Source organism: Vidua macroura, chromosome 5 (assembly GCF_024509145.1).
Source record: "Vidua macroura isolate BioBank_ID:100142 chromosome 5, ASM2450914v1, whole genome shotgun sequence".
Taxonomy (NCBI): Eukaryota; Metazoa; Chordata; class Aves; order Passeriformes; family Viduidae; genus Vidua; species Vidua macroura.
The window spans coordinates 9,712,910-10,751,696 of record NC_071575.1 but is presented as its reverse complement, the minus strand read 5'-3'; the positions used below and the strand labels follow the sequence as shown (position 1 = coordinate 10,751,696).

Genomic DNA, 1,038,787 nt, shown 5'->3' with positions numbered 1-1,038,787 from the left:
CGTGGTTGTTTAGTGAATTGTGTTTGTGCAGGCAAGGGGGGGTTCTGTTGTGTTTCATTTTCTTTTCCCTGTCTTGTAATCCTGAAACAATTACCCAATGTAGTATTAAAAGTAGCTATGTAGCCTAAAGGTCTAATGACTGGGGTTTTTTGGGTTTTTTTTTTCTTTATTATGCAGTTAAAATTGGAATTTTCTAATGTAAGTTTTAAGTTTAAAAAATCCTCATATACCAACCCTTTTGAAAGTTGCTCTGAAGTTTATTTGTATAAAACAAGGGGTTTTTTCATTGCAACTGTATAAATAGCCACAATCTACTGTTATCAATATTTAATTTGTTTCCTTCTAAAACAGGCACAAAATGATACAGAAAAACAATAAAACCTGTTATTTTGCAGTTAATAACATCTGAAAAATCAGTGTGTTTATTTTATAAATGGCTGTATTTGCTTGATGGCATGTGCATTGCAGTTTAGAGACAGGAGTAAATATTATTTGTTGGCTCTACCTCAAGAGATAAACCATTTTAGATAACCCAATTTTAACTGCTCCTAAAGCTTTGTTGTGTGTTACAATGACTAGAGAATAACACTACAGCAGCTTAGCCAACTCGTCCTGTTTGCTGTGCTAGGGCACTAGGCTGTGCTGTGGGAACCAAGTGCTGTCTAAAGCAGACAGTGTTCGTCATTTACCTTAGAAATCAGCTACCTGAAGGTTTTTGTTCTTCTGTCTTGAAAAATAATGTGATGGAAAAGGTGGACTGCACCACATGACTGCGGATCTCTGGCTGCAGCAACTTGCTTGGTAAGCTGAAGTACCTTCATCAATGAGAAAGCTGATGATGTCTTTTGAAGCTGTTAATGTGTTGCTGTGGATGATCTTTTGCCTCTCTGGGGATCTGGGGTGTAGGCAGGTCATCTCATTTATATTTAATTCATTGTTTTAAATCAAAAATCATTTTTTTTCACATGTGAACTGTTGTGTAAAGCATCTGAGGGAACAGAATTGTATGTTGAATTTAGCATAGTCTATCCCTCAAGGTAACGTTTTTGAGACGGTTTTGCCCAGATAAATGTGGGTGGCAGCAAAGGTCAAAACAACTTAGCCTTAAAGTGTTTCTGTCCTTGTAAAAATATCTATAACAGAAACATGCTTGGAATGTTTCCCCTTTTAAATGTAATTTATAATTGCTGCTTTAAAACTCATATGGATGGATCTTATTCTGAGCAAATGAATACTGTAAATATCCTTGTCATACCTTGAATAAATGGGAACCTTTTTCTATAATTTGTCTTTGTGTCTTCATGTGCACATTTTAAGAAAGTCTGTTGACAAGTTTACCTTTCCAGAGGGTCAGGAGCTGTTACTGCTTGGCTGTCTTACACTGTTGTGACTTTTACAGTAAATAGGGGCTTGGGTTAATCTTGAAAGGTTTCCTCCCTTTTTTACACCAAACCTTTTACGTAAGCATCCCCTAATTTTTCAAGTTCCAGTTTCAGACACAGCACAACAAAATACAAAATTTCAGTTATGTGGGAAACTACCTCCTTTTTTTCCTGAGGAAATAACTGTGAAACTTCAGGAGAAAAAGAGCATGTGTCTAGATCATGGAGCAGGTTTTTATTCTAGTTCAAGGATATGACCATGAGTTCTGTGTATCCTAGAAGGTGGCCTGATAAGCAGGTTTACCATTCCGTGGTGCTCTGCAAGCCTGTGGCTCGTTGTTGAGGATTTTCACAGGAGAGCCAGGAGAGCAGGAAAACAAAGCTTTTAACTGGTTGTTGAGGTGTTTTGTTGGTACTATGCACCTGTTAGTGCCCTAAAAACCTAATTTGACCGAAGTTGCTTGTATAGTAAGGATTCCAAAGAACTGGCACTTCCTAATTTGAAAGGAAAAAAAAAAAAACAAAACCAAAAACAATGTCTGGTTACACAGCAATGTCTGGTTACATCCGTTTAACTAGGAGAGGTATAATTTTAATCTGTAAATTAAACTGGCTCATGACCAGTTACTTTCAGTGACTAGTTGCCATTCATTAACCAGGAACACTTTGGCTTTGTTACTCACAATGTGGTACCATACGCAGTTTAGAGACTGTCAAAAGCAGTGCAAAGAAAGGAATCTTGTCCCTGTGGCAGGTGTCAAATTGAAGGTTTTATGGGATTACTTTAAATTGTTTACTTACCAGATTTCAAGGCACACACTCATCTACTTGTTGCCTTTCTGGATGACTGATTACAGTCAGGCTGGAGAGTAGAGTCCTTATCCCTAAACCAAATGTCCATCTCTCAGCTGGCTCTTCAGAGGTCACTGCTAGCCCTTGGACTCCCATCTCTGCTCCTCTGGCTGCCACTCCTTTGGCTGTTCTACCCTTCAGACTGCCAGTGCCAACTGTGACATCACTGGCTTGTCATTACCAGACTGATTTACCAGCAGAACTTGGCCCTTGTGGCCCATTTGTTCTAAGTTCTGCCCCTCTAGTATTGATCTTGGCACATTAAATCATCTCTTAGATGACCTGGATTTCATGCTCGGCCCAACAAAGAGATTCTGCAGCTGTTGTAATCCCTTGCCAAGCCTAATTCACCACAATTATATGCTAAAGCATCCTCCTCAAACGTACAACAATTTACAGAAAAATGACACGGCTACTGGCTACTGACATGGGGTAATTTGGTGTGGAATCCATTATTCATTATAGAATAAGTATTATGACTGATAACCTGGGTTATGGAGCAATATCTATTTACAGGAATGTATTTATGTGTTGGTTACCAGTCATTAAGGGTAGTTTAATAGTTCACCTGCTGAGGAAGTGCATGCCCAGAAATGTGCTTGCCAAAAAGCATCTGTGCTGTGGCATGCTTTCTAGCACACACCATTTTCCACCGAGTACTGCTTTTCCAGAGAATGTGGTGGATCTCCTATAGAAATATACAAGTTTGGGGTATCCTATTGCTCACAGAAGCTCTGGATTCATAGCTGAGCACCACAGGCCATGCTGGTCCTTCAGTCAGGGGTCTCCCTGTGGCCACCAGGAGGAACCACGAGAAAGCGAAATTCCTGGGGTCAGGGATGGCAGGAGGGGCCTGGGGGCTTGGGGGGTCACCAGCTCCTTGGGAGCACCAGCATGGAGCCCATGTCCCTGCAAAGCCAGGAGGTCAGGTGGGGATGTCTCGTGCTCAAGGACAAACATACCTTTTATTGTCTTCTCTTCAGTCAACCCCAGCGCACGCTAACGGCTCCGAGTCTTGTTGCTGCTAAGTGGGACCTGGAAAACAGCTGGAAATTTCCTGCCTGATTTTTTTTGTGCACTTCTTTCTGAAGCTTTTTTAGGCTTGATTTAATTTAGACTGGGGAACTGCAGTGTAGCTTTAGAGCACAAAGAGGATGTTGAGCTTTTTATAGAGCGTCGTTGGAGCCGAAAAGCTGAACGTCAGCCCTCTCTGGGCTGACAGGGTTTGGAGCAGCCAGGTTGTACTTGGGAATTTGGAAAAGCAGGCTTTCCACATGGGCACAGCCCAGCTGCCTCGCTGCCTCCTTTTCTCCAGGCACTCCAAAGCTATTCCACTAACATCAGAGAAATCAAGATTTCACATCGATTCCAACAATTTAATTCTACTACTTGGAAAGTAAAGGCTTTTTTGGACCCAAATGTTTTACACCACAAAGCCAAGACACCCATTAGGTCAGTCTTTAAATATTGATTTTCTTTTTATAATGAAACCAAGCAGTTCTGCATTGAATCTTCCAAATGCTCCAGCTGAGTGGCTTTTATCATTACGTGTCAAACTCTGCGATCCAAAGAAGGATAACAAAGCTGGAGAAGGGTCTGGAGCACAAGTCCTGTGAGGAGCAGCTGAGGGATGTGGGGGTCTTAAGCCTGGAGAAAAGGAGGCTCAGGGGAGACCTCATCACTCTCTACAAGTCCCTGACAGGAGGGTCAGATGGGGTCAGGCTCTGCTCCCAGACAACCAGCAACAGGACAAGAGGAAATGGCCTCAAGCCACGCCAGAGCAGGGTTAGGTTCAACATTAGGCAGAATTTCTTCACAGAAAGATCCATTAGACATTGGAATGGGCTACCAAGGAAGGTGGTGGAGTCACCATCCCTGAAGCTATTTAAAACAAGTGTGGATGTGGCACTCAGGGACATGGCTTAGCGGTGGGCTTGGAAGTGTTGGGTAATGGTTGGATTCAATGATCTTGAAGGTCTTTTCCTACCTAAAAAGTTCTGTCATTCTATGAACTTGAGAGGAGATTTATCCTCCACTTGCTTCTTCCCCGCTCAACTGCACAAAACACTGAGTGTTTCCTCACTCTCACTTTTCCACTTTTTTAAAGAGGGCTGAGTAGGGGACAAAGAAGCAACTTTGGGAGCAGCACTGGATGGGAAAAATGGGCTTGCAAGGAAGCCTGATGCTCCCTTTAGAAGGTGAATGAGGGCGTTGATTTTGGTGAAAGGTCAGGGTTCACAAGAACCACGTGCTGAATGCTCAAACAGAGCCAGCTGCGGTGGGTTAGGTCCTGCTGCCCACCCTGTGGCTCCTCCACTCGCAGCTCGGAGCACCTAAAGCCCTTTAAAAGCCTTTGGAAGGCTGTGCTCTGATGGAGATGTCACTTGAAGGAAGCCTGTTCCATTCTAACAGGGCTGGGGGCTGGCAGCACTGGGGTGAGGCAGGTGCAGCCACCCAGAACCTTCCGGAAGAGCCGCGGAGGAGGCAGAGGTGAGGTGAGTAGCTGGAAAACAAAAGGCTGAAAGAAATGTTGACAACAAACTCTGTTCTTGGCTAATTCCCGGAGCGCGATGTTTTTCTTGCCTCTCCGGGCAGGAGTAAGTGACACATTCACAAAACGCTTGTTTAGGAGGAATGCGTAAAATGTTGGGTTTAGAGGGTGGGAACGAAAGGGGGAGAGATGTGTTTATTTGGTTCCAATTACCCTCACGCATGCAGACTTTTCCCTTGCAGCCTTTTTTCCCAGCATTTCTGCGGTTGTCAGATGTTGTGTGGCTGCTTTCCCTTTCATCTCCCCTCCCTTTCTTGGTTTGTGATGTTTCTTTCTGCGAGGTTAATTGTGCAGCCCGTGTTCTTTGTGCGGGCGCCAGCTGAGGCTTTCCGCCCTTCAGCATCCCCGGCAGTCGCATCCTACCTACTCCCGGCCTTTTTATCTGGCATTTCGCAGCCAGATCACTGTGCTAATGGGTTTCACAGCAGAGCTCGCACACAGCGGGGCTGGCACGGCCGAGGAGGTGGAAAACAGCGAGAAGATGGAAGTGAGGAAAGGAGCACCGGGCGAAGGTGCTGCCGCAAAAAGATCCTGCTGATCTGAAAAGAGCATCCCCTGAGACTCTTCATCCCATTCCACAAGGAGACAGACCGCGGTGCTTTCCTCTTTCTGTTTCTGCTCACAGTCCTTCCTCCTCCTTTTCCAAAGGAAGAGCAGCAATTGCAACCATCAGCTTCTCCTACCATTGTTGTAGTCCCGAATGAACAGTCTCTAAAGGACCCGACCAGTCTTTAAAGGATCTCTCCTTCCCCAAAATAAAAACAATTTAAAAAATCATTCCCCCTAACATTTTGTACATATCTGAACACGTATATGTGTATAATCACATAATACTTTATATGTGCATATAATAATTACATCATAATTACTCTTTCCTGTTAGGAAATTTCTACAGCACCAACCTGATCCTTAACCAAAGGTTTGTCTTTCCCTCACGTAAAAAGCTTTCCACAACTATGTTTACACATCTGCAAGGCAGCTATATGGAAACCTTGTACTCAAATTACCTTCCAGTTTTAGTTTTGTGGCTGAATTCAGTCACAGGTTTTCCCTGGAGAATATTACAGATGAAAGCTGATGTTTCCTTATTTTAAATATTTGTGCCAATGCACTTACACACAGTCATAGAGACTATGCAAGATTGAGGTTTTAGTAAAAAAAGCTAATGTAGAAGTAAAGTATTTCACAAAGATTAAAACATGGCATTCTGGTATTTTTGGAAGAGATTTTTTTTTTTTTTTTAATAAGCTTTGGAACACATTTCAAAAGGGCATATATTACAAAGAGCTTTGAAAGTTTTAAAAGATCAGGATCAAACTGAAGCACAGACTTTGTCTAAATGATACCATTTAATTGAATCAAATTTGGTTTCTCCATGTTTTTCTACAGGAAATTTTCATGCCATTTCAGATGAAAAAAAGAAAATCACAGAATCCTAGCTTTCTCTTACATGGAAAACCTGGTTTCTACTCACCTTCTCCCTAGCCTCTTCAGTGGATACAACCAGGATTGTAGAGGAAACTTTGCAAAGTGTATCAAGAAAGGTTTGTGCTCTTTATTCTTACAGGATTATAGATCTACAAGCTTCCTCTTTCAACACTTCCCATTTGGCTTTATATCATACTGCCTTTTCATTTCCACAACAGTAGTTCCTTATATTTCAGTGGCTTAAAGGAGAATTTATTCAGGTCTGGTTTGGAAAATATGTGTGACCCAAATTCTTCCCCTCGTGAATCCCTACATTTTGTGCACTTGTGGACACTTTGGACTTGGAGCATATAAATTACTTTATTCTCTCCTACGTGTGAAAAATTTACTCATTAAAACTTCTAAAGTTTAACAGTGCTGTCAAGCATTCACAGAATCCTTGGTGTTAATGGAAAAACTAGTGTTGAAATGAATAATGTTTTATGGAAATGAAATACTCAGAGTGTAGAAAATGTAATTTCTTACTGATGGATCAATGCAACTGAGTGAATCACCGGAGTTAAAGATCTAATGTCCTTTGCCTTGTAACTTCTGGAGTGTTACATAAAGAACCGTAACTAGACTGAGGTAATGCAAGCTATCCCTGCAAAAATACATCTGTATGGCCCATTTACCAATGGCAACTTCAGGTTTGGGGATGTTGCAGCAAGATGCAATTTTCAAGTAAGTTCTGCAGCTTCTCTGAGTTTTGGTCTTCTTTTTTCTGACTTTTACATGCAAGCTCAGGGTCAGCTTGGCCCAGAATAAAAGCAAAAGATCAATACAAAGATCTCTCTTTTTTTTTTTTTTTTTTTTTTTTTTTTTTTTTTTTTTTTTAATATATATCCTAGATATGTAGTAAGCAGTGGTTTGGCTTTGCACAAATCCTCTGTAGTTCAGATAATATTTCTTCTTTCCCTTTTCTTCTCCTATTTCTTAGTTTTGCCCAGGCCATGGATTCTGCTCTGTACCTCAGTGGTTGGCAGCAGTTTAAGGATAGTTTGAAATGCATCTCTATGGTGAGCATGTTGCAGAGAACTTTGGTAAAAGGCTGACTGTTCAGACTGGTAAACTGAGCTCTGGAAACAGTCAAATTGCACTCAAACAGTTTGTTGGTGAAGTGAGTCTGGAGAAAATGTACAGCTTGCAACAAGAAATGCAAAAAAGATATATGGATAAATATGCCATTGAGAAGCAGACTCAGCATAACTTTTCTGAAAGGAAATCCTGACCTATCTATAAACTCCTCCAAAGGAAGGAAAGGTCCAAGAGATATAATCTAACTGGATTTCCAAAGCATTTGACAAAGTGCCTTAGCAAAGGCTCATAGAAAAGAAAGGTGCTTTTGTGGTTGCTATCTTTAATTGGATAAGAGATAAGAAACAGAGATAGTCTGTAATTGAGAGAAGGGAAATTGAGGCAGAGAAAAGACAAGGTTTGCTGATGAGATTTAAATCCTTCAGGGTAAGGGTGTTAAAACAATTCAGCCAAACTAGGGCTATCTGCAGCAGGACCTTATGAAATTGAATATACAGTTGTTAAAACAACATATAATAGTGTCTGTGAGTACAAAATTAAAACATAACAAAAAAAAAAAAGGAGCTAAATGTATATAAATGGGTGGGTTATGAATGAAGTGTTGCCTTTCAGCAGAGAAATCTTAGAATTAAGTAGTTCAGAAATAGATCAGTTCAATTTAGTGCTCATGAACAGTCCAAATAGGAAACAGAACTATAATGAAAAGAAATAGAGGAAGGAAAAAAGGCAAATTAAAAGTAAATATGATGACCTGCTTTTTGGGAGTGTTTTGTAACTCATATCCCCATCCTAAATCAAGGATGATCAAGGTTATTGAGCTGTTTTATAGTAAACAAAAAAAAAATTAGAACTCCTCATCTAATTTTTTAGATGAGAAAGGAGAAAGGAGAGATGGCTGACACAGGATTTGACAATTGCCTGTAAAATCACAAATTACATACAGGGGGTAAAGTGCTCTTCATTTGTGTTTCTCAGTATTAGAAAAATGGAGAATGATGTGAGGTTTTCAAGTGGCAAATTCAATATAAAGCAAAATTATGAGTTTTTCAACAGAACAGAGCTAAACTTTGGCACTGATGAGCACAAGATCTGAAAGATATCAAATTTTATGTAGGTTCAAGGAACAAATTAATAGAACAAAAAGCCATGAGGAGCCGTTAAGCCTCAAGAATTCATCTTTCAGGAAGTTGATGTGGTACAAATCCTTCGAGGATAAGAGTGGATAGTGGAAAGAGTATATGAAGCAGAGTGCCTCTGTGTGCTTATTCTCTTCTTGGAACTGTTCTGCAGGCATTATTACAGTGTACTGGCAGGGACAGGATATTGAGTTAAAGGGCCTGAGCCAGCCTGGCTGTTCCTATGTCGTGGTTGTAACCTGAAGATAACTCCTTGTGAATGGAGAGAATTGCTCTCATGAGCACTGCCCTGATGATGAGTTGAACCTGCCTGAAGCTCCTTTGCTGCTTTTCTCTTGCCTCCTGTTTTTTTGCTCCATCTTTCTACTCTCCTAAATAGCTACTGAAATATCACTGTTCATGTGAACTTGTGTTTTGGGTAGTGCTGCTAACCTGTTTTCTTTTGGAATCCAAAATGCTTGTAAATCCACTAAACAGCACTTTTTTTTTTTTTTTTTAACCTGGCTGAATAGCAGCAGGAACAAAAATTACTTATGTAACCCATCTCTGGTGCTGTACAACAGAGAATAATTCATGTACATCGTGCAAAGCAGAACTTGGCACTTCTGACAGTCACACTGAGATGAAAGGAGATCAGAAGGGGAAAACCTTTATGAAAACATTAGTAAAGGAAGAAAGGACTTAAACGTAAAGTCAGTTATGATGAAAGTAAGCACTTTGTGAACATCACAGCAGCATTTTTTCTGAAAAAGTCATGTAGGTTTTTTTTTTTTTTTTTTTTTTTATTATCTTCACAGGAACGGGTAGAAGCAACAAAGTGGACAGGGTGCTCTATTTATTCTTTTATCTTCGGGCGCTGGCCAGCTGCCTGCCCGGCCCCAGACCTGGGAGGTGAGGCAGTGGTGGTGGCTCTGAGGTCCGCAGGTACATCCCAGACCTTCTGCACGGCCCGGGGCACGGCTGAGCAGGGAAAAACATGTCAGTCCCGCTAGTCCCAGACACAATGGGTGCTGTGCCCCTGAGCTGGGTGGCAGTGCTGGGGCACTCGGCACCAGCCGTGCCGGCAGCCCAGGCGAGGGGAAGCAGCGAGGAGCTGTGCTGGGAGGGATAACTGCGAGGTGTCGGTGTGTCAGCCGAGTCGGACACAGCGAGACAGAGGAAATGACTCAGAAAACGATGAGTTGCTGAGTGCCGGCTGAGGAGAACGTGTCTCGCTGTGAATTACAGCACAAGCCCCGCACTGTCTCCGCTCGACCGGCGCCGCGCACGATGCGGGGCCATTTTAGGGCGGGGGTGACCCAGCCGCAGCGGAGGTGCGGGCGGGGGCTCGGCCTGGCCGCTGCTTCCCGGGGCTCCGGCGGCCGGGGGGAGGTGTGGGTGCCGGGGGGAGGTGTGGGTGCCGCGGGAGCGGCGGGGCGGGGCGGCCCCGGTTGCTGGCCGGGCTCCCCGAGCGTCCGCCGAGCGCGCCGCCCTCGCCCGCTGATGCAATCCGAGCCCGGCAGCGGCGGGAGCAGCTCCGAGCAGCAGCAGCCCCGGCCGGCCCCGGTCCCGCGCAGCGCCGCTCTATCCGCCCCCGGGGCTCAGCGATCTTCCCGCTTGGAGCCCGGCAGGAACATCTCCCCCTCCTGCCAGCATGATCAAGGTAAGCGGAGCGGGTTTCCTGCCCAAATCCACCCGTCCATCCTTCCGGCGGTGCGGAGCAGCAGAGGGGCTTCTCCTCGGCAAAGCGGCAGCTCGGCGATTTGCGTTGGCAGATTTTAGCGCCCCGATTTGTTTGTGCTTTGCGAAGGAGATTTCCGTCCCTGGCGGGTTTGTTGTTTGAGATTCAGAGGCAGACGGTGTGTGGTTTTACCTCTTTCATTGCAGACAGCATGTGCGGAAAAGAAATAATGAAGGGGAAGGGAAGGTGTATGATTTCCTTTGGGGTGAATTTCTTGTGTGTGGGACTCTCAATGATTAAAAAAACCCCAAACAAAACTAACAAAAAACCAACAAAGCAAAAGCCTGCAAAGGTTACGGTCTTCTGGCAGACATCAAGCCTTTTTGTGCCTGTGAGTTTGTTAAAGCTATTATGGTCTGCCCTTGTACTAAAATAGACTATGGGTAAAATCCTATAACATGTGCTGAGAGGTTCTGAGTAATTTCTGAAATAACTTTGAATCATGGAAGAGGAGTTTTTGGTAGCAAACATTAACGTGGCAGATGAGCATCTGTGGGCGCTGTCCTTTTATAAATGTCATGTTTGTGTTCTTCAGCTTAGTGACCTGATCTGGGGATTAAAAACAAGTCTTCCCCGTCAAGGCAGAGGGCATGGAGTTAGCACGGGTGCTTTTCAGGCCAGACCAAGGGAGCATCACAGCCGTATCCACGCAGTGGAGCAGCTCCTGTAATGCTCGGGTTGGAGGCAGGTCTGTGCTGGGCTGACTGGGAGCTGCACAGCTGCGGTCTGTGCCGAAGCTAACAGCTTCGGAAACCTGCCGCCGAGTTATTTGTTATCCTGGGGTCACCTTAGCAGATGGGGTATGGGCACAACAGGTGACTGGGAGGTGTCTCCCCAGCTCCTCTCTGCTGCTGGTGACAAGTGTTGCTCACAGCCAGCGGTGCTGTCCCTGCGTGTCTCTGGCAGTGCTGCAGTTGCCACTCCTGGTGGCAGGGCTAGGATGGAGGAGTTTTGGGATGCTGTCCTAGCCCTGTTTGCTCTCCCTGCAACTGGAGGAGGGCAGACCAGCCATGGCAGGAGACTGGACTAAAACTACTCAGGGAAAATACCCAAGAGCTGCCCCAGCCACAGTGCTCGGAGACAGAATGAAGCATCTCAAGGAAAGGGCAGACTCGTGCTTTATATCAATTCTGATGTACCTGTTGTGTGCCAAGGAAAGAGAGCAGGGCTCTGCTTTCCAGAGTGTCCTCCAGCACCTGTCAGGAATGCTCTGGCATGGCCTTACAAAAAAACAGGTAACAGGGAAACCACAGACCTACCAGCCTGTCTGCTCAAAGCAGCACTGACATCTCATTGGGTTCTTCTCACCCAACCTTCGCTTTGTCTTTTTCCTTGTCTTTGCTATAGCAATAGCTACAGCAGTTAAAGGACACTCTGGCCACTTGGAAGTGATGTAGCCTTGGGTGTGTCAGTGCTGTCTGAGCCCTTTACCCTTTATTTGCCTCATCTGTTCAGACTGTCTGCTCTCCAGGGTTCTGGCTGTCACTGTGTGTTTGTAGAGCATTTATCAAAGGAACAGAAAATTACAGTTTGATTATCACCATACTTATGTAAAACCTGATACATTTATAAATAACCCGGTCAACAGCATTATTCCACCTCCTTGTCCCTTCATCTTTCCCTTCATGATTTTTTGTGTTTAGTCACAGCCCTCCATTTTTCCTTGAACTATTTCCAGCTCAACCACAACCCTCCCTTTCTATCCTGTTTAAAGTAATGTATAAGAAATGAAACACGCCTCCAGTTTCTGCAGTCTCTGCCTTGTCCACCTAATGCACTGATTGTTACTGACAGGCCTAGCACTTGTGTGTGATCCAGTGGATATGCTGATTTTTTTCCCCGTGGAAATTGAGCATTGAAATACACAGCCATAGGTAAAAGAGAAGATTGCAAAGTCATGAGATAGCTTTAACACGACTGAAATCTTGTTAAAATAGTCCATAGGCCATATCCTTTGTTTAATTAGATAGATGAAAACAATTCAGATGGATTTCATTAGTCATTAATTTATCCCTGGGAGGATAATGTTAGGAAAGAAGGTAAATCAGTTAATTAACTGTGTAAACACTCAGGTGTTCTGCATTTATTCAGGCATTTTAAAACAAATTAGGAGACGGGGGCATGGTAAAGAATTGGAACAGACATTTTTGTTGCTTCCCTGTGTTATGCCATTTTCTTAAATGAATAATCATAGCTGAATGTATAATGCTGAAAATTACCAGTAGATTTGAGGGCAGGACCTTCAGTGTCAGAATGAAGGAGCCAAGCTGTAAATTCTCTCTGTAAAATTTGCACAATCAACCTTCTCAGGACACAGATGTGGGGACTGGCACGTTCTTGTTGTCACAGTGACACATCATGTTCTTGGTGCTGCTGGGTAAGCACATCTCAGAAAGGCAGCTCTGTGAGCTCAAGGCACTCAGCGCTGATTGTAGCTTTTGATAATCAATTGTGGCTACCCACATGCAAGGATAGCTGCAGTGGAGAGATTAAATGCCCAAACTTCATCTTAAAAGCCTGGATTTAGGTGGTAATTGAGCATAAATCCAAGTAGTATGTGACTCTAACATGTCATGTTTGTAGTCACTTCTGTGTTTGCACCTTGATGCTTCCCATTCTAACACAGGATGAAGTCAATGTGTGGCCCCATTTACCTTGGAAACAACCTCATTATTTTATGGCTTTACACATTAAAGGTCCAGGTAAAATTACATCATAAAATAGAGCACCTGTTGCAGAAGGGCAATTTAGTAAGTATTACCATATGCTGTTGCAAAGGAAAATCCAGCGTTATGCTTATGGAAAGCACCCTTTGGTGTGTACATCAGAGGACCCAAAACTTAACATGAGAATAGTTGAAACTATCTTTAAAAATGATCAATAAGTTTTACTCATCTGGGGTTTTTTTTGTGCACCTTGGCCCATAGTTTATTACTAGTTTTGCAAACTAATGTCATAATACCATTCCAACAGAGTTACTCATTTACTTCTTCCCTTGAAGTCTGCAGTGTGTTTTGAGTTTTATTTTAGAATATACCTGAAGCATTAATGAAGGGCAGCATATAACTTCTCAGCAGGTACACAGCTACTGCTAATTCAGTGTGCCTATTAGAGCATATCACAAACCATATTGGTAAAAACATTTTTAGTAAGCACAGAAAATTGTTTTTCCTGGTATACAAATAGGGTTTAATTCCATGAGGTTCTGATTGGAATAATTTCCACTAGGATTCAGAGACGTCACTGCCACACAAATCATATCCACTTGTTTAATTTCATTTAGACTGTTGTGTTAAGAGTCCTCACGTCTGTAATAAATGTTTGAATTTGCATTATTCTTACTGAGAATGAAGGTTTTTAAACCTTTCAAGCTGAGAGTTTGAAAGAACAGAGTGTGCTCAGTCTGGAGAAGGCTCTGGAGTGGTGCAGTAGCAGCCTTCCATAATCTAGAGGAAGATGATGGAGATGGGGCCAGGCTCAGCAGTGCTGTATGGCAGGAGGACAAGAGACGATGGCATTAACTGAAACAAAAAAAGTTCACATGGGGTATAAGGAAAAAATTGTCTCCACGAGCACAGTTGGGAAGTGGGTTACCAAGAGAGACTGCAGTTTCCATCTTTGGGAGCTCTCAAGACTCAGCTGGATCAAGCCTTAAAAACCTGGTCTGAGCTCACAGCCTATTCTGCTTTGAGCAGGAGATTGAATTAAAGACATCCTGAGGTTCCTTCCAGCCTGGGTTTCCCTGTGGTCCTGAGAAAAAGCTTAGAAACTAATTTTTTTTTTAATCCAGTCTTAGTTTTTGACATACCCAGTGGTGTGGACCAGCACATATTTATCCAGAGCCCTGAATGCTTGGCTTTTAGCAGCACAGAGAAGTCTGTGTAAAGGTGGTATTTAAAGTCACCACTGTAGGCAGATTTCTTTGCAGAAGGAATATTCTTCATGTGTCAGTATAGCAGTGTTATTTTCTTTATTACCTTGAGGAAGTCCATGTGCTTAACAGAAGAAGTTAAGCTGGGAAGCTATAAAGCACTGAATAAAAGGAGATATTTTTGATCTTTTCAGAATGTGAACTTGAAATTGCTGCATCTGAAATACAGTCTATAAGGTTACCACACAAAATTGCATATTCTACTCTTATAAAATTATACAATTGCTTATCATCATGCAATTGATTAAAAATTATAGGTAGTCCACCTAAAATCAGCAGTAACAATGCAATTTCTTTTGATGTACAGTTTCTCAACCTCCATTAAAATAAAGGAAATTCTTGATCAAATGAGTATGGAAAAGATACTTCAAGTGTTAACATTTACTATGAAGTTATTGTCAACATAGCTGGCAGGTCAGTTGCTATGTAAATTTCTTACCAGATGATACAGGTTTCACTTCTCTGATTCTAAAGTTTGAAGAAACTAGTAGAGAGGGTTTTTGATCGTGGATTAAGAAAAGTGTAAGTATATTTTTAATACGATCCATAGTTAATAGTTTGTTTTTTATAAACTGTCTTTATAAATTTATAGTTCAGAGTACCATAATTATTTTTTGAGAACAGAACATGAAGATTTATTATCAAATTATCAACATCAGAGTCCTGAATTCTGTCCTGCGGCAATGCCTGCTTAAAATTTGACAAACCCCTTCCTAGTTGCTAGGAAGTCTTGCTGAAATATATAGGGTAAAGGCTAGAAAAAATGAATAAGCGTGAAGTAATAGTCTTTAGCACAGGGTGCTATAACATGTAGTGGCTACACAGGCACAGTTTTGCCACAGCTCTACAGCTGCATGTGTACATACAAAAAAAACCCCATAAATCTATTCACATGCTCATGTATTTGAGGCATTACCCATCTTGAGTATGTAATCTGTGTTTTTAATATTATTCTTTATCTTTCAACAGTTTTTCAGAGACCATTTTTGGCATTTGCAGTTTGATTCTCTCCTTGACACCTGAAGATAGAAGTTCAGTAACAGCATTGCTTTCTGATTGTTCACTAAGCTGAAAATTAGCATTTACAATTGTTTTCTTTTGGATTTTCTATTAAGGGGTTGTGCTGTAGCCAGCAATGTTTTCATCATGTTAATTGGGCAAAATATTTCTTAGAGCATACATAGAAAATGAATGTTCTGTCCTGCCATTTCCAGGTGAGCTGGATTTCAGCAGTGGACAAATCAGATGCAATTCTAAACTTTTAAGGGACTCAAGATTAGCTTCATACATTCTGAAATGTGAAAAACATTGATGTTCACATGCATTGAAGCCTCACAGACCCTTTGCTTATGTTATAAATGAGTCATTTGTCAGTTTAGATTTGTGGAGCTGTGCAGGGCTGTTTAGTCATTGACACAGATGTTGAATTGTAGGAGGACAAGCCTACAGTACTTGTCATAGGCCAGTTTATTATCTTTGTTTCCAGTGCCATTTCTTACCATTTCAAATCTGTCATTTTTCTAACAGAGACTGCATCACTCCTGATTTATGTTTGTTACAGCTTTAACCATGCTATGATTTGGGCAAAAGTCCTCTCTTCATGTGTGCTTAATGCTGACACCTCTACAAATACTTCATCTGTGACCACACTTTTCTTCCAAGGCCACTTTTCATGTGCTGAGTGATATTTTGCTCTCAAATTCCCTGGGCAGCCTCCAGTTTGCTCTGGGCACTGTCAACAAATGATAGGGCATTTCAGATGAAGGACTTGCTCACCTTGTTTAGAAAGGACGCATAGGATAAAGTGAATCCAGCTCCAGAATTTTGGAGCCTTATAATCCATTATTTTTCCCTGTCCTAGAGTTGTTACACAGTTGAATATATATTAAGTAGGTGGGATATCTAGTTCTGTCACCAGTTTGAAATATTTTAGCTCTTTTGAGCAGATGATAGGAAGAAAAACAGCTTCTTTGGGGTGTTATCTTGTTGTTGTACTACATTGAAGAGAGCAGTGTGTGACACTGCAGTGATGCTGTAGTTGTGCCCAGCTTTCCCTGGCTTGTTAGTAAGCTTCCATGGGATTATTTACATTTGTTTGGTGTGGTGGATAATGCATTTTACCTTCTGTGACAGCTTCTGCAACTCAAAGAGTGTAAAGCAATTAAGTTCCTAGAATATTCTGAGCTGAACATCTATCATGCAAAAATGCTCCCTCTCTGTTGTTATTAGAGAAAGAACATTATTGTAGATGCTGTCCTCAAACAGGTCCCAAGGATTTTCCCTTTGGCTTAGCTCTGTTCCTAGTGCCCTTCAAATCAAGAGGAAAGTGTCAATTTTCTTTCTGCTTTGTTGAACTGTGTCCACTTGAAACAAATCAGGGCAGTGTTTGAGCACACAGCAAAACACACATCACAGGGCTATAAGGCAGGCTTTGGAGAGGTCTCCCATTGCTTCAAACCAATTATGGCTGGATTAAAACCCACTGGGGCTGGTATGGGCAGGTGTTCTGCAGCCACCACCTGAGTGCTGTTAGGCAAGAAACTGGAATAGGTTATAGCTGTGAGCAGCCAAACCTGTTGTAAATCAGTCATTTACACCTGTTCTTCCTTGAGAAGAGCTGTAATGCATTTGAGGCTTTAGTTCCTGGGGAGCTGTGCAGACCCTATTCCTGGTACCCCAGTGAATTCCCTGAAGCAGCTGCCAAGCAGGGTGAAGTGTGCCAGTGGGAGAATCCGTGCCTCATTTTCCTGTTTGTAGAAGAGATGGATATTTCTGCCTTCTTTCACCTGGGTGTTGTGACTGTAGAGCCAGGCTTCCAGGCCTTACAGTGAGAAGAGTCCTTGAAAGCCTATAAATAATGAAGGTCTTCATTCTTTATCTGGAACAAGCAGTTCCAGCCCTCCATCAGAATCCAAGGGAACATAGTAGTTGCAATATTTCTGGAAAGCTTGCTGTCCTTCTGGTATAACAGTGCAGTTAAAAATGCATCCTGCCTAATTTTACTATAAGACCTTAAAATGCTGATTTAGTACCTGGCTTTTAGAATACATGAGGAAAGGGAAGTGTTAGAGAAAACATAATGAGCACAAGCTTATTGTTAGAAAGCAAAGCCCTTCTACTCTGTTAGGGGAAAGCAAGTTATAGCATTTATGCGCTTTCTTGTTGCCAGCTTGATGCAAAAGATCTCATATCAAAGAACTGGGCCCAAATGCATTAAAACTGTGGTGTCTTTCAGAATTTAATTTATTTTCTTTGAGCAGTCACTATATCATATAGCCATGAAACACTGTCTAGTTAGAAAACAGGCAGGTGTATTTTTAGGTCAACTAGATCCAGCTGGTTGCTTTACCATGTTTTCCTTCATGCCATTCTAGCAAACAATGCTTTGTTAAAAACCTAATTTTTCCCAAAATTGCCCTAAACAGGACAATGACCTGTTTAAAGAGACACAGGATAACTTTAATGCACTTCATAACAAGACCTACTATGTCACTGTGAGCCCTGAAACTCGAGTCAGGGTCCTGCTGCAGCATCGTCCAGGCAGAGCCCGCATCTGGGTGTGCACGATTCTGCCTGCAAGCAGAGAAATGGGCTTTGCTCAGACATTGGAGAGGAACAGCAGCAGTGAAACACGTTTATAGGAGCCCTCTCTGACTGGTGCAGCAGAGTGTACCTGAAGGTTTGAGCCCATTCAGATCCCCAGCTCAGATAGCTGCTGCCATGACTTATCAGCCTCATCTGTTGGACACTTCAGGGACACAGCAGCCTCTTGGGAAGAAGGGACAGGGAATGACAGCCCCAGCAGCCAGCACACTGCACAAAGTCATGCTTCTTGTGCTTCTCAGCAGTGGCATTTGATAATGGGTTGTGATTAAATAGGCCATGCAGGGTCACCAGGGCTAGATGTGGTGTCAACCCTTTACACACCAGCAGCCACACATGTGCACTTGCATTGAGCCAGCTGTGTAAATCACAGTTCTGTGATCTCTAGTGGCACTTACACAGCACTCATGGTGAAAAAGTAACTCTTCCTTCCTCCAAAAGCTCTTCTGTTCTTTTCCTCCACAGAGCCTTTGTTTTCAGTGTGTCATTCATCTTTCCTCAGTGTCTTATGTAAACCTTTATTCCAGTGCAAAATGGACTTAAATGGGACACGGTCTGAGCACTCTGAGAATAGCTACAAATGACCCCTTATACAGGCCAGTGATTCAGGGCTGGCCTCGTGCTTCTCCTGGTGCTGCTGGAGTTATGGGGGAGCTTGCAAGCAGGACTGTGTCCTTGAAAACAGGATTTTGTCAGCTAGCTTTCTTCTTTGGGCATGTCAGTTCTCATTTTGAAATCCATCACTGTCTCTGCTGTGGTTTGGTTGGGTTTTTCTTCCTCGCCAGGAGTTTACAGTGATTTATTTGCAAACTGCAGAAGCTTTGGTCTCCCACACTAAATTGTTTGCTTCCAGTTCTAAGCCCTCAGTAACTCAGACAATTATTTGATTTGTTTCTGCTCTCTATGCCTTCATGTAATTTATATTTTCATTTGGTAATTGTATGGATGTGCAGGTGATGTATTAAGAGCAAACTGACTATTGAATAATCTCTGCACCATGCAGAGATTACAGCTGCTTTATGTCCTGTGTTGGATGGGGCTGCTGGGAGGCTTTCAGTATTTTTCAGTTGGGAAGGATCACACTTCAGACTCCATGGTGTATGGTTGTAATTCACAGCTCATGCTGTAAATTTTTCTGAAATATGTGACAAAATAGATTCAGCCTGAAGCTGAATAGATCCCTGGTCAGGTTCTCCTTAGGGTTAGTTTCAGCAAATTAATTTGTTTTATGCTTCTTCCGGTCTCTTTGTTCCTTTGGAGTTCTTGATAATTCAGCTTTTCAAGCCCATGTTCCTTTTGGACTTCAGGAGTAATCCCCTTCACCTTGCCTAGCCTTGCTGTCTCTCAAGTGAACTGAGACAAGCTTTCTTCTGCATCAATTCAGGCAGTACTGAACTTACTCAAATACTAATTTAAACACTGAGTCAAAAAATTTGCATTAGTTCTATAAGAGGTTTTTCACCAGAGTGCTGCTTGTAATGGCTTTACTTTGCAAACGTTGTTATGCATTTATTTGTTCCCGTGGAACCAAGTTTGTCTTTTACAGATGTGATTCAGCTATAAATGTTAATAAACATGAGTCTTGGGTGGACTAGCTGAATATTTCTGCTTCTTGATGGTCTCTCTTCTAAGTTTTTTCTAACCAGCAAGTTGTGCTCATATAATCTGAATTGTCTTTTATTTAAGCGTAATAAAAACAGTGATGCTTGTGTTAAGAGGAACATATTTCAGTTTTAGTCAAACCAATTAAACTGGTATAAATTAAAGCCAACGAACTGCTCAAGTCAGGGATAAGCGCCTGCGCAGTTTTTTGGACTAATTTAATTAAAATCTGTTTCAATTCAACCTTATTTCATACCATGCAGCTTTCTTGGATATAAAACCTCTTGTATTCTCTAAGCCCCAATGCCCTCACTGTGAGGCAAGTTTATTATTAAATAGTGTGGAAGCTCTCTTTTTCTGCTACACTAGTTGCCTTGTGTTTTTCTTTGTTGTATGCTGTCATTGCCCAGCCTCTATTTAACTAACATTAGTGCCAGCCCAAGGTTGAACAAACAGCTACAGTAAGGTGATAATGCCAAGCTGACAAGGCATCAGAGAAGGTCTGTGTAAGGAGGAGCAGTTTAAAAAATGTATTGGAAGTGCAGAAATTAGCACTGTAAATTGTGTAAATGGGCCTGCCCAACAAATGGACCTGGTGACATTTTCATGGTGGCACAGACATGTGTTGTGTATGCTCATGTTCACATCCCTGCAGTATAGAGACAGGATTAAAATGCTTTAATGTCATTCATCTACTCCCATGAGAACTGAGGTAAACATGCCTGGCTCCTGGCTTCCATAAATGACCTTCTTAAACTATGGAAATCTTTCACGAGTGTCATTGAATAAAAAAAAAAAATTAGTTGATATTAAAAGTAATATTATATCACTTTGCCCTTCAGCAGCTTCTCTCTGTCTGACAGTGTGGGGTTTTTTTATTTTAGTTTTTTTGGTTTTTTTGTTTTGTTTTGTTTTGGTGATTTTTTTTTGTGTTTTTTTTTTTTGTTTTTGTTTTTTTTTTTTGTTTTGTTTTTTTTTTTTTTTTTTTTGTTTGTTAAACTGTGAACATTATTAGTGGGACTTTTTTCATCTTTTATGTGATGTGGCTGCCAAATTGTCTTAACGTTTCCTAGGGACAGATAAAAGCCTTTTGAAGTCATGGCAGTGTTCTTGCCTGACTGTAGCAATACACAGGATATGTGGCATTTGTGCACATTGGATTCTGTTTTATACCTGGAGCAGGAGGGCAGCTCTGGTACCTGTCATCACACACCTCATTTGGCTTGCCTGTGCCAGAGTGTGAGTCACATGTTGGAATTATTGATCTGCTGTATTCCTGCAATCTGGCAAGTGCCCTAATTTCATTATCCTTCCAGTGCAAATTAGAGCCTGAAATATTTCTTAGACACTTTGTAGCCAGAAGCAGGCATGGGGAAAAAGCAGTAAGACACTTTGTAGCTTGGAGAAATGTCTCAGAAAGGACTTTCTTAGTTGAGACTTGTCTTTCATACAACTTCTGACTGAGAGGAAATTTCTGATCCATCTTTTCTGGGGCCTGATGACTGCTACAAGATAGGATGGTGTTTATAGCAGGAGATGGGTTTGCTGTGGTAGGAGAAGCTCTGTGCACTCATTGCTGTGTATCTGTGGTTTATTTGGTTTCTTTAGGTTCTTGACGTCCATGAATAGCCAATGCTTGCCCAAAAATGCACTGTCTGCAATTCTTTCATGGGCTTGAAATTAGGTTTTCAGGTGTTCCCTGTCACTGGCAGTACTCCACCAGAGCACTGGTGCTGCTGGTGAAAATTTCCCTCAGAGTGGAGACATTGGAGATGTCTGTGGGGGACTTCACACAGGTGACTGGTGAAACCAAAAAAGATGACTAAGGGTTTTGTGAAGCTGCAGAACTTGAGTCGTTTTGAAAAGCATCCAGTGTGATTTCCTAGCTGAAAGTGTGAGCTCTGTAGACAACATTTTCAGTTTGTTTCCTTACTCCTGCCTTCTGCTAGGGGGTTTTCTGTTTCCTGGTGGTCAGAAGAGTTCTCAAATAACAGGGAAAATTAAGGGAACAGAGAACTGAATACAGGATTAGTTTACTTTGAGAAAGAATGACAAAGTACATGGCATATAGAGGTAACTGGAAAGTTTGTTGGAGAACTGGTGACTTTTTTTAAAATAAATTATCTCATATACAATAGATTAAAGAAATGCAGTTTACAGCTTAAGTTCTCAGTGAGGAAGCTTCTAGTACTCTTCAGTTCCTGTTTCATAACTGAAGATGAGCTAGGGAGATGGAGTAGCTAAACCCCAGGCATAGCAGTTTGACAAAGCACCTGGTGGAATTGCAGTTCATAGAACAGACAGTCCCAAAATGGAACAAAGATGCTGATGCTTCTGTTGAGTGTCTCAAAACCCCCCAGTTGTGAGGCACAGGAACAGCTAAGGCTGCAATCTGGGGAGTTTAGGGAGGAGATGGGCCTGCTTTTGTAGCAGAAGGCTGAGTGATCTGACTGCATAGGAGAAGTAGAGGAGGTGTGCCAAAGCCAGCAGGGAGGCATGGACTGCAGCATCATGATGGTAGGAGATGTAGGACATATGTGTGTCTAAGGCAACCTGAGGACCAAGTGCAGGAGCTGGATGTCCAGGTTTGGGAAAGCTCTAGCCGAAGTGCAGGTGACAACTGTTAAAGCTAAGATTTGCCAAAAGTGCCAGTAAGTGTTACATGCACAAATACCCACCTCAGGCTTTACCTCTGCCTTGTGTAAGAACTACGTGCTGATGTGAGGGAGCACTGTTATCCAGCTGAATGTGTTGGGATTATTTCTGTCAGTGCTAAGGGATTTGTAATGGTCATTAGAGCATTGAGATCTTCAGTAAAAGTAATAACAGAACTACTGCTCAGCAGGTCTTTATTTCAGTAGTAGCTCACAGTGATAAAATGACATATAAACCCCATTTTTTATCCAAGTTTAATCTATTGTAAGATTTTACACCTCATTCTCATACAGGCTTTACATAATGCTAAAATCAGTGTGTGTTTTCAGTATTTTAGAAGGAAAACTTTGAAATACTCTTCTGTTTCTTATTTAGAAAAAGCAGTTACAAGTACCATAGAGAAAAAACTGGTATCTCTACAGCACCACATAGGAAATAATGTCATGCTTGTGTAATTGTACAGCTGCCTGAGACAGTCTTGAGTGACTTTTGAGAAGCTGTTGACCCAGTGGCTCAAGTGTATCTTTAGGATAACATCAATGTTTTAATGGGGGCAGTTTTAAATCTACCACACTATTAAACACAAAGGGCAAATTTATGCTTGGAATATCTCCCTTGGCAGTATTGGCACTAAACCAGGGAGCAATTTTCCATATTGCACTTAGCAACATGTTTCAGATTTGTAGACCACAGATCCATTAAAATATGACTCCATTAATTAGAAAGTAATTGTGGTATTTCTTTCTAGTGCTGAGGGATTAACTCAATTTAATCTCGGTGTGGTTAACAAAGGCAGTTAGTTACTTGCTTTAAAGATGAGTTAAATATGTAAAAAATAATGACTTCATGGAGAACAGGACTGGCCCCATGGCATGTGCCCAGAAATGGGGCTGTTGACTTCACTGAGTTCAGTGGTAATCTTGAACTGAAGGGCAACATGATGGAGCCCCCAGGGGCTGTTCTTCTAGGTGGTCTGTACTTCAAATTCACCTGCAATCTTGGTATCTTTAAAAAAGATAATGAAAGAGAATATTAAGCTGTATCCAGCTTCAGTCCTCTGTGTTGATGCCTGCTCTTGCTTTAGGGCAACTTCATGAAGCAGCAACAGGAAGAAACTGAAGCATAATGGTTGAGTACTTGTCAGTATTTGCTGTCACCAGTAATTATTGTTAGCAAATCCAGCTTGGCATAGTGGATATTAGACAAAAGCCAGCAGTGGAGCTGGAGCTCTCTGAGATACTTTTCTTCCAGAGCTGGCAATTCTCATCCTGTTAGCTGGTAACCAGCACGCTCTCCATCCTAATTCATTGCAGTGCAGAGAAAAATCAGCTGCCTCCATTCATCTGTGGAATGCTTCACTGCTGTCAACTGATGGTGTCATGAAGGCTTTCTAGGATTTTACCAGTGGGTTTGAAAGTGTTTGAAAAATTACAGGTAAAGCAAGGAGCTGTTATTATACAGTGTCCTTGGCTTTGGGTAACACTTCAGTCCTGCTTGGGTCTGCCACTGCATGCCAGTGCACATTCTGCCAAAGTCTTGTCTTTCTGGCAAATAAAGCTTTAAGGCAAATAAAAAATATTTTTAATGAAGGATATTGTAAAGAGATTTATGATCTCTCTTGGCACATTCTCTTGCAGTGCATAGGGAGGGTCCTGTAGCCACAATTGCCTGCCTTGCTGTGGAGAGCTACAAAAAAAAGAGGAACAGAAGGGTTAGAGCTGAGAAGAGGCAGCAGGAGGGATGTGGGGGGCTCCCAGGGGGGAAGGGGAGAGGAAGTGAGATCTGCTGTGGCTCAGAGTTTGCCTTTTATTTTTTTGTTGGTAGCAAGGCTGTGATCTGTGGAAGGTCCACTGAAAATACTGCTTTACTGATTTTTTTTTTTTTTTGCTATGTTTACTATATTCCCAAGATCTGAAAAAACCAGAAAAAATCATGTTATTTGCCTTATGTGTAAGCCTGTGATCTGTGTGGTCCCAGCCTTGGCCCCACATTTTGGTGGCTGCTGCAGGACAGGTGGCTGCTGTGTCCCTGACACTGCTAACCCCCTGCACCAGCCAGGGCTGCCCCCTGGGATCTCATAGGCTGACCATGAAAGGTTTTCTCTGCACCTTTTCATCAGGGCATTGTACCTTTGATCTGGGGCTTTCCCATCTGGACTGGGAGCTCCCACCTGAGATGCAGCAAGGCTGAGAGACAGCCACCAAGTCCTCTCCATCCTTCCAGCTGTGCTCCCTAATGCCACCACCCCAGCCATCCTCTTTCATGGCCCATCACCCCAAGCTCTTGCTGCTGATTCCTTCTTCCCTCTCCAAGCCTCTGCACCCTCTTCACCTTTTCAGCTCCTTCTTAAGGGCTGCTGGGAAACCAGGAGCCCTATTAGGGCTGTCTTTGTTCCTTTGTTCTATGCTGTTGGGTGTAACTGGCAGGGATGGCACAGGTACTGCAGGAGGGCCCACAGAGATGCTGATGTGATGCTGTGGGAACTGGGAATCTTGTTTTTAGGTAGATAGCTTCCCCCTGTCTGTTAGCCCTCTGTTGTTGAACAGAAGGATGCCTGGAACTAGCATCCTTTTTTTTTTTTTCTTCTTTGCCTTCCCAGTTCCTTTGCAGAAGCTTGAAGTTCAACATTGTAGATAATGCAAAATATTCTCATTATTCATTCATATAGGTGAGCATTCCTTATTACTGTCTTTGTTTAATGAAGGATTTAACAAAACCCGTTCTTTCTTTTTTCCTTCCATTCTGCCTGAGCTTTCTCTTAAAAAAGGCAAAAGCAAACTTGTTAGGGACTTTAGTAGAGAAACTTGGCTCTGATGGAATTGAGTAAAAACCCAATTTATTTATTCAGCTCTGATTGAAAAACTTGTGATGTTGTCCATAACCTTCTACACTACAGAGTGATAATCTAATCTAGGATATTATGTGTGTATATATATGTTACATATATGAAGGCCTGAAATGCAGCTGCACAAAATAAAATGGAAAGTTGTGCTAAGAACTCACCACAAAGTCCTTGCCAATATATTTGCTGATGGCAAGCTCTGATGATTCAATACAATCTGTCCCTGAAATGAATGAACTGAATGTGTATCAGCTTTCCTGCAATGTGCACTGAATTTGATTTGCTCTGGTTTTGTTTTTTTCTAGGGCTGCCAGAATGAATGCACGGGAGGAGGATGTTCGGGAGAATCAGGAAAGCAAATGACTGAATCTTTCAAGGTATGTGTGAATGCCCTTCAGAAAAAGGTTTTTTTTTTCCATTGGGTCCCAGAGTTGCAGAGCTGAGGATCACAGAAGGGCTCCAAAGCACTGCAGCTCTGGAACCATTATCAGCACTCCACAGCAAACAGGGCTGTGGTAGTCAGGAATGCTGAGCAGCTGCCAGGAGCTGACATGAAATTGCATCCCTCTCTTTTTATTTTAATCTTATGCTTAGAAGTGAGCTCAGTTAAGATACCACTCTTTCCTCTGCCTCTTTCCTGAATGCAGTGCTGGTAACTAAGAGCTCATTTAAAAACTGCATGGATACAGATGTCAGCTTCCAGTTTTCTGTTGAAAGTGCAGAGCCTGTCAGCATGTGCTCCTTTGAATTCTACATCTGTCCTGATTTCCTTTTTTCCCTGCCTTTTATACATCTTTTGCCTTTATTCTTTGTGTCACACATCTGTAATTCTTTTTCTCTCTCATTCCCCGATTTACAGTCTTTAAAAAAGCCTTATCTATATTTTGCAGAAATATGAAAGTAGTACTCAGAAAAACTCATGTTTTTTCAGCAGTTCCGTTCCTGTTATTTCTGACTATTGTCAGCACTACATGAGGTGAAATTAGAATTATATGCTTTGTAAGTGTTGTGTTCTTCCTGACTTTTTTGGGTAGTGCCACAGCTGTGCAGTCTTCTGAATGATGCTTAAATAATTATTTCCCCTTCAGTTGTCAGGTTTTAAACAGATACAAAAATTTAATGCTGCAGTAAATATATTGGACTCTTTGATAAGGTTTATTCTGATGTTGGTCTCATTGAAAACAGCAAGGAATTCTTGAGAGTCCATGACTACAGAATTTCACTGTGTAGCAACATGCCATTTAATTTCTATTTCCTCATTCTCAGCCCTTCCCAGTTCTTCTCTTCCTCATTTCTTCTGGCAGTTCTGCCCAAGGAGGAAAATTCAGGATGACTTTTCTGCCAGAAGATCTGATTTGAAAAATGCTGACAAAACCAGGCATGCAGCCAGTTTTGAAACCACAAGAAATCACAAGTCTGGAGTGCAAGAGTTGTTTTGTGGATTCACCTTCAATAAGCAGTTGGGTGATCTCAGTAGATTCATTCAGCAGAGTGTGCTGGGGTATTTGCAAACAAGAATTGCTGTACAAGAGGAGACCCTTGTGTAGCCAAACTGAACTGTGTCTTTCACTCATTGAGGCAGTCCAGAAGGAAGGCAGAGTGACAACAAACTCTTGTGTTTGGGTCACAGGTGAACTTGGCATAAACTAAAACAGGCTTAAGGCAGATTTAATTATACCAGTAGTCAAGCAGGTGCCTTACCAAAGCTCCAAATACCGAGTGGCACAAACCTGGATTTAGTCCAGGTTCCTGTCAGGTTCCCTTCCATTGATATTTGTGTGTCAGCCAGAATGGCAAATCATTGTAGTGGAGAGGCTGGGTGAAGGGGAAAATACATTAGCAGGTGGGACAGATGGTCATAAAGGGAATAATGCTAGCAGAAAGCAGCTGGCTCAGGCTGAAGTCTAATTTGTAAGACTTCATTCCTGCCTTATGGCTCAATTTCTGAAGGTGAGCTGAGATTTTCTAGAAATCTAGAGACTTCTAGAAAATACTGTACTGTGGAAAGTGTGTGTATGAAAGTTAAGGTAAGAATATAGGTCCTGGTTCTAGTATCATGCATTATAATAATTCTTTTTCAGCCTCTTTAACTTCACAGTAAAATTAAGAAGGAAAAGCTTCATAAATGAAGACAAAACCAGCAACAGAAAATGAAAATAAAAAAGCCTGGATTCATTCTAGGGAGCTTCTCAAACATTTTTGTGGAAGACAGTTATGGGGTTACAATTTCAGAAACTATAGCTAATAATATTTCAAAGGAATCAAGTTGACCCATGGGGCTGACTGTGCCGAGGAAAGCTGCAATTTTGTGTCAGTGACCTAAGCAATCCAAGATTGTGGGAGTGCATAAAACAGGGTATGGTTTTGGTTAAAGCTTACATAAAACATATTATTTACAGTGGGTCCTGCCCAACATTTGAATGCCAGATTAGCCCTCTGAAGGCATTTCTGTTTAGAATGCAGTGCTGTGCTTTTTAGGGGGGGTGAGCTGCTCCGAGTTTTGCTGCAGTTTCTGCCTGGCTTTGAAAGGTGGAGTGAGAAAGTCCCTGTACATTGGGAGGGAAGGCATGAATGTTACTACAATTTCTGGCAGGCAGTGAGCCCCTCTAACTGCTAGCTGTTCTCTGTTCTCATGGACTTCTTTAAAAGCAACAGGTCAGAATTGGCATTTCCTTCATCCTGACTGCCACTGAGCTACCTTAATTTGACTCAATTCTGCAGTTAAAAATCTCATCCTGGCAGGTCTGTGGCTTGCAAGGCATTTAATGTATGACATTTAGAGTTGCCTTGTGAGCAGTGATCTTGGAACAGCTAAGAAACATTGAAGGAAATAGTGATTATGCTGCAGTTTCCTGTATTGTAGAAAGTGCCAGATCTCCAGGATTTATCTACCAAGCTCTTTCCATGTGACTGAAATCTTCTTCCCTCCCTCAACTGTTGGATGCACTTATAAATATATTTATTTAAATAGCAGATGGTGATTTGTGACCACACCAAAGTTGTAGTTTTTGTCTGTAGCCAGCACTGGATCTCTGTGAGGGGGATATTACACCAGCAGTGGAGAGTACAGTCATCCTTTGTGCCAGTGAATTTTTTTTGGGAAGTTGGATCAAGAAATGCACGGGTCTGGTTTTGTTCTTATACTTACATCCAATAATACCATGAAACAGCACACAATTATGTCTAAGGCACTTATTTTTTATGACTAAAAATCTGGCAGTTCCTTTAATGCATTCATTCTGCTTATCGTGCTGTCACAAGACAGAATGAATATTGTTTGGAGAATGTAGCAGTCTGTTTCCATATGTAACTCTGATTTGCTTTCTTTTAATGTGTGAATTCTGACTTGGAATTCCTAGCACTTGATGTTAAGAAACTAAAGGCATCTGTGATGCCTTTTATTTCTCTCATATCCCAAAAGATGATTTAATGTAGCCTTTTGTCTTGGAATTTGTCTTTGTTTTCCCTTTGAGATGATACATGGAGCACTTCAAAAAGGTATGACCTACTCCTCTGAGTTTCAGTGATCTCAAGCTCTGGAAAAATTGGCATAGTAATGGTGCAAAGTTCAGTTCTTTTGTTCTACTTTTTAACAGCCAGAGTGGTGCAGACTTTCTAGGGAATTTCTAGGGAATACTGGCTGGTTTGCTGCACAGAAGCAGAATGGAGTAGCTGTAGCTTACAAGTGGACCTGGATTGCATTGCTCATGTGAAGAATGAGAAATGTTTAACTGGGGCTTTTGTGCTGGTGCTGCTCTGAATATCTGTGGGTGCTCCCAGGGAGTTTTCTGCAGGCAGACCTGACCTTCCAGGCAATGAGCCAGTGGGATGTGAGTCCCTGGCAGCTGCATGGGCAGGCTGGTGCAGGGCTGTGCTGCAGCTGGTGATCCCTGTGGGGATCTTGGGCTTGCTAGACACAGTGCAGCGTTCTGCTGATATGCCTGCGTGGCTTCCAGTTCCAGGCTATCTCACCTCTAGCCAGGTGAGGTGCTGGATATACTGAATTTTCCATAGTGATGTATGGCTTGTTATTTGTTTCTTGCATTGCTGTAATGTTTTTAAGCCCAGGCTGTGAATTAGGTGACACTGTGCTAAGAATTGTACAAATCTGAACATAAAGATTATTTCCACTCTACGTATATAAACCCCACCCCCCCACAAAAGCCCCAACCAAAATATCTGACAATTTTTCCAAAGCTGTAGTGTATTTTACACGAGAAGAAACTGAAATTCTTTTTCCAGTGCAGGCTCAAATATCCATTCGTGGTTCAAATGGAGAGATTGCCAGTGAAAGTTTTACATTACTGAGAGCCATAACCATTTTTATACTAAGTGGGCCTGTGATTTGTCGTAAATACAGTGGGATATAGGATTCCTTACTCTGGGAATTGGGAGAGAAAACAATCCATTTTGAGAAAATAGATGGTTTCAAGCTTTATTTTAGAAAACTATATGGTATGTGAAAAGTTTGCTGACAGTTCTGTCAGCAAACAGTTCTGTGATCCTGTGTTTTTTTTTTATGAAAGAAGAATTTTTTTTTTTTACCTAACTTTCTTGTTTCCCTTCAATTGCAAAGACCAAAGTATATAAAATACTGAATAGTCTAATTTTTGAAACGTCATCTTAAAGTCTAAACTAATTGACTTTATCACATTAGCACATTAGTGTGACAGGGTTAAAGCTCCACTTCTGGAAGAGTTTAGGAAGTACCGAGCAGTTTTCCTCTATTTTCATTTTATAGGAGCAGTAGGTAGAGTTACTGACATGCTCAGAGCATATGGATCAAGGGAACACTCAAGTATTTTTGGAAGGAGGAAATACATGCAGTTATAGTAACCATATTACCTACAAGGCTAATAAATATAAAGCAATTTACATGATTTGTATATTTTCAAATATGTTATTTCCTCCCCACCTTGTCCTCAATTTGTCATTTTCTATTGACATCAGTAAATTATTTACCTGCCAAAGCATATGTGCACTCAGTGAAGCTTTTTATCATATTGCAGCTGTTGATTCTTCAGGGTTTTTGAGTGTTAGGTGGGGATATTAGAAGAATACTCTGCATTGCCATTTAAAATTCTATATTATACTCCATTTTAAATTTTGCTTGATGAGATAGAACATTTCCTTTAAATTAAATTGTACGGGGAAAGATTTATTATAGAAATTTAATGACATCTTGATGCTGGCTGTGATGAGCAGTAGTTCCCCAGAATGTGTGTAGAGAAAATCTGCTCTTATAGAAACTGTCTTGAAGCAGTAAAAGAGAAACAACCCAGTGGATATGAGTGTAACAGGACACAGTAAGGATAGCCAAATGCTTTGGAAGTGGGGCTCTCATCAGCCCTGGAGCAGGCCCTGTGTGGCTCTGCTGAATGCAGTGCTGGGCTGCTCTCCTAAAGAATTCCTGTTTTCCTGGTGTCCAGTCTGATCCTCTTCAGCTAAAGCCCTGTCAGTTACCATTTGGTAGCTCATCTCTGTATCACCTCTGTGGAAGTACATAGCTATGGCCACTGTTAGATCAGGAATGCCAAGCTAGAGCCCAGTTCTGTTACTTTCATAACAATATTTAGCATGTGTGGGCTGGGCACTGCCTTAGAAAAGGTTATTCTGATTTTATTTTTATTTCAGCAGAATCTGTTTCCTTTATGTTATTGTCAGTGTTAACAAAACTATTTGTTTTTTGTGTTGAATTTAGAAAGATTGGTGAGTAATAATGCTGTTAAATCACTGTACTTTCATATCACCTGGTTATGCATCCTAGCAGGTATGTATAGGCTGCAGAATTATTTCAGGTGATTTACAATCAAATCCATTCCCTCATCTTTACCAGCTCCAGGATAAAGAGTGCTGAGTGGTTTCTGTGATATTTGCATCCACTTGGGCATGGCACAAACCCTCCTGAGTATTACTATTAATAGGTGCACCAGACTGACACATATCTGCTGCTCTCATTCCACTTATTAGGAAAGAATCTGGGGTCCGTGGCAGCTCCTTTCAGTTTCAGATTGATGGCAAATGGTTCTGTGTTTCTCTTCAAGTTGGTAATGTTCTTCAAATAATTGCAGGCTTTTAGCAAATAGGTTTTCTAAGCTGTACTAGAGGAACTGATTGTGCCCTTATCTGGAGCTGAAGGATTTGCAAATAAAGCTAATTGTCTTCGGCAAGTAACAGGAGCTTTTAGCCAAGATAAAAGGAAACTGCTAAAAAAACCAGCCATGGGTAGTTTGGCTGAGTTGATTTATAGCACAAGAAAGTGATACTTTATCACTTTTTTCAATAGGATGTGTCTGTAAAAGCACAGAAATTGTACTGGAATTTTGGAGATTGCATTTAGCTTTTATAATTTTCTGGATTTTTTTCCCAAGGTAAAGAATTGCTTTTAAAATGCAAGGCTTAGCACCAGTCAATGATCAAAGTAAACTTTTAAACTGACTCCAAAACTTAAAAAATTCATAGTGTTCATACCTATTTCCAAGATTTCTTAAATTTAATGTCATTGTGATGTCATTTCCCCAGTTTTGATAGTAAATGTTTTCTTTGCTGAACACACTTGAATAGAAGCTACAATTTAGGAAAAGAATTAAGTTGGATTGTTTTTTTTCCATAGGATTCTCTTGGCCTTCCTGCTTGCTTTTGAAAGGATAGCCTAACTTTCCATGAATTAACAGCTAAGAGAGTTGGAAGAGGTTTCTGTTAATCCCATATTTAGTCCCTGTTTCTAAGAAAGTACTGTGTGGAATGAAATGGCAAACTGTGGCAATTTCACTGGCAGATCAGACGCTGAATTTCATGGCAATATTTAAGTTTACCTTCTGTCTGCCAGTGTGAAAGGGAGATGGAATCTGAGAAAGAGTCAGGCGTGGTTAACTGAATGTTTTAAATGGTTCCCATAACCTCTGTACAATATAGAGACTGTACCGTGAAAGCATTTCATATTTCCAAAAGGTTTTGAATGCCTGCATTCCATGAATCCACTTCCCTGCATGTCTGCAAGCTTATTAAAATCAGGGTAAGAAGATTTAATTGCAGCTGCTCAGACTTGGACATACGAGATTATGATTCTATTCTTGGCTATTCCACACAACATATTTGTGACTGGCCAGGCTACTTAGGCAAAATACTTCCAACTTGTTTGTCTGAAATTTAGGTTTGCAGTTTATTTCTTCATTCAGCATGGCTACTTGTTTCAGAGAAGGTTAGATGCAAAAAATCTCTTTTTTTTTTTTTTTTTTTCAATTGCTTCGTGTGAAACACAAATGATATTTTCTAAACCAGGGGACAGTAGTGTGTTGAATCGCTGTGCAAAGATGTGTTATTGGTGAAATATCAGAGACCTCGCTATTTCAGTCTTGTGTCACAGGCCAATGTGAGCCCTCAGCTTGTGTTAGACTCAAACCTTCTCCCAGGCAAACTCTTTCTAAAAATGGAACATTGTGTTTATGCTACTACGCAGAAATACAGTGGTTGTGAGGCAAGGAGCAGCACAGCATCAGGAATTGCATTAACCAAGCTGTCAGATCTTTGAGAAGAAGCAGTTTGTGTTAATACTGAACCACATGAATTAGGTAACTAGCTGGTGTCTGCCATTACTGAAGAATGGTCCTAGTTCTGTTTGTTCTGGGTTTTTCTGTTTTTTTTTCTGTTTTCTGTTTTAATGTTTGCTTACAAACATATGAGAGGACTTTTCTGCTATTATGGAATTGCAGTCTGTGCTTTCCTAAATGGAACTGCTTCTTTCTAATCTGAATCCCAGGTGTGTGTACATTGCAGACCTGCCGTTGCATGGCCAAAGAGGGTTTTTAGAGTTGACTTGTCCAAAAGTAATAGCTTACAGCAGTGTGTTTTTCACACCAGTGCAATGGCTGCATTTAAGCTTGCTCACACTTCCTGATGACCCCACTTAGGTGATTGGAACAGCTGTTACCAAACAAAATACAAAATACAGCAAGTGTGTCTGGTTTTATTGCAATATTTAATAGTCTCATCAATGTCTTTGTGGTTTGAATTACATAGAGAGAATCATACTTGAAATGAATAGAGAATTTTTGATTGGAGAGATACTAAGTGACTGGTTTTTTTGGATCTGAAAATATAAATAGCTGGAGTAGAAGAGGTAGAACCCTCTAAAATAAAGTAGATTTGTTTCTTAAGGTTTCCTTAGGATCTGTAGGAACCCCATTCCAGCATCTTTCTTACCCTTAAACACATGTCTTTTGAAATTTGTCAGTGGAGAAGAGCCTAATGAATAATGGAGAAAAAAAGCCCCAAACCTAACAATTATAAAGCCATGTAATTTTCCTGAAGCAGAAGAAAGGGATGAGACTGTAAAGATTCAAGTAGTTTTGCTTGCCTTACAATCCAGATTCCTACAAAGCTGGAAGAAAGGGTCTTGATTAACTTAAATGGTCTCTGGATCAAATCAGTGGCAAGTTATGCAGGCAGCATTTCAGCAACATGGAAAAACTCTTTAAAATTTAGCTAGTGCTGTTGAAATGAATGATATGTTTTTAGGGCAAAAGAAGTTTCTTTTATGCTTTCTCTGTCATCTAGCCTGACTGTAGCTTTACAACATCTTTATTTCCCTTCTGTTGTATTTTGAGAGCTTTAGAATATATTTTCAGCTGTGCTGCTGTCCTGGGTGCCCTTTTCATTCCTTTAGGCAAGAAATTTATGTCAATTCCAACCACTTTTCTCTTTTCTTGTCAGAACAGGTTTACTTCCCTACCTACTGCTGCAGATCAAACATTCCTGCATCAGAGTTGGAGCCTCTGTCAGATCAGGGGAAAGGTTAAAGGAGCCAGCATGGCTCCTTTAGGTCGTGCTGCCCTCCTTTTCTTGCAGAGCATAGCAGAATTTCATTCTTTGGTGAGACAAATATTTGAGAAGTATCTGTTATGAATAGTTTGGGTTAGAGGCCTTGCAGAGGATGGACTGGACACAGTCCTTCCAGCCATATTTTCTGCTGTTTCCATGACTGTCTCACAGCTGATTCAGAGCCTTGACTCTCTTTTGCTTTGTAATTTGTTTTGTGGGTTATTACCCAACGTACAGCCAGCCTGATGCAATGATTCCAGGACTCAGTCCAATTACATGTGCTAGCATATTCTCAGATGAAATATCAAGGAAACTTTATGTTGAAAGATATCTGTTATTTTTGGTATTTACCCTGGGATTGCAGAAGATTGAATTTTTTTTTTTTTTTTTTTTTTTTTTTTTTTTTTTTTTTTTGGTGATAGTAGTAGTAGTAAAAATAAGGTTCTTTTCCCTCCTCAAATCTTATTATAACATCTTGGCACACTTTCCATTCTCAAGCCTCAGGCTCTGTTGTAAATTTAAAATACTATTGATGGTAATGGGATTATAGGCTAGCTTACATAAATGTTGCTTTATACTTACAAGCTGCTAATAGATTTCTAAGAATGTATTTGACTCTCTTACTCTCGTTTGGAGTTGATGGAATTCTGTGTTTGTATTATTTCTACTGCAGACTTTATTACTGTGATCAGAGCCATACAGGGCTTGGCTCTGTACAGAAAGTGACGGTCTGTGCCCCAGGAACTGGCAGTCTTTTCCAAAGAAGATGGTGAAAAAGAAGCTGGGAAATGAATGTGGGATCTCCCAGTGCTGATGAGCAGAATGGCTTTGTGGTGGGTCGGGGTGCTGGCACTGCCTGGTCCTGTGGTGCATTTTGGCTGCCCGTGGGGCTTTCTCAGCCACCATTGTTCTGAATTGGCCCAGGATGGCAGTGCTCCTCCTCTTGACTGCCGTGGAGCTGTGGGAGAGCCACGCTGGGCTGTGTGGTGTCTGTGAGTGCTGTTCATGTCCTGAGCAAGGCTGGATCCTGTGTGGCTCGGGCTGGGGAGAGGCTGCTGAGTCATGGGACAGCCCCGGCGCTGGTAGGGCAGGGGCTGCTGCCCCTGGCAGTGTGAGCTGGCACACATCTGGGGCACATGTGGCGGTTTTGGTGTGAGTTTTGTGCACACTGTTGCCTTTCTGTCCCAGGGTGACAGGAAAGGTTGCTGCCTTTGGGCACTGTGGGACAGCCTGGGTGTTGCTGCTGGAGTTAGATGCAAAAAAATATTTTTTTTTTTTTTCAATTGCTTCATGTGAAACACAAATGATATTTTCCAAACCAGGGGACAGTAGTGTGTTGAATCGCTGTGCAAAGATGTGTTATTGGTGAAATGTCAGAGACCTCTCTGGACCCCAGCTGCTGGAGGTGCTGGGGCTGACAAGCTCTGAATTGTCAGTGGAGTCTGCAAGAAGAGGCACAGCAGCAGTTCCCAGATGGGGCGGCAGATGAGTTGCTGCTTGTGAGGACAAAGTGACAAAGGACAACGAGTGATGGCCTGGCAGTTGTTAGTCCTTCCTCCACAAGCCCCCATGCAGAGCACTGGATTGCTGCTTTGTCACTCACTCCTCCTCCTCCTCCTCCCTGTGCTCCCTGCCCTCTGGGCAGAGGCACATGGCAGCATGGCAGCAGATCTGCATCTCCTCAAACTGCCTGGCTGCTTGGTGACTCCCATGGTGGGGGCTGCCAGGGAGGGAGGGTGAGAGCTGATCCCCAGCTGCCCCAGCATCAGGCAGGTCCAGGCAGGCTGTGCTCTTGTGTCTGCCCTGTTCCAGCTTCCCGTGAAGCTGAGGGCAGGTTATGGGACAGAATGTGACCAGGCCTGCTGGGGTATCCCTAGGCTGGTGCTGTGCTTGTGCCTGGTGTCTCCTGAGGGCACCAGCACACAGAGCATGTGGGTTGGTTTGGGAAGGGATCAATGTGGCAACCCGGACCTGGATGGTATGGCCGGGTGTCACCTCAGGACTATTCAGAGAAAGTCCATGTGGCAGGTAAATAAAGAGATGGGCATGATTTAGTGACCTAAAAATAAAATATAGTTTTAATAGCGAAGGCAACAAACAGCAGAGACAGTGAATATGGGGCACACTAAAAGGGCAAGAGTCAGGGTAGGATCAGTGAGATATATATATATGTATATAGGATGGGTTAGGGGTGTAGTCTGAGGACAGGGTACCAATCGGGAACTGGGGTTAGGAATATTAAAATCAATGTGGCAAATATAAACCAGTAACAACAGGAGGAACAAAGAACTTTCTAGTAGTCATTAACAAATGAACTCCCAGGGGGCAGTGGGGGGTGAGTGTTTGCTCACCATAACTAAGGGGATTCCTCCCACAGCCTTAGAGCAAAACCTTCATTTCTCTCAACCCCAGCAATCAAGTTAACTTTGTGTGGTGCCCTGTATTGAATTTGTGACCAGAATGGTGTTTTAGCCACAGCTGGGCTGTGAGTGCACAGTGCCAAGGCCTTTTCTGCTCCTCACCCTAGCACCAGTGAGCAGGCTGGGGGATGCAGGATGCTGGGAAGGGGACACAGCCAGGACAGCTGGCCCTGCTGGGGATAGCCCACTCCTAATGTCTGCTCAGCAGCACAGCTGCAAGCTCCTGCTCCTCCTGCACTGCTCAGGCATCAGGTGGCTGGTAGTGAGCCATTGTGGTATTTTGCATCACTTGTTTGGTTTTGTTTTGTTTTCCTTTATTCATGGAATCATCAAGGTTGGAAGAGACTTGAAGATCATCAAATCCATCTGTCAATCCAACACTATCACTGCAACCCCTAAACCATATCACCCAGATATTAAACTGTCTTAGCCCATGAGGTTTGGTCCTGTCACCTCCTGAGCATGTTGAAAACCAAGATCCATTCAATGTCCCATGAGCATCCCTGATACCAGGGACATGAACAGCTGCACAAGCTGGGTTCCCACCCCTGCCCTGTCAGGCTCTGACCCACAGCTCACAACGACCCCAGGCAGTGCCCCAAGTGTGGGGAAGAGTGGCTGGAAAGCTGAGTGCTGGAAAAGGTGAGGGTGCCACAGCCATAAGGACTGAAGGGCAGGAAATTCTCATCCCTGGAGCCTGATCAGAACCATTCTGTAAAGACCCAAACTCATTCTCTCCAGTTCTCCTCAGCTATGCTTTGTTACCTTTCCCCATCATAGTAATTCCTTATGCTTTTTGTCATCTGTCTCCTTCTCAGGATTTGTTCCGCTGCTGTTCACAAGTGCAAGGGCAAAACAAGTTACTTGATTTTGCCTGTGCTTCTGTGTTTGTTATTGCATGAGAAGGCCTTGATCTTTCCTAGGATATACTTACAAATTCAGCATAAGATAAAAAATTATTGCAGTTGCTTGTGGTCTTGAATTAATCACCTAGACTGGAGGTCAGGGAGGTTATTTATTTCATCAGAGGAGATTACAGTCAGTCTCACTTGGGTGCATGTTAATGTTTTTGGGATCTCTGCTGAAACTTGCCACTGTTTTTAGGTGACCTGTGGGTTATTTTACAGCTGGGGCAGCCAGGTTTGTTTTTACTCAATTAAGTGGCCTAGCACAGTGCTTAGAAAAGTTTGGGAGTGTCAAATGAGTTAGACCTGGTGCAGCTTATGGTCTAGGATTTTCAGTGCGGTGCAAACAACTGCAGGCAAGGATCATTTGGGAAGGCATTGACAAGACTCGCTAGAAAGCGTAGGACAAAATCTGCACTTGCCATCTGCACCGGAGACGGCTGTCTAGGGTAAGAAAGGTGGGAATGCAGCAAGGAGAGGAACAGCTCTGGCCAGGGGCTGCTGTCAGCTCCAAATCCACTTAAAGCTATTGCAAAGGCGGGGTGGAACAAGCATTAAGGTGACATCTCGGCCAAGCACCAGGATGGCTTGTCACAGCCTTGATTAGAATTGACATGGACCAGCATGTCACCTTTAATTTGACCCAGCTCATAACTGAGATGATCTGCTTTGATCAAATGATGAATTTTAGCTTCATGAGGTCACAATAAGTCTTCTTTACTTGGGCTGGGTAAAGCTTTGCCCTGGAAGAAACTGCATTGGAATTGACAGGTACTTTTCAGCTGAGGGGGTTCCCAAAAGGGGTCTCTTTGGCCCAGCTACCCTTTTTAGGTTTAATGTTGCCAGATAAGCCCTGAAAATCAACAGTATGCAACTGTTTCCAGTATCAACTGTTTCCAAAATCAACAGTATGCAACAGTATGCAGCTGGTTTCCCTTTGCCTACCACAGGCAGGGCACTCTGATATTTTCTGTTCCTTACAAGTGTCCTGGGCTGGGATGTTGGAGGGACATCTACATCCCTTTCTGCTGTGACATGGAGACTTTGCAGGCTTGGGACTGTGTCATTTTTCTTTAGAGAGCAGGTGCCAAATAGCTGCACTCAGACCATGTGCCACATCCACTTCTTTTTTTAAATCTCCCTTATCCTTTTTGTTCAGCATTTACCAGTTTTCCTGCCAGTTTAATGGTTTTATTAGGCAACAGCATCAGGAGATGCTTGAGAGCATGTTGGATAAACAAAGCAAACAAAACACAAGCCTAGCTGAAAATTCCCCTTTGTGTTGGCAGTACAAACAGTGGAGATATGGGTGCTAATGCCAATCCCTAATGCATCCTTAACATGCTGCTTTTGGGGCTTGGGGAATGTTGGCAAAGGAAGAAAGTAAATTGCTGTTTGTAAAGGTCATAGGTGATAGCAGGGTAGCACTGTGATAATCTTTTAAAGAGTGATATTAACATAATAGGCATTGATACTTAATAAGACCCTGGCATTTGTTACCTGGCCTTTTGTGGGTTCTTCTGAGTGTTTGATTTCCCTCCTGGTTGATTTCCCTGCTGTTTGAACAAGTGAAACCCAAAGGGTTTGTGAGCCAGGTGAAATGTTGTGTAGGGTGTCCTACTTCTCAGGGACCCAGAAGAGGCTGAGCCCACACTGTGGGAGAGAGTACTCCAGGGATGATCCTCCAAAACCTCCTCCCAATGTGTTATCCTCCATGGCAGAAAAAAAGCCAAATGAATTGCAGCTTTTGATGTTGTCTTGACATAAAAAGCATTTAGATTCTGAAAGATTTGGGCGTTGTGGCACGCTGCTAATTTGCACTGCTTGGTAAAAAAACGGAGAATAAGACATCATGGGTAAAGGAATAGAGTCCTAAGAAAGGATATTAAGAAAGTAATGGGCAAAAAAGTGGATCTCCAAAGAGCTTAACAGGATTGTAAGAGTGAGAAAAAATTGCCTTTTTGCCTGTTGAACGATTGTTGCCCTACTGGTCTGTGCAGTTTAGCCTGTCTCTAAGGGCTTAGCCAGGCTGTTCCTACTGTTGTTTGAAGGAATTGTTATGGGTCAAGTGCTGTACCTGGCACTGTTGACTCAGGTGTTGGCACAGTGTCTGAAGGAAAGCTGGTTTGCCCAAATTCTGAGGGAGGTGAGAAAGAGCAAATGGGATCCCTGGTCAGATTGTGCAGTTCCAGGAAGCTCTGTGGTCTGGGAATTGTCTGCTTCTTTTCTGGATAAGCATCAGTGTTTCCTACCTGTGCTGGCTTTCTGCCTTCAAGGGACTCAAACTGAAATGCAGCGGGTGTGTTTCTTCACTTGTTCAGCTTGCTGCTCCCTCTACACTGCTTGTGGATTTATGAGAAAAAGTTAAAACTCTTTCCCATCTTTCAATAAAAGCCATTTGCTAACCCCAGCAAACTTAACAAACTGTTTTGAAGTGATGCCCTTCAAGTAGTTGTGCTACCATTACTGGGGAGGCAGCAAAGGGAGTCATAAAAGCAGAAATCAGCACACTGATGGGAGTTTTAAGAAGAGGCTTCATATGATAATGTGGTTTTTATTCTGATCCACGTCCTCTATGATACCTTTTTTTCCTAAAGCTTGATAAGAGTGCTTAGAGGTTGCCAGGTAAAATTAGTTTCAGGACATCATTAAGTGGTGCTTATCCCGTTGGAGCATTCACTGTCAGAAGAACAAAGGGAAGAGTTAAGAAGAGTAATTGTTGTTTCATCAGATTATGTATTAATTCAACCAGACTAATGCACTGTAATATCTAGACAAGCCTTATAATTGGAGATAGTTGAAACAAGCTTTTAGCTATTCATGTGGTCCTGCTCTAAGTTAATTTCACATCTAAGCCATTAAGCAAAAAAATAAAACACAACCAAACCTAAACCAAAACAACTAATCAATAAGAAACATTAAAGACATCTTGACAACAAAAAGACATCTTGAAAATTAGGTTATTTTCCTAACAGAGATGGGGTACGCTTTTTCAAAAGCTTGGGACTGATTTTGTCTCACTTTGCAAAATGCATGCAGGGTGTGAGAAGTCCAAGACACTGAGATCTCTTGCAGAAATACCTTTTTAGATCAAATAATAATTTTGGAAATAATTTGATCAGTATTCTGGACTACCTCTGTTCCAGTCTATTCCATATGCACCCAATGCAGAAGAGCAGGATTTCACCTGAGGGCCTGCAATAAGGACAGTGCTTTCTGAGTTATGTTAGGAAGGAAAATGGAGCTTTGAATATGATTCTTTGAACTCTCCCTTGCCTCTGAGCAGCACAGTTTAAATGCTCAGAAGGAAGCATAGGAAGAGAAAGCTCTGCCTGCTTTGTAGCCCTCTCTGGTTGTTCAGCCCCTACCTGTGAATAAAAGGGGAGTGATGTGCCAGAGATCTGCATTCCTTATTTCCCTGCTGTTCTTTAGGATGATTCACACCACAGGAGCTATCATGAAGAAAATTAACTCTATCCCAGCCAAAACCAGTACAAAACCCTGTGGCACATGTCTGCAGCTAATCGTGGCCTATAAGAGAGTCTCTACAGTCCCTGGTGCAGGGAAGCATTTAGCCTTCTTTGCTAATGGGATCTTTCTAGGATAATAAGTATTTGAATGAGCAAGTTATTGTGGCATAAGTAACTTGCTGACTGCTGGCTCTGATCTCTCACATTGGATTTATGTATTAAAGGAAAATAAGTGTGACATCTACTTAGTTGTGATGGTGATTAATTTCTGATGATCAGCTGATATTCTGAGATAGAGCAACTGGGTGTTTCTGGAACTTATACAGGGGTGTTAACCTAAGTGTCCAAGAGATTTCATGTGCTAATTTTCTGGTTTTGTACCTTGTACTGCTTCTTTAACTTAATTCTTAAACAGAATTTCAAAATATGCTACTTCTTGTATAACAGCACTGTGCATATGTTTGTGTGCACTTTATGAATATTTTGCCAGCTACTTAGAGGTTAGTTGCCTTTAACCACCATGTCATTAAATATCCCTACAGAGAAAATATTAAGGCTTATCCTTGTTCACTGATGCAGAATAATTTTAAATCAGTCTGACTTCATTATTTTGATACACTTCATTTTTGTCTCCGTGTTCCTTCAGGCTTCCGACTTGATTATCACCCCAGCTACAACGTTCAAGGAAAAACCAGACCCCACTGGTTTGGTGTTTGGAACTGTGTTCACTGATAATATGCTGACAATTGAATGGTCTTTGGCTTCAGGATGGGAGAAACCCTATATTAAGCCACTAGAGAACCTCTCATTACATCCAGCCTCCTCGGCCCTGCATTATGCTATTGAAGTGAGTAGTAAATTGATTTGGAAACCACCATTTTGTTTTATTTGCTCTGGAAGCCACAGCTTTGTAGTACAAGGAGTATTACTGCCTTCAGTTCATTAGTATTGAGTTACATTTTGTTTTGTTAACTGGTGTTCTTCCAGAATAATTGCATTATTTACAACGGGGTTATGTGTAACACAGAAGCAGCTGTGGCCTGGGGATGCCACTTAAAGTCCTAGCCTAGGGAAGGTGAGCTCTTTCTTGAGTGATGATAAACTTATTTTAAAAACCATTCTTGTTCACTGACAATGGGTTACTGTCCAGTTACTGTCTCTGATGTGTGTAAGACCATGAGCTTCTCAGAGTAGCTTTAATTTGGGGGCTGAACACGCACTTTGTAAAAGTTACTTGAAGCTGGTTTTAAGGTTGGTAGCTTGCATTGCAGGACAGACTAGGCAGGTGCTTGTTTGAAACTCTGAACCAGTCCCTCGAGCTCAGAGCTAGATCTGATGCACTCAGTGTATACAAGTGTGTTTAAGGAGAGAACAGAGAGTGAGGAACCTTGGGACATAGAATGTTAAGTCGGAAACCAGCGTGGTTAAAGTTTCCGTGCTTAGCTGATTGCTGCCTACAGCTGCCTTTGGTGCCTGCAGAGCAGCTTGGGCTGTACTCACACCTGTGTGGGGACCCCAGCAGGGCACAGAACCTGAAATGGAAGCCCACTTCTCCCACTTCTTGGTAGGTGGGAGTGTCTCCACTGAACTGTGTGGAGTTGCTTGTGCTGCTTTTATTATTTCTTGTATTTTTCCTTTTTTCCTTTTTTTTTTTTTTTTTTTTTTTTTATTTTAACCACTGGTACAAGGGAAGCTTTCCCTGCTGGTTGTCCCTGAGCTCTTGCCTTCACCATTTTTATTTTGACTGATTCTTTCCTCATCTAGTCACCAAGCCTCCAGAGGTCCTGTGTAAATTACAGAGGCCCCTGTGGCTGAGGCTGCAGCTCTTGATCTGCCCAGGAAGTAAGAAACCACGCTGGAGTCCCATATCTGTATTTCACTCTTAGTAGCATATTGCTTTAATGCTCGGCCTCTGGCCTGGTCTGAAATCATTGCTAATATGAATATGCTCTTATTTTTTTTCTTTTTTTTTTTTTTTTATTCTTTTGCCCTTATTGCATCACATTTCCTCTAGCCAAGAGGACAGACAGAGGAGAATCTGGTGTCATTGCTGTGGCTCAATGAATACACAGTGGGTATAATGAAAGTGATGAGTTTGGCATTCCCTCCCCTTTCTCCTTGCCCTTCATGATGCAGTGTGGTAATCTGGATCTGCTGAACCCCAGATCCAGCTCCTGTGATGTACAGATGTCGGATAATACTGTTCTCACACCACTATAGCAACCAACCATCAAGCAACCACAGCAGTTGCTTTCATTAAAGCTGAACATTTCTGGAACACATCACTGTCTCCCTTTTTTAATGAGTGAAAGGTTTTACTGAGCTCTGGAAGATTAAAAGCGTTTCTTTTTGGAGAAAAATATTTAACATCTTGAGAAGGCTTTGTGTTTCAGTAATGATGTGATTCTTACTTCTGTCAAACCATTGATCAACTCTTAGTAGTGACGTTCCTCCCTTTTCCCTCTCATTAAAAATTCTGTGAATGTGTTTGGGAGAAGGGTGGTGGGGGGGAAGTGTGTTCTGTGATAAGAAAGCAACATTCCAGTCATGTGCTACCAGTTAGTGACTGGCCCTGTAAAAATCATACCAAAATATCAGCCAGGTGACCAGCTATGCTATCCTTTATTAAAGACTTCTTTTTTTTCCCTCATGGTTCCCATGTCTACTCTAAGAATAACTTTTTTTTTCAAAATTGTGCCAAGCTTTTAATAAGGTTGGCATTGCCATAGGACTAAGACAAGTTTTGAAGGCAAAAAGTCCTGGATTCTAATTCTGGTTCTGCTACATAATTGGCACAAAGCCTGAGGAAAATTGTTGGGATTTTGCAACCCAGTTACAACCCAATTAAAATTTGTCATGTGGAAGGACCTAGGTCTGCCATGGAACTGCACACAAGTTTTCTAAATATTGTGTTTCTCTGATCCTTATGGAAAAGTATCATAGAATTTGAAACCTGAGATACTCTGTTAAAATTACTTGTGCACAAATACAGGATTATTTTTTCCCAATAAAAAAGCTGCATATCTAGACTTCCAACCACATAGGATGCAGCCACTTTTTGTGGAACAGTCAGAGGAGGAGAAGCCTGAGGAGGCTGACAGCAGTGATGCAGTTAAATTCATAGAACATAGACTGAAATTTAATGAACAACGAAATGCTTTGGAAGATAAAATTCTAAGAATCTGACCTGTTGTCTGTAAGCATAAGTGAGCCATTAATACTTAATCTAAATAAGAGTTGTGTATACATATATATTAACATGAGCTTATATAATATGTGTTTTCTGTCTATAAGTATAACCAAAATCACCAGTCTGTAACTGAAAATAACTGGATATTTGGTGGGTTTGTTTTTTGATGTGATTAGGAGATGCTGGGAGGGCATTGATAGGATAAGGGTTTCTGATTGTCAGCAACAGTTGTCTGGGATAACTATGTTTAAATTTCCTATAAAGTATATAGAGAAAATATTTTCATGCATTTTATCTTAAGAGTAAGGCTGTGTCTCTCATGCAGGCTAAATCCCATTCCACAGCATAGGGGTATAAGGGGGAAATACCTGACCAGCTCCTGCTACAACTACAGCAAGAACTTTACAAGAATTCTCTCAATTGCCATATTCTATACTTCCTAACAAAAGCGTGTTTTGGACAGAGCTCTAAAAATAATTAACATATATATAATATAATTCTATAGATTCCTTATGGAAGTGAAAATGCTCTTTCGACTCAGGTATTAGTCAGGATGTGAGGGAATCATTAAGCCAAACACATGATACAAATTTTAATTGCTGTAACCAAATTATGAAAAAAAAAAAAAAAAAAAGATGACAATGAGGAATTCTGAAGTTGGTATTACAAAGATGACCTGCCTGTACTTCAGATAAATCTATCCCACTGGAGTGTATTGCCAGGATTCACTAGTTAGCGTTTTTGTGTTTGAGTGCTGCGAGCAGGAAGGTGAAGCTTTTCTTTCCAAAATTTGCACGGATCATTGCGGTGTGACGTGTCTCAATTACTACTTGGTCTCTCTCCCTCCTTCTCTGGCTTGGCAGCTGTTTGAAGGGATGAAGGCGTACCGAGGAGTGGATGGCAAAATCCGTCTCTTCCGCCCGGCCCTCAACATGGACAGGATGGCTCGATCGGCGCGGAGAACAACTCTGCCAGTACGTACCCAGGGCACCTCCTGCTCCTTGAAACAGGCTCCTCAGAGCAGGATTTCATTGTCAGAGTCCAAATCTCTACAGCTTTTCAGTAGCAGCATTTATCAAACACTTGAGTCTTTGGTCGTGTGGTAAAACTTTAACAGATCTTACTCATTGAAGGAAACCCTTTAAGAGCTCGTTTTAAAATCAGAACGGTGAGTGTTTTGCTTTCATTGTTGTCTCTCTGCTGCCTCAGAGTGTTTCTGAGGGATGGGTGCTATTCTGCAGACAGCTGTCTGATTTGCTCTGGTGCTGATGTTCTCCCTTTTCTTCTTTGCACTTCAGTTAAGTTGTTCAGCCTCTTGAGTACCTTTGGTTTTGGTCATGCCAGTAACTTAACACCGCTTTTAGCAATTGTATCTTGGCCGGTGAACTTCCTCCTAGGCTTGTTAGCTTAGTTGCTGTAGAACTTGGGAACTTTGGGAGACTTGCTGGCCCCTTGGAGTTGTAAATCAGAGCACTCTTCTGTAGAAGAGGTGATGCATGCCCGGCTGAGTTGGCTGCACAGGGAGTTCTCCACATCCTTTGGAGGCAAGAGGGGTCAGTGGCTCCTTTTTACCATCTCAGGAGGATACTTTGGAGCAAAGGAGGTCACTCCGGATACTGCACAGTAGCTAAGACCATTAAATGCTGTAAGGAATGAACCCAAGGAAGATGTGAACCTCTACAGCGTGTCATTGTTGCATATCCTGAGGAAGTGTTCCCTGGAGCATGTGGATCTGTAAAGACCACAAAGCCTTCCAGCTTTATTTCTCCATGCGTTTTTTTTCCTTTTCTGTTCCTTGCCAGTCTTTTGACCAGAACGAGCTGTTGGAGTGCATCCGTAAGCTTGTGGAAGTGGAGCAGGAGTGGGTCCCATACTCAACCTCTGCCAGCCTCTATATCCGTCCTACCCTCGTTGGAACTGAGGTGTGCAATTTTTTTTTTTTTTTTTTTTTTTTTTTTTTTTTTTTTTTTTGTTTTGTTTTGTTTATTTAGGTACGAGGCAAAGTTCTTCATCCACACAGGGAAATATTCAGCAGTCAGTAGGTGACAGGATGAAGTTTGGGGGCAGATTGGTTTTATGGTTTTATTTCAGAGTCCACAGCACGAATTTAAGGTTGACCACACTGCCACTCAGTGGGCACACTGGTTCAGTGCACGGAAAATAAACGGAGTTTCCTCCCACTACTCACAGTGGGAATGGAGCAATATTTGTTAATTGGGGTTGTGCTGAAGGGATAGTTGTACCTGACATGGTAATATTAAAATCCTAATAATTCGGAGAGAGCATGATGGAGCACAATTTCCTGTGTACGTTTCGTAATTTCAAGTCATGCCTGAACTTAGTGAGGAGTTTTTGGAAGATTTTATCCTTCAAATTAAGATGTCTCTGAAGAGACACACACTTTCAGCAGAGCTAAGGATTAGTCCCTCTGTCAATTATTCTTGAAAACTGACCTTCTAAGAGGCTCCTTATCAAATAGGTACTAATGTGTCCTCTCGGAGTTTCATGTGTGAGTCAATTCTATAGTGTTGATAAAGGGAATTAGAAACTGAGAGTTTATTTTATTAAATCCTTCAGGGTTCTTCTTTTCAGCAGTAGCAAGAGAAACATACAATGGTAGAGCATAGGACAAGGAAGCTAAAGAATGTAGGTTCCAAACTAGGTAAGCTAAACTCCTGCAGTATTCCTAAGTAGTTACCGTATGTGAACACTTTACATTTCACATAGGTTCTACGACTCCATTAATTTAATACTTTTAAACTAGTTGCAGATTTTCAGATTAAAGAATCTCCACTCAGTGACTTTAAGGTACTGATATTAAAATTGGGGTGTTTACCCCTGTTTTTATTTTCGGAAGTTCTTTTGCTCTGAGCTTTGTTTCAGGATAGCCAACACTTGTGGCCTTTCCACTAACACATGCTGTTTCCAGGTTGCAGGTCCTAGTAGTTTTTTATGAATCACCCCAATCAGAAATCACCCCAATCTTTTGAATGGTCACATCAGCAAAAATATCAAGATCTCAGTTAATCCTGTTAGAAGTCTTTCTGAAGCAGTAGGGTAGACAGAAATCAAAGGAACCCTTTCAGCACCTGGAGAACTCTGGCCAACACCAGACTTCTTACCTCCACCTTCAAGTATTGATGGTGATTTGGAGTGTGAGAAGCCATCTCTCAGAGAAGAGGGGGAGAAAAAACTCTTACATTGTTGGTTATTTCCTGTGCTGTTGTGTGAGCCATTTTTAGCAGGCAAATAGTTTTAGCTGTCACACAGGCATTCAGAGAGCCAGCACTCAACTCTAACAATGCCAGTTCTAAGTGGCGCTGGACAGTTCTTCTCACTTAATGCAGCTGAAAATGGTTTCTCCACTGTTGTTACTGCTAGGAGTGTCTTGCCACTCCCTCCCCCAGAAGGCTTTGTGGGCTTCTGGTATGATGAATTAATATTATTATATTCATGTATTATATTATATTTTATTATATTGTATTGCATTATATTCTACTATGTTGTATTTTATTATATTCTATTATATTGTATTATATTATGTTGTATTATATTGTAATCTATTTATATAATTGTATAGCACTTTGTTAAGCTAATCTTTGAATTCTCAAGAATTTGAAACTGTTGGAGAGTACTAGAATAACATATAGATAAATGGAATGGCTGTAAGTGAATGATAAGACTATCTAAAATTAGGGTTGTTGTGTTGCTTAGATGGGGGAAAATTATATTTTTTATTCATTGCAGCACTTTCCACTGTCCTGGTAAAAGTACTTATGCTGTAGTTCCACTGAGAGCAGTGTTTCAAAAGCTGATGGTGCAGCCCCTCTTGTTTGAAGGACATCAGTAACTTTTGATTTGTTTACATTTCTTCATTTTCAGCCTTCCCTTGGAGTGAAGAAGCCAACCAAAGCCCTGCTGTATGTCATTCTGAGCCCTGTGGGCCCTTACTTTGCAAGTGGAAGCTTTAATCCAATATCCTTATGGGCAGATCCAAAATACGTAAGAGCGTGGAAAGGGGGAACAGGAGACTGCAAAGTGGGAGGGTAAGAAAACATCATCCTGTATTTTCTACACAGTTCACAAAGCAGATTTGGTTTTTAGTAAAGTATCAAATCCAGCAGAAATAGAGACATTAAATGCAGTATTTAAATAAACAACGTACTACAATGAAGAGTTCAAAATTGTACTTTGCTAATATTATTTATGCAACTCAGTTGCGTATTTTTGTTTGAATATTACAGCCAATTGATTTTTTTGCAGTATGTCAAGCTGAAGAACTGCATCTGGAAGGTGTCCATGTAATACTTTGGCTCTTGCCCTTGCAGCAGTTGACACTGAAGTTACCACTTAGTGCTGCATCATCAGTGCAGCAGCCTGCTGCCAGCTGAGCAGGGAGCAGCTCTGGCTGCTGACCTCCTTCCTTGGATTGTCCTAGCCAGGAGTTTCTTTGCTAGACAGGAGTCAGTGGCTGTCAAGTGCTGCTCAGCTGAGCTGGCAGAGTAAGCAGAGGGCAGGAAAATAACTTTCCTTCGTTCAAGCCGATCTTCAGAACCTTTGCTCTTTGTTTATGAGATTTTGCTTGCTTCTAGAAATAGATTGTTTCCTGTGGATCCTTCATACATGAGCTGTGAAAAAGAGTAGTCTGGAGTCATTACCAATTTGATTTGTGCCCAGAGGTGAGAACTTGGCTTCAGTGTGGTCAGCATTTTGGAGCTGCTGACTTTGTGTCTGGACGGCTGTTGAAGATCAGAAGCAAAAAGGGGTTTTTTTGCCCCTCAAAGCAGCAGGCATTATTCAGTCAGGTTCACTCTGTAGGCAGCATTTTAGAAAAATTTGCTCCTAAAGGATATGGAATTAATCTAGACACAATTGCATTTCCTGAAGATGCTAGTTCTCTTAATATCTTTTATTAAGAAAAAAAAAAACAAACCTTCACCTCTGGTGTTATTTGTGTTCCAAGAGTTTCATCTAACATAAATCACCCATCTGACATGAGGTAGATGAATTTAATAAAAAACAACCAAAAAAACCCCAAGAAAAACACCAAAACCTGGAGGGGAATTGTTGCTCTCTATCCAGGATGCCAACTGCTAAATAAAGGTGAATGCTTTCTGAGGGTTTTTTGTGGCAATAATTAGAATGTCCAGAATATGGAACAAGAGGTATGTTTGATACAATTTGGATGGATATGTGTGAGTTTTTGGTGCTGTTCAGCCCTTCAACGTTTTTGGGTTGTAGGTACAAACAATCTAGTAAAATACTGGTGGAGTACTTCTAGTGAAAATATCCCAGGGCCAAGCAGTGACTGTTGCAGAGCACTTGCTCATGAGGTAGATGTGCACAAAATCTTGTTTAAATTGGGAAGATGCCCAACCAGGTACTCATAATTCTTTGGTTTTTTTTTTTTTTTTTTTTTCCCTGAAGGAATTACGGTTCTGCTCTTTATGCCCAGCAAGAAGCCCTGGAGTTTGGCTGCCAGCAGGTTTTGTGGCTCTATGGAGAAGATCACCAAATAACTGAAGTTGGAACAATGAATCTTTTTCTCTACTGGATAAATGAAGATGGAGGTATGGTAACATAAAGTGTGAAAACTTTAACAGAGCAGATGATTGGGACTGTAATTCACAAAATGATTGGTAGAATGCAGATCATAATCTTTTTAATTAAGATGGCTTAAAAGGAATTGCCTGTTCTGAAAATTCTGGGTCACTGTTAGTTGTGAGAGAGGAGATTCTGGAGCAGCTGTGAGTGCTGCCTGCTGATGACAGACTAAACTGCTGGGCTGGTCCACATGCTCAGAAGGGCAGAGTTCAACCATGCACAAGGTCACATGTCAGCTTTGTGTCAGCAGGATGTTTGGGCTCCAAGGAGGTGTTGGCTCAGAAGCAATGCAGATGTGCTAAAAGGCAGCTTAGAGCTGTGTAACTCTTCAGACTTTGTAGCTTTGGGTATGAGTGGCTCCCATCATCACTTGCTGGCCAGTCAAATATCTATAACCATATCCAGAAGTATTTCAGCATCCAATCCAAAACTGTTTTCTTTGAAGAACTTGAAGTTCTATCCAGTGGTGGCAGCAAGAGAAACATGTCAGTAAGTGTCAGGTATCACTAATGCTCAAAAGATGCTTTCAAGATTTATCATCATTCTTGAACCTGTTTTTACCTCTTTCAACCCACAATCATCTCTGAGCAAGGTACATGCTGAGTAAACTATTAAAACTAACTATTAAAAACAGCCAACATCTCAAAACCACCCATTGGGTATGCAATTATTCAACGCCTGTGATAAATGCACCTGATAACTGCTTTGGAAGATTACAGGCAAGGGAATAAAAGACTTTTCTTCCCTTTTTTTCCCAAGAAGAAAGAAGACTTCCTTCTTGAATAAAATTAATTTTTTTCTCTCCAAGAAAATGAAGTGTTACTGAATTTTTGCATGGCAGCAGATGCAGGGGTCAGACTGATTTCATTCTAGTGCCACGGGTACCTTTGAAAACTGTCAGCTTTCTGCAGGAAACAGGCAACATTTTGTGGGGATAGCAGTGTGCCTTGGATAATGTAGTGTGATTGGGATCCAGCTACCTGACTCCCATCTCCAGTTCCGTTGCTTGTTCTTCTGCAAAATCTTTACCACATTTGTAAGAAGAGGGATAATGCTCCCTCAGTGCTGAATGAGTCTGTGAAGCTTTATGAATGAAGTGATAAATATTAGACGTTTATTTGTCAATGTAGATATTTATGTGGAACTTAGCTGGAAAAACATGAAAATAGATTTTGGCTCGTTCTGCCCAGGGAAGGACACTGAAGCAGGGACATAATTAGAATTCAATGTTCTCGTTGTACTTAAACCAGGAATATGCAGGAATGACGCAGCTGCAGCCCCATGCTGTTCCAAAGACCTGCCAATAACTGTGCCCCCAGTGCAGTGCTCAATGGTGCTATTGTGAGGTGCCTGTAGCAAACAACTTGTAATTCCTGCCACCCAAGAGGGCTGTCTGCTGGCAAACCTGTCATGTCATTTCACAGGATGTGGGCATTATCCTCATGGAGCACTTTGCTGTCTCCCAGGGTGCTGAGTAACTCTTAATTTGTGGGGTTTTTGGCTGAGAACCACCCGTGCTGCCAACGTGTGTCATCACATACCTGTCTGTGGCTTTGGTGCTTGTCATTGTGTTCTGTCCCTTCAAAAAGGACACTCACTCGGGCTGTGGTTTGGTTTTGTTATGCAAATGCTGCAGCTGAGAGGGATCAAAAAAAGTGAGGCAGAAATTGCAGATCATCATCAAAAGAAAATGCCCATCTTTGTGTGCTCTGAGGTCGCTGCTGGGAGATGAACTGCTCTCCTTGGTTTGTAACCAGAGGCTTATCCCAGTAAAGCCTGGACTGGGGGACAGCCATGCTCCCAATGGGAGTAGGCTTTCTCTGCAGCCTTTGTGTCTGGAGGTGGCATGTAGTCCTGGATGGCAGGAGGAGCCTGAAAAAATATTTTGTTTGTAACATTAAGGAGGGAGTAGGGGGGAAAAAACTGCTAAATTTTTGGTAAAACAGCATGACTTGCTCCATACTGTTCTTGTATTCCCACTGCTGCTCTGAGGCTTTTAGTATGGCCAAAACTGGATCCCTCTATTGCATAAATACTTAATTCATCAAATCCTATTTATGTTCACTAAGTGAAAAATTTAGTCACCCTACAGCCCCTTCCACATGCCTCTTCAGAGCATGTAACTATCCCAGGAAACTCTTGACATTGAAACTCGCTTCCTGTCACAATGTCTGCTGTTCTGCCTAGAATATAGGCTTGGCTTTGTGGAAAACCTTGAAATTTAAACATCTGTCCAACCTGATTGCTAGCTATGAAATCTGCGTGCAGTTTTGAAAAATTCCATTTCTTCAAAATGATTTGCAACCGTTTGGGCTCTACTTCTGTCTTTAATGTTAAGGCATTGTGAATAGTATTCAGGAATTATTTAGTATTTGTGTGCTGCTATTGAAATGGTGATTAATAGTCCCCACTTCAAAATTTAATAAATTAAAAAGTAAATCTGTTAAAAGAGTCTCTGGAACAATCAGGTGAAATTTAAGGCAAGTTTGCTAAATATTCTGTAGTTGGAATATTAGTTGTGCCACAGAAATGTCTTGTACAATTACAGTACTAACGAAATCAGGATTGTAGCTTCTGTTCTAGTAGAAAGCCCCAGTAATAGAGTGGAGGGGAGAGCAGCAAATGAATGAGGTGGCAGACAAAGCAAAGGATGAAAAAGTAATCGAGGAAATCAAATTAACAGACAGACAAATGCAGTGATTGCACGAGGGAAGAGTTAAAGAAAAGCCTGAGGGAAGTAAGGACAAAGACCCAGGACAAACTGGTAGAAGCTGTTAATATCAGTGAAAACGGGGTTTTCTGGGTTCTCCTTGATCCTGAAGTTCACTTGGAATGTATCACTTTGCTAAAATATATATTTGGGTGAATTTCTCATCATTGTTACAGCGTGACTAGTCCTGAAGGCATCCCAGGAGTGCAATCTTACCTGCTCTGTGTTCATAAGCACAGGTGTTTAAAAGCTGAAGTTGTGTAACATGGAAGACCTCGCTTGAAAAACCCCTTTAAACACTCTGATGGAATTCTGTTGTTAGAGCAAGCCTATAGCAGGTTTAACAGGACACTGGGCAGGCAGTACTGCTAGTAGAGCTATAATAGGAATCAGCTGAAGAGAAACACTCTCATTTTCCCTCAAATGCTCTGCTCCTGCTTTTTGCAGCTATATATTTTAAGCCCATCAAAATAATTCAGAAGGCAAGTGGAGTCTGTGAGCTCACAGTCTGTTTTTTGGGAGATGGACACACTGATGTCATATGGAGCCTGGTTTGGCATCAGTTCACAGAGAGGATGAGCTTTTGGAATGCCATGTTGGATGGATAGTGTTATCATCTCTGCCGGATACCAGGGGAGCAGATGTTCCCTGGGTGGCCCCAGGCTGGTAGGCATCATATGTACACTTGACAAAATCCTACAGAGCAGCCTGCTTGGAACATTTTGAGACTTTCATGTCCTGTCTGCTCAGTGCTGTTTGACAGCTGGTTTGGCCTGGCACCTTTTCAAACCATCTCAAATCAATTAGTATATGTTATTGAGCTTAAAAAGGTCCTGGGCAAGATCTGTGGCAACATCAACAGACAGAGAAGTGTAATCACAATCTTTGGTGTCAAAGTCCACGGTATCTGAAGTTTTCTGTTAGCGAAAGGAGTGTATTAAATTGTGACTGCATCACAAATGCAGAATATCAGGTTTTCAGTGTTTAGAATCAGGTGAGCCCTGTGGCTCATGGAAAGTTTTAAAGTCTTCTCCTTGTGATAGTTGTGCCAGAATTAGGACCAGACATGCATCACAAATAGCAGTGATGCTAGACAGACTCCAAAAAGGGAATGCTGTTATTCCTGACTGTATGAGAAAGAAGAGAGGGCTTGCGGCATCGCACTCTTTCTCCCAGGTCCAGAGCAGCTCCGGCGCCCTTCGGCGCCGCCTCCCCCCGGACGCCCGGGTCCGCCGCTTCTCTCCCGTGTGCCGCTGGCACCAGCACGCAGGTCAGGGTCTGCCGGGTTCTGTTGCCAGCGCGAGGGTCCAAGGCAAAGAGGGAAGGAATGTCCAAATCACCCACAAGGAAAGCAGGAAGGCTTTATTGTCGTGGAGAGCTGCGGTGGGGGGGGTAGCGACCCGCGCTTCCCACTCCACGTGGGGGAAATGGCGCCGGGACCCGGGAGGGAGGGGGATGATATAGGGGATGTGATAGGGAGGGCAGATGCTGCCCCCCAATCTGTGCAGGTGCCTCAATGATGACGTAGGACAGCGACCAACCAGGGAACCACAGGGGCGGACACCGAGCCTCAGGCTGAGTGGGATCGTGGGGATGGGGCGGCGGACACGGAGGGGTTCCTGGGGCCAGATGGGGGAGTGGTCACAGGAGTGGCAGGGGGGAAAGCCCAACGGCAGGCAGCTTGGGGCCAGAAAACACAGAGGGAGGAATACACAGGGGAAGCGCGGTGGTACACAGGACTCGGCTAGCTAACACAAATAAGAACCCCTAAAACCCAATCCCAGGATGCAACAAGGGCTGATGGAATTAGAAGTCTGGGATAGGTTGAGGAATGACACTGTGGGCTAGTCAAACCAGAGCAGAACATACAGCCTGTTCTAGGGCAACATTTCTATACATTTTGGTATGGCAGTTTACACCTATTACTGATATGTGTATAGATCCTCGCAAGAGGAATATGGAAGCACTGGTAGGAGAGTCCAAATTAATAAATCGAGGGCTGGCTGCTTTAGAAAGTAACAGATTCTTTCCTGAGAGAGTGGACAGTGAGTAGCACATTCAATGAATTTATCCTTCACGTCCCCTATCCCGTCCCAACTCCCAGTGCCCCCTCTTGCAGAGTGGGGGAGCCCAGGATATTCTCAGTCCAGAGCTGGCAGGCAGTGTTTGTGCACAGAAATATCTTCTTGAGTGCTGAAAACAGTACTGAGCAGCTGAGGTCAACCTGCTCCCACACACCAAGGACAAACATCATGTTTCTCTCTTCTACCCAGCTGCAAGTATTCACAGGATTTGTAGAAATATTCTAATGAGAAGTTCTCCTTTGAGAAAGGTTCAGTCAGGCCTAGATTCAGTGATCCTTTTGCAGCCAGGGAGAAAGGGGACATAATGTATATATATCCAGGTTTTTATTGGGTTTTTTACGTCACCTAGGTAAAAAATAAACAAAACTCTTAATGGTTTGTGGATTTATTGAGCAGGGATAGTATCATTATAAGGTAAAGAAAGAAAAAGGATTATAAGTAGAGAAATAAAATGGTTAGGAAAAAATATGAAGAGTACTACTGAAAGACTCTGGATGTCTTGACTTCTCGTGCAAATTTGAGACTGTCTTAAAAGCATCTGTCTGAAAAGAGTAAAAGGTCAATCTTCTCTGATAATAGAAACCAGTGAGTACAGTATGGCTTAAAATGAAAAAGATTAACTCTGACTGCTGCAGAGATGACATGGAAGAACAAATGATATATAATGATAAATGATGGCTTAAAATGAAAAAGATTAACTCTGACTGCTGCAGAGATGACATGGAAGAACAAAGTCTATATACAAACCTGTGTTTTAAGTATTTACCGAGCATGGATTCTTTAACCAAGTGTTTATTGTTTACCATTTATCTGCCATTTCATTAGTTTTGTTAGATGAACGTTTATCTACTGCTCTTTTTCAAAAGCAAACAAGAAACACTAGCTAACAAACCAAACCAGCTGAACAACTTGAATAATTGTTGTTGGATTTTTCTTAGGATTGCTCTAATATTGTAAGTAGAAAATGAGCACAGCAAAAGGGTGTCTGGACTACAACAAAGGATCATTAAGAAGTCTCCTCCCAAGGAGGGTTGGCAAAATTTCCACTGCTTTGCTGGTTCATTAAATGAACTTCAAAATTTTTGGTAAATGTTGCATATAGCTCCTGTGAAATGGATATGCTAAATCCTCTTTTCCTGAATTAAGTAAAACATTTCAGGGAGAGTTGTGATGTGCCCTGGGATTTTTAGGCATGACTTTCCCTCTGCCTTTCTTTTGTGATTCTGGAGACTGAACCATTTCATGGTTTGCAGTGGAAACACAGTGCAGTTACACAGTTATGCATAGAATGTACTGAGGAATAAAACCACCTACAAGGCATTAGGCATGTGTATATTCATGTATTAAATATGTTTCTTCCCTGCCCAAAAGGTGGGGAAGAAACATATTTAATACATTAATATCTAAAGGTTATAATAAAAGGTTAATATAAAAACGCTCAACAACAACTTACTTGAATTGAGTATCTGTTTGTGTTCTTGGAGAACTCTGATAAATGTTGCATCTTACAGGGTGGAGATTGTTTTTGATGCCACAGAATCATGGAATATCCTGAGTTGTAAGGGACCCATGTGTTTGGTGTAGCATAAGTCAACTTTTGTTTGTTTGTTTCTTTCTTTGTTTTTCAACCAATGCTTTTTTGTTTGGCAGAAAATGAACTGGCAACGCCACCTTTAGATGGCATCATCCTTCCAGGAGTGACAAGGCAAAGCATTTTGGATCTGGCACGCGACTGGGTGAGTGTTTTGGCAGTAATGGTTTCAACTGTCATGTTATAACTTCAGCAGAAGTAAACATTTCTGGTGCTCAGTATCCTAAAGTTCAACTGATTTGGTTAAATCATATGATCATAGACCAGTCTGGCTTCCTAGCATCATACAAAGGCCTGGGTTGGAGGGGACCTTAAAGTTCATCTCATTCCAGCCCCCTGCCATGGGCAGAGCCACCTTCCACTGTCCCATGCTGCTCAGAGCCCATCCAGCCTGGCCTTGGAAAGGACCTTTAAAGGCCATCTATTCCAGCCTTCCTGCAGTGAGTAGGGGCATCTTCCATTAGATGTGATTGCCCAGAGCTGTGTCCAGCCTGTCAGAAACCCTGCTTTCAAGGTGCCCTGGATGTCACCTCTGCCTTTCAGCCTGTCACCCCACCACACAGCTTGGTGGCGCTGACAAAACTTGCTGAGTGTGCACTCAGTCCCTTTAAGCTAATGGGAGCTCAGGGTGTGCTAATGCAGGGATTCTCAGGAACATCACCAGAATACCCACACCTGTCACACAGAACAATACCAAGCTTGTTAAAGTAGCTCCATGCAGTATTTAACATGAAAATTCTCATTAAATCCACTGGTACCAGCAACTTAGAGCAAGGAAACAAAGAATTACTGTGCATGACCACAGCTACCCTTCAGTCATCAGCTCATTATTTCTGCATTTAGTTCTCATGCTTCCAACCTTGTTTCTGCTAATAAGCATGCAGCCTGCCCAGCCACAGTCTTGAAGTCATCTGTCTGGTTCCTGTTCCTGTTCTGTAGTGCAGCAATCCAAGAGCTTATTTGCACACTTGAGACTAGATCATACCTTGAGATGCAGCAAACTCTGCTTTGCTGTATTCAAAGGTTTGATTGCAGTCTGGGTAAGGATGCTACACAGCCAAAGGCTCATCAAGCCCAGTATCCTGTCTCCTGGATTTGGCTGGGATTATGCTTAGAGTGGGTTAACAGGAATAACACGTACTTGAAATAAAAATTTCAAAGTCTGATGTTTATTTTTTTCTTGAAACACATCCCTTCAGTTAATTCCTGTGCATTCTTCAACTCTTGTAGAAGGTAAAACACTTCCAGTATTAAGACTGCAGTGCAAATGGCTTTACTCATACCTGCAGTACACTTAATTTTTGTATGTGACAGCTGTGTGCAGGCTACAGTGGAATGTTTCACTAGGGATTAAAAAAATAGATCACATAAATTGGCCTGGCAGGTGAAATTAATCAACAGAATGTATCTTGCTTATGAATCGTCTGAGAGTGGGATGCAGAGGCTCTCTTGATATAATTGTGTAATTTTTGGACAAACACTAACATGCTACAGACCATGAGTACAGAGATCCAGTGTCCCATAACAATTGAACATTTCTTCTTTGTTATTCCCTAATGTGATACTGATACTCTGCACCAAAACAGAGGGAAGTGCCACTTAATCATCAGCATTGCATCTGGCAAACCACTGGCATCTTTGTAGAGCATTCTTCTGATGAAAATCTATCTTGTGTGATACTGGCACGTTTGAAAAGATCACAAGATCAGAGTCAAAACGTGACTTACTGTCACTAGGCTAAAAGTCCTATTGGAAATGTTTCTGTGTAGAAAACAAAACCAGTAATGTTTTTAAACTTTTTACAATTTTTATGGTTGCTGCTTCTTGTGCAGGGAGAATTCAAAGTGTCTGAGCGATATATCACCATGAGTGACCTGACAGCTGCCTTGGAAAAGAGCAGAGTAAAGGAGATGTTTGGTGCTGGAACAGCTTGCATTGTATGTCCCATCTCTAAAATTTTATATAAGGGCAAGGTAAGGAAATGTCTCTTTCTTTTTACCCCTTTCCTTCTTTCTTCTGAATTTTATCACAGTTAATTGCAACTGAAGCCAAGGGAGGTAGAAAAGGTGCACTGCCTGGAAAGATGAACAGTGTCAGTGTGTTGCTTTCCAAGTGAGTTACTGGTTGTCAGAAGGGAACTTCTGTCATCTGGGGTTTTTCCCAATAGCTGAAAATATAAAATCTCAAGTTCTGAGAAGGTGAATGAAAAAAACAGTTCCCAGCCTGTTTGCAAATGTAGAAGAATAATTCTTCCACATTTCTTTTATTCAGTATTTTTTGCTAAGATGCCTGGGAAGGGTGAGGAGAGAAAAGACTTTTACAGGGAACCAAATTTCTGAACCACTGCTGTCCTTCCTTCTCAAGTTCCTCTCTTGTTCCCTCCTCATTGCAGGGATCTCAGCTCTGGTGGAAGAGCTGTTTCAAGACAGTGCACAGCTGCTTTCACCCACTGTTCACCATATGAGAGATTTCTCCTGCACAGGTGGAATTCCCCAGGCATTCAGACTGTTAAAGCTGATTTGATGCTATTTAGTCAGCACAAAGTTAGTTCAGAGGACTAGGGGGTAGTGCAGCTGCATAAAGGGTTGTGCTTTGTCCACTAAACATGATAAGTACAATAAATGTCTGTTAGGTGATACTTCCTGAATGAATAAAATAAAATAAAATAAAATAAAATAAAATAAAATAAATGTATTGATATTGCCTGATGCTAAGATAATATGAGACTTTGAGGTGCTGAGTGAGAAGTACTGTAAATATAAGTGTTGTGTTTCTACACAATATACTTTGAAATGAAATATTGTATATAATGTTACTACTCTTGCTTGCACAGTATTCCCTCCATTTCGGACAGATCTCTTGAAAGGCTTAGATTAGCCTTTATTGAACTGGAGCATAACAGTTTAACTCTCTAAGTTTTCACTGGCTTAGCAACACCCTCCTGTTTAAAAAAACCAACTGACCAACCAAAAACCCAATAAAAACCCCAAAACTAACCACCCTTTCCTTCTCATAAGGAAGGCTAGCCAGCATGATAAATATTTATTAAAAATTTTGGCAACCATAACGTATTCATATATATGTAAAGCTATTATTACATGTTATTCTCTTTCTCTCCCCTTCTCCCTCTCCTTTATTCCATGACAGCACTTGCACATCCCAACTATGGAGAATGGGCCTGAGTTAACAACCCGTTTCCTGAATAAGCTAAGTGATATCCAGGTAAGGTGTTTTCTATAACCAGGTAAAATAATAAAAGGTGAACATTTGAAAGGAGTGGAAAACAATATTTTTGTAGTGATGGTATAGATGGCATTATATAGTAATGTAGACCCTTTTGTCTAGTGTGATTATTCTGCCAATTTTCTTTCCTTGAGAAAGTATGGTAGAGATGAAGTATAGTATAATTTTCCCTTACTCATCTTGGAAGGTGGATAAGAGTAGCAAGATACTACTATAATCAGTGAAATCTAATAGTGTTGTTAGAGGTTGCTTTTTAAGGGAAAAAGACAGGATTATGAAGCATCTTAACCACAATCACAAATGAGTACAGGTTAATCAATAAGGCAATTAAACACTCACTGGGCACAGCCAGCTGATCACCATTTCCATTTCTCATTATCTTTCCAATCACACGGTCACTTCTCATTCTTAAAGGAGTTCCCTCCTCTGTCATGTGCTAATATCAAAGTCTGTTTGGAATCTGTGCTTTATCTCCATGTCTGGGCATAGGAACCATTTCAGGTAAAGTCAATGAGCAGCAGGTGCTGGCCCTTCTTATTAAAGTTGCCTGGGTTTTTTCCCTTTTTTAGTGTAGTTTATGGTGTGGGGGGTTTGGGGGTAGGAGAAGGGCCTTTGCAAAGCCCCCTTTATTTAAGATCTGATAGCAGTTGCTTGGCAGTATTGCCAGGATTTCTTCAAATGGATGGTTTCCGTTCTACATTTTTGGCGCCAAGTGTTCTTAGATTTGCCACTAAAATTTTTATGTTCCTGCCAGTAATCCTGTGATCTGTGTCTTTCTCCCTTGAGACAGTGAGCAGTGTAAGACAAAGATATCCAGCTTTTCCCCTGAGGGGTCCTTCCATGCCCTCCCTGATCACAGAGTGTCAGAAGGGTCAGGCTGGAAGGGCCCATAGTGGTCATCTGGTCCCAGCTCAAGCAGGGTCATCCCAGAGCACATGGCCCAGCAGTGTGTCCAGACAGTTTTGGAATATCTCCAGTGAGGGAGACTGCACACCCTCTCTGGACAACCTGTCCAGTGCTCAGTCACTGCACGATAAAGAAGTTCTACCTCATGTTCAGGTGGAACTTCCTGGGCATCAGTTCCTGCCTACTGCTTCTTGCCTTATCACCCTGGTGTTCCACCACCAGCCAAGGCTCAGGAGGAGGCTGAAAAAGTGTGTGGATTGTTACTAAACATTACTTTTCTGGGACCTTTTCACTTTACTTGCCTATTGATGTGGACCTTTTCACCTTTCAGCTGTGTACGTAGTCTGTGTTCATCTGTTACATGCCAGGAGTAATTTTGTTACTCCTGGAAAATGCTGGACTGTTAAGTATATGCTTGATTCCGGATTCTCTTCCTTCTTTAAAAAATCAGGAGAGTTAGAAGACATAATAATTGAAAACCATTTTTAAAATCATTGATTTTAAAGAGATTGGTAGTTGCTTCCCCATTAAGAGTCAATCAGTGGTTGCTGGTTGTGCTTCTACACCTTTCTATCTGTGGAGAGATGGGCTCATATCCAGAAGGACCCCACGATGTTGCACAGAAAACAATGCTGCAACACAAAAAGTGGACTACATAATAACCTTAAAATGTCAAAGGAGAATCTTTGATCAAGATCTTCTATATTCTCTACCAGGAGAAAAAAATAACAGATCTCTGTATTATCACTGGATTATTGTCATATCATTTGGACAATCTGAGGCTGTAATTCCAAAGAATCTTTCAGTTTTGAGGAATAAAGTGCAATAGAAATAGCAGTCAAACACAGCTTTGGCCTCTGTGCTGTTCTGCTGCCTGAACTGGGGCAGTGTATCTATTTCATGTTGAACCATGGGAATTTGTAAAAACGTAGAAATTCTCAGCACCACCATGTTCTGCATGTGAACCTGTGACCAGAAGGTGCAGGCTTCGTATCCACTGTCATTATACCATTTCCCTCGTGTACAGAGTGCTGCTTTTATTATTTTCATATTCTCTTCATTGTTGTGTTTCCAAGTCTGTTTTCATGCTGCTCTCTTGCAAGTCTGCCATGTTCAGTGGGAAGTCTTTAGATGTGAGCAGCTGTTCAGTGGAACCAGAGCTGCAGTGACAAATTAGAACCTCATGGGCAGAACTGATTCAATTTCTCATGCCAGTTTAAAGAGACAGTGGTGGCACTGCAATACACATTTCCCTTCCTATCACTGATTAGATATCATGATTACTAAAGGCTGATAAAGACTTCAAATTAAAGAACATACATTATATAAATTAATAGTGTGCTTATGAATGACTCAGTGATAGTACACTCTTCCATAGCTGCTGGAGTTGGAAGATTTAGGCATGAGGTTCTTTTCTCTGGGAATACCACTCATGTTTCTGTGGGTTTGCATCCATGCTTTGAGAATAAACAAGCTTTTGCTGTGCCCTTTTAGACATGGATTGAGCTGCAGCTTGGAAGCAATGGATAGAAAATAAGATACACTCTTATACTACATGTTATTAAATGCATTTAAACACTGCAGGCAAGACAGCAGAGAAGAGACATTTAATCAAACTCCTTTTCTTTCTCTGGGCAGTGAAAAACAACCAGGAAAGGACCAGTATGTGTTAATTTTTACTAAGAATGACCTGGCTGTGATGGACAGTGAAAGAGGGACCAGATTGACTAGCCTGAGATCACGAAGCCCTTGACAGAATTAAAAATGGAAGCTAAATCTGCTTTTATTTGCAGAAGGAAATTATTTTCATTGTGGTATTGCAGCTACCTTCCTCTTTTAATTCTGGAAGCAGGTGCAAACTCTAGTCAAATGGCAACTCAGACTGGTCTTGCAACAATATTTGTATCAGAGCATCAGATGATACTACTGCCTAAAGATAACAAAATTTACAAATAACTGCAACTGCAGAACAGGAGCAGCAGAATTAATAATGAAAAGAAGAAGTAGATGTGATAATTACGAAGGTCAGTTAGAGGCCTTGCCTGATGGAGTAAAGAGTAAAACACAAACCCACTAAACACCAATCCTTTGTGGATCTAGAAGTGTGTTTCTTCTGGCTCATCCTGATTTGGAGCTGCTGTCTTTTCCCTGCTTTAGTGACCTGTTATCTCTTTTCCTGCTGATGCAGAACCTGTATTGAAGGAACTTTCTCCACTCTGGAGAAATTAAGTGAACTTTTCAGCCTGCATAAAGCCTCTAAAATCAGTTTTCATTTCTTGGTCGAAGGTGTTTTCAAGCTCCCTGAGTATAACACTGTAAGGGAAAGGACTCCCATCTGCTGCTGTCTCTCCACCTCTGAATTATTTACCTACTTGAGCCCTGTGTGTGTTTTGGGGTCTCTCTGGAGCATTGTTTACAGGGCTTCTGACAGAGCTTTAGAACATGGAACCAGTCTAGCTATCCAAAGTGCTGCCTTGGGGCTGAATCCTCCCCTGGAAGTGGATATGGCTGTATGCCATAGGTTGCCTTCATTTCTGCTTGGTGATCCCATTCGTTTGTGTACGGAAAGACAACTTGTTTTATTTTGGATTACAATTCTCCCTAATTGTATTCTGTGGTATTTGTGATGGTTTTATTTCACATTCAATCAGAATGTTGTAATAAAAAGCCACCTTGACAATAAAAAGAAATAAAATGAAATGTGTTTGTTTATTGGAGCTTGAGCAGGGGCATACTTATGAGTGAATTAGTGAGCAGGCCTCGGGGAGTAACTGCATTAAACTGATGGAAGTGAAGCAGGACTGTTCTGTGTCATCTGTAATGAGGATCAGCACTGCTTCTTCCTAAAGCAGCTATTGTAATATGGGTAAAGCAAGCTATCTTTAGTCTGTGCCCAAATCAAAGGCGAGTAAAGGTATAAAAAATAGTGTAAACTACTATCAGAGCAGTGAAAATGAACATTTCTGAGGATAGAAACCTAAGAAGTTATCAAAAACGTACACTGATTCTTTTAACTTTTATTCTTAAACTTAATTTTTTTTTTTTTGCTTTGTTTCAGTATGGAAGAGAAGACAGCGACTGGGCAGTGCTGGTGTCATGAAGATGGCAGAGTTCACATCCTCCAGACAGACCTGACATCTGAACAATGACAAATTCTCTAACTGCCAGTGCATAGCATAGTCCCAGTATCAATTTGCTCCCCAGGATGATTGTTTCCACAATCTGGCAAACGTGAACACAATCATTTTGATTTCTACTGTAATCCTCTTGGTAGAAGCCTGTCTTCTTGGTAGAGGTGCTAAATGTTAGCAGTAGAACCTTCCCAATGGTTTTCTTAGTGCCTCCTTATATACACTCTGAAAACTTGTAAATGCTTTTCAGCTGCTCTTCAGTTTGGTTTGTTTACTGCCACCACCAACAGAACATGTGTCACGTGAGGATGTTGCCTGTTAGCTGCCCACGGGGTTCTGTTGACATTATTCTGCCTTTTGCTCTGTGTTTGGAAAACAAACTTAGCCATACACTCTGTTCCTTCATGCTCTACTTGTATGGGAGATTCCTGAGTTTGCATAGCCTAGTAGATGCCCTCATACTCTGTCCAATAACTCTGGCCTTTAGCCCAAAATTCTCTGAGTCAGTCTAGCCTGCAAGATGGTCCCTGCTGGCCTATTGCCCTCCCCTCTGTGGAGATTTGCAGTGGCTGCTTGGGCAGTGTATTCCTCTCTAAGAGTTGAGTACATCCTTCTAGACATGATTTAAGAGGCTGTGGCAGGCCCTGCTGAGATGAGAATTCCCCTTTAGCCTAGCAGAGCTGGGCTCTGCAGAGCCAAAATGGACAACACACACTGTTGCCTTGCAGGTGAGTGTCTAGAAAGTGAAATTAGACAACTTTGGCTGTGAAAATTGAACCATTCTTCACAGCAACCAAAGCTTTGGATTGAGGAGTTTCTTCCATCATCCACTCACATAATTTAGATGAGAAAAAATGTTTTCCTTGTCTCTTTCACATACTTGCTGTATCCAGCCTCCATTGACACGTGTTCTGTAGAAGGGCCTTCCTGTTAAGGAACAAGCAGTGTTGTCAACAGAAAATGTCTAGAAGGAAAGAGGTTTGCATTCAAACCCTGATTGCATTCTGGTTAAGCAGATAATTCATGGAATGCTGCTTTCTCACATGCAGTCTTGATTCTTTGGAAGCAATACAGAGCATGTAGCCCATAGCTGGGGTAGTAACTTCTGCAAATGTTCACCAACGACCATCCTGCAATATTTATTAGCTTTCTCCTTCTGCACACAGCTTTGTTGAACAGCTTTAAGATACCTCTTGCCAAAAAGGATAACTGTATTCTGTATCAATGTTCCAAAGTGCTACTTCAGTATAAAACTGGTGGAACTTTATTGACATTTTATTGGAGTCCTATAAGAAGTAAAAGTGAAACATTTCTTGTTCTAGTTTGCAGTAGAGATGCACCAGTATTAAGGGAAACATTTAGCACTTTAATTTTTGTGAGACCAACAGTATCTCTCCCATGCTTAATAAGACCTTTGTAGTTACTGGCATTTGTTAATATAGTTTAAAAAGGCAAAATATAATTTCTAGTGGACCATCCATGCCTTATGCAGATGATGAAGAGCAGCCTTATGGCTTCCTGTTCATTTTTGGTCACATTTTGAAGACCCCTCCTTAGCCATCATTTTCTTCTGCTCCCTCAGATCATGATTTTTCCTGTCTTTGACTGCAGTCTAGTCTGATCTTTTAATGGAGAACAGTTGAAGGTTCTCTCTGACAATGTAACTATCGTTAAAAATCGATGGATAATTTTTTCTTTAGTCTACAACTGCAAGCACAAAATGTTTCACTCACAGTAGCCACAGTGTTGTGACCATTTGAATCTGTATCTTGTGTTGGTCTTTGTTCAGTATCCTACTATGTGTTATAAGCTGCTGGTAGTCTTTCCTTTTATTTAATTAGTAGTCTTTCCTTTTATTTAATTAGATGGCTGGAAAAATAAACATGGGGAATATGTCAAGGTGTAACATGGGGTAGAGAATTTTATCCAACGAGGCCAGTATCAAAATTAAAGAGTGCCTTTAACCCGAGTGTGGCGTGGAGCTCTCTAAAGATGATGTAATGAGCAACCATGTGTGGCTTACTGGTACTGAACAATCTATTCTTTCCCTTAAGTTCATCTTTGTTTTAGCAGCAAATGGAAAAGAGAAAATATCTAACTTCAGATGCATGGCAAAGTGGTTGTGCAATACCTGATCATTTCAGCTTTGACAGAGTTGATAAATGATACCATATATCAAAAAATCCCCACGAAGGCCTCAGTATACCAGCAGCAATATATTTACTAGGCAGAATGAACAAGGACCAGTTAGAAGAATTATTTTACTGAACAGTTAACCTGAAAGTTGTGTAAAACCTTTCTTAAATTGGTTGCAAGTAATTTAATATGAAGGAACCAGGTGCTTTCATTTGTTGTTGTTGTGTTTTGCACTGTTTCCTGCACTGACCAGAGAGAAACCTCTCTTTTTTCTGATGATGGAGGCTTCAAAATGAGGAGAGTTGATAGTGCAGTGACACACAGAAATGAGTGGTCTTTTCTCCCAGGGAAGAATGAAAACGTGGAACGTGTGTATGTTCATTGTTGTCTTTAACTTCTTTCTTAATTGCCTTGCTCTGTCTGTGTCAACTCAAGGCCATGCTTGTTTCCAAGTGGAATCCAGGGGAATAGGTTTTAGATTTTAAACTTTGAAACCTAAATAAGAGAGCTGACAGGTCAGTATAGTACAGGAAATTCTTCTGATGTTGTATGCTGTCCTACTCTGAATTCTGGCAGTGCATTTTATCCCATTAACCAAAGGAAAGGAATAGCATGTGTAATTAACAATCAGTACTTGATATTGCATTCTCCTTGTTTTCACTTGTAAAATTTAGGAGGGAACTGTGGTATTCCCTGAGCTAGTAACAGATTGTAAAAGAACATCTGCACATCTTTTCTCCATGTGCCCTATTTGTTTAATTGCAACAGATTTACATAGAAAGAGTATGGTACATCATAACTAGGCAATTATCCATTCTTCATCACTTAGTTATGGTTCTGGTAATTGATCATTTAAGACATAAGATAGTCTAACATTAGGAAAATTTGAAACTGTTCAAAAAAGATCAACAAATTAATATTGTTGTGTGATATTTGCATAATTGGCTGCAATTATTTAATGTTTAATTGGGTTGATCAAATGAGATTCAGCCTTTCACATGCTTATGTTTTACAAACACTGGTACTTTAAAATTATAATAATGAAATCTAATTTTCATATGTTCTTTCTTCTCCATCCTTTTGATTATTATTTTCAGTATTGAGCATGTCCTTAATTTTCAGTTTAGTTAGCGTGATTCATGACTAGGAAAAAAGTCCTTCAAATAAGAGAATTTTCATGAAACTAGCATTTCATACAAGCTGTTCTGGTGCCAAGAATTATGATAAGCTTCAGCAACTGGCATTACTTAACCAGATTGTTAACAGCAGTGAGGGCAAATTCATTGAGAATTGGCAGGGACAGACCCAGGTGAGGATGTTGATGAAGGTTCCTAGGGTAGATAACTTGTTCAGTCCATAGCAGGGCAAAACACACATGATTTTTCTGGGGTATAGAGGGGAAGACTGATAGGACAAAAGCAAGGTAGTGAGATCTCTCTGCCCAGCCATTGTTTACACCTGTTCAACTATCTCAAGCCAAAAAGCAGTTATCAGCCACTCCTCCTCTTTGTACATAACCTCTTGTTTGGGTTTGCCTAATTCAACATAGAGATATCATAGGTCCTTTCCTGTATACTTATTTTTATTATTTATCCTCAGGTGTGAAGAATGGTAATTTGGAAAAATATGATACTTGAAAGTCTTGATTTGGAGTGCAAATTATTTGAAATGTCTGTCTTCCAAGAGGTAGACAGAAAAACAGCTGGGAGTGATCTCAGTGCTGCTTAATTAGAGGAGAAACCCTCTTGAATTCAATGACCTCTCCAAAACAATCTGCATAATCCCAGCAGGTTCCTGAGTGTGAACTGTCTGGTCACTGTGCCTTGCTCTGGAATAGAACACAGAGGTGCCCAGAGTTGGTGGCACAGCCTGGCAGACTGTGGTACACTGCCTTTCCCTCCATGGGATGAACCCTACTGAGGGTAAGTTTTAATGTTCTGGTGGCAGGCTGATGTCCTGAGAGGTGGCAGCTGTAAATGATGCCCTGAGATAGTTGTTGCCCTGTTCCTTGCTGTCTTTCTCTCCCTTGCACCTTTTCTTCCCCAGCCTTCTAATGTTGTCTCATATCTAAAAGTGACTGTTTAAGCAAATTTGCATTCTTCTTGCTTTTAGCAGTAGTGACAGTTAAAAAAAAAAAACAACAACAAATAAGGAAGTTTTTTATATTCCAGCTGTTGAGGGATCAGAATTGTGCTTTACCACCAGAACATGTAGTCCCTGAACAGACTGCCACTGACTTTGTGACCGTGGACAAGTTACTTAAACTCTTTCTGAGTGCAGAGTAGTAGTACTGCCACTTATACCATTTCTAACTCTAATCCAAATTTTTGCTTAAAAACTTCTTTCATTACAGATCAAATTAAGCTTTCCAGAAAAAGCTTTTTAAGCAACAAGAAATATGCCATGTAAAGTCCAGTATTTCAAGGATTACATTAGAATAGACTAACTTGGTTATGCAGGGAAAAACGTTATTTAAATGAGAAATACATTCAAAGTTTGCTGCATAAACCCATAAATGTGGAACAAATGTAGAATATAAAAATTAACATACAGAATGATCTTGACAAGAGAACTTCATCTCAGACTGGGCCATCCTATTAGAAAAGTGATGCTTGAAGGAATCATGACACCTCTCAATGTAAAGTCATGAGCATGGGACTATCTTAGAGGTGCACTTGGTCATGTAGCAGAGACAGATCTCTTTAACCATCTTGACCAAAAATTTGCTGAACTGCAATGCTTACCAATTTGGAGGTGTGAAAGACCTGTGTTTTACTGTATTTTGTCTCTAACCTCAAGATTTGGAAAAATAATTGATCGGTCCTAAATCATTTAAGCTCAAAAACTTCTTAATAAGTTATTTGTATTTTTTTAGCCATAAGAGCAGATGAGAATACTGGCATTGCATTGGTGAAAAATACTGTTGTAGCAGTCCTCCTGTCCATGCCTTGCTTTGAGCATGATTCTTATTAATAGGAATTCCAGAATATTTTCTTTGACTGTGCAAAATCTGAGTGCCATCTATAGTACACTTGCAGATATATCCCCAGCTCCATAAAAAACTAACAGAACTAACTTAGCCATTACCTTGAGCTAGAACAGTCATGTCAGGTACATTAGGACATTGGGACTTAGCAGATATGGAGCAATACTAAATTACAACAGCAAGTAGATTTGAAATAAGATTAGTCAATAGATTTGGAATTAAGTTTAGGAATTAGTAACTCAGATAAACAGAAATCTCATTAATCACACTAGCAAGGGTGACCACACATAAATATACTAAAAAAAGTAATGGTAATTATATTCACCAGTAGTAACAGCATGGTTCCCTCTGAACATGAATTTATACTCTTTGCTTATCTTAAAATTTTAATTTATCATGTCTGATTTTTACCACAATCCTGCATTTTCATGCCACGCTTTAAAAAAAAAAGTCTCTTAAATTTCATTCATGAGAAGATCTTAGGGAAGATTTAAGACCTTGATTTAAAATTTTAAAGCCTTTAAAATACCTGCTGGGTAAAGTTAAGGTAGAAACAGGGAAGACAGCTTTGTGCAACATCTGACTAGTGTTCCAAATTTTGGTTTACCAGCACTGGCCATTTTTGGTTTTTACCAAAGAGGTATGCAGGGAATAGTTCATAAAATAAGCTTATTGCTTGTTTTCCTAAGTAAGAGTTAGGGAAGTTTCTAAGAGCTGGTTCTCTTAACACTAACTCTGTATAGTTCTTGATTCTGTCAGGCTTAGAGCAGTCATTTCAAGGGGAGGTAGAGGAGCTCAGAAGCTTTTCTCCGGCAGTAGTGTCCTGCAGAAAAAGATTTTCTGTCCTTTTATGATCAAAGTGATCGAGGTATGAACATGGAATCTTTTAAACTTTGCACCTTTTTATAAAAATTTTGTTTTTCATTTTAGAGTTCTGATACAGTGCTGCTGAACTATTGTCTTACACTAACATATTGCAGTGGCTTATAGGAAGAAAGCAAACATCCTTATTTGTTATGTAATCACCTCCTTCCTGTATACCAAATCCTTTGGTCACTAGGATTTGATCACCACTAGAATCGTGATCACTTTGGGTGAAATAACTGTACCCTGCTTGTACTAAACAAAGCACTTAGTGCTGGCAGCAAAGGCCAGAGCAGTGAGTGAAAAGTCTGCTGTGTCAGGAAGAGGCATGCCAGGAGCAAGAGTGAAAATACCCATCAGGTCAGCGAGGCAGGAGGTCAGCAGCACATCATAGCCACTCTTGTTCAGTCCAACATCCTGGCACCACCCAGGCACCACCCTGGCACACCAGAAATCCAGCAGGATCAGAGGCTGATGTTGGTATTTAAAAATGCTCTCATTCATTTGCTTAAACACCTACATCTGTGCCTATGTTTTCAGCCTGGGCCCCTGTATCTTCACTGAAAGCTGCAACATACTTTTATGTGTTATCAAACAGTGGAATATTTGGTCAAACAGCTAATGCTCCATACCATCTAAAAGGTCACTGATGTGTTCTCTTCCCATAATTTGTGTTAAGCCCTGTGGTTGGCTAGAGCTGCAAGTAGGAGACAAAGACATCATTAACACTATTTCATAGTCCAGGATGTTCACAAAGAGTGGATCTATTCCCTTTATCTCCCGGGGAGATGGCTTGGACTCACATTGGCCACTGAGAGACAAAATGTAGAAGGTTCTTTGCCATGATGGAGACAAGTTAGAGTTTCATCTGAAGCTATTTACAAACAATATCTGTTGGAAAGCCAGAAGTCCCCACCTGCTTGACCTTTGAGGCATTTAGAAGGGTGCAGTAGTGGTTACTGAAATAGTAGCACATAAGCAGTGGGAAATTAGCAACTTAGGGAGGGAGAAGTAAACACCTCTGAAGGGTCTCTATTTTCTCAAATGTTGAAAGTGAACTGGGTATTTTACAAGAATCTGAAGCATATAAAAGCAGTAAAGGACAGATGTGTGAAAAAGTACTGGATAAACTAAAGGAAACTCTACCTCATTCTTCTCTAAAGGTTTTGTAGAAGCACAATTTAGAGCTCCTAATGGCATTGTTATGTAGCGACCATCTGGCATGAAAGAAGCACTATATTTGTATGTCTGTAAAACCTGTAAGAACTGTATTTTGCTGGCAGTAGAAACAGTCTATACTATTTGCAGTTTTCCTCCTCAAATCTGTAATTATTCAATGTTTCTGTCTCCAATAAAGGAATTTAATTGGCACCTGTTTGTGGCACGTTATGAAATTGGTGTTGAGTACAGCTAACTAAGTGTAATTATCCCATAGATGGGAGCTGCTTTGAAATAAATTCTTGAAGGCTGGATTAAAAGAAAAAAAAATCTCCCGGATGAAGTGTAGCATGTAAGAGCAGCAAAGCAAGGCTGAAGTGGCAGACATGCACCTACCCTGCCAAGCCTGGAGGCTGAGCCAGTTATCTCACTCACAGTAAAATGCTGGACAAATTAAGCAGCAAAAGTACCTACCTGCTAACCATGTAGTCATGAAACAGTTTTTAATATGCCAGGACTGTGTGGCAGTGATTGAATACAGCTCCCATTCTAAGGGTTTGGGGTGATGAAGTCAAGGGAAAGAATGCCAGAAAATAGCTTTATACTTTGAGCACTTACTTCACAGGGCATTTTTGAACAGTCATCACTCCCAAATATTTTAACCAGTGGGAAGCCTTTTGAAGATGGAAAGTACTGGAAGTGAGTGTCATTAAAATCTTGACATTTGCCATGTCTGGTGGCTATATTTACAAAAAAAAACTTTATGTATTCCCCCTTTCCAGGGAAGGAAATACTGTGATTAAAAGTAGTATTCATCCATGCTGTGGTAAAGTAAACATCAGGGTACATTTTCCACCTGGTTTGGTTCTTGGTGACTTCAGAGAAAGCTGGCATGGACACAGGACACTTTAAAGAAGCTGCAGATAGATTAGTACTGAGAGTTACTAATTACTGCTAGGAGAATGAACCTAACATGTCAGAATCTGACTTCTTTCCTGTGTCTTGGCCTCTCCCCCTTTCATCCTAAGGGAACCTTTCTTAACTGTAACTCCAGCTTGAGCCCCAGCTGTCAAACCTCACCTCTCCCAAGCAGTAATAAGTTGTGGACTGATCATGCAAGGTGCTGAGTGGGCTTCAGAGACTGACCTGTGCCTTTTAGCAAGATTTTAAAAGACTTTTTGTTTTTCCTCCCGTTTGAAACATCTCAGTAGCAGGCGAGAGCTCTGTCCAGTAAAGCACTTGCAGTATCACCACCAGCACTGTGTTGTTGGGGCTGGAGAGTACCAATTCTGAGGACTTTGATCCAGGATACAAACTCTTGTAAAGTTGATGTGACCAGAAAAACCAAACCCAGAGTTCTAAAACAATACAGTGAGAGGGCAAAGCAGAAAGCAAATAACCAGTGTTCATATAAAGAGGGCATGAGAAAAAATTTGGGGATTCCAGTATAGGCAGTCAGAAATGCCAATTTTAAGAATGTATCAACGAAAGTGTTGAATTGAAGCTTTCCTTCTCCCTTTAATTTTGCTCAGTGTTTTCATATTGTGTCATCACAGTGGTGATTTTGAACAGCTGCTAATGAATTACCCCATTGGCCAAGAAGAGCAGAATTTTCTGTAGTAGTACTTTTGTTCTGGATGCTTCTCCAAGGACAAACTTGTAAAAGGAGACACAGGAAGGTGTGTCTGCTGCTCTCTCTCCCAGGGGAATGGTTGTCAGTGCCCGGTAAGAGAATGTTTGCCATGCAGGTGGTACTATATTGTATCTGTTCAAAATAGGGATTTTAAATTCTGAGCTTTCAAGGAAACTGTTCTTCTGAAATTATTTCAGAATAACCTCTGTTTATTAACAGTTCTCATTTTGCACATGACATAATTCTTTCAGAAGATTCAACTGGTTTATTCAAGCTCTTAGTGGTATTTAGACAATTATCCTGAACTTTGATGGTGGTGTAAGTTAACTCCTTTTTTTTTTTTTTTCAGAATGGTGTAAAGAAAACTTATACACAAAGAAAGGATCCTAACCAAACTGAGTATTTGTGAGATAAATAATTACCTAACCCTAAAGGAGGAACACACAACAAAATATGCTAAATGGGTGAGCTCTAACCACAGACTGTAAAGTGCACCCACACTTTAAATTTTGATACTACATCAGTAATGTAATATTTTAAGTTGTCTTTTTATCGAGTTAACAGTTAGTTGTGTGTAAGGCATGGGTGCATATTGACAGCCTAGAAGACATGGCCTTTCAAAGACAAAGCTGATGAGGCCAATACTGATTTGCTGTGTGGGATCTATGGAGTGGCACTCTGAATGCTCAGGACAGATCAGCCATCCTCAGGACACAGCTTCATTCAGGGAGCTTCAGGGTCTGCCCAAAGGCAGATGTAGGCAAAGCCCTGATCTAGATGTGCAGGTGAAGCTGTGGCACGATCTGGAATTGTTTGCTCTGCAGGATTGTTATGTGTGAGGGAATTGATTTTGTATCTGCCCTTTACAGATGTGCACATTAAATACGTGCTGAGAGGCTGCCACTACCAGAAACACCATCCCCTGTAAAACAGCCAGGGCAGTTCTGACACTCATTTTGACAGGGGTGAAATTCATCTACTGTACCACACCAGTCTTAAAACAGACTGTAACTTAGCTGCCCTTGTGGTGACATTTACACAGCTCATCACCAAGCAGAGCCAGTGGGAACACCAGTTTCAGCAGAGACTACAACTGGTGTTGGCTCAGAACCTAAGTTGTTTTCTGTGCTCTGAGGGTGATGAAGATAATGGCTGCACTCCTTCCCAGCTGCCCTAACCCTGACCTCCCCTCTGTGGCACTGCTGGCACTGTGCCAGCTGCAGGGTGCCCAGGTCCCTGCTTGGCCACGGGAAGGCAAAAGCACATGCCCAGATGCCAAACACAGGAGGAGCAGGGCTGCTCTCTTAGCCACAGCAGCATTTATCTGAAGGATCTGAAGCCAGTTCAGAAATTAGCCCCTCTGAAACATCAGGATTTAAGTATATCCCAGGTGCTAGACACTTTTATTATGGCTCTTAAAATTTAATGCACCAGACCTTGCTTAAGTCATTGCTGAATTCTGGGTTAATTTTTTTTTTAATCTTCCTTTAGCTCATACAAACCTTGTGCCTCAGAGAAGTCTGTAATATTTGCTTTATTATGAGGTCCCAGGTTGGATAAGAAAGGACCTTTTGAAGATTCTGTGTCATGAGGGCATGTCTGAAAACTTACTAGAGCAGACAGTGAAAAATATGCCCATCTATTTAGGAAACCTTAGTACTTTAAAATTTGCAGAAAAATGTCACCAATCAGCCTACTGTCCTAGGATTTCTTACCTCTAGGGATGGGGTTCTGACCATCCTCTTGTTCTGCATCCTCCCAGCTTTTAAATGCTTAAAAACTTCATACCATTCCCACCCTCCACTGCAGAATCTATCCTTGTATCATGCAAAGAACAGAAAATCTGAGAAGTTTGTCAGGTGTTTATATTCCTGTCTTAAAAGAGCACTCCCACAAATACCAGCCTGTAAGCATAACTCACAGCACAGGTACCCTTTGCTACTCCCTCCTTTTGCAGGTAGAATACTTTTATGGCTCTTGAGGAAAAAGCCAGTAGAGTCTGATTTAAATTCAAGGTTAGAAATCATCTCCAATCCCTTTTCCATGGAGGGCTCTCCCTTGGGAGGAGTGGGTCAGTCACCTAGCAGTGAGGACAGATCCCACCTGTGCTCAGTTTGTTGTAATCAAAATGTTTACTTTGCTGTCAGCAATCACCACCCAGTTCGATTTACAAAGTCATCATTTGGCTGGTGAAGCTGTGGGCAGGGTTGATTGGAGGGACATGCTGAGAGAAGTGGCATTTCCCTTGGCTCTCTTTTGGTGTCTCCATCATCATTGCCTGCCTGAGGCTGGGAGGTGCTGATAGCTGTGGTCAGGTGAGTCACTAATCCAAAGCTCTCCAGAATTCTCCAGTTCTTCTCAGACTGCTGAGTTTGTAGCCTCTGTGTGTGCTGAGGTGGGAAGCAAAGAGAGTTGGTGTTGTTGTGTGTGTTTTCCTGAAGGACCAAAGGAACACAGCTTTGGGGATGTGGGCTTTGCTTGTGTTGCACGCTGGAAGAATTCTGTCTGAGGAACCTGTTGGTCCCATCACATTCCTTAAATAGGCTTCTTTTTAAAAAATAAGTTGAAGACATAGTATTACCTAACTTGACTGCCTGTATTTTTGATGTCATGGAAGGAATCCAGTGAGACCCCAAATGCTGCATTTTTTTCTTCCCTTGTGCAGTCTGACTTCCTAAAGAGGCAAAGCACAATTTATATATTTATTTATTTTGACTTCAGGGAATCCAGATTGCAATCTGCCAGCCTGGGCAGAGGCTTATTTAACAATATGTGCATGGAAGCCTTGTAACTGAGACTGGTATTGTGCATATGGGCCATAACCAATCAGCACATTTTTAGGTCACATTGCTGCCTGGTTCTGAGAGGTAAATGTTGTTGGGTTCCCACCCTGCCATTTCTTACATCTACTAGGGTGAATCTTAGCTCTTTGGCTCTCAGAGTCCCTTGGGAGGATTCCCTTATGCTGCTATATCTGAGTGGCAGTCAGACTCCTTATTCCACATTTCCTTCACATTTCAACAGCAACAAAAATATCAACATCTGTGTTATTTACCCATTTTTGCATTCGTGTAACATTGACTACTTTTTTAGTAGTAAGATAACACAACCCAGAAGTTAAAGAGAGATGTCAATAAGGGAAAATTTCGGCTTGAAAAAGAGTAAATTCCCCCAGTTTTACAGGATAAGGTCATATTAAAACCCCAACCTTATTTTCTGAACACGTGTATATCCCTGCCAAGCCTCACAGCCTCTTTATGGCAACTTTTTCCTGGAAAGAGAAAGTAGCATGAGGCTTTATTATCTGTTACTGCAATTTTAGCAGCATGAAGGAGAGCCAGTGTTTGACTCAATGAAACTCTCATCAAATTAGATATGGACTTCAGGGCAAAATTAATCTGCTGTCGAGTTGTTTAACCTGTTTTTTTTCTCTGAGAAAACAGATATCATCAGGAACAATAATTTTGTGTTTGTGTAGAGCTGGTAGCCAGAAAGTGTTATGGTTTTCATTTTAAAAAATAAAAGTAATTTTTCAGGGAAAAAAAAAATATGACCCACAGATAATCAGTAATCAACCAAGAATATTTTAACAGTTACTACTTCATTCAGTCATTAGATGATAAGTTTGAGATCTTTCACAGGAAAACTGAAAATCAAACTGCAATTACAGTAAATTGCAAAACCCAGGATGGCTTGTAATGATTTATTTTTAAAAGACACTGCTTCTCTTGGTGTGCATAATACACACTTCTCTGCAGCCCATAAGTTTGTCAGATAAGTGATTTTCTTTAGGGAAAAATTACAAGCAATCTGGAAAGGAAGAGGAAATTAGCAGTTATCCCTGATCAGTTCCTTTCTGTGCCTTGGAGCAAGACAGGTAACCCTCCTAGCTGCTATTTCCAGCTGTAAAATGGGGGTAACAGCTCCCTGGAGACAGAGGGTGAATGCATGGCAGGCTGTATGATCCATGAGCACTGGAGGACCATATGGACCTGAAGGCAGATTCCACCATGGCTGCCTTCTCCACATTAATTTGTAATAGCAGGCTTATTCTTTCAATTAAGCCCTACGATCACATTTCTGCCAAGTTCAGTGCTGCCTCCAGTTTCAGTAAAACTTCACAAGCTGGAACACTGCCTACAGCTGACAGTGACATTTAAATGTGAGAAAAATCAAGCTTATGCATGGCCAAACCTTCTATAATTCCAGGCCTTGTCAGCCTGCAGTATGGATTCTGGTTTAAACAAATAAACACCCAGCTCATTTTCACCTGACCCTAGGAGAGTTTGCATTGCTTAAATGTTCTGCTTCGAGTCCCAGGTGGTACCTTCTGGGATACTGAGTGCTCAGAAGCAAATTAATTATACCAGCAGCAGGCATCTGGGCACAGTTCTATGTTTATGCAGAAGAGTGTCTGTCCATTTCAAGCCCTTCTCCTTTGTGCATAGGGACCAAACACAGCTTGAACCTCAGGGGAGGAAGGCAAGTTGCAAGGAGGACTTTGGAGTCTATCCCAGAAATTCAGGTTTCTGTGTATGTCTACTGTCCATGATTTTTGCATAAGCACTTTTCCTAATTGAGGACCAGCTGTTTTGCAAATACAAAGTTCTTTTATGTCACTAACCAGCATAAAAGAATCCACACAGGTGAGACTTGAAGCATTTACTGTGTTCAGCTTTGTGATATTGACCCAAGCCCACACAACAGGGAAGCCTTGCAGCCATCTGTGGAAAAAACAGCACTTCAGTTATTGCTTCAGAGAGAAAGGATGGGCTTGAGCTGCAGTTCAGTGACTTACCCAAAATCTTTCAGCTCCAAAACTGCCTGGCAGCATGTGCAGCTCAAAACTGCAAGAGCCTGCACAAGGAGGTCATTCCACAGCTGCCTTCTTGCTCCTTTATGTGTCACCACAAGTGTTCAACTGACCAGGTAATCGTTGGGTGTACGAGATGTGGGAAAGTGGCTGAGGCACACAGTGAGACCTGTGTTTGGCCTCTTCCTTCCTGCTCACGAGTGAACTACTTTTGTTGCTTAAATGCACGATGTAATGCTGGTTTGAAAGAAAAAGGGAAAAAAAAAAAAGGATCAAAAGGGTTTTTCTGTGACCTCCACTGCAGAAGTAAGAGCTGGCATCTGCCCTGGAGCCACTGCAGTCAGTATCTATTACGTTCATGTCTGTATCTTGTTCCTGCTTTTGCTTTTCCAGGTTAATGCGATTTTCAAATGCCTGAACTGCAGGAGCATTTGTTCCCTGATAAAAGACTGAACTCCCAACTTTTCTTTGTTCAGCTTGCACCTAAAACCTGCCTTGTCTCCAGCGATCATGTTGTGACCTCTCTGATTTTTTTTTATAACAATTCTAATTTTCTAAGCAAAATATTCTTTTAACTTGAGATGTTTGCTTGGCTTTTCTACCTGAAGAAAGATATCCATGGAGGACTGTGTGCAGTTCTCCCTTCCCCTAGAAATTGTAGAGAATGAAAGAAGTTGTTTTCCATGCACAAAAGAGAAACAAAATAGCCTTGCATATTTTAAGTTCAAAACAGCTTCCTCTGAGTAAACACAGCACAGCAAAGAGAACAGCAAAGCCTCTGTGAGGAAGCAATGGATTTTTAGACCTGCTGTACATAATCAGCCTTCAGCCCTGCTTACAACCCAAGAGTGACATTATGCCTGTGCTTAGGGCCATTTCATCAGTGCACACAGACAGCTGCAGATCTGCCAGTGGAGCTGCATTTGGTGTTTGTACAGTAAAACCATACCTGGCCACAGCCCTGCACAGGAAAAGTTGTACAAGGAAAAGCACTTTTTTTTTTTTTAGTTTTTCTTTGCAAGAACAACGGAGTCATTTGGGGCTTCGGCTGGCACAGCTATGCTGGGGAAATCACAATTCAGCATGCTCCTAGCTGGCATTGCTGTTAGCAGAAGTTTGGAACGGAGTCCTAGTCTCACAGGACTCTCATAGCTCAGGAAGAACAGATTGCCTTTAAACTTACTGATCCCAGGCGACTCGGGCCTTTGGTGTTTTCTTGACAGCCCTGGGAGCTTGTGTGAGCTAGAACAGGCTTTGCAGAGCTTTTGTAATGCACCGTGATTTGCTTTAAACTAGAATATCCTTCCTTCATCCCTAACTGCTTCCACCACATTACTTTTTGGAGCAGACCGGAGTACCTCTCCAGAAGGTAATTTGAAACCATTTTTGCTTTAATCTGTAAGCACTTATTTATCTGACAGCAGAAGTTTGCTATAGGTTGGGAAATTGTTGTTCTGGTTACCTTCCCGGCTTTAAATGTGGTGTTGGGAAAAAAAATAGGCCAACCCTCCAAACAAAAAAATATTCTCTTTCCCCTGCCATCCAGCACCCTGTTTTCTTAAAAAAAAAAAAAAAAAAAAAAAAAAAAAAGGCAAAACCAAGACAGAGAACAGAGGTAGTGTATTTCAACATGAAACCTTCTATATTAGTCCTGCCAAGAAACACAACAGTATTAATTAATTTTGTACTTATTTAAAAGCTTTAGTACTATGTTCCTTCCAAACCAAACAAAAACCAATATAAAATTCCTCTTATATTGAAATAATGTACAAAGGGGAGCATTTGGGACAGTCTACCTAAAAGTGGACCACAACCACCATCATCTTAATCCCCAGAGTGCTACCTTGTAAATTTATTTTCTTACACCACACTCTCTCTTTTTGCATTACTATTCCCCAGATTATTACCAGCAGTATTCAGAGTCATAACAAAGTAATTTTTAATTCTTTGCTGTTTGGATTCCAGCCAAATTCAGCCTTTCTGATGGTCTGCTCAGTGACATTTTCCTGGTGGGAGGCTGCCCTTGGCACACATAGGGTGGTGTTGCTGCTCCTGAGCCCTCTGTGCTTGTCTGCCAGGGAGGAGATGGATTGGCCAAGCATCTTTGTGAGGTTTTACCTGCTGTGTGTCAGAGCTCAGTCAGTGTGTAGGTGTCCTGCCAGGAACACATCCCTCCCCTTCAGTGTCCCTTCATCCCACTGGGGGTCCTGTCTAAGGACCACCACTCTTTCCTGGAGTAGAAGGAGCAGCCACAAACAGACTGGGACAAATTTCCCCCTGCAGATCTGCCAGTGCAGCTGCATTTGGTGTTTATACAAATGTACCAAATGCAGGTGGATGTTTACACCTGCCTTGTCCTTTATATTGCTCTCAATTCCACCTGGCCAGTGGGTGGGTAAGATCTGCCCCCTGATGCAGCTGTGCTCAGACCTTCTCTTCTCCTGGCAATGCTGACAGGACAATCTGATTGCTGCCACTGCTGCAAGGCTCTGGGAAGAGGGAAGGAGGTGGGGATAGGACAGAGTCAAAGCTGTTAGAAAGGCTCAGCCTCAGGCAAATGTGAACCAGGCCATGTTCTCCTAACACATTTTGGGAGATGAAAGTGCTCTCCTACGTTCTAGGCAACAGTGAATGATTATCTGGGCTACAGGATATTAAACTGAGGGAATCCCAGAGTCTCAAGGAGAACACATCTGAATTTGAATTATTTAATTCTTTTATTGATTTCTTCCTCCCCTTTCTGTTGTTTATGAGGAAAACCAGTTTTATTCATTTACAAAAAGCAAGGAGTCATTAGCGTGCTGATTATACAGTTTAAGTTGACTTTTGAATCAGTAAGAAAGCCTAACCCAAAATCATGAGCCAGCTTTTAGAGCCCTTCAGAACAACCTTAAAAATCCCAAGGATATTTTGCAAAATAAAACAAACATCTCTCTTCCTTGGATTTTCTGGTTTTAAACTGCCTGATAAAAATATTTCACCTTTCATCTCCATCATATGTGCTAAAAAATAATGTTTAAAAATAATTTTTTCCCTTCTAAGGCATATAGAGCTCTAGAAAAAAATGTAGCAGGTATTATGGAGCTTGCAACAAACACAGCTGTTAGCACTGTATCAGGGATATTTTTTTTCCTAAGAATTTGAAGACATCCCAACTTTATGGCTGCAGACACTTCAAAGTGGTGTTGCTCATCTCTTTTTTGTCATCTTTACCCTCTTCTTTTCTCAGGAATCCTTGCAGCCAGATCTATTGGAAACATCACAGATTTAGACAACATGCTCCTGGTCTTTGCCGCTTGTGTAGAGCAGCACTTTGGTTTAGTTTTTTCAGATCTCCACCCATCAGTTCTCCTAACTTTGTCCTCACTACAAACCTTTGCATTTTTGTGGAAAAGATTGCAATAACTGCTTAAAGCGAGAAGCAGAAATTAACAGCATCATCATCCAGTGCTGAAAATTAGCACCCCTTCAGATATACTCAAAAGTTGTGTGTGGGACTCAGAAAAGATACAGCTTTTGCTTCTGTCATGGAAATCTACTCACCCTAGACTCTTGATAGTATTTCCAGAGTTTTTGTCTTATTAGGGATGGTTTGTAAATTATTTTAGATCGTGCAGGGAAGTCCCAAGACATTTGACAAGGAAATGACCTTCAGCTTCACATTGATGCCTTGCTACAAAATGAGTCCTCCTCCCAGCAGTGGCAGTGCAGACCACTGCTCTCTTCCTCAGCTTTTTGGAGTGCTCCTTGGCTGGAAGGAGCCAAGGAAGCTGGAAGGAGCTTCCTTGGGGGAAGATGCTTGCTTTAGAGATTACTCCTTTCTTCCACATCAGTTGCTCACAGTTGCAAAGAGGGTACAGCCAGTGCTGGGACTGCAAACTGTGTAAAGACCAGCTTTATAGTTGGCCTGTGTCAGATATAAACACCAGAGAGAGATTAATGCCATAACATTTCAGAGCAAAATTAATTACATATTTATACAAATATTACAGGAAAGCTGGTTCTCACAATATTTCCAGGTTGAAGAAATTAGCTAGGGACCCGTCCCGAACTTATGGATGTATTTTCTGGAGAACAGGAAGGCTTTAAGCATCAGTTCAAGGTGGAATTGTTTCTGGCGGCCGTGGAGATGCTGCTGCTGGACTGCAGGAATCCCGCAGCCGAGGCTCCCTTTGGAAAAGCGCTGTTGTCGCATCAGTACCAAAGCAGCCTTTTATCAGTCAGCAATAGATGGCGCTCAGTTTCCACCTGTCCGACGCCGTCAGGCAGAAAATGTATTTGAAGTAATTAGGGCTGCGAGATAACACTTAAAAGGGTTACTGCTGAAGTTGATGAAAGTGTGTGGGCATGGAGAGGCAGGAGCGCCAAGATGCTTCACCAGCTGGAGAAGTCTTAGGTGAGATAGTCTGGCTGCCAGAACAGGCTGCCAAGATAGTCAGAGGGAAGGAGCCAGGAACTGGAGAAGGATTTGCAAATTCTTGAGAACAGCTATCGTGATCCCCGAGCTGGCTGGGTCAGGTAATGCCTGTCATTATCAACGATTGAGGATCCCAGGCCAGACATGTTAAAATTCCGCTTGGAATTCTCAGTCTAGTTGTTGGTTTGTCACAAACTCCCTCGTCCTGGTGATACCTCGGGTTTCAGCTTTATTTTTTTTTTCTTTTCTGATTCTGTGCTGCTTTGGTGTGTGGGTCTGGGTTTCACAATAGAGGATGGTGAGCTCTCTTCACAGGGTAAGGAGACAAAACAATTCCTTCTCTAGCTGGGGACTAAGGACAACTGACTCAAATTTCAGGCCCAAGAACATCAACAACGTGGTCTGAAGAGAAAAAAACAAGAAAGATGGGACTTCACGGGCTGGAGGTGGAATTGGACAATTAACTCTGATATGCAAATTGACCAGAACTTATAGAAGTGTGAGGTCTTGTGACCAAGCCCTGTTTTGCTTCCATCTTGGAGCCATCCGGGCAGAGCCAGGGCTGTGGCTCCATTCCTGCCAGGGTGTGGCCTTTGAAGTTTCTTCAATAAATCTCCTCTTTATTCCCCTTAACTCTGTCTAGCCTCTGTTCCAGCTGCTTAAGGCATCACTGGGATTAACCCATTCCCCAGCTTGGGGGGATATGCTGGGGCTGTGTCAGCTGGGTGGGACTGGGCTGGCAGAACCGGAGAGAAGGGATGGTGACAAAAGGGTTTTGTCACTAAGAGCAGCTCTGTTGCAGTCCTGCTGGCTCATCACCCCCTGGCTCTGGGCATTTACAGGTGTGGCAGGCACACACAGCCGTTTTCCATGTGAAGCAGAAGGGGCAGGGAAGAGGCTTCCCTAGAGAATTTTGTGCTCCTTTTTGGTGGCAGCAAGGGAGCACCTTCACAGAGTAGGGCTCAGAGCTCGCAGTTTTCGTTGTGCTGTCTTTTTCTTTTGTGCCATGGCTCAGCAGTCCGAAGGTGATGGGTACAGGTGAGAAAAAGGAGAGGAACAGCTTATTGCAATAGCAAATCACTCTTCTTCATGCTGTGGAAATGATATTCATGAGAGGAGAGGCTGTCCTGCTGGGAGCCAGAGCACAGCTGGTGCCATATGGCCTTCCCTCTGCTGCTCAGATAGCTATTCTCACCTGGCCACTCTGAGCAGCTGCCTGCAGCCCCCTCATGGATTCCTTAATGCTGTGCAGTCTGCCCTCATGCAGGATCATGCCCCAGATCCCTGCTTTTTGAGGCTCACGCATGGAGTTACTTAGAAAGACGTGGAGTGTGTTTGCCATGGTTAGCTGGGGGGAGTACCACATGCTGTGGGTACCACTAGCCCTCAAACACTTTGCAAAAATCAGATATATTGTGAAAACCTTTGACAAACTAGTTTTCTTAAACAGTTTCCCTCCCCTGACACACCTAAACATACCTTGCAGGGCTCTTTTTTTTTCCATCATGGAAAAATCTGTTTCTGCATTTCCCAGAAGGCTTCTCCTCAGAGCTGTATTGCATAATGGAGTGAGCTAAGTCAGAGTGTTTTGTGGATGATGGCTGCACTGTGCACGCTTTGCAGTACACTGGCTTCTTTATTAGGTGGGCAGGAGCTGGCAATGCAGGAGTCAACACAAGGAAAAGTGTGCAAAAAGAAAAGGAATAGCTCAAAAACCTAAATCCTGACCAAGGATGTGAATGAGGCATGGGAGATACAGAAACACAGTGTCAAAGCAAGGAACGCAGCAAATTTTGCACAGAGACACACCATTTGAAAATTAAAAGCAAAATGGAAATCTTGTATTAACTTTGCAGAATCAGCAAAACTTGTCAGATCTGACCCTGGGTTGCTCATCAGGACCAGATCAGACCAGAACCAGACTGTGACTTGCCTTGTCTGAGGAAAGGCATCCAGGTTTATCATCTGGACTGTCAGTCCTGCATCCTCCAAACCCACTGAATATTGCAGCAGTTAATAATCCTTCTTCTGAATGACACCCAATGTTTTGGAATAAGACCGTTCACTAGTTAGGTACCATTAAAACAACTTTTGTGCTTGAAATGTTGTCAAAGTTTAAATGTGGAAGCTCTTTTGTCCCTCACCTTATCTCTTGTCCTTTGATAGTGCCTTTCCCCAAGGAATTCAGTTCTCCCTCCCTGTTTCTCTAGCAGAACTCATCTTTACAGCAATGGTGTGAAAACGACTGCACCTCTGTTCAAAGCTCTAATGAGAGCAGGTATGGTTATTATTATTCCTGCTGTTACTACCACTGCTGCTGCTGTAATGGTATCTGTCTGCAGTACTCTGCAAAAGGAAATATTGCCATAGAGTGAAGTTGAAGACAGTTAAAGGAGTCCTCCTGCCACCCACCCTCTGTTTCCTACTTGTGCTTGCAAAGCTGTCTTCTAGCAACACTCAGAAAGGACCGCCTGTCTTTTTTGGCAAAAACTGAAAAGCCCCAATGCCAAAGGCAGCTAAAGGCTCTTCAGGGGCAGAGTTTTGTTTTTAAAGACACCAGGAAGACTGTGGTGCTTATCTAAGATTGTAAGATGTTAAATGTAGGCCATTGCACATCATTTGCTGGGCTGTGGTTTCGGGAGCTCTGCTGCAGGGTTTGGGAATGCTCCTCTTGGTGCTGGCAGCTTGTGCTGTTCTGAGGGGATAAGAGGTGGCTGCTGTTTTTTCTGCTTTTTTGTATCACCAGACAAAAGGTGGACAGAGCAGAGACTCAGACCCATAAATCTGGTGCAATTAAAACCCTGAATATTAATTGTTAAAAGTACTCTGAATGAAAATGCTCTGAAAGAGATATTAAAAAAAAAAACAAACAAAACAACATGGAGTTTTCAATTACTGCTAAATGAAGCAATAAATGCACATACAGCCACCGATGTATTTTAATTATTATTCTGAGCGTCTGCCTTATTAGTAATGTACACTGTCTGGTGAGTGCAACAAGCTGCAAGGATCAGAAAGGATTCTCCAGTGTCTCCCTTCTTCCAGAAGGTGTTGCTATTATACAGCTCTGCTACAGACCCACAGAGTCATGTAGAAAGCACAGTGGAATAAAATGTGGTGAGGCTGGATAAAAAATGTAAACCAGACTAAGTATATAGAATTCAGTCACAAGGATTTCTATTATGCAGGGAAAAGAGAGCCTTTAGTGTAGTGTGAGAGAGCCTTTAGTGTAGTGTGTGTCCACAGTATAAATAGTTCAGCAAAATGTAAACACCAAATATTTCCACCAGAGCTCTTTGCAACCTCACATACAGTAGCTCTACTTTTCTTTTTCATTAAGGACTTCTTTTAATAAAGAGGCTTTTGTGGACTGAATTGGGAAAAATAGCAGCCACCTGTAACTTTTTTTAAAACCTAACAGTACGTACAGTACATCTATCAAAAGAAGAGGAATTTGAAACCTGCAGACTTTTTAGAGAAGCAAGTTCCACACATGATATAAAACAAATGCCATGTGTGCACCAAGCCAAGCAAATTAACAAAAGGGCAGGGGCACTTCCAATATTGCTTAAATAACTCAGGCTTAATAATGGGGTCTTTTCACACAAGCTCACAAAGGCTAAAATGTGTTTAAGAAGAAAAACATGCATTTTTATTGTATTGTGTGACAAGAAACCTGATTTTTTAAATTATTGTTATTTTTTATTAAAAGCTATTAGCCTAAGCACATGAATTCTCTCTGGGGTTCTTGGGGCTGAATGTAGCACCTTGGCGTAGAGTTTTTCTCTGTGGATAAAGGGGAGAGATTGGTTTTCCCGGACCACTGTGTGTTGCTGGTCTGTCAGAAGTACTCCAGGCATCACAGAAGTCGACTGAGTGCTGCTTTGTTTGCTATCAGCACCCAGGGAGAAGCCAAGTGTACGTGGGTGCAGAGAGTGATGCAGTGAGAGCCTGCTTTGTGGAGAAGCAGAACTTGTTCCGCTACTGTGAGAGCCAGGTTGGTGTCTTTGGATGCTCAGCAGTTCTGTGTCAAACTGTGAAACATTCCCAAAGGTAGCACCTTTGGGTCAGGGCAAGTGTATGCAGTTAAGTTGTTCTTCAGAGTTAGCAAGTCCCTTATTTTTCACAGCCCCAGATAACTCACAAAACCCTTGGCACGACCTTTCAGCTCCAGCTCTTGGTGGCTGGCGTGCTCGTGGTGGTGCTATATAGAGATCTGGTGTCACTAGGGTTCCCTCACAAAGGAAAAAGAGTATTTTTAACATGATCATGCTGATGTTTTTCAGCTCAGTGGAGAGTGACAAAGACACAGGACAAAAAGATACCCAAAAATGACTAAGTCGGGAATTTTAAAACTAGGTGTTGGTCAATATAAATAGTTCTTTGTATGGAGCTGTTGGACCCCTTCTTTGTTGGCTTTGAATAAGCAACACACCATGTCACATTTTGCTTTTCCTGTTGTCCTCCATTTAAACTTCTCCATTTCCTGTGGCCACACCAACATTCAAAGGTCTTGTGCATAAAATATTTGTGATCCTTCCAACATAAAAAACAGAGGCTGTCTACCACAGATCCACTAGAGATGATCTTCTGTCCCCGTGATACAGAACTCTGTGTGAATACAGCATTTAAAAAACCTTTTGAGTCCAGCCCTGCCTGATAGTTTCTCCAGCCAGAGATTAAATGCTGGGATATGGCTGTGCCAGTGCTTTGCTTGCCAGGTGTCTGGAGCTGCTGGTGGCTTGCTCTGTGTCTCAGGTGTTACTGAAGCTTCTGCACCAACTGCTCAAATGCAATTGGCATTCAAGACATTCCAGAAATGCTCCAGAAACTCTCCAGGTGACATTTTGCCAAAGCCAAGGGCCAAAAGTGTGAACAAGAGCCACCTGCACCCACCAGAGACTGTCACTTTAGGGTAACCTTGAGCAAACAGCTGGGCTTTATTGTGGTCCCTTTGTGCTTCCTGAGTGTTAGCTGAGGTTTTCCTTCTAGTTAAAACTGCTTTGCAATCATTAACAAATAACTGCAAGATTCAAGATTTTTGCTCACCTTTGGAAAACAGAGATATGTCAGGGAAACTGAGATGACCAAGTCATACCAAGGATGTGAATAGAAATTATTTCCAAGTTCCCCTTTTTCCAGCCATGGGGCTTTGTTCTAATTTATTTTTAGTGATCTCCTATTGTCTTGCCATGAAATTAGAGCTTTTTGAGACACAGGACATCACTTTTCTTTTTGCCTGTTAGGCCTCACTAATTGCTCCCTGTAGGGACATAATGAGTGCCATGAGCATTGCTGTTGGGTTGGACTTTGAGCTGCTTGGCTGTGTGATTTCAGTGCACTTCAGCCAGAGCCTGAACCTCGATTCAGCTTTGAATGCAACAGTTCAGGTGTACAGCCAGGTCACCCTGGACCCAGCAGCTGAGTCATGCAGGGATGTGCTGAGGCCTGATGCTGCTGCAATTCCTCAGTTTTGCTGGTCATTTTGGCCTTTCCAGCTTACCTGAGGTGCAGCTGTAATGGCTGCTCTCTGCTATCATACTAAACAGAGACTTCTCTTTATTAAATATTTTTGATGTTCAAATTGCATCATGATACACCTGATGTATATCTCGCAATCTAATTAATTTAGTGTACTATGTGTGTTTGCACATCAGCCAGTGTAGCTAAGCTGGTGGCTCTGCAGCTGGTTGGAATTTGGTTGTTTTCCCCACGTGTACTTGTTTTTATTTTTTATCACTTTTTAAAACAAACAAACAAAATTTAGTTTTAACTGAGAAATAAGTCTCCCTTGGCCTCTCACCACATTCTTCAATAAAAAAAGGAAAAAGAGAGATCCAACAGCTTAAAAAATTGCTTTAAACTGAAGACTCTTTAAAGAGCTGAACAGTTATTTGCAAAATGCTCTGATTTTTAAAGAAAAAAAAAAAAGTTTTTTTTTTTTTAAATAAGAAGACAGCTTTCAGGATAAAGCATTGCAACCAGCTTTCCTCCACTGCTACCTGCACTGCTGCTGTTTTCCCTGACCTGGCTTTACATCACCTGCCTGCCTGGGGAGGCAAGGGGCAGCCTCAGGTCCAATAGGGGTTACTGGCACTTTGTGACAGTCATTTCCAAAAACAGGCTGTGTATTTCAAAGTGCAGTTCTGGGCAACTGAGTCACTGGATCAGTCAGATTTCATAACAACTCCTGATCTACCTGTAGCAATAAAAATGAGCCCTCTTGCACAGCCCAGGAATGGAGCAATCCCTGATCTCCAGCTTGACCAGCACAGGTCACTGTTGTCTGTCTGCCTGGTGAGGGAGCTTGTTATGCCACCAGCTGTAGGAGCCAAAGGAAAACAACTGCATCACACAGGGATTTATTTTTTTGTCTCCTGTGTAAGGAAGGGCAGGCCATGCAGCAGTCATCAAGCTGCAATCCCTAAGGTTTGCTTTTGTTTTGCTCAGTGCTGAGCAATCTGGTCAGCCACTGAAGCGGGTGAGTCCTAGTGCCAGCTGCTTGTGGCTTCAGTGCTGGTCAGTCACTCTGGGGTTTTAGGCTGTCTGGATTTTAACAAGGCTCCTCTGGGGCTCTTCCCCTGACGGTTTCAAACATAACCCTCACAGACAGAAGGTGAGACCCATGTTGCTCTCCCTCCCTTAGCCTTTGTGGCACCTGCAGCAGGGCACAGGCAAGAGAGCTCCTGCTGCTGCCCTCCCTGCCCCATCCTGGCTGTGGGAACTTCTCTTGTGGCAGGGAGGGAGGAAGGCAAGCCAGGAGGAAATTCAGCTATGATTTTCAATAGGTAGACAAATCTTGCTGGGGAAATGGCCCATCCATGGTTGGCTGGCTGGACTCAGCAGCAGGAGAGCCTGCAGTTCATCAGCTCTGCCTTTGCCACTAGACTTCACAGCAGCTGGAGCCACATCCCAGAGGAGGCACAGATGATTCAGCTGCTGGACAAACAAGGAATTAACACAATAATATTAAGGAAGAAATATCACCGTGAGCTCCTACTTCTTTGCCCTCTTCCCTTATGCAAAGCTGTGTTAAAAACAGATCTGGGCTGGAGGTTTAGGGAGGAACATTTGCCACAGGGAGCTGGATGGCTGGGAGTAGTGTCAGGGCTTCCTTTGGCCAGGGCATAGCTGGGAAGGAGGCAGCAGGGTCCACTCTGCTCTGCTGGGTGCTCATGCATGTCCAGAAGCCCTTTCCACCTCCAGCTTTTTGGCATGCTAGGCTGGAGAGAGCTCATGGCAGTGCTTCCCACAGCATCACTTCATCCCAGTGGGGAGAAAGCCTTCCTGAGCCTGGGGGAGAGCCCTGAGGGAAGTGGCTCCTTCCCTTCACTGTCCCAGCCCTTGCCCCTTCCTAAGCAATGGCTGAAGCCTGCTCAAGGCTAAAACAGTGTGAGTGGGAAGCTGAAAAACATAGGAATGTATGGTTCCTTCACTGGCTTGCAGGATCTCAGGGATCCAGACTGCTCTTTGACCCTGGAAAACTTCTTTGGCTGGTATATAAGGAGTATCCCAAGATATCTGCTTAGGAAAAAGGCAAAAGAGAGACATCTGGCATTCCTGCACTTTCCTGCTCAGTCCTGACATGTAAACAGCTGATGAAGTACCTGAACATTGTCTGCCCTTATGTGATCCAAGGTGGTTAAAAGGGAAGAGGGTTGCAGTTGTCATCCAATTAAAAGTGCCCAGGCAGCACTCAGATGAAATCCTCTACAGGATATGATCTGTATTTTCACAGATCAGCCCACCATGGCAGCCAAGAGGGAGATGTTGACATTTGAAGGGCATGCGTTATCCCCCACAGCTGGAAGGAAATTATTTGGGATTGTGGTTGTCCTTCACTGTTCCTTAGTATTATTTAATACTCCCTTTTCAGCAGTGCCCTGAGGCTTTGATTAAGAACTGGCAATGAACTGGAGCGTAGTCAACAACCTGCTCTTGCTCTTGCTCTTACTGCAGTGGTACCCTGTTACTGGAGAAATCACCTTCTCCTCCAGGTCTCCTCTGCTTTCCCTAGCCAGCACGTTGTCAGCTTGCCCTCTGCTTACTAGATATTTATGCATTGCCTCTCAGACATCAGCCACAGTATTGATTTTCGATTTGTATGTGCTTCTGGAGATGCAAAATGCTGAGCATGTGCTGACTGGAATGGGTGGCAGAAGCTAGATGGGGAAAATAATATTGTTCTTTATCTAGAACTTCACAGATTTTAAAAACTGCTACACGTTCTTTAACTTCTAGTCTTGTTCTTTAATGCCATTAGTAATAAATATATATATTGGAACTCACTCCATCACTTCAGTTTACTCTCCTTGTCCTATCCACTAGGTTTATTATGTTTTATAGTTGTCACAGGCATTTGTTTTGCCCAGCCACTGATCTTGAGGTGACATGTCCCAAACCTGGATCCTTTACCCAGTCAGTGACCTGGTACAATGTGGATAGCAATAATCCAAGTGACCTCATGCAATTTCCATAAGGCAAAACTTTGCTTAATCCAGTCAGGGAAAAAAAAAAAAAAAACCAACAAAAAAAACCAAAAAAAACCACATAGACATAGAAATAATCAGAAATTATTTTAAAAGAAGAAAAATACACCAATACCAGTGTCATATCACCTAGTGAACGTTATTCTAGTGCAACTCTCTAGTCTTCCCACTTAAATATTCAAAAAGATTGCTCTTTCTACCACTAAAGATAAACATAGGTTATTCAGTGTCCCTAGGAATATGTGGGTCCTCTGTAGCAAGTAGAATTAAAAAATCTGAAAAAAAGAAAATTCTATAAAAATATCTAGATTAAGGAAAGTGGGAATTTTGGATGTACAGGATAAAGAGCTTGAACCAGAAAACAACAAAGGAAATTGGGAGTATCAATTGTAAAGTCTTAATTTATTCTAAGAGATAAATAACTGGGGCTTTTATAATTGTTCACCCACTCCTAACAAAAATAACTCTTGTGCAGAAGCATGCTGGATTTGTAAAAATGGTTTGTTTAATTTACAAAGCATTTGTGAAGCATATGATCACTGTGGAATTACAATGCTTACAAACACCACCTGTTGAGGAAACTAAGTGTTAATATTTCCTAATTTCACGGAGAGAAATGGAGAATGAGGAGATTAGTCTCAGACTAGATTCTGAAAACTAAGCATTTCTGCTTCCTGTGCCATTGTCTGCAGGCATTAGTCCATGGAATGGAGATGTCCTTTCCACCACAGGAAATACAGGATGCAAAAAGACTTCCAGAGAAGTCACTGATGACAGCTTAAAGAAAAGATCTACAGATGCTGTAAGCAGTAAGTAATTACACATCCAGTATTTGCCATATTTTGCTTTGCTCATATGTATCAATCCAATCTCATAAATTCATGAATTTTTTCAATTACCATCAGCATATTGACTATTTCTGGTTTCTTAATTCACCAGAAAAGTGTGAGATCTTGACAACCCAGGTGCTTGACAAGCCAGGAACTCTTTCTCCTTGGGTTTTTTTTTTTTTTTTTTTCCCTCCCAGGTAATATATTAAGGCAAACAAAATTGTTGAAAACCGTTTTTCAACTCAAGAAGTCAAACAGTTAATTAAATTATGTAGTCAAGGGTCTTCTTCTTCCTTCCCTTGCATCTTATTTAGCAACTTACAATGATGTGAGTATGAGAACAGCTCTGATCCTGTAATATTTAGTTGCTTACTTTGTTCTAAGGGCTTATTCTGTGTGCAGTGTGATGAAAAATCTGATTTCAAGTCTTCTCTGAGCTAGGATAGGTGCTGGATGGTCCTTCCCTCCCCTGGTAATAATTCAGTGTCATATTTAGAGGGACCAGTTTAGCTGAGGACATTTTCATCAAAGTTAGCATGAAAATAACTATCTGTTAAGTTAGATGTCCATGATTTTTTTTTTTTATGGTTAATGTTGGAACAAATAGTATCCCATATTGGTTCTGTAATTAAGATATGCATATGGTGGCACCAAAGGTCCCTAATTACATCTGCTTTGGGGATGCTGTTAGAGACAAGATAATTCTGTACAGTTGCTGCAAAGACAGTAGAGGAGTTTAATCTGAAGTATAGGCAAAGTTTCGAATAGTAGCTTTGGACTTTTATTTATCTTGTGAGTTCTCATCCACAGAAATTACTGCAAGTGTGCATTATCCTACATGTTCTATTTAAAAAAATGACAGATATTTATATTTTGGATGTAGCTTTTCTACTCTGGGCTTCCTCTTCTTGATTACATCAATGACAGTATTCCCATAGATTTTAGTGACATGGTCTCAAGACCCAAATAATCCATATTGTTCTTGATGAAAATGGCTTTCATTATGTGGTTTCTGTCATCCAAAGACTCCTGAAGCATCCCAGACTACATGAGCCAAGCTCAGCACCATGAGGGATTCTTAAGACCAAGCATAAAACTTTGTCAAAAAAGACGTGTGGGTGTGTCAGTAAAAACCTCCCCCAGAAGATTTTTGTGGATGGGATGTCTGCTGATGCCCTTTGTGTCGGTGGGATGTCAGAACACAGGGACCAAGGAGCACATGGCACGGGGATGGGAAGACAGGATTCCATGGAGCTTCCAGCCCCAATGCACCAGAGGCTGGTGGCAGACTGCAGAAAAAGAGCAGTGGTGAGCTGGGTTAGACACACAAGGCAAAATGGCTACAGCCTGCCAATGACTTCAGGAGTGATTTTAAAATTATCCCTGGATGGATGCTGCCTGGAGTTGTGGGCAGGATTTGAAGGGATGCTTCCCGTCTGTGTGCTGGCACTCGTGCAAACAGCAAGAGTTAAAAATTAACAGGCTAAGGACAAGTCAAAATACACTCCCTGTCTGTAAATCAAAAAGTACTGCTTCAAGCTCAGCCAAATCTGGCTGCTCCCTTATCCCCCACAACCACCATCATAATTACAGCAGCTGATTTTCCTCACACCCACCTCAGAGATTTCTGGGGGTTTTGGCCAGGTTTGCATCCCCATATGATTCAGCCTACTTTTACTTATGTTTAGCTCATTGTGTAATAAGTGAAACTTACATAAGTTAGGGACTGTGGCTCCAGCTCCATAAACCTTCATCAAAAATAGGAGTTTGGAAGCAGAAAAACAACTCGTGTAATTTTTTCCTTTAGCGCCGATACAGAATCAACCGTCTTTGGACTAAATGCTCAGCTCTTTCAAAGCTGTGCAGAATCATTAATTCCTGCTCAACTAAGCTAATTTACACCTTGCTGAAGGCTTGGCTCTCATCAATAAGTGTCCCAGTGTTGAGATCTTGACAGTAACGAGTCAAAAAGAACAGGGATGGAATTTTGACGCCTTAAATTCACGGGGAATTTTCTCATTACCACCAGATAAACCCTCACCTTACCCCCGAACAACCAGCTATTCAAAGCAAAAGACAGACCCTGCTGTGTATCTCTGTTCCTGTCCTGAAACTGTTCCCACCAGAACAGCCAGCAGTTCCTGCTCCAACTCATTTTATCTGGAAAAGGTAAATAGAAGCCGCCAGCTCCTCACAAGAAGAGGTTTGAGCGCCTTGCTGAACTGATACACACTGCAATCAGTGAGCTACACATGCATGGAACATTTCCACGCTGTCCAGACCATAATAAGATTAACTGTGTTTCACTAGCACCTTACCAGCCAAGGATGTGTTTCCTTATAGAAGGAAAACATAATATATGCTCTAAAATACAGAGTAAGAAAGCTTATGAAGAAGTCAATGCTATCTACAGGATACCTGCTGGCCTGAATGATGTTTTCTAAGGATTAAAATAATTCCAATGGTATCTTTTGGGGTGATATTGCTTCTAAAATTATATATATATATATATATTTTCAGTGGTTGAGTGAGACTGTGATCACTGTTAGGTTGATGTAGACACAGGACTGTGCTGCTGAAGTCAACAGTTATTGCAAAGTTATGCTGCAGTGGAGACCAGGCTCTGGTCTTGTATTTTAAAACACATGTGTTCTTGTTAATCCAGTGGGTTTTATTTTTATGAAAAGAAATTGATGAAAGCATGGCTAGTAATGAAGGAGTTAAAAAGCACAGTCCCAAAAGTGCTGAGCTACAACCCAGGCAGTTTCTGTATTTAAGGATTTATTTTTTCAGTGTCTCTGCACCTTCAAGTTTTTGTTGTTTATTTTGAGGTTTTTTTTTTCTTTTGCTTTTACAATTTAATCTTCTCCATAATGGGACAAACACAAAGCCTTGGTTGGAAATCTCCCCCTAGCCTGTTGCAATATTTATAAAGCTGTGCTTTTTAAACATGCTGTGAGATGGGCTTAGTAAAACAAAAGGCATTTTAATTTATTGTTCCAAGATTATTGATTCAATAAATTAACAATAATTTCCGTGGAGGGTAGGAGCCCTGGCACTATAAAAACTTATTTTATCTGCACTTTAACTAGCATTGATTAGAGTATTCAAATTGTCCCAGTGCTATATAATTGCTCTTTATAGGTGGAATGTCCTCTGCTGTGCAGGAGACAGTAAAATAAACATTCAGCTAGAAGTGACAATGGCTCTTTTAAAAGCCAGGTTCTTTTTTTCTTTTTTCTTTTCTCTCTCTCTTTTTTTTTTTTTTTTTTTTTTTTTTTTTTTTTTTTTTTGTAAAAGGACAGAAAGAGTTTGTGTAATGTTTCACAAATGCAGCCAGCTTTGGCCAAGCTACCTTGCAACATTGCAAGGACAGACAAGCAAAAAATTCCTAAAGGTTGCTATTGTCCTGAGAGGCACCAGGCATAACCACAGCAGTTATATCTTTACATTTGACTATATCCACATGAAGAAGCCTTTTTCTGCTGCTGTTTTAAAGAGCCATTCTGTGTTGCACTGAAGTGCAAGGTGGAATTTTTTGTTGCACGTTTTTCCCTTTCTCCCTTTTGTTTCTAAAGTGCCCGCTGAACCTGTTCAAGGTAACTCGGAAGCTATTGTAGATATGTTAATAATTCAATCAAAACAAGCCACACTTCCTGATTCACATTCACCAGGCAGGCTTGCTCAGAAAGGAACATTTTGCCACCATGGAGAACAATAGCTGGTTTAGTTCACAAGCAATTGTGTTTTTCTTATGTAAAATACTTAAGACAGTTACATTTTTCAGACATGGAGCTCTGACAGGTCTATCTTCTGATACTTATGATAACCCTGCTTTTATTTTACATCTCTGTTGATGGAAAAGATTAACAGCACTTTTTTCCTCTTTTGGCTTTAATAAAACATCCAACTGCTAGAAATGTCACTTAGAACCACGAGCTTGCAATAATGAAAACAAATTATGCATCTTAGTAACCCAAGGTGGATGATTAATGCAGGCTTTAAATGATTGTTTGTGTTAAATTGTTTCTCCAAACGCAATTCAGGAATTTGAAGTTGTCAGATTAACTGCTGTATTTACTGGTCTGTTTGATTAGGTGAGCATAGTTTTATATTCCCTCTTGGAGACCTAAATAGCAACCATTTCCTACAAAAACAGCACACAAAACAAAGGCCCCATTCAGAGGGCTCTTCAGAGTGGGCAATGCTCTATAGCCCTTTGTATCCTAAAACAACATGGGTACTGAAGTGCCTCTAAAAGGTGCAACAGATTTTAAAAAGAAAATAATAATGGCCATTATAATAATAATAGTTGGAATATTGTGTTTTTTCTAGAAGTAAATATATTTCATCATTGATTAATGGACTAATTTCATTAATGAGCTTAAAGACATCTCTCAGAGTCCTTTATGATTAATACTGTAAAATTTGGTTTAATGAAAGCTTCTAAAAGGATGGCTAATATTCATTTGAAACTGTAATCCACACCGCCAGAGTTTGTCCACTCTGGATGCTTTTCATGAACATCCATGGAGTTGAATTTTAATAAGTATTCATACGAAATGGATTCTAGGCTTGGACATTCCAATTTTTAACCAAAGTGAATTTTAATTTCTTCTTCTTTGGGACTTTTGCACCAGAGACTCATTCATCAGAGACAATCAGTGTTCAGGAATAATGTCACATGTGTTCTTTCTCTTTTCACATTCAACAAGTGCATAATAAGTATGGCTTGAACTTTGATCATCGCAGTTCAAGCATCAAAACAAATGAAGTGTTTACAGTAGAATTTGATTAAAATTGCGTAGTGTCTTTCTATGTCCAGATTAGATACTAAGAATTTTTCTCCTAGTTTGATGATAAGTGGCTTATGCACCTTTCAAGAGCAGCTGGCTACCAGCTTTGCTGGGACAGTGGAAAAACACTGAGGAATAATAAATATTATTAATAACTTCTTGGTATTTCTGGGCAAAGCCAACCTGATTGCCACATCATTCCTGAGAAGGGAGGGAAATCAGAGGACACAACATCCTTCACCTTCTCTTGATGCAATTTCTTTTATTCCTTTTCTTTGAGACAGGGTAGGGCCCCAGATATCTGACCCACTGCAGGGTTTTTGCTCGTATTTCTTTGGGGTTTTCCTTTCTAGACAAATGGGGTCCCTTCCTCATTCCTATGGACATAGCTAGAGCAATGTAATGTGTGCAACATGAGATTTAGAGAGGCCAGAAAATATCTGCCTTCACAATTACTGGTTTGAGGGAATCAAACATCACAGGGGATGAATTCAGGTGAGATTCAGAGGGATTTTTATGCTTTTCCAGCTCAGGAAGCTATAAAGTGTTTAGCAGCACTGAATCCAAAGCACCCTTGGTAAGAAGACAGCTATTGCATTCTATTCATCCTCATGGACAGGTCCATGATGTTCTGTCTGATCAGCCAGAAGGTACAAAAAGTTGTGCCTCTAGGAAGTTTTTGTGTCATGTCACCAGAGGACACAAGGAAAAATGATGCATCACAGCTTTGGTCACGATGAAGAGACTAATTTATTTCCTCTGACTCCAATCATTTATAGTTCTCAAAAGGTGCCAGTGGATTGGAGGGTGAACGTGCCACCTCTCCAACGACACTGGACAAACTACCTGTACATCAAATTTCTCCGCCTCTGTGAAGGAATGCAAAACAATAGGTTGTTTACAGAAAGTTGTGTGAGAAAGTTTTCTACAAGAATGTAAACTCAGAAGGCCTTAGAAAATCTTAAAAAAAATCAGGGCGACATCGTCTCTGTGCCCTGGATTGCTAAAGCCATATTAAAGCAGCAGAAAACTGGAAAAATCTAATGGATGAGTTCCTGGCTATGAGGACACAGGCTCCTTCTCCACAGATCTTTGAGTTATAGAGTTGGAGATGTTCAGAGGATGCCCCTGCATTCTCCTTTCTAGGATCTCAAGTGAATTCTGTTGGATGGCTGCCAAAAATGGGTATACCACTTCCCAGCCTGCTCCCCAGCCCCTGGCAGCAAGGAGACACAGCTGGGAGGCTGGCTGCATCATGGCATCAGGAGTGTCACAAGGATGGGACAACCAGAGCTGTAGGAGCTGGAAAACTGCTACTTGGAGAGCATCCACAGGGCTCTCAGAGATGTCACATCCAGTGTAGGAAATGAGACACTCAAGGAGAATCTCTTACCCTGAAACTGGTGATGGGGTTGGATGTGGTGCTGCTGTGAGCATCTCAAGTGCTGGATGCTTGATTGCAAAGGTGTGAGCAAAGGGAGGAGCTGCCTTCATCCAGTAGGAATGTCAGAGCCTTGGGGAAAAAACAGGAAATCTATTCATTACATTTCTTGTACTTCAGTTAGGAATTAACAGCTCATATTCCTAGCAAAGAGATAAGCATATTTCAGAAAGTGGCGAACTATTTATCCTCCTTTTCTGCAGATACTTGTACCAGCCACATAGAGAAAAGCGGCCTGGGAAGCTGGGCTGTGAATTTAGTTTGAGGGAAATGTGGGTCATAGGAAACTCTTCTGGTGTTGCCTTCTGCTATTTACATTTGATGTAAAAGTATTTCAGCTCAGTTGTGTTGCTAGAAGTCCTCCAAGATGAGCAGCTGGATATCTACTTTCATAAAAACCTGCCTTGGTCCCTAGAGTTCTCTCCTCTGGGGGTTGGATCCTTGCCATGCACCCATCCACTCTCTGCTTGAGCTTGCAAAGTCTGCCTGAGTTTGTCTTTAAAGATGACCTTCATCCACTTTCTTTTATGTAGCAGTTTGCTAATTAGAATGTTTGTTTCCTCTTCCTGGATTGATTATTACATGTAAAACTTGGTCCTGGGAGGGGGACCAGATCCTAACTCTCCTCTTTGTTAAAGAACTGCCTGGCTGCAAAACTTCAGCTGTTGAAAATGCCTTTTTCTGGCAAAGCAAAACAAATCCCATCACACTGAAGACACTCAGTTTCTGAAGGCTGTTCCACTAGAGCAGCCAGCTCTGAACAGAGCACTCAAATGATGTTCAAAGGTGGGTGGAGCAACTCTGCAAACATGAAGCAAAAGTTGCACAGCTGTGTAAGTATACCCAACATCTACAACACACAGCCAGCGTGAATTACACTATTTTGATTGTACTACCTGAGTTTTATTTTGCATTGGATATTGTATTGTGTCCTGGCAAGGTTTAGGTAGCAGGGGGCTACACAAGTGGCTTCTATGAGAAGCTGCTGAAGCTTTACCCTTGTCTGATGCAGGCCAAGATCCTCAGGAATGGTGGTAGCACCTCTGGGATAACATTATTGAGAAAGGGGGAAAAAACTGCATAATAGCAAGCACACAGAGGAGTGCCAATGTGTGAGAGCAGCAGTTCTGCAATCACCGTGAGGAAGGGCAGGCAGGAGATGCTCCAGGCCCTGGAACTGGGATTCTCCTGCAGCCCCTGGTGAGGCAGCTGTGCCCCTGCAGCCCAGGGAGGTCTTTGGGAGAGCAGAGATCCACCTGCAGCCCAGGGAGGTCCCCACACCAGCGTAGGGGGTGCCCAAAGGAGGCTGTGGCCATGTGGGAAATGCATTGGAGCAGCTCCTGGCAGGAGCTGTGGAGAGAGAAGCACCCCATGCTGGAACAGATTTGCTGGTGGACTTGTGACCCTGTGGGGTCCGTGCTGGAGCAGCCCAATCCTGAAGGAACTTCCTCACCATGGAAAGTTCCTGAAGAACTGCAGCTTGTGGGAAGAACTCGGGTTGGACATGTTCATGGAGGACTGTCTCCTGTATGAAGGACCCCATGCTGGAGCAGGGGAAGGGGTGAGAAATTCCCCCCCTGAAGCAGAAGGAGCAGCAGAGAGAATGTGCAATAAACTACTGACACCCATTCCCAGAATCCCTGCACCACTGTCAGGGAGGAGACAGAGAAAAAAGGAGTGGAGTTAAGCCCTAGAGAAAGGGAGAGGTGGAGAGAAAGTGTTTATAAAATTTGGTTTTATTTCCTATTACCCTACTCTGATTTGATTGGCAATAGATTAAGCTGATTTCCTTAAGTCAAGTCTGTTTTTCCAGGGACAGTAATTGGTGAGTGATCTTGCCCTGTCTTTATTGTAGTTTTTCTCCCCTGTCCTGCTGAGTAGTGGCTTTGGTGGACACCTGGATCCAGCCAGGGTGAACCCATCATGTATATGGAAGCATTCAAAGGTGACACAAGGAGCGAGGATTTAAAGCCCCCAAAGACACGTGTTATATACTGCAGTTTTTCAGTTCATTTCTTCCTCTCTATCAGCTATCTCTGACAGGACTAAGTGCCACAAAAGATGTCAGTCTCTAGGTCACAGGTGAAACACATCTTCAATATCAGAGCTGGAGCCTGTGCTCAGTGAGACCCACTGAAGTTCAGCGCTCAGCTTCTGCTGAGTGTCACCATATTTTGGAAGATAATTTCCTTTGAAAATCGCAGCACGAAGGAACATCAAAGAGCAATGACTGAACATCATATTGTTGTGAAATGAAAGAAGTAGGGAATGTACAGTGAAGGTTTTTTTTTGTTTTATTTTTCCTGCAAGGCTCCATTAGCAGTAGAAAACATAGGGAAAAGTGAAGTCTATCTAGTATAGGTAACCTCAAAATATTTGTGGCTAAAATACTCAAAGTCTTTTTGTTTTAACAAAGTTCAGATTATTTTTAAGGAAATACCATGTTGGCTAGCAAAAAAAAGTCAGTCTTCTAACACAGAAATAGCAACCAAGGTCTTTTGGCTAGCTAAGGATGTACAATGAGGCAGGGCCAGGGGACTGAGCTGCTCCTAGCACTAAAATAGAAGGGATGACACCTTTCTCTGAAGATGTGAGTTGCACTGGCAGCTGGAAGAGAAGATCCTACAACTGGATATTGTGCCCCTTGCAGAAGGTCATAAGTTAAGGCAATTTGTGTTGGTGACAGGGCCTTGAGGCTCCCTGCCCAGAGTCCTTCCCCTCTGCCCATGGCCCAGTGGTGCCGCAGCAGTTCTGGTCTCCAGCTCCCCACAGCCCTGCCCTGCCCAGCTGTGGGTCCATCCCACACTGAAAATGCTGTCTGTGGTAGCCACACACGGCACAGAAATAACTCAGCTACCAGTATACAGGCTGTGCTTAGATTTTTTAAACAAATCTATTATTGAGAATTTTTTTATTAAAAGAAATATTTCAATTGTTTTCACTCTGAAGTGAGATTTTTTCCCCTCCACTCAGTTTTCACAGGATCAAAGGCAGGTCAAGACTGAGCATTTTGACATCTTGTCCAGTATTGTTGTAAGCTGAAAGCACTTGATAGAGAAATCACTGAGGTCTATTTCCACTGAAGTAGGAACAAGTGTATTGCCCCTAACATGAATCCTGCTGACACAAAAAATTCCTCAACTATTAATATGAGTTGTCTGGCTTGTTGTGGAAAGGAGGGGGAATTTGCTGTGGTTCACACACCTCAGCTGTTGCTAACCCTGCAGCAACTCAAGTACTATTTTTCAGCATGGCTTTTCTCACTTAAGCCTCCCTAGCTGTAGAAGTGGGTAGGCAAATGGAGCTAATTCTGTAGCAAATGTATAGCAAGAGATGGTTAATTTTACTGAATTATTTTACACCACAGCATGCTGAATTATGGCTCATGTGGCATGAGACCAGGTTTATACATTTTTTTCCTTAAAAATTTTAGAGTAAAAAACCCCAACCCTTTGTACAGAGTTACATTAGAGTTTGCAAAGAGAATTACCCTGAAGAAAGAAATGATGTCTGTAACTGGTGACCTCATGCTAAAAGGAGCAGACTTTGCATGGCTACTGGAATTTTTGTAGACAACTTTAAGCAATGACTGTTGACTGGATTAACATCCTGCCTTGCCTTCTGCTGATCTGTTTCTGATGACCAAAAATGGTTTGCAGTTGTGGAGTGCTTGCACTATGCACAGTCCTGGAGCTTGGAAACAGTGGATTCACTGGTAGCCATCGAACCAGTTAGTTAATGAGGCTGGGAGACCTGGCATTGGCATCCCTGAGCTCACAGCAGTCAGGAATATGTAGACTCTGTGTGTATACATGCTGAAGCTTAATTTGCAATCCTATTTAGAGTGGAAAAAAATTCCGCACTTAAAAAAAAAAAAAGTGCAAACAGAGTTCTTTTCACAGTGGGCAGAGAATACTGTTAAACAGAGGAAGCACAATATCCCTTTTCATAGCAAGAGATCAAATGTCTGCAGAAGAGTTTAATTTATACTTCTTCATGTGCCAGAGCTGTGTCTGAGACATTGCAGCATTTCAGTACTTTCAATCAGGTCATAGTTTCCAGCACAGATGACTTCATCCCTTTTAAAATAGAACAAATAGAATAAATGGAATTCCACATAATCATGGTAGGACCTGGGATTATAGGAAATGAAACCACATATTTAAAAGCAGAGGTCTGTGTGGTAAATAACCATTGGAAAGCAGAGCTTGGTCCCTTCTCAGCAGTTAGCAGGTGACAAAGGTCCTTGGCTCTGCAGCTCTCTGTGGCGTGAGGGTGTGGGTGTATCCTGGAGGAGGATGAGGAGGGTGATGGTGGATAATGCACAGCATCACAGGCAGTGGAGCTGCTGCCTTTCCAGCAGAATTATTAAAGTGACACCACCTGACTCCAAGGAGGCCTTGCTGTGGTTTGGAGTCCATGCAGCTCTGACTGCCTTCCCCACTCAGGCCCTCTGTTCCCTCACTCTTACAGAATATTTCACATCTCCCAGCCACAGCTCTGCGTTGGCAGTCAGAGAAAAGGTGTTGATGAATTCTGTCTCAAATTTCTGCGTGTCTGAAGAAAACCCTTATAAAATAGCAGCATAGATTATACTGATATCCCCCAAACAGACAAGTAGCTCACTGCAACCTGGAATGCTTTGAACTAGTGCTGTGAGACAAGTGTTTGCAGTATTTATTACAACAGGAGAAAATGAAACTAGAAACATGTTGTTCCTTAATTATAGAATTTGCTCAACACTGCCCTCATTGTGATCCATTTTTGGCATTAAAAAAAAAAAAGAACTATCAATAACTTACTTGTGGTATGACTAAATTCTAAGTCATGTCAGAGGCTATTTCATTAGGCAATAGATTGTGCATGATTATGCAGTGAAGAACAGCCTTTGCCCCCAAAGGACAGTTTTGTCTCCATGAATGCATGGAGACTAAGATACTACATGAATCACATGTCCAAGACATGGAAGAATTCAGGGGCAAGGCTGGGAACTGAATTCTTCTGGAGTCCCAGTCCTTTGTCATTAAAGATAAGCTCCCTCAGGTTGTGTGTGGTTTATGTATGTCTGTATGCATGAGTACAATCACATCAGGCTGGACTGTGGGTCTGTAACTTGCATATTTTGTATCCTTTTTTTTACATCGTGTCTAACTATGGTCAAGATTACACTGACAGGCTCATTCCATTTGCAGAGGTTTCTGTTTTAAAAGCAAGTGAAACTCTGGAAGAGAAGGCAAATTCATCACTGGTGAGTTGGCTGAATCCAGTCACATGCTGTATAATATAACTTATCCTTAGGAATTCATGCCTCCACTGGGTCTGCCTACCAGATAAGCTACACTGAGATGAAAGTGAGTTGCATCAGATTCTGGTGCCCAGAGCCACAGAGTTCAGGCTCTGTTTCTCTTTTGTTCAGCTGGATGCTGTGTAACAAACAGCATTCCCTCTCTCAGAAAAAGAAGTTAATCAAGGGGGAGGAGATCTACAGGTAAAAGTTTTATGCATGGCACTCTAAATAATATCTCTGAACATTTCAAAGTGTATGTGAATTACTTGTGTTGACTCGGCTTCTTTAAAAGTTTAACCTGGATTGTTTCAGTTGCAGAAAACAGAACTCTCTTGCTTGATTCTGGTAAATGCAGTCTCCTAGTGACATCAAAGATTATAGCAACTGCAAGGCACTAGTTTGCCTTTGCTGCTCCAAGTTGCTCAAAAAACTTTTAATATATTCTTGTAGGTGTAACCATGTGTCATAAATACACCCGCCAACAAGAGATAAACCCTAGCTTGAAAACAACTGTTAATCGATTACTGCAGAAAAACTGACAAACTCGAAGTGAATAATGCTAAAAGGTGTTAATTTGTGGATTTCTGTAGGCTTTGAAAAGCAAAATTAAGTCTATATGGGATTTTGGATGTGTGACATAAATTGTGGGCCATGTGCCTGTTTTGCATAAATCAGCATCATTGCACCGTGAGCCAGGAGAGCTCAGCTGTGCTCAGCTGGGAAAGGGGTCCCTGACTCTGGACACACAGACATCAGCATCAGTTTTGGTCCAGTTTCATTTATTTGGGGAGGGAGGAAAGAGGATCTAATGGGGATTTGCTAAACTACTACTCAAGTCTGTAATAATTTTTTCCTTTTCTGCAGTAACTGCTCCAGCCTGCTGCAAACTGAGTATGAACAATGTTTTATGCTTGACTGAGCTCTAGACCCCCGAGCCTTGGGGACCCTGGCAATGATGCTGGGAGATTATATGATCCACAGCAAAATGATTCCAGGCAGGCAGCAGACAGCAGCCAACACTGGTAATCAAGAGGGGCAGTGCTGGCAGCTCTGTCATTGTCCTAGCCTGCTAAACAGCTCCTCTCTTTTCATGCAAAAATGCAGGCACACACAAAACCACTCAACTTCAGAGCTAGGCAGAATTTTTGCAGTGAAACTTCTTACCAACTCTGCATATTTAGCTCCAGAAGAAATATATTCACAAATCTGTCAAAAAATTGAAATTTTTAATTTCAGAAAAAAATGTTTTGACTTCTTTTATTTGAAGTGCTTTGCTTTTTTATCTTAAATTTAATTTAAAATTATAATTTAAAAAATAATTATGTCAATAAAATGAAGGGCACATTCAGGTAGAATGGGATTTGAGGAAAAATGGAATATAAAACTAGGAGAAAAAACTGAGTTGTGTTGTTTAGCAAAGTGAAGGATCACCTTAGTCATGAACTGTTTTCCTTTGCTACATCTCTTTCTGCATGATTTTGTGACGTGTACAGGAACATTTAATGAGGAACAAGCTCAGATGGAAGACCATTAGAATATTTGTTGAGATGGATACCAGATGATAGCTACTCCAATGTCCTAAAAAGCCAGGTGAACTGCACCTTTGCCTTCCTAGTAGGATTGATGTGGGGAAAGGCAAAGGAGAGAGCAAACAAGAATGAAGTTGTATGTATGTACACATGTATTTTTTTTATTAATTCAAGCTAGAATTGGAAAATCTCCTTCAGCCTGCTTTTGGTTTGTATTTCCAATACCAACTATGCTGCTTTAGCCTGCTCAGTGTAGATTGGGCATAGCACAAAACACCTCCATGCCAAAGCACTTGTGCCTTCTCTGTGGGTTTTGGTCACTTCTGGACTGGGAGACAACTACTTATTTTGCAGCTGAAATTACTCCCCAGTGGCACAAATTACTGAGGTAGCTATCCTAGCAAGCAGGCAATGCCTAATCATCTGCCTTCTCAGTACAACAACAAAGCAACTCAGCCCCACTCATCCTGCACTTTTCATTCTAATAGTATTTGTCTGGCTATGACCCCAATGGTTCTGGGAATTTTTCTTTCCAGTGGGGAAAAAGTCTCATACTGTAACTGTTAGCTGATCTAACACTCAAAATGTGCACTGAAAATCAAACCTTCGTACTCTGGTGTTTGTTTGCACCCATTGTACTGACTCTCTCATTGTCTTGCCATCAGTGAGATCTTTTTCACCATCCTGCATGACTGGGGCTCAGCAAACAGTAAATTTACTTTTCACAAACTGATGCAAAAGATGAGGTATGTGCAAAGTGGCTGAGTTAATGGTGCAGGAGAAACGTGGGGCCAGGAGCACGGCGATTATCGATTGAACTGAAGCCAGAGGCTCAGCCCCTTCACTTTTCCAGTCTCTGACTTCCTGATGTTGCCTCTCCCTCTGTGGCACTGCATCAGCTCCCAGAGTGGCTGGAACCTTCCACAGTCACTCACAAAAAAGGACCTGTGTGGGAAGGTGAAGGAGGATGGTGGGGGTGATAGGCAATTCATGGGGAGGAAAAGAAAAGAGCTGGAAAAACCAAGAAATAGAAGGAACATAAGGGGAATTGCATCTTTCCCTAATTTGAGTGGGATACTCTTTGGCATTTCTGCCACTATGAATTGCTGTGTGAAAGTTATATATTAGCTCACCTTTTATTCAAATAATTTAAGATGGCATTTCAGAGCAGTCAAGTTTCTCATTACTCTCTCCCTAAATATGTATTTCTCCATCAAAAAATGGTGGTGAAGTAAGTCCATTTAACACCCTTAGAATGTTGTCTGAAATCTTTTGGAATGTGGATGACATAGTTTTTTGTAATTGGTGTCTGCAAATGTGGTCCTTCAGAAACTCCTTGGCCAATTTGCCTCAGACTTTGTTTAATCAAAAGGGGCTAAAAAACTGAAGGAAAATGCAATTGAAGCATCTAACTTTGGCCCTTTTTAAAAAGGTGTTTGAAATCTGCAGCAAAAGTGTTTTCCATCCTACTCTCGTAGCATAAAATGTCTAAGCAGACTTTCCTTTCTCAAACTTTCTGTGCTACCTACCATTGAGACCACACATGGAAAATTTCAGGGCAGAATTTATTTCCTAAAACACACAATAACAACAGATTAGAGTGGAATTCCAGGGTATTTAACTAAAGTGTCTGCCCTTCTCCAAAGTTTTATGTCCCTCTGACACATACGTGTGCGCACGCACACACAGAACTACTACAAAAATGTAAAAATCGCCATCTGCCAGCAGACATGGCAAGTAATTGTATTTATTTCCTGTTCAAAGCAATTGAGAGGAGCCAGTGGTCTGTCAGGCTCTGGTGTGTGATAAATAGTGAACAGCTATCAGTTTCATAAAATGCTAAACTGCTAGCTGATAGCTATGAGCTATCAGTTTTATAAAATGATGAGTGTATGTGCACATACTCACAGAGGTGGTGGGCAGTTGCATCTGCTGTGTGATTTTGGAAGCTGTTGGTGTGCATAGTTTACTCCTAGAGACAGCCAGGAAGGAAGGTCATTCCCAGAGTGTGTGTTGGGGGGAATTGCTTCCAGAGAACCACTGTGACATCCACTGTGGGCTTGAATGGTAGGTGGCCAGCAAGAATGGAAGTGTAGCAAGGACAGAGATTCTCCAGATTTCTCTTTATTATCTGATCACCACACAGTAAAAGGTTTGCCTTAGCATGAGTTCTTCCTCTGTAAAAGGGTTGGTTTTCTTCCTTACCTAGAACCTCTGGGTTTTAATTGATGCCTGTAAAACACTGCGTGCTGGGATGGGATGTGCTGCAGAAATGCAAAAATTTAATTAACACTGCTGTCCAGTGGTAGAGCTTGATCCAAAGCCCACTGACTTTCCTCTGTCTTGGCTCAGGTCAAATGATTTGTAAGTGTAGGCACAGGGTTTGTGGTGACTGGGAGTGGGGCTGTGGCCCAGCCTCATCCCTGACTGGCTCCAGCTGTGCAGGACAGGTGAGCAGCACTGAAGGGAAGAGCCATGGAGTGCCCAGGTGCACTGACCAACCCCAGAGGGAACAGAGGGCACACAGGTGCAGTGCAGCAACACCAGGGGTATAAAAGGCTGGGCTGAAGGACAAGAAGGGCAGGTGCTGCAGCCTTCTGAAGTGGAATGGTGTTATTCTGTGTGGGCAGCTTCCAGAAGCCTTCTGGAGAGGTAGGGTGTTATTGTGTTTGGGGTGAAACCTTCTGGAGAGATAAGGTGTTACTGTGTTTGGGGTGAAGCTTTCTGAAATTGTGTGGTGACACTCTGTGTATCGTGGCTGTCTCAACTGTGACACGTAAGTCTTACAGTTGTGCTGTAACACTGCCCTGACTCTCTGGTGGTTTGAGCCTCTGTTAAGGCAGAGAGGAGAAGAAATGCTTCAGGTTCACTGCTGAGCATCTCATAGGAAAAATTGTTATCTGTATGAGGCTGCTACTGCCTGAGCAAGCAGTGCTCAGCGGAGCACAGGCCCTACAGTTCCTTTTAATGTTTCCTATCATGTTCTCTGCTTAACCCAGGCACTAATGCTCTGTGACAGCACCTGGGAGCAGCCACCAGCCATCCTGCTGAGCTGCTCCAGGCAGGAGAGCCAAGGCAGCCCTGGCTCTTGCCAAGCACAGGCATGTGTGGCTGGAGCCAGGGGCACCCTCTTTGAAGTGTGGCCACTCTCCCCAGCCCCAAACCCTCTCCTCTGCTAGGTGTTAACACAAACATCGCCCTGGCCAAAAGACTTCCATTATTTATTGGGGGCTGCTTTCCTGCCAGCTGCGTCCCAGCCTCCAGGAGCTTTGAAGGAGCCAAACAACTGGGTATATGTCTCCAAAGATATCATAAAAACCTGGGTGGAATGGCCATTGAAGGTGCACACGGGGCACCTTGTGAAAGCAGTCCCTTGTGTCAGAGTGCCAAGAGAAACAGAGGGCAAGCCCTCTCTGCAAAGAGGTGCTGATGGTGACAGCTATTAATGCTCAGATTACAATGGAAACGTTTGTATATAAATTGCAAGCCACTCAGACTTACTCTCCTCCCTGGTTTGCCTTTTAAAAAAAATTTTTAGAGGAAAAAAGGTGGAGGAGGGAGGTTTTCATTATTGCTGATCAGGGAGTATTACTTGCATCTCTCCCATGGCATATGTTCGTACGCCTGTGGGCTCGCACACGGAGCGCTCTCATTTCAAAGCTGAACAGTTCTCTTAGCTATTTTCCTTTTCACTTCTTCAGGACTTCAAGGAGTGAGTAGGATGTAATCTCAGAGTGAGGAGGCTTGGTTCTGTGCCAGGCACTACTGAATTGCCATGTTGTCCCTGAGTAAGTCACCTCACCTCTCTTCTCCTTCATCTTGCCACCTGTAAAAAAGAGAGTGTGATATTCTCCTTCCTTTGTTTAATTAACTGGCAGTGCTTTAAAAATTCATAGACTGAAAGCCTTCACATCACTCTTGTTTTTTTCTTTTTAATTAAAACCTAATTTACTTCAGGGCATTGTAGAAACCTCCAGGAACATGTGATCTGAGTCTTATCTTACATGATTACTGTAACCTGTCTGCTTTAAATAACTTCCATCACTGTGAGTGCCAGTCTACCTGTTGCAGCTGTAATAAGAAGGCAGTCCTGACCCAGCAAGGCTCATCACTGGCACAACACTTACATGGGCCTTTGCTGAGCTCTTCTGGGAAAGTCCAGCTTCACTGAGGGGTGTGAGAAGGAGATTTTACCTCAGGTCACAAGAAATGGATAGCAGGGATAGAATTTGTACCATATTGTAAAAGAATCCAAGTCACGGGGAGTAGGTGAGGAGAAAACCACACTGCTGCCACCAGGCCCTGCTTTCTGGTTGTTACCTGTCTTATGCTTTCATTTGTCTGGCTGTATACAATGGAAACTTAAAAATTAGAGATGTAGAGATGGAAAAGGATGCCTGGGTCTTTTACCTTGCTTTTTTTTTTTGCTGCAATGTTGCCTCCTACATCATATCTCCTGTTTTTTGTATTGGCACAAGGGGCAGAAAGGAGCAGAGAGGTGACCAAAATAAGGGCATCTGCCCACCCTAGAGATCTCCATTCAGACTTTTTCTGTAAGCCCTTCTTTCAGGTAGCAGCTGGGATCTGATTCTGTGATTCCTGCTAATTTGAATATAAGCCATTTTTGTATGCAAAGGATTGCTGACACCAGCAAGTTTCACTGTAATGATTACTATGGAAACGTTTATCTATAAATATAAAATTCTTTAAAGCTTAGCCTTTTATCTTTATAGAAAAAGGCCTGTTTATGTCACTTCTAAGCTCCCAGCTTTAATGTAGACATGAGCTGTTCTTATGCCAAACAAGATAACCTTAGTGTTAGAGCTGTGTGAGCTTTGAAACATGGGAATTTGAGCTAAAACTATTATTTTTTTAATACAATATTAATAGCTGAATGGAAAAATATTTTAAAATGCCTTTCTAAGCCCCAAAGCTCTAGTTCACTTGCAGTCTTCTTTTCTATGTTTTATTGTAATGTTTCTTGTGTGGAGTAGCTGCTTTCAAGTGCCAGTCAGTCCTTAAACTCCGTGTGAGTGTGTGCGCATACGTGTGTGTGTCACGGTGAGGATTGGGAGAGAAGAGTAAAAATGGAGAAGCTCCTTACTCATTAGCCTTTTCCCTTTGTGTTTTTAGATTTTGGTCTTCAAAGCCTTCAAATATGGATTATAAGTTTAGGTCCCCAAAATATGTTTTGGGTTTTTTTGCTGAATGACCCAAAAAAAAAAAAAGTAATGATTTTAAGTCAATAAGATTAAGGGGTTTGTTATTTAAAACCTAGAGTGAAAAGGGTGTATTAGAAAGATGAAGACTAGTATTTTTTCTTTGTATTTCTATCTAAGAATTTTTTAAAACTATTTTTCCTTGACTTTAACAATTACACTTGGGAAATATCTATATTAACATAGGGGTTTTTTTTCAAACATACACACTAATACCACAAACACCCACATTTGCAGATACTCTAAAGCTATTCCATTAAAAGTATTCTCAAATGAGATGGAATCATGAGGTTAAGTAATACAGATTTAGGGTCAAAACTTAAATGTTCCAAAATGTTTGCCGAATCAGGTCCCCAAAGACTTTGGAAACAGAATTCATGACATCCACAGAGTGAAATCATAGCTGATGATGATCAGAAGGTTAATTTGTTATTCATTGCCAAGAAGCAATTGACAGCAGCAACCTTGTCTACAAGGGCACAATTCATATATATATATTAAAGTTTCTCTTTGTGTAGGTTTTGATTATTAATACTGATGACTTTTTTTGTTCCACTTTTGGATGGAATGAGAAAATGGTCAGTTAAATATTTCATTTAAAATTCAGCACTAGCCTGATGACTTAGAACTAAGAAGTCAAGTTCAAGGATAGAGGAGGCTTTAAGCTACCTTTTGTTCTTCCAGTTTTATGGGAGAGCTGGGGAGATCCTTGGCATAATTTTGATGCTGAATAATCTTTTACATTAAAATGTCTTTCCTGGGTTGTCCTGGGGACTACAGTGCCATCCATAGTTCCTCCTGTGCAGGAATTTATGAGGGCATTCTGTGTTACATGACTGAAGAAGCTTCTGGCAGTGAGACATGGACTGATCCTCCTCTTTGAGCCTCCCTTTGTTCATTCCCTCTCCTTGTTTTTACTCCCCAGTGCACTGTTAATAAAGCCCTCTGAAATTTTAGCTGGAAGTTAAGTACAGACAAGCCATCCCAGACCTCTGCCTGCCCTCACTGTACTCTTCCAAGTTCACTCCCAGTGTCATGCTCTGGGAAGAGCAGCAGTCAGAGGAGTCAATTGGACGCTGTCAGTAACTGCACAGATTGCCTGGAAATAAAAGATCTAAGAGCCAGCATTAAACTCTTAAATAGGACATGCAGTAAAAGCACAACAATACACTGTTGCTCCCATAGGGCTGAGGAAAAATCAAATGGTAAATATCTCATATTGGATTCAGAGAAATACTCCCAAATTTAGAAGCTCATTTGAAGCCTATCCCAATAATTCAAACTTGTTGGATCTGTGAAATTAGCCTGTAAATCTCACAGGAAAGGCTGTGGGGTATTTCAGCACTTTCATTTGTGCTCCTGGCAGGAGCATGAGTATTAGTATAAAAACATGAAAATGACCATGAAAGTAACTTTTAAAGCAGTAGCAGCTTTTTATTCTCTTTCAAATCCTACAGAAAGGATTAGAGTTGTGGGAAAAGATTTCACTTACTTTCTATTCAGCCCTAATTGGCTTGCCCAGCCTTGATATATTAAACCATACATTGTTAATGCCTTTATCACGTCTTTATTTCCCATCCTGTTTCAAGGTTCAGATCACGGTCATCAATCCTCACCAGGAAAGATTCTCCTTTCCTGGAGGGTTGCCTTGTAAATGCAGCAGTGGTTTAAACTGGGAGGACTGAGGGTAGGGCCTCACCATGGTCACTGGTACCTGGCAGGAGAGGTCTGGATGAAGTTCTCCAAGTCAGGACAGGAATGTCTGGAAAGACAATTTCTCTGTTCTCCTTCTCACAAGCTCTACCCACTGTGGTGCTCCAGCAGCACCATAATCAGGAGCAATGTGGTGGAATCTTTGGGAGGTCAGGTGTTCCCTACTGGAAACCTCTGCAACCTCTCAGAGTCCAGCAGGCTGTGGGGAAATCAAAAATCATTGGCTGGAAGAGACTTTGCAGATCATTTAGTTCCAACTTCCCTGCCTGAGGGCTGGCTAGCATTTGGGGAGAATAAGTGATAGTAACCCCTGCTACCACCAGACACACTGATACTAGTGGGATGCCTTGTCCTTCCTTTAGGAGATGAAGACTGTGTGACAGTAAAGAAAAATCCAACAAATCTTGCCTTCTCTGACAGAAATATGTAATACTGCCAGGCAGACTCTACCAAGAAGGGGTAAAAATGCAAGGCAGGTCTGCCCTGTCTGGTGACACTGGAATATTCTGAGAAGGTTCGTGTGCCTTTGGGCATCCTGGAGATGTCTACACCATCGTCCTGGCGCAACTGTGTCATGCAGAGCAAGGTGTGCATCTACCACAGGTGTGTCTACACCTCCATGAACATCTGGCCTGAGGCTTAGGGGGACAAATAGATCACAGCTTAGTCATCCCCTTCTCTGCTGCCACGTGGTAACAAACATCAACCTTCCTGATGTCCATGGAGCTCAAGGATTCTAACCTTCTTCATCAAGTGAGAGTAGAAGTGATGAATTATCTGAGGAACTAACCCATAGGGCTGACAGTTTTACAAGCCAAGAGCTAGAAGGTGCTCTTTCTAAATTAAACACGTTGTTGTGTTTCTTTGGATTCTGTTTCCACGTAGTTTGTGATGGAAGTACCTGTTTCCATTTACAAATGGATAAACGCAAGAATACATTTGCTCTTCCAGCTCTCTGCAAAAATGTTGGCCAGCATGGTTGGCTGACAAGGAGGGGGCCCAATGTACCTGGAATAATATGAAACACCTTTTTTGTATGTATTAGTTTACATACTGTGTTCAGGAAACAGGGTACAGAAACTTCCTTAAGCCTCCAGGAACAATGGCCATTGTTGATTGTTGATGTGGCATGAGCTCATATCCAGGATACAGTGAGAAAGGAACTCCTGGCTACAATGAATAATATACTTCTTAACTCCCAGTGTGAAAGAATGTATTTATTGTTTTTCCAATGAGAGATGGAGAAATAGGGCTTTAAAAAGAGGGCTTTGCTTGGCAGGATAAAATCTCTGATTTTTTTTTTTTTCCTTGTAAAGCTCAATTAAGGAATTTCTTATGGAGGAAAAAAATGTTATAGTCAGGTTCCCAACAGTCTGTGTTGAAATCTATTTTGAATTTGACTGTACAATATGAAAATGATAAGATTAGTGGGACAGGTCCATAAAGCTCTTTCTGGTTTTTTTCTTGCCTTCATCTGCAGTGGGGGTGGAAAGCTCTACACCACACAGAGCTTGAAGCTCTTGGTCAAAGTTATCCAGGAATACATTTCCCTGGATTTTTACAAAGTTGATTAGGGTGAAGGAGCTTCTTTAGTGCTACACTCTGTCAGTCCTTTAGGATCACAGCCTTAGTTGTTTGAAAAAGAAATTTGCAGAACCCTGGCTGCTCTATCTCAAACTGACACTTACACTAGATTTAGTGGATACTCATGGCTAAATTGTGCACTACAAAAGGAAAGGCCTTGAAGGGAGTCTAATCTTTAAATGGAATGTGCCAGTTAAAACACAGCAGCGGGAGTTTGGGGGCTCTGCAGCATTTCTGATACTGTGGCACCAGCCATGTCCCTTTGCAGAGGAAAAGGGAAAAGGCTCCTACGTGTCCTGTGGATCCTCCACCTCCAAGGAGCATTACCTCTTTTCATCCCTTTAATGCTTCCCTGGAGAGCCATCTGGAGTGCTTTGGGCAAGTAAAACTTTGTCACATACATCATTTTATTGAAATGTTATCCTCTGCAAAGCTTTGCTGCCGTGGGTGTCGGGGTCAGAGGGAGGGCTTGCAGGGCTTGCTGGAGGTCTGGACTGTGTAACACTGAAGCCAAATCCCCACTCCCTGCTTGGTCACTTGGGGTGGGCGCTCACCCCTCTGCATTCCCAGTCTTGCCAAAAGCACCCAGTTAATGCCTCTGAGGTAGACTCCCCTGGAAAATTGAGTTACCTCTCCTTGTTCCTAAGATAAAAGGAAGTGGGCATCCAGAATTATTCTTGTTTTTTAAAACTGTCTCCTGCCCTGAAGTCTGATTTTTAACTACCCAGATGGCTATTTCAGTTGTTCTGTGCATTAATGTTGCTGTACAGGTGACACCTGCTGTACAAGTGTCTTGTAAGGGCTGCTATTAAACCTTGCTGTGACACTTCTTAAATGAAATAGTAAATTTAAAACCCTAATAAATTCTAATCACCAATGTCTAGGAAAAGGATTTTTAAAATAATGATATATGTGGTCTGAGGAACCAGTTTCCTGTAGAATTATGCATTATTGGCTACTGCACTGTCTAGGTGTCCCAGAAATAAAAATGCAGTATCACATGCTCCAATCCAGAGCTGAAAAATGGAGAATGACCTTTGAGGGGTTATTTATTTTTGATTTCTCGGAGTCACTTGTCCCTGCTAAACTGAACCACTCTTGGAATATCAAAATCTTTTGCTAATTTTTTTCATAAATAATTCTTGGTTAGAGATAACTCAGGTTTTTCTTTTTTAAATACGTGCTCTTTGCATGTGCCTTGAAGAGAACATGGCATTCTTTTGGTTCTTTGGTTGCAGGGCTTTAAAAATAAACCCAGTGCAATGTTGCAAATGAGATAAGATACATACTTTGACATTCTTTTTTTTTTTTCCCCTCCAAATTTTAATGAGAAATTTAAATAACTTACTACCAAACGTGCCTAGGAAGTTTGTGCAGCAGGTGGCTTCAAGGGAAAAGGGATCCAGTTCAAGTTGGTCTCTCCAAGCTGGCCAGGATTTGCTCAGGCTGGAGCTGCTGGCACGCTTAGGCCTAGCTCTTTTCCAGGTGAAAAGCAAGAAACTTTGGATGACACTTGTTCTGGTGGTCTTTTTGACTTTCTCATTTTAAGGGCACACAGGAAAAGGTTGAGAATCAAACCTAAATACCTGCAGGGGGAAGTTGTGGAGCTTCTCTGTAGCTCAGGGCTGCCAAGGCTGTGACCTTGCAGGGACATCTGGGCAGATGCTGTGCATTGGTTCAAAGCCCTCAGCACACCCAGGACTGACCTCCACCCTGTCAGCAGCAAGGGCAAATCACTCTTACAAACCACACTCAGACTTGCAATGAGCCCCAGCCATGGCTCCCCCAGTAAAAATGAACCCATTAAGGGTTAAAACCACTTGCCAAAGGGACAGTGCTCCTTGCCAAACCTCCCACAGCAGAGATGTGTCAAACCCATCTATCAGAAATGGGGCTGTGTTCTGCTATCTGAAAGACAGGCACTTTTAAAATTAGCTTGGGTTTAAAGTGAATGATAGAGCAAGCATAGTCTCCTTCTATTGGTTCATCAACAGCCAATTCCCTGTGGGGTTTTCTTGTAGGAAATTAGGACCAGTTTGTCTATTGGTGGTTAGAAATCACACCACTTAGTGCTGAAATCATGAAGACTCTCGAGCCTTATAGCATTCTCCAACACTATTGCTTGTAATACAATGTTTGTAATTCATGTACGATGGTGAGAAAAATTGTCTCGTTTGAAAAAAGAAAAACCCATCACTCTTGACAGACAGAATTAAATGAAATAATCTTTAAGAATGCAGAAACTTTGCTTATTTCAGAACTCTTCTTTGAATGTTCGTATTCCATGACAGCCAGCTCATGTAGTATGAACCTGAGCAAGGAGAGAAGCAGGTTTAGAGCAAATTTTGTAGGATTATTTTTGTTTCCTTGGGAAACCACAGAGATGTTGGTTTAGCAAGTTGCAGCTTTGACTCGAAGGTTATATACTCTGCACTTTCCACTGTATAATCCAGCTACAAAAGCTGCTGTAAAGGCGGCCTCTTAGATGTCCAAGGGCAACCTTGCCAAATTAGAATGACAAAACATTCCTTCCTAATGGGATAAGCCTCGCTCTCAAATCTTCTGATGTGTTTGTATCTCCTCTGATTATTTTACAACAAAAAAATAGGAGTTGCTGCACCAAAAGTACTGAAAATGCTTAATCCTCCCATGCCAGGTTTTTCCTGTTGATCTTGTTGCCAGGTCTTTACCAATGTTTGTAGACATTCTTCTTCTGCCCCCTCTCCTGCTTAGATTCCCATGAAGGAAACAGAGTGTAGCTCTACAAGTACCCAAACCTGGCTGTTGTGGGATGGCACTGAGACAGTTTACAGAACCCATTTTTATTTTTTTAGTAAATAGATCAAGCACTTCTATTAATAAAAATAGGATCTGTATCAGTACATGGGACTTGAAAGAGAAGGACTCCAGTCAGTATGATTCTCGGCAGGGACACTTGACATCTGGGGCTGTCTCTTCAGTATCAGGGTGAAGGACTGTGGAGTGCATCATGAAAAGCTTTTTCTTTCTTCTAATGTACCACACAGTAACTTTTGTTACAAGCACGAGGCTGGTGACAAATGGTACTTGCCCCTTATGTGTTTGCAAGCCTTAAAATAATTGTTACCCTCAAGATCCAGCAACTCGCACATCAGAAAGGAAAAGAATTTTCCTTACCTTCATACTCACCCTTTATTTATTTTTGCAAGTTTAAATGAGGAGGTTGAAAATTATTTCATACTGCAATCTAGACTGTGGTTGAGTTTTGTAAAATTCAGAGGAAAAAGAAAGATAGCTTTTTACATATTTCTTTCCTAAGTAACATTTTGTCATCTGGGTTCTGGTCCAAAGACACAGCTTAAGGAACTCTCCCAAAAGAAATTAAAGCAGTGTTGATGGGTGCTGGGATATTAAAAAGATACTTGTACAGGTTGTCCAGAGTTCCCAGTCCCCTTCACCATGATATCTACAGCAGTACCTGCAGAAAAATGGCCACATTTGTTCTAGTCTGTCTTGTATGATTACAGGTCACATACCACAGTTTCCATGTGAAGAAGCCAGAATGAGTGCCTCTGATTTTTGTTAAAATAGCTGCCTTTTTTGGCATGTTTTTAGATGTGTGTTAGATAAACATATTTAGATAAATATATTTTCTGAGAAGTTTCTGGGTTTTCTGAGAAATATTCTTAAGTGTACCAGAGGAGTTAAAACATCCCTCTCTATGCACAAGGGGTCAGACTCTTTTTTATTTACTTTCTACCTTGTTGGCTTCATTCTTGTGACTACCAAAATTCTTTTAATACACCCTTGGTTTCTGCTTGGATCTTGCAAATTTTTTTTATGCAAGCATACTTCAGCTTTTCAGACTACCTGAAGGCACACTTATCTGTGGTATAATGCAAAATTTAGAGCAGACATTGTTTTGCCTTTCTTTACTTTTTCCAAAAACTACAATAGTTCCCACCCAAAAGAATCCCTTTGGTCAACCTGGTGTACTCCAGAATAATCCAGTTGCTGTAGTTATGAGCCTCAGCCTAGATAAAGACAGAGGTGTAGTGAGATAAGCATCAACATGAGATATCTCTAGTTTGCAGTTTCCAGGAGCATTTCCAGGAGCACCATTACGATGGCACAATCAGGATGGAATTGCAGGACAGTGCAGAAAGTATTTGGATAGCAGATAATAAGACAACATATAACCCCAAACTTCTCTGCCACAGTCCATATAGATAAGTGAATGGAAAACTGATAGTAGAGAGGAGGCCTCTTGCAGCTTGTTCTGGTTCTTTTAAGTGTCAGACATTCAGAGTCATCACCAACAGTAATTTGATGACTTCAGTTTCATCAAAGCATTGCAATTCCTCTGCAAAGCTGATGCAGACAATTCAGGTGGATCCACAGAGCTCCTGGGAGGGCACTGAAACCAGATCCACTTCTCAAAACCATCCCACAAAAAAAAGGCATGATTTTTCTAGGACTGACCTATCCAGTTTCCTCTAGTACTTTTAGCTTTCAGCTTTAGCATTGCAAGTGACTTGGAAAAAATTTGTATTTGTGACATAGCTTTATATTGCTATGCCATATGTTTTTTGGTTTGTTCGTTGTGGGTTTTTTTTTTGTTTTGTTTTGTTTGTTTTTTGGTTTTTTGTAAATGGCAAGCATTTGGAAGCTCTCTGGTATTTGCACTCTGCATCCCTCTCTACTGCTGCTATTTGGAGTTGTTGCACTTCAATCCATTAAATTATAACCCCTTTTTCAGGGAGCAAGTGACTCTATTTCAGCAATTAGGTACCTTTCAGATGTGTGAGAGCGAGTATCCAGTGCTATGAATGAGTTTAATTATGAGGAAAAATACAAGAATTTCAAAAGGAAAAGCAAGTGTCCCTTTCCTCAGCTTTTCTCCCACTTGTAGTTCTGCATCCATACCTTTAGTTCTTTATCAACACACCACCACAGACAAGATCACAGCCTGTTAGGAGGTAGCTTTTTTAACTACTCCTCTAGAATGGGAGCAATCCATATTAGAATTCCAGAATTATACAGAGGAAGAATAAATATCCAGAACACTCAATCCCAGCTGACCATTCAAATTCAGAAGGTTCTGGCTGTTTTGTACAGCCAAGATTATTTCTACTGTTGAGAAGGAAATTGAGATTTGGAATTAGTTGAAAACTTTCAAGTTTGTGTTGATAAAGAGGAGGATGCTGCATTCTTTGTGACTTTCTTGTGGGGTTTAGTAAAGAGCCTGCTTCAGGCTGCTTTGTGAGCTGATAATGCCCAGCATAAGTTTCCATTTTATATGGTTGACATCCCTTACAAACAAGGGACTAGACAAGAACAGGATGGGTAAGAAATTAGTGAGTTGAGAGGGAGCTCCCTAATTTCTGGAGGTAGTTTCTGGTGTTCTAGATGGAGGAGGGCAGCTGCTCTGCATAACTGTGGGTCATGGCTTAGCTTTATTTTTGGGTGCTCAGCAGGAAGCTGTGACCAGGGCTTTTTTTTCATTAGTGTTTCTCAAGGCCCTCCTTTTCCCAACTTTCCCAAATGGAAGCAAAGGAGTTCAGCAGAGACATAAAGCTATGAAACTAAGCCAAAATATTTCCTCTGCAGTGCTTTGCACTAGCAGTGTGTGAGAACACTGGTTTCAAGTTGAGTGAATGCTCATGTCCTTGTGAGTGGCTCTGTGTGGGGAAAAGGCAGCTGTTTCAGAGACAGAAAAGTCTTTAAAGAGAATGCACAATAAAGACCTAATTGGCAATAATTTGGCTTTTTTTCTAGCTGGTAATTCTATCCTTAAGTAAAACGTGTTTCAGGTGGGGCTGCTCAGGTGAACAGCTGAGTGTGGGAGATGTTTCCAGCCTGCAGTGGTCAGGTGGAAGTAAGGTGAGCGTGAGGAGCAGGAATGTGAGACTGATGCTCAAAAGGCAGAGAGCAGTGTGTAAGCCCCACAGTCAGATCTCTAGAAATGGGAATGAGTGGCTCCGAAGCACCAGAGAGGACTTTTCTTATCTGTGCAGTTTGCTGCAAAGCAGAGCCATTAATTTCTCGGGATACATGCTTGGAAGCAATGACCTACTTGCAGGAATGTAGCTAAGGGGAAGACTGGGGTGTAAACCTTTTTTATTTCTGTTCTGCGTTGCCTACTCTCTTTTGAGTTTTCTCCACTTAGAGCCAGCTAATTAGTTTATAATCTAATTAAATTTGGATTTTTATTTCAGTTTGGTCATCTTTAGGGAGCTGGCTCTAAGGAGAAACTCTGGGAAGATGTAATTCAAAGCTGTAACTGATGAGGAAACCCATTGGATTCTGTCCCCTGCCTTGTGCAGGGAGACCCAGCCTGCACAGCTTGCTGCCACTTAATATTTGGGCAGTGGTAGAGCCCCATCCCACCACAATTCTGAGAAAGGAGCTGGTGGAGGCCAGCAGTTCCAAGGCTGCTGAGCCAAGCCGTGCTCCTGTTTTTAATCAGACTATGAATGACAGCCCGTGCATTAAGGTCGGCAACTTGCTCTGGTTGTTCTGGGTGGAACATTTGTGTTACAAAACCCCTGAATCCCAGACTTGCTGTTTCTGATGTTACTGTTGCATAAAAGGCCATTATGGAGCTACCTATGACCTTCAGATAGGTTGGTAACGATGAAAAAATAACCAAACCATCTGCAATACAGCTGGGCATAGGAATGCCTGGCTGACATCTTAGAAAATGAAAAGGGGATTTTGGAGAAACACTTCCTATTAATTCATGCTGCCAGTTGGTCCTAGAATTCCTGTGGCTCTTACTGGGAGTCAGTCATCTAATTATGAAGGGCCTTCAGTGACCCATTGGATTCTCTTAGACAGTGATACTTAGGATCACAAGTTTCAGGAGCTTTATTTGTCAGTTCTGCTCCCTATGAATTTACTGCTGTCCATCCACCTCTTAGAAGGGACTATTTTATATTAAAGATATTCATGCAGAGTTATTGTTGGGCTTGCTGTTAGTTATTTGTTTCTAAAGTAAACTCAAGGTTAGAACTGACTGCAGACGCTACAGTGGTGATTTCTTACCATAAGTTGTATCCAAGCAAAAATCTCATTTTCATCTGGTTTTGAAAAATCTTGGCCTTCAGATTTTATTGTAAAGTTCTTAGTAGGTCATCCAATTAATAGATTGACCTATATTTATTTCATTTCTCTTGCTACAGGTTAATTTTGACCTCTGCAACTCAGAGAAAATAAAGCACAAAATAATGCATCAGATAAAAGAAACTATTGCAATGTAAGCTGAGAAGCCAAAGCTTCTCAGGGCAAAGGTGGCAGGGAAGAAGGCACAGTACATAATTTCTGGTGGTGATATTCATGGCTTCTCACAGTAAGTGCATCCAAATACATTTCTAGCAACTTACAGTTGCTTCTTATGGATGAAGGGGATTAGCAGTAACAGGAGGTAGGACTTTAAAGTGAAAATGTATTAAAATAGCCTGCTTACAAAGGAGCATGGCTCCTACAGTCTTTCCAAGGCTTGCATCTTCTCTGCTCTGTACTGTGTTTGCATCTATACAGAAGTTTGTATTTGCAGCCTGTAGGAGTTAACTTAGCACCTGCTGCCGCCTTATTTAGAGGATTGTACGTTTTGTCACTGTTTGGTTGTTTTGTGTTTTTTTTTTTTTTAAGTAGGTGCAGTTCTTCAGCGTATTTCCTGTCTCCAGAGATAAATAAATATGTTATAGGCTAATTCCAGACTGAAGGAATCACCTGCCTTTGCTTAGTCCACAGGCAGAACTATTAGGATGCGGGCTGGCCTGCGCTGGAGCTGGTTTGGGCACTGCAGGATTTAGAGCTGTAGCCATTCAGAGGGCATTAGCATTTTGAAAGGTTTAACCAACAAAAGCACACTTGTGGCTTGGGGAATACAGATGCTGAGAAAATGTTTAAATGCATGTAATGATTTGAATCTTCAGGACTGCTTGATTCACCCTTGCAACCTTGTCTGCAGACAGTGCCACAGGCTTAACTCACCTGCCAAGAAGTGTGAGCATTCCTTCGAGTCTGTTAAATGCATCTGTGTGCAACTTTGATAGCTTTTACAAGGCATAAAATTACTGTTCAGAGCAACTCCCTTCAGCTACTTTTAAGTCAAGTGAAGTAAGAGTAAATATTTCTCAGCAGGTTGGAATTCCAAGTGCCACTTCTCTTTCTGTCTTTGGAGTCTCTTTCTATTTTTGTATGCATTTATTTCGTCCAGGTTCAAGCTGAGACGTTTAGGGGTCAAGGGAAAAGAAGTCTGGAAAAATCACAAAACATTCTTGATAAATATTCACCAGTATGGTAAATTCCATAAAAGTATGGGTTGGTTTTTTGTTAAAAGAAATATGTATACATGAAGGGCTAAATCCATACGGAGAACTTTTTGTGTGATGATAAAATAAGAAAAATTTACATTTACCTTGAGATTTTGTTGGTACTTCTAGTATGTAAAATTTCAATTAAATATTGGAAAGTAGTAATGGGTATGTTGATGAATATGGGTTTTTCTGAGAAGGAAATTAAATGCTGAGGAGATGGGCATTGCTCTGTGGTGAAATAAGCCTAGTAGGGAGCTGTATCTGTGGAGCAGAACTCCTGTGTCGCTGCTCAGTAGCAAGGTTTGGCTCTGGAAGCGAGCCAGTGGCTGTGGAGAGGGGTCCCATTGTCTGTGGCTCCCAAAGGGAACCCCTCTAGAGTTCTGTGAGAACCAGTTCTTGCCCTGACCAGGCGTAGATGCAGCCTTGATCTAACTGGGGCACGGATCTTGCCCCAGAAGTGTGGGACCGTGCTGGAGCATCAGTTCCTCTGTGATTCTTACTTTTTCAGTCCTAACCTACTTTCCAGTAAGGCATGTGAGACATTCTGCCCCAACTCCATTAGTCAGACCATGAAACTGGGGGTCTGTTTTCCCATTTTCAGTCTCAGAACTGAATCCTTCTTCCAAGGGGCAGGGTGAAAGTGAGACTGCCAGGTAACTGCAGCTGACTTAGGATTTCTCCTTGTCCTCAGCAAACACCTTCTCCTTTGGAATCAACATAATGAAGGTCATGAAAGATGAATTTTGCTGTTCCTTGTTCAGAAAGTGTGCTAGGCTTGCCTCTGTACCTCTGCCTTAAAAGGAACCTTCATTATCTCATAATACATGCTCTATTCTTGTTCATATTTCAGATAATGCTTACCTTCTTAAAAATCTTCAGGTTTTGTTTTCATTTCTTCTGAAGTCATGTTACCACCTTGTGTTAACTGATTAACACAGAAAAGGGCTGGATGAATAATTCATTGTGTATGATTAAATCAAAGAATTTGCGTTTCTTTTTGTTTCATAAAATGTCTGCAAATATATCAAAGCTTTCTTTCAGCTATTTGTTTTTGCAAAGTTATTTTGCCAAATAATTGCAATAAATATTCCTTTGTGCTGAAAGTGAAGCATTATTTGTGTGAGAATTTGACATGGGTGTCTAATACCTTTACAATGCTTGTAGAGACAAAGGGGAAGGTTGTTTTGGGTTGAGTTGTTTGGGTGTTTTGAGCTCCACTGCTGTTTTGAGCTCCACTTTGGGCACACCTCACTTGAAGAACCAGTGGAGGACATGACTGCTCTCGAAGTAGGAAGGGAGCCAGATTTAGGCAGCTCATCATGTACTACTTACCCTTCATTTTCTATTTTGGAGCTAAAAGGACTAGAAATAGGATGTTGTACACTTAGATATTTGCCTTCCTAAATCCAGATGTTTATCTGAGAGTTGTGTTGTTAGGCATGTACCTTGTAATGTGTTTGGAGCTGCCTAGGCTGGCTTCTTCCCAAGAGTGGAGTCCTCTTGTCTGTCCTGTCAGGGATCTCTTGCGTTCTGTCTAACAAAGTTGGAAAAGGAAATAGCATTTTTTTATTTGCAGTGTTTCAGTCACTCTCTGAAATCCACAGACAAGTACTTCAGCTGGTAGAAGTAGATTTTAAATAGCAGGAGCTTATTTGGTGGAGGAAAGATTTACTAGCTGTACAGAAAAGGCCTGGAATCTGGGGGCAGTGGGTGGGCTCTGAGCACTTCTTTCTCTGTAAATGCAAACTGATAAGAAAATATTGGTATTTGGTCGTTCCTGTCAGCTGGAGACCAAAGCATCTTTGTTGAGAATTTTCTACTGCAGATTTCTGGTCTTACAGGTGCTTAAAAATTATAAATAAGTATATATAAAATTATTAATTTTTTAATGCTGCACACAGTGCGTGCCTGCGTGTGTGTTTTATTTTCATAGCCATTCCTAAGGAGACAGAGGGAAGATTTGCCCTCTTAAAATAATGGCAAAAATAGCAAATCAGATGGTAGTGGGGGGGAGGAACAGCCTTGAGGAGACTGTTTATGAAGGCTTTCATTCCATCATGTACCTTGGACATAGCTCAAGTGAGGGAGAATCTGCTATGCCAAATCTAAACTTGGCCCTGGAAGAAGCAGATAAGGACCTGTGCCTAGTGCAAGCCATGGGAAGAATCATCTCTGGAGACAGGCACAGCTGATGGAATCAAAGATAGTGATAACCTGTGGATCAGACTGTGCATCTTTTTGACAAGCATCAGCTGTTCCTTCCCAGCCTCTGGGTGACTCCTTCATACCAGATGCAGTATTTCAAAAAACAATAGCTAGTGATGTGGATTAGGAGGGGGGAAAAAAATGTAAATTGGAAGCGACCCAAGTTCTAACTGAGCATGGGTGTCCCATGGGTCAGATGAGAGAGTCTGTTTCCCAGGAATCACAGGCCAGATGACATTTGCAGAAAATGTGGAGGGAAAGGCTATTAGAAATGGGATTGTCTGAATAGGAGGAGGCCACATAAGCAGAATTAAAATTTGCTAATGAAGCAGGGTCACCATTAGCTCCAGTGTGGGCAGCTAGCCCTAAAGTGATGCTATTATGTTTCTGGAAACATCATGAGATAACAGATGACAGTGGACAGAGAATCCAAATTTGGTGATCCCTGGAAAATGACCAATGTAGAGAACAAGCACCCTTCTTACCACAGGAGTTAAATAGGTGGCCACTGCTCCCATCCAGCAGGAGCAATCCAGCTGTTTATCTGATCAAGGCTGCTGCACAGCTACACACTGTGTCAAGCTGGACCAAAAAGCAAATAGGATTACTGAGCAGCCAGGGGAAAAATCGGGCGTCTAGCAAGGAGATTCAAAGTAATTCACAAGGGAAGGAAGACATCCACAGCTTTGGGCAGGACTTGCCAGAAGCTTCTGCTGATGACAGCTGACAAGCAGTTGCTTTTACAATTTTTTCCAGGAACAAGTCTTTGTAAGATTGTGCTGAAATAAGGGACTGTTCAGGCAGGCAGATTTCATGTCTTGTTTTTCAGGAACAGGTACCTGATGTCTACCAGGTGCCTACCCTGATTGTCAGGGGAGTTTTTCAGCCACACATGTGGTTTGTGCTGCTGCATCCATTCTGCTGGCAACATCTGGTCACTCAGTTCAGGGAAAGCCTAAGTATATTCCTGTGCTCCACAAAAAGTATTTACCGAAGTCCAGAAAGATTTGCTCATTTTCCCACTCTTTCCCTCCTACTTAAATTCACCTACCTGTGACTTTTCCTCCAAGGTGACTACTGAGAAGTGTAAAATCTGTGCAGGGGTCGTGGCAAGAGGCTTCTACAGTCAGCAAAAAGACCTATGGCAGAGCTGAGCAGGGCACTTATCCTGGTGGGAGTCTGTTGTAGACCACCCAACCAGGATGAAAAAGCAGATGAATTATTTTGTGAATGCCTGGCTGCTGTTTTAGGATTGCCAGCTCTTGTTCTTGTGTGAAGCTTGATCTTGGTGGATGTCTGCTGGAAATTCAACACAGCAGAGAGGAAGCAGCCTGGGAAGCTCCTGGAATGTGTGGAAGAGAACTTCCCAACATGAGTGGTCAGTGAGCCCTCCAGGGGTGGGGCCCTGCTGGACCTGCTGTTCATCAACAGAGAAAGGCTGGTGGGAGCTCTGGTGGTTTTATAAGTGCATCAACAACAAAAGGAGGGCCAAGGAAAAAAAAATCCATCCCTTCTGGAGACCTTGATGTGAATCAAGCCCCACTTCCAATGACAGCTAAGCACAACTCCTACAGTAATGGCAGAGGCATAAGGCAATTGGGCTGCCAGACCACTCAAAAGTCACAAGTCCCTTCCCTCGGTGTTTGGTCTGGAAGGACAATAAGCAAGTTTCAAGATGACAAAGATTCAAAATGATATGGGAAGATTAACAGATGACTCTCCTCTGTAATATTCTCAGCAAATCTACCACAACTTTTAAAGTATGCTAAAAAGGAGAAGAGGAAAGGCTGGTTTTAACATAATACAGTCAACTGATGGCAGTCACTGCTGTGGGATAACTATGAGCCCTGAATTTTAATGGATTTGAAGAAGAGAAGCGGGCATATTTAAAGGGATGGGAAGATTAAAAGATTTAAAACAGAACCACAGAGAGTTGCACTCAGCATCGTGAAGATGAAATCTAAGCACAAATTGACAGGAACTGGCAGATGTTTCTTTTTTGCGTGAGTCTTTCTATAATTGTCCACAAGGGTTTCTTTGCCCTTTCCTCTGAAGCTTTAAGGCACGATTCCTGTCAAAGACAGCAGAAGCAGCATTGCTGTAAAAAAGGGTTTAATGCTTGAAAGTAACACTTTGTAGTGAGTGTTGGAAAACAGAAGATCCCAGCTATGGTGGGTAACTGGTGGTAGATGTTTAAAGCACAACTTTTACCCTTTATCCAAAGAATCTACTTAAGCCTTCCATCCAGAAGGATTAGGCCTTTTCTTCTCCATCTGTGTTTGTTCTCCAGCAGCACAGGACCAGAGCTGTCCATTTGAGTCAGCTGAGTCCACTGTGATGTGGGAGATGAGGGCTTGTGGTTTGGAGGAAGAGTTTTCAAGTTCCAGCACCTTGACCCAGACTATTTCAGGATGATAAGGGCACTAATTCTGTAAGAGGAGGGATTAGGTAAAGACACTTCCCAGAGAGTCAAGTGGTTCATGTCAGAATTACGACAAGGCAAATGAATAGTTATAAACTTTCCTCATGTGAGGTTAAGTGTTTATATATATACATTTATATGTATGTAGACATAAATGTACATGTGACCTGAGCTGTAGTTCTGAAGAGGCCAGGCCAAAGAGCTTCATGAATTGTCAGGTGCAAAGCCAAACAACACAGATTCTTTCCTTTCATTTGGTTTTAGCATGGGAGTAGCTGGTTTGAAACCCACAAGCAGTTTTGTGTCCAGAAGAGTATTAAGTGAGAAGTTTTGATATGAAATCATTATCTTCCCTCTTCTAAATCCAAATACTAATTGCAACCTTGCTGTGAGCCTACAATATTAAGGCTATCATAGCCATGGCAACGGATAGCAACATTAAATGGAATACATATCCACTGCACAAGATGGGTTTTTTTTTGTTTTGGTTTTTTTCTCATTTGAGCAGTAGGCACACATTTCAGCAGCCATGATGTACAAATCAAAAGAGCTTCCAGTTCTTCAAACTGCTGAGTTATTTTGCCACATATACTCTCCTATCAGTTAATATTTTGTGTATCTGTATAATTAATTTCACTGCAGGATGGTTTGTTAATCCACAGACGCAAATGAAAACACAAATAAACATTTCAGGATGGATTTTACAATGGCCCATTTGCATTTCAGGATTAAACTCATAATAAAAACTTTTGTGTAGTTATAATTGAGCTGATTTTTCTTAAAATGAGGAGATAAACATCTATGTAAATAGCCTCAAAAAGATACTGTCTTGAGGAAAAGAGTACTTCAAATGAGATGCTTAAAGTCACCTTCTATGCTTTGCATGATAATTGTAATGCAAAATAATAAACAGCACAGGGCACCAAGCACAGCACTTCAAGGATGGAGGATGATATTGTGCAATTTATATCAAGATAATTGGGCATTTAAAAGCAACCAATATCACTTTAAAACCTCCCAATTAAAATAAATAAATTAAAAAAGAGAGAGACCGCGAGAGTGAAGGGTGCTTGCAAGGTAAGATGATTGAAATAAGTTTCTATTTGCTTTATTTTCCTGAGGGTATGTGTCTATAATGATCTGCCTGACACCAAAGCATCTGAGTACACTGAGATTAATTGCTAGGGACACTGCAGTGCCCCACAACTCTGTAGGCCATGGGTGACGTTTCAGGCCTGGACATACTTTACCTTTTTTTTGTATATGTGAAGGTTAGTTTTAACTGGGAAAGATGCTGCCATGCCCAGACTGCCACGTGGCATTGAGGAAAATTTATGTTAGCCAAAGACCTTATTGCTTAGATTGCTTATTCTTGTTTTCATAGAGGAAATATGTAAGAGAAAACTGTATCAAAACAAGAGTCTTTATGCAGGTATAATTGTATCCCTCCTAATGAGACCTCTCTACCAGAAAAAGCTCTAAAACATTGCACCTTAATTTCACACTACTCTGTCAGCAAAAATTTGTATTCTGTAATGTAATATTTATGTGTGTTTATAAATGGTTAAGAAAGGGCTAACATAGTCAGACATCATTAGCACAGGCAGAAGCTACTGGGAGGTGTTAGAGATTGGCTCCTTATGCCTGTGATTTACAGCAATTGTCCTGCTGGAACCAGTAATTATCCAGCAATTGATTATTAAAACACCCTTTAGCGAATTATTTATGAAGATGCTTTCCATGTAAATTGTGCCAGAAGTTGTTCGGAGGAGATTTTCACATTGATAAATAAATATTTCACTGCAGACAGTTGAGAGTTTTCAGCAGGTGAAAGCCTTGCTTTTAAGGGTAGAAATGTGTTTGGGTAGGCCATGTGTGTAACCTGAAAACGATGAGTGTTTCATCTGAAGGAACGAGCCTCTCGTATCCCACGGCTGTAATTGCAGAGGGCAGCAATGGAGGAGGTGAGATAATCCAAACCAGGAATCTTTGCAGTGCTCAGTATATCCTTAACCATTGGCAAAGAGCTGAGATGGAATTGGAAATGCATCTCTGAGCCTTGCAGGGGCTCTTGAGTCTATGATCCTTTGTGAGGAAGGGAATATTCACCTTTTCAGCTCTGTGTGGCCATTTCCTTGTGCAAAAATTTGGAAAAAAACAGATCTTGTGGTGAGTGCCACCTGTGATGTGCTCCTAGCTGAACAAAATAGTGGCACTGGTTGTTCAGAAAAGGCATCTCACTCTGTAAACTGTGCTTTTGGAGTGCTTTTGGACTATCATGGCTACAACTAGTTTGCAGTTAATACCATTTAAATTACTCTAAAGGGGCAACTGGAGTGTCCAGCTAAGTTACTACAGGTAACTTAACTAACTAACTTAACTAACAAACAAAACTACAGTTTTGTTTGCCCTGGGCATGCTCAGAACCTCAATAAGAGTTTTCTATGCCTATTCCTTGCTATTTTCATGATGATTCAGTCATTTCTTCCTGTGGTAACAATGTGACCCCTGACTTTGTGTTATAGTTGTAGGAGGGAGAGTAAAGGTAACCTCCATAAATTCAAATATGCTTAAACAGTTTTGACACAACTTGTAAAAATTAAAAGCTGATTGTACTTTTAATAGCAACCTTGTCAGTAATATTCAAAGCAGTAAGTCTCTCATATTCTAAAAGCACAGATTACCTGATGTGACTGAAAGAGGCTTCAAAGAATCTATAATTAAAATCAGTAATATGTAACGTACGTTTTAAAATCCTGAACTCTATTTGAGAGATTTTCTTTATCTTAAGAGCACATTCAGATATATTGATACCACTATTGTTTTATTTAATGGCCATTCCTGCTGCAGACAGGCCCATGTTTGGCTGAGTCCTGCCTGTGGGACCACAGACCATTGTGCTGTCCCAGGAGCAAGGCTGACAAAGAAACATGTCTCAGACACAATGCTGTCCCATTCTGCTCTTCCAGGCCAGAAAAAACCATTAAAAAGGTGCAGTTTACTTCCCCTTGCCTGTCTATGGCTCCCCTGGCAAGCATGGCCTGAGCAAATTCCTCTTAGTCTCCATTCATGTGCAAAGGCACAAAAGGAGAGAACAATATCTGCATTTTCCACTGCAAACCCATACAATATCTGGGTAGGCAGTGTGGCTAGACAGGGATTTGGGGAATTGTTCTCATGCTTGGGTCTGAATGACAAACTGCTCTTGCAAGAGCAGATTCTGCTGGTGCTGTCACACTGAGCTGTGGCTGACACACCTGGAGGGGTCTGTGGCTGAAATGCACTTTATACTCAAAATCTGTGCCTTTCAGAAGGATTTATGAACCATTGGTACAACAGTGTAAATCTAACAGTGCTGTTCAAAAGCTTTTGGTGATTTCACTGGGAGTTCTGCATGCAGAAGAACAGATTCAGCTCTCCTTAAAGGTTTTGAGGTTTAGAAAATGGGAAGAGGGAAGGGGCTGGCCTTTATCAGTCACCTGGGATCCTTTCCTTCCTTCCCATCCTCCACACTCTTTCTAGGGTAGAAACTGCCACAGCAGAATCTTTAGGTGTATTACAACACACTTCACCTGGGGACTTGGCTTAAATACCTGTAATTTACTTATTCTTTTAACTTTCTCCCTCCTACTCTGACATTTACCCTTATTCTATTATTGATGTTAATTTTATGGACATGTCCTGACTAATATTTTGTGTGAAGATGACAGCAAAAAAAGGCATTGGACCATGTCTTCCTTCTGTCACCCACTTTTTATTGTTAAATAAACAATATTTTATTGTTTATTTATTAAACAATGGAATTAGAATTTTCTTTGCCTTCCCCTTCTATTGTTGCAAGTAGTAGCAGTAATGAGAAAGATATGACTTCTTTCTTGGCAAGCTGCCTTATTAAAAGTTGAATGATACTTTTCATTGTGAAGGCAGGTTTTTGATTTTAATTTAATTTTTTTAAAAAAATCATTTGAATAAAACTAATTTTCAGGCCTCCTCATCATCTGTTCTCAGCAAGCTTTTAGAAGTCCCCCCCCTTTGACTTTGAATGTGAAAGGTCTGAAAGCAAAAGGAATTCTCTCTTAAACTGTTACCACCGTGTTGTTTGAGATATAGTTTAGGCCAGAGAAAAAGTAGTTTTGTTGGCCTGATAGAGAATCAATTCTCCTTTCGCCTTAGTATTAAAGTCCAGAGCTAGAACCAGCAGGTCTGTTAGAAATAAGGAGTAAAGGTGAATTCTCTCCTTTTTTTTTCTCCTTTCATTGTGAGCAATGGGGAGATAATTCCTTATTGCTAGATTTGCTAGCTGGAGGTAGAAGGGAAGGCTGTGTAAAGAGAGTGGTGAGAAAGAAGATTTAGATTTAAATATTCATGTTTTGGGGGCTATTCAATGATATTAGGAATAAATTACCAGCTAAGGACACACTTGATTGATTCTGTCTGAATTTGTTTTATAATAATTTCACATAATTTCATTTATTCTTTCCTTTAACATCTACTAGAGGAAAAAATATACAGCGTATGAAAAGAACACAGGGAAGTTTTTAATATAATATTAATAATAGTTGATATTTAATTGAGATCGTATCTTTAATCTTTTCTTCTTTTCCCCTGCCAGTGTTTCATCTCTATACTTATTATCTTGTTTTCAGTACAGAATTATCACCCACTGGTTTTCAATTACAGCGATGCCCATATTGATTCTCCCCTTGATTTTAACTTGAAGCTGAAAAATTACTCACTTAAGCCAATAAAAGTAGATGATGTGCTTAGTTTTGGGTTCCTTTTTTTAAAATAATAAATGAATAAAAAAGAAGAATGAGAAGCTTATAATGATTTTGAGTTACAGCAAATTCGTATGGAAATGCATTTTAAATCATTAGAACTCGGAACAGTGTTACAAATTTATATTTATCTCTTCATGTTGAAGCGGTCTCTGAGGACATAAAACCTATGTCTGTAATTCTAAGTTGCATCTGTCTGTTAGTTTTTGGGCACTGAGACCCCCTGGCAGATAATGGATTCTGTCTGCACTTCTATTGGCTTCCAAAAGTAAGGTTTCTGTATGCAGAATGCCCGTTGGGAATGGTCCATGTCCGTGCTAGCTCACAGAGCGTGGCCAGGAATTGTCTGGGGGAGTGCCAGCTGGCATGGCCCAAAATCACCACTCTTTTGGGTTAACAGCAGAGATGATCACATTCCCAGGCTTCGGGAAGTTCCCAGGCACTGCTAAATTTGCTGACGGAGAAGTAGCCAGGGCGCATTGTCCCATCAAGGAGAAGCTACATCACTCCTCCAAACTCTTCTGTGCATACCTGCTCAGCACACAAATAGTGCCACAGTGCAATGATACCAAATTGCAAGTTCAAACAGTGCAGGGTTTGACTTTCCAGAGAAGCAAAGGTCAAGACTTGTCATGGCACCGTTGTGCTGGCTACGTGCAGTTGTGAATCAGTCCTTGTTAATGCTGAGAAAGTGTGAATTCGGGAGCAGCTGAACATCACCTTTCCTGCATGGTACACAGAAGGATTTAGTTCTGCTGTCAAGGGAAAACTCTTTTACTTTCTGCTGGAGCAGACTGAGAGCTAGCTATAGGGGAAAAAAAAAAATCACACAGAGCCATCAGTTTTACATACACAACCCAAAAAAGAAATAGCAAAGGGTCAAAGTTACCAAACTGCAAAAATTAAGATCTCTCAGAACCTCTATCCTAAATATTACAAGTAAATTTTCTTAAATACTTCTGTCAGAACAATTGATTTGTAAGGGAATCTACACAGGTGCACACATTACAGTGTTGGTAGGTAGGTATGTATGTAGGTGGGCTTTCTCCAGAGGAGGAGGAAGGCAGTTTCTCAACTTCAGGAAGATGCTGAATATCTATAGAAGAGAATTGCTTTAACTACTATTAACCCCAGTTTGATCTGGGATGATATTCCCAGCTGCACTCCACTGCCTATGTAGATACAGTATAAAAACAGTTCTTTTCAGTCTGACTGAAACACCAAAAAGACAAATCACACAGGCAAATATGCTGTTGGTTAGTTTGCCACAAGTAATCTCTCTTTTTCTTTGACTGTGTTCAATATTCTTGGCCATGATTTAGTGTAACTCTGACTTTTAAATTTAGGACTGCTAATTTGTAATGATACAAGATTTTCAGGCATGTTCTTGTAGTCCTGAAAACTCCTTTGCCCAAAAGGCCTATTTTGAAGATAATTTTGATAATTTTGACAAGCAGAGCCATCATGAAACTTTTGGTTCCATCCAGGTCCTAGGCCTCTGTCCTGCCTTAATCTCTGTTGTCCCCTCTTTCTCAGGAGCCCAACTGTTTCTGCCCCATTTCAACACCCATCTCTCCTGCTTAGAATCACACACTTACTTTAACAAAGTCTTCCCTGTGCTTGTCACTGCACAGACTTCTTTTTACGTGTCTAATTTGTCCACTTTTTATGCTTTGTGGCAGCATTGCCCCTCTTTGGAAATTTTCCAGGAAGCACCTCTACTTACTAATTTGTAAAAGGCCTGTATGGTATATTGTAATTTGCTAGTCCATTTCTCCCCCAAGAGTAAATTAATTGAGTTGATAGTAGCAGAATTTATAGTTTTGTATAGGCTATATTTGCATGCTAGGGAAATATTTTAGCATTAGGATGGGGTGAATGAGTCATAATGGATTACGGAGGAATTCCTGTCTAGGCAGCAATAAGAAGCCAAGGCTTTTCTTTCCTTTTTTCCTGGGATGCCTGCCCTGCTTAAGCAGTAGCCTATCTTACCTTTTTTTCTTTTGCACTTAGTATCACACAGGGCTGGAACCTCTAAAGGATTTGTGAAACTGCAGAAGACAAAAAATTTTCTGCAGTGGCTCGTCATCACTGATGATCTTATTTTACTGCCTTTATTGTATTTCTAATTTTTATTTCTCATCTACCAATTATTTACTTCTTTTTTTTTGTTGGTGTGGTTTTTTTTTGGTTTTGTTTTTTTTGTTGTTGTTGGGTTTTTTTGGTTTTTTTTTTTATTTTTTTTTTTTATTTTTTTTATTTTAGGGTTGAACTAGCAGATCTGTGGCTCTTTCCAAACCTGCATAGGGGCTCTACCACCACAGCCACTCCCCTCTACCCCTATAATGCTAAAACGTTTCTTCAGACTGTAGTACCCTCTATATCATCAAAAAGTTGTTGTTGTTTCCTGTGAAATACCTCAGGTGCCAAACACAACCTCAGTGCCTGTGGAAATGGAGTCTCCCAAAGGGGATGCTGACTGTGCATAAATGTGGGCTCTGTTTTCCAAGGCACCTGCCAGAACCTTGCTGACATTTTCAGCATAGGAAAATATTTGGCACTGGACAGCTGTCCAAAAACTTTCACCCTTGTAGGTGAAAAATGTTCCCCTTTTTAAAACATATTTATATAATTTTTGGGCCTACATACATGTGAAAGGCTTCATTTTTCCCCCCACTGTGAACTTCAGGGAATTTAGCTCCTTGGTTCTTCCTATTTCCTCTATCATTCCACACTGTGAACACATCTAGCTCTTCTTTTTAGTCTGTCTTTCCCAGCAACCCGAGTTGCAGGATGGTTCATTGCTTTTACTCTTTCTTCCAGGAATTAGAAGTCTGAGTCCACCATTTATTTATTATTTTTAGGTTCCTCTAAGAAGTGCACCTTGTTGAATGATTAACATGTTTGGATTGAACACCTCCTCCCTTAGCAGCATTGCAAGTTATTCCTCTTCCACCTTCCTCTCCCATAAAAATGATGAGGACAGGATTGTACCTGCAAGCTTGGAGGTGTGCCACTTTCTACCTTTCTGACAGCTGGCTTCTCCATCTCATGATGTGGCTTATGTTTCAGTGTGAAATTACTGAACAGCCAGTTTGCTTGTAAGTTGAAATTTTAGCAAAGGGGAGGTTGGTGTTTTAACTATTGCTCATTGGAAGAGTTTATAAGAGTGACTGGATCTGTGTGTCACCTTTGTGTCCTGCACAGGGTGCTGGCTTTGGCAAAGGTGGGGGATGCATCATTCTTTCATGACAGCAAACAACAATCCCTTGCAGTTGCAAATGCCAGGCAGAATCTTAACTTGTGGCAGTAGCTCTGAAGTGTTCAGCTGCATGTGGCTTTGCCCTTCCCCAGTCATCACCTTGGTTCCATTTTTCTTTTAAATCCCACTGATGCCTTAAGTTTGAGCTTTCATATTTTCCAGATTCTGTTCTGCATTAGTACATAACTCTGAACTTCATGTAAAGTGTTGGCAAGTTCTCCTCACAGTTCAGTCACACAGAACAATCCTTTTCCAGCCAAGAAACCAAGAACACTGCTGCAACTTCAGCCCAAAAAGTGCAAATAACAGGGAACAGAGTAGAGCAAACTGGGAGGATGGGACTGCATCACCCGGAGCTGGAATTGGACAATGAACCCCAATATGGAAATGGACCAAAACCTATAAAAATGTTAAAACTGGTGACTAGCCATCCATCTAGGGTCCATCTTGAGTGTAGCCCTGGCCAGGCTCTTGTACTGCCCAAGGTGCATCCTTTGAAGGCCTTTTGATGAATCCCTACTGTATTCATCTAACTCTGCCCGGCCTCTGTTCCAGGCAGCCTCTTTAGGCATCAGCAGGTAAAGAGCTTTGTAATGTCTTTCTATCCAGGTCTCTTCCTTCAGTACTTTGGATTTTCCATAAAGGCTACTGAATAGATCATATGACTGTTACCTGGAGAATATATTGGTGGTGGCCAGGCCTTCTATAAACCCTGGATTATTGATAGACACGTCTGTTGCTTCTCCTGTTTTGTACCTTGCTCTAATACACAGAACCACAGAAAGGTTTGGTTTGGAAAGGACCTTAAAGACCATCTTGTTCCAGCCCCCTGCCATGGGCAGGGACACCTTCCACCAGACCAAAGCTCCATCCAGCCTGGCCTTGGACACTTCCAGGAATGGGGCATCCACAACTTCTCTGGGCAACCTGTGCCAGGGCCTCACCACCCTCACACAAAAGAATTTTTTCCTATTATCAAATCTAAACATTGTCCTGCCACTACACTTGTAAGTAGAAGTAAAATGCAGTATTCAAATTCCCCTAATACACTGTTTTTCACAGGTAGATATTAACAGATTAAAAGTAATCTTGGAAGGGATTTGTTTTGTTTTGTTCTTTAATGTACTTGCTTGGTGATTGCAATAGATAGTGTACAGGAAGAAAATCTGATAAAAGACCTTATTGTCCTTTATTTTCTGGACAGTTTCAACAAAAGAGAGCTTTTAATTTTGTTATTTAGCAGTTGATCAGAACCCTTGACTGATGAATTCCCACTGCCTATCATTACGGAACCCAAATCTTCGTCCAGCACAAAGTGCAGCCTATTTTAACAAATTCATTGAGTTATAAATGGGAAGGAGATACTAGCAAAATCTTGAACTGTGCTGGCAGGATATGCTCCTTCACTTTATTTTATTAAAAAAAAAAATACAGATAGGATTTAACTAGCTGCTTCTGAGGGAAAATATAGGCTGTATTCCAGAGAGAAATAAATGTGAAGTGTTAGACCATGGGTAAGCTAATATGCAATTACTTCAGTCCATCATAATTGGAGACTAGTCAGTCACCTTGAGGACATATCTGGGTATTTCCCAAAATATGTCTCCAAAATAATTTAGGATACTGTGCTCTTGAATATGTGCATGGAAACAGCATTGAAAAAATATAAGATAAATTTAAGAACCATGCCCTCCCAAAACTTGAAAAATTTTGTTGTCTATTCTCAAGCTCTCTGGAGTGAAAGAACAGCAAAACAGTAAGGTTCAGTTATAATGTAAAATTAAGCAGCACCATTTCCTTAATATTCATCAAAATATGATCCAAAACATTTGCAAGTGGTGAGCAGTGTAACCCACACCACCAGCAGCACCAGTCTCAACATGCCATCCCTAGGAAGGAACAAATAATGAGAGCATGGTAGTTTTTTAAAGGGTCTGAGCATTGGTATAGAATACACAGATTGGAAGCCAAATCTGAAGTGAAACTGATGCAATCATTGGACAAAATGAAATTTTCGAAATGAAATTTTCTTTCAAAGAGGGAGCTGGAGAATGGATGTGCAAAGGGGCTATTTATAGAAGAAATCCCACTCATTAGACTTGATTAGGGATAGGCTGTGGCCTTTTTTTTTTTTTTTTTTTTTTTTTTTTTTTTTTTTTTTTTGGTTGAAAACAAAATCAATTCCTTCAAAATGGTGCAGGGAAAAGTGTGTGGGAGCAAGATTTACAGAATAAAGGCTTCCTTTAATTTATTCACTAAAGATTCCTGGCAGGTAAAACTCATTTAAAGGAAACACTTTATTTTTTTCCCCATGATCTTCTAAATTCCCATCTGTACTCAGACATTTCTATTTACAGTGTTACATTCTTCAGGAGCAAAACTTCTCTGATGTAAAATGCTGAAGGAGTTGTTCACGAACGTTGCTGAAAAAATGTCTCTGTGCAGAAAGTTTCCTGAAAATGACTGTGGTGCTCCCACAACAGCCTCATGTAATCAGACTCCCAGGGTACCACACAGGCTGACCAAGGAAGCTGCTGCAGCCCTAGCTAAGGAGGCAGGGCTCTGCTCATGAAGTTGTAACAGGTCTTAGAAGGTCCTCACCTTGTTCCCTGATCTCCCAAGCTCGTGGTAGCCAATATACTTGTACTAAAGATATTTTATCTCTGGGATAAATATACCACAAATGAAGCAAGGAAGGAGGAGAGCTCATGGCAAGAGACATGCCCAATAAATGCAGTCAATAGAAGTTATTTGAAGTTGCTTAAGTGGCTTTAAAATAATCCCTACATCAAACCCTACCTTGTACCCTTCAATTTGATCGTGTTTTTAATACTTCAAAAGCCTCACAGATGTCTTGTCCAGTTCTTGAGAGTGTTCAAACAATTCTGGATTTGCCAGGTTTAAACTTGTATTTACTCTTCGTTCATCTTGGACCTAACAAACTTTTTTGGTCCATGTTCTCTGCCATGACCTGAATTTGCAGAGTTTTTATGTGATCACTTCAGTGCTGCAGTGGAGTTTCTTCCAGGTCTCCAATTGCCTTCACAGCCCAGCAAATCTAAGTGGTAGTTGGTGTCCAAAGTCCACAGGATGAAACTGTTTCCAAATGTCCATAAAAGAGTGGTAAATTTTTGTCATGATGCTAACAACAGAAGAATTACAATAGGGTAATACATTTACAGCAGTTGATTTTGTGATATTTTCTGCAAGACACTAAAATTGTTCTGGAATAGGAAACCTATATAACTTCCAGACAATGATTTTGACTGCTTGGATAGTAGCAAATGCAGGTTGCCAAGATTTTAAACTCTGTGTATTGTCAGTGTTCTTCTGTTGCAGTTTCTGAAGTTTCTTACCCCAAAAGTAAGTTTCTTACCCCAAAGGTAAGAAGCTGTCATTGTTTTTAGAACCTGCCGGGTCTAAGACAATGAATTTTCCAGCCCTTGCTGGGAATTGTCAGAAGATGCTGAGATGTGTTCTTCTAGGATCCTTAGTAGATTAACAAACGATTAAACAAATTTTCCTTATGGAAGATTTATACCACTGTGGGGAATCCCTGGACTTTAAGCATATAAAATAGGGTGTCTGTGAATGAAAAAAGGGCTAGAATAGGTGCATGAAAATCTGGCAGTGAAGAGTGGCAGCACAATGGTGTTTTGTAGGAAGCACCAAAGTACTTGAAGACATTAATCCTGATGCATTCCAAGGCAAATGCAGAAATCACACTGGTGATGGGTGTTTGTGCAAAACTCTCTGTGCAGACATACAGCAGTGATGGAGCATTAGGGTTCACAGCCACAAGCCTAGGGAATTTCTGCAATAAATGCCAAGCCAGACAACAAAGAGGAACCATGATAACTTGACTGCCTTGCTGTCCTTGAGTTGAGGTGGGTATTTGCTTGTTTACAAGCACTGAAGAAACCTCGTGGTGTGTGACTCCCATGGGTGACTGGGAAGCAGATCCCTCACATGCTAAAGCAGCAGGTCTTCCTTGAGAGATCATTTTTTTTTTGCCTGGCATGGAATTCCAGAGACTCTAATTGCAGATAATGTAACTCAATTTTCCTGTCAGGGATCTGCTGTTTGTAGTACCAGCAGAACTAGAGTGTGTCACATCCCTGCCACACTCCAGCCAAAGCAGGAGCAGCTGTTAGGGTTGCCAAGCATCCCGGGGTAAAAGAGAAGGTATTTTTGTACATTACTTGGTGATCAGCAAGCCAGCAGGATCGTTCTGTGTCATGCCATGCATGTATACTGGGGTGCACAAATGCTGCAACTCAGTTGAGGTCGAAAAGCACTCCATCTGCTGTGGCCTAATTTTTAACAGAGAACTGTAAAACCCAAAGTAAACATCCCTCCTCCAGTGAAATGTCTGCTGTGCTCAATATGGTATGTCCAATACAGCAGCAGCAGTGGAGAACTTACTTGAATAAAAGTGGACATAATTTATAATCAGTCAGGCTCTCAAAATTAAAACTATACACAAACTCAAATCCAAGGCTTTTACATTTAAGGATGTTGTGCTTGTTCTAATTTGTGCATTCAGCAAATTATGCCTTTGGCTTTTTTCCTCCATTTGCAGTAAAATATTGCCTTCTTCCAATGAGGGCCTAGGAGAAAAGGCAAAGTGTGAAATTCTGGGGAGGTACTGAACTTCCAATGTCCAGGACTAAGTAAAACATAATCATTAAAGCAAGCAGAAATGGCAATAAGATTTCTGTTTTAAAAGCTAGCATCAAGACACCTGCTGTTACTGAATAACATGTATCAAAGATTTTTTGACCAAATAAAGGTCATCCTTTCTCTTCAATTGACTCTTTGTATTTGTAAAAGCAAAATTGGCTTGACTCAATCAAGACTGGCTTTTCTCCCCTCTATGCATTAAGGAATTTAACATATATGCAGAGATGAATGGCATTCCTCAATTTGCAGAAATCCAATGGCCATTTGTGACCCCCTTTTAGTCTGATTCAGGTTAGAGTGATGAGTTGTTGAATCTATCTTTGAGTACCCCTGGTGCTTATCCATCACAGAGTTATTTAAGGCAGAGACATCTTCACCTGCAGCCACCTGGGAAGAGAATCTCCAGTTTCCTATTCCTGTTTTCTGTCATACCCAGCAATTTTATTCTGAATGAAGATTAAAATCAACTTAGAGGAACCTGGGAATTATGTTTCAATGCATGCAGGTGCAATGGCTCTGAAATAGAACTAATAATGCTGTGACAAGTGCCTTGTAATTTCTAGAGATGGCACAGTTAATTTGATACCATTCATATGCCATGTAACACAGAAAGAAGCAGTGCCCAGGATGCAGAAGTTGTTACATGCTGAGGGGAGGGAAAATTGGAACAGATTAATCAGAGAATCTGAACAATTTGGGTCATAAAGACTTGTAAAGGTTATTTAATCTGACCTCTTGCTCAATGTAAGGCCATCTTGATCAGTATTTCAGGGCTGTATTTAAGTTTTGAAAATCTCCTGCAGCTCCTCTGCACTTTTTCCAGTTCTGCACCAGCCTTGGGAGGTTTTTTTTTTTTTTTTTTCCCTCATTTGGTCCAGTTAGAATTTCCTTGCAAGCAATTTGTTTTTCGTTGCTTCTAGGCCTTTTTCTGTGCACCTCTGGGACCAATCTGGCTCACTTTTCTTTCTAAGCTCCCTGCAGAACCCCCAAAACCATCTTTTCTGGGGGCTGAACTTCAGCATTTCCTCGCAGGGCAGGTGCTGCAGCCCGTGGCTGTCACAGTGGCTCTCTGCTGATACTTTTCCTGCCTGCTGGTGTCCAAAACTACTCTTACAAATACCAAGCTGAGGAGAATGACCACCTCCTTTGACCTGCTGTCTGCAGCCTTGCTGCTCATGATGTGGTTGCCCTGTGCTGGCAGCTGGTTCATTCCTGCTGGGCTGTGAAGCCTGGCAGGGCAATATGGATAAATACCAGGTTTATGGAGGCAAGCAGGTGAAAAGGATTGTTCTTGTGGGAAATTATGAGCAGCACATCTCATCCAGGAAATTGACCATTGTGCAAGATGTGGAGGATAAAAATGGAGGTGGCATACAGAGAAAGAAGTGAGTGAGGACCAGCAAGATCTCTTATGGCTTAGAGATGTTTTTTACCCCAAATATCTCCAGGCAGGGATCTGAATACTTCTGGACGTGTTTAAGAGCTGTGTGCGTTGGGTTTGCAAAAAATATGTGTGGATTTTGCTTGGATTTGTTTTGGGTTTTTAAACATTTATTTTATTATTTCCTGCCTCACACCCACATGTGACTTGTCCATAACAAGGGGTTTATATTCCTGATCAATGAGTACAAACATGTCATTTTCACAAAACATGCATCAAGTGTACAGTAGGTCAATCATGTTTTGACCACTGCCCATGCACATTGATTATCTGGGATAGCTATTGCCCAGCAGTCCCAGCAGCTGAGAGTCTGGAAAACTGCTACACCTCTGCTCAAAGCCGTAGATTCCTCCTTGAATCAGGAGAAAAGGGACTGCAGCTTTTACTAGCAAGGTAGATTAAAGTTAATCCTCGAGCTAAGAGAAAACTCCTATATGTATGTGTATATATATATATATATATATATATCTGAGAGTATATATTTTTATATCTAGATTTATACATATATATATATTTCTAGATGATGGTGTTTACCTCCTTCAAAATAGCTTTATGTTCTCCGAGAAGATTCCTTAAGTAGAGATATATAGAAAGGTTATACAAAAGGGCAAGCTTATTCATAGTGACATCATACTATGAAATTGAATATCACTGTATTATTTTTATTTTTCCTCTTTAGAAATATCTGTGTCTATTTTGAAGTATTTATGCTGTGGAATTAATGACATAAGTAAAATAATTGTGTAGGAGATTACTAGACATACTTCGTGCTTCAGTTCATGAATATAGAAACCAGTAGGGCTTGTTAAGAAAATGTTCGTATTTTTAGGTTTGTGTCCCTTGGAAGAAAGCAAAGAAAACACTGGCATTGAGAATATATAGCAGCATTGAGTCAAATGTGAGGACTTTCTGATGGAACAAAGTAGGAAAAATTGTGCAATCCTTAGTCACGCCTGTTAATGTTGAAGAATCAAAAGTGCAAGTGCATTGCATTACAATGTATTTATTTTTAAGGACAGCCTTCCTGGAGTAGCTTACTTAGTAGTGTGATGTTACTTGGATCCTTTGCCAGAGATAAATACTTACTCCTCAAGATTTGTGCAAATGCAATTGGAAGGTGGCACTTTGCTCAGCACACCAGCTCTGAATTTACTAGCAGCTGTGCCTGGATGCATCTGCACGACCTGACACTAGAAACCAGAAAGTGAGTGATCCTAACTCTGCCTTTGAGATTGGGTGTGTGAAACAGCAAAACTTGTCCTCTAACACAGTGCAGGCTGGTGTAAATCCTGGTGCTGTGCAGTGGAGCGAGGGCTCACCCCCACCCCATAGGGAGGGGACTCTGTCTGTCTGCCCCACTCTGGTGAGACCCCACCCGCAGAGCTGTCCCAGCACAGGAGGAGCTGGAGCTGCTGGAGCCAGTGCAGAGGAGGCACCAGGATGAGCAGAGGGATGGAGCAGCTCTGCTGGGAGGAAAGGCTGGGAGAACTGGGATTGTGCTACCTGGAGAAGAAAAGCTTTGGGGTAACCTCATTGTGGCCTTCAAGTACCTGAAGGGAGTCTACGAGAAAGATGAAGAGAGACCCTTTACAGGAGTCCCTCTGGAGTGACAGGACAAGGGGGAATGGCTTCAGACTTAGAGAGTGGTTTAAAATTTCAGTTTAAATTAGATATTAGGGAGAAATTCTTTGCTGTGAGGAAGGTGATGGCCTGGCACAGGTTGCCCAGAGAAGCTGTGGTTGCCCCTGGATCCTTGGAAGTGTCCAATGCCAGGTTGGATGGGGCTCTGAGCAAACTGGGATAGTGGAAGGTATCCCTGCCCATGGCAGGGGGTTGGAACGAGATGGTTTTTATAGTCTCTTTGAACCCAGGCCATTGTGTGACACACAGGAGGGGAGGTTGGTGCCACACCAGCCTCTTCCCCTGGCTCTGTGTGCCCACCTGGGAATCTGCGTACCATGGTCACTGGTCTTATGTAGATGTGCTCAGCGTGTTTCAGAAGACAACTGCACAACTTTTTAAAGCAGGGGTATCATTGCATGGGAAACAAACTCTTTGCATCTAAGATTACAGCCTGAATTAGAAAGGGAAGACATGAAAAGTGGGAAGGATAGTTCTCTGTGGTTTTTTTCACAATTTCTATTTACCTGAAGAAAATGTTCACGTTCTTTATGTCCTCGGAGCCACTGCCCCAGTTCCAGCATTTGCTGTCTCTCTCCTCAGGGATCCCTTAAAGCCATGTGGTTCACCTGCTCTTCCCACATTTCCATGTGCCTAAGGAGTTGGTAGTAGTAGTGGTCCCTACTCTTTCTGCTACTTCACTCCTTGTCTCTTTTGCTTTTTATGCTTTTTCCAAATGAAAAAGTGACTGTTGCACTGTCCAGCTTCACTTTTGCTCAACATTAGAAGCATTCTACCAACACGTGTTCCTTTTCCCATATTAGAGCAACCAAACAGATACATCTTTGCTTTGTAGTGACAGTATTGGAAAAATCCAGCTTCCTAATCCTTCTGTATTGATCTTCTCTTGAGCAAGTTGATGGACTGGATTTTGATTCCTTTATATTCCTACATATTTCTCCAGACCTTTTTATCTGGGAATCTAACTCCATGGAGAGAGAAATCTGTTCCCAAAATCAAAGAGGCTGGTTGCTATAGGAGTGTGCATGTGTGTGTGTGTTCAGCATGACAGAGCTGGCAAATAATTTCTGAAGAGACTATTACAGGAAAGGCCTTTTGATGGTGTGTAGTGCAAGTAGATATATAGTATTTTATATATCATTAGTATTTTGTGTATTTTATATATCATAGTATTTTTTATCTTTTATACATGTAATATGTGCTGAATATGGTGTAAGTGAAAGAGACTACACTTTGATATATGAAAATCCCATATGAGTGTGTTTACCATGTAGGGATCCCCACTGGGTATGCAAGGGATGTGTTAGCCTCAAGTGACAAAGATTTAAAGGGTGAATAACAGCCAGCTAAATTTTAGCCTGTTGTCCAAGGGTGCTGGGGCTTCTGTTTAGACACAATGAATGAAGAAAATCCACTTGCATGTCTGTGGACTGCTGGTATGCTTATGTTGTAATAAATGAGATTTGGTACTAAGGTTGCATGACATTTAGACTCCAAAGGCATAGTCAGTGGCAAAATAACATGAAATGCAGTATCAGCAACAATTTTCCACAGCTCCACGTTAAAGAATTACATAGAAATGCCACAGCAGTAAGTACTGTGGGATGCCAAGGTCAGTACTGCCTGCTAGAACTGTGGTTCTGTCCTTCAGGATGCAATGGCTTCTTTTCAAGGCACATCATGTTCAGCAGAAGAACAGGAATTCATGGGATGATTGCAGGACAGAATACTGACCAAAGTGTGTGTCAATAGCTCTTGAAAAAAAGAGCTGGCAGAGGATTCCTGAGAGTCTCCTTCAGCCTGAGCCAGTGAACCAATTCAGGGTTGTTCCAAACAGTTCTGGCCATGACAAGAGCTTCAAAGAACAGTCTGAGGACTAACAATTACACTGAACCTGAAGAATTTAGCACTTAGAGACATTACAAAGATTAAACTGATTTGTGTATCCAGAGATTTGACTGTGTATCTCTCAAGGGGAAGGTATTGGTCACAGTGCAGTGTCTTTGCAGTCAAGAACAAAATAGTAATTCAAACTGAAAAAGAAAAAACAAAACAAAAGCTTACATTCGTCTTCAATAATGCATTATTTTGGACATTTAAATCTGAAATCTGCTTTTCTATGAATTTATTTTTCTCCAACTTCAGACTTGTGCTTTAAAATTTTACTGTTCATTAACAGTAAAACAGTTTAACATTTAACTTTTTTTTTTCCAATTTAATTTTACTGAAGTTGTTTGGGGAAAGAAGATGCAGAGGTAAACAGAGATTCTGCAGACCCAAACAAAGTTGTGCATCTGCTCTTGAATCCCTTGCCTAGGAGATGTAATGGATACTAAGGCACCGTATCCAGTATTTTAAGGAGTTGGTCACATTATACAGCACATCTGAAAAATGGCTGTGTCACTATTTACATTGTACAGAACAAAGGAGTATTCAGAAAATGTCATGGATGATTAAAGCAGGAAAAAATGAAATCCATTCCCCATACTGACACTTATTTTCCTTGTGTCCTCACACAAGTTTCATCTTGCAGGCTGTTTAAGCACGTTTTCTGGGTGACTCACCTCACCCCAGTGGAAGGCTCCAAGACATACCAGGAGTACATATCCAATGCACACAAGTGTTTCCAGAAACAAAGGCCTTCCATTTTATGTGCTTCATTTCCCATAGCCTCAACATCAGGAGGATATAGTTATTAATTCTGTGGGTCTGAGAGGACACATGATTGTTTGAGATGTTACAGAGACAGCAAAATGCCAGTACACAAGGTACAAGTGCAGCTGAAAATTTGAGTTTTGAGCTCTGAAACAAAAATAACACTTTTGGGTTTTATAAGTAAATAAATAAGGCTGTCTGCTAGAAGAAAAAGAACATCGGAAGAAAAAATATTTATACAACAGGCTTTTAAGATATTTCAATCAGCATTTACTTAAAATGTAGCCCATCCTTAAACTCAGCTATAGGTAAAATTAATTACTTAGTGTGACACTTCATTGTGTGTCACACAGAATTCCTGGTTGATTTGATTCTCAAATTGATTTGCTTGTTAGGTGTAGGACAGCTGCACTGGTCTTATTTGGTTTTTGGTTACAGTGGATACACAAGTTTGAAGGTTGTAGCTAACTCTGACAGAAATGTTCTTTGTCACATAAAGTAGGTGCAAGCTGAATGAAGCAAAATACAGGTTCACTCCACCTTGTTCCATAAAAAAAATAATTAGTCTCTGAGTGTTACAGTGTTTGGGAGTTTTTTTGTTTATTTGCTTCTTTTTCAATGGTTTATAATTTCTGTGATGTGACAGCTTTGCAATCCATATAGTTGTAGATTTACCACAAAAAGGAAACCAAAATTTTCAGGCAGTGGAGATAAATCTTACCTATATACCAAAATATCTCTCTGTCCAAAATGGAAAAAGAGGATTTATTTTCTTTGTAGAAGTATTTTCCCAGACCCTGGTGCTAGTCCATGGCAGGAAAACAAAGGCTTGAGCAACTTCCTTTCTCTCTTTCCTCAGGCACTGGAACTTCTCCTTGAAAGTGTGGTTCTCTTCCACTGGGTCCCTTTCATTTTTTAATGAAGTAGAATGGAAGTGAAGATTATTTATCCATGGTAAATTTCAATTTATCATAGTATGGTTTGGGTTGGAAGGGCACTTAAAGATCTTCTATTTCCAACCCCCTGCCATGGGCAGGGATGCAACACAGTGGATCAGGTTACTCAGAGGCCTGGCCTTGAACACTTCCACATTCTAACTAATATATTGTGGCAGGATTATTCCCTGTGAATGCACTCTCTGAAGGTCTTTGAGTGCTGCATTAGGATGAACTCCATCCTCTACTTGACACTTTGGGAAGTTCCTTCCTTCCTGGTCCCTCATGACTGTTTTCAAAACAATGGGGTTTGTGTAACCTTTAGCTAGACCATTAAAATGCACCCAAAAATCTTGGACCTTTTGCAAAAAAAAGTCACTTTATTTCTGATTGATTTTTCTTTGCCTTATCAGCCCCAAATGGCCACCTCATACATGCTTATTGCTCCTAGGCATGCATAAAATCTACAAGAACAAATGGACAAATGCAGAATCCCTACCATTTTTATGTATACTGGCTTGGGCTCTGGCAGGTGCTCATTTGCACAGTTACCTGTCTGAGGCCAGGCAGGTTTCTGGGAGAGATAAAATGAATAACCTGGCAGTTGTGCTCCTCTGTCACACAGTAGCTCCAAATTCTGCTGGTTGGGCCTCCTTATGAATAGGCTAATCCTGACAGTACAGCTAGTGGTTAAAGGGTAAGTGGGTCAGTTTTGTGGAGGTGGGATCTGTTTTGGGGAAAAGGAGAAGGAGAATTAGTCAGGGATACCTCTTCTTCACCTCACAGCTCACAGAGATTAAATGTTCTGTGTCACAGCTGTAGATAGGCTGGGATTTGAGGCATGGCACAGCACAGAGCCAGGAGCAGCTGCTGTCATTTTTAGTGGCAATTCCAGAGCAAACTAAATTAATAACCTGTAATGGTAAGGGCTTCTTTATGAAATTCATCCTTTTGAAATTTATGGGCTGCATAGATAAGGCAGTGGGTGTAGTATAATGTATATATGAAATACATGAGCTGGATAAAGCACATCTTATAGATGCAACGTAGGTAAATAGTTTAATATAGATTATATAATTATATATATAAGGGAACATATGAACAAAAAATTAAGCTTGGCTTAAAGCATGTGGGAAATGGGTGGTAGAGCTGGAAATTGGACCACTTGTGTTAGTCAGGAGATCATTCAGCAAAACCTGAAGGAAGGTTTATTTCTGTATTAGCTTTCATTTTTTTCAGGCAGCATTGCCCTTCTAAATATATCCCTTCAAAAGATGGACCTTTTAAGAATGTCTGCAGATCTGGACTCCCTCTGATTAACTAAGGGCACACATTTCAAAGGGAAGTGGTGTTCATGGGAATTCTCTGCCAGCCACCCAGATCTCAGCTGCAGAAGTAAAGGATAAGTAGTAAAGGAGTTTAAATTTCCTCGAGCTGCCTTCTGTTGTGCTTCAGCTTTGATCTGCCAGGATTACCTTGAGAGGTGAGCAAAGTAGTTAATTTTCCACTTTCCACTTCACCTTTCTCTAGGGCTGCTGAGTTAGTGCCCACTGCCTGCCCAGGTGAGCTGAATGCAGCACCAGAACTGGCACTTTGTGGGTGCTGCCTGACCTCACAGACTGTCAGATGAGGGATCCAAGGACTTTCCTTGGCTTCAGTGTAGCTGCCATACAACTACCACCAGAGGGGGTGGGCTTTCTACTCTGGTCAGCCCACGATGCCACCACCTTTGCTTTGTCTTTTCCCTGTGGTCCCATAGGAGCTCTCTTGAGCTCCCAGGGAACATTCTTTACATAGTTTTACAAGTTAACTTTCTCCAGCTCTAGATTAAAACCATTCTTTGTGGTCATGGCTGCAAAAAGGTTTAACTCTGCTTAGGTGACTTCTGCTTTGTTTATAAAGCTAAATATGTTGCCTCCTTGTGTTATTCTACTCCTTCATCTTTTGTCTTTGGAGTTATATTTAGGCTTTTGTTTTATTATTAATTAGATGCCATCCTTTTGTTCTGCTCTTATCACACCTCAAACAATAGATTCTCAGCCACAGCCAAGGCATCTGTCTTCTTCAGTCACACAAATATTTGGCAACAGAGCACAATGTGTGTTTGTTTTTAAACAGCCATCACATGGAAGCTCTCATGTCCTTGCACTGTTGTCAGCTGTTGCAAAGGACAGAACAGCAGATGGCAAAATGGGCTACGAAAAATGACTAAGCATGACTTGAGCTGCACTAGGAGGAACAGGGATCAGAAATAATGATGCCCTCCACTCCAGGATCCAGCTTTTTGCAGACTTTTGGCACTGTTATTCTGGTTGTGTCTTGGCACTGGATGAGGCTGGTGCTTGTGCTGTGGCTTTCCTGGAAGGAGGGAAGCAGAGCTAGGGCATGGTGGCCAGAGTGCATGAGCCCTGGCACCTCACTCTCAGAGCTGCCTTGCTCTGGTCAAACCCTCAGCTGCAGTGTACTGTGACAGGGACCATGTGCTAGTCTTTTACACCACTTATCTGCAGCTCATCAAACAGCTCAGAGGTACCCTGCAGACCCACGTGTCGAGAACAAGAAAACCTGAGCTACAGTGTTTGTTTCCCCTGTGGCAGGAAGCAGAAGCCTCTGTGACCAGAAGCAGAAACACGGATCTGAACTGTTTAGCTGGTCACAACTGTCCTTGAACTGATCAAAGTACTGGTGGTAACCTCCAGGACTCACAGCATGCTTTATCTCATGACAATCTGTGTTCAGTCCAGGGACAATTGTACATCAGGCATGCAAAAAGCCAAGTACAGCTGCTTCCCTGGGCCCAGCCAGACCTGCCACCATGCTCTGTGCATGAGGTGAGCTGCTTCTGTCCACTCTGCTCCCAAGACACCAAGGGCAGATAAAACAGCATCATGGCAATTTCTAGGAAATGCAATGAGTCAGTTCCTGTTAATGATGAGACCCCTGTGAGTCAGATCATTAGCACTGATTTCCATTTCCATTGCTCTTGCTGTTGTTGGGCTTTTTTTTTTAATTTATTTTTTTTTTTTAGAAAGGGGATATTTTCATTTTACAACTGTTTTTGCTCTACAACCACTTTCATAAGAAAATAGGTCTTACCTGGTAATAGATCTCTGTTTGCCTATCCTTCCCCAGAAACTTTTGTGCTCATCATCAAGAAAGGCAGTGTTTTCAAAGTTGCTAAGTCCCTGCAATGTTCATGAAAACTGCTGGCTGGATACAAGAAAAAGCCCCTGTTAGTGCTGTGGTGAGAGATGTGCCACAGAGGCAACTGACTCTGTGAGTCACCAGAGAATCCACACCTCTAGATGGCAGGAAAAGCTTCGGAGTTTGCATGTTATATTAGACCTCAAACAGAGACACATCTATTAGAAACTAAAAATAATCCTCGCTGTCGCTCCCAAGAAAACTGATTTTTAGTTGTATAAAATCCATCCTGTAAAAGAAGCATTTGTATTTGGCTCTGTAGATTCGTATGCTCCCCTCTCTTCACAGGCATTAAGATTTAAGGTATTCATCAGTGGGAAATATGTATAACCTCCCACAGGACTGCAGTCTCTCCTTCAGTACCAACATTTTAAAACTAGACTTCTGAAGCATTCATATTAATTAGTCTGTAAGGAACCATTATCAAAATATGGGGTGAATACATAATTATGAGGTGTGTTTTCTGGCAGGAAAATGAGGGTCTGATCCTGCCTCCTCCCAAGTAAATGACAGCTTCACCGCTTGTTTTTGTACAAGCAATAGTGAGCCCTGAGGCAGCAGAAAGGGGAGACAATTTTCCCCTTCCTTCCTCCCTGGAAGCACTGTCTCACCCTTGCTGAGAAAGCACTTCACCCCTCCTGGGAGGGGAGATAGAAAGCACAGTGTTTGGCAGCTATTATCAATATTCATGCCCAGCTGCAATTCACAGGCCTTATTCCCTGCTGAAATGTGCCATTAGCTGCAGCAGGGCACGGCCCAGAGCGGGACAGACCCCTGGCAGTGCCAGGCAGGAATTCCTGGCTGTATTCTAGGTGCATCTACTGTCCTGCCACAGGAGAGGACAGCCTGGTTCTTCTTGTGTCAGGGCTGTTTATCTCCCGGTCCTGGTCCTGGGAGAAGGGCGAGCAAACTGTCCTGCATGTGATAAGTCTTCAGGCAATTGCAGGAGTTCAAATTCTGCCATTTCACTGAGTTTATAGCAAAACCTTTGTTTGCCCCTGATAAATGCAGTGCCAGAGCCTGACAGGAAATGGCAATCTATGTGTAATATTAAAATATCAGTCCCACAGATCATCTCTGATGAGGATCTCATTTGATTGAGGTTTTTTGTTTGGTCTATTTTGTCCTAAGCAGAAAATAGTATGGTCTAGAAAATACAGAATGGGACTAGAAAACTGGAATGAAATCCCAGATCTTGTTTTTCTGCCACAGATTTGTTTGGCAGCCCTGGGAGAATATGAGGATATTATTTCCCCATCCCCAATTAATGTCTTGTTTGTAATCTGGTAGAAGTGCTTTCCCTGCTGTTCCCCATCCCAAAGTTTCTCTTCTTGGCTCAGCCACATGCAAAAGCAGTGGTTTATTTGCTAGCACTAGAACACATCCCCTCCGGATCCAGGAATTTTTTTCTCTCCTGCAGTTCTCATCTCTCCCATTGGCTGCAGCAAAGTTGCACTGCGTTGGGAATGATGCCTCAGGTTTCAGCTTTTATATTTTTCAGATTCTGTGCTGCTTTAATGTGCAGTTCTGAACTTCACATTAGGGGATGGTGAGCTCTCTTCACAGAGCAGGGAGACAAAACAATTCCTTCTCTAGCTGGGGACCAAGGGCAAATGATCCAAATCTCAGGCCCAAGAGTACAAACAACGTGGGCTGAAGAGAGAAGAACAAGAAGGATGGGACTTCATGGGCTAAAGCTGGAATTGGACAATGAACTCCAATATGCAAATGGAGCAGAACTGATCAAAGTGAGAGACCCCGTGACCGGTCGTGCATTTTGGAACCATTCTGGTTCATCTTGGATGTAGCTCTGGCTGGGCTCTTGTGCTGCCCAAGGTGGATCCATTGAGGAGATCCTTTTAATAAATCCCTGCTTTATTCTGTAACTCTGTCCAGCCTCTGTTCTAGGTCAGCCTTCCCAAGGCATTAGCAAGACATCTGCAAAGGATTTCCATTTCACACTCCGTGCTGGTATAACTGGTCAGGTGTGCTAAAAACACCATCATGAGGCTTTTCAGTCATGAGGTTTAACAACTTTCATTGAGGACAGGCAGGCTCAGAGGTGGAAATCTCTCAGAGATGCACATAACCTGGACAGTGGCAGTATGGGCCTTCCCTTGTTGCCTTGCTGTAACCCCAAACAACATCAACGACCCTGGTGCTGGTTGGACACTAAAGGCTGGACTGAAATTCCTACTTTATTTTTACCAAACCGCTGTTGCATATCAGTAACGTTGAGGGTCAGTTATTGTTTAGAGAAAACTGGACCTATAACAGGGCAGGCATTCAAGGAGATTTCAGAAATTCCTTCTAGGTGCATTGTTATTCTCTTTTTTTGCATCTAATTACTTCTAAAAATCTGGCCTTCAGTCACTGACCACTTGAACTGAATTATTGCTTGTGAACAAGTGGAGAGGAAGGGAGAACCTTATCAAGTTAGCAGCCTTTTAACACTCAAACATCACCTTTTTTTATTAGAATTTCCCCCACTTAAATGTTCTGTTGGCTTTTAGGAGAACAAGAAGTTGAAATACATCAGGAGCTGAGGGAAAAGGCTATTCTCACCTCCCTCTAAATATTGTATGTCCTTGGGATTTCAGAAGTGTCCTGAGACGAACAGTGCCAAAAGCTTTAGTTTGGTTGAGATATACTTAGCCAGAAACAAATTCCCAAGCCTTGGATATTTTACCAACTTCTGCCTCTTTGTAAGCAATATCCTTTCTGTGAAAGTAACCAGCTAACAATCCCTGCAGAGTGAACATTCTCTAATTGGATTTAGTGAAGTCAGGACTGCGTATTGATGATGTGCTCAATAAACTGTTTTAACCGGGGACCTTTAGCAGACAATTTGATTATGACAGTGATTGTTTAACTAGAAATGCCATCCAAAATGCAAGTAAAGCATGTGGCTATAGTGACTGTACCTAGCCACTAGAGAGAGACATTATCCCATGTAGTAAAGTGAAATGTTTCACTTGCTGTTGTGGTTTAACCCCAGATGACAACTAAGTTCTACACAGCCCCTCACTCACTGTCCTCCGAGGGATGAGGAAGAAAATGGGAAGGGTCAAAGTGAGAAAACTCCCAAGTTTGGATAGAAACAATATAATGGGTAAAGCAAAAGCTGTGCACACAAGCAAAGCAAAACAAGGAATTAATTCCCTGCTTTCCATGGACAGGCAGGTGTTCAGCCATCTCCAGGACAGCAGGGCTCATCACACGTGACAGTGAATTGGGAAGACAAACACCGTCACTGCAAACATCCCCCTCTTCTTCTTCCCCAGCTTTATATGCTAAGCATGATCCATATGGTCTGGGACATCCCTCTGGTCAGTTGAGGTCAGCTGTCCTGGCTGTGTCCCCTCCCAACTCTTTGTGCACCCCCAGCCTCCTCGCTGGTGGGGGAGGGGCAGGAAAGGCCTTGGCTCTGTAAAACATCCCTGTGTTACCAATGCTGCTTCCAGCACAATTCCAAACCACAGTCCCACACCAGCCACTATGAAGAAAATGAACACTCCTACAGAGTTAAGTTAACTCAAACCCAGCAAACTTCCACATGTCCGGGGATCTCACCTCAGAGCAAAGTGTCCTGTCCCTTGGGAGCAGTGACAGAATCAAACCTTGGAGAGCTGTGGCCCATGATGCCATCACAGGCTGCATGTCCAAGGAGGCCATTCCAAAACACTGCAGTAATGGTGTGGGGAAAGTGTTACATTTACATTTCTGTATTTGCAATCAAATCTGTGCATGTGCAGCTAGGGAAGTAGTGGGTTAACTCTTCTCGGATGGAGCAGGGCAATGCTGATCAAGCCCATGCAGGTAACTTGCAGTGTGACACTTAGGCAAACAGATTTCTGGGGCTTTGCAGAAAGATCGAGAGCCAGATTGTACAGAATTAGTGCAAAACCTTCAGCTCCAGAGAGCCTTGCTTAGACCAGGTGTGTTTTAATCACAGACACGAGAGTGCTGGTGCACTGTGCTGCCAGCAGCCACCCCGGAGGCTGCACCAGAGCCTGAGTGGTTAATGTGGGCTGCTCAGCCCCGAGATTAACAGGTGCTCGTGTGCTCGGAAAGGAGAACCGGGCAGACTGGAAACTGTCGAGGGCTGATAGCGGAAACGTCCATAAAAGCCGCGCTACACCCGGGCTGATAAATGTGCGCCGCGCACTCGGATAATGCCCGCAGGTCAGAAGCTGCGCTCCTATTTTGTAAAGCCTGCCAAGGCGTTCGAGCTCCGAAGCACAGGAAGATCTAGTTAAAGTAACAGTGCTGGGAAACGTGGGAAGTCTGGCCGTGCTACAGACGCATCTAGGTACAAACCCGGCTTGTGCTGTGGATAAGCGCGGTAGCGGCTGACGCGTAAGGGCGCCGGGTATTTAACCCCGGTGATTTTCTGCAGGCAGGGGCCAGCCCTGAGCCCCAGAGGAATTCCTGGGGAGGGGACTAAGCACCGCCCTGCTGTTGTGATCTTTCACAGAGTGCCGAGCAAGGATCTGCTATTAGGATCAAGTGGTCATTTCCTATGTGATTAGTTCTCTTTTAATGCAGGCGAGGAATAGCATTGTACTCGTGCGCGCTGTTTAAGTTGTTCGGGGAGTCCTGCCGTTCTCCTTTTTGCTAACACGAAAACACTAGATAACACGTATTTGATTTATGACTTCTAATTATTTTATATCGGCTCTTAAACGTTGAGTTAGAACTAACATTAGTATCTTTGTTTGCACCTGCACTTACTCTCGATTTCTCAAAATAGAGTAGAAGTTCGCTTTGAAAATCCCGTTAAATTTCAAAGGCTGATTTGAAAATCTCGGTAGTAGCACTTTAAAATCCTCTGAAGGTGCGGGTTCAGCTGTATGCAAACATGCGAGGAGAAGTCTCGGTCTGGGTTTCCACTAGGACTTAACTAGGTGCACGTTGAAAGTGAGCTTTCAGTTTTTGTCTTGCAAATTAGCCAGCACTCAAGTGAGGGGAGTCCTCAATCATTATGCAAATAATAAACGGGTAAATTCCCCTTTTCTTTTTATATAGCAGCACACCCTTTAGCGCATCCTCGGAATTAATCAGTTTTAAGGATTGATTACTGTAAGGCACTACAATCTGCTGGCATTAAAATATTAAAATGAAACCCCTTAAAAACCCCTTTTTAAAAAGCTAACCAAGCCTGGATTGCAGGCAGGGGTATTTCCTGACCAGCTGTGTTGGTTCTGAGAAGCTTTTCTAGAATCTGGCATGACACTTTCTAGCATTTTACGAGTGTTCAACACTTACTCTTTTACCACATTTTCTGCATACTGGAAAATTACCTGTAGACATTAACATTTAAATGAAAAAAAAAAGAAAAGTATGTGATTAATATTTTTGTATCACAAAACGGTGATACATGTGCAAGCAGCACTTGAAAAGTCTGTAAATCAATAGCGAGTTTTGAGGCTATACACTGAGTGAAAAAATATGTAATTATATACATTCAACTACCATCTTAATGGTTGATATTAATCCTCTAAAATGAGAAACATGAGAAAAAGTTTTCACGGGAAGAAAGGGGGCAAAATAGGGTCCACAACAGATTCACAGAAATGATTGTTTTCTGCTTCTCCTCAATTTTGCAAAAGTGAACAAGGAGAGGTGTCCCTGCTCCTCCTGTCAGCAGCCATCCCACTCTAGGGCAACACAGCATATTGCTATTTGCATCTGCAATAGGGATCCATCATCCCACTCTAAAATTCAGCAACTCCAGACTGCCGTGCAAAGGGAGTAGGAAGAGCTTAAAAGAACTGTATGGAGACTTGAGCTTGGCTGTGAGGGGACTTCAGTTTTGCCCTGAAGGACAGTTATTTAAGAAGGAAAGTTATTGTCCTGTTGTGACAAATTTGTGGCATTGCCTGTCCACCACCTAATTCTAACTTCATTTGGGTTGTGCACAGGCACAACATGATTAACCTTACTTTAAAGAGGAGACTTTATTAAAACTTTTCTTTCACAGTTATCATTTTGCTTAATGAACAAAAAGTATTTTCTGCTCTCACCCCAACACAGACAACCTCAGGTCAGTGACCTTTTAGTAGTATGTCTAAAGAGTTATTGACTCTTTTCATTTTGATATGGAGACAATGTAGTGACGAAAGAGTGGCTGTCTTTGCAATACAAGAATTCCTGATGAGGACAAGGAGCACACAATGATGTGCTTGGTGTGTCTAGGGCGATTTTGGTCTCTGTGTGAGGATGGGGATTTTGGGAAGCCAGGTGCTGTGTGCTTACACACTTGTGCTGTGTATATAGACTTAATAACTTTCCTTTGCTGCTGAGTATACATTTCAGCTTTGAGGAACTCAGGGTTAAGTATTTTCACTAGTTTGAAAGTGGGGAAGCTGAGATGGAGAAAGCCAATGGCTGGAATGAGGCCAGAGGTCCTGGCTAGCTCAGGACTGTGAGGCTCAGAGTTCTGTGTTCAGACCATGCAACCACAACCCTGTGCAACAATAACAAGTAGCAGTCCATTCCCATTTGTGAAGGAAAATGAGACCATTCAAATAACTCAACAGTCCCTTTCTCTGCAGTGGGAATGCATCCCATCCAAAGGTGTGTCAGAGGAAATGAAGGTACCCTAAGTTTACACCCTAAGTTATGCATCCTTTTTTTGTCTGTTGATTGCGCTGTTGCAGCACCCATATTCTAAAGGACTTTGAAACTGACGAGGCTGTTTATTGAAAGGAAACTTCTCAGGGTGGCTCAGTTTAATTGTGTTCTTACTGGAGTGAAACAGGATGCTTGGCCCAAACCTTATTTCCTTCATTTCACCCCATTCTATTCCCAGCACTTTTCCTGCATCCTGAAGTAAAACATCAGTGACGCTGCATTTTTCTGAGCACAGGGCATTTGAAGGGATGCACAATCAAGGAAATTTTCATTTATTGATCTTGGAGGAATTGGGGATGCCCGTGTCTTACCATGGGCAATTCTTTGGAGCCACTTTTCCACTTTTCCCAGTTTCCACTAGAGGGGTTACACGTTCTAGTTCAGAGTGCTGCAACAGCCCAGGATAAGATGGAGCTGCTTCTTGTCCACCTATATTTTTAACTGCTACAGTTAATTCACAAATACAATAATGAGCTGACAGTACTAGGGCTGGAGGCCTTAATAATCATTACAAAAATCATTAATTACCAGGAAATTAGAGAGGTGTCTGTTAAGTGGTTAAATTTGCAACCTTCTGTCCACAAACAAGAAATCCAAACGCTTGCCTGAATCATAGCTAGCTTCCCACACATTGCTTATAAGCTATATCTTGTTTATTTCTGCATATATTACTCTCAGTAAATGATTAGATTTGTCACCCATGACCCGGTATGCTGTTTGCAATTATTTCTTTTATTAAATTAATCACCACATATTTACTTTGAGAAATTATGTATGATATCTATCGACGCACGCATGTGTATGAGTGTATGTGAGCACATGAACTTCACTGATTGCCTTTCCTCTTGTACAGCAAATTAAAAATAACAGGCATTAAAGCTGGCAGAGTTACACTGACAGGGAAACCAGCTCAGAGGGAGGGGGGAAATTGCTATATAAAGTTTTTTTCTTTTGTATTTTAAGTATTTCTACTTATGTATTGAATTTTAATGATCTGGACAGTCTAATCTTCACTAGCAGATGTATAAACACTTGTGGCTCCAAGATTTAAGGGTGCTGGTGTGGACTGCACTCAGCTTTGCTTTTTCCACCTCCCACGTCTTGTGGATGTGCCTGTGCTGGGGGGATCTGCAGACATATGGGCCCTCACCATATCCCTGGCACTTTGTGCAGCACTAATACTACCCAGATAACTGCTTTGCAGAATCAGATCCTTTGTGAATTACTTAACTGGGAGAAAGGAATTCACATGGCTTGCCACTTTTTGCTGGGGAATATAAAGCCTCTCCTTTCTGCAATGACAATTGAAGTAGCTAGTTTTCCAGGAAAACTAAAGTTTATGGTATTTATAGAAATAGGGCTTCCATCAGTTTGGGCCGCTGTGAAGTTGGGGTTTTCTCTTTTTTTTTGGGTTTTTTTTTTGTTTGTTTGTTTGTTTTTTTTTTTTGTTGTTGTTGTTCATTCACTTTTCTTTTAATAAAAGCATTCCTATTTCTGTTTAGTTTCCATGCAATCTTTTAGATATTTCATCCTATCAGATTTCTGTTCTGTCCTGAGCTTTATTTTTCATTGTAATGCTTTCTCTGTCTTCTCTGAACATAATTTCTTCTGAGCAGAATTCAGCCCAAACAGCTTCTGAGCTGAATTTACAGATCCATTGTATTTGAGTGGGTTCAAAATGAGACAGAAATACTCACTTTTAATCTGTTATATTTCTGAGGTGTTAATTAGTTTGTCACCTCTTGTTTGCCACCCAGTTCAAACTGGCAACCCGAATGCTATGAGAAATTCTTTTAATAATCTTCTAAGAAAATGATATGGAGTAATTTACTTCTGCAACAAGTAACTTGCTTCAGGAAGGGGATCACTGACACCAAGACACTTGTGATAACGTGGATTTCAAACCACAAACACTTCAGCTCGTAAAGAAACCAGAATGAAAAGAAAAAGTTTAAACACCCTTGTAGATTTCATTACTTTTGTCTGTAAATACCTAGTGTTCTTTATCCACACGCAAAGGGTGGGTTGGAGCCTCTGGTAGGTACACACACAAATTCCTTTCTTGACTTTTCGACTCTGCCCCTTTCTTAAGGAACAATGAGCTCAGGGACACGCTATTTTACATCACCTCAGCAGAGGATCTGCTCCGTTCCACCTTGCTGCAAAGCAACAAGGCAGAGGTGGGAGGGAAGGATCTCTGGAAGGAGGAGTATGTGCTGAGCCCGCCCTGACACACCGGTGAACCTGGGGTTTGAAGTTCTGCATTGTTTTGTCTTCTGCGCTGCCTGGACTCCTTCCAAGCCCAGCTAACAAAGGCTCGAAGAAAGGATTCAAAACACCACGAGGGAGGGAAATATCTTTGCTAAAGACTCAAATGGGTTTTTGGTGTGTTGCCAGGTGCGCAGGGGAGGCTGCCCAGGGCTGATGCAGCTGCAGCGAGCCCCGGGCAGGTACCCAGCTGTGCCCACAGATGCCACCACTTCCCGAGCTCCTGGGCACAGCCTGGGGAGGGTATTGGCAGAGCAACAGGTTTGGAGAGAGCACAGGGGACATCCCATCTGGAAAAACGCTTCTGTGGGCACGAGTTGAGGCTTTCTCTAAAGCTTTTTTCTTGGTTGCCTCCCTCCCCTCTGCTCCCGACCAAAAAAGCGTTCGCCACAAATGAAAGGACTGTTGGTGCAAACTCTATGGGTTACAGACAGACAGAGAGATGATCTGAGGAGAGATTATTTTCTCTCTTTATACAAGCAAAAGAACCTCTGGGGGTGAGCTGTCTTGTCTTTAGAAATAAAATCAGCAGGAGAACTCTGCAACCCATAGAGCATATTCAGGTTTGATATTCAATTCAAATATTCACCTGAAATTCTGTAAATGTTGCTTCCTCTTTTGGATTTAGTGGAGGCTGCTATGACAGTTTTGGTAATGGGTTTCCTTGTAAAATCCCAAACCAAAACACTTCATTTTGGCCCCAAGTCTGCTACACAAGGATTAGGCACATGGATTCAGCTTATAGTTGGAATAATTTACCCATGTTCTCTGTCAGAGGAAGACACTGTCCATCCTATCTAGAAGCCTCCCAGTTGCACAAAGGCTATGGGTTGAGTTCTTAGAAGCACATAGGAACTCCAGCTGTCACCCTGCCAGGCAGTGCTAACACCAGCTGTGGAATTGCAACTCTTAAAATGCCCATGGCATGTTCCTGCAGAGGGATGTCAGGGAAACACCTCTCCTTTTAGCATTAAAAACACCAGTAGCCAGGAACACACCTGAGGAAGGCCAGTTAGCACCTTTAGGTGTTTGTTTGTGCAGTCCCACATCCCACCAAACACAGCTGCCAAGATGATAATCACTTCCAGCCAGTGACATTTTTCGTGAATGTCACACTTCAAGCAGGGCATATTTTATGATCTGCTCGCCTTCCCTCCTCTGTCTGTCAGAAGTTGGTTATGATCAATTTGCTCTGGCACAACTCATCTTCTAAACAGCCAAGGATCTTTCAAATAGCTTCACCTACTTCAGTTCTAGTTTTTAAGAGCAGGGATTTGAAGGCCAGAGGAGTTGTTGTGCCTCACTCCAGTTCACACAGACATCAATGACAGAGATGCAGCTGGAGCTGAGCAGGAACCCTGTTGGTTAATTTCTTAGGCTGGGTTTTCCTCTGTATTTATCTTAAGCATTTTTCCTCCTCCCTTTTCTGTCTGACATCCTCTACTAGAACTTTGCTAATCTCAGGATTATGCAAGGGAGCATATTTTCAGTCACAGGATGCTCACATGCTTCATGGACCAGGGTGAACTCGAGCTCCATTGCACACTTGTTGCCTGACACACACACACAGGCACACACAAGCACTTGGCTGAGCACTGATCATCAGGGAATTGATTACACCAAGAGGGGTGAAGATGAGCTTGTGAATCACAGTAACAAGCAAGGCTGCATTTACCACCTCTGTGGAATAAATGTATCAAAAAAATATACAAAAATTTCAAAAATGACATATCAAAAAAAATTTCCTTCAAAAATGAGATTCATCTCTGTGCATTGTTCTCTGATGGGCTGTGGCACCATGGAAATGGGAATCCTGCCACTTGTCAACAAGCTGCTTTTTAGGAAAACAGTGGGCGAGGAGGGTAAACAGGTGGTAGGGGAAGGTAACATGAGAGTAGGAGGGTGATTAGTTTTCAATGCCATTCCAACTATTCAGCCACTAAATAGATTGTAACTGTGAACAAAGAGAGCTGAAATAGGTAAAGATAGCTTTTCCAGCTCTGTGGTGCTTCAGGAGATGCTAGATCTTCCTGAGTAAAAATGTCCTTCCCTGCTAAAAAACAAAGACTAATATTTAATTATTCTGAAAGCCTTGAAAAGTCCCAAAAGTCTGGGAGCAGCCTACATACTGTAAGCAGTGTTAAAACTCCCTACCTGATGACTGATGCTCTTCAGGACTCCTTTGTGTCTTCCTTGGTGCCTCTTCTGCTTGTCCCATGACTAATATTGACCCTCCTCCCTCCTTCCCCCTTGTCCCTCAGTGTTTGCTTCTCTATGGATATTAGTTATCTCACAGTCACTTTTCTTTTTGAAAACCTCCTTACTCAAAAAGGAAACTTATTAATCAACTGCATGAAGGCCTTCACTGTGAAAGTATCAGTTTGAATCTATGAAAGAGAAAAGGTAATTCCAGATATAAACAGCTGGTGTCTGGATGAGAAGGACTTCAAGAATATTATAGTTGGAGAGTCCTTGCTGTGAATTCCTGGATTTGCTCTTTGTCTACAGGCCTGGCTTCTAATCCCTGCCCTGGATTTACAAATACCAGCCCTGCTCCTGGCTTGGAGGATGAATACAAGAGGGTTTTAGTGTAGATTTCATTCTGAACAAAAGTCCATACTAGAGACCTTTGTTTTTTCCAAACCTTTTGGTTTGTTTTGAATTCAGTTAAAAGACAAAAATGAAAACACCCTCCACCACTCACACACTAATTCAGAGACTTGTAATTGGTCTGACAGGTTCTTAGTAATGTTTTTTTGTTGTTGTGTTTTTTTTTTTTTTTTTTTTTTTATTTATTATTATTTGTCTTATAGATAATTTTCTGCAGATCCCAGAGTGCCACTTGACTTCTTGCTTCTATTTTGATTTCATCCTCGTGGCCTGCCATCTTCTCTCCTGGCCTTCTTTCCTGCTTTGGCTCTTCTGCACAGGGCCCTGAATCTGGTGCCTGCAGGAGGCTGAACCTCAGGTTTCCCTGCCCAGGAGCTCTCCCTGTATTCCAGCACATCCTGGGGCTGTCTGGTGCTCAGCCATAGCCTGTGGGCTCCTCACCTGCAGCAGGTCACAACAGGTGTTTCAGTTACCTGGCCAGAAAGGAAAATCAGCCCACTTAAACCAATCCCACTGAAAAGCTCTTTTTTAATAGTGAAATTTCAACTTTATCAATAGCAGCTCATCACATAAACATTTGCAGAAATACATAATTGGTTTACTCAGCTCTTACTTTATTTTGTCTGAAGACAAGCAGTTCTATCAAAATAGAAAAAAGAAAAAAGAAGGATTAAAAAACATTTTCCTGAATGACCTTAATTTTTTGGCAAAAGACTTGCAGCCATGTCTTATGTTTCAAAATGACTAAGAGTGAATGGATGGTGGAACACCTGTTCTTGAAAGCTTTCATGTTCTACTGTGTGAACTGGGGAAGCTGGATCACCAGTCACATGGCATATGTTTAAAAATATTATTGAAATGAAACTCTTTTAAAAAATAGCATGTAAGCCTGCAGCATAAGTGTTTGGGTTTTGGCTGGGTAGTTTGTTTGGTTTTGGGTTGTTTTTAATTTTTTTTTTTTTTTTTTTTTTTTTTTGGTGAGTGTAGGCACATACATTTTCTTTGTGGGTTTTTTTTGGGGTTTTTTAGTGGCTGAAACTGAGCTCCAGAGAAGCAATTTAGGGGCATCTATAAGTGCTATTGACTTTCAGTCAGATAGCACGTATGTAATTGCTTTTTGAATAGTTTTGAATATGTGACAACTAGGATCAATGTATCCAGCATGTGTGCTAAGTTTCGTTTGTCTGCTTTGGATTTTTTGGATGCTGAAATCAGCACGCTGAAGTGTTTTAGGAATATTTGTGCCTATGACTGGATGTGCTGAGATTTGATTCTCGATGGGTTCAGCATATGAAACTTCTGAAAGGTTTGCACAGCTTTGGGTGCTGATACATTTGTGCTGCTTCGTGTTACTGATATCTGGAAATTCCTAATACTGTATATAATTATTGTTCATGTAATATTAAGTCACATTTCTGATTTAAATGATTCAATTACATGAAGCTACAAAGTTACACAAATTAGCTCTGCAGTGTAAAATCCCCTGATATAAATCATGGAGTACTGATTTTGTGTTTCTTATACTGCAGACTATTTTCTTATACCAGATAAGCACATGAAAACAGTGAGAAAGTAATGTTTGTTGTGTTGTTTTCTCTCATGCTATTATTTATAATTTCTAATGCCATGTCTTACATCCCGTTTCACAACAAGAGTCAGATACTCTTGTTTAACTGTTGAGGAAGTCTGAACAGTTTGATCCCAAATAAGTACAGCTCTGACTAGATGCACTAAGAAAATAAAAGGCAAAGCCCACTCTCCTCTCCTGGATGCAACCTGACTGCCAGAGCAGTTCCCACAGTACTACACAGATAGCTAGGTTCATTTTGGAGCATCCAGCTGTGAGGTGACACACTTAATGCACCAGTGATCTGATCCAGTATAGAAAATCTTTGGGGCCTGATTCTCCGTGCCTCTCACCTTGTGCAGTCATTTGTAGTGAGCAGCCTGAATGCCCACACACTGGAAAAGCAGAATAGAAAATATTTTGCACTGCTTATCCTTCACTGCAGACCTGTAGCCACGTGAGCAGGTGCGTCAGGTAAAACGCACCTTTTGAGTTCTTATGAAAATTTTATTTATATGCCATTTTTTTTAAAGTAAAATATAAAGCTATTTAAGCCTTCCAGACAGTGATTTTTATGAGCATTCCTATAGGACACATCCAGAGCAACAGAATATGCACACATAGAAATATGTGTAGGTTTAACAGTCAGCACAGACCAGGAGAAGTGCTAAACCCGAGTCCTTCCTTAGAAATTCAGATGTTGCTAGTTTAAAGGGTTGTTTTCCTAACCCAGCAATCATTTCACAAAAGGAGCTCCAATGCCAATTTTAAATCAATGATTGCCCTGTTACGAACACAAACAACATCTCATTGCAGTGCAACCTCCTCTCCTTTTTGTTTTTATGATAGTAATTTAAGGACATTAGGAGCTGAGTTACTCCACAAAAGATGGTAGTGCAAGAAAACAGCTTTGCATGAGAAATTCTGTAGCAAAAATTGTATATGCTCTCTGATTTTTTCAAACAAAGATCACAAATTCAGAAAACAAACTTTGTACTAAAAAATAATATTTTTTGTTGGAAATTTGGCCATTTTTTACTTAACTTTGTTTGGTTTTGCTATGTTTGTTTGCTTTTTTTGAGGGTGCTATTTATTGCATACATGCTGGAGAATAATACTACAGCAATGTGCTAAATTTTAAACAAGGTCACACCATTTTTTTCTGCATTTATTTTAATATTATTACTGCACCTAAATATCTATTTAAAAAAAAAATCTATCTTGTGGCACAAAGCTTGATTATATTGAAAATTAGAGGCTTTTGGCAATGATGGGAAAGTGAGTAATTTTTTCTGTCATTTACGGCAATTTTTTTTCCTTTTGTTTTCTTTTAAGGAGCACTGTAGAGATCATAATCTTAATAAAACATTATATACAAATCCCTGTTCCTGTGCTACTGATAAGACACTAACTGTTCAGTCCTGCTAAAACTTACCCACAGGAACTGGCCTCTACTTTCAGAAGTCACAGATTATTTTGATTATCTCCCTTTTTCAGTCAAATACCAGTTTTAGAAAACATGGCTAGATGTAAAAACTGAAAGACACCTGCTTTTGGAAAGGTCTATGCCACAATTTTTTGTCACCTTGTAGAGTGCCCAAAACTCTTGGAAATCACTCTGAAAATTTTGTTGCAGCCTTGGTTTGAGTTTGAAGGGCACACTGTGCACAACCTGGATTACTTGATGGTCTGGAAGTTCCACATCAACACTGCCCCTGATGCCTTGGGAAGGCTGATCTAGAACAGAGATTAGACAGAGCTAAAGAATAAAGTAGGGATTTTTTAAAAGGATTTCCTCAATGGATCCACCTTGGGCAGCACAAGAGCCCAGCCAGGGCCACACCCAAGATGAATCAAAATGGTCCCAAAATGCACAAACGCTCGTGGGGTCTCTCACTTTGATCAGTTCTGCTCCATTTGCATATTGGAGTTCATTGTCCAATTCCAGCTTTAGCCCATGAAATCCCATCCTTCTTGTTCTTCTCTCTTCAGCCCACATTGTTTGTGCTCTTGGGCCTGAGATTTGGATCATTTGTCCTTGGTCCCCAGCTAGAGAAGGAATTGTTTTGCCTCCCTGCTCTGTGAAGAGAGCTCACCATCCCCTAATATGAAGCTCAGAAGTGCACACTAAAGCAGCACAGAATCTGAAAATAGAAAAGCTAAAACCTGAGGCATCATCCTAATCGTGTGCCCTCATTAATTAGTCCTGAGTGACCCTCACTGAGCCACGCAAGACACATTCCTGCTGGTGCCCACACCTAGGCAAGCATCACCACATGGTTTCTCATCCTGCAAGGGCTTCCTCCCATGGAGGCTCCATGGAAAACACTATAAATTAACCCAGTGGTGGGGTAAACAGCCAGGAAGGAAAGGGGACAGCCAGAATATATGTATGAGACCTCCACCTGTGATCCTGGGTGGGTTCTCTCACTTCTGGCAGGCACTAAAATGAAGTTAAGTTTTGGGTCTTAATCCTCTCCTGTATTGCAATGGATAATCTGTGATTTCGGGATGCTGCCTCTTGGTGGGGAATTCTGGTATCAATTTTGGTGTCATGTTCTTCTGTCAGGGCAAAGTTGGAGGGGCTTAAATGTTTTGATGGCCTTTGTAGCACCACAGAGTCAGGGGTGGGCTAAGAAGCTGGATTTGGAAATGGAATATATGAGAATATACATATTTATTCATCTCTTGGAATGATGGAAAGCTTTTGATCATGTTCAGTGTGGACTAAGGCTGAAATTAAAAAATACATCTGGAACTTTGCCACTGGATTTGTGCCTAGGAAAGAAGCAAACCTAAATGAAGTGTTGTGGGGTTTATGTCCTCCTCCTTTTTCCTGGGGAAGGGTTGAGGGGTGGGCTTCAGATGTGAGCTCATAGTAAAAGAGAGATTAGGGAAGATCTGCCCTAAATTGTAGCTTTGTAATCCCTGAGCTGGGCCCACTTAACTGCTTGACATGTGAAAATATTGTATTAATGAAGTTCCAGCCTGCTTCTTAAATCCACCCTTGTGACTGTCTTTATTCATCTGCATGTCCTGACAGATTATGATTATTTTTATATATACGAGTAATCTCATTGAAATCTATGGGTTACCACTGGTAGCATGATAGATGATTGTGGCTCACGCCTTTAATCCATTATTGAAGCTGAAAGCTGTTTACAGATTCTTGTAATACTTAATTTTTGCTCAGCATGGACAACTCAAAGCAAGTATCTTAACTTTTTCAGCTGGCTTCCTTTTCTCTTTATCATTCAATGTGCCTGCAGTAGTTTAAATTATAGAACGCCACACTGACATTTAATTTAATCAACATTTCCTGTTTCTTTTAGATTTTGTATGCACCTTCTACTAAAAATAAATACATTCCTTATTTAGTTAATAGGACCTAAATGTGGGACCCAAACTGCCAGTTGCTCTCCTGAAACATGATTCTATCATTTAATTTCAGGAATCAGCTAACAAGAAACTGGAGAGAGTGCCCTATTCAGGGGCGCGATGGCAGCATGTTTTAATGTTCCCTAGGAAGTTATTTTAATGTCTTTTTGAAATATTATAGATGGGATTCTCTATTGCCTCTGGGAGAACAGAGACAAGAGCTTCATAGAACCACATTGCTTTAATTTAAGCAACAGAGGCTTTTCCTACTGGCAGAAATCAGTGCAAGCATCACCCTGATTTTATTACGGAGGAGCAGATAAGGCATGCTGAATGTAAAAGATGAGAGTGGTGCTTGGACTGATTGGGACCACATAAGGGTGTTCTTGTGCTGATGCTCTTTGGTAGGAAAACAGATGTTTGTAAGTTCCTAAGGGGTTTCTTCATTTTGATATGGCTTTAAGGTTATCTCAGTACCTCAATAATTGGATTACTCTGGCACAAAGATAATGTTGTTTTATAGGACTCAGGCTTTGCTGTTCAATGCTGTCATTTATACTTCTGAGAGGTAGTAACAAACCATTTCCATGTGAGAAAGGTGGCATTTTACAGCAGCTCTTGTGAAAATGAGTGTGCCAAGACTCAATGGAGTAGAAAACTGGAGCTATGAATTTTCTAGGAGGATGAGGCAAGAAACAGCTTGTGAATAGTGGCAGTGAAGGGAAAAGGCCAGGGAAAGCTAAAGACAGATTAGCTCTGTGTGAGCAGAGAGATCTCTCTGTAAATTTTTTTTTTCATTAGAATCACACATAAAACTTTAACTTGCAGGTTCAGGCGTGAGTGGGGGAAACTAACGTAGAGCTGTGCATAAAACACCTTCAGAAACTGATTTGTAGGTGCACATTGCTCAGTGTAAAGATGTGTGATACCTTTCATTTCAACACAACCGTGTTCCACAAACACTAGAACAGCACCAGGCTCAGGCCATGCTTCCCTGGTGCTGGGAAACTGAGAGTTAGCCAGAGCTTTGCAAATTGTAAATTTAAAATAGCTAGCAATTTTTACCCAGTAGCCTACCTTTCACTGGGTAAGTTGCACTGAAAATTTTCTTTTGTGCTTTCTTTAGTTATTCAGGGTGGAAAAGTGGCTTGAAGCTGTGCTCCCAGCTGTGTCCAGCCCGTGTGTGCTAACATTCAACATCCTGTGCACTCAAATATGCAGGGCTAAATAAGGAGATGTCTTTAGGTTCTGCTAAAAAGCATTTGGTTGACTGAAAATGTTGAAATGAGTCAATGCAGAAATGGCAACATCCTTCCTTTAAATAAATAAATAAATAACCCCCCCAGAATTAATTATTTGCAATAAATAGTAAAAAATAAATGATTATTGGTGTTCACAATTGTTTAAAAAGTATTTGGAAATAGGATGCTAGAGTCTTTGAGGAATTAAATATACTCATTATTCTAGACAAACTCAAATGCAGCTGCTAGCAGTCCAATGGGGCTTTTTTCCTTCCTTTTTCTTTCTTTCTTTCTTTCTTTCTTTCTTTTTTTTTTGTAATTCTCTTTTCCACTGAACACCTTAATCCTATTGTAGAACTAGAAAAATACAGCTCCTGTGGAGAGCATAATACAATCTCACACCATTGTGCTTTTGATCTTAAATAAAATGCACCCGCATTTGGCTTTTTCTCTTTGCACCAGATTTTTTTTGGACCCAGCCACCCTTATTCCTTTCTTGTGCTGAACTGCAAGGAACTTTATCGTGATTGTAAGGAGGAGCTGGCATAAAGCAAGTAGTAGAAGGGGGAGGGGGGGGGGCAGTGCTTATGCAAAGAAAAAAAGGTGTGGGCAGGATATGAATAGAAAAGAGTTCTGAAGGATGTGGGGACGCACAAAGCCTGTCAGCCTGACCCGTGGAAGTCTGGCTGTAGGTCCCCAGGTCTGAGGTGACCTGAGACAGAGCAAAGCTTCATGCCTGAGCTATTCCATTGCCTACTGAGGGTCAGCAGCCATCAGAAGCAGGATTTGCATGAGCAGGAGGGGGCTGAAAACGTGTGACTCTGAGGGCCAGAACCAGAACTTGCACAGCTTGGTGACTGGGATGGTGCAGGGTGAAACATCATCACCTAGCAAGTGGACACCTTTCTCAAAAGCCTGAATTTAATTCAGAAGAGGCAAGTTTGAGGTTGGCTTAGTGTTTGGGTTTTTTGGATACAGTCGGGCCATGGCCCACTCCCTGTCTGTCCTGCTTGGCTCACTGCAGGCCCTGAGAGCCATGCTGCCTCCCTGGCACCCCAACTCAGCAGAAATGCTGCTGCAGAGCTCAGAAGCCCCACTCCTCTGCCAGCCTGGCTTTTTCTCTGGTATGATGAGTTATGGGACTGGCTGGGAGAGCTGATGCTTGCACCTATACAGAGCTGGCCAAGCTCCTATCTGCCCTGCTCCCATCCCACCCACAGGACTCCTATGGGAGTTCCTGCCACAGAGGTAGGGAGGAAGCCAAGAAAGGAACATTCCTCCAGCTCTTTGCTTTTTTTCTCCTTTTCCCGTCAGAGTTACCACCCTCTCTCACCACTCCTACGGAGAGGTCTGAAGTCTCACTGAATCAGCAGTTGTGAATATTATCTGTGCTGTTAATGGTTTGCATCTTTTTGCATGAAAGGGTAAAATCACTTAGGGACACACACACACACACACACAGAGAAAAGATCATATACAGTAACATATCCAAGTACAGGGGAAAAAAAAAAAAAAGGTTGTAATGTTCATGAATTCCAGATGATGACTTTTTAAATCCCCAAGAAGGCAGTGAAATTGTTTGATTGTTCTTGTTAATTATTGGACTTGTCCCAGTATCAAATATTTGTAGAAGATAAGACTTCCCTCGTGGAGATGAATAATAACCGAACTTGCTCTTCTTTGAGCAATTTGGCTCAGGGTGCAGATTTCTGCGTTTCCCACTCTCAGGCTCGAACCCCGTCCAGCCGGCTTCGGCGCTTCGGAAGAGCACGTGTACAAACTGCTCCATTAAAAATAAAAGACCCCGTAAGTAAACAAGAGAGCGAGCGAGCGAGAGGCAGACCCGGTTCTAGGAGAGCGTGACTTTATTAGCGGCGGGGTACCGCCACCCTTCCAGCCCCGGGCTGCGCCCGCCGTCCCCCCGCGCCCCGGGGCGCGTCGCACCCGCAGCAGCGGGACGGGCTCCGAGCGGCTGCGCTGGGCACGGGCAGGAGCAGCGGGAGGAACGCACCGCTCCCCCACACCCACTGCCGCGTACCCCCACCCACGCGCGGAGCCCCGGCAGCGGCCGGCCGGGTCCCCGCGGGCCGGCGGGGCCAGCCCGGGACACGGCAGCGCTGCCCCGAGCAGCGGCGGGGCCGCTGGAGCAGAGCCGAGGAGAAGGAGGTAACCGCGGGCTCCGGGGCACAGGTGGGCCGCGGGGACAAGCGGTCGCTCCCCGCCTGCCTGCGGGAGCGGGGACACGGCGGGGGCTGCCCGGCCCCTCCGCCGCGGGCACGGGCTGCGGCAGCGCGGAGAGCCGCGGTCCTGCCGGGCCCCCGGGCCGCCGAGGTAACGCGCGGGGCTGCGGGTGACACCGGTGGGCTTCGAGCGCGGCGCCTCCTCTTCGGCCCCTGCGAGAGAGCGCGGAGGGGAAGGGCGCGGCGGGACCCCAAACTTCTTCTCTCTCTCGGGCTGCTGCGCCCGGCTGGGGGTGCCGGGGATGAAGCGGGAGCTGAGCAGAGGGGATGCGGCGGGCGGCTGGGCACGTGCGCCACCGCACCGCTGTGCCGGGGGTGTCGGTGCGGGAGGTGCCAGCGGACACGCACACGCCCACGGACACGCAACTCTCGGCGTGTTTACTCTCAGCGAAAGGGCGGGAGGGGGGAACCGCTCCTCGGGAAGGGACTCGGGAGCGGTGTGCCCGGGACCCGCGACAGCCCCGCTCGGTGAAGAAGTTCCCGGGCGGAGCAGGGGGGCAGGCGGGAAGGGCTCGGTGCCGCCGCCGCCGCTTTGAACCGCTGGCAGTACCGGCGGACAGCCCCGCCCCCGCTCCCTCCGCGGACAGCGAGGATGAGGATGGTGCTGGCGGCGATGGCCGTTCGCGGGGGCGGCGGGCGCGTCACTTACCGGCGGCCGCCACGCAGGGCCGCCCCGGTGCGCGGCGGGGCGGGCGGCGGGGAGGAGGTCGGGGATGGTCTGAGGCGGCCCCGCCGCGCCGGGGGTACTCCCCGCGCAGCCCCCTCCCCGCTGTCACCATATCGCCTTCCTCCTTCGCCTCCTCCTCCTCCTTCTGCCTGCTGGGGTGCCGGCGGCAGCCAGGCGCGGCGCGGCGAGCCTCTCCTCCCCCATTGTTCTTCCCGGTCTCCCTCTCCCTTTTTTTTTTTTTTTTTTTTTTTTTTTTTTTTTTTTTTTCCCTTTTGTTATTTGCACTCGCATAGTGTTGTTTGTCTCTGAAGCCGCCTCATGACCAGCCAAGGGATTTCACCTCGTCCTTGAGAGACAGAGAGCGAGAAGGGGGAAGGGGTGGGAAGAAGGGGGGAGAGAAAGGAAGAGCTCACCAAACACCCATCTCCCGGTCCCTCCCCGCACCTCTGGCTCTCCCCACCCCGCCAGTATCTCACTTAGCACCCCGCGCCCGGAGGAGACATGACAGACAGCGGGTAGGTGCGCGACTGCCGCCGTTTTAACTTTGTTCCTCGCCGCGGCCGCTCCCCGGGGGCGTTCGGCGCTCGGCGCCCCGCGGGGCTCCGGGGGCGGGCGGGGTGGGCTCCGCCGGCGGGGCGGGGGAGGCGGCGGGAGGCGGCTGTCAGCCCAGCTCGGCCGGCTTCCTCCCGGGCGCTCGCACACCTCCCGAAGTTTGGCACAACTTGTCACGCCCCCCCTTTCCTCCTCCTCCTCCTCCTCCTCCCCCCGTCCCTGCTCCTGCTCTGCTGCCGCCGGGGCTGGGGGCGGGCGGGGGCGGTCCGGCCGCGGTGCCCGCGCGTGTGTGGCGGGGCAGCGGCTGCTCCGCGCCTTGCCCGGGCATGGCTCAGCCCTCGGGATCCCGGCGGAGCCGGCGGACAGGAAGCTTTAAATTATTGTAATTGCCTCTCCGTGCGTGAGTGCCGAGCGGCGGCGGCCGCCGCGCCGCTGCCGGGGAGCGCGCAGGGGCGAGCGGGGGGTACGGCGGGCACCGCACCGGCACCGGGGTGGGGGGCACCGGCGTGAGCATCTTTACGTATTTCTGCGAGGCGCCTTCCTCGCTTCTGCCCGAGCAGGAGGGTGGCTCGTTGGAAGGGTGCCGAAGGCTCTCGGTTCGCTCGTTTCGGCTCTTTTGCCCTCGAAAAGAAAGCGGGTCAGGGGGGAAAAGCGACTTCCCCGTCAGGGTGCGGAGCGCGGCCACGCTCGGCCCCGCGGGTCCCTAGGCACTGGCGTTGGGAGCGAGCGCTGCCTTCTCTGAAAAGTTAGGGGACTTTATTCCAGCCCGACTGCGATCCTAGAATAACCGGAGCCGCTCGCCGGGAGGAACGTGATCGGCTTTTCCCAGGGGATGGCATGCTGCCTCAGCCCTGTACTTTGGTCAAGGGTAGAACCAATAGCGAGCTGTGGGATTTTGGGTAATAAGTGTGGGAATCTGCAAGAGGAGTAGGTCTAAGAGTGATTTGTTTTCTTACTGCTCATGAATAATGGCCTCGAGCTTTTTTTTTTTTTTTTTTTTTTTTTTTTTTTTTTTTTTTAACAAAACAGGCCAACGAAATAGGCACGTGGGAGATTTGTAGGCGTTCAACATCGCAATCATCATCATCAACAGCAGTACAGTAGGGACGTCCAGGAGGACGGTGTCTGATGAGAACCATTTTCTCAGAGAGGCTGGTATCACATGCTGGCACAGGTAGCTGTCGCTATCATTGCTAAAACATTGACCTCTTCTAAAAGGAAAGCCAGCGACATCCTAAAATTAGAGAGAAAATGTTTTTTGGTTGTTTTTTTATTTTTAGTAGAGGTGCATTTCACTCCATCTCTGTCAAAGAATGAAATACAAAGTCTAGTTCAGATTAGGAAAGGTTTGATTACAGCTGTAGAACTGTAGGATAATGTGTCCTGGCTTTCATCCTTTTAGTTTAAATCCAGCTAGCTGTGCACAGCCTTGCTGAAGTGAGCCACTCAGATTAAAACATGACTTCTTATGAGGAGCTAGTACAAAGTTTTTCTTAGGAAGAGCTAGTACAAAGATTTTCATCAAAGTATTTTGTCATCTGAAACTTACCTGAAAACAGCTATTTGTATCTGCTGCTCTTAATCCTTCCCAGACCTGGAAGATACATAATTGCCTCAGAAATTATTTATTTGTCCTGCAAGCTATACCATTTACAGCTATCAAACTGGATTTGCAGAGGGAGATATTTTAAATTTAGCTATAATATCTGTCCAGGTTAGAGCCAGCTTTGTTTTACAAGGCTTCTGCAGCTGAAGAAGGAGAGGCTGGCACAATGTGTTGCATCTTGCAAATGGATAGCATGTCTATTCTGACATGATTTGAACATGAAAACCCAATAAACACATGGTCATTATGCATGGAAATCTCACAGCAGAGCTTTCTGCTTGCACTTAGACTGTTTTGGTTGAGAGTTACACTATGAGGAGCACAAGACTTGAAAGCTGCAAGTGACTTGTGTAAACAGATGGACATTTGAGATGTATCGATGGTTTCAAGTTAATTCAGTTAACATGTGGGTGCACATGTATTTAATTTAGCCTAGTGTAAGTTTTTGTAAGCAATGGAAGCTCATATGTGCTTTTTAGAAAGAAAGTAGGAGCCTGTAGATTTTGTCTGTAGGTCTCGGAGCTACAACTGTAGAGGCTCTTAGGGATTGTGACCATCGTGTTGTCATGATCTTGTAGGCCCAGGTGAAACCTAACAGTTTTTCACTGAAGGTAGCTTGCAGCTGAATTTTGAAATGGTAAGGTACGCTGTGCTGAGAAAACATAAAAGTGCTTAAACACGTCTTCCTGCACCCTTATCGTACACGCTGCTTGCTGGCACCAGTTAGGTTGAGCAATACCATTAAACTGTCAGCCCTACTGTTTACAATGGGACAGTTCCTCAACGCTCAGGGTGAAGAAACCCAGCAGTTTTCTGTTGGTGATGGTGAAAAGGCAGCACCGCATTCCAGGGAGGTTTGTAAGTGGCAGAGCTCTCGCTGCATAAAGCACGGGAGGAAACTGGGATTTGGCATCCCCAGCAGTGCTGCTGCACAGCAGCCTGTGTGCAGGAGCTTTGTTTTTGCCTGCAGTTCCTACTTACCCTGAGATAAAACACTCTGATGTTGGCATATGATACATCAAAAAAAAAAACAAAACCACCACAGATCGTTTGTTGAAAAATAAGAACTCTGCAGCATTTAGGAGAAAGTAAATGAACAGTCCTTCTAAAAATACAGCAGTATGCTAAAATATTGCCAAAGCACTGCTCTGACGCTGTTGTAAGCTGTCATGTTTTTTGACCATTATAAATAGATTAGTATTATTGCAAGGATTTTTTTCCTATTAGCAAGGAAGTTTTCTTTTTCCTGTTTTCAACATGAAGATCCTCACATGTTCCCTGAACAGGCAGAGCTGTTCTCATACAGAAGGCAGTGGGAATGCAGGTGAAGCTGGTGAGGAAGTGGGCATCTGGACCTCACTGGAATGGCCCTCGTAAAGCCTTTAGGTCTGCTGTGCTGTAAGTTCAGGGTTTTCTTTGCAATTTGTTTTGCTTAAATTCTCTGTATCTTCAAGATGTTAGATACAGTCCAGTTAATCACTTAGGATATATTATATAGTCAAGTACAGAGCCAAATTTGGTTTGAATTGAGGCTTGAAACAAGAGTGAGCTCCTTTCTAGCAGCACTGAAGTGCTGGGGCTTTGGAGAGTTTTCTTTCTTTTTCATGTTGTGACCAGAAGCAAAGTAAATTTCCTTTCAGTTTGGTGACCAAACAGAAGGACTAGGGAAATGGGCAGTCAGATCTGCTTCATTTTGGGAAATTGGTAACAGATAACAACATTCAGGTCAAGATCAGAGCATTAGGCTTGCATTCTGCTGCTGGTCGTGCTGCACTTCTACCTGCTCTGGGCACTGTGTGGAGGGCAAGGGCTGCATGTAAAGTGGATTTCCAATGATTTATGTACAGTGGAGTCCACACAGTGCTGGCTGCACTCTGGACATCCTGGATAAGTGTCTGAGGATCACTCTTGCAGGGCTTTCCCCAGCTCTCTGGCCTCTTCAGGCTCGTGGTGAATGCACAGGGACATGCACAGCACACTCTGTGTATGTAAAGTGCCTTGTCTGAACAAGTTTTTTATTGCTTACAGAGCACTCATCCTTTCTGGCTGCACAGGTTTCTGGGTGAGGAGACCATACACTTCATGACAGCCTGAGGAGGGTCTCCTGTAATATTTCTGACAGCTTTATTTTCTGTCTCCTCCAGCCTCTTTCTTTTCCTTTGAGCTGCCAGTGTAGATTGAAACGCAGGTAATACATAAGAGTATCCTTTAATATTGGCTATTTTCGGAGGCACAAAGGACAATTACTTTCTCTTCCTACTAACCTCCTGCTGGCTTTCTCTTCCTACTAACCTCCTAGCTGCTTGGGAGGCTAGTGATTTTAAGAATACCACTTTACCCAGTGCATCAAATACGGAGCAAATCTTTGCTCACCAAGATCCCAGTTCCCACATCCCGTGGTAACACCAAAAATTGAACTTGAGTGGCCCAGAGTGAAGGCCCCTACTGTGAAGACTCATACAACCATCAGCACTTTTGAGAGTTAAATTTGATCCATTGGCCCTGAGCTGTGCTGACAATTGCCAGCTAAAAGACCTTTCAGTGAATTGTCCTTTAATAGAACTCTTCCCCTCCCCCCATTCCCATTTCCTGTTGTTCTTTTAAATAAAAAGAAATCCTGGTGACAAAGCTAAAGTGTATTCTGTCATTATTGTATGAAGAATAAAGTATTTGTCTATATTCCAAGGAAATTAATTGCCCAAGAAGTGCAGGTCAGAGGTGTTTTACAAAGATAGTATTCTTCACTACTGCAAAATCTCAAGCAAAAATCCTCACACTATTTAAATGATATATTTTCATACTAGTATTTGATCCTTTGAATGATTACAGTTAAAACACATGGGAAAGTCAGTACTGTATTAATGCTGCACTGGTCTGAGAAAGGCCACTGAACACTTAGACCAGTCTATTTTGGTCTATTTGGTCCTGAGAGAAGCTGAGCAGGCTCAGTGGGCCAGTCCAATTTGATGACATTTTGTAGCTTCTACAAGGAGCAGAGTTTTACAGAAGGGGAGCCTCATCTCGTAGAGGAGTGATTTCCATTGTTGTGTCCTGGTGCCTAGAAAGGTAATCCAGGTTTTCCTTGGAATGAGTCTGAAAGGTTTTAGGAATGCTCATGTCTAACTCAGCAGGCTTAGATTTGCCCATGTACACAGAACTTGGCTTTACCAGTCCAAGCCTAGTGAGATGTGCAAGGTATAACTGGAGTATTACTAAAATTGTATTTAAGGACTTATTTACTACTGCTCTTAGTGGCAGTGATCTTAGCTGTTGTATTTAATTTAATTTAGTTTAATTTAATTTAAACCCAGATTCTCAGCACTGGCTTTTGGGTTAAGCAGTTTAGAAGGATGGCTGGTACAGCAAAGAGCTGATGGGATAGGGTGAAATTGCCAGCTCATAGCTGAGCTCCTCCTTCTTTAAGTTGCTTTGCCCATGTTTTGGTGGAGAGGGGACAAAATTCAGCTGAACTTGCTCTGCTCAGAAGCTTTGAAACAGATTTAAATATGGCTTGCATTATCTTCAATTTCTACAGGGAGTAAGTGAACAAAACAGGTTTAAATTAAACTTAGTGCCATATTGTGGTTTGTAGCAGTCAGTCTAAAGATACATTTAATTAAACTGGTTCAATTTCTAAACTAGGACTATGGAGTCTACCTTTTCCACGGCTATAAAATCTTTGTGTATGAGCAAGCTTTCAGTGTAATGAAAAAGGCTGGGGGACACATTTGTGATCCTCAGCTAACCAATTAAATATTTACTTAATATGGATCTAGAAGTTAATTTTGCAATCTGTTTTTTTTTTTTTAATGAAAGCAAAATACCTATTACATGGCTAAGTCAGTGCCTTTAGTCAGTGAATAGAAGAGTTGCTTTTCTTAGCTGAGAACACCATTTTAATGTCACAACCAACCTTCTAGCAGGAGATTAGTCCTAATAGACCAGGTTTATACTGAAAAAGATTCAGAAACTATTAAAGAAGAGAATTAGAAAATGATACAAAATGAATGGTTTTTGAGAGATTTCAGAGCAGATTGAATTAAAGCCAGATATTCACTTCTGTATTAAAGAATTTTTTTACTGAAATGGAGAAAGTACCTTTTCTGTAACAGTGATTATTCCACCAAATCACACACTGGTGGAGTCTCCTCCATTGACTCTGGAAGGAGCCTGGGGACATTGGGGCACCCAGGGAAAGGCATCTGTTGAGGCACTCTGTGTGCTGTCCCTACGTGGCATCCAGGAACATACAACTGTCTTTTCACACAACTTATGTTGTGGCATTAAAGATCATGCTACTCATGTTGATATATAGGCAAGTGCATAAATAATATCAAGAAATGCAGTGTATGTGTCAATTACACTTCTGTTTAATAACAAATTGAACACACCTGCCAGAAAGCTATGCAAAATATATAAAAAGTGTATTAAGTTACAGAAAAGGGAATGTGTTAATGCAATATTCTACTTTACAAACTCAAGTCTGGAAGAAGAGTGTGTTCAGTAGGAGATACTGTGCTCTTTTCAGTGCTTCAGATTGATTTTATATCTGTAATTGTATGCAGGCAGCTGCCAGGAGCAGGACAGGAGGATTGTGAGGAGACGAGCGATTTGTTACAATTTTTGGAACATGGGTTTGTTTAGTGGCACTGTGGTGCATTAAGCACGCTGTGGTTGAGGTTTACAAATGTAGAGCAATTAATTAGTTCAGGTTTGGGAGTCCCACACAGGTTACTCAGTCAGTGTGTGCACAGGTGGGGTGAGCAGTGAGTTCTTGATGGAACTTGTTGCTGAGATCCGTTTTGAGCCTCCTGTAGACAGAACAGACAGGGCTGGGGTAGAAACAGTGAAGTGCTTGTCACTTCTGCAAAACAGTTTCCAATTGAAACCTGAAATTATATATATAATGAGGCATTCCCATAAACGGGGTTGCCACAGGTAAGTAGCAGTTTGCACAGGATGATGGAAGTTCTGCCACTGTAGAGGAATAATATTAATTCTCATGAGAGGCTACAGATGAGTAAATGCTGATGAATATGTACCGATGTGTATGTGAGAGTTTAGTGCTTCGGAAAGGCAGCTGACAGTTCTGGAAGCTGAAGGCCTCTCTTTGCCAGCAAAGTGCCATGGAGGAGAGCAGCCCAGTAGAAGTGTGCAGTGATCCCCTGGGATGTGTTCTGTGGGCAGCCCCTGGAAGCAGGGGTGAGGATGGGGGTCAGCTCTGCAGCCACTTGAGGCATCTCAGTAAAACATGTGCAGGGGATTCTCCAAACGCGTGTCCAGCCAGCACCCAGCACATTTAAAACCTGTGCTTGGGTACTTCACGTGGCTGCTTGCCTCCCACCCCAGTCACAAGATGCCATTAGAGCAGTTTCTCACCCTGTGTAGGACAGAATGAGAATCTCTCTGAATGAGAGCAGTGCGTGTGTTTCCATGAGGAGCCCTGGAGGGGAGGGAAGCACCTTCTTGCACCTTCTACAGATGTCCCACTGTTCTTTTAATAACTCATGCACTGTGCTGGCACAGAAAGTGGCTCCTAGTGAGAGGTAACAAGCTGAAATGGGGTAGAAAATGGAGAAACCAACGGATTCTAATCCTTAAAGTAGATTGGAGGTAAAGGCGTGGGTCCCATGGTGTGAATAGCAGCAGTAGTTGCATACCCAAGCCCCTCTGCCATGCATGCAAACACAGCAGAAAGAAGTAGCTGTAAGAGGCAAGATGGAAGAAAAATGCTGTTGTGCAATAGTAGAAGGTTTTAAGAATACGAGATTTTTCTTCTCGCTTTGCTTAGTTTTGAATTCTGTAGTTTTACATGTAAGAAAAAGGAAAATATGTCCTTGTACAACAGTACAGTTTTCTGTAATTGTTTTTATCTCAACACCTGAGTATGAGTTGTAGAGGTGTGCTTTATGGCCCTGTTTAAGAACAATATTTAATATAGGCTTAGCTTTAAAAATTCATGTAAATTAAGCAAAATATGAGTTTACACAAACGTGGTGTTAGTTAGATAAATGAGGTTTCAATGCAGCTGTGCATTTTTAAGACTGTGCAGACAGTGCCCCACTGACCTTCAGGGTGATTTAGGTGCCTGAGTCGTTTTAACAAAGGGGAAAAGAAAAAAGTTCATTTCCTAAGTTACCTGTGTTGTTAAACACTGTTCTGAAAAGCTGCAGGGACTGCCACAAGTGAGTGTGAGAGGTGTCTTCCAGGACCTCCAGTGACTGCAGGATTTACATGGGTCCCAGTTTTAAGGAGTGATACTGAGGACATTGTACATTTTTAATAATAGTAGCAGAATTTGGTCCTCTAAATCCTTCTACAGTTTTGTTTTCTTTTGTATCACTGGGGATGTTGGCCAGGTGGGGCCATGGTGACCACCTGCATGGGCAAGGCCAGTGCCAGATTGGGACAGTCCTGGTTTTGTATAGTTGAGGCTTGAAAACCTTCAGGATGGATGTGAGTTTTTTTAGGGTTTGTTAGAGTTGTTTTGGTTTTTGTTGGAGTTGTTTTTATTTAGGGTTGTTTTAGGGTTTGTTAGGGTTGTTTTGGTAGGTCATATTTCCGTGATTATATTTCAGTTTGCCTTATGGTCTTGTTAAGAACATCTAAGCATAATGGGCCTGGTTTTGTACTTGCTGCTGTCAAGGCAGAATTTGCTATTTGTTTTAGTCTATTGATGCTAAAACCTTGAGGTAGTGAGCCTGTGGTTAGCCACTTGAGTGTGCATCCACGTGGGATTTCAAAAAGTGCAGAAACAAGTTCAGCAGTCGGTGTTCAGTGAGCTTGGAGCACAGCTGTTTCCAAATCCAGCTGCTTCAAGTAAAAAAGTAGCAAAAAACTTAAAAAAAAAATCTGACTGAACTGTTGAGTGTTTTGCTATTGGTCTCCTTTTTTTAGCAGGACAAGGTTTTGTCTCTCTTAGGGTGTTCAGAAAGCGTGGAGTCTTTTCAGTGTCCTAATAGGCTTTGGTTCAGCCCCCTGTACAGTTTCCCCTGTCGAGCTTTTGTTTGTTACAGCTCCAGCTCAGGAGAGCAATGAGTGGGGTGTTTCTGTGCAGGAGCTGTGGACTTCTTTGTATTGACTCAAACACACAGTGTAAAGAAAATGGGGATGTGTGTCGGGAGGCAAATGAAAGCGTATTGTTTTTTATAAAGTGTCACCTGCAATGTGCTTCTAAACAAACCTCTGTATGGCCATGGATGGGTTTTTTTTCACTTGAAAGACACTATCTCCTCCTTCTAAACATTTGCACAGCAAAGTAATGCATTATTGCATTTTCATAAATAATTGAAAAGCAACTTAAAAGAAAGTAGGCCAAGAGGAAAAAAAAAAAAGAGAAAGTGTCGGTTTCAAAATTGAAAGAAGAAAAATATGTTTCCTTCTTGATAGCAAGTCAGTTAAATGTTATTAAATCCCATCCCATTTTCCTACCCTGACATGACCAAAGACAAATCTGAAAATTGACAGTTCCATTTGAAAGAGAGAGAAATGGGGGAAAAGGTTTTGAAACGCTGAGATTGGTTTGGATTGTTTCTCTTTTTTTTTTTTTTTCCCTTTCTTTTCCTTTTTTTAAATCCTCCCCATAAGAAAGGAATTGTGACCCCTTATCAGTTTGCAAGGCACTGAGGAGCAAGTCTCTGGAGGTCTGCGTGTTGGCTTCTCGGTGCCATTTGCCGTGCTGGGCTGTAATAATGCAAGTTATTTTAGAACTGTGCATACGTTAGTGTTCTGGCGCAGCATGATACAATAATGTGTGAAAAAGCATAAGATCACACCTTGGTGAAACTTGCAGATTTCCTGCATAATCCGACAGTGAGCTCTTGTCAGGTTTTGACTATATGTAAAGTGAGAATAAAGTTTCCAGAAGCAAAGCACAAGCCTTGGATGCATTTGGAATGGCTGGGCGGGGATTTTGGCCCTGACGTGGTTCCGAATGTGCCTGGCTCTGAGCACTTCAGTCCCACTAAAGTGGCCAGCAGCTCTCCTTTGGTGCTTAAAGTCTGGCAAATGCTTCAAGCCCTTTGCTGAATGGGAGCTTTAATTTTACTGGTGCTGAGGAAGATCTTTGCGTAAATAATTCCTTAAAACCCATCGATGACATGATCAATTTTCTGTACCATGCAGTGGGATGGATCTGGTGACACAACCAGATGTTGGCTGTGAGAATGGTTTATGGCCATGGCTCTCTTCACTGGTCTGCGGGCACGTTGGTCCCAAACTGGTGTGGCTGAGGGAAGATGGACAGAAGGGAAGTGGGAATTTTCAGTTTCCAATGCTCTCCATGCAGGATGAGGACCAGCAGGGTCTGTGCCTAGGCCTTGGGTTTTGCTGTACCAGAGGTTAGAGGGAATTGCTGGGTGAGGTTCTTCCATCAGGCAGGAAGCCTGACCAGTGAGTCCCAGCAGTCCTTTTCTGGCATGGGGATCAACAGATCAGTGATTGCCTGTGTTAATGTGTTGTTTAATATGCTTTAAAGATTAGAGCTGTTCAAAGAGTCTACCCCAGTGAAGATAAGCTTCATGCAACTGATCTGTCCTCCAGAGCAAAAAATGTGCATTCTTCTCCTGCTTTCCTCCCAGCTTTACTCTGTCTCCTTTCATTTTTTATAAAAAGTGAGGCTGTGTTTCAAGTCCCTGCCCACCGTTTCCAAAATGTGTGATATATTTGTTAAGGATTTGGAATTTGGGATGCTTCGATATAACTTTGTGTAGGTTTTGTAGAAACACCTGACATGTGTGTTTAGTTCCTAAACACCTTCTGTGCTTGATTTATCCTCACAGGTTGTCAAGGTATTCAGATGACCTGAAACTGAGGAAGTGAGAGGGAGCTCAGCTGGCAAAAGTCTGACATTGAGTCTGACTGCGGCTCAAATTTGTTTTGCAGAGTTGAGCCCAGGCTGCGTAGGCGGTGAAGAAAGCCTTCTTCACTTCACCATTGTATCCAAAAAACTCTGAGCAGCTTGGTTTTTTTGCAGGTGATGATTAACCTAGTTAGCTCACATTGATTCCATCGGGTGACAGTTCTCCTTGGAGGAGGCATGGTGGGAATTTGTGAGCCTGGGTTTTTTGGTGGGGATGCTGTGGTGGGAGGTCCTCTTTGGGAGGACCTTTGGGAGGTTCTTTGGGAGGTCCTCTCAGGCAGAAAAATCATGACTTGGCCATCTGACCACCATGCACAAGTTACTTCTTTACATTTACCACTGCTGTTGGCCATGGCTCAGCAGCTTGGCTTCTAGCGGAGCAGGTTCAGAACTTTTACCCTCATTGGGTATATTTTTAAGGTCCTGTTATCACCAGTTATGATTATCAGGGGCAGGCAGATCTTGAGGCTAGATATGTGGAGGATTCTCCCAAACCAGAGTCCCTGTCTGTTGTCACAGAATTTCCCTTCCCTTTGGCTGTCCTGGCAGTGTCACCTGGGGTGAAAGGCCAGCCCTGTGTGTCCTGGGAAGTGTCTTGTCTAGGCTGAAGGAGGGCTTTCTGGGCAGAAGACAGTCATGCTGTTGATGCAGCGCAGTGTGCATCATTGTTTGTGTTATTACTGTTTTACATTTGTATTTGTAAGAGGAGCATATTGATGACTGCGTGTTAAAACTCTGTCTTTTAGTGCCTTGCTTTCTTTCCGAAAAAGGAAGAAAGCTACATTCTTACTTGGGAAAACACAGAATTACACTGGAGCTGTGTTCGTACATGATCAGATACAGGCAGATTAGGGCACGGTGTATAAATTGCCTTCGTGTTCGTTGGGTTAGCAGCTGTCAAATAAGTGATTACAGGCATTGGCATCGCTTTGCTTCCCATAATCGCTGTGAAACAGGGATGGAAATGTAACAGATGCCATTTAATATGGACCAGCACTCAGGTTCTGCCTCTGGGTCTGGCTCTTCTTGCCTCATGGCCAAAGTTTCTTAGCATCTTTTTTGCTTTAATTCCTCAGTGCTTATAAATGGAGATAATAGTGCTCGCTTGCTTTACAGGAGATTTCTGAGGCTGTTTGGTAAATCATTTGGGATCCTTTGATGAAAGATAGGAAGTATATGCTAGAGCATTAGTGGTGAGGTTGAATTGAAAAATTCTGTTGAGATTGAGGAAAATTACTGCTCCTAGATGAGCTTTGCTTTGCTGGGTGGTGTTAAACTTCTGCAGGAAGTAATTTTTTCAGAGACTGTGTTGGGGTGTCATTTCCTGGGATTTTTTAATTTGTTAACTGACAAGGCTTTTTGATACCAGGCACTACACTTGAAGTCCTGTTGAAGAGCAAATGAAGTGTTGTGATGCTATTTTTTGCAACATAGGAGTCTATGGTGACTCATTTAGTGTTTGTAATGCCTGTGACAGATTAAAAAAAAAAAAATGAAATCAGTTATTCCCAGTGAGATGGATACACTCAGCCAGACCCTATTTGAGAATTATTTGCTGCACTGTTAAGACCAAAGTACACATCTTCCCCCTCCCCCACCAAAAGAATCCAGCTTATCATGAAATGTTTATCAGAGCCATATAAACATTTCTCGACTGCCGAATATTGCAGGGAAATTCTTTTGGTCTAACATATGCAAGCAAAACTCTTCACAGATTTTTTTTAAAAAAATATAATTAGCTTGGTTGCAGCCCTACTTATTACCAAGCATGCCAGCATCTGGCAAGGGTACGGCGATCTGGGAATTCACTGCTTGAAGCCTTGGAACAAAGTGTTCTGATCCGACCCCAGGCAGTGAGTCCAGGACTTGAACTGGAATCTTCAGGAGCAGAGAAGTCTTAAGTGTCTGGAAAATTGGCCTGTTGAGTCACCACACAGGCACTAAAACAAAACTAATTTTAAGCAGGTCAGAGTTCAGTGATTCCCTCTGGAATCTAATTTTTTTTTCCCTAAAAAAAAAGAAGTCTCATGTTTTAAATGAAAAGGGTCAAAGTTGATGCACTGCTACAATTTTTGAATGCTTTCCCTTAAGAACAGCCACCCAGGCTAGGATTAGCATGAAGGGCTGCTAGGCTGGCACTTCAGTGTCTGGGTTAAAAATATTTTAAAGCAATAAATGCAGTCAGAACAGAGAGAGAGAGATCCCTGGGAGCCTTCCTATTCAAAAATGTGTAAGCTCAGGGCAGCAACTGCAATGTAATTTAGGGCAGTATATGCTTCATAGCTTTGGAGAATATTGCCTCTTGTTAATGTTGCATTGGAGGACAGTGGGATAGTAGTAATTTTAGAAAGGTGGTATTCCTGTTTGTTTTACATTGGAAACTTCAGAATAAATGAAAGGAAGCACCAACTGAGGAAGAAGCGTGACTGCCGAAAGCCAGCAGTGAATCCATCTCTGAGCAGGCTGTAGGAGCGGCAGGGGAAAGCGGGCACAGAAACATTTTCCTGGGAGTGCAGCTGCAAAAGGAGCGCAGCAGACAAAGGCAGAATCAGGTACGTACTTTAAAAGGCGTGTGGGCAAACTTCAGCCTGAGAGCCCAGTGAGGAGCCTGCTTCCGTTAAATGACAGAATGTTTGGGGGATCGAATGACAGGACATTGTATTGCTTTTCCATTGCTGAGGGAGTGGGACTGTCTGTGAGCAGGGGTGATTCAAATAGCTGTTCAGAAAAGTGTGGCTTGCGAGAGGGAGGGAGATTTTTCCTTCCCATTTCTTTATTAAGATCATTTCCTTCTTTTCCCCTTTGGGTCTTGCCAAGTTTGCTTTACATTTGCAAGTGAAAAGGATGGGTCTGGGCTACCCAAGGAAGCTTGGATCCAAGCTCTGTTTGTGTCAGGCATCGTGGGCTTGGTGATCTCTGTTTATCTCTGAGGAAATAGTCCTGCTTGCACAACAGGGCAAATGCAATGTGCAGATGTCAGAGCTGCTAGAGCAAAGAAGGCTGTCTAGGAAAAGCCATGCCAAACCTAATGGTGGAGTGGAAAAGGAGCAGCTAGGACTTCTGGCTTCCCCCTGTGCCTTTCCATGGCTGTAGGAAAATCTCCAGGCCAAACAGAAAGCTCGTTGTTCCTCGTAGTGAGCTGTAACTCATGCCAACTGTTCTGTTGATAGGAGGATATTTTAATGAATGTTTACCCATGTAGGGGTGCAAAGATTTGTGTGCTCTGGTCACCACTCCAGTAGTCAGAATAGTCTGTGAAATAACACTGCTTCCACAGGACTTTCCCTTCAGTGTGTAGGAATAGCTGAGAATGTGGCTTTTGGAGTGAAGGAGCTATAAAGCTTGAATTTATTAGGAGAACGGCAGCCTGCCTTGCTACTACATGAAGTTATTGGAATGCTTCTCCCATGTTATTCCTGCAGGTATAAATGGCACGGGGATTTAAATGGGAGGATGTGTGAGGCTCTGAGATCCAATTTGTCTTCCAGGTTACAACAAGGCTCCATTTTTCCCAGGCTTAACAAGTAGCAACCATAGTTTACTAAAATATTTATTTATATTTAGTGAAAACTTTCTGACACACAGTTGGTTGTGCATTTAAGATCACAGTTTATAGCCCTTTGAAGTCTGCATGTCTGAAGGAAAGAGGAATGCTTAGGAGAAGCTGAACTTGAATTAATTGTGGAGGCAGATACAGATTGAATTTCCTGTGTGGCTCATTTTGCTAAGGGAGTAAGTCAAGAAATGAGGAATGCTAGGCCAACTTGTATCACAACAGGAGGTGGTGCAGCTTTAGTGCAGAATAGCCTGGTTCACTGAATCCAAATTATTGATCAGTTCTCCAAACTTCAGGGATGATGGTGGTTCTGAAGAAAAACAGTTAGTTTATGATTTGTGTAGCTTTATGATTTGCAGTTGTGAAGGTGGGATAAATCACACAGGCTTCCAGCCCTGAAACTTTAATCTGCAGTGATTTGAAACTTGAAAATGACAAAATATTTAAAGGTTCGGATTTATATTTTCCTTTTTGAATAATGTGGTTCTTCTCACTAGATTGCGACCCAGTGGAAACTTTGCCATAAGGAAGAATTTTAGGGAGCCAAGAGGCAAAATATGTTTTGGGCAGCTCCCAAATACGGTGTTCTTTTGTTTGTTTGGACTCTGCATTTGTAATTCCACAGTTGTCCTTGCATCCAGCCCCTTTTAAATCTTCTCTTAGCACAGGAGAGTTGCAGCATGTGCATGCTGTGCTGATCCTTTTTGTTTAACTCACAATGCTTTGCTCTCAAACTGGCTATCAGAATATGATGGGTCAACAGGATCATTCTGTTTAGCATGAAGCACACCTGAAATATCTCCTTAGGTAGTGCTTGTGATTTCTCAGCAAATATTCAGCCCAGTGGGGAGCTGCAGGACTCACCTCCATCTCCCAAGGGTTAACAGTAACCTATAATAATAATCTTGTGGCACAAAAATGCTTCTTTTTATGCATTACCTATTTCCAGAGGCCTAATTTAGGTTTTGTATCAAAATGGATATCACAAACACTTGAGCTTCCTGCTGGGAATGAAAGTGCTACCGGGAGACTCCGCTCTCTGTTATTCCCACGGTGTCCAGGAGGGGTGAGGAGGCGAGGAAACAATTGCTGATATCTGTAGCAGTAAGTATAAATAGTAGCAGGATGGGTTGCAAAGGTAAAATGCTTTGACAGTGTTTGTGTCAAGGTCTGGCCCTTGCTTTTGGTTAGAATATATCTACGTGTGTGTGTAAATATATGTGTTTTCATACTGGGGCCAAATTTACATGTCGACAAGAAGAAAGTTGGGTATATTTTATAACTGCACAAAAATTCACCTGTCATCAAAAGAAAAGGGTATTGTTATGGTGTAAAATGGGATTTTGTACTCATGCTTAAATACACAGGCAGCTGTACTCAAAGGTCAGCACACGTGTGTCCCTGCTGTCTCCATGCATGTTTCATGCCATATTCTGCTGTAGATACAATGGAACTGTTTCCATCACTTACTTTCCTCAAGGATCTTTCTGTTGAATGCTTTCATGTAAAAAAATCGAGTTTGGATATTTTGTTGTTGTTGTAAGAAGTTGGAACAAGGAAAACAAAAGCGAGATTAAACTTTTTTCTTTTTTTTTTTTTTGTGGTCAAATATGCTTGCTGAACACCCAGACAGTTTCTCTGTCCTTGGTATTGATTTTCCATTGGAAGCACATGTGGAGGAGAATGAAGGTTTTAACAAAACCTATAAAACACTCATGTTCCTGAATTTCCTGGCAGTTGCTATTTTCCCTTCTCTTTTTTGCAAAACTTGGTTATGTCAAATTTGTCCCAAACCATGCCTTCTCCTCTCCCTGATCCCTTCTTTGGGCAGGAGGGTGATTCCTGTGGCAGGAGCCATTCTGCTGTCTCAGCCTCTGGAGGGAAGGAATTCGACAGCTGGCTGGACATGAGCCAGCAGTGTGCCCAGGTGGCCAAAAAGGCCAATGGCACCTGGCCTGGATCAGGAATGGTGTGGCCAGCAGGAGCAGGGAGGTCATTCTGCCCCTGTACCTGGCACTGGTGAGGGCACACCTCAAGTGCTGTGTCCAGGTTTGGCCTCTCAGTTTGGGAAGGATGTTGAGATGTTCGAGCACATCCAGAGGAGGCAATGAGGCTGGAGAGGGGCTGGGAACACAAATCCTCTGAGGAACAACCTGAGGGAGCTGGGGGTGTTCAGCCTGGAGAAAAGGAGACTCAGGGGTGACCACACTCTACAACTTCCTGAAAGGTGGTTGTGGTCAGGTGGGGTTGGTCTCTTTCTCCAGGCAGCAGCTGACAGAACCAGAGCACACAGTCTCAGGCTACACCAAGGGAAATATAGGTTGGATATTAGGAAAAGGTTTTTCACAGAAAGGGTGATAAAGTATTGGAATGGTCTGTAGGTACAGAGGTTGTGGTGCTTGGGAGTGGGGCTGTGGCCCAGCCTCATCCCTGATTGGCTCCAGCTGTGCAGGACAGGTGAGCAGCATTGAAGGGAAGAGCCATGGAGTGCCCAGGTGCACTGACCAACCCCAGAGGGAACAGAGGGCACACAGGTGCAGTGCAGCAACACCAGGGGTATAAAAGGCTGGGCTGAAGGACAAGAAGGGCAGCAGCTTGCAGCCTTCTGAAGTGGGGTGGTGTTACTCTGTGTGGGCGGCTTCCAGAAGCCTTCTGGAGAGGTAAGGTGATGCTCTGTTTGGAGTGAAGCCTTCTGAAGTTGTATGGGGACAGTCTGTGTATCATGGCTGTCTCAAGTGTGGCGTGTGCTGTGACAATGGCCTACCTGGGGAGGTGGTAGAGTCACCATCCCTGGATGTGTTTAACAAAGACTGGATGTGGCACTGGGTGCCATGGTGTAGCTGAGGTGCTGGGGTTGGGTTGGACCCGATGACCTTAGAGGTTTCTCCCAACCTGGTGACTCTGTGTGTGAGTTCCAGGGTTCTTGTTGCTCTAGTCCAGTGGGTTCAGGTGCTGAAATTTGGATGGGGTGAAAAGTGTTCCCCTGATCTGCATGCCCCTGTGGGTGTTGATACCTGGGCTCTAACTGGGTATGAGGGAGAGAACAAGAATTCTGCCCAGTCCCGGGTGCAGGTCTGCCTTGGCCAGTCCGCAGGCTGTCCAGGCTGGGTGTACAGTGAGCACCTGGAGGGTGCATGAGTGTGTGTGTGTGTGCTGCCTTCAGTGCCGTGGGGACAGGGAGGGCAGAGCCAGGCCAGGCTGGGTGGGATCTGTTCCCCTGGTTTGGACCCTGCACAGGTATTTTTGTGTTGGCCTTGCCCAAGCTGCCTGGCTGAGCACCCAAGTGGTCCTTAAGGAGAGCAGTGTTGGCCCACCTGGGTGCAGGGGTGAGTGTGGGGTAGGGCAGAGAGCACGAGCACAGTCCTACTCTGCCTCTGCCATGCTGGGGAACTCTCTTGACCTTTTGTTCCTTGGTTTTGTCATGCTTAAGGATGTACAGACTTAACCATCACTCAGGGATTTTGCAAGAATTAATTAATTACCATTTCAACCAATCTGAGGACTCATAACCCTAAATAAACAAGAACTTAATCAGTTATTTTTCTTTGTATTTATGCTATAGGAAAAATCCACTCATTTATTTCCAAGCACATGACACACAAAAGCTATCTTCACACTTCTGAGTGGAACTGGGGCTTGATGCCAAGGCTTTTTTTTTCCCCTAGAGAATATGGTATATTCATACACTCAGATCGAATGGTACAACCTTACGGTTTCGCTTGGGAGGTGGAGATTTTTTCTTGCTGTGGTTTTGTACTTGGAAACTGTAAATAGCTTCTCTTTGGTTAAGTTCTTTGTCCTCATGACTGCACCCATTGCCAATGTCCTTCAGCATGTGAACTTGATTTTTTTTTGGAGTAGCTCTAACTAGTAAATGGGATGTCTTTCTCCCCCATATTTCCTGCCATCTTCTTCTGTGTTAATTATTTGGCTTAAAGACTCTGGTTATTAGGGAAGGAGAATGGAGAAAAAAAATACAATAGGGGTGCTTATCAGCTTTTATCCTCTTTCTTTTGTGTGTGGAGAAGCCCTTGAGTGTATTAATTTGGGAATTAGGAGTAACTTCTGTCCCACGCCTGATGCAGCCCTACAGAAAGGCCATACAGTGCCCTGCTCTAATGTGGAACATGGAGGCACAACAGAGTGAAGGAAGTCAGAGTTTGTGACTCTGTATTTGCCATCATATGGGAGCTCAATCAGAGCTAAGGGCTTTTTTCTTTTGTGTTTTAATTTCCTTTGTTTTAAGAAAGTATTTTTTAAATGAAGTGGGGGAGGAGAGTAATGTGCCACTGACATGCTTTGGGATCTAAGGCTCCTGTGGACCCCATAGGATGTCAATGGACTCATTAAGATTTAGCTAAGTTTTATGCATTATTCATAATATACATTCACAGCATGCACCCTAAAGACTGTCTCCTGTGAATGCTTAGTCAGAATCATTTGCATTCTGTATTATGGATCCATAATATAAAATACATTTAGCTACGTTTTGTGTATTATCCTTTACACTTATTTCCAGCCTTTACTGTTCTGGCATATGCAGTGAATGTTTAAACAATAACATGCAGTTATGTTTTGTTGCTCTATATAAACTAATGCATAATAAGGACCCTGATGAAAATTAATTATTGCATAAGAGCAATGGACAGCTTTTTCCTCTTTGTAGCTTCAGTGACATTTTAAACTTACTTTTCTAACGTGTTTAAGAAGTGTTTTAAATTCTGGGCTGATATTTTGTAAATTTTGTATTTCAAATACACACAAAAATCATTTTTGATGTGCAAGGTTGGCAGGTGATAAAACATCAAATTGAAGCTGAGATGCTTAATAATCATAAGAGTCTTTTGCTGTGAGTTTACTCTAATCCTACGAACATTATTTCTGCTGTACATGACAAGACGAAAGAATCAACAAAACACCACATCAGAAAATTAATTCTCTTCCTGTCATCTAAAGCATTGAAGCTCCTCTATTTTCTTTTTCTCAGCTGCCAGTACGTCATGGTGATGGGTCTGATCTCAGCTTTGCACTGATCCACAGAGTGGCCCAGACATGTTCCTTATACACCTCTGCCTTAGTTTCCCCATGGGAAATGGTGCTCCCTAAATTCCTCTGTAGGAGCTGTCTGTCTGGATTTACTCCTTCAGCACCCTGCCACTGCTAGGAGAGAGTATTCCTGTTGGGAATGCTGCTCTTGTAAGAAAATGGGATTTCTTTTAAGGCCAAGTTACACTAGGGGAAGACAGAGGCATGAGGATTATCCTCCTTGTGCAGAATTGGTTAGGGGATTGCTTTTGTGATGTGTCTTCCTTTCTGGGGACCATGGTAATATTTCTAGTTGCTGGAGCTTGCACATGAAAACACCAAATGGGCAAAATCCAGGATCCTGTGGCATCCTTTGCAGATCCTTTTCACTTGGGGTACTGCCCCTCTGTGTGTTCAGGACATGGGTGGTGTCAGCCTTTCACCCATTTCATTTTTCAGGGAAGTTGTGCAGGTTGCAGAAGAGCTGTTGGGATGGTGATGCCCTTGTCTCAGGGGCCTGGCTCACACTGGGCAGAGAGGTGCCTTGAGACTAAATATACACTGTATACACAAGGGATAGAAGTGACTTGCTGCGTCAAGTTCTTTGCTGATGTTGTAATACTTGATTAAAAGCCAGTGCTTATCAAAACACTTCAAAAAGTCTCGATACCACATAAGATTGAAATGGGTTTTTTTCCCATCGTAGACTTTAAAGCAGGAGAATGTTTTGGCAAAGTACAGTAAGGAGGAAAACAGTTGGTATAAAATTAATTTAAAATCCTAAGGATTATTTATATTTACTTTTTTTTCCCCGCTGGGTCTTCAAAGCTACCTTTAGGCAGCATGCATACAGCATGCCCTGAGGATACAGTAGAGAGTTAGCAAGGATTTTGCTGGGGCCTAGGCAAAGTGGAAACATGCTAACCTTTGGTCCAGAACTGTCTCTTGAGCTCTCAGAGTAACACCTAAAATACAAACACTTTGCTGCCTTCCTGCTCAAAAGAGAGGACCAGTTTTTCATCAGAATTTTTTACTAAGTGAACTGAGAATTGTAAATTTGTATATACATGTATTTTGCAGTATGCCATTGCTGTTACTTGTTTCTTTTGCTTGCCTATTGAGAGTAACAGTTCATGATTTTTAAGTCAGCATAGAAAAATATATTTGTTTCTTTTAGGTAAGATGTGATGGAGTGGAGTATTCTTCTCTGTGTGTGTTGAGTGTAATAATGTGAAGTAAGAGTAATCATTGTAGAGGGAGTGTAATCTCTGAGAGCAAATATTACTGGATGCATTGCCAGGTCATTTTATGTCCTGTGGAGCAAAGCTACCTTTCCATCTTGGCTGATGCATACAGGGGACAGGAAGGAAAGACAGATGATCTGAGGCTGAGATCCAGGTTTGTGCTGGAAGTTTTTCTTATTATCTTCCTTGAATCTTGAGCTTTCCTTTCTAGCCCTCCCATATTCCCTTTCTTCCCCAGCTCTTGTTGCAGCTCTGGCACTTCTCTGCTGTACCCTTTGCTCCTTGCTCCACCCTAAAAACTCCAAAATAAACCCCAAATTAATCTGTGCATCAGAGATTGTTAGCTTGGGGTCTCTGCTACATGGATATGATGTGTTGTTGGTCCATCTCACTGGCTGGACATCAACATTTGGGACCAGTGAGAACATATTTTTGCCACTACAAATCAACAGAATAGGAATCTAAACAAAGCTCAAAAAATCAATACATCCAAACACCCCTTTCAGATTCATGAATATGCCATATATAAGCCTAACTTCTGAGATTTCCTTTTATTCTCATGAATATCCTTTACAGTTGAGCAAATGCAAATTCATTTCCACTCTGATGCTCTGGAAGCTGCTTCTGGAAAGTGAGTAGAATGTGCCCTTTAGTCCATCCCAGTTCAGGCCCCAGCACTGCATGTACAGCCCTGGGATTTTCAGAGCATTCAGCAGCTCTGCTCCATCTGTTTTTCTTTTCAGCAATCTAAATTCTTACTGTAAAATTTGCAGTAGTGCAAAGAACAGGGGGTTTGTTTGTGTTATTAGGCTTGTGATGTTGAAAATAAAGAACTTGCTTCCTATTGTTTAGCAAAATTTCTAGGAACTTCCTAGCAGTTTTATTTAATACTTAGAATAGGTGTCTTTATCTTTCTAAATTATTTTAAACAGCTTTTCTTCAATTAACAGCTGTATAAATAGGCACTAGGGTATGTAGAAAATGAGTGCTGTACATTAGCTGGACTCAAAAGAAATGGAGAGAGAACTAATTTCTGTACCTCCATGGTAGTATCTGCCCTAAAAGAGCACCTCTACACCAGGTTTCAATTCAAGGCTTCTCAGGTTGCCATTATTATTAATAATACTGTAGAAGCAGTGGTTTGAATGGGTAGATTTTTAAGCGTTTCACTGGGTTACCTCCTGTATTGTACACTTGGAAAGGTTGTAGGATTTTACTTCTGATTCAGTTCATCACAGGAAATCCAGGCTTTGCAGTTAGCTGAGGTTGTTGTGCACTCTGTTCTCTTGGTGTTCTTTCTGTCCTTTGTCCAAAATCATCTGCATAGTGTTTCTGTCCATCCCTAGTGTTACAAAGTCAGAATTGTTATGCATCATGGGGTTTTAAAAGTAATAGATTCTGATTTCCTCTTTATTAGCCCTAGCTCTCAGTCTTTATAGTTCAGGCTCTTTAACTCTCAACAGTAAAATTCAGCACTTTTAGAAAATAAACTAAGATTTTCATATGATCACAAGCATTGAGGCTTTAAGGTATTCCAAGACAATAGAAAAAGTTCATGGGTGTCTGCAACCCTGGAACTTCCTGGAACACACCATTAGAAGGGGCCACAAAGACTCTCAGGCTGTGTGTTCCTCCCACAAAGAAGACCTTTCACCTTGTGGTGCTTCATGGGGTGCATGATATCCAAAGGGAAAAAATTGACAGTGTCTCTCACATCCCTGTTCTCCATACAGTAGACTTGGGAACAGAGGGATACTGAGCATGATGAGCTGCATTTAATGAAGGTTGCACTTCTGTTCATTTTGCTTAGACAACTTTGTCTGAAGAATAATTTTCTTGGCATTTGATTTGAATTTCCCAAAATTTAATTGAAGAAGAGGTAGAAATTTGCTCATATCTGTACTGTGAATTGTTCAGACACTTTGACAGACTCTGAAGAGCTGTGCCTTTGAAAGGAATATTCCTCTCTAAATCTGCTCCTTCTGCTGGTCTTTGCCTGCATCATCAGGAGGGCAGGACAGAGAACCTTCTCTCCTGCTGCCCTGTTTCCTTTCTCACCAGAGCTGCAGAAATCAGCCATGCTCAGCCAGCAGGACTTGACAATGCCTGGTCCACTGGGAGGTGTCAATATTCTGGGTTTTATTGCTTCAGATCTTTGGGTCTCTGATGTGAGTGTATTCTGAAACAGTTTTTTCTGCTGTTTTTCTGTAACACTTTCTGTTTGCATACAAATCTCTCCTAGGAATTGCACCAAAATTCCTCCACCCCTTTTCTGGTGTTTGCTAGTGAAGCTGAAAGTCGTGTTGGGGCTTGCAGTCCTTGCCAGGCTGTTCCTTCACCTCTCTTGCATCTCCTTCTCAGACAATTAGCAAGATGTACACTAGCCTGCCTTACTGCCTGTTGTTCCTGAGTTTAAGAACCTAAACTTGCTGTTCACTATCTCCTCACTTTTGCCAGTTTTGCAGTAGTGGCACTGCTCTGATCTTACCGATTTGTTTCAGCTCTTAGGCCATTTTGTAATGATGGATGAAAAAGCAAAGATGAGTTTAAAGCTACATTCATTCATCTCTTTGTTATTTTAACACTAAATCCCAAGGATAAATATTATTATTTTACTGCTGATTAAAACGTGCAAGAGAAAAATCCTGTTTTGAATATCAGACTTCTTTACTGAGGAGAGGGGATGACAGCCCTGTTGAAAAGAGTAAAAGCTGAAGAGCCTGGTAGGTATGTCCATTTTAAATGTGTGCCATGTGTGCTGAGGGTGACTTGGTTCACACAGAATATTTGCAGCCAGTCAAAAATAGAACTCATAACTTGCATGCTTGTGCTTCCTCAGCCCAATCTCTTCAGAAACAAATCTCCATGCTACTGAAAAAGAGCAGAACTGAGACATGACTGTTGGAGTTTGCAGCAATTGCCAGTTGATGTGGGGTGAAAGGCAAGGGACAAAAACAGGGACAATATATAGGGAGGCTTTAAGCAGGTGTTATGAGTGCTGTACTTGCCCTGCCTTGTAGTAGTTTGGCCTTCACAGGTGTCAGTCCAGCATCTCCTTTAAGTACTGATTAATCCAAGTTTTTCAAAACTAGTGCCACTACAGCACAGTGTATTACTCTGGTCCACTTAGGACTGGGCATTGTATGTAGTAAATAAACTGCAGACAATGGCAGTCTTGGTTGCAGATGGCTTGTTTCTTAAATATTAATGCTAATACTACACTATAGAAGTACAACAATTTAAAAGAACTGATTGCAGAATCTGTACAGGTGTAAAAGTTAAGCATATGGCAGAGAGGAGATTGCCAATGAAAATGACAGATGATTAACATTCATTAAAACTTTCAATTAACACCTTGAAAAACCCCATAAAATAATATTGCATGTAAATAATGTGTGATTTCTCCAAGCATTCTTCTAAATGTTTTTAAGGGAAAGGAGGAGTGAGAAAGAGAAGGGAAGTCTATTCCAAAAGTGCTTACTACTAAGATTTTTTTCCAGCCCTTGGTTTGTTTTGGAGTTCAGTGGTGTAGTGAAGAGTAAAACAAGTTTGAGATGTCAGTATGGGAAGAGATTTGGTCTGGGTAGAAGTCAGTCTGGATTTTGTTGCCCATATTTTTATGGTGGGCATGGGAGAGAAGCCCTGACAAACTGCAGGGCAATGTGAAGGATGCTCTGATCAGTTGGCAAATTACAGAGATTGGAACATGGCAGCAGTGGCAGTCCTGCCTGTGTCACTTCGCACTACTGTCAGCCTCAGCAGGATCTCTCCATGTTATGGGGAGCTTGAAGTCTGTGCCTTTTCCTGTTGGTGCAGACACATGAACTAAGGAAGAAACCTTTGTATTGTCTGAGTGAGCTTTATAAAAGTAAATTAAAAAAATATCATCAAGAGATGACTTAGATGCTAGTTCTTAATGTCTGCTGTCAATTATACTCAAAAAGCTTCCAAAATCAGGCATACCCTTGGCTGCTTTTGTTCCTGGAGGGAGAGAAGCATCTTTGTCTTGCAAAAGCAGGTGTGTGGTTTAACCAATGCAAGTAAATTCATGTGAATATTACCCATGGATTCCCTGACCCCTGAGATTTGACTTCTTTATTTAAGAAGTTTGGTATGGCACATGCAATCTTTTTTCTTTCATTACTGTGCGCTTCTGTGGTCCTGGCTGGACTCAGGTGCTGCAGATGCTCAGGTGCTCTGGGGTTGTGGAGATCCAGACTTCAGGCTTAATTTCCTCTACTCCAATTCCTGTTTGAAGTTCTTGTGTTTGTTTCTTTGTCACTTATATTCATAATTGGATACAGTCAGGGTACAAGTGTGGCATTTTAAAATAAAACTTCCCTCTCACTCACCAATTCCTTCCTTTCTGAAATGCTGTTCCATAGGTTAGGAGTGTGTATGTCATTATATTTTCACACTGCTGGTGTCTTAGAGCTGCCATTTGTTTGATGTAGCTGATGACTAGTGAAGAGGATGTGATGGCTAATAAAAATACTATGAAATAGCTTCATTTGTGAAGCTCCCTGCCTTCCTGGCTTGGCCTAGGTCCATTATGCTTTGGGCCACATCTACATTGCAAAGCCTGGGTCTGTATTTCTCATGGTTCTTGTAGTATCCCTGTGATGGTTTTGTGACACATTTTGAATTTTGGCAATTCAAAATGTCTGAGCTACTGGGCAGAGAGCACAGCAGAGTGGCTGGGGGGTTGATTTTTCTACAAAATGCCTGAGTTGTGTGTTTCCTGTCCCGAGTTGTTGGTTTGTGGGTGTTAGGGGATGAGAGGTCTGCCAGAAAGGTTGAATGGGCCAAATTTGGTATTCTATGTAGAATGCCATATTCTTCAAGCAGTATGAATGCTGGGATAACTCTCCTGTCAAACTGCTCCTGCTTGGGGTGTCCTCACAGTTTGTTCTAGAAGGGAACAGGGAAAAGAAAACTAGGTGATTTTTTTAGCGTGGACAATCAGGGCACCTCAGTACAAGAGTAAAATATGAAATGAACTAAATAAACTGTGTGCACACATTCACTCTTCCATGAAAAAGCTGGGTTGGAGAGCCAGCATCAATTGTAGCAGACTTGCAAAGGGTCTTGACCTCTCCATTTGGTCCTGGGGACCCCCTCCCTGAAGCAGAATGTGGATGATGGGGTACAGCTAAATAAAGCTATAATTAGAAGCAACAGGAGGGAAACGAAAAATCCATCAGTCTGCTATCTTTTTGCATTTGACTGCTCTTGGATTGCTGCTTTCAAAAGTGATCTGCAGTGGCATCTCTTGGCTTCCTGGAAGGCAAAGGGAATTTTTGCAGCTGACGTCAATGGGAGCAGAGTGAGGCTGATGTTAAATGCTTTTTTTGTAACCCTGTCCCCAGTGAGTGGTCATTTTCATTGTTTTCCCTGATATCTTTGTGGGTGTTACATAGATCAAGAAGGAGAAAACAGTAATTAAGACAGACAAGTTGTGATTGCGAATCCCCAAAACTCTGGGGGGCAGCTGTGGGGCTCAGGAGTGCTGTTACATGTTGGAGTAGTTTTCAGTGTCACACTATTCCTTTGAGCACCTTTCATTTCCAGAGGACATCAGCAGTAGAGTCCACCCTGTCTCAAACAAGAAAATCCAGAGCAGTTCTAGAGGCGAGCTCATGATTTGCTCCAAGTGAGAAGAGTGCAGCCCTTTGGATTCCAGGTTGTGTTGCCCAGCTGAAGTCTGACAGCCCTCCTGTGTTCATGCCCTGGGCAGGGGATGTAGGAGGAATACATATTTTCCTGCAGCTGGCTGATCTGTGGTGAGACCTTTATGGTGATGTCTGCTCTCCCTTGATCCGTGTCTGACATCCACGAACGCAGATGGACAATATGTGTGTGCAGAGGGGCTGCTCTGGCCCCAGACTTGCTTCTCACAGCACTGGAGCTAATCTCTTCACTCTGCTAAGATCAGGGTTGAAAAATGACTCCAAAGAGCAAAGAAAAGAAAGACAGGTTTGAAAATGGATACAGGGAGGGAGAACAGACAAAATATGCTGATTTGTAATCTCTCCCTTCCTCTCTTGCCATCCCTTTTGCTTCCACTGTCACAGGTTATTCATTAAGTATTTATTGAGATACATGGTAAAAAGAATTTGTTTAACAGCTGAATTGCTGATTTTGGATTAGGCAGTTAGATGGTGGATTTGAATTTGGAGAATTCGTGTTCACCAAGTGTTTGGGGGTGAGGTCAGAAGTTCCTCCCTTACACCAATTCTCATTTGCTGCAATACTGTGCTGTTCTCGTGGTATGTGGGGAAAAAGAAAGGTGGCATGTGGGACAAAAAAGTGATCAGGCTGATCAGCCTTGGCTGCATCTCTAGGGGGATTGCTTTTTAGGGCAATCAGGAGAAATCTGTGTGGAATGCAATGGCATTTGTTAAGCAACCCAAGTTACCCTTGATCCTACTAACTACTCTTTTGGTATTTAACAAGAATGAAAATGAAAAGGAGTTAACCTGTGTTGCTTTTGCTTTTTTTTGCCTCTCTTTAAGGAATGAAGAATAGGTATTTGACTCTGGCAGGAGTGTGCCATGCTGTAGTTACCTTGCTGTTTTTAATTGAGTGGTTTAAAAATTGCATGAGGGACAAGTCTTAGTGTTGCTGAGTTAGAGGATGAAATAAACCTGTTTTTCAGTAGTCATGTACTATCATATATAACATAGTATTTTTTGAATTTATAAATGCTGTGTAGCATATAGGAAGAAGCCAAGTCTTGCACTGACAGCATTGATTTCTTGTGTCTGTGTTTTGTATATTTCTTTGTGTTTACTGTATTTTAACAATACTAGCCAAGAAAAGAACCCCTATGTCTCTGCCTCAGTGTTGTTTTTTAGTTTAAAGAAATAATGAGGTTTCTGTGTGTAGGTGTATCATCTTTATATCTACTCTGAAAACCTTACATGAAAAGAGCACTAAAATGATGATTAAGTGCTGTAGATTTGTAAAAGTGGACTCTTTAAGACAGCATTTAAGTGTGCAAGATGAGAACTTCCTGCTCCAGAGCTCAATTAAAATTATACCCATGAGCTCCTGACAGGAGAAAAGTGTCTGCTGTACTGCCAAGACAGCAGTCACCCAAGCCTCAGCAGCCCCTCAGGTGAGAGTTTGCCTGTGGGGAGTTTTTCTTCCAAGTGAGGTGTGTATGTTAGTGCCCAGTTGTGCAAGTTGTTTTGCAAGGGGAAAACCTTCAAGGATGCTTCTATAGTAGCATGGAAGCCGAGGAGGCTTTGCATGCAGCCCTCTGCTAGTCCTGAAGTCTGGCAGAATTTCACCCAACTCCTCTGGCTGGTGATCTGAGGAGAAAGTTCAACCCCCATTGTTTTTTTGGTTTTTTTTTTTTTCCCTGCTGTTGCATTTATAAAGCCTGAGATTGCCTTTGTTCAAAAAGAATTTTGGTATTTCTTGTGTTCAGAGCATACCATGTCCTAGCATCTTCCAACTTTAGCACAGCACTTGCTTTCAGTGTTGGAAAGCCAAAGCTCTTGTAAAGATTTTTAAATCTGATAATATTTAATCAGTTCATAGACTGTGCTTGAATGGTAAGCACTCCTGAAGAGCTTGCACCTTTAAAAAAAAAAGTGAAGTACACTGATAATATTGCAGTGTGTGGAGAGGTTTAAAATTATTGGAGCACTTAATTTTTTTTCTATAATTGCTTCAATTTGAAGGGAACTAGGCAAAATACCAAGCTGAAAATGAGTTGCATTAATCGAAAAATTCATCAGTCAGAAAGTAGGATTTAAACCAAAACGCCCAATGAAAACAGGGGGGAAAAAGAGACACTAAACATCTTGGCATTAAAGCCTTAAAGTGATGAGCCTCACATCCCTCTGTGCTGGCTGTTGACTTCAGGGATTGTTAGAAGAGTTTGACACATCCACGTCACTGGAGACAGCAGAGGACTCGGGAGCACCTGGCTTGGAAAGGAAAGCAGTGCTCAGTGGAAGCCTGGCCCCTTGTGATGCACCACAGTGGGCAGCAATCAAATGTGAGCATAGATCAGCTCAAGGTTAATGTCTCTTTAGAGTAAGCTGACAATAAGATGAAAAAATTCAACACCACTGCAGATACCTTGTGGCAGGTAAAGAGCCTTCTGGTACTATGTAATTAGAGTTCATAATGACTTAATGAGCCTTATTAAAACAAGGGAAAAGCTGTATCACTTGAAAGGTATCAGAAAAACCAAAGGAAAAATGAGGCACGTTGCTGCAGCTCAGGCTTTTTTGAAATTTTCAAGTAAGTTTGCCATTCAAAGTCAAGTTTGGCAAATAGTCTATTTTTCTGGTCTGACATATCTGGCATAAGCAGTGATTGTTACTAAACAAGGGAGAGCAAAAATGAATTTATTTTTGAAAGAGGAATGAAATACTAAGAGTGCATATTATATTTCACTGGAATTTAGTAGTTCCAAATGATTCTTGTCTCAGTACAGTGCAGGGTAGGTTTCCATATACCAGGTTTCACTGGATTTTTGACACTTACACCCAACTTTCAGTATGTACAAAGTCCTGGGACAGCTCATGGGGTTATGGACTTAAATATCTTTCTGAACCTTGTTCACCCTTTCTTTGCATCGTGCAAAATGTTTCATGGTACAGTGCTTTGGAAGGATGTGAGCAACTAAAATTATTTTTTAGTAAATGATGAGTGGAGAAAAGCAATGCCCTTCTTTTTTATTTGAAGTCTAACAATCTAATGCCTCCTTTCAAAGGCCCATACTCCTTTTGTTTATACAGGAAAATGCTGTGATTGGGCTGGATCCAAAATGGCCAAAAGGTTTGAGGGGTGGAAACCTGCCCCCAAGTCCCTTTGTAGGGGAGCAACAATCTGACCTGTGCTAAAAATACCTGTTACTTGGCTTGAATGAGAAGTAATGTCTGCCTCGGAATTAAATCTCAGGATGATTTGTAGCCTTGTGTCTCTGGGAGGTGCCAGGGGATGCCCAGTGGTGGCTGTGGTGGTCACAAAAGCAGAGGCTGGGCACAGACAGTGGTGTGGGAGCAGCAGGTGAAGGGGACATCTCTTGGTGGATAAATCCAAGGAGACTGCAGAAGTTGTAGCCTTCTCCTCAAAGCATCTTTGTCTCTCATTTCTGTGGTCCTGGGAGGACTTGAGCTATGTGCCTTGTACAGAGCTCTGTGGAGGTGGAATAAGGCCAGTAGGTTGGAGGTAGGCGTGATAATAAATTGGATAATTTAAATTATCTGTCATCACCTCTAAGTAAACAAGGCAAGATATTTAGAAAATGCTCCTGATCTCAGGCTGTTCTTGCAGCTACAAGTGCTTTCCTTTAATTTGCCTCATAAATTTGGCCCTTGGTCTGAGAGCCCATATTGAGCTCACCTGAACACAGTGGTATCCCCTGTAAAACAAGAGGTGGTTTTGGAAGAACAGAGGTGCAGTCTGTCTAAAAAACTCAGCACAGATAATTTAAATTGTATAGCATCTCTCCAAAGAAAGGAATGAAGGATCAGTTTTTTTAAGAAACTTGAGTGTTATTTCAGTCAGGGCTGGAAGAATTTCCCTGGACCACTGCTGTATGTACATTGTGTATGAATTTCTATCACACCTATTTCATCAACTTCCTCACCTCACCAGTCCACACCTCTCTTGTGGTGTCCCCTTTTTGTGCCTCATACACCTTAAGTTTTCCTCTTTCAGCTGCACTCTACCCTGCTAGTATGCAACCATTGGTCTGAGCTAATACTTTGAGAAATTATTTTTACTATTTTTGTGGGTTTCCCCCCCTTCAGAAATGTGAGAAATAAATATTAATAATTTCAAATTCTAGAGTACTTTATTTCCAATAGAGATGACCCAATTGCATGCCAGATTTTTACACCTGATAATCCACTTCCATTTGTTTCTTCCCCCTTCTTTTTCATCCTCCCTCTTGCTGGTGTACATCCTCAGGAGTACATTTACTCTGGAAGTTGCTATGCTGGAAACGAAGGCTTTAAATAGGGGTTTTGATTTTTTTTTCCTCTTTTCTTATTTGCACTTAATCCTATCTTTGGTGCTGAAGGAAAGAAGTGAGAGGAACACTAGTGATGGTTGGTTCCACTGCATTTGGATTAACCTTAGGCTCAATTTTCTTGGCTTTGTAATTCACTCATCAAGGTGGATACAAACTCACAGAAATGAAACCCAAAAATGTGCTTCTTGATGGAAATTTGCTCTTCTCTTTTTGTACTGGAAATGCATACTTAAATAATAAAAGTAATTGGAATTTACTTTTCAGTGGATGCCACTTGCTTTTAAGAGTTACAAAGCTGGCTCAGGTGATCTGTTACTGTCTCTCCTGTGTTCTATGTTTGTAAGAGATCTATGAATACCTGTGAACATTTCCTAAGATTGTTCCTCTTCTGGAGATAAGTATTTTGGTGAAAATACAGTGGTGAATCCCAAACATTTGGTCAATCCATTATCCTGCTTTAACATCCCTGTAAGGGATGCAAGGTCTCAAGTACCAGGGGCTTCCTGCACCTATTCTCACTCTCAGTGCTCTGTGGCTCTTCTGTGTTGTTTTTGTGGTGTCCACAGCTGAAATGGGTGGTCTAACTTACTCTCTTTTGAATGCAGATATGGGTTATTTTCATCCACACACTCATTAATCTCTCTGAGCCCTGCCAAGCTCTTTGAGCTACTTTCTCGATTTAATTACATGTTACAGACTTTCTGGGTCTTTTTTCTAGTTCTAGAAAAAGTGTTTTAATTTTAAATGCATTGTATGACATTTAACTGTGTGTCTGGTGTTAAGAGGAGGAGTAAATACGAGCAAATGATCTCTGCAATTTTGCATTAATGCCCTCTGTGAACTGCATTTTTTTTTCAGGATGTCATGTAAACTTACCCACGCTTCCAAGAATGGGAATGAGAGGAAAGAGTTTCTTTCCAATTTGTCCATTTTAAGATAGAATAATCATAGATAGAATAGAATAATTTGCACCACTGGCAAACAGTGTTTTTAAAACAGGGGGCTCAGTCCACACAGGATTTGATGGGAAGTCCTGCCAGTTTTTATTTCAACAAGGTACAATTATGGTACAGGAGTCCTTTTTCCAGCCTTTTAACAAATGGAGAATGATTGTGGCCTCCTTCAAAGAGCCTGTGAATAGCAGCTGGGAAAAGCAAAGGGTTCTGAACAGGCTTAAACTTACCCAGGGGGCTGAGATTTTCCTGGGACGTTTTTAAGATTTCTACAGAGTAAAGAAGGTCATAACATAATTTGCTAAGCACCAATCTGTTTTAGAACCCATGGCCTGAAAGATGCAAACTGCACCTGAGTAAGCACTTAAAGAGGTACCATGATGGGATGTCACAGTTCAGAGCAGTCACACTTCCTTCCTAGGGCCTGGCAGTTGTGTGAGGAGCCAGAACAAGGGGCTGCTCTGACTGCAAGCTCATGTTTGGTGAGGTTTTTAATGACATACCCTGTCATATAAGCATCAGCTGAGGTTGCTCAGAACCTGTTTTTCTGTGGCCCTACAGATGCAATTGCAGAACTGCAGCGTCTTATTTAAATACCTATCTCAGTTTGGGTTTTATGTTTGTTTTGTTTTTTTTTTTTTTTATTTGGTTGTGTTTTTGTTCCAACTGCAATGTCTTAAGTAGATGGAGGGGGGAATTTAGCAGTTAGGTGAATAAAAACCATGCATTCTGCTTGTAGAACTTCCTTCTCAGGGAAGAAAGCCATCCTGCATAATGAACTGACTTGAAGAAGGCTGCATCTCTGCCCTTGTTGCAGCCTGGTGCTATACAGGGAATACACCAAGTGCACAGCTCGTGGTGGTGCCTGGAGCTGCCCAGCAGGAGCTGTGAATGCCTGCTTTGCATTAATACCTGAGAAAAGACTTTGGGGGAGCCTCACTGTGGGGCTTTACTCTGTCTCAAATGTACAATGATAGCTGGATCCACTTTGGGGCCAAGAAGTGACTGGTATTTTTTATGCACTGTGCAACTTTGTCATGAGAGGTCATGGATGGGCTAAGGGATAACTGTTAGAAAGCAAATGGACAAGTGGATGGATGGAAAGTCCATCAGGGATGCTGAATACAAAGATGTGGGCAAAGCCTTGAGGCTCTGTCTTGGAGTACTCAGGAAATCTGTGAACTGGAGGTTGTAAGGAAGATAGACCCAGGGAAGAATCACTCTGAGTCCCTTCCATGGTCTTGCCCTGGTGAATGTTCCCAATTATTGCCAGCGAAGGGAATGCATAGGATTTTTTTCTGACTGTGTATGATTTTTTTTTTTTTGTCCAACCCCTTGAAGTTCTTCTGAAATCTGCTTTAAATGGTTGTGAGAATGGCGTGTAGCTGAACTGCTGAGACTCTTCATGGTGAGAATTTCCTACTTGAAATTGAAATAGCTTTGAACTACTTGATGCTGTGTGCTGCCATTAAAAAATAAAATAGAACCCAGTATACTAAATGCCATTGTTATCTTTTCTTATTAGACTTATGTTTGCAGAACCAGCTGTCATAAAGCAAACAGAACTTGACGGCTTGAGTCAGAGTCCATTAAAATGGGCTAAAGACTGAATGTCCTCCATCAGGCTGCTTGCTGTTGTACTCAAGTGTGCTCAGGTATGAGTGCTGTTCCTCTGAGACCTTAATAAAAGCAAGGTGAGACTTTTTAAGACTCTCCTGCTGTGTAAAACTGATCCACAAAACTGACTGTGCAGCAGGGAAATACTGATAAAAGATTAATGATTGTTGCAGTTAGTTGCCATTTGTAAACAACAGGACAAAAAAGCTAAACTAAATAATTTTTTTTAAAAAAATTACCTTTATGTTCTCCACTTAAATGAACTCTTACAGTATTTCCTAGGAGTTAAGGGTCTAGATTTTGCAGTTATGTCTCTGGTTATGCAGGGCTAAAATCAGCAGGGCTCCAGAGCAGCACAGGGGTTTGTCCCCTAGGATCCAGCTGCAGGCCTGGAAGCAGACTTTGTTTGTTAGTCTCAGTTGCTCTGGACTGCAGCCAGAGTTTTGCTCCTGCTTAAGGACAGAATTGTCCTGTCAGTACTTCTGGTGTGCAAAAAGCTGCTGGGCTGTGTGCTCTCCAAGCAAGTTTGAAACACATAGTGCAAATTAAGTTAGTGTCTCTAACTCTAGCATCAAAACTTCAACTTTTCCTCCTGCAGCCTGATCTTACTCATTTTTAGCTGGTGCTCAGGAGTTAGTGACAAAGCCCTTCTCATCTGTAAGCAGGGTTTAAGTGCTTCATTAGGATGGTGTGTGCTGCTTGATGGGCTGTGGGATTTGCACAGACCCGTTTGTTTCATCTTGTACACTAGTTATGGGCTTACATTCTTTTCTGATGTCTGGCTGGTTTGTTTTCTCAAAGTGATGTGCAGGCCTTTCCCAAGCAACCCTGATACTCTAACTGATCTGGTTTTGGAGCTCAAACTAAATTCAATAGATGTTCTGAGCATGTAACAATCACAGGATCAGGACAACGTCTAGTTAAGTCCAGTCAAGTCATCTAAAATCTTTTTCCCTCCTTACCAGCAGGAAATTGATTTCATGTTTTCAGTCCCCCAGTATATTAATTAAACTATTATTTATTCATTTAGTTACTTTATTTTTATAACAAAATTGGGCTTTGGTCTTTAGAAGGAAGAGTGGAAAACACTTGAATTTTTTTCCCCTCATAAAGTACATATATTCTTGCCTCTTTTTTAAGGTACAGTGCTGCTGTGCACCTTGGAACAAAAGTGACTAACAGCTCTCAACAACAGGAGTGGAAATAATGGCAGGGGTAGCAAAGACATGAAGAGTTTTGAAAAGCAATATTCCTCAGTGTTGGGAAAGTAATAAAAGGTCAGAACAAAGTGCAATAGAAAAGCCATTATGAAGGGAATGGGCAGAAATCTGGTTTTATGTTGATGTCAAGGCTTTGGATTTGTTTTCTTTCCATTCTGACAAGTTTTATTTAGTTTAATTCAGATTATTATTATTATTTGCCTTAATGCATGCAGCTTCACTAGGTGTGATTTTAATGCTGCACAACTGTAAATGGCTAGGTTTGAGAGACTTGCTTATCTTTCCTTTTTTATTTGGAACCTTCTGTGTAATGAATTCTTAACCAAGAATTATTGTTTAGCATTATTTACTCGGAGCCGGGCCATGCTACAGAAATACAGGCAGAGTAGCACCACACTTTGCTGCTTATGGAGGAGGGTGAGTGCTCTTAAAAGTATTTCATGTACCGTTTCAAACTCCTTGCCAGTACTTGACTTCCCTGAGTCTGCAGCAGTGTTGAAATCCCCACTGACCTCCATGCCAGCAAAGCTAAATCGGGTCTAACTGCTCTTGGTAAATCATCCTAGAATTTTTCTTACCCCTAATTAAGTAAAAGACATTCAGCCCTCATCAATTATGGCAAAAGTATGTTTTGAAAATAGGAACGATTTAAAAAATTATAGATTCATACTGGGTATCAATGCTGAAATCCATCCTCATTTCCTTTTGGTTTTGACCTAGGAATACAATTTTGTATGATGGGTTGCTGATGTAAAGCACAGTCCTCCTCTTCTCTTTTCCCTTCCCTATATGCAAAAGCAGCAAAGATGGCCAATACCATTTAAAATCAGCATCCTTCAGGTAAATCTTTTTGCCAGGATTATCATTGGTTGCTCAGCAGCTGCTCAGTCCATGTGTCCATGCAGCCAGTAATTTGGCCTATTTCAAATCTAAATAATACGTAGTGGCTGCATGTGGGGAGAGCCTGAGTAGCTCAACTTTATTTCCTTTCTATTGCGTTTCATTTTTTTGGTAATTTTCATTTCTCCCAGCCATGTCTGATAATAAGATCCCACTGTAGGTAGTGCTGGAAGTCTGGAAGGTCTGCAGGAATGTCCCCCCAGAGCTGTTAAAGACAGATTAGGCATCCATTTCAGCAAACAAATTGTCAGAACCCAGAAGCAGTCCCCTGTGTGGTTTTATCCAGACTTTTTTTTTTTCCCCCTGAAGTTTTTTAGGGCAGTTATCAGAGGCTGTTTCTGGCCTTGTTTTGTAGTAGCGGCTGGTGATCTTAAAGCACTCGTGCTTTCTCTCTGCTGCTATGGAATGAAATGCTAAAGCTCTCCTTTACCTCAGAGGCAGATGAGCTTTGCTGAGCGCCTAGAAATCCCCAGCCCAGAAGTCCAGTGATGAGCCCCACGTGCAGTCCACCTCTGCCATGGTAGAGGTGAGCCTCAAATATAAGCAGGGAGTACAACAGCTGCTCAAAAGATGCAGGTCCCCAAATAAACAACTTACTCCTTTACCATTTCCTGGTCCATTATGCACAGGGAGGAGTTTTCTGTTTTCTTTTATGTGTCTTCATTTGTTTTTGCAAAGTGCACTTAGCATATGAGAGAGTACCCTTTCGTTCCTTCACTGGTTATCAACGTTCTGAAAAATGGACCAAAAAAATGCATTTGGACCCCCTTTCAGATCCTGAGGTTGGAATTTCAAATCGTTGTAATTGAAAGTTTTGCTTACATTTGGAATTAAGTTTACCTTTTTCCTCTTGCCTTTTTTTTCATTTGAAACTGTTAGACAAACATGTTTCTTGAAAATTGTTTTGCCACTGGGGAAAGGAAATGTTTTCAATATTTATATCTAACTGAAGACTGGCTTATCCTTTTTCTTTCCTTTTTTAACCTCTCCAAACATGTACATTTCAGATTCCTTCTTAGCTGTCTCAATTTCCCCTATGCCCTTTCTGGTTGACTTTGTTAGCGTGGTACATTCCTTTTATGGAGCTGTACATTTTTCAGCTTTTTATCCTTCAGTGGATTATTCAGATGGGATTCTTGGCTGCCGACATCTGCTTCACTCTGGGTACCAGTGTGTGCTGTCATCTCTGTCATGGGAAACTGGGCTTGTGTCCTCCTTCCCTGGGGGATTCAGCATGGGGGATCAAGGTACGAAGTTGTCCCTTGCCCATAAGCGGGGCTCTGCTGCCAGAGGAGACTTTTTATGTCTTGTGGTACATGATAGTGCTGGGCATTTGTTGGAATTTCTCAGCTGAGGGGGTGTTGAGCTGTGTGCCTGGGATTCTACACCTGCTGTGCACGTCAGGCTTCCAAAAGTTTTGTATGCTCTGCTGCTTCTGTATGCATGCCATACATTTAAGGAGGGTGAAGGTATCTAAACCCAACACTTTAAACTCTGAATGAGCTTAACAGGAAGAACATCTCCTTTTACTCTAATAGAGCAATGGATAATGCTTCTGATTGGGAATCTGGAAACCAGGCTGCCAGAAAGAGGGTGAAAGAATAAAATAAACCTCTTTATTATTTGCTGCCTTCCAGTACCTGAAGGGAGCCCATAGGAATGATGGAGAGAGACTATTTACAAGGGCCTGGAGTGACAGGGAATGGCTTCACACTGACAGAGAGTGGGTTTGGATTGGATATTAGGAAGAAATTAGTCCCTGTGAGGGGGGTGAGGCACCAGAAAGAGGCTGCCCAGAGAAGCAGTGTGTGCCCCAACCCTGGAAGTGCCCAGGCCAGGCTGGATGGAGCTCTGGGGGAGTGGAAGATGTCTCTGCCTGTTGAGGAGGGCTTGGAGTGAGATGGTCTTTAGGGTGCCTTACAAGCCAGGGCTTACTATGTTTCTGTGATTTTGTGGTTGTGTTCACAGCATCCTCTTCTGTTGCAGCGTGCTGGGGAAGTTCAGGTTGGACACCAGGAAAAGGCTCTTCACTTAGAGGGTGGCCAGTCCATGGAACAGGTTCCCCAAAGAAGTGGCCATGGTACTAAATGTGGCAGAGTCCAGGGACTGTCTGTGTGATGCTTGCAGTCCATGGTTTAGTGTAAGGTGGCCTTGCACTGAGCAGGGAGCTGGACTCAGCAATCCTTATAGCTCTCTTCCAACTTGAGGTGTTCTGTGATCCTGTGAATAGTTCCCAAGCTGGTGTGAGGGATGACAGCTCACCTATACCACAGCCCTGAGAAAAATCTCTTGAAAATCATCTTTGCTGTGCCTCCAGGTCAGATGGGATCATGTCTCTCTGCTCTGTGGATCAGCTGCTGTTCCATGCAGACACAGAGTGGGATCTCTGCTTTTCCCATCCTGCAGGCTGCTGTGAGTTTATGGTCCCTCTGTGGTCTTTAACTGGCACGCTGATCCCAGCTGGAAGAGTTTACTTGCTGTTTACAGCGTGTTCCAGGAGAAGTATTCTTTGCACATACATGTTAGATATTCACAGGGATCATGTTATTTCCTAATAAGATACAAATCATAGGCTTAGTGCTCAGTGTTTTGCCCCTCTGCCTTTCTTCAAACCTCTCTCCACATGTCTTTTTTTTTTCTTTTCCTTGCTGTCATGTGTCAACTGCATTCTGTAGCCATTGCCATCCATAATGTATTGTTCCAAAGCAATAAACTTGTTATGGAGAGTAGGATGAAGAGAAATAAACCAATTCTAAGCATATGGCCACTTGCTTGGGAGGGTTTCAGTGCAGTCCTACCAATATCATGAAACGCAAAATAGCACAGCAGCAGAGTCTGCTTTCCCACAGGGAAGCCCTTGCAAGCAAAGCCACTCATTGTGAAATATTCTTGGTAGCTGTTTCTATCTTTTAGATTAAATAAATAGACCAGGGTTGGAAACTCAGTTCTGTGTTGCAAATATTCTTTATGGCAATGTCAATTGGGAGTCTTTTTTTCTTAATCCAGACATGAGCATTTCTCACCTTTTAATTCCCTACAAATGACATAGACACCAAAAACATAGTTGAAATTGTAGCCATCATTGAAGGCTAGAGTTACTGCTTTAATTTATGGTTTTATTTCCTACCCCTCCCTGAGATTGTTCTGTTTATTGTCTTTGTCTCTCTCTCGTACAGGTTTACTTTTATATTTCAGTAAATTGTTATTTTGCACTGCCTAATTTGAGTATTATAGGAAAACTTACTTTGGGTTTTTAATACATTGAAATGACTGATTCTTAATCTAATTGCAATTTGTTTAACTTTATGTCCAGTTTGGAGCTTTGAACTTGCTGTAAAATGCCATATAAAGTACTGGGTGTTCTTGTACTTCCTAATTCTGTCTGGCATTTACAACAATTCTTTCACTATCTCTGAGGGTACAGCTCCTAACTGTGCCAAGACAGACTCTGATCCACTCCACTGCTATGAATAGGAGTCTGTCCATGGCCTTCAGTGAGACTTGATTCAGACTCTTTATTGCTTCACCTTTACAAACTGAATTCCAGGCCATTCTCCATGGTAAAAATCTTGGCAGCATTGAAGTGAACAGGATATTTGCTGTGGTATTCAAAGGAGCCAGGATTTCAGCTAGAATATTTAATAACTCACAATTAAAAATAACCTATTTTCAGTCCTTGGATTTGACCTGGACATTTTGCTTTACTACAGACATGGGAGATTAAGATAAAACAGGATTTCCATATTGAAGCTTGATTAAGGTCAGAGTTACTATTGGATAATTGTGTACCCTATGGATGTGGAGGAGCGAATTTACTCAAGTTTGTGATTTGCCCTTTAAAGGAAATCCTGTGACATGTCTGAGTCAAGGGGATCCCATCCAAGTGAAAACTCTGAATCTTGATGTCTGTCAATACTTGCTTGTGACTAATAGAAGTGCATCTACTCGGTGCAAACAATACAGTTAAATCTAAATGTAGGTTTATTTATTTATATGTGTTTTATGGGGCAATATTTCATACTCTTGTGAGCCAGCCAATGAACCCTGAGAAGTCTGATGGTGACTGTTCTCGCAGAGCCCTTGCGGGGAGATTTTCCATCTGTGAGCTGAGCATTTCTCTTGTAACATTAATGGCCACAATCAAGTGCAAAATCAAAACAAGAATCTTGGCTACTTAAGAACCACATGCAGATATGATATGCTGCTTATATCTCCCATGCTTAAAATTGCACCTTAAGTATATATACATTTTAAGTGTATGTCTGGTATTAAATATACCTCCAATAAATATAATATTAAATATACTTTGAAGTAAATATACTTCAAAGGGAACCTGTTAGGTGGCTAGGTAAGTGGTACGGTCTTGAATCCTTAAGTTAATAAAAATAATTATTGGATTTGGTGGAAAGGATTGTTGAATTGTTCCTGTATTTTTCTGTACATTTATTTCCAACCAACTGAAAAAGAGGAAACTTGTTAATGCATCTAATCTAGAAATTCACTCATAGGATTTCTCTATAAAAGTATGTATTGGAGTGTATACCTGTGCATATTTTTATTTATTACATTAGTCTGCACATACAAAAGTGTCCACTTAGAATTTCAAAAGTCCAACACAGCTCTAGATTTCATAATGTCTGAATTTTAATTTTTTTTAAATCCTTTTCACAATAACCGAGTAACTAAACTCTTAAACTGTTTCTGTCTGCCCCAAGGGTTTTTTTTCTCTTCCTCTATGTGTTGAAGGGAAATCTGAGCCTAAGAACACTAAAGAGGAAAAACATGTCTCATCTACTTGTCACGGCATCTATACTTTGCCATTTTTTTGCCACCCAAATGTGACAGGGCAGCACATAAATGTGTGAAGTCTGTCACAAATGGCAGCCAGAGCTGGGAATTCAGGAAAATGAGCTTTGCCTTTTTGAGGCTTTTGCATTTAGATCCTGCAAAGTGCTGAGTGCCTTCTGAAAGGTTACGCTCAGCCTGCTGAGCGCTGGTTCACGGGAGGCGTTCACCTTGCGGGATCCAGCCTGGAAAAGAGCAGCTCCTAGATGGAGCCCCGGGGGACCTGCGTGGGGTAGGAGAACGTGCCGTGCTGCCTGTGCTCTCACGTGGCTCAGGGGTGTGATGGATCACACGTCAGGAGTCCCAGGTGTGGCTCAGCGGCGTGGGAATGACGGCTGTGGAGACAGAAAATCTCTCTTCACCCGCAGAGGGGAGCAGCAGGGGTGCAGCCCAGCCAGTGCACTTCTCCCTGGAAGTGAAAAGGTGTTTGCAGTTCCACGATGCCTTTTGCAGTAGCTCCTTCTTCTGAAGTGCTGCTTAGGGTCTCTTTTTGCCCCCACATCTGCAGGTGCTCAGGGTAGAGTTGAGGATAATGTGACCACATGGAGCAGGAGGACAAGCCACCACGTTGATCTTACACTAACACTTGAGGGAGAGCACCTGTGCAGTAGTAAAGATGGCCTGTTTTTTAATGAATCACATTTAAGAACACTCCAGGTGTTTTGCCAGCCTGCCAGCATTCAGAGCCTTTCTATTCAAATCTCTCTGTATGTGTGTCTGCTTTTCTGTGTGTATGTCCGACACACATGTATTTTATTATTTCACCATGAGCAACTCTGATCATTTACAGCCAGGCCCTTCTGAGACCACCAGCTAGAGGCTCTGTTTGGGCAGGAGGGCAGCATTGTTCTGGGGTTTTGCAAGTGTGACCATATTCTACCTTCCTGAGCACATGGCAGCGTGTTCTCCTTTTCTTCCAGCAGGCAGGGGCAGGTGTGCTCCCTTCTCCTCCCCTTTACCTGCCTTGCTTGGAGGGCAGGTTGGGAGCCAGGCACAGCAGCAAGCAGCTTGTCTTGGGTGTCTGGCAGGATGGGCAGAGCAAGGGATGAGCAGCACGAGGTGTGGAGTGGGCACGTTAACTCGGCAGCCTGTGCTGTCCTCTGGGGTGAGGGATCTCCTGCAAAGGCAGGGGGAGGTTAGATGGGGAAGGGAGGGGGAGAGAGTGAAATGCAAACATCACTGCTATCCTCTGTAAGAGATTTAGATCTCTGTGTTGGCATAAAAAGGTCATTTTGGGCCTGAGGGTTTTGACATTGTTCCTTTAAGTTAGACCCACAACATAAACTATTTTCAACACTTGCTATGAAGAACAAATGACCTTTAGTAACTTGCCCAGAAGACAAATGGTATGTTAACACAATAAATGTACTTTGCTAGTATCATGCTTCTTGCTTTAATTTTCAATTAGAAATGTTACTTTTTCCTTTCCCTTTTACACAAAGGACTGCACTTTCATACTTTGATTTTGTAACAGAGATGTCTTCATCCTCTGTGGGATTGGTAATATTCACTGATAATTACTGGCTATACAGTAAATTTCCTTCTGTTCAGGGACAGCATTTTGTGCTCATCTGCTCTGAATGGTCAGGATGGAGGGTATCTGTGAGGGAAGGAGGGGATAGTTAAAGCATCACCAGCCACGTCTGCTGCAAGGGCAGAGGAAAGGGAGTCAAAGGGACAAACAGTTCAGAGATGGTGCTGGTGAGTATATTTTTTGTTTGACAGAGCTTTTTTTAGCATGTGAAGACAGAAATGAGACTGAAAAGTAAAGATTAAATTATTTCAGTTTGCATCAGTGATGGCAGGAGGTGTGGATGTTGGCATGTTGGCTTCTGTTTGGGGAAATGAAGGGCTGTCCCTCTTCTCTGTGCTCATTTTTAGTTTTATTTCAGTGAAGGTTTCCAGGCTTTGTTATGTAGCTTGCTGCCAAGAGCTCTTTGGAGGACCTGAAAGTGCACCCCTGGTTGTGTGAGTGTGGAAACACCAGCATTTCTGCTGAGCATGCTCACATGGTGGCTTGGCCAGCTGCTGGTCTCGGACAATGTGGTGGAAAGAAGGGAATCTACACCTTTTTCAGCTGCTGTAGGTCACCTGGGGGAGGAGATGAGGAAAACAAGGAGTAGGGAAGCACCCGCTCTCCTCCATGCAGTGCTGTCTTTCCTTAAGAAAAAAAAAACAACAACAAAAACAAAACAAAACAAAAAAAAAAAAAAACCCAAAAAACCAGAGAAAGAAGGTGGACATTGAGATGCTTCCAGAGATCTGGGTAAACTTTTGTCAAGGGGATGACAGCAAAGATGTCACTGTCACACGAGCAATAAATGCCTAGAAGAAGGGAGAGGGTGTTGGTGGTGGAAAGATAGCAGATCAAGGGATGGCACAACAAGAAGAAAATACTTAGAAAAAGGAAAGTGATTTGTCATCCTTTGGAGTCACAGATAGACTTTCCTTAACATTAATAGTGTTTGGAAAACAGGAAGATCTAGTGCATAATGCAGAGGCTCGTTTGACATCCCATAAATGTTGGTTAATTATTTCTAGGGCTGATACAGTGCTCTTCATCCCAAAGGGATTCAGAGCACTTCACACAAAAGTAGATTTTTCAATTTGCTGATTGGTTTGAGGATTACAGTTGTTTCACATCAAACAAAAACATTTAGGAGGTATTTTTTATTCTTTGATGTGAGGACAATCTTTTGTTTCAGAATTGAGCAGAAATTATTTTACAGAACCAAAAATGAAAGCTGTCTTTTGAGTTTAGAATCATAGATACTTTGGAACCTCACCAACAGTGTGCTTATAAAGAATATTTAAGCAAAGCCTCTGGAAATGAAAATTTTAAATACTTTAAGTTTAAATAGCCCTTCTTCATCTCCAGGAGTGTTTGTTTCTTATTTTTCATCAAACTGACAACTGAGTCTGACCTTATTTTATACATAAATTCATCATCTGATTTCTTTCTAATCAGCTATAACAGCCTTTTTTTTTTTTTTCCAGCTATATGTTTATGCCCTTTTATGATCATTGAGGGAGGACTTAAATAAAGCTGGAGAAGTGTGCTGCTCCAAGGCAGCTTTACTAGGGAAAAGCTGAGCTGGGGAGAAAGGAGCTTGGAGTGGAAGGAAGCAAGGCAGGATGAACTGAAAATGAAGGGAAAACTGGAAAGGGATGGACAATGTGACTAATGGTGATAGTTACTCCCCAGAGCAAAAAATAGGAGCAAGGAAATAAGGATTAGGGATAGGAAAATGGAAAGGGGAGTTGAGAAGGAAAAAAAAAAGCTGACTAAAAAGCAAAAAATAGGACACTCCACCTTTAGTGAATGCTTTATTTCTCCATTTTCATGAGAAATGCCATATCTCTCTAAATTTGGAAAGGAGGATAGGATGGCTATTTTTAGGAATTACTGATGTTCCTGGCTGCTTATGATTTTGTAGTTACCCAGAGAAAAAAGGAAAATACAGCAATGCAAAAGTTAAAGGAACTTAAGAAAGTACTTTTGAAAAAGAGAAACTTAGTAATATCTAAACTTTCAGGTCATGTAAAAGCACAGCATAGCACTCATATTGCTTAAACTTTGTGTGAATGTTACGGGCATAATCCTGCAAACACTTAGGTGTCATTGGCAGGTGTTGTTTTTTTTTTTTTTCTTTTAATGGAAACTGATATTCCTGTGCAATCAGGTGGCTTCAGAAGCCAAGAACTTGAGAAAGACTCAGTCTTGCTAGACTTGATAAGAAATCACAAAGGTTGGGTGGCCTTTTTCCTGCTGGTCTTTAGTCCCAGGAGAGAATTCACCCTTAGAAGGTTTTTTGGGGTGTTTTTTTTTTTTTTCTTCAGCCGTTGCTGCTGTGTGTGCCTGATTCCCAGCTTAGGGAGTCTGGTTTGCATTTGTGTAGCAGAAAAGATTACTGAAAACTGAAAAATTCCTGCTGTCAATTCCTCCATATCACCTTTAAGAAAAATTTTACTTGAAACTAATTGGTTAAAATGACGTACTGCTCTTACTTGCCCCTCCCAGAACCCCTGAGGCAGGTTTTGCTGATCTCTTTCCATTATTCATCCTTTTATAGAACAACACTGGGAGCTTTGAGGGTATGTTTGACTAGCAGCCTCACCAAAGCATTCATGGTGTGAGAAGGGGGAAGGAGAGGGGGGAAAAAAAAAGCCCTGGCTCATCAGTACAAACAGGGAAGTGACACCAGCATGGTGGTGAGACTGAGGATTTCTGCTTTGCTGGGGATTTCTAACTTTCTTTTTAAAGGGGTTTTAGATGTGGATTTTGAGATGAGCTCTTTGAAGTAGACACAAGGCTATGTGACTTTTTTTTTTTTTAAACAAGAAAAACTACGAGGGAAAATCAAAATTATTCTTGCTCTCAATCCCCTCCACAGTCGTTCTCTCTTGGTGTATGCAGAGAAAGGTGTGGATATTGATCAATATTTCCATGGTCCAACTATACCTAACCTCACCTGGAGGGAAGCCACACTGTGCAGGGAACACCCTTACAGTGCTCTTACTAACATCACAGAAGGTTGGTGTGTTGTTTTTTAATGGCACATTGTGTCACAATCCTTATTCCACCTTGGTGATGTCAGGGGGCATTTTGTTACTTGGAGAACTTGGGCGTTCTGTCAGATATTTCACAGGTTCTTCTGTGGTTCTGCTCTTGCTTGGGCAGCACAAAGCACATAAATGGTGGTAAGCCTGTTTGTGCTCTCCATGTCATTCTTGTTCTTAGGAATTAGGTTTTTTATACTGTGTGTATTATTTATGCATTTGAATGTCTTAATTTCAGTTCAGCTTTCCATCTCTGGTATTTTACTTCAAAGTCTAAAATTCCTGCTTTTCTTATAGGTCATTACTGAGTTATTTTTAGACAGCAGTGTTAGATGGTAATTATGATAAGTGAAGTAAAAACAGTATCAATTTTGGTTTATGAAAAGTCTGTAAAAGTTAAGTGGTGTTTAAGTTTGCATATTAAGAATAATTTTCCTTCAGGAGTAAATTAAGAAACCTTTGGTGCAAGTATGATAGAAATATTTATAAATTTGATTCAGAGATAATAATTCAGAAAAAAAAAGAGGCATCTGCTTCGTCATGGGAAGATGCTGAAAGCTGGTGATACTTTTTTACTAGAAATACTGGAAATGTGTTCAAATTGTGTGGTTATGGAAAGGGCTGTCAATGACAGGAAAGAATATCCAGTGCAAATGCTCAGGAGAAGCTGAAGCTTTGTTCTCCAACGTGCAGTGACCTTCTGAGGAAAATGGGACAAAGGCAGTCCCCACAGACCCAGTTGGGCTGTGCAAGCAGAGAAGAATGAGGGTAGAAAATGGGGCTGCCACCTTGAAGGTGAGACTGCTCTTCTGAGAGGAAATCAAACAACATATTAATCAGCCTAATATATTTCTCAAATTCTGTATTTTACCTAACTTCAGGAAAAAAACTTGTTTGATTGTTTTTTTAATAAGTGGCAGAACTGTAAACAAGTAACATGACAGTAGTAAATACTTGGTAGTGACTCAAGTGTGGTTGTCTGCAGTGTAAGCCTGGTGTCAAACCAGGCAACGCTAACGTGGTAAGCAGTGAGGGCTCCAGCAAGACACAAGTGTATGGCAGGAACTGCACAGCCTTCCAAGTGACCTTTCAGTCAGTGTAGGAGAGTGTCATCACAGGGAGTGTGCATCACTTTAGAGACACAGTGGAAAATCCATACTGTCAAAATTAACTATTGCTCTGCCATGGAATCTTGTTACATTTTGGGTTTAAGCAGTCGTTGCCCAAACAGAATTAACATACTAGTTGAGGAAACATTTCAAATTCCTCTGAAATGGAAACAACTTCCTTTTTTCCCCAGATTTCTTTGCAAATTTATCCTCCCGTTCATTTGATTCTCTTTAGCATGTCAGTTAAGTTGTGCAGTCTCTTTTCATTGATGGCTTCTTTAAGCTTTTATTCTTTCCATTTGCTTGATTTTCTACACAGAGAAGTTGTCTGGTGTGGCTCTTCAGTGCTGTGAGGCAAAAAGCCATCACTGCCAATGTTGCAGGAAATACTAAATGTTTAAACACACACAGAAAAGGGGCTGCTCTCACCCAGGTAAAAAGGAGTCAAACATGAGCTGGTGCTGTGAGCTAACAGCTGCTTTGCATGGAAAAACATCTTCCCCCTCTCAAACTTTATTAACAGTTGTGCAGCTTCATCAGTGGAGTGATGGTAGGAGGAGGCCAAGTGTAAACAAGGCACAGGTGGCTGTGTGTGGGGGCTTTGTTGCAAGGGCATCTGGACCTGTTCTGAACAAAAGTTATACAGACAAAATCATCATATATAGGTGATATGATGATATGGGGTTGCATCTATCTATCTATGAGCAATCTCATCACTTCTACCACTGGGGGAACAGAACTCCTTTTAATAATAGTGGGAAATGATATGGAAAATGTGTTAGTGCTGTGTGAGGGAACAGTGACTTCCCAAACTCTCCATGTGTTTCTCTATGCCATACCTCAATTTCCCAGCTGATGGGATCAGAATATTCCTTACAGAGTAACAGGCTGGGGCTCACAGGTAGTTAATATTTTTGAACTTGAAATGTCTGAAAATGATAAAAGTAGTTAGGATTGTAACTATTTTCCCTATTTAGCATAAAGTTGAAATATTGAGAGGTTAAAGCTCACTCAACCAACCAGTCCCCAGCCTCAGTTTGACTGCAGAGGAAATCTATTACTCATTTCCTGCCTTTACTTAAAATAAAGAACACCCTCTGCCCAGGACCATGTCTAAGCAGACACATCATCACTGCTTTTTTTGGTGATAATAATAAAAGTGACAGAAGGGGATTCCCCTGAATGCTTGCTCCTTTTCTGCTGTGTGGCTCCAGCAGTCCCAGAATAGCTGTGCAGGGTCTGGGCTGAAATGCTGGGCTCACAAGTCCCTCTGGCTTCACCCTTACTGGAACTGTGGCTCCTTGTTTTGAGAAATGACTGGAGGGGCAGAGCAGGAGCAGACTGCTGCCTGAAATGCAGAAATAGATGTCATTGAGGAACAGAAGAGACACTGCCTCTTCTCAAACAAGAGCTAGAGGGGAAGGCACTGGAATAGCCCAGGTACAAATACAGGCCAGATAAAAGCCCTGGCCCCAATGTCAGCTTTTGCAGTTTCCTAAAGCTGGTTGTTGAGCTGCTAGAAGTTTTCAGTGGGGATTACACCTCAGAGAAATGCATTACTAATGCTGGAGATCAGGAACAGGACTTCTGATAGTTCTCCATTTAACATGGGACTCTTCTAAGAAGCTGCAGGCAGAAATAAATATGCTGGTTACTTGTGTAAGTGGAAAACTTTTAAAATGCATTCCAAACTCTCAGTATGCTTCAAAAGGGTGTTATTTCTATGTTGTCATGTTAATATTCAGACAACAGGCCGCCATGTAGTTCTAAGAAGCAGGGTGTATTAGTTGTCATCACACTGACAACTCCAACATAATTTTCTAATGATTGAAATAAAAAAAAAAGAGCCATAGCCAGCATAAATCATACTAATTCCAGAGATATGAGTGGAGCTCCAGAGCCATTCAGCAAGTGCACATCATATGTGCTATGGTTTGTTTGAAGAGGTGTGATGTGGTGATTCTAGACTTGACATCTACAAGCCACAGCAGTATTTAGTAGTACCTGCAAGAGAGAGGAAATTCAAGGGGAAGGTGCTGTGCTTAGATGGTTCACACTCAGAAAGGATCACAGGCAGTGCCATGCCTTATGTATGAACACATCTATATTTGCCCAGCAGATCTTGTTTGTCCTTGTGTGAATGATAAGAGGTTACCATCCAAATAAATAAATAAATAAATACAGGAGGAATAAATACAGAAATCGGGAAGATCTGTAGGTCTTAGTATTTTGAGTGGGAAAAAGAGATGGCTGCTCTTTTTGCAAAGCTTTTAATGTTGCCTGCAATGACTGCTGCAGGGTCTGAGGGAACTGTTGTCAGTAATTCCAGAGTTGAGGCTTTGGCTGCATGTGTAATCCAGCCTTTCCCACTCAGAAAAATACACCCATGCATGCACAGAGATGTGTTCATATATAAGACATGGTGCTGGATAGGATCCTTTCTGAGTGTGAGCCATCTAAGCACAGCACCTTCCCTTTGGATTTCCTCTCTCCTGCAGAAGCACCACTGAAATGACAAATGAGTGCCATACTTCTTGTTGGGGAGCCTCTTTCTGGGGAGGAACGCTTTCCTGGGTGGATTCAGGCCTCATTGCCTTTCCATGAGAGCTGACTCCATCTCTGGTATTGGTGCCATGGTTGAATTCTGCCCTCAGCTGTACAGACACAGCTGCCACTGATTTCAAGGGCAGAACATGGACCAGGATTTTTAGGTTCGTGTAAATGCTCTTGGAGGCTAAACAGAGGTCACGTAGAGCTGTTGGCATAGACCCATGTGTGGTAAAGTAGGCCAAGTTTTATTTTTCTGAGCATCCTTACTTTTAAAGGATTGTGTTTTTTTTTTTTTTAGATACGAGATTTTTTTTAATTACATCTCGTGTGTTAATTTCATGCTGTGAACTGTGCTGCAACAGCATTGTGTGCTGTTGATCAGCTCCTGGATTCCCCTCTAGAAGTGGCTGTGTTTTCAGGGATGAGATACTGTGAAGTTTGTGCTACCTGGAACATGAATATGGAAATTTAATCTATATTTTCATTTGGCTAAATCTTAAATCTTTTAAATCTAAGAACTATTAGATGAGATCAGGAGAAAGAGGAGTATGTAAAATCTCACTGTTTTGAGTGAGAAGTGTTTCTATATAACCAGAGCTTCATTAAAGAGACAATCCTTATGCCACAGTGTGTCACTAAAATATTTCCACTTTTTTCTTACACTGAAAGTATGGAAAGAAAGTTAAAATTCTCACTAATATTCAACTTTACATGCTGCAAAATGCTGCTCCTCTATCACATGCTCAGGTTGTTTTGTGAGAGTTTGAGATCTGTAGAAGAACCTTTCCTGAGACCTTTGAGGTGCTGCTGAAGTGCTTTAAGAATGACTTTGCAGTTTGCCTATTTAAGAGGCAACTGGATCACTGTGGATCACTGTGATTAAGCCATTTTAATAAATCTTTAAAATGCAAATCAGCTTCTGAATTTTGTGAGCATCTCATGGAAGAATGTGCAAGAAACCTGTGTGTATACAGTATATACATGTGAGTGCATATAAATATTTGTGTGTATATGTATACACAGAGTGATGGAGACATGTATTATTTTGGTATTTGTTGTATTTCTGGTGTTATTCAGTGAGAGGCAGAGATTCTGCAACTCTATTGAAGCGAATTTTGTTGCCTGAAGGTGTGGTCTAAGGCTATGAATCTTCTCACATGTTCGTGTTTAAGTTGTTTTAAACCATATGAAAAATATCTGAAGTGCCAAAATGTTTAGGCATTCTAATCCAAATGATATGAGTAAGAGGGATAAGCATTTTTTCATGTAAGGAAAGATTAAAGAAGAAAAAAACAACCCAGAATTAAATCTGTTATACTTCACAATAAATAGTTTTGCTTCCAAAGTATCTGCTGAAGCCACCTGTGATGCATGCCCAGCCACCTAGAAGACACTCCAAAGATGTATTCCTGACAAAAAGCATTTCCTTGATTATTTGTTCAATTGCTTGTTTTTGTCTTTTTTTTTTTTTTTTTCCTGCCTGTTTTCCTTCAGAAAAATATTGCTTACAGGAGAAATTCTGTTTTCAGATTATGTTTTTTTTTTACTTTGCTGAGTGATGAGAGCAAAAATTCCATACTGGATTGGACTTGCTGGGAGCTGTATCTCCAGAAGAGCAGGAGGCCAATTAGGGTATATGTTTGAGTAATTCAGACTGCTGGAGAGAGCTGTGAAGTGGAAAGGACACTGTGAGCAAAAGTGGCTGCAGTGCTGCATTTTACAGCAGTATCAGTAGAGGGGATCTAGTGGAGGGGAATCTGGCTGTTGTCGTGTTAGAGATTATGAATACTAAAGATACAGATGAATTGCTGGTGATCAAACTTATTTTAAGCTGTGGAGTTTGGGTTTTATTCAGCTCTACACTTTGTGAATCCAGCTGTCAGGAATGGCTTGTGTTTTGCCTTTCCTTTTTGAGCTTCTGTGAGGTTTTGATAGGACACTGCTCCCCAGTGTAAGAAAGCATCTTCATCTTCACAGACTTACTTTTGAAATATTCCTTCCAAAAAAGAAAACCAGACAAAACAAACCCCTGAACTGCTCACTAAGCCATAGTTTTGAGCTGAAATATAATGCCAGTAGACGATTTACAGTGAAATTCCTTTTTCCATGACTTGCTTATCTGACTGTCTTGGTTTGCAAATGAAACCTGCTGCTTCTGTTGCTGATCCTGCCACTGTTGTCATGAGAGAGTTTGGTATGTGCACTTGAAGCTCACTGCTGCTTTCCTTTTGTCCTATGCCAAAAACTCATGTTCTGTGAAAAATACAGCCTGAATGGTGGAACTGAAGGAAACATGTTTATGACAGCAAATATCACCAGTAGGATAATGTAAACTTCCCCCAATACAAGTGGCAATGCAGTGCTGCAGGATGTGTATTAGGGAGATAATAGGAGCTATGTAAAGGTCCCCTTTGGCTGGATGCATGTGTGGTAGAACTTTGTGGGATTACACATTCCAGCAGTGATGACTTGGCCTTTTTTAAAAACCTGTGCAGTTCTAAACTCCTCTGTAAAGCCCTAACTAGTGACAGGGCATGGCTTGGCTTGGTGCCATGGGTATTTTCTTGTTCTTACTGAGTTCAGAACACAGGATGTATGAGCTGCATAGGTGGGACATGTCCTTCCTTCACTTGTCTCTCCACACCAACAATTTACAGATTATTGATGGTCATGGCTCAGTAAGTACCCAGCTGAAGTGCTGAGATGAAAATAGGGTTTTCTCATGACAGAAATTGAGATGAAAATAGGGTTTTCTCATGACAGAAATAACTGTGCTAACTTGGTTTTATTCCACTTTCTGAAACTGTACCATGATTGGTGTGTCACCCAGATGGATTTATTCAAGCACAGTATGAAAATGGCCATTACAGAAAAAGGCACAGTCTCTCCAGTGTTGATGTAAAACGTGACAGAGATGACACTGTAGTGGATGTAACTTCATGAAATCGCATTTACTGTTCTGCATTCAATAAAATCCTCTTATTTATTTAGGTATTGGAATGAAAACATGATTTACTGCCTTTGGGGTTTGAATGAACACTAAACCCAAAGGTTTTTCCAATGGAAAACATTAAATATGAAAAATTCAGTGATACTCTATAGAACTTTCAAATTCCAGGATACAGAATTTCTGCAAAGTTCCAAACATATGTTATGTCTTTTCTTTTTTTTTAAGTAACTGTGGAGTGTTTCTCCTGCTATGGGAAGAATTCTTTGAAAAGCTTTTATCTACAAAAAAATCATGCTTTACAGTGTACATTATTGTTTATTGATTGCCTGTAGTTTGTTTTATTCTTATCCTGCTTGTGTTATATTCCCAATTATTGCCATACTTCTTGGTAAGGTAAATTATGCAATTGATTTTAACCCAAAGTCATAACACAGAATTACAGTAAAGTGTGCTACTTACTTGAGACCTCAATTCTAATTTCTTCAAATAAAGTTTTTATTTCAAATTTTTAATGCCCGGTTTTGCCATGCTTTTTTTCCCAGAACTTAATTTTTAGGAATTTGCTCGTTATGATGGACTATTTTTATGTTTTACTTCCAAGAAGTATGATAGTTAAGAAAGGCAGTCAGGTCTTTGGAGGTGAATTGTTTGTCTTTTGTTGTACTGCGTAAAATTGCTGCTGAAAGCCTTTTTACAAGTGCAGCTGATAGCAGTGGTTAGTTAGGGTTTAACATGTGACTTTAAAGCATAATTGTCCCTCAAAATATCTCCTAGAAGAGAGAAGAGTGGACACAGACACGCACATAGAGGAGAGAATGTAAAAGGTTGTGTGCTTATTCTGTATTTATTTTATGGACTTCAGTTCTGTTTGCTAAAATTGCCCTTTTAGGCAAGTAATTTTTTTTTTTTTATTACGTGACTTAGGCAGGGGGAACTGAAATCAAATTGAAAAGTTGGTAGGTTCTAGATTCAAAAGGCAAATAGATACTTTGGAAATGAAGAACTACAGAATACCCTAAGATGGAAGGGACTGACAAGGATCATCAAGGAGCTGCAGTCGTAATTTTAGCCAAATTATTTTTTCCTTTGGTACAAAAAACGGTGACAGATTTTCCCAAAAACGGTGCTGTAGTAGTTTCTGCCTTTAACATTTGGTGGATAACCTGCTGGTACACAGACGTGGTCTGTGTTTGGAAGTGTCACTTTGGCCACAGTGAGATGATAAACCAGCTGCACATGTGTGTCACTCTCCAGTATGATTTCTGACCTGGTGCTAGTGGTAGGTTAATGCCAAAATCCACCTTGTTTTCTAATTTACTTCCCTTTTAATTTTTTAAAGTTTTTTTCTTATTTACCACAATGTATTTTTTGAAGGGATATTTTGGCAGCCTTGGTTTGTGCTTGGAAAGCTACTGCATCTTTCTGCCTGCCCTTTCTTGGGCAACACCACCATTGGTCTTTTATGACTATGTGGGGTTTTAATGTTTGAAAAGCAATGACATGGCCTTGTCTAAATCAAATTAGCCCAGCTGTAGTCAGTTCTGGCTGCTGATCTGAAAGCTGAAGTCGTTTAGTCTGAGATCCCCAGCCAGCAGTACAATACATTGTGCTCTTTCAGTAGTAATGCAATTCCCCTACAGTATATCCTGATGCTTGTTTTTGATAGGGAATATGTCTGATGTTCAGAGTTATATTAACAAAATATTTGAAGGCCAAGGAGATTGCTCTTGTGATGAAATTCTTCTCTGATGTAGTTATCATTAAAGCTGGCTGGAAGTGTTTGGTTTAAAACTGGGCTTGGAAAGCTGTGCTCTGAGAAATGTATGTAGGGTAATTTTTACTTAGCAGTTTCAGCTGAAACCAGAACAATCTTTGTATTTGAATGGTGCCTTGTAGGAGCAGATCTGTGTGTCCAGTGATTTGGCTCTCCTGTGCATCCCAGAGTCACTTACTCCACTTAGTCCCAGCAAGAAGAGGGACTAACAATGTTTGAGGAGATGTAATCTGTGCTATCAGATTCTCACTGTTTATCTAAATTTCTTACAGCAGCGTGTTCATTAATGTGGCTAATGTGTGGCAGTCTTCTCTGTTTAATCTGTGTTACATGGAAATCCTCGAACGGGGCTTCATTTGTTGTTTTAGATGTTCAAGTGGTGGTGTGAGGCATTAGGAAAAGCAAGGAGAAGTTCATCCATCAGATGCAATGGGAAATTAAGGTTTTTCACAGACCCTTATTCCATCAAGAGCTGCTGCCATGTCTTTGACCAGGTCCTGCAAAAACTGTGTCCTGCTGTACCATTAGCACAATGGCACAAAAGCCTGTTGTGCCTAAGCAGAGCAATGTACTGTGATTTCAGAACTTGCAATGATAGTTTGAATAAGCTGAAAACATGCAATCTATGTGGTGTCCTCAAAATAAAGACCTTGCTCTTATCTCTGAAATACTGAGGAAGAGAGTCTGAATGTGCTGCTGAGGAAGGATGCTGCAACAGAGGGTTATTAACGTGAGTGTGGTTGTGTCACGCACTTAAAGTGCAGGGGGAGGCATTTTTGAACCGTGTTATTCTTTGCTTGCCTCCTAAAACCTACCAGAGTGGGGTTATTTTGGCCGGGGGAGTGTGAATTTTGTTAGTGGGGAGAAAGGTGAGGGGACTTCTTTACGTAAATAGTTTTTAATGTTTTTACTTCATTGCCTTACTAGGCATCCAGTGCCACATCCAATTGCAAAGGTTTAGTTGAGCTGTTAGGGCATGGGTTGGACTCGATCTTTAAAGTCTCTTCCAATCTAGTCATTCTGTGAATTCTTGAATGTTATAACACACTTAAAAAGCACCTTTGAATTTAGGTTTGAAAGGCAATGACTATAATTCATCTAGTAGAAGCAACCAACATTGAGGGAGAAAAGGAAAAACCAGAATCTTCACTGCAACTCCAGGCTGCAGTGCAGGCTCACTGAAGTTAGCTAGGACACTGAATTGTGTGTCAGCACTTGCCCTGCATGTTCCTTACCAGGACTTTCCAGGGACCTGGCTGGCCTTGTTGTGTGTCTGTGAGGCTGGCACACAGCAGTCCAGTGCTGTCTGGCCCCTCTTCTGGTGCCAGGGTTAGGTGCAGGTACAGAGGTTGGTGTGCCTTTTCCATCCTTCTTTCCTCCCTTTCCTACAATGTTTTCCTGTCCTGTCTGAGTCTGTACAGACATCCTAACCAGGATGATCATCTGGTGATTTGATGGGATCGGGTACCACTGATGCAGACCCAGCCCTGCCAATGAGGGAACACCTTGCTGGCAGGTGCTTAGGAGTCAGTGACACTAGAGAAAATAAGGAATGAGAGAAAAAGCATGGGAAAATAAGCACTTCCTTGTGGAAGGCACTGTGGCCATGCTTTTCCAGCTTTGGAAGCCATTCCTGCTCTTGCTCTGCTGTCTCCCTGCTGTCAATCCAGAGCGTCTCAAACTTCATTTGCGCTCATTTCACACAGAGTTTGCTTATCAGTCTGAAAGGCGACTGTCTGATCTTTCCTTTTGCGTGCTTTCACTTTTAAGATCTTCCCTTTCTTATGTAAAAAAGGCAATTAGAGTCGTATCTGTTTATTTTAAACAAAATGGCTGTTAATTAGCGTGATCAAAAACCCTGCCATTGTAGACTATGGGCTTCACTTTGTAGTTGCACTAAATTGCGTACAGTTTGGTGCCAGCTGACATGATAGCAGCACAAAGTCTGCCTTTTTTTAACTTAATGAACAAACAGATTTATGAGGCTTTGTTATCTCCTGGTTTAGATCTATAGGTTCGGAATGCATTATTTAGAGTTCTTGTTTCTTAATGACTAATGTCATGTTGTTACTTATTAAGAGTGCTTTAACTTGCTAGAGAAGTTTGCCTCGCTTTTGTATCCCCTTGTTTCCATTTTTCTTTTTTTTTTTTTTTGATGGCTTAATTAAACAGTACATCTGTGGTACACAAAACAAGTTGAGATGCACTTCTCTAGTTGCATTCAGATGATTCAGAACTAACTCCATAGTGCTCTGAGAACACTGGGTTTTCTGTCATCCCTTCAAAGCAGAATAAGGGCAGGTTCTCAGCTTGTACCTTGCCTCCATCACTGCCTGGTATTTATCATAATATCTGGGAAAAGATGCCCAGAACAATCCATCAGTGTAGCCCTGCTTTGGTTTGGAAAGAAAAAAGTTAAGAATATTGGTGATAAAGCTGTGATAGCATGATTCCCGTGTGTAGACTTGTCATCTTCACTGAATGGCAGTGTGTCCTTCTAAATGAAAAAACATGTTAAAAAACCAAAAGAGATTTCAACTAATAATAAGTTAGCATTCTGGGAGCTTTCTTTTTTATGAAAGTGACTATTACTTTTGCAGGGAAGGTGCTCATTTCAGAAAGTCAGAAAGGTCTGGTTTTAGTATTTGATTTGGCAACTTCTAATGGCTGTGGAAACAGCTACTGGAACTAGAATGCAGAAAACGTAGAGCTGGAATTAATCAGAAGATCCTCTGTTCTTGTCATCACTGGGGAGATTCAGTATAGTTTCCATAATTTATTTCCCAGCAATGCATGTATCCCCATCACTGAAGTTTCCCTGCATCCTTGGATAGCCATTTTTATGTGAAATTCTTTTGTATGCTGCTACAAGGCCTAATTGACGCAATATTTCTAGGAGTAGCTGATTATTCAGGTATGTCATTATTTCTCTGCTGTTTTATCTGTTGGTCATTATTGAAGGATTCAAGTGAAATCCTTATTTGCATAGAGAAAATCAGAACTGAAGTCAAGTCATAAGCAAAGTCAGTGAGCTGGCATAAATTTGATTAAAAGAAGGTGTGATGATGCCATTTAATGGGTTTTACCATTCTTTAAAACTTTGCACTGAGTGTAATTCTTGGCTGTAATTCTTCAAGTACGTGTTTAATTTAAAGACAAGACAATTAATACTTTTTCCTGTGGTTATAGTTCAGTGTTAAACCATACACAATTTCATTTTAAAATATTGAAGGAAATGTTACTTGCTATTATGGAAGATTAAGGTAGTAGTAATATTATATTACCTCCAAGAGGGAAAAAGAAACAAAACAGAAAAAATTAATATGAAAACAAATTGAAAGTACTGCAAGTTTTAGTGTTACTCTGATTGAATCACATTTTCTTAACAGTTGTACTTGTAATTTCCAAATTAAAGAGAAATGAAATATGTTTGGGTTTTCCAGTGGAGAATCATTTTTAAAAAGTTTTTCTGGATTCATCTGTCACAACATCGTACTGAAATAATATAAAGGCCTTTTCTATTTTAACACTATAAAATTAAAAAGAAACATCAGGTGAAAGTAATTTTCAGATGGTAATTTGTCTTTGTATATCAAATAGTGCTTTTTAAGGCTAATGTTTAAAATCTAAAACTTTCAACTTTATCAAGAGACCTTTTCTAGGTTTTTCACATTGAAACATCATAAAAATTGCTTTATTTGTTTAAAATGGTCCATATAAAAGAGCTAGTGGAAGTAATTATTTGCAAGTTTCTTTTAGTCACGATGGGTTTTTTATTAGTGAATGAAAGTATAAGAAAGGGTCTATACAGTTAAACAAAATAAATAATTCTGGAGAGAATGGGAGTTAAGCATTGTGGTCCATTTAATCCTTAATTCAAGAACAAGGAATTGTTCAATGAAAAAAAAAAAAGGAAGATATTTTTATAAAATAGGATTATTAGGCACTACCTGCAAATAACTTGTGGATCTTCCTAATACAACTACTCTGATTTAAAAAAAAATAACAAATCAAGCTCTTAGATTAATTACTGACGTTTGAAGGTAAATGAGATGTTCTTTCTCTGTCTTTATTTTCTCCTTTTTGCCTCAGAAAGTGAAGTAATTACTCAGGAGATGGTTTATGAGAAGTCTCTTATGGCAAGTTATTTTGTAGTTGTTCAGTTCCAGGAATTTGTCACTGTGATAAAATGGTTGATATTAGCAGTTATTTTTCATCTTGACTAACTGAAATATTCTATGATTACAGATTATATAGGGTTAAAAACATTTATGCAAGTGCTATTTTTCATGTGCTGGTTAATTTACATATATTTTACGTTTAATTAACATATATAATATTTTGTCTGTAGATGTAATAGAAATGGGGCTTTGATCCATCCGAGTCCTTCAGCAGATGCTTAACCTTAAGCACATAAATAATCCCATTGTTTTCAGTGTCTTTAATCTGTGCTTTTAAGTGCTTTGTTGGATTGTGGCCTAGTATAATTATATGTTTGCAATAACAGTTGCTTATTAAAAGCAGTTGTTAGATCTGAAAAATAATATAAAAGAAATAACATGAGAAAATATGTATCAAACAGTACTGAAAAAATACATAAAAACTATTCAAAATCTCTATTTGCTTTTCATTGTCTGTCACACTGCAGATTCTGCTTTTTGTGACACTCCTTTCTTTTAAGAGGGCATATTAGACCAAGGCATACTGGGGAAGATATCACAGAAATTTATGCAGAAATACAGGAATTTTTTAAAAAGTTATAATTTTAAAGTTACAATTTTTAAAAAGCTGTATTTGTTATTAACACTAAACTCTGTAATAAAGGTGAGCTTTTTAAAAATAATGTTCTTTCATGTAATTCTAAAGCTGTGAGTAGATCACTCCCTAGCTGTTAGTTAGTCCCACAGGCCTTTGCTGCTTTCTTAGTAAGAGCAAGTGGGTGCAAGGAATGTTGGTGAGACAGGAGTAGGGGTCTCTTCCCAGCATTTCATCTCTTTCTGTATTCAGAGTTTTTCACTTTTCCTTGCTCTTTTCCCCCTGGCTCTGTTCTGTAGTGTTCCATTCTGTGTCAGAGCCTCTCCATTTGCTTTAACCCAAAGCAAAGATTAAGGACCTAACACTGGATTTTACAGTGGTCATTGCACTCTGGTCAGATTTCTCCTGATAAACCATCTGCTGAGTAAGCACTTCATGTTCTGAGGCAAAAAGGAGAAAATAGACAGAAAGCATATCTCATTTATCTTCAAACTTCAGTAATTCATCTGAGAGCTTGATTTGTTAATTTATTTTTTTTTAATCAGAATAGTTGTATTAGGAAGATCCTCAAGTTATTTGCAGGTAGTGCCTAATAATCATATTTTTATCAAAATATCTTCCTTGTTTTTTTTATTGAACAATTCTTTTTTCTTGAATAAAGGATGAAATGGACCACAATGCTTAACTCCCATTCTCTCCAGAATTATTTATTTTGTTTAACTGTATATACCCTTTCTTAATCTTTTGTTCACTAATAAAAAAACTCACCTTGACTAACAAAAAACTTGCAAATAGTTATTTCCACTGTAAATTACTATGTCTTTTATATTGACCATTAACTCTGGTATTTTACTCTGGTAAAATGTTCTGATGGGACCTGAGTGATGGTGTTCACCTGACTGCCAGCCCAGCTGCATCTCACAGGCACCTGCTAGGAGAGTAAGTAGGTTTCTGGATTAAAAACCCTCTAAAATTTAGTGTTGGTGTTAACAATTTCTATTGACAAGTTTGAGAAACCACTCATGTGAGTAAAACACTGGTCTCAGCACCAAGTGTTTGTGCCTGCAGCTTTGCCCTTGTATCTCCCCTCTCCACACATTCATTTACTCCTTTCTTGATCTACCTGGTCCTCTGAACTATTTTTTCAGTTTATTTTTCTATGGAAGCTCAAGAAAAAACACAATCATGGTGATAGGCAATTTTCCTTGGTATTTTGTGCCTCTGAGTCAGAGCTTACGTAGATTTTACAGCAAATTGTCACTTCTACTCTTCCAGCATAACCATCTTGCCTGGTCTGCCAGCCAAATTTTTTGAGTGCGTTTACAACTCATGTGAGCACGAATAAATGACCACAAGCATCCAGCAGCACTCAAAGGGTAAAAGCAATGTGAAATGACCTGTAAATATCACTGTTATGTGTGATAAAAAGGAGGCCTTGGCTGATCTAAATTAGAATATCCAGCAATAGTGAGTGAATATAATATCAGGATTAATTTGGAGCAAATTTATTTCCTTATGTATAATATAAGCATGATGGGGCATGTGGATACTCTGTTGTTCCCTTGCAGAGGAGTGTGTGTGATTTCATGTACACGGCACGGGATGCATCACACAGACATCTTAAGTCCATGGTCTGGGCTGAAGATGGATGATTTAGCCTTATTCCAAGGAGCTGGAAGTCCGAGTGAGCTCTTTGTTGTTAGAAAGATTTGTCTGGTTGGATCCACTCACCCATTTCAGAACAAGATCCCTGTCTGAGAGCCAAGGCTGCTGTCTGGCCATGTGCTGTGGTGGTGTTAGGAGTGCTGGGGCTCCTTTCTGGAGAGCTGTGAGCTCAGGTGCTGCAAGGTAATACAGGATTTGTAGGCAGGTGAACAGCACTGCTTGTAGCACAGGTGAAGTAGCACTGTGTGTAAAAGCTGAAAAAAACAGCAGAGGATGGCAAGAAAACCAGAATCCTTTTGTGGCTGAGGTGTCAGGGAAGTCTCCTCCCCCACCCACTCAGGAAGTAACAATTTCCCCCCAGAAATGAGTTCATTAGTGTGTATTGCTATTCATGCAGGAAGGTGTGTGCTGTCCCGGGGCTGTCTGTGTGTGAGTAGGAGATGTCACCTTGGATCAGATGTGCCGCGCTCCCGGCCCTGCTGGCCCAGGGCACGGCGTCTCCGGAGCTCTCCCGTAATGTGCAGTGACTGCACCAGCACAGCGGAGTCAGAACCTCGCTGTCTGCAAGGAGATGATGATGGGTGCCTCCTTCTGCAGCTCAGATAAATGGCAAGTTTGGGGAAGGTCACAGCTCAGTGTGAAAAGTCCTCCACACCTTGTAAGGAAAAGAAAAATCCCTACCCTGCGTTGTGCCTTTCCCGCTCCTCATCTCTTTGCTTACACAGGTGGAAATGTTGAAATTAAATAGCAGAGGGAGCGTGTGGCTGTTGTGTTTTGATGTGGTTCCTAAATTGCCCTTCGTTGTCAGAAGCTGTTAGGCTGAGGAGTGAAATGTACTCCTTGAGTGGCAGCAGGAATTGGTAATTACCTTTAATTCTCCACAGGAGCATGGAGAGGTGTGGGGTTTGCCCATGTGTCAGTCAGAGCTGACGCAGAGAACAGGGCTGAGGGCTGCCCGTGATGCTGGAGTGTGGAGGGGGTGCCATGGGCTCGTGTCCCTTTTCCAGCAGCCTTTGTGCCCACAGAGTTCCGTGGGCAGCTCAGGGGCAGCTGCCCCGGCCCCTTGCCTTGGAGCTGGACTGAGAAAGAGCTGCAGGCAGAAAGATGGGAGCATCCCTGATGCTGCTTTTTTTCCCCAGCCCTTCAGCACCCCAAGGCCTCTGAGAAAGCAGAAGGGGGAGGGAGGTGCGTGCTGGAGCTGGCTGGGATGGGCGAAGCCGTGGGCACTCTGCAGTAGGAGCTGCTCCCAACCTCGATGAAATGCGTTTGCAATGACACAGGAAGGTTTTCAGTCATCAGCTCTCCACTGGAAGCAAGACTGAAAAATGTAACACACCATGCCCTAATCCACTTAATATGGTCTCTGTCCGTAGCTCCCCACTTGCTGTCTTGCAGTAAAGCTGCTGGGTTTCTCCATGTCCAAGCATAAGAAGATGATTAAGTGCACTGCTGCACCCTGTACTTGCTGGCAGAACTTCTTTTCTGCTACGTGGGCTCGAAGATGTGCTTTGTTTTATTGTGTCCCTTTCTTTTGAAAGGTACAAAGTACAGTGACAGAAACTATCATATTCAATTGGACATGCTTTCTACAGATTTGTTAAGGATTTACTCTACACATTTGTAGCATTTAGTTGCCATGGCAATGACCTCGGTGCAAGAGGGAACAGCCTTTAGGTTGGACCTCAGATTTTCCTTTCATTTCCATTTAATTTGATTTGACTGTGAAATGTCACTTCCATTGCATTGATTAAGCTTCATTGCGGCCACCAGCTCTGTTAGGAAGGTTAAAGGGCAGGCCAGTGGCTGTCATTTTTCTCCCCCCATCCTATTCTGATACCAGCATAGGTTTGTTTTGGTTTGTTTTTTGTCAGATGAAGACTAAGGTTTTACCCCATGGTGTTCCACAGTAAAAGCAAAACTAATGCAGCAACAGTTTGAAGTGGTGCTAACCTACAGCTTCCTCAGACAATTTTACAGCACTTTAAAAAATAGGAATTTATCTCTTCTTTTTTTTTTTTCCTGACATATGCTCAAACCCCCCCCCCCCCATAAATAAATTTGATTTATTCAATTATCCAACTCTAGCCACCATATTGAAAGGAGGACAGCCACCTCCTTTTTCAAAGTCTGTTGTCCCTAGGGTGTGTAAGTGCCTGCCAGCTTTCATGAGGTAGGGAGTCACTAGAGCTGTGTGTGGAGTACCCTTTTGCCCAGGCTCTTTCTAGTTAGTTTGGTATTTGCAGATTTTATGCAACAGGTGTAAAACAGAGAATGGCAGCATGCTGGGATGGGAGGCTCCAAAGGAGAACCAGGCAGAAGCAAGGATTGCTTAAAGCAGCTTTATTAATGGCAAACAAATTAAAATCACTACTGGGGTATTCTTCATTCCTAGTCAAAAGCATTCAACCTTTGTAAGCAATACAGCCCATCTGCAGAATGCAAAGGTGCAAAAAATTGTGCTGCATTTGTAAAGACTTGCCCCTCTCGCTGCCCTAAGACCTCTGCTTTGTTCTGTGTGGGCTGTCAAGGACTTGGATAAATTAGGTCTGCTCATTTAGGTTTTGCAGAACCTCTTTTGTCTGCATCTCTCTATTAGCAGGCACAGAAGCCTTCCTGGCAAGCTGGCTTTTTGCTGTGAGCCAGGTTTTCTGCCACATGCTTCAACTAAACATCAGCTAAAATATCATCTTGAAATTTGCATATTACATGATAACTGAAGTTACGATTTCTGCTGCATAGCTTGGTCAAAACTTAAGGTAAGTCTTACAGTTACGTGTTGTTTTGTTAGTTGTTAAATAGATCAGTTGCTCATTTTGAAAACTTTGTTTCTTCTTGCTAGTCCTGCAAATAACTGCTTTTTAAGTTTGTTTAGTTGCTTAGATTTTAAAAAGAAATGAATAAACCAGAAATATTAACACAGCTTGGTCTGAAGGGAGGGATGTAAGGAAGGCTCATTAAAACAGGCATGTGAGTACAAACTGGTGGGCTGGTGAGGAAGAGGCCTGGAAAAGTCAAGGGAGAAAAAATGTTTGACCAGGCACAGGGTAAACGATGCAAGGAGAAACCCAAAGTACTACATATGGCTTGAAAATCTTTGCAACTGAAGGACTGTTTTTCTTTCCTGACTGAATTGAGCTTCAAATTAAGCCTCTTTCTTTTTGGAAAGGAGGGTTGAACTGGGGTGAAAAAAAACTGCAGTTCTAGAGCCTGTATATTGGCTGCAGGATGGAGAAATAAATTGCACATGTATGAGAAAGAGGGGATGTATTGAACTTTTTTCTTCTAATTTCTGCTCCCATATCTGTGACACATCTCTGGTTATCAGAGACATCATCCCATGGTGCATGGTCAGGGCCAGGTGTGGAGGGGTGCAAATCTCTGGGATAGATCTTTGCTCCCACTGCGTGGCTCAGTGGAGAGGGCTTGAGCTGGGGAAAGGTCTTCAGAGGGAAAATCCTTCCTGCTGTGTCCCTGTGTGTCACACAGGAGGGGTGTGACTTCAGCTGTCAGCATTGGAGCTCCCTGGCAGTCCAGGTGAGAGCCTGTCTGGGAGCTGTGGCTCTGTTATCAGCTGCTGCTGGGATGATTGCCAGAGAGAGGACAAAATCTCCATGCTAGGTGCCCTTCCTGCAAGTATTGCCTCCTTTCCTGTTTGCTTCCAAAAGCTTACACAAATAACTGGTGGGAGAAAGAAGGAAATGAGAGAGAGAGAGAAGGATGTAACTTCCTACATAAGCAGTAAGATGAAAAGCCCCTCCTACAGCTGGAGTAACTCTGAGCAGCCCAGCTGGTGGCCTGTGGGATGCTGCTGTCTGACAGAGCTTTTCTGCTCTGGCCTTGCCTTGGGACTGGGGGGAAGTGGAAAAGCTGGATGTGAAATCCAGCAGCTGCTGAATGCTTTTGCTTATCCATGCAAATTGTCACCATGCCTGTGGAGGGGGAGGAGGAGCTTGGCAGTGCTTGAGCCTGGACACTGGCCCATGGAGGTGCCCCAAAAATTAGGATGCTGCTCATGGCTTTGGATGTAGTCTATTGTCTTAGCCTGTATTTGTAAAAGAAAATGTTAGTTCTGAGCTCTCTGTGTGTGTGTCTGTTTCTGACTAGGCATCACAACCACTTCTGCTGCTCTTCACTGCTTGGAAAGGACCCAACTTTAGAGCAAGGTGGTCAGTTCCCCTTTGGAACAGAATAATGGTAATATTCTCAGAATGTAAAGGCAGATGCTGTGAACTTCCACAGAAGATGAGTTCTTCTGCAGTAATGTTTCAAAAACTCCCAAATTCATAATTATTTACACTCTGAGTTAGTGTTTGGAGATGAAGAAACTGTGGGACCATGGAAAAAAACATTAGATTAGGAGAAAATATTTGACTTCCCTGTGCACTCTAGGTTTTTTTTTATATGGATCATGGTGCTTGGTTTCCTATGTAAAAACAATTTGAGGCCTTCAGAGTACATGATTGATGCCAGGATTGCTAATTTTTGTTGTAATTTATGAAGAGGTTCTTTTTAGAAAAATAGTGTCTTAGATTGAATGTGATGCTTGTTCTTCGTGGCAGTTGTGCCATGCAGTAGAAATCCCATTTTCCGAACTCCCAGCCACACCCTGTGATGGAGGCAGAAGAACAGCAAATAGCTTTGTTCACAGATATCTCCTGTGTCATCCTCTCAGTTAAAAATGCTGTATTCAAAACCTAAAGCAGGTGGAGAAAGTTAAAAGCTGAATTCTGAAAATTCCATTTGATACCGTATCACAAATCTTTGCTCAAAAATGAGTCAAAATGGATTTTTTTTGTTTGGTTTTTGTCCATACCCAGTTGCTCCTTCTATCATCAGCAGTGTGCCTGTAGCTCATGGTCTGAGCACTGGAGGTGTCCCACCACAGAGCAGCTGCTGCACCTCCTTGTTGGGCAGGTGTGGAGGGACACTCCACCCAGAGCAGGGCAATCCCCATCTCCCCTGGGGGCTGCTTAGGGCAGCCACAGAGTTCGATTGACACATCCCTTTCTGCCTCAAACACACATCATTTTACTCCACACCCTCTGTGGAAGACGTTCTCTCACCCAGGTAACCACATTTGTCCTATTTAGGCAGGGAAGGGAGATGCTGTTTAATTCCTCTGCACAAAGTGAGCAGGATTCAGCAGCTCCAGCTCCAGCACTTTTTTTTTTTTCCACTTCTCAGCAGGAGCTGAGTATTGGCATCTCTCCCACAGCATCATGCCTTGTTGTTTTCTCTCAAGCAAAAACAACAGAAAAGGAAGATTAAAAGGAAGAAGCAGACAGATCTGAAAGAAGATCATTAGCTCCAAGGTCTGATGGGACCTCCTTGCAAACATTTGCAACTTGGTGTCACCCATGCCAAAGTCATACTGCAGTTTTCAGAACCTTTTATAAAATCTCCAGCATATAGACCCTGTCTTTTCCTTCTTCTGTTTGCTGCTTAACAGGAGCAGTCCATAGTAGATTTTGGCTGTTTACCCCTGGTTTTAGAATGTAATAATCACATTGTGGCATTCATAGGTCATGTCGTGGTATGCTATTAATGCCTTTGTTGTTTATTAACCTTCTCAAAGCAATTGTATGGAGGCATAAAAGGAGAGGAGCCTTCCCTAGTTTTAAGCTGAATTACCAGTTTGAATGTCAGACCAGGTTCACAAAAATTTCCAAAATAGGTGAGAGTTATAAATAAAACTGAATGTGTTACTGTTTAGGGGGGAAAGCTGTGGAACTCAGTTTTTTTCTTCCAGCTCAGCCCCAGAATAGGCACAGGCTGTTTTTCACTTTGAGCTTTTAGATTCCAGCAGACCTCAAACTTAGCAAAAAGATCAGAAGAATTTTATGAACTGAAGAGAGGGTTTCATGCAGATATGAATCAGCTCTGATATCTTGGCTACTGTCATCATGTGAGTATGCTGTCATTGCAGCAGATATGATAAATTTGGGAATCTTAAACTGAACACACTTGTCCAGTATGCCTGTGAGGCAAAGAAGGGAAAAGAGAATTTTCAAATGCCAGCAATAGTGTTTTTAGAGAAATAATATTTTACTTGTGGTCTTAAATTTTGTCTATAAACTCCATTCAGATTTTGAGATGCAGGAGGATTTACTGGGTTTTTTTGGGGCACCAAGCCAATATACATATTAGAAATAAGAGGCAATCATAGAGCTGTTTTCTTATTGTTAATAGCATAATGCATCTTTTGTTGGATTTCCTCTCTGCTGGACTTCTCCTGCTGCAGTAGTGCCATTTACCCCTGTCTTCTTTTATGGTTTCAAAGGGCCTGTTCTGTTGAGCTGCTTACAAACTGTACTGAAGGCTGAACATTCTTGCAGAGAATCAGACAGTTTTGATTGACCAAGTAAACTTAATTCCCAGTGACAAGAGAAAAATTAATTCAAGCATTTGGAGAGATGAGGTTTGGGGGAGTTCATGGCGTTGGTCTACAACGTGAGTCTTTAATGTCTGAAGGCTTCGAGTCAGTGTTTATAAAGAACCCTCTTCACTTTGCCCCCATTTTGAAGCACTTATTTTCCTCTCTGCTTGCAAAGATCTTAAAAAGATCTCAAGTCTTTGTACTTGAGATTGCTTTTGTTCAGAGTTGTCCAGCGTTTTCTCCCCTTTCATGTTTTTTGCACTGTTTGCTTTGCTGTGTGCACATTGTGGGGTTTAATGTGAAATTCCAGTGGGTGAAATTGTGCATATCTCCTCCTGCTTTGCCCTTTCCTTTTCATATGTGAAGGAACCAGCAAAAAGGAAAACGCTGTTACTAAACATATAAATAAATCACAGACTTGTAGATTCATAATCAGTTTAGCAGATTTTTATTCTAGTTGATATATAATATTGCATGTTTGTATGTGAAAATGAAGAGAAAGTAAAAACAAAATTATATTTACCATCAATTTTGTTAATTACGAGAAACTAGCTCACAAATACACAGGAGTGCTATCTTCAGCTAATCCTTTGTCTTCTTGTTTGTTTAATAGATTAGATGGATGTACCAAACAGCATGCTGCTGGGGCAACATTAATTTTATTATAGAATAAAAAGTAGAACTATTAGTCTCTGTTCCCGGCATGTTTGTAAGCTATCTGACCTATTTTCTCCTCCTGCCCTTTTCTTGGTGCTGACCAAATTCCCCCTCTCCCTATGCCTGACTTAAAACTGGCTTACAATTAAACCAGCTGATAGCCAGCCCTGGAGATGTTACCCAGTATCCTGGAAATAGATATGTTGTTTTAAATATTTGAGCAAAAGGGAGAGATGACTTCACCCCTTTAAACAAGGGGTTAATCTGTTTACACCAGAGGAATAGGCTCACTTGGTTTTCTTTTCTTCAGTTGTGAAAATAATTTCAGGGGGCAATATTTGCCTCATGTTTACCAACAAAAATACCTGGGTGGTTTGTCTTAAATTTATTATATTTTAGGAGAAAAACTAAGCTAGGAGACTACACTTCCCAGAATCCTCGGGAAGTGTGTGATGTCTGTTATGGACTCCTAAAATTAAAGCATTGTGCTTTTGCAGCTGCTTATCTTGAAGAGTTGGAAGTACCTGTTTCTAAATGATGTTCCTTGCAAAAAAATCCCAAACCAACCTCTTGGTATTGTGTTGTCACTGAAGATGAAAACCAAGCCTTTAGGTTCCAAAAGTTATCATTAACAATATACTTATTCCACATCTCCAAAAATCATGACAGATGTAAAAAAAAAACCAAAAAACCAGTTTGGAGTCAAAAATTTTGGACATGTCAAAAATCAAGATCTTCTTTCCCCTGAACAACTCTTGTCCTGCTTTTTGTTCTGGGCAGCTGGTGATGACTTTTAGATTTTAGTATGCTGAAAGATAATACATTATTTAGGATTTTATGTGTGAAAATAAAAACAACCAATCAATATAGCACTTAATATAACACTACTTGAAATTTCTCTTTCGACCTTGACCGGTTGTTTTTCTGTGAGGGGCATATCTGCAGGGAAGGGCGTGCTCAGACTAGCCTGGAAGTAACAAACTAAATTACTGTGTCCCAGCACTGCAGGTGGACAGAGCATCCTGCTAATGTGGCCAGGATGGATTCCAGCCAGACAGGTCAGAGGGCAAATAAATGTCTCTGTGCCCACCCTGAACTTGCACGGGCATTTGGATAGTTGAGTTTGGCATGACCCACTACTTGGTCTGAGAGACTTGTCTCAGTAGCCCAGTTGGAAATGCAGCCCTGACTGGGATGACGCCCGGTTCAGTGCCTGTGCTGTTCCCTCATTTCAGACCCCATCAACCCCTATTTCTCTGTTTTGTCCAGAGTTCTGAGCTTTTTGTCACCCAATAGCAAGAATGGTGTGAAATACTTGGATACTGAGGAATGCAAGCTCTCAAGGGTGATTACTGGGCACAATTCTAACAATGCTTTTCCACGTCTCTGTGATTTTTTTTTTTTCCCATTGAAAGTAGATTGGAAACTTCATCTTATTAATAGTCAAATATGCATACATAGTGGATTTTTAATGGCAATGGTGGAACTGCCATTTGAGAAACCACACAATGTGTTGAAATTTAAAAATACAACATTGTCTTCTTCTCCACCATCCCTCTGGTTCATGCGTTCTTTCAGGATGTGCCAAAACAAGTCTTAATCTCTGTCTTCAAGATACTGTCTTGTAGTGTGTGTTTCAGCCTAGATAAGCTATCTGGGATGCATTTTTATTACACTGCAAGGTATTATTATTGTTCATGTAGAATAATAGTGAAAATAGTGATTTTTCGTTTGTATTTTTTGAGCTTTGTATATACCCCAGAGGTAGATAAAGAGTTTATGAAGAAAGGTTATATTTAAGAGAAATGGGTATCAGTGCTATGAGATTATACCCATGACAGATGGTTGTAACTAAAGCTTCATCTTGGTGCTGAAAAGCTGAATGAAACAGTATTCAGATTTTGAAGTAATATTGGCTTCATTTCAATGGGACTTTTGCCTGAGTAAGAACAGACTAAAAAACTCACTAATGATTCTAATTTTTTGTGTCAGCTTTGAGTAGATTTTCAAAAATTGAACTTTATTTTTGCCTATTTTGGATTGATAAAATTCCAACAGAAACATGGAGGGGGGGTTGTTTGTTTGTTTACAGAAATATGTGCAACATTATGCCTTTGTTCACTGGGATGACAAGATATAAAACAACATTGTTTTATTCACACTGTAAAGCAAAACATCTTACTGGGAATCATGCAGGAGTTGTTAAAAGTAATTTTTTTTGCTCTTAATTTCCAGAGCTGGTTGTGAACCTCAAAATTTTGTGAGGTTCAGCCAGAATAGTTACGTAAAAGTTCAGATGCTAACCTTAAGTAAATCCAAATAACTTGAGGCTGGAAATCTCTACAAGAACATATTTCCCCTTGACTTGTCTAATACAATGAGTTCAGCGAGGCTACACCCTGGGGAGTTTTGGCCCACCATGCAGTGTGTGTGCTTTAAGTGCTTACACTCAGCCATGAGGATATTTTTAATTTCATCTCGAGAAACTAAACTGAGGGACTTCACAAATGAATCCATCAGGAAGACAAGGTTAATTCTGGCCGCTGTTTGTGGGAGTATGGTGCCTTCAAATACCAACACATTTTTTTTTTCAGTGGTGGCATTTGGAAGAATAAATGAAGTGTGACTCCCGGCATCTCTTTAGTTGCCCTGAAAATGGAATGTCAAACAGCATATAATCATCTTCCTTGTTTAAAGAAAGAGGAGCAAGTGAGAGACCTAGTTTTCTATTTGTGTCAGTTTTTGGATGTCTTAATATTCTATCTTGTCTAATTTTCCAGAGAGTGATAATAGAGTTCCTGTCAAATTAGAGGTTACAGACTCTTTAACCTTTATGTCACAAAAAATCCCCTACATTCCTTATTATTACCATGAATATAATCCAAATAAAAATTTAGCTTTTAATGCTGTTACGCCGAATGCTGCATTCCAAGCATATAATTTTATTCATTATAAATATTAAAAATATTCAGCCTGACATTAGCCTGCTTGCTCCCCGATCTCTTCAGCAAGAGGCTGAACTGGATGTGCCACCCCTTGGTCCGGGGAGCAGCAGTTGGGGCTCAGCCCCTGCACTGTCAGGGCTGAGCAAGCACTGCTGCTGCCCTGCCAAGTGCAGTTCTCAGGTTCAACTGGTGGGGCAGAGAGGATGTTTTCAGATGGACCAGCCTGATGTGGCCATCTTCCAGGAGTGGGAATGAGGCAGGGGGATAAATGAAATTAATTGCACTTGCCCCGCACCGGGGATTTGCTGTCAGAAGAGCCTCATGTGGCAACACTGGAATTTCAGCTCACATCCTGCCTAAGGGGGCTCTTTCCTTTTGCAGAGACTGGTGCAAAGGCCTAAGTTCCTTTAAAATTAAAAAGCTGCAGCCCTCTTCAGTGTAAGGAGAGCTGTGGCAAGTATGACCTACTGTTTGGCCAAGTTTTGTTCTCATTTACATGAAATCAAACAAACTTAGACCTGCTGTAAAACGGCCTAACTTTCAAGCTTATAACAAATGAGTAGTGAATAAACTCATAATCTCATTCTTACATCGTTTTGGTTCAAAATCCAAAATGCCTGGGACCTCTGTACCCAAGTCTTAGTGCCCAGTGTTCTCAGAGATGCAAATCCAAGGCTGGGTTTTTTTGTTTTGTTTTAAATCAGGTGAGTGCCACACGCCTTGGTTTTGTAATGAGAGTTTTTGCACTGTCCTAATTAATACAGTGTGCCTGTCCTGGACCTTTGAAGTAAGTGGGAGTTCTGCCACCAATTTAAATACGAGAAGGATTTGAGCCAATTTGAACAGAAGTTTTCACTTATCTTAGTGCCTAATCTTCTTTTTAAAGGGATGTGGGAGTATCGGCACCTCCTACGTAACGCTCATCAGCGTGCAGAAGTAAACTAGTCTGGTCACTTATGGAGGCCCATTTAAAACCAGGAGGATTACTCAGGTGAGTGACAAGGCTTGGAGAACAGATTTTAGGGAAGTTAATTCAGAGTGCAAAATGACATTTAACCCATCTGTGTGAATATTACCAGTTGAAGCAGGCCACAAAATCATTTAGAAATTGTAAGATGAAAAAAAAAAATCCCCAATCCCCTTCTATGTTTTTCTTGCATTGAAGTTGTCAGGGTTCACACTTTCAAGGGTGGGTTTTTTTAAGCATCACAGCTTGTAGCTCCATTTCTTTGTTAAATTGGAGCTGATATTCTCCAATAAGCAGAGCAGAACTGTAAGAGAAGTGCCTGCTATGAATCTCATGGCAAAATCACAATATTTGACAACACTAGGTCTGTGTAAATATGTATGTTCTTTGCAGTGCTTTGTCCCTGGAGAAGCAGGGTTGTCTAGACCTCCTCTGCTGTCTCCCTGAATGGCAATGTATAGCTCCAGAGTGGCTGACCATGTATGGCTGATTTATCAGGAAACTGGCAGACTCTGACTCTTGTCTTAGGAGGGTGTTGCAAAAACTAAGGCAGATTTACCGTAAGGTTTCTGCACTTCACTGGAATACTTCGAGTAAACCTGTAAATTGAAGCAGGTAGAAAACTGATGTTGTCTTCATACTGTGTCTCCTTTTCCTCGCTGGGTGCAGAGGAGCCCATAAATATTGACTTCCTCTAGTCTGCCCTGTGGTCTTTCTAGGTTAACCCTGGTTTTTCCCAAGCTGCCAGTGAGGTGATGTATTGGAGCTGGTGGCATTGATATCCCTTCAGTGTCCCTACAATATTCACCTGACTGAAGCCTTGCAGGCAGCAGCACTAACAACTTGGTGTGTTGTATTGTATTGGAAAAGCTTTCTGTCCTCTGTTCCAGGTGATGTTGTATCACAGAACAGACTGAGTTTTAATCATTTTTAGTTTAAAGGGAGTCTCTTTCCCTTAGATATTTGTTTTTAGAGGTAATAAAGTAGCCATGACTCTTGGCACTGCTGTGTAAGGACAAAACAGAGAAAAATCCCATTTTCTCTGGTCCATCTGTGGTTTCCATGTTTGCATTTTCAAACATGACAATACAGTTTTATTTATGTGTTTTAAAGTAAAATTTAAAAGATTTATTTATACATTGTTTGAAGCAGGTCCAGGGGTACTTTTTTCCCTAAAGTTTTTGTTGTATTCTGCCTCATGGAGGCCAGCTGGTTTGCTAGCTTGAGTGACCTCACATTCCTTAAATGTACTCATAAATCAAGCCAAGGCCATGCATTAAAAGCTCAGCTCTGACATTAATTCAAAGGAGGGAAAGCTTGATACATTGTGGGAGAAGTACAAGGATGGACACTTAGGGCCAGATTTTTCAATCCTCACATTTACCAAACTAGTATTGTACTGAGTCTCTCAGAAGACTTGAAAGTCAGCTAGACCCTATGTTATCTATAGAAAAGAAAAAGTAATAGTAATAATTAAAAATAAATAGGAATAAATGTGTCTTGCAGATCCAATAACTATTTTAAGTAGTGCAAACAATCTGATTAGAGAGTGAGATGATTAGTTAATACTTAATTAATTGGAGGTTTTGTTCTTTTGAGTGTCTCTACTAAAGGAAGTTTGCCAACATGTTCAATGAGATTGCCACAATGGACCATTTTGGTGTGATTTAGTGAAAAGTAGGTAAAGCATCAGGTTTGCATTAATAGGTTAGCATGTCATTGTATTTTTGGAAAGTACTGATGTTTCTGGGTCACACAAGGATTTTGGTCTGCAGACATTTTGTTCTGAATTATGAGGAAAAACTGGTTTGATTTTAGAAGCAAGAAAGACAATAATGATTAGAAACATGAAAGTAAAATACTTTTTACAATTCTTCTGCTTTTTAAGGCTTCTGAGGTCCTGAGGGGATTAAAAGTGGTTAATTTAATACTTACTTTAAATATGTTAATTTATTCTTATTTACGAAAATAACTTGATCCAAAAACCAAAGCAAACTGAAAAGTAGTATTTCCAAGACTCAGAGGTGTAGTATTGCTGACTGCTGATCACTGAGTTTGCTGGGTGGTCCCTGTTAACACAGAGCCACTCATCTTTTGCACAGTGCTCCCACCAGAAGCATCTCCGAGATTTTACTCTTCCTTGTATCTATCTTTAAGCTTCAACATATTAAAACAATATTTGTCTAGGGCTTTAGAACATTTTTAAGGTATTAAGACACCATAAACATCCTATGTGAATCCACAGGGACTGACTACAAGGTAATAACAGCAAAGTATTTCTGAAATCTGGTTGTAATCAGGTCAATTCTGATTGCTGAAACAGTATCTATGAGGGCCTTAGGTGAGTATCAGTAGCAGGAGTCCACAAGAATATAGGTAAATTAAATCATATTATTCTGCAAATGGATACAAATTAATATCTCTCAAAGCTGAAATAGTTCTACTTTACAGAGTTATTGAAGCATTTTTAATGGCAAGGCCAAATGAAGTGTTAAAATTTGAGAATATTTCAGTGGGATTTGACTGACAAAATTGAAGCACTTGCCGTTCAAAATAAAACAATGTGTTTTAAACCCTCTGATTAAAGAGATGAAGTATATGGAAGTGCTGTTCACAAACAGGGGTTATTCCAAAAGACTAACTTAAGGCTGGCTTTCATCTCTTCCTCTCTGTGGGGAAGGATGTGGGTGGAAGGTGGTTCAGAGACAGTGTTTAGCTTAGGTGTTCTGAATTATTCTGTGAATAAGCTTTTATCTCTTTAGTAGTTATGAATAACCAAAGAAGATTAGCTTCCTGGTGCTTGAAGTAACCTTTTTGAATATGCTCCTCATTATTGTCGATTCCTGACTGATTTCTCCACAAGAATAGAAGTTGACACCTCTTGCAATTAAAAGCACAGTAGCAAAAAAAAGTAAGTTTTGCTACTTAAAATGTTGGTTGGCTTGTATCAAGGAGTTGTCCTTTTTCTGTGCTTACTAAATACTCTCTACCTTTTCATTGTCAGCTGTTTTTTACACAGTTACTCTCTAAGTAATTGTTTCATATACCAAATAGAACACAGCTAACAATACTCTTAACAGTTATATTTGTTATGGGAAAAACCCTGCAACAGGGTTTGTAAAATAGGTAAAATGTCCTTTCAGAAAGAAAATAACTTGGAAGATGAAACATACCAGCAAAAGAAGACAAATTATTAACACTAATATTTAAATGCTTTATTGTTTAGAGACTTATTTGGCTTATTACCCGTACTATAAAATTAATTCTTCAACACAGTATCTGACTGCATCCCAAAAGTTTACTGTCTTAAACCACAGTGCAGTGGGGAAGCTAGTTTATAAACACAGGTTTATTTTTGCCTTTGCACATCAATTATTTGCACTTCATCTTGTGCCATTGCAGCTGCTTGTGGGTCTTTATGAAAATTGCTCCTGGCTGCAGTTTACAGAGTGGCTTCACCACCAAAACACTATGTGGTGTAAAACCTTAATGTGTCCTGAACATTAATGAAGGAAACAACCAGGATATGAACAAGGAGATAGAGGGAATGCATACAGAAGAATTATAGTAGCCAATATTGGTTACTAGCATTTTGGTTTCAGCATTTTGGTTAGGACCACTCCTGTGGTTTTGAAGAAAATCTCCCTGGTCTTTTTTACTTAGCATATGTCAGCTTGCATTGAAGGATGGTTTTGGTTTGTGTTGAACTAGATTCCTCTGGAGGAAAACAAAGCAGAGCTTCCTGTGCTGAAACACTCTGAGCACTAAGAGAAATACACAGATCTAAACCAGTGGCTGGTCCCTCAAAACCAAAATGAGCTGTACACAGGATTCAGTACGGCACACAAGGCTGGATCTGGTCAAGAGCCAACCTGAGCCCAGGTAACAGAGATGGAGGTGCCCTGGTAACAGCTGCAGGGATCCTGTGCTCTGCCTCTGCTGCGCCAAACTGGTCTTTAATGGAGACACAGCTATAATGGGCTGGTCTCTTAACACACCAGCTGCCCAGCAGCCAAGATAGCCTTTGCAGACATCAAAGCAAGTAAGGAGCCCTGACAGAAGATTTGCAGGAGGACAGTGAGAGAGCCTTAGTTAATGTAAATCAGTTAATTCATTTTGATGGCGTGCTCGAGAGGAAGATGCTCTCGCCCCATTATTCAGGGGAGGAGCTGCTCTGAGGTGGTGCAGCTTAGACAGTTCAGTACAGGGAGCCTGGAATTAGAGCTAGGAGTTCTGAGTGCCTGTCTCTCCACTTATCCTTCCTTTTCTAGCTACTTTTGCTAAATGTTGGGCGTAGACATTCTCTATTTTTTTTGCAGCTGAGTTCTTAAATGGAATTTAAAGTTACTGTAAATAGATTAGCCATGACCATGTAAGACATCACTTCTCTTACTTCTTTTAGCTGCTTACTTCAGGTTTTGTTTCTGCCTCTGCCCCAATTTTTCACACCTTGTTTAGACTTGTGTTTACTGTAACTGTTTCAAGTTTCCTACCTCCTTAAGACCACAAAGCACTTCAAGAAAGGATTTCCATGTATTATATTTTGTTCTGAAAGCCTTATCTCATACAGACATATTTGCCATTTTCTTTTTTCCCATATATATAAAAAATATGTTTCAAACCCATTATATATGCAGCATTCTGCTTCCATAGCCTGGGTTAAGATCTCTTTCAGAAACTGCAGACAAAAAAGCATTTTCTATAAGAAAAGTTAACAATGTGATAAATACTGATGCAGTGTTTCCCCATACTTAATTGTTTTTTCATTGTTTATCGTAATTTTGTCAAGTTTCCATATCATTCCCCACCATTCTTTGTGCTAGATTTTCTTTGAAAATTCCTTTCCTCTGAACTTGCTGTGAACTTGTTTCTAAAACATGGCCATAAAATGCCACCAACAAAACAAAATCTGCTATTCACTAATAAAAAAACACCCTCTCTCCCTCTCATCCCTCACAAAAGAAACTACAGAGGAAAAGTAAAAGACATGACAGAATTTATGTAGAAAAATAGCTTTAAATTGCAAGTATGAAGAAGGATGTGAAGGCTCAGTAGAAAATGAGAGAGAAACCTTTGTGAGGCTGTGGTTTAAGCCATGTGCAGAGTTTGTGCTTCATTCCATTTGCTCTCCCTGTACTGATGGCTATTTAGCTGGGAATGTCAGAAGTGTTGGGATTAGACTTGGTGTGATTGAGGAGGAGGCGGAGGATTGTGTTTCTTGAGATGCTCTGTGGGAGGGGAAGGATTATGCATGTGCCTTATGTAATGAGGAAGAGTCTGGAGAACTTGCCTGTCTATGAGGAGGAGGTGGGAGGATTAGTTTTTGATGTAAAGTCAATGGAACAGCCCTGGTCCTGATCCCCTGAGAAGGAAATCAGAAATGCTTTATTTCCCTGTACATCCTGTTTTCTGTACAAGAGGTGGGAGTTTTTGTTTGGATTTGTTTTTTTCAGGTGGGAAACAGCTGGATTAGGGGGAGACAGAAGATGGGGAGGGGTGCTGAAGGGATGAGCAGTGGGGATTCAGGAAGGATGGGTCACAGGGGTGACCCCCTTTCCATGATCCCAGGATCCTGTCTGTGCCCTTCACCTTGTTTGAGCAAGGTGTGGTGGCACATTTTGGGCCCAGGCCAAACATCCTTTACCCCATAAGGGCCCAGAGGCAGTTCAGGTGTTCCTGCACACTGGCAATGTCTCCTTCAGGCAGTCTGTTCTGTGGATTTTGTCCATCCCCCTTGGGCTCCTGCTGGTTGGGGTGTCCCTTGAGCAAGCCTCAAATTCCCTGCGTGGTGGCACTGAATGTCCTTCCCTCTGTTGATGGCCACTTACTGTTCTTGTCCTGGGAAACCTGATCTCAAGGAAACATAAAAAGAGTGATGGGAATCACTGTGGGGAAATTGGATAGGTTTTTTTTGTTTCTAACTCAGCCCCTGCTTTACCAACCAACACCAAGTCTGTTGTTTGGCATTCCAAGTAAGGGCTGGAGCACATCCATCCCAGCAGACAAGTTATGAATTAAGGCTCCACCATCAGTGAGGATTCTGGCTTTGAAAACTTCATGCAGGAGCTAGTTTTTCAGTGAGTGAGTGATTACAGTTTAAAAGGTTTTCAGAGGCAGCTTCAGCAGGCTGAGAACATCCACGCAGCTCAGCTGACACGTGGTAACCCATTCCTCTGTGCTGTGTGTCACTGTCACGTCTGCAAGTGTTTCACAGGTGCATTTATCTGAGCATATTCACATTAACTCTGCAGTGTTGTGTTTGTGCTTTGTGCTGCTGGGTGAAGAAGGCAAAAGCAGTCCAAAGGAATACCCCCAGGAGCTAAGTTGCAATAAGTCACAGCATGGATGCTTTTATATTCTCTTTATTTTTGCCAAATGCCACCTAGACTATAATAGCAGTTAATAATGGAATTCAGCACCTTCATGGTACTTTTTACTCACCAAAAAGACTTTATCAAAGAGGCAAGTTACTGTTATTCCAGTTTTGTGGGTGGAGAAATTACAGCAGGAGTGGTTAAGATCACCCACCCAAATAAAGACCAAGTTGGAATAAGACATGTCTCTGGTTTTCCTCTGGATCCATTGTACTATCCACTGAATCCTGATAGTGCTTTCATAAGCATGAAATTTTGAAGAGTTCTGAGGAAAGGACTAAGTCCTAAGGATTTACTGGTTGTGTGTGGGATCAGAGCTGAGTACAAAGATCCCCTGAAGTCAAGGTGAACTTGCAGATTCCTGGAGCACGTGCAAAGTGTGATTGAGCACTCTTTCCCTTTGTCATGCTTTTAGCATGAGTAGAAGAAAAGGGAGTTCAGGTTTGGCTTCGGTTAGGGTCACTCCCTCTGCATCACTTTGTCTGGATTATTTAGAGAATCTCCACAAGACTCTGTGCTGGTGTTTGTGGAAGCCAAGCAAAGGCCTAAGAGACAGGTACCTTGTAAAAGGAAGGGTTTTCAGTGCTTTCAAGTCTCTGGTTTTTGTGTTTGGACCCAGGTTTGGAATGATTTTTATTATCTCTATAAACCCAGCAATACTTATGACTTAGGTTGAGAAGATGTGGAATTCACCTTTTTAGAGTCTGGGAGGGAGAATTTACCCCATCGATTCTGGGAAGCAGGGGTATTTCCATTAAACAAGTGAAATTGTTTATGGGTAGCTATCAAATATAAATTAGGATTTATTGCATCCTTTTAGTAGCTCAGAGAAGGTGTGATAAATAATTGGATGCAAGGTGAGGTCAGTGATGGAACAAAGAGATGACAAAACTAACCACACACCTTTTAATGATGTGGATTTACAGTAGCTTCTGTTTTCCTGTTCTGTTGGTTTGGTTTTTTTCATCACGATAATTTCTCTTTCTTCACCCACCATAGAAGAACATATAAAAAAATACAAAAGGTTTCAATATACAGTAGTTAATTACTATATTGCAGCTCTAATTAAATTCTTGGAGACTCTGCACAGTATGATGTCCATGCCAAGAGGGACATAACCCGCTCTTAAGTAAATACATGTTCTTGTCAAGTTAACTTATCTGCATTTTACTCACATGAAATATTCCTCATCCCTTGCTTCTTGACACACGTGACTGATAAATGTTTTAAAGGCACATTTTAACATCGTTATTTTTGTCGTAGGAAATGACAATGGCTTCAATAATTCCCAGATTTTATTTCATAGGAAGTGACACGTTGTGTGATACCAGACTCCCCAGATCGTGATGTAAGCCACGCACTAGTAAGAATATATCTATATTGTATCAAAACTTGTCCTCTGTGTGATTCAAACCTAAATGCTTCAGCCACATGTGAGTAGTTAAAGAGTGTTAATATTACAACATGCTGTACAAATACCGTGGATATTCAGAACAGTCAGAGCTCAGCTTTCTCTGTCAGCTCTTCAGTTTGCTTTGAGACATTTAATATTGAGGGATTTTGTCTTACTTTCTGTAATCAAATCATCTAAGGAGGGAGATACAAAAAGATAGATTTTTATCAAGTCACTTGCAGATTTAAATGAAGTGTCATGTAGGATTTTATTAATTCTTCTACATTTTTTATCACATATCTGTCAGGGTCATCGGTAAATTTTTTTTGTTCAGATCTTTAGATAAACATTTAAGTCCTTGTACGTGTGGACAAGTCTGTCTTAAGCAGTTTTAGTCTTGAGAGAACTTAAGTAGTCACAAAGCAGTAATGTTGTTTTCACATGGAAATAGATGGGAGCAGTCTGCTTGACCTTAGGGTTCCATCAGATCAGATGTCTCCAGAAGTTATATGTGTATGTATAGCTTAATGACAGGGAAATTCAGCTGAATGTGCTTTGTGCTGGTATCATTATTCCTTTGATATTAAGCTTTTACATCATACCATGTCAACACTTTGACTTTGGCCCTGATTCAGCAGAGTATTTAAACACTTGGCTAACTTTAAGGCCTTCAATAAGCATTGACTCAAATGTTTAAAACCCAAAACTTGTTGAATAGGGGCCTGTTCATGTCACAGCTAAATACTAGTGTGATATTTAACAAGTATGTGATGTTGGCAGCGAGCAGATGGGCTCATGTATGGTAGCTACATCTGTATTATCTATGCATTTTCATATGCAGAGCAGCTAAATACTGATGGTGGCCCTGATGAGTGACAAGAAACAGTTCCTGCAGTCAGAACAGTGTATCCCCAGCTTGCTTAAAAGTGCAGTTGATTTTGACTTTTTACCTGAATTTTAAGTAAGCCTTGCACTTAAATAGCTGTTCAAAGCTCCTCTGAAATCCCTTTTTCAGTTTGATGGTACTTATGAAAGCATCAATTAAAAAAAGTGTACAATGTTTTGAGGGTTTATTCATTCATTTTGTCTGTCTTTTCCCATGCTCTTAGCTGTGTGCATTTTGCTTTATTTCATATATTTCATTCCATATATTCATATATTTATTTCATGTACTTTGAGAGGCAATTTCTGTCTCTGAAGTTAACATTGATGAGGATGTCAGTGTATAAAAAGCATTGCTTCCAAGATGATGACACGAGGCCAAGTAGCCTTTCCTTACTGCTGCAAGTAAAGTAGTGGCAATTCTCTCATGAGCAAGTGAAGCAGAGTGTGTTTGCCTTTTCTATGCATGCAGTGAAATGTCCTTGAAGGTGGGGAAAAGCCATCACAGACATCTCTCAGGAGCCTGTGGGGGTTCAGCTAAGGACATGGGACCTGAGTCAATAGCTTTACGTGGACAAATGTTTTAAAGACTTGAACATGGGGGCTTTTGTCTTCTTATCTCAGCAGAATTTATAAAAATTAATTGCTCTCTTTTGCTGGTCAGCTTCACTTCTCGATTTTCATTGAGCACAAGCGTAAATAATTTCTGTTTCTTTTGGGTTAAGCTGAAAAATAGTTAAATCAAGGGGGTTATACGGATTGAAATGCTGCCGTGTTTATTTGTGAAAGTTGAAAGTGTTGGCCTGTTGTACTTTTCAATAACCTCTAAAAGTCCCCTCTGTTCTTGTCTTTTTCTGAATCAGAATGAAAAGAAAGCTTTCAGGAATCTTCACTTAAAAAAAAACCCCAAAAGGTCATCCTCCCAGAAGTCAAATCTAACCTTGAGAGAAAGACACCACTTTGGAGCAGTTCATACCCCAAGGGTTAATACTCTTCCACAAGACATGTGGAATTGTGGTCTCTCATCTGAAGCAGGGTTTGAACAGAGAGCTTGGGTGAGCATCCATCCTGGCCTGTGGCATCCTTTGGGTTTTTGGGTTTTTTTCTGGTTTGGTTTTTTGTGTGTTTTTTTTTTTTTTTTTTTTTTTTTTCCAACTCAGTTATTCTGGGCTTGATAACTTTGCTGTTGGAACTATCAAGGTCCCACTAATTTTTCTTTTTCAATTAAAATGCATTTAATTGAAAAATTCAGAGGAAGTAGTATTGCTACCTAAATTTTAGTTACTGTACCCAGTACACCACTGAGATGGGAGACAGAAGAGCTGCAGCAACAGAAGGAGTAAATTGTTTTAGCCTGTGAGCAGCAGACTCTCACCACCCCTTGGGAATCCCTTGAGCTCCAGAAGAAAGGGGAAGGGAGCTGCACTAGCAAACTGCCTTTTGGGGCTGGCATCTGCAAATTGAATTCTTGCTGTAGGGATGAATCAGCACTAGAAACATATGTAACTGGCGACCTTTGATTTTATTATTTCTTACTGTACTTCCATTGGTCTTTTTTGGACTCATTTGATGCAGAAGAAAGTACTTGCAATTCAAATGATGTGTAACTTCACTGAAAATGTGGTATTGTGGTATTGTTTCCTTGTCATGAATAGTTTTTTCCTTCCTTTCCATGGAAGTTATTTGCCCTGGTGGAATGAAATGCCACTTTCAGAAGTGGAGATCTGCAGTCTGCGTTTTGTTGTCCTGGAAGAGCATAAAAGAGGTCAATTCTCTTTGCTCAGAGTGTTCTGCACTGAAGAACTGTCCCACAGAGCAGGGTGAAGTGACTCTGAGAGTTCAGTTTTACTTTCTCAGGAGCAATCTGCTGCTTTGCTTTTTACATGCACCTTGAAAGAGGGGAATGATTTTCAGTGACTTCTGTACTCACTGTATCAAATGCTTTATCCTCAGCTGCTGTCCATAAGAGCTCATGGAAATCCTGACTTACAGCTAGATGTCTGTTGGGAATTGGCTGTGGGTAGTAAAGGTGTTTCTGTACTGTTTGTTTGTGCAGAATCTCACAGGCTGAGGCCTTGGGTTTGGTTGAGGACTCTTAAGAAGTAATAAAACACAAATGATGTCCAGGAGTAGCGATTTCCCCTCCTGTTATAATACCTGTGAAATTGCTGGACCAAACTGGGAGCTCTGGCATAGCTGCTTTAAGTTATGACAGACTAAATCAGAAGCTTTTCCTTCCCTCATTCATTTATCTTTTCCTTCTTGCTTTCCTCTTTCCCTTTGAATATTTTTGATGAAATAAATTGCCACACTCAACCATTTTTAGTGTTGGTTTTCGAAGCCATTGTTCCTTGTTTCAAGGGGAGCATTTCACATGAGGTCCCTATTCAAAGTGAATGTATATGATAAGACAAATTGTTTCAACACTTGCTTGCAAGGCCAATAAAAAGAAATGCTGTAGTGCAAATTACCCTTGCAAATGCTCTCTAAAAAGCTAATAACATTTTTCCCCCCAAAGGATAGTTCCCAGCCATAAGGAGAGTTTCTCTTTCATGTTCATTTGCCACACAGATTTATAAAATGATCCCAAATCCTTGCATAGGCTGTGAGGGATTGTGGCTTTGAACTGCTGAATTGGAAAAGCTATTAATGGAAGAGAAAAAGTTTTCAATTTCAGTCAGATTGGGTCAGGATGGTATAAACTCAGCCCTCCAAGTTTTGGTGTAAGATGGAAGGCTGTTTAGTCTGTTGATAATTTTCATAGTAAGATTGACAAGGTTTTCTGTTTAAAGGCATGAAATGAGATAAGAATGTAAGAGAAAATCATTAGCATATTCACTGCTTTATTTTATTTTCAAGTAAAGACAGTCATTTTAATTTGCTTTCTGTGGAATATGGTATAATTGGAAACTTTTCATAACCAGAACCATTAGGGAAGTGGTCAAAATCTTCAGAGCAGAAGCCCAGCTGTTCTGCCCTGGAGTTCATCCTCTGTGCAGGGCTGTGGGCAGTGCCAGGCGTGGTCCTGTCCCTGCTGACTTGGCACGTGGTGTTCTCCCTTCTGTGAGATCCAGGGCAGCACCAGGAGGTGGTTCTCAGCCGTGTGGAGCCCCACAGGGACTGGGGACAGGAGGTGGACTGCCCCCCTCACCTCCAAGAGCAGCAAGCTGTGTTGCCAGCACTGAAAATCCCTGGAGTTCTTCCACCCAGGGATGGCTTCCAGCAACGCGCGCTTTTCCTTTTTCATCGGACCCGCGGCGTCTCGGTGCTTGTAAAGGACTTTGGGAATCACAGCTTAACCAAATTACTTCTCCTTCATGCCATTTTGACAGAAGGCTTTCACAAAAATTAAACAGTAAATAACTCCTGTGAAATTGCATCTTGTATTTACTGCTTTTAGCGATGGTGGGATAAGCGATGGCGCGAGCGCCAAGCGAGCTGAATTTGTGTGTTTCCACAAAGAATGTCTCCCACCAACTTCTCCTGGAGAGCTGCTCTGGATGTATTGGGAGGGGAACTATCTATTCAAGAGGGGCTGTTTACAATCCTTTCCTTCCCAGCCCCTGTGAGTGACTGTGGAAGCCCACTAAGCACTGGGCTTGGAGCAGGGACTGAATTTCTACAGGCTTCTGACAGACACCCAGTGCCACCAAGCCTCAGTTGTTTCCAGCTTGTCTAGGGTTGGAAGAAGCAGTGTAGAAGATTTGCCTGTGAAAGGCTCCCCAGCCCTACCTTGAGCTAGATGGGGGATTGTCGAGGTGGTGGCTGCTGCTTCTCCTCTCCTAACTGCTCGTGACATGTTTTTGAAGCAGAACATGTGTGGGGCTGTGTCCTTCTGATGGAGCCAGCCCTATCTCCTTCCCCCATTTCCTTTCTGCTGTTAATCTGGTAACTGACCACTTATCCCATTTATTATCTCTGTAATTGGAGCTGAGGATGCCTGTAGCAGGTGAGCCCCATGCCTCTGATTCCTCCTCCCACAGCCCCAGACCCACAACCCTTCCTTCCCCCTCTCCCGGTAGCAGCAATCCCTGAACACAAATAGCTCTCAGAAGCCTGGTGCTGCTGTATATTTGATTTTGTTTGCAAGCTTGTCTTATGACCAGCTCTCAGCGTGGGAAGAAGCAGGGAGTGGGGAGATGGAGAGAGAGAGTTGTTGCAACATATTTTAACATATGTGCTTTAGGCCTCTTGGTGGACTCCCTCTTGGGAAGAGGGGAGGGAGCGTGCCCCTAAGCAGCTGGTTGGCTTTGCTTGTTTCTATAGCAGCCTGGAGGAGGAAAATCATGTTTTAACAATAATATATTCAACCAAAAAAACCCTAACAATTACAGAAGAGTCTTTTTTATTATTATTAAAGAAATTGCATTAAAGATGAATGAGCATATATTGGAATAATTATGTTTTAAGGTGTGTAACATTAAAAGGTACTGAATGGAATATCGACTGTTTTGTAGGAACGGTAATAATGAGATTTCTGTCACTTAATCTTAAAATAATTGGGTTATTACTATGCAAATTAAGGTATTACTTAAAAATAAAAAAAAGGAGGTAAGACAGATCCTTGAGGCAGCCATTTATCTGTCCTTAAAGCTATGCTGTCGATTCTCTTTAGGCTGAAGATCCTTTTTTAAACAATTTGGTGATGCTAATTTCATTATTTTTTCACCTGTGTTTCCTCCTAGGATGTTTTTTATTCTCCCCAGGTAGCAAATCATGGCTGGTGGTTTTTAAACATTTTCTAGACTCTTATGGATTCCTTTAGGAATAATTAGATCAAATAACTATGATTACTATCTTTTTGTTCCCTCTTTATTTTAAATAAAATAATGATTTGTGTATTTTGCCTGAGATTTTTACAACAGTATCACGGTATAATCATAAATTATTTTTATTTCTTCTTTCCCTTTAGCAAAGAATTATTGAGCAGCTCATTGCAGATTTCCTGATTTCCATTAGTTATTCAAGTTTACTTACTGGTCTTGAAGAGGAATCGAGGAGAGCTTAGAATTTGTGGTTGTTGTGGTTTTTTTTTGTTGTTTTTTTTTTTTTTTTTTTTTGCTGGAGACCTTGGTAGCTTTTGTGGGATCCACTAGAGGCCTGCTGGCATTTTGCTCTGTCTTTGATTTTTAGAGGGAATATTTAAGATTGGGCTGCCAATGGGAATTTCCTCATTTCAGGGTGAGTCCTTTGTAATACGGGTATTTGTAGAAATTTTGTTTGTGGGACAAAAGGTGCTCCTCCTTTGGTCTTTTTTTCCTAGTGATTCCCGAGTGACACTGACTTTCTTCCTTTTTGCTTCACTGCTCTCCCCCTCTGTAGTGAAGGCTGGCTCTGATTACACTTGGTTTTAACACTTTCAGATCTTTTTTGCCCCTTTTATTTTTTTTAAATACACTACTCTGAAGTGGAGAGCTATAGGGAGCCAGAGTGGGCACAGAATTTTCACTTGAGGTCTTATCCCATCACAGGCAGCAGCTTTCTCTGTGTTGCTTTCTGCAAGCAGCTTAATCTCTGCTCATTTTCTTTAGTGCAAGTGGGATGTAAGTATATCAAATTCACCAACCCTATGCATAGTTAAAGGAAAGGATATTCTCTCAATGTTTACCTCCTTATATAATGGGGTGAATAACAGCACACTGAGAACACATTTATTGGTTAAAAACCCATAAATTCATCAGGGCTTTTAAGGTGATTTGTTTCATGAATTACTAACAACTTTATTAACGATGCTGAGTAATTTTGCAAAATGTACTTTGACAATGCCCTGGATTTTTCAACACTGTCAATTATTTCATATTTCTTGTGGCAGCAGTTGGGAGATGCTGTCTGTGACAGGGGAGGGCATTTATTTATATTGTGTGCAAGTTATTCCCAATCCATTCCTCGTGCCCCTGTCGCCCCCTGGAAGTGGATGGTGCTGTGTCATTTGTTGAGGAAAAATCTTGATGAAAGCTGTGAACTTCCACCATGTCCTTGAACATAAAAAACAACAAACTACATGTTACCAGTGACGTGGGGTCACACTTTGTTTTGTGGCACCTGCTATCCATCCAAGAGAAAGCTGTTAACCTATTAGGGATCCACGAGGAGGTGAAGTCCTTTTATTGACTCTTAACTGACAATTTCCCCTATGCTTAGTGTGTTAATTCTTGCTTGATTAACAGCTCTGGAACAAACTGAGCTGTTGACCTTGTGGACCCCAGGTTGTTTGATTTAAAAATCAGGAAGAGTCTGTCTGTTCAGGTGGGTGTGCCTGAAAAAATGCCATGTAATCTTCATTCGGATCTGAACCACAACAGCATGGGGTCAAAGCAAAATCACCATAATAGAAATAAGATGGCCAGAAAAAAAGACCAGTGCAATTTCTTCCCAGGAGGGCCATGCAAAACACCATTGGTGACCCCTAAGCCTTTGCAGCCCTCCTGTTTCTGTGGTGAGCATTCTTCTTTCTGAATGGCTGAACTAGATGCAGGAAAATAAAATAATAAGCCATTTTCCAGAACTCACAGTTTAAAAAGAAAAAAAAAAAAAGTTTGAAGCTCAAAAAGATGATTTTGTTTAAGATTTCAGTTTAACACATATGCATCCTGCCCTGGTGATTGCTTGTGGTTGCCAGGAAGTTCTCCAAGAAATCTGCAAAATGTCTAGTCTGTGTAACAGACGGGAGAGCTGGAAAAATTGTGTGCAAGTCCAGAGTTTTAGATTTCTTTCTCTCTTTTTGGACTGCTTAGATAGGATGTGTGAAGCTTAAATTCTCTCTCTACACCCATTTGAACAAAACCTCTGAGCCTTTATTGAGTCTGTTCTTCCCTCACAGTTCCAGGTTGGGAACAGGGTGAACTCCTTAGCAAGCTGTGCATGGTAGAATTGATGAGAGAACAGCATAAGCATTCCTTAGGTAGGAACTGAAATTTGAGCAGCTACTTACCCTGTTCTGGTGGAAAACCTATGTGATTACTAGCTAGGCAAGAACATGTCCTGTCTCTGCCATGGCCATCCTTGGAGCATCAGCACACTTGATAGAATGATGGGGACCCTACAGTGGCATTAATTAATTGATGAAATATGAACAGCTACACCAAGGTTGCATTTCCTCTTTGAGTGACAAGGGCCATGATTTTCCATGTTGGAGGCAGATCAGAACAGTAGGAGAAATGAAACCCACCCATTTTGATTGCCAGGTTGCTCAAGCTTCACGTGCCTCAAGAGCTGGCTGTATCTTCACCTCTTTTAACCCCACCTCTTCCAAGGATGCTGTGCCAGAACACCACCCTCCTCTGTGTGGCTGCCTCTCCAGTCTGGGGCAAAGCAGAGCAGCAAGGACTGCAGCTACTGATTTAGCTAAAGGCCAGAGACTTAAAATCTGGCTCTGGCACGGGTGGGCTCTTTCCATGGGTGAGCACCGAGGCCATGGAGTGTGGATGGCAGCAGGAGCTGTGTAGATACTTAAATTTATTGCTGTTTCTCTGGATTTGTTTTACTGTTGGTCTCTTAAAGCTGTTACAGAGTCTTTGATAGCCATTGCTAGGTAGGAGGTGTAAATGTGGTCATGGTCTCTAATGGGCTGAACTTGCTGGTACATGGTTTTACCAGCCAGATGGAAGGAGTGGTGGTTCATTGATTTATCTGTTAAAACTCATAATGATGATTTTTTTAAAAAATCATTTATTGAGTAGTTTACATACTGAGCCTAGAAGCACTCTGACCTTTTCTAATGCTTTTGACTGTAACTGTAGATATCCATTAGATATTTTATAGTCTTTTTCTTTTTAAATGCAAATATAAAAATGGAAAAGTTCTGTCCCATCAGCAAGTCACTGCTGTTGAGTCTTCAGTAGCAGACAGAGAAAAATATTTTAACAGTTGTAAGTTGAAGCAAAACTGGCTGAAATATGTGTTTAGATAGAAGAAGATTGGTTGGGAGTGAGATGTGGGAGTCATCAGCACAGAGGTGGTGAATTGAAGCCATCATTCTTCAATGATGTGAAAATACAGAACTATAATGCATATAATTGCTCAGATACTGGAGGGACATTAAAAACACATGGTGTTTTATGTAACATAGCAATTTATAAAAATGCACTAGCAGTTAGTGTGAGGGTAATGGGAAACCCTATAATTATTTGGGATATGATGTTAATAGATCCAATAGCAAGCTCAGATGCTAGGCTCTAAATAATTAATTTTTGTTTTACTTTTTGCTGGCTTTCATCTTTCCTCTCCCTTTATATTTCTCATATGAAACTCTGTCATCTCTTTCCATTCTCACTTGCTGGTAGGCGATTTCACCCTCCTGTCTGATGGCAGGCAGATGGCTCTCTCTGCAAATAATATTTGATGCTGCTCTGTCATTTGGCCACTGAGCAGCATTGTAGCAGTAGGGTAGTTGAATCCTCTGTGTGATAAGTACTGATGTGTTTTGCCTTTCCTGGGAGCAGGTTTGTGATTCCAGGCTTGCTCATGAATGTGCTTTTTCCCAGGAGACTGTGCAAAACACTTGCTGAGGCACCAGGTCAGCTGTTAAAAGCTAATTCTCAAATGGGTTCAGCTCTCAGTCCATATGTGGATAACCTATAAGTGGGAGTAATTGAGACATTTAACCAGACAAAAATCCATGTTGCAAAGCAAATGAAGAGGTTATTATAGATTCATCATGCATTGTTTTCACTTGTAGTCAAGGATGATGATGCTGGGTATAGCTCAAAAGAAAGATGGATGTGAGGTATAAGTGTTTATAAGTTTAAACCTGAATGAATAAAATGCTGTTGTTTTAATCTTAACTTGACTGAAAATGGATGATATGGAGCCATGTTCTCCCAACTAAAAATCTGGAAATCTTAATGAATGCAAGTAATTTCTCTTGACCTTGAATTTCCCAGGTGGGTGTGAAGTATGAGGAATGACTTCTCAGAGATAACAATAGTGAAGACTGGAATTAGCTCTGTATGTATGGTGAATTTGATGCTTCAGGCCTGTTTGTTGGTTGGGGCTTTTGCCCTTTTTCTCACTTCATGAAATTGTTTTTCAGTGTTCATGCAAGCCTTGTTTCTGTTTCATGTTGCATGGTTTCATGTCCCTTTAGCTTCCCTTAGAGTTCAGGCTTTGAATAAACCCCAAACCCTGGAATGAAACTCAGCTGAAACCACCACTGCATTTTGCATAGTTTCCACCAAAACCCATAAATTGATTGGGCTCACTCTGTCCTAGGCCTAGTTACACCAAAAAGTTTCTGAAGCCTTACTAAATGTTCTGTAAATCTGGATTCCTTGGCCTTCCATATATCCTGATATACAGCTTTGGGCATGAAGTATAGTCACAAAATTCTGGAACTGCTCTTTAGTATCTTGGATGACTTTTGGGTGCTAAAGTTTTTTTTATTGATCTAGAAGATTGATGAAGATTGATGAACAGTCTCTCTGAAGTGCCTCTTTCTTTCTGGCATGGTTTGGTAGAAATACAGTTAGCAGAAAACAGCCCTCACCATGTGCCTGTGACAGGAAGGATGCTAAGTGCAGGTTCTTCTCAAATGTCCCAATGAATCATCTCAGATTTGAGCATAGGTATGTGAGATCTTTGGGTTTTTTTTTCTTCTTTCTTATCTTGCAGGGAACCTCTTGAAGGAGTTAATAGCATTAACATTAACGTAATCTTCTGGGAGTTCATTTTTACATTGAAAATACTATAGTCTTCTGGGAGTTAATGTTTATAATTTGATGAACAGTATTTGACTTTTGACATCATCTTCCTTACCCCATTTTCCACCAAAAAAAGTCAGTTGTAATCAGACTGCTGGTATTTTTAGATAACCATTCCATGAGAAATGTTGAACAAAGATGCACTCTCTGTCTCTGTGTATAACCAGTTACTGCCTCATTTCTCACAACCTATGTAAAACTCCCTGTATCCACCAAGAGCCAGACCTTTACCTTGGACCAGCTTCCAGAGTCTTCCCCTGTTGGCAGGCCCACGAGTCACATTTTGTTCTGTGAGCCCAACTTGTCTGATTTAATTTTGGTTAGGCTTATGACACCAGTTGTCAAGGCCTCCACCTCTGAGTTGGGAGGCACTGGCTCAGGCAGTTTCTGCTTTGGCAAATTGCCATTTGGGTAATTACATGCTCTTTACTTTTGGTACCTTCATTGACTTCAAATCTGGGAGCAAATCCACTTCATTTCTTTTCGTGAAGTGGTGCCATTGCTTGATGGTTACATCTATTTCAGAACAGGGCTGGGGAAGTGCTGTCTGTCCATGATCTGTAAATGATTGCTGGGTGCTTGGAATTGCAGGGAAGTTGGTGTCTGTGGGTATGTTCATATATTTTTGTTTACATATGGTTGTTGAACTTGGCCAGGCAACAGTCCCAATGAAGCTAATAACATCAGAGATAGGATCTTTGGCAAATTGGGAGGTTGAACTTACCCTTCTGCACCTCCATCCATGTCAGTGGAATGCTCCGTAGCGACACAAGATCTCTGGTTGGGTTGCAATGGGAAACTTCGTTTGTGGTGCGTTTTTCAGGTTGCTTTTATTTTTTTGTTTTCTTTCAGAAAAATGTTAGTTTAATTCATAGGATTGCAACATCTTCCTGGGCAATGGGGATACCATGCCTTTTTCTCTTTGCTTTGGGAAAATTGGCTTTACGAATGCTGCTGGGGGATTTCTTTGGCAGTAATCAGTAGGTGACAATATTAGAGTTCAAACTCAAATCTTTAATCCTAGACTGCACCAAATATAAGGAATTATTACCATTTTGGGTTGAACTTTTTCTTTGAAGAGTTTATTCCAAGTTTTTCTTCAAACCAGAGAAACAATTTGTAATTTCAAATGGATTTGTAGTATTAAAGAGGTGACTGCCATATTTATTCTTTTAAGACATCCATATCCAAACTTGAGCAATATTTGATGCTGGCTAGAAACAACAGCCTAAATCAGTGCTGAAATCTTCCTCCTGACCCATTTGCCACTATTATATTAATAACTGTCATTTATGTAACATCTTTCATCATGCTGAATATCCAAGCAATTTACAAACACGTGCCTTGATTCCTCAGAGAAATCCGAGTTAGTCGGGTTTAAATTTGTCTGGGGTCAGGGAGGTTAATAACTCGATTCCTTCAGAAGGTGCCGCGGTTCTAATGACCGCGGCGCTGGGAGCCCCTGAGACTCTCCTGCCAAAACAGCACCTCTGGCTGCAGGCTGCCACAGCCCTGTCCTGGAAATCTGGGATGCTGCTGGCTTGTGCAGGGGACAGATCTGACTCTGGAACCAGCAGTGCTTTCTGCAGGAACTCCGATGCTTTGCGTTTTATTTCCTCCCCTCTGCAGAGCCCGTCCATCTCTGTTCTTGCCACCCTGAGTTAGGGGCTTTTTGGAGGTGTAGGTGGGCAGGTGTCAGGGTAGCAGGGTATGTTTTTGTGTGTGGGTTTTGCTTGTGTATGGGTTTTTTGTTCAGGGTTTTTATTAAAATGTTGTGGTGGGGGGGGGGAATACAAAACCACAACACTGTCAAAGCTGAGTTTTGGTGGGTTTATCCTTTTGGGCTTTATCTTAACATTTCAAATGAATGATGCTTTTAAATTAGTGGAAAGCTGGGGGTGTTTGAGCCTTGGTGATTCTGAAAATAGATATTTATGCAGATGAGAGTGATGTGTGCATGCTACAATTCACCACTGTCTAACTCCAGATGTCAAGCACTTCACTGTTCCCAGTGCATAGGTCTAAAATATGTTCATGCATAACATAAACTTGGTTTTACAACCACTCATATTTAGACTGATTATGGGAGCTTAGCTACGTCTGTGTGCTTCTTGTATGACTTCTTGTTCAGGAAAGTATCAAAAGGGATTACTAAAAGGCGTTTTCATTCGTTGCTTGTGAGGTTTAAGAGGTTAGCCTTTGAAGAAAAAGGTCTCATTATAACATGTAGCACTTCTTTGTTTCACTATGACAGATGTATATTTTATTTGGCGGTATTAGGATACTTACGTATTTAAACAGCATTGAAGGATCTTCTTGAGTGGGACCCTAAATTTTAAGCAGATATAGGTAGAGTATTGGAATCGGGTAATATACTTTCCAATGTACCAAATGGAAAAAAAAAGGTGCTAGTAGTTAAGCTGTGTGTGCAATAATTACACCTAAGATATCATGTTCAATGTTTATGTTCTTCTCTTAACTTACTATTATCTGCATTCACAAGTTATTCATAGATAACTGCATATTTATCTAGATAACCAGTAAAGCAAACATGCAATTGATGAGATTTTGGCTCTGTAGAAATCATTACAGCAAAGCTGGAATGTTATACTATATATGCAAGTAGAGAGTATTAGTGTGAGTGCTCTTACAGGTTATTCTCATATGAACTACGCTGTGAAATGTCACAGTAAAATGTAGCTGCAAGGCTATTGGAAATTAGTAATTTAGGTAGTATAAGTATTATTTTATGAGGTTTATCCATTTATTAGTGGTACCCAATTCTGTTGTATCCTAGAGAAATGTCTTAGCAGCAGAGAGAGACAAGTATATACATATAGTTCAGTGTTTCAGGGGGGTGGGGAGTAATGATTTCAGCTGCTCCACAACAGAGTTACTTCTGTGGTTATCTGCTGTCAGTATGACTGTAGTTTGTATAACTACTGATATTTTTAATAGAGACACTTTTTTTTTTTGGCAATTTAGTGCAAAATACAGATGAAATGGAAAAATTGGGACAGTACTTGTCAGTGTGATTATAAGAAAATTTATCTCCTGTATTTGAGCTGTTGTCTTAAAATACCAAACCTCCCATTAAAAATAAAATGCTATTACCCTTGATATTGCAGTTTATGATGGCTTTACATTACAGTGTTTGAGGCTGTTATTAACACTTTTGCCAAGAATATTCTGTGTCTTGTTTCTAATTCTGTCCTGAGCTAAGGAGCCCAAGCCCTGTGCTGCGAGCAGGTACTGCTGAGCTCTCTGAAGCATCAGGCCCTTCAGCATAAGGCAGTAAGTGACAGAGCACAAGCAGAACTGGGTTTGAAGGTGCCTGTCATGAAACAGCATTAGGCCATTCCATAAACAGAATCTCTGCAACAAGTCAAGCCAAAGGGAGACCATTTAATAATTCTCTTTCTGGTTTTGTGACGTTGGGTGTTGCGTGTTGAAGCATTCACTGCTTTTCCTGCAGCAGCCATTGCACCCTGGCTAAGTCCTTAAGATTGTTCCCTGGGAGGAAGGGCTGTGCAGTGGTGATGCTGTGCATCAAGTGTTTCCCAACATTTTGGGATGGCTATAGGCAAGCAACCCCATGGCAGCAGTGCTGGAAGCCTTGGGCTGCTGTGCTGCAGACAGACAGACTGCACACATGGGCCACAGCTGAACACCCACAGCAGCCCTGGCCACGGCTTTCTCTTGCCTAGATCTTAGGTTTGTTTTGGCATGTTATTTGCTGTCAACAATTTCTGCAAAAAACAAACCCCAAGTGTCTAATTCTGCATTAGGAAGAGCTCATTAAGTGCTTGGGGTTAGCTCAAGCTTAGCAGGATGTTCACAGGTGTCAGGTGCCAAGCTGTGGTTAAGGGGAGCAGTGTTCCTGCTTGCCTTGAGCATGGAGAACATCCTTGACCACTGCTAAGTACTGTTTTATTTCTCCTCTCTACAAAGTGCTGGAGACTGGAGGGGTTAATATGCCTTTTTCTTAAAGTTCATTAATTGTGAGGAAAAAGCCCTGACAAATATCACCTTGCTGACCTTTGAAACCTGCCTGAGTGTTTGGATCTGGAGACAGAGTGAGCATTGTTGTGACAGCACCAGCAAGGGTTAATCAGCCCTGCCAGCCTGAACAATGGAGACGGGGGCAGCTTTAAACGAAATGAGCTGAATATTTCATTCGGCCACTCAGCTGCCTGCTCCAATTGCCTCCTTTGCTAAAATGAGAGCTTAATCTAAAGTGACAACAACATCAGTTTCTATGTGCTCCAGTCACACAGAACATGACTTCCTTAACATAAACACTATTTACATGGACCGTCTGGATAGAGCAGGGAATCAGGAGCGTGCCCAGCTGAGACAGGGGCTACAATGAAGGACGAGTAACAGGCAGCTGAGAATTAACATTGGCAAATGAAAGCCTGACCCTCAGAGGGCATGTCCCTGTTACGTTTTAAAGCTAGAAAGCCTTGCACCAGTAACCTTACTGCCAGTAAAGACTATATAATTTAAAAGAAAATAGCACCTTTTCAGTTTAAATACTTAACCAAACCCGCTGCATCTGACCCATTTTCCTGCTCTGTGTGATGTGAGATGACAGACCCCCAGCTGCAATTACCAATCACTCAAACAGCTGTAACTGATAGATGTCCCCTGTCCTTGTGCTCCCGTCTCAAAGCAGGTCCTTGGTTTTGGGATGCTGCTGGGCAGAGGCAGGGGCCCAGCCCAGCATCCCCGTGGCTCTGTGGAGGGGCTGTCACTGCAGCTCCCAGGTGCTGAGCTGCTGCTGCAAGAGCAGACGGTGCTCTGGCTGCTCCACGAGGCACAAACGGGAGTGCCCACAGCACCCTGGGCTCTGGGCACTGCCTCTCTGCAGGGATAAATGCCTGTGCTCCATGCTCCGTGGGGAAGCTGTGCCCAAAGTAGGGCTCTGTGGAGGGGGAGGTTGGGTTCTTCCTTCTCTCACTCTGCTCTAATCATAAGGTCACTTTGTTTCTTCCAGTGGTATCCCAGACCTGCAATCCTTTTTTCCCTCTTTTCTTTTTTTTTTTTTTCCCAGTGCCGTGGAGTTTAAGTATTTATTCTTCCCTCTGTGTTGTCAAACTTTTAAAAGGTCTCCTTATTGGGAAAACTCTTGATAAGTTATTGGGAGAGAAGGCAGAGTGAGACAGTTTGTGGTACTGTAAAGCAGGAGGGACTAAAACAGCTCCTTCCCTGGCTGGTGTGAGTGCTGTGCAGCCCTGACCCTGTCCCAGGGGTAACTGTGCTTTTTCCATATCCCTCGTGGTGGTGCTGGGGCTGTCCAGGTAGCAGGTGTGAGCACATTCAGGCAGCCCTGTGATTCCCCCTTTCCTCATTCCTTCCCTCCTTGCCACGGGCTTGCTGTTGGTGTGGGGTCACTTGTTCAGCTGAACAGGCTGAACTGTGCAGCAGCAGCGCAGGACTGACAGGACCAGGTATCCATTCCCTTCTGGGTACTCCTGGGAAATTCAATTTTCCTTGGCAGTTGTGTTGAGCAGGCAGTTGTTCAAGCAGATATGACTCACTAGTTACTTTATAGGACTTTCTTCCCTGTTTCTGCCACCCTCACATTAAAAGTTTATCTTAAAAACATTAAAGGAAGTGTGGAATAACTGGGGAATTGAGCTGGGCAGGAGAATAGGGTACCTATCAGACCATGCAGAAATAGGGAAGGCCTGAGAAATGGGGAAGGCTTGTCTTCTGAAGAAGCAAAGGTTTCTTTCCCATCATTGGTCTAACAGCAGAATTTACCAAAAAGCTACTGATCCTGAAAGGATTCTTGCTAATCTTGTTGGAGCATTTGCTATGCTGAAAATTCAGAACATGCTGTTTACTGTCTTTTATTACTGAATGTTACTCTTAAAATTTAGGACATTTATGAAGCATACAAAATGAATGTTTGCATCAGAATGAGTGGTCCAGTGACTATAACCCTGTAGCTGAAATCCAGAGCAGTTCCATCTTCATATTAAAGATTAATTACTTTTGCCAAGTTAAGTGGACTTTTGTGACATTTTAAAAAACATACTGAAGTTAACTTTGAGCTGCTGTAGCATCACTTCAAAGAAGGAACATAGATCACTTACAGTGTCAATACAAATCTAAAAATAGTAGCCAAAATCTGTGCTTTTTGATGCTGTCTGACTACTGTCTTCCTTTTTCTCCACTTTTGGTTCCAAAAGGGGGTGTAAGCAGTCACAGATTTACAGAATTACAGATGTATCCCCTACACCATAAGAAAACAAGGTCTACTATTGCTGAGCTGCAATGCTCTGGCTCTGGTTCAGGAACTAACACCTCTTCAAAGAGAGCACTCACTAAAATCAGCTCATCACTGAAGTGCAAGGGAAAAAAAGGCAAGACAAATTTGACTATAGCGGTGGATCAGGGTCATCTGAAACTCCATCCCACAAGCAACCTTTGTCAGGTAATGGTACTGACCATCAGCTGGGAGAAGGGATTTCCAGAGGTGCAGGATATCTGTTTATATTTTTACTGTTTCACAAGATAGCCCCTGACAGCTTCAGCTGAGGGGCTGCTGATCACCTCATCATGGAACCACACAAGGTTTTGGGCTGGGAGGGACCTTAAGATTATTTCCTAAAAGGGCTACTCAGCGGTTTTTATCCCATAGATCACTCCCCCATAGCTTCAGTCCCAGAAACAGGCCTTGTGCCCAACTACAGTTTGGTACCAGAAGAACAACAGGATATGCCTCACTGTCTTTTTTTTTCTTTCTTTTTTTTCTTTTTTTTTCCTTTTTTTTTCCTTTTTTCCCTTTTCTTTTTTTCCCCCATTTCCCCCCCCTTTTTCCTCTTTTATTAATCTTTTTTTCTCAGTTTTCCTCTTTTTCCTCTTCTTTTTCCTCTTTTTTCCCTTTTTTCTTTCTCTCTTTTTTCATTTTTTTTCTCTTTCCTTTTTCATTTTTTTCTTTCTCTTCCCTTTTTTCTCATTTTTTCAATTTTTTCAATTTTTTCCATTTTTTCCTTGTTTCTTTTTTCCTTTTTTCTTGTTTCATTTCTTTTTTCCTTTTTTCTCATTTCTTTACTTTTTTCTCCTCTTTTTCCTCTTTCTCCCTTGCTTGTCCTTGCTCTTTTTTCCTTGTTTTCCTTGCTTTTTTTTTTTTCCTTTTATTTCCTCTTTTTCTTTAAGAAGATAGCAAAACTAAAAGAAGTATGAGAAACAAAACGGCAAGAAATTAATCTCTTTAGAGCTGGATACACATTTAGCCTTATTCCAAGGAGCTGGAAGTCCTTGTGAGCTCTTTGTTGTTAGAGAGATTTATCTGGTTGGATCCACTCACCCATTTCAGAACAAGATCCCTGTCTGAGAGCCAAGGCTGCTGTCTGGCCATGTGCTGTGGTGGTGTTAGGAGTGCTGGGGCTCCTTTCTGGAGAGCTGTGAGCTCAGGTGCTGCAAGGTAATACAGGATTTGTAGGCAGGTGAACTTCACACTCCCCTGTCCTCATCCTGGGGCCCAAAAAGAAAGTGTGGATTAGGGAGCATTAACCCCTTCCTGGTCTGTGTTTGTATAAGCAGGAAAGATGCAGTGTAGTGGACTTCATGTTGCAGAGTAGCTCTTGAATGCTAATACAAGGGATTACTAAAAAAATCTCATTTCTGAGGATTGCTAATCTCTCTATTAGAAATATGCCTGTTACATAGTTATAAAACTAATGAATGTATTTTTTTAACATGCAATAATTATCTAATTAAATATAAGGCATTAGTTTAAGCAGACTAGCTCTCTTACTAAAATGCTGTCTATTACAAGTAGATTTATTGAGGATTAACAACTACATAATAGAACTGTATCTATTTCATGATTGTTAATCCTCAATGAATGTTTTTAATAATTAATTGGCACTTAACTAAAGGATTATGTTCATTGTGATGGAGTTTATGAAGCAATAGAACATTTTTTGTGTATGATGAAGTGCTAAATGGAATATGCCTATGATATGGTTAAATAATTGGGGGTGGGACATGATAATGACACGTGTGACAGAACATCAAAAAAAGGAAAAACAAACCACACAAAAAAAAAGGAGGGGGGATAATGAGAAAATCACATGTAGTAGCAAAATTTTTATTTCTATTGTTACTTGATACATTTTTGAAAGTACTGTTTCATTTCTTTTATATTATGTAGGAGAAGCAGTAACTGCCTACTTAGCAAGATATTTAATGTTGGAAAATAGGTAAATGGGAGGTTTTGGTTTAAAATGATGAAATATTTCAGTCTGGCTGGTGAAGATCTTCCAGTATTTAAGTTTTGTTCTCAAAGTCTCTACTAGGCACATGAATTAGTGAACTAGAACATAAATCCAGTATTAATTGTGACTCAAGGAGTTCCAGGAACGTGTGTCTGTGTGTTGGCTTTGCATGGCCTGGTTTTGATGATGGCTTATTTTTTACTTCTCACTATTCTTCTCTGATTTTGTTAGTAATAAGCCCACTTTGTATCTCTAAGTAGAGCCTGTTCTGCCCTTGGAGTGTTTTCTCCCAGTCCTTATCTCAGCTCATGAAGCCTTCATCAATTTTTTTCTCTCCTCTGCCCAGCTGTGGCTGGGGAGGGTGAGTGAGTGGCTTTTGGAGGTGCCTGGTGTTTGGCCAGGGTCAAACCATGACCCTGTGCCAAAGTGACAGGATACAGAATTGTATGTTACACTAGAACACAAAGAAATGCTGTGAATTTTTCAAGGAGTCACTTATGGAAGCAAACAGGAGAAAACACATATTTTGTTGGTTTAGCTGACCCCAAGAGAAGACACTGGTCCTGAAATAAGTGAAACTTTAGCTGTTAGCATCTAGGAAGGCTGAGTCAGTGCAATTAATCATCAGTCATTGCTGTGAACACCTTTAGATTTCTTGTGGATGAAAAAATTCTAATGCAACCATGAAGCTTTCTAGTGAATATTTGGTAAATTCCTGCAATTAAGGCATTAACACAGGTCCCTTAGGTCTCTGCTTTGGGACCTGGGCTCTTTAGTACCTTTATCAGTGACAGAGTGAGGTTGTGCACACCCTCAGCACGTTTGCAGATGATGTAAGAGGAGCAGAGCTGCTGACACAACAGCAGGAAGGGATGCCATCCAGACAGACCTTAGACAAACTCAAGAACTGGGCCCGTGGGAGCATCATGAAGTTCAACAAGTCCTGCACCTGGGCTGGGGCAATCCCAAACTGTAACAGAGGAAAACACATTGAGGGCAGCCCTGAGGAGGAGGGCTTGGGGGTTCTGCTGACTGAAGAGTTGCACCTGAGCCAGCAGTGTGTGCACTGGCAGCCCAGGTGGCCCATGGCATCCTGGGCTCAGGCAAAGCTCTGTGGGCAGAGGGCAGGGAGGGGATTGTGCCCCTCTGCCCTGCTGAGCCCCACCTGCAGTGCTGCATCCAGCCCTGGGGTGCCAGCACGGGAAGGACCATTAGGATGGGTCCAGAGGAGGCACCAGGATGATCAGAGGGATGGAGCAGCTCTCCTGTGAAGAAAGGCTGGGGGAACTGGGCTGTTCAGCCTGGAAACAGCAGCCTTCCAATACCTTCTAAAAGAGCGACTTTTTACGTGGACTGATAGTGATAGGACGAGGGGGAATGGCTTTAAAGTAGGAGAGATTTAAATCCCAGAGAAGTTGTAGATTCCTGGAAGCATTCAAGGAAGGTCAGGCTGGGCCTTGAGCTGCTCTAGAGGGTGGCATCCCTGTCCATGACAGGGTGGAGTTTTGTTGGAGCTAGATGATCTTTAGGCTCCCTTCCAACCCAAGCCATTCTCTGATGATTCTATGAGCTGTACACAGATCCAGTGGGTTGCTTCAGAAAGAAGTTGTTCCATATACTGCATATTTTCAAGGTGATAACTTGAAATAAATGGCAAATATTCAATAATGCAAGTTATCAATAAGTTTGTTAATATAACTGCTGACATAAAAAAATGTAGCTGGCTTTACTGTTTGAAGATCTTTAACCTCACAATATCCTTCTAGACCTATTGAGTTGCTTCCCCTTCTTCCAAAGGCTATAACCTCTCCCTTTTTGCCCCCAAATTCCAGCTAAAGTGAAATTTGAGTTAGAAAATTTGCTGTAGCTATTGGTGTGTGTGTTTGCTTGGATGCTTTGTAATCCAGACTTCTTACAACAAATCACTTTGCCCTGGTTTGTGCTGACCGTTTTCGAAATTTGATCTTTCCAGACTGGAATTTTTGAAATTTTGTTTGAATTACATTATTGTTCTGATGAGTTTTGGAAGTGAAGGTAATGATGCTGTCTTCTTTTTTTTTTTTTTTTTTGGCAATGTTGCAAGTGCCAGTACTACACAGGGCTCAGAAAATTTTGGGGATGGGGGTAATCAAGATGTATTGGACATCCAATTTTATTTTTGAAACTCATTGCTTGTGGTCCTTTTAAGACAGAAACTTTGGGAGTAATGAGCAAAAGGGAGTTTAGAGCCAGATCTCAGACTGAGAAGTCCTGTTGTCCTCAAGCTTAGGGTCTGTGAATGCAGACAATAATTGGCAAGACCCTGACAGCTGGGAGGGCCCTGAAGGTTCAAGTTCTGCAGACTCCTAGGATTTCAGAGTATGCCATGCAGGTGGCCATCATCTTAAACACAGCTCTGCAGGCTCTTTAAAAAATGTAAAGGTAGAAACAACAACAAAAAAAATCTCATTATCAGGTGAAATGCGCTTTTCAAAGAGTGGCAACCCTAAATGCCCACAGGATTTGGCAGACTAGGAGACAAAGCCAGTTCTTCCCCCTGAAGCTTAGCAGCAGTTGTGCTGCAGCAGCAGCTGCTGCAGAAGGTGGATGCAGTGACGATATTGATGAGATTACTAATTTGTTTAGTAGGCAGGGAAGGAGGATTTGTCTGTTGGCTGTCATCATCCATCAGCCGTATGTTGCCCCAGGCAGTGGGTATATGCTGTTAGCCTGTTACTAATTTTACTTTGTTTTTTCTCAGCTTAGTTCTTTTCTTTGGTTCATTTCATTCATTTGTTGTGACTGAAAACTAAACAAGAAGGAGGAAAAACAAGAGCCCGTTGCTCTGTCTCTTTGTTTGTCAGAGCAGGTACCCCCAGCTCCTGCCTGGAGCCTCATCCTCCTGATTTTGCTGAAAGCTCTTGCTGAGAGGTGCTGTGGCCTATAAGGAAAATCTCTTTCATGATCTAAAAAGTTTTCTTTAGAAACTGGGGTCACAGCTGTATTTACCCTTCAAAATCAGTAGGTGAGAGCTACACAGTCAATACACAGTATTGCACCAGCCTGGGAGTGAGTTGGTGATGCTTCAACATTGCCACACCTGTGTTGATAAAGTGTTGCATGTGCCATGAATTTTGAGGCTTTGGTTTCTTTTTTTTTTTTTTTTTCTTTGAGATTGTTGTTCAATTTCTTTTTGTTTATGCTTTTTGGCTGGGGTGGGGTTTTTTGCGTTGCTTTTTTTGTTGCTTTTTAAAATGTATGAGGCATTTTAGATTGTGCTAATCAAACCAACAGTTCTGCGAAGGGCAGGGAGTTCATGCAAAGGAACTGAGATCAGAAGTATTAACTGGAAGCTCAAAGAAGGTTTTATCTCATACTGATTGTAGTTTCCCATTAGGCCAGTTCTGAAGGGGGAGGTCTGATTTGGAGCTGCAGATTATTTGACCTGGATTAAGCTTTCAATGCTGAGAGTCCCTGTCAGAGATGATGTTTTAGTACCTAAGGGGTCAGTTCCCACTGTTGTCATTAAATCTGTACTACGATGTTGTCACACTCACTCAAAACATCTTTAGTACTGTGGTTGTGAGTATCTTCAGGATCATTTCCAGGTGGAGCTCAGAGAGCCTCAAAAGGCTGTAAGGAAGTCTGGATTTCCAGGCTTCATTGCAATGTCTTGTTTATTTTCATTCTAATACTTCAAGCACTGATTTTTAGTGGCACTGACCAGTGCTTTAGGTATTTGAGCTTTGCAGCAATCCTGGAAAACACCAAGGAACAATCCTCAGGGAAGTGAAGCTGGTGCTGGTATTGTTATGGAAGATGATATGTATGAATCTGAAAAAAATATAGTTAAAAACTCAACAGGAGGTAGATGCTGGTACGTAGTGAAAAAAAATTTGTGGCTTTTGTTTTTTAAACTCTTCTTAAATCTTTTCTCTTGTCTATTTTCTCACTCAGTAAAAGTAATTTATGGCCCTCCTCTTTCAGTCTTCACTCATCCAGAGGGAGCAAATTTTGCTGATGACTGTAGTGCCAGCATGGAGTGTACATCTGTTTATTTCCTGCCTGGATGGTGGTGGTGGGAAGCCTGTAGGAACCTCCTGTTGATGGCTTTGCTGGGCCCTACTGAGCTTCTGAGTCTGAGGCTGGTTTCTCCTGCTCCCTTTTCAGCTCAAGGGGTTTTCAGGGAACAGACAAGTAGCTCTTGGTGAGATAACACCTGTTTTCCTGTTTTCTTTTTGGTGGTTTTTTTTTTTTTAAGATGTTGTCTGTTTTCAAAACAAAGGAATTCTACTTATTTTCTTAAAAAAAAAAAAACAAAAAAAAAACAAAACAAAAAAAAAAAAAACCCACAAAATTAAAAAATATGCTGTTTTCTAACCAGAACTTTGTATGAGGCTGGTGGCTTAGTAATCCATGAACTGAATCAAGGGGATGACTTCGGGCAGGCTTGAGAATCCTGAGATCCCAGCTTTGAAAACTTGTTAGTTTAATCAGCTTCCTACATGTAAACAATTTCAGCAGGCTTTCTGAGTGGCTTTTAATTTATCTGTTTTTAAAAAAGTTTTTAAATACAATTGTTGATGAATATCTAACATAGTTTTATTTCGCTATTTTTAACAACTTTCTTTTGCTTGCATGAGCATTGCTTGATGATTTATCCCAGTCTATATGGAAACCCTAGACAGGGGGGAAAAAAAAAAGCTGCAGAAAATGTTTGAGGTAGCAGTGAAGTAGAAAATCCCCTCAAGAATCAGCAGGATGTAGAGGGGAGAGCAGAGGATGACCAGAAGAATTTGGTTGTGGCCCAAATTCTGGTGGTGACCATTGGGGATCCCTGGAATTTCCTTCACTGCTGGAGAAGGTGAGCAGCAAGTTGGTGAGATGAGACATGGTTCTCCCCAGCCAAAAAGCTTCCCTGTATGTCCTTTGGCCCTATATTTGGATGAGTTGGATGCAGTTCTCAAGCTCACTGGGACCATGGCAATGCCATGATGTGTTGGTTTTGGTTTTTGCCTTTTTTTTTAATGGGTGAAGGAAGAACAAAAGAAGAGCAGAACACATTTTATGTTAAATGTGCCTATGTTAATGATACTGAAATTTGAGATGGATAAGCACTTTCATAGAATCATCTAGGTTGAAAAAGGCCTTTCAAATCCAGTCCAACCATAAAACTTTCCAACAAGCCTCAAGGGTAAACAGCATTCTTGGAGGCTGTGTGGGAAATTGCTGGCTATTGGGTTTCCCTTATGTTTTTATAGTCATGAAAGTGACCATAAGCATTGTGATTTTCTTGTCTAAGGCTGCAAATGGCAGCATTTTTGTGGAATGTGTGGTGATGATTATGTTGAGAACTTCTGTGGTATCTCATAAATTACTGAGGTAAAATGGCTTTTTTTTTTTGTCTAGGAACTCATCATGATAGTTTGTTTTTAAATAGGTAGGAGTAAAGTTAGTATGTTTTCCTTCTTTCTTTTTGACTGACTCCTGTGAAGAGCAGAAAACCTATCAAGAATTGATGAGAAATGGGAGAGCTCTTTCTGTAAAGTACCACCGCTAAGAGATGGAAATATTTTGACTTGCTGGTTGCAAGTCTTTTATCAAAGTGCTGTTTCTGCAGGTTGCTTCTGTGCTCTGCACGTGTGTCTGTGCACTTAAAGAGGGCAAATTACAGCAAGGAGGGAAGAAAGGCATCCCTCAGTAGGCAGCAGCACAGCACTGGTCACGCTGGGGACCACAGGGTCACATCCTGGGCAAGGAGGCAAGGGGACAAACCAGTAGAAGGAGGAAAAGGAAAAAAAAAACAAAGGAAGGGAGGCAGTGAGAGGGGTGGAGGGGGTGTTTTTGCTTCTGTTAGCCATGCCTGGAGCAGCAGTGGTTGTACCCAGAGGATCCTCTGTGGGGCTGTGTGTCTTTAAAAGCGGTGGGGGGCTGGTGCTGGGGGAGTGCTCACAGCAGTATGTATAACACAGCTGTGCTCTGTTTATGCTTAGGCTACAATAAAAAAGCTATAAAATGTGAGATGTCATAGCTCCACTTTGCTTTATTTATACTGTTTCCTCTGAGCTCTGTCACACTGCACATTCATCTGCTAAGTTGCAGCAAGAATGGAGATTAAAATATCACAGCTCAAAATAGGAGTCAAGCGGAAGGAGATTCATCATAGCCCTATTAAAAAATATGTAAATATGGGAATGAAGTCATTTTAAAGCTGTATGGCTCTCCTTCTCAGTGGGCTGGGGAAAGCTGTGAGTGATGTGCTATGCGAGTGACAGATTTATGGGACTTGTTCTTCTTTCTATTTTTCACTCCATTCCACCAAAGTACTTTTAAGATTAAAAATATCAATTTGAATTGCAAATTTTCTCTATGCCATATATGTATTTTTTAAAAAAGGTTTTCTTCTTAACCATTACCTAAACTAATAATGGAAAGAAGTATTATTCCCAATTAAAAGGGGTCGGAAGCACGCTCAGATGTTGAACTTGCAGTAGAGAGGATTTGCCCTTCTGCACTTTTCATCCAGGGTCCTCAGAGCACTTGCAGGCTTTATGTCAAGCCTCTCATGCCCTGAGATAGGGGCCTGCCTTACCCTCTGTACACCAAAGTACATTGAGTACTTGCAGCTGCAGTTCTTGGAAATGTCCTGTGGCACTCAAACCATGGCATTTTTTAATGGAGGTTGTTCCTTTTCTCTCCTACAGCTATTTTGGAAATGGAGCTGGGGTAAGAATTCTGCAATCCAAATTTCTCATAGTTTTCCATAAATGCTGTGCAAAGAAAGCTGCCTCTGCTAGCAGGAGCAATGCTCTTTTGAACTTTGCAGTGAGCCTGTGGTCTTTGATGTGGTCAGACTTGGGCACGAGTTTTCCCCTGGAAGAACAAAGCACAGATGTTACAAGATATTTGAGAAATGAGGGATTTTAATTAATACCCTGAAGATACAAGGAAGCCACCAAAGTACTTCACCCATGTTCAGTTCTGAAGCCTATTTTTGAGTAAAGGAGGTGAAATGTGCTGCCACTAAATGGAGATGTGCTTTGTAGGTCAGTGTGGGTAGAGTGCAAGGAGAGGGGAGCCAAGGGAGAGAGCTGCTGTCCTTTCCTGCAGTTGCACTGGGAGCTGAGGGGCTGTAAAAGAAGCTGGAAATTTTTTGATGCAAAGTGATGGAGGCAGAGCAGTGATTGTGTCTGCATGAACTTTGTAGCTATTCAGTTGGCCTGCCCCTGAAGAAGAATTTCTTGTGTCTGTCCATCCAAGTAGGATCCCTGTTCAGCTTTTGATCAGCAACTGAACCGTACAGAGAAGTTTCATCCAAAGGAGGGATTAAAATATATCATTATATATTAAAGGTTGCTGGAAATAGTTTTTTCTGTCTTTTTTTTCTTAAATGATGGTGTGTAGATGCCAGAAGTCAACCAAAACTTAATTGACTGACATCCTTAGAAGTTCAGCTGAACAAGACCAGGTCATCTGTCTGTCCTATAACTGTGTCAAGTGCAACAATGAGAACTGAGGGAGTCAGGCCACAAGCTTCCAATCATCTTATTCCTGGGAACGCCAAAATGCTTTGTGGCTTGTGTGAACTGAAGTGCTCATGTGGTTGGAACATTCCCCACCAGGAATGGGGCTAAACCAACCTAGTTCTTGTGGCACTTGGTTTATTTCCTGGAGTGGTAGCTTTCCTGGTTGTGACTTTTGCCCAATCTCTTACTGAAGTGTGTTGGCAGGAGTAAGGAGTGTCCTTGGGTTTGCATGTCTGTTTTTTTTCTTTCATTTCTTCCTTTGTTGCTATGAAATACAGGAAATGTCAGTGATTTTTCCTACTCCAGTGTGTGATTCTGTAGTAGTCCTGGGATATATTGATGTATTCATTAAGCTGTTATTGTCAGCAGAAGACATATTTCCTTGACAAGCTATTCTTGTGCCATGTGTATTTGAGAACTGCTACTTCTGGATGAGGTTTGGGGTTTTTTGCAGGCTGTTTTGGCATGTCAGTATAAGCCTATTGACCCTATAACATTAATGTGTATACATGTTTTCCTAAGGCAGCTCTAGTCTTGTGAACTAACAAAGCCATAAAAATACACTTGAGCTTGAGCATTCACAACTCTGAATCACCTGTGAGTTGTAGTGTACTCACAAATAGTGATCCTCATTCTCCCAAGTCACTTGTCTATTTTGGGTTTTTTTTGCTTCTGTTTGGTTTTGCATCAATCAAATGATGAATTATTTGATGGAGGAACCAAGAGCATTTTTCAAGATGCAGTGTGATTTATAAGCCCAAATCCCATTTCAAAAATGACTTGGGAGTAATTTAGGAATGGCAGGTTTGTTGGAAAACAATGGATTTCGGCAAAAAAAAAAAGTGCTTTGTAATCTATTTTTCTTGTGAAATTTATTGCCTGAGGTACCAGTGTTCTCTGTGTGTGTGTTATTTCATTTAGCTAATGTTTTACTTGATCTATGTTGCATGAAAGGTTATTGATATGTCATGACAAGAAGGCTGTAATTTCAATGCTGTGATATCTGTTCAGCCATGATTCTTCTGCTGGGGACTCAGTAAGTCCTGCTGTATTTCAAGGTCCAAACAGATTTGGAAAACCAGTTGTCTATACATTAAGATGATGGTGGAAAGAAAGCTCATGAACTGAAATGGTGTTTCAGAGGGATACTCAGCACTCTCTGAAAATCAGATTCAACTCATGCTTCTTCAAGTTAATCAAGTTCTTGATTTGTTCCAAAATCTTATCCCTTGCATTTCTAAAGTGCCTGACTACATACACAACCTGGAGTATTGGGTGCTGTGAAGTGCAATGTTTAAAAACCATATTTTTTTTTGTAATCAATTTCTTTTTTATGCATGGCAAACTCGTAGGAAGAAAATACTGCTGTTATATTAACATAGCAAATAATAAATTTCATTGTGAAATTCTGTGAATGAAAGTCTAAAGATTAACAGGTTTAGATTATAAATACGCATTATAAATACCAGAAATATCAGTGAGTTCTGATTTAGATTTAAGTCATATACTTATATATACATATATAGGGCTTCACAAGGCGTATTGATTGATTGGATTTACATATGAAATCACCAAAGTATTATGCAGAGTTTAAGGAGTGCAGCTATGATACATTTGGTTAAAACTGGAAATGAACTTTGGAATTATTTCCTAAATTTGAACATCTTAGCCCAGGCAAGAATGTGATTTAATTATCTGGAAGTCTTTTAAAAAAGCCTTAGCACTGTGAATTCAGTTGATTATGAGAACCTAATTTGAGACTAAGCTATGTTGAGAGTTTTTGTGATATAAGTGAGTTCTTGGTTGCCCACAGTAATATGTCCAGTTGATATGACCTGCAGCTGTTTTCTCCTTTGTGTAAATCCAAGCAAGGAAATACTAGGGAAGAAGTCAGCGTTGCTACATGTCTCTTCCTTGCTAGCAATGTCAGTTTCAGCCAAATGCAGTACAGCTGGGCTGTGCTGAATAATAAAATACAGGTAATCCAGTGAATCCACTGAAGGACTAATATTTACAAAACATAAGGCTCTCCCAGGCATACTGTATCAGCTTGACTAAATATAGCAGACTATTAAAGCTTGACAATATAACAGGGCAAGTCATTTGCTATCAGTTACATTTTAACAAGAGTGTTTCCTAATGCCAGTTGGCTGACACTGATGCTTTGCAGCCTTTATAACATTTATTCAGTATATTTAGTTGCAGTCTTAATACTTGCTTGAATGAGTATCGAAATTGCTATTAATGCTGACCTGATTATTTTTTTTAAAGCAAACAAGAGTACTGCTGTTTTAAATAATTTTACTGTAAACTTAATTTTCCAAAGCATCACATTCATACAGTAATGTTGACCGTGAGGGTGTTTCTAAATGGACTCATCAAGATTGTTTGACTCATTTCAGTGTTTGCAGGTCAGAGGTTTTGCTTCCTTCCCAAAGTCTCTTGTGGCATCAAAGGTGGCCTCCTCTCCTCCAAGTCATTAGCTCTGTCTTCCACAGAAGTTTCTTGCATCCTTTTCTCTTTGGTTCACTTTTGGTTGTATTAATTAGTAGTTTACATCTGTCTTCATAGCTGCTTAGCTGCACTGGGATCTCTTCCCTCTTCTGTTCTGCCAGCCCACGTGGAAATGAGCAGCCCTTAGTGCACAACTTGTTTCCTCCCAGCCTTCTTTTCTGCTTCTTCTTTCTTCTTGGATGTGGAAAGATCAGATGAGGGACTGTAAGCCCTTCCCAAGCCACCAGACAGGATAAAACCCTGTGTGTTCTTGCATCTTGTGTTCAAATGCCATACTTCCATACTATGTATTTTAATGTGGGTCTCCACTGGCTACCCACAAAAATTTATTGAATAATGAGACCAAGCAAAGAAGTGGAACTGGAAGCTTAAGGTGGAGTTAGCATCTCCTTACCAATAAAAGGGTCAATTTTCTTTTTTTGAGGTATTTGCAACTCCTGTAAGCAGAAAAGAACATGCCTCCCTCATTAGCTGCAGAGGTCTCCTTGCTCCCTGTGACTGAGGAGAGCTGCAGGCAGTCGTGGAGCTGCTGCTAATAAAAATGGGTGGAATTAATTCAACCAGGGCCTGGAGCTGCCTGGCTGCTGTCCCACCACTGCCCAGGAGCACCCTCACTTGGATTATGAAATCCTCCAGTGGCTCCACATCATTTTGGGGACCACCCAGATGTGGGTGCCTTGGATGCAGCAAGTGATATTTCTGAGCAAACCAGAGGGGTTGCAGAGCAGGTCCAAACAATTTGGAGTTAGTGAGGATGGTTTTGGGGGAGGAGAATCTTTTAAAAATACAGTTCTACAAAATTCAGCAGGGGAAAAAAAGGAGTAAATCTCATTGCATGTCACTCACCTGCAACCCCTGCAGAGGCAATGAGTTTATACTTAAATTTACAGCTTAAAGAATAATGAGGAGCAGAACTACATGACTGTGCCCTGAAGAAAGAAAAGAAAGAAAACCTAAGATAATGTACTACCTACTAGATAGCCTAAATAATGGCAAGGAGACCATGTACTGTTAGTCCTACCATCTGCAACAGTTTATTATTTACTCTCAGTCGAGTCACAGTTAGATTTTCTCATTAACTAAAATGGGATGGATAAGAAGACAGATCCTTCCTTTGGATATGGTGGTGTTTGGTTTTTCTTCATTGTCCAGAAAACATCACAGTTATGTGTCAAGGAATAAAAGTGAAAGTAAATCTCCTCTGAATTTCCTTAGCTGGAGAAGTTTTCAATAGCAACGTGGGAACACGATGTCAGACTGCAAAAATAAGCAAATAAATAAAAATAAAGCTGCTATTCTAGCTCAGCAGTCTTGTTTTCAAAACAAAGAGAGAACTCTTTAGACTTTAAATATTTTATTGACTTCTTTGCTACTGCAATTTTTCTGATATAAAAATATGAATAGAAAAATATTATGTAAATAACTGGGACAACTTTCTAGCGTTGCAAAAGATTACTGACAGAATATTGTGATGCCAGACTAACATGTTACATTATTTCTAAGATTATGCTTGTTACTTGCCTTTAGTACCTTTATTCAAAGAATCTTTAATGCACTCTAATTGTATTATTACTAATAGGACTTGTAACAACAATGATAAAATATTTATTTGAATTGCAGTAATTACTTTAAGTCATTGTGTCTAATTAAAGTCCAAAGACTTTTAACATCAATGAGAATCTTTTCACCAACTTCAAAGATCTGGGCCCTGCCCTATGAGAATTTTCAGCTATGTTCTTAATGCTATTGGTTATGCTATAGTTCACTCTGATAATCATCAAAATTTATAGAATCATCACACTTGCCCATAATTAAACTTTATTTTCAGAAGTGTGATGATAATTGGATTTCTCAGTTAAGACAACTGGTGGTATCAGTGCAAGAAGAACAGCTCAGAGGGAGGATCCTTGGAGTCAGCACAGAATTTAGGAAGCAGCTCTAGGGTTTAATGGAAGCAGTGATATTTTAAGGATGGTATATGACAATCTTTCTTCCCCAGATTATGGGTTAAGGACCCAAAGGGCAACAGGCAAGCATATTGGGAAAATATCTTACAGTCACTTGAGAAGGGAATTCAGGATTTGGATGTTGTATTGTGCTTTTTCTGGTCCTGTTTCTTCCTTGTGAACCATCCAGATGGCTTGTGTGAGTGAACTGTGGTCAGAACTGTGGCCTTGATAGTGATTGCTGATGTTTTTCTGAGGAAACTGCTACCAAATCTTCTTTTTTTTTTTTCCCTCCTGGAACCATCAATATTAGCGGACATTAAACTGCATTTGCTCAGAACTGCAGGAAATGTTTTTCCTATCAGGGAGAGAAAAGCAGGGAAGAACTTAAAATATGTGAGTCAGAATTTTTCCTCCTTGGGTTCGCTGGGGTGAGACAGCTTTGTGCTCCTCAAAGACTAAGAATTAATTGTAAAGGCATTGCTAAAGGGGAGGTACTCCTTGCTTATCGGTCAGCTGGAAAAAGAGTAGAGTGACAGAATGATCTTACTTTGTATTGATTAAGGGAAGCATATTGAAATTAATGCTGTAATAACTGCTTGACAAATAATATTTAAAATAGAGATTTTATTACTAAGGCACCTTTTCTGTTCTATACAGATAAAAAAAATCAATGTGTCCTTTACCAGTTTTATCATTGACACAATGAGCACCTTGGGCTGTATTATATTTGATGTTGCCACATCAACCAAAGTACAGTTGAACATTTGACATGTTTCTTCTTTTATAATAATAAAGAAGACTCTTTTCCCTGCCCCCTTTGATATATGTATAGATACAAAGCACTAATAAAATTAGGTTTATGTTGATGAAGGGGTAGACTGCAATATACTTGATATCTTACACTTCTGAGCTCTTGGCTTCTCTCTGCTGTTAGGGTACTGAAGGCACTACTTGGTCTAGTGAGCAGAATACATCTTTATTTTTCTTTTAATTTCCTCAGTAACAATATTGTTTCATGAGCTGACATAGAAATCTTCATTAACATTATTTAGCAAAGATTCTCTGCTCTTTGCTCTGAGCTGTATTTGCACATGCTCAGTTTGAGGTCCCTGGTGCAGTCCCCTGTGTGCTGGCCAAGAGAGCAGCTGTCATACAACATGAGGCAATAACAATATGTCTTGCAGTGGAAACAGAGAGAGAATATTTAAAATCTCATGAGAAAGAGCTTGTCCTGATGAGCTCTCCTCTTTTAAGAAGATGTGATAGTTGAGTGAGCCATGGGAATGGATGGGCAGCTTTCTGCAGGAAGCCTTGGAACAGAAAGCATCTGTGTCCAGCAGTGAATTTGAATTTCCTCTGGTGCTCAGAAGAATGGGAGCAGGCCCTTAGGAAGTACTAAGATGGTGTATGAGAAAAGACCAGGAATCAGCTGTTGTGGAGATGGAGATCTCTGTAACTCCAGCCCCCAGCAGTGGTAGGTGTGCTGCTGTTGAGTGCCCAGGGCATTTCCTTCTGGCCACTATTCCCTCCAGACTTCTCTGGGAACAATCCCCCAGGAAGACCAGCTTTCCCAAGGGGTGCCTGGTCCTGATGGTTAGATCAGTTCCAATCACTTGTATTTTAGACATGTTTTACTCTAAAACTGGGATGACTTGATGGCTTCTGGACACCTTGCTGTGGAATGGAAGCAGAGGCAGCCAATGTGTGTGAAATTGGTGAGAGCAGGAGCTGGCTGTGCATAGCAGCATCCAGGTGTTCCAGGCAGCATCAGGACAAATCTGCATGTTTGCAGTCACCTGGCTTCCTGAGAGGTTTCTCCTCAAAATTGTTAATTCAGGGTGACAGATAAGGATGAGAACATATTTATCACTGACTTACCTATCCTGTCAGTAGGGCAGAAGGCAGGAAAGGAGTTGTATGCAATGGGATTCTCCCTAGAATGGGGTATTTCCCATATTGTTAGTTCTTCTGTAATTAATAAAGAAGCTTAATGTTAAAAATGGCAAAATTTTTGGGTAGGTGCCATGCTTCCGGATTAGTTTAATAATATATTTTCATTATGAGGAAAGATTAAATTTCTTATGGATTTGCTGTTGTCATCAGTCCCCAGCATGAGTAAACAGCTGAATTCAGAGGACCCTTCTCCTGTTACTGCCTTTTCTTTAAAAACACGCCAAGTGCAATGTGCAAAACATTGTGGGGAAGTTTGCTTTCATCTGCTGACACTGTTTAGGATCCAGGATTTATGATAGTTTTGTGTGTGTAGACAGAATAGGCATTTTATAAATTGGATTGTTTGCAGAGTACTACAGGACACAAATGATACTGTTGCTACCAGCTGCATTATACAGAATATATAAGCACTGATGAATTTGTAGCACAGGGGCCTGTCACCCTATTTCTTTTATGTGCTGTGGGTGAGGTACATCACTTCTGTAAGTTCATTTATTCCAACAGCTTACTTTTGTAAGCATTATTGCATACAGTAACTATGAAATGGGAGTACCTACATTTTGCAGTACCGAAAGCTGTAATGACAATTTCCCAGAAGCTTTGAGATCTACTTGTGATTTGCATAAAATATAGCATGTATACATGGTTTTTCATCTCAGATAAATGTATGCTAACAAGGTATGTATTAACTGGATGGAAGTATAGTAAATATTATTTGCTTCATTGATAATCATTCTGTGACTTGTGTTTTCTATCCATTGTGCCAGCATTTGTAACCATCACGTAATGCTTAATTCAGAATTATTTTTGGGAGGGGAGGGAGATGGTGGTGTTATGCTTGATTTTGGTTTTTTCCCTCAGGTATTTTTAAAAAAGTAGTAAATACTTATTTGACTGATGAATAAAACATTTGATCTGCAGGATTCCACTGTGCATGAGGAGCACATTAGTAAAAAGATGATGAGGATGTAGCTGACACCAGTATCTCTGAAGGAATTTCTTTCCTGTAGTACAAACCAGAAATGGCATTATCTGGCCTTTCTAAAGGGCATTTTAGCACTATCCCTGTGTTTCAAACCCTGTCTGTAGAGTAGATCAGCAAACAGTAATCAGCAGATGTGGATTCCAGGGGATGGACAAAGTGTCTAATGACTAAATGCAGTGATTAGTGAAGGTAGGATCAAGACAGAACCATAATCCCCAGAACAACCAAGATAATGTTTTTCTTTCCAAAGCTAGTTAATACCTTGCCCTTTTAATTATCCTAGCATCAGAGGGAAGTGCCATCTTCTACCTGGCTCTCATTACTCCATCAGTCATGTCAGTTTAAATACTTGTAAACATATAAAACAGCTTTCTGAGCAAGAGGCTATATTTTGTTCATACACATTTTTGCATCTCTGGGTTTTTTTTTTCTGATGCTCAGGATGTTCATCACTACCCCAGCGACACCAACCTGCAGAAGGAGACTCACTGCTGGTTGCTGTGACCTCCAGGGTCTCAGAGAGCTCAGTGCCTTCACCTGGGAAAAGGTTTTCTTCTTCCCTCCATGTAAAAGTTGCATTGTGTGAAGAGAGAAGGAAGAAGCTAACTGGTTCTACCTTATTTTTTCTAATCCTGACCAGAACAGCCTTGTGATAAAAAAAAAAAAAAGTGGAAGAAAAAGAGGAGGAGAGAAGCAGCAGGGGTAAGCCATGGAAAAAGGAAGTTAAAGCAGTGAGAGAAGTCCTAAGGAACTAGTGAAATAAATTTATAGGCTTCTTAAGTTCCTGCAGTTTCAGAGACTTTTTTTGTCTGAGACCCATCTTAACTCTGAGCACTGATTTTTGATTTTTTTTTTCCCCACCCCCCTCCAACTGTATGAATTTTGTCCTTCCAGTTCTTTTGGGAATAATGGTGGTTGCAATTAATACAGCAAATTGTTGATGTTTGCTATGAAAAGTGATATTGATTTCAACAGGGATTGTAAAGCCCTGTTTCATTTCACTTACCATTTTGACTCTCCCAACCCATTTGGCATTGATAATACAGCAGAGCATTTTTGCAGGAGGGAGAATACTGATGGTTTTTGGCATTACTGGCTGTGAGGAATGGTCCTTTCTGAATTTAATGTTTGTCAAAATGAATTGTCGCTGAAAAGTTTGTTCATAACTCTCCTAATCAAATCTTAAGCAGGCATTTGTCATGGTTTGAGTTACTTTTGAAGATTATATTTTGTTTGTTCTGATGTGAAAGTACAACTAGAAGGGAAAATGAAATGGACCTCGTCTAAGAACTGTGAGCAATGCAAACTTCAAGTTTTGATGCATCATGAAGGTGTGGTCTATATTAGGCATTTGGACCCTTAAAGGAAATGGAAAGCAAAAGGCACACAAGTGCCAGCTTTACTGAGGCACTATGGAAGTGTAATCAAGCTGAATTTTGTTTGGCTTTGCGCTACGTGGGGAATGGAATGGGCAATAATTTATGTTTCTGAGACATTTTTTTCTTTGTAAAGAACCCCTTATTTTCCAGCATCACCCACCCATGACACAGCCCTGAGCCATAGTCTGCCTTCCTGGTGGAAATATCAGGGGATTTTCATTGGTCTCATGTGGGTGGGATCTCCAAGGAGCAACCTGCTCTAGTGGAAGGTGTCCCATGTCCCTTCCAAGCCAGCCCATTCTGTGATCCTGTGGTACTTTTCTCTGGCAGTATGAAATTGTAAAGAGTTAACAGTAGGTTTGGTTGACAGACTCTTCTATATGTTCATGTGGAGGAAATAGCAAGAGGAAATACAAATTCATTACTTTGTTGATGTTTTTTTTCATTTTCATTCATGAAATTCAAACCCTCTCAGTAAGTAACAGCACCTAGCAGGCTGCTGCTTTTATTCATAGTCTTTGGAGGATGGCAAAAGGAATGGGTGTAACAGGTTGAAATACTGCTCTCCTGGACAGTCAGTATGGGAAAGCAGTAGCTAAGCCTTTACTGTCTCTAGGTCAACACATTTTTTACTTTTCCACTTAGGCTCTGCCTGCTCTTTAGGGTGATTGAATTTTAGTGTTTTCTGTTATTTAATAGCAACTCTTAGAAACAGAAAAAAAATGTTTTGAGAGAATGAAATCTCAACAGCATCACTTACACAGATTTTTCCTTATGGACATTGTTGTGTTGGTTTTTGGGTTTTTTTCATCCTACCTCCACTTCAATCCAAGTGTTGGTGAATCACACAGTTACTTCAAAGGCTGTGTCTGTGGGTCATTATTAGAGATCCCTGAAATCATGAGAAAGCAGGAGATAACAAAGAGTGTGAAGTTCTGCTGGGATTCATGCCATAGGAGTGTAAAAAGGGGCTTTTAAAAAATTTATTTCAGAGGTCCAAAATGTTCCAAACTACTTCTGCTACGTTCCTACGTGATTACTGAAACCTGAGCCAGCCTTCCCATTAATCAGGGAAAAAAGTGACAATGTGTTCTGGGCCATTGGTGTATTTGTGTTTGTAATGTGACATTCCCTCTTGTAAAGTTACGAGAGTATCTGGGATCCCAGTGCCCTGCTTGTCACAGCTCCTCAGTGAGGGGGAAGGGTGAGATGGAAAGCTGGGCTGCTCTGTGATGGATTTTGGCCCTCAGGCATCCCTAGAAGATGCAGTCACAGTGCTCTGCTGCTCCACGTAGACCTCAGGAGCTGCCAAAATTACAAAAATATGTTTTGCTCCATTGCAGCCTTACACTAGCACAGCAGATAACACACAAAATGCTTATGTTTATCTTAGTGGAAGATGGTAGTAAATGGCAAGGAAGTACAATTATTTAGTTTTTTTTACCAAGCTTTTCTTTCTTGGTTGTGTGGAACAGCCAGACTTCCCAGACATGGGACATGTTTATGAGTGTCTGTAATATTTTGGGTTTTTTCTCCCTGCATTTTTCCCATAGGCTTGTTCACAGCAACACCCACTGGAGGTAATGAGCAGTGACAGTATCACTGCAACTTTCCCCTGGGGAGCTGCCCAGCATTGGCTCCTGCAAGCTGACGCTGGGAGCAGTGGTTTTTATACCAAGAGTGGGATGCCTCTAGTCTCCAGCAGCATGTTTGCTGTCAGCCAGGAGAAAATGCTTAAATAAAAAAGTCTAATAAACCTGGTCAAAGCGAAGCTGGGTTTTGGTTTGCTCAGCTGCTGTAATGGGTAATGAGAATGACACAAAGTTTAATGCAATATAGTTTATTTTATTCCTGAAGTAGGTTCGTTGTAATCCAAGCAAGAAGTGGAGCTGTCACGCTAATGTGAGCGTTTTCAGCAGAAGAAGCACGAGATCATGTTCTTAACAGAAATTCAACCCTAGGCATATGAAGATGTGGTACTGAAGGGAATAAACATAAGAAGCTCCTGGTAAAGACATGGAAATGGCCTTTGTGTGGCCTTCTGATAGGAAGAGAGATCAAGTTGAATGTGCTGGACTGGAGAGTTTAGTTGCTGTGAGAGCTGGGCTGTAATTCAGTGAGCTGACAGGAGGAGTGAAGTATCTCCTCAATATCTGTGTTTGGCAGAGAAGATGAATGCATACATCGGGAAACAATGTTTAAGTGTTTTATTTCCTTATTTCAGCCTGTCAAACTGTCAGCGTGGTTAATGGCCACCAGGAGAGAGTGAGGGGAAGGGAGGGAGGGGAGGAGGAGGATAAATGGAAGGAAACAAAGGTGCTGTGGAGTCTGGAAGAAAGGAAAACTGGGAGAGATTAGCAAGGCGCTGAGGCATAATGGTGCCCTGGACACAAACATCCAAACTCCCTGCGTTGGCTCAAAGGTCTGCTTTGCTCCAGACTTCCAAGGAAAAGTGTGCAGATAATGAATGTCCCAACACACTGCAGGAGATAACTTTATTTTAATGTATTAATTTTGCTGTGGCAGCACTGAAAGGAACTTCAACAGGGCTTCGTGTCATGTTTCAGTTGTGTGCTTTGCCGAAGCAGCATCCAAACTGAACAAGATGGAATTGGCTTGCCCAGATTTTTGAGATCTTGGGGTTCAGGTGTTTTGTTGTTCTACAAACCATCTGTACCTGGACTTGTTCCTTTAAACAAACAAGGCTTGAATTGTTTCTGTGTTAAGTATACAGGGAAATGTAAGGGTTTGGGACTAAATTCTTCTTTCTGACACACCCACGCACCTTCCACAAAGTCAGTACAAATGGAATGTATTTCATAAAAGAAGTATTTTTAAGGCCAAGCCAATATTATGTATTATTTTCATTGCATGGAAACAGAGCAAGAGTAAAAATAATTTCTTTTTTGTTTAATGCCTGTTTGGCTCAGTAACCACAGGGGAGGATAATACAAAATACTCCTGTACTTTAGGCAAAAATGACACTTTGTTTTCACTGCCTTGCTACTCATGGGGATTGGCAGCAAGAGGACTTAAGCGTTCTGCCATGGGAGGTGGAGTTGGCTTTCCCACACCCCGATGGAACGCCTCTGAACTGCTTTTGGGAGGTGAGGAGCCCAGGCAGGACCTGTCCCAAAGGGATAAATGACAAAGCTGAAGCTTTCTGGGCTCTGTAGGGAGTGTGTGGCTCAGCTGTGGCTTAACCTGAGCAACAAAAAAATCCTCCCCTTGCGCATCAAGGCTGAGAGCAGAGCCCAGAACAGGGAATGGAGACAGGGATTAAACCTTAGGATGTGCAGTTTTGAGTTGGAGGAAATCTTTGGGCATTGCTTGTTCATGTCAGTGGAGTTGAGGCCACAACTTTGCAGGTGAAGCCACTCTCATTTCATGCAGCATCATAAGGTATGGATTTGAACTGGGCGTGGTAAAAATCAGTTTTCCTTTGACAGGTCATTGTTGTAGTAGTTGTGTATGTTCTATCAAAATGCACATTTCTAATTAATTACTTTGCAAGATTGAAGTAACTTTCAGTTGATTTTGCCTAATGCTTTTTAAAAAATTATCCAGGTCAAACAAATTACTAAAACAAGGAAAGAATGGTGCAATAGTATTCAGCATGATTTAGAGTTTTTATTATGTTAATAGTCCAAGCTGTAGGTTTTTCTGTAGCCATTTCAATGGGGAAGAATTTTAAAAGGAGTTTTGAAAGATAATATAGAAGGCTTTTGAAGCCTTATAGTATGTTTTTGGTTATGAGGAGAGCTCTGAAGAATACTTGGTGTTCATTTCTGAAAATAGTTATTAGGTGTTGGAGGGTGGTGCTGCCTTGAGAGACGAGTCAGCCTGGCTGTGCAGAATTGAAAAGAAAAAAGTAAAATGGCATTTGGTTGGGAGGAAATGAGGAGAACAGGGGATGAGAAGGATGACTTTTGCTGTAGTAAGAGTAGGGGAAGACTGCTTTTATGAGCTTTGAGGTAGTTGTATGCTTACATCATGTGTTTTATGGCTTCATGGTGGGACTGGAGCTGAAATCTTCATGGTATTGGAAGTGGTCTGCTTTAGCACCCTTAGGAAGAGGTGTTACTTATTCGTCCCTGTCATCATATGGTCAGCTGAAGTGATAAAGGATAAAAGCCTCAAGCTTCAGAAACATGATGTCAGTATAGTAACACTTTTTAAATGCACATTTAATCAAACCCGTGCACCCTACTTGGTGCATGTGCAATGATGAGCCCGGGCTCTGTGGTCTCAGGAGGTGCAGCAGGGAACAGTGTGCTCCAAACCTGACCTAGGCATTCCCAGTGACTCAGGGCAGGCAGAGCTGCTGGCTGAGGGATGTGTGAGCTGAATGGGGCAGCCACTGCTGGGGAGAGCTGAGCTGCCAGTGAGCTCTTTCTCCTTCCTTTGTTCGTGGTTCATTGGGAAGGAACATGCTGCATCTCAAACCTGGAGCAGCATTACTAATGTCCGGATACAGAGGGAATCCTGTGTCTCTGTATTTACATTTTCCATGCTGTTGTGATGCACACGTGAGTTCCCTTGCTTTGCTGAGCTGCTCTAGGAGCTCAATATCAAACAACTGTGTTCCAGCCCTTAATTTTGAAGCTCTTTGCTGAAGGGGCCAAATGAGCCCAATGTGCAGGCTCGTGCGGTTGGATGGGCTGAAGAAATGAAGCAGAACTCTAAAAAGAAGTGACTTTGTTACTCAGCCAGTTTTTCAAAAGGAGAGAGAGTTTATGTGAATCCCTGGAAACTGCTTCACATTGTTCTCGTTCAGGAATCTACATAGGAGACACTTTTTGCCAATAAAAGCATTAATTCATGGGTAATGTGGAGTCCTGGCCATTCCCATGTGAAAGCTCTGCCAGATTGGGTCAGATGACTCCACCTTCTAAAACTATGTATGTTTATGACATGCACTGCTTTAAGCCATAAATAAATCTGTGGCATTGTGCCTGTAATAATCTTTCTGCAGAGCTGTACAGCCTATTACCCATTAGCTGATGTATTTATCATGCTTACTGCTCTTTTCCATTATGGCTGTAGTACGAGTGTGATGGTATCTGGTAAAGTAATTTAAAAAGTATTGTTTAAGTACAAAAATACAGATCATGTGAAGTACCCTTGAAGGTAATGGAGCTCTGTGTGGGCACAGAGCTAATTATTGTGTATCATTTTGCTGCTCATACAACTGAAGTTCATCCATACACAGTGTGTGTGTGTACAAATATGCACAAATACATTTATTTGAGATATATTGAAACCCTCGTGCTTGTGTACACTCAACCATTATAAAGACAAAGTTAATACAAACACATGAGATTATAAGATTCCACATGTGGAGATGTTCATGGGGAGATACTGCTTTAATATGTAGAAGGAGGTGATGATATTGTGAAAGGTTTTGTTACAGTATAAAGATGTAATCTGTATATCTACACAGGAGCTAAGGAAATACCAACTGTGCAAGACTAATGTTACTTTGTTCTTAATTATTTGCTTTTTTTTAGGAGTAAAGGAATAATTCTGCAATAAAAACCTTTTGGAATAATTTAGCTTTAATATTATATCATATTGTTTAGCAGTTTCTTTATATATAGATACTTTAAAAAGAGGGGGTTCATAATTAAATGTGATTGTCATCACAAACTCCAAATTGTCACAAACTCTGGCTGTTTGCATATTTTCTTCTGGCATTTCTGCTGGTTCCTAGCATTTAAAAAAAGTCCTAAAAACTAACTCTTCCTTGAAATTCAAAACTACCTTGAAGCCTTATGATTTTAGAAAACCAATCAACTCTGTATCTAAGTGTTATGGAGTGTCCATGAAGAGTGTGACATTTTGGCATCTCCCTTCTGGCAGCAGCTGAATGCTATTGATTCCAAAGTAAAGAAAGGTTTCAGAGCTCTCCTGGGACTTCCCTGAAGAAGGAGCAATAAGGGAAATTCAGGGAATTTGCTGCTGTCAGTTGTCTCATGCTGCACTCCACCCTGGCAGCTCTTGCTTGTGGTGCTGTGCCCACATCCTAAAGCTGCTAATATAGAACGTTTACAAGTTTGCCAAGAAAATAACTCTGTTTTTTGGTAGATCTTCTTGTACATCTTGTAGATGTTCTTTGTTTTTTTTGTATATGTTCTTCCATGGATTTAAGAAAAAGGTGCTGTTGATGGAAACCTTTTAGAATTTCTGATATATTTGATACATCTCTGGATAATTTTGTGCAGTAGAAAACTATGAAGCTATTAGAAAAAAGAAGTCAGTGGTCCTTTCAGGTCCTTTTCTCCTGAAATACCAAGTAAGGGAACAACATACAGATTAGAGCTCAGTTTCAATCCTGGAATTTATTTCTTCATTCTCCTTCCAGGAGAGGAAGAAAGCAATATGAAGATTGAAGGCAATCTTTATATTCCTTATTAATTTTGTCAACTGCTGTAGTTGCTGGGGCATGAATTACCTCCAGGGCCTGCCTTTGCCAAATATGCCAAATACTTGGCCTAGAAATTGCATGTGCCAGGTTCTCTGGAAGAAGTGTGAGCTGACAGGACACAGCACTGAATGGGGATGTGTCCTTCTCCCCCTGGCATTTCTGAAACAACAACCAGGAGCTCAGCAGCAGCTTCCAGAGCTCTTTCAGTCAAGCAGAAGTCCAGGAGACCAGGTCCCATGCTTCTGCTCTACTGTCACCATGGGATTCGATTTACCAATCTGCAAAATTGATATTGGTGATACTAGTCTTGAAATCTGCTGGGAATTTACAGCTTGATCCATACTCTACCCAAGTCAGAGGGAGACTCCCATCTATCAGTTCTGGGTTTTGGTTTAAGGCTTTTGGCAACATAGCAATTAAAGGCTGCAATGATTTCAGTAGAGCTTTCCATCTGCAGAAACAGAGCTTTAGTTCACTGGCATTGGAGTCCTGTGAGGTCCTTAGATGAATCTAGGTATGGAACATGAAAATTTACTCCTTTTTGGACAGCATTAGGACAGTAAGATAAATGCAAATGAAATCTCCTTGACCCTGTTTGTGAACAGTCTACATTAGAATCATGGAATTGTTTGGGTTGGAAGGGACCTTAAAGATCATCTCATTCCAACCCCCTGCCATGGGCAGGGACCCCTTTCACCAGACCAGGTGGCTCAGAGCCCCATCCAAACTGGCCCTGAACATTTTCAGGGATGGGACAGCTCCAGTACTTTACCACCATTTGAGTCAAGAATTTCTTCCTAACTTCTACTCTAAACTTGCCCTCTTTCAGGCATTAGGCAAATTAGACATAACACAGCAATAAGTTGTTGGGGTTTTTTTTTGGTTTTTTAAAAGTGGGGCTGAGGAATCATAAAATAAATGCAATTGTGTCTTAAGTCTTCTAGAAGTGCAGCAGTAGGATGGCTCTCAGTTGCCACTTTGTTCTTAATTTTACAGCATTCTGTTCATTTCTGAGACAGAAAAAATGCCAGAGATCAAAAGATCCCTCCATTAGCTCTGTCTGCTGCTCAGGTTTGTTGGAATGACTGAGCACTGATGGGATCTGTGCTCCAGAGGCACTGTGACCCAGCCACAGGTATTTGTCCAGTAAAAATCCAGGAGCAGCACAGGAGTTCACTCACTAGCTTTGGATTTGGCCTCAAATACAACATTTAAATAAAAAAGGAAAGAAAAAAAGAAAAAAGAGCTGCCGGGAGGATCTTCCTTTTTGATCATTAAGACAGCAACAACAAATTATCCCTGTTTAGTGTAGGTTTTGAGATTGCTTTGGTGCCAGGAGTTTTGCCACCTGTTCCCAGCAGGATGAGGTGGGGATATGAAGAAAACTGGTAATCTTTGAGAAATAAAATATACATGTGCACTTACAAAGTGAACTTTGATAATCTTTGTAGTGAATGAGGTAAACCATCTCAGCATTACAAATCACTCTGAGGATGAGCTGCTTTAGTGTAGCCCAGACAGCTGGGGACTATTTGTTTTCATTTATTTAAAGGAACCTCAGCAGGCAGATTCAAACAGAAATCTTGCATTTTCTTGTTTTATTAAAAGCAAAACAAACAAACCCCCAAAACCAAAGCAAACAAACAAAACCTCTACCATGGTAAAAGGTCTGTATATGATCTTATTTTTTCTTTATTTATTTTTCATATTCTGCTTTTCCTACAGCTTGCAAATGAGATAGTAAAATCCATTCTAAACCAGAAGTGACGTTGCTTGGAAGAAGTCAGGCTAGAAGTCATGAGAAGTCATACAGGTTACATGCTCATGTAATTGACCACAATTCCAAGCACCTCAGTGTCCTGGAGGACCTGATCTGTTAGGTGGGGTGGGGGCAGAACCAAATATTTATAACCATGAATAAATTAGAAGGTGCCCTAAGCAAAAATACCTTTCCAGGCTGGAGCTGGGCTGGTGCCTCAGCAGGAAGGTCTACTTTCCCAAAGGCATTTTCCCATCCTTGCTTCCCCCAGCAGGTGTTCATAGACCCTCTCTCCAGCAAGAGAAGGCACAAGAGGAAGCAGGGAATTAACCCTTTGCTTAGAAGAGACTAGGCTCCTTCTCGTACTTGGCAAATAACAATCAGAAGGTACTACCTAAAAAGAAAAATTAAAAATAATCTGCATTGCTGTAGTTAGAGGGATCAGAGGTAACAGATAAAAACATCCTGCTGTTGAAAATGAGTACTGTTAAAATGGGTGGCAGTGAGGTCTTGGGTCCTGGTAGCAATGAAGGGGTTAAATAATTTCTGGCAGCCCATTGATCATGTAAAACCATAAAGCAGTTCCAGTAGAAGGAGACGTGTAGAGGTAGAAAATATCGGACCGAGTGCATGCTCTCTGTGGATAATAAAAATTACCCACTTTCTCACAGATGTCAAATCTGGCAGTTTTCCACTAAAAATTTGGACCGCATATCAACTATCCAAATTATTTTAGTGTCTGTTGAAGAGTGTGTTTGGCAGGGTTTCCAGCAGGAAAATAGGAAGTCGATTTGAAAACATTAATAGTATTTGAATACAACTGCTTAAGCTGATTGTTCCTTAGATGAACTCCAGTGGAAACACATTTTTCCCTGCAAGTCCCCAGAAAGTCTCCAGGTGGAGAAAGTGGGGATGTGAAATAAGTGCTTAAGAGGGCAGGGAGAGGTTTATCTCCATGGGTTTTACCTTCCTCTCCCTCCTGTTTTACTCCTTTGTATAGATCCTGATAAAATAAGTGGGGATATAATAACTGGGCAAGTGTTTGAGAGGAAGGGGAGCTGAGAAGGAGGGGTATGGACACTGAAGAGAGAAAATATGCAAATAATCTGTGTAGCTTTGAGGGTTCTGGATGAACCTCGGTGATGTGGGAGAGGGAGGGGATGTCACTGAGGCCTTGGTTATGATGTGTGTGCAATGGGCAGGTGCCATCAAAGCAGCAGCTGAGGGATTGGGTTAGGTGCCCCAAAAATGGGAAAAAAAGGACAGGAGAGAAAGCAGTCAGAGGTATGCTGTTATTTAAAATAGTGCATGTTTCACTAGTCAACTCCTAGAATAACACAGGATTTTTGGGGTTAAAACTCGACTTTGTGGACAAGCGCTGATGCTGAACATAGGGTTTCCTTCATCTTTCTCTGAAGCAGAGATGGCAGAATAAATCAGAGGAGTGGCAATACTGCTGTTAGGCTAGAACTGAGACACAGGGGAATGAGTCCAAGAGAGGAAAGCATCAGAAGAATAAACCAAAAATTTCCTGATTGGGAGTTTGGCTAGAAATGGGCTTATAACTCTAGATCATGGATATCATAAAATACTTGAAAACTAAGTAACAGGACAGCAATGCACTTCTGAAAGGAAATGGTGGAAGTCATGTTCTGGCAGGTACTTCCACTGGCTTTGACAGGCTGTTTTAATGCCAGCAGAAATAAGTTAGTATTTCTAACTGGGGATGTAATCACAGTAATGCTTTACTGAGCTTTTCACAGAACAAAAAGTAATAGGAAACAAATGCACTCTGGTCTCCTGGTGCTCTAGACACCTTCTGTCAGATCTTGAAAATGTCTTGTCCTGGCTTGGGCCAGGAGAGGTGCTGGAATAGAGTTGTTGTATTAATATGATTTTTTAAAAATTGGAATCAATTTCAAGCCAGTGCAGTGTTAATGGGGCTGCAGACGGAGTAGCACAATTATTTCTCTTCTTAAATCCTGCAACTCTTTTGTGCCCTTACGAGACTTAAAAGCGCATCAGCAGAAAAGCTCAGTCCTGCCCCTCTATTTACTGCTGCTCCTGCCCTGCCAGGGAGATTGGCTTGTTGCTATAGTAGGAACTGTGCATGTGAGAGAGGGAGTTGCTGCTCCAGAGAGCTCATGCTCTGCAGAGGTCAGAGTCAAGTCTCTGATCTGTCAGTGCACTGATACCCTTCTTAAAAGAGCTCTCGTGAAATTCTCAGGCTTTGCCACATCTAATCTTTTCTTCTGGTGCTTGGAGAATTATTGTCAATCCTTATGCAAAGGATAACAATAGAAATCAGGTGGTTTTCTGATTTGGTGAAATTCTTGATATAGCTGTAATTGTTAGAAATTTATTACTTGGATTTTGGGGAGGAAGCCAGAATTTTTTCTTTCAGAGGACTTTCAGGTCTCTTCCAAGAGGTTATCTCTGTGGTGTTCCCATTTGTCTCAGGCTGAGTTGGATTCCCAGAGGTTTATTTTGTCCAGCTCTTGTTTCCTGGGCAGGATTGCACTCTGTGGGAGAAAAGGTCTGGGAGGGAGAACACAGCAGGGTCCTTGCCCTGGAGTGGGGCAGAGGGTAAGTTGTGGAGAATAGTAAACACACTTGAACTATTAGTCTGGAGCAGTCAAGGGGAGAAAGGAAAAAAAAATAAAAAAGAGAGAGAGAGGTCTTTGAAATCCTTGGTCTTGTTTGAAGGGAAAAGTGTTCCTGTCAGGTCAGGATTAGTTAATATTTTTTATTGGTACTTCACCACTGAGTCAGGAAATGTCTTTCCAGATACTTAAATAACCTACTGGAAATGCTGAATTGATCTGTGTTGAGAGATTTTCTTCTATATCTGTGTTAGAGCACTGCCTATCTCCAGCCATTGTATTGGCACAGGAAGATTTTAAGATCCCTACCTGCCCAGTTCTGGCAAGTGTTGTGTTGTCCCTGTAGGGAATGCCACCAGCTGAAATGCTCAGTGCCATCTCAGGAGGTTTTCCTCTTCTTTTCAGGGCATGGCACAGGGAGAATAGGTGAGATAGTTAAATATGTGGATGTGAGGCATGTCAGCTTGCTGAAGCACTACCTTATCAGTTTTGGTTCTTTAATAAGACTAAGAGAAATTTAGGTCAAACCCAAAGCAAAGCTATGTCTGATCACCCAACCATCAAACGGGGAAAGATTTATTTTTATTATAAAGGGGTGCATCCAACAAAATTGCTTTTGGGTCTCCTAATCTGTGTTTGTGGTATCAAAATTTCAGCAAATCTCAGCTTTTCCTTTTATAATGAAGCTTGTTTCTTGTATAAATTCACTGTTTGCTATATATTCTGTGTTTGGCCATCATGAGAGAACGGGCAAGTAAATTAAAATCAAAAAGTCTCTTTACTCCTCCTTTAGTGTCAAAAATGGGATGTCAACAGGCCTTTTTGTCTAGATGATTTAGGTGGATCTGCCCATGTGACTGGATTCATCACTTAAAGGACCTTTTTGGAGGGTTTGGTTGATATTTTTTTTTTTTTTTTTTTTTTTTTTTTTTTTTTTTTTTTTTTTTTTACCTTAGGAGATAGCTCTCAATAATTCCCTTGTCTTTTAAGTTTTCAACTGGAAAGGAAACTTTGGCAACTGGAAAGGAACTCTCTGGGAAAGAGTCAAATCCTGACACTGTGGTGGAGTCTAGGTTTAAATCCAGTCCTTGTGGCTTCACTCTGGTCTGCTCCAAAGAGTTTAAGGGAAGGGCCTTTTGTCGTTTCTGTTACATGAAAACAGAAGTTCTAGGAGTTCCACAATTGTCCATTTTTGTAATATTTCAACCCCAGTTACAGGAACTGTAATTTACTAAACATTTGATCATTTACTTAGAATTATAATAAGGCTTTGATTATTATTCTTTTTTAATTCAGTCATTGAACAAAACTGAGTTAAATGTTTCACTCACACCTCCAACTATCCAGTGCTCAAACTTAGTCTTTTAACTTTTGGGCCTACTTTTATAGGTAAAACAGGTTGATTTGATGACAGAGGCTTCCCCAAAGCCAGAGGCACTTTCTCTTCCTGTTCTTTGGACACACATATTTCTTCTGATACCGTGGGCATAAATGTCCTTGATCTTCACAAACATATAGCTGGTGGGCATTATAACAAGTCTCAGCTTGCTGGGAGAAGTCTGTAAAACTGAGAATGCTTTCCAATGTAGATAATAAAATACTTTCCTGCTCTTTTATATGGCTTTAACACACACTGAGCATTGCAGTTCCTCTTAACCTGCCTTCCAGATTTCTTTGGAAGTAAAAGTTGAGAGAATGTGACTGATTTGGGTCCTGATTCTGCAGGTTCTAAGTGCTCAGAGCTGGTCAGGACCTGCAGCTGTTCACAGAGTTAAAGAATGTACAAGTCATTACTTGAGATACTTTTGCCAATAGAGCTTGGCTTCATCTCTCTAGGACTAGTAATAGAAATTTCATGAAGTCTCCCCTTTTGATCTCACTCTGTCAGATTCTGTGGCTCAGCAGGAGATCCAGTGGTCAGGATTTTCAGATTGTTTCATTCTTGTTTGTTTCAAGATGGGTTGGTGTACTTTTTTTAAAATTATCTTCCAGCTGAAAATTGCTGGCAGATTAAGTGTACATTGGTGACTCCTAGCATAAGAACATAACACTCCCTTAATGAAACAGTGACAAATGTACAAAGACATCATTTTCTGATAGTCCTCCTCTCACTCCCCATTCTGTGTCCAGCTTTAGGTGAGAGTGATAGTAACACATGGACTTCTGTGAAACTAAGGCTTTCTATGTTGTTACATCTTCCTGTAGTTATTGTTTCTGATTTTTCTGAGTTTGGATAGACTATAGTCTCAGCTCCAGTGTTTGTCTTGTGGCTGATATTTTAGCGGGAATTTCTACTTGCTTTTGTCACTTCAGCATTATTCCCCATTCCTGGAAGTGTTCAAGGCCAGGCTGGATGGGGCTCTGAGTAACACAATAAGGTTTCTCTGCCTGATAAGGAGGTTGTAATTAGATGATCTTTATAAGGTCCCTTCCAACTCAAACCATTCTAGAATTCAGAATTCATTTGTACGTCTGGGTTTTTTTTTGAGGATTTTCCAACTTTTTGTAGCTTGGAGGATTGTTCACCAGGAGTGACTTTGGCCACCTCTTCATTTGCAGCCTGCAGTTTTGAAAAGCTCCTATCTCCAGCCATCCTGTATTTGAAAAGTAATTAGCAATTGTACTGTTCATGAATCAATCCATTTCATACATCCTTAACACATGAAGGGGGATTTGCAGGAGCAGAAGGAATTTTATTTATGAAAAAAGATGTTTGTGATTGCTGAGTCTGAAGGCCAGGAGTCACAGGAGAGCATTGCTTGTTTGTCATAAGTGGAAAGTGTAACTAAATATTCCTTTATGATTTTTCCTTTTTTTAGAGGGTAACATTTAAATAAAGTTCTACAAACAAAAGGAGCTTTATTCTTTTAGCTCTTTCTTAGGCAGAGTGGTCCCTACTAGCTTTGGAACAAGATTGTCCAAGAAAACTTAGCAAAAGAAAATAAATAAAGCAGCACATTTAAAATAAACTGCATTCTAAAAGTAAACGTTTTTTTTTACCCAAACCACCCACATATATGTTAACATACAGAATTAGTCCTAACCTGCCAAAAGAAGAAAATGCACAACACCTTTCAAAGATGCAAATTGACAATTAACAAAACAATAGCGTTCTAGCCTTCCATTGCTGAGGTGCAAATTGATAATCAGATTGCAAGGAGAAACTGGTGGCTTCTATTTAAGTTTTGAGAGAAGGCTGCCTATGGAAGGAGGGGAGGGAAAGGGACTAAGAATGTGACCTGTTCTACAGAGGGAAAATCCCCCAAAGGAGTACAGGGATACACCAGCATGTATCAGCTGTATGGGCTGTGTGCTGTTAATTGTGACAACAGGAATGGGAAGGGAGTGGTAACATTTGGTTATGTTGTGGAATTGCAGACATTTTTTCTCATATATATCCAGTGCCCTACAGTGATGTTGATGGGAGAAAATGCAAACCCTGTATAATATTTTTTTTCCACTTACCTTTGGCAGTCTTGCCTTCAGTTTGCACATTAAATTCCATCTTCTGTATTTCTCCTAATGTTTCATACACCCATGAGCAGCTGCAGGTAACTGCCAGTTTATTTTACCCCAACTTGTCTCAGATATATTTTATCCTTTCCAAATATGAAATTTTACATAATGATTTCTACTTGAGTTTAAGAGGAAATAAATAAATGAGAACTGCCATCGGCTTTTCTAATAGGAAATTTTAGTGCTCAGTGCTTGGGCAAAACAGGTTGTTGTACTGCAGGAAATGTTCGTGTTGCAAATTAAAAAGGACATGAGGAACTGGAGGTTTGTTTGGACAGTTGTAATTTGGATGCAAATTTTGAAGAATTGATCATAAACTTTGTTTTGTGTTTTCTCACCATCCAAGTTGTGTTTGTTCTGTGCTTTTGGCTAACTGAAATAAAATTGGTGCCTTAGGTTGTGGCCTGTAGTATTTCTGCTACTATGTACCTGTGAAAGTTGATGGGTTTTAATGGGATTTTTGCTTAGTTTGATTTTAATTTACTGGTGCTGGTTCCCAATGCTGTTCAGTTTTTAACATGTGGTCTCTCCTGAAAGATCTGTATCGTAGCATGTGTAGCCCTTTTTAATTTTGTTCTTCTGAATTCTTTTCTCTTGAAGTTTTGTTACTATGGGATCTGCATTTCAAAAGTAGAAGAGTAATTTAAGGATAAGATCTTTTTAATAATCCGAATAATTTGTGGCATTTGACAAATATACAGATTTATAGTCTGGATTTTTTAAGACTCGTAGAAGTATTAGAGGCTTAGTTAATTTGAAACCAAGCCGTATGATTAAATGTCCTGGGTATCACGGAAAGTTTCAGCCATAATTATACAATTTTAATGAATTTGTTGCTCTTGAAAATGTTGAGTTGACAGCTGCTTAGGATGAAGTCCTGGCTGTTGCAGCACATGATAGGTGGGGGATTGCAGAGCTCTGAGCGCTCCGCGCGCTGCTCGGCTCCCTCTCAAAACCAAGTTGAAGATCGCTCAGTGAACGACCAGCTGAGCCCTCCCTTTCCATCAGCAGAGCAGCAGCATTTTATTTTGTGGACAGCTGGCTGGTAGAGAATACTTGACATCTTCCTCTGATTTGTGGTCAGCATGTGTCAGTGTATGTCAGTCCACCAGGATGGTTTTCATGGCCCTCATCATGTGAGGAGGAGTGGAGGAATTTTGGATGCTGATACCGGCAGTGACAGTACTCTTGAGCCTGGATTCAGGAAACAGATTAATTCCTCTTCCAGGTGCCAAGATTTAGCACCTTTTATGTATTTTGATTAGCTCTGAATAGGAGATTTTTATCCTTAGTGGTGTAATGGCTTGTTGCATTTAGACACCGCTTATTATGAACTAGATTCTGACATTCAATATTATCTGACTTCTCTGAAAGCCAGCCCCTCTTGAGTGAATGTGATGTTTGACAAGTAAATAATAGAGTATGATGCCCTATGAATGTGTTTTAACCCGTTCCACTGAAGTTTTTTTAGCATTGATGCATGTGTTTAAAGAGTGTAGTGTGCAAGGCATAGAAAGATGGAAAAGTTTGTTTATGCATTTAATAATTTCTTCTTGGGCAAGATTCATGTAGATATCATTCTACACAGCATTTTATTATCCTGCCTCTGGTACAAAGGGGTATGTAATCTGAAGGTTGGGGGTGGACTTATTCTTTTCAAATAAAAGCCACTAAGGCCAGTACTTTTGTCCCTTTTCATGTCTTCTGAAGTCTGTATGATTTCTAACCCTTTATTTCTTTTTTCCAGGCTATTCATGTTTGCTGTTGGGCAGGGCAAATCAATCTTTTCTAAGTACTCTTTAATCATAAATCCAGATGTATTAAGCTTGCTATTACCTAGCCAGTGGTAGTCAGAAAAAGGCAGGGGGGGAATGTCTAGTCAGTGTGGCTGAACTGTGATTGGAATCACAGGGCTACTTGCTCTGTGCACCTTCACTCTTGGACTGCAGTGATGCTTTTGGTCTCATTGGTGAGCTGACTTTTTAAAAATTTTGATTTTATTTTGATTTAATGGAGGCTGTGTTCTTATTCTGTCTAATTATTGTGTTTTGTGGTGCCTGTTTTGTGTGCACTGAATGTTCATTCCCCTTAGCTTACATTTTCCCTCTGGTTTTCAATAAATCTTGGTGGACCTTTGAATCCTGCCATCTTTTCTGCCCTTTTTCCCTAGAGTGCTAATTCCCCCCCTCCAAATATCTGTAAAATCAGCATTTTATTTTTTTTTCCCTCCTGAGCAGCTATTGCCATCAGCTGTTATAAAATAATGGCTTTAGATGTGTCCCTTATAATACATTGACCCCTCTGTCTGATTTATCATTAATTTCCAGAGATTTGTTCCAGGCTTGAACTAATACCTTCCCCCCAGGGTCTTGAGTTAAAAACCACACTGAAACCCACTTCCTTTTGCTTTTGTTCCTGGAATATTAATTGCATTGCCACCAGCATCCCTGGCACATGGAGACATCCCACCACAGTTAAAGGTATCTGAGTGGTTTCCACTGGCTTCTACAACAACATTCAAGCTTCTCACACTTATTTCTGAGCTTTTATTCTATCTTGCTGCTGTTTTCCTCTCCAGTACCCACACTCTTACCTATTGGAAAATTCATTTTTTTTCTCCCTGAAGTTCTTGCCAGTTGCTTCTTTCTATTTCTGCTTTGTGCCATTAAAAGCAGAAAAGGTACAACCATTTGCAGTGAAACTTGGTCTCTGCCTAACAGTGTTGCAGTATTTGTAAATTATAGTTTTACTAGGCTTGGAAGACTTTGTATGCATTAATTAATATTAATTAAAATACTGAAAGAGGATAAGATGACGAGTGCTGCAGCACAGTAAGCAGAAAGTATTGAAACTTGGGTTTTAAGTTTTTTTCATTTTAATGTACTGCTCTTAAAGTGGGGTGTGTTTGGATCTAGCAGGTTGAAGGCATGGTCCCTGGCAAGGCAGTGAAAAACTCTGCTTGGCTCTGCTGAGCACAGGACACACAGATATTGTGTGTTCCCTGCAGGACTGCTGGGACTGGAATTGAAGGACTGTTGAGAATTGTTACCCATCCCAGCTACGTCTCTAAGTCACCTTCCCTAGCCACAAGTTGTCTTTTAAACTTAAAATCAGAAATTTCAGCTTGTCCTTTGGAGATAATTCCCATGCTGGGGTGCTTTTATTAATGTCCTGTTTGTTCTTAGAATTACAGTCAGCTCTTCCTAAGCCTGGGACTGAAAAGGTTGCTGTGCAGGAGCCTGTTCCTTTGTAGCTAAGGCTCACTGATGAGCCTAGCTTAGGCCTTAGCCTAGCTTATTATTTTCCTGTTGCTGCAGTGCAGCCTGACAAGCACTTACAAACGCGTGCTTAGGACACGTTTGCAAACCTGGTGAACCCATAGATCTCCCTGCCAAGGCAATAGGAGCTGTCAGTCATTGCTACCTGTGAAAATTAACACCCCAGAAAAGCAAATCCACTCTGACCTGTTTTGAATTTTAGCCCTTTTGATATTAAAAAAAAAAAAAAAAAAGAAGTATTTTGACAATATGGAAATCTTAATTATTATTTGCTTGATTTGGAATTGTTTTGTATGGCTACTGAAATGGTTTAGTAGCCTTTGATCATATAAATAGAGTGTGTGAACATCTAGGTATATGAAGCAAGAATAATGGAATGCATATTCTGTGTCGCTTCTAGTCTGCAAGCCTACTGTTAACTATATTCAATTTTAACCTGTGAGGATCCACAGACATGTTAGTTGGTGGAGCTAATAGGTTAAAACAGTGCAGACAAATAAACATTTGGACAGTAAATCATCAAGTCCTTACTCATCACAGTGTTTATTGAATTAAAGGCTTCAAACACTGGGGCTGTAGGTAGGGTTCAGCCTGTTCCCACATCAGGAGGACACACTGCTTCTCATGCCTGGAGTGAAATTGCCCAAGACCAGAGCATGTCTGGAAAGTTTTGTTTCTTGCAGGCATTTATGCATAAAGGCTCCATTTGTAAGGCAGAAGTAGCTAAAAACAGTACATGGTAGTATGGGTAAGGAATGATGCTGTGAGAAGAGGAAAAGCAATAGTGCCACATTTTTGGGTTTGCCTGCCAGATTGGGGGCAGCTGTGGGGGTAAGACACTGCTAGTCATCCCTCTGTACTTATGCCTGGTATCCTTGGTTATTTATGCCTCAAGTTTCAAATACCTGGAGGTATTTTCTGTAATATAAGGTCAGATTTTAATTTTTTTTTTAATGCCTAGCCAAGAAATTCCAAGATTTGATTTAGAAACATTAGGATTAGAGCAAAAACATCATGATGTCTTTGTTTTACTTCAGGCCTTAAGTCAGTAGTGCTTCTGCCAGCTTTACCCAGAAGCAGGAGGGATGGAGACCTAAGAAAAATGCAATGAAAGCTGAATTCTTGGTGCATTCACAGATGTGTAGGAGATGGAGCTTTAAGAGAAGTGCACGTGCAGTGGCTCATGCTTAGGAACATCCCCATCACTTCTGTGGTGTGTGCAGCATTACCAGCCACTGGTGTGTGATAAAGCTGCCACAGTGGTGGCAGCCACTTAGCCATATCCTGTCAGCTCTTAAGTGTCACTAACAGTCTATTTGTCCCTACTTGGGCTCATTTGTTCATTTACCCTCACTCAGCTCCGTGTTGTGGAGCATCTTTTGGCTACAGGGGACATCGACCTGCTATGGTGTTTGTGTGGCTTTTTGGGGCTTTATTTTGTTAGGGATTTTTTTTTTTAAACATGTGTGGTGGGTTCACTTCTCTTCTCACCAAATCAATGAATGCACAACCAGCACAGTATGTTTTGCAGTTTTTATGCCACTTAGCACCGCATCCTCCTGCCTTCAGTGGCTGATGATAGCAAGCAAGTAGTGGTGGAGTAGGACAAACAGTATTTCTACCGCAAGAAAACATCCTAAGATCCTCTATCACTACAAATCTTTCATACATAAGGTTTATTTGATGCTCTGGAGAGCCAGATAACTGGGTTTTTCTCTTCATTTTCTCTGTGTTAACTATATTATCTGCTTCCCATTTGATCTGAGCTCATGGGGGCACCTGTGGTCGGGCATCGGAATTCCCGAGATCTTCCCTTCCTGGCGTGGTTGCTGTTTCCTCTCCTGGAAGCCTCACCCATTGCATTCCAGCTTTGGAATGCTTGTCTCCTGGGCAGACAAAGGAGTGTGGTGCTGCCAGCTGGCTTGTCGCTGTTGCAGACACCTCTCAGAGCGTGGGGAGAGGTGTGGGTGGCGTGATGCCGGGCTGGGGCGGCTCCAAGGCTGCGTGCCTGAAGGAAGGATCGGGCTGCCTCGGCCAGAATGGCTCAGGACAGGCTGCTGGGAGCAGCATTTCAGACCCCACAGATGCCCTGATACAATTCCAGCGTTGCTCGGGACCCTGTTTATGATCAGAGCCTTGCTGCAGGGTCTACGCTGCAAAGGGTGGGATTTACAGATAACTTCAGGAAGGGAGAGTCTGCTGGGAATCTGCAGCTTCTGCCTATTTTGGTTGACTGATTCAGCCTTTCGAGGTCATTTAGGGTGGATTGATATGTTCTCGTTCTCCGTATGTGCGGCAGCGCAAGGATCCTGCAGATTGCAATAAACGGGGAAAGGGAAGGAGCAGATTGTCCTACCGGAAAGTAAAAGACTCTTTCAGGATTGTGTAGGTTGTGCAATTTGAAGATCAACATTGCTTATGGTGAACAGATGGAGAAGATGATTAGAAGCTACAAGTGCCCTCCTGTGCTATAGGCCCAATGTCAGATAAACTACCTCTACAGAAAATTATCACTTTCTGAAATTCTAGGACAACTGTAGGTTGTATTCTATGAAATTGAGAGAGAAAACTGGTGTGAGGAGGAGGAAAGGATCTAGACTGTTAACTGTGTGAGACTGCAAACTGCCTCTCAGGAAGCTCAGATTCAAGGTGATTTTAGTGTCTGTGAGTGCTTAACGTTGTTTTTATGAAACTGTGCAAGAGGAAATTCCCATCATTTCAGTCCTGGAGTTCACTGTGGCTATCATTAGTGCAAACCAGGGTGATTTTTTCCTCAGTGAGGGCATACTCACCTGCCTCACGAGGTACAGTAACAGTGCAGTATTTGTACACCAGAGAACACATGCAAAAACCTGAACAAGCAGTGCATTTTGCCACATGTGGCTGTAGGAAAAGCTTGACATCAGCTTGAAGCTGGTATTGGAGCTGCTGTCAGGAATGCCTGGTTAAGAGCTGCAGACCAGTGTGTGTGGTATCAGTGAGTAGCAAAGCTGTGGAATGATGGGCAGTGATTGGGGAATAAATGGTGCACATAGACTAAGCTGGCACATCTTCTGTCTGGGAGCAAAGCATCTTCCTTGGGGGTTAGCTGGCAAAACTACCGGTGTGTTACAAGGATCCCAGCTAGAATCAATGCTCCAGGGACTGGGAGGGCACACAGTGGCAGGCTGGAAACTCCAGGAACTGGGTAAGTAAGCATTAGTGGCTGGCCAGAGCTTGGAGACAAAACAGGCAGTGCCAGGGCAAGAGAGCACAGCACAGTGCCTTAATGGAGCTCTTTCTGTGAGTTGTGAAAGGGCTGGAATGAAAGTTGTGCTCAGTAAGTAGAGAAAATACTGAAATTATAAGAGGGGAGAAAAAGTGCTTTTCCCTGAGGATAAGCCAAACTGAACCAGCACATGAGAATAAAGAATTTGGTTGTTCTTGTGGTTAAATCAATGGCAGTGAGCAATGGCATGAATTAGGAGGGAGGATGGTCAGTGGACATGGCTCTGTATTGTCCTGCTTTTGCAATGTGTGTGTGTTCATAAAAAGATATCTCCCAAAATCAGAATGAGCAGCAATGGGGAAGGTGTTCCTGACACGTGTATATAATGTATGGTATTACATACAGAAACTGTTGGATAAATGAACACTAAGATTGTGAAGTCAGGCTCTCAAAGCATAGGAAATGCCAGAATTAGATTTGCCTGCACAACCTTAATTCAGCCCCTTTGTGCATATGCATTATGATACAGTCTTTAATTACATGATCACATATCAGACCACTGAAATGACAGTGCTGAGAGAATGAGAAGATATTCCACATTTTTCTTAATCCTTTTTGTGTGTCCCTGTGGCAGGCATATTCTGTACACATTCAAACCCCAGCTTAAAAACAGAAATTCCGTAAATATTATTGGTGTAACCAACAATACGTGTGAAAATTAATAACTTCCTAAAGCCTCCTCTGTGATGTTTATCACTGTGTTATCTGTATGTTGTAAAGATGGTAACTGAGTCTCACAACATCTATCTTGGTGGTACTCTGTTTTACAGATGAGGGAAGGTTTTGAAGGGGAAGAAAACACCCCAGTTCAGTCAAATTCTACCTGCATAGCCAGTCATCCTAAATCCTGGCAGCAATCCAGTTCACTGAAGCCTGCTTAATTCTGAATATTTATCTGCCTTAGGGAGTTTCTGGATTACGTGAAAGTGTCTGAACTCTGCTACCCAGAGCTGAGCCCTTGCCACCTGTTTTAGGGGAACCCTGAGGAAAAAGGTATTTCCTACCCTTCTTTCAAAGTGATGCTGCTGTGCACCTGGCAGGCCAGAGCCGTGTGACAGTCCAGGCTCCAAACTGGCCAGGTGGCAGACTTGTAGAAGGATTGGGCTTTCAGTGGATTGGTTGATCCCAGGTGGATTCATGCCCTTAGCCTTTTCTGTGAGTTCCTCATGATGGTAACTGAAGAGGAGGAATCTTTCTTCAGCCTCTGTTCAGTCAGCAGAGAGAAGGAAACGCAGAGTTTACTTGGAATTAAATTCTCCGTGCAAGTCTCCAGAGGTACCCCCTGCCTCCATTTGATGTGTAGGGAAGGTAACTCCTGTGATTGGCTTCTAAATGCAGCTGGGGCAGATCTGACTTCTCAAGATATTGTTTTCCACTTTATTGTAGCTCTTCATATCTCTAAAATAAAGCATCAGTTGAGTGCAAAATATAGCAAAGTATATGTTCAGGTACACCAGGTCAGAAAGTGGGACACAGATGACAAAGGGCTTCGTGCAAGTTTTTGGATTCCTGCAAAACTGTCCTCCTTTTGGCTTGCAAATCTCTTCTGCCTTCAATTCTCGTGTTCCAATACCTAAAACAAATGAGTTCATGGTCCAGCAGACAACTTTGTAATATGTAACTCATGTTCCTTCCCAGAGCTGGTTCTTCTGGGGTGATATTCTCCTAGAAAAAACTGGAATTTGGTCATATAATTAGAGAGTATTGCAATCTGTATGTGCAAAGACTGAATCTTCGATTTGGCTTCCAACAGCTAAATAAGGAACGATTGTGAAAGCTTAAAGCACAGTGTTTTGTTGGATGCTCACTTTGGCTCAATATTTTTTCACCAGAGAATTTTATAGTATTAAACTGAAAATGTTGTAGATGTCTACCATCCTTTCCCTCTCACTTAGGTCACCAGAGGGCTGTTACTTACAGATACTTAGACGAAAGTCCTGCTGGTTTCTGCCAGCTGTGGACAGCAGCAGATGGGTTGAGTCAGTCAAAAGTCCAGCAGTTACTCCCAGTTGTGAGGGTAGTGGCCTCTGGCAGTCTTGGCATGTTCTAAATTAATTTTTGTCTTTCTCGTCTTCGCCCATACTTTTTTCTCTTCAGCTCCTGCCAGCCCATTACTCCATTTCTTTAAGCCGTGCTGCTTTGCTGTGCTTTAGGTCTTTACATGGAGTTAAGTTGCTTCAGCTGCCTTTACAATCTGGCAGCAAACACAAGGGTGTGATATTTTACTGCCTCTGCAGCACTTCCCAGTGCAAAACCTGGGAGCACTCTGGTGACTCACAGGGTGCTGCTGGAAGAGGCTTGTGAAGCAGGGTGGCACAATGAGGGTAGCATGCCCAAGGTACCAGGCCATCCAGTCTCTTGCACTGATTTTCAGCAAGTCTTTTCTGCATATGTGTAAATTGAGAGCTCCCTGCCCCTCAGTCTTGGGCAGTATTCCCATCGGTGGTTGCAAAGGGCAAGTGGCAAGAGATGATTTCCTCCAAGCACATTTCAAGGTCATCCAAGAATGATTTAAGCTGTGTCAGTGAGAGTGATTAAAAAAAAAAAAAAAAATGTGTGGCTCAGGTCATGAATGGCAATGTATGAAGCCAAGCAGTTCATTTCTTATACTGACTGTTTTTGTGTATTGGCTGCTGCATTTATTTTCTTATAAATACTATATATTAAGCCAACTACAACTAAGATTGTGATGTTTCCCATGGTGGTGGTAGAGGTTTGATCAGTGGTGGTGTGATTCCTGCTGATATGCAGGATATTTAGAGAGAAAAGCAGGGAACATAACAGGAGCCTTACAACATCGGTTATGTGGAATTCAGTCCTTTGAAAACCACTACTCCAGAGATTTAGGGAATTACTCAAAATTTACCTTTGCCTTCATTGTGCTGATTCGTTGCATGTACCACAGTTGCTAAAGTAAGAAGTACTGCTTTGCATTCAAGGAACCAGATTTTCATGCTTGCATCAGAAAAAGAAACAAACTGTCTTAGCTGAAAGAAGCAACATTATCAGCAATATAAATTTTCAAAAGTAATCTGTATTCTGCAATTCAGGTTTTGGGGTATGTAAGGTGCAGCCATATTTGGAGGTTCTGCTCTGCCTATTGTATTGGTGATTATGTACTGCGGGCAGGGATGAGGATTTGCTGCTTTGCCAGTTTAATAGAGGCGAGGTAACTAATTTGATTCGGGATACTCTCATCATGAGTTGCTTGAAGGTGTTCAAATTTGCTTATGAAATAGTCCCTTCTGAGCTAAGGAGATGGAAATGAGACACTAAAAAAGCTTTCTTGAAATGCTTCCATGTTTCTCAGCTCAGAACATCCCATTTGATATTAATATTAGGTACTGAGGCAAAGTCATCAGGTAGAAAAGGGAGGAAATGTAGAAATAGTAATTTTCTTGTGTGTTTCCTCAGGATGCTATTTTGAGGCTTTAAAAAAAAAATGCAATTCCTGCTTTGCTGCTGAGGCTGCTGTAAAGCGGGGAAGTGGCAGATGTAATTGAAGTCCCAGGGCCCTGCCCTAGAAGAGGTCCAATCCTGGCAGCATACATATTGCTTATATGAAAGCGAACAGATGGATACATTTGGTCAATTCTGCCGGGTTCATATGGAAACCTTCAGAATTTTTTCTTACTATTTTGAGTGGAATACTTAAATCTGTTATCTGCTGAGAGGCTGTGGTTGCCTGGGATGGGTGCTTTGGTAGTTCTGAGCAGGGAGTGTTGCCTTGATGTGGATGTCTCCCGATCAGATGTGTTTATCTCCCCATACTTCTTCCCCCCTCCCCTTCCTACAGGACCAATTCAGCTACTGGAGGAGTGAGCTGGATTTTTTTCAACTTCAGTGGCATGAGAACTGTCAGCTGAGTCTTAATCATGGAGCTATTACTGGTAGTGAATATGAAGGAAAGAGAGAAGAAATCCAGCTTACTTTTCAGATATAGATTGATTGCAGAAGCACATTTTGATTATTCTTGGGGTGGAGAGAGAAGAGGAAGAAGGAGATTTGGAGAACAAAAACATCACATTTTCTTTAATTTAAAAAACCCACTAATTTTCTGATCCTAATTCACGCTAAATTCTTGCTGACAGTTTTTGATGTTTCCCAATTCAAAACAACTGAAAGCAATGAATTGAAGGGAGAAGAATGAAGCATCAAAGAGGAGGGGTGTAGCTGCATTAGGAGGACACATCTTGAAGTGCTAATACTTAGTCTGGGAGGGGGAGGAGGTGGGATTAATCAATGCTTGAAATTCGTTGCTTTTGAGTATCCTCAGGTGTGTGTGTGCATGTGTGTAATGATCTAATAACATGGCATCAAGGGAAGAATTGGTATATGGCTAAATTCTAAAAGCCTAGCATGCAGATGTGTCAGCATCTGTATTGTCATCTAGTTATCTTTTTTCCAAGTGTATAATCATATAAAAATATACACAATAAGTATTTGGACACTATCAATGACAGCTCTGTGCAGTATCAAAGTTCTTAAAGAAACTCATTCTTGTCAGAAAGCTTTAACTCTAAAGATTTCCAGGAAAGCTGTAAAAAAAAGCAAAAAAAATTGCAATCTTTGATATTAAAAGCATGTTTCTATGAAGATTCTAGTTGTGAGTGCTCATTTCTGTCTTTTTTTTTTTAAAGAAAAACTTCTTTCAACCACTAGTGACAATAACTGTTGTTGAAAATGGGGGCTAGAAAACAAGAGTAGAAGCTGAAATCATTGGGAGAGAGAGCTAGAGAGCTTGAATTTGATAAAAATAGTTTCTTCTCTATTTCTCTCTCACTCTCTTGAGCTGCATCCTTCTCACAAAAACAACTCCACCCACTGTTGTAGAAAATGGCCATCTCTTGGTATGTTCTGTGGAGGTCTTGTTTTGATAGTGCTACTGCTAGTTTTGGGGTTTAACATGAATAACCCTATCAAATTTTGTTAAGACATGGAACCAATACAGAAGGACCCATGTATACTATTTAAAATACCCTTGTTAACAGAGATTTAACAGGCATTTCATTCTCCACTGTTCATCACATTCACACATGTGGGATGGGCATTAACAGATTGAGCTACATCTTTTCATTTCAATTCTGCAGCAGTCTTTCTTTGTAGGAATATTTTATGTAGTAATAATTTTCTTCCTATTACAGACTTTCTAACTATGTTAATGGCAGTAGACTGGCCACAGAGACATTCGTGAGAACTACCTTTGCAGTGACATTTAAACAATTTATTTGATCTTGCTTTAGCATACCTGCTTATGCCATTTTTTCACTCTGTTCATGACCTCAGGAGAACTTTGTGTATAACCATGGGCTTTTCAATCACATTCAGCTTAACAAAGTGGTATGCAAATTTCTGCAAGATGTTATTTCTGACGTCTTTGGGATTTGCAGTGAGCCTGCTAGCAGGTGGATGCCCCTGGACAGCATTGGCATGTTTAAGGAGCAGCTCCAAGGCCAGTTGGAGAAGGCAGAGTGTTTTAACTGAGGATGCTCCCTTTGATGAGTATGCAGTTGTTGGGTGAGCCTTGACTTACCCAAAGCAGGAGATGCTATTATCTTTTTTTTTTTTTTTTTTTTCTTGGTGCATGATAAGGGAAAAAGCAGAGCCAGGGAAAGTTGATGGCAAGGGGGAAAGAGGGCATTTCTATATATATCACATATGTACTATGTTGAATTGATCATTTTATCACCATGTAGAGAAATTGCAAGGTGTGTATTTCTGTCTGAAATGTGTTACTGGTGGGGGAGTGCTCTTGGCTAAAAGCCTAAATGAGGACTTTCTTTTTGGGAGGGCATATCTTGTCCTGTGCCTGGTGCAGCTTCTCCTATACTGGACCATGTGTAAGAGTGCTCTTAGAAAAAGTATAATTAAAAAAAAATACCACTGCCACTATAGCCTTTAACACATCTATCAGGTTCTATCAGGATCAAAAGTCCTACCATAAAGTGGTGTTACAAAATCATCCAAGCCAAAACCAGAGAAAGTGAAAGGCAAGAAATGAACTGAATTAACTGGCAAAAAAAAATTATATTTATCAGCCTGTTGATTTTTAGTATAATTCATGGAAATGAATTCTGTGAAATTGTCATTCCGTGACAGCTGATTGGGTGGGAAAAACGTAGGATTGCTGCTGAATGCTTACATTGACAGGAACATTGCCATTTGCTAAAAATAAAGCCCTTGGACACTAACATCATACAAATTTGTGTATGTGGGTTACCTGCTGAATGATGTCCCCTATATGGGAAACACTTGAAGTACATGATTAGTCTCTTCAGTTTCTGTTGAACTAAGTATATATATATTTTAGGTTTGATTTGTTGGAGCATTTGGGTTTTGAGTTTTTTTGTGTTTTTTTTTTTTTTTTTGATGTTTGGTTTTTTGATGTGTTTTTGTGGTTTTTTTGGTGGTTTTTTTTTGGGGAGGGTTTTGGTTTTTTTTTTTTTTGGCTTTTTTTTTTTTTTTGGTTTTTTTTTTTTTTTTTTTTTTTGGTTTTTTATAAGACAAGAAGGCAAGCCTTACATATTTTAAGTTTGGCTTCTTCGTAAACATTTGTAGATTGAGGTGCAGCTTACACTGCTGGCTACCCCTTATGCCTTTCCATTTCCCCATCAGAGTAATGAAAAAGAAAGTTTCTGCCTCAGAAGTTGTGTGGGAAGCAAGTAGGTTTCCTGGCTGGGTCATGGAGGTGGCCTTAGCATATGTTTGTGCACAATGTGTTGTTCCTGCATCAGTGAGCTGGGTTCTTTGCCCACGTCTAGTAGCCTGCCCACAAACAATCATAATCACTGTATGTGTCACACTCTGTCCTCTGCAGCACTAAAGCTCCTCTGCAGAAGGGGAAAATTCAAAAGAATCATCAGTTCTCCTCAAATTGTCAGCTTTGGTTTTCTGTGGTCATGCCAATTTAGTGTCTGGGTCTGATATTTTCCCTTTATCCTGCCTCTTCTGTACAACTTTGACTTGCTGTCGGAATTGAGTAGTCCAAGGATAAGACAAGGGAAAATCAAGCTTTCTGTCCCTGGGGTAAAGGAAATTATATGTAGTTCAACTTTCTCAAGTGACAACATTTATTAGGCAGTTACTACAGATGTCTGTATGTAGTTACAGATAGCTTGGTATTTTCTGAGCACTTCCCCAGTAATAAAATCCCAAATCAGTATTTACAGAAGATGTCGAAGCTTTTTTTCAGTGATTCCTTCAGCTGTAGCATTTCTTTAAAGATCTTTAATGGAAATTTGCAGCCATGAACAGCTAAGCCATGGATCCACTATGAATTTTTTGCAGACATCCTTCTTTTGCCTCCTTTGCCTGCCAGTGTGGGTCCAGCTTAAAACATACCCAGCCCATGTGTACATCTTAGGTGCTTCCATATGGGTTCCACTGTTGCAGTGCAGAGAGTACCTTAGCCATGTCTCTATCAAAAAGAAATAAAACAGAGTTGTAGATAGAGAGTGGGGAGAAAAGAGAGAGTCCTTTCCATTTATTTATGTATTTCTTTGCATGATTTTTGTTAGGCTTTTTTTTTTTTTTTTTTTTTTTTTTTTTTTTTTTTTTTAGTTTTATTTGTTTGGGCAAGTTTCCTGCCATTTACCTTTGCATTTGCATTTCCTATTGATTGGCAATTTTTAAACTGTTTATTGTGCTCTTTTGTTTGGCTGTTCAAGAGCTAAAACAAAAGCCACCGGGCCCTGTGAGGGACACATTTGCATGCGGCGAGCGTTGCCCGAGGAAAAAGTAATTGCTAATGCATATTTATGTGGCACAAATTTGCCATTTGTTTATGCATAAAATTATCAATAGTGCAGGGCGGCCCAGCCGTAGAAAATGGTGACCTTTTTAGCTTAATAAAGAGAAATCAGCTGTTATTGTGAAGAGATCAGCCATTTATTCTGTGTTGAGGGACACTGTCAGGAAAATGTAGATTGGTGCTGGCAATATCATTAAATGGAAGGCCAGTGACCCTTTCGGTATAGTCTATTATACTTTATCTAATAGGGGATAAATGACTCTGCTTGGCAAATAGATTTAAAAAAATAGAGAGAAAAAAAGAAAAAGGAAAAAAAAAAAAACCAACAAAAAAGCAATAAAACCTACTGACTTGTCTCTTACAGCCCAGCCACATGAACAGGTAGGTACTGAGGAGGTAGTCTTGCACAAGCCACCTGGTATTTTTCTAGCACAAAAATTATTTGAAAAACAACAACCAAAAAAACCCCAACCCTAAAACAACCCCCAAGCCCACTCTGTTTAGACTAGTTTGGACTGATTTGGAGTGGGAAAAACATCCAAAGCCAGCCTGTGATTCTTCCTAGGGCATGTCAAAACCAGCATTCTGAAGGGCCATAATGTGGATTGGATTTTTGGCTTGTGAAATGAGAACTCAGGTTTGAAATTTGGAGGTAAGGTCTCCTCTGAAGACAACAGGTTTTCAAAAATATTTATGCTTTTTTCTTTTATGCATTCCATTTTTTAAGAATGAGCAATTTGCTAGATTTGGAAGATCTCACCTGCAGGAGTTGCAGCAACACAGTTTTCTTTATAACACTTGACTCATTCAGCTCAACCTTTAATAGGCAGATTTAAGACTTGAAGAGTTAAAAATGAACAGCTGTAAGCCTCGAGGAGTTCTTGTGAAAATGAAAGTGTATGCACAAAACCTCATGTTTCCCTGTTTCTCTCGTTCTCTGTAATGCACAACTGAATGAGTTTTAACCACCAGGTGAAATGTGATGAGCTGAGTGTCATAATTGCTGTAAAATGTTGCATTTTCTGTGCAAAATGTGTGCTGGACTGGGGGTTTGATGTTTATTTTTTTTTTTTATCCATGAGAAATATCCAGCCAGATAATTGCTAGAATAATTTTGGGGCTTTGCTCTCTTTGCTTCCTAAAAATATACCCCAAGCTAATGTCCTCATCACAGAAAAGTCACCACAATGTTTGTCACTCTGTGTCATCTTCCTGGTGGCCTCAGTAAGAAACAGGACAGGAGCAATGAACTTGCAGATAGTGGAAGATTTTCAGGCAGGGCTGTGTGGATATGACTGTGGGGAGGTTGTGGTCAGAGGCAGGACTTTGGTCTACTCAAGGCTGTTGCTGTGATTTCACCCCTATTAAAATTTGGGCAACATTTAAATAAAAATACTTTAGTCAAATATAATACAACACATAAAACTGACTTGAGGAGATATTATATACTATATCATATATCACTTTCTCTAATGTTGTGAAAGTCTTTGTAAGGGTGTGTGCTATAGTTCAAGGTTTTTATACCTAAAATTTTCTCTTATTAGGATTTTTTTTTTGAAAGGGTTAGTTTAATTCCTGTACATGGAGCTGTTGCCTGCTTCTGGAATGGTGCACTTGCAGTCCTCCCAAATAATGATTCCCAACCATGTTGCTGTAGAAACAAAAATATTGTAGGACTAGTTATGGAAATAGAGAGAGAGTCAAAGAAATAATTTAAAAGTAGAATTTTTCTTAGGTCCATCCTATGGAAACTGCAGTAAATAGGAAAGTGAATTTAATTGCAGAGCAGGATCTAGGTTACTTCACATGGCACCAGGCCCTTTTTTTACTGGTTCTGTCTCTCTACTCAAGGCTGTAGCCAAGAACCATAATTTCAGCAGTCTCTGTTCATGTTTGGTGATTGCTTCATTGCATTATTAATAAACAGTTGAATTAGGTGGGTTTTTATCTTTAAAAACACATTTTTATTTTTACTTCAACTAATTAACCAAAGTTTGCTTAGTCCAAGTAAATCTGATTTTTTTTCATAGGGTCTTTTTCCATACAGATATTTCCAGCTCTGCTCCTGAAAAAAAATCATCTTATTCCCATCAAAGCTTGTAGGCAGTTTTGCTTTGTCTTTTCTAACAGTCATAAAACAACCCTTTTGAAGCTGCTTGACACCAGCTAGAAAGTTGTATGTAGATAAAATTACCAGGAAGAAATGCTTAAGTCTGTATGGGAATAAACTGGGGGTCACAGTGTTGTAAACTAACCCAAATAAAATTGAGATTAAAATTCAGGTGGTGGTGGTGGTTGTTGTTAATGCTACTGTTTTTTTTTTTTTTTTTTTTTTTTTTTTTTTTTTTTGGGTTTTTTTTTTTGTTTTTGTAAGTACAGAGAAATTAGAAAGAAAAGCCTCTTCAAAAACCTAGAAATATTTATGGTCATGGAAAATCATAAGTTTTGTAAAGAGTTTGTTAAGGGAGGAGGCAGGACAAGGACAAGCAAGTATCACTGGTCGAAGTTGGTGGCAGCAAATAAGAGAATGAGCAAAATGAGTGTTACTTTTTCCTTGTATTCTGCTCATATGAGGAGGCCAGGGATAACACTCAGTTCCAGGTTGCTGGGAAAGGCTAAAAACATAATGGGGAATATTCTCTAAGCAAATGTTACTGTGACCTGTTTTGTCCTGGGGTTTCATCCTAATTAGGAGTGAATTGAGTGGGGCTTGTTCTTTTCTCAGCTCATGGTCCATGTCTGCTGTATTGATAATGTGTGGGTCAGGGAAGGAAGATAAAGGACTGGTTTTATATGATGATATTTAGTCAATGAATGGCTAGTTTGATAACCAAGTAATAAGAGATAAGCAATTGGTATATTTCAGTTCTTTGTGATGCTGGTAAACAGGTAGTCTAATAGATCCTACAAAACTTGACCTATCTTTGTAGGAGAAAATTTTGATTCACTGAGGAATGACTTTCTCCCCTCTTTCTTCAGCACAGATTTTAGAGATAGTTATCTTTCTGAGAGCAGAAATTCATGACTGAGGAAATTTCTATACAAAATATACAGAGGAGACATTTCTGTTTGTTCATCTGATTGCTCAAAAATAATATAGGAAATTGAGGTTTGTCTTCACAAAGTTTGCCTGCATGCAGAGCTCAGTAGGAAACCAGGGATGGTTGTCTTTTGAACCTTCATGCACTAGCCTGATATTGGTGGTGTCTTATATGCTGCTGCTTTTCCTGAAGCTCTCCGAGTTGTAGGGCTGGAAAAGTAATTCTGTCAAGTTAAACCAGTAGGAAAAAGCTCCTGGGTTTATATATTAAGGATGTTGATTTCAGAATTTGGTTGTGTGTGTGTTTTGTAGTTGAAAAAGAAAAGAAATTCCTGTTTGTATTCATTATATATTTCATACTACAAATTGTTTTGGTTAGACTAGCTTGATAGTAATACACTGTAGTAAAACTTAGGGATGCCAAACCTGGCTAGAAGGACAACCACTCCACATCTGAGATGAGCTTTGGCCTGTGTGAGCACAAGGTATCAGGTCACAAGCTCAGACTTGCTTATGCTCATTGCTGTTATGCATCCTACACATGCACACCTTGTGCCACTTTCTGATGCATTTCCTCCTTCTCTGCTGAAGGTTTGGGGTAACCCAGCAGCAACCACAACTGCAGGAGGTGCCCAGAGAAATCTGAGTTGGCTCATGCTCCTGAGCTGCGGAGGTTCAGGTGGAGTTTGGGAAGTCACTGAGTGTGAGTCCCTGAAGCCCTGGGCTGTGTTGTGCCTGGGGAAATGCCACTCTGTCACCCGTGCAGGAAGATCAGGTGCAACTCAGGAACCTCAGGGCAGTGTCTAAGTCATGGAGTAAGTGTGTGAGTAACCCATCTACTCACAGAGTGGCAGCTGAAAGCAGAAGCAAGTGCAGAGGACTCCTTGCTCCCAGCAGTGCACTGGCACTGCTCACTGTGCAAGCATGTCAGGCTGGGGGTGCAGAAACACTCACTGTAATTGAGCTGCTTAAGCACTTCATAGAAACAGGAATATGGAGTCATATCTTTCTCCTAGTTCAATCTTTGTATTGATTTATCATGATAAGAGGTGCTTCTTTAGTTCTAAAAATGTCTTTTTTTTTTTTTTTTTTTGCTATTACATATTTCTGTGGCAGCTTTTCCACGTGATATATGTTGGGTCACACATTAATTTACACCAGCCTCTGTTCTGCAAAAAAGAGTTCATGAACTAAATAAAGAGGATTGGGGAGGGGGATGTCTAGCAGAGCCCAGGCTTTTGTTTCATGTTTTGGATGTATTTTCTTTTTAAAATAAAATTGTTGATATGCATTTGCTTTTATTTTTCTAGCCTTCCTCTTGCTGATGACCGGGTTCCTGTTTGATCCTGTTTACAAGCTTTCGAAGATCGAGAATAACCCCAACTCCTCTGCACTGGGTAGGAAAACAAAGCCATAGGAAGACACAGTGCAATTATTCTGGAGGGCTGGCAGTAAGGAAGAGTGTGGTACAAGGAAGAGCTTGTGGAGAAAAAGGAGAAGGTTACTAGGTTACCACAAAAGACATTAGTGTACTTAGTTTTTCTCACCCACTCTTGGACTAGGGAGGAGGGGGAAGAGTGGGTAGCCAGTAAATAAGCATTCTCCAGGGTGTGTATTCTCAGTGTAAATATTTTAAGTTTGTCTGTACTTTGTTGCTCATTCAAATTGCTTTGCAGTTGTGTTTCAACCTATTCAAAACATTCAATAAGATAACTATGGAAGAGTTTTGGGGTTGGATTGTTGTTTTGTTTGGTTTTGTTGGTTTTGTTTTTGTTGGGTTTTTTGTTTTTGTGGATATATGTGCAATATTTTAGTAATGTCGCTGTGTAAATGTCTATATCCCAAGTACTAAATTTTTACAGATATGGTGCTTTTTGTCATTAGGGAGACTGGATGGGGAAGAATCTGGTTAAATGCTGTTGGCCTGGCAGGAGATTCAGTTGCAGATAATCCCATTGGTTATTGTGTCTTGTTGATCCCGATGCCAAAATGATTTTTGCTTTCATATATTCTCCATATATATTTGTAGCTCTGTAGACTGTTGTTATACAGTTACATGGTTTCCTAACTTCAGCACTTCTACTGTTAGACAGACGAATTCCTGAGGGCCTGTTCTAATCCTGCTTTTTGTGGGAATCAAGGACAAGCCACCTTCCCAAGACCTTTCTCATGTAATACGGCATAACTAGCAAGCAGGGGGGCTTCAGAGGGGGTTGCACCAAGAGGGGGAATTACTTCATTGCCTTTCTAACTGAAGATTCTTGTCAATTATGCTTATTTGCTAAACTTACGAAATGTGCTTGCCCTATGTCACAAGCGCATTTTTGACACATTTTTGGAATGTATTTTGGGGTTGTTGAGCACCTGGAGGGACCCTTCATCAAAAATGGTAACTGCATTTTGTCACCTCACCCTGTTTGGCTCTTGATTTTGGGGGTTGAATAGGCAACAATCCTGAAGTAGTTTTTGTGCTTAGTCTGATTTCCATGAAGAGTAAATGCTTACAGAATTAGGGTTTCAAAGACAAGCACTTCCTTTAGGTAGCTTTGTTTTTACCCTTGTTACCGTGGACGTCAGGGAGTGGAGTTGAGGCTGGCATTCTGGAGTGTGATGGGTTTGCCATGACTTAGGTGTCGCCTGTCTTTGACCAGGTTGCTCTCTTATTTCTTGTACCATGAGTGGCAGTTACTAAAACATCAGGGTTAGAAACGCAGCTGTGGTGACAGGTGACACATCCAGTTTTCCTGGCTGGAAATGAGGAGAAGGTGTGGAAGAGCTGTGCAACTGAGATTTTAGGCCTGACTAAGCTAAAACCCAGAGACAGCCTGCTTGATTTCAGTATGATTTTGTCCACATGCAGAGGGCTATTCTACTGTTGTTTTCCAGAAGAAAAAAAAATTCTAATTAAATTTGAATGCAGTATTATGTGAATGATTGATAATATTATGGTGTAAATCGATGTTTTTCTGCTTGGTGATGAGGCCTTAGACAGGCATCTGAGATGACAGTCTAAGTCATGGTATTTTAACATGATTGATTCAGATATGGAGAAGTTGTACGATTCACTTATATCTTTCTAAATGCCAGAAGTCAGTTGTGACATTCTCATCTTTTCCTCTTCTAAATAAGCTTATCAAAGAAGAAATCACTAATTTGCCAGGCAGTGCTTAATAATCAAGGAAGTGAAACTTCTATTTTACAGAGAGGAAAAAAAAAAAAAAAAAAAGGAGAAATCTTTTGGTGAGTTGCTGAATGATTTTTAAATAATAAAAGCTTGCTATGTACTGAGCAACTAATTTTTTAAAATTATTTTTATTTTTTTAAGGCCTTAATTCTGAGAGGGGTCACTAGCCTTTGAGAATTGAGCCATTTTGTTGACAAATCTGTCCTCTAAATTGAACAGCATTAATTAGAACTTTATGCTGCAGATTCTTACTTTTTAATGTGGGCGGTGTTATCAACAAAAATGTCTAATGAATTTGAAGCTGATTTTAAAAGGTCTGCCACCTGTAGATAAAAATGTACATTACTGCACATGGTAGTCATCAAGATCAAAGGCTGTGATATGATCCATTGACCTTTTGAAATCAAAACACTTCCTATAAAGAAAGAAAGGCACTGATTTCTCCATCTGTGTTAATAGAGGACATGTCTGTATATTCAGCTGTATTGATACACTGTCAAATAGCTGCAGGAGAAAAGATACTTCCAATTATGATAGACCCAAATTTCCTATCATTTCCTCTGCAGACTTACAAAGCTCTTGCTATTTTTGTGTGTGTTGAAGAACTTTTTTTTTTAATCTAATGATACAGATTGCTAAAAATATTCAGGTGTCTGAGACAGCAGCAAAACATCTCTGAGCCACCCTACAAAAATAAACTAGTTTTGTGCATGCAGGATGAAGAAACAAGTATATAGGAGCAGACTTCAGCTCCAGGCTTTTTTTCAGGGGCATTTGCAATAGGGGAGGGGAGAAACAGCCCAGCAACTATCATTGTAAAAATTATGAAAAGCACTTTGATGGTCCTTTTTGAAGTCACTTCACTAAACAGGGGCCAAAGCAAAAGCCTGAAAGGCAACTTGTAGTTGGCTTTTAACAGCCTCAGCCCCTCGCTGCTGTTTGCAGTAGAGAGCAAGTGCCTGTGCACACAGAAATGCTGAGAAAGATTAAAGGGAAATAAAGGACATGAAGGAAGGAATTTCTGTTTTCATGTGAGTACTTGGAAGCCCAAGCAAGTGAAGAAGCAGCAATTTTAGCTAAGCTAATGTAATAGAAGGCCATTGCACCCAAACTGTCTCAGCAGAACTTCCTGCATAATTAGATTGTAAATCTTCTCAACTGAGGAAGTTTTGCCCAGGGTCAGATTGTCTAAGTAATAATCCATTCTACATAAATTAGAAGATTTGAACTGCTGGGATACATTATTACATTAGTTTGAGGTTTTTATTCTTAATATAACTAAGGAGAACAAATGCAACAATTCTTTTTCTTTTCTTTTATTTTAATTACCTTATGTCTCTTTAGCTTTTCTTTACCTCAGAAGGCCTTTCCTGTAGGTTTATCCTGAGCAATAATGATGAACTTGTTATATAGGCAAATTAATACATTTTTAACACACTTCAGAAAGTGATGCCACATAATCCTTTGGCCAAGTGATATCACTTCTTCAGTGAAGAATTTAGTCAGAGATGCTGCTGCTCTTTTTGTGCTGTTGAAGTTTTATCTTCCACTCTGACCCCCTTTTCCAGCAAAGAATAGAAATTAATCTTTGGGGTAAAATTAATGGATGAAAAATTACTAATAACTAGTTTTATGCAGGTAGGGGTTGAAGTTAATAGTTCAATTATTTTCTTTGAGTAAAGGAAGTTTATGGGTACTTCACATGCATATACAGCTATATGCAAAAGTGATGGGGTAAATCCTGATGTTTTTATTCAGGCACATATTGCCATGGAATTTTCAGTATTTGATCTGCTTGAAGAAAGCCACATTTGCAGTACAGCACAGATGAATCAATATGGTTTGGACTTGTCATTGTGTGTTTGGGGTTGCTGTTTTTTTTGGTGGTTTTCGGTGTTGGTACATTTGACTTTCATTATAAAATGGAAAAGTAGCCAACTGATCAGGAGAGCCTTTGGGAAATAAAACACCTTTGGGGCTGAATTCTCTTCTTACTGAAAAGTCATATGACACATAATGGTAATTTTTCTTTTTTCTAAGACAAGAAGGAAACTATCTGGGGTGAGAGGTATTGCACTGGAAACCAGAGGATAAACCCATATTTTTTACTTCTGCATAAAATTCAAACTTGCTCTCACTGCTGTTATTATAATCCTTATAAAATTAATTCTACATATTTAAAATTTCCATTATTATTGGAATGTGCAAGTGGCTGTTTCCTTTTTTTTTTTTTTTTGTCCTCAGAAGCATAGATATAAAGAAAATCAGAAATCAGACCTCAAGACTACTTTTGAGGCAGAAATAATCCAACCATTATTTCTAGTGTAAAAGGTTTGTGAATAGCATCATTTGCCTAGAAGCTGTTTTCCAACCTAATAACTCCTGGAATAATGACTTAAAACAGTTTCCAAGAGGATTAAGGCCCATATAACTATTAGGAAGTATAAGTTTCTGAAAAAGCTTCTTTCTGATTGGTGAAGAGGTGAGTTCTGATTTAGGTTAAAGCTGCTTGCTTAGGAGAATCAGTTTCAATCTCTCTGAAGTCAAAAGTGTTGAAGTAATCCTCTAGAGAAGGATTTTCTGAGGGTTTTTTCCCCTTTCTTTATATATGTAATAAATATGTGTATATAACAGATATTACTTATTGCCATAATAACCTGGAAGATGGTCATTTAAAGGGGTTTTTAATCCATTTGGGAGGGGCTTTTTCATCTTCTGCTCTAGTGTGCCTTGAGCAAAAGCTGTTCAAAATGGGCTGAGATTGCAGCTGAACACTTGGCTTGTTGGTTAATCATCACTTGAACACTCTTCATTGAGAGACTGTGGAACAGAATTTATTATCCATAATGATATTGTGGTTTTAGGGTTGTGCGCCTGTTGGATGTTCTGTGCTCTTGTTAATTGCTTTTTCAGCCAATGTGCCCTGTAAAGGGGAGGGAGGAGAAAACACGGGCTGGGATGATTTGGGAATACCCCATGTACAGGGGTCAGGCATTATGCATTAGGGGAATGCATGGATTTGCAGCTGAATCCGTTTGATAAAGAGCTGCTTGCTGAGTTGTACTTTTTAATTGGCAAAACTTCCCAACCGTGCCTCAAAATGCACTGGTGACAGAAGTTCACCACAGAAAGCACGTGAATTCACACTGGAATGGCTGTTAGCCACCTATTGTTTCCTTGAATCAACCAGGGCTACTGCCAGAGCTTCTGGCTGAATCACAGAAATGTCTCAGCAGATCACACTGAAAACCTGAAATCATCAGTGGGTTCAGCCAGCTTCATCCTAGGATGCCTTCCTTGCCAGCACTTGGGACTGGTTTACATCTGTCCCAAGAGCACACTTGTGTAAGAAGGTGAAATGAACATCTGGTATTAGCAAAGGAAAATAGAATTGCTTTATTTGCTTGAGGAATTAGTATCACTGGCCATTCAGAAATCTGTACTAATATGCGTGTGCTGTATTCATGTTGACCTTTAGAGAAATGTAGCCTTGTGAGCAATTTAAAGGTGATTTAGCAGAGTTTCTCACTCTAATAAGGTAACAATGAGATTTGGCTGTTGAATCTTGTTGTTATACACGGCAGAGCCAGTTTTGTGGGACACTGAAATCCATCTTTACAAAAATGCAGAAGGAATATAATCAGTGATGGTACTTAGCATGCAGCTGAACTGGGCCCTGTTTTGAAAAAATTGCTCTAATTTTTACAGTGGTTGACTGCAGCCACAATAGAGAAAAGTGAATAAGTGTTTTCTGATTAGGTCTGTGGCCAAATTCTTATTTCTGATGCAGGGTGCACAGTGCCAAAAATCTGATGCATATGCTTATGAAATATTTTTCTGCTTCTATATGTACTATAAATACATTCCACATGGCTTTATACAAAGCTCTCTGTTATTTCAGTAAGTCACAAGCTACTAAGCCAGATCCAAAGAAGCTGAAGCTCTGAATAAGGTTCTTTAACATTTTATGACTTTGAAATGCTGGTTTAGAGTATATTTGCTTCATTAATTTGTGGCTTTGATCTCAGTTGGGTAAGCATTGAAAAGATAGGCAAAATTTAATGGGGAAAAAAACCCTTTTCACAAAGGTCTCTTGTTGCCCTTAAGTTAACAGGCTGAAGAAAGTTCCTGTTCATTTTCAGTAGTCTAGGTTCTGATTTTGAACCAGGAATATGTATGTAGTCTTACTTAAAATATCTCATTCAAGGAATACTGCTGCTGAAGATCTTCTTTGGTGTGACCAGGTTTGGCAAAATTGCTTGCCAAAGGATGAATAGGAGTCTCTCCTGAAATTTTTAGAGGGGAATAAAATATCTGTGCTCCCTCTACTCCCAGCTGTGGGACTGGAGGAGCAGCTGTGTAGTGTTGTCTTCCCTAGCCCCAGAAAGGTCTGTCCAGTGGCCCAGGAGCTCCTTGGAGTGTTCCCAAGTGACAGGAAAATTAAGGATGCCTACTGCCTTGCTGGCTTCTCTTTTTTATATTAAAACTTGAATTCCAGCATTACAATGAAAAAGATGAGGAGAGAGAGTGGATGACCTGCAGAGAAAGAGTTTGGTAAACCTAAGCAGAAAATTCAGAGTTGAGCTGCAGAGATACTTGTTGCAGCAACAGGTTGCTCTAGTTCCTCCTTGTTTATTTGGGTTTTTTTCAAGATCCATTTATAGACAGGCACCAGAACAAATTCAGGTTAAATAAGGGAACACTGTTTTGCCTCCCTTCCCTTTTATTTCCTTACAGAAGCAGCTTGGTATTACGAATGGGAAGTGCAGCTTTGTTCCCAAGATTGGTGATACAAATACAGTATCAACCCATTTGTTTGCTTTGTTCTTTGCTCAGGAGCTTCCTAACTGGGCCTTCCTACTGTCCCTTTCCCACATCCCTGAGGTTTTATCCTCTGCAGCCCTGGGAGAGAGCAGAGCCCACACCCTGCCACGTACCTGTGGCCACCAAATCAATGGCAGGTGTAAGGAAGGCTGTGGACATCACTGACACCTGTCTGACAGCACAGAGACGACTAGCCTGGGAATTCAGGATTTTGGGAGTGCATCTGTGGGCATGGGAAGATTACTGTGGGGGCAGAGCTTGCAAAGCTGGGCTTGGAGATCTCAGCAGTGGCAGCCAGAACAAATGCTCTGGGTCCCTTCCCTCAGGTGAGGGGGGTAAGGAGCATCAAAGGGCACTGACGTCCCACAGCTGCTTTTTGGTCAGCCACCCTAAACTCTGGTAAAAGAGGTAAAGGTGACTGTTTATAAAGTCTGGTGCTCTGTGCCTTCCTCCAAGAGTCGAGCAGAAGTTCATGTTTTGGTAGAGCTGGGGGTGCTGAGCCCCTCAGAAAATTCGGCCTCCTTGCAGGCCCTCAGGTGGGGTGTGACACACCTGGAGCCTCCAGCTGCTCCTGTGCCATTGGATGGGAACCCTCATAAGGAAAAGGGAACGGGGGCATTCAGCAACTGGAGCTCCCAAGATGGGAGAGCCATCAGCTTCTGATTTCTACACCTTGGAAAGGGTTAATGCCGAGGTGCTCTATTGTATTAATGATGGTTGTGTCTCCACAGGCCCGTTGGGCTCTTTCAGGGGCCTCTCAAAACAATGAGTGCAGTGAGGCTGTTCTGTCTAATTACTCCAAGACAGGGATGCTAAAGAGGAATTAATGACAGTTGACAAGTGCAATTAATAATTATAGCAAAGCTGGGAGTCATGCAGCAGGCAGATGACAATAACAGGGTAACTGTACATGACAGCTTTCATCCGTTCCCCCCTGCCCCGCCTGCTTCTCCTTTCTTTTACCCTTTCATGTGAGCTGCTGCATGAGCTGGGCCAGGCCGCGTGCGGACAAGGAAGGAGAAGATCTACTTCCACAGATCTGTGCAATTCCTGAGCTGACTCTCCCCACCCCACTCTCTCCCTCCTAAGGAAAAGTAGAATTAAAAAAAAAAATTACAAAAATTATCAACAGCACCAACTTAGCAGCGCAGGCTTCTGTTGGCTTTCACGGTCAGGTGTTGACAAGACTACTTAAAATTCATGTTGTGAGATTGGAAGGAGAAGGGGACAGGGAAAGGCAGCAGCAAGCTGGAGTTGAAGTGGGATTTCCATATCAAAGGCCAGGCCTTTGGCTCTGAATGGTAATTAAAGTACCCAGATTTCATCTCCTTGGTCAGCTCATGAAAAGGAAAAAAAAATTAGAGAGAGGATTTTTTCACTCCCTTTAGACTACAGTACAGCAAGCAGTAAATTAAATGAAAGTTGAGCTAAAAGGTGCCTAACGCTTCAATCTTTTGCATCTAATAAAATCTATGATGTTTTTAAAGCATTTATTCAGTTCACATCTTCATCTTGCTGTGATTATAAAGAATATCATGTCTGCTTACATTTATTGGGCACACATCTTGGCCTTCCCAGGGTTGTAAAAGGATTTCACTTTTCATTATGCTGCTGTTGTGTTACGGCCTTTTGGCTTTAAAAAAAAAATAAAAAGGGGGGAGGAAAAGGAAGGGGAAAAAAAAAAAAGGCACATTTCTGTGTAATTTCTAGTTGGTCATTGTAGGAACCACTAACAGGGTGAACCAAATAAATGCAAATTTAATGAGGCATGGGGAACTAGTAATGAGATTCAACAGCCTCTCACCTTGAGGTGGTTGGTTCAAACTAGGGCTGTGACACTGCTGAAAGTGGCCACAAACCAGCAGTCACATGGCAGTAAATGTACAATGTTTTGTCACTTTGGTCCAGCTCCTGGTGGCCATACAGTGATGACATGGAAGCCCTGCTTGCATTTGCAGGAGTCCCTCTTAGGGACAAGGACTGTAGGACCATGTCCTCCCTGGATTGCCTGCCTGTGGCATGTTCAGGTCAGGGTTATGCTGTAAAAATGTAAAAACAAAGCTCATCTTTCCCTGAACTTCCCCTTGGCTGTCTTGATTCCAGGTCCTCTGTAGACATGCATTGATCTCCAGTCTTTTGGGGCTGTTGGGGTCTGGCCTCAATAGCAGTGGGTGAATCCCAAAAACCTGGGAGTTTGACCAGTAGTACTGGGGGCCTGTTGTGGCCTTGAGTTTCTCTTTATGTCTGTGCTGGCAAACTCAACACCTTGGGCTCCTGCCTCTGGGCTTACACCTCAGTAAATCCATGGCTGCACCCTCTTTGGCTGAATGGCCTAAGAAGAGAAGAAATTTAGTTCTTTTCAATTCTGCTTCCTAGCTAGGAAAGACTGAAACCTCAAGTCTTGGGGCCAAAATGGGTATAATTGAAGGTGATCAGACTGGGTCAGAACCTGAAAAATATCACTCCTGGATGGTTCCTTGAGCTGAAATGCCAAAGTGTCTCTGGTTTGGTTAATTTTCCTACAGTTCCATCTCTGCCGTAACAAATGTGTGCTTTCTGACATGAGCATTTTGGAATGAGTTACTTTAGATGTGGGCAGCACTGTATGGGTGTGGCTGTCCTGTGTGTATTAGTGCAGCAGTTCAGATGGAAGGGGTAAGAAGAGCTTCTTGGAGGCAAGCATGGAATAGTTAAAATTAAAATTTTAAAAGGCAGGAAAAAAAAGGGGGGGGGGGAGGGGGAAGGCAAAATATTGTTGCCTTAACAAAGAACAAGAACTTAGAAATAAGCCAAACAAAATACTTGTTGAACACTCACGCACCCCAAACTTGAGGCTTGCAAATGTAGACTTGTATTCTAAATTCTGAGGTTATTTTTCTTCCTCTATTTTTTACTCTCTCTTCCTTTCTTGCTCTTTTCCTTTTCTCTTCCTCTCTAAGGTATGCTTTCCTCCCCCTTGCCCCCAGCTCGAGTGCATCATTTTCTGCTATTGTGTTTAAAAAAAACTCTGCTGCAGGGCCTCTGAAATGAATAAAAATGTAATCCTCAATGTGCCCATTGTGCACTCTCATTTGTTTTTGCTGTATCGATTTATCAGCAGAGGGAAATTACTCGCTGGAAGAGAGGATGCCAGTCAGAATGACATTTATTTCATAGTACAAGGAGGCTCTCCAGCGTGTTTCCATGTAACCCAGATATTGGAGCTGTAAAAGGGCTTGTAACAAGGTTTAGTGCTATGATTAGATTGTGTGGAGCACCTTGCTTTCATAACAGCAGGCACTTGGCAGGAGCCAAGGCCTCAGGTTATGGTCAACTTTTTTATTTCCTTTTACCTTAACACAGAGTATTTGGCTTGCACCTTAAAATGTTCCTGTTAAAAACTCACACATGCCAGCTTGTGAAATCTTACTTGGTATTTATAAGGGTCTTGAGCATTCATGCCACTGAGTTAAAAAGAGAGAAAAAAAGATAAACTGTTTACTTGTTAACATTTCTAGCTTTGTCCTTCCTTGTGCTTCTAGTGAAACAATTTTTTTCCTCCACTGACTGTAAGCCATGGTTGCTCAGGGCAAAAATGGAGCATATTTTTTACACAAAACCTGTAATAGGTGTATATGAGTTGCAAATAGAGATGGGACTCAGGAGGCTGAATCGTGGTCCAGGCTTTGTGCTTGGCTGCTGTTGCTGGATAGTTTGTGCTGAGGGCTTTGCTGTGCTGAGCTGTCTGGGGTCTGTTCAGCTCAGCAACCCCTTTTCAACAGCATTGAAAGTCAGGAGGTTGAAAGCAAGACTCAAAAATCCCGGTGTGGGTCTTGTTTCCCGGCACTGCTCTTCAGCAGTGTTCTCCACAGCATTTCTGTACCTCTGGAGCTGATGCTGGTGGGGAGACCACCTCTCCTGACCATCACAGGGACGTAGGGAAATAGGCAGTAGGAGGCATGGGAAGTTATGTCTACGCTGAAGATTGCTTGATGCTTTCCATCCTAAAACTCTCAGTTCAGCTGTTCATATCTTTGCCAAACGATTTCAGCTTTGGCTGATATTTTCCATTTTGGGTGTTTGCCTCAGACATTTAAAAAAAAAAATTAAAATAATTTTTCAGCCAAAATGGCTCAGCTGTCCCTAAGCTGAGAGAAAAAAAGAAAAAAAAAAAGTTGTTTTGCTTTTATTAAAAATATTCTCGCTATCTCAATGGAAAGCTCAGCTCCCAAGTTACAAGCCTCTGAAATGCTAAATTGTGTATCCAGTAGCAACTTCATTGAGTGATAAAATTAAACAGGTTTACCTAGCCTGTGGAGCTTTTTGCTAGACTGTGAACCCACTGGCTTTCATATCTCTGCTGTCTTTTTCTTTGGTATGGTGGCTGGGAGGTCATGGTTAAGGTGTGCTTAGCTAGAACCACTTAGATCCATCTGCCTACATCTCTCTTTCTCTTTTAAACAGATGATAATGCTGTTGGTACAACTATATCCAGCTGAAGTAAAAGTACAGGCTGCATTTGAGCCACAGAATGAGCTGAGGGCTTTGCTGGCTAAGCTTGACCTAAACTGAACTGTTCCTTTCTAGTCTATATGAGATGTGTTATTTTCCTCCTAAAGTTCAGGTCAGAAATAGAGAGAGAGCAAAAGAGAGTAGTACTGAAGTGTGAAAGAGAAATAAAATCAAATAAGCGGCTGGCAGAGGACAACACTATTGCTGCTGGTAAAGCTGGGAGCACGCATTCAGATAGCTCTGATGGAACTTGTCATAGCAGCAGGAGTGTGGCTCTTCCCTGGGGCACCTGTTATTTGTGTGAGACATCCCCTCCTGTGGGCAACCCTTGAGCCTTTCAGGGGAGGACAAAGGGCAGATTTCTTTTCTCTGCCTTGCTGAAGCAGCAAATGGCCAGGGCAAGGAAAGAGGTGTGTGCTTTTGAGGAGGAGTTGGGGTCTGTGCATGTGTGCACCTGAGGAAAGGAGGTCTCAGCACACCAGTGGCTGGAGGTGTCAGGTGGGTTGAAGCACAGAAAACCATCTAAGCAGCTATGATGGCCTGCATCCTTAATGCCTCATGTGGTTTAGGAGTTATCTGCTTTGTCAATACATTGGATGACGAGGAGGTTGGTTGATTGATCTGTATTTTTTTTCTCCTGCATACCCAAGCAGCTATATTTGGAATGAAGTATGGATTCTGATAATGAGAAGATAAATGGGAAAAAATGTTGTTTAAATAGTGTTGTTATCTTAAAACGAATGCTTGAGTGGCATACAGGCTGAAACAATTTAAGCATATGGAAATATATGTGAAATCCATACACTACGATGTCACTTTTTGCGTCAGAATCAGCATGTGTCTGTGCTGACAAAATGCCATGCATTACCTTTCCCCATCTGTTCAAAGCACATTTAGGAGTGCCTTGAAAAGCTTTTGCAAGTCATGACATAAATACACAACTGGATGGTGCAGTGTAGATAGAGCAGCAATCTAGCAAAGCCTCCTTTAAAGGGAAATTATTTTAATCCTTTTCAGGCAAGAAATTAATTTTCAAGAAAAAAAATTATGCTGGTATAAAAGTATAGTAGCATTTACCAGTCATATCCACATTAAACACTTCTCCCCAGCACTGTATCAGAAAATAGCTTTCAACATGGAGAAAATCCAAAATCAATTAGTTCAGTTTAAGTGATTTCAAATTTCATTGTTAGTTTTTAAAAAACATCTTCCAGACTGTCTCTAAACTTTGCATGGAAATTAATTTAGTTAGAAGTTTTCTTCCCACTTGCACATTCCAGCTTAGAGAAACGGAAGATTCGCAGAGATCAGCAATAATAATAATAATGCCATTAATTCCCACACAGTAGTACCTGAGCAGCTCTTCAAATGTCACTTTCTTTGTAATTATTGACTTTTTACTGGTGTTTTAGCAGAGCTTCTCATGCTATGATATGTAATAAACCCACACTACTCTCACTTATGAGTGCAGGTAACTACACTCATCCTACAACATGAGTGTAATTGTCCATCCTCACGACTTTATTGATGATTTTGCATCATTTTCTTTTAAGAAGTGTCTTTTGCTCATAGATATGCAGAAGGTTGTGAGGTAGCTCACTGTCTGTGTGCGTCCCTAAAATAGAGGACTCAGCTCACACACCCCAGGTGATTGCCAATTCTAGGGCAGAGTAGCCTCAGTCTTTTAGGCAACTTTTAGGACCACACAAGTTTGAATTTCTTATCTTTGGCTTCCTTCTTATCTGTGTAACCTGATTATGGTTCCATCCATCAGCTCACAGTTTTGCTTTAGTAAAACTCCTGGTAAATCTTGATATACAGCAGCTGGTGGTGTGCTCTCTTCGTGTCCATCTCTGAGGGAACTACAGATAGCCAGAAGGGAGTGCCTGAAGTGAGAGCTGGTCAGAGAGTCCAAAACAAACATTCATTTTGGGTCTGGTTGTTTGATAGAGTGCAAGGCTGTGGAAGTTTTGTGGAGCAAAAACCTCAGGTACTAGATACTGCTTTTTCCTGTTTCTGTGGCAGCTGGTCAATTACTCGGAGAAAGAGATGGAAGTACAAAGGAAGAAATTATTGTTGGAAGGTTTCTCTTTAAATTTGCAATGTAGCTTGAGAACCTTCAAATATTAAGAGAGTTGGGACCAATAGGAATCATAGAAGTGCTGGTTCCTCCTTAGAACAGACCTTGCAAATTTTCTGCACCAAAATCAATGGCATGAAAATGTTTATAAAAGGGCAAATTGGTAGTAGCTATTATTGTGACTTTCTTCTTCTTATCCTTTGCTTATTATAATGCTATATTTGGAAAGTATTTCAAACAAGAGCCAAAAGCAACGGAAAGACCCTCCTTTTGAAGCAAAATTAGAAACATTAGTTGGAAAATCTCGCACTGTGGTGTTTGTTCATCTCTTCACCATTGGCGAATTTTGTTTTCGCTTGCAAGTGCGAAGCAGCAGATTAGACACTTCCAAGGGTTCATTCACTGTGAGGTTTTGCAGGTGATTTCAGTTTAATGCAACCAGATAATTGTAGCCCTGGGGCTTGGCTAGGTTATAAAGCTGCTAATCCAGATAATATTATCCAATCATATGTTGTGCTTATATGAGAGACCTCTGCCTTTAATAGTCTCTCCCTGCGCTTGTAAGCGGTGGTTTTGGTTTGTTTTTTGTAGCTTTTTTTTTTTTTTTTTTGTTTGGGTTGGTTGTTTTTCTCAGCAGCCCTATAAAAATGAGGCTCAGGAGAAGATTAAGAGAAGATTAAGTTCCTGAGCAAGTCACTGGAGGTATGCAGTGCTCTATAAATACTCCCCATATGTGAAGTGCACATACATCATGGGTAAGCTGGCTCATGATGCTGCAGTGTGTGTTCACCTCCGCATTTAAGAGAGGCTAAGGTGGTGGGCACTGACAACTCTGAAAACTAAAGTCTATATTTAGTTCTAGGCCCACATGTAGCTGCAGCAAATGTATGGCAATGTTTTATAAGCAGTACTGTCAAGTAGTCAAAAAACCACATATTTTTGTTTTAAAGAAGTTTGTGTATTTGTCAAAACAAACATTTTTCATGGCAATACCCTCGTTTGAAAAAAGATTTCTGGCGGAGAGAAAATAAGGTGAAATTGCATGTCAGCCTGAAATCTGGACCTTTCTCATTTGAGAATTATGTTTGCTCACCTCTAATGAAATTTGCATTATTTAGTTACAAGAGGGGCAGTTAATTCTTGCAAGTTTGCCATCCAGCCCTTTGACATATAAGAGGTTGATAGGGGTCATGTCAAGCTGTGGCTGCCCCTTTCCTGGGAGTGTCCAAGACCAGGTTGGATGGGGCTCTGAACAACCTGAAAGTGAAAGGTGCCCCTGCCCATGGCAGGGGGAGTAGAACCTGATGATCTTTGAGGTCCATTTGAACCTGAAGTCATTCCATGATTCTGTAGAATACCTTAGCTGAAAGCTCAGGCCCATCACTGCCTGTGCCATGGAAAAATGAAGCACAATGTCCTGTTGCTGCTACCTCTACAGCATTGCTTTGGCTCAAGACACAAAGGAGGAGGGGCCATCTTCCAAACCAGTCAGCAAAAGGTTTTGGTGAGCTACCCTGGCTGGAATATAACTTGGAAATGGGGAGTAGCACTGATAAGACTTGCATTGTAGTGATTTGTCATTTTGGAGATGGAAGAGACGTCTGTACTGCTGATTTTATAAAGTGGGATTGCTTCCACTTGCAGAGAAATGAAGAAATATGTTCATTTGAATATGTTCATCAGAATATGTTCATATGAAGGTGTGCAGAATACGTTGCCTGAACAAATGTGAGGCCTGGCTGTGCGGGTCCATGTGCTGATGAATGAGGCGGAGTCTTCAGCTCGTTGGAGGATGTCAGTAGGTTGAGGGTCATACCCTTAAAAATGGGAGTGCTGGGTTTTGTCTGGAAAAGCTGGGTGAACCATTGTTCTCTTCTGTGTTGCAGTACTGTTTACTTGTGCAGCTAATTTCAACTCTTTCTCAACAATTCTTTCTAAGAGGCAAACTAGTGGAATAAAACAAATCCATCAGGATTAAACCATTCACATTTGTCCTCCTTGATGTAAAAGAAAATAAAGTACCAGCCAGAGCTGTGCCTCTCACTTGAGCCTGCTCTGGTGTCTGTTTGACCATGCCCTGAGCTGAATTAACATGCTGAACTCCAGCCCCTGAACAAGCATCAAGCATGTTCTCCATTCTCTTGCTCCCAGAATAAACTGGAGCAGAGAGTGCCTGTTTCACAGTGCACTGTGTGAAGATGCTGTTCTTTTAAGAAATAGCAGTGGCAGCAGAGAGTTACTGGAGTGTAGAAATCAACCCACTTGGCTTTTCTGGACTTTCATCCTTAACTGACTTCAAGGAAGGAGGAGAATACATAAAACTAGAGAGATTGTGCAGTACTAACATTTGGATATCTGTTTCGATAATTTTTTTTTAAAGAAGAGAGACCCAACTATTTCTCCACAAAAATTTTGTCAAATCTATCTCTTGGAAAAGGAATTTCATTTCAGGCAGTTGTGGCAAAGTCTATATTTGCTGTGATAACCTGGCTCTGATTTTGGAAAGGCTTGGCAAGTTCACATGTTGGTTTATGCACATGAATTGTCTCTCTACCTTCAGCAAGACTATTGACGTGCAGAGTTACAGGCTTGAGAAGTCTCTGTAAGATGCAAGCCTCAGATTTTACACTGGGGAAGAATAATGTCAAATTTGTAATTAAAAATCTCCAGGACAGGCAAATTTCTGAGCATGTGCAGTATCCTTTTGGTGAACCTCAGGATCCCAGCTGGTTTTGGTGAAAAACACAGAAAGCAATTAGCTTGCATCTTAGAGGCTAATAATAACTGAACCTTTTGGCAGATTTTGTGATGGGATGATTCTCTCTGTGTTAGAAGCCAAATGAATTAATAAAACAGATTTTTAAAAATCACTTATTCTAACGCAGTCATTTTCCTGTCAGAGGTACATAAAAGCAAAGAATTTGCAACCTGGACTGTTACTTTTTGCTTTAGACCTTTTGGTAAGGATTGATCTCATGTATTTGTGCCATGTTAGAACAGTTTTCCCTTTGGAGCTACAATCTTGAGTATTCTGCTTGAGATCTGAACAAATTCCATCAAGTCAGTCCCCTTTATTCCCTCTTTTTATATCCAGGTGGTTTTCAGGATCCTCTTGGTAAACGTAATTACACACAGAAGTCACGATGGCAATGTCTTCCAAGTAATGGAAAACAGTTTTTGGGGGAAGAAGCAAGAACTGCTGGAAGAGTGGAGGAGCAGTGAGATTTCTCCAAGATATCGTAATTCTTTGAGATATTGTAGTTAGTTAGGGCTGAGTGATACGTAAGCAATGCATAAATTATGCTGGTTATGTGAAAATATCACTCTCTGACACAGGAATTAGATGCTTTTTGAAAAAATATGCATCACTTCCCCCTTTGAAAATATAGCTGGCTATATTTTATCATGCATCAAACCAGATATGAAATTATCCAACCTTCCCTTCACCTTGTGTTTCCCACCTGTGGAGTTAGCTGAAGCAGGACAGTGCTGAGACACTAGTTATGGTATCAAAGGACTTTTCCTCATTGTCCCCTGCCCTCATTCTCTGGTGAGTGGAGCCTCCCTGGACCAAATGCCAGGGAGGTTTTCTGGCTTTTTCTCCTACATGGCCAAACATGCCTGATGTGCAGTGGGCTTTTTAGCTGCTGTTTTGGTCTTGTTAACTGCAAACCTAGAAGGCCTTGTCTCTTTTGCTGAACTGTGAAGCACACACTGATTCTTCTGAGCAGGTTGTTCTGATAAGAGGCAAATGGTCATGCCTCTTATTTTTAAAATGTAATAGTATCATTTGCCCTTACCTGTGAAAAAGACTGAAACCTCCACCAATATTCTCCTAAGCAACCAGAAAATAGTCTAAATGCTTCATCCTCACCTGGGGCTCCCGTTCCTGATCTCATTCTTTATCAAAAGCAATCCTGTGCAGAACACAGACTGAAACCATTGCTGCCTAGGGCCGCTGTTTAGGCCAAGAATAAATCTGATCAGCTGCAGACTTTTATTTTTCAGTGGAGCCTTTGCTTCTCCTGCTCCTTTTTCAAGAGAGACAAAAGCCCAAGAGAAACATTCACAAAGACCCTGCAAGGAGGATTAGGCTGTTTCCTTCAGCTTCTCATGATGCATCCATTACCCCACTCTCTGAGGTCTGATGGTTTTGTAGAGGAAGCTGGAGAGCCTTAATGCAGGTTTTCCTTGTGCAACATGACTTCTTCTCCAGGCTTTCAGTGGAAATGCAGTGCTGCTTTGCATCCTGGGGTTCAGGCTTCATGAAAACAGCCATCTGACAAAGGGGTTTTTTTGGTTTGGTTTTGGGTTTGGGTTTATTTTTTGTTTTGTTTTGTTTTGGTTTTTTTGTGTGTGTTTTTTGGGTTTTTTGTTTGTCTGGGTTTTTTTTTGTTGTTGTTGTTTGTTTTGTTTGGGTGAGTTTTTTGGCTGTTTCTTTTTGTTGGTGGTGTTATTGTTTTTTTTTTTTTTGTTTTTTTTTAGATGCAAGGTAAGATGAAGGAAATCATCATTTGGTGCTCAAGTGAGCCACTCAAACATAGGCTTACAATGCCAGTTTGGGTGTTTTAGGATATCTAGTCTTGCACCCAGGTGCCTGTATGGTAAGGTTTCAGCTTGGTGCCAGGTCCTCATTGTCTGAGGGATAGGCATAGTTTAGCACAGCTGGAGTTTCAGTTCATTGAAGCATTTATCAGCATTTATCTGTGGAACTGCTGAAGAAGCTGGCTGCCAGTAGTGCTGTAGTGCTCCCAGTCCTTTGGAAGCCCAGGGATGTGAGGCTGGCTGTCTCCTCAGAGCACTGCTGGGCTGTGAGCCTCCACCCCCAAATCTCCCTTGATCTGGGGCACTGGAGGAAGCCCATTAAACCTGTCCCTTTGGCTCCATGGCACTTGCTGTCACCTCACCTGTGTGTCCCTGTCCTAGAGCCCTCCCTTTTCATTTCAGTGCCCAGTGCAAGTCCTGCCCACAGTGATCCTCCCTACCTGGAGCTTTTTTAAAGAGAGATAGCCTGCTTGGAAGCAGGTTCAGAGAAGTTAGAGAGCAGCAGAACCTTTTGCTCATCTCTGCCTGCCTCTTTCAAGCAGCTTTGAAGAGGGAAGATCTCCTTTCCTCCTTCCCCACTGCCCCTCTGCCCTAGCTCCTACTCCTTTCTGCCTGGGAGTAAACAGTAGATGGTACAAGCATTAACACTGAGCTCCAACACAATGCTCCTGGGTGTGCTCCGTGTGCAAGTCCCTGGCATCCGTAAATTAATTAAAAGTAGACAGAAACCCTAGGAAAAAAGCAAGTTCCCTTCCCCCTTCCCCCCCTGCCCCTCTTTTCCTTTCTCTCTCTGTGGGTAAATAGCTAATTCCTTTGTTCCTTGCTGCACTATTTCATTTCTGCCATCATTGTCCTCATTGTTCTCTGAAACAGGAGGGGTCTGGGCCAGGAGCAGCCAAGGTCTTGGCTAATGACGGGAAGTCTTTAAAGTTTGCGCTGCATTTCATCTTCTCTGTGGGAGTTTTAGGACGCATCCAGTGTTTGATCCCCACCGTGCAACTTTGCTTCTAGTTAATTAACAGATCCCCATTACACTCTCTCATCTGCAAGCACATGGGAGGCCTATCAGGAGGTAATTCAAGGCCAATCTGAGTGATGGCAGAAATTAGAGAAAACGGTTGTTTTAGGGTTCTAACATCCAGGAATAAAGCTCTCCCTTTGCAGAGGTGCCCTGTAAATTTGGGCTTGTTTTGTTGTATCATTTTAAGTTTTTAAGTGATGTCCCTTGCAATCAGATCTGTCAGGGAGTTTTGGGTTTTTTTCAGGGAGAGTAGATGGGAAAGCAGTTTATTTGTGTTTGCTGTGCTGGCAGCCTGCATGGTGTATGGTTTTGAGGGCCAGTTGAAACGAAACCGCAGTGTTATTAGCAAGATGTTTGCACCTTCCTTTCATTCCCAGCTTCCCCATTTCCACCAAGCCTATTATACAGGTTACAAGTATCTTATGGCAAGTTTTTTTAGTGTCGAGTAAAACCACCACAGGCCTCCCAGCTGCAGAGCTTTGTCAGGCTTTCAACTAAATACTGCCTCTCTCAGGAGTGCAACCTTCTGTCGACTTTGAATGTTTAGAGTTGTCTGATATTTCCCCCCTTCCTTCCTCTTCCCCACCCTATGAGCAATGACCCCCTTTAACTAACGAATTAGGGACTGCTCCTGCAGTTGCAATTCTCAGTTCAGCACTTGGCAGTGAGAACCAAACCACGGCTATTTAGTGCAGCGTTAAATGGCTCACCACATTAGCCCCCCGGCACGCAAAGCTATTAGGTTGTTTTACTGTTGTTAAAGTTACATTTGTTAGGTGGAGTTGCTGCTCCAACAGAAACTTGGTAATGTGGGAAGGCTCAGACAGTGTCATGTGGTTGTGCAGTGACAAGAGACCAAAGTTTTCTCTTTCCACGAGGCTTTGCAGAGGAGAGTTTCCAGCTTTGTTGCAATAGAGCGATCTTGACTGACCACGACGCTGTGGCAGGGAGTGATCAAATCATGACCAGTTCCTTACCTGTTCCTTGGTCAGCTTCCAGCAGGGCTGCAGCAAGGTGGAGTTACCCTAAGAGGGAGAGTCCAGCGCCTTGGGATCTCCAGTTGGTGCCACACTTGGCAGGCCGTGTCCTCAGTGTGACGGGCCACTGCTGGTGCCCTCGCCCAGTCTCCTTGCTCCTCGGTACTTCTCAAGGGAACAGCAGCATGTGGGGTTATCCTCAGGTGAAGTTGGGCTGAGGTGGGGACTACGAGCAACTGTGGCTGCACAGCGTTTCCCCAGAGTCTCCTCCAGCCTCCATGCTGCAGCTCCAGAAATCGGTCTTTGTCAGAAATGCTCCAGACCTCCCTCAAAAAGACTCTCACAGATGAAGGATTCACTGTTGTCTGCTATGAAGGGAAAAAGAAATATAGTTTTGATCTTGTCATCAGGGCTGTCTGAAAGATCTTGAGAACAGTTCTCATAGCTGCAGAGGTCGCTGATCACACTGGGAGGTGGGATTTGTGTCTGGCCATGAACTTAGTGTACACGTGTAGAAAACGATGTGGAATGTATGTGCACCTTTGGTTCAGTATAGCGTTCTAGACTGTCCATTTCCAGTCTTGGTCTTTGTCTAAAAACAGTATTAATTGTCTGCTTATTTAAGGAATCTATTCTCTTATATTCTGCATAAACGTTAACTAAAATATGTTTATATGTATGTGTGTGTGTGTATATATATATAATGCCATATATTAAAGAAACACGTTCTAATATAGAGAAAAACAATAGGGAAAATGTTGTAGGCACAGGGTTTGTGGTGTTTGGGAGTGGGGCTGTGGCCCAGCCTCATCCCTAATTGGCTCCAGCTGTGCAGGACAGGTGAGCAGCACTGAATGGAAGAGCCATGGAGTGCCCAGGTGCACTGACCAACCCCAGAGGGAACAGAGGGCACACAGGTGCAGTGCAGCAACACCAGGGGTATAAAAGGCTGGGCTGAAGGACAATGAAGAGCTGCAGATGCTTGAAGTGTTCTTTGGTGTCAGTTGTGCCTCCACTGTGGTCCCAACAGGAAAACACAAACAGGGAGGCCATCAAAGCAAATGATTTAGTATTTGAGCCTCAAATACTAGTTTGAATCCTAACAGGGTCAGCAAAGCCTTCAGTGTTCCTGATTTTTCTCCAGCCCACTGACGATTCCATGGATAAGAGGTAAAGGAGTGGCATCCTTTTACTCCGCGTAAGCCCCAGAGTTCTGTGGAGCCAGCTGTAGTTGCAGGAGTTTGCTCAGCCTGCCTGAGTGATGTCTTTTTTCCCTTTCTCCTTACTCACATTGCAGTGACTTGCATCCTGTGTTTTTGCAGCAGCAATACCTCTCCATTGCTGGACACAGAGATATTGCAAAGCACTGGCTGGTTCTCTGGGCTGGGTGGGGGAATGGATGCACTGAGGCGAGGTGAAGCTGTTCTGTTTGATTTAGGCGTAATGAAACGGGCAGCACGTTCACAGTCAAGGCACCCTGTTGCTGATGTGACTGGGACAGACAGGGTCCTCAGCTGCTAGGCAGGGATGCTTAGATGTGCCACAGGGTTTCAGGGAGAATCCCCCTGCAAAGGGAAGCGTGTGCCAGTATTGTAGGGCGCTTGTGCCAGCCAGCTTGCAGGGTTGATTTGGCATTTGGCGTATTGGTAGCGGCTGCCAGTGTGTGTGGTGGAAGAGAAGGGAATAGACGAGAAAAACACAGGGGTTTAAAATAAAAATGTAAAATTATTTGCTTTGTGCCATATGGACTTCAATATTTTGACAAAGCTAAGGCCAAAATTAATCATGCCAGGTTAGAGTTTTTGTTCAAAAGCATATGTATAACTGTCCCCCTGAGTGTGTGTTTGAGTTATGATTTTTGTCCAGGAAAACCTTAACCTTTTCAGTTTCTCATTCTCTGCTCCACTACCAATTGTTCCACTGGGATGAACTTTGCCTATTGTATCAAAGTTTAAAATAGTTTTGCTTTATTGAAAGTTTCTTAGTTAAATCTCTAAGGTTTTGTTGATTTCCTTTTAAAAATTTTCTTTGGAAGACTTTATTTTTCTTTTCACAAAAGTAAGTGGATTTTAACAAGGGCTATCTTGTGTCCAGACTGGACTGTTTGGTCAAAAAGCAGGGAGGAAGGGATGAGAGAGTGCAGGAGAAGGGGGAACCAGGTGCTAGTAATGGTCAGAGAGCCATTGTATGGAAAGTGGAAGTCCATTATGTCTTTCCTGCTTGTCCTGACTAATACGCTGTTTCCACTGCATGTGTAGCACAAGGATATAAGTTTAAAAATAGGGAATCTGGGCAGTTTGGGGATTTAAATTTATAAAGTAACCGTTCATAATATCTATAGGAATACAACCTTTTTGCACCTGTGAACCACTGAATTTTTCACTAAAATGTTTTCATTGAGCACCCAGCATCTTGCTGTAACTGAGGATATTATTCAGGCTTGCCATTAATGGACAAGCTTGGCTATGTAATTGAATATTTTTCTGCCCTGGTTCCTGTTGTGGCACTTTGCTTCACCACTAAAAATGCCACATGGAGTGTACCTTAATCCACTTCAGAAGCAAAACTCAGCTGTACAGAGGCACTTCTGAAAAGAAATAAGGATGAGTGTGAAGTGGAGCTGCTCAGTATTAGCTGTTTGGGGCTAGTTTGTTATGTACACAAGTCCACATGATAGGAAATCTTGAAAAATCCAGTTTTTATAGAGTTCAGGTGTGGTTGAATTGAGTGTTTTTGTTCATCCCACTATAGAGATATGAGATGGAGATGAAATTCAAATATAGATCTCTATCTTTTTAAAGTTTAGAAGTGTTCAAAGGCAGGATTTAGGCAATCTTTAATTCATGTATGTAAGCAATACTATGACTATGTGAGGACAGTAAATATATCTCTATCTGTGATTGATCTCAAGATCAGCCTATCTATTATCATAAAGCCCCTCCTTTGAGAGTGGGAAGTAGGTGGAAATTTGAAAGAACAAATTTAAGCAACTGGTTTCCTTTCACTTTTAAAACCAAATAGTGAGAGAGGCATAAAAGATGTCCAGTTTGGATGATAGCGAAACATTGCTTTGAAGTTTCAACTAAATTGCATTTCTTGTTCTCTGCTGTCGGCTGTAAGGCTCAAAAAAAAAAAAATTGGACAAGCAGTGATTAGTATATAATAATGTATGTTCAAATAGCTTATGGTATTATGAAAACAAAAATTCAAAAGGCCAATATACTGACAGTTAAAATCTGTCTAAGGGGCGATAGGGGGGAACCTTCACAAAAACAATATGCTGATTGCATGCAGCTACCCTGCCGAGTCAAATCTTAAATAAATTATACATACATAGCTGTACTGGAACTAGGAAATGAAGCAGTTTAAAATGTTCCTGGTTCTGTGCTTTAGGCAAAGCCTGTATCCACTCGGTGTCCTTAATGCATCAGACATTTGGTTTGCTGGTTTGGGTGCCCTGCCACAGGAGCTGGGCATTTTGGAGACCAGTGGAAAAATACAGCTTTGCACTGGGTGTGGTTGATAGATAAATAATCCCTCTTGATTCTTTGATAAGGAATCCCTTTCTCTCAACTGCAGCACGCACCCCCAGTCCCCTCCACCCACTCGTAAGAAATCTTGATGAAGTACTGAAATGTTGCATATTTGGTAAAGATTTTTCCCACAGAAACAAATTTATGCATCCAAAAATTCAGTTTCTAAGCAGCGGAAGTTTTTCAGGAATTTGGGTCAAATCTGATAAGTAGCTTCAGCCAAAATAAAGATGAAAATAAAATTCTGAACATCAAAATGATTCATTTCAATATACATGAAACAAAGTATTCTGACTTCTTGAGATTTCCAAGACGACTCATTAACTGTACAGTCTAGTGCTAAGGGCTGCTCACAGGTACTCATGTTCTTATCCTCTTCCTTCCTAAACTAAAGGAAGGTCTTGGGTGGAATTTTTCTTCACCTTGCATGCCATTCTTAGTCCATCTATAAGTACAGCCATGTGTACATGTTCATGGAAGTAGAAATAGAATAATTCTGTAGGTGTATGGGCAGGCTATTCCCTGTGAAAACTGGGGGTCCACTCCTAGTGCCAGGGAATGTGTAAGGGTTTATCCAGAACTCGGTCTGAAAAGATTGATGAGGAGATCCTGACGTACCACTGGTTAGGGCAGATACAAGAGTACGGTGCACACACAGGTCCTTGTTCTAAATCATATTTAATTTAAGTTCAGGTCCTGATCTCGGTGAATACTTGAATCCCTAAGGTACAATGGTGAGGAGGGTTTGAAGGTAGCATCTTGTTCACAGGATCTACTTTTAAACGGTTGACAGCATGTTCTTTTGCCCAGCAAAAGTTTCCATAATTAACTTTTAACAGTGGAAACTCAGGTCAGGACCCAAGGTAGCAAAAATAATTCTGAAACATTGTTAGTGTTAGCCGACTTTGTTCAGGTTTTTTGTGAGTTTCTTGGTGTTAAATTGCACTCCTAAACATCAACTAAAATCTATGCTAAATGAAAAAAAAAAGTTTTATCTCCTATTCAGGAGGTAATCCAGTTTAGGTCTTTGGCTAATAGAATCAATCACATTAGTAATTGTAAACCCAACACAAGGGGATGCAAGCCAAGAATGCTACTGCTCTTTGTGTACTGTCATGAAATTCTGGCTGTTCTACCAAAATCCCCTTTCAAAGATGCAGTTAAATTACAGTGAAAAAGCAGTTTGGCCCTTGCTTCTGGCATAGTATTGACTACTTGCTATCTTTTTATCAGTTTCATTTGCTAGAATATAGAATAGCTACTTTCTGAACTTATTTTTAAAAGTATATTTCAACATCACTTGGCCACAAACAGAGGCTAATGTGTCCAGCCTTCAGTCAGCTTATTGCCATTCAAACACTGGAGATAAATTATATTAAAAGAAAGAAAGAAGGGGGTGGGGAAAAAAAATATGTTTCAGTTTCTGACTCATTCTAAATGGAGACTTAGCTCTAAGTAATCAAAATTGCTTTGGTTGTGCATAGCAGCATTAAAAGCCTTGTCCACTAATTGAGTGAAGCGGCTCCAGTGAAGCAGCCTTGCCCCTCATTATGTGATCCTGCAAGTGCTGTTTGTCATCACCACTTGCTGGTCTCAATCCAGCTGTGCTGCTGGTGCAAATGAACGGTAATTCCTTGTGACGGGCTGTGTCCTTCCAGTGAAACCACAATATGGGTCTCGTGCCACCCTGCCCTGCTCCCCTTTCCTCCGCACAGCTCCCAAGGTCTGACTGCCCACCTCGGGATGCCACCCTGGCTTAGCCCTCCAGCAGCTGACTGCTGTGTCAGGGTGTGTGCTGGCTGGAGGGATGGGTGGCACCCCTCAGACACTGCAGGAAACACATGCCAAACAAAAGGCAGCGTTTCCTGGTGGCTCAGGACATGGGTGGCATCATCCACCACCCTGTGCAGCCAAAGGACTGCTGGCAGTGTGCTCCAGCAAGCAGGAGATGCCAGGGGGTATCAGTTTAAAATCAGAGTTTGCTAGTATTTATGTGTCATTGCTGTGCTTTTACACTACTGGGGTTTTATTAATTTATTAAATTTCTGCTTCCATCCTGACTCCAAGAAAAGGCCTTAAGAAAGGGAATTATTAGTTGGGAGCCTAGAACTCCCAGAAATCCGTGCCTTGCTTTTCTTCAGGTTTGTCCCTTTGCAACAGATGCTTATGCTCCCTTTTAATAATAATCTCTACTTCTCATCTTTTGGTTTTGCTGTCCTTTTAAATTACAAACCGTGCTGTGAGGGCTGTCTGTAGCTGTGTGTGTGTGGATCTGCCAGGGAGTCCTGGTTTCAGCTGGGGCTTCTGTCCCAGATTCTCAGCTGGTACAAGCTGGCAGAATGCCACTGAGGTCATTAAGTGTATGTGAAGGGTCTGTGGCATGTCATTGTTATTTGCATTGCTGGAGAGAGGGAATCTTCAGCCAGTGTGATCTTAGCCCAGGCCTTTAAGAATTAACACCCAGTTCTCAGGCATATGCAGTCTTTCCTCACTTCAGTTATTTTCATTTTTAATTAAAATGAACAATTTTTACATGTAAATTGAACACTTTTTAAAAAAAAGTATCTACGTCAGAGCAAAATATTTATACTTTCATTGGGAGAAATGTATGGGGTTGTTTTGAAATCAGTGCTTTTTAGTAAATTTTTCACTTAAAATCAACTCACCAACTTCTCACTTTTAAAAAAATGTTTTGGGAAGGAAGCAGGAAAAGAAGAGATATTTATACCAAACCTTAGATTTTTTTTTTTTTTTTTTTTTTTTTTTTTTTTGTCATTCAGAAGAATCCAGAACTGACTGAAATCAAGGTTACAGCTCCAGGCTCATCCTAACTGATGTTAATCACTTTTCTGAGGTCACTATATTTTGTCACCTGACCCTGCCTCTTTGGATCTAGAGTGTTTCAGCCCCCATTAGATTTTTACAACACTTAAGGCAGTCTGTCCATCTCTGCTGGAGGGATCCTGGGCTGACCGTGTTCTTAACCCAGTTGGGTAACTCATTACTTCTCAATAGATCGTTGACTCTGGAATTGATTTTTTCTTTTTTTTTTTTTGATGCTAATGGGTCCCCAAGATGAGCTGTTATATTGAAATGTAACATAGCCCCATCTAGTTTTCATCAATACCAAGGTTAATGCCGTTGTCCTCATTCCACAGAGGAGACACCCAAAGCAAGGCAAGTCAGCCAGGAAAGACACATTTCCACCCACATCCCATGCCCCTGGTCTCGTGGTATTCTTTAGGAGAGAGCAAAAATAAGGTTCTTCTCTTAACCTTAAATCCTAGAGTTATGTTGGACTTTCAGCTTCTTCCCCTGTAGATTTGAAGCCTGAATATGTGATTTCTAACAGTTCCAAGCCAAGCAAATAATCTTCTAAGAGAATTTTTGGATAAAATGTCACTGTACTTTATTGCTGATTGCAGGATTTGGGGATTTTGAGGTATGCCTGGCAACAGGACTTTCAGAATCTGCAGCATCCCAAAATATCTCATAAGGCTGCATGGACTATTTCATGCACAAGACTACAGGTGGATATTTTGGATGTGAGTCCCTGTGGATGTATCACAGGAGCAGGTCAGAACCTCTGACCACAGGGAGGAAAGGTTAGCTGCTTTTGTGTTCCACACTGTGCCCAATTGACAGGACAAACACCAAGGTTGCTGCTTGAGTGTAAGCTCAGAGATCCTTGTGTTGGGTTGAAATAATTTCTCAGATTTACAATGTGTATATATAGCTGGTGATACAGCCAAAAAAACTGTTCTAGACACTGCAGGATCAATACTAGAGGTGCAGGTGAATACTCTCTCAAATGACTGTGGGAAACAAAATAAATCTTAGTTTTGCTGCTTCAGAAAAACGAAATTGCCAAAGTATTTAAATCTCTGCCAAGAGTCTCCATTGAAAGCAACAGCAGAAGTGCTAACTGATCTCAGTACTGCAGGATCAAGCTCCAGATGCTTCAGGACACTTGCATATCCAATGTGAAAAACTTTGGGTTCTTTGAACTGGCAAAAAACCCCTTTAATTTAGATTATATATAATCATTTTTTATTAGAGCTTAAACTTGGTTAAGTATAATCAGGTAGCTATTGTGTAATTTAAATGGCCAGTGATTATTATTTTATAATAGCAACTTACATTTATATAGTGCTGTATATCCCAAAGGGATCCCAGATGATTTTAAAGTCTCAACAATAAAATGCACAACAAAGTGAAACATTAAATACAATTACAGCATTACTAGAAAATATGAGGATATTAAAAATCTGGCTGTCTGTGGCTTGCTTCTGTCTCACTTGAATTCATTAACCAAACTCACCCAGAGTGCAAATGGATTATTAGTGATTCTGCCATATCTGATTTTGGAAGTTTTCTGTACAAGCACATCCTCTGTACTGGGAGGATACTAAAGGATGTAAATACCCTTCTTTTATTTTTGGAGTCTGTTGAGGGGCTTGAGTTCTTTGCTCTCTTGTTTGGGTGGTTGTTGTACAACTTCAGGATGGTTTCTTGTTAGATGGGAGGAGGCTAAACAAATGCCACATGCCTGCAACATCAGAGTGGGAAGTCAGACAGTGCTTTGTACAAACAGTTCTTTTTTCATGTATACGTCTTGAAACAGTTTAAAATTCAACCCTGTTAACAGTCATTTTTGGGTGCTCCATGCTGACACTTCACTCAGGCGAACAGTGCAGTTTATGCCTCCTGAGCTGCTCTTCCAGGCTTTTGCATGTTGAAGTTTCCCCACCAAAAGGGTTGTCAAGCACTGGAACAGGGTGCCCAGGGAAATGTTTGGGTTGCCATCCACTGAGGTACTTACAGGATGTGTAGACATGGCACTCAAGGGATTTAGTGGTGAAGTTAGACCACTGAATCCAGTCCTTCACCTTCAGGGTCTTTCCCAGCCCAAATGATTCCATGATTCCAAGTGCCCAGCTTTGTACTTGCACTCCTGAAATCCACATTGCCAGTGCTGAAGGAGGTGAAAACCCGAGGGGTGTTAGTGTGTCCTACCACAGCACCTTAGGGAAGACTGCCCTGGAGCTGCAGGTGGGAGCTGGGGGAGCTCTGCTGCAGCTGGCACTCCCCAGACAAGAGGCATGGAAACCATCCCTGCCTTTTAGAGAGTGCTGTAAAGGACTTCCAAACCATCATAATGAGAATCACAGAGTTGTTTGGGAGGGGAGTCACTGAAGTGATGAGATTAATTTCATTGCTGACCACAAAAACAGAGCCAGGAAGGCAAATGCTGTTTTTGTGGATGGGTAATATAGGTCACTTGCTTTGTGTTTTTTTCTTTTCTAATGGCTAATAAATTGTAGTCTAATTCTGAAATATTTCCAGAAACCCTGAATTACTGTTGAATTATGAAGGCAAGTTGTTTGCACCTGAAGATAAAGACTTACTGCTATTAAACATAAATTTGGGACTATGCAAAATGATGTGTAAGCTACTTTTTTTCACTTGTTTGCCAGAGTCTACTGAGATGATTTTCAGTTTCTGAAAATACTAGTTTATGCCTGCCTTTTGGCCACAACATATGAAAACAGTCTACTTCAAATAATTTAGTCTTAAAACCATAGTTCTTTCTCAATATCCGAGCTTTTCTTTAGTTTCTGTTTTAACACTCATAATGATTGTGTGAAAGTTGTTTGCAGATACTGTCTTGTTTTTCAGATTTGTAATGAAGCATGAGGGATTTTTACATTTTGTGGCAAAAGTTTTGCATGGGTCTTACTGTGAAGCTTTCACAATGTCTTTAAGTTGTTTTATTTTTGGGAGCTGGAAGAAAGGGAAATAGTGACTTAGAGACAAGTTTTTCTGCTCCATTTCCTCTATGTAGCAGATGATAAATCTCAAGTACAAATGGTGCTGCAACCAAGGCACTGAGCTCTAATTTTTGATCCTACTTGCACTGGTGGCCTATTTACTAATCTGTAATCACCAATAAATTGGTTGCAATACAGTTAAGAGCCTGATCTTTGAGTGACATTGAGCAAACACTCTCAAATAACGGTGGACCTTCTGAAATTCCTTTCCACAGTGTTGTGGACCATGCCTTTCCTGACACCAGTACAACCAAGCTCTGGGAATCAAAACTGCATGTAACTCATAGGGAAAATGTGCTGGGAAAATGTTGTTTCTTTCTGAAACTGTATTTACAAGTAGGGTTAATAATGGTGACAATAATAATAGCACTTGTTATCATTAGACCTTGGGAGAGCATCCAAGTCTTTTCCAAGCTGGACAGTGTCCTGTGTGCCCTGCTCTGTTCAACACAAGCCTGTTGTAAATGTTCATATCTGAAAGACAAATTGACCTTCCATATGGGAAGCTGTAGCTTTTCACTTAAAGCTTCCCAGCTTTGTAGAGAAACTCCCTCCTGTTCTGGTTAAAGTTGTCGTATATTTTGAAGAGTCTGGATAGATCCTAGTGGACTAGAATCCAGCCAAGGACATCATCTTCTCTGGAAAGAAATCAGTATTCTTCCTTAAAGAGACTTGAAATTTTTTTTTTTTAAGACATTACTTAAAAGAAAAAAGTTTAAACATGTCTCTTTTTTTTTTAATGGTCTCATTATTAGTTGGAGTTTAAGGACTGAACTAGTAATTACTAATCAAAGTTTACCTGTGGGAGCAGAAACTAGATGGAACCTTGTTTCACTTATTTAAACATAAATCTCTACAATTCGAGATTAAATACATTTCCCCAGGTTACCAGTAGTACCCTTCTCTGTGCCTGTAGGTCATCTACTAAAAAGTGAAAAAATACATGTACATGTTGGTGACAGAGGTGTCACAAAAACGTGAGTGGCATTGTTCTAGGCGCTGTTACACAATGGTGGATTTTGTGGAGTCAGCATGGAAATGAATGGCAGACTGGATGGAATAATTTTTTTATTTGTAATAAAACGGATTATGTTCAAGTAGTTTGAAATCCCAGCGGTGAGGACTTGGGTACAATATCATCATTGCAGTGCTTTTAGAGGGAAACTAGGAGTAAATAAAAGAAAGATTGAATTGGAGCTTTAATTTTTATTAAGGTTTGTGGTTTTAGAACAGAGACAGAGAGTGACATGACATAAGGAATGGCAGTGCATTAGTGAAAGTAGGTGTCTGAAAGAAACTAGTCTGTGTTTGTGGGAGCATGAAACTGTTGAAAAGAAACTGCTACTTTCACACTGTCACATAAAACTCCCGACGAGCCTGGCAATGAAGCGTAGAGAAACTCTCCCTTGTTTGTCCAAGAAAAATAGTGCATGCAAGAAAAAATAGTATAAATGGCCCTGGGTTTAGTTTCTGTAGTGTTTGATACCAGTCTTTAGGATCTAAATGAGAGCAGGAAAGAAAGTCCTGGGATTTTGTAATGAAAATGTCTTTCAAAATAATTTTGCAAAAGACCTTTAAAATGTTGAAGAAATCTATTAGAACTAATCTCAGGAGTGGGAATAACTGTGAATTATTATTACTGCAAATTCTATAAAGTATCTCCTTTGTATGTTTATAGCATGCAGAAAATATAAATAATAGCTGATTAGTAGTCTAGAGTGAGAGCTCTCTGTTTTCTCCCCATATCAGATAAGTCTCCTACTGATGGATCAAACATTTAATCAATCTGGTAACATGGCCTTCAGCACTATAGTATCTGAGTGCCTCCCAGTGTTGGAACGCTCAATAATGCTTGGTTTTTCTCCAGTTACTCCGTACTCCTTAATTTGATTTTGTTCTTAGTTACACTGATGTAAATCTAAAACTGCTCCACTGATACTGATAGAGGAAGCCACCATTTATGAGCCTGAAGAGCAAAATGTCTTCCCCCCCCTTGCAATTCCTCAGCTATTCTTAAGTTGTGCTATTAATAATATTTATTCAACTTACTAATCTGCTCCCTCATTTATTTCCCCTGTTCCTGCTGCATCTTTTTTTTCTTCTGCCACTTCGAGTATGATCCAAAGTCCACTGAAATGGCTGTCAATCTAACCATTGATTTCAGCTGACTGGGGTTCAGTTTCCCACTTGTCCCTCCCTCCTTTTTTCCCCCCTCTGCATCTCCTGAAGGGTTCTGTGTGAGTTTGTGATCTTATTAATTAAAGTTACATGTATTCCTACAGTTTTGAGAATAAGCACCTTGCTGGAATCCTAATCCCTAAATTTTTCTTAATACCCATTGCTCCCCTCAGCTTAGTTTTCCTTTAATGAGAGCTCTCTTTCCTCCTTGTGCCACAGGTGTTGGTCTCAGGTCCAGCATCTCACATTTTAGGGGAAGCTTTGCTATGAGCCTGAGCTGAGTTCTGTAGAAAACTCAGTAGAGAAACCCCACTTCCCTGAGGTTTTTGCTCAGGACACTTGTAGTCAATATGAAAAGGGTTTTGAATGAGGTAGTTGTGACTCGTCCTTTGATTTTTTTTTTTTTTTTTCTCTTTTCTTTCCTCTTGCTGCCATCAGCAGTTGGAAGCAGAAGAAAATAAAGAGGAGTTGAGAACTGAAGCTGGGAGACTGGGCAGGTAAGAGGTGTGTTTTGTTCATTGCCGGGGAGGCGTTTCTGGAGGTGCTGATGTGAACTGGGCAGTGTGTTGGCTCCGCTCTGGAAGACGAGGCTGGGCCAGGGCTTGCACAGTCCAGCTGAGTTCCTTAATCCTTTAGTCTTTTTGTGTCAAAGGCTTTGCTTTGCTGTTTCTTCGCCTGCAACAGGGGCAGAAAGGGTTCCCTGTGGTAGGAAGGTAGCTCAAGGAGAAATGCAGGAAGGGCTGGGGAGTAACGAGCTGGTGTAAAGGTGGCAGAGCATGTGAGCTGCTTGGACAAAGTTGCCCGGTTTGAGGGTAACAGCTGTGCTGTGTGCACAGCTGGGCTGGTGTTTGCATTATTTCAAGAAATGTTTTGCTAAGGGACTTGTGCGCTATCTGTAGCTTCACTGCATTATCTCCTTCGAAGCCTCGTTTGATTACTTTACTCTCATTTCCTGTTCTACATGGTTTTAAATGGGGTGAAGGTGAAATACAGTAAAAGCAAGATACAACACTTGCTTTCATATAAAAACCACGCTGAAAGTACAATAACAACATTGGAAAGCCAAGCACTACTCACTGGACAACTGCAGTTTGCAAAGACAGTCTCCTAAGGGCTTACTTGAGGCACATCTAGGGACAAAAGGCTTTTCATGGGAACAAAAGCTACAGCCAGGCTGCCAGGTTTCAAACCTTCCTCTGAAGCTTGAAGCACCAAAGTGTTTTTCAGAGGAGGAGCTTGAAGAATTTTCAGTGTAATATTCCGTACCCCTGTTCTTGGAGAAGCTGTCCCATTTCCAAAGCACACAGCCTGAGGCAGTGATGCGCCAGAGAGAAATCAGCCGAAATGGCAAAATACGAGTGGGGTTTGAACAACTGCAGGTAGTTGTTTAATCTCTTGTGTCAAGTAATCTTAATAACAGGTATGGCTGCTGATCCAGTCAATTATATAAATTGTCCTGCTGCCTTTCCTGGGCTCTTAGGGAGGCAGAGCTATTGATACCTATGATGTGACCGTGTGCAACTGCAGCACTATGACTGTCTCAGCTCACCCAAACAGGAAGGGACTGATTTATTTCTGCTTCTCTGACTTTTCTCTGTGGCACACGGTAGTCAGAATCTTGGATTTTCTTCCCCCTCCTCTAAATCTGTGAGAATGCATTTAAATTTTAATATTCAGAGGCCCCAACGATGTCAATAGCACTAAGATAAGTGTTGCCCTGTTTGAAATTCCCTGCTGGGTGCACCTGTCATGCTTTGTCTGATGTTGGGATAATAAGCTCTGTGGGACAGTAAATGCCTCCCTTACTCATCCACACAGCCCTTTAGGCTGCTTTTTGGAGGAGGCTTTGAGCAACATGTCATGGGAAAAATACCAAACTCCCCTGACTACGAGTTTGCAGGCACATGGAGCAAGCTTGGCTCAAACTCACAGATCAAGAGAAGTTTGTGGCTGATAAGAGAATAACTAATTTTCTAATCTGAAACAATCTGATCCCTTGAATTTACGAGAAGACTCACCAGTATTATAAATATATATTTACTCACAAAATTTTTTGTCTGAGAATAAAGTATTTGTGTTTTTAGTGTGTGATACTAATTGACCTCTGACAAGCTCGACATGTTTAGCTTGGAAGAATTTATCTTCTCCATTTGAACATTTGGGTTGGTTTGGTTTTTTTTTTTTTTATTTGCCAGTGCTTTCTTGGTTTTTTGCAGCTTTCAAACCCATATATTGGCATCTGGTTTTTTGCTGTGAAGTGACGTGATCTCCAAGCAAACCAGTGGAATGCATCAGGCTGTCTCCCTGTCCTTACTGGGTCATGTGTTTACTATTAAAGCTCCGTTTCTGGCCTTTTTCATAACAGCTTAGTTGTCTGCAGGAACTGGTAGTTAAAGCATGGCAGACTGCAGATAATTCTTTAGGTTCAGCCTCTGTTTCCACTGCCTTTGATCACAGTACATTCGACTTTCAAATATTATTTATAAGTTATTTTTTCACATGCTGCTTTTGATTTTTGTAGATGTGCCTTCCCACACAATCGGGATAGTCAGTGATTTCTTATTATAGTTCCTTAGCATGTAAACATTATGTTACTCTAAATTCAGATCAAATTTGAACTGGCAGTGCAGGTAAGAATAGAAAGACATGGATCCCACTACAAAGATGTTGCAGTTAGAGTGGTAACAAATGACATGGAAAAGGTGGAGAAGACAACTGCGAAATACAGCCTGTTCATGTATATACAAATGTACGTAGAGAGAGAGAGAGAGATACCCCTGCAGTTTAATTTAACATCATAGTACAAAAAAATTACAATAGGAAGATCAATGTATAAAAAAATTTGAACCATGTGGCAGAACTTGTCTTCCTGATAAAAAGGAAAAGCAGCCAGAGATTGAAAGAGTGGGAATGTTGGTATTTTTTAATGCACAGCTTATCTTAAAGTCATTAAAAATAAATTATTCAACCTTCTTCTAAATAAAGTAGGAATTTTTTATGACTTATCCCTCTACATGATTTTGATGAGAAAGAGTTGAGTATCAGTAGAGCTGCAGAAACCTCCTCCACACAAATGTGGTAAAGCATCTTAGATCTCTGTGGTCTGCAATTTGTACACCCAGTGTGGGCTGGAGAGAGTAGCTCTATGAAATAAGGAGTTTGTCTGAGGTTGTATTCCTGCCTCAGATTTTACTTCCAGTTGGTAAATAATATAAGTCTCTTGGGCAAATTTTCATGATAATCCCATTTTCTGTTGCAGATACAGTTTTTGTCAACCTGAGAATTTAAGTCTGTTTGTGTGGTGACAATGGGAAGTGGGTTGGGAGGAATTGCTGTTACTGTATTACTTCCCCTCCAAAAAGGTCTCAAAATGAAACCAGTTGCTAAATTGGTAATCTACAAGCTTACAAGATTTGCATGCAGTTCTGAGCATGGGTGTGAGAGGGAGGAAGCTCCCGTTCTTGCACATAATTTATTTTCTGTGTCATCCTGAACTTTGAGATCTGAATCTCTTACTTGCATTGATGGCTCTGGTTTTGGGGCTTTTGGGGCTAGTTTTTGTAGAAATCCAAGAGTGAGGCTTCTTTACAAGAATGGCTTCTGGGTGGGTACCTCTGACTGATAGACCCACCAGGTCTGAAGAGTATCTTACTTTTGTTGAGGGAGCAGGCCCAAACCATAATGTGATGTTTTATTGGAGTTTTCATATGTGAGTTTGCTTACTGTTATGTCAACTGCAAGGACTCTCACCTAAGAAGGTATTAGGATGTTTTAATAGCACTGAAGAGGCTTGGGATAAGGTTCTTTTTTGTGCCTTCATTTTGTACCCAGCAGTTGCTTGGGTAACTGAGAATCTGTGGGTGAATATTCCTAGACAACACAGGTTAAAATCATGCACATTGTCCACATATCCATGAGAATGGGATGAAACAGGAAATGATAACTGAAGAAGCTGAGGGCACCAGAAACATGTGTGAAATGTCCTTTCTGCCTGTTTTGACAAACAAAAACTATGGGTTTGTTTCTCCCTTTACAAAAAAAATTCAATGCAACCAAGACTAGATTCTTTAATGTAATCTGCATGAGTTTGGGTATCATTAGCAAGGGTGGGTGACCATCTTCTTGCTGAAAAACCACAAGCAATGAAAATCAAGTAGCTCCAGAAACAGCCAACTGATCAAATGCTACCTCCTCCTAAAAGCAGTGAGAAAAGGCAGCTGAGTTAGGAATGAGAAGTGGCCCCAGTCTTGGAGAAATGCTGAAAACCTAGAAATGCCTTGGCTCAAACTGCTTGGGATCTGAAGTTATAGCCCAGTGGTTTACCTGCTTGTTTCTGCCTTCCTCTATGAACAAGTTCTCTGTGTGCATGGCTGGATTCTTTTTGCCTTTTTAGTTTAGGTCAGAATGCTCCTGGTCACTTTTCTGGTAATGTTTTAGCTTGCTTTTTAGAAAGGCTTTTCCAAACAAAAAAACATCTGCAATTAAAAAGCCAAGTTGTCCCTGATGATACGCAATTCCTCTGCCATTCTCCTATGAACAAGTTTGGGGTTTATTTATACGTGTGCCCTGCACATGGTACACTTTTTTTTTTAGGCACATCATTTCCTTTCTTTCTTTAGATAGTGGGAGTAAGTGAATCAGCAGTTAAAAACTCAAGTATTTAATTTGTGATTCCCTATGACAAGTGCCATTGCTGTTCCCAGTCCTGATCTGCAGGATCTGACTGTTCCTGGTGTGTCTGGACCAGCTGAAGGGCAGGGTTTCTGGAAATCTTTGTTTTTCTTTGCCTTTGAGGCTGTGTGTGGGTGTTCACTTCTTGTTCACTTTTTCTGAAATGGGAAATGCTCTTTATTTAAGAGAAAAAAAAAAAAAAAAAAAGGTAGTTGAGCTTATTTGTCTTCTCTGTTTTCTGTGCTTGTTCAATATTGTCACTTCCCACCGGGAGGTGTTCCAGCCTACCAGGAGATGGTGTGCATTTGGACTGTTTGTCTGAGGTGATGAGTTAGGGCTCCTTCTGAAGGTGTTGTGGACACCTCAGAACCTGTGAACATCAGCTAGTGAACATTTGTCATGGTTTTCTTTAAGCATCTCTTAAAAGTTAGTTGATATTCCAACAAATGTCAGTTCTGTTGAGCTGTTGAACTTCTCTAAAATTCAAGCTTGATGCAGTGGACAAATCCTGCTGTCTCTTCTTGGCCAATATCATGTTATAACTTTGAGAAGTTTTTTGCCTCCGTTTCTGCTTCTTGTCAGATATTTGCTCAACTAAGGAGAGAGACCACTTCATTTAGCAATTCCAGTTCTGAAGTATAAGTAAGCATTTTTGGTCTTTGCTCATGTGAAAAAATCATAATTTTAAATTTCTAGAATTTTGATCCCTTTAAAGACAAAGATGTTGAACAGATTAATGGGGCCATATGAGTAAATAAACATATATAAAAATAGAGTGAATTAATAAAGCAAATTGACTTGGTTGTTGTAAGGATGTGAGAAGATAGATGTGCCTGTTTTTCATGTAGAAGTCTTGGTGGTAGTGGAGAGACCAAACCAAGCTGAACCCCCTATTCAACCATACAGGGCAGGCCTGACCTGTGCCAGGGGCTCATTAAGTGTTTGTGTTTGCTCCACAGCTTCTCCAGAGGGACAATCCCAGGTGTTAGTGCCTGTGCTTTGTGGATCCAAAGTGCATTTTGACTGTGGCTTCTTCAGGGGGAAAACAAGATCTATCAGAATTATCTGGGTGATTTGTGCTGGTTACCTGCCACATAAACTCACCACGGAGCAGCTCAGAATAGTTATACAGCTATATTGCTGTAGTTAGTTACATAGTTATATTGCTGTTATATAATACGTATGTGTAATATCTATGTAATATGTAATACATATATAACATAAAATATGTAATAGTTATATAGTTCTATAGCTGTTAATAATATGTAATATAAAATACATATATATTACACATCTATGCATATATATACACTACATATATTTTAGATGTAATATATAATACATATATAACATATATAATACATATATAACATATAAATTATGTAATGGTGATATAGCTGTTGCATAATACATAATATATAATACATATATGTGTATATATGTTATATATATGTAATATATCATGCATATATAACATACATAATATATAATAGTTATATAGTTATATTGCTGGTTTGAGAAAGGGAACACCCATTGCTGAGCATGAAAGAGAACAGAAAAATGATGAGTAAGAGCAAACAAAATAATTTCACACTGGGAGACTTGAAATCAAGTGAAATATTTTTCTGAAATACAAAAACTGAAAACTGAAATATATTTCAGGTTTGGTGGCTGTTGCTGCTGCTGTCCTGAGCACAATTAGAGCTTCCCAGTTTGTCTGCCCCATTGCCCTGAAATGCTGCTGCCAGTTTTCAAGAGGAAGGCCGAGTGTTTCTGACATCTCCAAATGCACAGCAGAGCTCTGGCTCTTCAGAATCTGGACCAGCTCCCAGCGTTAGGAACAGGAGTCAAACGGGCATCCCTTCTCCTGTGCTAACACACACCCCACCATTAACAGTCTGAAGGCAATTTTCATAAAATACATAACCCTGCTGAGCTAGTCTCAGAAGATAAATAAGTGTTGTAGAAAAGAAGCTTTTGTTTAAAAGTAATTATTTAAACTATGCATTACAGGTAATTTTCCTTTACCAGTAAACCAAATGCTATCAGAATTTCAATAATAGCTTTGTGTTACTTATCTAGATAACATGATACTGTCATTTCCAGGAGCTTAAAATGCTGTTTTATTTTCATTTGTGTCAAATATAAGGGTAAATGAGACCTGAATATATATTAAAAAAAAAATCCAACAACATAGGTTTTGTATAATTTTCTGAGAGCAGCATTTTGTTTTCCAACCTTTTATAGTCAAATAACAATCTAATGATAGTTTTCTAAAATACGGACTTAAAACAGTAGGGTGAAGAGCATCATCTTATTTTCTGTTTTGGGTAAACATGCTGCATTTCAGAGTTGACAGCAAATACAATTCTTTTGAAGGGATTTGTCAATAAAACCATAACACTGTGGCAACTTTATAATGTGTATGCAGACATAGCCAAACCCTAAGTGCTTCAACCCATATATAGCTTAGGAAAAAAAGTGGTATGATTTTTTTACCCAAGAGATTTCTCATTTACAAAAATTACATGAAAAACTCAGCCTCTGTGTTTCCTTTCTCTCAGCATTATTTCTACAGTGTAAACCCCTCTAATGATCACAAAATTATTTATTATGAGGAAGATGAAATAAATGAGAGAGGAAAACAAGACTTTTTTTTTTTATTCTTGAAGGAGAAACATCTGTTTCAGATCTTTAACTGAAAGGATGGCCATTTTGTTTCAATAAAAAGTTTTATTATTCTTTCTATTTATGAGTGTTTTTGTTTTCTGTTTCAGTATGGACAAGGGAAGGGCTGCTGCTTTGAGAGCTCAGCAGCTGAGCCCCCTGTGGGGTTGCCCCTGTGAGCCTTGGCTGCAGCCTCACTTTCTGGCCAAGAGGCCCATGGCATGTTTTGGCTGCAAGGAGGTAAAGCAGGAAAGATACCCAAGTGCATTAAGGCAAAATTTCAACCCCATTTAGGCCTAGATTCCACCTAATCCCTGATTAGAGGGTTTTTACTGGATATGTCTATGCCTTCAGGAATGCCTAGCCAATTGAAAGTGAAGGGCCCAGGATTTTTAGATCATCTGCATCTGGCCATGGTCTGCACCATGGTCTCCAATTACCCAAAATGGTGAAAATAGCATTTCCTACTTCAGAGAAGATTTTGTGAAGATCAATGTGTTCAAGACTGTGGCAGTAGGATGTATCTATAATGTACATAGGTAATAGATCAATTTAAATACTTTTAATAGAAGCGGGCACAATAATTCCTGCTGTCACAGGAATATTGTGACACTTACTGTTTGTGATCTATGTGAAAGAGGTTAACATCTTTGGATTAAAAAGTGATACTGCTCTAACTGTGCGAATTATGAGCACTCCTGTTTGCATGCTGAATTCACTTCTGGACCTACCCAGGCTGGATTTTCAATCTCTGAGTAAAAACTGTTGTCCCCCCTTGGGAAAGTTTTGCCTGTTTCAAGCCATGCTCGGCTTCCTCCCGTTTGTGCTGTGCTGGGGGAAGGACGGTGATGGGGCACAGAGCAGAGGCAGCTGGTGGCAGGCAGGGCTTTTACCACCTAAGAGCCCAGCTGACAGCAAGGTACTGCCATGACTTGGAGCTGGCAGGCAGCAATCAAAATGCCACCCTTTGGCTGCGGAGAGAGCTAAAGATTTGTCTCCAGCAAGTGACAGGTGCCAAGGTACTGTCGCCCGTTTTCTAATTTTAGCAGGAAGGCTGGCAGGGATCTCACCTAGACAGACCAGCCTTGTTCCTGCCCAGCCCGACCTGCTGCCGTGGCTCCCGTTCCAAGCTGCTCGGCTGGGTGCCTCCCGGCTTCCAGGGGCTGGTGTGCTGGTGGGAGGGAGAGGGGAAACCCCTACCCTTGTCTCCAAAGGCTGGGGATACTTCTGAGCCTGCTGGAGACAGCAAAGCTCATCCCTTGTACCACCTGTGGGAAGAGAGATGCTCGTAGGAATGTTGCTGCTAATGCAGGGGTTGGGCTGGGTTGGGAAGCCTTTGGGAGTGCCTGTGACAGTACAAGGAGTCTCTCACACACATGAGAAGCTCCTGCCTGCCCTCCAGCCTGGTGCCTTGGGTGTGGCTCTGCTGCAGAAGCAGAAGAGGAAGAGGTGGTTACAGGACATCACCAAAGGGGAAAGAGAGCGGGTCTTCCCCCCTACAAAGTGACTGGAGCGTGTGCGATCGTTACACAGGATTTTCTGCCAAATTGCTCTGACTTTGGCTTTTGACATTGGAAATAAGTGTCTAGGGAAAGGTAGGAAGGAGTCTGAGATAATTTCATATCACCTTGATTTCCAAGACACCATCACAGCTTTGAGGCTGTGCACTGCCGTGCATCCACCTCTCTGCCTGTTGCAGAGGGGTGTGAGATTCACTCTCGGGAACAATGAAGCATTTTCTGCTGGTTTAGCTCACTCAGTTGGTTCATTGGCAGCTCAGACAAATGCCAACAAGGCACTGGCTTTGAGTCTGAGACAGCAAATGTGATCTGTCACATTTTGAAAATATCTGTAAGGATGCTGCAGCCAATAGTGCAGCTGTGCTTTTCCAATAGCCCATATTCAGATGGAATGTGAAATTGAAAAGAGCCTATTGGCATATATCATTACCATATTATTAACACTGAATTTTATTAATGTGTTTTTCATTCGTGTATTAATGACACAGGCAGCATTTAGCTATTCTGGGCTTTACACAAATAATTATTGGGAGTGTTCTTTTGTCAAATAGGTTTGGAGGTGGACAATGCAGAATTGATATTTATCACATCTTTCAATGATCATTTTTACCATCTCCACTAAAAGCTATACTTGCTCCAAGCACATCTTGCTTGATGGAGGATAAGTTCTGCCATTTTGAGAGGGGTAGTTTTTATTTATAATTGTGAATGTGTTTAGCCACATGAGGCTGTCAATCAGTGAGACGAAAGCCCAGTAGGATTATTTCTGTAAGTGGCCAATTTCCCCCACCCTTTCGCTCCAAATCAAGGACAGATGAAAGGTCATGATTAAAACAGTGATTTTTTCCTAAATTGTAAGTAACAGTTTGCAACTGTTTTTTTACCAAGATGTCAAAACTGTGTTTTATCTTGGGAAAAGGGGGAAGGAAGAAAATTATAAGTTCTTGAAAATGTTGGCAATTTTCCAAATGGTTGTGTTGAAATTTATTTTAATTATTGTACTTGTGTCAGTTCCTAGCAAGGGTAAAAGGGGGGGAAATAATTCAGTACAGTATTATGCAGCTATGGATTAAACAATTAATGGTGAACCTCTATATCCTATTAGTATATTTGAGTTCATTATTTCAACAAATTGTTTTATGAGCCAGTGACTAGTGGATTTAACCATTTATTTTATAGTCAAAACAGAGGAATAATTGGCTAGTTGGAGGGTCTTTGTGTGTATGAATCCATCCAAGGAATTAACCTGAGACTGCCAAATAATGCAGAATGTCATCAGGAGGTTATTTTGTCCCACGAGTTTGGTTTTCTTATGTGCACTCAAGGAACTTGCAGTCTGGGTGGGTTTTGGCAGCTGTCTGGTGACCATTGCAGCAGCCACTGTCACTAAAATTGAGGAGGACTTTGGTGTAATCAGTAATTCCTTGGGAAGTCTCTCCATTGGCACTGTGTGTGTGCTCTTCTCCTGGATATGTGCTAGCCACTCACAAGTCAGAAATAACACTTCACTGGTCACAGCATTTAGATAATCACCCAAGTAAATACTTCTCTGGGCTCAGTTTGGTGTGTAAGATCTAGTAACAATGGCCAGCTAAAAAGGCATTCTCAAGGAGTACACCAGGGCAAATCATCTGAACATGTGAGGATGTCACTGATTTTTCTCTTTGCAGTCCACCTTAGAAGTGTGCCAGGTCCCTCATGATACCGTCATGGAGTTTGGGCCAATTGTATCTTCATAAATATTACTTATGTTAAATATTTTCTTCTCGAATTAGGCATGGAACCAAGATGCCGTCTTTCTGTGTTGTTAGGTAGCACATCTGTCTTGATAAGGAGGGTTAAATGGGTAATAGTCTAATCTCAATAGCTTCTGGTTTTCCATTTCATACTTTTTCTGTGATGGTAGGATTCCCTTTTTTGCCTAAAAGAGCCCTGTGCCTTTGTAATGCCTGATAAAATTAGTCATCTTCCATCACAGCAAGGGATGTGTAAATGGGTAAATGTAAATTTTATCACGGATGATGTGAGTGGTAGAAGTAAGACTGGGTGATTTCAGCCATCTTTGCACTGCTATACAATTAATCCACAAATTTGATAATGCACAGGACCCATGCATCAGGTAGAGTTGACTGTTTAAAGGATGGACAGTGAAGTGAGTGATTTCTGGGCTAATTTCTAAAATCCTCTCAAAAAAATATCCTGCACTTAATATACATGCAGTTTTTATGACTGTGTTTTGCCATTTCCTTCCATTTGTCTGTGCTAAGCTATTGTGAGTTACAAATTTAAGTGAAGAGCTTCCCTTTTCTATTTTTTTTTTCATGTGAGCAGATGATGGGGGTGCCACCTTCCGTACAAAATTGTAGGTCAGCTAAGAAAATTGAATATTGGCTTTGATAGTAGTTTGGCTTTTTTTTTTTTTTTTTTTTTTTTTTTTTTTCTCTCCTTGTTTAGTTTTTTCAGAGTATGCAAATATTTCTTCTGTAGTCAGTTATAACGATGGGCAGGATGCTGAAGCAACCTCTGAAGTGTTTGTGGTGGTTGATGAACTGACAGTAAATTCTGCTATTCTCTTACTTTCTCCGTCTGGGTGAGTCACACAAATATCAAGTCACAAGCGCCTCGTGCCACGCTTGTAGACCTGAGAGTGTAGCATGGGATGACTGTTGTGAGGATCTCTCCTGAGAATAGATGCACAGATGTGTTTCTGTGAGCTGTTTGTCACTGCTGGGGAGAAGGGGCAGAAGCAGAGATGTTGTCCAGGCTGGTTTTGAAGCAGGGTGCTCTGCCATTTCTCCTCCTAGCCTGGGTTCACTGAAAGCAAAGCATTTCTTGGCTTAGCTCTCTAACCTTGATTTATTTGTTGACCTCTTTTCAAATGGCAGAATGAAATTAGAGTGATGTAGAAGAGTTGAAGGTTTGGGTGCCACCTGAGAAGAATGTATCTGGGGTCCTAATTGTCCTTTGTACAAAAATTAACTGCAGGCTAAAAGTCAGCAAGACAATTGATGTGAAGAAAACTGAGTGAGTGTGGTGTTGGGAACATTTGCAGAGTGTGCCTGTATAAAAAGATAGTCAGCAGGGCATTCAAAGTGATGAAAACAAATGGAAAAAGTAATTTTTTACATGCAAAACCCTTCCCTTCTGGTAAAGGAAAAAAAAAAAAAAGATTATTTGTTTCAGAACCTTTTCTGGAACTCTGAAAGGATTTATAGACAAGATATGCTGTGTGCAAGAGTTTTTACTGTCTGCCTTGCCAATGAATTAGGGCCCTATTCTACCAAAAAAATGATAATGTGAGCCCTTCCTTTGCAGCCATCCTGGGCTTCCGTGGTGTGTAAGTCAGATGTAAATTCTGGCTGAATTGGACCCTTATGGAGGCAGTGTTCAAATGGCCTGTGAGGAGAAGAGAAACCATTCAGGTCGTGGGCCTCTGCCTGCTTGAGATTCCTTCCATCATCGCTCTAATTCTCTGAAAGCAAACTAATAAAACTTCCCATTGACTTGCACTCGTGTGTGCTTTCAGCAGTTATTTACAGTCTACCAGCAGCAGATTAAAAATCAATTAAAATCCATAGAAACAGTGAAAGTTACATGCTCCTCTTTGCTGGTAATTTTTTTTTCCCCAAAGATTTTACATTAATACTTGCTGAATGGTATTATTGAAGATAATGAATCTGATTTAGACAAAGTCTGTGCATCTTTAACTCCACAGAGCTGTGCATCTTTACCTTTACAGAAGCCCTGCTAAGAACCTCTCATCCTCTGTGCCTCTTGGCCTCTGTAGAAACAGGAGAATGTATGCAATTCATTTAACTGAAATGGAGATGTTGAAAGCTCTCCAATGCTGTCATGATGGATACTATTGCAAATGTGTAGGGAAAACAATAATCCTAATGATAAAATGATAAATTTAATACCAGTATGTTAGAGTGGAAAGTGAATGTTAGTACTGCTTATACATTAAAATAGAGTTTGATTTGTATTCCTGACTTTCCACAGAAGCACTGCAGATTAGTTTGATTCTGTCTCACAATTCATGTTTAGGGGGTGCTGATCTGGGACTGCAGACACCCAGTTCTGCCAGTGACATACTCTGGGGATTTTGGAGTGTGCAGTGGTATTTTTCTTGAATTTCCTCTCCATCTGTTTGCCTCCCATTCTTTGCAAGTCTGATCTGTTTATACCATTAAACACTCAAACATAGGGCTGCTTTTTAATTTCTTTATAAGTGTGTGCTCCAAAGACTATTATACCATTGAATAGTCATGATACTTGTTCTAATGTAATTCATGTGTAGATTCGAAGGATGTAATCTACATTTCTAATTACTGTTTTTATTCGTCCTTTCTTTTTCTTATCTTAATGTAACTTTCATCTAAAATTTACAGTAGCTAGAAAAGCCATGACTTCAGTGCATTGCAGTGATACTCAGGGATGAACCACAAGAGTCAATGCTGATTGCATGGCTGAGACACAAAGCCCAAGCACTGAGAAACTGGGGGGAGGGAGCAGGGGGAAAATCATAATTTAATTAACTTGTCCAACCTTAATTTAGTCCTCTTAATTTAGTGCTTAAGCTTGTTTGTAGACTGCTTCATTTGATACAGGATAAAGATGATGCTGATGGGTGACTTCAGAAAAGCTAAAAAGGAGTTGCTTTATCAATATGGAGTCATACACAGAGTAAATAAGGCCAGGCTTTTCCAACAAATGCTGAAAATAAAATATTAAATGACTGTTTGTTAAGCAAGCAGGCTCTATCCTGAGGGTGATATTTTAGGTAAAAAAGACTGGTGTGATATATTTATATCCTGCCATGGTACATCTGCACAAGACAAGTGAGTTAAGATTGCACAGTCCACTTAAATACCACAGTTCTCTCTTTAGATTCTTTACTTTGCAGCCTGGATAGTGTTTATGTATGTCTGGTGGGGAAAAGAAGAGATGTGTCACCCTGTCCATCACCTTAACTCTGTGTCCTTGTGAGCCTCTTCCAGCTGCACTGATTCCTGCCCCTCTCTGCCCAGAGGTTGCTGCCCTCTCATCTTCCTGCAGAGGCGGAGAACTGTCAGAGTGCTGGGGAGGGAGGGCACTGTTCTTTGAGTGGTTTTCCTTGTTTGTCCATCTCCACCAGTCAAATCAGGGCTTGTCTGTACTGTTGAGGGTGGTCTTGCTTTAATGCCTTTTTTCCCACTCTGTTGCTTCTGATCGCCACTTCTCAGTGGATCCTGTCACTCTCTGCTTGTCTTACTCTTGCTCTTCCAAGCTATTGATTCCAGTTTCTATATTCTCACTCTGCCCTGTAGTAGCCCTCATGTACCTTCTCATATCATCCATTTCCCTGAACTCCAGATGCCAAAAATCCTGTTCTCCTGTACTGCAGTGTTCTCCTTTCCTCGTGGTGAAGGCAGCGTGTGCTGACTGCAAAGCCAAGCCACCTCCCTGGGGTGGATGCCCGGGGCTTGGGGATGTTTGGGGCACTGTGCCTGGTCAGCCTTGGCCATCAGGGATGGGGGGCTTCTGCCCACTGAAGGTGGCATCTTCACACTTAGATTTTTTCCTTCATCTGAGAATATTTTTAGAGTCTTGTCTGTACCTGCAAAAAAATCAGATGTTCTCTGATCTTTTTGCCGAACTCCCGTTCCAGTTTTGCGTTGTTAGTGCTAAAATATGAATTTGCTGAAGTTATTATATTAGGATACTGAATTTCTTTTGCTTTCCTTTTCGTTACTATGTGTACCTCCTAAAATCTGTCAAAAAATATGTCTTTTGAAGCTGTACAAAAACACCAGTGCTTTCAATAGTGCTACCATTTCATTCTTGGAACATCATATTGCTCTACTGCTTTCAGGATTGATTTGGCTGTTTTTTTTATGCTAAGCTCTGACTCATAAGAATTAGCATTACCTATGTGCTGAATTTATTTCTCAAACAGAGATTTTTTTTCTCAGAGGGATTGTACTTCCCAACTGAGACTGCTCATGTGCTGGAGTATTGGATAACAGAGGGTCAGACTCTGTCCTCTGACCTGATCCTGTTCAAAAAGAAACAAAACCAAACTGATGAGGTTTTCACTTTTATTTGAATCCCAGGAGCTGTATTTCCAGATAAAATTTAAGGTTCCTACATTTCTGAGTTATTGTAACATAAAATATTAACTGCTGTACTGGAGCTATACACTCTTTCAGTTCTTTCTCAGCATATAATTTCTCTTTTTAGATATCTGACCTTTCTGTAATTCTTCTAATTTATGGAATAGTGCAATTTATCTTTTCTTTATCATCTTACTTAGGGTGGCTGAGTGGAACGATGGAGGGGATGCATATATCTTCTTGTTTCTCTTTTCTGACTCAGTGTTTAGTCATTATTTTCAGTATCATTTAATCTGTGGAAAGTTTCCCCATATGTCAGGCGTATTTTAAACATTCAGCAGAGATCTGTGCTACAGTAAACCCTTTCAGATATGATGCTCAGCAAAGGGCAGAGTTCAATCTACACCATTTATGAAAGTGAAGCTTTTCCAAATGCTGTTCTCTAAACAAATACCAAACCTGTGTATTCTTGTTTTGTTGAACTTGTAAATCAGGTTTCCCTGTGTATATCATTTCCCTCAGAAGTCCACTTCTTTGTGCTGTCTGCAGAGAAACTCAGAGCTCTTAGCAGATCTGTACTGTGGTACCCTTTGTTACAAGATATTGTAAGCATTAAAAGTGCTTGCAAGAACTTTTAATTAAGTACTGCTAAGCACAGAGATGCAGCCTGTGACTGAGGAAAGCCCCATGTCAGACATCCCTCCTTCAAAAAATCTAGTCTTCCTCTAGATTTTAGTCCATATTGATTCTCAAATTTATCAACAATTGCTTTAAAGATCTGGCCTCAATGCCAAAGAGTTTATTAAAAAAAAGTACAGCAAGCAACTATAGGAATACTTGGTACTGCAGAAGCTTTGATTATGTTGGCTTCTTGCAGAAGTTTGTTATTAGTTTGCTGAGAATGTGGAACCTAAGAGTATTTAGTTTTCTTTAGCAAAAATGTTTTGGATGTTAATTGAATGTAATAGGGTTTGTATGCTAATGGAATGGAGATTATGAGGAAAACAGGTATTCCTTAACTTTCCTCTTTGCTGTAATTACTGAATAATGCTATTTATGCTAAGGTTGTGTACATGTGCATGTCTTGGGAAAAGGATATGGGATTACTTATTAACAAAGAAATGGAATTCCTTTTCACAGGGAATTAGAATTGTGACTCCAGACTTGCTAATTTAAATAACTTGCAGGCTAAACAGACTTTTATAAAGCATTAAATGCTATTATGTCTTGTGAACATTAAACACATTTTCTGAAAATATTAATTTCCCATTGGTTTTCTTGCCTCCTTCTTGTTGCTTTAATTTCAGACTGCCTGATAATCCATCCTCCTCACACCAGAGGTTAGGGATTTCTGAGACTGCTCTGGTACCTGGCTTTTCCAGCCCTGTTCCCCTCTCCCTGTGGCTTTTACCTCTGCTCTCATTAGCAGTAGATGTTCACTGTGAGCACGGATTCAGGATGAGGACACCAATGATGAATTTGCAGCAGCCCGATACCATCGGGGGTACTGGAAACCCTGAGTGGGGTACCCTGGCAGCTGCAGATCTTCCCAAATATAGATACAGGGAGATCTCTCCAAAGATCCCCAAAGGGAGATACAGAGACTCTTTGGTTTTTAGGGGAAATCAGTAGCAAATGTTCTAATTCCAGAGACTGATACACATCAGTCTGTTTGACTTGTATTTTAAAGACTGCCCAAAGGAGAGGTTTACCTTTTCCTTGAGAAGGGAAGGGAGTTAGAAGAAGTTGAAATTCCATATTTATAACTGCACCTTCAGCAGCTACAAGCCTGAAAAGTTTGATTCTGATCTTAAATGTTAGTGTGTGGGGCAGTTTTATGATTACCATTTTTTAGAGAATCACAAAACAGCGCAATTTGGAAGGGAGCTTGAAAAATCATCTCCTCCAGCCTTTCTCATTAGAGAGTTTTAAGATGAGATATTTTTGGGGCAGTCCACCATGGCAAGCAGTTTTCTGTATGAAGAAAAAGAAAATGCTTTAAAATTGAGCAGTACAGCTTACTCTTATCCTGAAGTCAAACAGTTCTGCAGGCTGTGCTCCATCCTGACAGGTTCATGAAAGTTTGAATGAAATATGGTTGTAATCTTGGACACTGGTTATATAGCTCCTATTAACTCCTATTGGCTACTGATTATGCAATTTCTGTGCTGGTCACTTCGATTAGCCTTGATCATTTGAAAAAAAAAAAAAATCAATTCACTCTCCTGGTTTTAATTTTGATAATTCAAATTCATGGTGTTCTTCATCTGCTTTGTTTGATGCTATACATAAATCAAGGTTATAGACGAAACCAATTCCTGAATGAAAAGTTTCAATTTTCTTTTCTTTTTGGCTACAACTATGCAAAGAAATCATCATTTGGGCAACTAATATGCCTAAGTATCCTTCAAAAGGAGCTGTGATATATTAGAGCTGTTCAAATGTCCTCACAAATCATGTTGCCTTGCAGCTTTGATCCTGAAATATGTGAAATGATGTCTGATTTATGCCACTGATCCTTCTTTTAGATAGTTAAGTGTTCTTGCTTAATGTTATTAAATAAGTTCAAAGCAGCAAATAGCCCATTCTGGGCTGAGGACATTTGAAAAATAGCCCTCTCAGCAGGCTGCATATACAGTATATGTTCTTTAGTTTTTTCCTTTGTGGTTTTTTTTTTTTTTTTGTGTGTGTACAGCAAGCTACTAGAACTTTCTTCTGTCCACACCTCTGGTTACAATGCTTTTGGTTTTGTGGTTGAGGTTTATTTTTCCCCCCACCCTCTTGATAGCTTTCTCCTAGGCTTTGTATTCATTGGGGTGTTTTAGGAGTGTGTGTGTGTGTTGTGTGGTACACAGAAAGAACTTTGGGACAATATGGGAGAGATCTCAGTCTCCCCTAGACTGATGCAAAATGCAAACAATGATATAAAACAATCTGCAAGACCCAGCTGAAGCAGTACAAGAAAAAAAACCCTCTGGGAGTGTAAATTATTGGGTCAAATTCACACTCAAAGGAGTAGAGGAAGTTTGACTACTTTTAATGAAAAATCTATCTATACATTGCCACTTCTGTTTTAACATGCAAAAAGAAGGAGAGAGATGAGAAAATTCTTGATTCTAAAATATTTATCAGTATAAATATTCTGAACTTGCATCAGAATACTGAAGTGCAAATCTCTCCAGGCATAAGGGTTGCATAGGAATCACACTAGCTCTAAATTTAGTAAATCTTTTAATGGAAATGTCACACAGTTCAGACACAAGATTCAGGGATTTTAGTATGTTATAGGAGCTTTATAACTAATATTATGCTTGGGAAATTTCAGTAGGAAATATTAAATCAGAATTTCCAGTGGGATGTGATCCTTGTTGAAGCAATGATCACCATCTCAGTCACCTCCTGCTGGAGAAGAGCTCTTTGATAGCGAAAACTTCCCAATGCTCTCCAGCAACACCAGTGCCTCAACATGAGGCTTTCAAATGTAAGATAGAAAACAAAGAAAAAAAATTTGAACATCACGTGCCAGCGTTGTACTCTCTAGTTACATTGATTTTGATTTCTACCATTGTAAGAATATGAATATTTAAATTTTGTAAGTATAAAATATTTTTTGTGAATAAATACATACGTTTGTACTCACTCTTTTAATTTTTTTTTTTTTTATGTGACATCCTGAGGAAATCCTGAAGAAAGAACAGGATAGCAGGTAGAGGCTCAGCAGTTGGTTGTTTTAGTGGCTTTTTATCTGCTCTTCATGCCAGCTATTTAACTTTCCTTTTGCCTTCTTGAAAGAGGTTATTACCCTGAGATTTAGGATGTCTGGATTGATGGTCATTCTCTGCCATGAGAAAGCATCATCATTAAATCATTTGATGTCTTCTTTACTCACAACTGCGTGTGCTAAATCACTTCAAACTTTTCTACTTGTACCCCTGTTAAAGGGTAGGAGGAGTTCAGGTACTTCTGTGGCTTTAAAGAGCAGTGGAAGATGGAGGTGCTCCAGAGGGATTCAAACAAGGGCTCCCATCTCTGACTGTGCCAAATACTCTGGTGTTCCCAGAGCATTCAGTTCAGATGTGTTCCCAAAGGGTACAATTTGCTAATTGTGTTTTCACAAGGTATTAGACCATTACATTCATGAAGAGATGGGTTGCATTGTTTTAGATGTTTGCTTTTTTATACCTCTTTAAAAAAAAAAAATTCTTAAATAATAAATGAAACCACAAAAGACAGCGAGAGTATTTTTGTGTGTGTTCTGGAGGTTGTTACTTTGGATATTGGGAAGCTGCTTTTCTGCCACCCAAAGGACCCTGAGCACTGGAGTTCTGCTGAGCCTGGACAGACAGATCCAGTCATTAGTGAACAGCAGAAAGCAGGAGAGATGGGGAGGGAGAGAGGGTGTGCTGGAACTCAGTTTAATTCTGCAGTGTCACATCAATCTGCCCAGTTAAGTGATTGAAGGGGAGAAACGCAGGCTGCAAAAGAAACTGGGCCCTGATTTGTTCAGGGTCACCAGCAGTGGTTTGAAACCATCTTGTTTGCAGATAGTTCTTTCATGTTATTAGGCTGTCAGCCGAGCGCCTGGGTGAGATTTATGGCTGGAGCGGGGCGCGTGCGCGGGGCACAGCGACGTTCCTGGGCACACAGCGATCCATGCCTGGCCCATCCCTGACTGACTGAGCTCTGCAGCCCTTGTCCAGCCCCACTGAACCTCCTGCTGCCTTTGTCCAGCCCCACTGAACCTCCTGCTGCCTTTTCCTATTGCTGCAATAGGGGCTCCAGCAGAAGGTGGAGCAGCGAGTGGCAAAAGGTTGCTCGTGACAGCGCAGAGACGCAGTGAACTTGGCTCACTGGCTGTGAAATGATGGAGTGAAAGGGTTTATTGGGCAGGGCTCAGGTTTAACTTGCTGGTGTCTTTCAAGCAGTTTTATTTACTGTAATGTTGTCAAAGCCGTTGGCTGAGTGTTCCCTTGTCACTGGTATCCTTGTAGGGAAACGCGTTCTTGAAGAGACAATTTAGAGATAGCAGGTTTGCCCTGAGAGTGAAAATGTTTTTGTTTTTAAAAACAAGCAACCCAAACAAAACCAAATATTAAAAACATAACAAAGGAGAGGGCATGACTTGATCAACCCAAGATAAAATTTAAATTAACTTTGGGTGTTTAGTAGGAATTGGGGTTTTTATTTTACATAAGTCTGAACATTTTGAAATACTGGATTTTTGAAATACTGGACTTCGATAAATTCCTTTCTTTTCTTGAAAGTTAGTTATAATTAAGAAAATAGTTTTATGGTCTTCTGTTTACACAGTTCATAGTTGTGCCAAGGTCAAGGCATGCATTTTTTTAAAAGATGAGTTAAGAAAATGTTCATTGTTATCGGACTGTCAGCTTTCAACTGTGGTGACTTTAAAGCCAACAAAATAAACTCCAGAGTAGAGGAGTTGGTGAATGTTTCTGAAACAGTGTCACAGGGTTCAGCCATTTAAGTTTTACAGCAGAAAGGTTTATTTGTGTTTAGTTGTCCGTAGGTTAAAGGAGTAAACAGAAATTGCTGATATGTTGTCATTCATTGAAAAATCAAACTTTATTACTGCTCTGGCATAATTTGTGTGTTGGCTTTGTTTCAGCCTAGTCAAGCTAATCAAGTTAGAGGAATAGACTTGTTCATAAATGGTTTTAATGATCTGCCAGCACCTTTGGTATCATGTTAGGTTTCATGTGCTTGACCATGACTGTGTTCTACCACAATGTGTATAATTTTCAGATTAATGTTTAGAAATTCTGAGATATCTTCTTAATTATTTTCTAAAAAACAAACCTTAAAATCCTTCCCTAGTTCTCTTTTTTTTATTAAATCACCAAGAAAGCACCTGTTCTTTTTATCCGAGATAATTGTGCACATTTTGACCCTATAGTAATCTGATACATTTCAGCATAGATGAGTCTTGGTTGTACAGACACAATGATGCCATTCTTTCTCTACTTATGTAAGGATATTGATGAGAATCTGAGGTTATTAAAGCTGAGTAAAATACTGCTTTTCAGTAGAACTTTCTCTAACAAAGTCCTATCAACAGCACGACTGGAAAAAGTGTAATACCATCTTTAAGTCTTGGCAGTCCATCAGCTTGCCCGTGGCTGGTGTGGCCACAGCCCTGCTGTGTAACCTTGCACCAGACCTGTGCTCCCATCTGCTCTCTGTGCTCCTGATGCAAAATCCATGATGGGCTGGTTAGAAAACACCTGAGATCCTTGGGTGGAGAACAATCTGTAGGAGAACTGCACCTGAATTGCACCACATAGTAGCTAATTTGATTGACAGAACATCTTGCAAATAATAGCTTATATATATGTTTGTACATATGTGTGTGTGTATAATATATATGTTATATGTATAAAATATATATTTTATATATTAAAGATTACATATCTATATTTATATTTTTATTATATCTGTATGTAGCCTCACTTTATTTTTGGTCAAAAGGTAGATGCGATTCTGGGTAGTTTTGTGCAAAAATATAAACAATTATCACAGAGAGAATTTCATTAAATCCTGAATTCTACCAAAAAGAGAGCTTCAGATACTTTTGAAAGAATAAGTCATTCTGATGAACTGTAGGTAAACACAGTTTTGGGATTTATAAAGGAGGAACTTAAGAGACTTTGCCTGGGCACACAGGGATGGTGTCAAGGCTGCCAGTTATTTGTTGTGCTGTCTAGCAAATAAGATTCCTGGTAAAAATAATATTCTGCCTGTTGATAAACATTAAATGTGGACACAATTGTTGGTAGAGAATGTTCAGTATGTTTCTTAAGCAGTGAAAACTATTCTAAAGGCAGAGTGCTTGGAAAAGAGAAAAGGAGCTATATACCCATGGGATTATTTGGGGCATTTGCTTGATTCAATCAGCTCTTGAAAGCTGTCCTGTCCTCTTTAAATCCATGGTGGCAGTTACTGTCTTGCTTCATTCCTGATTTTAAATGCTTTCTGCCCCTACTTTTCAGTTGCTCACACTTAGGTGAAATTAAGAAATCTATCTGTTGGGTATTATGTTTTAGACCTGCTGAAATAGCTCTTGCTACTTGCATCCTTATGGTCTCATTAAGACGATGCTCACAGCATGCCTGACTCTGGTGAATATTTGCAGACCTCATTTGCCTACATTAGAGACAAAAAGCTTTAAAAAAATCCTTCTTGAGCAATAAACGGCTGAGTTTGTCAGTATCAGTGATCACAGGGCTGGTGTCTCCCAAGGCAAGGGCTGAGTGCTGCCCTTGGAGTTCAATAACTACTGAAGCCCTGCATCCAAGCCCTTCCCACTGCTGGGATAACACTCTAGGTCCCTGGCTTTGAGCTGTGGGTTTGAAGTGTGAGGGCTGCTAAAATCAGTGAGAAGTCAAAGTGTGCAGCACTCTTCCAGCAAGTCTTGTACATCAAGGACTTTATCTTTCCTATTCCTGCATTTTTAAGACTAATTATAGTGTTTAGGAATTTTAATTTTTTTTAAAGAGCTTCATTTCATTGATTCAAAATATGATTGATCATCATAAAGCAAAATGTAAGGCCTTTGCAGCAAGCCCCAGATTCCAACAAGTGCAAGTCGTCTTCATGGCTTACCTTTGCCATTGTCACTGAGCTGGTTTATTTTCTCTGTGCTCAGACTTCCAGCCAGAGATTCCTGTTCTCCAGGGGATTTAAAAAATCCTTGACCCGTTATATAACACCAACATGCTTTAATGCCAAAAAAAATCTCCATTCTCTCTCCACTTCACTTGTGTGTTGTGTTGTGCTTTGCCTGCCCACCATGGGTGGCTCATTTCCTAGTTGAGCTGCTAAGAATATATAATGGATAATTTTTTAAAGCATGCTAACATCACTTTGCAATGGGAGATGTCATATAAATCCAAAGTGATACTGATGTTACGTTTTCATTCAGCAAAATGGAGCTAGAAATAATAGCAAAAATATTAATCAAAGGTGATGGAACTGTCATGTTAATGAGAAGTGCTTGAAGATTACTGAGCTCTACTATAAATAGATAGTGCTCTTATGGATTTACAACCCTTATTTCCTCTACGTAAATTTCATGGTCCCAAAGAACTGGGCCAGAAAACTTCAGATGAGAGCCTTTCCCTTGGAGCTATTGAATTTTCCTGACAAAACAGCTTTTAGAGAACAGTATCAGTTTACATATGTATAACATCTTTCCTTGTATTTGAAACATTTTGCTACTCCTGTGAAAATAGAGAAGAAATTTTTAAAATTAAAGTCCTTGTTTGAAGGGATAGTTTTCTTGTTGAAATATCAAAATAGAATTATCAAATTTTTAGAGAAAATTTGGATTAACTTTTTGATGGAATCACTAATGAATGTGAAGAAAGAGGTAAAAGGATTTTTTTATCTAGAGATGGGTAAAGTGCCTCTTTGTCTGTTTTATTTTTTTTAATTTTATTTCTTAAACTGTTCATAATGAAAAGCTCTGATTGGAAGTTTATACATTTGTGCAAAACTTTTTGCTCTCTACCTCAAATTTTTTGGTCTTTTTGTTTTCTTTTGAGAAGTTCATCCCAGACATCCTGGAGGAGTACAGAATAATTGCCAATTTGTCTGTGTTCAATTTTGAAAAGTTTTTGTTTCTTTGGATAATTGTCACTCTTACCTTTTGGAGCAGTAACCTGAAATGTAATAGTAGTGGCTCTTTGAATGGCCGTGAAACTTCTATGTCAGGAATGTTCCCTCTCCTACTCATATGAGTATATAATTTATTTTGACCCCCGCTTTTAAAATGTTCATCAGAGTTTCCCAGATGTTTGCAGACCAACCTCTTACAAATCTTGCTGAAGCCTCACATGAGGCCCAATAGTGATATTTTTACAAATCTCCTCAGTCTCCCAGGGCAAGGCTCATAAGCCTTTTCACCCTTAGAGTAGTTAACCAAACTTCAGCCATGTCATTCCCAGCAAGCAGCTACAATTACTCGAACTGTTTGCAGTTCCTGGACTGGATATGCCCCCTCCATGCAATAAAAACTGCACTTGCACAGAAAACAGTGTTTCCTAGTTTTTGAGATGTTGGCTTTGCAACTCTCCTCATTAACTTGCTGCTGCTATCTTCACTTCAGCCTTTAGTTTTTATGTGCAACATATGTCACTGAAGTAATTCTTTGCAGCCATCCAATCACTTTTGTTTATTTCCATTAGCTGGAAAACTTATTGAAAATAACTGGATGGTGATGGGCTTCTCCTGAATTCTCCTTTTAGTAGATACTGGAGTCTTATATGGTCTGTGTAACAATTCTGTCTCACTTTTAATCAGGGTGCCTTGTTCAAAGAATGCAGGGGTCTGGCACTGCCTGGCTTGTGAGGGGACCAAAGGACAGAACAGAGAACAAGATTTTTGTGTTTCCTTTTTGCTTGAATTACCAGAAATTCCCTGAGCATTGGCACCGTTCAGATTACTGTGGGAGCAGTGCACGTTTATGCTACACACAAAAGAAATTAGAGCACATTTAACCTAGAACATCTCTCTGATGATGTGTGGGGGCATTTCCCTATTTGATTAGGATAGAGGAGCTGCTATTAGATGCATCATTCTTGAAGACATCAGTGAATGGTGCAAAACAGTTTTTGTCTGTTTGTTTAGATCATCAAATTTGGGGCAGAAAGTTTCCTACCTGACCACTGCCACAAGATTCCCTCTTTGTGTGTGATCCCCTGACTCTTTTTCCCCCTCCTTTTATATGAACCAAGACATTTGACTAGAGAGTACTTCATCTTAGGTTTCCTGATTCTGGTCCACAATCATGAATTTTAATAATACTCTGGAATTTGCTATGTACACTCACTGAAAATTCCAATTCATCTCTTGTCCATCTTCATTTCAGCTCACTGTTAGGAAGCTATGAAAGCCTACTTGCACACTCCCTAAAAATGTTCACTTCCACTTTATTCTGTGCATCAATGCAGATATAATCGTTATCTACCACGAGTTAAGGTTAAAGTTTAGAGATGGTCAAAGGTTGGGTTTTTTTCAAATAAAACTTACTTTCCTCTGGAATTTTTCAAGTGAAACCATACGTTTCTGTTGGAATATGTCAAGTCCAATGAAACTTCTGTGGAGAAAAGTTTCTTATCTCCAGGTTCTATTTTCTCATCAAATCCAGATGAGAAAAATCTGTAAGTTATTCTAATTTTCTGAAAAGTCATTGTGGCTTTACTGATCTGGCTAAGTTCTTGTACTACCTGATTCAAACCTCAGAAGTGCCTTTTGTTTTCCTTCATACCAGACAAGAGCCTTTACCTCTCACTTGTTTGGCTGTCTGGCTGTAGTGGAAGGGACCAAGAGACCCAGCACATGCTCCCCATGTGTGAGACAGGTAAAGGCCTTTGTCTGAATCAATTTGGGTAGAAAGTTAAAAGTTCTGTTATGTTCAAAGTGAGTTCTCTAACTGCTGCTGCCAGGGCAGTTGATTAATCTAGTTGCTCGTGCATGTTGTACTTCCAATGCTGCTGGTGTTTTCCCATTTTGGAACTTGAATTTTGAAGAATGGGGAAGCTATTCCCTGCCCAGCTAAATGTGAGAATTTTGAGAAAAATTGTGTGCAGGTCTCTCATGTGCTGTAATAATGCATGGACCTATCGAACAAGGGAAAATTTCTTTTTCTTTTTAATTTGTGGCCAGCATCAACAGATGCTTTGTCCATAGAGGATTGTGATAAGAGAGGTGACTGCTGCTTTCAGGGCTTACAGTTTTATATGCAATCAGTAGTGGACTTCTTTTAGGATTTTTGGTAACAGTAGTAGCAGGCAAATCACCTAAAGGTCTCCAGTTGTGTTCCAAGCGTTGAGAGATCAGAAATTATATAAATCTTGAAGTATTTATTTTGGGGTGATGTTACTGGTTTTATAATAATATCAAGCCTTTCTATTGGGCAGCTTTCATTCTATAGTACTCCAGAGGATTGTATAGAATTGTTAGAGAGAAAAAGCTCCCCTTCATGTCCCTTCCTGCACACTGGTCACACACCACCCAAAAAAGTGGAACCCAAAGTCTATGGGCAGCAGTTGTCTCCTTCAGTGAATTTATTCTGGTTGCTTCAATTGCCCTCTGTCAGACTGCCTGGAAGGTTGTGAGGAGGATGAAGAAGAGCTCAAAGCTGTATGAAGGAAGCAGAATTACTGTAGGGAACAGTACTTGAATGTGCAGACAAATTTCCAGAAACTTTCCTATCCCATTGGCAAAAAGCTTTGTGGATTTGCAGGGACCATGAAGGTGAAAGCCAGCAGCATTCAGTCCAGCAAATATTCTTCTCAAAACCATCCATATATCTAAACTGGATTTAATGCTTGCATAAAGCAGGATCCACTCCTGTGATGTTGAAGGGCTTTTGGAAAAGGAATCATGTTAGAAATAGAGGGGCAGGGAGAGCTTTGGTGAGCTGCCAATTTCTAGGCACAGACTACTAAAGAAAGATTTCTGGTTTATAACCTACATGGCTGACACATGGATGAAAGCAAGCACAAGTAAATTAGTTTGAAGTACTGTGTTGGTTTTCAGGTTTATGTTACCCCATTTTCAATGGGGTATTCAGTGTACAGCACCAGTGTAAGGCACGGAGGATGTGAGTTAATCAGATGGACTAACACTTGTTAGAAATAGAAGTGAAAATATGCCAAGTAAATCACTCAGTGCTGGAACTATTACAGATTGCACAAAGGACCAAAAACAATTCAGTTAATGATGGAATATTTCTTTAAGTGGTGTTCACTTCAAGTGGTGGAAGATCAATCTGATTCACATTTATGCAGTTGTAGAATCACAGCATAGTGCAGGTTGGAATGGAACCCTGGAGCGACTTGTCTAATCTCCTGCAGCAGGATGTGGAGTTGCCTTTTTAATGTTTGCAAGGGTGGAGGCTCCACAACCTCCCAGCTCAGGTGCTAGCAGAGGTGACCATCCTCATGGTAAAAAATCTTACACTCACCTGACATTTCCATTGCCTCCTGTCCTATTGCTGTGTGTCTCTGAGAAAGTTCTGGCTTTGTCTCTTCTCTCTAAGGGACTTAGAGAAGCTCTTCTTGCAGCTTTCACTTACTTTTCTAGGTCCATCTCCAGCTGAATTCTTACATCTCTAACTCCCTGTGTGCTTAGACAACATCTCGATTTGTTCTTTGTACCTTTTCCCATTACCTATAGATTTTGTTGTGCATTTGAACTAGCAGAGGAGTTGTCTGTCAGCCATGTTGGCCCTCTGCCACCCTTCCCTGACCTTCTACACATAGGGTTAGATTGCATTTTCTTTAGAGGAGTTTGTGGTTTCAAAATCAAGCAGCTCTTCTTGAGCCCCTTTGCCTTCCAGGGCAGTCTCCCAGGGATCCTGACAAGTAAATCCCAGAACAATCTGAAATCAGCTCTCCTGGGGTCCAAGCAGTGCTTCTGATGTCTTCCTCACTCCTCTCAGAAGCTTAAAATCCTGAATGTTCATCCTGTCCTATTCACTGTGGCTGAGGCTCCCCTTGACTTTCACATCCCTCACCACTTCTTGATGCTTCTTGAGTAACAGGCTCAGCAGAACATCTTCCTTAGTTGGATTATCCATTTCCTAATTAGTTCTTTGGATATTTTGCAGAAAGTTTCAAAATATGTCCCTAATGGTAAATGCATTCCTGAGAGAATCAAGGACCTTATTCTGGTTTAAATTATTTAATATTTGTATTGTGTGGTTGTAAAGTGAATCCATAAAATAATGCACAACCTCCATGTGTGGTAGTGCTGAAATAACCTCTAGATTAATTTGGTTTAGCAAAACAGTGTGGAGGGTTTTGATTATTGGAAAAGGATGGAGAGTTTTGCTTGTTTTGTTTTTCTTGAAGGGGGGAGAAAGTGACCTTGGTAGGTCACTTTTTTGTCTTTCTTGGACAAGTGTTCTCACTTGAGCCTTCAGTACGAAATCTGAAAACTTAAACCTCTTGGTTTAAGCATATGGAAGTTAAATAATACCGAATATTTGTGATCTATACGTAGGTGTAAAAGCAAAAAGCATTCCTAGTCATGGGGGAGCTGGCACCTGCAAAAGCCACTGCACTAGAACCACGTGTTTACACACTCTAGTACTGATTCTAACCGTGTGTTTACACAGTCTAGTACTGATTGTGCTGTTGCAGATTATCTCCTCCAGAGCAGAGCTGCTCTCCACGGAATGGCTTTGATGCACCTGCACTGTGTTGGTCGCCCAGCTGATCTGTGTGGTGTGTGGGAGCCATAACAATGTGGCATGTGCCAAGGTTTCAGGTCCCTGCTATTGTGCTAATGTTTGCTTTGGGGTTTTTTTCCCTGCATAATCTTTCCTGCATCCACTGCTCGCTGATTTGATAACACCTGTGTGCTAATAGAATTACAGAGTTAGTGATTAGCAAAGGTGTCTTTCTTTTGCACTCCCTTTTTATGCTTTATTAGAGAGGATTTTAGTACAGATGTTGTACTAAAACATCTGCTTTTTTCCTCTGCTTCCTCCCACACCATAAGAGAATATCAGCCTGTGAAGTCTTGCTTTGTTATTGCATGAATACAGACAAGGGCATTTCTCTTCTAGACATTAAATGAAAAAACTAAACATGTAAGAAATCATCTTTCGCACAGAGTTTATAAGAGAGCATGCACTTTCAAGGAGACTAACTCAGTCTCTGCAAATAGTAAAGGTTCCAAATTCAGGTGTGGTTCAATGAAGCAATCAAGATATGTTTATCCAGCTCCTTAAAGTTTGAAGTGTGCTGATAGAGAATGTTGGCGTAAGATTTCTGTTGCAGGGAATTCCTTGTTCCAGTTTCTGAAAACTGAGACCTAAAAATCCTTTAGTGAAACATTTCAGGGTTTTAAAAATTGTACTGAATTAAAAAGTTATTAATTTATTTTGCTAATCCTAGGCGATTAATGCATTCTCACTGTCAGTATTCCTGTGCAGAAATAATACCTTAACTCAGTCCTAATGCAGCCAAAATTCCAAATTATGCAACCAAATGTTACTTGTTTCTCATATGCTGGGCAAATCTCATTCTAGTTATGCATTCTTAGGGATTTTGTCCCAGTGTGCTAATAAGGGGTTAAACTAGCAACAAATTTCCCATCATCTGGCTATCCCTGTTGTTAAAAGGATGCAAACTGTCCTGTGAAGTGAACCCACCTACAACTGGCACACGGCAGGAGAACAACACTGCTTGTAAGACAAAGTGTTGGTACACCACAAGATTTGAACAGGAACTCAGAAGAAATAGCAAAGTTTTAGCTATTTTAACATTTTGACCTTTTTCAGAAAATGAACATATTCTCCAAAGCACAGAATATGTTGAATCAGCAGCAGGCGATGTGAAACCAGATTGTGATGTAATCTTCAAGAAAACCATATTTGTAATAAGGTTAATTAAATTTGCTGCAAGCTTGTGACAAGCATGCTGTAAGTTTGCCAGTAAATCTGGTCTTGCTTTATCAAACTGAAGGGCAAGAATTAAAAAAAAAAAAAAAAAAAGAGAGAGAGAGAGATAAAGGGGGGGGGGGGTTGGGGGGGCGAGGGGAAAAAAAGCTTCCCTTTTCCAGAACAACTAGTGTGTAGCCAGAGGACATGCAGACTGGCAACAATAACTAATACGTTAGGAGAGGTTGAACAAGTTTAAATGGGATTTGTCTCTGAACTGAAAGGCATATTGTAAGAAATTTCTTTGTCTCCTTGTGATGCTGTTAAATTGAAAGCACGATGGGAGGCTTCAGTAGAGGCAACAAAGGTTGAAATGATAGCCTGCTGTTTGCAGCAAGCATCATGGCTCCACTGATGGTCCAGACATCTGGTAACAACAGCCACTCCTTGTCAGGTTTTGCCCCTCACTGGGCGCCTGAGCACTTTGCACTGTTTAACTCATCAGACTCTTCTAGCTCAGTATGCTCTGCATCAAGAATGTTTATGTAATAAAACAGAGCTAATTAAACATTTCAAAGGGAAACATTATTTTAACTCTAATTAGATATGATTACAGTTTCCTTATGCCTGTGCTGGATTGGTACTGCAGTTCTCTCGCTTCGACTCCTTACTGAATTCTGCAGCATTGTTGTTTCAAAATAATTTTTGCATCTGCTTAAATTGGCTTTGTGCTCCCCTCACCCAGGAATGAACTCCCAATCTTTGAGCCTAGGTCCCTGTATTTAAAGTCACAACATACCCAGAGACACATGAGGTGAGTTAATAGCTCGGGCAGTCAGGGAAATAGGAAGAGCCCTCTTGTTTGAAACATTGAAGGGTATTCCAGACAGCCACGAGTGCTGGCAGGTGGATGCATGCCATGTAGGAGGCTTTCAGCTATTTGTGCTGTGATTCCAATTTCTCCTAATTATTAAATCTAGCACGAGTGGAGGCAATCAGGTACCACCGAGCTGTTACTGCTCGCACAGATGGGTGCAGGTTCTGTGACCTTCCTGAAAGTCCACGGTTAGGCAAGGCAGTTGTCACAGGCAAACAAAAAGCATATCCTTCTGTATGTATTTAATCTAGAAAGATAGCATCTGACAAAGCTTTGGAGACACATCATGTCAGGATACTAAACATCCAAATAGCTGAGAAACAAATACATAGGGAAATCAAAAAGAACAGGCTAATGGCAGTAATAATCAGTGAATATTTTGTCAGTTAAGCAAATGCTGTATAACTTGTTTAGTGTTTTCTAGCTTTTATGACAGAGCCAGTCTGCAGATCATATGGGAGAAGCAGACTGAATATAAGAACCCATCCTTTCTTTGTCATCCCTAAATCCAAGTTTTTACGAGGAATTTCTTCAGCTAAAGGATGTTCAAATGCAAGTTTACTTCAGCATTTCTTTTGGTTTTCACCCTACCCAAGAATTTTTTAAACTCTACCTTGGGTTTCAAAAAGAAAAAAAAAGAGGGAAAAAAAAAAAGGCAGGCTTTCATTCAGACTGGTTCTCTGCAGCTCTAATTAAAATAGACTTCAATGAGAAGTTTTCTTTTCCTCTTCCAACTGAAGCTTAAGGGCATAGTTCTAGCTGGAGAGTATATTGTGTTCATTTTACTGTTTGAGTGGTTTGGTAGAGAAGCTGTCTTTCAAATGCAGTGACTACTATGATGCCTCAGGACTCAGCTGTCACATCAAGGCTGTTTTCCACATATATGTATTATATAATGTGCATATATCATCCCCGTCAGGTAGCTGGAGTTGCACATCTTAACATGGAAGCAACTCACTCTCACATTTAAGAAGTTCTCTCTACAGTGTCTTTAGAGGCAAACCTGTCTTATATTTTAAAGGGAATAATGACATGGGTTGTCCTTTAGAAAGAAAAGAATGATGCAAATCAAAAGACACACATATAAATCTGTCTCTCCATAAGCTGAGCTGCAGTTCTGGTGCAGTATTCTTTCCTTTGTTCTAGGGAAGCTGAAGGGGGGAATTATTTCCTTTAAATGTTACAGTCAACCTAAACGACTGCAAGTTACTAGACTGAGAGCAGCACTGGAAAAAGAAACCTCCCATTTAGCCACAGAGGAAATCTTCCATTTAGCCATTTAATTAAATAGGAAATGGCAGTGCATAGCCCAGTCATTGTCTCAGCCCTTGTGGAGAGGATCAGAAGAAGGTCAGGAGCTTGTTCATTTTCCATGCCCATGGCCTCAGTCCTGAGACCACCAGCCAGGATGGCCAATTAATACCAAGTGCTTCAGGGGGTTTTGGCTTGTGGGGTGAGTTTTTTTTCCTTTTTTGCCCACTAGGATCTAGGCTGAGGTTGCAAATTTATTTCAGAGAAGCTGCTACGCAGTAGGTGAGAAGGGTTTCAGTCTCTCCACCTCTGAGTAAGAATGAGATTTGTCAGTGAAAAGTGAAATCCTGGTGCCTCGTGGGTTTTTTGTAACTAGTGTTGCCACACCACCGAAAGATACTTTTTCAAAATCTGTCAAGTTTTGGTTTCAGAATTCAGTCTTGTGGCCAAGGCACTGAAAATACAATGTCAAAAATGCAACACTGAAAAACTCCACACTTCCTCAGCTTCAAAGAGCTGTATTCTAGTTTTATTGCCATACTCATTTTCTGAATTGCCTGTAACTCTGAGGAGTCTGTATAAAGCCATCTCTGCTTACTTGTAAACTTTTCTAAACCTTTCCAAAACAGCATTACTGCTGCTGGGCTCTCTTTAGCTCCATTCCATTATCTCCAATTATTAAAAGCTCAACTTGGGGCAGTGAAATTCTGGCAAATTTGAGCACTGGGAGCAGCTGCAAGGCAGGCAGCACACTGACAGTGTGAGCATCACCTGTAGCTTTCTGCCTGGGATGGTATTTATGGTGGTATCTCCTGGAAACTAGCCTGACAACCCCAATTTGAGTTGTGTGCTGTACATCACCCACCAGATTTCAAAGCACAGTAATTTCTTTTTTTTTTTTTTTGGTCGTAGTTGACCTCAGCTGATTCACTCTCCCTGAGGATTAAAAGTGAGTGATGTTATTGAGGAAAGATGCTTATGCTTTGCTGGCTGCTGCCCTCTTCTTGCCTGCTCCAGGTGCCAGTGCTGGTGCTCGTGGTGCATCCCTGCCCTGGCAGCCACATCTGGTGCTGCAGATCAAGGCTGGCATGCCCCTGGGAGAGATACACAAGCTTGAATATGCTGAGCTGGAGGTTTGGTGCCCAGTGAAGCCCTGGGCAAAGTGAGGGTTTAGGAACCTGTCCAGCTCCCACAACAGCTACTCTTCTGTTGACTTCAGTGAAAGATGAGTTTTCAGTGCTGTTCTTAAAGTGTTGTATGATTGCAGATGAAAAATGCTTGGCTATCTGTGGCTGTGCGTTTTGCTGCCTGTAAGGGACTAAAGAACTTACTTTGAACAAATGTGTGATTATAGAGATAATACTGACTTGTATGTGTATTGCCTATCCTGGTAGGAAAGAAAATGTTGTGAAGGCTTGTAATACACACAGGTTTTTGGAGGAGCTGACTTGCCTTTCACCCTGCAGTGTGAATCACTCGCTACTGTACACACACAAAATATATTCCCAGTTTCAGTGGTTTGGAGATAACTGAGATTTTTTTCTTAAAAATAATTAAGTTTTCAAATAGCCATCTGACTGTACATGTAAGAAAGGCAGAGACAGTGTGTGGTGGCCTAATTTAAGAAGAGCATAAGATTAGCTGTAATCTTTCATTGTCCACATTTAAAAACAAGTTTCAGGAGCCCATCTTTACAGCTAACCTTTATATCACATTAAATTCCCTGTTGGAAAAGTCAGCTTCACTTATAAATGTATCTAAATGACAAATCATTGGAAATTCAAAAGGTAGGAGCATGAGGGAGACACAAGTTCAGGCAAGCAGGGTAACTCCAGACTGGGCTGAAGGAGCCCATGTGTGGGTTGGGCTTGTGTGGATAAAGCCTGCACTGAAGTCTGGGATGTTGATATGGTTACACAGGGATTGTCTTGGTGAGGTGAAAAGGGATGGAGATCTGTAGATTGCTTCTTCACTTATTTTCAGGGCTGCTCTGCCCAGCATCCCAAAGGGTGTGGGATCAACTGCCATCTACCCTCTCCACGAGTTTTATTTCAAAATCCACTGGCATCAGCTGCAAGGCATTTGGGGCTGCATGGTTTGGTGCTAGGAAGGGGTGTGGCTGTACCCAGGCCCTTTGCAGCCTGGGACCCAGCCCTGCTGGCCAGCAGGAGCTGGGGAGATGATGCCAGGACGAGCCTTCCTCCTGTCAGCACGCTCACAGGATGGAAATGCAGCCTGACAAGTCTGAAGCTGCGTGCAGAAAGAGACAGATAAACTCTGTTAACCACAGAAGCAGGTTTTAAATACATTAAAATATTTTATCCCATTATTTGTTTTGACCAATTGACCACAATATTAAAAATTCAATCATGGAGCAGCTGACAAGTGCAGTTGCCTAATTTTATTTAAGGGTTCTCCCCCCGCCTTCCATTTTTCCATCCTGTTAACGCTGCTGCCTGTGCCCAGACAGTAATGGGCTTCTTGTATGCCCACGACTGTTATGATCATGTAAATTTATTGGTGCTTAGAAGAAGCGAGCTATTAAAACATTACAACAACCATTACAGCCAGGCTCGTGTTGGCTTTCGCTCCCAATGAACATATGCTTCCGAGTGAATGCCTAAACTCTTATTTATGGATTTAATTTAATATGCGGAAAGAATTCAAAATTAAATTTTGTGTCTGCCTCCAGAGAGTGTCAGTGTATAATAACATGGTAATTTTTACACATCTTTATGAGAAATGGGAAAATTAATTCTTTCTGACAAGTTGTAATTATTCGACTTGGAACAGTTGCAGCTGAGCAGTTTGCATGCCTGTTGTCTGTTATTGCACAGTGCAAGGGGAAAACGTGGGGATGGAGATATATTGTGTGTCTGAGAGTTTCTAATAGCTTCTGACATTTTAGCCCTGCATATTATCAGGGTGCTCTTTAAAGGAGTGGGGACTGTAATCTCCTGCCTAGCCAGGAACACATATGTAGCAGTGACTGGAGATGGGGCAGGAAGGATTTTATTCTGGCTGAGGCAGGAGCTCTGTCATTAATTTGCAAATGGTTAAAGCAGAAAGTGTGGTAACATTCTTTGTACTCTTTGACCTCACAATTTTTCCCCTTTAATGAAGGCACAGGTGGAAGAAAAGTGTTTGTTTCAGCTGCATAAGCAGAGCTCTCCTGTTTAAGTGTGTCCTTTTCTTTCCTGGGAGTTGAAGGCACTTAGCACCTCTCAACCTCAGGGGATTGGCTCCCCAAAAAGTAGTCTTTAACAGTAAGAATATTTAAAAATTAAACACTCTTCTTGTTGAAGCATGAGCTTTCCAGACAAATATTTTCATGAGGGTAACTTTGTTCTTGGCTAACTTCTGTTTCAGAGTTTCTGCTGAAAGGTAGGACACGTCCGCAAAGCACAAGCCTGAAGCATCACTGGATGTATTAGATAAAAAGGAAATTTATTCAAGTGAATGAAGTGTGTATTCATGGCTTTGAAGGCAAACCTGGCAGTAGTGGGTGCTGCATTTATTTTTGTCCTCCTGGAATGGTCCCTTTGGGATAAACACATACTAAAGGCAATACTTAGAAAACATTTTATCAGGCACACATTAAAGGAAATAGAAGTGCCACAAATGAAAAAAAAAAACTTGTGCATGCTTTCATTCCCAGTGATTTATTATGGTTGTGCTAGCTAGAAGGGTGCTAATGGTTTGGAAGGTGCTACTCCTTCCTGTAAGACACTGAAGAGGTTTTGTTCTTGTGAATGCTTGGCATAGGAAGATATCATGGTTTAGAAATACACATTTGTCCAAAATGTAGCATGCGAGCTTTGATTTATGGTTCCATCCAAACAAATGCCTTTAGGGCTTTTGGCCACTGTGTGTGAGTGAGTGTGTCCAGGGTGCCTTTGTAGAAGACCCTGTGCTTGTAAGAGAGATTGGTGTCAATCAAATTCATTGGGATTCACGCTGAGATCCCAAACTTGGGCAGCACTCGCTTCATTTAGACCTGCTGCATGGTGGGCTGAATTAACAGATCTTGAAGTTAGCAGTGGTGGTGGGGCAAGCACTGCCCAGCTGGCACAGCAAGAGCATGGGCTGCATCCCTGGGACCTGCTCATCTCCTGCTGGGGTCACCTGTGATGGTGGGACAGCTGCCTTGGCAGCACATGGTGGCCTCACTGACCTGGAATCAGGCACCTTTCCCTCAAACCCAGCAGGGAGCCTCCACTCTGGTTTGGCTATTGGGACTCCCCATTAATCAACAGGGAGAGCAGGCAGTTTAGAAGTTCATCCAGTCAGCCCTGGATCCTAAAGCAGCACAGGTGAATCATCCACAGCATGGCTTAATCTGCTGCCTTTTAACTCCCTGGGCAGTTGTAGTAATGTAGGAGTCAAATGGATCCTTATTGAGGAACCACAGATCACAGAAAAAGCTGAAGTTTCTCTGTAAAATTGTCACCTCTATTTTTCTTCATTTTTTCAAACTTGTGGAGGTTTTATTTTTCATTGCAGTGAGACAAGCATTGCACGAAGAGAGAGTTTCTCTTTTACATGCATAATAATTAACCTCCAAAAAAATCTATGTTGGTATGAGAATTACCCTTTGGCAAGAGCACATGCAGCTCTTGGGGTGTGCCTTCAGGTCTTCATTTTTCTTTCCTTCCAGGACAGGCTGCAGTTTATTCCTCCTCTGCAGAAACCTCTGCTAACTGCTGTCATCTGGCCCTCTTAAACCCTTTCAGACACTCCTTGCTGCTTTTAAGGAAATACTGCTCAAACCTCTATTTCTGAGAAGATGCTCTTCCTGTGCCACACTGAGCCACTGCATTCAAGAAGACAAGAGTACCAAGGGTTTGTCAGTTTTCTTCCAGTTCCTTTTAAACCACAACAGAAGACAAATTTCATGTTAAGGCAAAGCCTGGGCTTATTTAGCAATAACTTAATAACAGTCTTGTAATTGCAAATTGAAAACAGAAAATCATAAAAAAAACCCCAACCAAAGCCAAATAAATGCTGTAGTTCTATCTGAACAGCTGGATATAACGATATATGTGTACATTTCTGTAGCTGATTGACTTCTTACCTAACCTAGAATCACCTGGAGGGGTCCCAGGCTGCTGAGAACTCGAGTCTTGGCAGTGTCCTGTGACCTGGGATTATTCCCCTCAGTTTTCATTGCCCTTGTCTTTTATTACCTACTTCCTCCTCTTTGGAATTAAATATTGTTGTACAGTCTCATGTATGTAACAGTGACTTTTCTTGATTCCCACAGATTAGCCAAAGGTATCTGTGAGCTATGAGATTGCAAAACCACTTTAAATTTTTTTTTGCCCATATTTAACTTGGACCTGACCAACTGCTTTCCACCTACTTTCACCTATTTCCCTCTTAGGTGCAGAAATGCACCCAGCCCTTGTTTGCTGGGAGATCTTGGGAGCCCACAGAGCTCTGCTGTGCCATCCCTCTGGCTGTCATGCACAGGTGATGTTAGCCATGTCCTGGGTGTAGCAGAGTGGGAATGATTTTTGGGATGAACTGGTGAAAGATTCAAGAAAATCCATTTTGTGCTGGTTTTGGTTCTGCAGTGCACATGAGCTATGCATGGAGGTACTCTGGAGAGATCTACTCTTTGTTAAATGGCTTCACCTAACCAAAACTTGTTGACTGAATGTTTATGTCACCTTATTACCATTATTCTCATAAGATTTGTGCTAGATGTTTTGTTGCAATGCCCCTCCTTTCCAAAAACAACACAAAAGAAAGCGAAAAACCCAACCTTAAAATACCCCAAAATGTATTTCAACACTGAACTCCCATTATATGGCAACTTGAATGATTGTTGTAAGATTTTAGTAAGTGATTTTAGTAAGACAAATGCAGCTTCTGGAGAGGTCACTGCTCATTAAATAACTTTTTTTTTTTTTTTTTAATAAGGGGGCTTGCCCTTCCCATCTGAGCATAGGTGAAGAGGAGTACTTTGAGAGTTCTTCAGGCTGTTTTGGAACGCTCATTCAAGAAAATACTCCCACATTTCTGATCTCCAACCTGAGTATAAATGATAGAGAAGTAAGCAAAGAAAAGTCACCAAATAGGTTTAATTTTTTTTTTTATTCCCAACCATCACCAAGCCCATTTTGAAATGTGTTTTCATGCATGCTGCTCAATATACCCATTTTCTACTTATGAAGAAGAAAAAAAACCCTATTCTGTGTTATTTTGTAAGGAAAAGAAGGGAGAAGAGGGATTATTTTGGTTTTATTCCCATAGTTTCCCAAACTACCAGTCACACAGAGTGTCTGTGCTGTTGCTGATATTAACATGGTGCTGCTCCATGTGTTATGTGCAGAAAGTTATCAAGTATTATTTGTTGTGCTGGCCTGAATTCTACATCATAAGTTGGAGTTTTGCAAAAAGTCCTGATTATGCCATTTTTTGGTAATTTTAAAAAATTATTTGGGGAACAGACGGTGGTTTAGGACGAGACGTGGGGTTCTCATAACTGGTTCATGAAACATAAAAATTGCTATTTAAACATAAGTAAGCTTTATCTGTAATAATGCCTCCCTTCTGTGGGGCATTTTCCACAAACCCAGTTTCTTCACACCACTTCTCTTTTACAGATGGCAAAATGAGACTCAGCTTAATTGCTCTAGGATTCTAAGAAAGATAGCAGCAGATTAAAGACTAAATCATGTTTCTTAAATTGCAGTCCAGTGTTTGAAAATAGCAGCATCTTTCTTTACTGTGATAGATCAAGCTTAGCACTGAGTGAATGAAATCATCACCATTAAAATAAAGGGATCTGGTTCAAATATATGTTCATAAATTGGGATCTTTTAAAAATTTTAAATTATTTTTTGAAATGTTTTTGAAGTTGCTAGACTTACCTGAGATTCTTGCATCACCATATACATGCTTGTGCTCTTCTTGAGTAATCCTCTTTCAGAGATTTTCCTGTTCTAACTACATCCAATAAAATACTGTTCATATTACCAGATCTGGCCATCTTCTGGTGGGTTTTGCTGACTGAGCAGCAAAGTCACTGAAGAAGTGGAGAAGTCAAGGGCTGATCATTACTGATTGCTCTGTCACTTCTGGCTGCTGAATTAATCTCCCTATTGCTTTTCCTTCTGTAAGACAGAAATAACACCTACTTGGCTTTAATGAGTAGCATTGTGTTTGATGAGATACAGCACTGTAAAAGTTTTATCACACTGCATCTGCTTCCAGTTTCAACGTGATTCAGGCATGCTACTGAAGAGCTTCTCTGTGCAATAGCAGGCATGGGAAGGGATGGAGAAATTTTGGAGCGTGCTGGAATTCAGTCTGGGTTTGGAGGGGCAGGTCTGTACATCATGACTCCTTCCTAGTCTGTAGCTTTCTAGCTTGACCCAGATTCTTATCCAGTCACAAACCTGGAGGTCCAGGCCCAGTTGGGGAGTTCGGTGCCCCAAACGTGCCCCATGTTTTCCTGCCCATAGGTGGCATTTCCTCCAGCCTCCCACCGCTGCCTGGACCACGCTTCCCTTCTGCGTCTTTTCTGGTTCTGCATATCAGAACGTGATTAAAATCATTATACCCTTATCTATATCGTGCTGTCTGTTTTCCTTTTAATTAGGTTGTAAAACAATTAGTTACCACCATGTCTCTCTCTTCCCCCTCTCCTTCTCTTTTTCTGTGACTCCCCCTGTGCGCCCAGAGCTGTTTGTTCTCCCCGGGCAGGGAGGAGGGGGCCCTACCGTCTTGCTTTATTTACAGCAGGGTGAAGGTCAGATATAAACAGTTTTTGTTCTTGTGCTGTTGCTTTCTTTTGTGACCTATCCTGCATTGTTTGGCTTTTTTTCCTCCCCCGTGCTTTGAAGTGCCGCACACCAGGTGTTCCTGTTCTGAATTACACATGAAAGGACCACATCCCTGGACTAATTAACTAGTAAACTGCACCCGCCTCCCCTGGGTTTAATTGATGCTGCTCTTAAAAGGGGAAGCCAGTTTCTTATTCCTCCTGATTTCACACCGTAGTCATCTCCTCTTTATCTCCCTAAATACAGAAGATACTCTTGAATTTCTCACTCCCAGGCCACACGGTGCTTAATATGTCTTCTCGTTTCACAATTAATAAAACAATTATGCTGTACAAATTTTATGAAAGAAATCCTCCACTTTTTTTTCTTTTTTTTTTTGACTCCTAATTTCTTTGTGTCTGATGGTTGCAGCCTCTCTGGGGAGAGCAGCGTGCAGAACTGCACTGCTCCCTGAGAGATGGAAGATCCAGTATCTTGCTGCTAATTATTTTACTTGATAGTGTTGACCCACCAAAAGCATTGGTGTATACCAACATCTTTGGTGTACAGCCAATGAGCCATTCCATGGCTCACAGTTCCTTTCCTGGGGCAACATTTCTAGCAATGCAATGAGCAGGAGTCATTGGGATTTCTTTGTTCGGCCTGGTGGTTGCACCTCGCTTGTCTCTGTGGCAGGGTGGGCCCTGCTGAAGGCAGAAAACTGTGCGAAGTGGCAAGCCTAAATCAAAAGCAGCTCATTTCTGTGGGCCCTCTGAAAGTGCTCAGAGCAGGTTTTCTGTGAAGTGGATAAAGACCCATCTTTAGGGTCAACCGGAGCAGAACGCTGGAGAAAATGGAGCAGGTTGTCAAGTGGCACTCACAGTGCCATGTATCCAAATTGGGCTCTCTGTGTGTAAAGCTATGTATAGATATTACTTCTCATGTTCCAGCTGTGTCCTGCACCAGCTAAAGGACATTATGGGCACAGCTGGTGGCCCCCTGTTGTAGTTGGTTTGGTTCGCTAATTTGAGATATTGAGCTTCTATTTTTTTTGAGATTAGAGATTTTTTTTTTTTTTAATTCTTTTTGTCAGACACAGAGTAAACTGTTATCAACTTTTCTTAAAACATCACTTCTGTGATACAAAACCAGGACACCTGCATTCAGACTCAAGGTTCTTGCACTTTGTGGGGCTCTGTCAGTCTTGGGACATGGGGAGGTCCCAGATTGGTGCTGCTGGCAGGTGGGGTTGAGGAGCAGAGAACCACCAGTCATGAGCATTTGCATGAAAAAGGTTGATTCCTGTTAGGTGGTTTTGCCCTTGAATGTGCTATTTGTATCTTGCTGGTGTTTGACCTTTAGAGGTGCTGAGGATGATTTCATTCCCTGAAATTACCCAAATAGGTCATGTCTTGAAAGGTTGCTGGTTTAGGTTTATGGTTAGGGTATGTTTGTCTGTCTTAAGTATTTTCTCATCCTGAACATCCTGTATCATCTGTTAATTGAAGTCCTCATTAAGTCCAGTGAATTCTTTCCTCTGATTTCAGTCTGAGCTAGTCCCTATTAATTTGATTTGAGTTATTTTCAACTTGAATTGGAATTTCAAACTTAACAGTCCTTTGAAATAGAGGAAAAGGATGCAGGATGCCAGAAAGTGAGTGGGATGCAGCAATATTTTAACTTAAAAGACATTTCTCTAGGTAGATGCTGTAGTGTAGGAATGAGAGTATTACATACCTGCCTCTTTCTTGGGTACCTGGCAGATGGAAAACTGAAACACTTTGCTGTATGTGAATGTTTGGTTTCAGATGTGGGACCTGAATATTACTCAGATGTGTATTTTCTTCAGGGCAAAAGGTATTTCTTGAAGACAGTAACTGCCAGTAACAGTTTTGTGCCAAATTAAAGATGGCCCAGAGAAATGGGAGCTTTGCTGTTAATGCCACAGAGCTTTGGATTAGGAATTTGGTGGTGCTGATGTAAAATATAGCAAGGACACGCTGCTTTCCTTGGAAATCATGGCACTGTGTTCAGTGATGGTGTGAATTAGGACTGCAGCGGGGCTGCCATCAGGTTTTGTTGATCCCACAAGTTCCCCCACTCTTTCTTCCCACCATGCAGAAGCTGGATGGTTTTGGGGTTTTTTCTGACAATAACCAGTAAAGTAATCACTTTGTTCTCCCTGAGAAGGGTAAGTTTTACACTTTTGTAGGGTGCAAAGTGACTCCTGTGGATCGTGCAATTTCCCAGTGGGAGCTCAGGCTTTGGAGTATCCCAGCTAGCACTGGAGGACAGACCTTAGAGCAATTAACTGTATTGACTGAAGCTTATATGTCAAAGATAGTCTGAATTTTAATTAACACGCAGCTTAAGATAGGTATTTTTATATACTAAAGCAGCTACTTTAAAACACACACACACAGAAAAAAAAAAAAATCCAGGGAGTTCACCTAGTTTTAGCAGAAGGTAAATGTAGAACTTCTGCCTTCATAAGCTTCATAGCTCCTTGAAATCCATGTCTTGATTTAAAAGGCTGTCTTGATTTAAAGGGCTTGAAATCTGGAGCCTCTTTTGCATTGTATTTGATTGCTTAGATTTAGTATTTCCTGAATTCTTAATTTTATTTTAATCAATTTTTGCTAAAAATTGCAATAAGTTCCCTTTTAGAGAAATTTTGCTTTAAAAAAATACTTTCAACCTGGTTATTATTTTCTATCAAAGATGTTTTCAGCTTAGGGCAGATACAAATGAAAACTCAAAAAAAGACATTTTATTGCCAAAAAAGCACTGGTATAATTCAAAAGCACCTCTTGCTAAATCATTTGTGAGTGTCTCATCAAAAGCATAGGATATGGTTTTGTTAGCGCAGATCAGGGCTTTGAGAGTGGTTGTCATGCACCTTCTTAATCTTAGTCATTTTAACCCTTTTCCAATTTTTTCTACCTTTCCCTCCAAGCTCTGATGTTCTGTAACTTTTTGCTGCCTTCCCCTTCAAAGGCAAGTTTGCCAGTATTTTTATGATTAACTTTTATATGTCTGAGTTTTTCAAAACACAATGAGGTTATAACACAGTGTTTAAAAGCCCATACTCATCTTTTTTTATTAATCCTACATTTCTTTATCAAACCTGAAAGTCCTCTTTACATTTCAGCTTTTATTTTATTTCACCCTTCAGAAAAAAAAAAAAAAAAAAAAAAAAAGAGAGAGAGAGAAAGATACTGGTGTAGAATTTGAAATTTAAGAAAAAACTTGCAGTGGCTCCCATTGTTCTTGCAATCTGGCAGCTAACTGAGCTCCTTCACTTAGTTTCAAAGAAATAACAGTCACAGCAAATGTATTTTTCTAACTGTTTTATTTTTCCTTATCTCTCAATCATAATATCTAGAGATGTGACATAATGGCTCTATGAACTTAGAGGGAAAAAAAAGATATATGGATTTTGTTGTTGTTGTTGAAAGAAGAAGCAAGCAATGTTTCTGCTTATAAAACATTTTATTTTAAAGTGCCACAAGTTTACATGTTAGGCTTAAGGTTTAGCATTACCATTTGTGTGGTGGTTGGAGAATGGGAGAATGGTAACATAATGTGTAGAAAAGCAAGGTGTAGTTACTGTTGTGCTGCTAGATTTGAATGAATAAAAGTCAATATCTTTTATGTATTTGTATTTTGGCACTTTGCCCTTTCTAGCTGCCCCCTCTCCCTAAATGTCTCCTACCTCTTTCTCATCTTTGTTCCTTCCCAGAGCACGCCCTCTGCATCTCCAGACTGTGTGATATGAGGAGAATGTACTGAGCTCTCACTTGCTCTCAGATGAAAGACCTGATTTGTTAATTTGAGCTCTTTTTAAAACAAGACCTAAATTAACTATTATCTTAATCAGCAATAAAATACATTCTTTCAATTACTTGTTTCGCTGACTTATTAAGAGAACTCTAAATAGTTTCAGCGAGTATTGTTGTAATTGTTTCCTCCTTTGATTTTCATTTCCTCAGTTGTCATCATCTCCTGGCAGCGGCGGCAGCTGTAAAGCAGATCTTTCAACAGCCTTGTTAATTGTGTAGAAATTAATCTGATTTCGAGCCCCTTATTGATACAGAGATTCGTGTGCCTCAATGTGCCTGTGTCTGCTCACCTCTCACACTCAGCTTTTTCTTCCCATGCCAGCCTCATGTGCAGGTTGGGTCATTACCTTCCCTTGTTTATTGCTGTGTCCCTATCAAGTGGGCTGGCTTCCTCCATGGAAATATAGAAGCTTGTGTGAAACAGCTCGTGTGTCTGTAAGAAACATTGGTTTTCAGCCAATCTGTGTTCCTTTTATTTACTTCCATTCTGTGTATGCAAGAGGAGACTGTTTTATTTATGTGCAACTCCATCGAAGCTTGTCCAGCTATCTGCTGCCATAAATCAGGAGATATCCTTAGGAGGAGCTGGGGGTATCACACCCATACCCATAAAATACTGCCCAGATAGTGGCCAAATGATGGCACCAAAACAGTCCTGAGGTTTTACTCTTGAGAAGCTCTCAGGTGAGCTGAAGCTGCATAATGCCCAATGTTCATGTAGTGCTGGCTTTGTTTTCCTGAGAAGAAAGATAAAGCTCCTTTGTGGAGTAGAAAAATTGTTTAATATGTAATTTATTTTTACATTCTTTTGTAATAAAGAAAAAAAATATTATTATAGCTTGCCATAACTCTAAAAAGAATACTGAAAAAAAAATTTTCTGTAGCTATTGGCATATCCCACTAGCAAATTAGAGGGTTATTGTTACGTAATCTAAGTATTAATATAAGATGTGTACGACTGAACAGCAGATTATTTTTGTAATCCTATTTGTGATCTTTACAGCTTTTGTAGTACCAGAAATTAATTTTAGCATGGTATCTTAATTTCCACGCTGTCATCTGTATACCTTAATGGCTCTGCCTACAATAAAATGTTACCTCTTCCTGTTGTCTGCAGCAGCTCTCTGGTAAAGAGCAGCATCCTCTCCTCATCTTTGGGACATGATAACTTAAACACCATCATGTAAATACTTTGCATGTCTTTAGGATAAGCAGTGACAGAGAAGGATAACATTTTGTCACTTTAATGATGATAAAACAACAGGTTGTCTGTGACAATACAAGTGGCAGAGGCAGGCGTAGCTTTTCCAGCTGGAGTGAGATTTGGGTCAAGTTCTTAAAGGAAGTTCAAATGGAAGCTGTCCTTTCTGCATGTATATCTGTCAGTAAAATGTGCAGCAGTTCTGTTGTGGGGAGGAGCTTGAGGTGTGGAGCCCTGCACTCTCTGGATGATGACTGGAGTGAGATTAGTGTTCTTGTTCTTTAAAGCCTTTATTCAGTGGCTGTTAGATGAATGGGAGATGAGGGCTGCGTGTTTTCTCCCTCTCTTGCTGTCACGTGAAGTCAGGCATCTGGGGAAGAAACTTCACATGCAGTTCAGGCTTGTGAATACTTACAAAATAAAAGTTTTAACAATGGTTTTATTTGTAGAGTTATTCTTTATCTCATTATTTGAAATGCAAACAGCAACATTAGAAAAAAAAAAAAACCATCCAGCAGAAATGCTGTTTGGGATTCATAAATAAAGTCTCCATAAAAATCTCAGCCTCAAATCCCATCAGAACAGACTTAGCCTTTCAGCCCTATGAGACAGATAAATTGAGTATCATGCAGTTTAAAACTAACATTTCTTCTGAGTGAGAGTTATAAAATCAGTGTCCAATCGTTCATGCACTGGCATCAGACTGCTTGATGCTTTATTTTAACAATGATGATTTTTATTTGGGAGACTATCAGTTCTTCCTCACACTAGCTAGAAGTTTTATTTCAGTGCTTGTATATGTGTTATATATATTTGCAAAAGACTTCACATTTGTTCAGATAAGAAGATAGATCGTAGTCCTGAATGATAAAGATAAAAGATGAGACCAATTGAAAATTCATTCCTATTGTGAAATGCAGGCTTTTGCCAGTGACTACTGGTTTAAGCTCTGTGCATGTAACTTAAACCAAAGCACAGAACTGGAGAACAAACCCCTTGCTAAGGCACCTCTTCAGTCACTGTGCTGAAGTGGCATTTTCCTGCAAGCCTTGAATTTGTTATCTCAGTGCTGGTAGCAGTGTAGGTGTGCTTGCAGTCTTATGCATATGGAGACTTGCTCATAGAAAAATATTCTGAAATTATAGTATAAAGGGCAATCCTGGAGTATTAAACTTGCAGTTTAATGTGGGTGAGACCACATATGCACACCTGCATGCCTATGTGGAGGCTTAGATTCCTTTCAAAGAGTAGAGGGCTTGGGCTACATATATGTTTTCAGTGATGTGTTTGGGGTTGATGACAATACTCCAAGGCTTGCTGAGGATGATATTTCTCTTTGCCTCAGTTTCCAGGGACCTTGAATTCTTCCCTGCACAGACAGAAAACATTCCTGGTCTCATGTTTATGGTGTTGTACGGTGACAGAAATGAGGAGGCCTTCTGGCGTGATACTGAAATGTCATTTTTGTCACAAGTATCATATCTCTCGTTGGTCCAGTAAATCTCTTCCAGGTGCTTAAGCTAATAATTTATACTTGAATTCTCCTGAATACAGATATGTACATGAAGCAGTTTTCCCTGCCTTAGGTGTTGGTTTTCTTGGATGCTTTCTCTGCATTCATTGAAGGGGTAATTGACTGAAACTTGTCACTAACTTTCAGATTGTCACTTAGAACCAGGAAAGTCCTTCCAATTCTTCATCTCAAGTGTTTGTATTTTTCCTACCTTCTAGCTGCCACATATGTATTACAAGGCAAGGAGTCTAAAACAAGCCTTGAAATAGATTTTTTTTTTTTTTAAGATAGTCAGTTGTGTGTCTTATTTCAGCCACTTTTTCATTAAATGTATATAAAACCAGAGTTGGACAGCTACATCCAGCTTGTCCACTCAGCCACATCCCTGTGCAAAGGCAAGCTGCTACTTTGTGACTAACCCATGCTCTGCAGGGCTTGGGAAAGAGTAGAAGCCAAAATTCTCAGACACTTTGAACCTTCTTAAGCACATGAGGAGTTTGAAACTCTCTATAAGGCTGATTTATCCATGGTGGCCTATGCTAATGCATTGCCTCTTCCTTGCACACGCCTGCTTCTTGTCTCTGCGGAACACTCGGGAAATTTGAAATATCTTTGAAGGGATCATGAGGGCTGCCAGATGATATCAGATGAGTCAGAGGTCTGTTACTTAAAAGGAATCCTGCAGGACTCCTGTTTCACTGGTTTCCATTCTCCTCTGGTCTCCACTGGAGACTAATGGACTAATTGGGCTAAAATATTACTCAAATGAAGCTGCTGCCCTTTCCTAAACTAAAAGGGGTTACTGAGCCACTGTTGTAATTTAGTTATTCAACACAGAAGAAATGAAGAATAAATTAGTTATAAATATGCGTGGGATGGCTTTTTAATATACAGTCTGCTCAGTGTTATTTTGCAGTAGGTGCTCTGTTGAAAACAGACAAACTTTGTGAAATAGAGCTGGTGCAAAGTACTGAGCTGAGATCTGCATGACAAAACCTGCATGGTTTTAGGCTTTTCCCACCAGTGCTATCCTGCATGCAGCATTCTTGGCTTGTGCAAAAGTCAGGGGTAATTTTCACCTTGAATTTTATAACTAGGCTTAGATTTTGAGCACCCAAATTTAGTTTTTTCTGTATTGGGGAGGTCTTGTCTATTTATCTAAGTGTGTGGGATGCACCAGATAAGACTGTACAGGGTGATTCTGTGAACACAAATCTGCTTGTACTGCTGACAGAAAATACTCTGGATGTTGTCTGCCAGAACTCTACTGGGAAAATGAGGGGTGGGGGAACATGTCAAAGGAGCTGACTTAACTTCCAGTGTCAGTAGGAAAGGAGAGAATAAATCAACAAAATGTGGAGCATCAAATTGCCAGGACCAGGCAGTATTCATCCATGACTTGTAAAGGAATTCAGATGGGAAATAGACACCCTAACAGACCATTTGGAGGAAACAACAGCAAAGAATAGGGTTAGTAAACACAAAGATAAATATGTTATGTTGCAGAAGAGTTAATGTGGTTTCTGTAAACAGAAGTTGTGTTTCACAGATTGCTGCAGCTCTGCAGAGGAGTCAGGGGGAGATCCTGGTGTTATCTACTCTGATTTGAAAAGGCATTCAACAGGTCTCTGACCAAAGGCTTCTGGAAAAACTTACCTGTCATGAGATAAGGAGTAAGAATCTCTATGGATGAATAATTGGCTAAAGGGTAGGAAACAAAGGGCAGTAATAAACAGACAGTTTTGACAGTGTAAGGAACCAGTGGTGCAGTTTCACAGGATGCCTGTGCTGCTAGGGTATCTGTTGCTCAACAGATACCATAAATGATCTGAAAAAGGAAAATTTCTAAAAGGTTGCAGCTTCTAACAGGTTATTCGAGGAGTTGAAACCAAAACAGATTGCAGAGAAGGATCTCGCTGAAACCAAGACAGATTGCAGAGAAGGATCTCACACTAGTGAGTGACTGGTTGAAAAAATTAATGGCAGGTAAAAATCTGTGTGTATAAATTGTGAAGTAATGCATATGGGGAAAAATAATTCTAATTTTGCATAGAGAGTGGTGAGCTGTAAACTAGTTTTCCTCTCAAGAGTGTCAGTTCACTGTAAGGTACCAATGAATAAAACAAGTAGCATGCTAAGAGTTATTAGGAAAGGAACAGTGAAGAGTATTATGCCACTGTGTTTACATAATTATTATGTCCATTAGTGTTGTATCTGTGATCCAGCCACATATGGGAGGCTGTGTTCCTTTCTGGTTGCTCTCTCCCCTGCCCTATCTCCACAATAGAAAAGGTGTAAAAAAATTCCAAGGACACCAACGTAATCCACTGACGAATTGCTGGAGGACAGGAGGATACACTGAGGAAATGCTGTGCCCTAACTTTGTATTCTCTCTTGACCACCTTGTGGCACTGCAGAAGGCAGAAGACAGAGCTCCTGGTCTGGTACAGTCCCTGTTGTTCACAATTTCCTCTGAGGCAGTTTAGGTCAGTAGTTTAGGGTGCACATCAGTTTTCAAACTCTTTGCTCAACCCCTGCCAGTGGCTTACAATGATGAGACTGCTTAGCTGGGTGTTATTAATGTATGTTATATACCTCATGTGCAGCCAGAAAAGAACCAACAGCTTATAGCTAGTGCAATGCTTAAAAAAATACATTATATTATAATGTACCTTTATTTGTTTGGAAGATAAGAGTTTCAGATGTTATGACACATGCAAACGAAAAGTTAAATGAAATATTTTGGTAGTCCAATGTGTTATAATAATAGCCACAGCCAAGAATTGTGAACAAATCAAGGTTTAGATCCAAGAGTTTGTAGAGAATGAGAGAGAAATGACCAGAAGATCTAAAAGAGATCTAAGCTGAGAAATGCCGGGTATAAGTTAAAATAGCTCATTAAAAACATCTATGTTAATAGGACCTTTCATCACCTAACTGAAAATGTCTTTTATATTTTAGCTAGTCATTAACTCAATTGTTCATGATTCTGCTTCTGGTGTAATAGGGGCTTTTAACAGGTTCTTTTCTGAAGGGAATATAATTTTTGCTTTATTCACATAGTAATGCAGGATAATATATATTCCCATCATTTTGTTAATGTATTGTCATATTTGAAAGGCAAGATGTTGAAACTGTGCATGAAAATATAAGAATGGAAGGATCTTTGCCATGTTGGTATGCAATGAAACTTATTTTCCATTCCTCTGTTCCTAGACTCTAATTGGAGAGGGCTCCAGAGACTCTTGGATATATACATGCAGCATAGTTGGTTCTTGAGACAGGTCTCAAGCTGAGAGAAGAAATGATGTTCAGAAATAGTTTTCAAGGAGTAAAATACACAGATTATTTTAATTCTAAGGTAAGATATATGGTGGGGTCTCAACTGCAGGGCTGTAAGTTAATTTGCAAAATGTATTAGACCCTTTTTGCTCTAATTGCACTGATATTCTGTTATTTTGGTCTTGTTATAATTTTTGTGTTGTTATTTTAGAACTGCAGTTTGAAGAAGAGGAAAGCAATTGCAAAAGTAATTACTGAAACCAGAAGGAGCAACCCCCCCCCCCCCCAAATATCCTACCAAAAAAACCCCAAGACCAATATCTCTGTGGACAAAACTCTTGTCAGTGCTGATAATTCAAGAAATACTTGGAAGAGAAAGTGGAAAAAGCTGTGAGTGCAGCTGTGTGTAATTAATTGAAGGAATGTTATAATCACTATTATTAGGACAACTCAAACAATAGTTTTGGCAAATATTTTTGTAGCAACTTAAATCATCAATGAAGATGTTAAGGCACAGCATGAGTGATGATCAAAGACAGCAGTGGGCAGAGGGTGACAGGCACACACCCACAGCCTCATCCTCCCCTCTCCTGGCATGGCACTCCTGGTCTTTCACATAAAAAAAAGTCCACCAAGGACACCAACATAATCCACTGATGAATTGCTGGAGGGTAGGAGGATACACTGAGGAAATGCTGTGCCCTGACTTTGTATTCTCTCTTGACCACCTTGTGGCATGGCAGAAGACAGAGCTCCTGATCTGGTACAGTGCCTGTTGTGTCACAGTTTCCTCTGAGGGGTCAGTAGTTTGGGGTGCACGTCGGTTTTCAAAGTCTTTGCTCAACCCCTGCCAATGGCTTACAATGATGAGACTGCTTAGCTGGGTGTTATTAATGTATGTTATATACCTCATGTACAGCCAGAAAAGCACCAACACCTTACAGCTAGTGAAATGCTCACTGAGCTTCAGCAGGAGCAGTGCAGGCTGTGCAGTGGCCCCCATCCCAACAGCCCCAGCTGGGAAGGGCTCCAAGGTGTGGGACAGCTGCCAAGGGCCCTCCCTTGCCCTCCCTCATCCACACTTGATTGCTGCTCTGCTCGAGGCTGATCCTGCTCCTGGTGAGCGGGCAGCAGCTCCAGCTGTGTGGCATTTCAGTGTTACCATAGTGATGGGCAGTGGACACTGCCACCTTCCTCTCTTTAATTAAAGAGCAGATGCAGGGAAAGCTGATCTCTTGGTGACCCTCTTTAAGCTGACATCAAGACGCTAATTGTTTTCAGTTCTTGCCTTCCCTCAGCAGTTGCAGTTCTGTCCTTTGTTCCTATCAAGGTCTTGCCTCTGTTAGGTTAGAGGAGCAGGAACTTTTTCCAGACTCTCCCTGTGGGGACTGTTTCAAACAGTGGCTGCTCCAAAGCAAGTAAAATCTCTTCTGTCCTCTCCATTAGCAAGGTGGCTACAGAGGAATGAATGCTCGGAGACAGGAAACTTCTGGCTTCCCTCTGCTAAAAGCAGTCCTAGCAACAGTGCCAAGCAGGGATTTGCTCAGAGTGTCCTGAAGAGAGGATGATTATGGAATGGAGGCATGCATCCTTCCAACCTCACCCTGCACTGTTTCAGTACAACACAGCTCTTGCTAAACAAACAAGGCAGGTGGGGCCAGGGTGGATGTGACTTGGGAAGAAGACTCCTGCCTTCTAATCCCACTTCAGCCTTTGTCTCACCAAGCAGCCTCAGCTCTCTGCCTTAGTTTCCTCTTTTATGAAATAGCACTAGAATTGCTGCTTGTCTGCTACAGAAAATAATTGGGCTTTCTCCAGGTGTTTTAATGGATAAAATATTTTATAAAGAAAAACTGCTGCTAGAGCAGTCAGTCTTCATCAGCAATTGCTCTACACCAGTGTCAGAGATTGTTATGGCTTTTCTGTAGGGATTGAAATTGCACATGGTATTCATGTTAATGATAGGCAAAAAAAAATACATTATTTAATGGCTTCTGCTGTATTATTTGCCCTTTTTGTTTAGCTTCAGGCTAGAGTCAATAGGCAATTTAGCTCAAGAAAAATAGTCACCAAACAAGAAAAGGGATATTATTCATCCCATGCAGATGTAAGCAGAACAAAAATAGTGTCAGATACCAAATTCAGAAAGCACTCACATCACATAAGTTAACTGGTGATTGCCACTGGATGTCCTCATTGCTGAAGTGTAGAGTTCAGCTACAAGCTCCTAAAGATCATCAGTGACAAGAACCCTTGAAATGCAGGAGACTATTCAAGCTATTTATACAGGGAGGTGGAAGGGCTGATCTTCTTTGTTGTTGTTATTGTCTCGTTTATCTCTGGGTTTGCTTGAGTTGGAGCACGATCTCATTTTCATGATAACTTTACAAGGCAGGAGGTAATTTATACATATGAAATACATCCTTCTAACACATCCACAACACTCAAAAAAAAAGAAAAAAAAAAAAACTTCAGCTGTAGAGCCAAGCTATCTGATAAAACAAGATTTACATTTGGGCTCATGAATTGCTTTGTATATAGTGCACATGACTTCTTTCTGTAGCATTTTGTCTTTTGGAGTGTAAAACAGAAGCACAGAATTTCTCAGTTGGTCCGTGAAGCCCAGATCACTTTGTTGGTCATGTAAACACTCTTCCTCTGGCAGTTCTTGGTATTTGTTGTCTAAGAGGAGGATAAAACCATAGAAAAAGCTGCTAAACATTTCACTGCCCCTGGAAGTGAACTTCAGCTGAGAATTGAGGTTGAAGATTCAAACAGTGACTGGCTCTACCCCAACCCACTGTGCTGTTACCTACAGAGGGATGTGGTCTCTTTTAAAATACACCAGTGCTGTGGCCTCAATAAGTGTTTAAAACAAATGCATCTCTACTACACACATATTTCCTTCATGTGAAATAGGCAACAATTCCAGAGCACTGCTGAGCTGCACAGTGCCAGCCCTAGTGAGTCTCCCTGGAGTTTGCTGAGTTTCAGCATGTAGGACTGTACTTTACTGCATCGTGAGGATAAAATGAAGGTGTGAAGTTCATATCTGAATGTCAACATCCCACAAGTACTCTTTTAATGCATTATGCTCCCACTTTAATTTGTCTGTAGGCATTTGAATTTTCTTTATCAAGTCAGGGAAAACTGACAGGCGTAGCCAAAAAATGCATGTTGGCCTTCTATTCAAGTGAGACAGTGTGGGGTTGCCTTTCCCTGCAGAATTAGGAGTCTCGTTTATTTGACTGTAGCTTAAAAATGGCAGACTATTCATTTAAACCCAAATGCTAATAATAACACTGATGTAGAAAAGACCTTTAATAATCTTAAACAATGGTGATTTGTGACTTCATTTATGCCAAGAACAGGACTGCAGAGGGGAGTGCTATGTGCTGTAATAAATTGCAGCGTGTGAGATCCAGCTTAAGCTAAGACTAAATGCTCAGTAGGTATGTTCTGTCTTAATTTGAGCTCATCCATGCTAAGCCGTTTCTGCAGAAAATGTAGCCGAAAGGGCAAGGCTTCTCCCACCTCTTCTAGGGAGAGCATCTGCATGATTCTGAGCCTTTATTGCAAGTTATTTGATGCTAGTTGTTTGCCCTATTATGGCAGTGATTTAAACAATATTTTGGAATGAAAATTATTTGAGCAGTTTAGTAATTGGCCCACCCATTTCCTCAGCATCAGGAGGCCAATTTCCCTTAAAGAACTGTCAACTGCAAAGCCACAATGCTTGAAAATTTCTCCAAAGTTGCATGTTTGGTTGTATTTATTTCCTTTGCCTCTAAATGCTGGTTCAATATTGCCTTTGTTATTGACAAGCTGTTGACAACACACCAAAGAAATAAGATATACAGCCTATACAAGGACCCTAGGTTTTTTACTAGTTTTTTTTAAGGTCATTCCCATTAAGCATTTAATTTTTTAATGTGCAAAGGTCCTGAAGCCAGGTTCTTTAATATAATACACTCCCATAGCAGAAGACCACAAAGAATCTGGCTGGCCCCTTAGCAATGATGCAAAATCTGTCTTACAGCAGGTTTCAGAAGGTTGTTTGCCACTCTGTAGTTAATACAGGAATGACTGCTTATATAAGCCAGAAGTTCTTGTGAACTTTTTTCAAAAATAGACATTTTAAGCATTTGAAATCTAATTTGGTTTTATCTAACACTTTCCTCATATAATATGGATTTCTAATGAAAGCATATAGATCTTAAAGGGTGTCTGCAAAGCCGAACAGGAGGAACGCACTCGCCTTGTCTATCATAAAGCATTATCCTGTCCACACTCAACAGACTGGAAGCAGTTTTATTCAGGCCCTCTGCCAAAAAGAGGCATAGGTTGGCACGGTGGAGGGATAACTGCTGGAGTTTGCCTGTGCAGGGCTGATTTGATGTGGGATGGATGGAGGGATTTGCTGTCATCCAGTAGCTACTGGAAATAGGAATCCCAGTGAGGAAGCAGGCATTACACAAGTATGTGGTGAAAAGACAGAAGCTCGTAAAGCTGCGAGGGTTGTTTTGTAGAACGCCTGTGAGTAGCCAAATGGGACAATAGCAACACTGCTAATTCATTTAATTAATATGTAATTTACTTGGAGTTGTGTTCATTCTAGTCTGTCTTTCTTGAGAAAGATGTTTTCTGCTGTGGTGAAGCTGTGATTCATTTCCATTTCAGTACTTTCATTTTCATGGTCTTTTTGTTAATTGTCAGAGCCTGTTTGATGATTACAGTGGCTAGTAAATGCATTGCTAAATTATGGTCATGAACAACAATGGAAAAAAAGACCCATTCGTTTAGGGTTTTTTCCTTTCTTTTCCTTTTTCTTTTTTTTTTGTTTTTTTTTTTTTTTTTTTTTTTTTGTTTTGTTTTTTTTTTTGTTTTTTTTTTTTTTTTTCCCAAGCAATAGACTGTGTTCTGCTCCCTAGCAAAAACAAACAATGTAGTATTTCTCCTACCCTGCTGCTTTGCTGCTTTTTTGTTTTCTCTTTCATATGTTTTTTTCATGGGGTTATATATGTTTGCTGTATGACAATCTGGAATGGAAAAGAGGAAGCAGAGCAGAAGTTGGAGTGCATTGGATCTCTGAGGGTGCAAGGGGCATCCATGAATCCTGGTGCCCCTTGGAGGGAACTGCAAACCCCTGAAGCATCCCATTTCTCCTGGGGGTGATCCTCAGAGGAGGATCCCAGAGGGAGGGTGTCCAGCTAGGCCTGAAAGACATTAAATAACAGATAATTTTGAACTGCAGCAGAAAGGGAGGGTGTCACTCACTGGGCCAAATTTCAGGGAAATGGAAGCACTACCCCTCTGTGTTGTGGTTGTATTCAGTTAAGCTGTGCAGAAGGAAACAGAACTTGAGACTTTTTCCAGCTTGATGTCAAACTAGGCATTACCACAGGCCCTTCAGCAGAAACTCTCCACAGAGGATGATATTTGCACACAGGGCTTTACATTTTTCCTTGCTTTTGCTTTTGCTGTTTTGTTCTTGCTCCACAACAGCAACTATGAAAATTGCTTCCTTCAGTCTGTCTCTAATTTCAGTCCTCATCCTTTTTCTACAGAATTGTGGCATTTTCAGCTTGAAACCATTTTCCATTTAGAATATATGAAAACTTCTTGCACAGCCAAAGATGGAAGATTATTTTTGGCCTGCAGTCAAAAGATGGCTTGGTCCTGTCCAACCCATGAGGCTTGTTTGATCAGTTTAACTGTGACATAGTAGCTTTCCCAATGCCATGGCTTTTCCTTTTATAGACAGAGTCTGAATTGCTTTCAGTGTAATGGAATATTTATTTTGCCTGGTTTAGAAATGCTGTGATTTGAGAATATATGTCCTGGTAGCAGTGGTTACATTGCTTATTCTTCAAAGCAGTACAATATTGGATACATTTTAGATGTTCCAGTTAAGGAGTTGTGTTTGTAAATGAAATCTTTTGTGCTGTCCATTAAATGCAGTTCTGATTGACTCAGCTGAAGTGAGTACTGCCCAACGTGTGTTATCCAGACATTTGTCAGATATTTTAGTTCATTTCATTTCATACATCTTGAACTATGAAGGCAACCTTGTCATTGCAATTTTCACACCCTTTCTTTTTCTTTGTTCTATATGTCAGTGAAATCTTATCTCTGCAGTCTTCTGTCATAGGTTAATAGTCTGGAACAAACTTCATTTAAGACTCTTACATAGGAAAAATGGAGAGAGATTATAAAGAAAGTTGGTGGCCACAACCACTGTTAGAGAGATGGTATCTCACAGCTTCTGATAGATTTGAAATATCAGCCACAAGTGTGGGAGAGGAAGAGAAGAGCCAACCTCAAAGGATTGACTCGCTCAGTTCAGGTGCTGGCTGAACCCTGGGACCTCCCTTCACATCACAAAGTTCAATTTTTGTATGGGCTTGCATGGATTTGCTTTTAAGGATGGGAAAAAAACCCACAAAGGTCAGGCTTGGATTTGCATTGGTTCAGTGTTGTTGTTATTGTACACAGAAATCTACAGAAGTATGCATAGACTCCTGGAAAATCTGAGACAAAGTTTTCTTATTTCACAGTCTTGCAAAAAGACCTACACTTATTTTTTTCTTCAGTGCATCCTTTATTGACAGGTGCAGTTGCCTCTTTTATACAAGTCACTGTCTTGTTTACATGTTCCTCTATTTCCTCCATTTCCAACTGCAGTTGCTGTTTAAAATGTCTCAGAACAGCTTTTTAAAAGCAATTATTTTTGCAAGAAAAGGTAAACTGCAGGGAGACAAAAATGATAAAACAAAAAGGGAAGGTCTGGGGTAAACCCCAGCTGACCTAAAATCCCTGCTTTTTGCCTGAGAGAAGCAGAGAAGTCCAGAGTAACATTTTCCCGAGTCCCCTTCCAGCACCTGTTGACTGCCCTCTCTGTTAGGGCTGTGAACTTTGATTGTCCCTTTTGATCCTGTGTTCAGTCCTGGGAAGAATCAACTGTGCTAGCTTGGATTCAGACATTGAGGGGGCATTCTACAATTAATGCCTTTTCTACTGTTTCCTCTGGGACATTGCTATTAACAGATAATCTTAACTCTTGCTTCATTTCCTGTTTGTTCCCCATCCATTCCCTTTGGTTTAATTGTTTGTTGTTAGCCAGTAATTATGACACTGTGATTGGCATCAGGTTCAGAAAATGCAACATGGTTTGGGTTTTTTTTTTTGTAAGGCTCACCATGGATCCTAGACTCAAAACAGTGGAATCCCTGGAGACCTTCATTCAGACCCTGGCAGCAGAGCATTGCATTTTGCCTGCTTTAAAAGAGTTTAGCACAAGTGGCTCTTGAGGCTTTGCTTGGATAATACCTCACCAAACAGGAACTCCCAGCTGCTCACGTGGGCAGATGTTTACAGATGCAGTTTGGTAAGGAAATCAGTAGTGTTTTGCTGGTGACAGTATTGGCTTCCTGAAATGGGAAGGAAATTTCCTTCCAAAGGAAAAGAGCTTGGGAAATTTCCTTCCAAAGGAAAAGAGTTTGGGAACCTCTGGTAGACATCAACCCCAGATTTTTAAGCTGACCTTCACCTGCTGATACTGGGCCAGAGCAGTTCTTGGCTGGAGGGTCCAGCTGTGGTGTGAGAGAGGAAGAATTTCCACCACAGGTAGGGTGTCTGTATCCCGAGTGGCCAAAACCTTTAAAAGCAAAACTCCAAGACTTTATACCAGCTGGTCCCCTGAGTCAGGCCTGGGAAAAAAAGGAATAAATCTGCCCTTCCATGGGATGTTTTTTACCTTTTCTTTATAAGGATTTCCACGGTCTTCCTGCAGCAGTGAAAGGGGTGGTGGCAGACTTGCTTTTTTCTCAAGTCTGCTCCTTGCCCTGCTCAGCCTCTCCTTCTCTCTCTCCAGATTTTTGTAAGCTGTCTGCCATGTGAGGACCCAGGGCTGGTGCAGCAGACCAGAGTGGTGTCAAACCCTGCCGTGCTGCTGCCACAGTGCAGATCACACTCTATGTGAGTGGCTGCAGAGGAGCCAGCTTTTTTCTCTCTCCCACTCCTTTTTGCTCCATATCCACCCCCTCCTCTACCCACCCCACCCCCCTTTATATCTCTTATTTTATTTATTTTAAAGGAGGTTCAGTAGGTCATGGCAAATGTGAAAAAATAGGTTTCTTTGCTGGGCAGACCAGATTTAGTGAGAAATCACTCTGAGTTAACTGAGACCTTTAAGAACCCTCTAATAGCAGCAGTAGCTCAGGTTTGCAATTTTAGCACTTAGCCAGTGTTGCATGAGTCTGCATCTTCAACATAAGAATACGTAACACAAGACTCCAAACTGACCTCTGACAAACAGAGCTTTTTCTTTAAAAACAGGCTGATGTGAATTTTGTGGGAGTAGAATGATGAGGTGAAATTTTGTGAATCTTGGGGAGAGAGATTATAAGTTTGGATGAAAGTAACTTCTTACCAGTACGTTTTGCACAAGCAGAAAAAAATGACAGTCCGTGAGGATGGGTGATGTGCCAGAAGTGTTATTGTTTGTATTCTTTGAGCAACTTGTTTGTTTTCTCTGATTGTGTGTTATCTGATCTCAGGAATTAAGGCTTCTCCAGTGGGATTTTCAGAACGTAACCAAGATTTATTGGGTGCTACAGAAGAAAAATATTTTTGAAGTTGTCAAACACTTCCTGCTATAAGGCTGTAAAGTGTTGAATATCTGCCTTAGGCAGATTTATTGATTTATTTAAACTTACTGTTCCCTAGACATCTGCTTTGGTCACTCAATTATAGAGAAGATGCTGGGCAAGGTGAACCTTTGGTCTGACCTCACACTTTTATTCTTGTTTGTTTGCTTTTCTTACATTGAATGATATGAGAGAAAATAATTGGTTCATCCATTTGAAAAAAAAACAAAAAAAACCAAAAAACCCAAACAAACAAACAAAATAGCAGGCTTTTTTTTAAACAAATAGTCTTAATATTGCACAGCAGTGAGGCAAAGACAGAATTTCCCAAGTAATTGACTTTGTGCATTTGCCATGACTTTTGCAGCATGTGCCCATACCCATCTACTTCAAGTGCTTTTGAGATAAGCTGAGGAAGAGGTGTGGGAGTAAAGGGAAAGATTTGGTCTTGAACAGTGAAGATTGTGACTGGTAGATAGGAAGAGTGGGACTGAACTGGAAGAAAAGTGGAGAAAAAATAAAGTAGGAAGGAGTTAGGGGAAAGGGCAGAAAAAGTACTTTTTATCAGGGCCATGGGATGGACCCCCTTTTACTGGCATCAAATGTCTCTGAAACTGTGGTGGAAGGTTCACTCTGTAAGAATACACAGCTACAAGTTTAATTTTGCCCTTGGTTACTGTCATTAGCAGAAAAGCAAGGTGCTGGAGGTTCTGAGCCAGGTGACAAAGATGTTGACAGTGCCATAAATATGGTGAAGCTGCTGCTTTCTCCACCTTTTTGAAAAATGCAGGAAATGACATGCACAAAAGCTCTGCTAAAATAGCCTTGCTTGCAAAGTCAAGCACTCTAATTCCATTGCTGTGTAATTTCATTTCGGGATTCCCACATAGGATGGATGCAGTCTGCAATTAGATGATCAGTCTTTCTTCTACAGGGAACCTCATTGACCACACAGAATGAAGGTGGTCAGCAAATGGGCAGCTGTTCAATCTTCCCTTATCCTTCCTGATTATTCCTTAGGGTACAGCTGTAGCACTATCCATACAATTCAGTCACATATCACTTTTTCATAATCTTTTGTTTGGCTGTCTGGAAGAGAACTTCACAAACTTTCTCTTCACACAGTGGGTGTGTTGAGATCCTGAAAAAGGAGGGCATCCCAACTGGGGATTCCAATATGGGAAACTAAGAAGCAGGAATTTTGCTAAGATATTGAATCCAGGGTATTTGTCTAATATTTGGATATACTAGTGGGTTTATAGCTGAGTTCCTTGTCAATAGTAAATATTGTCTAGCACTTCTTCTGTTCAGAGCAATGCATGGAATGATTCACGTGGCACCTGTGAGTGACAACACAGAGCAGCAAGGCAGGTTTATGTCCCCCACACAGAGAGGAGGAAGACAGAGTGAGGGATACCTGGGAAAGTTCACTTACATAGGGGCCCTCACATCCTGTGGCAGGGAAGGAGATCCAGCCTGCCCAAGCAGGATCCACCTGTCTGGCTGCTAATGTCAGCTTCTGTTCCCTTCCTTTCATACCCCTTGCCTCGTTCACAACACACCTTCAGAATCTGCAAAAAAGGAGCCAAAGCCACATTCTCACTGACAGCCCCAACTCCTTACTCCAGAATATTTGTTCTGTGCAGTGGTACAGAGATCTCGGAAAAAATAACCTGTGCTTGCATTGCAATTACCTGCATGGTGGGGCTAAACAAAGCTTGTATAGGCAGTTGTATTCCTTGTGTCCTAACCTTTGAGTGCCAGATTTTGCAGCCTTTCTAGCATTTTGTGGGTGTATCCTGTTGTCTTCTCAGACTACACATGGTGGTTACAGCAAACTCTTCTTCCTTTCATCTCCCTCTTTCCTTCCTTGGCCTTGTCATGAATATCGGGTGATCTTTTTATTATTTTTTCGTTTTCTACTCTTTACAGCTCTAGTAGAGATATTTCAATGTCCTGTAATTTATTCTCTCTCTAAATGCCAATTTTCTTGCTGCTGCTGATTTGCTTTCAGATATAATGCCTAAAGCAGGCTGTCAGCCATTCTGAAAGTATATGATTTCTCTCTCTCAATATCACACAAGCCAAGTCTGGCTGGAAGAACAGGGGAAAACTAAATTGTTCTCATAAAAAAGAAAACATAGCACTAATACATCTTTATACTTATGTTCAGGTATCCCCTTTGTGTTATTAAGGGGACTCATGATCTTGTGTGTTTTCTCTACAGGGGATCACATTAAGTTATATTTTAAAGGTCTGCTGTAATAGATGCTTTCCAGAAACCTAAAAGTGAGTCCAAAGGTTCTTTGGATGCTATCAAACCAGAAATAAGCAGTGCACTGTGTTATCCAGTTGTGAAACAAGACCTCAGGATTCAAAGACTGAATTTGAAAGTTGTGTGTATGAATTAGATCCTGCCACCCTTGTGGGGCTGGGATGATATCAGTGCCAGGGAGCATTTTCATCAAGCATTGCTGAAAACCTGGCTCTCCCTGAGACAGAGAGGCACCAAGGTGTCAGGGATGTGGATATGTGTACTCAAATACTTGTGTACTCAAATATTCAAGTCCTCAGACACAAATGATTTGCTATAACTCCACAGGCTGAGCCAGTGTCCTGTGAAAGTTCTTGTTGGTCCCTGTGTGGTGTGGTTGCCCATCTCAACTGCTCTATAATGAAACTTGGTGAAATAAAAGCAGTTTAAACTAAGCTTTGTTACCTTCTAATTGTGGAGGGTTGAAATTCATGTTGTTCTAGCTTAGCTGGTGGGTTTCATGCCCAAAAGCATTTCTGAGTTTGCAGTTTGACACTCATAAATATCTTTCACGCTTCAGAAATTATGTTTTGGTTTTTTTTTTTAATTTAGAATTTAACTTTCTTCACCTATCACTGTGTATTATGCATGTGTGATTTTCAAGGTGTCTCAGTGTTCCATACTAACATTGTGAATGGAGACACTTTGAAAATATCTTTCAATTAATTTGTGCACCTATCTGTCTAGCTTGGTGGTACTTGATATCCTCTTGGATTTTGCTGACTGTGTTTTCAAGCAAAATGATGGGTTATAGAAAAAGCTTTCAAACTCTGCATCCAGGTTTTTCTTCAAGAAACAAAGACCCTTTTTTACATTTGTGTGTATATACAAATAAAGATATGTTAAAGAAAAAAGGAAAAGATAGCAGAATAATTACATTAAATGACATAGAAAATCTGGCTTATGATCAGCTTTCTTCTGACAAATGGGTTCCTGTGGTTTGGACTTGTCCCTTCAGTCTTTCTTTTAGCCTGTGACTCCTCCTTTTGTAGCAATTTGTCCACAGTCCAGTCTGGGACACAAGGAAATTCTTTTCACCACCTGAGGGTCTTGTCTGAGCATCATTTCCTTCCTGCTTTTCCCCAGGAGCTGCCCAGGCATCATCAGTTGAGGCTTTTCTCTCTCTCAGGAATGGAGGAACTCCTACTAGGAGGCAAAGCTGGACTTCTCACTTTTGCCTCCTCCCTCTTGTCAAGTGCTGTCAAATAATGGAAAGAGGTGTTGAAACAAGAAATTTAGAAACTGAGTTCTCAAAACAGTTGCAGTCTTGATAAGGGGCTCTATATTTTTAGTTCACTTGTAATTCATTTTAATTTGTTGCATCTACTTTTTTAAATGTTTGATTTGAATCTGAATGTGGTTCACATTAGTTTTTGATGATAAAAATCAATAATATCAGACTCAGTAGATTCAGCAGTTTCTTTGAAAATGGTGCTTCCTCAGCCCTGCCAACAGTGGCTTTTTCCAGGATGGAGCTGCAGCTTGGAGGCCATCACCTGGAGGATGGGAGGCTTCCTCAGCACTGACAATGCACAGCACCAGGATTTTAAGAAAATAGGCAACTCTTCTCTGGGGTGGCAACTTATAAGCATCTTTTCCCCTTGATAGACAGAGCTGTGGGCTAGGACTAAGTCAACAAGGATTGGTTGCATATTTTTAGCTAAATATTGTAAGGTCCCTTCAATATTTTCTACCAGAATCTGAAAAAAAAAAATAAAAACCCACCCTTATATAGGTTGCTTAGATTAGTGTTCCATGTATTCCTGCATTTTCCTCCCCTTGTCCTTCTGTTTTTTGATTGTTAGATGGAGCATTAGCCTCATAAGCTTTTGTAGGACCCAGATTAACCTACTGGAATTGAATACATCCTTTTCTGAAAACACGTTAGATTTAGTAAAAGTGTGGATCACAAAGGGCTAGATAATTAGGGTTTTGTCATGGGTTGTGGGGGTTCAGGACACATTTCAAAGTCAACTTATCCCTTAGGCAGTTAATAAAAGTCCTTATCATGTCTTAAAAGAAGGCCTAATATAAAACCTCCAGAAATTAAACTTCTAAATGTCCATCTTTGAAGATAATGAGATATCATCTTATTTTTTTTTTATTTTTAAAAGTGAGCAATTTCAAGTAAAGCACATTAGGAAAATATTTACCTAGCTGAGCAATTTTAAAGGCAGGTTCAAAACAGCATATCCCTATTAAATGCTGTATTATCATGTGTTGGCAAAGTAGATTTTGTGTCTTAAATTCTTTCATTGCAGAGTCTTTCTTTTTTAAATGCACCTCCTTAACATTTTATGTTGGTTTTTTTGTAGAACACAGAAAGAAATGCTATTGACCAGTAAACTCTCAGAAAATCCTTCTTCTGGCCTCTTAATTTGTTTTTTTCAGTTTGACATAGGCTCCCATTTGCAGGCAGAAACCCTTGGCTATCGGCCTGTAGATGATGCTCACATCTACAATCAGATATTTCAGTTTTACTCTATTAAATAAGAATGTGCTAGTGGTACTGACTCATTTCTGGGTCTGCATACAATCAGAATGTAGGGAGCAAATTTGGAAGTAACTTAATGGTATTTCTTTTCCACAAGTCTGGAGCCCATGAGTCAGTACTCCAACACACACATTTTGCTGTTTGACTGGAACATGCTATAGTTATTTTTTTATATTAACAATATGGTTTATTATTCTATAGAATTTTTTTCATCCAAAGATCTCATGTAGCTTTACCAGTTAAGTGAGTAACTCATTCTTGATGCATCTTGAGATTCTCCAATATCTGAACACACCATTGGTTTCAGCCTGAATTAGACATTTAGCCTTTGATTCAGATGAACATTCACACTGGGGGAGGTTCTTAAAATGAAGTCCACACTGACGGGATTTCCTAAAGTGGGTTGGGATTTATGTACTCGGTTGTTTTCTTTGTGTGCCAAAAAGCAGAATTTGATGCCTGGCATCACACTGGCTGCTGGAGATAACTGTTCCAGGGAGCCTCAGTGTCACAATTCAGTTTATGTTAGAGCCTCGTGGGGGGGAAAAAAGTCCCAAACCACCACCAAGCAGCCATCAGTTTGAAGCCCTTGTTCTGTAATTCTTTGCTGAATTTGATTTGTTGATTAAGTGAAGGTGTGGCTGGCTGTGCACACAGGACAGGTACAGCATCAGAGAATGCCTTGCCTTGGCTGTCCCCTTCCAGCACTGTGAGGGGCAGAGAGGGGGAAGCAGAGCACTTTGTGCAGGACAGCAGCCCCTGACAGCAGTGGGATTTGCTCATGAGGCTGGGGATCAGTTTTTTTGGGAAGGAGCCTGCAGCCGCGAAACGCCGTGAAAACAGCATGGCGCAAAACGGAACAAAATTGCCGAAAAGGTCAGAAATAGAAACGAAGAAAAAGCCCCATCCTAGGATGGAGCAGTCTGCAGTGATTCTCCAGCCATGAGTTTAATGGCATTTGAGTGTCTGCAGGTTGGGTTGCTGCGCTCCCTGTTGTCAGGCAGCGGGGTGGGGGCTTCGCCATCCCTGATTAACTAAAAAAAGATGTGTGTGTTTTGGAGGTGTGTGGGTGAGGCAGTGCAAATGTCAAGTTCAGTACTGGTTATAAACAGTCTTTTTAAACAGCAGCACATTTTCATTCAGATCTTTTTAGGTTGTGAAGAATACTGTATCTGTAGCGCATATTTAAAATTAAAAAAAAAAAAAAAAAAAAAAAGGAAAAAAAAATCTTCCTGGCAGCAAGCTCGCCGTATCTAGTGCAACATTCTCACTCTGTCTCTCTCTCATCCTCATCTGTTGAAAGAGTAAAACTTCTGAGGTAGGTCTTCAGAAATAGCAGCAGTAGCCAGCACAAATGTGCAGTAATTGGTTTGCTGCTGTTGTTGTTTGTGATTGGAGCAGTGAAACCTTCCCCAGCAAAACCAAGTGGTGCAGATGAGCTCCTGCACTGTTGCTCGAACAGTGATTTTTAACGTGGCTAAGGGCAAGTGATAGGATGAAAAATAGTTCTGCTTTATCCCTTGTTTCCACTGAAATGTATCCTCAGCCATGCATATGCAGGCTGTAATGTAGCATATTTAATCTTCCACTTCATCTCTGCAGCTTCTCTCTCAATACCAAAATAGCAAGGAGTGGAGCAGCTACCCTTTCAAACAGCACTTACTGTTCTTAGATGGGTTTTTTGTTGTTTTTAGAGTTTTCTGTTTTTAATCTGAGCTAAGTTTGAACAACTGTAATGGTGGGAAAATCTATCCAGGGTTCATTCTTTTTTACCAGGGAACTGGCAAACTAGGAAGAATAGACTTTGTCATGTGCAAATATAGTGACCATAAATGGTGCTGGAGGCTTTCTCCATTGTCCTGTGACTTTGCCACGAGAGAAAGCGCGCGCAGCAAAGAAAGACACGTTTGATAGAGTTGTGAAGAAGGCCTGAATGGCTGTTGGGTGTTGGGCATTGTCTGGCCCTGACCTCAATTCGGTACAGTAGAGACCCTTGAAAGCACTGTCTGAAGTCACAATACCACTATTCTCCTCCGCTCCCCAAAAGGGATTAGTTAAAAGGGTGACGTTCCGTGCAGAGAGTTCCAAGTATTCCCTGAAACAAAGGGGCCTGAAATGTTTTTGAAGTTATTTTTAATTGAGTTGAACTAATTTAATAAAGGTCCCAAGAAGGAGGGGGGAAGGAAAAAAAAAAAATATAAAGGAATGTGATTGTTTTATGATTCCTCGCAGATGGAATGGACATTTATAGCATACTTCTTCTTTAGTCTTCCAGAGAACAGTAGCCCCATTTACAGCTACTGTTAGCAATTTAAAACTGCTCCAAAATGAAGTCTTTCAAGAAGTTGACAGCTTATAAATAAATCTGTCTGATAAAATTGAACATAAACTGCATCTGTGGTTAGTTTGCCAAAATTAATTCTACATTTAATTAGAGATAGCAGTCAAACATATTTAATAAAAAACAGTCTTGGAGAGTAAATCAAATGAAGTCGGATTTTAGCAGATGCTTTGCTTTTCTTCCCCTTTTTTCCCCCTTTCCTTTTCTTTTCTTTTTTTCTTTCCTCCCAAGGAGTGATGAAGTGACCTCACCTCTATGATCCTCAGATATTTAGAAGAGCAAACTGAGGGGAGGCCTGGGCAGCTCATGAGATTATGAAGGAGAAGCCATGAATGAATGGCCTCAGACAAAGGGGGGTAATTATTGTGCTGCAATTTTTACTGATTTCTATAATTAAGATTTTCAGCAATGCCACCATGTTTACTGTAAACGCTGAAATGAATGAATATTCTAATTATTAACCAAGCATCAAAATTTGGATTTGGTCTGGACTTAAACCCTCTGCAGTTCTAAAGTTCAGGTGTTGGCATAGGCAAGCTGGAAGATAAACTGTGCTGTGATTATTAATTACTGGAATAGTGAATGAAGTTTTATTGTTACATCTCAAAATTGACAAGCCAGTTCCCCACATGCAAAATTCATATTCACTACTTCACATTCTTTTTCATGTGCAGCTCATTCATGTCTCTTCAAAAAATATGACTTGATGGACTCCTTTAGCTGGTGTAAATAGGTACAGCTCCCACTGGGAAGGGAGTCTGTCTCTTGGCAACAATTTTAAAAATATAAGAAAATAAAATAATTCTGTGCCCCAATTCGCCAAACAAAGTCAGTTGAGCGGCATCAAAAACATTTGATCCATTCCATTTTGAAATTAAGTGGAACATTTTTCTTTTCCAACCCTCTCTCTCAAAGCAGCTATCTGTCTGCCACTGAAAACAAACCAAACTTTATTTAAAGCCCAGATCTTGTATGGGAGATTTTAGCCCACGCTGTAAATACATTCAAAACTTGTTAAGGCTACTAGAGAAATCCTGTCTGCTTGGCTTTTTTTTTTTTTTTTTTTTGGTGCAGCAAATGACATGATTTCTAGACATAAGTTTGACTGCATGGGCTGCTAATAGATTATCTTTCTTTGAGGAGTTTAGGTTGTTTTTGTATATTAAAGTACATAAATATTGTGGGAACTCACTGTTTCCCACGTGGAAGGTATTGGTTAACTTTAACCATAGCATTTTTTAATTTTCCTTTTTTTTTTTTTTTCTTTTTTTTTTTTTTAATGTAGCCATTATTTTCAGAACAATTTTAAGTTTGTAGAAATACTAAAAATAAATTTAAAAATATACAGGAAACCTTGATAAGTAGAGTCAATTAGATATCCCTAGAGGTCACGGTTAAAACCTTACTTGGTTAACCTTGTTAAAGTTCTACTGTTACCAAAACCCCAAATGACCCAAGTTATACATAGGAGCCCCTAACACAGAAATGTGGACCATTTTTCAGAATACTTTCTTGTTAATGTGCTGCAGCACAGCAGCTTGCAGACTGAAATAAATATTTGTTTCTGCTTTGAAATGCAGCAGAAAGGGATCTCTTTGCTTTCCTTTTGACCCTTAAATTATGAATGGCAGTGTTCAGCAGGGACTGGTTTTTAATCCCATTTAGGAGGGTATCATGCAGGCATACACACGTACATCTCATTTTAAGAAGGCTACAACTTGCAGCCGAACAAATCTAACAAAGTCTAACAAATCACAGTGCACCCAGTGTCTTAAAATTAACCACAGCAGTGCTGACTTGAACCTTCTAGGAATTGTGGCTGAAATTTCCAGAGCTGCCTATGGAATTTGAAGTCCCTGGCCTTTTTTTAAACTGCTTTTAGATATAAAACTCCACAGGCAGCTCTGAAATGCTCCTCTCTTCCTGTTCAAGCAGTGAAGAACTCTTTTGTGACTCCCAAAGCACTTCATGTTAGCTAGGTCCTCAATCTATAGAGTAAGTTAAATCTTGCTGTGATTTAAATATTGGATTTGACCCTGCTGACATCTGTTTATGGCATATGTTTAGTTATTTTGGAGAGCTCTCCTCAAGTGAGACAGTTGACTTGAGCATGACTTCATCTGGTTAATTATGCTGAAACAAAAGTGCTTTGCTGAATCAGAGGCTCCAGCACTCCTGTTTTCTGAGGAGTCCTTAGAAGAGTTTTAGGAACGATGTGTGTGCCTGTGCTCATTACCTGCAACACACATTCCTACTGATACTGGTCTTTTTAAGAACAACTGATTCTCCAAGACCTAATATATTTCTTTGAATATGGCCTAGTGATGATATATATCATTCTTCTCTTTAGCCTTTGTAATTACTTATTCAAATATTTCCTACTTACCCACATTTTAAAGTTTTCAAAGGCTTATCTTTTTAATGTGATGTTCAAAAGTGCTGTGTGAAGGTCATTAAGACTAAAAATTGCCATTTTGAAGCCAAGCTAGAGATTTTACTCTTCACTTAACACAGAGTTACGATTTGAATTCAGAAGGAAAAAATTACTGCTTACATAAAGACATTTTTAAAAGTAGAGCACCTCCTTACAGAAATTAGCTCTTGCTTTTAATTGCATATCTGTGCTTGAATCTGGTGTGGATTTCAGAAGCAATAGGATGCTTTGATGTTTTATTAAATATTTTTAAAAGGTGGGACTTTCTGAGAATTAAGCATTCATGTTGTATTTAGTGTACCAAGAACATGATCATTTCTTTCCTGCTGCCAGTACTCAAGGCACCTAATATGGAACTGTTTTTCCAATTTTTAGAGTTTACTTTTAACACTCAATGAGTAACATCCCTTTTCCAAAGGGATTGGCTTAATGTAGGTAAAAGGTAAGGAGTTTCTTTATGTAAAAGAAAGCAAGGATACACTTTCATTTTTCCCCCCAAAATGAGCAAGTACATCCTTTGGTGAAGGACACTTTCTGTACCGGTTGCAGTTGTAGACAGAATGGAAAATCATGAACTTTGCCATACCTCTGCAAAGGAGTTGGCAGCAGAGTCCCTCAACATCCTCTGGTCCTCTGTCCTCTGAATATGATGGAAAATTTCCTCAGGGTTTGGTTTCTGTTTGGGTTTCTTTGTTTGTTTTTTAAATAATTTGGTACCTGTTAATCACATACGGTATAGGAATAATATAGATCACTTCTGCTTCCCAGTGTGAGGAGAGGGCTGAGGATCACTAACACCCACTTTCCCACGCTGTACTTGTAGCACCTTTGGAAGATTTGCTCAATTACTCTTTCTCCTTCTTCTGCTTCATTCTCTGTTTTTATGCAGTGGGAATAACTGTAGTGCATCTGGAATTAAAGGGGCATTTGCTGCTGTTCCCCTTTTATTTCAGTGGTTAAAACAAAACAAGAAGAGGTTCTTGATTATGCTGTTCGTGTTGGGCACAGCTTGGAGTGGCAATAAGAACCTGTCCAAAGACATGGTGGCAAACAAAACGTGAATGAAAGCAGGAGAGGTTATCACTCTGCCTAGAGCCTGGTTTGGATATTTTGACAATAGTCTGAATGGAGTCAGTGAAATCATTTTAGGGGCAGATGATCCTGAGCTGGAAAATAAGGACCTCTTCCCTGCCAAGATTTTCAGGAAGCCGCAATTCAAGAAAATGTGCCTGCAGGTGCAATAGAACTTGAACCTGATTGCTGTGTTATTATCTGCAGACAACTGGCTTAGAGTATTTCCTCATAGCTTTCCTTCCTGATTGGCATAATCTAAAAAAGTTGCCAAAAGGCTGAGAGAAGGTTTTGGTGAAGGAAAAGGAAAAAGGAAAACACGTTCTCATGCTGTTCTAACCACCCCACCAATCTTTATCTCACTGTAAGCACTTCTAACTTAAAAGAAAAAGGTTGAAGATGTTTAGGTGAAGAAGATGATGTTTGGGTAGAGATACGCAAGGAGCCATCTGTAATGGATTTTTGGTTTCTTTTTCTCTCTGACATCTCTGAGAGTACAAAAATGATTAAAAATCAGAAGGGGGGGGGGAAAGGTCTTGAAAGTTTTACAGCTTTTTGTACAAAATTTTTGGCTGCATTTAGAGTTGCTGGAACACTGCTGTTCCTGTGTGAGGGACTTGGAGAAAACAAGCAAGAGTGTTCCTCTGTAGCCCTGTTTGAGGGACCACGGTGTTTACCCTATCTGGTGAGTTTTTGCCTAGCTTGGATGAAAGGGGAGGCAAAAAAGCAGTGCCTGCAGAGCCCTCGATGCTCTGCCTTATCATTATTATAGACAGATCACTAGTGGCAAGTATTCATAGGATATTATTGCCTAATGTCTCTAAATCAAAGAAGACTATGTCACAGAAATTAAGTAAGAGGATGAGTTCAAATCTGTGTAAAGCTGGAGGTTTGATTTAGATAAGAGGCCACCACTGCTGCAATTGCAGAACTGGTTTGTAGCTTTAAAAAGCAGAATTTTTGACTTGGACTGATTTCTAGTTTTTAGGGCTAAGTATTATAATTAAATTCCTGCCCTTTCAGGAAGTGCTTTAATGCATTTTTATTTTTTTATCTGTAGCAGTATTGGAAAATGAACCTGTCCTGTCTCGGACATTGTCTGCATTTGGTAGGCTAATAAAGGGTTCATATTGGGGGATCTTAGTGTAAACCTCTGATTTGGAGTTTGGAACAAGATGATCTTTTGGTCCCTTCCAACCCAGATCATGTTGTGATTCATTGATATAATTTTCTGTAATTCTGTGGGCAGGGTAAGAGTTTTCAGCAGTTTCATTTGAAAAATGCACCTGTCTGCACAGGACGTGCAAAATGTCATTTGTACTACTGGGCTTGAGCTGTCTTATAAGTCATCAGAGATGCCTCTGGAAAACAAACAAACAAACAAAAACAAACAAACAAAAAAACCCCAGCCAGCAACCACTTCATCAAGCTGCTGGAGTGTTATTTTGTATTGCAGCTTCACTTCTCTTGTGTTTAGGTGAGGAAAGCCTGAGCCTAAGCAGCAGAGAAAGCACCAGTTCCAATGCAGAGGTCCACAACCAAAATGGTTATTTACTCAGCCCTTGAATCCCTTTTTTGGTTACGACCCCAAGGGAAAAACAAATACTTTAGCTTGTCATGGAGCACTTAACAGTGTTATTGCTGGTTTGCCCACAGTGAAAAAATGCCAAAAGTTTTTTTTGTTTATTTGTTTGTTTTTTTTTTGTTTTTGTTTTGTATTAAAAGAAAAAAAAAAAATACTCCATCCCCGAAGGAGCCTATTTTCAAGCAATCCCTGGGTCTAGATCTTTTTGCAGATTGAATAGATTTATACAGTTTGATTAAAGTTCACCTAAGAACCCACATTTTGAGCTGCCTTCTTTGAACTGACAAGAGCCTTTAGAGGATTGCTCATCACACCTGGAAACCAGACAAATTTCACTCCTCTGCACTGGAAACTCCTATACTTTTGGCTTCTCTCCCACTCTGCATTTAATTATTTTGAATTCCAGCACGCCAAGCCAAGTTTAGCTGCTACTTTCCTGCAAGTGCTCTTTATTCTCCAGCTCCTGTGCTGCCTGGCCTGCCATGGTATGCAAGTGAGCAGCAGCAGTGTGACAGGGAAAGAAGGTTTGTTAAATTAAGACCCTCTTAGTCCCAAAGGAAAAGGGTTACTCACTCTTCCACAGATGAAAAATGACCTCTTCCTCTCCCCTTGCCCCTGGGGGATATTTCCCTGATAACAACATGAAAACTTGGCAGGCTCCATGTGTTAGATGACACTGTGTGTTGGTGAGGAACATTTCTGTGATATCTCAGCAGGGGCAGACAAGATGGTATTTGGAGAGCAAGAAGAAAAGAAGAAAGGAGAAGAAAAGAAATTGGATGGGGGTAGAAGTACAAGGGTCATGCAGGCTGCTGGTTGTAACCTGCCAAGGCTCACATGCATGCTATGGGCCTTTAAAAATGTGTGACAAATACCTCAGATGAGGGACAGGACAACCAAGTGCAGGGCAGGCAAAAAGCACAGAATAAATGTGGAATTTGTGGCCTTAGTATATTATATGAGTTGTAACCTCAGCCTGAAAAATTTGTTGTTTCTGATGTACTTCAGCTTACAGGATTACAAAGTGAGAGTGCCAACACCAGGGGAAGGGAGGTAAATTTTTACTCTGGATGATTTATTTGTAAGGAAGTAGTGCCTGGCTACAATCAAGGATAAAATCCATTTGTGTGGAGCAACACACAGGCAGGAGGAGGGAAAAAAATGCAGCGGCCAACACAGCAGAGATACAATAATCAAAACTCAGCTAAGTAGAATTGGGTATAAAGTTAGGAGTATACTTCATGTGAGGGAGTAGAGAGCTGTGTGTCTCCTACTAGTAGAGAATAAAGCTACTGACAGCAAGTACTATTGAGATAATGGAATTTCTTTCTTCCCTTTTTGTGGAGGGATGAATGTGAGATTGAAAGAGATATTCACATTTTAAAATAGATATTTAACAGCTCAATTCACTCCTGGCATAGGTACATTTACATCAGATTTCACCCAGCAATTCTTTCCTTTTTTTCCCGTTTTCCCTTTTTCCCTAGGTTTGTATCTCTACAGATCTTTCTGTCACTCAGGGCCGATACACTGCACCAGTCAGATTGCTGGCAGTGGGTGATGATGTATGTGAGGAGAAAACATCAGTGTCTCAAGGTGTGAGGTGTAGATGGAAGCAACTCATCCAACTGTGACTTTGCTTTATGCATCCCTTCTGATTATTTCCCATTGTGTTTTTAAAGGACACCATCAAAGCACACGGCAGCAAAAGAAGCTGAAGGCTCTGCTTTCCAAGCACAATTCTGCTTTTTGCAATTTTACAACAAGTACAAATTCACGAATTTGCTGTGTGGGCTGGGCTGAGGAAGTGCTGCCCTCTGAGCCCTGGAGCCAGCACTGGGCACTGTTGGTTCCCTGGATGTGGCACAGTGGGGGAGGTAGGGTTGTATTAATGCTCATTTCATTTCCTAAAATTCCTGTCTCTGGTTTTTAAAAAGCAATAAGCACAAAACACTGCCAAGGCAGCTCTAGGCACCAGGACCCATTCCACCCATCATTGTGCAGGGGCACATCCCTGGCAGGAGCAGTTCAAGGTGGTGGATTGAGGAGTTTCATCTCAAAGTGAAGGAGGAAAAAATCACAAATACACTTCATGGGAATATCACAAGTCAGGGAAACCACTTGTTGCTAATAGTTGCTTTAACAGATGTTGATAAAGGATTTTGTCTTAGGAGGCCCCTTCTAACCTGGCTAAGCAATTGGAATTTGAGGCTTACACATTAGAATTTCCCCCAGATTCCTGACATTTATCGAGTGCTTTTGACATGATAATGGCAAATTGAGTTTTATTTTGAGTGTGATTGAAAGCCAGATGAACTCTTGCTATCCGACTACATCTGTTGTTTGCTTCTTCCAGAATAAATATGGCAGTTCCTGATGCTGAAACAGCTGGAAATCTTGCATTCATTCATGTTTCTTGAGATGAAGTGTATACCTGGTGATATTGCTTGTGTACTATTTATTTAAGATGTGTAGCTATGAAAAACAGTTACTCAGTGCAAGATTTCCAATGCTAGTACTTGCCAGCCTGGACTTCTAGAGTAATATACCTTAATAATTTTTACCTTAATGTTTCCAAGTGGATTCAATTTCTGGAAGTGGTGAATATTTCTAATACCAGGGGGTTTCCAAAGCAGGCAAATGAGAGCTCTCTAGCCAAACCAGCTCGTTCTGACTTGAAGTAGCATAATGGGAGTTTAATCTGGGCGCCTCTTTTGAATAAGTAACAGAAATAATTTACAGCTGAGGGAGAGTCAAATGTGTAGTGCATTTAATCTGGAGTCCCCACAAACACACACACATGAGTGTGCTGTTAGAACACTTGCAGAATTTGCAGTCATAAATAGTAAGTGTTCATTCCAGTTGTGCAGTGGGTGGGGACGTGGGACAAAGGTGCAGGGACGGAGCTGAAGTGGCACAAACATTTAAACAGTGCAGAGGGGTGCAAAAAGGCATCTTTTGTCTGCCTGCTTCCAGGAGAAGTTCTTGCTTGTGCTGCTGAAGATAGCCTGAGAAGATTAGAGGGGGCTCAGCTGGGGCAAGACAAAGGGAGGCTGTGTAAAGCAGGATCAAGCCTGTTTGCTTAGCAGGGCTCTCTGTCTCCTTGTTGACAGATGTGGCTGGTGCACTATCGGACTTTGCAGGCTCCTCCTCTGGATTGTCAAGTGACAATGGTTGCGGGAGTAAATGACAGTGTAAAGTACTCCATGAATCCTTTATTTGTTTGGTAGTTGTAGCCTGGGATGGGGATTTAATATTGAATGGACTCCAGATTGTCTAAATTGCAATCACAGTGTTTGTTTAAGCAGTCTGTGGGGACTGCTAAAGCATGTTAACTTCTGCTTTTCTCCTTTCTGTGTTGCAAAGCACTGAGGTAGGAAAAAAGGGTTAAGGGGTTTGGAAAGGAAAAGTTTGCACTGTAAAAACATGAGGATGCAATTCTCCTAGCTGCTGAGGAATCATCAAGAGTTTCAGGTCACTGAATTAGCACGTGATGTGAGGGACAAAAGCCTTCTGCATTCCTTAAAGAAGAGCTTTTCCTTTTGCTGGTGCACTAATCTGTCACAGCCACTATCTCAGCTCACTGAAGTTGCTTTCAGTGCCAGATCTCTCTTCTAATGTCAGCAAATAGCACATACAGTAATTTGTACTTTGATAGTGTTAAGGCCCAGAGAAACAAAAAAAACCCCAGACCAAGTCAACAAAGCAAAAATGGGGACTATCTGCTGAAGTAATTAAAAATTGCAAAAAATAATCAGCTTTCATTGATTCCCCTTTCAAACTATAAAGGAAAACTTGATCCCCTTTAGGAGACAGAAGCACCCTGAATGTAGCCTTGCAACTAAGTGAGCCAAAAAGGTTAGGGAAAAACCCAGCCAGATGTAATGAATCCTGACTATGGAAAAAAAAAGTGTTATTACAAATTCTGGGACAGAGGAGGGTTTTCTTTAGCAGAAAAGGCCCTTTATTTCATATCATGGCTCAGGACACACGATCACGTTGGAAGTGCTAACAAACACATTGGGTAACAGCTCGCCACTTGTTCACTCAATAAAGACCCTTTCTTGCTCCATGTTTTGCAGGATCCTAAGCCTCAGGTATCTTTGACAGAGCTGTAAACAATTCTGTGTGGCTGTGTGTTTGCACCAGCTGATAAAGAGGACTTTGATAGCCTTGCTGCCACATCTGGAGCACAATCCATCTTGGCTGCATCAGGATCCTCTGCAGCTCCTCTCTAACCTTCCTACCCAAGCCAGCAGCTTTTCCCCAGCCACACACTGCTCTGCAGCATTGTCTCCCAATAAACCTTTCCTCATAATGTGTGCTTGTTGAGGCTTCAGCCCTAGCAAAGAGGGCATGCATGCAGCTTGGCTGGAGATTGTTGTCTGAGTCCTCCCTGGTGAGCAGGGGGGTTTCAAGAGCATCCTCTGGCTTGCAGAAGTGCAGGAGTATGGCACTGGTCTGTATTCATCACCAGCTGGGAAAGAACGCTCTCCTTTTCCCAAGGAGCATGCCTTTCTCTGAGCACTCTGTTTTTCCATAATAGTAATCACCCTTTCCAAAGCTATTGGAGTTTTTCAGTAGGGAGAGAGGTCAGTAGTAATGACTTGATGTCTCAAGTGAGATAAGGACCTTAATGTTTTCCAAGGAAATCTTGGCTATATGAGTTTTGCTGATTCTATGCATTTTGTGGGTACAATACAAAAGCACTCCGATGATTTTGTGCAGAGATCTTGCTTTGGTTTAAAACCTAAGAACACTTAACCCATCGCTTCCAATTTTTTTTTTTTCATTTAATTATGCAAAAATTTGAAGTGTCTGTTACTGCACTTCTGTGTGTCTGTAAATATGTAATCAAAAAACTGGCCAGGTGACAGTTTTTTAGAACTTTATGATTCATATTCCACCAGTCACATCATACAGGCTTTTATTGGGAACCCAGTTTGCAGAAGGTTACAGGAAACGGACACCCCAGCTGAGAGAAACACCCATTTGTGTGAGTACACCTTTAAGCACATTCCTAGATACAGATACACTGAATGTGTCCTGAAGTGCCCTCTCCATTCAGGGACTAAGAGGAGGTAATCAGTCTTAGTAGGTGGAGGAAAAATCTTGAAACACAGCACTGACTCTGCTTGAGGTTTGGTGGCTGATGTTGCTGCGACAGCATCAAGACTGTTAATTCCCCAGTTGCCATCTTTAAAAACTCTGAAATAGCTCAGTGTAGTGACAGACCAGAGCTTTTATTTATAATCACATTGTACATGCTTTCAAAGTTATATGTCTGCAGTACTTAAGCAAGGATTAAGCCAACTTTAATGTCTGATTATTTGTTTTTATAATTACTCTTGCCATTGTATATAAGGAAAGCTGACAACCAGTATAAAGTATTTTTGAGGTCTGCACCGTCTCTGCTCTGACATCCAAATCAGCCCTTCATTCTTTTCTCTTTTTTTAAAATATATTTGTGGGTGTGGGGGTTGCCCCACAATGTCCTTTTTCTCAAATGAATGGGAAGAATAAATCCTCCTATACTCTAGTAGAAATCTTCTCTTCTTTATTCTCAGACAAGTGGTGTTTAAGGCTGCAAACAGTAAGCCCCTCCCCACCCATTCCTTCAATCCCATGGCAACACTTGTGAGCAGGAAAAAAAAATCTCCCAACCGGCCCCAGGAGAAATTTTTCATCCTCAAAAATTACTGATGTACATGTGTTTTAAACACATTTAACACGATGGGAAGAGGTTGCTGTGTGTGCAGTTGTCAGCAGCTCTGTGCAGTGTTTGTGGTTGGGTAGGGAATCTCTGCTTCCAGGTCCTCCCTGGCTGCTCTAGGGAGAGTGGGAGTGCTGGGAGTGTTGTCCAAACACTTCTTGTACTCTGTCAGGCTTGCTGCTGTGGCCACTTCCCTGGGGGAGCCTGTTCCAGTGCCCAAACACCCCCTGGGTGGAACGGTTTCTTCTGATATCCAACCTACACCTCCCCCAAATCAGCTTCACGGTATTTCTGGAGTCCTGTCACTGCTGGAGAGTGAAGAGGTCAGTGCCTGCCCCTTTGTCTCCCCTGGTAAGGAGGCTGCAGATCTGCTGTGGGGAGTCCCTTCAGTCTTCTCTTCTCCAGGCTGAACAAACCCAAGTGATCTCTCATGTTTGCACAAATGTGAGAAACAGCTGCTTTTGGGGGTGTGCAGAACAAATTACACAGGTTTCTCTCCGAAAAAGCTCTGTGCCATTGGAATATGTGAACTTTCTCATTGTGTGGGGATGAGATTACCCCGCTATTGCCGACAGTGGGATGTAAGATATGATATCAGTTTTAGATTAAGAATGTACCCAGTGTGTTCAGCAGCAGGGCAATTTTAGGTAACGCTCAGTGCTAAGATCCTGACTCAGCAAAAGACATAAGCCCTGTCTTCACTCATGCTGGAGTCAAGCTAAGAGTTTTTCTGTGCTTTGCTGGTCACGAGTAACTAAATTTCTCTGACTTTTTGTGCGGCTTTAGTATGCTCCTTTTATTCCTCCTTTTTAACTGATACTTCTTAAGTGTTGTGCCAAAGAGATAGTAGTGCCAGCCATGATTTTTTTCCTGTACAGATGATTGACTCAGCAGACCACAAGCAGCTCTTTGGAGCTGCTGCAGCCCAGTGCATGCAGGCTGCCCTGGCGGGGCTGGAGGGATGCTGCATTCCCACATTGCTGGGACAGTGGCTGCATTGTGCTGAGGGGCTCCTGCGCATGTGTATCGCACCCATCTGTCTGCTGAGGCTCCTCAGGAAACTTGTGATGGGAGCTGCTCGCTGGGCTCCTGCAGCACCCACATCTGAAATCCTCGTTTCAGAAAACCCCGGCGGGGCGAGAATCACGAGGCTGGGAAAAAAAAAAGCATCTCTAGTGCTCGAGTTAGCCCCAGCCTTCCTTATCCTATCCCTTCACACACACACACACAGATTATTTTATACTAATGCTAATGTCAATAGCAGTAGATCTCATCCACTTTAAAGTAGACAAACATTTTTAATAATTGTAATAGCGTTTAGAATATTGTTTGCTTCATCTGTTTGGGGTAATGGATTTGTCCTTGTTTTAGTCAGTGAATATGAGGAGCTGTAGAGATCAGTGCAGAGCCAGAAAGAGCCATCACCTGGGCTGTATATTCTCCCTGCCTGATCTGCTCTTTACAACAGGCCATAAAATTTCACATTATAATTTTATCATCAAACCTAGAACCGTTCTGTCAGCTCCAATATATATTTGAGGAGTCCATTATGTAGAAAAGAGTATGTTTTATAGCACTGTGAAAAGTATTGGCATAGTAGATCATGAATAGTATCTTGCATGTTATTTAGAGAGAAAATAATATGTTTTAAAACTGTGAATTCTCATATAGAGCTGACCTTTGGCAAAGCCTTTTGCCTGATTGGGAACTGCAATTTGAAGCTTTTTTTATGTAAACCCCTTGCAGTGTCAGCTTTGAAAATGTTCAATCAATCTAAATGTATCACAAGGGTTAAAAGGAATAAACAACCTAACAGTCTTTCAACAGATAGAGGCTTGGGTCATGACAGTTATGGAATTAGTGAATCAGAACCTCATCTGGTTGACTTCTGTTTAAAAAAAAAAAAAAAAAAAAACAACAAACCAAACACACAAGAACAAATTGTGATTTACACAGTGAGGTTTTCATCCTTCATATACCTAAATAAAAGGGAGAAAGAAGACCAGTAAAGAAAGACCAATAATTGTTATTAGTTGTGTTTTAAACAGAAACCAACCATAAAATTTGAGAGGCACTGTCATTTTAGGGGAGGTTCACAATGCCATAATGTCAAAATACATGACTTTGAAGGGGATTTATAGATAAAACTTTGCAGCACAAATAACAAGGTCATTTGGTTAAGGACTAATGATGTTTTCTACACCTTGTCATCTCCTCCCTTTCTCAAAGTGAGAGAGAAAGACCTAGGTGATACTTAGGTGATCACAGGATGACTCTGAAATATTAAATGCGAAAATATGAAAAAGGCAAATTGAGTACAGGATGTATCAGGTTTGGTATTCCCAGCAAAAGAGGGAAGGAAGGCATTGTACAATTCACAAAGAAGGCTTTGTACAGCTCCATTTATGGAGTGTTTAAAGGTATTAGATTATTTATTTGGTATTAATACACCAAGAAAGGGAAGAACATTTTAAGCTATGGGATAAGGAAAAAGATGTTCATAGACACAGATAATTAAATTTCAAGTGGAAATTAGAAACCATCTACAGGTAGTTCGCATCTCTTTTCTAAAGAAATGCCCCCAGTTTTTTCCCTCCAGAGACCTTTCCAGAATGAGAATTTTTTTTCATGTACCTTCATGAATGATCCTGGTCTGGGGCTAGGACTTTTCCACAATATCATCATGTTGTTGAATTGCAATTGACTGTAACACCCAGCTACTTTCCCAAGGAAGTGCTCCCTGCTTCCTGCATTTGTGCAGTTAACTGTTCTACCTAATTATAGTTTCATCTCCTTGTCCCCATTGCACCCTTTTAAGGCTGTTCCTCCAATTTTCAAGGTTATCTAGAATCCTGATTCTGCCTTCCTACCTGCTCTCTCCCAGCTTGATGCTGTCTGTGGATTTCATAGGAACACTCTTTATTCCATTGTCTAAGTTGTAAATAAAAATCCTGAGTAGCATCTGATTTAGGACAGATTCTTGTGGAAAGCTGCTCTGTGCATTCTTCCATTTAAGTAATGAGCCATTAATGATGCTTTCATTGTTTTCCTTGTAGTTGTGTATTGTTTTCAAATCTGTGTTGTGATAATTCCAGCAATATCCTTTCCCTTGAAGATCTTGTTGTTGGTTTGTGTGAAGGTAGTGTGAGAGAGTTTCAAAAAGTGAACCACAAACCAAGCACAGCAACTGCTACTCCTGCTGCTCTGCAAAGAATTATAAGTAGCAGAAAGAGATTCATTTAGCAAGGTATTTTCTTGACAAGTCAACTCTGATGTGTGCATTATTTTTCTCCTTGTTACCACTCATGTGCTTACAAAAAGTTTGCCTATTTTTTTCTCACTTTCTGGGAACTGAAAATGAACTGAAGTTTGTATTCCCGCAATTTTAATTTATTTAATTTCTTTGCTGTTTTTGACCCATATTTCCCCTGTGCTTGATAAGTTTTATTCTAACTGCTGCAAAATTACTTCAGTATTGCTTAAATATACTGAAATGACTTGCGTTGCATTGATCTTTTTCCAGAATGTTTAATTTACTTAGAGTATTTTGGCACAATCAGAATTGTAGAAAAGTTTGATTTAGTGAGGGCTATTTTTTCAATCAAAAAGAAAACCAGAGCAGACAGTTCCTGAACCTCCCAAACTAAGAAACATCCCAAATTAAGAAACATGGAGCCTGTGGTAATTTCAGCTTCTGAGCAATTTGTATTTGAGCTCTATAAAAAGTATTTCTGATATTAATAAAAGTATTTAACTCTGGTAGTAAAGCCTGTAGGAAATATATGCTAGAATATTGGATGATGTGCTGTTCACCATTGGGACCTCTTAATTTTATCTTCCCAATAGTGTTACTACAAATGTGGTCTGGTGAAACACATCCTAGGATTAAGTTCATTTCCCATATTTGAGTTAGGGTCAACTAGTGTTATTCAGAAAGGTGATTTTCAAAAGGTGAGTTCAGATCCTTGTGGATTTGTGTGATACTGACCAATTAATGTGGTCTGTTTTGGCCTTTGGTATATTCAAAAAGTTGACCAAAGGAATGAAAATCCTATAATCACTCCTCTTAGACACCCATCCTCAATCTTTTAGCATTGAAAATTAATTCAGAGTTGAGTTTTAAAATTAAGTAGGTAAAAGAACTACTTTCTTTAGAAAGGTTTTGTGGGCTTTTTATTGTTGCTACTGTTCTTACCTAACCATAAATTCCCAGTGAAGGAGACAGTAACTGGTCCTTGCAAGTTTAGAGATGAGATGATAGATGTTGTGGATTGAAGAGCTCAGGGAGGCTGGATACTGTCCTGTCTGGAGTTGTGAGGTGATAGTATTGATTTCTGTTCAAGGTACACATGGATGCCTCTAAATATGTTCTGCATCCATTAGGTCCCGAATTGGGAGCTTTTAATTCTCGGCAAGTAGCAGCACAGAGCAGGCAGGCCTTGCCCTGCCTTGTTTGTTTTAAGTAGAAGTAAGGCTGTGTGTGTGTCCATTTAAAATTAATTGACCTTTTGTTAGAGCACTGCTCTTCATGGAGTGACTCCATTTGTCCACGGGGAAAAAAAAGTGCAACACAAGGATTCTATCAGGCTGCTGCAAAACAGTCAGGTAGGTCAGGTTTAATGGAAACATCAGGCATTAACCCTTTTCCAGCTGCTGCCTGGGGAAGCCCTTGTGCGTGGAAGTTGCGTTGTGTTAGCTTAGGTAGCTCTGCTGAGCCAGGAGCACACGGTGGCTCTAATGCACCTACTCTGTCTAGCAGGGCTTACTTAGGAGCTCTGTGAGGAGACAAACACAGACTTTTTCTTTTGCTTTTCACTGAATATGAGTCAATTAAGGCTGCTAAGTCCCAGGCTTTTACCATTACTCATGATCCTGCTGCTTTTCCACTGCTGTGCCAAGACAGTGGGGATTAGGTACTGGGTGGGCAAAGGCACGGAACAGGAATCACAATGTTAAAGTGTGCCTTTTCTGAGTGTAAAAATGAACAGTTTCTTGAACTTGCAATTGTAACAGAAAAGGGACTAATTACTTTTCAGACTGTTGGGATTTCCATGCTTCCATGTGATTTGCCCACCCGCAGCAATAAATCTAGGTGGTTATGAGGACATGCATAAGATTAATTTTAAAAGAAAAACAATTGTTCATTTCAAAATTATAGTAGTTCTTAAAGACAGATAGCTGAAAATAAATAATGGCTAAAGTGAATGTTATTTTAAAAGACTGTCTGCATGATGATTTTTCCAAAGCATAGAATGAGGCATGATTTCTGTCTCAAAAAGCCTGCATATTTTGCATAATAGAATTAAAGATTCTTAGGCTTAGGTCAGAGCTGAGGGCTTGACCAAGGAACATTCTAAATGAGATATTGTCTTGAATAAGGTGCTAAAATTAGAAGCCTGAACTACATCCTTTGAGTGGGAAAGCATGTCCTATTCAGTCCCCAAATTTTGGTGCAAAGTTAGTTTCATGTGTCTTTGTTCTCCTGTGCTTGTCGTGTTAAGTGGCAACATTACAATACGTGGAAACTAAAAGCATTGATTGTAAGTTGTAGGAAAATAGAGGGTTTTTTGTAAGCACTCCCACCCATCTGGAACTTGCTGCTCCCTTATAATCAGTCACAGATTGTTAAATAAAGTCGACTTTACTTCACCCTGAACTCTCGCTTTATTCTCCTGTGAGTAGTCCAAAATAAGTATTGGATCCCTTCATTAGAACTGAATAATCAATTGGCTTGCATTACCTGCTGGCCTTCAGAGGTCAGCAGCCACTTTCCTGTTTCCTTCTCATCACACTGTATTTAATGAAGGAGTTTGCTGGCCAGCTGCCATGTAGGGTGCTTGCAGTCTTGGTGACTGCAGTGAGTGGTTTTGTACATCATTTGTGCAGTGCTGATTTAAACATTTTACTGCACAAAATGCAAATGGTCTCCTTTAGCTTCCCTTTGTGGACGAACCTGTTTGCTTGACTTTCTGTACGTGTGTCATCTTTCCAACTGACATGCAGCAGTGTGGGATCTCACATTTGGATACTTCTCACTTGGCGCCGTGCTCATCCTTCCACTTACATTCTGAAGAGTAATTTCGTATTTTCTTCTCTATCATTTTGTTTGCCAGCATGGATGAGAGCCATTCCTGGAAGGGGGTGTGCATCAGAGCTGGCACTGAGCAAACCACTGGCATAGGGAAGAGAAGCTGTTCCTGTGTCAAGAAGGCTTGGGCATGTCTAGGTTGTGCCGCCTATTCCACTCTCAGCTCAGTGCCAAAATTCTGTATGTACCCTTATGCCAAGGCCTAATGAGAGAGAGAGACTGTGTGTGTTTGAATTTATAGGTATTTAATTAATAATGGAGCAGATAATTTTCATAGTGATTGTCTTACCTATAGTGAGGAAAGAAAGGTAAGGAACATGTGCACATCCAGTGCTTTACCCTTGGCTATAACCACAGGTTCATTTCCAACTTGAGAGTGGCAGGTGAGGGATCTCTTTGTTTGTGCTCTGTTTTTTGTTCAGGGGGAAATTTGTGAGGAGTTGTTTGTTTTGCTTAATTGATGCCACACAGGGTTCTTCCAAACCAGCCCCCTCATCAGAAGCCTTGCTCTGAGAAGCCTACTGTAATAAGGACTTATTGCACTTAGCTCTGCTAATGTCACGTGTTGGTGAGAGTGTGCCACAGATACTCCTCTGCACTTGAGCTGAGCATGAATCTTTCAGTCCTAACTGGTGAGCCATGACTGTTTAGTTTGAGCTAAAGCAGCTTGTGTTTTTAGCTGTAATTCTTAGCTAGTCATTATGAATGTTAGTCATTACAGTGGCTAAAACTAGACTCTGGTTTTTGGCCCCACTGCAAGAAGGTGAGTCAGGGTAAGGCATTTGTTAAATAAATTTGCTGAACTTGCTGATTTCTTCTGAAATGCTGGCAGGAGCTGGCACTGGCTCCAGCCCCAGTGAATTGGGTAGGTGCTGCACACCCTCCTCCCTGCTGAGACTTGCAGCTGTGGCCCCTCCTAAAGGGACTGAGAAATGTGGGATCTGGTAGGGAAGCTTAGGAAGCAGCATGTGGCTGAGAGCTGAGCATGTTCCAGACAGAGCTGGCTTATTGTCTGGATCACTTGAGGAGCAGTCATCTACTGACTGCTTCATTCACTGTTTGCAGTTGTCCTCTCACAGTTCAGAACCTGATGGATTTTCTTGTTGGGACTTTTACGTAAACTTCAAAGTATCTATATAGCTTTGATGTTGTCATTATCATTTGGGTTACTTAGGCATTCACCAGCAGGAAGACACAGTCTCCATCTTATTACAGCAGTATTTACCATTTAAGCAGCCCTGAAGTTCAGGGAGATGAACAAAGGCTTTTCTCTCACCCTTGGTACAAAGCTGCCATAATTCTACTTCCCCTGCAAGACTCAGCTGCTGTGCTAGCACCATGTCAGCTGCCTGTAATTACTAGTGAGGCAGCATATGACTGTCCTTCCATCACCCCAGAGCTCACCAGTGCTACAAAAATGAGGAAGAGATGAAAATGTGGCAATTTTATTGGGCACTGTATGTGTGTTCAGACGTGTGCTTGCCTGTCAGACTGGGAACACTGGGCAAAGCCTGGGGAAGGACTTCCAAAAAGCTCATCCAGACCTCAAGGCCAAGGGAGCAAACAGCAGGTAAGAGGTGAACAGTGAGCAACCACCTTTTGCAGAACTTCAGCGTGATTTTGAACAGTTGTAGTCTAGTCACTGACTCATCCTCTCCTCCCCCTTTTCACTTTTCCTGCCACTCCATGAACAGCATGTGAAAGCACTGAAAGAAAATAAGAATCTTAAACTCATAAACATACCTGCCTCCTATCTGGCACTCATCCCAGCAGCCTGGTGATCTCCTTAGTTGTCCAGCAGATAGTTGAAAAACAAGAGTCCTGTGAAGATTAGCATGTCACCATATCCCTGCCAGATGGCGGTGAGTAAAACACGGGCAAATTGCATTGGCTCTGCTTCCATCATGACAATCACAACAGAAACACTACAGCGTTGCAACTTCGCTTTTTTTTAAGCTAAGAAAATGAAGGGACTGTAAAGTAGGGCAATCATGGAATGCTAAACACTAGTTAAACCTAATTGCAATGAAATAAGGAGACTCTGAAGGGTGCAAAGCACTAGGGAAGGTGGCCCACAAGTTTTAGCCACTCCCTTGAGAAGTATGGGAGTGAACTTCAGGAAGCTGGCACTGGGCATATTTGCCTCACCATCCTGCTGAAAAGCTCTTGCCAACTTAAATTCAATCTAAAACCAGTTTTTTACTAAATGGCCATTCTTAATTTGAGAAGCTTTTGAGTCTTCAGACCTCAGCAAAAAAAGGAGTAGAACTGGACCATAAAGCTTGACCGTGTGTTTTTAAGCTAGTACACTGAGACACTCCCAGTTTCATGAGGATAAGCAATTTCAGGTAATGGCGTAAAAGAGATAGAAACTTCAGCATGCAGATTACTGCTAGTGTCGTGCTGCACTAAAGCGATCCCTCTGCTGGAAACTTGCCCCCCAGATGGCAAAGGACAATCTCTGCTCTTGTCACTTGTCACGCAGCACTCAGCTGAGCCAGTGTAACAACCTCCTGTAGAAAAGGGAGGCCCTGCTCCTCCCTGTTTTGAGCCCACGCTCTTCATGTACCACATTTTTTAGACCCTTATCTAGCTTTGACCAAGTAAATGAGTTGTTTGAATCAGTGTGCACACATGCCTTGTGTTTCTGGAATAAAGAGCAAGACCCATCTCCTGAGACACCCCCTCCATCTGGTACAGAACACCCTTTTCCCTTCGGTGAGAAGAAGCTGGCTGACCACGCATGGGAATGTTGATGTGATACTTGGGGAGCAGAATTCTGGGATATTGCTGAAGATCTTACCTGTGCAGATCAAAACATCCCAGGACAGAGCACTGGCTTTCTGTACCACACAGAGCTGCCCAGTGCTTGATGCAGTGATGTGGTACTGATCCAGTAATGTGACTTAGTGTTTAAGGTAGCAAAAGGCTACCACGAGTGGGCCTGGACTGCTTTTTGACTTTCAGGTTGCCGGTTCAGGTTGTTTGAAAAGCCATTCTTCCCTTTTCCCAGGCTCCTGGCCCCATCCTGGACGATTTGTTTTGACGGGTGTCAGACAAAAGTCACAAAAGCGTCAGAACTTGCAGAGTTACCCAAGGACATTTGAACCTCTGGTTAGTAGTGATTTGTGGCTTCAGGCTTTCAGCAGGCATTTGAGTTCCTTGTGAACAGGTATAAATGCTGTGGGGATGACCTTGTCAAAAGTATCCTACAAAACAAAATTTGAGAGCAGCCTTAAGATGAAGAATTTAGTGTGAAAAAGGTACTTTAGTGTTAGGATGTGTTCTAAGCAAAATTGTCCATTACCCTTGTGCTTATCTGAAGTTGCGAACAACTTCCTTGAGTCCAATTTCAAGGATAACAGCAAGAGTGTGGGCAGGCTGGAGCTGCATTTCCCACTCAGAGTAAACGCATTGCAGGCTGGGATGCTGGCAAGGTATGTGTCTCTGCTGGCTGGAGAATCAGCTTTGTTTGTTGCTTTGGATTCATTTCAGATCAGGTAAATGGGAGAGATGGGGTTTCTTAGCCCTTTGGTGAGTCAAAAAGGAGTTTGGCAACTCTTGGCTGAGGTGCTCAAATGCTATTTTTGTCCATAATAAAATGGACTGTTTTATAACAAGGGTGTTCTGCTCTTGGTTTAGTGGCACAGGTTTCAGTGGCCCAGCAATGCCTGGCACAGCTCCTGCCCTCCTTTTACAAGTTCATTTACTATGTACTTAATGATACCAGGCAAAGACCTACAAATCCTTCTACAAGCACTAGGGGAACTCGAATATAATTCGTTTAAGAGCTGATGTTTGGTTTTCAGCATTTGTATGTTTATTTGCATTCAGCTTTGCTCTGAACCAGATTCATTCCATGTTCCTGAGCTGCTTGATCTGCCGAGAGACCAAAGACTCAAAATCTTCAGCAACATATGCAACATATGCAAAATTACTTGTATCAATTTTGGTAACTTTTCTTCTCCTTAAATTTGTGGTAAAAATTACCTGGCAATATCCTGCTTCATATGATCATGTTAGCATTAGTAGCTTGGCTTGAATCTATATTCAAGAGTTATTCTGTAGCAGCAGCTCAGCTTATTGCTTCCTGAAGGGGATCTCCTCCAAACTAAAAGTTTTCAAATCATGTCTTAATTTCTTACCTGTTTCTCCATCTGCCCTTTGTCTTTTAGTCTCTTTTCTTGCCCTGAAGCCTCATCCTCTCCTCTCACCATTGCTCCTAAATGCCTGTACCCCTCAGGCTCTGACCTTGTACAGGCAATAAGCACAAAGCCGTGTTATTTTGAGTGAAGTAACACCAGTAGTCAGGAAGGAACAATGTAGTTCAGGCCAGACAAAATAAATCTCGCATTTCCTGTCAAGAAACTGGGCCAAAAGCAATGATGAGAGACAGAGGGGGCAAACCACGCAGCTCAAAACTAGAGACATATGGGTTAGAAACAACCACAAGCCCTCACTTAGAGACAGAAAACAAAAAGTTGGATGAAAGAGAAGCAGCACCAGCTCCTCGGCAATAAAAACCTCATGACGTGGGGTCTAGCCAGCTTTCAAACTGAAAGGCCATGTGCCACAGAGCTGGGGCCTGAATTTCCTGCTACTGTACATTAATTGTTCCTTGATGAATTTATTTCATTGATAGCTTGTGTTGTGAATTAGAGAGAGATGATCTGTCTCTGGCTTGCTTCTTCACCAAGCTCTCTTCCAGGCCACAGGACACCCACTGATTAGAAGTTGTTGCTACTTCTGCTGTATTTTAGTAACTCTCTTGCTGGCTTGCAGAGCCATGAAAATCTCAAAATCGTGTGCTGCAACGCCCTTATCCCAACAGTCAGACATTCACCCAGCACAGCTGGTGAAGGGAATATTAATGAGCACATGGGTAAAGGGTTCATGATCAGTCCTCAAACCAGTGAGAGTGCTGAGCATGTGTTTATTTACAGCAAAAGGCCTGTAGTACGCAGGCAAACTACACAGTTAGGATTTGAAGGGCATTTTATTTTCTTTCTGGATATTGAGACATGTGTGGAGAGTGGTTTCATCCAAGGAGCACCCCAATGAGGCAGAAAGCAAGGGTGGTTCTTTGGGATGGTTCCTATGGGGGCTGGTGTTGGATCCTCATCTGTTTTGAAGACTGCACCAAAAGCAACGCACCAGGTGGTGTAAGAATGTTCAAACAGAGACAGCACTTTCTTCTTCAAAGTACTGCGCAAAGATTAACTAATTAGATTGTTTTTCCTCCTTCATAGGAAGGGTTTGTAAAATAGTGGTCAGGGAACAACTGAGGATATGATTTATTTAAGTGCTGAAATGCTTTGTATAAAGTTCTTCACAGGAGGCCATTAAGAAGATGCAGTTATTTTAGAATGTGCAAAAATAAAAAAAAAGTCCTTTGGGATGAAGAAGCAGAAAGCAAAGAGCAGGCAGTGTTATTATGGACAAAGATAATATTTGAGCACCTCAACTTTAAGTGCTGAGAGTTTGAAATGGGTCTTGAAAACGTACTGAAGAGACAACACTTTGTATCATGAAACAAATTTGGATGAATTCATTACTGAGGGGGGAGATTTGTGAGGCATTCCATGAGAATTTGTCCATTTTTAGGAGATATGTCACATAGGTGGAGAGGAGACTGGGAGGATACTTAGATATCGTCCTGAGGAGAGCATATTAAAAAAAAAAAAAAAAAAAATAATTAACTCCCCAGAAGGCAGCATGAAAAGATGCAAAAGGAAGGGGCAGTTTGCTGCAGGAGTGACTTAGAAATAAAGGCAAGCAGTGCATGTGAATAGTGGCTGAGTGCTCTCTGTGCAGGGTGTCCCACGGAGCACAGCGTGCTCCCAGCGCTTGCATGGAACTGTCCCCTCATCTGGGCAGCCTGGGGAGGGTGAAGGCAGCAGGGTTTGTGCTCCACAGCCCCACCACAGCCTGTCCTGTGGGCTGGCCTGCCCAGGACTTGATACTGGCTGAAATGAACGTCCTGCCAAGAAGCTTAACTGATCTGCCACGACTCCAGCCACAGAGCTGTCTAGCAGGATATCAATAGCAACATACTCAACCAGTGTTAGAACAGCATATCTTCAAAAACAGTGCTAGAAAAAGATAGCTTCAAAACCAACTGGGCACACCCTGCAGGTATCCTTGTTCCCAGGTATTTCTGAAAGCTCTCCTCTCTCTCTTAACCCTTCCAGGTGCTGTACCTCCAGCACTGATGGAGAGGTTGCACACAGGCATGCCCTCTGCCTGGCTGAATGTGATTAACTGTATCAAAAATAACATGGGCAGCAGGTCCAGGGGAGTGATTGTCCTTTTGTACAGAGCACTGGTGAGGCCAAACCCTGAGTTCTGGGGCCCTCAGGACAAGAAAGATACTGGGGGGCTGGAGCACAAGTCCGATGAGGAGCAGCTGAGGGAGCTGGGGGTGTTTAACCTGGGGAAAAGGAGGCTCAGAGGGACCCTGTGGCTCTGCACAGCTCCCTGGCAGGAGGGACAGCCAGCTGGGGTTGGGCTGTGCTCCAGGGAACAGGGACAGGACAACGGGAAACAGCCTCAAGCTGTGCCCAGGGAGGTTCAGGTTGGGCATCAGGATAAACTTCTTCACAAAAGGGTTGTTAAGCTTTGAAACAGTCTGCCCAGGGAGGTGGTGGAGTCTCCATCCCTGGAGGTGTTCAAGAAATGACTGGATGTGGCACTCAGTGCTCTGGTCTGATTGACAAGATGATCATCAGTCAAAAGTTGGAGCAGATGATCTCAGAGGTCTTTTCCAGCCTAAATGATTCTGTGATTCTAATTCTTCCATCGTGTAGGTAGGATTTTCTTTTCAGCTCTAACAGGACTTTATCATTTCCCACTGCTGTGTGTTATAAGCTGGAGAGGAAAAGGAAGGGAGGTAACACTTTAATGGGGAATGATATGCAAATTCTATCTGTACTTCTGTAAGTTCTCTGCTGCTTATGAAGAATAACATAAAAATGCTTCAGTAGTGATAACTGAAGGCTGGAAAAATGTATATAAAATTTACTGTAGAATTGGAATGAAATAAATAAAGAACCTTTTGGCAGGGTTTTTATTGCTTATAAAGCTATAAATAATCCAAATTTTCAGACAAAGCTATAGCTAGGTCAGAGAAACTTCCACCTGGAAGAAGATCTTTGATTCTTAGAGCTTGAGGGCATCTAGGTCTGCATGTGGGCTGATTTTGAGCAAAAACCTGAATTTAGCTCAGACCCCCCTCGTTTGGGGTTGAGTTAGCTTGTAGTGACTAGCATGTGTGGTACAGTAAGGTTTGAGGATAAAATTATAACAACCATGGAGCCTCATCTAAATTAGGTAACCAAATTAGGAGCTAAAGCCATCTGTGTAATCAATAGAGACAGGTAGGCTCATCCCAGGGGGGCTCAGAGCAGCCCTGCTGGGAGCTTGCCTTGGCTCCATGAGCAGTTGGATCCCTGGGGCAGGTGATGTGAACACCCACTGGGGTGCCTGGTGAGGGAGTCCTGTTCTTTGAGTTAGGTTTTCAGAGGACCAACAGTGCACAAGCAACTCCAGGCTTGCACCGGAACCAGGAATTGAAGAATCCGAAACACAAGATTTCCCATGATTTAACAAAGAACATCTTGGGTAATGTTACTGAATTTCAGAGTTCTTTCCAGCAGAGTTCAATGTGTATTCCTGATCAAATTCAGGATTAAATCCTCACTTTGAATGTGCACATCTGTTAATATTTTAACTCATCATATATCAGAATTCTCCAGATTTCCTGGCAAGTCATGCTCAGGATGAAGTCTTTCCAACTGTTTGTATTCAAGGATGTGTTTATATATATATGGGTATATACAAACACACATGCTCTAGACAGTGTGTAGGTGAGAATGTTGTTACAAGGAAAGATTATTGCAAATTATTTATTGCAGGAGACAGTAGAAGTCTGATGCCTCTAGATTGCTTCAGTTAATTTTAAATGATCCTGTTGGACCAAAAAACTTCAATGTTCGCTCTGCCTTGGGCTTGCTTTAAAATTTGCTATTGAAAAGAAGTCCAAGATTTAGGAGTAGAACTTTGTGATGCCGTGGAATTCCAGGTTTCAGCAGTAGAATTCTGTCATGCCCTGAGGCTCTGGTGGTGACACAAGCCTGTGGAAGTGTCTGTTTCATTTTGATGGTCATTTTCTCGGCAGTGACTCACAGTGTCAGAGCAGGGCTGTCAGGAGCTGAGCTCAGCTGGGACCAGACCAGCTCCACTCCTGGAGCACAGGAGCTCCTGAACTAGACATCATCCATGGACCTGCCAGAGCAGCTGGAGCAGGATGGGAAGCACCTCCTCTCCCAGCCTCCTCCCTGTGCATCAATTTCTCTTGCCTACCTCCCTGCGCTGGCACCAGCTGGAGTTTCCCAGCAGTGTAGCTGGGAAATAGTAAAAATTGGTGAGGTCTCCTGGCTGGAGACCAGACTGTACATTATTTTCTGCAGCCTCCAGCTCATACCCTGAAGCTCAAAGAGTAGACATTCATGCAGAGGCTAAACCTTGCCAGGGAGGTGTCTTTTGGGAAGCTTCAGCTGTTTTTTGTAATGTATTTAGCTTTTCTCTTTTTTTTTTTTTTTTACCCCGTTTAGAAAAGGGGGAAAGTTCATGCAAATTGCAAAGCCAAACATTGATAATTAAGACTGAATTCAGGTTGTCCCTCCAATCACACTCCTGCCCTCTTGTGTGAATGCCCTGTGATACACTTTTGAACTGGGCTGGTTTTCCTTCTTCAGTGCAGACAATGGACACACAACAGGACAGAATTAAGGGGCAAGTTGAAAACTGGTATTTTCTAACCTTAAAATGCTTGATTTTAACCTTTTTCTCCCAATGTTTTTTGAATTGTTTTTTCCCCCCAGTGTTTCTGTTGTCACTGATTTCAGAATAAACAGTTAACTAGATGTGAAAAGAGGTATTTCTGTCTCTTGCAGCTTCTCTGAAGTTACTGGTTTCATCAGGGATGAATTTGGCCCATTGCATCTAATGAATTGTATATTCCAAAATCAATATTAATAATGCCGAGTGCTCTTTTTAAATAGACTGTAGACATTCATATAGTCTGTGTAAAGTTCATATGAAATGATTCTTGCCTATTCTTAATTCATTCTTTTGTTTAATAAATAATCCTTCAACCTTTCAGTGGTTGGTTTCTGGGATTCTGTTGGACATCTGTATTTATCATTTAGGAAGTCATCATCAGTGAATCTTTCCCTCCTCAAGTTTTTGTCATAAGGCCCAGGGTTTTCAGGATTGTTGACTACTTCTCATTGAGTTTGTGGTGTGCTTTTGTGGTTTTTTAATATATTTGTCATTTATTCTGTTGATGAGTTGGCAGTTTATCAGTTGAGGAAAATGTACAGCACGGTTTAGGCACAAGGAAGGAAAATCAACCGTGCACTTGCTGAAACTCTGCATTTGCTGCAAGGCACCATTTCAAGTGGGAGATATAAGTGACTCACAGAGGATGGAGGGACTCTTAATTTCCATAGTAGAGCGCTGTTTGCTAGGATTTTCTGACTTTTGTATTTATCATTAGAGGCATCATTATACAATGTGGAAGAAAAAAAACTCTAGCCTTCATAGTGTGCTTTCCTGATTGTAAATGGGTCTGGATATCCTGTGCTAAAATGTCAGGTTAGATCCTTTGTATACTCTGAAGCCTGCTCTCAGAATAGAACACTTCTGGAGTGTATTAAATTGGTGTTAATTGAGAAACACATATGCCAATGACATTTTAAGCTACGCTAAATAAAACCAAACCTTTAGCAGGTCCCTATCACAGAGAGATCCTGAGATTTCACTGAACCTGCTGCTGCCGTCATCTTTTTTCCATCTATGCATATGTTGCTTGCAATGATATATGGTAACTCCTGATGCAAATACCACTCATGCTGTTACAGCTTAAAAGGCCCAGAAATAGAATGCAAACACAATGTCTGTTTTTTTTCTTCTCCATGTTATAAAAACCTATGACCAGCAGCCTAAAGTTTGATTCCTTTTCCCTGCAGTTTTCACACCAGCTGACTTCAAAACATACGTTCTGCGCTGCAAGTCATGAAAAATTCATCATTTTTTTCTTTTTTTAAAGGGGACTGATTCTGCAGGTGTCTCAGGGTTCTCTGGCTCCTGCCACAGGTCAACACTTCAGGAGGGGTCCCGTCCTCAGGTGACCCAGTGCATGCACTGACCCTGTTCCCCAACGTGGCTGGCCCTTGTATCAGGCCAGACCGTGTGCTTTATCTTAAGACAAACAAAGCCACTTGAAAACCACAAAGCCAAATGGGGGTTGAAGTCCCAGTTGTGTCAATGTACACAAGGGATGTGGCAATATTTTGTTGCACATTTGGTTTATTACAAAGAAAGGGCAGCCTGGGAGCTTCCTCGGGCTGGGTGTCGGCAGCACGGGACATTCAGCAGTGAAATCCTGCTCCGGTGCAGCAGCACAAACCCTGCCTGGCTTTGCAGGACTGCTCTTGTTGGAACAGCTGTCTTCTGCTGCAAGTCAGGGCAAGGAGTCAAGAGCCATTTATGAAGTGTGGTACCATTGAGCTGGCATGGTATAGCTGCAAGTGAAACTCTCACTGCTCTTGCAGACAGCTCCTGTGGCTTACTGGGGGGCAGATAATGGGAAAGATTCCTGTTCCTCTCTACTCAGAAGTCAGGCAGCTAAAAGTAACTCAGTGATTATGCATGATGCCAGTCTTCTTTGCAGCTCATCCTTACTCCTGGTGTTTCAGAAAAGGTCTTGGGTTGTGGAAGGTCTGTTGGAACTGCATCAGTGGGGACATGGCATCATGTGGGACACGGGCAACTGGTGCCTTTGCTCTGGGTCGCAGTGGGCTGGGTGTTGGCCTGTGGTGTCTGTCAGGAGCAAGAACTGGGGTTGATCATCTACCATGATCTAATAAAAGAAAATTTATGAAGCTACTTAGTTTTTTGAGTGGTATCTCCCTTCCAAGCCTTCTCTTGTGTGAGAAGTACTAGACTGTGTTTAGTAGTTCCTAATTCAGGACATGCATTTTTCAAGTCAGCCCCATTTTCCTGTTCTTTTTTGTTGTCCAGTACAGTGTATGTTTTCAAAATGGGTATGTGCCTACAGCACATAGGTCAGAGAGAGTTCAGGATCTTGGAGAAAAGGGTCAGTTTTTGTTGCATGTGTTGCTCCAGCTCACTGATGAGGCGTCTTGGCAGGCCATCCCAACTTACCGACAACCGCGTCCGCTCAGAGGACACGAGCGCCCTTCTTGTGAAACACGGCCAGGAGTTATTTGCCAGGGGTGACTTTTTTATGGCTTTCCTGATGATGATGTTGCCTCGCACATAACTCTGCGGGAAACCTGCAGATATCTCCAGCGATCCTGCTGTAATTGCCGCAGATAAGCGTGGTATGCACAGCGGGGCCAGAGATTTGGGACATCTGCACATTGGCACACGCCGTAAAAGAGGGAAGCAGAGTGTGTGCAATGGAGCTGGGGGAGTTGAGTGTCTTGGGATGGGAGTACGTGTGTGGTGGGGCCGCCCAAACAGCTTGGAGGTGTTTCACTCCGTGACGTTTTTGTGCCCAATACTCTTTTCCACTTTTAGGAAAGCTTTTGTAGGTGAGTTGGAGATTAATACACCCACACACACTGAGGATTCTGTGGCTGGTGTGTTGCTGGCATCTTGCTGCTTTGGAGCCATAAGTGGGAAGGGAGCAGCCACGTTTCCAGCAGCAGCCGTGGCTCACAGAGTGACTGTCAGGAAGAAGGAAGCCCCCAGCAGGGCTGTGGACCAGACAGTCTCTCCCAAGACAGGTCAAAGGGTGAGCTTGCTGTTTACAAAATCGGTAAATAGGCAATTATTCAGCCTGGCAGCAGGCAAAACACCACACAGGATGTAAATCCTTGCCAATTCAGCATTATCTGGCAGGGAATGGGTTGGAGATCCAAGGATCCCTTGCAGTAGCAAAAGGGAGCTCTCTGCAATTTAAAACCTTTTAGGGTCATTGTATGATGCCATGGAGCCATTAAGGAGTCCTCACGTGCCAGAAGCAGTTTAACAGGCCCAGTGTTGGGCACTTAATTGTGTCAATAATTATTCACGCATTAGCACCGGCTCCTCCTTAAAGTGTGTACTACAGTGACTCATTAAGTTATTACTGGTATTCATTACCAATAAAATTAGCCTTTTTTCAAAGTGTAAAACTTATGTTTTATAGAAAAATATTGCTAGAAGTGCCACAGCTTTGCTCTACTCCCTGCTTGGTGCAGAGAACAGCAAGTCTGCGTGGAGATGAAGAAATATTTTTTGTCCCAAAAGAGGCCCTCAAATTATAAAGAGTCTTGTGCATTTTTTTTTTTTTCTTTTCCCCACAGTGGGTTTTATGTACTTTAATTGGGGTAGGGGAGAAGCCTGGCTTTGGCTGTCAGTCCTCTGTGCATAAGTGCTATTTCCTGGTATCACAAGGGAGAAAGATAACCAGTGTCTTTTGATTAATCAAGTGTTAATGTATATGCAGCTGTCTTTATGTTAAATGCCTCACGGTGCACTTTGTTTCTTTTAATGCTGATCATTTACAGTGAGCCTGTACAGTATATGTGCCTGGAAGGAGAGCAATTGTTATACAACTCCTTAATCCGAACCATGATTAAAACCCCTTTTGTTCCCCCCTCCCTGCATTGCTCCAGCCTATCATCTTCTCTGAGAAATCATTTGGCAAGTAGAAACATGTGTATTTTAAGAGAATAACTCCTTTTTAAGCATCAGTTTTGCTTTTGTTCTGCTTTAAGAACTTAGGTTTTTTTTACATTTCAGCATACAGTGCCGTTCACAAGGCGTAGGAGGGTCATAGGCATTTTTTGAGTGAATAAGGTATAATTGAAATATGATGTATGCAGATATCATCACTTCCACAGCAATTATCCGGATTGTTTGTTTGTTTAGTGGGAACATACTTTCAAGCAGGGGTTGGTCAGTGGCAATCGAGTTGCGTGACACAGCTGAGAGAAATGACAAAGAGCATGTAAAGTCTCACACTGTGAAATTTCACATTGCACTGAGTGTCTATCAGGGGGAATCATTAGGAATTTTGGAGGTGAGGGCCATGGCAGTTTCAGAGAGAAATGTAAAGGAGGACAGGGGGGCTGGTGCTTAGATCTTGGGGAGAGGCCGGGGTTTGACAGTCTGTTTCATGTGGAGACCAGCAGTTATTGTGGTCTTGTTGAAACTTGAAACAGCTCTATTAGTAGCTTGATTGGGGAAAGGAGAGGAGACCAAAAGTAAACAAAAATGTGCGGTCTGGAGATGGGCTTAATTGTGCACAATACATCTTGCCTCTGTGTGGCTTATTCTAATCACTCCAAATGGCAGCACACACACTCACACACACAAATTTGATCTGCTCAAGCAGATAAAACTGCTATGTGTATAATACTGCCAGGCTAGGAGGAAAAAAAATGGACATCTGTTTAACAATTCTCTATTGTAGACAGGATCATAGAAACACTGTTGCCTGCCTGTCGTGTTCAATCAGAATGAATAAAATGCTGATTTAAAAAGAGAAAAGAAATCAGGCAGAAGACCACCTCAAAGTATTTGTTTACACTATTTTTTTTTTTTTTTTTTTGTTCTCATTTCAGCAGCAAATGAGGAAGGGGAGTCCCAGGGGCAAGAGGAGGTTTCAGGAACAGTGAAGGGAAGATATTTGTTTTGTTTTGGTATTTATCCTCAGTACAGCCGAGAGAGGCGTACAGCAGTCGGAACTAATTGTAGCTCACTCAGGAAAGTCTTCATTAGCACTTGCCACACATGGTTACCAGATGTGCTGAAGAAGGGGTGGGAGGAGGGAGGAAAGGCTATGTGGAGAATGGGCTACACACTTAAACCTAATAATCTGTCTTTTGTTTTCAGGTCTATTGTGCTGGGGAGGGGAAGAATGGGGAGAGGGAGAAATCCTGTCTGCTTTTTGATGCAGCCAGTTCCTACTAGCTGAATGACATTCCTTGTGTTGCAGCCTCCTCCAAGGGAGGAAGAAGCCCTCAATCACGGCCAAGTAAAGAGGGATTTATTTTATTTATTTATTTATTTATTTATTTGGAGGCTGTCAGTGACCTATTATTCCATTGAACTCATGTGAAAGCACTTGGATACCCAAACTAGTGAAGCACTGTCTTTCTGACCAGCCTGTGAATTTGAGTTGGGGTGGGGATTTTTGTGAGTTTATGGGCTCCCAGAGTGTCAGTGGGGCTGTTACACTTCACAGTTCAGCAACAGCAGCATCTCTGCTCACATGTGCTTTGCCACTGAGTGTGAGATGCAATCAGGAAAGCCAAGTCCAGCAGGAAGGTAAGAGCAGCTCTGTGGTCCTGGTAGTCACCCTGAGGTTGGTCAGATGTTTAACCTTCTGCCTGTTGCTAGTAAAACAAATTAAGCAGATCTTCCATGCATAGTGGCTCTTGCTGCTGCAGACCAAATCCTGGCCTTGCTGCTCACAGAGATGGTTTTCACAGGAACCACTGTTAATTTTACTGCACATGTTCACAGAAATTTTGCTGGTTGCTTCTTAGAGAAAAAGCACCCTCCTTCCTATTTTGAACTGGTTATCTGCAGGGGCACCCTGTGTTACCCTGCCATCTCCCCCTGTTTCAGCAGCACTGCACCTTCTTCCCCTCTCACAGTCCCTGCAATGTTCCCACAAGGTGAACATTTTTCATGCTGGCATAGCCTGTGCTTGGAGGTCTCCTTTCTTCCTGTACTCCCCTCTTCATTCCAATGGTAGGAGGACATCACTGTGTCTGGATGACAGGGCTGAGATGACTCTCCAAGGTCTGAATAATCAGGGCTGAAGGTTTAATTATGGCACTACACATGATAGCCCTAAGATTTGTCACTCTGGTCATGTGAAAGAACAGCACTAGATGAACTTCTACTAATTAAGCACTCTGTTACTCTTCCTTCTCAAAACTGGAAGGAGGTATAAATATGGGAAATCACTTATGTTAATGTGAAATAGAGACATTTTTGGAATCTTAAATAATCTGAGTTGAACCTAAATCTTTGTGGCTCTGGCCTTGTTTTATCCAGCTCAGTTTGCCAGTCTGTAATCTCATCCTGCTTTGGAGCCTGGAAATGTTCTTGCTCACAATCTCAAAGCAGAGCAGATGTTGCATAAATAGAAAATAGGTTGTGTGCACAACCTAATCTAAGCACAGGGCACAGAAGGAGGTTTGGATGAATGTAAGCTAATCAGGGCACAGATCTGCTATACTTTGGGACTTTGGACCAAATTTTTTTCCAGCTATATTCTACTTGGCAGATCCCAAATATGCCATTCATGTTTTCCCACTGCATGGCTTGTGGGTGTTTTTAATTTGTTGAGAATAAAGTAATGTCCATCAGTTCAAGCTCAGCAAACAAATGGTTGGTAAAAGTAGTTCTATTCCATCCTTTCTTCCATGTTTGACAGATTTCTGCATCCACTGATGTTATTCCAGGTCCACAATAATCAAAATTCAGAAATTCATCTTTTGGATTCCCTCAAATGAATTAATAAAGGCAAATTGTTTAGCTGACTTGGTTGTGTCTACCTCCCTGCTGTGGGATGTAGAGTCTCCCTCAGCCTGACTGTATGGCTTCAATAAAATATCTTTATTAACTATCAGAAAGGCCCAAGGAGAAATTTGGTAAAACCCCAGCCTATTTAACATCCCATTTTTGCAATAGTTGCTATTGCATCAGTTGTTTCCTTAATAAAATTGAGTGCCATATTTGCAATTTTTCTAATGCTATCCCAAATTATTTACACAAGAATGAACTGTGATTGTGCCAAAGTGTATTATGTAGGGACAATGTGTCTGCCTATGATGTTCCGTGTTTAGAAAACACAACACTGCAAACTTGATGCTTCTGTCAAGTTTTCTTTCTTCTGGAGATGCATATACATATATTTATTTTTTCAAGTGTTACTCACAGAATGAGTTTCACGTGTAAATGTTACTGCCTTCGTGGTGAAACCACAGCCATGCACAACAGGTATCATCACAGGGGATTTTCATAGTCAGGTATTGCACAAATTCAGTAATTAAGATTTGGAAAGGGTATTTTTGGCTCAGATGCCTGTGCTCACTACTCAACAGGTTTGCCATTACTTGGGGCTTCTGTAGAACTCAGAAGTGCTTCCAGAAATCTGACACGCTGAATGTAATTTTAAGACATTCTTTGTATTACTAACTTCATCTTTAATTATTTTAAGTAAATTATTTTAAAAATTGATCAGCTTGGAGTTGGAAAGCAGAAAGATCAGATTTATTTCCTGCTTTTTTGTGTGTTTCCGTGCTGAAGTCGAGGTTTCAGGCAATAAGGCAAATATTTTTATGCAGATGCAAAACTAATCAACCAAACATGAAAATACTCCCATGGGGCTTCCTGGAGGCCTTGCTGGGGATACTGCAATGCAAATAATATATAATGCAAATAATAAATAATACAGTATCAGTATTGTAAGACAGTAGGATTCAGCTAGGGATGGAACACACTGGGTGGTCTGTGTGAGCTGGTACCACCATCCTTTTTATGATGCTCAAAATCTCATGGTTTTGCTGCCTGGATCTACTATCAGGCTTTTTTTTTTACTCTCACAAAGTTCTTCTATACAGTGCTCCATTAAAATGCATGTTTCCTCACAGATGATGTCATTTAAGCAGAAGAGAATTGTAAATCCTTCTTTGGCCTCCTGTAGTTTTTTCCTGTGTAGCTGGCTGAGCTCCAACTACTTCTCTTTCCAATAGGATATATAAAAGTAATCAATATGATTATTTTTATCAGTAATTTGATCAGTATTCATCAGTAATATGATTATTTTTATCAACAGTACTCTGTGTAATTAGCGAGTACCCAGCACTAACTAACGCTACACAGTGAGTGCACATTGCACCCTTTTTCTCCCTGGGATTTGCCACTTTTTCAGTACAAAGCAAGTGGCCAACATGACAGGCAGGGAACTTCCATTGTAGTGTCAGGAAAATCAAGGAGAGCGAGTCTACTGGGGAGAGTACAAATAGCTTTTCTCTTCTCCCAGGTAATGACTTGAAGATAGATATGCAGTGCAGCAACATGAGGTCCATCTTTTTGTCACCTCCAAATCAGGTTCCCTTGGCAGGCTGGTGAGGGGGAAGCAGCAGGCTGCTTGTGGACAGGCACTGGCACAGAGGAGTGCAGCCTGCTCTGTTTGCAGAGGGGAAGCAGAGGAGCCCGTTGCTCCCAGCCTGCTCTGCATTCCAGTTAGATCCCAGTGCTCACAGTGGAAAGTTTCCAGAAAGGTTTTGGGACACTAATACCTTCTCTTGTTGGGTCTTGGCTGAGATCACAGCAAGGCAGGGTAGAAACTGAGGTTCAAAGAGGGGTGTTGGTAAAGTATAAAACACCTTGGCATATATACCACACCCCTCCTTTTCTTTTTCCTCCTCTATCCCTAAATCTGCTGAGAAAGATAAGGGATCAGGTTGATACATTTGAGTGATCTGTATATTTTAAATTTTTAATGATTGGGCGTTTACTCTTTCATCAGACACAGAAGAAGAAACATAACTATGAAGGAAGAAGCAATCCCAACTGAATAAGTTTGTTTTTATTTTATTTGACTTCATTCTGTTTCAGGGGCAAAATAGATTAGTTTCCCAACACAATGTCTGCAATTTTATCGTAAAGCTTACAATATGTAACAAGTCTTGCAAAGCCCTGTTATGAGATAACATGAATGTGAAAGAATCTCTACCTCCACTTACAAGTAAAAAATACATTTTTGCCACAAGGAATTGCAGTGGAAAGCTTGAAAATATTACATGGGGGCAGCCTAGAGAAGTAAGAGAAAGATAAAAGGATCTCAGATGCATTGGAAGGCAATGGTTTAGGGGGCTTGTTAGTTGCTATGTTTCCAAGCATTATTGTTTATGGTAAATCTTAGGACTTTAAGTCTGGTCTGATGACTTTTGGGTAGTTGGGAGGGGTAGCACCGAAAGTATCTTTCAGACCTTCTCCTCAAGTTGTTTAGTTTCTCCTCTGCCAGAGCAGTGTGCTTGGTCTTTCCCTGGACTCTTGGGTCCTGGCAGTGATCCCTTACTGTGACTATGGAGGTCTTGGCTTCTCTGTGATCCCAGTAAAACCAGTAAAAAAAGGTGTCTGTGAGAGCAAAGCACTTGTAGTCCTGCTTTTCCTCTCCCCAGCTCAGCCTCCATCATTTCCCTGGGTGTTGATTATCTTCATTTGGACTTGGGTCTGGGAGCAGTGAGTTGTCTGAAGAGTCAGCTGCCTTTAGCATTATACTTTTAGGAGAACAGAAGCCAAGTGGCACAGAGTATGAAATAAATATTTAAGCAAACATTTTAATCTCAGTTGGGGCAGTTTGACAAAATACGAAAAGATACCACGTGCAAATGTCTGTGCACCACCACTGTCATTCCCATTTACTTGAGCATCTCTGGAGATACTTAAAAGAAGGGTGGATGTGGCACTTTGGAACGTGGTACAGTGGTGGGCCTGGCAGTGTTAGGGTAGTGGTTGGACTCAATGACCTTCGGGGTCCTTTCCAATCTGTAAGATTCTGGGCTTCTCTGATTTTAGGTTGTGCTCATGGTCTGCACCAAGCCTCAGCTCATGGTAGCTGCATGTGTGACCAAAGCTTGTTGCTCTGCAGATCCCACTGGTTTTAGGAACAGCCTCTGCAGCTGAGCAGGGACCTGCTGTTACACAACATGAGCACCAAGTGCTCAAATGCTAATTCTTCAGTTGTACCTGAAGGCACGGCTTGCCAAATTTCAGCCTCTTTCTGATCCATGATGGAGCAATGAAAGCAGTGGTGCTTTCTAGAGGTGAGGCCAAGCTGTAATCCAAACCAGGAGAAGAAATCATGTCCTTGTCTAGCCTGTTTTTAATTGCAAATTCTATGCTAAAGTTTGAATAGATTTTTCTTTTCACCAGACAATGCAACTATGACCTTTTTTCATCAAAAGGAAAGAAGCAGCAGCAACAATGATTTACATCAGCGCATTGTCAATTCTTTGTACCACTGGTGAATTTGATACAACTTTAAAAATGAATAAAAAACCCAAACAAATCCAACCAAAAACTATTTGACTATAGGAATAGTAATTTCCAGATAATTTCTTAACTTCTGTGAGCAAAGTTCCTCCAGTTTAGAAAATTCAGAATAGTTTCCATTTTGATAAGAGTGGAACATCCATTCAACAGACAATAGAAGCTGTTTAAACCTGTTAAATATGTTGAAATAGATGTGTACAGCTAATTAAGGTATGTGTTGAATAGTAATTATGTCATCCTGAGGGATTTACAAATAGACTCTAGTTAAAATTTGATTCAATCTTTTATCATTCACAGAAGGTGCAAATTATTATTCATTTTACGTGCTCTGATTTCAGTTCTAAAGGTAATCCAGAAAAAAGAGAGAGGGATTTCTGTTTTATCAGCATTGTTTAAGAACTAAGATCCCTTAATTATCACACTGTACCAATAGTCTGCTACCCAACTCACTGAAGCAGTCATTCAGCTTTGAAACTAACAATTTACCCTCCAAGCAAAGGGAGATACAAGGAAAAGTGTTTAGTCAGCAGGCAACTACACCAAACTGTATGTTTTGGCTTTTGTTGATGTTCGTGTTTCAGAGCTGTGCAAATGTGAGTCATTTACACAATGCCTTTCAATCAAAGGCATCAAAGCAAAGGAGACAGATTTCACAAGAAAATTAGAAAAAAAAAAAAAGGCAAAGGTGAAATTATTTATGGGATCCAGCTCTTTTAAGCTTCTGGAACCTCTTTCCAGGCTTCTACAACATGAATAGACTCTTAGTCTCCTTTATGTAATATCTCATCATAGTAATGAAGAATTAGATAAGATTCCTGATAACTTTGTTAAAGTATATTATAAATTCTTCTACAAGGAAGTTACTGCAGTGTTTCTAGATTTATAACAATAATTGGCAATCCCCATAATTACCATTAAAGCTGGCCAAAAATGAAAAGGAAAAAAAAAAAAAGTGTTTCATGAAATATTTTTGTGTCTTGGATTGAAAGCTGTATCTTTCAAGGAAATTATGTCTTGCCCTGCTTAATGCCAAGTACTGAGGAGCAGCCACCTCTAAAAGGGAGAGCAGCAGCTACCCAGCAACACTTAGAAATGGTGTGCAGTCCTTTAAGTTGAGCTTAAACAAAGGTGCTGGACTTCTTTGGAAAAATTATCCAGGTGTAAAACCTAATTTGCTGTGCCGTGATTTTATCTTTCTAGTGGAAGTGGCATTTTGGTAAGGTGAATAGAAGAACCCACATTTTGTTTGGTTGGTTGGCTTGGTTTTCTTTGGGAGAGACAAATGGGCTTGACATAACTGGTTTTCTCTGCACATCCTATCGTATTTAATCTTTTGACACAGCTGCTTGCTTGCAGTACAGTTTGGAGTACTAGCCACTGAAAAACTGGTTGCTTGGAATCTATCAGAGAACTACCATATTTATGCATAATTTTTTTTCATGCAGACTCTTAGAGTGTTTAATAGGGGTGGCAAGCACTGTAATAGAAGTGGAAAGTGTTCCCAGTTCTTAGCAAGATAAGAAAATGTTGTTTCTTATCTGTGATTTGAAAAGAGATGAAGGGTCAGTGAGGTAAAGATATGTGAAAGCTCTTTCACACTTGGTAAGAGCTACAGAGGAGGAATGTTTCTCACTGGTGGCTTGTTTGAGTGGAAAGGAAGAGAAAGAGGCAGCTCCTACGTAAAGGGAAAGGATAAGAAAAATGTCAAGTAAAATCAGGGAAATTTGTTGGTGTATTTCCTTAAAGATACAGGTACACAGCTCTGAGATTATTGCCACAAAGAAAAGAGCAAGTCAAGCTGAGGGCAGCTCTCAGTGCTTGCCTGTTGTTGATGCTTTGGGATTTATAAAAATCCGTAAGGCTTTAGAGATAGCTGAGAGGAGCAAGGAGAGTGGGATGGGCTCCAAAGCACGCTCAGTTTTGGGGGATTGCATGGGAATTTAGGGCAGCCTGCTGCTCCCCAGGTGCAGCTTACCCAGGGCTTGCCTTGTCGTCCCACCTGACCCCGTGTTGCTGTGTCAGAGAGGGAGGTAGTTGTGCTCAGTGTGGCATGAGGAATGTTTTAGGCTATGTCTGTCCCATCCAGTGGAGCTCCTTGGAAGTTGTTTTTGGCCACAGTGTTTCCAGGAGCTGTGAAGACGGGCAAAGTTTGATTTCAAGACTCAGCACGCGTGTGCCAAACTTAGTAGTGGGGTTGGTTGGATCTGCAGCCACTTAAATACATTCTTTTCCTCCTCATCCTCAGCAGATTTGTAGGTTATCAATGTGATGCAGGCTGTAGGAACCTTTGCATACCCGGCCTGTGCTGGCATTTGGGCTGGGAGAGAGCAGATGCCCCTGACTGTCGTCTTCTGTAGAAAGCAGAAGAGAACTGTCCTAAGTGCCTTTATTTTTTTTTTTTTTTTTGATAGCATTACAATAGCAGTGGATGTATTTCATCTCTGTGGTGAGCTATTTTTTAGCACATCAGCTTTTGTCTTTTGTTTATTTGCACACAATTGGCCAGTAAGTGAGAGGTGCATGTCTATGTTGAGAGGAGTAATGTCATCTCATGGACCTGGGGACTAGCACTGTGGAGTGACAGCTTAAAGAATTCCTGAGTGTGTGCTATCTAGGGAGTAAGTCCTGTGAGGAGCTGCTGAAGGAGCTGGGGTTGTTTATCCTGGAGAAAAGGAGGCTCAGAGGGACTTTATCACTCTTTAAGCTCCCTGACAGGAAAGTACAGCCAGATGGGGGTCAGCCTCTTCTCCCAGGCAACAGTGACAGGACAAGAGGACGTGGCCTTAAGCTACACCAAGGGAGGTCCAGGTTGGACATCAGGAGGAATTTCTTGACAGAAAGGGTTGTTAAACATTGGAATGGACTGCCCAAGTGCCCAAGGAGGTGGTAGAGTCAACGTCCCTGGAGGCGTTCAAGAAATGACTGCATGTGGTACTTAATGCCATCGTCAAGTTGCCGAAGTGGTGATCAAAGGTTGGACTTGATGATCTCAGAGGTTTTTTCCAACCTAAATGGTTCTGTGATTCTTTCACTCTTGGAGAAGAAACTGATTTGCTCCTTAGTAATTAGAAATGTGTGAGAAATGTGTGACCAGTCTTTCTCCCGTTAGACTGAAGGCTGCAAGCTAAACTGGCTTTCAACATGAATGGGAAGGGAAATCTTGTCATCCTGCTGTTCTTACTAGGATATGTGCACAGGTTTCCTTCTTTGACAGATGAATACATGGGCTAAACTTTTGGAGCTGCATACTTAAAACTTTCATTTTACTTTCATGCTGAAGAGTGGAAGTAGCTAAAATAGCTGGTAGTGCATGTAAGTTAATTTGTTGCTGAGCTTCTAATAGTAACAGATTTCAAAAATTATTTTTGAATACATTTTGGAGCTGGTGGAATGCTTGAAAGATTCATTTCTAACAGAGTTTGCATTCCATGTAATTTGGATTTAATAACGTTCTGAGTATATGACTCTCTTTTTCCATGGCACAGTAGGTATTTCATCTTAATTTTTGGTTGCATGCTAAGAAATCAATATGTAAAGCAAGAGAGTACAGATACTTAAAAGGAAAGCATCGGAGAAGTTGAATAGTCATGCATTGGGTTAATATTTAAAACTGGAATATTTCTGAGAAGGAAAGGGCTTCAGAATTGGGCAATTCACAAACTGCTTCTTCCCTTCCAACAGCTAATTCAGAGGCAGCAATTGTGTGAGAAGCCCCTTGGCAAGAGGACCAAGTGTAGCTTGCAACAGAATTGAATGGAGATGATCCCAAGCTGAAAGCCAGAACAGGATCTTCTTTTGAGTTCACCGAGTGACCTGCAATTTTATTCCAGCACCTAGCACAGGTAAGAGATTTCCACAAAATCTGCATTCCCCAAGGTGTTTTAATATCCCAGTCATATCTCCTGTTCTTCAGTGCCTGAAGGTTTGGAAACTACTGATGCAGTGCCAGGTTTTGTGTGGTTTTGTTGGGCTTTAAGGTATCTCTTGGTAAAGTCAGGTCAGAGAGTCCTGGTGCATTTGTCAGCAATCCTACACCAAGGACTTCATACACAGATTATTATTTGAACCAGAATTTAAGATTAGAAGAGAACTGTTGGTTGAGTCTTTATCTCATTTCCATGTAAATCAGGAGAGATTTGTTGGGAGTTAAGCAAGAGGTCTACATCAAGGTGGGGAGTGCTGTTTGCTCTTGGCCTCTTGCTGGAGCCCATTCCTGGAGACAGTAAATTTGGTCCCAAACTGTGTTCTCGTTACAGAACATACAACAAAACTCTCAATGAATAAAACCCTGAGATATTCCAGCTTGCCTTTTGAAATGTGTACAAACAATAGGGGATCTAGCTGAGAGAGTACCTGCCCATCCAGGCTGGGCCAGCTGCTGGCAGCTGTTTGGCAAGCTGGTGTTACTGAGCTGATGGGCAGAGCCCTTCCAGAAGGCACTGAGGGTGGGAATGAACCCCCTGAAGCTTCTTTCTTGCTCTTTTTTAATTTCTATAGGCTTGCTCTTGGCATGAGGTGCCAGATTCCTAAGTAGATCCTTTTTTCTTTACACAGAATAACTGTGCAGTCCATATAAAATGCTCTGCCATGTGAGTTACTTGAGAAGTCATGTTCCGTGGGAGCAGGGGGACATGCCCTGTTCCTGCTCGCTGGAAGGACACTATATCCAGGATCATGCAAACTGAGGGCTGTTCTCCTCCATCAGCATTTCACTGGGGGTGTCAGCAGCAAGAAAATATGGGATTTTATTCTTTGTGGCTTAGTTTTGGTTGGAGATGGGGTTTCAGACTTGTGATAACCTTCTTCCTCAGCTAACATCCCCAAAAGGCCTCTGCATTAAGATGTAGGCAGCACACTGAGTGTGTCCCAAACATCATGTTTCACACCCCCAAGTCCGGGGGTAAGTGACTGTGTGGTGTGGAATGAAACACAGTGGCTTGTGGCTTCTGCTGCTGCCAGAGAAGACCCCCCCAAAATGAGAAGCTACCTCTGCAGCTGCATGGGGAGTAAGAGCCAGGATGCTGCCATGAGGCAGCAGCAGCCACAAAAGCCACTTTCCCACAGATACTATCCTGTCCTGGCTTCAGATTATTCCTTAATCATTAGCCATAATGAAGGGCTTTTGTCATAATGGGGGGGTGGTGGGGGGGGAAAGGAAAAGAAAAAAGGAAAAGAAAAGGAACAGACAAGAAGGAGAAAAGATGGGGAATAGCTGGGATTATCTCTGTGCTGTCTCTCAGGTCCAGTGACAACACGACTACAATGGGTAGCTTTCAGGGCTGCATATGGTCTTCCTTCCGAGGGAGTTGATTAAGCGACTCCGGATGAAATTGAAATCCTGTGATTTGACCTTTGTCTGGCCTGGGAGGACTGCAATTCGCATAACAATTTCCTTTTGTTCTTTGTTTGGAGTTATTAATCCAACATGAGCCTCGAATTAATCAGGGGTAGTGCGTTGTTACATTTCTAATTCACAGCTCCACTGCTTGTGTCTTTTTTAATTAAGGCCGAATGATAGCAGGCCTTAGCCCCTGATTGCAACACTTACTAACCACACATTGAGGGATGAAGAGGCTAAATAGGCAGAATGAGATTACTTCAAGGTTTCACTTAATTGTTTTTTCCTTTAAGTAAAGAGCACTGAATGAACATTGCTAATGCCAGGCTGTGAGCGTTTCTTTTCCATATGTGTTACGTGTGTGTGTGTGTGTGTGTGCGTGTGTGTGCGTGTGTGTGCAGGGGTGGGGGAGGCTGGGGCTGGTGCACCAAGGACTCAGAGCTGTAATGGCTCAAGGGTTTGTAAAACTGAAGCCTTTGGTTATTGATTTAAACCATGCCTCCCACCTCCCCTGGGGGGGCAGGGGCAAAAGAAGGAGGAATAGAGTTGGAGAGCATTAAACTTCAGTTAGATGCATGGATTTCCTTGTGTCCTGAGTGAACCCATTGTTTATGTAGTTTTTCTTGCCGTTTGCAACTGGTTCAAAGGTATAAAAGGCAGGAAGATTGAAGGCTATCAGAGATGCTAAAGAAATGTGCTGACACACACAAAGCTCCCCAAAGCCTGGGAGTGGTAATAATCATAATAAAATAAAGGCAAGGCAGTTGTGTCGCAGCAGATTTTGCTCATGTTTGAGTAATTTTCAAAAGCCATTTGTAAATTTGTATTGTGAGAGCCATTCAAGGCCACAAGGGCGCAGGTGCTATTCCAGGGGAGTGGTGTAGATGATCTCAGACAGATCCTGGGTAACACAGTCTGTGCTAGACACTTGGGATGCTAGAAAAGAAAACACACTGAGTGTCCAGCTTTGCAACGTTTATTTACACAAACAGTTCTGTTAACTTAAAAAAAAAAAAAAAAAAAGAAAGAAAGAAAAAGAAGGAAAAGAATAACAGGATTCATATTGTGGTTTATGCCCAGTGTTTTGACTTCCTATGGTGCAGTGCTTTGGATAGGATTGTTGTGGAGAAAAGGTTAATATTTAGGCTCCCAAACCTTCAGATGCTGAATGTACGGAAAACCAATTGAATTCCATTCAGATAGAGCTCTGTAATTGTGGGGAACTGACTCTCACTGAGTTGTTTCATCCATCCAAGGAGCTGGAAGAGCTAATGTTTTCTGTGTAAAATGGTGAGCTGGTGTTAGTCATACCAGGCTGCAGATACAGAGCTGCTGTTCTGACTCTGGCATGGGGTATACAGGGCAACAACACTGTTCCCACTTCTCTGAATTCTTGGTGTGTGCAGGCTGTTCCACACAGGATTATCTAAGCATGCAATGATAAAATCTGTAGATAGATTAAGCAAAACAATGGTGTAAGCTCCAAAGGAGAAGAATGTGCCAGGTAAAAAGCTTATTTCTGTGTTTAGAAATCTAAATTTTAAACTGGTTCTGCTTTTTCAGATGAGCCTGAAAGGATCAGGCTATATTTAGCCTTCCATAGAAACATATATAGTAGGTGGAAACAAAAAAAAACAAGCTAACACACAAATCTTTAGATCTAGCTTTCAGTTGGTGCAAAGAAGCACTAGTGACTTCTGTGATCAGTAATGTCAACATGGGATTTACACTGAACTGGGTTCACAGGTTCAAAGCCATTTTCTGCACTTTCCTGCTCTTTTCTTAGGTGCTGCCTGATCCTGTGTGTCAGCATACTTCTGGTAGATTGCCAGCTCCCGTGCTGGGAGAAGTCAATGGGATGAGAAGATGCTCAGCATTAGTTGGAGTAGGGCTGCCTGACAAGCAGTTCAAGTACCTTACACATTATTTTGTTTTTCAGAAGCAGTTTTGATGCTGTTACATTAAATGACACCTTATTCTGCAGCTGAATCACACTTTGCATGGAGAAAATAGGATTAACACACAAGGATCTGGCCATCTATTACTTACTGTTTATTTCTATTTAAAGACTGAATGCTTCACATTTGTCCACCTTGTTCTCTTTTTCCTAGAAATCCTTGCAGACCAGTTTGTGTTTGTTTACAGCAGACCCAATTCCAAAATTGAAATCTATTTTCAGTGCTGTTCTGTGTCTTAAACCTGCATCCTTATTTTTTTTCTTTATATTATTGTATATATTTTTCTTTATATTATTTTCTTTATATTATTGAATGTTCACTGCTGTTGATTTAAAGGTGTCACATTGCACTTCTAAAGGCTCTCAGGATCAATATGTTTCTTATGTGAGTGTTTTGAATAATATCTCAAACCCCAAAGCCTGGTCTGCCCTGTGTCCTGTTTAAACCTCATGGCAGTGGTCATTCAAAGTGGTATATTTGGGGTACTTCTAAAATCTTCTTTTCCTCATTCTTGCACAGCATAATATTCAGCATTGATGTATTCAGTGGCTCTCCTCAACAAACTTACAATACATTTAGCGCTTTGAGATCCTGAAAGATGAAAGAACTTGTATAAACAGATGGCAGTGGAATTAAAGTGGTTCTTGAAATGGTTAACCCTTGCTGCAAACTGTCTTGCAGGACCTTGCTAGAGCCACTGTATCCTGTCAGTAGTTTTCAGCTCTTGGCTTGCTCTGTGTAATATGACATTACTCAATCCTTTCAATTACTCTGTGAAGGAAATTAGGCTTCTTGCCATTCTCAGGAACCAAAAGACCAAGTCAGGGTACATGATAACGCTTTTCCATCTTTGTCCAAAGTGGCCATAGTTGCACTTCTTTGAGGGACAGTCCTCGAAGACCTGCAGGTCATCGGCATTTGCAGCCGCACCGATCAACACTGATGAGCCCACAGATCAAATAAGGAGTGACTTTTGATGCTGCTGCTCTTCCTGATAGTTTTAGGCAATCCGTTGCTATTTATGAAATCTTTCTGTTGAGATCAAAGCTGCCCTGAGTTTGGTGTACTCCCCACGTCTGCAGCGACCAGCCAGCCTTGTGCAGCCCCACGCCCTGTCCACGGGCCGTGCCCGTCCCGCGCCGCACGCGGAGGTGCTGACACTCCTCCCCTTGGAACTGGGGAATCAGGTCGGCCCCAGCCCGCTCTGCTTCCCCGCTCCCCTCTTTGGGACATAAGGTAGAGATTAGGATTTAATGGTCCTTTGAGCTGCCCAGCGCTCCTCCCTCGGCGCTGTCTCCCCGCGATCCCCCTGCCCGCGCCCTCCCTCTCTGCCATCAATGGGAGCCTTTGATGTCGCACAAGGGAAGACTGTTGGCTAACAGTCTGGAGCTGCCTCATTTGAGCCAACCACCACATGAAAACAAATGCGAGCCATCATATTTCATTAACTGGCTGCCCCCCGCTCAAGTGCCCTTTTTTGATGTCGGAGCGCATCCTGACAGAAATCAGGGAGATACGTGTGATTAAGGCCAGCAATAATAGTTAGTGCATTGTATTGTAAATTACCTTTCTGGGCCCTGCTACTTTACCAGCCCCACTGGCCTTGGCTTGGGTACATTTTTGACTACTCTGTATATACAGTGTATTAGCGCAATGGAGATCATTATGTGGCCTGTATTTGAGTCATTTTTATTTAAGATGCCAAACAATAAGCTGTTGATTGGGGGAACAAGAGGCGAACAATAATGTTCTGTGTCACATAATACACCACCATTTTCCAGCTTTGCTTTAGAAGGGCCCTCTTTATTGTTTTTGTATAAAAATGGTTCTTAGGAGGAGGAATATTTTGCTGAGGTATGTCATTATTTTGCAAATTTCTATTATCTCATCATGTTGTCTTCATTGTAAATTGCAGCTAATTAGGAACCTAGTTAGAGCCCCAGCTTTGAGGCTGGCTTTTTTGTGAAAAGAGCCCACCGATTACCGCACTACAAGAGAGGAAGGGAGAGAAAAAGGAGATTAATCTGGTTACCTAGGCGACACTCGCTTCCATCTGCGAGGAACAATACATTTTTGTTTCCTTGGCTCAGTTCAGATCTGTTTTGTTTAGGGGGGAAAAAAAGAGAGAGAGAGGGAGAGGCAGAGAGAAAGAGAAGGGGAAAGAGGGAGAGGGAGAGGAGGCAGCCCCACAACAATGCCGGACTCTGTCTGGCCCCGGCTTACCCGTTTCCATCCCTCCACAAGTTCGGGGTCTCGGGGGAGTGGGAAGATGAAAGAGATAAGCTCTAAAGTTGTCAAAGGTCATAACCTTGCCACACAAAGCCAGCAGTTTTACTTCTAAATCCCCTTCTCCGAAAAAGCACTTAATGAAATAATATACTGTGCTTCTCAACACCCTGTAGTCTTTATTAAGCAGCCAGGCCCCAGAGATGCTGAATTTAAAGAGTCGGTTTAAACTTCGGACTAAACAGTCGCTGCCTCGGAGCGTCTACTGTAGATGTGATGGGGATTTTCTTAGAGACACAGACAACTTTTCTTCCACTTTCTTTCATTATTGTGGCTTCCCTGACACATGTTTTAGAGCTGCCTTCACACAAAAGGCACAGGTCTGTGAAGGCAAAGCTTTTTTTTTTTTTTTTTTTTTTTTAAATCGTTATTTTAAATTTCTTTTTGGTTACCTTCGCAAGGTCGTGCCATAACATACAACAGTGACCTGTATCTTCCTCGCTGTGCATCAAACTATTAAACCCTTGTGTGGCTTTTGCATAGTGCAGAGAATGCAGCCACATTATTTGCTTCTTGTTTTGGAGCAGCTTGCCAGAAAAAGGACGGAGGTAATAACCAGAGCTGATAGAGCCTGGCTAAGAGCTCAGAAATGCTCACGAGGTCTTGAACTGAATTGGCTAAACCCACAGCCTTTTTGATAAGCACAATGCTTTCTCCAGGTGTTGTGTCATCATATATAATGTTTTACTATACAGTAGTGTTATGGATGATGACATAAAGTCACAAAAATATCAAAGTTACCAATTTTAGCTTGTCTGAGCTTTCCAAACCTGGACTGTGCTGATCAAATCAGAGCAAGTATCAGGTTAACAACCCTAAACCTCTTACTCTGCATTGCTCTGAAGTACTGTACTTATATTTTCTTCCTCTAAAGAAGATTCTACAAGCTGCTTCAGCAATGTGTTGCTTACTCTAACTGGAAATGATGGTCATCAAGTTACAAAATTACAAGTGTTCAGGAGGAGGGAATGAATGAAGGTACCAACTGATTTTTTGGGTGGGGAATGTGAGACAAATTGGAAGTGAGTCATAGTTGAATTTCCAGTTCTGCCACGTGCTTTCTGTTGGATCTTGGCCAATTAACTTGGCTTATTTCTGCCTTGGACCTTGACCTACATCAAGTAGGCAAAGCTATATTTCTCCACCATGGAGAATAACTTGAGTCTTAATTAATTAATTAGTGTTTTAGGAAGAGCTTGAGGTGCAGGGCTCTGGGTATATGCAGGACATTTAATCCTTACCTATTCTGTTTTAGTGCATGCCTTGTTGGGTACACCTGAACGAGTTCTTCTGAGAAGAACTCTCAAATGAGAATTAAATCAAACATACTAGACTTTGTTAATTGGAGCGACTTGCTGAGATGTTTTGCAGATGTGTGGATGGAGCAGTTGTCACCTCACAGACAATTAGCCCAGTTTTCCAAGCTCTGAGGAGAATGTCCACAGTAATTCTGCAACGCCACAGAATGAGGTGAGGGAGGAAAAATGTTATCTGTGTGCAAAAATGAGAAGGACACTACCCCCAGTACAAAACTGGCACTGTGTGAGGGAAAGATTTGTAGAGTGAGGTATCAATCAGAGACTCTTAGCAGTATAAAGAAAGGAAGAGGAATATTTTGCAAGTTTTTTAAATGGCAATTTTCTATTTTAGTAGCAGTGTTAATTCTGAAGAAACCAGAAATTTAGAATGCTCCAAAATTGTAAGGGACAGAGGGGTAGAAATCTTCACCCATTATTAGAAAGAACCAGAATTACTCCACATAACACATTAAAAATGTTACTTTGAACTACCTTATAATTTGAGGAGATTCTAGAGTTGGCCTTCCTGTTCTTAAAGATGGGTGGAGAGTGGGAATTTAGTAACTTTTATTGCTCTACGTTGTTCTTGCATTTTGTGGAAAAGTGATGGGGTGTGGACAAATAATAGGGCCCATCACTTGTTAAACACACATCATAACATAAATAAGTCATATTACTCCTCCTGGGGTGTGCTACGTATGCATTTGGTCACCAAAGAGCATTATCTCCAGCTAAGAATTATCAAGGAAAGAAAAAAAAGGAAAACATTTCCAGGGTGACCAAGAGCTTTACTGAATGCTGAAGCTACAGATGTGGAAGAATATTCACAGAGAATTGTTAAAGCTTCAGGAAAGGTCAATGTCTGCTTCAACCCCAGCATAAAGGGTGGAGCATTTATGGTCAATTCTGTCATTTATTGTTATTACAACAATGTCTTGGTATGCACTTCGAAGGACACATTTAGATCTGTTTTGTACTTTTGAGGAGGAAGAGATCTGCTATCCCAGGGAAGACTCCTCTGATGTCCTGGCACTGCTGCCATGACCTGCAATACTGTATAAATGCCTAGATCAACCTGATTTACAGCTAAGATTTCTTAATGCCTCAGCCAGCTGCTTTTTTTGAGATGGTGAAGGTGAGATGCTGTGCAGTGCAGCCTTGCAGCCTCACAAGCTGTGGCTCCAGTGGATGCTGCCCCCCTAACAGCAGCCTGGAGCACGGGATGGGGACAGGTTTCCAGAGAGGAAGCTCCAGGTCCTTTCTCCTGGAGACTCTAGTGCTTCCCTGGAAGGCCTTTCCATCTTCATTGCTAAGCGGGGGAAAGTCTGCTTGGCTCCATCAAATCTGACAAAATAAAAGCCAGAGGGGAATATTTCTTTAGCCTCACATCCCAACTTTTGTGTTGCATTTTGGAGCAATGCAGAATGTCATCTTGTTAGTCTGAAAGCTCCTCAAAGGGTTTCTGTTCAGCCAGTCCCTTATCAGAGCCAGTTAAAGAAATTTAGCTCTTAAATTCCGTTTCTTTTGAAACTCTTTTTTCTCCATTCTGTAATGGTTTCCCTGTGTTTCCAGACCATTACTGTCAGTTCTTTTTGGAATGTCAGATTGCATAAAAGTTGTTATAAACATTCAAGCAGAGCTTGAAGCAACCCCTGAATGAATTTTGTCTTTGCAAACCTGCTCCTGTACCAAAATAATTTCTGAATAATCATTGGAAGTATGAAGATCTGTGTTTATTCTAAGAATTGGTAATTATTTGTCATATAGGACTTTGAGGAGGTGTGAGGGAGGGACTTGGAGGGACAAGTTACAGTAGTTCATGTTTTATGGTTTGGCACTTTAAACAATTTTACCTTCTCTTTCACCTTAATGAGAAATTTCCCTGGGAGAATGGGATGCATGGCAAATGTTTGCCACATAAGGAACCCTCAACTAGCCACTAGCAGTGGGCAGTTTGGCCATTTAAACCACACTTAAGAGTCAGGATTTATGTTGGAATGAACCCTTTGAAAACTATCTGGTTCAACCATTCACTCAAAGGAGCTCCAGCTGGAAGTTAATTCAGGTTGTTCAGGATCTTGTTCCATTTCTAAGCACCCAGTCCAGTGCTGTATCACCCTCACTCCCACTATTTTTTTCTACATATTTATCATTCTTTCCTTTATTGTAATTGCACTGCTGAACAGCCTAGGCTGGATTTCAGTCACATCTCAGGATTGTGTCAAATGTATCTGTTTGATGGAGGGAATTTACCTGGTACAGGATTGAACATCAGTGCATTTTTTGGCAAACATGGGAGATGCACATTGTGGCTGGATCCCCTGAGATGACAAAATTATTGGTGCATGTTGGCTATCAGAGCACGTGGTGCTCGTGAGTGACCTCCTCTCACCAGTACAGCTCTCTGGCTTCTGGCCACGGAGGAGAAAGGAGGGAGGAAAAGAGAGAGAAAATCCTCCTGTTCCTTAGGCAGCACGTCCAGTCTAAGGCAGCACTGTTCAACATACGAATATACAAATGAGCTGTAGATCTCTCCTTTTTCTTTATCCCTTTCTGGGCCACACCACATCAATGGCTTGACTGGGGGCACTTGAAAGGACTTGAAAGCAAACAGTTTCTGACCACTTTTACTTCTTCCTTGCTTTATTTTATCCATGGTTACCCAGTCCCAAAATGAGAGGGCTTTTGTGTGTTGTTTATATTTTCTCTGTGAGCAGGGACCTATGTTTAGATCCTCATGACTGAATAAAGTTTTTACAGATAAGAGCTTTCCTTAAGAAAAGCCCTATCATGTGGGCATTCCATGAGACTGTTTCTCCATTCTACTTCATCCCCTTTCTGCTCCTTCAAAAGTCAAAAAGACCAGTAGAAACAGATTTTGAGGAAATATCCATGGTTTAAAGGCTTTCCCAGGTTAATATGGAACCAGTAGAAAAACTGTGCTTTCCTCTGCAAATGGAACTGTTCCCTATTAGCTCTTGAGAGAAGCTGACAGATACACCCTCTATTTCTTAAAAAAAACATATGCTGGAGATCTTTGAAGAGGACTTCAGTCCAGTGCACAGGGATTTTGCTGGTTGCTTTGTTAAATGCTTTGGTTCAACAGTCCAGAGAGTAAAATAGTAGTGTTGCCAGCAAGTAAAATTTGAAAATAATAAATTAAACCCCAAAATGCGAGCTTGGCATAATAGTCTTGGTGTTATAAAATAATGATTCCCGCATCTTTTTTTTTCTTTGACTTTTTGTTTCTGGACTCCTTCAGTGCATTCAGCTGGGCATTAACAGTAAATTTCAAATTTTAAAGGTGAATCCCAACATGATCTAATGTGATCACTTGATTGAAAGAGTTGGAGCTTTGAGAGAAGCACAGACTGGAAGATTTGTGAGTAATGAAGGCTAATAGAAGATTCAGAAAGTCAGTTCAGTTTGGATCAACCCCTGCAATCTTGGCTATGCGTAGGTCAATAGTTCAGGGGTCTGGAGTACAAGTTAATGTCATTATTGCTGAAAACACCCCTTCAGACAACAAAAGGGAAGTGCAAAATTAACAAGAAAATGATGTTAAACACAGGTGTTTAAAGTGTGTACAACATTTATCAGGAACTCAATTTGAAACAATTTATATATGCATTTATTTGTAATTGAGCCATTTAAAAATGCAAAGTTGATTGGCTGCGTTTCAGAAAGAAAGGTATTTTCTTTTCTAGTGCCCCTATGGACTTGCCTAGGGGGCACTAGTAAAGAAAATTTACACTTTCAACTAGTAAAGAGCACGTTGATTGCTCTTTCTTCCGGCTTTTGCTCTGAAACTTCTCATCACATTGATGAGTAGTAATTAAAAAAAATAAATAAATTGAGGGAAATTGAAGGACTGGTGGCTTTTCATGCTTTGAAAAATGTGGCATTTTAAGTCAGATTGCAACAGAAGAAGACAAGGAAATTAAGATTTCTCAAGAGGTTTTCCTTCTCAGCTGTGCTTGTACATGGTGTTACGGTGAAATTCCCTAAACTAGGCTGATTGCAGACATTGGATTGACTGAAGGCTTTTATAATTTAGTGTAAAAGTCAAGTACACTGTGCACTATTCTCCACACTTTGTCAACTCTTCCTGCCATCTCATGTATATTCTGGCCTTTAAGGCCATCCTTTCTATAGATAGTGCTTTGTCGTATGTAAATGTTTCAGCAGCTAGATGAAGTCTTTGGCCAGCAAGTCAATAAAACTTGCTGTGAATCTGCACATTTTCTATTGCATTCAACTTTTATGCTTCCAGAGTGAAGATTATTAACTTTTAAAAAGTTTGGAGAACTTGATTTTAAACATTGTTGACAGTTTCAGGAATCATTGGGCAGCCTGACATAATGTTATTCATGATGAGAGTGCTGTCAGCACAGATCAGGAGTGATACCAGAGAGAAACGTAAGGTAATATTTTCCTTATAGGTTGTGGGGATTTAACTGTGTGACTTCTATTAATAATGGGAGTTTTGCAGTTAATTCCTCAAGCATCATCCCCCCCACCCCACCCAAAAAAAAAAAAAAAAATGCTGAAAACATGCCCTGTAGTGTAGCTTGAATTAAATTTTATGTTGGTTGCTGTTTGGACATTGAAGATCATCACATCTGAGCAGTTACTCTGCTTCCAGTTTCCTCCAGGTGCTGCCGAGGAGCAAGTAAGGAATTAGTTGTGGTTTAACCCTAGCTGGCAGCTAATCACTGCACAGGCTCCCTTTCCCCTTCCAGTGGGGTTGGGAAGGGTAAAAGTGAGAAAACTCACGAGTTGAGATAAGGACAGTTTAATAATTGAATTAAAGTGAAAGAATCAATTGCCGTAATGAAAAGGAAAGTAACAGAAAGAGATAAAAATAAACCCCAAGAAAAACAAGAGATGCAAATGAAATTCAATTGCTCACTCCAGCCCAGTGATGCCTGTAATGTTCCTGAGCTATTGACCACCTTTCCTCCAGAGGTCCTGGCTGTGTCCTCTCCCAGCTCTTGTGCACCTCCAGCCCCCTTCCAGGCAGGGCAGTGCGAGGAACTGGCAAGTCCTTGACTTAAGGTAAACACTGCTTAGCAAGAACTAAAACTTCAGTGTGTTATCAATGCTGTTCTCACCCTAAATCCAAAACACAGCACTGTACTAACCACTGGGAAGAGAATTAACTCTATCCCAGCCAAAACCAGGAGAGAACTGCTGTGGTGGATGGAGGGAGGACTCTGTGATTTGTGATCTCTGTCACTTTCTGTGCATTTAAGGATCAGCAGATGCACCTGTCTTCCAACAAAAGTACCAACTTTGGGCAGATCTGACCTCTTGGTGTTCATACAGCAGGAGTGGTCCAGCAGATTCTGTCCCCCACGCTGCAGTTGCACAGCAGTGCCTCTAGTTCCATTTGACAGAATTTCTGAGCGAGTTTCTGTTTGGACCTTTCTTTTCCTGGGGTATGTTCTTGCTGAGTTTCCAGCATATTGAATTGTAGCTTGCTTCAGATGATGCAGATGATATTGATAACTGGCCTGGAAAAGTCAACATGAGGGAAATGATGAGATGATCTACTCTGCAATCATTTTCTTTCTCTTTTACTCTCCAGCTAACTGCTCTCCAAGATTCTGCAATGCTTGGGACATTAGGCAAAGGAGAGGACATTTTGTATGAGGAGTACCTCTGTGCTGTCATTCCTGGTTTTGTGTATGGGTCAGGGAGGGAGTGGAAGGCTGCTGGGAAGGATCAGCCTCAGTAATGAGGGCAATCCACAGTAAAATGTCTGAATTTTCTTTTAAATTATTTACTTCTACTCCTCTTTAGAGCCTATGGAAATGTAGGGACTTTGGAAACTTCTTTCTCCAGCGGCAGTATGGCAGAAACAAGTTTAAAAAATGAAACCAGTTTAAAAATATTTTATAACTGCCATGGCATACCGGAGTTAATGTATTTCCATGGCAGAAACAGCCATGCCATAAAACCATGGTTGTACCACTAGAGAGTTCACTTGTTTGGCTGCACATCTCAGTGGTGAGTAAAGCCACAGGTGTTGGCTACAAACCCAGCCCAGGAGGTCCAGGTCCTCATGCTAATTGTCTTTGAATGTAAATTTTTTTTTTTTTTTAGGACGAGATGGTATCTCTGTGTTTGTAAAGTGTGCATTATTTTTTGATTACTAATGTAATATAAATAGTAATAATGGCATCTTTGGATTTTTTATGGCCACTAAGTGTTTTCTGTCTTACTGCATCCATAATTATTTTTCCTTTCCCATACATTTTTTTTTCATTAAATTTTGATGTAATTTGGAGAGAAGAATAGAGGAAACAAATGTAGGAAACCATCAAAATCTGTGCTGAAAATGTTGTCATGCTTCTACTGAAAGGTCTTGCATCATATTTTTAACCTACAGCTTCAATCCACTCTTGTTTCTGTTTGCCTTTAAAATATTTCCAGTCATTGTATACTTATAAAATAATTAGCATACTTCAGAAACTACTATTTTTGTAAAGCCAAGGTTTCTATGGTATGAATTTTTCCCAGCTGTGCTAAAACACTCTTGAAATTAACATTAGCTTGATGAGATTTATACAGGACTTGGTAAATAGGAACAGCCTTTGTGCTGCTGTAGCTGAAGTTACCTCAGCACTTCCCAGTGCAACCTGAGTTTTCATGTGCTTGCTTTGGCTGTCCCCACATCTGTTGCAGTGATGTTTATTGTACATAATTTCAGGGGTTTGCTACCCTATCAGATTCAAATTTAAGATATTTGAATTATTTTCTCCTTGAAGGTTTGGTTCGGCAGGTTTGTTTTTTTTTTTCCTTAATACCATTATGCAGACTTCCTTTCTTTTAAAGCAATTTGTTAGACTCCCTGGCTATTCCTGATGTCAGTTACCTTTGTTTTTGTATGCACATCTCTTAAATATTTCATTGAGGCTTGATCTTGCAGTGCCCAGAGTACTTCCACGATTAAATATGAGTGAGTGCTTTGTTGGATCTTCCGTGGGAGTGCTGGGGCAGGAGCAGAGCCAGGGTGAGCCCTTGGCTGAGAACTGCCACTCAGTACTCCTGACAGTCAGAGACTCACCTCCTGCTGGGGCTTAACTTCACTTCACTGCAGAGTGGACATGGGAACATTTGTGTCCCTTCCTGCCATTTTCTTTGGTTAATCAACCAGTGCCTAAAAAATTTTGTGAATTCTTATAGAGAAGTGCATATTTGACCTTGTTTATGGGCGCTTATAAGCATGCAAAATATTTATTTATTCCAATTTGATGGAGTGATAGTCCCAGCTTGACTGCAGATGTACCACAAAATGACTGAAAAACCCCTTTTTAATGCATCAGACACTGAAATGTGCAATCCATGTCCCATCCTTTAAACTCTTACGATGCTAAAACTTGGAATCACTGCAGAATACCAGGTAAAACTCATCTTTTTATGTAAGAGTTTAAGACAGTTACACATCTTTATGTTGATTATGAACAGTTCTAGTATCTCTGTGGCAAATTTTTCAATTTATAAAACTTCTGAGACAAACTTGAAGTGTTTTAAAAAATGCAAATACAAAGGAACTTGGTGTTCTTCAAATGCTTCTCCCCAGAGAAAAAAAGAAGCGTGGCTTCCAAGCCTGAACTGTGTCACGGGATCAGCCACAGGACACACTATCACAAGGTCTGAAAGCAGCCTAAATCTGGCATTGCCAGGTGTCTTTGGGGTTCTAACACATGCTCAGCCCTATTCTGACACGGCACACAGCACTGGGGTTCCTGTGGAGCTTTGCCATCTCCTGTCTGTGAGCTCCTCCTCTCTGTGGCTCTCCATCTCTGATAAAAGTGATGAAAGTGCTGAGGATCCTGGCCAGAGGAGGATTTTTTTCACACAGCTCTTGAGGGCGAGGTCCCAGCCATCCCAGCAACAATGAGTGTCACAAGCAGAGGAACTGACTTTGAATTTCCCTTTAATGTTTCTGTGTTCAAGGAGAGCTGGGATTCTGACTCCTCGAAGCAGCACATGCCTTTCTTCTGAGTACTTTGTTGTGGCCTGGTCAGCTGATCTCTGTTTTCCTGGGTGTATGAGAAAATGGCATGATGTAGTCTGATTGCATGAAGGCCCAGGGCTATGATGTTTAGCTTGTTATATTGCTTCACATAATATGGTTTCACTCCTGTCTTGATGAACAAACTGCCAAAAGAGCCTTAAGTGTCAGGAGACATTCTCAAATTTCATGTACCTGGTTTTAATCCTATTAGTTAGCAGCAGACTAAAATTCCTGACTTTATTTTGGTTAGTGTCCAGGGGATAAAGAGAATGATTCTTCCACCTGCACCACACATGGCAAGGTTTGTGTTCTGTAGGGTTTTCTTCCCTCTAGCAGAACACTGGCGCTGTACATGAATTAATTCTTTAGCTTTGGATGGGTTTTTTTTGGGTCTGGGTGATGATGTGATCTTTGCAGGCAATTCTGGGTGATTAATCCACTTGCAATTACTGCACTCAAACTGGATGCAACTTCCCCAGAGACTGAAAGACAATCTGAAAAAAAATCTGCTTGTATGAATTCCAGGTGAACGTGAGGGTCTTTGCAATAAATACAAGCTACAATGCATTAGGCACTAAGGGTTTCCTGTTGCTGCCTATACCCTGTTCAGCACTTGTTTCCTTTCTGCTGCCATCCTAATTACCAAATATATGCAGATATTTACTGACATTTATCCAGGTATATGGAGCACTGAGGTGTGAAAGTTTGTATTACGGAGTGACTTGCTTAGTGGCTCTTGCTGAGGATTTGGTGACATAGATTCCTTATTCCATATATATTCATTTCATTTATGCTTTTAGCACAACTTGTATTGAGCTACTAATTCAATGGACATTAATGGTTTTAATCTGGCTATGAAAAGCACACACATGAGGCAAGTTTTATTCTTCAGTTCATTTTGGTGTACATGAAAGATAACCCCCACAGGGGTTCTGTCTACAAGCACTAGGGACTTCTCAGAGGAAAATGTACTGACAGATCTCAGGTCAATACCATAATCATCCCTCACAGAGACTGATTCCAGACATACCGTAGGTAATGGATATATTTTTGTTCTGTTTGGATTTATGTCACTTTGTGGTCCAATTGTGCTAGACATTTTGTCCATCAAAGTAGGAGCATCTACACAAAGCAATAAAATAACAGCTTGTCTCCTTGGATCTAACAAATAAAAAACCAAAAATACTTTCTGATCATTCAGGCTTTTCCAGATCTGAAGCACTGCAAAAAAAATTATTGTAGTGTTTATTGGCAAAAGTTGGCTGCTTGTGGCTTCCTAGATTCTCTAAATAAGCATTTGGCAAAAGGTGATGGTTTTACCTGGCTCCTTTCTGGTGTCTTCCCCTCCTTCCTCTGTACCACCTGTGGATGGCACATTGCTACAGAGCAGCTGCAGAAATCTAATAGTGTGACACAAAAAAAGAAAAAAAAGGCAAACTGCTGGCATGAAAAGAAACTGCTCAGAGTGTTAGGCCTGAAGCAAGAGATCTTGGGTGGCCTCTGTGCCTCTGGATGTAGTGTAGGGGATCTCTTTGGTGCAAGTCAGTCTTCTGTCTGGCAGGAGAATGGCAGAGCAATCTGTGTGTATTTATGAGGCTGGGTAAAACAAGAGACTGAAAATTTGATGGATTTGGGTATAAACTCAGTCACTCACAGCTCAAATTCCTGTCTTGTCCTTCCTTGCTACCAACACATCCCATGGTTTCCTTTATCCTCTTTCCTTCTGCATTTCTGTTTTGACTTCTTCCAGCATCCCCCTCTGCATGTCAAGTGTTTTTCCTCTTTCCCTGGTCCTTTCTGTCTCCCTTATTTTCTCTAAGGAATGTCCATTTTATTGCTATTCTTATCCAGCCAGCAGGAAGACCTGCTTCCAGCACTGGAAGTTCCTCTGGCTGGGGGGTCCCTGGCTCTGGCCCACGGAGGTATCCAGGAGAAGCCCTTGGCATGTTGACATACTAGGATGAAGTTGTCATGATGTCATGATGGCTGTTCAGCACTGGCTGATTTGACAGTGTTTGCTTTCCCTGCAGTTTTGGTTGAAAAGAAAACCAGTGTGTCTGGGGAGTAAAGCTGAAACTTGCTCCTAAAAAAACCATAATTTTATAAAAACATTGTGAAGTAGTTAGCTGCCACAGAAGATAACATGTTAAGTGATCTGTGATAATTTTCTGAGGCTCTTAAACTTCCAGGTGATTTGTAAAAAGTCTTCACTTGTTAAATCAGAACTTTTTGGTCAAGAACAATTTATTTTTGATTGTAAATATTCCCTGTTAGTAGCCAGATATCCAACTAAAATACACAAATGCAGTATATTGTAAATGGGGCAAGTACTACTTGTGAAATGGTCTTCCTCTGCTTCAAAGAAATAACATTAATGCTTGTACAGGCTATTGAATTGAGCTCCAGACACTGAAATTCTCTGTCCATATAATTTGCTGAATGTTTCACCCAAGCAACTGTCCTTATGAAGTCACTTCTCAGAATAGTGATGTATTGCTTTGGTACATTTCCCTGTCTAGGAGTATTCTTAGCCAAGCTTTCTCCCAGTCCTGTCACTTGTGCAAGATAGGTTCAAGAAAAGAGCAAGAGCTGCAGCTGAATGCTCTGTCACATCTTAATTTCTAGTATGAGCCATGTTCCTTTTTCTCAGTCCTGAAGAAAAATGTTTGAATCATTTGAGCAGGGGGAATATCTAATTAATGTAATATCAATGGATAATACAAATGCTTAAATGGTGCCAACTGCAAATTCCTACCTCTTTTGATGTGTTACTTAGGCATAATTTCATTTCTGTTGGGAAAAAAAGGAAGGGGTCAAATTTTGCCCTTACAGGCAAATCCAAAGGCAACATTTACATCTAAATATACAATTAGGTCATAACAAATCACTTGATCAGTCAGTGAGCTGCCTGATCTTTTCTGCCTGGCAATCAAAGGGCAGATTCTGATACCATTTTGGTAAGTAGCCAAATCAGTTCCATCTACATGAACAGATTCACAGGAACTTTAATGTGAAGGAACTTCTTAACTCACATTTCATACATGCATGAAAGCCTGTGGCTCCCTTCTAACTTGAATTCTCAGATCTGAGTATTGAAAAAGTGCTCGAGTCCTGGCAGCCCACAGAGCTTCACGTGGATATAAAAACTAGCTGAGACTGTAGCCCTCAGCAGTAACACCTTACATCATAACAAAAAAAAAAAGTAAAAGATTTATCCTCCAAATTCCCACAGTTATCTTGAACAGCTCCCAATTCCAGCTGCACTTCCAGAGGTTTTCCAGAATTCTGTTGATTCTTCTGTCAGTTGCTAACTCTCCAGCTGTTGGCAGTGACTTTCTCCTCTAGTACCCATTCAAACCAGAACCTAACAGTACATTTTAAATACTTTTTAATTGCTCTTTCATGCTACTCTGACACAGAATTCCAGTGAGGGCAATCAGAAAACCGGGGGCTTCTTATCCTCATAAACCTCCCGGAGTGCCAGCTACTACTCTGCTATGTATTGCTTTAAACTTTACAATGTTTTATAATCTGTTCAGCTGCGTGGTCTCCTGTGATCTACAAACATTAAATATTTACATTATAAATCTAATGCACATCACAGGAATAAGAGAGGCATGTTAAATCCTCGCGGAGCGAATTGCGTGAAGTGGTTGGGAAACCTCGGAGAGTGTAACAAGCACCAAGAGTCTCCTCCTGCCTTTTCTCTGGGACCAGGTGGATTGTCCAGGCTAGGGTGCTGTGCATGCAGAGCAAGTGCAAAATAATAGCTCTGCTGTGTGAATGAACTTGGCCTGGGCTGATAGGATGCACAGGAATTTAGCTGGAGATCAGGATGGGTTGCCTGCCCCACTGAGGTTACAGAGACTGCTTCTCCTGAGTAACGCTGCCACTTTTTTTTAATTGAAAGGGTCAACTTCTGAAGCATAACATTTATTAAAACAAGCAAATACTGCTACAAATTGAGCCCTCTAAAGAGGAGCAAAAATATATGCCATCCTCAATTTCCTACCTTTTCTTTCCCGATGCAATCCATTGCATGACATTGCACATTGGCTGGTATTTCCACCTTGTATCTCTCTGTCTGAGATCAACTTCATGTAATGCTTTTCAAACGTGGTGCTCTTGATCTGCTACATTTTATATCTATTGTGCATTGGCCACTGACCTGCCATCAATCAGCTCAAATGCTTCAGTGCCCTTTATATCCATTTTTGTTTTCTCTGTGTGTACTGAGAATGAGATTTAAAGCAATGTGCCAGTGATTAAACAATTACTCTGTCCTGTCTCTTTCATATCAACAATTTGAAAGAGAAAAAAGCCAGCTATTCTTTTGTGTGTTTGACTGTGGCCTCGAGCTTTGAATCTAGTCTATGACAAAGTGGTATCTGCTTAAATAATAATAATAATAATAATAATAATAATAATAATATTGTAACACATGTGGCCTTTTCAATTCTATTTGGGGACCTTTAACAATCCTAAAACAAAGAGAGCAATTTAATGCAGACTTTGATAATGTCATTTTTGGTCACCTGTTAATTAAAAACATGAAAATCCTGAGAAATTGGATAGATCTTCTGAGCTAATAATGGCAACAAACTCATTTTCAAAGACAATTTTAAGGGTATTTGAAGGTGAGCATTACTGTTTAGGAAAAGGGATTCGATGACCAGCTACCAGTCAACAGTCAGTTTTGGGCTAAGTCTGCAGGACGCTGCTATTGTACTGCTCTTCATGTTAGCAGCTGTTTTATGCTCTGTAAGGACTAAATGGCAGGAGAAGTTTGTAACTGAGCTGAAGGGAAGCACAGGGTAGCTGACTTCCCTACCAAGTGGGAAGGAGGATTGGCTGGCAGCCTGAGAAATGTCTGGTGCATGTCTTCTCTTTGTCTCCACAGACCTCACTGAAGGGTACTGCTTCTCCATCTGCTCAATGTGGAGGCAAAGGCATAGTCCCTGCTACTGGAGCTCATATCAGGATCTGCTCTGCCCTCTTGGATGCTGTTAAAGTAATCATTCCAAGTGGATGAGAGTCCACGGAGACTGCATGTTGTTTATAAGGCTCCAGGGCTTTTGTTTTGTTTCCGGTGTTTCTGGACTCCATAGCAGCTCTGCTTCTTGACAAGACCTTGACAAGTTCCCAGACTGCCCCTTTGCAGGAGCTCATAAAATAAGGGAGGGAGGACACAAGGAAGAGCAGGATGGCTGTGATACTGGAAATGACTTCCCATTGCTTTTCCATTTCTCTCTTAGGCAAACATGCAATTACACATGCAAAGTGTAACCTGCAGCCAGGGCTTAGGTCCTGGTATTTTGACAAATGTAAGTTTAGTCCAGGTTCCTGCTTTGAGCTAAAATACACAAAGGAGGAACTAAGAAAACTAGGAAAAAGTAGAAGTGCTGTTTCAGTTTACAAACTTCTGAATAAAGGGTGTTGAATAGCATTAATTGAAATATCAAGTGCTGATTATGATTATCAGGGTAGCTTGTCTTTTAACAAGGACAGTACTGGAATTGTGAGGCTTATTCTTTTCCTGTTACTGGTAATCAGTGTTTTGCCGTGTGGTAAAAAAGATGGCACTTTAAGTTGTGAATATCTTTCAAAACTTGGCAAAAAAAGTATTTTCAGCCAATTTTTAAATGCTTTGAAATTCTCTTCATTCCTATCACTGAATTCTTCAAATTATACAACAGAAAATCCATCAAAGTCCATCTAAGTGGACAAGTAGTAACCTAAAGTGTGATCTTTGTGTCACAATGCTCTCCTTTTGAACTGGAATGGGAAGAGCCAGTGCCTTTTGCTATCATGACCTGAAGAGGATCATTCCATCCACCATTAGGGAAGCAGATGAAGAGCTCCTGAACACACAACCAGCAAAATACCTGTTGCCAGTCTTTCATCTTTCCAAAATAGATAAGTTGAATTTGAATCCATCTGTTGATAGGTTGAATTTGAATCCATCTGTTGACCAAAGCTGTGAGGTTTGCACATGGGGAAGGTGCCTGCTTTGTGTCAAAGCTGATCACCTTCAGTGGGCTATCAGTGACTCACCAACTCTTCGTAAAATGTGGGATATGTGAGGCTTTGTTTGTAAAATAAGCAGGAATATTCTCTGGTGACTGTATTTGCTGGTTGGTTTCAAAGTAAAATACCTTTATAATTCATTATATTAGACTAATCATTAAGGAGATTTTAGATTACATCCATCTTTGGGGCCCCCAAAATAAGAAGGATGTAGCAAGTTCAGAGAAGAGCAGCTAAGCTGATCACAGGACTGAGAGCACCTCTCCCAGGGGACAGGCTGACAGAGTTGGGGGCTCTCAACCTGGCAAGGGAAGGCTCCAGGAAGACGTAAAGGGGCTACAAGAAACCTAGAGAGGGACTTTTGCAAGGGCCTGTAGTGAAAAGGGCAAAGGAGAATGGCTTCACACTGACAGAGAGTGGGTTTAGATTGGATATTGGGAAGAAATTATTTACCATGAGGGTGGTGAGGTCCTGGCAGAGGTTGCCCAGAAAAGCTGTGGCTGCCCCATTCCTGGAAGTGTTCAAGACCAGGCTGGATGGGGCTCTGAGCAACCCAGGGTAGTGCAAGGTGTCCCTGCCCAGGGCAAGGTGTTTGGAATTACATGATCTTCAAGGCCACCTCCAACCCAAACTGTTCTATGATTCCATTATTTAAATTCCTGAGTTCCACTAATTTTGGTGGAAGTTAGCACCTAACAGAGTATTAGCATGGGTTTCTAAGTGACTATGGTGTTGGTGCTTATAGTACAGGTTTCATTTGAAATGGGAGGTTGTCCTCTGCCTGGGAAGAATGAAAAATAACAGCTGAGGAACCTCAAAGGATGTGCTCCTACAAGTGCATCATCAGTTCCCACCAAAAAGAAGACGTCTTGTGTCCCACAGCCTTGAGTTGAAAGTGCTTCCCAGATACTCAGGAGTGCAATTTGGCTGAGCCACTGATGGAATATAGAAGTGAAGATACCATGGAACTGAATGGACAGGCACAATGAACTGAAGGGAAATGCCATGTCAACTGGAAGTGGCAGGAACAATTTAAACCCTAGATTTTTCCCAGCAGTTTATCTACCTGCATTCCCACTGGTGAATTGGCAAGAACACATCCCAGAGTAATCCATTTGCAAGCATCTTTTCTGAAGTGGAAAAAAAAGAGCAGTTAATGCATATGCAGAAAGGAAAATATTCTTATCTCATTAACAGACTTTCTTTAAGCTTGCTAAGATTAGAATACTTAGTTATTTCAAATTGGTAAAACATGCATTCATTATAAACATGATTATAATGATAACTTTGTAGATAATAATCAATTATTTAAATATGAATTATTTCCCTACATTAGAGTCATGTTTTCAGCTATAATCACCTCGGGTGCTCAATTCCTCCCTCCTTTACAGCACCTCTGGCTGCATGTGGAACATTAACTATTTGCTTCCAGACACAGGCTAGGAGACCACCAGATACAGAACCGAAATTTACTGTGTTGTCCTGACCAACAAGTTAAACACTTGCCTCCTTTAGACTTTCTTAGGTGGGGAAAAAACTCCATGCAGATGGCCACCTTAGCTCACCGTTTTTCCCCCCTTTTATTTTTATGAAAAAACTTGCAGAAATGCACCAGGAGCAATGCTCATAGGACTAATAAATAAAATACCTGATGTCCCAGCTGTTTGGAAGCACATGCAGTCATCCATTTTTAATAAGAATTCTGGGAAGATTAGCACCCTGCAACAAGAGCTTCAATTACAGTATTGCCAGGCTTAGTGGCACAATCAACTCTCCTGGCTGGAATATGCTCCTTAACTCCAGATGTGGACTTCACCAAGCTCTTCACTTCTCCTCGTGGTGTGGAGAAAATCCACCTTGAAATATTAGCTCTCTCGAGCATGTGTGACATGCTAAACATTTGTAAGGTAGACTATTCACAACATTTATGTGCAGCCAGTGGAATTTAATCTCTTTTATTTCTTGCTCCAAGTCTTGTCAGTTGTTTCCCCCCATTCTTTAGTAGTCTCTTTAATATGGTTTGCACATACTTAATATATTCCCTCTGAGGTTCTCAGCACACTTTCAAGAGCTACTTTTGCCCCGCTATGACTCTGCAGCCTATCTAGAATGTAATAGCACTATAATATACCTTTTTTATAGATATATAAACTGAAACATTGAGAACTTAAATGATTTGCTGGTGGTTATGTTCAGTCAATGATAGGAAGGAAAGAATTCATAGAACTGGACTATCAATATCCTGCTTTAACCTCCAGACACAGTGGTGCAATCCATCTCACCTGACTTCAGCTGCCTTTAAAGCAAATACTGTGGCAAAATAAGTTGCCTCTTCCTTCTTTTCTTTTGAGTTGCAGAGATCCAACTCACTAAATCCTTTAGTAGTTATTTAGGAAGTGTCAAATTAATTCTGTCCTGTGAGATTCCACTTCTCTCTGCTAACTATGAATGGAGTGTAGATCTGATATTAACAGCTATGCTGAAGATGTGTAATATTAGGTGAGACAGATCCCATCCGAGCTTCCCTTCCCATAAATTTTAATTCTGAGTGCTAAGTGGCTCTTTATCAAGGTTTCAAGAAGAATACTTTGGCAATAAGATTAATTAAATACTTGAAGGGAAAACTTGGCTGCTACCAGACTTAGCCCAGGAAGAAAGGGTTTATTGTCACAGAGCACTGAGATGTGTATGGGGAGAGGAGGAATTTTGGAGCAAAGTTTTTAGCACAATGGGTCAGGGCCTAAGTTACTCAGGCACAGGAAGCTTCATCTGGAAATTTAAAATGTGCTTAAGCACTACTTCTCTAAGCAGTTTTGAGTGCTACAGAGTGATTGTCTAGTTACATTTTTTAGAATCTGTCCCCAGGTACTTCAGAAAAAAAAATCTACAGATATCATAAGGCAGGTTGAAGAGAAATTCATATTTCAGAGGGGGAATAAAATATACTAGAGAAACTGTACTGTATTTGGGCACAGTGATTTATATGCTTGTAGGGATTAATAACTTCTTTACCTCATAACTGCTTCATAGCACAGCTGTGTCTCTCAGCCTGCACTCTCAGCTTTCAGAGCAGCAGTGACAGCCCTGGACAGAAGTCCATTGCTGCAGGAGGTGAAATGGTACAGTGCAGCCATTCCCAAGCAATAAACCAGAAAACAATGGTTGGCTGCAAAGCCTGACAAAGGGGTGTTTGAAGTTGTTGAAACTCTGTCTGGACTGATAGTTTGTCTTAATATCTAAAATAACTTGTTAGGTCTCTGTGAGACCACTGCATAATAATCTTGAGCAAATGTATTTCATTACTTCCATACTGCTGCAGTCTAGCTGCTGCCTCTTGTTTCATAACTTGCCAAATGCCTGGGGCAGGACCTATGATTTTTCATAGTAGCAGCTACCATCCACTGGTGGCTGAGGTTCCTAGGCACTACCATTATTACAACAGTTCTGTTCTGATAATTGCATAGGTAAAGAGGCAGATGCTCAAAATTTCATATATTCCTAGATGGCTCACTGAATTGCAGGAATACAGAGACAAAGAAAAGGGGGGGGGGTGGGAAGGAAGGAAGGAAGTGAAGGGTGTTATTGTATGATTTGTCATTTGTTTAACAATGTCAAACCCTAAAAATAGGCACTCATCTTTAGAAAGTACAGGATTCGAGCAGAGTAGGGAAGGATCCTATGCTGATGTCTGAAAATGTTTCTAATGGAATTTGGCTTGCTTCAACAGAATACAATGATAGGTGTGTTTTATGCTGGGCTGGGAAAAGAAGGTAAGAATTTAATTATGAATATCTTTGTAAATAGACCATTTATCATCATGATGGATATAAAGTCAAAAACATGGCATAGCTGGCAAGCGCATTCCTTAAGTGAATCTAACCTGAACTTAATAAAGAAATGCCAAACTAACTGCAAAACACTGTTCTGCCAAGATCCAGGCTCCAGTCAATCATCCTGCCAGGTGACACTGTGTTTAATGCTGGGACAATATATCACCAACAATCTCAGCTGCTACCAGCTCAGCAGAATTAGAGTATTTACTGAACAAAAGCCAGGGAAGTACTGCCAGTGGCACAGAAGCTGGAGCCGCCGCTATTCTTAGATGAGTGTGAGCTACAGCCTGCATGGAAAAGGAAGCAGGAAGAGGGGAGTAGACAGCCCTGCTCTCAAATAGCCTGAAGAGGACCGGGTGGCAGCTCCACCAGTTGCATTGCTGCTCGGTTTGGCTGGGAAGTGTAAAAGTGAGGGGAGCAAAGTTCCGTGCCTGTATCGCCTGGCTGGCTGGCAGCAGTGCTGCTGGTTGTGCACAGTTTGTGAGCCTTCAAAACATGACAGCTACTTACTGAAGATCTCAAAGAGGTGGGATGGCTCTTCTCCCCTTTTACAGTTTTTTGAATGAGAGAGTAGGGATGGTAGTTTTTATGTCTCAGTTAAGCTCAGAAAACTGCCTTGCCAAAAACCTCAGAAAATTACTGTTTGTTTTCTCGAGCATCTTTAACTTTAAAATGTGCAGTTGCTTTCCATTATCTGTTCTACCCTAACCATTGTGTTAAATTTATGTGTATTTACTCTCTGACTAATTGAAAATGTTTGTCTGCTCCTGAAAGAGGTATGTGAATTTGTGCAAGGGCATATGTGAGGGGCCCATAATACAAGCCAATAGCAAGGGCTATAGCAAGCCCGTGCCCATAGCAAGGGCTATGTATTTTAGGGCTATGTATTTAGGTTTAGATAACACCTAAAACACACTCTTTTCTCTAAATTGTGTGTTGAGCATTGGAGTTGCCCACATGCTTCTAGACAGAAATTCAAGAGTTAAAAATAAACTGGCACAACTGAGGAAGTTTGTATTTCCTATCACTTTGCAAGTTTCAGGGAATGTTAAATGCTATTTTCCTTTGGTCCTTTGCCTCCATGCTAGAATCAGTGCCCAAGATGGGACCTGGCTTTGAATTCTGGACAGATTTTTAGGGGTAGAAGCTACGAGCTGCCCGCTTACGGCATCAGTAGGTCAGATTATGGAATGGCACACAGGCAGGTCAGTGCAGGAGGCATCTCAGAGAAGCCTGGGCTCCTGCTGAGATCCTGATTCCCCAGGAGCCCCTGCCTCACACAGAGGCAAGGCAGTGCCAATCAGCTGATTGGCAGCATGTCGCCTCTCTGAGAGGCAGCGTCTGTTGGCTCCCGCAAAGTTCCTGCCAGCATTCTTAAACTCTAATTTGGGAAAGAAAATTACAATCTGGCATATCCCTGTTGGAAGGTTGCCGACCCCTGCTCCAGACTCAGAGAACAGTGGGATGAGGCTCCCTTTGTTCAGGGCATCAGGAGTGGGCATCTGAACGTGGCTCCTCTGAAGGCAGCCGGGGCAATGGAGCTGTCCACGTGTTGACAGTGAACAAATTGTCTCTGCCTATTGTTGCTGGATGAGCCACTAGGTAACCAGATTGATTTTATGATCCCTCACTGAGTGTTCAGGACTGCTGCTTGAAAAAGACATCTTTTATCTGTCAGCCAGTAAATCTCACATTGAGTTGCAAACATACTGGAGAGCTAGAATTCAGCAATACCATTTTTATGAATAGAAACATTTTCAGAATAGACACTCTCCTGAACACACAGTTGTTTTACAGGAATTAAAGAAGTCCTTATGGTGGATGGATAAGCCAACTCTGGATAAAATAAGAACCAGTCTATACTTTGATCTGCTGTTTGAACAGAACCATTTTGAAGAACTTAAAAAGTTCTGAGCTTTGTTAGTCTTTTTGCCTTCTTCCTTGCTTTTCTCTTTCCAGGTTTAACTGGAAGCAAATAGCAATACAACACAAGATAAGAGGATTGTTTGGCCTATTATTGACTTGAAATCTATCAGATTTGCAACAAATGATTTTTCTGGTTTATCAGCATCACTCAAGACCTTGGATATTTCACATGCATATAAAGCAAATGCCCTGTTGACCAAAATCCAAAAAACATGTCAGCTATAATGGCCACCACTGTGAGCCTCATCTTTTCAAAACAGCCATAAATCCCCAAGAAGGCAAACCAAGTATGAGCAAACCTTGATTTTTTTTTTTCCTCGAATGTTCATGACATTTCCAGATCATCCAATAAGTAGTATTCCATCCCTTGCACCATCTCTGCCATTTTAGTAACAGATGATTGATGAGAGGACATCAGAGGAAGGTGCAGAATGCAGCCCCACTGAAATCCACTCCAGTCTGAACTTTTGTCTTGTTTACTACATTCCTTGCTGAGTATTGGAGAAGTCAATAACATACTAACAGTGACTCAAATAAAATAGCCTCTCAATGAGAGAAATTGTGGCTGTTGAAACAACAGTTTCACCAAAGATCCATTGGTGAGTTTTTGTAGCAATTCTGTGCACTTTTGCACTAAAGTGCTGTAAAAAATTAACTAGTCTTGGAAGCCCCCTAAAATAACTACTGGCTTTTTTTGTTTTTTTTAGGATTGGGATGCTTAGTGCTGGGGTTGACACAACCTTAAAGATCAGAAAGGAGCTGAACCAAGAGTGGCCTTGTAAATTGGGGAATTCCTGCCCTAGAGTCACCTGATTGTATTTTTAGGCAGCTCATCTTTACCTCAGTGATGTTTCTGTGCCAAGAGATGACATGATGTATAGTTTTTGGTGATGTTGAAATCAAAGAGTGTTCGTTATGTAGTCACAATTGTTCAGAAATGACCAAGTGTCTTTGGAGTGTCTGAGAGAGAGCCCTGATAATCCCATAGTACTTAGCTCATGCACAGAGTGCTGCTGTCTGATGTTGTCTTGGCTGAATGTGGTGTTTAACTGTACTGCAAGGGCCCTGTGATGAGTCCTGCACATATCCTGGTGTGGTTTGACAGTAAAACTTAATAAAAATTAACTTTTGCCTCTCCTTGAACATTTGAGTGGCTTTGAGCAGATATTAAAGGTATAGCACACTTCTATATTTTTCAGAATCAAAGATACTAATTCTAAGAGATTGATTCAAACTCTGGAGTTTACATGTATTTCCAGCCTGTTTCTTGTCAGGGAGTTTTATTCCAACCACATCCATTTTCTTTACACAGGGAATATCTTGTTCCCTTGAACTGGAGCTGCACTTAGGCTCAGATCGCAAGTGTTTAACGTGAACAGTGACAGAGCCTAAGTGCCTAAATGAAATCTTGTGATCCCAAGAACCTCCTCTTAGCTTCTGCCTGCCCTGATTGTGCTGAAACTTCCCAGTTGTGAGAGATCCTTAACTTAAAATAAAGTGCACTCAGAAGTGCTGCTTTCCTGGTTGAAATGAGCAGCATAGCACTTATCTTCCTCAAAGATCTCCCTGGATCCACAGATGAAGTGCTGCTCTTTGGGGGGTTGGTCTCTCCTCTTGCCACAGGGGGGATAAGACTGTGTTTCCCACTTTTGAGGAGAGTGTCCTAACCACCAGAATGTAGGGGAGGCTGGGGCTGGCTGGGATCTGTAATGTTTTTAATGAAATTGTTGAAATTGGCCAGAAAGAATGAAAGAGTAATTTGGCTGCAGAAAGATATTTCTCTTCTAGCTTAATGAATTAGATAATGAAACTATTTTAATGGTTCATCTGTGGTCATTTCCATGTAAAATGAAGGAACAGGCCATGGAAGAGAGTGTGGAAACGGGAGGGCCATCTACTCAGTTGTGTGTTTTACTTACTGTGCTAGTACATTGTCATTGTGCTACTTAAATTTCCCACCAAAGCATTTTTTTGCATGGTTTCTAGACAGACTTTGGGTCAGTCGTAGGAATAAACCTTTGGGAACAGCAAGGCATGAGCCTCTAGCCTTCAAGCAGAGCAGGGCTGGCCCTGGCTTCTCCCTTCCCTGGGTGTCCTCCCTGCAGGTCACAGCCCTGGAGCTCTTTGGTGTGGGGGCACAGAGAGCCTTGGGCACTGCCCTCCCTCCTTCCTCCCCTGGCAGCATCCAGAGCAACAAGGTGATCCTTTTCCTTATCCTAAAAGCAGCAGCCTAATAAGGTCCAAAGGGACAGGACAGGCTTGAGTTGTGTGGTCCAAGGACAAGGAGCAGTCTCTTGGCAGCAGTGAATTCAAACACCAGTGGGGGCAGGATTTAAATTCTGTCCCCACGCTCTTTAATAAGCTTCCTTCCACAGAGCAGACTGCATAATGCCTCAGACACCTCACACAGTGTATAGACAGCTTATAGACAGGGTGGAAGTGGGAGTGTGTTCATGTATGAGGGCCGTGTTCCCACTCTCACCTCCCTAAGGAGGATGCTCGTTATGTTGATTTTTATTTGCTGTGGGTATTGGAGGCTGTTGGGTAGGTTTGTTATGGGTAGATGATGAAGTAGGGCTTATTGCCAGGGTGCCAGCAGGGCGTGGAGCTGTGGAGCTCCCCCCAGGCTGGCTGGGCAGGAGCAGGGCAGCTCCAGGGCCAGGATGTGGGGCCATGACTGGGCAGGTTTGGCAGGGCTGTGGGAGCTGGAGACTGGCCAAGCTGCAGCATCCCTGGGACAAGGGCTGATGGTCCCAGGGCTGAAATGGGGTTCTGAGTCATGGGTAGGATGGAAGGAGTCCTGGGGCTGGGCTCCAGGCCCTGGCACCTGTCTCCAGTCATGGAGTTAGACCTGCTGGGCAGCAGCTTCACCAGAGGAAAATGGTTCATTTCTTCCTGCTCTGCATTCTCTGAGCAGTCTAACCATGGGTTTGCTTTCACAATCCTTTGAGATTAGTCTTTATTTCAGACAATGCTTTCAACACTAAAAGGGTCATAAAAATAGGCATTTCCTGAGAGCTTAGAAAGAAAAACTGTTAGTCTCCCATCCTTCTCCCTCCCCCAAATTATTTGATAATGGAATGGGAAGCTTTCCCATAATCTTTTGCTTGATTTTTGCTAATATGAACCTGTCAAAGATCGTGGCATTTCCTTACTGTGTGATGTGGAGCCAGCTGGAACCAAATAATCCACCCACGTTTTTCATCATCTTTGTATTATGATAGGAGCTTCTGCTTAGCAGAAATGAGAAAATACCTGTTATTCCTTCCTTGCTGTCATGGTGGCCACGTTGAGGCTGTTTCCTCTTGGCTGATGTCTGACTAAACCTGAATAAATGTGACCAGACCAAAAATAAAGGGTTTTCTGCCTGGAACCAACACCTTACTCTTATGGCAGTTCAAGAGGAAAGTAAATTAAGAAATGACGCTTTCCTTTCTACTCACTGTCCCAGATAAATATTTTCTAGGATAAGTAAGGAACATTCCTCCTTTGGCTTGAAGGTTCAGAGGTTTGGGTCTGAAAAAACGCCTTCCTTTATCCTTAACCTTTTTTTCTTACAGAAAGGAGAACTTTCATATGAGCTCCTGGACCTGCTTACCAGAGAACATGAGTAATTTCTGCTGTTACATGAATTGCTCTCTTCTTAACAAAAGCCATCTAAAGGATGGGCTGCCAGTGCAAAATACAGCTCCTCAGCCCCTTGGTTTCCAGGCCTGATGCCTCTGCAGCTGCAGGAAAGAATCTCTCCCATTTCATTTTCCCATTTGCTCCTTCTCTCTTAGTCTATATTGCATCTGTTTTAATAATCACTGTTCTGTGTGTAACATCTCTCAAAGTCTAATCCACTCCTATGGACCCACCTAGTGACGGCTTTACAGATCCTTTATATTCATAAAAGCACTTTTAAAAATCTTCTCATTATTTTTGTTAGGCTTGGGTTGTTTGTTTTTTGGGTTTTTGGGGCATTTTTTGTGTTTGAAATGTATCTCAGTACCCAAAATGAACACTTTCTTTGAATACTTCCTTCACTGAGAAAGCAATGATACTTAGGTGGTTACACGTGAATAAAAGCCTAAGTGCAAGGAGTATGGTCTCACTTCTCAGAAAATGACCACAAATGCTATGTAAAATACATCACAACAAGTAAGATTTGTCTGTGGTCTAAGTGTGAGGAAGCTTCTATTCACTGGTATGGGAATGGAAGAGATCTGTCCAGTTTAGAGTGATGCTGAGAGGCCTGCCCAGGGCTCCTGCTCTGTGTTGGGATGTTCTCAGCCTGAAACTTCTCTAGACACACAGACTGTAAAGAATTAGCAACATGCTGTGGCTTTCAGAGGTAATCTACTGCCTTGTTGCTTTGCTCAGTGATATCTATGACATTTTTGGACAGATAGAAACAGTTCAGCAACACCTGGCTTCAGCAACTGATGCTGAATATCTGGAAATCCTGGACAGGTGCTCCTGGCTTGTGCAGAGTGGTTATGTGTGGTCAGGCTGATGAGGCAAAGGTGCACAGGACTGGCTGTTCATGTGATGTGGGTCCAGTTAAGTGTATGTCATGTGTCTGTTGTCTCACAGAGGTGGGGATGAGCCTCCCTCCTGCTACTCCTGCTGTTCAGGAACCTGAAAATCTGAGTAGTGCAACAAACTGCTGCTCAGAGGTTTGCTCACTGTAGTCCTCCCCATTTAGTAAACTCCCTGTGCTATATTAATAACAGAATAGTCACATATGAGCATTCATTGTGGTGCACAGATCTTGTGTGTAACAACCTTTAAAAGCACAGTTCTAGGAATTTTTCATTGACTATCCTGTGTTTTAGGGATAGGCTGCAGGTCCTATACGGACATTGGAGAGAGCGGCAGAGATTGTGAATATTTACCAATAATGAAACTGTGTTTGCAGGTAAAGTTTTATTGAAATGAGATATTTTTGTAAGGTTTTTAAGAAATATGTCTTTATTTCAATTTTAAGAAACCCCAACCTGTAAGGTTTTGATTAATAGTGAAATTCTTCCATCTTGCTTTTATATACTTTCTCTCATGCTTATAAAAACACTCAAGCCATGCACAGTAGCCACACAAAACTCTCAGATTTGTAAATACAAGTCATTGGATCATTTCTAAAAAAAAACCAAACCAGTATTTTTTCTTCTATGGACTAGTCCATGGTTGGATTAGTCCAACCATGTACCATGTAAGAGTTTTGATAGTCTCAATACTCTTACATGGTACAAAATGTACTTATTGTACAACCTCTGGTCCAATTCCCAGTTGCAGGAACCTGTAGTTCCCTCAGGTCTGGAGAGCTGATGCCATTTCATATCACTTTTCACATCAAGACAGGCTCTGATTTTCTAGATATCCTTGGTATCGAGGCATGGCTAAAGATCATTAACCCCTGGAGGCTGCCCAAGTCTGGAGTATGGACTTGGCTCCAGGATGCTGGAAAACTTGATTTGCACAGCTCAGTATTAGAAGCGTAGCATTCAAATAGGTGTGGCTTAAAACTGGAGGACAACAGGATTATTGCTAGCTAGAAATGTGGGAAAACCCCATCCAAAACAAGCATAATGTCTTGGAGGTATTTAAGTTACACAGAAGAAATTCAGGTGTTTTCTAAAAGGCTATCCATGTCACATTTGTAAATATTTTTTCCCTCTGTATTGTAATACAGAATAATAGTTAAGGTTTTCTTCCTTGCTGTTGTAACACAGATTAATAGGTAAAAAGGGTAACAGGTTTGCTGAAAAACCAAATTATTTCCTAGTCATATTCAATTGTATAAGGCTTAAGAGGGAAATCTAACCTGTTCTTTTGCAATGTTAAGGATTGGCTACTGTCAAAGAAAAAAGTGAAGGAAAAGCAGATGCTAAACTCATCAAATGAAGAGCAACAGAGCTGTGGGTAAAGTTGGACATATCAAAATGTGCAACTGGAAATTGATGATGAGCTGAAATAGGGCTGCTAAATTAATATGTATTCTTTCCTTTTAATATTGGCTTCTAACCTGTAAGGTTGGAGAAAGCCATTTTTCTGCTTCTCTTTAATTGAACAGTAGAATTGATGCTGAGAATTAGTCTAATGACTTTTCTTTCCTTACTTGATAAATTGGTTGAAATGGTAATAAAAAATAAAATTAGGAGACATATAGATGAGTGTTGTGATACAATAGCTATCCATCAGCATAGCTTTTGTAGAGAAAAAAATAGGTATAAAGATAATTGCTTGAGCTTGTCAACAAATAATAAAATCAATCATTAGATTTTTTCCCTTTAATGGCAGTTTTTGAAAAAGACCTTCACAAGGTGCTTGAATAGACTGACTTTTATATGAGGAAAAAGCTATGAGACTTTTTAGAGAAAAGATAAATAATAAAAATAGAAGTTTATTAAATAAAAGAAAGGGAGATCAGTTATTTTTTTATTTTTTCAGTTATAAGAACGAGTCAGTCAAATGCAAACACATAAAATAGGAAACAGTTTTTTATGTTACTTGTAATTTACTTTTGGCTCAGAAGTAACATGTATTTGGATTTATATACTTTTATGAAGTAATAAAACAGTTAAAGCATTCAGCAGGAGGTGAGGGACAGGAATAAGTTTCCCCCCTCATTACAGAACACTTGTCCAGTCTGGGCCCACCTTGTTTGAAATATTGAGGAGATAATATAAAGGAGACTTGACTCTTACTTTGATGCAGGCTGTACTTTGTGTCTGAGACAGAAACCTCACTTAAATTCAGGGGTGATTTTTCAAACTAACATAAGAAAAAATTACTTTTATTAAGTGATGTACAGTTTTTTCATGCAATGAAACACAAATCCTGGCAATGTCATTTTTTTGTGGCCCTGTGTGTCATGGCCCACAAATCACCCTAAAAGCTGTGATCTTTTTAGAGATTATAGGCACAAGGCTTGCTTTTGTGTCAACTGCCTGCCCTGGCTGCATACAGCAGGTTTTGACTTTAACTACAATATTGGGACCCTTCTGAAAAATTTATGGCAACTTGCAAAATAAATGAAAAAGTCAAAACCAGTTAAAAAAAACAAACCAATAAACAAAAAAATGAAGAGGAAGAAAAAAAGTAGATGTCTCCTTCTCTTTTTATTTTCCACCCAATTTGCACTTCTGGAAACACCTGCTGCCATTCTATTGCTAGCTCAGACTGCCTTAAGAGAACAAGTTTCACCTGTGACATTCTCACTTGTGAAATCCCTGCCCAGAGTTTGAACCACATTGCTCTCAAGAAAGGGCAGTAGCCACAAGTGCCAGGAGAAATGGTTGATGGGACTGATTGTGTGGGGGCAAATGTTAAAAAGGTAAGTACAAATGTGATTTCATTTCTTGAAAAAGTGTTAAAAGGCTGTCTTATATCTGATGTGGTGACATTACACTGTTTCTGCATTTTGATGTTTTTCTCTGTATGGCTCAGACTGTTAACATTCAGAAGTTGTCTAATTTATTTTATTTTATTTATTGGATGGGGTCAGGCACTTTGTAAATTATGGACTGCATTCTCTGTGAATCAAAATATTTAGGTTGCTTGTGTGGTTCAGTCTTTGGCATCGTGTCACTAATTACTTTAACACAACTCTGAAATAATGGCAAAAAGAAAACGCATCGAAAAGAAAGAGAAATTAAACTTTGTACAACAAAACAAAAGCCACATCGGAAATAGAAAATGTTATTGAAAGCAAAAAGTGGGTGACCAAATGTGCAGTCTGGAATCAGTACAATCTTACATGGCAAGAGAAGAGACACTCAGCTCTGGATCTTCTCCAGGCAGAGGAAAATTTATGACATAAGTTTTCTTTGATAAACATTCCTGAGAAACATCTTTGTATTTTTATCTTAATGAATGTTTCTCTCAGTCCAGGGGTCTTTTTTTTTTTTTTTTCCCTGTGTTTTTATATTATTTTATATCTCCTTTCTGGGTCTTTTATATTCTGAATATACCTCAATGGCAACTGTTGAAGATCTGTCTTACAAGCTAATTGGTACTAGAAAGTAGTCAGCCCTGTACCTGGCTTGCATTAGGGCTTTTGAAGAGGGTCCCCAGATATTCTGATTTGCCCATATTTATGCTTCAGAACCCTGTGGCAGTATTTTTTCCATTTTTCCCTGTACAAGGTACAGAAGCATTCCCAGGGGCCTTTAGCATTCTACCCTGGCAATGTTTCTGTCCCATGTAATGAGAGATGAGAAGCAAGAGTTAAGCCTCCATAGAAATAGCAATAACAAGCCATTGGTCTGCTTTATACCATACTTAGGTATTTATTTCTCTGTAATAGTGGCTGAATTGAAGTCTGTGTGCTGAAAGTAGGAGTTTAGATTTTTGCTCTTACTCAGAAGTGGAAAATCACTTAAGAAACTTCATCAGGGCACCGTTAAAATAAATTAAGGGTTACGTATGCTTTTGTAACTTTAAAAATGAGCTGCAGCTCTACATACTCACTGATTGCTGCTCACTGTTCAAGGTGTAGGATGTTTTATATTTCCTTCCCTTGCATTTAATGTCATTAGAATCACTGCTTAATTTAGAGTTTGATCTTCACAGTGACTCGTACAACAAGTTAAATATCAATAGACTACATTTAATAAACACTGATTTGTATTTATCTTATCATAGGCTGTACACATAATGTAGGGATCTCATGCATAGCATACTAGAAGGGAATATAGTTCCAAATTTGTTCTGAATTTGACATTTCAGTATTTCTATTTATGAAACACTTTTTAGATAGCAGTTACACGAGTCCTTATGATTATACAGACTAAAAGAGAATATAATAGATAAAGAGTTTACAGAATATAGGAATGTTACCTCTTTTTGTGTTCTCTAATTGCAATTGCAGTCAAAACTGTAAACTGGTTCAGATAGAGGATATTTCTTACAAAAAGCCTAATTCTTCCCTGTTCCTCCAGTAAAAAGTGAATACCTAATGGTAATATTATTTGAAAGAACTTTATATTGCTACTTTTTGTAATCCACTGAAGCATATAAAATGGAGGGCAACTATGAATTAAACACTGCTTGAGTCATGCACACCTGCAAAGAGTTCAATCTGGTTAGCTCAGGGTGGCTGCAGCTCTGTGCTAAAAGTGTCACAAATGACTGCAGTGGCACAACAACGAAACCACTTCTAGTGAGGGAAGCAGACAGTCGGTGTACGTGTGGGTGTGGAGAATTTGGGTGGCAAACACCAGAGCAAACCTCATGACCACAAGAGGAAGGCTGGAATGCCTTCACAAAACACACATTTCTGGGTGATGTGGACTCTTCCAAAAACGCCCTTGCACTTCTGGTTGCATGTTGCTTGATGATCAATGGAAGCAAAGCTGTTTGTTTTAAACCCAGTGTCCTTGTTGTACAAGTTAGAGCAGACTAGAGTGGAAAAAAGCAGTGGGATTAGAAAGACAGAGACAAAATGTGATGACTAACCTTGTTCAGTGGATCAGTCAAAAAGGAGACAGAATTGTTATTGTGGGAGTGATGAGGATGTGGTGGGATAAGAATTGTGAGAGCCATGAAGAAAGGCCCAATGGGTCGAGCAGGGAGATCTCAATTTCAGTGCACTTGGAGTCATCTTGACAATTATTACCTACCATTGCAAATGGACCAAAGCTGTGGTTTTAGGATACTCACGCTCAGAAGCTCCTGTTGCCTGTTAAGTCCTGATTTCTACCAACCCCTCCTCTGCACAAGCACTGGGGAAAAGGGGAGTAATTTCCCTTGGCTGGGAGTCAGTTCTCTGTTTTGGGGTGTGGTGGCAGGCATTTACACCTCCACAGCAGGCTTTGGGAATGGCACTGAGGGAGAATGTTCGTGCTGGCACCGTCATTGGAGAGGCTGAAGGTTGGACAGGGAACAGACCTGTCACTCCCAGGAGCCATCCCTGTGACCAGGAAGGAGGTGGAGCAGGGACACTAGCCCAAGGTGAGGCTGTGGGCTTCGGTTGGGATGGGATGTTCCATGCCAGATAGCTGCACTGAAAAAAGCACATTAAAAAAAAAAAAAAAAAAAGACTCAGAGCAATAGGTTCCTATTTTAGTAACATTTCATGTTCAGAACCTTAATGAGGAACTGTAAATTTGAAATCCAGTTATCTTAAATAATTTCAATCACAGTTCCTATCCATGGGTATGCTCTCTATTTTTATGACTATTTTTTTTGTAAATGGTCCTGGTTTTGTTTAATTTTTTTTTCCAAACTGCTTCTGTGCAGACCAAGCATACTAAGACAAACAAAGAGACCTTGTATACAGAAATAATAAAACTCCCTCCAAAACAGAGGGAGTTGGGAGAGTGAGAGACCAACTCACAACACAAAATCAGGATTGTGCCATCTCAATAATATTTCTCGGTTTTACAATTAAAAGTTACTTATTGCTAAAATAGATAAGTAATTTAATTTTAGATGTGTTTACATGTACTATTTTAATTTCTGAAAATCCCTACTTATATTATACTTTGAAAATATATTAGTGTTGAGATTCCTTTACCCTGGCTGATTCAGAGTGGAGAGGATAAAAGAGTGAGTTTCAACCTCCTTTAAAAAAATAAATAGGGACTTTATTGTAATATTCAGGGAAGTTTGAATTTAGATGAAGGTTCAGATTTCTTTTTAAGGGTAGCATCAGTCCTTTTTTACAGGGAGGGTTGCAGATGGTAGGGCCTTGCTAAAAGTGCAAGTGAATAACTGATAAATGAGGACTTCCCACTTACAAATGAGATGGTTTTACTTTTCCTTGAAGAAATGCAGTAAATTGAAAAACTCTAAATAGCACAGAAATTTCAGTCCTCCAGACCGCCTTCTCCTTCTCAGATTTTGCTATACTATATTCAGCATTCAGTTTTGCCAACATTGAACATGCCTGATGTGGCATTTACATTCTTTAAAAAAGGCATAGATTAGTTTTATTTCTAAGAGTTAACTTCTCCTCTTGACACATGTACTTAATTCCCATTAATGGAAATGGCAGCTAGGCATGCACACTGGAAGGAAAAATCTGTTCCTAAGCATAAGATCCAAACTGCATTGTAGCTAAACATTTCCATGCTCTGAAGTAAGCACTCATTATTTGCGAGATATTTTTCATAATAAATGCATCAACCATGCTCTATTCTCCATCCACTCTCCCATAGTGTGTTGCAAAACACCCTTTCTTAGAAGTCTTACAGATTCATTCTTAACGCTGCAGTTGTTTTGTGCGTGTGCCTAAAAAAGAAAATCTGTTTAGGATCTTCAGAGTTTTGCATATTTTCTGTGAGAATTTTCCAGTAAATCGTTCTGTGGAACATCTTACATTGCCTTGGACTTCATAGGTCTCTATTATTAAAACCTACAGTGGAAATAACAAAACCCAAAGAGCTCTTTTTTTCCCCCCCAGATCTTCCTTTGCTTAAGTATTGCAGTATCTGCCAAAGGCACTAGACTGAAGTGATATCATTTAAGGATTTAAAAAAAAAATAATGTTTCATTTAAGGTTTTTCTTCTTCCTATATGCTTGTCTAAAGACTTGAGGATTCTGCCTGTGCAATATTCCAGAGTTACAGTATTTTTAACTTGAGCTGGGTGCATAATTGATTTTTTTTGGTTCACTTCTTGAACTGGAGAACCACAATAGCAAAAAAAAAACCCAAAAAAACCCCAAAACCCACCAAAAAAAAAAAAAAAAACCAACAAAAAAACAAACCTCAGCTAACACAAAAATTCTTATAGGAGTTTATGATTTCAGTTATGTCCCCTCATCCAAATGGAAATCAGAGCTTTTTTGTTTAGTTCAACCCAAATTGTCCTCTTTTACTGGGAGTTTTTTTTTTTTTTGGGTACCCCTTAAAGGAAGCAAAGCAAGAGAAATGCAGATTCACTGCATTACTAGGGGAGTAGTAAGAGGGTTTCTATTTTTCTCCTCAGTTAAAGACATTTGAACTTGTGTCTGAATTCTCAGTTTGAGAAGAAAGAATTGTAAGCATTAAATGTGGATGCTGGAGGTTGCAAGTGGGTTTTGTAACCACGACCCACTCAGTAAAAAGGGGCACCAGAGCTTCCTATTACTAGTCAAAAGTTTCAGAACAAGATAAAATTTCTTATGTTAAAAACCGGACAGTTGCATGTTACGTACATTTTCTTCTTTCTCAGTGGTTATTTATCCAAATTTCTCAGTTTTTCCACTTTCTGATGTGCTAGCAGACTTTGTGACATGTCCTGCAATTTCTAAAAAGCAAGCTAAAAGTCAATATGAAATCATTTTTAGAAGGGTTTCAAGATTCCCTCAAATCACTTAACTTGCCTTTTCTACATCTTGCAATTGCAGTTGAACTTCTTATGAGAAAGTAATTTCATCAGACAGTCTATACTTAACTGTCTATACTCCAGTAATATATATATATTACCCATATAATCCAGTATGGGATAAGGATACCATAACACAAAATTACTACAACGGTAAGTTGTTTTTTTCTCCTCTTTGGACATCACTCTGTTTCCCCCCAGTTATCTGGGAGCAAGAGCTCAGAATTTGCAGGAAACATAAAATGAAGGTAATGGGGAAGGTACCTGAACGCAAAATGTACTGGGGTAAGAGTAACTGTAAACTAGGTTAAGTAAAAGAAGAGTTCATGTCACAACCATTCAGGGGAGAGATCTCAATTTCCTTTCTTACTTCCATTTCCTCTCCCCTTCTGAGCTCTCCCTTTTGCTCAGTTATCTTAGTTTTCTCTCCCACACTTTTATTTTTCTTTTTTTCCTCCTTTTAATACGGTTCTTTCTGCTTCTTCCTCATCTAGCCCATGTCTTCCTCTATAATTCCTGATGTTGATGGTGGTTGCTCTGGTTTATAATCATATTAGCTGAGAGCCAGCAAACCAGGAGCCCCAGTGTGCTAGGAATAATACCAGCTTGGGGGGGGTATGTGATCATTGTCCTGAAAAAGCTCAAATGGGAAGTGATATGTGAAAGGGGTAAATACACGTGAAGAGACAAAGGAAGGACGTGGTGGAAGAAGGGCAGTTGTGGAGTGGAGCTGAGCTGGTAAAAGGATATGAGGTTAGAGCTGAATGGAGCTAACATGCAGTCAAAGTATGGTATTCCTGTTCTACACAAATGTTCGAGATTTATACTTCTTTTAATAAAAGATGGTCTTAATTTTCTTCCAGATGTGGCTTCTGTGTAGCTTCACTCTGTAAACTTCTCCCAGGGCCAGGGTGTGAGGGGAAGCAATAGAAACAGGGGAAGCATAGCAAGAGCTGGGACAGAAGGAACAGCATTTATGGATGGGCAGTGGTGCATCAAGGGGAAAATGAAACACCAAGAAGAGGGGCCCTACAGAATGTGAATACAGAAATGAAGCATGTTTTAAACAAAACAGTAAAAGTAAAAAAAAATCGGTGGGGAAAAAAAGCTCAAATATGCACATATATATATATATATGTGTATGTTTCAGCAGCATAAGGGCTGTTGTTGACTGTGAGGCATGTGGGGTCTTTGTTTTTCATTCTTTTGCTGGAGTTGACTAACTGTGTCAACTTGGGCAAGCTCCTAAGCCTGCCTGCATCTCAGTTTCCTTATTTGAGGCCAAATTCTCTTACTAAGTAGCCTCCTACTCCACACAGAGATTTGCTGATTTGAATGGAGCCCCTGCAGAGTGAGATACTTTTCAATACAAATAAAGTTTTGGAATCGGCCCTAATTATATTTATTACCTGCAGAGGAGTAATGTGATACTTAACATGGTTTGAGACCCTCAGATGAAAGACAAAGTATTTGGAATTGTTCTTTTTAATCATCTGCTGCCTTTTCAAAGTCTACTTCATGGCTGTCCTAAAAGGGATCGCCACTAAAAAACAAATGAAAAATCCGTGTAGATATTAACAGGTTTGTGGAAAATATGATTTGCTGGGGGCTACCGAAGGGAGGCGGCTTGCCCTGCCCCGCGGTGAGGAGCCATTAGATCTCGCTCATGCCAGAAGTGGACAGACTGTGCTCGGCTGGGCGCGCCGTGGCGGTGGAGGAAGGCAGGCTCTGCACATCCTCCTTTGTGCCTTGGCAAAGTTGGCTGCGGCGTTCTGTGCCGCGGTCGGGCCGGGCGCTCCCGGCGCTGATGAGCACAAGTTGGGAGTGGGTTTGCTCCTGGTGATTAAAGCCAGCAGCCCCGACTCCCAGCTGATAATGCCTTTATACCAGCGCTGGATTGACTGGCCTCTGCACGAGCCTGCTGCTTTCTAACATATGCACCGGGAGCGAAAAGCAGCAAATTAAACAGCGTAGCTGTTGGATATTAAAAATAATAAGTTTTTCTATTTGGCATTTTTCTTAAGCCAGCGGGCATGAAAATGTTGAAAGTTTTATGGATGCTCCGTGCAAATATGTGTATATATTTCTAAAAGTAAACTTGCTATGTCCGTGCCACTGGGAGGCAGGGATGAGAGGGGTGGCAATGGACCTAATCAAACTGTTCTGGGGTCAAAACCACGTGGGTTTTAAAGGCCCTTAATGTTGTCCAGCTGCAGATTAAAGCGGGGGGAAGAGAGAAAAGAATTAGGGCAGGGGAGCTGGAAAGAATGGGGTATAGATATGTGGTCCTGTGTGGGTGTGTTTGCACGTGTGTGCGAAAGAACAGGGAGCCCGATTTTTTTCTCCTTTTTTTTTTCCTTTCCCCTCCCGCCCCTTACTGCGAGTTCAGTGCCAGGCCGGACCCGGGCCGCGCAGACTATTGAGGCTTTGTGCGCTCCGCTGGCAGAGTAGCCCCCGGCTAATCCCCGCGGCTCGGACGGGAATTTCCCCGCGGCGCTCTCCCGGCCGCTGCCCCCTATCCCCGCCGGGGCGGATCCGGGAGCGCCCAGCCCGCCGCACGGAGAGGGATGCGGCTGTGCCCGGGCAGGGATGCGGGGGCTGTCCCCGCGTGTCCGAGGCCCGTTACCTGCCTGCTTTCCTCGCCTGGCAGATTGTTATCTGGATAATTGGAAGTGCGGCGGAGGCTGCGCTCCGCCAGCCAGCCGAGGGGCTCTGCAGCCGCGCCTCGTCCACCTTGTTATCAGGGATTGTCTGGGCAGGGGAAATGAGAGGGAGCCACGACCGAGGGACTTCTACTGCTCGCTCGGGGGGGGGGAAGGGGGTGTGATTAAACAGAAAACGAGAAAAGCCCTAACAGATGAACGGAAAGTTTATTTTTGTTGTTGTTTGAACATCCGTGTGTGTGCGTTCGTGTGCGCGCCCGCTGTTTTGGCATGTGGCTACCTTTTCCGTTGCACACAACAGGGCTGTTTGATGGAGTTTGGAGCTGAGGAAACTTTGGGTTTGTTGCCAGGACGGTTCGCAGCACTTTGTGGAAAGCAAGAGCTAACAGTGAGACCGACAGAGTGAGTGACAAGTTGTTTACAGGTTTCCTTGAAGGGGCCTCTGCTATATTTCAATCTGTCAAAGTTGCTTTTCTTCCCTCAGAACAATGCCTGATTGTTGTGCGGGTGATTTTTTTTTTTTTTTCCCTACCCAAAGAGAGAGAGAAAGAGGGAGAGAGAAAGCGAGAGACCGGGAAGGGTGGGGGGGAAAGGAATGAAAATTCTTCGGAGCACAAATGCCTTTGGTAACATTTTTATGTGTTTAATCTCTTCTCCCCTATTTCAACTCCGAGAGTTGATAACTGTTTCAATTTAATCAGTCTGCTCTTGTTTTATCTTCTTTCTCCACTGATCTTCCTCAGCGTAGGGGATTTGCTCCTGGTTTGCCGGTTTAGGTGGATTGTCGGACTGCTTTTTGTTTTTTTTCCCCCCTCCTCCCCCCCGCCCCCCCCCCCCCCCTTATCCCCTCCACCCCTCCACGTTTTTTTAGGACATTGAAGGAGTTGACTTTTCCCGTTTGGCGGCGGCGGGCGAGCAGAATTAAAAGGAAAGGACAGGCCCCCGGAGGTCGCGCAGCGCGGCGGGGGGAGCTGCGCGCTCATCGTGCTGCGAGCGCGCTGCCCCTTTAAGAGACTGGTCAAGGAGTCCTCGCTCAGAGCGAGCGAGCCGGGAGGGAGGGAGGGAGAGGGAGGGAGGGAGAGAGCGAGCGAGAGAGAAAATCAATCGGTTTAGAAGGTTTGGACTCACTTGACAGGTTCAGTTGGAGGCGACCATAGGTGGCTGCTGTGACAAAGGGAAATTGTGCTTTTCCAGCATGCTAACTGACCCTGATTTACCTCAGGAGTTTGAAAGGTGAGTCGAGTTGTCGGGGCGGGGGTGTGTGTATATGTATGGGGGTGTCTCTTCCCTTTTTGTTTTTTTTTTTTTTTTTTTCCGTTCTGTTTCGTGCTTTGTTTGTTACTGCATTATTATTTCTATTTTTTTTTTTTTTTTAATTTATCCGAGCACGCCCGTTGGCGCGCGTGTGCGCGGATGGGCAGCGGGCACACGGACACGCGGGGACGGGCGCGCAACTCCGGCGCTCGGCGGCAGGAGGCCGGGCAGGGAGGCGCTCCCCCCGCGCCCGTCCGCGTCCCCCCCGCGCTCCCTCGGTCCCCCGGCGCCGTGTCACTGACCGGGGTGGCGGGCGCCGCCGAGCCCCCGGCCCCCGGGCGGAGCGCCCGCGGCGCGCAGCTTTGTTCCGGGGCCGCGGAGGCTGCCGTGCCCTCCTGCTGCACACGCTCCGCTACCCCAGCCGGGCCGCCGAGCCACCTTCCTGGGCGCAGCCTCCCCGCTCCTGCCCGGGGACTCCCCGCAGAGCGGTCGGAGGATGCCCGGTGGCGGCCAGGCTCCCGGGCATCTTCCAACTTCCAGCCTCAGGCTCCCGTCAAACTTGGGAAGGCGCTCTGCCGAGCACATGACCTTTTGTTGATCTAGCAGGAGCTATTATTTTTAGGCAAGTTAACATCCCAGCCCTCCGTCAGGAGAACATCTTTCTGCATGAGGGGCGGGGGGGGGGGGGGAACCCCAAAGAGAAAAGGAAAGGGAAAAAGTGAAACTCTTGCCTCCAAGTTTTGGCCGTCGCCTCTCTCGCGGAGTGTCAAGAGCCGGGTCTGGGTATGACGAGCGGGCTTCGGGTATGACGTAGATGTGCCTGTCTCCCCCTGCCCGAAACAGGAGCCTTCCCTGCTTGGAATCAAGTTTTTGCTGTCAGTGCTGGTGGCTTTGCTGGACCTCCGAGAGTTCAGTCCTTATTTCATATGATCTGCTTCTCCTGAGATGCTTGGAAGCGTTTTCTCAGGCTCTTGTACGTCCGTGCGTTGATGGTCCCGCATCCCTCCCCTCCGGCTTCTTCTTTAAAGGTTATTAATAGCCCCTTTTGCGGCTGCAGTAAACAATCCAAACTTTCATTTCTAAACAGTAAATGAAAGAATGCCAGGATGCGCGTTACTGAGGTTTTTCTCATCTTCGTGAAAGCTACCTCCTGTATAAACATTTGGTTGTATCTGACTATGCAATACAAGCTAGGTGCTAGACCAGCTGGTTAAAAATATGCTAAGTCAAGCTGTTCATCGTTCAAACCTACTGAATTTGATAGTAAAGGCATAGAAAAGAAGGCAAGATAAAAACATTTTAAGTGGGCTGAGGAACATGCATGCAAAGGAAGGACAGGAAAGAACACTTGAATTAAAAGATCGGAGAAAATTAAAATTTGGAAATGCAGAAAAGAACTATTTTAACACTTTCAATCCTTGTTCTGAAACTAGAACACTTCCTTACTAGAAAGTGAAATTGGCGAGGTTGCTCTACTCCAAGGTCGTCTTTAATGCAATTAATTTTCCAGACTTGGAATACTTGGCATTTTCCTTCGGTTTCTTAGCATTACAATAATATAACAAAATTGGTTTTGTTCACGTGCACTGTATTAACTTAGTTCAACTACCTGAGGAAACTGTTACTGTTTCTGATGTCAAATTTGATCTGGCATCATGCTCATGTATTTGTCGTTTCCATGCAATCGATAGATTCAAGTATTTCATGTGCCTCACTAAGTTTACACATAGAAATTTATAAGCGAACAATTTTGATTATTCTTTGAACTTTGTGATGAGCACAATGCTTGTAAACTCTCTGAAGCAGAAAGAAGTCCTTTCATTTTCCTGCTGGGGGGATTTTTTTTTTTTTAGCTGAAGTTTCTCTGCATTATAAATATAGTTACTTATATACATTTTATATATAAACAAGTCATTTGGGGCAACCATCATCCTTAGAATGAGCTTCTCTACTCCCTTCTTTTTTTTTTTTTTTTTTTTTTTTTTTGCCCCTAGGCATACGTTTCATTTTCAGAGATCCAGCTTTGCTCTTGTAAACATTCTAGTTAAATAATCAATACGCCGCTCTCCTTTTGCCATGCAGATAATAGCAAGCAGTAGAAATGGGAAGCAATAAAAATGAACCTCAGGATGTGCAATTTTTTTTGAAAATTTTTTTTTTTAACAATTTTCCCTCTGCAGTTGAAACTGGGGATAGAGACCAGTATCTTTGTTAATCATTACCATTTGTTTACATTGTGTGTGTTTGACTACAGTCACACACACATCCAGAGACCCAGGCAGTGTCCATGTAATGTGTGTGTGTTTGTCAGGGAACAGCCACGAGGACACACTTCCTCCTGCACAGGGATCCTCAGACCCACAAACGCCTGCAGAGTTGATGTGTGTGTGTGTGTGCGTGCACGATGCACAGATCATTGTTTTCTAGGTGTTGATGGTAGGTTCTTTTCTTGGATTCTCAGTCAGCACAGTTCTTGGAGCACATTTCTGCAGTCGCTTGGGGTCCAGCTTGTCGTATCAGCGTGTCCCACTTCAGTCCTGTTACTATTACCCGTCTCCCACTGTTCATTTTTAAACTTGAACAGCAAATGATAAGGAGGTAAAGATTGTCAGGCAAACTTGTTTGCAGCTCAGATCTCAGAGCATCCGAGTGTCTCTCAGGATGTTCCTCTTTGCCCGTTGTCCTTCCTGTGAGGTTTCGGTGTATCTCAGTAAACTGCAAACACTTCAGAAACTTTCAGTCACCCCAGGTGAAGAGAGCTGAATTCAGGGGGCTTCTCTTCTGTGTCTATGGCCATTAGCAGGGGGAATTTACGGTACACACTTAGAATGAAAATGATCCTCAGTATCTGGCAAATAAACATTCATTAATTCATTCAGCATAGCTGGTAAATTGCAGTAGGTTTTGTGAATTAACATGTATAATTAATTACCGTGTCAAAATTGTGAAGATTTTCATCCTTCTCTGAAAAGTTCCTTGCACGCCTTTATTTCTGTTTGTGGTTGTTCAGCTGCTTGATTGAGAGGAGCATCAGAATGCGTACAGTGAGGGGGATGATGTTTGCAGCAACATTGTGGGGAGATATTATAACTGGAATGCACTCCCCTGTGTGTTACACAGGGAAAGGGTAACTTCTGGGGTGTGCTGTGTGAACGCCTGTGGCACCCTGCATTGGCTCTAAAGGTCTTGAAAAGAATAAGTCTTTTGTTGTTTGATTTTTCTCTCTTTTTTTTTTCTTTTTTTCCTTTGTTTTTTTTAAGTTGGGTCATTATACTTAAATATAACAAGTCTGGCCACAATAAAAAGAAAGTTTGCTTCACTGAGGATAAGGTAGAGACAATGCAGCCAGAACCATCGCGGACAGCTGGGAAATTTACAGAATGATAAAAACTCAGAAATGCCCAACATAAAGTTTTAATGTCTTAATAAAATCTGATTAATGAAAAATAGATAAAGTGACTGCTTAACAGTATCCCTAGTGTACGGAATGTTCTTAAACCCAAATTAATTACTGCATATTTACATTTCTCTGTAGACTGAGAGAGAGGCTATGCTAGGCATCCAGGCAGAGTGACATCCTTTCTCTTCTTCATTATTTCCTTTACTTTTTTTCGTCTTTATTTTCAGCATGCCAGTGGAAGGTAAAGTGGTATGCAGTGCTTGTAGAAGAAGGACGGGTGGGTTAGTGCCTCTGTAGGAGAAAAAGGCAGAGCTGGAAAAGACAAAAGGCGTGGATGGGAGCAGTGGGGATGGGGACAGTGGAACAAGTTCAACGTTGGCAGTCACCGGTGGCGTGCTCTCGGAACGTTCCCCGTTCTAGTGAATAGCTTGTAGAAGGGAAAGGCTCAAGCATGTAAAGCAAGCCTCTGCTGGGAGGAAAAAAATATACTTAGCTGCTTTACTGCTGCACTGCACGAGTCATTTCAGACTCCCACTGAATTTATTTTGGGGTTGTACCAACACTGTCAAATGGAGAAGTCATTTTCTTAAAAGGAAACTTTGCGTATTCCTAAGTGCTTTTCTTAGCTAAAGTTACCCGAAAAGCTTTATTCTGCTGCATTTGCTGAGAATTTTGGAAAAAGAATAGCACCTTTCCGTTACTCAGCTTGCTCAGAATGCTGTCCCACTCTCCTAAAATCTACCTGTAGAAGTAGATTCTTGCATTTAAAAGATTACTATCGAGCTGAATATCCTTTAACTTCATTGAGACGTTTTGGGAAAAGGACTTGATTGCTTAAGTTTATGGTTCTAGGGATCTGGGATTTGAAGAATAAATAGAGTGCCAGTGTAAAGTTGCAGGTACTCGTTTTTTGCAGTGACAAAAATGAACAATTTTATTTCTCTGAGATAAGTCTGAAGGAATTAATGTGTTTGCAGACTATTCATTAATGCCCTGCATGCACTAATTTAATTTGTTGTGCTTATGCTTGGCTAGGAAGAAGTTGACTGTTACAGATTACAGATTTTAATGAACATCTCAATAATTTACCAGTTGCTGAAATTGTGAACTAGTCTTGGAAAGCAAAAACCCAAATGAGAGAGCTGATGAGTGACACACCAGCCTGCACAATTCGACTGTTGTATTCATTGCATTTGAATCAAATTGGGAGTTTGGCATTACTAATTCTGGGTGGCTGGCTCATCATATGCATTCAAGGAGTTAATTAAAACACACACACAAACACATACACAGTCTCCCACCAAGCATCTCGCAGTGTTTATGTGCATAGTGTGTTTGATTGGTACCTTTACATGGGCGAGGAATTGTTTTTCCTTCTCTTTCTGTCCAGAGATCTTAAATATATAACTAGTTTACAAAATATTTACTGCCTCTCGGGGAGCTGTAACGAGCATTTATGGCTTTATCATTTAGGAGGCACAGAGTATCTGGTTGAGTTACTTAAATGTGAAGCTGCCTGATAGGATAGGAATATGAGTCTGTGCAATGTGATGTATCTGTAGGTGTATAAAAATACACTTTTAAGCAATATTTATATGGGGGAAAAAAGAATGTCTCCTCCCAAGGTACAGTTACAGTTTCTTCACAAGCTTTTCATACTAGACTTGAAATATAGGGTAACTTTCTTTGTGTGAGATACCTGTGCCTTCACAACTGTTGCAGAAGTCAGTGTGACATCCTCTTGACTTCCCCTTTTATTTTATTTTGTTAATTTCTTGCTCAGGCCGGATTATAGCATAATTAACTCAGAAGTGGAAGGGGAAAAATGTTGTCGTGCTTTACCTGACTGGAAATACAGGCTGGAAATATTCAATGCCTGTGATTTCTGCTACTGTAGTCAAGAGAAAAGAAGTGCTCACAGCAATTAATCAATAACTGTAGTCTCTCTGATGATGGCAAGGAGTTTGTTGTTTAACAAGTAGCATCCTTAAAAGCAAAGAGTATTTCCCTCTTAAAGTTTCTATGGATTTTTATCAAATGTGGAAAACTTGTGAAGTCTCCTTCCTACAAAAGGTAAAATTATGTTGTATATGAGTATGTTAAAACCCACAAGGCTGCAAAGTAAGCAAATCCTCGTCGCATTATTGAATTACCCACACCAGAACTTCTGGAACTTTTGGAATGGGCTGTTTTTCTCTGGAGCCTTGGGTGACTCTGGCCAGCGGGTGAGGGCCAGCAGTCGCGGGGATTTACTGACGGCGTTTGTCCCGTTCCCATCTCCTCCCACAGCCGCGTTGTCAAAACACCACCACCATAGAGTCCTCACCCACGCCCTGTGCCGAGGGTGATGGTGTTGTCTCAGCTCTCCCACACCCTCCAGAGGGGCTGCCTTGCTGCAGGTGGCCTTGGCCGGGCTGGGCCCCGGGGGTGCCGCAGTGAGCCCAACGCGCCGTAGCCTCCGCTTGAGAGACGCCGCTCGTCACCCCCACACCGAGCCCTCATCACCCCTTCCATGCCAGCTGGGAAGGCAGGAGTCCCCAAAAGTTGTTCCTGAGCCTACGTGTCCTTGGGACAGCATGGAGTTCCATGCGCAGTAGTTCTTGGGAAACGGCAAATTTAGACGAGGTTCTGGAGGAATTTTACTGAGCCAGCGCTGCTTGCAGGGGCCATGGGACTTGAAAAGAATGTGAGAAGTGGATGGAAATTGTGAGGTGTACAGTAGTAATTTAGAGAAGCTCCTGTAATTTTTTAGGATAGGTGTGAAATTTATTTATCCAATTGTTTTAAACAGACTAAGAAGGAAATGTTGAATTCCGTTTGCCAGAATTATCAGATGTTAGTATGAATTTCAGGTGCTTCCCATGGTATTGGGGGAGCTGTTTGTTTTGAAAGAAATTGGCAAACATTTTCCAATGTCCTGGTTTTGATCTGGCTTTGCACTTCTTTTGAACTTGTCCTTTTGTCACCTCATTTAAAGAAAAAAAGTAATTCCAACATGATGATATTATTTTTGACTCGTGGGACTCAGAGGTAAAGTGAAAATGAGGAAAAGCTTGTGGCTCGCTTTGGCAGTTTGAAATGGTGTTCACCTTGTTTCCCTTAAAAGTACAGTGGGATTAATAAGGTAATATTTCTCAATTCTCAAATTGCATTTATATTTTGTTATTTTTTAAATTTATGTTTAGTATTTTAAATTTATGTTTAAAATTCCAGATTTCTTTTTCATACTTCTGTTTTTTAAAGACCAAGTATTGAAATTCATTTTGGCATATGCTTTTTGAGATAATTTTATTTTGTTTTGCCATGCAGTTATGGTTTTGTGTTTTCTCAAGTTCATATAGACTGTCTTAAGTTTTTTGGGTTGTGTTTTTTTTCCTAGGATGTGGGTGTCTGACTGCTGTTAGACCTAAACATACCATAAAATGTTGCCTTAGTGCTAATTTTCTTTGTGATTTTATTACAGTTTTATTACTGCTCATTTGTTTCTGTCATAACATAATTCTGTTACATTTGGAGGAAAAAATATAAGCAGAGTGAATTGATATTTAATTTTCTTGTGTGAATACTCAGAATTCTTTTTAGTGGTGAGGAACTTGTGGGAGAGGTATGTGCTATTTTTGTAGTTAAGAGCATTGTCTACATCTAGTGTTCTTCATGGACCTTTGTAGCTCTAGAGAAGAAAGCCCCAGGAATGTAGTTCATGTAAAGAGAAACCCATACAGTTTGTCATCCTCCTGGTTTCTTTGGTGCTGGAGTAAATTGTTTTAACAATGTGGGAATGAAAAAAACTGACCCAGGTTTCATTGATTCATCTCAGAAGTTGGACATGGCCAAAGTTGATGTATGTGACAGTGAGCTGGACTTACTCGCCATTGCCAGCTCAGTGGATTACAGAAGACCAAAACTAAAGAAAATATTAACAGTTCTAAACAATTTTTAATGTTTTTATTCCTGTTTTTCACCATAGTTACATGGAAATATTTCACCCAAATTTTTTTGCCATTTAAACCAGCGAGCCTCCCAGAGTGTCGGGAGCGTGCACGCCTGTCCGCACAGACCTGTTTGTGTTTGCCCTCTGTGGTTTGGAGTCTGTCTGCTGGGGGGCATGAAGAGACTACACCCCAGCAGAGTGTGATGAAGCTAAAACTCATCACTGTCTGAAAGGCCAAAGTGCATCTCTGCACGCCATTTTTATAAATTTGGAAGTATTCCTTGATTTAAGAGAGAGAATGCTTGATGAAGGGCAGGAAGCATGTGGTGTCCCCTGACCATTAGGGGTGGCCTGCCTGGGTTAGGACTAAAGCACTTGAGCAGAGCTTTGTGCTGGGAGGGAGCTGTAGTTCTGAATGCTGTATCAGACTGCAGAGAAGTCTTCTGCTTCCAGATAAATTCCCTTAGGGTCCTCATTACATTCACTTTGTAAAACAAGACTGAAAACATCTTCTCCCAAGAATTAGTCAGGTTTCTGTTCATAGGGTTTTATCCCTACATTTCGATACCATGGCCTCACTGGGGCAGAGGCTTTTTTGGATAGACATGAGATGTGTGGGAAGGTGATGGTTGGTAAGGGCGGAGGGAAGGATGTTGTTACCCGTTCTGCATGTCTATTAACAAACTGGGTCATTTTGCTGTGTTGTATTTACATGACTTGTTCCTGGGATGGTGTGAAATGTGAATCACCAAAACATGATGATTATTTAAAAAAAAAAATAGGCTAAATGAAACATAACTGAAATAGAACTGAAAGGCTAAATGAAATCAACTGAAAACAGAACATGCAACATTATTCTTTTGGTACAGTTTCCTTCTGCAGTTGCTGAGTAAAGCCAAATAGTTCTTTTTTTCCATGTCTGTTAAAAATATCTAGGCTTTTGAATTTGAATATAACAGGGACACGGAAAATACATTTCTCTCTTCAGGTTCAGGCATTGATTTGTTTTTTGCTCCTGGGTTTTGGACACTGAAGTAGAAATTTATGGTGTGTTTTAAAGAAGGCTACTGGTTCTCATCTTTGTCAAAACCCTATGAACATTGGACTGATTCTGGTTTTACAACTGAGATTAGAATTTGGCAGAATTTCTCAGTGGAAAGCTCTCCTCCTTTGCTTATGTTTTGTAAGTTCTGCTCACTTTTTCTGTTCTTGACTAAAGTCTGAAGTGAATTGTGTGACTTGGGAATGCACATTAGGCGTTTGCATGAAATGCCAGGCAAATTATAGGGAAAATGCTGTGCCACTCTCAAGTATGCCATGCATCTCCTTTATAATCTTCATGTGTATTAGTGTCATTGATTTAGTGTGTTTTTGTAGAGGGTAAGCATCCTGAATCAGGACCCCATTATGCTTGTCACTGTACAAACACAAAAAAAGAAGGTTTCTTTCCATTCCACAGAGCAGCCTTTGTGCTTAGAGCTTAGGGTAATATAAATGTGTCTTTGTATGGGGAAAATTCAGAAACAGGGACTAGGTAAGAGATCCGTAGCATGGTTCATGAATGAGATTTCAGTCCTGAAGCCATGCTTAACAATTTATAAATTGAGCAATATATGTGTATTCTCTTTCTGGGTTTTTTTTTTTTTTTTTTTTTTTTTTTTTCTCCAGATGCATGTATGGAGAAGTTGCTTTACTGTTAGAAGTACTGATATTATTAATAATAGATTCATACTTCCTGTAAAGTCTTTTGATTAGGAATTCAGAGCATTTGGTAAGCATTGATATACAAATCATGACGATTTCTGTGCTTTTTAGATTGAGTAGCGAGATTAGCCTCAATTTATAGATGAGTAAACTGAGGAACGCTGTCACACAATCTTTTGCATGTGTGAGTTTAAAAAGTAGCGATGCTGACTGGTAGCCCTGTTTTTTAACCTCGAGACACCCTCCTTTTCCCTTCTTGAGATCCTAAGAACTGCAAATTACAGACTTCTCTCTGTCCAATTATAATTTCTAAAGGTCTCATTCTAGCAAGATGAACTATAGTATTCAAATCGCTTAAGTATGTAAAATAGGGACTGTGGAGTATAATTAATAAAATAAATTAAAGAAATATTTGCAGCCACAGTTGTATCATTGAGGGCTGGGAGGGAATATTGTTTGTAGACCCTCCAGTTATCCGAGTTGCTTCTAAGCCAGCTCCTTACCTGGGGGCAAGTTTGGATAGCTGGAGTTGGGCAGCAGTACCCGCTTTGTTTAAGCAGTAGTTTGGGAAACTGTGTGTGCTATGAACAGGTAAACTTTGGTCCTGGGGAACAACTAACATCTTCAGCCATATGTACCAGAGCTGTCATATGTTTTATAACCTAAGGACCAGGCATGAGGTGAGTCCAGGAAAAAAATTGTTAATGTGGAGAGTATTGATGTGAGGAACAGACTCCTCTGGAAGTGGCAATGTAGGCAGCCACAGTGAGCAAACCAACCAACCAAGCTAAAAGCAAAAGAGCCTGCTGCAGAGCACAAAACACACTGTGATTCTTACCCAGACGTTTGACATCTGCTTTTTAAATGAGACCTGAAATAATACAGGGTTATTAAAAGGGAGGAATTATTTTCTTATTCACGTTAAAAGTTCTAATCTGTTTTAGTGGGTTTTTTTCCTTGTTTCCAACTGCACGCTCTGCAAGAGTAGAGCTGAAATGCTGAGGACTGCAGGTAGCTTTACATCTAGGCTGTGTTGCATCCTTTGCTACACACTGTTGAAAAAAATGGGTATAAACCGAGGTAGTCCTGGGTGGATTTGATCTCTGTTGCCTTTGAATATCATGACTAAGCTGTTAAGTTACTCTCTTTGATGAGCTTTTTAAGGGTGACATTACTTTCAAGATAATGGATTATGATCAGGCCAGTTCCATAGTGCTTCAGTCATAGTTTTTCAGCAGTGTGTTCACAAAGACCTGTTTTGTGATAGGGCCAGTCAAGGCATCCTTTAAAAAAGTGCCCATTCATTCTGAGTGTTCACAGTAGCACTGGAGTTCAGTGTCAGGCCCTAAAAACATAGGCCTAATTAATTAACTAACGTCCTAGTGAATTCCATGAGAAAGGCTGCTATTCCTCACCCCAGTCCTCCACGATGGCATGAAAATGTGACTGGTGAGGAGCAGAATCCTGACTTTCTTTAACCTGCAGCAAACGTCCATGGGTTGCAATGTCACCAGAGTTTCCAAAAGCATCAGGAGGGATTTCTGTAGGCTTCAGCAAATCTGGGGATTTCGGGAGTTCCGTGTTGCTGTGCTTTGATGACAGGTTAACTATCTTTTTCTCCTAAACAACAAGTATGCCTGGCAGATTAGAATGATCTGAATGCCCAGGATGAAAATTTACCTGGATTATGCCAGAGCTAACATCTGGCCCTTAGTGGACTTGGCACTGCACAGAAAATCAATCTTTGTTTTGAAACTGTGTGTTTCCTAAGGTACTAATTCCCAGTTGTGGCCACCAAGGCCTATAGAAAGACTGCTGCACAGAAATGCCTTCTTCCAAATATACATTTGTTTGATAACCCCAGTTTTCAAAAGTGTGACCTCTGTTAATTTGTCACCAGGCAAATTATTGTCACCTGTTCACTGATTCCATGAGAAGCCCAGGCAGACAGCAGAGCCCCATGCTGGTAAGCATTTCTGGTTTTGCTGTTTGTGGCAATAAGCAACCCACTTAAAAATTGACTGAGGTACCTGCAGCTGAGGTGACGTGCATGAGTTGTCCAGGGTAGCAGGAACAGGTTCATCTTGTCTGGAACTAATTCCTCTAGAGCAGCTGAGCCTATCTTGTATTTTCTTTTAAAATAAGCTAAATGGTTATCAGATAAGAAAGACAAAGTCTTTCTCTTAAAATTGCCTACAGAATTTCCTGCTAGATGTTTCTTAGAAAGATGAAAACAAGATGAATGGAGTTTCTGCTGTTGTATTTGGGTAGAATTTGATGTGGAAGCCTGTGTTTTTAAAAGCTGCTGTAAACACTTAGAGCGTAACAGAGCATTCTTTTTAAAAGGAGATAAATACAATAGCTTTTTTACATACATGTGCAGTCTATTGAAAGGCCATCCAAAGCACTGATACCAATTTAAGAAGGTGGTCTTTTGCCTTAGTTATACATCTGGGAGGTATTAGCTGAACATTTTGTGGAGAACTGTGAATACCTTAGTTGCCAGTTGTCTAAAGTGCAGCTAATGATTGCTTCAGTGCCAGTGTTTTGATGGCTAGAACCTAGGCCTGAATATGAATACAAAGAACTCCATCTAAAAAAAATGTGTGTGCTCACACGCTTCTTATACAAAACAGATTTCAACCATCTGCTTGGCACTTAGCTTTGCAGCTATAGGCTCTGATATGAAAGGGAGCACTGTCCAGATTATGAAGGGTATCACTTTCACTGGCAACTTAGAAAAATCCCAGTGTCTTAGAAAGCTTGTTTGTCCAGTGGTTTTCTTCGGTAGAATAACAAAAACATCACCCTTCGCCAAAATTTTGCGTCTGCTGTTGTTTCTCTGATGGCAGCATCTCCCTTACCCTTGCAAAAGATATTTTGTAGTGAGGAAAAGTTTCTGTTCTGCACCTCAGCATTTCCAAGTGTATCAGAGGAGCCTAGATGAGTGGCCCTTGGAACTGACACCCCAGATGGTTTATGACACAAAGCACTGTTTGCTTAGGAATACGCTGTATGGCAGAGTCTGTTGCCCAAGCACTGCAGAGCGTGTCAAATCAGCATGGAAGTTAATGGACCAAAAGCTCTTCTGAATTTAACACTTTCCCATTTGATCAGAATTTACAGCTTTAAATCAGAACCACGGTCTTCCTTTAGTGGTGCAGTGGTGGAAAGTAAAGTTGATGCCATAAATTACAGGAATATAATACAATCATTTTGATGCAGTTTATCTGTTTAAAGGTTGAGAATGAATGAGACTGACTAAAACCTTTGGTAAAACCCTATTTGTGAAATGTATAGCTATATAAAATAAATTTTGAAAGTTAGGAGATTTGGGGATGTGGGAATTTGGTACTCTGTCCAGTTCATGTTTTACTCTTAAGTTAAGCAGAGGAAAATCCACCATAAGAAAAAAAATAAATAATCTGTGGAGCTTTCACTCTTTGTTAGCAGTTGTCCATAAAATATGCAGGACAAAACAGTTTCTTCTTTCCTTTTCTTTCTTGAAAGCCCTTCTTTGAAAGTGCTTGATATTATTTTCCCTTAGGTGGATGTTTGGAAAAAGATGGCAAAAATGCAACCTCCTGCGTGTGACAAAGCCTCTGTGTTTGGCCATCCATTTAGTGCCGTGTCACATTAGTCCTGCATTGTTAACACCTCTGGACAGGGCTGAGGGTTCCTTGCTGCTGTGTCTGGAGAGCTGCTTACGTCAGTTCATAATGTTTCTGGATGCTTTCCTCAGTAATTTAGTGATTTATAAGTAGGGCTGGATTGTTTGCTTCCAAGATGTCAGGAGGGTGAATAAAAGGACTGATTGATATTTACGTTCTCATGTTAATAAAGATTTCATTTTCTGTATGTTACGGGGTCTCAAGAAAGTGCTGCTTTAAACTATTACATTACAAAAGCCTGAACCTGGCTTTTTGTGGAGAAGATCTGAGATGCTGAAAGACAGATAAAGTTGGATTTCTATGGATAAAATGATGATAATATTGGAAACTTGAAAGCTTCTGCATAGATTTAGTTGAATCATGATGTGTGGACAGCAAAAATCCGACTCTTAAAAAATGTGTGTGAAATAAGCCTCAACAGTATTAATGTTTTCAGTGCCAGCAAGAAGATAGACTTGCAGCCTTCTCTCTATATTATACTCATCCTTTTTCTTCCTCAGCTGCTTCCCTTTCACCTTCTCCCCACATGCAGTCACGCTTGCTTTCTACATTTATATGAGGAATCCTGTTATTCTCCCAGGTAGGGATTAAAACGATAAACCTGTTAAGTTTAAGGAAGTTCTGAGGCCCTTTCAGTGATGATCCAGACAGAAAGAAAGACAGTTCTCCCACCATGGTGTCACCATGCCTCCCTGTAGCAGCTCTACTGGATCTGCTTGACCATCTGATTAATGAAGCAGCTCTTCACGTTGCGTGCCATAAAATGGGTTTCTTCAGGAGTGGGAAATAGCAGCCTATCTGCCGTTGAGCACTAATGATTGGACAAGAATAGGCTCCTGTATTCAGGGATGGGGGAGAAGGAACTCTATAAAAAAACCAGTTTTGAGTGAATTCATAATGAGACCTTTGCTGCTTGGCCTTCATGTTCTTTGAAATTTTAGAGGGGAAAGTTTTCTTGACCAATGTCAACAGTTTGGTAATTTTCGTTGCTTCCCCTCCTCCCTTTAGGTAATATAGTCGTATTTATTGTCAGTTTATTTTCTGTAGATTCCTCCAGTCCTCTGTGGTTGGGAGGGATTTCTGGAGTGACTGCATGGCAAGGTAAATTAGAGATGGCAGTTGGTGGTGTGGGAGGAAGGGTTGGGAGAAGGAGGAGGCAGAAGCAGGAGAATGCAGCTACAGTTTTTAAACAGCCTTCCAATTGTCCCCCTTTTTATTAAAATGGCAGCTTTTAAAGCCAGACCCCTGAAATGTTTAATTTGATTTACACTGTTAAGGCTAAGTTTCCCCTGTGCTCTAAATACGAGATGAGCAAATATCTTGCCCTCTCCCTTCTTTTTTTTTTTCTTTTCCATTTCTTCTTTCACTTCCACCACTAAATTTCTAGTTGTCTCTTTCTGATCTCTTTGTGTTGGTTTTAAGGAAACTACTGCATTCCATCACCCTTCCCACTAAGTTTAGACCTCTGATCTGTGGAAAGCTGGAGATGGAGAGAGGATGGTTTTCAGAGGAGGATGCTCTTGTGATTTTCAGCGAGTTTGGTGTTACCATCGGGTTACAGCTGCATGTGCATTAAACCTGGGTGCGAATGACCAGGTTTAATGGTTGAACTTCAACTCTCCTTGTGGCCTGTCTTTTTATAATGCCAAATAAAAGTGGGGTTTGCAATATGCAGGTGCCAAATGGCAGTGGAATATCAGTGCTTGACTGTGTAGCTCCAGCGTCTGAGGGAAGGCGAGGTCAGGCACATGCCAGTGCAGGACTTTGGCAATCCCTTGGAGTACTACACGCTTCTTGTGCCTTCCAGGAAACCCTTTACAGATAAGAGATTTGAAAGTCTCCAGGAAAAAGTTGTCTTCTAGCTTTAAAAGGCTGCATAATGTAGCAATGGGGAACAAAGACGCACAGACCTCTTTCTTTGAAGACGATCATTTATTGCAACAAAGCAAGCCTTTTTATGTTCTAAACTTAACCCAAAACAAGCATGCATTGGCTGCCTGCCACTGCAGTGTCGCTGTTCACACATCCTTTTACCCAGTTAGCTCTTGGATCACCTGGTGGCCACAGGTGTCCCCAAACAATCGCTGCCCCATGCACGAGGTGACCACACGCCAGCCACGCAACCCCTTCTCTGGTTGTGTGACTTGTTTTGTACCTGCCAGCTGAACCTTTCCCAGAGTGCTTTCTGCTGCTCACCAGAAGTGAGCAGGAATTCTTATCTCCCACAACATAACATCTGCATTTTCAAAGATTCTGGTGTTATATTTAACGCTGAAAGCAGGAGGAAGGCATGAGCGTGTGTGTGGGAAGAGTACATGATTTTCATAAAGAAATAAAAAATTGTTTGGGAAAACATTGCATGGGAGCCAGCAAGTGCAAAGCACTTGGGAGTCCTTTTAGAATTATGGGGCACTTTTGAGTGTTTTTAATCATTTGGCCCATGCATCCAGGCTCTTTGGAAATATACCCCTTCCATGGGTATTTTAGGAAAAAATGAGAGCTCGTTTTTTTCCCCCTCTCTTTATTTTTATCTGTGTGAAACATCCAAGTGAGTGCCTGAAATGAATTGTTTGCTATTTTTAAACCCTGTATCAGGTAGAGTTCAGTAAAGCAAGACAAGTGCATTGTAACTGAGAACTATTGTGCAGATCACCTGTTTTTCTTTTGAGGTGAAAACAACCCGGGTGAATAGGAGGCTCTGTGTAGCACCAAGGGTGGGTCTCGTATTGTGTTTTTTAATTTTAGAAACACCTAGGGAGAGTAACAGGTAAATGTTTGATTTTACCAGCTGCCTGTGTTAGTCCAGTTTTCAGCTCTTATGGACAGCTTTAGAAAGGAGAACAAGGACTGAGTAAGTCCAGAGAGCAGTGTTTTCTTCCACCTCCAAAGCTTTTATTGCTGGCTCTTCAGCAGCTCTGGGTAGTGGGAACATCCCGGGAAGTTTGTTCTTCCTCTCCCTTTGCAGTATCGTGGTGTGAATAAACAGAGGCTGTGCTTGTCACTCGGCCTCCTTGCACAAACCTCACATTCATGTGCCACCGTGGGGCTCTGTCCAGCTCCCACTGAAAACAATTGTGAGGCTCTCATTGACTTCACTTGGGTGTTGGATTGGGCCCATTAGAGGGGAAGAAAATAAAGTGGAAGTGTTGTTAATGATGCCTATTGATGCTTTTCCTGGCACAAAGTACTGCAGATAATTGTTTCTAGATGAAATGCAGTTGCATCTAAGTATTACATTTATTAGCTTTTCAAAGGAAGGATAACCAAAGTGGACATATGGGGTATTTGAAGTGTGATTGTGTGAGACTAAGATAATTTCAGGAGAATAGCTTAAGTCGCAGGATATGTGTGATGCCCTTTGTATACAAGATGTGGGATTGTGGAATTTATTTTGCATGCACTGGTTCTCACTGAGAAGGAATCCAGAATACAAATATATAGTCATATTTAGAATATATGAGGAGTGCAGCCTCGCTGCTGTAGACTTCAAGACCTGTTAATCAGGCCTGATAGTGATGTGATCTCTGGAAATACTTCTGTTAAGTAGGTTTAATCCTTATTAACAGTAAGTTGCTTGAAACCATTTTGGGCAAAGTCTGGGAAGGAGTATAGTAGATTGAACACATAAATAAAGGCCAGCTCTGTTAGGCTTTGAGTGACTTTGATTCCTTTGAAGTTCTGTAGGTTTTGGACTTGCTAAAAACATCAGGCCACAAGCAAAAGAATTTTCACCTCATCTTCAATTTTTTCTGCTGTAATTTTCAGTGTCATTTTCACATTAAAACTGGGCACTGCTTACATTTCTGGTATAATTTAGGTGTTTCCCCAGCCCTCACCATGACTTGGTTAAGACATGTGAGACAGGAAGATTAAACAGTCTGCTTTTCTTAAACCTTATTCTGGAGTGCTCAGGTTTAATGATGTACGCAGTTTCTCCCGGTTTTGGAATGCTTCCTGTTGACTCCAGAGTGACTTAGCTGTGGGTGACTGTGATCCAGAGCCTCTAAATAACGCAGATGGGAGAGGGCAATGCTTGTTTCAGTGCTTTCTTCCCATCCACCGTGAGGGTGGAGGGAAAGAATGAATGGCAGGGCTTTTGTCGCTACTGTTTTTTGGAAATGTATTCAAAGAACTATTTTGGAAGATGATGGTGAGGTTGTTCCTACTATTTGCACTGCATTGCCAAAACATTGTGCTCTTGTATGAGGTAATAGATGTGGTTTGTGGCGATATTATGAAAACATTGCTTTGTTATGATGATTGCAGAAAAAATCCCAGCTACATGGTAACGTATTTGTAATATTTTATTGAAGTGAAACATGGAAAATACAGCAAAGCTTGGAGTCCCCTTGGAATGATTTCATGTTTCAGGAATGAAGAAGCAATTGTGAAACACTGAAATGGGTGTACATGACATCAGTTAAAGAACAGATTTTGGGCCATTTAAGTATAGTTTAGGTTTTTTTATTATTGTTTGTGGTTCTTTTGGTGTGGGGTTGTTCAGGTTGTTTTTGGTATCCCTATTACTTGTTAATTCAGTGGGTAGCAGGATGCACTTTCACGTGGCTAATAATCCAAATTAGAAGGCACATTTTTATTTTGTCCTGTGAAGTGTAGGCACTGTTACCTAAAAGATAAAGAAGGTAACTGCTGCTGTTGTAGAGTAAGGAGTGGGACATGGTTAACACCCAGCAAGTTACGCAGTGTAGTCACTGAGGGATGTCCAGGTAGACAGATAGAGACAAGAGGACCACAGACTCATTCCTCTCAACATCTAGTCTTGAGGTAAGGCACTCAGAAAAGTAAACAAGAGGAGATTCATGATGTCACCTCACACCGTCCAACTGGACAGGCTGAACTCCTGGGTTGCCCAGCTATGCTGACTGAGAGGTTTGAAATTATTTTTTATTTTTTGTTTGTTTGTTTTTGTTTCTTCTCTATTTACACAACCTTCTTTTTGTTTCTTGCTTGATTTTAGGCAGCGGACGTGGACGTTACTAAGTCTGAAAGCTTGGACCTTTTATGGATTTTTTTTTTTTTTTTTTTTTTTTTTTTTTTTTTTTTTTACTATATATATATATTTTTTTTTAGTTTACATTATAGCCAGAGCAATTGAACATCCTAGGTTTTTAAAATTACTTTAAAATTTCTACTTTGAAAATTTTATATGCCTACTAGGTGTATGAGTATTTCAGTTCTAAAACTCTGCTTCATCTGCATTTGGAGTCTTCCATGGTGTTCAGATAATCAAGTCAGAATCTGAGTGTTCAGTTAGGAGTGTTTGCATGAGGAATAGCTGCCAAAAGAGCTGCAGTATGTCATTGAACCAGCAAACCAGTACCATTCCTTGCTCCATCTTCCTTTTTTTGTGTGACTTTTTTCATCTTTTTTTGTTGTACATTGTGAAACACTAACATATTTATCATTCAGAGAGCTAAAACATCTGCAGTATTTTCTTACTGCCTCTTGGTAATGACATGTCTCCTATAAAGTGCAGAGCAGGATCTACAGCAGAGATGTAATGAATGACCAGTCAGTGACTATGATGTGCAGTTGATTTCTGTTTTTTGAAAATATACCCTTCATAATTAGTAATTTGGCTGAACTACCCTATTCTTCTTTATATGAGTTGTGTACAGAAAGAGGCATGATACATGTTATTACTCATATAGCTGTGTCAATAATGATACAAGCTATATAGATGTGAAAAACGGACTGGAACAAATAATGGCAGAGAACTGAACTAAAATATTTGCCTTTAGGTAAATAGTGGCACTTTTTGGTATGTTAAGAAACCACAATTAAAAAAATTACCAAAAAAAAAAGAACAATTCTATTAAAAAATATCTAAATATGTTATAATCAAGTCCCTGGGGTACTTTTTCAGGGTGCCTCCTTTACCACTTTATATAGTGATTTGACCCAAATGTGCAGCATTACATTTATTCTGTGAAGAGAGTGATATTTGGGTTCATGTCCTGTTTGTTGAGGAATGTCCTTTCATCATGTTGTAGGTAATACCAGACCAGCACAGCAGAACAGTTAGACTGACAAGGTGTGGGTCTCTAGAAAATCACTACAGATTAATCAAAAAGGAGGTATTAGTAATTTATGTTGTACAGCTCAAAATTAAATGCCCGGAGTTTCTGTTGGAATCGGTGGCAGCTGGAAGTGCTGAGATCTTTGCAGGGTTAGGCATCCTGCTAAAGTCAAAAGGAGCTTTTACCTCTTTGAGGTCATTTGGCCTCACAGAATCACAGAGTGGTTTGGGTTGGAAGGGACCTAAAAGTTCCTCTTGTTCCCACCCCACTTTGAAAGACAGGGTTGGCACCCACTAGTTCTGGTTGCTCAGGGCTACCTCCAGCCTGACCTTGAGCTATGGAATGCTTCTCCTTGGAGCATCCATGGTCTTGATAGGGAGGGAAGAAGGAATGGTGGAAGAAGGAATTGACACAGGAGGGAAGCGGGGATGAGGTGGGACTGCTTACATGGGTGAGCTTGTGTGAGAGATGCAGCTAGGTGCTTTCTGTCCCACTTCTGGAATTTTGAATGGAAGGTGACATGATACTGGCCCTTGGCTCTTGCTCTTGGATTATTTTTTATTATTTTGGGGTTTTTTAAGTGGTGGCTTCATTTTGTTCTGTGAGCAAGGTGAAGGGGAAGATTTGGTTGGCAATTTATAGGTTGGGGAGGGTGCTGCTGGAAGTATATAGGGGTAGCAAAAAAGAGAGAAAAGGGAGACAATGTTTTAGTCTTTTTAAGGTGTATGGCTGTACAGGTTTTGAGATTTATCACTAGGTGGAAAAAAGTGAGAGACCAAGGGAAATTATCCTGTTTATTTGACTAGGCCTTCCCTTGACTCTGTAAGCTATCATCATCTTGATGCTGGTTGTCTTTCAATGTATAATTAGCCTGGAAGTGAATGAATGTGGGTGGTATGGCAAAGTATGTTTGCAGAAAAAAAATAAATAAGGAAAAAATGGGCTGCTGAGGAAGAAAAGTCTTGTGTGGCTTTCCAATTTTTTGGTTTGGACAGTGCGTGCATGTAACTCTGGAAACCAAAAATGTCCTGAGTGGAGGTCCAGGGAGACTTCACTAGGAACAGTCTGGTTGGAACATGCCCCAGTTTATTTTGATGATGCTTTGTGCTTCTGTTGTGCCCCATGTGCTTTGGCCTCAAGGTGCTTTGCAAATATTAAGGGATTAACTTGCACAGTGCCGCTGAAAAATCAGTATTATTGCTGCTCCCCCTTTGCAGTCCTTTGGGAATTGAAGTCCCAAGGAGCACAAGCAGCTCAGCTGTGCTTTTGCCTGGAGAGAAGAACTCGCATTGAGTCACCCCAGTGCAGTGAGAGGCTTGAATAGGTCAGCAGGAAAAGTTGGTTTCTGCAGACTCCTGGGTGTTTGCAGCTCTTCACTGCGTTCACATTGGGCTTGGTAGACAAACTTGCAACCTTAGAGGGACAGGAGGCAAAATTGTAATTAATTCATCCCTAATTGGCATAGCAGTAAGTAATTCTGCTTAATCCATTCCTTGCTGTGAGGATGAAGTAAAGCTAAACAACTGAATTGTGGAGAGGACAAGGGGAAGAGGGGGAGTGGGCAGTGAAAGATGGGCGGAGGCAGACACTTCTTAGGCCACATGGGGAGAGAAATACCTATAAAAATAAGAGACCTTTCTTATTTTCTCTTCAGATTGCCTCTTGACTTAATTAGGTGAAATGCAAAGAAATAGACAATTAATTTTTGAAAAAATCACTAAATTTTCTCTTCCCCTTCTTGTCTTTCATTCAGTCCATGAGAGTCTCTGGAGTGTGAAATGTGAAGACACCAAATTGGAATTAATTTTGCTTTTTCATTTAACAGATTGTGTTACATTAACACCACACCATTGCCAAGCAGCAAACCTTTCCTTTCCTCAGATGTTAGCTGCTAATACAGACTAAGAACCGCTGAAAGAATGGTTATACTGAAATGCTTTATTTAAGTTTCTCCTCCCTTGTGGCTCGAGTGGGCCCTGATTCTGCTAAGATGTATTCACATGAGCAGGCTCACTGAGTTCTCTTTTATTGCTTCCTGGCAAGCAGGCTGGATTCTATTTCATATAACGTGGCCCAAGTTAGAATTTCAAAGCTCACTCAGTCCTCAGAGAGACCTTTGCAAGACTCTCTTCTCCCCTACCTAGACAGGCACTAAACACACTGAGGGCACAATTGAATTAATCAGGACTACTCATGTACAGAAAATCAACCAAGATTCTGTTTAAGAGATGACAACTTTGATATCCTAGTGTTCATTACCAGCCCAGGAATTGTTACTGCTGATGTAACTGGATTATTAAATTGTTTGCTGATGACAAATCTTGTTTCCAATATTAAAAATACATTGAGAGTCTTGGTGTAGTACTCCTGAAAGAATTACCGGTAAATCACATCGCAGGATTTATTTTCTCTCCCTAAACTGTGTTTTACTTGCACTTGTGAGTGTGGGTTTGTTTTTTTTTTGTTTTCAGTCCTGGTAGTTTAACCCAGGATATGACAGTCAGGCACTTCTCTGGCTCTCAGTGTATCCAGTGCTCGGGACTGTTCAGTGACGTGGTGCCATTTGACATTACCCCTGTCCAGAACAGAAGCACACCTTAAGAGTTTGGATGGATTCCTTTGTTTTCTTTACTCAAGATTAAAGTATTTATAACTCAAGCTCCTGTAAGAGCAGCAGCCCGTTTCTTGGAACCATCTCACTGATAAAAATACAAGTATATTCCCTTCTTTTTTACCAGATTTGTGTCTCATCTCTCTGTAAGTTTCTATTCTGTTTCAGGCTTCCTGCCCTTTGAACTAGAAATTTCATATATATTATTTAAAAGCTCCTGAGCTGCAACTGTAAACCTAAGTTATTTGAATTTGAGAGTATCTGAGCAAAACTATCTTTAAGGGATGGTTCTTCTTTCAGCTGTGGTACTGTTGTGCTTTTCCATCTTTATGACTGTAATCCCATTGCATTTGGAATTATCAGGACTCGGTGTGGAGTTGTTGCCAGTGGACAGAGGTCATGAACCCAGTGAGCAGTCAGTCTTTTAAATGTGAACAAAACTCTTTTACTCTGTCTGTGTGTGTGTTTTCAAGATGATGTGGTTGCCCAGCTATAGAACTAGCCTGCATTTCAGTTTTTACAAAACCAGAGAAATATGTCGCAGTGCTGCTGGAACTGCCATTCTCAGGTGTAAAAGGCTTCAGCTGCTGTTGTGTTACACCTGCAGTCCATGGTGGTGGCAGATCACCTCTTTTAGGGTATTTTTATCTGTAGACTGTCTTCAAGCTAAAGTAAACTGATGTGCTTTGTAACCATGCAGCCTTTTCTGAATGCTATTTCCAGATACTATATTCCTAAAAAATTTAATTACCTGCCTTTATCTTTCCTCTAATATTAATTCTTTGCTTCCTTTTCACTATGATACGACAATACACGATTAAATTGTTGTCAGACTCACAGTTTATTGTGGTCCTCTTTGGGATCCTGGTTGTTTTTTAAAGTATTGTAAAGGTGTGTTCGGTCCCACTAAAGGTGAGAGGTGTGTGGCATCCATGGCTGCTACAGGGAAGTTAGCTGTGACTGTCCATTAAAGGGGATTAAAGTAGGAGCTGTGGAATGTCAGGTGTACTCTGGTCACAGTATTTCCCAAAATTCTGAGGGCTGTGTTTAGTGTATACACTCAGCAATTCTGGGGAGCAGTTGTCAGAATATTTGCATCAAAGCTGAATTGGATTTTGACGTGCAAAGTCTTGCACAGAAAGGTCCTGTTCTGATTCTGTGTGATGTGGACCTGAGATGGTGAACACTTGGTCTGTTCCAGAGTTCATTTTCACAGACAAAGTCTGGAATGATCTTTTCAAATTTTTACTGTTAGATTGTAAGCATTGACTTGCAGTAGAAGAAAATCATAGAACTGCAGAGGGAAAGATGAAGTTTGTGTATGTCAGCTTGGGTTTGGCAGTACAAAACAGTATACTCTTTATTAAGCACAGTTGAATGGGTTTAAATTATTTGTGGCTGCTACTATACATGGGAAGGTAAAGAATGTAAAGTATAACATTAATAAGAAATGCTTTCCTTTTGGTGGATAACTAATTTTTAAGCTGCCTGGAAAATGCAATGGCTGGACAGAATTCCCTTAGCAAGGCAGCTGCCTGCCCTGGAACTTTGCTGGATTTAATAAGGGCTGATTGCACAGGTTGGCAGTGACAACAATGGTAGATTTTCTAAGAAATCTATTATTTTCACAGTGCTGCTGATGGAAGAAACGCTTAGTAGCAGCTGATAATTAATGATCAATTTGGAGATTATCACCAACAATTTACAAAGGTTGACTTTTCCTTTAGAAGTCCCTTTGGATAAACTGGATGGTAAATTACCTGCCTAAGGCTTTTACTTTACTTGTGCTAATAAGATGAAAATGAATATGTTTGAAGAGCTCTGAACTGAACTTTTCAGACTGCCTGATAATCCATACAACTCTTCTTTAAACATCTTAAGTGAGTGAGCAAATAGAAACTATAATAAAATTGAAAACTGTCACGTGAACACGTTACCACCCTGTCTAAGTAATGGGGCATGACAAATACGAGGCACTGCTGTAGAGTTCATATTTTCATTTTATGGCATGCATTAAATATTTGATCATCAGCCAGCAGAGAGGAACAATTGGGCTGAGAGTATCATTTGCAAATAGATGGGTGAGATTTAGATTGTCACAGTCAGAGCACGGGATGGAGAACTTCTGTATCTTAGTCCGTGCTTCAATTGTTCCTCTTAACTTTGTGTTAAAGTCCCCTTCTATATATCCTCAGACTGGAAAAAGGAGTGAGTAATCTGTATTTACTTCAGAGGGGATAATAATCCTTATTTACTTCGCAGTAGAAGGGATATGTGAAGCCTAATTAGTATTTGTAAGTGCTTTTAAGGATGATGAAAAGGGCAGTGCAAGTATAGAATGTTTGCTCATAAATTGGGTACAAGACAGAAGAGGAGTAAGATGAGGTTTATAGAGCTATGAAGGTGCTTGGAGACAGAGATGGGCTCCCAGTGAGATTTTCAGAAATCTATGGGTATCTTAATATTTGAAGCATATTTGAAATTCTCTTAGCAGCAAGGCAAACTATGGTCTTGGCACTTTAATATCTTTTAAAATCTGGCTTGAGCTTTATATTCACATCATGTGGGGTGGGAAGGAGGTAGAGTGAAGTCAGCAGCTTGGTAACAGCTGCACTTTCTGATCATCCCCTGTAAAGCAAGCATGGAGATGGAGGATGAGGGAAAAGAGAGGAGAAAAGTAAAAATCTTTGCACATCTGATGAGCTCTTTTACAAGGGAGGGGTTCAGACTGCTGAAAATGACAGCCAGTGAAATGGGACACGAGTGAAAAGGATGCAGTGGCATTCTCCTGCTAAATGCTGGGTTCTGGGGTTTTGTTTGTTTGGGGGGGGGTTTGGGGTTTTGTTTTGTTTTGTTTTTGTTTTTTTTTTGTTTTTTTTTGTTTTTTGGGGGGGGTTTGGTTGTTTTTTGGTGGGGTTTTTTTTTTTTTTTGGTTGGTTGGTTGGGGTTTTTTGGGTGGTGATTTTTTTGTTTGTTTGGAGTTTTTGTTTGGTTTTTTTGTTGGGTTGTTTTGTTTCAATTATCACTGCCCAGAAAAGAGGGTTGACTAGATTTTAATGTAAATATAGTCATTAGGTTAAAAAAACCCATTATTACAGCCTATTGGCAGGACTCCATGTAGAAACTTCCTTGAGGGTTGGACTCAATGAACCTTGTGGGTCCCTTCCCACTCAGAATATTCTGTGATTCTGTGAAACTTAGTTTTACAGTTTCAAAATGCAGTAGCTGATGAGAGAATTTTTGTCATCACTGAAGTGTCAGTGCACACAAACCCACTAGGTAAATCAATGATACAAGTAAATAATGCAAGCAGCAATAGAATATTTCCTTTTTGAAAGGGAAAATCTGAGCTTGCAGGGTATTTTATAAAGGCAGTTAAACATTCTTATCTCTTATGCAAAAATAGAAAAGCTGGGAGCCAGAAAGGTTCAATAAATCATGTGGAATCACAGGGACGTTGCTATCTTCTGAATTCTTAATGTTGAATCCTGGTTTCATGGTCCATCCTGAGGCAGAGAAGGCATTCAGGAGTAATCAATCTGGTAAGAGTTTCAGTGTTTGTGCTTCTTTGGCAGTCATCAATGCCAAAGGCCATTGCTATACTTCAGCAATAAATTTCTCTGATGTATTGCAGTCAGTCCTTTCTCCTAGGTTTCATTCAGCAGCTCTAGAACTTGCCAAGTGACCACTTACCCAAATCAAAACTATTTACTGCCTTTTTCAAATAAAAAACAGGATAGTGGACCTTTTCTGTTGTGTTTTGTAGCCAGTTGTGGCTGTTCACCTTGAAAGCATAACATACCACGAGCCTGTGACACCGAGGTGTTTGTTAATATATGGTGCTAATGAATCCATGATTTTCCTCCATGCCCTAGTTTATTGTGACTGCAATTATTCCTGGTCAATTGCTTTGGCTGCAGCAGTTATGCCATGGAGTGACTATAGGCATCTTCCAGAGAATAAGTTTTCTTTCTAGTGTTGCCTTCAGATAGACCAAAAGGCTTTCTGTTGCCCACGGTCTGCATTTTTACATACCTGAGTTCTCAGTGCCAAATCCACATAGCTCGTGTAGGAAAAACAAAAATTGATATATGTGTGGGGAGTGTAGAAGGGAAAAAAAAAAAAAAAAGTCAGAAGTAAGGAAGTTTGTTGTTCATTTTTGTTTAAGAAATAAATTATTTTTCTGAGATGCTCAGCACCTACAGCTCTTCTGCCTGAAGGAATCCAGAATCCTACTTCTCTTGAGGGCCAGTGGTGCCTTTGGAATGCCTCCTTTCCATGCAGTGGTCATTTTCCTGATCAGACTTCTGACATATGTTTTAGATCTGAACATCTGGATTCAGATTCACTTATTCTATAATTAAGTGTATCCCCAGCAGGGACAGGGTTTTTGATAGAAGAAGTCTTTCCAAGAAAGCTATTATACCCCTTGTTATGGCAGTAACAGCCAGGTTTACTTTACTGTAATGTGTGTTTATTCTTTTCAGGAGACTCTTGCTGTCATCTCAAGTTGGACTTCTGTGGCAACATGTGCCTTAGACTGCTAAATTGTTCTAATACATCTCAGTAAAAGCAGTTGTAGGCAAGAGCATTTTAATGGTGATTTTTAAGTCTCTTTGAAGGCAGTGTGTGGAGAGTGTGATGGAGGGGAAGAGTCAAATGTTTATTTGAAGATGTGTTTGAATGAATCTTCCTACATAAATTTGCCAGTGTTAAGAAAGAGGGGCTCTGCCCCTTTTAGATCACAAAGGCATCTCAGTGGGGGATGGTTTTGGTAATGGAAAAAACAAAAAAGGTTCCAGTATGTGGTGGAGGAGGTAAAATAAACAAACACAATGGATGATTACTCCTCTCCATCAAGGCTTTTTTATCCTTGCGAGCTCAGTCAGTGGTCAGCATGTTAGCCAGCTGTCCTGGTTTAGGGCAAATTTGAGAGAAAACCTCTGAAGGGGAACGGCATCCTCCGAGTTTCCTTGGAGGGAAGGATGTTCCTTTCAGGCTTTTTCTCCTCTCCACCCCACTCCACAACTTCCAGAGCTTTTTTAAGTAGACCACTTCTTGCAGTGGTGCTGCTGTGCCTGCCACTGCAGCCTTTCTGAAGGAATATTGGAGGCCCCTTATGATTCTTAAGGTTGTCTGTTTAGAATGGACTCCCATTTTCTTATTTTTGATTTGTTTTTACCTTGCCTGCCAATGTGCATTTGTTTGTGCAAGGATAAATGTGTGTTACATGACTCAGAGCTGTGTTTTTCTTACCTAGCAGCTCCAGCAGTGTCTAGAGTTAGTTTGTTAAGCTGGGTAATTATCAGCTGGTTATGATTGTTCTTTTCTCTTGCAAGTTTACAGGTATATCTTAGAATCAAACAGAGCAAAAAAATCAGCTTTCAGGAAGCTGAAGTCAATCCATTTACCTACATGAGGAAGTGTGTTAGCATGTGCAAGCAGGTTCTGGAAAGTGTCCAGTAGTGCTGGAAATGGAACATGGATGCTCAGAAATCAGAAAATTACAGCTGTGAAAGGGGCTTGTCCAGCACTGCTGTGAGTGAGCAGATGTGTGATTGCACCTCCCATGCTTTTAATGTAGATCTTTAATTCTTACATTTTTCTGAATAAAAACTGGGAAAAGAGTACAACAGCCATGAGGTAACTGAAGCAGACTTCACAGTACAGTGTGCACAGTTAGTGAGGCAGGAGCCCTCGCATCATACCATAAATTTTTCCTGTTCTATCCCTCATTTGTTGGGCCAGAGATGATCCATGGCTGTGGATCATCTGAGGTAGGAGATAGGAATGCAAAACCGCCTGAACACTTGAAAAAAGTTCATTTTCTCTCTTGGAATAGCAGAACGTCTGAGTAGAATTATTTTTATTTAAACAATTTTTGTTTTACTCTATTGGTATTTCAGAGTAATTTTCTGAGGCAGCAATTTTCACTAGTTTCTGAAAGGCAACATCTGGGCTTTGGAACAATCTCTTTTCAGCTTTGAAAATCCTACCTCAAATTGCTTGTACGTTATAAATGTTCAAAATTTTTTTTGTGGTGTTTTTTTAGCATAATGGAAAGGCAATGATGTATTTTTTCCCTGTGATTTTATCCTCAAGTTCAGTTTGATTTTTCTTTCTTGGGGTCTCCAGGATTATTTGTTCCTGGGCCAAGAACGCACCTGTCACGAACAAACCCTCCAAGAAGGGCGGAGCATGCACATGGATGTGAACAAAAAAGAAAAATAAAAATTCTGGGCAGCTGGAATTAACCTGTTGGAAAGAAAGGGTTTACATCCATTAGAGACATTGCTGTGCTTAAGGTTTTTTTGTTTGTTTTTTTTTTTTCATATCCCCCCTCACCACACACGCAGATGCAAAACCTGTTTCACTGTGTGTGTAGCTCTTGAAGGTACACTGAGGCTTCAGTTCTGCTTCCACTAAACTTAATTAAAGGCCCAATATTTCTGTGATTCAAGTTTGTGTTGTCAGTGGTTATCTACTTTACTGGCATGATCAGTTTTGCCAGGAAAAATACAGGCCACCTGTGGATGGATGTGTTCATGTGTGCTTGTGGGTTTTTGCCTTTTTTTTTTTTTTTTTTGCAAAGTGCTGACACAGTGCAAATGTGGATGCAAGTGATTGTTGGAGTAGGAGCTACATGATAAGGTAGAATGATAGTGCAAATTCAGATGTGTAAACACCAGTGAGTACCTTGAAAATCATTTCATAAGTGCATATTGTAGATTTACAGGAAGGAAACACATGCAATATAAAGTTATTATTCTGAACTTAACAGTTGGGAAACTGAGAGTGAAGTGGGGAAGAAAAATAAACTTCTAAAAATTTCTGTATTTCTGGTTTGTTTGTGATTACAGACAAACTCTGCAGAGGAAGTGTTGCTTAGAAAATAGTTAAAATACCATTTTTTGAGTTTAAAATTTAGATAAAGATGAAAGGAGAGGGGGGTTGAAGCTCAATGGCTGTTTCTTTGGCACTCACATCAGACAGTGACATGGTGGAAGAGTGGGAAAAGCTATGTCATATTCTACCAAGATCTCACTCAAAATAATGGCTGCTCACACTGAAATCTGGGTGTCTTTTGAAATTCTTATTATTAATGTTGATTCTGCTGAAAGTAATGAATCATTTAACAATGCTTGAAGAAAGATTTTTGTTGGCTTGATTAGACAAATACTGCGAATGACAAAGAATGAAGAAGTTTTAATATTTACTAACTTTTCAAAATGAGTCCATGCTTCCTCAGATTTCTTTGTAATAAGCTGGTCACAACTGCCATAATTTTCAAGCTGTTTCAAGTCCTTGCCTTCATTTGTCTCAGTGGGAATTAGGTGTGCACGTCTGTGTGTGATGTGTGGATGCCTTGTGCAGCACAGCTCTCCCACTCAGTGTCTGCAGCAAGACTGACGACTTCCCTGTCATTTTCAGGTATTAGTTTGTACAGTGAAATCTCAAGGCTTGAAATCTCTAATTATTTGACTAGATCCTCTTTGTAGTTCAGCAAGCAGAAGAGTGGTGATTACCTGATGTCACAGTGATTGAGATAGTGCTTTCAGCAGTGAGCAGTTCCTAAAACTTTACATGAAAATAAAAGCAAAACTCTGCTATTTTTGTGGTGGCATGATGACAAATTTTGCATAATAATAAAAAGTATAATAAATAAATAAATATTAAAAAAGCAAGATGTATGAGGAGCTGAAGAGTCAGGGGAGGTACATTTCCGAAAGGTTGGGGGCTGGAAGGAAAGGAAGCCAGAGTTAATTTGAGGATGCACTGGAAAATAAATGAGCTTGTGGATTTAATTCAAAATCATCCAAGCAGAGTCTTTTGCATGAAAGAAGCCAGTGATCAGGCTCAGTTTACTTGAAACATCAACAATGACTGCATCCTGCTGTTTCAGAGTTTGTGCTGATAGATGCTTATCGTCCTTGACACGGCAGCACCGCCGTTGTGTGTTCGGTGCCGTAACTGTGCCATCACTGTGTGCCTCTCCTGCTTTTGAGAAGTGCTCAAAACTCACAGGTTTTGAAGTTTGAGCTCTTAGAAACACGCTTTTCAGAAACTAAAATCTCATCATGTAGTTCCTGGTTCATAAACGTCTCACTGGATTTTTGGCTCTTTTAACTGATCTACAGATCAGTTCAGATCAGAAAAACAAAAGGGTGATGAAGTTGACAGGTACCAAACAAAAATCATGAGAACACAGGTTCTCCTGCTGAAGCTGATTTTGAATGTGTGTCCTGGGAAATTTACTGTAGCAAATGATGAGAATGTTCAACATGAACTTTTTTTGACAATGGATTTTTACTAGACTTGATTTTACAGTAGTTTTTTTGTGCATAAATTCCTTGCAAGTGCAAAAAAATGGAGATGATAAAATTCCAGTTGGTGGCATAGAATTTTTAGAAAGTGGTTTTTGGTTTTTTTTTTTTCAATTTTCTAATACAAAAGGGTTTTGTTAACATTTTCTTGAAGGACACTTATAACAACTTTATTATTTGAGAGTTTCTAATCTTGTCAAATTGAAACAATTTATTTACGATTGGAACTTGGAGCAGTAGCTTTTCTCAAAAAACAGTTTCCACAGCAGGTGGAATATCAGATTTATGAGCCGGGCTGCTGATACTACACTATACTTTAAAATGAATTGGGAATAAAATATTCCATTCCCATTTTATATTTGGAATCCTCTAAACTGGGGGACTGTCCAAAATTGTTCAAGCTACCCCATAAAGAGAGGAACTCTGGAAAGCCAAAGGGAGAAGGTGGGCCGGGTAAAATGGAAATTATGGGGTGCCCCTAAGCATAGGATTACTTGTGGCAGCTCTAATAATAGACAGCTGCACAGAAATGTTACTCAGATTATGCTGTAGTGATCTTGGTTTGTGTTAACAAAGTTGACTCGTTCACCAGAACCACCTTTGAATAGCACAAGTTATTCGTAGCATAGGTGTACTTTAAAAGATAACTGATTGATATGATCTTAGAAAGTAATAATTAACAGATTATTCCACCTCAGTGTGAGTGACAGATGAGAGCACGTTTCATGCACAATTTTTACTGATTAGCAGATTATAGACTTTTGCTTCTTTTTCCTTTTTCTTTTTTTTTTTTTTTTTTTTTTTTTTTTTTTTTTTTTTTGTCTTAATTGTAGAATTACTTCAGTGAAGAATTCCAAACCAGGCTGTAAATGACTCAAAGATATTGCCAAATGAAGTCTGTTTTTAGTGGTATGTGTAGAAACAAGTCAGGCTTGCAGTTCCCAGTGGGACAGTGTGTGGGAGTCTGCCACCCTTACTCATGTTGAGTAATACCTTATTACACAAGTAATCTTGTCAAAATGAATAGAGTTGGTTTTTTTTAAGGTACTAGTTATTCAGTGTACATAAATAATGAATTACTTCGGGGCCAAAGCAGAATGGAAACCGTTGTTAGTGTTAACTGGCACCTCTTGCCAGGGCTGTGTGTAAGGAGAGATCATTGTTTCAGTAAACCTGGGAAGAAGAACTGTTTTATCCACATTAAATGTGGTCAGGGACGAGGCAGATGCATTGCTGACATTTTGAATGAGCTTGTGTTTATGCATCTATACATATTTGTGTGTGTGTGTGTACGCTTATACGTTAGATATATGTGGCAGTGCTGCTGTCTGTAATCATAATTATTTCCTGTGGAAAGGCAGTCTGCAGCTTTCCAACAAGTACTGTAATTAGAGGTAAATATTCCTGCAGAGAGTCAGATTGAATCCCATTGAAGTTTTTGGACTGCTTTAGCACTGAGTATTTGATTTGGACTCAGGCCGTGTTCAGGAGCAAATTCCTGGTGCTGCTGGTACTGGGCTGGTGCTCCAGGCTGCTGCTGGTCTGCTCCTCTGCTCCCATCCCTGACACACAGGGCTGAGGGATCTAAACTCTGCCCAAGAGAAAGCCTGGGTTTATGGCTGCCAGAGGAGCTCAAGAGGTGAATATTTTCATGCCCATTCAGAAACTGGCTGAGCGACTCCAGTCAGGCGCTGTCACGCCTGGTTATGGTGAGAAAACAACAATGCCTCTCTTGATAAGGGGGGGAAAAGGAAAGTCTTGCACAGTCAGAGCTTTGACATACAATTTAAATCATCTTTCTACATCCTGTGGACTTGGAGCTGTCAGAGAGGCAAAGCCTGTGTTTGAATGGAAAAGCTTTTTATTTCTTTAAAAAGTGTACCAGCTATAATTATCCATAACTTTGCAGGCCTGTTTTAATGCTGTTTTATAATTACAGGTCTTAATGCTAGATTATAGAAAGTCATTTATAAATAGTCAGAACAGAGGGACTTGGGGAGTTTTTAACCTGTAGATTGCTGTGGGTTGTGTGATTGCTGTGACGGGATTTTGCCTTTGTATGTATGGGGTGAGCTGTGTAATGATTGATGAATCCCTTAATTAACTCCCAACATGTTAAGATTTATGGCCTCATATCTTTTTCTCCTGACACATCTGTGTTTGACACTTTGGAAGACATGGATAAACCCCTTCTCCAAAAGCTTTTGTAGGTATCTGAAATGTTTCTGAGGTATTTTGCTTAATGTAACAAGATTAGAATTTTATGACATAAAATTTATTAAATTTTATGGCACGAACGATCGAATTGGAAAGGATGCAGGTTGTGTGCTAGAGGGCACTATCTCCTTGAGTACTGAATACCACTTCAGATTTATTTTGGGAGTACAATCATGGATGAAATGAACCGAAACCAATGAACAAATGGAGATGTAGTGGGGGGACACTTAAGTGAGGTTCTGTTAAAAATAGTAATAATAAAAAAAATATATAGCTATGGAAGGATCACTTTTGTGAGACACTGAATTCAAGGGAAAAAGCAAACAAGAAAAATAGTCATATTTAGCAGCCTGAAATTATTTGGATGGAACCAATAAGTGTAGGAAACAATTCATGTGGATGTAGTGTAGCTCTTATTTGCTCCAGTGGGAAAATCCAGCCATGCTGTAGTCAGTGCAAAAACTCTGAGATCAATAGACACAGGTTATCAATTTAAGCCTACCAAGAGTCTGTTACAAATTAAAGGACATAAAGAAATATTTGGAGAAGCTGTTGTAATATGAATCACATAAAATATTTGTTGGATAAGAGTGAGTTAGAACAATGAAGTTTTTACTTCCCTGAAAAAACATTCTTGCTACCAGGAAAAGCATTTATTTAATGAAAATTTAACAAAAAAAAGCATGTTTGGGTGTTTTTAACTGCAGTTTCTGCATATTAAGAAGCCTCTCTGAAAACAGGTCTCTTCACAGGGAACAGTATCAAACTTGAATTCATCACCAGAACTAAATCTTCAGTTCTATCCAAACCACTGATAAAATAAAATATGGAGATGCATTTCCTCATTCTGGTGTGTCTGTGGAATGGCTTGGTACAGCCTTTGTCTGGTGCATCAGAACCTTGCAGATTTAGGTTCTCTAAAATATTACTACCTATCTGTTTTTATTCAGTAGAAATGATTAATGACATTTCAAAATGCAGTTGTTCTTTAAACAGTTAAGTTGCAACAGATTTCATCTGCCGTGACACTACCTTTGGAATCTGGTGCACTGTACTGCTACTTTTCTGAGTTACATCTTAGGGTTTTGGGTTTTTTTTAATCCTATCCATAAATTGATGCTTCCTGTTCCATTGTAAATCCTCTTTCAGAGTGATGTGATTGAAAACGGTTCAGAGTTTAAATTTGAGGAAAAGACCTTGAAGTCACGTGAGCTGTGAGCTGTTGTGTTTTATCACTGAGGGTAGATCCAGGATGTTTGCAGTCCTTTGTTAGGATGGGATAATTCCAGTACTTCATTAGGTCTAGATCTGTTTAAAAGAGCTCAGTTTCAGATAATGTTGCTACTCAGAATTTAGTTGTTTCCCTTCCCTTGTGATGGGAACTTCCCTTGCCTTGTGATGAGAACTCTGCTTTGCATCTTAGATATGGAATCTGTTAAGACCTGGTATTAGCTCAGTAGGATAAACAAGATTTATGAAAAGAAGAGGATTAGAGGATGCATGGTGTGGGGCATGTCCATTTTGGGAAATGTACCAATCAAGCTGTAGAAATAATAAAAGACATTTGTAGATTACTTTTTCTTGTTTCATGTTTTCTATTTGGGAACCTCTCAGGGATTTGATCCTTTGCTACTATAGACTTGGATAGTTACTCTCCTTTAGGAAGACATTTCCAAAAGTAGATGTGTCTCAATTAATTTATTTAAATATTCCATTTTCTTGTGGAATTTTCCTAGATGCTCATAAGGAGTAAGAAATTTCTGTGAAACTGATTTTTGCCTGACTCAGGCTGGCTACGGACAGAGCTGCCTGAAAACAAATTGCATTTGATGTCTGAGCTGTCCAGGTTTGTGTATCCATTTCTTTGGGTGTCCTTGGAAGACTAACACAGATTAAAGCCTCAACTTTTCTGCTTTAGCCATTTTAGTAATTTGTTGTTAGTCTTCTAGGATGGTGATGGGCATGTGGCTTGTAATTTTAACTGGATGTTTTAGAAACAAAAGGTAAAGTTTCTTCTACTCCTTTTGCTTTCACTTTAGTTTGGTCTACAATCCAGCTTGTAGGTTTTCATTTTAGATCAAAAGCAAAATAATCTCTGTTATTGCAAGTGCATGGAGGTGGACACCTCTATTATCCTCCTTGTCTGTTTATATAAATTCCCTGCAGAAAATTATTTCATCCCTGTTGGGAACAGTGACAAGCAGAAGATGATGATCTGAAACTCTATATTCGCATATAAAGTTAACAGAAGAGCTTTATTTCAGCATGATGTTCAAACTTCCCTTGTGAAGCAATGTGACAGAATCTGTGTTATTCTAGGTTAACAGCAGTAGGAGTTCTTGACACAGTCTGAGTGTATAATATATAATCCAAATCATCAATACAAAGCAAGGCATCTTCTCTCTCTGTAATTTATTGTCAGAGTGAATTGCAGTGGAGACTTTTGTGCATGGCTTACAATATTTTCAGTCATTTTATCAAATATAAATGTTCTAAAGTATAGAAAACTACTGTGGAAAATTGAGTAATGATCTTGTGTCCGTCCCTTTTTGTTTGCCAAAATTGAGACAACTGCTTAGTGCTGATTTTCAGAGAGATTTTGTAAATGCTCAGGCTTCTATTAAAGTAGTGTTAAAATGAGTAACCAAAAAACTTAAATTCAATAGCAAGTGTCGATCTTAGTGCAGTACAATGCAAAATATGAATAATTCACATTAACTTTAGAAGGGAGTTGTGTGGTTTCTGCAGAAGGGTTTGAGATCTGTCACATCAAACATAGCTGTAAAATGCTGGATTCAGTGGGCTAGTAGAAAACTGCCAGTAAGAGTCTATCTGGTGATCTCTGTCTTTGTACATATGCTTTGCTGCAGACATGTAGGTGGGAAAGCCTAGAAGACAGAATTCAGGTAGGATGTATGAAGTGTTAGTCTGTTGGACTAAGTCAAGCATTAATAGAAAATACAGATTGGTTCTCTAATAGGTGGTGTTCAGAACAGGCAATGTGCAGCTGCATATAGGTTCTGGTAGGGATTTTTTTGTCTTGGTTTTTGTTGTTGGTTTTTCTGTTTTTTTCCTTTTTTTTTTTCTTTTTTAATATAATCTAACTTGGCTCAGGAGGCAAGGCTCAAAATGAGATCATTGGAAGCAAAATAAGGCTTAACAAAGGGCTGTTTAAAGTCACTGTTTGTTTTCAGACCCAGTTGACTGCTGCTAAGAACCATTCCATGCTCAATATGCCAAATTGTATGGACATGCTCCACCTCACAGCAGCCCCACACATGGTTCAAGAGGCTGCTGGGCCTCTGAAATGCAGTCCTTTTAACTGTGGAGTGGGAAATAAAAAATGGGGTAATTCTCATTATAAATACAAGATTTTTGAGGAGGAGTAATATTACTTCAGCCCCTTCTTTTAACTTTTGCATACAAATAGTCTTCAGTTTCTTTGTTGATAACTTTATTTATTTGTTTTTCCTGTGAAACATTTCCCCATTTTTCATTTCTTCTTTTGGCTGTGCCTGGAGGGTTTCTTCTCATTCTGCTCCTTGCAGATTCCCCTGGTTATCACGGGGGCCATCCATGGATGTACCCTGATTTTCATGGACAAGGTTGCTGTAATTAATCCCAGAATTTGTCTGCATTTTAAGACTTCACTGTACCCCTCTCTATTTTGGAGACCAAGCTGGAAGTGTTCTGGGTTCTGTAAGATTTCCAGTAGTGCTTGTCTTGAATGATACTTTAATCTGCCCATGATTTAGGTTACTTTCAGTGTTTCTAAAAGTTGAAGATAAACATGTCCTATCAGACATTATCAAAAACTTCACAATGTAGGCCTGAATTTCAAGTCAATATTTCTGTGTGGTTTTTACAATGTGTGCTCTAGGTATCTTCCTTGTGTATCCTTTTTTTGTGTAGCTACAGATACAAATTACGTTTTCATGTTTTTTTGTTTTTTTTTTTTTCTGATCTAGCTAGAGATAGGAATAATTTGGTATATAGCTGGGAAGATTTGGTAGTAGATCTGCATTCAATCCTGATCTTTGTTCAAAGCCCCTGACTTTATGTTGTCAAAAAGCTTAGGTTATTAACGTCCAAATCTTTAATTACTTAACTATACCAGATCTGCAAACCTGGAAAGATCCTTGCAACATGACTGTAACACTCAGTTGCTCACATGGGTGAAATTTTGTAAACACAGACGTTTTGGCTTGCTAGCAAGTTCTTTTATTGTATTGTATTTTATTTTACTTCTTTTTTTTTTTTTTTTTTTATCAGTTGTGGTCGATAATGAGATGCAGATGATTATTCCTTAAAAGCTAAGTTGACAATAGCTTGTACCGGGAGACAGTCTATCTTCATAGAGTCCCTTGCAAATGCAAAACTAGATGGGTATTTTTTAAAAGGAATTGCATTTCATTATGTGCCTTAGGTGAATTTTCATGTTTAAGAAGCCAGAATACAAGAGAGTGCTATATTAGTGTATTATTCTCACAACAAACAAGGCACTGTTCTGTTGCTACCTGCTTGGCCATTGTTCCCAATTGTGTATGCTTTGCAGTGGTATTTGGATGCTTTCCTGCTCTCTGCCAGCACAAAAAAGGCATTTCTGTTACAATGGCCCCTAACCACACAATGACGGCATTAAGGATTTATTTGGAGGTTTCATTATTTTCTCCTCTTTTGTTCCTTCCAGGATGTCTTCCAAGCGACCAGCCTCTCCGTATGGGGAAGCAGATGGAGAGGTAGCCATGGTGACAAGCAGACAGAAAGTGGGAGAAGAGGAGAGTGACGGGCTCCCAGCCTTTCACCTTCCCTTGCATGTGAGTTTTCCCAACAAGCCTCACTCTGAGGAATTTCAGCCAGTTTCTCTGCTGACGCAAGAGAACTGTGGCCATAGGACTCCCACTTCCCAGCACAACACAATGGTAGGTTTGCTTATGCTCTATTGTGCTTACATCCATTCTCTGAGTTCTGCCTCTGCAGTGGTTTGGCATCCAGATCTGTACTTTATGGAGTGTACAATGCACAGCCACACGTACAGAACACGCCACAGTCGTGTGTCAGCTCTGACCTGGCTGGGCTGCCTCTGCCCTCCACCACAAATGCTAAATCACTCTCGGTGCAGACTTCTCCTCACCTTTGCCTGATGGCATTTAGGGTGCTAAAAATTGGTTAGCTGCACTGAAGTGAGTTGGAAATGTATGTGTTCAGCAAACGGGTTTGGAACACTCGAAGTGAGAGTCACGTTTGGCATGGAGTCTGAAACATCACCCTGATGCCAAGTTTGTGCAACAGTAAAGCATGAAAGACTGTATAAAGGGTAAAAAAAAAAAAAAAAAAAAAAAAAAAAAAAAAAAAAAAGAAACTGAATTTTGATGACTTTAAAACTTACATCTGATGTGTAATTCACGTCACAGATACCCACAGTAAAATTTACCGTGCTTATGAAATTAAATCATTGTACTGCTTTTTGGCTTGTGAATTTCCACTCTACAGCTGACGCTGAGCACTTAATTCATGGCATGCAGCAGGCCAGGGGAAGCCCAGAACTGGCTGTATCTTAAAGAACACAAAACAATGTTCTTGCTAGTACTGTAGTGTCACTGTTACGAGTTTGGGCCCTTCCCATGGAGTATTGGTACATTTTCAGAAAGGCTGAAGGGTGCAGGGGAAGGAGCCCCAGGACTGAGGCACTTGGACAAAGCTCTGTTGTGAACATGCTTGCACGGCCCTTGCCTATTTACAGACTAGCTGTAACTTTTCTGTTAGGCCCCCACTTTGACTAGGGCACTGGTAATTTCTCTAGAAGGGAAGATAATAAGTGGACCTGCATATTTGAAGGCTTTTAAAAAGGCATTGCAAAATAGGTGATAGTGTATTCTCATAAAAGCCTGCAAGAGCTCCACAGTGGTATTTAAGCCCTTACAGCTCATTATGCATATGTAACAAGCCCTAAGTAAAAAGCCTTAGGGATTATTATTTCTCATAGGACCAAGTCACTGGATATTCACTGAAGCTGCTCTCCTAGTCAGAATAACTCATTGATCCTGATCCATTTTCCTTCCTTTTTTGGGCTAATGCTTAAGCTCAGACAGTGGTTTGGAATACATAATTTTAGTTTGTGTTATTGCAACTTTACATGAAGAAAGAACATCACTGGAGAAATTACTCATGGCAGACAATGTCATTATCTTTTTTGAGCTTGTTTATTTCTCATCCTTTATCTTATGTATTATGGAGATGAAATTCATTAATGTAACAGTTCCAGCCAGTGGGATGTTAGGGTATGTAACTAATGTATGGGCTTTGCTATATTGTGGCCTATTTTAAGAGAGTGTTTTGAAGATAAAGAATTGTTTCTGACAGCATTTAAGTCAATAGATAAACTTACGATGGCACCAGTAGTGTAGAATTGGACACTAATGAAATAAAACCATACTGCTTTCTAAGGAGCCCAGCAGGAATATTTCAGCTACACCTCACTGGAACATTCAACTGCTCTTTAACTGATTTTAACTAACTTCTCTGCTTCTTTGTTCATTTATAGTTTTTTAAAAAAGAGGTTTAGCTGATCATCTAGTGTAACTTCCTGCTCTGAAGGCTCCATTTAATGTGATGTCAAAACAGCGTTTTCTGTCTTTTTACAGTACAAGATACTGAATCATGGGGTGTTTTAGATAGTTTTGCTGCAGTGACACACTGCAGGCTTACCTGAGGCAGTGTTTAGGGGGTTGTGAGGGTCTAGTTTTGTCTTCGTACATGTTTAAGAATATTGCCAGTCTGTATGAATGTAACATTTTAGTAGTATCTCTCTTTTAGTGAGCACTGTATTGTAAAAATCATCACTCAGGTAGTTCAGGAAGGATGTAGCCTATGTGTCTCCAGAAGGAAGGTCTAAATGAGTAAAATAGGCATAATCATTCCCTCTGCTGTTGTGGTATGTAGTTATCAGAAGGAAATCACTGGATAACATTTAGATTACTTCAGTTCGTGTGCTTAGCAGTGAAAAAAATCATTCCCAAAGGGCAATCACTTTCTAACATTGCAGAGGACATTTTTGTACTGTTTCAATTGACATTCTGTTGTTTTGTCATCTCTGGGAAGCAGATCCAGGTGTGTGCAGGTGTGCACACCACACCACAGATTGCAGCCTGATAGAGTTTTGTTGATAAAGCTCCAGGAGCTTCACACTTCCCAACTTACACTTTTGATAATTTACCCCATTTCACTTGACCAAGTTTTAATAACTTAGTGAGACAGCTCAAAATTCTAGGTAAATTTTTATAAGTGGAGGGCAAAATTCCTATAAAGACATCTTCAAACCTAATCAAAATTGGCAAAAATCTGCACAGCCCATCTTCCCACCAAAATGAACAGGATATTCAAGTTCAGCAAGAGAAAGGTTAGTGCAGTGGGCACAAACTGAAATGGAGGACCCCGTGAACTTCAGGAAATGCTTTGTTTGTGTGAGGGTGACTGAGCATATGAACAGGTTGCCTAGGGAGGCTGTGGAGTCTCCCTTCTTAGAGATGCTCAGAAGTCATCTGGATGTGGTCCTGGCTGGCTCTCAGTGGCCCTGCTCGAGCAGGGGGATTAGGCCAGGTCTCATCTGGAGATCTCTACCATCCTCAACCAAGGCAGGGGTGGCTCTATCTCAAACTGTCTTTCTCTTGATAGAAAAAACTAGATACTTATTTTAAGTAGGAAAACTCTTCTCCTGGTAAGAAAAGAAACAATAATTTATCAGACTTAAAGCAACTGCTCAGGAGAAAATAAAAGACAAATGATTTGACCTGGAATATATCTGAGAGTCCCCTTAGGATGTTCGTGGCAGGCCATGAGCTTTGCAAGGAAACACTTGAGGATTACAGTATCAGTCAATAGCTCTTTTGAAGAAACCTATTAAGGCTACAGTATTTGGATAGCACAGATAGTTGTTAGCTCATCTAAGTTACAAAGGTTTGTTTTACTTGTTTCTATTTGCCTGCCTTTATGTTCTATTTGTCTGCTTTTGCAACTCTCAAGACCACTGATCTCACCAATGGTGTCTGTGTTCTAAATTCTGAAAATGAGAAATGTCAAGGCTAAAAGTACTGATTAAATTGTACCACAGGCATGGTGTGTTTAAATCAGACCATCCTTTTTAACTATAGAATATCAGTGAAATGCGGGATGGGATTAAAAAAAAAAAAATAAAAGAAGTACTGAACAAAAGGTCAAACTGGAAAGCTATAATTTTGCCATTCCCTGGTTGTTCCAAACTGATGAGTGTGGCTGTGCTGGTAGCCCACATTTGTCCTGCAATTTCAGTGGGATTTAAATTCATTTTAAATGGATAGGAAATATTACTGTGCACTGTTCAGTAACTTTGTTGCTTCACGCTGAAAGAAGTTGTGTTTCTGTGGTGAATGAAGTTACTCCTGTGTAACTTGGGAATAATATTAGAGAATGGCAGTACTACTGGTCAAAGAGCTTACCAGCACATTGCTTTGTGCTTTTCCGCCACTTGCTCGAAATAAAAGGTTATTTAATGCTTCATTTGGATTCTCTTATCACATCTATCCTGGCCTGTGCTTCACCTGTTGGCCTGGAGTTGTCAGCATATGAATGGTGGTGGATCAGAACAACAAGCGGCTGGAGCACTCAGCTATTATTCAGACCTTCTGAGGAGAATGGAAATCTGAATGCATATAGCTTTTTAAAAAGTCAAATAGGACTCTAATTATACTGAGCTAAAGAATGCATATTAAAAAAAAAAAAAAAAACAACCTCACAGTGGTTTTAGAGAAATTTTAATTTCCAGTGTACCTTTGAGCATCAAGCTTAGGATAAGTTATTGTGATGATACAATGCACAGTGTTGTGAACACCAGTGCCTTTACTGTGCCAGCTCTCATAATGAGAATTTCATTGTTTGGGGAGAGCAGTCTCCTACACTCTAGACAAAAGTGTAATTACTTTTGAACGATGTGGAATGTGCTCAGTTTAATAGCATGGAGAATAGATTCACAAAGATTCAGATAAAGCTAGCTTGAAAGCCATATGTGCAGTGTGGCAGTATGAAATTGTTAGCAGGCACCATAATTACAACACACACACGCGCACACAATTTCACAGTTTAAACTATAAACTGTTGTTTTTGTAAGAGATAGGCCTAGCTGAACAGGACTAGTTCAATTAAAATCAACCGGAAACAGTGGTAAGTTTGCCTCCGTCTGATGTTCTTTCCTTCCTCTCTTAGTGGTAAATTGATATTTATAAGATGATGAAATTACATTGTTGCAAACGCTGCATTATAAATGTCATCACAAAAGTTGCACGTGGAAGCAGTTTCTGCCGATACAATTTTAGCCTTTTACCAGAGCTTGATCTTTACACGTGCACCATTTCAGGGAATCACAATGTGGGCTGTTAGGAAGGGGAACAAATGAAAAAGAAACAGTCAGGACCCATCAAAGAGCTGTAGAAATTGCTGCTGCATTGCTTAGTCCAGACACTGGAAAGCTCTCTGCAGTCATTGAGAATCAGCTGCAATGGAGCCAGAAACAGTTTTGATAACTCTCCTGTCTGCCTGACAAGCATCTTGCATTCAGGTTAGGCTGATCTGCTTGTCCTCCTTGTCCTGATCCATATTCTCCCAGAGCTTGCAGCTGGTCCCGACCATGGGTGTCGTGCTTACATTACCTGCTTGGAAGTGCAGGTCCTGTCTAGGGCACATGAAGAAACCAAAAAGGTGTCTGCATTCTTCAGGTGAGTCAGGGATCAAAGCCATGGTGCAAATCAGGAGCAGTGTGCTTTTATGGAAGTTTCCCTCTGTTTATTGAACCACCCTCTTAACGTAGTGACTTTGGCATTCTTGTAGCCATGGAAAAACAGGGTAGATACATTATTCCCAGCAGAAATCAATAGGCAGAAACACCTGCTGAAGTTTGAGATGACCCATTGGTGTTTTGATCAGACTTTGAAAGGTCCAAAGGGACATTAAATAAGTAATAAAGTAAGAGAACTTTTTTTTTTTTTTCCCATCCCCCAACCAGGAGGGTTAAAACTACATTTAAACCAATAACTTGACAAATCAAGACCAGACTTATAATATATGGAATACAAGGAGCAGAAGACTGTAGTTTTTAAAGGCCATGAAGAGAAGTGAAACAGCAGTTGTTTGTTTTTGCTGAAGACCATCTTACTGTGAAGCAGTCATGTTTTTAATGGATTCATTTGAATTCAGTTAAGCAGAAAATAATCAACAGAAAAGTAAACACCTTTGTTTTATGGAAGTGCTGGAAACTGTATGTGTCCATTGTTTGCAAGTGATTATGTGCCTAGGCATCAATTCATTGACTTCATACTGGAAAATATCTTCATTTAAACTTACTGCTAAATACCTGTAAAATCTAATTCAAGTGAGTAGCTGAAAAATTCTACAGAAAAAAAAAAAGAGATAGGTAGAACTGTGGATAAAGCCCACATTTGGTAGGAATATTTGAACCAGATGGTCTCTCTTATGAGGAAAAGAACTATTAAATGCCCTATCAAAAAACTGTATAAGCAAAAACTTGGTCGTCTTTCTAAGCAACAGAGATAACTTCAAAATTTTGTTTCAAATTTGCACTGTCAATTTGAGGAGCACTGCTGAGGTCTAGGATATGGAGAAAGCCCCACTAGGATTGCAAGACCAGTTTATAGTAGCAATCCAAGCAGACTACATTTAAATGTTCTGACTTCTTGATACATCTTTTGCTTCCAACAGTCACTCCCTGTATGTGACATAGCACAGGTAGGGTCTGTGGGATCTTCTCCATCCTATTGGAAGTCAAACAATAGCTGTGGAATTTGTGTAGTTTCTGCAGTCTGGGTCCATCCCCTGTGTCACTCTGCTCAAATTTATTCTGAAACTCTACCTTTTCTTTGGTGACAGTGAGTCTTTCTGGTGTTGTAGTGAGACACAAACTCTGCTACCAGTTAAAACACCCAATTCTGAATGGTTCTGAAAACAGAAGTCCAGAGAAATGTAGTTTTAAATTTTTGTGCTTTTCCTTTCCTTTCCTTTCAATGAGTGTATGTCCTTTGGCCAGGCTGCTGCATGTTGAAAAGCTTTTGCCCTTAGGCTCAGTGTAACTGTTATCAGAATAGAGAGCAGCATACCAGGCTTCCATACTCTTATCTGGCATATTCCCCAAGGCAAGGCATATGGGAATACCGAGTTGATTATGTTTTGCCCCCTACATAGCACAAACTCCTGCTTTTGTACATCACCTTGATTCATTTTTGCTTCAGTAGTTAATTCATTTTAGAATTTCCAGAACAGTTCCCCATGTGCTTTGTGTTTGCTCCACACACTTTTCATACCCATGGAACTTCTTCTGAGCAGCTGGTGTGGCTTTCTCCCTTTCTTTTCACTGCAGGTGTGAATTTCTCTCTGTTTCCAGCCTTACAAGAGCCACCTTTTCTCTATCAGTTCCTGTCTGCTTGCAGTTGTCCTCTGAAAACCTTTTTCCACTTTGCCCATTTTCTTCCTCTGCTTGTAGTCATATTTAGCTTAGTCATTTTTATTAATTAATCCATTCTAAAGCCTTTTAGTAAATAGCTTATATGAAGACGTTGCACAGTAGGAATGAGTGTTGTGCTATTTGCTTGGACAGAATGTCAATAAAGTAGGGGATGGATGGTTTGTGACATGCAGCTCTACTTAGTAGAGATGTACCAAACCTAAAAGGCATTGTGAAGTGTTGGTCATGGTTTCTTGAATTTCAGGGTTGCAAGGAATCCCTGTGGTTGTAAACTCCGGCTCTTAGCAGTGCCAGAACCTTCTGCTACACTCAGTGCTCACAGTCATATTTTAGAGGCTCTTCTCTCACTGTCAGATGTTTCTGTCCATGGAAGTTACCCACTGCAGTTAGGATTTGAAGTATTTCTTTATTTTCTGTCCTTTCAATGGACGAGTGACGTGCTCATGGTTTTTGCAGTGTCCCTTTATGTGTGATTTTTCAGGTCGTACAAAATTCAGTTGGATTAGGCTGTGCCAAGGCCAGCTCGCTTTCTCTAATTTTTCTTCCCACTGCTAATGCTTTTTCAGATTCACCAAAAGTAGTGGTGGTTGTAGTGGGAATGAAAATGGCATTTAAAGTGTTGTGTCATCCAGTCATGGTTTTTCCCTTTCATGGAGCTAACTGCATCCTCTTAAGTACATCCGTAAAATACCACCTCCTTCTCTGCTGTAAGAAAATGAGTTATTAATTTTCTCTAGAAATTCATGGCTGAAGAAGGACCTTTAGCAAATTAGACTGCAGGTTTCATTATGTGTTCACTTAAGAATGGGCATCTGCCATTGGTGGGTCAACTCCTAAGATGTGTTCAGAGACCTCCCTACAAGAGGAGATTGATGTGCTGCAACGTTTCTGAACCAACCAATGTTGCAAAGTGTTTAAAAGACAATGAAAAGGAGGAAAGAAACTTTCTCAAGTAAAAAGACTCCTTTATGCCTGGGGTAGCAAGCATGTCTGAATAGTTTGGCCAGCCTAATTTCCAAATTCTCTTTAACACCCTGAAGTTCTTTGTTTCTTTTTCCGGTTTAGTTGCAGTTGTGTGATCAGATAAGGCATTTTTGCTCTTTGCAAAGGAGAAGTAGACTTGGTGAATCCCATTAATTTAGCATCACTAGATAAACCAACAAAAGTCACTGAGTGGATTTGTGCCCAATTTAACTCAGGATAGCTTTTGCCAGGGCAGTGTAAACAAGACTGTAATTATACATGGGAATAGTCTGCTTCAGCATCCTTTTTTTATGCTTTTGAAACTGAATCCCCCCCCAAGGAAAAAATAAGAGCTCTAAGGATTAACTTTCTGTAGTTTGTACAGGCAGCAAGCAAATTACATAGATTGTCTAAAGCATAGACCAGTAAAATCTAATATCAGACTGTTATTATCTTTATTTATATTGTACCAAGAGCATGATTTATTTTTATAGAGACAGAAAAAAGAAACATTCCTGCCCCAGAATGCTTAGCTTATGACCCTATTCCTGCAAAATAATCTGGTTGATTGGAACCTAATGCTGATGGTAGCAAGAGGGAGGGAAGGAGAGGTCACTGACTATAACTCCTTCTGCACATAGCTTTCTGTGGGATTGGTTTTTGATGACAGAAAATAAGAAATATTATAGCAAAAGGTAAAGTCCTTCTGACATCTCAAGTCTGAATTACTGGGGTAGATTGTATGTGTATCTTTACACTAAGTCATGTCAGAAGTGGAAGCTTGCATTGCTTATTAATACTGCTAGGCCAGAAATAACACAAAACATCCATGCTTCAAACTCTCCTCAGTGCTGATTTTCAGATTGAATTTAAAGTGTGTATTCCATCTCTGTAACTGTAAGTGAAACCTTCCTCTTTCCCATTCCTTTCATTTTGAACTGCTACAGTTGAAATCAGGAGATCTGGTCAGCTTTGGATCCATCTGTGTTCAGAAGCAGCAGTATTTGCTGAGGATGTGCAGGTTTCCAGAAAACCACCAGATACAGAATGCAGAGCTTAGCAATGAGGATTTAGGGCTATGTTAGGAGTAAGTTAGTTTCTTGTACAGTTTTCAGTTAAATTTATGGAGTCTCAGTGATAAATTTCTGGTTATTATTGGAGCCTTGGTGCAGCATGAGGACATTTTGGCTTTCCTCATAGAGGAAAAAAGTTATTTCCTCTCATAGAATGGAGTTGGCCACTAACATATAATACAAAGCCATGTAAATCTTAATGTCACTTTTGGGGTGAAGATTCAAGGGTGAAGTCTCCTCAGACTATATGTTTAAAAAGTGTATGTTCAGAAGTGAGCTAGTGAATTTAACTTTATAGTTAATGGAAGTAAATAGGGAATAGTGGAGCATGATTCATTTTGTCCTAACAGATCTTGTAAGTAGGTCAGGGAACTCACACTCTGGAAGTGCCTATTTTTCTTCATAGGTTACAGCTGGAGCTTAGGGTGTTAAGCTCAGCTGTTGATCCCTATAGTTTATAAATCTGTAGTTAGATAACTTCAACCAAAAAAGCTTTGAGTGAGAGGTAATTGCCTGGCCAGAGCTTTTAATAATTCGTTGTTCGTAAGTAAAGGTTTGCTATATAGTGCTTAGCTCTGTTGGGAATAGGAAACATTCTGCATCTCAGAGTACAAACCACTCAACTCACTTGAGTTTGTGGCCTGCATCTGACTAATGACAGAGCGAGTACATGGTATATTCTTTACTTTTATAAATGTAAAATCTGCAAATACCCCTCCTCCCTTATTTTTTTTTTTCCAAATTCTTAAATTAATATTGGCTTGACAGAGACAGTAGCAGAGTGTGGGAGAGAGCAGATTGATCAGTCACAATAGTTACATGTATAATAAGGCTTGTTTAAATTCTCTTTAAACCTATTTGATAAATTCCTCTGGAAAAGAGTTTTCAGAATTTCATGTATCTACAAGCAGAGTTGCAAATAGTGTCATTCAGTCCTGCAAAGAATACATCTGTGGCAGATGATGTACTTTTCCTGTTTGCTTGTGGCCAGTGTAAACTTGGCTTTTGGGCAGTGACCATAGCTTCAGTTTTGAAGCTGTCAACATAAGCATTGAGTAATATATTGACACAGGACCACAGTGAATTCCTGAGCTTTCCTTGTGAATAAACTGATTTGACTGAAATACTTACTTTTATATTTAGGACCTGTATCTTTATATTGCTCAGTAAAATATCACGGAGTTGTTGGACTTGTAATTTGATAAATATTAACAAAGATGGCAAGTTTGTGGTTTACTGGGTGGAATTAGATGTTATTTCCAGGTTGTTGATTTATCATGGGCAATTCACTTCTGTCATCTATGGCTGTGCTAGTACAATGGAAATTATACTTGCCCTTCATCTGTGATGTCTATGATCTCTCAGAGTTTCCACACTCATGGAGATTACTGAATGCCATACAGTGAGATTGGGGTTCAGTTCACCAAAGTTTAGGCACATAAAAGTTAGGTGTTCTTCACAGCTTTTATAAAAAGATAACCACCCGCCTAGAACATTTCCAATCTTAAAATAAGCACCCAGGACAAGAAAGATTAATTACTCTCTGGAAGTGCTTGTCTATTGGCTGTGGAAGGAGCCTTGATGACTGGTTTAGACTGGGTGTCAAATTTGGGGCTAAAATTAGGTGAGAGTAATCCCATTCACAGTATGTGGTGTTAAAGAAGTAACACATGTTTCTGTGCAAATATTCTCTCATTTTTCCTGGAGAAGTAACCATGTTCTTCCTTTTGAAGTAATAGTTGAAGTAATAGTTCATCCTTTTTTGGGGGAGGGGCTGCGGGGTGTTGTGTGTGAACATTCTATCAGAATTCTTTTTTAACCAGTACTGATGGTGTTTAGTGGGATTTTAAGAATTGGATATTCCCTAAAAGCAAACCTTCTGTTGTATATCTATTAAGTAGTGTTAAGTTCAGATAATAAATAATGTGTTGGTTAGCAACATGTATTGGAGAATAAAGAAACGCAGGACACCTTAAAAAGGCTATTTTGGGAAGGTTCTCTTAGTATTGGAAAATGGCATTAATTCTAGTGGGTTTCCCCTTCAAAATTTAGGGAACTACCAAATGTTATTAGAAATTCAAGTGCTTAATAAAGCATTTTTCTGTCTTAGTATCAGCTTCAATGAACATCAGATTTTATTGTTTAATTGATTACAGAGAGCGTATGTAAACTCTTTTAAAGATTTGATTTAGCCTTGCTTGGTCATTTTTGCATATCCAAATGCTATGCATAGACATAGTATTTACACCTAGCAATATATTGGTTAAGAAACTGTAGTTAAATCCCAGCTTTACTCTGTAGAAACCTGTCTGCTGCGCATGTTTTAATTCTACTTATGTCCTTCTCTGTGTTTAATCCAGAAAATGGGTATATGTACATGTGCACAGCTTCACATTTTGGCACCGTGTTTGGTATATTGTGTGCTGTGACTTGTATCGTGCCTGCAGGCCATAGGAAAATGACACAAATTAAATGTGAAATAGAAGGAGACATAATTTAAAACTTGCATGTTCTAGAGATGCAGTATGGCATCTGAGAGTTGCAACATATTGCAAAAAATTCCCCCTATTTCCCCAACAAGAAGGCTGTGTTTTCAGCTGTGCAGGCTGCTGAAGACACGGGCAGCATCCTTGGCTTTGGCTGGGAAGAGCTGTGGCTGTGTTTCATTTGAGGCTCTAGCATGACCAGTGCCACACATGCTCTGTCTCCTTCTCATTCGTGTCTGACTGCACAGGTCATGTTCTGCTCTGCCCTCTTCCGTGGTTTTGTAATTATATTTACTTTACATAGACACGCGAGTTCCCTTTTCCCTTTTACATATGTTGTTTTCCTTCATGCTGAGAAAACTCCACAGCCTGACAGGGCGCTTTTTTTTCCTTCCCCTTTTTTTTTTTTTTTTTTTTTTTTTTTAAGCGCTCCAAATTCTATCCAGCTTTAAACTCTTATGTTTATAACCCTGAATATCTCTAAAATGTCTTTACCTAAAACACTTTATGGTTTTATTACCAGGTTTATGCCAGTAATAATATTCACATCAGCTTTCTTAGGGATAATCTTTAAGCAGAACCTAGCAAGAAAGGCTTTGAAAACTATCATTCCCAGGAACGCAAATCTCAGAACATGAAACATCGGTTTAATCGCCCTCTCTGACAACTTAACACGACAGATTGAAAAATACAAGCCGATATGGAAGTGGGATCAATGGATTATCAAAGTCCTAAACATCTTTTCTTGGACGGGGGGGAGGTGGGGAGCTTTGGGGTCCGTTGGCATGCGTAAAACACGAAGTTTGCATGGCTTACCACAGATCCGCTGCTGTCTGACTGGCAGGGAAGTTGAGAGGGAGAGAGAGAGATTTACATGAGGGAACTCAGGGGGCTTTGTCACGGCAATTGTATAAAGTGATATACAGTGCAAATCGACTCGAGCATGTCCCTGGATAGCAGGCGGTTTACAGCCTCTTCAAGCAGAGATTACTGCTTTATCTTGTCATACTAAATTAACGTGGCAGCACACTGTTAAACAGTGGTGACCTCTTCATCTGTGGAAATTGCTGCCTAGAGGAGAGATGGTATTTAAGACTCTCTTTCTCTCCCCCTCTCTCTCCTTTTCTCCCCTCCCCACTTTTCTCCATATCCTCTTCCCTTCCTCCCTGTCTCCCTCTCGGTATCTTGTCTTTTTTTTTTATTTTTGCTGTAGGGCCCTGAGGCATTTTTGGGTTAGGTTGTAACATTAAAGACAAAAAGAAAGAAAGAAGGGGGAAGGGAGAGGCTTTTAACATCAAGGTGACAACAGCTATGTGTTAATTGGGCCTTTGTTGTTTGATTAATAGCCACTTTGGTGTAGAATATTAAGACAGTTGTTTGGACAACTTTCTAAAAATGACATGTCCTTTCAGTAAACTGGGATTAAGCGATGTTCTCTGGTCTGCACATTTTAACTCCTTATTGTTACTGCGTTTAGTCCTAAGCTTGCTGCTCTTTTGGAGCGAGCATTCCATCCGACTCTCCTGGCACCATCCTCGGCTGGCATGGAATGCCACAGCTCTCTCCAGGGAGCTGCTCTGGGACTGGTGTTATTGAGGGTCAAGGTGATGAAAATACCTCTGCAGTTTGGTTGGGCTGTATTTTAGAATTGAATAATGCTTCAAGAAATGCAGTTGTGTGGGAAAAGGGAAAGAACCATTCCATGGGGCTGGCAGTGTGGTACAGAAGAACAGGAAAATTAAATCCCACATTCCCATCTTTTTCAGTAAACTGAGTCAGTTAAGGAGGGGATGACATTTCTTCTTTAGACCTGGTTTTCTTTTCTTGGTTTTTCTATTCACTATGCAGTGCTTCACTGTGGGTCCAATCCAAAGCTCTTTGAAGTCACTATAAAGACTGCTTTGTCTTTAATAGGCTTTGGATCAAGGCCCACATGACCTTAGGCAAATTATTGCAAATCAGTGTTATGAAGTGCTTGGAAATTTGCAAGCATACATGTCTGAAGTATTACTTTTTGATATACTGTAAGAAACAGTTGGGAGACCAGGTGAAATCAGATTGGCCAGGTTGGCCTTGGAGGTATCCATATGTGCTGAAAATGGAAATGTTTTGGGTGCATGTTTGGGCTAAGGAGGTTTTCCCTACCTCCTCTTGTGCTGACTGACGAGTGTTTAACAGGTTCTCTTCCTGTGCTGTTGGGGTTGCCAGTGGACAAGAGAAAATGCTTTCACTTCCAAAACTCAGCGCTGACTCTGGGATGCCACAGGACTTTGACCACTTCGGTCATATGAAGATGGCTGCAGAAATTTAATTATATGAGATGGAGAAAGATGATGATCTATCTTGGATTTTTCCCTGCTGGAGACAATTGTTCCTTACTGTGAATTTCTTGAGCTGCCACCTACACAAAGATTGATGCAAAATTCTGTGCGTTTTGTATGTAACATTTTCAGAGGCAAGTTTTTATTCACTTCCCTGGGATGCCAGCACAGCTTATTTTTGCAGCAGAATATTTGCCATTTCAGATGCAGTGTATCTGTGAACACTGATGTTATCATTGTTTCCTTTGGTTGAATTTTGAAGGCCATTGAGCTAGGCAGTTATACTAGAGATATGGAAAGGACTGACTTCCTGATTTATTATTTGGAGAAATCAATGCGTTTGATAATTTATGTACAGCTTACAGAGGCCACGTAAGTGGCTCATGAATCGATCAGCAGCCAGCAAAAATGAAAGCTAACGAGCTTGTTTCAATAGCAAGTTGCTCATTAGCAGGTAGGCTCACTGATCTTTCAGGGTTTCCAGTTCAAAGTCACATGCTTTTTCCATGTCCTTGGAAGAAGCAGTTTCCTTGCAAAGAACAGAAGCAGAAGAAGAAAGCATGGCAAGGTTTTGAACATCTTCTCGTTGCTTTGACATAAATGTTTACAGTAAACGCTGGGCTGGAGGGGCAGCCATGGCCTGTGACCATCACTGTAGTGACATCAACTTTCTGCCTCTGAAATTGAGTTTACTAGGGAATTAACAGTGTATATGGGAGGAAGAGGGTAGAGATCTTCCCTGTGTTTCTGCATAGAAACCTCTACATTACCAGCACAGCATTTCCAGTCCAGATTTCCTCCAGCTCAGAAGCCATGTGTGGAGTGCTAGCCAATAGGCAGGATGTCCTTTCCTCCATTCCCAGTCAACACTGTGACCCATCCTGGTTTAATAACACTAGGCTTGTGTCTTCCCCTCTCCTGGTAACATTTGATGCCTTGTTTGAAATGCTTTGGTTCTTCTGGGAGGTTTTTTTGTGGCTGTACACAAAAACTAGCTTGTTTAGCTCAGTTGTTACCCTTCTTGATAGAGATACCAAGCACTGAAAGAACATGGGAATGAACCTTCTTCTAGGAAGTACTCTAAGGGTCAGTACTGAGAAGTTTGGTAGATTTTATGTGCTAAGGCTCATAAGCATGCCTGAGAGCAGGGAACTGTTATTAGCTTTGTGCATTAGTAGAGTATACTGGTGTCCGGCACTACTGTTTGTTTTTTTCTTGTGGTAAAGAAGCAAATTTCACTTTTAGTCTTTTTGAAAAGTAAACCCACTGCTTTAATTACCAAACTTCTGATAAAATGGCAATCCTTATGTTGCTTGTATATATAAGTATATATGTAAAAATATTTAGGTGTATATGTACAAACACATGTATTTCAGCTATCTCCTTTAGACATGAGGAATATACCACTCTTAATCAGACTGAAAAATCCCAAAGAAACAGTTTCTTGACAGAGTTGCCTGAGGCTCTTGCAAAAGAGAGACTCTCAAAACATATTTTTAAAATATTTTAAAAAAAGACAGATTTTCCGAATCTCAGAAATAGATTTTCAACTGCCTGATTTGGCTTGAAATGAGTTGGCTGAATCAGTTTCTTTTTCTTTTAAGTAAGTCTATAAAGCTTTGATGAATCTGGCTCATTGTTTAGCACTTATCTCATGAGTAAAGCTTGAGAGGTTTGGCTTGAAACTTACCAAATCACATCTTTGGAAAATGGCCCAAGCCTATTGATTTATCTGAAAAAAAAAAAAAATCCAGAGCAAAACACAACTAAAAAACCCTGATCCAGCTTAGTGAGTAAGTCCCTTGCAGATCTATAGAGCTCCTACGGAATGAGCACATCCATTTCTCACCATTTTTCAGCCTTGCACTTGATGGAACTGTAAGACTGAGAGGGATTGGGAGAGGTCACCCAGTCCCAGCTTCAATCCAGGGATCAGCAGTACCAATGTAATTTCTGTCAGATAATAGTCTGACTTCTTGAAGTTACTCAAGACAGGAGACTCAGAACCTCCCAGTCTGTCTGGCCGTGGGTATTGCTGTCTCTGCCTTTAGAAAATAACTCCTGTGTTCCTGCACCAGTTTTCTCTCATTAATTCTTGTCCTAGCCACTGCAGCAAAATGAAGTAGCTCTTTTCTGCAGTAAATATTTTTGTATTTGAAAAGTAATAGCACATACCTTTGTCTCAGACTTTCCTTTCAGTATATGGGATTCTTGTTTCCACCATGTTTTTCTAAAAAAATTTTTACTGTTTTGTTGCTTTTCTGGAGCTACTTAGAGTAGAATCATTCACATTTTAACAGCTATGCCTCCTGCTTAAAAACAGATGCTTTTCCATTAAGGACAGTGGTGTCTGCAGCAGGTGCATCTGAGGTGCTACTGAAAAGCTCTAATCCCAAGTGAAAACATACTCTGGGTGGCTCAGACACCATTTCATAAATGATACTATGTAGATTTGTTCAATTAACTTGCAGTTAAATCCTCTCTCGTGCATTTGCTGGTAGAGGGAAGGCTTTGTGTGCTGCTCTCTTTTGCTCAGGTACCTGGCAGAGGACAAGTTCTGGGGCTGCTTAGCTTTGCTGAGCTCTGAGTGCAGAGCTCTCGAATAGCAAAATGGATTATAGTGCCTCCTGCACATCCAAAGAATTGCCAGTAAAGTCTGACTACAGAATCTTTTCTTAGTGGGAGGAGGAAAAAGAGATGTTGAGTTTCCAAGACAAGGAGTTGGAAAGGGGGAAGTATTTGCCATTTAAGGCATTTTATCTGGAAGTAAATGGGAAAAAAAATAAACATTAGACCTCAGGATATCAATTTTATGAGTCAGGTTTAAAAAGTACTCAGTCCCTTAAACATGATTATTTTAATATGTATAAGGTAAAGTGTGCAGAAGATTCAAAATCATAATCCATTTCCTTTTATTATCTTTAAGGAATAAACAGTTTGTACAAGCTGAAATAAGGTAACTAATATAATGAGGATTATGCTGTTCTGTATGTTATGAATGTAATAAATCCTCTGTTAAAAAGGCATTATCAAGTCAATCTTTCCCCTTTATTAGATGACATTTGGTAGAAATTGACCTTGATGTCAGTCAACACTTTCTGTTCCTTTTGCTGTGTTTTGGGCTACTTGATAAGAGAAAAGCCTCTTCCCCTTCAAATGATTTTTTTCTCCTTTGTCTAAATGAGTTTTTTTTCTCCCTTATCTCTTGGTTTTTGCATTTTGGGGTTCTTGCCTTGTGAGCACCAGAAAGAAGGTCTGAAGCCGCTGGGTGAACTGTTTGTGTTCATGAACTTGATGCATTTTCACAAAGTAGGGAAGTAATCCAAAGGGTAGAGCTAAGACAAGGAAGGTGGTTCGTTTTCTGCACACCACTGCTTTTTTGGAGCTCTGCTGTAATAACTGCAGTTCCAGTGGTGAACACGTGGTGATTTTTCCCACCTAAGAGAAAAATCTAAGAGAGGCTGGAGATCAGTCCAGGGTGTAGTGCAATAGCGGGGTGTGCTGTGCTGCCAAAGTAAAACCACTGTGCGAGACAAGATGGCAGTGATGGACAACATTTCCAGTAGTTCATGACAGAATCTTCCTGTGGTAGAGCTGCTCTCTTTTCACTCTTCCTCCTGACCCTTTCTGGTATATGATTTTGAACAAGCTTCCTGCTCTTTGGAAGTGCAAAGTGCTCCTGCAGTCAAAAAGTTGAAGTAGTTGATGGCAAATGACAGCTGCTGATAAGCATCTCAACCCCGTGCTTCAGTGCAGAATTTGGGTAGAATGTCACTACATAAAGATGTTACAGAAATTTTACAGAGTTAACAACCAGCACATGTCTTGTAATAAAAGAAATAAAGTTCACATGGTGGTTGGAAAATGATGGTCACCTCAGCAAACAGGAATATTGGGAACAGGTGTCATCCTTGGGTTGCAACTAAAAGTGCAAAAGAGAAGGTAATGTAGGCACAGAGGTTGTGGTGCTTGGGAGTGGGGCTGTGGCCCAGCCTCATCCCTGATTGGCTCCAGCTGTGCAGGACAGGTGAGCAGCATTGAAGGGAAGAGCCATGGAGTGCCCAGGTGCACTGACCAACCCCAGAGGGAACAGAGGGCACACAGGTGCAGTGCAGCAACACCAGGGGTATAAAAGGCTGGACTGAAGGACAAGAGGGGCAGATGCTTGCAGCCTTCTGAAGTGGAATGGTTTTAGTCTGTATGGGTTGAAGCCTTCTGAAATTGTATGGGGATGCTCTGCTCTCTTAACTGTGATGTGCTGTGACAGGTAGGGCCAACTCTGCAGAACTCTTTTGAATTTACTGCATGCATTTCTGAGAGAAGTCTTTGAAGACTCTTGTAAATGCAGGATATTAGCATGTATTATTTCTAAGAAAGAAAATGGAAATTAAAGAAACCAAACAACCACAAAAAAAAAAAAACCACACAAAAAAAGGAATGCTCTGACATTTTGTCAAAGCCAATGTGATTTAAGGTGCAGTCTTTTAAAATGGATGGCTGTGTTAAAACTGACTGGAGGACTTGCCACAGGAATTGTGGTAGGAAATAGCTCTTCATCACTGGCGAAAGATCAGTTTGTACTGTTATAGTTTCCTTTTTTGCTTCCAGATTTATCAGTTCTCTGTCAGGTAGTCTTTTGAACTGTTTTGATAAATAATTGTACTTGGGAAGGTTAATGGAGTGTCAGTCCCTTATTTACTCTCAAGTCAAATGTAGTGCATGCTAGTCAGAAGTGTAGGTCATGCTTCATGACCAGCTGACCTTAGTGCTTTAAAGTGTGGTTATAGTCAGATAAATGACTGTAAAAATGACATTAGAGGGTCCTATGTTTTCTGTCTTGCTGTGGCTTTTGAGGTCAAATTTAGTTGCATAAAAATATGATATTTCTATTAATTGCCTATAATGCTATGACTTAACCCAGGGTTTGAAAATATGCCGCGTCTCTTTTTGCTTCACATCATCCCTAGTAAAAAACACTTTGCAATCGGTACTTAACTGTTTTGTTGATGATATGTCTGCACAGCAGAGTCCAGTTCCTTCTTTTGTAGCTGTATTGACTCTTCAGTGCTGAGGGCAGTTAAAAAGAAATAGTCAATAAAGCAAGCAGATAGACGTGACTCAGAAAATACATGGGGAACAACTACATTGAAAATAGGTGACATTTTAAAGGCACTGTTCTGTTTATCCCCATACATAGTTGGACGTTCTCCTGTTTCAGAAGCAGAACACAGATGCTTTCATCTAGACTTCTTCTAATCTGTGTTAAATTAATTCAGCCCTGCAGTCAGGAGAATGACCAGCAATTTCCAAAGGTGTTTGTTGCTGTCTGTTTTCCAGTTTATTCTCCTTAGTGTCTTCACTGGATATTGTGTTTCTTTTCAGTAGTGCTTAAGCCCTAAAGTAAAATTTAAGATTAACTACTATAATTTGAGGCATTTGAACAGCTAATTCTAACTGTATTTTGTTTATCACTGTGCATAATCTGAGCTCTTAATTTACTCAGTTGCTTCCAAGGAAGAAAGTTTTACTTTGTATTGAAATGAATAATAGCTGACATGAAAATTAATAAACACAAGGGCTTGAAATCAAATGTGTTCAGGAAGTGAGATTTCCAGAACAGTTCAGTCTTCTGAAAATGTGATCCCATTGTTCACTGAAAATAACTTGTGCAGTTAAATGCAGTTTGCTCATGGGGATCTTCTGAAACTCTTGCTGAGTTTTTCAGTGTTCTGCCCAGCTCCTGTAGAAAACATATGTGCTGAAATCTGGAAAAGCATGTTGATAATCAAGATCTTAATGGAAAAAAGTTTACAAAAAGATTGGGTATTTTAGGCAGTCCTCAGTTCTCCATTCAGTCACTGGAAATATAATTTAGGTATTTTGATTTGATTGGTTTGATTCCATGGGCCTTCCTAATCCCAGACTTTCTTCTTTGAAGGAGATGTTTTGGCTGATTTGGGTAACTGTGGTTTATTTATCACCAGTCTGGATGAGCATGGGGCTGGGTCCAGACTGGTTCTGAACTGTTCAAACTGGATCAAACCGGTTCAGGCTGGTTCTGACTAGCTCAAACCTGCTTGGACCAGTCTCAGCTGGTTGAATCCAGTTTAGATCAGAAGTAGTGATGTAGTGTCATTGTGACATCTTTTAACCCTCTAGTGTTGGAAGTTTCTCTGAACCTAGAATTATGAGACACTGTAATGTTTGAACAACAAATCAAATAAATCAAAGTATATTGAGAGAAGAGCTTTATGTAAATGTGAGAGTGCAGCCTCCAGTACTGTCAGAGGGGCTGTGAGGAGGACTGGGTGCCTTTCAGATGGACCAGTCTTATGTGTCCCACTTTTACCCCCTTGTAACATACAAATAAGCTCTCAGCGTAGTTCCCCTTCATATGTCAGGTGCATTTTATTTCACTTAATTGAATCTGTCCAGGCAATTTATTTTTCAAATAACTCATTCCCACATAAATGTACATCTGAAGGTTAAAAAAACAACTGAAACAAAACAATTTTATGTAACTCTTTTGAGTATGCTTAAATATGTGTACTGTAAGGGTAGACACTCATAGACCAGAATAGAAGGGAAGAGGAAAATAAGAAAACCTTTCAAAATGCACTGTAATTTCTTGTAAAGTATATGAATATATATATATGTGTGTGTATATATATATATGTCTGTATGAGTATATATATATATATTAAAGAAGTGTGACTCAAAACCAAATACCCTTTGTGTTCAGCCCCTCTCTGAGCTCAAGGTCTCTAGATGCTCAATAGGAGCTTTTTAATTACTTTTCCCTGTTTGATGTTGCTGGGTATAATGAATGCATTGCAGAGAACTTTTTGTTAGAAACCTTCTGTACATCAGCTTAGTGCTGGTAGGCACAGTAGTACCTGGTTGGATCACATTGTGAGGCCCAATTTTAATAAATTTAAGAGCAAAAAGAGAGATTTTTTTTAAAACCATGCTCTGTTAGCCAAGTCATGCTTCCTCACCATAAAGCAGCCTTACATTCTTTCCAGTCAAAGTGGAGAAAATTGTGCCTTTCTTATTTGGGTTGAGTAATTCAGTGGGTTTTTCAGCATCACTTCATGATGACTGAAAACTACAGGGAATACTCAGAAATCAGTGATTCAAAAGGAATTTGGAGAAGAAGGGCTATTTCCAGCAAAAGTTATTCATTCTCTGCTGATGGTGGGTAGTTGGCTGTGGCTGTAGAAGAATTGATGTTCCTTGGGGTTTTTTGGTTTGTTTGTGAACATGACGTACATCAGTGCACAAAATTAATTGTTAAGGAAAATACGTTGTGCGCTTAGTCATCTACAGGAATTTGATTTCTTTAATGAAATGATATAAGAGAATGAGAATGAACTGCTTTAAAGCTAATAAAGTTCATTTGTATTACTCGGAATAATTTAGGTAAGTGATGAGAAAGGGGAGGGAAATTAGCATTTCTGTACAGTTTGCTTACTGTGTAATTCTTAATCAGGAATGTCACAACATCCCTTGATATCATCTTATCACAAAGGTCTCTTCATAGTAGGCAATGTATGCTGCTGACTGCAGTTTACAGAAACAGAAGAAAGAATAACTCATCTGCAGAGTGAGAACAACTGTGAATCTGTCATAAATTAGAATTTATTAGGGTGTTTTGCATCACTCAACCACAGTCTGAACTGGTGAGGTCTGTGTACATTTTAAATCTTGTTTAAGCTGTGCTTGGGTGAGCTTTAGAATGGAACTTAAATGATAAAATGACATCATGCTACTCCCTGGAGTAGGACATAATGTCACCATTTGAGGTGTAGTACACTCAGAAGAGTGCACAGGGAATTGGTTCTTGATAACCCTTGGGTGCTGAATGTGCTCTGCCTTTCCTCTAATAACCTATACTATGTTTATGTGTCAGTGTTACATTGATTGATTCCTGTCATACTAATTTTTAATAATTATCCTGATCTATTTGGCATTTTTGATCAAATGCTGTCCTTTGAAGTGTGCAGTATCCAAATAAGTTTTATTCCTACTCTGTAAGCATGTTATGTGGAACTGTCTTTCTGTGAAAGGATTTATTCTGTTTATAAGCACAGAATATGTATATTCCTTTTCTTTTTATATCCTGTGCAATTCTTCCTCCAAAGGTGAGAAAACTACTTTGGTTTACACCAGAATTCTAAATTCTGTTTCATTAAAATTGCATAATAGTTGTAAGTAGGAAGAAAATCAAATTATAAAAGAGCAGAATAGGTGACATAAATTTTGGACAGAAAGTAAGTCTGTTAATAACTGTTAAAGAATATTAAACCAATTACTGCTTGGAAAAGTCCTGTAACATTACTTAAAAAATGTAAGAAAGTTAGTAGTAGACAAAGTAATTGAAGTTTGTGAAAAGCAGGTAGCAGAATAGAGAACTTAGGTAAAAGCAGATCAGTGAGTCCCTTGGGCTGGATGATATTCATTACAAAAATTAATAAGACAAGCATTCTGAACCAAAAGAGTTTCTTTTTTTTTTAGTTCCTGTTCTTATGCTGTAGTAAAGTCTGGTGGACACAGTGAGGCTATTTCTCAAGTAGCTATTCCATTTTAATGAAGTTATGTTTTCTGGCTCTTCTTGAAAATGAAAACTTCCAGAAGATTGCTTTCAGAAGAAAGAAATAGTGTGATGCTAATCTCTGTGGAGGCAAAGACTATTTTGATGGTTATCATCTTGTGAGTCTCGTTATAATCTTCTGAAAAGCAAAAGAACAAATAAAAGGTAAAAGTAGATAAATAGATGTGAATTGAGAAGGCTCATGAAAAATACACCACGTGTATAAAGCAGAACATGATTATTTAAGAAGTGTAGTGGATTTAGCTACATACCTACATTTCACAGAATTGATGCCCTGAGAAGGCTGCCCTAGAACAGAGGCTGGACAGAGTTACAGAATAAAGCAGGGATTTTTTAAAAGGATTTCCTCAATGGATCCACCTTGGGCAGCACAAGAGCCCAGCCAGGGCCACCCCCAAGATGAATCAAAATGGTCCCAAAATGCACGACCGGTCACGGGGTCTCTCACTTTGATCAGTTCTGCTCCATTTGCATATTGGAGTTCATTGTCCAATTCCAGCTTTAGCCCATGAAGTCCCATCCTTCTTGTTTTTCTCTCTTCAGCCCACGTTGTTTGTGCTCTTGGGCCTGAGATTTGGATCATTTGTCCTTGGTCCCAGCTAGAGAAGGAATTGTTTTGTCTCCCTGCTCTGTGAAGAGAGCTCACCATCCCCTAACATGAAGCTCAGGGCTACACACTAAAGCAGCACAGAATCTGAAAAATGTAAAAGCTGAAACCTGAGGCATCATAACTATTTCATGTGTGACTTTTCTTTACTTTCCTCTCAGCCACCCAGCCAAAGGAATGAAGTGAAATGATCTGCCTGGTACAAGTTTTTGTAGGCTACCAGAGAACAGATGAAGTAATCTGACATCCCTTTCCATGTGAAAACTGCAGTGAACTGAAGTGTGAATGCTGGGAGCAGTCCAGGAGGCACTGCTCGCCTATGGCATTCCTTTTATCCTGAGTTCTGTTCAGATAGTCCTCTCCCCTTCTTCCGAGGAATTAGCACAGACAATGGGTTTGTTTCATAGTAACAAAGCTGGTGATCAAACTGGCTTTGACACTCAACATAGGTTTTATTACACTCACAAGCCAGAGTTGTTGTGTCTGGTTAGTAAGCTTGTATTTTTACAAAGATAATCGTTTTATACTGCACGATTTCCAAACTATTAGTAGGATTTAATGTATGCTGAAGCCTCTACCAAGCTGTTTTGATAAGCAGTCTTATTTTTTGTTTAGCAAGGTCTTATGAGCGATCTTTAGTCCCTCAGGGAAGAGCTCATAAAAGTCTTAAAAGTGCTTTTGCAGAGCTTTATTTATTATTTTTAAGCATGAAGATTACTAGCACAAAGATAACAAGGCTCTTGTAGTACAACATGTTCTTTGTTTTTGCAGGTTATAGCTAACATATTAGGAGTTCTCAGAATGCCAGTTTTGTTTGTTAAGTGTTTTGAGAGCAAATAGATGTAATCCTATATTGCGTTATTTTCTTGAAATGAGCTTAGCCAGAGAAAGAAGCAGTAGGGGAGATCTGGTCTGAGTATGGGTGTCAGGAATCATGTCACTAACTACATTTGCCAGTTACAGAGTAGTTGCTGCCATTTTACTATATTTAATATCTAAGGATTTGCAAATTCCTTTTATATATGGGGAACACTTCATTGCAAGAAATGGGACAAAGAGGTGAGCTAAAAATAAAACCAAAATATAGACCACAGAAGAAAATTTAAGAGCCCATGCTTGGCATTCAATATAAAAAAGTACTAAAATTTCGCTCACAACATTTTCTAATATATTTTTACTACAAACAGATCCACAGTTTGCATATAGTTCTTTGATTTTTAATAAATCAAGTAGAAACGATGGGATAATCAGTAAGAAATACTAAACTTGTGCTGTATGTTTGGGGATGGGCTGGAATGCAGAACAGCCAGAGGAGAAATGTTTGTTTTAAAGCATCAGTTATCAGATTGTGCTCTGTGCTAGAGATAGGCTGATAATGGTCTGGTGAAGAGGCACACAGAGTCACCCAGTCACACCGTGCTGCTTCCACCTCTTTATTTTCAGACTCTTAAAATGAAGTCAGTGAGAATTGAATATGTATATTATTGTGCATTTTCAGAAATCCCACTAGGCACCTCCTTCTATCTGTAGATACTTAAATCCTTGAAAAATCTGTTCCTATGCTCTCTAAATCTCAGAGGATAAAGTTAGAAATCAGTGCAAAACGGATTATAAGTTACTCCTTTTGTGTGAATTCGACCAAACAGTTTCTTGCAGCTCATCTCTAAACCTTGAAAGTGTTTGAAATTTTCTCTCGCTCGTGCAGTTGTGGCAGCAGTCTGAGTATTGTGATGTTTGGAAAGAATCAAGGTACATTTCAGTGTTCCTGTCAGATATTGTGGGGTGGCACTTGATATATGAGAGAATTCCCAATTTCCGGTTTCAGGTGGTTGGGCTGTGGTGCCCCACGGAGTAATGTAAGAGTAATATAAAGGCTGAGTATTTATTGCATCAATAAAAATGAAAACACAACCACTGTGGGGCTTTTAGCCAATAATCTCTAGGCTTGTTATATCAATTATATAAAATGCCTCAAGCTGCAGGAAATATTCATTAATATCTCTGTTTACATATGGAGGAAAAAGGTAAAAGAAAGGAAAGAGTCTGATGTAGCAGAGTGCCTGTGGCAGATGGTTGTCTTTTTGAGCTTTGAACCATTTCCAGCCAGGTTCATGGATACCAAGCACTGGAAATACCTGTTAGCCTTCCCATTGAAACCTCTGCCAGTGTACCTTCTGCTTCATCAGGAAGAGGTCAGTAATTAGATACAGCACTTCATGTCAAATAAATACAAACTGAAGGACAAGAGCTAGTAATGATTGCTTAAAATAAATAAAATTCCATTGCAAAGTGAAATTTTAACATTTTAGAGGGAGAACAAGATGTCATCAGGATTATATAAATCTTGGTAGTACCTCCAAGATACGGAGTTCCAAATATGTTGTGTCAGTAAAGCCAAATCAGTATTTGACTTGAATCTATTTCTCTTGATGGTAGTAGTACGGTCACAGTAAAAGAAAACAAAAAAGTGCATCTCTGTTCACTGTGTTTCGTTCACCTAATTCAGGTAAAAGTTCTCTGCCACAATGGCCTCTTCAGCTGGCTCTTCTGATCCATTACTTACTTCCTCACTCTCTATTGTGTTTGATTTCCTTGTCATCATTAAAACCAGAGTCCTAGGAAAAGAAATAATCAGTATAAAGGACACTGGTTGCTTCGCATGGATCTGATTGCAGACCCATAATGTTTGGATCTTTATATGATGCCCTTAATCACTTTTATCCCTCTTTGGGTTATGTATAATTTCTTACTTCCTAACAATGTATTTATCATCTTCCACCTGTTCTTCCCTTCTATGACCTTCTGTAGTCTCCTGTTTGCTTACGGTGTCCTCCACTGTTTCCTTTTCAATCTCCTTGGGATCATTCCTCTCCACCACTGATGAGCAACTTTACTATGTGGAGGAGGCTTACAGACCAAAGACCTATTAAATATAAGATACAAGGAAGGAAATTCTATCATATGAAAAGCACAGTGCCCACTGGGAAGCCTTATGGAATATGGGTTTCACTTTCCTGAGGGTGTCAGGTTGACAGCCAGCAGAAGCCAGGCAGGTTTGTGGTAATCCCCACTCTGCAGCCCCTGTGACACAGCATGTAGATGGAGACAGTTTTCCAGACCACTTAAGTGATTTGAAAATATGATTCCCATTAAAAGGTGATGGCACTTAAGCTCCTAAAGTAACTTAAAGTACATTAATTGAGGCAAAGATTGTAAATGGAAGGTTAAGCAAAAAATTGAAGCTCATTCTTGCTTTGTGAATATTGTGCGTCTGTTTTGTTTCTTTTAAACGTTAACAAATACTGGAAATGTCAAATTGAGTTTTCTTGTAATTGCTGGTGGGCCTCCTGTGAGCAATGGAAGTATTTCTACAGCTTCCAGATTTTCACTTGAAGTAGCTATGCTTTTGAATCTTACACACAGATACTCATTTCTTGCAATATTGTTGGGGAAAATAAATTTTAAAAAATAGGAAACAGTACTAAATTGCTGGAGAATCATTTGTCTTCTGAAGAGTGAAGTATTCTGTTTTTTTATTATCTCTTACGTCATACTGTTATCAGCTTGCTGGTCACTATGGAGACCATAAAATAGTCTACATGTTAGCCTACATGTCTAATGTAGAAAACAGAGAAAAAAACCCTGCCTTTGGTCTTCTTTACACATCCTAAAAGAGTGAAGCATGGGCAAAATTCCAGCTTTGAAAAAAAGAACCTTTTTGCTTGCTTTTAGGATCACAGGCTTCTTAAAATCAGACAATATCTGTGCTTGTTTTAAAGTCAGAAGTATTTTATTCCAGGTGTTTTTGGCTGCAAAACCAGCAGCTTGATTCTTATGATATATATATATATTTTTTTTTTCCCTGCAGATGCAGACTTCATGCATACCATATGGTGGTAATTAACAGTTTCAGACTTAGTTCTCAGTTTTCTTCTGCTTCGATTCTTGGTTGGTTTGGGACAAAATTTTAATGTCACAGAAGGAGAGTGTCTGAGTTTAATTGCAGACAGGAATAATGTGCATCTCTAGATGAGGAAGGAGAAGATGTGATCTATTTAGATCACCAAGAGATATTTTGGAAATCTCACCGAGTACAACCTGTTTCTTTTCATTAAGCCTGTAAGTGTTCCTCTATAGAACTGAAATATGCCTCCCTTGGACCCTGGAAACAGAGGGAGACAATTTGAAAGATACAGCTGGAATGAAGAGTTTCTTTTAACAGGACAATGTTTGCACTTTTTATGAGAGCAAGGGTAACATTGTGTAATCTTTTTTAAAGATACTGCTCAGTGAGGACAAGTCCATTGTCCAGTGACATGACTTTTCCTGTCAATCACAAAGGTGACAAGGGGGCTAGATTAAGTAAAGCTTGCCCAAGATTAACAAAGGAAGATTATTGACCTCATCCTGAAAGGGCAGAAGCCTGTTTTATCATTAAACCTTGGAAGAGGTATTTCCTCCATAGGTGGGAAGCTGTTTGGCAATATCGAGGCAACTTTCTTGTAAAGGAACAGGTCTTCCTGTGGATTCTAGCTTGGAACAGAAGCAGAAGACACGAGACGTGGGCTGGTCCCTTTTGTGTTGCTGTTGCTTGGGAGGGAAAGAAGGGGCTGGAGTGTTTGCTTCAGCAAGGTCTGTGCAGGTCCTTGTCTGCCTTTCCAGAGGGGAAATCAAGAAGCAGCAGCCTCAGCTGTTTGGTGAGTACCATCCCAGCTCGGAGCTGGAGGAGGTGTTGGGCCAGCACACATCAGCAGAGCAATTGGCAGTGCAGGTGAACAGCAGAGCCCCATCCACTGAGCAGCTGCTGCCTGCATAAAACTGTTACCAGGATTAGCAGTGCCAGAGGCTGGAATGTAATCAAACTTGAACAGGTGAAATGGTTATGCAGCTGGGAGAAGCTGTTCTCCAGGAAAAGTGTTTGTCCACTGCCCTGCTGGCTGAGAGATGGGTTTTGTGTGTGGCTTGATGGACTTAATTGTACAATGTTGGTAGTAGATATTGGTGTTTCTTAATACCACTTTACAGTGTTATTGCTTTTCTCTCAGTTGAACTGGAGAAAGTCATGTCAATTTGTCCCTTTAAAAAAAGAACCTGCTAAATCTCGCTTGTTGGGAAGGAACTTCTTCTCAGGGGATTGATTTTTAACTGTTGCTGACCTATCTTTCTTGCCATTAAGGATTTCTCTGAGTTTCTCAGGGGGACAGTTAAACTTCTGTGTGCAATATCAGAGGATTTTCTTTACTTGAAGTTTTTAGGCTTTATTCAGCCACTGACACAAGCAGGTTTTATGTGGGGGAAATATCCTTTCTTTTTACATGCTAGAAGTAAAAATCCAGACCCATTGAGAGCTTTTTCATGTCTCCAAATGATGGCATAAGACAGAACAAAATAAAAGAGAGGGGCACGGAGTGAAAGCGGAGGTAACTGTTGCATGTTTTGTGTTGTTGTTGTGAATAGCAGAATAAAAGGATGCTGGGCTTGTGGGAGAGCAGGTTCTGGAGCTGGTTTGCTAGAGGATTCATGCTGAAGTGTCCTCAGCAGCAGAAGCTGGGGTGAGCTCTCCTCCACCAGCACAGAGAGGAGAGGATTCCTCTTGGATTGCAAATCACGCAATGGATGTGTGATTGCTACAGATCTTTCTGAATGAATAATTCACTGGTGTACTGTAATTTAACCCACTGAGATGTGATTGCAGCTGTTCCCCTACTGTATATGTGTTTTGATTGAGGCTTAAATCCCACAAGTGTATAAATAGCCATGTATGTGATATGCAAACACTGCATATGTGCACACCTAACCAAGAGATCTAAAGAAACTTTTTGCAGGGGGATGGTTTCTTGATTGTATATTTTAGTATCTAATTTACCTTTAAAAAAAAATCTGTGTAGAACGCTTCCCTTTCCTTTCTTAGCCAGCTATGAAGTCTTTCTAACTGTGGTATTATAAATGCTTTTAGCCAGCATTGCAGGAGGGAGGGTATCTCTGTTATTAATGAATTTATCATTCCAAGATCTTTATAAGAGATTACTTGTGGCTGTTTTACAGGTAGGAAGATGAAATGGGGGGGAAAAAGGTTATATTTTCTATGTTTTCACAGTGCATATGAAAGAACAAGGAATTGAGTATTCAGAGTCCCTTCATGATGCTTTGTTCACAGACTACTGCATTGTCCCCCTCACAGTTCCTTTTCCCCAGAAAGCAAGGCAGAGTTTCAAAAATACTTGTGAGTTTCGTTTGAAAGCCAAGCAATTTGTGATTCTGAAAACCATCTTATATTACTTTACATAATCATTCAATCCTCGTGTTCTTCTGCTTCTTCTCTTATAACAAACTGGTTTTATACTCAGAATATATTTGTACATATAAAACCCCACTTGCATGTACCCCAAATGGGCATGGAAGCAGCAGCTGTGATATCTGAGGTTTTGGCAAGTTTTACAAATACTTTGTGTCTGTGACACAGAGAAACAGGAGCGAAACAGGTCTTTTGGGACCTGCTTTGGATTAAAAGAAGAAACTAGTTCCTGGTGAAATGAAGAAACCCACTGTTCCTATACACGACTGGTGGCATAGGTAGATTTAAGAACTGTAACTAAGGATGATGATATTTGGCTTATCTGTCTCAAAGTGTGAATAAGAAAGCAGCTTTCAAGATACTGTGTGTAGAAAAAAAAATTGCCACTTGGTGATAATGGTTTTGAATTTTAGATAAAATCTGAAATGATGCTGAAGTTAACCATTTTGCTTGTTTAGATTGGTGTTAAAAAATCAGTTTACTCAAGTCTATATGTGAAAGAAATTGCATTTGGCTTCAACTAAGTTTTGAAGTCCCATGTTAACAACTAGGAATTTTTCAAGCACAGAACAAAAATGGAGGGAGTTGGAAGGAAAAAAAAAAAGGAGCATTTCTGTTGATTGGAGTTGGAAAATTTTTTAGGGCTTGGTCAAAAGCTCATTGACGTCAGTAGAAAGACTCTCATTAACATCACTGGGTTTGGTTTTTGGGGCATATGATGGCCCAGATCGTAATCTCAGTTAAATCCGATTCTGTTAGGGCATTTATTCACTAGTATAACACATTCAAGCTGCTCGCAACTGTTTGCATTAAAAGTTTTCTTAACCATAGGTAATCTTTTTGCCACAACAAAGTAGCCTGTGAAAACAAATATATTTTCTTTATTGCAGGTTTTCCATGTAGCTTTACTCAGATTTTATTAAAATAATTGGTAGCAACTTACATTCTTTTATAAAAGTTTTTTTTCTGAAATACTGTGATTTATTAGTACAGAGACATCAAAATTACTCAAAAAAATTATAAAATTATAACAAAAATCACTGAACACTGTATGTGCATATTTATAGACATATGTAGCACATTCATACCCTCTGAAATGAAGTGCAAAAATAAAAACAATTAAAAAATTAAGACTTTTTCAACCAAGTCTCTAACTCATATAACAAGATGATCCAGTGGCTTATTTAAAAAACAATATTCATTAAACAGCTAGAGTACAAAAAAAAGGATAGTGAAAAAAAAAAACTGGGAGATCACATCAAAATAAAAACTACTTATGTTTACAGCATTATATTTTATGCAGTGTATTACTCTGCTGCAATCTTTGTTTGGAGACGCTGACCTAAGTTTTTCAGGTACAGATGGCATATATTAGCAGAGGGAAAAACGGGTTCGGGAGATGTGTACAGAAGAGTAGGGTACAACAGACATGAAAGGAGGAGGAATATGTGCAGAGAACGTTGCTTTAAGGTGGAGGAGATGTGGAGAAGAAGGCTCTTACGTTAATGAAGGCGGGTTTGAAGATGCTGGAACCAGTTTTGCTTTCCATTAAAATTAATGAGTAGACCTCTATGGGCTCTCACGTGAAGAGGGTTGTGTGCATGTTCCAGGAAGTCACAGAGTTTTGCCATTGTGCTGCCAGGGAAAGTCATTAGGACCACCTTTGTGAAAAATACTATTTCTACAAGAAATGAAGGTTTAAGACAGAAGAGAATAGAATTAGAAAACAGAAAGCAATTGCTTCATCCTTTATAGATGGGAGAAGTGCTTGAACTGTGAGTAAAAATATGTCATATGGCAAAGGACATTTAATGTTTAGTTGCTATTTTCTTTCTTAAAACAACTAGCCAATCAAGGCATTAAGTACTTTATAAAGTCAGAAAATTAATGGTCCTTGTAAAAATTGAAGGTTTTTTTAGAAAGAGAGCTGTAAAAGAACAAACAATTACAGGTAATCAATACCATTGTTATTAGGAAACCGATGAGAACAACACTTCTTCTCAATTAGGGAAAAACTGTATTTTATATTTCTCTCTTGCAAGCTGATCTTTGTTCACTCCAGCCTGTAATCTTGGTTTATGCTTTATGGATAGGCTTTGTTCTGGGTGTTTTTGAAGCATTGCATGCCTTTTTTTAAAGGTTTCAACAGAAGAACAAATAGCAATGAACTCAAAGAACAAAGGACTGTTCTTCCTTTCTTTCCGTCAATTTATTTTCCCCCCTTCTTCAAGAAAAGAAAGGAACGTTTCATCTTGTTTTTCTCCCCTTTCAGGAAGTTGATGGCAATAAAGTGATGTCTTCATTTGCCCCGCACAACTCATCTACCTCACCCCTGAAGGCAGAAGAAGGTGGGCGCCAGAGTGGAGAGTCCTTGTCCAGCACAGCCCTGGGAACCCCGGAGCGGCGCAAGGGGAGCCTGGCAGATGTCGTGGACACCCTGAAGCAAAGGAAAATGGAAGAGCTCATCAAAAACGAGCCAGAAGGTAAGGCCTGGGAAGCTGGCCAAAATTTTCTGTGTTCTTTTCTTTTCTCCAGATCCTTTGGATACATACACTTTCTAATTGTGCCGTTTTCTGCTCTGCTTGCTTTTCTTTGCCAGCAGATCTTACAGTTCTTTTCTACATTAGAGGTAAATTTTATCAGTGTCCCATAATGTTTTTAGCTTTTCCCAAAAAAGAGAGTCTATTGGTCTTTTTGTTACAGTGGCAATCTCCTCAATATGCCTGCAGTAAGCTAATTTTAATCACGTGGGGGCTTTTACACCACTACTCCCTTCTTCCCATTTCTAGACCTAAAAGAAGTATTATTTATCATCAATGTCAGTGTTTTTGTGAAATGATCTAGTGGGCAGGTCATTGTTTGAAAGGTAAGAAGGTAAACTGGGAGTTTGTGAGGGGTTTTGTGTGGGACAGATCATGGTCCGTTCATGTGTAGTGCAGGTGCTGTACAGACAGGGAATGCAGGTGTTTTCTGCATTCTGTGTGGCCAGCAAGTCTCAGCTTTGGCTCCTAGGTGTCCCTTTCTGGAGAACAAGTGTCTTTTGAGACCCTCTCTCCAGCTGGTGGTGATAGGACTTGTGCTCTGTGGGCTGGGACTAAGACCAAAGATGAGGATTTTTAATTTTTGCCTGTTTGGGGCAGAGTCCAAGTCCTGACTGGAAGATGAAGTTCTTGTTATGCTCTCTGTAGGTATCTGCATGCTTATTTACAGCTTCCTTTTCGGAGCACTGCAAGCCAATTGTGTGAGCATACTGAGCCTTGTTTCCTAGGGTAGGGCACGGCAATGAGACTCCATCCTCATTCACACTCACCTATCCTGTTACAGAAATCTGTTCCAAATGCTTAAAAGCAGGGCTCTCAGGGCCCACCTCAGTGCTAAAGCATGAAGTGACAGCACCTACAAGAAAATTTCAGGACAACCTGCATACTGGAATGGAAGTATGGGTACAAACACGCTGGCACATATGGGAGCATGACAGGATTGTAAATTAGGCTTTTCTTGACTGGAGTACGCAGTAAGGGTCTGCTGGGAAACAAATTCTTTGAGCATTTTTTTTTTTTTTTTTAATATTACTTACAACATTTCTGTTGCATTTAAGTAGATGTAAGGGTCAGTGCCATAGCATACCTTGTGCCTTTGGATGGAAGAGATTGCAGGGGGAATGGGTGGGAAGGAGATCAGGCTTTTATCTGAGAGAGGGGAGAACAAGGAGTTCTGGGCAGTGTATAAATACTCTGAGTATGAGTTTGTACAAGCTGCACAGACTCCATTAAGGAAAGGCCACAGATAGACATGAGAATGGTTACAGAGCTTGTGCATTATCTCAGCTCTATTAAAATGAAAATATACAGTACAAACAAAAGATCTACAGCTTTGTGAGGAGATTGGGAGAGAGAGGAGGGGGAGCAACTGAATGTTGGGCTTTGCAAATGCGTGCAACAAAAAAATCTTTTCTTCCCTCTAGCTATTGTTCTATTGTCTTTCAAAGGCCATTAAATTGAACAGCAGGTTGTGATGAAAATTTCATTAAGCCCTAGTTAAATCATTATGAGGGTGCCATATTCATGTCTCTGCTTACTCCCCATCCAGGAAAAAATGAATAGGAAAGAGTTGAGCTTTTTTTCCTTTTCTCCTTAAAAGCGAACTAACAAAAGTTCAGAAGTTAGAAGAGAATGGGAAATGGGACATGAAACAAAAGGAGGCCAGAGAGGTGAGGTGGCTAGGAAGAAAATTAGACTTGCATAAGAGCATTGAAAGGTGGTGAGGGACAAATACATCATTTTGACAAGCCTCCCTCCCCCTTCCCTTCAGCCAACATGGTTGTTTTTAGAGTGGCTAATTAAAAAAAAAATATATATTTCTGGGTGCAGATGGCTAGACTGTTCTTAGAGATCTTCTACAAATATGAGTCTTTTTCCCTAAATGAGATATATACCAATACAACACAGTGTCTTCTCTGTTTGAACTCCAGCAGAAAATTATTGTCATGTCTTCTTCATGTAGTGCTAAAGTAAAATTGTCAGTCATCACTGGTTGCTAGTCAGGTAATTAGCATATTAATGAATTTCCCTGTGAATGAGGTGTTACAAGTGGGAATCTTTGATAGTACATGTAGGTAAAAATGCAGCAATTTGTGATAAATGCATATTTCAGTAATGATTTTTAGTCTTGCCAGTTTGTAAAGCTTTGTGGGATGAAGATCAAGAATCTTGGTTAAGCTTTGCTGCATTATGTCAACAAGAATAATATAATACTTTATTTCCCTTTGGGAAGAAAGGGAAACATTTGCACCAGTAGTTGAGGTTTAATTAAATCAATTTCCTGTGAATCTTTCAAAGACCAGATATGAGCCACATTCCCATTTCTCTATGTACTCAAAAGTTTATATATTATTTAACTTGTACAATGGGCTATGTTTGCTCTCTTTTTATTGTTTGAAATAGTCCTCTGAATTGCTGTGGGAAATGTGCTTTTCAGGCATTCTCTCAAATGGCCTGTTTCTTCCAAATCAGAAAAAAGGGAAGGGCTGCATACACAACTTTAGGTCTCAATTCAAACCCCATATCAGTCAGGGAAAGGGCTTCTCTTTTCTGAAATGGGCTTTAAGACAAGTGAGATATTCCAAAACATTGATAACAGGTTTGACTCTTTCTAAGAAACTTCACTGATACAAGGGAAATGGTTTTCTACAATTATGCTTGTTAGAAAATAAAATTAAAAATTAGTAAGTTTTGTCGGTAAAGGACAAGAATTTTTACATTTTAAACATACTGCTCAGAATGCAGCAATGTACATATGTAAACACTTCCCTGTACTCACACAGGAGCTGATAAGGGAAGCATCACTCTTCACATAAATGGTTTTCAGGTAGATTTGTTGTATATATACTCTTGGTTAATGTGCCCTGTAGGAACCCACACTGCCTGCTCTTCCAAAAGCTCAGCACTGCCTTTTCCTCCTTGGATATGACTTGGGGGGGTGTTTTCATACTTAGCTCCAAAGCTCCTTGCTCTTTTTCTTTTCCCCCTAATTTTGCCATTTTCCTGCTGCTGGATGGAAGTATGTGATTGACAATGAGTCATGCTGACACAGAGACATAAGTATTTCAGTGGGTCTAAAACTCGTGGAGTTTTACTCATTACTAATACAGTGCTCATCTTTCTTCCCTCAAATTCTGTGGAAAATCCTTATATGCAGCTTTAGTCTTAGGCCCCCAAAGGCATAAACCTATTACTGAAGTCACACAATGTTATTTCACATGAAACATTCTGTCCTTTCTAACTTGAGCTTCAGAAGAGGAGTCAGTCCCCTTTTATTCCTGGTACACAATAATGAAGATAATGGAGTGGGTTTGGAGAAGCCTTACACACTGTGACAGACCTCAAGCCCTTGCCCTGAGGGTCGTCTGCCGACCATGGGATTCCTTTTGCAGCTAAAATCATTAGGAGAATGAGATACAGGCATGTTTTTCCTCTGTTTTCTTCAGGCCTCAGAGGATGGCAGAGACTCTCTGTCTGTCTGTTCTCCTCATTTGTAGAAATGAAATGGAAATCTCTTTGAAGTCACTGAGCTTGACACAAGTTTGTGAAAGAAAAGACCAAAGCAACCACTTAGCTTTTCCTTGCTTTTTCACTATTAATGTGATTGGATTGCTGTATTTTAATTTATGGCCTGTGCTTGTGGAAAATTAAATCTCTGAAATCTCTGTAGCCTTTCCCCTAAACGTATGGCTTGGCTTCTGGAAATGAAAGAGGCAAACAAGTAAATTCCTTCCTATTTTTAGAATAAGCTGGAGTATTCTTTGGCTCTTTACATCTCCTGACTTTTCATTAAGAATCAATCCTCTTTTTCCATTTTGGCAGTTTTAACAAGTTATGTATCTGTTCATCTTTAAAACCTTCATAGTGGGTCTTCTGAGGCCAGATCCGTTTTGTTGTACAGAATTTCTAGGAATTCTGTATAAAGAAGGATCATATGGACATCTACCTGATGAGCTTATGTGGATGCAGTCATTCATCTGCATGGCTCTTTCCTCCTTGGTGAGGACCTCTGAAACTCAATTCATTTGGGCTGTTTAAGTGAATACTTTGAATTTTCCATAAAGACACATACACAGATATACACACGTACATACATGCACACACACAATATTTTTAATGTATCATATGTGTTTAGACGTAAGTATATATGAATACACACACACAAATTATTCATTTATTGTGTTTTGTATTTTTCCTGCTCCAAAATTTTGATCTTAGAGTCCTTAGGTCTTCAGAGGGGGAGCAATTCATCTCAGCTGTTTGGTAAGAAGGGAATACGTGTGTTTGCAGAGCTTTAACAGGCAGTGAGGGTACTAGAGCCTCATGTATTATAGTAGGCAGCAGGACTGTAATTGCTTGTCGTGAAAAAAGGGATGAGAAGAGCCTCTTGGGCATGATTTTTGTCTTCTGAACATTCCCCAAAGGCTATTTGTATTTGATGTTTAAGTTTACATTCTATATCACAACACCTGTTAATGTGGTAATTTAAATGACTGTTGTTTAATCAGTTCTGTAATTTATAAAAGTGAGCCATACTGAATTCAGACTCTCTAGTTGAAGTATCTCCTAACATTATCAAACTTTTCATCAGCAAATCTTGTAAAAAGATCAACATGTCTCCCTCTTTTTAAGCCACAGATTCCAAAGCAGGCCATTCATGGGCACAAGAAGGGTGGCCTTTGAAATGCAGACTCTTGTTTTTAAATCACATCTGATGAGATGGGAGGAAATAAAGTGCACAGATTCGGGAAAGGCCTAAGGATACTGTAATTGGTTGAGGTTTAAAGTTCTTTTATTTGGTTCCTCACTGCCCCTTTGACAGAGTGCGTGTTGAAGAGGCTTTGTAATGCTTTTCCACTGAAGGACAAACAAGGGTACTTTGCAGTTGAGTACTTTCAAGTTTTGCTCGTGCACTCGTGCTGCTGTGGAAGGATGCTTCAGGTGCCTTGTGGTTCCATGCTCATCTCTGCAGTCTGTCACCAGAAAATGTGTCTCTTCTTGTCGAGCAGGCCAGCATAAAACTTCCATTGCTTCTTTCAAAGACCCTGCCATATGGAAATGTGCTTTCACATACTGCTGATACAAATAAAAAATAATTAAAACATTTGAAAGTTTATTTGTGAAATAGGCCTATGTGACGAGAAGGCCCTGTTAAATACTGTAGCTTAAATTTTTATTAACAAGTGCTTTAACTCTAGAACAGAGGTAGCCTAGTTTGAAGCCTTGCCAGCTCTGACTTGCTCAAAGTGAAGTTTATTCATTTGTTGCCTTCAGTTTTTAAGTGTTTTCCTTCCCAACAGTTTAGCCTGATAGTCACGGCTTATTTCAATGGATGTTTTCAAAATTTGCTCAGATTCCCTTCCAACTCCCTCTTCTTACATCCTCAAAGGTTTTTAGCCTTTGGATTTTTCTTCTTCCTTTTGATAAAGGCATCTGAGGTGCTGATACAGCATCTCAAATATAGAAGAAAGCATTATGGTCAAGTGAGATACAGGAAACTAGTGCTTTTGGAGAGAAGATGCAGTCCCTTGCTCCCCCTCCCTGGTTCAGAATGAAAGTCTCTCTGATGGATCTCTACAATTAAAACTTCTTTCTGGGTTATGTTCACTCCATAATATTGAACAAGCAGGAGCCAAAGCAGAATGCCTTCTCTTTTCACTTCTCATCTTTAACAGCACAACATATAAGTGGTTCAGCAAGGCAAAAATAATTATTTGGGCTCCTGTCTGCCCTTTTTTCCCCAAGTAGCCAGACTCCTCACCAGCTGTGATTCATTTCAGTAGGGGTTTTCAAAATTTTCTGTCACTTTTGACCCCACATCATTTTGCTGCGAGTTTCCCCTGTTGTATTCCACCCAGATCAGCTTGCAGTTAGCCTTTGGTTTTTTGTGTGCTCTTTTTAATTTTTTAATTATTATTACTGTTTTATTTTCATTTGCCCCTCCCCTGGAAAAGCCATTAGCTTTGTGACCTTCGTTTTGGTCCTTGGATGAGTGCTGGAGGAGCCTCTGCCCCAGTCTGCAGTACCCAGATGTACGTGGGGGAGTGTGCCAGCTCCTTGTGCGTGCTCGTGTGCCGCAGCTTTCGGGGGATGTCATTTATTCAAGAGTGAAGAGCAAGCCACCTGTTTCTCAGGCCTCTCAGTCCCTCACATTAAAGGTTCAAGCCCTCGCTGAATAGTAACATCTTAATCTGGGCAACATACACACCATTTAGCTGGAACCTATTTGTCGAGCTAGCAGGATTTGTGGGATTTTTTTTCCCCTTTCTCTTACCCCTGAGGCGCTTGTCACGACCATGCATTTTAAAATTAATCAGACCTCCCAGGCTTGTGTGACTGTGCGGTTTAACATGAAGAAGTGGATATCAAGTATTTGCCCTAATTAAATAGGCCTGCTTGGTTTTGTTCTAGTGGATGCTTGGTCTTTTTTTTTAATAAGAGCTGCTTATGGAGGAGGCACGGCCGGCTCTAGAGTTAGTGGAGAGCTCACTTCAAAGTTTTCCTCACCACCTGCGCCCTGGATGCTGAGACCTGAAGGACTCCCTGCGTTCTTTCTTAACAGCACCATTTGTGGGAAGTGAGCAGAGGGGGAAGGGGGAGATTCAGCCAAATGAGAGAGAGAGCGATGCGGGAAGGGGAGGTGAGGAGCTGGGATGAGCATGTGCATTGGCTTTTGGAGCTGATTAAGATGACCTGTCATCCTGTCTGATTAGCTTTAGCTCTCAGTCTGTGCCATGAGCTATTCACAAGGCTGTCTTGTGTCTTCTGTTTACCAGAAGCAAGGGAAAGCCTCTAGTAAGGCAAGGAGTAACATTTGCAGCAACTCCCACTTGCTTGTTTAGCTAATGAAGTAGCCTAGTAAAAACACTCCTAAGTTTGGAGCTGTGGCTGAGTTTTATTAGATACATGTCTGTTTAGCATTGATATTTTTAAGGTAGCTTGAGAGTTGCCAGCTCTGTGCATCTGTATGCATCTCCTGCCTTGTACACAGGCTGCACTGGGAAGGCAGAATTCCTTTCAGCACCTTCCCTTCTCATACAGTTTAATTGTACTGTGGTTTCTGTATTGCCTCAGGAGAAAGTGCGCTGTATGATTTCTATGATGCATGAATTCAAAAAGTGCTCAAAAACCAAATCAAGGAGAGCTGGGGGGAACTCTCTCTGCCCTAAGCACCCTAAAACCTGTTACACAGTAATTAAGGACTGATAGCATTTAGCAACTCAACAAGTTAATTTTAGCCAAAAACTAGTAGAAAATTTGGAACAGTCAACATTTTTAAACAAAATGTTTCTTTGGAAATGATATTTTTTGTTTTTAAATGTTTAAGATGATTAATCTGAAAGAGAAATGAAAACATTTCAATTAGGATTAAATAAAACACTTTGGGTCAGGTGGAAACAGCTTTTCCCCTGACTTGGTTTGGCAGCTGAAATGAAAAAATGCAAACTAGTCAAACAAAAATGAGTTGCAAAACCTGGTGAGGTTTTGGGGGTGTTTTTGTGTCTAATGACCTGAGAAGGACAAATGAACAGTTGTTTTACAGACACTTAAATATATCTGAATGTTACACACTGTGGTTTTGAGGGCAGTCTGTAATATTAGTCAGAAAAGCTTTCAAAATTCGATCTTCTCCAAACGTGCAAATTTCTGTGCCTTCTGAAACCTCAAGTCAGCAAAATTTTGCAGCATCTAGGGCATTTTATTTTGGAGCAGATTTTGAAACATACAACATCAGATGTGCTTGGCCCGTCTTTGCAGCTGAAACCTTGGAGTCTGTTGTAGAGGACCTTGGGAATCTCCAGGATTTTACTTTGCTTTCTATAAAAATTCTTGCAGCCAGTACACAATAAAAAGAAAAGCTGTATTTATTTATTTATTTCCATAACAGTTCAGATTGCTGAAGTAAAACCCAGCAGGTAGGTAGGATGATACTCCACTGATTTAAAAGTTTATTGTACATCCATGCACTAACTCACTGCCATCTTTCTCTTCCTCTCCCAGTATTATTAGTCCTATTTTATTTTTAATTTCAAACCTTGGCAGAACCCAAATGTAAAGAACATATTGACACTGCCAAGCATCTGTCTGGTGCTTGACAGCATCATAGAAACCCTTCCAGTGTTTCCTCTGGGTTGCTATTGGTTATTTAACAACACAATGCAAACGGTGCAGTGTGGGTGTATGTGAAAAGGAAAGAAAGGTTGAGGTGGGGGGAAGGAGCCCTGCACGAGTAAATATGTCTTTCATCATATCTTTTGTTTGGTCTGTTTGCTGTGTGCTATTCAGCAGTCAATAGAAGTTGTTTGACGGTTCTGCAAAGGGGTAGGAAACCTTTTCTTAAACTTTTATTCTCCTGCTTTTGTCTCAGTCCACAAAGTTCTCTGCTTTTGTTTTTCTTGCCCCATTTTGTTGTCACCTGTCTGTTGTTGAAGGGGTTTTGTTGCTGCTGTTTGGTTGATGTGAGGTAAGCTGATACTCAAGTCATGCTCCTGGTTGGGAGCATTCTTGTACAGGTGAAGTAGGCTTGAGGGAGCTTAGGAAAGATTTGCTGTACTGGTCTTTGAGGCAATAGAGCTCTTTCAAGCTTTCATTTTAATATATATATTTATCCAGAGGAGGAAAGTGAGGAGTAAATGAAGAAAAAAATCAAGCTCTGCTTTCTGCTGGAGAATGCCCTGTTAGCACTTGTGTGACTGGGTAAGGCTTTCTGGGATGTTTAGCCTTGATTTAATTCGTATTTAAGATTTCTCCTCCCAGCACATTAATATAATGTCAATGTAGAATGCATTGCATGGTGTAATTACTGGAGAGAGCAGTAGTTGGGAAAACAGACGGTAATTGAACACATGGCTGTTTATTACAACAGGACAGTGCTCCTACGCTGGTATTTAGGGCATTAATAGGGAAGAATTGATTTGTTGTTTTAAGATGAATTCAATCACTGTTGCTTAGGCCTTTGTTTGTTCAGGCCAAGTTATGCTTTGTTTGTGTTATGTGCCCAAGAGGTTTACACACCACAGCGTGGCATTAGTCATGCAGAGGGCTTGGGAGCAGAGAGCCATTTACATGAACAAAGGACATTTTTCTTTTTGGCTCTGTTTATCTTCCTCTCCAGTTTTGCTGCCCTCTAATCTATCTCCATCTCTCTCTCCCTCCTTTTTCCCCCTCTCCTTCCCACTCCAAACATGTCTAATCAATGCAGAAGTCCTCCCACGTTCTTCCTTCCTCCTCCTCCTGATTCACCCTCCTGGAGACAAATGGAGCAGTGACTGACAGCTGGCAACACAGCTGGGGTTGTGGCATGGGGTAAAAGGTGGAAATAGGAGTGGTATACCTTCGAGGTTTTCCAAGAAACTGCTGGGCTTGGGGAGAACAAGGATTGCTTCCAGAGTGAGCCGAGGAGAACGAGCTGTGCCCTGCACATCTCCACTGTCGGTGATGCCATGAGAGGGCTGCCCTAGAACAGAGGCTGGACAGAGTTAAAGAATAAAGCAGGGATTTATTAAAAGGATCTCCTCAATGGATCCACCTTGGGCAGCACAAGAGCCCAGCCAGGGCTACACCCAAGATGAACCAGAATGGTCCAAAAATGCACGACCGGTCACGGGGTCTCTCACTTTGATCAGTTCTGCTCCATTTGCATATTGGAGTTCATTGTCCAATTCCAGCTTTAGCCTATGAAGTCCCATCCTTGTTTTTCTCTCTTCAGCCCACGTTGTTTGTGCTCTTGGGCCTGAGATTTGGATCATTTGTCCTTGGTCCCCAGCTAGAGAAGGAATTGTTTTGTCTCCCTGCTCTGTGAAGGGAGCTCACCATCCCCTAATGTGAAGCTCAGAAGTGCACACTAAAGCAGCACAGAATCTGAAAATAGAAAAGCTAAAACCTGAGGCATCACAGTGGTTTGGTGTGAGGGAGCATGTGCACCTTTGGAGGGTCCTGCTGGCTTGTGCTCTGGAGGAACCCTGAGCAGGGCACATCCTGGGACTGAAGGAGCATCCTGCCCTCTTCTCACTGGTGCAGGTTGGAGGGAGGAGGAGAAAGCTATCTGACTGAAGTTGAATTCCTGGTCTCCCTGTTGTCAGGAGCATGGTTTTTATTTTACGCTCATTGTGCTTGAGAGGAATCTCATCTTCATTTATTTCTGTGTAGAAGATGTTAATGGACACTTCAGGGTGATGTGGGCCAAATTCTGCTCTCAGATGCAAGTTCATCACTCCCACTGAATATGCAAGAGCTTTAGGAGAGCCACATTTTACCCACCACAGGATTGGTAAAGAACTCAACGTGACTTGTTTTTTTCTACCCCTCTACAGACAGGGATTAGGCCTGTTCCTAGAAGGAGCAGGATTAAAAGAACTGAAAGGTAACAACAGCCAAGTCCATGGGGTCACTAATTGGTGGAAAATTTTTATTGCCTAGCTGTTAAGATATTTGTATCTAAGTACAGTGCAGGAGGAATTGCCTTTTGGGGTACAGAAGGCACAAGGAAGGAGAAGCACAGATATGTGACACAGAGAGCCAGATTCTTCCTGTCAGGGAGAAAAAGCAATTTCCTACACTGCAATGTGCAAGGAACCTCCATTGTTCATCTGAGCCTTTTAGCTGTAATTTATTAAATTATTGGATCTGCAAATAAATAATAGACACACAGGAGATGAGGTCTGTGGATGTGAAGTCCAGCAGGGACTGTTGGTTGTGTATGGGACATGCTACTTGGCTACTAATTAGAATTGTTTTCCTAAATATCTAGGAATTGCAGTTGCAAAGGCCAGCCCATATGCCCAAAGGAAAATATGATTTCCATCTCAAAAAAAACCAAAACAAAACAAAAAAAAAAAACAACAATAACAAAAAATTATTGTACTGCACTGCCAACAAACAAGAATGATAAAACCAAATATACAAAAGCCTCAAAGTTAGAAATGGTGTCCAAGTGCTTTATCAGAAAGGAAAGTGGCTCTCCTGCCTTGGAAGTGGTTATCCTCGTGTCCTGTTTTTGCAGTACAGTTTGGAATGTTGCATTAGTCTTGTACTGTAGATTAGCCCACACAATCTTAAGGTAAATAGTCTAGAGACAAAGATCGCATGGAAGAAGAAAGCCTCTTGGTTTTATTATGCACCCTGATGTTTTCATGCTAAACTGCTTTTTCTTTTTGGTTTTGCCCACAACACATATCCCATTTCAGTAATTGAGCATCTTATCTCCCACAAAGTCAGGCATCAGGGAGAAAAAAAAGAAAAAGCAAAAAAGTCAACAACTAACCAGAAAAATTGTTTCAACTGTAGTGATTACTGTGTATTCATTTGATCCTGTAGGTTTGCTGGCTTGTTGCAAAGCGTAAAGCATGTTAATGCATTTTTGCTAAGATATCTATATACAGGACCTAAATAAAGCCATGTATTTCCAAATAGTTATATTTCTATGTATATGAAATTAATATAAGAAGATGAAACTAGAGGACAGCAGGCTCTTGCTAATGATTGTCAGCTGCAAAAATTCTGGATTCCACACTGATCTCATGTACAGCTTTAATCAGCAATGGTGTTTAACTAAATATTGAGACGTTTCACTGAAGATTATTTTATTTTAAGGCTTTTTTTTTTTTTTTTTTTTTTTTTTTTTTTTTTTTTTTTTGTGGTGCGTTTCCTCTTGCTGTGTCATCTAATTGATTCATGGCTCCTGTAAAGCTTCTGGGTATGGGATGTCTGGGATGCCTATCCAAGCAAAATGCATTCTTCTCTTACTGGTTTGGCCAAGTCAGTCCTGTCTGAGTTCAGATGAATTAGGGAGTTTTCACTGGTAGTCATTCTATAACTAAGCATAGAATTATTAAATGAATAGTATACATAATATAGCAGTTTAGGACCTTGTTCTTTCTGCTGAAAAAAAGATGCAGTCTTTTTGAGACAATAATGGGGTTTTTTGTTATTGTTATTTTATTGTTAGGTTACTGGATGGGAGAACACAGTACCCAGTGGGTGCTGCACAGTATACATGACCCAATATTTTAAAGTAATGGGGCTCACAAAGACAAAACAATGAGAGGTGCTGTCTTACATTGCCAGACTGCAAAATGTTCCTAATAGTTCTCTGTAAACTCATTTTGTTAGCTGCTGCTTTTGTTCTGGCCTTATGCCATAAATATAACATGGAGCAAACTACCATTGAAATGCTGGAGAGAGTTCAGCTGCCAGTTCCATTTCATCCTTGGTTTCTCACAAGTTGGTGCTAACCATTGATCTGCTTGTACTGGACACTGTAAATGTTCACCAGAAATGAGGCTGTAGGTACCACTCACTGCACTCCTGAGTGTTCTCAGGGGCACACAAGATGCAATATGCCTGTTTTTAACTCAGCTGCCTCAGCTGGGCTCGCAGACGAAGTCCCTGTAGACATATAGGCAGGTGAAAAGGCATCAAGAAGAGAAGAATGGAGATGCCTGCTGTATTTGCATAATCAGGCAACATTGTGGGAAAATGGAACAGGGAGACAATTTTTCCAAGCTTTTCAGTATAAGGAGGTTAAAAGTTGTGCTTTAACATTCTTCAGACCTTCCTTCTCCCTTAGAATGCACTCCCTTAGAATACACTTTTGCAATCTGATTAATCTTGGGATAGGCAAAATACTAGTGGAAATTCGATTTTTTTTTTTTCTTCTTGTGGAAAATCTTGTTCCTACTTGGAGAGGGCAGTGGGATTGTTTAAGCAATGCTAGGTAGCTTTCCTCCCAGGCTGAATGCAGTCTATAAAGCTGTCAGTTCTATAGCTTAATACTGGGTCTTAATGTATTAATTCAAGGCTTTCAGTGATCTAGGACACAACATGTGCCAGGAGTGGGAACTAAAATTAGAGGCAGACTTCTGGCTGTGAGAGCTGCTTGAGGCTACTTGGGGTGAAAGAAGAGGGAAGAGATCTGATGTCAGTCACAGTCCAGGGACTGTGAGGTGTCCAAAGTATTCCCCAAAAGCAGGTACAGGTTTTTTTCTGCAGGACACACTGGTAAACGGCCCTTCCTTTTTCTGTCTTATCCCTCTCACTGATACAGCACTCAGTGGTTCATTTCACACTCCAAATCCATGTTGAAAGCTGTCTTAGTTCACTTCTTATAACCAAGAGCTGGACTTTGCTGAACTGGGATTGTAATTCCCACACCCTCCATCTTCCCACCTCCACCCCTTAAATAGTAGCCAATCTTCTATAAAATGCGCTTTAAAAAAGTGAAAACATTGTGAAATGTAAAACAAAGTGAAATTCTTGTGAAGGGTTCTAAGTTTTCATTCATGGAAAGCAGCTCCTGTTGATGAAAAAGAAAAAAGAGGCCAGATAGGGCTGAGCAACAGAAAAATAGTTTCTTCCTCCTCCACTTCATTGGATGTATTTTATTATGTAGAACTTTATGCTCTTGGCTGTATGTGAGAATCATTTCCCTGTTTTTTTTTTTTTTTAATATATCATAATTCCGTTTAGGACTATGAATGAAGACTAATTAGGCATTATTGTTTGGTTATGTGGATTCTCTTGTGATTCTTTCTTGTTTACTTCATTTAAACTGTCGATACTGTTCTGGTCCTGTAGAAATAATGACTGTGTTACTTCATGAATTTGAGATTACAGGGGCCTTGTTTTACATTGCTGTGCCAGTCATCCCTCCTCTGTGATTATTTCAGGCTATCTGAAACATATTCTTTTTGAATAGAGAAATACTCAGAAGCACAAGTTCATAGACATTTCATCTTTACTAAAACATCTTCAGTCTTTACCTTATACTGGCTTGTCTCTTTCTAATCAAATGAAGGCTGCACTTTGACACTTCAGTGTGATTCACAGAAACATAAGGGGGGGGGCTGATTCAAATGAGATACACAGAGATAATTCTGCAATATGAAAATCTTGCCTTAAATTCAAACAAAGAAAGATTTGTAAGTTTTTAATGTTGGGGGAAAAACACTTCTCTGAAATCTGTACTGTGAATCTAAACTCTGATATTTTGCTCCTATTCATGTACAGCACTTTCTTTGATGACTGCTGGAGTTCTGATCTCACAGAGAGCAGAGAAATATTGGAGTTGAGATTTCCTGAACGGAGCTTAGGGGATAATATTGTGTTTAGTTTGTTTCACTAGATGCAAGCTAATCAGAGAATAATTAACAGTCAAAATGCCAAGGTCCTCGTTCATGTGAAGGATCTGGTATTGAAGTCCTCAATAAAGTAACACTCACATTGAATTCAGTGAGACTTTAAACTGAACAAATGCTTCAGGATTTGTCCCTAGCTTTTTTGTCCCTGTCAGTTTTTAATGAGCATCCCATAAAAGTGTTTAACAATTGTACTGACTTTGATTTTTCAAGGTTTGGGAGCAAATTGCTTTCTCAGGTTGAGAAAAAAATGTTGAAACAAAAAAAGCACATTTTCTCATCATGTTGTCTAACATAGTGTAAGCAGATTCAAAGACTATCTCACATCTTGCTTTCTGATAGTTAGGGATGTTGCAAAGAGTATTGTAGAGAAAATGCAGGGAGGAAGGATTACAGCTGATAGATGGAGATATTTTAGACCTGATCCTGAATTCTTGGGGTTGTGGTAAAATTTAGCCAGCAAGGCAGCTACTGGTGCAAGTTGTTTGTTTGTTTTATAAACAGAGAAGGAGAGGGGGGGAACTGCCACTTCTAAGATCACCATATAGAGAGAATGGTGTTTGAATGCCATGGTTTTGTGTCAGAGGGAGCAGCTTAGTGTGTCTGGATTCATCCTTTGCCTTGCTTCCCTCGGTTGTCACTGAGAGCTCCCAGGCTGAGACAGATGGCTGCTGGTTTAGTTGTGTGCGTGGGAGACAGGAACTTCCACATGTGATTTTTTTACCATTTGGTAGTAATTAGTTTGTTGTATAAATTAACATTAACTGAACCATTCTTCAGGCATTGTTTGTAATTATTCTTTGAGCCTCTGAGTTGGGTAAAGAAATAGAAAGTGGGGAAGAAACTGCTTCTTATTTTGTGCAGGGAAAGGACTCTGTCATTAAGCAGAACAGAGCAGCAATTATCATCGCTTGCCCAGTAGACTGAAAACTTTGAAAAAACCCTTGAAAAAACTAGATTTTTTTTTCCCCTCTGAAAATATTAATGGAAATTACTGATTTAGATGCACAGATAGGCTTTATAAAATTTGTCAGAATAAAGTGTGGATGTAAGCATGGGTAATCAGACCTTCCTGACATCATCATTATTACTGCTGGTACGACTACCACTGCTGCTGCTTTGATGTGTATTTATAGGGAGTAGAGGGTTTATTTTTTAAATGCATGTTCTCTCAATATTACTCCATTTCCCCCCCCCCCATATTTGTAACATTTCCTGATTTATTTGTGGTAGGCAGTAGGGATCTTGTGCTGCATATCAGGAGATGAGCTATCGCTGGTTTTCTCTGGGGATTTCTGTCGTTTCCAGCAACCAGCCAAATCGGAATTGTCAGGAGAACAGCCTCTCGCATGTTCCTTGGCACTTCTGCTTCCAGACTTGGGCAGAATCCAGACATGCAGAGGTTCATGGACATGAAAAATAACAGGGAAAGTGCCCTCTGGTATTAGCCCAATATTTTAGGAACATATTGGGAATCCCTGGGTTCATTTGCTGGAAAAGTTCAATGCTTCAGCAAGTAAGGAAGTTTTATATCTCATTATACTGAAGTTTTCCCCTTTCTTACCCAGGAGTACTGGTGTTGGTATCTGCCTTTCAATAGAGCTTTCTTGCCCTGGGTACAAAGCTGGTAAGATGGGCAGTGTGGCCCTGTGCATTAAATCCTCTCACACACAGACTGGGTTGCAGAAGTAACACTCAGGTACAGCCCATCACATGGCACTCCCCAGCTTCATTAAAATTAATTTAGTGGCCAAAGTATACCCTCCAGAGAAAGGTTCATGTGACTTGAGTTTAAAAGTGTCCTGGTACTTTCTAGTGAAACAGAATGAAGGCAGTTTTACACCCAGACTTGTAATTTGTCTATGTAAATTGATGTTTACTGTGGTTTTACTTCAGCTTGTTGCATGCAGGGCTCACACACAAGAGGTGAGTTTGGGTCTTATTTCTTCTCTCAGAATTGCTATTAATATGTACATTTGTCCAGGTAAGTAGTTTTGCCTGGACAACAAATGCTAAAAAAGGTCTTGAAATTCTGAAATAAGTAGATAAATGCAGCTTAGTTAAGAGTTGTTCTGTTTTTCTTGGCATGGTGATTTAGCCTATATGAAGCTTTGTGCTGTTTGGGGAAGAGGAAGTGGGAGGGAGTGTGTGGGAGCTTTGGTGGCTGGAAATGTAAAGAGAATCCAAGCTGAGTATGCTGAAACCTGCAGCTAAGGGACAGCTACCACGGATGGTTTTCTTTTTGTCGTGCTTTCTGGCAGTGGCTCATGCTGTAACCAAAGTTACCTGTGATTCTCCAACTTTTGATATCAATGAATCAAACATTTTCTGAACCGTTCTATTGAACCCTTTTTTTCTTTTTCCTTCCACTGCAAAGACAGAAGGTGCCGGCCGTGCTTGGGTACTGGTGTGACAGCGAGGTGGTTGGGTTTGCAGTCAGCTCAGTGAGCACTGCTCAGTTCACTTTCGCCCTGCTGAGTGGCTGTGGGCCACGAAGGAAGAGCTGAAGGCTTTGTTGTAACAAGTGTGCAGCTACAGCAGCATTATACCAGTTGTAGGGCTGGGGTTCTTTCATCCCTGGAGGAATATGGGCAGAAAAGATCACTCCCATGGTGAAAAGCACAGGGCAGGCTCAGGAAAAATAATTTCTTCAGGGCTTTTTTTCTGTGTGGTGTTTTTTCACAGACTGCCATATGAACTTCATTCTCTGTGTCCAGTTTCTGTGGTTTTCAAGTGTGGTTGACAGTGATAGTAGCTGTGTGCCTCTTCACAGTGAAGTTTAATTCCTGCTTGGGAGGCGCAGCCTGACAGAGGTCCTGCTTTACAAGAAGGCACTAGACATAGATCTGAGGAAGCAAGCTCCCTGGAAATGCTTGTCTTTTACAACTCAGCCCCATTTGCATAGCCAGAAATGAGATTGCAGGTTGAGTTTGGGAGCCAGGTTCAGTAGCAGAGCTCACTTTTGCCTCAGTGGAAATGCTGCAAGTGGAGCAGCTGCAGAGTCAGGCCCATAGCGTTCTTGTGCCTGGAACAAGTTGGCACAGTGGCCTTGTGTGGTGGTTGCAGAGAAAAGATGTGGTTTCCATAGGTTATCCGAGATTCTCCTTTCTTGGAGCAGACTGTTCTCCTTTCTGGGTCTATTGGAGCTCGTAGCCAGAGCAAGGGCTGTGCTGAGACATCCAGCTGTGGTCCTGCAGCCCTCCTGACAGGACACTGCACAGGATGATAGCCTGAGAAGCAGAGACTAAATCAGCCCCTCCTTGCCTGCCGCATAAAACACTTCTCACTGTCTCACATGCTTCTCCTCACACGCCTTGCAGAATTAATTTATTTATTTTGTGGACATGTGAGCTATGAGCTGTGGCATGGCAGGAAGGTGAGGAATTCTTTGTTTTGTTTTTAGTTTGGGGAAGAAGCGGGTGGGAGGGAGCATGTGGGAGCTCCAGTGACTGGGAGCTCAAAGAGAATGCATTAATTAACCCAGGGGGATCGCTGGGATGCAGGAGTGAGGAGCTGCAGCTTTAAACCCAGTGATCTTTATCCATTGCTGGGTTTGGGTCACAGACCTTGGATAAGAGAAGGGGGAAGAGGGGTGAGCAGGAGGGTGGGCACAATGGGAACCAGATGTTTCAAGCTGGCGGGGGTTTGGCCTCTCTGTTATTGTGTGACAAGGCACGGATCTCCCCTGCACTCAGAAGTATGTCATTCTCCTCTGGAGTCCTTCTGCCCTCTGCTCAGGGAGGGGAGAGGCTCACACATGCAGACATGCACACATACATGCTGCACACACGCACACGTGCCCGCACAGACAGCCCTGGCTCTGCTTCTTTCCTTTGGCCTACCTTTCTGAATGGCCCTGGAAGACTAAACAGGTGTTATCTACTTTTGATTTCAGTGCATTTAAATTAATCCTGTCAGCTCAGCTGTTAAAACAACTGTCATCTCCAGCTGTTAGTAATTTTCGACTGGGCACTTTTACAGGTTGCCAAGTTCTGAGCCTGCATTGTGAATCTCTCGCTCCCTTTCTCTCCAAGCGCTATAGTAACAATTTGTATTTTTTTTAAAGGGGACTTGCATTGCACTGTTTTTACAGCGAACCCTGTTTATTATATATTGAAATAATATCATCACAAAACCCAACATCATCATGCCAGACTTTGGAATAAAGAGCTAAACCATGTGTGGAGTGCGGTGCATATCAATCTTCTGTGGGTTTGTTGCAGCCTCTCTGTGCATTTTAAATTTGAATGAGAGATGAATCAACCTGAGAGTTTGGGAGGGAGGAAGAGAAGGGGCTCTAAATTTTTATTGCCAAAAGTAGAGCTTTCATTTTAGAAGCATTGGTCTCTCTTTCCCCTTTTGTCTTAATGTGCTTTTAATTTTCAATGACTAAATTTCCAGGAGGTACCTTGAACTGAGGACATTTTTAAATACCTTTCAGTTATTAGATTGATGGCATACACATGGTAGGCATAAAAATTGTAGGAGAAAAGAAATCATTGGATACATGTTATTGATTTCAGCAGGCACTCTCTAATGTGACTTATTCCACTGTGGTCAGGATCTATAGTTCATTACCAGTGCTTCAGAGTCAGGGAGCACTTGTGGCTTACCCTGACCTGAGTCCTGGCAGGGAAGGCTCTCTGTGCCTTTAAGGTTTCCACTCATTGCAGTTGTCTGCCCACATTTTCAGCTGGTATAGAACTGAGGCTGCTCCCTGGAGTTATGTTGCAAGCTGTCCTTAAAACACTGGAAAGGATTATTCAGGCGGTTTTTTTGCCCATTCCTAAGAAAAGGATGTACTTAAGAAGTGGCTATAGGTAATCTTTCTCTCAGCAGACCAAGTAGCCAAATAAATGTGAATCTTTAAAAAAAACCCCATGTTTTATATAGTCTACTGCATAAATAAGGGCAGTGTTTCTATATCTTTTAGTAAAATAAAGACCTTCTGTTTAAGACCTCCTTTCTTAAGATTTTCATTGTCTTTTACTTTTGAATTTATTCATGAAAATTCTGTTAAAATAGGAACACTCCCCAAATATTACTAGAATAATTATTTTCCTTTCACTTTTTATTCTTGTGCTGAGACAAAAAAAAAATTATTTAAGGAAAAAAGAAAAGAAACAAAAAACTTTACCAATAATGTGAAAAATAAAAAGAAAAATATTCTGAAGTACCATCTAATTCAGCAGGGCAGGTGCTGATGTAATTCCCACCTTAAAATGTATCTGTGCTTTTAGTCATGTTTTGTGATACAGAATTGCAGCTATCTGAGCAACATCTCAAATTCCAGCACAGTTCTGGGTGTTTCTGAAGACACACCCCCCCCATTAATACCTTCCTTGCAAAATTTTATTCTTTATGAAATAGCTGCATTCACATGCACCAGTCTTTGGGTGTGCCATCATTATCCTTCTTCTCGTGCAGTGGTACCATTTCAGTAGAACATGAAGCAACTTCCTCAAATTTCCCATTTCTTAGTGGACAACCGTAAATTTTTTCAGTGAAATGTTTAGTATCCCTCTTAGTACTGAAATCTGGAATGCCAGGTTAGGAGTGCACAGTGTGGATAGGTAAGACCAAATTACAGACAGACATAATCATACAATTGCTGTTGCTATAACTGTTAGCAAGAGCTGGGGTTGCTTGTCTTGAATTCTGCTTCTATTCCATGGCTAAATACTGGCGTTACAGTGGTACACCAGGCCTTTTTCTGTATAGTTTAACATTTCCTTAACTAAAGAATTTGATCAATAATATATTAATCCAAAATTCTGGTTTCACAGAAGCTGCTACTGGTAGATCAAAGCAAGTGCTTTCTGTAAAAAATACTGCTTTTATTGAAAAACAAGCTGAAATAGCTGAAAATTCAAATAAGGGAAAGATAGACTATGATAGACTTCTCCCCAGAATTACAGGCATTTTATTTTAGGGAAACTAAAGAGTTCAGGCCCTGATGCAGTTTCATTTATAGTGTGTAACACTTTGTTTAAACCTTCATCAAGCCCTTCCAGAAGATGCATTGCCAAATGTTCCTGCTTACAAGGATTTATCAATGTAGGTTTAATTTCTGCTTTGCAAGAATCACACCCAGCTGTGTGAAATGCAGCTGAATTTTGAAGCCAGACATACTCATGGTCTCTGAGGTGAGCTGCTGCTCCCTTGCTGCTTTCACCTCCACATCTCAGCCCCACCACCAGCCTCAGGTATGCTGGACTCATGGCTTCTGCAACAAGCTGTTGCCATCTCCTCAGTGCCAAATACTGTTAAAGGTACAGCATTTTTTAGGATTAGGTGGTGGTTAACTTAGTGCTGCAAAGTCTAATATGCACATATTTTCCTTGTCATCTTTTCTGCACCTTTCTTTCCTTGCAGACACATAGCTTCCATCTCCTTTGGCATGGCACCATTGTAAAAGTCAGGTAATTCCAGTGACATCAGTGAAATTACCTGTGTGTAAAATTAAAGTGAGAGAGACTGAACCAGATCCCAGTATCTTCAGCATCCAAAATGTGTGTCTGCTTTGCTTGCTCAAATTAAATGGTACTTCCAAACATTTGAGGGCTTTGTGCAATGTGAAAGATTCCATTAATCTTATCTGTATGCAGTAAAACCTTGTCAATTCACACTAATGATTGTGGGAGTTAACAGGTAAGCACATTTTTCAGCTGGCTTTCCCGTGGGTGAGGGACTGAGCCTAAACTCTTGACCCGACACATCTAAATTTAGGGGTATTCAAAATCTGAATTTTGCAACTCAAGTCAATATTTAAATTTCTGTGACTTTGCATGACACAGTTTTGGCCAACTGATTTGTGTTTGACAATCCAAAGGTGTAGGAGATATCTACATAAGCCATAATCTCTTAGAAGATAGGCAGAGCACACATCCAAAGGGTGGAGGCTCTGGAATGCTCTGGCCTGGCTGAGGAGGAGTCTGCAGGCACACAGATATTGGTGCTGCTGAATTCAGAAAACCTGTTCCCATCCCTGGGGACCAGGGAAGCCCTTCCATGGGCCAGAACCCCGGGGACCTGGGATACAGGAATATTTTTTCATCCCTTTGTTTCTTTCCTGCGCAGTTGGACTAAGTAGGGGAGGATTTAGCTGAAGTCTGGCATTTGAGAGGAGAGGGAAGATTGCTCCATTGCTTTTCACCATTGACCGAAAAAATACATAACACGAGGAAAACCAGACTCTATTTATTTATTCCTCTTCTGTTTGTCTTCCTCTTTCAGTTCCATATCTTATTTTTCCTTTCTTCCTACTAACTTTTCCAGTCTTTCCACTTGTATTCTTGAAGGAGTTCATTAGCATCTCTTGACTAGATTTGACGAGCATGAACAAGCAAGGAAAGCAACAGAAATAGCAGAAATGATAGTGAAGATTTGATATCAACACGACATGACTATGTGAAGTGCGCTGTAATGTCAATGTGGTGTAGAATATTGATAGGCTTTTAATTAAGCAGTGATTTCTGTTAGATGAGATATTAAATGCAGTTCTTGACTGTTCTTAGAGATCTCTATCCCCAGTATACAATAAGCTGTGCTTCTCAAGTTCCTGTGTTCATAAAGCCAGGAGAGCAAATTTAAAATAATCAGTATTTTGCCATGACCCACTGTGTGGTTGTTCTTATTTTGGAGAAACAGTGACATTTTCAATTCAACTTGTTGTCTAGGAGTGACTCTAAGTTAAACTGAAAAAATCGTCATTTGCATTCAAGGCTATAATGGTAAATGTATTGCTCAAGTTGATCAAACTTTCCCAAGTAAACAAGCAGGAAATTCTCTGTCCTGCTAACTATTGCCAAAAGTTTTGACAGATATACCTCAAAGTAGCTGCATGTTTTCGCTTGTACCAACTTCTTGATTAGATTTGCTTCCAGCATGAGGAAAGAGGAGGTTTTTCACTATCCATGATAAAGCAGATTTGGTGCCTTAGAACAAAACTTCCTTTATGTGCTGCTGTTGAGTGTTCCTGACAATGCAGTTTAGTATTTTTGTCCTCTCCAGGGGGACTGCTTGTCTGTGGTCATGTGTGTGGGTTTTTCTGATTCCATCTCTGTCAGGGAAGATGACATTTTGCAGCACTTTGGGGAAAACACAGGAGATAAGCACGTTTATGTGGCACTGGTGGGCTGTCCCAAACAAAGTCAATAGAGTTAAGATTAGGACTCTGTATTTTTCTGTGTGCCTACACGTGTGTGTGTGTTTGTGTTCCTCGGAGAGGCTGATGTAAACAGATGCCTCTTTCTGCTTTTCTGTGGAGGACAGGAAAGACAAAGCCCCACATTTACATTATTTTTTTAAAACAATTTGTTATGTTACACACTCATTGAGGCAGAGGTGATGCTTACTTTGTGTTTTCTTTACCAGTAACTATAATGTTAGTTTAAAAAATAGCTTACCTCACATACTGTGCCCCAGTAAAGGTAACGTTTCACTATGATTTCCTTCAAAATGTTGCTTTAAAATTTTCAAAATCGTAACATTTTCTGAAGAGTTGATGTGACAAAGAACTGCTGGAATTTTTCCTTGAATATTGTCTTTTTAAGTGGATTTTATTTTCAAATTGTGAAGAAGCCATAAAAAACATAATTCTAAGTGACTTTTCTCCCAGTCCATTTCTGTCTACATTTTTCCACAGCCAAAACTTTGGACTTATCCATAAAATATTTTTCAATAAGAGAAATGCTTATAAATATTTCACCTCAAGACAGAGCAGACAGTTTTATGCTGAGATAGGGGAGTAAGTGCAGCTTTTTCCCTGGTGAGAAAAATCCCTTTAAAACAAGTTCAGTGTATTATTGCATTTTTTTTTTTCATTTTCAGAGTATAGTTATGAGGAAGTAAGCGTGAGATAAAGTAAATATAAAAATTAGCAGCTTGTCAGCTATCTCTGATTCTTCCCTGCGTGGTTTGCCTGGACCTGTTGTAGGCTGCTGTAGTGTTGTCTCCTCTCAGGGATCACAGGGTGGGCTCTGGGTGAGAGGGGGGTACAGTCACTGGTGAGGGTTGTGTTCTGCAAGGTCATATTGCAACCTGTCTTCTGAGGAGAAGTTCAGATGTTTTTCATTTGGACAACATCCATGGCTGCTTCAGGGGTATTTCCATCTGAGGTTGCTGTGAGATATTAAGTCAAGCTGTTTTCCTAGCAAGTCAACCATATGAACCTTTCAGAATTAATGCTGCTCTTCTTTAATACACTCTTTTCAGTTCATTTTTTTTTTCCTGCTAGAGAACCAGTTGTTTAGTTTAGTCCTGTTGTATAAAATATTTCCTTTCATTGGTGCGTTTTACAATTGTCACGTCTTTGGTTTTAAGGGACCAAAAGGTATGTTGAATGTTCTGAGAGCATTTTGATATTCTTACAGCTGTAGGGAGTGTGGCTAGAGCACAGTTTTTGGAGGCTTAGGTTGCCCTGATAAGAGATCTCCAGCAGTGCTCTTGAGTGTCAGTGGAAGGAAAGCTCATACAAACAAGAAGGTTGATGTGAAACTGTGAAACACAGGAAATACAAATAGTAAAATGTAGGAATTTTGCTTTGATCCTTTTCCCATAACTGCATAACAGTTTGCAAACTGTCTAGTCAGAACCTTCTCACTGATTTTTTGGACTTAGCTGAAAGAAATTGAATGGTAAATAAAAAAGTCAATGACAAGCCCCTTTCTTATTCCTAAGCTCCTTCCTGTAGAACTGCCCCTGCTCTGTTCTTCTCTTTTTCTCCCTGCTTCCACTGCGTTGACCCAAAGTATTGGAAATGGTTTCTGTGTTTAGGAGAAGCCATTTAACCCTTTCCATTAAGCATAAAAATCTGTACGGTCAGATGAAGATACTCCATGGAAAAAAATGTGACATTTTGTTCCATATTTCTCTCCCATATTTTGAGAAGGAAATTTATTCTTCTAGGTGGGCTAATGTCTAGCTTAGGTGGGCTAGTTCAAATTCTGACAACACCTGCCCTGCTTGATGAAGTCCATGTGAAGTTTAGCCCTTAAACACCCAGGCTGAAATTCCTTGGTACCAGCTGAGGTGCACAAAGGAGTCTGCAGTAAACAGCCTGAACACATTTCCCCCATTCAGCCAAGCATTATGAATAGTAACTATAATTCTAAACCTTAAATTTTCCCTACATGCTGGTGATCACATCTCCAGCTAGCAGAGGCAGTGCTGCCAGCTTGGATTCCTTCTTTCTGGGCTTTCTTCTATCCCAACTCTACCTCTCCACAGAGATGGTGATGGGAAGTTCATATTTGAGGGACATACTGAGATTGTGTGATAGAAAAATACTGCTTCAGAATCCAGAGATTTTCTTTGATTTCAGTGTTTGAACATGAACTTTATTGTCATTTATCTTCTGTAATAGGTGATTTCTGACTATGCATAGCATTAAAAGAACTACAAATGATTAACTCCATGAGTTACCAGAGGGCACCGAAGTTGGTTGTATTGACATTCTGTGGCTCCTCTAATTTTTTTAGAACAGTGAATAACTTAGGAAGGATTTTTGTGTTTTGTTTTGGTGGATTTTTTTATTTTTCATGCTGTATTTGGTGACAAAGAAACAGAGAAACCACAGACTAACTGTATTGCATGGAATGACAGCATAATGCTGCCTCGTGGCACTAAGTAAATAAATAAAACCTTGACAATCCAGCCTGTTTGGCACACTTGTTGGCAAACTCAGTGAAAAAAGGGAAGAAAATGGGCTAGAGCTGCTGTGGTGTGTCCTCCCCTTAGTTGCTCTACTTCAAAGATACTTGCTGCCCAACATTACACTGGGGTTAGGTTGGTTTTTCTGCATGAACAAAATGAAGAGTTGAATTCTTTTAACACTTTCAAGAATCCAGCAAACCCAAAATTTGTACCAGTGATCGTATTCAGTAATTGTCTAAGCCTAACAAAGCCAATGGATGTCAATGAACTTCAGATCAGAGGCTCTTCTGCTGGAATTCTCTTGTGTTGCATGCAGGGCTCCAGTATCATGGAATCTGTGAAGCTTTTGGAAGTGCTCTTTGAAAGTGTTTTCTCTGTTTTCCCTGTGGCAGGGATGGAGCCTTCAGCCAGTGCATGACTCATGGAATGATTGTATTATACCTGTGTAAAGCCTGCTGTGGAAAAGCTCTTGTGAGGTGACATGGACAGACTTGAGGGGTGCTCCTAAGACATAATACTCTGTCTTAAACATCATTCTATGCATAAATCTTCAAATCTGATCCAGTGGAGTTCTGAGGAAATTTCTGGACAACTTCAAATGCAAATCATGTGGGAGGCAAGACCTTGAGTCTTGCTTTGAATGGAAATGGCAGTGTGTAATTTCAGTTGAAAACAACACGGGCTAATTTTGCCTTGACGGAATTCAGGCGAAATAAGTTGTAGCTTAAAGGATTTGGTGTGCCGTTTGGAACTGATAGCTAACAGTTTGAAGGTTTACAAGGTTTCCTTTAATGTGGTTATGCTCAGACTGTATATCAGACAGCTTCAGGCTATTAAATTACACTCTCCTTGCTAGCACTCACTTCTCAGCTTTTAGAATATTTTCCTTTCTGTTTGTGTATTAGTTAAACACCATCTCAGCAATTCCGAAGCCAACATGAACCTTTTTCCAGAACGATTTGGGGAGAAGGAGAATTCAATCTGGTGATAGATTGGTGTTTCATTTTGTTTTTTTCCTGAGCATTTTTGCTCTGTTTGGTCTCTGCCTACACATGTAGTGCAGAAGTCCCACTAGTGTGGATGCTGAATCTCACATGCAGATCTGATCCACTTCATTCTGCAAGCAGTGACCCCCAGGTTGAATGGCTTCCTTTTCCAGTCCTGGGGAAGAAAACTGGTCAGCACTGGTTTCCTGTAGGGCTGTTCTCTCCAGATCACTAGGACAGCTTCCAGAGCCGCACCTCCTCCTGGCACTGCTGTGCAGACCTGTGCACATGGTGGGACTGTGCTGACACAGTGCTCCTGCGTGCAGGCACAGAAAGGCTCGCCATCAGTTTGCAGCAGAGTCACGTTTCCACCTGAAAGCACAAAGGGTGTAATGCAAATTACTTGTTTTCAGCCTCAGAGAAAAAAAACTAAAGGAAGAAACTACCTAGAACCTCAAAGGTAAGAAAAAATGTGTAAGGTGATGTTTGTTAGGTTTTATGAAAGGAGGTAATGATTCAAAGTCTGTGTCCGGTTTTCAGATGAGGCTAATGGGCGTATTGAAGCATTTTCAACTTTGAGTGCAACTCAGGACCAGGAGTTTTTACTTTACCTTAAAACTGGAATTGGTTTCCCACATAATTTAAAATATTCTAAAGTTACATTCTAATAGTTCTTCAGTATTTCTTTCAAGCAAAGTGCAACTTCATATTTAGCTTACATTAGGAAAAGAAGCAAAACTAATATTGTTAAATATCTATTAAAAAAAAAAAAAACCCTGTTTTAAATCAGCACCATTCTAGAAACGTCACTTCATTGTTTAGCCAGTAATAGGATATTACAATAACCATGTGGGTTGCAAGCTCAGCCTGGAAACCCATGTGCCAGGTCTTGTACTGACCAACTGTAAAGGCATTTCTTGCCTCAGACCAAAAGAAGTCTGGTGTGGGTGAGAGCTGGGAGACAGGACAGTGTGGGGACCTGCTTTGGATCACATCAAGCTCTCTCCTGTGTTTTGGCAGCACAGGGCATTTCCAGGTAGGGATTTGAGCCTGGCAACTTGGGCTCACCCCTAATTAAGTGTGAGTGTGGCAGAGTGAGTTGGTGTGAGGGTGTGCCCCAGGGGCACTGCTCCCTGCCACGCTCATTAACCAGGTTCTGCCAGAGGTGGCACAAAACAACTCTGGTATTTTTGTCCCTGGTGCACTTGGAATTTCAGTGAGAAGAGTAAGGTGGTAACATACATTGAAAAATTTAATACTTGACTTGCTTGTAGTTCTGAGTCACATTTGTCTTAAAAAATCCTTTTGTCTGTGGTGTTTGGTTGATGAAACAAATTGAACTGTGGGTAGAAATAGCACAGATCAGTTCTGCTCTTCTTTACTCTGTTAGTCCCAGTTGGAGTCAACAGAAAGAAGTATTTTACAGAAAAAGAGCATAATTTACTTAATTTCTAATATGATGGACTGGAAAACCTGCCCATATAATTTCTGTCTCTTTTTAATTCTATTTCTGTAAACTAAAATTCAGTTTTTTTAAAGACAGTTTACTTAAATCCCCCAAATCCTTCTTCACAAATATGCAACAGTTTTAGGGAGAGGTGGTTCTTAAAATACTAGAATGGTGCTTTTCACGGCACCTTTGTAACAACCAGATTAAATCAGTGGTTTTGGTTAAAAAAAAAATTATGACAATACTAGTGTAGTATAAAATTCACTTAAACTGGACTCAGACCATGCTTTGCAAAGGTGGATTTAGGGCCATATGTTAAATTTAGCACATCCTAAATAACTTTATGAATTTGGACCATGAAATACTCAGCAGTCAGAAGAGTGGTGGCAGCTGTTTTCTCATGGTTGTAGAGAATGCTAAAGAATTAAAAACTGAACTGTCCTGCTGAAATATGCAGTATACATATTTCAGTGGCTACACTAAAAGAAGGACTTTGTTGGATTTATTTTAATTTTGAAGACAACAGATTTGACATATCCAAGTTGGTTATCTTTTACCTGCTGGCTTTTGCCTCTGGTAATAGCTGATAACTGGAGATGAGCAGAGAGATCTATCAAAGAAGAAAAGTGTAGGGGAAAAGGAGATAAATACTTAATGGATCTACGTAGACATAGGTGCACTGGTTTGTGTTAGTGGGAGGAAATCCAAGCTGTTCTTTGGGAGGAATCCCTCCATGTCTAAAACATCACTCCATCACTTCTGGCATAGCCCGCATGCCCCCAGATATTACCCTTGGCCTTAAAAGTTCCTAGAACCTTTGGGCTGCCTTGCAGCTTCAATGTTTTACTTCGCAGTGTCTCATGAGTAGACACCAGGTCCTTCCTGGACAGGGAAGTGAAAAACTGGAGTTGAAATCTATACATGAAATCAAAAGCTGCAGCCCAGATCAAGGCGCTTGGTACAAGCGTTGCCATTTGTGTTTATGAAACAGATGAAGGCCTATGTGTCAAGTTTAAATTTGCAAACTTCTGGTGGTTTGTATATAAACAGCAAAGTAACATTAACATTGCTTTAAACATGGTTTTGTTTGCTTTAATATCCTATAAATTTTACTCTGACATTAAATGTGTCATTGAGTGTGATGAAGCTGGAGGGTAATATCTCACTCAAGTGCCATTTTTGTCGTCGTTCAAAACTATGGTAATGCATTTGATGATTCTTATCTGTTCTTCAGTGTCTGTGGTTATCTTTCTTATTTTCATTCTCATACATATCTGAGCTATGTAGTCTGCATCTGGAAGATTTGATTTGCTGCATAAGTTGAAAGAATAGAGAAACTGATCCTCTGTTTTTATTTTATTTTCCTGCAATCTTGTAGACCTTGAAATCGAAGCTGGCGCATATGTAAATATGGTCTTCTTCCTTGGATCTTTTGAAAGTTGATTTTCTCCCCAGGTAAATTAATCTGTGATTCTAACAGTGACTGTGGCAAAATCAGCCCAGTGGGGTATGGATTTAAGGGTTCTTCAAATTTCTGCAGTAATAATTCCACTCTGCTCCTGTGCATGGGTCTATCACTCATGGGTTGTGCTTATGGAACTGACAAAAGAGCAAGCTTTGCTTGCTAGGAGAGGTTCTGACAGAGGAGTCAATGTTTGGGTGGAAATTGAAAGAACACTCAACTCAGTCCTAATACTAGTTTAATGATCACCTGCCTGTCTATCCCTAGGAGTTTTTTGCTGTGGTACAAAGTCAGGTAGAATAATTCCACAAAGCCACAAAATAATATTTTCAGTCATTTTTTTTTTTTTTTTGGTAAAACGTTTCCTTGTTCAAAGTAAGAAGCAGTATTGCCCTGCTTGATTTCTGAAGTCATTCTAAGAAAAGAGAGTTTTTTCCATATACAAACACATAGACACAGTGATGCACTTGAAAGTCTCAGTGTATAAAAAAATCTATGTAAAACATTTTTCTTTTACCAAAAAAACCCCCACATTATCCCCTCTTGTTCACATGGGATGGCTATTACTGCAGTGCAAGGGCAGGATGTGTCATAGTTACTAAATCCTTCATGTTGGAAGAGAAGAACATATTAGCTTTATCTATTATACTTCCACTTCCCTTATTCTTGGTGGTAGATATTAATAATCTATTGGAAGTGTGTATGCAAATTTTGGACAGAATAACAGCTTGAACCTTTTTGAAAGCTAATAAAGTTAGGAGTGAATGGTAAAGAAGCTTCTGCATTATACCATGCATTGCTTTTGTGCTGCTTCTATTCTAACAGCACAGCCACGTGTCAGAGTGAAGTAACATTTAACATTTCCTATGTGAACATTTATTTCTGTCCCTCAGGTGTCTCCACATGCATGTTAGAGTTGAGCCCTTCTATGCTATCACAGGTTGGTCATCACACATTTGGTCTAATTAAACTCAGATTCTGATGTGCATATATCCTGCCAGGTTAGCTCAAGGCTTAAGATAACACTGGAGCCAAACTCTGCCATTCTCTGTATTAACTGATTGTGTTTCTCCATTTCATTCTACTCTGGAGCAGGCTGACTTTCCCTCCAGACGTATCAAGGATAAGGCAAATACTATTTACGTTGAGAATTCACATCAGCTGGGTCTAAAACTGTGAGACCTGAGTCAGACTGGATCACTGAAGAAATAAAAGTTTCAGTTGCTGCAATATTTACTGGATGTAGTCCTGCTTGGTTGCTGTGGAATTATGGAAAAATGCTAAAGAAATAGGGACCTTGCATAAAAAAACAGTGACCACCTTTCTTCCATCTGCAGTTCACTGCTCCTTAGTTCTGCTTCTCCTTCATCCTTGTGAGCAGAACATTTTACTACTTGACTCACCTTCCCGCAGCAAATTCCTCATACCTGTCTGTTTCCCCAGTAGCAGCGTTGGCCTGACAGCCTGGTATGTTTCTTTTGGAGCTTGTACCTTGTGTTTTTGGATTTGGAATGTATCTTCATTTGTTGTGGGAAAGCATCCAGCCTTTTCTTTGTGTTACCAGAGTTAAAAATAGTAGGAGAAGCAAACGCTCATCACTGTTGCCCATACTTTGTTAGATAGCTCTGCCCCAGATCCAAAGTTCTCCAAACAAGACAGAGGCTGGAAACCTTTTCCTGTGATGACATGCATGATGCTATTGGTAGTGATTTCTATTTTGTTTGATTTTTCTGTTGAAATACGCACTTCATGAAAGTGCTTCTTGTAGCTTTGTAGACAAATGGCAGTGGATGGCTTTTTTCTGAAATACTTCATTGCTTATCAGAATCTTCCCATTCTTCATTAACAACTTTCAGTTGCTATGTTAGCTTTTTTCTAATGTTCCCAGTGTTAGGGATAATAACCTGATGGCCTGGAAGGCCCCACAAAGTGCTGTAGCACTATGCCATGTTTGTGTGTGGTTATGAAGAGAAAAAACCTCCAGAAGTTGTAATATTTACTCCGTGTGCTTCCAAAGGGCCTTTACAAGCCCCAGGGATCAATAACAATACAGAATATTAGAATATGTATTGCAAATATTAAAGCTGTCTGCAGTCTTCTAACCTCCTCTGAAGACAGTACTGAACGAGTCTGTACTCATTTAATCTTCACTTGACAAAATTTGGCATTCTCAAGCAGTGTAGCTGTCTTTTATAAAACACTTGAAGGAAGTTAGACACAAAAATCCAATGCTAATTTTGCTTAAAAATGGCAGCTTAAACTGTCAGATAGCAAGAAAGTAATGTTGCCCTTGTTACTCCTGTGTTTTTGTTTTTTTTGCTAGCTCAGAGGCTAAGCATTTCAGTGTGGACAGTCGAAGTTTGAGAAGTTAAAAGCAATTGAAAACAGAAGGACAGAAGGGGAATTTTAGGCAGTCCAATTAGTACGAATTATTTTCAGCATCTTGTGTGGCATAAATTAAGTTTTTCCTTTGTTGGCACTTGTGAAAAAATAACAGCTATTGATTAGGCCTGTTGAGCCCTCCTGGCCTGACAAGATATTTCACTGTAGTGCTGTGGGCACAGGCTAGAAATGATGCTGAGAGAGTGAGATCCTCTACAATCATCTTCTCTCATTGTTATTTTTAGTGGGCTTTTTTTTAGATGTACTGTATACAGTAGAACCTTATTAAAGCCTCACTTAAGATCCTCAGATAATCACCCTCACCAGGCTGCTTCTGAGAAGTTTTCAGGAAACCATTTTTAAATGCAGCAATATATTGATTTCTGAGGGGGGGGGGCAGGTGGGAGGTTGCTAATCTGGGCACCTGGGTCAAAGCTAGTGCTCGTGTCCCCGATTCCTTATTTTAGTGGGAGTGGGCTGCAAGTGTGGGCGCAGCTCTGTCACTGATTAGAACTTGGTTGTTAGTTTTTGGTGCTGGCAGTCTGAAAAACTGTGAATGCTGTCTCAAATGTAGAACAGATGCAGATTTTTACTCTGATGAAATAAAATGAGGGACCAGCACTGACAGTGGTATGAAGAAGAATTTCAGAGGTGACAGTGAGAAGATCCAGGGTTTTGTTTTCGTTTTCAGATCTGAGCTGAGCAATAAATAATGTAATGTTTGCAAAGATATTTTGGGGCTGAGTATAAGCATCTTAGGGTGAGACGGGCAAGTCTAAAGACTTCATGTTGTCAGGTGAAACAGGTGGGAGAGACAAAGTTTTGAACAATTTAGTTTCCTGATTTTTTTGTCCCTTTTAGTTCAGTACCAAAATCCATAATGAGAGGAAACGCTGTTGCTTTGCTTTTTGAATATGTTTTTACCAGCATAGCGCATGTTTAAATCTAGCAGCAGCCTTTGGTACTTGAACAACAAACAGTGTTAAACCATCAGTAATCCCTGTACAGGGTGGATGGTATTGTTTTTGGGTGTCTCTCTATTTTCCTTTCTAAATAATCCCAGACAGTTGTGGTAATATGTTCTTTTGGCAAGAGGTGTCTTGAATTTCCTTACTGTTATCTACTCAAGAGTTTCTGGAAAACCATTTGGAGATAGATAACATATGTTAAAGACCACAGTATGCAGACTGAGTTTATCAATTATTATACTGGTGGATAGTGGAATTAATTATATTTTTCTCTCAAGCTATTGTCAGGAATGATGACTTGTGTCAGAGAGAGTTTGAGTTCCAATGCAAGGATGTCCAGCTCTGGCTGCCAGGACATCTTTGTCTGTGGTCAAGGAGTGCACGAAGTTAAGAATAAACCCCCCAAACCAGCTCTGATGAGAGAGCAGTAGAGGAAAGGATTTAGGTTTGGTGAATCACGGAACTGTTTGGGTTGGAAGGTACCTTAAAGATCACCTCATTCCAACCTCCTTGCCATGGGTAGGGACACTTACAGGGACTGGGCATCCGCAGCTTCTCTGGGCAGCCTGTGCCAGTGCCTCACCACCCTCACAGTCACCCTCACATTCCTCACTGAGGGGTGAAGGATGGTTCCCATCCCCCTGCCTCATTCATGATGGGCTTTTTCCCTCCTTTGCCAAGAAGTTCATCCTTGAGATGTGTCTGGTCCGTTGTCTCTTTCTGTAGTTAAAAGCTTCCTTTGCTTTTTTGGCTGAAAGATTGTGGCCTTGCCTTTTGTATTTGGACCCTACACCTGTAATCTTTGTCACTGTGGTGGGTGACTGAAATTATTACAGCACAACGTGCATGAGGCTTAGACTCTGCAAAGACAATGTCTCCTGAGTGTGTTTCAGATTCCTTACGGATGGCATTGGCCACAGGGGACACGCTGGCCCTCCTTTGGACACCTCCTTGTGACACCGTTGGCTTCTCACCGCCCCCGCCGTGCGGGGAGTGTTGTGGCCTGTTTGGGCAGAGCTCTGTGGGCAGGAGTCAGGATATGTCATGGCAGGGAAGGGCTTTGGGAAGCTGTGAAGAGGAGAGAGGCCTTGGGGAGAGCACTTGAAGCTGGGTCTGTCCCCACCAGGGCATCTGGGGATCAGGGAGACACGTCCTGGCCGCCCCTCTCCTAAAGCAGGCAGGATTCTCCCTTTAGGCTGCTGTTGCCACCTGCTTTCAGGAAAAATTTATTCCCAGGCAGGATTGTTAAGCATTGGAACAGGCTGCCCAGGGAGCTGGTGGAGTCACCCTCCCTGGAGGTGCTCAGGAGACAGCTGGACATGCCCCTGAGTGCTGTGGTCTAGTTGGCAAGGTGGTGGTTAGTCAAAGGTTGGACTTGATCATCCTGGAGTCTTTTCCAACCTGACTGACTCTGTGTGTGACCTTGCCTCTGCCTCTGGGCCCTCCTGGGTGGCTTTGAGCCAGGCATTTCTTTTCCTGCCTCATTTTTCCCACTTGGGAATAATGATGCCTTTTCAACTAAAGCTGGAAAATTATACAACTGTTAAGATATACAAAGTCATCAGAGATTCAAAGGAGTTGTCTTGGACCTGCCAGGAGAAAATTCTGTCCTGTGCTGCCCTACAGCTCCAGCTTCCCCAAATGTGCTGGTTATCCAAGGCATGGTGCCTAATCCTTAAGTTTTCATGTCTGGAGAGTGCTTGGAGCATATGAATTTGCTTTATAGGTTTTGAGAGGTATAGTGTGATACTGAGCCAGAATCCTAGAAGTTATCTAGTTCAGATGTACTTACCACTAACCCTCTTGGTTTCATTGCTATTGCTATTCCATATAAGACTTGTATCCTTTCTGTCCTTACAACTACTTCTTAAAATACTGTATCCATAGCTCTCCTACTGACATTTTTTGGTAGGTCTCCTTTATTCCTCTCCCCTGTTGATATTCATACTCAAAGGACTAGATTTAAATGAAAGGGCATGTCTTTGACTTTAATAAGCTTTTAATAAAATCTGGAAAAAAAATGCCACCAACACCCCTAGAGGAGCAGTTTTTACGAGGGTGTGCCTCCCTACTCTAACCCCTCAAGACTCCATATTCTGTAAGGACTGCTACCCTGCACACCTGGCCATAATTAAGTGGTCTTTGTTTTTCTTTCAGTCTTACTCTAGTTTTACAAAACATGGTGTAATGTAGTATTGGGGAGAGATTATAAAAGTATTAACTTAAAGTAAAGGAAAGCCTCACTGCCTGGTAAATGTGCCACCCAGAAAGAGACGTACTTATTTCAAGGCAAGCTTTAAAATGTTGACTGTTTTGAAGCTTTGACTATTTCCCTTTGCAGTAGGATCATTCGTTTTCTTTTCCTTTTTTTTTTTTTTTCCTTGTATTTTCTGTTATGTTCACCATCCTGATATTTTGTTTAATGGAAAGTTACAAGTAGATGAGGTTTCTTGCATACTCTGAGAAACCTGGCCATTTCAGGTTGAACAGGAGATAAACAGGTTAATAGGAAGAGATCCCCCAAATTAAAACACTTCGGTGGCATTGGATTGAAAAGAAAAACATGAAAGAGGACAAGAAGGAAGTGCAATATGGACATCAGACATGATTTTGCCCTCCTTTCAGGTAGGAACAAGCGCAGCAGTTTTTAACAATCAGCCCTTGTGTGTTTGTGTGTTTTCCTTCCCTCCGTGTTGTTTCGCAGTTATCTGTTAGTAACAGCAGTATTATTACACACAGATTAAAAGACAGGCAGCTTTTAGGCTCCCTGACAGTTGGCCAGAGCAGAGATTAGAGATAAAAGTTAATCCCGTGAGGTAATAGCAAAAAAAGAGTACAAAGACATGAGATGAGCCGATAATGGTTTGTTTAGGTAAGAAGGCTTCCCTTGCCTTGGTGATTGGCTCTTGCTCAGTGGTGCTTTGAGTGATAGCTTCCCAAATCCTTTCGAAGATTCAGAACAGTTAGCAGTGGGCCGGGAAGAGAGTTAGAGGGGAAATATGGGAGCCAAGAGTGGTAAAACATCATGAAATCATGACAGCCATAAATGGAAGGTGCCGGACCATGGGGGAGATGAGAGATGTTTTCTTCCACAGCTGCAGAGCCATTAGTCAGTTAACGCTTGGAAAGAGGGAGGCTGAAACAGTCTCTTAAGTCAGGGTTTAAAATATCAAAGGAACTTATGTTTATATTTCTTGTAAAGTGGAAAATAATTTGAAAATGCAGCAACATGAATATGACTTCAGGGTGGTTAAAATGTTAATAGCCTGATATATTTTAAGTTACATTTCCCTATTGCATGCTCAGAGAGAAAAGTTTGCAAAGGTTTTTTGGACTTCACATATATTTAGGAATGCTCTTAAATCCACGTGACATCACAAATGAAATTCAAATAAATCCATCCCTTTCTAGTGAAGTTATGAAGGGGTATTCAGCAGAAGATTAGGAACATGAAACAAGTGAATCGTTACTTCTGCACAGCCCTATCATTTTGCAGCTAACACAGATAAATATGTGTTTGAAATAGAAGCTATCTACCAACCACTGGCAATCCAGCACTGCACTGCAGTCACAAAATTGAAGAGGTGGCAATTCATATCTTTGTTTTTTTAAACAAAGATTGATGAAAGCAGTAGCACTCTGATTCTTGAGTACGGTAATAATATGATTCTGAAATAACCAATTAGCAAGCTACAATTACTATACCTGCCTTAAAGCTGGCTATTGCTAGCACTAGGCTAAGAAGTGAACTGTAATAGAAATAAAAGCGTGCCTTATTATGGCATCTAGCCACTGGAATTGATGGAAGAAAAAAATTTGCCCTCACATTTCCTTCTTTGTCCTTCTCTTTTGATGAGGGCAGGGAAGTAGCACGAATACCAGAAGATACAATTATAAATAGGGATAATTCCAGAGTGACCATAAGAATGAGTTCCATAAGATATAATTTGTTCTACTCTCTGAATGTCTTCAGTTCCCCTAAGAATTTATTTCAAGGAGTCAGTGAATCAAACTCTACTTTATTCTTTTCTGTCAAGGATAGAATAGCTAGGTATTAATTACTATTTCACTTAGAATATTAATAAAAGTTATTTGTGTGCTCACAATAAGGAGGTCTTGGAAGGAAAAGAGATGAGAAGGTTGGGAACTAACCAGTCAGATTTTGTCCTTAAACTTAGAAGGAGGTAAAACTATTGTTTTTATGATTTTTTAAATACCATAACAAAACAGTTTGATCACTCACTGGAGTGTTTGCCAGTCTCTCAGGCTCAGTGAACTGTGGGACAGACGGGGCTTGTCACACTTGTGGATTAGTGTTCAAATTCATGAGTTCTCAATCGTGCTTATTCATAGTTCAAGAGAGCTTGAGGTCTGAGACAGAAATATTAGTTAGCAATCAGTAAGTATTGTACTATGTTCTGTTTCTAGATTATGCATAACCAGAAGTGTTTGCAAAAAGCCACCAAAAGTGGAATGAAAGCACCACTCCACAAATCAGTAATATGATGTTTTTGCTTGAGAGGTACAGCAGGTTTCAGGGAATATCAGTTTCCTCCAAATACGGAAGCACAGACTGTTTTAGGTACATTACAGGGCTCTAGACTACCATCTTCTAAAGTCTGAGATCCTAGTACTGCCAAAGTAACACTGAGATGTCACAGGGACAGGGTATTGTCCTAGAGAGCACTGCATCTGGCTGGGAATGTCTTGTGTGGTGACCAGAGCTGCAGACACTTGCAAGGTGCTAATCTGTGAATCAGAAGGGGTGATAGGAAGGAATTTTCCCTTTCAGAATTTCGTCACAGGAAAAAAAGAACACTTTTATAACTATATTTTCAAGTTAGGCCTTTCTTCATTGCGTCTGTCCAAAATATGATGCAATTTTGCATCCTTCTCTGCCTGAAAGCCTGTAAAAAGGTATTTCATGTCCTGTTTTGTTTTGTTTTGTTTTGTTTTTTTGTTTTTTTTGTTTTTTTTGTTTTTTTTTTTTTTTTTTTTTGTTTTTTGTTTGTTTGGGTTTTTTTTTTGTTTTTTTTTTGTTGGTTTTGGTTTTGGTTTGGTTTTGGACATAGAAATTCTAGCCCCATTTTCTCCTTTTTGTGCTTGAATGAGCAGGAAAAAGAAGTCAGAGTTAGGAGAATGTCCTTTTCCAAAGGAACTCACACGAGCTGTTCTTCCTTAAACAATTTTGAAACTCCTTGCTTCAGGCTTGGTTAGATTAGTACCAAGTCAGGTCATCAAAGTTTAAGAAGTTGTAAGAAACTGTGGTAACAAAATTAAGTGTCAATTTTTTTCTTTAGTACAATTAGACAAGAGAAGGAAACAGAAGCCTCTCCACTTGCCAAAAGAATTACCCCATTCCTCTCTTCTGGTCAGAGGTAATTCCCGTTTTTGGACAACAACTTGCCATAGCATTCATAAACAGTGCTAATATAATTTGTTTCTAATAGAATTTCATGGTGCACAAAGCTTGCAAATAATTGGTTTAGGAGTAAATTGAGGGGAGGGCTTTTCCCCAATCGTTTTATCACTTGCTGCTACCGTGTGTCATTCAGAGTCCAACTCAATCAAGAGTCTATTACTGATAGCTGAACAATGTGGTGCCTACAGATCTTTTATGATGCAAAAGTGGGCAGTTGCTTTGTGAATCTTTCAAAAGGCATTATATAAAAAAAGAACAAAAGAAAGGACTTTACATACAGGCCCTTAGATAGGAAAGTGATTCATTGGAAATAGATTTTTGCTGTATTTTTGTTGTTTGGAATCCTAAACTGAGTAATGGGACTTCTTGAAGGATTTGGTTGTTTTATTGAGAGTCAAATAAATTTTGTGAAGTTTGGGTGTCTCTCCGTTTGGTGTGTCAGGACTGCTGTGCTCCTCTGACACTGCGTCTCAGTGTTTCACATAGCCCTTCCTTTTCCCAGGCTAAAGGGTGAGCAGATAAGCTGGTTTAGGCTCCCTGCAGCACAGTTTGGTACCATTACATGAAGTTGTCTCTGGAAGTATCAAGGGTTGCTGTAAGAAGCCTGAGCACTCCTCAAAAAGGAGATACGTATTATCCAAAACCTGTGTGGAGGTTTTTTTAAAAAGTAAACCAAAATGTATTTTGACAGTCTTACCCCAGTGAATGACTTTGTGTTGACTGAGTGGGACCAGTGTACAGTTCACATGAACAGTGCATTTCATGTTCCTTTGCAGGGGGGCATAGTGGGAAAAAATTTTCCACTATTTTCCATTATTGCAGTCAAACTTCACATACTGATGATAATGCCCTCGGCTTAGATGATTTTCAAATATTTGTGCACTTTCTTGACTGATAATCAGTAGATAAACAACCAGGTTCTGCAAAAGTAGTCTTCTTAAAAGCATTTTTTCTTTGTCCGTGGCTTTCACGGTCTGACGCCAAAAAGATGAAAAATATCTTCAAGTTCTTTACTTGTCAGGATCAAATTCTTTTTTCTGAACTGCCCTACTCCTAACTGTAAAAAGCCAAAAAGTTAAGTGAAAATCAGTATTTATGAGCAGGAATGAAACTGGGCTTTGTTAAATAAATGTAGCTTTGCTGTGTTACCACTGGAGATCTCCTGCTGAACTGATCATCTCAGAAGCTGCACCTTACTCAAAAGTTGTACCTTTCTGCCAGTGGTACCATCTATGCAAACAGCAGTCAGTTGTACGGCATAAAATCAAAACCTAAAATTTTGTCTTTGATTTCTTGCCCTATTTTTTGTTAACAGGGCAGTAGAAAACAAAAATAAAATAAGTGACGTGAATCCCTTTATCTCAAAAAGTGAACCTGTGGAAGATTTTGAGTAATTTTCATTTCTTACTGTTTTCAGAAACAAAATTCTATGCAGAGATGATAAATTTGATCGGAGACAATAATCTTTTGCAAAAGAGAAAAATAGCAAATTTAAGCCAGATCTCTATCAGTAATTCACAGGAAGATGTAGAAAATTTTGGCTCTATTTTTTTTTCCAGTCTTTTCCAGCCTCCTACGTGTCTGGGCTGTAGGTGGGGTCAATTTGGGAGGTGTTAAAAATCAGAGAAGAACAGTTACTGGTATGTTTAAAGTTTATCTAAAAGTAAGAAAAGCCTCTTAAAAGACTTTCTTAGCAAGTGAACTTTCCTGATAATTTAAGAGACCCAGGTGATACAAGGAGTCTCAACAATGTCTACAAATTTAAGTGATTCTCTGAACTTTGGGTGATTTAAAGGTTATTCCCGTCACTGGCGGTACAGAGCGCTCACCATGACTGGCAACTTTAGGGAGCATGCAGTTTTTACTCTATTGACTCTCGGCTACCGTTTTGTTCATGCTCTGCTCTGTATTCTTGACAGCAAATTGATTTAACTTGCAGCAGGAAAGAGTGTGCAAGTGTGAGTGAGCAAAGCCTGCAGGAGAGGGGGAGAGAAAGAAATGTGTGAATGTGAAATGTAGCAGGGAGCAAGGCGAGGATACTGAATGGCAACATTTAGGCATTGACTGTGACATTGTATTAACCTTTTTAATGGATGTATGTAATAAAGTGACATGTAAATGGAGCACAAGGGGAGATATGACACTATATCTGGAAAAGGATAAAACAGTCAGTGAATACTGGGCTATTATAGCAGTTTGCAAACCTTGGATAAACTCAGTCAGCGGTTGTATAATTGGTTATTCAATCCCAACCCTTGTTCACAGCTCAAAGCCAGGAACACTGGGACCTGTTGCCAATTTGAGTGAATGCAGTGCCTGTGCTCGGCCGGAGCCTAGCACTGGAGCCAGGCCTTTTCCTGTGGGCTGGTTTCCACCATGTCTGGGACTGGCGCAGCGACAGTAGCCCTTTTGTTGTCAGAGGCTGGCTGGTGCTCCCCTCCTTTGCAAAACGTCTAACAGCTACACAAATATAAGAAAATAGGAAAAGGGACTTACTGTAGCTTTTCTCTCACCGAGTTAAATGTAGGGGCTTTGAAAAGGAGGCAAAGTCCGAGCAATAAGGAAAACTTAAGCACACTATGGCCGGGTGAGGAAAGCGCCATCATCTTCCAGGGTATGATAGGAATTGTGGGTGAGCTTGTTCCTCCTAAATCCTGCTCCCAAGCCCTCCTGAGCAGCCTGGGAAGCGCTCTTCGGAGAAGGGATCCCTGCCTGCCCGCTGCAGTGGCCTCTTGCACGAGCAGGGGAGCTCCTGCATGGACCCGCTCCATAAAAAGTTCCGAAACGTCAATGTTGTTGCCATGGGTTTGTTTGGGAACCACTGGTATGGAGGTAGTCTCTTTCCAGATATGGAGGCAGCATTCTATCAGCCAGCTGGAGATGAACAGGGAGAGTGTTATAAGTACCCTGGTTCCCTCCACCCTCATCCCTACACACACAACTTTCCAGTAAAAGCAAGGAGATATTTATGGAATGTCCTGACTCAGAGGCCAGCTGTTTCTCTTCTAGTAAAATGGTAGTTAGAAATAAATCAGAGGAAGGTTTGATTTTGGTTGATGAAATAATGAATATTCAGTAATATATATAGAAGATGAGCCTAGATGAGCTAATGGTCCCTTTTGGTTTGCAGCTTTTTGTGAATGAATCGGCAGTGCTATGAATCTACAGTTTTCTCCCTCTTTTTTTCCCCTCACTTTTCTCTAGCTTTCAGTAGTGGGATCTTGCTCCTTTACAAGCCTTACAGTTTCTCAGTGTACCTGGGTTACACAGTAGTATTTTTGTAGTGTCGTCATTCCCTGTACAGGGAAGGGAATTATTGACACAGTAGATTATGCACAGGCTTTTTAAGTTACAAAATTGAGGTAATGGTTAAAAATTATATGCCTCTAGATCACAAAGAGATGGGCTTGGGGGCTAATCTCTTTACCATCCTGATTTACTCTAGTTCAGAGAAAATAATACAGAGTGCCCGGTTTAATGAAAGGCTGCAATTCAATCAAGAGGTTCTGCTGAGGTCATATAATTTAAATAGTTACAGCACCTCTTGACTGAGTTACAGCCTTGATAATTCAGTACTTTGTTGTTATTTATGAGGGTAACTTTTCAAAGCAATCTGCATATCTCCCGCTAAAACCTGCTTTGAAAATTTTATACCATGATGTCATTGAAAAAGAATTTTTTTCTCTTCGTAAGAAAAGGAAAAAAAAAAAAAGCCAACAAAACCCCACACCAGCAAAATGAGAGGGGAAAGGAATGCATTGTTTTAGAATAGAAAATTAATCACTTGGAAATGGACTGGTTATTGTGAAGCAAATGCAGAAAGAGTATTGAACTTGCGATACATGAGAAAAACTACAGAAACTCCTGCCAAGGCTTTTAATGGAAAATACACCACACGTTTCATTATAAACACAGCTTTGGGAGCAAAGAGTTATAACAGTGGACAAAAAAGGCCATTGTGGAAATACATTTTTTTTTTTTTTTATATAATCATAGTTAATGTTGCTCAGCCTTAATTGAAGCATTGTGAAGAGCAGCAGGAACACGTTGCAGTAGGGGCTGCTGGAACAATTTGGGGGTTTGGGGTGCTCACATAAAGAGGGATGTAGTACTGTGTGCTGGTGAACCTAGAACGGTTTCATCGTCAGAACTGCTCTGAGGCAATTTGAAGCCTCTCCCTACTGACAGTGGGAGAAAAAAAATCCACTCAACACACACCTCATCTTCTTAACTCCTCCAAATATTATCTGTGTTTTGCATTACAGTGCAACACTGGCTGCGAGGATAACGCACTGATGTCTCCCTTAGGTCAGTGTTTCCAATTTAGTGAATTGTAGGTGTCTGACTGGAGATCCCACACTCTCCTGTAGAAGAGTGAGTGCTTGAGACGCATCATTAATTTAATGTAGCTAAGAGACTAGTGGGGTTAAAGGAATTTGTAGTAGCCCCACAGAGAGCTACCCAAATGCAATTTAAATAGGATGGAGGAAACTTTTCGTGCCTTTATTTTTTTCTTCTGAGTTAGAAATGTTCAAAGCAGTAATAGCTACTTTTATATGTTTTAAACTCTCACAAAATAGTATCTGTAATATGTGTGGAAACAGTGTTTCAATTAAAGACAGATTAGGGCTTTGCAGGAGCCTATCTTTTGTGCAGAGCTCTCAACAAATGTGTACCTATGGTGATCTTTTTTTTTTTTTTTTTTTCCTCTGGCAAAAGGAGAGGGAAGAAGAATAAAAAGTACAACACACTCAATCCACTGCCTACCAAGTAAACCACAAGTCATAGCTGAGCTACACATCTTCAACCCTGAATTCTTGGAAGGCAAATTAATTTTTCTCTGTTAATTGTTTTAGAATGGAATTTAACTCAAAAGACTCACAGAGAATTGTAGCATGTCTGTAGCCAAATTTAGAGCCAACTAATAGGATTCATCTAGGTGTAGTAGAAATTTGAGCACTAGAGACTGCGTTTCATAAAGATCTGGAAAAAGTTTGGGGATTCCTGCATTTCTACATTTCCCTTTTCTGCCTGAGTTAGAATGAGCTTGAGATTATTTTTTTTTTCTTAATTAAGAATCTGTTACATGCATTAAGAAATTATGGGTAACTGAGAAATGTCTATTTCTACTTTTTTTCCTATTAAAAAATCCCAGTTGTTTCATGTTCTCCTTAGTCCTTGAACCATATAATACGTGATATCCTGGCTCCTCAGTTTTTTATCAAGCCAAAGCTGATGGTGTCACTTTAATCCCTGCAAGGAAAGGTATAACATATTCTGGAAAGTATAATATATTCTATGTTACACCCCGGAGCGTGACCTTTGCTTTTTTAATTAGGCTGTCCTTTCTGTATTCTTGATTCGGCTTGTGTTAAAGTAACTGGAAAAATGCTGTCTTTGATGTCCCAGGACCCTCCAACTCCATCATCTGCTTTAACAGAGCTTAAGAAATGGGAAGGTTCCCCAGAGACACGTGATGCTCAGGAAGGCGCTTGCAAGGTTCACCAGCATTTTGCACAAGTGTCCCTTACATCACTTCCATTCCTTCAGCAAGGAGGCAGTGTAAATTGGTGTTGTAGTGCTCAGTGGCTGTGTTCACAGAGCCAGGAAGTTCCAAGATGAGCTCAGTGGTTAGAACATGGCAGAGAAGGTAAGCCAGCCCTGAAGAACTCCTTCCCTCTGATCTGCCCTGTAACCGTCGTGTTTTACATGGCATTTGACCATGGCTGTGTGTCGTTCCTGTGACTTATCCCGTCTGCCCACAAAGGACATTGAAAAATGCTGTTGAAGAGAGAAGGGGGGACATGGGAGAGCATGATTGTGAGGGGTTTGCCAATTGCAAAGTCTTAAAGCTTTACTGAAAGCTGCAGTTGTCAGTGTGGTTTGTGATACAGAAATTTATTCCATTGCCTTTCAAGGTATAGGCTACTTTCATTTATGCCATAGCATCCCCCCAGGATTAAGTCATTTGTTTCTCTGGCATTCTCTTAAAGCCGGGTCACAAAAGAGAACTTTCTGAACAATGGGCCTGTTACCCTATTCAGCCTTTTCTGATCTATTAAATTCCCTATTACACCATTCTGCAATTACTCCACACCCACCTTCCCATGCACCCTGTTCTCAAGCAATCTGGGAATATACCCTTGTCATTTGCCTCACTCCACAGGAGCCCCACATCCCTCTGTTTCACTCCACCATTTTTGATATTGACTCTGGGTCCTGTTCTGGCATACTGACATGTATCTGGTATGACTCTCCTTCATATCTGCATACCAGAGGGACACTTATATACATTTATTCAAAGACTTCTCTATCTTACTCAGAGAGAGGTGGGTTTAAGAGAAAATATTTCCGTCTCAGCCCCAGTTTTATCTCAGCATTGAAAAAGAAAAGCTGAATTGGATGTAGTTCTTTTTCCAAACATCTCTTGCTAGATATGAAATAAATCTCTCTGTAAACTGCATATTGTTGAGCATTGTGTCTGAAAAAAACAGGTAGGTACCATACTAAGATATCAGTGTTAGTCACAGAATTAAATCACAAAAGATATGATTCCATATAACAGTTTGATAATGGTGTTATTATTCAGAGCTCATCAGCATTAGCTGTTTCATTGTTAAAATTGAGGTGCACTTGATACTGGACTTGAATTGATTTTTTTCACAGTTGCACCAACAGTTACCTGACTGAAGTGATTTCTGTGCAAATATTAGAATTCAGCTGAGTTTCTTAGGGACTTTGAGGTGGTTTGAGTCAATGTTCAGAGTTATCCCACAAAGACAAAAAGAGTTAGAGCCACAAGTTAGAGCTGCACAGATCCCTGCACAGATCTGCTCTTTGGGTTCTTTCATGGATCTTTTTTTTTTTTTTTTTTTTTGTGCAATATGCTCTTCGTTTACAAGTTTGATCTTTATTTGAAGGACTTGCCACTCCCAGAAAGCACTGACTTTTACTGTCAGGTCTTGCACGATTGCATTCCTGAGTGTGAGTCCATCTCCTGGTAAAGGTTTGTCTAGGCAGCTCCCAGGTCATGCATTATTCTGTATGTCCCAGCCCTTGAGTCAGTTGTAGCCCAGTCAGTGCTTGAGATCACCATCATACACAGAAGTTTGTTTTGGCTGTTCTGTCAGTAGGTAGATGTCCCACTGAGCATCTTGAATATGAGGCCAGGTTCTTATGAGAGGCACCTTGTTTTAACAGAGCTGTTTCAGAAGATGCCTTTTTCCTTTTGGGGCACGAAAGGTAGAAATAATCAAGATGAGAACACAAAAACAAAGATCAATGGTATCAGGTTTCTGTCTGATAGAGCAAAGTGCAGCTTCTGCCCAGTCACAGCAGAACCAAGATGTCTCTTGCCACCACACACAGGTGAAGAATGAGTAGGATCCTGAGCTACAGATGTTGCAGAGAAGGTGGTCTCTTCTGAGTGGTTCTTTCTTCATTTAAACTTTTCATCCTGCTTCAGTTTGGTTTGAGCTCCCCTTCACTGATGTTATTAGGGCTACACAGGTGAATGCTTTGGAATTGCAGAAAGGAGCTGATTCTTAATTTAAGTCTAGGGACCAGACACTAGAGCAGGCCCTCTCAGATGGGTAGCTGAGAAATCTGTGAGGAGGAGTGCACCTAGTCCTGTCTTGTTTTTAATGAAACAGATCAGGTCCCAGAGTGACATGGACAAGTTTCCTGGTGAAGAGGGAACAGGCTAATTCTAGGTGGCCATTGATGAGATTGGTAGTGCAGGAGTGAGAGGACTGTTTCTTGTTTCAAACTTCATCAGAGCAAATGCTGACATTTTCTGTCTGTCTGGGGTCCATGTTCTCTTTATCAGGGGGAATGTAGTGCCTCTTGATTGTCCTCATTCTGTAAAAAGCTGCCCAGTGAATGACCTTAGCTCTTGGGAAGGTGTTCTACTCGTTCACCTTACTGGTCCTTGGTGATTCATGAAGCCATCCTAAATGCAGATGAGCCTTCTTGTGGATTTGGACAATCCAGAGGAAGTTCTGTCATCCCAAGGTGAATGAAGGAAGTCCTAAGTTTTCTAAAGTAGTCTGAAAAAGTTCTGCTGCAGGGTATGAGTGAGATTCCTCTATGATAAAAAAGATGTTTTCTCTTTGGCATGCTGGCAGTGTTTTGAAGGCATAGTTGATGCTTCAGTCTAAATCCTGTTGTCTTTTCTGGCAAGATTCACAGCTGCTTCACTTTGCCCAGGCTGCTGCAGCTATGTGTTTGCTGCCTGGGGAGTGGCTCCATGTTGGTGCCAGTTTTCAATAGCCTGGGAGTGGCTGCAGAGTTGCCCTGACTCTCCTTCAGTGCACTGTGTAATAAAGTACATTTTGGATTGACAAATGAGGCCCCTTTCTTAGGCTTGCCCTTTCCTTGTTCTCAGCATTGTTTTCTTCGTCTCCCTTCTCTTTTTCCCTCTTTGACTTTTCTGCTTTTACTTTCTGACTTTCCTTTCCCCTTGTCTAGAACTATTATGTTAAAGAGCTGTGCGTAATAGACTTTCTCTGATTTCTCTTTGGGTGTTTGGGGATTACCTGTCACAGCTGTTACATGGCTGAGCCACCCATGTATCTCAGTGTTATTCCCTAACTCAGAAAGAAAAATGCTTGATCAAAAGGAAACCCAATGTATTTCCTCACCCTATTTATGCTGAAAATAACAGAGTCCAAAAAATCCATGAATGGAGACAAGTGAGAACAAACAGAACAAGTTGTCAAGGCAGATGGAATGCTGTACTTCAGCGGAGAAACCTGCGTGCAAGTCTTGGGAGATTATTTTAGGCAAGTCCAAGGATGGCATTGGCCTTAATAATTTCTACCTAATTTGACATAATGATTTCATGCAAATATCATTTACACCACAACTAGTAGTCTGATTTACTCTGAAACTACCTGCACTTCAGAAGCTTTGATTTCTAGCGCACCTTTTTTTTAATGTTATTATTAATAATACTGTTTTTCCTGTCTTTCTGGCATCTGGCAATGGGTGATTGAGATTTTGTGTTCACATATGTTGTGCAAGAGGAATTCTGGATGTGTAGTTGTTTAGCATCAGGCGTATGTGCTTTAATTCTCACTTCCAGTGGTAAAACAGTCTGTCATGTTTTGAAAAAGAATAGAAATCTGGGTCTAATGTGTGGAGTTTTTTTGTTGTTTCAGGGGAATATCCTTTTCAGTTTTATGTTTTCAATTATTAAAATTCCTTCAATGGTTTTATTAACATCCCAAATGAGTGTTTTCTGGTTCTTTCAATGTTATTATTAGGTTCAAATTATAATAGTACACGTTTTCTCTAGGAAGTACATCCACAATCTGATGTCTGTAGCCCTTTCACTGCACAATAGTGTCAACTTATAATTTAAATAAATAGGTCCAGATGATCAGAAGATGTACATACTATTACCTCAATTTGCTAGGTAACACATGACTCTAAACCAACCAGTTCTACAATATGTCAATATTTTGATGGCTTTTAGCTTTACATTTTCAACTTTCGAGTGTATTTGTGCTTCCAGGTCACTTGCTAGTTTACTGATTTTGTTTGGACATGGAATTGCCTGATTTTCCTTCATATTTACCTGGTTTGCCAGGACAGTGAAAACACAGGGCTTGCATTTGATAGGGTTTATCTGTTGCATACCATTTATTAATTGAGTAACCTCATCTAGTAAGTATATGTGGATCAGAAATATATTAGGATCAGAAAACATTTTGGCACAATTTTTTCCTCCTGGCAGCAACACTTCTGAGTGCATTGTTTAAATGAGTGAAGTCATTTTCATTTAAGGGAAAATTAACTTTTCTTCCACCTGCCATTGTTCTCTGAAGAGGGTTATGATGCAGTCAGCAAAATGCTAAGGAGGGAAAAGAAAAATTGCATCAACCTCAAAAGAGGGGATGTCATTTTTGTCTGCTAATCTTGTAATTATCCTGAAAAAAAGCCCCAAATACAGGGTGAGAGACCCTCTTCATTCTGTCAGACTTCCAGCTCCCCGTGCTCTCGTTTTCACTCTTGGCAGGGTAAGTAATGGCCATGTCTGGATGCAGCCCTCCCCATCTCCGCTCCGCTGACATCATAAATTATCCAGATACAAATGGACAATGTTCATTAGCTGTGCACTTTGCAGAAAGAGCCAGCTCAGGAGCTAAGCGCTCGCCCATTTTTATTAAAAGTTAAAAAGCTCCTTGCTGTCACGGAAAGGGGATGTTGGAGGAGGTACAATGGAGGACAGTGCCACAGAGCTAATAAATAAAAATAATAACTATTACCATTGGTTGAGTGACCCTGGGAGAAGAGCACTACTGAGCCATTTGTTGTTCCCTTTCACTTGTCAACAGCAGTGCTTAAAAGCCTTCGCCATTGTTCAGGGCCTAATAGCACCTGTTGGGAAGATAGGAAGACAGCTGTCAAAAAAAAAAAAAGAAAAAAAAAAAAAAGGGAGGAGGGTGGAAGCTGATGATTATGCCAGTAACAAGCACAGCTGCAGCAGGATATTTCCTGGCTTCCATTGGGAAGCGGGCTCTGCCCTGGCAGCTCCACACCCCGCTGCTCTCCAGGGTGGGCACAGGGAGCCAGAGACGCCCTGTGGGAGCTGCCTGGGTCTGTCTCCCAAAGCAGTGAGAGCTATCCCAGAATAACCCCACACCCCTCAATAGAGCAAGTTGCAACTTTGTGATGAGGGTGCTTGTTCTGCTTACTTTTTCCCCTTTATTTCTCTTTATTGCTGTGTTGCATTGCCAAATCAGACTCTTTGTCAGGACACGTAAGGAAGGCTGAAGGGTGAGGAGCCCCAGGGATCGCCAGCTCCCTTGGCAGCCCATCCTCCCGAGGCCAGAGCTGCGTGGTTTCTGATGGTGGGAAGTGACAGCAGTGGCCAGGGCTGAAAGATGGGCTATTTAGAAAATTGTCTCCTCAGCTTTATCACACCTAATCCTCGCATTTTTCATTTTGAGGAAAATTACCAGCACTTCAGGACTCAATTTTTTTTCCATTTTTAAGTAAGTTGCTCTGAGATTTTCAGGTAAGAATGCTGTGGTAACTCTATGTGAAGGGTTACATTGCTGCTGTTGAATTCAGGATTTCAGAAGTGGAGTGGTAGAGCTTTGCAAGGATTTCCCTGGAATTCTAGCCAAACACTTTAGCTCTCAATTTATGTTTTATGGTTATTTAGATTGCATAGTTTTGGGGCTCTTTGTGCTCTGTTTTAGGGTTTGTTCAAGAATGCATTTAATTACTTGAAAAGTGAACAGATCAGCATAAAGATCCTTTTGGTCAAAGGGTAAACCATGGAATCTCCCTAGAACATCCTTAATGATGTGTCAATACCTATAAAAAAGTTAGTGTATAGTCATCTCATTGAATGCCTTTTTAAAGTCCCTCTTACTTATCAAGGATGTGCTGAAGATGTGAACAATTAGCAGACCAAAAACATGGCCCTCTATTAATATTAACAATTTACTATGGCCCTTTAATTAGAGACTGGCTCAGCTGGTATTACTAATACAAAAAATGTATTTCAGGGGAATATGTATTCTGGTGGAGTATCTCTGTCCAACTGAGACAGAAAAACAAAACTGAAGTTAAATTTAATATTATTTAATTATCAATGTCTTTGGTTTTATGCTGTTACTCTTGAAATAGTCTCTGGAAATATTAAAATACCTTTGTGATTTCAGGATTTTAGTGAAGCTCAGAATGCTACCTCCTTCTATCATCTGACACACTTTTATTGCTGGGTGGACCACTCCTGAGAAAATCAATTACTTCTTTCATTTAGAGATACCAGGAATTAAAGGGGCATTAGAAAGCTGAAGAACACAGAATAAGACAGAATTCTTCTTTTTTCATGTGTAGGAGAGGGTTTTTTTTATTTCACTGTTGCCCTTCTTTTCATAAGGATTCCTTCTGGTGGAACTTCAATTAAAAAGGAAGGGGTTGCTGCTCAGGTGTTTGAAAGTGAATTACTCTGTTTCATGTATTTATTTTTTGCACATCAGGGAAGAACTGGGCACATTTAAAAATGTAACTTCTGTTTTATTTAAAGTTTGATAAGGTTCAAAAACTTACTTCGTTCTTGCATGTTAATTTAATTAGGGGTGAAGAAGATAGTGCTGGTGGGGAGCTGGAATCATCCTAAATATTGTGTGTGCAGAAAAAGATGTTCCAGCAAGGCTTGTGCCAGTGAAACGCCTCATTTGGCAGAATGTGTTCTTTGGGCCAACTACCTGGCCCGGATCTCCAAAGGCAGCCAGACCCTAATTCCTTTCCAGAATGGGGTTTATGCTTCTGAATGCCTTTGGGGCCCAAAGCACCGAATGCCAGCGAATTTCAGTGACAGAAGATGTACCGTCCTTTGCGTGACGTCCTGCGCTGTTTCCCAGAGCCCTTCTCTGGGGGACGTGGTTGCTCCTCTGATGCCTTGGGAAGGCTGCCCTAGAACAGAGGCTGGGCAGAGTTAAAGAATAAAGCAGGGATTTATTAAAAGGATCTCCTCAATGGATCCACCTTGGGCAGCACAAGAGCCCAGCCAGGGCTGCACCCAAGATGAATCAAAATGGTCCCAAAATGCACAAACGCTCATGGGGTCTCTCACTTTGATCAGTTCTGCTCCATTTGCATATTGGAGTTCATTGTCCAATTCCAGCTTTAGCCCATGAAGTCCCATCCTTCTTGTTCTTCTCTCTTCAGCCCACATTGTTTGTGCTCTTGGGCCTGAGATTTGGATCATTTGTCCTTGGTCTCCAGCTAGAGAAGGAATTGTTTTGCCTCCCTGCTCTGTGAAGAGAGCTCACCATCCCCTAACATGAAGCTCAGAAGTGCACACTAAAGCAGCACAGAATCTGAAAATATAAAAGCCAAACCTGAGGCATCATCACTGAAAATGAGAAAGGCAGATTGCATCTGAACCAGTCACATCCTACTGTGTATTTTCAGGACAGATATTTAAATGGAGGGTAACTGAGCAGTGACTACAAACTGCACTGTTGTTTTTGCAGAATAATTTGGGGCTGTCCTGCCCTGCCTCCATATAAATCTGAGGCAACCAGCAGTGGCTCCAGGCTTGGTGTGGAAGGGCAGATTAATGGAGGTGTGAGTGGAGCACATCCCATCTGCCCTGGCACACAAACATGATTTCCATGCCCTCAGCAGTGGAAGGGGTGGCATTTATCTCACAGCAGCTTAGAGCTCTGTGCTTTGGAGGGTTACTAGCATACACTTGGTAGCCTTGGTGGAGTCTGCTGTCACTAAGGTAGGTAAGGCAATGGAAATAGAGATAGAGCTGGAATTCCCTGTTCTGAGGTGAAAGCAGGAATGCAGGCTTCTTCCCTGGCTCAGGAATATGCTCATGAAAGAGGTGATTTTCTCAGATATTTAGGCCACAGATGGGCTTTTTGGACATCTCACTGTCAGTCCAGAAGAGTGTTTGACAGAGAGAGTTTGAGAAATGCCTAAATTTTTCACATCTGGAAGCAGGCTCTGTCCTGAGGCTGTATACCAGCAGAGGATGGAAGCTGAGAAAACGTTGGCTATGGCCTGTGTAACCCCCAAATGAACATGGGCTCTTCTTCTGGGAGGCTGAAGGACTGCTGTCATGTCTTGGCACTGAACGTCTCCTGTGTGAGTGTGACACTGCTCCTGGAGTGGGTGACTGTTCAGTGAGACAGGACAGCCTGAAAAGCACACAGGTAATGGAGCAACTGCCAGTGCAGTCAGGTGATGGGGACTATAAAAATTTCAGACAACAACCTGGCTATTCCTGAAGGTGGCATTGATTGAGATGCTGGTTTTGGTCTCAAATCTAGCTTAAGAAGTCCCTCTGCTCTTCCCCGTCCTGCCTAGCCATGTGTTCCTGCCTTGTGCTGTGGCTTGCCCAAGAGATACATCCCAAGAGATAACTTGTAGGCACAGGGTTTGTGGTGACTGGAGTGGGGCTGTGGCCCAGCCTCATCCCTGATTGGCTCCAGCTGTGCAGGACAGGTGAGCAGCATTGAAGGGAAGAGCCATGGAGTGCCCAGGTGCACTGACCAACCCCAGAGGGAACAGAGGGCACACAGGTGCAGTGCAGCAACACCAGGGGTGTAAAAGGCTGGGCTGAAGGACAAGAAGGGCAGGTGCTGCAGCCTTCTGAAGTAGAATGGTGTTACTCTGTGTGGGCAGCTTCCAGAAGCCTTTTGGAGAGGTAGGGTGTTACTGTGTTTGGGGTGAAACCTTCTGGAGAGATAAGGTGTTACTGTGTTTGGGGTGAAGTCTTCTGAAATTGTGTGGTGACACTCTGTGCGTCATGGCCATCTGGACTGCACAATATGCTGCAACAATAATTATTTTAACAACTGGTAGTTCAGTGTATCTGAAGGCTACTCTAACCTTTTTCTCCTAATAAACATCCCCGTGGTTTTAGGTAACTTTCTTGTGAGACTGGCAGTAGGCATTGGTGAGCAGTTGTGAAAATAATTGCTTTGTCTATTTGCAGGGAGAGTAGAATCATGTTTCTGGTGGTATTCTTAGATTATTGATTTGGATATTGAAATATTAAATAATTTATTTATGGTGCTATGGAACCTTTTCTGGCTATGTGAATTATTTTTTTTTAACACAAAAAGCAGTGCTCTTTTACCAGAAATGACAACAAAAACGTCTTATCATTCATAGAGCATATAATTCATCAAAGCATCCTGATGGGCATTGCAAAAGAGAGCAAACAACTTGAAAACAAGTGTTGTATTTTTGAGCATACACAAAATTAGGCACTGTGTGCAACAAGAACGCAATGGTAACCTGATGTCATTGTGCACCACAGGTGACTACAGTCATCTGTGGATACAGAAGTTGATTTTGTCCTCTGAAATGAAAAGCTATGTGAGCTAACATGTGGCCAGGATGGGACTGGAGATGCCACGAGCAGGAGGGCTGGTTATCTCTGCCAGAGAAGGGAGCTTTTTAGTAGGCTTGGACATATGCAGCCCAGCTGTTTTCTGCACGGTGGTCATGATGGAGTGGTGCAGTAAGAGTTATACTGTGATGTGCTGGCCAGAGCACCACAGCTTCCTTATATTGTGACTTGGGTGTTTGGTTCAGCTCTGTGAGTCTGTGCCCAAAGGCTAAAAAACATTTTGTGTATTAAAAAAAAACCCAAACCCACAGAACCTAACAGCACACTGCTTTCTGTCCAGTCAGAGAAGCCCCAGGTAGTATTGTTCTCAGCACCACATTTTTGCTTATCACGCCTGAGCGACCATGTCCCGCATTTGAACAATATTTACATTTATAGAGGTGTTTCCTAGTGTCTGCTCCAAAAGTTTAAACTGCTTTTAGACTGGTGAAAAATTGCAGTGCTTCCTGGAAGGCAAGAGAAAAATGTATGTTTTGTGGTCTTTGATTTCCAAATTTAAATACATTCTGTGTTGTGCCTGCTCATGATTCATAGTGTCTTGCCTAGCTGCAAGTAGTTCCCTAAAAGCATGATTCTGTTGATGGAGAACCATATGTGTATGCAGATGCTGCATGTCTATGTAACCTGCTGATACCAACCATTTCTTCATAATAGTTGCTTTATTTTCCTTGCTACGAAAATTGTTTCTGATTTTGTATAGGTAAGAGCTTCTTAATAAAAAATGGGGGCATAAAAATGCCCCTATCATCTAAAAATGCTTGTATCTACGTGTTTCTCTGTTCTTTAAAAAACAGAGTGGAAATCTGCCCTTAATCTCATTTACTGATTTAGACCAGAGAGGGTTTGTTGAGGTGCATGAACAGAGAACAGGATGCTAGTGGGGTGGCATGTTGGTAGGTGAGGGTTGCAGAAACACTGAGTGGAACTGTGACTGACAGGTGGAACGTATTTATGACCATAGCAGAAGAAAAAGGTGAATAATGGGTGTCAGCTCAGTGTTTGCCAGTGCTTTCTTAATACAAAGGAAGGTGCTTGCCAGAAGTGGAAGGTGTATTGGGCAGTGTTGAAGTTCATTCATGATAATTTGTGCCAACCAAATACTTACTCCTTTAGAAATAACTTGTGTTGGCAGGAAATGTGTGGTGGTCTGGCTGGGCATTGAGCAATCCTTGGCTTCTCTCTGTTCTTGCTACACTTTGTGTCGTCATCCTTGCCAAGGCCAAACGTCTTCCTTTTATTTTTTCTAAGAAGTATCTCTCTCTCAGCCTAGAGCAAGATCTGCTGTGGTTACAGAGGAGAGAACCCTTTGGGCACCTCCTTGGGAGGGCACCCATCCTTGGACACCCAGACAACCTGCAGATGGGGGGCTCCAGGACTCACTTTTCCTCTTGACTTGTAGTCAACTTACACCACCTCCTGCCCTTCAATCATAGCTGTCTCTTTGCAACATCAGAGCTTTCTCTCCTGTTTCTTCTCCAAATACAGCTCTTTTGGACATGCCTCGTGTGGAGAGCTCCTGTTCCTCACCTTGTTACAGCACGTTGAGATTGCGTGCCTTTCTCTGGAAGCAGACAGCTGCATGAGACCAAAGTTTGCTTTCAGTAAATAATCAGTAGGAGCAGAGAGAGGTAATAGAGATTTGGCACCGAGCACCATTCTAAGCTTGTATAAGTGGATTTCTAGGACTGTGACCCTGGAGCATGGATTGAAAAGAGCTACTGGAGAGGCTAGGCCTGAAGGGAATGCTGTGCTGTTGGAACTGGGTTTTTGGAAGGCTGCCAAGGCAGGTCCAGGTACATGTGAATCTGTGCTGCCGCTGAATTGAGAGTAGGATTAGGTTCACTCCCAAAGGGAGTGCTTGAAAAAAATGAACTTCAGGAAGTAGACTGAATTCACCAGAAGTCTAGCAACAGTGATAAAAACTCTGCTTCTCTCTTACTATGGCTCTGTAGCCTCATCCATTTCCTGGAAACATACTGGTCATTTGCCAGTGTGAAAACTTCAGGGCTATTAAGTAAATAAGTCAATGAAGTTGTATTTAAATATCAAATGCAGGAGTAGAGGGACAGTGACATGCCTGTTAGCATACCAAAAATCAGATTAAAAAGCCATTTAATGTTAATTTACTGAGATAATTTACTTTCCAGTAGTTTAAGGATGGATGTACAGGTACATCCATACGTGCAGATCAGAGCAGTGAACGTGAGACTCTTCACAAGTCCAAGGAAGGTGGCTTCATTCCATGTGCCCAAGGCCTGGGTGAGAACTACTGGCTGCTGGCATCAGTCTCCAAGACTCATTGTTGTGGATGAGAGAGTCAGTCTGGATGGTGCTTGGAGCAGAGGGAGGGTGGCAGGACTGGGGGGGCACCAAGGAGTTGCTGGCACAGGCACTTGGGGCAGTGCCGGACACAGTGGGGCAGGCAAGCGTCTGTAAGCAACAGAGGTGGGGGGAAGGAAGGAAAACAAAATGTGCCATGAATCTCTAGAAAGAGCTAATGACTGATAAATGCGTTGAATGGAGACAGCAGAAATCATTTTGTGGATTAATTTGTATTTCTGTTGATTCAGTCGGGCACCTCTTGGCCAATTTTTATTTGATGATTCCTGTTCTTCTTTCCATCTCAATCCTTCTCTTTGGTACCCTCTCCATAATCCTCTTCTGCAACAACATGTAACACTATGTAAAAAACCATAGTGTGTCTGGAATAAAAATGTCAAATGTCAATGAATTACTGTTCACAAACAACCTGTGAACAAGTCTTGCAGATGTATTCATCCTGTGCTGTGACTTGGGATTGGTTTGCTATGTGCCATAGGACCTACCCTGCAGATAGGTAATGGGGAGGATTCCTAGCTCAGGTGGAAGGAGCTCAGGATTCTTACCTCCTTGGAAGAAGGAAAGGGGTTCTCAAAGGTTGAATTACAAGGCATTATGAATATTCAGAACACCATGTGTAGCTTCTTGGAAGTACAGATCATTGTAATACATAGCTGTCCTGGTGCACAACCAAAATCTGTCGCGATATAGCTCAGATTTTGCACGTAGAAAACATGGTTTTGGGGAATCTAAGAGGAGAGGGACAGTTGGAGTAGGGATCAGGAGTAGCAGTTCCTGTGTGCAGGCCATCTTTCCTGGTTTCAAGCTGTACATTATATGTGCAAGCATTAAAAGTTTTACTGACTTTCCAGTGAATCCAGAGAATTCCTGCCTTGCAAACAAGAGATAGTGTTTATTTCTTCTCTTAATTTGAGAGCATCATCTTCCCAATCAAGTCTAAAAAAAGCTGAACAAAGGATGACTTTGTTTCTGTATAATTCATGGAACTTCTACTGTTGTAACCTTTTAAGCAGTTATTTTTATTTAAGATGTGTAAATTTCAAATCTTTTTTTAATGGGGTACATAAATGACATAATAAATGTTTCTTTCCAAGACATGGTGCATAAGGTATTTCACAAGCAGTTACTGAAATGTGATAGGCTGAGTATATGAATAGCATATTTTATGTAAGTACAATATGTTAACATGGTATATAATAGAATTAAACAAGCTGTAATCTAATCTAGGTCTTTGGCTCTGTAAAACTATAGGGGTGGGGAAGCTATTGTCTTTTGGAATTAAAGTTCTTTTTAAGTATTAGCAGAAGGACGATTATTTGCTGATTCTGTGTCAAAATTTTGTTAAAGTGTCTTATGTAAAAATGGTAGTTCAAATCAAGAGAGATTTGAGACTAAGTTAGGACATCAATTTAATATGATTGCTTGGGGGTTTTTAAAGGAAAAAAATCTATGTAATATTATTTTGAAGAGTTAACATACAGTATTTCAACAGGGGAAGCACTGATTAGATCACCACAATCTATTTTATGCCATCAGGATTGCTGAGGGGGCTTATAATTGCGTTAAATTTTCGTATTACTCATATTCACACATTAATGAACAGATGCATTGTTACTATTGGGATTTTGCCATTTGGCCTTTCACATCTCTAATCGTGATTTCCTACTGAGATCTTTACCGTTCTCGCAGAAATTCAGTCATTGATACATGGCCGTCCACCGCATTCATTACTCCCCCTTTACTCGTCCGCGGCTCTGCCGGCATCACCGGCGGGCTCGGCGTGCTGGGATGGAACTCGAGCCCTCCGGCCGGGCGCTTGCACCCACAGAGCTCAGGCTGCCCCCGGAAAGTGACACCGGGACCGTCCCGGCGGCCCTTCCCGAGCGGCGGCGGACAGGGATGCGAGCAGACGGGGATTCGGGCAGGAAGGGATGCCCGCGCGGAAACAGGGGTTAGGGCAGGCAGGGATGCCCGCAAACAGGGAATTCAGGCAAGCAGGGGTTAGGGCAGGCAGGGATTCAGGCAAGCAGGGGTTAGGGCAGGCAGGGATGCCGGCAGGCAGCGGCCAGCGCAGCGGGGCTCTGGCAGCCCCGGCTACTGAGCGGCTACTGTAGCTTTAAGGCGGCAAGTTAGGCACAAGACTTGTGCTTCTTTTTTAGCGTACCACGGCGAGTATTTTGTCTAGCCGCGGGGGAAAAGCTTTGTCGTGGACTTTGCTGACAATGGACTTAAAAGTAAGGCGGGCTGCTTTTGGTGCCTGGAGGCTCCGGAGCCCATTGTCAGCTCACAATGGATCCCTACTGCCGCATTCCTGCTTTGCAAAGGTTTGTTGGCTTTTAATGACTGACGGCTCTCTGCCGCAAATGCCGCATTTGCTCCGGCCTGTTTACACGCTGTTCCGGAGTTTTTAGAGAAACACAGAGGAATAATAATTTTAAAAATATATATTATAAAAAGAAACAAGGAAAAGGGGCAGTGTTTATCTGACCTATTCACGTTGTGGGCAATGGTTTGCTTCGAGGGGACGGACGAACTTGAGCAGTGGCTGGGCAAGTGCCCGGAGCCGGCGGCGCCTCCGGCTCGGCAGCCGCGCACGGACCGGGCTCCGCGCGGCATCCCTGGGATTTCGTGACATTAGAGACAAGTTTTAGAGATTCTAGCGGAGAAATCTCACTCGGGCAAGCCCGGGGAGCGCCCGCGGGTGCACAGGAGGAGATCGGGGTGCTGCCAGGTGAACAAAACCGGAACGGAGCCAAACACCCTCCTGTGCTGTCGGTGGCATCCGAAGGTTGTCGCTGCTCTCCCGGCGAGACGCGGGCGCGGGGCTGCACCCGGCTCGGGTGTCTGTCTGTCCTTCTGCCTGCGTGCGCGCAGGTTGATGTGAGATGCAGGAGGGCATCCCTGGCGCCGCGGTTCCCTGGGCATCAGTGCTGCCCTGCGGTTTAAGGGAGGCCGGGCTCGCTGAGCCCCGGGAGCGGCGGGGGTTCCGCGGGAGCGCGCAGCCGGCGGAGCCGCCCCGAGGAACCCGAGCTCCGAGCTGCGGCTTCAGAGAGGAGGTGGAATTAGCCAAACGAGATAATGAAGGTTGCTCGTAATGGTTTTTACTGTGGGGAAAGTTAACCAGTTGCTAATAATTGTATGGTCTCTAGGCCAGACGGTCCCTTTGATAAGTTAACATGTACTCCCTTTATGCTCCTGGTAGGGGGTAAACAAATGCCTGAACAAATACAAATACACATAAACACGAATGTGGAGAATAGCAGTATATGTCTTAGATCCCGATAATAAGTGTGGGTATTGTTATTTAGATGGCACATACTGGGACACTTATCTTTTAGTACACTCCATTTTCTAACTGAATGCAGTGCTAATCGTGGGATTGAAAGCTATTGTAATTGTGTACCCATCTAAATGCTGACAAGAATATACAATTACATTGTTTGGAATTGAGTTTAATGTTCTCTGAATTTTATTAGCATTTATATTTACTTATGCATTAAAATTCTACACAAAAAGAGGTCAGAACACAAGAGTTGCAGACATAAATATCAGACCCATCCACATCCTCACTGCATTTTTCCTGAAAATACTGAACAAATATATTTTATTTTATTTTTAAAGGAAGTGATAGAATCTGAAATGAGCAAATAATGGGTTTCCATTCTAAGCAATGCCTTTTCTCCCTCTGGATTTTGCAGTCTTTTAAAGCTTTTTTTCCATACCCAACTTTTTATTATTATTTATAATGCGTGTGTTACCGGCAAATCTTTCCACAGTGTGCTTACCACCACACGATGTTTAAACACACATTATAAAGTGGATGTAATTGTAAAGACTCAGAGGGATATAATTACAAGTAGCAGATTTAGGAGCTAATTCTTTGCTTCTCTCCCTCTTTCTCTCTCTCTCTCTTTACTCCGCATTTTATCAACATAATTATTTTTTGACTGCAGACCAACACCCAGAAACTGACAGGCATCCATTATAGGCAGCAACTTGTTCACCAAATTGAAAAACAATGAACTGCAGGTTTATATGTGCCCATTGTAATACAGAATTACCGGAGCTTTGTTCCACTAGAGGAAAAAGCTAATGGTTTTGAAACAGCAGGTGACAAAACACATTCAGGTTTTTTTTTTTTTGTGGGTTTTTTTTTGTTTTTTTTTTTTTGTTCCCTTTTTTTTTTTTTTTCTCTTCCCTCCCCTCTTATCAGTTTGTTGATGAAGTCATTACGAACTGGGGCCCAGAATAGGGTTGGCCTTATTTTTAGCAGATAGACTTTTAATGAGTTCTATTGTGGAGACAGTCATGTTGATTTGCTTACGTTTTTTTTCCCCCCCTTCACTCAGAAACTCCCAGTATTGAAAAGCTACTATCAAAGGACTGGAAAGACAAGCTTCTTGCCATGGGATCAGGGAACTTTGGAGAAATAAAAGGTAACGCTGTTTCTCTGCTAAAGGAAATTAAGAATGAATATACAGATACCGCTGGCTTTATGGAACTTTGTCTGCTCCTCTTCCCCTCCCCTTCAAACATGGTAATTTGGGGTTTAAATGAAATGTATGCACTCCCATCTGTGATAATATAAATCAATGAAATGGTATATTGCCCTAAGTAAATGAATTTACATTAAGCTTTTGTTGCATATATTGTTCTCTGTTATAAACGAGCACATCCTATTGCTGGATAGGGGGGAAAAAAAAGTCAGTATCAGACATATGTGGTATCAGAGTATAGCAGACCTCAGTTTCTGAAATTTGAGGGTGATCTGATTTCCTTGTTTATTTTTAGACAGATTTCGATGATGTCGATTTTTTTTAAACTTTTTTTGCATGTAGGGAAGAATAAAAAGAGCAAAGTTTGTGTAATGATACCTCTAGGTACTGAAATTAGCCAGTGCAGATTTTAAAAGACAGCGTACAACATCTGTGCACTAAAGCATGTTCTTTTAAAGCCGTACTCCAGAAGGAAAATGACAAAATTTGACCACTCTCCAGCAGCAGTAGTTTCTGCTTTGCCAAGATACTTCCCCATTTTATATATCTGAGGTCATTTTAGGGAACCTGTGGTTGTTTGTTTTCATGTAATTTAATATTTTTATAATTCCTCTGCAGTGCTTAGGGTGAGAAACTCACTCAAAATACACATGTCAAAAACTGTAAGTTTCAGAGCAGCCATTATCACTCTGAAAAGAAACAGTGACTCTTATTCTTCTCCCGTTTATATCAGTGTACATCTGGAGTAGCAAAACCCAAGCCAATGTTGTTTTGGAAATGTGAAAGTATAATGAAATTAAAATTAAGCCCGTCTCCCGTGTTTATAAACAGGGTTTAGTTTCTGTCCATTACTTTGGAATGTTTACTTGCTCATGTTGTCCCTGATCTAGAGATCCTCACTGAGGCAGGCTCCCAAACCTCCCAAACCAGGGTTAGGGACCCTGTGCACGAGAGGTTGGCAGTATTCAGTAAAGCATGCAATACAAGATGCTCTCACGGGTTCCTGGGTTGGTGCAGATGCTAAGAAAGTGTCATTTTAATTCTATGGGCCTTCCAACTTGTCACTGATAAGCCACCAGCATTAGTCTGTGCTATTCCACTGACTTACCCAAGAAGAAAAATATTCCCCTTGTTTCCCCAGGCTTCTCCCTAGGGGGCTGTAATTCAAAAATATATGTTCGTTACATATGTAGAATAACTTTATAGCAGAATGTAGTGCTCCAGCCCCCAATAGGCTGAGACGTTGTTGTGATGATGATGATGATGATGGTGATTATTACTGCTGCAGAGGGCCAAACCCTGGGTTCTTCATTCCTGCTCCATGTGTGTAAAGCAACAGGTCTTAAAGAGGATGGGCAGCCACTGGGCTTACCTGGGAGTTTTGGGTTTTAAAAGCACGTTGTTTCAAATTGACATCATCCTTTGCCATGAACTGATGGATCTTTAAGGTGTTTCAGGGACAGAGTATGGGGAGACATCTTTCATACCCACTTTTGGGTATGTATTTTGGCAGATTTTGCACAGCATGTGGAGCCTCTTTAATTCTTGACACACTGGAACCTTTAGAAGGACTCCCAGTGATTCTCCAGTGCCTTTGCACTCCGTAGAGCTGCTCTGAAGAGTGCTGTGCACTGAGAAGGTGGTCTGTTCCCAGTGCCTATGATCTTTTTCTTTTGGAGGGCAATCTTTTTTCTCCCTTCCTCTTTTTCCCTTTCACAAGCTCAACTTGAAAGCAGCAGCAGCCAGCTATATGCTACCACCAGAGAAATTCAACAGTCCTTTCAGTCGTGCCTGGGGGAAAGGATGGGGAGCAACAGCACAGCCTCAAAGAAGACTTTTCTTTGCTTTAATTTTTGGTTTTTAGCTTTATATTTTGAACACAAGTCGAGTTATTGTTCTGTAGCTCTGTTCAAAAGCCTCACATCTGAGGCTTTTTAGTGCAACTGTGGTTCTGTGGTTGGGGGCATGGTTATTAGGTGTTTGGATCAAGTTTGGCAGTAAGCTGTGAAAACAGGCACTGGTTTATTTTTCCTACTGACTGCCGTGACAGTTGCAATTATTGTCCATTGTTCCTAGGTGGCTAGAAAGGAGGGAGGATACAATAGAGCATTGCCCTCTGGGGGTAAATGAATTTGACTTACAGATTCTTGGGGGGTCAGGCAGGCTGATTATTTAGTGCCCAGGAATGTGGTTTTCATGGCACCATCAGCCCTGAGCAGCCAACAAACAATGGCTCAGCTGTATTGCAGCTGTATTTAGTGAGGCAGCAGGAAAGGTGTGCAAGTTGAGCTGCTCTGTACCCACACACACGTGTACAAACACACATATATTATGCTACAAAATGATTTTGTCATTCCATAGTTACGAAGTTTTCCAGTTGTGATTTTTTAATTAACTTCTTTCTCTGCACTTGGCCCAGAAGCTGCGTTTTTTCCACCCCTCATTTCTCTATTAGTGATATTTGGAAACCCCCATTTAAGTACTGTCTTATTATTAATACACCCTGGAATGTGGACAGCACTAGGAGCTGTGCTGCCCAACTGTCTTACCCACTGAATAGTTTTTTCCATTTAACTGTTCAAAATTTCATTGTGTTTTTCATTAGGTCTGGGGGAGTTTTAGTACCTCATGTGCAAAAAGTCTCAGCATTACGCTACATATTGTTAATGCCCAAGTCTGTGTTACTACCATTGAGTTTTATTATCTGGGAGAGATTAAAGAAAGCGAGATGAAGACTTTATTTTCTATTAGTGTGTTTTCTTTTAAGTTAGAAAGCAGTAATATTTTCTTAAAGACAGGGAAATTGGTGAATGGTTGGAAGTGACCAGACTCCCATGTTTTGTATTCATTTGTTTCTCTTGGTTGCTTTGTCACCTTTATCTGCTACTTTAAACCCCCCCTTTCTTCATCTGCACGCCTGTAAAACAGAAGAGCCATCACTGAGTATCTGCAGAGAGCCAGCTGCAGACTTCCAAGATCACAGTTAGAAGGCTTTATAATATATCCAGTTACTTTTCCTTGAAATGTATTGTTTTATTCCACAGCTGGACCGAAAGGTCCTGCAAGGGAATGCTCTTAAAATGGGGCAGAATCTAGAACCTTTCATGTCTGTAGAAATTGTAACTCAAACACCTGTGTTTGTTCAGAGAGATAATCTGGGGCTAAATTACAAATTTGGCACTAGAGATTTCTTAAGAAATTCTGTTTTAATATCCGTGGAATTTTTACTCTGCTCAAAACAAGTCGCTATATAACAAAACCTACAAAACATGCTGTTTAATTGAAGCATTTTAAAGTGAAGCTGTAAAACTGTATATTGACTTGGTTAAAGTCTGTTCAAACTTACTTATATCCATCCTATTCAAAACCAGGGCTCAAAAGGCCTCTGGATTATTCTTGGATAATTCACTTCATTGAATTCAGTGGAGCAGAGAGATCTTCAGGTCCCAAACTGATGGTGTACAGGAAGGAAAATCATCCCCCTTTTCTGCTGTCAGTGTAACTGCCTTGTTAGCTGTGCACTGCAGCATTGCAGTAGGTGCTGTCCTCCAGTGTTACTAGGAAAAGGTATCAAAAATACATTTATGCCTAAATTATCAGTGATTATTCCTATATATATATATAAAATTAACATGAAGCTTCTCTTTCACTGGTGCTGGACCTCAGGTGCCTCGTGGGTTGTCCAGCCTTGCCCACACTGGTGTGAGCGAGGCAGCCTTAACCACGATGAGAACTCTTCCTAAAACTTCCTTGGTGTGCACAAAGCCTTGCTGCTAATCTTGTCCATCTCTCTACTGAAACTTGGCAAGACATAGTAATGCATATTTTTTATGTTCCCCACTTAGCTAATTTTGAATAGGTGTGTGGAACAAAAGGTTAAACAGACTTCTGTTTCCAATCTTTCTGAGCTGGTTTTCTGTTGAAGGCATTGTTAACAGCGATTGTGCCCAAATCTCTCAAGAAAGACTGGGCAGGTCCGAATCTGATATATTTTTGTTGTTGTTTGAAAAACCTTTTGTATTGTGCAGGTTAGTTTGTAAACAATTCAGGTGAAGCGTTCTCTGCACTCCCTGTGAAAGGGATTGTCGTTGGGTTAAAATCAGCTCTTCATTGTATCCACTGAAATCTGGGTGGCTCTGGAGGCTGTATTGGAGTAACCACAGATTTATGGATTTAATTGGAAGCGAGATTAGCCTACCAACCCTGATCTTCAGCTCACGATAACACAGACGTTTGTTTTGTGTGAGAAACTGGGTTCCAGGTTCCACGGAGTGTCAGTACAGGTATTGTCAGGCTGTGTCTGATGAGAGATAGAACTGTGTCTGCTGGAGACTCTGGTTTTGCTCGTGTGCTCAGAAGATGGGGCACGGGAGAGTACGCGGTGAACAGTCTTAGGGCTGCCAATAATGGATAAAGAGAAATAATCCATTCAGCGATACTATAGCTCATCAGAGCCCATGAATTAAAGACATATGTTATGTAGATTCAATGTATGGATTAGAACGGATAATCTGGTAGGTGACACACAGAATCTTGAGATAAGTGAGCTATGCAGATTCGGTGGATGGATTGTGACGGATAATTCCATTTAAGTAATGCCGGACAAGTTGAAGACAAGTAAGCTTTGGGTAGTGCTCAGGTTGTGTGCAGTAATCCAGTGAGTGACACTTTGGATCATATAATCTGTAAACTAAAGACAAGATTCTGCATTTCCATGTGGACAGGAAGAAGGAGGGGGAAAGGGAGAAAGATTATTCATGGGGAATACACTGGGTTTAAACCTTTGACTAATACAGGACAGATCCCCATGAGATGTGTGAAAGCTGAGCGCTTTCTTAGGGAGCTGCCTGAATTTTGCATTTGCAAATTAATGGTTCAAAAATGTTTGCAAACTTGTGTCAGCTGTGGATGTTCTGCATTATTTTTTTGTGAGTAGTATTGTAAGTGGAGTGGCAAGAGGAGAAGGGTGAGAGTCATAAGTGAAGGAGGTAAGGTATCTTGGATTGTCAGCTTTTAACTGCGATAAATTTAGTATTTGTTGCAACCTACTTGGTATCTTCTTCTTTGTGTTTACTTTTTTTGAGGGGTTTAATAGTAGCAAATTGCAAATTGAGCTTTAGTCCTTTGTTAATATTCCAGAAGGGCTGGGGTGCATGGGAACCTGACCAGTTGCACTCAGGGAATCCTAAGTTTCAAGAGGAAATTTGGCAGTGGCCAAAATCGTGGAGGTTGATCACAAGGCAGTGGGGTACTCTCAGGCTGCAGAGGAGTAGCCAGGGCTAGCTGAGGCACACTAATAGAGAACTTCTTCAGGCCAAAAGAAAGCTTGAGGTAGAGGTTGTGACTGCCTGGAGCTGCTCCTATTTGACCTAGAACAGGAGGTTAGTTGAGGGTTGTGTATGTGGAGGGGAGGGTTAGAGGAATATTTTTTAAAGCATCTAAAAATGTTATTTTATGGCAAAGCAGCCAATTCAGATTGTTTCAGCTTTTTGGACATAAAGGTACTTAATTTGGTCTCAGAAAGTCAGGTTCTCATTTTATTTTTAAGATGTGATTATTGATAGAGATAATAGACTAAAATTGAACTAATTAAGGTAGCAAATGCCAATGACTTTGTTTGAACATATGGGGGCCAAACCACTGTATTTAAAAATTGTTCAGCGAGTTGGTTGACAAAAGGGTCCGAAAGCTGGGCTTCATGGTTCTAAAATTACCTGAAAGAGGTGCTGATAGAGCTGAATGTCACTGAGCTACGACTGCCAGTTTGTCAAACCAAAACAAAGCAAATACACACACACACTTTTTACTCTTTTTTCCTGCTGCTGCATAAAATTCCAGCAGCAAGTGTTTTTTTCCTAGCCTAGTTCTAACTTGTTGTCTAGACAGTAAAACAATGAGTAACCTCTGAGAAATAGGTCTCAGTACAAACGTTGTCTATTCCTTTTGTAACCTTGACAATAAGTTGCTAACCTGGTTGAATACCAAGCTTTGTTTGTGGTCTACTGTACCAAAACTTTTTTTCTGACAGCAAATAAAGAGTGCTCAGTGACAACCTCTTTCCAGCGTTGTGAAACAGCAAAGTGCTGGTTTGGTACAGAGCAGGCAGGCTGAGCTTTTTTTTCCCCACAGAATATGAGTTCTTGAGGCTAGTAATGGCAAAAGAGGGTAATTGCTCATAATTTGGTTTTACTCATTCTTCACCTTGCGCTCTAACATAAAAGATTAAGACTGTCTGTCTGCTGAAATAAATACCTTCCTTATATCTCGCTGTTAAAATGGATTTTTACTTGTCAAACAGAGAAGATTCATTACATAAATCTGTAGGTACAGGCAAATCAGTTTGAATTGTGCACTGTTTCTTGCCTTGTTTCTTTTTCTGGTGCCTGTGGCTTGCCAAGTAAAAAGCAGTCAGAAAGTTTCATTATGCTGACTCGCCCTAGCAATAAGATAAAATAATTTAATTTAGCAAGGTGGGTAGTTATAAGATGGCAGTCATCATGTAGTAAAATTGGCTTAAATACTTAATGAAAAATGCCAGTTTTCAGATATTTTTGTCCTGACAGCTCCAGGATTTAGTGACCCAAGAAGCTCTGTTCCAGTCCATAATAAAGCACTCTGAAGTATTGATCAGGGGAGTTAGCACAAGTTCACAAGCACAGACCCACATCCACCCACCCACACATCCCAGCAAGTACATAATTTAAAGTACAATCCCACTACTTGGCCATAAACATTTCACATTGTTTCCCCTGTTCAAAAACAGGGGAAAGATGTTAAATTCTGAACATACCTCAGCCAGTTAGATCTGTGTATCAGACTGCTTTGCCTGAAGAAAACATCAGCTCCCCACTCCCTCACATGTGTGACTTCATGTGATGTCAGCAGCACGGATGGGAATACTCCTCTTTAAATTGTAAGTTATAAATAGATTTTTAAATTTTTATTTAGGGAGAGCATGACACAGATTAGTTTGCTTTAAAGTAGAAGACTAGGTGGCCTGTCTGTTTTACTTTCCTGGTTTCCTTACTGAGCAAAGTATTGTTGGGTTTAGATTTCTAAAATGTCAAGGTTAAAACTGGGGCAAGGAGTGGGGAAAAACAGTTGACACTGGGATGGGAATGATACTCTGGAGGAAAGATACTGCAAGAAAACCCTCTAAAAAAGAGAGTTATTTTATGAACTACTGATAATTTTATTTATTCTTTGAATTTGGTACAGTTAGGACTAGTAGGATTTTACTCTTCCTGAGCACCACTTAGTTAATAGACTGTTCAGTTTGAGAAACCTCCTTCACTTTAGTATTAAATCTGTAACCTTCGCTGGCTTAAAAAGTCTTCTGAAAAACCACAGCATTGCAGGAAATGCTTGGAGGTGACTCAGTCTTTAGCTCATGTATGGGCTGTAGCTCAGTCCTTGTCACACTGCTGTTACATCAAAGTTACACAGAGACTGTGTTGTGGCAGGGCTCTGTTGCTCGGTGAGCTGGATGACATCAATAACTGGTTCATTCATAAGGGTCCCCTTGGCTGAAACCCTACCTAGTCTCCAACTGGGTCAAACACAGACTTAATTATCTATTTAACATGTATTACTGTTAAAAGTCAGTGGGGAAATTCTTGGCCTTGCTGAAATAGTTCTGGTGACTTCATCGAGGCCAGCAATAAAACCTCCTACACCACATAAAGTTCAGAATGACTTTCGGCAAGTTGCTAAAAACTTCATGCCTTAGTTTGCTCTTGAAAAACATAATGCATAACATTACCTTTCTACCTGCAAACAGCCTTTAAGAAGATCAATTAGGTAGCGCTTTGAAATTAAAAAATGCTTTATACTGCATGCTCTAATTATTATTATACATCTTAGCATTATTCAAATACAGAGTACTTCAAAATATTCTTATTTCCATTTAATGATTTTTTTTCCCCCGTAGAAAACTTTGTAGATACAGGAGGTATTTTTTTCTTTTGTAACCACGGTTAATGATATGAACATAATACAATATTATGTCTTCCAGGCTTTGTACTTCACATTGTTTTCTTTGATTTCCCTTTGAAAGACAGATTCTGACAGTTCAAAAGCTATCTACGCAATCCCTGTGATAGTAAACTGCCTTGGTAGGTGGATTTCACTGTCTGTATGGGTGAGTGAGCACCCCTGGCTGATGCCATTCCCAGCAGTATATTGGGGAGGTGACAGAGGGACTGGGGAGAGCCTTGCCACAGCCCTGCCCCTGTGGAATACACATCCCTAGGCTGTGTGGGAGCAAACACTCTCACTGCCTGAACATTTGCAGCAAAAGCTTAAAATGTCTGTTAAAGAAAATATTGGCTTTCCCAATTTCTCATTTACATTCTCATTCTGTCTAATAAATTATAATAAAGTATTTACTGTTTTGATCGCAAAAGCAGTTTCGCTGCCTTTTTTTTGCTTTGGTTCTGTTTTGGGTGGGTATGCCAAGGTTTCTCCTGTTCGTTTTCTCACTTCATGTGTGTCATTTGGTCATATTGGTGTCTTCATTCTAATGTTTATTAAAATGTTACTGTCACTGCCAGTCTGAGACTGTGAATCAGAACTAAGAATGTGTAATAGTTTATTTCACATTTGAGTAAATTTCTTCTACTACTTAAACACTATTATGGGTAGTGTTGATCTGAGATGAAGTTTAGGTTTGGCGATACAGAATGCCACTAATTTGAGTCTTCTTTTATTGCCATCTGCTGTGGGTGTTGCATCCACAAACATGGTTTTTTTTCCTGAGTTTCTCTTAGTGGTAATAGAGGACAAGCTGACACATCTGGAAGGCATCTTTTCTTGGGCCTTTATTCAGTTCCCAACCTGCAGTGTGTGCTTTGATGGTCCTTTGCCTGAGTTGTTTCCATCAGTTGTGGAAAATCCCCATTTTGCCACTGCAGTGAAGGAGCACAGAGAGCACCTACAGCAATCCCCTGAAGGGCAGGTGGCCAGGTGGTTAATGCTTGGTTAGACATAAAATGTGCAATATCTGTTTGTTGTGGTTCTGAGGGTGATTAAGAGTCATTCTTGAGGCAGGCATTGTCACTCAGTAGTTTTGTGAAGTGGTCTAGCTTGCTGTCAAGCTGTGATGGACCTGCAGTGATGGACACTTGGGGTTTTTCTGTCAGCCCTGCTGCCTGGCTGAAGTGAGAGCGCTGTGACGTGTAAAGGCCAGCTCCAGAACCATTCCCAGCTCCGTGCTGCTTGGAGCAGCCCCCAGGGAGTTTAGTAAGGAAGCAGCTGAAGGTGGCTGCTGGGGTTTGCACCCCCTCCCAAGTTCTAGCAGGGTTAGCAGCCGTGTGGGTAGTTCATTAACTCATGAGTAGCATAATTTGAGCAATTGTCTTTATTTGTTTTTGGCTTAGTTGCTTGAAATACTGACATATTTTGCCCTGTAAGCTACAGAATTCTTTAAATGGAAATCCCTTAGCTGCCAAGACACTTCACACCATGACACAGGTTTAGATCTCGTGCAGGTTAACACAGAGAAAATAGTGAGGGTAGGACAAAAGTCCACCATCCTTGTTTACCCCCAGTCTACAGCATCTAGAAAAGGGTACAAAAACCAACTGGAGCTCTTAACTCTGTAGTAATTTTTGATACACCAGGAAAAATTCCTGGAACTGATTGTACTTATGTAGTGACCCCAATGTTGGCCTCACCTCACCATTAAATAAATAACACTGTCCATGCTTTGGCCTTCATGTGCTCTGCAGAGCAATACATGATTGGCCATGGCAATGTGAAATGGCACTTTTGTTGACCATTTCGAGGGAGGTAATTATAGGAAAGGTGTGCTAGGTAATAAGGCAAACATAAAAAAAAACAAAATTAAACTAAATGCAAACACTTAATGTTATTATCAAGACCATCTGATTCAAGTACTTCCCTTTATTTTTTCATTTTCACACATTTACAAGCCACAAGTTACCTGCAAGTTATGTCAAAACTATGATTCATCATCAGTGGAGCTTACATAGATGTGTGAGTAAGACAAGGGGAAATTGCACAGAACTCACCATCTCTCATTAGAGCCACATTAGCTGATCTTTTTTTTTGCCTCTGGTTTTGTGCAGTTCACTTGAGAGTATGGCTATCCAAGTACTTATTTTGCATGGAATTATTCCTCAAAAATTGAAATTATCATTAAGTACTATTCCAGTTACTGGAAGGATGGCTTAGTCCTGTGAAAAAAAAGCACCTACTAAGCCATGTTTTCCAGGAAGTATTCTCCAAGAGAAGATTTTTTTTTTTTAAATAAAGCTGATACTGATAGATTTCCCCTTTTGGTTTATTAGCAAACTGAAATAGCTTGAGACATATAATGCAAGAAGTCTGCCTTTTGTCAGACTACTTTCACTCCAGCTGTATAAACCCAAGGAATTATGCATTGTACTTAGTAAGTAGGATATAAAACACCCCTTGTGGGCATTTCAGATTGTCTTTAAAAACTGAATAGTAATGAAGAGACTGAGTCAATTTGTCCCTGGCTGCAGTGTGCCTGTGGTTTTGGTGTCTGCACTGGCACTTCACTTCACTGCCTGATTGCTCGAGTTCACAGAGTCATGGTTGTGGTCATAGGTCCAACCCCCTGCAATGGACAGGACACCTTTCACTACACCAGGCTGTGCAAAGCCCTGTAAATTGAAAATTTCTGAGGAAGGGGCATCCACTACCTCTCTGGGTAACCCATTTCAGTGTTTTACCACCTTCATTGTAAACAATTTCTTCCTTATATCTAAGCTAAATTGACCCTCTTTTAGTTTAAAACCATTAACCTGTCACAGCAGGCCCTGCTAAAAGGTTTGTCCCCATCTTTATAAGCCCCTTTTAGGTTATGGGAAGTGTCTCTGGAGCCTTTTTTTCTCCAGGCTGAGCAGCCCAAATTCTCTCAGCCTTTCTGACAAAAGAGGTGCTGCAGCCCTCTGATGATCCCTGTGGCTTCCCCTGTAGCTCTTCCAACACGTCCCTGTCCTCGCTGTGCTCAGGACCAAGAGCTGCACGCTGTACTGTGTTCTGGGGGTTCAGGTAAAGCTGCCCTTTCCCTGGTGGGGAAGTTTTGTTGCTTCTGTGGGCCAGCCAGGCTGAGGAAGCAGTGCTGGGAGGGGATGTCCCTGCCTGTGCCCTGCTCAGGTCAGTGGCACATGAAGTTCCCTCCCAGGGAGCGCTGCCAGAGCTCGGGCACACAGGGATGGAGAGCAGCACGGCTTTTCTGCCTCTCCTGGGAACTGGGATCTCTCTGTCTGTCAGTCTACACATGTGGAAACATTTTTCCACCTTTCAGATTAACTTAAAGATGGGGATTAATTTAGCTTTACAAAGGGCTTTTTGATTCCCACCTGAAAGCTGCTGTAGGAACTGAAAATACACAGATGAACCAGTAGTGGTGAGGAGCTGCGATATGTGTTGGTTTATTTGACAGTGATTTTTTTTTCTGCTTACTCTCACTCAAGAACTGAGGCAATCCTGTGTGTTCCTTCTTTCTGTAGGACCTTCTTCTCCTCTCTCTCATGCTTGCATCCACCCCTCAGTAAAAGTTAGGAATAAAATATCTGCTGAATAAATAAATACAGAATATTTTGTTTTCAGATGTTTCAGTTGCAGTGGCAGTATCAGTGCATGGCAGTGTTCATTGGAGGAGCATTATGGTAAACCCACCTGGACAGGCCAAGGCAGGGGCTGCCTTCTAGAACAATTCTTCTACACCACTAGGAAACACTGCACCTTTTTTCCCAGGGAAAAACAAATAAAGGATAGAAGAGTGGCAATAGAAACTTCTGATTAATTCCAGGGCCAGGTGGCAAATGCATTACTTATAGTCGTTCTCTGTCTCAAATGTTGGAAGGAAAAATCATAGTTAGAAGTGTTTCTTCAGCCGTGATAGTGTTTTAGCACTGGCTTCCATTCTTTCTCACAGCTTTTAGCAGAACAGGTTTAAAGTCCTATGGTTTCTGTTTCAGTGTGTTTCTCAAGTTTCCAGCTTGTACCACAGTTTTTCTGGAGGCTTTATCTGAGAATATTCTGCTATAATTCTTTGTTATGTGGTGAGAATATTTTCACAGAAATTTCTAGAACCCTAATAAAAAACAATTCAGTTACATTTCTTCTGTCACATTTTTTTCTGGTGATTCTGTGTGGTTTTCCATTTGCATATGGCTGTCTACAAATGGATTTAAGTGCTTGTACTTGACTAATGTAACAAATGAGATGTTGCTTGGGATCACATCATTGAAATTAGGTAAAAGTAACTAAAAAAAAAAATTAAATTAAGCTAATTGTCACATAACGAGCCCTCCCAGTGCCACCTCAAAGGCTGTGGTACAGCCTTTCAAAGCAAGCAATAGATGATTCACCATTACAGATATTTCAATCCAATCTAGAAAGCTGTATTAAATACATTGCAGGGAACATTCCTGCACTGGCAGGGGGGTAGGCTAAATGAGCTATTACCAGTAGCTCTTTTCCATGTCTGACTGATAGTTGGCTAGGAACATGCTTGCTATAGTCGCCAATTTTTTTTCTTTTTCCTTTTTTTTTTCACTTGGAGAGCACTGGTGACATTGGCAGAAGAATGCTTCCTGTGTTTGAAAGAGGTTTGTATGGCAGGGTAGTCCCAAAAGCAGGCTATTTTCAGAGGAGGCATTGACACTGATAGCCTTAATCCTTTCCTAAAGGCTTTTTAGAAAGGTTTTCGTAGGCTCTGACTCATGTGAGAGGGTGTGGTGGTATTGGGGATATCTGTGGATTAGCTGCTACACATATTTTCAGGTCTTTTAGATTCAAAGTCAAATGATCCTACATATATTAAAAGTGCCTCTTTCTTTTTTATTTTTTTTTCTTTGTAGTGTATGATTCATAGCTTTTGATTTTTCTTGGAATTTTTTCTTCCCTTCTCTTATAACCACTGTCCTTCTGGGTAGAAAAATAATTTCTTCTGCATGATTATGAAAGTCAGGTAGTAAGTTCCTCTGCCTGTGTCTGCTGGGCTCCACTATAAAAAACATCTAACAACAGTATAAATGAGAGTGATGGTGAGTTTTGTTTAACTCAGGTTTTTGGATATGTTTATAAAAGACTTTTTCCTTTTGACTTGTACCTTGGTGGCAGCAACAGAAATAGGACTTACTGACAATTTAAATACTATACAATTTAATCCTAATCAGGGATGTAGATGATATAACAGGTTATAGAGGGATGTTAGTACTTACCCTATATCAGTGCTTTGACACTTGCAGAAATTGCATCTTTTCCCTAAGTTTCTGCCATAAATGTAGTTGTCCTATAAACCTGGAAGGACTGATTTTTTGATCCCCAGCGTTTAAAACTTGAAACCTCCTCAAAATAGGCAGTTCTATTTCACTCTGTTAATCTGACAGAAAGGCAGTGGAAAACAGATGAAAGGGCAAAGAACCATTGAAGGGGGACACCATATGAAAGTCTGTGTACAGATTTATCCCCCATGGCTCATTTTCCTGGAGAGGAGCAGGTCTTTGTGTGCAGCATATTGCAATATGCTGCTGCTGCTCTTTGCTTCTCCTGAAACTTTGCTTACAGTAAAGCTGCAAAATAAAGAGCTGGATCGCTCTAAATGTTCTCTCTTCTCCTTACCCCCCCCCTTTTTTTTTTTCTCCCCCCACCATATGATGCCCAGGGACTCCAGAAAGCCTCGCTGAGAAGGAAAGGCAGCTCATGGGTATGATCAATCAGCTGACCAGTTTGAGGGAACAGCTGCTAGCAGCTCACGATGAACAGAAGAAGCTGGCTGCATCTCAGATCGAGAAACAACGCCAGCAAATGGAGCTGGCTAAGCAGCAGCAGGAACAGGTGAGTGATTATTACAGTGGCTTTCAGCTTAAATCATTTTCTAGAAGGGCTTTCCAGCAGTTTATCTTTTACGCTTCATACCCTAAAAGTTGCTCTGCACCCAAAATCTTTTCTGTTGGTTCTCCAAGGTGAAAAAGTTTGAACAAAAGCATATCAGAAGAATGATTTAATTTGCAATATATCCATATTGGAGTTGTTCAGAGCCTGGTGCTGCTAATGCCAAGGTTGTGGGTTCAGCCCCTGCGTGGGCCATTCATTTAAGAGTTGGGCTTGATGGTCCTTGGGAGTCCCTTGCAACTCAGAATATTCTGCAATTCTGTGTTATCTTTCAATATTGTTCAACTATCTGTAAATAAACAGGCAGATTCAACCCTCCTGAATAATCCCCCAAAATGGCTTTAATTCAGAAATACTGAATAGGTATAAAAAGAACAAAATGCAGCACTTATATTGTAATGTGAGAAATGAAGAGGTTGGGTTTTGCCAACTGCAGAAAAAAGCAGAGAATAATATAAAGTCAGTGAACAAGTGTGACTTTTTTTCTTCTACACTTGAGAGGCTCAGTTTTCAGTTCTTGCAAACATGCCCTTCACTGGAAATGTAAACATGGTTTTCACATGTGAGCACTTCCAATGAGCATACATGGACACACAGCATTTTAGGCAAAAGCATAATTTTTCTCACAGATTTCACTGTGCAGATTTTAACAGAAATTAATGTCCACTTTTGTACTTGAACATGAGCAGAGAATATTTAGATATCTAGTTTAAAATTTTATCACAGAATTGCAGCTATATGAGTTTTATGAAACTCACAAAATTCTTTGAAATCTGTCATAGTTGTCATATTCAGTGTTGGTATTGTACTTAAGATTTCTCAGCCACTGCTGATACCTTCGGACATTTAAACCTTGGTTTTCCCTGGTTTTAATTATTTAAAAACCGTATCTTAAACAAAGGGTATTTTGGCCTCACGCCTGAAATCCCACATGGGGAGAACAGAAGTAACTTACCTTAAGCTGGAGAATTTCTATTGTGCTGTTGTTAGAACAGCAAAGGTAGAGGAAGGAGCGAAGGTGGAATTGGCAAGATCCTTTCACAAGGAGACATCCTGTAGGAGCTATTCCCTTTACCCTGACTCCTAAAGTCACTAGTGCCACAGGATGGCTGAGGGAGTTGAAAAAGAAAATGACAGTAGAAAAAGGCAATAAGACATTAGGATAACTAGGATTTCTTTTAATTGAAGAAATTGTGTATACTTCTGTATTATGTAGAAATTAAAATATCCAAACTCTGAAGAAAATGTAGCGATAGAAATAATTTTTCTTGATTAAAGAAAGGCTCCAGAAAGAAAACATTCATTTCATCTGTTAGATGTGGAGCTAACTTAGAGTGAGTGTTTCTTATGCACATAGTCTAATAGTAGAAAGAAAAACTAAGGGGAAGAAAGCACATTTCCCCCAGTAAGTATGTATAAGTTACCAGCTGACCCTGAGATGTGCACATGTAATACAGGGGAAGAGCAGAGCTCTTTCTAATATTTGTACTGCTTTTCATGGGAGCAGAGCTTTTGTGACAACTTTCAGTTTTCAAGTTTGCTTTTTAAGTTCAAGAATGGTTTATCTCCCTCCAGCCTTTAGAACTCTTAATTCCATTCTGTTAATGTCTGCTTTTTCCTTCATGGGGTGTAAAATGTGTCTACAGTAGCATTTGCAGTCATTTAGGGGAGAGGGAAGGTGGAAGTCCTTCTGGAAAACTGCGCTTGGCTTTGAGAGGAGACTCCATGCACCTCCATGTGTGCCCCCTTGGTTTCTTGCAGCTGATAGACACATTGAAGAGTTAGTGATTTTTCCAAGCTCAGATCCAGTCTCTTTGTGCCTGTTTCTACATTTTTAAAAAAAGTACACTAAGAATCTTCCTCCATGGTGTCAGATTGCCATTTTTTTTTTAATTTTTGAGCAGGTGGTGCCAAACAGAAGAGTATTTCTGGCCATCCTACTTTTTTGCCTTTTCACCCCTCCTCCATTTTTTTTTTTGGTTTCTCTGCTGGTATTGTTCTCTCCTGGGGAATTTTAGCAGGGCCATTTCAGTAAGATTTTTGCACAGGTCCGTGTCTTCTCATATCCAGCACAGCATTTTCCACAAGATTCCCTTTCTCACTGGTATTAGCAATGAATTGAGCACGTGCCCCTTGCTTCAGCAGTAGTCTCCAGGCTGCTGCCCCCTGCCCTCGAAGGTTTCTGAGCTCAGAAGAGAGGTTTAAAGAGCTAAGCAGGGTCAAAGCTTCCTGTGAATGGACTCTGGGAATGGTAATCCATATCTCATGTTTCTTCTGTGCAATTTCTTCACAGATTGCAAGACAACAGCAGCAGCTTCTGCAGCAGCAACACAAAATTAACCTTCTTCAGCAACAGATCCAGGTCAGAGACACATCTCCTCCCATGCCCCTGTTATCTCTTCCTTTCCCTTTCCCCACTCTTTCCCTCAGCCATTGTTGCCATAGTTTCTTTAAGAATCTCTGCAGTTGGCTGACATCTTGTTTATGGAAACACAAGAGGATTTTACCTGTCATTTAGCAAAACAAGGTCAGTTTCTGGAAGGCCTTATATGATTAACATGGTTCTCGTAGGGTCAGGAAGATGATGTTAGAGGAACTGGTCATGCAAGCAAACATTTGCAGGACCAAATCCTCTTTCCTCAGGAGTGACAAAAGCATTGCCAGAAAGAGTTTGTTTGGAACTGATGTCCTACAGCTCTGTTTTTGAGGTTTTGCTGAAGCAGTTCTCTTCAGTGATTGATAATCAAGTGCACCTTCTTCCCTCTGCCTGAGGTGTTGGGAGTCTGAAAAGTTTTATTTGTGGAGAAGTATTGTGTGAGTGAGAAGTTGGCCAAAAGGTGGTTAGATTCAGGAGAGCAGCTGCGTAAGTTCCAGCTAGCTGCAGGTTTATTCCCAGGAGTAGAAAAAGTTGCTAAACCAGCATAACCAGTAAACTTTACTTAGCCTCTTTCTTCCATAAGGTATTCAGAAGTTTCTTTTAATGCCATTGACTGTATTTCATTACTTTTCTTCCATGTGCATGCCCCTGTTTTGGGAACAATGCAAATCAGTTTGCCTGTAAAGGTTTCCACGGAATAGTAAAGGAGAAGTTTGCCTTCTTACAGCTACCTGGGACCAGGGTAAAATCTCTGGTTGTTTAATCATGCAGTTTTGTACAGAGCACTGCAAGTTGCTGTAGACTATGTTCTGTTTGGTCAGTAGCAGCAGGATTCTCCTTCCAAAGGTTTTTGTCAGTATTTCAGAGGGAGTTGCCTAAAATTATCAATCCAAATTGTAACCCATTTAAGAAAACTTAATTCCAGCCAATCAAAGGAGCTGTATGGCTTCATACTAGAAGAAAACTTGGCTGTATCATTCCAGAGGACATTCTGTCTGTATCTGGACTTGGGTATTTATGAAAAACTCCTGAGAAGGTCCATCCCTCTGTTATAAGGCAACTCCTATACAAGATGTGCTTTGCTGAAAATAATTTTGAGATTGGTAAGGCTTGATTTGGCCTTGACCTCTGTACTCTTTTTTCTTGCTTAATTTGCGTGTGGGACAGATTTTTCTTTATTGCTGCATTTTAAATACTATTTTAAAAGAAAAACAATAGCAAAACCTGTACAATAGCAAGGAAAATATTTGTATTTTTAGCATTTAGCTATGGCAGTGAGAGAGGAAGTTGTTTTATAAGCAGTGAATAAAAATAAATTGAAGTAACGTAATTTGACCCCAACCCTTTTAAGTTTTAATGCCTTGTAGATAAGAATGAAGTATGTTGTTTTTAGGGTAGTGAAGAAAACCCTGGTTATTGATAATGAGATATAAAGCCTTTCATCTCTTGATCCCTGGTCCAAGTTTGACCTAAGTCAGTAGTAAATGAAAGTCAGCCAAGTACCATCTGATAGAAGCTGCAATCCTTAGAAATGATTTGGGTGTCTGTCTCAAGGGATTTCAGATGAAATATTGACTCTGCTGAGGTCAGAATTTCACCTCCAGGGTGCACTTCACACAGACCCCATCAGATTTGTGGCACCCTCCTTTTGGATGGTCAGGCAAGAAAGGTCAAGAATTGAACAGGCCAAGAGAAAATACTGTTCTCTCATTCCCACAGAGCTAATCTGTTTGTAGTGAAATTTGGGTGATACTGCACAGGCAATCTGGGCAGTTTCATGTCTGTATGATCCTGAAGTTTCACGAAGCCTGGCTGAAGCCCATGACTCTGAAGGGAAAAACATTTAAAAATTAAAAAAAAAAATCCTTACTGACAAAGCAAAACATTTCTCCTCATCTAGTGACTATCAAAGAAGAAATAATTCTTAAAGAAATCATCCTTTGTATATAAGTTAAGGCAGTGAAGTCCCCCTAACATGCCCATGTTTAAAATGGTCAGTGAGTTCACAGTCAGCTTATGGGTTATGGTAGGTGGAAGAAAACTGTGACAAGAATGTAGCTGTGAGTTCAGCTTTTCTGACCTTGCCCTAATCAATCTAACAGGCTTCTGTCACACTGGCCTGAAGTTTTGAAGTAGCATTAGATTTATTGACAGGGAAATATTCCTACAAAGAGTGGATAACTGTTTGACTTAGGTGCAGTTGAATGATTGTGCTGTAGTTATGAACTCAACTTACTTGTGACAAAGGAATCGTTTTACTTGAGCCAATTTTTTTTCTAAGCTTGTAAGAGTTGCCATAATTCCATATAAATTATTACACAGAAAAAAGCCATTGAAATATTGTATTGAAAGCATAATACCCTAAGGTTAAAAAAAAAAAGCATAACCTGGCTGACCTCATGATTTATGAGTCCTTTCTCTCAGTGTGCTAACTTGGAAACAGTTCCCTTTCTCCTTAGCCCATCACACAATCACTGATACACAATACATAACCAGGGAGAGACTGACGTCCCTCTCCTCCTCAGAGGACTGCAGATGCTCAGTGTAACTGCAGCTCAAATAAACTAGCACTGCTGGGATGCTGGAGAAAGATGCTTTAGTTCCTTGAGCTTAGAAAAGTGTGCCTGCCATGTGAGTCTCTAATTGACATGTCTTTACCAAGTCCATCTCTGCTGAATTAATTGGAAGGTGGTGTCACTAAAACAGAAAACAAGGAGTTGGTATAGAGAGTTAAGTAAACTGGAGGAAAGTTGCAGATTACATTGAATTTGAGAACCTGTATGACCTCAAAATGCTAAAATGGGATCTGGATGGGATTTGGAAACATTTTGGAAAATGTTTATAATTTTTTTTCTACTTTTCAGGATGTTCTAGACCTAATTTGTGAAGAGGTTTGAGTTTCTCTGAATAATTAACTAACGCTCCCCCATTTGTATTTATGCCACTTTGGGATGTATCCCCCCATGCACACTGCTTTCTGCTCTGCCTAATCTTCGTGTGTGTAAGGTTTTCACTGTAAGGTTTCTGCCTGCTGAGTGTTGGTGCTCTTCTCCCCTGCACCCCTTAGTCTTGCTGTCCTGCCATCATTGGAACTGGAATTTGGGTTTTCACAGCTCTTGTGCATCAACAACCCCAAAGATTTCAGATTGTGTTTCAGGATGGCAGTGATCTGCAGCTGTAGAGCAGGCTGACACGTCGTACAGCTCAGCAAGTTCTTGGGTTCAGTTCAGTTTTGCCCTTCAGGACCTCAAGGGAACTCTCCTGGTTACCCACCTCATCTTTGGTGGGGCCATAATCTGCTTCCTGGTGCCCTTACTCTGGAACCTGGGGCAGTCTGGGCTGTGTAGCTGTCACGTCAGGTGGGCAGAGAGTGGGAGAAGCCTGGAAGGTGCTCATGGTGCTGAGCTAGTCTCCTAGTGCACCCCAAAGGTGTCCTTCTTCAAAGGGTGTCTCTGAAACAGAGTTGGGAGGGGTCGTGCAGTTCACTTGCTCAGAGAAAAAGTCTAGCCCAGGATGGTGATGGAAGGGTTTGCTTTGAAGCTCGGTGACGAATGTCACTTTAATTGAACTATATTTAAAATGAAATATGGTTGTTAAAATTCATAAAGCAATTCATATTCAGTAGGGCACTGTTGATAAAATAGGTCAACCTTGCAGCCTAAATTGTGATAAAACTGATACTGCTAATCTCACAATTTTGTAGAAAACCTGACAATGTTTTATGTTTTTCCCTCAAGCCCCAGCTCTTGGAGTCATGTGATGACAAAAATGCCAGCTTTCATTTCTCCCAAATGTAAACTTCCAACTCTCATATTTCCAGGCAAAATCTGAAACCATGAGCACTACAAGTTCCAAAATTAGAAGGCAAACAAAACAGAGGCCAAATGCTGTTTTCTAATCTGTTCTGATTTTTAGTCAAAATTTTTTTTGGAGAGCCCAGCTCAAGATCTTGGAACACTTCAGTTTGCCAATAATGTAAAACTAAGATCTCAAAGCAGCAGGAAGCAAAAACACTGCTTTACAGTGATTCTAATATTTAGGCCACAGTTTTGTTTGACTTCTTTGGTTTAATACTGTCAGTAATTGGCTACTAATTTGTATTCTTTTTTGAGTGACATACTCAGCCCAAGTGCTTTCTGAAACTTGAGGACAGTTCCTGCCAGACAGCAATCAATTGATGGCTGTGTGTTTTAGGAGAGGGTTTTCATTTTCCTTCAGAGCTAGAGCAGATGTTTTAATAGGACCCTTTTTTGTGAGAAAGTTTGGACCTCTGAGAGTGAGGAGATCCCAGTTAAATTCTGATGCAAAGCTGGAACCAGTGTCTCTGGCCTGATCCACCTGGTACCTGTTAAATGCCTGAAATATTGGAATTAATCTCCCCAGCACTAAAGTTGTGATAAAGAGGGAATAATTTTATTCAGGCCTGAAGAGGGAATAATTTTATTCAGGCAGGAGATTCTGCAAGGGGGTTACTCATGTACAGTCTCTCTGTGCATAGTACAGCTTACCCCATTACTGTAAATCCCACCCCAAATTCCTAGTTCCCAGTTCTTTTATCTGTCACTGCATTCCTGGGCCACACGTCCTCTTCTTACCTCCTAACTCTCCTTGCTGAAAGCAGCTTTTGCAGGCCTTACTCCTCTGCTGAAAGTCTCACAGGCACAGTAAAAATTGAATTAACCCTTTCAGTGTCACCCCTGCCAGGTGGCATGTGGCTTTGCCAGCTCCTAGGTGGACAGTTTGCTGTGGCCTTGATGGCCTCAAGCTTTGCAGGCCCTCAGCAGCTTGTCCAGAAGGGAGTGTGGCCACCACAGCCCTCTGGGCATCCTGAGCCTTCTGGCTGTCCTGAATCTCTCAGGTGCCCTGCGTGTCCTCCCAGCTCCAGAGAAGGCTTTCCTCTGGGGGTCTGGATCCAGGTTTCCATCCTCCCACCCGCTGTCAGCTGGCTGTGTCCCTTTCCCATCAGTTCTGTGCATAGATTAAAAGGCCTGGCTGTGCTGCTGTGCTCTCAAACCAGAATATTCCCATTCTCACTAACTTCTGATGTTTGAGATGTTCCAATTTGGAATGTCATAAAAATCTTGAACTTAGAATTTCCTGCAGGATGGCTAGTCCATTTTTCAGCCAGATCTACTTTTCAAAATGTAGCTGTATTTTTGGGGAGGAAAGAGGGATTTGGTTTCTGAGTTACACAGAAGTTCAGCAAAATATTTCTTAAGCTTAACATGCAAAGTTTTGAAATGACACAGTTGTTATTGTCAAAACTTTCCAAACAGCAAGAGGTTCTGGATTGATTCCAGTCTTCCAAAACAGTGGTAGAGATCTGCTTCCAAAGTGCTTTGGATACCATAATTTACCCACACAGTTATGGCAATAATTTTTGTTGTTTAGATTTGTTCTTTGTTTTGAACTCCTCAGGTGAGCAATCATCTGTTACCCAGAGCTGGCTGCATGATATCTAGGCCCGTTTGTGTTCTTTTTGGTTTTTTTTTGTAGAAGGTACCAGTTTTTCTCTCTTATTGAGAGAAGACACAGATTAATTGACTGTACAAAAAAGAAACATGAAGATTTTTTTCCCCTGCCCCAACAAGTTTACAGTCTTAAATTATATTTCCAACATGGCTAAGCCTTTCATTTTCTGTCTGCTGCTTCAAAAAAAAAAAAAAAAAAATCTAGCAGGCCACTATATGAGCTAAATACTTGGAGAACTTTGGGCTTATAATAAGGAGGGCAGAGATCCTTACTCCTGATCTTTGCCCTGTCAGTGTCTCCTCAGTGCAGCCACAAGGTCTTGGGGCATTTCTTTCCTGGTTCCCAACCTCTCACATGTCTGTAACCAGAGTTCTCCAGAGGTTTTAAAGGGATGGAGGTGATGAGTCCTTCACTGGAGACAGAAAAATGAGCAGCTGCTGCACAAGGGCTTGGTTACAGATTCAGTAATGCCTGTTGCTTCTGGATTCCTGTTTTCCCTGGAAATTCTGCTGTTCTGAGAAGTCAGTGAGAGCAGAGCAGTGCTTTGTGCTGCTACAATCGCTTTGCAAGCCCTTGCAAGGCAGAACAGTATTCGCTTTCTCCACAACTAGAGTCTTCTTTGCATGTTGAAGAGAGGTGAGGACAAAAGGTTTCCTTGGTAAGACAATAAAACTGTTGAAGTGAGGGCCTGATCCAACTCCCACTGAACATGGAGAAGAGGCTCTTGTTCATATTAGTAGGAGTGTAGTGAGACCTTTCTTCGGTAGGAAACTGTGAGAAAGTATCTTCCTCCTCACTCTCCAAAATATTTTTAGAACAGGCTCTGTCCACTGAAGTAGTTTGTTTTTGCTTTTGTTGGTGTTGTTTTGTTTTTTTTTTTTTTTTTTTTTTTTTGTCTTTTTGGTTTTTTTTTTTTTTTGCCAGTGTGGATATGACAAGCTGTGACTGCACAGTCGAACTGAGCATGTTTGAGTCCTCGTGGATGTGGGGACATTTTGTCCAAATTCATCATGTGTCAGGAGCAGCTGTTTTCCCGCAGCTTACAAACACGGGCATGCTGCATTCAGTGAGACCCAAGAAGGAGTCACACTGCAGCCTTTCCCATGACTTTGCAACCTCTTCCCAAACCACTGACGTTGCCAGCGGAGAGGCAGAACAATTGTTCCTCACAAAGCTCTGCAGCTGATGTCCTATCAGTTATCAGAAGAGCTCGCCTGTCCCTTGAGCAGGAAAAATCCCCTGGGAAAAGTTACTCAAAACCACACACATGCATACACAAAACCAAAAACAAACAAAACCAAAGAGAACAACACAGAAAAAAAAAAAAAAAACAAAACAAAAACAAAACAACCCTGAAACAAACAAACCAAGGCTGGGCGGGGGGGGGGGGGGAAATAGGGAAAAGAAGGGGAAAAAAAAAAGAAAAATCAGTCAGAATGAACTAATTGCTTTCTGGCCTCTCAGCTTCAGCTAATAACATTTGTGGTAGACTAGACTTTTGAGTAACCTGTGGGCCTTCATTTCCTTCCCTTACCAAGAAAGTTAAGTTGTGTAAAAGGTTGTCGAGGTCTTTCTGTGTACTTCTTTCAGTGCAGAGGATCATTTTGCACCATGGTTTTAACTCCAAAGATAACTCTTAGCAAGTCTCTGCAGATAGTTTGATCTCGGGCCTTTTCTATGCCCTTATACCATCCAATATTGTTGACTGGTGTTGTTGTGGCAGTGCAGACCAGGAGTATCTGCTTAAAACTTGAATGAGCTCAGTTGGTCAGAGCTTGGTGCTAACGTTGCCAAGGCTGGGGGTCTGATCCCCATATAGGCCATTCCCTGAAGAATTGAACCCTTGTGGATGGGTCCCTTCAAACTCAGAGTGTTCTGTGATTCTGTGAACTTGAATTTATTGGAAATGCAAGGGCATGTTTGATTGAGGTAAATTAGCTTTTTTTGCCTATGCTGAGCTACTTGATGGCAATAGCACTTGTTTTCTCCAGGGCTACTGGTCCAAATGTTCTCAAATTATAACACTGTTTTGAACTTCAGGACTTTTTTTCTTGCCATTTTAGCATCTTTTCTTAATTTACTTTCTGTTACTGAGCTTTCAGTGTTCCCATTTTCCAGTTCTCTCACACAATCACAAGGGAAGGCCAGAAACTTTTTTTTTTTTTTTTGTTAAAAACCAGAGCACTGAAACACCCAAAATAATCCAGCATCTTAGAGTGTAAGAAAAAGGCCAGCGGTCAAATCGTGGCTGGCAGCATCGTGCTCCAAGGCCTCATCTTGGTCTCTCTCTCCTCAGCAGGCATTTCAGGGCTCTGTCTTTTTTTTTGTTTTGTTTTGGTTTTGTTTTGTTTTGTTTTCAGACCCCCTCTCCAATTTCTGCATCTCTCATCATCAACTTTAACCATTTTCTTTCACTTTCAGCTCCCTGGTGCTGAGTAACCCTTCTTATGCAGCTGCCCACCCTTTCCTACAGTAGCAACTGCTCCTTTCTGCCAGCCCTCCCTTTGCACTCCTTGTCTGTATTTCCATGGCCTTATGAATGGTTTTGTTTGGCATTTTATTGGCTGCAGAGCAGCACATGTCATTCTGTGAATGCTTGTGTTCAGAGTGGGTGGCGTGGGGGGCCATGTGAGCCCTGTGCCTGTTTGTGTACCCGTGCAGGTATTTGCACAGCAGGAGCACAGGGGCAGAAGGTACCACGTGTCAGTGGCTGGAGAAGCTGAGCCTGAGCTCTCCATGGCCGTGGTCTTGTCTATGTGGAGCATGTGTAATCCTGAGCACTTCTGTTGTACAGCCAAAAAAAAGGCTGCTACTGCTGCCTCTGCAGTAAGGTGAAGCAGGAGATAACAATAAATTTTTTACTGCTGGCTGGCAGAGGTGTTTAGGATGTGTTTTCTTTATATCTTCATCCGCCTCTAATTGAAGATGCTTTAAAATTGAATGACTAGCAGTCAAAACGTGTTTGCTTCAAACTGAGAAGAAAAATGCTGGTGTCTCTTCTTCCAAGCTGATTGCGCTTTGTACACAACTGACAGCCACAGTCACTTTGAGTGACTGATAAGTGGGAAGCTTTGCCACTTATCAAGGAATGCACGCTGAAAAGAAAGGACTGGAGCTGTTCAGATGCTTTGGCATGTTCAAAATAACATCTCACATCAGTCAGGCTCAGAAGCACTAGGAGACATTTCAAAATAAACTTTATATCTATCTATCTCTCTATCTAGAGGCAAAAAATTCAATTTAACAGACAAATCACTGTGTGGCATCACATTGGCTCTGGAAACAAACTATCATTATAAGGGTCACCAGTTGCAAAATTACTTAGATGGCTGCATGATTGGAGGGCATTTATTGTAGGGTCTCACCCCCCCAGAACAAAACAAATTTTGAAAATTCACAACTGCATATTATTCTGGTGATTTCTCTAAATTGGGGGTTTTTGGCCCTGTAGGCCAAGTAATACTTAATTTATGTGGCACAGGACATCCTGAAGGATCCCAAAGAGAATGAAACTCTAAGCTAAATTCAGATCATTTATTTCCTCTTCAATATTATGGAATATGCTTGGGATTGTATGGCTCTTACTCAGAAAATGGTTCTTAAGGTTTCTTTAGGAGTTTACTGAGTTTTGTAGTGATGCACAGCATGAACAGAGGATGTCATTTTTTTGGTACATGTCTGTTAACGTTACTTTTTAGTGATGTGCATAGTAGGAGATTCTGACCTGCAGGAGTATGAGGGTACATTTTCTTGTCCTGACTGTAATAACAGTGATGTCACCAGTGCAGGGTTTGGGCTGGTCCACTGGATGTGATGATGTTTCACCCTGTTAGATATGCAAGCACAGGAGATGGGATGAGAATCTCCAGTGGGAGGACAGGGAGACACAAGCAAGTAGTGTGTCATATCCCAAACTGGAATTTGGACAGAACATAGTGTTGACCTGCATCCATTAGCGCTACTCAAACAAGAACACTGCTGCCAGGTTCACAACTCTTATTCTAACAACACCGGGGATGTTGGTGTATAATGACTATTATCTTTTGTTATGATTCTAAGCACAGAATTCCCATTCTGCCCAGCTGATTCCATCTGAAATGGTTGCTTCTCTAGCCAAAATGGCTATATTTGAGATAGGAAATATGTTTGGCACTCCAAGGTTTCCACCAGCACCCACACCTGTGTCAAGAGGAAGAGATCTGAGGATCATTTAGTCCTTACTGTCAGTGACTTGCTTTTCTGATTCACCACTTGCCACATTAAGTGGTCTCAGCTCTGTTTTCATGGTTCATTCTAAACAGAACCTTTCAAACTCTCCCCTGGGATAATGGTTCAAATTATTCAGAGGGAAAAGCTGGTTCCACCTGCTGAATCCATACCATTGTCTTCACCACCTTGGGTTTTCCTCGGTGTCCAGAAGCTGATGATGCTTTACCCTGCATGGCTTAGGAGGCAAGACGAGATGACAAGACCATGCAAGAGGCCAAGGGGAGCAGTTTTTAGTTGTCCACTCTCTGCTTGTCATTTACCTGCTGCTGAATTGCAATGTGCAAATTGAAGTGGAAGGCAGCTGGCTGTTCTTGGTTTTTGTAAGAAGAGTAAATGAAACATTTCCTTGAGGGGTTGTGATTGGAGGGGTGATGTGAGTGGCCCCTGACTTAAAATTTTGGAGAGAGAGGGAAAGGCGCAGTTGTCTTGTGAAAGTCTCGGTCGAACAAAGATTACCTGGAGGGTCATGGATCTCGTGTCAGCTGTCTTTTGCATCTTGTGTAGAGTCTCCATTAAGTTCACTTTTCACATGAAAGTTGAATAAAATTTGTGATGGTTAAATAATTTTAAGGAACCATTTCAGATTTTTATTCAAATTGATTTAAAACATGCTTCGAAAGAAATTTAGAGGTATATGTCAGACTTTCTTGTATTTAGAAGTTAAATAAAAGAATTTAAGTTCCAAGATAAGCATAATAAAGTTATAAAAAATGAAATGAAGGCTTACATGGAAAGTAATAATAATGAAAAGAGACAAATTTGATTCACAGTATTTGGAGTTTATAAATATTTGGTACAGTTTTACCAAAAAAAAAATTATACAACGTGTGTGTTATAACATTTTTTATCAAACTTGACTTATTTAAAAGATGAAAGTGATACTGTTCAGCAAATTATTCTGAAGTTGGAACTTGGATAGTTTCAAAATAGCAATTTAAAATGGATTTGACAGAAATGATTGAAATATTTCTATACTCTTGTGTACTCTGAACACTGTGTGCAAAGAAATACATTATTTAAGTAACAAAGTAAAGCATTTGAAAGTTACAAGTGCCAGAATTAAGTGAAATAGATACCTTTATTTTATTCTCATGTATCTCGGTCATACATGTTGAATAAAAAAAATGTATTCCAGAATTACATGATAATATAATTGTAAACCATACTCACAAGTGGGAAAATTAAAATTATGTTGACAGCCTCAATTCTGACATTCCTTAATGTTAGATTCCTTGACTTGTCATGCAGTGTGGCATTATTTTAACTGGTTTTCTGTGTGTCTTGATGGCTGTAAAAGCTCAGAATGCTGGTACATCAGCCCCTTACAGTGTACCTCCAGGTCAGTTTGAACCCTGGAGTCTCAGCATGGGAGAAGTGCCAGCTGGCACTTGAGTTACAGGAGAAATGCCGTGTTCTTCTGGGCCAGACAGACAGAATTCCACAGACAATTCCCTGGCTCTGGTGGACAAGAGGCTGTCCTGTGAAGTCCCCTCCTTTTCTATGTCACGTTTCTTTTCTTCCTCCAGTTTTGAGTTTGTTTTTTGTTCAATTTTGGTCTCCATCAAAATAGAGAAATTTTTTCCTATTGCTGTCCTCTTCAGAAAGGCAGATGAGTGACTGAGTGCCTTTGTTGAATTTGGACTGGTAGTGTTGAAAATGGAGTTTGATTCCTGTTTTTCAACACCCTCCATTTGTTCCTCCCATTCTCCCTCAGTGGGGTTGGGACTGGATCAATTTGTGCCACTAATCAATTATTTTCTCCTAATTTACCATATTCTTTGTGCTTTAGCAAAAAATACCCCAGAGGCTGATGGTACAGTGTTTGATGGAAGCTGTTGCAGCATTTGTCCCTTTAAAGCTCTGTGTGGTGAGAATATGTTTTCTTATCTTGCAAACTGTGTGTAGAATCTTGTCTGCCATTTAAACATTTCTGAACTGCTGTGAATAAGCAAGAGGGGCTGTTTCATGTACCATATGTAATAAGTTTTAAGTTAGTAATATCCCTAAGAATCACATACATCTAAATTAGGCATAATTTCCAATTTCTTTAACCCTGGAGTTCAAATTTGTAGTCCAGGAATAAGTAAGCATCTGTGAAACAGCTCGTTGATTGCATTCTCACCTTACACACACATGTGAGCTGCCTCATACACATTTTTGTGCATGCATTCGAAATGCCCCATTTTAGATATCAATTACAAACATGGCTGCTTTACTTTCCCGAACATTGATTTTTAATGGCTCTAAAGGAATTTAGGAGGAAGGAAGGATGTTTTTCCAAGTGGAGGCTACAGGTTATGAATACTTACTAAATTGCAGCTTGATGGTAGTTGTGAATTTTTCAGGGCTTTATGAATTCTTCAGCTATGCTGGCAGTTCCTCCTCATCTGAGATCATGGCAAATAGAGAGAACCCTGAATTTAGAGCAAGGCATTGATGATCACAGTATTTCCCAGGGATGCAAACAGACTGATGCATATAAAACAAGATGCAATATAAGCAGAAATGGACTCAAATTACTTAAAATTAGAAAAAAATTCAGGAAATAAAACTTTCAGACTTCTTCTTTTCACTTTCTGTGATTCTCTGAATGTCTCCATGGCTGTAGACACCCCTGCAAATGTTGCTTCTGTTTTTCCATAGAACCTGTTTCTGTCAGCAGGAAGTTCTCCTGGGTAGAATAGCTCACCAGATTCATGATAGATCCAGGAATTTCTTTGTCATTGTATTGGTAAGCAAAGTTTTGGAGAGCTGATATATTCTAGTGGCCAGAATTAGAAGTATGCTCTGTTTCTTACATTATTCTTTATTTGAAATTAAAGGCAGGCTTGGAAAGATACTTTTCAAGAATTTTAGCTTTCTGTGTCATGAGTTTCAGGGTGCTTTTTAAGTCTACTTCCCTTGCATTATTTCTTAGTGAATAGTTCAGAATTCCTGTCTTTTTGGTACAATTAGAATAAAGAAACACTATACTGACATAGAATTCTGTATCCTTTGTTAAGAATATCTGCACTTCTAATTTAAAACAGAACATCCATTTTGGGACTTCTTTACATCCGTTTCATGTACTTGGGTGGATGTGTGCAAATCTCAAGTTTGCTTTGTGCACCTTTTGAGAAGGTTGTTTGAGCTCAGTATCCTCTTAGCAGAAACTCTTACAAAGATCCCATGGGAGGAAGATTGTCCATTGTGTTCCTTTGAAATCTGGCTATCTTTTTTCCTGGAGCTGGGCTCAGGCTAGTTTATTCTTCCACTCAGAGATATCTTAGGAGGTTCCTGTCCTTTCTGGTGCCTAGGAAGCAGAGCTCAGATACATATATTGTATTTGTTGCCATCATATAATCTGTGCAACTTCCCTGCAAATATAAAGAATTACGGTTTCCCCAGCTGTTCATTTGATAGGATTCTAGTCCTGCATTTAGAGAAAACTGTGCTTCTCCAATTCCCATTGTTGGGACTGTAGCCTCCTTTCTATACCTATTGTTTGTTTTGTCTTTTTTTTTTTGTTGTGTATAACAGGTGTTTCTTTCAGACAGTCGAGGCAGCAAGGCAAGGGCTTCCTTTATGGCAGATCTCTTGAGACTTTGATTAAACTCTTCTTTGTGATAAAAATGCCACTGCCTTTAAATGAATTGCACGTGAAATCTGTATTTGCACAAATGTCCTCCATCCCTCTGCCCTCACTGCTTCTCTGGCTCTCTTTTGGTTTGGGTGTGTTTGCCTTTTCTCCTATTGGCCTCCAAGAACTGATTCCTTTTTACCTTCCCAGTACTGTGCTCCCCTCAGAGCCTGGATGCAGCCATGGGAATGGTTTTAAAAGAACAAACAGTTCCTGCAAAAAGAGTTTGCTTTTCTCCCAGTGTTCCTTGTTACTGCCCCAACAAACACCATCATCCTCAGAGAAGCTTCCTCCATGGGAACCATGGGTTAGAGGCTAAGCACTTTCTCTGCATCCACTGAAGCTGGTCTTGCTCTGGTTATAGGTACCACAGATACTTTTCTGCCTGCCTTGCTTTTTTCTTTCATACAACCTTACCTGCTGTTGAGTAGGAGCCACTTGCTGCTCATCTGTTTGTGGCTTAGTTGTGGGAATGCTTCGGGGAGGTCTGGCAGTCGTGGCAGGAGCTGAGGTGTGCAGCAGGCAGAATGCACACATAGGTCAGTTCCTGGTGCCACCTTCTCCAGTGTACATTTAATGTTCTTTCAACTTCTTGTTTAGAGTAGGACTTCCACACTCCGGTATGATACCAGTGACTGACTCTGTAGATGTTAAGAAAGGCAGTGAAGGGAAAAGCAAACAGGGGCAAGAGCCTTGTACTGTGTTTTTGGCTGGTTCACTGGCTCATATTGTTCAGGTGTCCTGACAGAATGTTGCTGACCTATAATGCATTATATTCATGCCCTTCTCTCTATGCTCAGACATTTATTGGTTGGAAGCCCCAGGGGTGAACAGATACAAAGCTGTGCTAGTCACAGGAGATGTAATGGATGTCCTGGGAGCCGTGCCAAACAATTAAGAATATAGGCATAATGATTTACTGGGTAAGCAAAACCTCCAGAGAATGTTGCATCTGTACAGGCTGCCCTGTGAATCTGCAGAAGTGGAATAACTTGCACCATTTCAGTGTTGAAAAGACAGTGCATATCTAGGGAATGAGCAGAGATGGACTCTTGCTTTAAGTCTGGGACAGAACCTTCTGCTGGTGACTTTCTGTTGCTTGGATCAGTGGTTCAGGCTTCCAAAATGTCATCCACAGTGCCATCCGATGCCCTCCGCACAAAGTGTGGTTTTCCTCCTGCATTTACAGTGGCAGGGGTGTCAGCACAGCCTGGTTGTGACACTAGCATTGGATCTATTTTAGTGCTTCACTCCGTGGCAGTGGCAGCATCTGTGGAAAATCTGAAGATAACTGTCAGAAAGCGTGTTTGAAGGGTGTTTAATTTAGAAACATTAAGCCCCCCCAAGCTGACATTTGCTGTAGCATGCAGTAGTTAACAGGGGAAGATGGGACTTTAATAGTGCTATATAATACTATTTTCTAAAAGGCTTCTTTCTCGTGAAATATGTTGTCTGCTTTTGGTGTTTCACTACTGATTGACTCAAAACCCATGAAGTTTTACTTGATTTTACCATAGCATGTCGATTGAAGGAGCCTAGAATTCCCTCCTCTTGTACAAAACAGCATAAAATCCAAGCATGAGCCTTTAGAGTCACTTTGTGCTGAAATAAATGACCAGAATGAGGACAAGCCTAACATGATGTAGTAATTTTATCAAGTTTCACATGGCTTCTTCTCTGTGTTATTTTTCTTAATGTTTAAGGAACCTGAGCCGCCGTTTTAATACTTAAATACAAAAGAAGATTGATTTTAAAAACCGGACTGTTCTGAAAGCAGCCATTTCTCAAGTTCAGGCATGCAAACTTTGCTCACAGTGTAGGCACATCTTCTAAGAGTCTCACACCCGTGGGGATTTTTTTGAGACATCATCTCCCTGTTCCTTCAGGAGGTGCCCTTTTGTGGGAGGTTAAGCCTTCTTTCCACCCAAGAGGGACTTGAGGAGGCTTCCTTGGAAGCCTGTCATTGCTGTTCCTGGATTTCACAGGACAGAGATGCTTCCCGAGACACGTGTGAAGCTCACCTGCCCAGGAAGATTGCTGCTCACCAGCCTGCTTTAAGACGGCTTTGCATGCAAAAGGCTGATTTTCTTCGTTTTGGGAGTATCACTCAATGGAAGTGTCAGAAATACGGGAGGATAAATACCGAGTTACATTAACCAGAGGAAAAAAAGCGCTCTGAAATTATCTCCTGGCTCCATGTTTTCTGAGGTTTTGCATTAGCGGGAGTGAAGTCACGGTGTGTTGACACAGTCTAATGTGCAATGACATAATACCTGGAGTACGGAGACAGCAAGAGGCGCAAAATCAAACTTATCTGAGTTTTCACAGGAAAAGAAGGGATTAAACTTTGCTGGTTAAAATATGGATTTTTATTTTTTTTAATAGAAACTATCCTAGTTCGATTGAGATAAACCTACTCAGATCTAATTCTTCCCAAGTCCCTGGGAAAAGTGGGCCTTAAGATGTTGAGCCTATTTGCCCAATCCCTTTTTTTAGAAATAAAGATTAGGGTAGGAAGTTTGGTCCTTATCTCTAAGGTTCTTACTGCTTCAGAAGGAAACTGAAATACTTACATGAAGGACACTTTCTTGAACTTGTGATTTGTCTTCGCTCAGATTATTTCAGAAGCTTTGGCAATGTAGATTTCCCACAATGCCTGGCTATTTTTGTTTTACACCTCCTAGAGGAACTATGATAAATTGTTGTTGCTTCCTATTAAATAGCAGAAAGAGATGTCAAAATACTCTAATGACTTGAAATTCAAATGTTACTCCCTGTGCATGGAGACTTTGCTCTGGAAGAATCATCCTTTATTTCATAACTGCCAGGTATGATTCTCCTCTGCCTTGTAGTTACTTATAGCTCTGCAAAATAACATTAAATCACCAAGTTTTGCTTGCATTTCACAGTCTATTTGCACGGATATTTGTGTATATCCAGGTCTTATGTAGCACTGTCATCACTGGATCTTGAAATATTTTTCTTTCTCCTTTTTTTTCCTTTTTTTTTTTTTTTTCTTTCTTTCTTTTTAAAGCATCCTGTTTTTCAGACCAGGGGAATTGAGGACAGAGGGGAAGCAGCTTGCACATTGTTAGGCTGCAGCTCATTGCCAGAACCAGGAACAGAACCCAGATTGTCAGGCATCTCCCATTGGGCCACAATACAAAATGTGAACTGAAGTGCAGAGTTATCAAAGATTCAGGCCGTCTAGGTTTTTATCTTCTGGCTCCACTTTTGCTGGTTTTCTACAGAATTTCCCATTTCACTGGAAGAAATTGAATGCAGACTGCAGTGTTTAGGAGAATGAGGCAGGGAAGCAGGCAGAAAAGACTTTCTTATTCCCAGAGTCAGATTTATGTTGGTGCCATTCCACTGAATCACATCAACAGAGTTTAATGCAGAAAAACTGATCTGCTCCATTAGTAAAATGTAAGAGAATAAGTGGTAAAAAGTTTATGAGAGTCTGTTTCTGTCCTCTTCAAGGTAAGAAAACAATTTTCCTTGCATTTTTAGCATTTGCTGTGTTTCAGTTTTTCCAGATCCATTCATTGTAACAGAGCCAAGGCTCTGTCATCACATACCTTCCCTTTGGAAGCATCCCTCAATTCCATGAGAACTGCCTAAACAAATCAGAGTGAAAGGCCCTTACCAGTCACTGTGCACTCCCCTTGACCACTGCTCGGTTTGTGTTCCATTCTGGCTGTGCTAGGTGCCAGTGGGATGCCTGCCCATGTGTCTTTTTTCTCCTGGATTGGTCTGCTCTGGCTCCCGGTGGTTTGTTTGCTGCCTTGCTTTCTTCTCTTCTCCGTTTCTGGTACTTAGCCTGCCTTCATGCCACTCTCAGGGCTCTGCTTACCTAAGGCCAGCTTGTATTTAACAGGCACAAATGGCTGTGCCTCAGGCCTGCCTTTCCCATCTCTCCCCCTTCTTCTCCTGTTTTTCATTTAATGGCTTGCTAATAATGAAGCCACAAAGGCGACAGTAGGGGCGGCATAAACACACGCTCACCTACGGCTGAGTTGCTGATGTTTTAGAATTAAAAAACAAAACAGGATTATTATGATAATAAAAGCCAAGGCAGGCGCTGGGCACTTGGTTTATTTGCTGATTAAAACAGTCACAGTGTGACATCTTTCGGTGTAATAAACTAAAGAGGGAGGAGGATTATTGCATCCCCAAGGCATCGAGAGTACTTGAACAAAAAATATTTGAGGGCCATCTAATTTTAAAGGACACCATATATCACTGCACGGTGGGAATATACCTGTTTGGCAGGGTGGTGGGCAGGAATTCAAATATTCAAAATGATCAGTCAGCTGCCAGGGCATTCATTTCCTTCTAATTTGGCTTGGTCCCTTTTTAAGACCCCAAGATACAAGAGTGAGGACTGCTTAAAGCTGTGCCTCTGGCACTGAATATGATGTCAGGTAGATGATGCCTTCCTTGTTTCTCCCATCTCCATAGTAAGATGCCCAGCTTCTGTTAGGTGACTGTGATCCCTTGTGCTTTCTTAAACCAATACTATAGTGGTTTGGATTAAGTTTGAAAAATCCTTAATCCTGTTCATCCTTCTCTGAACATATTGTGCTTGTATTTTTATAAAAATGCTTTCCTAGATTTGTCTTTCCTTTTTTTTTTTTTTTAATAAATCTGTTACTCCAAGTCCAGTAGAATTTTATTTTGTGAAAACAGGTTTTAGCCATAAGTGCCCTCATTTTCCTTTAGACTTTTTCGACTTTCATGAAGTTTTTGCATATAAGAAACTTAGCTATGGTGGGAGTTTGATCTTTACACTTTTGTGTGTGTGTCACATGAATTCTCTGCATTATGCAATTAACAGTTTCTTCTTGAGTCTGATGCTCTAAATCTGCAAGTGCAGTAGATACTTTCCCTTTGCCAGGCAGCTTCAGGCTAAACGTTTAGACTGCCACTCTGAGTTAATTAAACACCTATTTGAAGTTAAGCTGTTGAATGGCAAATAAAATATAATGGTTGTTCTAGCCCTGTGAAATGGTTATTGAGGTTGACATTACATTTTCTGCTTTGTTCCTTTCTGCTTTTCGGTCTCTCTACTGGCTCCATATGCTGCTTGTTTAGGAAGGGGCACAATGTTTGACAGACAAACTACCTTTAGCAAAGGTAGTTCTGGCTGATGTTTCAGAAAGTATGAATGCAGAAATAATGCTGGTAGTCCTAGTCAAAGTTTGAAATTTTGCCAGTGGGAAAAAACATCCTTCCTTGTAAGAACAGCACAATTTCATCTCTACCAACTCCAGCTGAAAATATCAATCAGAAAAGGCAGCTGTAGATCTGGCCAAAACAGCTCACTGTAACTGTTATCCCTCTGGAATGAAAGAATGCAGTGGGCTCTGCTTTTATTCCCTTATTTGTTTCCATTTTTCATAGTTATTCTAGTCTTCTGCTGCCATGGGAAATGGGTGTTCACAGGGTAGGCAGCTCTCTTCACAAGACACCTATGCCTGTCTTGCTGCTTGTAGAAGTATTGGGTTTTCTTGGGTAAAAATACAACTCATTGATGTTGTGCAGGAAATTGAGGGATTCAGCATTTGTTTTAAAATGGGGTGATAATCTAAGGCATAAAACCTTGTTGCATTGATGACCTTCTAATTTTTTTTGAAAGACTAAGATTTTTACTCATAAGCGTTTTAAGAATGAAGACTTAGAAAGCAAGGAAAGTTATGGCACACCTTATAAAAGAATTTTAAAAATCTTTTGTCTTTAGAAAACGTTGTTTCAGGAAAATAAATTTCTCTAGGACAAGTGGTCAAGGCAGAAGTCTCTGGGTGTTTGTTAAAGATGATCACTTTCTTTAAGCTCCTTTGCATGTTCACATGCAAACATACTTTTGTGCATTTCTGGAATTCACTGAAGTTGCTTTACAACATCTGATGATTTTATTTAGCAGCCTCACATACTCTAGGAGAGGGATGCTCTTGGACTTCAGAGGAAAAACAGAATGAGAATTAATTTCTTGTTCAGTTAGTGTCAGAAGCAGCTAGACATATGAAAGAAATTGGAATCTTCTTAGACTGCCTGTTTGATTTTGGAGGAGGCTTAGGTGTTTACTGAAATTTCCAGCCTTTCGGAATTCACTTGTGAGTGCTTTGTTCATCACTGCTTCTGGAAAAAAGTACATGTCACCAAAGAATAATGCTTTTTTTTTTCAGCTGGGCTAATATCTCTCCACTCCATTTCGTGTGTGCACATGTGTAAGTCTGCACTGACAATTTAGCAAGGCATTAGGACAGAAATTGTTTTGGTTTTAATAGTTTTCAGAGTGTATTGATGTTGACTTAGTTTTTCCTCGGATTGTATCCTAGTAAAACTATAGTTGGTTTTGTTCACATGACTGTAGCTTCTTTATCTGCTGAATTCTGCAGGGAAAGCATTTTCTTACTGTACTACTGCTATTCTATGATCCACTTTGGCTAAACATTGTACTTTTGCAGACCAGGTTGCTGCCAGCTCTCCCAAGCAGTTCTCCTTAGAAATGCCATCTTTAAGTTAACTAAGTACTAAAACCTGGTCTGAGTTTTGAATAAGTGTTTGCAAGTACATCTGCAAAGCCAGGAGACCTCGGGAGAAGGGATTTCACAGGGTACTGAGCAAGAGAGCCCCCTTGTCCTCAGGTGTGTTTGCACACGTGCACAGAAATCTGAAAAGGCAAAACCATGTTTAACTTCCCAGACATCACTGAGCATGAGCATTATACTCACACATCAGGGAAGGTGAAGTTTGCAGGAGTTAATGATTTTAAGATAAGATACAGAAACCTGATTCTTACAGCTAAGCAAGGCAAGATCATGTTGTTCCTCAGATGGGACTGATCTAAATGATCTCTGAAGGAGCCATTTTACCATCATTCCTCTTTGTCACGCAATGTCGTCATACCTTGGTGAGATGGGATAGGGATAAGGCAGAAAATTTTATAAGAAAAAGCTTTCCATTGGTTACTTTGTTGCATTTTAATGGCATTGTAAAGAATTGATGTATTTTCCCTTTCTTCCTTGAAATACACAGAATGTTCTTTAATAGCATTATATTAACTGCTGCTTGCAGCACATTATAGCCTCTGTAGAGTCTCAGACATTCTGAACTCTTAATTATTCAATGAGATACAGATTTAAACCAATTGGATTGTGTACTGGATAAGATACCAGTTTAGTCCTGTCCTCACTCTATAATCCAAGTTTATATGGTACAGAGTTTATCTGGAAGTTGACCTGTGTCTTTTGTCAAATTTAGATGGACTCTGTAGACAGCTGTCAAGTTTCAGTATTAGGCACCAGTCTGGAATACCAGGTGTTGTTTCATGGCCAGCAAATAAGAAAAGTGATAAATTAGTTGTGATTCAAGTGCCTTGATCTCTAGCTAGAGGGAACATAAATCTTGGACACTAACCTCAAATGAACTCATTAGATCTCTTCGCAAAGCTTCTCTGACTTCTCTGTTCTTTAACTTGTAGCATCATCTTCCTCCCTCTCAAGCAGATCCATATTCCAAGAAACCATTTTGACTGCTTTCTCATATCTTCTTTTCTAAAATCCAGCTTTTTCTTCTGCCTAAAAATTTCAGCCACTTTTTTGTCAATCTTACAGCTTGATTTCTGAGTCATTCTGTTGTCACTCTGTTATCATTCTGACACTTCCATTATCTCCCTGTTCTCTTGGCAGGACATTCCCCAAACACCATCATCTCTTCACTTCTGTTGGTATTATTGGACCCAACCCTTTCCTTCAGCCTAGACACTGCTCCCTGTTTTCCATAATATGAAATTACTGTTCGGTGTTGTTTCTCCAAGGTTCTTCACAGGTCTTTCGCTTACATTTCTCCTCTCCACAGTTCACGCCAATTCTGATCTGCTCTGTTGGTGACACACACACACACAACACCCCTCATTGTTTTGTTTGTTCACTTTCCTCTGCTGTCTTACTCTTTATTCCAAAGTACCTCAAGTATGTTGAATAACCTTTTCAGAAGGGTCCAGTCTTCCATATTGCCCAAATTATTTATCAAATTTTACTGCTGCTGTTGCCTACAGACAATTATCAAGCTCGTGAAATCTAAACTAGATCCAAGCACAGAACCCTAAATAATATTATAATAGATAAAGTAGATATCTACTCCTCTCTACTATATCATGTTTTCCACTTGTGGTATCTTGTCTTAAAAAAAGATATAAAACATGCAGGACTCTCTTTGATCATGCACTGTCAGATGTTGGACCTCTGGAGTCCTTTGAACTTCCACACAGTCCAAGTAATATATGGTGACAGTAATAGAAAGATTAATTTAACTTCACTTGCTTTCCGCTCTGAATCAAGCTGGATTCTGAGAGCTTTTCTGTGTGTAATACAGGAGAGCCGTGTGATGGTGAGGGTCACATCTCACCAATTACTTGCAACTTCATTGCACAAATTCCTGAAGTTTTTTCTTCTGATTGGTTAATTGTCCAAATGAGTTCTGTCTCCGTACACACGGATCAATCCGTCCATGTACATTCGAGGCTTCTGACATTATTTAGGTGGAGAATTGCTGTGAAATCTGGACTCAGATTTGGTCTTGCAGCATCAGTTTCTCGCTGCTTCCCACCATCTGCTCACTAGAATTTATGTTGCTGCTAATGCCCGGACTCAGGAATGCTGAGGGGCAGAGGAAGCTTTTCTTTTCAGGGAAGATGTAACCAAATTTAAACTCACTTGTCCCATTCCCATTCAGTGCAAGTGCCCTTTGAATTGCTATCTCTGTCACACACAGCACTCATTCCCCTTATGCCACAGAAAGCAAATAGTGGCAAAAGGCAAGCTGTAATAAACCCCAAACCCACACCTGATGTTACCTGTTCCCTTTTTGGAACTCCTGCAGCTTTCAGAACATCTGTGTGCAGCTGAGCCAAAGAAAGGTAGCAGTGGGATTATTAGTGAAGAGAGCAGCTTGGGAGAAACATGAAAAGGGGACCAGTTCTTATTCTGATTCCCTTTTTTCCCATGCAGTTAAAAAGAGAGAATCGTTTCAACATGCTTCTATCAGACTCCTTTCACTGGCCTCTTTTTCTAGCAAAGTTACCAGCAGTTTCATTCATAAGATGATCTTGAAGGTTGTTTCAGTGTCACTGGGATACAGTTAAAGTATTTTGTAAAGGGTACCACTCAAGTGGAAAGACGCCTGGTAGGAAAAATAAGGCCCTTGCAGAAAAAGAGCAGCAGCCCATCAGATCTTGCTTTTTCAAACCAGGCAGGTTCCCCCTTGGAAAGATTAATTACATTCAGGTTTGGAAGACAGCCTTGCTGTGGTTTTTTTCTCCTAGCATTAGAAAAGATAAAGGGCGTGATTAGTGTGCACAAAGGCTCTGATCAAACCAGCGCCGAGGTTTGTGACAGGAGGTTCAAACACTTTATGGATCACTGGTGCTGACAGGTAGATCACACAAGCCTTAAACAGATGTTTAGCAAGAAGATGAATGCGTGAGATCTCAAACGTGCAGGACTCCTTTGCCTGGCCATAGTAGGCTGTGAAACATTAAAAAATGTGGTGGTTTTTGGGGTGGTTTTTTTGGTGGTTTGGTTTGGTTTGGGTGTTTTTTTTTTTTGTTTTGTTTTGTTTTGTTTTGTTTTTTTTAACTGCCCCACTAAAAAGGGAAAAGGGATCCTACTTAACCAGCTTGCATAAAATTTTATAATCTTTTTAAAATTGAAATTAAATATGGCCAGGTCCTTGAAGCTGTTTAACTACTTCTTCTAGAAATTAAGGCTGCTCTTTTGGGATGTATGACCCCACTTTACCCTCTCTAGGAAACTGTTGCAGTGAGCCAGTGACTGTGAATGCTCTAATAGCCAAGGTGCATATGAGATGCTCAATTGGAACAGAGATATATTCAAATTAAATTACAAAGGTCTCTTTACCAGGGAGCTTCAGAGACAATGGCTTTCCATGGGATATGTGTTCTCTGTAGGATGCACTACATCAGCACAATGACTTGAAAATACAGTAATTATGTAAGGCTTGTTGAGCAAACTGTATTTACTAGACCTCTTTAAACATTTTGAGATGTTGATATGACAGGAGGAAAATATTGCATCAGTGCCATTTATTACGAAAATTCAGGAGTACTGGGCATGATTTTTAGTACTTTCTCAAGAGAAATTATCTGTAGCCTTGCCCTTTGTCGCCACAGAATTCAGTCATTTGGAGGTGTGAATGTCCTGTGTGGGAGACAAGCAGAGACCCTCCCTATCTAGCTGGATATTAAGACCTTGGCAGAATGTCTGATGAATGTCAGACACCTGGAGGGATCTATTCAATTTAGAAATGGTCTCAAGCCAAAAAATTCACAGCCCAGTCTCAGATTTGAACACTCCTGAGTTCAAGGTTTGTTTTTTTTTTTTTTACATAAAGTGTTTAAGCCACTCCACATGATTAATCAAATTGCAGAATTTAGTCTGGGCATGGATTACAGGCACTGCTAAAATGCAGTGTTTTTTAGTGTTTTATTTAGGTGGTCTGGAAAGCCTCAATCCAGAGTTTGACCTCTTTGTCAACAGCCTTAAAAAAAGTTGGTTTATAAGTGTGGGGGCTTGATTTTTCTACTCTCCTCCCCCATTTAATGTTTTTTTTTAGTTCTTTTTAAAGAAATGCAGAAGAAAAGGTGTTTGTAAGCAACTTCCCAAATTATTTTTTGCCATCCATAAGTTTAGAGCTGCCTGTTTGAATATTTCCCAGAAAGTATTGTTCTTATGTGACAACAGGTCAGAAAGACTCTGCATTAATTACACTAACATATGGTTATTAACAGATTCTAGCTCAGGGAGCAATACTTTACAATGTTATCTTCCACATAGTCAGATGTTAGCCATATTGTCAGTGCTGGCAGCTATTGTTTCACTCATTTACTTCACAGAGCTAATTACTCCCTAATAATAACTTTACCTTGGAGTTTTTCACTTGCTTGTGCCAGCAAACCTGTTCACACTACATATGCTAATTATTGGCACTTATTCATTATGTTAAGATAGCTTTAAGTTCAAGCTGTGCAGCCTGGCTTTCGGTATGGAGCCAGCTGGCTGCAAAGTTCCACCTTTTTTTTTTTTTTTCTTTTTTTTTCCCCTTCCTTTTTTTTAACTAAAGTCGTTAAAAGTTTTAATATGGGCCTATCTTGTTCTCTTTACAAGATTCAGCCATTCAGGAATTCAAGCTCATAGTTGGTTACTCATGGACAACTCCAAGTTTATAAGGAGCTCCTGGTTTTCTTTTAACTATTTCTCTGAGCTTGCAGTGAGGTCTTTTCTGTTAAGTGGGTTGTAAATTCATTTGTAATTGGAACTACGAGGCCATTTACCAAAATGGCCATTAATTTTGTTCATTCCCACTCCCAGTTCTGTCTCCATGCCTGGTACATCACTCATTATATTTTTCCCCTGGAAGTCTCAAGGCCTGTCTGTGCCTGGTGATTTTGGTTCTGTTTCTCTGTGCCTTTGGTGTCCAAGGGCCTGAAACATCAATGAGCTTTGTATGGATGGATTCACTGATTTGCCCTGGGATCAACCTAAGTACAGCAAATCAGATCATTCAGATTTGCAGCCTAAACCAGACAATTTTCATGGGATTTGGTCTATTACATCTTTCCAGAGTTCTCAATGATCCTTTTTCACACCCTAGAATAGAGCATATTTTCATAAAACCCAGAGAAATGTGGTGTCTTCTAAAGATAAAATACTGTCCTTGATTTGCATGAAGAATTTTATGAATACCAACTGAACATCTACAGGGGAATCAAAGACAATTGATGGCTGATCCTAGTTAATGTTGTGTATAGAATATGGGATGTTAAAAAACAGGCTGCTTCAGCTGTGATTCTTAGGGAGTCCTGTGTCACATCATCATCAGTGCTTTTCCACTGTCTGGTGAACTGGTCATTTGGTGGTGAAGTTCTAAAAGAAACTGGTTTTATCCAAGATAAAGTGAATGTATGTGACATCCCATTCATTTTAGATCAGTAGAAAGAGGAGACTGAAATCTTCCCTATGTAAGAATTCAGTCCATAGAGGAAAAAATTACCTATTTCTGCCTCCCTGTGAGCTAAGAGTTTTGTCTTCTGTAAACTGTTGAGCTACCCTGACATTAGAACTAAAAGGGTTATTTTAAGCTGTGGTCTTGCTAATTTATTAGAAGAAAAAGTGTGCAGAAAACTGCCATTTGGCCATCTTATCTTCCTGGTATGCACATTGCATACATTAAGGTTTCTCTCCATGCTAGTTTCAGTATCAAGGAAAACGTGGATGAATTAGGTAAGATTATTTCAGAAACAGGAAAGATGAAATCTCTCCTCTTCTGTACATGTGTACTTCCTTCCACTGTCAGTATGATCGGGTTTTGCGTACCTCAGTGCAGAATTCGGCCATAAAATAGGAGAGAAAAAGCAGGACAACCAAAACTGAAAGATAAGATTGGATTCTGCTTCAGTACAATTCCAGTATTATCAATACAGATTTTGGATACAATTCTTAATAAAGCTGAAGTAAACAGAGTTTTAGTGGAGCCATAAGAGATGAACTTTTCAGATCATATTGACATGAAAGAAACAACTCATTATGTTTAGAGAAAGTTTGAACCAAACCCTTCAAACCGTGATACAACTTTCTCAGGAGCTGACCTTTCATGGGAGGCCAAGCCTAAATGCCAGATCTGATTTCACTGTGGAGATCTGGGTTGGGACTTGGAATTTTGTGCCTTAGAGGAGTGTTAAAAGAGCCTCGTATCACTACTCAGGCAACCGCTGAATTTTTACCTTGGTGGCCTTCTGCTTTCTTGATAGACTTAAAACATGATGAAAGTAGCTATACCACCACAAAATATAGCTGTACAAAATATGGCTATATTTTGGTTTGTAGCAAGAAAATATTACCCCTTTATCCAAGGAACTGAAGTGGCTTGTGGCTGAAGAACCTGTAGTGGGAAGCTGTAGGAGCATTACAGGGCTATGACTGGGAATCCTGGTTCTAAGAACAATGGGAACAGGAACCTGGAGAGCCTCTGTGGGCAGTTAGACTGACCTTCCAGTTAGTTTTCCCAGATTAGGCATGGTATTTCAGCAATGGTGAATGATAGCAATTAAGAAAAGACATGCAGCAAAAATGCTGTGACAGAACTCTTAGGAACTTGTTTGTTTTAAAGCTGTTTCCTCAAGGAAAACTGAGAGAGAGCACTTTTTTTTTAAATTTTTTTTTTCCCCATTTTTTATTAAAAACTTAGTTCCTCCTCAGATATTTGGCACTCCTTAAAATCTGCTGGAGCCTGACGGACTGTTCTGGTGTTCTTAATGCACCTGAGAGTTACTTCCCAAACATGCCTTTCCTTATGCTAGATCTTGCCAAGATCTTTTGTATAAGCCTCATTTGAAGTTTCTAGGACGCAGTAGCGTGGCATGAAGGAGCCCTAGAAGAATTTTCAAAATATGATTAACACCTCTTTCTAAATCCCATATCACAAAAAGATCTTGGCCAAATTGCCTGTAATTCAGCTGCAAGTATGTTCTTTGACAGCTGACCACCTGTAAAGACTCTGGAGGATAAATGGCCTCTCCAGAGATAGGAGGAACTAGGAGAAAAAGTATCTAATCTAGGCATTTATCTGTGCTTTGAACTGTGCCCTCTGAATTCCTGGGTTTACAACAAAAAGCCAATCTTGCCTGTAGTTGTGGGCAGCCTGCCTGTGTTCTACATAAAGCCTGTGGGAGACCAGGAATTCTGCTCTAGACTGGTGCTCTAGGGAGGGGTTATTGACTTGCTTAGGAGAGATGTGTTACTTGCCACTTGTGTGTTTTGCTTTATATCTCCAACAAACAGCAATGAAACCTTTATGCTGCCTTATATTGTAGCATATTGTATGAAAGGAGCTTAATTTAAACATCTGTTTAAAAAGGTTTTGGAGTGGTTTAGGAGAGTTATTGGGGGTACATTTTTGAGTCCTTCTACCATTAAACTTTTTTGTACCATAGTCAAATTTACTTACATGGCTTACATGGATCAGCTTTTCTGTAAATAATGTTTTGATGGGAGTGTAATGTGTGGAGCTGCCTCAAAGCTACATGCATGTGCTGTGGGACATATTAGGAAGCTCTGAAAAGTATTTCTTTTAATAATCATAGAATCATGGAATAGTCTGGGTTGGAAGTGACCTTAAAGATTATCTGTTTCCAACTTCCTGCCACAGCACCTTCCACTATCCCAGGTTGCTCAGAGCCCCATCCAGCCTGGCCTTGGACACTTCCAGGGATGGGGCAGCCACAGCTTCTCTGGGCAGCCTGTGCCAGGGCCTCACCAATCTCACAGGGAAGAATTTCTTTCTAATATCCAATCTAAACCTCCTCTCTGTCAGTGTGAAGCCATTCCCCCTGTCCTATCACTACATGCTTGTAAATAGCCATCTCCATCTTTCTGGCATGGTACTTCATAGAAACACTTCCATTTTACCTCTTACGGCCTGCAAAACAGAACAGCTCCAAAGTCCCTCTGGCCTAGGGCTGGGCGTGGGTATTACTACATGAGAAGCTGGGAAGGGAAAGGCATGTGTCTGTCAATGGGCTGCAGAGAAAATACACTTCCAGGAGACGTGGGGCTGCAGGGTTCCATCCCCGCTCAGGAGAGCGCGTGCTGTGCGAGCGAAGCTGTCAGATGTACGTGCTAAGTGCTGTTTGTGCTCTGAGCTGGATTTTCCCCTGGGTAGCACCATCTCTCCTCTGGTACATGCCTGCCTGCTTTGCATATGCGTGTGGACTCCTGTGCACGGGGCATCTGTTTCGTGGGTACGGTGTGTATAAATATATGTGTAAATACCAGTACATGTGCACATACACACACATTTACATTTTGAAATAAATACCAGAAAGGAGGTTTAGAGATAGCTCCTCTCGTTCGCTCGTGTGATGTGTGAGACATGTGCACACACTTCTCCTGGAGAAACGTGTGTGTTTATGTGTCTGTGTGGGCACAGATGATGCATGTGTGGGTACAGAAATAGGCAAACATGCATCATGCTGTAGTGCATTAGGTGCACTCGAATCTGCAGGACTTGCTGTGAACTTTTATTGGAATGTCAGCATTGAATTCTTGTAAAGATCATTAACTTGGTTATTCCTGCATTTTTCTGACTACGTATTGAGCATATTGAAATGTCATGGAGATTTAATCCAGTGGCTGAATCTAAGGCAAGTTAAATCCCCGGGAAAATCAAGGTACACAGCTAGACCAGCCTGTGGGTGTGCTCTGCTGGTCCTTCCCTAACATTCAGTCATTTCAGGACTTGTCAGACCTTGTCAGATCGTTCTCTTGACCAGATGCTATTCCAGGACAGAGCCAAATCACTGCAGCTCTTGAAAAAAAGGCTTCTAAGCTAAACTTCAGGCACTGCAGCACTTCTGGCTGTAAAATAAATATTGAAACCATTTGATTAACTGAAGATGCTTCTTCATGGTTCCTTAATGGCATGGTGGGAGTTTGAAGCTTGTCACTAATAGTGTCATGTGTGAAATGCCTTGCAATTGCTGCTGGGCACAGAGGTGAGTAAGCAGCATGTTTTCAGCCAAACCCGTGTGTCTGGACACATTGTTCAATTTGTTGCGTCAGGACATTCTGCCCTGCAGCCCTGGGGGACCCCAGGAAAGGCGTTTGCAGGCGGGACATTGAAATAAGCGCAAGCTCAGCGTAATTGTAGCCAAAGGGTCCCGGGGAAGGAGAGTGTGTGTGCTCACAGACACAGCGCCCAGCTGTTCCGAGGAGGATTACCAGGGCTTTAATGGGGAGCACAGATGGAATCAGTACTATTGTCCAGAGTGTGCTGGGGCAGAGGCTAAAGTGTGAAGGATGATCAGCAGAGAGCTGATTGGAAAGGAAAAGGGAAAAAAAAAAAAACAAAGTAAGAAAAAAGAGGAGGGGGAAAATAAAATCCCCTTGTTCTCAAAAAAGCAAAGGGATTGATGCTGTCCAATGGGGAGGGTGAGGAGGAAATAGTTCCCAAAGCTTGCTTTCATGGTTAGCAGGCATTGTAAGGATGGCACAGGTCATGTGTTGTGTGCAGCTGTTTGGAGGTTCTTACAGAACTGTTAGGGACTTAGCAGGGCCCATTATTCAAGGCACCAAGGCAGTTTTACTGGATATGGACTACTGCAATTGTATAAGCTCTCCATTGTGTGAGTACTAATTTAGAGTGCTGCCATAAGCCAGCCATACAATCCAGGCTGCCCATGAATGAGTGAGTCATCCTGATGAAAAGGCTCAGAGCACACAGCTCTGACTTTTAGTCTTAAAGGGACCCAGTGTATTCAGAATGGGCCACATTTTAGTGAACAAACTCGCTGCTGGCAAAATATTTTAGGCTCAAACTGCTAAAACAATCCTTTTCTTTTTGGAGAAAGGTATTGAACCCAAAGACTTTGGATAGTTTTTCATTTCCCTTACCACACCTTAGACGTATCTCTACTTACTGATTTTTTTAATGAGATACTGAAGGGTTAGTAATGTGCTTGTATAAACATTACAGGTTTCAAGGCCACTCGGTTAGCCACCAGTTTATGTCCTGAACCATTCCTTTAAGGTGCCAAGGAGCTCCATGATTGTTTTATTAAAAAGCATTTGGCTGCAGGAAGGCAGCTGATATTTTGTGAATGATGTCCATGCACAGATAGAAATGTGTTGTTGTATTGCATCACTGTCTTTTTATTGCCTTTCCTGCAAAGGATATGACAACAGTATTAGTGATGGCTCAGGTTTCAGCTTTTCTATTTTTCAGATTCTGTGCTGCTTTAGTGTGCACTTCTGAGCTTCATGTTAGGGGATGGTGAGCTCTCTTCACAGAGCAGGGAGACAAAACAATTCCTTCTCTAGCTGGGGACCAAGGACAAATGATCCAAATCTCAGGCCCAAGAGCACAAACAACGTGGGCTGAAGAGAGAAAAACAAGAAGGATGGGACTTCATGGGCTAAAGCTGGAATTGGACAATGAACTCCAATATGCAAATGGAGCAGAACTGATCAAAGTGAGAGACCCCGTGAGCGTTTGTGCATTTTGGGACCATTTTGATTCATCTTGGGTGCAGCCCTGGCTGGGCTCTTGTGCTGCCCAAGGTGGATCCATTGAGGAGATCCTTTTAATAAATCCCTGCTTTATTCTGTAACTCTGTCCAGCCTCTGTTCTAGGGCAGCCTTCTCAGGGCATCATTAGGAACTCTAACATAGTTGCAACTCTTTTGGAAAGGTATTTTTCTGTAGAATTCTTATCTGAATGGCTTAGGGTAACATCAAAAAGAGAATCTGCTCTCTGGTAGCAATAGTCAGCCTTTGGGAACATCCAAATGGAGAGACCCAGAAGCACTTCTGGAGTTCCCATGCATGTCTTGTCCAGATACTCTTTAGACAGACCCTTTAAGAGCCTTGGATCTGAAACTTTGAGGGATCTGAACATGCACAGCACCTGCTGGTGTGATCTGGGAACTTTGTGTTTCTCCTCTTGTGCCTGCCCTGGATCTGCCCTGGGTTAAACACCTCAATGCTGAGCTCCTGCCCAAGGGTCACTGCAGTCCAGAAATGAGGCAGAGGAGCTTTGGCAGCACCCCAAAGGTGCCTGGGGCACAGTGGCTGGGTTGTGAAGGGCAGTGCCTTCCTTTCCCACATACACCAGTTAATAAATGGGGATAGTCCTTTTTTTTTTCTTTCTTTCTATTTTTTTTCCTTTTTTTTTTTTCTTTTTTTTTAATGAAGTGTCCTGGTGAAAGCATAAGCAATTGAAAGACCTGGACTGGGACTTCTGTGTCGTTATTGCAATTCCCACTGTGTCTGCCCCACCTCGTGAGAGACAAGGCCTGTCTCCTCATCTGCTGAAACTGGGCTTTAAGCAAAACAAGATGTACTGCTCATGTCATAAATGGAGGAAAAAAACAGGTGTCTACAATAATAATAATAACAACTCAGTGTCCTGTTACTGAGGACATTTGAACCTGTGTTCTGCTCCTTAGATGCCTTGTCCTTTTTTTAAAAAAAAAAATAATTACATTAAATTATTATATAAATATAAAAATGAACGATTTTTTTTTCCATTGTTTCTGCTGAGTGCCATCGGGATCAATTTGTATTGACTTCAGCAGAGCAAGGATTCAACACAAAGTTCCTACAGGTCAAATTTTGCCCTTAAAAAAATTATGATTATTACAAAGTCCCTTTTCTGAGCTGAATACTTCTTAAAAGCTAAAGGCATTTAAAAATCATTTATTACTTGATGTTTTCATCATGTTTACTGCTAGTTTCCTTTCTGATCTAACTGTCAAATTAAGTTTATTGAGTCAGTTTTGTTTAATTAGTTTAATTTTACTCGTTCAGCAGCACTGCCAGAGTTGTACTTTTTAGATTCACAACTCTGAATGAAAATATTCCCAGTGACTGGCAAGACAAAACAAAAAACATGAGTGGAAATGGAATTACTAAAATATTTATATTTGCTTGGGTAAAATGCTTCCAGAATTGAAATTTGGAGCAGAAAATTTGTAAGGATCCTGATAACTTGGCTTGCTAACTTAAATCCATTCCTGCTGAGGTCTCAGAACTTCTGTTCACTTTATTGGGAATCAGGTCTACCACACAAAGCTTGGTGAGTGTTGGTCTTTCCATAGAAGCAGTGCTAGGAATAGATCAATTGATAAGAAAATTCCTTTTATTACTAAAGACAAATGGATGGCTTAAGAGCAGAACTTAAACAAAGCCTGACTGCCCAAGGTTTATCCCTAGAAGAGATGGATAATATCACTAGTAGTAATCTCAGAGCTTTTTCAGTGCTCCCTTGCATCCTTCTCTCCCAGGCACATCCCATCTACCTCTCCCTCCAGTGTGCAAATGCACAATTAAAAGCACTCTACAGGTAAAGATGAATGTGCCAATAGAGTGTGTTGCTAATAGTTTATTTTCATTAATGGGGAGAATGTGGAAGCACCCCAAAGAGATGCAGGGAAGTTATAATAGATAAGAATCTGCTCACTGCCTTTATGGAAGACAATAGATTTTGTGAATATTCTGCTTCCTCTCCAGGCAGCAAGCTAGTATGGTTAACCAAAATTGTTGAGTAATTGTTCTGTGGTTGAGAACAAAATGCTGAATTAAACTGTTCCCAGCACAATAATTGTGTGATTACAGCATTTATGTTGCTGGCCAAAAGAACAGTCATTAGGTTTGGAAGACTTACCAAAACCACAGTCAGAGGGAAAAAAAAATGCAAATCACATGTTAATTGTCCTCTAATACCTATAGTGGCTTAAAAATTGATCTAAGAGTATGGTATGTGTATATTTAAAGGCAGGCCAGAAAAAAAATGATTGTACATTCAAGAACTACTTCAGACTAGGAAGAAAATACCCAAAGATTATTCATTTTCATTATGCTGTGCTTTCCCCCCTCTGGTGAGATCCTGCTTTTCATGCATTATGCATGTGTTGTGCTCGTGAATGCTGCTCTGTTTTGCCCTTATGCACACCTGTCAGGGATGGTCTGGGGCTGGCAGGTGGGGCTGCCACGCCCAGCCATACCTTGGGCCACACCCATTGAAGCAGCAGTATCGAGGGGAGGCAGGCAGCAAGTGTTTATCTGATTGCTGTGATCCACCAGGGAAATTTAAAACTGATTTATGATGATAGGTGCCCTTGTGAGGTAGGCAGTTTTCTTCTCCACTGCATTGTCTATATCTACAAGTGCCAAGAAAACAATTGTATATAGTCTTCTTTTTTTCTTTTTTTTTTCCCTTTTTGTGGTTTTTCTTATATTTTTAATAATAAAAGGGGTGGAGAAAGACAAGGAGGAAGTGAAGGTGACAGCAAAGGAGAGAAAGGTACAATGTTTTGGGCAATCAAAATATTTGTACGTGCAATTTAGTGGAGTAAAAAGCTGCAGAATTTGGCTAGCTGCTTTCCTGGATGTACACAGAAATCAGATGATGAGATGTCTAAATTTTATCACTCTATCTGCAGTTAATTGTGCTTTAACTGTATTGCTGTCACTAGATTGTAGGCACAAAATTAGAGACTGTCTTCAGCCCTATTCAAAAAATGTTCCCAAACAAAATGCTTGTGAATAACATTTTTTTATGAGGATTTTGGTAACAAGGGTACAAAAAGCATCAGGACATGAATGGAAGAGTGGTGACGTATCTGCTGAAATAGTATTTGTTCTGCAACTTGAGTCTGTTTTGCTTTTGAAATCAAACTTTTGATGGCAAACCTGAACTCTGCCGAGGAACAATTCCAGTGGCAGAAGAGACAGTCAGAAACAAGTCTGAACAGCTGAGAGATTGAAAAGAGGTCTTTATTATGCATGTCCCTGGGCAGTAATTAGTGGCTGTCCAATACTAAAGCTGTGTTTGCTGCAAGGATTTCTAATCACATGTGGTCAGAGTTTTCCTGGCCATTTGTTCATCATGCGGGGATTTTTAAGATCTTACAGAAAGCAGTGAAATTCAATATACTGCAGTAACAGTGATGATGATAATAATAATGATAATATATTGTCTTCAGAAAAGAATGACACTGAGTTGTTGTAACTACTTGTGCTCCGAAACTGATGTCACTGGAGACCACGCTTACCCTGAAACATGTATCTGATTTAATAATAATAAAATTGGGGGAAGAAGAGGGGTCATTCAAAGGGTTTAGTCAGTGGATTTTAGTCTAAGGTTTTATGAGCAGACCCAGTTCTACAAGAGCCTACACTGATCAAACCATGAAGGATGCTTTTTTCCCCTGTAGTTCATTAGTTTATATACAGTTTTATTAACTACATCCCTATTTAAAGAAGGCAAGAGGAGGTAATGACTTTTAGTGCAGACACTTTTTTTTTTAGTCCTTTAAGTCTATTTTTTCTCTCTTTTTCTAGATAGGATGATTTTAAGTGGATGACTTTGATAAGACTTTCTTGTTTGTTTATAGCATTGCACTATTGAGCAGCTGAATGGGTTTTGAATTTCTGCCCACTACATGATATTAAATAAGCCCTATTTCTTCCCCATCGCCTACACACTGAAATTGCTTTATTTTTTTTTTAATTAATTATATTCCATTTGTCAAAGAGATACTGAGTGAAAAATACATCTTGAAACCTTAGGGGTTTGTTTGAAAAAATACCCTTAGCATTGTGTCAGAAATGAGGTCATGGGACTGGCTATCATGTCTTAAGTGCAGTGGTTTCCTAATTGGAGCTGTTCTCCCTGTTTCAATTTAAGAATCTGGGGTTTTGGAACAGAAAAAATACTGCTGTAATTTATACATCAAAATTATTAGTTACTAGTGTTTGAATATATTATGGAAAAATCAACAAGGGGTAAAGGGAGAGGTTTAGCAGTTGGCCTTAAGACAGATGCCTCTGAATAACTTCAAATGACAAAAAATACCACCTTTTAAAGTGTAATGGCATCAGCCGTGCTCTTGCCACCCATTTCTTGATCTTTTCAGGAAAATGCACTAAAGAAATCTTTTGTGAATTGGCTCACTCCCCAAAAGCTGCATTACTTCAGTCTACACATGAGTAAGATCCATGGTTAGAATAAATTTAGAAAATATTTAGAAACAATTTGGATATTATTTTAGAAAATAACTTAGATTTAATTACTTAAGCTGCATTCTCAACCTGAAAACCATTTTGGGCAGTTTTATAGCTGAGCATTTTATGGTCCCGTTTGCATCCTTTGCACAGAAGCATTGTTGCACACAACAATACTTTGGTGTCATGATGAGCCCAAAGGTGCCTTGGAAGCACTGAAGAGATGGCAAGGTGGGGCATTTCTCCCAGGTCACAGAACTTACCTGTCAGAAAACAGCCAGGCTTCCTGCCTGTGCTGGTGTGTAACACTAGAGTTTATTTCCTGTTCATTTACTTACTAACTTCCTTATCCTCAACTGAATCTGTTGACTTCCAATATTCATGGAAGTTCTTGAAAAGTCATTTTTTGATTATTCCTCTTCCTCTTCTCCCCCTCTTTGAATCCCCTGCCAATTCTGAGCCTTCCCACCCATTCCTCCATGTTTTTGTAGTCTAGCCATTGATTTATAATTTTAAGATTTGCAGAGTCAAGCTTGAAAAAACCCTGTGCTCCTACAGGAAAAGTCCTCTTGATTCCACACTCCTCTCTGGAGCACTCGGACATCCTCAAATAGAAACATCCCCTGTTAGCAAAGCTGCCCTGTGTGCTCTTCCCTGCTTCCTCTGCAGCAGTGCCTCCTACCAGACCTGCTTTCCAGAGCTCCTCTGACAGCAAGCCATGATGCTCTTGCACAAAAACTTTGGATCTGGTAACACTGAGAGCACTGAGTCACTAAAGAAGTGACTCTGAAAGGAAGAATGGAGCGCACATTCTTCTCTCTCTCAGGATTTTTCATAATCCTGCACAGAGAGAAGAAAGACAAAACAATTTCTGTTCCTTGTTTTTTTCATGTAAAATGTATTTAGAGGATTGTTTACCTAGAGTAATTACTTGATTAAATTCTAGTGAAAATTGTTTGAACCTGATGGCCAATCAGACCCACCTGTATCTAGACTCTCGAAAACTGAGTCACAAGTTAGTAGTGAGTTAGATGTGATAGTTAAAGTAAGTATGTAGTTTCAGTATCTTCCTTTATATAGTATATTAATATATTATAGTTATAATAAAGAAATCATTCAACCTTCTAAACTAGAATTAGACATCATCATTTCTTCCCACTGGGTTTGCTTACATTTTACAATGAGCACACACATGGCAAAACTCAGCCACTTCAGCCCTTTTAACCAGAATGTAGGAAATCAGAAGGAAAATTACACAGATGAATTCTGAAAGGCTGCTGTCAGCAGAGACAAGGGAGGTATATTGTTTTGTATCCCTGATTCTTCCTGGCATGTACAAATAAGCCCATAGTTCATTATATTTTGAATAACTGAACCCATCTATCACAGATCAGCTAACTGTAGAAAAGAGTACATGTGCTGCTCAAGGAATTATCCTACATGCTGTCTTCTAAATCACATCAGGAAACCTCACACCTGTTTTCTTTTCCCTGACAAATGTTTCACTGGATAGCTTTCTGCTGGAGCCATCAGCACTAGCCCAGAGCTCATTGGGGAGAGCATTAGCCAGGCATATGGAAACTGTGCTCTGTCATATGCTGCAAGGTAGCACCAGGCATTCATGGAAATGCAGAGATTTTCCACTTTGAAGGAAATGACTTTGTGGATTAACTCTTGATCATGACAGTTGCACTTAGGAGCAACTTGCTGGTAGCCAGCAAAACCAGAAATAGAGAACAATACAGCATAAAAATCAGCAGTTTTGACAGCCAGAAGTTTGTGGCAGATTTCCCTTACAGTCCTGGTTTATTCTTCTAGGAGGGGTGCTAACATTTAAATAAGGTGCTTAGGTGCTTGGAAGCTATGCCAAGAGAAACTCAGTGTTTGTGTGAATATTAGGTAAGGTGAAATAAGATGATTTGGCCAAAAACTGTGGTCATCGTGCCTCAAAAGCCCATTCGCTAACTTCAGACTCTTCATGAAACAAGTAGCTCGATCCACCAAACAATGAATCTTTTTCTCTTATAAAAATGAAAAAGCAAATTATTTTTAATGTTGCTCTTGAGCTGGGATTAGAAAGGGTTCTTTCGAGAGTGCACTTCAGTCTTCCAGTGTAGCTGTTACCTGAATTACAGTCACTTGCTCTGAAGGTCCTGATTGGCCAGAGAACCCCACTCACTGGAGTATTGTGTAGTCTGGAGCAGCCCTCCCTGTGTGAACTCTTAGGCTTTTGTCTTAAAACAGCTGCTTGTTGGAATGAATTCCAGTTTATGTACTTTTTATTTCAGGTAGTCACTTCAGCTAGGCTGTTTGTTCCAGTACCTTTGTGGCAAAATTTCCCTTAACATGCTAAGTTGCACAAGCATGAATACTTGTTAAACCTCACCCCAGTGCAAAAAACGTCATCTTACTGCTTTTCTCTCCTCTCTATGTTTCTTCCATACTAGATCAAATATTTTAAAAAATGTTTTGAAGTTCTTTATTTTAGTTACAGAAATGAACAAATGAACAACAAATGATCTGCCTTTTTCCTTTGGAAGTGTCCAAGGGTTGTTCCTTAATGTGAAAGGTCCTTTTGGCTTCTGTCCTGCCGAGTGCTGCTGGAGGTTTGTCTGTCAATGTTGTATTTTGTTCTGTGGCATGAACTGGAGGAGGAAAGCCTTGGAAGGAAGTTATCAACATGGAAACAGCTACTGTCTGTATTACTTGGCAGTTTAAGACATTTTGCTGCTCTTTATTTAAAAAGGCTCTGTGTGTTAATTTACATACTTTATGGTGAGATGAATTTGAGATGGATGCTGGTAGTGACACCCAGGCTCTCTTGCAGGACTGAGCAAAGGTGGAAAGTTTACAGCCTGAAAAGCCTTGCTTTTTTAAAATGAAACGTGCTTATGTATTTCCCTGAGATGCATTTCAGTTCTCCTGAAAGTTTGTTCCTTGTTTCTTCCATGTGCCAAGTTGCATACCTATTAGGGATTGTCTCCATATTCCATCAAACAAATCATTTTTTCCACACCATCACTCCAAGTAAAGCTGTCCTGTGCTAGCAGAGTTGTAATGGGGAGCCAAGTAAAGCTGTCCTGTGACAGAGTTGTAATGGGGAGCCTGTTTTAGGTGTGGGTGATGGAGCTGTCTCCCTAAATCCCCTAGTTCATTCTCCTTAAAAGATCAGCATTGTGAGAGCATGTTTTCTGCCAGCAGTATCACTGCTTGCAAACAATTGTGGGAGCGGTGAGAGCTGCTGAGTGAACTCAGTTGTTTGGACAGGACAAATTTTGGTAAGTTCTGGTTTGAATTGTCTGAGCCTCATACACATCAAAGGGAAGAATATTTAGGGCCCATATCATCCACTGCAGAAGAGCTTACAGGTGGTGATTAGGAAGAAAAAATGCAACTCTACTTCATGCCACACAGCTTCTGCTTTGCATCCTGGACATTCAGTGAGTACCCCACAAACAGGCACCTCAGACTCAGTAGGAAGAGGGATCATTCCATAACCTGGATAGGCAGGGCTTCCTGCTGTGTAGGCTCAGGACATGCTTATGTCAACTCAGGGAACTGATACAGAGAAGAGAAAAACATTTTCTTTTCTTATTTTAAACATCACTGAAAGGGAAAATAGCAGATTGTAGTTATATGGGGACATATATTTTTATTTCCCTTAAGATAGACATGGGGAGGGGGGTGAGGTAGAGAGAAAGAGGGCCAACACATGTGCTAATTAAAGAATCCAGTCCTTCAGCAGAGTGTGTGTCACTGAGAGCCAAGTGTTTCTGGAGGAAAGGGGACAAATGCAATTAAACATGTCATTTTTGAAGGACAGATTTGTGTTGCTGCATGTGAAATATGCATTGCATTCTTCCCTAAACAGTAGAAGAGATGCTTAACTTACAAACAAGTCACAAGCAAGGAGATATTCGTACAACAGTTTGAAGTTAATCAAATCATTCATGTGCATCCACTGTTCTAGGAATGAAAAATCTGAACTTATTTGAGGCAGCTGAGAATAACTCAAATGAAAATAAAAATTAGCCACACTTCTACATGAAGAAACCACGTAAGAGTCCATTTCAGCAAAGATGCTCATGCAGCTCCTGAAGGGCATCTTCTGAACAGTTCAGGAGTAAAGTACTGTGCAGAGTTTGGTCAGGGTGTAGAGAAGAGAGAGTTGCTTTTAGCAGCTGCTCTTACCCACACTGAGTAATTCATTATCCATCACCAGTCTCACCAAAAGGAACACAATTGCTTCTGAAGAACTAGAGGTGGGTGCTTTAGCAGTATTTGCCCCTCAGTGGAAAATGTTATATATATATACAGATGCTGGGAAATGCATTGAGATATTTACCTTGGAGAGAGGAAAACTTATATAAAAGTTGATGCTAATAAATATGTAATGAACAGCTGCGGAAATGAAATTGGGGGAAGTGTATGAAGAGAAAATAGATAGAACTAATAGCAGCTGCTATTTTAGGGGCTTAGGTTTGCTGAAAGTATGGATTTATGTTACATGAGAAATGGTGTAAGGCTTCTAGGTTGAGCAACAGTCATGTGCGAGGGGAAACTCTGAACTTTAAAGATTCTGTCTGGATGCAGGGGCATAAAGGACGAAAATAAGGTCATGCATGCTTCCCCGATTCTGGCATTCTCTAAGCCACGGATGTCTAATTTTGCAATCTTAATGTTGCTTTAAACTATTTTTCCTGTGTAGCTATTTACATAGTGACCCAAAGCACACATGACTTTTTACAGAAAATAGAACTGTAGTTGTCAAGTGTTTGCAATCTAAATTTGTGGAAGTCACAGCAGGAGCTAGTAACAAACAGTGGGGGTAACTGTTAAAAACATACTGCTTGGTGCTTAGGTAGCTGTGGTAACCATAGTATGTTCCTAAACGTAGATAAGAGAGCAGAATTTAGGTGGAAATACTACAATTATAATGAAGCTGAGAATCCTGGAAATATTAACTGTGACTGTGTTGAATGCAATGTCTTTGTGTGGTTGGATTTGTTATGGTCAAGTCATAAAGGACACGCACAGATTTGTGAAGATGCTGGCCCAGGCTTCAACTGTTTGAATCGGTTCCGAGTTTGCCAACAAATTCCCTTTGATATGGTAAGCCATTTAGGGCCAGATTTTTTAGAATAAAGATACATTGAGGCGCTTTTCAAAATCAAAAATCTCTGCAGGCTGTGGGTGTCCCAGTTTCCCACTTGGACATTAGATTTACGATGAGTTGCTTGTCATGTGCTCATACTGGTTTTTGCATTGGTAAGTTCTTTAGGGGTGGTCTCTATTTTGGATTTCCAGTGGCAGCTATGAAGGTTTCCTGGTGTGGTGGTTTGACACTGGCCAAGCACCAGGCACCCACAATAGCCACTCACTCACCCTCCCCTGCCACAGCTGGGCAGAGGAGAGGAAAAAATTAATGAAAGGTTCACAGTGTGATCAGTTGACACAGTGGCAACAGTATGAAAAACCAGGCCTTGGAAGATTGTGTCTGTATCCTCCAGACTAACGTCATAAAGTAGATAAGTTACAAGGTGAAATTTTAGCTCTTTAAACCCATTGGAAATTTTGTGAGGATTTAAAATACAGTTTTCTCCTTTAGGATAGTACAACTGAGAAGAGGTCATCACGTAGAGAGGCTGGCCAGCGGAGAATATTGACAGCTGTGTGAATTATTAGATTGTTGAAGAGGTATTTCTTTTTATGGACATATGTCCATTAGGAGAGCAAATTGAAGGGCCTGGAAAATAGCCCTGATTTGCAGTCCATTATATTCAAATTAGAAATGCAGTATCAAGAAGTTACAACCCGGAAACCATTGGAAGGTGTATAAGCTATATAATAAAAAACATTTGTGAGATTTAAGTGATGTAGTAATACCTTGAAAAGAAAAAAAAAAAAAAAAAAGGGAAACACCTTAGATGTAAAACTCAGAAGGAGGGCCTGTATTCAATGCCACTTGAAGCAGTTGTATCCTAGCAATTCCAGTTAATAATTATAATAAACATAACGAGTTAAAATGTAGTAGTTAAATGAGCCATAAAAATGAAGAGTCCATAATTTGTATGATATTGTGTCAGGTAATCGGATTAAAATAAACTAATGTTTGCATTTATTTGTGTTTAGGAGAAAATGAAGTGTAGCTGAGTGCTGCTACATACATTCCATCCTGGAATGAAAATCACATTGTTTTGACTGTGTTATTTCTATATCCATGCAAACCATCCTCATTACTCCATAGTTTTTACCTCCCTAATGCAAATAGGGTTGTGTCATTTGAAATTAGGGGCTATAAGGCCCCTTGGAGAGTCAAAGAGGAGCAGCAATTTGAAAAAAAAAAAAATGAAATGCAGCAATCAGACTTAGGAAGAAAGGGCATTTTCCTGGTAAATGTTTTCCTAAATGGGAATTTTTCAGTGTGGTGTTTTGCTCATGTGTTTGGCAGTCACTTGGAATCAAGTGCAGACTTAAGCTACATTGTGGGCTTGGCAATGACAATTTGTGTGTGTGTGGTGCTTTAGTTATATTAGCCCTGGAGGCAGAGTTAACACTTGCAGTGGGACAAGAGTATTTGCAGTCATCAGAGAACTTTGCAGTCAGCTTCAATAACATCACTCCATTTTTTTCACTTTTTTTTAACATTTTTTTTGGCAGCAAAGCACTTAGTAGAACCATCTGTCTTTCTATTAGTGTTTTTGAGTCCTGTTTTGAAGCTTCTTCGCTTGGCAAAGTCACTTTCATCCTTGGAAACCATTTAAAAAAAAAGTTCCGTGGCTTTTTGCCGAAGAAGAGTACTATGCAAAAATTCCGCATGGCTGTTCATTTTTGTTCTAAAAGAATACAGTTACTTTGTCTTTGTCTTTAAAAAAAAAAAAAAATTAAAAAAAAAGCAAACCACAAAACCTCAAACAAAACGAATGAAAAATAAACACGTGAAGAAAAGGCAGGTATTGGACAGCTCTAGAAAAACTGCATGCAGATAGAGAACAAATCACATTTTATATGTTTTTTTCTCCCATAATTCAGTTGAAAATATGTATGCCTTCTAATTAGCAGGATCAGAATAGAAAGACAAATATTGAAGTAACAAAAAATGGATCAAGCTGGTTCAGTGAATGGAGCTACATCTACTCTGTCTTTCAGCCCCAATCTTAATCTCCCACTGCAAGAATTTCTGTCAACAGTGCTCTTGAACTCTATCCCTGAAAATTGTTTCAGACTATACAGACACAGCACACACAGGGGTGTTGCCAGCTCCAGGCATAAATTGAAAGGGATGGTAATCCCAAATTTTGTATCACTATTTTGCCTGGTAACAGTGTTGGCTGAACCAAGACGTGGCCTGGATTTTAAGGAGATTAAATGAAAATAGAATTAAGTGCAAATGGTGTATTCTGAACAGAGGCAGCCATGGGCTGGTGCAGGTTCTCTTTTGCCAGTTCTGCTGTCAGGCAGCAGTGTAGGGAGTAACACCTCTTGCACCCCTCAGCATAGAAGGTTGTCTGTTGATACTCTGATTTTCTGAGTTACTTAAGGCCACAAAATAAATTGTAGTTTTCAAAGATGTATCCATCTCCGATGCCTCAGCTTTACAGCACCACTAAAATGTAGATGAGCTCTCTTAAAAACTGAGCCAGTCCTTCTTCACTGACTGATCTGGTCAGTACAGTGGGGGTTTTAAATTTAATCTAGTCATTCAGCATTTTAATCCAGCAAACTTTTCGTTTCTCATCTGTGTGAAATACAGAGACAGCTTCCATTTCTATCAATTATAAAAGCTATTAACGGAACTGGGTAAAATCAACAGCAGTAGACATTGTGCCATGGCTCACTTCCAGCTTTGATGACTAATTTCTGCATGGCTTTAGTCCCCTGCAGTATCCACTTACAATATAATATTTTCCACTTCCTGACTTGCATGGTTGTGTAGAGTTGCTGTGCAAAGTTGAACGCCTAACACTTCAGACATAGATGTTTTATTTGTGAATAAAGGGTCTCAGCCTTTTTTCTGACCATCCTAGGACTTTATTTTTCCACATTTACAAATAAGTGCACGTGTATGAGCAGAAAAATAGCATTGGCTGTGCTGTGTGCTACTTATGCACTTATTTTTCCTTTCTGAGGGGGTGACTTTGTGTTTGGGCTTAGTCAGGGTGAAAACTACTGTCTGAAACAGATACTGCTACACAGTTCAATAAAAGAGAAGAAAGTACCCCCCTACAGCCAGAGATAAGTGAGTCATCCTGAACTGTGGGGGGAATAATTAAGTGGGATATAGATATGCCTTAGTGGAATATTTCAGATTATTTTGGATTCATGTAATTCATATGAAGTGTTTGGTAATGAAGATGAAGCTCAACAGTTGATGCTGCTGGAACACCCCAATATGAAGAGGTGTATTCAGACCAGACCTCTCAGATGAGAAGTGAAAGAAAGCATATTGCCAGACATTGTCCCCCCCAAAAAAAAATTCTGTGTTTGATTTTCCCTCTCCTGTTCAGCAGGTCCAGGGTCAGCTGCCTCCATTAATGATTCCCGTATTCCCTCCAGACCAGCGAACCCTAGCAGCAGCTGCACAGCAAGGATTCCTCCTTCCTCCTGGCTTCAGCTACAAGGCGGGATGCAGTAAGTCCTGGAGATTTTTTTAGCTGGAAGTGGGTATTATAGGGCACAGTTTCATGCCAGTCTGTATAAAAATAACACCTTATCGATGGACAAAGCCATTAACTTGCAGAGATGAGTGTGAAACAGGGGATTAGTTGTTACAGTATGAGAAAAGCTTGTCAGAGATGAAGGATGTGTTTCTACATAACAGCCAAACATCTGACAGAAGAGGTGGATTTGTGCACCTTCTCTCTGACAGGTCTTTCTGACAAGTGAACATACTCATGACCACAAACTTGCATCTGAAGAGAAGCTATTTGAAACTTCCCAATAAATTTCAACACTGTTGTAAGAAAACATGTTTTTTCCTGAAGCAGACTGCTTGCTATTTGTGAACTGAGGGCCTATTCTAGTCTCTTTCTTCACACAGAACTCACATTAATCTCAACGGAGGTTCTGCACAGAGATCAAAGATAGCATATGCCTTTCAGTTTGATGGACTAACACAAACTCTGAGGATATTTGTGAGAGCCTAACACTTAAAAATATAGCATCTACTTTTTTAATCTTTGAAAGATTTGTATTGTTCTCTACATTCTGCAGATTTTTTTTTTATATTTTATTTAAGCCTTCTATAGGATTTCATCTTCCTGTCAACATGATGAGAATAAATAGAAGTTAAGAAATAATGAAGGAACTTTCTTTCTGTGAATAAACTTAGCTAGAGCATGAATTTCGTAGACTTGTGTTCCTGCACTTGTAGAACTCTTTTGCCATCAGTTTTCTACTGAGTTATCTGGGACTTGCTTGTTCTACTCTTCTGTCTCTACTATGGGTGTTTGTTATGTCCATGTCACTGTATCCACTGTATCTGTATCCTTGACTAACTCATTAATTCATCAGTTGGTCTGAGTTACTCAGCACTTGCCACTGCTGCATTTTTGTAAACTTAGAACATAAAAAGATTTCTTTTGTTAAGTTGGCTTAGCCCACAATTTCAAATTTCTTTCAGCTTCTGAACATCACAGACACGGTGCTTGAGCACTAAGTCAGTTTCTTTGGCCACTAACACCTTTTCCTGATATTTTACAGACTGGGACCACTATTGCAAATACTGTTCCAAACACTTCACATCCCTCAGCAGCTGCAGTGCCAGAACATAGTCTCATTCAATTCTTCCAGTGATTTCACACACTCAGTCTCTCTCGGCTGGGAGAAGTAGTGATTCACATTACAGAATGTGTAGCTGTGAGCCACGCTGGATATGAATGCTACCATAACTGTGGGTCTGGAAAAGGTCAGCAGAGCACACCGTTAGACATATCTGGCAGATGATATTATTTCCATGGTAGTGAAGGCCAGTTTGGATAGAAGGAGTTGAGGTGGTTTTTTCCCTTCTTTGTACTGCGTGCACATTAACTCCATGATAGTTCTGTAGTTCCTCACATCTATGAAATAGATGTGACGTTACGTGTTTGTGTAACCCTGAAAATTGAAAGGCAAAAAGAGCAAAGTTTCTGCTGCTTCTGGCAGTAAGGCTTGGAATTAACAGTGTGCCAAGATGTAGGACTGAGCAGGAGCCAGTGGAAAAAGACAGCTCTGTGTTTGGTGGTTGCCTGGCATGTTTGGCTGAGTTTGACTGAGAAGCTGAGGAGAAGTGATCAGTGGTCCAAAGGGTTTCTTCCTTTCACTCACCATCTAGAGTAAACAAAAACTCACATACACATTTAGGTACACCTGGAAAGCTTCACCTAGCTGCCTTCAAACCACAATCTGTTCACATCAAGTCATGTTTTTGACAGACCACTAAAACATTTTTCTCCCATTTTTTTGCTTGCCCTACTGTGTATCAGTCCGCTTGGCAAAGTCTATAAACCAGAGAGCTTTGGATAAAATTTTGTTAAGCAGCTGAGTGATTTAGGAGACTATACCTTCCTCTTAAGAGTGGCAAAGACACTAGGATCTAAGTCTTAGGGGTATTTACCAAATTCTTGTAAATTCTTGTGACTGCAAACTTTAGTGTAGTCACCTGTGCTGGCTCGAACTGAGCTGAAGTGGGTTTTAGTACCAGCACTGTACTGCAACAGAGAATGTACAGCAGATTAATTTGCACAACTTCTGGATGTGTTAAATTCCCGATTGCCACTGAGTTTGCTTTTGGGAGCAAAGCCTTCCTAGGAACTTCTGAAGACCTCACCGGCATCATCTGTACATGACTGCCATTCTATGTTTTAAAATTAGTTTATGTGTCTGTTGAAAATGGAATCTCACTTCTACATCTTCCTAGTCCTTTTGGAAAACTTGCCCTTCTTTCTGGACTGATTGCATTTTTCAGAATTGTTTTCTGTGGCTGATTGATGGAAATTCTCTAGTGATGATTCTGTTATTTATTAGAATTAACAACCTGCAGATAGGAATGATAAAAAAACTCCATGTGACTATTGGGTTTCATTCACAAAGAACAAAAAGCTATGGAAGTTTTCATATACTGTTCCCTAAAAAAAAAAAAAAAAAGAGATCTGAAAATTTGGAGGAGAAGGAAGAGAGAATTATTGCAACAACCAATATTTTCATTACTAGCTAGTGGTGCAGAGCTCCTTTGAATATCTGTTGGAGACACATTCAAAGGGAGATTTCTGCTGCTCTGCACCTTGCCCCTGTGAGAAGTCAGGCCTCCAGAAGGAGAAGTATGGGCCAAGCTTCCTGGTTAGGCATTCTCAAACTTGCTCCTGTCCAGGCTGGGGCAGCAAGGACTCTCTGTTAAAATTGCTTAAACTGAGGTGGTTATTTTTCGTGGAAATGTGTTGGGAAGGGATTAAAGAAGCAGCCTGGTCACAGTGATAACCTTTGCAGGGGGTTGTGGTTGGAGTTGTTGGCCTCTTCAGCCAGCCCAGCTAGAATGTGTGATCAAGGCTCAAGGTGTGCAAAAGAGAAGAAATAATGAATAGCTGTACTGCTGTTTTACTTTCATTCAGCTTAGATAACAAAGCCTAATTTAACTTATTCAGTGCTTTCTGATCCACCTGTACCTCCCAAGAGAGGGTGAAATGAGTCCCCCAGTGGTTTCAGTGTGTGAGTAGGAGGGTTCCTGAAGCAGTGCTTACCAACGGACTCATGACTCACCAGACAGAGGCTGGAAAAGAAGAGCGCTGCTTTCTCTACACGTACTTTGTTTTCTGAGCATTTAGACTGAAGAGAACACAAAAATGATTGTAACAGTTATTAGCAGTGGTCCATTTAGACTCCTTCCATGGCAGATACCTAAGGAAGAACAGGGCAGAAGTGTACTGATACTTCATCCCCCATCCACTGCCAGGTTGCAGGGACCTTCTAACCCAGTGGTGGCATCCGTGTGAGATGTGTTACTGAAAACAAAGAGATTTTCTCTGCTTGGTTCCAGCCTGATGGAAAACATTCTAGAGAGATGAAATGCTCAAAAAAATCCAGCAATATCAGTCTCTATTATGTGCAGAGCAAATGATTCAATTATGCTTTTCCAAATATTTTTCAAAATTGGGTAAATAAAGGGAGGAGAGGGGTAAATATTTTCTCCATGGTTACATGGCAGGCCATGGTCTTTGGCTTCCAATTTGATGTACTACATTTCCTTTTCTTTCTTTTTCTCCATAGCAGATCATGCTTGGGAGTGGCTTGGGTTTTCATTTTGTTTTGTTTTTTTTAAACAGATGGTTTGCATTACATAAGGGACAATTTACACAAGTTGACACTTCCCCTTTTTTTCTCTATGGCATATTGTGTGGTGGTAAAGTTGGCAGAGATGAAGGGAGGAACTTCTATTAGGATTACATTTTTATTTGAGAAAAAGATTCATAATCTGTGGTTCCAGTTATTTTTTAACCTCCATACCTAGATATAATTGCATGTATAAAATATTTAATATTATTATTTACATCCGAAGTACTTTTTCTTACGAGAAAAAAAAGTTGGCAGTATGTGATGGGCTATATAGTCCCCAGTTAGCAAGGTAAATACTGATTACGTAGTCATTAGCCCTGTACTTAGTTATTTATGCAATGTGTGCTGTTTGAAATTTAAATGTTTTGATTTTTCATGCAAACCTCTTTCTATGTATTTTATTATACGCATAATACGTAATATTTCGATAGATATATAATGCAAATCTTTTTATAAAGGGCTGATGTTTCAAGGTTAGTTGTTAACTAAGTTAGTGACTGGCAGCATGAGCAAATTTGAGGAGTTGACCCCAGTATTCCAACTATTTAAACTGGTTTTAGCAGCAGGAGAGCACCTTCCATTTCAGCTGATGCTGAAATCAAACAGGGTCTGATTGCTGCATTTCCCAGAGCTTCTCTCACATTTGGGCTCCACAGATTGGTTCAGGTCACTTACCCCTTCTTTGCTTCTCATTCCATAACCTTATCACTTGTTACTGCTGCTGCTGCTAGTTCAGCCCTACTTGTGGTACTTACCAGATAATAGACACAACTCCCAGGATTTTAGCAATGGTAAGGGAAATGTCAGCTCTGCTGAGGTCTGAGGAGCTGTTGCTGTTGACTTCACTGAAGTCAGATTTCACACCAGATGATACAGATCTGCTAGGGCCACTCTTAGAAATAATTAGAATTTATTTAGAGCTAATTAATATTTGAGAAGTGCTTTGAAAGCATAAAAATGGTGTAAGTGATAGAAGAGAAGAAGTTTTGTATTGTGCCCTTTAAAACTGCATAGTTCTGCCTCTGAGCAAGCTGCTTATCAGTCATAGGTAGTATGATCCTTTTATTCATGCACATATGTATGTATTTGTATGTGGAATATTAAGGCATAGCTGTATCTCCTGTGCAAGAGATACTAAAGGGAATGAAATAAAGATTTGGGGAAGAACAAGTGAATCCTTCTGGGGGCTGAGATACAAAAAAAATAAGCAGAAGGAGTTAGGATGAGAACAGTGTTCTCTGGGTCTTCATCAACAAATCTAAGGATCAGCATGGGCAGAATGGTCCCATGTTTCTACATTTGCAGCACTGTTTGCCAGTAGTGTCCAAGTCAGCTGCACAGAGTACCCAAATTTTGATGGGTCTTCCCTAATTAGTGATGCTAAGTAAGATTAATTTAGGAAACTGCACTCCAACACTTCTTAAAACGTTTGATCATCATGTTAAAAGGGAAGGAGATGTTGACTTGCACCTAAAGCAGTGGGGTGTGTCCTGTCAGTCCTCAGGTTTTTCAGGATGGCTGAAGCTATTGAATTACACATAGTTTCTTCTGTAGAAGATGAAGAACAGCTCACCTTGTTTTCTAAACTAAGTCGTGCAAGAAATTGTATTATTTGGAGATTTTTAGGACTTGTTTTCTTTTCTCGGGAAGCAATAGTTGCCAAGTCTGTATTTCCAGAAATGGGATTTACCCCAAGTACATTTTCCAGGTTATTGGCAAATTCTCAGGAATAGAAAGCCTTTTGCTGATACCTGTGTTATTTTTATGGCAAGATGACAAATTTTGGAAACAAGAATTGTTTTTCTTTGCCCATTTGTCCTGTGCCCTGTGGATAATTTGTTGTAAAAAATCATATTGTGTTTGCAGTCACATGTTATCAACACGAGGTTTTTTGAAAGCACTTTAATCGCTATTTCAACCATATCCAGTTTGGGGGGGAAATCTGAATATACAATAGGTACATTTTGTATGTCTTACATACCAGCTTGTTGCAGCTGAAAGTGTTCTAAATAATTCACAGAAATTTATTGATGAAATATCTGATTACCTCTTAAAATTGGCAGAATATGAGAGATGAACAAGTCAAGCCTAATAAAATTGAAATATACTGAATTTACTGTTCATCTATGTTCTGAACAATAATTCTGATGTCTGATAAAAACAAAGCTCTCAGTTAATTGGTTCCTCACATAATACAATAAAATTAATGTTTAGGAGTTAAATACCATAAACTTCCTCAGGGAAAATTGCTGATGTGTCTCTGTTTTTCAGTCACATGTTTCATGTTTAATGGAGTATCATGTGGATTGTCTTATCATTTTACTTGTGCTCCGTGTCCATGTTTCTGTCTTCTAAAGAGACTTGAGTGCTAATTTCTGATTTAACTGTGTCAGCTGACATGCAGGTCACTGGCAATCACCAAATCACAAGGAAAAAATATTGGCATTGCTGTGTTTTTATCAGGATGACAAAAACAGAAGCCATGTGTTGTGAAGACCACATACTGTAGCTTCTTGATAAAGATGCTAGTCATCTTCCAGGGCTACTGTTCATGCCTTGGGAAAGAATGAGCATATGACTAAACCCTCATATTCCCCCCAGGATGAGGAAGAGTAATGGCATTGTGGATAGACACAGCAAGAAGGAGGAATTTTTGGTAGTAGCTTTGCCTCTCAGCATCCAGGAGAATGTGATGGTTCTGTGAGGTTGCAAATGTAATGGAAGGAGACAAGGCTGCAGAAGAGAACAACACGACTAAAGACTGTTCTTAAATGAAAGAGTTCCATAGCCCCCGATCTCTGGGTGGCTTCTCCTAATAATTCCAATAAAAACCAAGCAGACAAGCAAAACAATAAAAACAGGCTGGTAGTTTCAGCTCAGTTTCTAGGCCATGAAAGATATCTGGTGCTGCTTCACTATTATCCATAGTTGGGTAACAGAATAAAGTCCTTTTTTTTAAATTCATGAGCATGTACAAACCTTTGTGGAAAGACTTCGGCTTTCCTTGGAAGCTGGAGGTTTTGAATAAGTGCAATTTACTCTACAGGTACAGAAAAAACATTAGAAAATGTGTATGCTGAAATCATAGGACTATTCTGCTTGGCAGGGATCTCTGAAGGCTTGCAGTCCAACCTCTTGCTTCAGGCAGGGTCATCAAGGAGATAGGATCAGATTACACAGGGCTTTATTCAGCTGGGGCTTGCAAAGCTCCAAGGACAGAGAGTGCAGCTGTTTGGACAGCTCACAACATCTGGCTGTCCTTGTGGGGAAGATCTGATCCTCTCTTGGTGCACCTTATGTCCACTGGCTCTTGTTCTCCAAGCACAGCCCACCAGAAGGAGCCTGGCCCCTCGTGTTGATCACCTTGTGGAGTTGGAAGGCTGCTCCTAGATCCCTCCAAGCCTGTCCCTTCTGTAGGCTGACTTGTTTCTCTAAAACACAAAACAGACTAATCTCTCAGCCCACACTGTCCTGAGTTATCCTCAGAGGAAATCAGGGAACCAGTTTGGATTTCTTTTTGGAAGCCACTGGTGGTGTCTTCTTCATACTCTTCTTCTTATTAATTGAAGTCCATAATCCTGAGAGGCAGAAGTCAGGGAACACTGCCCATGTCTTTCACAGCCTCCCATTACTTTTACTGCATGTCCACCACCACACCAAGAGAATGAGAGGAAAATGAGGTTGAGAATAAATGAGCAGGGAGAAGAGATGCAGTGCCTTACCTGTCAGTTGGCCATCAGCTGTGATTATTCATTATAAATACACTCAAGTGATAAATTGAGTGTAAAATTATTGTTTTCTAGAATTTGGCAAAAATGGGGGAAAGAGAAGGTAGAATTCCTTTTCATTCAACAGAATGTATTATAAGAAAATGGTATTTTTCATGGAATTTAGTTAAGCATACTAGTCTTGGAAATTATAATTTAAGAGTTGGGTTTTGTTTCATGTTCTTCATATTCTTTACATTGTTTTCTCTTCTCTTGTCTTCTTCCGTGATCTCCAACTTTTTTTTCATTTGCTGTCCCTGAAAGATAGGTAGGAGAAAAACAGTGAGTTTTTAAAAAATCATGGGAAATAAATGCCCTACTTCTCCTCTTCTGGTATCCTTTTTTTAAGAGAAGAAGATTTCAGGGAAAAAAAAAAATCAGTGTTCTATTGTTTCATATAATCAGGTTCAACTTTTAAATCCTGTCAAAACATTATAATTTAACATTAGCATGTAACTTGATTTATATAGCAAGTAAGACAATTGTGCCTGCTCTGAAGAGCTTGCAGCCTGTCAGGAGACAAGAGAAGACACTAGGGGGGATTACACCATGAAGGAGAATAAATGAGATGAGTGACAGAAAAAGGAATACAAAAAACATCTTAAGGGTTTTGGTGAATGGTGCAACAGACTTAATGTTAACTCTTATGCTTTATTTTCACTTTAAGAAAAATATCCTAATGTTTTTTAACTTAAAAAAAAACTCCTTTGATAAAATTTTGCAAAACATTTAAGTGATTTGAGAGCCATTGTTGTATTTCCACAAGTACAGAATCATTTCATACCCATGAGCTGGTAGCTAGTCAGTTGAAAATCAAGTTCCTTAACACAGGGTTGTTATTTTGTGTGTTGGGACAGGATGTCCACTTGGCTCTGTACCACAACTTAACTTTTGCAGAAGAGTGTTTTCAGTGGAGGATCATGGGAGTGTTCATAGAAAGAGTGGTTTGAAAGTGAATGTACTTCATGAAAAATCCTCTTGTAAGCAAGATCTTGGAAGATTATTTTGGGCAAGGATGAAGGTGTGATTTGAAATTGAAAGAAGTTGCAGTGCATAAATTATCAGGAAAGAGGTTCTGGGTATGTTTGTGGAAGATGGACCAGAAGAAGGATAGAGAAATAAAGTACTGGCACAGAATTGAGGACTCAGCCTTGTGCTCTGCCCTGATCCACTGGCAGTGCCCACAGTGGGCACCAATAATATTCCTCTATATTCTAATACTCCCCCTTAGCTCCCCTGGGCTGACATTTCCCCTTCCCTTCTTTAGCTGCTGCATCACCAGTGCATAAATCCTGTGTTCTCTTTATGTAGCCAGCCTTGAATAATTCTGTTCTTCAAAGTGATGTCACCAGCTACCTGGGAAATAATTAAGTATTAGGCAATAATGCACCAGCTAATGAAATTGTTTTTACCTTGTCACCATAAAAATCTCAGCCTTTGATCTGCTCCAGATTTTACCATATGGCCTACTAAAGAAAAACAACAATAAAACTTCTCTCTGATGCTTTGTTTGTACCAAAAGTCCACGCATAACAAGAGAGGTAGTTTGGAACATGAAATGACTGCACAAAATGTTTCTTTTGGTAGCTGAAAGATGCTCCTTCCTGCCTGCACTTGATTAGTAATGAATTCTGTAAATGGAAATGTAATATGGTTGTTTGAGATTTTATTGGTGTTTTCGCTGGTACAGACTTGTGAGTGGCTTGGGAAATACCTATTTCTGAGAACTGTATGTCTTGTCTCACATTCCTGAAATGTTCCTAGAGCTTGGAAAACAAATGTAGCTACTTCTTACATCTAAAAATAAGGTATTTACTGAAGATGTAATGTAATAGTTAAGACATGCATTTCCCAGATTTCAGAATTAGCTAAAACTGTTCAGTCAATAAATTCACTCTGATATGGGAATAAATTTAAGGATAAAAGATGTAAAGATGTAGCATGTTCTAGAGTAACAACAAAAAATATGTATTTATCAGATAACACCTGAGATCTTTGTTAGTATTTTGAGGGCTGGCAGTTGCTCTTGCACTGTGTGGTGTCAGTATCTGAGTGCTTCATGAATAGGGTCCCAGAACCTTCCCTGGGTCTGAAGAGTTTTCTATGGGTTTTAATCTTGGCTCTTCCACTGGGCTGTTGGTGGGAATAGTGGCATTTATGAATTAGCATAATGGACTTGAGGCTGTGTGTGAAGAAAAATGTGAGAGAGTGGATGGAAGCTGATATTTTAATATATGTGTTTTAATACAAATCATTCAAAACTAGAAATGTAATGGGCTGTAAGAATCAGCATCCTACTGACAAAATTTCCCACTTTTTTTTTTTCTAGTTGAAAAATTAAAAATTTTATCTTCTTTCACAGCTGTTCTTTGATCAGAGTGTCTTCTTTAGGAGAGAGTTTTGGAATGATGCTGAGATCATTCTGTGGTGGTGTGGAAGCAGATGAACACCATTGTCCCTGACTCTCTGACCACTGTTCCCTTTTTGATTGTGTCTTCACATGTCTAAGGCCCACTGCTTAGGTCACAAGATAGCTCTCCAGAAAATGTCAAGTCAGAAAGATTTTTTTTATTCAATCCATGATAGGAAAAGGAAGGTGGGTGCCTCAGAAAGCAAAATAAAATTGGAAAATGTAAAACAATGGCATTCTCTGGGGAAGAAAAAGAAAGCCAAGTGTGTCAGGAAATCTGTTGCCTACTGACAAATAAATAAATAGAATTGTTGTGGCCTGAGGCTGGTGCACAGACACTTGGGAATGGGGATGCCTGGGTGGACATTTTGGTTTGCATTGCTTGGCTGGTCAGCCTTGAGTGACTGTGAGGCTTCAGTCAACAAAGCATTACTTAAGATGTTCTTAAATATAAACATGCACAGTTATTTAAGTTTAGTATCTGTTTAGATGCTTTGCCAGCCCAGTTGCTGTTGGTCCTCCATTACTAGAAGTTGTGATATTTAATTCTTACCAGGGAGAAATCAAGATCCTTAAATGAGAAGGTCTCACTGAAGAAGGTTACATTATAAAAGGGGAAAATAAACATTAGCCACTTATCTGAATGTGTGTACACCAACACAGCTTATTTCTAACATTTAAAAAAAAAATTACATAAATTTATTTCCCTTTGTTTTCTGTTTCCTGTAACTAAGGCTTGATAACATTTGAAACTTTAATTCAATAATAAGTATTAATGGTGGTACAGAACACCCTGCATTACCTCCTTAATTGTCTTTTTTATTTTTTCACCCAGTTCATTCAAAAAAGCACAATAAAGGGGAAAACTTTTAACCTACCTTTTTAATGACATGTACAGCAGTATTTAGGTAGATTTTCATGATAGAGTGTTCTGCTTTTTCCATTGTCTGTTTTTGTGCTACAGAAATTGGGCATGCCACCAGAATATAGGGACATACAGAAATGCTCTAGTGAGCCTTATTTGGGTGGAAAGTGTTAAAACATTTTATCACCTAAAGAAGCAATATAATGTCTGTAACATTTCTTATTATTTTTGCTAGTTTTCTTCATAGTTTTGTGGATGGGGTAGTATGAAGTTTATTTTAACAAATCAGAAGTTTCAGAATTGACCAAAAGTGAGCTCTCCATATCATTAAAATGTGCTGGTCTCCATCTCAATTTTTGCCATTTCAGGTAATTTTCCTTTACAAATGCCTGCAATTTTTCTTAAAACCTTTACTGGCTCCCTTTATCTCATTAAGCACAATGTAGTTCTTACTAAAACTTGAAGTAGTTTTCCTTCGGAAGCAAAATTGAATCTCAAGTCATGAAGTGGAGTTGGTGCAGGGATTTCAAAGGCTTGTGTCCGATTTCCTTAGCTTCACGTGCTTTTTCCTGTTGCAGGATCAAACCCTGCCACTAAAGTGAGATTTTTTTTTCTCTCCTGAAAGAAAACAGTAGTCAATTGAGTACCATTTCTACTCTGCGTGAGGCTCAGTTTGCTAACAGTGAGCGGAGTTTAGTTAACTTCATATTTTGGACAAGCTTGTAAATTTGTTCCCTTCTAATGCTGTGATCTTATCAAGGTTGTACTGTTTTCCTTTTCTTCTCCTCCACCCCCATCTTCTTTCTTTCCTTTTTTTGAAGTGCAGCCTTCTGATCAATGTGCACTTTTTTTTTCCATTTCCCTAAATACATCATGAAAAAGGATGAGGTTTCCGCCTTAATTGCTTGTGCCTTTTATTCACATTCCTCTCTCAGCCAGAATTGTGAAAAGAGTGTTAGTAAAAGGCTGCACAATAGAGCTTTTCATTAGGCCTCAACAAGGCACACAAAAGAAGGCTTTTGGAAAGAGTGAATGCAGGACTTTAATTTGCAGGTGGAGAGTAGATAAAAGGTGCTGACGCCTCTATTATTCTCTTACTTAGGTGACCCCTACCCCGTTCAGCTGATCCCAACTACCATGGCAGCTGCTGCCGCAGCAACACCGGGCTTAGGCCCACTCCAACTGCAGGTAAGTCCCAGCACAATGTAGAGGAGGCAAAGGTTAAGTAAATATAAAAAACAGTTTTCTCTTCCTTTGGAACACGATGCAATTAACAGGGGTCTTTGGGCTGTTCTCTTCGCATAAAATTTGCATCTGAAGCAAAAGAGTCATCAAACGATAACACATTTTCTTTTCACCTTGCTGGAAGTTTTTGTTACTTTTTTTTGTGTCCCTGTTGTCAAGTTAACTACTTTTAGGTTTGTACTTTGAATTTCCTCATAGCAGTATGTTTGCGTTTCTTACTGACATGGTTTAACCCCAGACAACAACTCAGTACAACACAGCCACTGTCTGTGGCTGAACATTCCCAAAAGTGGGGTGGATCAGAGAATTGGGAAATACAAGGTAAAACCCATGGCTTGAGATAAGAACAGTTCCATAACTGATATCAAGTAAAATACAGCAGTAGTCATAGCAACAATTGTAATGGAAAAGAGAGAAGAACAAAATCCAAGAAAACAATTGCTCTCCACCTGCTGACCAGTGCCCAGCCTGTCCCCAAGCAGTGGTTGACCCCTCCTGAACAAGTGTCCCCAGTTTATTAACTGAGCATGACATTCTCTGCTGGGGAATATGTCTTTGGCCAGTTCAGGTCAGCCATCCCAGCCTTGCTGCCTCCCAGTGTTCTTGTGCAGCTTCTCACAACTTGAGAAATCCTTGATTTAGGGTAAAGACTACTTAGCAACAACCAAAACATCGACGTGTTATCAAACGTTATTCTCATCCTAAATCCAAAACACAGCACTGTACCAGCTACTGAGAAGAAAGCCAGTGCTATCCCAGCTGAAACCAGGACACTTTTCCATTAGATCATTCTCCTGCAGGCTGTAAAATACCAAAAGGAAATGGGTTGTGGGCCGAAGAGCTCTGTCCTGACAAGCACTTTTAAACTGCTTAGAAGTCGTTAACATGATTATGTCCTTTTAGGCCATAAGCTCTTCAGAGCAATAACTGGCCCCTCCTACGGTGTTTTATGGTACCCAGAGCATTTTAGACACTGCTGTATTGCAGATAATTAGTGATTATTCTAATTTAACATGGACAATTAGAAAACAGGTGGAAAGATACTGAAGGGTTTGAGTTTTTTTCAGCTACAATAAAGAGTTGACCTGGTAGCCAGATGTATCTAATTGAGAATGTCAGTATTCTGGATTTTGGAGGCATTAGGCTGTCCGTGGGTCTAAATGATAGCAAGTCTTTGGATATTCCTGATCAGCCTCACAACCCTTGTCAAGTCATTGGAATTAAGCAAATGTGGTATCCATTGCCACAATGTAAATGTTGCTACCTGTCGTGTATGCTGGGCTGGTAGGAGGAAGCCAGGTAATATTTGGGAGTGAGAGAAAATCAAGATCCAAATCATCTCTAATTCTGCAAAGTCTGGATTGCCACTCTCTTCTAGAAACATAAAAAGCCCCAAGCTCTCCACTGCAAATGCATCTCCCTGCTCATTGTTATTTGCCAAGTCACGTGGAACAGCAGAGCTTTATACCTGCTTGGAAAGGCTCAGCCTTTATGACTGGGATGTGTGAAATGCATTCTCCAGCTCAGCTTGGCCCGCATCAGTATGAAGTAGACATCAGATATTTCAGTTGTTTGGCCAGTGTACTAGAGCGTGGGACATAGTTCTGGGGAAGATTTTTTTTTTTACTTTATTTTATTTTAACACAGCCAGCGGAAGTTAGCTGAGTTTCACAGAAATAGCTGCCAGTGTGTAAGCTGACACATTCCATGCACCACGGAGGTTAATACATTCATTCCTATTGTGCCTTTGTATGAAAAGCAACATTGTCTGTGTGTTAGTTTCTGATTCTCTGAGTTACAAATACTGTAGGCGGCTTAAGAATCATGGGAGCCATAGAAGTCATCCCTGTGAAATGAATTTTGAGGCGTTTCAGTATTGATAAAATGCTTTTAATAGCCAAACACACATGAACAGACATATGGAAGCAAGAGGGAGGGAAAAAGGAAAAGCAAACATGGCGCTAGCTAGCAATGCGAAAACAACACTGATTCTAATTCTTACCTTTTCAGTCATTCAGGCTAGTCCTAAAATAATGCATCAGTGCTCCAATAAGATGGTAGGATGGTTTACTTTCATTTCAGGACCAGCTTTTGGCTGTATATCTGTGCATGCTGTGAGCTGAAGTATCCTGGTTAAAATAGGCTTTATCACAATAACAGTTTTCTTGTTAAAAGGTGGGCTTTGTGCATAAGTGACTTCAGTCATAAGTATCTTAGGATGAATTTAGGTTATGGAAAAGCCGAGAACCTCAAAGGCCTCTTGTTTCTGTGCAGAGAACATTAAAATGAAAATATTGACCAAATTCACCTATGTTGTTTTGCTACATGTCTGGAATTAGAGGGAGAGTTTGGCAGCCAGTCAGTGGGAGAGGCTCAAATTACCAACTTAGCAGACTCTCTTAAATTTTTCAGATGTGATCTCTAAGGGCACATATAGGCTAGAAGTGAATTTAAGCTGATTTTTCTTCATGTCTTAACAGTGATTTTTAGTTATCATAGCAATCTGTCTGATAGAAATTGAACATGCCTCTTAACTTCTGGTGCCATTTGAAAGAGTCAGGCCAGATTTGCTTCTGGAAAGGTTTTATCATACAGGATTCAAAATGGATGCCCACCTATGCTAACATGAATGGAGCTCAACTTGGTTGCTCTATTAGAAAGACTGTGCCTTCCAAACTCTGTTCAAATCCAGTTTAGCTCAGTGATGACTTTGTTGAGTCATAAAGGAAGATTCATGATTTTTGGTCCAAACCCACAGTCCAAACCCACATTTAAAAGGCTTTGCAGTCTCTTTCAAAGAAGAACTCTTCTTACTTCAGATGTTCCCCTGCATTAGAATTCTGGTGTCCCCTACACACCCTCTGTCATCTGGTCATCAGACAGAAAAAGGTCAGAAAAGTGGCATGTTCCCTCTTTTCTTCTTTCTCTATCCTCCCTATCACTCATCTTTCAGACTTTGTGTACTTAAAGCAGGGGAGATCAAAGGACCTGACACAATGCTCAGTTTGTTGCTCCCAGCAAAATTCGATACACAGCGTTATCTCAGTGAAGACAAAGCCAAGGAATTTCTCTTGTTTGTTTATGGAACAATAAACACGTCTTTGTTATTTCACTAGAGAATTTTAAGTCGGGTCATGGCTTTGGTAGTGTACTGTGAGATCAACAGGAAGTACTTTTTTTATCCCTGGTTGTCAAAATCGAACTTTTGTTTTTGTAAATGAAATGCACACTGTATTTATCGAAGAAGAGCTAGCACCTGATTGCTTTCCTGTGGCAAAGAATCTCTTTGTCAGTGGAAATGCAGTTCCTCATTTTGAAATCCCCTGTTGGTTCGCAGTGATGGATTTGTAATCCGAAGCCCCCTGTTCCTCTCTCCGCCTCTGAGTTCCCACTGGGGTGTACAGACTCTGCCATCTGATATTTGCCACTATTAGCCACATGGGATTGCCTTGATTTCCAGTATCCACAGAGAGACTGATGGCTCAACGAGGATGGAAACTAAAGCTTGCATTGTTGGGTGTTGTAAAGGAAGTAGAGGTATGGGGCTGTGTTGGAAAAGCTGGAACTGCCACGGTGCAAACTTGAGCCTGTCCTCTGATAAAGTGCTGTCTCGCAACTCCAAATGTTCACTCATTCCCACTTTTAATGACAAAAATGCCATTTGTGGGGGAAAAAAGTGGTTTTAGCTTTGCTCTGTTACTGAGAAAACTCAGTCCTGAACATTACTGTGGTAAAATCCCTCTGGGTAAGCACATGGGTTTCTTACGTGAGCTTCTTCCCCTCATAAACATCATCTGGTCTTGTTCTTCAAGAGTGGTGCAGGATGGCAGTTATGTTTCAAATACATGAGAGAAAAGCTGAACATAAATTGTCACTGTGTTTTACTGAAACAGGCTAATGACTCACAAGTACTGCTGTATGCCTTATATGATGTTTTCTATATGGTTCAGCAGACGAGAGAATCAAGTCCCTCCATCTTGAAGATCAACATTCAAAGCTGTAAACATAGATGTGTTGTAACAAGTTTTGCACAAACTAAACTGAAGGGTTTATTTTGGTGCCAGTCATCTTGGGTATAGCTAAGTATGAGATAGATGTTTCTGTAAGTCTGAGCAAATTATATTCTGAAAGTTTCTTTTCTGATAAAAAGTATTTTGTGAGTAGTTTCTGAGCATTAGGAAACGGGGAACTAATCGCACAACATGAAAACTGAGAGGAATCTGCACCATTGGGAGTGGGAATGGTTCAGATTTCCCAGATTGCTTGTTTGATAACCTGATAGTGACAACAACTGATTAATTGGCAGTAACACAAATGCTGTATATACCCATAACTCCATTGAAAGATAATGCTGGATGAATAATGACAGCTGCCTGTGTAGTCTTACTGTATGGACATTTTGTGTCCTGTCAAAACACTAGAGCAGTCTGATGTAATACAGACTTCCTGCAAACATCTGCTCTTGGAAAAAAAACACCCCAAAAAGTTGGGAGTGCCAGCATTCAAACTTTCTTCCCTCTTCATCTTAGCATGAAGCAGGGCTTCATAATTATTTGTGGTTGTGTTCAGCATAATGTCCAAATCTGTCACTGTATGAATCAAGAGAGCCTCCCATCAGTGTCTAAGTGTGAAAGCATTTTAGCTGGGTCTCAGTTCTGGACACCAGTCCTTAGGAGAGCCCTGTGTTCTCTGACTATTTGTATAAAGATGAGGAGCATATTTAGACCTTAAACAGTCTGGCCAATTCCTATTGGAATACTTCCTATATTAGTATTATGTGAGTACTTGGGTCAATTAATTTTTCCTTCTACAGACCTGTTCTCTTAGTTGTGTGGTAAGATGCATACCAAGGACTGAATTTAAGTGGAATTTTAAAAACTGGACCACAGTTTTGGAAATATTTGGGCCTCAAGCAGGCACTGATTTTAGAGATTAGATTTTAAGAAAAATTAAGCCCATTTGGAGTTTGAGGGCTTTGAGTTGTTCATCCTGCTGTTATTTAGGTGTCAGCTCAGTACACATTTTCCTTTGGAATGCCTTGCTTTCAGGTATTTTAAGGATCCCTAATCACTGGGAAGGATAGAGCACTTTAACAAGTGTGCAGCTGCTGATCAGGAGGCAGAGTGTTCCAATGGTCATACAAGTATTCCATAAAACATCTGTTGAAGAAAAATTAAAGCCTTCTCAATCAGAAACCTTTTATTTTTTTCTTACATACCAGCTTCCTTTTGGCTTCTTCACTATTGCAGGGATGAGCTGCATATCTCCACTTAGCAGTTTGGGCTATTTCTCTCAAGTATCTCCTTAAGTTTCATTTGAAATGTTGCTGAGGATAGAACTTCCCCTTGCTCTTAAATATTGTCATGCATTGGAGTTTTTTTGCATATCTCTTTCTGATTTCTTGCTATAATCTCTATTTATAACCAGTTCTGCGAGATTAAACAGTTGACCTTCCAGTGTTACAACACCTCAAATCTGTGAAAGAAGACTGAAAAAGCTGTACAAACACTGTAGTGGTGCATCTGAATATTGAAAACTTTATTCTTTCCTTGTTTTGGGGAGTCAGGTTGCCAGAGCTGTGAAGACATCTGAATTATTTCTGGAGAAGGAAAGTCTAGTGCCCCGTTATTGTCTCTAGTGAATGTAGCCTAGAGATGGCAATACTTCATCCATTATTCATTTACTCTGCAGGCTGCATTGGTGACCTCTTTGGGATATTACTATTAATATCTCTTTGGGATATTACTATAACCAGTTCTTGCTTACAAGGAAGTAAACTGTTTCTTAGCAGTGCAGGGTTAGTTCTTCTATTTGCTGGGCAGTGTCTTCTTTTAAATACCATCTAAGCTGGCTTTTCAACAGTAAGAGTATCCTGCCCCTGTTTGTTTTTTTACTTTACCTGTCCTCATTAATTGGACTCTGACTTCATTTGTAGGGAATGAATCATTAGTGCACAGTTTAATTACAATATTATAATACTCATGCAATCCACTTAAGTATATATTAAAAAAAATAAAAGTAGAATTAGTTTTTCACTGTGAGCCCACACATGTGGGGATAAAAACAACCAAGTGCATGAAAAGCGACATTTCTCATTAGCATAACCAAAAGATGGCAGTTGTCCATCTGCCATTAGCTCAGTGCATGGCTGAGCTGTTTCCTACGGCCATCACAAATAACAATAACAAGAGGAGTAATAAAGCAACATTATTTTTTTTTTTATGTCCTTTTGAATAGTTTTTTTAAATGGTTGCATTATGCAGATCCTATATTCCCTGCTTCTGTCCACCACTTCTTCCTGGCTTTGTAAGTGAATGTGTTGGCCACTAGGTGTTTGCCACCTGTACTGCACATGGGTAGCCAAGATGGCTATTTCAAAAGAGGTCAGTGAGAAGACAGAGGTCCTTCAGCTAGAAAAATGTGGGGCCCAGAACTCTTCATGTAGAAGAAGCTACAACCATCTAACCAGGGTGAAGATCTCTCTGTTGTTGTGGGGTAAGTTGTCTTCTAAAGACTTTATATTTCCATGGTTTCTTGGTTTTTTCATGAAGTCTTAGTGATGGTAAGATACTCGTTAAACTATAAAAGTAAGGTGTGGGGTGAGAGGCTATGGATTGCCAAGAGCATCTCTGAAAAATCCCTACATTTTAAAATGGAAAAAGTTCCTGTCAGTTAACTCCAGAGCCAGCCTTGCAACTCCAGGGTGCAACTACTCCTCACTTTCTGGATACCTGCTGGGAGCTAGAGGTTGTGGTAGATTTTGTAAGAGCATGAACTACAGAACACAGCTCAAATAAATCTTGCTCATGGTGGGTAAATGTGCTTTGTGGTTGGCATTTAAATAGCCCATTCTTGCCTTTGATAGAGTCTTACACAACATTATGGGTAAACTCAATATAGTCTTATTAAAACAGATTTGAATGAAAAGCTTGATCACATCATTTTATCAGAATCCAGTCAGTTTAGGGAAGACAGTGATTACAGAAGACTGCATAGAAATGCTTTTTGTTTTATTGAGCACTGTGGATATCTGAGCACAGTGGACATTTACAGGCAGTAAATACACATGGTAGAACAATATCATGGCTACTCTATGGCTTGTCAAATTAGAACTCCCTCCCCTCTCCAGGGGAAAGAATTAGCAGTGGTAGCATATTAATTTTATCTAGATTAACAGTCCTTTCTGCATAACTTTCAGATTCCATCCATATCTATGAAAAATGAAAAAAGACTGAAAAATGACCAGCCTGTCTGCCTTCCAGTTGTAGCTCAGGCCTGCTGTTTGCTAGCAGACCTTTGTCTGCATGAGTGAATTTTCCTCTAGGTCAGAGAGACTGAATTCCCTCTTCCCCCTCCCTCCGACCCTGAGTCTGCAGGGCAGACAGGGAGAAGCACACATATGATTAATACAGCACAGCTGCAGGAGTGACTCATTTGCATATGTATTAATAGAGGCAAAAACAACAATTCAATTACATACAGAGACATTCTGCATACTAAGGAACATATGCAAATAGCCTGGAAGGAGTGCAGCCAGCCTTCTCTCTGACTTTCCTGAGCTCACATGGGCGCAGCAGTTTTCAAGAAGGAAGAAAACCTGTTAGGAGATGCTCATACAGTTATTACTCCTCCTGCCCCACCCCCTGGCTTTCTGGAAGACGTTTGACATTTGGACAATGGAAATAGCACATCTTTTCTGTGTTATTTCCTATTTACCAGCCTTCAGCTCCATGTTGCTGTCTCTTTACATATGAGCCCCAGCATGAGGACAGCAAATCCTTTGCTTTGCCTTGCATATGCATACATTTATCCTGTTCTTCTTTCACCTCATCACTTGTGTTGTTTCCATTTGGCTTTGTCCTTCTCTGCCACAAGATTTCTCGTCTCATGAATTAGCAGAAGATAACAATTCCTGTGCCTTTTTCTTGTAGTGTATATCTGATCACAATATAATTCAGTGATTTTCTGCTAGGGGACCATTAATCCTTTTAATGGGTCTAAAAGGTATCTCAGAAAAATTGACCTGTTTTAGGTAGACTGTTCTATCACGATACATTGGTCTTTGCTAAGAAAGTTGTGGAGTTCTCATATGGAAAAGATGAAAATCCCCAGGTGTTCAGTGGTTCATCCTACAGCTGATGGGGAACTTGATAACTGGTACAGAATCTGATTCTAGTGACAGAAACAGATGTTTTCCGAGCCTTAGAGGAATTTATTAGGCAGTAGTTTAGAGCAGCTTTCAAAAGCAGGTTGGAAGTATTGCAGCATTTCTATAGCATTATGCTGTAGAAACACTTAGGCTGTAAGTTAAGGGTTTTTAGCTGTAAGTTAATCCCTAACTTGGTGTTTTAACTAAAAAACCACCTATTGCTCAGTATGCTTTTCATACAGGCTATTCACACACTGTAAGATGCAACAAAATGTTAGGCCATGATCCATACCCAGTATTCCAATTTTTGGGAAATCAAGACATTTAACACTGACCTTCATGGACTACTTAAATAGAGCTCTATTTCAACTTGAGAAGAGATAACAAGTCACTAAAAACTTTTGGAAACCTGACAAAGCCATTAAGATGCCCAAGTGTCTTGGGTGGCAGCCCTCTGAGTTTCAAGCAGCCTGAATTACTGGGTATTTGTTTGAAACATCTCTGTGGTGTGAGCAGGGAAAAATAGGTCATGCAGGGAGGAGTGTGTGACTGTCTGGCAAGCGTGCTTGTGAGGTCAGGTCATCCTTAATTTCTTTTCTCTTGCAAAAATGTTACACTTGGTTCTTTTTGGGGTTAGCCTGACAGACGGAAGCAGATTACTCCTTGATTATTTATAAGGCATTAATTTTAGATGAATATTGCTGAAGTAACTGACATCATAAGTAGTTTTAGCAGCCAGCAGAAGAGCCTGTTTGCAGATTGGAATATGACAGGCTTCACTTATACTGTGTCCTAAGACAAAGTCTGAAGTGTTTGAAGGAAGAGACAGGGAGTGGAGGCACCTGTATCAGCTAGGACTTCGTTTATACTTCTGTGCCATAGAACCCAGATTCCAGATCAGTGGGACTGTGGTGTCAAAGCTGTGAGTTCAGCCAGCTGCAAGACAAAACCAGCGTCAAAACAGCAGCAGTGGCAGCACCTGCCTGCCAGTCTTTTAAGCCAGGGTGGGGAGAAACCTTCTGAGAGTTCTTACACTGCCCCAAAGTAACTTCTGTTGTTAAAGAGTAAATAACAACCCTTGTACATACCTGGAGATGCTTCCCTTCCTGTACTGGCAACAGTGCAGGTCTGTGAGATGTTTGTGTTTCACATTGTTTCATGGCTTACATTCATTGAGAATTGATGCTCCTGGGAAAGGTCTCTATGAAAAATCTGGTAACAGACCCAAAAAAACTTTTTTTTTTTTTTTTTCCCCTTACTTTGTGTCCTTTGCACATTCCAGACACTGGGTTTTGAAAGAGTTGGCTTATGCTACCGGTTTTCCTATTATGTTGTTTGCTCTTTTCAGAGGGATGTTGCTGAAAAGAAGATTATATAATCATGCAAATCAGATTGTATAATCCTGAGCAAACTGTCCAGAGGGGGGGAGGAGGCGAAACCACACTGAGTGCAGCTTGGCTGGCTGGGGGGAGCTCGGTCTGAAATCACAAACCAGGCCCTTGTGGGGCTCCTGTGAAACGTGGGAGCTGCAGTCAGACTGGGAAATTTTTTGTGAATATTTCTGGAGTTCACTGTCTTCATGCTGAACTCTGCCAACAGTGTGTATTTTACAGTCCCCCAGCAGAGCAGCACGGCAGACAGACATGCTGGAAAACTGCAAATCAGTGATGTGCACACAGGCCAGTGCCTGTGGAACAATGCTGCAAATAACAGCAGGGAGAAACACTGACAGACCTACACAAACTAATACTTACTGATACATACTGCTTTGGGTCCACTAATCAAATTGCTACAATGACTCATCCTGAAACACAGCACAAGAAATTCTCTCTGGAAGTGTTGCTCCCTGTTGTACCCAGATCAGATGACATGGTTTGCTGTTAAATGCAGATTGGTACAATATATGAATGTGTAAGGATTTCTGTTTATGTGCTATTTCTCACTACAGTCTATTTTATGACCATTCTTTTTTGTCCAAAGTTTAGGTCACTTTCAATAGACAAGGCAGAAGGGGATAGAAGTAAACAAACAGAATAGTAAATGTGTGCACGAGGAGTGCATCACTGGCCTGTGACATAAATTGCATATGGCAAGAACAGTGCAAGCCTTTAGAAGTTTCTGAACTCTTACCCTTTCTTTTATTAAGTCTGATTCCTTGCCAGGCTTGACTGTTAGCAGCCAGGGTATTTAATCACCCTTTTATGAATGGGGGCTAATATTAGGCACAGTTTGAAACTATGAAATACCTAATTACTGTAGACTGTAGATCAAAGTGTTAGACAACAAACCACTGAGGTCAGGAGGCTTGTTCTGTTTCGCTTTCCAAAGTCATCAATTGAACTTTTCTCAGTAGAATATACCTGGTATCTGGAGATGTGGCTTTCACAGTGTTAAACTTAATTATTTTGTTGTGCCTCGATAGTGTGAGCTTGTTCCTGAAGTTAAGTCAAAGTGCAATTTTTTCCCCATTACGTAGGCTCCATTTCCTCAAATTCCTTTTCTCCTTTCAGAGGTTCTTCATGTTTTCAGCTCTAGTGAATTTTGTAAGATCAATCTGAACAAGAAAATTTGGAGGCAGTAGTACCTGTAGCTCCTAGTACTCCTCAAGACTAGCTTTTAAACTTTGCAGTCTGCATGAGCTCTGCTCACTGGAGTCTGATTCCTAGAGTAGCTTCTGAGTAGCCCTTTCACTTTGTGTAACTGCCTTATTTGTTTGCCATTTTTACCAGTGGTCTGTTTCTGTTCCATTCATTGGATAACTGAGGAGAAAAGCACTGCAGACTGCTGGATTTCCATTCCTTACCCCTTAGCCATAGAGACCGGTCGCATCACAGATGAGTTACCTGCCTGGAAATATGCTGCAGATTTGTTAAGTCATCTCTCTTGGAGGCTGACAGACTGGAATCACAGGGAGCAGGGCTGTCAGAAAGCTGCTGTGTGAGTTGTCTTTCCTTAATGGGCAAGCATACACACGGAACGAAATAAAAATAATAAAAAGCAAAAGAAAAGGCATGTATGCAAGGAAGAAAAATGGTTTTTAGAAAGTGTGTGTTTTTCAGCTGAGAGAAACTTAGAAATCAGTATCCTATGATTATCAATACATCAGGAAAGCAGTAAGGAAGTTTTGAATGCTGTCATGGCAGTAGAAGGTGAGATTTTCAAAAGTGTTTTCTGCCTAGATCTGCACCCCTGTGTCTTGCTGTTTGGAGGTATTGGTATTTTTCTGTCTGTTTAAAACCTGCATTGTAGCAGAGGCCTCTCACTGTATTGCAAGCTGTGCTTTGCTTTGGGACCCACAGCTGTGCCACATTCTGCACCAGCAGCCACTGACAGGGGCAATCTGTTTGTGGCATACTGAGGTACTCAAATTGTCCTTGGGGACTGCTGTGGAGTGGCTTTTTCCAGCTCCTTCCTGTGGGTACAGTGTCTGTTCTTCCCAAAAGGGCTTGGGGCTACCACTTTGTGCTCAAGGGGATGAGGTTAATCCTTCAGAGACATGGGGGGCCATCAGGAGTGGTGCCTGATGTGCTCAGGGGTCCAAAAAAGCATCATTGCCGTGTGTCTCCCTGCAGGGGCAGGGCTGGGGAAGGGTGGCTGTCCCTCAGCACACCTGGGCAGCAGCACCAGTGGCTCTCTGCCCTTCTGACTGGGAAGTGTCAGCTCTGCTGGTGACTCCTCTCCCTGTGCAGGAGTGGGAAAATTGCACCTGGCAACAAATCCTTTTCTCTCTCTTTCCCCTTCCGTGGCTCAAAACAGTCTTTGTAAATTAAAACAGTGTGTTCTCCATTGATACACCAAAACAGTACAGCTTGTGGTAGTGTTACTAAAGTGTTTTAGGCCATTCCTGTAGAATACAGCAGCATATTTATTTTGTTAAGGGAACCAAATGGTTCTAGCTGAATTTGGCACGAGAGCATGGCTGAAGTCCTAGTTTATCTCTCATGTAGATTTTACCATTAAACTCTGAACTTCTGAAAATTGAAAAATTCACATTAGAAACACTAATAGGTGTGCTACATTTTACAGTAGGTTAAACTGTCCTTAAAAATCCCTTACTTTCTCCACAGTAGTTCTGCATTAGTATTTGTTCAGTATTGGAATTTCCTTTTTTCAAACTAGGGCTTATTGGTGTTAAGGGTAACACCAATGTTAAAGGTAAGCGATACATAGCATCATAGAATCACAGAATGGCCTGTGTTGGGAGAGACCTTACACATCCCCCATTTCCAACCCCCCTGCTGTGGGCAGGGACACCTTCCACTAGCCCAGGCTGCTCAGAGCCCCATCCAGCCTGGCCTAGAACACTTCCAGGGGTAGGGCAGTCACAGCTTCCCTGGGCAGCCTCTGCCAGGGCCTCACCACTGGAAAATTTCTTCCCAATACCTAATTCCCTCCCGCTCTGTCAGTGTGAAGCCATTCTCCCCTTGTCGTGTAACTGCGTGCTCCTCCATCTTTTCTGTGGGCTCTCTCCAGGCACTGGAAGGCCACATTTGGGTCACTCCAAAGCCTTCTGTTTTCCAGACTGAACAATCCCAATTCTCTCAGCCTTTCCTTGTGGGAGAGATGCTCCATGCCCACAGCGACCTTCGTGTCCTGCTCTGGACTCACTCCATCAGCTCCATGTCCATCCTGTGCTGGGGCTTCAGGGCTCTGGGTCAGGTCTCTCCTGAGCAGGGCAGAATCCCTTAATTTGCTTTAACTCCCTCTTCTGCTGTGCCAGTAGCTGCCCAGGAACACAGTTCTTTTAGGGCTGCCATCCCTACTTATCCCATTGTCATGGCAGCTTTGCTTCGCGCTCTACACTGCAGTGGTGGTGAGGGTAATTCAGACAGTGAGATCAGTGTGTGCTTGGGAAAGATCTTTAAAGAGCCCTGAAGGGATTTGGGAGCCCAGCAATAATTAATTTCCTACAGTGGCTTTGAAAACGGGATATGCAGCATTGGCACTTCATCGTTCCTCCTTTCCACAGCCATTTTTTCCATGTTTTGTTGTGCAGAAAGGAAGCAGTTGTCAAAATTCTATCAGACTGTGTGATGGTGAGGTGGTGTTCATTTGGTGGCACAGTTTTCATTGGATACAGCAAAAGACACACGTGCTTAGCTTTTCCTACCTCTAGTCCAAGTCACATTTGTGTGGTAGCTTGAGTTTCAGTGCTTGCTTTCACTTACTGTGAAAGGGAAAAAGAGAGAGTGAGCATCATTTCCCAGCATTTTGTGTTGTGCACTATGGTGTTATATCCTGCACACTTGTTCTGTAGAATTTCCTTATTATACAGGTGTGGGACTCCAACCAAACTGGACACTGCCCCAAAAACAGTGGTTTTATCCTGATTCTTATCCTGCTGTGTGGGCATGGGCCTGTGTACATAACCTGAGCTCAGAAAGAAGTTAGAAGAGATTCTAGAAAAAAACATGGCCTACTCAGTTAAAACTCAATCTCTGGTTAGATTTAAGCATTTCTCAAGTCTGATTGCTTTTATTTTTTTTGCAACAGTTCACTCAGATTACTTTATTTCACTTCCCATTAATTGTTCCTCTGAAGCAAGTCCTTAAGGGATGTAGGATAGGTAGGTACTTGCACAGCAAATGCTTCTTTCACACTGGGTGGCATTACAGGTTTTGTTTTGTTTTTTTTTTCACTAAAAGGTATTGTTCCCCATCAAGTGTGGAGAGAAATGACTACTAAAAACTGAGGAAGTGTTCTATTTTTTAAAAAAAGCTGATTTGTCACTTTCCTTATTGACTATGAACTGAATAGACGTCTAACCCTTAAAATACTTTCTCCCCCCTTTTCCTTTTTATTGCCTGGAATCTTAAGAGCTTTATCATTTGCAGTCATAAAATGAAAATATACACCAAACCCTCAAAGGGCAAGTATGAAATTAAATTATATTTGGGCAGCTGTAACCTTTTAAAACGATCAGATTCCAGTTAATGTATTTCTTCCTGTTCTGAATGCTGCCATGGTGTTTGATGGTGGGAAGCAGTCCAAAGGGCATTGGGAGATAATAAATTCACTGGAAATTTCACCCTGAGGCGAGCCTCGATACACCAAGGCTTCCATTTAGCAGGACTGACCTAAAAATCTTGTCACATCCAAAGGTCACTTAGGTTGGGGTTGGTGTGTCCCATCTATCTTTCCCTGGTGCAAAGAATGACAGCTGAGCTCATAAACAGCCACCAGAATATGGAAGACAGGCAGGGGAGAGGGAGGAAGGATAGTACTGCTGACAACTTCCTAGATTCCCCAGGCCAGTTTTGCAGGCCAGTGAGACCAGAGACCATCTGTGGGGCTGCTCCTTTCACTACTGCCCAAATGGCAGCTCAGTTTCAAGAGGTTACAGCTGACCATGGAGTCTGAGGCAGGGGAGTCCCCCCGTGTCTGCAAATGCCATGTAATCCTGCTAGGACACATTACACTGTCCCTGGACATTTCCTACTTGCTGCCAGTCCTGTTAGGCAAAACAATTTACAGTTTGTGCAATGCCTTACTTTCAAGGAGGGTCAAAAGTCTAAAAAGCTCTCGGTGATGACACTGGTAGGTGTCACCTGTAAGAACAATAGCTCTAACGGAGCAATTTGACACTCATTGTAAACAATAATGAAAGGTAAGATATTGCCAATCTCATGAGGAAATCTGTGATGTACATCCTCTAGGATGTTGCTTATCCTAAGCTTATTAAAATCAGTATAATCCTCTCACACAATAAATCAAAGCAAAAGGCCCTTCAGGATGACTGTTGTCTTTCAGTCAAAGTTTCTACCTCTGCAGCTGAAAGCTCTGGTGGACCCTTCCTATGCTTGCAGTATATTAAATATTAAGGTCAGGGCTTGGAGTTGCATAACAGAAGTGTGTTTGAAGGACAGAGATCTAACTTACCATAATTGCTCTTCCTTAATTGGGGATGAGCCCTGCAGCATATGTCCCTTGCAGCCTGATGGTGTGAATCTCCTTCTCAAAATTCCCTGGGAGGAGGATGAGAGAGACAGACTGCCAGTCACTGCTGGGGTGCAGGAGGCAAAGACTCCCTCTTCCACAGCATGTCATGATGGGAAAAAGAAATTGTTGTTCAGTGTCCTTCTGGAATGTGGGAACACCCCACTGTTAAAAGATACTGTGTATGGTATAAGCACCAGTCTGATTCTTTGGGAGACATTAAGTTGAAGATAAAAATGAAAAATAAATTGTTAAATAAAATCTCTGTAACCTTGGTCATGCAAGAAAAAAGCATCAAATGAAACACACAAGTTCCAAAATTCACAGGATATTGACTAAGTTAGGTTTTTAAGTCCTCCTGGAAATTTGCTGACGTCTCTCCATGAATTTTAGTAAATCAGATCCTTCTGAGGAGGATTGTAAATTGTATGTTCCTTTGCTTGTTAAAACTAAACAGAGTATAACCGTTATTTTCAGAAGTATTTCACACATTCTTACAAACATACTATATTTGAGGCAAACACAGTAAAGAAGGGCAAGATTGGCCAGCTGTCAGTGTTTGTCTTCATTTTCCTTGGGTTCACACTCTACTTTATGTTAACATATATGTTCTCCACACAAAGCCAAAGTAATTTGCAAGCAACTTTGGGGGAGTTGTGTGCCCTTCCCCACATGTTCTATCCTGAAAATGCAGCTCTGTGCCTTACCCCGTTGGATGACTTTGAGGAAGACAAAGTCACTCTCCATCTGACTCGTATAACAAGAAAAAAGGAAATGTGTGTTTTTCATGAGATACAGAGAGGACAGATATAGTTCACTTTAAATTCAGCTGCTGACACAAAATTTTTTAAAATTGCATAGATGTGCTGAGCACAGACTAGCTACTTTTTTCCTTTTTTTTTCTTTTTTTTTTTTTTTTTTTTAATTCAGGATGGTGGGATGAGAATAACCTTTAGCCATAGATGCCTAACATGTGTAAGTCATCTGGCATAACATTGCAAGTTCCATTCCAGTTTTTATAAAGCGAGATGAGGGTGATTAGCTCAGACTATTCCCACTTTATGTCCCTTTTCTACTGTGGCTCAGTTTCTTTTTTCATTTTCCTAGGTAATTCCAGTTAGTAAGCTAGTAATGGTGGACCATAAAGTCAGAATATTTCTGTGATGGCTGGTGGGGCATGGAGCAGCAAGACCAACTGACTCTGTAGTTTTGCAGCAGTTGGAATTTGGGCAAGTCATGGAGTAGAAGTCAGTGTGGACTTCCACCTCCCTGTGTCAGTAGAGTTTTCCATCTTTGGGAAGTGTGGATATCCCATTGTGCTGGTCTCAGTGCATTGCTCCCCTATGTTTTCATAGCCATGTTCTTTCCATTTCATGCCAGATGACTTTGGACAGTTGTCAGTGATCCTGATGACAATGTTGTCAAATACATGATAGAATCCTCATGATGGTGAGGGTAAGTATTGTATTTCATGGCTGTGATACTGGCAAGTGTTTTTTTGCTGCTTTAGCTGTGGCTTTTACTGTGGTGAATACGATCACTTTGAGCAAAAGTGCATGCATGTCCTGTGCCATGGTGTGAACTGGAGAAGTTGAGAGATATTTTGCAGTTGCTGACTTTGGCAAAAACAAGGAGTATCCCTGTGTAATGGAGGACTGAACTGTTCCTTGCCTTATTCATGCCTCCCACGCTGGAGCCACAAACACTGGGTAATGCTGATCTTTGTCACGGAAAAGTTCAATTGGCAGAAATGCTTCAGATATAAACAATACAAGGGGAGGCCCAGAGGCCTTCCCTCTTCTGGATTGTTCTGGATTCCTTGTCTCTGATAATTATAAAGGAAAGGCGTGTATGGTGGGCATTACTGCTCTGTGGAGGGAAGCAAGGAGAATCCCTGCATGACATTCCCAGTCTGGAACAGAGATAAATTTACCAGTTGCTGACTGAAGAAGCAGTGAGTGCTGTTCACCCTCCCACTGCAGGGAGCAGCACAAAGAGGGTCAATCAAATAGGTCATACATCATCTGAGGAGGCAGATGTTAGAACATATTGTAATGGGCTGCTGTGGGGATGGCTTGTGGAGTGAAGGGCTGGGGGGAGCAGCCATCAGTGGTGTTTTCTGTCACAGTCACTGAAAATGTCCAAGTTTTGAGGAGAGTCTCTGAACTCAAGAAATGCAAGCATGAGCATTCCATGTCTGTTAGACTTGTGGGCAGAATGTTGGAGGTAGAAAAGGAGCAGAAGCATGAGTTCCTCTGTAATACTCCATATAATACGAGTAAGTCTAGGTATTATCTGTGCTTTGCCAAAGTCGCTCTTAGCCTTGGAATGTGTGGGTATTTTACCTGAAAAAAACCAAAAATTACTGAGTTCCAGACTAAATTAAACGCAGAACTGTTAAAATAGCTTCTATTTTAGCAGTGCCCCTAATTCACACCCACTCAAACACCTCCTCGCTCATTAACCCCATCCTCAGACCCAAGTAACTCAAGTGAAACAAGATGGCATTGGGAATGAGGTAATAAACAAAGATTTCTGGGTAATGTTATTACTTCACGATAGCAGCTCTTGGTGTGACTGCAGTAAAAGCTTCTTGGTGTTTCCATTGCAAACTCTTTGGTGCTCCCACCCCTTCTGCTTTGTAGACAGCTACTCAGCCAGAAGCAATTTAAAATGTGCTTTTACATCAATTTTGACTCATTTTTTTGGATTGAAAAGAGTTTCATGTTTTGATACTTCATTATAAAACATGAAAATTGCTGGGTTTTTTTCCTCCTAATCCAAATTTCCAGACGAACAATTTAAAGATATGGATTAGCTTTTTTTATAACCTGGCTGTATTATTAACAATTGAAAAATGTCTCCTAAGATAATTTCTGTATTTCATGGTTTTGTACAAGCAGATCCATCTTGCTGTTACAAAAAATTCCATACTGGAAATTGGTATGGAGGACAGTTTTCAAAAAGCACTGTTTTCACTCAGGAGTCTTATTTTCTTTTTTATTTTCCAGTTTAATCAGGGCCTCAAAAAAAAGTTGTGGAAACCCAATTTAAAAAATAATCAGGGATGGATCAGATATACTAATGGTTTATAGAGCTTCTTACTAGTTAATCAGTGTTAATGTAGTTTCTGTGGAATATGTGGCTATGTGGAATTCTTGAAGAGGTAAATGAGTTTGTGGCCCTGTTGCCAGTGAAGGACATCCTTTTTGCCTCAATAACCAGAATTCAGAGGGATGAATTTCTGTGTTCACTCTTGTCTAATCTTAAGAGCAAAATGCTGAAGAGGAAAAGTAGAGAAGAGTGGGCCCTTCCTTAGGGTAACCCGGATGAGCTGGAATAATATGGGATTTTCCATCTTGCACTTGGAGGGCAGTGCAGAAGGTTGCATTTCCCCTGGTTGGGTTGATGCTAGGGACAAAGCTTCCCACTTGCTGTGGGAACATGAAGCTCCAGCCATTCCTGGTTGTCCACATGGATTGGTGGAACCAGGGGCAGCCATGTAGAGTTCCAGAGTTCATCTCGTGGCTCTTCTTGTGCTTGGGTGAGGCACAGCATGAGAGGGACATGAAAGTTAAAGATAAAATTCCCTTTGACTTTCAATCATGTAATTGTGCCTACAGCTCCTTAAGCCTGAAGTATAGGATGTGCCAAAGAGGAATACTGGGGTTAGTTCCAGGCTTTTTGTGCATGGGTTGCAGTCTGGCCACGCAGTGTGACTGGACCTTACTGTCTGCAGTTTCTTGTAGTGGGAGTCAGAAACTGAATCCTGAGGGATTTCAGATGTTTGCAGAGACCACTTTGAGAGAACAAATTCTCTAAGAATTAAAGACTAAACTTCTGTACATGGTCTAATGGAGTATGCAAAGTGTCACCTTTCCCATTACATCAGTGTAAGCATGGAAATAGTGAGATGAACCAGAAAACATCTTCTTATGTTATTTCCTGAGAAGTTTGCCAAAGCTTCACAGAGGTTTCAGGCTCTCTGGAGTTTTATGGGCTCCATTGGAGGGGGAGTTTTACAGACCACACCCATTTTATCATAAAATCAAAGAATAAAAAATTGAACATCTATTGTTTCTGTTACTTCACTTTGTTAAAGAGGGACTTTGCTATAATGAAGCAAACTCCAGAATAATTACATTAATTGAGTGCTTTCTGCTCTCTCAGCAATTCTGTGTTCAAATAATGGCACTCCCATACTCTAACATCTCTTTGTAGCCTGTCCTCTCCCAGGCTCGAGCATCCCAATTAAACTAACACACATTTGTGTTTTTAAGCATCCAAGTTATCCAGCTTCCAGCAATGGGGCTGATTTGAAGTTAGGCACTCCCATGAGTTTGAGGTTGATAGGACTCCCTGTTGAGAATGTCAGAAGTCTGACCAAAGCAAAACTCAGCTGCTTTCTGGTTTGGAACACAGATTTGCTCTGATACAGTGAGGCTCGAAATATTCTAATTCAAAACTGGGGCAATTTCTTTGTCAGTGGTTGGAATTACAGTTTCCCACAGGTCTAATAAGTTTGATGGACTTTTTCTGCAAGCCTTGTCTTTAGCAATACCTAGAACAAAAGAGCTCTGTTTTGGAAGAGGGGATTCCTTGTGGGTTAAGGCCAAAGGAAAGGTACTGTGAGCTGGAGCTTTCCTTCGTCCTTGTACAATATTCTGCTTCTGTGGAAAGGGATCACAGTGTGCTGCTGGGGAGGACAGCTGCTGCCCTGGTCTGATGCTTCACCTTCACAGCAGGATCTCACAGGATGAGGTGGGACTTGTTAGCTTTCTTGAAGACTTGGGGAAGGAGATTTTAAAGCAATGAACATGAAAAAAAACACATGAGAGGTAAATTTAGTTGAATGTATTTGAAAATTTTCTGTGGCACAGAAACTCATAAACTGGAAAGGTTACACTGTATGAGTGACATTCTTCTCCCCCAAAATAATCACTTTGCTCTACTTTCTCCACCTCCAAAAATAAAATAAAACTAAACAAAATAAAATAAAATAACTTGCACAGCTGAATAAAGATGCTGTGTCACATTCTATTAGTGCTTCTAGCTAAGTAAAAAGGGAAACAGAAAAATATCTCTTCAGAACTATTCTAGAAATCAATTTGGTTTAGTTTAGCTCTTGGAGCAAGTCCATTTTCTTCTGCAGCTTGGATGGTCCATCCATCACTGGCCTCTGCCTTTCAATGGTCTCCTTCTACCTGTACTTCCTCCTTTCTGTGTTCTTTCCAGGGAGGCTTGGCACGATGGAAATAGCTCAAACACAGTCCTGAGCTCCCCTTTAAGGCACAGACATCACATTCCTTCCTCTCTACCAAGCTGGAAGAGAGCAGCCTTGTTTGTGATGGACTGAGTGTTTGTCCCTCTCTACCTCCTGCACTTTTCTCCAGACCCTTTGACCACACAGTAAAGCTCAGGTCAAAGAGCAAATTAAGTTTCTGAGTGAGCTGAGTAGATGTCACTGAACTCCTGTATGTGTCAGATAAATGAGGAACAACGTTAATTTATCCCTCCAAGGACAGTGGATACAACTGTAGGATACTTAAGGTTCACAAATACTCTTAGTGTTAAAGGGGAAACAGACAGGAAAGAAAATGTTTCTCATTTGACTGTTTGATGTCATAGTTAACAGATAAAGGTGCAACTATAGGGGGGCAAAAAATATCCGAGTGTGCATCTGTTTCTTTTCCCCTCCAAAAAACTAATTTGGCATTGTTGCTTCTGGTAGGTGATTATCATCTCTTTACTCTTTTAAAGAGAGACTTCAGTATTTCAGGACTCACTTCTTACCACAGCTTTTCAAGAAAACATTTCTAGAGAAGGCTGAGTGCAGAGTACCTATTTCACTGCTTCATGCCTGAAGAAGAGGGACAAGCCACCAAGGAATCTTAGAATATAATCAATATATAAGAACCTGATAACATATCAGCATTCAAGTCAGCAAATCCATGTTCTCAAAATAAGAAATGCAGTTGACCTTAATCTTTCTACTACAAGCTCTGCACTTAACTTCAGGAGACACAGAGTATTCAGATTTGGAGTAATTAATTCAGTATCAGTCCTAAAGCAGGCACAGATTTTCCCTGACTTAATTCCCTGTTGAATACAACAACTTAAAATGCAAACAGAAAATCTATAAATAAAAAGTGGAGAAAGAGTTGCTTAAGGAAATGTGTGTAAAATAGTGAAATGCCTTAATTATAGCTTGGCAATTTGAAATATATAGAACTTTATTTACAGTAATTCTGCTGGCAGTGCTTGCTTGTTAACTACTCTGGTCACCTAATGGATAACAATGAATGATTTTCTACAGTACCAGTCAAGTAAAGCAATGCAATATGAAATAAGTGTTTTGTCAAACGGCCACTCATAGAATTTTGGTCTCCCATATGAAAAATTATACTTACTGAAAGTCAGGTGCTCTGAGCTAGTTGCCAAAAATCTGGATATATGTATAAAAAAATAAAGCTCTTGGGAAGCATGCCTGTGGTAAACAAATAGGCAGTAGTGAGCTTTTTCCTATGGAGTAAAATGTCTGGGCCACTTCAGTGACTTCAAGTTTCTAATTTGCCAGAGCTGTGCTGGAGCAGCAGTCTCCATGTGGAACCTTCATTCAAACACTTCATCTTCATTACAGAGCAGTCAGCTCTATCCTGCATTACAGAATAGTTGGTGATAAAGGCAATGCACTTTACAGAACAAATGCCCCTTCTGAAGCTGCGCGTGCCTGTTGTTTGTCACTGCTCTACATTGCCATTGGCTGTTTTACTGTATCATCCATAAGGAATATGCTGTCCAAAGTATGTCCTTACTTTAAAGACATTCTTTGTCCATTCTTTCTAACATAAGAAGTTCCATTGGCATAAAAATAATTAATGGCAGCAAGAATAAATTATATTCTGGTGCTGCACAGCAAACTGTAGGAATAAATTGTTGCCAGCTTATTTTTTTGAATAGTTTAAAATACAAACAATATTAATTACTTTCCTCTATGGGGATACCTTATCTGCAGCATTTCATCCAACAGGCTTTTTCCATAAGACATTATCAAATTTCCTCTCCAATTGCATTCCATATAGTCACTCTATTTCAATTAGTGTCATATGGTGTGAACATGGTATGTATGAATATGTAGACCACTTGGGCAGTTTTCCAGTTAAAATCTCTTTACTTGTAAGGAGCAGACAATCTTAAATACAGTTCACAATTATATTTTATCACAGAGACTAACAGATCTTGTTGGTCTCCGATAGGAAGTGTCTATTGATAAGTTCCTACAGTTACATCCTGTAGAAGGATTGTCTTCTTGTTAAGGCTGGGACAAAGGAGCCATGAGGTCTAGGCTCTAATCTGGAGTTTCCTACAGTCTTCCTGTGTCACCGGGAGCTGTCAGTTGTGTCATGGGTGCTGGTTCTCACCTTGCTAATAGCTGAACAGAATTTATCCACTGGCAGAATTAAAGACTGCTTTTCAAGGAAAACTGCATTTCTTCACATTTGAGGGTGTTACAGTTAGTGTCTTTCCCATAGAAGCTCCTACAAATTTAAACAGAGTTGTACTTTAGTTAAAATGTGTGTCCTATCCATCAAAATTGCACCAGTTTCTAAGAAAACTCAGAGCTACCATAAATTGTACATGCATGTTTTACTTTGGTCACCATTACTGTTCTATAGTCAAAGCAAGCATTGTTTTGGCCTGGTGACTACAGTGGGATTATTCTCAGGAATAAGGGCTGCTGGAACCCTAGAGATCAGCTACCAGAATCATATTTTGTGGAGACTTGTGGTCACTGATTCTAAAAGTGATGTTTAGAGATGGTGGTTACTAAGTCTGTGCCTGTGTATAAATGAAGCCTTGTTCTGTTTGTGAATGCTTCACAGTTTTTCTAATGAGAACTTGTTTTCCTCAATGTTTCCTTCTAAGTCTCAGGTTTTTTTAAGGCTAGAGAGGCTATTATGTTGTCTAGTCTGACAAAACAAGATGTAAAATATTACTGAGCACAATAAATCTTGTTTAAAGTTCACCTTCATGGAACACATCTGATCTTGACTGAAACATCATGAGTCAAAATTTCTCTAGGTAGTTCCTCCACATGTCACCAATGCTCTCTCATTAGAAGCAGTGTATTAATTATCTACTAACTAGCCCAGTCCCAAATTTCTAATACTTATTATTGTTCCTTGTTATGTGATTTACTTACCTGTCTTCTTCTCTTTGGCTAAACGCAGAGAATAGCCAGGGTGGGAGTTCTCAAAGAAAGTCAGCTGGATTTGGAGGCCATGGGAAGAAGCAGTGCAGCTTTTCAATATTTAGCTTGTTTTCTCTAGTCTCTGTGTGGCCCACAATTTTGGGGTGATTTCTTGCAGCTTGCTATTTTTTGCTTGGTGAGTAAAGGAAACATTAGTCCAGACGAGGTCCTTTGCCACAGAGAGTCTGTGCACACCTCAGCCCTGGGAGCAGGGCAGTTCCTTGTGGGAATTATTTGTGATAAAGGCAGATGTGAGATGGAACAGTAATAGCTCTCAAATGTGTTCAGAACTCTGTGGAAAAAACCAAAGTAGAATAAATCCCCAAATAAACCAAAATACTGTTAAGTGCATCTCAGGATCTTGAGCTCTGTTGTTCTTATCTGACGTTACCCCAAAGTGAAAGCTAGCAAATTCACCTTGCAGTGTGTTCTTCAGGCAAGTTTTGAAGGAGCAGACTGTCCTTGTGTTCAAATATTATCTTTATTTTCTGAAAATCTCCCATTTGATGCAAGCAAGGGACACTTAGAAGCCTTTGCTGAAGTTTGAATGTACAAATTACTGTGTCCCTTTGAAATGTTTGACTAACAATCTTTGAAGGAAACTCAGACAAAAATAAAATCTGACATTTCAAATATGTAAATAAAGAACTTTTTTTTTGGTAGAATATCTAGCAAGCATTGCTACCAATCACTAATAAGTGCAGCTTTAATTCTATTTTCTGTAGCTTTTATCTATGTTGCCAGTCATTTTAAAAACCTGTCTCACAGTAGGATGTACATCAAATGTTTGTTTTCAATGAATTCTTTTTTCCTTTTCAACTGAAAAACCACCTGAACAGATTCAAAATTAGGCAGAATTGCAAAATTCTTTTTGCCTTAATCTAAGTTTTCATGCCTTATGTAAGCATAAATTTGAGGTAAAGAAAAATGAAATTCATGTATTCTGAGTGAGTCTCATTTTATGCCATTCCCCCCCCATCCCTGATTATGCAAAAAAAAAAAAAATAAACAACATAAAACCAAAAACAAAGAACAAGGCCATTCATGTGTATATTTTTAATGATGGGTCTCGGAATGACAAAGAAATTGAAGTGGTGGATCAGTCAACAGTTCAAACACTCAGGCACAGTGGTTTGTAAATTCATCGCTGTGTTGTCTTCACTGAAAAACCACTTTATCAGAAACAAATTTATTGCAGTAACTGATTCACTTCCCACTACCACCTGTCTCTCTGTGTTTTTTTTTTTTACGAACAGCTCTTAATCTCCACTGTTCACTAATAAAAATATTTTAATAAGAGATAATACTGTAATCCAAATGCCTATAGGTGCTTGAATCAACTATTTCTGCCTGTGTAATTGCTAGCACTTTGTTCAACCCTTTTTAAAATTGCTATTAAATCTCATTCTCATTTTCTGTATTAATAGAACAAGAATTCATTTTTAGTGTACCCTCCAAGCAGTAATGAGCATTGTTAACGTGTAACAACAATGCCCAAGGGGAAAGTTTTCAGAGCTGGCCTAACCTCAAGGCTTTGCTGTTGATGTACTACAGAGTCATCAAGCCAAGAGCTCTTAGAACTAGTCCATTTAGAGAGTTCAGCTGAATATTTCTGCTTAATATATTGGAAGAATTATAAATTGTTTAGGTGGTGACCCAGGGAGAAAGGGGTATTTTTGTTTAATAACTTAAGAATAGAGGGGCAGCATTAAAAAATTAACAATACCTCCTGCTTATTTTAAAGTGTATCAAATTGTGCTTTTGTTCTGATGATTTTGCTTCCTTGCAGATTTTCATAAGAGGTTAATGAGAAAAGATTAACAAAACATGCAATATTGCACATGGGCAGGGGAGACGGAACATAATCTTTTAGTTATAAACAAACAATAGATGTTACTTTTAATTGCTTTTTCAGAAGCCCAAATCTGCCTTCTTGAAGAAGCATTACGTATCTTTTTAAATTCAGAATATTACCCTTATTTATTATGTATAGCAAAAATAAACCTGCCTAAAGCTGTAGTGCTTCACTGATTGCAAGTGAATGCCTCGGCCACAATAAAGCAGTCAAGACCCTATAGATAAAAATTCCTTATATCCTACCCAATGATGAAACCAAGACCTCAAAAAGTGCAAGGAAAACAATGTTATTCTCTATCACTCCTGTAATACACTGGGTTTGAGCCTCTTAATTTTTACCCTGTGTAAAGTCCTACACAGAACTTTATCCTGTGTAGGATATAAGGATTTTTTATCTATAGGGTCTTGACTGCTTTATTGTGGCCGAGGCATTCACTTGCAATCAGTGAAGCACTACAGCTTTAGGCAGGTTTATTTTTGCTCTAATAAATAAGGGTAATATTCTGAATTTAAAAAGATACATAATGCTTCTTCAAGAAGGCAGATTTGGGCTTCTGAAAAAGCAATTTAAAAGTAACATCTATTGTTTGTAACTAAATTATTATGTTCCATCTCCCCTGGCCATGTGCAATATTGCATGTTTTTAGATGTATTTTAGATGATAGTTGAATATTTCTGCAGAGATTTATTGATTGTTCCGAAATCTTCCGATGCCAGTAGGGAAGCAGGGGTAGAAATGTTCTTTTGTTGGAGTTCAGTTTGTCTATCAAATGAATGCACAAATTATTGTCATTTTGCCATCTTGTTTCACAGCACTTGGTCACACCATTGCCCTTTCCTTGGGTATAAGCTGGAGATGTCCTGAAAAATTTAAATATGAATAGACAAGTTCAATAATGAAAATGCTCAAAAATATGGAAAGTTTAAGAAATGTGCTGCATGTTGTGTAATTCTTTCCATTTTTTGAAACAGGACAGTGATATAGGAGCAGTCTTCCTGGTAAAACAGGTTTCAGACCCTTGCAATTTCATAAACACGAGCTTTTCCTTTGAGAGCTGGGCCTGATACTGCTTTTTCTGTAGAATAGTTGGTTTGTGTTGCAGACAGAGATTTTTAAGAGAGGACTCTTAACAAGGGACCTTTTATAAAATTTTATTGAATGTTTGGTTTTAATTCTCAAAATAAATCAAATTGAGGTGAGATGTTGAATCTGATAACAGGAGGACAGAAGGTTTTAAAAAGCATGAATGAAGGCTTTATAGATTTTGTTTCACCCCTCCTTCCAGGTTTCTCCACACCATACTGTGTGTTTCATTCTCTTCAGGTATGTCCATCCCCAAAGTGAGAGTAAGGCGTACATTTGAAATTTCATATATTCCGTTTTTTCACCTGAAAATAAGGCTTTCTTCTGCATGGAAAAATTCATTCCCAGTGCTTATTTGGTCTTTGCATGAATTGTCAGAAAGGTGGCTGAGGACAGAACTGTGAGGAGGAGCTGGCTTACAGCCATTGCTCACAGACCACTGGAGGGTGTGAGGTGTGCAGATCCCTGGATGTGGTGTTGTGAGTGTATTTCATGTTGTTCAGTTCTCATGATTCCATCTCTGGATAAAGATTCATTTGGGAAAGTCTTCCCCCCCAGAAATTTCTGTGAAGCTCAGGCCCTGTATGGTCTGTCAGGAATCTCCAGTTGTCCAAACTGACTGTCATTTTTACCCTATTTTATGTGGACTAGACATGTTCTAATGATGATATCTATATAGATGATATCTAATCTATAGATTAGCAGCAAGCTTGAACTTTTCTTGCTTAATGGCCATCTCACTTTGTCTTTTTCTCATAGTTGCCTAAATTTGTTTTGTCAGTTTTTCACCAGGGAGCAAAAGAAAAGGAAAAATCTTTCCCTAGATCTGCTCTGTCACCCCCAGAGTCCCATTATGTTTGAGATGTTCCCTAGTCATGGATCCTATTTCTTTAACAGCCATTGTTCCTCTGATATATTATATATATAATTCATACCTAATGCTGGCTTAGCTTTCATGGAACTGCCTGCTGTAGTTCTTCCCTGGTTCACAGAGACCCTGTTCCTTTCTCCCTGCAGAATTTGGGATTCTTTAGAAAGAATGAATGGATATGAGCTTCAACTGATAAATACAGGCATTTGAATCTGTGACTTACTTGGGGCTGGGTTGTTTTTGATGACTTTATCTGTCGCTGATTTGCATCTTTTTGGCTCAGACTCGCTAGGGGTAAATTAATAAATAAATTTGAGGAAAAGGCAAAAAGGGAGCAGATGAAGGAATGGATGATAGGGAAAGAGGCAGAATGGGGTGGACTATTGGTGATTAAGAAGTATGGAAAAATAAGGATCAAACAGTGATCCAAGTGGAGGAAAGAAATAAAATGGATTCAAAACTGAAAATAATAGAGTGAAAAAGAAATAAGAAAGAATAGAGTGAAAATGAAATAAGTAGGAACTTGGTGACTGATTACACTTGGAAGAGCAGCTACTTTTAGCTGTGTGGAAGGGCTGGGGCTGCCTTTGCAGCAGCAAAAGGAAAAGTTTGTGCAGGGAATCTGGGGAGATGCACAGAGCTGTGCAAGATTCAGAGCCCTTTGATCAAGGGCTTTTGTGCTGTGAGCTCATGTTAGCAATGTCTCCGCACCTTTTGCACAGATCCACGCAGAAAATCACATAATGAATTCTCAGGTTCCTCTTTCAGCCTTGCTGGTTTGGATTGGCATTTCTTTGTGCCCTCCCATCTTCATTCCTCTATTATAATATAAAATTAACTGAGAGAAACAGCAGCAAAACAACTCAGCACTGCCAACAAGACTCCTTAGCCTTAGCTGTATTGAAGCCACCCTGTTTTTTCACATCCAGTTCCATATTTCTGCATGCTATCCCTTGTCATATGGCAGCTCAGAAGCTCTGTAGGTGCTACCCTGCAGGCAGAGGGTGTCTTGGTTCAGTGTTACACACGTACTGCCCAGCACTAAGCACTCACACAGCACTAGGATGGGTCCTGGAAAGGGGTGCTGGGGCTGAGCAGGGAAAAGTCTTTGTTAGTCCATTCCTGCTCTCCTGGGCTTCTGACTTGGGAATTCCTCCCTGTTCACAAAGCAGCAGCAATTGTTGCTTCTCCTGCCCACCATGTTTATTTTCTCCATGTTTCATTAGGAGGTCAGGGGAGCTTCCAGGCACTTCTAGTTTGCTTTCTAACTTTCTAACTGCTTTTGATCTCTGTTCCTTAAACTCTACTGTAGTGCTTAGCTTTAAGCAGATGACTGTGATTGTAAGTATTCACATGTTAATAAAGAAGTATGTATTTAAAGTGCCTTACTGGTTTAGTTTTGAAGAGAAAAACATTTGCACTCTGTGTCTGCATTGCATCTATCACAGAAAGGCTTCTTAGAATTAACTGGGGTTTCTAATAGTTAATGGACAGCATTTTGCCATTGATATGTGTATATTTATATTGACTCTAGTGGTTTCCCACAACTCAACTGACAGTGGACTCCTACCATAATTACTAAATAAAATTTTGACATTCCCTGTCCCAGACACCTTACAGCCTGGGGGAAAACAGGGAAAACACAGCAAATAAAATAAAGAAACATGAAATGGTAGCACAGAGACCATCATATCCAGCAGCATATGTGCTTCACAGGGGTTGGTGCATATTAGTGGTGGAAATGCTGTTATGCCTGTGTCGTCGCAGGAAAGGAAGGATGGTCCAAGTAGCTCAGACAAACCATGGGGATTAGCTTCTGTTCCCTGTTGAATCCCTGGACACACAGGGAAGCTGGGACACTTCTCATGGTGACGTCTCTGGTTCATCCCTGGAGGAATGAGTCACAAAAGTGAAGATGACATTTCATGTCTTGAAACACACATGTGCTAAATAAAAAATGCCCATTGGAAGGAAAATGTATCATCTGCTGTAGAAGTTTTGGGAAGTTTATTTATTTATTTATTTATTGATGATGTGTCTCCTGTCTTCCTCCCCACCCCAATTTTTTCTCATCTTGTTTTTTGCTTTTTTTTTTTTTTTTTTTTTTTGTTCTGTTTTTCCAGCAGTTGTATGCTGCCCAACTTGCTGCGATGCAAGTGTCTCCGGGAGGCAAGATTCCTGGCATTCCCCAGGGGAACCTTGGTGCTGCCGTGTCCCCTACCAGCATCCACACAGACAAGAGCACAAACAGCCCTCCTCCCAAGAGCAAGGTACTGTACCAGGCCTGGGCCTCTGGGCTGCAGGAAGCTTTGTTCCCAGTACAGCTCCCTGAAATGGGAGAGTGTTGTTGTAAAATAGCCAGGAAGAATTCAACTAAGGAATTCAGGGAGAAAGCAGTCCTATTTGGGTGACAGCAAGATCTGGGTGAAAAACATGTCCTTCCTTTTTGTTAGTGCCCTCTAGCATGCTGTCCATGTCCTTTATCACGTCAGGAGAGATTCTTTGAATTGACAGTGGTGTCTTGTTTTTACCCTAACAGTAAAGCAGCACAGATTAAAAATAACCAGACAAATAAATAATACCATTGTCAGCTCAGTGAGGTATATGTTCAAAGAGCGAGAGACATGGCTTGAAATCAGTAGCTGCTGTGTTGATGAATCAAGCTCTAGGTTGTCTTTTCTCTCTCTCCTTACTGTAGACTTTATCACTTCCTGTGGCTTTTCCTTGGCTTGGCCTCTTAGAGCAAGAAATCACAAAGCTGTGCAGTACTTGAGGGTAGATGATTGGGTTTTGGGTTTTTTAAAAAAGTGTTTGGTTACCCACTTTGTGCATTTTATAAGGGGGGGGGGGGGTGTCTTGTGTGTGGCTGGCAGCTTGTAGATCTCCTACACTTAAAATCTCAGGGTTGATTTTTCTTCTCCTGTGCAGCAGGAGAGTTTCTCATGAGATCTAAGGGGCACAGTGTGTATTTTGTGGCCATTGCAGGACTCCAAGTCCTGCCATATCTGCTGGTCGCATCGAGCATAGCCGTTTTTAATTGGCAGCTGTCAAGATCAGCTCTGTTCTCTCCTTTCTTTTATTGCTTTTTCGTATTTTTAGGTGTTCCAGTGCCTTTGGCTTGCAGTTCTGTAGGAGACAAACACAACTTATTTTACAAAGGCGGGGGGAAAAATAAACTAAAAAAGTGGGCCAAAAGGAAAGGAAGGGGGCTCCAAAAGGCTGCAAAATTGTGCAGAGTAAGTCCTGTGCTGCATGCTGTTTTCAATCTGCTGTGTGCCAGTTGGAGGCTCTGAGAGAGCGCGAGAGAAAGAGAAGGGATAATGCTGAGAAATGATAGAGTGGCTGTGACCTCCACGCTCAGCCTGGAAATCCAAGACATTGATTTCACTTAGCATTCCTGCTGAGAGATCCGGCGGAGTTCAGCTGTAATAAAAGAACAAGATTCTGTTCTAATGGTAATGGCGTATGACAGACATATCACTCTGTCTGTCCTCAGCACCAGGGAGGTGGGAGCTGCAGAGAGGGCACCTGACCTGCCTGGGCTGCTGTGCCAGTGCTGCTCTGAGCTTTGAACCCAGCCTGGAAGCACAATTATTTATAATACTAAATGGTAAAGAAACCTTTATAGAGCCCACAGTAATTAGAAAAAGGCTTACACAATAGTGCAGTGGCCTGGCTCAGAAAACACATTGGCAAATCCATCATAATGGCAGAAACTGAAGCTTATGTGTTGGAACTAAACACCTTCCTTGGTATCTGTGTGGACCTTTCTTTGCTTTTTCAAAGCTTGTTTGTGTTCAACAGCTCCAAAAGTTTATTTTCTTCGCTGATTTTTTTTTTTTTTATATTTAGTTTTTTTCTAACTGTCATCAGGGAATACGTCTTGAGTTTCACAGACTTTTTAAATTTTTTTTTTTAAATCCCTATTAGCAGTTTGGTTCCTGAAGTTAGTTTGTGGTGATCTTTCTCACTCTTACTGTACATCAGACCTCCACAGATGAATAGTTAATGCCTCAGAATAGCTTTCAATAGATGCTGTTTACTGAATCTCTATTTTCAGACCACAGTTTACACTGGCACAGCTTTGGTAATACACTCGAGTGTTTGGAGACAAGGAGACAGCCTTACCTGAGAGTGTGTCAAGCTACTGGCAAACATCTAGGTCACTTCTGAAAAGCTGTGGCTTTTTCTTCTCTTGTGTAGTGTTAAAGTTAGTGTGCTGCTCTTTGCAAGGATTCTTCAAAGTCAGCCTCAGCAGCAGATGGAACAACTGTTGGCTCTAGAAATGCTGAGAAGCATCAGGGTGAGTTTGCCAAGGATCATCCTTTAAATCTAGTAAGACTTGAAAACATCCCTGAAACTCCTCTAAGACCTTGGCAACTCCTGTTTTGGCAAGGCTTTTATCAGTGGCCCTCACCAGTGTTTGAACACTGTGCTGGACAGGCTGCCCTGGCATCTCCTGCCATGCTGCTCTCCTCTCAGCAGATGTGACCTGGAATAGTCAGATTCACTTCCCAGGGCTCTGTCTTTCAGGAAGCCATGGAGTCGAGCTGCCATTATGCTGTGCTGCACACATTCTGTCAAGTTTTGGTTAGGAAGCCGAGCTGGTGTCGTACATTCTTCCAAGAAGAAATCCATGCCAGAAAAACTGATTTAAGAAACAGAGCTAGTGGAGGCTGTCCAAAAGAAAAACGCGTGTGTCTTGCGGAAATGGATTTTAACACAGCTTCTTCCCGAGCAGTTTTAAAAACAGCCGGTATGCTAATCATACCATTCAAATTTACCAAGGCCTCCTCCACAGCCCGCTTGAAAGGCAACTAGCTTTGAAGTTTGCCAAATTGTGCTGGATTTCCAAAGTCTGTCTTAAGCACATTTTGCCTTTGATCGTGTAAATGCCTGTGTGCTGCCCTGTTGGCTGTTCGAGGTGCTTGCAGGCTCCCAGGCAGGAGAGAGCAGGCAGAGGTGCAGATAAGGACTAGGCAGAATAACTTTCCAGCCCTCTTTGTGATTCATTTCCAGCCTTTTGCTTGCACAGGGCCATGCACAAGATAAAATAAAGCAATGTTGCTTGTAGACACTATGTTTGTCTGAACTGTGACCTCTGCCATGCTACCAGGACTCTCACCTGATAGCTCCAGTCTTCACTGCCTTCAGATCAGGTGCTTTATACCCTTGGATGAGGACAACAACTTCACCCCCACTTGTAAATGGTCGGGGCCCTGTTCATTCCTGCCTTTGTTTCTTGCTGTTTATGTGACGTGGATAAATATAGCATCTAGTGCCTGCATGCTGCAATATCCTGGCCCTTTCCATGTAACCTTTCAAGTGCAGTAATTCTGGAGTGAGTTTCCATTGCAGCTTGTAAATGTAGCTAAACGTTCCCCCTATTTAATGGAGCACAGTGTATTGTCTGTAGCATCTGCTGTAAAACAGGAGCAATTCAGTGTGAAATGTGACAGGAGAGAATTCCTGGGCACTTTTAACCTTGCTGTGGCCTCAGCCCTAACCCTACTCACACTTGTGTCTCCATCAGTGACAAGAGCACGCAGATTGTCCAAATCAATTCTTTTTTTTTGTTCTGTTCAAATACTTCTGGCAGCGATGCTGCCATTTGCTCCGCAGTAGCACCTGGGAGTTGTGACAAGGAAAGGAAATGTGTTTCAGGCAAGCCAGAAGAAGCACTAAGCAGCTGGATATACACAATCAGCTTCGCCTCAGCTGCAATATTCAGAGAAATATCGATCTGAATCTTTAACTGAAGAGGGTGCTTTAGTTTCACGTTATCTGATCACCAAAGTGAACACTTCTGATGGAATTTTCTTCATGTCACCTATGGGCAACAATTAAATGGCCTTTGAAAGTTTTAGTGCTTGTGCAGATTGGCCTTAAGATGGCCAGAGTCTCTCCAGAAGAACTTCTTCCACTTTTGAGGGGTGTCTGCTGATGGTGCTCCAGTTGCTGCCACAAGCACCAGCTGTGTGAAGGACAGAAGGGGACCAAGGTGTGCTTGCTCCATTTTCATCTAGGGAAGGTCAGGAAGCTACAGAGTCACTGCTGACTTTCTTACCAAGTCCATGTGAGACCAGGGGGAAAAATAAATTTGGAAAGGGGCATTTTAATTCAGACACGCCATAGGCTATGTTACGAGGAAAGGTAAGTGAGCTGTGAGGAGCTGATTGTGGATTTTCCCGTCCCAGGCAAAACTGATGATGGGACTACCTGGTTTTGGTAGGAAAGCTTTCTTTATTAAAATATAGTGGAAAAAAGAAAAGGAAGACATCTGAAGGAAAGAAGAAAAAAGCCGCAAAACAGTAAAAAGGCTCATAAAACTCATCTATATGATATTTCTGATTCAACTCCAGCCAAATTGTTGACTTGAAGTTCATTTTCGATGACTACCCTAAGCAGCCCTATGAAGTTGGGTGCACTGGTCTCCCTTTCTCTCATCTCTCCCTTTCATATGTTAGTGCAGAATGTGGAATTTTATCCTGGGGAGGTCTTGGGGAAAACATTAATCCCCATTATGTGCACAGCTGCATCACTCACTTGCCATATGACTGTGACTGTGGCAGAAGCCTGGCTGAAAAGTGGACATGCAGACTCCTTGTACCCTCAGAGCTGCTATTTGTGAACAGGCTAAGGGAAATCATCTAATTTAAATTAAAATTATAAAATGGCTGTGTACAGGTGATCAAAGGGCATGATTGTGTTGGAGGGGGACAAATTCTTATCTCTGAAGAGCAGAAAAGAGGAACTTGTCTGAAACTAACCCACAGCACATGTTAGGCCCCATGTGCTGATGGCAGGTCTTGTCCTGTTTAGTGGCTGAAGAGCTCAGCACCTGCTGAATGCCTGTCCAAGCAACAGGAAATTAAGGTATCCTTATTTTCATTAGAGTACTGAGGTATTTTAGAACGAAGGACAGCAGTTCTCATTAAAGTGATTCAAGACACAGCATCCCTGATAAAACACTGAGGCTATATTTACAGAAGTTTTATCTCCAGCAAGTTCTTCTATTTTAGAGAGTTTCCAAGCTGGACACAAATCTTCATATGCCACCGATTAAAAAAAAAAAAAAATTCTTGCTAAATTAATCTATTAATCTTTTCAGCACCGGAATAACAATTAGCACTAGAATATTATACATCAGTACATCCAAAACATTTTTCAGTGATTGCATTTCCCAATCGTCTTGCCAGAGCATCAGACAGGTCAGAAATAGCTATAAGATAATCAAGGAAAAGTTTACAGTACAGATGCAGTGATGAGTAGGGAGCTGTAAACTGAGACCTCATCTGTGTTATATTCTTTCTTCAGTCTTCCTGTCCATTCTTGTAGTTGATAATCTCTTCACCTGGGAGCCTTTCTCATTTGCTGCCCATGCTTTTGATCCTAAATAGTAAAATGGGGAGTTGGTGACAGAATCTTTGAAGTTGTTTTCCTCTTCCTTGCTCTTCTACCTGTATACGACATGCTAGCATATAAAACAATAAACTTTTTAAAACATTTACTGGAGCACAGTGAAATTATGAGTATTAATGGAACTTACTAAGATGCTTTTCTAAAATAGCTAATGGGTTCCAAACAATAAAAGCAATGTTAGTAGCAGTATCTAAACAGCAGCAGCAGTAGGGCCTTGCACAGCATTCTGCCTGCCTAACAGCCCTCCTTACTTTCCTAAAAATAAATTAGATATGTGGAGGGGCTCCTAGGATGCTTTTTCAGATGAGCTGTCCACAGCTCTTCTTTCCTGATACCGTGTCTCTCTGGCACGAGCATGCCTCACCAGCAGGAGCTGCCAGGCAATTAACCCTTGTCAGGCTCAGCTGGCACTTTTTATAGTGAAAACTCAGAAGAAAATACAACAAAAAGGGAGAAAAACCCTCCAAAATCTGCCAAATTTGCCAAATGATGGCAAAACAAAAGTGACATACACAAGTATCAAGCTTTATTCCTGAGAGAGAGGTCCTCAGAAACCAGACAGGGAACAGCAAAGGTGTAAAGCAAAGTGGTAAAAAACAGTCACTGTGTCCTCACTGTTTCTCTGCTGTTCTTTGCTGTTAATGCCTTCTGAACCTGATGTAAATACATAAAATTGGTGGGGTGGGCATCAGGTAGTAGCTCTCATTAGTTTTGTGTAGATGATCCCCATTCAAACACCAAGGTATTCCAGCAGGCACTGAGGCTGTTCCCAGAACCCCTCAGTGCTCAGGTGTGCTGGGATCTGGCATTGGGTTTCTGCTCAGTGTCTTACCCTTGTGTTACTTAGAAATACCTGAGCATTAACTTCTCAGGAGCTTTTTTTGACAGAACTGCCCTTCTTCTGTCAGTTGGAACGAAGAGCTTGGATGAGAAAGAGCAAGAAGAGACTGGATTAGTCCCAAATAAAAAAACGGTGTCACAAAGTCAAGGGTTTTTTAATGCCACTGAGAGAGCTGTTGAGCTGATGGTGCCAGTTGTCCACAAAGTCCTAAAAAAAAACAGTAAAAGGGCTTTAGGAGAGCGGGCAATCTGGAGCTGCATAATGCAACAGAGAAAAAATTTCATTTTTCTGGTTGCAGTGGTTTTTGCTGATACTCCTTGCATTTGGGTGGCCTTGGTCTGTGGGAGGGAGAGTTAAAAACAATTTGGCAGAAGGTCTTTATGCTGAAGAAGGGGAACCAGCCATGAGGAGAGCTACATGAAGTTCATTCTTCACTGTGTAGCAGCACTGAAAAGATGGGGAACCAATATTAGCTGTAAGTTAAATATAGATAACAAACCAGGGAGTTATGCCAATATCAGATTAATGTACAGTTTCCTTCAGAATGTGAAATTCTTATTAAACGTCATGCTTTATTCCAGAGACTTGTTTTTTAGACTCTGGGCTGTTAAGAGTCCCTGAATCAAGGGATGGGTTTATTCCAGGAGCACAGGCTTGTGCAGGTGATGGCAGTGTAGCAGTGTACCTGTCCCATGGATTAGGAGGGAGCTTGAAACGAAGCAGAGAACTCTCACTCTCCCAGAGACTTCCAGAAAGGAACCAGGCACTTCCCATCAGGAATTAAACCTTCCCTTTTGCAGCTTCAGCTCAGATGTTTGAGCATTTCACTGTGTCAGTAGTCAGAAGAGAAGTGCAGAGGCTGTGTTGGCAGGCCTGTGCAGTGGACAGCAGCAGAGCCGCCTCTTACCAAATGCACAACTCCTTTTCAGCACAGGAAGGGAGTTTCTGAGGTGATGGAATGAAGTTCCAGTGTGATCAGTCTGACAGCCCCCAGAAGCTGCTTGTTTTGTCTGCAGAAGGGTGGTTTGTAGCCACGCTACACGCTGGATTTGAAATTAGCTCCTCTTGACGTGTTCTGACAGAATGCAATTCAAAGTAAGCAGCAGAGAAATACGTTTTGCAGTAGGGATTCCTGTACCCGCAGCTGAATGATAATCACGTAACAAGGGAGCTCCAAAAATATTTTAATCTGAAACATTTTAATCTCTAATCCCTGGTAGCTGTGGATATCTGAAGAGAAGCAAAATTTAGCAGCAGAGTGGAAAAATCTGTTTTATTTTCAAATTCAAGAAGGCAGTTTCTTTTAGATTAGTATTAACTTCAGATTTATACGAAGTGCTTGGCAACTGTTTCACTCAGGTTTCTCAAAACTACACATTTGTTGTACAGAATGCAGTTTGAATTGTTCAGTGTAAAATGAGCTATTGCAAAAGAGGGATTCAGAAACATTATGTGGAAAGCATCACTTTAGAGTACACATATTTTTCAAAGCAGTGTGGCTACGTGTTTTGGTTTCATAATGTAGCCTCCTTAAGGTCCAAGGTCCTGAAGTCTTGTGAGTATGTAAGAATCTCATTAAAAAAAAAAAATCTTCATGTTGTCATGCCTGAAACTTAGAGATTGGTATAAATGTATCTCAAAGGCTTAGAAAGCAGCTAAGGAAATTAATCTATGAGTTACTTTTTTATTAAAGTGGGATTAATTTTCAGTCTCAAATGATAGAAGATTTCATCTTGACAATTCTGCTAAGACATAAATACCTCACAGCAGAATTAGACTTCCTAGTGTAGAATCTCCCAGTAAAAATGTTTCAGTAATGTCCAGAGAGAAAATTCAGGAGTATCTGAAGAACATCAGAGGCAGACAAGCTGATGAGACAGGCTCTAACGTATGAAACTGGTTTAAAATTTCACCCTTGATCACATGTCCTTATCCATTGATGCTGTCAGACTGTGAATTCCAATGTGTACGTTTTGTGCTAATGAATGAGTTTAGTTTCTGTTTGTTTCCTTTCAAATTGCTACATTTTTCCTTGCTGCTTTTAAAGAAAAGATAAGCTATTGCCAGAACTGGTAAAAAAAAGATATTAGGAAAAAAGTGTTTGATAAAAGATTTCTGAGTGTCTTGGCAGTGGAGGGCATGGAGGAGAAGACCATGTCTCTGATGGGAGCAACGCAGAGCAAGTTTTTCAATTTAGAATCATGATGTTACAGAAGTATTTTAACTTTAGAGGTGTTTCATAAGTTATTAGTGTTCCTCCAAGTTTCCTAGTGGCTGTGCCAGCACCTGCTGGTGTGTTGGAAGCCTGTGTGCTGTGTGTGTGTGGAGATGCAGCCCAGGAGTCTGTCCCGGGCTCTGTCTCGGCTGACGTGCCGGGCAGTGACAGCTCACGTCAGGATCAGCCACGCTGGGTTCTGTGAGTCCCAGCCCAGCAGGAGCTGCTCGGTGACAAACACAGCCCAGCCTGACATCCCCATGGGAGAAGGGGCACGGAAAGCTCTCCAGAGCTGGGTGCACTTATTCATCTCCAGAGCGCTCCAGAGAAAGCCGTGAAGCAGCGTACCACAAAAGGGAGTAATGCAGTGACAGGATTAGTAAAGCAGCTTAATTCAGTGTACAATTAGAGAGAAAACAGATGTATGTAGCAATTCTGGAGAGCATTTTTGTTGTGTGGGTTCTTATGAATTTCTTTCTTTCCAAAGGTAGCTCTCTCAGGGAGAGCAGTCATTCCAGGTCACTGATTATTTTTATCTTTAGCCATGCTAAGAGCTATATAGGCTTCAGGTTACAGCTGTAAGTTAATATATTTTGAATTTAGCTTGTTGCTTGCCTTGGTCAGTCTTGAGCTCTGCTAATCTAAACTCCTGGCTTTTTTCTGTCTTGCTTGCAGACCAGAATGACCCCTTCTTGTGCTTATTTCCAATACTCTTAGTCTTCTCTGAAATTATTTTCTTTCCCTTTCTGGGTACTCTCCTCCTAATTTCAAATGTCTACAGAAAAGAGAGTCTGCAATTAATTAATTGAAATTAATTAATTTATCTCTATTTGCTTATTATTTGTCATAAATTAGTGAATAGTCTGTACCTTCAACATTTTCTGTAAAGGCACAGAGCAAACTTGGGGTCAGGAAAATTCAACACATACATACACACAGACCTTGTGCACACTCACACACACAGACTGAAGCTGAGGTTAAAAACAGCCTCACATTTGGACAACTCTCAGCAGTTTCAGCAGTGTGACATCTGCAATCTCAAATGGATGTGGTATGTCCTGCTATTGCCTTTCCTGTGCTGCTGTTCCTCACCCCCAAATGGTGGTGGCTCAGTGCTGGCTGGAAGGATTCCCATGATGGTATCTTTTGGGACTCACTTTGTAAACCCCTCTGGGCTCAAGCAGAGGAAAATAATGCTGTATAAATACATGTTACTACTGGTGAAGAGATAAAATTATCTAATGCTTACCAAGTGCCCCAGTGCCTTGTCTTGATGATAATTAACTGGTGACATACACATTGAGTCAGTGCTCTAGGATTTGTGCCCAGAATAAGTCACAGAAACATAGCAGCTTTAGCATAGGAGAAAAGGGCAAAGGGGGCTTTTTTTCCCTTTTTTTTTTTTTTTTTTTTTCCTTTTGGATAAGATATGAAAACTGCCCAGAGCTGGCCCTGTTCAGAAAAAGTGAATCAGTCCCTTAGAATTCTTTTTTTTAAGATGTCAACTTCCCTCTCATACTCTTCTGTGAAGACAAAGAATGTCTTAACATCTGTATTGAAGTCATCATTGAAATAAAAGGAGATCTGTAGACATCAGCTATAAATCATCAAGAAATGGCTTGTGGGTAACCTTTGACACAGTTGAACCTACTTGAAATGAGCTAGAGCTGGATTCACTGCCTTCAGTGAAGCCAGTAGGTGGACTGGAGGTCTCTTCTCTCTCTCTGTCTCTCTTTCCATCTCTTACAGTGTCAGCTTCTGGGAGGTGAAAGTGTTCTGGCTGAGTGATGAAAATGCATTTGGATGTGTTCTTAAATAGACATTTGTTTTATGCCTGAAAAGAATAGGTTGGTCTTAATAGTGTGGTACTGGGGGATTTTAAAGGTATTTTGTAAGGCAATTGTCAGCATTACAAAAACTATTTTAACCAATTGTTTAGGCTTGAGGAACAGCATGGAGTAGCTATTGTGTGTGGTTGCATGCGTGTTCTCCAGAATTAACAGGGAAGGGGTAGATAAAAATCTGCCTAATTTTGCATAATGGAATTTTAGCTTTCCTGTGATCTGACTTCAAATTCCTGCTGAGTTTCTACAGTGTAACAAAAATACTAGTTTGCTGTTGTTAATTTTGATTTCTAAGATGCAAGGTTTTAAAAGGAGCTGAAAGTATACAGCATCTCATGGGGACAAACTATGAGTCTTACTAATGAATCCAGCAATTAGTGGTTCATTGTGCCTGCCAGCAATTTGGCCCCAGTGCTGGTCCTGATGGTGATTTCATTTCTGCTGGTGTGAATCAGGAATAGGATCTGAAGTCTGTGCACCAAGGGAGGGCTGAATACTTCTTCAGCATTCTTCTGCTTGTATTCTGCATTCAGCAGCAAATAGTAATAAACATAGGTAGGGTCAATATGTGTGGATATAGATATAGATATAGATATAGATATAGATATAGATATAGATATAGATATAGATGATATAGATATAGAGAGAAATATATAACACCAAGAGTAGTTCCTAAACTTAAAGGGTTGCAAATGGTGGTGTTGCCATGCAGTTTCATAAACATGTCTGATGTGTGCCCAGTTTGCATAGAATAAACCCTTTTCATAGGTGAAAGGTTGTCTTGTCTCCAGTTTTGTGAGAGAGTTGAGACAAAGGGGTGACCCTTTGCTTTCAGTAGCCATGTGCTCCTGTGCAGATCACTAGAATTTATATTTGGTGATATTTTATGGTAACTTCACAAAGATGTTAGTGGCCATGTACAGAAGGTTAGATAAGGAGTGGCTCACTCAAATTCACAGAGAAAGTTTGTTGTAAAGTCAGGAACTGAACCTGAGTCTCTCTGGCGTGACCTAGGGGATCAGCAATTGAAAAAAGGATTGGCTGCAACAATTCCCAGCCATTCCCAACAGATGTTCTCTCAAGTGGTTGACCCCCACATATGGGATCATGGATGGGGTACAAATATTAAACAAATTCTTCTATGAGTGCAGTATTTACTGAAGGAGCACGTGTTGCCTTTCAACGTTCCCTACAGTACCTTAAACTCCCTCCAGTTTCTGCAGCTGCTGATTACATTTCATCTTGCTGCTAAAAGGAGGTGAAACATAAAGATACCTGGCAGGATCAAGTGTAAAATCATTTTGATTCTAGTGATCTGGGATGTTTTTAATAGCATGCAAACATTAAAGACAGATGAGCTTTGTATTGATAGTTTTCCTTTGACAAGCTATTAGTTGGAAAAACAAATTGTCAGGCAGGTCATATCTACAGTTGCAAAACATATCTTGACATTTTTGTGTGCATCTGTACAGTGTATAAATACAGTGTATATTATCTTTGCACTACATATTCATAGGGCTGTGCTTGCTGCCTCTCTTAGTGAAAAATATACCTAGGCTGCATAGAGATATCCAAAGTCAGAGAAAGCACAGGTGTTTTTTGAAAAGGAATTTCTTAGCCCCCTGCCAGTTGTCCAAGCTGTTTGAAATCTCTTTTCTTTCAAGGTCTTTGGACTTGTTTCTTCTAAAGTTCTCAACAGCTGGGGTTTTTTTTGGGTGGGGGAGGGGTTGGGTTTGTTTTGTCTTTTTTTCCCCTGAATCTTAGCAACTGTGAGCATCTCTGCCTCTCCTGCCTGACCACAGCAGGATGAGGGGTCTGTTGCTAATTTGTTTTGATATGGTTCTCTTTGGTCTGTATTCTTTTTGAAATTAATTCCTTTTGCAGGTGTGGGGTTAGAGGTGGTGGTGTGCCCCCAGCGAAGGTGTCATCCACCACAGAGAGGAGGTGGGAGGCTTTGATCAGTGTGGCTTCTGTTTTCTTGTTGTTCATTTAAAATGTACCAGTTTGTAATGCTGTTTGGCTTTGCAGGTCCTTGTTCTATTTCCTTCCAAGTCTTTCCCCATCCTTTCAGGTTTGTCGTTTTTATTGCTGTTCATTCTGCGTGACGTTTACTGGGGATTATTCCTTGGAAGGTGGTTCAGTTTAGGCAGCAACAAATCCAGTCTATTTCCACTTTTTAAACAGCCTTGTTATAGGTGGAAGAGGGCATTAATAAGGACACAACTCCACACATTCAACCTTCTGGGTTTCATTGGGACAGAATTATGCGGAAAGGATTTAAAAAAGCAAAATTGACTGGGCACAGACCACTACAATTTCCACCCAGGACAACTTCAGGAATAGACAACCACAGATCAAACTGTCTGACCTCTGTCTACTTTTTTTGTAACTTGTTTTGAATCAGCTGGACATTTTGAGAGGTTCAGTACAGTATCAAAGGAACTGCCAAATGCTGCTCTGAGGAAGAGTGGCTCTGCTCTTCCTTGTGACTCAGCTGTTGACTCACTGTATAAGATTAGGCAAATCATTTAGCCACTTTGTGCCTTATTCTTCCCAGTTGTAAAACAAGGTAAAAGCTTTCAGAGTAAATATGAGTGCTAATTAATTAATATTTCCTATGGTACACTGGAGAAGTGATTTTATTTTTTCCCCTCTTGTACTTTCCTGGTTGCTCTGTACTGCAGTGGGGGCAGTTTGGGAGAAGCAGTCTTCATAGGAAGAATATTTTCCCTTCTTTTGCCCCATGATTTTGTGATCCTCTCTAAGGATTTTTACCCCATGTGATGTGATTTTCATGGTTAAAATTGTGAAAAACAGGTTGTCATCTTCTCCTGCAGATTTGTGGTGTCTGCATCAGTCCCTGCTGACCTGTGCCTAAATCACTCCTCCTGCTTAGCCTCTGACCTAAGCATTTCATTAATGACATTATACCAAATAAACAGGTGGAGCAGTGATGTGAGAAATTCAGTGAACAACAGTTAGATGCAAAATGCTAACAGCAGGACCCAGGTTTGGCATGAGGCACAGACAAGGAGAATCCCAAGTGAATAGTCTTTCTGCCCTGCCTCATGTTTTATCTTTACTCAACATGGACCCTTCTCATTTCAGGACCAACCTGCTAGATTTGCTCAGAAGCAGCTTCACTGAGCCTTTTCTGTATATGAGGCTGCTGAGTTAAATTTTCACTCACTCTAGAGATGCAGAATGGGAAGGAGGATTTCCATTACGAGGTGCAAGTAAATGCTAAAAGCTCTTTGTTCCTGCAGTACTGAAAATCCTCTTACTGGGTCCTCTCAGCCCTGTGGTGAGCAACTCTCACTTCGGCTGGTTCCAGTCAACAGAAGAGCAAATGTCCAATTAGAAGAATAATGGTGATAGGACTAAGTAATTTGCTTCTGTGTGGATGAAAACAAATGCTTGGAAGTTTGGAGCTGGATTGGAATAAGCATCCATAAGTCATCAGCTTTCCCTAGAGGTTGGTGTGACTGAAAACTCATGTTCAAGGAAAATGAGCCTAGAAATCTCATACTGGCTGCTTTCCTCAAACACATTGTGCTATTTGTCTGTGGAGATTACTAGCAGGGTTCACAAGGATGGTTGGGCATTTTGACAGCCCAAAGGCAGCCAGAAGCTGCAAGTGTGGTTTGGAGGATATGTCTCTGAAGATTTGTGAATCTAAACAAATGAATTTTCAGTAAACACGTACCAGGCTGTTCATTCTGCTCAGCTGCATGTTCTGGTGTATTCTCTTGTCCAAGCAGCCCGCCTTGTGCTCCACAAGACCCCAGAGGGCAAGGTCCAAGTGCAGTCTTTCCTGAAGACCTTTAAAGAGTTGCTTCTGTGTGCAGAGGTCTGACCAGATGCTGCACAAAAGGAAGGCCTTTACCCCAGGTCATCTCTGGATACAGACTTTGAACAGCAGTTCTGTAGTTCTCTCTCTAGACACTGCTTTTCGTCTGTCCTGCAACTGCAACATCCCACTCTTCCATGTCTGGGACAGCAGGAGGACTAAAGTGATCCTAGAATGTTGTGGTTTCTCCTCTGTCATTTGAGCCTCTGTGTTCTGTGCCTGACAGAGCAGGTGCTGTAGAGTGAGTGCTGTGTGTCGCATGCAAAGCTGTGGGCTGGAGAAGGAGTCTGCCATCTCATAAACAGGTCATTTTGCATGCTCCTCTTTTGTTCCTCCTGTATCTGCTTGGGAGTTCTGCATACAGCTTTGGGAAACAGCATTGCTAAATACAAAGTGAAAACCACCCAGCAGCTCTCTGGTTTTTTACTGTGACAATGTGCAGAGCAGACAAAATCAGAGCTTGGGCTTTTCAGGGTGGCAAATTAGTCTTTATGGTGGCTGACTTCTTTCCTGACAACTACACTTCCTGTAAAGAGAAAGGAAAGGGGAGGATGTTAGGGATCTCTATGAGAGGAAGAAGTCCCCAGAATATCCTCACTGAGAGTCCCTAGTGTTGCAAAAGAAGACTGGGGGAGAAGTCCTCTCTGTCCCAGGTGCTACAAAACAGATTCACTTGTTACGTTCCTGCACCACTTTTCTCCACGGACAAGAATGGAGACTGCAATAATCCTCCCGGTGTATAAATCACCCTTTGGGAGTGATTTATTCATTGAGGAGTTCCCTATATGCAGAGCAGAGAACAAAAAGAGTATTTGTCACAAGTGTAAGGCAGCTCAGTTTCCCCCTTTGTTTTGTGTCCCATGAATAAGAGTATTTGGGCAGTGTCAGTGAAGTACTAACTTGGGTTGGATAACATGCCCTGAGTCCAGAAAGTACCTGCCTCCTGAGAGAAACTCCTTGAGGAAAAGATACTACTCATTAAAGCAACACAATTAAAAAAAAAAAAATCCAGGCAGAGATCTTTCTGCTCCATCACAGAAGTAAAGATCTGTGCAGAATCAGAAGGAAAGAGCACCATTGTTCCTCATACCTACCCTCATCCTTCTCTTCAGTGCCTTTTCCTTTCTAACCAGAGTCTAGTCATGCCTTCTGCTTTTGGTGCTGAAACTTGTGGGTAAGAATACAATGAAGTGACTTCTCTGAACCTGAAGAATAATTCTGTTGGGTTTATTACAGTATCATAACCAAGATACCTGGTTTTATGTCTCGTATGTGTTTTTCTACGTAGTTAAATTTCCACCTTTGCAGGAAGGGACATATTATTCTTAATCAAAACTTGAGAATGTGGCAGGAGGAGGTACAGCTGCAGATGAGCATTATCTAATTCACCCATCCTGTCATGTGAACATCCCTGCTTAATTTAATACAATTATTTCATCAGTGAGGATAATATCAGCAGCATGATTCATTTATACGACATGTTTCACAACTGCCTTTACCTCTTGGCTTCTTATTATCACTACTGGTAGTTTCACCACGAGTGGCTTCAGGAGAAGGGGAGGAGATGTGAAGGAAGCTGCCAGTGTCTTTGTATGAGTGTGTGGACAACTGTAGTCTTGAGGCACACTGATTCCAGAGGATTTTCTTTGCATCTCTGCTGTGGTACCTCTGTTCCTTATTTTGGTTAGACATTTTTGGATAAGCAGGAGTCTGGATAAGCCACTGAGTGGCTGCATTGTTCAGTGGGCAACAATAGCATTATTGTCTTCTGCCCCAGACATGCCAGTAAGTGCTCCATATTTTGCATTTCTATTGAAATTAAGATCTCCAGGAAACAGAACTAGGGTGGGGGAATGAGGCTTTGTTTCTGTTGAGGTGGCAGAAGCAATCTTGTAGAAACCCCCCTCCCTGGCTTCTTATTTCTAACTCATTTGGCTGTAATTTGTACTGTCAAGGTCATTTAAATAGGCAGCAAGATGTGGTGAATGTGTTCCCAGAGGTCATGAAAAGCCTCTTTAGCAGAGCAGGCTGGGCTGTGCTTAAGCCAGGTCATTTAAGCACATTTGTATTGCCAGTCAGATGATACCCAGAGCAGTTCATGATTTTGTAATAAACCCTGCAACCTGGACTTCCAGCGTGTGCCACAGTGGGATCCAGCACTCGGGTGTAAATGACAGTACAATAATTCAGTAACTGTGTTTTAGTAGTGCACTAACCTTAAAATATGTGAAAAGGAGTGAGATTATCAAATCCTAATGAATCATCTGGGTTCTTCACCACCAGCCCAACCCCCCCCCCCCCCTTTTTTCATTCTCTGAGACTGGTTCATTCATGTGGACTATCAGTCTTTTATTCAGCTCTTGGTGTTGAAATAGTGCCATTTTTAATAAATGGTTTAGAGAGTTTCTCCAAATCAGATTTTATCCCCTTCTTTTCCCATATCTATTCTCCATAGAGATGAATTAACCTTTTATCCTAGGAGGAAGTAAATAGAGACAGCATGATGGAAAGATTAGAAAAGACATCATTTCAGCCAACTATTTCAAGGCTGGTGACTGCACGTGAGAATTCCTGGGTCTGTCTGAAGCTCTGCTGCTGTCACTGCCTGGCTGTGGCCAAATCCCTTCCTTTTCCCTCTCTTTCAGTTTTCCTCCCATGTTAATAAGCACTTTGTGTTAACCTATAGCGTTTTACCTTTCCAAAGGACCATGCAAACCTTATAAAAGCAGTGTGATCAGCACTCAACTTGCCAGCAGCATTTCCGTTTGTGTGGCATGTCAGGCACTTAAACTTGGAGATTTTCTGTGTCTGAAGTTTAAAGTGTGACAGCTCAGAGTTATACTAATCCAGGTTGAGTGAAGCTACAAAAAATACAGCTCTTGAATATTTTATTTACCCCCCCCAAATTCTGGTGTAGGTGGAGAGTTCTTTCTTTCCTCAAATACCTAGATACAACCTGTGAAAAAAAATAGAGGAAATCAAGGATTTAAAGTTCCCTGAATTCAGGTTTTGGTTAATGAGTCTTCCAGTCCTGGGAAGCAAATCAGTTCTCCCTAAAGCAGCAACTATTGTGACACAGCTGTGATACAGGGGAGGGGAATCTCTTTGCCAATGCTTTGCTTTCTGTGGGTACATTTTATTAGCCCCTCTTCCTGTGTTTTTGCTTATGCTTTATTCTCTACATTTTTTTTGTGCATGTGTGTATTTTGTTTTGTAAGACAAATGTGCTACTTTTAAAGCGGCATTTCATAACCTTTAATCAAGATCATATTTTATTTTCATCACATCTGTGTTTATATTATTACAAGCCTTTTGGGTCTTAACGTCTTCTAGTCTCAGCATTAATGTTTTGGCTGATATATAAATAAATGTTTGACTTTAACTCTTTAAAAAATCCTGGCTTTGGGGAAAAAACCCACCTTATCAATATGATCTTAGAATAGCTGCATTTCAAAAAAAGGCAGGGACCAATCAATGCTTTCTCTAATAAAACTGAGTGCAGAGAGTAACTCTGGATTCTGTGATCCACTGCATAAAATCAAATTTCCTGGCTTTTGAAAGATACCATCTACCTGAAGTGAAGATGCTACATCTGGGCTTTATCTTTTATGTCTCTTACTTGCCCTAGCAGTTTGGCATAATTGGGAAAATTCTGTTAATCTGTAATGTGGCAGAATGTTAGCTGGGAGATTTTATATTAAAAAATAAAGGTAGACTAGCATCTAATTCCTACTGGGGTTACACAGGCTCAGATCAATAATGAAGACAGTACAGTTATTGATTTAAGCTGGAAGAGCAGAGGATTCTGAATTTATGGCTGCAGAAAGGGAACAGAGTAACATGTTTCACTGACTAGGAGTGAAGATCCTAACAGTCATCTTCACACTTAACACAATTGTATGTTATTACTTGTCCTCCAGATATTTTTTAGAGTCCTTTGGAATAAATCAGTGTAGTTCCCCTATTGTAAAGGAAATTACTGAAGTTGTTACCAAATCATGATGCAACGTAGGATTTTTAATGCATTTGACTTCCAGCGAGGATTTGAGAATGCTCTTTGAAATAACAGAAGTAAAAATGTTATGAAGACCAAACACTGAAGTAGTATCATTTTGTAAATACATATAATAGCTGGAAATTGTTTACTTATCCTCCTTTATGAGAACCAAGCTTCTGTGACCTCTGATTAATTTACCATTAGCCTGAACACACAATGAAAGTGAATGAAGGGGCAATTTGGAATGACATTTATCAGCTCTGGAGCTGTCGACTTCTATTATTTCCACAAGGCCTTATATTCTTGGCTTCAGAGAGGGCTGTGCTGACTTGAAGGAAGAGGAGCATTCTTACTACCAAGAATAGTTGCAACACAAACAGCCTCATTGCTTCATGCCTACAATGAGGAAAAAAACACCTTCTCTGTTTCTAACTCGCATTAAACGAGATCAGAGCCACCCTTGTATAGTGGACTTGGACAGGACCTTGCCTTCACACCAGGTTAAGAAAAAGGGAACAGAAGAGCTGAGAAAAGGGAGAAGGAGCAAGAGGAGGAAAGGAAATAAGCTTTATAGGGATGGAGAGCTGAGGGACTGAGGCAGAAGGACAAGACTGAAAAAACCTTTCAGGATGGGGATGTAGGTTGGAACCCACGCTGCCTTTGCAGTGGGTGAGAGCCATTTCCATCAGGACTAGCTGCTACTCCTCCTGAGCCGGTGCTCTCAGTTGGATTTCTTCTGGGCAGAGAGCACATTGCAGCTTTCTGTACCATATCTGACACAGATCAGCCCCTTTCGGTGAGACTTACAGCAGAGGTCAAGAACCCAAAGTCTCTTGGACTGAGCTGAAGCAAGTCTGTGGGCAGGTTTGCTTTGCTCCTCAGGCTGTCTTCCAGAAAAATACATGGCTTTTCTAGTCGAGGATCCTTGTCTGGTGCAGGGTCGCTGTGTTTGGTTGGTTTGTTGGCTCATTTGTACTTAAAACTTTTATGCAACTAACTCAGTACCCATTTCACAACATTATAGTTGGATTGTTGTGAGACTTCTTTATTTTTTAATTGAAATCAGGGAGTAGCAAAGCAAGTCCCCTTCCATTTGGCTGATATTTTATTTTATTCTAATTTTATTTTATTTTTATCTGTTGTATTCTAATACAATGGATTTGTATTTCTGTAAAGTAACAAATCCCTTCTAAAAATATTGAATACCAGTTTTATTGGTGACATTTTTAACCCTGCAGCCTAAATCGCCTAGATCAAGAGAACTCTGCCATCTAGGTACCTAATTCACTTCTGAGAGTATAGCATGTAGGCTCCTAAGGCAATTCTATGCACTGATTTTTTCCCCATTTATTTTATGCACAAGTTGCCTCTAGGATGGCTTCAGCATCACTTTAAGGATGACAGCTTTGTCCACTATGCCTCTGATAATGTTTATCTGCTATGACTGTCACAAAACTGTGTAGAAATATAACCAAATGTAGAAATATAATCAAATATATCAAAGGTGCTTTGCTCAGAGGCACTGGAAAAGTTGCATGACAGTGCTTTGTGGAATTGTCTTTATGTTTGGAGACATCTACATCGTGTTTCCACAAGCAATAGGCAGCTGTAAAATTCCTTCTTTCCTGCAGCACACCCCCCTGTGTGGAAAAGAATCATTCTTATGTGATAGTTACAGAGACTTTGGTGGTAACAGTAAAACACTCAAACACGAAAAAAAATTACCACAAAATCCAAAAGCTGAGTCTAATCTCACTCAGCTTTGCGTTGTTGTAAGTAAGTCAGGAATAATTCTATAAAACTAAATGTACTTACAATTTAGGGAGACAAGAATCAGTTTCTTCAGTGCCTACAGCTGGAACCCAGTTGTCTGATGGAGCACTTCTCAGAGCTAAAGGATGACTTTCCTAAGTCACAGTGTCAGGCAAGAGCCAAGCTATTATGTGATGATTTGATCTAATATCATATCCATTAGTTCTGCTTATTTAAAAGTCAGTTAAAATGTTCCCCTTGTTGAAAATCCTTTTCTCCCTTCTCTGTTGGGTCTTTTTTTTTCCATTTTTCTTAATGTATTTTACTTTGGTCAAGCAAAAATACATACTTAGCATTTTATTGTTTTTTATAGCACTGTCTGTCACTCTTGTCTGTAATCAAGCCAGGTTTGGGAGTAATTCCATTACCCTGCAAAAAATGTCACCCAATTTTTCTATTTTCACATAATAATAATAATAATTGCTGAAATCTAGAAGTTCAGCTTTGGGCCAGATAAAAACATCTAGGGGTATGTGCAGAATTACCCAGGTTATTGTCTCAGGTTTTGTTAAGGTGGAAGAGAAGTATTTATTTCCTATGGTGTTTTTGTGCTTGGGATTCTAAGTCTGGGATGTTCATGGGAAAATAAAAGTTAAAACATAAGAAAAACTAAAGAAAAGGCACACCAAAAAAAAAAAAAAAAAAAAAAAAAAAACAAAAAAACAAAAAAACATAAAATACCCCAACTGAACCCTCATTCACTTGTTTGCCCAGTTTGGCTAGTGATGGTTAAATGAAGATGGTCTTCAGTTTTTAATTCATTAATGAATATAAGATTCAAAATAAAATACAACTGTAAAATTGCTCTTTATTTTCACAATAGAGGCAAATGTCTTGTTGATGGGAATAATTTCTTCAGAGACAGTGCAAATGGATGATGTTCTCTGATCATGTCACACTAATTTTCCAGTTTATCAGTCATTTCAGTTCCAAACTAGAGTGACAAGATGGTATCACATTTGATCTTCATATATGTGATACAAGCTCTCAGGTTTAGGAGTTCATGAGAGCTGAAGCCGCTGCCGTCGCTCGGGCAGAGCTGTGCCAGCAGCACTGTGGTGATAACATTCTTTTCTCCTCTGCTTTCACAGGATGAAGTGGCCCAGCCTCTCAACCTTTCAGCCAAACCCAAGACATCTGATGGCAAATCTCCCACATCACCCACCTCTCCTCACATGCCAGCTCTGAGAATAAACAGTGGGGCCAGTTCACTAAAGGCCTCCGTGCCAGCAACATTAGCAAGTCCTTCGGCCAGAGCCAACACAATAGGTGAGCTCAGCCCTGTGTGTGTGTGTCCCACTCAGCCCTGTGTGTGTCCCACTCAGCCCTGTGTGTGTCCCACTCAGCCATGTGTGTGTGTCCCACTCAGCCATGTGTGTGTGTGTCCCACTCAGCCATGTGTGTGTGTGTCCCACTCAGCCCTGTGTGTGTGTGTCCCACTCAGCCATGTGTGTGTGTGTCCCGCTCAGCCCTGTGTGTGTGTCCCACTCAGCCATGTGTGTGTGTGTCCCACTCAGCCATGTGTGTGTGTGTCCCACTCAGCCATGTGTGTGTGTGTCCCACTCAGCCCTGTGTGTGTCCCACCCAGCCCTGTGTGTGTGTCCCACTCAGCCATGTGTGTGTGTCCCACTCAGCCATGTGTGTTCCACTGAGAACAAGGGGTAGATCCTGTTGGGAAGGAGTTTTTATCAGCCACTGCCAGGCAGTGGGCCAAGAGCTGGCCCAGGGTGACCATCAGGCCAAGAGCTGGCCCAGGGTGACCATCATGCTCCAGTTGGTTGGTGTGGGTAAAGAAACTCGCAGAGACTTCCCTTTCAGGAGGGGTATCTTAACTTTTACGGAGTGAGAAAGCAAAGGCCTGTGTTATTTCAGATGCTGCTTTAACTTCTGATAAATGCTGGTTTTTACTGGCACGCCTTAAAGACAGTGACCTGCTAATGGTGAGCTTTGGAGACCCATGATATTGTCCTATGTCATCTAAAAGTGGTGGATGAACTTTCAGAAATACCTCTTTAAGTTAAAAGTCTACATCTTTCCAAACTTACAAGTTTAATCCTTAGTCCATCCGAATGCTGAATGGAATATTATTTCACCTTGGTGCAATAAGCAAAACAATCACCAGGTTCATTCAAGAAAACCCCAAATTTGTTGTTCTATGTTGCAGAAAGTCTTGATTGGCTGTTTTTAACATCTTTACAGAAAATAGTGATAATTCCTCCTCCTGCCAAAATTATGTCTTTGCCTAAAGACCATGTAATAGTAACAGTCTTATTGGTAATTTCATAAATCTGATGTGTTACAGGGACTGTTCTTTGTGTGTGTAAGGAAAATGTGTACACACCCCATTCTTGATGCTTTAACTGAAATGTATTCCATGAAGTGATTGAGTCTAACCCGAATCAAGGTTCCATTATGTAAATCAAGCTCTGTTTTGGGAATTGAGTGAGGTAGATACACTTTTTCTACTGTCTCCCAAAGCATCTCCTGCCTGGCCACTTTCAAGGATAGCACAGAAAACCCCAAAAGAAGCTATAGGTCAAACCTATCAGAAGCTATGTCTGTGATACAGCAGTGCTATGCAGTAATATTTATTTGATATGACACATTACAATTATATAAATATTCTTAAAATATCACATTACTGATTGTTAATGTCTGTATTGCTATTAACCCTACACTCTTTAACTGTGATACAGAGTAATGTATTTTATCTTCAATTTGCTTGACCCTGCTGCTCTCCATGCACAATGCATCAAATTTCTTTTTTTTCACATTAGATTTTTTGTCCTTAAGTAGAAGGAATATCATATTTCGATGGGAAGTTAAGCATCTGACTCGCATTTCAGTGGCAAAATATCCCTTGTTCTCCCCTCTCCAGTCCTCTTTCCCTACACACCTGGTATTTTCCATTGATTTGAGACCCCTGCAATTTACTTCTTTTAACAAGGTGCAGATTTTGAAATGCTGTACCTTTAATGAGTGATAATGTAATTGGATAAAAGCTGTGAGGATGAACAGAGCTTTAAAGGTCACTCTTGTAAGAAGAATTAATGCGTTATACCATTAATAAACCATGGAAAACTGTGGAGCAAAAGATAACATATTTAAGTTATTGTTAATGACATAGAGTTCACTGCTGTATATCTCTCTGCTACAAATATAGAAAGTGACTTTTTGAGGTTGCTGAGCAGTATCACTGTGCATGCTGTATGGGTAAGATAAGCTGGTGCAGGAGCTGGATGGACACTTCTAGCAAAGGTTTATCCTTTAATGGAGGACTGCAAGAAGGAAAAGCTCCTGAACACCCTACAAGGTCTCCTGCTAACTGCTAGGTCAGATCCAACACAAATCAGAGCAAGCAGGACTCCTTGCCATGATGAAATTCTTTGGTGATCTTGAAGTGAGCATGAAATCCCATGCCACCCTCCAGCAGGAGCTACACCAGGAGAAGTTCTGGTAGCATTTTTAGCAAAGCTACAAAGGTCCCTAACATGGTAGGGAAGCTGGATCACTTTCTCATCCTGAGTGATAAAGCCCTCTGCAAAGAGCCACTGGGAAACACTCAGTCACTTGTCAGACAGTTGCCTCCACCTCTGGAATGGTTGGAGCTGTCAGCACAAGGCACAAGCTGTCTGTCCTAGGTGTGCACAGCCCACCTTGCTGGCATGCAGCTGAGCTGTCCCTTTTCACCACCACTGACTTCAAATTAAAGCCCTTCTCTGAAAGCAGCCCTTCAGGCTCCTCAGCTCCCATGGCATGGAGAAATGCCTGCGTATTGTTCAGTTTTCTTTGGGGGATGTGAACTCAGAGCCTCAGGGATTATGAGCAGGGCTGCACCCAGGCATACAGCTCCACAGCCCTCTCCAGAGCTATCCCTATAGCACAGAAATTGTGCTACAGACTGAGCAGTCACAAATGTCATGGCTTCATGTATGACTTTAAATCCAAGCATTTCTTTTTGGGAACAGGCATATGTCCGTGTACTAAAAACAGAAACAACTTCTCTCTGCTCTTTGCCATTATCTGCAACATCTCTGTGCTAGTTTGGCAATCCTTGGAACTAAGTTCATTTTATGTAATGCAGTTCCCCTCTCTGTCAATAATTCACCACCTACCCTAAACAACAATAATTTACATTCAACTCGCTTCTATATTAATCATTTCCCTGCACACCAGCATCTTGGCAGCTACTGAAAAACATAAGGAGTGCTTGCTTTTATTCACTGTCATGTGCCAAACTGTCTCAAAGATAGCAGTATTCAGGAAAAGCCAAATAGTCTGGAGAAGGGCATGAATTCCAGCTCCTAGGCAAACTTGGCTCTGTTACAGACTGAAAGTATTATACCTAGACAACAGCAAAAGCAGCACTAATACTGCTGTTTGTTTGTTTATTTGCTTCCTTTTTAATTTATTCTGACTACATGCAAGGTTGATCAGATGCAAAGGTTAACAGATGCAAACTGGGGAAGAAACCAAGCAAGTTGGTAAAATGGAGATTAATAAAAGGAAAAAAACAAAAATCAGCTGGTAGCACTGTGCTGGTGCAGGCTGTATTCTTCCTTATGCTGGGAAAACTGGAATTACTGGAATTCCATTGGCTGGGAATTACTGAACTGGGTCGATTGATAAAAGCAATGTGGATCAAGTTATTTCATATAAAACTCTCAGGGTTTCTGGGATTTTAACTTAAAGCTAGCTGTTAGTACAATTAGCAACAGTCAAACTGCACAGGAACTTCTCTTTCTAGCTTTTTTTCTCCAGGGAAGATGGGAATATCAGTCCCACTCTATCCACAGTCAAGAAAAACCAACAGTAAAACCCCAAACCAAGCTAAAATCCTGACAGCAGCACAGCACTGAACTAATCTGACATCAGCTTCTTCCCCAGAAATGTTTTAAGCAGCAAGACAATGTCCTACGTTTTTTGGCAATCAGCAGATCAGATAGAAGAATCTAGCAATACAACAGGGATGTGTAATCTGACATGATTAGACAAGGCTCTTTAGGAACAGAACATTCATAATTGAGACAAAGAAAGAGTATTAATAACACTTTCCTAACACGGCAGTTAGCCATTTTATATTTCCTTTCTTTAATCTTAGTGTTTTTCAACAAATCATGGGATTTAATAGCGTGTTTTGGCAGATTAGAGGATTTATGGCCCAGATGTTTTTTGTTCTAAAAATGGATTAGGGTGTAAAGTTTGCTGGAATCCATGGAACATGTTGAGGCAAGCCGGTCATTTTGTGTGTGATTAGTGCCTGCCTTCTGTCTCACAGTCCCTCCATCTGTCACAATTCACCAATGGATCTGGTTAGATTTAGCCTCATGTCACAAACAGAAGTCCCTTTTCTGGGCAATTTCATATTACAGATTCATTTTATGCCGGTTTTATGCCCTAGTTAAAAGACAGAAAGAAGTGGTGTGTGTGTGTGTGTGCACACGTGTGGGGATGTGGAGGGGGAGAGGGAGGTTGATAGATATTAGCCTCTAATAGCTGAAAAATAGACTGGGGCTTGGAGTCTCCCATCAGTATTCTATCCTGCAAATCACATGCAGATCATAATAAGTATAATCTACGGTACGCTAAAGGAAAAAAAATGACAAAGTGTCACATTTAAAATTAAATAGTATTAGCTGTGCTGGTGATGCTTGTAACATTTTAAAAGGAAATAATTCAGTGACTACTAAGGCTAAGCCCTAGGCTGTGAATTTGCAGCAAAACAGTGGACATTTGACCTACTATTAGCAGCATGAATAGGAGTGGGAATGTAGGTCCGTGTAGCTGTGGTTTCTTGTACATTTATGAATGACAGGTGGTGGTGGGGAGGATTCAGTGGATGAGGTTTTTCTTCTCAGCCATTATGCATTTCATATGTATAGCAAACCACCGCCACCTGTGGTTTATTTTAATGTAGTCACAAGCTTTGAGAAGGGGAAGAATGAAATTGTCTATTTTTAAGAGTTTGGGATTGCTGGCATGATCGAAGCTTCCCCTAACTCTTACCCAGTTACATCCTGGAGCATGCAAACCGCAGGGCCAATCTCTGCAGTGTCAGGGAAATATTGAAACTAATGGGATCAAATAGCAGCAGTGAGGATTTTGGCACCAAGGTTTCTCAGGCTTTATGTCCAGGTGGCTCTGTCATAACAACAGCAGAATTACAGAGCACAGACAGGTTTGTGGGCATTGCCTTTTAACTCTTTCTCATTAACAATGATGAACTGCATTCCACTGCTGGAAGCTGAAGTGTTTTCCTGTAACTTCCCTTTTTTAAGACATCCTTTCTTCTGTCACGTTGCCAGGTTATTTAAATGACCACGATGCTGTCACCAAGGCAATCCAGGAGGCCCGGCAGATGAAGGAGCAGCTACGGAGGGAGCAGCAGGTGCTGGATGGGAAGGTGGCCGTGGTCAACAGCCTGGGTCTCAATAACTGCAGAACAGAAAAAGTGAGTTTCCCAGACTCCTTCTGCAAAGAGTCAGAGTGTTCTTTTGCCTCTGCCCACAGATACACAGATACCCACAGGTTCCTCCTCCCTTCTCGTCCTCCTTATTCTATTTTTCCTTCCCCATTTCTGAAACAGAATAGTTTAAAAAAAAAAAGTGAAAAACAAAATGGAAACCACAGCCAAAAGATGACATGAAAGAGAGACCTGGAGACCCCTGGGGGAGAGTGGGGGGAGGTAGAGATAGTTAAAGCCCTCACGAGAACTTTGGAGAACACTAAATCTCTGTTCCAGCCTGTCAACATGTATTAAGAGAAGGTGATCTTGGAAATCTCTGGGTCTAAGTGGAAATCTTGCTTTATGGAAATGCTTACATGTGTTTGTGAGATGAGCAGGATTTGAAAATATTCAAGCTTCTTTAGGAGCATAAGCTTTGCTGATACTCAGGCTCAGCTTCTGGGTATTTAGCCTTGTGAGGTCGTCATATATGATATTTTGTGACCATTGCAATGTAGCACTGTCATGTCACGTTAGATGACTGAACAAAATTGAAAAGCGGAGAATTGACAACACAAACTGCACCAAATATTTGCAGTGAAACTTAGAGGCAGCAGAACGTATGGGCCTTACCACCTTCTGCTCTTGGACTGGCCTGTGAAGCTGTGCTGTAACAAAATACCAACAAAGTGGATATTCTCTAGTAAAATTTGTATGTGCTCTCACTGCCATGCGTGTCAGTGAGGTTGTGCTTTGCTTCTTTTCTCAGTGAGTGCCTGATGTCTCTGTGTGCGCTGCCTTGGCTTCTGGAGGATAAATAGACCTGCCAGTGCTTGCTGCCACATTCATTGTGAGCTGTCCTTACAATGCTGCCACCTAAGATACACATCTCAGCTCTGTGTGTCTCAGCATCGTGTGCTTAGCAAGACTTTCTCCCCTGCTCCTCTCCTTCCCTGAAGTATTTTCTGGGGTGATACAGCTGTTGTTGTGCAGTACAAGGATCCCCATTGTCACATTTGGTGTCAGCTACATTTAATTGAAAAAACTTCTACTGTAAGATCTTGTGCAATTCACTGAGACAGGCAGATAAATAGACTGAATAAAAATGATCAGCTATTTAGCAGAAACTTGAAACCCAGTCATCCTAGGAAGCTTGCGAGTCAAACAGTATTGTCCAGAATGAGCAGATTGCTGATTTGGATAGCTTTCCATTTTGCCTGGTTTTAGATGGAGTTTGATCAATAAGCTGTGAGAAGCCAGCAGCCTGTGTAATGAATGTTAAATGTACATGTGAGTCTCTCACCGCTGCACTTTTTTCATTGGCCTGTCCTGGGTGTCAGTGATGTAGAAATTACTCCAATTTCATGCACTTTCTGGAGAGGAAGGGGAAGGAGAAAAGAGGTCTGTGTGATAGGTATCTGGCAGTACATACACTGTCTCAGAAGAGCAAGGGTGCTGCTATGGGGAGAGAGAAAGAAAGAGAGGGATAGAGCATGTTTATGGCATTTTACAGAGAAGAGCACCAGAAGGGAAAAGGGAAAAGCAAAGTGTCAGATATAAGAAGAAGTGATCACAAGCACAAAGGAATTTATATTCAAATATTTAAGCATTCTTGAAAGGATGCTCGGAGCAGAAATTCCTTTTTTCTGCTCCCCATGTAGAAATGACTTTAACACTCAGCCAGATGCTAATGCAAAGTGACTCAAGCTATTCCTCGCAAGCATAGCTAAATTGCCGTTATTTGTTAAGCGCATTGAATTCAGCTGTGGATACAGCAGTTGGTTGCATTCAGAAAGCATCTGTACCCTTTTTTTTTCTTTTTCCTTTTTCTTTTTTTTTTTTTTTTTTTAAATCCTCCAAAGCAGAGACAACTCTACCTATCTCCCCCCTCTCCACCCTTGTGCTGGCTGGGAATTGTCAAGTGACAACCGACCAAATCCTTTTGGACAGGAAGCCTTCATCCTGAGTTCTATATACTTGCAAAGCAGGCCTTGTGGTTGGATCAGGAAGCCCATTAAAAGCACTTTGATGGTATGGAAATTCATCTTCATGAAGCACCCAGGCCCCTAAGCAGCATGCTGTTTAGCTGTGGTTACAGATCAGTCATTCACATCGGAGGGCAGTAATTGTGCTGACGGCTTGTTCGGCAATGGAAGCACATAAAATAATCCCAGGCCCTCCACCATGGCATTGCGAGTTAATCTTCTTTAATACAGATCAGCTGTTGTTCTAACACATGACTTTATGCTGGCTCTAGTGACTCTGCACAGCCTTTTGATTAAGTAACAGGAGTGGAACCATCTGCATTCACTTTATTCTGTTACTTTCCTATTCTTGGGATTCTCCTTATTCCTTCTGTTTTCACTTCACACCCTCAACCTCAGTTGAAGTTTATTTTCCTCTCTAATTCATACCTCCTGGTAGGCTCGTGGAGGGCAGACAGGAGTTCTTTTACAAGGTAGTGGGAAGAAAAAATGGTTTGCTCAATAGAGAATTTTTCTAAAGCAGCTGTAGGCTTTGGGGGTTTTGATACAATTAGTGCCAGAACTTTTTTGGGACTCACTGATTTGAACTTGATGATCTCAGAAATGTTTTCCAGCCTAATTGAGTCTGTGATTTATTTTAATGTGTGAAGTTCATATCCAGACAAACAATCCAACTTCTCTAAAGTTTGTGTCTTTTTGCTCTAGGACATTAAGATTCTCTCATTAAGAGCAAGATTTGAGAGTAAAGCAAGTATTGCCATTTTTAATTAAACTTTATTCTGGTTTTCTCTGTTTTCAGAGGCAGAGAATGAGATAGTTGGGAATTTCGCTAGCAAGAAACAGTGGTACAGTTTTTTTACAGTTTTTCCCTTTTCAGAAGCTCAAGCTCCCACCACAGGACTTAGTGGCAACCCCTTAACTTTTGACATCATGTCTGTCATTTTTGCTTCCTGACCAGAGAATTTGAGATGGGGGGTGGAATTCAGAGAGCATCATCCTAATGTATATCTATATATCCCTGGGAATATTAGTACTTAGAAATGCACATTAGTATTTATAGGTAACAAACACTCATGTGGGGGCTATCCCAGATTTTTCTCCCTTCTTTGCTGCAGTGGGCAGTGTACTTTTGGAGGCCTATGATTCCCTGTGACCTGTTGAGCTTTTGTTGCAGGAATTGCTTCTGCAGCCTTCCAGTGGAGGGGGGCTCTGCACCATTCCCAGCGTTTATGGGAGACTCTTGCTGGGGATTTGTCTGCCAGGGGTAGCTGGGCAGGCTTGGGGCTGGAAATCATCTCTGGGAGTCTCTGTTAAAGCTCTTTGGGCTCTTCGTATGTGTCCTGTTTTCTTGCTCATGTTCCCAGATGGGATGATCCCTGTGGACAGCCAGACATGCCAGCTAAGGCAGTAGTCAGACAGGAATTTTGTGGAAGTAGAGAGAGACTGTATAAAAGGAGTCATACATAAGAAAAGATTTTTAAAAATGGCTAAGATGATTTGGGTGAGTCACTTTTTGGGCATCCAACTTGGACCATCTTGACAGATTTGATTTTCAGAGGATTACAGTAAAAACTTTGAGCATCACTATGAACATGGATTTTACTAAAACCTATTTTAATTGCAAATGCAGTAAAACATATTTTTACATTACTTTTCTTGGAAACATTTCCTTGTATAAATGAGAAGAGTATGTTTTTGTGGTTTCTTGGAAACCCGAGAGCATAGCTTTATTTGTAATTGTCGTCTACAGTTAATTATAGCTTGATACGTACCATACATAAACAGTGTTACCTGGAGTAAACAGCACGACAGGCAGCATCAGCTAGGGAGCTCTGGCCTCTCTGTTCAGCCCCAAAACAGCAAGGGAGATGTGCACAAGCACAAAGAGCCAGCACTCCTGCAGGGGTAGCAGCACAAACATGCACATTGCCAGGCAGTGATTCCCCACTGCTCCAGGCTCCAGGATGTACCCTGTGACAGAGGAGGGGCAGGGCACACAGGCAGCACCTCTTCCTCCTTTGTCACTGCTTTCTGAGTGCTGGCAGTGCCTGGGACAGCTGTGTAAGGACACCCAGCCCCAGGAGCCTTTCTGATGTGTAGGGATGGAGTCGCACTCCAAGCTGAGTAGATGCTGGTATCCCCCCCTTCCCTTGCTGGGGGTGTGTCTGAACCTGTGGTGCAAGTTCTCCCTGTTACTGCTGGGAGTGTGTCCTTCTAAAAGGCTCTGGCATGTGCTTGTCTGCTGGATTGTGACTAAACAGCTATTTGTAACAATATTTATTCCAGCATTGTAAGCCGGAGCCTATTACTCATGCTTATGGAGCACCGGGTTCAGGATGTCTTTCCTCCCATTCCCAATCACCCCTCCTCCCTCCATCCTTCCCACTCCCACCCCCACCTCTCCCTGTTCCCCTTAAGAAAGTGCCAAACATGAAATGACAGTGACCAATGTTGACTTAATGTGGATGTTTAATAATGAAAAAAGTGTGTCAGTTCCAGCGCTAGTTACAAATGGCAGAAAGTATATCGGGTGGCAGCCCTGTAATAATTTTACATCCATCATTCCTTCTGATGCCTCGCTGGCTGCCTGATGGATGGGGATAGCAGAGTTAACTCTTAAGAAACCACTGTGATCCGCTGAGCTGAAATGGATTTTGTCCCTGCTCTCCCCTTGGGAAGAAGGGGAATATTAAGAATCTCAAACCCGCAGCTCCTGCTGCCTTTGAGAAATAAAACACTGGAGCTCACTTTACTAAACACATATGGAGTAGTTGGTTTAACACATGACATTTAAATTTTTATTGCAGTAGAGAATTTTGCTTCAATAACTTTTTTTCCTTCCCCTAATGGTTAGATTTGAACCAGAAAGTCAAGAGAAAATTGCAGGACAGAATGGCAGGCAGGAGAAGAGAAGGGTTGGTACAAGAGACAAACCCTGGGTTTGCTGCAGACACTGAGAGGCCGTGGGTCAGGCTAGGCTGAGTAAGTAGTGATGATTGAAACTGGGACCTGGTGCAAGCCAGGCTTCCCAAGCAGGAGAGACCCACTGAAAATTACCCCAGAGGCACAGTACTAACATCATAAGCCAAATCACTTCACAAGAGTTGAAACCTGCCCATTTTCATAACCTCTGTCATATTTTACTGGAAAATTTTACTTCACCATTCTTAGGGACTAGCAGAGGCTGTGTCAGCCACAGATACTACACACGTGCACCCTTCTCCCTGCAAGCCCAGCAGACCTGATGGACACGTCCTGCAGCCCACTCTGTTCCTCCCTGGCCTGTAAAACTTCAGCAGAGCTGACAGTGTCGTGTTCTTGTTCTCTTCCTGCAGTGTGAGCAGAGATCCCTTTGTACAGTGTGGGGACCAGGCTGTGTCCTGCAGACAGTGACCTGTCAGAGCACAAAAGTTAATGTGCTATCCCAACAACTGCACATCCCCCTCTTATTACCCCTCTCCCCACTCTCTTTCTAAGTTTGTTTCACTGGGGTTCGTTGCCAGCAGAAGTTCTTGTGTGGGGATTGCAGTCCTCTTTGTTCATGCTGCCAGCACACAGCACAAAGTTTTCAAAATGTGTGACAAGTCAAGCGGGTATCATGTCATCACCCATCCATCACCCAGGTGTCAGACTTTCAGTCAGCAGCCTCAACAGAATCATGCATGGTCAAGGAGTCCTGTTCAACAGGGCTACTGTACCCACTGCCAAAGTCACCTGAAACTTTTCACAAATATAATTTAAAAAACACAGGTCAGGCTTGCATGCTGCAAAGATCAAAATTGGTTTTGCTCAACACAAAGCAATAAACATTTTGATTTACTTCAACTGAAAGTTTATCCACTTATTATCTGTCCCTCCCTTCCCTCTCTGCCTTTCTTTTTTTCTTTTTTCCTTTTTTTCTTTTTTCTTTTTTTTTTTTTACCATTTGCTTTGTGTGGAGCTTGTGTATATTTATATTTACAGCCTCTGCATTTAATGGCCACATGCCTTGTTTTCACAGATGGCCAGTGGAAGAACTCCCCTCCCCCTTTTCCTTTAGTAAAGCCTGCCTTTGGTTTTGCTGCTTTTGTCACAGTGCCACTACTCTCAGTTAGCAAGTGCCTATGCATGAGAGGGAGAGATTCTGCAGTGAGGACTTATTTTATTCCCCCAAGGATTTTAGCTCTTCATTTTAAAACACTGCTTTTTTTTTTTTTCCCTCCTGATTGACCATCATTTATTAAATGCCCAGATCCATTTTTCAAAGACAAGATTGGATATTTATGTGTGTCCTTAGTGCCTTGTGATGGCAGGGATGCATGGGCAGGGTTAGCTAATAAGAGATGAAGCCTGTGGAGGGAGGGATGGGTTCTGCCCACAGATATGTGTGTGTGTGTGAAAGTCCAGCTGAAGTTAAAGAGAGCAGCAGGCAGAGAGGCAAGGGGAGAAGCCTAGACCCACGTAGCTGCTGAAGTCCAAATGGGAATTCAGACTTGGTTCACTCCCAAGGGGTGGAGATCGGGAACATTCACAACCCAGTGTGGGTCGGGGAGGACTGCAGCTGTTTATGCTGTTGTGGAAGTTTTATGAATCCCAATAAAGATGGATCAACTTCCTCCTGAAAGTAAAAATATACAAGTGATGTGGAGTTCTTGTTACGAGTTTTGAGCTTTTGGAGTCCTTGGGTTTAAGTTCTAAGCTGTGCCCCACAGCCATGAGATCTTACTACTTCCTGAGATATTTTATTATTTTTACATGATCACATGTCTTAAGTCACTGGGGCTTTCAGCACATACATGGACTCCAGCATCAGTGCAGCACCTTTCTTCAATGTCATGGAGGCTGGGCCTGATTCTTCTGTGAGCTGTGTCCATTTGGGCTCCTGAGGGATCAGCCTGAGCTGTTCAGCAGGGCTGGAAGAAGTGTAAGCAAAGGTACACCAGCCTTCATAATTTGAATTCCTTCTAGGGAAAAATGGGAAAAAAGTAGTCTGTAATGGCTGTATTGCTGCTGTGCAGTTTAGTCACCCATTGTTTATTAAACAATTGCCAGGAAAGCAGAGACTGTGTTCTTGCTTTCTCTTTGCATGCATGCAGACCCTCCTTCCCAGGAAATCCTGCGTGGGTTGTGATTTTCCACTTGTTTCATTTTTAGTGTGCCACCTCTCTCCCCCAGTTAGTGTTTCCTTTCCATGCTGATCAGCTGTACCAGCTTTGCGACTCTCTGTGAAGTCCCTGATTAAAATTTACATGGCACATTTCATCTAGAGACCTCAAAACTCCTCACAGTGGTGGGGAAGCATCACTGTCTCCATCCTGTGGAGTTGAGGAAATTAAGATGCAGTGGCTGAACAATTCACAGTGAGTTACAGGCCATGTCAGCCCAAGGAGCAGTCTGGATGAGAAACTGGGTCATGGAACTCTTAACCTACTTGCAGTCAGCAGATTACAGCTGGATCTGGTTGAGGTCAATGCCTCTGCCCGTGCTAGAGCAACTTTCCTGAGAAGGAAACAGCATCTCATCGTTCTGCTTTGATTTCCTTTTCCTTTTTATTCCTTCTTCAAAATAATGGGCTAGGCCAGTCCTATGTGCATTTTCATGTAAATGTCCTGACTTGCTCTGTCTCTCAAAGAGCCTAACGAGAGAAAAGCAGGACCTCAGTGTCCTCTAGAATTGCTACTTCCCATCTGTTTGTTTCCAAGCCAAATAATACACTTTATAAATGAAGCAATTCTTCCATTCCTTCTCAAACAAAGAATTAATTAAAAAAAAAAAAAGGAAAAAAAAAACCACAAAAGACCCCACCTTAGGGTCCTGGCCCTTGCCAGGTTATTGAGGATTTTCCTATTTTTATTTCTTATACCTTCAGTGCCTTTAAAGATAATGACTTGAGAACCCTTAGAAACTGAAGCCCTGTGTCCACAGTAGGCAACAATGAAAAATGACTGTGTAAGTTTCAGCATATTCTCTCTGTGAATTGGTGTCTGCTCCTGAGAGAAGAGTAATTAAATGTCTAGGTCTTCATGGTCACTCTGATCTTTTCCCTGTAACACCTCATAAGGAACCTCTCTGCTGAGTCTGTGTAACACTTCATGTAGATTGCAAATCAGATGCAATGATTTCCAGGCAGTATTGAAGCAACAAGTGTTTTAGTAAGTGCTGTAAACCAAAAGATATGGTTCCTCTACCAACTGATATAGCCCCAACTTAGACTGCATGCCATCATTTTGAAAGAAGTACCATAAAATCAGGAAGAGCCACAAATAAAGAGTGTTCTTTTATTTTCTTGTTTCTAATGCTGCTTTTAGATTCTGTGGGTGGATTATTCCATGAAAAATAGAGATCTTGGATAAGCAAGATTGAAAGAGCTGAGGGGGTGGTAAATGCATTGTTTCTTCATACTCAACTTTGATGCAACAACAAAAAACCTCCCAAATGATAACTTGCTGTGACATTATAAATAATCTTTCATCTTCTTTGGTGGTCCACAGAGTTTATATAATTGGAAGGCTAAACCCCTTCTTTGTTGTTTCTTGCGTTTTCATTAGTACAGTAGAAGACTATAAAATTGTGCAGCCAGAAGGGGTTTAACAATTACTGAGTCAACATTTGAAAGTCTCACTCTATTTTATCATTTATGCATGTGCTTTTTATGAGTTTTACAGCCCTGCAGGCGTTACTTAAGCAAGGTCCATTGCAGTGGTGGATCTATAACTGCTTTGTTTTTATTTTGCTTTCCTTGGTACCATGTGCCATCAGCAAAAGTCACAGTTCCACACTCGAAATGAAATTACAAACTTGAGATGGTAATTTTTTTGGAAGATTCAGGAGTGCTAATTTCAGTTACTAAAACATTTATCAGTCTTACTTAGGAACCTTTGGCAAGTCCCATAACGTGTGACTCAGTTTCCTTTCTGGTAAGCAGTTCATAATCCTGCCTTTCTTTGTGAAATGTTGTGGGTAATTCAATGATGAGTGAAGAACACTTGGGCAAGGCAACACAGAAAAACCCAAATCTAAGTCAAAGATCCCTCTGAAAGCAGCTAGAAGTTCTCTTACAGCAGTTAGAGGTGTAACTGGATCTGGGCCATAGCAAGGCTTGGACTGGGACACAGACAGCATGCACGGTACCTGTGTTGAGGTACCATGGCATTAATGTGCAGGAGCAGAGTCTGGAATGCAAATAATCCATCATCCAGCTCTGGGCACAGCTCTCACTGTTGCCAGTTGTTCCCCTGAGTTCTTCCAGCTCTCCACCGTCCGTCATGCCGGCCTACCTCATATTTTCCACACTTGCTGAGACTGGCTGAAAGCTTTAGAACTCAGGCTATTCTGATGTTTATTATCACAAGAGGCAGAGGGATTGCACAGAGAGATTACCTTTACAAAGTTTTTATTTGTGTTAGATGGAGCATAGACTCTTCAGCTTCTTGGAGAGCTAAGGAAAATACCGCAGGGTTGAATGGATAACACCTGGTGCCACCAGCTTGTCTAATAATTCAATATGTTTTTCTGTCATAAAGTGAACTTATATTGTGCAATCATAGCAATTAATCTGCCTGAAACTTTAAGATCTGGTGCATATTGACCAAGGTATGTGTTGGAAGGGTTGATATTTACAGGCCCTTGCTGGGCAAGGAGATGTGCCTCAGTACCACAAGCCACATCAGATGCTGTCACAGGTCCTGCTCATCAATCTAAGACAAAAACTACCTCCTCAAAACTCAAATCTATTTGAACATACCACCATTAGCATTTAGATATGGGAAATAGCTGGACAAACTGTAGGTGGAGGGGAAGGGAAGAAATGAGACACACAAAAGGACAGTAGCAGGCAACCATCTGTTTAATTTATTGACACCAAGCAAAGGTACTAGGCTGTGCCCATTAGTGTGTGTGGAATTCTTAGGTGCAAGAGGTGATCAGCAAGTTTCTCCTTGCAGTTTGGCTGTGTTTGGCTCTCTCCACCTTTTTTTTTTTGCCTGGCCTTTCAGTTCCCTTGGGATATGAAAAGCAGGAATGTGAAGTTACGATCCTGAACACTCCTCCTCAGGAATTGGCTGTTTCTCTGCAGGCATCAAAACGGAGAGGAGAAATATTCCTGTCAGGGAAAACGGGGGTAGGGTGAGGGGAGCAGCAGAGGGGAGAGGGGACTGCTTCAGTGAAAGTGCAAAGCTTGAATTATGCAATCGGAAAAACGGCTCTTGCCAGAGCGCGGCTCTGACGGGGCTCAGAGCGCCGGCAGGCTTTGCCAAGCAGCCCAGCCAAAAGGATGTCTCACAGAGGGGAGGAGGGATCCACGGCCATATGCCCAGCCTTCACAGTGTTCTGGAAGGAGCCTGGAGTCCTTCTGCAGTGTAGGTGTGGGGATGGTCTCGGGGCACCCTGATGCCATGAGCCGGTACTGGAGGGAGCAGGAGGGCAGTGGGCAGATCTAGCAGGATGATTTTATTTCTCAAACGTTCCAAGGGCTTGCTTCACTTTCATGTAGTAGTGGGAGGAGTTCTGGCAAACAGGATCAGGCTGTTTCTACATATGTTTTGACTCTTCTTGTTTTATGTTTCTTCTATGAAAGAGACTGCAACCAAGTTCTTGTCATTTTTAGATCAATGTTTTGTTAAACTACGACAGCTATCCATGACAGAGAGCCAACTAACTTTTGCAGCTGACCACAAAACTGAGTCTGACTTGTGGTGCTTAGTCATTTCTTATATTTTTTTTTTACATGACATATTCCATGTGTGTATGTGTTTTTGTTCTTTTAAATATAATTAGAGCATTTCTAAGAGTTGTGGTACAAATCGGTCTTCTCTGGCAGGTTAATTTCTTTGATTAATAAAGTTAGAAACTTCTCATCACATAGTGGCTATTGACAAAACCTCTCTGGTTATACTTTGAACAATTGGGCTATTTTGAGATTGAATGCTCTCTACAGGATTATCATCTCTGGTTTACCCATTAGAATTTTAAATGATCCAGTCAACAGAGTTCTTGCTGCCCCTGCAGAGAGTCTCTCCTACAATCCAGTAGAAATGATGATTAGGAAGCCCTTCATAAAGCAATAAGGTATTTATAAAATGTCTTTCACCCTTCTGAGGTCTGACACAATATTCAGAAATTTGGAATCACTTCATGTTTAGCAAGAGATGGCTATGTTTCTTCTCCTGGAAGGACAGGAGTGCTCCTTGCTGTTTGCTTTTGCTGCTTTGTGCTGTCTAATTTTTAGAATTGCTTGTCTCACAAGCAATTCTTCACACCTCTTTCCTGGGTTTGGACCAACTTTGCCTGTTGTTCCCAGCAATATTAGTTCTAGGCTGCAGTAGATGCCACCTGGCATTTTTCTTAGGATGGAATAGCATTTCATACCTGAAATAAAGGAATGTTCTGCTGGGCCCAACATAATTAAACCCACCTGTTGGCACTGGGTGGGGCCTCACCTTGCTACTGTTTGAACAGCTAATCCAACACAGCAGAGTGGTGGCAGTTTTGGGAACATGTAATTTGGTTTTGAGTTACGATGATGATGACAAATAGATCCTGGTTTTGTATAAACTTCAAATAGTTGTGGATTTCGTGTCTGAATTTATCATGTAGATGTCCTTGTCTGTTGTGGGTTGGGGGCTGCAGTTGGAACCCGTTGATCTTTAAGGTCCCTTCCAACCCAAACCATTCTGTGATTCTGTGAGGGGAGGCTGGGATAGCAGTATGAGCAGATTGCCAGTTAATTTGGGGTCAGAGAAGAAAAAATCTTCTCCTTTCTTTCTTTGGAGTTCCCTAAATACTTGCCCATAAATAGAAGGACTGTGTAGAAATGGTGAATAGGTGCTTCCATCAAATGAAAAGCAGTAAGTCATCAACAGAATGCTTTCCAGCAAAATGCCATGGGATTGCTGCTTGGCCCCTTTCAAACATTTAGTGATTGTGAAAGTGTTTCTCTGTGTCAAGATTGGGGAAAATCAGCTGCTGTGTGTTTAATGGGAAGAGTGTAGGACAGGAAATCACAATGCTGCTGACCTATGGTCAGACTTCTGTATCCTGCCAGGGTGTTTTCTTTGGTGTTTTGAGGAGATGTTTTGAGGGGTGATTTGGGTTTTTTTTTTAATGGCTTGAGATGGAAGATATCTTAAAGATCTTCTACCTCCAAACCCCCTGCCATGAGCAGGGACACCTTCCACTGGACCATGTTGCTCAGAGCAACCAACCATCCAACCTGGCCTTGAGCAATTCCAGGAGCAGGGTATCCATAACTTCTAACTCTGGGCAGCCTGATCCAGAGCCTCACCACTCTCAGAGCAAAGAATTTGTCCCTAACATCTAATCTAAACCTCCTGTCTTCCAGTGGGAAGCCACTGCCCCTTGTCCTTGTCATTCCAGGCCCTGGTAAACATTCTCTCTTCATCTTTCTCATCAGCTCCCCTCAGGTACTGCAAGGCCACAATTAGATCACCATAAAACCTTCTCTTTTCCAGACTGAGCAACCCCAACTCTCATAGCCTTTCCTCGTAGGAGATGTGCTGGTGCAGAGGCTCAGGCAAGAGCAGGCCTTAGACTTATTATTGCCTTTGTGCTTTTTAAACTTAAAACATTTCTGAACATTAACACAGAAAGGTACAGCTGGCTGCTTTGATCCTCTGCTTCAAGAGCAATCTCATGCAGAAGTTCTTTTTAGCTGCCATTTTACCATTGGTGGTTGAGTTACACGTTGAAGTAGCAAGGAGTAAATTGTCACCGTGTTAAGAGCATGGTTCCAGTGGCATCATGTCACAGTTCTGTGAGAGCCACCTCCTCCGTGGTCACCAGGCATTGCTTCAGGGTCCCCTTCCATCCCACTGGGCTCCCTCACTGCATCCAGCGTGGCTGCAGCTCCAAGTGCCAAACTCTGCCCAAGCTGGGGTGCAGCAGGCTTCTGTGGGCTGGCTAAGCCAGGCTCTGACGAAGGAGCCGTACCTGCGGTGTGCCTTGCAGGCAGCTTCCAGAGTGTCCTCTGACCTGGGGGCTATCAGATTGTGTCCCCAGAGCATGCTGGGGAGTGGGATTGCCTCTGCCTCCAAGAGCTGCATTTCCTGCCTAAAGAAGCAGCTGTTCAGCCCATGCCCTGTACGCTCTCAGCTGTTTTTCTAAGAGGTTTACACATGCTTTGAAAAAAGTCTGCAGCAGAGTAACTCTCCTCCCCTACAATATAGCCAAGAGAAAATGTTCTTTTACATCCTAGCTTGGTGCCAGTGTTTTAAAATGATTCTTGACATATTTTTTTTTTTAACTCTAGCATTATGAAGTTGACAGGAAATAGAATTTTTTTTTCCTGAGGAAAAACTGTTGACTTCCATTATGTATCTGCAATCAATTTGGAAGAAATACAAAGTCAACTTAGTCCTGACTTTCTGACTTCTGACAGGCTGCTTTGGAAATGAGAACTGAGTTAAAAACGATGGATCAAAGAGTTTGGTGAAGCTAAATGCCTGAATAGTTCAGGTGCTTATTTGAAGCTTCTCCAAATATCCAAGCTGCTTTCTGGATCTGCTGTGCCTGGTAGTGTTATGGAAACCCTTTTGCTTGCGATAGGCTGAGTCTGCTGCATGAGCTTTTCCTGCAAAAACCAAGAGGATAACTCCTCTTGCATGCTTTCCATGGTGAAGTGTCAGGGTGTAGACAAAGCACCAGGAGTGTGAAAGGGATTCGTAGTGAAAATGAATGTGAGGAATAGGAAAGTTAACCTCATGTTCCCTAAACTCTGTGAGCATAAAAATTGAGCAGGTTAGCCTTGTTTCTAACTCTTCCTAAGAAAATCTTTGTGCAGTGACTTACATGAATTTGAACCATTCTTTGAATTGCAGATGCAGGGATATCAGTTTGCAGGAAGGATTTCTGTATTCGCATTGTTCTCTTTTCTGTTTTCCAATGTAACGCATCCCAGTGACATTATTAGGCTACATGAAACAGTTGCCACGTGGAAACTGAAAGTTTTTTTAGTTTATTGATCTTTTACAGCCAACAGGAGTAGAATAGAGCAAGGAAACAGAAATCCTTTCTTTCAGAAAGAAGCTCAAAAGAATTTTTTCGACTGGAGCCACTTCATTATCATGCCACATCATGTCATTTTCTTAGCTTTGCAAAAGGCACAGTGCCTGAGATTTTGAAATGTTAGTATTGCTTCCATGAAAGACTTATTTTTAAATGTATGATTGTCAGGAAGATAGAATGCTCACGAGCAAAAGTCATTGGGAAAACAAAAACAGTTGGAAAATGGAACACCTTTTGTTTGTAAAGTCAAACAATTCAGGGGGAAGCGAGGTATTTTGAAGAGGACGTTGGAATGAATTGCCCTAGCATGTTGTTCTGGCAGTCTTTAGAGACTGCTGCAGCCTGACAGATTAATTGGCAGCACACAGCAGCCTGTTGCAATCCAGGGTTCACAGTTAGTTCTGACCAGATGAGTGATGGACGGGGTGTTAGTGGGGTTGGACAAAACAGTCTGGACAAGAACACAAACTGCTGCCCAAGGATCATGCTTAATTCAGGCTGAACCTTCCCAAAGCCTGAATAAGTTTGAACTGTAGGGTGTTTTTTCTTGCCCTATGGGCTGCTTCCTAAAATACTGCCTTTTAAAAAAGAAACAGAGCAAAGCCATCCATGTCTCTGCACTTTGATTGCAGACTAGAAATAGAGTGCTACAGTAAATGCATTGCAAAAGAGCATGTGTCACCTAAACTTCCAGGCCAGCTTTGCAGTCCCAGGAACATAGAGAGTTGAAGTATTCTTCAGATGTGCAGCCAGTTTTAGCATGCCTAACTAAGCCAATCTTTTCAACACTATGGAGTTTGCTTATCACTAGCTAATAAGTAAGTTTTGAAAAGCACTTTATGGTAGAGTCTGTAACCCTGTCTCTTCCAGAAAAAGCATTGTTATTTATTCTTCAACACATGGCTCAGTAAACTCATGTGAATAGTTATCTAGCTTCCCTATAAACCTCCTAAATAATGTACAAACTTTGGAGTTACATTATTTAATTATTTTCCTGATCATCTTGCCCATATAGGACAAAACAACACTGGAGACCCTGACTCAGCAGCTGGCAGTAAAACAGAGTGAAGATGGGAAGTTCAGCCACGCAATGATGGATTTCAACATGAGTGGAGATTCTGACGGTCAGTACAAATGGCTTTTCCCAATTTCCAGGTTTATGTGTGCGTATCAACAGGATCTGAGGGAGAATCCAAGTGCTTTGGAGGCCCATGAGGAATACAAACTTTTAGTAATAAGTGGCTATGAAACAAGGCAGGAAGAAGTGATTCATCTTTTAAGTCTGGAGATGATTTTTAACCTTCCCTCTGTCCACTGAAGATCTCAAGATGGGGCCAAAAATGTATTTCTCATAATAAAAGGGACTAAAGGAGGCAGATATATGTGGGGTAAGTGAGATCACACAGGGAAGCCATGAAGTGTAGACCTGATCCTCTGTAAGTGCTGTGTTCTCTGCATCTGTGGGGGTTTTATTGGTTTGATGAAGTGAGCACAATGTTTATTTGTGTCTCTGCTATTGCATATATTGTTAAGGAGATGTAAGCACAAAAACAGGCAAGTATGTAAATATTCATTTGCTAGTTGGAGAACTGCTTAAGAAGGAATGCCCAGTATTGCCATCTATCACACCCTTTCTGTCACAGAAAAGGTAGAAAATAGGTGACATAATATGACCAGCATTCTGTAAGCAAGAAAGGATGAAAATTAAAAATAAGCCTGCATTGATAAGTATATATTTGATTTATGTAATTAAGCAGTAAAAGATGCCTTAGAAAAACTGTGTAATACTTTGTATTTAAAAACAATCAAAACTCCTTATCAGGTGTACACTGTGTGATGCTGAATTAATAGAATAAAGCAGGCAATATGCAATAGATTAACCATTAACCTCTTGTGACTATGACTCATTGAACGTGCAGCAGCTGACCTAGGTTACTGCTGGCAGAGGAAGCTGCATTCCGAGCCACAAGCTGGAGATGTTTCCCTGTTGCTTTGCAGGAAGCGCGGGAGTTTCGGAGTCTCGGATTTACCGCGAGTCGCGAGGGCGCGGCAGCAACGAGCCGCACATCAAGCGCCCCATGAACGCCTTCATGGTGTGGGCTAAGGACGAGCGCAGGAAGATCCTTCAGGCCTTCCCTGACATGCACAACTCCAACATCAGCAAGATACTAGGTAAGAGTGGCAGAGCACCTCTTTTCCCGAGCGGAGCTGGAGAGGATTCTGACCGAGTTTAGCTGAGCACCTGACGGAACAGAATTGCTTCTTTCTCTCTTGTGCTTTAGTCACTGCACCAAGAACAGCAGTGATAGGGGTTTCCCCAGTAGTATGTATTAACCACAACCTGAAATATTCATTGTAATTATTGAGATTGTGGTGGCGACTTTGCTGTGCACAGAGGAGAGAAGAAGTAGCCTGTAGTTCCCAGGTTTTCCTTGTGAGATACGGGGATTACATTTCTCCTTTTCCAGAGAACCGTGACTTCACCAGACTGCCACTTCTCCAATAGGCTGGACAGTGGCTTAGCCAGTTCTTCCATCAGTTCCCTCAGGTCCTGCAGATGCATCTCGGCAGGCCCCACAGATTTGTGCATCTTCAGGTTCTTGAACCTGATCTTCTCCTACAGTGGGTGGTTCTTCATTCTTCTGTATATTGAAAAGAATTCTTTTAAAACCCTGATTTCCATATTGTCTGCTCTTCACGTCCTGATCAATATTTGTCATAAGCATCATCTACTGAATCTTATGCCAAAGTCTTGTCACTGTTTGATCAGATTCTCAGGACCATGTTCTATCCAAAGTTACTCCTCTGTGTTGTGCTAGATGGTGCAGTAGGTGAGGCTCACTGAGGCCAGTGTATTACTTTTCAGCAGAAAAATAATACATCTGTGACCAAATTAGAGATATTGTATTTTTACCAATAAAAAGAGCTACAGGACCTAAGCATCCCTCAGGCCAGTGGCTAAGCAGGGAACATGTTTACCTGTGCTGCAGATCTCACTGGTGTTGCAGGCTGCTCAAGAGATGCAGTGCAGTTTTAATGGCAGCATTAACCAGCTGCAGGGCTGGTAAATATGCCACGTTTAGACTGGTCAGAGGTTTGAGGCTTACCTTGATTAGAGTAGTGTTATGAAAAGTTAGCAGGGGGCAAGTGGATACTAGATAAATTGGTTGGAGAAGCAAAATGTATTGCCATGGATGGCAGATGTGATGATATGAAGCCATGATTTAAAGGGTGGTATGAGATGATTAGATTAGTTATGGGAACAGGATTAGAAGGCTAAATTGGTTATGTTGATGGCAATATAACCTTATACTGGTTAAAAGCGATTATACTGGTCAGAGGTGTATGATGTGATTAGCCGGAGGACAGGGCAGTAATAGTTTTGGTCTGTTTCTAAATTGAGACTAGACCTGGTTAAACCTGTTTTTAAGTAATCAGCTTCAGAAATCTACAAGATCATTCTGAATGGCCCTTTTCATATAGAAAGTACAAAGAGAGCTTGATGTTTTCCCTCTTAACTGATTGTTTTGGATAACAACCTCCGACAGCACGCTGCTAATTCATTCTGCTTAAAACAGGCGCTTGAGCTGGGCTGACATTTTACGCAGTCTCTGGGGATCCTGGTTGACATTTTAAAGGGCTTCTAAGCATTTTATAATACCCTAAAATCTGGTTTTAATAAGCCATTCTGCTGAAATTGTTAACATAAGGAATCACCTTTTACTATTTGGCGCTAGATCAGGGAGATACGGAGACATCTTTTTCTGATTAGATATACAGTAGTTAGAGTAAAATGTGCAAATTCATTACAGATCCTGTTGAGGTGACAGACAGTATAGCTGACTCCAAACTCTCTGTTTTGCTGCCAGATATGGGGAAAAGCAAGGTCTGAGACAGTGAAAGATGATGTTTCTATTTCTTTACAGCATCACATTTGATTTTTTTTTTTTTTTTCATTCTACGTGTGCAATAGAGAGGGATGTCCTGGCATCTTCCTTCCTGACAGAAACACTACAAAGTTCTTCCTTCAGCTGCAAAAGGCCAATCTTTTGAACTCAGCAGGGAGCTGTCTGTTAACTGGCATAGGGTGACCAATTAGAAGCTCACAGTTCAACCAGGTATTAAGGTGTCCTTATTAGAAAGCCACAATTTTTCCTTCCCATTTTTCCAGCAGCTCTGCTACACATTGAGGTCACAGAGCTTGTTGTCACACAGAGTAACTTAGATAGAGTTCTCACCAACCGAGGGTCATTTTTATAGTAAAATGAGAGGAAGTGCTCTTCCCAGCCCTAGAATTCTCTAGGGATTATGTTTGACACTGTGGTATTATGTTTTGAGCATAAAAATTAGATACACGGATTTGTCACTAAATTCATCTGTGCATACGTTTGTCATCCATCTGTTCATTGCAACTTAAACTTGTGGATAATGGTTTTTTTAGTAAATTGTTAAAAAAGTGCTAAAGTGGGGCTGCTGGACCCTGTCAGCTTAAAAGTGCATTGTTTAGATAATTTTGGTAAATGTTTTAATTATTTTCACTGAGAAATCTATGTAAAGATTTTGGGGGAAAATGAAGTTAATTACTAGCTTCAGAAATTCTCTTGGAATGTATATGTGTGTTTATATGAATGTGTACACTTACCTATACATTATACAAGTGTTTGTCTGTGTGAGAATGTTTTTTAAACATAAAATCAGCCTGATTCAGGTACTCAGATTGAAAAATACCAGTCTAATGGACTGAAAGTTAGAGAATATTGCAAGCAGCTGAAAATTCTTGTCAGAGAAACTTGGCTTAAAATCAGAAGTGAGCAGAGCTCTGAATATTGCACGTGTGTGTCTGGGCATGGGTGAGGGCATCTCTGTTCTGCCCTGGACTCAAGGATTTGCCCTCTCTGGATGTGCTCACAGTTACACACAGCTGTGTGGGCACAGCTCTGACTGCCCTAGCTCAGTTGAGGGGCAGGAGCTGTGCTTGGTGCTGCAAAGTCTTTGAATTTTTTTTTTTCCTAAATGCTTCGGCCACCATCCATCGGGGAGAATTGTGCTAGAATCCTGCTTGTCATTTTGCATGCATCTAGGGAGGGGAATGGGCTCTTGTTTTCATAGCCAAGGAGAAAAGCCTTGCATGCTTGACCCACTCAAAGCTTTCCAACACAGATGGTGAGCAGGGAGCTCACTCAAGACTGCAAATCTTCCCATAAAAAGAAAGGTTTCTCAAGTTTTTTGCAATCACATCTTGTTTGGGCTTGGGTTTGGCACTGTGCATAGGTGCTCATGCCTGCCTGTGTGTGTTTGTAGACACATAAAAAAATGACAAATAAAGCTATTACAGGCATATTTAGTCAAAATATAAGGTATTTTTAAAAAGCTTTAATATGTTGATTGATGGTACTCATTCATAGCTTACCCTGTGGGTAAGATCAGAGTTACATACCCTTCAAAATTTCAAGATTTCAGATGAAGACGGTTCAGATAATTGATTGGATTATGCAAATTATTAAGAAAATAAGTGAAAATTATCAAATATAAACAATGGTTTATCATCAGAAAGTGTGCCGTTTTTTTAAATTTATTTAAATTTATTTTGACAGCATTATTTGTTTAATTATGTATGATACTTCAAAACATACTAGTAAACTATATTTAGTATATTTTGTAAAAAAACAGTAAAGTCGTAGTAAGAGGAGGTATCACTGCAGGAGGCAGCTATTAAAAATTTGCTAGGAAGAGAGGTGAAACTACCAGGATTTTTGTTGTATTTGAGTGTTCAGGCTCAGGAAGAAAAAATATTATAAATAATATTAGTGTATAAATATTGTAGGTGTAACTGTATGTACAGATATTATGCATCAAAATTTCATATTCTATTGCCCTGATCCTACAAAGGTTTGTGCCATTTGCCTGACTTTACTTACTACTTTTTGTCACATGAGGGGGTAGGAATCTGCCTGCCCAGGTCTGACTGTAGGTTTGCAGCAGGTGAAATGGCATAGCAGAAGAGAAACTGTGCTGGAATAGAGCATTTTCGTGGTAATTTTGCAAGAGCTGACCTTAATTTCTACCTTTCTGTGCATCTGTCTGTCTCAAAATATGTGTGAGTCCCTGCACTGCAGATCCCTTCACAGCATATAGAGCAAATGTCAAGATTTGTTTAAAGACTGAGCTTCTCAACTTTTCTCTTCATAAAAAAACCCTGATGTAGCATCAGGAGCAGGGGCTGGGGCTGTTTCCCTAGGCCATTAGGACTTCAGCAGGTCTGTCATTAGACAGCTCTGGATTTAGGCTCACTCTTAGGATTTTCTTTGCTGAAATACCGGTGTGTCGGTGCCTACATACAGAATTTGAAAGCACGCCCACATCTGGGCATCTTCCAGAGCTCATCTGCTTTACCGTGAATTCTTAACGTTGTTCAACACAGGCCCAGCCTGTATTTCCCTCTTAGGCAGCATTAGTTGGTGCGCAGGGTTGTGACAGTCACTGTGTCCTTCATCCCCAAGTCCAGGAGGAAAGTCAGTGCCATTTTTCCAGCCACTCTCTTTGCCAGGAAAAGCTTGGAATAATTTCTCTGCAGGAGACCAAGCTGCTGAGCAGGATTCTGGTCCCAGGGTGCTGCCCTGTGTAACACAGAGCCCTGCCACCAGTCCCCAGGCACAGACACTACCTCTGTGTGGCATAAGAAGGGACGTGCAGGAGTTTCAGCCCTAAAAAGCTATCTAGCCATGCAGTTATGGTGCTGGGCCTAAGCTAATAACAATGTCATTAAACTCCTTCCCATTCCAGGACTAACTGGGGGATTTCTGCATGCTATGTGCTGTAAACAGGATGAAAAATTATGATTTTGACTTCAAAGCAGTGTTTGCTTTGACCCTTTTCAGGACAAAGACATCACTGTTTCTACATTGCTTATCTCTGGGTATGAGGTCAGGTGGTACCAGCTCTTCTCTCCAGAAACGCAGACAGCAGCATGGAATAAAGATTCAAAGAGTAATGGGAAAAATGGTGTCAATAATCCCAAGGGGCCTTTCTAGAGGGAATGAAACTGTTTTCTTTCATGGGGAAAGGATAACTGTGCTCCCTCTACTGCAGGTCTTGGGGGTACAGTGGGATAAGACCAGCCTGAGCAGTAGCATGAGCTAACCATAAAAAAATGAGGAACAAGAGGAAGTCAAGTATGACATATGGTATTATGAACCCATTAAACTGAGAAACTATTCAAACATTTTTCCAGTGGGAAACTTGACTATTTTCCAATAAAGTTTTCTTTCTAGGCCACAGGTTTCACAGCTTGAACTATTCCTGTTACTTGAAATGTATCTTACCCTGAAGCACTTCTATATTTAATGGAAAAATAAAATGGGGCAACTGAGTCAAGAACTTTTACTTTCTGCTCCCGTATTATATCCTTTAAGAAGTATTAGTTTATAACTTTCAGCAAGCATTTGAAAACAATTTTGAAGTCTTCACTATATCCCTAACTCAAATATCCACATTAGCATAGTCAGAAAACAGGGCTGCCAGTAATGAAGCCATAGTGCAGCTCCTGGGAGAGCTGTGTCAGTACCTCAGTGCTTTTTCCTTCATGACACAGTAAATTCTTTAAGTTGGGGCTGGCAGTGTATCCCAGGACTTGGTCTTGGAGTTAAAACCCCACTGACACATATGGGATGGTTTATAGCTTTTAGAGACATTGCTTTGGGGTCTTTACAGGCTCCTGTACCTGACTGCAGAGCATTTACAGTCAGTTCCTCTTCTGACCACCAACCTGGGAGCCAGAAAGACCCAGTGTTTGTCAGGAATGATGAGGCTGTGGGCTTGTGCATATCCAGATCTGATGCCCCGATCCAGCTGTGGATCACAGACAGCAGCACATGGAGCCTTCCATGAGCAGGAGGTGTGAACTGGCACGTGGCCAAGGGAAAGTGTGGGGACACAGCAGAGCACACTCTCTGTGTCCATTCCTCCAAAATACACTGCCTTGTTTCCTGGAACCATGTCAGGATCGTGGTTTTACTGCCCACCTGAAAGGCATTGTAAGGTAGATAAATTTCAGTAAAATATTGAGTCAAAATTTCCAGGGCTGCCTCTCTGCATCTTGGCCATACCCAGGAGGTTTATGAGTCAAATACAAACAAGACCAGAACCCTGTCTAGATGCTCTGACAGATTCCCAGCCCAAAGCCAAATGACCTTAGGTGTCTTCTTCTGGGTGACCTACTTGTTCCTCTGCCTTGCAGCGTTTGGGGATGAGTAGCATCTCATCTCTTTTTTTTCTGTTTTTTTATTATTTTTGGTGACAGGATCTCGCTGGAAAGCTATGACAAACCTAGAGAAGCAGCCATACTATGAGGAGCAGGCCCGGCTCAGCAAGCAGCACCTGGAGAAATACCCAGACTACAAGTACAAGCCCAGGCCGAAGCGTACCTGCCTTGTGGATGGCAAGAAGTTACGCATCGGCGAGTACAAGGCCATCATGCGCAACCGACGCCAGGAGATGAGGCAGTACTTCAATGTTGGGTATGGCACCTCCCACAAGCACTGCTCGTTCCGCCCAAAAACAAACAAAAATCAGGGAGAAACCTTAATTCTTAATCGTAGCTTATTGGTGAGGGCATTAGATGTTGCTAACAGAAAATGAGAGCTGTACTTCATAGCAAAGTGTTCCGGGAGGAGGTTAGGCAGTGTTAGGAGCTTTTTGTTGGCTCTGTTTTACACTCATCTTAGCGCCTCAGCCAGCTGTCTCATTTCCGCTCTGATCGTGAAAAAAAAAAGGCTTTAAGATTTTCTAATGAAACTTATTTCTAATGAAATAAACTTATTTCTAATGAAATAAGTCTTCTAGTAAAGCCTTACAACTATTACGGGGCCTCGGAGAGAGTATCTGAAGGAATCTGTGGTAGTGCCTCTGGATCCAAAAGCCAGAGAAAGGAGTTTGCATTCAGTAGGATCTGTGGCAAGTGGTCTGCAAAAGGACTGCTGAGCACGCTGAACCTGAGCTGGAATATGGACGTGGCTCAGTTGATTGATGCCAAGCTGTATTCATATCATGTCTGCATTGTTTATTTGCCCTTCCAGGGAGTGTCTTACAGTCCAGCAAGTTAAATGCTTTCTGTTGAGCAGAAATTTTAAGCCCAGTTCTGATAAACAGCTAATAGATCAGTTTGATATGATTAGAATATATGCCTAGAAGACTAGCGAATATTTTCCTTCCACAGAAATTCCTTGGTGTTGGTTACAGCAGATCAAAAAGAACCCAAAGTAATCAAATATTCCACAATATTTCTGTATTCACTTGAGAAAATTAAAAGCTACACAGGGATCCTAAGAAAAAAAAGCAAAACCAGCAACAAGAGCGACCCTCTGAAATAATGGAATTTGTGTTCTGTTTCATCTTGGTTTGGAATCCTTTTGGTATTAACATCTCTTTAGTTGATGGCTGGAAGTAGCAATAAAGGAGAGAACATCTATCCAGTGACTGTTAAGTGTCACCAGACTGTGTTTTAAACAGCTACAGTGTGCATTGTTAGAATAAGCCGCTCAGCAGAGAAATTTGAGCTGCTTAACCCTGTGGTGCTGGCAGGTCCAGTGATCCCAGTGGTAAGCACTGAAACAAACATAGGGAAGTCAGCCAACATTCAGCATCAAGAGATTAAAAAAAGAGGAGGGGGCCTTGTGGAAAAAGAATAGGTGGCAACAGAGCCCCCAAAACGCTGCTTATCTGGTTAACATGCATGCCTCATCATGGGGAAAAAAATTAACCTTGTTACATTCTGCCTGCAGAAATTCAGCTTTCCAAACAAGGCTGACATTGAAGTCAAGACATTTCTGGAGGTAATTTGCACTGGGGCAGAACCCAGGGCAAAATCTTTCTGGAAGCAGCTGACAGAGTGGCCAGTGGCTGCAGTGGGGCCAGGGTGTGATGTCACCAGTCACAGCACTGCAGTTGCATTCCTGCTTTAGGTTCCCCATCTGTTGCATCCACCAATACAGGTCATTTAGGGCTAAACTCCTAAACACCAGCCCAGCTGTCTGGGCACCACAGTAAGTGCTTGGTTTAACAGGAGCTGTGGCTGTGGTGGAGGCATCACAGTGGGAAGGATTGGGAATTTTTTAATGTTCCCTATTTCAGCATCCTCATCTTCAGTGGTAGCGTGTCAAGCGTGGCCTGCTGAGAGCCCTAATACATTAGTATCTGAGGACTGCTGCAAGATCCTCTAGGCTGGACATCCCATAGAGGTGGAAAAATACTACTCTTAAATTATTTAATATTTGAAAAGCACTCTGAAAAGCACCATTTAAGTGCAAAGTGTTCCTATTGTTAAATATTAAAACCAATTTAAGTGCGCTGAATCTTGTCGCAGAGATGCTGACTCCAGAAAACAAAAGCCTTCCTATTGAATTAAGAATAAAATGGAAATCGGATCTGCTCCCTACTTTAAGAGCTGTATCTTCAGCTGAGACAACTTGGGTTGTTTCAGAAACGTGGAAACAGGGGCTCTGTGGAGGGAGGCCTGGCTTGGATGGCAGGCAGGAAGTATCTAAAAATGCAGCGAGCAATTCCAAACAAGTATAAAGCTGCTTGGCAGAGGAGAGTCTTTCAGGATCACTGTACTGTGTGAGGCTTTCTGTGCAGCCAGGGCACAGGCAGGCAGGGGAACAGGGAAGGGTTTCATTCTTAATTAAGAATGTTCATCTCAAGAGACTCTGCCCTGTCTCCTGTGGCAAGGCTTTTCAGTGCAGATGGACACACTGCTGATGACATTACAATGTGCAGCATGTACTGAACAGAATTACTGCAATGGAATTACTTCATGTAGGAAGGCAACAAAAGGAGCATGAATTTTAAACCTCTAGGCTTGTTGGGACTCTGAAGCTTCTCAGGGAAACAAACACTGGTATAACACAGCTAGTGTTCTTGATGCAGAGGGAATTTCTGTGGCCTGCAATAATTCTTTTTACTGCAGACAGGTTTCCAAGGCTTAGATGTATAAAGGCATCCTGTAGAAGATTTTCTCAAATGCTCATGTTGTTTCCTTGCTTTTTATTTATTTTTCAATAATGCCCACTACTGTTTTAAGTCTGCCTTTTCCCAGGTATTTTATCCAATACCTGTAGGATAAAAGAGACCAAAAAAAATTCTCTTTGGGAAAAGAGAATCTGCTTTTCACAAGGGCTGCTCCCAGTGGAAACTCTCACTTTCTAGTGGGAGGCCTTTAGGCCACTGTTCCTCTCCCTAGTAATGATCAGGTCCCCAAATGAATGTGGAGTAAGCATTGTCTCTGCTTTCTCCTCATCCAGTGGCATTTTCCTGCAGCACCTTCCCATCCCTGTGCAGTCTACCTAGACCTTGCTGCCTCTCTCCTATTGGCAATTTATGTCTAGTTACTGTGACTCTTATATCCAGTCCTGATAGCAGGTTGGATTTTTTAAAAGGAAGCTTTTCAGAGTATACAGGTTTTAAGTTGGACCACAGTTTGGCAGGCATGTTTATTTTTGGGTGGCACCAAGCTGATGCAGAAAAGACGTTTCCCTCACAAGCAGGCAAGCTGAAACTGTGTAGCTCAGGTATGGCTAGAGATGCTTCCAGAGGTGGGGTTTTCTTACCAGTAGAATTGACTTGGGTTTGTTTGTGAAGCATCGCTCGGTGAGTTTCGAACGCTGGTGCAAGAATTCCTCTGCATGCCCAAGCATATGCGCTGTTGAGCTCACCCTCCTGGTGTTCCATGCAGCATTCCAACATCCTTCACTCTTTTCCTCCTGGCAGGCAACAGGCACAGCTGCCCATGGCCACGGCGGGCGTGGTGTACCCGGGAGCCATCGCCATGGCGGGAATGCCCTCCCCACACCTGCCCTCGGAGCACTCGAGCGTGTCCAGCAGCCCCGAGCCCGGCATGCCCGTCATCCAGAGCACTTACGGGGTCAAGGGCGAGGAGCCGCACATCAAGGAGGAGATGCAGCCCGACGACGCCAACGGGGAGATCTACGACGAGTACGACGAGGAGGAGGACGACCCCGATGCAGACTATGGCAGTGACAGTGAAAACCACATTGCGGGGCAGGCCAACTGATCGGGGTCCCCAAGGCTCGCCAACTGCAGGACTCCAAGGAGGAAAGAAAAAACAAATAAATAAATAAAGCCCCATCTGGTTTATCCTTGCCAGTGGCCAAGCACATTAACTTTCTCATACACTGACTGTTACTTTAACTGTTAGTCTTAACTAGTTGGGACATCAGCTGACTAATAGACATCAGCCTGCATCAGAAGAAAAAAGGCTCAGAAGAAAGGAAACAAAGACAACGACAACAACAACAGAATGATATAAGCTATGGGTAAAATAATGCCAGTAATTCAGCTGCTATACCCAAGCACTGAAGTCTTACCCGTTGACCTTTTATTATTATTATTTTTTTTTCAAATAAACTTTATGGCTGTTTGTTCTACAATGTTCTAGAAATTCTCACTCAGGTACACAGTGCCAACAAGTGGCTTGTGAATGTGTTTTGTTGTTTTGTGCTACAGTTTAAAGAGAAATAATTTTTTTTTTTTTGGTAATGCACCTGACAGGAAAAAAAAAAGATAAAATTCCTTTTAACCCCCTCTGTCTCTTCCTCCTCCTCCTCTTCTTCCTCTTCCTTCACCTTCTCCTCCTCCTCCCTGTCAAATCTGGGTCAGAAGTGTGTGTGTGTGCGTGCCTGTGCGCGTGGCTGGCAAGGAAGGAAGTGGGGAGTCTTTCTGTTAACCCCAACAAGCATTTCCTTTCAAGAGAGGACTTCTCTTCATCAGTTGCACACCATACTGAGTCTTTGAGCAAGTGCCAAATTTGTACTAAAGCGCTGAACTAGTCCAATTTGCTTTTTTTAGGTTGGTCTCTTCTTGTTTGTTTTTCTTTGGCTTTTCATTTGCTTCTTGCTCTGTCTAAAGTTAGGACAGTGTTATATCTTAGACAATCCCTTGAAGAACCTGATATACCAGCAGCTGGTGAGATTAGACATATATTTTTGCTTTTGCTTTTTAAAGGAAACTGTAGGTGCTGTTCTCAGGTGAAAAAAAAGAGAGAGAGACATAAGAAATTTAGAGAAAAAATATTTTATGGTCTTGGATTTTCATGTATGCGTGTTTATGGTACTAATAAGAATAATCTTGGATTATTGTGAGCAAAAAGCATGTTCCAGAATGAAGTCCTGCACCCTCCAAGTGACTTGGTCTGTAAGAAACCTTTACTTTTAGTTTGCACTTCAAGTGGCAGCATAAACAACATAAAAGGCTTGTCCAAAATGTGGTTTGTTCTGCACGGGACACAGCAACTGGGAGTGTTACCACGCACTGAGCATAATTAAGTTACCACCAACCGGCCCCAGTTCTGATGAACTTGTACGTTCAGGGTGGTTGAGTACTGATTTCTGATTCAAAAGGCAATTTTTTTTTTTTTCCACTGACTTCTTTTTCTCCTGTGCACTGGCAGAAATTCTTCTTTTATCAGTGGGATGTTTGTGTGGGAAGGAAGGCTGGTAGCTCTGAGGAGATTTCCGTATTCCAAGTGGGGTTACAAGAATTTAGGCCGCTGCAGTGCTGAGTTTCCCTCCCTGCTGCCTCTCACAACTGAAAAATCATTCTCCTGTGCTAAACTATTTCCAGTCTTGTTGTAGAGCACTCACATTGCTTGGGCAGTTTTGTCTTCCTTGGGCAGCCACAGCCCAAGGTGTCTGGGAGCTGCTCTGTGCCCAGGAAGGGAAGGGAAGGGAAGGGAAGGTCTTGGCATCGTGCTGAGGCAGAAACCTTCCTCTGACTTGTTTCTTTAACTGGGGATTCCAGCTTTATGTTGCTTCCTTGTAAATTCCTACTCCCAGAGGGAGCTGCATTGCTGCTGTTATCACCTCTAACTTGTAAAGTTAGCCCCACACATCTTAGTGGCCCAAGCACTCACCAGAGCCCTGCTCACCACTGTTTGGCAGCCCTGATTTTGCAAACAGTCCCTCGATTAGGCAAATTCAGCCCTCGATGCCAGGTGCAGGACGATGAACAGGACAGGTAGGAAGGGGGGAATGCCTTTCTTTGCCTCTCGAAATCCCACTTCAAGTGTAACTTGACCTCTGCAGACCTCGTGCAAAGCAAAAAGCAAATGCCATTGAACACTTAGGACAATGCTCCAATGTTTGGGCATGTGACAGTTTTACCCTGCTACATCTCTTTTCTTTTTCTTACGTTTTCCCTGTTTTGATTTCCACCTCTGCTTTGAAAAATTCTTTTCCATTTTCTCTCTCTCAGAAGATTTGCTCTGAAATTATGCTTGGAGTAGCTGATCATATCCTCCGTGTCAGAGAGGGTTCTTTTTTGCTTGTATTTTATGACTGTGTTGGGGTTTTGGTTTTTTTTCAGTTGAACTGCCTCTTCTTGCTAGTGTTGAATGGTAATTATAATAATAATAATAATGGTCAGCTGTTCCCAGATTAGTAAATTATGTATAATTTATTTACACCCCCCCCTTTTTTTAACTTTATTTTATTCTGTTCTAATTTGGCAGTGCAGCAAATGAAGCTGTTAGGCTATTTAAAATGGATACCCTTCCCCACCTTACCTTTTTATATATATATAAATATATATATATATACATATGAAAACAAATCGCTTCTTCTTCTGCTCACACCATTTCTCTTTCTTTTATTTTAATTTTGGCCCCAGCCATGTCAACTTCTGATGTTTATTATGATGGAGTGAATTAATGGGAGTGTTGTTTTCAATCTTAATTAACTTCTGCTCTCTCATCACTTATTTTAGTTATTTAATTACACCAGTCATCTAGAGCCAATTTTTTTGAAGCACTCTGTTTGGATAAGAAGGAAAAAAAATAGACAATTGTTTTTATATCATTATTATGTACAATGTGAAAACAGATATTTGCTCCTTTTTATTTTATTTTTTTTTTTAACTTTTAAATTTGTTCCCTGTCTTTGTGAACAAATTACTTCTGACTCTTGTGGGTTCACCTCACATTTGCTGGATGCTTGATTTCCACCACAGTTGAGAGACTCTCTGGTTTAATTTTGTCACTTCGGGCGACCAGGATACTTTGTTTTAGCTCCAGGTAGGTGCCACGCTGCCAGGTGGGGTTGGAGCAAGCCTTGGGGTGGCAGGGGTCAGTGGGAAGGGGGCCCTTGGGCTTCAGTGGGACCAAGTGACAGCCCTGAATTGCGTGGGAGAGGCTGCTGTCCCCAGCCCGGTGTCCAGGGGCTCCAGGGGTGGGGCAGTGCCCTCCCCAGAGCCCCCAGCTCTCCCCACTGCCCCAGCCAGGGCTGACTTTGTCCCATGCATGTTCCCTGTGACAGGCTGTGGCAGACTGGCCCCCTCCTCCACTTTCAGGATGTTGAAACCCATGCAGAAATGTTAAAAAGGAAACAAAAAAAGAGGCCAAAAGATGAAAAAATAAAATTTTTAAAAATGGCTCTGGGGTTCCACACCAGCAAAATGCGTAATGCCCATGCTAATGTTTTCTTAGGTCCAAGGATGAGCACCCATGTATCCTTCAGCAGTAGAAGACCATGTTTGAAAATAGGGTACTGTTTGTCCCTCTTGAATTTTCTGGGGGAAAAAAAAAAAAACCCTAAAAAAAATAGCAAAATATACATTTATAAAAAATTATCTTCTTCTTTATTTTTTTTCCCTGGGCTCTGTTCCCTGGAGCATGTAGAAAAACCAGGTTAGAAGAGATTAGGGTTTATTAACCTCAAAGCTCATTGAGGCCCTAAGATCAAGGTGGCTCTGTTCCCCCCTTCCCTGGGGAGCTGTTGAGCCAGGATGCTCCTGGGGAGCTGCTTGGGGGCGTGTACAGGCCACCTCCTCCTGAATGGGGCAAGCCACCATGCATCTTGGGAGTTTGAGAAAGATCTCCAACAGTGGGGAAAGGGGGAAAAGAAAGCAAAAAAAACTGAGGCACTTGCTTCTAAGCTCAATTAAATAACACAGAGTATATCCTTTTTTCCATTTATTCATGCCTTATATTAGTAAAATAGGATTTTTAAGTGCATTTAACATCTTTATCTAACCGTTCCGCTATATTAATCAGGCCCCCAGAAAAGAACACTAGCTATTATTATAGCATTTAATTAGTTTTGTAACCAAATCCTCTTATTATGAATGCATATGGAAGAAATTCTTTCTTCGAAGACATTATTTCAAAGATTTGGTTACTGCAGTAGACTGTCTTTAATTAAATCATTTTTTAGAAAGTAAATTGTCTTTAACCTTTTTACAGCACATTTTCAGAGCTTTTTCTTTTTAATCCAAAGAGATGAGCTGTTATTGTCCCCGAAGAAGCCTCTGACATCACATTTGTAACATCAAAAATAATTATACTCCATGGAAATGTAGGTCTTCCTGAGCAAGAATTCATCTGCTGTAAAGAAAGGCAGCTGTGTGGTATCTCGGACGTTTCAGGGCACAAGGTATGGGATAGGAAGTTTCTTTGTCTGACCACTTCTCGGTAGAACCATCCCTTCCATTTTGCAAATAACTAATTCACTAGATGTGGATTCAAGTGTATCCTCAATTCACAGGGCATGGGCTGTCTGTTTAGCTTGGTTTATATTTACATTTTTTCGACTTTATCTTAACTTGTCAGTTTCCCAGATTGAAGAACATGTCAAGTTCGTTTTTTCTACTGACTGATTTCTTTACTCCCCAGTGTTTTTTGTCACTGGTTTGCTGAAACAGTATTTATATAGCTCCATTGGCTCTAAAGCTCTTACTCCTTCTAACGTTTCGGATTTTACGAGTGAAATGAAAATAGAAAAGAAATAGAGACAATCAAATGCCTGGAGCTTAAAACAAAGTATGTGCAACCTACCATCTCACTTGAAATTTAATAAAAAAAATAATTATGTAAATATAACATAGAGTTATAGATTTATATTTTGTTCATAACACATAGTGTAATATAAGTTGTATATTTTCATGTTTTGGTTTTATGTTATCATTCATGCCACAATAAATGAAAAAAACCAGGAGTTGATGTACTCTTTAAAAAAAATACAATGTGGATTGCCACCATCCTGGGTTTTTGTTCTGGTTTTTGGGTTTTTTGTTTATTTTTCATTCCCCTTTTTCAGTATTACTGCCCTGCAAGGCACCAATAAAACAGCAAATGTGTTCTTTACCTATCCTGTGGTCTGTTTCCCACTTCTTACAGCAAAGGCCATGTTAGCAAACTTTCCTGTCAGGAGAACAAAACTGCTGGGCTCAAGCGGCAGAGAACGAGATTCAGATTCAGCTTACCAGTCTGCTCCAAGATTGGAGATTTTCATCAAATCACAGGAGAAAAAGATCAGCCCACCTTTCCAATGCTAGCATTAGCACAGAAGGAGCAGTCCCTGAGCGGTGTGGCCGCTGCAGTTTGCAGGACGATGAGCAGGTGGCCGGATGCAGAGGTTTGGCCCGTGCCCACCTTGCCAGGCTGAGTTCTCCTGCCACAGCCGTGTGTGCCCAGGGAAATACCCAATTATAAACACCAGTGACACCGAGCTACAGAAAAAATAGCTCTGCTCATAGTTAGTCAAAATGTCCCAACATGCTGCCTAAACAGTTCATGAAGTTTTGACAGCAGCATATGGCACAAAGTGGGATGAAATGAATTTGTACCTGTTTTTGACAGTAAGTTATTCTGATGGGTGCTTACTCTAAAGTGCCTACAGCTTGGCAGATGCCACTCTATGGTTCCAGATTTCCTAAAGGGAAAAGGCAATATTTGGGGAAGCAGGAGGTAGCTGGTGGAGATCCTTCGAACCTGTCCCCACTTCTTTGGTTTGCTAGGTTGTCCTCTGTGCTCTTCCCATGAGTGAGGTGGCATCTGAAACTTCCCAGCAGCAAACCAGAGATCTGTCCTGGCAGCTCCCTGATACAGCCAAGAGCACCTACAGAGCACCTGTCCAGTGGAAGTGGAAATGGGCTTGAAAAGAACAATGTGATGGTGGCTCAGACCAATAAAGGTCAGAATGGTTTGACTCCTCAAAATCCCTTTTTTTGGTACTGTCAGCAACATGTGATGCAGGGAGCCCCTCTCTGGTGCTCACATGGCACACACTGCCCACCTGGATCAGCAGGTGAGGTCTTCTCACCACCCTACACAGACATGGAGTGACTTAGAACTTTTTTTTTTTTTTTTTTTTTTTTTTTTTTGGTGGGCCTGGTACGTGACAGAAGCAACAATGTTCCCTAAACCTGTGGTGGAAAAACGTCAAGGAGAATCTGAGACAATCTAAGCTGAAGGTACATCTAAACTGTAATATGTGTGGATAAGGCTGGGCTTTGCAAAACTAGTTAAACCATAAGTGTGCAGCTGAAGTGAAAAAAAAGTTTCTAGTGTCCTTAAGTGATACTGCCCAGCCTTGGGAGTGGTAACAATTCTCTCCGTAGACAAGTTGTGAGGGGGTTCTGGTTGGGTTTTTTTTTGGGGGGTTGTTTTTTTTTTTTGTTTTTTTTTTTCAAAAACTTCTAAAACATTCCAGCACTTGCCTGTAGCAGGAAGGAAGAAAATGAGGATAATTATGACATTAAACTATTTTAAAAAGAAAGACGTGTGACAATTAGCGCATTCCTACCAAGAAAGGAACATAGCAGGCTCTGTGTGTGTAGGAAAGTGAAAAGACCCCCCGCAGAAGCCATGAAAGGTTATGGGAAGCGTATGTGCCTCACGAGGAAGCTCAGCACTGTGACTTTGGCACCAGTGAGAGAAGGGTGCAGGGGAGCTTGTCAATAAGCTCCCAGTTAATAAATATTCAGCAATACTGTAGGAAAGCAACGTGGGAGAAGAGCAGGCAGCGTCTGTCGGGCCAGCCAGTGGAAAACACATGCTGCAAAGGTACAGAAAATCCTTTGAACATATTTATCTGAGGAATATGGTGCCTGAGACCAGGGAGAGGCTTGCAGGAGCTAATTTCAGTCCCTGGGATGCTCTGTGTGTGTCTGGTGGTGTTACAGTAGCACTTAGGCACTGCAGTCAGAGATTCTTGCGAGGTAACCACAAAGACAGGAAAAAGGAACGAGCGCTGTGGCATCCTTGGCCCAATTCAGGAAGGCTGGTGGTGTGGGCAGCCCTGTGAGCATCAGCTGTGCCCCAGCTGCACCACATCCCTGCAGGAGCAGCTGTGCAGGGCCCAGGGGTGGCAGCCTGCCCTCCCTGCTCTGGGATGGGTGAGCAGGGCGCTGCAGCAGTTCCATCAGTGTTCCTCTCTGGTAAGTAAATTTGATCTAAGTCCACACAGGAGAAATCCTGCAGGTTCCCAGGTATGATTTGGAGCTGTTGCTGTCCAACTTTCAGTCGTGCAAACGCTGCATTCATCACTGCAGCCACAGCCTTCTGGCACTGCTCAGGTGGGTCGCAGGTTCCCACTGCCCACACACAGCTGTGGACCTCCCACCTTCCCTTACACCACATCTGGCCTGGCCACTTGGAAATGCAGCCTTGGGAGGCGGCTGGCTGCATCCAACACCCTGAGAGATCAGCCACTGCTTGGTGCTCTGGGGTTTTTGGTACTGGGTGCTTTTTTCTGCTGGCAAAGCAGCAGGTGTCTGTGGCCAGGGAAGCAGGGAGAGGACCACGTGCTCAGATGGAGCTGTCCTCCACCGCAGACAGATTCTGCTCAGAGCACTGGATGCCCCACACACTCAGCTGTCACCACCACCCAGCTCCCTAGGGCTGAGGAGGATGTGATGGGGGCTTCCCACCCACTAACCTGATCAGAGAGAACTGCTTGACATGAGATTAATAATTTCATTCAATTGATTTTGGGGTTGGTTATTTGCAGATTTACAGCAATTTACCTTTTTGGACGCTTCTAAACTTGCTGTCAGAGGCAGCATGGAATGTTACTTTGACCAAAATCAGGCATGCCTTTCACCCCTTCCTTGTGGAGGCCAAGCCTTTAGAAAGAGGCTAAAGCCACACCAAAATGCACCTCTCCACAAAAACCTAAAATGCTTCAAGCAGGGAGACTTTCAGTAGAGCTGGACCTAAAGGACAGTAGAATGGTACATACATCATTGAAAACCTAATTACAAGCAGGAATCTGAGGGCTAGGGCACACTCTGCCAGCCCTGTGTGGCAATTCATGTTTGAATGGCTTTTTGAGGGAAGTTAGGCTTGGTTTGAATCTCAGCTGTGTGTTTAGTCTCAGCAGCGTCAGGAGGGAGGGAGAAGGGCTGGTAATGTGTGTACTGTGTGCCCCCTAATGTGTGTAAACTGTGGCATGGGCATGGCTGGAGCCATGAGAAGGACCCATTTTAGTTCAGGTGATCACCCCTGGAAAATGCTGCTGGTGTTTCAGGCAGCAGCACCGCTGCTGCAGGGCTGGGTGGGTGTCAGCCCAGCTGATGGAGCTGCACAGAGCTGGGTGGGGCTGCCTGAGGACAGGGCTGAAGCTAAGCCCTGCACAGCCCCTCCTGTGCCCCCCTAGGAGCATCCCCACACAGGGATTTGTGTCAGTTTAACTTCACATTATCAGCACAACTTCCACAGGCACTGAATGCCTAACCCACCAAGGATAAATCAATGCCTCCCCTTGTATTTAACAGAGATACGACTTAAATACAGTAAGTAAATCAAAGTAATTATTTAAAATTAAAATGATTTAAGAGAGTTAATCTGGGAGAATGGCAGGGTGGTTACAGAAGCGGCTGAGATGCAGGACTTCAGCAGCTATTCCTGACTCTGTCAGGGACTTGCTCTACAACTTCAGGAAAATTACTCAGCCCATCTCTAAGACTGCTATAATAATGCCTACTTCAAAGGGGTGTTATGAGGTTTAATTCATTAATGCCTGCAAAGCACTTTGAGATCTTTGGATTAAAGGCACTACAGTGCAAAGTATTATTAGCTACAGGAAAAGCTCTCAGACAAGCATGGCATTAAATGTCTGTAGTTAAAAAAAATAGGAAGAAAAAAACTCCAAAGATGAGCAAATTGTGGGTGGTTTGGGTTTGTTTTTTTCTCTGTGGCCAGGTTTCCATTAGTCAGATCTGTGCTTTGCTAAACTGAGGCTGGGGATGGTACAGCTCAGGTTCTGATTTTGTTGTTACTTCTAGAACTCCCATATTTGAAACACAACTGTTTGGATTTGGGGCTTCTTTTAGGGGCTTCATTTTATCAAAATCCAGCTTTTGTGCATCAAAAGCCTATTCAACTTCCCTCTAAGGATATATTTACCCACTGAGTTAAACAAGAAGAAAATAATTTTCCTTTGTATTGACAACTGAAGGGGTTTTTTAATTCAGTTTGTGCGTTTACTTTCCCGATGAAAAGTCTATTCCATTTGATTTTAAAGGGCTAAGATTTTCAATACTGGTAATTATCTGGAATCCAGAGGGATTTTTTTATCACAAAACAGGGTCTTTTTAATTATCTCTAGTGGAGCTGATCCACCTACTGTGAGTGTAATTGCAAACAGACAAATTGGGATTGACACCCAGAAATGGACTAAATGGAGGAATTTTTTTTAGTGACTGCCTTGCTCCCAAGTATTAATTTATTTCTGATGTTAAGTTTCAAGAGCAAACAGCCAAAGGTTGTTTCTGTAGGTCCAGATTTAAATCTTGTCTAATCTTCTCATTCACTTGGTGCCTGTGCATCAGAGTCCCACAGGGCAGGGATCAGCAGGATTTCTCTCATCAAAACCAGGCAGCGAAGGTGAGGATACAAGAAAGGTTCCCAAAACAATGTGCTGAGGAACACACTAAAAGCTGTCACATCCACCTTGTTACCCGAATTCATCCAGATCTTACTTAATTTTCTTTTCTTTATACTTTTGAAACTTTTCAAGTGGAACTTATTGGCTTAAAAATAAATATAACCAACATCCCACCCTCACCCCCCTTAATGAAAAGACAGAACACAACAGCTTAGAATGTTCTTTTTTTTTTTTTTAAAAAAAAAAAAGCATTTCTGACTACAGTGAGGGAAACCTTTTAACTTCACTTTGTTTCCTGGTCCCATTGAAAGAGAAGACAGAGGAAGCGAAGTAAAAGTGATTCTGGCTCCCAGAGATGCTTTGTTTCTCTTCTGATAGAATCTGAAACTTCATGTAGGTGGTGGGTAGAGCCATTGTAACCTGCTTTCTTCTGACTGAATGAGGCAGGTCAAGATATTATCGTATCAAGGAAGAAAAAATTACATGGGCATTCCCCCCAGACAATAAAGACGGTTCTGACAGCATGATCAAAACAACTGGATAACTTTTTTCTTTTCTTACAGACACACCAATGTTTAAATGACAGCTGAAAGCAGATGATGGACTAAACACATTATTCTCTGTTCCATGTACTTTTTTATAATAGAAGTATATCTTGAAGACTATATTCAAGTTGATCAAATAATAAGTCAATTTGTCAATAAAACAGATTAGGCAACCTGTCTGCTGAGATGATATCTGTCAAACAACATATTTTTGTTAACACAATTTGGAAGCAAATGCCTTCACAAAATACAATGCATAAAAAACCCGCAATGCCACTTTGAAGTTTATTGAAACAGAGTTCTGCCTTGTTTCAGTTACAGGCATTTAGACTTTCTTAAAGTTTTAGTAGCTAGCTAAAAAGCCACAGTTTGGAAAAGGCTAGAAGCAAGTGTTACTGGCCTGGTGGGCACTGTCTGCTGCCAGGATTTGGATTTATTCCCAAGTCTTTTGGCAATGTCCACTCTGTGGGCACAAGCCACCATCAATGGGGTTGGTGCAGGGGTATTTCCATTTGTCCACTCACTTTTTCTGCATTCCCCACCCCCCCCATTTTTCCCTGCTGTTGCTCACTGCTGAGACATGTTCAGCATCTGATGTGCCTTGTCACATGCTCAGGCAGGATGCTCTGACATGTTGTGTACGCTGAGGCAAAGCATCCCTGGGAGATGCTGGGCCCTGATCTGGGCTCAGCAGCAGGGGGGATCTCTCAGTTTGCCCTGCGTGACAAAGAACATGACACAAAGCACTAAAAAGGAAGCACTGACATGCACAAGTGTACAGAGTGATCAAACAGAGTAATGTGGAGATAAAGCACATAAGGACACGTGCCTGAAAATACATATTGGTGACTCTGAGAGAGCCTGAGCTGTCCAATTTAAGGTAAAATCATGGCCTGGAAAAGGCTAGAAAACTTTTATTCTGAGCATGGGGAAACTTAGATTAGCCAGTCTCAGATGTTAGTGGGTTTGCCCACTTTGAATTTCAAAGCAGGTGGTTTAGTTTGTGGGGTTTTCTCCCACTCCCTCCCTGTGCTAATGCCATGGAAAATGGGGCTGGTTCAGAAACTCAGACTCTTCTTTCCCAGCTGGGGGGAAACTTGTCATGTGTACTAATAGGCTGATAGTTCAGATAGAACTGGTTTGGGTTTGATTCATGTTTTGTTGGTTTTTTGGGTTTTTTTTAACAGAACTTGGGAAGTATTTTGTTGCTCAGCTATCTGATGCAAAGGCTGAGGGAAACTGAAGCTACTCCGAAGTGTGAACAGGCTGTAGCAGGAGGATCAGCTGTGCTGCCTGAAAACCAAGCAAACAAACAAAAGGAAGGATTAAATCCTGACAGAGATTTAAGGACTTTCCCACCCAAGCTTGCCTCTACAGATTCAGGCTGCTGTTAAGAATTAATGAACTAATTTGCTATTGCTCTCAATATTTCATCAACACCTCATGGTACAGAAGAGCTTCCATTCAGAAAAATCTTTCCAAAATCCCCAAATGTGGGAAGTATATTCTGAAAGGTACAGATTAAAAAATAATAAAACTCTGCAGAAAATGCTTAAAGGCAGCAGTGGAAAGAGATGGGTATTAGAAAAAAAGAAGTCCAAAAACCCTTGTCAAAAATTTATGTCAAAACATTCCTTTTTGTGGTGAAATTATTATAGAAGTCAAAGATCTTCCCATAATGTCTACTGAGGAGCTCATTCAAGTTCTTCTAGTGGAAATGCCCATACACAGAAGTGAATGGCACACCTGGTAGGAACCTGAGCCTCCCATTTATTTTTCCAAGCCTCTGAGTTTATGTGATCACATGGTGATATCAGGAATGCTAAATTATGCACCCAGTCCTACAAACCTTGAAGCATGAGATAGCCAGCAATCTACTCTCATTCAGAATAATTCCAAATAGTTTGGCATATCTCCACATTGTAAGTAACCAGTGTTACCCCTAGCAATTGCTCTTTAAAGCAAAAACATGTGCAAAATGTCTTCATTCAGCCTAGTAGTATCATATGTCAATCAGATTCAGGATGCAGAACTGGCCAGCAATATCCTAAAAAAAAAAAAAAAATCATCTCTCTTGTTTGAATCACTTTGAATTAACTTGATTCTGTCATGTTACTGGCAAGAATATTCTCTCTTGAGCATCTGATTTCTAATTTTCTCTCTCTCTCTTTTTTTTTTTTTTTTTTTTTTTTTTTTTTTTTTTTTTTTTTTTTTTGTTGGTTTTTTGGTCTTGGTCTTTGGATTTGTCTGCAAGTTCCAAGGACCTGGTTTAAGATTTACAAGACCAGCTTAGCCTAGGGCTTTGGCAAGCAATTGAACATTGGCTACAGTGCACTGAGGCTTACTGACACCATTCAAAACCTCTGCAAGTTTGCAAACCAAGCAGTAGTTCATTCTACAGAAATAACAAAGGTCTGATTCTGTGAATTTATGCAAACAGAAATGAAGAAATGACAGGTATTTATGACAACACTTGTGTGTGTGTGATATGCATATACTTATATTTAAGTGACATTAGCTGTTTGCTTTGTGTCTTAATGATGGCATTGACACTTAATAAGCTAAAGACCGAGAAAGACAAGATAGATCTAAAATTCTATCAGATCCTCAGAATTCTTCTTTTTAACAAAAAAAGTGAGCTGTTTTTGCTTTTGACCTTAGCATCCAGGTCTTCTGCTTCCCTGCTCCAGAGAGAAATGACACTGCTGACACCTGATGCCAACATGTGGCAAATCCCAAATACCTACAGCACAGCATTTGGCTTTATTTTCCTCAGATTTCCCTGAAGAGTTTCTCTGTTCCCAAACCCAGTTCTTTTGCTTTTTCTCTCTGTCCTAGATGACTTTGTTAGGATTCACAGGTGTACAGAGAGTAACACCAATTTTACATTTCTTCCAGGTTTGAGGAAAAGGTATGGCCCCACTGAGACACCCCTTCCCAGCAGACCAGGGACAGCCATATGTAACCCTCAGAGGGAAATGAATGCTGCTGTAGTTCACCAGAAATCAGTAAATGCTTCTATTTTGAGTATGCCTTCAGCCACCACGATGCTTTCATAATCCTCAACATTAAATATTTGTGTGGGCTGCTCAGGGACCTCGGGCCAAGGTGTAAGTGGGGTGGCTGACACATCCTGGCACTGCTGTGCCAGGAGTCACCTTCACCATGTAAATGGGAGGGAAAGGCCAAGGGCAGCACACACAGAGTGACACAGCCCACACAAAAGTGTAAAATGAAATATCCCTGTGCTGTGAGCAGATCAGGTGTGTGTGGTGTCCCTAAACAGGCTGCTGCAAGGATGGGGGCACGCTGACAGCAGCAAAGCTTCAAAAATTGGATTATTGTTGCAAACTGTAGCTCTCCTCATGCACTATTTATATTTCATCTCCAACTACATATTGTTTGCTGGTTTTCCTTCCTGAGGCCCTGGCTTAGCACAGAGACACAGATGTACTGACTTGCACAGAAATCTGAAGCCAGCCTTTCCCTGTTAGCTCACTGCTCCAAGGCTGTCTCACCCACGGTGACAGCCCCACCACCCAGGCAAAGGTACCCCCTTCTTCTGGCAAAGGTACTGCCTCCCTTTGACACACCTGGCTGTGTCATTTGCATTCTTCTCAGCTGTTTGCTGTCTTCAGGTCTCTGGGAGGTCAGAGGATAGGGTAAGCATCATTTTGCTGATGAATTCATAGTGAATTACAGGTTAAAATTTTGGCTAATTTCAGGCACAGAGATGGATAAGCCCCAAAGCTGCCCATTGGTTAGTGCAGTTTAGGTGTCTGCCAGCTGCTGCCCCAAGCATGAAGCCTTTCCACCAGGCAGGTGAAGACCCAGGTTCAGAAAAAGGGGGCTATACAGCCAGTGGCAAATCCTGCCCCTTCTGTCAAGAACAGCTCAGGTAGGTCAGGAATTCAGATATCCTCTTTCTTTACTCTTCCACCTGCTGAAAATCTTTTCTTCTTACACCCCACTGTGACCACGCTCTGCAGTAAGGGAGGCATAAATCCTTCTTTCACCCCTCAGCTGGCAGCAGATCAACCCCACTGGCTTTGCTGGCATTTCCAGGGGTGGGGAAACATTATTTACCTTCCAAAAGTTATTGAATTTGCTGTACCTCGATGTTGAACAACTCTTTGTAATTGTTACCAAGAGATGACATCACTGAAACTTTGTGTCATCACTGAAATTTTTGTGTCATTATCCTCACCCAAGGTAAATATGGAATGTTGTCACGCCACTATGTGATGTAAATATGTCATCATAATTTGTCTTTACACATCATAAATATTTTATTATATGACAGTATTACACCTCCAGATATCTTTTTCCATATGAATAGTAATTACTCAAAGTATTTACTGTAATTATGTCACTTGATGAAATTACAGTAATTACATCGAAAAATGATAGCCCATGACTAATGAGTTAAAATAGCATGGAAATTCACATTAAAAAATGCATTTAAAATGTTAAGGATCTGAGGCAAACTTACAAAAGCAAGGAAATTCACAATTAAGAATTTAATAACATTTCAGTGCACTACAATTTTACCTTACATGGCAGAAGAAGGAAAGGAGGGGGAAAAAAAAACCCAGAAAGAAGCATTGCCTGAATAGGAATAAAGTGGAAAAGTGAACTGCAGCAGAGCATAACCTGTGTATTTTGTACAGGGTGCACAGCACTGTACAGTGCTGTACAGCAGCACCCAAAGGTGTTTCACCAGGAACAAGGAGCAGAGGACTGAGGTCAGAGCTGAGGTGAGGTGAGGAACTGTCACCTGCGGTCAAGTTTCTGCCCAAGGACCACCAGGGAACATTATTTTTTGATAGGTCAGGATAAAATCACTGGATTTGGCCCGCAGTGCCAAACTTAGGAGCAGGGTGGCTGGCAGGTGCCAGGAACACGTGTGAGTTTCTCATGGGGCTTTGATCCCTGAGCTGTGCTCACAGCTGCTGTAACGCCACCTCCTCCTGCAGCCAAAAAGTATTGGCACAAACTTTGGTACCCAAGCAGCCACGCAGGTGCTGCTCCACAGCCACAGGGAGGCACAAGTCCCTCTGGCAGGGAAGATCCACCACCAAATCTTTCGGATTCAGACCGTCATGACAAGAAGGTGGTTCTTCTTCTACTCATTTGTAATTCTGGTCTTATTTCCTACATGAAAAGAAATTGTTTGGTTGTTAAATGCTGGTGGTGCCTGAGAAGAAAAGAGGAACCACTGATGCTAATTGTTTGTTTCCAGGCTCAGGAGTGAGCCATGAACCCAACCAGGAGAGGAATTCAGGGCTGGTCACCTCCTCCTTGCACAGCTGGTGCTCTTGTTGATTCCAGCAAGGCACAGAAGCACCATGGACCTCACTCATTTTGAAGTTGCCCCCAAGCTGCTTTTGAACTGAGGTGCCCCAATTGTATGTTTTACCAGGTCAGGAAACCCCACTGAACTGAACCATCACTGCACAGGAGAAGAAAACTTGGTGTGGCTGAATTGTGAGACAGACAGGGGCCGGGGGTCAGAGAGACAGGGAGAGAAAAGGAAAGGAAAAAAGGAAACAAGGAAAGGGGGAAAGCGAGAAAGAGAAATTCTGTTTCCAGTTAGAATACCCAGTAATAATTTAATATATGGTGCCATTTTAGAAAATGTGCTATTCATATTTATGAAAGGCTTAATAGATGCAGCTGCATCCTTTAACAAATTATTATAAGGCATGGTATGAAAGGCATTAGTAAGAAATGCTTAACAGATGATGCTGTGACAAGCTGTTACAACGCGTGTTATAAGACGTCAATATTATTAAATCTATGGGCTTGGTTAGCACATGAATATAAATAATTTTTATGCATGCTACAAATTGCCATGCTTTATTAATAATGAAGTGTTTACAAATGGAACCTTACTGTAAAGCATTATTAAATGCAGCTACTCAGAGGACCTTGGAGTAATGCTGTAGTAGAATTATCACGCTGAGAAACAGACTAGAAAGGCTGCTTTATTTTACTGTCTGAGTCGACATGGGTTCGAACACACTGGGCTTTGATTCCTGAAAACCCATGTGGTAGGGGCCACCAGTAGTCCCTGGATGAAAGCTGCTGTTGTCACGTTCTTTGTTACTCTGAAATCAGTCTGGCCTCACCTACACGGGATTTACACCAGTGTAAGTACGAGTGCCCGTGGAGTAACTCCTGATTGACCCTGCTGCAAGTGATACATGCTGTGGGCCACTTCATTTTCCTTCCCAAGTGAGAGCTGGCTGAAGGGTAACTGTGTGTGTTGTAAGGCATTCTTCTGGGGGAAAGAAAAAGACAAAAATAAGAAAAACAGCATGTTATCTTTGAAAAGCGACATTTCCCTGCGTCTCAGGTATTCTGCCCTTCCAACAGATACCTTCCAAAAGAATCAAAAAGAAACATCTTTGCAGGGCTTTTTACTGCACAAAAAAAAAAAAAAAAAAAATCCATGCTTTTCCAGAAGTTAGCATGACTCAGCAACGTGCAGGAGTGGCTTCATTCATCTATTCTGAGCATCATGCAGGAAAGCATTGTTGGCTTTCATTCTTTTAACCATTTCATGCCTTCATGGTTGGTGTTTGAGTCTCCAGTCCCCCATGGAATGTACCAATGTACTTAAAGAGACAGCTACCACAGAACCTGTGCCTTGGCCTGCAGAGATTGAAGCTCCTTTACCAAAATGCTATACTGTGTGATGGCAAACAAAGGTTCTTACAGTCTCAATTACTATTTTTTTTCCCAAAAGCATTTTACTTAATCTTTAAAGTGGACTGGGGGGGGGGGGGGGAGTGGGAGGAGCCAGGTTTTCAATCATCTACCTATTCTACCTTTTAAGGCTAATATTTTTTAAAACAGTTTTTCACAAACCCCATGTTATTTTGATGATGGGACCTGAAATAAAGTGAGAGGGCCACAACTGACCAGATGTGAGAAGGTGTGTAAATGTTCATAGCTGGGGGTTTCAGTGGAGGCAAAACCACTCAGCTCACCTGGTATCATGTACCACCTGGAAAAAAAAAGATGTGTGAGTGCCACTGGGCAATCCCTCTTCTCTTCCAGCTCTGCTCCCTCTAATGCCAGCAGTGAGAGCAAGGGTGCACAGAGGTTGTGGTGCTTGGGAGTGGGGCTGTGGCCCAGCTTCATCCCTGACTGGCTCCAGCTGTGCAGGACAGGTGAGCAGCATTGAAGGGAAGAGCCATGGAGTGCCCAGGTGCACTGACCAACCCCAGAGGGAACAGAGGGCACACAGGTGCAGTGCAGCAACACCAGGGGTGTAAAAGGCTGGGCTGAAGGACAAGAAGGGCAGCTGCTTACAGCCTTCTGAAGTGGAATGGTGTTACTCTGTGTGGGCAGCTTCCAGAAGCCTTTTGGAGAGGTAGGGTGTTACTGTGTTTGGGGTGAAACCTTCTGAAGAGGTAAGGTGTTACTGTGAGGTGAAGCTTTCTGAAATTGTGTGGGGATATTCTGTGTATCATGGCTGTCTCAACTGTGACATGTGCTGTGACACAAGGGGATGTAGACCACTTCATGTATCACCTCTGTTATCACCCAGAATTGAAAAACAAACTGAAATATTACCTAACTGTATAAAGCTCATAAATGGTGCAGATGGTTTCATTCTAAGTTCTGGGCAAAAGTTCAAATAGTTGAATTTTTTTTTTTTTCAAACAAATACATATACTGACCAAAGCCTTCCCTTTTGTTTCTTTTTCACTCCAGTGTTTTGTGGCACACACAGATGAATGTAAAACAAGCATGCTGAGGGACTTGTATTTATCTCTTAGCCTTGATGTGATTGCAATCTTCTCTGTCTTCATGCAATAGTTTCTGGTCAGTTTACAGTCCCTCCTGCTATAATTCATCTCATATCACTTATTTTCTTTGTTTCCCCATTCTTCATCATTAATTTCTGAGCCAACTCTTCACTTATTCTATGACTCCTGCACCCAAAACATTACTATTAACCTTGGACATAGAACTGTGTCCAAAACTTTCTCTGAAGTGTAAACAGCTCTGGCATTTTGTTACAAAATGTGCCATTGTGTTCCAAAACACTCCTTACTATAAACTTCAGGGTCACTCCCACCTTCCCCTGTGAGTGTTTCAGCTCCAGGTGGAGAGGGGGATGTCGAAATCACAGGAGTCAGCTCTTCAGGAATCTCACCCAGCTTTCCTGGCTGGCAGCGGGGCTGTGCCTGAGGGAATGTGGGATTTCCACATCAGCCTGCTGAATAGGAGCAGGAAAAGGGCAAATGCTGCTTGTGGGTCAGATGGCCCTGCTTGTGCTTCCAGGCTTTCCCAGAGCTGCACAGGGTTCCCACACGAGTGGGAGGGATGGGCAGGGACAGGGAGGAGCCTGCTGAATGCCTGGGCTGGAGCAGACCCAGGGCCTGGGGCTGAGGGTAGGGGGTGGCATGAAGGGCAAAGTCCTCCTGTGACTGGCCATGTGCTGCTTGCTTGCCAGCCCCCACCTGCTCTCTGTCCCTACAGGTAACACCACAGCAACAGCAGAGCAGTTTTTGGTGCAGCCCATGAGTTTTTCAGCGCCTGAGCTGACTGATAGCCTCATTACTTGGCAGTCTCTGTGTCTGCTGCAAGTGTGGCAACCAGCAAAGCAGCAGACGACTGTATTAAGTACAGCTGGAGAAAAGGGAAAATAACACCTGGCATTTAGCACAGCTCTTCAAAGGGTCTCAAAATGCTCAGCAAACTTTAATAAAGACACAAGAAGCCCGGTGAGCCTGGAAATACTGTGACAGCCAGATTAAACCCAGCCCAAGTGAGAAACCAAGGCAAGCTGGCGGGGCACGGGTGCAGCAGCAGGGCTGTCACCCTGGAGAGTGACACTGCTGGGGTGTCACCTCTGCTGCCCCTGCCACCAGTCCTGGGAAAGCCTCTCTCTGCCCAGCACTGCCCTCCAAAGCCCCGGCTGCTGGACCAGGTTCAGCTGCTTCTGGTCCTCCCTGCATCCCCCAGGGCTCACCTGGGAGCATCAGGAGCTCCCACACACCTCTGCTGCTGGCTCACCACCCTCTTCCCGTGGTGTGAGGGGCAGACTGGGCCACAGGGAAGCAGGGCTGCCAGTGGTCCTGTTCAGCCTGTATCTATTTACACACTCGGCTCCTCCAGCATTTCTGTTTTGTACGTTTCTCTGTTTAGATGATGTGTGAATTCCTTGTACACTTTTTTCCTCAGAGTCATGCAGCGAGTGTTTGTGCATCTGTATTGTGCTCTACTTTTCCTCATGTTCACAGATTTTTATTAAAATATTTCCATAAAACAGGTTGTTACCAGAAATACATGAACACATACAAATTAATACATAAAAACAGATGAGTTATATAGAATATTTACAAACAATGGGATAGAATTCAAAACTTCTCACAAACACAGCATACAAACAAGCATATACATACCCTGTGTTTACTGGCATTTATTTTAAGAGTTCCTTGGTAGTTCTGGGGTAGACTTGGGCTGACAGACAATCTTTTCCTTCCCATTGCAGATTGAGGGGAAATCAAAAACGATCTCAGTTAACAGCCAAATGAAAAAGATCTTATTTTGTGCCCAGCTTGTGTTTCCTCAGCCTGCAGAAATAAACGCACACAGTGTAAAAATTGGGCTGGAGACAGTGCTGACATGACCAAGGCTCAGTGTTCATGTGTGGTGAACAAAGCTCAGAGCTTTGAGCCCCCTGGCCAGAGCTAGGCTGTAGGTAAGGGGGAGGGCCCAAGTCCTGGCTGCTGGGCTTGCAGCCCATCTCTTTGTTATCTAAAACATTGGCAGGAGAAATATCTCAGTGAATAAAAAAATACTCACAGGACAGCATTCAGAGAGCAGGTATGCCACCAAACTCTGCAAAAGGAGAAAAATCCAAAGAGCTAACGACTTTCCCAACCTTCAGTCCAAAAGAAAAGTTAAGCAATAGGAAGAAGGGGTTTGAAATGCAGTTCTGGCTTTGTTAGATCAGATCACTGAAGGCAGTGGAGCCAGGTGGCTTGCTCAGCTCCCAGACTCTCCATGTGAGCCCCTGGTTTGCCCCACAGCCTGGAGCTGAGGTGCCTTGGTGGGGCTGTGCCATCCCACGGCTGAGGCTCCATCTCGTGTTTTCACCAGGGGCAGGGTCTGAGCTCCGTGCTCCTCTGCCAGCATTGCTGGGCTCCTCAGGTGTGAGGGGAGCAGTGTGGCACTGGCACAAGGGCCAGCACACCCTGCCTGGGACATTGGTGCAGGCAGATATTGGCACTTTGCATCCTCAAGCTGCAGAGGCCAAACTGGGCAGTCCTTGGTGATGGGCTCCTGCCTCTGCAGCACAGGGTCCCTTCCTGCACTCCTTGACAAATGGGAGGCTTGTTAAGGCCAGGAAAGGCAGAGCTGGCTTTTTCTCCTTTTCCAAGAGAAACTTGTTTTGTCAACGTTTTGCCAGAGTCTGGGAGTGTGAAATTGGCTGTTCATGTGCTGCCTGCACAAGTACTGGAGTTTGAAAGTGAAGGCAATTATTTTTAGTTGTTGACTTAAACTGCTGTTGAAAAGTACTTCATTTCCCAACTCTTCCTCCTATAAATAGATTAGGGGTTACATGAGAGTCAAGTTGTGCTCGTTTGTCCTCCCTCTAGATAGATTTCCCATGGCTGCTTATCTATCAGCTCCCCTCTGGCATTAACACAATTTGTTTCTCAAATTAATTTAGTTCACTCACTCTCAGTGCCCCACAGCCAAAAAAATCATCTCCTCTATAAAAAAAAAAAAAAAAAAAAAAAAAAAAAATCAAAAACCAACAAAAAACGCCCCCACCACTTTGGAACCAATACCTTCTGGAAGGGAGATTGAGCAATATGTGGCTTGAACTTATGACTGAGAGAGCTAAAGCAAATGTGTCTTTTGGAGAGGTAAACATTTGTGTTAGCAGTCTGGGAGGACTACCAGGGCTGGGGAGCTCCATCAATGCTTCCAGAAGCTGTGTGTGCCCAGCAGCTGTGCTGTAAATCCCTCTGTCTATCCATATTATTTGGTCATTCTTCTCAGGATTACTTATTCATGTACTGGCTGCATTTCTTTTTCTTGCTTTCTGTTACGACCCAAGAAGGCAACCATGAGATCTAAAACAGCAAAGGACATTTTTTTTTTTTTTTCTTATGGAGGCTTACTTGCAAGAAGGAGTATTACCAATGCTGAGGAGATATAAAGTGTTCAGCTTGAACATCCACACACGCATCCACACTAGACAAACAAACAAGGTTGATTGATGCACACTGATGTGCCTGGAGAAGTTCAAGCTTCATCCTGTGGTTTAATGCAAATTAATCAGAGTGCTTGCCCATGGGCTACCTCTTCCCTTCCCTGCACAACTGTTCCAGTCCCAGGACTCAGGCCATGAAGCACACAGTAAATATCTAACAGGGGGGTTTGGAGGACAGTCATATTTTCTGATGCAGATAAGGACATCTGGGTAAGCATGAATCACTGCTCTGAAGGCAGCAGTTGTATTTTTCATGGAGTGCATATTTAAAGAACAAGAATCCCTTGATCTAAAAATTCTGTGGTTGTCTTGCTGCCACTCACCTGATCTCTGATCTGGAGCTGCAAAATTAATTTACTCCTCACCACATAACATAGAGCTGAACAGAATTAGAAAAGGTCTGTCCCTTATCTCTGGAGATGCCAAATCCTTATCTGCTAGCACTGCACTACAGAGATCTTGACAAAAGGGGAGGAAAACCACCAGTACTTTAAACATAGTAGTGTATAGCTGGAGACATCTAGGTGTGCTTATCTTTTGAATAATGGTACTCTGGGGCATAGGAATTTGTGCTTACTCAAGGTATCCAGGATATTTTGGTAGCCCAAAATGTAGACTGGTGGTTTTTAATTTGTGAAAGGACTGTGCCACACAGTCAGAGCTATCACACAGGTGGGTTTCCTGGGCACACTTTGGCTATTTGTGGTGTCAAAATTAGAGGGTTTTATATGGCTGTCCCTCTCCTGGACCACAACCATTGCTCCCACTGCACCGCTGGCTATTCTGAGGTCTAGGTGATAAAATACAGATCTTGCTTAAATATTCTTGAAGTCAATAAATAGAATGTGTATAAGGTAGCATGGTTTTGAGCTATTCCTTTTCTCTTAAAATGTTTCGATGGAATGGCAGGAGCATACTGAGCAGCGGATAAGTTGGTCAATGAGCAGCGCACCCATGTGTTTGTGATCGTGTGTTCCAGATGTAACAATAAACATTTGGTGGGAAGTTGCCCAACAGACCTATTCATGAGCTACTGTGGTGTCTTTACAGAGAAGTATCATACTGAAAAGGGCATTGGTTTTATCCTTCTGTTCTAAGTACTGAAATAAACATGTCAGGCAGCCACTGCACAGCTGAAGATCCCAATCACAGCACAGATCCAAGCGGATGCTGAGTGTGACAACTGTTCCATGCAGAAAGAAAGTGGAAAGTGGCTTTTAAATAAGGACTCTTCAAGATAATAAACAAATAAAACTACCATTTAGCTGTCACATTGCATCGTTTTATATCTCACCCAGTGCTCCTGTAATTGTTGCCAGTGATTCCACGCATGAATTGCATGGTGGGGCACATAAAATTGTTGAGGTAATAGGTCAGGTTACATCATTGCCACCATAGGTTTTCAGGAGCTCTCAAACCCTGCTCAGCAGAAGTGTGCATTTAAATGAGGCTCACACTGAATTTCAGACAAGCCTACTTAACTCTTGTTGGTTCAAAATCCACAGTACAGAAAATAACATCAAAATTGAACAGGCATTTAAAAACTGATTTAGGTGACCCCCATACTCTTCAGGGGTTTGGTATGCAAAGTTTCCCTGTCCCTTTGCTCCTGGGAGTTGGATATTGATCTAGTCTGAAGTAACGATTGTTATTTTGCTCACCTGGGTTAAGGATTTTTTTTATTGTTATTAATTTTTACTTCAGAAAGATGTGTTACACTACAAGAAATAACTCACAAATGTATGTTATGTAAAAGAGGGAAGGAAAAGAACTAAAAGAGAGAAGTTTATTTTCTGAATCTACTATATATAGAATAGTAAAAGTGACAGTGGATTGGAGGGTGAAATTGTCACCTCTCCAACCACACTGGTCAAACTAACAGTTTGTCAATTCTCTCTACTCACAAAGAAGAATGTAAAACAATCATTGTTTATATATACAGCATGAAAAGTTCCCGTAGAAATATGTAAACATTAAAAAGCATAGAAAACTTTTTAAAAAACTTTAAAACTCTCAAAAGAACAGGGCGACAAAAAAGAGGTTTGTTCCTTTTTTCTTTTTAAATTAACCATGCAGTGATAAATTGAGATTCCCCACAGACCTGACATTTTGAAGTTGACCTCTGGCCTTCCCCAGCTTCTTTGCTCTGCACCAAAGCATGGAGTGACACCCAAGTCACACCTTTTCCTGCTAGCCCATGGCTGCCTCCTCAGCACTTGACTTTAATGGGATGATGCCACTTTCCTTTTCAGCCAGGTCTGAACTCATTTCTTGCCCTGGGTTCAGCCAGTGCTCTGAACTTCAATGCAAAGATAATTGCTGTTGTGCTGCAGTTCTACCTGGCGTGTTGGAGACTGTGAACATCTGGGATAACTCCTCAGCTGAGATAAATCTGCACTCTTTACTCCTTCAGTTTGCTTCTTTCTGACTGCAACACCTGACTGTTTCCAAGGGCCTGGAGTGACAGGACAAGGGAATGGCTTCACACTGAACAGAGAGTGGGTTTGGATGGGATACTGGGGAGGAATTCCTCCTGTGAGGCTGGTGAGGTCCTGGTGCAGGGTGCAGCTGTGGCTGCCCCATTCAAGGCCAGGTCAGGTGGGACTTTGAGGAGCCTGGTCTTCTGGCAGGTGTCCCAGCCCATGGCAGTGAGGTTGGAACAAGATGACCTTTTAAGTTCTTTTCCAACCAAGGCCATTCTGTGATATCTAAGGAGGACAAACATCAGCTTTGCTCTTTACTGTGGTGTCAGCTACAGCCCCACTGAGGTGTAAAGCCACTCCCAGGAGCTGTATGAAAACAGATCTGGGTCTCCCAAGCAGGCAGCAAACTCCTCTCTTACATGGCATCCTGAGTCCAAATTCATACAGTTCAATAGCAACCAAAGCAAACAAACCTCTTTAATAACCTTTCATATTTTTATGTCTCCAAAGGTTTTTTTATGGCTTTGGTAAATACTGTGTTAGCAAAATCAGGCTTGTTCTTCCTCTGGGCTGCACAGCAAGTGCTATAGCACTGTAAAGCATCAATTAATATAGTTTTCATATAGCATAAAGCAATACACATTAACACAATACTAAGTTATATTATGTGATTTTATTAACTCAAATAAGTAAACACAGATTGCATTAAAAGCTATTCCATTTTTATTTTTTAAATGTTTATATTTGAAAGAATAGCCCAAACTACAGAAGTCAGTTATTTTCTGTAACTACAAAAATTAGCTGCCTGCAGATCAGCTTAATTTAAAGGCTTTCTGTCTTCTTTGAAAAGGTTAGGAAAACTGTGGCCAAAGAAGACCCTGTGAACCTACTTATTAAGATTTCAAAAGCTTTTTGACAAGTTCCTATAAGATGAGAGCATGAAATAAAATAATTATGAATCAAATGATAGGAAAAGCTCATAAAGAAATTAAACCCACTTTAAAGTCAGACAGTCTCACTTTGTTTTAATCATTTTCTGCCACAGTTACATGTGGCTGCAGTAAAAGAAAAAGCGACTACTGTGTAATGTTTCATCTGGGCTTCAGGCTTTTGTATGGAAAAGTTAATTCGAAAACTTTCCAGACTGTCCTAGAAAAAGAACTAAAAAAGCACCATCTTCCTAATGGAAATGTTTTAGGGAAAAAAAACAAAACCCAACATAACAAAACAAATTTAATTTGACCTTTAAGTTTAGAGTAGCAAAGTGTCGTGCACAACACAAATTCCAGGCACTGCTGTCACCCACTGTGAGATGTCTACATCTGCAAATTCTGCAGAGCAATGGCACTTGACACTGTCTCAGGATTTGGGCTGATAGAAGAAATAATGCCCTGTACATATGCTGAGATCTCCAAAGTCACAGAGGGAACTGGAAAGACAGCATTCATAAAAGATGCTGCATGTTTGTTGTCAATATGTTGAATGAACATTTGCCCTCTGGACTATATATATTTCAATAGATAATCATCTTTTGCAAGCATTTCCATTTTGCTGTCAGAATTGTATATGACAAGTTTTTATTTTGCTCCTGATGATGGTTGTGCCTCAGTCTGTGCAGCATTTCATGGGAGCAAACTGTCTGCAGCATAATGAAGACCACACTCTGGCTCAGCAGACGATGGACAGATACAGCTTTTACCAGCACAGTAATTCATTAAAATATGAAGTAGATACTAATACTTCTCTGAAAAGCAGGAAAAGCACATTTCCCTGTATCCACTGTGGGCTTTTTTCATTAATTTTATCTGGAAACAATGTAAAGGTATACAAATATGCACACACACAATTACTCTTCACATAATCACAGTCTCACTGCAGGGACAATGGCCTTGGTATGGAAATCACCTTGACTAAGACAGATAAATGGTTTCTATGCCTTGAAAAGGCTTCTTTGCTTAGAGAAAATAAAAAGAAGTAACACCAGCTTTCTGTTTACCAGATAGAGGCAATGCATTATAAAACCCCAGAAGCCTTTTCAAAATAAAATTATGTGAGCTTTTCTTTAACCCCTGGATGCATGCATCCCTGAACTGTGATAGTCCTTCACGTGTGTTAGAAAAATAACAGTATAGCATTGCATCCACTAAATTCACATTTTCCACATCTACATTTTCACTCAGTATATCACAAGGGATTCCAGTGCTGTCAGAAATATCTAGGCCCAGTGAGATGCTACAAAATTAATCTTAAACCCTGTTTTAAACCAAGTGTTTTGCACACCTGTTGCAGAGTGAAGCCAGGCTTATGTTCCATCCATTTGCATGGACAGATGTGCCAGGACAGCTGGGAGAAGAGATTCCACCCTGCAGTGCACATGCCAGCACTGACCACAGATTCTCTGGTGGAGCTGATAACACTGATACTCACCAGATTCCCTGGTGTCACTTCATGCTGACAACTTTTTCTTTTTGTCTAAGTATGCCAGCAAGACTTGAAAGTCATTAAATAAGAGGAAGTTATAGATTATTATACAGTTATAGATGTATTAACTCCATCTAAACTAGTAAAATTTTTATTGTCTCACTAATTATGCTGTTAAAGCATTCCCAGGTTAAGAAGGCTATAAATGCCTAAGAGAGCCCCATTTTGTGATCCTCCAGTAAGACCTGGAAGCCAACTTGTGTTATTAGAGCATCCTGCAGCCTGGCTACAACTTTTAATAATTGGTGTAGAACCCTGCTGAACCCTGCTGAGATGGAGCATAATGAAATGCCAGACAGTGTCACTGTGAGTCTAGAGTGGAAAACACAGGCAAAACAATGTCAGTGGATGTCTGCATAGACAATGTTATGATTTGAGGAAAGGCAAAATGCTGTCAATGGGAGTCTATATGCTGTAGATAGCATTACCACAGTATGTGAATAAAGGCAAAATGATGTCAGGGCAATACACAATATGCTCAAGACAGAATATATTTAGTCTGAATAGAAAATCTGTCATGTAAAAGAGCTGCATTGATTCTCATCTTCCACAGTGATGTGTTGTCATTTTTTACACTGACTGTCTTTTTTATTTAGATTTACCCTATAGCCTCATCTGAGGGGTTTTTCACATTAACACTTCCCTTACTTGCCATAAGCAAGCCCACTACCACTGACTTTTTAACATCTGGATTATGTTATTCAAAAGAAAAATGGATTTTATCCAAAACCTTGACTAAAAAAACAACCCAACTGTATCCACACTAGATTTAGCAGGTCCAAGAATTGGATTGAAGAAATTAAACTTTTTACATACAACATAGACAGACACACATGTGTCTGACCCAGACAGAATTCTAACCACCTGTGATCAAGGGAAGTAAAATCATTGAGGGGAAAACAGATTCATACTTTTTTTAATAAATGGATGGTATTTATGCCCAAAAAGCTCCAGTCATAACCTTGCATGATTCACACTTCTGCAAAATGTGGTCTCACATCCCAATTAATATAATTGGTATAAATTTCTCTTTTTTTTCTGAAGTATAAGATTATTAAACTCTGACTCCAAGTAATTTCTGGTTTTCTCTACAGTCCTTATAATGTCAGTGAAACCTTCATGTCCTGAATTGTCAGGTAATTTCTGTCAGGGCAGTGATGCTTCAGCTGCCAGGGGAAATTAAATGTATCCTGTGTATTTTGGGCCCACCCTGCCCTGTTCACAGTGGAGGCACAGCCTCCATCTCAAAGGTTTTCTAAGCAGCCAGTTTCCAAAAGAATCTTTCCAAAGAAAGATTTCTAAATTGTCACAGAGTTCAGGCTCTCCTGGTGTGCTTCGGTTGAGTGCCTGGACTCTGATATCTGGGGACACCTTCTCAGAGGCACTGCCAGAGCACAAACTCTCCAAAGCAGCAGGAGAGCAAAGTTCTGGGGAGCTTCACACTGGTACTTGTCCTCCCACCCAAAATGCTGAAGAATTCAGGCTTTGAAAGAAGAATTAGGGTTCTAAAATCTTGGTTGGTATGGGAGTTGGGTTCTGTGGAGTCATTCAGGTGCAAAACTGACAGCATCCCAGGAAAACATGCCAGGAGGGGTTGAAACAGTCTTGGGAACTTGGCCACTCAAGTGGGCTGCCAAAGTGGTGGGAAGACAAGTTATCAAGGAAGAAGGCTGACTTTAGACAGAGCCTTGGCTGTATTCTGTCTTTCCTGCAAAAAGTTTTTATTTTGGTTAGCAGAATTCTCTGGAAAAGATGAATCCTGTAGGACTTCTATAGGCTCCACCTATATCTTTGCAAGGATGCTCCAGCATGTTGAGAAAAAATACGGATTCAGATCCAGCCATGATAATCCTTAAGGCTTTGTGTAAACAGTCTTAGGCCAAATTTTTCTTGCTTGCGCTGTTTTGAATTTCAACCTTTACATTGCAGCAGCACAGTGTTCCCATGTTTAATTTGCCTCTCATCTGGATAATGATAATGAGCTGTTATTGACTGGCATTTCTAGTTCAGAGCTGCAAACATTGGGTAGGATTCATAAAATGCTCTTCTTATGCCAGCTGAAATTAGTGGTGGTTTTGAGGCAAAAGGCCAGATTCATCAAAAGGATAATGGGCAGATATATTTTTGGTTGGTTTTTTTTTGAATTTTAATGACCAAATTGCATTGCTATTCTTTGTTTATCTATTCTTGAATTCTATCAGATAGCTTTCATGATAGCTACCTAATTTCTGTATTTATAGGAAACTGGCACACATTGAGAAAACAGAACAATTCCATGTTTATGAAGCATGAATTCTCACAGTAAATGTCAATATAATGTGCATTAATAGGAAAAATTCTACAGTAAATCACATATACATTTAATATGTGATTCTTCTGCAGGGAGCCTCCAGTTTGGCTAGTTAGTAGTGTAGTGCCCATCTGCAATGATGCTCCAGAATTATCCAGAAATCAAGACTTAAAATTAAATCTTGGTTTAAAATATAACATGCACATGTATATTTGTGAGGTGAGTGTGGTCTGTATGTGGAGTGTTTGCCAGACTCACAGAAAATAAGGAGTGGACACAATTTTGGCAGTTTGAGAACTCCATTTGTGCTATGTACATCTTCTGCCACTGCCCACTTGTATCTCATGCTTAAATTTAGCATGGGATTTCCTCTCCTGGTGAATGTCTTGGAAATATGAGAAAATGTGGGGTTTTTTCACACTGAAATGGTTTTGGAAACAGACCACAGAACATCCTGAATTAGGCAGCGAGAGGACTGTGTCTGCTCATGTGTAGCACCAAGGGAAAGGGGATTTTGCCACACACAGGACCAGCCTGTCCTTTGGAGGCTGCAGAGGCATACAGAAAGTCCTCCTAAAAAATACATTAAAAAATTCAGTTCAAACCATCTTTGTCACAGCATGCTAGCATGAAAATCACAGAAGTATGCAGAATCACAGAGAATCAGATTGGAAGAGGCCTCAGATTATCAAGTCCAACCTTTGACCCAACACCATCATGTCACCCAGACCATGGCACTGAGTGCCACATCCCATCTTTCCTCAAACAGCTCCAGGGATGGAGACTCCCCCACCTCCCTGGGCAGCCCATTCCATCCTCTGATCACCCTTTCTGTGAAGAAATTCCTTCTGATGTCCAATCTAAACCCGACCTGCTGCAGCTTGAGGCCGTTCACTCTCATCTTGTCACTTGTCACCTGGGAGCAGAACCCACCCCTCACCTGGCTACACTCTTCTTTCAGGCAGCTGTGCAGAGTGAGGAGGTTCCCCCCTGAGCCTCCTTTTCCCCAGGCTAAACACCCCCAGCTCCCTCAGCTGCTCGTCACAAGACAAGCTCTCCAGACCTTTCTCCATAATGTGCTGGTTCAGGGCTTAGGCTCCTGCAAGCCGAAGCAAAAATATCAGAGGGTAGGTCACGCAGAGACTTAGACCTTCACTTATTCATCCTTTGCCTTGATTCATTAAAGTCAAAGTCTTTTCTGCATGGCTTATGTGAGGCAAGCCCTTAATAACCTATTTGTTCTGCTTCGTGGCAACGTGGCATCTCCAGACTCCTGGTGTTCCAGACAAGAAGACAGAAATGATGTCTGGATCACAAACATCTCCCAGAGAATGTCTGCACAGGCAAAAGCCTGGCACTTCTAGCTCATAGCACAAATGTGGCTTCTCCTGGCTGGAAATCTGTTGAAAGACTGTGTCAGGCAGAAAAAATATTCCACCCCTTAGGTGAAGAGATGGCAGTACATAAGGCACCTCAGACGAGGAGACACGAGCTCTGTCACATTCTCTTCTCCTCTCTGACACGCTCCACAAAATCCTGTAGCTTTCACTGCTCTCCCCAGACACTGAACTTCTGGTGTCACCAAAGACAGTGTGACAGAGGGAAGGGTCCACAGGAAGAGTTGTGTGACCTTTGGCCCATGTGTGATGTGGAGTGATTTTTTAGAAAACATCATCCGAGACAATGCACTGGGAAATGGTCTTTGGGTTAATCACTGTGACCTTGGGTCCTCTCCTGTTTGTCACAGCTGGACTTCCTGTGCCATCTCTGGGGAGGAAGAGCAGGAGCAAAACCTGTGCTTGCCAAAAGTGCCAGTTTACCTTGATCAAAGAGCAGCCCCAGGCTGTGGTGTGTAATCATGTAGCTGTCATGCTGCTCCCAAAATCGGGAATCTTGGAGACGTCGGTGAAAATGCTTCACTGCATGACTCTGCACGAGCCTTTCTGGTTTTCTTGCTCCTCAGTCTTGTCATCTGTAAAGAACTAGTTAATAAATTCTTTACTTTTCATCTCCTGTTTCTGGGGATAGTGAGCAAAAAATTCCAGGAATCTCACCACAGCCAATCAAAACTTCCCAATAACTGCAAAAATTAGGCAAAGCTGATGAAAAATTCCCAATAGCTGCAAAAGTGCTGTGTGGGTAAACAATTCAGTCACTGGTGGGGAAGAAGCTGAGCAGAGGAGCCAGGAGTCTTTCTGAAATGCCTCCTCACAGCTCCATCCATCAAAGCTCACTGAAGTTGCAGGCATATGGCAATTCAGAACAGGGGTGGGTGAACATGTTTAACCTAGTTAGAAACTCCGTGGAAGACTGCAGAGTCTGAGGCATTGCTCAGCCTGCACAGAGCTCTCAGACTGCTTAGGAGACATCCAGGAAAACAAGCCTGAGAGACAAGAAAAATTGCTGGTCAAGAGAAGGTCATATTAAACACAGGAAGAATAATTTCTTTAAAAAGATCCACCCCCCTCAAAACGTCTAACACTTACAAGGGATATTTGTTCTGCAGCAGAGACGTGCAGCCCTGAGTTAATTTGATGGTGGAGTTTCAGGGGATTCTTTTAGGCCGTTTTTTTAATTAAATCTTGAAAAGTAGGCATATATGAAATAAATTCAAAGGTTCACAAAATTCCTGCCTTTCTGGATGAGGCTTACCTTTTCTTAATTTAAAGTGAGCTCTTCTGCCTTCCTGTGTACAGAAATGTGACTGTGAGGGATATATCAATCCACACATCTTCCTAAAACAAGGAGCTGACTTCAGTGCAACGGGAGTCTGACCCATTTAGAAGATTTTCATGCTACTTTTCTATAAAAATAAATTACTTCAAGATAAAATGCTCAGATTACTTTTTAAGAAACATAAATGCTTTACTAAGAATTTGAATAATAATTGTAGGAAGCAGTTTAGTTGTTTGGTTAATTATCCTTTTTACTCTCAGCTCTTAATGTGATGATGCTGATTTCACTTCTAGAGAAGTGCTAACTGGATATGACTAATAAATTGTGTTAAAAAGATAACAGCTTCAGAAAGAAAACCTTCTGAGAGATTTTAACCTCTGTCATGTATGCACAGTAGTTTTTGGCAACTAATTGGTATCTACTGAGATATAGATATTGCTCTGACCAAACACCAGTAGTTGTTATTTTGCTTTACTCTGTATGCAGCATGTCCAGGGCTTCATGGCAAACTTTGCAGATTGATAAAATTCTGCCAGAGTGCCAATTACACTCCTTATTTTTTTTTCCCAAGTGTTTTGTTCAAATGAACATTTTATGTGCCCTCAGAGCAGTTTTCTATTTACACAAGAAGGTCCCATCCTTGTGATATCATGTGCATCCCATCTTGTCATCCCTGTTCATTGCCAGCACTGGATTTGCAGAGGAGAATGAGACTTTCCTTCCCATCTTTGTGGCACACTGATACCTTCCCCCTTGCTGTGTGAAATGCTAAAGTTATCAGCTGCTTGGGAGGATCTGCTTTCTGAACACCAGCTGTAGTACTTTGTCTTAAACAAGGTCCAGATCCTGAAAATAATTGTTTTGGGGCATATATTGGATGTGAGAGCAGCCATTCAGAAATGCAGGTTTTAACCTGATTTATCTTGATAGGGATTAGAGAGATGGGGTCCCAATCTAACAAGCTGTGGAGGCTTAACAGTTTAATACACCATTTTTCTAGCTGAAAAGAGGCTAACAGCTCTAGATCACAACACAAAAACCTAAATATTAAGTCTCTGAAGTTGTAATTCAGACCTCTCTCAAGTGTATACATTCATATTGCCTTTATATATACAATCAGATTCCTATTTTTCTAAAATTTGTAGTTCTTCCACTCCACTGTAGATGCTGAATATTTTCCGTGGAGCTGCCCAGCTAAGTGCCTCTTAAAATCTTCTCTCTTATGGCAGGGTCAGAAGCAACACCCAAAATCTCCAGGAAGTGTTTGACTACGTAAAGCAGAATTTTTCCTCCTCCCTAATTCCCCTGCCCACTGCTCTTGAGCTGGTGCCTTTCAGACCCAGCAAACAAATGAGCCCTTCTTCACCACAGGCTGCACAGGTCTGTCCTGTGCCCTGCATGGGCCCAGAGCCAGTGGGGGAAAAGAAATCTCTGTGGCATCACATAATTAAATATAGAATGCAACAGCACTTTACACACAAGGTGGGGGTCTAGTTAAGGCTATCAAAGCAACCCTAATTCTGGAATTTTCTAATTTTTTCCACTCCAGTCCCTACTGCATTAGAGCTTTAGCTGCTAAAGAGTCACAATTCTCCCTTAGGTCTTAGTTTTAAGTGAGATTTTGGGGGTGGGCACAGACTGACATTTTTCTGGGGGCACAGACAGAGGCAGAGCAAAGGATTCACTGGATCCTTGAAATCTCTACTCCAAATCCAAATGCTTTTGAGCAAAGTGCTTGTAAGAATTCTTTCAACTGGCTAAACCATGGCGTTCCTCCTTAATTGCATTTTCAGAACTGTCTAAGGCAGTCTAGCTGAAACTTTCCAGAAAAAATTTTGCTTGAGACACCTGGCATGGAAAAATTCAGTCTAAGTAATTTAAAGCTGCAAAATTATAAGCAACTAAAACCAAAGTCTTGTAATGGGAAATGTCAGGCAATTTTGGGTTCTGATTATACTAACAGCCCTGTCTATTACAATGTGAAAAATAAAGAGAGACAAGAAGAAAAAAAAGACAGACAAAATTATAAATTATAATAGGAGAAAGCTTGCTTACTGGAAGAGGTGGGTTTTAAGAGATTTTTGGATGTGAATGAAAGGACGTTTGACAGATGAGGTCATGGGGACTGTTTAATGTGTTAAGAGGCACCACAAGTGAAGGTATAAAGCTGAGAGTAAGGGGAGGAAACGAGCAAGATAAGGCTTTGCAGGGTGTTCTGAGAAAGCAGATGGAAGACAAAATGTACAATAGTACCAAAAAAGCCTACTATCAGAGTTGCACTGTTATGATCATTAAGAAAAAAAGACATGGAACAGCATCTGGCTCCACTTGGTGTTCTCTGGTACCTTGTGGACAGGTACCAGAACAGAACCAGGAACCAGTTCGTCCTTAAGAGATATCCTATTTAAATCTAGCTGCTTGTAAATATCAAGGGGAGGGACAGCTTGAACCCACTTCTCAGAAGTCATTGCTGCTGCTCATTTCTAAATAAAATATTTCCCAAGGTCCTTATTCCTACTAGTTGCTGACTCCAGTGGAATCCAGCAAGAAGCAGAAAATATCTCCGAGGGAGAATCTGACTTTGAGATTGTTTTTTAGATGCCAGTGCCCAATTCTGAATTCCTTCATTTCTTTGGGACCTTTTGAAGATCTATGCACTGCAGAGCCCATGCCAGCTGTCACTCTAAATATTTTTTGACTTGGAAGGGTCCAGTCCTCCAGCTCTGGAGAAGTGGTCTTTATTCATTCAAGAATTCCTTTTGACCGAGGCCAGTCATGTTTAATTTTGTGACAAAAGGTCTGAAGAACTAGCCTTTATTATCCTTTGTTTTCCAAATATAAAGGCTTCAGACTTAACTGAATATTGAATCTCCTACTGGTTTTCATGGTGGAGGATTGGTTCTTAACTGCTCCACCTGCACCTCTGGGCCAGGTGCTTTGAGCTACCCATCACTTAGGGAAAGCATTTTTATCCTGTAACATGCTAAGATCATATTTATTTGGGAACTGCTTGGAAATCTGTCATTATGGTGCTTGTGACAGCTTGACAAGGCCTGTTGCCATGGAAAAGATTTGTGATGTTGTATAAATATATTCCTAGGTCAGAAGTTCTATGTGTTTTTTGGACATGGATGTTAAAGGGAAAAAGAATGACTAAACATTTTAAAAAGCAGAATAATACAAAATAACAACAATAACTAACATTTGATACCATATTTCTGCCCAGTAACAAAACAAACAATTCCTAAAGCATTTATGCTGCAGCAATCCTCCTAGCGATGAAAGTTCATTTATTTCCAAGGTTCTCCCCCATCCTTAAAATATTCTTATTACCAGTCATTTTGCAGTATTGATGCCTCCTCTATTAATAGAGCAGCAGACAAGGGAGCTATTATTCTTGCCCTCTCTCTGTTATTCCATTAGGTAAGGCTGACAGTCTCTAACTGCTTGCAGCTCTATAACCTATTGTGTGCTCAGGCCACTCACTAAAAACCATCCTGACATGTTGTTTTTGGTGAAAATTGTGACTGGACAGAAAATGAGGCAACAAAAACATGGAGAGAAGTATGAGGGAAAGCTCAGTATAGGTTTGCCTCCAAAAGAGCAGTATTTTTGACTGGGACAGAGTTGAGGGAATGTTGGGCACAGCGATATCCCCAGACTGTCTGTGCTGTGTCCCTGCTGGGGACTGATGCCCTGTGCTTTAGCCCCAGCTACACTCTCATGGCCACACAGGAACAACCTTTCCAGCCCTTTTTGGTGCCTGTAACAGAACATCACTTTTGCTTCTCTACAGGGGATTTTTAAGCGTGGGCAAGTCCAGGCTGTGCTGAGCCAAAGCCCCCTGTGGGCATGAGCTTCCTTTCCTGGGTGCAGGCAGCAGCTCCAGTCTCTCTGCTGGGTGTTTGAATCCAGAGGCTCTGCCAGGATGACTGAACTCTGTGACAGAAATCTAGAAAATGCTCTGAGCAGGTCTCCTCACCTGCTGCTCACGAAGAGCCAGGGAAAGGTGCTGCCCTGTGGCGCACCAGCCAAAAGCAGACGTCCTGTGACGCGCCGGGTTCCCTTAGTCATCCCCCAGGACAGGAGTGCTTTGCAAAAATAGAATTAGGATCTTAAAAAAAAAAAAATCACGAAGAATCACGAATCCTCCAAATATGCTCCTATCCACAGACACTGTTGATTAGCCAGCTCTTTTCCCATCGCAGGAACTCTCTCTGTTCTATTTCTTCCATAAGGTTTTTGGCTTCTGTTTGGTTTTTTTGTTTGTTTCCTTAATTACATCCCATCAAACTCTGAAGTACTGTTTTTGAGATCCTTAAATATCAAAATACCATATATTTTCATTTAAAGTTCCCTGACTCTTTATCCCAATTTTTAAGTTCTAACTTCAAAGAAGAGGGAAATGTCTCAAAGCAGAGAAATGAGAATTGATCTATAGTTTGAATCCAAGCCACAAATATGCCATGAGAATATAGACACATGCACATAGTGCCATCAAGAAAAAGATCCCAACCCTCCCACACTTTTTACACATTACAACATATTAAAAATTATTTCTGGACATAGTGAAATATGTTAAAATTAAAAAAAAAAAAAATAGAAAGTTGCAAGTACCTCCAGAATTTTCTACAGTAACAGGCACAGAATTAAACACGCTTTTTTCTCAGCAAAACTTCCATGACAGTTCAGTAACTTAACCTTGATTTTCAGATGATGTGGTCTACCAAAAAGGATGTAAATCAAAGAGATGGAATTAGCTTGCTGCTACCTGCTCTGGTAGGAAGAACAGCACGTATATAATCAGAATTAAGATACCATTGGGCAAACTGGGTCCACATCAGATGCCTGTATGCTGTGGAGTGCTAAAGGATCATAATTTTACTGCACGTTTCACACGTTTGGTGTGGGGACAGCTGTGCTGGTCACCAGCTCAGGAACATCCTTAGGGGCTGCTTTAGACAAGAATGAACAGTAGCCTTGGCTGGATAGCACCAATGGCCATGAATATGGAATGTTATCATTAATTAATGGATGTGCACACATAGAGAGGACATGGCTCATGGAATATGCAGCCAGGCAAGGGTTTCAGTCCTCTTTAGAGAAATGTTGTTATATACAACACTGCCCAGCAGGCACACTGGAAACGTCCCCTGGTAATTCATCTTTCAGCTTGGGATCCATGAAAGCTTTTAAGCACAAGATTCTAAATAAGGAACCAAAAAATGTTGCTGTTTCTCACCGTAATTGTAAACTGAAAATAAGCACTTATACAACCTAGCCCAAATATTTAGTTAAAGAACAGGTTTATAACTAAGGATACCTTAAAACGTGTTTGAATTATTATATGCACTACTTAAACTGTTAAACTGTCAGCTTAGACTTTTGTATATCTACCTCATTAGCCTACCTCCAGCACCTGTGGTAGGTGCATCTGCATTTTTAAATTTTGTATTTTTCCGTGCTTTATGTGTCCTGTAAAATGCCTTGAGAACTTTATGAGGGATGTTGCGTTAAAATGTGTGATTATAAATATGATTTAAATATCTGAAACATTACAGTGATTATTGTTCAATAAGGCAGCATTCATAAAAGGGTTATCTGCATGCTGTGCTTAGGCTTCCACACTATAGTGTAATGAATTGTTCAATATAGTTTGTGTGCTATTTGTCTCTGTTCCTTCCCATACTCCAGAGATGCCTGATATGCAGGGCTCTAACAAGGCTATCATAAATTGCTGAACAATAAACAGCCCTTGGGATTTTGAGATAGTGTGTGGTTAGTATGTCATCCATCTCAAGGAGCTTGATTTAATGCCACAAAGGAGCTCAACACAGTTTTAAACTGCTGCTAAATCAATTACCACGTGTGGGAAATAGCACACTCCTCCTGCTCCCTGCTCCGTGCCGGCAGCCTGCCTGCTCAGGGGGAGACCTGGGGAGCCCTGCTCCCCTGGAAATCGCTGAACAAACCCAGCTCCAGGCACTGACAAGTAAGGCCTAAAATCTGCACTAAACTGCACAATTCAAATGCCATTTGGCTGGATTGTCTTAGCCGTGTCTACCCAAAAATGCTTCCTTTCGGATCATTGCTGTGTCATGGAAGAAAAATAGCAACAACTCCCTGATAGCATTTGGTGCCTACACAAAGATTGTTGTGTTTGACTGTGTGCTGCATATATCCACTAATTTTCCCTTGCAACATCCCAGTCCATTGGAGAAGTGTTTCTACCCCTTTTCAGGGATGAGAAGCACCAATTACTCAGGCAGTGGGGGTGAGGGGGGGCCAAAGATGAACAGTGGTGTCTTGAATATAATGATGCTACAAAAAGTGACCCGAAGAGTTAAACAAGAACAAGGCCATTTTTATTTCTTTAATGTTTTTGTCTGCTCCTCTGCTGAGGCAATTGCTGGGGACACTGAAGGCAAAAGATGGGCACTTCATGTATCTAAGCTGCAACCTTGCCCTGCTGCTTTGGAGACAATAAATAAGGATTCCTAGGCAGTATTTTCTATATCCCAGGAGACCACACAGGAAGAATATTGAGATGCAGTTATTACAACAATAATGTTCTGGCATATTTCAGGAGCTATGACAGTCTCAGAAATGTCACTCTCATTGTGAGAAAATAAGACTGCAGGGGGGGAATCCTGAGATCAAGACAGAAGATAGCAAATTGTGCAGGATTCATTACTGAAGCCACATGATGTAGTTTCCCAAGGATTGATAAACTTTCATGATCTGTAGGTTACTGATACCATACCTCTGCCAGGGGGACAGTGCAAGCCTGCCTTCAAATTCAGCACTCCCTGCAGGTGCTGGAGTTCTGCTCACCCCTCTTTTACTTGTGTCCTGTGAGGAGTGATGGGTCACCTCTCCTCCTCACAAAAAGCCCGGTGTCCCACTGATGTCAGCCTTGTCACCAAGTAAATCTGGTCAGGTACTGGTCTCCAATCCTCAGCATTGCTGGCAATGGCAGCCAGCTGTAGCTGTGAGGAAGAACAACAACTGGCAGACACTCTGGCTGGTGCTGGCACTGGCCCTCACTGACGAGATCCAAATTCCTGGGAACCAAATGTTCCTGTGATTCTGGCTTTCTGCTGCCAATAAAGCTTATGATACAAAGCTAATTGCCTTGTAACTTTCCTTGGAAATCTGAAGGGGAAATGGATAGGTTGCCTTTATTTATACTCTGATATGCCAAGACTGCATTAAGATAAGGGGAAGAATATGTACAGCAGTAGCCATAAAAAGGCAAAGTTTACCCATCTTCACACAAAGTGGTTTCAGAGGCATATAAGTAGCTTTTACTTCATATCAGCTTAACAGGACCGTAGGAGTTCTTTTGGCCTCTTTTATCACTGTGAAGAATAACAGCAGGCAGAGTTCATTGCAGGAGAGTCTTTGTATAGGCTCCTTCAGGGAAGGACTTCATCTGGAATTCTCTTTTGTACCAAAACTGTGGCCAGTCAGCACCCAGAAAATGGGAACTAAATCCTGTGTGAGAAGAATGATTCCTATTTTCATTGACCTGTGTGGAAAGGATAAGTTTATGACTGAAGAATGCCTTAATTTTTCTTTGCCTACTTCTTCCTAGCCAGTCTACTCCTATCAGCTGACAGTAACAGCAGTAACATTTACATCTTCCATGGATTAGAAGAATTCTTCCAGCCTTAGAAAAGGTTTTTTATTTAGCTATCATGTTAGGATTGACTTTTGCTTAAAAAAAAAACCAAGCATGAGGACCATTTAATTTTCAATACTGTTTAAAAAATCTCAAGGAGAACAGCTGTGGAAATATAAAATCCCTGTAGAACAGAAGGAATTAAGATTAAAATTTTCTTGGAACATTTGTGGCAAAAGCCAAACAAGCTACTACCAAAAGCTGGTGGGTGAAAAAGCACATTTTCCTGTGAAGTGGTTCCTCCTGCTATGGGGCAGAGTCTGTTTTTACCCATGTAACTGAGAGCTGTCTTATGGGGTTTTCTGGAACAAGAAGGAAAGCACATGGATTGTGAAAGAGAAGATATGTCTTCAGTCCTCCTGCTGACCACATAGAGAGGACATGGGGAGTTACAGCTGGAGCAGACCTGGGAGTCTCCAAATGTTTCCAGCCCCTCCCTCCACAACTGCTCTCATGTATCATTGATTTCTCTCCTTCAAAAGCAGAACAGAGAAATAGAATCTAAACAGCATGGCACTGAAGGGGTTAAAGTCCCACAAGTCTCTCATTCTTGATGGGTCTTTTTCTTTTCTTCTAGTTCATCTTTTACTCAAAAGAGAATGCACATTATTTTTACCTTAGGTGTATCTGCTTCACTTGTTTTACTTTTCAGACAGTTACCTGGCTCTAAGCCAGCAGTGCAAAATCAAACCCTGCCATTTATTTTAGGATTTGCTTCTATTATTCTTTCCTGAATTTCATATTTTTTCATTTCTTATTAATTTATGCCATGCCTCCATTTTTAATTTTTTTTTCCCTTTTCTCTGTTAGCTTTGTTTGGTTTCTGTCACTCGCTGTGTGGTAGCTCAGCTATCAGAGCAGAATGAAAAAGCTACACGGTAGCTCAAGTTATAGATGTATTACTGCCTCTTCCCTACCACTGAGAAATGCAAGCAGCAACCAGAAAACCAGCAGATCCGAGTTAGGTCAGCAATGCAGACTCCAGTTCTTTGAGTTGTGCCAAGTCACAAGGAATTCGGGTTTGCAAAGGATACTAGAGGCATTGGGCTTTTTGTAAAAAAAAATTGCTCTGTTTATTGAAGCTGAAAGCAATACAATAACAATGAGAATAAGCATGGACATGATGAAAAGTAAACAAAAGCAGCCCAAGTCTCAGCCTGAGTGTAATATACACATTGATTCTTTTTATTCCTAAAAAGAGCAAGAAAGTATTCATAACAGCTGGTCTCAACCCAAAAGTTTGTTTGGATCACTGAATCATGCCCTCATACTCTTTAGGACTATACACAGCTGTCACTGAAATGATCCTGGAAAAATCCCCATCTAATGCTAAGAATTATTTATTTTTCCTCGCTACTAAACATATTTTGCTGTTAAAGATGTACAGGGAAATGAAAAACTGGTGGAGAAACAAAGGCCAATCTTCTAAAAATGGACACTTAAAATTAGTTTGTTACACTTGTAAGAAGCAGCCTGATTTTTCACAAGAGCTGGGCCTCTGTCAGCTTCCAGTGCGCTCTGGGGAAAAGCAGGGAGCTGTGAAAACCTGTGGGGTTCTCGTGCTCCTTGGACAGCTGCATTCCCATACTCCTGCTGCTGCTGCTCTGAGGAGAAATGGCAAATCCAAGTTAAAGTCTCCACTTGGAAGATTTTTGTCCCTGCTTTTCCCGTGGTCCATCCTGCTTCCTACCACGAGCCTGTACCTGCCAGATGGGACAGAGACCAGCCCAGGGAGACTGCAGGGTGCTGCATGCAGTGTCCATGGGGAAATTCCCTTCCTAGGAATGTTTTGATTGTCTGATATCCTCAAGTTTTCCCTTAGTTCTCCTAGATTTCCTGTTATTTTTCCTGTCTTTCCAACATGCTTTCTTCTCTCAAGCTGTTGGAGTTCTCTTTGGAAGTGTAGAGCACCTGCCTTTCAGACCCTCTTCCAAACCACACAATATCCCACTTACAAGGAGGCAACCTATGACTGGTATGACTTTATTGCTTGGGCCTTTCAACATTTAATTCCTCTCCCTGGGATAATTTTCCCTTCTTATGAATACTAAGAAAGTCCCTAACCTCAACCATGTGCACTGCAGCTTTCCCTATGTCTTGAGAGAAACGAAAAGGCTGTGGGTGGCTGGAACAAAAGGGTGGGAGGTAAAGAGCTGTCTCCAACCCACCCTGGCAAAGAGGCACTTGTAAGATTTAACAGCCAGAATATGTCTGTATGTATGTCTGTCTCTCTCCAGGCTATTGACTCATAACTCCTAATCAGGCAAATCTGCCTCTGGCCAGTTTTGTAAGCAGAAAAGGACGATGCTTTCTGTCCTGCACTTCCTGACCTTACGTGCCAGTGTAATATGCACAAGTATGTCAAATGCCATTTAATCTTCATAATCCAAGCAGATTATGCTCATAACTTCACCTCTAGCTGCTCACAACGTTATCTCCTTTCAAAAATGCCACATGGCTTTTTTCAGTCAAGATTCACCCTTTACAAGACTTATTTTGGTGACCAGATCTCACATCCCACCTGCACTGGGGCATCGCCAGTGTACTGTATGGATTTCCACATTTCTTGGGTGCTCTTCTCAAAGTGCAGCACAAAAGTGATATTTGCCATTCTGAACTTGCATTTCTGAAATCTGGGGTGGCTGAGAGAAGCAGTGGGAAAATGGTAATTAGCATCCTGATTATTGTTTTCACAAAGTAGAAAGTTGATGCTTCCTGTTTCAAAATAGTTGTTTCAGTGGCCTGTCTTAATTAAGGAGGCACATAACTCCAGAAAAGGGGCAGGAAAGCAGCAAGAGCAAGAAGGACAAGTGGTCCCCCTTCAGTGTCATCATTTTTTTCCAAATTATTGCCAGCCATGCTTGCACAACGAAATTAACAGTCCTGTTTGAGAACCTTTCTGTGGTAATATAGAAAGTTCAACTGCAGCAGGTCCAAGTTCTGAAAGCCCTCAAATCCTACTCCTTTTGGCTATTCTTGTACTTAATCCTTGCTGAGAACTGAACGAAGCAATGAACCTACAGAAAAATAATGTTAATAATAATAATACACATAATAAATAATAATCACATAATTTCAGATTGCATTATATGATATTTTCATGATGAGGGCTAAACTGAACTTACACAGACAGCCTTAATTCAGGCATTTCCCAGCTTATTATGTTTCACTTTACATCCTTTCTGATGGCCTTTGAATGAAGCTTGCAGTGGTAGCTAATGTAACTAATGAATCATTTTGATGCAATTATTACAACTTTCCATTGGTGTCTCATGGAGAATTTCTCAGCTGTGTCCTTCATAAACAATGAGGATAGAAATTTGCCTGTCTGCATGTTTAAGTTGCTGAGTTTTCATCAAAATTTTTTATAGTTCTGATAGCTTTGGACAGCTCTGTCACTGCAATTCTTTCACTGTGATTCAGTAACAAGCTGCATCATTCAAAATAAGAGCTGGGTAACTAATCTGGGTGGACCAGAGCTGGAATAAGCTCTTCATGAACTTGACTTTTTTTTTTTTTTTTCCCAGATACTTAATCTGCCTACACACACTTTTATCTCTTTTTATTGTCACTGCTGTTTGATGGTTTCTTGCACCATATCCAGTGCTGAAATTCTGGTCTCTGAATCACTTTAAAACCTGTACTCTTCTTATGAATAATGACCATTTTGACAAGAAGCTCATGTCCCATTTTCAAAGCACAAAAAGTAACAGGGATTTCAGTGTTGGCATGTTCAGAAGTTCTTGGGGTTTGGGTCTTTATGTAACTGTGGACACAAAGGTCATCCTAGTGACCTCAAGGTTTCTAAAGGGAAGTCACTCTAGATGTAATATTTAGAATCACATCAAGGGACCCTAATTTGAGACTATAGCACTGCCATTCAGTTCTCGACCCTGTAGTAAAAGAGTACAATATACACTGTTAATAGTCTACTAAGTAGGATAATGAGGTGCAAAAATATGATGCCTGAAGTAAAATATCTCACTTATGTAGCTGTTAAATTAAATTTTATTCTCATAAATCTATTGTCTCCTACTCACACGATTATTAAAAAAAATAAGTCAAAACATCAGGAGAGAGTGTTAAATGTTCATGTCATATTAAGTTACAACTGTGCTATTTGTAGTTTACAGTAGATAAGGTTACAGCAGACAATAATCTCACCACCTGCTGGAGAAAGCAATTAGAGGAGAGTAGCATTCAATAGCTGTTTTTCTTTGCCACACCATTTTCATTGATGATACATTAGGCTGTGAGACAGTTTACTTTGAATGAAATACAAAATAAACACCCAAAATTTCAAATTCCAGTGGTTTCAGGCACAGCAAAATTTGAAGAAATTCCAATTAGATTAACTTTGCAGCAGTTCAAAGATTATCTACCAGAAACCTAAGAAGTCTTGAAATAGGTTAAATATGACTTTAAAATCCTGGTTTCAGTATTTGCCTAGTTATACTAGTATTATCCTACCTTTAGAATAATTTCGCCTGCAGACCACCCCCAGTGAGAAAATTGGTTTTCACAGCATTTCCATTATTACTTGTGAGAAAAGGTTCCAGAGGTTTAAAAATTAATTCATAGCAATGTTACTTCAGGTTAGGAATGAATTTAGAATGTTCCTTTCCTGTACTCCTTCCTCAGACATTTTTAACATTGCAATTGGTGGCATTGCCAATGAATTGGAGAAGTTTTCCTTGGTGTCAGATATGAAAAAAGAAGAGGACAGGCAGAGGGAAGGGAAAAAACCCCAAGCCCTCATTGACAGCAGTTGCTGTGCTAGCTATTGGAGGGATATATCCAGGAATACACAACACCAAGGTTCAAGCTCAGCCCTCAAAAGTGTTGCTAGCAGGAGCTGTGGCAGCATCTTGTAAATACAGATTAATTTTAAGTTAAAAAAGAACTTAAACATAACTTTTTCCTGAACTAGAAACATCAGTGTCTCTTAATTACACTCTGTATGCAAATGTCTTTAAGAAATCTCTGCTAAATAAGTCCATGAACGAAGCTGGGGACTGTGGTTGCCATGCTGCTATTGCCATGTAAAGTAGTAAATTCTGATAATCCTTTTTGAAGGAATCTTGATCCATTTACTTTTATTTAACTCGAAAAATGTGAGGAAAAAGTAATGAAGAAAGAGTCTTTTTTCCTTTGGCTAAGAATACCAGATGTACTGGAAGGAGTACACAAGGCAGTAGATGTACCCTCCTGAAGGCACCAACCACCTCCTCTTTTAAATCTTCATTAAAACAACTTTGTAGAGCTCTTCCTCAATCTTCTTTAGTACAGCTTTGCTAAGTACACAGCCCAAGCACTCTCATGATTTATGCATGCTTGATGGGACATGGACTGAGGGACTTCCATTCCCTGGACTTCAGGACAGCTTTGGATGGCTCAGATTGCCTTTGGCATCAGTGCTCTGTCCAAAGCTGCAGAGCTCAGCTCAAGGGGAGGAGCTCAAATTCCTCCTTGAGAGCAAGCACACAGTGCCTTTGGAAAAGGGAATCTATACACTGGGAAGCTGATTGCAAATGCTTTACCCCAGCTGGCACCAAAATCTTGGTAACAACATTCACTGATGCTGCTTGTTGCACTTTTGGGGACAGACAGGTAGCACGTGAATCTTTTTTGAAATGCAGAAAGAAATCTGTTTGTCCTGTGTTTGTCCAAGCTTCGAGAAGGTTTGTTACTACCTCTACTCTCCTCATATCTCATATCAAGGCTCTCAGCTTTTCCTCTGCTTCTAAAAGTACCAGAAGCATGGAAAAGGCACACAGACTCTGTGCACAGCTTTTGCATCCTTGTCTCAGTGTTGCACCATGTTAATTGAAGTAGAACTCATTTCCATCCACGGTGCAATCTGCACACACACAGGACAAGATGAAGCTGTCTGTGGAAGTGATGCTGTGCAGAAATTTGTCTTTGGAATTGATTATGTCTTATTTGTCCTCACCTGCTGAAACATGTACAGGTCTCATGGGAAATGGAGAACATTTGTTGCACAGCTTATTTCTGCTATCCTTTTTCCAACGTTGCTTAGCAAAGAATTCAATAGGACCTGACTAGTAATGCCCCCTACCCAAATATTTCCTCCTGTTGAATGCTGCGCTCAGCTTTACATCCTTAACACTAATTCTTGTGCTGGATCCTCCACTGTTTCTCTCAGACCTTTTGTGGCATTTTCTAGGATGTAATGAAAAGTGCATCCATTCTGCAGCTTCCCACACTGCCAGGGCAGGCTAATTACAGGACACACTCTGCAAATGTCTTATTAACCATTCATTTCACAGAAATGCAGACAGATGGCCTGAGAATAGTTTCAGCAGGGTCCAAATTCTATTTTTTTTTCTCTGTACCTAAAGTTGCCATGTTTGTATTTTCATAGTTTTTTCATACAGCCAGCTCTCAGGAGCAGGATCTACATGGGCAAGTCAGTGCCTCTCCCATCTCTAACTCTCTGCTTTGAGCAAAAGTCAAATTTCAAAGTGAGTTCCAGTCTCTTCAGAGGATATGTGCCTCTCCTGAGATGTTAGTAGTACCTGATCACTGATGCCTGAAATATTCAAAGTTTGTGCTTGGACATGTGCTCATGACATTTCTATGAAGAAAAGTCATAATTAATGCAGTCTGTTGTGGAAATCAGTGCATGCTTGCTTCAATATGTGCTATCAGTAGCTATCATAGGCTACACTGTTCTGCAAGGCAGCTGACAAACACAAACCTGTCCAATTAGCACTGTCTGGGTATGTCCAACTCTCCTCAAAAACAGCAAGTACCCATTCAGTCTCTGCTCAGGCTCAGTGAATACTAGGTGCCTCAAAGAGTGCTTAATTGAATTTATTCAGTTTCTCCACTGCGGTGCTTACAGGCTGCCCCTGATTTGATAGTATTTCCCTTCACACCTTTGAATCTGGGTATCTTTATTTTTTGTCTCCTCAAGGGTTTAGTATACTGGGGATTTTTTTCCCCAGGTAGTTTTTGGGGATTAGTGTACACGAAGACTTCTCCACATTTAGGGTAGAGATGGATAAACAAATAGCAAATACCCAGAAGACTCATTTGTACAAAAGCAAAGGAAAAATTCCACGTGCACAATCAGCATTTCAAGGTAGCGTCAAAGTATTCAAAGGTTGTTTTAATGTGTGAGTAAGGAAGCATCCAAACCAGGCTCTCCAAGCACTGCAATCCTGTGTCCTTCACCTGACTCTTCTGTTTCTCCATGCTGCCCTTCAAAGCACTCCCCAGAGGGGTTTCCTGCTGCTGCCTTGTGAGGAGCAGCGATGTGTCTCCTCGAGTGCACCATGACAAGCCAGCTCACCACACACCTGGCAGACAAGGCACCAGCTCCTTCCTTCTCTGAGGCTGATTCTAGCTCAGGAATAAAAGGGATTGGATCGGCCTCTTTAGTTTGAAATTTGCCATCTCCAAGTCAAATAAGCTCCACATTGCCTCTTAAAGACTGAAAGATAAATAGCAGGGAAATGTGCTCTGCTGGATGGATTCCTTTCAGCAGGTAACTGCATAAACTAAATCTTGGCAGCACAACTTCAAGTGAATGAAGTATTATGGTTGATGGGCTTAAGTCTTTCTTCTGCTAATGCTGTGCAGGAAAGATTGTGACTGAAATAGGTATAATTAGTAAACCGTGATTGAATTCTCAGCATCAAGAAGACAACAACTCTTTCACAGTTTCTACTTTGATGTCATCTCTCATCTGTAAAGCTGTTCTACTCAGAACCACTTGAAGGTATTTTTCTTTTGAATTGGCTGCTTTAGACTGTCTTTAGTGCTAGATTATCTGTGTCAGGTTTAACACAAGCTGTCTGGATGCAGGATGATTTTTCTTTTCATGGTAAAACATAGCATTCTTCTAAACTCTGCTTCCAGTTTATGATGAAGGTGCTTCAGGCTTGAATCTTATGTTGCTGATTTCCACACACCCAGAATCTGGATCAACAATCTTACAATCTTCTGCATTGCTATTTTTGTTTTATTTACACTTCACAGTAACAACTTGGGTGATAATGACTTGCTACAGTCACTGTCTCTCTGCTGACAAGAGCAAAGATCTGTCATCATCTCCTATCTAGTAGCATTTTGCACTTTTGTATCTGCATGCAGTGTATTACCAGCACTTCACAAGTCCTAGTCTCAAGCACTTGTTTTTGGATGGTTTTTCCCCTGGAAAAGATACTATTCACATTATATGTTTCTTCCTCCACTTGGAGCTTTTCTTGGTGTCTTCTTAGCAGGGTCTTCTGAAACAGAGAGCTGGGGTTTTTTTGCTCTTTTGATGTAATAAATCACTAAAGACTTTTCTTGTAACTATGCTGCAGAATTGTTGACAACGTAGGTAATATTTCACCATCATGCAGGTTTCTGCCATAACCACACCTTGAATGTTGAGGAAATTGATTCCATGATTTTATGTCTTAAAATTGGCTTGTTTTTGAAACACACACTGTACACGTGTGTGCTTGGAAAGGTCCTGGCTGGTACCACCTTTTTTTTTCAGTTCTCTCTGTCTCTGCTTCAGAACTGCAATGAAAACTGCAGAAATTTGTGTGTTATGAACAAAAAATTCAGCAGCATTATGGAAGTAGGAGCAGGCATGCAGAGTAATTGATATTGTGGTACCCAAATTTCATTTCAGCATTCATTCTGGGAAAGCTACTCATGCAGAAAAGTTACCACATATGAAAAAAAAAAAAAAGGTATGGCAAAGCATACAAATACACATCCCTCAGTCAGACTTCAACCCCTCCTTAATGTAACCCAGCCTGGCTCGTGGATGAAATTCTTATATGCCAAGTGGAGATACAGATTGGAAGCACAGAGTTAACAGGATACACTTCCTGTTTCTATCTGAGAAAAACCATCTACTAATTTTCTGCTGATCATCTTTTAAAGAAAGCCTTGACATCTAATTAGTTATTTTCTTTTTAAATGTCATCTTTTGTCTTTGGAGTATTACAATGTCCCCGTGAAATACAAGAAATCTTGTGGATTTAGGAGCTTTGTGAATGAGGGGAATAATTAAATGAGGTCACCGTGTTGATGCTTTGCAGCATGACATGGAACTAACACCCACTTCTTGTTTTTTAGAGAAGTAAAAAAAAATCCTTAATCTAATTAGTTTCTTTTATCTGGCAAGCAAAGATACCTCCTCTCCCTTTCTTATGAATGCAACACCTTGAAGATCAGAAATATTCCATGAGGGACTGCACTAGGCTAATTGGGACAAGGCAAGGATCAGTCTGTCTCCACTGCAAGCAGGGGTTTGCACTTCAGCCTTCTGGCACTGGCAGAAAAGGAGCCCAGGTGAACATCTCCAGCACCTCTGAATTGCTTGCTTCCCTGCAAAAGAAAATTTACTTGTGCACTGGAATCAGCTGACAGTGAGTTTGGATAAACTAATTCTTTGTCTGTATAACTTGGTAAAATAGAAGTAGCAAAGCATTAAACGAGGAGGGAAGAGCTGTCTATGTGAGGCCACAGAAAAGCCTGAAGGCAAATTTGCGTGGAGTTTACACATAGTTCTGGAAAGCGAGCATTAGGCGTTGCACACCCACATGAAATGAACTCCCAGTTTTAATTTTCCTTCTCCACACTTCAGGGGGGATTGTCACCAGGTGGGAGAAGAAAGACACATTTCCCAGCAAGCCAGCTCCCTTCACCCTGCTCTCCCCTTTTCTCCTCTGTTTTATGTCCTTTTCCTTCTGCTTCACAAGCCCTTTTGGAGGCAGAGCACTGGGAAAAGAAAAAGTGTTGGCTTTCTCTCCCTGACCAGGGATCAGGGATCCTCTCCCCACAGTGCACTGGCAGCAGGAGAGCCAATGGATCCATCAAACCTAGGAGATGGTCTGATGGGAGCAGGCAAATTCAGGCAGCAGGCAGGGTGGGGGTTAACCCTGGTGTGCATCAGGCAAATCAAAGGGAAATGGTGCTAAAAGCTTCTTTCCCAGTGCTGAATTGTGCCACTGGCATTCCCAGTACATTAAAATGATCCTCTACTGTTGTGATAAGGATTTAACAAATCTAGATTTTAGCCATGACTAGAATCTGGATGCCTCAGAATGTGATTTTTTTTTTTTCCCACTGGCTTGGGAGAATCTAAAGTTCCACTGGGAGCATCCAAAATATAACATGGGTTTCCTTTATTAGTAGTACAACTTCTAGCTTTTTCTCTCTGAAAGGATGAAATTCACCTCTCCATCAAAAAAAATGCACCAAACTCCAAATTTGTTCACATTCTTGGTGCCAAAAAAACACAGATTGGGGTTGAGAGGCCAGAATGAAGCTTGTAATGCCATCAGAGCAGAGAGCTGGCTGCAGCAGCTCGAGATGGGGCTCATGATTCAAACATATTATCCACAGCACAGCTATTCACAGCACCTCAGGTCTGCACCTTTTGCTCTCACGAGGCCATCCTTCAAATGGAAGGAAATTGAGGTGTACCACAGTAAAGGTCATGGGATAGGCACAGGGACAAAGCCACTCCACTACACCTCCAAAGCCTAAAGTGAAGGGAGGTAGCAGCATTGAGTTAAAATAATATATAATATTATAATATATATGATATATATAAATAGAAATAATATATAATATTGTTTATATATTTATATTTTATTATAAATATATAAAATTCTATTTATAACATATAGTATAATATGTGTTATATAATATATATAATCTATAGTATTATATATAACATATATAATATATAACATATATATTATATATGTTATCTATAATATATATTATAGATTATAGATTTATAATATGTTTATTATATCTATTTATAATGTATTTATATATTATATATATTATTTTATAGAATATATATTACATATAAATAATATATAATATTATAATACACATAATTTTAATATATATATAATTATAAATAATATAAAATATTATCTATATAATGAAAGCAAAGGTTTCCTACTTCCAAGCTCCCCCTCCACCTTCCCCATGCCTGACACCCCTTGGAAGCTGTGCAGAAAGCTCTTGGCATTGCCATGGGGGAGCTGGTGCTGAGGTGCAGCTGCAGCCAGGCAGGCAGACAGACAGACAGACACACAGACACACGGACACACAGACACACAGGCAGCCTGGGAATCGCTGCCCCACGCCCGGAGCTGCAGAGCTCCTGCGGCAGGGAAGGGCGGCTGTGCAGGAACAGATTCCTCCTGCTGCTCTGGTGGCTGTCACATTTCACACCATACCTCTCTCCCTTTCACAGGCACTCTGGCTGGATTAAATGGATTAGGAACTGCCTGATAAATATGAATGGAGTCGCGAGTTGATGTGGAAAAAGGTTCTCACTGTTTCTTTCTCTATGAATGAATCATGAACCGAGATTTCTTCAAGTGCATTAGAAATTAATTCCTGGAGACTCTTTTTTTTCCTCCTCAGCCTTAAAAATTGAATACCCAAATTTTGTAATGGGGGGAAAAAAATGTGGTTTAATTTATCTGATAATCTCTTGCTTCAAGCCCTAATTTCTAACTGCAATATTCACTGTGTAGATTATTCCAGTAAAACAACATAGCATTGCAATCTATTTCAACTAAAAGGACCTACTTAAAGGAAAAAAAAAAAAGATATCAGATTTGATAGCAAGTTTTTGCTGTACCAAATTACTCCATCTGATCAAGTCTCCCCAGTGCTGTGCTGCACACTTTCACTGGTCTAAATCTGAGAAAAAAATCATGCTAAGGAATTTGCCTGCAATTTTTTTTTTTTTCTTGGGTTGTTGGGTTTTGTTTTTTTTGTTTGTTTGTTTGTTTGTTTGTGGTTTTTGTTGTTGTTGTTTTTGGGTTTTGGGGGGGTTTGTTTGTTTGTTTGTTTGTTTTTGTTTTGGTTTTTTTGTTTTTTTTTTTTTTTTTTTTTTTTTTTTTTTTTTTTTGCAATAACAGGCTTCTGTCCCAAGGTTTGGAAATGTTGTTTTGCGCTATTCATAAACTTACATATGTGGATATGAACATACAGACATATATGGATATATAAACTTGAGATCTAATTTTATATTGGAAGCACCTTACAAATTCATAATTGTTTGGGTCTAACTGCATGTGTAGGAGGGCCAGTCACTGTAAACATGTTTTGTTTTGGAATTTGTTCATTTTCTTTGCACTGAAGGTATGCATCAATTCCTGGCTAAAACCAAAAATATCATGAGCATAATCACAAACTTCTGAAAGTCCCTAGCATGTACAAAGAAACTCACATATTATGAGCAAAATCTTGGGAACTTTTGGTCTTATTTTCTAAGAAAATGGGGCTTATCTCACTGTCCCATATATGGATCTGTTGAATTGTTTGTCTGTCACCACCCACGTCCTTCCCCAATAAGGTGTGAAGACGTTACCTGCTGTCAGCCTGATGTGTTAGAAGTCTGAAAGATCGTGAGAGAGGGAAAACCAGCAGTAAAGAAGCCACCACTGACTGTCAGATCCAGTGAAAACTTCTCCTTTCCAAGCTGTGAATGGCATGGCAGAGCTAGGGAGACAAAGGGTAACACATATGGAGGCCAAGTGAGCACCAAACTTGATCTAACACCCAGTGTCCTTTGGAGTGACAGGGAAAAACAGAGGCAGGAGACCTGGAGGTAACCATGGACAATATGTATGCCCAGGGACCAAAAGGGAACACACTCATGTGCTATGGGAGAGGAGAAAGATCCTTGTGGCACAGAGCACAAGGGCTTCCAGGAAGCCTGGAGGCATTTGGATAGCAGGGGCAGTTTCTGGAGAGAAGGGAAGACTGCAGGCTTTTTGGAGAGGAATGCAGGAGACTGTACACAGACCTTTGTAAAACTGGGTTTGCTATTACTCAGCTCACAGTATTTGCCTGAAGGGAGGAGAGAGCCTATCCCTTTTTAACACCTCTAAACTCTCCAGCTGTAGCAGCTCCAGGCTTCAGGGGCAAGGAAGTCTACCTCAGTATAGCATAGTACTGGCTGGAAACCAGCACTTGTGGGAGCCTTACAAGAAATCCTTCCAATTGATACAGTAGATATGAAAAACCTAAACCAATCCAGCAATGGAAATGGTCTGACCTGTCCAGGTGAGCTGGATTCACCTGTGGGATGGCCTTGCAGCCCCTCCTCAGAGTAAGGTGGTTTCAGCAGTGCAGACCAACGAAAGCAGTTGTTAGAGGAGGAGGAGAGCCCATTATTACCTGACTCTGAGCTTCTAGAGCTTCTAGAGCTTGCATAGGGAAAGCCCTGCCTTCAACGGGGACGTGTCCCCCACGAAAACTGCTGGCAGCTGCCACCTCCCCAGCTGGACACAGAGGCACCCACGGAGCCTGGAGCAGCCTCAGTCATGGTCTGGCATCCAGGCTGGACTGCCCAACCAGCTCTGTGCTGAGGTTTGCTCAGGGCAGCTTTGGCATCCCTGCTCTGCCCAGGACCAAGGCACAGCTGGCAGGGCGGGTCAGTGCTGAGCACGGCCCGGGTGTGGTACCTGTGGATCAAATGCAAATTCAGAATTCCCACTGACAGGGGGGTGTGTGGATGTCTGTCTGCCATGTGCTGCATGCATTTGGGAACTCCAAGGGCACAGAGCAAGGGAACTGTGTGGAGCACAGGGCAGCAGAGGCCAGAAGAGCAGGTGGATGTGGCTTTGAGTCCCTCAGCCAGCCTGCAGTGAGCAGCTCAAGGACCTCGCACATCCCTGCAGGAACAGAGCTCAGGGCAATCCCCCAGCAGCAGCCAATGCCCCAGGAGAGCAGCAAACCCTCATCCTCACCTCCTTCCTGGTAAGGAGTCTGTGCAGTTCCACCCTTAATGTGCTTTAGATAGAGGAGGCCCAGTGCAATTAGGATGTCCATATGGAGAGTCAGTGCTGGTGCACTGCAAATTCAGATCCTCACTCCCAGAGAATTAATTATCTTGTAGGCAAGCCATGTGCCACTGAAATCCGTTTATTACTCTATGGAATACGTGGTCCTTGAGGAAGGCTGGCCCAAAAGAAATGGGGGACTGAAGCTATGATTGGCAAGGGAAATACATGGGTAAGAAATGCAGTTTTATGCCAAGTCAGTTGATTCAAAACAATCTGGCTTGGTTTTCAAACCCATTTCCCCCCAGTAATCTTGGTCAAACAAAGTAAAATAAGAAGAAGAAAAAAGAAAATGTTTTCTTTTAGTTTTCTATAGGAAAAAAAATATACTTTTAAAGTTAGAATTTAAATTTTAATGTGGAAATTTTTTGGTGTATGTGTCTCTTGTAGAAATTCTTCTATAAGGTTCTTCTATAAGGTAAAATAAGGTTTCTGTAGAAATTTTTTATTTGGTTTCAGTTTAAAAACCTGACTTGTCCAAACCTGTATCTGCTATACCTTCACAGAAGTCAACAAAGTTGAACCAGAATGAACAAACATCTTATACAACGTGCTTTGCAGGAATGACAGACTTTTCTCCCTCCCTGGAATAAAAATATCACTGGAAGTAAATATGCATCACTACTGTACCTCTATAGCAAGCATTGTCTTAAAAATTCTTATTATTTGAAAACTAGGTCAGTCAATTGTCCAAAAATAATAATAAAAAAAAAAAAAAAAGAAAGAGAGAAGAACTGTTGGAAACAAATCCATATTTCAAATTTCAGTTATACTGCTCTTGAGGTAGTCAAGCTTGGGTATAGTTAATCAACCTTTGAGATGGAGATTGGGTTGTGTGTCTCTTATCTTCATTCTCTGTGATTTTAGAAAAACATATGCAAGTGTGAGGGCACTTCGTTGTTCCTCTGATGATTTATCAAATCTTTGTGGGATGGTTTTGTTTCCTGCTATGAAATGCAAATTTAGCTTGCAGTGCTCCTGCTGTCTGTATAAAGGTTAAAAAGATATATAGATATACATTTAATGCTATTCTTGCTACTTTAAGAACTGGCTTTGAATGATGATTCTAGCACCATAAAGATTTTTCACTGTCTACATTTTCTGATTTAAGTTGGAGGGTTTTTAGTTACCTTTTCTTGAAACGTTGCAGTTTCAATTTTAAAAGCATAGCCCAGCTGCAAAGACTGTCTTGGTTGTGACAAAAAGTGGAAGCAAAGTTGTGAGTATTGAAAATCAGATGAAAAAGAGGTTTTCATATATCCTACGACCATCCTGTGGACCAATCTGAGCACAGATTTTTTGTGTATCAGCTGGTCATATGCATTCAATTTTTTTCCACTCTTTTGCTTGTGGGTTCTGTGCCTGTGAAGGAGGATTTTTTTTTTTTTTTGGTTGGTTTTCATTGCTCCAGAGTGGGTTTCATACCAGTCTTGCTCTTTGCCTTCTCAACAGATAAAGATGAAAAATGCTTATCACCTTCTTTCTCTTACAAGATGCTTACTGGTAGCCTTAATCATGCATCTGTTCTTTTAGGTCTTTTTTCTCCTCTGACTCATTTTAACACTTACCACCTTCAAGTTCTGGTTCTCCCAAAAATCCCGAGAATGCAGATAAAAATTCCTTTCTTTTAAGTCTCAATCCTTTGCTTTAGAACTTGTTGTTAATATTGTATAGGGCACAGGAAGATATAAGCTAGGAAGGAAAACACATTTTCTTAGAATGGCCTGGCCACGTTCTGAGGCTGTTTTTTAGCTCACGTGCCAGGGTGTGGCAAAGACAAGCCATTGAGATGAAATCTGGATTCCACATGAACCGAAAAATAAAAACCCATCTTTTAAAACAATTCTTTAGCCATTTTAAAAGTTTAAGCTCAGATAAAACAAATACGTCCATGTAATTCACATGCCAGCAGCATTTTGCCTCTAGTGAAACCAGGTCAGTGGGAACAGCTCAGACTTTGATGCAAAGAACCACGCTTGGTGCTTTTCTCATAGCACTGTAAACATTTTTTCCGAGTATAAACTTGTGTATCCATTGGCATCAGGGCCCCTGCCACACGGGGTGCTCCTTGGAAAAGCACCAAGGGGGCAGGACAGTGAATTCCAGTGGATATGGCACTGTGAGGGGGCAGGGGGGCACCCTCAGCCAGCTAGCTGTGCCCTGCTGAATGTGCTGAGAGCTGCACCTTGCCTTTCCATATTCCCTTTTTCCATCAGGCCAGAGGGAATGCCTGAGAACGGGGTCGCTCCCTGCAGTAAGGCACAATGCTAATGAGGCAGAACAAATTGAGGAAGTATCATGTGTAATCCTGAGCCCTCATTGACACTATTACCAGTATAGATTTCAATTCACCATTCGTTACATGCTTAATCCAGGCAAAGTGGGAGGGTGTGGAAGAATTACTCCTCCAGTCCTTGCATTTTTTAAACAGTTGTCATCCTCCAAGACAAAACTCTGTGGTAATTCCCTCTGGTTTTGCTACTGCTATTTCTCAGCAGGATTTGCTGCTTGTTCTTGCAGGGGGTCAGCCAGACTTTGTCTTTCTCACAGTTTCAATTTCCTACTGGGATTAAGGGTCTAGCATATTTCTGCAACAAATCAACTGAACCTAAAATAAACAAACCTACTGAACAACACGGCTCTGGTACGTGCCTGCGTTTTTGGTGCCAGCTGAAAGGCTTTTGTAAGGAGTTCAGAGGGAAACTGAGGCAAATACATGGTTTTGCTGAATGTTCATCAAAGTTATGGCACATTTTGTAGTTTGTGAGGCTTATTTTTTAGGATGTGAACTGTTCCTTCAGATGTGTTTTTTTCCAGCCATGCACTCTGTGATTCTTCCCAGAAATGGTACTTTGCATTACTTTGAAGAATCCCAGGGTACCCTGCAGACAATGCATAATAATTTGTCACTGCAAATTTATGACAGAAAACAGTGCAGATTTATCTGCAGATTGAAAATCCCAGATGCTGGTCCATGATATTGATTTTCACGCCTCCCTCTTTTCACCCCAGGAGCTCAGTGATGCCCTCTTTGGCCTGAGGACCCTCCCCACAGGCTGCTCCTCCCTGAAATCCTGTTCCTGCCGACGGTGGGTCCCAGGAAGGTGGCCTGTCCCCACACTGCCACCAAAGGGAGGGGAACAAGAGGCAGGTTCCCATCCAGGTGGTGAGCAGATGCTCAGCCTGCCTGCCAAGGGAGCTGCCCTGCAGGTCACTGTGTCCTTGTAGCCCCTTCCAGCCCCTGCTGGTCACCCCTGGGCTTCCACGGCCCCTCCGTTTTCCCACGGGCTCCTGTTTCCTTCTTCTGGGGGCTCTTCTGCCTCTTATTGCAGAGGGAATTTGGAGGCCAGGCTGATGGCTCACCTGAGCAAACAATACCTCCTGAGCAGCTTTACTCAGGTTTGGGGGCCCTGGCTGCCAGGGAACCTGCTGCTGCCCCAGAATATTACATGGGAACCAAACTGTAATTACACTGCTCCCAGACAAGGGATTAACCTGCAAGACCAAGGCACCCACCCCAAAGAATAACCTCTGGTTCATTCCTTCATTGAAAGGCACTCACAACAGTGCAGCACCAATACTCATCTGGGTCACAGCTTGCATGCCTGTTTCAAGTGACATATTAACTGCTGCTTAATCAATAAACAGAGAAGTTTTTGAAGAGGAATAGAAATGTCTCCACAGTGCTGAATGCATTTTAAATGGGAAACGGGGTGAAACTTTCACAGAGATGTGACAAAATAGAAGACTGAGAACAGAAACAAGGTGTTTGACAATGAAACACAAAGTCATTACTAGCACTCGATGAGGAAGATTTTTGTTAGTCACTTCTATTTGCTCCTCATAAATAGTGAAGCCATATAATGCCCCTATAATGATGGCCACTGCACAGGAGGGTTGTGATAGTCATGGCAAATGTGCTGTGTGAGAGAAACAGCACTTGAGGCAGCAGATCTGATCAGGAATTGTATTCCAGATGGGCTTGTGTTGGCATGTGTGTAACTTTCTGGTCAGATACTCGCTGTGCTGAGAAGCTTTGGAGTGCAGAACTAGTTCCTGTTCCACTCAGGACTTTATTTTCTGGACAAATACACAGGTTTGAGAGCAAAGGTATTAAATTTGGCTCAGATATAAGTATTTCCATAGAAATGTACTGAATTTGAAAGGTCTTTGGCTGAAGTTCTTGGCATGCTTTCAAATGATCAAATGTCACAAAAAGTGGTTACTTTTGATCTCATTAACAAGCTAAGTGAATGGTAGTCTAAACGTAGAATAGCATTTTCATTATTTAAATTTTTATCAGGCTGTTTCAAATTGAAAGGTTGATTAATTTTAATAGGATTTCTACCATAAATGGGAAAATTGTCCAAATTTTGTTACCAATACATTTTTCACTTGAAACACTCTGAAGTAAAAAGATACTTAATCAGGTAATTAAAACCAAATTAGGCCGGCCTGCACTATTACCTTCTGTCTCATTCATAAGTGCCCCTTAAATTCATTTCCAGGTGTTTATGGACAAGCAGAGATGTTCAACATGAAATGGCAGCTCTTTGTGCAAATTTGGGTAAATACTTCGTTCTTCATATCAGCTATAAATTGCAGCTAATTTGAAGTTCTGTCTGAAAAACTTTCTTACAAAAGCTGTCAGACATTAGTTAAAAAAAAAAAAAGAGAGAGCGAAGAGAAAAAACTCTCTTAGATTAATGTCACTGAATTTAATCAAAAATGTCTACTGCTTAATAGATAGAGAACTGAAGAAGCTGCAGAATTGTAATTGATTCCTCACTTTAAAAAGATGGGTTTCTATTGGCCTGGCTGTGTAAGGTTGTCCTCAACTGAGCATAGTTTTGACCAAAAAAGTTTAAAGAGTTGAAATAAAAATGCAAATCTAACTGCTGGACTTGTAGCACAAAAGGTTCTTTGAAAGGCAGTAAAATACTAAATATCACATGGCTATCTTCTTCTTTTTATTTACTTATTGGGGAGTTTTGCTTCTTTCCTTGCTTTTCTCCCTGCCTCCTTTTTCATTATTTCAGTGTTTCCTTTTATCCTGGAAATTCACTCTGTTTAGTATGAGTCAATAATCCTGTACCTACTTGAAACATAAGGACCTTTCCTAATTAGAAAAAAGTGGTTTGTGTGTTATGCTGTGTCCTGCATTTGGATAACAATAGAAAATTAATAACAAGCCGTGAAAGGAAGGTAATAGATAGCTAATATGTTTTGTTTTGTAAGATTATGAAGCTGATCAGCTTTTTTGAAATTAATTTTATCACTGACATCCTGTAGCAATAAATGATCAGATCTATTATACATAATTAGCTATCATTTATTATTGTACCCACTGTTTGTAACTCCACAGATAATTTCCTCTTCATTATGAGCTAGGACAGATATTCAGTAAGCATAATAATCTACACAGTGCCAGTTTGTAAATACAGATACAGCACCAAGGGAAGCTGAGGGGACTGGAAACTAAAAACCCCAAAGTTTCTTCAATTTGTGGTTGAGTTTACATGACACTCGAGATTGAGCCACACAAATTGTGTGCCCCACGTTCCTCCTCTGGGTCCTGGCAGTGACAAAGCCTGCCTTCCCGAAGGGCTTTGACAGTCTTGGATGAAAGGCTCTAAGAACAGGGTATTATTATAGTTACAGCTCTTATAGCTGTGGTTTCCTAAGTCTTTGATAGTTAATAATGCAGTGTGAGCTGCTGGAAATCGAGAAAATTTGCTTGCAAATAATAAAGGATATTTGCTTCAGCTGCCCTACCTCTCCTCATCTTCCTGTTTGTCATTCTAATGGTAGGTACAAATATGCATCCTTGCTGCATTAGAGCAAGAGTTATTTGCCCTCTCCAAAAAAGCAATAGATTATTCTTCAAAGTTAACTGAGGATGGCATATGTTTTCCCCTTTATGCTTTTCTCTTTTAAAGTCAGCTTGGGAAAACTGTGAGATTGAACATGAACTTGCAGGGTCTGTGGACATGAAACTCAGTGGGGGAACAACACAAATAAAACCAGAGGAGACAGTTCTCTCCCATGAGCTGGAACCTCACAATGATGTTCCTACATTTTAGTTGTTTTAAGCACAGATTTCTACAGCAAAGTAAAAGCAAAAGATATTTCAAATGGCAAATAGTAAAGAGAAGATTAAATCAGTAAGCCCTACTCTATATACAGAGATCTGCTGGTTGAAAGGTAGTAGAATATCAAAAATCATTTCAAAAACAGTGCTGGGACACACAGAATCACAGAAGGGGGGTTGGAATGAACTGCCAGAGGTCATCTGCTCCAGCATCCCAACAACTAAAATCCAGCTCCCCACAATCATGTCTGGAGGGAAGATGTTCAAGAACAGAGACTCCACTACCCCTCTGGACAAACTGTTCCTCTGCTCAGTCACCCACACAGCAAAGAAAGAATTTCCTAATGCTCAGATAGAATCTCCTGTGCATTAGGAAATTCACAGGTTTGTTAAATCCACTCTGTTTCCAACTGAATGTCAACACCTTGTTGCTAGATTCCCCCTCTATCTTAATTGTATTTAAAAGTAAAGATTCTCTGTGTAAACAGGAATCTGATTTCCTCACAGCTACTAGCAACTTGAGCACTGATTTGATTACAGAATTGGGAAATAGATCACCCATTACTCAGCAGAAATAGTCTGCATGTGGCAGGTGGAATTCATTCAGGTAAAGCTTCCAAAAGTGATGCAGCTCTCATCACTCACTTACCCTTTGACTGTACCCAGCTGAAATATTTGTCCTGGTTTATGAGAGAAGGAGGGGTCCAGCCTCTTATTGGCTGGGAGAAGCAAAATTAAATATTCCCTGAAAAGGTTTTTTCAGTTCCATAGATGGATAGAGAGCTCAGCTGGCACACAAGCCTCAGAATTTCTTCACCTGACATAAATGATGCATGTGTGGGGTGACTCAGGAGAGCTGGTCAAAACACTTTTTGGGTTATTTCCCTGTGCAGACCAAGGAAAAAACCACCATGACACACTGCAAAGATGCCATTTTCCCCTTGGTCTATCAACTCCCTATTGCAGTTTTCACAGTGTCCAGTGCTCAAGACCTTAGAACTTCAGAGAGGGGAGTTTGTAACATCCCAGCCCAAAAGTGTGACAACCAAGGGGAAAAAGCACGGTCCCCAGGCCATAAACCAATTTTCTTCTGCTCTGAAACGTGAAGTGTGATTATCCTTGCTGTGCTTCCATGCTCTAAATTTGGCAGGTGTTCTAGAGAAGGGGAGCTATCTTTTATCTCTCCTGGAACCTTGAGACTAGATTTACAGGTCACCATGTGAAGCTGCACAACTGGCATTAGCATTCATGAGAGGTTTGGGTGTGACTCCAGCTCAGTGGACAAAAAAGGTTTCTCTTGTTTCAGCTTCTTAATCCAAGCACATTTCTATATTGCTTGGCTAAGGGAGGTACATATTCTAGGTCATGCACAAATATTTGAAGGCAGCACAATGCCTAAGTTAAATCTTTTTGACCTGTTTTTAGTCCATACTGGGACAAATTTACAGCAATACAACAAGGTAAAGGTTTTAAAGTGGGTGCAGAGAACTTTGCAGTCAATGCACCCATTGATAATTTTTAATCTGGTCTTATACCCTCAAAATAATGTATATCTAAACATATCTTTTTATTTTCAGCACCTTCATAACACAGCTTTTTTAAAAGCTAGCAGCTTCAGTACAGGTTTTCCTTGAATACCTAAAAAAAAAAAAAAAAGAGCTTGGTAGAAGAATGTGAATGATTTAAGAATGAGATGCTTTCATCTCCTGAAACATTTCAAACATGCTGAAAAATAGATTGCAACACTAAAAAAATAAAGACTTCAAAATATTTAAAATAAGTTCACTTTCTTTTTGCTTGAATTACTCTGCAAAACCTGAGACCTAAAACTCCTTAAAGTACTTGCATTGTAATTTCTTGCTTATATACTTTCAAAAGAAATCCCATTTTCACTTAAAGTGTGTCAAGTAAACATTTATTTATATATTTTTACGGAAGGAACTAGAGCAGGCATCAAGTAGAATAAAAACACCTGCAAACATTTCAGACTGCTATTCTTCTTACTTAAATTTGAAATATTCACTAAGAACTTGTCAAAATGTCCCATTCAACATCACTGTCCAGCTGTGGCTCTATTTTAAAGAATAAGAGCTTCAACTTTCCTTCTCTTCTTTAACCTCTGTTTTCAGAAGTTATCTTTATCTCCCAAAAAGATTGCAGCATCAGTCATTCATTGATTTTGTGGTACTGCTTTTGCCGTGGAAGACACATATTTGATTTTTAGTTATTTCTGCATCGATACTGATATTTTTATATATGTTAATATATACATACACACACACACACACACACTTAGCTACCACTTTGAAATGGTACATGTCTTTTCCCAAGACTCTGAGAGCAAAATAAATTAGTGAGGGGGGGCTCCTAAAAGAGGACAGTTAACAACGGCAGCAGACAGAAATTTGGAAAAGCAGGATTTTTGGTGGCTTCAGTTCAGACTTTGATGCTACTATTGGAGCAGTCTTGGCATGTTTTGATTTTGCTTTGTGTCCCTAAGTGTGCACAAGGAAGTGTGGCAGGGACGGGTTCCTGAGGTGTTGGACAGCAAATGGTAGGTGCTCGAGAATCAGGAACACGACAACTTGGGCAAGGGACTGGTGACATTTTGCCAGTTTGATTTTAATACCTGGCACATCTGTGGCATCCCCAAACAGCCTATAATTTAGCTAAAACACCATAAAGATATTCAGTGTCATAAAAGCAACATTTTATTTAACCTTCCTGTAACAACTTTAAGAACAGTAATCTGTTAGAGTAGGCTGCATGTCTGGCACATGATAGTGGATGAGAATGAGTAATCAAATCTTAAATATGTATTTGTAGCAGTATTGCCTCAAAGTTTTTGCAAACATGGCTAAAAAGTATGTGATGGGAAGAAATAAAGACAGAGAAAGCAAAATAACATTTCATTGTCCTTAACTGGGAGCTGAAAGAAGAGTTTCCCAGTACATCAACAGGTGTTTCATTTCTTGCTGCACATCACTGAAAGCCAAGGCAAGGAAAACCAAAGCCACAGTACCCCAAATCTAAATAAAATCTGATTCCACAAGAATTAGCACACAGGGTTTAAATAGGCAACTAATTGTATTTTTTTTATTAATTTAATTTTTCCTGATTGTCTGGGGTTTTCTATGTCTTTAATATCTACTTGTTATATTCTTCTGCAAAGTAAGAAGCAAATTATATCTATGCCTCAATTGTGTAAGTACAGAAGCCCAAATAAAATTAAGAACCTTGGAAGAGGACTTTTTATAGTGCTGAAATCCACACCTTGTGGGTTCTCTGTGTCGTTGGCAGGTTTCCTAAATTTCCTCCCCTATTGCTCCAATACATCTCAGCTCAGCTCACTCTAAAATGATAAAATGATAAAACTGATACAGTGAGAAGTTGCTTCAGTCTGAACAATTTTGGGCTGAAAATGAGAAGAGAGTATGAACTCTCAGAGATTATGAACTCTCACTCTGGGCACATTTTTGAGACTGTCCATGGAAACTGCTGGCCTGCTCTTTCAGACCAGCCAGTTAATTGAGCCTGAGGATCCTCAGCCTTTGTCCCTCTGTTACATATATACCTTATTATAATGGTGTGAGAACTAAGATGAAGAAAAAAAGACAAAAGCACTGCATTTTTACATGTGTGAGTATAGATCATTCTTCTTTCTCAGATTCATAAAGCAAAGACAAAACCATGTCACAGTTTGGAAGGGAGAAAGGAGCGCTAAGACCTTTTTTGCCATGTTTTCCTCTAACTACTCTTGTGCTCAATAACCTTTGGCTAAATCTGTCTGTTAGCTGGGATAGAGATCAGCTCTTGCACCATCTCACACTGGCTGGCATGAGGCTGTTCTTTGCCAGACTGTTCCAGTGCTTTGGCTTAGATCTCTACAGATCAAACCGTTGTGCAAAAGTAACCCATTCTTCATAGGGAGGACTGGACTTCTCCATGGCATAAAAACACACATGACCTGGAACATGACATTTTCTGTGTTTGAAATAAGGGCCAAGTTTATGGCTGTACAAAGCTGGCTGGTGAGAATTTATCTGCTGAGGAACTGATGAAGAAAATGTGTTGGTGGTTACAGCAAGGGCTGGTAGTCTGGTTTCTTTCCTAGGTTTTTCAGGGACTCACTAGGGTGCCCTCTGGCATGCCTAGGTACATTCACTTTCATGTCTGTAAAATATTTATCCACCTCACATCTTGTTTCAATACAAAACCTTTAATATCTGGGAAGGAATTTGCACAACAGCAGTGTAATGTAGTACATGCACTTGTGATAATGGGGAATAACCCTGTAATGGGTTAGGGTTTTATTTTAATTAGAAGAAATCCAAAAGAACAATAGTGAATCAAGCCACTTTTAAAATTTACTATTAACTTACTAATTTAACTAAGACTAAAATTTGCCCTGGTGTCAGATTCTAGAATATTCATAAATAATGACATAAATAGCAACCACAGGATTAAGCAATTAATGAGTTCTTTTTACCACATGAAAGGCCCTGATAGAGACCCTTTAGCTCCTGCTAATGAGAAAAGCAGACAGTTTCTCCCACAGGCAGTCTGTCGGCTTTCTTCAGGCATTTCATGAATTTTGGTCAGAGCACCCATGATACACAGCAGGGGCACAGAATGGCAGAGCCTCTCCTGGGTACAGGAGGATGCCTAGAGCCAGACCGAGGCTGGCCACCAGGCCAAAACTTTGCTTCACAATTTATCAAACTTAGGTGAAAAGGACAAACTTACAGAGTCTTTGGAAACATCGTTTTTTGGCGCTTTAAGTTGGTTGTATGAGATTTTCCTTCTTTTCCACATGAATCCACTTTGTGAGAACAGACTTGAGCAGAAGAAAGCCAATTATCTGACAACTTAAAAGGTGGGGGGAGTTAAAACACTTGCTGAACAATAATGAAACTAATGTTGAATAGCATTCAATTAATATTTATAACATGCAGCAATATTAACAGCAGAATTAACTTATTTTTGTATGTCTGACAGCTCTCTAGTTGATTAAGAATTGCATTATGGTGCTTTGCATATTTCCCATGCAAATACAGTATTATTTGCAGAATTATTTTTATCCTTAATTGAGGCTTTGTTTGGAAATCACTGTTTTCTCCTCTGCTGAAGCTCTGTAAATGATCTTATTAGGGATGTGATTTTTTTTCCCTATCACTTTCTCACAAAAATTTATATTAAAAACATTTACATATCACATATATCTAAAAGTGCAAATTACAGTCTAGTCGGGTTTGTGGAAAGAATCAGTCCAGAGGATGCCTAAGTTCCTCAGGAAATCATGGGAACTGGTGCTCAGCCTCATTCCCATTGGACACCTATTGCGTCTTTGCACAGCTAAGAACTTCATTAAACCTGGTTTTAAGCAGCTTTGTGGAAAGGTGAAGGAAAGGCAAGCAGAGAAAAGGGTTGGAGCACCCACCTTAGCTCCATAAGCTCCATGGGGGGTTGGGAGCATCCCCAGCACCATCGGCTTCCCAGGGGCAGCTGTGGCAGGGCAGGAGCTGCCCACACCCAGCCCCAGGGATGTTTGGCTGCCTGATGTCCTGAGGCCAAGTCCAAACAGCCTTCCTGCACCTCTGCTTATCAGAGCAACTTGGCACATTCCACTTCCTACGGGGAGTCATTCTCATCTCTTTTGGGTCAGACTTCCTCGTGCTCCTTCCTGGCCTCAGTTTCAAAACCGTGGAGGGACTTGACTGGGTTAGGACAATTAGGCAGCCAAAACCTAAATGAAATATGGCTGTAATGGCAAGAACAACTAAGAATAATAACTTACTTCATCCAAAATATAATTTCAGAGGAGGAGTGGAAGCCTCCATGACATAAGTAATTTCAAATTTCCCTGGCAAAAGCATGAGGCAATAAACAGGTTGAATCCTGTACTGATTCAGTATGATGATATCATAAACTTTTCTTCCTCCCACTCTATGAGTCTATGCTAAAGGTCTGCACTGCTCTAGGAGAGGAAACAGGATAAAGGTGGAGGGAGACAGAGTGAACAGAGAAGGAGGCAGTTTGCTGGTGGTTTTAAATATTTTTCCACCTTCATCATGGTCTGTTCACTTACATCCAGCCCTTCTTCCAACGAGAAGGAAACAAAAAGGATGAGAGCTTATCTCTGTCTCTACTTTCTTACTTTCTACTTTACTCCATGGATGAAATTCAGGCTGTGAAAAAAAAAAAACAACCCCACCAAAAACCATCTTCCTGTTGCCAGTTTTTCACGCACTCCAGAGACAGTCAGGGTGGCATGTTTTGGATCTACGTCTGTATTTTCATGCTCTTTTGGCACTCCTTCCAAGTAATTTACATTATTTAAGATTCTGTAGAAACAATAACTACCAAGATATTTAGAACTTTCTATTAAAGAATAATAATCAGATTTTCTACAAATCACAGTAAAGAAAAACTGTAAGGAAGAAAAGGAAAGCAGTTCACCCTGGCAGACAAGTATAAACTCAAAAGAGCTGAATTCATGCCCTGCTATGTCAGAAACTTCATTTTTGACATTGGATAGACTATAGCCTCTCTCCATCTCTGCTCCCAGACTGCAGGACAGGCATACTGTGAACATTTCTCTTCTTGACTGCAGTTAAGGTCTGGGTTAAGGGAAACCTTGTGAGTCTTAGAAGAAATCATAAACACTTTCTGCAGGACATAAAGAACACCATGATTAAAATTTTACTCAGAACTGTGAGGCAACAGGAAACTACTGTAATGAAGATGTAGAAGTACCACATTAAATTACTGGTCTGGGTGTAACAGCGTTACCTCTGAAGCCTGTTAAAGCATATTTGAAAATACAATATGCACAGCTTTGGCTTGGACTGAGTGCAGTGCTGCTTTATACTTACAATATGGATGGAGTGACTTGTATGTATATTCACATGTAATAGGAGATGTGATTCAGTGAACAGTTCCCCTTATTTCCCTCAATATACAAATAATTCTTTGAAAGGGTTTTCTTCTGACAGTTGTGTGCACCCTTCTTCCCTACAGACAAAATAAAAGTTAAGCTGACCAATAGTGAAAAATCTGGAGGTGAAACTGTGCTTTGAGCAGTACCTGGGACACTTCAGGCAGGACTTGCAGAGGAGAGGCTGCCCACGAGCACAGCAGCAGAACACAGCTGGTTACGGCTCTAGCTCAGGTTACAACACCTCTCTTTCTTCTCTCTCCTGGCGTCCCAGCCCAGCCACAGCAGGAATTGTTTTGGGGCAGGCAGCAGGCACAGCTGGCCCTCCTCTTGCACAGAAAGAGTCCAAGGGAGACTGGCCAGTGCAGGAGCAGGAGGAGGGGTTCTCTCTCCTTAGCCCTTAGACTGGGTGAGGGGCAGAAGCCCTTTCCAGTCTAGCATCCTGACATTTGGGCTGTACTGTCACATACAGTCCTATTCTCTTTGAAAGACACATAGAAACACATGTACAGTACACAGCACTTACTGAGAGAGATTCTGTTTCCTTATTATTATTATTATTACTATTATTATTCCCCCACTAGCTTTAAACTGCCCACAAATGTGTCCCTGATAAACAGGCAGGACCTCTCCTCAGAAGTGGGAGCATGGCCTCAAATCCCTTAAGAATAAGAACAAAAATGAAAATAAGTTTCTCACACCATGACTGAGTACTCTCATTCCTGACCCGGGGAGTGGAGAGGGAAGGGGAAAGCATCTCCTTTACTGATATTTGACAGATGTACAGCCCTCATGGCTGTGCCATTCACCCAGCTCTCCTCTCCAGCCACCTCCTGGGAGTACCTGCCCGCACACCCCTCCAGCACATACTCTGATCTGAATTTGGGAATGACATGGATACAGAGCAGGTCAGCCAGTAGGACCTCAGGAGCCTGAGCAAAGGCTGGATTTGCAGCTATCAGGCTCAGTGCTGAGAAGGGAGGTGCCTCCAGGACTGCCTGGTACCTTTTTAGGGCTCAGGAAATGTTAAAATCTTGCTGAGGGGATGTCAGTCCCCAGGCAGCTCCTGTGAGCAGCTGTGTCAGTGAGGTGAGCCTGGATCCCATGCTGGAACAGGACTTGCTGGAGGGCTAATCAGCTTCCTCCTTCCTCCTTCCCTTTCCCCCCACCCGGGGGGCAGAGGGACTGCAGAGGCTCTGACTGGCTCTCACTGCAGAGTTTTGGTGCCTGCAGGGTAATGCAAGTCCCTCTGCCAGTCCCCAGCACAGAGCCCTCCTCCAGGGACTTGGAACTGGAGATAGGCAGGATTTTACACTACTGTGCCTGGGGCTGCTCCTTTTCCTCCTGACTGGAGACTGGCTCTTCTCTCAGCCAGCTGCACCCCCAAATTCTCCTTCTTTGTGTCCTCTAGCCAAGAGGAGGCAGGCCGGGCAGTTGTCTGTGGAGATGGCAGAGGATGGGCTCTGCCACTTCCCTGCCCTCCTGCAGGTCAGTAGAGCTCTAAGCACATCTCCATTTAGTGGTTTGACTACTGCTCCAGGAATCCTATTGATTTAGAGTCTCAGTTTGGTCAGGTTCAGTGCAGCTGTGGTATCTCTAACAGGTGAAATGGCTTGCATGAAGCATGAACTGCCAAAACTGATTTTACAGACTACATCTGAGCAAAAAATCCGTTAGGGCTGTTAGCTTTTCTTTCTCCCACAGGCATTGGTGTGTTACTGGGTGAGAGCAGTGGCTTGGGGGCAGCCACCAGAAAGTCCTTCAGGCCTCAACAGAAAGTCCTGGAAATGTGAAGAGGTTCCCAGCACCTGCTGCTCAGCCCCACAGGAGTGCATCTCACTGGAGCACCCAGGCTGAGGCTGCTCCTCTGAACTGACCCATATTGAAAACTTTGAAGTTTCCTCATCCTGCTGCAGCTTGAGGGCAATGTGGGCTTCTTCCTTCTTCCAAAAGGAGATGCAGGATGGGGCAGGGTGGCCAGGGAGCAAAAACAAGTGTGGGAGAAATGTTAGCTTGAAGAAATGGAAGAAAGCACTTAGATCCCTCTTTGGTCATGTTTTGAAAGTGAAATGAAAGAGGCAGCCTCCTGATTTAAATTGTTTAAGAAAAAAGAGAAATAGTGAGAAAAGTGCACTGTGTATACATAAAAAAAATCTCTAAAATTTGCCTGAGTGTAAGTATGCAAACGAGTTCAGAGTTTTCCAAATATGGACTCTGTGCAAGTCAGAGGGGCATAAGCCAGGTCTCATGAGTAAACAAAATAAAAGTACCAGAGGGAATGTTTTAATAGCTCCTTTTAATTCCCAGTTCAAATAGATTCCTTGCTTCGTTTGTTCAAGTGAAGCCATGTCGATTTGGTGGCTGTTGTGGGTTTGTCTTACTGAGCACACCAGGGCCTGATCCCGGGCTGCATTACTGAGTGCACACCAGAAAAATTCCAGGAAGGTCACAGGGAGCCTGCACACCAGCAAGCCAAAGAAGCAGAACCATTATTCCCAAAGGGCTGTTTTGGAAATAAACATTTTAACTACTGGAAAATCACTGTGAAAGCACAAGATTTAAAGTTTTGCTAAGACCATGCAAATCTTGTATGCTGAACTTTCCCAGAAAAGCACATTAATCTGTCATGGAGTTGCAAAAAGGAAAGCTGACAAGGTGCTGAACAGATTTGGGGTGCCCACGTTCAGCTCCTGGTCTGGCTCTATCGCTGGACCACAGCAGCTCCAGAGCTGTCTTTTCCCAGCATGGTGCCTCAGTTTCCACACTCAGACACTGGAGATGAGGTAACTGCGTAAAATGGTTGGATGTCTGCTAACAGGAGCGAATTCTAGCATTTCTAGTGAAACCAATGCCTTCTAGAAATCTCTCTGCTCTTGGATCACCAGATGTCTGTGTGCAGGTCAATGAACTTTGTTGGTCCTCAGTGCAATCTCCTGCCAGCTGGACACACACATTGTACCCACTGTGCAGAGGACTAGGAATAACAAATTACGTTTTCAAAGTCCTTTGGAGGTATTAAGTACTGAAAGTGAGCATTCAAATCATCACAAAGAGCCAGAAACTTGAACACGTGCATTCAAGGTACCAATTCTCATTCAAATTACTGCCAATTTTCTTAACTTAAATGAATTTTAGTCACCCAAACCTGACTGAAAAACGATTACTTATGAATGGTAAAACAAGTGGTAATGGTAATGGTTGTGAATGGTAAAACAAAATGGTAATGGTTTTTAAACCTGATACCTCTCTTTTATCCATGACTGTTTAACTGACTTTCATTTTCAGCTAAATTACTCCAGAGAGCTATATTTCTGCCTGGCTCTATGCCTACTGTGCCACTATACAGAGAGATATTTAGTTAGTAAACTCAGTGCCATTTCTTTGGAGTTTCTGAAGAGGGATATGTAGAAAAGAAGAAAAATGTCCCAGTGCCATGAGCTACTGCTCAAAACTCGTAAATAATATCTTCACCAGGACCTATAATTTAAAGAGGAAGGTTAGCTATAGCAATATGAATTATATTTTGTCTCCACCCCACTCTAATAGCCTTTGCTCCTCAGACACCTTTTTTACCAGGTGGACAGGCAGGTTTGTAATGGGAGCAGGACTCTGGCTGGGATCCGAGTTTTACCTTCAGAGCTGGATGAATGTGATCAATTTATCCCTTTCCTGCACTGATTTGTCTGCTGGCAAATCACCAAGCAATTCCCAGCTAAGAAAACGTCGCTGTAAGATGATATATAGGGTGAAATGGAGAGCAGTTCCTTCCTCAATAGAGCTGCAGATGATGTGGTCAATGATAGGCCTTTTAGGTGGAAAATAAAATTCAGCCATCTAGAAGGCAGCCTCCACCTTGTTTATACCTCCTGCACTGAAACATTTTATGTGCGTGGCCAATGAAAGCTAGTTTAGATGCATTTAAGTCTTGCAGAAGGCAGAACTTCATTTTTTAATGCATCCTGAAGGAGACCTCACACTGAAAATTTCATCAAGGGGCTCCTGTGTTACAGTGACAAGGATGGAAACAGCACACGTGAGTAAGACCAGGGACCCTTCAGGGGTCACTTCACAAAGAGGATTCAAGCTTGGCATTAGTCCCTCTGACCTGTGAGTGCCCTGATCTTGGGGGGGGGGGGGGGGGGCTCAGCACTTGATGGCAGAGCTGGGGGAGCAAGGTGTCTTCAATGAGATTTGCTCAACAAGCAGCAGATCTAAATCAGCCCAGTAAAAAAAAAAGTGGCCTTAAGCTTCTACCATCTCTGCAATGACTCTGGGTGTTGGAGAAAAGTACTGGTGTATATTCCAGGGCCAAAGGCTTGTTTTGAGGGTGTCAGATGTGGTTCTCAGCCTGTGGCTGGTCATGCAGGCTCACAGCTGGGCTAAAAACCCCTTGTCTTCAACCTCCTCCTGGCTGAAGTCCTCTGGAAGCAGCTCCTACATATCCTGTGGGTACAGATGAATAAGTAAGTCTCACTTGCTGGGAAGTTTGTTCAGCTTAGGACTGCTGAACTCAGCCACAAGTTTATTTTAAGAATGGACACAAGGTGGGCAAAGCCAGGCAGATAACACGTTCTGTCTTCCTTTGGGAAAGCTCAGAAGGCAATCCTTTCCTTTGCAGGGCCTGCTGTTATATTTTCAAGTGGTTGTGGCTGTGCACATTTCTTTGCTACGTGGCAAATCTAATCCAGCAAGAACCACTGGATCTGCAGAGGACACTGGAAGAAAGGTGAGGGAATTATTTGACCTCAGAACAGGAAAAGAAATATTTCAGGATGTTTCTGGCAGGAATGGCAAGGAAAAGAGGATCTCAAGAAACCTGAAACTGCTTTTTGCATGGATCAGAGTTTATGTTTTCTGTTTTCTTTTCTCAATGACTGGACAAATGGACTTCCAGCCCACAGGCTGCCCAAAGATCCCATCATAGCAAGCACAGTGGAAGCTGCACGTCATTCCCAGATGCCAGATGTTGCTGAAGAAGCACAAAAAAAAGCTAGGATGGAAGAGTCATGAGGACATGAGTCACTAATTTCTTTCAGTCCTCCTTTCAATTACTTCCTGCCCCTTAACAGGAAAATAGCTACCACAGAGCAAATGTAGGAACATCCATGAACAGAGAGAAAGCTTGGGAGACCACAAATATTATTTAAGAAGTATCTGCTGATTTAAAGAAATTACATATTATTTCTTGTATATTTGCTTATAGAACATCATAAAGAAACATTCGATGCCTGCTTGCTAATTCAACCCAGTGTAATCAGTTCCATTTCCTAGATTTGCATGGTGCCCCAGTAAATCCTGCACCACATTCCTGTTTCCAGACCACCCCACTGGTGCTGACAAGGGAAGAAATGGTTCTTTGCTGTCCTTACCATGTGGAATTCCTCACAGAGCTGAGGATTAAATGTGGCTCTTTCAAACAGATTGCCTTCTCTTCAAATTGATGTTAGTTAAACAAAGCTATCTTTTCCTATCACAATATTTATGCTGCTACTGGCTCTTCTATCTCCAAGTTACTTGCTAGTGAAAGGTGGTGATCAGAAAGGAGGAAAAGTCTGTGTTTTGAAACTCTTCTATTTGTGAAAGAGAATGGAAGAAAGATGAAGTAGCATTAACTCATCTTACAATGTTTTCATAGCAGCAAAAAGAGTTGGCAAAAAGTGTATTATATAAGCTCAGTCAGCCAGCTCCCAGGGTTGTACTGCTATTTGCCCTAGGCCAATTATATTTTACATGATCAACACACCCAATAATTAAATAATTAATTGGCTTCTTTTGGAAACTCTATAAATCGTCATGGACCAGAGACTATTTATCTTGCCTCTGTGATTCCTGCTGAAGAAACATCTGGTTCTTTTTTTTCTGCAATCAACATGAAACCTGAAGGGGCCCGAATTCAAAAGCAATTATATTTTATGTCATTTATGTGCATTACAGGCTGACAAATTTAACTTGTTGGAATATGTGATCCCACCCTCCCTGTCCAATTTAGGTTGATTGCATTTTCAGACAGCCATGGAAAGAGCTGTTGCAGCCTGATAAAAGCTGTTGATCCAGAAACTCCTATAACTTCTCCCCAGAGCTTACAATAACAAAATAGTTGTTCTAACCAAAAAGCTGCTGCTAGACTCTGCTTGCCTTCTGCAGGGATTATTGTGAGGGAAAACCCCAGGAAATGTCTCTTCACAGGTGCCTTGTAGCAGGTCCTTCACACATCCTTCAGCCTTCTCTCCTTTTGAAAGAGAAACCTGTTTCCTTTAAAAACAGCTTTTACTTTGCAAACAACAGAAGACTTCCGTGAGAAGAGTCCACAGATGCAGAATTTGGATGGTTTAACTTTCCACTTCCCATAGAAGGCATCTTTTGACACTGACCTTTGCTATTTCCCAGTAGCACCCCTAATGTTGTTGATAAGCAATAAGGCAGGTGTATTTGAGCACATTAAAGCCCTTTTTCTGCTGTGGTGGCAGAGCTGGAAAGTGACCCTAGGTAGGACACCCTGTGGTACCGCTGGTGTCACTGCCAGAGGTGGTGGTAATTTAGCAAATGGGGACATTTCTTGTGAGCTTTCTTCAAATCAAAATCCCTTCACTGAACTGTGCTGGGAAGCTTAAATAGCATCGTGGCAATGCTCTCAGTAATGTCTCACATTTGTGGATATAATGTCAGGCTGCTACAGGTACTGCCTTTGGGAAGAATAGAAAACCAAAGGCACTTGAGTCCGCTATTAGCATTGTCATGTATGAAAAAATACAAGTTTAGCCTTCCCCAGTTCTACCAGTTGATGTAAAAATTCTTAAGAGTTAATAACAATAAAAAGTAGTAACACATGTTGGGAGAGTTATTGGGATTACTCCACCATCACTTTGCACTTTTCTCCCAGTCATCAAAAACTAACTTAAAAATTTTATCTGCCTCCAACAGTGTGGTGGGATGTGAAACAATGCAGCCAGGGCTTGCCACCTTGTGAAGGGAATGTCTCTGGGGAGAGTGGGGAAAACTACTTTATGAGTATTACAAGTCATTTCCAGGATGGATGATTGCATTTGTCAATGTAATACCCATCTTCAGTTTCTGCTGTGCCATTTTTCCCTTCTAGGATCTTCTACTGCTTTACTGTAGAGGGGTTACAGTGTTGGGGAAGATACGGAGGTGGATAATTGCATTCAGATAAATGCATAAATGAGTTTCTTAGCTTTGGAAAGTAGGTAAGCATTTCTTGTCTAGCTTTCTTCTCCATGTAAATATACAGAACACTTAGGTTTACTGAGAAATCCCCATGATTTTGCTGCAGCTAACCTTCAGCAATGCAAATTACATGCAGATGAGTGATCACAGCTGGAAAAAAAACATGCCTGGCTTGCTTGTTTCTGCCCTCTGCCCTTTCTCAGGCGCTCTGATGATGCCACTGCCACCGCCTCTCCCCTCCCTCCCTCCCAGGATCTCGTCACCTCTTTCCCACTGCTGCCAGGTCTGGGCTCTGCAGACCCGAGGCACCCACCCAGGCCAGGGTGACACCTCAGGGAGGCTGGGATGGGTCAGGAGCCATTCCCTGGGGAGCTGCAGTGTGCTCATACCTCCCTGCTGAGCTGCCTCAGTGCTTGGATAGGCTCTGCCAGGGGGTTTTGGGGATGAGACATGGCCAAGCGTCTTGGCCATCCCCACCCACTCACAGCTGCAGGGCTATACATCAGCTCCCAGCATCATATAGCTAGACCACAGTGCTCCTTGTTTCCACTAAAAGGCAGCTAAAAATACCTTAAATACTTTCCTAATGTTCCTTTTCCACATAAACAACTTCTGTGGGAGGAAGTGGCTTGCACATTTTTGTCTGGTGGGGTGGTTCACACTGAGAAAATATTGAAGAACGCCTATATGAGACCATACTAACAGATGAACAAATCAAGTGCCAAATCTAAATCCTGCTAAAAAGAAGGAAACTAGGTAGGCCCTGTATACCTGCTGAAGCTCTGAAAGGTTCTTGAACTCTACAAATAACTTCTAGGCCATCCTGTAACTGGAAAGCTTTCATTAGAGGTAAGAGCTCACACAACCATCACCTCTTGAGAGTCTCAGCACCCACTGCTTACAAGCACTAGCAGGGGCTGATGGTGTCTCAGCACCTTTCAAAATCAGGCCCAAAGCACCTCAAGTTGGTGCTCAAAAAGCAGAAATAACTTTTGCAGTTTTTTACCTAAACAAACACCAGTTTCCCAGGCAAGCTTTGTAAGCACAACACAAACAAGGCACCTTTTGAACAGAGAATTTGCAGCAATAGGAAGAAGGGCAACCTACCTAGACAGGTAACTTACCTAAGCCAGCATTCCTACCACCTGTAGAATATTCCTTATCTCACCCTCAGGCCCTATGTTTCAGCCAGTCCCTGTTAAGACAGAAAGACTATAAAATAATCACAGCAAATGTTTAAAATCATGCAGGACTTTGTGTTACAGCCAGTAACATCTCCTGTAACCATTCTGTATCAGCCAGAATTCTTGCTGATGTGAATTCTTAATACAGGCAAACCTCCAGATCCTTCACTGAAACCAATGGCCACATCCTTCCAGATTTTAATGAGATGAAGGGTCTTTTCAAAGTATATTCAGAGAGGATGGGGGGTTTTGGTTTTTTTTTTTGGTTGGTAGGTTTTGGGGTTTTTTGGTTTGGTTTGGTTTGGTTTGTTTTTGTGGGTTTTTTTGAGGTTTTTGGGGAGGTTTGTTTGTTTGTTGCTGTTGTTAGTTGGTTGTTGTTTTTTGGTTTTTTCTTCTAATTTAAGACCTCAGCTTTACAGGGTTGAGACAATACTCCTCTATTCTGCTATATTTAGCTCATCAGGTACAGTCTGGAAGAAAGTCAAACCTACCCCACCCTGCCCATGTACAGGGTAAGCTCCTCCAGAACAGCTCTGCCAGGCAACTTGTCCACATTGCCCAGCAGTTGTTCCAAATCCTCTTGGAAGGTCTCAGTCCTCTGGTGGCTCTTGGGGACCTGTTGGAAACAAGCAGCTCCTTGTTCCTGCTCTCACTGGACACTTGCAGCTCAGCTGGCAGCAATCAGGCAACGGGGTAGAGGCAGGCATACATTCAATTATTTTTAGCACCTCAGGAGGGATTCTCAGACTAAACTTTTGAACCACAGTGGCAGTTTAGGTGGGGAAAGCTTGTCCTAGTCATGCCTGTATTGCACCTTTTCTACACAGAGAGAACAAATCTCCACAAAACACAAGGCCATTCCCAATTTAAAAAATTCTCCTTCCACAGGAGCTTGAACTAAATGGTTCATTTTTCCCCCCCAAATCGTTCTTGTTGCCAAAAGAATCTTGGGGTATTCATTCAAACACCTATCAAATGTAAAAGAAACCAGAAAGATCTATTATCCTGTTCTGCAAACCAAGAACTTAGAGATGTAGTGAGGCTCTAGACAAACAGTTTTTTTCCTGGTTCACATGTGTTTTAACAGCATACCTTTAGTGCTCTCAAACACACCAAACCCAGAAGTTACCACTGGCTGACCAGTTGTTCCTGTTTGTTATGGCATTTAAGTTCAGCCATGCTATCTGAAACCATGTCTTAAATCTCTGGAAGCTGAAATTTGCCTATTCCAAGTTAAGAAGTTCTCACAGAAATTAATGAGGGCAGTAACACCAAAAAAGAGAAAGAGCAAACAGGCTAATGATGGCAATCTGTTACAGTACACAGTTGTTCCCTAAATTAATATCTGTCTGTGGCATAATGGCAGACTTCTGACAGGATTTAGCTACTTGTATCTTGCCTCATTGCCTCTGTGAATGATGGAGTCTCTATCCACAAAGTCTCCTGTTGGCTATCAGTTCTTGCAGTTTAAAGGCACGCAGGTTGACTGTGTTTTTCCCAGCAAATCTGCTCCATATTTGAAAGTCTGCTCTAGACTTTCCTGGGACTTCAAGTTTTCACAGCAACAAACAGCCAAGCCTTCTATGGGATTGAGCTCTGAAGGAGACTTCCTCACCCTGCAGTGGGCTTTGAGCTCAGATGGCATTTTGGAGCATTCCTCTTGGATCAAGCTTTCTCAAACAATCCTCAGAAAAGCTGAGAACTCTGGCTTTTCCCCAAATACCCCATAACTCAGTGGTAAGGGGTATCCACCAAGGCTTTAGTAAGTGCAAATTTATTTCTCCCCTCTGCTTGGGAAGGTTTAAATCCACACCTTTCACTGTGAATTCTCTAACCAGGGGATGATGTTGTATACACAAGGAGGGCTCTTGCAGACTTCTTTTGAAGCCCTTCCAGTGTGCTTGGACTAATGAAGCATTCATTGGGCCAGAGAGAGTACAAGTGAGAGAATAAGCATGACTCCATTGCCTCGTGATTAGGAGATTCCCAAAGGGAGGAGATCTAAGTTTTGTTCCTGCTCTAATGGCTATTTAATGTTCTACCATTAGATTGTATCATATTATACCAATACTCTTTATATTACATGTACACATATGCATTCAAATAAAATGGAAAACAGTCATTTTACTGGGTACTGAGACACACATTTCTTCTCTAACATCCTTCTCACAGGGTGCCATCAGTACTGGCCTGTGAAGTCATCCTTGCTCTTTCCCTTTCTCTGGACAATTAGCATTTAATTCTTGCAGCCCACACAAAGCATTTTTGGTAGGAAGACTTCAGGTTCAGCTCTAACCTGGTGGTGAGGGCTCCATGGGTTGAGTGCCTCCAGGTCATGGTGTTTCCACCCCTCTGACCCCTCAGCAGTGCCTGCTGCTCCGTGAGCTGACCTTGGCAGCTCCCACCCTCCAACACCTCCTCTCCTGCCACGGTGTGTGGACAGCACCTCACAAGCCAGCAGGGAACCCAACACAGAATTACAGATGCCATTATATTTTGTAAGTGTTGGATGTTATGTTGCCTGAGCCCTTTCCTGCATCCAACTCAAAGCTACCTGCTAAAGGCCAGTCTATTCAGCCAAGCAGAGTCCTGAATTCTGGACCAGACTTCCTTCTTTTTCTTTGATTCCCCAATATAAGCAGATCTGTGTCTAGCTAATAAGCAGATGGGCGAGTTCAGAGGAAAACTGAAGTGATAATGTTGCTAGGAGTTTCAAAATTATTTCATAGTGGTTGCAGTGTTTTAGGGAGGGGTATTTGTAATCATGCAGCTTATGATTCATGATTGGTATTATGAAGTTGTCAGGCTGAAAACTGTCCAGGCTTTGCCCTAGCATGGATATTTATAGATGGGTAAGCCAGGAACAGCTGGATATCAACAGGGAGAGGCCTTTGGACATCGTTATTAAAAGCAGAACAAAGATATCAAGCAGTGAGTGTGGCTTTAAAATAAACACTCCACAGGACAAAGGCCATGGACATAGAAGTTAACAGAATAAAACCAGACCTTCAAGTCAAGAATGCAAGACTAAAGGCAAGGTCCTTCCATCAGTGAAGAAGGCACTGCACAGAAAATGAGGGCACAGCAGCAGTATGACCTTCAGCCTGAAGAACACATCGCCGTCGTGCAGCAGGAGGTGGTGAAGCACAAGCTTGGGTGCATTTCCTGAGCTACTGGAAACACATGAAGTGTGTTTTAAAACTGAAGTGATGCATATGACTGCTCTGCAAAATCTGCAGGTTTTGCTTCCTTTACTCCTGCTTTGTTTTGGTTCAGGGAGTCAACCACAGCAGGCTGATGCCTTTTGGAGGTTCTCAGGAGAAAAGGGGTGGAATATGCTGCTGCTTGAGGATCTGGGCCAGAGGCCCAAAGCCAGAAGCAGGGACTGAATATTGATCACTCTCTGAAAACTTAAAACTTTTGTGGCTCTGGCCACCAGGATTCTTCAAACAGGCAATACAACTTCCTTTAAAAACTGTGAAAGTGAGATCTTGAATGAACTGGAAGCAGGGCATGGGATACTTGTGCTTCCCTCAGCTTTGATACACACATATTTCTGTTTCTTTTCTTGGCTTTGTGAGAGCTATGACTCAGCCCTGCTATGGATACAGTCTAACAAAGAGGTGTCTGTGTTTTATTGGGGGGGGGGAAAACATATGTCTTCCTACATCACTCATGGTTAATGTTAACAAAACTGCCTAATGCCAATAAAAATCTATACATAGAGAGACACGTAGCTATACAGAGACATCTTGGAAAAAAAAAAACGAAAAAAAATGGAAAATTTTTACGTAAAACTTCAACTTAAGAAATCCACTACGAAAAGATCTCCATCCATTGCTCATCATGGACTGCTGCATCTTTCTTATCTGCCGAAATGTGAAAAAGATCTTAAAATATCAAAATATCTCCATGATTAGAGGGTAAGACTCTTTCACTCAAGCAAATATTGATTGTAGAACATTTTTCATTACACATTGGCTGAGTTAGACTTGGTGGTGCTGTCCCTGATGCCTGTAAATCAGAGGGAAGATGTGCAGGGCTGTGCTGCTCTGACACCTCATCTCTGTCACATTTTCACCTGCCCATTGTGTGAACACCAACAGCTCAGTGCTAACTGAGCCCAGCCCAGCTCCTGCCTCCTTCCAGCAGTGTTTGCTCTCTGCCTTTGGGTCACTGCTCCAGCTCTGGTCCTGCACTCAGCCACGCTGCAGGGACCTCAGCTCTGGGCTGAGCATGGATTGTCCTTGGACCTGCATCCCTTCATGCACTTTATCTCTAATACTATGGGAAAGATGTGTTTTAGTAAGTGTATCATGAACCAAACTCTTCTCTGCTTTGAAAATTACTTTTAAATATCATACACTAAGAAGTTATTCACTTTCATCTAATCAATCTATTCATGAAGTAAAAATTCTAGAATGTAGCACCTATATTAAATAGCTCTTTTTAGCTGGGTAGGAGCCAGACCTAGCCTGAACTCACTGTAGCCAGGAGCCTTTCTTTCTTAGAGAGTGCACCCTGGATGAATCTTGAGAGGAATTTTACAAGTACCTTCCCTCCTTACCTCTCAGACACATGTGCATGCACATGTATATACACACACATGTACCCCGCACTTAATTTTTTTTTTAAATGGAGTTTTGATGCTGCTTCAGGCTACAGGATTCATAACCCTAAAACTTTAAGAAATGGGAGTTGGACCAGGCCTGACCCCTGACCAGCCTATGGATTTTTTTTATTACAGAAAAATTTTACCGGACTCTCAGCCATAGTAATTTTATGTACATTTTGTTCAAGGCTTTGCTGTGTTTTTCTCATGAGGCTGATAAATCCTGCTTTCAAGAACCTCCCTACTGTCTTCTTTTGTCTCACTCCTCTGAAAGTCAGGACTGACAAAGAACAACATCTCACTGACCCTCCTCCTACACTGTGGCCATGTATGAAGAGTCTTAAATTTCTTCATGCACAAAGGAAAAGCACTTGTCTCAAGTACAGCAAGATTCTCGAATGTAGAAACATCTGTCTACCAGAATTTAAATCAAGAACAAAGCTCATTTATTGTAAACTTCACCACCACCAGCAGCAAGAATATACCGTGTTTCCTGTCATGATGACTTTTATCTTTGAGTAAGAGAGCAGCAAAACAAGAAAAGGACAAATACCAAGTTCCTAGAGGAGAGCACAGCATGTCCTGCCTCTACAACACATCACAGGACAAGCAAGAATTAAAAGCCATAAAGAAAGACATCACAAAGGCAGATGCCAGGGCAAAAACAGATAAAGCTAAAGGAAGAAAACACAATCATTTGACCTACCACATCCTCTGAAACACCACTTTCGGGATTTCCAGGAAGTTTAATGCCATTGTTTGTGGTAAACATCAACCTGGGCACAGCTCAGTACCAGGAGAGGATTTGTTGTTCCAGTGATTGTTGCTATTGTTTCGAAAAACAAACGTGGAAGAGATAAAACAGGTCCTGGCCCTGTGCTGTCCCTAAAACAGAAGACCACTGTTGAAGGGAGGGAAATAAAGGAAAACACAGAGATACACAAAAAGCCACAAAACTGCAACAATAATCCAAAGACACTGGCAATAAAAGGAGAAGCAGACAGGAACAAAGAGTCTCAGAAAGAAATTAATCTCAAATTCACAATCTTCCTCTTCTTCCACCAATTTTTGGTAGTGCTTTTTTTACTGGTAGTTTTCTTTCCAGTAGAGAGTGCTCTACATTAAGCCTGACTTTCAGAGTATTGTTTCAATATTGCTCCCTAAAACAGAGAAAAGCACTTCAGTAACAAAAAGCTGTCATTATCTCAGTTAGGAGACAACGTATCACACCCTTTGGACAAAAGGCAGGAAGCTGAAACAGGCACGCCCTGCTGTGGTTAATTCTTCTTTAGTTACCAATAGCACAAACCTCTGTGTGCAATGACATACACGATGGACAGAAACTCTCTACAAGGCCACCTAAGCCTACATCAGGTAGGATCATTTTCAAGCTTTGAGCTCAGATTCCAACACTCCTTCATGAATATCCCAAACTTAGAAAAAGTCATGCTGAAGTTGTCACCAAATACTCTTCTCAGGCCTGCGTAAACTCACTGAAATCTACTGTACTTGCAGCAGAACCTGACTTCATTTATCCCCTGAAACAATTAACACAAACCTTTTGCTGCCTGGGGAGGGAGGGCTATGTGCAAGGCAAAGTTCCCAAGTAACCTGATTTCCAGGAATACCAGCTTTAAATCAGTCTTTGCCAAAAGCTCTTGAGAACTTCTGGGGAAAAAAAAAAAAAAAAAAAAAAGAGTTACATTTTCCAAATCGAATTCTGATTTTCAGACACTAAGTTCGGGGATGCCTTTCTTCTGGACCTCGAGCCAGTGAAATCTGCTGAATTCAACCATCAATTACCACACTGCAGCCCCTTGGTCTTGTGGAGGTATTTAACTGAAATGCATGTGCAGAATATCTTAAATGTGCACCACTGGGGAATTTCAAATTTTCTTACATTTTGCAGATAACTGCAGGTGCAGCCAGTCTCTAAGTTTAGGTAGAGCAGGTTCCTATGGAAAACTTGAAAGCAACAGATTTGCATTCAGCTGTAGGAAAAAAAAAGCCCATGTACTGTGATCGAGTTCACTTTTCACACCTATTCAATGTCAACACCTGTTTAGCTGCAGGTTTTTGAAAAAACAATGACTTACTCTAACACTGCTGTGGAAGCACTTTATTTTTACATACATGATTTATTTTAATTTTATTTCATGTTATTCAACATAAGCTATTTCTAGTATGTATCTCTGATGCATTGTGGGTAGAAAGAGAATCTCTGATGAACACATAGCAGTGAGTTATAGGGAGGCAGACAATTTCCTTCACTTAATAATAGTTTTCTTTCCTCTTGGCTGCAGACTTTCATAACTAGCACCATGCCAAACATTCGAAGACTGGATTATGGCCTGTCGTACTTGATTATTTTTGTCAGCATGCTGACCCAGGGTGCCCTTTTCTTGTGTTGTTCCTTCTGTTTCCATTTTTCATGTCATCCAGCTTTTCATCTTGTCAATCAGCTTTTGACTTCCTGATTAAAGTGTCTGTCACAGGAGCAGCCTGGTCTCCAGTCAGTTGTTTAATTTGTTCCTCATGGCATCCAATTGAGTTATTCATCTGGCCCAGCTGTTCCCAAGTGCTTCCAGCATCACTTTTTCATGTGTTTGGGTTTAACCTCTATATCTATGTACAACAGTGTGAATTGTTCCATTCATTCTGTTGACTGTGGCTTGCTTTGCCTCTGTCTAATGCCTTGACATTGCTAGGAAGGCTGCTACTGTATTCTGTGGCTTAACCAGCTGAGAGAAAAGCACTATTTCACCCTGCTGTTATGGTAACAAGTACAACTAAACACACTCCTCCAGTATTATAGCAGGCCCAGTCTTTAACAATTAGGAACACGTAATGGAAAACTCTGCTCTCAGGGATCTGAATCCACCCAAAAAATAATGTTGATGACACTTGGCAGGAGGAGAGAAACGTTACTTTGCCAGGAATTTTTAGCATTCACTTAAAATCAGTTCGCTTCATTACCATGAGGGCTGTTTGCTCAGTGCCAAGTCTAGGCCTGGTATAAACCAGCCATAACTCCCAGTGACTTATGTGGGAGTTGCACAAGCTCACAGCAGGGCTAAATTTGGTGATCTGACTGAAGTCGTACAGTTCCTGTTGGAACAATGGAATTTAAATCAATTCAGTGTCATCACAGTAAAATGCTTAAATCTTGTTGTGTTGCTTTAATTGCTGCTTTTCAGCAAGAATTAGGCAAGAAGGATTAGCATTAAAATCTGACTCTAGTCCGTGATTTTTTTTCCCTCTGGAACAATAATTGTTGTGCCTCAGTTTCCCTACAAGATATAGGAATGCACACGTTACATTGGGATGAGGGAATAATTGTTATTAAATAAGTTAAAGATGAAAAATGCTGAGTATCATTATTTATGATTAATACAAGCTAATCAAACTGAGAAGAATGCTGGATTTATTTTGAATTATGTGTTACAGGGGAGGAAGACATTGTCTGATAGCAGACTTCCATATTTTTATGGGAGTCAGGCGAAGTCCATGCTGTAGGGCACATGTTGATTGTTTTAGGGTTTGGGAAGAATGTCTCCTTCTTCTCAGTTCCTCCATTGTTTCATCCTCTTGCCCTGTCTTCTACTGCATCACAAAGTATTGCCATCTGCTACTGGCAGGATGACTCAATTACCCTTCTCATATAAGAAATCCTCTGCTTTAGTGTCAATTTATATCGCATTTGCATAAGATTTATCTGATAGAAGTATAGAGCAAAAAAATTCATCTCAAGCTGGGTAGATTTTCAGCAGATTGCAGCTTTTTCCTCCATTGTGCTGACACCAGTTTCTCCACAGACACACCAGGATTCAAAGTGCTGATTCCATAGCACTGTGAGTTTTTAGCAGAGTTTTATATACCAGAAGAACTGTATTAAACCAATATCAACTCAGTCAGCTCCCTGCTGGAAGCCTGTCCACATCATAAGAGCCGCCAGCTTGACTGGCACTGCCTGGCACCCATGTGGAAACTCTCAGTGGGGAAGCCAAGCCCTGGCTGGACCTGGGTCCTGAGGAGCCCTTTCATCCCCACAGGTGGTCCTGGAGCTCAGCAGTGAGGAACTTTCTTGGAGCACTCCTGTACCTGTTCTGGGCTAAACAAATTACTTCAGCTTTCACCACCTTCAGACCAAAACTTTCCAAGCCTTACTTTTTCCTTTTCTTATTCTCTCTCCCTTTTTCTTTTTTCTTGGATAAACAACCTAAAGTTTTGTTTGCTTGTTAAGAAAACTTTCCAATTGTGATTTTGCATTTATTTGGAAAACAAAGGTGTGCAAAGGACCAGAAAATATCTCCAGCAGCATTTGGATCTTGAAGCCATGATGCATCGAAAAGATTCCTGCTTTCTCCTTACTTTCCCACTGACTCTGTAGAGACATCCAAAGGACTTTTTTGACAGAATGCAACGTGACTTTAATAGTACTAAATGGCTTCCATTCTGCTAGAGAGTTGTTTGAGAAGGACTGCTCCTGAAAAACACTGCTGTGAAACGCATGTTATTTGGAAATCATTTGTATGCAAAATGCATTTTTTCTGGTACGAGTTTGTATTTTCTAAGTTTGCAATATTTTAGGACAGGTTAAAAAATATGACAGAACAGGGTGAATATGTGCACTCGGCCTAATAAGTTTGCACTTTTTGTCAGTATCTGAGTCTCTCCCGGGTGGAAAAGTAGAAAGAGATAGTTATGAAAAATAACAAGCTGCATCCCTTGGCCACATGCAATGGACCCAGTCAGAACAGGCTGTGCAGTTAGTGCTGCTGGGCTTGCTTAGAAACTTTGCCCTCAGTCCTGAATTTAGTTGCCTTGTACATTTTCCATGTAGCTCGACTCCTTCTTGGTTAGTCAAGAAAATAATTGCAGGATGTCTCAAACCTGCCCTTCCCCCAGCATCTTGTATCATAAAATAACTCCAGGCGCAATATGTTATGCAAGTCTGTGATCATCCCTCTAATTTCTTATAAAAGATATGACCTCGTTATCAATGAAGATATTTTTAAAGTACTGATCATCTGAGTTAAAACTTCATGGAGAGAAATGCAAAATGCATTCTTATCTCTCTTAAAGGCCAACTCCACACTGGTTGCACTCAATTCAAATTCCATGTGGTTTTCTTTGCAACCAGAGCCAATTACACCACTTGTGGAGATGCACAAAATACAGGCTGAAATTTTGTGGCACAGCGAAATTCTTGAGAGGTTATGCTACAGTATTTGAGGGTGTACTGACTTTACTAACACCTGAGAATGAAATTTGTCTGCCAGGCACATATTTTTCAGGGTAATTCTAAAAAATTTGAGCAGTATAAACTATAAATCAGGGTGAGTTTTTCAGCTGCATTTCAGGACCATAACCTCAGGAGAATGTCAGGAGAATGTCAGATTTTGGTTTGTATGTATGACACCTTTTGGTTTGTATGTTACGCACTGTACTTCTGATCAGCCAGGAAGCCATTTTATTCCCAATGCTCAATATGGACTGCAGTAGGAGTATAATCAATACTCTTCCACAGACATATTACATTTGTTCCCTTTCTTTTTTCCCCTCCTTTCCTTTTTTTTTTTTTTCTTTTTCCTGTTGTCTTCAGCCTGAAAGGAAGGTTTCTTCAGGTGAAGGTGAAGCTGTATGTATGCATTCTGCTCTTTATGCACCTAATAAGAGAGTCTCTGTACTCTAAGAAGACAGAAGATCCACAGCCCCCTCATTCCTTTTACCTTTGATGTTTTCTAGAAGTGACTGAAATATCAATATGTTTACTGAACACAGAGGAAAAAAGTACTTCGCCCAGGGTGAAGTAACTGGTTTTAGGATGGCTTACAAGAACCTCCTCTGTGGAAGAGGACGAGCTCCAGGGCACATATAAATATGCAATATATACGTGTAGTCATCCTCCCAGCCAGAAGAAATGCCTGTGTTTAACAAGCACATTTCATATGCAACCTGGTTTAGCTTCTGCTGCACTAACGACTCCTGCAATTAAGCTTTGCTGGTAGCCAATTAACTCACTTTTTTTTCATATTGAAGGAGCAAACATAGGCAGGTATTTAACCCCTTCTGTGCCCTTGGGCCATCAGGATGCCTAGCATGTGGGAGACTGTAATTGTAAATCCTCACAGACACAGTTTTTCTTCTGTTATATTAGGAGGTGACAAAATGAAGCAGCATGATTGAATATTGAAAAGGCTGGAAAACTTTATGGGTATTGCTACTACTAATAGCCACCTTATGTGTAAGTGAAAACTTTGCATGGGAGGATCTAAAAACTTCCCAATATGCATATAAGGATAATTTCACTTATCACTGAACTTCTCTGAGGCAGCCCTAGTGCATGAAAGGAAGACTCCATCAGACACACACAGCCAGCCCAGCGCTCAGTGACAATCCTTAGTGTTCTATAACCTCTACATCAGGACATATGCTCTGATGGGGAGGTGACACTGTGTGGTCTTTCCCAGGTTATAAGCCACTAGTTGTCACCAGAGTTGTCATCAAAAGCTATTTTATTCCCCTTTGTTCTTCCTGAGTATAGGCAGTTGTCAATTTTTCTAAAGCTATAAAGAATGACTATATTATTATTATTCATTTACTTCCAGCTTCAGTACATCCAGTTTCAACACATCATCCCATGCCTACCTATACTAAATGCTGGACTAGGTGATATTTTCATGCACTCCCATTTCCATTTAAAATCATACTGGAAAATTGTGAAATATACTTTTTTTTTTAATGTGTGTGAATAGAGCCTTTAATGCTTGAGGTTAAATGAATGGTGTAGTTTTTGGCTAGGTGTCAAAGACTTAACAGAACTTGTACTATAGTCTTCTCATAGGAAAAAACAAATAGTTTTACACTGAGGTATTTGGAAACAGGTGTGCTGAACAATTACAGAATGTTACAGCTCCTGGAGGCAGTCCTCCAAGAAATTAGGTCTAAAAATGTACGGCAACACTATCACATTGATAAAATTTCTGCTGCCAAATCCCACTGGACAGGAGAAAACCTGAGTGGGAGCACTAGGAGAAGATGTGGTCACTATTATGTCAAGGCATGAAGCAGCCAGAGCTGCTGCCAAGAGGTCTGGGAGGAAAACAATAGAAAAGTTTCGTTTGGGGTGTGGTTTGGAACAAGAGATCAGCACTGACCGCTGCCAGCCCCAGGGCCACCGCAGCCTGGAGCAGCAAAATGCCCCCCTGGGCACACCCGGCAAAGTGCTGGATGGAGCCATCACCACCTCTTTGTACATAGCTACACAGCTCTACAAACTGAGCGGCAGCTGGTTTTGCTGATTCTCCTCTTTCCTAAAGCACTCCATCCACGTCCCCATTTTACCTTACCTCCTTCTCCTTTCTGTTCTCTGCTGAAAATCCACTCTTCCATGTTTCTCTCTCTTGGTTATGATCTAAGTCAGAAAAACTCTTTAATAGATGTTGCAAAGCCAAGATTTCACTTCCACCTCCTGATTTCTAAAAAATATCAGAAACAACAGCAAGCATTTCAAAGTTGTTATTGGTCCACAAAAAATGAATCCAGCCTTCAAACCATCCCCTGAAATATGCTCCTGCTTTTACAAAAATTATTTGTGTCCCCAGGAACATCTGCATAACAGATCTTACCAAAGATCTCTTAACTTCCTTTGCACTTTTGTACTTTGAGAAAAATACTGTCAGAAACTAATTGGTCTTGTTCATCAATTCTGATTTATCTGCTACCTCGAGACAAGGTAATCCCACCTCTTCACCCCACAAATCCACCACTTTACGTCTGCAGTGCTTCCATGTGGCATAGAGGGGACTTCCTCTCTGACTCTCTCCACGTTCAGGTTATGGCCTTACCATTATTTTAGTATCTGTAGCTACACATTTTATTACTGGTCACAAAATTATTCCTCTCCATTTTCAAATTCAGCCACTCTGTTTGACTCCGTGCCCTCCCGCGGCAGCGGATCCCAGAGACAATTCTCCGCCTTTGCCAAGGCTGCCACGGAATGTTTCATGTTGAAGGATGAAAACACATTATCTGATCTTTGATGCTTAAAGAGAGGGGAGAGACCTCCAGACCTTTCTGCATATTATACAGTGTAACACATTTGTATGCTCTCAGCAGAGCTGGCATGTCTTATGTCTTATTCAAGGTCAGCTCTGCTCCACAATCTGGCCAAGTAACCTCCCTACCCAGGTTTTCATATTCCATTGCAAACCAAGTGACAAAAGTGGGAAGCTGGGCTAAAGCAAATGAGCAAATAGAAACAAACCCTATTTCTTTGTCCTGCTACTGTGTTTCTCAGAAAAGATGAAGTTGATAGCAGCCAACATGCATGGACCAGAGAGAGGGGCTGCAAAGGTGCCCAGAGCCCTCCCTCAGCCCCAGAGCTCAGAAATGCACACACACTCACGTGAGATGGGGGAAGAAGTAATTTCACTTCACAATCTAAGACTGCATCATCTGCTGCTTGAAACACCTAAGAGATGGGAAAATAAACATTCCAGAAGTATCCATGATCCTCTTTGGGCTCGTCAAGGGAAAGGATGTTCCCGCCCCAAACTGATGAGATTTCCTGATCTTATTATGGCTTCTAATGGAGCAGAGACTTCCTAATCATTACTTTATGTTGTGAATTCTTATCAGATGTTGTTGAAAGAAAAGTATTTTTTATTGAGAAGACTATCCTTTTTTTCTAAAAGAAACCAAAACATAAGACCACTGTCATTCTGTTTTGTGCTAACCGAATGGTTTTTGGCATTATTTCTTTAACATAAAAATAATAAAAAATATATTTTAGCTCTCAATCAAATGGTGCCCATCTACTGTGTTCTGTAGTTCCTCTTTTTGGATCTGCCATTCCAGCCAACCTCACATTCAGCTGCAAAAGTGCTCACCAGGTCTAGATTGCCCACTGATTTTGTTGGTTGTGATCACAGAATATTCTGAGCTGGAAGGGACTCACAAGGAGCACCAAAGCCTAACTCCTGGCTCTGGACAGGACAGCCTCAAGAATCACACCAAGTGATCAATAATTATGTGATGAATTGTTAATTTCTTTTGTGTTAGTGGAGGGGTGGACCACAAAAATGGAACCTCAGTACCAACCCTAATGATAAAACATAACTCCCACATTGTAGTACTGCATTCCATATGTATAAAATCTATACACACACAAACATACACTCACACACAAGTTCTGTTGCACCAGTTCTTTAGCAATCCTTGTTGTATGTAAATGTAAGTCATTATAATCCCCATACAAAATTAATTACAGTCAGAAATTCCCACATTCCTATTTTCAGAGGGTTACCAGATAGGATTTTAATTTGGCTCTGCTGTCTTTTCAAAATAAAAGCTCTTTCCCTAACATTTATGAGGCCTCTAAGATTAATTGCATTCATCTTTATCAAGTCTTGAAACTGGCTGATATATTTAAATGAGCTAAAATTAAAAGGTTTGAGGCAACTGAAGTCTCTTCAATAAACTGAAGAAAATTTTCCAAAAGACTATGGAAGCAGTGTTGACCAAATCTGCAAAGAAGAAAGATTTTAAACTAATGAGTTGCCAAGTGGGTCCTTTTCTTAATTATTCTTCCTTCCAAAGAATTAGTTAGTGAAAGGCTTAAAGAAGATGAAGAGAAATTGGAATGTTACCCACAGTCTATAAATAAGACTTAAATTAGTCTTTCATTTGGCCCGTGATAATTCTGTTATATATCCTGCCATATTCTAATGTCTTTGTCTCACCTTTCTGTGGCTCTCCACTCCCAAGAGATGTGATTTTGACCACTGGAGGAGACCTGGAATGTGTTTCAGCCTATAAAAAAAGATTAACTACATTGGTACTCTTCTCCACTTGGGTTTTGTATGTTTGTTTGCTTGTTTGTTTGTTTGTTTTTTGGGAAGATTTTGGGTTTTTTGTTTGGTTTGGCTGGTTGGTTTGGGGTTTGTTTTATTATTATTATTATTATTATTATTATTATTATTATTATTATTATTATTATTATTATTATTATTATTATTATTGTTCTTAGCTTTCATGGCTAAATGTTGTAAGTATTTTAAGGTTTACCCTTGGAAATGGTAGTCAGGGATGGTGGGCTCAGCCCTGAGCTCTGTCACAGCCTCAGGAGGCAGCAGCAAGGAACCAGACTGGGTTCCTGGAGGTGGAATTCCTGCTCTCCCTGGGCCCTAACCCCTCTGAAAGAGGCACCCCCAAGCTGTGTTTTGTGGAGCCCAAGGCTCAGAGAAGGACAAATATACTGTCAGATTGTACCAAGAGCAGCACCACCACTAGAAAATTGCTCTGATCAGAGACAAATTGTCATGCAGGTCAGTGAGAAGACACTTGTCCAGCAAAAGAAAATACCCTCTTGTGGAATGGCCTTCCATACCTGAATACAACTTTAATTTTTCTGCATCTGAATTCCCAGCCAGAAAAGAGATGGAGTAGTGGGAATGCTGGGAATGTTTCCCACCTTGTCTTCTCTGTTTATTTTATAAACCAATAAGCTCACAGATTCTTTCTGCAGAGTTTCCTCTGTCTCTGCAGGCAACACTGCTCATTTATCTGCTGTTATGAGGAGCATTGGAAGGGGGATCACTGGTGAGCTCCTTCTCCCTGCAGGGCTCAGCTCTCCACAGCATGATCCATGGGTCTGAGCAGGGAGAGCAGCTCTGGCCCACACCACGCGTGGGAACTCTGGGCTCAGCTTGTGATGAGATCAACAATTTAAAATAAATGCAAAACTTCGAGACACTCAGAGCTCCTTTCTTCATTGTCCCAGACTCTCTCCCAAGTGGATCTAGGACTGGAACAGAGCTGGGCCTAGAGGGTCTTTATCAACCCCTTTATTAGAGGCCAGGAACTAACATCTGCTTTATCTCAGAGCTCAGTATTTGCTATTGTCTACCACACAGTGTGGTCAATAGATGTGCCCAGGAAATTCATCTGGTGCCATAGAACCAGATGTAAAAGAATAGCTCTCATGTAGATCTGTGACAAATTCACACAAGAGCTGAGTTTCTCTAATGGCTGGAATGAGGTACAAGCTATGGCAGCTCTAGGCAGATTCTTATTTTGACAGAAGCAATGACTCACTGTGCGACCATGGACAAATCGTTCAATTTTCTTATGATTTAGTCAACAAAACTATAAAATTATTAAAAGACAAAAAAAGAAAAACATAAAGTCCCCAGATTTTACTGAAAAACAAATCCTCCTCTGAGCTCAGCTGGTGAATAAATGACAAAAACAACAAGATGAAACATGGGTGTAACCCACAGCTTTGCCAAATATACCACAAAAATATGGAGAAGTAGAGAGGAAGAAAAGGCAGGGGGAAAAAAAGAACAGCATGCACACTGAAATGCCCCAAAGCACATGAAATCATATGAACAGAAACAAGTCCAACAAAGGAGAGTATGGATGCCCACAGGGTGGTGAGTAGGAGGATACATTCCAAAGAAAAACAGCAATGAAATGATCTAATGCTCTTTTCATCACAAAGCAGCCTTTAAAACTGGATCGTGGTTGTCTCATCCTTTCATGGGGTGCAGTGTGACCATTACTGAGATGTGTCTCGAAACAATGCCAGGCAGGCTTTATCCCAGGTAATGTGTGGGGTTTGTCCAGTGGGGGAAACTTGGGTGCCGAGAGGCCACCAGTGCCAGTCAGTGCTGAGGCCCCCTTAAATCTTCTCTGAGACACTTTCCTTGCCACGTGAAGGAACCAGGGGAGCTTGGGCATCATTCACACTGAACAGGTGCCTGGAAAGAAGCAGGAGGAGGGTGCCTCAGCTCTGCAGCAGCAGCAGTGGCTGTAACAGGGGGAGAACATGAAACAAGCAGGAAAACAATGAGCAGCGGAAAAGTCAAAGTCAGGCCTGCAGCAGAAGAGAGGCTACAAAGGTATCTTCAAAGGGTTTTCTGGGGGATAAAAAACAGGAGCAGACAGCATACATATTAATGAACCAGAAACAATATTGAAAAACAACCTATTATCCTTACTCAGATCAAAAGAACATGGAGATTAACACCTCAGACATCAGACCCCTGCAACAGGAGAGTGGGTTTAGCAGCAAGCCTGCTTCTCCCATCTTCCTTTGTTTTTGTGACTAGGACCAGGCAAAGAGGGGCAGGTTTGTTTTGAGGAGCAAGTGAGTCTACAGCTGCATAGCAGAAGGTTAAAATAAAAGTCACTAAAACTGAGAAAAGACTCAGTAAAATCTGGATGAGCATGGGAAGAAGGTGAAAATGAAAATTATACGGGCTCCAGTGCAAATGCAAGACTGCCTTTTCTTGCTTGAGGGGAGTGCTGGAGAACTTGGGGAAAGATGTGGAATTATTTGCACATTACTCACCAAACTGCCCAAGGGCTTCCTGGTGGCTGCCAGTGCCCTCTCCCACCTTCCCACCACAGAGCCCTCTTCTCCTACAAGCCTGTGAGGCTGCCAGGCCTTGCCAGAGAAAGAGAGGCCACAGTGCTGGTCACTACAAAGGCATTTTTGTCTGAAAATCAGAGCCATTCTCTGCTGGGGGTGGTATCCATTTGCAATGAGAATGGCTCCATGATCTGACAAATCTTTTCCATATTCAATTTCTTTGATAGATAAAATAACAATCTGACCAAATTAGATTTTCTCTTGACAATTTTCCACAGCACAAACTATTATTTAGGGTCTCCTACCCTGTGCATGAAACTATTCCTGCACAATTAGGGCATTTATGATAATGAAACAAGAGCTACTCTAGAAAGGGTTACAGTGAAGGAAATGTACCTTTGTGATGGCAACAGACACAACCATTCTCTGCCACAGACTTCATAACAAAAATCCTTCTTCCTAGACATCTATCATTTGCTAGCAGCTTGCATTTGCTCAGGGCATTGAACTTCACAACATCTTCTTTCTCATTTTCTGCACTCATTTTCATACATGCACTGGTGAAGAAATAGGGTCAAAATATAAAGTTAGAATTGAACACATTTTTCATCACAACTGTGATGCTTCAGGAATTATACAATCTGAAAACAAACCTAGGTGTGCCACAAAGGGGACTGAACAAAATTTCCACCTTCCTGAGTCCAACAGAAGCTTTGCTGCTGATGGCAAAGATTTTCACTTTATATGCAGGATTCATTAGGTAAGAGGAACTTGTCATCATTTTTGCTACAGCCATTTTCATCATTCCAGACATTTAAAAGATTACCCAGACTTTTCCCAGCTTCGCTAGGAAGAGAGTCCCTCATCACAAGGCAGAACATAGGAAATTGCAGGCAGATTTGAGGAAGAACTTTTTCAAAATGAAAACAAACAGCCACTGGAGCAACTGGCCAGGCAAACTATGGGATCTCCATCTTCTGAGAAATTAAAAACCCTTGTGGGCACACCCCTGATCACCCTCACCTAAACAGAAGTGTCTGAAGCAGGACACGGGACTAGAAGAGCCCTGGAGTTCCACTCCAAACTGCAGCGTGGATCTGCCTGCAGGAAGTTTGGTAACTTGCCACGTAACTGCACAGTGTGGATTCCATCTCTGCCCTTTTCAGACTTTACTGAAAACAGTGTCAAATACTAAGGATAAAGCCAGAGCTGATGGATAAAATTAGCACTGCTTGCAGGAGGATGCAGACTTTGGTCCAAAATGCTGTTTTGCACAGTAGAAATGCTGTTGTGCTAAAAGACTTGTAATTTAACTAGACACTCATATATTTTACTGAAACTTTGCATAGGTGGTGTGAAACCCACTCCAAACTTTTCTTTTTGCACAACAGTAAGGTCATAAAAAGTTTTGGTTTACCATCAAGAAGGTGGAGCAGGCTCTAGGCTGAGCTCTGACTTCTTCAGCACCAGCAGTGATGAAATTCCACAGACAAAAGGAGGGACAGGACCTGCTCCAGGATCTTCAATCCTGCAAAGCTTCTTCCTCTTCAGACTGAGTGGGAAATTTTTTGCATGAACAGACTGATGCCTGACATTTCTAATGATTGTTGGTTAAGCCAGATTTGAAATACCAAAGCATTTTTTGTAGTATTTTTGTATTTCTATCTCAAATTTTCCCCCTCTCCAGATTTTCTTACCTTCTTTTTCCATATATTCACCCTCTGCCTCACTCCTAAGAAGGTAAGAGAGAAAAATGTAGAAACTTGCATTACTGTGTAGGTGGAAGGAATTAGCAAACAGTTTTTTAAATTTTCATTCCTGCTGCAATCAGGACTGTTCTAGTTTTATACACAAAATCAACAGAACCCATTTTCCAGTCTTTCCTATACCAGTAAGTAAGTTTCAGATGCCTCCTGAAAGCCACTCAAACCACTGAAGTTTTCATCAATTAACCACTCAAAAATTATCATTTATTCGATTATGTTTAATGCCAAGCAAAAATATATAGAAAATGGTTAAGTGTATGATGGAAAAAAAATGAAAAAAGTTTAAGCAGATGAGTCACAACAGATCATTGTTTCCTAAAGTCTGAGACATATCCCCATGTGGGGCATGAGGAGCTAACAATGGGTCACAGAAGACAAATACTTTACAATGGGTGTGCATTTAACAACGTGGTAATTTAGCAGGACAAGAAAATTAATTTTTTTTCTTGATGCAGCAGGGCTTGGTTTCCAAAAGTTTGGAGAACCATGTGGAACATCATGGTCTGAGGCACTATGTTGCTACCAGCCCATGGTACAGGGAGGCTGTTTGTACAGGAGTTTCAGGAAATTTTTGTACCTAATTTTTGTACCATGATCAATGAATAATAGGACAAAAACATGACCCCACTCCTCTGACAGTTATTTTCTGAGCTACCTGTGAACTGGGAAAAAAAAAAAAAAAAAAAAACCAAACCAAAAACAAACCAACAGAGGTTTAAAAGACAGATGGGACGGATGATTTCTTCACATTCTAAATGGAATAGAAATTGTTCCTGGACTTTGGTACATCCATCACTCAAGTGATGCAGCTCAGTTACAAAGCCCAACCACAATTGCTCTGACTCCCAGGCTGTGGTTTCAGAGTGGGCCCTGAGGTTAAATGAGCCAGCCCTTGCAGCTCATGCCTGAAACTCAGCAGCTCTGAAATTCCTCCTTAAAGGCAGCATTCACACAGGAGCTCAGACCCAGTAAGGAAGGGCTGTTTCTATGCTGTTATTCAGGAAAGCACCACTGCTCTCCAGGGCAAACTGTATTGCTGTATAAAATATGTTGTATCCTCCTGGCATTAGTCAGGAGTCAAAGTTTTTAACTGCCTCCTTAGAATGGATCATCCACAAATCAACTAAAAAAAAATTATCAGGGTTTCAACACTGCCAAGGAAGCAGTGCAAAGTTTTCTCACAAATAAGGCCAAAAGCCTCACAAGGGCTGGAGACAGAAGAGTTCTGATAAAAATTGTGAGCATCAGCCCTAGACAGCCTGGCACTCCAGTGCATTAAGAATATTCCCCCTTTTATCTCTCCCATTTATCAGCCTCCAGCCTCACTAACAGTGATCATAAGCTTGAACTTTAAAGAATTAAAGGTAACATTTACTTACACTTATCAAGTTCTGTGTCAGGTATGTGTAGGCACTTAGGTGTGACACAGACTGTGTTCTTTCTACCACCACAAAAAGAGATCCTTCCATTCTTTATTGTTATCCTAACCCAAGTGTAATTTTCAAAGCTCCTAAAGCATTTATGGTCTAGGAAATGTAAAGGCCAAATTGTGTTGGCCATTTATTTCTAAAGGGAACAGCTAATCAATTCCTAGTTGAATTTAGTCCAATATAACAGTTGCAAAATATGTTCTATTAGCTGTTAGTGCTCTCTGGGGATCTGCCATGTGGTCCATGTTTTGAGGTTTTTTTTTCTTTCAGCTATGAAATACTTCACTAAAAGTTAACTTTCAATTAAAAAATAGAGACATGTAATTTGGGTCAGGGACTGGACTGAGATTAAGAAGACTGGAGTTTTGTCCTTGGTTGCACAACTGACCTCTTGTGTGGTCTGGGACAAGACACCTTCTCTTTGTCTGGCTTATTTTGGTCTGCTTTTGCTGCCTTTTGCCTAGTTGAATAAAGAACCCTCAGTGAGGTAAGACATGTCTGACCAACTTGACTGCTTCCTACAATAAAATGACTGCAACTGTGGAAAAGTACTGAGGAGGAGATGACATTTACCTTGACTTCATCCAGACTTTAATCACTGTACACTTGTACTCAAGTTGAAATCCCACAGCTAGAAACCATGGACAACTTGTTGACTAAAAAATTGGTTGGATGTTCAAGGCTCAGAAGGGTATGAGCAGTGGGTCATACTCTGAGTGCCTGCAGTGGGACCTGGACTGCTTAATAACTTCATTAATGTCATGTTGGACTGACACGCTACGTACCTGCAAACTCATTCAGATTATTTCATTGCACACACATTGAATATGTGAGCTGGCCACAACTCACTTGGGAAACCACCCTCACCAGGACAGAGGTGAGACACTGCTCTGCCAGGTACCCCTGTGCCCTCATATCCCTCTACAGGATCTCCAGGGAAGCAGCTCCAAATCCTTTCTGAGCGCTGTCCTGTGTTATTAAGAAGCTAAAGTGCTGCAAGGTGCTTAAATAATCGCTGTGCCAAGGAACAGCAGCAAGCTGTGGAGGAAAAGGCTTTTCAGGCAGGTGGCTGAGGGAGCTGCACTCCAGCAGCTGCTGCACACAGCCTCTGAGAGGAGAAGGGACAGCCACACACGCTGAGCTGACACCCAGCTGAAGCAGGAGTGCTTGCAGCACACTGAGCTTCACAGCAGATGTGGAAGGAATCCTGACCTCTGCCTGCTGTGCTGTGGGCACAAAGCTGCCCTTGGGAAGAGCCTTTTGCCTCTGCAAAACCCTGGGTTTCTGTCCCTGTGCCGAGGGCACACAGTAAGCTGGGGGGTCACTTCTCAAGCAATTGTCATGTGCATACATATATACAGCATTCCCCATCCCAGCTGCTAGGTAAAAAGCTGTCACCTCTGAAAACCTGGCAGATCCCAGTCCTTTATTTCCTTTACTTTTCCTCCTCATGCTTTAAAATGAACATTTTTGTTTTGGATGAAATGGAATGTATGTTTGCATTTTACACTAAATAAATGTTTTCAGATTTCCATTTTGGCAAGAAAAACAAAAAACGAAGTTCCATTTGGTTTGACTCTAACTTATTTTTTTCCTCCCTCTTTTTTAGTTTCGGCACTCTAGCTGAAAAAAATCACAATTATTCTCACAGCCTTAGTCACACGTTTTCCAGGCAGTGCCTGAAATGTTTCCTTTCAAATCTTTGCAAGCATTTTATAGGTTGTCATTTCACTGCTGCTTCAAGAACAAGAGACTGCAATTCTTCCAAGTGAACAGCTTCGATGACTTTCCTGACTGATGCAAATGTGTTACACTGTTGACAAATACTAACCACGAGAGATGACTTGGCTATAGCTGTTTGCTGTAACTGGTATTTCCCCTGAAAATTCTCCCTCCCTCCCCTTCAAATAGAGCATTCTGTTTTAACAAGTTAGAGTTTAAGAATTTTTTTTTTTTTGTATGCTTTATCTTTTATCTAGACAAATAATAACTGATTTGTTTACAGGAACCATTGATTGTGACTTAAGTGGCTATAAATTATTCCCTGATGAAAGGGCAGGCACTGAGTGCATGTGCAGACCAGCATATCTCCAACATTAAAACTCACGGAAAGCCATGGAGAGGGTAACATGGGCAGTTCAGCTGTAACTCCACATCTCCTAATTTCAGAGAAACAGCAGTGAATGCTTTAGGTGCCCCAAGCATGTCAGTGTTTGAGACACAGTGTTTGGGCAGGGCTGTTAATGTGCTTTAACCTGATCAGCCCTGCAGGGGCCAGGCCCTCAGAGAGATGATCCCTGCAGGTCCCTTCCAGCTGAAATAGCCCATTCTACTCATTTCCTTTAGTTCTGCCAACAGCTGGAGCCCACCAGGACAAATCTAGTTCCCCACCTGAGGAATGTGCAACCTAAATTAACTCGTGACAAAACACGTGAGGAGATGCAGGGGTTGCAGAGACAAAAGTCTCAAGCTGCACAAAATGCAGCTCTGCCCCTGCTCCTGGCCAAATGCTTGCTGTGGGAAATGCACCCAATACTTATGGACCCAAGTCCTGAACCAGCTCCTTAAAAAAACACAGGTTAATAGAAAGGTAATGTTAGCAATTTGGTCACTGTGGTTTAGCTGCCACAGTCAGTGCTAACATGCTTCAAGAGGGAGCAAAGCTGGTGAATCCTAACTCTGACTCCATGTCCAAAAGCAGTTCTCAGCCACATCAAAATTACTACAAGGGAAAGAATTAAAGCAACAAATAAATTACTTTTTAGAACTACTAATCCACATGGATTAACAGCCATAACTCAATTTTAGAGAGATGACTGGATTTTCATAACACACGCAGACACACACAGAATAGACATTAGGATATTTGGGCTCAGTTAAATATTTAAATAAGATCAAAATAAAATTAAAATAGTTTTTGTATTTCATATTTGTGTTTTTAATTGACTGGAAAATGGAAATAAGACATTGAAACACTGTGTTAATATCTATGCTATCTCCACTGGCTACACAAAGATTTGCTTCTGATTTTAAAGTTTCTCAGCTCAAGAAGATGTAGATTTTCTTGGCAACAGCTGCTGTGTAAAATATTCTGAGATAGAATTTTTTATCATAATTAATAATAGATGAAAATTTCTGCGTTTTTGATGTTCTAAACTCTATGCTGTTTGATTTACGATGTCTTTATAGTTGTTTTTCTAGTAATTCTATGCCTCTTTCTGTTGGTATAAGGGTGGTAGTCTCTTTTATTTCCCTAGTGGAGTTGGTATGGTACTCTTTTCTTCCTTCTCTTGCCTTCTTTTTCTGTAAATATATTTCATAAAGTTCCCCTTTCTTCCGTAATGAGTCTGATTCCCACGTTCTCTAAGTTTGTTGCTGTGGAATTTTTTTCTTTCTATTTTTAGGGTTTTTTTTTGTTAACTCTGCACAGAGCAGCAATAAAACCATGGTGGGGGCTATTGCAGAAAGGAGCATGTTCTGCCCACATTCTCTGTAATGAATATTTCAAAGTGGATGGTGACTGAAGAGGTGCACTTTGGTTTGGGGGTTGAGGTTTTTTGGCTTGCATTATAATTCTTTCCTTTGGTATTGAGGTTTTAGGGAAGTGTGCCTTGCAAAATGTACAAGATATGTATTAACACCACCACGACTGGTATTTATGAGGAGTTGGATACAGGTGCCTACAGATATTCCTGGGTGAGCAGTGACAGTGGCTCTTTCATGGCTGGGGTGCTATTCATAAAGGTGTAAAACTTAACACTTAAAGGTGTAAAAGAGGCTCAGGACTTTTTTCAGGAAGTGTTTACACCTCAAAGGTAAGTGTTTTGAATAAGTCTGACCAGTTGTTGATATGTCAGAATAATGAAAAAAGAAAGGAATCAGGGATTTTTCTCCAGAACTGTACTGATAGGAGAAGTAGTTATGGGCTCAAACTGAAAGAGGGGAAATTTAGGTTAAAAATTCTTCCCTGTGAGGGTGGGGAGGCCCCAGCACAGGGTACCCAGAGCAGCTGTGGCTGCCCCATCCCTGGAAGTGTTCCAGGCCAGGCTGGATGGGGTTGGGGCAACCTGGCAATAGTGGAAGGTGACCCTGCCCAGGGCAGGGGGGTGGAAAGGGTGATCTTTAAGGTCTCTTCTATCCCAAGCCATTCTATCACGTTATGATTCTAGGAATAAAGCAGCTTCAGGGAAAAGTGTTGGATACTTGGTGGGATTGGGAGGCTCTGACTTCCTGCAAACCAGGCTCAGACAAGCTCAGCCCACTGAGGACAGCCTGGGCAGGGTGGATATTCATAAATGCAGGGAATTTTTATTTATAAATAAGCAAAAACCCCCCTCCAAATAATCCCAAATCAAAAATAAAAAATTCCCTCTGTGGCTCTTTCTCAGCATTATTGCAGCATGGAAGCTCATAAAATTTCACCAGAGGAGCCACTGCTGTAAGAGCAAGGTAGGAGTGAGAAATCCCATCTTTTCTCCTGCACTGCCTGCTTCCCAGTCCCAGTGCCCAGCCAGTTCCAAAGGCCATGTCCATCCCTCCTCTGTCACACCCTCCAGCAGCATTTGTGCTTCAGGACTGGCAATTACCTCACAAGCATCTGCAGCAGCATCACTGTTTGGATAGCTGGTTCTTACTGGATATCCTTACAGAAGAATAAGCTCTAAGCTCTGCCTCTTATATCATTCAGCTTCTGTGGTCTGGGTTTTCTTTTTTTCCCATAAAAACAATATATTTGCCTATTCTGCAATGTGCCATATGGGTGTACTCAGGGTAGTGTGGCTTTTTCTACTGACTGCATTTTTATTTGTAATGCTGCACTTTCCATAAAAGACTTTGGCAAAGGCAATGGAGAATCATAGTTTAAATATAATCGTACAAATTTACCATCCTTCCTTTCTTCCCTTCCCTTTTTTTATTTTTTAATTTTAAGTTAACAAACAACTACTAGTGCAGAGACACTAATTTCTTCTTCAACAATCCCTGGAGATAATATTCTGACATTCCTGGTAAATTGGGCTTTCTAAAGCTATGTCTGGGTGGTCCATGATCATCTTTCTAGAACCAGGCTGTTCTCAGGCAGCATTGTTTTCTCTTTAATAAAAAAAAAGTTGCTGAGAAATAAGTGTCCTTCAAATCGATGCAATTTTCAGTGCTGGTCGGGCAGTAAGTTAGGATTATTAAATAACACTCACTTCCATTTTAAAACTACTATCACTGCTGTCTTAGAACCTGGCAATTGTTACCTGATACTGTTATTTGACACACTGTTGATCTGCTAATTTGAGAAATGTTATTACTGCATTAATACCTGGCATTTATACAACATTCCTCATCCTGAGGGATCTGTTCATGTTACTCAGAGCCTGGCCAGGCATAGACTCATCTCCAAGAACAAACTTCCCCAGTGGGTTCCTGCAAATACTCCAGCATTTTGCAGCAAGTTCTGGGTGAAATAAGGAGAGATGAGGAAATCTATCAAATGCACGTGGCAGTCTGAAGCATCAGGATTTAATTGAAGCAATTAAATACTCCAGGCAAGGATTGGGCCCTTTGTGGCAGTGGAAATACAGTCATGCATCAAAAGAAATTACTGTGTCTGAATGTGGTAAGAGAAAATTCATTTTACACCTAACACAGCCTCTGGTGGAACAATAGCCTAATATTTCTAACAGTGATGACTTTGGAAAAGTCTGATTCAAGCAGGCAGGAAAGGGTGATTTAAAAATAGGTCCTAAGTATTACCTACTCTCACAGACCTGCTGCACTAATGCCCTAAACTTCCCACACTCCTTTTTTAGCTCATCTAAGATGGGAGGACCAAACTGGGCCTTACACCACTTTATGCACTTATGTTCAGCCTGCTGGGGAACACAAACAGAACCAATCCACAAAAAATGGCCCTGCTGACCAAGGCAGGAAAGGGCACGGATGAAGCAGGTCATATTTGTGAATGCTCCTAAAGATGGCCCCTAAAGATGCATGGGGTAACAGCAGCAGCAACAATAATACATACTGATCATGACAATGACCACTTCCATAAAAAGAAGGAAACAAGCAAGAAAAATTATATGTATCCTTACACCAAAATACAGCAAAAATTAAGTATATTAAACCATTGACTACTGCAGCTGGTCACAAGTTATAGGTGTCTTGCAAAATAAAATAATTTTTTCTTAACAGTCGCAGCAATGCAGCAACTTTCTAACACTGATTCATAAATCTGAATAGGCAGAGCACAAGCAATGTACAGAGCCAGAGCTGCCCCAGGGGGATTCTAAACCTGATAATTGTGTTTATCTGGGGTAAGCACTTGAGGCACACAAAGGCCTAAAAGTGGCTCACCAGTCCAAAAAACTTGTGAGCCTCTGGCTTGGGAGAGAACAAGGAGAACAACCTTGTTGAAATTAGAGGAACACAAGCAGAAAAATAATTCCTGTAACAGAGTTTGGTCAGGTTAGTAGGATGTCCAAACACCCCACGGTTTTTAATAACCATAAAAAAAAAAAAAACCAAACAAACAAACAGAAGTTCATTTTGTGTTTTACTTGGAAATGTACCTTCTTGGCAGTTGCAGATCCATGGATATAATTTATTCAGCAAAATATTTGCTTACTACTGATTCAGAAGGCAGGTCAAAGATTCACTTGGTAGTCCTCTGTGTGCATTATCTAACCTCAACCCTCCCTGAGAATTGCTCCATTTACAAGTTCAGATGAGATAACCACCTACAACAGTGTGACTGATGCCAGAAGAATTCCAGAGGTGCTCACTTAGTCATAAATGTTTTGAACATAAATTTTAGTCAGAGGTAATAATACTGAGAGCATAATTCTAACAGTCCAACAGTTTATGGATAAAAATTGCAGGGTTTACCAATAAATGTGCAAGTTCCATTTGTTCTATTACACCAACTGAGACCATTTTTCCATGAAGTAGATTTCTTTTATGTGTCCATTAACATAAGACTGGAAAGCAACTCTTGAATCTCAAGGCCAAACAACCATCCAACTATCATTAGCAATCACATCACACTATCTCTTACACAGAGGTAGAATTAACTGCATTTTACAGGCAGTTCCATTTTTACTCCTGCTGCATCCCAGAAGTTGCTGCTCAAAACTTCAATAATATAATGTTTGAGGACTTTCTTTTGTCTTCTAACTTCCTGAAGCTTTTGTGTCTGGTTAAATGCATTTAATCATTTATCCTGGCACTGAGTTTAACTGGTTAATTATTGTGATGCTGTAAGTACAGAAATGATAGAAAGACCACACATAAAACATACAGTCTAAAGAGCATCTACAAAGCTCTCCATCTCTCTCCCTTTTAAATAGCAGTGAAGAGGAGAACATAGCAGGGAGGAGTACAGTCAATCAGTTCAATCATTCTTGTGTTACTTCTATGGTGCCCTTCATGCAGAATGATCACAAGGAACTTCATTTTAAAGCTAAATTCTAAAGCTTACCAAACTGCAACAGGAGGAAAGCAGAATAAAACAAATAAATCTAGTCAAGACTAAGGCTTAAAAATGCCAAGGGCCCTATTATCTCTAAAAATCTTACAGTATCTGTACACGTATGCACTTCCAGGCACAAGAGAGAAATTATATACGTACATGAAAAAAGAAGGAATTAACAATCCATGCTGCTTCAGAAAGATTGTGCACTTCATTCTTGAGTCACAAAGAAAATTTGCCTTAAAATTCACCCACATTCAAGAATTTAAGATCTTCTTAGGCTACCATCCAGATTAACACAGGTAACAAGGCTGGTCTGGAGCAGCTAAAATCTCTCAGAAATTCAATGATGATTCAGTGCATGGGCATGTGTTTCTCCATGGATTTAATGTGGGGCCCTACCCATTGGGAGAGAAAAGCATGGCACAGCATTCCTTGTCCTCATAAACACTGGAAATATGCAAAGTGCAAATTAGCCAGAATTGGCAGGACCTGTATCTGTTACAACATCAGATTAAAAGGCTGTAACTGCTGGCAATTTTATGGATCGTGCTGCGCTAACATTTTGTTCATGTTTTGCTAGGGAGGTAGAGAAAACAGTTGTAAAACTTCCTGCAGAAGTGTACATTTGTACCTTAAGAGAAAGAAAATCAAGGGAGGAGGCAGCACCACCAGCCACAGACATGCTACAAGAACATTGAGGGCACAATCACAACACAGCCATTTCCTTCCTTCTCATCCCTCCATCCTGAGCTGTTTCCATGCTGTGAAACAAGAGATAAAGAGAGGCTGAAGAGGCTCTGAGAGGTGGCCAGAGAAGGGTAAGGGAAAGAGTGTGAGTCGTATGTGTGCCTGTGTCAGCAGTGGGGTGGGAGGGAAGCAGCCTGGGTGGCTGAAGATCCAAATCCTGGAGAGATCTGGAGATGTCAGAGGCGAACACACTTTGGTGCTCTAAGGGGGAAAGTGTGATCCACAGCTGTTTCTGTAAGGGTCCTGTACTTAGGATAACTGAACTAGGCAAGGTAGGTATTTCTGCCAGGGCTCTATTAGTAAATGAGAGTATATGTCTCATAATATCATTTAAAATAATAATTAAAAAAAAAAAAAAACTGAGGCAGAAAAACCCAATCATGGGATAGCTTTTCAGCTATAAAATCATACCACTGTCTATCATACCTGCTTTTTCTGAGCAGGATGACTTGGTAAAAGAGTCCTTTCTGAGGTAAGATAACTCAAGGGAAAAAATACTGCCAAGATGTCATTTAAAATGATATCAGAAGGCATTTTGAAAAAGTTATCTATATTGCAGGGGAAAGTAGTGTCTCCAAGTAGCTATTTTTCCTGGACAAAAATAAGTATTTTTTTGTAAACTTTTTAAAAAATTTTACCTGCAATATTTCTTGGGTTTCCTAGTTTAAAGAAATGAAAGAATTTAGAGTTTTAAAGAACAGGAAAAATTAAAATTAAAAAATAATATAATTAATTCTTTTTTCAGCTATTGAAAGATTGTATCCAGGCTTACTGCTACATTAAAATCCTGAACAGTCTCTATGGCAATTTTCAGTGTTTCTTGTCACTGAAAAAATCATATTTTGAAAAAAAAAAAAAAAAGTTGAAAACAAAGTGTTTAAAGAGCAGCATTAAGCAGATTACATCCTTGCCACTAATTAACAGCACAAGTAGTAAATACTTAATAAAGGCAAGCTGGCTATGTAAAAATGTAAAATGTTTTAACATGAATTGGTACATTTTAGGATTATTGATAAAAACTCAACTGACTGAATAGGCTGTGTAATTTTAGCTAGTGATTCTTGAATCAAAGTATGGAAGGTACAAATGAAGCTGAACACAGATCTATGTAAATGTATAGTTATATTTATAAAGGTGCCAGTCTGGATTTAAAGCCTTTAATTAACAGGAAAGTTACAACACCTCTAACTTCATCATTTCAGTGCTCACTAAGTAGACTTTACACCTCGTGAAGAACAGGCACAGAAGAGACACAGTTCTTGTTGGAGAAGAACAAAAATTTTTGTGAAATCATGTTTTAATGAATTAAAAGCTCTGGTCATAAATCTGGAGGGGAAATTAGTGTGGCAATTCAGAATAAATGAAAAAATCTCAAGGCAATGTGTTATTTGTACATGTAATTGCCAGTCACGAGAGGTACTCTGTACAAACTGCCATTGCAAGGAAATCACCGCTAACACATCTTGGCTACATCAGATTCTCCTAATAGAAGGATGAAACATCATTTGACCACGAGACTTCTGCTTCCATCTCACCATATCAAAACTTTCTGAAAACATACTGCTTCATAGTTATTAAAAATAAATCATCAGCGTTACTTCTTTCTCTTGCTGTGGATATGCACATAATAATACTTTGTTCTGTCCCACATACCAATCTTCCTGCTCAATGGCAGAAGCATTTAGCAGGATATCTACTCATTCTTCAGTGGAAGACACAACGTACTTTTTTCAGCTGTAGTTACATTTCACAAGAAGTGCTGAACTATTTTGAACTAAGACATTGTTTGGAAACAGATTCCATCCTTTTATAGAAACATGTTCTTCAGCTAAAGCCACAGCTAGAACTATTGTACAAGATGAATAAAAAGCACATCTTCACAAAAACTTTCCAAGTGCAAGTGTCCCACTCCCCATACTTGTAACTTGTTGGAAAACAGCAACTCTAAATTTTCCCAAGCCTCATTTATTTAAAAATAAAGGTTACACCCAGGACCAAGTCCAACAGTGAAATCAGCAATGTAAACAGGATGGAAAAATCAGTTATCCTCACATATGGAGAGTTATAAAAGGTATGTGACATATGGAATCTGTATTTCAGTTAGGTCACAGCTTTGCTCTAACACTTCCTTTTCTCTTTAACCTAGTAAGAAAGTGGTTTTCAGTCAAGGAGATGGAGATCCAAAAGAAAACCTATTGACTGTTCAATCTGAAGCCTTGTCAGGACAGGATGTCTGTACCAAGAAAGATGTGGTAAAGAACAAATACGGAGCCTGTGTGGAGGATAAGTATTTGGATTAAAAAGCAAACAAATAAAAAAGTTTATTATGGGACACTCCAGGTTCTTTCATATTCTGTATATTCATGAGAGTAGGAAAATATGAAAACTAAAATTTTTGTGGGATGGGAAAACTGTTTCCTGCCCATCTTTGACCTCTCAGTGTAAAACTGCTTAGCACTTTGGTTTACAGTACAAATATTTCTGGATATGGTATCCATCTGCTATGTATTAGTAAAATATTTCTGATATTCAGCATTCTTTTAAACAGCACTATTACAATTTCATGGAGAAAGGTTAATAGCTAAGTAATAGTCTGACAGGTTTACAGTGGATGGTATTTCTGGAAAGAGTATTTGCTGTTTAGCATTTCTTAAGGAGAGCTGTTAAAATTTCAACCAAAGCATTCCTGAAACTTCAAGATGATGTATCATATGTGGGGTGATTGCACAAAGTATTACTCTTAAAATGTTTTTTCAAGGAAATTTGACTATTTTTAACACTTAACTTAAGACTTTAAATGGTAATTTTGAGTTCATCGTAGTTAACCATAAAGATAACTTGGTATCAGTTTTTTAAATGTTCCTTGTCTGGGCTACATGTTGATAGAGGGTGTTTATTTGCACAGTAAATCTTATAGTCCTTACAGTAATGGAAGTGATGCTGTAATCTTAAGAAGCCAGAAACCACACAGAACAAGAAAGGAAATGAAAAATCCCAAACTGAAGACCTCCAGGAAATATCTGCTAAAACCAGCAAATGGGTCTCATTCCCATTCCCATTCTAGCTCCTATCTAGCTGCATGCAATTACTGCTTTGGAGCTTTTCCTGCCCAGCTTTCCAACCCCATGTGCATTAACGACTGGGAAGCTGTTTTCCCAGATGTGCACACCTGGAGGAAGGCTATCCCTGGCTCAGGGCTGAGTCACAAACTCAGTGGCTTCAGAGGCTTTCTGTCAGGATTAGGGTCCCTGGGGCTTGCCTCTAGCTTGGTGTTTATTCTGAGCTCTTATTATAAGATCTTTAAATAAAATTATAAGATCTTATTATAAGATCTTTAAATACTTGGCTCCTTGTCATCATCAACAGATGTGAGCTCAGCTCACCTTTCCAAAGCAGTCTCTCCCAGTATCCCTGGTGCTACCTGGCTGTGGCCTTTTGATTCCCCAGGGGCAAGAAAAAGGAGGGAAGATCCCAGATGCCTGTTTTCCTTGTTTGCTGTGAGGGTCACTGAGCACTGGCACAGATTGCCCAGGGATGTTAGGGAAGCTCCAACCTTGTTTATATTCCAAATCTGCTGGCCATGGTCCTGGCAAACCAGCTCCACCCTACCCGAGCAGGAGAATTCAGGGAGCTGGGATGGTGCTACCTGAAGAGCTTTCCTGCTTTACCAAAGAGAAGAGAGAAACAGCTCAGGGAAACACTTCCCATTCACCCTCTCCTCAAGAGCACTGCTCCCTCTCCTCCTGAACATGCTGGAGCAGTGCAGAACAGCTGCTCGTACCTACCACAGGGCACCTGCAGGCACGGGAAAGTAAGCTGGGCAGCATTTGTGCAGGTACGTGGACATCTCAAACCCAGGGTTGCTCAGGACAGCAGGAAAAGGTCCTAAATACCTCACTAGCACTTCTGCTCTAGGGACAGGATAAGGACTGCCAGACAGAGCCCATAAGTGGAGCTTCAGACAGGACTCAGGGTGAAGAGCAAGATCCCCTGCACTAGCACTGTCAAAACATCTCTGTGCCTTTGCTTCTGGTGCTTGGTTGTATCACAGAAACTGCTGACATTGAGATGCCTTTTCTCCAACAGTACTGCAAAAGAGTCCAGCAGAGCTGCCCATCACCAGATTTCTCCCCAGAGGAGTGCCTTTTCTCCAGTTTCAGGTTGAGCTGAAAATGAAGCTGCTGTTGAAAGGTTTCCTGAGAGGCTCTGGTTGAGGAGACAGCCCCTGCAAGCAGGCCCATCTTTATGCAAAACTGCAGTCACTTACTTTTCACAAGTTCCTCAGCAAAACGTTGGCAAGGCTGGCAAACAAATGGGAAATCTCACATGCAGGATTTACAGTTTTAAACTAAAGAGAAACCTTGGTTTAAATGTACATAATTTTAACCTGGGAAGAATATAAGCAAATATGGCAAAAAGAGGAGCTCACAGACTGCAAAAAATAAACCTTACGTAAAAAGAGGTTTGTCTGGATAAAAAACATTCTGAAGTTCACCACTAGATTTGGGACCAATACAGCTTCACATAGATGCAAAACAGAGGCAAAAAGAACCTCTTGCTGTTGTACAATGAGGGCAACAGACCTATTTCACACAAAGAGCCAGCTAATCAACCTAGACTGCAAACCCAACATGATAGACTCACATATCCACTGTGAACAGCTGTCCATGTTCTTCACTGATTAGGCTGGTTGAATACATACAGAACTCATTGGAAAAAGAAAACTGTAGCTGCAAACAAAATGTATAGTCTGTCCCGCCATGTATGGCTGAGTATAAGCTGTACCATAAAAATTAAGAAAAAATATTTTAAAAATATTGAAAAATATACTGAAAAATATTACAGCTGCCCTCTATACAGCCATGAACCTGACAAAAGGTAGTAAAGAATAACTACCCTCAGTACTATGAGAAAATGGTTTGGCTTCAGTAAGAAGCACTCTTCAAAAGGGCATTGCACCCACCAGACTCTTTGTCATTACTGCTGCATTTCCAGTTTTCCCTTTCAGCCCAAAACACAGATGAAAGCTACCATCAGGAAACTTCTTTCATCCTTAGGGCTTGACAGAGGTGTTTGGGTAGTGGCACAAAGCAGAGGCAGATCTACACAGGGCTGAAGCCACCCAGCTCAGAAAAGAAAACGCTGCAAAGAGCTGCAAAATAACATCTTCTGTTGTTGTCATTTTTGGTTACCAATAAGCAGTTCTCAGATACAAGGTTGTCTCCTTTGACTTTGCTCTAGAGCATTCATTTTTTAAGAAAACTCCTCACAGTCCCCACAGTGGAACCCGACAGTCCCCCTGCAGCCCTGGGGGATCACAAAGTACAGAGCAGCACAAAAACCTTGGACCAAAGATATTCTGATAAAGCTTAGGAAGTCACTCTCCAGAGAAGTCTCAGTGTTATCAAGCACCTGATCATCTTCAGCAATGGTGCAAAAGTTTCTTCTGAGAATCTCTTTCACTTCTAAGAGACACTTGTTTCACACAAACTGTACTGAGAATGAGAGCACAGAACTTGTTCAAACTGAGACTGGTTTCTTAGGAAAAGAACTTTTGTGGAAGTACAGCAGGCAAGCTTCATAGTCATCCTTGTTCTCCTACTCCTAAAACTTATTCTCTTCATTCAGCTTCCATATTTGGATCTCAGACCTTCATGCTCCTTCCACATCCCAGTTAGCCCTAACCAGACTGCCCACAACACTCCCAGCACAAACAGCTTCGTGTCCTTCCTCCAGACAACATTACAAAGCTAAGAACTGGAACACACAGAGTCTCTTTTGATTGACTTTCTCTACTAAGCCTACTGAGATTGAGATCTGCTAAGGTTATCTTTAGGATGGCCAACAACACAGAACATACAATGATGCCCTGAAAAGTCCTCCCCACTCACTGCCATACCTCCAAAACAGGAACTACAGATACGAAGAAGAGGCTGAGTCCCTGAAGCTATTGTACCAATAAAATTTCAATAATTTCCCTCTTCCAAACAAAAGCATAATCACGACCAGATTAAAAAAACAAAAAAAAAAAAAAAAAAAACAAAAAAAAAAAAACGTTTTCACTTAAAAATACACCAGTGTTCACCACAAATCAGCTGGGAATTAATGTGTGAGGTCCTGGCAATAGGAATAGACAAAAATTGCAGTCCACTCTGGGGTATCTTCTATGATTGTCATCCAAAAGTACTGTCTCTCTCCCTGTAAGTGACCTGCAGATAGATGAGAAAGAACAGGAAAGACTAAGACTTGGCAGAAAGTATCACTCAAAGTAACTGACTGAAATGTCTTGGTCAAAAATCAGAATTTTTAGAATCTTTTGAACTTTTAGAAGTCTTCATTCTTTTAATTAAAAAATATAATTCAGGTCCTTTTTGTTTTCAAATTATGTAATAGAAAAAAATACATTTTTAATATCACTGTGTAAAACAAGAAAGCAAATGGCAAAAAATGCAGATTTTATAACATAAAAGCCTTTCTTCCAAAATTTGTGCTACCTTTATTTTTAAGATGAGTTTCCGTCTTAAGCCTGAGATTCCACTTAATAATTCACCTTCCTTCTCTTAGAGTAATTCAGGAAAAAAGAATCACATTACTGTGACACTGATTGTGAATCTCTGTTATTTATTTGTGTTACACCTCACATGGCCACTGAGACCTCAGAGCACAGACAAGAGAGCTGCATCAGCAGCTGATGGAGGAAGGCAGAAGTGGGGACAAGGAGATGAGAGCAATGATAATCTAAAGGTCTGTTTGTAAGTTTGTGTGATCTGTGATGGAACAGACAGCTCCTCACTAACACATTTGTCGCCTACACTTGTGTGTACAATGACACACCACCAACTCCCCCTGATTTTCCTGTGACAAGCTTTTTGTGCCCTCTGGGAGCTTTATAGGACAGGGCTGAAAAAAACCCACCTTCCTACTTGCACAAGCTACTTCCTGCTTTTACCAGTTACAATTTTGATATTTAAATATTAATTCAGGCATTGGAAGGGTTTGGATTCTTTTTCCTTTTCCTGAATGGTTCTCTGGAGAATAAAGCACAGTGGGTGTAGGTGCTGGCATTGCCACTGCATCTCAGCCTTCCAAGCTGCAAAGGATCTGTAATTCTTCCAGACTAAATCTGTCAGTCAGGAGGGACTGGGAGAAGTGAGGCAATGCTTCGTGATGTGGACAGGAGTTCACCAGAGACCAACTGATTTGCTCTTGTGACCTAGCACAAATTTGAAATTCCTCTCTCCAGAGGTAAAAGGTTAATGGAATAACCTATTTTTCATCTAGCTCCCTACTGCAGAACACCCTTTTAATTATTGCTATTATTTATTGATTTATTAAGTAAAATGCAACATAAGGTACTCAGCAAGGAAATTATGAAGCATGTAAAATACAGTTAAAATGATCAAAGAGATGTCTGATCTGAAGAGATCTGTGGTGACAAATATGGAAAAGCACTTCTCCATCTTGGAGACAAACATCAACTTCACTGTGTCTGGTTATGCAGACACAGAAAATACACACACAAAAGAATCCATCTGTAAGTTAAAAAAAAAAAAAAAAGAGGTATGTTAAATACCCACACTTGTTTAGAAATGTGCAAACTGTCATATTAAGAATCCAGCTATGAAGGAATAGACATTGTAATTCTTAGTACAAGTCAGATAACTGATCAGTGACCCAAACTTCGTTTAGTGTCCATGAAAAGCACTTTGACTGTTTCAAAGCCTCAACAGTTGAAGCAGCATTTGAAGCCACATTGCCCTGAAGTAGCAAAGAACCAAATCCTGCTGGAGTCAGATGTGATGTCCCAACGCTCTAACCCACATCAGGGCTTCTAAAGGGTACAGAGGTGCCACAAGAAGCTGCAAGAGCTGGAAAATACCACAGATGTTGACGTGTCCTCAGTGCCCCAGCAGCAGGAAATGGGAACAGGGAACGGAGAGGAGCAGGCTGTGCTGGAGAGCTGCTCCTGCTGTGGTCCCTGCATTCCCTTGGCCCCACAAGCACCATGGGTGCCCCCAGGTCCAGTGTGCACACACAACGGACTTCCAGCTTCCACACACAGTGTTAAGGCTGCATTTGATGCTTCCCTAATGCAGCCTGGAGCCAGGAACTTCAAAGGAGCACATCAAAGCTGTTATTCACAGCAGAGAAGAGAGTGCGAAGCCGGGTGGCATTTCTTCTCTCCCCAGTGAATATGAAACTTTAGGGGGCTTCCCAAAGGATATATGAGTGATTAAAAAAAAGGGAAAACTGTCCTTCGTGTCCTAGGGAAAGAAGGATAGAGACCCCGTAGAGGCAGATGGAGGAAGAAATGAAAATTTCTATCTATTAATGCATCTCCTGGATAGCCTGCTATGCTGACAAGGGAGGGGGAGGGTGGGAGAAAAAAGAACTAAGTTTCATCTTTGTTTCATTGGTACTTTTTCTTTTATTTTAATATGAGTCACAAATGCTTCAAATGATGAAATGAGCATGTGCAGCCTGACTGAGAGAGGAGACAGGCAATTACTGAAACTCTGGGCCGCAATATCAGCTGCCTGCTGACTCCTGCGATTGAATTAAAACAATCGTAAGAATAGTGCAAGGACTTGCCCTTGTCCTGCTTGTCTATGTGTTTATTTAATTTTCTGTCCAACTGACTCTCAAATAAATTGGAAACAGCTGCCGTTTTTTTGATTCAGTAGCTCCATTACCCCCCAATGACATCATTCTGGGCACGCTCACCAACAATAGGTCATTATGCAGCAATTACTTTATTGATTTATGGAAGTTTTTAAGCTCCACCAGGAATATGCACATTCAAGGGAAAAAAGGACTTTTCCTTCTGCACTGCTGTGAGTAGTGAGTTGCTGCAGTGGGCAGGAATAGTAGTGTGGATGCAAAGTAGAATTTAGATTACAAAGGGAAAAGACATTTTCACTATGGGTTACGTTGTCAAAGAAAAAAGAAGATAATATTTCAGAGGAGGATCCTGCTGTGAACTGATGTTTAGAAACCATGATTTAATGTGGCAATTAAGTGTATGATGCAAGTAAAACTGCTACGTAGCAGACTGGGAGTAAGAACATGCAATATTTGCTATAATGGGCTGATGCATGGTCTTTTTAAGGGACTGCAAAAACCATTTAAGAATTATTTTCACATGGAAACATTTTCTTTCTTCTGTTCTTACTGGTATATTAGACCAGCCACCCTTTGTACTTCAGACACTATTCTAAGGGAGGAATGCAAGAACGCTGTAGTGATCAGTGTTATGATCTTTCAGCTTCTAATCACCTGCTTGGTTTGAAATCAAGAAATTTTGAAGATGGCTGCTGCTACAAATTAAAACAATTTGTCATCTTCTGTATTAAAAAAAAACAAGCTGTTGGAACACACCAAAAAGGTGTCACTGTGGTTAATAAAATAGAGGTAAACAATGGATGGATTTTAGACTATTTTAAAATAGAATGGACATTGAGCTGTATGGAACACAGATATAAATATCCCTTTCATGAAACTTTCAGAAGAGGGCAAATACGTGCAGAAACTCTGTCAGAATATGTATTTAAATATATGAATGAGGGTTATGCTTGCACCTCTCAATATTTACTTGTAAAACTTCATTCACTTGCTTTTCTTCGCACTAAAGAACATAAATGTCTTTGCACTGGAATTTAAAAAAATGGCTCACTGCAATCATCAGGAGAATAACTGGAACTTTCAAAAATCTAGAGAAGGATGCCTGAGCACCACAGTATTCAGCAAGAGCTGAGTGCCTTGGATGGATATCGAAACTTCACTCTTCTTTTCTTTTCCTGTTCCTGACTTTGATGCTAAAACCTTTCAGTCATCCTCAGGGAGGGAAGAGCCTGGATCCTGTGCTGTACATGGGTCACTGCAGCAGTGCACAGCAGAGGCTCTGATCTTCAAGGGCAAGTCAGTGACAGCAGCAGGCTCCTAACCCAAAGGTTGATAATGCAAACCACAACTTTTCTGCAGTGATTGCAGGTCCTTTTGGAGATCCATCCACACTGGATGACTGAAATATGAGAGCTGTGAACACAACATAGTCAGATACTTCTCTATACCACTTGCATCTAACAGACAGAATCATAGGAAATAGCCTCACCTTGTGAATGATTCATAAAGAGGAAAAAACGGGTTGGATAGCTTAATTATGATGAAAAAAAGATGATTTTTAGAAAACACCTCAGGAAAATGTCTTCAGGTCTGCAATCAACACCACATGGTTGCATTACTGTGCCTAGCAGACTCTCATATTATGACTTGCAGAACTGGGGCTTGACTGTAGATTGCCATTACAAGTGTTCTGACAAAGTACTGGAATAATATTTGTGATTTTTTTCTGTATTTTATAGATGCATTTTGCAGTCTTTTCATTTGTTGTGATATGTCCAGTCATTCATTCCATATCAAATATATGCTAATCCTTGAAAAGTTGGGTGTTTTTCAGCTAAATTATCCTGGATGAAAGAAATATCCTAATTTTCAGGAGGTCATGCTTTGAAATGCAAAAAAACCTAAATAGCTCATTAGATCTGCTGGCACCACATTAGCAGAAATGACATAAAATGAAGTAAGATATTATGATTAAAATAATAACATACCTGTATTTGACAATATTTTTTGCATTTCATACATTAAAATAAATATGATCAAATTATCTGGACGTTCCAATGGCACAAATTTAACTCTATTTTTTTTTCTACTTGTGACATTTGCACTTTGATTGAAAAACATGAAGGGATGTGAGATTCCTTCTCCAGAGTCTGATTATTCTTTAAATTTCTCCAGTACAACTGTTGTATTTTACTTGCATCATCACGAAGACATTGTCATGAAGTCAGGCATGACTGTTTTAGTAATGCCCTTGTAACAGACTGGAAATACAAGCCTGGGCTCTGTGAACTCCCCACAGTGGCCAATAGTTACACAAATTTTTTTCTTTTTTTTTTTTTTGCTTATATTATTTTTACAGCATTCAATACAAATGTGAGATTTCTGTGTGGCATTAATGAAGCCACAACAACAAATTGCATCACTCTGATCTTTCTGGTTTTGTTAACTTTGCCATCCACAGAGAAACCAAAGGACCCCAATCTCATTTCTCCTGTGCATACATCTCCCATGGGCAGCCCAGGAGGTTTTCCTGCAAGTGGAAGCTGTAGTTAAACAACAGGTATGGAAATTCAGATTTCTCATTCTGGTCACAAAGCTGGTCAGGAGTGCAGAGCAGCAGGACAGCAGGTGCTCACTCTTGTGGAGGCCAGCGAACCAAGAACGAGGGCAGCACAGACAGAACATCTCTGCCAAGGCCACCCTGTGTTCCCTGAATGCTCCCCTGGCACGTGAGGCCACAGAGCTGTGCGGAACCTCGGTGGAGCTGACAGGGGCTGATCCAGCTGGAAGGGAAAGGGACAAATCCACTGAGGACCCTGGAAATGGAGAGCAGGGCAGGGAGACACTGGGTGCTAAAATTCCCCTCTGGCTACTGGAAATCCTTCAAAGCCAGCAAGCTGGCGTGCTACCAAAACCAACTGCTAGTGCCAGAACACATTTCTCTGGTACATCAAGGGACAGATTTTGCAGTCATACCATAAATAATGCACCTTTTCCTCAAGTGAGGTGAAATGTGCTTCTACTGAAATTAATAGCACTAACTCGATTTGTAGTGGCAGAGAATCTGTTTCAGCGTGCTGAGGTCCCCGTTGATGTCTTCTGGGTTTAAGTTATGACTCCTTAGTTTAAAAATTCCACCTGGAGTTATTAGTAATGAAAAGGAAATTCCTCCCTCTTCCAGCATCCTGCTGGTATTGAGAAGGCTGCAGGGGTTACAAAACTACTCATTTTGTGCCTTTGCAATGAGCAGGTTTTCTCATGAAATGGACATTCTTCCTGACAGCAGTGACTAAGACAGAGCCCCACATTCCAATGCAGGGCTTGGAACAGGATGTTCAAGGACCATTCCAACCCAAACCATTCTATGATTTCAACCAACTGATGTAATTACCCCATACCAGTGTGAAATGCTAAGCCTCCATAATGCCCCTATGTCACTTTTCCACCTTGAAACCTTAGGTAAACAGTTCTCTACATCATTATTTATCCCCAAAAGGCACAGTAGGTAAGAGACACAAGAGTTAAATGAACTGCTTACTGCCACAAAAAATCAGTGCCAGAGGTAGGATCAGAAGTCAAGTTCTGGACCTTCTAACAGAATTTCTCCATGTAATTACATTCACCATTTAGAGATATTAAAGATATGTATACATTGAAAAATGTCAGGAAAAAAACCCTCCTTCTGTAAGGGTATCTGTCCTATTGTTTCCAGAAAAGCACACAAAGCTACAAAGGCAAGCAGCCAGTTAGATAATTACAGACCCAGCCAAGGGATGCATTAGCAACAATAATCACTGCCTGTCCTCAACCAATGAAGATTTAAATTTTGCCCCTTGGCCTGGGCAGCCTGGCTTTCAGCCCTGTGGGTTTTTTTCTCTCTCTTAGTACAATTTCCAGTCGCTCTGGACACTTTCAGCAGCTTTGGTGTTTTAACTTCACAGCAGACTGTGGCACAAGCCTCTCCCTGGGGCTGGGGTCAGACACCAACCCTGGAAGTCCCCGGGACTGTCCCTGGTCCTGTGGCCATCCCTGAGGCTCAGACATCATCATAAAAACTGATTCCTGTGAATTAGCAAAGACTGCTTTCTGCCCTAAACATGGTTTTTCAGCTGAACTTTGCTGTTCTGTGGGGATGCATTTTTGAAAACTAGAACTGAGCATAAAATCCCATTATTTAAGTGGCGTGTACTAGGTAGGTATGGCCTAAGAAACCTGGCAGTAACTTACTCTGTTTGTGGCTTCTACTTTGTTAGACTCTGAGGAGCCATGAATCTATCTTGTCCTTAAAAAACTGAAAGAGGGGGCCTTTAAAATGAACATAATGCTTAATTTATATGCCACAGGAGCAGCATATCAAGGCCTCTGTGCTGATTAGACCCAGATGTTGGTAACAATGTTAGTGTTATGGACCAACTGCAGGTGTGGGAATAAATCCCTTTCCCTGGGACCCTCAGCAATCAGACCAGTGGTTTCTTCTGGCTCTCAGCTCACAGTTTTCAATTAGCACTACAATGGTATTGTTGTTCTCCAGCATTAGATCATATGTCATGTAAATGAAGTTGAATATACACTTTAACTTGACAAGGTGATTAAGGCCAAGGATACATATGTTCACTATTTTAACATGATCAAGGTTAAAAAATAATAATAAAAAAATAGCCCTGACATGCCATAAAGTTGTTATTATTTTGGCTTATCAGTAGATTTTCACATTTTATTTTCATAAAACAGAACATAGTGCAAAGCGGGACTAGAGTAGAATTTGAATAAAAGGCAGACAAAAACATTATATGTGTAAAATTGTATGTGTGAGTACAATGCTTAACTATGGACTTCCATGTTTTTATGCGACAGTCTGACATGAAAACTTGGATCCCTCTTTACTTCCTTTGCCAGTTTTCTGTGCACTCTCCTTACTTTTTCCTCTTTCATGTCAATGAATAGTGCACAACTATTTCCACAGGAGAAGAAAGAGAAATATTCCTGAAAAGCCATCTATGTTAGAGCAATGAATCCAGCTCATCAGTGCCAGAAGTTGTTTTCCTTATCTCCTTGGGGCTTCATGATATTTAGAACACCACCATGGCTCACTAAAACATATTAAGGGCTCTGGTAAGTAAAGGGGCCATACTGCTCTTCCACACATGCATAATTCCCATTAATGTCAATGGCCATTACCTCTGCTAAGAAGAGTGCAGCTACTAATATTTTTCTTATATGTTCACCTTCATCAGGTTCTTTTTGCCAGAGCTGTGGGACTGTGTATTTTTCAGTGGTAGCAAAACAAAAATAAAAGCGAAAACCTTGTGCAAGTAAAGTAAAAGAATGACATAACCAGCACAGAGACAGGTTCTGATATATTGTTTGCAGGACAACAAGATAATTTCTCTTTTCTGGTGTTACAAGTGAACTGCAGATGCAAATCCTTTGTATAAGTGGTCTCTGAGGTTGCCAAGTGTTACCAAGGCTTATCAAGCACCAATTACTTGCACCATAGGCCATGACAAAACTTTTTCTGGGACCTATTCTGAACTCAGGACAAAGTGCACAAGGACAAGAGCCCACTGCTATGCAGACCCAGTGAACCTCAACACAGAAATCTGCATTTGCTCTCAGAGAGCAGAGCTCAGGAGTTTATTACAAGAAGGACTAGCATCTTTTCTGCTCTTTGCTTACACTCAGCAGGCAACAGGGTAGGTGCTTTTGGTGTTCCTGGGCAGCTGGACAGGAAGTCACAAAGAAAGATCCCTGAATGAGGTGCAACTTGGTGTGACAGCCATAAACTGCAAGTCTTGAATACTACACTCATTCTGTTCCAATCCTTTGTCATTCTGCACATGGTAACCTCCTACCTGTCCCTCCTTGCAAGGAAATGGATACAAGAGCTGACAAACAGGAATTGTCTTCATGTACTTTCACTTTTTCAGAAGTCAAATAAAACTGCATAGCACAGACCACATAAATATTCAATTAATAAAAGGAATTCTGTGAACTTCAATCAGTAACAAATATTTTCTGTATCTTGTTTGATCCCCAGTAATTCTAAAATATTTGTGTCCACTTCCCTTAGGTATGTCCCTTACTCTTGCCTTAAACTTTTCCTGCAAAGCCCTTGTGAGAGAGACTGCAGTTATGCATCCAAAGGCAGTGACAAGGTAAAGAATGAAGTAACACCTGACTCTCTGGGTGTTATTTTTATATAGCTACATACCACTGTTACTATTCACACATTCACAATTTGGAATCCCAACTTTTGTTTCAAAAGCATTGAGAAACATGTATTCTACCTATGAAGAGTAATAATTCAAGATGGCCAGAGAAGAATAAATCTGGTTAGTGCAGACATTTCTTTGCTGCACAGTTTTAAACAAAACCTAAGGGAGCTCATATATTTCTCTGTGAGGAGCTGCAGATCCTAGGAAGTCTGTGATTCCTGACTTGGAGGAAGATGGGGGAGAAAACCAGCACAGAAATGGCAAAATTAAAAGCACAAAAATCCCAGAAAGATATCCAAGCCAGACAGTTACCCGGGCTTAATTAGAATTTACAGTTCAGGGCTGGGAAGCCTTTGAATTTCCAGGAGTTCAGGTGTACTGGAAGAGATGTTGTCTGACCTGTTCCAGCTATTTCTGGTTATAAAAATTGAGAGTAATAGTCTATAGTGATGAAGTAATCTAGAAACTTGCCTCTTACAGTTTTATCCACCCTGTATTCACTCAGGACATTGAAAAGCCCTAGAATAGGTAATGTGGGAAATAAAAACTTCAGCTTTAATGATTGATTAATGGGGACCACTGGCACACTTACTTACAGGTGACAGGTTTCACACAAACAATGTCCTGTTTGTGCCTTTTACATAGGAGATGTATTAAAAATCATTCACCTCTGTTAAAAAGCACTGCCTTGGTAACAATGTCAACATAAATTAACTTCAGCAGAACTGCAAGCAACAGAAGTTAGTAATGATATGTAAGATTTAACTTACAAAAGGGCTTTAGAAATTTGTTCATTTTTGAGGCAGGAAACCATAAACTTAATTTAGGGACAGGGTTCTTTCTTCTGGCTTTGTCTTCTGAACGTTCCCTCAAATGGTGTGCCCTGTATGCTTAACAATTCTCCTCAACAACAATTAATCCATGCTGACAAATCTGTCAGATGTATTGGAGTAATCAACTTAAGTTTCAACAGGTTATTCCCAATTTACCTGAACAGAGGCCTTTGTGTACCATTTCAGCAGTAAATTATCATAATAAGAGTGCTCACACTGGTATTTAAAAATTGTATTAATGACATTTGACTCCTATATGGAAGCTTTAGAATTCAGAGGCTGCAAAGATTTTTCCCTTCTCTCATGCAGCTGGATATATTCTTTGAAATGGGGAATGATGAAGCAATTTCTACGCAAGATTTGTCTCTAGCAAAGATGTTCAGAACAGGAGGGCTCCTCCAGGAATTCATTCTACCAACCTTGAGAAAAATTTTAAAGTAAGACTCAGGGTCAGGGGAGGCAGAACAGAAAGCAGCTACCTCAAGGTCAAATCCATCTCCAGTAGCATGGCCACAGTGAAAGACAAGGAAATAATCTAGAACTCTGAACATCATTTCTTTTCTTGGTTTTCACTGTTCCACTTGCCTTTCACTTGTTACTCCACTCACTTTCCTAGACACCAACTCACCTTTTAAACTCATAAAAATAGTGACCACAAAGGCAAAGTTAAAGGTGTAGTTGAGTAAAGTAGCAGCATGAAACAAGTCAAAGCCAAGCCAAGAGTTCATTGGGGCAGGCATTGATTTGTGGCTGTTAACCACTGGGAGCAGAACACAGCCAAGAAGTATGCCACTTAAAGGTTTGCCATGTTCCCATTGACTGGAGGAACGGAAATCAGTGGTGTGGCCTCTGCTCCACAGCAATCCCATCCCAGTTGTGGGAGTGTATTTCAACAAGGCACCAATGAAATGGATTCTTCCGCTCTTGCAGCCCCACCACAATCCAAGCTGTTTTGGTTCTGAGCAAAAGCAATGGGCTCCTTTAACCACAGCCCAGTGAAAAAATGGCAATCTGTCATTTAGACCATGCAAGGCAGGTGACAAAGCACAGAAGTTGTTATGAACCTAGGCTATGTAATAAACTTAGGCCATGATAGTCCTGTGCAGCTCTCGTGCTGAGGTCTGGATCCTGTTAGCAAGGGATCACTCAGGAGCAAGGCCAGCCTCTGCATCCTGAGGAGGACAAAAGACTGGAGAAATGGAGAAGATGCTGTTATCCTGTTTTCTTTCTGCTGACAGAGGTTAGTGAGATCAGAGGGAAGTCTGTAGAGACAAAGGCCATTTCTATTGTTATAAGAAACTCCCAACTCCCACAGACTCCTCTGCTGATAGTTCATAACAAAAATGCAAGAGTGGTTCAGGCTCTTAAAGTCTTCTAAGTGTAGTTAAAATACCTTTCAAATCAAAGACAGGTATTCAGATGCAAGCCACATGCACAGCAAGCACTGTAAACAGCACTGACATAGAGTGGCTTTAACAAGTCATCTATCAAAGAACTAGAAACACCCACCTCAGAAAGACCCCTCACAGCAATCACTAAGCTCAGTGCCTGAGCTGTTTACACTAAAGGCCATTCCTTATTCATGTCCTAGCAGTGAACAATAGCAATATTATGCTGAAAAGTTGAGTAAATCTGTCCCTCCTTTCACCAATAGCTTCATGGACCAGTGAATCCGTGGGGCTGGATGGCATTGCTCTACAAGGTATTGTGAAAACAGGCTGCATTGTTAGGCTCACAGTACGTCATTGATAACCAAGTAGAGTCAGAGCATAAAGGAACATATTGCAGGTGAAGAACAGAGAAGTGCTCTGCAAACACATGCAGAGGAAAGAATATGCTTTTTGTGCTGCTCACTCACAATTAGAGTGTAACTGATTTTCACATTTAAGCAGCAGCTTCCTAAATATATCCTTGACAAACATCTGCCTTTCCTTTGTTTTCCTGTCTGTTTCTGAAACAAATCTGACCACTGCAAGGATGAGGTATTTAAAATTAACCATAGGATGCTTGAAAATCTCGTATGTTCTGTGGCTATGCCTTGATTGCACTGGGAGATCTAGCCTGAAGGCCAAGCATGGCTGAGGCTGCAGGGGGAGAGAGGGGTAAAGAACAGAGTGGTGATGAGGGCAGAGCATGGGACTGAAGGCCCTGCACAGATGTCTTGTTAGTGCAAGGGCATCTCTCACTGGCCATCTCTGGGCAATGACCTAGAATAAATTTGCCTCTCTTCTGGATGAAAAACTTAGTCCTCAAGCCACCAGAAACATCCTGAGACATAAAAAAAAGGTGTTACAAAAGCATGGATTATGCCTGAGCAATTTCAAACAGTGAGCAGTATCTCTGACTTGTATTAATGCAAACACTGCAGGTGTTTGTGCCTGTGTTAAACACAGAGAAATGGTTTCTTCCAGTAATGATGGTTTTTTACAGTACATCTGTGCTTCATACAGATAACACACAGGAGAGAGTGAGTGACCATACTGGTATTTCTATTTAAGCCAGCAATGGAATGTTTTTTAGATGTTACATTTGACTTAAATCTATTAATCAGGTATGGATCAGGGTCTAGATTTTAGCAGTTGCCCTGGGCTGGACAAGAAAGTGACAGCAGCTGTAACAGTAGTTCTTATGTTTTAATGCAACTGTTCTGGAAATGAGCTGTACACACAACCCACACTATCTAGTCCTAGTCTAGAGAAGGCTTAGGAGTAGGAACCATAGATTAAAAGGGTCTTACCAGCCATTCATGCTAGGCACCTTAGAGCTACATGGCAAAAGCACAGTCTGGCTAGCAGCTGATAACCTCATTTAGTATTATTAGCTCTGACTTAGAGCAAACCTCTCAGCTGCAGTGTCCCCCCTCTGCCATTTATATCTCCTGGACATAGTGCTGAAAGTGAGCCTGAAGGAACTCATCTCACTCAAATGTCAGACACCCCCTGAGTGCAAATTAACCAGGTCCTGTGTTTATTACAGTGCAGCTTCTAGACCTCCTTGGGTTTAGGGTCACTTGGTGTTTCTTTATGAACCCCTTTATGAAAGTTTTCAGTACTTTATAGCTCAGCCATTAAATTTTGCTCCAGGCTGAAGCTTCTTGCAAAAGATTTAATTCTAGAAGCTTTTTTTTTAATGTATTTTCAAAGAGATCTCTTTGGTCATTTTTAAAACATAAAAAAGGTACCAAAAAAAAAAAGAAAAAAAAGAAACTAAGAAGTTAATTCGTTTTAGGCCATCTTTAGGGCTCTCCATAATTCAGAAACAACATAGAGCTGGCTATTTTTTGTGTTTGAAGCCTGTCTACTGAGTTTGTACTGGGACTTTTTATTGCATTTCTAATATGCATGTCTATAAATAAGTAGTCCTACACCTTTTTATGGTTATTACAGTTTCTTTTTCACCCCCATGGGTTGAAATCCTGCTTGTCTGACTCATGGAAAGTAATCCATACAAACATGATAAGCAGTTCTAGGCCTCCATTTTTAGTGATTAAATTCTAGAGAACTAAATCTTTGCTTCATTTAGGTGTTTTACATTTCATATTAACCTAGAATTTCAGTAGCATTAAATGTCATTTGGCACGTCAGTGTTTGTGCTGAAATTAATTCCAGCCTTGGCCACTCTGACATTTTTAATTCCAGTTTTAGGAAGATATGCTTGTCAGCAGTGCTGCCTAAACCTGATCCTGCTCAAACTGCCCTGTTTTCTGCATGTTTCTGGTCCTGGCGTCAGGGAAGAACCCAGTCTGAATGTTTAAAACCTCTCAAACCACCCCCTGACATGAGACTGGCACAACAAACCAAGAGAAACAGATTGTCCTTGGGGCACCATGGGAAGGGCACCAGGACAGACATTTGATCTCTGCACTCTATGAGCCTACCCACACAGAGGAGGAGCTCCTCCTCCCAAAAAGCTACAAATGAACCAAGACACATTCACAAAAGCATCTATGTGGGTATCCACTCTGAAGAACTTGAGAGCAAACAGTGCTGGGAGCTGTACCAAAAACCTCCTCATGCCTGACTTCTGACTTTGGATCTGGAGAGCTGTGAAACCCCCAACAGCAAGCTCAGCTGCCCCAGTCCTGGCACAACTTGTACATCCTTCCCTCACCAGCTCCATCGAGGCACTAAACTACATTTACTGCAGAAATCTGTGTCTTTTAAGATGCTTCATTTCCCTTCCTCTCATCTGGGAGCCAACCAAGGCCTGCCTTCAACTGGGCTTCCCCTCCCTGGGGAAGGTGTCCTGCAAGCCCAAAGCTCTTGGGAGGACACGTCATGTCCTGCAAGCCCAAGGTTCTTGGGAGAACAAAGTCCTGCAAGCCCAAAGCTCTTGGAAGGACACATCCTGCAAGCCCAAAGCTCTTGTATACTTTGCACCCAACGTCAGGGTGACCCTGAGCTCAACCAAGCCAGGAGAGTGACACATAGGGTGTCAGCATTGCTATGCACATCACAGGAGTTACACAACAGGAGCAGCAACAAAGGAAAGTTCCCTGTAAGTTATGATCAAAGAAGAAACACATGTTTATAAAAAGTCAAAGGAAACAAGGGAAAATAAATAGAAATAAAATTTCTCATGCTCTATTTTTGGTAAACCTCAGGGCAAAAGTCAGGTTTGAGCAGGAAAAAATACCTGCTGCATAATAAACAAAGATTTATTAACATCATTAGGACAGCCAACATAAATGGAAACCTGTACTTCACCTGTAAAAGTAAAGTTTTATTAGATGGTTTCATCCTAGAGCAGAATCTCTCTACAGCCACCCCTTCAGGTCTTGTCTCTCTCTAGTAAATTCTTTCTGCATAACAACTCTAATATATAGCTCTTCCTATACATTAATGACAGCACATCCTGATTACTACAACATTCTTTTCTTAGCCTTGACAAAACCAATCATTCTCCCATCCATTAAGGATATGCCTGGCAAAAATGATTTTCTAGTCTATTTCTTTTAACCATTTCAACCAGTCTTTTCATTTTCTTCTGTTGGCATAATTTTCAAATGATATCAAGTATAAAACTACTTGTTGTTGTTTTTAATAACCTCATAGCTGATCTCACTCACACTTCCTGCCAGCTCTTCTTCATTAATGAGTTGTTTCCACCTGTCTGGTCTATTAGAATTTCAAACACTTCCATGCTTTGTCCCATAGGTTGTCCCCACATCAAAACAAAAAATTTTTATGGTCAGAAATAATAATTTCAGTGTTCTTTAAACTTCTCCTGAAAACTTCCTTCTCCATGAAACCTGGAAAAACCTGCCAGTGGTTAAAACCCAGAGTGTGCTGGGACCACCACCTACAGCCTGACCCAAAACTGTGCCTTGGTGTCCCTGGAGCACCCCCAGGTACATCTGCAGCTGAACGGTGTCTCTTGTCTTGGGCTCAGATGCATGATCCAATTGCCACAGCTTAATGAAGGCCACGTGCTGCCTGAGCCAAAGCAGTAAATTGCACAGTTTTAAGTCACAGCACAGTGGTTAAAATCCACCAGGTTAAACCTCAGTGAAATGGGTAGAAGAACACAAGTTTGCATCATGACAGCTGAGAGTACGTGTGCAGACAGCCATCATGGAAACATGTCAGGCCACTGCAACTTAATTTTGTGTCTGGAGCTTTACACATGGAGCTGTGTTTGGAGTAAAACCTTGGGGGCTTTTGTTACAACCATGGAGCATTTAGATGTCTTGTCTAGGACAGGGATTCTAGGATTTACTAGTGGGGAATGAGTAACTACAAGAAATGGCTCTACATAAAAACAGTGTTGCTGTGTGAACAGCCAGGCGTGCTGCTCCTGAAACAGTCTCAGCTCTTATGACACTCCTGCTGTAGTGTGCCTCTCAAGAGCTGAGAACACATTATCACTTTGTTTATGGATCACATATTTCTCTCTCTACTCCAAGTCATTTTGTCCATGCATTTGACTTCCACAGTTACATCTTGCTTTCTCCTCTACTGCAGATTTCCCACTCCTACTTCTTCAGTACCTAAATCACACTTTCAACATACTTTCTCCTCTTCTTCCACCCCCCACCTTGCTTTCCTTTGTTTGTAGCAGAAGCCCTGAGTACAAGAAACTGAAGAAGTGTTTTTCGCCCTCTAAAGTTCTCAAGATTTGGTACAGCCAATGGGAGAGGGGCAACTCCTGGAATAAATAAAACTTTTTAAACCATTTTTATGTCAGAGTTCCTGTTGTTTGGGACTTAGATGACGTCTCAAAATCACACAAGAATCTGTAGCCAAGATGAGGCCAATACGTAAAAGTACATTCTTTCACTTGTGCTAATGAAGAGGACACAGACACAAGTCGAGGACATGTCTCAACAAGAGCTACTGAACAGTTTGAACATATCAGAGGTTAAGGTTTTTTGAAAAGGAGATAATTGCTAGGCTTGCATTCTCCCTTCCACAAGGGCAACCTTCCAGCATTTCTACCTGGTGTATCATTCTCTCTTCTCTGCCCGTTTGAGACTCTAAACTGTCCGAAGAAGGAATCCTGGCTACAGTGGGGTAAACACTACATCTTGATACATAATCCACGTGGCCAGGGAGAGAAGAGAAAGTTAATGATCAATCCCTTGATGAGCAGGAGTAGATAGGAACTGGTATATTGGTTTTTAAATAAAGAGTTCCCTCCATCAGCAACACAGGCTTGTAGAAGCAGCTATTAAATACAAATCTCAGAATTGCTATGGTGTCCCTGGAACAAAGTCTAACTGAAAAGGGTTATTAAAACTTGTCTCCTAAATTGTTTAGCCAGAAAATGCAGCCAGAGGTTCTGAATGTGTAAAGGAAAGCATATGCACATGTTCAATTTCAGATGCTTTCAGAGCAAAAATAATTAATCTTCTCTGCAATCTAGTGAAGCAAGCACATAACCCTGTGAAAAACTACACTATCAGGGGAAAGGAAGACAGGGAGAAAGACAGAGAAGACAGCCTGGCATGGTTAAGTGATTTGTTCATGAACAAGATCTACCATCAGACTTAAGGAATAACCCAGCTTTCACTGAGTTCCAAAGAAGAAGTTTAACAGTTCCAAGCACAATTCTTAAACACAGCAAGTGTGTGATCCTTATGTACCTGTCATTGTTTAATAGTCCTTTGCACAGATCCAATGGTTTAGGCTAAGAATGAAAGTCTATCATTTTTGTTATTGAGCATATTTTTCCAATATCACTGTCTAAAAAAAAATACCAAAGCAAATATTACAAGAAATCAAATCATTTGCCTTCCTACAAACAGATAGCCAAACACTGATAATACTGTCACTCTAGATTTATATGTTAGAAAGAAAACAAAACAAACAAACAAGAACACAAATAAAACCAAAAGATCCCAAATCCTAAAATGTTGCTGGTTTGAAAAGAACTTGGCACTCATGTGCTTGACTGTTTTCTAGATCATGATCACAACTGCTGCTACAATTACAAATACTTAGATCTAGAGCCTTTCAGGTTTATCAGTATTTCCTTTGAGGAGGGAGAAAAGGCAACTTTGGTTTTTTCACTGGTTGAGGAATTTTCTGAGGTGAAGGAATCTTATTTTCCACTGCAATTCACCTAGGTCTGTTTGTAGTATAAGAGACTACTCATCTAATTATGTGTTTTATATTTTTCTAAGGTTCTCAGCCAATTTATTTCTGCAGAAAAGCGTATCTTTAAATTGTGAAAACCACTCTATAAATTCTGAGTTAGAACAGTCAAGGTCTGATACCTTATCTGTGCTCCTACTGTATATAAGGTCACATCATCAGCATGTAGATGTACAGAATATTTCATGAACTATACAGTGTTGACAGGTCATTAATAAAAACTGCAAAAGTAAAAGCCCTCTAATTAGCTCCTGAGGTAACTTTGTGTATAACATTTTCACCCCAGATTCAACACCATTAAACAAAATGACTGGTGTTTGCTCTCTAATGCAGCCAGAGAGCCATTCCACTGTAGTTAAACTCAGCCAAATTGAGGGAAACTTAGACAGCAATATGTTGTGATTTATTGGAACAAAAGGCCACAGTCAAATCAATAGAGATAGTTCCCACATAAAAAATTATGATGTGTGTCTGTAACAATATCAAGGTTACCTTGAAAAGGGCAATGTGGCAGGCCAAAAACACGACTAAAATAGGGTCAATACATTCTCTTTGAAAGGAGCACTCGTTAATTTTTGAGCAATTGTGAGAAAACAGAAAGCACAAATAGCTTATAATTAGGGCAGTACAAAAGGGTTACTAAAGCAGCATTTCAAATGGTCGATTATCTCAAATTAGAAAGAAGACATTGCAATAAAGATCCAGCGACAGGTTTGAGAAGAGCTTCCAGAAAGCATTTAGAGAAAGAGGGGGTAAGGCCCCCAGTGGTTTCCACACTGACTAGAAGGTGGGCTGAGGGCAAGGAGCCACGTCTTTTATGGACTCAGTTTCTCACTGCATTACAGATGACTGAAAGCAATTTGTAAGGCAAGGTAAGGCTAAGTATCCAGGTGTTACCAGACAGAAGGCAAAATGCCTTTTTTTACGGCATTAAAAAAAAAAAAAGCTTCTCATATGAAAGGTAGGAACGCAAGATTGCTTGGGTAACAGTGGCTGGGTTGAAAAGGAGTGAAAAAAAATATTTCAGCCTATATTTTGGTGAGTGTATTGCTTTTTACTGTATGCTATTCGATATTTATAGTGATTGGTCACCTCAAATGCATTTGTATTGCTTCAGCTTTCTGGATTACTTGAGACAAAGAGAATTAATGAGAATTTGAGATGACCAGACAAACTAATCCAAGACTGAAGAGATTAGTATATAATATGAAATGTAAAAAACGAAATGAAAAAACATGAATTACACTCTGTAACCATCTTGCAACCTGAAAGTTCTTAGTATAAAAGTAGTACAAGGCCTTTTACATCAGTATCTAAACTGGAACAACATGTTGAAGATTTCAAACAACTGGAATTGTTTTTAAAACAATTAATAACCCAATAACCTACTTCATTTTATATAATAGAGAAAATAATTTGTGTCAGTTTGCAACAACACTACATTTTGACACCTTTTCAGCAGATAACCTGAACTATGTGTGGTTTTATGATTTTAAATCTCATCATTCTTCTAAATTGTAACATGAAATCTCAGGTCCATTGTTTTTACACCGAACTCAGAGGGGCAAGTCTTTAAATGAGACTCCTTCTAAAAATCCCACCCCAGCTGTTCCTTCTGCCACCCCTCATATTTAAGGTAGGTTATTTCCAGAGAGAGATGGTGGTCTGGAGCATGGAGCAAACAAACAGGCAGAGCTGAAGGCATGGGAGCCTCACCCAGACTCTCATACTGATGCCCACACACCATGAGGCAAGAAAGATGAACAGGAAGGGCAAATTTTCTTCTATGTCAATGACTTTTTGGGACAGTAAGGGAAATCTGAAGAGTTTTTACAAGGTCACTGCTTGGTCCTAGGCAAGGTACAGTAATGGAAGGTCTATTCCTGGGAATCATTCTGAAGTGGCCCAAAGAGAGTTCAGTGCCAGACATAATGTCTCTCCAGCCAGCTGACCTGTGATTTCTCACTACTCAGCCTTAATAGCTTTCCTCACAAGTTTTTCAGATGGGCTACAGATGAAGCTGGTTTGTTACCTTTTTTTCCAAGTGGTAATCTCCGCAGTTATACAAAAATAGGGCTATTATCACCACCAGCATGGTTGTTGCCATAGTTCCTAAGCAGAAGATTGCTGCAATACCCCAAGAGAACGCTGGTCCTGAGCACTCAGGCTGTGTCTAGAAGTCAACAGAATTCCTCCCTACCACACCATGGACTTGGTGGCAATATTTGTTGAACCTTTCCCAGTTTCTAAATGGTTAACAAAAATATAACCCATCTAGATAAAATGCTGTCAGATCTACTGTTTACAACAGCTGTATTTCATTCTTGCATAAATGTCATTGGACAAAAAAAAAAATTATTGCTATTTATTTATTGCTAAATGTTTAGCCTAAGTAGGAAACATGGAATAAGGGTTCTGTAAGAGAAACTCATTAGGATGTTATCCAGATATGGCAGAGAAGTTACCTTTCAATATCTCTGAATATGAGAGATATAGAAATATATAGAAATATATATAGAAATAAATGCAAATTATTAGAACCTACCCTAAGTAACGTATTTGAAGAAGAAAATGCTAAACCACAGGCATTTAAAGGTAAATAATGAAATTATTTTTGCATTATTATGGTATTAGCTTGTTAATAATATTAACAATTTTCAGTTTTATTTAATAAATGGAAGTCCTGTGCTGATTGAGTTGTCAGTGGCATAAGAAATACCAACATAACAGCAGAAAGTTAGAGGATAACTTTAAATTGAAAGATATTATAATCGAATAGTTACTACTTGACATGCTGAAATTTTTCCTCACTAAAGGTGATTTAGGTAATGACTAATGTCAGAGATATTCATGTAGAGACAGAGTCACCACTTTTTTGCACTATGAAGTGGACAGCTCTCATTTGTGTGCTTCTCCAGACTAAATCATAGAATGGCCTGGGTTGGAAAGCACGTTAAAGATCATCTCATTCCAACCCCCTGCCATGGGCAGGGACACCTTCCACTAGACCAGGATGCTCCAAGCCCCATCCAGCCTGACCTTAAACACTTCTAGGGCAGCTAAAATTCTCAGAGCAGCCTGTTCCTTTGTCTTACCACCCTGACAGGAACCTAACACCCAATCCAACCCCACTCTCTGTCAGTGTGAAGCCATTCCCCCTCTCCTGTCACTCCAGACCCTTGTAAACAGTCTCTGTCCATTGTTCTTGCAGGCTCCCTTCAGGCACAGGGAGGAGCAATTAGGTCACCCCAAAGCCTTCTCTTTCCCAAGCTGAGCAATCCCAGCTCTCTCAGCCTGACTGAGGTCCATGCTTCCATGTCTCCATGGTTATGGCTGCCCCTCCAGACCCAGCACAGGTGTGTCTTCCTACATGACAGCAAACTTCAAGTACCATCCCATGAACAGGATATGACCTAAACAGATGGTCAGCCATGCTTTTTGTCTCCAGACTCTCTTAATCTGTACCAAATTCAGCTGAGGGAGAAAGGCTGATAATTTTCAGCCTATCAATCAACCTCATTTTACTGCATGTTTTGCAGACACGTTTAGATGGTGTTGGTTGCTTGATGAATATGCACGTATATTTACTCCAAAGTTTCCAGCTTGATGTTCTTTGATAGGCACTTCTAGTATTTTCTATTCAAATGAACATAACTCTTCTATAAAAGTAGACTAAATGTCAACTCAAAAGCTGATTAAAAAGAATGTTAAAACAAACTGTAAGTTTTTAGTGAAGTACTAGAGACATACACTAGGACTACAGTGTCTTCTACTGAACAGCTTTTTTTTTTCCTTCTGGAGCTACTGAGATCCAGGGATCCTCAATCTGACTATTGCACTGATGAACAGAGATATTCTTTCACGTTGTGTTTTCAGCTGCCCAAACTGGACACCTGACTGATTTCCAGGTCCCTCATGCTTCAGTCACTAACAAAAGAATGATCTTTAATATGGATAAAATCCTGAGCAAAACTAGAAGACAAACACCACCTGAGAGCAACGCACTCGACGCAGTCCATTGCTCTTGTGATTTTATCTACAGAGATTGTTACAGGAAGTGGATTTGACACAACTTGAGAAAGAAAAATGTGTGTGGAACAGATGCAGACACGGTGTGACAATCAGATTTAGCCACAGGAGGCAGCCAACCAAATGGGACCATGTTAGATGGAAAAGGACCTCAACCAGTTTTATCTCAGCTGGCATTTGTTCCTTGGTGGGTTTTTTTTGTTTTTTGGGTTTTTTTGTTTGTTTGTTTGTTTGTTTTTTGTTTTTGTTTTTGGGTTTTTTTGTGGGTTTTTTGAGGTTTTTTTGTTGGTTTGCTTTTTTTTTTTGTTTTGTTTTGGTTTTTTGTTTGGTTTTTTTTTTTTGTTTATAGATGAAAGCAAAGTATTGCAAAGTATTTCCCAGAGCCAACTCTCTTTGTCTGGAGGAGCTGAGCCCAAGTGAAGAAATGCACAAATACAAAACTCTGCTCTAATATGCAGAAGAAAACAACATGCTGCTCTCTTCACCTAAATCTAAGCCTTCAGAGAAATCTGATGATCTTATTTAGTCCATTGATTAAGATCTCAGTGAAAATGTAATAAAATTACAATAAAGGTTATGTATCAATAAGGTGTCAGTTGTGCACAGGGATGAAGTATTCCAGTCATAATTAAATTTCAAATCTAATTATGATTTGAGGAGTCCTTTTAATTACATTGCAATACTTTGCTTTTGTAGGAAGATGATTGCTATAGCATCTTTTATCTGTAATTTTCTTTTAATTAAAAAATGTAAATAAATCAAAACCAGCTACTTAAAATACTTACATCTTAAATGAAAAACAAACAAAAACACAGGGATTTCACCAGCCAGGTTTTACCTACTGAATCACACCTAGGCATAATATGGAGGGTAGAGGGGGGTGCCTGACAAAGTGGTGAATTTTACATGGTCATGTATTTCTTTCACATAACCAGAAAATAGCCAAGTAGCTTTGGCCAAAGGAGAAGAAAAGAGCTTCCTCAGAGCAAAGAATGTCAGATGGGAAAGATACAAAACCTTTTCTTCAAAAGGTGTTGGGACTGGCATCCTTTGCAAGGCTGCTGGAGGCTGCCCTACACTGCACTGCCCCAGCCAATCCCACCAGCCTCTGGTGTTCAACAGCACAGCGATTCCAGGTTACTCTGGTTATCAGCACTTATCACTCTTCCTGCCTTTTTGTCCTCCTCATGTTTCTTTCAAGCACTTAAATCACTTTATATCACCTGCCTGGCTGCTAACTTTGTGTGTTGGCTTAAGTAGTTCCTTTTACCCCCTGGTATTAGACTTGCTGATTGGGGTGGCTGGAAAAGAAAAATGTTTGTTCTTGGCCTTCATTCCTCTCAGCAAAATACGCAAGTGTTTTGTAGCTTTTTAAGACAACCTCAGTTTGCCTGAGCACCTCCTTCAGTCTGAGTTGGTGTTTGCTGCATAGAAGACACAAGAATTTTGTCAGGAGTAAGAAATGCCAGGCAGATTTCCCAGGCCCTCTGCTGTGGTATAAATCTATCACTCTTCCTATGATAAATATCTCTTTTACAATGTATTAAGGCCAGTTTTACCTTTGCCACAAACTTCTCATACAGGAGGAGTCATCCACAATTGTTTCCAGGTGACCCTGTATGATTATGCAGTTCTGACTGTAAAATATTCCTGCTGGGGTTTTTTCCATCAGCAGGTTTCATTGCCACATTCTATACCAAAATTATTCAACCAAATCAACCCAACACTTGTGCTGGAATTTCATTCCTTAAACTAATGACTCCTTTTTTTAAAAGTTATTCATTTAGTCTGGCTGTTAGAGTTCACATTAGGATATCACATGAGCCTCGCCAGACAATTTCATTTTTAATCAATATTCCAACTTTTCTGTTAATAGTTCTGGGTTGTTGGCTTTTAACTTTAGCACAAACATTTTCTAATTTTCAGTTGCAATTTATGTGTCTAATGCAACGTTATAATGTCATTGTGCACCAACAGTCTGTGTAGAACCTGAAGATAATTTTTAAAAGTCCTTAATTGGGACTATTTTGTAACATGAAAATGATGTATTCACATCAGCAGAAAAAGACCATTTATTGGCATTCATATGCAATATGTGCTCTGAAGATGTTTCTGTAGATTCATGAACCAGCACATCTCACAAGGACTTTAAAAACTCCGCTTGCCTTGAATCAACAAAAAATTTACATTTTATATTTACAAAGTCATCCACAACCAGCAAAAGCTTTAGTAACTGAAATAGATGCATAACAAAATGAAAAGAGCCAAATAAGTAAAATATTTGACTTCTACACTTGGTATATATTGGCAGCATCTGGCCTTAGTGGGAGAAGAGATTAGGCCAAGCTCGGATAGTTTTGATCAGATTCTCAACTTTTCAGGAAGTTGAAATATCTGGCTCTGCACTGCTGTCTCTTCCAGAAGCAGTTTGCTGCTGGTGGTCAGAGCAGCAGCAGCACCAAGTTGTCCCTCGGCACAGTGTCACGGGAAGAACACGATCACAGCTGGGCCATTGCTGCCGGCTGTCCCCTGCCCCGGCCAAGGCCAGCAGCACCGAGGAGCTGCAGGGTGTGTGCTCCTGGCCACAGCAGCTGGAGCACTCAGGGAAATGCCATCTTCTTCGGGGCACTCAGGGAAATGCCATCTTCTTCTTTGTGTGGGTACGGGGCAAAAACCAGGGCCCTCTCGTGTGCCATCGCTGCAGAGGTAGTCACCTCCACCTTTGCAGGGGACACAGCTGAGCAGGGCAGTGCCACCACCACAGCCAGACAGATGGACAGGTAGCAGACAGACACTGCCACACTGAGCCCAGTGAATGCCACTGCCTTAATGGATGCTGTGTGGCCTGATTGATTCTGAGTGGGTTCTTTAAAAATGCGCTGTGTCTGTGTAACATCCGCTTAAAAAAACTCCTTCCAAAATTCCCCAAGGCTTGAGTAGAAGCAGGATTAGGCCAGAGCCAAACGCATCTGAAGATGCACCCTTTGAACGTGCCGAACAGGTCAGGGATGGGACAGGAACAGTGTTTTACACTTAGTGTGGCCATTCCAATGCCAGTTTGATAACACGGCTTTCTAAAGGTGACATCTTTACAGAACTGAGCCTGCTTTCATTTGTTTTCTTTCTGGGTTTTTTCCCCCTCTGGTTTACTTTGATTTCCTTATTTTAATGTGGCTTTTTTGGACCAGAGGAACAGTTAGTGTAGTGCTCTTTTGCAGTTTGGCTCTGGCCAGCGTCCCTGGGTGCTCTCAAGTTGACGGTGTGCTGCAGTAACTCCACCCCAGTGCACGCTGCCACCACAGCCCTCTGGCCCAGCAGCTCAGGAGTTTCCTGCACTAATTGCACCCCCAGCAGCTGCCAATTTCCCTGCAGCAGCACAAGCCAGACTTTCTTACAGGCTGTTAATATTTTCCACTCCAGTATCCATTGCCAAATTCTCCCACGGCTTGCTACGAGTTTCCTGACAAGATACGCTCGTAGCACGGCATACAGGAGATGCACAAAGGCAGCTGAGGCCAGGCTCCCACTGCCCAAGGCCAAAGGAGGGCCTGGGCACCAAGGTGGGACCTGGCCAACTTGTTCTTGCCAGAGAACACCCGGCCACAGCGGGTTTGCACTGTGACCCAAACCAGAGGCACCACGACACGGCTCCTCCTGGGAAGGGCAGACACGGGCGTCGCTGGCAGCTGTGGAGGAGGCAGAGCACAGCTCCAGCCAGCAGCAGTGACTCAGCCATGCCAGGCCCGAGCAGCCCAGGGGACATGGTGACTCAGAGGCACACCTCTGGCTCCCCATCCTTCCCACGATTTCCCCTGTAAGAGCAGCAAGCCCCCGCAGCCCCCTGAGGACACACACACACAGACAGGGTGTCTGTGCCCAGACATCCTTTCCTGGAGCCCTCTGCCCACATCTGGGGCTGGGCAGTGCTGGAGCACAGCCCAGCCCAGGGGAGACAGCCAGAGGGAGAGTTCAGAGCTGCCCAAGCCAAAGGAGCCCTGCGGGTAAAAACTGATCTGGCAGGAGACATGAGACAGCAGAAACTGTGTCTTTGCTGGCCAGAAGACAGAGAAAGGAACAAGCCATTACTGGTGCTTGAGAGTAAAAAAGGCCTGATGCTACAGCAGTTTGGGGGGGGCTAAGAGCAATGCCCTACCAGAACTGCAGCTGCAAATGAAGGGGACAGGCAATATGAGCCACTTGATTCCACTCATTCTTACTGCAACACAGAGGAAAATGAATAAATAAGTGCAAAAGCTGGTTTCAGAAGTTGCATTATTACTTTCCCAAGGAAGCTGGGCAAAGTGGTGATCTGCACATCAGGCAGTGAGATGATGCCTGGCGCAGATGCAGGACCCGGGAGGGTTGGTGTGGAGCTGCCACCCGAGCCTGCCACCTCTGCCATGGCCATGACAAAACTCAGCTGGCCACCACAAGCCTCCGTGAGCCCCAAACCCCAGGCAATGATGGCAGAGGCAGGCTGAAATGTACCCAGGAATGACACAAGCTTTGCTGACAATGCTTCTGATGCTGCAAAACTTTAAGCCCTGAGACCTGGAGTTGGGCTTCTGAAAATACCAAAAGGCTTGCATGTTTAACCTATGAGTGCACACACACAAAAAAAAGACAAATCCACAAAAATCCCAAGCTAACCAATTCTGTAAACACTCATGACTTCTGTATTGGCCTTGAATTTTTTAGCTGGGTTAGCCAGTGATACCACACACCAAAAACACCTCAGAAAAACTGCAGCATGTACTGCACTCATTCTTCTGCCAGTCAAAAGTACATTAATTTTTAATAACAGCAGTAAGGAAGAAATGCACATCTTGATGGAGGGAATAACTTCACAGAACTGCATGTTCATTCTGCTCACACAGCCCCATCTTCCTCTGTCACCTGTCCCAGGGCTGCTGCTGCACATGCACACATTGCACCCCTGCAGCAGGGGTGTCCTGTGCCCTTATGGACCCCAGCTGGGTCTGGGGGTTCCAGCAGATCAGCAATCAGTGAGGAGAAATGAGCTCCTGGAACCACGGCACACTCCACCCCTCTTATACAAAAGTAGCCCAAGAGCAAGTACTTATTAGGTAAGATGCTCAGTTTTGTTCTGTATTTCCAAAAACAATTATTCATTATTTCTTTCTGAATCCTGATCATCACAGAGCCATTTCCCAGTCTGCCACAGCCTGTTTGGTGCAGTGGTTTACACAAGACCATAAGTGTCAGTTTATCTTTGCTTTACACCCTCCTTTACTCTTTGCTCACAGCTCCTATTTCCCATGCAGCAGAAGCAGCCGCAGACTCTCAAACTTATTTTTACTTTTCCCAGTACCATTGTCTCTGTGTTTGCTGCTGCTTTGGAAGGGCACAGCTTCTCCCCACTTGTTGATTTCTCTCCATCCTTCCAGACTTCAGCTTATGTAATTTTGCTACAGTTTTACTTCCAGATCACTTGCCAGACCACTTGTAGCTTTTTTTTTTTTCTTTTCTTTTTTCCTTTTTTTTTTTTTTTTTCCTCTGAGCTACTCTGCAGAGGTTCTGTGTTTTGGTTCTGTACAAGCCTCTCAGTATCAACTTTTTCCCCCTTGTCCTCTACCAGACAAGGATTATCCATCTAAAGCAATTTAAAACACACCATTAAAAAACCTCCTTGCCACAGTGTTCCCAGTTATTTTAGTTTTAGGCTTCTATCCTAGATTACTATAATATTTTTTTAAGTTCATTTTTCCAAGATCAAGTCCAAAAATATCTGGTCTGACAGGCTGTGGTAGAACACTGCAGAAATACCTTCACAAAGCTCAGGAGGCATGATTTAGAGGGTTTTTTTCCCCATTTAGTTTAAGGTTTAGGAACGCTGGGATCTAAGCATTTGATCCCAGTTACTTTTGCTAATTTGATTCACAGCCCTTTTTGGCAGAGAGTTGCTGTCTTCTCAGTGCAAAGGACTGCCCTAGATGAAGTACTGGCAGATAGTGACACTTGCAGAAATCAGGCACAAAGAAATCCTGAAGGGGCAGAGCGTGGCAGCAATGTCTGAGTCTGGGCAATAAGTAATTCAAGCTCCTAAAGAGAGAACCTGGGCTAACATAAAGGTGGCCCAGTGGCTGGAGGTGATAAAGCAGCGAGCTTACCCAGGCTGTGCAGCAGGAAGTTTTACAAGACCCTGAGCCAAGCTGAGTGCTGTTGATGCACTGGAGTGGTGTGGTGTAATAATAAATAACACTGCTGCTGGACATGCTGCTGTCCAAAATGCTCTGCACTGAGCCAAGGGCTAGTCTGAAATTCTGCACCATGACCCCAGGCTTTGTAGCTGCTGAGTTCCTCAGGTCAAGTTTAGACACTTAATAGGCCCATTGAGTTAATTAGGGGAGGTAAATTGTCTCTGGTTGTTAACTAGAACAGGAGAAACAGTTGAGGGGACAGGGGATGGCAAAGGGAATGCATTGAGATTACACAGGGATTTTATTTTATTTTATTCTCAGGAATTAAACTTGTTTTAATGAACAAAATGAGCAAGGTGACAACACAATGTCATTTCATGAAGGGATTGAAAGAGAAGACAGAGCTCTGGGCAAATGGCAGCACCTTAATCTCTGAGCTATTAGAGTGCTGGTCTTAGTAGAGGAGAAGCATTTGCAAAACCTATAATATATTTTAGTATCATGTAACAAAACTATTAAGTTGCTATTGAGCAATCTCTAGAGTGAAAAGGACCTGGCATCAGGTCATAGCCAAGGATTTTATTGGTCTGCAGGATCACTGAGGAATATATTTAAAATGTTGATTAATCCTTTAGACCCTAAGTGTGGACTCTATTCCTTTTGGCATATGTGGTTTGCATCTTTGAAAAGGTAATATGACATATTTATGTATGAGATTATCAATTGCTGTGTGATGAGTGATTAAATTTATATGTTCAAAACCTGATGGACTTTGACTGTTTCCCATTTAAAGAAATCCGTGCTCATATGGAAAGCATAAATCATCAGCCCATTCTTAAAAGGCAATGATTGCAGAATAATAATTTATAATAACAACATTAATATCAATTATTCTGCCTGCAAAAACATACACTAAAATACACTCCTGCATACACTAAAATATGAATGTGAAAGCCATAAGATAATATGTTCTTTTTCTTCTGACTTGCAAAGACTCATGCACTGCCCTTTCTGAGAGGGGCAAAGGCTTCTACAGTCACATCTAACTGCACTTCTGATAATGCAAATATCACACACTGTGACATTTTACCACTGGATACACTGAATTCAACAGTGTTCAGTCACTACCAGTAACCAATCTGGAACTGGAGCAAGACTGCGGAGGGAGAGAATCCAACAAAGAACTCTGAACCAGTAAAGTAATGCAACAGAATCCCAGATAATAAACTAAATCTCTTGTTTTCAAGAGCATAGGTAATACAGGTGTGTGTATTGATAATTCACTAGGATTTTTTTTTTGTTGTTCTTGCTAGTAAGGCAGCCTGAAAGATTATTAATTACCCCAGACAAAGCCTGTGGTCATTATTTAATCCCTCTTCAAGTAAAGATTCCCTTGACCTGAAAGTGGGAAGTGCTCTGGTGTTAATGGAAGGTATCTGACAGGAGAATATGCCCCCTTGGCTTGTTGTGATCCCATTAGACACTGGCTTGGCAAATATGTTCTCAAACTTAAACAGCAAAGCTTCAGCAGAAAAAAAGTACAGCCAAGAACCACACTGACTTAAGAAATTAGCATGTTCACATAAAGTAAGAACTGACCTAAACCAGATCATTATATTCTCCGAGGTTTGTAAAATAAGATATTTTTAAAAAATGGTTTTGTATGTCTCTGCACTTCAACACTCACTGGAGAGACTGTAGTTATAGGTTCTTTGGAAATGCAAATTAGACAACAGCGCCTGATTTTGCCTGGCACAAGAAAGAGAAGCGCTAAAATATTTTGTGATGGGTCTGAGCCAGGAGTCTAGAAGACTAGATTTAAAGCTAGAGGTTTAGATTGATCTTTAAAAGAAAAGCTATTGTCACAGATTTTCTATTCCCATGGAATTCAGGACATACTGAAATCTCCTGAAAACTGATATTCTCTTGAGACTTTCTACCTCCCATTTTCCATCAAGTTTGTACAAAAGCACTACCTCATTTCATGGCTAATTTTGAAAACTTGCCTAAGAAATGTGAGACCAAACCACAAAGTTTGGATAGTGATCTGTACTTTCTGCAAGTTTGGGGGGGAGTATTAGAATCACAACTGCACCATTTTGAATAACTCCCACTAGTTCTGAACTGAAAAATAAAACTAGGCTTGTCTCTAAACACTGGAACAAACTCTGGTCCAAGTTATGTCCAGCAAAATAACAGGGGGGCGTTATTGGCCTGTTTGTCTCTTCCTCCTGGGACTACTTAATAGATATATATCTCTTCCATCACTGAACATTTGCAAATTAATGTCCATCCATTTTGTAATGCTTCCCCAGCATTGCCCTGTACTTTACGTCAGCACACATATTTCTATTCAAGAGATCGTTACTATTATTTTAAAACAGATGGTTTGAACATAATCCACATAAATAGTAGATTGGCAGTGCCAGTCATGATGGCATGTGTAGAAAAGAGCTGGCTGATACAACAATATTTAAAGATTAGCAGTCTGGGACACTAGAAATGACAATGTCTCTTGCCACTGAACCTAATGCTTGTGCTGTGGCATTCAAAGAAAGGCACAGCAGTCATCGTGCCAAGAGATCTGGTAAACTCACAGATTAAAAAAAAAAGTTTGAGTTTTACTGTAGCTCTCTACTGAAAACAGTGGGGAGTGGCACAGAGCCCTTCATAGAAAGGAGGTTTGAAACTCACACTCCTTCCTGTCCTTGTGTTGGCATCAACAGATGGAGGGCTCACAAAAATCTGTGCCTTGGCCACTTCTGTGAACATGCCAGGCATGGCTTTGACTTTTTCTCTGGGACATTAGGAAATTACCATTAATATAAAATATGTTATTGTTTAAATGACTTATAATCAGTGTCCAGTAGAACCTGCAAAACCACCATGTATTTTAGAAGCTCTCTCGGTGTCTGTGTGCTCTGCATCTGACCCTGCTGCAGCTGTAACTATCTCAAGCTGCAGCTGACAGGAGGAATGCGACATCACTACAAGCCATCACTTATGTGTCCAGGACACTTCATCAAAACATCCATTTAACAGCCCACCTCTTGACTGCGTGGCCAAATTATTCCCTCTGCTTGGGATGCCACGCTGATTCATCTCCCACTCCTCAGCGTGTGCATATTCATGAAATCACAGAATGGTTTGTGTTGGAAGGGACTTAAAAGACCATCCTGTTCCAACCCCCTGCAAGGGGCAGGAGCACATTTCATTAGACCATGTTGTTCAGAGCCTCATCCAGCCTGGATTTGAACACTTCCAGGGATGAGGCATCCATGCCTTGCCTGGGAAACCTGTGCCAGGGCCTCATCACCGTCACAAGGAAGAATTTGCTCCCAATCTCCAATCCAGTCTAATCTCTGTCCTTCTGTTTAAAGCCATTCCCCTTTGTCATGGCTCTTGCTTGCTTGCAGGCCTTTTAGGTCTTCTTGAGCAACCAAGGTTCAGTTTTTCCTACCTACAAGATCAGCTAAGACCTGTCTGGATTTTTCATTAGGTTTTTGACACACATGTCCTTATTTTAGCTCCAAGGGCAACATTCTCACTGAGGTCAGGAAGGAGAACCGAGACCAATACAACACCCCATAAATAGTAGGAAACAATAAAACTAGAAAGGCTGTCAGTGTGGTTTCCATTGTTGGTTAAAGAGAAGGGATAATGTGCTGGTTTGAACAACAGAGCTAACAAATGACACATTTTTAATTTCAGTAGCTTGTCGAAGGACTAAAAGCTTCAAATGCACAACAAACCCTTTGAGGTGTTACACGTGATGCACATTCACAAGTCATGAAGTCTGCCCACAACTCTTGTTTAACCACATGACACTTCAGTGGAACAGCCAGCCTCATGTTCAAAGTGCCACTGCTGCCTTCCCGGCCACGTGCTGATATGCCTCAAGGGGATTTATCCAGGATTTATCCAGGGGGAAAAAAAAAAAAGATAAATTGGTTGAAAACTTCGCTTGCAGGCTCCTAAGAACATTACAGCATATGTGGAAATGTAAAACAGCTTCTTGTGCAAGCCATAACACACTAACAGAAAAACCACTTAAAACATCTTCAAACTATCAAAGCCAGAGATAATTTGATAGAACCTCACAAATCCCATAATCTACTGTAAGTAGTAGCTAAGACTTTGGCTTCACCCATGTGTCTGCAACTGGGGAAGAAGCAGGAGGATAATTTATCCAAGTCTGGGGTAATGAAGTGTTAACAAAAACCATATGAAGTTATTACTACAACCACAGGTCGCAGAATGTGAAGGAAGGAGGATCTCAGGAGACCTACCTATTTTCAATCATCTCCTGCTTCATAGTTCATCCAAAGGTGTTCACCAAAACAGGAGGCAAGCAACAGAAATTAAATGATTCATTAGGCCTAATGAACAATGCTGATCATGTAATTTCTAAAATACAGTCAGCTGACATTGATATATACATAGTTTAACTCGTTCTTCCCAACTTTATTAGGTACATATGTCTACAGCAGACACAAATGGAACATTCTACAGCTAGGCTCCAAGCCAAAAACTAATTTATTCTTTAATGTGGTAGTGATTACTTGGTGGTTCCTTGAGCAGAGATGACAGGTCTGAGCTAATGGAGTTGTACCGTAAGTTAATATAAATCATGACAGAGCAATTAATTACAGAAACTACTGTAAATCCCTTTGTTAGTTTTCCCCATCACCAGAAGGATTTAATAATGTTCATTTTGCTAAGTTCCAGTGACATTTACAAGTCTTAAAACAATTTTTAATCAAATCAATATCTCTGGCTGCTAAATTTAGTTGTGCTTTGCTAGCAAGCCCTGGAATGCATCGATACTAATGTTTCCTACCTTCTGTTCAAGTAAATTGTACTGAAGCCCCACACTTCCTCTGCATTTCTTTACAATGAGTAATTGGGATTATTTTCTTAATGAGCAACATAAGAAGTAAGTGCATCCAAAGGAATTAGGAGACAGTGAGCCAGACAGATATAAAAATATCAGTGCTTATGATGCATCTCACAGCTCAAAAATTTAACGAAATTTCCCTTAATTAGCAGAAAACTCTCCAAACCAAAGGACTGTGGTTTGTTTGGGAACCAGGGCGTTCCAACAGAGCTATGAGTAAGCCCACATGGCAAAGACAGGATACAAGGCACAGTGACCTCTTGCTGCCCCTGAATCCAAAATTTCCTAAGTCTCTTTCAGTGTGAATTGAAGACATACCTGAATACCCCCAAGGGCTGTGGGTGGTGATCTCACACACTGTTGTGCAGGGGAGAATCCCTCTCTCTCTCCCTGTAGCTCACATTTATAACGACATTCTAGGGATAATCACACTCCCTCTGTTTGTCATAGCTACTTATAGTCTAAATCCTTTGAGGCACATGATGTCTGTAGTTTTTGTGAATATTATATCTAACACAAAGGGAGTTCTGAAGCCAATTGCACTACAAGAAAATTAGCAGAATTGGCAATAACAGTCCCGCATTATTATTTAGATAAGTTACTGTACAACACAGAGTATTTGCAAAGCAGTTTGGAGAGTGTCATTACAAGCATCAAGAACAATTAGGTCCAGTCTGTGTTTTCCTAAAATGGTTTTAGTTTTGAAATTGACTTTTGTAAGAGTAGGATTAAAACTATTATATTTTAGCAGGGCTCTTTTCATTTATATGGGTTTTTTTTAACATTGTTGCCATCAGCCCCCCAAAATCCATTTGGTTACTAAATTTTTCAGCAAAGTACTTCAGCAGAGATATTTAATTTTATTCTGCAAAAAACAGAGGACAGAAATTTACCAGCTCTGGATTGTTATTTTGCTCTGTCCTTAACAACAACAAAATCTGGGGAGTTTTGACATTGTGCTGCATTTAGATCAGTACCTTTTTCCTTTATACCTAATGAACACATGCACAACAATGGCTCTCAGATCTCTGACATCCTCAAGGGACTGCACAGAGGTCACGGACTCTGAACACCAGCACATCAGCACAGAATAGTAATAATAATACCAAAAAAAAAAAAAAAAAAAAAAAAAAAAAAAAAAAAAGGCAAAACTTCAAAGTCACTGCTGGATGCGAGGTTTCTTCTTTAGAAACCTTGTAGCAAGTTGTACCTTATTTATTTCATTTCAAGTACTTATTTCATTCATTTGGTGGGTTTCAGCACTAATGTAGTAATACAGTTCTTTGGTCTATGACCTGTGTGCTATTCCCCATGGACAGCAATGAATTGTTATAGCTTTTCTTCTTTTTTTTTTCTTCAAGTGTAAAAACAAAACAAGAAGATCTAAAGAAAGAATGGGAGAGAAAAAAAGAAAAATCCAGACTTTAAAAAATAATTACTCCTACTGAGGTTCAAAGGATGAGCTGATACAGAGTTCTTCATCTTCAGTTTCCATTTATGTTGGGTCTTTAGTATAGATTGGTAACTAGAGTTTCATTTCTTTTGTTCTTCCTCTGGACAATTGCTTTCCATTTTACCTCAGATGACACCAAATCATTGTGACAGAGGCCCCCAAGACCTTGCTGTGATTCTGTAATAACTTAAATTCCCCACTTTCCCAGGGTGCACTGAGACATTAGGCTTTTATATCTTGAGCTGCTGCATTAAATCCTAATGGAAAATTTTTCTTCTAACATAGGGAGTACCATATCCCCCATGAATAAACAGTGACAGCATATGGATCAAGAATGACCTCTGACACCTCTGTCTTTAATGCAGGAACCACTGTAAAAATTTATTTCCTTTTGCCCTCAAGCAACGAGGTCTTCCCTGTGTAGAATTAAGCACATACAAAGCATAAGATGTATTCAAATGCAGTCCTGTGAGTAGAGGCATTTCATTCAATATGCAGCTATGCTGGAGGCTCAGACCAATCTGAGATTCAATTTGCATTATAATTCTAAAAATAATAATTCTCTAATGAGAATATTTGAGCATATGTAACTGTGCAGACATGAAATTCACTCTAGGAAAAAAAAACCAAACAAGTACAACTGAAATTCTGTGGGGAGTTTAAAGGAAACCAAGCAAGTCAAAACCCAAAAACATAACAACATCAAAAGATCCATACTACCAAAACATAAAGAAAATCAAAAGCTGACCTTTTTTGAACTGTTCTTACAGTTGACTGTGTGCTTTCTGAAGTAAACACTAAAACACTAAAAGACATCCAAGCAGGAAATGCATTCCCTTCTGTAGAAGGACAGGATACACAGCACTAGCATGACTTTGCTGTTATAGGGGTGGAAAAACCATGTTCAACACGTTGTTGGCTAAATATAACCTAACTCCAGCTAATTAAAATCCATGCAACCATGCCCATTTCCATCATGAGCAGCCCTTCCCCAAACCTGTACTAAAGCCAGGGTGAATCCTGGGCTGCATCCAATAACAGCCCATCTCTCAGAGTTTTGTAAAGGTGCTGGAATTGCTCTGCAGTGTAAGGGGCTCCTCTTGTCCCAGTCAGCACTGCATTACAAAGGGCAGTTATTAGCAGAACCAACATTTGTTGTTATTATTGCTGCTGCTGTTGTTTATCCTTCAGTAAGGAAAAATGCAATTTCTTAGAGAAAAAGACAAACCACACCTCTAACCTAAATAGTAGAAACTATTAATATACCTCCTCTTTTTTTTTCTGAATGGAAAATGGACCAAGAAGCAAAAATTATTGTGCCTTCTAAAAATAACCAATAAATTAAAATGAGCTGAAATATCATGTCCTTCTAAACAGCTGCTTTTTCCTTTTAATGGGATACTGAGCCCCTCCTCCCCCAGTCACAATCTATCACATTGCAAAAACCAAAAAACTATTTACTAATAAATTGTTAGAATACTAACTAGAACTAATGTTTTTCTTCATGTTTTTCTAGGATCCGGCCTTCAAAATATTGTGGAGTAAGGGGTCAGCCTATACTAGAAATAAATTATGCCACATTCTCTTTGTCTAGCAGTGGCTTCACTTTTAATTCAAAGTTTATATGTACCTGAGAAGAAGGATGGTGGCTAAGCTAAAAGAAGAAACAGAGACAAAAGCATTCACAAACAGACCAGATATCAGTCCAAATAAATCCACACCTCATTTCTGAAGGATTCCTGTGGCCACATCTGGAGTGAAAACAGCAGCCAACAAAGCATGTGGCTGAAAGGAAGAAACAGCATTGCCTGACTTCCTCCTTTTCTTAATTCTTGCATTGTATTTAGTGCTTCTTCAGGCAGACTGATAGCTGGCTCAGGCAGCAACTTACTGGGAAGTATTTTGAAATCACTGATCTTTGTTATAGGCTTCATTATTTGATACTTACTTGGCTTGTATAATTTAAAAAAAAAAGCAGCCTCTCCACTGTTTGTATCTTCAGTAACAGCACTTGGATTTAACTTCTGTATCAACAATTTCCATATCAAGTCTCAGCTCCTCTAAGGGAAGCTGAGAATTAGATTTATTAGCTTGATAACCTTCTTTTCTAGATGATGCTTAGACACCACAGGGATAGGAAGATTATGACTATTTAAATGCTGTTCCATCTTTGGTGTGACAGTTGCCATTTCCTAGGTGTTTGTGCAGCAGAGAGCACACTGGGCTGCCAGAGCCCCCGAGAGCCCAGGCCAGCACGTGCCTGCCAGCAGCCAGCTCTGCAAGCGGCAGCTCGGCAGCAAAGCCACGGGCATGGAAGCTGGGCTGCAGCCCCAGCTGCCCCAGGGCCAGCAGCAGCTCTGGGAGCAGGGCTCCCCAGGCAGGGGGGGCTGGCACAGGATTGGCAATAACAGTCCTGTTACCCAGTAACTTCCAGGGGCTCTCTGTGCAGGGCTGGACATGTGCTCACCTGCTGAGTGCACACCCTGGCACTTGCCCTGCAGGAGGAAAGGTCTTTTCTCCTTGTAGCCAGCCCAAAGAATGCAGCCCCAGCACTTGGAGAAGCTTCCATAGAAGCACTCAGCAAAGAGCAGGATTACAAATGACACTGACACAGGCTTGATCAAAGCCAAGTGGAGCAGTGGGCAAGCCCCCCCTCATTTCAGAGCTCTTTAGCTCTGTTTTTGGAGGTAGCTTATGACAAAGTGGTTGATGAAAAATCTGTCACAAAGACAGTGAACACTCAGAGGAAGAAGGAACCAAAGTATTTTGTGTGGCCAAATCAGACCCACCTCTTCTTGTCTCTGATTCTTTCCTAGCATTGCAAGTTTCCATCTCTGACTGACATTTGACTGACAGCACTTCAACACCTGACAGATGAGCAGATAAGTTTCCCTCCAAGTAATGATACTGCACACCTGAATAAGTTGCTTGTAACGAGGTTTACATTTTAACCTTACAACACCTTTTTGAATTCAAACAGTGCTGACCATTCGAGGGAGCTGAAAAATTCACGTGTCCTAGAATACTCTTTGATTAGAAGTGGTTGTTAAATGTGAAGATCAGAGTGATTTCTTCTGCTCCTTGCTCATTTTCCTGCATTCTTGCTTTACAGGAAGCTCATTAATAGATCAGTTTGCCCAGTTTGTCATCTGTTTCATTATGCAAAATACATTGGTTTCATTTACCTTTCCTGTGAAAAAATCAGTTATCTTCAGCTAGATAAAATGACTTCTTTGGATTTCTTTTCAACCCCTGAACAGCTCAAAAATCTCTAAAATCTCAACTGGTGGTAAAATAGGAGGGAACCCTGATGTGTGCCAATTGCAATGTAATGATCTTTATGTTCCCTTTTAAGTGGGAAGTGCAATAGCTTAGAAAGCTGACCACTAGGCAAACTTCACATTGACCTGAAAGGAAAATAAAGTCGTTTAAAAGATCTCTGAACATTATCAAAAGGTCTATTTGACAGAAAAATTAAAGAAGGAATTTCTAAAATGGAACTTTATTTCCCAACTCTTTGGTTTTACAATATCTATGGGAATTAAGTACAAGAAGACTTTTGGTTACTTTTCTTATTTCTTGACCCTTTAAGAAAAGTAACGGTGTTCTCTTCACTAAATAGATCCGAAACTCCTAGGCCCATGGATCTGCTTCACTATTTTTCTGAAATGAAGAGGATCACATCTGTCCAGCCTCAAATAAACGTATCAGAACCCTACAGAGATAGATGGAATGCTGTAAATAGTGCTGTTTCTTGGAGATGCACTGCAGACTCACAAAGATGCATGCATTTTTCGAACATAAAAAATTCATAGAATTATAGAATGGTCTGGGTTGGAAAGGACCTGCAAGATCATGTCATTCCACCCCCTGCCATGGCAGGGACACCTTCCACTGTCCCAGGCTGCTCCAAGCCCCATCCAGCCTGGCCTTGGGCACTGCCAGGGATCCAGGGGCAGCCACAGCTGCTCTGGGCACCCTGTGCCAGGGCCTGACCAGCCTCACAGCAAAGAATTTCTTCCTAAATTCATCCCCTAAGTGATCCTAATTTCAGTACAACAAAACATTTAGCCATCAATTTTGTGCAAGCATCTTTGTCCCCATGACTTCACAGCCACCTGAAGGGAGCACCAGTGTGATGAAGTTCAGTCCTTGCTTGTAAACCTAAAGAGCTGCTGCCTTTGGTCACCTTAACACCTGATAAAACCCAGCCAGGCATGTGAAAGTTCTGTGGTTTAAAGTCTTAGTCATGTTCATAAGTGTGTATGAAATAAACCCTCATGGGAACACCCCCACAAATTCAGTATTAATTTCTTGCTTGCTTGCAAGACCAAGGAGGAAGACAATCACTAAAGACAGGAGAAGACTGAAGTGGGGAAGGACAGAAAGAAGTCAGTATATTTACATGGTCTCTTGATTTCAACTGATCCATCTGTAAGATAATAGGGCTTTGCTACAATCAGAGAAGGGATTTGTTGTCATATGAAGTCCCTGTTACTGCAAACTTGTGCATTTCTGAGAGTAGTGGAAATGGGGACACAGGGGAATCCCTGCTGGCAGCCACATGCCATATCACTTCCAGGGAAATTCATGAAACAATCATACCTTGTGTGAGGAAACTATTAAAGTGTACTGCTGAAAAATACGTAGACTGAGAAAATATTATACTGGATTCTACTCTTAACACTAAACCATTAGATTTCTTTTGCTTGGCCCTTGTTTCACCCTCAGACCCAAAAAATATGTTTCATACAGTAGGGTATTACTGAAAACATCTTCAATATTGCAGGATGCTTAAGCTCCACCTCAGATCTGCTCTGTCTAGGGACACCAGAACAGGTTTTCAGTCAACTCTCTCAGACAGCAAAGGGATCCAAGCTCTGCTCAGAAGAATGTGCCCCATCCCTGTCCATGATAACTAATTATTGATTTCTACCAACAGAGTTCACCCTCCTGACACCTCTGGAGTAATTTATTCCAGCATCACTTCAACTGCCTCGACATTTGGCCGCAAAATGTGCTCCAGAACTACACAAAACAGCAACCCATATGTGACTTTTTGCACTGTCATACTGGGAATTTACTGCTTTGCACACAGCCACAATACTGGAGCAGCTCCTGGTTAGACAGAGAGAAGGCAAACAAATAATGGTCTTGCTTCTGTTTCTCCCCTTTACCCACAGAAAAGCTTCAAAAGGAAAGTTAGAGGATGCTAACAGCATCCTCCATTTGTTGGTCTGAAGTCCTAAGCTGAAACATGTGACTGTCACTGGAGCTGGCAAGAAAAAAGAGGGGTGCGCTAAAGAAACCAGAGGGAAAACTCCATTTAATTCCATAAGAGAATATCCATTGTTTTTCTGAGGTTTGTATAATCCATGAAACTAGTGCAGAATTCATCTTAGGACAAAACAGCCAAACTGTTTTGCAACAAAGTCAAACATTTCAAGATGCAATCTCTTTACATTTTAATGGACAGAAGATAATATAATGACCTCTGGAACTTCACAGAAACTTGTTCAGTAAACTTTAAATATAACCTATAAGTATAAAAAAATCCTAGACTGCAAAGGTTCAGGAGATGAACGATGGCACCCTTATATAAATTGTTGCAATGCTGACCTTCTGCAGTACAAATCTCATCAATTTTGGGTTGAATTTTCTAGCTACTGGACCTTGCAGTGCCATTTGTTCAATTACTTAATTTTATTAGATTAACACCTGTCTCCTAATATTATTTTCTTTATGCAGATGCTCAGGGCCAACAATCTCCCTTAGCCTTGTCTTAAATAACCTGATAATTTGTGCTTCTGAAGTTTCTAAGAAACATCCCTTCCAGACCACTTTTTAATTTTTTCCCCCAATTTAATCTTCCAGCTCACACAGTTTTCTTTAAATAATCTCACTAATTTTGAATACAATGGCAATTTCAGTTTCCTATTCATACAGAAAAGTTTGGGCATATAGAGCCAAAGATAATTTTGGGTTTTTTACTCAAGTTTCACATTAGCCAGTTTTTATTTATTCTAAAGAATCCTTATTGCTATTGTGTGCTGCATAACAGACCTGGAAACTGTAAACACAATTTGCATTAGTTTGGGACACAAGAACACGTATTTAGCAGGATGAGAAGGCATGTTTGCTTGAACAGGCTCCTCATGTCACCTTACCCAGCCCCCAGGGTAAGGGCTGGCCTGATTCCCTCAAAGCCCTTCCCTCCACAAAGGCAGGACCTGGTTTGTGCTTTCCAGACAAAGCTACCAACTGACCAAATCCAACCTTACTGATCCCTTTAAATTAATATTACTTATTTTAGGGTTGTGCTATATTTTTTTCTTGCAGGACTATGTCAAATATTTAGAATAACTTTTGAATCAAGACAACTATGCTGTTTTAATACACAACAAAAATAAGAGAACATCAGGGTATGCTTGAGAAAGCCTTTTTTTAAACATACAATCATTCTGACAGGCAGCAACAAGGCACCCATCATTGCACCCTTTATTGGGCAATGTCTGCTTCAGGTTTTCCCTTTTTTTTTCCAGGATCCCTATCTCAACTAACCTACTCAGCGTATTTCAATTTATTTAATTTCTTTTTAAATTATTCTAACCACATTGCCTTTTTTCCAGTGCTTTGGCATTTTGCCCATCTTTAAATCAGTGTCCACAATTTTACTTCAAGACACTCCTTGGCCAATTCTTTTAATAATTGGTTTCAGCTATTGCTGCTTAATCTCCTAAATATTAGCTGAAGGTATTTCAGTATCATGCTAAAATATAATGCTGCTTCTTTCCAATTATAAAACATCTATTTATTACATCTTGATGTACGTTACTAGAAAATTTTGTCATCTTTATCCAACACTGAGATATCTACAGAGATTTGATTTGTTCTTCATGTGCATTGGAAATTCTTCCCAGATTTTTGCATCCTCTTGAGTGCAGAGGGGTCTGTATTGATGCATTTAGGTTTTTTCTAGCAGTTGATTTTCTTTCCTAAATGTTGGTTTCTGTTCCCTATGAAGGGTTTCTCCTTTTTCCATTTGCTACATAGTGTTGTTAGGGGTTTTTTTTTATTTTCATAAAGGGGTTGTCATTTCCTTCTCCTATTTTAGTTGGGTTTTTTTAGCCATAGAAACCTTTCTTGATTGCAGACCTGTGTTTGGGGTTTTGTTTGGGGATTTTTTTGTATCTAATAAAGCATTCCTAAACAATTCCTAATTATCATGCATATTCTTGTGTTCAAATTTTTCTCCCACTCAGTTTTACCCCAATTGTTTTCCACTTTGGGAAACTGGGTTTTTAGAACACTTTATACAAGCATATAATGCTGTACTGCACAAAAGACTATAACTCTGTTTGCACAAAACAAATCAAATTAGCTCATGATTGCTTGTACCTAGGCTACCATCTCATTCAGCGATCAATTCATCTTTATCTGTCAGAATACAGAATTAGCAATGTCCCAGCTTGGTTGCAGTGGCAACTATTGGTTTTTTAAACCAACTTTTCAGAAGCAGCAGCAAACCAGGACAGAAGATCTTTGCAGGACGAACTGCAAGCTTTTAAAAGTTGCCTCGCTCATTTCCCTTCATTATATGGCCTGTGACATAGTTCCTTTTTTCTGCATCATCAGCAAGACCCTCATTGTCCTGATCACTGTCCTGTGCCCAATGACAGGAACCATAAACAGGATAATGCTGTAACACCTAAACTGAAACTGCAATCAGGACATGAGCTAAATTTTCTGGGGACAGATCCTAGAACAGGGATCCAATCCAGCCACTCTATGTACAGGGTTCAGTATTCCAGATTTGTTCATCATTTATTTTGCCTCCAAATATGGGAAGCACTATGGAAAGTTTTCTTGCTGTCATGAAACACAAACTATCTGAAATCTGAATTATTTCAACCCTGTCTGCTTCCCAAGACTTCCTCACCCATTAGAAAGGCAGCTCTCTGCATTGCAAGACTGCAGCTCTGTGGTTAATACTTCAATGGAATCAAGTCAAGACAAAGTACCAAACTCCCATTTTCCACAGAAAAATCAAAATATGTAGCAATCTGCATCTTTCAGCTTTTTGGTTTTTTACAGAGAGACTTTAAAAATGCATTACAAATAGAATTTTCCGCAACAAAACCTATTTTGAAAAGTACTTTGCTTTTATTTTTGCATGCAAAATCAAAGACAACCAGATGAAGAAATTTGCCTCTTCATTTAGTTGTAATTCTTGGTCTTTTCTTAAGCTTGCGTTGCCAAGGTGTTAATAATTCAACCACAGAGACTGCATAAAAATGGAACTCCCAACACATGGAAAAAGCTGAAAAACTAAAAGCTTTTTTTTTTTCTTTTCCCCCACAAAGACAGCTCTAGTTTCAAAATTCCAAAACGTTCCCAAGGTAGAACAATCTGAATATAAATATGCTACTCGGATTTTTGGCTCCTGCTTACCCAGCTGGCAGGCTGCTGAGCTCCTTACATTTGGGGAAATGTAGAACCCAGGCAGCAGTGCTCCTGGGAAACCCAGCAGTCCAGAGGAAAGATAACAGGCAGCTCTGTTTTTTTTATAGTTTTCCTGTCCTTCAGTTTTTCTCCCTCTCTTCTTCTTCTAATCTTCTTCTCACAGAACACTGAATGGGTATCTATGTTCAACGGGCTGAATCTTTGCTGTGATAAGTGACATTACCTTGCAGTTATTCTTTTGCCAATGTTACTTAATTTTCTATAGTCTGCCAGTAAACTTTTGTGTAATTCTACCTCCTGAGAATATTTGGTTGAAATTTTCTCCTTTGCATCTACCCAAGCAAAAGAACTTGGGTTTAGTCTGAGGTTTGAGTGACTAGGGTGTAACAGCAGCCCACCTGGTAATCTGTTGGATTCACCAACAAATCTGCTGCCTGAAACTCTGGAGATAAACTATTGAATGGCATGCAGGGCAGGTGGAAAACTTGCTGTCAAAAATTGTTGTAGGGAGAATCAAATAATAAATGCAAAAAATGCAACAACTTGAGTGACGAGACAGCTCTTGCTTTAAAGTACCAGAATGCAGAGAAACTCCTCTGACAATGACTTCACAGAAAGCTGCAACATTTTACATTTGCCTGAGGGGTGTTTATTATTTATACTTAGGTATGCACAGATCTTGAGCATGCCATGATCTGTCTTACATCTGCCACCCTCCCAAATTAATTTTTATTGTAGGAATCATTCAGAGTTCATCACTGGTGGGGAGCCTGTTCATTGAAACTCATTATTGTTCTAATGAATTACACGCAAGAGCTGTAAGTGATTACATTATAATAGTCAGAGTCAGCCATTCAATGAAAATTTAATTACAGACTACAGGGACGTGACAAAAAAAAATATCCATGCCTGTGCTCTGGAATGCAGCCTCCCCAACCACAGCTGGCTACTGAAAAGATTGAAAATCTTCTTGCACTTGTGCTTTCTCTTAATCACACCCATGTTTTGAGCTACAAAACAGGAACTGGAGCACACAGCAGCTGGAGCAGCTCCCCTGCCCATCCCTCCAGTGGCAGCTCTGGAGAACTTTTGTTCAGTCTTTGGGTGGTCCACACACAATCTTTGTCAGCAATGGTGGAAATAACCCTCACCTTGTAGAGAATCATAGAGAGCTTCAGCTTTGAAGGGACATTAAACATCAAGGTCCAGCCCCCTGCCACGGGAAGAAGGACTTCCACTAGCCCAGGTTGCTCAGAGCCCCATCCAATCTGGCCTTGAGCACTTCCAGGGATGGGGCAGCCACAGCTGCTCTTGAAAACCTGTTCCAGTGGCCCACCACCCTCACAGCAAAAGAGGTTCTTCTAATATCTAATGCAAACCTACCCTCTTTCAGATTAAAGCAAAATAAATAGACCCTACTCTTTCCTCCTATGAATCAGCAACAAGTCCATTTCTTCACTTCCCTTAAAAAAAAAAAGAACTCAACATCAACTGGAATTATTGCTAAAGTTCTATTTCAGTCCAATGAGATAATGTAATTGCTAACATATGCCTCCAAATGATGAAAGCTCTCTATGTTGCACACTATGGAGTATATGTCTGACACTAGCAGGTCAGTGTTGCTGAAATAAAGGGATTATAACCTGCCACATTGGCATCCTTGTGGTGTTCCCAGTTTATTCTCCTTTATACAAACACACAGATGCCCTCCCACACTGCGAGTTCATATTGGCTTTGTCTGTGGGCACTTTAACAGAGTATTTGCCATTACATGTTCATGTTAGGAACATCTCCCAGTGGTGTATCAATGATGCTCAACATTAAATCACTTCTGCTTAACATTACACTGGTCATCATCTGCAAAATGCAAAGACAAATTTACTAAATTCAAGTCACTTTGGCCTTACCTAAAGAAATGAGCCTTACAGAAAACCCCTGTAACCATGAGTAACAATATACAAAGTCTGGAAATTGGGAAGGTGTTACTGATGCACCAGCATCAGATTCCCTTGGAAAGAGCTTCTATTTTTTGGATTAAATGATCTGAAAGCCTGTGCCCTGATGCCTGCTTCCACCTGATGTGCAATTATAAACAGCACATTATTTAAAATAACTTTAAATTACTTTTCATGAAGGACCAAATTTTACAAAGGAGCTTCCAGGACTTGCTGGGTGTCAGGGATAAATTGCAGAAGTCAAGACCAGCCTCGCCAAAGTCAGCTAAGAACTGCTTTAAAACAGGTTGAAGTTTTTTAAAGGTGACTGGGTTTCAACTGCAGCTCTGCTGCAATCACTTACAGATATGAACTGATTTAGGAAGACAATTTTTTTTTCCAAGTGAAAATGAAAGTATTCACAAAACAAAAATTGTATAAGCCAACATAACATTTTTGCCTTCAAAAGAAGTTGTTCAGGCCTGGAATATTCCTAAATAAAAGGCTAGGGCCTAGTGATAGCTGATCCCATATGGAATTTTCACCGAGCTGTACTTCATTCCATGACTGCTGTCCGCAGCACCTGCCAAACTGGTTTTATTTTGGATATCAGTTGGCCATGTCAGGTATATGGCAGGCACCTGTCATAAAAGGCATTTAAAGAAGGAGCAAATCTCTGGGGTACCAAGAAAGAGACACCAAAGGAGCTGAACTTATAAAACTATGGTCTACAAGTGGAACACAAGAAAAAGTACACAGACAATTTCTACCAAGTGATATCACAGCATAAAATGTTTAGAAAAAAATCTTACAAACTACAGAAAAAATGTTTTGCATCAGTAAAACTTAGAAAGCATCACAACCCTGCAACCCCTTGGGCAGTGTTTATCCAACTTGAAAGAGAGCAAAGGTATGTGGACTGTTACAAGAATATTTTCCACTATCATAAGGGAATCTTAAGTTTGGACAATTTTCATATAAATAGGATTTTATAAGTTGGTTATGATCCAAAACAGAATAAGTGAACCACTTCACTTTGCATATGAGCAATTAATTATCCTTCTAACAAAACTGATTGTACCAAGAGCACATTTTTTCCCCCAAGGAAAAAAACCCTACAAAATTTTAACCAATTAAAATCAAGGAACTAATAAAAACCATCAGCAATTAACATGTAAAATGTAATATGATTTGCTCTGACTCTATTTGAAAAAGCAATAGAGAGGAAGTAAGCACTTTTCTGTATCTGGTGGGGAAAGAGATATAAAAGAAATAAAGGAAGGGATGAATGAAAGGGGAGGGGAGTTAATGCAGATTTAATACTGTAGTGATAATTTAGCTTGGTTCTAAGTACACTGGACAATAAATAGCCTCATAAATGAGCTGGGTAAACTCTGAGGATGTAGCAAGGAGCCATTTACTGCCTTGTAACCTCAACAGCAAACTAAAATTATCTCCTAAATAACGGGTTTTCTGGTTGCACTGAATCATTGTGAAACAGAGGGACATTAACTTGCCTGTATCTCTCCCCTGGTTACCAGTAAAATGAACAGCATGAATTAATTCCAGGTAATGTAAGTTGTCACTATTTTTAGCAAATTCAACCTTGAAAACTTTTTCAAATCAGTGGAAGTGAAAACCAGGCTGGGTTTGGGGTTCATTGATCTCTTAAAACACAAAGGAATTGCTACGTGCTGATGACACTCCATTTGAAAACACACCCATACCAAAGCTGGCACTTGAACTTTGGGGCTCTGGCACCACAGGGGAGCAGGGGCTGCTGGCTGGGGACACCCAGGCTTCAGCAGCTAGGTGGGGGATCCCTGCTGGTGCAATCAATGTTCTGTCTGACAAAAACCAACCTGAAGACTTCATGAGATTTCTACCAATTTTTCCTCTCACCCATGTTTGTGTCTCATCTGCAGGAAACACTTTTGAGCTGTGCATATATTGGCATTATAACCAGGAGTTAACTGGTCTTACAAAATGCTATAAATGGCAAATACCAACAAACAGTGTAAATGGGTAGAACAAAATGTTCTTTGTCAAATGCAAGTTCAAGTTTGCACTCAGAAATACACAAAGATCTATAACAATAATATTTATGTGTCACTTATCTAATATCTTAGACATTTTACAATTAAATGAAAAATAATTCCCAAGTTACAAGGGTAAAATTTAGTATAAAAATACAAGTTAGTACAAAAACATAAATAAAATCAAGATACGATGCCAAGAGCTTTCTGGAATGGGCATGTTTTTATTTCAAAACAACTAATGCTGTGTTGGTTCACAGGTCAAAAAGTCACATGGGCAAAAATACTGGCAACATGTCAAGTGCTCTTGAATATGCCAACTGTCCCCTTTCTTTCTCAAGGGGCTGAATATTGATATAAAACAATCTTTGCTCTTTGAGGCTGCCCTGGCAGCAGAGAGAAAGCTAGGTCTCTCTGAATAGGAAGGTAAATCAATGAGCAGCAAGCCCCTGGTACTGGGAATGAGCACATGGGTTGGAGGGATTGCTAATCCAATTGGGTTTCCCAAGCTGCAAACACTGTTATGTGAACAATCACCGAGGACACAGCTTTTTTCACATAGCCTGCATGGATTCTGGAGAGCAAGGAAGGCAGGATAGGCAGTGTAGGTCTGGTAGGATGAGGGAAAGATGCCTAGCCTGAGGCATTGGCAAAGAGAAAACCATCTGTGAGCTGAATATGCTGCTTCTGCTCAGAGGATCTGACTCTTCCCTACATTTGAAATACGTGGCAATTATGCTAAGAAAACACACTGACTCCATGTCACTTGTTGGTAACCCTTTGCCAAACAGAAACCAACTTCAAAGCTCTGAATTGTCTTTATTAATTAGTCTAGGAAGCAAGAGTATAACATAGTCAGAAATCACCAAAAATATTAGAAACAAGTTCTTTAAAAGACTGGAAGTCAAAAACTGCTGGTTTTAACACTGAACTCCAGCTTTGCAGGAGTCTCACGTCGCTCTCCTGGCATACTGAGCTTACCAAAGCCCTTCAGATATGTTCTGAAAAAGTAAGTGGTCTGTGGGGTCTCGTGGGTAAGAAGTGACATAGTCATCTTCTTGGCAGTGGCATTTGCCAAGCAAAGCCACTGGATAAACATAACACCCTCTAAATATGAAACACCTAATCAAAGTAAAAGTTTAGGCATGACATAAGAAATATTAATAATTATATTGGACATGCTCCGCCAAAAACTGGGAGGGGGGAGGCACAGAATATGACAAAGAGACTGAAGGAATGCCTTCCTGTGGATGCCCTGCCAGAGTCACTGAGCAGCAGCCAGTTTGTCCAGGGGCCAGTCCCAGCTGTGGGATGTCCTGGGCTGGAGGAAAACCAGAGCCAAACTCAGGGTTTCACCTCAGCTACTACCAGGAGCTCATCATTCCACCCCAGACTTTGTACACCACCTACCTTCCAAGTTTCCTCTGAAATTCTCAGCACAACACAAACACCCACCAAGCAAGAGAAAGTTTACTTTCCAGTAAGAGAACTTTCAAATCAATAGACTGGAATTTGATGGTGCATGTCACATTCTGAAGTCACAGGGATAAAAAGAATCTGAAATGCAGTTTCAATCTGCTTGTTATAGAGACTCTAAAATTATGGATATCCTCTTGCCTAACAAGAACATCCATAAATGGCTGCTATCAAGATTGTTAAGTCAGCTAACAGAGAAAACTAAGAACATATTGGGGGAAAGTGCATCTTCTCCATAATTCTGCCAACCCCAACACTTGTTTTGACTCCCCAAGTTAAATGCAGCAAGTTATTTCTTTTCCAGTCAATGAAAAATGTGAAACTACTAAGAAATGTTATAAAAGACAGAAAAATCTTTGGAAAGGAGGATTAATAAATAAGAAAAAATAACCCTTTTGCTTTTTGCTAAGCAGAAGAATGAAAAAATGAATGGAACCAAGTCCAGTGTGTATCAGCAGCAGATTTATTCCTCAAATACTTGATGAATCATATAGATTGCCATATCATAGCTATTCAAGTTAATCTAGCATTCAGCATACCTCTTGAATTCAGGGGTTTGACATACATATCAGCTTTCTGGAGATGTAGTGAAGATTTCAGGAGTGTGCCAAAAGAAGTGAATATTAGTGAATCTCTAGTCAAATCTGTTGTGAAGTAATTTTCCTTGAAAACAGAGGCAATTGAATGAAGTTTGGCTTGGACAGCAAGGTGCCATCAACACTTTCAATGTCCATTTTGTAATTTTTGTGTAGAGAAATTTTATTAACACTTCCTGAATGCACATTTCTCTACTAGCTAGAGCCTCTGACTTCCTCTAAAAAAAGAATTTAAAGTGCATTTCTGTGACACTGGCTGGAGGTGAACATAGATCATTGCCCTCAGAGGCTGCCAGTTTTTCAATTATATTGAGCAATTCTGCATTCTCAGTTCACTAAAGTGACTTGGATAGCCCTACTTATGAAAAACTGCTTCCCTGGAGAAGCCAAGTAAGGGAAACTGTACAACACCTTCAGGTAGAAGGTCAGTGTTACATGTAAAAGTCTTATATAAAAGTATATATGTACATTTTTGTGTTTATCTATTTTTATGTATATCCATGGTTCTCATGGGCAGTCCAAAATTATGCAAAGTCCACTGAAGTCTATGGAAGAATTCCATTGTGTGCCAAATGCAGACTGGAGATAAGCTGGTATAGTACAGAATTGTCCCATACTCTTGAAATGCATCCACTTGCAAACAAAATATGGAAATCTGAATGAGAGTGTAATAAGAATTGTAATCCCACAGACTGGCCAAAGTCCAGGCATTGAGAATATTACCACAGAACCCCTAGTAAGCCCTAGATAATCTCACAGAATAAGAATACCTGGTAAGAAGTTCACACATAGGTAAATTTACCTTTTTACCATAACGCAGTCCAGCATATGTGGAGGGGAAAAAAAATGTATTTATAAAAAAAAGCAATGTGGTCACTGCCTGTTTCTAGTTATCAGTTGAAATGAAAAAATATTGAACATACTAATACATTAATTTCTCCTGCCAACCAATATAAAATTGCCAAATCCAAAATACAGATTAGGCACTCTTATTGCTAGTCTTTGCCTGTAACATTGTATACTTTTTTTTTTTAATCTCCTCTTACAACCTTATGTCCAGATTCACATCTTGTGCCATTTCCTGTCTTTACATTCCTTTTCCCTAGAACAATGTTTTTAAAGCCTTCTTTCTCTCTGTGAAAAGCAGCACCTTACCTGACTCATTCTGGCCTTTCAGTCGGAGTTAGTTGCTAATTTACTGGTGTGGAAAATTTCCTTCCCTGCTTCTCTATCCTTTTAGCAGACTGCAGGAAAGCACTGGAAACGTTGAACCCTTAAGGGCTGCAAGCACTTCTTAAAAAGTTAATCTGTGGTTTTCTTGCTAGGGGCTGGCTGGGACAGCTGGGATCTCTGTCATCACCACAACACCAAACCTCTGCAGTCCTGATGCCCTGGTAATCAAGACTGCAGAAAAAAAAAAAAAAAAAACATCCACAAAACACTGGATCTGAAAATCCCCAGTAAAAAAGAGACTCCCATAAGTGTATTGATCTAGACAGAAAGGAAAGCTCGGTACCCACATATGTCAGGAGCTGCCCAACCACACAAGTTCTTCTGGAAGCTGAGGGAGAACAGAGAGGTGCTCGAGCAGAGATCCTCTCCCAAATGTAACCCAACAGGATCACCTATAGCAAGGGAAACAAAAGCACAGCAAGAGCAGTGCAGGCACATTGATGGCAATAGAAACTATAGCAGGGGTTTAAGGAGGCAATTAAAAAGAAGAACCTTTCATTATGTATTTTCTGATATCCTCACAATCCAAGTTGATCTGTATGGGTGGTAATTAGAGTTCTGATTCTGGGATGATGAGAGAGATCTGAAAACATGCATGGGACGGACTCCCGAGACTCAAACGCTCATCCTAGTTAAAATCTATTATGAAAAATCAGTATTTCCTTTTTTCTTTCTTCAAAGGTACATTAATTTGATAAAACAACATCAGAATTTTGAATGTTAATCAAAGAAATCACAGGACAGGTCTTTAAAATTCTCTGTCTTTTACTTTCATAGAGAAGATTAGAGCTGAAAAAAAAACCTGAAGAAATGTTTTCCTATTATTGCTTAACAAGAAATAGGCAGCTAATCAAAAGAAGATGCAGTGAAAACAAAAATACACAAAGCCTCACATCTGCTATCTCAATAAGGTATCAGAAAAATCCTCCCTATTTCTGTGTAATGAGACAGCATATTTTAAAATACAACAGGGTACATTTTCAAAGCAGCAAACTGATATCACCATCCAGATCCTGTTGACCCTACACTAGCCACATAGATGAATTCCAAATGAATCTTTGACAACATATCCCCAAAGAAGATCAAAGGTGCCAGCTGATTCTGGTGTTAAGATGTGGACTGCCTTGTGGAAAACCACATAGCAATCAAAATAATTTTCAGAAAATCATAAAAGTTAAAGCAACTTCCATTTTCCTTTCACAGAGGACCATTCCTTTCTGTGCACCAGGAGAGGCTTCCTCTGGCAAGAGGAGGAAATTGTATTTTTAGTTCCAGGCCACAGAAACTGACTTTGTCCCTGACCAACTTTCCATGCGAGATCTGAAACTTGGTTTCGTACCTAATAACGCTGCAGCTGTGGTTAAATCCTTGATGCAAGACCATTAATGTGCACTTTTTCTAAGCCTACAGTGAAGTACCACCATCCTGCCAGGCCATGCTGCAGTTTCTCACCCATTTGTTCAAATATAGAAGATGCAGGCTGTAATAATTCCTGAACATTGTGGAGATTTTTAACCATTTGGGTTGAGATTCATGACCACATTGCTATATGGTTTCACGTTTTGTTGTGAAAATATTCCATGGTACAGATCAGGTATCAGAGTCAAGACAAGGCAGATGAGTTCTCAAATCCAAGACAATTACTTTAAAACAAAACTGTTTCTCAACTTCTGTATGTTTTTGGAAAACCTTTAATTACTACAGCATAACAATCATTTTTACTTTCCTTTCTCTTTTAGGCCAGAGAAACTTAAAGTGGTAGAGGAAAAGTTCTTGATACATATTTTAGCTCAAAGTCAGACAATACTGATTGATCACCTCTTTGGAAGGTACACTCTACAGTTACCTCCAGCCCAGTTTTTTCACCCATGTTTGAGGTATACCCAGGCCCACTCTCAAAGAGAAGTCAGCTCTAATCCCCAGATTCTAAATAGCAAGCACCAGGTCTTATGTTTTCACAGATTAAAAATACACAAATAAAGGGAAGGTGTCAAAATAACAGCAAACAGAACATTTAAATGTCGGCGTGCTACAAAATTGAAATGGTAAACAAATATTAAAAGTGGTGCAGAAGCTGCAGCCTTCTTCCCTTCACATAAGGGCTGCTAAATTACTACACTGCCCAATCTCAAAAACTGCTAAATAGAACTTCAAACTAAAAATAAGTGCTGCCAGAAACACTGAATTTTGGAAATGAAAATGAGTCCAACACGTAAAGACATTTCCAAAGCCTCCCACAGCTCCAGCCTGCTCTGCAGGAGTCCCCAGCTCCTCTCCTCCTGCCCACCAGGAGAACTGCTCTCCTCCTGTCCATCCCACACCTGGACCAGGAGGGAAGGAGGTGGAGATCAAGCTCCATGGTCAAGCCAGGGGCAGGAGGCAGAGGGTTGGAGAGCAACCTCAGGTGTGCAGCTGGGGAGCAGGGGGTGCCCACAGAGGCAGGAGCTGCCCCAAACAGGCCCCAGGTGAAACAGTCATTCCCACAGTTCTAGGGGAAGAAAGGTTTAAGAGATCCCTACCCACATGCTTTTGTTTGTTTCTGATCACAGACACCCTAGTTTCTTCCCCTTCCACATTTGTCACCCTTCTGGGTGCGGGTGGAAACCTGGTGTCAGATGTTGTTTGCTCTGCTACATGCCAAGCTGTGATGCTTTTCAAACTCTAATGGTGTAATTTCTCAGATATTACATGGCTTTGAAGCTCCTCTAAGTCTAAAGTTGTGATACCAACACAAAGTGTTACCAACACAACCAAAACCTTGCCATTTAAACCCACTACAAAAGTAGATGTTGCCTGATTTTTGAAAGAGAAAAGTCTTCTTGGAGGTCTTTTTCCTCCAAGGGGAGCAGTGTACTGCACACAGCCTTGGCTGGCTGTACCACACACATCACATGTTGCCAGCATCTCTATGATGAAAATGAAGATTCCAGGTGGAATTAGGGCCAGTAACCAGGGGTGGGTATTAGCTCTAGGGGAGGTATTTTTGTGGAACAACAGACAGCTGTTTGGGTCATCTGTTAGGAAATCCTTGCCCCTCTGAACGCCTTGTAAGCAGGTACCAGTAAGAGAAACCAGCAGGCACGTTTGCTGCTGGTGTGTGTTTCCTCAGAGTGCCTGGGATTCCAGCAGGTGCAGCCCTGCAGAGACTCCGTGCTGCTCCAGGCTCCTCCTGGGGAAACATCTCCACCTCCCTGCAGCTGCTGGGCCTGGGGCAGACTCTGTGGGAATCAGGACCTTACTGGCCTGCTCAGAATTTTGGGTATCCTCAGCTGGCCCTAGCCACGAGTGCCAGCAGCTCCCTTTAGCACGCACACACCACATCTCCCTTCCCCTGGGAGCCAGGGTCATCTCATCTACCCACAAGTCAAACCATGTTGTTTCCTCCTTTAAACACCCAAAGGAAAAAAAGTCAATTAAACATACAATTTGCCTAAAATGTAAAAAGCCTAGGACTTTTGACATTCTTTTCCATTGAAGTCCATGGAAGTTCAGCTTGTTCTGGGTGGCTTTGCAGAGGCAAAATCTGCAGCTTTCCACAAGCTTCTGTTTCACAGCATTGAGTCCAAGTACCCTTTGGGTGTAGAGTGAAATCCTCACCATATTAAATACATTTTTAAAATTGCTGATGACTTCAACAGAACAAATATTTGGCATTTTGCTTTTAAGTTGAATGCTTCAGAGAAATCTTTTTTCCTCCTCCTTCTTAACTAAAGGTCAGGAAGCAAACTAAAGCTTCTGAAAAGATGAGTAAAATTTCATCACTTGCAGTCCACAGTGACTATGGCAGAACATGACAAGGGTAAGATATGATATTCATATTAAAAATAGGATCAACAGAAAAAGTAAGCCTTTCCTAACAGTAAGGTGGCAGAGTTTGTTTTCCACTACCATTTTTTTGGAGTGATAGGAAGAGCATTGATCTGTATATATTGCACTGGTCAGTAACTGCCTTGTAGCATTGGGGTGCAAAGCTCATTTACTTGTTCACAAACAAAACCCCATCCAGTATTCCAGGACTCAGCTCATAAAAGGAGTAGGCTCTCCACACTAATTCTTCTTCTTAAAATGTTTCCATCTGTGCCTCTTTATGGAGAATGCCAGCTATTAATACTGCACTGACAACTCCAGCTCTAATTTCTACAATTCCAGTTTTTCAATGTTTCCAAGATTCAATTATTAACAGGGAAGATTTTACAATTAATAAGTGGCAGAGGAAAAAAAATATATAAAAAAAAAAAAAAGACGAAGCAAAGCACATCCCTAAAAAGAAAATATTTATAAAATACTGTATACACCATCGCTTGGGCATGCTGAGTCCCAAAAGCAACACAAAGAGACAGTGCTTGTTTTCCTTTTCTTCTGCAAAACTACAATGAAGTGATAATGACCTCAGGAGTGTGTGTGTTTATTCCATCTTTGGCCCATTTGATGTGGTTTTGGCCTATGGAACAGTTAAAGGCTAAATGTATTTTAAGTGGGCTAAACCCAAGATAAACACATGTCCCTGAGGTCATTATTTCCATTATATGACAGCTTGCATAAAACACCAAAAGCATTGTAAAAACAGTGTAAACTTTTAAAACATATTCTTTTGTAGGCCAGCACATCTTTTAGAAAGTGTATACTGTTTCTAAGCAATTGTTTCTTCTATTGTCAAAGTTTCTTCTTCAGGAACAGAGAAACCAAAGTTTATTTGGACTTTGGCTATACATGAGATAGTCTGGGCTTTGTAAATCCTACACATGGCACTGGAAAATGCAAACAGTGTATCCAAGCATTAATCATGCTCATAACAACTGTGTACATGGAAATATCTATCAGCTGCACTACAGCTTGGAAGATTTGATCTGCATGAAGAAGACTGTCAGTGGTTTAAAAGCACACTAAGACTTGATTATGGACACACAAGCGATTTAATGGACAAGAATCCATTCTTGTAATCAAGTAAATTACATTTGAGCAGTTTCTCCTTGCTTTTTGACTCGTATTTGGAGGCATATGAAGACAAGGGAGCCAAGAAAGCTGTTTGGAAAATCCCCTTCTTCCTCCACAGGTAAGCCAGAGGAACAGGGGGCTCTTTCAAAATGCCAGTGCTTCAGCTTTCCCCTGCACTTTGGGATTGTGCTGGTAAAGTTAAGATTAAAGATTGTGCTGGTCAATAGAGGGTTTATTGACTCCCACTCCCCTTTTTCTTCTCAACTTCCCCAGATACAAAACTGACATGGTCTGTACTGCTTGCTCTTGAGCAGCTATGTCCTGCTGCTACCCTTAGTGTGCCAGCGTGGATCAGAGTTTGAAATCTATTCTCCACATAAAAAGTTAGGGATGAAAAGACTCATTTTTGAGGAAAAATAACAAAATCCCCTGAATAATTCTTTTTCTCACTTTCTGTTTAAGTATCTAATTCTGCATACCCTGAAGTTACCCAGATCATCTTTGTTTCTGCTTCCTGAAAATCACAAAGGAACCCAAAATTTTACGTGTTTTCTCAAAAGTATTCTGCAGAATCAAGGGCTGCAAGTATTTTGTGGTTGCCAGCAACCAAATCGATTTGGGAGGCATTGTGCCTTCAAGATAACAATTATGCCTTCAAGATGTCCATTGTGCAGTTCATTTACAACATCTCCATCCCAGCCATCCAGAGCAGAAGAAAGTGAAAAGCATAGACTCTTACCCATGAGCATGTTACAAGACAAAGCTATGGCTGAGTCTAAACCCACACCCGGGTTTCATCTGTTTTCAGTCTGTCTCCTTCTCCTCAGCCCTGTTAGACTCTGATGTCATCCAAAATGTTTCTTTGTTATATTATCACGTTACTGTTGGTTTAGGAAAAAGGCAATCATTTTTGTAACCTTTTCTGAGCAATCCATAGAAGATCTTTCCCCACTGGGAGCAAGAACACAAGGAGAGCAGACAGGTTCTAATCGTTCCATCACTTTGTTGGGGAATGCAACCTGCCCAGATTTAGCTTTCGATACACTTTTGTTTGCAGAAGCTGAAACTGTCTACTGCCCTCCAGACAAAGACTATCCTATCCTTTCTCATTGGAGCATTCATCCTTTCAGAGATAATCAAATACTACTGCACCATACTCTTAATAACTTATCTTATGCCAGTTAAAAATGTGTGTTAAGTATGTGGATTGATGCTTGTAATGCCTGAAGTAGTTCTATGCAATTAGAAAATATATAAGCAATGTTATGGGTGAAATAGGGGTCGGATTCTAGAAGGAATTGAAGGATTCAGATTGAGAGATTATGTGACAGACTTAGCAATATGAAAAACACTGTTTACATGACCTTAAAGACTTACAGCAGATTTCAGTTTTGTCATTCCTGTAGAAATTTCTTCCATTACTCTTTGTTACAATCTGCTGAACTGTTATTAGCCTTAGTGAATCAACATCCACACTGGACTGGAATCATTTGCATGTAAATCTGTTTCCATTGCTGCATTTATGTGAGTGCAGTTGGAGCCCTGTTCAAAGTTAGCAACAATTTCACTGTCCATTTCCACTGTCAGCTTCTCCTGGGCAGTTACTGTTATAGTTAATGTTATTGTTCCATTCCTAAAATAGTGACCCTGCTAAAGAAATTACAAGGGCCAAAAGCATCAAGCTGCAATGAGGTGGTGAGTTATGGCTCCATCTCTTTCTGCCAAGTCCAGGACTTGAGATAACTGGCACCTTCACTGCCACTGGTACTTGTGATGGTGAGGATTTCATTTGTGGGCTTGTTGTTTGGCTAGTTTTGGGTTCTGCCATAAAATATTCCTCCTGTCAGTGAATGGAAGGAACCAACACCTGCCTGCCAGTTGTACTGGCAGTGAAGAACAGAGATATTTACTGAAAAGTGCCGAGCAGAAAAAAAAAAGGAAAAAGAATGAAGCAAAAAAAAAAAAGGACAAGGAAGTGCTTCAATAGGGAATGTCATGTGTAGGAGAGATGGCAAAAAATGGGGCAAACTGAACAAAGACAATAAGAGAAAAGGATATTTCATCTCCTACACCAGAGAAAGTCCACTGACTTCAGTGGAGTTCCTGTGACTTTTGTCCAGATTCCTGTTTTGAAAGAAAACAATAAGGAGAGATTCATCGTGGGAAAAAAAAGGTAAGTGGAAGAAAACACACAGATTTTAGAAAAGAAAGGGAAATCTTCATAGAGTATAAAAAAAGAACCCTAACAACTTGTACAAAACACCGTTTCCCTTCCTCCTATACTTCTACAGCTGTTTCTTCAAACTAACTACATCCAAGCAATTTTTTTTCATTCCCCAATATTCAACAGGAATATTTGTGTATCAAAATACTGCAGACATAAAAACAATAATTTTCCACCTTAGGAAGTGAAGAAAACAAAGTCATAGTGCTGTTGTGAGCACATCCTGCTCGGCCCAGGAACAGGAGGAGTGAGCTGACCCCTCTGAGAACTTTTGCTGGCAGTTGCACATTTTAAAGGTGTTTGCATCCATAGTATTTTGGTTGATAGGATTCCTGGCCCCCTTCCCCACACCTCCCCCTCTCCCTGTATTCCTTATGCAATGACACTGCAAAGAAGGGAGGAGGAATGGCTTCACAGCCTTGATCTTATTTTCCATTCTCTTCTTTCCATGTCTAGTTCTCCTAGAATGGCAACAGCCAGACATACTTTTTTCTTCCTGAAATGGTCCCATTCTGTGCCTTTCCAGTGATAACCATATTTTTTCTTTTATTGTTGTTTCTCCAATTCCTCAATTTCTTTTTACTGTCTGATCTTTATACCATCTTCCTCTGTCTTTTTCTTTTTGACAATTTATACAATTGTATTTATCTTCTCTTATAGGACTAAAATATATAGGGACAAATAAAAGCATCTTTGAATAAAAGGATAATTGCACTTATAGAACATTACATTTCCTGCATTGAATTTGCATACTGTATCAATAGTTTTCACAATACTTGCAAGAAATAGCAAAGAAAATAACAGGAACAGTCTATGCCAAGAACATCCCCGAAAAAAAAAACAGCCTTTCCCTTTGAATACTAAGAAAACAGTGTTTTACTGCTCAGAGCTCACGATATTCTCCCTCAGCAGAGAAATATCTGCAAGCTGTAAACTATCTGCCCTGGCAGAGGATTCACAAACCACAACAGTTACCTGCTTCTTTTGGATATTGAATCAGTTAATTACACACCCAAGGTTGGGCTGGGCATCTGCTACCTGACTTATTCTAGTATGCACCACAGAGAGCTTCTTGGCAAAGGTTTTCATCTGCTCCCCTCACCCACCTCTCAGCTGGAAAATGCAAAATTATTTGGATACTATCACTAAGTCTTAAGTAGGATAGTCTGGCCTAGGGTACTTGGTCCCTGGGTGGCTGATGGGATTTCTCCATGCTTCAGGCCAAAATGAATATTAATGTAGGTAGAAGAAAAGTAAATGAGAGGAAGAAAGAGCAGAGGGGAACAGGAAAATAGGTGGAGAAATAGTCAATTAAACTTCTGGTGGGCTGAGAAATAAATAACCAGTAGCCCCTCGTGGAATATGAATTACAGTTTGGCAAGCACCAGGGATGAATCACAACATCTGGCACCCTAGGTGTTACTGTTTATCTAAACTACCAACAACATCTGTGAGAGCAAGTCCTGCCAGTACCACTGCCTGGTTTTATGTTAGAGAGTGAGTGCAAAAATGTTATACAAGGCTCTGCTAAACACCCACTTTTGAAACTGTGGGCCAGAACTCCCTTCCCATGGAGTAAATACATCCACATGTAGGCAATGGGCAGTCACGCTGAAATCATGGGAATTTCCACCCACTGAGACAAAGGATGGGTTTGCCCCAGTAATAAAGATTTCTGCTGTTTAAACTAATTATATGTACAGAGCCAGCAACTTGTGGTAAACAGGGTAGGAGCCCAGGCATCCTGACTCTTATACATGGACCCTGATACACATTCCAAATAATATTCCCTTCCTGGTTTCTGTTTGAGTATACCAAAGCTTCACTCTGTCTGTATTCATTGCCTAAATTTAAACCTAATTATAAAAGAAACATTTTAAATTGTATTATAGAAGAAGAGGCTAATTCCTTCACATGAGGACCATGTCCAACACAAATACTATTCCACACATTAAGAAGGACAAACAAGGGGACCTGACCTGACCAAATCTCTACCTTTCTATGATACTGGAAAACACAGAACAATAAAACCTAAATGGATAATTTGCCCTGGCACAAGAATTAGAAGCAGAATAACATTGCTCTCATGTTATAATATTCTGCTTTTGTGTCTCATTGGAACTCGTATTCACATTAAAGGGGGACTTAAAATGGTGCTTTTAGCTCCAGAGCTGAAAAACTCCAGCTGAATTTTTCTGTAAGCCCAGTCATTTTCTTATTAACCAGAAAGAAAATGATAGAGCCCATTACCACGTCCTGGAAAGAATTCATTAATTACGTGGCCACCCACTAGGTTCAATATATATACACTAAGTATCTGTACCACTAGGAAATGGACAGGGATACTTTGATAACTTTTAAGCATATTCCTATAAATTTTGCAGTTTAGACTACAAAGCATATTCTAGAACTATCCCTAAGGAAGTCACTGTGAAATACTGCACCTCTTAAAAACAAAGGGGGAACAACCATCCAAGAGGGTTTGTGCCACCCTGCTGCACACTGGAAGTGTCTGAAAGCAGCAGCCCTGCAGAGCCAGCTCTGCTGCTGCAGCTGTGAACAAATCCCTGCCTTTCCCATTGCTTCTCTTCTCCACAGAAGCTTTCTCCTGGACATGAGTTTATGCATGGCTCACCTCTGGGATCCAAGCCTGCCCCGACTTGGGGTCTGTATGGCTTCCCCTGTTCCAGGGTGTTACACAGCATCAACGGCCTCAGAAACAATTGCAACATGCAGGCAAAGGTCAGTCTAAAAGTGAAATATTGCTCTTTACAATTTTGAGAGAATTGGGATTGCTCAACCAAGAGAAGACAAGGGTTCAGGGTAGCCAAATTGGAGCCTTCTAGAACCTGAAGGGAACCTACAAGGAAGATGGAGAAAGACTATTTCCGAGGGCCTGGAGAGACAGGACAAGGGGAATGGCTTCACACTGACAGAGAGTGGGTTTGGATGGGATATTGGGAAGAAATTCCTCCCTGTGAGGGTGGTGAGGCCCTGGCAGAGGTTGTCCATAGAAGCTGTGGCTGCCCCATCCCTGGAAGAGTTCAAGGCCAGGCTGGATGGGGCTCTGAGCAGCCTGGCACAGTGGAAGGTGTCCCTGCCCATGAACAAGGAGTTAGAACAAGGTGATCCTGGAGGTTCCTACCAACCCAAGGCATTCTGTGATTGATTTTATAACATGTGCCAGGTGTCAAGGAGCCAAGTTATTTCACATACAGAGCATAACAAAACTCAAGTCCATCTTGTTATATTTTTCTGTTGAAAGCTTTTACAGTGCAGACATACATTATTGAAACAAAGTTTGGTGGCACGTTGGAAATGTAGGGAACACATTTTAAGAATTTTATTTGATGATGTAAACGACAAGGTTTACTGTACCAATTGTATTATTCATGTACATATTTAATTTAGTACAAAGGAACTGGACCCAAACTTATTTGTAGCTGCCACAGAATTCACACTTCATCACAGGATTCCCCAGGGTGCTTCAGGAACAAGAGGGTCTTGATGCAGAATTTAGATCCAGCCTCACCTAGCACATGGAACACATGAAGGGCAAACCAAGACCAGGCAGTGAAGTGGATTCTTTCTCCATTTACTCTACATTATTGAAGGCAACAGCACTGCACACAGGCACACCTGCCTAAATCTAAAACCAGGCCAATGAACATAGTTTAAGACCCTTTAATTTTGAAACACAGCAACTAAAACCAAGCAAATCTAGAGGGGCCAGAGATGGCTTTCAGCTTAGGACACAGACTAGAAGTGGAGCTATTTATCCAAAACTCACTCACTTTATTTGAGCTTCCTCCAGTTCTTGATGAGTTTTGCATTTTCCTAAAATTACTGTTGTTGACAGTCATGGAACAAACTTCCTAAATTAACCATAGGCATGAACAAAGCACTGTATTTGTCATAGGAGTTTCTCAAGATCTATGAAAAGGTACCTGCATTTAGACAGAGATTTACATTAATGAACAATTATTTGCTCTTCTTTCATAGTCAGAGTGCATTTGCAGTCTCCCATATGCACATTTTTGCCTTTTTGTTCTCTAACTAAACCTTGAAAATGGTCTGGAAAAGTGCATTTTTAGCAAGAGGTGACAATTAGGGTTGAATGCCTAGTATTTACATTATGAAAGGAGAGCAAATGTGTTTTTTCCATGACTTGCAACAATAGCAACTTTGGCTAAATGCAAAGAAAGAAAATACAACAAAACAGCACTCCTCCTCCTCTCCAGCACAGGAGAAAAGCTGGAAAAAACTATTTCCCTTCTTATCCTGGATTCTTATTTTTTTAAGTTGGCTAAGTACTAATCTTCCCTGGTATGTGAGGCATTAAGAAATATGTCTCACATTTATCCTTCATTAACAAAAACATAAAAGAAAAGATTCATAAGAATTAGTCCTAACCTGGTGTTCAGCTTTACCTGTCACCCCAGGGGCTGACCACAGTCTCTTTTAATTACAGAGATGACTGGTTCAGGATTCCAGTCCTGAATCTGGAGGTTGGTTGTATTTTAAACCATTCACAGTAAAGAATTCAAGGTGTGCATTAGCACCTGGGGATCAGAGGGACCAGGAGAGCTCAGTAAGGCCTCAGGCAGTGAAAGGGCTGGTTACTGAAGTGCAGTGAAGGAAGCAATAGCCTCTTTGCAAACACTGCCAGAGCTCTCTCCACAATTATTTTTTTCAACTACAAATGACTATCAAACACTCCAGTCTTCCATAAGATCATTTGAAGTCTTCCACAAAGGATGCTTTAAAATAGCTTGAGTTTTTTTTCAGTGGAAGGAGGTGTGGAGGTGCCTATCCTGTTTCTCACCTAGCTGGACATCTTGAGTCACCCAGCCCTAATTCCTGGAACTCTAAAATGCCTCTTCTTCCTCACAGATTTCTAACTATGATGCACCAAGATCCTTAAGCATTTGACCACGAGTGAGTGGGACAGAGCAGTGCTAAGAGAACAAGAAATGCCAGTGTCAGTCAAAATGGCCTCTCACCACAAACCACAAGAGTTTGTATCCATGAAGGGCACTGTTCCTGCAGTAACCATTTCAGTTTGGGGGCCTGACATCAGGAAGAGGTCCTGGAAGAGGAGAGCCTGGATTATGAGATGATACAAAAGCAAAGAAATGTACTGGGGATTTGGGCATATAATAAACAAGGATGGGAATATTGATTTATGGACTGAAGTCTGGAAAGAGTAAATATGTGAGAGGAATGGCTAGAGTTTAGCAACAGCAAGCAGTGAAGTAGAAGCAATTTGATAAGAATAAGCAACAAAAAAGTTTTGTCTGAATAGGAGCAAATATTTCCTAATGGCAAGGTACATTAGGCTGTGGAATAGCCCCCCCAGAGACACCTCAGCTGCAGGTAATTTAAAACTAAATGAGACAAAGCACTTGAGAATTCACTGGGAAAACAGGCGTGGCCTGCCATTATCTAATAGGTGTTTTCCATCTCTAACTTGTGTGATTCACCTGACATTAACTGGCATTAGGGCGTACATCAAACTAAAATACAAGCCCTAGATTTTACCAGACATCATAGTGATCACTTTTCCTGGTACAGCTTGTCAGCAAAAGGGAAAAAAGTAACAATAACTTTACAGACCCGAGTGTCACAATCAGCTGAAGAAAATATATGTCATGCTAAGAAATATGTTTAGAGTAATGCCATTCTGATATGTTATGCTGACAGATAAAATCTGTAGCACCTCCAAAAGTGCCTCTCAGTTGAGATGCCGTGTGTGCTCCACCATGGGTAACTGAATCAATCTGAAAAGCTGAGGTAGGAGTGAAAAAGTGTTTTCCTGAGAAAGCTACATCTTGAAGACAGGGGAGAAAGATTAAGGTCTTCAAGTGAAACAAGAAAAAAAGAATCAGCTGTGGAAAGGGGCAGTTACATTAGGGATATTTCTTCCATATTCTCACTACTGGTATTTAAAGCTCCCTCTCTCCAGCAGTTTCATGCTGCACTGAACTCCTATCATGGTTTTAGCCATTTTGCTTACATTTTTTGCTGTATCTTCTACTACAGCTGCAATGCAATTTTTTTTTCCTAAGTGTAATCAGTTTTTATGTTAGTTTACCTCTGGAAGGACCCCATGGCATAGCAGAAGAAAGAGAGACTCACCTCCCTGAGCAAACTGAAGGAAGATTTTTCAAATGAAGAAGTGACCAAAGCTCCCACACCCTGTCTCCCTGTGCTGTTGGTGGGAAGGAGGGAGGGGGTGTTTTAAAGGTTTCTTTTACTCCTCATTATCCTCCTCTGACTCTGTTAATAATAAATTTACTTTATAGCTTTAAGTTTAAGCTAGTTTTGCCCTTAGAGTGTTTTCTCCTAAACTTTATTTCAACTCATGAGCCCTTCATTTTTGGGTTTTTCCCCTCCTCTGCTCAGCTATAGCAGGAAAAAAAAAAAAAAAAAGAGTGAATAGTTCTTTGTGGATGCCTGGCATTTGGCCAGTGTCAAACCATGACAATAGGGGACTTGTGCCATGACGTGAAGAAAACCTGTTAACTGTAAAAGCCCAAAGAGCTTTAGACCAAGTAATTTTGTGTGACTGTGCCTGGGGAGTGGTCACCTAAATGGATGGCAACAGCTTCCAGCACTGGGCTAACAAAGGTTTAGAGACTTCTCCTTCCTCCCTTCCAAATAATACCATTTCTTAGGCAATGACTCCTGTTAGTGATTTGGGATCATTAACACATTGAGCTCTAGAAGTTTGATTTTTGTTGGCTTCAGGGTAGCGTGTGAGGTGACATAAAAGAAATTTCCTGAAATTCAACCTTGGATTTTGTCAGTCCATTCCTGTCAGAAGGTTTATATACATTGTCAGAACATGCCTGTTTATGCTATTAGCCTTAATTTTGCAGGAGATGCTTCATCATCTAGAGATTAAGGAAGTGGCCCAAAACTGAGTGGAGCCCTGCAGCAGAACACAGAACTAAAGTTTAGTTTTCCACAGCCTGCCAAACACGCCAGTCCTTGGATCACCACTTCTTTTCCTCAAGCAGTGCAGAGGAGGGGTTTATCTAGTGGCTACCTGAAATCTGATAGAATTTGCGCAGCCCTATATCTCAGCCCAGGAATGAATCAAGAGTTTGAACAGGAATTGACCTATGTTGGCAGATAGAAGGATGTAAATGAAAGAAAAACTCCAGCAGTTACAGTTCAGTTTTACTTTTCTTCAGCCGTGTTTGTATTAAATTATCTATTTTTCTGTTTTCAGTGGGACAAACAGTTAAAAATACCAAAATATTGCAAAAAAAATGTGACCCTTTTTGTCATCATCCTGTCCAGGACACAAGATGGAAGGAACCCTACAGATCCTTTAAGAACACTGATTTTAACAATTATATTCTCTCTATTTCTTAGGTAAAGTCATGATGGTTTGGACACCTGCAGGCAAAATACTACCCATTTTTTGCAGTCAAATTACGTCAACCTCTCCTTCCAGGGTTAAGAAGCCCAGTGAGAAGGATTACCTGAGGCAATTTAAACTGCTCCTTCAGTTAGCATCAGATTTAGCCCCATTTTAGAAAAGATTTCCCAGCAGGTTATCAGGTATCTGTTCTTTCAGACTTTTTGTGTCAACCAGAAACTGACTGATGCTCCCAGTGCCATGGCTGGGAGTGGTGGGCAAAACTCACCTGAAAAAAAAAAAGATCTCTAGCATAAAGACCAATGTTCTGAGCCACCACCACCAAGGTCAAGATGACAGGAGGGTGCAGAGGAGGACAAATGCAGATTTATGTCATTAAAGAGCAATTTGGATTCAAATAAAAAGCAGTGTGCATGCCTCTGTACTGTCACCCAGACCCCTCCTCTCAAATGGCCCATCTTCTCCAGCAGACAGGAGTGGAACACTTGTGGGCCACTCTGCTCAGGATTTTTAAATTTTCATTGCCCAAGTCTGTTTATCTCCGATTAAACTGTGCAGCGTGGTCAAGAATCTTCTACCAAACAATGCACTCTCATTTAGGCAACTAAATTAATTTCATGCCTGCTACTGAACCCTACTCAGACACTTTTAATGTTCTGCGTCTTTTCTGACTTGGAGCAGATCTGAACAAAAGGAAAAGACTCATGCCGTTAATAATGAACCACCTGAGCTGCTAAGTTCCCCATTTTTTTTGCACATTTACATTTTTTGGAGACATTGGAGTTATTTAAATAACCTTTGTTGTATGAAGGGCTCTCTCTGAGCCCTCCATGCCATGCAAGGCACCCCAGACTGAAAGTCAACTCCTTGACCTTTTATTCTCAGGCTAGGGAATGAGACATGCCATGCACTCGTAGGATCTGCCCCTGGGCACTATTCTGGGTAAGTGCCTTGGACAGCACCTCTTGCCAGCTGATTCACAAAGTGGAATCTGCATAAGCTCTTGAAAAGAAATGCTCATTAATATTCCTAGCCAGAGGCAAGTGTGTTACAGCTCAGTGAGAGAAAGGGTCAGGGAAAGGGGAAAAAAAAAAAAAGGAAAAAGAAGGGAAAAAGATTGGAAGGCCTCATAGAACAAGTCGGTACCCCAAGACAAATGGAGCCTTTGTTGGTGGAAGAAGAACAGACCATTCTGCTCTAGGAAGAACTATGCAAATAGGCTGGGAACAAGGAGGTATTCTCTCTTCTATTTTTATCACTAACCCAAGAGTATCAGAGAGGCTGAGACAGCCCCTTCCCCAAGGATGCTTGGGCAATTTAATGGAACCAAGCAAAAGGACTGGGAACTTCCACAGAGCATCCTCCTTTAGTCAAGACAGCAAATGCTTTCCATTCAGCCCAAAACTTTCCAGGGTTACATTCTCTTTCCCCAGCATGCTCCCTTCCCTCAATTTGCCATCTCCTGTTCCCCTCCCCGTGCTCCATCCCTGGAATTATGCTTCTCCTCAGCTACAGAAATTTCCATCTCGCTACAGTAGAATGCAGGGATTTTGCTAGTACAGGGAATCAATGAGAAGGTTGTGACAGAACATATGTTTTTATCTGAAAGCAGGAATCGCCTGCCATTCTCTTCCCCCACTTCAAGAAAAAGGAAAAAAATAGAAGAGGTGGTTATGTTATAGTTACTAATTTTCTTTTGATCTAAGTGATATATTGCTTTTCCTATTAGGATTTCATTTGCTTTAGCATGAAGAGATCAGCAAGTTGTTTTAATTAGACAGGTACTAAAGAGTTTGAGAGTAATTTGAATACTGACAAGCTGGAGTGCTCACTGGTCCATGAACAGAAAAGATATTATAGTGTTCAACCTGCTTGAAGAGAAAAACTCCCTTAAATATTTTACAGGCAAGAGAAAAACAGAAAGTTATGCCAAATGGAGAGATAAAACACAAGCAATAGGATGCCAAGGCTGACCTGTGAGCCACCTGCAAAACTTGTTATCTCCCTGTCTGTAGTTTTAGCAAGAGGCCTGCTATAGCAATATTTAGTGCAGGTAGAGTGTAAATTTGGAACACAGAACCTAAGAGGCCATTTCTCATAAACAAGATTTTGGAGCATCATTGTAGATTGCCAGTGGCCAAGAAGGGCGAGTCATAAATGTGTCATAAAAAGCAGCTATATGCACAGAAAATGAGAAGCTCACAAGTGTGGAACTTGTGCAGGTAGGCTTGCTGCTCCTTCCCACAGTGCAGCCTTTGTGTGCCTCTTTGGGACTGTCCATAGTTATGGCTTCCTCCTGTTCCACACAATTTTCCCAGTGGAGCTTTCTTCCAAGAACACATTTATGACAGCAGGGTCCCTCACCAACTCTTTTGCCTCACCCAGCATGTGTGCCAGCTTACCAGTGATTAATTCCTTAAAAAAGGCTACCCAGGAACCTTTTCTGGAGTGCAGGATTAGCATCCCTTCACTCATCTCTCTTCTATTGCTGCTACAAGAGCAACTTCTTTTCTCCTCTGCCTTTCTTCAGGCAGATAATCCTTCCAGGAGCAGTGCTGCTGGCCCAGCAAGCAAAGGCTCTGTTTTATCTGTGCTTTCTCTTTTACTGCTGTTCAAAAACTAAAACAAAAAGGAGCACTCTCATATCCTCACTGAGCCCAACAAACATAAATATGTGTATAAATACACATGTGTACTGACGTGACTTTCACCTACAAGGCAGCTGGGATCTCCAGCTTCTGAACACATGAACAGGAGCCACTGTCTGTAGAATTAACTCAGCTGTGCCAGTCTGCATATTGCACCCACTGAAATCTGGCCTGGAAGAGACTGAATCACTCTATACATCCCCTGCAGTACAAGCTGTTGCCTTTCCTGTCATTATTTGCAACAGCAGAGAAATTTCCACGTGACTCAAGCAACGAGATGGTAATACTAAAGCTGCAATACCAATAAAAAAGGAAAGCAATGCTACAGTGGAAGTACTAAAGCAATATAAAACATATTGGGTTAATGAAAGGTCTCCTTCAAAAATGCCTGTTAGCCCTGATCCTCCTCTAGTGGGCAGAAATAGAGATGTGGTTCTAAGAGCCTGGTGTGATGCCCAGATTCACAAACTCCCCTTTAGTATTTTAAAAGAATGCCAGGAGTGAGAGCTGGAATTTCAAAGTTGACAGAGTCTTTTAATTTCTTTGGGTTATGAATGTTTAACTCGTGCAAATTTCTTTGAAAGTTCCATTAAAATATTCAAAACTGGGACTTGTTTGAAGATACTACAGAGCATTTGTGAGAGGCAGAGTTGCCTAGTGACTGGAAGAAGATTGCAGAGCAATCACCATTATTCATTTCCACTCAGGACTCTTGCCCAAACTGCTGTGCCACCATAGGCAATACACCATTTCCTCAGTTCATACACAGATAAAACAAACAACATTATTTCCTCTTCCCTGAGAATTACATTGTAAATCTTACTTAGTTACAATAGGTATGGTTGTGTGTTTTCAATACAATCCCCTGGAGTTAAGACAATCACTCAGATGGAGTCCTGAATCATGTAATGTTGCTCTAAACTGCACAGCCAATGCAACAGTGATTTCTGAATAATAAAGGGCATAGCTTACAAATCCTTAATTTTCTTATACTTTGGATTTAGGTAAAAGCTAAAAATAAATTAGTGTTGACACAGCTATTTTCTCTCTCTCTTAGTTCATGACCTTAGTAAAGTCTTTGTGTCCCTTTCTTCATTTTTTTTATTGAAATGCACTTTGCTTTGAAGATAGTTTTTCTTTGCTATTTAGAACTGATGGCCAGCCAACTAAAACTCCTCTAGCTAATCCCAGATTTTTGTCCAAAGCACAAATAGGTTGTACTCAATAGAATCAGGAAGAAGAAGTGCAGACACAAAGAAAAGCAAATGCTCTGCTCAGACTCCACTCAAACTCAAGTTACAGAAGGATGTGCTGCTGTTTCTGCTGTCATGTGCAGGGTTGCTGCAGATCCATTCTGCAAACACATCTCCTAAAAAGCAGCAGGGCTCCGTGCTGGTTGCTGTAGTAAGAGTCTGACAAGCTGGCATGTTTTTAAAGACAGATATTTATCTTCTGGCTTCAGTAATTTGGTGTTGGTCAGATTTTAGAAAACTCACAGCAGTTCAGTTCACCAAATGAAGAGACAACAGTGGTAGTATGCAGGCATGGCACTTACAAACACATGCAAAGACATATTTAAATCCCAGTGAAGGTAGAAAAGGATTGACCATTTCACTGAATTATGTGTCAATCATTTTGATTTACATGTTTGTAACTAATTTTTCAGCCCCTCAGTTCCTCTCCTCCTGATTTCCCCAAAAACTCCCCTTCTTTTTCCAAGTTCCCTGCTCCTGCTTTTTAATTTGCTGGAATTTTTGTTCTATCTCAATACAATCTACTTTAGAGTAGATTGTAAAATCTCATCTTCCCCCTTTCTTCCTGTCTGTCACTGTATTTCTGATGTTACCTTCCATGTTGATGCTCACTTAGAACTACTTGCCCTTCTCAGTATGAAAAACATATTGTGATGGAGACCCACAGTTAAAAATCCTGATCCTTCAGCTCTTAGCATTTTCATCTCCTGCCTACCTCACTCTTTTTTCAGAGTTTACTACTTCTGCTATTTTTTCCTTGACTTTCTCTCCAGGTTCACCTGCCCAGTGAAATACCCTGAGGAGCTGAAATTCTCTTTGAGTCTCTGCCCCTGCATTTCTCTGCCAGGGCCACTTGTCTCACAGTGGCTGGAGTGAAACTGTCAAACAGCAAAACACAGGGAGATGGACAGTATTGATCACTCAGACTCTTTGTTTTACACCACTGATTTTGGTGCTTTAGAGCCCTCAGTTAGGCTCATCTGCTGTCCCACACTCTCTCTGGTTTTATTCTCCTGCAAATGTGAGTTTGGAATTGGATGGCAAATACAAACATTCACACAACTCTCGCAATGAAAGCGACTGCAGGAGCTATTCCCACTGCTTTAAATCCATCCAAAGATGATAACCCATCTCCATCAGGCTTTCAAAAGTGAGTTGAAATTCAGTGGAGCGTAGATTCTTAAGTGCCTAGATCACTTTTGAAAACAGAATTTAGAAGGATTTCTTTAAATATTGCCCTCTTTAGATTTGGGATCCTCATTTTTCTGTCTTTGCTCATAGTCAAAGCATAAGTCAGACCCGTGACCAGTATTGCAGAGCAAATAATATCAACATTCCTCAGCATTATTTTCCACTCTACAATATTTAGATACATAAAAGTCAAACTTCCAAACTGAACTTTTAGCTACACATCTGTCAGACCCAAAGGTTTCTTTCTAGAAATATTATTGTTAGTCCCTGCACACATGTATATTAAATGAACTCTCCCTTGATTTCTCAGTGGTACACAATGATGACTGTTGCTTTACCTGTGTGAACTAGGACATCCAGCCTCAAATGAGTCAATCCAAATGTTTTCTAAAAATGTACATGCAAAAAAATTAGGCATGACTGACATCCTATCTGTGTGAGGTTTCCACCTAACGTGGTGGTCCCCAGCCTTTGCCAGGGAACATGCTGGTTTCTCATATCTTCCTGTATCAATCCTCATGTTTATGTTTTCTCTAAGTTATGGAGTTCCCACAACCTCTCCTTCACTGTCCTTCTGCTTTTCTGTAGTTGCATATCATTGCTACATACACCCCAGTCCTTGCTTTTATATCTTAGGAGGAAATTAAGTTACTTTCCCTTCACAGGTGACATTTCTTGGGCCTCTGATCACTATCATTGTTCTCCTCTGTGTTTTCTCCAGCCAGTCCACATCTTTCTTGACCTGCACTACACAAAAGCAGATATAGCCTTAAAGCTGAGGTATTACAGATGCCAAAAAAAAAAAGCAGAAAAATGTTATGGGTCATGCAGGTTATACTGCTGTTGATCCTTTCCAAAATGATATTTGCCTTTTTCACAAGAGCATGACATTGTTGACTTACACTTGGCTTATGCTCTACTGTCTCTCTCAGGTCCTGCTCCACAGAGCTTCTATCAAAGGCTTTTCTCCCCCAGCTGGAATTTCTGGTCATAGGAGCCTGAGTGTGACACTTGTAACCCTTCCCATCAAATTGCATTTATTTTAAATGAGGGGTACTTTCTGCTCTAATCTAGGTCTTCTGTGTGCTCTCAGTCTCTCCTAGCACCATGTCACATGGGAATTCACCAAGTGTGCTCCCTTTTGTCACCCCAATTGCATCTGAAATGCTGGCGAGCTTTGCATCCAGAAGAGACTTCTGCAGAAAACCTTAAATCCACCCTTTTATTTTGACAGCAAACCCCGATAATTCTCTACATTCAGTCTCCTAACTGATTTTGGGCCCCATAAACAGTAATTTCACCAGTATTAGGTTACTTATCAAAATGTCACAAGACACTGACAAAAGCCTAAAGAAAGCGCAAATATGTCACCTGCTGCTTTTCCTTTATCCACAGGGTATGATAGCCTCTCACAAAAGGAAGTTAGATCACCTTGACATGATTTTTCACCTTGACATGACAAATGCATTTGGTGTCTATTCATCTTGTTAACTTCTCTCTGCTTACAAAGAATTTTATTGGTTACTTCTCCCAGAATTTTTCTGGGACTTAAAGGAAAGACAACAGGGCCAAAACACCCCAGTTCCTTCTCCTGAGAGTTTTTGTGTCTCAAAAGCAAGCCAGTGAGCACAAAAGCAAGCTCTGAGAGTACTTCATCCATCCCAAGCAGCAGTTCATCAAGACCACTGACTTTAAATCATTTAGGTATTTTCAGTCATGTTTTAGAAATGAGAGAGACAGCAAGAGTGTTCTTCATTTTGAATTATTGATCATCAAACTGCAGGTTTTGCATGGAAATATTTCTAAGTACTCCTGACCAAACGTGTGATCCTGGATTGGGCTGAAAGCCTGAACCCAAAGGGTGGCAAGTACTCACAAGATCCATGGTAATTAAGCCTGTTTAATTGATCCCATTACAGCTCACTTTCTCAGCTCTCTTGTGACTTGAGAGATGATATTTTCCTATCTAATGTCTCTGAAAAACATGTGAGTGGTATTTGTGGTGGTAGGTCATCTCTCTCCTGACTGTGTGAAGACAACAGCCTAGTGTACTTGCACTGAGTTAATATTCTACTGCTTCCAAAGAAAAAAAACTAGAAACAAATAAACAAACAACAACTCCTTTTGTTTGCTGTCCTTCTTTTCAAGTATCAGATAAATCACAAGATGCTTGAAGTTAATAATAACAGGGACAATAAATGCAGACTAATGCCAGCAAACCAGTCATATGCCTCTTGCTTTGGCATGGCCCGATCATGTGTTGCCTCCTGCAGCTAGAGAGGATGCAGTTTTATAGGTGCTTCAGATCTTTCTTTCACTGGTTATCAAAGCTTTTTTGCCCTAAGATTTGTGACCAGGGCATATATGCTGGCAGCAGTTACTAACTCTGCTCGCATGGGAAAAGCCCAGAGGCATTTTTCTACAGTTGTTTTGTTTTCCAGCTCTACTTTAATTTGGAAGATGACCAATTAATGGATTAATTTTTGTTCTCTTAAACTCACTGACTTCAGCCAAGCAACAGAAAGCTAATCTCTTACTGGAGTTGTCTCTTCATCCACTACCATTAAGCAGATTTTTGCAAACTTTCTTCAAAACTTGCCTCACTAAAACACAAAGTCATTGAACTGTGATGTAGCCCAGCAAACCTGGTTTGTGAGATGGGCACTTCCTTAACTGAGGCAGTTCTACACCTTTCCAGGGACCAGGACATGATCCTGTACGGGGTGGTCACTGCTCCCCTGACCCTTCCATCTAATTAATAAGATTATTTAAGGTCCTAATTATCCACCAAACCAAAAGTAACTGCTAACCTTGGCGAATCTCAAAAGAAGAAATGCCTGCAGACAGCATATATGATTCTCCACTGCTGAATGGCCTGAGCTGTTTTTCTCCCCATACAAAATACTATTAAGACCAGCTGTACACTGGCTGTGCCCTGAATTAACATAGAGAAAGTCTCCCTATCAGATTCCTAATGGCATCTTGCTGTATCTTGCCAGCTGAGGACATTGCCAATAAATATGTCTGCTTTTCTTTCTTCAAAGTGGTTGCTGCTTGGTAAAAGATGCTCAGATGTTGAGAAGAGCAAGCCATCGTGGAACACCAGCACCAGGGAAGCTGGAAGTCAAACTCCTCATTACTCTAATCCCTAAAGCTTTCTTGGAAATATGATTCTTGATTTTCCATCTTCCCCTGGTTTTGATTCTTTCAAATATTTGAATGCACCACTTATTTTACAGTCAGAAATGACACCCCATTTGCTTTCTGCCTTCCCCTGGACCAGCATAATTTTCCTTTTACTTTGAAAAAGCCAAAGCATTCTCAAGTTGCAGCTCTTGACAGGCAGCAGTGCTGCAACTCTCTATCCCCTGCATGTGCACACAGCAAGAGCAGCAGCAGCTGCCACTGGTGCCCAGACCTCCTCCCCTCAGACTGACAACCTGTCTTAATGTTGAAAAACAGTTCAAGGTAGCACTTGAGACCAAACATGCCATTTTTCTTGTCAAAATGAAAGCTGTAAATTTTAAGCCTAATGCTTAATGTATCCAGATATTGAACAGAGGGACTTTTATCCTCAGCTTAATGGTCTGTCTAAAATCATCAAAAAAGATTACTTAAAAATTCAAGGTCCTCAGAGGTCCCATAAAAATTGCGTGAACCATTTTTTTCAGAGCTTTTGGGGAGGCTAGGGGATCCTTTCATATCTTTTTCTTTCCTTTTGCTTTTTTTATAAATGCAAGGGGAAAGCATGTACAGAAAGATTTCTATCTTCTTTTTTCCCGAGCTTGAAAGACTCACAGATAACTGTGACTACATTTGGGGGAGCCAGAGCTTGGGCTGCAGTGAATTACCCTGGCTCCAGCAGTTTGCAAGGAGCAAGAACGATTCACAGCAGCAGCCGCTGGTGCCCTGGCTGCTCTTTTCCAAAGCTGCCCTATGAAATGAGATCCAACACTTCCAAGCACTCCTCAGAGACACGGGCTCCAGAAATCACTCTCACTCAACCTGCCTGTTTGTGGGGTTTGTTTATTCTGCTACTGTCGGTGAGATGGCTGAGGATGTGAAGGTTCTGTTTGTTTGGTTTTCAGGTGTTAAACGGGGAGAATCAGCTGTATTTCTTTACGGGCATTTCAGAGAGGGTTTGCAACTGTGCAAATTACTGGAATTGCTGGCAGAGCACTCAGAGTCAGTGCAAACTTCCCCCTTTCCCCAAAACAGCAAAGCATCTCCTTGTCCCTGGCACTGCAGCACCTTTCAGTGCCAGAGGTGCCTGCCACAGGCTCCAAGCAGGATCCTCTCTAGGAGAAGGCAAACAACATTGTAACCCAGCACTCGCCAACTTTCAGTTTTCACACACTTACCAAAACCTCCCATAGACTGAAAACGTGCATAAATGTATACTGACAAATCTTTTCCCCCCCACTGCTGCAGCTTTGCAGAACTAAAATCTAAATATACTTTGAATCCATACAACTAAAAGCTTTTTAAGTGTGTCAACATCTGTCCGTACCTACAAGTCACACTGTAGTCAAACATTTGTGTTTGTCTGTAACTTGCAATAAAAAGCATTAATAAAATAACAAGTGTACACAGATTATAGGCTGCATTTTGAAATGTTAGTAAACACAGTGTTTATATGTCAGACTATAATGTTTCCAGACAAGCTGTCGGTAGGAACCAGCTTTACAAAAACTTTCTAATTGTTTCTTTATTTCTGTTCCCAACTTTTCATTATAGTTTCTTTTAAAAGAAAAGAGTACCCATTACTCACATTGTGGCAGCCCCTTGGACAAAATATATTCAAATTTAAGGCTGATGTACCATATCTGGAAATGACAGTTCCACAAATAAGACCCAGAAAATTCCTTGTTCGGTAATGCTTTTGCAAAAAGCAAAAATATCAGGCAAGAACTTTGCTTCTTCTGATTTTACACATATGAACTGAAATCTTGCCAAGATTTTAGAAAATGGGGATATGTAAATACCAAAGTTTAAGGGTATAATTTCTTTAATCAAGCATAGCAGTTGTGCATACATGCAGCTTCAGTGACCTGACAAAACATACTTAGCTCCCCATGTTCAGCTGCTGTAAAACCAATTCCCCCCCCCCCCCCAAACTTTGAGCTAAATCAATTTATATAATCTGTGGATCTGTCCCTGCCTTTACAAAATGGTGCTGCAAACTTTAGCAAGCTTACTTGTAAGATATCTTGCACCTCCACTTTCTATTTTTGGTTAACAGTATCATATAAGCAACCTGATTCTCATTTTTAAACTAGTCTTTCAGTCTTTCCATGTCCAAACTCCTTCAACACTTTGCTAAAGGGATTTAATCTCACTTCAGATCTAGAAAAAGGGCAAAGGTTTGGAAATGTGCTTGTTTGCAATTTGTTGGTTTGTATTATTTTCCCTCTCAAAGGTAATTATATGTGGTTGTCAGGTTTGACAAAGACACTACATGAGAAAAAGTAAATTTTCCACAGCTTTGGCTCTACAGATAATGCTATCGAAAATATATACATTTGAGTTTAAAATTAATTGCAATTATTATAACCATTTTGTAAGTTTTTCAGGAAACACAAGATTTAGTAGTTAATTTTTAGAAAGGAAAATTAACTTGTCTTTACAATAACTATTTGCAGAGGGTGGGAAATATATTCTGATAGTGCCAGATCTCCTACGCTGGGAAATCAATTTCAGGGGGAGGCAAAGGTGCTGCTCAGAAATCCTGGGGCAGCCCCAGCCATGTGTTATTCAAGAGGAGGCATTGGGCAAACAGTGTCAAACTGCTCCTGTATTACCTGTACCCCTTCCTCTCTGTTCAGTGGAGTATTAAAAAAAAAAAAAAAGCTCTAATAAATGCATTCAATAATTGTTGGAATTGCTGCTCTGCGTTCTGTCATAAATGGTTTATGGACAACCATCAATTCATTCTGCTCATCACTCTAACAAGTTCAATGTACTACTCGGAGCAAAGGATGACTATTTATTTAACAGCTTTTGGCAGGAAAATTTGTTGCGTGCCACAACTTTACAAAGAAGATTAAAATCAATGACAATTTATAAACCAAAGACTTGGAATTGTGCTTTGGATTCCCATAATTCATCAGAATAAAGCTGTCAGATACCTTTTATTATAAATTAATAGCATGCTGTCTAGCAGCTTGGCAGCAGCAGCCGTTTTGCCAGGTTAGCAGTGACATCTTGTGGTATTTTTACCCATTGCTGCTGGTTTTAGCTTTCCTGTAAATGTTATCTCCTCATAGCACAGAGTGTGTATAGGAAAGAAATGTATTGTGCAGACATCAACATCAATAAGGTTCAGTAGTAACAAAAAAAATTTGATCTTGATAAGTATGCTATTACTAATGTAATCTTGAAATTCAGAATAGAGGAAGACATTTGTATATATTCCTTTTGCCAGTCATGTTGGATATTTATTGTTCTGATGTTACAGTTACTGACAAATTTACCCATTTCCTCATTTAGTATCTTTATAATCAATATTTATTGATTATATTTGTGAAGATGGGCTTTCATGTTATATTGGTTTGGGAAATTCATGTTTAAAAGGTCTGAGATCTAGCTTTCCTAAACTCTTCTATTTTAAAGTATTCTTTTACCTTTTTCAGATGCTCCCACAAAACCCACACTTGAAATTTCTCGTTTTGGGATCCACTAAAATCATGTACAGAGGAGTAAAAAAGCATTGTTGGATGCTGCAGGATGGAAGGTCTCTGATGTTTCCATATTCTGCAAGGCAGCTACTCTTGCTTTCATGTTAGCAAAAAAGAAGGAGCAGTTTTTTATAAACACCTCCTTTTCAATTATTTTTCTCTCTATTTCCTGTGACTACAAAATGATATCTGGAAGTTTTAAAGAAACTCTATCTTGTTTCCAGGAGCTTCGTTGGCTTATAGAGGCCCTGATGATGAAAAGAACACATGAAAAGATAAAGAGTGTTCTTTCTGGGACATAGAGATGACAATTTCCCAGCCATCACAGTGAATGGTGACAGATGTATATAGAGGAGCAGTCTTTACATACCCACACACTTATCTTCCTATGTGTCCTGATCTGATTGCATTCTTAAGAAGAAAAGTCTGTGTTTATTTCTCCACTGAGAACCAGAATGGTGTGTGCAGCAATTCTTAGGCCAGCAGGCTCATGCATGGCATGCACAGCACAGCTGGGCACAGACCAGGGAGGCCTTGAGGACTGAGAGCCAAGGGTGGACGTGCCCAGGTGCCCAAGGAGATCTGATGCAAAGTGTCACTAGCAACCTGCTGTCAGAGCAGCTGCCTCCCATCACGAGTCTCTTCAAAGTCATCTTGCCTTCTTTTCCCTGGAAGCCACCTCTAGCTGCCAGAGGGGTGTGCTATAAATGTGTTGGGGAGGTTCTCATTCCTGCAAGATCCTGCAGCAGCCTGCAAGGCTGCATTCCTGCAATCAAAAGGCATTGGAAAGCCTGGGCTAGCAACAGGCAGCTCCTGCCCACTCACAGCACTCCTACTTCTGCCTCTCCAGTCACTTGCGCTGTTCCCAGTTTTGTGGTTATCGCACAGTCAGTCTTAACTCCTCAGAAACTCCTTCCAGAGAGGCAGAACTTTGATTGCCAGGCAGTGATACGGGGGGCAGGGAGATGTGCCCCAGGTCAGCCTGGAGCTGCACAGTGGAGCAGAGCAGACATGTCCATAAAGCAGTGCCACAGTCATGGGTACATCTTCCCACTCCTCCTGTGAGCTGCTGTTTTTGGTCTCCCAGCCCACTTTTGGAAGTGCTCAAAGCTTCACTGGCATCACAAGGTATTGTGTTAGAGGAGCTGCTTCCCCTGCTATCAGTCCATAACTGCAAAGTCTGATTCAAAACCACCTAGGATAAGGAGTAAGCATCCTACCTAACTTCAGCCACCTAAAGATAGGCATCTAGTCTGAGCTACCTCTCCAGGATCCCTCTGTTGTCAATAGGAATGGATGCACAGCTCCAAAAGCAGATTTATCTCACCCTTCTGAGATAAGGCACTGTCTGGAGGTGCTTATCTCTTTCCATTAACTACAGAGATAATCCAGATGACTCCTTCAACTGGATGCTAGAAAGCTGAAATTAAGTAAATCTTACCCATGTATAGGGGGTTGTATGAAAAATAAAAGGTAAAAAGAGTGAGGTTTCCAAGGGGCCTGAAATCAGGCAGCTGCCTGATAGTCACTTGACTGCCAGTCCCCAGATTTACATTTAAATTCCAGCACAACACTTTTACAGCAGACTTACAATGACCTCTAAAAATATCAGCATTTTAATAACCAAAAATACACCATCAAAGATTAAAACATAATGCATATTCCAGTATAGAGGCATATCCCAGTATTCTTAGCAGGAATCTACACACAATAAGAGCTTTTTATATTTAAATATCAGAGGACTTTGAAATAATTGCCTGTTCCTGCAACTTCATAACAAATCTTACACATGGATGTTCATTATAAACACCAGGTCTTTTAGCATTCAACAATGCAAAGTTTTTTGGGAGTGAATGGGGAGAATACTGGAAGAAAAAAAAAAAAAACTACCCCCCTTGCACTCCACTACAAGAATTTTACAACAGGAAGACACTAAATCCACTGAATATCAGTGTTTCAAGTTCAAAGAGCAAAAAAGGAAAACTCCATGCTCTGTATTTTAAAGGATCTCATCACTTGTAATGCAGTGTTTTTACACAAACACAGCTGATTTCTGATTTTTCTCACACAGCATTCAAAAGAGGTCCCAGAGACTCCTTGTCTGGCAAAGGTATGGATTATAATTTCTGACATGGATTAAGATTTCTAGTGCATCCCTCATGGTTATATTGCTCTCAAAGAGCATCTATGTGCTCTAACTTCCAAGATTTGTTTACAGCTGCTCACACAGTGCTGGAATTTATTCCCAAAAATGACAACTCCTCTTTGCCACATTTTCATGAATTATTTTTGCAATTGGCTCAAAACTTCAGCCCATACCGGTCATAAGAACTTTTGTTCTCTCTGCTCCCTGCATCGATTCTTCACAATCCATCATGTTTGCCACTCCAGCAGCAGCACCTAAAAGCTGTGTTTGGCCTGATGCCCAAGTGACCAGGGCACTCCCTGGATGCCCATGGGAACACCTGCCACTGCTCTGGCAGGGCTCAGGGGGAACCATTTGTGTTCAGAAGGCTGGTGAGCAGTTGTCTGCCTTTGCTGGGCTGTCTGAGTGGAAGTACAGGCTGATATGGGTGCTTGCAGTTTTACGAGAGTCCCAGCCCAATAATACACCACTAAAATCATAAAGAGAGCTAATATAGATTAAAATGGGATCAAATAGCAATAGCCTGCCACTAAGAGGTCACAACACTGTGTCTTCAGTGTGCACATAAGCCTGAGAAGGGTTGTCACAGCATATTTTAGCAATTGATTTAGCAGAGGTGGTGAAAGGCATTCCCTGTTTGAGCCACCACAAGGCACAGAGCTCTGTCACACAGCACATGCCACGCAGGGGACCCTGGCTGCTGCAGCACAGGGAACCTCTGCAGCAGTCATCCCTGCAAACCAAAGCTCTTCAGCAGGATCCAAGGGGCCAAATTCAGCAGCAGTGGGTAAGGTGGGGCATGCCAGACCCCTTTTTGAGCTGTCCATAACCTCTGACTGACATGCAAATGAAGACCAGAGCTCTGCAGTGGCAGAAGGGATGACACAGGAGGGAGCTAGAAGAGACTCACTGCCACAGTCCCTTCCCTGTCAGTCTCCCCTGTTCACCTACCACACCCATCTCTTCTGGCCCACCACAATGCTGTGGAGGCTTCTTTCTTTCAAGCCACTTTCAGGACCCATGCATCAGTTCCAGCTGGTCACTGGGGCTTGGTAGGTCAGCTGTGTTATAAATTTAGGAAATGGCACAAAGGGAATAACCTGTGCTCAACTGGAGCCCAGCTGCAGAACCTGCTCTGCACTCATTGCTGTAGCTCATGCTACCTTTGGCTTCATTCTCAGCCTAGAATGATCTGGCTGTTTCCAAATCTTAATTTCAGCCTGGGAGTCAGGCTTATCCTAGAAAGCTTCTAATAGCTTATTTTCTCTGGCCTTGTGAATGAAGTGTGTAGCCTCACAAGTCGCCTCTGGTTCACCACAACTGGAGGCATCTCAGTGAGTCACATCAACAAGGCTTACGTGGGGTGGACCACGTGCTTGGGTTGGTGTGGCAAAGCACCCGGACAGCAAAGCCAGAAAAAGCCAATACCTCATTATTCTGCAGATGCACTGCCACGAGGGCTACAGAGACACAGATGTCAAAACCAGAGTGAGCAAGCAAAGCCTTGTGGTTTCTGCATGTAGTCTGTAATGAGCAGGACTGCCCGACAATTGGGTCTTTGGGAGTTCCTGCAAATTCCACTGGAATTCCTAAATTCCTGCCTGACATGGTACCATCCAGTGATGAATGGACTGCTGCCCAGGAGCAGGCATGAAGGTTTCTTCATTCCTAAATATGCATCTACAAGCTTAACAAAGCATGTTCCCAACATCTGCTCTCTCCAAAAAAATCAACACAGAAATCCTGCAAATCTCTCCTTATGAGACTGAGATTTTCCATACTTCTTGTTCAAGCAGGACTGGAATTACTCTATCACAAAAATAGATTTATTGTGATAGAAAATGAACTAAAAAGAACTACCTGACAAGGCATCACAGACATACACATTTCAGAGCTCCAATTCCTTCAGTGCATTATTTTTGAGAAGTCTTGGAAGTGGACGTCTCTAATTTTCTGAAAACAGACTTAAGATACCTGAAAAGAACTGCTTGAAATCAAATGGAGAGTTTGTTACCACCATCAGTAGTTAAGGCAAGACTTAGGCAGTGACAAACTCTGTAAAGCAAATCAATTGTTGAAATTCAGGCAAACTAAGCACAAAAAAAAAAAAAAAAAATGTAAAGCCTGTTCCCTAAAACCTGGTTTACATCCACTTTTGCTTCCAAGTCCCTGTGCATTAAGCAGGTCATAAAAGCATGCTGGGAAGCTGTTTGAATTCCTCTGATGAGGATTGCCAAAAGCTTTCTCCAAGCTCAGAACTAGAGCTAGCTAGAAAACAGGAAATGTTTTGCATAACATTTTTGCAAGCCAGGGAGCTGAACATTATCCGTTATTAAGACAAACATGAAACAAGGGGGTTTTACCTATGAGACAAGCAAATGTTACAAGCAGGACTCTACCTTTAGAGCCAGGTCAAGGAAAAAAAGCTCACTACTACACCTAGTTTCAACTAAAATAATTTTTTTTATCTACTCCAGTCCTATCCCTTGCTACAGGGTTTTTTCCCCTGGGTCTCCAAGTAGTCAGAATGCACAGGATTTGTTCTCTATTGTCACCTAAAGAAAGCTGAAAGGGCAAAAATCCAGGGCTTGCAAACCTCTCCCATGAGGCTTTCTCTGCTGGTTGTTTCTGAGCAGCAGCTCTGCCATCTCCATGGACTCTCCAGTTCTCCCCATTTCCTAATACAATTTTACATTACAAATCTGCTACGGAAGGAATAATGACATAGATAACACACCAAAGACTTTATTAAACTAAATACAGCATATGGTGCTCATTTTCTGGCAACCAGTCACACTAAGGAAAGGGAGAAATTCCAGCCCCAAAACAGTCTTGTCAGCAAGCACGGTGACAAGGGAATACTGCAAATACCTGGCTGGAAACAGCAGCCTCACTCAGCTCACAGCAGCCTTACAACTGCTCCAGAGCTATTCTGCCAAACACAGGGAAGAAAAGCAGCGTTTGGTGTGAAAGCAAAAATGGATCAACTTCAGCAAACAAAGCTAGAAAGCACCAGTGAGATGTATCCAGTCAGATTTTTAGTCTTGTAATTTAGAGTCCTTCTTGCGCAACTGGCAGAGAAAAGCTCCGAGATGCATCCCGAGTTAGTTGAAAATATAGAAAAACAGGTCCAAAATGCCTGCTCCCAAGACTGTGCAGAGGAATATTAGCAATCCAGTCTTAAAAATGCCTTTTGTTTGTATTGGAGTCCTTTAGCTGAAGTCTGAAGGTGCAACGTGCAGAACAAAAAGCAAGTAGGAAAAAAATGCTAACAGCTGAAATTAACCACCCAATGGGCTGGGCTTAACTCGACAGGAAAAGGTCCGAGTACTGATTATGTGAATAAGTGCTGAGTAAATAAAAAAATAGGTCTCCAAATAACCTAGGTTTAAAATTATTTTAAAAAATAGAAAAAAATTGCTTTCATCCTGTAACAATGAAGTTCAGTAACAATATGCATTGGTTTTAAATGTAAGGAAAGGACATAGGGTAAAAACTTTGTGAGTGGTGCATGCTGTCTCTACACACTGAAATGTTTGTATAAATAAGTGTACAAATCAGTATTCATAGGACCCTGAGCAGTTCATAAGTCTGAAGCCTTTCTACCAAATATGAAGTCATGATAAAAACACTTAAACTGCCCAAGATGCAATAGTCCCTCAGCATGGAAACAGGAAAAAAGATTCTTAAGTCACATGTTCAGAACCTATGCTTGTCCTCTGTACATTGTGTTGTTTCTCATATTTTTTTTTTTTTAAATAATCACACTTGAGCACAGAATGTGCTTTGAGCATAGTTTGCAAAAAGATGACAGGGATGGCCTTATCTTGTAAAGAAAAATAGGGACTAAAAGGAAGAGCTAGCACATATTTATTACCATATGGACTTGGGAGATATTAGTTACAAGACAAAAATTCAACCCTGTAAACAGAGTAAAATAACTGTGGCAAGAGGAGCTGAACTGCTTCAGTCAGGAACAAAAAATAAATATTGCTACTGCAAATTAGAATCATAAATTCATTGAGATTTTACCAAAAGGTATAATCTTTGATTTAGATAAAGAATGCAAATACTAAAACCCAAAGTGATGGAAGTTTCAGGTACAAGAAGATTTCTTTTTTTCATTGTCCTTGCTTGCCTCTCACTGGGACAAGTTTACAGGGTAGGTAGGAGATGCTTGAGCTGGTAAATCGCTTTGGTGTTTTTTTCACCTGTTATATTCAGATGTCCACTACTGCTCTTGGTCACAACAGTAAAGCAGAGAAAAATGCAACACATCCAAGGTATAAAAAATGAGGAAGAATACCTTCAGCAAAGGAGTTCAATTTTCCAATATCTAGATTTTAATGATAACAAATTGAGAAAACTTCAAGTGTTTAGCATTGTATGAGCTATATAGTCAGATTTGGAACTGCAGCTATATTTGTCTCACAGAAAATATTGTCTGACAAGCACATAGAAAGGAGAAAAAACTAGACCTCAAAAAAAAGGCAAAATTCCCATTGACTTCACCAGTCCAGATTAGGATTATACTGCATTTTGCTGCTCTCTGTTTCAGGATTAAAAAAAAAAAAAAAAAAAAAAAAGACTTGTTCAACCCTACTGTTCTCCCTGACCACAGTCACCCAAGGAGTCTCTTCCTCCTCCAATCACACCCTTTATCTGAGCCAGAATTGCCCTGTCCTTCCCAAGCTGCTGCAGGTGGCATACAGGACACATCATGGAATGTGTTTGTGGGCTCTTCCTTCCAGCAGAACTACAATAGTGAGGAATCAGACTAAGCCAGAGAGAGATCCCATTCAAAATACTCCTGCATATAGTCAGAAAAACCATTTTTTTATAACTAAAGAGCACAACAGCTCACATAAAATGTGTATACACTAATTAAGTTTAGCTCTCCTAAGCTGTATCTAAAAACACAACTATAGCTTTTCAAGTTATAAAGTGTTTAGATGTAACTGAAAGAGGCAAATCACATTCTGCACTCTTAAAGTGTGGAGAAGATGCTTAATTATCTGCATAACTCTGGCATACTTTTCTTGAGCTATGAAAGGATAAATTTTTCCCTCTCCCTTTGAAGTCTTCTTTTTAAATAGCATCTTAAAGATTTTGCATGTCCCTTCCTCCCCCTGCTTTGTAAAAGAACATAAGTATCCTAGGACTGCTGAGTTTAGAACATGTGAATTATAGAGATGTTTAAGTCTTCACAGCAGCTGTTTTTCAAGCACTGTTCTTAAATCATAAATGATAGAATAAAATGGAAAAAAAAAACCACCAGAGCTCTGGGAAGAAAGTGTATTTGATCCTGCAAGACATTTCAGGAAAGCACTTAAGAATCCTCTTAATTAACAGGGATTATTCATTTCTGCAAAAGGAGTGCCTAAACACTTAGCTGGGCTAGGCTGGAATCCTGGAACTCTGTAGTCATGACACCTCCCATTCCTGAACATGCACATCTTGGAGAAAATGCTGCAACACTGTATCAGAACACAGAGTGGACTGATTTTTTTGTAAATCAGAAAATCTGAAACAAAACAGTTTTCAATTTCTCACACACAGAAACACCAGTGTGGGCAGTGCCAAGAAATCCATCCAGCTGCCAAGTCCACTCCATTGTGATGCCAGGGAGGACAAGGGACACTGAGATCCCCTCGTGCCTCCAGGTTTCTGCTTTGGTGGGCAACCAAATGTCAGCAGGGTTTGTGCCTTGGTGCAGCTTTCTGGAGCAGAAAGCCATTAGCATCTCCATCCCACTGCACCTCTGCAGGTCCTTAGGATCTGTCCCCAGCTCATCCCCTGCCCAGCTGAGAACCTGTGACCCTGCAGGTGGATGTGGAGGGGCCTCAGTGAGCTGCTGCTCTGCAGGCCATCAACACATGGGCTTGTGGAGCCTTTCCTGGTGTGCCTCCCTCCTGGAAATGTGGCCATCCCAACCTGAGCCTTCCATTGCTCTGCACTACCTCAGGCTTGGGCTCCTGAAGCAATGAGGAACAAGCACAAACATCCTCACAGCAATTAGCTTTTTACCCAGCTGATTGCACAGCACTGCAGAGGAGGGCAAGGGTGAAGGACAGAGAGGAAAGGGAGGGAGGGAGGATACCCAGACTGCCCTCAATACCCAGCTGCAGAGCTGAGACAGACCTGAGTGGTGATCCCTGAAGGGTGGAAGATGCTGTAGCTGGCAGTAAACACCTGCTACTTTCCAGTAGGGTGCTGGAGACATTTTGCCACCCTACCACAGCTACAGCAACAGGGAGACCACTCTAACCTCAATAAACCTCATTTACCTCAATCATGTTTCTTTACCTGACAGTTCTGCCTTAGGAATAAGACACTGTTTTTCTTATCAAATTGAAGGAAGGAGCTTATCTCTCATAAAAACACATTGATAAGCTTGAATACCCTGAATTTGCTCAAGAGAAAAATATTCAAAGCATATAAATACGACCAAAAGCAATAGCAAGAGTAATCTTGCAGCATCAAAGATTTATATCTCACTGTGCTGGACCTCAGCCTCTCTCCTTCCTGTTTTCCTAAGTGCCAAGATTTTAGCTTTAGCACTTCATTTCTGGCTTGTGAGGGAGGATGTGTGGAATGGGCTTCTCTCCCCGTACCACAAATCCAGAAGAAAAGAAGGGTTTTTGCTGCTGCTTTTCCTTTGTCCCATAAATGCAGCATGGCATTTGCTGGCCTGCTCTCACCAACAGCCCAAACCCCAGGGGTTTTGGGAGTACCTTGGGGAACACAAGCCCTGGGGACAGGCCAGAGGGGCTCCTGGAGAGCTGGCTGCTCTGTGGGAACCTACATTTAGCCTTTCTGCTCCACTTGTGATCTCAGATCCTGGGAGCCAATACATCATAAACCAAAGCAGCTGGAGAAAGCTCTTCCTGGATTATGCCCAAGTGGAGCAGTTGCATGAAGGATTTCAGCAGCTTCCAAGGAAGAAATTCAAAGACATCAAGGCATGTGACAACTCTGGCAAACTGCTAGTCTCCTTGGTGGAAAATTATGTTGAATATTGTTGGAAAAAGTATCTCTTTCTCTTACCTACAGAAGATGATACAATTTATACCAGTGAATTTAATCACAAAAATCCCTCAGAGAAGCCAGAGCTCCCACTTAAAATACCTTTATTTATCCCATTTCTAGTTTAAAAAAAAAAAACTAATAATTTTTATAAAACAATATCAAGAACCTTTGCACAAATTTAGTGCAAATGAGTGTAAACAGGCACAGCTCCACTGTAGTCAAGGTTACTAAACTGATGTGGAAATGCTCACTGGATAGAAAGCAAAAATATTTGCAGAAGCTCACCCTGGAAACCCTACAGACAAACAGGATCAAATTCTTTTCAGCTACACAGCTGGACAACAGATAAAATTCACCAACAGCAATGCAAGGACTGTGATTTGCAGTGAGGTAACAAAGAATTTGGCTCATGTATTTTTGTGGATATCATTAAGAAAACAATTTCTTTGGCTAGGCTATAAAAACAACAGAATCTTTAAATAGGCATCATACAAAGGAAGTGGTAGCATCATTGAATCAGGGAAGCCAGATCTTCTGCAGATGCAAATTAAAAGTAGCTTCACTGGAAAGCATGTAGCTGTGCTAATTTATAGCAGTTGAAGGCCTGGATAGCCATCTCAGCAAAGCTCTTGGGGAGGAAACAGAGATAGGATTTTATAAAGGAATCTCCATCTTCACTGTGTTTCAATAACTAATTTCTTCTGTTGCCTTTTCCAGCCCAGGAATCAAACTCAAGATAATTTCAGTATGGGAGGTAACATAAAAGTGGATCTTCATCCAAGGCTTTCGGGGCAGTTATGGAAAGATATCTACAAAAGCTCACCCACACAGGGTGAATACAGTTTTTATACATGTAGCAAATTAGTATAATTGACAAAAAAGCACCAGTTAGCAGGATGAGTGGTGATGGAATTCCCCCCTCCCCGGTCAAGCCCCTTCTCTGGAGCCCCCTTGGCACTGGCTGTACTTTGTCCATGAAATGGATCTCCAAGAGTTGTTCCCAACCCTGGCAGCCAAGGAGAGCCAAGACATCACAGGGACCTTGTACCCCTGGGGCTTGGAGCTCTGGGATTTGTTTAGTCTTTCTCCCTAGGGAAAGGGAAAATTACTGGGAAAATTAGCCACTAATTCAATAGGCTGCAGAGCTACAAATATGTGTGTGAAGGATACAGAGAACACATTAAAGGGAAAAGGCCAAAACCAAAACAGCATCACTTCAGCCAATATCCCCAAGGTAACCAAACCCCTGGTTGCACTTCCAGTGGTATCTCAGCTTCAAATGTGACAAGAAGTTGCTACCAACCCTGACAAAAATTAAAATCTATAAATGTATGTATGAATGCACATTAATTCCTCCCTATTCATCAGGAGCAGTATTTCCTGGAATACATATCCATCATCTGTCCTCCCCTGCAACTACCTGCTCTTTCCTAGAGTTCCACTTTCTCTGGCAAAAACCACAGAATTGCAGAATGGCTTGGGTTGGAAGGGACCTTAAAGATGATCCAGTTCCAACCCCCAGGTTGCTCAGAGCCCCATCCAGCCTGGCCTTGGGCACTTCCAGGGATGGGGCAGCCACAGCTTCCCTGGGCACCTGTGCCAGGGCCTGCCCACTCTGCCAGTAAAGGATTGCTTCTGTGTGTGTAACCTAAATTTTTCCTCTTTCAGTTTGAAGCCCTTGTCCTGTCACTGCAGTTTCTGATGAAGAGCCCCTCTGTGACCTCCTGGCTGGCCCCCTTCAGGTACTGGAAGGAAGGAAGGAGAGGCTTTTGCTGGGAGAGCACCCCTGGACTCCCTAAGTGCCAACATGTGATCTGCACTGACAGCAAGGAGAACTTTTATCTCTTAACACAGATTTAATTTCTAGAGCATGGATCCAAAAGCTGCAGGGAGAGAAGAAACCCCGGGATTATTTTGCCCTACCTGTACTTCAGTGGCTGCTGACTGTCCCCAGCAGCACCCCTGCACAGAGGGGGCTCCTCCTCAGAGCCAGCTCCCCTCTGGCCCTGCTCTTCTCCCCCTCCACCCCCAGCAGCAATTCCAGCACATGCAAAGGCACAGCGTGCCTGCTCTCCTGGGACACACTCCACCCTCTACGAGTCACTCCCTCTGCTATAGGTCAAGGTCAAAAGCATTTCCATTTTTTCAGCTTGGTGGGCTTGTCCCTCTGCACCTCTTCCTAAGCTGAACCACAGCCACTGGAGCTGAAATCAGCTTTCTTTAAGCCAAATGCCACATACCTGCAAGACAGAATGTTCCTATAGAGACCTGTGTGTGGGACAGAAACACCACCACACTCAGAAATTATGAACAAGCGCTTAAAATGCAAATCCAAAAGCCCCTTCTATATTACCTGCAGAGCAAACAAAATATAATTCAAACTTCAACTGTTCATAACCAAAAAAGACAAATGTAGGTTATTCTTGTACAATGCTGGATTAATGGTTCAGTTATGCAATAATATTCTACATGTGTCTCAGCTCCCAGTGATGTAACTATATAAACCCGTTAAATGGCTATTTCTATAAAATAAGCAATCCCATAATTAGGCTTACTTTTCCAATTCCTGTTCACTTAAGAGGATATTTTAATAACTTGGGACTAAGACTGTACCTATCTAGCCTGCCTGGTCATATCAGCATCCTCAGAAAATAACCATAACCAGCACTACTAGGTTCTTTTCTAAAGGTGTGCACACACTATTTTAGGTGCCTTAAGTAGCTACTGAATAAACTCAAAGTGGCAGTAAGTTATTTGCTATATCTATGCTCAATCAGCTCCCTTCACCAGCAAGCTTCAGATTGAGTTTTAAAGAAAACCCAAGGTCACAGACAGGACCTGGCTACTCTGTGGGGTTTTTGGCATGGTTTTTTCTCTCCCACCACTAGAGAAAACCCTCTTAATAGGAGATTCTACAACAGTGTTGCTTGCTTTGATGCCCAAAAGTATTCAAGGGGATACAGAGCTCAAATAACTTTACTTAGTGCTTGGAAGTTGTGAGGGGTTCTTTCAGAAAGTGCCACCAATGCAATGAGAACTATGTCCCAGGTTTTGCATTTGCCATTCAGGATGGCAGGAGGCCTTCTACTCCCTTTGAGGCAGGTTCTGCTTTTAAAACATACCAGTCAGGTGGAACATTGCAATATTTTGCCTCGGATTTTACAATGTCAGTTAAGAACTTACAAGTGTGAGCCATCAGCAGTGAACTTGCTATTTTTAAAAGGGAGAAAGTAGAAGTGAAGAGTGTTTCTTCTCTCCCAGAAATAATGAGCAGAAGTTTCCGAGAGCTCAGAGTAATTTAGAGAAGACTCAGAAGACATTTTTCCTCCTCTACTACTGGGAAAAAGCAATTTGCAACTCCCAGAAGCTGTGAGTCCCAGCAGGTACCTTGGGCACTGCAGTCTGGGCCTGTGCAGTGACCCCAGTGCACCCAAATCTTCACTCCACAGCCACAACAACCCCAGCAAGACTGCTGCAAGAGCTGCTTTTCCTCTCACCTCAAAGAGGTGACCACAAGGCAGAACTCTGGTTTTATTCACTTCCAAAAACTATTCTCAAGTTTGACTTTGTGTTTACTCTTCTGTGAAACTGGCCTAAAACTAGAGCCAGATCTTTAGCTCAAAATAGGTTCACGGACATCATGAACCTACCTTTGATGACTTGATAAAAAGCACCATGTTCATAGAGAAAGGAGGAACACAAGATCACAGGCAGTAACCACATTATTTCAAGTATCTTGTGCTGGATTACAGTTTATGGGTATGTCCATCATCTGACAGCACATTTTTTTTGTGGCTGTGAAGAACAGTTTATTTGGAAGAGAAATTCAATACAATGTCTTTTCTTGAAAAGCTGTGTGCCATAGGCATTATTTTGTAGTAGTTTATCCACTAAAGTAAGAATTTATGGCAGTTTAATTCCCTGAGTTAAAGGGGAGGGAAATGTAAATGATTCTGCAAAGGTAACTAGGCTACCAAGAAGCAGATGGCTTTAATTACCTATTTACAGGATTGTTTATACTGGGAATTTGAAAGAGACACACAGTTTAGAAACAATACTCATTGTGGGAATACTCTGTACATTTTAATTAAGCTGGATTTTAAATGGGAATAAAATGAGATTATTGAATGCTATCCAAGCTCAAATTGAAACCTCAAAATCATGTGTGCCCTGCACACAAGCATGTTGTAATATCAGATGTGTTCTAGGAGGCACAAATCCATACCTGCGAAGGCTCACCCTCATTTTTGCTGCTCCTGTTTCCTGCTGCACCAGCCCTGCCAAGAGGCCAGGCTGAGTAAGGCAGCATCACTGCACAGAGGAGACAGGCTCACATTTGTTTCTGGAACTCAGCAGAGCTGTCTGTTTAAACTCTCATGCAAGACTTCAGTGACCTGAGCCTCCTTTGGTAGTGCCAGAACCTCTCAGGGTCACAATGCTGGAATGACCCCAATACTGTAAAAGTCCTCGCAGCCCCATGCAGCCAAAGGAGGAGTCTGAAACACAGAGGATCAAGTTCTCAAGGTTGTTTATTTTTCCTTATCTATAACAGTCTCTCTGACCTGCTGAGGTCCATCTAGCAAGGAGGCCATGGCAATCTGCCTGTCCTCTCAGGCGGTGTTTACCTTTTATATCAAAAGTTACGTATAGTCTGTTTACAATACTGTGCCAATATCTATCATCTATGTTGGACCGTGTGTTTCTACCTTAAACCAATAGAAAAGTCACCATCACAGCAAGACATGTAGGACAAGAAGGAGAAGAAGGTCAGGACACTCCCAAATCCCTCCATCTTGTCCCCTTGAACCCCATTCTAAAAATCCCAAAATTCTACTTTTTCACCCTGTGTTAATTCAGCTTCCACACTACTCAAACCCTTGTGGCTTATAATTCCTCATACAAAGTTGGCAGCTTTTTTTCCATGGGCTAAAAATCGAAGCCACAGGTGTTTTTGACTTCCTGCCAGGGTCTCGAGACAGACAGGGCAGCCAGAGGGATGTCCTGGACTCCGACAAGAACCCAGGGCAGCGAGGCACATCCAGCCCTGACCAGGTGAGCACCTGCTGGGCTGGCCCAGCCCCATCTTGGGGTGAAGTTACCTGGAACCCATCGGGGAGCTCACCAGTGCTAAAGGAGAAGGTTCCACCCAAAAGTGTCACTGGCCTCTCTCACCTGCTCCCAAGATATTGCCCACCTCCCCCCAGCAGGCTGTCTGACCCCTTCAAGGGGTGTCAATCACTAACCAGACACAAAAGGAACTCAGCCAGAAGAAAAAGGGGTTTTGCAGTGCAGCAAGCTCTCATGAGCCTCAGAGGCAGCAGCAGGAGAGGGCAGGAGCACCCAGCCCTCCCTGCAGCAGCAGCAAGCAAAGCTGCTGGCCATGAAACCACGGGGGTCACAGCAGAACCTGCAAAACACTTCAAATAATGAGGCCCCTTGGGGCTGGCCAGGGTCTTGATCAAAGTGTGTTTTCCTTCAGACCTTCTGTCGCACTCACTCCTCACCAAGTGCTTTTATGGTGCAAACGTGGGCACAGACAACAGCAACCAAGTTGGCAACAGCTAAACCAAACAGCTTGAGAGTGCCCAACTTCTGCACATCCCTTGGCACACCAAATCCCAGGAAGGAGGTGTTCATTTAGAGCACTCCAACCCATACCACCTCTTTAGCAGATCAGTCTAAAATTACTTTTTAAATTCAACTGGTTAATCAATGCCAGGCATTATCTACAACTCAGACCCACCATGAGCACTTTTTCATAATCAAGATCAAACATAAGTAGCATAAACACACTAATAATTTAAGTGAGCAAATTATGTCTGCACAGAAAATACACTTAAGGAAGGGCCACTCAGCTTCAGTGACTCAGTACAAACAAATCCCTGGGGCAAAGAATCATTACAGTACACTGCCTAAAAATGAAGAAAATAAGCAAGTCAAGACAAAATTCAAATGTGTGGCAGAGGCTCTGAGGTGAAAATTTTGCATATGAGACAAAAGAAGAGCAGCAAAAGCCCTACCTCCTTGCATTTCCTGGAAAAACTGAAAATATTCATGACTGCACAGAAAAAAAAGCCTGAGCCAAGACATATTATTAGAAAGAGAAAAGGTCACCAGGAATTTCCCTGACAGTTTGTGGTATAACATGCCCTCCACATATTCTGCCTGATATGAAGAAGTTCCATCAGTCCTCAGAACAGTGGTGCACCACCAGAAAGGGATGGTAATAGTTCTTTGGGAAGTCAGAAAAAAACTCACAAATCTGAACTGAAAAATTCCTCTCTTCAAGCTGCTGTATGTTCTGGAGGCCATTATGTTAAAAATCAGCTACTTCTGGCTGATGTCTCAGCAGGATAAACCTGAATTCAGTATCCATGAATTTTTCTGCCCTTACAAACTCTTTGGACACGTCTGCACCTCTGCTCTGGGGTAAAGACCATGGTAATGGGACCACATCAGTTCCTAAAAGTGTACACTGTGAGGGTCTACTCACAGACCAGGCTGTTACAACGACGTGGATCAGAGATCAGCCACAAATTCTTCACAAATTAGGAGATTTTAATCTCACATGTAATCAATTAAACAAAATGAAAAGGGAAAAATAAGTCTAACAGGCATTTGAAGCTTAGCCTGGTGTTTTTCCCATTGCCAATAAAAGTGATTATAGCAACAAGGGGATTGAATTATTTTCTTTGTCCTGTAAAGTTGGAACAATCCAACTTGCTCACATTGATATGAAGGACTGCACAAGGTGCAAAGCCTCAAACTGAGGCCATTCCACATTGTTAAAGCCACGTCACAATTCCATGGAACACTAGGGAACTGCAGCAGCCTGTGCCAGCTGGGGGCCCACTCCACATAAAAAATGCTGGCCAAAAGATGAAAGTGGCAGAATTTCCACTGCATACAGCAGGGCTGGATGCTGTCACTGACAGTCCCTTCTATTTTTTATCAGTGACCAGTTTTCCAAGGTCTATCTTTATCACACTTCAAGATTTCAGGTACAGGTTTGCTGTCCCACTTTATTTATAAACATTGGCTTTTTATAAATTTAATATTTTATTCCCCCTGCCAAAGCCATTTTTTGGCATACTGACTGCAGCCTTCTGGACTATCCTAATCCCTGAGAAGGCTGAGACACAGAACTAACTAAAATTGTCTAGTACAGCCAACACTGTGCTTAAAATAGTTTCCCATGCTTTTAATCTATTTTTACTGGCTAGGGCAGGATTTAATCCTTCAGTTACAGGGTTGTGCCTTAGATTTTATTTTTAAATGTGTTAGAAACTTTTAAATATCTGTTTTACTACATGTATTTTCTGATGCGTGTTAGATAACTTCAAACCAATGTAAAATTAGGAGACATGAGTTAGTCTTCAGCAAGCAGAAATACCACATAACTTGTCTTTTCCAGAAGGCTGCCTTACACTGAAAGCCTGATTATCTTCATATCAGTGCATGGTTATCCCTGGAAGACATCCATGTTTGCAATGCATGGTCACCATGCCTCTCCGTTGTGGTTTATTCTTTTATTTTTCCCACAAACCAGTTGTCCACAGTGCCATTTGTATCCACCTTAGGCTACTAGAAAAAAAACAATATTTATAGTTATTAAAAATATATCTATAATTGCTCAAAAGTTTGCTCTGGCTTCTGTTGGCTTTCTATTCTGCTATGGCAATGGGTGAGGGCAAAGACCTGCAGGAATCTCTCAGTGGCAATGCAATCAATTTTAGGATTATCTGGAGGATAGAGCTATCAAAGGGTATAGACAGTGACAGAAGTTATGCCACTCAAGTCCCTTACTTGTATTTAAAAGTGCAGGCTCATTCTATCTTTCTCAACATCCAGAAACTGTGGTTTTGGTCTTTTGGTTACCAAGCAGTAGCAATTTGGAATAACTTTATGGAGTTTGCAATTTTATTTTAGTGTTTAAAATGTTTCCCCTTTCAAGGCAAACACAGGCTGAAACCCTGGAGACCAGGATCACACGTTTTAAATGCAGCAAGAGGACTGGACAGACACAAAGCTTATCCTGGCTGATCCAACACACCCAAAAGCAGCACCTGCATCCCATGACTGGCACATTCCTGGGATGGTGGGAGTGTTCTTTACAGCAGGCCTCACAGAGGAGAACCTGGACACTAACACAAGGAACTGAAAAAAGAATCTGGACACCTGCTCAAGGGCTTCTTACAACTCTGCAGCAGCAGGCAGGGGGAAATTGGAGGTGTCAGATCCACCAGAGCAGCGGCCTGGTCTATCCCACTCCTCCAGGGCTGTTTGGCCACAGCCCCCACAAATGCACAGAAACTCAACTTTGCAGGCTCCAGACAACAAAAGGGCATTTCCCTGTGCCACAGACCACCCCAGTGCCAGGGGCAAAGCCAAACACCTGACCTGGCCATCATCCCCCACTGCTCTATGGCATTCACCAATGAAATGGTACAAAGGAGGCTCAGCTCCCTTTGCTGTGGATTTCAGGATGAGAAATTGTGTTCCATTTGGATATCATATCAGCCTGACCCTTTGACTGAAGGATCTTTGATTAAATTTCTGCTGTAGAGAGGGCAGAAGTAAAGTTTGAGTCTACATCTCACGGCTGGAAAACCAGCCCTGAAAACAAGAACTTTGGTCTTCTGCTCTTGGCTCACAAAGCTCAAGTTTAAGGTATAATGACATTTTGACTTGTAGCAAGAGACAAGGTTGGTTATTCTGAGCAATATACACATTAACATCATTTTTTTAAGAGAATTGTCCTTAAATAACTTAGTTTTCAGTTCTTCCTCAAGGCTGGGCAGGTAATGCCAGCCTCTATCAGTAGTGCAAGAGTGGCTTAATTTTTTCATAAATTCATTTGAGATGTCAGAAGTACTACTTAAATATCAAAAGCTTAGTATGAGCTTCTTCTGGCCTATTAGAAGTAGAAAAGTAATTTTCTCCAGATTTGAGGAATCCTCTAGAAGTGATCCATGACTGAAATTATGAGACATCAGTGATAGCTACACAACTAATAGGCAGGCAAACAAGCCTACAATTTCCATTAAATATTTATTAAGGTTTTATTAATTTACAAGTACATACTCATTAGGAAAACTCCTACATTTCTAACACTTGACAAGCAGTGCCTCTAGCATAACACTGTAACTGGGACCTATGATCAAAGATATCTGCCTCAAACATATTGGATCCTAATAATCAAGTTAACCATTAGAAACAATGCCAGTTATTAAAACAGACTTGTAAATTAGTCACTTGAATATCAAAAAGTCACTTACATGTAGCATATGCATGAGTCAAATACGCCCTTTTTCTGCAGCTACTTCACATGTACAAAAAAGCAGGGCTGCTTCTGCCAGGGAAGTTAAGCAGCTTTTTGCTTTATCACTGTGTGGACCCAATTGTAATTTGGCATCTTTTTGGAATTAGAATTGTCTCTTATATCAAATTCTTTCCTGTGAAAAAAAAAAAATGGTTTTTTTCAAGGTCAGGGGATGGAAGGAGAGGTGTTTGCTCAATTTTAGGGACACTTGGTTTTCTCCTCATGTGTTTTCCATTTTCTGTTTTGTAATCTAAAGAGAGGAAAGAGGACTTCAGGAGGACTTTTTAAACATGCAATTGCTTATAAATGCAAAGTACTTTAATTATTAAAATAAAATAATTTAATAATTTCTCAAAAACTAGCAAGAATACTTGTTATCTTTTTACAGGTCCCAAAAGTGTCCCAATGGCTGCTGGGTTACAGCTTAATCCGTGGGGCAGTTATAACTAAATATTCTTGCAGGAAGCACTCAAAGATAGCTACTGGTTTCCATTTGTAGTAGTGTAAATTTACCCAATTATGGAAGAGAAAACAGAACTCAGAGAACATAGATCAACTCCTAAAATACAGCTAATCGCTTACTAAAAGCAAATAAAAATCAGATGCTAACAATTGTGTGCTTCAGAAATGTAAAACATTGCATACAACTAATGCCAAGTATAAACTTGACAGTATTTGTTAGCTAAAAAATGAAAGAATAACTTTTATTTTTCCTATGGTGAAGCTTCTCTCATTGTTTCATGTTAACATACTGTTTTTTTTTTTTAAAGTCAGATTGTAGGTAAGGAAAAAAGCCCTTCATTTCAACCTTAAAAAATACATATAAACCATGGCCTTGTACAGAAGAACTTTTTCCACATTAGACCAGTAATAGGACACTCTTGGCCTATGTCTTATAAGTATAGACACAAAGAACCATTTCTCTTATTACCTCTAAAACATCTGATGCTCCCAGACTAACGCACCCATAATCATCCTCCCTAGAAAAATTAGACTCTAATAGTTTTATTAGTAAACTGAATCTGGAACTGTGGCTTCCAAGCTCTCTCTTTCCCAGTTCTTAAAGTTAAAAAAAATAATCGTGATTTGTAAAATTAAGATTTTTAAAGCAATTTTTCAAAAACCAGCCCCCCCCACACACAAAAAAAAAAGTACTTGCTTCCTTATTGGTTTTAACAAATCCAAAGCCAAGTTTCTAACGAGATGTGACTGGCAACTCAGGTGCACTGGCTTCCAGGTGCCCACATGGAGATAACCCCAGGAACTTGGCTTTAGTAATGAGGATGTATCTCATCACTTTTCCATTGAAAATCTTGGCCCAGACTTCTAAGTGCCAGTGCAATAGAAGCTGTGCCCCGATTTCAGCCTGAGAAAAGATGCCTTTATTCTCCTGTGCAAGCAGGGACTGCATCTCCCTGCTGCTGGAACACACCTTCATCTCCTTCCACCCACAATTAAGGCTGACTTATCTTATGTGGGCCATTCACCTCTTATTTAACAAGAGCAGCCTACTAAAATAGCTGAGAGGTTTACAGGAAGGAAGCAGTTAAATGATAAAAATGTGAAATGTTATGCAGCAAGCTGTGTACAATTAACTAGAATTCAAATATACACCTTGTTCCAATCCAAGCCATTTATGAGATAAAAATAGTCTGCTAGAAGAATGTCATGATTAATGAGGTGAGACTCCAGCTAATTACTGTTTCCTCCAGAAGTAATTAGGTTGGCATTGCTAATCAAGATGAATGAACACTCTGACCCGCTTTTTTAAATGTAAAACTATGAGCTGCAGCAGCAATAACATCATTTAGTTCAGGCAATGTAGTCTTTATTAGGCTTGTAGTTTGATTAAATTCTTTTGTTATACCAGGCTTTCCACACATGAACAGATGAATGCTGTGATGTTCAAAGAGTTTGTCACCCTTAATTAAAGACTGAAAAGGCTTGTTCAATTCACGGGGCAGTACACAGGACAGCTCTAAATTGATAGCTTTTAAGTGGGGGATAACTGGGGGAGTCACAGGGTTTCCCATCTGCAAGAGGATCCCTCCCTCCTTCCACAGTTTTCTGTCATAGTAGCTGGAAAATTAGTATCAGATATTCTTGTATTGATTCCATTAGGCACCACTCATTTTATCAGAGCACCTTTTCATACACAACTACACAGCTTCACTTTTGCAGAGTGAATCCATTATGAGTTAATTTACTGCACTGTGTCTGACTGTGACCCTTTTGCACAGCTACCGAGCCCCAGAGCAGCCTCATGTCCCACCACAACTACACCATTTCACCCTGGGAAGGAGGTTGAGAAAGCAACATCTGAATGACGTAGAGATACAGCATGTTATAGTGGAGTTAGCACCTAGCAGTTTCCTTTTTTTACCTCTTACTAGCAGATACAGCACTCCCTCGTAACCAGCCAAATATTAGGTCCAAATTTTCACCTAGGACTTTTAGTTTAAAGCATAAAAGAGTGGGTAAGAAAGTGCCCCTCAGCCTACACTGAGCTGTTGGATGTGTGAGCAGAGGGGCCTCGGGACCCTGCATGGGGCACAGGGAGGGACAGGGCTGGTGGCACAGGAGCTCCACAGCAGGGGCAGGCTCCGTCCCCCACCACACGGTGAGTGACTGCAGATGTGGGACACAAACACCTGCCTGATCCCCCCGCCACACGCGTTCCTTTGGACACGGGCAGTGGTGAGAGAGCTGGGTGCCAAGGCTCCCCAGCCCAGCCTCTGCCCGTGGCACTCCAGCACTGACCCCCAGCAGCCTCAGAGCCAGCAGAACTTCGCTGAGCAGCTCCTGTGCCTCAGGTGAGGGCAAAGCTGCCACCTGGCACAGCACACACGGGCACAGAGGATGCCATTTTCCTGCCTCAGTGAAGCTTTGCTGCCTTCTCACACCTTCAGCACGATGCTTGTAGGACCAGGGTAGCCCCCCACTAGCCACAGCACAATGGACAGGCAGACAGCAGCTCCCTGAGAGAGCTTTGACTCATTTTCATTTTACTTAGTGAATCAACTTGCTGGTTACAGATCCCTGCAATGACAAACTCGCTAGGAAACCAGGAAAGGAGAAACAGTCACCATTCCTAAGAGCTCCATTTCCCATCCCTGCAGTGCCCCTTCATGGCTGTAGGCAGGATGCTGCACAGTCACCCTCTGCCTCCTTTCAGTGCTTGAACAACAAAGTATACAGTGTAGAAAGTTATTTAAAAATGCAAAACCAGTAAAAGACACATCCTATGGCTACACACCTTGTTTCTCAGGCAGGCATGCTGATCTCACAAATAACAAAGTCACTGATGTTGGAAAAACCTCTAATGTCACCAACCACCCTTTAATCCAGCATCACTCTTATCCACCACTACACCACAATCCAAAGTGCCACATCCAAATGTCTTTCAAAAACTCCTCAGGGCAGCTGGTTTCAATGATTTGCCAACACTTCAGTATAGAAGCTTTTCCTTACGTCCAATCTAAAACTCCCCTGGTGCAATTTGAGGCCATTATCTCTCATCATTTTCACTTGTTACTTGGCAGAAGAGACTGATTTCCCTCCCCTGCTCCCCTCAACCATTTTATAGCCTCCTTTCAAGGAGTTGTAGAGAGCCATAAGGGCCCCTTCCAAGGCCCCTTTTCTCCAGAGTAAGGGCCCCCAGCTCCCTTAAATTCTCCCCATAAAACCTGTGCTCCAGATCCACCCCATCTTGATGTCTTCCTTGCAGTGAGTGACCCAAAACTAAAGACAGGCTTCAAGGTGCAGATGTGTCACAGCAAATGCCACAGCACACATCACAGTCAAGACAGCCACAATACACAGAACATCCCCACACAATTTCAGAAAGCTTCACCTCACAGTAACACCTTACCTCTTCAGAAGGCTTCATCCCAAACACAGTAACTAACACCCTACCTCTACAGAAGGCTTCTGGAAGCTGCCCACACAGAGTAACACCATCCCACTTCAGAAGGCTACAGCATCTGCCCTTCTTGTCCTTCAGCCCAGCCTTTTATACCCCTGGTGTTGCTGCACTGCACCTGTGTGCCCTCTGTTCCCTCTGGGGTTGGTCAGTGCACCTGGGCACTCCATGGCTCTTCCCTTCAATGCTGCTCACCTGTCCTGCACAGCTGGAGCCACAGGTGCTCTGGTTTCCTCAGAACCCAGGGAGAGGTGTGAAAGGACAGGCTTCAGATACTGTGCTCTGACCTGTGCTGACCTCACTAAGCAAGGCTAAGAGTTTCTTCATTGATGCAGCTGGTCCATGTGTTCCTGGGAGTGCATCAATTACCTGTGTAGCCCCTAAAACTGAAGCATGTCACTTCTGAGCTGCTACATGCTACTGAAGCAACTCGAGTGTTTTACTCCTGGAAGTTTTACTGACCTGCCCAAGCTGTAGATGCTCAGGCACTTTTACTGACACATCCCTTTAACTCCTGTTTTGAGAACACTGGTTAACTGATTCAGATTAAAACAGGTGATTTCTAAATCCCCTTTCCCTCATCACAGCTGTGCCACAAAGGTGTTTCCTTTCTCTCCACGCATTATTTCCATGCATTCCTGCTGGATGTATTCCAGGGCTCTCCAAAAGGTCCTGTGGCACAGAGCATGAGCAGCAGCTCTACTGCTGCTTGAGCATAATCATTTCCATCTCCCAGGCTGCTGCTACCACAGTGCAGGCATGCATCAGTGGTTTTCCTTGGACTCCTTCAGACTCATCACTCTGGGCTGCTTCTTTCCCTGAGAAACAGTCTGGTATATGGGGACTGTTGGATATTTTTTGGCTCTTCCCTTCCCAATATGCCCTCTAAATATGTCACAGTGAGGTGTGATGTCCCCTTGAAGGTCTGCCAGGAAACAAACCTGGATTGACAGGGGATGTTGAGGATGAACTCTCATTTTTTATGAGGTCTGATTGGTTACTTCTTTTTTTTTTTATGTAATTTTTTTATTAGTAGAACTGCAAACATCTTTGCTGCCAAAGACTGATCTCTACCCTAGCAGTGTAAGCAAAATTATTCTTAGTTCCTCTTTTTTTATTTTTTTTTTTTTATGATGATGATAATAGGACCCAAGGGTAGCCTAAGAAATACTGAGAGAATTAAAATTTTGGACGGCTAAATGAAAACTTCAAGCAAAAAAAGGCAAATAAAGTAAGAATTAATAAGCCCATGAGGTCACTGCTGGTGTTCAGCTCATGTCAGGGGGCAGGGACCTTGCAGTTATGCACATGGCAGCTATCACCCACCATGGAGAAAGGAGGGTGGAGTCCACATCCCATCAGTGAGCTCATCTCCATTCTAATCCTATGCTTCCCACATTTTTGGAGCACAACTGCTGCTGTTTTAGCAGGAACTGAGCTCAGCCTTGCCAGCCAAGGGGTGTAGAGGGTCAGGAATTTCCAGACTGCTCTTCAGTCCAGTCCACCCCCACCAGCTGATGTTGTTTATAAGTCCCTGTACCCTCTCTGCTTAAAGAGAAATCTAGATCCACCTACTCTCTGCACTTCCTGAGCTGTTGATGTACCACAGAGCTGAACTTGGCCAGCCTGGGAATCTGTCCCACAAACACTGGTGCATGCACCGGTAAAATCTGGCTTTCACAGCTTAGGTGTCTGTGAGTGCCTAAACTACAGGGCAAATAAAGAGATCAGTCACATTTCTCAGTCCCAAAGCGTATTAACCTGAAATGGAAAAATATTTATGCAGTATTCAGGGAGGCTCCCAGTTCTCTTCCTACTACCAGCCAAAGCATCACATACAGTATTTAACATGCATTGTGCACTGTACTCAGTCTGGCTTGGACAGCAGACATCAGAGGGAGCTGTCTTTCCCACCTGCATAAGCAGCTGGAAGAGCTTGCCCCATGCACAAATGAGGAGGAGCACCTTTTTAATATCAGCAGCGGAGCTGGGTGTACAAAAGTGGGCACAAGGAACAACACTCTTCCCATGTAGTTTTTTGGGCTGACTTTTTTGGGGGAGGAGGTAGAGCTGCGTTTTTGGTGGGCTTTTTTTGGCTCCTTCCAGCAGTTTTCCAGCCTTCAGAGCTTGTCAGGTTTGTAAAAAGAACAGCCAGGATCTGAACAAAATTGTTCTTGTGCTTTTTCAGAGTCCACTGCTTATTGTGTTGCTGCAGCAATGGGTGAGAGAACATGGGCACACAACTGGGCTTGTCTGCTGCAGGTTTCCTTCAGCTAATTCAGGTTTTGCAAGTCATGATGTGAGTTTTTCTCCCTGAAAGAAAAAAATTGAAAAAGTCACTGATGATTTGTTCTTTGGCTCTATTTTGGTGCCAATGCATCATTTAGCACTACAGCAACCATCAATACCCATTCAGGCACTATCACAAAGCTTTTCCCTAACATTCACTGTGTCATTTAGAAAGTGATAAAAATCCCAGTTAGAGCAGTATATTCTTTTGTGGTCCCCTAGTTCCAGCAACCTTTTAAGGTACTGGACAAAATTAGCAACAAATTACTTTATGAATACCAAGTCCTTTTGTTGCAGCATTCTGAGAGTTTGTAATACTGTCAGATTTGAATTACATATAACAAAAATTAAGCTACTTTGTGTAGCTGCTTGCTTAGACAGTGAGGTAATTACATATAATAAGGAGATCTGATTAACAATCACTCCTAGTCATGGCAACCTCACACCATTATTGTGCTTAACATGAAGACAGATTGTTATATTGTTTTGGAATGTGGGAAGCCAGCAATAGCAGTGGCACACCATAAACTTAATACATAGAGTAGGATTTTTAACATTGCCAGCTGCAGTGAATTAATTGTTCCCAATATTTTATTTTTTCAGGGAGTATGGTTTTGCCCATGGGTTAAAGAACTGTAAGATGCTCAGTAACTTGTACGCTGTTCCTTAAGCAAAAATACTATAATGTCCAAGGTTTTGTTGCCCACAATAAAAACAACTCTATGGGTACTGGTTTTTTCTTGTTTTGAAAGGAAACCACAGCACAAAACAGTCATTGTCCTATCACAAGGAGATGTGATGGCAGTAGTAACAACAAACATCCTGGAAGAGACATCTTCACCACTGAGTCCTGCCCCAGCAGTTCCCCAGTGCCTTCCTTTGAGCCATCGTGCCATGGGCTAAGATAACTGGAGTATATGCTACTGTGAATTTACAGTGCCAGAGGTTTTTTCATTTGGGAATACTAACAGAAACAGGGAGTTCAGACCCAATATTTCACACGTGGCTCAAGGGCTTTTGTTCCCTCTGCCCGAGCAGCCCTGAGGGCATACACCCTGTTTACCCTGAAGGATGGAAAGGGGAATTTTATTAATTTTATTAATAATGCAATATTTTCCTGTGTTGGTAAAGTGTCTTGTCCAGGGTTAGAATAAGCAGCTCTATTTTGAGACTCTCCTTCCCAAGCGTGTGGCATTTTAAACTCAGGGAAGCAGCTGGAAAAGAAAATGTCACACTCAGTTCTGTTCAGGACTGAGTTTTGAATCTTGGCTAAGCTTAACCAGGCAATCAAGGAGTGTAAGTCAGCTTGCTGATTTGTGCCTCTGAAAAGGAAACAGCTCCAGCCTAACCACATACAAAATAAACAGCCGTGCTTTTCAAAGGGGACAATACACAAAGCTGTGAAACTCCTCAGCAGAGCAGGAGGAGAGCTGGGAGGGAGGGAGGCAGCATCAGGAAGAACTCATTTGGTACTGAGGGGATTTATGAAACATTTGAGACACATTTCAGAACTGAGAGTGAAAACAGAACAGAAACCTCTCAGAGGGCAGCAGTAGCCAAGTCGAGCTCCCAAACATCCTGAGCACAGCTCCCACGCTGGGACTGTGACACAGGCCAGCACAACTGCTTGGCATAGGCAGCAGCTCAGAGATCCAAATGTCCATCTGTGGGAGAAAGTTATTGGGTGAGGAGGTGATAAGGTAGCCAGGGAAAGCACATGAACACCAAGAAAAGCAAAGAACTGCACTCGCGCATGGAGTCAGTAGCTATCATTCAGGAAAGGGTTCGGTGTCACTGTGCACAGCACCACTGGAACGTCGAGCCCATGCTTCAGGAAGCTTGAAAAAGCAAATAAGGCACGGAGAACCATGGGGGAAGAAGGACATGGAGGACAGAAAGGAGAATCACTGTGCTTGTGTCTATGTCAAGGCCCTGTTGTTACCCTTGAAAATGACACAGCATATATAGAAATAATGCAGCAAGAGCTGGATCCCTGTTCAGAGCAACATTTGTGTGGGGAACAGAGGCACCCTGGGACTCTCCAGCCTGGAGGAGAGGGAACTTGATCTTCCATGTGCTGGTGGCTGCAGTGAAGGGCAGGAGGGGGAGATTTGTGGCTCCTTCTCAGTATCTGAGTCCTAAGGACATGAAATGAATTATCTTGCAACAGAACTGGAATGAGCGGAGGAAGCACTTTTCCATGTGGCACATAATTAAGCTCAAACACAGATAATTCTGGAAGCCAAAAGTATAATATGGTTGAAAATGTAGTTTGACAAATTCATGGAGGAAAATCTATTACAGGTTGTACAACACAAAGCCACAAGTCCCCAGCTCAGAAAATCCCTGAGTAATGGGGCGGGGAAAGTTTTATGACACATTAGACCCCTTCCTGCACTCCTTTTTTAATTTTCATAGGAAACAGAAAATGTTGTCTGGTCTGACACACTGCTGCTATCCCAGTGTTCCCAAACTAGCTGCCCAGCCTGCTGTCACTGGAGTGCCCTAAGACCCAGCTGTATGGCTGGCTGTATCCTGCAGGATCTGTTGGGAAAACTTCCCACCTCCTGTCTGCAACTACTCTCCCCACATGTAGGGTATGCCCTGTGCCTTTTATATCTCAGTTATACAAAGCTTTTTCTACTCCATGAGGAAGATTATATTATAGAGCGGAATAAAAGACTAGTTTGAAAAGCTTGATCAGGGTCACATCCTAAATTAAGTAGAAGGAAGATTCCTGTCCAAATCTTGCAGACGGCTGGGGGTGGCAACCAGTCTGCCTCAGGTTTCAGTCCTATTTTCTCCAAGAGCACACTGAACTCATCATCTCATTGAAAAAGCTTTAGCAGTGAGCAACTGTGAATAAGCTAAATCCAGAGAAGTCTGCATGGATAGGAGGCAAAATGCAGTGTTCTTCTCCAGGGAGCAGAGCTATCCATGAAAAGAAGTAGAAGTAATCTAGTCCTTCTCAAAAACAAGGAACATAAACCCCCCTCTTTTCTTTGCTTATAGTGATCTTTATATAATCACCTTTGGGTGCAAGGCTGGCATGGAAAATTCAGTCCAAAAAGTTAAGAGACATGAAACAAGGATCTATAGATGAAACCAGGTTTTCAACTACCTCAGGCACGTGCAATCAGCCTTCTCATTGAAGGGTGTGAAATCCTCTTACTGAGAAGACAGCACAGTGTGCCCAAGCTGAAAAACCCCTCTTCTTGTGCAAAGCACCCAGGGCATGCAAAGGCACCCTGTCAGCCACAAGCTGCTGTGCCCACCCTGCTCTTCATCACATTTCACAATTGCAGGGTCTTACATACAGGTAATCAACACTTCAGATGGACTGAACTGAAATTGTCCTCTGAGCAGCTTTTCACAAGGGCAGGTAGTGATAGGACATGGGGAATAGTTTTAAACAAAAAAGAGGAAAGATTTAAGTTAGATGTTAGGAAGAAATTCTTTACTCAGCGTGTAGGGAGGTACTGAAAAAGTTTACCCAGACAAGCTGTGGATGCCTCATCCCTGGAAGTGTTCAAGAACAGGCTGGATGGGGCTCTGAGCAACCTGGTTTAGCAGGAGGTGTTCCTGCCCAGGGCAGGGGGTTGGAACGAGATGATCCTAAAGGTCTCAGCCAAACCAAACCATTCTGTGATTCTATGATTTGTAACTCCTCTCTTCTGTGTCCACCTGAAAATATCAGTTCTGCTCCTACACTGCCCAGAGACCTTAGGGAGCACCTGGCAGACTTTCTATTTAGAATTAATTCTGTTTTTCTGTTTCGCACATTTTTTGCTGTCCTTGGACAGGTTCAAGAGGCTTGAAGGCAGCAGAAGCACTGTTTCTAAAAATACAACTAACAGATTAACTGTGGTCTCCACAGGCTGCCTGTTGGGCCTTCTCTGATGTAGCAATGAACAGAATGGTGTTGTAAAAGCCTTGCTGTTGAACTTCATTCTCCTGATAAGCTTCTCCTGAATAAAAGAAAATTGCATATACCTGGTCATGTTACAGTGAGGATAAAGCACAAACTGAGCAATAAAGGAGGCTCATATGTTTAATGCTTCCAGGTGTTCTGTGGTCTTCCTGCTTGCAATTCTCTTCTAATATCTCTTCAGTATCTCTTGCTACATGACTTCTGGTTTTGTTTGGGTTGAATGTTTTCCTAATTCTCTTTCACTCTTTGTTTTCTCTAAATTTGTTAGGTATTGCTCTGGGACACAACGTAAGCAGGAAATCTTGCGAGAACCTTTTTATCTAGTTCTGTGAAATGTAGTTTGAAAAGCAGAGCCTGTGTCCTCTTCAGGTAGAGGAGCCAGAGAAATGGTACTGTGCCTTTATAAACTGCACAGTTTGTCACTCAGCTCATGTATTCTGCTACCAGCACTGAATATGCTGTCTTAAACACAAAAATTCAGGCCCCTGTCTCAGAATCTGTAAGCACCTGAATCAAAATCCAATCATTTTTCCTGTTCTATCAGTATTCTTTACTGTCTGAGTGCTGTAAGAAAAGCATCTTCCTTATGCACCACTGGCATTAAAGGTCCTTGAAGAAAAGTTAGGTTCTCTGTCAAAAATGTGATTTACTGAATTTGCATGGGGGATATAAATAAAATTTGGTAAAATTCTCTTCCTGAAGCAAAAGAGCATCTAGGTCAGTTGTTGCTACTGTTGCTCTGCAGTGTTAATGAGAGAAAATGCAGGAATTTTTTGTCACTTGGAACATGACTCAGAATAAGAGACAGACAATCTACTGATTAGGAAAGGGGGGAGTTGTTAATTTAATTAAGGAGTCAATGAGTTAAAATGGTACTTTAAATCTAAGTATCTAAGCCTGCAAAAATTTTAGGAACACTGTAAGCTTTTGTATTTCAAAAGCAGCTTGGGTTAAGATTATTTATCCTTAAGAGGTGACATCTCAGCTTTGCAGATGGAGAGAGGACTTTGAGTTCTAGAGAGATTAGTCACTGCCAGTAACATCACCACTATAAAATAAAGAAAGTATATTTTTTGGGTATAATGTTACTGAGACACAGTGAGAGCAGTTCCATAGTTGAGGTAAAAGTTTGTTACTTTTCATGAAAAATGTTGACAGGGTAGGCAATCAAATTTTTTTTCTCAAATATTCTTCTGTCCAAAATTTCAAACCATAAAGGTTTGGACATGTACAAGCTGAAACACTGAAGCTGAAAATAGCATGCACAATGTTTTAGCCAAATATTTCACCAGGCTGGATACTTAGTGGCTATTATTAAAGAGTTTTAAAGTTTAACTGTACTTTGGAAATAAAAAATTTTCTTTTTAAAGAAAAAACAAATCAAACACTTGCTAAAGAAAATATTTTTTGCTGAGAAAACCAAAACAGTAACAGATCTCAGTCTTGATGCATGATACAGAATTGAAAACAGACATTTTCCCAATGAATGTCCATTTCATCAAATTTTCCACTTTGACCAAGCTGTTGTTTTTCTACACACAAGGTGGGGGAGGAGTTTCATGACCATTTTTCTATTACTTCTACTATAATTTCTTACTTTCCATATTATGCCCACCTTTAGTTGGGTTACAGAGCTGCTGGCTGCCCCCACCCCATCAGGTTTGGGCACCTGCCTGTTGCTGGGAATCCCAGAATAGGTTGCATTGGAAAGCACCTTAAAAACCATCTTGTTCCAACCCCCTGCCATGGCAGGGACACCTTCCACTACCCCAGGCTGCTCCAAGCCCCATCCAGGCTGGCCTTGGGCGTTTCCAGGCATCCAGAGGCAGCCACAGCTTTTCTGGGCAGCTGTGCCAGGGCTTCACCACCCTCACAAAGAGGAATTTCTTCCCAATATCCAATCTAAACCCACTCTCTGCCAGTTTGAGGCCGTTCCTTCCTACCCTGTCACTCCAGGCCCTTGTGAATAACAGTTTCTCTCCATCTTTCCTGTCAGCTCCCCTCAAGTCCTGCAAGGCCACCATGAGCTCATCCCAAAGCTTCTCCAGGTGAACATTCCCAGCTCTCCCAGCAGAGCTGCTCCACCCTCTGCTCATCCTGGTGCCTCCTCTGGGCTCTCTGCAGCAGCTCCAGCTCCTCCTGTGGGGGAGAGGGGCAGAACCCCCTGCCCTGCTGCCACGCTGGGCTCAGCCCAGCCCAGGGGGTTCAGGGTCCCAGGACATGGCCAGGGCACAGCCACCCCTCATCCTGCAGCACCCTCAGGTCCTTCTCCCTGGGCTGCTCCAGCTGCCCATTCCCCAGGCTGGCTTAATCACAAAAAGGCTTCGCTTGGAGCATTTGTGACTCACTGGTTTTAAAGCAGGCTCTCTCACACCACAGCTTGACATAAGCAAGGGTTTCTTTCACACATTTATTGGCGAGCAGATGCCTTCAGCTCCTCTGCAAGAGTAAAATCTTCAGTCAGAGCTTCACTCCATTTGGTCATTTAAAAAGCCACAGGTTCTAGATTGCTTCTCATCCCCTCACTGTGCTTTTCCACAGCACCAGGTTCTTACGTGGAAGGAAAGCTATTCCATGAGGAGCTTTTTTCCAGCCAGCCCTTGCAGTGCTGTGCAGCAGTAGAAGAGGTGACAGGGGATTCTTGGGCACCAGCAATGCTGGATCAGATTGGGATGTCTCAGTCCCATGAGGACTCAACAATGGGATTATTCCTTTGTCATGGACAGAAGCTCAGCCAGGCTGCAGCAGGGGCAGGAGGAGAGGAGTGAAAGAGAAGAGACAGGGGAACACAAAAGCTGAAGAACCTGTAAGATAGCCAGGAACTGCAGGAAGAGACAGGATTGTGCCTAGCAATCTATTTTTGAATTGGCTGACAAGAACCCAATGTGTTGTTTGGGTAAGGATCCTGTGCCAGCTTATAAGAGGAGCCAATCCTCTCCCAAGGGAGGGGAGAACAGTGCAAGCCCCCAGGTTTGGCCTCTGCTCATCTCTCCTGCTCAGCAGCACTGGCCTCCAGCTGCTGCACTGGGCCTGAAGGGTCAGGAATTGGATCTTCAGCTCCAATGTGTGAGACTACAGCTTCAACCTCTTAAACCACGACCCTTCAAGATGAAGAACTGCAAGAACACAACTTGAATTACTGAAAAATAAGAAAAAGAACAACCAAATTTATATTATTCCAATTATAAAGAGACAAAATGAGCTCACTTTAGTAGGTGGAGCAATGTTATTATTGTAACTAAACCACTGTTACTGCTTATCATTTACAGAGTGGGTGTTAAATGGATCAAGATTACAAAATTACCTTGTGGAAAATTCAGGGCTCTGGAGAGGAGCTGAAAAGGTTTCCAAATCAAAGCAAAATCTTATGACTTCAAAATTCAGTAATGGATTAAAATTTGCTTTCAGTTTAATTTAGAACAGTGAACATATTTCCAATAATTCATTTGGATAATGTTTATCCATCTCATTTGAGCATCTCTTATGTGAAATATGATGTGTTAGCTGGTGTATTTAATATGAAACATGTTAAAGATACTTTAATATAGAAAGAAAATGAAATGAAAACATGATAAAGTCAAAACAATTTTATCTTATATCAAAAAATGTTTTGATATTATTAAAATAAATCAAGAAAGTAAAAATGAAATGTTTTGACTTTTCCTTGTTAAAAATATTTGTCAAAATTGACATGTTCTTGCAAAACATTTGGACTTCAACAAACAGAATTCTTTTTTACAGAAGAATTGTTTTGCTGAGCTCTAATTAAAAACTGGCTAACTCACAGATCTCAAAAAATAGGTGTCAGTGGTGAATTACTACTGAGAGTCAACTATATGTTGAAAGGGATTATTTCATTGGCCAGTGCTACTTAATATTCTGACCTGTGATCCTGAAATAAATATTAAAACACTTCTGAAAAGTTTCTAGGTGCTAAGGAGTTCAGCAGGGTGACCAGGGCCATCACAGTGTGATGGGGATCTCTTTGGGGGACCTGTGACTCAAATATCAGCTGTTTCAAGTCAGGAAAATCCAGACATTGCCCCCATAAACAACTCTGCTTTGTCAGGACAGGAGCAAGGGGTTTTTATGGATAAATAATGGAGCAGTAAAGAACAGCAGGGGAGAAACAAGAAAGATACTGAGAGAGACCAGTGCAGGAAGGTCATGTCCTGCTCTGACACCAACAGCATCAAACTGTGAGAGTGGAAAAATGCACTAAGGAAAGGATAAGTCAGGTTAGAGCCCTTTGTTATTTTGCCCATCAAAGACTGCAAAGTGATGAGGGAAAATGAAGATAAAAGGTTACTGGACTTTCTTTAAGGACAGAGTTTTAAAAAGGAGTTTAAAGCAGACAAGTTCAGAGGAAAAACGAAGCGACTTCTTTTACTGGTGACAGTAGAAACATGGTGATTATTCACATGGTGAGCTCATCATTTCAGGATGTCTTTAAATCAAAACTTTACTGAAGGCTCAAGTTACTTTGGTTCAGCCCAGGAGAAGAAGGGGAAAAATTATCTAACCTGAGTTACAGAAAAGAATAAGTGTTTTTTAAATATCCACTATATTTATAATCTATGGGAGTCTACACATCAATTATTTGAACATGGTGAGTAATCTGAAGATAGCCAAGATTTTTTTAACACAATCAAATTATGCCAAAAATCAGGAATTTATTATCAACGCTGTCAACAGTTGTTGAAAGTGGATGATTGGATTAAAAACACTGTCCTGGACATAATTCACAAAATTACTTCTAACTCCAAATTTTGGTGCTAAATCTATTGAGACTGAGCTTTTTACCTTTGTTTTAGGAATAGAAAAAGAGAGCAGATCTAGAATGGCTGCCCTGGTGGCAGGGAGACACGCAAATGCAAGAGGGATACCTGCTCTCCTTCCTGATTCAAAGCTTCCCTGGTGCCTCCTCCATTACCCAAGACCTCAGGATATTTTCAGCAAACAGAATATTTCTGTAGAAACGTTTTTCTCTCAGCAAGCACCATTTCATCAGGAAAGAAATTAAAACTTGATCAGTATAATATCAGTGTTTAATTCCTGCTCGTACCACAAAACTAATTGTGCCGAACTAGGTTTGCAATTTATATTTCTATTATGTTCTTCTCTACATGTAAAATGGGAATCTGAGCTTCTTCTACCTTCATATCCATGGGTGGAAGACCTTCTCTCTCCCAGTGTGTGTTTGCTTACACACAAAGTAAGAAGCATATCAGCTCATTTGTAACATAGATGATGCTTGTCCTTCTACTGCTCTATTTAAAAAAAAAATACAGCCAGCAGTTAGGAAGTGCAAGTCAGATATTTTTTTCTGCCATCCGTGACTTAAATCTTATATATTTAAATAAAATATTGAATTATTTGGAGAAATTAATTTATTGTATGCCATGTGTTCCTTTGCAGAACAATGTGACAGTGGGATAGCATTTGCAATTTCAGATCATTTCCCATGGCAAGGAAATTACATTTGCCAGCCAGCTGGTTTCTTTAACTCCTTTGAATGTACACATGATGGATACTGGCTAGTGTGGGAGACAAGAAATCCTGCTCACTCTAGCTCAACAGCAAGCACTCTGGGAAAGGTTCAGCTGACAGCGAGGAACAAACCAGGTCCTGTAACCAGAGCTGGCATGGGCTTGCCACTCTCTTCAATATCTCCTCCCCCTCATCTTGGCTGCTCCCTTTTATTTCATGTCCCTGTTTTTAAACCCTCCACCCTCTCCCATGTCAGTGCACCTTTTCATTAATCCCTTTTTTCCACTACCAGTCCCATAAATCTTTCCTTGCCTTTCTCCTCCACAGTGGTAGCTCCTCTTCCCATCAGGAAGACTCATTCTTCTTTCTGATCCCTGCAAATGAAGATCCCATATTTCAATATATGAATATCCCTTAATACTATTATTATTGTTATTATCCATGATATATTAAGAAATGGCTTGGCACCCAGTGCTCTCATTTATTTGACAAGGTGGTGGTTGGTCAGAGTTTGGACTCATTGATCTTGGGAATCTTTTCCAAACTCAGTGATTCTGTGGATTTTACACTTCCCCCTATACAGCTCTGCCTCAGACAACTCCGCTGTTTTAACCGCAAATTTTAGTATTCACATAGGTCAAGATCAGAGTAAAACATGTTCTTGGTCTAGTGCATAAGACACAGAAAATAGTTTTTCCTTGTGCAGAATTATTAGACACAATTTCATTTGTTTTCTTTGGTTTAATCTGTTTCTGAAATCTTGCTTCTAGTCAGCAGCCGCAGTGAGAGATTGCACCTATTGGGCCAGACATAGAATCACAGATCCATTAAGGTGGGAAAAGATGTCCAAGACCATGGAGTTCACTTTTGGCTGAGCATCACTTTCTCAACTAAACCATAAGTGCCTTGTAGAGTCATTTCTAGAGCACTTCCAGGGATGATGATTCCAGCACTTCCCCTGGCAGCCCATGCCAGTGCTTGACAACCTTTTGGTGAAGAAATTCTTCCTGATGTCCAACCTGAACCTGTCCTGGTTCACTGAGGCCATTTGCTCCTGCCCTGGTGCTGGCTGTCTGGGAGGAGCTGCAAGTCCGTAGGACACACACCAAGAAAAAGCTTCTGTTTCCTAGATAGCTCTACCAGTCTGGCACCTGCATGGCAACTGAACTTGCAGAGGTTGGTGAATTAAGTCAGCTCTGTTTTATGCAGAAGAAGCATGAAGGAGCTCGAGACAGTTTGGTGCAGATAGAACACTGCCACTTGCTCATTACCAGAATTGCTAAATCTGGACAAGTGTGCTGGGACAGCCAGGAACCCACTGCTCCTTCTGTAGCTTTTAAACACAACCTGTTACACAATCCAAAAGAGTTAAGATCAGCCACTAGACCTCTAGACATCATTTTTCCAAACTTATTTTCAAGTTATCTTCACTGAATTTTGTGCTACAAGCCACGGGAGCCCAGTGAATCCACGTGCAGAGTCTGGATCAACACTGCAGCTTAGTGCAACTTCAGAGCTCTCACATTGTCACCACAGCCCAGAGAAAAGTGGAGCAGCAGCTGCTGACACAACTTTCAGAGTAGCTTAAGTATTTAAAAGGTCAAATAAAAGTTTTGTGTCTCCCTCTCTCCACAGTCTTTTCTTGTTACTTCACTGATAAAATCTGGGGAGGACGTGCTGCTGTTGTTATAGTGCAACAGGACTGGCAAAGCCCCACTTTAGAAAAGTGTAGGTTGTAGCATGCATGACTAATGATTAATGATGCTCATTAAAAAATGAAGTTCTGATGAAATTCATTAATGCTTGGCTTGAGTCTTGCTAACAGTTATGCAACATTAAGAGCAAGGCAATTACAGATCTTGGCTGCAACTCATTGAGAGATAAAAGAATACCCTTTTTCCTGTTTAACTCAATGTATGACATGCTGCACTACAGAAAAGATCTGTCTTGAAAAAGCTTCTCCAACAATGAGACACAGCCTGCAGCTCCATTGCCACCTGCGGGTAACTGCTGGAGTCTGTCATCCTGCTTCATTTCCCAGAGCACAGGGGGGAAAAGGTATCCACAGAAAAGAGGGATGAGAAGTAAAAGCCATGCTTCTAACTTGCCCTGGATATGTGCTGAGGCCCGAGCAGCAGGCCTTAGCCAGAGCTGACTTACAAGATGGACCCTGGGCAATATGTGGCTGCTGACACCATCAGTATTATTTAGCTAAAAATACATGACTGAGATGCTGATGCTATCTGTTTAACACCAAACTGACTGCTTTAGAAACTTTCACATAACCTTGTGTAGTCACCTGCAAGAAATCTAGCATTTTAAGAATCTTTCCCAACTGACATGAACAGAGACTTGGTTTAGGGTATTTTATGGGAAACCCTCCCAGCCAAGGCGAGGGCCCTGGCCAAGCCCTGGTCCCTCCTGACTGGGAAGTGTGCCATCAGATCCAGGAGTTTCTGTGATAAAATACAATCAAGCCACTTTGACTTGCTGCTTTGCGCCTATAAACGCTGGACCCACTTTTGGGGTGAATTTGGAGACCTCACCTGTGGGTGGAAGCACTGTGTAGGATTTTTCCAATTGCCAGGAAGGGTTCTCCAGGTCCTCGCTGTGAAACGGGGCCCCCCAGGGACTGTGGGCTCTGGACGATGGTGGAGTATTTAGGCAATTGGTGATGTATCTCTCTCAATCACTATCCTTGCTCTTGTATAGTAATGATTAGGTGCATTACCTTTCTTACTTTTGCTTGTTGCTAAAGCCAAGCCTGCAGCTTTATTGTATGTATCATTTTACTTTTGTGTTGCCTTAAAATCCACAGTAAAATAAGACCATTCTTTCCATTGGTGTCTGTGTCCTTTAAATTGCTCCCATCAATTGGCAGAACACCTGGTCAGCCAGAAAATAGTTACAAGCAGACATCACCTTTGGCTTCTCAGGCAAGTATCATTACTTCAAAAATTTTATATATTGATCCTTTCACACTCCTAAAAATCTAAAAACCAGATGAGCAACTTTATTCTAAACAGCTCAACAAGAGACCAGGGTAAGGGTAAACTGCCAATTAGTTATAGGGAATATTAACAAGGAATGGGAAGGAAACATATATAATTATTGTATCTATTAACAATGTATTTGTGTCAAATATATTAACCTATAATCCTATATACATCCTAAATAACCCAAATCAGCTTTGTATTTTTATTAAGGTTAAATGTGCTATTTTGAATTCACTCAGGAAAACTCCTGGGAGTGCATACTTTATACAGCTGGCATTTAAACATGCTAGGCATTGGAGTCCACTACACATGCCATTGTTTTCCTTCCTATTTTATGTCTGTACTTTGCTCTTTATCTAAAGAAGAATTAATAACTTACTCAGGACCATATTTTCTGGGTTGGCCTCAAAAAACCGCTTCATTACTTCCCATGGACAATTTTCATCTCAGTCTGACCTTACTCTGAATTTTCTGGCCAAACTGTGAATGAAGGACTTTTACTTAGGGAAGAAAGATTGCAGGTTACCTTGGATTAATTCACCAACGCAGATCTCCTTTCCACTGCAACTACAACAGTTAACAATGATTAGCCACAGCTTAGCCCGCCCTGTGGAACTCTGAGGATTTGAGCAGTGGATGCCAGAGGAACACCCATCTCTGGGCTCTAAGCAGCAATTCAGTAGGGATAGTAACCCCAGAAACCCAGTCACACTCCGAGTATCTCCTATTAAATTGAAATCACAGGAGGTTTGAAGGAATCCTAGAAGACCATCCAGTTCCAACTCCCTGCCACGGGCAGGGACACTTTCTACCATCCCAGGTTGCTCAGAGCCCCATCCAACCTGGCCTTGAGCATATTCCAGCTGATCCACAAGCAAGCATCCAACCCAGTGCCACTGGCACTGGATGCAGAGCTTATCTTCAGCATCAGGGCTCAGCCTATAAAAACCTACCCCAGAGGTAAAACAGCACTTATGAGGCATAAATTAAACTCCAGTGCAGCCCTAACTTTGCATGCTTTCCTCCTTTTCCTCAGTGGGAGTGATCCTTCCTGACAGCCATGTTCCATCTAATTCCTGTCACCACGTTCAATTTCAGCAGACAATGACCAAGCCTGTTGAACATGCAAAACTGTTAACAATTCATTTGGTGCAAGCCAAATTCTGGCTCAAAATATTTATTTTTAGCTGCATTGTCAATCCCATGGAGAGGTATGCACTAGGACACAAGTGAAAACCCTTTAAGAACTCTTGACTATTCTGAGAACCAAGAGTTCTCAAACCTGGGGAAAGCAAAATCATCACAATATATACCAACAGCGCCATTAGAAACCAACTTTATTGTTGCAGTTTGAAATTATTTACACAATATAAATCTCTTTGAAAGGTACATTACTTCATTTAATCAGTGGTAGAAGGCCTTAGAATAGTTTCAATCACATTTAGCTCAAAAGAAATACAATTCACTCCAATGAATAAATGATGCACCTAAACATCACAACACACAAGAGGCATGGGGACACTTTTGGGGATGACAAAGGCTCTTTTATTAATTGAGCTTAGTTTACTCACAGGACACGAGTGGACTTGTGTTTAAAAGAACACTGAAAAACCCGCAGTAACAAAGAGAATGACACAAAATGGAATATATTCCTAATATGCTGTGGCTCTGTATCTACAAGTGTTCAGAGGGTTTTAGTGAAGAGGCTCAGAACCAATGGCTCTAACTTGAAGTCACACCTCAGAAAGACTGGGTACATTGCTGAGACTATTCAAAGCACTTGTGTACAAAGCAGCAGCATAACTACCACACTGTGATACAAAATGGTAAATGGAAACTTGCTACAAAGTAAAAGAAAGAACTCTTTCACACACTGAAGGCTGGACACATTTTCTGATAACACGTAGGAATTATACTACCAAAAATTTTGAAACACATACTTTTTCTCCAGTTCATGCTGTATTTTATCCATTTTATATGATGTTATTTATGTTTCTCTTCCAAGGTCTCTTTCATTTTGCATTTTGCACAGGTCTTTATGTGGGGAAAAAAAACCCAAAACCACTTAATAGAGGAAAAACACTGTTGCAATGCCACAAAAATAGGCTGGTGCAGCACCTGAAGTTATTTCAGCATTTAATGACAAAGTCTGCTTGCTAGATTTCAAGTAACTAGTTTTCCTTTCCTTTTCATTTCCATGAAGTTTCCCCTCTGTGTTATCTCTCTATAAACACCAAATCAAAGACATTGGGGAAGTCCATGAAGTAAATTCCACAGCACAGGGAAACTGTGATAGCAGCTTGACAACTTCAGAAGGCTGCAGAAACAGAGTGTGACACCTTGAACCAAAAATTTGGTCATCTGGTCAAGTCTGGCCATCTAAGGTCCCAGTGGTCTTCAGGGCCATGCCAGTCAGTTTTCTGACATTTTCCAAGAGTAATAAAACCCTTTATGGAAGAATTTGGTGCAGAGCACCATCCACACTATTAAATACACAGAAAAGCCCAAAACACAATGTATTGCCAACTCATCAGCTAGAAAGGTGCTTCCTTTTTTACAAATGGTTTTTTGAACAGTCTCTTCCCTCTCTTCCCAGGTTGACCAGTTTCCTAATTACATAATCTCTACAGATCAGACCAACTGTAAAAGTCACTTAAAAAAGAAAAGCATTTTAAAAATCAAACAATGCCTTATCCAGTGTGTCAGCACTTCACTTGGATGGAGCACCTCCTTACAACCAGCCTGTGCAAACATTCCACACATTTTCCTTCCCACTGAAGGTCTCTAAGCCACAAAGTCTGGTTTAATCCAACACATTCCATCTGGAATGGTGTGATTTCTCACTGTTGAGAGCCCCTTTCCTAAAGATCCTATGTCTGGTTAACAGAATATCTACCTTGCACAAGCTCAAAGGTCTATCTTTCACAGCTGTTGAAAACAATCAGTTTACCACTCACAGTCATAAAGAGGGAGGAAAAATCATTTGCAAGATTGTTTCATATCAGCCTTGCATTTCCCTTAAGGTCTGAAAAAATGCTTTCTGCTCCACTACCACGATTACAACCTGCTGGGTGTGGAAGATGATAGCAGATAGTTGCCAAGTGCAGCAGTTCAGCAATCTTAACACACAACAAATAGCAAAAAACATGAAAACAAGGAACACACAAGCAGCTAAAACAGACACGTGAGACATGCTCAACCTGCTCTGCTAACTAGAACAAGGACTGCCCCAAACAAGAACAAGGACTGCCCCAAACAAGAGACTATAGCGTCACTGCGGTTTGGAACAAAGTTTTATTTAATCAAAAAGTTACCCAATTTTAAGATTTCTTTTGGTATGAGTAACAAAAGAGTATTTGGAAGCTTCTGTTACCTACCAAAGGCTTTAAAAGAATGAGCTTCATTCTGAAGCAAACTTTACCCTTTATAATTTGCTCTTGTCCTTAAATCATGAGAGTAAACAAGCATATTCAATATCTTGCTACAGCAAAAACTTGAGATTCCAAGTGAGTGACTTTCTTTTACTTATATTTATCAAGCCCATCCCTCCTCTTGACTAGCACTTCTTTGATAAACTCACTTCCCAAGACCTTTGTAACCTCAAGTGTCACCACAGGTAAGGCTGAGAGGTTGTACAAATTGCATCAAGGTCAATTTGTCAGATGGAGAACCAGATCTGCAAACCAGAATTTTCCAGCTGAGGTATTCGACACACCAGTGAGAAGAAGAAACTAAGAGCTGAAGGACACTGTGGAGTTCATAACAGACAATGAAAGGCAACAGTGATGAAATATAGTCAGGGGAAAAACTAACTTTTATTATGTCTGTGTTTCCAAGGTTAAAGGCCTCTTCAGAAAGGGATTTCTTACACAAAAAAAAAAAAAAAAAAAAACTGATGAGAAGTCATGCACTGACAAAGCAGAATGTAATTATAGTCTAAAAGGAAATAGTGATAAGCCAAGTACAGAAAGGAAGATTTTAGATTCATGTTTATGCTAAAAGAAGTAGGATTGTGGGCACAAGGAGGAGGGGAAGGAATCACACACAGGGAAAATATATCAGCTATAAGTTTTAAATACTCTAAAGGGGTACCAATAGTTCTAGTGTTGAGGTAAATTAATTCACAGAACTCTATGAGTGATTTGGGCATTCAGTATAAGCATTTACAAGTTAGCAACTAATCCTATTAGAAGTTTTATTATTATTTGGTGGATATTAGAAGGCTATACCCACCAAAAGCATTCAAGGGACTCTATCACAGCTACCTCAGTGTCCCCATGGGAGCACACACTTCTGAGCGCTTCAATCCAACACCCTTAGTTTAGAAGTCAACAGCATTCAAGAATGTACAGGAAATGTTTGGAAGTTTAAAGAAACAATTTTAACAGCTTTCCCAATCCCATTGGTATTGCATATACCTCTGACACATGGTTTGCCCTATTATTAGAACAGATTTTCTCTTAATCTAAGTACTGTATAAATCTCTTTATTCCCAGAATCATTCCCAAGAGCAAGATTTCAAAAAAGCTAATGGGGGAAAAAAGACACTGGGCGTCCAAGGCTATAAATGGATATCTTAACATGAAAGTATTACGCTGCATTATAAATCAATTTAACAAAAGAAGTCTGCACACAGAGTTAGATTTCTTCTTTACAACAAGATTTCTACAAAATAGGAGAGAATACAATGCAATACACAAGTCCATAAATGCAAGATAGAATACAATTCACACTAATTTACAAATGGTTATTTACACTGTTTATATACATGAACAGTCAGACCTGGTAAATGCAAATTTCACGTCCTTTTAAAAAGCAAATCAACAAGTGTCAATGAAAGTACTTAAAATTACGTGACAGGAGACTAGTGACCGTTCAGAAATCTTTAGTGCTTGAGTGACCTAAGAAATTAGGTCTGGATTAGCCAGATCTGACTGCAGAAATGAGAAGGAAAAAAAGAAAAATAAATCACACTATTCTGCTTTACAAAAGCAACCAGGCCACTACAGTCTATTGACTTGATGCTATTTCTGCAAGAATGCCCAGATTAATGATCCTCTTTATATTTACAATATAGCTTTAACTACAGCAAGAATTATTAATTTTGGCATTCATGCCCTTAGCTTAACAAAGGCAACAGAGTATCTTCTTGGCAAGTCACAGTCAAAACTACTACAGGATGTTTCTAGAGCTCAGTCATTTTTTGTCCTCCTTCCAATATCTTCATGTTGCTATTACAAAGACCAAAATAAATTAAGTGAAACAAGTACATGTTTTCTAGTACCTAACTTACATTCAGAATGTCCTGTATTCACAGTTTCAAGCTACCTTACCATCTACAATGCAAATTACTACTTCCAACTTAATGCATCTCTAGATATTCCTCAGGAAATGAGGATATCCAAGTGCTACTGGCTCAAACGGATGTGGAACAAGGCTCAAGGCAACTGGCATTTCATTTTGGGAGATGCTTTACAGTATTTCCTCAGAGGTGATCACAAGATTTAACCTGCACTTCTCTCAAGAGAAAGCTGATACAGAGCAGTGCTGAAGTGAATTCCAAGGTGCAAACTTAAAGCCTTGACCAGTACTGCAAAGTCAACCACTGTAACCTGTGACAGTCCTTGTGCTCCTTCAAAGTGGCTCAGGAAAAGCTCGGACTATTTGCTACCTGCTTCAAAGTGCTTTCACAGGATTCACTCCACAAAGATGAGACTGAGCTGCACTCAGGAAAAGCTTTGGTTCTGCGGAAGCAAACTTCCACTCCTGCAGTTATTGCTACTTGAGCTATACAAACAAAATACTACTGACAAAAATTACAGTAACTCCAAACCTAAGTAGTACTGGTACCTGAAATGGGAATGTGTTTTGCCAGCCATTGGGAAAGTTCGGATCTGTCAGCTGTTGGATTTCCCAAGACCAAATGAACTTCACAGCCTTCTTTCAAAATATTTCTTAAATACAAAGTAACACTGTCAGAAATAAAGCCACTGTTTGGAAGAAAATAGTAACAAAGAGTTCAAAAATCTTTAGCAATCTTAGTTCCAAGGACATCTTGCTGAACTTAAAGGAAATACGAGACAGCAGGGTATTATTCATCAAATGTCAATAAAATCCATAGGGAGAAAGTACAGAAGATTAAGGACTTCAGTGCCTTCATGAGCTCTAGCAACATCCTTGATAACTGCTACAAAGTAAATTATAAATGTCTATTTAAGCTATTTGTTTCAAATCAAAGAGAGTTTGTCCAGTATAGTAGCCTCCAGCTAATGAAAATGGTTACCTCATTTCAAGTTACAAAAAATCCCAGCTCTCCCATTTGTATAAAGATTTTTAAGGTTTTGACTGAATAAAAATAAAATGAAAACATTCATAGATTAATATAAACAAGAGGAAAAACAAACCCTAAACGGTGCTTTTGTAAAACAACAGAATACCATTGGAAATGGTCTTTATTGGTGAAAGATTTTTCATTCACATGAGTTTTATTTGTCCTGAATCACTCCAAGCTTTTGTAAAGCACATGTGTATGTACGTGTGTACATGCTATACACACACACACAGAGCCCTGTGCCATAAAGCAGTTTTGAATAAATATCTTTGCTGGAGTCTGTACAACAGACTCCCCACGTAAGTTTGTGTTTGCATGTGCTCATGCACAGACTTTGTACACGTGGGCACTTATGTGACCAAAGTGCAAAGTTTTTTCAGAGTATCATCAGAGTTGAGTTCATGCCTGCCTAGCCCCAAACCATATTGCTGGGCTTGAGTTTTCTGCTGTGGGTTCCTTCCCATCTCCTGCCCCCCAACCCCACCCTCCCTTTCACAGTTAAAGCCTCTTTTCCACACAAACTTATGCACTGTTCCATTAGGTAAACATTTTCTTTTCAGTTAACATTTTGTAATCCAGACCATTCTTGGTATAATAGCTTTAAGAAATAAAGTGTGTGAGATGATCAAAGCCTCACTGCCAAAGTCATACACTTTTCCATACTGTCCTTCAAACTGGAGGCATTGAAAAGCAATCTGCTGACAGAAAAAAAAAAAAAGAACCACCAGACATACCAGAATTTGCACAACTACAGGACCAGGCATTTAAGACTTCAGAGTCCAAAGTTAGATGGGGACAAAGCAGAAAGTTGTCTTTGATACAGGAGCTGTAATCCTGCGTCTTGCTCCCCAGTGCCACAGGACCTCTGCTCTCCTATCTCGGGTCCAACAGTCTGTTCTGCCACTGGAGCACAACAGATACAGACACCAGAACGGGGTTCAAATCCAGAATCAAGTTGCAAAAAGGAAGAGAGATTTGGAATAGTGGTCTTTTGATTTTAAGAGTACACGTAATAAACAAGCAGCTTTCCCAGGGAAGTTGGGGACGGCAGGCTGTCCACCCAACACTAGCGGCTGGTACAATATCCTCAGAGAATCTTGTGGTCACAGAACTTGAACATCTCTACAGCCCAATCCAGACGAAAAAAATATCAAAATTGTATTTATCATTTCAATAAGCTGCTTGACTCTTGTGCAAAAGAAAAGTACCATTGTATGGAAAGCGACCTTTAAAAAAAAAAAGCAGGGGAAAAAATAAAGATCATCCTAACCCTTCTCCCTAGCTATACCACACTAGAGATCTCACAAGTCTATTGTCACTCCTTTTGCTTGTAGGCCTCTAAAAGAAGAATTGTCTCTGACATGTCTTCTTTAGCATAAGTGAATGCAACTTCAATAAAATAAGTTGTTAAATGAATCCTTTGGAACAACTTCACTGTCTGCACCCAACTTTAACACAAACTGATGAAAGCAGCAACGGAATCATGTTAAACGTATAATAAATAATTCACATACAACATGTTAAATTACAAAGAAGGATTAAATTGCCATTTCTACAACTTTTTATAGATTTAGCAAGTTTCTAATCCGTTTTATATCAACAGCAGTACGTATGTTCTTCATAATAAATTTAACATTGAAGGACTGTCTAGAGGCATTATTTATAAAGCAAGAACCACCAAGTGAGCATTACAGCACTTCAACAAATGTTTAGATTTTTTTTCCAGTATCTGTTCTCAGAAAAGATTCAGGGGTTGTCTATCCACTTGGTAAGAGTCCTCCTCTTCATTACTCAGGAAGAGTTAATGTCATGACCTCCAGTTTCATTTTGAAATACTGGTTAAACCGAACAATTGCATACCTGGTCAAAGGGAGAGAGAGACAGGTTAGGAACAGCTAATTCTTCACATGACAACAGCCATGCTAAGTAGGACTAGTCAAAATTCCACTGACCCCAGCACCCTGTTTCCAAAATTGACTCTTAGCAGCTGCCAAAGGAAGAAATTAAGAAGAGAGCAATGATATTACAGAACTTCTTCTCCACCATCCCCCAGTCCCAGCTTGCATGCTGCTCCAGGATTATCAAGGGTAGTGGTTTAGTGTTTAACTGTTCTTAATGGACTGTCCAACAACTGCAATGCCACAGAAATTTGATCTTGATGCTTAAAACAGAAGTGTCAACGCTGACACGTTTTTGGGGTTGTCACTGGTGTTTTCTCTCCATCTAGCGGTGACTGCCCGGTACTGCGGCCTGAGAAAATCGGGAACCCACATCGGTGTTACTCACAAAAATGACATTATACAGCCCAGAAAACTGGCTTAGGCAGTGCAAAAAATCCTCAAGTGGGACATCCTGCCAGATAAAATGATGAATTTTATCACTTTGCTCGGTCCCCAATGGAGAAATTAATTCCTCTTCTTGTTGCCATTAAAGACCTTTTTAAAAAGGCCAAAGACACAGGTATCTACCTGAAACAGAACTTAACATTCATTGGTGGTACAAAGACTCTTTAAAACAAGAATAGAAACTTCCAGGATCAACACTCCATGCAGTAAGTAATCAAGCTCTTTTGTACTATATCTTTGACTCACACTGTTGGAAATGTAGGTCTTGCATCTGACAGATAGCACACCTCACTGACCAACTTGGCTTTTATGCCTTTGTCTCTGCAGCAAAAAACACTTGATACCCAAAAACATTATGTTCCTTGCCTTGTAAACCATGTGTTTTAGCCCAGGGGCACATAACTTAGAGAACTTTCCGCAACAAAAAACACTGACAGACAGCTTTTACTGCCTTGTTTTCCCTTACAATTGAAGAGTTTTCTTGTATGTTCACAGAGGTCAGGTGTGTTGCTCAGATCTCAGTTTCTGATAGCTGGGGTGTTGGACTAAATGTAAGGTCCCACAAGTCCCTTCCACCCTCTAGTATTCCATGACTGTACACAGCAAGCATACTTACCCTAGAAAATCAAAATCGATGGTGGAATATTTGGCTTGAATGAGAGCCCACAATCCCCAAAAGAAGTGTGAAGCCTGAAAGAAAAAAATTTACCAGAAAAAATTAACCTTATCTTAAATCTAACATGTAAACATATTCTCGCAGAGACAAAACATCTATAAGAGAACACTCAAACCCCGATCTTTTTGTAAAGTTATTTGATCTCTCTTTACCAAAGAGATTTATAAGCAGTATTACAGAATTAATTACTCACAATCAGACAAGGCAATTGCCTTGTTGCAATTGGCATTGGAGTCTAACTCCCTCCCCATGCTGAAAGCAGCAACTGATTGCTGCTTTTCAAGAGAAACAACATTCCATTTATAAACTGTCACCTATTAAGTAGATTGTTGTATGACTATATACACATGCTTAAAAAAATGCTCAGAAATGTAACCACCACCTCAACCGCTGTGAATTTCTATTACTCCTCATGTATTGAGCTCCAGTGCAAACAGGAAATTCCTTTTCAACTTTCAATTACATCCTTAGACCTATATAATTACACTCACTTTCACTGCTGGCTTGGACAAAGAGAGATGTAATGTTTTAAGACAAGTTCTAATTCATCAGCATTTACACAAATTTCTCATCTGTTCCAGACTTACTTCCATTAGGAGTCTAGAGCAGTAGTCTGGAGGCCTCTGCTCACTTTCAGATTGGAAGTATGGATCATATTAATGATATGATGTTAATACACTTCACAATGAACAAGTGATGCCCATAAGCTTGACAGTGTCCTTGTGGAAGACACTTCTGGACAGACTTTGAACTTCAGTAAATGACTGCTCATATTAATTACCTAAATGGCTTCCTGAAGCTTGCATGTAACACTTGACCAGGAATTTAGTTGACATCCATGGATACACCTGAAAACACCTCAAAACAGCAAGTGATCTGTGCCCATGTGAATCCTGTACCTCTGGTTCAGATAACTTGGCCAGAGAGCTGCAGTCCATCATTTTACATCAACATCCACGATTTATGTCAAGTTTTCCCTTACGAAAGCTTCCCACATGAATTGACACAAGAGTCACACGCTGTTTGTGCATCACAGGTAGACTACAGGCAAGTCCTGACCTGTTCTCTAAACACAACTCCATCCTCTTAAACATTGCTATGGCCATTGTTTGAAACTGACAAAAGAGTGCTATTGATTTTCAAACAGACCACCAGCCTGCTAAACTGCAGCTCCAACTTTCCTAAATGAATGGGCAGCTGAATTTAACAGTAACAACTAACATTCTAAAAGAATAGCAGCATACAAGCCATTGTTTTTAAAGCTTGTTTAATAATCAGCTTCCTGTTAACTCTACTTCCTCACTGCAGCCTGTAGCTTTTGCCAGAAAGCTCAGGGTATTACAGTAACAGAGGTGTGCTTGAATTAGTAGAGAAGAGGACTAAAATAAGGCCAAAGTTGCTACTTTAGCATTATTCCTCCTACAAATAGCTGGGAATGTTATTCTTCAGAAGAAAAAAACATCCAAGCACTTCTGCTGTAACATTTCCTGTCACATCATCTAGGCAAAACAAGATCAGCAAGAGACTCTAGAGTGACCTATTTATCTGCAAAAGAAAAAAAATAAATAAAATCCATATATTCTAGTTTAACAGAATGTTACCATCTTATTTTTAAAAAGGCTTTTAAAGCTTATATGATTTCATGAAGCACTACCTTGTTCTTCTGTCTTCTTACCATTACAAGCAAAAGTTCAGCAAAGACCCCCCACAAGCTGTGGCAAACTTAAAACTTGCCAGGCCAATAAACAGAAATCCTCACTCAAAGCTCATCTCCTCGTTTTCTGAATGTGCAGTGCCTCCTTCACTAGGAATATTCCACAGAAAGTATTTAATATGCAACAGAGAAGCAAGTTTCCATAGAAGAGCAAAGTTATTTCTCATGGAAGTTTTCTTCACATGCCACTACATTCAAATTCAAGAAAATAGCAATTACATTTGTTCGCAGAGTATCAGGTTTCTCTGCATCATTTAAAATATTCTAATCAAATGTTTGATACTGACCAGTGCAAACTGATTCACTTGGACATACAGAACTTCAACTTCTTTTTCACTGACTTCTGTCCCAAATCCTTTATATTCTTTGTAGGCCTCAAGGTAAGATCGCAGCCATTGCTCCTGCAATTTTCTGTTGGGATAAAGGCTGTAGTCTACCTCATTTACTCCTAGGAAAAAGACAAGAATACTATCAGAACCTTATGCTGCGTAAAAAGACCATGAGAAACCCTTTAGTACTACCACTAGTAGTCCATTACTGTGCCCCTTCCCACCCCAACACACAGGCACAGATTGATGTGAACAAATAACCACAATTCTACTTTGACCTCACCTTAAATTACATGCTGCCAGCAAGTTCCCACATACAAATCTGAGTGTTCCACATTACAAATTTATGTCTGTTTGTGTGTTAGGATTCAACACCTTGGGTTTTGAGAAAAAGCTTAAGTATTTGCTTTATGAAACAAAAACCCTCACAAATAGATCAAATATTAAGTATTTTGTAGGAAAAGAGACTTGTATGCCACAATATCTCAAGCCAAATCCAAATGCATACCCAGTTATCACCGAGCCCACGTTTGAAGAAAACTTATTGTGACTCTGCCTCTCTTCTCCACAGGGCATTAGTGGAATTAGGAGCCCATAACTCATTTTTATCCTGTTTTTCTTCCTATACTGGAGGTGCTTAGTCACAAGCTATAGGGAGTCTGCCAGGAGCCCCAAACCTGGATCACAGTTCACTTCCATTATCACTCTCAGTGAATTTAGGAATTCTCATTAATTTAACTTGCTTTCCAAATGTTTAAATTACCAACTACACAACTCAAATTACAAAGCATACACTTTGATTTTTTTTTCTTTTTTTTTTAAGTTATCTAAACTTAACATTGTTTTTGAAGTAACTGGTAGATTATGGCTCTTCATTTCACCACAGAGTGCTTTCCATCTGCTCTAATTATTATGTAGTTTTCCCTGCTCGCCCGTGCTCTGAAATAGTACAGCATACACTTGAGGTCATTTCTCCCTTATGGAGTAAGTGGAATGGGCATTTGCTGTAAAAAATTTGAACTAGTTAATAAATAAATCTAAAACCACCGTATTCCTAAAATCCCACCTTTTCCCTATGACAGTGTCTTTTAGCCTTTGCTTCTCTTTTTAGGACAGGCCAAGTACTTAGTGCACACATTCAAAACCACCAAAAAACACAATCCTGCCTTGTGGCACTGTGGAATCCCACAGAATACTGTCAACACATGCACCTCTAGTGTGACACTGACAGTATTTCACCACAGTGGGCTGTCTCTGCTGTGTCACCTCACAGAAAGATGGGGTGAAAGCTATGTACTCTGAACTTATCTAACTCTACCAGAACTTAGGACATGATGTTTCCATCTCTGAGTTAAAAGACCTGCAAAGGAAGGGCACAACTGGTCTGCAAAATGAGACACCAACACATTCTGAGCTGACAGCTGTAAGCATGTAACCAGATACACAAACAAAAAGAATAATGAGTTTGTTGGGGTCTTTAGTAAAATCAGTCAACTCTTACCTCAGAAACCCAATTCTTACCTGCAAATTCATTGAAGTGATTTCCAATGTCATAAGCCAGGTAGTTGTACCCAGAATACTCATAGTCTATGAACTGCACATCACCTGTGTGACAGACAATAGCAGCAACATAAGAGTCCAGATCAAATCAAGTACCAGCCCTGATAGCTTGGTGTCCTTTGAAGATTTTTGGGGAAAACAAGCCACAGACCCATCTTGTACCCAGCAGTGTGCACTCAAGACATTTCAGAGTAAGGCTGTGACTTCTATGATATGAGCTATTTAAGGGTAAGTATTCATTCAGCAAAGCTCTTAAATTTAGAGCTTACAATTCTCTCTGCTTCAAGTCTCAGTAGCAGAATTTCAATTTTAACTTCTACCACATGAGGGCCTCCCTTACTCTCAAAATGAGAAGTACAGCAGCACATTCTTTCTTTAAACTTTATGTAGAAAAAGCAGATCAATTTCTCCCTGACTTAAAAAATAACAGTCCTGTTTATTCTCACACAAATGTGCAGCCACAGTGGACTAACACACTGCAATATGCTGATACTTCCTGTTTCCTCTACCACTCTTACAAAGCAAGATTATTCTTAACTGTTGCTTTTTTAAGCTGGATTCAACTAGCCTCAAGAAACCATCAGAGAACCATAAGGTCCCCAAAGCTATCAAACTATAGCATTGTGTAAACAAGGGCTGATAAAGCAGCAAAACACAGCCCCAAATGTTTCCTAATTATGTTTACCTGCACTGAAGCTGGGGAAAATGCATTGAAGCTGCTCAAGAACAGTCAAAATGTAAACAAAATGGATTAGGCAAAACTAGAGCTCTTGTACTTTAAGGGAAACCAGCAAAATTACTAAAAAAAATGAAAACGAAGCAATGGATTAAGAAAATATATGTTTGCACTAGAACATTAAAAAGCAAAACCTTACATTTCTCACTGCTATACTGAAATAAGTAATTTTCACCATTGCACCCTTCTCCCTCTCTATACTCTTTCTTTTTATCACTACTTGCATTATTTAACAAAAACATTCACTCTATTATAATGAAAAATCTTTTAATATTACTTAAAACTCTAGGCTAAAAAGAAAACCAAGAACAATGTTAAAATTAAGTACATTTTGTATGTACTTCCTAGACTAAGGAATTTAAGTGCCTATTACACTGCCTCCTTAAGATTTAGGAATACTGTACATCTCAAAATAGTTTCACCAATGTCCTGACCAAGTTAGCACAGAAGTTTATTAGAAATGTTCTTTTCTATGCAGTTCATCTTTGCCACTCTTGAACTCCTAACACAATTATGTTTGCCAGATGGACAAATCTTTTTGTCTAAGCACTTAAAACGGAAATTAAACTCTACAACACGAATATAATCACTTAGTCACAAATCCTCCAAGTCTGAGTTCACCCTTTCTTCCACTGAAAGAGAGCCTTGCTTACCAAGGTTATGATGTTAAATGTTTTAGGTTCTAACAAACCAACAGCCCTGCAAAGTGGCAAGCTCCTTCCAGGAAATTCTGTTGGCAGTGGAAAAATTGAAGTTCTCCAGAGCTTTGAAGCAGCTTATCTTACAGCAGTGCAAGCAAGATTTTACTGTCACTGATGAACTTCTGCTCTGCCTGATTGGCAGATTCCCAGCCTTGCTCTTCTCACTGCTTCTCCAGGGCTGCTTTTCACAACAGACACCTCTAAAGCCACACACCACTTAAAATCCCACCCCTGGCTAACATTCTGCTACACAAGTGATCTCCTGAGCCCCTTCTGCCCCCCAGACATTTAATATCCCTTGTATTGAGAGGTTTGCTTTCTTCCTTCCTTACCTAAAATCCAAACACAGCAGGTGAAAGTTTGCTAGTGAAATATGGACATAAATACTTTAAATTTTTCATTAGCAGATTTCACCTAGAACATCCCTAGGTGCAATCATGAATTCTTAATTACATTTAAACAACTTACTTCCATATATAAAGAATATTACATAGAAGCAGAAATTGAAGCTAACAAGATATGGGTGGGGCTGTTACTAGGCACTGTCCTCACAAAGCAGGAACAAGGACATACCAAGCCCTTGGGAAGCAGATGGAGAAAACTTGGCAAACTCCCATTTGATAAGATAAAAGTTCAAAGCAAAAAACCTTTGCATTTGCACTGATCCATTTCAGACTCATACTACTGTGCAACTCAACCTTTTAAATTAATTTTTGCACAAAGGGTCAAAATAAAGATGCACAGTTTTTTCTGTGGAACTGAAAACAAAAGCTTTGAAGTTTGCTGCTTCAAAAATGTGCAACATGGACGTACTTATATGTACACATACATGCATTTACCCTGCTTTAGAAAAAGCAGAAGAAAGTCTGCAGTCATTGTTTAAATAATCGGTGTATTTTAAGATTTACTGCAGTTCATATGAGAAAGCCACTTCTAAAAACTATGGCTTACACTACTGGCTTAGCAGTTAGCTGTTGTTTCAAGATTTCTAAAAGGTATCCACAAATTGGACATCCCATCAATACCCCTGAGAGCAAGAGACACTGGTCTAGGTGTATTTGTGCTTTATTGAAATGAGAACATTTGAAAACAAGCTCTCTGGAGAAGCTACTACTATTGACAGAAATAGGCATGTCAAGAGTGTGGAATATTTCAAGTTGAAACACATTTCTTTTTTCCAGGCATTTCCTAGGGCAGACAACATGCAACATACCCCACAAAAACCACAGAAAGATACAGAACGGAATTCACTGTATTCCATATCCCAGAAATGCACTTTTACATAGATCAAGTAGCAATCAACAAAGCATCTGCTGGATCTCCTCAGGATCTGACAGGAAGGAGGGGGAGGACAGCTCTCTTCCTAGCTGCTTTTCCTTTCTAATGGTTTCATAGGGAAAGCACTTCCCCTGCCCAAGTCTTGGCTGTAGCTACCAGAGCTGAAGGGTGTATCCCGAGTTCTGTCCCATCCTGCTCACAAGGTGACCAGGTGAGCCACTGAGCCCCTGGAAACAGCTCCAAAGACAAGGATCTGTGCTAGGAACATGCTTTAAAAATATCACACAGCTCACCCACCCAAAGGATATTTTAGCTATAAATACCCAAAAGAGCTCTGCAAAACAAAACAGGTTTTTAGATTGAAACCAGAAGCCTTAAAAATGCCTCCATCTTCAGAAGCACTGAGCACCCACAAACTCCTACCAAGGATCATAGAAAACCTTGGGTAGGCAGAGGGAATAAGCAGAACAAACTATCCATCTACCTACACACAACTCCCTGCCAGCTGATTTTCATATATGCAAAAAGAGCACACATAGAAACAGAACAACACTCTGATCCTGAATCTTGCTGAATAGCAAGTATTTGAACACTCTTAAAATATCAGGTACTTTTGGAAATTCCCAGGTCACACTCGGAAAAAAAAAAAAACACAACCACAAAAACCAAAGACATTTAGGAGCATCAGAGCACAAGGTCTATAAATAAGCAGTACCAAGCTTCAAGTATATTTTTAATATTCTTGATGCCAAAACCACAATAAAAAGCAATGTGAAGTGCTGAACTATATCCTTCAAAGGGTAGATGACAGTGATAATTATAAGTTATGTAAAGTACCACTTGCAGATTTCCATATCCTGAGTGACTGAGAATGGACATTAACAAAACAGCAAGAGGCAGAGTTCTCTTCGCCACAGCAGGAACAAATTCAAATCAGATGAGTGAGACTCCATTAAATGAAGTTAACACTCAACATGTTCTTCCAGGCTCACAAATAAGGACAGGAGACTGATTTTTCTTAGAAGCAGTATGTGGCACGACTATGGTTTTTCTTTCAAGTCTGAAAACTTAATGTGAATTCAATGCAGAGGACAAATCTAAGGCAAAGTGCAGGAACAAGCCATAATTATTCATACTGCGTTGGACACAAGTTCTAGTATGTCCTGATGGTCTGTAGCTTAAAAACATCCTCCCACACATCCCCCCCAACTAGTAAATGTGTAAATTAAGCATTCAAAAACAAAATTATAAATACAGTATTACTAAAACAAAGTAGGTTGTCTTTGTGACAGCTTCTGAAAAGCCAGACAATACTTCCAGTTTTGCACAAATTTTAGTGAGGAATAAAGAAAAAATAAGGTAGTTAATCTAGAAAATCAATTTTCTCTTGTTTTCCGTTTAGGGTCACCAAGGTCTTTTGGATACACAGAAGCTTTTCCAGATGGAAAAGTGAATTTAGTCAGAGTATTGCATTCACCAAAGCTGTCAACTACCTTCAGACAATTTGATGCCATTCCTTGTGAAGCTCATCTTTAAAAAGATTATATTTTCTGGTCTTGCAGAATTTCTCTTATACCAAGAAAAGCTTTTGCTCTGCTAAACACAATTCCAGTTATACATGTTTCTTTGCAGTTAAAGCTGAGCTTCCTATTGATGCTCTGTAAAAAGTGTGCTATAAAAAACAGCTTCCAAATGACAACCATCCTTTCTACAGATGGCATTGAGATTTGGTTACTATGAAAATGGTCCCTGCTGTACCCAGATTGCACAAATTTTACAACACAGTACATGTGCAGTGTTGAAACGTAAGTTTGATAATATATTTACTTCACATTTCCAAGTGTTTTCCCCAGCTGTTTACAGCTTGCTTGAAGCCTAAGTACTTGACAAACCTCACTCTCCCTACCCAGTCTCCAAACTCTAAACACTTACATACTTGTTACTGTAGGATTGCTCACAAGGGACGCACTCTTGGCGTTGTTTTTCCCCCCATTCTTCTTACAAAAAGAAAAGCATTTATTTTTCCAATTAGGAGCTTCAAGCCTATCAACCACAACAGGTAAGCTTTTAAAGGAATTTCTCAGATCTTTTTTTTTTTTCGTTGCATGGTTCTGCTATGAAAAGTGACTAAAAAATACTTTTATCTCAGTGGGTCTGCTCTGGAATGCTAAAACCCAAGGTAATTTCAGCACTAAAAGAACCCACATGGTAAAAAGAGATTTAGTTTTGGTACTACAGTATCAAAACTCCAAGTGTTCAAGACCACAAGTATGGTCTTATGCACACCTTTCATGCTTTCGCCCTTTTCTCTTTGTAAGCAGAGCTATAGTCCATCACTGAAACTCAGTAAAACCACTCAAGCTTGGTACTGAATTCACAGAATTCAAAGTTTATGTTAATAGCATTGTTAGGGTGCATATACACATACAGGCATAGATAACTAAAAGCAATTCCCTTCAAAGGTGGTATTACTCAGAGGGAAAGTTGTATACACATCACTAAAAGAGTTTATTTCCTCAGTTCATATGGTGATGCAGACATGATGCAGAATTCACATATGATGCAGAAATGCGTTGGCACATACAGCCAGTTTTCACACTGGAACCAGCACCAGCTTGGTTTTGTTCTTCTTTTTCTTTAGGAGTTAAGGCACATAACTTACATACCAACAATCTTACTCAACTGGCACAAAAATATGCAGCTACTAGAAGGAATGCGTCATCCTTATTTCAAGGGAAAACCTTGTAATCTGATTAGTCACATTCAGCTGAGCTCAGGTATTTGAAATGGGAGGAAAATTGTGTATTGTTACTGCACAGTGGCCATTTTGGTGTCACAAGTTTGCCTTGTTTGCTTTAATTCCTGATTGATTCACTTAGTAACCGAGCCCCAAACCACTAAAATCAATGAGCTGTGGGTTTATATGGAAGCTTTAACAGATCTTAATAACGTAAACTACAAGTTATGTGTATAGTAATAGAAACAAAACTGTAATTCACTTTTGCCAAGATGTGTGCTGCCTACAACTGTTTAAACAAAGCACGTATTTACAAAAGAAATCTTTCAAGATGTCTGTGTACCTCCTGCAGAAAACAAATTGAGCTACTGAATGTAGAAGTTAATATCATTAAGATTCTTCATTATGAAAGGATATTCCCCACAAACCAGAATAAAATGTTATAAGAGACAACTTTCATGTTATTTTCTATACTTGCATGATTTTCCTTTCTTCCTAGAAGTTTCATACAACCAGAATAGAATTAGCATTCAGTTACGTACTTTGAAACTCAGGCATACAGGCAAGCTGGGGATTAACCAATTCATGAGGTCATTAAAAAAAAAGCAAGGAACACTGATTTTCTTCCTCTATACAGTAGCATACAGATGAAAATTAGCTAATTAAGCACAGGTATCACTACCATTACACTGGGTCTCAAAAGCTCAAAGTGACTTCACCTCAACAAGTGAGTAAAACAACACCACTGATGCAGCACATGCAATTACAGCGCACACAAAGCCCCTCACTACTCACACATACCTCTTTTCTTGTTGTAAATAATGTTCTTACACAACAGGTCATTGTGACAGAGCACCACTGGCGATCCTAAATTTGACAGCCTCTCCTTCATCCAGGCCATCTCTTCCTGAAGAACTTGAGGACTTGGAATGTCACTTAAGAACCTTTTCAGGTATAAGGAAACAGAGTTAACATTTAGTATCTGTGTTCCATAACAAGCATTTATAATGAAGTATTTTTCTCTACATTCTTCCTGCAAATAGTTCAACAGACCCTCTCCCAAATCGGGCTATTCTTTCCCAAATTATGGCAATCGTTCTTCTCTGTCCTCCCCAGAAAACAATTTTCTGAAGATTATCTGTGCTATAAACACAACAGTAGTCCAAGAATCAGGAGCAGAACATGAATACACTCCCACACATTTTAAAGGTGCAAAGATTAAAAGAATTACTGCATGAATTTCATTCACTTTTTGTTCACATTCCAGTACTTCCTCCAAGAAGAATACACAACAGTATTAGGTACCATATGTATCTATACTGAGGAAATTAACACTAAGTTTTAGTCTAGTCACAGTATACACTTAAATGGCCATTTTGTCCTCTACATTTTCAGTTACCTACTCATGTTTTCTCGGTTTTCTTAACAATTTGATGTTGTAAAAGAAAAACCACTTTGCTAGAGCATTCTTTAATTACAATGCAGCAAGAAGGGTGTCCATGACTTCAAAGTCACATGAAGAATATTTTTAAGCTGGAGTCTGCCTTCTGAGCAATACAAAGTCTGATGATATTGTACAAACACAAAATCCAGCAGAAGGAATGTGAAGTCTGGAAAGAACATGATGTAATACCCACCTTTTATTTACTTCCTCATCTGCAAATTCTGTGGGTATGAGAGAGAAGTATTTCCCCATTTTCAGCCACAAATTTGATTTAGGGATCCATCCATTGTGTGCATGAATAGTATGGATTTTAGCAAGCTGTCTAGCAATGAGTCTAAAAAAAATTAAAATTAAATCAATGTTATATTTAACTGAAAAATTCTAAAAAAATACAGCTCAGGAATTCAAAGAAGCTTTACACAAGAGGAGCACAGCCATAGGGTAGCACATTTCAAGACTCAGAAGTTCATTAGGATCACTACCTGTGTAAAGGGAAGGGGGAAGGATTGGAGTTCAGTTACAGCACACAAACTTAACCTGAATTTACGGTCTACTCTTGCTTATTTTTCCAAGTATTGATTTAAATTATCTGCTATTTTTAGGCAAATACATTTCAGTTCACACATGAGAAACTAAAATCTTGTGACATCAGCACTTTCTGTTCACTGCTAACAGTTTAAAAAATCATTTCTCAGTGGAACTTCCTGGTATCTATTTGCAAAAGGAATGTCTTGGAAACAGTTGGAAGTATTTTAACCAAGTCCAGCCCCCTACAACTCCACCACATTCAATGACCTCTGTAATGGTGATGTGCAAGTGTTAAACACAATAACTAGACCTTTAATGAGTACAGTGCTCTGTGCAGGCATCAGGGATCACTGTTCAGCACTGAAATACCATAACTAAGGCAGTGTGAACATCAGCATAGCGTAGCCTTACAGAAATACACGTTTTCTGCTCAAACTCAGCTCAAAGTCCTTCAGGCCAGGCAGAACTTCATAAACGCACAATGAAATGATGAGATTTTTTAAAAAGGTTTAAAAGCTTACCTGAAGATGTCTGGATTGCACACATGCTCTGGATCCAGGGCTTCTCCCTGCATGAACTCATAGCACAGGCCATTGTTGAAGGTGCAGTAGAGCTGTGGTGCACAGCCATGGGCCTGCAGCACTCGGAAACTCTTCACCTCCTCGTCCCGGTCCACCAGCAGCTCCGTCTTGTTCCCGTAGATCCGAACCAGAACCACATCGTCCGTCGTGTCACCCACGTAGCAGCCAATCAACTTATTGGTGATTCCATCAGTGAACAGCTGGAAAGCAAAAATAACGCAGTAAGCAACTCAACTCTGCATCTTCAACAAGCAGGAAGGGAATGCTGAGTTATCCGTTAGCTCCCAAAACACAAATGTTTACTAGACTGAGCACTAAGAAATAAAATCTTACAGGAGTATCATGAAGAAAATACTTGAATATAAATGTGGGGGGATTTTTGTATTTAGTCATGTCTCTTCTACTCTGTGCCCTCAAAACCCTAATTCTTAATTCAACCCTCCCATAAAGCATCCTCACAGTAAAACAAGCAAGCAGCAAAAAGCAGCTTCAAGTTGGATAACAAACACTTTTTAATTAATAGCAATGAGGTCAGAAAGTCAGCTGAAGAAGAAAAGAAACCTATTTATCAGGATCAGAACACTAAGTGTTCAACAACAACAGTTTGATTTCCTTATTTACTCATGTCCAGTCCTGTACCCTCTGATATGACTTCTGCCTCAAGCCCTAAGTCAGGCCCAGAACAAAATACTGACAAATGCAGTGATCTGTTGTGTGTCACACATTACTCTAAGCCACAGTATTTAATGATAAAGTGCTTTTGCTAAAAATACACACCAACAACAGGAAACACACCTACAGACATCATAATTCTTTAGAACCTTGGACAGTTTGGGTGGAGTTTTCTTTTGGTCTTGGGGAGGGGGTTTTTTGTTTGTTTTATAAAACAGTAAAACCAAATTCAGGAAGTTTGACTTCTATTCCCTTCTCTCCCCCCGCCCCCCCCCCCCCCCCCCCCCAAGATATAGCCTTTATTTTGGGAAGTAGTATCACTCAAACACAAGTGATAGATTATTTCCAAATCTCAGGGGTTTAGAAAAACTGAGAATTAGGAGCAAATTTTTTTAACTACTAAAGGAAAAAAAAAATCTGAAGTTGGGTCAAGTCTCCCTGTTTAGGAAAAGACAAGACTTTTACAGTAGATGTGTTTTAGCTCATATGCTTTGCTTTCCCCAACACCCCCAATTTGATGAGGTCAACAGATTCATCAATAAATCCAGAAAAGAAGTGGGGAAGTTTCAGTTGTCATCAAATTAGAAGAAATAGCCCAAGCTTCTGAGGAAAGATGCAGAAGATACAACAGTACTCTATTTTCTTGAACAGTTACAAACACTCAATCTTGAAGAAGTAGGTATAGCAAATTATATAACTTCCATCTAGAGAGGGTTACCATAAATTCAAATAAAGCTGCCTAGAAGGCCTCTTTGACTGACTCAAAATTAAGACTCTACAATTTATGGGCACATCTTATTATTAGCTATGACTTTAATAACTCAAGGTGAATAATGAAGAATCCTGAACAGTGTTCAAGGTAACTGTTACAACGTTAAGCACTGCAAGTAAGAAAACAGTTCCACTTAGCACCATAGATATTGGGCTTGAGCAGTGCTTCACAGATTTGAGCAGGCAGTACTTCAATGCATTTCAAATGCCTGTAAATCACAAATTACACCCTTGTACTGTAAATGTACCCATTCATAACCTTCCCAGTCATACATGTACGGTCACAGAACGGCTCAGATGAGGAAGGGACCTCCTGGGATCCTCTAGTTAAACCTCCCTGCTCAAGCAGGGCCAGGCAGAACCAGTTGCCCAGGACTGTGCCCAGGGCAAATCTCCAGGAATTCTGGAGACTTTATAACCTTCATAACCTGTCTGGCAGCACATTCCAGCCTTCGACCACCCTCATGGTAAAGAAGCGTTTTCTTTTGTTGAGATGAAACTTCCCGTGTTTTATTTTGTGCCCATTGCCTTGTCTGTCACTGGACTCTGAATGTCTCTTCAATTCCCCCTCCCCAGGTATTTTTACATCTAAGATCCCTGCAAGCCTCCTTTTTCAGGCCAAATACAAAAGATTCTCCAGGTCCCTCTGCAATCTTCATGAACCTTTGCTGGACTTTCTCTAGTGAGCATGTGTCTTCCTTCTACTGGAGAGCCACGTGCAGGACACAAGCACCTAAAGATGGCAAATCAACATACAAGTACTGATTCTTGTACCTTTTAACATAACCCCAGAATTAATTCATTTAAAAAGTATGAAGTGCACTTTGCAGAAGTGACTCGTGTTGAGCTGTTCAAGTCAAAATTATCTTGTCTGCCATACTTAGATAAAAACTTCCAAAATGTAGTTTAAAGAAAAAAAATGTACTATGAAAACAACACAGCTCTAAGGTCATCAGAAATAGTGACACTACAAAAAAATAGATTAATAGTGCTGATGCAAAGAATTTGAGTTGTTATGCTGTTGAACAGAAACTGCTGGGCACATTACACCTTCTGTCATAGGTCTATTATCCCCTTAAAACAAGTTTCATTAGCACTAATAAAAAAGAAATCTGCAACAAGGAAATTGGACTCCCTCAACTGTTAATTTAGGAACTCTACTGATTAGCATCTATTTGTAACATGCTGCTACAAATAATTATTTACACCCAGGAGCATTTTAGCTCTTGCTTTTTAAACAGGCAGAAAGGTTCACTTTTCTAATAACATTATTCAAAGTAGACAATTTCCATATTCCACCATAAGAAAACATCTAGTGTTTACTACCACCAGTAAAAAAACATAATAGTCACTTTACTCTTTTATTCAGAATGCCTTTACCATTGAAAGAATCAGCTTAGAAGGCCTGGCCCAAAACATAACCTGAAATGAAGCAGAGCAGCACAGGAGTTCTATAGCAAAAGCATCAGTTGAGCACGAAAAGTAGAGAACAGACTCTGATGATGTGGATAAAATAATCAGTGAAGTATCAAGGCCACATGGAAGAAGATGGAAGAATCTACAGAATGCAATGAAAGTAGAAAATTCTGGGAATAAATTAAAAAAAAAATACAGAGACAAAAGAGGTTAAGAACACAATGCAATACAGAAAAAACCTTCAGCAGCAAAATTCTGACATGCCTGTAATCCCCAAAAAGTTACTTACTGTGATATGTGCTTATCACAGCTTAATACATACTTTCACATGAGGTGATACAAAGGTAAAACTAAACTCAAGAAACATTTCTGGAAATTATATTTATACTGCCCACAATCAGATCTAGCTTGAAGCCAAGACTTTCTAGAAAGAAAAGAAACTGTTTAATGATATGCAGACTTAAGATGAGAAAGCTACAAGTAAGATTAAGTTATTCAAGTCTCAGAGAGCAGCACATGGTACAACCAAGACATGAAGCACCTTTGAGCCAGCTTACCCTAAAAGCATTGTTAGTAGGTTATTAGATTCCTGGAACAGGCATATGATGCATATGCTTCCATCTAATAAGCAGGTGTTCCATGAAAAGCTTCTCTCTAATCCCTTTGTTCCAAGTGCTCAGAAGAATGAGAAGAATGAAAATGAAATTGCAATCACATGTAACAAGAACAAATAGACAGAAATAAAAGTGTCATGGGGCAAAGTAGAAAGTACTTATGACTCAGAAGGGCTGACTTTTCCCTTCTAGACTGAGTTATGACATCCACAGGAGAAGAACACAGGAAACAGTACTGTAGTGCCATAAAAACACAACAGTGAAATGAAACTGCAGCATAAATAAGCAGGAATTCCCCAGATTCTGCTGCTGAACCCCAGACTGACTTTAAGATCTCCAGAAAAGAACTGACTTCAATAACATGCTTCTTTAATGTCCACAAAACTTCAACTTTGTATTGTAAATCTAAGTTGATGTTTCTTCTGGAAAAGTATAGTCTACACAGACACATCCACAAGTATACAAGTCAAGAACTGAACTCCTTGAAACAAGGCTACTTATTTCTTTCTCTGTAGCTATTGTAGATGCCTTTCTGTAGCTATTCATAAAAGAAGGACAAAGTACAACTGCTGGAAAATGCCTTGGGTAAATTCTCACATGAGCAGCCTCATTCAGAGGTCTCCAGGCTCTGGAGCCACATCCTCCAGGTCATTTCACTCAGCAGGTGAAAGTCACTGTCTGCAGGATTTAGGGGTCAGATGATCAGGAGCGAGCTCATTTGGTGTTAAAAATACCAAAAACGCAGGAAGCAAGCACATCTGCACTGTTCTCTGCCAAGTTCAGCCACAGGCTGAGCTACAGCTTCTGCTGAACTCCTGGGGTGCTGTGCTTGACAGCAGCATGGAGACAGCAGTGCTCACAGCAGACCATGCTGGGCAACCTTCACATGGCTTTTCTGGGCTACCAAACCATACACACTTCAGCTTCAAGGTGAGTGGGGGTTTTGTTTTGGGCAGTTTTGGGTTGAGGGCTGGTTTTGATTGGAATGCGTGACAATATGTGAAAGTTTTTGGGGGGGTTTTCTTTTGGCAGAGCAGGGGGTTTGTTTTGGTTTTTTTTAATGCCAGGGAAAAAAAAAAAAAAGAATAAGTTACTTATTTTTCACTTTTTTTCTGAAGAATATTCTTCTACCTGAAAATAGTCAACATCAGGTAACTAGTTAGCACTTTGAAAGTGATGAATTGGCTTTACAAATTTCGTGATACTGATTAAAACAGCTACAGATTTTTAAATAGTTTTTAAAAAGCTAATAGGAAAGGAGTCTAAGACTTTATTCTAAACCAAAGAATTAATTTGCTGTTCCTCCCCCTGGAAGATTTTGACATGAAATCTCCCCTGGGGGCTGGAGAGGGGGGGCAGAGGGACAGGAACTAAACTGTCTTGGACTATTCTTTTCCAACGTTACAAGCCTGTAGCATAAGTTATCTCCCTTTACACGGATTCCTCCAAGCTGTGCCTAAACAAACATTGGTTCTCTGGAATCACAACCTCAGTCATCAATAAGCACCCCTCTATCACACACAGCTGAATCACATCAGGCACACATGGCATATCACTTACATTAAATGTCACTACAGTTTCTGCCCCACAGAGACACCACAAAAACCTTTAGAAACAGGGGATTGAGATTATCAAGCTTCATCAGAAGCTTAAAAAGACTGGAGAAACCAACCCAGCCTCCAAGGACATCCAATCCTGCTGGCATTTCCCACTGACTGTGACATTGCGTTCAAGGCACACCTCAAATTACAGTTTTTCCACAAAACATCAGTAATGCAGCCCAGTCTGCAGCTCTAACTTTTCTTATTCTTCTCCTCACTCATCACTTCTCCATTTGGAGCTATCAGCACTTCTCTGTGGATTCAGTCCTTCCTCTTTATGTGGCGACTGCTTTCTCAACTGCTGAAGTGGGTGACGTGCCAAAACCAGCTGAGCAATAAATATCTCACTCGAAAAATGTTAACAGCACTGAGATACAAAATAGTTTACTTTGTTTCCCAGACACTAACATGTTCAATTCTTTCAATGCTTTTAAACCCATGCTCAGTCTGCTTAAATAAACTAAAAAATATTGCAACAAGTTCAGAACTCTGAACCAAATGACAGTTTGTTATAAAAACAATATCAAGATCAACACAAGTAAATAAATTAGATCAGCAGCCAGAAAATACTGCCTGAAGAAAAGTTACTGAGGTCAAGTCAGGATGAAAAATCAAAGAAAAAAGGACAAAAGCTAATCTGGTAAACATAGAAGTAGGTGTGTGGTTGTTTCACTGGCGAAAGTACAATTTTTTGTAAGCCTTGGGTCCATCCCATTCACATTTCACAGCTGCAGGAACAAATCTTTGCAAATGATAAAGTGTTGCAGTAGTAAAACCATGCAAAGTGTTGATAAGTGCAAAGACATGTAAATCTCAGGGGGGAAAATACCCAACAATAACAACAACAAAAAAAACCCCACAGTACCAGAAAACAAGAAAGTCTCAAATATTTCAGAGAATTAAAAAAAGCACATTAATCCAACTTATTTGAAGATGATAGCTGCTTGCAGGATTTGCATGGGGAGGTTATGGAATCCCCTTTGCAGAACAGATTCTTTCCACCTCTCCTCAGGTTTCATCCAGGACAGGAGCACTGTTAGCCAGCCTAACATTTTCATGATTTTAGATCTCTGAATGATTCCTCAGCAATTTTTTTTCCCACATATCATTCTGGTCTACCCAAAAGATGGTATAAATTAACACTATAGGTATTAAGACTTTTCTTCAATAAAAACAGGCAGCCTTTATTCTCAATACTAAGTATTATTTCAGAATGGTAAGAAATACTGATGTTTTTTTCCTGCACTGTAATATTTCACTGCATAGAAGAAATTGTGCATTATCCTACTGAATCCTTCTTTGCCAGCAGACTTAGAAAAGCTAGACAGTCATGGGATAAAAGAATCCTGAATCTGCACTAGCGAAGTGGTAACTAATTCTCCCATACTGTAAGCAAACATTGATCTTCCTTGAATCTCCACAAAAGAGAAAAAATAAGGAATTCATAAGGTGGGCAACAAAATCCAATCTGTAAGCACATTTTTACATAAGAAGGGTAATACAACCTAATTAAAAGAGTAAAGAGTAAAAACAATTAAGTTTTTATATTTCATTAAGAATCATGCAGAATATAAAAACTGGAATGCCCACTGTCAAAATTCAGGCAGGTTACAAAACTCAGAAGCCCTGTTTTGAGCTAGAAGAGCATTTTCTAAGTGCAATTTAAAAAAAAAAACTGTTTCTCATGTTCACAACAGCCAGTTTCTGAACTCAGCAAGCAGTGAGTTTCTCAGGAGAAGTTTGGGAGAGACCTCCAAAGATTCCTTCCAACCAGAACTACTCAACATTGCTATTACTAAAAAACAGCCATTCCAGAACCAAAGTGTCTACTGCAAAAAGCAGAGAAAGCAAACCTCAAAATTCAGGAGTTAGAAAATCAAGCACCCAATTCCATACAGTTCCTAGGACATTTTCAGCTGGCAACTGTACAACATACATGAAGATGAATGTTTCAACAGAAAAATCCTGTTTCTCCCTAGCAATGTGGGATAACTTGAACATTTGTACTGCCCTGTAGGGACAAAATTCACCTATAACTTCATATAAAGGAGATACATTACAGTATAGCTGCTTCCATTTCAAAACGTAACAGGTGATGCTTCTGATGTCATAGCCTTGCTGATAAATAATTCAATAAAAATTAAAATCTTCAGTGCTTAAATTATTATATTTTCATCTTCCATCCTACATTTGTGTTTTATGCCATGGTATAAAAAAAATTTAAATGTTAAAATATAGTCCTGATTTAAGGTACTTATAAATCTTAGGGAAAGCAGGATTAAGTATTAACTTATACTAACTACAGTTTAAAAATTGTTTAGCTGACTAAACAAGTTAATACACAACAAGTAAATTTTTGAGAGAAGTTAATTAACTTTTTCAAATTAAACTCTGGACTCTTCAAGTGCTTACTAACTGTTCTGACCCAAGAATTACCAAGAGCAAAGGTAGCAAATGGCAGAGTTCACCAGAAGAAGCAGCGGTTCATTAAACCTATCACTGTCCTATCATTAAACCTATTCTTTGTCCGCTTTGCTGTTTCAGATTAGTCAGGCATATTTTCCATGCACCACAGGAGTCCCACCCTCATCTCCTTCCCTAACACACCCACCTAAAGGGAGGACTCCAGGGCATCCTCCTGTTCACTCACAGAAAGAGCCAACACCTTTCTGTATTCTGCAGGTACACCATGAATCTGCACTGCCATCGCTGCTGCTGGAGCCTGCTCCAAACCACAGGCACTCCTGCTTGTTGCACACTCACTGCAGCTTCAACAGCAGCTAGAGAGTTAAAAATAAAAGGCCAGAGCTGAAGGGTTAAAAATAAAAGGCCACTGAAGGGCTTTGTGAATAGAATGCTCTTCCACTGTTCAAAAGGAAAACACCCAGCTGAAAAGTTGTGTTCTTAAAGTAACTTGGTTAAAACTAAACTCAAGACATTTTTTAGACAGAAACCTCTAACCACAGACAATGATCTCCTACTTCACTTCCGTGTGACCAGTCAACAGAGACCCTGTTCCACGCCAATGGTACTGGTGTTTTTTATTCTGTTAATCGATTCTTGCAAAGGGAGTAGCAAAAGGAAGCAACATTTTTTTTTTTCTTAAAGCTACTGCAACTTTACCCCAAGGATAGAGTCATCCCTGCTTAACAAGATCATGTTTTGGTTTCATTTTTCAACAGCCCCGAATGGAAGACAAATTTTTTTTGCTGAGAACTGCAGTCATCAGAGAACCAAAAAAAAAAAAAAAAAAACACCAACACAAACCTATGTATAACTTTATGTAGCCCTGCAAGGAGCAGCAAGTTGGATTATGCTTATGGACCCCTTCCAACTCAAGATATGCTATGAACTTTAACAACCTTGTTTAGCTTTACACGTTGTAAAAAGCTATTTTCATTGCACCTCGAGATGTTGGGACTGTGCATAACTTTTAGCCACTGCCTCAAACAGATTATTTAGAAAAAAGCTCATTAGCTTTATTTTCATGCTAACGGGACTGTCATGTGTCAAGTTCCATTTTTCTTTCAAGACATCAGAAAATTTCAATCAAATTACATGCCATTACCTCAATGTGCTCAGCTTTCCTAAACAAATTAGTTCAGCAGCTCTCCAAAGAGTAACTTCATTGAAATGAGACACCTCCACGTAATAACAGCTGCTGAATAACACAGTTGGGCATATAATAAAACGCCCAACTAACCACAGGCTGAACTGCTATTTCAGCCAGGCAAATTGGCTAGAGTTTTTAAGTCCAGGGGCCATGTTAAGCATATTCTAGAAGCACAAAAGCAGCCAAGCCTCCGGCAGATGACTCGTCATAAGTCCGAACTGCCTGCTCACCGAGAGAGCAACAGAGACAGCAGCGGTGCTTCTGCCAGGAGCAGCGAGCACGGGCCTTAGCGGGGCTCCTGCGTACCGGCACCGCCAGCCCAAACCCCAGCCCGGCTGCGAACACAAGACAGATATTTATAATGGTTTTTATTACAGGAAGCACCCGACAAGGGCTCCACCGCCCGTGGGAGCGCCGCGGGCGGCGGAACGGCCTGCTCCGAAGGCCCGTCCCCTGCTCTACCCGGCTCACGAACACGCCCAGCCAGCACAGACACGGCGCAGGTGACGCCAGGAGCGGCTCCTGTTCCCTCCCTCGGCCCGGCTCCGGAGCTCTCCCCGCCGCTAGCGCGGGCAGCCGAGCTCCGGCGGGGAGGGCACGGCAGGAGGAGGACACAAGCAGGCGGCGGGGAGGACGGAAGGAGGGAGGGAAGGAGGGAGCCGGGGATGCTGCGCGCCGCCCCGCCCCGCCGCCGGGCCGCCCAGCAAATGGGGCTCCGCGCAGGGGGCTGCGGCGGCGAGCGGGGGAAGGAGGGAGGGGAGGAAAGAAGGCGGCAGCTCCCCCGCACAATGGCCGCCCGCCCTCGCCCCTGCCTCGCCTGCTGCTCCTCTCCCCGCCGGCCCGGGCAGCCGCATCCCCGCGCGAAGCGGCCCGCGGACCCCCGTACCTGCAGCGTCACCTCCTCGGGTCTCCAGTGCGGGCGCAGCCGACGCAGGAGCTGCAGGGCGCCCTGGCGATAGCCGGGCCCCTCCCGCTCGCTGACCGTGATGTCCAGCTTGGGCACCTCCGGGGAGCCAGGCGGGACGTGGATGTAGTTGGACATGACAGCAGGCAGGACACAGCGCGACACGGGGACACGAGAGTAGGCGGCCCTCGCTGGCGCTCCCTCCGCGGCGGACCCGGCAACTGACGGGGAAATTTCCACTTGGGCTCCCGATAAAGCGGCTCCACCTCCCCGGCTGCAGCGCGGAGCAGCCTGGGAGAGCGGGCGGAGCTGGGCGGGCGCCTGAGGGGACGGGCGGGGGGCAGGCACCCGCCCGTCGGTTGCGGAGCCCCGCTGTCCCTTCGGGCACGTGCCCGTCCCCTCCAGAGCCCCGCTGTCCCCTCAGGCACCCGCCTGTCCCCTCAGGCACCCCGCTGAACCCTCCGGCACCCGCCCGTCCCCTCTGGAGCCCCGCTGTTCCTTCAGGCACCCGCCCGTCCCCTCCGGGGCCCCACTGTCTCTCGCATCACCCTGCCCGGGAGGGGATTTCCCGAGTGTGGCCGGGGCTGCTGCGGGAGAGCGGCCGTGAGGGAATGCGGGCAGCTCCCGGGCGAGCGGCTGACCCTAACCGGGCTCGGAATTACCTGCTGCGGTTGATTTTTTGTCTTTAATTTGGTCCTGGCTTTCGGAACCGCTCAGGGCGCGCACCTGCTCAGCGCCTTGATCCGCTCCTTCTACAGAGCAGCTACGTTCTTTCAGGTGTCCCCCTCACTTATTTTATGCCGGAAATCTTGTGGCCCTGAAGTTTTTTTCGGCGAAAAAAAAAAAAAAAAAAAAAAAAAAAAAAAAAAAAAAAAAAGAGATTACACCACAGCTTGTACCAACCAAGAGAAAAAAAAATCCCATCTTTTTTAGAAATATTTTGATGCTCCCCCTAATAGTCCTACGAGTACCTGCCTCCTTTCATATTCTGTGCTCTTCCCAAAGAGGAAACACCGACCAAGATGTTCTTCTGTAAGAACAACTGAATTGAGTTAGACGAAGACACAAGAACTATGTAAACAGAGGTCGGGCTCTCCCCTGAAGAGCTGTTACTCTGAAACAGACCCAGGTCAGGGCATCTTCAATCTTAGTATTCTTTTCCATCTAAACTTTGATTCAGACCAAGTATTTAAAATCTTCAGAGCCAGGAATCTGTCTGGGAGAGCTCAAAAAATAAATTATCCTTCTGCTGTACTTTAAATTAAAATTTAATCTTTATGGGTTTATGTTATTAGTGTAAATATGTTATTCTACATTAATAGGATTTTTCTATCAAGCATTGTAGGGGAAAGAACATCCAGGGTCTGAATCAAATTTCAAATGCCATAAAATGTCACCCATTTCTTCCATTAACCCATTTCACTTTTTCTTCTTTGAAAGTAAGGATATTTTGAAATGTAAATGCTTTGAAAAATAGTTTTCTTTTAACACATTCACTTTCATACGCTGTTTAGCCCTAGAAGTCAATATTATCATAGAGGCATGATATCACTCTACCAGATCAAGCATGTGATTCATAGTGGCCTCTGCTTCTGCTTAGGCAGTTTGGTAGATGATAAACTAAGATTTATTTATAGATTAAGGCCAGAGAGATATTTTGTTGAAATAAAAAGGTTGAATACTCCAGCTTCCAAATGTTAATTTCAACAAGAACTGGTCTAAACAGAGATTCCATCTTGCTAATGCTGAGAATAATAAATACACCCACCAGAAGGTTTCAGTTATTAACTCTGAGAAGCCTTGGGAATTTACCCAAGTCTGATTAGATTTCCATAAGTTGTTTGCAAGTGTATTTTTAACATAAAATGGGGAAGCTGGAGCAGTTATGGTGCTTAGATTGCTTGGGAATGATGAAAGCTAAACTTCTCTATACTAAATATTTACAAAGGACATGAAAGAACCTTGAACACTTAGGCAGTAGCACTCTCATCTTTCTGGTCATGTATAAAGACACATCCTTTTGGCTTGTCCTCATGGTGCATTGGGAATTCTTAATTCCTGGGGTTTTATTTTAAAAAATAAATTAAAATTCTTATTTTTCTTGTTCCTGTTATTTTAATCAGTAAAAGTTACAGTTAGCTACTCAGCTGTTTTCCTTCCCTTTTAACCTTTTGTTTCCCACAAATATTTACTGTGTCCAGATCAAACCCCCCAAAAATGTGTTTTCTCTTAATTCTTGGTATGTTTGCAGGTACACCACACCAAACCAAACCCATTCCAAGGCTGGTCAGAGATGTTCACTACAAGGAACTGAAGAAAACAGGATGTTTTGCTTCTCTCCCAGGCCTGTGCTCTACCAGTCTGACCTGCTTATCCTCCTTGTTCTGCCATTCTCTTTTCCTTTTCTGCTATTCAGGAACCAGGTTGTGCCATTTAATTTATTCCTACACTTTTCACCTTGCCTTTATGTCAGTGCTGGATGCTTTAGAAATGCTTAAAAAAAAAAAAAAAAAAAAAAAAAAAAGGCATAAAGAGCAACATTAGGATCAGAACCAGTTTTAACTTCCCAGGTGCAGTTCACCTGGCTGCTTTCCAGAGCCAGTAATTCAGTAATTGCTTCAGAAGGACTCATTGCATAAATGTGACTAGAAATAGGACCCCTTCTAGCCATAATTAATTTTAATAGCATTTTGCATAGCAGAGTTTCAAAATGCTTTATATTGTCCTAATCTCACAAGTAAAAAAACTGAGTCATCAGAAGGTTTAAATCTGCCATTTGACCAGACAGTGGGCTTGGACATAATTTTCTGACTTCCAGTCATGTCCTTTGATCACAGGATTTCTTCAGTGCATTCAAGCATATCATTTCTGTTCATAGTCCCACACATATTATTTGTGTCAGGATGAATCATGTCTCTGTACATGTGGTCTAAAACTGTAAGTCAGCTCTTATATATTTATTTATTTATTATATTAATTTTTGAAGTGCCTGGCGGCCTAGCATCCATCCAGCAGCATCCAACAGCATCCTAGCAACAATTCTTGACACACAAAAGCTGATCATTCTGTCATTTTTATTGTATTCCATAAACAGATTTTGTTTTAATCTCGGGGAAGATGAGCTTGAAATACTTTATTTTATAAAAATCTTGACAGTTTAGAAATTTCTTGAAGATGGATACTGCTTGGTGTGTTGTTGAAATGGTAAAAAGTCCTCTCTTGTGCAAGTTGCTTGACACAGTAATAGGTTATAGCTTTTTCAAGTATATTTTGAAAGTTATATGTGAGAGAGTAAAAAGCCTCAAGGCTCATAGCTTGATTTTCTAGTAGGCTCCCAACTGTCACTCATTTGACAGGTTCCACATGATAACCTAGCTCCTGACCATCTAAGCCCTTTTTCCACTGTGGGAGTGGTGTGGTGCACAATGTAATGTGATTACAGGGCAGAGGTTTCCAGCTCCTCCAGCCGCTCAGGGTTTCACAGGGAAGTCTCAGAAGTTTCTGGAGGAAGCCTGGGCATCTGTGAATGCCCTTGTTAACTCCAGGGCCTCTCCAGGTGAGTGTCCCGTCCCTCTGTGCTGTCCCTGGTCATGAGCTGTGTGTGAACAGTGACCCAGTCACACCCCTGCTGCAAACCTCAGCTAACTAAACAAGCCCCTGGACCAGGCCTGCTGATTCAACTCAACACCACAGGAGACAAACCTGATGAAACCTGCCCAACTCAGTAGGAACAAAGACATGCTTGCACTTAAGCAGGTGCTAAATCAAAACAAACAGCTTAGAAAGGAATTCTGCAGTTTCTCCATGCTGTATGTTTGTTTAGGGCTATTTATAAAACAATATAGCCACTGAGTTAAAAGCAAGAAGAAAGAAATCTCCATTTTAGTTACACTACTCAAAAAATACTTCTACCAAATAAGGGATTAAACAAAGCACCACAAAATCATAATTAAGGCCAGTGCCTGCATTCATTTTAATAGATTAAGCTGTATTTGAAAAGTAGTTACAAGTTGACTGATCCTTGACTAAACTTGAACTCTTCATGTGTCCAATGATTTACCCTATCCTGGTGTTTTTCTCAAGGGCAACAAGTATACATATTGCATAAGTACCCAAAAAGAGTCTACTTCGGCAGATTTAAAATCTCTTGCATTCAAGAATAAATTCTCCTGCAACAATACAGGAGGAGGAGTTGAATGGCTTTTGTACTTTCTAGAAATGTATGCTTTTCTAACATTTTATTGACTAATCAAACATCCTCCTACAATGGAAAGTTATAAACATCAGCAATTTAAAAAACAGTCTGTGAAAAGGACAATATCAAATATGCATTTAAATGTCATGCAAGCTATAAAAGAAGCCTGGAATACTTCTTCCTCTTTCTAAGGTACTGTAAGAATGTCATTGTGCATTCTCTAGTGAAATCTCTAATCAATTTTACAGTATAAAGGGGGGCAGAGAGGAGATGGCTGAACTAAATTAAAACAATTAAAAACTGTGTAGGGAATTATCTTGAGGGACTGGGAGCATGGTTATCACACATAAATGACTGCCACTTCACATTCAGCCTGAATCAGTGAGAAGGGAGAGAGAAACCTCACAGACTGAGAGCTGGCTGAGTGGCAGATCTCGGATGCTGGTGACCAGAGTCCAGCTGGAAGCCTGTAGCTTGGTGTCCCCAAGGGCCAGCCTTGTTCAACACACTCACCAGTGACCTGGGTGACCATCAGCACGTCTGCTGATGATACAAAGCTGGGAGGAGTGGCTGATCCGCTGACAGCTGAGCTGCCTTTCAGTAAAACTTGGACAGCTGGGCACAGCGGAGTTCCACAGTCCCTGCACCGGGGGAAGAAGAGCCCCAGCACCAGCACAGGCTGGGGATGGCCTGCTGGAAAGCAGCTCTGCGGGGAAGCACCAGGGAATCCTGGTGGACCAAAGGCTGTCATGAGCCAGACTGTGTCCCTATGGCCAAGAAAGCCAGTGGCATCCTGGGGTGCACTGAGAAGGGCAGTGCCAGCAGGTCAAGGGGGCTTCTATCCTCCTCCTTTCCTCAGCCTTGGTGAGGCCACCTCTGGAGGGCTGTGACCAATTCTGGGCTCCCCAGGACAAGAAAGGCTAGAAAATGCTTGAGACAGCCCAGTGGAGGGCTGTGGAGACCATTTGGTGTCTGGAGCTCCAAAGAAAGGCTGGGAGAGCTTTCCTTCTCTTGGTCAGCCTGGAGAAGGGAGGAAGGGATGGCTCTGAGGGGACCTCACCAGTGCTTCTCAAGGGCAGAACATGCTGGCCCTCTGTGACGGGAAAAGGGGCAAGGGGCACAAACAAACACAGGAAGATCCGTCTGGAGAAAAGGGAAAACTTTATTTTGAAGGTGACAGGGCACTGGACAGGCTGCCCAGAGAGACCATGGGGTGTCCTTATCTGGACATACTCAAAACTCACCTGGACTTGATCCTGTACAACCTGCTCCAGGTGAGGAGAGAGGTTGGACCAGAGGATCTCCAGAGATGCCTTCCAACCCCATCCATTTTGTGATTCTGTGAAAGGCAAAGAAAGGTGTCAAAGACGGGAGTTGAGAGACAGAAGGGAAATAGCAGGAAATTGTTGCAATTCTGTGTTAATGAGAGAAGAAATTACTAAACTGGCTTGTGAGTCTTCCTCACAAAAACACCATTCCCAGTAACTTTCTTGGTAGTTTCAAGAAGTCAAGGACTAAAAAAAAGCAGAAATTATGCAAAGGTTGCACTGCATTCTTGTGCTTATGACCAGTTCCTTTCCATTAAATTGACAGATGACCAGGAGGACTCTGGGCCAACACCACAACATCCTTTTCATAAGCATTCCAGCTTGTGTGTTGAGGCCCACGTGTTCAGCAGACTCCAAGCTGGATGCTCTTTTGGTGCCCCTGTGTGCACCTTCTCTCTAGGTCTTGCTTCCAACCTTGTTCATAGCCCATTTCCTAGAGAATTAAGGTTAAAGTGAGCAGATTTTGTGTCTGCCCTCCAGTAATGATTCAAGAAGGAACAACTTTAGAATTTCACTAGGTCATTAAATACCAAGGATAGTTTCATATCTTATAATTAGGAATTACTGAACAGGTGGAGCCTACAATCTGTAGGTCATCATCTCAGGCTGCTTTTGAAAGCCCTACAGATTATTATTATTATTTCCAGGATTATTTCACCTTAGATTTATTATTCACCTTAGAGATTTTATTTACCCCAAGGCATTGGATCTCAGAGGGCTGGCAAAAGGAGTATTGTGGGCACAAGAGAAGAACAGCTCAGAACAGCCTGATATTTAATCATAGGTTGTAAATATCTTTTACAGACTTGTCTGTTTGCAACTGTCGCTAAGCATAGAAAATTACTAAATTAGTCAGCTTCATTTATCTTTTTCTTAAGGGAGATCTTGGAACATTAGTTACATTACATTTCAGGTTTAAGGATAATAAAGCTATGTATGCCTCTTGGAAAAGTAAAACAATATTATGATAAAAAATAAATAAAATATAACAAAATTATTGCAACTATACCAAAGGTAAAGGGCCAAACTTGGCCCAGTTTTCTGTCTTCCCTTCCACAAGGCTACGGAGTTCAACAGCCACAGGAAGCACAGAGGAGTGCAGGGGAGGAGAATTGCTTCCCTGGCTCCTGCAGCTTGGACACCAGCATGAAGCAATCCGGAGGGTAATCAAGGAGAAAGGTATACAAGAATTGCCACAAGAACATTGTGTCTTACTAGGAGTTCTCAGTGCTAGTGTAATTCAGAGTTTAAGTTTTCTGAAAACATCTTGAAAGAGAACTGACGTCTCACTGTAGTGTAAGCAAACACAGAATCGTTACTGGCTTTCCTAGATCCTGGTTCTTGCTCCTCTTCCCTTAAAATACTTTGGATTGTGTAGCAGATCGGACTCTGCAGTCTTTGTATTTGAAGATGTGACACACTAGGAAAAAAACACACTGTTTTTTTGAATCCACTGAGCTTTTAACATGTGAAAAGCAAAGAATATTCATTCCAGCTTCCTCCCAGCCCTCCCCCTTCCCCATAAAGCACCAGAGGTGTGGAGCTGTGCCTCTGATTCTTTCTGGCTCTCTGGAATTTTGCATTTCTGTGTCAGCTGGGCCTCCCTGCCTGCAGTCCTTGAAGGCTGAGCACACCCAGAGCACAGAGAAAATCTTGTGCAAGCAACTGCAGCTTGTTGGTTCCGTGTGACCCATGTATCTATGGCTTCGGTTATTCTGATAGCTCCATTTTTATCTAGATTTTAAGTTTCTAAGTGAGGAGAATTTTTGTTTAGAAGATACTGATTTCCCTGGTATTTTTTACAATTGGCTGTATTTCGAGTATGTCAGGCGCTTAGTCAGCTGTTCCTGCAACTGAGACTTGTTTTTCTTCTTTTTATCCCTTTCATCCAGTGGAAAAAGTTTCCTGCTGCTCTCTCTACTGATATTTGATATCCTATCTCCAACTGATGTACATATTTAACTTTTAAAGAACAGCATGCCAGCTAGCTCTGCTAATTAAGACTTTCTGGTTTTGTATTGTTTGGTTTTCTTTTGTTGTTTTGGGTTTTATGGTTTTCACTGAAAGATTATTTTGGAGGTATTACTTCTCAGAGGAATTACTTTTTCTAATCCAGGTCCCTCTTCTTAGCAATAAAATAATTTTTAAAAATCACTTGCTCATGCTTTGTAGCAATGTATTTATTTAATCTTCAGCATTAAAGGAATGTTTACAAGGAGCAAAGCAGCCAGTCAGCAGCTTTTTTGAATGTCTGCTACAAGTCATTATAATGCAAAAAAGTAGGGAACTTGAGAGATTTGTTTTTAGTTTCTCTAGAAGTGTTTTACATTCTAACAGCATTCCTGATAACCATCTTCCCTCTTTTTTTTTTTTTTTTTTTTTACATTAAATAATCTTTCTGGTCCCTGCCAGCAACTACTTACAGTGGAAAGCAACAGTGGGAAGCCATTGCTATGTAGTTATTGATCATGCTATAAAAATGTATTACTAAGAGAAAAGCTAAAAGGTGTCCACTGATCTTTTTATGATGACTGTATGACAAAAAACTTCCAAACCATTCAGTGAACACTGAGCTCCCTGCTTACCTTTACAAGTGTTTCTTTCCCACTGTCTTTGGGTACAGGAAGCTCCAAGTGGTAATAACCCACAAGTCCACAAAAGCAGGAGTACTGAAGGAATGTTAGAATGGTAGATTGACTGATGCTGTCATCTGATGGATTAATTGCCCAGATTTATGTTTATATAAAAACCTGCAATGCTGTTCATAGACCCTCAGTGGTGGACAATGGGAATAAGTGAGATAGCAGCTCTGGGACAAGCACTTCTAGTTCAATAAATCTTTGTTTTCCTTCGCTTTGCTAAGTTGCATAAAGTCATTGTTTCAAGGTCAATTTCTGTGTGTTTCTTAGTGTCCCCAAACCAGCTCTGACATAGCCTCAATCAGATCTTTCTTACAAGGCAGCACCACAGTGTGATGAAGGAAGTAGAACAAACCCAAGTATCTGAACCTTCAGAATCTACTTAAAAAAAACAAAACAAAACAAAACAAACAAACAAAAAACACCAAGTCACCTTTAAAATCCCCTTGATGAATTTCAAGTCACAGCTTATTGGTAGTTCACTTTGTGCCAGTCAGGGATTTACATTTCCTCCACTAAGAAGGAAAACCTTTCTACCACAAAAGTTGATGCCAAAACCTAAACCTCTGGCCAAAGCTATTTTCCCTACAACAACATCTCCTTTGCTTACTCTTTTATAAAGCAAACTCCTTAACTGCTTCCAGAAATATTCTGGGCATCTGCTCCTCTCTGGTGTATTTTAATTTGCCCTTTTCATCTTTATGGTGTTTTTCAGAATTCTTTCCTCAGCTGTTCACATATGATCCTCATGATTCACTGGAGGTCTTCATAAAAAAAAAAAAAAAAAAAAAAAAAAAAAAAAAAAAAAAGTGAGGCTTCTCTTGGATATAAAAGATCACAAATAAGAGGTTTTACCTGGTCAAAAGAGCATTAAAAATCTGAATTTTGTATGGGAACAATCACAGAGTAGAATACAAATACAAGAACAAAGCACTTCTGATGCAGTTGCTGAAACCATAATCAGGATCAGAAAAAGGTTAGAAAATGAAATGTAATTTTAGTACAGGGTTTGGGGTTTTGAGTACTGTTTTGGGAAACAACCTTAATGGGGCAGGGGGGATGGTAGAAAAGCTGCATGATAGAGAACCTTAGGCTTGAATTTCAAGAAGCAGCTGAAATAGGCACAGAAGCAGCCATGGCTCATGTCTATGGCCTCTTCTACAAAAGCCCAAAAGTAATCCCAGTTTTACATAAGGAAAAGGTGCTCCATGTGAACACAGGGTGAGTGAAAGCAGTACAGGCATTTAAAAACTAAGATAAGCTGTTTCCATAGGTATAGTCTAGTGGAAACCTTTTCCAAAAACTAATGATTACTTCTATGACCCTTATCAGCAAAACAGGGAATTCATGCAATAAAATTTATGTCAAAGGAATTTAGAATAAATTAAAGAAAGGCATTTTTTTTAGCTGAGATAGGCATATAGAAAATAGTGCTTTGGGCTCTTCAGGTAAATTTTGTGGCTGAATGATTTTAGAGCTGATGGTAATACATGCAGTTATTGCACATACCAAGTTAAGGATAATTAAGATAAGGGTGATTAAATGTCATTCTCATATAGTATAAATTAAATTGTCAAAAGTCAGGAGGCAATTTTTCTTCCAAACTTTTTTACTGCACACTGTATATTTTTAGGGAGTATTAAAATATGTTCACCTGTTTTTGGAACCCTGTGCTTCTTGGATACAGCTGGTCATAGAAGAGTGGGTCACTGATATCATCTGGCATTAGATTACTTTTGGTGTCTGTGGTGCAAAGCCACCTGGTCTGCAAACACACCTCTGCAGGAATTTACAGTGAGAACCATATATTGCATTGTGGATATATTCAAAAGAATGCTAAAATATTCATGTAGCCATCCTCAGTATGTTTTAAATTTCCTGGTTTGGCGTTGTGCAAGCATTGGAACCTTTTCCTACATTGAGTATTCAGAACAAGTGCTACTGAGCATTGGCGTGGAGATCTGAGGGAAACAGTGTCCTGCCACCAGGCCTTTCTGCTGCCTTAATGAGCTCCCAGCCCTGCAGGGGCTGCTGAGGCAATCCAGGGCCCCAGAGGGAGAATTCTCTGTGGCTCTCCTGCACAAGCACGGCTGGGCATCAGCTGGTACTGCTTGTGTAGAACACACACAGATCAGGTTGTAGTTTCTGTTCCTCTGTTTCTATAATTGCACTGTGAATGGGCATTGCTCTGGTTTTATGAACTTGTCTGTTTCACTAACGTGATACACTTGTCAAACAGGCACAGGGAATCCCAGGATGTGTTGGGAAAGGTAGTCACAGCAGGGACTACCTGCAAATCCAGGGCTACACAGGGTAAAGAAGTAGGGGGACTGTAGCACAAACATTGTTGAGACCTCACATGAAAGATCAAATCAAATTCAGGCCTCATACATTAAAAAGCAAACCAGAAAAACAAAACAAGTATGGATAAAGGAGAATAGCATACTAAAGTCAATGGAGACTCCTATCCTCCTGTAAGACAAGCCTGTAGCTTGGCTAGTTCCACCCAGTACCAGAAGAGCTGTGTGTGGGCAGAACCATTCATCACAATGCACAGATCTGTCTTGAAGGCAAAATGTACATTTGGGCTATAAAACAGCATTAGTGTGCAAAAATAAATCAGGCATAAACTGATACTCGAGTTCTAGCTGGAAATTTCTAATTGTGCATAGAGGTCCTTAAACAGACTTCAAATATGAACAGTGGGGACAAGAAATGTCTCAATTAAAAAACAACAACAACAAACCACCACAAAAACACACACACACACACACAAAACCCCCAAAACAAAATAAAAAACCAAAATCCCAACCAAACAGCAAGCATAATTAAATCACAAGAATCCTAATCACTCTGTCCTCTTTGAGATTGAATCAAAAATAGCAGGCTTCTTCATGCTGGGTAGTGTAACATCAGGAAGAAATACCAGATGTTCCCAGGAATGCTAGAGCTGTACTTTAAATTCAGCATCCCAATATTTTCAGTTGTTGCAATTTGGAATGAGGAGAGTTATGCAGAGAAGCATAACCCAGCATGCAACCAGCCCACCCCACAGCTAAGAGTTTTGATACTTCTGTGCATCTGACCATATGGTTATAACAGAATTGTTCTTTTTCCAGATTACTTTTTAGCTGCACCAATTTCAACTACCTGATTTTGCTCATCACAATTTAGATACTGCCTGTTAACAAAGCTGTGAGTGAGGATTGCATTTTACTACATAACATAGTCATTTTCAGTCAGTGGCTGTGTGAAAAAAGCACTTCTACCACCATGAACAGAAAATGAAACTGACACATATCTGGTTTATGACGGGAAGGTTCCCTTTCCTCTGGGAGCCACTCAGTATCGCAGAGAGATTTGAAATACAACTTCTCTAACAGCCTGCTCTGATAACACAGCCTCAGCTAGAGGCTGGGAAAGATCAGAGCTGCAAAACCTGCATCTGAAAGACTGAGCTGTTACTTCTCTGCTGCAAGCAGATAACAAAAAGTGTCCATGGAAACCATTTTTATGCTGCTTATCTAACAATCCCTGAGCAAAAAACCTTGGAAGATGTGAATTACAAAGGACAGGCAAATATCTAAAATGGCAGGGGGAGTCATCATCCTTTCCACACTTCTCTCCTGGCTCCCCACCTTGGTAGCATCACTTCCAAAGATATTGTGCCTCTCAGCTCTCTCCCCTGCTCCCAATCAGTCTAAGGCAGCAGGCTGAGGATTCCTGGCTCAGAGTCCCAGAGTCCATGGCAGTGAAACAGACGGTGTGTGTGCGTGTCAAACAGTCCACAGAGTGCCACAAGGCAGACACTTCTAGCAGAGCTTCCCCAGGCCTTAGCTCAGCTCTTGGACTGTCAGTAGTCTGACTACACCAACTATCAGCCCCACATCAGTGGCTACATATAAATTCAAACCTGTCTGTAGTATAACTCATCTATTGGGACAGTTCACATGTTGCCTTATCTCAGAGAAGCTAAAAAACAAACCCAAGCCCTGCATGAATGTGTTTGTTAAGCAAGATTGTACATGGCAGG

General features: G+C 41.1%; 3 protein-coding genes and 5 long non-coding RNA genes across 15 annotated transcripts; 5 read left to right on the top strand and 3 right to left on the bottom strand.

Moving 5' to 3' along the window:
- Positions 1-1,596: 1,596 nt before the first annotated feature.
- LOC128808091 (uncharacterized) lies at positions 1,597-2,359 on the bottom strand. The gene is made up of 2 exons (XR_008437367.1): positions 2,184-2,359; positions 1,597-1,877 (listed from the first exon to the last, which is right to left on the bottom strand). It is a non-coding gene; the product is annotated as an uncharacterized LOC128808091 (long non-coding RNA).
- Positions 2,360-9,986: 7,627 nt separating this feature from the next.
- Positions 9,987-70,210, top strand: BCAT1 (branched chain amino acid transaminase 1). Of its 2 annotated transcripts, XM_053978086.1 has the most exons (12): positions 9,987-10,068; positions 25,085-25,156; positions 41,041-41,241; positions 42,409-42,465; positions 44,448-44,558; positions 45,387-45,506; positions 47,467-47,630; positions 49,012-49,154; positions 55,633-55,718; positions 57,406-57,546; positions 58,721-58,795; positions 62,781-70,210. In XM_053978086.1, the coding sequence occupies exons 1-12, from the start codon at positions 10,060-10,062 to the stop codon at positions 62,820-62,822; spliced, it is 1,221 nt and encodes a 406-aa protein (XP_053834061.1). In that variant the 5' UTR covers positions 9,987-10,059; the 3' UTR covers positions 62,823-70,210. The 2 variants fall into 2 exon arrangements, with proteins under 2 accessions (XP_053834061.1, XP_053834060.1); XM_053978085.1 differs by lacking the exon at positions 42,409-42,465.
- Positions 70,211-168,328: 98,118 nt separating this feature from the next.
- Positions 168,329-779,544, top strand: SOX5 (SRY-box transcription factor 5). Of its 7 annotated transcripts, none has more exons than XM_053977622.1 (18): positions 168,329-168,399; positions 314,388-314,474; positions 346,180-346,238; positions 450,310-450,470; positions 530,121-530,352; positions 561,568-561,778; positions 620,879-620,965; positions 634,689-634,861; positions 637,212-637,280; positions 680,747-680,870; positions 692,690-692,775; positions 722,104-722,250; positions 743,053-743,230; positions 748,267-748,412; positions 763,407-763,515; positions 764,390-764,563; positions 770,691-770,907; positions 774,155-779,544. In XM_053977622.1, exons 5-18 carry the CDS (start codon positions 530,122-530,124, stop codon positions 774,456-774,458), a joined length of 2,256 nt encoding a protein of 751 aa, XP_053833597.1. In that variant the 5' UTR covers positions 168,329-168,399; positions 314,388-314,474; positions 346,180-346,238; positions 450,310-450,470; position 530,121; the 3' UTR covers positions 774,459-779,544. The 7 variants fall into 7 exon arrangements, with proteins under 7 accessions (XP_053833597.1, XP_053833598.1, XP_053833601.1 ...); XM_053977623.1 differs by lacking the exon at positions 168,329-168,399 and adding an exon at positions 168,776-168,818; XM_053977626.1 differs by lacking the exons at positions 168,329-168,399; positions 314,388-314,474; positions 346,180-346,238; positions 450,310-450,470 and adding an exon at positions 493,383-493,510 and having other exon boundaries at positions 530,121-530,247; positions 680,750-680,870.
- A 187,984-nt stretch (positions 779,545-967,528) lies between these two features.
- LOC128807325 (uncharacterized) lies at positions 967,529-967,853 on the bottom strand. Its single transcript, XR_008437118.1, has 2 exons — positions 967,677-967,853; positions 967,529-967,595 (listed from the first exon to the last, which is right to left on the bottom strand). It is a non-coding gene; the product is annotated as an uncharacterized LOC128807325 (long non-coding RNA).
- Positions 967,854-968,213: 360 nt separating this feature from the next.
- Positions 968,214-971,896, top strand: LOC128807324 (uncharacterized). The gene is made up of 3 exons (XR_008437117.1): positions 968,214-969,325; positions 969,760-969,833; positions 969,946-971,896. It is a non-coding gene; the product is annotated as an uncharacterized LOC128807324 (long non-coding RNA).
- Positions 971,897-974,958: 3,062 nt separating this feature from the next.
- LOC128807323 (uncharacterized) lies at positions 974,959-977,869 on the top strand. The gene is made up of 3 exons (XR_008437116.1): positions 974,959-975,092; positions 976,046-976,761; positions 977,802-977,869. It is a non-coding gene; the product is annotated as an uncharacterized LOC128807323 (long non-coding RNA).
- A 4,498-nt stretch (positions 977,870-982,367) lies between these two features.
- Positions 982,368-983,674, top strand: LOC128807326 (uncharacterized). The gene is made up of 2 exons (XR_008437119.1): positions 982,368-982,418; positions 983,524-983,674. It is a non-coding gene; the product is annotated as an uncharacterized LOC128807326 (long non-coding RNA).
- A 13,687-nt stretch (positions 983,675-997,361) lies between these two features.
- On the bottom strand, positions 997,362-1,026,963 carry ETNK1 (ethanolamine kinase 1). Its single transcript, XM_053977627.1, has 8 exons — positions 1,026,575-1,026,963; positions 1,016,942-1,017,201; positions 1,016,086-1,016,226; positions 1,015,250-1,015,392; positions 1,008,958-1,009,041; positions 1,007,395-1,007,555; positions 1,005,334-1,005,407; positions 997,362-1,004,232 (listed from the first exon to the last, which is right to left on the bottom strand). The coding sequence occupies exons 1-8, from the start codon at positions 1,026,728-1,026,730 to the stop codon at positions 1,004,160-1,004,162; spliced, it is 1,092 nt and encodes a 363-aa protein (XP_053833602.1). The 5' UTR covers positions 1,026,731-1,026,963; the 3' UTR covers positions 997,362-1,004,159.
- Positions 1,026,964-1,038,787: the final 11,824 nt, after the last annotated feature.

What these genes read in the sequence shown, in the direction of transcription:
- BCAT1 (XM_053978086.1), top strand. An exon ending in TGTGGCTCAATGAATACACA is followed by an intron (nt 42,466 to 44,447) that starts GTGGGTATAATG and finishes CTGGCTTGGCAG; the next exon opens with CTGTTTGAAGGGATGAAGGC. An exon ending in GGAGACTGCAAAGTGGGAGG is followed by an intron (nt 47,631 to 49,011) that starts GTAAGAAAACAT and finishes TTTTCCCTGAAG; the next exon opens with GAATTACGGTTCTGCTCTTT.
- SOX5 (XM_053977620.1), top strand. Translation starts at nt 493,473, where the DNA reads ATGCTAACTGACCCTGATTTACCTCAGGAGTTTGAAAG. An exon ending in GAACTTTGGAGAAATAAAAG is followed by an intron (nt 620,966 to 634,688) that starts GTAACGCTGTTT and finishes TATGATGCCCAG; the next exon opens with GGACTCCAGAAAGCCTCGCT. An exon ending in CATGAGTGGAGATTCTGACG is followed by an intron (nt 763,516 to 764,389) that starts GTCAGTACAAAT and finishes GTTGCTTTGCAG; the next exon opens with GAAGCGCGGGAGTTTCGGAG.
- ETNK1 (XM_053977627.1), bottom strand. Translation starts at nt 1,026,730, where the DNA reads ATGTCCAACTACATCCACGTCCCGCCTGGCTCCCCGGAGGTGCCCAAG. An exon ending in TATTTACAACAAGAAAAGAG is followed by an intron (nt 1,009,042 to 1,015,249) that starts GTATGTGTGAGT and finishes TCTGTCACACAG; the next exon opens with GTGATGTGCAGTTCATAGAC. An exon ending in TCACTTCAATGAATTTGCAG is followed by an intron (nt 1,007,556 to 1,008,957) that starts GTAAGAATTGGG and finishes TCTTTTTCCTAG; the next exon opens with GAGTAAATGAGGTAGACTAC.